General features: G+C 47.0%; 2 protein-coding genes and 9 long non-coding RNA genes across 25 annotated transcripts; 6 read left to right on the forward strand and 5 right to left on the reverse strand.

The window, feature by feature from the left end:
* The first annotated feature begins 13,903 nt into the window (after positions 1 to 13,903).
* On the forward strand, positions 13,904 to 32,252 carry LOC105488385 (uncharacterized). Of its 3 annotated transcripts, none has more exons than XR_011606673.1 (5): positions 13,904 to 14,360; positions 22,549 to 22,646; positions 24,762 to 25,196; positions 27,142 to 27,277; positions 27,373 to 32,252. It is a non-coding gene; the product is annotated as an uncharacterized lncRNA (long non-coding RNA). The 3 variants fall into 3 exon arrangements; XR_011606675.1 differs by having other exon boundaries at positions 25,118 to 25,196; XR_011606674.1 differs by lacking the exon at positions 13,904 to 14,360 and adding an exon at positions 22,207 to 22,232.
* A 12,288-nt stretch (positions 32,253 to 44,540) lies between these two features.
* On the forward strand, positions 44,541 to 768,891 carry LOC105488384 (trafficking protein particle complex subunit 9). Of its 5 annotated transcripts, XM_071067767.1 has the most exons (23): positions 44,542 to 44,693; positions 51,579 to 52,172; positions 66,478 to 66,623; positions 70,482 to 70,610; positions 86,702 to 86,728; positions 99,713 to 99,834; positions 108,825 to 108,950; positions 128,347 to 128,563; positions 139,391 to 139,534; positions 188,666 to 188,792; positions 199,169 to 199,314; positions 207,553 to 207,638; positions 210,789 to 210,915; positions 214,473 to 214,605; positions 222,627 to 222,790; positions 243,940 to 244,092; positions 274,015 to 274,139; positions 477,642 to 477,784; positions 516,724 to 516,834; positions 595,048 to 595,200; positions 619,011 to 619,102; positions 767,050 to 767,273; positions 768,005 to 768,891. In XM_071067767.1, exons 2-23 carry the CDS (start codon positions 51,589 to 51,591, stop codon positions 768,170 to 768,172), a joined length of 3,447 nt encoding a protein of 1,148 aa, XP_070923868.1. In that variant the 5' UTR covers positions 44,542 to 44,693; positions 51,579 to 51,588; the 3' UTR covers positions 768,173 to 768,891. The 5 variants fall into 5 exon arrangements, with proteins under 5 accessions (XP_070923869.1, XP_070923868.1, XP_070923870.1 ...); XM_071067768.1 differs by lacking the exon at positions 86,702 to 86,728 and having other exon boundaries at positions 44,541 to 44,693; XM_071067769.1 differs by lacking the exons at positions 767,050 to 767,273; positions 768,005 to 768,891 and adding an exon at positions 701,438 to 701,909.
* Positions 139,541 to 160,661, forward strand: LOC139355735 (uncharacterized). The gene is made up of 2 exons (XR_011606679.1): positions 139,541 to 151,357; positions 151,472 to 160,661. It is a non-coding gene; the product is annotated as an uncharacterized lncRNA (long non-coding RNA).
* Positions 146,493 to 147,562, reverse strand: LOC105488383 (uncharacterized). Its single transcript, XR_011606680.1, has 3 exons — positions 147,423 to 147,562; positions 147,232 to 147,324; positions 146,493 to 146,625 (listed from the first exon to the last, which is right to left on the reverse strand). It is a non-coding gene; the product is annotated as an uncharacterized lncRNA (long non-coding RNA).
* On the forward strand, positions 321,110 to 402,400 carry LOC112427828 (uncharacterized). Its single transcript, XR_011606677.1, has 3 exons — positions 321,110 to 324,464; positions 324,759 to 326,060; positions 393,840 to 402,400. It is a non-coding gene; the product is annotated as an uncharacterized lncRNA (long non-coding RNA).
* LOC139355736 (uncharacterized) lies at positions 491,642 to 493,285 on the reverse strand. The gene is made up of 3 exons (XR_011606681.1): positions 493,156 to 493,285; positions 492,806 to 492,993; positions 491,642 to 491,778 (listed from the first exon to the last, which is right to left on the reverse strand). It is a non-coding gene; the product is annotated as an uncharacterized lncRNA (long non-coding RNA).
* LOC139355734 (uncharacterized) lies at positions 588,847 to 591,193 on the reverse strand. Its single transcript, XR_011606678.1, has 3 exons — positions 591,065 to 591,193; positions 590,333 to 590,428; positions 588,847 to 588,981 (listed from the first exon to the last, which is right to left on the reverse strand). It is a non-coding gene; the product is annotated as an uncharacterized lncRNA (long non-coding RNA).
* On the reverse strand, positions 762,695 to 767,555 carry LOC105488381 (uncharacterized). Its single transcript, XR_011606676.1, has 5 exons — positions 767,474 to 767,555; positions 766,743 to 766,945; positions 765,093 to 765,295; positions 763,690 to 763,797; positions 762,695 to 763,066 (listed from the first exon to the last, which is right to left on the reverse strand). It is a non-coding gene; the product is annotated as an uncharacterized lncRNA (long non-coding RNA).
* A 23,552-nt stretch (positions 768,892 to 792,443) lies between the features above and the next one.
* Positions 792,444 to 796,722, reverse strand: LOC139355737 (uncharacterized). Its single transcript, XR_011606682.1, has 2 exons — positions 796,604 to 796,722; positions 792,444 to 793,380 (listed from the first exon to the last, which is right to left on the reverse strand). It is a non-coding gene; the product is annotated as an uncharacterized lncRNA (long non-coding RNA).
* Positions 796,422 to 905,375, forward strand: LOC105488380 (potassium two pore domain channel subfamily K member 9). Of its 4 annotated transcripts, XM_011752375.2 has the most exons (4): positions 796,422 to 796,832; positions 887,280 to 888,121; positions 893,684 to 895,019; positions 904,616 to 905,375. In XM_011752375.2, exons 1-2 carry the CDS (start codon positions 796,550 to 796,552, stop codon positions 888,119 to 888,121), a joined length of 1,125 nt encoding a protein of 374 aa, XP_011750677.1. In that variant the 5' UTR covers positions 796,422 to 796,549; the 3' UTR covers positions 893,684 to 895,019; positions 904,616 to 905,375. The 4 variants fall into 4 exon arrangements, with proteins under 4 accessions (XP_011750677.1, XP_011750678.1, XP_011750675.1 ...); XM_011752376.2 differs by lacking the exon at positions 904,616 to 905,375 and having other exon boundaries at positions 887,280 to 889,953; positions 893,684 to 893,819; XM_011752373.2 differs by lacking the exon at positions 904,616 to 905,375 and having other exon boundaries at positions 796,447 to 796,832; positions 887,280 to 887,850; positions 893,684 to 894,148.
* A 113,570-nt stretch (positions 905,376 to 1,018,945) lies between these two features.
* On the forward strand, positions 1,018,946 to 1,056,454 carry LOC105475015 (uncharacterized). 6 transcript variants are annotated; one of them, XR_011606429.1, is made up of 6 exons: positions 1,018,946 to 1,019,073; positions 1,042,775 to 1,042,975; positions 1,043,289 to 1,043,462; positions 1,048,340 to 1,048,439; positions 1,054,317 to 1,054,413; positions 1,056,026 to 1,056,454. It is a non-coding gene; the product is annotated as an uncharacterized lncRNA (long non-coding RNA). The 6 variants fall into 6 exon arrangements; XR_011606431.1 differs by having other exon boundaries at positions 1,043,323 to 1,043,462; XR_011606430.1 differs by lacking the exon at positions 1,018,946 to 1,019,073 and adding an exon at positions 1,019,495 to 1,019,814.
* Positions 1,056,455 to 1,129,923: the final 73,469 nt, after the last annotated feature.

A 1,129,923-nucleotide genomic window follows, 5' to 3' on the forward strand; every position in this document is an offset into this window, starting at 1 on the left:
AAACATTAAAATGTATTGAAGACTGAAGTGAAAGTTATAAAACTATAAATTTTTTAGAAAATACAGAGGAAAAGCTTCATGACACGGTTTGGCAGTTATTTCTTAGATAACCAAAGGTGCAGGCAGCAAAAGAAAAAATAGACAAATTGGATTTCATGAAAAATTTAACAATCTGTACATAAAAAGACACTATCAGCCAGGCACAGTGGCTCACGCCTGTAATTCTAGCACTTTGGGAGGCCAAGATGGGTGGATCACCAGAGGTCAAGAGTTCAAGACCAACCTGGGCAACATGGTCAAACCCCTTCTCTACTAAAAATACAAAAATTAGCCAGGCCCAATGTGGTGGCTCACGCCTGTAATCCCAACACTTTGAGAGGCCAAGGTGGGCGGATTACCTGAGGTCAGGAGTTGGAGACTAGCTTGGCCAACATGGGTAACATCCCATCTCTACTAAAAAGACAAAAATTAGCCAGGCATGGTGGCACACACCTGTGATCCCAGCTACTTGAGATTGAAGCAGGAGAATTGCTTGACCTCAGGAGACAGAGGTTGCAGTGAGATGAGATCGTGCCACTGCTCTCCAGCGTGACCGACAGAGTGAGACTCTGTCGCCAAAAAAAAAAAAAATGTCCGGGCACAGTGGCTCACGCCTGTAATCCCAGCACTTTGGGAGGCCAAGCCGGGCAGATTACCCGAGGTCAGGAGTTCGAGACCAGCCTGGCTAACATGGTGAAATCCCATCTCTACTAAAAGCACAAAAATTAGCCAGGCATGGTGGCACACACCTGTAATCCCAGCTACGCAGGAGAATTGCTTGAGCCCAGGAGACAGAGGTTACAGTGAGCCAAGATCATGCCACTGCACTCCAGCCTGGCTGACAGAGTGAGACTCTGTCGCAAAAACAAAAAAAAGTCCGGGCGCAGTGGCTCACGCCTGTAATCCTAGCACTTTGGGAGGCCGAGGCGGGTGGACCACCTGAGGTCAGGAGTTCAAGACCAGCCTGTCCTACATGGTGAAACCCTGTCTCTACTAAAAATACAAAAATTAGCCAGGTGTGATGGTGCATGCCTGTAATCTCAGCTCCTTGGGAGGCTGAGGCAGAATAATCACTTGAACCCAGAAGATGGAGGTTGCAGTGAGCCAAGATTGTGCCACTGAACTCCAGCCTGGGCAACAGAGCGAGACTCCCTCTCAAAAAAAAAAACAAAAAAAAAAAACTAGCCAGGTGTGATGGCGCACGTGCCTGTAGTCCCAGCTACTTGGGAGGCTGAGGCAGGAGAATTGTTTAAACCCCAGAGTCAGAGGTTGTAGTGAGCTGAGATTGCCCCACTGCGCTCCAGCCTGGGCAACAGAGCAAGACTCCATCTCAACAAAAACGACACTATCAACAGAGTAAAAGGGCAACCCACAGAAGAGGAGAAAATATTTGCAAATAATACCTCCAATAAGGGATGATTAATATCTAGAATATAGAGAGAACTTCGAAAACTCAACAACAAAAACAATCTGATTTTAAAATCGGCAAAGGACTTGAATAGGTATTTCTCTAAAGAAGATATACAAATGGCCAATAAGTACATGAAAAAATGTTCAATATCACTGTCATCAGGGAAATGAAAATCAAAACTACAGTGAAATACAACCTCATACCCATTGGGATGAGTACTATCGAAAAACCAGAAAAAGCCCAGCATGGAGCGTGGTGATGTGCCTCTGTAATCCCAGTCACTCCCTCCGCTTGATTTCCTGGAGGAAATTTGCATAATCCCTGTATCTAGTTGGCAGATAGCAGAGATGTAGCCTCAGTCTTTCCTTTAAAAATTTTGCTTTAGGCGGGGCACAGTGGCTCACACCTATAATCCCAGCACTTTGGGAGGCTGAGGTGGGCAGATCATGAGAGCAGGAATTTGAGATCAGCCTGGCCAATATGGTGAAACCCCGTCTCTACTAAAAATATAAGAATTAGCCGGGCGTGGTGGCACAAGCCTGTAATCCCAGCTATTTGGGAGGCTGAGGCAGGAGAATCGTTTGAACCCAGGAGGCAGAGGTTTGGAGGCTGAGGTGGGAGGATTGCTTGAGTCCAACATGTAGAGGCTGCAGTGAGCTGTGATTGTGCCAGTGCACCCCAGGGTGGGTGACAGAGCAAGACCCTATCTCAAAATAATAAAATAATAAAATTATAACAAAATAATAAAATTAATATTAACAATATAATAATAATATGTTAATATATAATAGTAATGTTAATATATATGTTATAAATATTTTACCATGATAAAAACATTTTAAAATCATATATCAACTCTTGCCATTCTCCTGTTGAAAACTCTCCAATGACTTCCTACTCCATCATCCCGTGGGATGGGTCCACCGTGCTGGACCACAAGGCTCTGGACAGTATGGCTCCCACCAGCCTCTCCCCTTGGCCCAGATTGCTTGCTCCTACCCCTTTCCCTAGTTTCCAGGCCCCACAATCCCTGCATGGAGCCCTTAGCAGCTCTGTGAGCTCCCTGCCTGTTGGCAGCCGTCACAGCAACGGGCTCTGGTGTGCCCCTTGTTATCCCTGTATTCAGGCCATTATCTGTAATGACAGCCTGGCATAATTTTATTTTCACAATTTGTATAATTATATTCTATTGAGCTAAATGATCATTATCATTAAATATTTATTAAGCACTTCTAGCTGTGCAAACATAATAAGATGTGGCCTCAGCTCTTAAAATCTTCCTTCCTAATTCCAACCCAAATTCATTTCAACTTAAGCTATTCTTCTTTCTTGGAGAAGGAGGGAACTTCCGTGTTTTGTCTGGGGTTTTGCACGCCCGAGCTTATCGGAGCTTCTTAGTAATGCTATGGAGCAGATGCTGTTGACTTCAGTTCACAGATAAGGAAACAATCAGGCTGAGGAAGCTAGTATTAATAAGTAGCAGAGGTAGGATTTGCGTGTGGGTCTTTTTTACACAAAGCCTCTCCCTCTCCTTTCATGCACTATGTTAGCCAAGTTTACTAGAATAGGCAACTTCCTTTTTAAAAAATCCTGTTTACACTTTAGGCGCCAAACACTGTGCTAACCCAGTGGGAGAAACATATGCTCAAAAAGATCACTCTCAGGCCAGGCGCGGTGGCTCAAGCCTGTAATCCCAGCACTTTGGGAGGCTGAGACGGGCAGATCACGAGGTCAGGAGATCGAGACCATCCTGGCTAACACGGTGAAACCCCCGTCTCTACTAAAAAAAAAAAATACAAAAAACTAGCCGGGCAAGGTGGCGGGTGCCTGTAGTCCCAGCTACTCGGGAGGCTGAGGCAGGAGAATGATGTAAACCCAGGAGGCGGAGCTTGTAGTGAGTTGAAATCTGGCCACTGCACTCCAGCCTGGGCGACAGAGCGAGACTCTGTCTCAAAAAAAAAAAAAAAAAAAAGATCACTCTCAGACCAGGCGTGGTGGCTCACGCCTGTAATCCCAAGCCTTTGGGAGGATGAGGTCTGAGGACTACTTGCAGCCAGGAGTTTGAGACGAGCCTGGGCAACATAGTGAGAAGCCTCCTCTACAAAAAACTTAAAAACTAGCCAGGCCTGGTGGCGTGTGACTATAGGCTGCAGTGAGCTATGATTGTGCCACTGCACTCCAGCCTGGGAGACAGAATGAGATCCTGTCTCTAAAAACAAAACAAAACTCTTAAGCAGTATCCTATGTCAGGGTCCAAGCAGTAATGGAAATGGGTGGAGCTGACAGGTGAGTGATAGAGAATGGAGGGGTCTGTAGCAAACCTGACGGCTCTGGCTCATCCAAGAGGGCAGCCCAATTTTGCCATGAGGCAATGTGGGATCAGTGAGTGCTGTTCCAGTCTTCAATTTGAATTTATAAATAAAATTTCCAACTTTATATGTTGGCAACTTTGGCATTCCTTGCCTTAAACCTCACTGCCCCCCGCACCCCAATTTATTTCAGTAGGGATTAGATATCCAACATCCTTATAAAATCAGAGGATACAGGCTGGGCGCGGTGGTTCATGCCTATAATCCCAGCACTTTGGGAGACTGAGGTGGGTGGATCACGAGGTCAGGAGATAGACACCATCCTGGCTAACACGGTGAAACCCCGTCTTTACTAAAAATACAAAAAAAAAAAAAGTAGCTGGGTGTGGTGGTGGGCACCTGTAGTCCCAGCTACTCAGGAGACTGAGGCAGGAGAATGGTGTGAACCCAGGAGGCGGAGCTTGCAGTGAGCCGAGATCGTGCCACTGCACTCCAGCCTGGGCGACAGAGAGAGACTCCGTCCCAAAAAAAAAAAGATCTTTTCTTCAGTAAAAAGACAAAGCTGTCTGGGTGCAGTGGCTACACCTGTAAGGAGAATTACTTGAACCCAGGAGGTAGAGGTTGCAGTGAGCTGAGATCATACCACTGCATTCCAGCCTGGGCAGCAGAGCAAGACACCGTCTCAAAAAAACAAACAAAAAAAAAAACACAAAGCTTTGAGGCCTGATGAAGAAATGTGGAAACTGCCCTTTCCCTTTGTTCTTGTCTAATGCAGTCACCAAGTCTGGAGCAGTAGCCGCCATTTTTGAACCGTGAGGCAATAAGCATGAAGCCTAAAACCAGCATGCCAAGAATGACAAAGCAGAAAGACTGAAATATCTAAGGCCCTTGCAGACGCCCTTACTGCATCAGTTCCAGACTTGGCTCCCACAGCTCCAGATGTGGCCATGGCCACATTATACGTAACCTTGATGGAATAAGCGCTAACACAGCACCTTAGAGCTGCTGGAAAAGAGACCGATGGACATGTGTGAACGGGAGGTCCTGCCACTTACTGATTACAGGTTTCCTGTGTAGAAGGTGTCCTTTGATGAGCATTCACATGGAATACAAATCTCCTCACATCTCTCCCCAGTTCGAGAGGTTCATCCACACCCGCCCCCAGACCTTCTTGTCTTTCTGTCTCCAAACATGTTCTTTCCAAGTTCCTGAACTTTCAAAGTGTTAGTGACTGTCCCTGACTGGAGTAGACCTAACCCTTCTGGCTTTCTTTCTTTCTTTCTTTCTTTCTTTTTTTTTTTTTTTTTGAGACGGAGTTTCGTTCTTGTTGCCCAGGCTGGAATGTGATGGTGTGATCTCGGCTCACCACAACCTCCGCCTCCCGAGTTCAAGTGATTCTCCTGCCTCAGCCTCCTGAATAGCTGGAATTACAGGCATGCGCTACCACAGCCGGCTAATTTTGTATTTTTAGTAGAGACGGGGTTTCTCCATGTTGGTCAGGCTAGTCTTGAACTCCTGACCTCAGGTCGTCCACCCGCCTCGGCCTCCCAAAGTGCTGGGATTACAGGCATGAGCCACTGCGCCCGGCCACGACCCTTCTGGCTTTCTCTCCATCCAGGCAAGTGGCCCACTGGGGGACTTTCCCTTCACCTCTGCCTTTCAGTCACATTCTAAAATGAAGCTGCTATGCTACAGTGTTCCACTGCTGGCTGGTGCCAGCGTATTTACAAAACAATATTTTAACTGGGTCTGTGTCTTTCTTCATTCTTCTGCCCACGGAGAATCCCCATGAAGCCATATCTGTGGGGAGTGGCTAAGGAGGTGATGGAGTGGAAGGGGTGCTGTGGGAGCACCCTGCTCCAGTGACTTACCTGTGTTCCTGGGAGCTGCTCAAGGCTGATCTTCCCTTTGACAATGCAGTGTGGTGTGTGGCTCAATGGGCCACATCCCACCTGATTCAGATCACAGCTGGCCCAGGTCACACCCTCATTTGGGGTCCCAGAGTCTGGCATTTGTTCTCTACCAGTACCTGGTAGCAAATCTGAAGCTGCGTAATGCTTAAATGGAGAATAGTCATTTGCAGAGGAGGGTATATCTTTGCTCCAAACCCCTTGGCGTCTGTGTTGTGACTTTTTTTTGAGACAGAGTCTTGCTCTTGTTGCCAGGCTGGAGTGCAATGGCGTGATCTCAGCTCACTGCAGCCTCCGCCTCTTGGGTTCAGCAATTCTCCTGCCTCAGCCTCCTGAGTAGCTGGGATTATAGGCGCCCGCCACCACACGCAGCTAATTTTTTGTATTTTTTTAGTAAAGACTTTAAATTTAAAGACATTTAAATTTCACCATGTTGGCCAGGCTGGTCTTGAACCCCTGACCTCAGGTGATCCACCCCACCTTGACTTCCCCAAAGTGCTGGGATTACAGGAGGGAGCCACCTCACCCAGCCTGTGCTGTGACTGTTATACTGGGTCCTACCAGAACTCACAGGAGCATGACCTGTCACAGACACCCTGAGCACCACTGGACCTGCAGGGTTATCTGTCAAATGGGCCGGAGCAGCATACTCCAATGTGGTCGCTATTATCTCTAAAACTCAAGGAAAGCCACCGGCGCAGGACACTCAAGTCCAGATGTCATTCCACTAGCTTAGCTAAGCAAACAGTTGGAGCCATCCCAGCTGTCGAAGCTAACACACTGGATTTAGACTCTCTTGCAAGTCAGCTATGTTGGTAACTAGAGGCTCTGGACTGACCCATTAGAATCCACTCCCATATATTCCCCAGCTTTCTGCTGGTAAAAACGGATTGATATCCGACAATTCCTTCAGCGTCTGAACTTCTCCCAAATCAGGTGTGTTTTTTTTTTTTTTTTTTTGGAGACAGTGAGTCTCACTCAGTAGCCCAGGCTGGAGTACAGTGACATGATCTCAACTCACTGCAACCTCCGCCTCCCAGGTTCAAGTGATTCTTGTGCCTCAGCCTCCCGAGTAGCTGGGACTACAGGCATGTGCCACCATGCCCAGCTAATTTTTATATTTTTAATAGAGATGGGTTTTTGCCATGTTGACCAGGCTGGTCTTGACATCCTGGCCTCAAAAGATCCACACACCTCGTGAGCCACCGTGCATGGTCTATAGTAAGTTTTGAAATCAGGAAGCGTGATTCCTCCAGCTTTGTTCTTTTTCAAGATAGTTTTGGTTGTTTGGGGTCCCTTGAATTATAGGATGGATGTTTCTATTTCTACAGAAAACACTGTTGGCTGATATATTATTTTAACTTAGGGTGTAGTAAGCATAGAAACAGGAGACCAGGTAGGAGGCAGTTCAGGGAGAAATTGATAATGCTTCTGAATGGAGAGGTGGCACTGGATGCAGAGAAGCCTGTACAATTTGGGAAGTGTTTGGATGGTGAAATCAATAGGATTTAGTGATGGATTGGATGGGTTAGGAGTGAAAAAAGGAATCAAGAATGACTCCTCATGCCAGGCGTGGTGGCTCACACCTGTAACCTCAGCACTGTGGGAGGCTGAGGCAGGCAGATCATCAGAGGCCAGGAGTTCGAGACCAGCCTGGCCAACATGGTGAAACCCTTTCTCTATTAAAATATATATATATATATATATATATATATACACACACACACACACACATATACACACACACACAAAAAATTAGCCAGGTGTGGTGGCATGCACCTGTAATCCCAGCTACTGGGGAGGCTGAGGCAGGAGAATCGCTTGAACCCAGGAGGCAGAGGTTACAGTGAGCTGAGATCACGCCATTGCACTTCAGCCTGGGTGGCAAGAGCAAAACTCCATCTCAAAAAAAGAATGACTCCTTAGTTTGAAGTTAGAGCAAATGGTGGTGCCTATTTCTGGAATGGGGAAGACGAGAAGGAATAGGTTTGGGGACAGAGGTATCCAGAGTTATATGAGGGCACAGAAGTCCAAGATGGCTATAAGACAGCCAGGTGGGAAGGTCAGTGGAGGCTCACGGGGGACATGCAGGCTGGGATAGAAATGTGAGCATCCCCAGATAGGTGGCCTGTAGGGTCATGAGACTGGTAGGGTGACTGAGTGAGGAGAGTAGCCGGAAAAGGGGAGGTCCAAGGACCCAGACCCACCTGGTTATTTCACATTTGGGGCCAGACTTTCTTTGTTTACCATTGATCTGAGCATGAAAATCAAGTGAAAATCAAAAGGAAGCCGGGAGCCGCGCCTCCTCCATGACTGCAGATCCTAGGTGGATGTTTTTCTGCTGCGGTGAGAGCCCTGACTTTGTGTGGGCAGTGGGACCCAATGGGCATGTGCAGTGATCAATTGCTAAATACTGGCACTCTCATTAGCCTTGGGGTCTGGAAACCCCCATCCACCAGACACAGCCCACTTCCAGCTCCTCTGCGCTCCACGCTAGGACTTTGAACACCCTTTCTTCATGCCTCTCCTCCTCCCGAAGAGTTTGCTAACTGCCCGCTCAGGCCACCTCTTCCTGTGCACCCCTCCTGCAGCCCACCCCATGCCTGCCCCTACGTGGGCCTTGTCTGTGCAGCTGGAGCCCCGGGAACCTGTAGAGCCCCTGGAGATGGGAATGTGGTTTTTTTGTGTTTTGGGGTGTTTTTGAGACAGAATCTTGTTTTGTTGCCCAGGCTGGAGTGCAGTGGTACGATCTCGGCTCACTGCAACCTCCGCCTCCTGGGTTCAAGCGATTCTCCTGTCTCAGCCTCCCGAGTAGCTGGGATTATAGGCACCCACCACTATACCCAGCTAAATTTTGTATTTTTAGTAGAGACAGGGTTTCACCATGTTGGCCAGGCTGGTCTCGAACTCCTGACCTCAAATGATCTGCCTGCCTTGGCCTCCCAAAGTGCTGGGATTACAGGCGTGAGCCACTGCACCCAGCCGGGAATGTGTTTTATTCATCTTTGTGTCCTGGTGCCCGGTATGGAGCCTGGAAAATGGGTTTCTAGACCGACAGATTAAGGGGTAATTAAAAATTTTTTCATTAATATTTGAATTTCTATACCCTGGCCATGTATTCTTTGAGTAATTTTTTTTTTTTTTTTTTTTTTTGAGACAGTATCTCGCCCTGTCGCCCAGGCTGGAGTGCAGTGGCACAATCTTGGCTTACTGCAGCCTTGACCTCCCAGGCTCAAGCAATCCTCTCACCTCAGCCTCTTGAGTGGCCACGACTACAGGAGTTCGCCATCACACCCAGCTAATTTTTGTAGTTTTTGTAGAGACGGTTTCATTATGTTGCCCAGACTGGTATGAGACTCCTCCTGAGCTTAAGCAATCTTGCCACCTCAGCCTCCCAAAGTGGTGGGATTACAGGTGTGCGCTACCATGCCCAGTGGTATATTTAAAATAAAAGCTGGCAGAACACGGTGGCACATACCTATAATCCCAACACTGTGGGAATCTGAGGCAGGAGGATCACTTAAGCCCAGAAGTGCAAGACCAGCCTGGGGAACATGGTGAGACCTCAACTCTAAAAAGTTTTTAAAATTAGCCAGATGTGGTGCTGGGCACCTATAGTCCCAGCTACTTAGGAGGATAAGATGGGATAATCACTTGAGCCAGGAGTTTGAGGCTGCAATGAGCTGTGATTGCACCCCTGAACTCTAGCCTGGGGGATAGAGCAAGACCCTATCTCTAAAAAAAAAAGCAAAAAAACAAACAAAAACAAAAGGTTGGGTGCGGTGGCTCACACCTGTAATCCCAGCACTTTGGGAGGCCGAGGCAGGTGGATCACCTGAGGTCAGGAGTTCGAGACCAGCCTGACCAACATGGTGAAACCCTGTCTCTATTAAAAATACAAAAATTAGCCAGACATGGTGGCATGTGCCTGTAGTCCCAGCCACTTGGGAGGCTGAGACAGGAGAATCACTTGAACCTGGGAGGTGGAGGTTGCAGTGAGCCAAGATGGCGCCATTGCACTCCAGCCTAGGCAACAAGAATGAGACTCCGTCTCAAAAAAAAAAAAAAATAATAGAGTGGGCACCCACAGTGGCCAGCACTGGGCCAGGAGCCAGGATGTGCGCTCTATAAGACTCATGATCCAGTGGTACCCCATGTTAGAGAGTGAGGTGTGGCAACTGCTGCCTTCACACACTGCTGGTGGCAATGTGATCTATTCCAGACACTTTGGAAAATAGGTTGCAGTTCTTAAAAAGCTAACCATCCTCTTACCATGGGAGCCAGCAATTTTACTTCTGTTATTTACCCAAAGAAACAAACAGGTACGTCCACACAGGATTGCCCCTGAATGTTCATGTCAGCTTTATTCATAATAACTGTGACTGGAAACAACTCAAACACCCGTGAGCAGAGAGACTGTTCACAAACCATGGCACATCCCTGCACGGAACACCAACAGCGGGAGAAGCAACTGGCACACACAGCTGCCTGGACGACTCAGAAGCACGGTGCCAAGGGAAGCCAGACACAGAGGAGCACTGCCTGCAGGACCACGTTACATGAAATTCTAGATCCGGCTGAGCACATTCACAGTGACGGGAAACAGATCCTTGGTTGCCTGCCAGGGTGGGGATGGGGGCTGACTGCCAAGGGGCATGGTGGAAATGTCTGTATTTTGATTGTGAAAGTGGTTATAAGGGTGTATACACTTGTCAAAACTAATTACATTGTACACTTAAAAGGGATGCCTTTTACTCTATGAAATTATGTCATAATGAAGTTGATTTAAAAGAAAAGACCCTGTTGGCTGGCGCGGTGGCTCATGCCTGTCATCCCAGCACTTTGGGAGGCCGAGGAGGGCGGATCACGAGGTCAGGAGATCAAGACCATCCTGGCTAACATGGTGAAACCCTATCTCTACTAAAAATACAAAAACTTAGCCAGGTGTGGTGGCAGGTGCCTATAGTCCCAGCTACTCAAGAGGCTGAGGTAGGAGAATTGCCTGAACCTGGGAGGCAGAAGTTGCAGTGAGACAAGGTTGCACCACTGCACCCAGCCTGGGTGACAGAGGGAGACTCCATCTCAAAAAAAAAAAAAAAAGAAAAAAGAAAAGGCCCTGTCCCTGCTCTTATGAAGCCAGGGGTGGAGGACAGGGGTGAGGGGTGTAATTCGAGTTATGATAGAAATGCACGTGGAGTCACAATCTGTGATGAAGCCGCAGGGACTCTGAAGACATCACAGTGTGAACTGGCAGTGTTTGGTTGGCAGTGGGGCAGGGGGCTGGGGCCGGAGGGAGAGCCCCAGGGTCGGAGAATGGCTTGTGCAGATGCTGTGCATAAAAGACAAGGACTTGTAAAACAGAAAATTTAGGCCGGGCGCGGTGGTTCACGCCCGTAATCCCAGTACTTTGGGAGGTCGAGGCGGCGGGATCACCTGAGGTTGGGAGTTTGAGACCAGCCTGACCAACATGGAGAAAACCCATCTCTACTAAAAATACAAAATCAGCTGGGTGTGGTGGTGCATGCCTGTAATCCCAGCTACTTGGGAGGCTGAGGGCAGGAGAATTGCTTGAACCAGGAGGCAGAGGTTGCAGTGAGCCGAGATCGCGCCATTGCACTCCAGCCTGGGCAACAAGGGCAAAACTCCGTGTCAAAGAATAAAAAAAGAAGAAAGAAGGAAAAATTAGCCGGGTGCAGTGGCATGTGTCTGCAGTTCCAGCTACTCGGGAGGCTGAGGCAGGAGGATTGCTTGAGCTCAGGAGTTCCAAGCTGCAGTGAGCTATGATTGCGTCACTGCACTCCAGCTTGGGCGACAAAGTGAAACCCCATCTCTAAAACAACAACAACATAACAAAAATAAGGACCCAATGCAGGAGCCCCAAGGAGCCAGCCTGCTGAGGGGAACGTTGGGAAAGGTGAGGAGGGGAGTTTCAAGACAACAGAGATGGGGTCCAACCTGGGACAGATCATTACCCTTGTCACTAGCATCATGATCATCACTACAGTCTTCCTCTTATCACCAAAGCAACACCTCTCCAGTATAGAAAAAAGCAGATAGGCAAAAAGAAGGAAAAGAGTCGGGCGCAGTGGCTTACACCTGTAATCCCAGCATTTTAGGGGGCCAAGGGAGGCAGATCACTTAAAGTCAGGAGTTTGAGACCAGCCTGGGCATGATGGCAAACCCCCTCTCTACCAAAATTACAAAAATTAGCTGGGCGTGGTGGCACGTGCCTGTAATGGAATCCCAGCTACTCAGGAGACTGAGGCAGGAGAATCGCTTGAACCTGGGAGGAGGATGTTGCAGTGAGCCGAGATCGCTCCGCTGCACTCCAGCCTGAGCAACAGAGCAAGACTCTGTCTCAAAAAAAAGAAAAAAGAAAAAGAAAAACCTCATGCTTCCATCCACGATCCTGCCTCACTCAGATTTCTGGTATGTTCCCCTCCAGACCTTTCCTATTGATTTAGGCCTTGAAGGACAAAGAGGAGCTCACCAAGGAGGGAAGGTGCTTGGGCCTGAGGAGCAGCCTGGATGATGGTGGGTGGTGGAGTGAGCTCCATGCAGAGGATCCTGCTAGGAGTCCTGCTCCTCCATGCCCTGTGAGTTCCCCAGGACCAGGGAGAGAAGGCCAGGCCACAATCCCAGCTGCAGTTAGAGGTGCAGAGTGACTGGAGGGAGTGAGAGGGGAGGGGTTCCGGGATTGGGGCTTTGATGTAGGAAGGCGCCACTGTCCGCCTGGATTCATGCCCTTGGGCTTACTCGCTCTTGACTTGCAAACCACAAAACAATTTTCTTTTTTTTTGAGACAGAGTCTCCCTCTGTTGCCCAGGCTGGAGTGCAGTGGTGCCATCTCGGCTCACTGCAACCTCCATCTCTTGGGTTCAAGCAATTGTCCTGCCTCAGCCTCCCAAGTAGCTGGCACTACTTGGCACATGCCACCATGCCCGGCTAGTTTTTTTATTTTTTAGTAGAGACGGGATTTCACCATATTGGCCAGGCTGGTCTGAAACTCCTGACCTCGTGATCCGCCCACCTCAGCCTCCAAAGTGCTGGGATTACAGGCGTGAGCCACTGCACCTGGCATCAAACCACAAAACTCTTAATTGCATCCAGCAGTGAGTAGGCTTAGGCATCTTTCGGGAATCAGCCCCCACCCTGGGCACTCATGTGTCTTCCACATGGCCAGATTCCTCTCCAGGCAGTGCCTGCTAAATGTCTCCTGGTGTCTCAGACACCCCTATTGTCCTTCCCTCTGCTGGTCGCCACCACAGTAAAAACCTTCTGTTTCTAATCAGTGTCTTGGCGCTTTCTTGGCCAGCTGGAAACCACAAGCTGCAGCAACCTGGGGGGCCTGGAGGCAAGGGCCTGGTTTGGGACCCACTCTGCTGCTGACCTGCCAAGAGACCTGGGGGCAGCTGCCTCTTGGCACCCCGGGTTCTCCTCCACTGTGGTACTGTCAAGGAGAATTAAAGACTGGCATGCTTTCACTTGGCAAAGACCCTTCCCGCACTGCTGCACCTCCCGCCCCAGCACTGGGGGACTGAACTCAGCCCAGCTGGGGGCACGTGCAAGGCCCTCCCCCTCAGACCCAGTAACCCACTCAGCTGTGGATACCTTTCAACACAGGACCCTCAGCGACGCCTCAGGGCCCTCGTCCAGCCCTGCCTTCCAGCAGGCCCCCCGCCTAACCCCCTCCCCCTGCCACCGAAGGCTTTTTGTCGCGGCTGCTGATTTGCTGCAGTTTCGTTCTTTCCATCTGGGGTTTGGAAGAGCAGGTTATCCAGTGCTGCTTGTTAGAGCACAGTAAGGCAGAGGTGTTCAGGCCCCTTATGATAGGTGCGGGGACCACTGCAACAGCGTCTTGCAGTCGGGGAGAGAGTGGGCTCAACTCCGAATACAGCACGGGCAAGTGAGGATTTACATACAGCCAAGGAGCAGGATGGGGAACAGCAGATGCAAAATTACTAAGAGAAAGCACTGGGAGTAAGGGATGCGGGCTAAACCAGCCTAGCAGGATGCTTGCTGAAGACAGGCCAGGATGCTCAGACACTACCTGGGGGGCAGAGGGAATGAGTAATCTAATTGGATATGAAGGGTGGGGTAAACTGACTTAGAAGAGTTCTTTGCTAAAACTCGGCCATGCGCAGTGGCTCATGCCTATAATTCCAACACTTCGGTAGGCTGAGGCAAGTTTATCACTTGCCTCAAGGATTGGTCAGGTGTTCGAGACCAGCCTGGCCAACATGATGAAATCTCATTGCTACTAAAAATACAAAAATACAAAAATGAGCCGGGCGTGGTAGCAGGCACCTATAATCCCAGCTACTTGGGGTGGCTGAGGCAGGAGAATCCCTTGAACCAGGGAGGCGGAGGTTGCAGTGAGCTGAGATCGTGCCAATGGGCAACAGAGTAAGACTGTCTCAAAAAAAGAGGAGTTCTTTGCTAAAACGAGATTTTACAAGGAAGTGCACAGATGGGCCTTGGAGAAGTTTCTAAAGTTGACTAAAGATTGGCCAAGCAAAGAATCTTTGTCCATTCTCCTGGTCTGGTGGCATCAGGCAGTTGCTTTAGCTCTCTCGGTTCCTCTTTCCCCAGCCGTAAAAGAAGAACAGAACTGACCTGCAGGGCAGAGTGAGAACAGAGCCAGCCAGTGGGAAGAGGGCTCTCCAGAGCTTGGCACGACGCTCACAGCAGGTGAGTATCTGTCCGTCCATCCATGCATTCATTTTTCCCATGTGTGAACAGCTGTGTGTCTAACGTTTGCCAGGAAAGTCACTTTAGACCAGCATAATTACTAACAAATTTCCCTTTCTCTCTCAGAAATGTTCTGGCTTGAATGACAAATGGTATTGTTACCCTATTGCCAATGAACCACCTCAGTCCTTTCTCAGTTTTTTTTTTTTCAGACAGGGTCTCGCTCTGTCACCCAGGCTGCAGTGGCTTGATCTCGGCTCACTGTAACCTCCACCTCCTGGGTTTAAGAAATTCTCATGCTTCAGCCTCTCAAGTAGCTGGGATTACAGGCGTACGTGACCACGCCCGGCTAATTTTTGTGTTTTTAGTAGATAATAGGGTTTCACCATGTTGGCCAGGCTGGTTTTGAACTCCTGACCTCAAGTGATCCACCCGCCTTGGCCTCCCAAAGTGCTGGGATTACAGGCATGAGCCACCATGCCCGGCCCCCTTTCTCACTTTGGAAAGAACTATTTATGTAAGTGCTTGTTTTATGTCACTTTACAGATTGGCAACCTGAAGGCGGGCATGAGTCAGCATCCTTCAGTAGCAGGGAGTGAGTGGGAGCGGGGAAGGAGCCATACAGATTCCAGACGCACCTCAGATCCTGGTCGGTGTGCTTAGAATTCATCCCAATTATGTTTACATGTCATTCATTCACTCACTCATTTTTATTTTTATTTTATTTTGATTTTTTTCTCTGTTTTCATACACCATTTCTGGCACCATATTTTTATTTGTAATTGAACAGCATCTTGCTCTGTTGCTCAGGCGGGAGGGCAGTGGTGCAGTCTCAACTCACTGCAGCCTTGACCTCCTGGGCTCAAGCAATCCTCTCAATCCTCTGGCCTCAGCCTTCTGAGTAGCCAGGACTACTGGTGCATGCCCCCATGCCCAACTAATTTTTTTTTTTTTTTTAAAGATAGGATCTCACGGCCGGGCGTGGTGGCTCACAGCTGTAATTCCAGCACTTTGGGAGGCCGAGGCGGGTGGATCACAAGGACAAGAGATTGAGATCATCCTGGCTAACATGGTGAAACCCAGTCTCTACTAAAAATACAAAAAAATTAGCCAGGCATGGTGGCGGGCGCCTGTAGTCCCAGCTACTCGGGAGGCTGAGGCAGGAGAATGACGTGAACCTGGAGGCAGAGCTTGCAGTGAGTCGACATTGCACCTGCCACCATGCCTGGCTAATATTTTGTGTTTTTAGTAGAGACAGGGTTTCACCACGTTGGCCAAACTGGTCTGGAACTCCTGACCTCAGGTGATCTGCCTGCTTCGGCCTCCCAAAGTGCTGGGATTACAGGCGTGAGCCACTGCACCCAGCCCATAAAGTCTGTGGTTTTTTTTTTTTTTTTGATACGGAGTCTCACTCTGTCGTCCAGGCTAGAGTGCAGTGGCATGATCTCGGCTCATTGCAAGCTCCACATCCCGGGTTCACAACATTCTCCTGCCTCAGCCTCCAGAGTAGCTGGGATTACAGGCACCTGCCACCAAGCCCTGCTATTTTTTTTTTTTTTTTTTTGCATTTTTAGCAGAGACGGGGTTTCACTGTGTTAGCCAGGATGGTATCGATCTCCTGACCTCGTGATCTGCCCACCTTGGCCTCCCAAAGTGCTGGGATTACAGGCGTGAGCCACCACGCCTGGCCCATAAAGGCTTTTAAAATGATGGTTATAGATAACTTTGAACAGCATGAAAAACACTTTAATTAAATGTAAAAGAACCTTCTTGGTTCTTAGGATCACAGAGGCGAAGTCCCACAATAAGCTGTCTGCAAGCTGGAGAGATTGAAAAGCTAGGAGCCTGGCATCCCGTCTTATGGGATGAAGTTATATACATACCATGATTATAACCATTTTAACTGGAAATGTGGACTAGAAAAAGTCTGAAAAGACTTTTGGGAGACAATTCTGCGTGGGTCTCAAGTTTCTTTTTTTTTTTTTTTTTTTTTTTAATTTTTTATTTCCATAGGTTTTTGGGGACTAGGTTACGTGAATTAGTTACATGAGTAAGTTCTTTAGTGGTGATTTGTGAGATTTGGTGCCCCCATCACCTGAGCAGTATACACTGAAGCCAATTGGTAGTCTTTTATCTCTTACCCCCTTTCCACCCCTTTCCCCCATGTCCCCAAAGTCCTTTGTATTCTTCTTGAACCTTTGCATCTTCATAGCTTAGCTTCCACTTCTGAGTGAGACCATATGATGTTTGATTTTCCATTCCTGAGTTACTTCACTTAGAATAATAGGCAACAGTTCCATCCAGCTTGTTGCGTATGCAGTATTCTGTCATATATATATATACCACAGTTTTTTTATCCACTCATTGACTGATGGGCATTTGCGCTGGTTCCACATTTTTCCAATTGTGAATTGTGCTGCTATAAACGTGTGTGCAAGTATCTTTTTTGAATAATGACTTCTTTTCCTCTGGGTAGATATCCAGTAGTGGGATTGCTGGATCAAATGATAATTCTGCTTTTAGTTCTTTAAGTTAGCTCCACACTGTTTTCCATAGTGGTTGTACTAGTTTACATTCCCACCAGCAGTGTAGAAGTGTTCCCTTTTCACCACGTCCATGCCAACATCTCTAATTTTTTTATTTTTTGATAATGGCCATTCTTGCAGGAATAAGGTGGTATTGCATTGTGTTTGTTTTGTTTTGTTTTGTTTGAGACAGAGTTTTGCTCTCATTGCCCAGGCTGGAGTGCAATGGTGTGTTCTCAGCTCACTGCAACCTCCACCTCCCAGGTTCAAGTGATTCTCCTCCCTCAGCCTCCCGAGTACCTGGGACTACAGGTGCTTGCCACCACGCCTAGCTAATTATTTGTATTTTTAGTAGAGACGGGGTTTCACCATGTTGGCCAGGCTGGTCTCAAACTCCTGACCTCAGTTGATCAGCCAGCCTCGGCCTCCCAAAGTGCTGGGATTACAGGCGTGAGCCACCGCACCTGACCTGGTTCCATATGAATTTTAGGATTGTTTTTTCTAGTTTTGTGAAGAACAATGGTGGTATTTTGATGGGAATTGCATTGAATTTGTAGATTGCTTTTGGCAGTCTGGTCATTTTCACAATATTGATTCTACCCATCCATAAGCATGGGATGTGTTTCTATTTGTTTGTGTTGTCTATGATTTCTTTCAGCAGGGCTTTGTAGTTTTCCTTGTAGAGGTCTTTCATGTCCTTTGTTAGGTATATTCCTAAGTTTTTTATTTTTATTTTTGAAGCTATTGTAAAAGGGGTTGAGTTCTTGATTTTCCATGGGGATGATGTGGAAGTGATCCAGGTGCATGCCACACACTCAGTAGGTTTGCGTCATAGCTGAGGAATCCTGAGCTTAGGAAGTCCTAACTTTTATAATAGGCTGCAAGCAAACCTGCTGTATGAGTCCATTCACACACTGCTATAAAGAACTACCTGAGGCCAGGCGCAGTGGCTCACACCTGTAATCCCAGCACTTTGGGAGGCCAAGGTGGGTGGATCATAAGGTCAGGAGTTCAAGATCAGCCTGGCCAAGATGGTGAAACTCCATCTCTACTGAAAATACAAAACAATTAGCCAGGCGTAGTGGCGGGTGCCTGTACTAGGGAGGCTGAGGCAGAGAATTGCTTGAACCTGGGAGGCAGAGGTTGCAGTGAGCCAAGATCACGCCACTGCACTCCAGCCTGAGTGACAGAGTGAAACTCCATCTCAAAAAAAAAAAAAGAAAGAAAAAAGAACTACCTGGGACTTGGTAATTTATAAAGAAAGGAGGCTTAATGGACTCACAGTTTCATAGGCTGTACAGGAAGCATGACTGGGGAGGCCTCAGGAAACTTACCACCATATGTTTCAGGTGGGACTGACCCCCTCCGACACCAGTAGCTGACCAGTCAGAACAGTCCAGCCTACAGCTTATAGCGATTTTTTGTATTTTTAGTAAAGACGGAGTTTCACCATGCTGGCCAGGCTGGTCTTGAACTCCTGACCTCAAGTGATCTGCCTGCCTTGGCCTCCCAAAGTGTTGAGATTATAGGTGTCAACCGCTGCATCCAGCCTCTCTTCCATTTTTAAGGATCTTTGTGATCACATTGGCTTCACCCAAATAATCTAGAACAATTGAACAATCTCCTATTTGAACATCAGTTGGGTAGCAACTCTAATTTAATCTGCAGCCTTAATTCTCTTTACCACATAACCTAATATGTTCACAGGTTCCTGAGGTTAGGGTGTGGGGAGGAACCCCAGTTCCAGGTATCTCAGCAATCACCTGCACTCCTGAAGCAGCAGGGGCTGCAGCCTCCCTGAGTCTGGGTCCAGGTGAATTTACACTCTTATTTTTTCACCCCTGAAATAAATCTGCTTTTGTCCATAACTTCAATATAGATTCAGGAGAGAACACTCAGAAAGGGATTAGACCCGTATCTTCAGGCTCCTTAAACAAAACAATTATCAGCCAGGAATTGTGTATCCAGCAAAACTAAGCTTCCTAAATGAAGGAAGGATCGTCTTTTTCAGACAACTTATAGGCAGAAGAATACCGGGCTCTGACTTAGTTATGCATTTTCCACGGAAATACAGTTGTCCTTCAGGACTGATTCCAGGATCCCCAGCGGAAACCAAAATCTACAATGCTCAAGTCCCTGATATAACATGATTATATTTGCATATAACCTCCTGTATATGTTAAATCATCTCTAGGTTACTCATAATGCTTAATACAATGTAAATGCTATGTAAATAGTTGTTCAACTATGGCTGGGCAAGGTGGCTCAAGCCTGTAATCCCAACACTTTGGGAGTCTAAAGCTAGTGGATTGCTTGAGCCCAAGAGTTCAAGACAGCCTGGGCAACAGGTCAAAACCCCATCTCTACAAAAAATACAAAAATTAACCAGGCATGGTGGCGCATGCCTGTAAGTCTCAGCTACTTGGGAGGCTGAGGTGGAGGATTGATTGAGCCCAGGGGTGGAGGCTGTAGCCTCCACAGTGAGCAGTGATCTTGTCAGTGCCCTCCAGCCTGAGCAACAGAAGGAGACCCTGCCTCAAAAGAAAAAAAAAAGTTGTTATACTGTATTGTTTAGGGAATAATAACAAGATTTAAAAGTCAGGACTGGGTGTGATGGCTCATGCTTGTAATCCCAGCACTTTGGGAGGCTGAGGCAGGTTTATCACCTGAGGTCAGGAGTTCAAGACCAGCCTGGCCAACATGGTGAAATCCTATCTCTACTAAAAATACGAAAAATTAGCCGGGTGTGGTAGCACACGACTGTGTGCCCAGCTCGGGAGGCTGAAGCAGGAGAATTGCTTGAATCTAAGAGGCGGAGATTGCAGTGAGCCGAGATGGTGCCATTGCACTCCAGCCTAGATGACAGAGTGAGACTTCATCTCAAAAAATAAAAAATAAAAAACAAAGTGAGTTACACGTTCAGTACTGATGCAATCATCCATTTTCACTCTGAGTATTTTCTTTTTTTTTTTTTTTTTTTTTTTTGAGACGGAGTCTCGCTCTGTCGCCCAGCCCAGGCTGGAGTGCAGTGGCGCAATCTCGGCTCACTGCAAGCTCCGCCTCCCGGGTTCCCGCCATTCTCCTGCCTCAGCCTCCCGAGTAGCTGGGACTACAGGCGCCCACAACCGCGCCCGGCTAATTTTTTGTATTTTTAGTAGAGACACACTTGGCTGAATCCATGAATAAGGAATCTACAGATATGGAGGGCTGACCGTACACTTTTTCAGTGTTCTCTGCCTTCTAGCTTGTGGGGTTTCTGATGAGAAATCTGCTGTGAATCTGATAGGTTTTCCTTTATAGGTTACCTGGTTTGTTTGTTTGTTTGTTTGTTTGTTTGTTTGTTTTTGAGACAGAGTCTCGCTGTGTCGCCCAGTCTGGAGTGCAGTGGCGCGATCTCAGCTCACTGCAAGCTCCGCCTCCTGGATTCACGCCATTCTGCCGCAGCCTCCTGAGTAGCTGGGACTACAGGCGCCTGCCACCGCGCCCGGCTAATTTTTTGTATTTTCAGTAGAGACGAGGTTTCACCATGTTAGCCAGGATGGTCTCGATCTCCTGACCTCGTGATTCGCCACCTCAGTCTCCCAAAGTGCTGGGATTACAGGCGTGAGCCTCCACGCCCAGCCAGGTTACCTGGTGCTTTTGCCTCACAGCTCTTAAGATTCTTCCCTTCATCTTGACTTCAGATAACCTGATGACAATGTGCCTAAGTGATGATCTTTTTCAATGAATCTTCCAGGTGTTCTTTGAGCATCTTGTATTTGTTTTTGCTGTTGTTGTTTGAGACGAAGTCTCGCTCTGTCGCCCAGGCTGGAGTACAGTGGCGCAGTCTCAGCTCACTGCAGCCTCCGCCTCCCAGGTTCAAGTGATGTCTCAGCCTCCTGAGTATCTGGGATTACAGGTGCGTGCCACCACACCTGGCTAATTTTTGTATTTTTAATGGAGACAGGGTTTCACCATGTTGACCAGGCTGGTCTCAAACTCCTGACTTCAGGTGATCCACCCACCTCAGCCTCTCAAAGTGTTGAGACTACAGGCGTGAGCCACCACACCTGGCCTGAAATCCACCTTGAGCACATTGCTTGCCATCCCGGAGCCCAAGACCCCTTAGGTGTCAGTGGAGTTTTGGGCCCACAGCAAGGCAGGGAGGTGCGGAGGAACTGCATACAGCCCAGGCCGGGCTCCCTAGACAATAGCCCCAGCTTGGCCACTGAGTCTGTTCCTCTCCCAGGCTGGGGTCAGCCCATCTGACTTGGACGAAGGTCTCCCTAACATCTCTGCTTCCTCGCTGTGATCTCCCAGATAACCGCCCGTGAAGAAGTCCCTGCCCTCAGCCCTAACCTGTGAACCTGCTGCCTTCCATGGCAAAAGGGACTGTGCAGGTGTGAGTCAGGTCATGACCTTGACTGGGAGGGTGATCCTGGGTTACTTAGGTGGCCCAGCGGAATGGCATGAACCCCAGAAGAGAAGGACGAAGGCAGAAGAGCCCGTCAGAGAGAAGCGACGGCAGAGGAGGAGGCAGGGAGGCGCCGTGTGCTCGTCAGCCATCGTCGGCTTTGCAAGCTGGTAGGGGGCGGCCCCTAGACACTCAGAACGGTCCCTGCTGACCCCGGCAAGGTGACAGCACCTCAGTCCCACACTACAAGGATCTGCATTCTGCAGACAATACAAATGAGCACAGAAAAGGGATTCTCCACCGGCCCCCACTACAGAACTGCAGGGTTATACATTGTGCCGTTTTCAGCCTCCAAATTTGTAGAAGTTTGTGATGGCTGCAAAGAAAACAAAGGCACTCTGTGAGCTCCCTTTCCCTTGGGAGGAGGGGCTGGTCCTCGTCTGGTCCTGGGGTGGCCCTGGGCCCCGCTCTCCTGAATGGATGTGCAAGGCCATTTCTCTGTGGTCTCTGTCTGGAACGTGGGTGCAGACGGGAGCTTGGGAAGTCCAAGCTTACTTGACTTTGTGCCCAAACCAAGTTCTGGATATGAGTGCACTTGTTTAAAAAAAAAAAAAAAAAAAAAAAAGGCGAGCACTGACCCACTTTTTCCTGACTGCTCTGGCTCAGACACGTCCCTCTGAAAGGACATTTATTTCAAGAACACGCTGTTCCCAGGGCTGACATCCCCCACCTCCACTGGAAGCAGAAGCACTAACAAGAGATTGCGAGGTCTGGCGTCCAGCGTCTGATAATGCAGCAAATGTTCCACCAAAAGCCTGATGACTGCGTCGGCCTGGCGCTGGAGGGGCTGGGAGTTTGGCCTGAGCAAACTCAGTTGCTTAAAACAACACAAATTTATTTTATTTTTTTAATTTTATTTTTTTAAGTCCCAGGCTACACGTGCAGGATGTGCAGGTTTGTTGCATAGGTAAATGTGTGTCATGGTGGTTTGCTGAGCCTATCAACCCATCACCTAGGTTTAAGCACAGCACGTCTTAGCTGTTTTTTCTAATGTTCTGCCCCCCACCCCCCACTAGGACCCCAATGTGTGTGGTTCTCCTCCCTGAGTTTACGTGTTCTCATTGTTCAGCTCCCACTTATAAGTGAGAACATGCAATGCTTGGTTTTCTGTTCCTGTGTTAGTTTGCTGAGGATAATGGCTTCTAGCTCCATCCATGTCCCTTCAAAAGACATGATCTTGTTTTTTTCTTTTCTTTTGTTTTTGAGACAGAGTTTTGCTGTTGTTGCCCAGGCTGGAGTGCACTGGTGCGATCTCAGCCTTTCACAAATCCTGCCATGATTCTGAGGCCTTCCCAGCCATGTGGAACTGTAAGTCCAATTAAACCACTTTTTCTTCCCAGTCTCGGGTACATCTTTATTAGCAGCGTGAAAACCAACAAGTACAGTAAATTGGTACCAGCAGAGTGGGGCGTTGCTGAAAAGATAGCCGAAAATGTGGAAGCAACTTTGGAACTGGGTAACAGGCAGAGGTTGGAACAGTTTGGAGGGCTCAGAACAAGACAGGAAAATGTGGGAAAAGTTTGGAACTTCCTAGAGACTTGTTGAATGGCTTTGCTCAAAATGCTGATAGCGACGTGGACAATAAGGTCCAGGCTGACGTGATCTCAGATGGAGATGAGGAACTTGGGAACTAGAGCAAAGGTGACTCTTTGTTATGTTTTAGCCAAGAGACTGGCAGCATTTTCTCCCTGCCCTGGAGATTTGTGGAACTTTGAACTTGAGAGAGATGATTTAGGGTATTTGGCGGAAGAAATTTCTTTCTTTTTTTTTTTTTTGAGACAGAGTCTTGCTCTGTCCCCCAGGCTGGAGTGCAGTGGCTGGATGTCAGCTCACTGCAAGCTCTGCCTCCTGGGTTTACGCCATTCTCCTGCCTCAGCCTCCCGAGTAGCTGGGACTACAGGCGCCCGCCACCTCGCCTGGCTAGTTTTTTGTATTTTTTAGTAGAGACGGGGTTTCACCATGTTAGCCAGGATGGTCTCCATCTCCTGACCTGGTGATCTGCCCGTCTCGGCCTCCCAAAGTGCTGGGATTACAGGCTTGAGCCACTGTGCGCAGCCTGGCGGAAGAAATTTCTAAGCAGCAAAGCATTCGAGAGGTGACTTGGGTGTTGTTAAAAGCATTCAGGTTTTTTTTTTCTTCAGTGGAGTCTTGCTCTGTCGCCCAGGCTGGAGTGCAGTGGTACGACCTTGGCTCACTGCAACCTCTACCTCCTGGGTTCAAGCAGTTCTCCTCCCTCAGCCTCCAGAGTAGCTGGGACTACAGACGTGCGACACCACACCCGGCTAATTTTTGTATTTTTAGTAGAGATGTGATTTCACCATGTTAGCCAGGCTGGTCTCAAACTCTTGACCTCAGGCAATCCACCCACCTCAGCCTCCCAAAGTGCTGGGATTATAGGTGTGGGCCACCATGCCCAGCCTAAAAGCATTCAGTTGTAAAAGGGAAACAGAGTACTAAAGTTTGAAAAATTTGCAGCCTGACAATGCGATAGAAAAGAAAATTCCATTTTCTGAGGAGAAATTCAAGCCAGCTGCAGTAATTTGCATAAGTAACAAGGAGCCAAATGCTAATCCCCAAGACAATGGGGAAAATGTCTCCAGGGCATGTCAGAGGTCTTCACAGCAGTCCCTCCCATCACAGGACCAGGGGCCTAGGAGGAAAAAGTGGTTTACTGGGCTGGGCCCAGGGTCCCTGAGCTGTGTGCAGCCTAGGGATTTGGTGCCCTTCATCCCAGCCACTCTGGCTGTGGCTGAAAGGGGCCAACGTAGAGCTTGGGCCATGGCTTCAGAGGGAGGAAGCTCCAAGCCTTTGCAGCCTCCATGTAGTGTTGAGCCTGTGGGTGCACAAAAGTCAAGAATTGAGGTTTGGGACCCTCCGCCTAGATTTCAGATTTATGGAAACGCCTGGAAGCCCGGAGAGAAGTTTGCTGCAGGGGCGGGACTCATGGAGAGCCTCTGCTAGGGCAGTGCAGAAGGGAAATGTGGAGTCAGAGCCCCCACACAGAGTTCCTACTGAGGCACTGCCTAGTGGAGCTGTGAGAAGAAGGCCACCATCCTCCAGACATCAGAATGGTAGATCCACTGACAGCTCACACAATGTGCCTGGAAAAGGCATAGACACTGAACACCAGCTGGTGAAAGCAGCCAGGAAGGAGGCTGTACCCTGTAAAGCCACAGGGGCAGAGCTGCCCAAGGCCATGGGAACCCACCTCTTGCATCAGCATGACCTGGATGTGAGACTTGGAGTCAAAAGAGATCATTTTGGAGTTTTAAGATTTGACTGCCCTGCTGGATTTCTGACTTCCATGGGCCCTGTAACCCCTTTGCTTTGACCAATTTCTCCCATTTGGAATGACTGTATTTTCCCAATAACCTGTACCCCCATTGTATCTAGGAAGTAACTAGCTTGCTTTTGATTTTACAGGCTCATAGGCGGAAGGGACTTGCCTTGTCTCAGATGAAACTTTGGACTGTGGACTTTTCCGTTAATGCTGAAATGAGTTAAGACTTTGGGGGACTGTTGGGAAGGCGTGATTGGTTTTGAAATGTGAGGACATCAGATTTTGAGGGGCCAGAGGTGGAATGATATGGTTTGACTCTGTCCCCACCCAAATCTCATCTTGAGTTGTACTCCCATAATTCCAACATGTTGTGGGAGGAAGCCGGTGGGAGAGAATTGAATCACGGGGGCAGTTCCCCCATACTGTTCTCATGGTAGTTAGTAAGTCTTATGAGATCTGATGGGTTTATCAGGAGCTTCCACTTTTGTATCTTCCTCAGTTTTCTCTTACCGCTGCCATGTAAGAAGTGCCTTTCACCTCCTGCCACGATTCTGAGGCCTCCCCAGCCATGTGGAACTGTAAGTTCAATTAAACCTCTTTTTCTTTCCAGTCTTGGGTATGTCTTTATCAGCAGCATGAAAATGGACTAATATAGTGTATATGGACCACATTTTCTTCATCCAGTCTATCACTGATGGGCATTTGGGTTGGTTCCACATCTTTGCTATTGTGAATAGTGCTGCAATGAACACACGTGTGCAAGTATCTTTATAATAGAATAATTTATATTCCTTTGGATATACACCCAGTAATGGGATTTTTTGATCAAATGGTATTTCCAGTTCTAAATCTTTGAGGAATTGCAACGCTGTCTTCCACAATTGTTGAACTAGTTTACATTCCCACAACAATGTAAAAGCGTTCCTATTTCTCCGCAACCTCACCAGCATCTGTTGTTCTTGACTTTTTAATAATCGCCATTCTGACTGGCGTGAGGTAGTATCTCATTGTGGTTTTTATTTGCATTTCTCTAATGATCAGTGATGTTGAGTTTTTTTTTTTCTTTTTGGAACAAAATAGAGAACTCAGAAATATAACCACACATCTACAACCATCTGATCTTTGACAAACCTGACAAAAACAAGCAATGGGGAATGGATTTCCTATTTAACAAATGGTGCTGGGAGAACTGACTAGCCATATGCAGAAAATTGAAACTGGACCCCTTCCTTACATCTTATACAAAAATAAACTCAAGATGGATTAAAGATTTAAATGTAAAACCCCAAACTATAAAAACCTTAGAAGAAAATCTAGGCAATACCATTCCAGACACAGGCATGGGCAGAGATTTTCTAATGAAATCACCAAAAGCAATTGCAAGAAAAGCAAAAATTGGGCCAGGTGTGGTGTTTCATGCCTGTAATCCGAGCACTTTAGGAGGCCGAGGTGAGTGGATCATGAGGTCAGGAGTTTGAGATCAGCCTGACCAACATGGTGAAACCCTATTCTGCTAAAATTACAAAAATTAGCCAGGCATGGTGGCACACACCTGTAATCCTAGCTACTCAGGAGGCTGAGGCAGGAAAATTGCTGGAACCTGGGAGGCGGAGGTTGCTTTGAGCTGAGATTGCGCCACTGCACTCCAGCCTGGGGCACAGAGCAAGACTCTGTCTCAGGGGAAAAAAAAAGCAAAAATTGACAAATGGGATCTAATTAAACTAAAGAGCTTCTGCATAGCAAAAGAAACTATCATCAGAGTGAACAGACAACCTACAGAATGGAAGAAAATTTTTGCAATCTATCTATCTGACAAAGGTCTAATATCCAGAATCTACAAGGAACTTAAGCAAATTTACAAGGAAAAAACCAAACCACCTCATTAAAAAGTGGGCAAAGGACATGAACAGACACTTAAAGACATACATGTGGCCAACACAAGTTTATTATCTTAACGTTCTGGAGGTCAAAATCCTGAAATCAGAGTGTCGCCAGGACTGCGATGGATGCTGATGGATGGATGCTGCAGGGGGAGATGCCAGCTTCCTGTTCTTTCCAGCTTCCAGAGGGGCCTGCCTTCATTGCCCCCAGCCCCCTCCTCCATCTTATTTTATTTTAATTTAATTTTTTTACATGTCTCACTTTGTCACCCAGGCTGGAGTGCAGTGGCACAATCCCAGGTCACTGCAACCTCTGCCTCCCAGGTCACTGCAATTCTTCTGCCTCAGCCTCCCGAGTAGCTGGGACTACAGGCATGCACCACCATACCCAGCTATTTTTTTGTTTTGTTTTGTATTTTTAGTAGAGACGCGTTTCACCATGTTCGCCAGGCTGGTCTTGAACTCCTGACCTCAAGTGATCGCCTGCCTTGGCCCCCTCACAGTGCTGGGATTTCAGGTGTGAGCCACTGCCTCCTCCATCTTAAAGCCAGCAGCATAGCATCCTCAGAGCTCCCTCTCTGGCCCCCACTTCTGTCATCTCATCTCCTTCTCTGACTCTTCCCTCCCGCCTCCCTTTTCAAAGGACCTTTGTGATTACACTGGGCCCATGAGGATCCTCCAGGGTCGTCTCTCTTCGCAGCATCCTGAACTGAATCTCATCTGGACGTCCATGATCAAGGCGTTGGCAAGGCTGGTTTCTCCTCAGGCCTCACTCCTTGGTGTGTAGACAGTCATCTTCTTCCTGTGTCTTCACATGGTCTTGGTCTTCCCCGTGTGTATGTCTGCATCCTAATCTCCTTTTTTTCTTTTTCAGAGACAGGACCTTTCTCTGTCACCCAGGCTGGAGTGCATTGGCACCATCATAGCTCAATGCAGCCCTAAGCAGCTCCTGGACTCAAGTGACCCTCCCGCCTCAACCTCCCACGTAGCTGGGACTACAAGCACGTGCCACCACACTTGGCTAATTATTTTTATTTTTAGAGACAGCGTCTCTGTATGTTGCCCAGGCTGGTCCCAAGCAATCCTTTCGCCTCTGCCTCCCAAAGGGCTGGGCTTACAGATGTGAGCCCTAGTCTGCTCCTCTCTTAATGACACCGGGCGCATTTGCCTAGGGCCCACCCCTAACAACCCCATCTTAATTAATCACCACTTTAAAGGCCGTATCTCCAAACACGGTAACATTCAGAGGGACTGAGGGTTAGGGCTTCAGCATATGAATTTAGGGAAGACAGAATTCAGTTTATAACACATGGATGAGTCCTGTGAACACCTTTTGTTTTGTTTGTTGCCCTGAAAAGGCTGCAGGGCTCCCTGCAGTGGGGACTGTGTCCAACTGACTCACTGTTGGGTACCCAGCTGGGACCCAGGACCTGACACAACTTTCCCAGGGACCGAGTGGACAAGCCAACCCCCGCACTCATCCTTTTTAAGAAATGGGAGCTCTCCTTATGAAATGGGCCTGCCCTGGCTGCGCTGGTCTCTGAGACGGATGCATTTCCAGGGGAACCAAGAAGGAGACCTGTGGGGTCAGGTATCTGATTTTTTGCACCTTGGATGAGTTTCGTCCGTTCTGGTACTTTGTGTAAACAGATCCACACAGCATGAACTCCATGGTTTGCAGCTTCCTTTGCTCAGTGTTCCCTTGGTGAAAGTCATCCATGTCATTGCACGTATCAGTGGTTTATGTTTATTGCTCAGTAGTATCGCTCTGAGGATAAATGCAATGTATATAGGAATATACAACAGTTTATTTATCAGTCTTCCCATTGACAGACAACTTGAGTTATGTCTAATTTTTGGCAGTTTTTAAAAATTATTTATTTATTTATTTTATTTATTTATTTTGAGAAGGAGTCTTGCTCTGTCACCCAGGCTGGAGTGCAAAGCGATCTTGGCTCACTGCAACCTCTGTTTCCTGGGTTCGAGCCATTCTCCTGCTTCAGCTTCCTAGGTAACTGGGACTACGGGCATGTGCCACCACACCCGGCTACTTTTTTTTTTTTTTTGAGAGGGAGTCTTGCTCTGTCACCCAGGCTGGGGTGCAGTGGCGCAATCTCGGCTCAGTGCAAGCTCCGCCTCCCGGGTTCACGCCATTCTCCTGCCTCAGCCTCCTGAGTAGCTGGGACTACAGCACTCCGGAGTAGCTGGGACTAAACAGCCACTACGCCTGGCTAATTTTCTGTATTTTTTAGTAGAGACGGGGTTTCACCTTGTTAGCCAGGATGATCTCCATCTCCTGACCTCGTGATCTGCCCGCCTCAGCCTCCCAAAGTGCTGGGATTACAGGCCTGAGCCACCATGCCTGGCAGCAACTTTAAATAAAGCTGCTGTCATCATTCTTGGACAAGTATTTTGGTGAACATATGTTTGTTTTGATTTATTTTGGATACATACCTAGACACTGAATGGCTGGGGCAAAGAGTAAGCATATGTTTAATTTTATAAAAAATCGCCAGACCTTCTTCCAAAGTACTTGTACATCTTACATTCTCACCAGCAATGCATGAGAATTCCAGTTCTCCCTAACACTCAGTGTCATAATTTCAGCTTTTTTTTGAAATAGGGTCTGACTCTGTTACCCAGGCTGGAGGAGTACAGTCACGCAATCATAGCTCACTTGCAGCCTCGACCTCCCAAACCAGAGAGTCTCCTACCTCAGCTTCCTGAGTAGATGGAACTATGGGCATGCACTACCACACCTGGCTAATTTGTTGATTTTTGTAGAGATGGGGTCTCACCACACTGCCCAGGCTGGTCCGGAACTCCTGGGCTCAATGATTCTCCTGTCTTGGCTTCCCTAAGTGCTGGGATTACAGGTGTAAGCCACCCTGCCCGGCCGAATTTCAGCCATTCTGATCCATGTGTGCACATCTCAGTGGTAAGCCCAGTGGCTCATACACAACTTTTTGGGTTACCTCTCCCGAGCTCCTTCCTGTCCATTCTCTGTCTCCTCAACTGGGTGACACTGGTGGCCTTTGTTTGAGTTCCCGCCCTCTGTACCATGGATCAGATATGGACTCCAGGCAGAAAGCCCAGTGAGCACAAAGCTCCACTTGTTTATTTCTCATTTGTTTGTTTCTCAGGGAACAGTCCTGAGCTGCCTGTTGTCCAGTCTGAAAACAGTTCCCTTTTCTGTCCCCTACCCCCGGTTTTCTATTTGTTTATGGTGAAAACACGTCTAGAAGCTGCAATCCCCTCTATATTTATTTTTCACTTTTTAAAAATTGGCTTTGGCCAGGTGTGGTGGCTCATGCCTGTAATCCCAGCACTTTGGGAGGCTGAGGCGGGCAGATCACCTGAGGTCCAGAGTCGGAGATCAGCGTGACCAACATGCGGAAACCCCGTCTCCAGTAAAAATACAAAAATATTAGCTAGGCATGTGCCTGCAATCCCAGCTACTCGGGAGGCTGAGGCAGAAGAGTCGCCTGAACCTGGGAGGCAGAGGCTGCAGTGAGCTGAGATTGTGCCATTGCACTCCAGCCTGGGCGACAGAGCAAGATTCTGTCTCAAAAAATAAAAAGAAAAGAAGGTTTAAGAGCAAGTAAAAATTTGTCAGATGAGCATGGTAGGGAAGAGAAAGAGATTTATTATTTGCAAGAGCTCAGCAGTGTAGAAAGATTGACATCCAGAAAACAAGTAGTTCAACAAGGCTGAACCATGGTGTGAGGTTGGGAACTGCAGTGGGTGAGGATGGATTGGTAGGCAGGAAGCACTTCGTTTTGAATAGGTTTATTGAGATAGAAGACATCTGCTAGAAAATTCACCCATTTAGAGTACCATTCATTGGCTTTCAGTATGTTCAGAGTGTTGCATCCCACCGTCAGGAAGCCTTATAAGGTCCTCTTGAGGTTCGCCTTCTTGGGGCCCCTGAACTGGCTTATGGGGATATGTGGGTACATAAAGACTGATGGCAGAGCTGGAGCAGGGTAGGTCCAGGCAGAAAAGAAGAAAGGCAGCACTCTCTGTACCCAGCTAGGCAGAGCTGGAGCAGGTTTCCTGTGGATTGTGAGGGAGGGGGAAGAGGTCCCCCCAAGTCCACTCCCCACCACAGGCCACAGCTCCTAGGTCTTTTTTTTTTTTTTTCGAGACAGAGTCTGGCTCTGTTGCTCAGGCTGGAGTGCAGTGGCACGATCTCAACTCACTGCAGCCTCTGCCTCCTGGGTTCAAGCAATTCCCCTGCCTCACCTCAGCCTCCTAGTAGATGGGGTTGCAGTTGCCCACCACCACACCTGGCTAATTTTTGTGTTTAGTAGAGACATGGCTTTGCCATGTTGACCAGGCTGGTCTTGAACTCCTGACCTCAGGTGATCCACCTGCCTCAGCCTCCCAAAGTGCTGGGATTACAGGCATGGGCCACCGCACTAGGTCAGGAATGTGTCTTAATAGTCAAAGTAAAGGGGAACATAAAGCACCAGGAATGTGGAGCTGGACCGACTGAGGCTCCCAGAAGCCTCTCATTTGCCAGGCACCCCAGAACTTCCTTGGGCAGTGCTCTGGGAGGAACACTTCCAAAGAGGATCTCAGCTTTCTTAGTTGAGAGTGGTTCTTTTTGAAGTGGGAGAGACAAGGCCTGCAGCTTAATGACAGGAATGGGAAACAAAACCTCAGCTGGGCGCGATGGCTAATGCCTGTAATCCCAGTACTTTGGGAGGCCGAGGATCGCCTGAGGTCAGGAGTTCGAGACCAGCCTGGCCAACATACTAAAGCCCTGTCTACTAAAAATACAAAAAATTAGCTGGGCGTGGTGGTGGGCGCCTGTAATCCCAGCTACTCGGGAGGTCAAGGCAGGAGAATCGCTTGAACCCGGGAGACGGAGGTTGCAGTGAGCCAAGATCACGCCATTGCACTCCAGCCTAGGCAACAAGAGCGAAACTCTGTCTCAAAAAAACAAAACAAAACAAAACAAAAAACCTCAGAGATCAGCGTAGGCAGAATTGAACCACGCAACTTGTGTGGAACGAATTCTCGTAGCAGCCGGGTGGTGATGTGGATAAAAGGAGGATGAGAGGAACCGATCCGTGTTCTCATAGCTGTTGGATGGTGATGTGGATGAAAGGAGGATGCGAGGAACTGGTCTGTGTGCACAGGCTGTGCTTCCCTCTCCCAGCCCGTGGGGAGTAGCTGCTTTCCAGACCTGGCTGTGCTTTGGAAAACACACATCTCAAGGCCACGCCTCCAGTGTTCTCATTCAGTATTTCTGAGTCAGGCCAGGAAAATCATGGGGTATTTTCAACTGCTTGGATTTTCTCTGGAATCCTCTTTTTAATAATTTCCGAAACGACTTCAAACTTAAGTCGCAAGTGCAGTACACAGAGCTCATTTGGTTGAATTGGTTTAGAGTGAGTAGCTGAGGGGTACCCCAGTACCCCTAGAGAGCTGAATGTGTCTTTTCCACAAACAAGGATGTTCTGCGTAACCACAACACAGCCCTCAAGGTCAGGACAGTAACATCCACACGTGGCTGCCAGAGCATCCTCAAGCTCTATTCAAATTTTGCCAATTATTCCAATTATATATAATATAAGCATATAAGGCAGCCACTTATGTTTGTCCCATTAGCATATATATGTTTTATATATCTATATTTCGAGACAGAGTCTCACTGACTCTGTTGCCCAGGCTGAAGTGCAGTGGCAAAATCTTGGCTCACTGCAACCTCTGCCTCCTGGGTTCAAGTGAGTCTCCTGCCTCAGTCTCCCAAGTAGCTGGGATTACAGGCACCTGCCACCGTGCCCGGCACATTTTTTTTTTTTTTGGTATTTTTAGTACAGACGGGGTTTTGCCATGTGGGCCAGGCTGGTCTTGAACTCCTGACCTCAGGTGATCCACCTGCCTCTGCCTCCCAAAGTTCTGGGATTACAGGCATGAACCACCACACCTGGCCACAATACCATATTTTTGCAGCAAAATGATCCAGTTCAGAATCACGCATGTTATTTAGTTGTCACGTCTCTTTAGTCTTCTTTAATCTGGAAAGGTTCCTCAGGCTTTCCTTGATTTTTATGACCTCAGTGCTTTTGAAGGTCACAGGCCAGTGGTTGTGCAGAATGTCCTCATTTTGGTTTGTCTGTGGTTTCACCATGATTAGATGCAGGGCATACATCACAGGCACGTTGCTAGGCTCTCCTAGTTCCGTCCTGTCAGGATATTTCCAGCCACTTACATTTGCCCCATTCCCACTGATGTTCAGTTTGATCTGAATCCTCTTTACCTGGTTCAGAAAAAGAAGGAAAGGGACTGGGCATGGTGACTCTTGTCTGTGATCCCAGCATTCTGGGAGGCTGAGGCCACAGGATTGCTTGAGCCCAGGAGTTTGAGACCAGCCTGGGCAACATGGCAAAACCCTGTCTCTACCAAACAAACTACTTGGGGTGATGAGGTTGGAGGATTGCCTGAACTTGGGAGTTGAGGCTGCAGTGAGCTGAGATGGCACCACTGCACTCCGGGTGACAGATCAAGATTCTACCTCAAAAAAAAAAAAAAAAAAAAAAAAAAAAAAAAATCGCAGAGATGTGGGTAATTGTAATTTTAAAAACTCCCAAATGCTCCACTTGATTTGTGTTATTTGAAAAAATTCACATAATCCCTGTAGCCTCAATCTTTCCTTTAAAACTTTTGCTTTAACTCTGTTATATTTAGGACATACAAAAGGTATAAAGAGGCCGGGCATACTGGCTCATGCCTGTAATCCCAGCACTTTGGGAAGCAGGGGCGGGTGGATCACCTGAGGTCAGGAGTTCGAGACCAGCCTGACCAACATGGTGAAAATCTGTCTCTACTAAAAAAGAAACAGAAAAAACAAAAATTAGCCGGGTGTGGTGGCAGGTGCCTGTAATCCCAGTTACTCGGGAGACTGAGGTAGGAGAATCCCTTGAACCCTGGGGGTAGAGGATGCAGTGAGCTGAGATCACACAAAAACCAAAAGGTATAAAACCACACACCAGGCCGGGCGCGGTGGCTCAAGCCTGTAATCCCAGCACTTTGGGAGGCCGAGATGGGCGGATCACGAGGTCAGGAGATCGAGACCATCCTGGCTAACACAGTGAAACCCCGTCTCTACTAAAAAATACAAAAAACTAGCCGGGCGAGGTGGCAGTCACCTGTAGTCCCAGCTACTCGGGAGGCTGAGGCAGGAGAATGGCGTAAACCCGGAAGGCGGGGCTTGCAGTGAGCTGAGATCTGGCCACTGCACTCCAGCCTGGGCGACACAGCGAGACTCCATCTCAACCAAAAAATAAAATAAAATAAAAAAATAAATAAAACCACACACCAAAACCAAAAGGTATAAAGAATAAGTTAACTTGAATTATAATACAATAACTTGATATGTAATACACAACATATATTTCCAGTTGGATTACTAGATATTGTCTGTAACATATAAAATATATAATACAATATGATGTAATATATAATAACCTGAATTTTTAAGTAACCCAGTCAAGAATAAGCCACTGCCAATTTAGTTAAATCTCGCTTATGAATGCCTCCTCAGCTTCAGCCTACTCCTGATTTGCCCAGAACTCACTGACCTAAGCTCCACTGACAAAGTGACAAAAAAATCCTGGGTTTTAGAAGCAATTTGAGGCAATTAGATGCAAATTCAGCCCAGATGAGGACGTTCGTTTTTCCTAGTGTGGCTACCTAGCTTGTTCCGGCACCTGGTGGTCACACATGGAATTGCAGCTTCTCATATGTAATCCTTGGCAGAATTTTTTTCCTTTTCGAATCCTTTCTTTTTTTAAACTTCATTTTGTAATATAAAATCTGATTTGCTTAAGTTGGATTTATCAGAATTTACTTTCAAAAGCTTTCTGGTTCTAACAGTGACTGCCCTGAATCGGTGAAAACACTTGGTTAAGCATTAACTGCTCAATTATCACAATTAATCTTTTGATATAATTTCTTGGTGTGTATGTGTGTGTGTGTACACAATTTTCCATTATTAATTCAAAAAGTGAATTGCTAATATATACCAGGTACTGAGGTAGATGCTGGTACAAAATTAGAATAATCAGGATGGCTGATTAAAGTAATGCTTCTAATTATACCCCGTGAAACAAGAAACTTCATTTATCTACAAAGGAAGGAAACCTATCAGTAAATACTATTTATTGATCACCGATTATGTATCAGGTAACATGTTCTTTCCCAGAATATGTCACAGAGCAAGTGCACTGTTTGAAATGTATTAAATGGTAAATGACAGTCATTACTAGGCTGCTTTTGATGATCATTCTTGAGGCGTCTTTGGATGTTAAATTCATTGATGAAAGTTTGATGAAGAACAGGCTACTTTGTTATCTCAAAGTATCATACAAATTACTTATTAATTACAGAGAAAAAAACAGGAACTTTGCAGTGGAGAAGCTTGGCACCCTTCACCTTAACCAAGCAACCAATGTTACCATTACAAACAATGGGACAAATCCGCATCATTTGCCTCCTGATATAACACACCAAGGATGCCATCACTTCTGAGGTATTTTTGCAAAACATACATAACCTGAATCTAATAATGACACAGCATCATACAAACTCAAATTGAGGAACATTCTACAAAGTAGCTGGCCTGTATTCTTCCAACGTATTAGAGTTGTTAACCTAAAAATGACATCAGAGAAAAATGTCCTCTAATATAATTAATTTATTCAGGAGCAGGCAAAAAGGATGGTGCACCTGGCTATATGGCTATGGCAAGCCACAGGTGCACCTGAAGAGGGCAGGAGTAAGTGGGAGCTTTTATTGGCCAAATGTAGAAGTTCACATAAGCTGTTTGGAAACACGTTTCTTTGGTTCTGGAGGCTCAAAGCTGGAGCGGCATCAATTCATTTTTGGAGATGCCGCTACTAGGCAAGTGTTCTTTGGAGAGCATCTTATTTGAATTGCTGTCGGCCTAAAGAATGCCTAGTGCTAAGCCTGGTCACAGAAATAACAGGGTGGCGCATGCCTGGAGTTCCAGCTAGTCTAGAGGCTGAGGCAGGAGGACTGATTGAGCCCAGGGATTTGAGTCCAGTCTGGGCAGCCCAGCAAGATCCCTGTCTCTAAATAAATAAATGTGTGTATATGTGCAAAATGTAGGTGGAGAAATGCATGGCACTTGTCACGTACATGAGGAATTTCTTGTGTGGTTATTTTAGAAAGTCCTTGAGACAGTTCTTATCTCAAACATAAGCCCTCCTTTGTGCATTCCTGGCTTGGTGTGCTTGGGTCTGAGCAGAATTGTCTCATCCTGGTAGCTGTAACTTTCATAAAGAAGAGGAAGAAAGACTGAGACCCTGTTCTAGATAAAAGGATACTAAAAAAAGATTTGACAACTAATTGCAACAGTATGATTCTGGACAGAGGGGAAATAGCTATAAAGGACATAATTGGGACACAGAGAAAGAGGAAGAATGCGAAAATGAGGCAAAAATGTAAAAATTGGTGATTATGGATAAAGGATATAATCACGATTCTTTTTACAATGCGTGTCAATTTTCTGTTAATTTAGAAGTACATATATAAAGTATATGTATACTAATATATATAAATGTTAACCCCAAAAAGTGTTCCCGAAAGTAAAAAGCTCTTTGAGAATAATTGATCTCTTTAAAAACGATTTATGTTTCATTATAAAACCAATGTATGTATGCTTAACGGAAAAAAATGAGGCACTATAGAAAAGTAAAAAGAAAACTCATCAGTCTCTGACACATATCACAGCCCACAGCTGCCTGGGAAGGCTGAAGAGTGCAATTTCAGCAGAATGTCAGGGGAGGAGCAGGATTGTGCTAGGTGGAGAATGTTCTAGACTGAAGGAACACCACAGAAAAGAAAAGAAAGCGTGGAAGGGCGTGGCTTGAGGAAAAAGAGAGGTCGGGAAACTGGGGGTTGAAGAATGAGCAGGTGAGATGGGTAAGGACTTCCAGGGAGGAATGACCACTGGGCTGGGGGATGACATCTGGGCCAGTCACAGTTCTCCCCACGTGTCGCCTTCCACAATGCCAGGCACGCGCCTGAGGTTGAATACATATTTCTGGGCTGACTAACCTAATGTACAAAAGGCAGGCCCTAAATTTCCTCTCCGCCCCGTAGCGTGCCCTGCAGCGACACCGTCACAAGCGCGCGGCTTTTGGTCCCCGCCCTGGGCCTCAGGGCCTCGGGGCCGCGCGCGGGGCGTAGTCAGCCGGAGCTGTGACGCACGCGGGACGCAAGCCGAGGGCTCGGTTTCCACGGCAACAGGCGCTGGGCCTCTGTTTTTCCGCTCGCGCTCGTGCGTCACTTCCGGTCTCTCCCCCCTTCTTTTCAGCCCTGTTTGGGATAGGTTCCGATTGGGACCAACGTCGGAGTGGGAGTGGTACTGGGGAAGGGCGGTCCAAAATAAACCTTCGGTTCTGCGAGAAGAGCCGGGCGTCAGGCAGGTGGAGCTTGGCTTCCGTCCCCTAAGCCAATCGCTTTCTAATCCGTCCCTTAGGCGCCGCGGGAAAATGATGCTTCAGCTACCGGCCCTGGAGCATGCGCACTGCTACCGGAGGAGCCTCTGGGAAATCCACTGCTCCGGGATTTCCACGCAACCGGAGGGAATCCAGAGGGGCGAGTTTTGGGCGCGGCATCAGGGGGCAGAGCATACGAGCCACGATGTTGATTGGCCGGTGAGAGGCCTGGGCGTGGAGCGGCAGCAGACCCCTGTGGCGGGCTCTGGCGTTTCATTCATTCGTTCATTCATTGAATGAACTGATTCACTCCATGTTTACTGAGTGTACGCTGTGTCAGAGCTTGTGTAGGCGCTGGGGATTCAGAGCCTAGTCGGACACAGCCCCTGTCCTTAAGGAGCCCACGCTGCGACTGACACTGCGGCGTCCCCGCCTTTCTTCCTTTGCACCTTATCTCCTCTCTTCTCTCAAGGCTGGTGTCCTCGCAGAAGGCGGCGACGCTCAGCCCATCTTACCCCAGGGACCCTCTCGGAGGCTTCCACACCTCTGAAAGCAGCTGATAAACATGGAAAGGCCTGGCGTGGAATCCTGGCTAGCCGCTCAATCACTGAGCCCCTTTTCCCACTTTACATTCACCTCTGAAAGCATGGTGCAGGCGTCCCCAGCTTAGGGTGCCTCGACTTACGATTTTTCAACTTTGCGATGGGTTCATCAGGAAGCAAGCCATCATAAATCGAGGAGCATTTGTATAGTTATCTTGCAGAGGGCAGTGAGGTTTAAAATGAGCTTTGATGCTTATCTTGATGTTGAATCCGAGTTTCCTCCTTATACGATTATTGTGAGGATATGAGATATTTATGCCAATCACATTGCACATTGCCTGCCAGATAAGAGTTTCATAAATGAGGCCGGGCATGGTGGCTCACGCCTGTAATCCCAGCACTTTGGGAGGCCGAGGCGGGCGGATCACTTGAGCTCAGGAGTTCCAGACCAGCCTGAGCAACGTAGGGAAACCCTGCCTCTACAAAAAAAATTACAAAAATTAGCCAGGCATGATGGGAGGCTGAGGTGGGAGGTCGGCTTGAGCCCAGGAGGAAGAGGTTACAGTGAGCCAAGATCGCACCACTGCGCTTTAGCCTGGGCCACAGAGCAAGACTCTGTCTCAAAAAAAAGAGAAAAAAAAGTTTCGTAAATGGTAGTTACCGTCACTGTGTTATTTTGAAGGATGAGTTGTGACGGTCTAACCAAGTAGCTGGTTCTTAGTTGTGCTAAATAAATACAGTTATTTCTTCCCTCCATGGCCTGTGAGCTAGAAAGCCCAGGTGAGACGTGACACTATGGAGTCATGTAACATGGGAAGGAGAAGAAACTCTTTATGGTACTGGTGGGGGATAAAACCCTTGAAAGGTGCTGGTTTTTGCCCAAAATGGAGTGATTGTATGACCCAACCGGCACATCGTTAGCCAGGACAGCAGTCATAAGCTGGAATTGTACCAGGAAAGTAAAGCTATATGGTCGGTCACCTTACCCTAAGGCTGTACAAGTAGCACGTGACAGAAATTGTCCATTCTGTCTCAAATTGCCTTCTCACACTTTCTTTAATCCTAATAATAGCCCTATGAAATGATTATCCTTATTTAATAACTGAAAATATGGGAGGCAAGTAATTAAGGAGTGATGGAGCAGGGACTCTGGCCTGCACTTTTTTTTTTTTTTTTTTGAGATAGGGTCTGACTCTGTTGCCCAGGCTGGAGTCTAGTCTGTACTTTTTTTTTTCTTTTGAGACGGAGTCTTGCTCTCGTTGCCCAGGCTGGAGTGCAGTGGCACCATCTCTGCCCACTGCAGCCTCTGTCTCCCAGGTTCAAATGATTCTCCTGTCTCAGCCTCCCGAGTAGCTGGGATTAAAGGCGTCTACCACCACAACCGGCTAATTTTTGTATTATTATTATTATTATTATTATTTTTAGTAGAGACAGCGTTTTGCCACGTTGGCCAGGGTGGTCTGAGACTGCTGACCTCATGATCCGCCCACCTCGCCCTCCCAAAGTGCTGGAATTACAGGTGTGAGCCACCGTGCCTGGCCCAGCCTGTACTTTTAACTCACAGCTGTGATAATTGTCAACCTCAGCAAGCCTCTTTGGGCATTAGTCCCATATATATATTATATATTAAATAATATATATAAATTATATCTAATAATATATATAGATCATATGTATTATTATATATAATATATAATTATATAATATATAAATTATATGTCAATATTGTATAATTATTAATATGTAATTTATATATTTATAATTATATGATATAATTATATATTTATATATTTATAATTATATTATATATAATTATATGTAAATATAAATATATATAATTATATATTTTATATATTATATAATATATATAACATATTTTATATATAATATATCCTATATAATATATATGGGACTAATAACATATAATATTTTGTGTGTGTGTGTGTGTGTGTGTGTGTGTGTATTTAGACAGTCTCTTTGCTCTGTCCCCCAGGCTGGAGTGCAGTGGCACGGTCAAGCTCACTACAGACTTGACTTCCTGAGCTCAAGCAATCCTCTCACCTCAGCATCCCAAGTAGCTGGGACTACAGGTGTGCACCATCATGCCGGCTGTTTTTTAAATTTTGTGTAGAGATGGGGTCTAGCTATGTTGCTTGGGCTCATCTCGAGCTCCTGGGATCAAATGATCCTCCCTCCTTGGTCTCTCAAAATGCTAGGATTACAGGCATGAGATACCGAGGGCAGCTTGGTCCTATTTTTTTTTTTTTTTTTTGAGACGGAGTCTTGCTCTGTCGCCCAGGCCCGGAGTGCAGTGGCCGGATCTCAGTTCACTGCAAGCTCTGCCTCCTGGGTTTACGCCATTCTCCTGCCTCAGCCTCCCGAGTAGCTGGGACTACAGGCGCCCGCCACCTCGCCCGGCTAGTTTTTTTTTGTATTTTTTTAGTAGAGACGGGGTTTCACTGTGTTAGCCAGGATGGTCTCGATCTTCTGACCTCGTGATCCGCCCGTCTCGGCCTCCCAAAGTGCTGGGATTACAGGCTTGAGCCACCGCGCCCGGCCTGCTTGGTCCTATTTTTTGAGACCCCTTGACTGGATGTTTCAAGGGAGCATATTCTGGCTGAGTTTACTGGAGAATTTTCTTGTAGAGCTTGTTATGAACTGAATGTTCATGTTCCTCCCAAATTCATATGTTTAAATTTATTCCCCAATATGATCATATATGGTGGGGCCTTTGGGAGGTAATTAGGTCACAGGGCAGAACCCCCATTTATGGGATTAGTGCCCTTCTAAGAAGAGACCAGGCTGGACACGATGGCTCATGCCTGTAATCCCAGCACTTTGGGAGGTTGAGGCAGGCGAATCACCTGAGGTTGGGAGTTTGAGACCAGCCTGACCAACATGGAGAAACCCTGTCTCTACTAAAGAATACAAAAAATTAGCTGGATGTGGTGGTGCATGCCTGTAATCCTAAGTACTCAGGAGACTGAGGCAGGAGAATCGCTTGAACCCAGGAGGCGGAGGTTGCGGTGAGCTGAGATCGTCCTATTGCACTCCATCCTGGGCAACAAGAGCTAGACGCCATCTAAACAAACAAACAAACAAACAAACAAACAAAAACCAGACAGCTAGCTCTCTGTCATGTGAAAATACAAGAAGCCAGTCATCTGCCACTCAGAAGACGACCTTCACCAGACCCTACCCATGCTGGCGCCCTGATCTCAGTGTTGTTCTAGTAATTTATTATATCTGCCCAAACCAACTAAGACAAATAGCCACATCTTCAAAGTGTTCTGCCTTTTAGGACTTTTGTAGAGGGGAGAGAGTGTGAGTATGAGGTTGGACCTGATTATTTTAGAAACTCCTTCCAACCTTAGGTGTCTGTAAATTCCTTAAGGGCAGATTTTGTATATTTGAATTGTCACCCTTCAGAGGAGATGCTTAGGAAATGTTAAAGATACTAAAGGAGCACAGCCCCAGGACCTAGACAGTACGGGGACTGCTTTGGATGTTCTCATTTGATCGTTGTGGGCTGGGCTGTGGCAGACTCTCACACTATCTGAGCCTCTGTTTTCTCATCGGTAAAAATGCAGAGTAATAATACTAGCCCTTTGGGAAGCCGAGGTGGGTGGATCACGAGGCCAGCAGTTCGAGACCAGCCTGACCAACATGGTGAAACCCCGTCTCTACTAAAAATACAAAAATTAGCCGGGCATAGTGGCACGCGCATGTAATCTCAGCTACTCAGGAGGCTGAGGCAGGAGAATCACTTGAACCGGGGAGGCAGAGGTTGCAGTGAGCCAAGATTGCACCACTACACTCCAGTCTGGGTGACAGAGTGAGACTCTGTCTCAAAAACAAAAAAGAAAAGAAAAAAAAAAATTGCAGAGGAAATAGTCCCTGCCCTCCCCCACAGATTTGCTGAGACAACAACATAAATTGATTGAAGTGTGTACATTGCAAATAAGCAATGTTTCCTTTTGCCAGCTTTAAATCTTGCTTTCCAAGTTGCTTGCCTTATCCACTTATAGACAGAATAAGAAAAGACCTATGGAAAGAGTACAGTCTGTGGGGTCTGACAGCCCTGGATTTGAATCCCTAAATAGCACCAGCCACTTGCGTGACCCCAGCCAAGTAGGGTATCCTTTCTGGACCTCAGCACTAAAAATAGCTGCCTTGCCTGGATCTTATGAGGTAAGCTTGGAGCCTAGTTTCTGCACTCAGACCTCTGTTAGTGGTGGCCTTTTAAATGTATCTTTTCTGTATTCTCTGTTAATCCCATACACTCTTTTGTTTATTTATTCATTAAAATTTTTTTTTTTAAACTTTTTTTTTGAGACAGGGTCTTGCTGTCTCTCCCAGGCTGGAGTGATCATAGCTTACTGCAGCCTCGACCTGGCAAGACTTAAGCGATCCTCTTGCCTCAGTCTCCTGAGTAGCTGTGACTACAGGTTTGTGCCATCCTGCCCAGCTAATTTAGGTATTTTTTCCAAGAGACAGAGTTTCCCTGTGTTGCCCAGGCTGGCCTTAAACTCCTGGGCTCAAGCGATCCATCTGCTTCGGCCTCCCAACGTACTGGGATTACAGCTGTGAGCCACTGCACGTCCTCCATGCAGTCGTAACACTATGGGCAGCCACGTTGGGCAGCTTTTGTGTTGTCAGGGAGACACTCTTCCTCAGCCCCTGGGCACTCCGCTGCAAACTTCCTGGCTCTCTGGCATGCTGGAAGTCAGCTCCATTTGTGTTACCCTGAAGATGTGTTTGATTTATAACTCATTCTGACTCTGTAGAAAATAATTCAATAAAAACTCAATTGGTTTTCCATTAGCCCTGAGCAGGGATGAGGGATAGTATCTTCTTTTATAAAACATGTGAATAATAAAACAGCCCTGGTCACACAGCCCAGAGTGAGTAAGTGCCTGCTGGCTGAAAGGAAAAGCGCTGGTTCAGACCATTTCTCCCTTGCTGCTGTATGTGCCGAGAGAACCACTCCTGTCCTCTTTACTTTTCCTTTTAAGATTTTTTTTTTTGAAACGGAGTCTCTCTGTCGCCCAGGCTGAAGTGCAGTGGCACGATCTCAGTTTACTGCAGCCCCCGCTTCCCAGGTTCAAGCGATTCTCCTGCCTCAGACTCCCCAGTAGCTGGGATTACAGGCACCTACCACCATGCCCAACTAATTTTGTATTTTTAATGGAGACGGGGTTTCACCATGTTGCCCGGACTGGTCTTGAACTCCTGACCTCAGGTGATCCAGCCGCCTTGGCCTCCCAAAGTGCTGAGATTACAGGCGTGAATCACCAATCCTGGCCCTTTTTAGTTTTTTTTTTTTTTTTTTTTTTTGGAGATAGAGTTTTGCTCTTATTGCCCAGGCTGGAGCAATGGCATGATCTCGGCTGACTGCAACCTCTGTTTCCCAGGTTCACGCGATTCTCCTGCCTCAGCCTGCCCAGTAGCTGGGATTACAGGCGCGCGCCACCATGTCTGGCTAATTTTGTATTTTTTTTTTTTTTTTTTTTTTGAGACGGAGTCTCGCTCTGTCGCCCAGGCTGGAGTGCAGTGGCCGGATCTCAGCTCACTGCAAGCTCCGCCTCCCGGGTTCACGCCATTCTCCTGCCTCAGCCTCCCGAGTAGCTGGGACTACAGGCGCCCGCCACCGCGCCCGGCTAATTTTTTGTATTTTTAGTAGAGACAGGGTTTCACTATGGTCTCGATACCCTGACCTCGTGATCCGCCCACCTCAGCCTCCCAAAGTGCTGGGATTACAGGCGTGAGCCACCGCGCCCGGCCTAATTTTGTATTTTTATTAGAGACGGGGTTTCACCATGTTGGCCAGGCTGGCCTCGAACTTTTAACCTCAAGTGATCCACCCGCCTCCGCCTCCCAAAGTGCTGGGATTACAGGCTTGAGCCACCGCGCCCGGCCTAGGATTTTTTAATTGAAAAAGAAATACATGTACATGTTAAAAGATTCAAACAGAACATTAAACATACAAAACGGAGAACGGCTCTGTTTTCCATCTTCCCTGAGGATGCCACTGTTAATTCATGTGCTGGGCATCTTAAGTCTGTAAGCCTCCCCCATCTCCAGCTTCATTTTATTGTTTTGGAACCCAGAGGGTTTTAAATCCTTAAATGGCTTCTGCCCGCACTTAGCAAGCTTGGCGCCTTGGCACTGAACTAACGACAGCTGTCCTAGCCCCTGTCGCCTCTTTGGAACCTTTTATGTGGATGGATTGTTGGGGCCCTCAAAGTCGGGAGTGCCATGGTGTCAGCTGGGGATCAAGACCGCGCGCCACACAGGGGGCAGCCGACCCAGGCTGGGGCTCGCACCTCACGCGCCTCCCGGACCCTGCGATTCTAGAGGCGCTCCCAGGCCGCTCGCGCCACGGTCACCCAACCTGAAAAGGGGGGTCACGACCGTGGGGGTCATGTGGGGTGCCAGGGGTATCCACAGTGGGCTTCCGCGGGGCCTCCACCCCGGAGCTTCACAGAGGAAGTGAAGTTTGAGCTGCGCGCCCTGAGGGACTGGTAAGCGGCGGAGACAGGACTAGGCCTCCTTCCAGCTGCGCCGCCCCAGGTGCAGAAACTTTCCTCCCAGTCTCCGCTCTCTTGCCCGTCCCTCTCTGCCTCCTCCCTCCATCTCCCTCCTTCCCTACTTCTCCTCCTCCCTCCTTCTTTCTCCCCTCCTTTTTCTCTCCCTCCTCCTCCCTCTCTCCTCCTCCTCCCTCTCCCTGTCCCCGATTCTCTCTCGCTGCCCCTCCCTCCTTCTTTCACCCCTCCTCCTCCTCCTCCCTCCCTCTGTCCCCTTCCTCCCTGTCCCTCCTTCTCTCCCTCGCTCCACCTCCCTTCTTCTTTCACCCCTTCTTTTTCTCTCCCTCCTCCTCCCGCTCCCCTCCTCTTCCTTCCCCGTGTTCCTTCCATCCCCCTGTCCCCTCTTCTCTCCCTAGCTCCTCCTCCCTCCTTTCTCCCTCGCTCCTGCCCCCGGCTTCCCTCGCATCTCTTGCAAAACCCGGGACGGATCGCGGGCCCGGGCCCGGCCTCCGCGCAGGCGCAGGAGCAGCGCCGGCTCGGCCGCTGGTCGGAAGCGCCAGCCCCGAGCCGGGGAAGTGGCCGCAGAGGCTGCTCGGTCCCGCTGCCCGCCAGGTCGTGGGCTCCCGCTCCGGGCCCGGGGCCACCGGCTGTGTAAGTGCAAAGCGGGGGGGCTCCCGGTCAGGCAATTCGGGCCGGCTGCGGGGAGGGCTGGCTGCGCGGCTGGCCGCGGAGTCGGCGCGTCCCGCGGAGGGGCTCGCCCGGTCCTCACCTGTCCGGGCCGAGCCTACCACACCTGTCCGGGTCCGCTGCCCGGCCGGGGTTCAGCTTGCACCTGCTCGAGGCGCCCTCGCTCCTGTTGGCGCTCTGCTTACACCTGTCCAAGGCCGTGTCCACACCCGCTGAAGACCCGGCGGACACCTGTCCGGGACCCGGCCCACACCTGCTGCCCGGGCCGGCTCTGCTGTCCCGAGCCCGCGGCGGGGTCCCCTTCCCCTCTGCGCCTCCGAGCTGTCTCCGCCTGACTTCCCTTCCCGGGCCGTCCGCGACGCTGGAGCCCCCCGCCTCTGGGCCTGGCTACGCCCCCTGGAGCCCGCGGGGTCTGGGACACGCGGCTGGGGCCTGGGGACCTGCGCAGCCCACGCCCCCGGCGCTTTCCCCGCCCTGCGATCCCGGGCTTCTCCTCTAGCTCTTTCCCTCCTGTCTCGTGGATTCAAAGTGCCTCCGATCTAGCTGGGCGGCATCAGGCGGTACTCTGTGGGATAAGCGCGCTGTCAACTCCAACTTATCCCAGGGAAGCGTGGGGAGAGGAAATCAGCCTGCTGACCTGTGGTCTTCTCCCTGTCAGCCCACCCCACGCCCCTCCACTCCTACGGACCTTCCCAACGTGAATGTCTGTTAACCGAAAGTTTTCCCGTGTTAGGATGCATTGTCTGTCTTCAAATGTTTTTATAGAGAGAGGAATTAAAACGTTGGAAGCAAGGCCCAGTTGGAAGGTGTGGGGGAGTGACATCCCTTCCATCCCCCACGGCCCTAGTTTAAACTGGTGACTGTCCAGTGTTTCTAAGGTAGTCATAGCTACCTATGACATCTTTATTTGTTAACATGAAACAGAGCATCGGATTAATGATATTGGAGGCCCAGGAACATTCCCGTCCTAAAGATCTGGCTAGGTTTTGTTGTGTGTGTTTGTTCGTTTTTTTAAAAAATTGTGTGGAAGACCAGAGGGAAAAATAGTTGTCTGGAAACATGTAAACAATGAATGTTTCAGAAATCTAGTGTGTCAAAAATAACAGCTTCATTGAGCCTCGATTACCTGCCATAAAATCCACTGCTTTGAAGTGTACAATTCAGTGCCTTTTTTTTTTTTTTTTTTTTTTTTTTTTGAGACGGAGTCTCGCACTGTCGTCCGGGCTGGAGTGCAATGGTGCGATCTCGGCTCACTGCAACCTCCGCTTCCCGGGTTCAAGCGATTCTCCTGCCTCAGCCTCCCAAGTAGCTGGGATTACAGGCTCATGCCACCATGCTCGGCTAATTTTTTTTTTTGTATTTTTAGTAGAGACGGGGTTTCACAACGTTGGCCAGGCTGATCGCGAACTCCTGACCTCGTGATCCACTCGCCTTGGCCTCCCAAAGTTTTGGGATTACAGGCGTGAGCCACCGAGCTCGGCCAATTCAGTGATTTTTAATATATTCACACTCGTGTAACCATTGTAATTCCAGAACATTTTCATCACCCCAGAAAGAAACTCCATACCCATTAGCAGTCACTCCTCATTTCCCCCTCCCACAGTCCCTGGCAGCCACCAATTTACTTTCGATATATATAGATTTGCATATTCAGGGCATTTAATATTAATGGAATCATACAACATGTGACCTTTTGTATTTGGCTTCTTTCACTCAGCACAATGCTTTCAGAAGTTTTTCACATTGTGGCTTACATCAGCACTTTGTTCCTTTTGTGGCTGAATAATATCCCATTGTATGGATTTAACATTTTGTGTATCAGGCAGTTGATGGACATTTGTGTTGTTTTCACTCCTTAGCTATGAAGAATAATGCGTGCCTGGCCGGGCGTGGTGGCTCACACCTGTAATGCCAGCACTTTGGGAGGCCAAGGCAGTGGATCACGAGGTCAAGAGATTGAGACCATCGGCCAACATGGTGAAACTCCCTCTCTACTAAAAATACAAAAATTAGCTGGGCGTGGTGGCGGGCGCCTGTAGTCTCAGCTACTGGGGAGGCTGAAGCAGTAGAATCCCTTGAACCTGGGAGGCGGAGTTTGCAGTGAGCCGAGATCGCGCCACTGTACTCCAGCCTGGCGACAGAGTGAGAAAACAAACAAACAAACAAACAAACAAGAATAATACTGTGCCTGTATTCCGAGCACTTTGGGAGGCTGAGGCAGGTGGATCACCTGAGGTCATGAGTTCGAGACCAGCCTGGACAACATGGCGAAACCCCATCTCCACTAAAAATATAAAAATTAGCCGAGCATGGTGGCTCACGCCTGTAGTCCCAGCTTCCCAGGAGGCTGAGGCATGAGAATGGCTTGAACCTGGGAGGTGGAGGTTGAGGTGAGCTGAAATCCTGCCACTGCACTCCAGCCTGGGTGACAGAGCAAAACTCCGTCTCAAGAAAAGAGGAATAATGCTGCCGTGTACATTCCTGTACAAGTTTTTGGTGTGGACACATGTTTTCAGATCTCTTGGATTGCTGGTTTTATGGTAGCTCTGTGGAGGAACTACCAAGTTGAAGATATATATTTTTGCTGTTTTAATACCTGTATTAGCTTAGTCTCAGATACCAGAACTGGCTCAGTGGCTGGGGCCTTTTTGTTTTTTTTTTTTTGTTAAGAGTCTTACTCTATCACTCAGGCTGGAAGTGCAGTAGTGTGATCTCAGTTCACTGTAACCTCCTCCTCCCCGGGTTCAAGCGATTCCTGTGCCTCAGCCTCCCAAGTAGCTGGAATTACAGGTGTATGTCACCATGCCTGGCTAATTTTTGTATTTTTAGTAGAGAAAGGGTTTTGCCATGTTGGCCAGGCTGGTCTCGAACTCCTGACGTCCTCAGGTAATCCACTCGACTTGGCCTCCCAAAGTGCTGAGATCACAGGTATGAGGTCAGGTTTTTTTTTTTTTTTTTTTTTTTTGAGATGGAGTCTCACTCTTATCGCCCAGGCTGGAGTGCAGTGGCACGATCTGAGCTCACTGCAACCCCCACCTCCTGGGTTCAAGTGATTCTGCTGCCTCAGCCTCCTGAGTAGCTGGGATTACAGGCATGCACCCCCACGCCTGGCTAATTTTTTTGTATTTTTATTAGAGACAGGGTTTCTCCATGTTGGTCAGGCTGGTCTCCAACTTCTGACCTCAAGTGATCTGCCTGCATCGGCCTCCCAAAGTGCTGGGATTACAGGTGTGAGCCACCGCACCTGGCTGATTATGCTGCTTTTTAGATGAGACGATACTTTTTATTTTTAAATTATTTTTATTTATTTATTTTTTTGAGATGGAGTCTCACTCTGTTGCCCAGGCTGGAGTGCAATGGTGTGATCTTGACTTACTGCCTCCTCCACTTCCTGAGTTCAAACAATTCTCCTGCCTCAGCCTCCGGAGTAGCTGGGACTACAGGTGTGTGCCACCACTCCTGGCTAATTTTTGTATTTTTAGTAGAGACCGGGTTTTGCCATGTTGACCAGGCTGGTCTCGAACTCCTGACCTCAAGTGATCCTCCCACCTTGGCCTCCCAAATTACAGGTGTGAGCCACCATGTCTGGCCGAGATGATACTTTTAAAATACGGCCCTTTCTTCATCTGCGGTGGGCCGCACTCTCCTTCTCTGTAGAATGACGGCTTCAGTGTTTCTCAACTTCTGTTAAACCCATGCCTGCTTTTGAGAAACATGCCCTCTCCAGTCTCCCCTGCTCAGTATTTTGATATGTCCTCCGAGGGGTGTTATGCCTCTTTGTTGGAAGATGATGTGATTTTGGTTCTTTCCAAGGTGGTTTTTGTGTGCAGAAAAGACTCTTGAGGGAATCGTTGTGGGGAAAGGGCAGGAGAGAGTGGGGCATCGTCCTTGAGAGTGTGAGCAGCGGAGTCGGGGACTTGGGCCGAGTCATACACATACAATATACTTGTGAACTGTTTAGATCCTGGGCAGAAACAAGACATGTTGGGAGGCTAGGGTTTCCTTTCCTTTAAATATAATTTTGTCCATACTCCCCTATCCATGTGCATTTTTGAAGTTTGCAGTGGTGGGGTTGCGGTGTATAGTCCATTGTGGGATCTGCATAGTCAGAATGGGATAGCCCCCAACACGCAGTCCTTCTCTCAGTGCAGGGTGAGAGGCTTGCCATTAGAATTTCACAGAGGTCTTGTGGCTATGTCATTTTAGTCTTAGTGTCTCACCTGGGAGAGTTACTGCCACAATCTCTGCAGTCAGGCTTTGGTGACCTGAAGGTCATGCAGTTTTGGGTTTCCTATTTAAGAAAAAGAAAACAAAATTAAAAATGCAGGCCGGGCACGGTGGCTCAAGCCTGTAATCCCAGCACTTTGGGAGGCCGAGACGGGCAGATCACGAGGTCAGGAGATCGAGACCGTCCTGGCTAACATGGTGAAACCCCGTCTCTACTAAAAAATACAAAAAACCTAGCCGGGCGCGGTGGTGGGCGCCTGTAGTCCCAGCTACTCGGGAGGCTGAGGCAGGAGAATGGCGGGAACCTGGGAGGCGGAGCTTGCAGTGAGCTGAGATCCGGCCACTGCACTCCAGCCTGGGCGACAGAGCGAGACTCCGTCTCAAAAAAAAAAAAAAAAAAAAAATGCAAAATTAGTCAGGTGCAGTGGCTCACGCCTGTAATCCCAGCACTTTGGGAGGCTGAGGTGGGTGGATCAGAAGGTCAAGAGATCGAGACCATCCTGGGTAACTCAGTGAAACGCTGTCTCTACTAAAAATACAAAAAATTAGCCGGGCGTGGTGGCGGGCACCTGTAGTCCCAGCTACTTGGGAGGCTGAGGCAGGAGAATGGCATGAACCCAGGAGGCGGAGCTTGCAGTGAGCCGAGATCACGCCACTGCACTCTAGCCTGGGCGACAGAGTGAGACTCCGTCTCAAAAAAAAAAGCAAAATTAGATAGAGGGCCATGGAAGGGGCCTGAAGCTGAACCCCATTAGCTCATGGTACAGCTGCCTCTGGCTATGGGGACCATGGCCAAATCCCCTGAGGAAGTGTGAGCCCGCTGATGGGGACAGTGGAGGTGTGTATTGAGACATCTTATTTGATACAGAGAGCTCATTTAATCTCCCTCACCTTTACAAAAATTAGACTTTTTATTTGAGACTATAGTAGTTGTAGCTCCATGTGCATTTGTCAGAAATAATACCGAGAGATCCTATATACCTTTTGCCCAATTTCCCCCCGTGGTGCCATCTTACAAAACCACAGTACGTTATCACAACCAGAATGTTGACTCGCTGACATCTTGAGGTATGTGTTACTATCCTCATTTTTATTCACGATGGAACTGGGGTTCAGGGAGGTGCACAGGCTTGCTCCAGGTCACCCAGGTCGTGCGTGTAGAGCTGGGAGTTGAATATCAGCCCTGACTTCCAGGCAGTGGGGTTTCCATCCTGACCGTCAGTGGGCTGGGGCCAGCATTCATTCGATTGTCCATTTGTTTGTTTGTTCACTCATTCCTTCAACAAACATGTATTGAGGATCTCCTATGAGCCAGATTCTTTCATGTGGGTCATCTAATTTAATTTTTCCCCAGCTCTGGGGAATCAGGTAATAACGTTTTCTTTTTATATCTGACAAAATTGGCTCAGAGAGGTTATGGCAACTCTCCCATTTATAAAGGAGTGGTGGTATATTTGTGTAATCTCTCCTTTTATGTTAGGCACAATGCTAGGCCCTTTACATTCGCAACCTCCTCAATCTAAATATAGTTTTATAAGGTAAGTTCTTTTTCTTTTAATTCTTTTTTTTTTTTTTTTTTAGATGGAGTCTGGCTCTGTTGCCCAGGCTGGAGCACAGTGGCGGGATCTCGGCTCACTGCAAGCTCTGCCTCCCGGGTTCATGTCATTCTCTTGCCTCAGCCTCCCAAGTAGCTGGGACTACAGGCACCCACCACCACATCCAGCTAATTTTTTTGTATTTTTAGTAGAGATGGGGTTTCACCATGTTAGCCAGGATGGTCTCGATCTCTCCTGACCTCGTGATCCGCCTGCTTCGGCCTCCCAGAGTGCTGGGATTACAGCCGTGAGTCACCGTGCCCCACCTCTTTTTTTTTTTTTTTTTTTTTGAGATGGAGTCTCACTCTGTCATCCGGGCTGGAGTGCAGTGGCGCGATCTCGGCCCACTGCAGCTTCCACCTCTCGGGTTCCAGCAATTTTCCTGCCTCAGCCTCCCGGGTAGCTGGGGTTACAGGCACGTGCCACCACGCCCAGCTAATTTTTGTATTTTTAATACAGGTGGGGTTTCACCATATTAGCCAGGCTGGTCTCGAATTCCTGACCTCAAGTGATCTGCCAGCCTCGGCCTCCCAAAGTATTAGGATTACAGGCGTGAGCCACCGTGCCTGGCCAAGACAAGTTCTATTATCACCACTATTTTGTAGTTGAGGAGTTCCAGGGAGCCCAGAATTCAAATCCAGATCTGACTGCATGGTGGATTTTTCTTAATATCCTATTGAGGAGATGGGGGAGCAATTACACACGTGTTTATTCATTCACTCAACAGATATTTTTGAGCACTGACTCTTACTACTCCTGGTTAGGTGGTGGGAATAGAAAGACAAGAAGCAGCCCCATTTCTGCAGAAGCTCCAGGCTGAGGCCGAGGGACTGAAGGTCAACAGTTACAGCATTATGATCAGAGCTGTGACAGCCACGTGTAGAGCCCTAAGACCTGTTGATGCTATGGCTTTCCTTGGGGCTTCCCCTGCCTCTGGCTAGTGAAGGTCAGAGTCACTGCCTCCCAGAGTGGGCTGTCAGCTCTCAGGACTCTGCGTCTCACAGCCTCATTTCTTCTCTCTGAACAGGGACTTCAAAATGAGCGTCCCTGACTACATGCAGTGTGCTGAGGACCACCAGACACTGCTCGTGGTGGTCCAGCCTGTGGGCATCGTCTCCGAGGAGAACTTCTTCAGGATCTATAAGAGGATTTGCTCTGTGAGTCAGATCAGCGTGCGGGACTCCCAGCGAGTCCTCTACATCCGCTACAGGCACCACTATCCACCCGAGAACAACGAGTGGGGAGACTTCCAGACCCACCGCAAAGTCGTGGGCCTCATCACCATCACCGACTGCTTCTCGGCCAAGGACTGGCCGCAGACCTTCGAGAAGTTCCACGTGCAGAAGGAGATCTACGGCTCCACGCTGTATGACTCCCGGCTCTTTGTCTTCGGGCTGCAGGGGGAGATCGTGGAGCAGCCGCGCACCGACGTGGCCTTCTACCCCAACTACGAGGACTGCCAGACAGTGGAGAAGAGAATCGAGGACTTCATCGAGTCACTGTTCATTGTGCTGGAGTCCAAGCGTCTGGACAGAGCCACAGACAAGTCCGGGGATAAGATCCCCCTTCTCTGTGTCCCGTTTGAGAAAAAGGATTTTGTAGGACTGGACACAGACAGCAGGTAAGTTTACCCAGAGACCCAGGCCCCTTGGCTTCCCTACATCAGAAAGGGAAAGCACATGGCAGAATTTTATTGCAGCAAGGAGTAGAAAGGTGTTGTCCTTTGGTTTTTAAAACTAATGACTTCCTGTCAGAATCTGTTTGAGTGCTGCTGAGAAACCAACCAACCAAAAACCAGTGACTTTTAAAGACAGAGACAGCCTTTGGTTTGGGGGAGTCTTTTAGAGTTGTCGTGTACACTCCCCTTTTTTTTAGTGGGGCTCCCCTTGTGGGACTCCTGGAGCTCCGTCCAATACAGCAGCCACAGCCAGTTGTGGCTTTTGAGCACTAGACACGAGGCTAGTTTGAGTTGAGATGGGCGGTGAAGAAAACCCATGCCGGATTTTGAGACTTACTTCTGCGAAAATAAACTTTCTTGCTATTTTTTTTTTTTTTTTTTTTTGAGACAGCCTGTCTCTCAGGCTGGAGAGCAGTGGCGCGATCTTGGCTCAGTGCAACCTCCACCTCCCGGGTTCAAGTGACTCTCATGCCTCAGCCTCCCAAGTAGCTGGGACTACGGGCATGTGCCACCATGCCTGGCTGAGTTTTGTATATTTAATAGGGATAGGATCTTGCCACATTGGCCAGGCTGGTCTTGAACTCCTGGCCGCAAGTGATCCGCCTGCCTTGGCCTCCCAAAGTGCTGGGATTACAGGTGTGAACCTCTGTGCCTGGCCAACTTTCTTGCTAATATGTTTTATATAGATTACATGTTGAAATGATAGTATTTTACCTATCTTAGGTTAAATAAACTATATTTTAAAAATCAGTATCAACTGTTTCATTTTTACTTTTAAAAATGTGGCAACTAGAAACTGAAATTTACTTATGTGGCTTGTGTTTTATTTCTGTTGGACAGCACTGTGCTAGAGCACAGTTTGAACACTTATTCAGTCTCATCCCTTTGGTTCACAGATGAGAGGTGAATCTGGAGAGGTAAGGGCTAGGTCCTAGCTGAGCTAGAAGTAGAGCCCATGTCTCCTGATTGCCAGGCTGTGCACCCTGCGTATGTGGCTACTTTTTCCCTCCTGATGGCCACAGTGTCGAATTCCTCATTTACAGAGCAGCCAAGCACAGGTATCGGATGCCAGAAATGCCACCTGGGAGCTCCTAAACAGCTACCTTATACAAATGGAAGTCTGTCTATTCTCTCTGTGTACGAGGAGTGTTGGATAGAGCAGGAAAAGGTCGGCTTCCCATCTTGCCTGTTATTAAGTCTAAAACTTTATTTCAAATCAGAATTTCAGATGAGCTCTTCCTTGCCACTTCCTTCCACTCTCTGTTCGCTGCTCTGTCTTGCCATGGTGGCTGTTCTGCAGAGCTGGATGAGATGCAAGCCTAGGCAGCAACTGTTTGCCAAGAGGGCGTCCCCATTTGCCAGGGAAAGTGATGTGTCCCTGTGTCAGTCACTGGCCTCCTGGCTTGGACAGGGCTCTCCCTCCTCCTGTGTAGGATTGGCTGATGAGCCACAGGTGAGGATTCAGTGATGTCATGTGCATGCCACCACAGTGCCTGCTGCAAAGTAGGTGCTCAGCATGTTTCTAAAATTTATCTAAGGTCAAACGGTGTCTTTCTGGTTGTTGGTAAGTATGAGGAGAAATGATCACAGAATTGAGACACAGTAGTCTAAGTCCAGCCCTCAGAGTTGGAAGCATAGAATAGCCTCAGTCATACCTGACTGTGGTGCTTTGCAGGGTCTGGAAGGAAGGAATTTTCATTTCTTCACCCAAATGTGCATATTTGGCTTCAGGAAAGGGAAAGGCATGCCGTAGACCTGCTCTGTATTTAATCCTCACGGCAGCCCTGTGATCTACGCCGGGTTGCTGTGCTGGCTGATGTGGGGCTGAGGCAGCAAGGTTTAGAGACCTGGGCAGCCACTGAGTAGCAGAGCTGATATAAGCACCAGGTCTGTCTCTAAGGCCCAGGACCTTTCTACCTCATCTCGTTGCCTTCTGCTGTGCCTCCTGTGCCTCTTGAAGAGCGCACACTGCTGTCCAGCCAGCAGGCATCTGTGGGAGTCATCCATGATAAGGTGTTGCTCTATGCTATGCACAGCTTGGCGGCCACCTGCGAGGTCGGCAGGGAGTGGCCTGCCCCTGCTTTACAGAGAAGGGGTGAAGGGTTGAAGCTCACAGGCAGCATGGGTCAGGAACCCCGCTCTGACCCCTTGACTCATGCCTGCCTCCTTTGCCACATGAGTACCAGTGACATTTTTCAGTCACCCACTTCTTGGCTGTGAGGTTGCAGATCCACCTTCGAATACCAGGTCTTTTTTGCCTTTTGAAATCTGTGCTCACGACCCCACAGGAGGAACGGGAGTGTGCTGCAACGCGGTGTGTCACACATAGTGGATAATGACTGACAAGTGTTCGTTCAGAGCCTTCATATGCCAGGCATGGCTCCAGGCACTGAAAATACAGCGGCAAATACAGCTGCTTGCTCACTGTAGTGGGACAACCGCAATTAGACGTCAGTTAGCATTTGAAGTTCGGTGAGATCATGACACCAGTGAACTGAAATAAAATACATCCTCCTCTCATAATGGGTAACCTGTTGTTGCTTTTGTTTCTCCATGGTTCTCCAATTGTTTTTTTTTTGGAGATGTCGTCTTGCTCTGTCACTCAGGCTGGAGTGCAGTGGCGCCGTCTCGGCTCACTGCAACCTCTCCCTCCTGGGCTCAAACGATTCTTCATGCCTCAGCCTCCTGAGTAGCTGGGATTACAGGTGTGTGCCACCACACTTGGCTAATCTTTGTATTTTTAGTAGAGACAGGGTTTCACCATGTTGGCCAGGCTGGTCTCGAACTCCTGACCTCAAGTGATCCGCCTGCCTCAGCCTCCCAAAGTGCTGGGATTACAGGCGTGAGCCACAGTGCGTGGCCGATTCTCTAATTTTTGAAGGAATGATTTGGTGCAGGAGTAGAGCCTTGCTCTCCCCTGCAACTCTTGGTAGGAGTGAGAAAGTGTCCAACCCGGAATGGGATAGTATTTGGTAGCTCAACAGGAAATGTCCGGATGTAAGTCCAGTTATGGTTTGACACACTGACCATGCTGATAGGCCCCCTGACAGATCATTCTCCCTTCAGGTCCTGGACTTCCTGGGACGTGAGGTGCAGGTGTAGTTTACTTACAAGCTCACATGTGCCCCTCACAAAAACCCATGGCCCGTTCTTGTCCGTGTAGTGTTGTAGCTATCAAAATTATTTCTGTTCTTATATGTTTCTAATTTTTGCTTGTTCCTCTTTCTTTTCTTTTTCTTTTTTTCTGTCATACTGCCCTGTGAGTGTGTTATTGGGTGTGAAAAGGTAGGCCGGGAACACGTTGCATTAAAAGTAGCTAGATTTCCCTCTGCGCTGCCTTCTCATAGCCTTCACTGCTTTAAAAACAAACACTGCTGCCTAAATCTTATGTTAACTGGAGAGTCTTTTCATTTTTTTAAAATATGTTTTTGAATTTTAGCTTTGTTTTTTTTAGCACGTAACCCATTGGCGTTTGGTGTTTGCTAAAATACTTGCTCTGGGGGATCTTGTTCAGTCTGTAGCATTTAGTGAGTGACACATGAGCCTTTATTCTTTTGTGTGTTTGTTTTGAGGACGTGAATTGCTCATTGATTTAGGCGGCTGTAGGGGTTTTTCCTGGGATAGCTTAACTGCTTGATCCTGGGCTTCTGAGCCAACGTTTTCTGGCATGTGATTCCCGGCTGTGGCTGTGGGCCGTGCATGAAGGCAAGGAGCGCTGGTGCTGGAGTGTGCTAGTGGCCAGGGGAGCTGCGGGAGGGCGCGGCTGCCCGTCTTTTCTTTTGCTTCTGCCTTGAGCATGCCATTTCCCGCTTCCTTCGCCTCAGCGACTTTCCACCATAAAGGAGACATAGGCCATTCTAAAACCCACCAGGCTGGGCGCGGTGGCTCATACCTGTAATCCCAGCACTTTGGAAGGCCGAGGCGGGTGGATCACCTGAGGTCAGGAGTTTGAGACCAGCCTGGCCAACATGGTGAAACCCTGTCTCTACCAAAAATAAAAAAATTAGCCGCGTGTGGTGGCATGTGTCTGTAGTCCCAGCTTACCTGAGAGGCTGAGGCAGGAGAATTACTTGAATCCGGGAGGCAGAAGTTGCAGTGAGCCAAGCTCATGCCATTGCACTGTAGCCTGGGCGACAAGAGCGAAACTCCATCTCAAAATAAAAAACAAAAAACCCACCCCCGTCTTTTGTGCCCCATATGAGGGCTCAAGGGCAATTTATTTAAGTATCAGGGAAATATGGCCTTCTAGTTCACTTGGATCTTGTAGACACAAGGCCCTGTATAAGTGACCACTGTTTCCTTTTTGCTTCTGCCAATGAGCATTCAGAACCAGAGAGGCAGTTCACCCGTAGCTATTGTACAGGCTCTTACCTGCCCAAGATTTTCCATTTAACCTTGTGTAGGTAAGACATAGCTGTGTCTGCCTTTTTTTTTTTTTTTGAGACAGAGTCTTACTCTCTTACCCAGGCTGGAGTGCAGTGGCACGATCTTGGCTCACTGCAAACTCTGCCTTCTGGGTTGAAGTGATTCTCCTGCTTCAACCTCTCAAGTAGCTGGGATTACAGGCATGTGCCACCACTCCAGGCTAATTTTTGTATTTTTAGTAGAGACAGGTTTCACCATGTTGGCCAGGGTGGTCTCGAACTCCTGACCTCAAGTGATCTGTCTGCCTTGGCCTCTCAGAGTGCCGGGATTACAGGCATGAGCCACAGCGCCAAGCCTGTGTCTGTATTTGTTGACGCTAATGTCCCTCACTGGTGGCACATCATTTGTGTGCATTACTGATCTAGAGCCTCCAACACCAAGGGCAGCACTGCGGGACACTCTTTGGCTGGCCTAGTCCCCTGTGGTTTCATCCCTCTCAGGGAAAGGTTCTCATTCTGTGACCTGCTGCCACCACCTCACTGCCCAGGGGCCTTGTTTCTTCCTTAGTGCTCTAGTCCAAGTACCAACACTTTCATTCTTCGTTTGCTTTGTCCCAGTTGAGACAGGCTGGGCTTTCTGAAAGATTTCATCACATTCTAGGGTGGCGGAACAGAAGAGACATGAATGTATTAAGTACAGGCAGTCGTAGCTGTCCAGCTTGGAAAATGCAGGGCAGGGATCCGGTGGTGGCTGGTTTATCCCGGGCTGTGGGCCTTTCCTGCTGCCACTGGCTCCCAGAATCGATGGGGACAGCCTGGCCTGGGCTCCCTCCTCCCCGCTCTCCTGGCAGCCGAGTCTCTGAGTTCACAACCCAGGCACTCTCCTGGACCGCAGGCCGTTCAGAGTTCAGACCACAGGAGAGTCCTGAGTCCTTGTTCTGGGCTGCTCTCTCCGCCTCCTGTGTGAGAGACAAGTGCCTTTCCTAAGCGACCTGTGCCGGGAGAGACCTCCCTGATTAGCAGGTGCCCTCCCGAGGTGACTCAGCACACATTTACGGGAAGCTTGCTGTGTGCTGTGCTAGGTGCTGGGGCACCAAGCTATGATATACTTGAGAGACAGAGTTGGGGAAAAGATGATGGACAGAAGGGAGAAATCTGTCTTGAAAGTGTGACTCAAACAGCACGGCACTGGTGGGCTGTTTCTTACCATGGGGAAAACTGGGAGGCCATGGGGGAAGTGTTTTTTGAGATGCCTGTTGGGCATTCAAGTGGAGACATTAAAGAGGCAATCGGATGTGAGTCTGGAGCTCAGGGGCAGGAGGTGGACTAGAGAGACACATGGTTGTTGGCCGTATGTAGCCTGTGTTGAAAATCCTGAATGTGGATGAGCTGAGTGAGAGCGAGGGAGAATGCAGATGGAGGCAGGAGGAAGGCCCCGGGCTGACCCCTGGGTGCTTGCCATGACCAGGAGACTGGAGGACAGCCCAGATTCTTTTTTTTTTTTTTTTTTCCGAGATCGGAGTTTCACTCTTGTTGCCCAGGCTGGAATGCAGTGGTACCATCTCAGCTCACTGCAACCTCCGCCTCCCTGGTTCCAGTGATTCTCCAGCCTTGCCTCCTGAGTAGCTAGGATTACAGGCATCTGCAACCACGCCCCACTAATTGTGTATTTTTAGTAGAGATGGGGGTCTCCCCATGTTGGCTAGGCTGGTCTTGAATGCCTGACCTCAGGTGATCCGCCTGCTTCAGCCTCCCAAAGTGTTGAGATTACAGGCGTGAGCCACCGCTCCTGGCTGGGGTTTTCGATGTTATTCCACCGAGTTTGGGGTTTTAGGTGCAGCTGCCACTTCTTCTAAAGGTGCTGGGAGTGGGGCTGCTACTAAAGAAATCCGAAGGGAATGATGTGGCCAGATTTGCCCTTCGCCTCCTCTGTCCTGGCAGCAGGATGAAGTCCCAGCTGAACAGACTGTCTTTCCCGTGGACCCAGAAGGGCAGATCAGGAAGGGCACCTTGAGGAGAGAGGCGCTGGGGAGTTGGGGGAGGACTGTTGGATAGTTCTGGAATAGCTCTTTTTAATAAAAGATAAAAAACAAAAAATAAAACCCTCTTATGAACATTGCTAGTTACTATTGAGGAAGCAGTTCTTTTTTTTTTTTTTTTTTTTTTTTTTTTTAGACAGAGTCTCACTCTGTTGCCCAGGCTGCAGGGCAGTGACACGTTCTCAGCTCACTGCAACCTCTGCCTCCCAGATTCAAGCAGTTCTCCTGCCTCCCTCCGGAGTAGCTGGGACTACAGGTGTGTGCCACCATGCCCGGCTAATTTTTACATTTTGTTTAGTAGAGACGGGGTTTCACCATGTTGCCCAGGCTGGTCTTGAACTTCTGAGCTCAGACAGTCCACCTGCCTTGGCCTCCCAAAGTGCTAGGATTGTAGGAGTGAGCCACTGTGCCCGGCTGGAGGCAGTTCTTTGACACTTCTAAATGTAAGGCACTATGCTGAGTGGATACAAGGACAAATAAGACAGCCTATCATCAGAGGCTTAAACCTGACTATGGGAGTAATACAAGTTTAAAAGGGGAGAAGAGGGGAAACAAATGTGACTACACGTCAGACACCAGTTAGCCACCCACCTACCTATTTCATTTATGTTGCACTGATGCCACCTGAAGCAGATGGTAACAGGCCCAATTTGCTGAGAGGAAGCATTCTCAGAGGGGTTAAATAATGAGTCCAGCATCACCCAGCTGGTAATGAAACAGCAGGATTCAAACTCAGGTCCTTCAGACTTTAAATAAATGCATGTTCTCTCTCCTAATTATGTTACCTTCCTCTTATACTTGGAAGACTAAAGTAAATCAGTTTCAGAGCCTTTCAGAAAAATTGTCAAAAGAACTTCTCTTGCTTAAGTGCTGCAGATTTATTTCACAGAGCTCTGACTTCCTTGATAGTTAGGTAGCATCAAAGTGTTTTACATCCCAGGGAGATAGGTTTTTCATTTTGCTTTTACATTGACATGGTTGCAAATAATGCACATATGCAAAATAAAACGTAGACACGTCTGAACTTTTAATGAGAACTTCTCAGTTCTCTCTCTTTTTTGTTTTTGAGATGGGGTCTGGCTTGTTGCCCAGGCTGGAGTGCAGTGGCATGATCTTGGCTCACTGCAACCTCTGCCTCCTGGGCTCAAGTGATCCTCCCACCTCAGCCTCCCGAGTAGCTGGGACTACAGGCAGGCACCACCACACCTGGTTAAATTTTTTGTATGTTTTTGTAAAGACAGGGTTTCTCCATGTTGCTCAGGCTGGTCTCGAATTCCTGAGCTCAAGCAATCTGCCTGGGATTACAGGCATGCTGTGTAATCCATGCAGGAATTACAGGTATGAACCACCATGGCTGGCTTCTTGCTCTTTCTTTATGGAGTGATGTTTTAATATTCAAACTTTAACATAAAAAAATTCAGATGGAAGAAATCAACACTAACAATTTGTTTTCAGTTTTTCATTAGGCAAGGTACAGTATCAGTTAATGATCCATAAAGCATCTGAAACTGAGTATAAAATGTTGCATTTCTTTTTTTTTCTTTTTTTCTTTTCTTTTCTTTTTTTTACTTTCTGTTTAGAGCTCTCTTGCATTTTTTATTTTTTTATTTTTTATTTTTTTGAGATGGAGTCTGTCTCTGTTGCCCAGGCTGGAGTGCAGTGGTGCGATCTTGGTTCACTGCAACCTCCGCCTTTGAGGCTGAAGCCATTCTTGTGCGTCCAGCTCTGAGTAGCTGGGATTACAGGTGTGTGCCACGGCACTCAGTTAATTTTTTTTTTTTTTTTTATACGGAGTCTCACTCTTGTTGCCCAGTCTGGAGTGCAGTGGCGCGATCTCGGCTCACTGCAACCTCCACCTCCCACATTCAAGCAATTCTCCTGCCTCAGCCTTCTGAGTAGCTGGGATTACAGGAGTGTGCCACCACGCCTGGCTCATTTTGTATTTTTAGTAGAGATGGGATTTCACCATGTTGGCCAGGTTGCTCTTGAACTCCTGACCTCAGGTGATCCGCCTGCCTCGGCCTCCCAAACTGATGAGATTTCAGACGTGAACCACTGCGCCCGGCTGCTCTTGCATCTTAAGGTTGTCTGCTTTGCCGCTTTAACTCTACCATGTGAGCACCTTTTAGTATTCATATTGTATTTACATCAGGCGTGTAGTAAAAAGGCTCCCCACCCGAAAATATTGCAGTGCAAAATTATGGGCTGTAACCATTATTTAAGTATACAAAGACTTTTTTTTTGAGACAGAATCTCGCTCTGTTGCCCAGGCTGGAGTGCAGTGATGTGCTCTTGGCTCACTGCAAGCTCCGCCTCCTGGGTTCACGCCATTCTCCTGCCTCAGCCTCCCGATTAGCTGGGACTACAGACGCTCGCCACTACGCCCAGCTAATTTTTTGTATTTTTTAGTAGAGACGTGGTTTCACCATGTTAGCCGGAATGGTCTCGATCTCCTGACTTCGTGATCAGCCCGCCTTGGCCTCCCAAAGTGCTGGGATTACAGGCATGAGTCACTGCTCCTGGCCCTTTTTTTTTTTTTTTTTGAGATGGAGTCTCTTTCCATTGCCAGGCCAGAGTGCAGTGGTGCCATCTCAGCTCACTACAAGCTCTGCCTCCCGGGTTCAAGTGATTCTTCTGCCTCAGCCTCCCGAGTAGCTGGAACTACAGGTGCACCCCACCATGCCCAGCTAATTCTTGTATTTTTAGTAGAGACAGGGTTTCACCATGTTGGCCACGATGGCCTCGATCTCTAGACTTTGTGATCCGCCTGCCTCGGCCTCCCATAGTGCTGGGATTACAGGCGTGAGCCGCCTCACCAGGCCCAAGGACTTCTTAAACTATGTAATACCATCCCCGACCTTGCAAAAGACATTCTCTTTATCCAGGTTCCCTTGGATTTTAATTGAAAACTGTTGTTGTTGAGCAGCTTTAGCTTTTCTTTGGATTTGAATATAGGAATTTCTTTGCAGATAAATTGTTTTTTGGACTAGAATACCAAGCTCTTGTTTTCCATAAGCCATATAAATAGTACCAAAATCACAAACATATTAAGCATTTTCTTCTTTTTTTTTTTGGAGACAGAGTCTCACTTTGTCGCCCAGGCTGGAGTGCAGTGGTGCAATCTCAGCTCACTACAAGCTCCACCTCCCGGGTTCACACCATTCTCCTGCCTCAGCCTCCCGAGTAGCTGGGACTACAGGTGCCCACCACCTCGCCCGGCTAATTTTTTGTATGTTTAGTAGAGACGGGGTTTCACCATGTTAGCCAGGATGGTCTTAGCCAGGATGGTCTTAGCCAGGATGGTTTCGATCTCCTGACCTCATGATCCGCCCGCCTCGGCCTCCCAAAGTGCTGGGATTACAGGCGTGAGCCACTGCGCCCGGCCCATTCTCTTCTTTAATCTGATTAAGAGTCATGAAAATAATACAGCCTATATCTCTGATTAAATTTAATTAGTGTTAAGTGCAGAGAGGAAGTGCAGCTTGGGTGCCTTCTGTTACAGTGTTTGAAGCTGTGTAATGGGCGTTTTTTGCAGCTTCCAGAAGGGATGCGTCTCCCTTTTTCAGCCGAGACTGTCAGGTTTTTGCCTATAATTTAATTATTGCTTTTTTTTAAATTTAAAAAAATTTTCTTTTACTTTTTTTTTTTTTTTTTTTTTTGAGACGGAGTCTCGCTCTGTCGCCCAGGCTGGAGTGCAGTGGCGCCATCTCGGCTCACTGCAAGCTCCGCCTCCCGGGTTCACGCCATTCTCCTGCCTCAGCCTCCCGAGTAGCTGGGACTACAGGCGCCCACAACCACGCCCGGCCAATTTTTTGTATTTTTAGTAGAGACGGGGTTTCACCGTGGTCTCGATCTCCTGACCTTGTGATCCGCCCGCCTCGGCCTCCCAAAGTGCTGGGATTACAGGCGTGAGCCACCGCGCCCGGCCTCTTTTACTTTTTAAAAAAATTATACTTTAAGTAAGTTCTGGGATACATGTGCAGAATGTGCAGGTTTGTTATATAGGTATACATAATTCTTGCTTTTAGAGCAGTATGGATTAGGGGATTATCCGATTCTTATTGATTTTTCTGTCAATTCTTAATTCCAATTTCTTTTTTTTTTTTTTGAGGTGGAGTTTCACTCTTGTTGCCCAGGCCGGAGTGCCATGGTGCGATCTTGGCTCACCACAACCTCTGCCTCCCGGGTTCAAGTGATTCTCCTGCCTCAGCCTCCTGAGTAGCTGGGATTACAGGCATGCTCCACCACGCCCAGCTAGTTTTGTATCTTTAGTAGAGGGGGGTTTCTCCCTGTTGGTCTCGAACTCCCGACCTCAGGTGATCCACACACCTCGGCCTCCCAAAGTGCTGGGATTACAGGCGTGAGCCATTGCTCCTGGCCTCTTTTTTTTTTTTTTTTGAAACAGAGTCTTGCTCTGTCACCCAGCTGGAGCACAGTGGCGCAGTCGTAGCTCACTGCAGCTCCAAACTCATGGGCTCAAGGGATCCTCCTGCCTCAGCCTCCTGAGTAGCTGGGACTGCAGGCCTGGCTAATTTTTAAAATTCTTATACAGACAGGGTCTTCCTGTGTTGCTTAGGCTGGTCTTTGACTCCTGACCTCCAGGGATCCTCCCATGGCAGTCTCTCGAGTCCCTGGGAATACAGGCATGAGCCACCACCTGGGATTACAGGCATGAGCCATACCTGGCTCATTTTGTTTTTATACAATTTAAAATATTTGTATGGTTTTATTGTATCATGACTTTCATATGAAAAACTATAAGAGTATTTGTATGACTTCTTTTTGTAGAAGTCCTGTCTTCGAAACAAATTGTTTATCATAATGTTTGCACTTTTAAAAACAAGTTATTTATTTAATTTAGAAGATGCTACTAGAAAAATATTTTTGAAATTTTGTGGGTTATATTCTGCTATAGCAGGTGTACACTTTTGTGAAGTTCATGTGAAGATGTAATAATGTACTCCTTTCTTATTCTTAAGAGACAGGATCTTGGTCTGTTGCCCAGATTAGAGAGCAGTGGCAAAATCATGGCTCACTGCAGTCTCGAATTCCAGGTCTCAAGTGATCTTCCTGCCTCTACCTCCTGAGTAGCTGGGACTACAGGTGGGAGCCACCATACCCAGCTAATTAAAAAAATTTTTTTGTAGGCTGGGCACAGTGGCTGACGCCTATAAATATAGCACTTTGGGAGCCAAGGCAGGTGGATTGCTTGGGCCCAGGAGTTCCAGACCAACCTGGGCAACATGGCGAGACCCCGTCTCTACGAAAAATATAAATATTAGCTGAGCAAGGGGTTGTGCGCCTGTAGTCCCAGTTACTGGGGAGGCTGAGGTGGGAGGATCACCTGAACCTTTGTAGAGACGTGGTCTTGCTCTGTTGCCCAGCTGTCTCGAAGTCCCAGCCTTAAGTGATCCTCCTGCCTTGGCCTCCCAAAGTGGTATTACAGGTGTGAGCCACCATGCCTGGCCTAATTTACTTCTTTAGGATGTTCTAAAGCAAAGCTTTTTCTGATTGGTTAAGAGTAAAGTTTTGTTGTTGCTTTTAAGTCTAATTTAAAATGTATTAAACTAATATGCAGTAGTATTTGTAAACTTTTTCATATATTAAGAGTTGACAGTTATGTTACCGGTGGAGGAAAATGTCCATTTGGATACTGAATTTTTTTCCCATTTGGAACAGGATAACCTACCAAGGAAGTGAGCAAAACACTGTCTACCTTTGAGAGTAAGAGCTGGCTGGGCACGGTGACTCATGCCTGTAATCCCAGCTCTTTGGGAGACTGAGGCAAGAGGATCACTTGAGCCCAGGAGTTCAAGACCAGCTTGAGCAACATAAGGAGACCCTATCTCTCCAAAAAAATAAAAACAGATTAGCCAGGTGTTGTGGTGCACACCTGTGGCCCCAGTTACTGGGGAGGCTGAGGTGGGGAGGATCTCTTGCGCCCAGGAGTTGGAGGTTGCAGTGAGCTGTGATTGTGCCACTGGGCTCCAGCCTGGGCAGCAGAACAAGACCTTGTCTCAAAACAACAACAACAACAACAACAACAACAACAAAAAAAACAGTAACAATGTTCTAGAAACACATTAAGGACACTTAACCCAAAGTGCAGAGGTTGGAGTCAGGGAAGGCTTCCTTGAGAAACTGGTCATTGAGATGAGCCTAAAAGAGAGTTGAAGTTGTGAGGCAGACGGAGCCTGAGGTCGGGGGCCTTCAGCATTGCAGCAAGGTTGCCTGTGGAGTGCAAGGGCACAGTGGTAGGAGGGGAGGTCAGAGCTGTGGGAGGGCCTGGCTGTGGACTGCATGCCTCTCCCTACGACTGAATTGAGCATCCTGTGAAAGGTTTGCAGTGCAGGAGGAACACAGACCAATTTGTGCTTTGGGAAGGACACTCTGGCTGTGTGTGTATAGCAGCAATGAAGGGAAGGGGGTGCAGAGTGGGGAGTCGAGACTAGGCGGAGGCTGCTGAGGTGACTGCTGTTGGGATGGGAGGAGCAGCTCAGATGCTTTCTTTTCTTTTTTTTTTTTTGTTTTTTTTTTGAGACGGGGTCTCACCCCGTCCCCCAGGCTGGAGTGCAGTGGCGTGATCTCGGCTCATTGCAACCTCTGCCTCCTGAGTTCAAGTGATTCTCCTGCCTCAGCCTCCTGAGTAGCTGGGATTACAGGCACCCGCCATCACGCCCAGCTAATTTTTTGTATTTTTAGTAGAGACAGGGTTTCACCATGTTAGCCAGGATGGTCTCCATCTCCTGACCTCGTGATCCGCCCGCCTTGGCCTCCCAAAGTGCTGGGATTTCAGATGTGAGCCACTGTGCCCTGCCAGATGCTGTATTTTCTTATGGTGAGGGTCTGTTAGCAGGGGCCATCCTGACACTGCCTTGTGGCCAGGAAGGAGACAAACGAAGGCTGGCATTTCTCCTTCTTTCTGCATCTGCCTTACATCATGATCTTTATTCCAAACATATATAGAATGGAAAAGCTAAATTCCAGAGTAACAAAGAGTTTGTAACTCGTTAGAGTTAGACATGATAGGATTTAACATTATATTGAGATGTGTCAGTAACATTCATTTACTTAAAAAACGTCACATCCTCTGGATTTCCAAAGGAGTTTCATTCTTGATAAGACTGCTTTCTCGATGAGGGAAAGTTTAATCCAGCTGCAGTTTTTCTTTTAAAAAAAAAATCATCTGTCTTAAGAAATATAACATTTAAAGATTAGAAGTATTTAAAAATGATAAAAGGAATATTTTGGTACAGTTGCTTTGGCTTCTGAGTTGATAGGGACTCAGAAGCCTTTGCATTATTTAATAGCATATCATTGCCAGTGTTTAAAGAGCTGTTAGTGGGCACCCCAGGCCCTGCCCTCTGAACGCTTTCCTAAAGCTTGCCCTGAAATAATGAGGATAAACGTCTTATTTGCTAAAGCCAAATGGTTGGCTAATAAGACGCAGCCTAGCTCTTTTTATAAAATAATAATAAGTTTGATGTTAAGAAGTGGAAGATAGTTGATTTTTTTTAAAAAGCTGAAACATAGAGTTCTTTATGCTAATGTCACAACTGAAAAATCTAAAAAGAAAAATCCAGCTCTAACATTGCCTACGTGAAATACATGGTAGAAGTCCTTATGTACCTATCACCTTTAAAAAAATTGCTTAGAGTACATTTTTGAAGTCAAGACCACTCCGGCTCACATAACTGGCAATGATTATTGCTGACTTAAAATTATAGAGCCTACAGTTGCCTTCTTAGCATTTTTAGTAGTGAGAGAACTGAATAGTGCTTAGTCAGAGTGCTTTCTGGGTGGGAGTTGTATAGTGATGAAGATACATTTTCATTTATTTTCTAGACATTACAAGAAGCGGTGCCAAGGCCGCATGCGGAAGCACGTGGGGGACCTGTGCCTGCAGGCGGGGATGCTGCAGGACTCCCTGGTACATTACCACATGTCAGTGGAGCTGCTGCGTTCTGTGAATGACTTTCTGTGGCTTGGAGGTAAGATGAGCTGATGAAGATGATCTGATATGTAATTGTTTCAACTGTTATTTAAAATGAGAGGCTGGGCTTGGTGGCTCACGCCTGTGATCCCCACACTTTGGGAGGCTGAGGCGGGTGGAACATGAGGTCAAGAGATTGAGACCATCCTGGCCAACATGGTGAAACTCCGTCTCTACTAAAAAATTAGCTGGGTGTGGTGGTGGCACCTATAATCCCAGCTACTCGGGCGGCTGAGGCAGCAGAATTGCTTGAACGAGGAGGCAGAGGTTGCAGTGAGCCGAGGTTGTACCATTGCACTCCAGCCTGGCAACAGAGCGAGACTCCGTCTCAAAATAAATAAATAAATAAAAAAAAGAAATGAGAGGAAATGGAAAAAGAAAGTCCCCAAAAAGGAGGGATGAGGGAGGAAAAGCAGCCAGCCTGTGGTGGTTGCCATGACCAGGCAACCTGGGGTGCTTCCCTGCCGTATCTGCTGCCCTCCTCCCGCCGTGCCATGTGTCCTCTGAAGGAGGCCCTGTCCACGCTTTCCCTTTTTCTCTGTTCTTAGTTTAACTTGCCCTCTGCTTTGGATGCCATTCCCCGTGATCTTCACCTCTTAGACTCATCCCTCAAAACTTCCTCCATGTGTCACATGATGAATGGATAAACGAAATGTGGTATGGGCATACTGCGGAATATTATTCTGCCATGAAAAGGAGTGAAATTGTGATACCACTGCAGCACGGATGAACCTTGACGACTTTGTGCTAAGTGAGAGAAGCCAGACATGAAAAAGGCCACAGATTTTATGGTTCTATTTATATGAAGTGGCTAGAACAGGCAAATCTATAGAAGCAGAAAGTAGACGACTATTTCTAGGGGCTGGGAAGAGGGGGAATGGGAAGTGACTGTTAACGGGCATAAGGTTTCTTTTTGGGGTGATGAAATGTTCCAGAGTCAGATAGTGGTGATGGTTGCACAGTTGTGAATGTACTAAAAACTGCTGACTTGTACACTTCAAGTGGGTGAATTATATGGTGTGTGAACTCTATGTCAATCTTAAAAATTAAAAGAAAGGCAAGAAGAAATCCTACTTCAAAGCACAGCCATCTCCGATCCCCCACAGCAGTCGGCAGAGCAGGTGCTCTACCTGAGATGTTGCCGACACTTTGTGCCGGAATTGGATGTCTGTGTGTGGTCTTCCCTTTGGGGACTGCGCCTCCTGGGGGTGGTCCTGGGAGGATGGACTGGCTGTGTCCATTGCCTGACATGTTGCAGATGCTCCCTAAATGCTTGTTAAAAGAACAATGTGTGAGTAAGGACTAAAGCAGGGTTCTTTCGTTGAAGTTGACAGTTTAACAAGGACGCCTGTCAACCACTTAATGATAATACAAGTCAGAATGAAGTAATGATGTGAGTTCTGTAACAGAAGTTTAATGAGGTGCTGTAGAACATATTAAATACAACAAATTCTTTCTTTCTTGGGGACAGAGTCTTGCTCTGTTGCCTAGGCTGGAGTGCAGTGGCATGATCTTGGCTCACTGCAATCTCCGTCTCCTGGGTTCAAGTGATTCTCCTGCGTCAACCTTCTGAGTAGCTGGGACTACAGGCATGCACTACCACACCTGGCTAATTTTTGTATTTTTAGTAGAGATGGGGTTTTGCTATGTTGGCCGGGCTGCTCTTGAACTCTTGACCTCAGGTGATCTGCCTGCCTTGGCCTCCCAAAGTGCTGGGATTACAGGCATGAACCACTGTGTCCAGCCAAATATAAGAAATACTTCAAATGGCCAGGCACAGTGGCTCATGCCTGTAATCCCAACACTTCTACAAAAAATAAAAAATAAAAAAACCTTACTTCACCTCACTTCTACAAAACAAAATTAAAAAACATTAGCTGGGTGGAGACCAGCCTGAGCAACATAGGGAGTCCTCACTTTTACAAAAATAAATAAATAAATAAACTAATTAAAAAACATTAGCTGGGCTTGGTGGTCGGTGCCTGTAATCCCAGCTACTTGTGAGGCTGAGGCAGGAGGATCGCTTGGGCTCAGGAGGTCAAGGCTGCAGTGAGCCATGATCGCACCACTGCACTCCATCCTGAGCAAGAGTGAGACTTTGTCTCTTAAGAAAAAACAAAAACAAAACTTAAAATGGACTTAAATTTAGTTTTTTAAATAGGCTAGAGAAATAAAAGTGGGGAAAGAAAGGGAGTGAGCATTAGGGATGGAAAAGAAAAGAGAAGCAGATAAAGGATTAAGCAGGCTGAGAAAGACATAGTTTTACTTGGTTTTCTTGAAAGAGCGCTGCCTCCCTAAGTACTCCTTATTATATCGATTGGAGAATCTATGCGTCTCCCAGTGGGCTCTGAGACTAGTGCTTCTCCAGAAAGACTGGTACCGCTCATATGCCTTCCCCATGCGGCACTGGACTGGATCAGGAGGACTCCTTAAGGGCACACGGAGAAGGACGGTGCTGTGTGCCATGGGTCTCTTCCATGCTCAGCCCCTCAGAAGTGGACAGGGGAGTTGTCCAGAAGCTACTTATGCCTGACATCACAGCAGACTGAATGTAGAAGCCGATAGAAGATCCAGCTAACTTGTATTAACTCTGACATTAAATAAATATATGAACATGTCAAACAATGCCATTCCTCCAGTATTTTATTTTTGTTTTGGAACACAATTATCTTTCATAAAAATGTTAACACATGACAAGCTTATTATTTTATTTTTTATTTTTATTTTTATTTTTTTGAGACAGAGTCTCACTCTGTTGCCCAGGCTGGAGTGTGATGGCGTGATCTCAGCTCACTGCAACTTCCATTTCCCAGGTTCAAGAGATTCTCTTGCCTCAGCCTCCCGAGTAGCTGGGGCTACAGGTGTGTGCTATCATGCCCAGCCAATTTTTGTATTTTTAGTAGAGTTGGGGTTTCACCATGTTGGCCAGGCTGGTCTTAAACTCCTGACCTCAAGTGATCCACCCACCTTGGCCTCCCAAAGTGCTGGGATTACTGGCATGAGCCACCATGCCTGGCCTATTTTAAAAGAAATTAATACATAAATACTTAAATCCTTTTCTCAGTTTTATTTTCCAACATGGTAAATATCTACAGGTGTAACCCATATCACAAAAAAAGCTCTTTGTGATCCTCATTTTTAAGAGCATCAAGGAGTTTTTAGAGCAAAAGTTTAAGGGCCACTGAATTAATGGATAAAGTTGATAGAGATGAATACTGCGGCACACCTTATAAGGCATGTGGCATAGCTGGAGATTGTTAGGTTGTCACGCCGTGAGAGAAGAACGGGCTGCGTAGGGAGTTGATATGGCTGTTTTTGAGGAAGAGGGAGGTCTATAGCCCCAAAAGGAGCAGATGCCTAGGGGGCGCGTGGTCTGGAAAGGCATTCTGGTCTTGCTTTGGTGCTATTACTGTGAAATATTTTCAGTCCAGAGCACTTTCCGTTATACATCTCTGTAGCTCCAGAACCTGGCGCAGTCTGCCGCACAGTCTGTGTAGGAATGCCGGCCATGCGAATGGATGAACACACCGCACAGTCTGTGTAGGAATGCCGGCCATGTGAATGGATTAACACAGAGGCTGGCCTGTTTCACGTGTGCTCTCAGCCCTGCAGGGAAGCCTCGAGTGTAGTGAGAGTGTTCTGTGTTGCCTGCCTGGACATGGGCACGGGAAAGACAGGTGGCAAGTTCCCATTTGCAAAAAACTGGTGATCTTTAGGTTTGAACTCTGTTTTGGGAGAAAAATTGGCTTTTCCAAATAATCCACCTGTTTAAATCATTCTTAGCCCCTGCAGTTTGAGCTAATGATGGGTCACTGACTTGCCTAATGATGCTGGTTTTTGTTTTCTTAATGCCCAGCTGCCCTGGAAGGATTGTGTTCGGCTTCTGTCATCTATCACTATCCTGGTGGAACCGGTGGGAAGAGTGGAGCTCGGAGGTTCCAGGGCAGCGCACTTCCTGCTGAAGCAGCCAACAGACACCGGCCAGGTGAGCTCTGCCCTTTTCCGGCCTCTGCTCACTTGCAGTCTTTAAATAAAGCAGACTCATTGGCTACTTTTTTCTTTGAGTTAGGACTAATATTTAAATAAACTGTAAAATCTGTTGAGTCAGAAATCTTTTTTTTATTTTATTTTATTTTCTATTTTTTTTTTGAGACGGAGTCTCGCACTGTCACTCGAGCTGGAGTGCAGTGGCGCGATCTCGGCTCACTGCAACCTCCGCCTCCTAGGTTCAAGTGATTCTCCTCCCTCAGTCTCCCGAGTAGCTGGGATTACAGGTGCCCACCACCATGCCCGGCTAATTTTTTGTATTTCTAGTAGAGACGGGGTTTCACTATGTTGGCCAAGCTGGTCTCGACTGCTTGACCTCATGATCCACCCGCCTCGGCCTCCCAAAGTGTTGGGATTACAGGCATGAGATACCGTGCCCTGCCCAGAAATCTTGTATGAGACATTTTGTTCTGATTTTATTGAATATTTTCAATCTTATTGAATACACTAATGGGTTAGAATGATTAATTTCTGGAATAATTGTGTAAAATTTCCTGGTATAACAGACTGGAGGTTCTGTGCCTAAGTCTTTTTATAATTTTATGTATTAGGAGAAGCTAGTCCCAGAGGTCAATTTTAACGCTGATTCAGGGCCTGGGAGCAGTTTCTTATTTATTTATTTTTTTTGAGAGGGAGTCTTGCTCTGTTGCCTAGGCTGGAGTGCAGTGGCGCAATCTCGGCTCACTGCAAGCTCCGCCTCCCGGGTTCACATCATTCTCCTGCCTCAGCCTCCCTAGTAGCTGGGACTACAGGTACCTGCCACCGGGCCCGGCTAATTTTTTGTATATTTAGTAGAGATGGGGTTTCACTGTGGTCTCGATCTCCTGACCTTGTGATCTGCCCACCTCGGCCTCCCAGAGTGCTGGGATTACAGGTGTGAGCCGCCGTGCCTGGCCGCAGTTTCTTATTTTATTGGCTGGTGACGTTCTCTCAATGAGTCGTTTGATTTGCTTATGCTTGGTAGAACCAATGAAGAGTGAAAAAACTTCTTGGGCAGAGCAGACCCATGAATGCTGAATGAACGTGAATGTTTTGGTCCTTGATGAATGAACCTGCCTTTAATAGCTCAGGATTAAGTCGTCATGTTGCATAGGTCACATAGATCATACCAAATAATGCAGAGCTCCAGGCCATACACAAAAATGCTAGGAATTTTTTTTTTTTTTTTTGTCCGTGAGATTTTTGTACATTTTTCCCTCCAGACAAAAAAAGGTAGTTAATGTGTATTGGATGGGGAATGTCTTGCATTTCTTTTTCCATGAATTGTATTATCCCGTATCAGCAGCAGAGAATGCAGAGGCTGACTTGATGAGCTACTGACTGTAGCGACACCGTCTGAAGCCACATGCCCTCTTTGTAGATTTGCTTAGATGAACTATAATGATTCTTGAAAACAATTTTATTATTCTGTCGTGGGACGTTCCTCTTGGTAGCATCTCAGTTATTGAAGAGGAAAGTGAGGCAGGCTGAGGGTGCTGTCGAAAGTCTGAAGGTTTAAACAGGCAGGTCCCTGCTGCTTGCGTCCTGTACTGTGACCTGACTTGGATGCACCCCATTAGTGTCCACCACCTGTGTTTACTCCTCATGGTTATAATTGCTGTCTCTGGTATGAGATGGCAGTGGTTTAAGTTTCACTGTTTTCTTTAGTCGGCAACCAAGTGCTAAAATCTCCAACACATCCAGAAAGGTGAAAGCAGGTTTAATTTTCTCTTTAAAAGAAAGTTTTCTGGGTTGGGTACGGGCTCACGCCTGTAATCCCAGCACTTTGGGAGGCTGAGAAGGGCAGATCGCTTGAGGTCAGGAGTTTAAGACAAGCCTGGCCAACATGGTAAAACCCCATGTCTACTAAAAATGCAAAAATTAGCTGGCCGTGGTGGAGCATGCCTGTAATCCCAGCTACTTGGGAGGCTGAGGCAAGAGAATTGCTTGAAACTGGGAGGGCGTCAGCTGGAATCATGCCATTGCACTCCAGCCTGGCCTAGGTGACAGAATGAAACTTTGTCTCAAAAAAAAAAAAAAGGCTGGGCGCGGTGGCTCAAGCCTGTAATCCCAGCACTTTGGGAGGCCGAGACGGGCGGATCACGAGGTCAGGATGATCATGAGACCATCCTGGCTAACACGGTGAAACCCCGTCTCTACTAAAAATACAAAAAAAAACCTAGCTGGGCGTAGTGGCGGGCGCCTGTAGTGCCAGCTACTCAGGAGGCTGAGGCAGGAGAATGGTGTAAACCTGTGAGGCGGAGCTTGTGAGCTGAGATCCGGCCACTGCACTCCAGCCTGGGCGACAGAGCAAGACTCCGTCTCAAAAAAAAAAAAAAAAAAAAAAAAAAAAAAGTCTCTGTTCTCTCTAGGAGCGCCTTTCTTTTTTTTTGAGATGGAGTTTTGCTCTGTTGCCCAGGCTGGGGTGCAATGGTGTGATCTTGGCTCACCGCAACCTCTGCCTCCTGGATTCAAGCAATTCTCCTGCCACCCGAGTAGCTGGGATTACAGGCGCCCGCTACCATGCCCAGCTAAGTTTTGTAGTTTTAGTAGAGATGGGGTTTCACCATGTTGGCCAGGCTGGTCTCAAACTCCTAAGCTCAGGTATCCACCTGTCTCAGCCTCCCAAAGTACTAGGATTTCAGGTGAGAGCCACCGCACCCGGCTTAGGAGTGCCTTTCACTGGAGGTGGTTAGGTGTTTTTTTTGGCTTTTTATTTTTTTAAACTGTGGTTTGAAGAGCTGTAAATGTGTTGAAACTGTTTCACCGATGTGATGAGTAAGACCAGAAACTTTTTAGGGCCACATTTTATTTCTTCCGTTTCCTAATTATGGGCAAATAAAATTTAAAGACATTGAAACACTGCTTTGTCTGTAGTAGAGAAATGTCTTCATTTAGATTTGCATAGAGTAAAAAACTTGGGAACTTTTTTCTGTTGAAGACATTCTGTGGGGAAGAATATCTGGTGACAATGACACTTAGATGACAGGAGAAAGGGCAATGGGGCTGTCATTTAGAAACTTGGTAGGTTGGGCATGGTGGCTTATGCCTGTAATCCCAGCACTATGGGAGGCAGTGTGGGGAGGATCACTTGAGGTCAGGAGTCTGAGACCAGTCCAGCCAACATGGTGAAACCCTGTCTGTACTAAAAATACAAAAATTAGCTAGGCGTGGTGGCTCATGCCTGCAATCCCAGCTATTTAGGAGGCTGAAGCAAGAGTTGCTTGAACCCATGAGGTGGAGGTTGCAGTGAGCTGAGGTCGCACCAGTGCACTCCAGCCTGGGCAATGAGTGAGATTCTGTCTTAAAAACAGAAACTTCGTAGGTTGGGCACCATGGCTCATGCCTATAATCCCACATTTTGGGAGGCCGAGCGGGGAGGATCACTTGAACCCCGGGCGTTCTACACCAGCCTGGGCAACATAGGGAGACCTTGTCTATATAAGAAATTTAAAAAAATTAGCTGGGAGTGGTGGCATGCACCTGTGGTCTCACTTAGGAGGCTGAGGTGGGAGGACTGCTTGAGCCCAGGAGGTTGAAATTGTAGTGCGCTGTGATTGCACCACTACATTCCAGCCTAGGTGACAAAGCGAGACCCTGTGTCAAAAAAAAAAAAAAAAAAATTATAAAGCTTGGCAATTATTTGACTACCTTCGAGGCAATACAGCATCCAGATCTGTTAATGGGCATGATCTCAGGAACAGATATGCCATCTCATCTTGGACATTAATCTCAAGATTAGTCAGTTTGTAGTGGCAGCCTCATCTCACATCAGGAATTAATGGCCTCTGTTGTTTGAGATGAAGACCAACCTGATGATTTAACATCCTCCCTTGTATTTCATGGAATGAATATCTTAGGTCCCAGTTTCAGCAGCAAAACAGCAAAAATACAGATGTCAGTCAATATCAGTGTAACCTGCAGCAAGTTGTTTAGTCTCTTTGTGCCTCAGTTTTCTTTCTTTCCTTCTTTTTTTTTTTTTTGAGATGAAGTTTCACTCTTGCTGCCCAGGCTGGAGTGCAACGGTGCAATCTTGGCTCACTACAACCTCCGCCTCGTGGGTTCAAGCGATTCTCCTCCCTCAGCCTCTGAGTAGCTGGGATTAAGGCGCCCGCTACCACGCTCAGCTAATTTTTTGTATTTTTAGTAGAGGTAGGGTTTCACCATGTTGTCCAGGCTGGTCTCGAACTCCTGACCTCAGTTGATCCATGCGTTGGCCTTCCAAAGTGCTGAGATTACAGGCGTGAGCCACCACGCCCAGCCTAGTTTTCTTTTTTTTCTTTTCTTTTTTGAGATGGGGCCTTGCTCTGTTGCTTAGCCTGGAGTGCAGTGGTGCGATCTTGGCTTACTGCAACCCCTGCCTCCCAAGTTCAAGCAATTCTCGTGTTTGAGCCTCCCGAGCAGCTGGGACAACAGGTGTGTACCACCGTGCCTGGCTAATTTTTTGTATTTTAGTAGAGACAGAGTTTCATCATGTTGCCCAGGCTGGTGTTGAACTCCTGAGCTCAGGCAACTGGTCTACCTCGACCTCCGAAAGTGCTAGGATTATAGGCATGAGCCACTGCGCCCAACGCTATGCCTCGGTTTTCTTGTCTGTAAAATGGGGAAGATGACAGTAGTCCCTACCTCATACGGTTGTTGTGAAGGTTGACTGAGTTACACATATGAAGGTCCTAGAACCCTCCTCACCAAGCACTTGGTAATGTTAGCAGCTATTGTTATTATTATTATTATTTCTTGAGACAGGGTCTGTGTTGCTCAGGCTGGAGGCAGTGGTGCACTCACTGTACTCACTTACTCACTGCAGCCTCCACCTCCTGGGCTCAAGGGATCCTCCCATCTCAGCCTTCTAAGCAGTTGGGACTACAGGTGCATGCCACCATGCCTGGCTAAATTTTTTTGTATTTTTTGTGGAGGTTTTGCCATGTTGCCTAGGCTGTCTCAAGCTCCTGGGCTCAAGTGCTCGGTCCACCTTGGTCTCTCAACGTGCTGGGATTACAGGTGTGAGCCACTGCACCTGTCTTTATTATTACCCATATTATTATTGCTGATTATCAAATAGTAACATGAATTCAGGAATACTATGAAAAGACTCTAGACAGCTCAGATCCAGGTTCCGTAGTTTCAAACAGTTTCCTATGAGAAAGGGAAGTTTTATTTCTTGTTAAAACTGAGTTATCTTAGTTTATTTTTTATTTTTTAATTTTTTTTTTTTTTTTTTGAGACGGAGTCTCACGCTGTTGCCCAGGCTGGAGTGCAGTGGCGCGATCTCGGCTCACTGCAAGCTCCGCCTCCTGGGTTCACGCCATTCTCCTGCCTCAGCCTCCTGAGTAGCTAGGACTACAGGCGCCCGCCACCGTGCCCGGCTAATTTTTTGTATTTTTAGTAGAGACGGGGTTTCACTGTGGTCTCGATCTCCTGACCTTGTGATCCGCCCGCCTCGGCCTCCCAAAGTGCTGGGATTACAGGCTTGAGCCACCGCGCCCGGCCATATTTTTTAATTTTTTTTGAGATGAGAGTCTCGCTCTGTTGCCCAGGCTGGAGTGCAGTGGTGTGTTCTTGGCTCACTGCAACCTCTGCCTCCTGGGTTCAAGTGATTCTCCTGCCTCAGTACCTGGGATTACAGGCGCTTGCCACTGTGCCCAGCTAATTTTTTGTATTTTTAGTAGAGATGGGGTTTCACCATATTGGCCAGGCTGGTCTTGAACTCTTGTCCTCGGGTGATCTGCCTGCCTTGGCCTCCCAAAGTGCTGATATTACAGGCGTGAGCCACCGCACCCGGCTGAGTTATCTTAGTTTAAACTACAATTCCTTAATTCCTGCCACTTTTTGCTTTAATTCTCCTTTTGTTTTGATTTTTTTTTAACTTTACTTTCATAGTATTCAAAGGTTGGGGCCACTAAATCTTAATCTGGAGACTTGTGTATGAACCTGTAAGCCTATAATTAATGGACAAAGCTTATTTTAAAAATTAATAGGACATTTTGTAGTTATTCCAAAAGAAAGTACTTATCATGGACTTGTAAGTATTTCTTCTTTCTGGTCATTTCTACCTTTTGGACTGTCATCATTATCAAAATAGCTGTACATTATTCAGCACCTGTTGTAGGCCAGTGGCTATGCTAAAAGCTTTACCTAAGTTTTACCTCACAGCAGGCATTTGAAGGTAGGGATTAGTACCTCCGTTTTGCAGGTGAGGGGACTGAGGCTGGGTGACTTGCCCCATATCCTTCAGTGGTGAGTGGCAGAGCTGGGATTTGAACCTGGGTTGATGTGATTACAGAGTGTGTATTCTTAATTGCTCCTCAAATCAGCCTCCCCTTGACTGGCTGCCTGAAACTCTGTGCGTTTATACATGATGAATTTTAGTGGTCTAAGCCTGACTAGGGCTTAAAAGAAGAAATACTGTAAGAATATGAGAGTTGGAATATATTAAAATTGTGCCTTGTCACAAATATTTTATTGTCGGCTAACAACCTAAAAAGATAATATTTTTATTTTCTTAACTTTGTAAGCATGGGAAGCAAGCACATTAAAAATAATTACATGTCAGGTGTGTTAAATGAGGGAAAAAGGAAAAAGAAATAAAAATTAAAGAAAAATAAATGATTGCAGTACAAAATAGAAGTGGTTTAAAAAATCCAACCATTGCTAATGACATACTGCTTGTTTTTATCTAGTGATACTTGCTAAGGGAAAAAGTTATATTGAATTGATTTTATGCAGTCTTTTTTTCTTTTTTTGAGACACATGTCTATGGTATGTTTTTTTTTTTTTTTTTTTTTTTTGTTGAGACGGAGTCTCACTCTGTCGCCCGGGCTGGAGTGCAGTGGCCGGATCTCAGCTCACTGCAAACTCCGCCTCCCGGGTTTACGCCATTCTCCTGCTTCAGCCTCCCGTGTAGCTGGGACTACAGGCGCCCGCCACCTCGCCCGGCTAATTTTTTGTATTTTTTTAGTAGAGACGGGGTTTCACCGTGTTAGCCAGGATGGTCTCGATCTCCTGACCTCGTGATCCGCCCGTCTCGGCCTCCCAAAGTGCTAGGATTACAGGCTTGAGCCACCGCGCCCGGCCTGGTATGTTGTTTAGGCTGGACTAGAACTTCTGGGCTCAAGCAGTCCCCTTGCCTCAGCCTCTCCAGTAGTAGTGGGACCACAGGCACGCACCACTGTGTCTGGCTTCAGTGTACTCTTTAGAATGGAAGAGGAGATTAAGTTAGTGAATTTTGACAGAAATTTAAAATCTGTACTCTTTGCTGATGATGAATATGTAAGTTTTGTGGGACTTTGGACTTGTCAGCCTTTTTTATGGTCTAAATTTATTTCCTCATATGTGAAATTAGTATGTTAGTATATAGTATATTAGTATATTAGTATATATACCATATACTTTGTATGGTTGTGAGAGTTGGATACCATGGGTACAAAGCACCTAAAAGGGGCTCGATGAAAATTAGCCGGTGGGTCAAAGCCAGGCTCAGTGGCTTGCACAACTAGCCACTTGGGAGGCCGAGACTGGAGGATACTTGAGCCCAGGGGTGCAAGGCTAGCCTGGGCAACATAGTGAGATCCTATCTTAAAAAAAAATTAGCTGTCCCAATGACATAAATTGGTTAGAAGCATCATCTTTGAATAATGAAGATGGTGGTTTATTTCTGATGCACATTCAATATATGTATGTTCATATATATGAATATGATTTAAAGTGACAAGGGTTCAGTTATGGTTTTTCAATGCAGTATGAAGTTTTGATGAAATCAGTGTCATTCTAGTAAGATAGGGAATACCTAAATTACCTTGCTGAAGAATATAAAATTTTTTAATACAGAATATATATTATATATCAAAATTCGTATTGCCCTGTAATAATCCACTAAAGCCTTTAAACTACTAGAAACTTGTCATTCAGAAGCTGACCATAGTGGCTGGATGCGGTGGCTCACACCTGTAATCCCAGTACTTTGGGAGGCCAAGGTGGGTGGATCAATTGAGGTCAGGAGTTCGTGACCAGACTGGCTGATATGGTGAAACCCCGTCCCTACTAAAAATTCAAAAATTAGCCGGGCGTGGTGGCCTGTGTCTGTAATTTCAGCTACTTAGCAGACTGAGGCTGGAGAATCACTTGAACCTGAGAGGCAGAGGTTGCAGTGAGCCGAGATCGTGCCACTGCACTTCAGCCTGGGTGACAGAGCAAGACTCCATCACACACACACACACACACACACACACACACACACACACACAGAGCTCACCATAGCAATTAAGTTCTGACAAATTGATACTGAGCCATTTTTATGGAATAAGCCTGTCCCCGGTAGAGGGTCGTGACTGCAGGTTGTCCAGGTTCTTAGTGTTTTGAACAAAGAATTGGACAAAATGCCCAACAAAGCAAAGAAAGAAGAAAGCAGCAAAATAATGAAAGCAGGGATTTATTGAAAACGAAAGTACACTCCACAGTGGTGAAGTGGGCCAAGCAGCGGCTCAAGGGCACCGTTACAGAATCTTCTTGGGTCTAAATACCTTCTAGAAGTTTCCCATTGGCCACTTCATGCTCACCTCTTGGTGATTGGTTTCAGAAAGCAGCCAATCAGAGGCTGAAGTTAACAAAGGTCACACTCCTGTGCAAACATCTGATTGGTTGCAAAAAGGAACCAGTCCGAGGCTAAGGTGAAGTTGCAAAGTTATGCTTCTATGCAGATGAAAAGCAGACATAGTTATACGTCTATGCAAACGAAGACTCCACCCGCAATCAGTCTGATTGGTTGCAGACAGCCAATTTCCCATCTGCTATGCAGAAAAGGTCAAAGGGAGCAGCCTCTGGTCCTTTTGTTACTTAGTCATGGAAAGTTAGGGTTTTCCTTTCAATTTAGTTGTAGGAAGTCAGTGTGAAACAATGCTAGGTTCCTTGCCTCTAGATCCTATTCTCCTGCCTCAGGCTTATCTTTTTTTGTGATTGAGAAAATTTTGATTTTTTTTTTCTGTATCTGTAATAGACGAAAAAAGTAGAAACGTGGATTTGACATCACTTTTCCTTTATAGATTGACTACAAGGGGACATTGTTGAATAGATCATGTTTTGTTTTTGTTGTTGTTGTTGTTTGAGACAGAGTCTCGCTCTGTCACCCAGGCTGGAGTGCAGTGGCTCAATCTTGGCTCACTGCAACTTCCATTTCCTGGGTTTCAGTGGTTCTCTTGCCTCAGCCTCCCGAGTAGCTGGGATTACAGGCACCCGCCACCACGCCTGGCTAACTTTTGTATTTTTAGTAGAGACACGGTTTCACCATGTTGGCCAAGCTGGTCTTGAACTCCAGACCTCAAGTGATCTGCCTGCCTCGGCCTCCCAAAGTGCTGGGATTACAGGCGTGAGCCACTGCGCCCGGCCTGTGTATGTGTTTTTTTTTTTTTTTTGAGACAAAGTCTTGCTCTGTTGCCAGACTGAAGTGCAGCAGCACGATCTTGGCTCACTGTAACCTCTGCCTCCCGGGCTCAAGTGATTCTTGTGTCTCAGCCTCCTGAGTAACAGGATTACAAGTGTGTGCTACCATGCCCAGCTAATTTTTGTAGAGACGAGGGTTCGCCATGTTGGCCAGGCTAGTCTCCAACTCCTGACTCAAGTGATCCACTCGCCTCGGCCTCCCGAAGTGCTGGGATTACAGGCGTGAGCCACTGTGCTTGACCCATTATGCTGTTTTAATATATAAATAAATGTGTTTGTATTTCAACAAAATTGTATGATCAATAGTTAGTTGCCAGTCCTTTGGGAAGTGTTTTTTTGTAAGACACTTAGGCTATTTACTGACTGAAATATACAGACGTGACTGGTTTTTTTTTTTTTTTTTTTTTTTTTTTTTGAGACAGAGTCTCGCTCTGCCCCCAGGCTGGAGGGCTCACTGCAAGCTCCGCCTCCGGGGTTCACGCCATTCTCCTGCCTCAGCCTCCTAAGTAGCTGGGACTACAGGCACCCGCCACCACGCCTAGCTAATTTTTTGTATTTTTAGTAGAGATGGGGTTTCACCGTATTAGCCAGGATAGTCTCGGTCTCCTGACCTCATGATCCGCCCGCCTTGGCCTCCCAAAGTGCTGGGATTACAGGCTGAGCCACTGCACCCATCCAGACGTGACTTTTATGATTATAGGGTTGGTATAGATTAAGGTGGCTTTTGGTATAGTGCAAAATCCAAGGACTAGGAAAAAGGTTTGCCACTGATTGCTAGAAGAACAAATTCTCTGGGTCTCAACCTCACTACCTGTAGAATGAAGAGAATGGGCCAGATGCTCGAGTTTTCTTCCTGTTCTAAGATTAGTTTCTATGAGTCTGTGTCTTCTGTTTATATTTAGGAGTGTTAAAGTTTTCGGATTAAATACTGAATACTGGTCCCTTCCTTGAAGTAGATTTCAATATGTGCTAGCTGCACTTTTAGTTATGGTCTCTGAGCATCGTGTTTTAAAAAGCCCTGTTGATCATTTCTTATTATGCCAACAATTAAATTTGTTCCTTTTTTTTTTTCAGCAACCTGGAAAGACCTTTCTGGCCATAGGTGGCGCTGTTGTACATATATATATATTTTAATATCCTAATTTTCCTGTTGGTGAAAGATTTAAACAAGGCTTCCTTCATCTGAATTTTGTTGTTGTTTAATGCTTCAGAATAGCATTATGCCCATTATATTTGGATACCTGGAAGAATATTCTAGTTATCTTATTTTTATTATGTCATTTCAGTGTGAAAATTTCAGATGTGCAAAGTAGACAGTGGTGAAACTGGACTTTTTCTCCAATGTTAGAAACCAGTCAGCCATGATCTATAAAAGAGATAGAAACCATCTGGAGCACCTTAAAGCTGAGAGGAACCTGGAACTCCCTGAGTATTGTACCCACTTTTGCCTGTTTGCTAGTGGGTGGTGTTGTGGTGTCATGGAACAGTCTAATTCAGCTGACTTGTGTTTGAACGCAGGTCCTACAGTTCTTTCCCAGGTGCCCCCCACCTCCTCGCTCTGCATCTGTAAGTAGGGGCTCCTAATTTCTGCTTTGTAGAATTGTGAGGATTAGAATGTGTACAAAATGTTTAGCATGGTGGTCATCTCATAAAATACCTCATGACCATTAGCTATTATTTTATATGAAGTCATCATTTTATAGTGTTTGGAAATTACTAAGGCATTGAAATAGGAAAAATGTTTTCGTGAAGAAAGACTCAGTTAGGAAATGAAGGAAATACTTGAGGAGGGTCAGTAGTTCTTATACCCATAATTTAGCTGCAGGTTTAGAGACATGGCTGTTATATAGGCATCTTGACCCTACCCAAGCCACAGAATTATTTGCGGATTAGTATATGTTGGGGCTTAAAGGGGCCCAATAATAACACTCTTGTTTTCTTCAACAAGCAATTGAGAGACGAGACAAGAGTAAGCAGGTAGAGAATAAAAATGCCACCCTTATTAGTGATGAAACCACATTCTCTGCCAGGCATGGTGGCTCACACCTGTAATCCTAGCACTTTGGGAGGCCACAGTGGGTGGATCGCTTGAGCCCAGGAATTTGAGACCAGCCTGGGTAACATGATGAAATCCTGTCTCTACAGAAAATACAAAAAATTAGCTGGGAATGTTGGCCTATAGTCCCAGCTACTCAAGAGGCTGAGGTGAGAGGATTGCTTGAGCCCAAGAGGCAGAGGTTGCAGTGACCTGAGATTCTGCTACTGCACTCCAGCCTGAGCGACAGGGCGAGACCTTGTCTTAACGAAAAACAACCCCCACATTTTCCATGAATTTGAGGGATGAAGAAAAATGGGCATCCTACTACTGTGTATCCAAGATCTAGTGGCTCTGGGCCACAGCGGGCCTTCCTATGAGGGGCCCTGTCCCTGTCAGACATAGGCATGGTGGAGCAGAGCATCCCCTGTGCTTCCTGAGTGTAGCACCCAAGGGCGAAAGAAGGGGTTCATGTGCCCAGCTTGTCTCACAAACTCATCTCACAACTCACTCCCCTTGGGTGGGGGAGAAGTGGGGGTGGGCGAGAGGTCAGCATTGCTTAGGATAAAGCCTTTATTGTGGAAACCAGAGGAGTGGGGAGCAAGTGCTGTCTTCCCCCTCAGTTTAAGTAGGTCATGGGGTGACAGTTCTTTCTTTGTAAACACAGAAAAAAGGATATCCTTTGCGATTTAGACTAGCAAGGAAATACAAAGGATGATTAGAGGGAGATTTGTAAAATCACTGTAACAGATAACTTTTTTTTTTTTTTTTTAGAGGGGGAATGGAGTCTCATTCTGTCATCCAGGCTGGAGTGCAATGGCGCGATCTCGGCTCACTGCAACCTCTGCCTCCCAGGTTCACATGATTCTCCTGCCTCAGCCTCCCAAGTAGCTGGGATTACAGGCGCCTGCCACCATGCCCAGCTAAATTTTGTATTTTTAGTAGAGATAGGGTTTTGCCATGTTGGCCAAGCTGGTCTCGAACTCCTGACCTCAGGTGATCTGCCCATCTTGGCCTCCCAAAGTGCTGGAATTACAGGTGTGAACCACCACACCTGACTGATAACATTTGTTGAACACTTAAAATGTGCTACACACATTTTATTTATTTTTATTTTTATTTTTTTGAGATGGAGTCTCACTGTGTTGCCCAGTCTGGAGTGCAATGGCACAGTCTTGGCTCACTGCAACTGCCACCTCCCGGGTTCAAGCAATTCTCATGCCTCAGCCTCCCAAGTAGCTGGGATTACAGGTGTGCACCGCCATGACCAGCTAAGTTTTGTATTTTTAGTAGAGATTTTACCGTGTTGGCCAGGCTGGTCTCAAACTCCTGACCTCAAGTGATCCACCCGCCTTGGCCTCTACACACATTTTACATAAACTAATTTAACCCTTTAATCTTCACAACAACCAGGTAAGGTAGGTTGGATTATCATCCCAGTTTTGCAGATGTGGAAGCTGAGGCATAGAGAGGTAGAGGAACTTGACCAAGGTTATGGAGCTAGTAAGTGGCAGAGCTGGGATTTAAACCCTGGCAGTTGGCTGGGTGCAGTGGCTCACACCTGTGATCCCAGCCCTGGGAGGCCAAGGTAGGCAGATCACAAGGTCAGGAGTTTGAAACCAGCCTGGCCAATATGGTGAAACCCTGTGTCTACTAAAAATAATAAAAAAAAAATTAGCTGGGAGTGGTCGCGCGCCTGTAGTCCCAGCCATTTGGGAGGCTGAGGCAGAAGAATCGCTTGAACCTGGGAGGCGGAGGTTGCAGTGAGCCAAGATCACACCACTGCACTCCAGCCTGGGCGACAGAGTGAGACTCCGTCTCAAAAAAACAAAACAGAAGAACAAAAAACAAAACAAAAAACCCCTGGCAGTCGGACTGAGCGTTGGTAGACAGGCTTCAGGCGCTTAGAGGTATCAGCATATCTATAGTTCGATGTGTACATCTATACATCAGTCAGCGGGCCGGCCTGTATGGAAAGGCTGGGACAGAGAGAGTTATGCAGCATTGGCATTTGTGTCTTGGCCACTGACACAGAGAGTGCACGGCGGTTTGCATTAATCATTTGTGTAGGCAGCAGGTTTCTCCTTGTAACAGAACTTTAGTCCATCAAATTCATCTGGAAAACTCCTGTTCAGAGAAAGTGGAGTTTTCTAGATGAACTTGATTTGTATTTCAACAAAATACAACTACTGAATTCTGTTTCCGGGAAGGGAGTGGTATTCAGTTCCCCATCTGAACACTTTAATGCCCCTAAATAAAAACGAAAGACAGGGGCTCACAGAGGCTCATCTTAGAACAGGAACAAACTGAAGCATCGGCCTCCTCCCTTCATCTTGTAGACAGGGGTGGTGGTGTTAGGCTTTGTTATTCAGGTGCCAGGATCCTGCTGTAGAGGTGACAACCACTAGGAAAGGGCCTAGAAACCAGCATTTGGTGTATGAGGGCATCCTCTGTAATGGTCCCAAATGAGACGTATGGACCTGACTTTTACTTACCTCCTGCCGGTGATTTGGCCTTTGAAGAGAAAATGTGCTGATCACTGAACCCTGATATTTGATTTGATTGATAATTTTGTGTCCCCTATTACATTAATGGTTAAACCTCCAGTTTTCCTATATCAGTCTCTTGCAAGTTTGGTTAATGTGAAATCAGTCCACTAGAGGCTGATGATACTAATAATCGAATGATTGATGACTGTGATAATAACTCTAAGGCATCAAAGGTTTAATTCATATCCCCTATCTAAAGGACATGGCACAGTATAGTATATTTGGCCAGGTTCTTCACAGAACAAAACGTTTGTAGGATTATCTGGAAATCCAGACGTCCTCAAGGTCTGTGCAGCTGAATGTCTGCTCAGTGCAGACCTGGGACCTGGTGTCGTGGCCTGTGCGATGGTGGGGCTTCCCTCGGCTCCTCTGGGCTTCCGTCTCCCCATAGACAGTGACGGCTAATACCTGTTTACTTTGTAGGGTTGCTCTGAAGGTCATACATAGTATTTGTTAAGCATCATGCTTGGCATAAAGGTGTTATTCAATGGAAAACACCTGTTTTTTATTTTAATGGTGGCTTCAAGATTGCAGTGATTTTTAGTCTACATTTACAAACAGAGATGACTGTACACAAAATAGCTCTTAAATAGCACCATAATCATGGGGCCTCTTCTCTATGTAGACAATTGAATAGATGTGCTATTTCCATAAGATTATTGGGACATACCTTTTTGAATCTTCTTAACATGTTTAAAAATGAGAATAGCTAATGATAAACATGACTCTTGGAACCAGTACCTCTTGAGGTGTGTTTTGCCGTGATGGGAAATTGCATTCTATAGAGAAGTCTAATTGGATCACACAGATATTTGGGTAGTTTAGCAGACCAGCAAGGCTTTCAAAAGTTTCTTCATAATAGTGAAGTTAATGGTTTTGTTTTGGTGTTTTTTTTTTTTTTTTTTTGAGACGGAGTCTCGCGCCGTCGCCCAGGCTGGGGTGCAATGGTGCGATCTCAGCTCACTGCAAGCTCCGCCTCCCGGGTTCACGCCATTCTCCTGCCTCAGCCTCCTGAGTAGCTGGGACTACAGGCGCCGCCACCGCGCCGGGCTAATTTTTTGTATTTTTTAGTAGAGACGGGGTTTCACCGTGGTCTCGATCTCCTGAGCTTGTGATCCGCCCGTCTCGGCCTCCCAAAGTGCTGGGATTACAGGCGTGAGCCACCGCGCCGGCGGTTTTGTATTTTAAACTAACTACAAAGCTAGCTTCTAAAAGTTGGAAATCTTTAACTTGATCAAGTATTCAGTTGTGTGTGTGCATGTGTGTGTGAGAGAGAGAGAGAGAGAAAGAGAGAGAGAGAGGTATTTTAGGGGGGTTGTGAAAAGTTCCATAGAGCCTCTGGCACCTTTTCTCCCCCATTCTAGGTTGCTGACATACATTTGCGCAAATAGTTATCCTTTGTCACTTTGCTTATTTGTGGAAATAAGGAATTCTCTTATTTGTTTAAGAAGAGCTGGGAGGTCGAGTACAGTGGCTCATGGCTGTAGTCCCAGCAGTTTGAGACCAGCCTGGCTAACATGGTGAAACCCTGTCTCTACTAAAAATACAACAACAACAACAACAACAACAACAACAACAACAAAGTAGCTGGGCGTGGTGGTGCACTCCTGTAATCCCAGCTACTCAGGAGGCTGAGGCAGGAGAATTGCTGGAACCCGGGAGGCAGAGGATGAAGTGAGCCGAGATCACGCCACTGCATTCCAGCCTGGGTGACAGAGCAAGACTGTGTCTCAGAAAAAAAAAAAAGAAGAGCTGGGAGCATGAACATAGAAAGTGGGAAGGCAGAGAGGTGAAGAGGCACTCAACAATTTGTTTAGGGTATGAGTAATAGTAGCTTTTCTTTTATCTTTTCCTGTCTGAAGCAAAAAGGCACCAAACTTGTAACATACGGTTCCTCAGAATTGCTTTTCTGATCGGATACAAGTGAGATTTTTCTCCAGGCTATGTGAATTATGAAATGTGTTTTAGTAGTTATTTTTAAAAGTAGTTTTGTTTTCCAAATAAAATACCATAATCTGTTCTTTCTTCCAGGGGCACAGGAAGTTCTCATTGATCCAGGTACATGATCTATGTGTTTAGTTTCTTTTGGTTATTTTTTTAAGTGCTTGTTTCATGGTGATGTGAATGAATGGTTAAAATTTCTGGATGGTGATCTTTGGAATATTCTGATTTAAGTAACTTTAAATCAGAACTGTTAAAACCTGATGATTGATGGGTCCTTGCTTGATGGGCACCCCGTTGCTTTATGTTATCTGTTGAAGAGGAGGCTTCAAGGAGGCTTCTTCCTCTAGCATGGCTAAGTGAATGATTGGAGAATTGTGCCTTTAATTCTTTGAATGCATTGAGCATGTTTGTCCTGTTAATTTTGAATTCATTTGTAATCATGACTTTGCTCTGATTTGTGGCTTGTGCTCCCTTCCACGTGAGTTCATTCTCTACTGCATTTCGTCTCTGTGTTCTTAACAAGAAAAAAAATCTTGTATTTTTTTACAGAGGCAGATTTTTCTTTCCCTTTGTAATATCTTCTGTAATTAATACAGCAAAAACCTCTTTTATTACACTGCTTAATTATTTCATGATGGGCTCTATTATTTTCTGACTTAATGAGAAACAATGACAGGGTAAATAGTACAAAATGAAAACAGCCTAGAATTGAAATCAGATGGCTGTGCTTAACGCAGGCTTTGTGACTAACACGTTTGCTTTCATCTCCTCGTGCATCTTGGCTCCGAAATGAAGTTGCCTCAGGTTTGCAGGCGTTGGTTTTAATATTTGCATTTACTCCTTTCTCTAGGCCAGTGGCTAAGTTTCCTGATGGGGTTTGTGGAATGTGTAGAGAAAGGACAATAAATGCTCAGTTTGGGTTTCAGGAGAACTGAGTTGCTGATGAGAAGACATCTGGGGGACAGTCAGGAGGGTAGACTTTATGCCACGGAGGTGCTGAAAGCCCCGCCAACACTGATGACAAATGAAATGGATGTTGAATGTACTGGTATTTGACCAGTACGAGTTGCTGAGCCCCAGTTTGGCTGGTTATGCCTGCTATAAAATACCGCACTGCAGTGTGTCAGTTGCATTAGTTGTAGGAGAATTAGATGTGTCCACCGTATAGAAGTAGCTCAGAGCTGTAAGGAAAATCAGGCGTTTGTTGAGATAAGGCATTTTAAAAACATTTCTGAAGCTTTTCAAGATAAGGTTGTGTAGAGGTGAAATTGAGTTTAGAGTGCTGGGAGGAAAAGTGAGGAGATTCTGTAGGGCTTTGTTATTCGAGGGTGCATCAGGGTCCTGCTGTAGAGGTGAAAACCGCCAGGAAGGACCCAGAAACCAGTGTTTGGTGTGTCAGGACATCCTCTGTCATGGTCCCAAATGAGAAACGTGTGGACCTGACTTCTCTTTACCAATGGGAGAGCGAGTAAAGAGAATGAAAGGCTGTCCTGGCCCCACGTTCTGATTCCTGCTTTCCAGGCCACCCCAGTTCCTGCTAATGCCTTCTGGCCTCTGCTTGCGGAGACCTTTGTATCAGGACTGACTCGCTACTGAAATCATATCTGTGTTTCAAGTGTTGGTCGTTTCTAAACCCTTGCAAATGTGTTAGCAGTGACAGTGCTGGTAGGGAATCTTCCCAGCTCCTAGGAGCAATGCAATTTGCTTCTCCACAGCCTCTCCATCTGAATAGCTAACACTCTCTCAGGGGTTGTAAAAGTGTTCAGCTCCTGGAAAACCCATTCACATGAAGCTATCACAAAATTACATCACTTTCATTTCATTTTTGAGTTTTAAATGGACATAATGTTTGAAGCAAGCTGTTTCCAAATTCTTTTCCTACCAGCTTTCCCCACCACCGTTTCCAAAACCAGAAGAGTTTCACGGTTTTCGGGGGGTCCTCCATCTCTTATCCTAAGAACTAAGCTTCCCCTCCCTGCATTTCTAGCAGCTAGGCCTTTGTGTTCTTTATCTGCATTTTTAAAGTGGCATGATTCTTAAAACTCTTTTTTCTTTGTTTTTTTTTTTTCCTTTCCTTTCATTTCTTTTTTTTTTTTTTTTTTGGGAGACAGGTTCTCACTCTGCCGCCGAGGCTGGAGTGCAGTGGTTATTCACAGCGCGAACCTAGCTCACTGTGCCCTCAAACTCCTGGACTCAGGCCAGTTCTCCCACCTCAGCCTCTGGAGTAGCTGGGACTACAGGTGTGCACCACCATGCCCAGCTAATGTTTTAATTTTTTCATAGAGATGGGGTCTCTCTGTGTTGACCAGGCTGGTCCTGGCCTCAAGCAATCCTCCTGCCTTTACCTCCCAAAGTGATTACAAACGTGAGCCACTGTGCCTGGCCTTTTTTTTTTTTTTTTTAAATTTAATTTCTAAACATTTCATGTACATTCAGCAGCCACTTTACATAAAATGATCTTTTGGATAATTTTAGTTAACTCATAGGTGCTTTTTCCATTTTCATGTTGAGGAGAGTTTCTTCTTCCTGTAATAAAAATTAGCAGTTTGCAGTTATTATGTGACAGACAATGTTCTAAGGTGCTTTTTTTTTTTTTTTTTAAAACAAACAAACTAGTTTCAATGCAGTTTACCTATTTAAAGGGTAAAATCCAGTCATTTTTAGTATATTTACAGAGTTGTGCAACCCTCACCACAATCAGTTTTAGGACATTCTCATAACCCCAACAGGAAGCCGTGTACCCGTTAGCAGTCACTCTCCTTTGCCTACGTCCTTCCCTTACCCCCAAGCAACTAGTAAGCTACTTTCTTTCTCTATTATTTGCCTGTTCTGGACTTCTCATATAAATGGCATCATACATATAATGGTATGTCGTTTTTGTGACTGGCCTCTTTCACTTACTGTATGTTTCAAGGTTCATCCGTACAGCATGTGTCGGTATGCATTGTGTCAGTATGCATTTATTTTTCTTCTTGCAGAATAATATTTCATTATGTGTATATGTGTGTGTGTGTGTGTGTGTGTGTGTGTGTGTATATATATGCCGCATTTTGTTTTTCCATTCCATCAGTTGATGGACATTTGTATCGTTTGTACCTTTTGGCTATTATGAATAATGATGTTATAAACATTTGTGTGGACATATGTTTGTTTGATTTATTGATTGGTTGATTGATTGATTGAGATGGAGTTTTGTTCTTGTTGCCCAGGCTGGAGTGCGGTGGTACAGTCTTGGCTCACTGCAACCTCCGCCTCCTGGGTTCAAGCAATTCTCCTGCCTCAGCCTCCCAAGTAGCTGGGATTACAAGCGCTTGCCACCAAGGCTGGCTAATTTTTTTTTGTATTTTTACTAGAGATGGCATTTCACCATGTTGGCCAGGCTGGTCTTGAACTCCTGACCTCAGATGATCCCACCTCAGCCTCCCAAAGTGCTGGGATTACAGGTGTGAGCCCCCGTGCCTGGCCCATATGTTTTAAATTCTATTATGTGTATGCCTTGGATGGGGAGTTGCTGGGTCATATGGCAACTCAACATTTAACTTTCTCAGAAACTGCCAGATTGTTTTCCAAAGTGGCTGTACCACTTTACATTCCTACTAGTAGTGACTGCAAGTTCTAATTTCTCTGCTTCCTTGTCAATACTTGTTACCTTTTTGATTGTGGCCATCCTGGTGGATGTGACCTGGTGTCTCATTGTAATTTGGGTTTGCGTGTCCCTTATAGCTAATGATGTGCATCTTTTCATGTGATTATTGTCATCTCTATATTTTCTTTGAAAAAATATGTATTTAGATAGTTACCCATTTTTAAATTGGGTTGTCTTTTTGTCTTTTTATTGTTGAGTTGTAACAGTTTCTTTGCTTTTTTTTTTTTTTTTGTGAGACGGAATCTTGCTTTGTCACCCAGGCTGGAGTGCAGGGGCGTGATCTCGGCTCACTGCAACCTCTACCACCTGGGTTCAAGCGATTCTCCTGCCTCAGCCTCCTGAGCATCTTGGATTACAGACACTTGCCACCATGCCTGGCTAATTTTTGTATTTTCAGTAGAGATGAGGTTTCGCCATTTTGACCAGGCTGGTCTCAAACTCCTAACCTCAGGTGATCCACCCACCTCGGCCTCCCAAAGTGTTGGGATTACAGGCGTGAGCCACTGCACCTGGCCAGTAACAGTTTTTTATATATTCTGTATATGAGTCCTTTATCTGATGTATGATTAGCAAGATTTTTCTTTCATTCTGTGTGTTATCTTTTCATTTTCTTGATATGGTGTCCTTTGAAGCATACAAGTGTTAAATTTGGATGAAATCCAGTTAATGTTGTCTTTGTTCCTGTGCTTTTGATGTCATATCTGTGACTTAAGATGCTATATATAAACTTTACACCTAAAGCAATTTAATCTTCACGATTCTAGGAGACAGGTACTGTTGTTATGCCTAGTCTACAGATGGGGAAACTGAGATGCAGGAAGGTTGTCTGACTCGCTGAGGGTCATAGTTAGTAAGTGGTGAAGTGGGTATTCAAACCCATGAGTTTGCACCCAGGATTTATCCTCTTAACCACCATGCTCTATTGCTTTTTATAGGGAATCATTTATTGAAAACTCTTTGCTTATTTGATTTCTTGCCTTTTTTTTTTTTTTTTTGTCATGAGGGACCTCATCTCTTCATTCACCTTGCAGAGTTCAGCGTAGGTTTATTTTGGTCTAACGCAGGCAGAATCATTACTATCAGTTAATTTCTGCATTACTTACTCTCCAGTGATGGTCGCTGCTAGTTGACCTAACAAAGCCATTTAAGGCTTTTCTGCTCATCACACTAATAAAAGTAGCGCCACGACCACGGAAAGTTCAAAAACAGTATTTGATTGATTCCATTTCAATGGAATCAAAGGAAGAAATCCCCAGTGTTGACGCAGATTGTAAGCCTTTCCAGAATAGGGTTGTTGTCTTCCTTTTTTTCCTGTTGTTCACTCATAGTGTCCAGCATAGTGCCTCATTGTCCAGCGGATTAGCTAGAGTATGGCGGTCTTCAGTCACTGTGTACAAGACAGAATATTGACAACAGTATCTGTTGTTTGTTTCACAAGGGAAAAAGTCATATAGAAGTATCTCTCGGAGGTATTGAAAAAGCCTGGAATTTTTAAAAGACTTCCAGAAAACAAAAATACACAAAGGCGTTTTCACTGCGTTTAGATGCCTTAGATGTATTATGGTTATACAACAGAGTAAATTCGTTAACTAGATTTGACAAGTCATGTAATATTGATTACCTGTCATAATTAAAATATTCTGCCTCCATTAAAGTAATTAGTGCCCATGAGTAAACAAAAATAAACTAGCATTTATATGCAGCATGGGGTAGACTTTATATATATGTGTGTTCATGCATGTGTTTCTGTCTTTCAGAGAATTTGGCAGCTTTTCAACAATATTCTAACTTTAGAATTCTATTTAAAAAATCATCACTGTGGCTAGTGCACTTTGGGCTGAGTTTATCCTGTCTTATGCACAGAATTCCACTGTCTCCTAGGGAAAGATTTCCTTCCATTATATTGAGTTAATATCTGAATTACAGGAGCTGTGGTACCTTGAATTGCTGGCCTTAAGCAAGCCTCTTGCTTCAGCCTCCCAAAGCACTAGGAATTTAGGCGTGAGCCACAGTACCTGGCTGGGGCTGTAATTTCTAGGCCTATTCTGCTCCATGTGTTTAAAGTTGACTATCAGATGTGATTTTCTCTTTGTTTGTTGGGTTTTCTTTTCTTTTCTTTTCTTTTTTTTTTTGAGACAGAGTCTCGCTCAGGCTGGAGTGCAGTGGCCCGATCTCGGCTCACTACAACCTCCACCTCCCAGGTTCAAGTGATTCTCCTGCCTCAGCCTCCCGAGTAGCTGGGACTACAGGCATCTGCCACCATGCCTGGCTAGTTTTTGTATTTTTAGTAGAGACAGGATTTCACCATATTGGCCAGGCTGGTCTTGAACTCCTGACCTTGTGATCCACCTGCCTCGGCCTCCCAAAGTGCTGAAATTACAGGCATGAGCCACCACGCCTGGCCGTTTGTTGGGTTTTCATTAGTCAATTAGAACTTTTGAAAATGAATTTGTTTTTATATGTTATACACATTTCCCTAGGAACTTGATGGGTTTTTGCTTTTAAGTTTTCAATTTATGAAAAACTTAAATATACTCTTATTTATAAGTTATTTTTCACTAGATATTTGTTTACCTCTTTTATTTTTATTTTATTTTTTTGAGACAGAGTCTCACTGTGTCGCCCAGGCTGGAGTACAGTGGCGCGATCTCGGCTCACTGCAAGCTCCACCTCCCAGGTTCACGCCATTCTCCTGCCTCAGCCTCCTGAGTAGCTGGGACTACAGGCGCCCGCCACCACGCCCGGCTACTTTTTTGTATTTTTAGTAGAGATGGGGTTTCACCGTGTTAGCCAGTATGGTCTCGATCTCCTGACCTCGTGATATGCCCGCCTTGGCCTCCCAAAGTGCTGGGATTACAGGTGTGAGCCACCACGCCCGGCCTGTTTACCTCTTTATACATTTTTTTTTTCCAAGGAGTATGTGTGCATGTTTAAAAAATAACTTATACATGTAACAAACCTGCACATGTACCCCTTGAACATAAAACAAAAGTTGGAAAGAAAAAAAAAAAGTAAAAACAAAACCATATTTTTTCCTTGTTGTAAAAGTCATCTTCATTATAAAGAATTTAGAAAATAAAGGTAAAGAAAATAAATAAATTAAAACATTACTCATACCTCCCCCACCCCGGGTAAGTTGTAGTAAATTTTGAAATTGGGAAGTATAGGTCTTCTAAATTTGTTACTTTCTTCTCAAGATAGTTTTGGTTATTCTGGATCCCCTGAATTTCAATATGAATTTTAGGATCAGATGATCATTTTCTACAAAGAATCCAGCTGGGATTTTGATAGAGATTTGATAGAGTCTCCATACTGTTGATCAGTTTGGAGAATATTGACATTTTAAGAAGATTAAATCTTCTAATCCATGGACATGGGATGTCTTTTCAACATTTACCTTCTTTAATTTTTTTAGCAATGTTTTGAGTTTTCAGAATATCATTTTATACTTTTTTTGGGTTAAATTTACTCCTAAGTATTTTCTTTTTCATGCTATTGTAAACGGAATTCTTTTCTTAATTTCATTTCCATGTGGTTCATTGCAAGTATATGGAAACACATTTTTTTGTGTGTATTGGTTTTATATCCTTCAAATTTGTGGAACTCGTTTCTTAGCTCTAAGTTTTTTGGTGGCTTTTTTAGGGTTTTCTAGAGGCAGGATCATGTCATCTGAAAAGAGAGAGAGTTTTTCTTTTTTTTTTTTTTTTTTTTTGAGGCGGAGTCTTGCTCTGTCGCCCAGGCTGGAGTGCAGTGGCGCGCAGTCTCGGCTCACTGCAAGCTCCGCCTCCCGGGTTCGGGTTCACGCCATTCTCCTGCCTCAGCCTCCCGAGTAGCTGGGACTACAGGCGCCCACCACCACGCCTGGCTAATTTATTGTATTTTTAGTAGAGACGGGGTTTCACCGTGTTAGCCAGGATGGTCCTGATCTCCTGACCTCGTGATCCGCACACCTCAGCCTCCCAAAGTGCTGGGATTACAGGCGTGAGCCACCGTGCCCGGCCAGCCTAGTTTGTTGAGTGTCATCACGAAAGGGTGTAGAATTTATCAAATGCTTTCTTTGTGTCTATTGAGATGATCATGTGGTTTTGTCCTTTATTCTACTCATTTTCAGACATTAAACTAACCTTAGATTTCTGAGCTGAATCCCACTGGATCTTGTTGTATAAGCTTTTTTATATCATGCTGGATTCAGTGTGCTAGTATTTTATTGAGGATATTTTCATCTATATTCTTTTTTTTTTTTTTTGAGATGGAGTCTCGCTCTGTCGCCCAGGCTGGAGTGCGGTGGCGCGATCTCGGCTCACTGCAAGCTCCGCCTCCCGGGTTTACGCCATTCTCCTGCCTCAGCCTACCGAGTAGCTGGGACCACAGGTGCCGCCACCTCGCCCGGCTAGTGTTTTGTATTTTTTAGTAGAGACGGGGTTTCACCGTGTTAGCCAGGATGGTCTCGATTTCCTGACCTCGTGATCCGCCCGTCTCGGCCTCCCAAAGTGCTGGGATTACAGGCTTGAGCCACTGCGCCCGGCCTTTTTTTTTTTTTTTTTTTTTTTTTTTGAGACGGAGTCTCACGCTGTTGCCCAGGCTGGAGTGCAGTGGCGCGATCTCGGCTCACTGCAAGCTCCGCCTCCCGGGTTCCCGCCATTCTCCTGCCTCAGCCTCCTGAGTAGCTGGGACTACAGGCGCCCGCCACCGCGCCCGGCTAATTTTTTGTATTTTTAGTAGAGACGGGGTTTCACTGTGGTCTCGATCTCCTGACCTTGTGATCCGCCCGCCTCGGCCTCCCAAAGTGCTGGGATTACAGGCTTGAGCCACCGCGCCCGGCCTTTTTTTTTTTTTTTGAGATGAAGCCTCGTTCTGTTGCCCAGGCTGGAGTGCAGTTGCCTGATCTCGGCTCACTGCGACCTCCGCCTCCCAGGTTCAAGTGATTCTACTGCCTCAGCCTCTCGAGTAGCTGGGACTACAGTTATGTGCCACCATGCCCAGCTAACTTTTGTATTTTTAGTAGAGACGGGGTTTTACTATGTTGGCTAGGCTGGTCTTGAACTCCTGACCTCAGTCAGTCCACCCTCCTTGGCCTCCCAAAGTGCTGGGATTACAGGTGTGAGCCACTGCACCTGACCTGGTGTCTATATTCATAAGAAATGTGGGTCTGTAGTTTTCTTTTGATGTCTTTTTCTGGTTTTGGTATTAGGGCAACATTAGCCTCATATAATGAATTGGTTAATGTTCCTTCCTCTTATGTTTTCTGGAAGAGTTTATGAAGAATTGGTATTAATTTGTCCTTAAATATTTGGTAGAATTCACCTTTGAAGACAGCTGTACCTGGCTTTATTTTATTTTATTTTTATTATACTTTAAGTTTTGGGATATATGTGCAGAATGTGCAGGTTTGTCATATAGGTATACACGTGCCATAGTGGTTTGCTGCATCCATCAATCTGTCATCTACCTTAAGTATTTCTCCTAAAGCTATCCCTCCCCTAGCCCCCCCATTCCCCAACAGGCCCCGGTGTGTGATGTTCCCCTCCCTGTCTTCATGTATTTTCATCGTTCAGCTCCCACTTATGAGTGAGAACATGTGGTGTTTGGTTTTCTGTTCCTGTGTTAGTTTGCTGAGAATGATGGTTTCCAGCTTCATCTATATCCCTGAAAAGGACATGAACTCATCCTTTTTTATGGCTGCATAGAATTCCATGGTGTTTATGTGCCCCATTTTCTTAATCCAGTCTATCATTGATGGGCATTTGGGTTGGTTCCAAGTCTTTGCTATTGTGAACAGTGCTGCAGTAAACATACGTGTGCATGTGTCTTTATAGTAGAATGATTTATAATCCTTTGGGTATATACCCAGTAATGGGATTGCTGGGTCAAATGATATTTCTGGTTGTAGATCCTTGAGCAATCACCACACTGTCTTCCACAATGGTTGAACTAATTTACACTCCCACCAATAGTGTAAAGGCGTTCCTATTTCTCCACATGCTCTCCAGCATCTGTTGTTTTTACTGATCGCCATTCTAACTGGCGTGAGATGGTATCTCATTGTGGTTTTGATTTGCATTTCTCTGATGACCAGTGATGATGAACTTTTTTCATATGTTCGTTGGCCACATAAGTGTCTTTTGTTGAGAAGTGTCTGTTCATATCCTTCGCCCACTTTTTGATGGGATTTTTTTTTTCTTGTAAATTTGTTTAAGTTCTTTGTAGATTCTGGATATTAGCCCTTTGTTAGATAGATAGATTGCAAAAATTTTCTCCCATTCTGTAGGTTGCCTGTTGACTCTGATGATAGTTTCTTTTCCTGTGTAGAAGCTCTCTAGTTTAATTAGATCCCATTTGTCAATTTTGACTTTTGTTGCCACTGCTTTTGGTGTTTTAGTCATGAAGTCTTTGCCCGTGCCTATGTCCTGAATGGTATTGTCTAGGTTTTCTTCTAGGATTTTTATGATTTTAAGTCCTACGTTTAAGTCTTTAATCTATCTTAAGTTAATTTTTGTATAAGGTGTAAGGAAGGGGTCCAGTTTCAGTTTTCTGCATATGGCTAGCCAGTTTTCCCAACATCATTTATTAAATAGGGAATCTTTTCCCCATTGCTTGTTTTTGTCAGGTTTGTCAAAAATCAGATGGTTATAGATGTGTGGCATTATTTCTGCAGGCTCTGTTCTGTTCCATTGGTCTATATGTCTGTTTTGGTACCAGTACCATGCTGTTTTGGTTACTACAGCCTTGTAGTATAGTTTGAATTCAGGTAGCGTGATGCCTCCAATTTTGTCCTTTTTGTTTAGGATTATGGGCTCTTTTTTGGTTCCATATGAAATTTAAAGTAGTTTTTTTTCTAATTTTGTGAAGAAAGTCAGTGGTAGCTTGATGGGGATAGCATCAAATCTATAAATTACTTTGGGCAGTGTGGCCATTTGCATGATATTGATTCTTCCTATCCATGAGCATGGGATGTTTTTCCATTTGTTTGTGTCCTCTCTTATTTCTTTTAACAGTGGTTTATAGTTCTTGAAGAGGTCCTTCACATCCCTTGTAAGTTGTATTCCTAGATATTTTATTCTCTTTGTAGCAATTGTGAATGGGAGTTCACTCATGATTTGGCTCTCTGTTTGTCTATTATTATGTACTTGGCTTTTTTTCTGGTAGATTTTTTTGATTATTGATTCGATCACTTTATTTGTTATGGGTCTATTTAGATTTTCTAGATCTTGAGTTGGGTTTAGTAGTTTGTGTCTTTCTGGGAATTTGCCTATCTCATCTAAATTGTATAATTCATTGGTGTATAATTGTTCATAATATTGTCTTACAGTTTATTTCTGTAAGGTTGGCAGTAATGTCTATTCTTTCAGCCCTGATTTTTAGTAACTTGATTCTCCTCTCTTCTTAGCTAGTTCATAATTTTGTGGTTGTTTTAAGAATGAGCTTTTGGTTTTGTTGACCTTTCTTTATTGGTTTTCAATTCTCCCATTAGTTTATTTCATGCCACTGCACTCCAGCGCCACTGCACTCCAGCTTGGGTGACAGAGAGAGACTCTGTCTCAAAAAAAAAAAAAGAAAAAAGAAATTAAGTTTATCAAATTAGCCCTCATGACTGGAGATTCCCTTTGTTTAAAAGATGGAGGGAACACTTGTTCCTTCTCCATGGGGGGATTTCCCTCTTATGCTTTGATCATTTACTTCTCAGAGAAGAGATGAGATACCATATGAAGAATGAAAAACCCACCTCATTCTTACACCACTACCACCATTTCTCCAAGGGAAAAAGAGAGTAAAACTCAACAATGTAAAAATAATTCATTACAGCTAATGAAATAAATCAAGACCCCTTGTCACTTATTAAATATTAACTTATGCTGGAAACAAATGTATTATAAGCATGAAAAGCACACAAAGCACCACACTTCTGTGGTTAAGAACATAGGCCCAAGATGGCCTCCTACTTGGGATTACCAGCTCTGTAATTGTGAGAACTAGTAAGGAGATTTAACCTCTCTAGAATCTTGTCTCCTCGCCTGCAGAGATGGGGTACACTAAGAATACTCTCATAGAGTTGCTGTAGGTGATGACACGTGTGGATGTTCCTTACGTAGGTGCTGCTTCCGCCGAGTGTGAAAAAATATCGCTTTTGCCCGGATGGCATTATAACAACCTGTGTGAATGCACTCTGCTCGAAGGGATGCCTGGTGCCTGGGGGATGGAGTTCGCAATTCTCTACCCACAGTTGATGTCACTGGGTCTTGCTGATTTGGAAAGTGCATGTTTGAGATATATTTTTCCAAGCATGCCCTTTTCTATTATTATTTATAGTCCTTCCCTGTTGTCTCTTGCTGTGATTTTCACAAAGTCAGCAGGAAACAAAGTCCTAAACCACCTGCCTCTTCACAGTTCTGTTACAGTCCTTTCTTCCCTTACCAGAAGAGGATTTTGCATATGAAATGTTTTGTTCCCCTTTTCTTAGAGTTCTCCGTCCATTTGTCCATCCATCTCTCCACTTACCTGTTCATTCTTCTGTCTTATTCCAAAAAACCTTTTGAGGGAGCTTACAGAATTAGAGAACAAACAATAAGCAGATGAAAAAACTGGACCAAGATTAGAAAACAAGGGTAAGAAGTGAGCTGCACGGGCGACGAGGCCAGTGTGAGATGCACGTCTTTGGCTGTGTGAGGTTATACAGATGGGTGGCAAGCTCATCCCTGAGCCTCTCAGCGGCGCAAGGGAAACAGGATTTGTGGGAGATGCTCACTCTCTGTAAGCTAAACAAGTGGTTTCACAGAAGCCCGGCTTTTCCTGCTATTGAGATTTAGGAGAATATTTTTTGAGTGTTCTGTTAAGTCAATGAATATTTTATCTGTATTTTTTTTCTGCCAGAGTTCTCTGTGTAGTTGGTTATATTCTTTAATTGGAAGTTTCTCCAAAATGCTTGCCCATGTGGGTTTGGTGGCTAGGGAATCAGATGCTTCTGCTTATTGATAGGAGTTGGTCAGAAATAGAAAATGACAGAAATAGAAAGCATACTATCATTTATAATTTTCTTTTTTTTAATATGCTGTATGGTTCAGAAAATGCTTTTGCGTAGTTGATCTCCTTTGAGGATGCGGGGTGGTGCCTTTCTAACATGAAGAGCTTCAAGCTGTGAGAGAATGCATGCTGACCTCACCGTTGCCTTCAAGACAATTGAGCTAGTTACTGTAAATATGTTACTTTTGTGTAATACATTTCATGTTCTTCAATAAAAAATTTCAAAAGGGAGGAAAACTTAGAGTTAACTAACGTTTAGTAGAATACTTTGATAGCAAGGCTATTATAGGAAGCATATAAGCTGTGAAGACTAAACACATTATTTAAATTTCATTAGGGCATATTTAAGTTTTATCTTATTCACGCTCCTCTTTAACAAAGAAATAATACTGAAAAAGCAAAAGATTATTTCATTTCTTCCTCTCGGTTTGCAGGTGCCCTCACCACCAATGGCATCAATCCTGACACCAGTACTGAGATCGGACGTGCTAAGAACTGCCTTAGCCCTGAAGACATAATTGACAAGTATAAAGAGGCGATTTCCTATTACAGCAAGGTGATTTTATGGCTTTGTGAATTTTTTACACAGTTGTGTTGTTTTAATCAGAAGTTCCCATTTTACATTGTGTAATGCTGCAATGTCTCTTAATTATTTATTTCTGTAAGTATTCATGTCTTATTCTCTAATGCATAATACTATATGCCTAAAATGTTTTCTTTTTCTGATTCAAAACTGTAGGTTTAGTATAATACATTTGGAAAAGGGAGAAAAAGGGCTACCATGGCCCCTGTACTCACAGATAATGATTGTTATTATTTTATATCTATTTTCGACGGGGTACAGTGGCTCACGCCTGTAATCCCAGCACTTTGGGAGGCCGAGGTGGGTGGATCACGAGGTCAGGAGATCGAGACTATCCTGGCTAACATGGTGAAACCTCGTCTCTACTAAAAATATGAAAAATTAGCCAGGCATGGTGGCGAGCGCCTGTAGTCCCAGCTACTCGGGAGGCTGAGGCAGGAGAACGGCTTGAACCCGGGAGGTGGAGCTTGCAGTGAGCTGAGATCACGCCACTGCACTCCAGCCTGGGTAACAGAGCAAGACTCCGTCTCAAAAAAAAAAAATTGTGTCTATTTTCTGGTTCTTTTATCAATGTATATTATTTATATTATAAGAAATGGAGCATACTTTACTTATGTACTGTGTGGTGACCCATTTTTTTTCATTTGGGATAGTCTGTGTTTTCTATGCTATTGAAATCTTCCATGGCATAATTTTCAGTGACCGGTAGAGCATTCTATCTTATGGAGGCACCCTTCTTTTTAGTTTGGATTGAAAACAATTTTGCATTCCAAATGTACTTACTAAAATACTGAAAAAGAAAAGTTGTGCTGAAGAGTGGCATCAAGTAAAAAATGAAAGTCCTTTACCTTCTCTACTCTTACTAACAACTTGGTTTATTGGTTATCAACAACTTGGTCCATAGCCCCCTTACCTTCATGCCTATGAGACACACACAGACACACGCACACGCACACATACATGCATGTACTCACGCATGCTCACACACGCACACACATACATGTACACACACATGCTCACACACACACACACATGCACGTACACACACATGCTCACACACACACACATATCCTATTTACAAAAATGGGATCATACTATGTTATCCTGCAGCTTGCTTTACCCACTCAGCAGTATATCGTAGACCATAGGTGTACTCTCGCCTCCAGACCTGCTTGCCTCTTTCAGAGCGTGTGGAAAAGTTTTCTAAAATCCTGCTTCCTTCTTTCAGAGAGTGTGGAAAGGTTTTCCAAAATGTGGATGTAGTCATGTATTCATCAAGACATTTTGTGAGACATGCTCATAAACAGCACCTACAAAGAGATGAAATGCCTGCTCTTACAGATTTCACAGCTTGCCTTAATTTGCTTAATTATTCTCTTGTGGATGGATACTTAGGGTTTCTCACTTTTTCACTGTGAATTAGAAAAAGTGCTTTGCCAAACATTTTTGCCCCTATATTCTTGTGTTCTTGTATCAGTATTCCTTTAGGTTCAATTTTTATAGAAATCTATCCTGGATATAATATTAACATTTATCATAGGTTATGTTCAAGTTATTCTCCAAATTCCTTTTCTAATAGAGAGTGAAAAGATGTAGAAGTATTTATTTTACCAATCCTGTTACTGATTGTTATTTATTTCTGTTTTTTCTTCCCCCTATTGTAAACAGTTCTCTGACAAATGCCTCTATACATACATCTTTTTGGACTGCCTTTTTTTTAAGGGAACAATTCCTAGAAGTTGACTTGGGTTAAAGAATATATATTTTTTTGGCCTGGCACAGTGGCTCACGCCACCAATAATTGCAGCACTTTGGGAGGCATTGATGTAGGCAGATTGCCTGAGCTCAGGAGTTCGAGACAACCCCGGGCAACATGGTGAAACCCTGTCTCTACTAAAATACAAAAAATTAGCCAGATGTCGTGGTGTGCACCTGTAGTCCCAGCTACTTGGGAGGCTGAGGCTCAAGAATCACTTGAGCCCTGGAGGCGGAAGTTGCAGTGAACTGAGGTTGTGCCACTGTACTCCAGCTTAGGCTACAGATTGAGATTCCGTCTCAAAAAAAAAAAAAAGTATACTTTTCTTAAAGAGTTACATATTCCTGTATTGTCCTACAAAAAGGTTTTAACAATTTACTCCTCCATAAACAAATACCAGCTATTATTTTTAATAAATATTTGCCAATACAGCTGAGTGCAGTGGCTCATGCCGTTAATTCCAGCACTTTGGGAGGCTGAGACAGGCGGCCTTGAGGCCAGGAGTTTGGTATTATGCTTAGAAATACCTTTTTTTTTTTTTTTTTTTTTTTTTGAGACAGTGTCTCGCTGTGTTGCCCAGGCTGGAGTGTAGTAGCATGATCTGGGCTCACTGCAACCTCCACCTCCTGGATTCAAGTGATTTCTCCTGCCTCAACCTCATGAGTAGCTGGGACTACAGGTGCGAGCCACGACGCCTGGCTAATTTTTTATATATTTAGTAGACATGGAGTTTCACCATGTGGACCAGGCTGGTCTTAAACTCCTGACCTCAAATGATCTGCTCGCCTTGGCCTCCCAAAGTGCTGGGATTACAGGTGTTGGCCACTGCACCTGGCTTGCTTAGAAACACTTTCTTAACGATAGATTAAAACTCTTTTCCTTGATTTCTTAATCTCTGAAATGAGGATGATAACAGTACCCGTCATCTCATAGAGCTGTGGTTCAGATAAGTTGAGATAATATATGCAAACGTGTATTTGTATTCACTGTTATTAGCATTTAAAATATTTCTATAATTATCTGATTATCTGTAATTTATTTTGTGTGTATTATGACATAAGAATACAATTTATTTTTTCCAGATCATTACCTCATTGTTGCACCATGATGTATTGAATTCATATTTGTTTCTTTTTGATTTGAATTCTCACCTGTACTAAATACTTTCACATACTTGTGTCTGTTTATTAACTTTTCATTCCTTTCTATAAATCTTTCTTTTCTTACTTCAGCACCATATTTTATCTTAATTTTAGTGGTTTACTTGATATCTAAGAGTGTTTCTTTCTTTCTTTGTTTTTTTTTTTTTTTTTTTTTTTGAGACCAGGTTTTGCTCTGTTGCCCAGGCTGGAGTGCAGTGGCATGATCACAGCTCATTGCAGCCTTGATCTCCCAGGTTCAGGTGATCCTCCCACCTCTGCCTCCCTGTGTGCTGGGACTACAGGTGTGCAACACCACGCCCAGCTATTTTTTTTTGTATTTTTTGTAGAGATGGGGTTTCACCATGTTGCCTGGGCTTGTCTTGAACTTCTGGCTCAAGCAGTCTGCCTGCTTCAGGTCTCCCAAAGTGCTGGGGTTACAGGCATGAGCCACTGCGCCCACTTATTTTATTTTATTTTTTTTGAGACAGGGTCTTGCTCTGTTGCCCATTCTGGAGTGCAGTAGTATGATCATAGCTCACTGTAACCTCAAACTCCTTCAGTCAACCAATCTTCCCACCCTCATCCTCTTACCTCACTCAGCCTCACTCAGATGACCAAGTAGCTGTGACTACAGGTGCATGCCACTGCGCCTGGCTAATTTTTTATTTTTTATTTGTAATGATGGGTTATCTCTGTGTTGCCTAGGCTGGTCTGGAACTCCTGGCCTCAAGCAGTCCTCCCACCATGGCCTCCTGAGACACGGGGATTACAGGCCTAAGCCACTACACATAACCTCCCAGAATAAAACATATCGAAAGCCCTATCAAAACTCTAATTTGTCTTTTTTTAACTTGAACAAATTATTTTAGAATTTTTGAGGAATAATAATCATACTGGCCATGAAAATTTGGATGGGAGGAAAGAATTAAAAAAAAAAGGGGTTGAGTGCAGTGGCTCACGCCTGGAATTCCAGCACTTTGGGAGGTTGAGGTGGGAGGATCACTTGAGCTCAGGAGTTCCAGACCAGCCTGGGCAACGTGGTAAAACCCCGCCTTTACAAAATATACAAAAAAATTAGCCGGGTGTGGTGGTACACACCTGTTGTCTCAGTTACCAGTAAGGCTGAGGTGGGAGGATCACCTGAGCCTGGGAGATTGAGGCTACAGTGAGCCGTGACCACACCACTCATTCCAGCCTGGGCAACAGAGCAAGACCCTGTCTAAAAATAATTTTTTTTTCATGATTTCATTTTAAATCTCTTTGTAATATACATTAAAATATGTAAAGTTGGCTGGGCATGGTGGCTCAAGCCTGTAATCCCAGCACTTTGGGAGGCCGAGACGGGCGGATCACGAGGTTGGGAGATCGAGACCATCCTGGCTAACATGGTGAAACCCCGTCTCTACTAAAAAATACAAAAAAAAACTAGCCAGGTGAGGTGGCGGGCGCCTGTAGTCCCAGCTACTCGGGAGGCTGAGGCAGGAGAATGGCGTAAACCCGGGAGGCGGAGCTTGCAGTGAGCTGAGATCCGGCCACTGCACTCCAGCCCGGGCGACAGAGCAAGACTCTGTCTCCAAAAAAAAAAAAAAAAGTAAATTCAACCAAAAATATGTGGGAAAAATTTGTGATGACTTTTATTCTCACGTCAATAGAAAATGTTTTAAGAGTTTTGAAGGAAAATTGGCATTTCCATAGAATCAAGCCCCTATGTTAGTTTTTTCTTGTGTCATGAAACAGTATATACAACTGATAGATTTCTGACTTCAGTGTTGGTATTTCAGTAAGTATAAATAGCTTCTTTTTCTGATCGTCTGTGATAACTCATATTTAATATAACACAGACTACATGTACGTTATGTGTGTGGAAAGGGGGAGGAATGAAGCCCTACCCTTTCTGGCATAGTAATTATAAAACTGCTCGTCCCACCTTCTACGTGATTTTAGTGAGAAAGATAACCAGTTGTGCCTTTGCTTCTTCATGGTTGGTAAATAGACTGCATGTTTATGAGCAGTGATGCCACACCAGGCCTCTAGTGGGTCTCAGCAAAGCTTGTCGATTACATGCATTGGTTTTCCCATGTCCTAATGCCTCAGCGAAAGAATATTAGTGTGTTATTCCTCCCAACCTCTGTCTGTCTTCAGGTACTAGTATACAGGGACAACCTCTATAAACCTTTCTTTAACGTTAAATTAAATTATGCAACATCAGTTGAAAATCACTCCAGCTGCTATAACTAGGAAAAAAAATAACAAAAATAAAGAAGGTTTGGAGTAGAAAAGAAAAAGCAGAACAGCTAACATGGAGGATTTTGCTGTGGAGGCTTGGGAGGGGAAGGGCATCGGAGGGAAGGAAGCAGATCCATCCATCTGAACTCTTCTTTTTTGGAAGAGTTCTGGAACCTGAATCCTTCCTCCTTTCCCTGCTCCTGGGTTTGGAGCCATATGGTGTGTAAGAGGGGCCGGGGGTGGCTCTCCTGGCTTGAAGCTAGGAGAATTGGGGATGAAGCTTAAGAGATACTCCCCAGTTTATTACGTAGTTGAATGAAATTCCACAAAGCCTTTTCTGTTCCAAACGCCCTCATTTGTTCTTCATCTCAGGAACCATAATAGGAACTGAGAAGTAGGAACAAGCAACTCTGAGACAAAATCAGAAAGCATTGAACACACAGGGAGCCAGATTTTTTGCAACTAAGTAAAATGAATTTACAACAACTGCATTAAAGCTGCAGGTGTGAGAGTTTCTAAAAATGTTTTAGAGTACTACAAGAGATGATAAGCAGAAATGAATAGCAAAGTATCCATTGATAATATTTTGAAATATTGCAAAATAGCAAGCTACTGTGGTCATATTATTTTAATGAATGCATACACATTTATGTGGCATTCATAGACTTGCTCAGCCCCACTAATCGCTTTTGCTTCCATAAAGGATAGATTTTCTCACAAACAAATTCTCTGGCCTTGGTGGGGAGGTGTATTAGTCCATTTTCATGCTGCTGATTAAGACATACTGGAGACTGGCAATTTACAAAAGAAAGAGGTTTAATTGGACTCACAGTTCCCTGTGTCTGGGCAGGCCTCACAATCATGGTGGAAGGCAAGGAGGAGTAAGTCCTGTCTTAGATGGATGGCAGCAGGCAAAGAGAAAATGAGGAGAGGACTCCAAAGCAGAAACTCCTGATAAAAACACAGATCTCATGAGACTTATCTGGTACCACAAGAACAGTATGGGGGAAATCACCTCCATGATTCAATTATCTCCCACTGGGTCCCTCCCACAACATGTGGGAATTGTGGGAGTACAATTTAAGATGAGATTTGGGTGGGGACACAGAGTCAGACCATATCATTCCACTCCTGGCCCCTCCAAATCTCATTTCAAAACCAATCATGCCTTCCAGGCGGTTCCCCAAAGTTTTGACTCATTTCAGCAGTGACTCAGAAGTCCACACTTCAAAGTCTCATCTGAGACAAGGCAAGTCCCCTCTGCCTATGAGCCTATAAAATCAAAAGCAGGCTGTTTATTTCCTAGATACAATGGGGGTACACACACTGGGTAAATACAACCATTCCAAATGGGAGAAATTGGCAAAACAAAGGGGTTACAGGGCCCATGCAAGTCTGAAACCCAGAGGGGCAGTCAAATCTTAAAGCTCAAAAATGATCTCCTTTGATTCCATGTCTTGCATCCAGGTCATCCTGATGCAAGAGGTGGGTTCCCGTAGTCTTGGGCAACCCTGCCCCTGTGGCTTTGCAGGGTACAGCCTCTGTCCCGGCTGCTTTCATGGGCTGGCATTGAGTGTCTGTGGCTGTTCCAAGCGCACGGTGCAAGCTGTGAGTGTCTCTGCCATTCTGGGGTCTGCAGGACAGTGACCCTCTTCTCACAGCTGCACTAGGCAGTGCCCCAGTAGGGACTCTGTGTGGGGCTCTGATCTCATATTTCCCTTCTGTACTGCCCTAGCAGAGGTTCTCTGTGAGAGCCCCACCCCTGAAGCAAACTTCTGCCTGGGCATCCAGTTGTTTCCATACGTCTCCTGAAATCTAGGCGGAAACTTCCCAAACCTCAGTTATTGACTTCTGTGCACCCATAGGCTCAACACCACATGGAAGCTGCCAAGGCTTGGGGCTTGCACCCTCTGAAGCCATGGCCCAAGCTGTACATTGGCTCCTTTCAGCCTTGGCTGGAGTGACTGGGACACAGGCACCAAGTCCCTAGGAGCACACAGCATGGTGATCCTGGGCCTGGCCCATGAAACCACTTTTTCCTCCTAGGCCTCCAGGCCTGTGATGGGAGGGACTGCTGTGAAGACCTCTGACATTTTCCCCATTGTCTTGGGGATTAACATTTGGCTGCTTGTTACTTATGCAAATTACTGCAGCTAGCTTGAATTTCTCCTGAAAAAAATGGGATTTTCTTTTCTATTGCATTGCCAGGCTGCAAATTTTTTAAACTTTTATTCTCTGTTTCCCTTTTAAAACTGAATGCTTTTGGCTAGGCATGGTGGCTCATGCCTGTAATCCCAGCACATTGGGAGGGCAAAGCAGGCAGATCATGAGGTCAGGAGATCAAGATCATCCTGGCTAACACATTGAAACCCTGTCTCTATCAAAAATACAAAAATTAGCCAGGTGTGGTGGTGGGTGCCTGTAGGCCCAGCTACTCCGGAGGCTGAGACAGGAGACTGGCGTGAACCTGGGAGGTGGAGCTTGCAGTGAACCAAGATCATGCCACTGCACTCCAGCCTGGGCGACAGAGCGAGACTCTGTCTCAAAAAACAAAACAAAACAAAACAAAAACAAAAAAAACCTTGAATGCTTTTAACAGCACCCAAGGTACCTCTTGAATGCTTTGCTGCTTAGAAATTTCTTCCGCTAGATACCCAAATCATCTCTTTCGTTTTTTTTTTTTTTTTTTTTTTTTTGAGACAGAGTCTCGCTCTGCCGCCCAGGCTGGAGTGCAGTGGCCGGATCTCAGCTCACTGCAAGCTCCGCCTCCCGGGTTCACGCCATTCTCCTGCCTCAGCCTCCCGAGTAGCTGGGACTACAGGCGCCCGCCACCTCGCCCGGCTAGTTTTTTGTATTTTTTAGTAGAGACGGGGTTTCACCGGGTTAGCCAGGATGGTCTCGATCTCCTGACCTTGTGATCCGCCCGTCTCGGCCTCCCAAAGTGCTGGGATTACAGGCTTGAGCCACCGTGCCCGGCCTCAAATCATCTCTTTCAAGTTCAAAATTCCACAAATCTCCAGGGCAGGGGCAAAATGCCACCAGTTTCTTTGCTAAAACGTAACAAGAGTCACCTTTGCTCCAGTTCCCAACAAGTTCCTCATCTCCATCTGAGACCACCTCAGTCCTCTTTCGTTGTCCATATCATTGTTCATTTCATTGTCCATATCATTATCAGCATTTTGGTCAAAGCCATTCAACAAGTCTCTAGGAAGATCCAAACTTTCCCACATCTTCCTGTCTTCTGAGCCCTCCAAACTGTTCCAACTTCTGTCTGTTACCCAGTTCCAAAGTCGCTTCCACATTTTCAGGTATTTTTTCAGCAATACTTCACTCTTGGTACCAGTTTACTCTATTAGTCTGTTTTCGTGCTGCTGATAAAGACATACCTGAGACTGGGCAATTTACAAAAGAAAGAAGTTTAACTGGACTTACAGTTCTGTGTGGCTGGGGAAGCCTCAAAATCATGGCAGAAGGCAAGGAGGAGCAAGTCAGGTCTTACATGGATGACGGCAGGCAAAGAGAGAATGAGGAAGATGCAAAAGCAGAAACCCCTGATAAAACCGTCAGATCTCATGAGACTTATTCACTACCACAAGAACAGTATGGGGGAAATCACCCCCATGATTCAGTTATCTCCCAGCAGCTCCTTCCTACAACATGTGGGAATTACGGGCGTACAATTCAAGATGAGCTGCCGCTACATATCAGGAGGGGTATCTGGAGCCCTGTGCTGGGGGAAGTGCTGTTGTAGTTATTGAGTTCCAGTAGCACATCCTTTAGAATGTGACAGAAACATCTGAACTCTTTTTTGACTGAGGCACTTTCTTTACACTCTGCAGTATAAGAATGCGGGAGTGATTGAGTTGGAAGCATGCATCAAGGCCGTACGTGTCCTTGCAATTCAGAAACGGAGCATGGAAGCGTCAGAATTTCTTCAGAATGCAGTCTACATTAACCTTCGACAGGTGAGTGTACGTCTACCTGTAAGTGGAAGAGTTAATCTAGTTCTTGTGGAATTAACTATGAATTCAGCTTCTTTTGTTTTGCCGAGGTTCAGCATGCCATGATAAAAAATGTTGAATCTTAACTTGATTTCTAATTAACGTGGTTATTTGTATATTTTACTTCTACTTCTTTCATTGTGGTATTTAACTTTCAAAATTTAGAACTTGCTGTTCTTTGCATTTTTTTGTTTGTTTGTTTGGAGAAATAACTGTTTTACCAGCTTGGCAACCTTCAACAAACTTCACGCCTCTTGTCTTGATATTGTCACTCATGAAGTACTTGCCATTTGTAACCCTATTTGGGGTGTTGGGTTTATAAAACAGGCAGTTGATGAAAGCACTTATATAGCTCCTTTGACACAGTGGTAACCTAGCAAATAATACTTAAATCTGAATCTGAATGGATTTTTAATAAAACAATCATCAAAACCTTTCGGTGTGGATTGATGATGCTAAATCCTAAAATTGATAGTCTTAGAAGGATTTTAGATATTTAGTTAGTTGAACTTGGATCTTTATAGATAGGGAAACTGAGACCAAGTTAAACAATTTGCTTAAGGATACAAGACGAGTATGAGAACATAGGTCACTGTAATTCAGCAGATACTTAGTGAAGAGGGTGTTGTGCTAAGGGTGGGGGAAAGAGGTGAGGCAGGCGGGTCCTGTCCTCATCCATCTGACAGTTTTGTGGGAAAGGCAGACATTGAACAGTGGGTAAGTGGAAAAAAATTGGAGGTACAGGTGCCAAGGGAGCAAGTGGCAAAAGAATTTAACTTAGTTTAATGGAGGTGGAGGGTGTGGGGGCCAGGGACTGTCTCTAAGTCAGTGACACTGGAACTGGGCCTTGAAGGATGAATAGGAGATAGCCAAGTAAAGAGGGGATGGGAGAAGGTCATTCAGGAAGAAAATGGCTCAGCGTGAGTGATGTCCTGAAACAGAACACATCACTGGGAGAGACCAAATAAAGTCAGAGATGGCGGTGGGGGTAGAAAGAGGGGGAGATAGAGAGGGAGGGGAAGAGGGAGGGAGGGAGAGGAAGAGAGAGGGGTAGGGAGGACAGAGTCTGAGCGGGAGGGCTTTCTCGGCCAGGTGAAGCATCTAGGGCTGCTTCTAAGAGTGGCAGGTTTTAAAAGCAAAGTCTTGACCGGGCGCGGCGGCTCATGCCTGTAATCCCAGCACTTGGGGAGGCGGAGGCGGATGGATCAGGAGGTCAGGAGATTGAGACCATCCTGGCTAACACGGTGAAGCCCTGTCTCTACTGAAAAGACAACAGATTAGCCAGGCGTGGTGGCGGGTGCCTGTAGTCCCCAGCTCCTTGGGAGGCTGAGGCAGGAGAATGGCGTGAACCCAGGAGGTGGAGCTTGCAGTGAGCCGAGATCACACCACTGCACTCCAGCCTGGGCGACAGAGCCAGACTCTGTCTCAAAAAAAAAAAAAAAAAAAAAAAAAGGAAAAAGAAAAAAAAAAGCAAGGTCCTAACATCAGGGACTGATGCAACCAGATTTGTATGGAGTGGAGGGAGAGAGAGGGAGGGGGCCCATTGCAGAGGCCCTTGGGGAGCCCAGGCGAGCAGTGCTGACAGCTTCCCCAAAGGACTGGGGCTGTTGGCGGGAAGGCCAGCCCACTGGAAACGTGCTTGGGGGTCTATGTGGAAAGGGTCAGTGGCCGGCTGTGGGTCGGCTGGAATGGAGTATTCCTCCATTAGGTGCCTGATGGTCAGGCTGGGCTCTGAGGAGGGCAAGCTGCCAGGCAGTGGTGGAGGGAAAGAGGAGAGGTTCAGCTGTGCACATAACGAGAGAGGTGTGGGTCTGGGGGCTCAGGCGAGAGGGCAGGGGGTGGAGGAGAGAGGAGAGAGACTTTCAAATCAGTTTCTCTTTTGGACACACAAAATGTGTGACTAATATATAAGACACTCATGCCTCTATCATCCAGATTTAATATGTTGAAATGTTGCCATACTGACTACAGAGATTCTTAATTTTTTTCAATGAAAAGCAAATAACCTAAGTAGAAACAAAATAACAGTTCACCACCATCTCAGAGTTGGTCCATATTTTGGTACTTTATAATGTTTATAGCCATAGTCTATAAAAAGAGAGGCGTTTAGCATGAGAGTTGAGCACACAGACTGGGTACAGACTGCTGGGGTCGTCATTCCAGCTTCACTTGCCTTGGCAAGATGTTTAACCTCTGTGTGCCTCAGTTCCCTCTCTGTAAGGTGTATTTACTGCCCCTCGGACCCCTCATCTTGGCTAATTTCCTAGATGAGACATTGGCAGGGAGGCCGATAAGCCAAAGTGGCAAGTGTCAGCATCACACCAAAGGGAGAGACCAGAACAGAGTAAAGCCCGTAAACCAAGTAAAAAACAAACGACAACACAGTCCCTCAAAGCTGTAGGCCACATTGTGTAAGGGAAACAGCGCCACTATTGGTGCAGTGTGTCATCAGGAGAGCATTAGGAAGAGGTCCATATCTTTCAGTTTATATTGAAGTTTCTGGTAAAGATGGGCAGAAGCGGGAACCTGACATTTCAAAGTGGAAGCTTCAGTTACCTGGGCGCCCAAGGGGAGGTATTCTCCCCGGTGATTCCGGGCAAATGAACCAACATCTGGATCATACCTCTCATTTGACACGCTTTTCAGGGGACCTCGGAGGGGTTCAGCACTGTGCCGGGCCACAGATTTGCAGGGCCAATGAGGATGTGGTCCCTGCTCCAGAGCTTGATGCTCTAAGTGCTGAGGGTGGAGGGCTTCCTGGAGGAGGTGCTCTCCGAGGAGACTGAAAAGTACCCAGCAGAGTGGGGCTGAGAAGCCTCTGAGCAGAGAGACTGGGTGTAAACATGTGGCTGGGTGTGAGCTCTGAGCACAGAAGTCACTTGGGGGTCAGAGCAGTTTTGTTTGTGAGGGACAATGTGGAGAAGAGAGGCCCCGACGCAGGCTGCGGTCAGTTCCTGTTGTAGGTCTTGCATAAAAGTTATCAGGTGGTCAAGAGAGAATCTCTGGAGGAATCCAAGCTGGGAGTTGCAGTGGAGTCGAGCTGTCAGATGGGCTCAGGTTCACACCCTTGCGTTACCACCTGTTAGCTGCGTAACCTTGAGGACAGTCACTCGGTGTCTCTGCCTCTTAATGTTATGGTCTGCAACATGACAGGATAACAAGCTCATGTGGTCACTGGAAGGACTGGCTTTGACACCTCCTGCCCAGTTATGTCTTGGTGCCTGCCCCATAAAGTGACTCTGCGATGGGCAAGTGTTATGATCAGATTGGAGGGTGTAAAGAGACATGTATTTGTGACAGTGGAGGGTGGACTGTGCTTTTAAAGGGACCCTCCGAAGGCCTGAAGCAGTGGAATTGCAGACAATTTGGTTGGCAGCCGGGGGCAGGGCTTTGAGACTGACTTGCCCTTAACAACTGGAGTTGCCTTTGCAAGTTAATGCTGCTAAATTGGGCTTGCTGGGAATCCGTTTTCACTGGTGGGTATAGAAACACACATTTCATAAAATAAAATGTTTTCACTTAAAATGTGAGGACATTTTGTTCTTTGGAGCAGCCTGTCCTTTTGCTGTTTGCTCTTTCTTCCTGTGGACCACTAGAGGTCAGCAAAGACACGCGGGAAGGGGAACAGCACTCTCCAGTGCTAGGCGGGTGGGGACAGTGCAGATGTGGTTCCCTGGCCCTGTGAGTTTTCCCCAGCACGAGGCTTGGCTTGAGTTGACTCATCTCCATGTTTGTTTGCCAGATGAGCAGGCAGCAAGATAATGAGTTCTGGTGGGATTTTATAAGAACAATAAAGAAGAAGGGTCTGTAGTTTTTCTGAAATAGAACAAGCTTTTGGTTCTTCATCAAGTATGTTCCATTGTAGAATTGATGAGTTGTATCTATTCCTGGAAATGACTTTGGCTAATGTGGAAATTTTGAAAGGAACCGAGATATAATTATTGCAGGTTCCTTCTGCTTTAAGAATCCCTGTGCAAATATAAAAACTGATAAATAATACATCTGGATTTAGTGGCATTGGAAAGGATTTTTTTCGTTTTACGGAATTCACTGCTGAGTTCCTTCTCTTTGTGTGCAGGGATATGGATTGACCTGTCTTTTCTTTAGTTGTTTAGGTGAGTGGCTTATGATAATTATCTCTCTAAGATAATTCACAAATGGCAGCAAACACCTCATTTAATAACTGTCTACCTATACATTTATGGGTTGGACATGTGGATTTTACAGGCAAATAGTGAGGTAGAGGTGAGGTGGAAGAAGCGTGGACTTTGGCCCCCCAGATTTAGGTTGAAGTTGCCATTTCCTCACTGTGCGACCTGGAATAGTTATGTAACCTCATTAGCCTGTTTCCAAGTCTATAAAATGGGAATGATAGCTGGGTGTGGTGTTGGACACCTGTAATCCCAGCTACTCGGGAGGCTGAAGCAGGCAAATCACTTAAACCCAGGAGGTGGAGGTTGCAGTGAGCTGAGATGGCACCACTGCACTCCAGCCTGAGTGACAAGAGCAAAACTACATCTAAAAAAAAAAAACAAAATAAAATGAAATAGGCATGATGATATGCCCTTCTTTCTAGAGTTGCTGTAAGTTGTAAATGATAGAATAATGCATATAAAGGGCTAAGCAGTGTGCTTGGCTTTTAGAAAGCATTCAGCAAACATGTCTGCCTCACGCCTCGCTGGTTGTATCAAAGGGATGCAGGCAGCTCCTGTTTGTTGAGGACCCATTAACAGACAGTTTACAGGCTTGTGAATTTGGGTATTTTCTTTAATCCTTATAATTCTGTGTTTCCAGTATAGTTATTCTTGGTTGTAGAGGAGAAATCTCAGGCTAAGGAAAGGTTGTACAGCTTGTCCAAAGCCAGCCCATAATTTCAGAGAGAAAGGGCCTCTGGGAGGCGTGCTGGTTCTCTCTTTCCTGGCCTCACTCACATGTTCCACACTAAAGGCCAGGCACTCGGCGCTATGTCAGTCATCTGCTAGCCTTGAGTGTTCAGTGGTGTCGCACTGACTGAGCTTCAGGTCTAGAGGGGGAAATGGGTACTGAGCAGATAAACATAAACATAGATAATTGTAAATTTGATCCAAGGAAAAGAACATGCTCTGCCTTGTAGACCTGGGGAATTTTCTAGTCAGGCCTGCTCTTGCAGTATTAATCCTGTAAAATAAGCTCTGTTGGCACACAGAAAGGATGAAAAAGCAGAGCCTCTCCATTATTGGATAAGCGGAAACTCATTGATAATACGAGTGATTAAGCAGCCAGCTTGTTGCATGCGTTTAGCTAGATTCTTTTCAGATATTGGCCATAATCATCACAACAACTTTGCAAAGTAGTTTATTACACTCCATTTTAAGGTTGAGAAATTGAGAAGAGGAATTTGCCGTGTATCCAGGATTGTCTTGTAGATACCACCATTGGTATTTAAACCATTTGGGTTCTAAAATCCAGGCTCTATGTACCACATCAGGTAGTTTCCCCCAAACTACCCAAATGGTTGAAATTCACTTTCTTAATTCTTAATTCTTAATTCTTTTCTTTTTTAAGACAGAGTTTCGCTCTTTTAGCCCAGGCTGGAGTGCAGTGGTGTGATCTTGGCTCACTGCAACCTCTGCCTCTTGGGTTCAGGCGATTCTCCTCCCTCAGCCTCCCAAGTAGCTGGGATTACAAGTGCCCTCATCACACCAGCTAATTTTTGTATTTTTGGTAGAGATGGAGTTTCACCATGTTGGCCAGGCTGGTCTCAAACTCCTGACCTAAATCCGCCCGCCTCAGCCTGTCAAAGTGCTGGGATTACAGGCGTGAGCCACCATGCCTGACTCACTTCCTTAATTCTTTTTTTTTTTTTTTGAGACGGAGTTTCGCTGTTGTTGCCCAGGCTGGAGTGCAATGGCAAAATCTCGGCTCACTGCAACCTCCGCCTCCTGGGTTCAAGTGATTCTCCTGCCTCAGCCTCCCGAGTAGCTGGGATTACAGGCATCCGCCACCACACCTGGCTAATTTTGTATTTTTAGTAGAGACGGGGTTTTTCCATGTTGGTCAGGCTGGTCTTGAACTCCCGACCTCAGGTGATCCACCTGCCTCAGCCTCCCAGAGCGCTGGGATTACAGGCGTGAGCCACCACGCCTGGGTCACTTTCTTAATTCTTAATTAGTCAAAAATGGCAAGTGACAGTAAGAGAAAGTGGTAGTAAGGAATTGTTTGAAAAACTAGAAAATAATCTGACTTTACCAGATTAGAGAACATACTCTAGGATTAATGCACACTGAATCTAACACCCTTTGCCTCCCACAAACCAAATATTCAGGAATGATTTTGAGCCATTTGAAAACATTTTGGCTTATGATACTGCTGACTAAGACCTGCCACCTCTTTGTTCCTGGTTAATTTTCTCTTCAAAGCCATTCAAATTTTATGCAGGCTACTCTGTTCAGATGTAAGAATAGCCTCTTTAAAATTTTTGATGCAGTTCCTTAATGAAGCTGTTGCTAAGGAAACCCAGGAAAAGCCCGCTAGCTATGCACATAATAATTGCAACCTCAGAACTTTATGTCAATTTAAGCTGAAAATCAGAGGCACGGGGAGATTTAGGAAAGGCTTTTTAAGCTAGAAGGGGGAAAGTAGTAGGAATGCAGCTTAGCTATGACTGAAACAGTTCAGTCTAGCCAGCAGGGTGCGTGGCTTTCAGAGATGGTTTGTGAGGAATTCATAGTTCTCACAAAGAAGCTGTTGGATGGGGAAGGAGGAAAGTCAAGTTCCTTATTAGAGATAGAAAAGGAGAGAGAGGGAACTGAGACATTTCTGAATGAACAAGAGTCTGGTGTATAGCACCTTGTCTTTAGAAGAGAGAAAGAGGCATGTAAGGAAATCTCTCTTGAGTGAGTAGTCAAAGCTGCAGAGATAGGAGCAAGCCAGGTGGGCCTCTGATGCCCTGCTGGGCTGTGGATGGCAGCTGCCTGCAAAGCCGTGGGAATCTTTGACCCAGTCCTTAGGTTGGAGTTTCAGATCTCCATTCGAAGCCCAGAAAGTGGTGAAAGAGGGAGAGGACTAAAATAAAGGAAAAGCCAGAGCCTGGAGAATGAGTCCCATATCTGTGCTGTGGGTTATTCTGTTTAACCCAGGAAGGCATTGAGAATGGTGCTCCAGGATGAGAATGGTGCTTCACAGCTTCCCGCATGGGGACATGCCTGCAGTTGGTGCAAATACTTATTTCATGGGCGTTGATATTTATCCCTTTTTATTTATTTATTTAGAGACAGGGTCTCACTTTCTTGCCCAGACTGGAGTGCAGTGGCCGGAACTCCTCTCACCGCAACTTCTGCCTCCCAGGCTCAAGCAATTCTCCTACCTCAGCCTCACAGGTAGCTGGGGTTACTGGCACCCACCACTACTGCCTGGATAATTTTTGTATTTTTAATACAAACGGGGTTTCATCATGTTGGCCATGATGAAGGCTGGTCTTGAACCCCCAACCTCAAATGATTCACTTGACTTGGCCTCCCAAAGTGCTGGCATTACAGGCATGAGCCACCACGCCCGGCCTTCATCTTTATTTTTTTGCTTTAGCTGTTAGGAGCCTTAGAGCTGAGTCTCTAGCTTACCCTTAATAATTACACCTACTTCATGGCAGACATTTTTGTGATTTAACCTTCCCCTGGTTTCCTTTAACTAGAATTCTCATTTTCTCTTTAGACTGATTTTTATCTTTTTTTTTTTTTTTTTGGTTATTGTTGTTAAATTGTATGTGTTTAAAAATTTGATTTTAGATCCTTTTTTAGAATGAGGCAGAATGTAAATAAATGCATAAACAGAGCGTATTACAGACACTCACTGCTTTTAGAAATTCTAAGCTCTTTACCTTAGGGGTTACCTTAGAGCTGAGCTGAATATTAAAGTGATACACTTTTAATAGGAAAGTTTGGTAATGCATGCAGATTCTAGAGTGGGGACTGTATCTTATTAATTTTTTTAGCCACTGTGCGAAGCAAAATACTTGTCATAGACCAGGCACTTATTAATGTTTGTCGGATGCATGAAGTGGAGTTAGCTATGACTCATGCTCCATCCTGTGGCACTCACCAGCGTCAGCACCACTTGCCTGAGCAGCCGTGACAGCAGTGACCTATTGGTGGGTGTGCACACCCGTGTCTGCATTTAATCCGTAAAACCTCCCCATAAGGGATTGCTTTTATTATTTTATATTTGTAATGTATAATATACTTTATTTTTACTTGGAAAGACTTCAAACCTTCAGAAAAGCTGCAGGAGTAGTCCAGTGAACACTTACATGCCCTTCACCTAAAAGGGCAGTGTTAGCCAGGTGCGGTGGCTCATGCCTGTAATACCAGCACTTTGGGAGGCCGAGGCGGACAGATCACCTGAGGTTAGGAGTTTGAGACCAGCCTGACCAACATGTAGAAACCCCGTCTCTACTAAAAATATAGAATTAACCGGGCATGGTAGCGCATGCCTGTAATCCCAGCTACTTGGGAGGCTGAGGCAGGATAATTGCTTGAACCTGGGAGGCCAGGTTGCAGTGAGCCAAGATCGTGCCATTGCACTCCAGTCTGGGCGACAAGAGCAATGTTTGTCCTTCTGTGTCTAGATTACTCACTTAGCGTCATGTTTTCATGGCTCATCCGTGTTGTAGCACGTATCAGTCCTTCATTCCTTCTATGGTCACGTAGTATCCGCTGTGTGGAGATAAATGTTTTATTTATCCATGCGTTGGTTGATGGACATTAGGTTGTTTCCACTCTTTGGCTATTAAGAATAATGCTGCAATGAACACTCATGTATTTTGTGGGAAAAAAGTTTTGTGGGAATGTACAAGTGTTTGTGGGAACACGTATTTTCAGTTCTCTTGGGTATATACTTCGGAGTGAAATTGCTGGGTTTAACTTTTTGAGGAAATGTCAAACTTTTCCAAAGCAGCTGTGCCATTTTACATTTCTACCAGCAATGACTGAAGGTTCTAGTTTCTCCATATCCTCATCAACACTTGTTATTGTCCATCTTTTGATGAGAGCCATTCTAGTGGGCATGAAGTGATGTCTCATTTTGGTTTTGATTCACATTTCCCTGGCCACATGTATATCCATTCAAACTTTGTCAAGTTGTTTTTTTTTTTTTTTTTTGAGACAGAGTCTTGCTCTGTTGCCCAGTCTGGAGTGCAGTGGCATAATCTTGGCTCACTGCAACCTCCGCCTCCCGGGTTCAAGCAATTCCCCTGCCTCAGCCTCCCAAGTAGCTGGGTTTACAGGCATACACCACCACACACAGCTCATTTTTGTATTTTTGGTAAGAGGGTTTTATCATGTTGGCCAGGCTGGTCTTGAACTCCTGGCCTCAAGTGATCCATCTGCCTCGGCCTCCCAGATTGCTAGGATTTCAGGCATGAATTACCATGCTCGCCCCATTTCACTTTCTTGATGGTGTCCTTGGCAGCACAAAAGTTTCTAATTTTGGTGAAGTCTAATTTATTTATTTTTTCATCATGTGTCTTTGGTGTTATATATTTAAAAAAATTGCTAACCCAAGATAATGAAGATTTATTGTTTTCTTTTAGGAACTTTATAGGGTTAGTTTTTACATTTAGGTCTGTGACCCATTTTGAGTTAATTTTTGTTCATCATGTGAGTTAGAGGGTCCAACTTTATTCTTTTCATTCTTTTTTTTTTTTTTTTTTTTTTTTGAGACGAAGTCTCTCTTTGTCACCCAGGCTGGAGTGCAGTGGTGCGATCTTGGCTCACTGCAGCCCCCACCTCCCGGGTTCAAGTGATTCTCCTGCCTCAGACTCCTGAGTAGCTGGGATTACAGGCGCCCGCCACCACACCCGGCTACTTTTTTTCTATGTTTAGTAGAGATGGGTTTCACTGGGTTGGCCGGGCTGATCTTGAACTCCCGACCTCAGACAATCCATCCACCCGGCCTCCCAAAGTGCTGGGATTACACGCGTGAACTCCTGGGCTAACTTTATTCATTTATATATGAATATCCAGTTGTCCCAGCAGCATTTGTTGTAAAGACAATTCTTTCCCCATTGGCACTCTTGTGGAAAATTAGTTGATTGTAATTCTTTTTTTTTTTTCTGGACTCTTAATTCTATTCCATTGATCTTATGTGGTACTTATGCCAGTACCACACTATCTTGGTTATTATAGCTTTGTAGTAAGTTTTGAAGTTGGGAAGTGTGTCTCCTCCAACTTCGTTCTTTTTGAAGATTGTTCTGGCTATTCTGGGTCCCTTGTACTTCTATGTGAATTTTGGTATAAGCTTGTCAATTTCTCCAAAGAAGCCAGCTGGGATTTTGATAGAGGTTGCATTGAGTCTGTGGATCAATTTGAGGTATTTTGCCATCTTAACAATATGGTCTTCCAATCCATGAACATGAGATACCTACAATAAAGAACCAGCAAATCTTCCTTTTTTCCAGGAAGGAGACAAATTTAGTTGGCAGGCAAAACTTAGAATTTAATTTTTTTGTTTTAATTGATTATTTTTTATCTTGGCCATTTCCTAATAAGAAAGGCATCTTATGTTACTGTCATGTTTAGATTAGGTGTTCTAGGAATCAGTAATTTCATCTGTAGGATATGGGTTTTATTAAGCTTATAGATTGTCTTCTCATTTTTTGGCTTCATCCCTTTCTTTTCTTTTCTTTTCTTTTTTTTTTTTTTTTTGAGACAGAGTCTCGCCCTGTCACCAGGCTGGAGTGCAGTGGCGTGATCTCGGCTCACTGCAAGCTCTGCCTCCTGGGTTCACGCTATTCTCCTGCCTCAGCCTCCCAAGTAGCTGGGACTACAGGCGCCCGCCACCACGCCCGGCTAATTTTTTGTGTTTTTAGTAGAGACGGGGTTTCACCGTGTTAACCAGGATGGTCTCAATCTCCTGACCTCGTGATCTGTCCGCCTTGGCCTCCCAAAGTGCTGGGATTACAGGCGTGAGCTACCGCGCCTGGCCCCCTTTCTTAATTTTGTATGTCCCTTCAAGGCTTCATTTTAGTTGGTGGCTTACTTTTTTCTTTTTATACCAATTTAATTACAATAAATACTTCTTTTATAAAGCAAACAATATATGGGGACAAGTGATTTATTCTAGTATTTCTTTCCTGTATGTGTTTCACCTTAAATGTGTCATGTATAATGTGAAGATTTGGGGCTGATATTAATTCTCTTAGGGGAGGTGTGATGTGAGCAGGATGGCAGAGTAGGACCTTTTGGCACTTGCCCACCTGAAGAAACAACCTGACAACCATCCACACACACACCTTCACAGGAGCCAGGAAGCCAGGCAGGAGACCACAGCCACACCCAGGAAACCAGGCAGGAGACCACAGCCACACCCAGGAAACCAGGCAGGAGACCACAGCCACACCCAGGAAACCAGACAGGAGACCACAGCTACACCCAGGGCTCGCACATAAATAAGAAAAGGTGCATGCAAGAGGATGGGAAGGACAGCCTTGCACCACCGAAGTCAGCCTCCTCCGGCCCCAGGCAGCACAGCATGGAGGGAGACGACCTCCACCAGGGAAAGGAGAGCAACGTGAGTGCCAGGCCTGCCTCGGACCTCAGCACCATGCCGCCCTGATAAAATCCAGCACTGGGCAGGCCCTGTGGCCCCGAACACCAGGCTGGGCCATGGACTGAGCAATGTTTTTTAATGGAAAAAAAAAAGAAGTATGTTAATAGTTAAAAAGAAAAGAAAAATTTCAAATAATATTTAAGTTTGGAAAATACCTAGTGATTTTTGTTTTGGCAATGTAGTGGTCCAAAAACTCTCAGCACAAGTTCCTTAAAATTCTGATGAAGAGATAAAAATCCCACCATTCCCATCCCTAGCATCTTTCAAAATGCATAGCTGATTGTTAAGAAGGAAAAGGAAATCCTTTTCCCAAAAGCAGGAATTCTGAAAGTCAGTGGGCCTTGGAAGGCAGAGAATGCCCTGCCTAGCTGTGGTAACAGCTTTCAGTGCTCACATAGGAGGATAGGAAATAAACCTTAGACCTGCCCAGACTTGGGAGCTGGATGGCAGACCCATGTGTAAAGCCAAGATCCCCCAAACGACACGCTTAGTAAAAGAATGAAATAGAAAGTATCTCAGTCCTTAAAGTAAGAAGATAAGGAAACTTGATCTTGTTGGAAGGTGTGTTAGGGTTCTCTAGAGGGACAGGACTGATAGGATATATATGTATATAAGGGGGAGCTTATTAAGTATTAACTCACGTGATTATAAGCTTCCACAATAGGCCGTCTGCAAGCTGAGGAGCGAGGAGAGCCAGTCCCAGTCCCAAAACTGAAGAACTGGGAGTCCGATGTTCTAGGGGGGAAAGCATCTAGCATGGGAGAAAGATGTAGGCTGGGAGGCTGGGCCAATCTCGTCTTTTCATATTTTTCTGTCTTCTTATATTCTTAAGTGCGCTGGCAGCAGATGAAGGGTGGGTCTGCCTTTCCTAGCCCACTGACTCAAATGTTAATCTCCATTGGCAGCACCCTCACAGACACACTCAGAATCAATACTTTGCATCCTTCAATTCCATCAAGTTGACGCTCAGTATTAAGCATTACGGAAGGAAATAAAACCAATCCAAAGAGGGTTTATTTTAAAGTTGTCCTGGCATAAGAGTGACCACAAACTCCTGGCAGAAAAACAGAAATCCTTCTGGAGTGAGAAGCTATGTTCTGAATGAATCAGTGAACAGAAAATATAAAAACGGTTCATGGAAGCTCTGGATAGAGATGTTAGACCCCAAACATACTACTTTTGTCTCTCTCCCAAGGTCTCATTTAAGTATCCCAAAGTATTTGTTTTTTTTTTTTTTTGAGATGGAGTCTTGCTCTGTCACTCATGCTCAAGTGCAGTGGCATGATCGTGGCTCACTGCAACCTCTGCCCCCTGGGTTCAAGTGATTCACCTGCCTCAACTTCCCAAGTAGCTGGGATTATAGGCACGCTCCACCGTGTCTGTCTAATTTTTGTATTTTTAGTAGAGACGGGGTTTCACCATGTTGGCCAGGCTGGCCCAAAGTGTTTTTATAGGAAAGAAACTATAATGACAATCATATCTGTTGCCACCACGATGTGCTGGGAATTCAGAGGGGAATACGAATGGTCTCCTTCTGCAGAGAGCTCTTTCTGTTTGAGGAGACAGATCTGCAGTGTTTTGTGAGTGTAGTGCTGAAGGCATTAGTCTATTTTGGACAGGCAGGAGAGGAGTTTAGGAAAGCAGTGATGGGGGTGGGTGACGTTTTAGCTGTGTATGGTCTTATTTAATTGGTTTTTAATTTCAGGCTCCATGAGTTGTCATTGGAGGGACTAGATTTTATGGAGAACAGACTTAGAGAAACTCAGAACTTGGCCGGATGTGGTGACTCACACCTGTAATCCCAGCACTTTGGGAGGCTAAGGCGGGCAGATCACCTGAGGTCAGGAGTTTGAGACCAGGTTAGCCAACATGCCAAAACCCCTCTTCTACTAAAAATACAAAAATTAGCCAGGTATGGTATCAGGCACCTGTAATCCCAGCTACTCAGGAGGCTGAGGCAGGAGAATTGCTTGAACCTGGGAGGCGGAGGTTGCAGTGAGCCGAGATCATGCCATTACACTCCAGCTTGGGCAAGAAGAGTGAAACTCTGTCTCAAAAAAAAAAAAAAAAAAAATCTGGCATGGAAAGATGAATGTGGAGAAAAGCTGTAGTCAGAGTTCAAATCATCTTTAAAGTACACATGAACACGCTCGCTCACTAAACCCAAAGATAGTAAAAGTAGGCAGTATTTCTTGAAGCCTTTCTTGAAGTATTTCTTGAAGGAGTGGGTTTTTCAGGTTATCCAAGAGTGAATCAAAGGCTGGAACTAGGGTGATCAGGGGTCAAGTGTGGCCTTTGCTTGGCCATCTCTTTTGGATGGTGCATTTACCAAGGGCACTGACTGTTTACAAAGTATCCTTCCTCTAGCACGTGGTGGGTACACCTGGTAGTCTAGGAACCTTCCAGGTACCTGTCCAAGGCATAGGGCACAGCATCCCTGTTTCAGCCATCTCTCTGTCCATCTTCTTCCCAACACTGTGATTCTTTTTTTTTTTGAGATGGAGCCTCGCTCTTGTGCTGGAGTGCAGTGGCGCGATCTTGGCTCACTGCAACTTCTACCTCCCGGGTTCAAGTGATTCTCCTGCCTCAGCCTCCCGAGTAGCTGGGACTGTAGGCACCCACCATCACTCCTGGCTAATTTTTGTATTTTTAGTTGAGATGGGGTTTCACTGTGTTGGCCAGGCTGGTCTTGAACTCCTGACCTCAGGTGATCCGCCTGCCTCAGCCTCCCAAAGTACTGAGATTACAGGCATGAGCCACATTGCCTGGCCCCAATACTGTGATTCTTTATGGGCCTATCTCCTCTACTACTTCATTAATTTTTGATGGATAGGGTCTTATTGAAGTTTTTGTTTTGTTTTCTTTCTTACCTTTGAATGATTAAAACTGAAAATGGATCCAATTACTTTAGGCAGATGCTTTTTAAAGGAAAATCCTTGGTACATGCCTCATATTCCTATTCCGGGATGTAAGAAAGTAAGTTAGGTTTTTTCCAAACTTTTTTGATAGAACTAAATGGAAAGTTTGTATAATTTTGAAGACGTCTTTTCTCTCCGGGTAATTATGGCTGGAAATAGCTGGTGAGAGAAGCAGAGTGTGTTTTCCAAACCTGGGACTGTGTGGGGCCCACTGTTTCCCATCCTGCATTCTTCCACGGTCATCACTTACTTGAGTGCTGCCACCAGGCTGCCCCTCCGCATCTGTCACGCCTTGTTCTTCTAGTCACTGCAAGTGCCCACGTTTGAGAAGGCTAATGAGGATTAAGGCATTTTCTGAGCATCTGTGGCTGGTTAACTTGGGGTTAGAACCTGTGGTTTCAAAGGCATTAACTAACAGTGATAGTTCTGTTTCTTGAACACTCACCGAGAGTTTTAGGCTTATGCTTAGTGTTCGCATTATTTTATTGAGTCTTTTCAACAACTGTAATTAGATTTGATGATCCCTATTTCTTAGGGATAATGCAGATGTGGCCCTGGAACTCAGGACTTTACAGCTCCAGGCTGTATTCCTCCCTCTCCATCCTGCCAGAGACAGTCCTGTGTCTGGAGTTTCCCTCTGATGTTATCACTTTATTTCTTGTTAACAGAATAAAGCAGGTCTAAACTTACTTTCTACTTGGAAATGGAGTAGTGAATTAATATTCGGATCCCCCAGAGTCTGCCTTGTGAGTAAACCTCCTTGTCTTGAGGAGTCTTGGAGCCACTTCCGTTGGAACCTCACATAAACATCTGGGCCCTGAACTCGGACTTCGTGACTGTGCAGCCTGTAGAAAGATTAGAACAAAGATGTGCTGATTAATATTCCCTAAAAGAGCAGCAGGTTGGAAATGAGTTTGGGGATTTCATCTCAAGATTTCTTGAGGATCTTGGCCTAGCTTTGCCTGGGACCGTTTTGTACTCCCTGGCTCCTTGTGCCATAGGTGCCTGTGTTGACCAAACATGGCTTTGTCCCAAGGCTCCCTGGGCTCACAGCTTCTTAGTCAAGTGTCTGCCTAGTGCCCAAAAGCAGTTGCACTTGAGCTTTTCCCATTAAGGAACCGTTTTAGGGCTTTGAAGTGATGTCAATTCCATTTGCAATATAGTGTTTATCATTTGATTTCTTATTACACTGAAATGATAAGAGGAATGAAATAATATATTACTGATCATAGTATCACAACCTTTCATCTTAGAGAGAATCAATGGGAGTTCTAACGCATTGGAGGTCAAGGCATGTGACCCTCCCAGCTGTCACCTTTGTTTTAGATGTTGGCCTCTTTAAGGGCACTGGCTAAGATAAGTATTTGTCTTCTCTTCCCCAACATCTTTTATCATGTTTGGCAAAAAGTGGTGCAGCTGAAGGTCTGGGCATTTCCAGATTTGTGATAAAGGCGTTAAGTACCCCCACCTCTTCTTCTTCTTCTTCTTCTTCTTCTTCTTCTTTTTGACACGGAGTTTCACTCTTGTTGCTCAGGCTGGAGTGTAGTGGCACGATCTCTGCTCACTGCAACCTCCGCCTCCCGGGTTCAAGCAATTCTCCTGCTTCAGCCTCCCAAGTAGCTGGGATTACAGGCATGCGCCACCACACCTGGTTAATTTTGTATTTTTTAGTAGAGACGGGGTTTCTCCATGTTGGTCAGGCTGGTCTGGAACTCCTAACGTCAGGTGATCTGCTTGCCTTGGTCTCCCAAAGTGCTGGGATTACAGGTGTGTGCCACTGTGCCCGGCCAACCTCTGCCTCCTTTTTACAGACCACCTCCACCTCCTCCCTGGATGCTGTCCTCCCGCGCTGGGGCCTCTGTTTGCTGCTGTACTGTGCACTCCTGGAAAGGGACAGGCCATGTCCTACTCAAATTTGAATATTCATGGACCATAGACCTAGACAACAACTTCTAGATGAAAACATAGGATATCCTTGTGACCTCGGGCAAAGGTTGTCTAAGAATAGGACATAGAAGGGCACTAACTATAGAAGAGAAAACTGATAAATTGAGCAACATCACAGTGAAATGCTTTCGCTTATTAAGACTCCCTTAGGAAAATAAATTGGCAACAGACTGGGAGGAAATATTTGCAAAACATGTATAACTAAGGACTTGCATTCAGAATATATACATTACTCCTACGACTCAGTAATAAAACAAACAGTCTAATTTTAAAACCTGTCAGAAGATTTGAACAAGCACTTCACAAAGGAAGATATACCAGTAGCCAGTAATCATATGAAAAAGGTTCAACATCATTAGTTTTCAGGGAAATGGAAGTTAAAGCCACCAGAACATCTAAAATAAAAAAGATTGATATCCTCATATGCTGGTGAGCAGGTGGAGCAACGGTGATTCTCACATGTCGTCGGCGTCGGCATGAGCTTTCACTCTAGGAAAAGTGGGGGTGGCAGAGATGTGACATGTACATAAATAGTACGGGAGACACAGAAAGGACATTATGGAGCCCAGCATGGTTAGGAGAATTTAGGGAAAGAAGTGGCAGCTTCCAGCTGAAGGGTGTGAGGACGAGCTTCTTGCAGAGGGTGGCCTTGGAACCGAGGCTCCAAAGGGAGAGTCAAACGTGGCTGTGGAGGGAGCGCAGGAGCAGAGAGCCTGTGCGCCCCGGCGGCGTCACCTGGTGCACTCCACCTCATACGCTTCCACCCATGATTCTGTGTCAAAGTGTATTTCACTGGACTTAGAGCAGCTATTTTGTTTCTTTGTTCATTGATTTATTGTCGTCCTCCCCACTGATTCTAAGCCAGGGGACTCGCCCGTCATTAGCATGGAGGCCCCCAGGGTAGGGGTTTTAGCCTGTTTTGTTCACCGCTGTATCCCCTACCACAGAGTGGCTGGCACAGAGTAGGGGTCCAGTAAATATGTGTTGACGGAATGAGCAGACAAATGAGTTAAAGTTGTTCAGTTTGGTGAGGTCATAGGTAGGCAGTGGGGCCTCGAATTCCCAGAGCAGATTGGGCCTGACTGAGGAGGGCCTGGCATGCCCGTGAAGGCATTTGGCTCCGTTTTACAGTCCTGGAGGGGTCTAGTGGTTTCAAGATGGGGATTGTCTTAGTCCGATGAGGCTGCTGTCACAAAATGCCACAGACTGGGTGGCTGATAAACAATAGAAATGTACTGTGCACAGTTCTGGAGGCTAGAAGTCCATGATCAGGTGCCAGCGGGTTTGGTGTCTGGGGAGGGCCCACTTGCTTGTTCGTAGACCGCCATCTTTTCTCTGTGTTCTCACATGGTGGAAGAGGTGAGCTAGCTCTTTAGGGTCTCTTCTTATAAGGGCACTAATTCCATTCGTGAGTGCTTCACCCCCCGACCCAATCACTTTGTAAAGTCCGCACCTCCTAATTCCATCACCTTGGGGGCTAGGCTTTCAACGTGTGAATTTTGGGGAGGCACAAACACTCAAACTGTGGCTGGGGTGATGGGCTCTGAGCCATGTCTCAGGAGCCTTAGTCTGGCAGGGGTGTATGGACAGGCGAAGGAAGGTGGAGAAGTGGTACGAAGACAATGCCAGTTCCTCTTCCAGATGAGGACTGACGAGGGCCCCAGCGAGGCCATGGCAGTGAATGCAGAGGAGAGGGGATGGAGGGAGGGTTTGGAGGCCCAAGTTGGAGGGGTGTTCAAGCTAAGGCTCTGTACTCACAGAAACATCAGGGAAACATTCATCATCCAGGGCAGAGGAGGGAGAGAAGTGCTTCCTTAAGCAATGCTCCTGGAGCAGCAGAGTGGGCTCTGCCTGCCTGCTTCTCTGAAGGCAGCTGTGTGGTGACCAGGGCCCAGGCCCAGAGTCAGGTCTTGTCCCTGATACTTCTTGGCTGTGTGATTTTGCACCAGTGATTAATGTGTCCCTGAGCTGTTAATGTCCTTATATGCCAGCTCACAGGATGGTTGTATTGAGTTAATCAGGTACCTTAAGTCTGCTGCCATACAGTAGGTGCTGAAGAAACAGAAGTTGTCGGCTGGGCACGGTGGCTCACACCTGTAATCCCAGCACTTTGGGAGGCTGAGGCCGGCAGATCACTTGAGGTCAGGAGTTTGAGACCAGCCTGGTTAACATGGTGAAATCCCGTCTCTACTGAAAGTACAAAAATTAGCCAGTCATGGGGGTGTGCGCCTGTAATCTCAGCTACACAGGAGGATGAGGCAGGAGAATCGCTTGAACCTGGGAGGCAGAGGTTGCAGTGAGCCTAGGTCGCACCACTGCACTCCAGCCTGAGCGACAGAGTGAAACTCTGTCTCAAAAAAAAAAAAAAAAAAAAAAAAGAAAGAAACAGAAGTTCTGATTGCTCCACTACAGGGTTGTTGGGAGGATTCAGTTGGGTCTTGGATGAAAGAAAACTTTTTGTAAACCCTGAAGTCTTAAGTCTAATTTCAATGGTATTATTAGCAATTCATTACCCAGTTACATGGTTCTGTGTCTTCTTGTGTTTTAAGAGTTTTTGTGTTTGATGAAAGACCTTGATAAAATCCGGTTGTGTAGATGAACTCTTGTTCCTTTTCTTTTCTTTTGTAAAGGAACTTAAAGTAGAGGTCTCAGATTTGTAGCAAGTACCTTTGTAGCAGAGAATCCGGGCTTTATCAGCAGGAGGACGGGCTGCACCTGCAGCCATGGCTGGGGAAGGTCTCAAGCCACCCGGCGCTGCCCTGGGGCCTGTGCCCTGCACTGCTCACCAGGCATTCCCTCTCCTTGATGTCACCTCAGGTCTTTGTTTTATGAAGAAACATTTTTAATGTGTGCTTCTTTTTTTCACTTATGCGTTTCTTTCAAAAGCTTTTTACTTTCTCTCTGTGCTTCAGCTTTCTGAGGAGGAGAAAATTCAGCGCTACAGCGTCCTCTCCGAGCTCTACGAGCTGATCGGCTTCCATCGCAAGTCTGCGTTCTTCAAGCGCGTGGCCGCTATGCAGTGCGTGGCCCCGAGCATCGCAGAGCCTGGGTGGAGAGCCTGCTACAAACTCCTCCTGGAAACGCTCCCCGGCTACAGTCTGTCGCTGGATCCCAAGGATTTCAGCAGAGGTACTGGAATCCCCTTGCTGGCGCTGAGGTGTTGCTTTCTGTCGGATGATCACATGCTGTTCAGCCCCTGCCCTGAGTGGCAGACATCGTGGTTGGTGCTGGTGGCTCCAGAATGAGTAGATCCCTGCCCTGGAGTTGGGTGCCTACTCTAATCAGATTATAGGAAAAAGTACTGGTGCTTTGCCTTGGGGCTCGGATTCTTGAATCTTTATCAGTGGGAGTCGTTTCTTGCCTTTGAGTTCATTGGCGTGGTGTGTCATCATCAATCAAACACTGGAAATACCTAATGAATTTTACTCATGAGATTTAGTTAGGTTAGCACAAATCAATGAACCCAGAATAAATATCCTTGGGTATATGTGTATACCAGAGCTATGCATTCAGCAGTAAATTCTTATTGTGAAATATTAATGCAGGGTAATATGTATTAAAAATAAAGCTATCAATCAATCTAATAACAAATATGTACAAGGATAATGCCCAGTATTAGACAAAGTCTGATTAGAAGGAGAAAAAACATTTTTTGGGGCCAGGTGTGGTGGCTCACTCCCGTAATCCCCAGCACTTTGGGAGACCAGGGCGGGCGGATCACTTGAGGTCAGGAGTTTGTGACCAGCCTGGCCAACACGGTGAAACGCTGTCTCTACCAAAAAATACAAAAATTAGCTGGGTATGGTGGCACGTGCTTGTAGTCTCAGCTACTCAGGAGGCGGAGGCAAGAGAATTGCTTGAACCTGGGAGGGAGAGGTTGCAATGAGCTGGGATCGTGCAACTGCACTCCAGCCTGGGCGACAGAGAAAGACCTTGTCTCAAAACAAAACAAAACAAAAAACAAATCAAAGAAACCATTTTTGAGGGGTTGCTTTTAGATAGGGAACATACAGCACTTTTTCTTCGGTTCAAGCCTAGAGCTAGTGAAGGTATAGGCTTCTAACAGGAAACAACTGAGATGTCATCTAGGTTCACTTCCCATCACGGCAAAAATGGGTTCTTCAGCATCCTTTTTTTTTTTTTCCTGAGACAGACTTTCACTCTCGTTGCCCAGGCTGGAGTGCAATGGCACAATCTTGGCTCACTGCAACCTCCGCCTCCCAGGTTCAAGTGATTCTCCTGCCTCAGTCTCCTGAGAAGCTGGGATTACAGGCGCCCGCCACCATGCCCAGCTAATTTTTGTATTTTTGGTAGAGATGGGGTTTTACCATGTTGGCCAGGATGGTCTCGAACTCCTGACCTCAGGTGATCTCCCTGCCTTGGCCTCCCAAAGTGCTGGGATTATAGGCATGAGCCACAGCGCCCGGCCTCTTCAGCATCTTTTTAATGTGGTCATGTGCATCCATTTCACTGGCCTCTGCTGACTGGAGGTGCTCATGGCTTCATGATGAATCCAGTTCTGCTTTTGGATAATTCTGATAGGGCTCTCCCCAACATTGAATTTCTCCTTACTTTCACCTGCTAGAATATCTGAAGATGTATCTATTGGACTTTTTTGTACTTTGATTCAACAGGTAATTCATTATACTCCGGTCCCCATGCCATGTGGTGTGTTGGGTGAGTGATGCAATGGCAAAGGAGACAGTTTCTGCCCTCTACAGTGGAAATAAACAGCTGCCTCTCACATGTGACAGCTTCCTGGTGTTTGCACAGAGCTCTCAGGTCCTTCCAGAGCCTGCTTCTAACTTACGTGTCTATGGTTGCTGTGACAGTCACCCCTAAGTCACACTCCCCAGACTTCTTACTGTTCAACCATCTTCCCAAGGCAACACTTATATTTGATAGAACCTCAAATCCGATTCTCAGGATGCATTCTGAGTAGCTTCGAGCAGGGGTCAGCGAACGTTCTCTGTAAAGGACCAGATAGTAAATATTTCAGGCTTTATGGGCCACACAGTGTCTGCGGAAATGACTCGACCCTGCTGTTGTGGTGTGAAAGCAGCCACGGACAGCACGTCAACCACGAAACTGTGTTTACATTAGTACATGGTGGCCAGATTTGGCATGGCAGCTGTACTTTGCGAAATCTGTGGCTGAGAACACTGTGGTATCGGAAATCATTTATTTATTTTTATTTTTTAGAGATGAGGTCTCGCTATGCTGCGCAGGCTGGCCTCAAACTCTTGGGCTGAAGTGATCCTCCTGCCTCATTTAAAAGGAGGGCACTGGGTTTGGAAGAGAAAACGCAGATTGAGTGAGTAATATAGCAGGAGGAGAGTCAGGCGGGCAGTGAAGGGGAGTGAAGGGAGGCTGGGGATGGAGTGTACGCAGCGCTTTAGCCTCTTATTTCTCTTCAGGGAAGAGAACTAGACCTGAGGAGAGCTTTTGCAGTCTGGGGAGGGCACTTCTGCTCTTGACTGCTGTGGTCTGGCCTGAAGCTATGCCAGGAGAAGCTGAGGCCCTGCATCCAAGCAGATGTGTTCATGGTTGAAAATCCCCCAAGTCCCATCCAGTTCTCCATATGAATCCCCAATTTTTGTGGGTTTTTGTCTCTAGAGCCGAAGAGATCCTGCCTCTCTGGAGCCACAGGGGCAGGCGGAGTGCTCATGGCCGCTCTGGGCAAGTGATAAAAGCCTGTGGCGCTGTGCGCTCGGGTGAAATGGCTGAGATCTGCCAGGGAGTTTGTGTGTTCACCCTCAACATGTCAATGGTGTCCAGCATAAAGCAAGAACCAAGACGTCCCTGCAGAAGAGAAGGCCTGCTGGAGAGGGTCCTGAACTCTGCTCTTGACCTCTTGCACTCAGGATCATCACCAATAGCTAAGACAAAAGCAAGGGATAAAATCCAAGTTCAAAATGAACTCCACTAACAGTATGAGTCCAATCATCAGCACATCCAGCACGGACAGATGTCAAGCCCCTTGGTTAAAGAAACCCTAAAAACCATGACGGGGTGCAGAATAGAGGAGACTTGGCGAGGTCATACACAAAGATGGATAAGGTGTACTCTGAGATGAGGTTTATAACAGTTTTTCTTTACCTGCCCTCCCTTTCTCTAATTTCCTTTTCCTCTGTGTTCCCTGGAGGGATGGGATGGAACCTGTCTCCCCAGCCCTTGTTTCATGATTGGCACCTTTAGATGGACCATGAGGATGTGTGAATTGAGGCTGATGACCCACTTACCTCCTGCCCCTGCAGACGCACAGACTTCCCCACTGTCAACACCCCATACCAGGGTGGTACATTTGTTGCAATTGATGAACCTATGTTGACACATCATCATCACCCAAAGTTCATAGTTTACATTAGGGTTCACTCTTGGTGGTGTACATTCTCTGGGTTTTGACAAATGTGTAGTGACGAGTACCCACCATTATGATATCATACAGAGAAGTTTCCCTGCCCTGAAAATCCTTCGTGCTCTGTCTTCTCATCCGTCCCTCCCTGTTACCTTCTGGCAACCACTGACCCTTTTACTGTCTCCATGGTTTTGCCTTTCCCAGAATGTCATATAGTTGGAATCATACAATATGCAGCCTTTTCAAATTGGCTTCTTTCTCTTAGTAATATACATTTAAGTTTCCTTCATGTCTTTTCTCAGCTTGATAGCTCATTTCTTTACAGTGCTGAATAATATTCTACTATCAGAATATGTCACAGTTATTTATACATTCATCTAATGAATCTTGGTTGACAGCTTGGTTGCTTGCAAGTTTTGGCAATTGTAAAGCAGCCATAAACATTCGTGTGCAAGTTTTTGTGTGGACATAACTTTTCAGCTCATTTGGGTAAATATCAAGGAGCATGGTTCCTGGATGATATGGTAAAAATATGTTTACTTTTGCAAGAACCCGCCAAACTGTCTTCCACAGTGGCTGAACCATTTTGCATCCCCTTCAGCAATGAATGAGAGTTCCTGTTGCTCCACATCCTTGCCAGCATTTGGGGTTGTCAGTGTTAGATTTTGGCCATTCTAATAGGTGTGTAGTGGTATCTCGTTGCTTTACTTTGCAATTTCCTGATGACATGTGATATTCAGCATTTTTCTTACACTTATTTGCCATCTGGATACCTTCTTTGGTGAGATGTCTGTTCAGATCTTTTGCCTCCTTTTTAATTGGGTTGTTTGTTTCCTTGCTGTTGACTTTAAGAGTTTTTTGTATGATTTGGATGACAGTCCTTTATCAGTTGTGTCTTTTGCAAATATTTTTTCCCAGTCTGTGTCTTATTTTCTCATTCTCTTGGTATGTCTTTTGCGGAGCAGAAGTTTTAAATTTTAATGCAGTCTGGCTTATCAATTCTTTCTTTGATGGGTTATACCTTGGGTGTTATATCCAAAGAGTCATTAGTATACCTAAGGTCACCAAGATTTTCTCTCGTGTTAACTTCTGGGAAGTTTGTATTTTCTCATTCTGCATTTGGGTTTATGATCCGCTTTGAGTTAATTTTTGTGAAGAGTGTAAGGTCTGTGTCTAGCGTTATTTTTTTTGCTTGTGGATGTCCAGTTATTTCAGCACCATTTATTGAAAAGACTATCTTTGCTCCATTGATTGTCTTTGCTGCTTTGGAAAAAGACCAGTTGACTATACATGAGGTTCTATTTCTGGGCTATCTCTTCTGCTCCATTGACCTATTTGTCTGTTCTTTCACCAGTACCACACTATCTTGAGTACTATGGCTTTATAGTAATTCAAAATTAGGGATATTTTTATTTATTAAAACAATTTTATAATAGAATGATTTATATTTCTTTAAATCATTCTATTATAAAGACACATGCATGCATACATTTATTGCAGGACTATTTACAATAGCAAAGACATGGTATTAACCTAAATGCCCATCAGTGATAGACTGGATAAAGAAAATGTGCTAATGTACACCATGGAATACTACACAGCCATAAAAAGAATGAGGTCATGTTCTTTGCAGGGACATGGATGGAACTGGAGGCCATTATTCATACCAAACTAATGTAGGAACAGAAAACCAAATACCACATGTTCTCACTTATAAGTGGGAGCTAAATGATGAGAACACATGGACACATAGAGGGCAATAACATACACTGGTGCCTTTTGGAGGGTGGAGGGTAGAAGGAGGGAAAGGATCAGGACAAACAACTAATGGATACTAGGCTTAATACCTGGGTCACAAACTAATCTGTACAATAAACCCCTAGGACACAAGTTTACCAGTGTAACAAACCTTCGCTTGTACCCCTGAACTTAAAAGTTGAAATAAACTGTCCTTATTAGATGTTACATAAAATTGATTGTTCGGAAAAGGTGATTGTTCACATTTTCTTCGCTGTTTCTCGGTATTTTAGGTGACATACCTGGAGCAGCTGCTGTGCTGGGCAGGGTCGCCGTGCAGTTGTGGCCTGTGTGGGCTGCTGGGCCGTGCTTGCCAGCCATCTGCGGCTCACAGCTGGGGGTGCACTCAGACGAAGGGGCGCTGTTGCCTCCCACAGGGACTTTCCGGGCATGCCTTGCTAAGCCTGGTGCCTGCAGGCTGCGTTTGCCTACGGGGCGTCTCTTTCTAATCCATGCCAAGGCTAGCTGTGGCCTCGTGGTAAATGGTTTCACATGCGTAACCTCGTTTCTTACAGCCTGGTGAGTGGAGACCGCACGTTCCACGTGCCATGTGAAGGCCCAGGGCAGGCAGGGTGCAGTGTTACTCCTGAGGTCGCACAGCTGGTGAGAGTGCAGGATGCCATTACTGACCAGCTGTGGGATGCTGGCCGTGTCCCTGAGTCCTGTGTGTCCACTTTCTCATCCGTAAGCGAGGCACTGGTTTACACTAGTTTACTGGTGGAGGTTGTAAGGATTGAATTGGTCAGTCCTTGGGAGGTGCTTCGGATGGTGCTCAGCAAATGTTACTGGCTATTAGTCGAATGAGATCTTTGGTCAGGTCTAGTGTGCTTCCCGTAGCATCCCCTGAGGCCAGCGTGAACGGGGTTTGCAAGGCCCGTCCCTCCCCGGCTCCCCCAGAAGAAGTGTGTGTTGCTAGGGCAGCCTTCCCTGGCCTTTGGTTGTGGATGAGGGCCAGGGAGGGGCCTGCCCTAGCAACACAGTTAATTTTGGACAAAATAACTGGACAAGCCCTAAAACTTGTAGGATTTACATTTTAAAAGGCTAAGAGTGGCCAGGTGTGGTGGCTCATGCCTCTAATCCCAGCACTTTGGGAGGTTGAGATGGGTGGATCACTTGAGGTCAGGAGTTCGAGACTAGCCTGGCCAACACAATGAAACCCTGTCTGTACTAAAAAAACACAAATTAGCCAGGTGTAGTGGCTCATGCCTGTAATCCTGGCTACTCAGGAGGCTGAGGCAGGAGAATCGCTTGAACCTGGGAGGTGGAGGGGTTGCAGTGAGCCGAGAATGTACCACTGCACTCGAGCCGGGGTGACAGAGCGAGACTCCATCTCAAAAAAAAAAAAAAAAAAAAGCTAAGAGTTACTGGTGGAGGAGGAGAGATTAGATCCCAGAGTCTCAGCAGGGGAGAGTTGGGTGTCTAAGCTCATTTAGGCTGGATTCTGGAGAAATTTGATTGGGAAGGAGTAGTGTTTAGGAAGAAGAAAGAGTTTTTAAAGCAATCACACTACTGCTTTGTAGAGTGATGAGAAAGTGTGTTTTAATAGATTTCGATGTGCACTTGTGAATGGAATCCCCATTTGCTGTGCTTTTGAGAGACTTCAGGCAAGATTTAAATTGCTTTTCGGTTCCTTTTTTTTTTTTTTGCATCCTTTGAATATAACTCCAGGCTGGCTTCAGGGTAAAAGCAAGCCTCCTGAGCTCTATGCAAGTTGTCTTAGGAGTCGCCTTCATTCTCCTTTTTTCTTGTCCTGGGGCCAGTTATCTATAACATTTAAGACTGCATCAGTCTGAGCTCTTCTGATGCCTCTTGCCTCCTTCGGGATGCTCTTCCCTATTCTTCCTGCCTCACTCCCAGTCATCCTCAGGTCACAGCTGGATGCCATTTCTTCAGAGAGGTCCTCAGTGGTCCTTTCAGTCTCAAGTGGAACTGTTTTATTTTTCTCTTTCATCGAACGCTGTTATTTTTCTCTTTTCATTGAATTCTCTTGTTCTTCCTTATAACACTTCTCATGATTTGTAAGTACATCTGAAAAACGTTTGGGGCTGGGAGCAGTGGCTGACGCCTGTAATCCCAGCATTTTGGGAGGCTGAGGCAGGCGGGTCACCTGAGGTCAGGAGTTCAAGACAAGTCTGGCTAATATGGTGAAACCCCGTCTCTACTAGCTGGGCATGGTGGTACACACCTATAATCCCAGCTACTCGGGAGGCTGAGGCAGGAGAATTACTTGAACACAGGAGGCAGAAGTTGTGGTGAACCGAGATCGTGGCATTGCACTCCAGCCTGGGCAACGAGAGTGAAGCTCTGTCTCAAAAAAAAAAAAACAAATATCTGTGTCAGGAGGAGACATTTGCCATTATTTTGTGAAAGAGGCTAGAGAAAGAAGGTGACTGGCTGAGATTAAATAATGTAAAAATGATAAATGTCAGCTGACTGTGTGTTTAACAAAACACAAAAGTCACTTTAAACCCCATCTCCAGTGTGGCTCTGGACTGCTTTAAATAGCTCCCAGAGAATTTAATGGAAATCTACTAACACCCTGTATCTGTGAATAAAAGGCAAATTGTCTGTATTCTCAGGTCCTAAAATGTATTCTGTCTTTTTCTTGAAATGAACATTTGCACTAACTGGTTATAGACAGTCGAGGTAGGAACACTGATGCGTGCTGTGTGTATTTGCTGGCTTAAGGGGCCGCTTAGTATCATTTAAATCTTATTTGTGCTGCTGTCTATGAAGATTTTTGATCATGCCTTTTGCTCAAGCCTTTTCCTGGACAAGGGATTAAATTTTGCCTAGGAACTCTTATGAAAGAAAGAGACTGCTAAGGCAGATGGATTTGCTAAAAGGCAATAGTTCATATATATAATAAACCTCCAAATTGGTGAACTTTTTGATTACAAGAGTATTGAAAATTTTATCACTGGGTCATATGCTACAAATCTGTTTTCAGAAAAATAATTCACATTTTATAGGGAGAGCACTTTGAGCCACGTAGAAATTATGGCTTGTACACTATTTACTGTTAAGAACATTTATACTCGGTCTTACTCATAATCGCCCGTGGTAGGAACTGGATCATTATCTATTTTTAAAAGAATCAGCAAAGTGATATTTGCCCAATTCCTATGTGAGAAAACCTTCTAGATATGGTAGTGTTGAGATTAGTTAAATTGGGTCTTTCTGAATTCATGGCTAGGTTAGTCATGACATTGATTTCAGCTTCATAATCTTTAAAAAAATCTCTTCTTCATTTTGGCATTTGGTCTTGGCTTCTTTTGACAATATGGAATATTGCAGGGACTCGTCTTTCTCTCCTTTCCTGCAGTTGTATGAGAAGTACTACCATTTTATATTCCAAAAGATGTCACGAAGATAAACTACAGAGATAAAAAGTAGTGGGTTTTTTTTTATTTTTATTTTTTTAAGTGTGTGTAGGGTCAGCTCCAAGGATTTCAATGAGAAGTTATGAAGAAATACTTTAAATATATACAAATTAGAGAGGATAGAATAGAATAATGAGTCCATTGCCCAGATTAAATCATTATCAAGATTTGACCACACTGGCTTTATTTTTACTTTATTTATTTTTTGTTGAAGTATTTTATAGCAGATCCCAGAAACCACATCACTGTTCTCCTTCATAGCTGTATGCATGTCCACAACATGGGAGGGTTTCCTTTCATCAGCTTTGCATCTTGATCTACATGCATGTTAAGTACCAACTGTGTTATCAGGCACCCTGCCAGGCATTAAGGACACTCGAATGGATAAGACCAAACCTGTCTCCCAAGGAAATTAAGGATCGATGAGAGAAACAAAAACATGAGATTACAGATGCCTTATGGTACCTGCCAGATAACTCCTATGAGCTGAACTTTGTGCAAAATACAGTGGAAATATAGAAGAGGGACTGGTCGGCTGTGCAGGGCAGGGTGCTGAGAGAAGAGGTCAGGAAGGGCTGTGAGTGGCGGAACTCTTGGGGCAGCGTCTTCAAATATCAGTGGGCAAACAGAGAAAGGTTAGGATAGAAGGAAGGGCCCCTGCTATTTGCATTAGGGAGGAAGCATCCCTTCTTATTCTGCTTGCTCACCAGTCAGCATCAGCCGAGCGCCCAATCTCATGCCAGGCCCTGTCCTGGGCATGCAATAGTAAGTAACACACAGTCTTCAGGTACAGGAAGTCATACCTGAATGGGGGGATTTTGACACACAAGCAGGTAATTTTAATACATAACCTCAACAGGGATCTGAGAAAATGGAGGACTCATTCTTAGTGAAACAGTGGAACAGGATGGATCATTAATCCTGTCACAGCTAGAGTCAAAGGTTGGCCTGTGTGTTAACCACATTATATTCATTGAATAATAATATTAGTAGCAACTAGCATTTATTGAGAACTTATGATAAATACACTGCTGAAGTGCTTTAAATGGGTTATTGCACTTAAACCTCACAACTTTGACTTGTACTATGACTACTGTCTCCGTTTTACAGTTTGGTGTGGCCCCCTTCTCATCGAGGGTTCACCCCAGAGGTCACCTCCTTGCCCACCTACCCTGGCTGACGCAGCACCACTCAGCCCCATCAGCCCTCACAATTACTGTTCGTGTTTGTCCCAGCATCCACCAGCACGCTGTTTCCCAGGGCTGAGGCCTAACTCTTCCCACAAGAGTGTCAATGCCATGAGAGCAGGCCCTTCATCTCCCTGCTCATTCTCCTGAACCTGCCCTGCACAGTATTGTGTTCTCAGTAAATACTTGTTAACCAACCGTCGTGAGCTATTATGGACTTTCAGTGCATGGCAGTTTTGTCGGAGTTTGAATGAGCCTTTATGTGTTTTCTCATGGTCTTAAGTTTTGGATCAGCTGGAGCAGTGATTAGCCAGTCTGTGTGATTGGTTATTAGAACTATTGGTAGGCTGTGTGTGTTAACACAGGTTGGCTGGGAGCAGTGGCTCATACCTGTAATCCCAGCACTTTGGGAGGCCAAGGTGGGAGGATCGCTCTAGGCCAGGAGTTCAAGACCAGCCTGGGCAACATGGGGAGACCCTGTCTCTACAGGAAAAAAACAAACAAACAAACAAAAACATAAAATAAAATTAGTTGGGCATTGTGGTGTATACCTGTAGTCCCAGCTCCTCAGGGGGCTGAAATGGGAGGATTGGATTGTTTGAACCCAGGAGGTCCAGACTGCAGTAAGCTATGATTGCACCACCACACTCCAGCCTGGATGACAGAGAAAGACCCCATCTCTTAAAAAAAGAGATACTTTTCGACTGTCTGTGCATCCAAATTTCTCCATCTTTAATTCAAAGATGCTAAACTATTTTGGAGTGAGCAGCTGTAGAATTTAACTTTTTTTCTAATTTAGCTATCTACTTTTCTTCATTTTTCTCATATTTTAGAGAAATATTTTTGATTTAATGTTCTTGGTTGTTGATAATGAAGGCCCTTGAAATATGAGTATTTTCTTGAAAAAAAAGTATGTCTCTAACTCAGATATATGAAAATCAACTTTTATTCTAAGTTTATTATTTCAAAACAGGTAATTTTTAAAATCAAATCCTGTCTTTGCAGAAGAGAGAAGCTATAATGTAATACCTGTTTTTGCTGTATGAAACCCATGCCAACTTTAAAGTCCTTTTCCAGGGTCATTAAAAACAGAGGAAATATTTTTTGTTGCTCTTTGAGTTTGATGGTTGAGGCATTTGTCTTCAAATTGCCAAGTTTTACAACTTAGATTAACTGTATTTCCTGCACCCTCTCCAAGCACTTTTGTGATGTTTTGTAACTTCCATCACAGGCACGCACAGAGGCTGGGCTGCTGTCCAGATGCGTTTGCTCCATGAACTGGTCTACGCCTCCCGAAGGATGGGGAACCCAGCCCTCTCCGTCAGACACCTGTCCTTCCTTCTACAGACCATGCTGGACTTCTTGTCGGATCAGGGTGAGTGAGCTCAAACCACAATTTTTTTTTTCAAGGGACTGTGAATGAGAGCACTTTAGATGCTGGTTCATGTAAACCCTGGGCTTGGGTTTCAGTGGGTGGAAAACACTGGGCAGCTCCTCGTCGGTGAGAAGGTCCCTGCCCCATGCCTTGGCTCCCTCCTTCCACACTCACTTCTCTGGGACCCCTGTGCCACCTCCTCCCACCTTGACGCCATCCCCTCCTGCTCCTTGGCCGGCCAGCACACTCCACGGCTTTTCCCTCCGCCTCTCGGGCTTCTTCTCAGCCTCCTGTGTTGCTTCCCATTTCCTTAGCCTGCCTTTTATAAAATATAAATGTCAAAGCATAACATTTACATAGAGGAGTACACGACTCGTAGGAATGTGTCTCAGTGATCTCAGTGAATTCTCACCAAGTGGCCACCACTGTAATCAACACCCGGATCAGAGACGGGCATGAGCAGAACCCAGGGGTCCCTTGTGCCCCTTCGAGTCACTGGGTGACTCCATCTTCCCTTCCAGAACCAAAGATGAGGTTTGCGTGTGTTTGCTCTCATGGGGCCATGCGGTGTCTCTGCCCCTGTTTCAAGGTTGCCTTTCTCCCAGGCTCCTTTCTTGGCCTTCATCTTCTCTTCTTATGCTGCTCCTGGGTGCTATCTGCTTTTTGATAGCAGGAAATGTGACCTGTTTCCCTACGCACTTGTGGCTCAGCCGCCCCACACCTGCCTTCCTGCCTGTACCCCTGACCCTGGCCCAGTGTGTGGTGCCGGCTGGGTTCTCAGGGAAGTGCTGTCTGCTGCGGAGACTGATGTGTGCAGAGCGTATTGGGAGGTACTCATGGGATCAGCCCCGTGGAAAGAAAGAGACGGAGGCGAGACTGGACAGTGGGAGAAGCTGGGCTTCAGTGCTTTGACACAGGCCTCAGCCGCATGGGGAGCTCTGCACTGCCGTGCCCTGCAGACGTGTCCCATGTTGTTCTGAGGGGCCGGGCCTTTCTCCTCTCTCACTGACCAGCAGTTGGATGCAGGCTACCCTGGGTGATGTGGTTCTCTTCAGCAAGGAGACAAGGCTTCTGCTGACCCAGCAGGGCCTGTGCAGCTGGGAAGCTGTTGGAGAGATCTCTGGCGATGGGAGGGCCGGGACTTCCTGTCCCCGTGCCAGGCCCTGGGTGCTCACCACTCCCAGGAAAGGGTAGGGTCTTGAAGGGCTCTCTCCTGTCGAGGACAGCTTCTGGGAAGGCAGCACTCTCCCCTGGGGAACCGGCTCTCCTCCCTGCAGGCTGTCTGGTTGGCTCATTACTGCCCCCTGCAGTGCTGCTCCATCACTGCTGCTGTCCAGGCAGGGACTCCACTCCCTCACTCTCATGTCCTGGCACCTCACAAATTTCGTACTTCTCTGTTTTTCACATTTCTGAAAGCAGGACATCTTTCTCTCCAGCCCTCCACCCACTGCTTTCCCCTGGCTATTCGCTGTCTGTCTTCGAGTAGGCTCTGGCTCCAGGGTAATGTGGGGTGTGCATCTCTGAAGGTAGTTGTGAGGTTTAAATGCACTAATTCTGGCCGGGCACGGTGGCTCACTCCTATAATCTGAGCACTTCGGGAGGCCCAGGTGGGCGGATCACCTGAGGTCAGGAGTTCGAGACCAGCCTGGCCAACATGGTGAAACCCCGTGTTTACTAAAAATACAAAAATTAGCCAGGGGTGGTGGCGGGCCCCTGTAATTCCAGCTACTCAGGAGGCTGATGCAGGAGAATCACTTGAACCCAGGAGGCGGAGCTTGCAGTGAGCCAATGTTATGCCATTGTACTCCAGCCTGGGCAACAAGAGTGAAACTCTGTCCCTTCCACCCCCGCCCAAGAAAAAAGAAACCCAGTATACACTAAGCAACCCTCATAGAGCCCCTCTTCTCGCTGCACCTGTTGAAATGCTAGCATTCTTTAAAGGAAACATTGATTTCTCTGTAGTGATTTCCACGGCCATCTCTATGAGAAAGGAATTCTCCTTTTGTGAACTCCCGTGGTTCTTTGTTGCCAAGGTTCTGAAGGCACACACTGCTTATTGTGGCCGTTTGCATCCTCGTGTGGAGTAGCTGTTGTTTGCTATTGAGGACTTCTGGTGACCCAGGTGAATCTCTGCTCTGACCGGGGCCCCTGTGACAGGCATGCAGCTTTTCTGCGTGTATTGGGTCGCTGTTGCTTTTGGGGCTGCATTTGAATTGCGCTTTTCTTGGTTGTACCTGCAGAGTGAGCAGGTGGCCAGCAGGGCCACCGTGGAAGCTGGCTGCATGGCCCATTTGCACTGTGGCGTTTCGGTGACGGGAGGGAGCAGCAGGCCAAGGCAGAGCTCCCAGTGCCACCTATGTCTCCTGCTGGGGAGGCTGTGGCACCGTGGTGGCTTGGGCAGTGGTCTGGTGTTACCTGCTGTAGTGAATTTTTGCTCTCCCCAGCCCCTGGGAGTGCTGCCCACCTCCCCCGCTCTGCTGGGATTTCTTGAGCCTCTCCGCGATCCAGCAACTCTAAGGAGGCAGAGCCTGGACTCTGTTTGTGCAGGGGCTTAGAATCTCGGGTGCCATTCCTGACCCATGGCACATCCATCTGCCCCTGTAGCCAGGACTTTGTTCTCTCCTGGTGGCAGTGTCCCCACACACCTCACCTCAGCAAGCACAGTTCCCACGGCTGGTGAGTTGTGACATGGCCCTGAGCCCTTCGCCTGAGCCGTCAGTGTCACTCCTTTGCCTGCTGTGTCTGCTGCATCTTGAACTTCTTCAGCACACACCTTCCTTCCCACAGTAGGGCCGGTGCACCTCCCCTGTCCCCACACCCTGTGCCTTCACCACGTGACTCCTCTTGGGCCTGGCCTCCTCTTGAAAGCCTTCACAAGTCTTTAGCTAGGCCAGGAGCTCTGGGCCTCTGCTGTCTTCCTTCCTGCACTTACCACAGTTACAATTCGGTCATCAGTTGCATGTTTAGTTGGTCCATGCTTGTCTCCCTCCGTGGGAGACGACCTCATTCTGCCTGCTCTCTACCTGGAGCTGGACCTGGCAAAGACTAGATGCCAAGCGCATGGCTGCCGAGGTGTGAGTGATGTTGTCACAACCCTTGCCTTCATCATGATTGCTTATGGGAAAGTTGATTCTGACTTGGGTCCTCAGGCATTTTTCAAAAGCACATTCTTGGCCAGACATGGTGGCTCACTCCTGTAATCCCAGCACTTTGGGAGGGTGAGATGCGCGGATCACCTGAGGTCAGGAGTTCGAGACCAACCTGGCCAACATGGTGAAATCCCATCTCTACTAAAAATACAAAAATTAGCCGGGCGAGGTGGCACATGCCTGTAATCCCAGCTACTTGGGAGGCTGAGGCAGGAGGATCACTTGAACCCGGGAGGTGGAGATTGCAGTGAGCTGAGATCACACCACTGCACCCCAGCCTGGGTGACAGAGTGAGACTCCATCTCAAAATTAAAAAGTAAAATAAAATAAAATGCACGTTCTTTTTACAATGAACACATATGTGTGTGTACACTGTATGTGTATGTATACGTATGCTGTATTGTGTTTTTCTGTTGGAGTTTGTATTTCTCAAGGGCATGGGCCATATCTTCCCCTTTGGGTGCCCTGTGGTTTCCATGGACATGGTGAGATGACTGAGCGTGTATGCAGGACCAATAATTGGAGTGACCCATTCCACACTTCTGTGTCAGGCCGATGAACCCGACTGTCTCCACTCCAGACATGTGAGGCCTTGTCTTGTTTTGATGACAGCACTGAGAAGTAGACTGTGTTTCCCAGCCCCACGTGCTCAGAGGTTGATGCTTGCACGCGTGTCCATGAGATGGCCGCCGGGAAGAGCAGAGTGGATGAGCACATAGGGCTCTCTTGTTAGTTGCTCTGTTGCCGTGTTTCTTTTTTGTTAGTAGCAGTCATGCATTGTTGATGAGCATCCTTGTGCCTGGGAGTGGTGGTGGGTGTGTGCCTGCCTGTCTCCCCTGCCCTTCCTGTCCAGAACGCAGAGTCCGCGTCTTTCTCCGGGTGGCAGAGAAAACCTCTACAGGAGAGTACAGCGCGGGTTCTCGGTGATGCTTTAACCTCTGCCTTCCCCTCCTTTCTTTCTTATCCTGTTTATATTATTAAGCTTTGTTCACTTCTAAGCCTATCATGTGATAGTTGTACCTTTTCCTCATGTGATCTTTCAAAAAGGGTGATCTGTATGCTATATTTTTGAGTAATTAGACATTTTGTAACGGGTCACGTTGGAGGCTCTTTTAATATATATGTGTAAAGTAAGTAAATGTGAATTCTTATCGAAACAGCATGTTTAACCGTGGCCTGTGGTCTTCACCAGCCCTAAGTGAGGACGGAGGCTTTGAGTTGGATGTGGCTCGTCCATTAGACTCCTTGTCTCCCTCACGTGGTCACGACTGGCCATTGCTTTTATGGCCAGAGCCCTTAGTTAATTCCCCCCCGTGCTGTGATCTCTCTTCGGTGTATCTTCTCCACACTCGTATCCTGAAGACAGTTTCTTTTTCTTTCTTTTTCTCTTTTTAAGATCTACCAGGAATACTGGAGGAGAATATATGTTGAAAATCTGAGTTTGAGTTAGTCACGGTAGGAAGTTTTCTCCATTGTATTTGTAGAGTGAGTGAGGAGAGATTTGTCATCTCAGTTTGGATGACTGACAAAGCTGCAACCAGACTCAGCTAGATTTCAAATCAGGCGGTTTATGGGAAAAGAGAGGAGGAGCTATGATCATGAGGTATTTCTAAGATCCGTTGTTTTTGGTGGATTGTTAATTCCCGGTGAGAAAACAGAGAATGAAATCAGTATGCTTCCATATGGGCTGTGTTTCCATTAGATGTAAATTGCGTTTGATTTTTGATGAAAAGTCAGCATAACCGTCTAGAGGTGTCAGGTGCCCCTTGTCCTGGAAAGAGGACGCACACTGTGATTGATGGGGTCCTGGCTGTATGTTTTTAGGTGACAGGGAAATTTGTTTACCCATGAAATGTGGATAGTGTCTTATGGTTATTTAAAGTCATATTAATTAGTGATTTAAAGACGCTTAGTTTGAAAGGACAAGAACTTAGGATGCTTGATACTGTTGAACAAATAACAGTCTCTTGAAAGGCCTTTATATAATGGTATTTGGCTAATTGGAGTCGTCTGAGAAAAGGACAAAAGTCAGGAGGTCTGAAAGGTTCTTTCCGCTCACCTCAGCCTCTAATTACTGTAACCGCCGATCAATAATGACATCCTCCCTAGCCTCCATTTTCTTGTTTGGACAGCTAGGCTGTGCAGCACTATGTGGCAGTTTGTTATTTTTAATGATAGATACTATAATTTATTGGATGGTCTTTTTTTTTCTGAAGAGCTCATGGTGCCATTCACAGATAACTAACATTTCTACGTTTTGCTGAGTTGAAATAAAGTATGGAATAGAAGAGCAGCCAGGCACGGAAAACACATGACCCCAGGGCTGAGGAGGGTCTTTCTAGCCTTCTTGTAATCTGTGAAACTAGACTGGTGACATGCATTGAAGACAGCATCATCTGGGGACTTCTGCTCCATGTGTACTCTCCAGTATGTGCTCAAGATTGAACCTACAAGATACATTATGAGGGCAAGTATTTACACAGAAAGGCTCTGAGTTCCCCAAGACTTTGGTCATTTTTTACAAGATGAAGTATTACCTTGATGATTTGTGGAATCTTCTTAGGAAGCGTGACTGTGTTGCTTTTCTGATCGTGGTACAGGGCATCTTTGTTGAGGCTTCCCATGTGTGTGGGCACAGAGCTTCCATGGCATTCCAGCAGTAGATTAATGGAGCTGTCATCCTCTGAAGCCTCATGGGTTGTGCATGCAAACCTGGTCCTGTGAACTGCACAGGAGTCTCTTAAAAGGGCAGAGGGATTCCTTCCTTTGTGAAAGGTTTAGAATGGCACATATTTGTAATTTCCAGCCTCATTTTTTGCCACTTTCACATTCACCCTGTATTTGGCCGTACTAAATTGCTGACAGTTCTCCAAATACAACAGCATTGCTATTCTGCTGCCTTTGTATATGCTGTTTCCATTACTGTTACATTGTCCAGGAATTCATCCCGGCCATGACTGCAGTGCCCCCTCTGGCAGCTTCCCATGCCCTGAACCTGCCTCTGTCAGAGCCTCCAGCATGCTGGGCTGTGGAGTTGCTGGTCTGTTTCCCCACCCAGCAAGCCTCTAAGCTCCTCAAAGACACGAACTGTCATGTGTATCTGCAGCAGCACCTGGTAGCTTACAGGTCCTTAAATGCCGGCTGAATGAATGATGTCTTCTGTCTCTTTCAACCCACCTTCTGCTATGCTACCAAATGGATATTTCTTCTAATTGGCGATTTTAAAGATCCTGCTGTGGCCTTTGATCAGGCTTTTGAGCGGTGTTTGGCAAACGGTGGCCTACGGACCACGTCTGGCCTGCTGCCTGATGTTCATCCTTGCATTGGCTGTTCCAGGATGAGTTTATAGTTACTGACACCAATTCCTGTGGAAAATAGAAAAGACTCGTGGCTTTCACATCAAATAGCTAAAAAAGGGAACAAGGGGAAAAATTAGCTAGGTAAACTGTTTCAGAGACTGAGATGAAAAGCCCCAGGTAAGTGAGTAAGGTTCAGCCATATGTTGGCTCTGCTACTGTGAGTGAAGTGTGGTTTAAAAATGCATACTATATCAATGCCTACGAAAAGAAGGGGAAAAAAAGAAAAAATGCATACTATAAATATGTCATATTAATGCTACTGTGAAAAGACTGAGGAGTGACAAAAGGGGGGTCCCATGAGATGGGAGGGGTCCAGTGAATGAACCTGTGTTAAGGATGTGCCTTATTTCACAGCATTTCTGCTGCTGGAATGACTTGACCAGGTTAGGATGGCAGGGAGTGTGATGTGCTCATGCTAGAGTACAGATGGTTTGCGTTGCACGTGCTTTCCTGGGCTTGGTCTTGTTGGGATCTGAAGGCATTTGGTTTGCCTGTTCTGCTGTCGTCCAGTGTCTTTCTGGAGGCCTCCGGGTAGATGGTGTTTCCTTGAAAACCCTCTCTGTATCTTGGTTTTGGCATCTACCTGCGGGATTGTTTTAAGGATTGGAGGTGACACACTTGAAGTACCTAACAATGTCTGCTGCCAAGAAGTGCTTAGTAAATATCATAAGATGGCACTGTTTTCTTTCTGGGGGACCTGGACACCAGCTCCTTGGTCAGACGTTAGTGGTTCTTTTGCTCAAGGTTACCTTAAGAAGACTTGGAGAGGGAAATAGGGAACAGCAGAATCACCCCAAAGGGCTGTCGTATGTGGATGTGATTCTTTTCCAAGATGTGCTGCTGTTATAATTTGTATTATAATAACATAATTACCCATAGCACTGCTCTGACTGGCCTGGGGAAGGGGTGAGTGGGAGGTGGAAACAGAGGAGGAGGAGCAAGGGGAAGGAAAGGATGGTGCTGCTGAGAGGTGTTCTTCCAGGCAGGGAACGGCGGCCCGTGTAACCGGGGCTTCAGTGCGTGCTCTTTCCACTGCGTTTAATGCTCAGCCCAGTCCTAAGGTGTTGGGAAGGTGGCCTTTCCACCTCGCCATTGAAAGCGTAGATCAAGATTAGGCTGCCAGTTCCTCGTTCAGCGGAAGCAGTATAGAATCCCAGGTCTCATAGTATCCAACACGAATCTGACTTACTGTTAGACCTTGAGGTTGTTTAAGCATCTTAAACTTCCGAAACAACTGTCGCTATAAAGTGCCTCTCTCCCCATAGCTGCTGTCATGCTTTGCCTACAAGAAACGAAAGCCTTACTAAAATAAACGCAGTTTTTGAGAGCTAACTCATATGCCATACAATTTATCCATCTAAGGTATGTGAGAATACTCACAGGGCTGTGCAGCCACACCACAAGTGAACTACTCATCCATGTTGTGGCATGGCTGATCCTTTAAAATGCGATGCCAAGTGAAGGAAGCCAGGCTCTGAATTCCACACACACGTTGTATGATCCCAATGATTTGAAATGACCAAAATAGACTATAGGGACAGAATGGATTAGTCTTTCTTAGGACTGGGGGAATGGGGGACTTGGTGGGGGCGATGGCTAAAGTGTATGGAGTTGAGGCGGTGAAGATATTCCAGTGGTACATTGTGGTGACTGTTGCACGACTGTGGTATATCCTCAAAACCATTGAATTGCACCCTTTAATGGGCCAACTGCTATGCAAATTATATTTCAATAAAGTTGTTACAAACGTTTTTAAGAGTCTCTAGAAGACCTCTCTGTCTCATTGGCTAGAACCGGATTGTGGGGTCATGCCAGCCCACTGTAAGTGTGATGGGAAGCACAGTCATCCCTGAGTATTGGCGGGGGGCATTGGCTCCAGGCTCTCTCTTGGATACTAAAACCTAGGGATACTCAAGTCCCTGATATAAAATGGCATAGTATTTGCGTATAACTTATACACATCCTCCCCCATAGTTTGTTTATTTATTTATTTTTATTTTTAGCAGAGATGAGGTCTCGCCATGTTGCTCAGGCTGGTCTCGTCCTCCTGGGCTGAAGCAATTCTCCTGCCTTGGGCTCCCGAAGTGTTGAGATTACAGCCGTGAGCCACCGCACCCAGCCTCCTGTATGGTCTAAGCCATCTCTAGATCACTTGTAGCACTTCATATGATGTAAACGCTACCTACATAAATCATTATTCTCCTGTATTGTTTAGGGAAAGGAAAAAAAAAACTATACACGTTCAGCACAGATGCAATTTTTTTCCCCAAATATTTTCAGTCCTAGGTTGGTTGAATCAATGGGCACAGTGCCACGGCTAGGAAGGGCCAAATGGATTTGGCTGTTTTTGTCTCTAAGGGCAGGCAGCGTGGGGAGCTGGAGGGGTATGGGGAGAATGGCAGCACCGTCAGCTACCAGCGTGGGCCTGTGTCTCTTGTCTATTGTCACCTCTCCTTCCTTGTCCTTTACCAGACTACCCATGCAGTTGTTCTGGCCCAGCCCTGGAATCACCTTTTCTGCCATCCTCTACTCAATGCACCTTGGATGCGTCGAGAGGCCCAGCCAGCCTGCTTCCACTTTCTCACCCTGACTGCCTTTGTTCTGTTTAATTTGCCATCATCTCCTCTCTGGAGCCTCCTGCCCCTCTCCCTGGCTCCACTCCGGCCTCCCGTTGCTTCATTCTCCGGACACCCGTTTAAACTGCAACTCAGATCGTATTTTGTTGCTCCTGTAATAAAACCCAGGACTCACGGTGGCCTGCAGATTCTGCCCCTGGCCCTGCCCTCTCTCCCACCTTGTCCCTTACTTTCTCATCCGCTCCCGGTTCCAGTTCCTTTGGCTTCCTTAATTAATGCCTACGTGCCAAGCCTTTTCCACCCCAGAGCCCCACATGCCTGTTCCTGGTGGTTTTGAATGGTGCACTTCTCCATGAGGTCTCACCTCCAGTACCGTCTTCCCCGGGAGACCGCCCTGACCCCCGGCTCTTCTGCATCATACCCTGTGCTTTGCGTTTCCCAGTCTTAACATGAGAGGCTAGCAGACCTCATCTGCCTTGTCCTGGGATGGCCTGGAACACAGTAGGTGTGAAGAAATACCGTTAAATGGATGGACAACCTCCCTTTGATATTTACCTGCACACTGCTTTGCCACTGTCCCTGTCACATTGCGATGGCCGTTTAGGAGAAGTCTAAATGTCACTTCCTCATCTGGTTTGCTAATGGGACTTGCCCGGGGTGGGCACTGATGATTGCACTTGCAGGTCGCTCATCTTGTCTTGGGCTGCTTGTCTCTATCAAAGTCACCTTGATGGAGGGTGGAAGTGGCAGCAGACGTCGCTGAATACAGGAGACCAAAATAATCGCTGCAATTATTTGGAAAGAAGGCAAAGTTTGTTCTTTCAGAAAACGTTGTTTTCAGAGCAGAATTCAGCATCTCTGCTTCTAAACCTCAGTGGGCGTGTTTGCTGGAAAGCGACGTCTTCCTAACCAAGGCTGCCGCAGATCCCACTGTTCCCTCAAAAGGTGCTCCTTGACTTTGTGGCAGAGGGAACCAGTTATGTTAGATGACTGTAAAGCCATTTTCCGAAAAGGAAGTGAAGGGAAGGATTACTGAGTCAGAGCGAGGCTTGGTTACTTAGAGGATGTAAATCATCTGCTGACCGCGTGGCTGAGTGAGAGTGAGGATCGCTGGGCAGAGGCGGCGGCTTCGGCAGCCTGACACTCTGTGCAGCCATTGCCAGGCTACCTGGACATGGTGGCAGCCCGTTACCCTCATCAGGTCTTCTTCACCTTCCCCAGTTCCCACCCCTATTCTTGGCGCGGTGCTATGCTTTAAGGGGCACTGCTGGAAGGGGGCAGATGTTGACTTCACCGGGCCTGGTGTCTCATTAGAATGTTGCGGAACGGCCGCAAAGCCCATGGCACAGGGGCTTGTGCCCTCCTGTCCTCTCCGTGTTCCCCACCCCCTCCTGCTGCCTCTTTTTCTCCCACCCCACTGGCTTCCCTGTGTGCAAATGTGCCGTAATTACCACAATGTGCAGCTCAGATCAGCCAAGCCAAGCAGCCTTCCGCTCTGAAGCAGAACCTCTGTCAGGGTCGTCTGCCTTCCCTCACGCACCTTCTTCAGCCCTGCTGTGTGCCCTTCCCTCGCGCGCCTCCTTCGGCCCACCTGTGTACCCTTCCCTTGCGCCCCCTTCGGCCCCCTTGTGTGCCCTTCCCTCGCGCGTCCCCTTTAGCCCCCCTGCTTGCCCGTCCCTCACGTGCCCTCTTCAGCCCCCCTGCTTGCCCTTCCCTCGTGCGCCCCCTTCGGCCCCCTCTGCCGGACGTCCCTCTCCTCTCCCTTGCCAAGGTCACCAGTTTCCAAAGCAGGAGTCATTTCCTGTCCTCTTTTTCTCTCTGTCGACAGTGTCCTCTCAGTCCAGCGCTTCCTCTACGTGGTGCTTTTTTCCTTTCCCCAGCTCCTCCTGGAGCTTCCCCACTTCTGATGCCCATGTGCTGGGCACTTGCGTCAGGGCTTGGTTCTGGGTCCGCTTGTCTCTTTGCTCCCGGTGTCTGGCGATTCCCCTCAGACCATGCCTTTAGATGCCATTTACAATGTACACTTTAGCTTTCTGGCATGTTCACAGATACGTGCACCTATCACCACAGTCAGTTTTAGAACATTTTTATCACCTCCAAAGGAAGCCCGCACCCTACCGCTAGCTAGAGGCACACGTTGGCAGTCACATATTGTTGAATGCATTAATAATACATGCTTTTCTTCTTTTCCCTTTCTTGCTCGCTTTCCAGGTTGTTTTTGGTACTGTTGATAACACTGTGGTGAACATCTTTAGGCCTTTGGCTTTTTTTAGCAGGAGAGAGTTTTCATCAGGAGGGGGCCTCCTGGGTCAGCCTTTTTGGGTGTTGTGATTGCTGCTGAGACACTGTGGATGCGGCCACAGCAGGGCTGCTAATTCAGTGTGTGCAGGACGCTGCCGTCCTTTTCTAATTTGCGTTTTCTTGGTGACTTGCAAGGTTGGATTTTTTTCTGCAGGTTTGTTTGTTGTATCTCTTTTATGTGAAGTTCTTTTCCAGTCTTCTGATTGCTTCCTCCCTCCTGCTCATTTGACTGTCACTGAAACTTAGTTGGGGTTTTGTGGGGCAGATGGTGTCCTGCCATTGTGCTTTGTGATGTGAATGAAGTGGTCTGCCCACAGTCACCCAGTTATCCAGTCAGCTGTGAGTGGCAGAGCAGCAGGACCCCTGGCCTCCCAGCGCCTCAGAAAGGGGGAAACACTTGCCATGACACCTTTGACTGACATTTTGTTTAGTTGTCATGTGAGTGAATACCCTTCTTAGAGCTGCTGGACTTGCTGATGGCAAATTCTTCTTCGCCCAGTGCTCCTGGCCCCTAGTGGTGGGGTGATGATATATGTTTATGTTTTTTTGAAGGAAAAGACACCCATTGAACACTGAACCTGGAACAATTTCAAAACAGCCTTTGACTAGAGGACTTAAGGAAAAGGAAGAAGTACCACCTTGAAAATTATGAGAAAGCTGTAAAAATCACTGTATTCGTCACAGTTCTAGAGATATACATGTACACCATTAAAGAGAAATTATTCTGACACTTGTTAAAATGGTGAGGAGGATTTTACTTAAGACTACTACAGTAGGAGTCAACTCTATTGCAACAGAGGAGAGATTGAACTCAGCTCTGAATACAGGGCCAAGTGGGGCTTTATAGCCAGTGGGCAGAGTGAGGGGTCAGTGGGTAGAGAATTACTAAGAGGAGAGACATTAAGTGTAGGGGATTCTTGCTAAACTTGCCTAACAGGGAGGCCCAGGGTGACTTCCCAGGATTCTTGCCGAAACTGGGCTAGGCAGGCTGAGGACAGGGCTGAAGGATGAGGCCTCGTTGGAAAGAGGACTCACAGGAGCTTATCTGAAGTTTGGTCAAGGAGAGAGTCTTTGTCAGTGCACACGTCTATACATATGCACACATAGATAGGATTTCTTGTGGGGGACTGGGCTATGCACTGTGGGAGCTGGCTACCCAGGCCTGTGAAGCATCGTTTTGGTGTCTGCTGCTGGATCCCAAAGGCCTCAGGCAGGCAGGTGGCTGGGAAGGGAAGGCAGATGTGAAGGGAGGGAAGCAAGGGTAAGCCAGGAACTGTGGGGCTGAGCTGGACCCCAGAGGGATGGCCTGGAGCCCATGTCAGCGTCTCCCCACCTCCCAGCCTGCTGCTCTGAGGGTGGGGGCTCCTGGAGGAGAGACCGGTGCCTGCCCTTTGCGGCCGTGCTAAACATGCACGCCTGGCCCAGAGCCGGAGGAGCAGAGGAGCTATGGGTGGGATGCTGCCCGGCCCACCAGTGTGGGCGTGTGTCCTGCCCCGGGCCCCGGGACCGACGCTGCCCCCTGCCTCTGCCTCAGATCTTACACCAGGTGCCAACTCAGCTCTGCGGCAAGGCGCTGGGAAGTGTCATTCCAACTCAGCCGAGTGGATTCAGTGGTGAAGATTTTAATTTCTGGTGTGAATCTCAAGTCCACTCTTAGGAAGCAGGAGATAAATGCCCATCAAGAAGAAGCGTTCATTTTCTTTGCATCTCTCTCTAGCATATTTGATATTTGGTTGAAATTTTAACACCTGAACCAACTTTTTGTTTTGTTTTCTCTTTGGCAAGTCCGTCCTTACATGTTTAGTTAGATGGGTTAGACAGGGATACTAACAATTCTCCTCCTCCCTCTTCCCATTTTGGATAGAAAAATACTGATCTGATATTATGTGAGGCTTTCTGAATGAGGTGAATTGGACAGTGAAAAGCATAAGAAAAAATAAAGTAACTAACTCCTTTAAAAATCTTGGTTTTTGCATGTAAAATTGCAGTGTTTAAGCTGAGCATTTCATTTTAGTAGACCCTCAGGACTCCAAAGGATGTCTTTTACGGGTTCTAGGAGTACTGTTTGGACAATAAGGGACAAGGAGGAGCTGGAAAATCTGCACAGGAGCAGCAGCTCTCTTTACTTCCTTTCTGCAGGTATTTGTGGATCATCTCGCTTAAGTTGGGTACTATGCGCAATCGCAGTGTGAGGGGTGCGCAGTTCCTTTGGGGATGGCCTGGAGAAACTGGCCGGGGAGATGGAGCAACTGGGAGAAGCCGAGGTTGGCTACTGCTTTCCATGCCCTCAACCTCCCCAGCCAATGCACTCCAGGCAGTTTCACGTGTTTCAGCTTCCTTAGGTAGAAGGCTCAGTTTCTATTTGGTGCCATCCTACCTTGGATGTCTGAGTATGGATTTGGAGGTGGCAGAGCTGGCTTTGAACGCTAGGATCTGTTTGTTTCCTTAACTCTTCCAGTCCTGTAAGCCCCTTTGGGTTGTCCCCTTGCATCTGCCCTACCCCCAGGGCTGTGTCCAGTCTTCCCTGCATCTTCAGCTGCTGCCCCTCGGTCTCCCGGGATGTCCACGGTGGCCACATCTCTGTGCGTCTCCATTCTGTCAATGGCCCAAGCCCCAGGTAGTCCATCTCCAGGAGTCTTCACCCCAGCCCCATTTCCCATCCCTCCCTACTCCCATGACCCCTTCCGTGGTGACTGCAGGAACTTGAGGTCTTTTGATAGCTGACTCCTGTATTTCCTCATCCTCTTCCTCCCCGAGTGTTCCCTTAACCTTCTTATATGGAGCGAGTGGCTCTTCAGCAGGGAGGTTTGGAAATGTGTGGGAGTGTTTCTGGCATAACTGTGACCAGGGCCTGTTGCCAGCATTTAGTCGGAAGGGACAGGGAAGTGAAATGCAAGTGTAGCCCAGTGCCAGGCAATAAATTATCGTCCCACTCACGATGCCATCCTAGCAATCCAGGGAGATGAAAACCAGCCCTTTCCTCGGCCTGCCTCCCCTGCTGTTCTCTCAAATGCATGCTGGTTTTTCTCCTCTGCCCCCAGGACCTCAGGGCCTAGAGATGGGGTGGGCATCATTTTCCGTTGCTACTTCCAAACAGTCTTCTTCAGAACACTCCAGCTCTTTAGGAGGGTGTGCCATTAGGATTGATGGCTCCTGCCTTTCCTTGTGTTGTGGTCATTGCCAGGTGAGCTGGCTACTTCTCACTCTCCGGGGGCTTCAGTCCCTGGCCTGTTGCAGGAAGTCAGAGACCCTGAGTGGAGGGACTGGCTGAAGCCGTGGCAGAAGAACATAAATTGTGAAGATTTCATAACATTTATTAGTTCCCAAAATTAATACTTTTATGATTTCTTACGCCTGTCTTTATTGCAGTCTCTGAACATAAATTGTGAAGATTTCATGGACATTTATTACTTCCCCAATTAATAATCTTAATAATTTCTTATGCCTGTCTTTAATCTCTTAATCCCATCATCTTTGTAAGCTGAGGATGTGTGTCACCTCAGGACCCTGTGATGATTGTGTTAACCATACAAATTGCTTGTAAAACGTGTGTTTGAATGATATGAAATCAGTGCACCCTGAAAAAGAACAGAATAACAGCGATTTTCAGGGAACAAGGAAAGGTAACCATAAGGTCTGACTGCCTGTGGGGTCGGGCAGAATAGAGCCATATTTTTCTTCTTTCAGAGAGCCTATAGATGACTGTGTGAGTAGGAGAAATATCGCTGAATTCTTTTCCCAGCAAGGAATATTAATAATGGATAACCCTGGGGAAGGAATGCATTCCTTGGGGTAGGTCTATAGACGGCTGCTCTGGGAGTGTCTGTCTTAAATGCGGTTGAGATAAGGACTGAAATACGCCCTAGTCTCCTGCAGTACCCTCAGGCTTACTAGGTTTGGGAAATTCCAGCCTGGTAAGTTCTAGTCAGACTGGTTCTCTGCTCTTGAACCCTGTTTCCTGTTAAGATGTTTACCAAGACAGTGTGTGCACAGCGGGACATGGACCTTCATCGGTAATTTTGCCTTGCCTTGTGATCTTTGTTGCCCTTTGAAACGTGTGATCCTTGCGACCTATTCCCTGTTTGTACACCTCCTCCCCTTCTAAAATCCCTAATAAAAACTTGCTGGTTTTGTGGCTCGGGGTCACCATCACAGTCCTACCAATATGTGATGACACCCCCAGAGGCCCAGCTGTAAAATTTCTTTGTACTCTTTCTCTTTATTTCTCAGACTGGCCAACACTTAGGGAAAATAGACAGAACCTACGTTGAAATTTTGGGGGCTGGTTACCCCGATACTGGCCTGCTCTGTCCTCAGCACCTCCACCCCTGTTCTTTTCCTGGCGACTTCAGCACCCACACAGAGGACCTACTCAACCCTGCCTGCTCTCCCACCTCTGCACGTCCTGCTGGGGGATCTCACCTGGCCCTAGGGCTTCAGGAATGGTCTTTGCATTCACGGTGCCTGTACTTCTTCCTTCTGCGGTGCTGTAGGCCTGACTGTCTACCTGCCCACCCTGCCCACCCTGCCACCCATCTCAGCACAGGGTGCCCCTGCCAGCCCGCTGCTTGGGCAGAAACCTTGACGCCATCATGGCTTCCCTGCTGTCAGGCCCCACGTCTAGTACATCAGGAAGTCCTGGAGGCTTCACTGCCCCAGCACATCCCAGATATGACCACGGCTTCGTAACATAGCACCTTTCTGCTTAAACCTCCCCAGTGGCTCCCAGGACACATATCAGGAAATGGAAGGAAAGCCAGGTTATTTTTGGAAGCTTCCCAGGTCCACCTGATGTTTCCTCCTCAGTTCTCCTTGCTCACCTCTCTCCAGTTTTCTGCACATTCACTCAGCACCCGCCAGGTTTGTCTGTTTCTGTGTCTTGGAGAAAACAAGCTTGATTTCTGGCTCTTGTCCGGGACCTTGCACTTGTGTTTTTCTGCATGAACAGCTTCCCCTGGGTCTCGGCATGGCTGCCATTTCTGCACACCTCAGTTCTGAGCCAAACACCCACCCCTCTCTGCCTGGTGCTACCATCAGTCTCCCTCCTTGCTAGATGGAGGCTCCTTGAGGGCAGGCATGCTGCCATCCTGCACGGTCTCTGTGGCCTGGAGCACTGTGTGGCAGGGGCTCAGCAAATGTCTGTTGACTCCCTGTGCAGCAAGGGAAAGTCATGTAACTTCTCTCCACCTCATTTTCCCCATTTGGAAAAGGGGCACAAGAAGGACCCACCTCCTGGGGTGCATCTTCATTGGTTGCTTTAACAAAATACTGCAGACTAGGTGGCTTATAAATAAGGCACATTTGCCTCTCATAGCTCTGGGGGCTGGAAGTTCAAGACCAGGGTGCCAGCAGATTCATGTCCTGTAGGGCCACTTCCTGGCTCAGAGACATGCCAGAAGGGGCGAGCGAGGGAGCTCTCTGGGGTCTCCTTTACAAGGGAACTCCTCCCATCACGAGAACCCTACTCACATGCCCTGATGACCCCTGCAAAGGCCTTGTCTCTTAATCCTATCACGTTGGGAGTTAGGGTATAACATGAATTTGGGGGACACAGACCATAGCAGGGTGTATGTGAGGATTAAAGCTGGTTCCATTTCCATCATTCCCTCTGCTCTGTCTCTGCTTGGGAAGCTCAGACAGCTGTTAGTTCCTCTCTCCCTCTGCCCTCCACACTCAGCTGGGTGTGGATTTGGTTGTTCTGTGCAAGTAAGACTTAGTTCTCAGGGACAATGCTTACATTTTTAAAGAAAATCTTCAGAATTTACAATGCCAGTTCCAGGGCCCCACTCCTGTCAAGTCAGAATCTCTGGCCCAGGAGTCTGTGCTTGGCAGGGACCCTGGGGAGGCCAGCACAGGAGGTGTGCGCCAGGTCTGAGACACAGGCTTTGACAAGTGGAAATTATTAGTGAAGTATTTTTCACCAAGGCCTTCTCTAGGTCTTTGTCTTTTCTGAAAACCAGCCTCCCTTCTTTCCCCTCCTCACTGATCATTTGACTGGTTAGGAAGTGAAATGTACAGAGTCACCTTTGCTGCTTGTTACCCCCAGAGGGACTCTGCGTCCTGTCCTTTCGTGGCCCTGCCTCTGTGGGTGGCAGTATTTCCCAAGTCAGATTCACGACGTGACCCAGTGAGATTTCTCACGGCTTGTAAACTTACATGTTTGAAAAGTAGTGCAAAACAATGTATCACCTTTGGTTAAAGATTTAATGAAACACTTTTATTGAAAAGAAAAATGCTGAGGCTGATGTGCACGCCATGGGCTTCAGCCCAGCAGTCATCCTTGGAGAGTGAGGGTCGAGGTCGCAGCCCAGCACTGCCGGGCTCAGGACCACACAGGGCCAGAGCCACCCCTCCATTTCCTACCCCAAGCTGGCTTTTCACTTATGGGGAGTTTTCAATTGTGATGTGCTTTTCTGGTCATCTTTTATCATCCTGGATATTTTAATATATGTTCTTTATATTTTTTGAATTTCAGTAAATTCTAAAATAGTATTAAAACAAGAATGTATTATTTTTGCTGGATTTTGGAATTTTGCTAGATTTTGGCCATAATGATTGCAAGCTTCCTGTTATATAGATTAACAGACTGAAATATATGGGGTTCAGGTTGAAGGCCCTATATGTTGTATGTTGATGTCATGTGTTATATTTTGTTCCCATTGTGAAGTATCTGCAGACTTCACATTTGAGTTTTTGTCCCTTAGCTTCATATAGCAGAGCATAAAGAGCTAAAATACGAACTCTGGCTGAAAATGAATGGTGTGATTTTGTATAGCTAAGGCCATATATGTGTATACACATATATATACACACACACATATATGGCCTTAGCAATATGTATATATAAACATATATAAAAAATATGTATTTCCTATTTTTCTTTCCTGACATGCATTTCCCCCCTTGCATTTTTTTCTCCAGATGGCTTATGTGGTTTCTTTGGGAACTTTGATTTGATATATTTCATGTTTCATCTGGGCTGGGGAGAAGGGAAGGTGTGCATATGCATTGTTGTGTTACAAGGAATCCCAGTGGGAGTTCGTCAGTTAAGGGGTATAATTTGTTTCCATTGCAATTTATGCAAATCCCTTTTGTTTGTTCAGAACTAGAGAGAAAGGATTGGATAAAACCCCAGCAGAAATGAAGGGAAGCTTTTCATGTACTTTTAGTTGTATGTTGAAGAGGTCATGGTATGTTCTACCATGTAGTAGAACATAATAAGTACCTGCTAATAAAATGCATGCTTGGTAGAGAAACCACACATGTAAAGTAGTGAAGTGAAGAAAAACGATCAGTAAGTCAAAATCCCAAATATATCAGTGGATTTACTAGTTATAGGAAAATGCTAATTTGCCAAGTTTTAGGTGAACCAAAATAGAACATCCCAGGGTGGTATCAAAAGGGACCTTCTGCAGCATCATGAAGGATCTTGTCTCTGGGACAACGTGGTTCCAAGTGGCATCGTCTCCCCAGCAGTGCAGTGCAATCCTGCTTTCCGTTTCCCTGTCCACCATCTACTGCACAGAGTGCCAAGACACCATTACTCAGGCTGGACTCTGCCACTTCTGGTCCGGAATATGGCAACTCATCCTGAGAGACCGCCCTGTCTTCCAGATCCGCCCTTTCTTTCCTGTCCTCCACCCACATGATAAAGCGATCTTTCTAAAGCTGGTGTTTATCTGCGGCAATCTTCTGCTGAAATAGTGTCAGAGGCCAAAGGCCCCACGTGGTGTGCAGTGCTCTTTCAGTCTGGCCCAGGCCGTCTCTTTAGCTTGGGAGGGAGACTTAGCTGCTATTCCCAGAGCAGAGGCTCTGCACGCACGTACTGTGAGTTTCTTCTGCCTTTTCACTACCCAGAATGGAGCACCAGCCCCCTGCCCGTGCTCCCTGCCTCCCCCCAGCCCCTTTCCTTGACACCTCTTGGTAGAAGAAAATTTCTTTCTTTCCAAAGTTTTTTTTCCCCATGTGTATATAACAATGCTTATCACATTTGTGAACATGAGTTCCCTGAAAAGGACTTCAGAGGAGAGACTTTATTCCAGGGAATAGTTTACAAACTGAGGAGAACACGTTTGATGCAGTGAAGCCACCCATTCCAGAGAACAAAAGAAAGGTTTGTCTGTTACAGAGAAAGTTCCTGCCCAGGTTCCCGCTCAGGTTCACTTCCGTACTTGAAGGTTTCAGACTTGCTGAGTTCTGATTGGTTGTTGCAGGTCACAGTCTGTTGATGGCATGAATGGGAACAGGCAGCTATGTAGACCCCTAAGTTAAGCAGACACGAGGGTTTTCCGGGAACTCAAGGTCTGTGTGTGACCTCTAGTCAGCAGATGACTGCTTGAGTCTAACTTGAATCTAGGTCCTGTTAGCCACTCAGGATGGATTCATCCTGTGGAGCTGGCTTTTTCAGGGTCTACACATTACTTTTTATATTTCATGTATATTAATTAGTTTTCATGTCTGTGGACTGAGGTGTGAGGCGGGACAGCTGGAATGTGGTCTTTTTGTTTTTTTAATCCCAGCCTAATCATAGAGGCTCAATGAATGCTTGATAAGCCCAATTGCCTTTTTTTCCTCTGCCATTGTTTCCTCCTCAGTAACATGAGGAGGAATACCTATCTTCCTGTGCTGTCAGAAGGATTAGAAATGATGTATATAAAGAACCTGTTCTCAACCTGTTCTCAACTGAGAACCTGTGCTCAATATATAGTAATTGTTGTTGCTTATGTGGATTTGTTCGTGACTTCCAAAGAGTGTTTCAACATATGCTGCTCTTAAAGAGTCTCACCGTTTTCTGTTTTGATGATGTATGCATATCATTCATGGGTATTTGAGATGCTGACTGTCCCTGAGCCTGGGCTACTGCGTGTGTAGGAAGGGGACGATGATGCTTTAATTCAGCAGAGGACAGCAGGGGCTGTGAACTTTGGGCTGAGGCAGAGCTGGGTTTGTATCCTGGCTCATGTACTTATCAAATGTGACCTTTAACAATTTACTGACTTTACCAAGCCTGTTTTCCAACTGCAGAATTAAGAAGGTTGTGCCTTGTTAGGTGGAGGATTTATCAGAAAGAGTGTGTCAGCTGCCTGGCATCATGCCTGCCACAGTGGGAGTCCAACAGTGCTGGTGTCTTTGCTTACTTCACCCACTAGGCAGGTGGGCAGTTTCCCCGATGAGGCTGTACAGTTCTTTCTAACTTACAGACCTACGTATTTTTACTTAGGTCTCTCAGTTAGAAAGAAAAGTTTCTATCTCTCTGGTGAAATGTTAGGCTTTCAGAGGGTATTATTGAAAGTTTTAGCAGCAGAGTAACCAACTAAAGTTACGAAAAGATTGTTTCTCTGCAGGATTTTCACAGCCAGGTGGGAACAGATGGGGGAACCTTTATTTTTGACTGTGTCTGACTCTGACTTTAATCTTTAACTGACCAATTTAGTTTAAAAAATGTTTATCTTGGCTGGGTACAGTGGTTTACGCCTGTAATCCCAGTACTTTGGGAGGCCAAGGCAGGCGGATCACCTGAGGTCAGGAGTTCGAGACCAGTCTGGCCAACATGGTGAAACCCCATCTCTATGAAATACAAAAAATTAGCCAGGTGTGGTGGTGCACGCCTATAATCCCAGCTGCTCGGGAGGCTACGGCAGGAGAATCACTTGAACCTGGGAGGTGGAGGTTGAGTTGTAGTGAGCCAAGACTACACCATTGCACTCCAGCCTGGGAAACAAGAGCAAAACTCCGTTTCTGGGGGAAAAAAAAAAAAAATATCTTAGTGGTATGTTCCAGGTACTTACTTAATGCTAAGTGTGACTTCAGTGATGAAAATGTAGGCATCTCTGTATCAGGACCACGTGAGAATAAGATAAGCAGAATTTCTGATGATTGAATTGAAGCCAAAGTGAAGTGGTAGGGTTTCACATGGAAGTACTGAATCTGAAAATTGGAACGAACTGGAAAAGGGCATGCAGGCTGGATGCACAAGGACTGTGGGTCTTCCTCAGGGTTCGGCCTGGTTTGTTTGGACAAAGGGCAGGATGAGGAGTTGGGAGGTGAGACTTTATCCTTAGCCTTTCCATGAGTGACCTTCTCTTCTCCCTGGCCCTCACTTTTCTCCTTTATAAAAAGTGTAGGAATTGGATTAAATGAGCACTCATATATGTTCATTCACTTGTTAAAGAGCTCTGTATTACATACTGAATCTCAGATTTGATTTGTAATTTCAAATCTATTAGTATTTCTGTCACTTCATGTTGAAGTGACAGAAAATAATTATTATATACTGTAAAATTTAATTTTGCCGTATGTTTGACATATTGCAAATTTGCAGTTCTGGCCCTGAAGGCCCGAGATCTGAAATGCAGGTGTTGGTGCTGGTTTGAGGCCTTTCTCTTTGGCCTGTAGGTGGCCGTAAGGCCGGAGATCTGAAATGCTGGTGTTGGCGGTGCTGGTTTTCTTTGAGCCCTGTCCCTTTGGCCTGTAGGTGGCTGTCTTGTTGACAGGTCTTCCCATTGTCTTTCCTCTGTGTGTGTGTCCTAATCCCCTCTTCTTATAAGGGCACCAGTCATATGAGATTAGGGTTCACCATAACAAAGCTCATTTTACCTCTATTATCTCTTTGAAGAACTGTCTCCACACAGGTCACATTCTGAGGTGCTGGGGGTTAGGACTTCAACAGATGCATTTTGCGGGGAGGAGAAACGATTCAACCTATACCATGCACCATGGTCTCGTCCGTCCTGTCCCATCCCAAGGGACGCTGGTCACTATCCAGTCAATTAATTTTTGTGACCCACGAAGGAGGTCACAGTGGCTGACAGTACGTTATATGCTTGTGTTGCTCTTTTGGAAGTGGTCGTGGAGTGGACACATTTGAAATGTCAGCTGAAGACCTGCCCTGTGCCTCCTGTGACCTCTGGTCCAAATTTGCAGACTTTGCTTATGTGTATGGCGTGGGGACAGAATACAGTTCTTTGGCCCATGCAGCCACCCAGTCGTGCTGGTGTCCACTTCGGTGATCTGGGAGAGAAAAATAAGACTTCTGGCTGTCATTTAAAAAAAGACACTGAGCTTAATTCAAAGTAATAATATTTATTTAGCAACTTCTAAGTGGCAGGGATCTGTTTTAGGGGAAGAAATGGCATATTCCTTGGTATAAAATAAAAATATAGAGGCCCTCTTCAGAACGTTCAGGTTTATCTCCTCCCCGACTGACTGTCAGACAACCCTGTATTGCAGGGGAGAAGACTCTCTACTCAGTCCACTGGGGTCCAGCCTGTGCTGGAAGGCCCCTCCGGAACACCTGCACAGGCAACAGGGTGCCCAGCCCATGGTGCTGGCTTGGCTGTTTGTGCACAGCCCTGAGGGCCTGAGGGTTAATCTCGCAGCCCTCTCAGTTATTATTAACTGCCCTCCTAAGCCTCGTCTCCACCTCCCTCTGTTCCCACAACCACTCTCACAGCCCCGCTCATCCCGTGCCCATCTGACACCTAGGCAGCCCATTTTGGTGGAGGAGGCAGCAGGTTCAGGGCAGGTGGATCCAGTGCCTGTACTCACGCGCTGCGTGGCAGAGCCGGAGGGAGGCACGTCTGGATGAGGCGCGGTCCGTTTGTTCTCTCTCTTGCCGATGGCCTTGTTCCCTGTGTCTGCTTTCTGGATTGACAAGACCTGATCCTCTCTGTCTGTGGCTCATATGTCATAGTCCTGGCCTGCTCAAACTTGATTAATTAATTTTCTCACTCACCCAGCCAGTATTTATCTTCTTAGAATGTTCTTCCTGCTTTATCTTCCCTCAAATGCAGCACCTTCTGGATGTAGAGGCCAAGTGACCAGCCTTTGCCTGAAGTCAGTTTCTGGGTCCTGGGAGAGTGTGTGGCGGGAGTCGTTATGCACCTCCTGTGTGCTGGGCCTGGTGTAACATGTGCCTTCGTGTGCGTGAACTCCTCTGATCATTGTGGTTAGAGGGCACATTGCAGCTTAGAGTACGAGCAGGAGGCAGTAGAGGCATGGTGGGCCTCCGCAGCTGCGTGTGGGAGCTGGGATTATAGCCCCCGGCGCCTAGCTCTGGAGCACATGCCTGACCCCGCATCCTGGGTCACCTGCAGCCGGCTAAGGACACTCACTCAGAGGACGTTGGATCTCAGTGTCTGACACTGACAAGGGGCTGCACCTTGTGAAGGCTGTACCAGCCAGCGTCAGACACCAGTCAAGGGTGTTGCTGTTTTCTAAGTTTTGGAAGCTTACAGCTGTTGGAGTCATCGTTAAATTGTCGTACTTACCCCATATCCTGTTAATCGCCTGGAATACTCATTCTAATGCTTGAGTTTATCCATGTGGAATTCCTCTTCTTCCTTCCATCATCACGGCCCTGGTTAGACTTTCAACACTGATGACTTGTGTTAGTTTGTTTCTGTACCAAGGAGGTTATCTATCAACTTTGATGCAGTTGTCATTTGTTTGGAAGACAAGGATTGGATGAGATAGAAAATGTCAGATGTAATTTATTCAGCTACCCCTTCGTTTTGTTGCTTGCTCATTATTTTGCTACTCAGCCCAAAGAAAACGTGTAAAAAGTTTGCCATCCATCAGTGTCAGAGTAGATAGGGACTTGGTCTGGGTGAGGGTGTGCATTACTGGGGCCTTGATCTTAGTGAGATGGACCTCGCCTCATTTTACCATGTTTCTTGGGGCTGGGGAAGGGCAGGAAATGAAAGAAGTGGTGCATTTTCTATGTATTTCCAATGGCCCTCAGTTTTGGTGTTGCCTTTCTTTGCCTCCCTGTTCACATCGACTGTCTCTCATTTTCCGCAGAGCAGAGCGTGGTGTAGACAGAGGCAAGCCAGGGTTGGGAATCTTGGCTGGCTTGCAGCCACAGCTATACACAGTTGAACAAAATCTGGAATTTTGTTCCAGGAATATCTGTTGAACAAAATCTTTTCTTGTTGTAACTGTGATCATTATGTCATAAATAAAAAGGGGCTTTTACTGTAATTGTTAAGTCCCGTGATGTCAGGGGCGTGACACAGAGGTATGCTTCATCACGGGGGAGAAAACTGAGCAGATGGAAAAGAAAGTTTGGTTTCAAAAATTATGAAATTAGTTATACATCAAAAGTAATAATTTGAGTTGTGGAAAAAAGTTCTTAAAAATAAGGAATTACACAGTGAGTCAATGAAATTATAAATTTAAAAAATATTGTTGGCCAGGTGCGGTGGCTTGCACCTGTAATCCCAGCACTTTGGGAGGCCAAGGCGGGCCTATCACTTGAGGTCAGGAGTTTGACACCAGCCTGGTCAACATGGCAAAATCCCCGGATCTACTGAAAATACAAAAACTAGCCAGACATGGTGGTGGGAGCCTGTCATCCCAGCTACTCGGGAGGCTAAAGCGGGAGAATAGCTTGAACCTGGGAGGTGGAGGTTGTAGTGAGCTGAGATCGCACCACTGCTCTCCAGCCTGGGCGACAGAGCGAGACCCTGTCTCAAAAAATAAATAAATAAATAAATAAAATAAAAATTGTGAAGACTTATGGTGGGATTCAAGAGCAAAGCTGTTGATATATTCAAAATATAACAAAAATTCATTTATGATTTCACATAGTTGTATTTCCACTCCTGACCTCTGAACTTCAGTTTCCAAATGTAGGCTGGGTTTGTCTCCTGAACGTCTCATAGGATCCTGCAGTTACCATATCCTCAGCTGAATTCATTCTCTTTTCCTTCCACGTTTCCCGTTTGAGTTAAGGGTGTCAGCATTTTCTTAGCCTTGGAAACTTAAAACTTTGGCAGTCATCCCGAAGTTGTCGTACTTATCCTATATCCTATTGATTGCCTGGAATGCCCATTCTAATGCTTGAGTTCCTCTCATGGGGATTTCCCCTCTCCCTGTCGTGGTCATGACTGTGGTTCAGACACTCAACACCTATACTTGGATTAGTGCGGTAAACTCTTGACATCATGTCCTGTTCCCTGGCTTTGCTCCTTCCGGCTTGTGTGTCGCATTGCAGCCGGAGTTATCTCCTTAGAATGCAAGCTAAATCACATTCTGTTCCTTAAGAATCTGCAGTGTCTACCCTTTGTCTATCTAGTAAAGTCTCAACTCTTTCTCAAGGACATTCACAATTTGATTCAAACCATCTTTCTAGCCTTGTTGCATACTTTTTCCATCCATGTAACCTACCCTTCAGATACACTGAACATTTTTTGCTTTTAAGTGTATCACATGGTTTTCATGCTGCTCTTATTGGAGCATGCTCTGTTTTTGTAGTTTCCCTGTTTCCTGTTATTAAGAAATTAATTTATTCCTTGGCACCTCCTTATTATCTTGCTTAGTTCTCAATTCAGCATCATTTTATTTTACCTTCAGAGTAATTTACCTATCCGATTCCCTCACTAGATTACAGACTCCTTGGGGACAGGGACCATGTCTAGTGACTTTTTATCTTTAATCATTTTGGGCAATGCTTTTACCTAGAAAGTAGTCAATACATGTGGAACTGATTTATTTATTTATTTATTTGGAGACAGAGTCTCTGTCTGTCGCCCAGGCTGTGGTACAATGGCACGATCTTGGCTCACTGCAACCTCTGCCTGCTGGGTTCAAGCGATTCTCCTGCCTCAGCCTCCCGAGTAGCTGGGATTACAGGCATGCGCCACCAGGCACGGCTAATTTTTGTATTTTTAGTAGAGACAGGATTTCACCATGTTGGCTAGGCTAAGTTTCCAACTCCTGACCTCAAGTGATCTGCCTGCCTCGGCCTCCCAAAGTACTGGGATTATAGGCGTGAGCCACCGTGTTGAGCTGTGGAACTGATTTAATTTCACATTGCCTTTCGCAAATTATTTCCTAAAATGTATCAATTGAGACTCCACCAGGCAGACAAAGGAATTACGAGATTTTGCTGTTGTGCTTGACGATGTGGGGCTCCAGTTGAGCGATTTAAGATAGGCCTCTTCCTTATAGAGGGTAGATATTCAATATTTGTTTGTCGAATGAATATGAAGTGAAATATGAAATAATTTTAGAATAAAGGGAGATGGCTGAGCATATTACACATGAGAGATTGTGGTGGAGAAGTAGAAGGCACACTGAACTGAATGGGGGTGAGATCTTTCTAAGCTTGAATTTCCCTCATCTGTAAACAATGGCACTGTTTTGGTAAGGTTTTGGGAATAATTTAATAAGTTATATGTAAAGTGCTTGGACTAGTGCTTGGCATGTAGTAAGACCTCATTAAATGTCAGTTGTCAGTGCAACTGTTATTTATAAAACATCTGTGTTACACTGGGAAGGGCTATAAATTCCCTTACTTTAAACTTCCACCTTTGTGAAAGTGAAGGAACTTCAAAGTTTTCTTACGCCATTAACATTTTATGATACTATGTTCTTCACTCATGGGGCATTTATAAACAAACCCTGATTTTTCTTTGTAAAACCTCTATGAAAATTCAATTTTGAGCATTAAAAATATTGGTTTTATGGCCGGGTGCGGTGGCTCACACCTATAATCCCAGCACTTTGGGAGGCTGAGGCAGGCGGATCACCTGAGGTCAGAAGTTCAAGACCAGCCTGGCCAACATTGCGAAATCCCGTCTTTTTTTTTTTATGTTTTTTTGAGACGGAGTCTCGCTGTGTCTCCCAGGCTGGAGTGCAGTGGCGTGATCTCGGCTCACTGCAAGCTCCGCCTCCCGGGTTCACGCCATTCTCCTGCCTCAGCCTCCCAAGTAGCTGAGACTACAGGCGCCCGCCACCACGCCCGGCTAGTTTTTTGTATTTTTAGTAGAGACGGGGTTTCACCATGTTAGCCAGGATAGTCTCGATCTCCTGACCTCGTGATCCACCCGCCTCGGCCTCCCAAAGTGCTGGGATTACAGGCTTGAGCCACCGCGCCCGGCCCCCGTCTTTATTAAAAGTACAAAAATTAGCTGGGTGTGGTGGCGGGTGCCTGTAATCCCAGCTAGTCAGGAGGTTGAGGCAGGAGAAGCTTGAACCCGGGATGCGGAGGTTGCAGTGAGCTGAGATCGCGCCATTGCACTCCAGTCTGGGCGACAAGAATGAGACTCCGTCTCAGCAACAACAACAACAACAACAACAACAACAACAACAACAAACCAAACAAAAACCAGAAACCTATATATCTATATCTGTCTGTCTACCTGCCTATCTATCTATCTATCTATCTATCTACCTACCTACCTACCTACCTATCTATCTATCTATCTATCTATCTATCTATCTACATATATATAGTTTTTATTATACAAGTAATGTATGCTTCTTTTAGAAATCTTGGAAAACATAAACAGGAAAAAAATATGCATAATCCTATATAGGCAAGCCCTGTTAACATTTTTAGTGTATTTCTTTTGTATTGTTTTCTGTTCTTTTAAAAATTGGGTTAATTGCTTTCTTTCCTTTTTTTTTTTTTGAGATGAAGTCTTGCTGTGTAGCCCAGGCTAGGGTGCAGTGGTATGATCTCGGCTCACTGCAACCTCTGCCTCCCGCGTTCAAGTGATTCTCTTGCCTCAGTCTCTGGAGTAGCTGGGACTACAGGCATGTGTCACCGTGTCCGGCTAATTTTCGTAGTTTTGGTAGAGATGGGGTTTCACTATGTTGGCCAGGATGGTCTTGAACTCCTGACCTTGTGATCCTCCCCCTTCAGCCTCCCAAAGTTCTGGGATTACAGACTTGAGCCACTGTGCTCGGGCAGGTTAATTCCTTAAATTGAATTTATTTTGTAAATATAATTCTGTATCCTGATTTTCCATGTGACATAACATTTTCCATATTGTTGCAGTCTTTATAAATGTCATTTTTAATGATTGCATAAATTTGCATTATGCTGCTATACCATAGTTTATCTAACTGTTACTTCATAGTTAGATGTGCAGATTCTAATGATTTATTATCTTTATTTTTTTTAAACTTAAAAGATTTTTTATTTTAGTATTTTTAATTGATGCAATAATTGTATATGTTTGTGTAGTACTTTGTGATGTTTTGATACACATAATGTATAATGTTCAACTCAGGATACTTTGCAAATCCGTCTTCAAACATTTGTCATTTCTCTGTGTTGGGAACATTCAGAATCCTCTCTTCTAGCCAATTGAAAATACAGAAAAAATTCTTGTTACTTTTAGTCACCCTACAGTGCTGTAGGACACTAGAATTTATTCTTCCTGTCTAGCTGTAAATTTTGTGTCTGTTGACCAACCTCTCCCTGTTCTTCCTTCCCCCAACCCTTCCCAGCCTCTACTCTCTCCTTATGAGATCAACTTTTTTAGCTTCCACATATGAGAGAGAACATGTAGTATTTGCTTTTCTGTGCCTGACTTATTTTACTTAACATAATATCCTTTAGGACATTAGGTTCAACCATGTTGTAGTGAATCACAGAATTTCATTCTTTTTTTATGGCTGAATCACATTCCACTGTGTGTATATACCACATTTTCCTTATCTAGTCCTCTATTGATGGACACTTGGATTAATTCCATATCTTCGCTATTGTGACTTAGTGCTGCAGTAGACATGGGAGTGCAGGTATCTCTTTGACACCCTGATTTCTTTTCCTTTGGAAATCCCAGCAATGGGATTGCTAGATCATATGATACTTCGATTTTTAGTTCTTTGAGGAACCTTCAAACTGTTTTCCATCATAACAGTACTAATTTACGTTCCTATCAACAACACAGAAGAGTTCCTCTTTCTGTGCACCCTCGCTGCATTTGTTATCCTTTGTCTTTTTGATCACAGCCATTCTTGCTGGGGTGAGATGATCTCTCATTGTGGTTTTGATTTACATTTCCCTGATGATTAGTGATGAGCATTGTTTCATGTACCTGTTGGCCATTTTGTATGTCTTCTTTTGAGAAATATCTATTCACGTCTTTTAATTTTTAATGAGATGATGATGATGATGATTTTTTGCTGTTGAGTTGAGTTCCTTTATATTCTGGACATTGGTCCCTTGTTGGATGAATAGTTTGCAAATATTTTCTCTCATTCTGCAGATTGTGTTCACTGTTGTTTCCTTTGCTGTACAGAGGTTTTTTAGTTTGATATAATCTCATTTATCTATTTCTGTTTTTGTTGGCCTGTGCTTTTGAGTCCTTATCCATAAAATCTTTGCCTAGACCGATGACCCGAAGTGTTTTCCCTATGTTTTTCTTCTGTTAGATTTGTAGTTTTAGTTTTTACACTTAAGTCTTCAATCCCTTTCTAGTCAATTTTTGTATATAGTGGACATAGAGGTCTAGTTTCATTCTTCTGCATACTTATATCCAGTTTTCCCAGCACCATTTATTTAAGAGATTGTCTTTTTCCCAATGAATGCTCTTGGCAACTTTGTTGAATATTATTTGGCTGTAAAAGCCTGGATTTATATCTGGGTTCTTTATTTATTTATTTTTAATTGGTCTACAAGTCTGTTTTTATGCCAGTACCATGCTGTTTTGGTTACTATAGCTTTGTAGTATATTTTGAAGTCAGGTAATGTGATGCCTCCTGCTTTGTTATTTTTTGCTTAGGATTGCCTTAGCTATTTGAGGATTTTTAAGGTTCTATATGAATTTTAGGATATGTTTTTCTATTTCTGTCAAAAACATCATTGGTATTTTAATAGGGAATATTTCTAGGATATCTGCGTTTTCTTTATACTTTTTCATTTTGGGGCAGTCTGGGTGGGCAGTGTGACAAAATGAAAAAAGCAGAAAGTTGGAACTTAAAGCTTTGAGTTTGAATATAATCTAGCAATTTATTATGTGACTAGCCCCAAGAAAGTAATTTGAATTTGTAGATTGCTCTGGGTAGTACAAGTCTTTCTTCTTAATATAATTTCTTCTTCTAGGCATTATATTAAGATCTCTAGAGATGTTGAAAATTTTTCTAGGCAGTGCTTGAAATAGACGTTTTTATAGTGAGCTGATGGTTTAACATAATTACCTTTCATTTTGGTAGAACACGTTTATAAACCTGAAAGGAACAAGGAAAAATATTCAGTCTTTTGGTGCACTTGAATGATTGTTCATCAGGACCTCCAACTGGTCACTCTGAAAATTAAGTGACTAGCAAATATAAAGAATTATTGATGGGAGGCAGTTAATGTGGCTCACTGCAAATTTATCTACGTTAATCCACACTCTGTTAAGGAAATGCCTTGTTTTCTTGTCACATGACATATCTTCTTCCGTATCTCCTGGTTTGCCATATCATTAATATTGATAGTGGTGGCACATGACTTTTTCAACCTTTCTAGGTAGACCAATACGCTACCTGGATATATATGCAGAGTGAAGAAAAGCTGAGTTGATTTCTCTTGCTCTGTAAGATGCTTAACTTCCCATGTTGGAGTGGCTGTTTCAGGGTATTAGTCACATTTTGGGGCAATCTGGGTGGGCAGAGTAACAAACTGAAGAAAGCAAAAAGCGTGAACGTATAGCATTGAGATTTTTTTTTTTGAGACCGAGTTTCACTCTTGTTGCCCAGGCTGGAGTGCAATGGTGCAATCTCAACTCCCTGCAACTTCTGCCTCCCAGGTTCAAGCGATTCTCCTGCCTCAGCCTCCCAAGTTAGCTGAGATGACAGGCGCCTACCACCATATCCGGGTAATTTTTGTATTTTTTAGTAGAGACGGGGTTTCACCATGTTGGCCAGGCTGGTCTCAAACTCCTGACCTCAGGTGATCTGCCCGCCTCGGCCTCCCAAAGTGCTGGGATTACTGGTGTGAGCCACTGCGCCTGGCCGGCATTGAGTTTGAATATAAGTTAGCTGCTTATTACCTTAATAACCCCAGGAAAGTAACATGACCTTTCTAAGCCTTAGATTCCCAAATGGGCACAAAAATGCCGAGGAAGCTGCTTAATATGGTAGAAAGAGCAATAGATTCAAGAAGCCTGGGGTTAAAATCTCAGCCTCACTCACTAGTAGTGTGGCCTTTGAAAAGATTTATAATATCTCTGATTCTCACTTTTCTCTTCCCTACATTGGGGCTAATGATAATATTTGACTGATTGGATAAATGTAAATATTAAGTAAGGCAATGCAGGTGAGCCTCTAATGCAGCACTTGACTTCCAGACCACTGCCTGAGTGCGCCTGAAACACCACGTGCTCCTTGGGCGATGAGCCATTGCTTCGTCTGCTCCTGTCCCATTTTGAATTTTTTGCTGCTGGATTCCTGCATGGATGAAAGCTTTTTCGAAGGTCACAATTGACCACTTAACTCCCACGTGTGGTGATCCCCAACGGACGTTTCTCTCATATCCACCCCCATTTCTTTTCTTTCCAGAAGATCTCACCTTTTGGCCTCTTGAGTCTCATCTCGAACCTCTAGCATTCTTTCCAGATGTGTTTCTCACTGCCCCTCACCTCTGTGTTCCCCAGGGTGTCGTCTTGGGCCCTCTGTTTTTCTTTGTCACCTTCACATTCTAGCTGGGAGTGTTATCTCTGCTGATGTTCATCGTGCTCAGGGGTCCGCTTGTGCCCGGTATACTTTCCTAGTTACCCTAGTTTGGGTCTCTCCTCCCTCTGGTGCTTTAGACTCATCCTGCCTGAGCTGCTGTCTTCTGACGAGCTCGCCCTCCCCTTCCTCTGACCTTGGGCTTCTGTCTTGGCCAGTGGCTCTCCTCCACCCGGTCCCCAAAGCTGTCACCCTCAGTGCCAGTCTTGTCTCTGTCTCCTTCAGTTTCTGTGTCCAATCGAGCATCAAATCCTTTTACCCTAATTCATAAATTATAACCATGCTAATTAGACTGTGGCCTCTTTGGTCATAACTAAGCATCTCTAAATCTCCAGGACCTTTTTTAAAAATTAAAAAAAAAAATTTATTTCCATAGGTTGTTGGGGAACAGGTGGTATTTGGTTACCTGAGTACGTTCTTTAGTGGTGATTTCTGAGACCTGAGCAGTGTACACTGAACCCAGTTTGTAGCCTTTTATCCTTCACCCGCTCCCACCTTTTCCCCCAAGTCCCCAAAGTCCATTGTCTCATTCTTGTGCCTTTGCATCCTCATAGCTTAGCTCCCACTGAGGAGTGAGAACATATGATGTTTGGTTTTACATTCCTGAGTTACCTCGCTTGGAACGTTGGTCTTGCGTCCCATCCAGGTTGCTGCAAATGCCATTAATTCATTCCTTTTTATGTAAAGCTCCACGTCCTTATACCACATCTGACACATACCATGCCTCAACAATTAATCATGTACGTATTTTGTTAGAGTTCTACATATTTTCCTTTTTTTTGAGCTTGTAAGTGATATTGTTTTATTTTAAATTATTGTTATTAATTAATTAATTTTTTTTTTTTTTGAGACGGACTTTTGCTCGTTCACCCAGGCTGGAGTGAAGTGGCATGATCTCAGCTCACTGCAACCTCCGCTCCCTGGCTTCAAGCGATTCTTCTGTCTCAGCCTCTTGAGTAGCTGGGATTATAGGCACCTGCCACCACGCCCAGCTAATTTTTTTATTTTTAGTAGAGATGGGGTTTCACCATGTTGGCCAGGCTGGTCTCAAACACCTGACCTCAGGTGATCCACCTGCCTTGGCCTCCCAAAGTGCTGGGGTTACAGGCGTGAGCTACCATGCCCGGCCGATTTTAAATTATTTTTACATTGATTTTGAAAACTGTGGTAAGATATACACATCACAAAATGTACCATTTTAACTGTTTTAAGCATACAATTCAGTGGTATTGAGTACATACATTCACAGTGTGGTGCAACCATCACCACCCTCCATTTCTAGAACTTTTTCGTCACTCCAAACAGAAGCTCTGTGCCCATTACACACAAATTCTCATTCTGTCTCCTCTCATCCTCCTGGCAACCATCATTCTACTTTTCGTCTCCAGGAATTTGCCTATTTTTGGTACCTCATATAAGTGGAGTCATACAATATTTGTTCTTTTGTGTCTGGCTTATTTCACTTAGCATGTTTTAAGGTTTATCTGTATTGTAGCATTTATCAAAATTTCATTCCTTTTTAGAGCTGAATAATATTCCATTGTACGGATAGACTACATTTTGTTTATCTGTTCATCAGTCGACGGACATTTGGGTTGTTTCTACCTTTTGGCCATTGTGAATGGTGCTGCTATGCACATTGGTCTACAAGTACCTGTTGAAGTCTCTATTTTCAATGCTTTTTTGGTATATGTGTAGTGGGAGTGGAATTGCTGGATCATATGGTAATTCTATGCTTAAGTTTTTGAGGAACTGCCAAACTGTTTGGCACAGCAGATGTACTATTTTATGTTCCTTCCAGCAGTGCATGAGGGTCAGATGATTCTTGTCTCGTCTTTTTTAGACGTCCTGTCACCCAGGCTGGAGTGCAGTGGCATGATCTCAGCTCACTGCAACCTCCGTCTCCCAGGTTCAAACAGTTCTTCTGTCTCAGCCTCCTGAGTAGCTGGGGCTACAGGCTTACACCACCACACCCTGCTAATTTTTGTATTTTTAGTAGAGACGGAGTTTCACCATATTGGTCAGGCTGGTCTCGAACACCTGACCTCAGGTGATCCGCCTGCCTTGGCCTCCCAGAGTGCTGGGATCAGGCATGAGCTACTGCGCCCAATCTGGATGATTGTTTTTTGTATCACTGTATCATGTTTCTTTTTTGTGACCAAAAGAGAAAATAAGCAATATACATTTTATTTTATTTTTTTGAGACAGGGTCTCGCTCTGTCACCAAGGCTGGAGTGCAGTAGCACCATCAGGACTCACTGCAGCCTTGACCTCCTGGGCTCAAGTGATCCTCCCATCTCAGCCCTCAGAGTAGCTTAGGACTCCAGGCATGTGCCATTACACCCAGCGAATTTAATTTTTTTGAATTTTATTGGAGACAAAGTCTCATTGTGTTGCCCAGACTGGTTTTGAACTCCTGAGCTCAAGTGATCCTTCTGCCTTGGCTTCCCAAAGTGCAGGGAGTACAGGTGTGAGCCATCACACCCGGCCATAATGCACATCTGAGAGTCATCATTGATGATGTTCGTCTTGTTGAGACATTAGTATGTCAGACATCACTGTCGTGGTTGTGGAGCATTGTGGGTGGTGGCAGGCAAAGCGGGCCCTTTGATCATGGTGGGGGGATGTAAAGCATTTCTAGATCACTGCTACCTATGAGGCACGTCGGCCACCTGTGCACTACATGGCCTGCCTCTGCATCACCAAATCCAAACATGACAGAGCGGAGCACAAGTCAGAGTCACCAGGCAAGGTTCCCCGAAAAGTAGTGACTGCACAGGTCTTTAGGTGCCTTCCCTGCAGTAACCCCCTACTTCTTAGAAACTACCCAGATTTTCATTTGTATATCAGATTTCCATTTGTGTATTTCCATTCGTATATCCATTTGTATATCAACTTCTTTAATAAAGACATATGAATTGCAGTTTTTAAAAGGCTTCAGTGTACTCTTATTGTATAGTGCTTTGGGGGTGCTAGCTGAGAACTCGTGGTATTTTTGGGGGTCTCTCTTCCTTGGTGGATCCTGAACGCTGCTGTTTCTCTCTTTAGTTCTGTGAGAACGCTGAAGACTCCACGCTGCTTTTACTGTCTAAGTTTATTCTTTTAATTATTTTAATCAGGTTTCGGTGTCAGGGTTGTGCTGACTTCATAACACAAGTTGGGAAGTATTCGCTCCTTTGTTTTCTGAAAGAGTTTGTATAAGACTGATGTTATTTCTTCTTTAGATGTTTGATAGAACTTATGAGTAAAGCCATCTGGGATGGAAGTTTTTGTGGGAGTTTGGATTACAGATTCAACTTCTTTAATAAATACAGGACTGTTAAGATTGTCAGTTTTTTCTTGTGTCATTTTACCCCCAAGGAGTTTGTCTGTTTCACCACAGTTGTCAAATGTATTGGCATATGGTTGTTTACACTATTCCCTTATTGTCCTCTTAATGAGTGTGCGATCTGCCTCCTTTTTATTCCTGACATAGATGATTTGTGTTTCTCTCCTAGGGGTTTTTCCTTTTTTCTCAAAGAACCGTTGACTTTGTTGATTTTCCTTATTGTTTCCTGTTTCCTGTTTCATTACTTATTTTCTTTCTACTATATATTTAATTTTATGTCTTTTTCTAGCTTCTACAGTGCAGATGTAGATATTGGTTTGGGATCTTTGTTTTTTTCTAATATGAACATTTAAAGCTATAAATTTCCCTCTAAGCACTTCTTTCCCTCTAAGCACATTTTTTTCTAATATGAACATTTAAAGCTATAAATTTCCCTCTAAGCACTATCTCACAAATTTTGACCAGTTGTATTTTTATTACCATTCAGTTAGAAATGTTTTTAACATTTCACTTTTGTTTTTATTTTTGACGTGTGTGTGTATTGCTTACTTTTCAGGTATTTGTAGCCGTTGTGGAAATGGTATTGTTATTGATTTCTGTTTTAATACTGTAATGGTCAGAGCATATTCTGTGTGATTTTGGTCTTTTAAAATGTATCGAGATGTGTTTTATGGTACGGCATTTGGTCTTTCTTGGTGGATTTTCCATGAGTACTTGAAAAGAACTTGTATTCTGCAGTTGAGGGGTATAGTGTTGTATAAATGTCAATTGAAGAAGTTATTTAATAGTTTGTTTAAATCTTCCATATCATTATTGTCTATTCTTTTACTTTAAAAGTTTTACAATTTCATTTATTTATTTTTGAGATAGGATCTCTCTCTGTTGCTCAGGCTGGAGTGCAGTGGCACGATCGTGGCTTACTGCAGTCTCTGCTTCCTGGGCTCAAGTAATTTTCCAGCCTTAGCCTCCTGAGTAGTTGGGCCTATGGGCATGTACTACCACGCCCACCTAATTTTCTTATTTTTTGTAGAAACAGGGCTCACCATGTTGCCCAGACTGGTCTCAAACTCCTGGGCTCAAGCAGTCCTTCTGCCTCGGTCTCCCAAAGTACTGGGATTACAGATGTCAGCCACCATGCTTGGCCTCATTTATTTATATTAACAAAGGGGTGTTAAAGCCTCCAACTTTAAAAAAATCATGGATCTTTCTGTTCTTTAGTTCTAGCAGGTTTTACTTCATGTATTGTAAAGCTCTGCTATTAAGTACATGCAAATTTAGTATTGTATCTCCTTGACGAATTGCCTCCTTTTTCATTATGAAATGTGTCCATTCATCCCTTTGCTTACACTGAAATCCCCTTTGCCTGATATTAATGTTGCCACACCCAATTTATTATGCTTATTACTTGTGTTCATGCAGTATATCTTTTCTCCCCATCCTTTTATTTTCAATCTGTGTCTTCATATTTAAAGGTTGTTTCCTGAAAACCAAACATCGTATGTTCTCCTTCAAAAGTGGGATCTAAGCTATAAGCATGCAAGGCATAAGAATGATGCAATGGACTTTGGGGACTCCGGGGAAAGCGTGGGAGGGGGGTGAGGGATAAAATACTATAAATTGGGTACAGTGTATATCGCTAGGGTAATGGGTGAACCAACATCTCAGAAATCACTAAAGAACTTATTTATGTAACCAGACACCACCTGTTCCCCAAAAACCTATGGAAATAAAATATATATATATATACACACACACACATATATATATATTTTTTAAAATACTTTGTTTCCTGAAAGTATAAAGTATATATAGTTGGATCTTGGGTTTTTTATCGAGTTTTGTGTGGATGGGTTCAAGTCTACCATCGTGGTATTTGTTTTCTGTTTGTCATATCTGTTTTTTGCTCTTCTTTTTTCTCCTTTTATGCCTTTATTTGGGAGAATAAAATATATTTTGTTCTGTGGAAAAACACACTCAGAGTGTTTTTTCTGTTCTCTCAGCGCAACAACCAACACAGAAAATTTCTGTGACCTCTGGTTACCAAAATGTGTGTGAGGATTTCTTCCCATTAATAACCAGTCAGTCAGTTTTCCAACAGATACTAGCTGATTGTCCTCTAATTCACTTCTGATACCACCTATCTGAAGATAGTGTGGGATCCCACAGATTGAGAGTCCAGTCCCATGAAACTGTTCCCTGCCACCCTTTCAGATACGCTTAGAGGCCCCAGGTGATGACCTCTGTTTCTGATTGACTGTCTGTGAATCAGAGATTCCACCACCTCCTCCTTGGGTTCGAATAATTTGCTAGAGCAACTCTCAAAACTCAAGGAAACACTTACTTACGTTTACTGGTTTATTATAAAGGAGAGTACAAAGAGCATAGATGAAGAGACGCCCAGGGCGAGGTGTGGGGGAAGGGGCGCAGAGCTGCCGCGCCTCTCCAGGTGCACCACGCTCCAGGAGCCCCCAGCTATTTGCAAGCTCTCCAAACCTTGTCTTTTTGGGTTTTTATGGAGGCTTCATGACATAGGCATGACTCATTAGACCACTGGCTGCTGATCAACTCAACCTTCAGTCTCTCTCCCATCCCCAGTGGTGGGGCTAAAAGTCCCAGGCCTCTAATCTTATGCCTTGGTCTTTCTGGTGACCAGCCTTATCCTGAAGTTGCTTGGGGACTGTCAGCCTTCGGTCAACTCAGTGCACAAAAAGACATCACTTCTAAGTGATGTCTTAGATTCTGTTGGCTTTTTAAGCCATATCTCTATTTAAAAAGTGCCTGCTCTGGAGATTATAAGGCATACAATACTAAATTTGTATGTATTTAATAGCAGAGCTTTATAATACATGAAGTAAAACCTTAGATGTCTTAAGATTCTAAGGATTTTAGGAGTTGTATGCCCAGCAATGTAGTCAAAGACCAAATAGATATTTTACGATAACACGCTTGTATTCTACTTTGTCTTTTCTGTTGGCTTTTTTGTTTTTTGAGACAGGATCTCACTCTGTTTCCCAGGCTAGAGTACAGTGGCCCATAATCATAGCTCACTGCAGCCTTGAACTACTGGGTTCAAGCAACCCTTCCACCTCAGCCTCCTGAATTGTTGGGAATACGGGTGCACACCACTGTGCCTGGTTACTTTTTACCTTTTTTTTTTTTTTTTTTTTGGTAGAGATGGGGGTCTTGCTATGTTGCCCAGATTGGCCTTGAACTCCTGGCCTGAAGCAGTTCTCCTGCCTCAGCCTCCAGAAGTCCTGGGAACACAGGTGTGAGCCGCTGCATCCAGCTTCTGTTGGCTTTTTAAGCCATGTCTCTATTTAAAAAGTGCCTGCTCTGGAGATTATAATATGCATTTTTAACATAACCCCCTTCAAATATTGTACTACTTCCTCTTTTGGAATTGTATTAAAAAGCGTAAAGTAAATATTTACCCTTATCAAAAGGCTTGCCACCAGGGGGGTGGGGCATTGCCGGTGTGTTCTGTAGCTGAGCTGAGTGTAGCCTTGGTCCTAGCTCTCCTGGGAGTCGTTTCATCTTTAGCTTCAGGTGTTTGAAGGTGTGGTCAGGATTTGACCTTCTCTTGGCTTGGGGTCTGAGCATAGAAAAGACTGGTGTTTGGTTTGCAGCCAGTCACCAGCTTTCCGTCTTTGTGCTTTGAGCCTGGATGCTGGATTTGTGAGTTTGGGGGAGTTTTCTTTGATCTCCAGCCCTATCTCTGGCTTTCTGCATTTTGGGAGTTCTCTCTTGGTCCTGCCCCCAGCCTTCCACAGGGTACTGCCTTGCACTCAATGAAGGGTCCTGATGCTTTGGAGGGATTTCTTCAAGCTTTGCTGCTTGGCCCTAACCTTTGGCAACCATGGTCTTGGAGGAGGAATCTCGGTTGTTCTCTTGTCTACCAAGGCTCAGCAAGCCTCTGCTTTGCACTTGGAGAAAGCACAGTGCCCCTCAGGGCATCTGCCAGCTCCCTGCCCTGCCTGGACTTCTATGGCAGCTGCCAGGCATCTAGGGGAGGTCCTGAGTGCCTGGGACTGTCTTCCTAGCTGTTCTGCCTGCCCTCAGCCTCAGTGTACCGCACCGTGCCGTCTGCAAAAGCCCGTGGGAGGCGTTGGTGAATGCGTGTAGATTTTCCCGTGGGATTCTGCTCTGTTGCACCCACCTACATGCAGGCAGTGAAAGTATCTTCCAAGTTCAGCCCTTTTCTCCTTTCCCGGTTCTCTGCCCAATTCCCCCTTCTCTTGCTGCTCTGCCAGGGACAAGCAGCTGTGGGGCCCTCTCTCCTAGAAAGAGCTTGCTACTTCCTGGATTTTAGTTCATGCCTATTCCTTTGCCTCCTCGGCTCTCTGATGGGTTTTTCAAGAAGCCCCTTTTACAGCTTATGCATCTCATTCTCATCGTTAGTGTGCAAAGGCCATCTGGTGCCACGTTTTAGAGTTGAGCAGCAACTCTGCTTTTGAGGCGGTGTTGGATGGACCTGGCAACCTCCTGTCCTACAGAACTGAATGGGAACAAATGAGGGGGGAGCTCATGCTGAGCTCCAGGTTCACTCTCACTACTCCTGGCTCCTCCTGGCACCTGGCTCCTCAGGGTCTGCCTCACTTGGTGGCTGCAGCTCCAGCTGTGGCTCTCTTGGCCCCATGAGACTGCCTGGAACTCTGCTGGCTTCTCTGCCCTGGGCATTGGTTCTCTCCCTGTTGAGAATCTGCACCACTCCCAGGGTGAAGTGGCGCACAGGCAGCTGGGCTCCTCTCAGCGAGCTTCCCTTCTCTCTGGAATCTTGCGAGTCCTCCATGCCTTGGCCACTCTCCAGCGCCCCTTCCTCTTTTTGACACTTTATCTGTCTCTTTAAGTTACCGGTGGGAGTGCTGTTCTGCTAGAAGCTGCTCTAGAAGTGGAAGTTGCCACAGGTGTACTCGTAATGGGCACTTAATGGGATAGTGCATGTGGTCAGGTTTAATATGTTGGAACAGGAAGACTCAGTCAATTCTGGATCTGAATCCTAACTCTATTCCTTTGTATGACCATGAGAAAATAATTTCAGTTCTCCAAGCCCATTAAACTTTATTGCTGTGTCCATCAACAGATGAGTACATAAAGAAATTGTGCTATGTATACACAATGGAATACTATACAGCTGTAAAAAGGGAAGAATTTCTGTTATTTGTGACAGCATGGATGGAACTGGAGAGCATTAGGCTAAGTGAAATGAGCCAAACACAGAAAGGCAAATACCACATGTTCTTACTTATATGTGGGATCCTAAACAACTGAACTCATACAAGCAGAGAGTAGAATGGTGGTTAGCAGAGGCTGGGAGATAGGTGGAATGGGGAGATGATGGTCAAAGGTAGAGAGCCTCAGTGAGACAAGAGGAGTAAGTTTGACTTTTTTGGGGGATCTATTGCACAGCCTGGTGAATATGGCTAAGAGTTGAGTGCTGTACATTTCAGCATTACTAAAAGAACAAATTTAAAATGCTCTTATCTCAAAAATGTTGAATATTTCAGGTGATGGATACGCTAATTAGCTTCATTTAATCATTTCGCATTGTATTAAAAATCCTAACACTTTGTACTCTATAAATACATGCAATGATAATTTGTCAAAATATAAAAAAAATTGGTTGCTATGAAACATTTCAAACATAAAGGTAAAAAAAATTGTAAAATGAATCCTCATATATCCATTACTTGGATTCAGTGGTTATCAAGACTTTTACACATTACTTCATCTCTTGCTTTTTAAATTTGCTGAACTATTTTAAAGAAAATCTCAGAGATATATCATTTCAGACCTTGAACTCTTCCCCATGCCAACACCTTGATAAGAGCTTCCGAAGGGGAAAAAGAATCCTGAGCTTGACCTTTTCCTTATGCCAACACCATGTTGAACCTCAAGGGCTTCCAAAGGAGAAAAGAATTCTGACCTTGAACTCTTCCCCAAGCCAACACCATGCTGAACCTCAAGGGCTTTCAAAGGGGGACACATTTTGACCTTGAACTCCTTTCTATGCCAACACCATGCTGAACCACAGGGGCTTCCAAAGAAGAAAAGAATTCTGACCTTGAACTCTTCCCCATGACACCACCGTGCTGAACCATAAGGACTTCCAAAGAGGCGAAGAATTGTGACTTTGAACTCTTCTGCATGCCAACACCATGCAGAACCATATAGACTTCCAAAGGGGGAAGAAATTCTGACCTTGAATTCTTTCCTATGCCAACACTATGCGGAACCTCAAGGGCTTCCAAAGGGGAAAAGAATCTGACCTTGAACTCTTTCTCATGCTAACACTGCTGAACCTCAAGAGCTTCCAAAGGGAAAAAGAATTAGGGCAGATGTACACCCCTGACCAGAGCCAACCAGAGAGGGGATTAGTATGAACATAATCTCAAGACCATCCCAACCATACCCCCTATTTACTCCCTCTCTGGGAGACTAATAGAGCCCATTAAAAAATATATATATATATTCTATGCCAATGTCTGGAGTTCTCTAAAAAAGAATAGGCCAGTTCTACAAAGACAAATGGGAAAATCCTGAGTATCCAGAGGCCTGTAAAATGGAGACAATTGTGCCTACTGCACAGACTCCTCTGAGGTCAGAAGAGATGAAAGCACAGCTATCTGTGAACTGGAGAACATATACTTTAGTATGCATTGCTAAAATATGAGCATTTTCTTATAAAACTGCAATATTATACTTAAAAACATTAATAATTATTTTTTGGTGACATTTGATACCAATCCATAATCAAACTTCCAGGGTTGTTCCTGGGTTCATCTTTATGAACTTTAACAGGGGAATCATAATGCCTTTCCCCCTCTTCTTTGGCAGGTATTTTGTAAGAGGGCATTATATGACTATTTTGGATAAAAGATATACAAGTTTGTTATTAATATATACCAGAATCCCTTGCCTTAAAGATTTTATAGTCTAAAGAACATAGTACAATATTTGGCACATAGTAAGTGCTCAGTAAATGTAATTGTGAGTAATGACACGACTTTCTTCCTTTTAAGGAGCTGATAGTCCAAATGTTTTATTTTTAGTTGTCAAACTTAAAAAAAAAATTAAAGCAGAAAGCACTTATAATCTTACCACTGTAAAAACTTTGTAAGTTGGCCTGTCCTTTGTAAAGCCCTTCAGAGACAATGAGAATCTAGGAGCAATGAGTACTTCTAGCCTCTGGGTTTTAGTCTTTAAACACTTCTTTCCACTAAAGGGAGTAAGAGCTCCTTGGAGAAATGATTTTATTCTAGGCCTGGGGCTGGATATGAACCAGAAAGAATGGGATCAAAGAATAATGGGAACCAACCAGAAGGGACTCCCACTGGCCAAAGATGGTGCCTACATCAAAAAAGAAGAAAGCTTTCAGATAAACAACCTAACACTGCATCTTAAGGAACTAGAAAAACAAGAACAGACTCAACCAAGGTTAGTAGAAGGAAGGAAATAATGAAGATCAGAGTAGAGATAAATGAAATAGAGATTAGAAAAACCATACAAAAGATTAATGAAATGAAGAGCTGGTGTTTTGAAAAGCTTAACAAACCTTTAGCTAGATTAAAAAAAAGAATAAATGTCAAATCAATAAAATCAGAGATTAAAAAGGAGAAATTTACAACTGATAACACAGAAACATAAAAGATCACAAGAGACTATTATGAACAATTATATGCTAACAAACTCAGTGACCTAGAAGACATGGATAACTGCGTGGACACATACAACCTGCCAAGATTGAATCATGAAGAAATAGAAAATCTGAACAGACCAAAAACGAGTGAGAAAATTGAATCAGTAATAAAAAGTCTCCCATCAAAGAAAACTCAGGACCTGAGGGCTTCACTGCTGAAACATTTAACAAAGAACTAGTACCAATTTTTCTCAAACTACTTCCAAACTCATTCATGAAGCCAGCATTACTTTGGTATACTAAAACTAGACAAAGACACACCATCAACAAAAGAAAACTAATCTCAAAAGACAGATATCCTTGATGAAGATTGGACGCAAAAATCTTCCACAAAATACTAGCAAACAAAATTCAATAACACATTTAAAAGATCTTCCACCATGATCAAGTGGAATTCATCCCAGGGATGCAAACATGGTTCAACATAGGTGTGATATATCCCATTAATGGAATGAAGAACCAAAAGCATATTTTCATTTCTATAGATGCAGAAAAAGCATTTGACAAAATTCAGCATCCCTTCATGATAAAAACTCTCAACAAATTAGGTATTAAGAATACTCACAAATAGTTTCCAAATTCTGGAGGAGTCAGGTAGAATGAAACAAATAGGTTCTAAATTTTGTTCATAATACACTCAATCATTAAAAGCTGTTAATAGCTCAAAAGAAAAGTTTCCTTGACTCTGAAAAAACAAAACAAAGGACCAGCAATGTTTTAAGCAAAAGTCAAAAAGATTACTTAAGTCTTGTATTAGTCCAGTCTGTAGTTAATTCCTATTCTGCTTGATATTCCTGAACATTTCAGATCTCCATGAGTCCTGAAAGTTTTTCTTTTGTTCTGATGTCACAATCTCCAAAGTTATCAGAAACTTGTATTCAAGAGCACTGGGTAGAGTTTTATAGCTGATTATAAAACCACCTTCTAAAGAGGACCAAAACAGACAACAGTTGTCTGTGGATGACAAAAGGTTTTAGGGCAGCCATAGTCAAAGATATAATCCATAAAGAAATTTGTTACCTCTGTAGCACACAATAATTTAACATAACAATTATAATTATTATTGATAATGTACACTATGTCATATCAGAATTATAGGAGTTTCCCTTGATTTTGGAACACATACCAATAACATATTTGTATAAATATAACCTAAAGAGAACTAAACACCATTTCATATTTGACAATGTTTCCTGTGTAATTTTTATACCAAATAAGACAAATTATATAACTTTTGGACTTTAGGGAACCTAATATCTTAAAGGATTAATTAGGTCAGAAAAAGACATAATTTATAATTTGATTTTGGAAAGGTCAGAAGTTTAAAACACTTGGTATCACAGATAATTATAAAATAAGTCATTCATTTGACCAAAGTAATAATTCAAGGATTTTTTTAAAAAAAGGTGAAAACCTTCATTCTTTGAGAAAGAAGACTGAATTTTCCAAACAATATGCCCTAATAAAATAGCATGAAGCCAATTAAATTTGTTTTTCAAAATTTTATGAACTATCTATAAAATTTTAATCTTGAACGTAAGATATAGCTTTCATAAGCCTTTTATAATCTTTATAACCTTTACTAAGGGGTTGGTTACTGCTTCAAGAAAACCTTGTTAATCTGGCACAGGGGCCCATATGCTGGTCTTGCATCTGTGTGCCTTTGACAATAATGATTAATATGTAGAGAAACTGAACGTATTTTATCTCTCAAAATCAGCCCTTATAATCTCACATGCCCTCCCCCCACCAAAAAAAAAAAAAAAACCCAGACATACAAATAGCCAAAGGTATGTGAAAAAATGTTCAACATCACTAATCATCAGGGAAATGCAAATCAAAACCACCATGAGAGGCCGGGCGCGGTGGCTCAAGCCTGTAATCCCAGCACTTTGGGAGGCCGAGACGGGCGGATCATGAGGTCAGGAGATCGAGACCATCCTGGCTAACACAATGAAACCCCGTCTCCACTAAAAATACAAAAAAAATTAGCCGGGCGTGGTGGCGGCGCCTGTAGTCCCAGCTACTCGGGAGGCTGAGGCAGGAGAATGGCGGGAACCCAGGAGGCGGAGCTTGCAGTGAGCCGAGATCGCGCCACTGCACTCCAGCCTGGGCGACAGAGCGAGACTCCGCCTCAAAAAAAAAAAAAAAAAAAAAAAAACCACCATGAGAAATCACCTTTCTCCAGTGGGAATGCCTATTATCAGAAAGTCAAAAGATGAAATGTTGGTGAGGAGGTGAAGAAAAGGGATCCTTTACACACTATTGGTGGGCATGTAAATTAGTACGGCCATTATGTTAAACAGTATGGGGGTTCCTCAGAAAACTTGAAAATAGAACCACTGTATGATCTTCCATTCCACTACTGAGCATATATCCAAAGGAAAAGAAGTCAGTGTTGAAGGGGTGACTGCATGCCTGTATTTAGTGCGGCACTGTTCAAATAGCCGAGATATGGAATCAACCTAAGTGCCATTCAGCAGATGAATGGATAAAGAAAATGTGATATAGATACACAGTGGAATACTATTCAGCCATAAAAAAGAATTAAATCCTGTCATTTGCAACAACACAGATGAACCTGGAGGGCATATGTTAAGTGAAAAAAGCCAGGCACAGAAAGACAAGTCCTCCTGCATGGTCTCCCTCAGGTGTGAAATTTTTTTTTTTTTTTTTGAGATGGAGTCTCGCTCTGTCGCCCAGGCTGGAATGCAGTGGCCGGATCTCAACTCACTGGAAGCTCTGCCTCCCGGGTTTACGCCATTCTCCTGCCTCAGCCTCCTGAGTAGCTGGGACTGCAGGTGCCCGCCACCTCTCCCGGCTAGTTGTTTTTTTGTATTTTTTAGTAGAGACAGGGTTTCACCGGATTAGCCAGGATGGTCTCGATCTCCTGACCTTGTGATCCACCTGTCTCGGCCTCCCAAAGTTCTGGGATTACAGGCTTGAGCCACTGCGCCCGGCCAGGTGTGAAATTTTTAAACATTTGTCTCATGGAATTAACAGAATAGAGGTTAGAAGAGGCTGGGGATGGTCGGGGGAAGGGAGATGGGGAGAGGATGCACAGTGGATACAATGCTCTGGTTAGATGGAAGAAGTAAGTTCTGGTATACTAATGCACGGTTAGGTGACTGTAGTTCACATAAAGGTATATTTCAAAAAAGCTAGAAGAGAGGAATTTGAATGCTCTTATCACAAAGAACCGATAAATGTTTGAGGCAGTGTGTATGCTGATTACCCTGATTTGATTGTTACACAATAAGTGCGTTGAAACATCATACTGTACCCCATAAATATGTACAATTATTATGTATCAATTAGAAATAAAAAAGGATGTGATGACAACAGAAACATCAGTTAGATAAAAATCCATCAATATGTAATGATACCAAACAATAAACAAAACAACGCATTGGTCATTACTGGAGTTTGATAGGGCAAGAGTTCTCCACTCAGTAAATAAAGGGAAAGACTCAACTATATATTAATGTCTGTGTTGTCTGTGTTCCAAGATAACCAAATGATTGATGAGGAAAAAAATCCTTCCTTATAGACAAGTTCTAGCTTATGAGTGCAGAGGAATTAGAGAATTAGAAAATCACCAGTTTGTAATTCCTGATGAAATAATAGATCTGGCAACAATTTATAGCCGACACTTGAATCCTTTAGGAGAAGGTGGATAGGGCCTTTGCACTGGATGGGCCATGCTGACAATTGGGCATAAGCGTTTGACTCTGGAAACCCCACTGAAGTGGCAATGGGGTCGTGTGGTAGTAGGGGAAAGCCAAGAAGCAACCCCCATTCCCCGTGCCTAGCAGGAGCACCACGCAACAGTAGGCACTGCTGAAAATCACTGATGATCGGTTACATATCCACAGATCACCTCTGCCCCTGCAGCAAGCGACGGTCTCTTTTCCGTCCCAGCAGAAGATGAGCATTTGACTCCCTTCAGGGAGTCACCAGGCACAGCCGGAGAGGTGTGCCCTGCAACGCTCAAGGGGAATAAGTGAATATTGAGGTACCCCCAACCTAGCCTTCCACAAAGCTCTGAGAGTGCTCATAGCCAGGCTGTACCCCTACATAGGAAATTCCTCCACAGGATAGTGACCAGACCTAAAGCACAAACACGGGGGTTCTCTAATGAAATGGCACAGCCAGACCACGCTGCAGTGAAGCAGCTTCCCTGTGCTACTCAGTGTGTACGTTATTTTCTGTCTAGAAATGCCGTTCAGAGCTTAGCCGAATGATACACTGTGGTGCCTTTCCTTTCTTGGATAACAGTGCAAGTGGCATGAGGCACTGCAAATAGATCCCTTTCCTTCTTCATTTCAGCAGGATTTACCGAGAGTGCGTATGGGGTGGTAGATTTCAACTGAATAGGATACCTCACCCATAAGTGCTCTGCCTAACATTAGGCAAATTAGATAATATACATGGTATCAGCTGGAGCCCTTTGGGAGATTTTTATAGATTGAGAATGGTTAAGTTATTTAAAGACTTTTTTCATGTTTCAGATTAACCTTGTTGTGTTGTATTCAAAAGTCATTTTGGTCACTTTTCTGCTCTGCTCTCTGGCTTCCTAAGAATGATGCAGGCTGGGTGTGATGGCTCATGCCTGTAATCCCCGCACTTTGGAAGGCCAAGGCGGGGGGATCACTTGAGCCCAGGAGTTCAAGACTAGCCTGGGCAATGTAGTGAGACCTCATCTCTACCAAAAATTAAAAAATCAGCCAAGCATGGTGACACATGCCTATAGTCTCAGCTACTTAGGAGGCTGAGGTGGGAGGATTGCTTGAACCTGGGAGGCGGAGGTTGCAGTGAGCTAAGATTGTACCTCTGCACTCCAGCCTGGGAGACTAGTGAGAACCCGTTTCAAAAAAAAAAAAAAAAAAAAAGAAGAATGCTTTGCTTAGGCACAGACAATTCCTATGGTAGCAGTTTACCAATTAATACATGTGCCTGAGCTCTATGAAGTCCTTGCCTTGATATTTATTATTTATGGTCACCAGCTTCAGTGGAGCACTTGGCTTCACTTTGCAGCTATTTACCTGCTCTTTGTCCATTCCAGTGCATCTATATGATAATGATGATAATGGTTATTATCATTTCCGTTTATTCAGTGCACCGTATCTGCCAGTCATTGTTTTTTTTTTAATGCATTATCTCATTTATCCTTAGTAATTCCTGATACAGGCACTCCTCTTACTGTAGGCAAACAAGATGCAGAACGGTTGAAAGACTTCCCCTAAGGTGGTAGCACACTAGACAGGGAAAGACCAAGGCGTCTCCTGGAGTGGGATCTAACTTCGCTGTTCTAGGTCTCATCCCTGGTGATCGTGTCCCTCTGCTGCTCTTCTCTCCAAGTCCTCTGTCTTCCTCATCAGCAGTGACTTCGGTATTTCACAGAGAAGGTAGATGCTGCAAGGAGAGACTCCCTTGTTCACACCTGTCCCGTAATCCCATCCTTTCCTTAATTCTTTAAAACACTCTAGTGAGAAAACCACAGGCCTAAGGCCAAGTACATGGTCTTTGACAAGCTGCTTAACTTCACTTGGTCTCAGGTTTTTCATTTGCAAAGTGGGGACCCGAGTGCCTGCCTTCCTGAGCCAGCCTGAGTCATAGAGCACAGCGGTGCTCCTGAGCTCTGTCGTGCTGTGGTGAGAAGGGGTCTGTGTCTGTGGCCTGTCTAGAGTGTGCCGTGGGCAGTAAGCGGACATGATTATCGCCTGTGTCCTCTTTTCCTCCCTCCTTGTGAAAGGGACGGGGGCGGGGTGGGGAACAACAGTCTTTTCTCACAAAGCGCTACATTTGCTTCAAAAATGTTGATTTGCACTTATTTGCCTAAGTATCTGTCATACAGATAAATTACAGACTCCTGAGGGACAGACAGGTCCTGGCGTTTTGCTTGGTAATTACCTAGTAATTGCCGAAAAAGTATTGTTAAGTTATAAAATGTACTGATTCTCTAGTCCTGCCTACAGACTTTCTTGAAATTTGATAAGGGTTTATTTTCTTGGAAAATGGAAGTCTCCTGGAGGATACTAACTTAATTTCCCTTTTATCCACAGGCCCTTACGAGGAGCAGTTGTTGGTGATTTTCAAATAAGTGGAATATAGCTTCTGTTTTGTTCTGGCCTCTTTTGCTCACTGCCCCTTAATTTCTGTCAGAAGATTGGACTCATTGGACTGTCATGAAATGCCCCAAGTAAAATGAAAGCCAGCCACTTTGACTTTTGCCTAATAAATCTTTATTTTGTTTTCATCTTCTCTTCAGAAAAGAAAGATGTGACCCAAAGCCTAGAGAACTATACGTCCAAGTGTCCTGGGACCATGGAACCCATCGCGCTCCCTGGCGGCCTCACCCTGCCGCCGGTACCCTTCACCAAGCTTCCCATCGTCAGGTGAGATGGGCCCTGCGGAGCGGGAAAGGCAGCTGCCCTCCGGGACACCGTCCGCTAGTCTGATTGTGAATAGAGGTCTTTAGAAGAGCTCCCATTTTTGGTTGGCTGTGTATCAGGTTCATTATCTCATTAAACTGGAAAGCGGCCCTATGACATGGAAGTAAGTATTTTAGAGATGAGAGAGTCAGGGCCAGCGACATTCCGTAACTGCTGCAGTTCCATGCCCATTGAATGGCAGAGTCCCGTCTGCACCCAGCCTTGCTTGGTTCCAAAGCCTGCCTTGCGACCACTACACCGCAGTGGAAACTGGCATGACCACATCATCTTCTCCTTGGAAGCTTTCAGTCGTTTCCCTTGCCGCAGGCCATGCACCCCAGCCACACGGGAACAGGGCAGCTCCTCGCCCACACGAGCGCTCGCCAGCTCCCGCCTTTGCTCTGCACGGCCTCTGCCTGGCAGGCTGTCTCCTCTCCCATCTTCATTCTGTCTGTGCTCCCTTGTTCCTCCACACTCATCCTCAGCCCCGTTTCCAGGACACCTTTTCTGAGAGGCGAGCTCCCTGACTTTCCAGGGCACCCATTGCTCACCACTCTCCCAGGATTTGCTGCCATGTGCCGTCCTTTCTGTGTAACTGTCACTCCTAAGAGTGTGCGACTTGAGAGCGGAGACCCTATGGCACGTGCGAAGTGGGTCCTTGCAGAGGGGTTTTGTTTTTTCTTAACCACTCCAGGCTTAGGACCTGCGAAAGCTTTATGAACTAGTCTTGTGAGGTGATTTCTGAATTTCTGAAAGATTTGTTTGAAGACTGGAAAGAAACAGTTGAATTTGACATTTTGCTGTTGGTTGGAAGTGCTGTAGCCTTAGGATTCGGTGTGATGAAGATGCTAAGTATCTTTAAAACGCTCTTGGCTTGGCTGTTGTTCCCCAGCTTCACTTGGTCTTGCCATGCCCTGGGCTTTGACTCACAGGCCTGCTGCATTCCATGAATGAGTCACTTAACCTCCTGGGTATCAGTTTGCTTATCTCCCCACTATGCTCCCACAATTAAGAATGAAAACCCATAGCATTAAGCTATTATGAGAATTCAATGAAGTAACATGTAAAAGCATGTGTATGGTGCTTAACAAATGTTAGTTTTCTTTCTCCCTGCATTTCTTTGAAGGCAAGTATAGTACTGCCAAATGAAATGGTTTCTTTTTGCCAAAGAGTTGTGTGCTCCCAAGAAGTGGGGGCAGAAAGGGTCGCTGTGCATTGCAGCCCCTGACAGGCCACACTGGAATTTTAAGGCGTTCTGAAGGACACTGCTGAGATTGTTCATCAGGCAGAGCTGCAAAGAGCAGCATCCAAACGGCGTGGCTGCGGCCTGAGAAGTTGCTCTGGCTGCTCCTCAGAATGTCCAGAGGGACTTGCCGCACCGCTGTACGGAGGGCCCAGGAATGGCGTGGCTGCCCTGCATGCCCAGTGCTTGCTCAGCACTGATGCAGGCTGTGGAGGGAAGGGCCTTTGAGGCTTTTCTATGACTAAGACTTAGAGCCGAACGTATTTGACTTGGGATTAAGGGCATGATTCATTTTTTAAAGATTAAGGCCTAGAAAAGCCTTTCTTAATAATTTTATATTTACATCATGACTTGAATCATTTTTAAATTTAGAAAACCTTGCCTAGTAGAATGTTATGAAGCTTACAGAACATTCTGGGTGTTTGGTGCCGTGTGTAGATATCCAGGAGCTCAGGCTTCTTGTCCCTGAAGCTGGGGATGATTGGTCTTTGCAGGTCATTGGAACCAAGGAAGGAGCATGCTTGTTCTCCTCACAGCCCGCCAGGCAGCCCTGGAGTGAAGCGAGAGGCGGTGGGTTCACTCTCACTTGTGCATGGCCTTGGTAAAGAAGCAGCCTCTTTACACTTCGTTTTCTTCATCTTTAAGCGAGGCTTAAAAATTGCCCCACACAGGGTGGTTTGGTTCTGTTTCAGCTGAGCAGAGGCACACGAAAGCACAGAGCACCATGCCTAGCGCCTGGGAAGCGCTCAGTACGTCTTAGTTTTCTTCTTGGAGACGTTTTTTCACCTGTGTTTTCAAACAGCACATTGGAAAGTACTGTGACATTCACATCTTGGTCCCTCGGCTATTAAAACATTAGAAAAGACAGATTGGATGAAAGTATAAAAGTCTACCATTTGGGCAGGCGCTGTTTTCCAAATCTTCTGTGAGCATCCCTTTCCTGGGCAGTGCGTCTCTTTCACTGTTAGGGTCCTGTGGCCCTTATGGCGGAGCTCCCTGCAAACAGCTGAGTCTTGCCTGGCATCCTGGTGCCATTGCTCTTGCCTGGTGTGGTCATGGACTGTGGTTTTTTTTTTTTGTAGGGGGATGTCGTTTTGCTCTGTTGCCCAGGCTGGAGTGCAGTGGCATAATCTTGGCTCACTGCAACCTCCGCCTCCCAGGTTCAAGTGATTCTTCTGCCTCAGCCTCCTGAGTAGCTGGGACTACAGGCGCGTGGCACCACAACCAGCTAATTTTTGTATTTTTAGTAGAGACGGGGTTTCACCATATTGACCAGGTTGGTCTTGAACTCCTGACCTTGTGATCTGCCCGCCTCGGCCTCCTCAAAGTGTTGGGATTACAGGCGTGAGCCACTACGCCCGGCCATGGGTTGTTTTCAAAAATCTGATTTTAGGTATGACCCACCATCTGTGTAAACATATTCGTGATGGTTTTCTGAAGACTTTAGCTAGAGAAGTAACCCCTAAGTGTCCTGGGACTCCTTCATCACGTGGATCGTACCTGGTCTCGTTGAAAACTGGGAAGAAGAACTGCCTGAGATTCAGTGTGGTAAACCCACGGGACGTCAGCACGACTGGTCAAATGAAAGGGAATGTCTTTGGAACATTTGGAGAGCCGGAATATCTCGTAGCCTGCTCTGCTCCCCACCGCTTAGAGAACAGACTCTAATGTACTTGCTTTGCATGGCTTGCAGGGCCTCTGTGGCCTGCCCTGTCTCCAGACTTGATTGTGAGCCCCCTATTTTCCTGGTCCTGCGCTCCTGCTTTTCCTTGTGGAAATACTTAAGAGTGGGCCAAATGTGTGCCCGGTTTTGTTCCTGCATTTAGGCTTTATCTCTGGCTTGGAATACCTGTGCTTCCCTGCGCTGCCTGACGATACTTAGTCATCTTTCATGATTTTAGTTCAAGGATTATGTCCTCTATAAAGCCTTTTCTGGAGTCACCCAGGTAGAAATGACTATATTGTCTTTGTAAGTTAGGAATTATTTCAACTGTAAAGGACAAAAGACCTAGTAGTAGATAGTCAATAGGAAGTTATTTTTCTAGTCTATTAAGAAGCTGAAAACAAGTGGCCTCTCTGTCATTCTGTCTTTACCTCATGATTACCAGATGGCTGCTGCAGCTCCAGACAACACATCTACATCCCAGGCAGAAAGAAAGGAGAAGGGGCAGGTCTAGGGATGTCTATCTTTTGCTTAATAGGGAAGCAAAAATGTTCTTGGCAGATTTGAGTAGGCTTCTGCCCCCATCTCATTAACAGGCAGTGTGTCTCATAGCCACCTCTAATTGCAAGACAGGCTGAGAAAATAAATATTTAGCTTTCCTAGAATCTGTGATATAGGTGGGGAATGAGAATGGGGTCAGAAATTGGTGCTTGGTCAGCCAGCCAACAGTATATGCCATGTCTTTCTTCCGTGGCGCTTATGGAACTTGACTGTGCATCTTTGTTGACATTTTGGGTCCTTCTCTCTTCTGTGTCTTTGTAGCCCCCAGGTGACCTTGTGTGTTGAATGAGTAAATAGTTGGATCCCTTAGAATATTTTGTAATAGCAGCTGATAGAAACCAGACTAACTTAGGCAAAAATAATTTATGGCACATGTACCTGGAAAGTTCAGGGAGAAATTCAGGTAGGGCTGGAGTCAGGGCTCAAACAACCTCATCAAAACTTGGTTTCTTTCCTTCTGAGCTCTGTCCTCTGCAGTACTGGCTTTAGTTGCAGGCCCCAGGTGCTATGAGAGTGGCTCGTCAGCTCCAGGCCTCACATCCTCCCACTACTGTGTCCAGGAAAAGAGAGCAGGTGCCTTTTAGTAACACCTGTAAAGGAACACTGCTTTCTTTCAGGGGGAGAATGTCCTTTTGCTTTTCACTGCCCCTCATGGAGTTATGTGCTCAGATCGAACTGAGTCCCTGCAAACCACATGGCTGCAAGGAGACCATATATAGTTCCCCTAAAGCAAAACCTAGGAATAGTTGGGCACAGGAGAAGCAGCAAGTGGATGTTAGGAGGCAACTGACAAGGACACAATAGCAAATGACACCTAAGACCCACTCATCCCACCACACTGCTCCAGATCAAAAGTCCTGGTTTCGGTTTGTGACCTGTAATGCTTATGAGTCAAGATAATGCGTTGATGAATAGCTGCCTTCCCAAGTCAGAAAGCATACCTTGGGAAAGCACAACCTTGAAGCGAGTGCACGCTTTATGAACTGCATGTTCTCTTCCTTGGAATTGTGACACTTTCTGACGCAGAAAGCTGGTTATATGCTTCCATTCTTACTAATAAACAGGCTCGTGTTTTATATGAGACGAATTTTCACCTGTAGATAAAAATGTGCACACCGTAATGTGCTGGCCAGATTAGCTTTTCATGCCCTTCTCCTAAGTTTTTGCCATTTGAAAGTAGGGAGAATTAGGACAGATGTGATGTCCTTGCTCCATAATTCTTTTTTTTTTTTGGAGACAAAGTCTTGCTCTGTTTCCCAGGCTGGAGTGCAGTGGCGCAGTCTAGGCTCACTGCAACCTCTGCCTCCCAGGTTCAAGCAATTCTCCTGCCTCAGCCTCCTGAGTAGCTGGGACTACATGTATGTGCCACCTTGCCCAGCTAATTTTTGTATTTTTAGTAGAGACAGGGTTTCACTATGTTGGCCAGGCGGGTCTCAAACCCCTGACCTCGTGATCTGCCCGCCTTGGCGTCCCAAAGTACTGGGATTGCAGGTGTGAGCCACTGTGCCTGGCCTTCGTAATTCTTTAGCCTCCTCCTTTTCTTTTTCTTGTCAAAGCAAGATCTTTTTTCTCCTAATATATGCTGTGAGCCATACTTCTAGAACAGACTATATGCCACTTCCTCCTCTAAGACTGTCATGATGATGTGTGAGGGATACTGATGTGTACGCATCTCTGTAGGTTTCAGAAAGGAAGGATAGTAACTAAAATGCATTGACATTATTTATGCCAAGTGCCAATAAACCCCCTTCATGTAAAATTGGAAAAGCCACTGGCTTTTGTTTAGTAGTCTTATATTCCCATCCCACATTCTGCAGTTAGTTGTGTGACTTTGAACGATTTAACTTCCTCTTCTTGGACTGAGGTTGATGAGACATACCTACCATGCATGGATCAAATGAAATGTTTGGGAAAGTGTTTTATAAGCAGAAAAACTCTTTGCAGACATGAGTTCTTACAGAAGTTTCAGGGAATTTTGCCTCTAATTAGATGTCACCTTACCATTCCCTGTCAGTTTTTACTTTTGTTTGTACATGTTAAATTAAATCAAATGAATTAGGTCCATCACTCCCTCAAGAAAAGCAGATATGTAGCTATTTAGTTATTTTTTTAAATTCCTGGGTCAGGCACAGTGGCTCACGCCTGTAATGCCAGCACTTTGGGAGGCTGAGGCAGGTGGATTGCCTGAGCTCAGGAGTTCGAGACCAGCCTGGCCAACATAGCAGAACCCCATCCTTCCAAAAATAGAAAAAATTAGTCGGATGGGGTAGTGCGTGCCTGGAGTCCCAGCTACTTGGGTGGCCGAGGGACCAGAATTGCTTGAACCCAGGAGGCGGAGGTTGCAGTGAGCAGAGATCGCACCACTGCACTCCAGCCTGGGTGACAGTGTGAGACTCTCTTTCTCTCTCTGTCTCTCAAAAAAGAACAAGTTCAGGTAACCAGAGTGAAGGGAAAATAACAGTGGGATAGAAAATTAAAGTGACAAGTTCTGTTAGTACCTGGAATTTATAATGTCCTACGTAATGGCTGGAGATGGGAGAGAGCACGATTCTGAGGTAACTGACGAGAAGGAAGCGTGATTGGCTACAAGAGCCCCTCTCTCTCAAGAATAAGCATGTATCAGTCACACTGGGGAAATGCATCTCTTCCCAGCAATGAGGTGGGAAACCCCTTTAGTGGATTATCTCAAAGAGAACATTCTGATGTTTCGAGTAACATGCTCAGCAACATCCCCATGAAGATCTGGGCAGGTATCTGACGTTGTTTTGCTGTTAGCCTTCAGTAATGCACACTGAGGGCATGGGGCCGGAGCACCAGCGGATGAAGGCAGCTCTCCCAGAGAACACAGCGGTGTGGCCTGCTGTGGCTGGCTTGAGTTAGCCCTCCTGTTGCCAGCATCTAGGATAACAGGCGGGCCGCTGTGCATCACACACTCCTTCATGAATGCCATTTCTCATAAGTGAGCTTTTGGCAGGAGTTGGGCAACAGATAATCCAGAGTTACGTACCAGGCATCAGGAAGAGCTGGTAGGTGTCTGCTGATGCCGAGCGAGGGGAGCAGGCCCGTGTTGTTGGTGCCCTCAGCACCTGGTCCGTGGCAGGCCTGCAGTGAATCTGTGTACAGTGGTTAAATGTCCACATCACATGTAGGGTTGTCCCCCTCTTCCTAAATCCTTGTTCCTCATCTCCACCTGAAGGGAAGCCTGGGCAGTAGCTATTGACTAGGCCAAGGTGCTTCCTTAGGAAAAAAGTCTGGGACTGTCTTCATATATCAGCCAAACACTTCAACATCCTATGCCTGGAAACCTGGATTTTACCAGTTTAATTAAAAAAAAATTGGGGCTGGGCGTGGTGGTTCATGCTTGTAATCCGGCACTTTGGGAGGCCGAGGTGGGCAGATCACTGGAGGTTAGGAGTTTGAGACCAGCCTGGCCAACATGGCGAAACCCCATCTCTACTAAAAATACAAAAATTAGCCAGGCGTGGTGGTGGGTGCCTGTAGTCCCAGCTACTTGGGAGGCTGAGGCAAGAGAATCGCTGGAACCCAGGAGGTGGAGGTTGCAGTGAGCCAAGATCATGCCATTGCACTCTAGCCTGGGCGACAAGAGCGAGACTCCAGCTAAAAAAAAAAAAAAAAAATTTAAGTCAGGCATTGCAGGTCAACCCCTATGATATAAGAAGAGCTCAGTAATATGTGCACCTGAAGACTAAAGCTCCTGTTAGTGTTACAGGATAAAGTTGAAAAATGTCAGCATTGGTGAGTAAATTATCAGACCTGCTATATAGAATTGTTAGACGTGAACGAATTTACTGCTGGGGATGGCTCATAATTGTGACTTTAGTTTTAGAATAGATGATCAGAGCCATTTTCTTTTCCCTTGAGGCCTTTCTTAGTATTTGACAATAAAACTATTTTAGCAATTTACAGGAAAATACTTACTTGTTCTCTGTAGCATGGGAGCCTGAACTAGGCTTACGCAAAGATGGTTTCAAGCAATTATGATGCAGGTAATGAAAAAGGAGCCAAAATACATCCCTATTTTAATTCTATTCCAAAATTCAATTGATCAAATATTTATTGAGTGTCTACGATGCGCTTTTGGCCCAAGGCTAATTGCGAGGAGACGGTAGTGGCCAAGCGTGATCTCATCTGCCAGGAGGTGGCCGAACCCACATCCTGTTACTGTTGCCCAGAGTTAAAGCAGAGGATGGTTCTGATAGAACTATACGCGATCTTTTTTCCTTACTTATGGAATTCTCCGCGAAAATGATAAAGTGTGTACACAGTAGCCAACAGTAGACTATCAGGCCCCTAGTAAGCATGTAGATGATGAACACACTGTTAAGTCCTGAATTATTATTAAGGAAGTGGAATAGAGTTTCAGTGCCATTTCCAGTTAACCAGTGAATCTTTAATTTGGGGGCAGTGATGGGCGAGTGGGATTCATTGAATATTTTCTTTTTTGAGAGCTAACGTTGAGCTCCCATACATGGTCTGGTGGCCAAGCCATAAACTTCCTTAAGAATTTCTTAAACCAGAGCTGTTTGGAGCTGATAAGAAATGTATAGCGGCATTCAGGAGGGGAGCGGCTGGCCCCACCTTGCTGCCACAGCTGGCGCGGTCGCCCCTTCCAGCTCGTCAGTTACTCCAGACTCGGAGCAAGCGGCCTCCACGCTGTCACACACACGAGGCACTAGAGGCCAGCTGTAGTCCCCACCCGTCTCTTCTTAGAGAATTTCCCTGTGAATAAGGTTGATGAATTAAAAACCAGGAAACAAAAGGTGAGTAGTTTTTGGCTGTCATTCCTCTTGACCAGTTTGTCTGGCGTCGCTTTCCTGATCAGCACTCTGCAATGCTTTGCACGGCCCGATGGCTGCTTCTCCTGAGGGAAGTCAGGTTTTTATGGTGTCAGCAGTTTCCAAATGGACTCTGTCAAAATCATCCTTGTCTTGGACACTTTATTCCTAGACTTCTGCTTTACTGTTGGCAGCTTCATAGGCCAAGTACGATTTTATTAGTTCTGCAGCTAGAGACAGACAAGGACCTGGTGCCCCTGTCCTCAGCAGGCTCACAGCTGAGTGGAAACAGATACAGAATGAAATGGTTCTGATCCTGTATGATAAAGGCGTAATGAAGGGCACACACAAAGTGAAGGGAGCTGGGGAGCATGTGCTGGGTGTGCCCTTGGTCTGGAGGGCACGGGGTTAGCACCATCTCCTGCCGTGAGTCACTGAGGGTGGCGGGAGAGAACCACGCACATGGCAGGCTCCCCAGGGCTGGGATGTGGGTCTCTGGTGGGGATTGTCTGCTGAGTACTGTAGGCGTGCTTTGCACAGGGCAGGATGGAACAAGGCACCTGAGGTCCCTCCTCACTGAGAGAGGTGGTGATTTTGTGGATTCGGTAAGGCAGTCGTTATTACACGGTATAGGTTAGGGTGCACTGTGGCAGAAAAATCAACCCTGAAGTCTTTGTGATTTACTGTAACAACAGTTTCTGCCTCACTCACACAAGTTTGATGCGGGTTGGGCGGCTCTCCAGGGCAGCTGAGCTCTGGGAGGTTGCTCTGTGCTCCAGGCTGCATCTGTCTGGTGCTCCACCTTCTCAATGTCCAGCCTCCAGGATCGCCATGGCTGTGCGGCCGAAGGAGAGAGCCGGGGGCTGGCCCATCGCTCTAGAGTGTGTCTCACAGAGGCCTCGGTGGCTCCCACTCACAACCTACTGGCCAGAGCTCCTCAGGGGGCCTCACCTTCCTGCAGAGGCCAGGAGGCGGGTGGTGGGGGCCCGTAGATTCATCACGATCAGTGTCACTATCCATCTTCCTGTTTTCCCACCTCCACCCCTCGTCCTTTCTGTCTGACGTCCAGGAGTGTTCCAGATCTTAACCACTGTCTTCCCAAACTGGTCACAAGGGCGACAGCACCTTCTAGTGCTGTGGTTTAAGAGCATAGTGTCACCTATTGTTATTGCTTTCAGCCATGGGGGAGTTGGGGGATTTGGGGCAATATACTTAGTCCCTCCTGTGTGAATTTCCTTATTGATGACATGGAGACAATAGTAGTAGTACCCAAACTAAGAAGGTGGTTGTGATGTTTCAGTGAGATAATACGTATGCAGTGGTTAGCACAGTGCCTGATCATGCTCAGGCTCCATGGATTGGTACATTTATCTTAATGCTAGCTGGATGAATTCGAGCATGAGTATAGATTGGCAGACATCCATGGCTGGGATGCTGTGGGAAGCAATGTCAGATGCAGATGCTGCTGCTGGAGAGGCAGTCATGCATGCGAGTAGAGCAGAGGGTGCCGTTGACCTTCTCATAGATGCCATCTCTTCCCATGGGTCAGGGTCTGGCTGCCACTTGCTGCGGGCAGGTCCCTTGGGAAAGGGAGAGGCAAAGAGAGAAGAGCCATTCTGGGCCGAGCAGTGGGCCCCGTGCTAGGAGTCTTTAGCTGGATCCTCCCCATGGGTCCACGGGGAAGGTGGTGGCCCCACCTGCACTTGATACACAAGGAACCTACATCTTAGAGATGTCAAGGCACGTGCCCAGAGGCACACAGCTGGTAAGTGTGCAGCGAGATTGCAAGCTGGCCTTTCTGACTCCAGACCACCCTTGGGCCCAGTTCAGGAGCTCCCAGTGGGAAGTGGCTGCTCCCCGAGTTCCAGGGAGCGATTTCCCCTCTCTGGGAGAGTCTTGAGTTACTGTTGCAATGCTTTCCTGGTCTGTCCTGCTGCCTTGGAGTGCTTTTCCTCCCTCCATTTATCTTCTTTCTGACCGATTTACTGTTTTTCTAACACATCATGTTTGGTTGTGTTTATTCTGAAACCAGGCTAACAAGACAGTTGAAGTATTTGTGTTCTGTTTGAAACAACAGGCATGTGAAACTGTTGAATCTCCCTGCCAGCCTCCGGCCACACAAAATGAAGAGCTTGCTGGGCCAGAACGTGTCGACCAAAAGTCCCTTCATCTATTCACCAATTATCGCACACAACCGTGGAGAAGAGCGGAACAAGAAAATAGGTAGGATGTTGATCCTGGCTTTCCCACCGTGCTATGCCACCTGATTTCCAATGGCTTTTCTAGATTTTTAGAACAGAATTTTGGGCCAGTTCATGCATGTGCGTGTGTGCGCGTGTGCGTGTATGTGTGGATGTGTGCACGCATACGTGTGTGTGCATGTGTGCATGCATGCGTGTGTGTGGATGTGTGCATGCGTGCATATGTGTGTATGTGTGCATGTGTGGATGTGTGCATGCATGCATATGTGTGTGTGTGTGCCTGTGTGCATGCATATGTGCATGCATGCATATGTGTGTTTATGTGTATTTGTGGATGTGCATGTGTGGATGTGTGCACACGTGTGTGTGTGTGTGTAGTCTGTCACGGAAGTTTATTTGATTTGCTGCTTTTGGCAGGCAATTGCCCATAGATCTAATTTTTAAAAATGTATTTCATATAAGGTAATTTTGTGAAAGTTCTAGAAACCAGAAAGACTTTTGTTAACTGAGACTTATGTGAACTACAGAAGAGTGACAATTGGAGATGTAGACTGATTTTCCAAGGGCTGAAGTGACTTTTGAATCATCAAAGATTCAGGGTTGGGTTGTGTTCAGGATTGAGTGGGGGATGAGGTAATTGTGTTCTGTTCTTTTGTGAACACAGGTGATCAGGATAGCCAGTCCTGGGGTTAAGCTGTGCTGTGGGAGAGACTGGGAGTGGACAGTTTCTCCTGAGCTTTCCTGTGTCTGAGCTCTCGTCCCTCCTGCACCAGGACTCAGCATGCACCGCCGGCCCTGTCCCTTGGTGGCCTTCCCAAAGCCCGGCTGTGGCAGCAAGCTCCCTGTCCCTTGCTGCCACAAAGACACGTCTTAGGCCTCTTGCAGGAGATTGTGATTTCTTGTCACTGGCGACCACTGCTGGTTGAGCCCACATGTCCTGTGACAGAGCCTTGAGGGCCTAGAGGCTGGCCGCTGCTTGGCGACAGCCGGGGCCTCCGAGGAGTATGAGCGGAAGGCCTGCACGACCGTGGTGCTCTGCGTTTGATATACAGTGCTTTCTTCTCCTTCTGTTTCTTTATTTCTACTCTTAATTCCTTTAACTCCGATTTAGGAAAAAGGCATTCCAACTCCTTTTTCCACCATGCTTTTCTTTCCAGGACAGAGGCTTCCTCTTGCACTCACAAGCTCACCCACACCCCGAGTTACGGACTGCAGGCGCTTCCCGACCCCGCCCTGCCCACACCCTTCCCTCTCTGTCGGGTTTCTCATGCCGCCCCCTGCCACCATCACTCTGGTTTAGCCACAGCCACTCCTTTCGGGTCTTGGAAAGAAACAGGCTTGTTCCAGGCCCAGGGCTTTGGGGCTCGCTCTTTCCTCTGCCAGGAACTCGTCCCCTGCCCCTCTGTCATTGTTGTCACATCCTTTTGGTCTCTGTTCACATGCCCCCTCCCTCAGAGGGGTGTTTTCTGATCCCAGCGCCTCGCAGGCCACTCCTCCCGCCATCTCTAGCGGCACTGTCTGCGGTTCTCTTCCCGGCCTTTCTCCAGCCCAGATCCACACTGGCCCGGGATTCTCTTCCCCGCCTTTCTCCATCCCAGATCCACACTGGCCCATTGATGCTTTGCCCCGCAGTATCACCTGAAGCCAGAATTCTGTCAGGCTGTGTGCGGCTGCTGTCTCCCCAGCCGCTGGAGCAGTGACAGAAGAATGAATGAATGGATGGGGTACCTATTATGAATCCCTTTTTATAGATTTTGTAGACAGGGAAACTGATTCAGGACGTTTAAGTGTCTTGTCCAAGAACTCACAGGGGAACCTAGATCTCGCTGTACGTTTCGTGTTGCTGGCAGGGCATGGCAGAATTCAAGGCAGAAGGGACAATAAGAGCATTACATGTAGCACATAATCTTTTTTTTTTTTTTTTTTTTCCTGAGACGGGGTCTAGCTCTGTCATCCAGGCTGGAGTGCAGTGGTGTAATTAGGGCTCACTGCCGCCTCAGCCTCCTGGGCTCAATTGATCCTCCTGCCTCAGCCTCCTGAGCTGGGACCACAGGTGCACACTACCATACCCACTCATTTTTGTATTTTTTGTAGAAACGGGGTTTCACCATGTTGCCCAGGCTGGTCTCGAACTCCTGGGGTCAAGTGAATCGCCTGCCTCGGCCTCCTAGAGAGCTGGGGTTATAGGTGGGGACCTCTGCGTCCAGCCAGCACATTGTCTTGATGAGCATTTCTCGTATATTACTAGCTCTGGGATTTCTTAGCTTCTGTAAGGGTCTCATGATAAACTCCATTAACTATTTGTAAATTATCTGAATGCCTTAAAAAATAAAGTGCTTCAGAAGAAATAAAGTTGTTTGCTAAGATAAAGGGCATAACTAGGGAAGGAGTACTCAAAGAACCTTGTGCTTTTAAAAATGGTCCTCATTTCTTTTATTCAAACGGTGCTATCATATGTTGAGGCTATCATATGTTGCCTTACGGAGTTTCCAGTAGTTTTGGAAGATTTCATTTTTATCTCCCTTTTACAGATGAGGAAACAAACTCAGAGAAATGACTTTTGGAAGTAACTAAAAATTACTCAGTTAGTGACAAGCTTGATTTCACATCATAGACCAAGCGTCCTGTTCCTGTGAGCACCCTCTGGTTTCCTCTCACGTGCATAGAGGGTGTGGGAGAGACCTGCTACCTGGACCCCACAGTCATGCAGTTCATGCAGGCAAGACACAAACATGAGAAGCTGACTATCGAGACTAAATGTGAACAAAAGGTCTCTAAAAATGTACACCTGTCAGCAGGGTACCTGGTTACTTACACATTGAACTTGAATGAACAATAAACACTGGGCTAACTGGGAGTGGGGTGTGGGGTGGGGCCCCGCACACCCTGGGGAAGCCCCCTGGAGGCTCAGACGCAGCCTCCCTCGGAGGAGCCGTGTGGGCTTTGCAAGGAGCGGCTCCAGCTGTTCTAGCTGTTCATTGTTAGAATGAGAAGAAAATAAAGAGACCTGGGGTCATGCCCTTGAAAAAGTGCAGCCAATTCTGAATTTTGGAAAATTTATGAAAACCTGAGTGCTAACTATATAGTCTACTGTAGAATTTGTGTGTATGCATGTGTGTGTGTGTGTGTGTATGTATGTGTATGCGTGTATGTGTGTATGCATGTATGTGTTTATGCATGTATGTGTGCGTGTGTGTGTGTATTGTGCATATGCGTGTGTGTATTGTGTGTATGCCTGTGTGTATGAGTGTGTGTATGCATGTGTGTGTGTGTATGCATTTTTAAAATGCCATTTTTAGTCTATTGATTCTGAAAGACACCCCAACCTTGTCTCTCCTGCCACTGCTTCTCTGCTCTGGAGAACACGAGGTGACAGGAAGCGTAGGCACTGGGTGATGTGGTGCATGAACGGGCAGGGCCTGATGGCGGCCCCATATGATATGCTCCAGCGTGTGTTGCAGTAAGCAGGAGAGAGCTGTACAAATCCCGTCCTCGCTGTGTTTTGGGGACGTTGTTTCCTGGCCTCTTGTGGGAACTCCACCTTTCCTCTCTGGAGGGCATCTTCTGAGCTCTGTGGGGATGGGCGGGCCACCCTCAGGGCTCCTCTGCCTCCCCTGGCCCAGGATTCACTGTCCTATGAGTGCTGAGGCTCTTCCCCCGGGATCTTCTAGAGTCTCTGGCTGCTCTTTTCTGTTCTCATCAGGGTTGGTGATGAGCTATCTCCCCTACAGAACTTTTGAGGAAAGCTTCAGTCCTTTTGTTGAGAAAAACTTCTAGAGGTGATTTAGGAGACTGGAAGTGTGAGACTCCCCTTCTCGGGATGGGCCATATGATTTGTAGGGCCCAGTGCAAAATGCAAACACAGGGCCTTTGTTCAAACATCGCTGAGAATTTGAAGACAATAACAGCAGAGTGTCAAACCAGATGCCAGAGCACAGGGCCCTGCGCCACTGATGGCATGGATTGCAAGCCCTGCCTCTCTGCTTTTCCTTTTCAATCTTAAGAAGTTGTTGGCCGAGTGTGGTGGCCCACGCCTGTAATCCCAGCACTTTGGGAGACTGAGGCAGGTGGATTGCTTGAGCCCAGGAGTTCGAGACTAGCCTGGTCAACATGGCAAAACCCCATCTCTACACAGAATACGAAAAATTAGCCAGGCCTGGTGGCGGGCACCTGTGGTCCCAGCTACTTGGGAGGCTGAGGTGGGAGAATCACCTGAGCCCAAGAGGTTGAGGCTATAGTGAGCCAAGACTGCACCACTGCACTCCAGCCTGGGTGACAGAGCAAGACCCTATCTCAAAAAACAAATAAAAAGACATTGTCGAGCATTCTTTTTATGAAAATTACAGTCTGTATTTGTTGAAGAGGGCTTAAGCAAACATCATCCAGTGATTCTCAAAACTTTTGATGCTGATGCTGCAGGTGTCATTATATTCCCTATTTGCAGATGAGAAAATTAAGACTGAATGAATGTAAGTACCTGCTCCAGGTCAGACAGTTTGTCAGTGACAGCCCCCAGGCGCCATGCCAGGTTGCAGGACTCGATGCCCAGGGCCTTTTCCCTTTATAATATGGCTTCTCACTGTAGTAAGAAGTACCTGCTCATCTGGGCTGAGGACGAATTCAGTGGATGATGTACGTTTTTTTCCTGAGCTATAACACTTGCGTGGTAGGAAAGTGTAATTGACATCCCATAGCTTCTAATATCTTTTTGGCAGTGTACTGATCAGTGAGTGCTTGCCCAGAGGCTTGACAGATCCCATAACTTTAACCTAAAGTTCCAGTGTCTCTCAATGAACGTTGGTGTATAATTGGGGGAGGTATCATCACAGCAGGTGGCATTGGGTCTTAGAGATGAGGAAACTCTTGAGGGCAGCGTTTGAGACCATTTTCCACTTTCACTCGGAATAATTCCCGAGTCTGTGTGTGTTGGCTGGTGTGGCCATCATCTGAGCTACATCCATGCGAAGATGGCTGCAACACCGGCCTCAGCTTGAATGTGTTGGCTTGAAGGCCTTCTGTCATTTGTGATAGGTCTTTGTGGTGCTGCCAGGCTTGGTGCCAAGGTCCACTGCTGACCCAGAGGCAGTGTGGTGGCCTGGAGAGGCTGTGGCTGTCAGGTGGACTTGGGCTGCAGCCTGGCCCTGCAGCTCCCCACTGTGTGGCTGTGGACAACTGATCACGCCTGTGTGGTCTGCAGTCATGCCCTCTATGGAATAGGGACATTAGAAGCTGACACGGAGGGTGGTTCTGAGGATCAAGAGAGATAATGTTTCTAAAGTCCCTGGCAGCGATTCAGTAACATTTTTGGTAGCAGTTACATGCCCTGTGCTATGTGCTGGGGATGCATTGATAAATCAGGAGTCTTTCCCGCCATGTGGGTCCATACAGTGTAGCAGAAAGAGACGAACTTGTCAATAAACGCCACCACCCGATGCTGTGTGTCCACAGATGACAGCAGGCACAGTGTGTCCCACAACAGGGAGGGCAGGGCCTGAGACAAGGGCGTTTCAGAGACGCTAATTCTTGTGCCTTCCCACTACTTCTGGGACAAAATAGTGAGGAAGGGCCACCACCGTGTGCTTTGACATGCTGAGGGTGGAAAGGGGTTATCTCCTCCTTTCAGCGAAAATCACTTTTTAGCCTGGGCGTGGTGGCTCATGCCTGTAATTCCAGTACTCTGGGAGGCCAAGGTAGGGGGATTAGTTGAGGTGAGGAGTTTGAGACCAGCCTGGTCAACATGGCGGAACCGTGTCTCTACTAAAAATACAAGAAAAATTAGCCAGGCATGGTGGTGCACACCTGTAGTCCCAGCTATTTTGGAGGCTGAGGCAGGAGACTTGCTTGAACCCGGGAGGTGGAAGTTGCAGTAAGCCGAGATCACACCACTGCACTCCAACCTGGGTACAGAGTGATACTCCGTCTCAAAAAAAAAAAAAAGAAAAAAAATAAATTTTTATGTAATCAACGATTTATCTTAGATTTACCCTTTAGTAGACATGGACCATCTAAGTATACATTATTTTTTCAGTACCCCAGAAAATGATTTTTTAAATGGCTTATCATCATCATCATCATCATCATCATCATGACCATGATAGGGCAAGCAATTTCTTAATTGCCAGGCATTAGCCACTTGTTTAAAGAGAGTGACCTTCTTCATTTGTGGTGAGGAGTGGGCCGGGATGCTGACCATCAGTGGCCCCGGGCAGGCTGGGTGAGGCCGGGGGCAGGTGGCGTGGGAGCATGTTGTGCTCTGGCCACTGACTTATATGAATGAGGAGGGCGGATGAGCCCCCCGCCACTGAAGGTCCTCAGAAGCTGGTGGGCCTAGAAAGTGGGGGGCATGGAAGCTGGGATGAGCTGGGATGACATGGAAGCTGCAAGGACAAGACCTGAGTTTCCGGAGTCCTGAGAGGTGAAACAGTAGGGTGAAAAGAGAGTAGGTTTTGGAGCCAGACAGACTGGAGTTCGATTCTCAGTTCTCTTGCTTCCCAGGACCATAGGACGGGCAGGCGGGTCAGCCTGTCAGGGGGATTCTCCTTTTTTGCAGAACGGGCATAACATTTGTGTTGCTGACATAGACTGTAGCCATTCACTGCATTGTCCAGAGGCTCAGATGAGTACATGGTGGTGCAAGCATTAGGGGAGCTGTTAGCTTACCAGGTGGACGCTGTATTAATTCATGCAATGTCAACATGCCAGCTCTGGGTCAGATGTCATAGGTGTGGTGGAGTCAGTCCTCATCTCTTTGCAGGGTGCTTGGTGCAGAGTGTGTGGAAGAAGCTGTGTCTTGAGAACATGCTTATGAAAGCTCTGTGAAAGTTGAATAATTCCGGTCAACAGACTTTCTTACTGCTAGAGAAAAAGCCCTCCACCGCCCTGTTAGCCACACATGTCTGCTTGGGATGCCTCTGAGTTCAGAGGCCTGAATCCAGCAGCTTCTCTCGCTTGCTGTGTGGTTCCTGGGCCAATTTATTACCCTGTTTGGACCTTGAGTGTTTGCCTTGCAGTGATAGGGGTTATGCCTGTCTCAGGAGGTCCTTATGCTGAGTAATGAGATAACTGGTGTGGAAGCGCCTCACACCTAACACATGCCTGCCACCTGTTGATTGATTCTGAAATTCCTTCGGGTTTGCCTAAGAGAGGATTGTAAAGGGAGGAGGGGTTGATGGAAATTGGGACAGATGCTGAATTAGCTTTCTGTTGCTTTGTAACAAATGACCACAGACTCAGTAGCTTAAAACAACACAAATCTACTTCCTCATGATTTGTGTGGGCTTCGGCTGGGTCCTTTGCTCAGGGATTCACAGGACTGAAATTCAAGTGTCATCTGGGACTGTGTCCTCATCTGGAGGCTCAACTAAGGGAAGGGCCTGCTTTCACGACTCCTCAGGTGGTTCTTCATTCATTTCCCGTGGTCCCCGTTCTCTCGCCGGCTGTCTGCTGGTGCTGCTCTCAGTTCCCCGCTGTCTGCTGGTGCTGCTCTCAGCTCCTAGAGACTGCTCTTAGGCCCTTGCCATGTGGTCCCCTCCACAGGCCCTCTAGGAAAGGCCGTGGTCTCCTGTGAGGTCTCACCTGATTAGAACAAATCTGTCCAGGACAACCTTCCTTTTGATTAACTCAGAGTCAACTGATTGGGGTCCCAATCACATCTGTAAAATCTTTCCACCTTTGTTTTACAATCCAGCCTAATCATCATATTCACACTGAAAGTGGGGTTACACCGTGCATGCACACCAGGTTGTGCACACCAAGGCTAGGGGTTTTGGAGGTCATCAGAATTCTGCCCCTGCACAGGTACTGAACTGCAGTTGACCTGGGAGTGGGTGGGGAGGAGAAGCCCCCCGCCCCCCCACAATCTTCGGGGAGTAGAGCAAATCACACTCCGTATTACTCACAAGTGACCCCAGTACCATCTTCCTGTGTTGCCAGCCTCTGGGCCCCGTGAAGCGCGGTGTGCCTTATGGCTCTGTACCAAGAACAGTGCCATCTGGACAGATGCTGGCATGAATGCAGCCTGCTGAAGGTGGTGACAAGCGCCATTCATGTGGCATCAAAGCGCCAGTGACGGCTGCCTTGCTTTGTTTCAGAGAAAGCCGGTGGAAAAAGCAGCTTTGACTCACCCATCTCAAGATGATCATAGAGGCTGCTGCCTCGTTGAGAATATAAATTGCCAGAGGAATAATTGGAAACCATGTGGAAAGTGAAAAAATGCCAACAAATACATGGATTTGTTGATGTGTGTGTGTGTATTTTCTAGATTTCCAGTGGGTTCAAGGAGATGTGTGTGAAGTTCAGCTGATGGTGTATAACCCAATGCCGTTTGAACTTCGGGTTGAAAACATGGTATGTATCACCCATCATTTGATCTTTTTGGGCTAACACACAAACTTCTCATTAAAGCAGATTTTTACTTAATGTCTGAGGCACACATCTTATGATATGTGTCTCTTTTTATGTTTGTTTTGCCAAAGCATATAAGCTTATTGTGAATGAAGACCATGTTTCATTATTCCTGTGTCTTTAGGCTTGATTCTCAATACATATTTGAACCTACAAAGAAACCTCTGATTTGAACACATACCGAGCTTAGTTGATTGGGTATAAGATGTGAAATAATCATTTTGAAGCTTACATGAGATGAGTTGAGGTTGCAAAGTCCACGTTATGCCTGCTACTCAATGATATCAGCATTATTTTATCGCTGCAAGATGATAAGATGATCAAGGCCCCGGGGAAGAACCAGCTGTGGAATGGGAGGATAAATGACCACACCACCATCATCAGCTTTCTCTTGTTTTGAAATCCTGATATCCCGTTTCTATGCTTTGTGTAGGGTGTGAAAGATTCACTTTGTAATCTCTTCTGTTGGAAATGCTTACCCAATTCTCTAGTCAGGGGGAAGGAGATTTGTACTGGCCCTCTAAGCTGATTCTATGTTTTCAGAACAGACCCTCCCCACGCCAATGTAGGTTCCATCCCTCGAGTCTTCTCTGCCTTGCTGTGTGGCGCTGCTGTGTAACTTTTCAGCAGCACGCAAAGGATGGTGCTGCGAGAGTGGACGTTGTCTTTTAGGGTTTTATGACTGGTGTTCAGGGTAAGAGGCAGACTCTTCGTGCAGGTATTTTGCTGAGTGCTCTTGCCATGCGTCAGGCCCCAGGCAAGGCCCTGAGGGGACAGAGATGGTCAGGCCCTGGTCCCTGCTGCGACTGTGATCAAGGTTCTGTTGGGGTGCACGAGGTGTTGCAGGCCTGATGTGGAGGGGAGTCTGCCTGGCCCTGGAGAGTCAGGGAAGGGTTCCTGGGACAGATGTGACAGCCTGGCCATGAGTACAGGCTGAGTTGCAGCTTGGAACTCCTGGAAGCTCCTGGAAGCTCAGCTGGATGTTCAGCTTGTAGTCTTGAGGTGCACTTGGGAGGAGTGCTTCTCCTTCCATTGGGTGAGGACTGACCCGCAGTACGATTTGGCTTAGGCCTTTCCCGTGGCTTTCTGTCTCAGCCTTAGTAGGGAGAAGCAGTTTAGAGAATTTTCCCCAAAGCGGTTAAAGTATCAAATGCCTGCTGCTCTTTCTTACACATTTTTTTTTTTGGTCTTAAAATGTAGCTTTCATTTTTATCTGGTTTAAAAACAATATGTGCTTATTATAACAAATGAGGAAAAGCAGGGAATAAAATAAAAAGCACCACATGGAGATAGCCCACAACTCATGGGCAAAGTTTTAAAAATTAATTTAGGAAGTATTTTAAACATACCAAATGTTACAGGGAATACTACACACGCGCATATCCAACATTCACATTTAAAAAATGTTCACAGTTGGCCATATTGCTTTAGCTATTTTCAAAGGAAATAAATGCCAATATATTTGCCTAGAGACAATTGGCTCCTCGGCTTCCACCCTTGCCTGCTACATCTGTTCCACACATAGATCATTTCACACCTTGGCTCCAAGTCCAGGCACTAAGTGTACTCACTGCCGAGAGAGTGGCTTTGCTTCTGGGTGCTTTCTGTAGACAGAGTTAGGAAAAGTCTGTATGCATATACACATACATGAGAACGCACATATCTATCTAAGCCCATATGCCTACATATATGTACACATGTGTATATCCCTGCGTCTGCACCACAGACATGCATGTAGCATCTGCCCTTGCTTTCCAGCGCTTCTCCAGAGGGTGCTTGCCTTCCTCCATCCACGTGTGTCATTTCTTCCCGAGTGAGACTCGGACTCCCAGCATCAGCACATCTACTCAGATGCTCAGTCCTGTCCTATCTGAGAGAGTTGACCATACCGCTGCAGAAAACCAACCCGCTAAGAAGAATCCAGGATTTCCTCCTTCGCCCAGGGCTTCTTTATCTCTGCGGTGTTCTGTAACTGTTGTGAGACCTTGCCCGTCATTTGTTAGGTTTTTTCTAATATAGTTGATGGTTTTGATCGCTTGTTAATGATATTTTCCCCAGTTGTTTATTGCTAAACTATAGAAATAACTCCTTTTTTTTTTTTTTTTCTGACTGTATCACTTTGCTAAATGTACTAGAAAGTTCAAGTTTCATTGTAGATTCCATAGCGTATTCTATGACCCTGGTTTTGTTTTCTGTGAGTAATTGCCTTTATGCCTTTTCTTCCTTTTTCTTGCTTTAGTGCCCTGAGTAGGACCTCTATTACAATGCTGAGAAGTCCTGAGGGCTCACATACCTGCATTGCTTCCAATCATGGGCCACCGTCTTGAGGCCAGGGAATCTGCCCGTCTTGTTCACTAGCAAGCTTAGTGCCTGTACTAGCAAGCTTAGTACATACTGAAATAAGTTGATAACTCATAGATGTATGGCAGGGATATTAACTCGTGGCATATTTCCACATTGTATTGATGGATTGATTGAGGTAGAATCTCACTCTGTCCCCCACGCTGGAGTGCAGTGGTGTGATCATTGCAACCTCAGCCTCCTGGGCTCGGGTGATCATCCCACCTCAGTCTCCCAAGTAGCTGGGGCCACAGGTGCGTGCCACCTTCCCCGGCTAATTTTAAAATTTTTTTGTAGAGATGGGGTCTCACTATGTTACCCAGGTTGGTCTTGAACTCCTGGACTCAAGTGTTCTTTCCACCTTGGCCTCCCAAGTGTTGGGATTACAGGTGTGCGCCACCATGCCCAGTCAAGTTTTTATTTATTTTTGTTTATAAATAAAATATTTTCTCTTTGTGTTCACATTCCCATTTGGTAAAATGATAAAACAAATATCAAACATACAGCAAACAGGGCTAAAACCAAGTGGCTCTGTGGTTTATCGCCTGAGCACCCGCCGTGCCTACTGCGTTTAGGTGGTTTTGCGTTACACTGCTCACTGTCTCTGAAGTTCTCTGTGGGTTTCTATAAAGACTGTTGGTCATTTTCTTCCAGCAGTTCCAGATGTGCCATAGCCAGTGTCTTAAGGCGCATTTGGAACTGAGCGCACAGTAGGTTTGGTCCGGGCTCATGATGCCGTGTGGCTCGTTTTAGGGGCTGCTCACCAGCGGAGTGGAGTTTGAGTCTCTCCCTGCGGCGCTTTCTCTTCCGGCTGAATCTGGTCTGTACCCAGTGACGCTCGTTGGGGTCCCGCAGACGACTGGAACGATCACTGTGAACGGTAAGGAGAGTCCCTTCGTGGTTCCCGCTCAGGAGGGTCTGCTGCACCCTTGCATGGCCTCCGTGAGGTCCAGAGCTGATCGCCCGTCCTGCCAGTCCTAACCAGTTAGAAGATAATGAAGACCGTGTTTCTTCAGGAAGCATGAAAAAAACCTGTTCGTGAGGTGCAGGATGTGTGGTGGTGGGAGGGGTCCTTCCTGTGCTCTGACCCTACTGCCCACGCCCTTCCTCCCTCTGCTCCTCTCCCTCCAGTGAGCCTTCCTTCTTCCTGCTCCTTCTTGCTGGAACTCCTCAGAGGGTGTCTACACACGCTGAATCTCCGCCTCTGCAGGGGGCTTCAACCCTCTGCATCCTGGACTCAGCCCTTTTCACTTCACCAAAACTCCTGTCACAAGCAGTATTTTTTTGGGCTAAATCCAGGGCCTACTTTTCAGTTTTTTTCCCTAAATTCGCTCCACAGTGCCCTTTGAGTCCCTGGCTGACCCTCCACTAGGCATGCCCTCTCCTCTGGCTGCTGTGAGCCCGCCCTCTGGATGCTTTACCGCCTCTCTGCTCTGGCTGCTGTGGCCCTGCCCCTCCGGATGTTTTACCGCCTCTCTGGCCTTTCTATTTGGGTCTCTCTTGTCTTCTGCAGCCCACCCCTCTCAGCCAGGCCTTCCTCACACCCCACTTCTTTCCTTCCCCACCCCTCATCCTGTGTTCCCTGGCCCTGTTAACTCTTTCTCTTCCACAGGCTACCTTAGGTGATCCCACCAATGCCCTTGACCTTCTTGTCTTCCAGTTCCTCCAATGTGCAGATGATTTCCAGGGCTGGGCTTTTTCCCAGCCTGCACCTCCAGGCCTTCCCAGCTGGCTCCTGGGCACCTCTCATACAATAGGTGTAAACCAGAACTCCCTACCTCGCCTCCCCAAAGCTGCCCCTGCCCCCGTCAAGCCTCCATCTCAGCGTAGGCATCCCCATCACCCATATGCGTCATCCTTGATCCTCGCTGTCTGTCACAGCCCCCCCACGTCCCCTCCCTCAGTGCTTCCTGAGAACTGCCACTTGTCTCCACCTCCACTGCCCCTTCCTGTCTTGCAGATCATAACTCTTCTAGGGTTTGTCAGAAAAGCATTGGGGCTGGTGTTTTTGCCCTGGTCTTGCTTGCTAATAGACCCACTTCCCATCTGTGGCCCAGCAATCTTCCTAGTGGGAATCTGCTCCTGACATCTCTCAGCTAGGAGCCTCGCAGCTGTCGCCAGGCCCGTGTTATCAAGGCCTGGTCTTTAAGTGTAGCTCTGGAGCCCATTGTGGTCCGGCGCCTGCTGGCCTCCGCAACCTCCTCTCTGCCCCTCTGCTCCTACTTCAGTCTCTGAAGACTCTTTAGTTCTGGCAGTTTTCCAGGCTTTCTGAGGCTTTACCTGTGCTGCATTGAGTGCTCATCACCCTGGCTGGCTCCTGGGCTTCCCTCAGTCCTCAGCACAGGCTTCCCTTCCTCTGGGAGCCTTCTTCGGTGTGTGCTCGCTGGTCTAGGCCCCTGGTCGGTGGTCTCCTTCCTGACTGTGCGATAGATTCCTTGCTGGCCCCGTGTGTCTGGCTCAGCTGCAGCTCCATGCCTAGTGTGGAGCCTGGCACACAGTAGGTCTTCAGTGTGTGTTTGTTGGCTGGAAGAGCAAACATTTGCTGGAAGGGTGCTCCCTACGGGTGGGTGAAGCAGGTGTCATTGTAGGTGAAGGTGTGCTGCCCCAAGTGGGAAGATGGAGTGGAGTGGCCGTGGGAGCAAATGACTCTGGGCATGGACCCAGTGGGGAGAGTGGGTTGGTCAGTGACCCTGAGGCTTGAAGGCGAACTAGGAACTATTCAAATGAATGGGGCTGGGCTGTGGGGGGAGTACACAGGGGGCAGAAAGAGAATTCCAGGCAGAAAGAACAACGTGGTGGTAAGAGAGAACATGGTGCATTTGGGGGACCGGGGGATGGTCAGAGTGGGTGGTCCAGGCCAGGGTGGCAGGGATGAGACAGGCTGGAAGGGAGGCAGAGTGCCGACCTGGGGTCTTACACCCTGTGCCAAAGGATGCCGGCTTTCTCCGGAGGGCAGTGGGGCTGCTGCGTTCTTTGAAGAGAGATGTGGTCGGGTGGGCCATTCAGAGCCATCCTCAGGATCCAGGACCCCTGTTGAGATGGGAAGGACTGGAGGCAGGGACACCAGTGATCAAGCTTCAGCGATGACCCAGGAAGAAAGGGACAGAGGCAGGACCATAGCCATGGCCTGGCAGTGGAGCATAGGAGATATGAATAGATGAGAGAGGAGTAATGAGGAGTGAAGGGCCTAAATCCGAATAACATGTAACCTGTAGCTAGTATGTTCACAGATGAGAAGTCAGAGCCTTAGTCACACAGTTCTTAGTTGTTTATCCTGGGTCCACACTAGGGAGTGTTCATTTTTGGCCCGCTTTGGGAACCAAGTTGAAAGGACTGACCTCGTATTATCAGACGTTGTAATGTACTATTTGTCATCAGACTTTTGGGTTTATATGGCAGTTATTTTAAGCAACGGGTAAGAAAAGGAAAATGGTTTAAATTAAGAATTGCAAAACAATGGCTGCTTAGCAGACAAAACCATGTCATACCAGGTATTATAGAAAGGACATTAGTGCCAGATGTGGTTCTGGAGAGGAGAATGTTTGCCAGTTAAAGATGTTTTTGAAGAGGTATACTTTAGAGGAAGTGTGGCTGCTCTGAATGGGAGTTACGCTGATAGGGCAGCTTCGGGCTGGCAGGAGGTGAGCGCAGGGCTGATTGAGGCTGTGTAAGGTCCCTGATTTGCCCTTGAGGGAGTGCCTGCCTCTCCTTTTAGTGTGGAATAGTTTCGTGTGAAGGCAAAAATGTTGTCACCCTAGGCATCTAGCCACGGGGTATTGTTTAATTTTGTTATAGAGTGAATGTTGTTTATAGTAATTATCTTGTGAAATTTCAAAAGCCATTTTAAAGCTTTGCTTAAACAATTTCAAGTGCTTATCTAACCAGTGAACTTTTTTTTTTTTTTAACATGGGAAATTTGCTAATCTTAAATTATGGTGCTTATACACATACAGCACATCTGCCGTTATCAGCAGCAGCTACAATAACATTTGGCTCGTGAACTTTCATCTTTCAACAGAAGGGTTTGAAACATTTTTCAAATACTCATTAAGTCACATTATGTCCTGGGAAATAATATTAATGTTCTCGTTTTAGAGATGGATAAATCTGAAAAGCAAATGAGTAAAGGGATGAGATACTGATTATTAAGGAGACATTTATGGTTTACAAGGACCTTCACTTATATAGTCTTTCATTTGGACCCAGGCCAGCCTTGTGAAACAGGAATGCAGATGCTGTTATCCTCCCCATCACCTACAAGGCCAGTGACGGTCGCGGGGTTGAGGGCCGGAGTGTGGGTGAGCGCCGGCGGGCCCTGGGCAACTGCGGAACTCAGGTCTTCTGAGGAGGAGCCTCGTGCTCTTCGCACTGCTTCGGCCGTGGGTGTGAGATCCAAAGCCTTGCCAGTGGAGTGAAGATGCTCATTTTCTGTTCCAGGTTACCATACCACGGTCTTCGGCGTGTTCAGTGACTGTTTGCTGGATAACCTGCCGGGAATAAAAACCAGTGGCTCCACAGTCGAAGTCATTCCCGCTTTGCCAAGACTACAGATCAGCACCTCTCTGCCCAGGTAGTGTGTACGAGGGTCACAGACCAGAGTGGCTCTGAGGCATCATTGGTTTTTTTTGGTCATATATATATATATTTATATATATATATATTTTTTAATGGCACAAAGAGCCTGTAATTCTTATGACTAGAATATAGGTGAAGGATTTATTTAAGATAAGCAACATCAATATGCTTTGCTTAAAACGAATTAGAACAAACTTAAAATCTTTCTTACCATGATCAGAACAGAATGTGAAATTAGCCTTGGAATCATAATTCTTTTGAAAAACGAAATGAGGGAATTTAGGAATTCCCTTAAAAATATAGGGAATTTTGGCCGGGCGTGGTGGCTCACGCCTGTAATCCCAGCACTTTGGGAGGCTGAGGCGGGTGGATCATGAGGTCAGGAGATCGAGACCATCCTGGCTAACACGGTGAAACCACATCTGTACTTAAAAAAAAAAAAAAAAAATTAGCTGGGTGTGGTGGCAGGCACCAGTAGTCCCAGCTACTCGGGAGGCTGAGGCAGAAGAATGGCGTGAACATGGGAGGCAGAGCTTGCAGTGAGCCGAGATCGTGCCACTGCACTCCAGCCTGGGTGACAGAGCGAGACTCCATCTCAAAAAAAAAAATAAGGGGGGGGGAATTTTAATTAAACTTTTATATTATATTATATTTTAATTAATTAATTTTTTGAGACAGAGTCCCACTCTGTTGCCCAGGCTGGAGTATAGTGTTGTGATCTCGGCTCACTGCAACCTCCACCTCCCAGGTTCAAGTGATCCTCTCACCTCAGCCTCCTGAGTAGCTGGGACTACAAGTTCCCACCACTATGTCTGGCTAATTTTTGTATTTTTTGTGGAGATGGGGTTTCACCATGTTGCCCAGGCTGGTCTCGAACTCCTGGGTTCAAACAATCCTCCCATCTTGGCCTCCTAAAGTGCTGGGATTATAGGTGTGAGCCACCGTGCTCAGCCAACTCTTATCTTCTAAGAAATAGTTTTGATCTTATTTGTTTTTTAGCATTATAGGAAAACATAAAGAAGAAAGAAAAAGAAATCTCATGAGTCCCAGAAGCAATTAGTATAAATGATTTGTTGTGATATTTCCTTCCAGTGTTTTATCCATCCTATTTAAAAATAAGTATTTGAATAGTTGAGATTACACGACATCATATATAGTATTATAGGTTGCTTTTTGCATAACCACATAATGTAAGCTTTTCTTCATGCTTTTACAAATTCTGGAGAAAATCCAATTTTAATTGCTTCAACAAAGTGTATCATAAAGATATCTCAAAATTGCATACCCATTAATTTCCTTGCTATTGGAATTTGGGATGTTCTCTGTTTTTTTTTTGACAGAGCCTTGCTCTGTTGCCCAGGCTGGAGTGCCGTGGCACAATCTTAGCTCATTGCAGCCTCCACCTCCTAGGTTCAAGCAATTCTCCTGCCTCAGCCTCCAGAGTAGCTGGGATTACAGGTACCCGCCACCATGCCCAGCTAATTTTTGTGTTTTTAGTAGAGACGGGGCTTTGCCACATTGGCCAGGCTGGTCTCAAACTCCTGATCTCAAGTGATCTGCCTGCCTCCGCCTTCCAAAGTGCTGGGATTACAGGCACGAGCTACCACGCCCAGCCTGTTCTTAATTTTTGCACTTACGAATAACACTTAACGGATACCCTTTTGGCCATTTTTATAAAACGTGTCTTGGGATTTTCTGAAATGTTTTTAAAGCCCATTCATGTGTTTAATAGGCACTTTCATTTGCCAGTTGCTGTGCTGGGTGCTAGGGCTGTAGCAGTGATCATGACAGTCCTGGTCTCTGTCCTCACGGGAAGTTCTGTCAAGCGGGGAAATTGACAAGTCGTGGAGTAATCACAGTGCACTGTCGTCAGGACTCTGATGGGGGAGGTCCCACGTGCTGGGGGAGGTCACGGACTCAGGGAAGAGTTCTTCCAGGAGGCAACACCAAGCTCAATGTGGGGGAGGGGACTGGCCAGGTACAGGGGCAGGCAGGGCGGTCTTCTGACAGAGGAAGGAGAGGTGGAGACACTGACGTATAATCGGGGAATAAAATGAAACACAGACAACGTTTACTGGAAAGGGATCATAGACCTGAGTGTAAAAGCTGAAAGTATATAACTTCTAGAAGAAAATAAAGGAAAATTATCATGACCTTGAATTGGGCAGAGTTCTTTGATGTAACACCAAAAGCAGGATCCCTGGAAGAAAACGTTGCAGATTGGACTTCGTCAAAATTAAAAGCTTTTACGCTTCCAAAGACACCATTAAGAGAATGAAAGTTACAGACTGGAAGAAAATATTTGCATATTAAATATCTGATAAAGAGTTTATATTCACATTAAGAACTCTTAAAACTTAATAAAAAGAAGATGTACAACCTAATTTTAAAGATGGACAAGAAATAGGAGTAGCTGTTTCACCACAAGGTATACAAATAGCTCATAAGCAACCTGGAAGGATGGTTGACATCTTTAGTCTCTGGACTGGCACCACGTGAGGCTCCAGTTCACACTGGAGGCTCAGGGGGCTCACGAGAGCAGGGCTGCAAGGTTTTGGAGACGCTGGACACCTCATGCGAGGCCGATAGGGATGCTGATGGACACCCCTTTTGAATACACATTGGCAGTTTCTTCAGAAGTTACACATAAGTTTACCATATGACCCAACAATTCCACTCCTAGGTACCTGCTCAAGACAATGGAACACACATGTTGACACAGAAACCTGTGCGCGAGTGTTCCTAGCAGCATCGTCCACACTCAGAAAACTGGAAAGGGCCCAGATGGCCGTCAGCTGGTGAATGGTCAGCAGAATGCGGTGCGTCCCTGCAGTGGAACACCACTCTGCAATGAAGGGACCAAGGAGCACGCGCCCCAGTGCAGACCAGCCTCAGAGGCGAGTTGCTGAGTGCAAGAAGCCAGATGCGAGAGGCGCAGAGCGTGAGTCCTGTGATGTGAAACATCCAGAAAGCAGGTCTCTAGTGGCGGGACACAGCTCACTGGCTGCCTGAGGCTGCCAGTGGTGTGGGGACTAAACTGATTGGAAGTACTCCTGTGGCATCTCTTTGGGGTGCTGCAAGTGTTTTAAAATTGGGTATCAGGCTGGGCCCTGTGGCTCACGCCTGTAATCCCAGCACTTTGGGAGGCCGAGGCCGGCGGATCACCTGAGGTCAGGAGTTCGAGAGCAGCCTGGCCAACATGGTGAAACCCCATCTCTACTAAAAAAATACAAAAATTAGCTGGGCGTGATTGCAGGCGCCCGTAATCCCACCTACTTGGGAGGCTGAGGCAGGAGAATCACTTGAACCTGGGAGGCAGAGGTTGCAGAAAGCCGAGATCCCACCACTGCACTCCAGCCTGGGGGATAAAGAGCGAGACTTCGTCTCAAAACAAAAACAAAACAAAATGAAACAAAAAAACACTGGGTATCAGTGATGTGTAAATTTACCAAAAATGATTGCATTGCATACTTAAGCTAGGTGGATTTTATACCTCCACACACTGTTTAGAAAGATGAATTTTGGCAAGACTTCAGTGTTGGATGGACACATGATTTCCGCTGAGCCTGCCACCAGGACTTCCCGGGCCTGGACACTTCTGAGCCCATTAGCTTGAACAGCTAGACGCGCAGACTCCCAGCTCTGGCTTTGGCTGCTGAATTCTGCCACTGCTGTCCGTAGAACTGTGGCAGCCGGTGGGCGCTAGGCTAGGAAGGACAGCAGCTTCAGCTACAGTTTCATGGCACGTGCGTACAGGCCTGTACAGAGCACCAGCCGCCCAACAAAAGCTGGAGGTGAGCCCCGAGAGCTCATAAAGGAGATCGCGGCTCTGGCTCCAGCTTAGTGAGCCCCAGCCAGCGCTCCAGCAAAAGGGCAGGGGGTGGCTTAAGGCGAAGAAATGCTAAGGGCAGCTATTACCAAAAGGGAAAAATAACTTGAGAAGAGGTACTTTAACTTTGTCATTTGTCCTGCTAATAAGGCCTCCCCGAAGGTCCCTGCCAGCTGTAAAAGGCAGTGAAGAAAGCAGGTCCTCTAGCTGCTTCTCTTTGCCCACCCCACATTTTTCTCCTGTGTTTAGAATCATTTCCAAAGATAATGCCTCTGACGCCCCATTTTTATTGTCCCGTGGATGCGCTGTGACGGGGTGCATGCATGCTCTGGTACCTGCTACCTCTCAACAAGAAGATGTGCCGCTGTGGGCGGCCACCACGGCACTGAGCCTGGGCCCTAGGGAGGAATGTGGATCCCAGCAGGTCCTGCTGAGGACCAGGGGCTGGAGGAGAGGGTCCAGTGGAACCGATTTGGAGTTAAAATGTTTGTTTTTTATTTCTTATTTTAAAAAATTGTATATAATGTATATATTTTTCTAAGGTGACTTCCTGAAATAAAATGTGATTATTCTTTGAGTTTTGCTTGTTATTAATCTAATATGAACATTCCAGTGACTTATTCATTAAATTTACTCACAAACATTTATCGACACCTACCATGTGCTTTAGGCCCTGTGCTATAGGACTAGCAATTAATAAAAAATGCAATGAATAAAAAATGCCCTCAACCTAGGCTGCTCCCCTTGTATGAGTTCACAGTCTGGAAGGAGGTACTCAGACTAACTAGAGTCGAATTTGCTGACTGGCCCTGTCATATAAAAACAAAGCAGAGGTTGACCCTGTCTTTGGGGTTCGGAAGGCTTCATAGAAGATGTGGTATTCTACTGAGCCTGACAAGACCCACAACACTTGGGCAGATAATCAAGCGTGGAAGAAAACGCAGAGGGAACAACGAGTCAACCAATCCAACAAATACAGACCGTGGTGCAGGAGAATTTGGTGCTGGGATGAAAACACAGCGGGTCAGATGAGATGAGATGTCCAGAAGAGGCAGGCCTTCAGAGACAGAAGGCAGGTCACTCTGCGAAGCAGCGTCAGATGGCGAGGCCTGCTTTGCAGGGAGCTTCTCAGGAAAGGCCTCTGCCGAAGAGACACGCAGAGGAGCAGAGCCGGTAAGCAGTGGGTGGGACGCGGCAGAGAGCATTCCAGGGTGGGAGTCAGAGGTGCCCAGATGGAGCCTGGCGGGAGTGGTGCCTTGAGCACTGACAGTGACGAGGGCCGAGGTCAGGAGCAGGTGGCCTGATGGTGTCTCCTGTGGAAATGCGTTGTCCCGCCTTCTCCATGGCCAGGCAGCCATGCAGAGACGCACTGCACAGGGTGAGGCTCACCGGGAGGCAGCCGTGAAGTGCGCAGCAGGCCACTCTGTCCCAGGCCCATTTTGATTACTGCTAGGGTGCTTTTCTGTGTTGCACAGTGGTTCAAGTTTGAGATGCTTATTTATTTGTTCAATACATACTTAGTGAGTACCTGCTGTGTGCCAGGTACCTGGCTAGGTAGGAGCTGATAATGCAGAGATAAAAATACTGTCATGGCCGGGCGCAGTGGCTCACGCCTGTAATCCTAGCACTTTGGGAGGCTGAGGCAGGCGGATCACCTGAGGTCAGGAGTTTGAGACCAGCCTGGCCAACATGGCCAAATTCCATCTCTACTAAAAATACAAAAAAATTAGCTGGGCCTGGTGGCATGAGCCTGTAATCCTAGCTACTCGGGAGGCTGAGGCAGGAGAATTGCTTGAACCTGGGAGGTGGAGGGTGCAATGAGTGGAGATTGCACCACTGCCCTCCAGCATGAGTGACAGAGCGAGACTATCTCAAAAAAAAAAAAAGAAAATTGTCCCTGTCTTGAAAAAACTTTTGGTCCAGTGCAGGAGTGGGGAGGGCTAGAGCTACAGGAAGGGCAGCTGAGCCCACAGAGTGCTCGGGGGACACAGGCGTGCCAAGCTTCAGACACTGGTGATTCTCCCTTGCAGTTTCCTCTGCTGCTCAGACCCAGGGGCTGACTCATCTAACACAGACCACATATTAGGGGCCATCTTAAACAAGAGAGTCTCGTTGGCATAGACCTTACTCCTACCTTCCACAGTTTGCCCATAGTCCCACATTGGAGTTTCTCTCTGCCAAGAAGCTCCTGGTCCCCATCTCCTCCTAGGAGACTGGACCTGACCTTTGCCCAACCTCTGCAGCCCCTCCCTGGGGGCCTGACCTTGGCTGGAGTGGGGTCCCTGCTGCCAACTCTTTAGTGCCATGGCCTGTTTAGGACTCACCTCCTTTTCAGTGCCAGCCTGAGTCCCACCCAAGCTCCACTGCTCGTGACAACTGGGACGCTGCAGCTGGGACCGTCAGGGCCTGTGTCAGGCCCAGGCCCTGTGACTTTCCGGTCAAGCATTGTTTTGTTTTGTCTCAAAATCCTGTTGTTTGAGACACAAAATCCTGAGTCTTGGCCATGTTTTATTTTTTTCCTGATACCTTCTCTGTAAATCCATATTGACTACAAACTTTTGCTTGAGAAAGGCTGCCTGCTAAAAGATGGGAAGAAGCCCTTTATGGCACGGACACAAATCCAATTTTCCTTCCTTGACAGAGGAAGTTTATTTCTTGACTCATGAGCATTAAAGATACTTAAATTCCAAGGAGCTCACCTTGATTTATGAGGCAATTATTTCACCAAGATTTGGTTTGGACGCAGAAGCTCCTCTGTCAGAGTCGACATCTGGAAGTCCCCAGGAAACACGTGCCCAGCGCTATGAGCTTGACTTGTGTTAAGCAGCATTTCTTCCCTTGGATGGCAGAGATGTGAGTCTGGAACATTCTTTTCTGTCCTTCGGACCAAGTAGTGTGTGACACCAAGTGCTCCCAAGGCATGGGAAGCAGATCCAACTCCGATCCTGTGCGCTGTGACCGGGAGCAGGGCCGGGAGGAGCTGGGCATGGGAAAGACTGCTGGAGAGTGTCTGGGGTGGGGTGGTCCGCAGTCCGCTTAGTTGACTTCATGAGCCATTTCTCGTTGCACTAAGCACACGATGTTGGCTCAAGTATGTTGGACTAATTGTGTGTCTCTGTGGAAATCCTTCAGGGACAGGAAGAAGGCAGTGGGGTACTCAGGAAACCTTCAGGCCCCAGGAGAACATGTCGGCCTCCCCGCTCTAGCCACCTCCTCTGGCTGCCCCTTTGTTTTGTGGCCAGACTTCTCCAGGGAGCCATGTGTGTGTTTAACCTCACCTGTCACGTGCCTCTATTTGTCGTCCACTGGTATTTGTCCCCATTGTGCTACCAGATATATTTTCTCTGTGATCACCAGTGACCTCCTTCCCAACCCACTGTTTGCAGCCTGTGGGGTGGGAAGGACACAACCAGGACAGTTAACGTTGTGGATTCAGCTAAAGTCAGTAGAAGTCAGGCGAGGGCTTACAGGCTGACAGCTTGAGTGCAGGAGCCTCAGGGAGGCCCTGGCCTCTGCGCTGCACGTTCGTCTGGCTTGGCTGCATTGGCCTGTCCTGTAGTCCAGGGCCTCACCTGACTGGTGTGAGGATGGAGCCCCACAGATACTGCCTGACCCTAGGGCCTGGCCCAGCTGCCCTCGTGTGACACCAGGTGTTGGTGGGCATTCCTCACAGTTTGTACCTGTAGGAAGGGGTCTGTGGGACAGCTTCTCGTTTCTCTTTGACCTCAGCTCTCATGTTATCAGCTGGAATGGTTGGTATACGTTTTCCTCTTAAATCTGGATTTTCCCAAGGCACTTCTAAGCATGACATTTTTTAGATTTTGAGAGAACAATGCCCTCATGGTTTATTTGAATCAATTCATTGTTTAATTTTTATCCTCCATAACTTAGTAATTAAGTATTTTTATGCTTCACATACGCATGAGAAATGAACGCTGAGTGAGGGTGTTCATGTTTATGACACACAAAGACCTGGACGTGTTTCATGAGGAAAGCATGAGGCATGTGGCGGCTCACTTTCCATTCCTGATAGCTGGGTAGTGAACTCCATGTGTGAAGCCAAGATTTCCTAGTCTCTGTTTTCTGAAATGCATGAGTATGGCGATTTTTCTGCCTGATGTGAGTAATTCTAAAATGGCCTTGGCTTCTTCCTTATTTCTTCTTTAACTTTCTTCTTCTTATTTTAGATCTGCACATTCATTGCAACCTTCTTCTGGTGATGAAATATCTACTAATGTATCTGTCCAGCTTTACAATGGAGAAAGTCAGCAACTAATCATTAAGTTGGAAAATATTGGAATGGAACCACTGGAGAAACTGGAGGTCACCTCGAAAGTTCTCACCACTAAAGGTAGGTAGTAAGCAGCTTTGACCCTGGGAATGTTTGTATTGTTTACTTGTAGACGAGATACTTTAAATACTTCGTTTCCAGAGATTCTAAAAGCTTCTTTGTGGATTCAGTGAAAGTCAGTAGAAGTCAGGCGAGGGCTTACAGGCTGAGAGCTTGAGTGCAGGAGCCTCGGGGAGGCTTGGTGCCGTCATGACAGTGGGAAACCGGTTCTTCATGAAAGACACTCAGCAGCGGACAGTGGGACCAAGTACACACCTCTGTATCCCCAGTGCCCTTTCGCAGGCCTCAACATCCATCAGCTACTCAGCAGAACTATTTCTTCAATGAATGGGAGAGAAGCATTAGCAGGCCCGGAAGGAGTCTGTTTGGGATCCCACCCGTAATGCATCCAGCTCACGTAGTTTGGGGTCAGGGGACCTGTGTTGAAATTAGGACTTCACCATTTACTAGCTTAGCTATTTGCCCTTGGGGAACTGTTACTACTGTGCCTCGATTTCCTCTGGGATAAATAGGGGAGGTAGTATTTAGCACATACATTACAAGACTGAACTAGGGAGGTTGTGGTTGGCAGGACACCTGGTGTGTCAGAGGCTAGTGAGTGCATTGATCAGGGGGAATGTATTGTATAGGAGGAGGGAAAGGTATCAAGGGTAATATGTGGAAATAAAACTGGGTAATGTAATACAGTGAGAGAAATTGTAGACTAGTGAGACCAGACAGAGGATGAAACAGGGAAAGCAAGTCAGCAGGCTTTTGGGGGTGTTTTACGTGCTTCTGACGTATGGGTGAGATGAACCAGGTGTACAATGGGAGTTTGACTGGTTCTGGTTAAGCTTCCAGTAGAGGATGTACTAATCGCACGTTACTTCCTGACAGAGGGCTCCCTCCACATGCTAATGACATTCTAATGTGAAAAACCAAGTTTATTAGGGGTAGAGCCACAGACCCTCTGGTTAGTTCTGTGGGAACTAACCAGAACTTGAGGGAAGGCCCAGGGCTGAGCTTGGGAGAATTTGCAGGCAAAGAATTATGTCATGAGAGGATGAGTTTGGAGTGTGTAAGAAAGGGTGAATTTGGGCTTGTACCACTCTGGAGAATTTCAGGGTGTCTTGTATTCCCGTATTTCTTCCACTGATTTTGATAGAAATCTGTGTCTGTAGGAAGTAAAGCATGAAGCTTTGCATCTGCATTGTCTAACCCATTCTCCTGGTGGGTCCGTGTCTGCCCTGGAAGGAGCCTTGCCCTGGGGAGTGACCCAGGCCTGTCCTTTAGTGATTTGTGTGCGTGGTCATGGGACTGGAGCCGTGGGGCAGCTCACCTTGTGTTCTTGCTCAGGAGGGCCAGGTGTGCCTAGAGCAGGGAGTGGGGGTGGAGCAGGAACCCTGTAGCTTCTCGGTGCACATTCATTTTATTTTTTCTTGTCTTGAATCCTTCCCTTTTTGGTGGGATTTTTTTTCCTCTTTCCTTTCAGTGCTAGTCACACAACATGGAATAACAAGTATATTTTTTATTGAGCGAGGCCATAAGTGGCAAATTGTTATATGCTAAATAGTTATTAAAAATGCAAGTCTGATGTGTTCATCTTACTACCTTGCCCCCGAGGAGTGGTTCTTGCACTCATCTAAGGCTTTGCTTCAGCCCTAAGGAGTTCACAGTGAGGTGGTCCCATCCCCTGGGAAGCCAGGGCCCGGTATAGAACCTGCTGGAAGTTGTTAACTTGGCATGGTTTCTGCACAAAGATGGCAGAAGAGTAGCATTTTTATTCTACTCTTTCTCTTGAAATCTCCCCCGAACAACAAAGTATGAAGAAACAGTGAAAATAAAACCATTCCCTGTGAAACAAGGAAATCATTTCAACCCCACGCAACAAAGCATTGGCTACAAGTGTCGTGGAAGCTGGGTTAGAGGGAGGGCGAGAGTGGAAGTGGGACTCCGGGAGGACTAAGGAAAAGCTGTTCCCCGAGAGTAGGCAACACAGCACCCAAAAGTACCCCAACAATGAAAACCAGACAGAGGGGCCTGGGCAGGCGCCTAGAGCAGTGGGAATGCAGAGGGGTTACCTTTTCTGTGCCAGGTCTTTGGCCAAGAGAGGGGAAGCCAGGGGTGGGAGGGGAAGGCGGCGGTGGATCTCACTGATCACAGAACCTGTGTGTGAAAGCCTTCACTGCAAGCCTCACCTGCATTTTCAACAATAAAAACACAGGCGGACTGCCTCTGGGATAAGGGAACTAGTGGCATAGCAGCCCAAGCCAAGCTGGATCACAGCTGTCGGGGCTGTGTCCCTCCTCATGTCATTCCAAGTCCAGGCAGGAGACAGGCCACACCGGAACAGAAAGAATCACTATGAACAATGGCCGACAAGTGCGAAGCGTTTGAGAGGCAAAGATAATTAAAGCAACAAGAGGTGTGAGGAGGGAGGCAGCTCCTGCCCTGGGCTGGGGCAGCCTGTGAAGAGGTTGGACTAGTGTGGCCTAGAAGTTGAGAAGAAGTACCCAGGAGCGGCAACTGAGACCTCAGAGGAGTGGCCTGGCTCCGGTGCTGGAGTCTCTGAGCTCGGGGCATCTGGACCTCTGGGGAGGGCACCGTCTGGCTCTGCTGTTCTGTAAAATGACGCTAAGAATGGTACCTACATCTCAGTGATTTAACTGAGAATTAAATGAGATATGTGTGAAGCGCTTGGGACAGTGCTTGGCGCATAAGCACTCGGATTTGTTCTCTACTACTTGCTGTGGTTTAGGTGTGTGTCCCCTCCACCTCTCATGTTGAAATATCATCCCCAGTGTTAGCGGGGGGCCTGGTGGGAGGTTTTGGGTCATGGGGATGGATCTCTCATGAATGGCTGGGTACTCGTCTCATGGGAATGAATGAAAGTTCTCACTCTGTTAGTTCTCATTAGTGCTGGTGCCTCCTCCCCTCTCCTCCCTCACTGTGTGACCTCCTGCTCCCGCTTTGCCCTCTGCCATGAATGGAAGCTTCCTCAAGCCCTCACCAGAAGCAGAGGCCAGTACCATGTTTGTATAGGATGTGGAATTGTGGGCCCAAATAAAACCTCTTCTCCCTGTAAATTAGCCAGCCTCAGGTATTCCTTTATAGCAGTGCAAAATGAACTAATGTACTGCTACTGTTGCCACTACTGCCACCACCACAACCACCAGTATCACCACTGCCACCACCACCATCACTACTACTATCCTCGCCACCACCACCATCATCATCATCACCATCACCATTATCACTACCATCACTGTCACAACCATTATCACCACCACCATCACCATCACCACCACCATCATCGTCACCACCACCATCACTACCATTGTCATTGTCACCACCACCACCACCACCACCACCACCATCACCATCACTACCACCATCACCACTACCATCACTATCACTACCATCACCATCACTACCATCACTGTCACTACCATTATCACCACCACCATCACCATCACTACCACTATCACCATCACCACCACCATCACCATCACCATCACTACCACTAGCACCATCACCATCACTACCACTACCACTTTCATTATCACCACCACCACTGCCATCACCACCACCACCATCACTACCACTGTCATTGTCACCACCACCATCACTATCATCACCACCATCACCACCACTGTCACCATCACCATCACTACCACTATCACCATCACCATCACCACTACCATCACTACCATCACTGTCACTACCATTATCACCACCACAGTCACCATCACTACCACTATCACCATCACCACCACCACCACCATCACCATCACTACCACTATCACCATCACCATCACTACCACTATCACCATCACCACTACCATCACTACCATCACTGTCACTACCATTACCACCACCGTCACCATGACTACCACTATCACCATCACTACCACTGTCACCATCACCACTACCATCACTGTCACTACCATTGTCACCATCACCATCACTACCACTCTCACCATCACCATCACTACCACTATCACCATCACCACTACCATCACTACCATCACTGTCACTACCATTATCACCATCACTACCACTATCTATCACCATCACCATCACCACCACCACCACCATCACCATCACCACCACCATCACCATCACTACCACTATCACCATCACCACCACCATCACTACAATCACTGTCACTACCTTTATCACCACCACTGTCACCATCACTACCACTTATCATCACCACCACCACCATCACCATCACTACCACTTATCACCATCATCATCATCACTACCCTCACTACCACTACACCACAACCACCAACTCTCTCCACTGTGACCACCAAAACCACCATCACCACTATAACCACCACAACCACCCCTGTCACCACTGCCACCACCACCACCACAAACACCACCCCAACCCCCACCACCACCACTACCACTATCAACACAACCACCACCCTCACCACTGCCACCATCACCACCATAACCACCACCACCACCACTACCATAACCACTGCCATCACTGCTACCACTACCACCATCACCATCACCATCACCATCATCATCGCCACCACCATAATCACTATCACCATTGCCACCACCACAATCACCTCATCATCAACACAACCACCGCCATCATCACCATCACTACTAGAACCACCACAACCACCACCATTACCACTGCCACCATCACCCCTGTCACCACCATCACTACCACCACCACCACCACCATCATTACTGCCATCCTCGGACAAGCACCATCACCATCACTGCTGCTACCACTACCACTATCACTACCACCACCACCATCACTATTGCTATTGCCACAGACACCACCATTTTGTAGAGTTGTCATGAGGATTGAAGTTGTTCATCAGATGTCTACCCACTTCTCTGCCTAAGGCTACCACCATTCAACTTCTAATGGCATAGATTCATTTCACCTGCCTTTACTTGGTATTTGCAGTCATGTTACTCATTCTGGTGGTGAGAGTGAGGTATATAACAGTGTAGCATTGGGGTTTCAATTTGTTTTTCCCTGATGATCGGTGAAGTTGAGCACTTTTCCAATGTTCTGGTCACTTGTATATCCTCTTTTGTATGAGGTCTTTGCCCTTTTTTCCCCCATTGGTTGTCTTCTCTCTCTCTCTGTCTGTCTCTATCTCTGTTTCTCCCTCCCCTTCCCCATCTCTCCTGACTTGGGGGACTTCTTTATATATACCCGGGATGTGAGCTCTTTGTTGGTCACATGGCACGACCATCCTCTCCCATACTATAATTTGTTTGCCTTTACCTCTTAGTGGTGGCTTTGGATGAAGAGAAGTTCTTAACTTTAATGTGGTTCATTTAATCATTTTTTATTTTAAAAATGTTGTTTATTTGTGTCTTATTTTAAAAACTTCATATACTCTTAGTCTTTGAGAAATTTAATGATACTACCTTAATTTCATGCTTTCCTACCCATCCTCCTTTTGGGACCAATTTAGGTAAGGTAGAAAGTGCTTCTCTGGCATAAAAGCCTCCATCTGGTACTCTGAACTTAATTAATTGGTTATAGAGTTTTGTTGATATTTGAACAAGCAAGTTAATATTGAATAACAGAAAATTACAGTCTACGTGGCAAACGTTTCTCACATCTGTAATTTACCTTGCCCTCCCAGCTTAGCAACTGGAAAACGTTTTTGCCTTCCCTCAAATAAACTCCATGGTAATTGTGTGCCCATTATTCATTACAAAATCGCCCATTCTTTCTGAAGCAAAAGTCTTCACCTGCTTCTCTTTTCAGAAATCCGTGAGTGGCTGCTGTCGCCCCTGGCCCCAGTGGCCCTGTGTGGCCCCTGCGGGCCTGTGTGGCGGAGCCTCTGCCCCATGCTCGGCTTCATCTGTGGCCGCTTCTCCTCCTCAGCTGGAGTCGCATTGCTGTCAGGAGCTAATTTTGGCTTCCTGGATGCTCCTGCCATCTGCCATAGATGTGAGGACACACCGTTTCCTCCCCGGGCACGCCGTGCTGACTTCTCCCACCCCTCCTGCCTCCTCAGCTCCGGAGCATTTATCCTCTGGGCTCTGGCTTGGCTGTCCCTTCTGGAAAGCCTGCCTAAGCTGGGGCTCCTGGGTCTCCTCTTTGCTGCCTCGGGCTGCTCTGACTTAGTGCCACAGGAGGTCTTGCCACTGTGTATGGTGATGGCTTGTTTATCGGTCTCTTTCTCTAATCAGGGTATGGTCTCTACAAGGCAGTGCCTGGGTTTTCTCTTTCATTTCCAGGGCCTGGCACATAGCAGGTTCTCAGTACCAAGTAGGTGGTGACGGAAAGACATTTTGTGGCATGGTCCTGTTAGCCGCATTTCCAGAATGAGGCTGATGGTAGCATGCCTGTCCCTCCTGTTGGCTGAGTGGAGGACGTAGACAAGCGTGTGGGTACCACTCTGCGATGTTGAATGTGGGGCATAGCTGTGCCTTAGGTGCTCCCCTCTCCACCCCTGCTCTGTGCGGGTCACTGCTTCCGCTGCTCTGCGTAGATGCCGCCCCTTCCTGGAGAGGCCTGCCTCTGCTTCTTGGTCATCTGAGGTCTCATCTCAAGATCCAGCTTCTGTCCCACCTTTCTAGGCTACCTTAGCCTTTGGTGTTTCCCTTTTTTTTTTTGAGATGGAGTCTCGCTCTGTCGCCAGGCGGGAATGCAGTGGCGCGGTCTTGGCTTGCTGCAACCTCTGCCTCCCGGGTTCAAGCGATTCTCCTGCCTCAGCCTCCCGAGTAGCTGGGATTACAGGTGCCCACCACCATGCCTGGCTAACTTTTTGTGTTTTTAGTAGAGATGTAGTTTCACCAAGTTGGCCAGGCTGGTCTTGAACTCCTGACCTCAAGTGATCCAACCACCTTGGCCTTCCAAAGTGCTGGGATTACAGACACGAGCAACTGTGCCCAACCATCCTTGGTGTTCCTTATGCCTCAGACTTCATCTGGAACTTATTCTGTATCAACCAGCATTTCCATCCTCAAACTTTTATTATAAAAATACTGAACCATGCAGAAGAGTTGAAAGAATTTTATAGCAAACACTTACATACCAACCATCTAGGTTCTGTGATGAACATTTTGTTATATTTGCTTTATTACATATCTATCCAGCCTCCTATCCATCCTTTAATCCATCTCGTTTATTTATTTATTTATTATTATTTTTTTGAGACGGATTCTCGCTCTGTCACCCAGGCTGGAGTGCAGTGGCAGGATCTCTGCTCACTGCAAGCTCCGCCTCCTGGGTTCACCGCATTCTCCTGCCTCAGCCTCCCGAGTAGCTGGGACTACAGGTGCCCACCATCATGCCTGGCTAATTTTTTATATTTTTAGTAGAGACGGGGTTTCACTGTGTTAACCAGGATGGTCTTGATCTCCTGACCTTGTGATCCGTCCACCTCGGCCTCCCAAAGTGCTGGGATTACAGGCATGAGCCATTGTGCCGGGCCCAATCCATCTTATTGTTTTAATGCAGTTTAAAGTAAGTTGCAGATTTCAGTATATTTTACCCCTAAATGCTGTAGCACATGTATCATTAACTAGAGTTCACTTTTTTTTTTTTGGTAAAATACATGTGCAGTGACATGTACAAATCTTGTGTACCATTTATTGAGGTTTAGAACTACATGGCTCTGTCTAACGCAAACCCTTATCAGGGCATAGTATAGAACATTTCCGCCATCCCAGAAAATTCCCACATGTTCCTTCCCAGCCAATCCCTGCCCCAGCCCTGGGGCAAACCACTCTTTCCATTTACCTGGTCGGCCTAGTGAGCACTTCCTAGTGATGATGTAGAAGGTGGGGAGCACTGTGGCAGCGGGACAGAATTCCAAGGGAGATGCTTTTGGCGGTGGTTCACGCCGCGACCATCAACATGGTCGTCTTCTCTCCCCAGCCCTCAAGCATAGGTGCCCGTCATGGCTTGCCCAAGCCTTGTCTGTCTTTGTTATTGTGTAGTTTTCTGTGGTTCTCTCCAGTCGGGGTCCCCAGTCAGTCAGAGGATGCACAGGGCACATAGGGCCACCCCGGCTTTATGCACAGGGAAAGCGAAAGCAGAAGAGGTGGGTGGCTGGCCTCGGGTCACAGGTCAGCTGCATGAGGAACCGGAACAAGAACGAAGGCCTCCTCCTTCCCAGCTCTTGTGACTTTACCTGTAATCATGACAAATGTAAATAGCATGGCAGAGCCATTTTCAAAACAACAGGGTTACACGTGAAAAATGAAAGCTATTCATTCTTTTTTAATTCTTGTTCCAAGCTGCAATACATTTACATGTGGAATTACATTTACGAAAACAAACCATCAGTTTCCAAAATACACAAAGGGAGTAATTCCTGTCACTTTAGTCCTATAGCACCGAACTGCCAGCATTAGTGAACAGAGGACCTGCTCTGAGGACATGGGAATATGAGCAGGAGCTACTGGTGGTAGGGAGGGTGAGGGAGGCAGAGCAGAGACAGTATAGGACTTGGTTGTGGATGTTAACTGTAGGAGATGGTATAGGATTTGGTTGTGGGTGTTAACTGTAGGAGACAGTATAGGATTTGGTTGTGGGCGCTAACTGTAGGAGACGGTGTAGGACTTGGTTGTGGGCGTTAACTGTAGGAGATGGTATAGGATTTGGTTGTGGGCGTTAACTGTAGGAGACAGTGTAGGACTTGGTTGTGGGCGTTAACTGTAGGAGACGGTATAGGACTTGGTTGTGGGTGTTAATTATAGGAGACAGTATAGGACTTGGTTGTGGGTGTTAACTGTAGGAGACGGTGTAGGATTTGGTTGTGGGCGTTAACTGTAGGAGACGGTATAGGATTTGGTTGTGGGTGTTAACTATAGGAGACGGTATAGGATTTGGTTGTGGATTGATTTTTATTTTAGCATTATCTTTATTCTAAGCCCATTGAGCTTAGCTTCTTTAACTGTCTCTAAAATGTCTGCTGTATAAAATTTTGCCACATGGGATGAAACACCCTCTTCTCTGGGTTCCCATATGATTCTCTTTGTACTACGATAGAGTTATTTTATATCTCAGTAGTAAGAACGGCTTTTACTCAGCTGGGCGTGGTGGCTCACGCCTGTAATTCCAGCACTTTGGGAGGCCGAGGTGGATCACAAGGTCAGGGGCTCAAGACCAGCCTGGCCAATATGGTGAAACCCCCTCTCTACTAAAAAATACAAAAATTAGCTGCGCGTGGTGGTGGGCGCCTGTAATCTCAGCTACTCGAGAGGCTGAGGCAGGAGAATTACTTGAACCCAGGAGGCGGAGGTTGCCGTGAGCCGAGACTGTGCCATTGCACTCCAGCCTGGGCGACACAGTGAGACTCCGTCTGAAAAACAACAGCAGCAACAACAAACTAAAAAGAATAGCTTTTACACTTAGTGCTCTCCACATACCAGGTCTGTGGTACTTCATGTAATTTTTTTCTGATGAAATAATCGCAACCAGTGTAAGAGGTCTTTTTGGGTGGGTGGTGGTGGTGGTCTGTTTATTTCACTGCTGCATCCTTAGCACCTAGGAACTGAGAGCAATGCTTGCCACATAGTAGGTGCTTACATAGTATTAACACTCTTACCAGTTGTATAGGGTTGTCGTAAGCGTGAAATGTTAACGGAGGATGGGGAAAGCTCTTGGGACAACGTTGAGCTTGTTTGCTTTATAGATAACAATTGTTATTGGTGTGTGCATCGTTTCTGCAGACCACGTTTGCGTGCCAATGCCTGATGCCTGCAAGAGCCTGCCTGTGAACCCTACATCTTGTCCTTACCCTTTTCCTTCCATCCCTGACACCTTCGAGGCACCAAGAGTCCCATCAGGGGCCCCCTCTAGTCTCTGCACACTTCTTCACTCCCTCAGAATAAACTGCTTTTTCTTCGGACATCAACCTTCAGATAAAGAAGTTTCTTGCTTTGTTTTCTCCTCTCATCTTCTTTGCTTTCTTGACTTATTTTAATTCTTACTATTACAGACTCCCTTTAAAATCCCCTGCATTTTAAGTTTATGGTAAGGATGCACGATATTAAGGGTCAGACAGACCTTTGTGGGCCTCTCAGGAGTCTAGACTGTCACTGGGGCTTTTATGGGGTGAGTGTGTCCCTGTGTTCACAAATCCCTAATACAACGATGAATAGGTTTTTTTTTTTTTTTTTTTTTTGAGACGGAGTCTCACTCTGTTGCCCAGGCTGGAGTGCAGTGGCAGGATCTCCGCTCACTGCAAGCTCCGCCTCCCGGGTTCACGCCATTCTCCTGCCTCAGCCTCCCGAGTAGCTGGGACTACAGGCACCTGCCACCACACCCGGCTAATTTTTTTTGTATTTTTTAGTAGAGATGGGGTTTCACCGTGTTAGCCAGGATGTTCTCAATCTCCTGACCTCATGATCTGCCCGCCTCGGCCTCCCAAAGTGCTGGGATTACAGGCGTGAGCCACGGCGCCCGGCCACAGAGATGAGTGTTTATAACCCACCCCATTTCTGGACAAGGAGGGTCTAGCGATGGCATGCGATTCTTCTAATTTGAATTTACGTGTAAGCAAGTGTTTTTTTTTTTTTTTCTTTTTAGACAGTCTCACTCTTTTACCCAGGCTGGAGTGCAGTGGTACAACCTCGACTCACCGCAACCTCCGCCTCCCAGGTTTAAGCGATTTTCCTGCCTTAGCCTTCTGAGTAGCTGGGACTCCGGGTATGAGCCACCACACCTGGCTAATTTTTTTTTTTTTTGTATTTTTAGTAGGGGCAGGGTTTCACCATGTTGGCCAGGCTGGTCTCGAACTCCTAAGCTCAAATGCTCTGTCTGCCTCAGCCTCCCAAAGTGTTGGATTACAGGCGTGACCCACCATGCCTGGCCACTTGTAAGCAAGTTTTTATGTGTAGATTGTGAAAGACATGAACTCTTGCTTTTGCTTAGTCATAGATTTCATTGTAATAAAGCTCAAATTAAGAAACATTTACTATATTAGCTTTTCCACAAATGTTCAAAGATATGTGTATGTGAGTGTGATACAAAAAGAAACATATACATACCTGTATACATAAATGTACATACTGCTTAATTTCTTCATTCTTCTGTTTAATATTTTAACAAAAAATGATGGCTTTGTATTGTTATAATTAAAAATTCATAAATGTTTTGAGGCGAGATTCTCTTTATTGCTTTTCTCATGAATGTTGTACCAGAGCATCCCTGGAGATAGAAGCTAATATTAATGGCTTCTTACATGTCTCAGGTTCACAGCAGCAGTAATTCCTCTGCTATTATCAACATAAAGTAACCAATTTCACTTGATAGCCCTTACCTAAATGCTAGCATTTAAATAATGACTGTTATTTCTGAAATGAAATTTCACAGGGGAAAAATTGGTGACAGATGCTCCACTGTCAATTGGTGGCTCTCTTGTTATTCCTGCAGCATAGTACCGTGTAGGATTCTGCAAAGCCCCTTCAGACACCCAGTTCTGTGCCACAGGAAGGAAGGGGGAAAACAGAAAGGCCCACTTTTAAGGTGCAAACACATATTAAATCGGATGACCAAGCTATTCAGCTTTCCACAGTGCTGTGGCTACAGAAAAATCATCTCTGCACTGTGAATTTCATCTCTTATTTCTTAGCTACAAATACCTTGGTTATTTGGCATCAGAGGGGAATAAGCTGTTCCCATGTGTGTGGATTTGCTTGTTATTTGAATATGTCACTCTTAAGCTACAGAACTTAATACACAAATAAGCAGTGTGGTTAGACATCTTCTGAGCATACCTTATACTTGGAAATAGTAGGATTCTGAAGGTGGGACTTTGAACGTTCTTCAGTTACTGGCCTGGGCGCGGCCTGGGGGTGCAGTGTGGAATCTCTTCTCGCACTCTGCTGCTTCTGCGTTGGTGGAACAGGCCGGCCTGTCGCCCTCTTGGTTTCTGTGTGCTTTTCCTCTCTCTCTCGTGGCTGTCGCTGTTGCTCGTTGCCTCTCGGCGCGGGTTGTCTGGCACAGCCTCTGTTCAGCTAGAATGATGACAAGAACGTGGGTTTGGGCATCTCATATTATTAGCTGTGTGACTTGTCTTGAGCCAGTTGACCGACTGCTGGAGGCTTGGTGTTCTCATCTGGATACTTACCAGGATCCAGTCCCTCTCATTCGGTCATCCCAGAACACGCGCTCCTGTCTCTGGAGGACCTAACACAGTGCTTAGCATAGGGTGGGTGGGGTGGGAGTAGCTGTTTAGTTGCAGTCCCAGGACTGATGGTTTGGCTTCCTTGGTCTGCCAGGGCCTGGAAAACCAGAACATCCAAATTGTTAAGGCTGACTCGAAATAAGCAAATGCGCGCCCCGCTTGAGGAGGACAGGTGCCTTTGTCTATGTTTCCTGGCTTCATCTCTCTCTCTCTCTGTCTCTCTCTTCCCTCCCCCTCCTTTATTTTTTCCTTAAGATGTTTCAGAAACTGTCTTAGCTTTCCCCTTGTTCTCAGACTTTCTGGGATGGTGAAATGTAACAATCCCCAGATGAATAAAGGTATACTTGCATTAAAACCACAGCAAATCCAAACTAGAAGCCACTTAGTAGAGTCAGCATAAGCCCTGCTCATTACACAGGGAAGGAAGCTGGGAAAGGCAAGAGGGTGAGAAGCACTTTGGGAGGCCACGGGCAGTGCCCAGGAAAGGCAAGAGCGCGAGAAGCACCTTGGGAGGCCGTGAACAGCACCGATGGGGAGGAGACGGTTGGCTCCTGCTGACAAAGGGAAACCTGTTACTCGTGCAATTCTCAGGACCCGAGGGGTTCGGTAATAAGCTGGCTGAAGTGCCATATGAGAGCTACCCACCCTACTGGGCTTTCTAACTTTCTGGTCTGGTCTGTTTCCGAGGTGCTTTTCTTAGGCTATTTTTATATAGTTGTTTTCTTAAAAAAAAAAAAAATTGCGGCAAGGCAGGGCGAAGTTTTAGAAATCAGTCTTGGAGAAAAGTGGCTCCTGCTTCTTGGTATTGTCAGAGCGGAGCGTCTTGGGGAGCAGGGGGAAGGATTCCGTTTCTGCCATCTCTGCTTCAGTTTTGACACCAAGTCCCACTTGCATATCTGGGCGTGGACAGAGGTAGAGATGGAGCTGAGGACAGCCGCGGCAGCCGGCTCCGGGTAGCCAGGCCAGCAGACTAGTCGGAAGCCCCTAGGTCAGGCCTCCCTCAATTTTCAAGTTACTTATGATGGTCAACATTATAATATTTAGGATCAGACGGACTTTTGTTAGAGTCCTGGCTTTGCCACTTACTGGCTGGGTGACCTGGACCAAGTTACTTGTGTCTGTGACCATTGTCCCTCCTAGTGGAGCTACCACTCCATAGCTCTTCTGGTTGTTATACTACATGTAAGGCACTTAATACAGTACCTGGCATGAGTTAGGGCTTGGTAAATGCTAGTTCCTCCTGTAAGGTGCTGTTATCTTTGATGCTGCTGCCATTGTCATCTTATAAAAATGTCAACTCATTTGTCACCTTTCTAAAACCTTTCTGAAATCATTTTCCTGTCCCTGGTTTCTTAGCCCAGCATTCAGTGAAATCCATCCTGTGGCTGGCTGCCCGCCTTTTCCCTTCCCTTTCTTTCTTGCACACTTCCCCAGTACCCACTGTGCTTCAGGTATTGTGGCTTAGGGAGCGGGACCACAGTCATCCCTGTCCTCCTGGAGCTCTGAGAGTCATGGGAGGCTCAGTGGTGAACAGGTGCAAGGTGTCCCGTGAAAGCAGTGGGCAGGGCGGGGGCAGCAGAGGGATCGTCCTCTCTGCTCTTTTTGGAGTGGTTGCTCCCTCTGGTGCTCCCCTGTCTGTCTTTATGGCTGCCAGCTGCTCTTGCCTTTGGTGGACTCCTCAGCAGCCCATACTGAGCACCTCCTACGTGGTGGCCATCGTGTCGGGCACTGGGGATACCCAGGTGAATGTGATCCAGGGCTCCACCCTGGGGAGTCAGAATGTACCGCCACAGCCCTTGTACTCCGGCTGTCTTTGAACAAACACACTTTTATGTATTCGGAACTTTGCTTACTCCTAGACGTCCTCTGTGCATCCCAGTCTATCCCTCATTTGCAGTTCCGTCCACTGCCGCCTCCTGAAAGCTTTCCCAAGCCCTTCAAGTAGAATTAATTATGCCACTTCTACTGTCCATTGCCTTGCTGATATTCTGTTACAATAACACTTACCTCACTTGGCTTTGTATTATTCAACAGTCAAACATTTACATCACATTGACATGCCAGTCAGCATGCAGGCACATGAATAATACATGAACCCTGTCCTGAGGAGCTCACGGCTCAGTGTAGGAGGCAGACGTGTGCACTGAATTGAACTGAATTCCAACTGCACATCCTGTATTATTTCTGCTGCATGTTGACTAACCACAGTGAATGGATTTACTGGTGTGTCTCCTAGAAAGACATTGAAATTCCTGAATGACTAAAAGTCATTCAACTTGCTGCCCCCTCGTATATACGATTGCAGCGGCTTTCTGGTACAGTTCAGCATTTTACACATTTCTAGGGTCACGCTGGAGAGGTTTACAAAACAAGCTGATCTTAAGACAAAGTGAAATGCCTTTTAATGAGTTCTGTGAGTCCTGACATGTTCAGCGCCTCAGGAGCATAGATGGGAAATAAATAACACAGGGAGGGCTGAGGGGATGAAGACGTCTGGCCTGCCACTTGGGAGCTCCTGAAAATCAAACTCCCAGTTAGTTGTTCGGGGTCTTTGGTATGTCATGTCTCTGTAAAAAAATGAGGAAAAAAGTACACTTCTTAAAATGGAACTACAGCACGATTTCACAGGCTTTTAGGATTAAGCCAGTGAACTTATTAAGGGGTGGGTTGTAGAGCAGAATATTGAGTCCTGGGTATACCCACTTCTGCATGGCCTGAGCAGCTTCCCTAAAATGGGTGTGATGGCAGGACCTATTCAGATAGTCGGTGTGTGGATTTAATGAGTCTGTAGATGTACAGGTCTTAGCACCTGTTTTACGGAAGTGCCCCGTAGAAGTTAGGTGGCTGGTGATGGTGGTTTAAGTAACAGTAGCCAGCATGCTAAATGTTTGTCTCCTCCCCCTGTCTTCCTTCTGGGTTGTGTTTGGTAGGTGGTATTTCTTTAGTTTCACGTCTCCCATTACAAGCTACTCCTGCTGGTCTGGGTGTCTGATGCATCCTGCAGCCATGACCATGGGGAAGCCTGGTGGGCATTCACGGTCCATTTTGACAAGGTTCATCTCTCAGTTGAAGCACGTTTAAGAAATGAAAAGCCATCCCGACGGGCAAGGATAGTGCTATAATTATAGTGTTTGAATTTAGTTGTACAGTCCTGATACGCTAGACTGATAGCTGAAAGAACAAGGTATTTTATAGAGGTCTGGGACCCTAGCAGGTTCACCTTTTACTTCGCAGCAAGTCCTCTTTCAGTTATATGCTGTCCTGGCTTGGGCAATTACTTCAGCAAGCAGTTGTTGAGCCTGTTCTTTGCGTAATGGTATTGTACATTTTACAGAAATTTTTAGATTGAGAGAAGCCTCATCTCTCATCTGGTCCCAGCTTTTGGGGGCTTCTCCTGTAGCCCCCATACCATTTCTTCCTACAGTCAGAGACAACCTCCCCAGAGGGCAGGGGCTGCATCTTCTTTATCTCTGTCCCCAGAACCTAGCATAGCGCCTGCCATGAGGATATTTTAAGGCTCCGCAGTAAGTGTCCATTGAATGAATGAAATGGGCAGTCATAGAATGTAAAAACCAAGGCTCATCACAGTGCTGCAGAGCAGACAGAGGACTGGGTTAGTGCTCCAAGAATAAAAGAAATTATCAGCAGACATCTAAAATCTTTATGTTCCATAGATTATTATAGAGGAAGAAGATAGCAAGAGCCCTGTGTGTGAGGCGTTTTGAGTGAAATGTCAAATCCATTGCGTGTGCCAGGGAGCGTGTGAACGCAGGGAACAAGTCCAGAGTTAGTCACACAGGGCCACTCTCCCTCTTTTGAACCTCCTTGAGCCCTCCTGTTCCCTCAGGTCGTGTCTGAATGGTGGTCTCTACGGGGAGTTTGTCTTGTGTCCAGTTTCCTGCCTGATTTCTGTCTCCTCCGTCAGACCATGAGCCCTGGGAGAGTGGTCACTGGCCTGTTTGCCCACTGATGTGTTTTTTTGTGCCCGCTACAGAGCTTGACACACAGGAGATACTCAATAAATATTTATCTGAAGAATGACTACTTACTTTGCCAAAGGACAGTGATGCAGTCCTCACACTCACATCACAGTGATAGCTACAAACAGAAAGATCAACTCACACAGTTGGGTGCAGAGTGCTGGAGTCTGTCCTGGAGGCATGTGCAGGTGTTTGCAGGCGCGGCAGGAGGGCCTCCAGCCTGAGAGCAAGGGGTGGGATGGTTGCACATCTGAGTAGATACCCTGGACCTGGGTATTAAATAGCCCTAGAAAATCCAGCCAGGCAGAGAAGGTAGGGGAAGACATTTCTGGAGTGGGCACATGAGGGAGCAGAGGTCTGGACTTGAGAAAGCATTCTGCATATTCAGGGACCCCATGCTAGGAGTCTGTTGGAGGCATCACCAGATGTCAACTTCTGAAAGGACGCGTGCTTCTTTCCTCCCTCCCTGTGCGCTCATACTGCATGGGGTCCTTTTTCCCACTCCTTGGCTCCTGTTTGGGGAGGCTTCTTTTCAAACCAAGGTGGGTCTAAAGTAGTGTCGTCAGGATGGCACCTCCGAGTGCCATTGGAGGAGAAGTAGAAGGAAGGTGGACAGGTTAGCTCAGCACAGAAGAGGCCCAGGTCGGTGCAAGTGCTGCCGCGTGGACAAGAGGCAGCAACTGCGTTCTGAGCTGCCAGAGGACAGAGGCATGGTGAATGGGTGTGAGGGCCGGGGTTCACCTCTTGACTCCGGGACATCGTAGCTTTGAGGGCTTAGGAAAGCTGCCTGATCTCTCTGAACTTGAGCTTGCTCATTCGAGTGATGTGGTGGGTAATGCTGGCGTATGGAGATTTTAGGGGGAGCCAAGGGTATGCTGTAAGCTAACTACTCTGCACTACGGCTGATGCTCATGCCTCCTCTGTCCTTAGTATAGGAACTTCAGACAGTGCCTGGCACAGAGGGAGAGCTCAAACACCTGAACGCTTATTGGGACTATCCCGTAATGGAACTAGCAGGAAGTAGCAGGCATGGAAGCCTACGAGCCCCAATCGTTGGTGGTGTTCTTGCCAAACCTGAATAATTATAAGAGCAAACACTTAACTGAGACTCAGTGGACCCTGTGACCTGTCCTAAGTACTCTGTATGTTTTAAACCCGCTAACCTTCACTGCAGCCCTAGAAGTAGGTACTGGTATTTCTACCCGCTTTACTTGTAAAAGAAGGGGAAGCTGAGACCCCAGGAAAGTAACACAGCCAAGGGCAAGCTAGGAAGGTGAGGATCTGGGGTTTGAACCCAGGCCTGTAGTTTCGGTTGTGTTTAGCCACAGCTTCTGCAGCTGCCCACAGATATGTCAGCACCTACAGAAGAGCACAGTGGAAAGGGACTCCAGTGTCTCGTGGGAGGGTAGATTCTCAGAATACACGTAGAGTGGCAACCGAGCAGAACCAGGTGGGCGTGCCCGGGAGCCCTGCATGGAGGAGGTCACATTGAGTAGGCAGAGAACTAGCATGGCCTGAGAGAGCAGGTGGGAAGGAAGGAAGTCAGTTACCTAGCCAAGATGTCGTCAGAGCCCTTCTAAAGGAGTGGGAAGAAAGCAGCAACCCAATTGATGATATGATGTCATGTCAGACTCTCCTTTTCCTTCTGCTTTCTCAGCTGTAAGATGGATTTGAAGTTTTTTTCCCATTTGGAGACAGATCTTTGTTCTTTCTCTGACTGAGTGACTTACCTTCTAAAGGATAAATCACATATGTGAGTATCCACACATTCCCCTGAGCAGCCGAGGGCCAAATGTTGTGTGTTGAAGCGGGTTTCCGAACAGAGAGTTCACTAACCTGTTATCATCATGAAATACCAAAGCGACCAGCATTTGGTACCCTTTGCCCCCAAAGCTTGACTGAAGTGTTTAGATTTTTATCCTGTAATTAGAGTGGCTATAATCGGATGTGATGCACTTTCTTCTACTTTCGGTGATTCTTGTTGACCCATTCCATCTCCCACTTGGAGTTTTGGATAATACTTCCCTCCAATTCTCCATTTCCCTTTCTGTCACTAAATTCCTGTAAGAATCTCATCCAATGGCCACAGCTGCTTCTGTTTTTGGGATGGAGTCTTGCTTTGTTGCCCAGGCTGGAGTGCAGTGGCATGACCTTGGCTCACTGTAACCGCCACCTTCCTGGTTCAAGTGACTCTCATGCCTTGGGCTCCCGAATAGCTGGGACTACAGGCGTGTGCCACCATGCCCAGCTAATTTTTGTATTTTTAGTAGAGACGGGGTTTCGCCATGTTGCCCAGGCTGGTCTCAAACTCCTGACCTTAGGTGATCTGCCCACCTTGGCCTCCCAAAGTGCTGGGATTACAGGCGTGAGTCACTGCGCCCGGCCCACAGCTTCTCGAAATCATATGAACATAGGGATTCATTCCTCAGGCTTTCATTAAAGTTGACTGCTCAACAATTCCATCATCCTTTTCCCAGCTGTCTGTCTTTTCCCAGATCATTCTAAAATACTGTGATAGTATCAGTTTACAAAGCATCTGAACACCATCTAAGGTGGTAGACTGGGTGATGCTGAAGGGCAGCTAATATTCATTGAACATCTATTATATGCCAAGTCTTCCACTGACAGCTGAATGACCTGTTACATATGCTAACCTCCTTCCATGATTTCACTGGTTGTTGGGAGGATTAAGTGAGGTAACACGTGGAGTGTCTGGCACATTTGAGGTGTTCTGTGAATGACTAAGTAAATAAATGAATGTGACGTGGTTTCTAAACACTTTTCAAGGACGCTGTCCCCTGGATCTGTCTCTCTGTGTTAGTATCCTTCTTTAAGGAAACATGGAGACATAAACGCCATCTGTCAGGTGTGCTCCAGAGGGAGCTTGGCCGGTTCTGCAGGACCGTGCCGTGGTCGAGCACACCTCCGGCCAGGAATATGTCTGCTTATTTTGCAGCTCAGTTTGTCCTCGTGTTCTGGAGGTAGCACACCACGTATCTGTTTTCTTTCATGGGGATTTTGGTCAAGCTCTCCGTCTGCCACTGAGCTCCTGGGAGGCTCATGTCTGGGTTCTCCGACCAGGTCTTCATATTTGAACGTCACCATGAAATATCTTCATGTGGGAGGTGAATGTGACTTTGGAATCATTTGGATCTCGGATTCTAGACTGATTCCGTCATTTGTGACCGTGGATAAGTGACTTCATCTCTTTAAAACTGTCTCCCTATTCAGACCGAAGACGCTCAGCGTAGAGAACTGGTTCCCAGAAAGGGATGGTGGGAAAGCAGCAAGTTGCTCCTGCCTCCTAGGCTAGAGGGGCACCAAGAGGAGGGCCTTTGCAGAGCCTGGAAGCTGGGCCCTTCCTGGTAGGAGGAGGGCCCCATACTCATGGCTTCCTGTCCCCTGTGATGGTCAGGAGGGTTTCTTGCCCTACCATGTGGGGACAGCCAGACACCTAGCACGTGACACAGGACATGTGCACCTGACAGCAGTTCATTGGTCACAGACACTCACAGCTGGGGAAGGAGGATTCCATGCCATGTAGGGCCACATGGGGCTGCACTCAGGAACAGAGAGAGCAGCTGCCCAGGGGCTGGGGGGAGGCGGGCTTTGGGGTATGGAGAGGGAGGGCTGCCCCTGGCTCCCTGGGGAGGATGTGACCAGCTTATTTCAGTCCCTCCCAGACTGGCAGGGAACTGACACCCACTGCTCAGGATACACAGGGCTGCACCTGCTTTCCACGCCTAGGAAGCCTGCCTGGCTGAGGGACCCTGTGTCTGCAGGAGCAGAGTCAGGAAGGACTTGTGGTGAGGCCATTTGGGGCCCTCCCAGTTTCGCTGGATGTCAAGGTAGCATGTCATACTGTGCCTGGATTTTAGGAACTGGAGCTGGGGAGAGACACAGCTACTTCAGAGGGCACCAGCAATGGCCTCCCTGTGTCTCCTTCCTGTCCTCCTTCCTCCCGTGTTGCCTGAGGTTCTTACAGTGCTGTGGTCTTCTTGGTGCTTTTAGATAGTACTTTGTTGAATCTGTAAAATGACTCTGTGGTGCATTAATTGTTATCCCCGTTTTACACACGAAGAAACCTTGACTCCAAGGGATCATTGGTCTCCATGGCACTTGAGTTAGTCAGTGTCAAAAAGGCACCAAAGTCAAGGCCATGTGACTCTAACATTGAAGAATTTTTAATTAAAGACCACGGCGTATGTGCAAGAAAGCAAGGGAAACACCTCTTCCTGGAGGCCTTTCCCAAGGTGCTGTCCTTAATTCTGTGATTTGATTTTTTTTTTTTTTTTTTTTGAAATGGAGTCTCACTCTGTTGCCCAGGCTGGAGTGCAGTGGCGCGATCCTGGCTCATTGCAACGTCTGCCTCCCAGGTTCAAGCGATTCTCCTGCCTCAGCCTCCTGAGTAGCTGGGATTACAGATATCCGCGGCCACACTGGCTAAATTTTATTATTTTTTGTAGAGATGGGGTTTCACTATGTTGTCCAGGCTGGTCTCGAACTCCTGACCTCAAGTGATTCACCCTGCCTCAGCCTCTCAAAGTGCTGGGATTATAGGTGTGAGCCAAAGCGTCCTGCTTGGGTTTTGATTTTGTATTCTCTTTTTCTGAAGAGGTGTCTCATATTGAATATATACTTTCCCTACTACACTTGGATCTGTTTCTCTTTAAGGTGATGTAATACAGCAAATATTCATTGTGGAGAAATTTAGTTTAACTCTGATTTAGTTTATAAGAGCCAAACAGCATTTTTTTGGTCAATGAGAAGAAGTTGCTCACTAAGGCGTCAAGATGGCTTGGCTTGAGCTGGGTGCCTCTAGAGATGAACTGTTCTTCCTCCTCCCTGTGCCTTGTTCATAAACAGGGGTGATTGCCTTGCAGCACTTCCTGGTTCTGGAATGTTCTTGTCACTTTGATCTTATACATTTTAAAAGCTCTTCGTTTTCCTTTGCTTTTGAGAATGCATCAGAATTTTCTAGGGGACTGGTAAGTCCCATACTGCCTCAGTTACAACATCCTTATCACTGTCATTGTTATTATTATAGAAAAATTGTATGGTGACTTCTTGAGCTGGAAGCTGGAAGAAACCCTTGCTCAGTTCCCTTTGCAGCCTGGGAAGGTGGCCACGTTCACAATCAACATCAAAGTGAAGCTGGATTTCTCCTGCCAGGAGAATCTCCTGCAGGATCTCAGTGATGGTAAGCACTTTCCTAATTTTAATTAGCACGTCAGGGTCCTAGATACAGTGTAGCAACCCCCGTCCCTTGATGCCTGCTGTTTGCTGTTTGTAAGTCACTTGTCATTCATTAACTCAAGCTGCCTGAGACATCTCCTGGGCACTTTGTTAACAGAGAGTTACTGTATGTGTCTGAAAGTAATAAAAGTACTTTTTATCTAGCTGATTTAATTCTCACTCTTTATTATTTTGTATTCATTTACCAGCAGGTCATTCTAAATTAGTGGAATGTAAGAATTACTGCATTTTTTCAAGTAAAAAATGCTGTGATTCTTTAGACATCTAATTAGCTGTGATGATAAAGTTTTCCTTCAAAGTCTGATGATATCTATAAGGAGGTGGAGTGTGGAAGACATGGAAGTTTACATTTGTTGTAACATTAGGACTGATTAGAGATAAGATTCCATAGATTGGCTGAGTGTGGTGGCTCACACCTATAATCTCAGCACTTTGGGAGGCCAGGGTGGGCGGATCACCTGAGGCCAGGAGTTTGAGACCAGCCTGGACAACATGGTGAAACCCTGTCTTTATTAAAAATACAAAAATTAGCTGGGCATGGTGGCGCACGCCTGTAATCCCAGCTACTCAGGAGGCTGAGGGTAGGAGGATCATTTGAACCTGGGAGGCGGAGGTTGCAGTGAGTCGAGATCACGCCACTGCATTCCGGCCTGGGTGACAGAGTGAGACTCCATCTCAAAAAAAAAAAAAAAAAAAAAAAAAAAGATTTCGTAGATTGATTATGCCAAATTATGAAGCATTCATTTGGAGGCAATATGGAGTCTATCCGCCAACTCAGGCTCCCCTAGCAAAATACCACAGACAGAACAGCTTAAACCATCAAGATTTATTTCCTCATAGCTCCGGAGACTGGGAGTGTGAGATCAGAGTGTCAGCCGTGGTGATTTTCTGGTGAGGCAGGGCCCTCTTCCCGGCTTGCAGATGGCCACCTTCGTGCCGCATCGCCACGTGGAGGAGAGAGGGAGCTCTGGTGTCCACCCCTTCTTACAAGGGCACTCATCTCATAGAGGGGGCTCCACCCCCATTGCTTCATCTAAACCTCATTACCTCCCAAAGGCCCCACCTCCTAAAGCTGCCCCATTGTGGGTTAGGCCTTCAGTAGATCCTGCTGGGGCAGGGGGAGCGCAGCTCAGTCCCTGGCAGACGCCCTCCGTAGAGTTTGCGCTCTGCACCCTCTGCAGTTCAAATAGTCAGCACGAGCTTCTTGTATAGCGCTGGTACTTGGTAACATATTCTTTTTATATTATTCACAAAAGTAGAAAAAGAGATTTAGGGTTGGACACATTAGAATATGAAAAAGTCAAGAGGATTTAAAATTATACCAAGACTTAAAAATGTCTGATGAAATGGATTTTGTTTGTTTGTAAACACCTTTATACCACTGAACTGCATTTTTTCTTTTTAATCAGTAGACAGAGGGTTACATAGGTTCTGACTTCTTTTGCCCAAGAAGGGGGTTTGGCAGAATAAATGGTGCCCAGCACCTGCCCCTGGAATACTTGGGACTGGGTATCACACGAGGGGTATGTCTCGGCATGTGGACTCCAGGTAGCGGTGAGGGAATGGTGACCGTGGTTTCTCGCATGGCCTGCTGGGGTCGTCTTATTCCTGAGGAACAGTGGGGAAGGCTTCTAAGGGGAAAGCTTGGCTTTTTGTGTTTTGGTTGTTTGAATTTACATGTTCAATGCAGACCTATTTTGCCCTGTTATTATTGTGCTTCTGCCTTTTTTTATAGGGCGGACGGGGGCATTCTCTCTGCCCTTCTGAGGTCAGAGAGAAAAACTGAGCAAAATTGCAATTTGGGACTTGTAGTCTGGGAATACCTTCTTCTATCTTTTAAAATAAAACCAAATCAGACCTCGAATTATGGTCACTGAGTGGTTTGTAAATGTGAGACTGGCCTGACCTCGAATTATGGTCATGAAGTGGTTTGTAAATGTGATTTGCCTGATTACTGGTCACGGCACATAGTGGTTACTCATGAGATGCCCCTTTATTAACAACAGTGAATAGGAGCTCTGGCTGGTTATTCACACAGCATGTGGCAGAAAGAGACAGCGAATCTCTAGGTAAGTCTTACAGAGGAAACCAGGTCAAGTTTTATGGAGGAAAAGGTAGGCACGAAGAACCTCCCAGAGCTTGGTCCATGGAGAATGCCTTGTTATGTGCAGTTCAGTCTGAGGAAGCACGAGACCATTGCTGCACCCTTAAGCGAAGCGGCTTTAAACTCAGTGACAGAGGCTTATTCGTGGCCTCTGGGAACTGGGAGACGACCCCCTGTAGCTCACAGTCTAACAGTCTCAGAGACATCTAACGGGGGACCACATGTGGACCCAATTTGATTCTCAGGCATGGACTCGCATTAATTATGGTTACTGAAGTTAAATGCCGCTTAAAAAATTCACAGCAACCTGGATAGCTGTTGCACAAGCTGGGATCCTGGATTCAGTGTGGGCCATAGACAGCTGGAAGATAATTAATGTTTATTGAGCATTGTCACATGTTGTGTATAAAGACTGGGCTAGCCACTTTTTTTCTGGCATTATTTCTATTTAATCTTTGTAAAAACTCTATAAAGTAAATGTTATAATTCCTATTTTATGAAAGCAGGTGGGAAGAATGTTCTAGCTTAAAGGAGATTGAAGAGATATAACAATCAAATGCTGTGCATGATCCTTAATTGTATCCTGGATTTAAAAAAGACTTTTTTTTGGGACAATTGAGGAAATTGAATACTATAAGATAATACTATTGTATCAATGACAAATATATTGAGTATGAGAATGAAATTGAAATTTTAGCAGAAAATTCTTGTTCTTAGGAAATTAATGCAGAAGCATTTAAGAGTGAAAGATCAGGCTGAGTGAAGTGGCTCACACCTGTAATCCCAGCACTTTGGGAGGCTGAGGCGGGTGGATCACGAGGTCAGGAGACCATCCTGGCTAGCATGGTGATACCCCATCTCTACTAAAAATGCAAAAACAAAAATTAGCTGGGTGTGGTGGTGGCTGCCTGTAGTCCCAGCTATTTGGGAGGCTGAGGCAGGAGAATGGCATGAACCTGGGAGGCGGAGCTTGCAGTGAGTCAATATCACACCACTGCACTCCAGTCTGGGCAACAGAGCGAGACTCTGTTTCAAAAAAGAGTGAAAAATAATTTGCCTGCACTTACTTTAATAGGGTGAAGGAAAAAAAAAATACAGTGTGAATGTGAATCTAGAGAGAAATAAAGTAAAAATGTCAAATTATTAAAAATTAGTGGCTTTAACTATTTACAATACCAAATATGTGGAATCGACCTAAGTGGCCATCAGTAGTGAATTGGATAAAGAAAATGTGGTGCATATACACCCTGGAATACTCTGCAGCTATAAAACAGAATGAAATCATGGCCTTTGCAGCAACATGGATGCATCTGGAAGCCATTATCCTAAACAAATGAATGCAGGAATAGAGAAGCAAATACGGCATGTTCTCACATATAAGTGGGAGGTATGCACTGAGTCCTCATAGACATAAAGGTGGCAACAACAGACATGGGGGACTACTCGAGAAGGCAGGGAGTGAGGGGGACAAGGGGTGAAAAACCAGTTCTTGGGTACCACACTCACTGTCCGGAGGACAGAATCATTCATTTCCCCAACCTCAGCATCACACAGTATACTCTTGTAACAAACACACACATGTACCCCCTAAATCTAAAATAAAAGTTGAAATTATATTAAAAAAGTGGCTTTAGATAAAGAGATACAGATCTTCATTTCTCTTCTTGTAACTTTTCTGTAGGCTCGATGTTTTTCAAAATAAAAAATAACAATAAAAAGATTTTGTGGCGCACCATTTTGATATATTATTTTGGTTTCTAAGTGAATTTTAGAAATTGTTTCTAAATGAAACATCAGAAAGCAAATTATTTCCCTTATCTTCAGATAACTTGGTAGATAGCTATCTTCTTCATATAACTAGCCTAGGGTAAGAGAAGTCAACTTTTCACCCACAAAATAGGATATTCTTTTCCTATGATCCTTATAATACTTGAAATCTCTGATTTCTTGGAATTTTATGTTTAAAATTAGAAGTCCTGGAAGATGGTGGCAAACTGTCATAGGTTTTGAATATATGAACTATTCAGTCACATAGACTGAACAACTAGAAGAGAAAAACCAGATACCCATAGGCAAAAATATACAGCAAAACCAGATACCAGAGTATCCACACAGACCCCCAAATATAAGTGGACAAACCACTAATAACGACACGGTTTCACCGTCTGCACAAGAGGAAGCTGGAAACACACACCCAGGGATCCCCAAACAGCCAGGAGATACTCATTGGACAGCTCAGTGGGCCAAGTTGAGAACAGCAGTTGATATGTGGAGGAGTTTTTATGTTCCAATAGCAGATGAGTGCAAGTAATTCCTCTAGAACAAAGCTGTGGAGAAGTGCAAGTAATTCCTCTAGAACAAAGCTTCTCCACAGCTCCTCACCTGTGGAGAAGCTGCTAGGAGCAGAGGTGAGATAGCAGAACCAAGGAAAGAGAAGGTCTGGCTGAAACTGGGGGAGGAGAACAGAGTTAAGTGGTCTAGAAAGTAATTTCTTATATTCTTGAGTACCAACTAAAAACACAGAAAACAGTGTGTAGATTTACTAGAATTAGAAGAGCTGTCCTGAATCTCCTAAACATTCATGAAAACTAATTTCATGTAAAGATGGTCAACAGAAAAGGATTATGGCCAAACTCTATGTAAAGTGATCCTAGTGAAAACATAAACAGTGAGATAACATACAAGAACATGCTCAAAAGCTGATAAAAATTACAAAAACCCATAAGGAGCTAAAAGACATGAAGAAAAAGTACAAAAGAATAACATAAACCTGAATGAGAAAAACTCAGAAATGAGATGGATATAACTCAGGAAAGAATTAGAAGAATTTTTTTTTTTTTCCAGCAGTGTAGTTTCTAGTGAGTTACATATACCTGCCAGATACATTAAGGGAAGCAGAAGATGAAAAGAGAGGAGAAAAAAACAATTGAAAGAAAGATGATTAAAGAGAAAGTGACACACTTAGAAGCTAGGCAAAGAAGATCTAACGTACGTGCATGCATGCATACATCCATCCATCCATATATCTGCTATGAGACACCAGAGAAGGAAACTGAAACAATGGAGCCACAACATGTTAAAAACCATAATTCACAGAAAACTTTCTGTAAAAAAAAAAAAAAAAAAAAAAAAAAAGAAACAGAAACAACCCTTGAAACTATTACATGAATGTGTACACTGTATACATGAAAATCTTGACCTAGAGTGACCGGGAAATATTCTAGTTCTATTACTGGACTTAAAGAAAGTCTTCTGGGCTTTCAGACGCAAATAGCAAGTGATTTATGAAATAAAGAAAATCAGATTATCATGGAGTTTTTGACAGCAGCAGTATTCCAGAAGTCAATAGAATAGCATGTATCTAGACTATGTCTAGATACTCATGTAATGAAAATTTGAGCCAGAGATTTGTAGGCACAGCCACACTAACTTTTAGGTATACAGGGCTTTGACAAATTGTTGTCAACATGCAAGACTGGAAGGATTAAATTCTCATGGTTTCTTGAGGATTCTACTAGGGAAGGACAGCCAACATAACTAGAGAGACATTGTTATAAGGACTTGCGGTGAGCATTAAACATACAGTTGCTTGTATAGCTAAGACCAAAAGAGCATTCAAAGGGAGAAGATAGTATGTCATGGTAATCTGCTCTTACAGTATCCATCACAATAATTTAAAAGATAGGGGGAGCACAGGAAATCATATGCAAAAGTATTTTTTTTTTTTTTTTTGAGACAAAGTCTGGCTTTATCGCCCAGGCTAGAGTATAGTGGCACGATCTCAGCTTACTGCGATCTCCTCCTCCTGGGTTCAAGTGATTCTCCTGCCTCAGCCTCCGGAGTAGCTGGGACTACATGCATACGCCACCACACCTGGGTAACTTTTGTATTTTTAGGAGAGACAGGGTTTCCCCATGTTCGCCAGGCTGGTCTCAAACTTCTGACCTCAGGTGATCTGCCCACCTTGGCCGCCCAAAGTGCTGGGATTACAGGCGTGAGCCACTATGACTGGCCCCAAAAGTAATTTTTAAACTGTTCTCCATAATTGTTTTGGTAGAAATAGTGTTGGTACTATTTTTCTTTATTTATTTATTTATTTATTTATTTATTTATTTATTTATTTATTTATTTTTTGAGACGGAGTCTCGCTGTGTCGCCCAGGCTGGAGTGCAGTGGCCGGATCTCAGCTCACTGCAAGCTCTGCCTCCCGGGTTTTTACGCCATTCTCCTGCCTCAGCCTCCCGAGTAGCCGGGACTACAGAGTACTATTTTTCTGAAACTATGTATCAGTGTGGAGTAAATGATTAATTCTGTGATAATCTCATTCTATCATCTGAATCTAGTTTTGAACTAGGATTCTCATATGGAAGACAGGAAGTAACTGATGTCAGATTATGAGGTTAAGTAAAAACCTTGTAGTCTAGAATTTGAATAAAAAATATCAGTAAGGAATCATGAACTGTTTGAAAATCTGTCGATCTCCCAGCCTCGTACACTGTCTGAGTCTAGAAACGGACCCGCCCAGCAGCAGTGAGTGTTCCTAATGCCCACCTCCTGGTCTTGAAACACACTTTCTCACTCAGAGAAACCAGCGCTTCTCGGAGAAATAGCCAGTTCTAGATGTGGAGCAGGAAACAGAGCAGGAAGGTGATCTCGGATCGTCTTGTCAAACTTGCAGCAAAGGGGCGATTAGAGAGCATTGAGGTTGTGCCGAAGGGCTCCGCCTGAGAGGTGACCCCTGGCAATTTGAGCATCAATAAGGATGCGAACTGTGTTCCAGTCCATGAGTTCTCAATGCTGCTTGAGAGAATTGTTCACCCTTGGAAAATGATGGGGAAGCGATTTGTCATTTTGAAAATGGTAAGCAATGAGTATTTATTCTGCCTTTTCATACAGACCGTGCGATTGGACGATCTAATAACAGTTGATGAAGGGAGTCTCTCTTTATAGAAGTATTTGAGCTAACAATTGAGAAAAGGATGATAGAATTCGAATATCATCATTTTGCCATCCCTAATAGATTAATGGGTCGAGACAGTAAGCATCCACATAACAAAAGAAGAGACAGCCACACATTATGTTCCTCCTGCTGCGAGAACACAGCACCGTCTGTGAATCAGCAGTGGTCCAGAATCACACCTGAGGCTGATCAGCGCTCTGGCTCTAACTACTAATTTACAGGACTTCAGAGGGCAGAAAAGCTTGTTAAACTACACTGTGGGGACACAGTTGGCCGTCCAGACTCCAGGAAACCCCGCAGTCCATGAATTGGTTCCCTCAACAAGTAAATTATCAGGGGGGAAAAGGGATGAAGTTCTGGAGATGGATGATGGTGGTGATTGTACAACAGTGTGAATGTGCTTAATGCTGCTGACCCCATATAATTTACAAATGGTTAAAATGGCAAACTTTAAATTATGTGAATTTTACAGACACACACCACAAAAAAGAGATGAAAAGGCTATCTGTAGTTAGAGAGTTAAATGACACATTTAAAAATAGGCACAGCTAAACTGTAGTTTCATTACGGTGTGCTTAGGTGGTAAAATGGCAAAGAGAAGCAAGGAAGTGACTAGCACAAAGTCTGGGTGGTGGGCCCTGTGGGTGAGTGAGGACATCAGCATTGGGATGGGCAAATCGAGGGCTTCTAGGGGGCTGGTAAAATTCTGCTTCTGGACCTGTGTGGTGGTTTCTAGGGTGTTTGCTTCATAATAATTCATTAAGCGATACCTTTATTTTTGGCAGTTTTGTCAATCAGTGTTATATTTCATAATAAAGTGTTTTTTAAAAGAATAAAGGAGGTTGGGCGCAGTGGCTCATGCCTGTAATCCCAGCACTTTGGGAGGCCGAGGTGGGTGGATCATGAGGTCAGGAGATCGAGACCATCCTGGCCAACATGGTGAAACCCTATCTCTACTAAAAATACAAAAATTAGCTTAGTGTGGTGGCGTGTACCTTAATCCCAGGTACTTGGACGGCTGAGGCAGGAGAATCACTTGAACCCGGAAAGCAGAGATTGCAGTGAGCTGAGATCGCGCCACAGCACTCCAGCCTGGTGACAGAGCAAAACTCTGTCTCAAAAAAAAAAAAAAAAAAAAGGAATTGGAAACCCCTTAGTAATAATACTTTTGCATAATAGCTTTCTCATCTGATGAGATTGAAAAATTATTTTATCCAAGAAGGTTTTCATGAAGGAATTATCTGGAAGATGGAGCCAGGCTGCTGCGTGTGCCCTCTTTGTCTGAGGGACGTGTTTGAGCACAGGGAGCTGTTGGAAAGATTGATAAATTAGTGTTTTGATGTTATTGGGATTGATGCCTCAGATGAAAACTGCCTTCGGGGTTGCTGTTTCTTGACAGTGGGATGAAAGCATCACCTGCTTTGGTTTCCTTTTCAATTAATTAATTATTTAATTTGGTTTTCTTTCTCTGTGTACTTTTTGGCTTTCGGTTTTGTAAGAGAAATGTCAGCTTTCCCTGCTGACAGTTTCTGTTTGACATGATAATTAAATGTGGCATTTCAGTTTCAGTATGGAAAATAGTGATCCCTAGTACCACAGAATGAGACGAGACGGTAGATGTCAGCTAATCAATCTGGTTTACAACAGGAACCTGAGTCCCAGGAAGGTGGAATGATTTGTCCAAGGCCTCACACAGCAGCACCAGGGGCCCTGCCTGCTGCAGAGCTTGTCCTGCTGTTATCCACTCCTTCCTTCCCTTTGGGCAGAGGTCCCCAACCTTTTTGGCACCAAGGACCAATTTTTCAGCAGACCAGGGTGGCGAGGGGATGGTTTTGGGATGAAACTCTTCCACCTCAGATCACCAGGCATTAGATTCTCTTAAGGAGCGTGCAACCTAGATCCTTGGTGCGCACAGTTCACAATAGAGTTTGCACTCCTGTGAGAGCCTGAGGCCGCTGCTGAGCAGACAGGAGGTGGAGCTCAGGCTGTAATGCTCGCTAGGCTGCCGCGCACCTCCTGCTGTGCGGCTCAGTTCCTAACAGGCCACAGACTGGTACTGGGGGTTGCGGGCCCCTGCCTTAGGGAACAAACAGAACAGTATTTCTAGGTCCATCTTTGTGGTACCTATAACTTCTGGTTTGCGGGGAAGTGAATGTCACAATTCTGTTGGACAAATGGAGACTTGATTTTTTAAAAAATGGGGATATGATAGCAGTTCATGTAAGGAATCTTTCAGTCCTTGTCAGAGAGGAGGGTAATAGAGAGTGGGCAGCAAACCTGGTCCTGTAAGTCATCTGCTGCTTTTGTGTCTTGAGAAGGGATAGGTTGACTTTGGTGAGTAGTGTTCATTTTATCTCATGATTTGAACACCATGGGGAAAATATGCATATCTGTATCACAGGGCTCTCCCACTAAACATTCATTCATCACAACACAGGGGCAAGTGTGCACCTAGTTTTGGCTGTTGTCAACGTGCCACTTTTTTAAGGCTTTCCCCCACTCTTGTGTCCCTTCCTCTCAGCAGATGGTCTCTTTTCAAAGATCCACTAGAGGCCATCAGGCAGAAACCTTCTCTGCTGCCTCCTTTTCCTCTGGGATACACTTGTTTTCCCATCTGTTTCGTTCTGGAGGAAGATGGGGTCCTCCTCTCATCAGAGGTGAATCGTCCGACTTGTGTTCCGGATCAGGTATCCTTTGTCTTTGGTCTTTTGAACTTTCCCTTGTTTTTCTAGGTCATGGTCCAAGGACCACCTGCATCAAAGTGTCTCTGCTAAAATGCAGATTCCTCGGCCCACCCAGCTCTTCGACATCCCTTTCTGTGGGCGCTGGGGTGCGACCTGTGTTTCTGACCCATTCTCTGGGGAATGCTGCGTACCAAACTTTGAGCAGTTTTGTACCAGGCCCTCAGCCGACATGCCCAAACCCTCTTTTCAACCGTGGCTTTCTCTCTGGCTCCTCCTTACTCTTTCCCCTTCACTTTTTCATCCTTCTTATACTTTTCTGCCTGTTGAAATCAGGCTTTTAACCTCCCTCCCCCTCTGCGGTTGCCACTTACTCATCCTCGTGAGACGCCAGTGACTGGCCAGTCCTCCGGTAGGTGGGGAGCTTCTCTCCCCTGGTCCTTGCCGTGCCACACTGACTGTTCCCGACTTTCCTTCACTGCTGCATCCCCAGCTATGGATGTTCCTAACAGTTTTGTCCTTGATACTTATCTTACGCCATATTTTTCCTAAATGATTTCACAGGCTCTAACACGATGGTAATGACTCTGAAACGTCTATTTCTGGTCCTGAATTCTATGTCAATGTTTTTAGCTGGCTTTCTGACTTTTTCACCTGGCAGCCCCGAAAGCACCTCCAGTTCAGCCTGTCCAGACTCGGATGGATTGTCACTCTCTCCAGACCGGCTCACCTTTCTGGGTTTCCTTTGGTGGCAAAAGCCATCATCATCTGCCGGGAAGTGCCGGCGAGAGGCCTGGGGCTGTTCCGGATGGTTCTCTCACGGTTAGAGTTCCATCCGTTCTTCCCCAAGGCTCATCTGTTCTTTCTCTTAAACATCCCTCCATCCTCTGTCCCTCTTTGCCTTGGTATGCACGCGAAGCACCTTTTATCTAAGCCATCACAGGAGCCTAGTAACTCTTCTCCCTGTCACTAGCCTGTCCCTCTTGAATCCATCTTCTGGTATGTCTTAGAGTTTTCTCAAAAACAAATGTGCTCCTCACTTTGGTGTCTATGTCTCTATGTAATCTGCTCCCAATCTCTCTCTCTCTCTCTGTCTCGCTGCCTCTTCGTGTTACTGGGCCCTTGCATGCCCCACCCTGGCTCTTCCCTTCATCTGTGCTCTTCCCTCCACCTGGAACGTCTGTCTCTCATTTTCTGCCAACCCACATCAGCCCCTCCCTCCTGCAAGCCCTTGAGTGTCCCCTCCCTCCATGTCCTGTGGCGGCAGAGCTCGGGCTCATTCTTCCCGGAGTCTCCCATGCAGCTGGCCTGTGCTCTCTTCTTTCCCAGGACGCAGCGGGGCCTGGTCAGAGCAGATTCTTGGCATACGTTTAGCAAGTGAGGGACGGAAGGCACGCTGCGAAGGCTGCCGAGTGTTCCTCACCCTGAGTTCAGAGACGGGAGAGCTGTCTGGCTGTGACGATCTGGTGTTGCTTTCTGAACTCTGAATGAAGGGTCTTTTAAAATCTTTTTAATTTTAATTCAATTTAATTTTATTTTTTTGAGATGGAGTCTCGCTCTCTTGCCAGGCTGGAATGCAGTAGCGCAATCTCAGCTCGCTGCAACCTCTGCCTCCCAGGTTTAAGCGATTCTCCTGCCTCAGCCTCCCGAGTAGCTGGGACTATAGGCGTGCACCACCACACCCAGCTAAGTTTTGTATTTTTAGTAGAGACAGGGGTTCACCATGTTGGCCAGGATGGTCTCAATCCCTTGACCTCATGATCCACCCGCCTTGGCCTCCCAAAGTGCTGGGATTACAGGCATGTGCCACCACACCCGGCCCAATTTTTGTTTTTGAGATGGAGTACAGTGGTATGATCTCTGCTCACTGCAACCTCCATCTCCCGGGTTCAAGCGATTCTCCTCCCGAGTAGCTGGGATGACAGGGACACACCACCACGCCTGGCTAATTTTTGTGTTTTTAGTAGAGACAGGGTTTCATCATGTTGGACAGGCTGGTCTCAAACTCCTGACCTCAGGTGCTCCACCTGCCTCGGCCTCCCAAAGTGCTGGAATTACAGATGTGAGCCACCACGCCTGACCTGAATGAAGGGTCTTTGAACAGATCCTGACTGAAGATGAGCTGGATACCACCAGCAGGGATGCAGGTGACAGGGTGGCCCTGAATAAAGGCTGGTCTGGACAGCTTAGAGGACCCAGGAGCAGGAGGGGATCCTCGTGGGAATGGCAGGCTCAGGTAGGCTGTGGAAGGCCTGAAGTTCCAGAAGTAATTTGGACTTCATTGAAAGATACTGGAGAGCTGCTGACAGCTTTTTAAAAGAAGGCTGGTATGATGGGAAACTCTGCTTTAAGAAGGCGAGTGGGGCTGGGTGCGGTGGCTCACACCTGTAATCCCAGTGATTTGGGAGTCAGAGGTGGGAGAATCACTTGAGCCCGGGAGTTTGAGACCAGTCAGCGCAGCAAGACCCCATCTCTACAAAAAATAAGCAAAATGAGCTGGGCTTGGAAGGCTGAGGCAGGAGGATTGTTTGAGCCCAGGAGTTCCAGGCTGTCGTGAGCTGTGTTGGTGCCATTGCACTCCAGCCTGGGCGACAGAGTGAGACACTGACTCAAAAAATAAAAGAAGGTAAGCGGGCTAGATTTGGGAGTGTCATCTGAGATTCACCTGGGTATGGCAGGCGGTAAGTGTAACCACCTGAAGTTGAGGCAGGACGGTCTTAACCAGGAGTGTGCCAGGTGTCCTGGAGAGCAAGAGGCGATGTGGACATGCAGTGGTAGGGGAGATCCCATAGCCTGGGGGATCAGAATTCTCCCCAGTCCTCCCCCCAGCGCCCCTGCGCACTGTCACCGTTGGACGCTGCTGGGTTTGCCGCACACAATTCAGTAGCAGGTCAAGTAGTTTCGTGAGCTCCCATTAGAATCTCTTCTGTCGGGCTAGAAAAATGCAGTTCTTTTTGCCTGAAATGCCTCATGCTTATCAGGCGAAAGACAAACTGCCTCTGGGAAGTTGGAATCAGTTCAGTTCTTTGTCCAGAATTGGGGACTAGGGGGAAAAAAACACGTCTATTTGGCATTTCATTATACTTTGCTTCTTCACAGTTTTATGATAATGGATGCTTCCCCTTATCATTGTGGTCAGGAATGAATGTTACTCGAGAGCCATCGCTCTTGAACGCATTGTATTCACTTCCATAACTTGCCCCTTCCCCCCTTATTGTACTCTGAAATTGGGACAGTTATTCAGTGTCTTTGTCCTCATCTGCTACTGCTCTTGAAAACAAATACTAATTTTTGGAATTCGTAGTCTTATTTTTTAAAGAACAGTGACTCATCCTGAATTGCCCAGAATTCAAAGACAAAGGTGACTGGAATCTTAATACCATAATATTTCTTTTTTTCTTTGCAATTTCTATTTGCCTGAGTTTTTCCCACAAACATGTGTTACTAAGAAGAAGGCCAGGGATTTCATGGAAACTTGGGTTCTTTCCTGAGACCAGAGAGCCCAGGGGCCGGCGAGAGCAGAGGACCTGGCGGCGTGCGCGTGCCTTGGTGTCGCTGTCCAGGCGCCTCCCACGCATCCCCTCCAGGGCGGTGAGGTGGATGCGGCCTCCATGCCAGTGAGTCCCGAGCAGCGGGAAGCACACCTGCACTTCGTGCTTCTCACTCCACCACCCTCATCTCGCGGGCAGGGCCGGAGTCTTGTTTTTTTGTTCCTAGCCCCTGGTGAGTGCATCTTCCTCCAATACTCTTGCTTTTCTTACTGCCTCAGGAGCAGCTCTCTGTCCCATTCAGTTGGAGATTCTTCCTTTTCCTCTTTACTGGGAAACACTGGAACTCCCGAAGGCCCCATCCGAGGCCCTCTTACACTTTGTTCCTGGGCTCCGTCTCTGGAGAGGGCCTCGTGTGCTCAGGCGGCTCAGCGGCCCTCCACCCCCAGCTGCCTGCCTGCCTGTGGGCTCCTGATTTGAGGGGGTTGAGGGAAGCGCGTCTGGGTGGAGGCTGGCGTGGGGCTTCCCTCTGTGCCCTCACACTGCTGCCGTCTTCATTGTTCTTCCCTCTGCTTTGACTCCGTGAAACAGAAAGGGAGAATGGCCTGGTGCCCCCAAGCCAGCTCCAAGGAGCGGCTTTCTCCGGGGCCTCCTCCCTCTTCCCGGTGAGCTCCTGGTGGGAAGCCCCTTGGTCTGCAGCTCCCGGGCCCCTCCACTCTTGCCAGCCCACCCTAGCCTTGGGCAGTTCCTGAAGGTTCTAGCTGAAGCTTTTTGTTGCCTTGCCTGGTGTTTGCTGGAGCCCTGGCAGCACAGGGGTCGCGCTTCCCCTGCGGGGGCCTCGCTCTGCATTCCAGGCTGGCTGTTTCCCGTCGCCCCAGCTCTCTGATCAGGCAGGGAAAGTTAATTTTCAGTTTATCCAACTCTTTTTCCTTGTCACAAGAGGGGAGCATTGTTGTTCCCAGCTCTCTACATCTTCGAGCTGAAATCAATTCACATCTTACGGTTTAATTCAGATCTGCAATTATTTTCGGATTACGTTGGCCATTTGTCATATTATGCGCTGCTTTTGTCTTGTGTTCGGTGGGTTATCCGCCTTTGTTCTGAAGGAAAAAGGTTAATGACGCTTTGGACAGCCTGCCCATCGTTATATTTAGCCTGTGCCATCTCCCTGCCGTCTGACTCACAGGCACTAATTTCACAGCGTGGCCGTGCAGCTTAGGGAAAGGTCAGCCTGCTCCTGCTTCCCTGGAGCTCTCAGGAGCACTTTTCTGGTGCTGGGGCTCCTCCGGACCCTGAAAGTTTTTCAGCACCCCTAAGCTGAATATGCTCCAGACATCTGTCTAATAACCTGTAAGTGCACTTCTCCCTAGCCACTGTTAGCCTGTAGGTGGGGAGGTTGACTCACTTCTTTGATTTAAATTTGGGTTGGAAAATAACTTCCTAAACCAGCAGGAGAGAATGAAAATCCAGGTGTTTGTCATTCGTCAGCAACAGGTGATCGCCATTGCAGGCAGCCGGAGCCGACGTCTCCCGGACCACTGAGCTGGCTGTTTTCATTAGTGCCCTTTACGCCCAGGCTGGCAGTGACTCACCGTGAGACAAGTCAGCTAGGTGTTCAGGACAGGGATTTCAGAGTATTTTCGTCCCAAGAGGAAAGGGAAGATTTCTACGGATCACTGCCAGTTGGTTTACTGTTAGCTCATCGTGTTGATCACACCAAGTCTTGCCAATTTGGTTTTCTAAGTATTTTCACGCCTTCTCCCTGTGTCCGCGTCACTGCTCTGATTCAGGCCCTTGTCATTTCTCATCTTTGCCATTTTAGTAGTCTTTGGATTGGGCTCCCGGCTGCTAATTTTGTCCCCTTTTCCACTATCTTCCACATTGTCACCGCAGTCATGTTTCTAAGGCAGAATCTGACTCTGCCCCTCTTCTGTGGGGTGACTTCTGGTGGTGTCCTGTCACCCTTGGGACGGTCTCTCCCGGGGCCTGCACGGTGTGCCCTTGCTGCTGCCTTGCCATCCCCCTCCTCCCTCCTGTGGTTTATATTCCAGGAACACTGAATTACTTGCATTTCTCTGATTTGCCATGCCCTCATATTTACTGCAAGAATAAACCAGTGGCTCTCCAGCTTTTCTGCACTCTGGAATCACCTGGGGATCTTAAAAAAACATGTCTGACTCCTAGTCCTAAATTTGGAGATTTAACTGGACTTATAGTTTTTCAGAGTACCCCAGATGATTCTAATGTGCAGCAAAGTTTGGGAACCATTGGTATAGACTGTCTTTCTTCTGCTCGTTTTCTTGAAAAACTCTTACTCATTCCCTGAATCTCAAGGCAGTTGTTCCAAATTCTGGGCTTCTCCAGGCAGACCTAGTTGCTGCTTATTATCTGTTCCCCGTGATGATGAGTTTTGAGGTCTGATGGGGCAAGTCTCCCGACTAGATGATTGTTCAGGAGCTTTTTGGATGCTCTGTGTCTGATGATCTTCCACATCAATTTTATTTCATTTATTTTGTATATTTTTTTGAGATGAAGTCTCACTGTGTTGCCCAGGCCAGAGTGCAGTGGCGTGATCTCAGCTCACTGCATCCTCCACCTCCCAGGCTCAAGTGATTCTCCCGCCTCAGCGTCCTGAGTAGCTGGGACTACAGGCATGTGCCACCACACCCAGCTAATTTTTTTTATTTTTAGTAGAGGCGGGGTTTCACCATGTTAGCCAGACTGGTCTCAAACTCCTGACCTTAGGTGATCTGCCTGCCCTGGCCTGCCAAAGTGCTGGAATTACGCGTGAGCCACCGCACCCAGCCCACATCAATTTTAGAATCAATTTGTCAAGTTCCTGAAAGCAGTATGTTAGAATATTGACTGGGACTGCATCAAATCTATAGATTAATTTGGAGGAGAATGACATGTTTATGGTGGTTAGTCTTCCTATCTATGAATATTGTATGTCTCTTCATTTATTTGTCTTTTTAAATGTCTTTCAAAAATATTGCCTCATATTCTCTATAAAGGTCCCACAGATTTTACTACATTTATTCCCTAATATTTTTTGTTAAGTGGTATTTGAAGTCTTTTTTTATGGAAGTATAACTTACATACAGTAATGAACACAAAGGTTAAGTTTATAGCTTGATGAATTTTTATTTTTATGTTCATATTAATCTGTGTAAACACCCAGATCATGATATAAATAATTTCCAGCACCCTCCAGTTCTCTTGAGTCCTCCAGTCGATAACTCCTCACAAAGATACTGTAAATTACGACTCCTATCATAGATTAGTTTTGTTTTTACTTAAGTTCCATGTAGAAGAAATAAGTGACCACTGTGGCTCATGCCTGCAATCCCAGCACTTTGGGAGGCTGAGGCGGGTGGGTCACTTGAACCCAGGAGTTCGAGACCAGCCTGGCCAACATGGTGAAACCCCATCCCTGCTAAAAATATAAAAATTAGCTGGGCATGGTGGCACATGCCTGTAATCCCAGCTACTTGGGTGGCTGAGGCAGAACTTCTTGAACCTGGGAGGCGGAGGTTGCAGTGAGTCATGATCACACCACAGCACTCCAACCTGGGTGACAAAGTGAGACTCTGTCTCAAAAAAAAAAAAAAAGTACATTCTTTTGTTTTCTTTTTTCCTTTGGCCTAAAGTTACACAATTGTATGCTCTTAATTTCTCCATGTTAGAAGTCTGTATCTTGTTTTTTTCCTTCTTCCTGCACTTGATATCTGAGATGCATGTATATTGTATTTTGCATTTGTTCTTTTCTATGGCTGGACGGTATTGCGTGAAAATGCCACAGTTTATTCATTATACTTGTGATGAACATGTGGGCGGTTTTTACTTTTGGGCTGTTATGAATGATGCTGCTATAGACATTCTTGTGCACGTATTTGGTGGACATAAGCTCATGTTTATGTTGGCTTTCATGGTTCCATAACCAAACAGATTTTCAAAATGTTCCTTGGGATTTCTGTACATCCCAGTGCTACGTATGAACTCTCTCTTGCTCCAGATCTTCACCACGCATTGGTGTTGTCAGTATTTTAAATTACAGCTGTTCTGGTTTACATGTGGTGTTGTCTCACTGTGGTATTAACTTGCTTTTCCCAAGTAGCCAATAATGTTGCACGTCTATCATATACTTATTTATTATTTGGATATATACTTTTGTGAAGTGTCTATTAAAATATTTTCTTCATTTTTTTATTGGGTTATTTACCTTCCAACTGATTTATAGGAGTACTCAACATATTTTGGATATTAGTCCATTGTCAGCTATGAGTATTGCACACATCTTAGAATCTGTGGCCAGGCTTTTTACTTTCCTGATGCTGACTTTTGATGAAGAGAATTTATCAATTTTCTTAATTAAATTTCTTAACTAAAAATTGTAAATTTTCAGCCGGGCACGGTGGCTCACGCCTGTAATCCCAGCACTTTGGGAGGCCGAGGCAGGTGGATCACCTGAGGTCAGGAGTTAGAGACCAGCCTGACCAACATGGCGAAACCCTGTCTACTAAAAATACAAAAAATTAACAGCACATGGTGGCAGGTGCTTGTAATCCCAGCCTACTTGGGAGGCTGAGGCAGAAGAATTGCTTGAACCAGGGAAGTAGAGGTTGCAGTGAGCCTAGATTGTGCCACTGCACTCCCTCCTGGGCAATAAGAGTGAAACTCCATCTCAAAAAAATATATATGTATTGTAATTTTTCTTAGGTTTCTTAATTTTATTATAATTATTTTCCTCTTGGTTAGTGCTAATTTTTGTTTAGGAAATCTTTACTTACATCAAGGTCATGGAAATATGTTTTCTTCTAGAAAATGTATTGTTTCAGTTTTTGCATTTAGGCCTATGAACCATCTTGAATTAACTTGTGTGTGTAGTATTGTGTGGCACATATAAAGTACTCACAAGTATTTGTTGAATAGGGAGCAGGAATTATAGAAGATTTTGAATTATGTCATACAGTTTTAAATTATGGAAGTAACTAGTTCTTAATGTTCTCTCTAATCAGGTAACAGGACTTAACACAATTTCCTTCTTTCTGGGTTTTTATACTTTAGCAAAGAAAGCAGTCATAGTTCTTTTTTTTTCTCCATCTTTGTCAGAAATATTTGTTGCATATCTGTTTTATTGCATGCACTCTGCTACTCTTGGGAGTGTCTGGAGTAAAATAAGACACAGTCTCTGCCCTCTAGGAGCTTAGCATCCAGGGCGGCACCATCCACAGGACTCTATGTACTGGCGGGAATGACCTGTGCAGTACTGTCCACCATCGCAGCCACCAGCCACATGTGGCCTTGGTCACTTGAGACATGGACGATGCATCTAAAGCAGAGGTCCCCAGCTTTTTTGGCACCAGGGATGGGTTTCATGGAAGACAGTGGTTTCTAGATAAAGTTGTTCCGCCTCAGATCATCAGGCGTTAGATTCTTGTAAAGAGCACGCAACCTAGATGCCTTGTGTGTGCATTTCACAGTAGGGTTTGTGATCATATGAGAATCTAATGCTTCCACTGATCTGGCAGGAGGCGGAGCTCAGGCGTGCTCACTTGCCCTCCACTCACCTCCTGCTGCGTGGCCCATTTCCTAACAGGCCATGGACCGGGGGTTGGGGACCCCTGATCTCAATGACTCATTATTAATTTTATTTAATTTTAATTACTTTAAATTTAAGTACCCACGTTTCTCTAGTGGCTACTGTATTAGCATAAGTCTAGTGAGAGGGATAAGCAATTTCACAAATAAATGAAAAATTGTAACTGCTAAATGCCAGCTACAGAATATATGATGCCGAGAGTATATAATCAGGGTTCGACTTAATTTAAAGGGCTGGGAAGGCTTTTCTTTGGGAATAATTACTGAGGTAAGATTTACAGAAGAGGCAGCACTTAAATAGGTGAAAAGGGTAGGGTGGGAAAATGTTGTTTTATGTGTGTGTAAAAACACTGTGGCAGAAAAGAGCAAAGTCAATTCCAGGGACTTAACGTGTGTGTGTGTGTGGTGGGGGAGAGACCATGTTTATGTGTGTGTGTGTGTGTGTGTGTGTGTATGTATGTGGTGGGGGAGAGAGTGTGTGTTTATCTGTGTGTGTGTGGTGGGGGAGAGACCGTGTTTTTGTGTGTGTGTGTGTGTGTGTATGTATGTGGTGGGGGAGAGAGAGGGGTCTCTACTAAAAATACAAAAAAAAATTAGCTGGGTGTGGTGGTGCCGCACAGGTAATCCCAGCTACTTGGGAGGCTGAGGCAGGAGAATTGCTTGAACCCAGGAGGCAGAGGTTGCAGTGAGCTGCAATCACACCACTGTAATCCACACTGGCCGAGAGAGCAAGACTCCATCTCAAGAAAAAAAAAAAAAAAAAAGCAGTGATTTACTAGCAGTTTTTAAAACTAATCTTTGGTTTTGAAAGCCCGGCAACAAACTGCTAACTGCTTTTCTCTCTTTTTGCTGGTCATTTACTTATTCATTCATGAAGTCATTAATTCACAAACTCATTCATTACTGTCATTATTAGGCGCTTTTCAGTGCAGGCATGCAGTTCTTGGCTGCCACATGACACAACTTCAGGGAGTGCCTGTGCATCTGTCCCTGGAAATGATGGCCTTGGAGGGGTGTCCTGGGCTTCCCATGTGCCGGGCAGCACCTGAGGCTGCGAGGCATTTCTCATCACACAGGAACTAGGAAATGACATTAGCTCATTCGTTCACCCAGCAAATATTTTTCTCCATTGCTACTATGTGCTAGGCATTGTGACAAACTATTTGGATACAGACTTTAAATGCAGGTTTCCTGCCCCCAACACTCTATGGTCTAGTAAAGATGTCAGTGCAGGTCACTGTTTTAAGTGCCCAGATCCAAGTCTGATTTCCTGTCTCAGTCAGAGGGGTCCTAAGACCCCCAGCCACAGTTTCCACTTCTCTTGACGATTTCCACGGAAGAGGGCACGTCCTCCAGGACCGATTGCCAGTGCTCACAAATGCCTTACTTACCTGTGGCTGAGTCCTCACCTGCTTCAGTTTCATCCACTTTCTTTTCTTTCTTTTTCTTTTCTTTCTTTTTTTTTTTTTTTGAGACAGAGTCTCGCTTTGTCACCCAGGCTGGAGTGCAGTGGCACGATCTCGGCTCACTGCAGGCTCCGCCTCTCGGGTTCATGCCATTCTCCTGCCTCAGCCTCCCGAGTAGCTGTGACTACAGGCACCCGCCACCTCGCCCAGCTAATTTTTTGTATTTTTGGTAGAGATGGGGTTTCACCGTGTTAGCCAGGATGGTCTCGATCTCCTGACCTTGTGATCCGCCCACCTTGGCCTCCCAAAATGCTGGGATTACAGGCATGAGCCACCGCGCCCGGCCTTTTTTCTTTTTTTTTGAGATGGAGATGTGCTCTTGTTGCCCAGGCTGGGGTGCAGTGGCATGACCTTGGCTCACTGCAACCTCCACCTCCCAGGTTCAAGCAATTCTTCTGCCTCAGCCTCCTGAGTAGCTGGGATTACAGGCGTGTGCCACCACGCCTGGCTAATTTTGTATTTTATTTTATTTTATTTTTTTGAGACGGAGTCTCACTGTGTTGCCCAGGCTGGAGTGCAGTGGCATGATCTCGGCTCACTGCAAGCTCCGCCTCCTGGGTTCACCCCATTCTTCTGCCTCAGCCTCCTGAGTAGCTGGGACTACATGCGCCCGCCACCACCCCCAGCTGAATTTTTTTTTGTATTTTAGGTGGAGATGGGATTTCACCATGTTGGTCAGGCTGGTCTTGAATTCCTGACCTCAGGTGATCCACCTACCTTGGCCTCCCAAAGTGCTGGGATTATAGGCATGAGACACCGCGCCTGGCCCTTCTTCTTTTTTTCTTAACCATCTTTAGAAGGAAAGAAAATGCAATAATATCCTTATGCTAACATGACTGTTCAGTGCTTTCAAAGTGCTTTGTAGTTGGTTTTCTGTGTGGCCAGTGTTTTTGTCCAGCAAAGGAGATCATTCTTACCAGTAGGTACCACATGCAGTCTTGGTTGGACATTAGCTCTTGGAGCACGTTTTATGCTTGTGCCTGTTGTGAGATGGCCTTGCTGCTGTATGAATGTTTACTTTTGCCCTGGCAGGTGACGGTCTGGACTCCCTGTGAAATGACTGGGAGGAAGTGTGCATCTGTGTACACTGCCATGTGGAGTTATCTGGGACCCTAGAAGGAAATCTCACTCTCAGATTTTAGGGCTGCAACTTTAAAGGACCCTTTTCTGCCTATATGATGTTGCTTTGTACATTTTAGAGGCCAAGGGAATATTTGGTACATTGAAAACATATAGAGGCCGGGTGTGGTGGCTCATGCCTGTAACCCCAGCACTTTGGGAGGCTGAGGCTGGTGGATCACTTGAGGCCAGGAATTTGAGACCAGCCTGGCCAACATGGCGAAACCCCATCTCTACTAAAAATACAAAAATTAGCTGGGTGCGGTGGCGTGCGCCTGTAATCTCAGCCACTTGGGAGGCTGAGGCATGAACCCGGGAAGCGGTGGTTGCAGTGAGCCGAGATTGCGCCACTACACACCAGCCTTGGCGATAGAGTAAGACTCTGTCTCAAAAAAGAAAAAAGAGGCCAGGTGCGGTGTCTCACACCTGTAATCCCAGCACTTTGGGAGGCTGAGGCAGGTGGATCACGAGGTCAGTCAGGAGTTCAAAACTAGCCTGGCCAAGATGGAGAAACCTGGTCTCTACTAAAAATACAAAAAAAAAAAAAAAATTAGCTGGGCATGGTGACAGGTGCTAGTAATCCCAGCTACTCGGGAGGCTGAGGCAGAGAATTGCTTGAACCCGGGAGGTGGAGGTTGCAATGAGCGGAGATCACACCACTGCACTCCAGCCTGGGCCACAGAGTGAGACTCTGTCTCAAAAAAAAAAAAAAAAAAAAAAAAAAAGGAAAAAGAAAACATATGGAGTTGACTAAAGCACAATGTTTTGATGTATCTACTTGCCTACTGCTTTCTGTGTTTCCCATTCTTTTCTGTATCTTTGACCTTCCTTCTGAAATGATTTTCTATGTACCTGAAGTGTAGTATTTAGAAGTTCCTAATGAGAACGTGTTGGTGGTAAGTTCTCTTAATTTTTAGCCAAAGAGTGTGTTTGTCACCATCATTCTTTAAAAAAGTTCTGCTGTATACATAGTCTAGTGTAGCAGATGAATTTTCTTTAATATTTTGAAGATGAATTCTTATGACTTCCCTTGCTGCTGGGAGGTTAGCTTCTGGTCTAATTGTTATTCCTTTGGATATAATCTCTCTTTTCTCTTTATCCTCCTCCCTACCCCCAAAGTGTGTTTGTACCCTAACACAGTTGTACTACTCTTTTAGTTTTTAAAAAATATTTGTTGAGATAGAATTCACGTGAGATACAATTCGGTCACTTAGTGTATTCACAGGGTTGTGCAATTGTCCCCACAGTCTAAGTTTAGAACAAGTTGGGAACCACCCAGAACATTTCACAGGAGGTAGTTACAGCCTCCTGTACCTGGAGGCTTCCGGTGTCGGTGAGGGCAGAGGGCTTTAAGTCTGGCCCCGCTGCAGGGAGCATCCGACAGAAGGAAGACCAGTCTCAAAGTGAGGCTGCCCGTGGGGAAGATGGACTGTTGCCATTTGAATAGTATGTGAAGGCCACTATTCCTGTATGATTATTTTTTCTTTCCTAAGCATATTCCAAAGTTTCTGAATGAATGAGCATGCTACTTTCTTTATGGAAATTTAGGATGAGTATTGGCTAATTTCTTAGCCAACTGCTTCTACTGCTTTGGTTTTCTTGAGGATATTTTATGATAACCAGATGGGCTTTTTTGGCACCTGTGGATTTTATGACTAAATGAGAAAGCATCTTTAAAATATATTCTACCTGGAACAGCATATCCCTGACAAACTCCCACTGAGCAATTGTTGCCTCCTGTTGCCTTTGTTAATGTATTTTATTCTAGTTTATTTTAGGTGCCTCTCACAAGAGAGGAAAATGTAGTCAGCCTTATGCATTAGTGTCTCTTTTAAAAGTGTACCAAAATGGACACATCCCTGCGTAGATCCCACCACTGGAGATAGATGCTAAAGCCCCTGCAAGGGTCCTTGGGATTAGTTTAGTGGAACGCATGGTACACAGTTTTGGCCCGGTGATGTGCTGCAGAACAACCTTGGCTGGTGAGCTTTTGTGGAAGCCCAGTTTGGGGACTGAAATATATTATTTGGGTCAGTTTTGCTGGGTAAAACTGACCAATCCAGTTGTCATGAGGTCTACTTCTGACTGTGCTTCTGATGAGCTGTGTGATATTGAGCAAGTTACTTACCTTCTCAGAGCCTCAGATTCCTCATCTATAGAATCGGTAAGAGAACGCCTGACTTTGCAGGGTGTAAAGAGTTGGATGGTGCATACTGAGCGCCTGGTGCCAAGCCATGGACGTGGCTCTCAGCCCTCACCCCTTCCTAGAAGAGCTGTTTTTATTGTGACTCTGCTTTTTCTTTCCCCTGCACAAATCCTGCTTTCAGCTGTCATTTCCCCCAATTGTCATCGTGGTTGGGATATGGCTGAATTCTAGAGAGAAGTATTATTTTAGCATACAAAATGGTCTTTCTGAATTTCCCACAGAGTTGCTCTTAATAGAAAAGTTGAGCACTATAAATGGTAAGTATGAAATTCTCTCTAAAAGCTCAGTTTTATTCATGATGATCTACCAGACTCATACCATTCTTAAATACCCTCTGTCCTGATAAATCCACTAAACTCTTTAGTCCTCCTACTAGGCCGCCTTCATCTGTTTGTAACTTTTTTTGTCCTGTCTTCCTATTAATTGTCATCCCAATCTGTTCTCTGTTCTATTTGTGATAGCCTGTGTTGGCAGAAAAATTGGCTAAATGATTGAACATAATTTTCTCCCCTCCACCCCACCCCAACTGGAGAGAGATCCTTCCCAGGCGTGCCCTGTGATTTGCTTCCCTGCTCACGACATCTTATTCCATCTCATCTCTCGCCATCCCTCTGCAGCTGCCCCTTCTCTCCAACTCTGTTCCTGTATGGGCGAAGGGCTCAGCTTCAGTTTTCTGAAGGCTGGCTTCTGCCTCCTACTTGAGCTGGTTACATTCTGTCCCCATTTATAATTTATATGCTTCTTGTGTTTTGTATCTTCAGCTGGATTTGAGAACAGGCTTCTATAGTCTATAAAGAATCCATAGGGTGGCTTTCTTAGTGTTTTTCTGAGCTTGAAGATGGCAGGTTTTTGAGGTTTCTTGGAGATTTTGAGGTCTGTGTCCAAAAAGGAGGCAAATTTCAGATGGAATTTTAAGACTTTTTTTTTTTTTGCCAAGTGCTCATATCCCAGAGCCTCCTAGTTCCAAAACATTGCTGATTTGTGTTTTTCCAAAGTACTTTTACATCAAATCTCATTGAGTTTTTTAGTTGGTTCCCATTTCAGAGCTAAGAAAACTAAGGTTCATAGAGTTGTGTGTTGCCCAGAGTATCTCAATGTGTTGGGGAAGGAGGGCTGCAGGCAGGCCCCATAGCTGGATCTTTTTCTTTTTCGAGACAGAGTCTCTCCCTGTCACCCAGGCTGGAGTACAGTGGTGTGATCTCAGCTCACTGCAACCTCTGCCTCCCAGGTTCACCCAATTCTCCTGTCTTAGCCTCCCCAGTACCTGGGACTGTAGGCGTGCACTACCACGCCCAGCTATTTTTTGTATTTTTAGTAGAGATGGGGTTTCACCATGTTGCCCAGGCTGGTCTTGAACCCCTGACCTGAAGTGATCCACCCACCTCGGCCTCCTAAAGTACTGAGATTACAGGCATGAGCCACCACGCCCGGCCCATAGCTGGATCTTTATAACGTGATTCAGAGGAAGACAAACCAGACTCTTTCCTTTCTAGAATTTGTAAATCAAATCTCATAGAAGGGCTTTTCTACGAGAAAAGCCTTCTGTTTGTAGGCTGTTTGTACCTTCTGTTTGTTCTCTGGATAAACACTGTTGATGGGGTGTTTTCGTCTCTGGCCATGGCAGGATCAAGGCCAACCTTGATCCAACCAGAACCACATGGGACGAAGAAGGAGCTGCTCCCCAAAGAAAAGAGAAATGCGGGGCAGACAAAAGCCAGATGTTCACTCTGCTTTCCTCTACAGGCCAAAACATCTGACCATTTCCAGAAATGAAGAATTTACCATTGTTATAAGTGTAAAAAAGGATTGGTATTTCCAAGGCAAAAAAAAAAAAAAAAAAAAAATAAAGAAGAATCAGGGTCCTTCGGGCGATGAAAATGTTTGTGTGCTTGCTAAGGATGGAGCCTCCCTTGGGAGGAGCTAGACAAGCTGTATTACAGGCCCTGTGTATATGTCAGAGAGAGGGATGGAGACCCAGGGAGACACAGACACAAACAGACATGAAATGGCAAAAATACCCTGTTGGGCACCTGGCCTTCACTCAACAGAGGACAACTTATTGGGCGAAGTCACATTGAGTGGTCTTTCATACCATGCTTGCTTAGAGGTCCACTTGACCTAGTTTCTGGGGTAAGATGCTAAACAAATGTGGAGTTTATGTTTTGCAAATGGTTCTGTTCGTAATATTAGTACCCTTCACAGCAGGCATCCGGGCATCGTGGTGTCATGGAGAAGTTTTATAAATTGTGTCCCTGGTGCTGAGAGAAATGAGGAAAAAAGAGAGAAAATTAACTCATTCAAACTTAACAGCTTTTGATTGAGTCTTTACAAATAAGTCTTTGCACATATCTACCTGATGAAATTTCAGTTAACCAGGAGTTGGTTGTTGAATGTGACTTTGGGATGATGGAATTTTTTATTGAGCGTGTGCGTGTAAACTGTGTGCATGTCAACTAAATACTGAATTTGACCCTGTGATTTATTCATTCATTTAGTTACTATTTACTGAGGGCTTCCAATTTGTTAGAGCCTGCGTCAGCTACTATGAGGGACACAATGGTGAATCTGACAAGAATTCAGTCTTCAAGGAGTTTATAGTCATCAAGGAATCTAAGAAGACGTGCATAATTTGCTGCGGTGGGAATAAGAACAGCTCTTTTTACTGAATGCTTGCCCCATGCCAGGCATTATGATGAATCCTTCCTGTGCAATAATTCATTTATTCTTCTATATAACCTCACAGCGTATGTGTTCTCACTGTTCCCATTTAGGGGATGATGGATTTAAAGCTCGTAGAAGGTTATTTGACTTGATGAAGGTCATTCAGCCAGGTAGGAGGGGAGCCATACCTGAGCCCCAACCCCTCTGACCTCCTACCAGGCTCTCTGCCTGTGTACAGGTCAGCAGGAGGTAGACACGAGTCTTAGGATAGAGAAGATGCTGGAACTCTGAGGAAGATGTACTTGCTTTCCATTAGGACAGCTGAGAGAGGCATTATGGAAGAGGTAGCATTTGAACTGCGACCAAAAATAGGGGCATATTAGGATATAAGGTTGTCAGAGGGAAGATAATTACCAATGCATAAAGGCAAACAGAAATGGAGGTAGAACAAGGAGTGACAAGAAATAAATTTTGGTAGAAAAATGGCCTACCAGTTGCAGGGACTGACATGGTACAAAGCTGGGCCTTAGGCCCAGTGAGGGCTGCTTTGTTTCCAGTCTGCCTTCACTTTGTGGCCCTACCTGAAGCTTCCTGGATTTACTATCCACTCTCCACGGGGAACACTGAACACCAGTGTTTTTCACATCAAGTCCTTTGAATATGTCAAAGGTTCTCCTCGGATTCCGCTCAGATTCTCTTGGTGAACTCTTCTGAAATCTGCAGGCACCTCTAGGGGATGTTCGTCAGGCTCATGTATCTGTATTTCCCCCTCTGCTAGACAGTAACCCTGTAGTTCTTGTTAGCGCTCTGATGCTTGCATGGATTTTAAGACTACTTTGTCCATGTTTTCTAGCTGTTCTCAGTGGCTGAGCTGGTCTGAGTTGTCTAGCCTGTTATGAGGAATATAATCTTCTGAAGTTCGTTTCGTGCCTATGCAGCCCGAGCTGCTTGTGGGACGCCAGGTGGATCTTTGCTGCCCACATGCAGTGCTTGAAGAGGGGCCGGTTGGGCACCTCCAGTTTCTTCCAAGTGCAGAGAGGACCCTACTCTTAAGTGCTTGATCACAGTCTTCATACGTGTCTTCCATAGGCACCACCAACAGAAACAGATCAGTTTGTCATTTTTCTTCTTATAGATGCACAATGTCTGGTTCCTTCATGTGCTATTTTGGGCATAAGGTGTCATGAACTTTTCAAGTAGACACTTTTTTAACTTAAGACAGTTTAACTTTTGAAGATTTGAAGCCTCTAAATAGAAAATTGCTTAATTCTTCTTTACCCAGTTGAATATTGTTTGTCATCCCTGAAAATTGAACTACTTAAGGGGATATACCTTAGCAAATGATGCTTAAGAGAAGTTATTTTTTTTAAATTATGAACTATTTCTATTATGCTTGGCTAATTGATATTTTTGCAAAGAGATATTAGGCATAGGGCCTTGGGTCTAAGTGATTGGGAATTTGGAAATATATGTTTTGTATCAATTAAAAGTAAATATTCTTCATCTTATCACAAGAAGCTTTAGCTTCTTAATAAGAAGTTACTTAGATGGGTTCGTTTGAGATATGCAGCTATTGAATTTTTCTTTCCCAACAACTGTGTTAAAGTGAAAAGGATCCTAGGCTTAGAATCAAAAACACCGAGTGTGAGTTTCAGACCTGCCACCCATCCACCCATCCATCCATCCAATCAAGTTTCCTAAATATCCATTCATGTGTGGTACGATGCCTACGATCAATTATCGCCAGTATGACTGTGAGCAGGTTGTTTATTGCTGTTCTATAAAATGGGGGCAAGTTTCATTATCCTCAGCAAACTAACGCAGGAGCAGAAAACCAAACACCGCATGTTCTCACTTACAAGTGGGAGCTGAACAATGAGAACACGTGGACACAGGGAGGGAAACAGCACATACTGGGGCCTGTCGGGGAGTGGAGTGAGGGGAGGGAAAGCATTAGGAAAAATAGTTAATGCATGCTGGGTTTAGTGCCTAGGTGATGGGTTGATAGGTGCAGCAAACCACCATGGCACGTTTACCTGTATGACAAACCTGCACATCCTGGACGTGTACTCTGGAACTTAAAAAAAAAAAAAAAAAAAAAAAAAAAAAGAAAATTAAAATGAGGGCAAGCTTAGAAACTATCAAGTGCTGTACTGATGTGAGTCCACATCTTACCAACCTCACTTTCTACCATTTGCTCTTTTGTGTCTGCTGTTCCATGTATCTTAAGCCAAAATCGGTATTAACGTGATTTCTTGCACAGGTTGCCTCTGGTGGTTTGTTCTCTTGGCCTGGTTTACGCTGGAAGTCTGTGATACTTGCCATACTTATAGGTAGGCTTCTCCTGCATGCCAGCTGGGTTCTGTCAGGGAGCTGCAGCTCCTTGAAAATAACTCCTTAGGCGGCAGTATCTTTACGTTCTTGAGAATATATAAAACTGCAGTCAAATAACTCATTCATTCCGCCAGGTCTTCTCTTCTGTTAAATGGGGTATCATGCAGAGGCCTTGGAGACCAGTGCAGACTTTGACATTTCCTCTTGAGTGCTAGGGGCAGGGGGTGAGCCCCCTTTCCTCAGGCGACTCTGCCTGCTGTGTGGGGAATTGACTTAGGGAAAGGAGTGAAGGCAAAGGGGGAGAAGAGCCAGGAGGGTAACAACAGTGACTCTGAGTGGGTGCTGGCCACGAAAGCCATCCCTGGGCACACTCTGAGAGCTAGCAGGATTTCCTTTTGGGTTGGACATGTGACATGAGGTGCAGAGAGGACTTAAAGATGATTCGTGGGTTAGACTGATCAATCGATAGATAACGAGTAAGAAAAAAACCCAGGTGGCAGCGTGTGGCTCCTCGGAGGTTTAAGTAGGGTCTTGTGGCAGAGAGTGGTGGCTGCTTGAAGCTGGGTGAGGAGGTAGCGCTTAGACTAAGGTCAAGTGGCAAGAGAGAGCTGGCCGCATGAAGGGTGGGGAACTCGTTCCAGCCTGAGGAGTGGCTCAGCAGAGGCTCATGGGAGAGATGGGCTCTGCATGGTCCAAATGCAGAGGGCAGGCCGGGCCTCGGCCATCACATCCAGGTGGTAAGGAGCTGTCCTTTTTAAGGAGTGATGCACTCTCAACTTTTACTCAGCGGATATGAGTATGTGCTGACGGAGGACGCATCAGGCGGTTGTAACTGATACGAGATAGAATAGTCAGGACAGAAACTGGCGTGCTCCTTACAGTCACAGTTTCTGAACAAAATCCCCTACATAAACAAAAACAAAAACTAAACCAGCCTGGGCGTATGGCGAAACCCCACCTCTACCAAAAATACAAAAATCAGCCAGGTGTGGTGGCGCGTGCCTGAAGTCCCAGGCACTAGGGAGGCTGAGGTGGGAGGATCACCAGAGCCCAGGAGGCAGAGGTTGCAGTGAGCAGAGATTGCACCACTGCACTCCAGCTTGTGCGACAGAGTGAGACCCGTCCCAAACAACAACAACAACAACAACAACAACAACAACAACAACAGCAGCAGCAGCAACAACACAAACAACAAACCCCAAAACCAAGCTGACATGTTACTTCTGATTTTTTTCTTATTTTGTAGATGGAATCAGTGTGAGTGGCTTTCCGCTGTCCAGCCCTTTTCGGCAGGTCGTTCGGCCCCGAGTGGAGGGCAAACCTGTGAACCCACCCGAGAGCAACAAAGCAGGTGACTACAGCCACGTGAAGGTGAGTGGGCTTGGCAGGTGGCATCTGCCACGTGCCGTTCGGGCCTCTGCAAAGCCTTTTCTGAAGCACAGCTTTGAGTCCTTTTCAGAAAGGAAAGGCTGTGTGTATTTGAAAGCTGGATTCTCGGTAGTTTTTGTTCTTGGACAATGTTTTGGAAAGCAGTCACAGTGAAGCTTGAGTGCATTGTTTGGTGTTGCAAACTCTTATGTCCTTGGAACACGGAGATTCCGTGGGCTGAATTCAGGCGTGCGGTGATTAAATCAGGATCTCTCCTGCTGTTTCCCTATTCATTTGAAAAGTTTATTGATTGCATACTTATCCTCGGTTCGGATGTTTACCCTGTACATTTTTCGTAATCTTTTGGCAACCCTTCCCAGTTGTTGGTTTGGAAGCCCCAAGGAAGCCAAGACAGATACGCCGGTAACAAGTGAATGTGAGTGCAAAGCTGCCTGCTGCGGGCTTGTGGGCCAGCGTGAGCAGAGGTAGCTGCTGGCTCTATGGCGAGGCCCACACGAGTGCTCGGGTTTTTGAGTCTTCAGCACATGGGAAGCTCTGGCTGTTTGAGCCGTCCCGGGGACAGTGTGTAGAGCAGGGCCTAAGAGCTGTGACTGGGCTGCAGGTGGCAACGTCACTTTCAGGCATGCATATGTTCAGGACCAGCCTTTGGGATGCTGTTTACAGTCCTCACGCCAAATTTAAGAGGGCAGGGACTGGTTAGGAACATCAGAATCGCTTGGCGAAGATGCCTGTGAGTCAGTGATGCAATGGATTTTGAGGCGTCGGGGCCGCTGTCACTCAACCAAGAGGAGGGGTGGAGGAGCATGGGTCTGATGAGGCCATGGCAAGAGGGCATAGGCCAGTTCTGGTGGATGGAGGTCATGTCAGTGGATCGAACTTTGAAGAAGCTAGTTTTGGTGGAAGAGTCCTCTCCCCTTTTGAGCTCTGCAGTGAAGAAAGGGGTTGTTGGTAGCAGGGGGTGCCCCGTTCCTGGAGAGCTTCTGTTTGCACAGCAGCTTGGTTACTGTGTTGTTGGGCTCTTGCATTAGCCAAGGGGACTGGTGTGGGAGAAGCTTCCCAGCAGACGCAGCAGAGGCCCCAGTGTGCAACTGCACAGCACATGCACGGAGCTACCAGGTACAGGAGGTGCTGTCGGGTGGGCTTGAGGCAGGGAGGACTGGGGAGGTGGCTTTCTCCGAGAGCCCCTCGGATTTCACATCGCCTCTGGCCTTCCTGCAGCCACATCCTCACCACCTTCTGACTGCGTGTTCAGGCCCTCCGGCATCATTATGTTTGTGCTGCAGCTCAGGCCCCCACTGTGTGGCTGCACTCTGTCTGCTGTGGAGAGCAGCACCGTTCTCTTTTCTCCATGTCTACACACATGCTCCCCTAGAGCTCTCAGAAGGGCTGCTGGAGACAGCGGTGACTTTGGAGTGGGGAGTGTTGGTGGGGGAAGGCTTATACCACACAGGGGCTCTCTGCTGCCTGCTGCTTTGCACTGAGCTGTTGTCTGATTGGGGTACAATGGATCGGTGATCAGTCGCTGGTTTGGGAGTGAGACAGTCTATGGTGGGCAAAGGCTAATCAGAGCAGCGGAGCACCTCCTGAAGCCGCCAACTTTACCTGTGCATGAGTCATGTGTTCCCCTTTCTTTGCATGTCCATAATTTTTTGTGGAAAGCTGGATCTTTTAGATAATGGATCGTAGCAAGTTCGAGGCTGAGCCCCCTGCCCTCCCCTGTCGCTGCGTGTTGCTGTTCTTCTTGTTTGTCCGTCAATTTGGAAACTTGCCTTGACTTATCTTCGTGGAGTCTGTTTTCCTCAGTGTGTGATGTCTCCGCTTTGTTGATGATTTTCTCCTTCCTATTTTTACTGCTTACCTGGATTCCCAGGGCATGCCCCAGGTGCCCCAGAGCTTTGTGGGCAGCCAGTATTTGACTAGAGGTTGTGCTGACACACTTCAGTTCAGCAGGCCTTCCACCATTCTCCGATGGATCTGCATGTGCCTTGGGGATTGCTTTCAAACTTCACGGCTGTTTCTTTGGTCTGAATTCACAAGGCCTCACATTGAGTGAGGACCAGTGGCTCCTGGGGGCCCTCTCTGGTTTGTCCTGAGCGTGTGGGGGCTTGTGCATGTGCACAGCTGCCCAGGTTTCCAGCGTCGTGGGACCAACAGGCTCATTTGCGTCCTGCATAGTAGCAGACCCATGACATGGGGACAGCAGGGTTTGCAGCGAAGAAAGTTTAATGACAGCAGGAAGCCACACGAGGAGGTGGGAGGAGACCCTTGAACCCATCTCCCTGAAGAATTTTGGGCTGCGGGTTATAAGGGGGTCATGGAGGGTGAGGACCTGAAAAGCTGGGGTCATTGGTTGTGGTGAGGGGGATGAAACATCAGGATGTGGAAACTGCATTCTTTGCTGAATTAAGTCTCCATGAGGTCCTCAGACACCTGGCAAAGTGGGGTCCTTCAGGCCAGCTGATGTCAGTAGTTACAGTGGTATGCAGGACCTGAAAGAATATCTCAAAGGGAAAACGTAACGTTTTGTAATGTTCAAGTGGCTGTCGATGGAGCTGTTAGGGGAACTAGGATCTTGGAGCAGGGTCTGTGTGATTCTGGGGCAATTTAGGCACCGGTTGCGCTGAGGAAGCAGGTCCGGCAGGCTGCCCTCATGATGAATGTGCTGCAGGCTTTTTTATTTTCTCTTCTCCCCTTCCTTTCTTCCCTGATTAATTTTGTAAAGTTTATGGAAACGGTGTCACTGGGGTAACTAGGGTCTTACCAAAGCCTTCTGTGCTCTTTCATGCTCTGGCTCTTCCTATTGAATTTCTGGCGGGTCTGCTGTTTTACCATCTCCCACGACTACTTTTGTGACTTTAGGCCAGCTGCAGTGTCACCTTCCCTGCCTGTTTCCTGCTAAAATCCACTGTTTTTTTTTTTTTTTTTTTCCTTTTAATTTGAGATGGGAGTCTCGCTCTGTCACCCAGGCTGGAGTGCGGTGGCGCAATCTCGGCTCACTGCAGCCTCTGCCTCCTGGGTTCACGCCATTATCCTGCCTCAGCCTCAAGAGTAGCTAGGATTACAGGCGTGTGCTACCACACCCGACTAATTTTTATATTTTTAGCAGAGATGGAGTTTCACCATGTTGACCAGGCTGGTCTCGAACTTTTGACCTCAAGTGATCCACCCGCCTCTGCCTCCCAAAGTGCTGGGATTGCAGATGTGAACCACCACGCCTGGCCTCCCACTGTTATTTTTGACAACAACCCTGGACCTCCGCCCTCTGATCCAAATAAAGTCAGCCTCTTCTAGCAGGTAGCAGAGCAGCAGCAGTCTTCTGCCTGTCTCTCTTGGCCAGGTAGAACTTGTGTGCCAAGGAGTTGGGGGTAGCAGGGGCAGTGGAATCAGCCCCTGGCTGAAATGCCACAGTCACCCTTCCTCTTCTCAAGATTAATGAGATTGCCATGAATAAATGCTTCGCAATTTGTTGCACGCCTTTGGTCAGTTTGAAAACCTTTAAATGCTTGTTCTTGACGACTTTGTCCGTTTGCATCTTTGCTTTTTGGGCAGAGGTTTAGCCAAGCTTCCCACTAAGCAATTCTGGAAATACCACCCCTCAGACCTATTTACCTTCTGGTTATTCTTTCAGAGTTGGGGATAGAATGAAAAGTGCTGGTTTGGAAAGATGTTCCTTTGGGCCTATTTGCATCTCAGGTGTTGATTCCTAAATGCTGGTGGAGTAGTGGAGAGGTTCGAGTGTCGTGGTGGCGTCCTGCAGCTCTGCTGGCTGTTTGCTGTGACAGCAGCTACGATTTTCTGTATAGATTATTGGCATGCTTTTGTCTGAGCGTTTGAACTCCTTCTAGTCTTTCGCCATGGCTTTTTTTTTGGAGACAGAGTCTCGCTCTGTTGCCCAGGCTGGAGTGCAGTGGCATGATCTCAGCTCACTGCAGCCTCTGTCTCCCGGGTTCAAGTGATTCTCGTGCCTCAGCCTCTGCAGTAGCTGGGATTACAGGTGCACCACCATGCCCGGCTAATTTTTGTATTTTTAGTAGAGATGCGGTTTCACCATTGTTGACCAGGCTGGTCTCAAACTGCCAACCTCAAGTGACCTGCCCGCCTTGGCCTCCCAAAGTGCTGGGATTACTGGCGTGAGCCAGTGCGCCTGACTCGCCATGGCATTGAATACACTAGCTTGCTCACGAGTGTGGGCCCTTTCGCCATCTGTGTTCCTTGTTGCGGTAGGGATTCACTGGCTCAGGCAGACCCAGGGAATTTTGGGGAGCAGGGGGATGTTTACACATGTCTGTGAAGCGCTTTGACACGGCTGCAGTGGTGTATTTATTTGTGTTATGCTGTAAGTCCACATGTGGGGTTATGGAAGCTTTTGTGGGAAAGGAGCCTCACTAGTGTCCCCTTCTGGTGCTGCTCCTCGTGCCTAGATCCTGCCAGAGGCTGTCCCCTGCCACCGGCGCCCTCTCATTGCGCAGCCCATTCTCATCCTCGGACTCCAGCCCCCCACAGAGTTTACTTTCAGCCCTGTGCTGCTTCGTGTCGTCCTTCCACCTTCCTTGTGCCATTCCAGACTTCCTCCCGAGTAGGACCTCCTCAAGGCCACAGAGGATGTCCTTGTTTTGCCTGGCCACCACTGTATCACTCCATCCGTTTTGCAGTGCACCAGATATGGCACTCTCCCTTAAGCCCCTGCGCCCCCACCCTCTGGCCTTGAGCAGAACTCCGGCATCTGGACAGCATCTGTATCCTGGCAGTGCTGACTGCAGAGCCCAGGTTCAGGCTTCCTTCTGACCCTCCCTCACTCTGCCTCTTTGCTCAGTTAAAGCACAATGTATATTGTGCTCCTGTTGTGGGTCAGTTACGGTACTCCAGGGGGAGGGGACGCAATGATGGATTTCAGGGGCCTCCTTTTTAGGAGCCCTCGAGTTGGGGCTGTCATACAAGCCAGTAACTCAGCCTTGTCCACTGAGGACAATGTTGAGAAGCGTGCCGTGTGACGGGGAAACAAGGGTGCATCATGGCGCTCTTGACTTCATGGAACTCCTGGGCTGGTGGGCAAGATACAAGTAAATAAAACAGACAAAGTGGTTAGAATACAGGTGGTCCTCATTGCTATGGCTGCACAGAGGAAGCTGAGGAAGGCCTGTGAGAGGAAGTTGCGCTCAAATGGAGTATTGAAGGAAGACGAAACTGGGGTGAGCTAGCAGGCCAGAGTGGAGAGGGCATTCCTGAACCTGGGGCTGGCAGGTGCAGAGGCCCCTGAGGTCTGCGTGCGTACGGCATGCTGCTGCAGGCCTGCTGTCCTGAGTACAGGAGCACGGAGAGGGCTGAGAGGAGACTGAGGCCAGGCTGCCAAGGGTTTCAGAGGCATGCGAAGTTCATTAATTCCTTCCTTCACTTTGTGATCCACTCATACTTCTTTTGTGGGCATCTCTCACATTTTAGGTACTCTGTTAGACAATAAGGGGATTTTTTCTTTTTCTCACAGGCTAGGCTCTTACAGTTTAGGGTACAATTTCAAAATCTAGGAGATACTCTTCACACTTGGTTGGGTCTTGGTGCCTGTGGCATGAATTTTGTTTTCTTCAATTGAGTGTTGCAAGGGTGAATGCACTGTTTTCCTTTGGAATCATTATAAATGTATATAGATATAGATGAATGTTTGTACATGTATTTAAACGTAATGATTAAAATATCATTACCATTTACCGAGGAACTCTTGTATATCAGGCACTTGCATCTAAATGGTCCTTTTGGATTCCCATGAGAGCTGTTTGAGTAGGTGCTATTATCTAAGGAGAAAACCAAGGCTCCTTGAGGTGATGTCGCACTGTCCAAGTTACCCACTTTGGTCTCTGTCAGTTACACTGTGACACCTTCTTCTGTCACTACACCTTTTCTGAATTTTACTTGTGGACAGAGTCCCAACGCCTCTGTATCCTGCCCCCAAGGCCTTTGATGCCTTCCCTGTGGACCATCAGTTCGTCAGTTCTCTGTCTCATTGCTCCCATGCGACCCCCATCTGCCCTTGGGGACCAGCCGCTTTTCTCGAGTGGCCTGGGCACCCTCCAGGGCTTTAATGTGGGAACTGAGAGTAAAAGAGCTAACATTTATGGATTGGCCTCTGTGGGGCAGGGACTGTTTGGGTGCTTGCCATTCCCGAGTTTCCTCAATCCCTGTAAATATCCCGTGAGGTGAGTGGGGAAACTGAAGTTTAGGGCAGACTTGCCCAAGTTCACCGAGTCTTTGGCTGGTGGAGTGAATCTGTGTCTTTTCCTGTTTTGTTTTTGTTTTTTGTTTTTTTTGGAGATGGAGTGTCGCTCTGTAGCCCAGGCTGGAGTGCAATGGCGTGATCTTAGCTCACTGCAACTTCCACCTCCCGGGTTCAACCAGTTCTCCTGCCTCAGCCTCCCAAGTAGCTGGGACTACAGGTGCCTGCCACCATGCCCAGCTACTTTTTTTTTTTTTGTATTTTGGTAGAGATGGGGTTTCACTGTGTTGCTTGGGCTGGTCCTGAGCTCCTTAGCTTAGGCAATCCACCTGCCTCAGCCTCCCAAAGTGCTGGGATTATAGGCGGAGCCACCGTGCCCGGCGCCCGCCCTCTGTGTCTCTTCTAATCTTCATTCTGTGGTCCAACCCTTAAGGTGGACAGGATCTAATGGGAAAGGTCTGTGAAGGGCATTCCAGGCAAAGGTGCTGTGCCACCCATGGGAGGAGTGTGGGTGCGTCCTCGGTAAGAGGGAGCAGTTGGGTTTGCCTGAGCTCTGTCAGTGGCTAATGTGGTGAATTTCAAACCTGTGCAATCATGCGGCATTTTCTGGTTGTCGAGGTTTGTCTTCTGCGGGACGGCTGAGCCTCTCTGGGGACTGGAGCGGGAGCTGTGCAAGTGAAGTGGCTGACACTGCTGTCTGTGGGGACGTCTATTGCTGTAGGGGCATCTGGCACCATGAGCTTGTTACAGAGCCCTTCTCCCTGAAGCAGGAATGATGTGATTTAATTGGAATCGTGCTAAACCTATAAAACTATCACCGAGGAATGGTGTAGTCATGGAAACAAGTAATTCAGTGAAAGCTGCTCCTAGGGAGCACCCTGAGAAGTGGGAAAGATAACGTGTGTTTCTCAGGTTTTCCAGAAAGATGCCTTCCTCCATTTAGCTAGAGTGACTGTGTCTGTCCATGTTCACGACTGTCTTTCCTGCATGCCTTGGGAGGAATCTTCTAGGGCTGAAAATAGGGACTTTGTGAATTGGATGCGCCTTAGAAACAATATTTATGCAAGCCAGAGGAGACAGTCCAGCTTTCCTGACTCTCAGCATCCCCCTCTGTAAGACCGAATGACAATGCTTCCTTCATAGGGTTGTTGCAAGGCTTAAATGATAAAAGAGCCTGGCAGGGGAAAGAAAGAAGGCTGGACCAAGTCAGGAAATAATTCACTGGGACTTCATTCTTGTATGTAAGGAGGAAAATGAGATTTGGTCAGTGAGTCCAGGTCAGTCACAGTCCTGCTGGTTGTTAACATCAAGAGCAGCTCTGGACTAGGCAGGGGTGTAAGGGCCTCTGGAACAGGTAGGTGTCAGGTCCCCTGAGTGGCTGGGGGTCTGGTCCTTGCCCAGATCAACTGTGGACCTTTGGCCAGGTACTTAGTGCTGCCTAGTCTGGCTTCCCCCAGCTGCAAAGCCAGGCTAGTGTCTGCCTTTTGAGTTGGATATGACGTGCATAAAATCATGTCATCGTGACCAGAACATGGCAGGGCCTCCATTGAGAGCCCTTCTGAGAAGGGCCCAAACTTGGTGCCCACATCACGGGCTGGGGCTGCAGAAATGCCGGCAACAGGAGGCTTTTCCCTGAGTTGGACTGTGTGCCGTGCGTCACAGCACACCCCAAGTAGTGCTGTGTGTCACTGGAGGTGCCCATGGCTTTGCCTGTTGAAGGCATCCAACTTACTCACAGCCTCCAGAGCTGCATAGAGCTGTGGGAGCCAGCTGAGACTTGGAGGATAAAGCATTCCAAGTGGCTGGAACGACGGTGAACCGTCAGGAAGTCGACACCAGTGTGGACGGCTGCAGCCATTGATCATGGTGCGCTCTCTGGCTCTGAATAGATTCCATTTCCTCCGTGTGCAGTACTGCTCTGTAAACACTCCACACCTGCTTGTAGCTTGCTGGAAAGCAGTTTTGAAATTCTAACAAAACCATTTTGCCAGGAGGTGGGGCCAGGCCTCCCTTAAGCTCTGTGCACAGTTGGCTTTGGCAAGCCTATTGGTTCATGCTCCCCCTTGTCAACATCTTGTCTCTGAAAATTTGAGCAGGTAGATGTAATAGCTGTAGCTTCATTCATGGGCAGCTCCCGTGGGAGCCAGGGGTTGTGCTTCAACTTTAAGAAATTAGAAAAAAAAACGTAGATTAAACCCAAAGTCAGTAGAAAAGGAAAGATCAGAGTGGAAAACAATGAAATAGGAAACAAAAACCCAACATAGACAAAGCAACCAAAAGCTTATTCTTGAAGAAAAATTAATGAAATTCATCAGCTTCCAGCCAGATTGATCAGAGAAGACACAAATTAACAGTATTAGAAATGAGAGAGCTGGCATTACCACAGATTTTATAGATATTAAAATGATAAGAATATATTATAAAAACTTTATGCTAATAAATGTGAAAACTGAGATGATGTGACAAATTCCTTAGAAGACACAAAATACCAATGCTTACACACAGAAATAGACAACCACAATAGACATATCCACTTAGGAAACAGAATGTTTTGTTAAAACCTTCCCATATAAGCTCATGAGGGCTCAGAAAGAAAATCAAAATGGAAAATATAATAAAATAAAAAAGTCAACAAAAAAAGAAGATCAGAAAGTAAAAAAAAAAAAAACACACAACCTTTTTTTTTTTTTTTTTTTTTTTTTTTCTCTGTCACCAGGCTAGAGTGGTGCAGTGGCATGATCCCAGCTCACTGCTACCTCTGCCTCCTGGGTTCAAGCGATTGTCCTGTCTCAGCCGCCCGAGTAGCTGGGATTACAGGTATGCACCACAACTCCCAGCTAATTTTTGTATTTTTAGTAGCAACGGGGTTTCACCATGTTGGCCAGGGTGGTCTTGATCTCTTGACCTCATGATCCACCTGCCTCAGTCTCCCAAAGTGCTGGGATTACAGGTGTGAGCCACCATGCCCGGCCAAAAAAAAACTTTTTAAAAAGACAAAAGAAAAAAAAAAACCTTTCCCATAGAGAAAATTTTGGGTCCAGATGGCTTTACTTATACATCTTACCAAACACTTTATGGAGAAATAATATGGAATCTATGTAAATTCTTCTTTCAGGAAACCTGAAAATGAAGGAATACTTCTTAAGTCATTCCGTGAGGGCAACATTTCTCTGATACCAAAACCAGGCAAAGAGATTATGGGGGAAAAAAATCCCCAAAGAACAAAACCCCAAGCACTACAGACCAGTATCCCTCCTGACGACAGATGCAAACATTTTAAGCAAAAATTGAGCATCTACTATCTAACCCTATTAGTAAAATATTGACTGATTGGGGTTTATCTGGGGAATGCAAGGTTGGCTTAACGAGAAAACCTGCAAATGTAATTCTCCATATTAGCAAACTAAAAATGGAAAACTATGTGTGCCATCTCAAGAGACAGAAAAAGCATGTGATAAAAACCCAGCATCTATTTAGAATGAAAACTCTCAGCAAACTAGAAACAGAAGGGAGCTTCCTCTGCCTGATGAAACACATCTATCAGCCCTGGGCAGCTACCCATGTCCTTCAAGGTGAGAGGTGGCCTGTGCTCGCCTGAGGCCAGCCATCCGCACCTGCTTACTCGGCTGGACAAGGTGTGCCTTCTTGCATTCCTGGCCCTGCGCTCAGGCTCTTTGCTTGGCTGGGCCTTCTCGCTCACTTCCTTTCATTCCTGGCGTGCTCCTCAGTCCTCCTGGGTGAGCTCTGAGGTCACCTGGTCTGCTGAGCCTTCCTCCGCAAGTGGTGTACCCAGAGTCAGGCCTCTGGGTCCTGTGTCCTCGCCTGCTGTCGGTTCCCTCCTAGATGGTAGCACCTCCCACACTGTTACTGTTGTCCTTTGCTTATACTGCTGAACTCCCTTCACTGTAAGTGCCTCATGGCCATGGGCTTGTGACGTGTGCCTTCTGTAAACATTTCTTGACCTGGATATTCCAGACAGTGAGGCCAGACAACCCCTCTCCACAGGGTTGCCTGGAGATTCTCTTCATTAGTGAGGCAAAGCAAGACAGTAAGGTATGTTTTATCTTATTCGATCAGAATAAAGCTTACCTTTGGGTTTTCTGGGATCTCAACAACATTCAGATACGTCGTGTAAAATATGTTACGTTAGCTTTTAAAATAAAGAATTGTGGGATGTTTATAAAGTTTCTATATACTTTTATATGTTTTTCTTAAGAGACAGAGTTGTACTCTGTTGCTCAGGCTAGAATGCAGTGGTGTGATCACAGCACACTGTAGCCTTGACCTCCTGGGCTCAAGTGATTCTCCTGCCTCAGCGGCTGAAGTAGCTGGGACTACAGGTGCGTACTACCACAACTGGCTAAGTTTTGTATTTTTTGCAGGGATGGGATTTCAACATGTTGCCTAGGCTGGTCTTGAACACCTGAGCTCAAGTGATTAGCCTGCCTCGGCCTCCTAAAGTGCTGGAATTATAGGCATGTGCCACCATGCCTGGCCTTCCAGCTAATTTTAAAAATATATATTTTAAAATTTTTAATTTGTTGTAGAGATGTGATCTGGCTTTGTTGACCAGGTTAGTCTTGAACTTCTGACCTCAAGTGAACCTCCTGCCTTGGTCTCCCAAAGCACTAGGACTGCAGGTGTGAGCCATCACACCCAGCTAGCTTTTATATTTTAATAATTACAGTTGCAAATTGACCAAAAGAATCTGTAAAGACAACGTAGAGCAAATATATTTAAGTTTAAAAAAAAAACCCTACGATATATAACAAATAGCATTGTTTCTTAATCAAGCTGTGTTACAAATTTAAAAATGGTTTCCACGAGCCCTTTGGGGCCTGGGGGCAGCACAATGGATGTTCCCATCAGCGGTGAGGAAAACATGTATTATGCCCGTTATTCCTGGAACACTTACAGCAGCCTGATGTGTGTGAGGCAGTGTGGCCACAGGCTTGCATAAGACATGCTTCTACCCTTGGAGATCTTGCAGTAGAGCCGGAGGAGAGAACATCCACAGAAGCAGTGGCGCCCAGCGCTGCTCTTGCCGCCGTAGAGGTGTGCAGTTGGGACTGTGGCCTTCCTTGGGGACAGGCAGTGTCTTCGTCATCTGTTTGTTCCCAAGACATCCATGTAATCATTGGTTTGCTGGGTGGGAAAGGGGGTGGGGGCAAAGGGAAGCCAGGAGAGAAAGGGCTTAGGCCAGGGAGGGAGATGCAGCTAGCGGGGGAGTGGGGTGACATGGAAGAGAGAAGGCTTCCCGGAGAACCGGACGAGATTATTCAGGCAGACGGGGGGATGGGGAAGTCAGGAGAGAGTGGAGGAACCCCCCACCTCCCTCCAACAGCAGCAGCAGCCACAGTGTCCTTCCAGCATTTTCCGATGCTCACTTGGTGCTGGGCCCTGCGCCTGGGGCTTCCCCTGCATTAACGGTGTGCCCTCACCACGGACCTGTGAGGCGGGGGTCACTCCCAGCATTCCTGTTTTCTAGATGAAGACAGCGTCATGGCCTGCTGGGTGCATCGCCCTGAATCACCTCAGTAATTCAGCGGCGGAGGCAGGCTTGGCACCGGGCCGGCCGATGGCAGAATTCACAGTTCCGGCCCCTCCACTAGGCTGGCACGCCCAGGCATGGCAGGCAGCCGAACAGGCCGAGGCCAGAAGAAGAGCGAGACAGAGGCTCGGGATGTGATGCCGGGGAGATTTAGCACGGTGACAGTGTTTACAGATTACTTCCCTCATGACTACAACTTCACATCATTCAAGTGGAAATGACTGAACAGCTTAGCAAGATGAAGTTAGCCCAAGGTCAAGCAGTTACTAAGTAGAAGTTAAAATTCACATCAGGATAGGTCTGAATCCAAAGTTCACGCCATTTCCATGATATCATGCTGCCCCTTTATGTATAATTTCTAAGTTTCCCAACTTATTATGGGATACAAAACATTCTCTCTCAATTCAAACCATATTTATAGAGCAGTCGAGTATAAACCCTTTAGCCTATCTGACCTTCAGTTTCCAATCTGTGAAATGCAGATAATAATACTTTCTCTCGGGCTATTGTGAGGAGTTAAGTGTCTGCTATTAGCCTTGGTAGATAAGAAAAGCTTACAAAATGGCAAATCCAATTCAGTTCCAAATTATTTCTAATCTGTCCCAGTAATAGTTACAGAGACAGGGAATTTCTTTCTACAAAGTTTAAGCATAAAAGCTTCAAAGGAATCCTTTAATCTGCTCAACAATTTCAAAACTTAATAAGAAATGTAGAAGTAAGAGATGTGGAGAGAGTCTGCTGCGCGTGGAATTCTAACACAGATGTTAAGGACAGAGAGAGGTGTATGGCCTGTTCCTTGAGTTCCTATGACACCTTAGAACCTTTGCCTTCCATGATGATCACTGGCTCCCAGAACTCCCGTGACATTTCATGTAATCCGTTCCTTCAGCAAACATCCAGTGAGCGCCCAGAGCACACCCAGTTCTCAATGCTGGGGGCATAACAGTGAACAAGGCGAAGGTGCCAAGCTGACATCCGGCAGAAGAGACAAGCAGCAAACAAATACCGTGTGGACAAACAAGGAAAGACGTGGGAGTGACTCCTGCTCGCCCACAAAGGCCTCACCACAGAGATGCCATGAAAAGGAGGAGTGCGTCCATGAGGCCCCTTCTCGGCCTCCGTCAGTGACAGTTTGCTGTGCTGAACAACAAACGCTATCTGAACAACATCAGCACCAACTGCCAGCGTTTTAAATGATGGTCTCCCCTTGGCATACATGGGGGATTGGTTCCAGGATCTCCCACACACCCAAATCCACACATCCTCTAGTCCTGCACTTGGCCCTGCAGAACCCCCGAATATGAAAAGTTGGCCTCGCAAATATGTGGGTTTCACATCCCACCAATACTGTGTTCACCTTTGGTTGAAAAAAAATCTGCTTCTAAGTAGACCTGCGCAGTTCAGACCCATGTTGTTCAAGGGCCGATGGCATGTATGTGCAGTTTCCCCAGTAGACTGTGTGTGCCTGAATCAGAGTGGGATACCACAGGAACCTATGCATTTCCAGTGCCTGCTATAGGGGCTGACATGGAGCAGGCTGTCATTAGATGTTGGGCGAGCGAACCAGAAAGCAAATGAAATGACTTCTAAAGAATTGCTCTGCTCTTCAGTGTGTCTTTCTGTTGATCACAGGCTGCTACATTTGATCATGCCAGCGCCTTAAGGCAGTGGCACCTACATTAGGCTGAATCAGCATCACCTGGAAGGTTGGTTACGCCGCAGCTTGCTGGACCCCATTTTCAGAGGGCTCGGGAGTTTGCATGTAGAATAAGCCCCCAGGTGCTGCCGCTGCTTCTGATGTGGAGACCATGCTTTGAGGATCGCCGCCTTAAGAGATGAAATATTTTTCAAGTTGTTTTGACATTTTTTGTTGTCTTTAGGACTAGACCACAAGCATCCTTATGAACACTTCTGGTGTGTCTCATGGAAATGGTACATGGTAAGTTCTCTCTAAGTAGCTTAGTTTGGGATGCCTCGGCGACTGATAATACCTGAATTCCTGAGAAGGAATTTTAATAAACATTTGAGATGAATCTTTTTTGTTTTTGAGACAGAGTTTCATTCTTGTCGCCCAGGCTGGAGTGCAATGGCGCGATCTCAGCACACTGCAACCTCTGCCTTCCGGGTTCAAGTGATTCTTCTGCCTCAGCCTCCCAAGTAGCTGGGACTATATGCATGTGCAACCATGCTCGGCTAATTTTGTATTTTTAGTAGAGACGGGGTTTCTCCATGTTGGCCAGGCTGGTCTCAAACTCTTGACCTCACGTGATTCTCCTGCTTCGGCCTCCCAAAGTGCTGGGATTAAAGCATGAGCCACTGCGCCCAGCCTGAGATTAAATTTTAATGTAAGCATCTAATTAATCTAGGCATTGACATGCTTATTTGGGGGAGGTCTAGAAACACTTGTCTGGCAAATGTATACAGCTGCCAGCCCTGCTTCAGCATTCTCCCAGGTTATGATTCATGGCAGCAAAACACCAGGATTCTCAAAAATCCTCAAATCTTTGCAGGATGCTGTCATTGAGAAGCACCAGGTAGTTCATCTGCAGCGTCCACAGGGACTCTGGGGAATCTTTGCAGTGCTAGGTGAGACTCATGAGCTATTCTCTTAAGACCAGCCACCACCAGTGTGTTCAGCATGATCCATGTAAAGACGGTAGGAAAAAACCAGACAGTGGAAGGAAATGTGTGCTTTTATTGCATTTCTTGCCAAACAGGAAAATTGAGTTAGATTTGCTGTTCAGAATGACTGACAGAAAGCAAATATGTTTGCTTTGGGTAAGGACATTAGGTGACATTATTAGTTTCTAAAAAATCCAAAGCAGTTGAAATAGAGACAATATCAAACAAAGAATTCTGTCCCTCACCCCTAGAAATATCTCCACTACTGAAACGGGCAGAATGAAGGAGGGAAAACCCCACATGTATTTGGCTTCAAACAGATCTGTAATGAACCTCAGCTTTTTCCCTGCTTTGTTAGAGTGGACGGGTTACTTCAGGCCATCTTTGAAATGGAGACCATCCTTAGTATGTCAACAGCAGTTCTTATGGTGAAGCATGTTGCACAGAACCCAACTGCAGGGAATGCTCTGCTTCCTGGGGGCTGAAGAGACACACGGCTCCTGCATGCCTTCTCCAGGTGCAGTCTCATCATCACTGGGCGGAGTCGTTGGCACTATCCTTGTCTGTCATCCCACTAGACTTCAAGCTCCATGAAGGCAGAAATGCTTTGCTTTCATCTTTCCCCATGCATGGCACATGATGGGTGCTCGACAGATGCTTGTTCCCACCGAAAGGGTCACAGATGGCTTGGGAAGGAGGCAGGCAAAAAGGCACAGGGAGTGGTGGAAAGGCATTCTAAGCCAAAGGAACAGCCTCAGCAAAAACAAGGAGAAATGGGCTTTTTAAATATATATATATATGTGTGTGTGTGTGTGTGTGTGTGTATGTATGTGTGTATATGTGTGTGTGTATATATATGTGTGTATATGTGTGTGTGTGTATATATATGTATGTATGTATATATGTATTTGGGGCAATATTGTTGAAGTAGGGCCATAAAAGATGAGGTTAGAACATATAAGGTGAGACCACAAATGAAGACTCCTGAATGCCACTTTAAAGATCCAGACTCCATGATGCAGACCATGGAGCCACCTTAAGACCGTAAGGAAATAGTAATACTGTGACTCACCCCTAGCCAGAATTTATTAGTTTGGTAAATCAAAACTTGAATATCCTAGTTTTTTTTCTTGTTCTGCCAAGGAAGACAGCATACAGAGAATTTTCTGACATTCATTTCAAGGCATAAGATATCCTATGATAAAGTAAATTATTGCTTTATAAATAATAGCCCCTAAGGAAAATTTTAAGATAAGAAAGAAAAGAAAGAAAGCAAATGTAAGACTACAAGCAGAAAAAGAATTAGATATTGTTTAGGCTTTGGCTGACTTTATAAAGCAGTTCTGTAACATAGAAGATAATTGTTTTGTCTTTCTGAACTTTATAGTCCTAGTTTACTGAAAATTTTTTTTAAAAATTAGGAAAGGACATCAAATTTTCCTGAATGCTTATTATGTATCTTTTGAGATGATCATGTTTTTCCTTTCTTTCTATGTTAATATGGTGACTTACATGGATTGGTTTTAGAATGTTAAACCAACCTTGCATTCTGGGGATAAACCTTATCTGGTCATGATGTAACATCCTTTTCAGCCTCAAAACAAATGACACACTTAGGAATAAATCTGACAAAATGTGTGAAGGATCTGTTCAGTGAGTCATAGGGAAGATGGTGAGGGTTGGAAATAAGACTGAGGACGAGGGGGTGGACCAGAGTGGCCACTTGTCAGAGACGTCTCCTAGGTAATGTCGGTAATGCTCTATGGGAATCAGCATCTGGAGAGTGAGGTGAAAGGACAAGAATGGTCGCATGGTTGGGCAGATGGTGACTCTGGTAGCTGAGATGGAGACTGTAGGAGGGGCGGTGAGCAGGAGCCCAGATTCAGATTAGGTTGCCCAGGCCTGCCTGAACCAGCTGTCTGGGTGGCAGCTGAGCTACATTTAACACGGCTTCTGGGTGGGGATTCCTCCTGCTCATCTGTATTCTCATTAATCCATTTGAGTTGTTCTCTTTGATTTTTAAAATAGTTCATGTAGTGCATTCATGATTTAAAATCTCTTATTTTCAAGTAGGCTGTGAAGTGGCAGTCTTCTGAGAATTCTGTTTATTTAAGTTAAATTTCTTAATCTTAACGATTTCCTCTGGATCAGAGCACTTGAACATTAATTCTGTGTTAATGAGATTTACATAACACTCTCTTTGTAAATGATGCTTTTAGTGATGAATGTTTCCAATCTTTCTACATATTGTAGTTTGGGTTCTTGTTCTTACAAAGCAAAAAATAAATGAACACATTTACTGTAGACTTCAGGAAATGGTTTCATGTATCATGCAGCATAAACTTTTGATAACTTTTGCTTTGTTGAATGACTTATCCATACTTTTGGTAATCTTTGTATCTTCTGAATACCAGTGATATCTTATTTAACTCCTGGTGACACTAAGAATTTTCTAGGCAGCATAAGTTTGACATTAGAATCATTGTAAAGGAGATGTCAATATTGCTACTTAATGTGATCATTCTGTATCTACTTTGAGTATTCCTACACATACTTTCTTCCTTCTTTTTCTTTCTGTTTGTCTGTTTTTAAACTGACATCTCCGTAGATGATTTTTAAATTTATTGAGCAAGCTCCCCCAGTGTAACCTTCTGGCATCTGGCCGACATCCTCAGCATTTTGATGAAATTCCGTTCACTGGAATTGTCTGTTAAGATTTCCTCTCAATAAAGTCCAGTGATCTTTTTCTCACTGCCCTTGTTCATCATCTCTATTAGTCTGTTTTCATTGCTATAAAGCAATACCTGAGACTGGGTAATTTATAAAGAAAAGAGGTTTAACTGGCTCATGGTTCTGCAGGCTGCAAGGAAGCATGGTGCCAGCATCTGCTTCTGGTGAGGACCTCAGGAGGCTTCCTATCATGTTGGAAGGCAAAGGGGGAGCTGCTGTGTCACAGGGCAAGAGCAGGAGCAAGTGAGTGATGGCAGGCTCTTTTATTTTTATTATTATTTTTTCATTATACTTTAAGTTCTAGGGTACATGTGTACAACGTGCAGGTTTGTTACATATGTATACATGTGCCATGTTGGTGTGCTGCACCTGTTAACTTGTCGTTTACATTAGGTATATCTCCTAATGCTATCCCTCCCCCTTGCCCCCACCCAACGACAGGCCCCGGTGTGTGATGTTTCCCTTCCTGTGTCCATGTGTTCTCGTTGTTCAATTCCCACCTATGAGTGAGAACATGCGGTGTTTGGTTTTCTGTCCTTGCGATAGTTTGTTCAGAATGATGGTTTCCAGCTATATCCATGTCCCTACAAAGGACATGAACTCATCCTTTTTTATGGCTGCATAGTATTCCATGGTATATATGTGCCACATTTTCTTAATCCAGTCTGTCATTGATGGACATTTGGGTTGGTTCCAAGTCTTTGCTATTGTGAATAGGATGGTAGGCTCTTTTAAACGACCAGCTCTTATGTGGACTCACAGAACGAGAACTCACTCATTACTGTGTGGAGGGCACCAAAACATAAGGGATCTATTCCCATGACCCAAACGCCTTCCACCAGACCCACCTCCAACACTGGAGGTCACGTCTCCACATGAGATTTGGAGGAGACCAAACATCCAAACCATGTCATTGTCCATCTTTCACCAAGTTTGACAGCACTGGCCACTGTAATCTCCTTTATGTGCCGTGTCCTCCTCCAGTTTGTGTGTGTGGAGGGCTTCCGGGTTTTCTTGATGTTCTTAATCTTTGCAGCTTAATACTTGGCCTCATATGTGATCCTTCCACCACTCCTGGTACCCAGCCGGTGGGGAAGTCCTGCACACTCTTCCTTATAAAGGACTCTTAGATGATTGTGATGTTCCATGGCCACATACAGCCACTGCCTTGGCTGAGTCCTTCTCACTTCCAGCAGAATTCCTTTGATCTTTTCCAGCCGGTCTCCTCTGTCTCTTCTGCGAAATTTACCTTGCGCTTGTCTATTAGCTCAGCCTTCCCACAAGCACCGATTTTCACTCCTTCCTTCCTGCTAGGAAACTTGCCGTTCATCAAGTGAAGCTCCGAAGTCCTCACTCGCATTTTGAATGACAAGCCCTCACACAGGTGGAAGCTTTCAGCACTGCCACTGTCCTGGCCTCACTGGGCAACACTGTGAGGCTGTTAGGACACTGGGACTTTTCAGACAAACAACACATGGTTGATAATTACAGAAGCACTATCAGCACAGACTAGCGCAGGAATACCGTTGAGACAAAAATGAAAGGAGAGAAATTTCATTTTCCTCCTGCCCAGAGATCACGACCATGAAGCCAGAGTGTGTATCACTCAGGATCATTTAATGAATTGCCTATATGAATACCTGTGGATGTGTTTTCCCTATAATTCAAAATTAGATCACTGTAAATACTATTTTGTATCTTGCTTTGTTCAATTAGTGCTATTCCATTTTCTATTTCAGTAATTTTTTATTGCTTCTACTCTGCAGATGATTTTAAATTTTTTCCCATTTGATCCCCAGATTTTATTATAACAAATTAGCCACACCAGTACACAATCCAGGACCACTCAATGCATCACATTTTGCTTTTAAGTTTGTTTTCAGCTAGCACCACTTTTTTCTTTTGGATGCTTGTTGAAGAGACCAGATCAGTTGTCCTGTAGAATGTCTTACCTTTTGGATTTATCTAGTTGTTTTATTGGATCTGTTTCTCCATCCCCTGATTTCCCTTAAACTAGAATTAGTATGCGAAAGCTCGACGATTCAGACGAAACCTCTTTGCCTAGAATACTTCATAGGTGAAGCTGGTACTTCAGGTTGCGTTACCTTCGACCACTAGTGAGGTTAGAATTGACCCCTGGATAGGGCAATGAGGGTCTGAGCCCATTGTGTCTTTCCCCTTGCAACCAGAGAATATTCTAGGCGTCAATACTTTGGCAGTAGTACAAATACGTCAGTCAGGCATCTAATGTTTAAAATCAATGGATAATCTTTGCCTGGTTTAATAATGTCATTCAAGTTCTGTGAAAGGATTTTCTCTGTTATTTTTTCTACTTTTATAAAGTGACCTTTTCTTGTAAATTTTAGAACTTTTAGCTCAACCACTGGGGCGATTTAATTACCCAGGAATAGAGTGCCTAGTAGAAAAACAGAAACAGGATGTTGCTTTTTTTTCCCTTTTACTGTCTAATTTGAAAGTAAGGGATTGTTTAAGAGCTTCTGCAGAAGTTGAGAAGTTGGGGTTTTATTTCCCTTTTCTGTTTTTGAGGATCATTGTGGACAATCTTTGAAAGACTTGTTGGCTTTTTTTTTTTTTTTAAATTACAAAAGATGAGCTTTTATCTCACCAAACGGCCGTAATGTGTTGATATCTCCATTTGGAATGGGGAAACTGAGGCTTAGAGCAGATACTTTATAAACTAATGTGGCTAATAAATGATATTGTTGTGGTGCAAACTCAGGTGTGCCTGACTCCAAAATCTTTCCCGCGGTACTGGAATCTTCCACATTCTTTCCTCAGAGCCCTCGCTGACCTGCCATAGCTCTGATGGTTTGTCACGGCCAGCTGAGCCTTCTTACTCCCTCCCGCCCAACATGGCACTGCTGCTGTGTGCTGTGCCAAGCTTGGCCATCATCCTGTCCCCCAGCCTCTCCCTGTCCCTGGCTGCTCCCCTTTTCCCATTCTTCCCTTCATAAGCTCTAGGATGAGAATATTGACTTAGTGTTTGAGTGGGAGTCAGATGTATTACATAAAAATGTCCCCAGCATCAAAATGACTCAGAGTATGACTGTATTTTTAAATTAAATATCAAGACCTATCATCCGACAAAACATATGAATGACAATGAGATATAATATTTGAAATTAGATTTGTTCAGGGGAATCAAAGATATTTTGTAACAGTATACACAGTAGGCATTGAGTAAGTAAATGAGAACTCTATGAGCTGTTTTCTGGAAAAGTTTAAAATAAAATTTGTCAAATATCAAATGATTGTTAAGAAAACTCAGTGGAGGCAGCATCCTTGGAAGAATCCAAGAACAGTTTTGTTTGTTTGTTTTTTGCATCAAGGCAGATCAGCAGGTGAACAGTGTTTGGGAAATACAGGGCAGGAGACCTTCTCTCAAGAAACCGCATAAACAGCTGTAATTAATTCCATTGTGGAAATTGCATTCTGGTTTCCAATCTATACTTCAGCTTAGAGGAAGCAAACTGGCTGGACGGGCTGGGAAATTCAGCCTGCAGGTTTCTGTTTTCTCTTTCAGAATATTTTGCTTTAGGATGTCTTAGACAGGCACGTGCTTCCCAACCGGTCACAGTCCTGCCTCTGCCTGGGTTGACCGCTTGCCTACTTCACATTCTTCTTGCCCCTGTGGACTCTGAAAGGCTTGGGTCTGTGAGCCCTGCATCTGGCATTAGAACAGCACAGTGGTGACATGCTATTGGAACACAGGAAGAATATTACATCTATTTTCATCTCATCCTTTTGAAAAGTACCTTTTGATTTCAGAATGGTTTTAGATTTACAGAAAATCTGCGAAGATGGAACAGAGAGTTCCCATATATCCTTCATATCAGTTTTCTCCATTGTCAGCGTTGTACATTACTAGGGTACATTTGCCACACAATAAGAAACCAGCATGGGTGCATCACTGTGCATTAAACTGTATCCTTGATTCAGATTTTACTCATGTATCTGCTCCTCTCCTTTTCTGTCCCAGGTCCCATTCAGGACACTTGATGACATTTATCCTCTGGGTCTTCTTAGTGTCTTCTGGTTTATGATGGCTCATCTGTCCTTGTTTTTCATGACCTTGAGAGTACTGAGGAGTGCTGGTCAGATATTTTGCAGATTGTGCCTCATTTTGGGTTTCTCTGATATTTTCCTTATAATGAGAAGGAGTTGACGTGCCCTTCTCATGACGCCACTGCAGGGGTGCCCATCTGAGTCATTGGTGATCAAGTTGTTGGCCTTGATCGCCTGGCCAGGGTCGTGTTTGCCAGGTTTCTCCATTGGAAAGTGACTCTTTTTGGTCTACTTTCTATATTCTCTTCCTGGGAAGTAAATCACTAAGTGGAGCCCACACTCTAGGGCTGGAGGCAGGGGCTGGGAGGATGGGAACTGAGCTCCCCCTTCTGGTGGGGGTGCATCTACAGACATTATTTGGAATTCTTTACGGAGGATTTGTCCTGGTTGGCCTTGCTTCTAGGCCCCTTCAGTGGATAGGGCTAGGAAACCCATGCAGCTACACATCTCTGTAATTATTTCTGTATTTATCCATCTGGTTAAACATGAGTGTAGCTAAGTCCAGTCCCACAGGGCTCATTCTAGCTTTCCTGTCTGGTTTATCTGTGCCTTCCCTCTCCGGCTGTGAGAAACTAGGTCCCACCAGCTACTCTTTGTTGACTTGACTCCAGTGTGCATGTAAAGCACTTTCAGGGTTGCTCCTCTGCACCCTGTGAGAAGCAACTTTACCAACTAGAGTACACGGTTTCCATGCCATTCCTTTTTTAAAAAACATTTTATTTAAAAATTATTTTTAATTTTTGTGGGTATGTAGTATGCAGTTCCTTTTATCTTTAGCCCTACGGTTTTCAGTCAAAACATTGTCTTCCAAAGTTACCGTCTCATCTGTTTTAATACTTATTTTTGCATTCATTTAAAAATGTACTAATGTATACTTTAAATAAATGTGCATATTGGGGATGTATTCTCAAAAGTGTTTTTTTTTAAGCTCATAGGAGTGTGCAATAAAGCAATTGAAGATCTGTGGATATAGATCGTGGTGCTGGTGATGCAAAGATATTTACCTTTGACTTTGGGATACTTAGTGATTTACTGAGTTGAGCAGATATTTATTGAGAAAGCAGCATGATGCAGTGGAAGGAAGAAAGGCTCTGGGGGCGTAGATGGCCCTAGGTTCACATTCCAGTTTGGTCACCTACTAACTGCGTGACATCAGGCAGGTTACTTAACCTGTCTGCGTAATTATTTCCTCCAGTGACGTTGGTTAATACGCATTTCACAGGATCCCTGTGTAGGTCAGAAGGTCTAGGCCTGGATCTGTGTCTTTACATGTATCGGGATACCTGGGATAGTCCACATTCTTGCTACTCACAGTGTGATTTACCAGCTAAGAACATCAGCATCCCCCTGGGAGACCTGTCAGAAATACAGACCCTCAGGCCCCTCCCAGACCTCCTGAGTTTGGAATCTACATTCCACAGACCCCCAGGTGACTCGAATGCATGTTCACGTGCGAGAAGCCCTGCTTTGTACTGTGCTTTGAGAAGCTGTGAGGCACACAGCTCCCCAGCTCCACTCGTTCTTCTCGCTCTCTGAAATCTCCTGGGGATCCAGACCTCAACTGCACTGCTGTCTTCCCCCAGGAGTCCCGCACTCGCCCCTTGCCCTGTGCTGGGTGTTGCCGCGTTCAGCCTGCTGTGCTGGCGTCATCTGTCTCCCTCTTTCCGTCTCACTGTGGTGTCCTTCGTTGCAAGCACAGTATCTGGCACGTTGAATGTGCTAATAAATATTTGCTGAATACAAGAACGTCCTTGGTGCTAGGCCAACTTCTGAGACTACCAGAGGAGAGACATGGTTCCTGCCATTCAGGAAATCTCAGCCCAGAGAGGAGGCGGACTTGGAGTGGACATTGATACCATAGGATTGTAAGCACCCAAGGAGTTCACCTTGCCTGCTGCCTAGACAGAGCCGATTCATCAAGACAGGGGAATTGCAATAGAGAAAGAGTAATTCATGCAGAGCCAACTGTGCGGGAGACCAGAGTTTTATTACTGCTCAAATCAGCCTCCCTGAGCATTCGGGGAGCAGAGTTTTTAAGGATAACTTGGTGGAAGCCAGTGAGCCAGGAGTGCTGATTGGTCAGGGCTGAAATCATAGGGAGTCAAAGCTGTCTTCTTGTGCTGAGTTGGTTCCTGGATGGGGCCACAAGATCAGACAAGCCAGTTTATCAATCCGGGTGGAGCCAGCTGATCCATCAAGTGCAGGGTCTGCAAAATATCTCAAGCGCTGATCTTAGGAGCAGTTCAGGGAGGGTCAGAATCTTGTAGCCTCCATCTGCATGACTCCTAAACCATAATTTTTAATCTTGTGGCTAATGTTAGTACTACAAAGGCAATCTAGTCCCCAGGCAAGGAGGAGGTCTGCTTTGGGAAAGGGCTGTTACCGTCTCTGTTTAAACTATGAAGTTTCTCCCAAAGTTAGTTCAGCCTATGCCCAGGAATGAACAAGGACAGCTTGGAGGTTAGAAGCAAGATGCAGTCAGTTAAGTTAGATCTCTTTCACTGTCTCAGTCATCATTTTGCAAAGGCGGTTTCAGGGCCACCCTGTGGATGCTGTGAATGCTCTGAGGGGGAAGCAGATGGTTTCCCTAGAATGGGTGTTGCTTAAGCTGAGCATTGGAGACTGGATGGCCAGTGCACCAAGCTTCCTTGTGTCAAGGAAAGGCTCTTCCTGAGCCCCCAAGACCACCTGCCCTGCCCTTGTCTTTAGCCCATATTGGCTCCCCCGTGACAAATCTCGATTTGTTTTCTTTTGTTCTGTTCTCTTTTGTTTTATATTCTGTGCTTTTGAAGAGATGTGGCTGTTTTAAAAAGCAACATGGAGCTCATTAAATGAAATATCCCTAAGGGTTGGATTGTGGCCCAAATGTCAGTACATATCTGGTAAGGAAAGAGGAAATTAAAACCCACATCACTGTATTTCATCTAGATAGTCCTTGATACCAAGGCAGACACATCTCAATAGCAGAGCTGCATACCATCCAAACAGCAAAACAAAACAAAACAAAACACAAACACAACCACCCCGGGGTTCGAATTCAGCCTTTGTTTCCTCAGCCCCTTTTCCGTGGGAAGTGCTGCCCTGGGCCTCACGGCTCTCATCTGCAAAGTGAGGAGGAGGTGCCTGCCCTGCCCTCTTTACAGGCTTTTTAAGAGGATGCAAGTGAAGAAAGGATATGTGTGTTTTAAGACTGCAGTGCTCTTATGTTAACATCGGCTCACATTAGGATTCGCAATTCCAAAGCTCATTCCCGGTTTATTTGCAAAATATTATCCTAAATTTGTCTCAAGGTCTTCTCTTTCTGCTCTCTCCTTTTCTTTATGTTCTCTTCCTCTTCCTCACTCTCTTTATTCTCCTCCTCTTTTCTTCCTAGTGTCCTGATCCAGTCCCCTCACTTGTTATCGATCCCACAGTTTTCTGTGGGGCAGTGATGTAACCTGCGTTCATCTATGATGCACTCACGTATGCATGTAGTTTATGTTTACTGAGTGTTACTCTATTCCTGGCAATTGCTATATGCTGTGGATATAAAAGATAAAATGATACTTTCTCAAAAGGAGTTCACACATGGATCATTGCATGTGTTTTCGTGTCACAGGTGCGATCTGTACAGTGGATCGTTGAGTGTGTTTTAGTATCACAGGTGTGGTCTGTACATGAATTGTTCATTGTGTTTTAGTGTCACAGGTGCGAGCTGTACAGTGGATTGTTGAGTGTTTTAGTGTCACAGGTGTGATCTGTACGGTGGATCGTTAAGTGTGTTTTAGTGTCAGAGGTGTGATCTGTACGGTGGATCGTTGAGTGTGTTTTAGTGTCACAGGTGTGATCTGTACGGTGAATCGTTCAGTGTGTTTTAGTGTCAGAGGTGGGATCTGTACGGTGGATTCAGTGTTTTGGTGTTACAGGTGCGAACTGTATGGTGGGTCAAGTGTGTTTTAGTGTCAGAGGTGTGATCTGTATGGTGAATAGAGTGTGTTTCAGTGTTACAGGTGCGAGCTGTATGGTGGGTCATTGAGTGTGTTTTAGTGTCACAGGTGTGAGCTATATAGTGGATCGTTGAGTGTGTTTTAGTGTCACAGGTATGAGCTGTATAGTGGATTGTTGTGTGTTTTAGTGTCACCGGTGTGACCAGTACAGTGGATCAGTGTGTTTTAATGTCACAGGTGTGATCTGTATGGTGGATCGTTGAGTGTGTTTTAGTGTCAGAGGTACCATCTGTACGATGGGTCATTGAGTGTTTTAGTGTCAGAGGTGCGATCTATATGGTGTGTTTGTTGAGTGTGTTTTAGTGTCACAGGTGTGAGTGGTATAGTGGATCATTGAGTATGTTTTAGTATCACAGGTGCGAGCTGTATGGTGGATTGTTGAGTGTTTTAACGTCACAGGTGTGATCTGTATGGTGGATTGTTGAGTGTGTTTTAGTGTCAGAGGTGTGATCTGTATGATATGTTTGTTTTAGTGTCAAAGATGCGAGCTGTATAGTGGATCGTTGAGTGTGTTTTAGGGTCAGAGGTGCGATCTGTACGGTGGATCGTTGAGTGTGTTTTAGTGTCACAGGTGCGATCTGTACGGTGGATCGTTGAGTGTGTTTTAGTATCAGAGGTGCGATCTATACGGTATGTTTGTTGAGTGTGTTTTAGTGTCAAAGGTGCCAGCTGTATGGTGGATTGTTGAGTGTGTTTTAGTGTCAGAGGTGTGAGCTGTATGGTGGGTTGTTGAGTGTGTTTTAGTGTCACAGGTGCGATCTGTACGGTGGATCATTGAGTGTGTTTTAGTGTCAGAGGTGCGATCTATACAGTATGTTTGTTGAGTGTGTTTTAGTGTCAAAGGTGCCAGCTGTATAGTGGATCGTTGAGTGTGTTTTAGTGTCAGAGGTGCGATCTGTACGGTGGGTTGTTGAGTGTGTTTTAGTGTCACAGGTGTGATCTCTACGGTGGATCGTTGAGTGTGTTTTAGTGTCAGCGATGTGATCTGTATGGTCGGTCATTGAGTGTGTTTTAGTGTCACAGGTGTGATCTCTACGGTGGGTTGTTGAGTGTGTTTTAGTGTCACAGGTGTGATCTGTGCAGAATGCACGGTCAGGGATGTGTAAGTGTAGTCATGCAAATGCTCACAGGAATTTTAAAGCTTCAAAGACAGTTGATACCAGAGCTGGGTATTGAAAGATGAGTCGGTATTGAGGTTCCTTTGAGACCTTCCAATCATCGAGTGCCCTAGGTACAGGCACAGAGTGTGACTTGTGTATCTCAGGAGCCTCAGTTACAGTTGGCCTCTGTGTCCACGGGTTCAGCAGCTGTGGATTCAGCCGACCTTGGATTGAAAGTATCCAGACAAAAAAACTGCATCTGTACTGAACATGTACAGACATTTTTCCTATCATTCGTTCCTAAATAATACAGTATAACTATTTATATAGCATTTACATTTTATTAGGTATAATAAATCTAGAGAGTAAGTTATACAGAATGATGTGCATGGGTTATATACAGATGTGCTATTTTAGATCAGGGACTTGAGCGATTTTGGTATCCAAGAGAGATCATGCTGTGGGAGGGGAATGACTGTATTTCATGTGGTTGGGGTGTGAAGGGGTGCGGGCTGGGGAGAGATTGGATAGGAGGAGGTAGGAAGGCAGAGAAAGGAGGACAGTGAATGTAGAGGCAGAAAAGATAGACAGGGGCCTTTGCCATACTAAGGAGTTTAGATTTTAAATGGGTGGTCATGGGGGTTTTAAGCAGCAGAGTGTATGGATGGAATTAATTTTCAGAGAGTTCAACCCTGGGAACCCCAGGGTTAGAATGGATTAAAACTGGGATTAGAATTTGTGGCTCCAAGGAAGTACTGGAACTGGGACTGGACCCTGTGTTTTCTGAATCTGTTTCTTGGACTTTTCCCAGAACATTGCCTTGTGCAAAATGACAAAATGTATTAGCTTCTACATACTGGGAGCCTTCTCGGCATTGGGCACTGTGCTGAGTGCTTTGCATGCATTACTAGCCATTTTCAGACCAGCCCTGAAAGACAGGTATTGCAGTCTTCATTTGCAGCGATAGTTTGTCCACAATCACACAGCTTGGAGGTGGCCTTGGCCGCCTGAACTCAAAGTGCACGCTCTTCCCATTAGAACAGTGGGCCTCCTGTGGACCGGCTGCAGTCTTTCCAGTGGACATTCTAGCTTTTTTTTTTTTTTTCCTGAAAGTACAAAGATCTCTTCTGCCCTTATGGAACTTTGTGGGAGAGCGTCATTTCTTCTGGCTCAGATATGAACTTCTTAAACTTGCCAGTGATATAAAAAATGGACAGTTTGTCTTAGTATATGTTTCCAGCTCAACTTTGAAGATTTATACCCAATACTTATATTCAGCTGACTCAGGTAAGAAGCTAGGCTTTGCAATGCTTACACCATGAAACTTCTCCCTATCTGAAGGTAGGTCACTCTGTTTGGGTTAAATTTGTGTTCATGATATTAAAGCTTAGATCTGCAGGAATCTCGGCCTTAGTCCTAAGTGTGTAATTTAAATTTGGGAAATAGCCAATATCTCCATTAGAAAATCACTTCGGAACACATTTTCACATTTTAGATTGATGAGCCAGGGATTTAATAGATTATTTAGAAAATTTCCTCCACGCAACTCTGGAATGAAGGTATATGTGGCAGAGGTGTTTGAAATCTGTCTTTCCCCAGTGAAATACTTGTTTTACTTCTGCAAGATTTAAACAGCCATTCAGCTGGGCATGGTGGCTCACGCCTGTAATCCCAGCACTTTAGGAGGCCGAGGCGGGTGGATCACCTTAGGTCAGGAGACCAGCCTGACCAATATGGTGAAACCCTATCTCCACTCAAAATACAAAAATTAGCCGAGTATGATGGTGGATGCCTGTAATCCCCACTACTCAGGAGGCTGAGGCAGGAGAATCATTTGAACCTGTGAGGTGGAGGTTGCAGTGAGCCAAGATTGTGCCGCTGCACTCTAGCCTAGGTGACAGAGTAAGACTCCATCTCAAAAAATAAATAAATAAATAGTCATTCCTTGAGTGTTTGGGGAAAATATCCGATAAATAATGGCTACTAGTTGTTATGTGATTAGTTGGAATAGTTAATAGTTACCCATGATGTGACAAGCAGTTAATTCAGTGCATTGCATATTATGTCTGGTTCTTAAACCTCGTTGGAGCAGGTTTTGCAGGTATTGAAGCCAGCCTCTGCATAGTGGGGCCGCCCTGACTGCACAGCTGATGCGAGGGCTGTGGGAGGGCAGCTTGCTCCTCCCCTGCACCATGCTGCCTGTTTTTACTGCTACAAAACACGCCGCGGGAACTGTGCCAGGAGGTTTCTACATATCACCTTGCTCTGTGGAGGACTGGGTCTGTTGACTGCAGAAGTTGGCCACATGTCACCTTGCTCTGTGGAGGACTGGGCCTGTTGACTGCAGAAGTTGGCCACATGTCACCTTGCTCTGTGGAGGACTGGGCCTTTTGGCTGTGGAAGTTGGCCACATGTCACCTTGCTCTGTGGAGGACTGGGCCTGTTGACTGCGGAAGTTGGCCACATGTCACCTTGCTCTGTGGAGCACTGGGCCTGTTGGCTGCGGAAGTTGGCCACATGTCACCTTGCTCTGTGGAGGACTGGGCCTGTTGACTGCGGAAGTTGGCCACATGTCACCTTGCTCTGTGGAGGACTGGGCCTGTTGGCTGCGGAAGTTGGCCAGTAACTTCTTCTAACAGAGTCCTTTTGCCTACGTTGAGGTGATCATGCCATGGAATATGGCACCCATCACTCTTGCATGGCTGTGGGGAAACCATTTTCAGTTAAATAAGTGAAATACACGTGTGCCACTCTTGTGACCTTGCTTTAACTTTCTGAAACCTTTCTTAGGCTTGACAATTTACTCAGCCTGCTCGGCCTTCATTATCTGGATCTGGATTTGCAAATTATAGATTGTTCAAGGAACCTGTGTTGAAGCTTGGGGTTGATTGGAAATGAACACAGCTGATTTAGAGTCTTTTGATTAACCAAAGCTTCAAGATGTTAACATTTTTAAAGAAGAGAAGGGATACCGTATTTTTTCAAATTTTTGCTACATACCAGGCACCATCCACGATCTTTTAAAATCCTCATTTTAGTCCTGAGTGATGCTTCTCACCCTTTGGTGGTGGCTAGGCCCAGAGAAGTGAGTGAATGAAGTGTTAGTGTAGGGGAGGAGATTTAAACTCAGGGTTACTGACTCTCAGACCTGTGCCCCTTCCGCTGTGCTGTGGGGTATTAGCCAGTGACATCTGCCTTTTTGTGGACAGCATAGTATTATTGGGGGAAATACGGGGCAGGGCAAGCATTTGGGTTTTCTGTTAGGTGGTTCTTGCATTGTGATAAAGAAATACCTGAGACTGGGTAGTTTAAAAAGAAAAGAGGTTTAATTGCCTCATGGCTCTGCACAGGCTGTCCAGGAAGCCTGGTGCCAGCGTCTGCTTGTCTTCTGGTGGGGCCTCAGGAAGTTTCCAGTCATGGCAAAAGGTGAAGCCAGAGCCGGCGTGTCACATGGCGAGAGCAGGAGCAAGAGAGAGATTGGGAGGTGCCACACACTTTTAAACAACTAGATCTCGCGTGAACTCACTCGTCACCAAAGGAATGACGCTGAGTCATTCGGGAGGGATTGGTCCCCCATGATCCAGACATCTCCCACCAGGCCCTACCTCCAACACTGGAGATTACATGTCAGCATGAGATGTGATTTGGTGGGCACATAAATCACCATATGAGGCTTTAAAGGCAGACCTGGCTTCACCACTATCAGTATCACCCACTGGCAAATTACTGAGTTTCTGTGAGCCTCAGTTTCTTTATTTCAAAAATAAGAATAATATGGGTCTCAAACAGCTCTTGTGAGCTTGGAGAAAATGCATATGAGAGCATCTGGCACCTTGTCGGCCCTCAATAAGAGTAAGCTTTGAGTTCGTTTCCTGTCTCTGTTAGTGATCAAAGCCTGAACGAATGCACCTGTGCCTTGGTGAGGGCAGATGCTGAGCACTGTAGAGGCTATTGCAACCCCACCCCTCCTCTAATCTGGCCACTCCTAGAGACTGCCCATTCTTCCCATTGAGAACAGGGATTAACAGCAGACGTGACTTTGATCCTGGACAGTGAACTTGAGAATCCCATTATTGGAGAATCCCTCAACTGTACAGCATCTGTTTGGCAGCAGCAAAAACACGCTTCAGTGCTCCAAAGGTTTGCTTTACCCTCGATTAGTCTCTGTTCTTATATATTTGACCTTCTTTCTTTGAAAGGCTGGGCAATGAAACTGGGCACGTTCTTGAAATTTGCTAAGGGTTTAAAAAAAGAAACCTACTTCTCAAATAGCCACTTTCTAGAGTGAGGAAGGAGGGAAAGCCATGGCGGAGAAGCAGCTAGCAGTTTGTTCTTCAGCACAGCTTTTTGCCTCTTTCTCTTTGCAGCCTCCTTTTGTGTAACACAATGACCACCTTTTCTCAAGTAAGATCTGGTTCCTCCAGGCTCTGCTTCTGTGTATACCTGGGCAGTTGGGCCCAGTCTCTCTGAACCAGTTAATTCCTGCTTGCAATTCCACTGCTCATCATCCCTTAGTAGGGATTAGTGGTTGTTTTGTTGTTGTTGTTGCTGCTTTTTTGAGATGAAGTCTGGCTCTGTCGCCCGAGCTGGAGTACAGTGGCACAATCTTGGCTCACTGCAACCTCTAGCTCCTGGGTTCAAGCACTTCTCCTGCCTCAGCCTCCCGAGTAGCTGGGATTACAGGCGCCTGCCACCACGCCTGGCTAATTTTTTTTGTATTTTTACTAGAGACAGGGTTTCACCATATTGGTCAGAATGGCCTTGAACTCCTGACCTCAAGTGATCCTCCAGTCTTGGCCTCCCAAAGTGCTAGGATTACAGACGTGAGCCACCGCACCTGGCTGGATTAGTGGTGGTTGTTATTATAGCTGTTTTCTATAGAATTTTAGTAACACGTTCACTTCTGGTTTCTGACCAGGGCTCCTGATATAGGACAGTTATCAACAGGCACTTGTTAGCTTTGGTTTCTCTGTCTTCTCAGTTCAATTGATCACATCTTTATGAGGATTTGTGCTTCAAAACTTACCAAGAATGTGGTGATGCCTCAGATAGACGAAAGAGCTATGGAGGCCGTGCGTCTGCCCTGCAGAACCTGGCTGTTATTCCAGGACTGGCATATGTGACTGCTGCTGAGGAGGAGGAGTTTAGTTTATGCGCATGAGGTGTGGAGAGGAGGGGAAGATAAGACCATAGAGAGAGCCGAAAACCAGATGGCTTGTGCTAAGAGCTGCACATGCGAAGCAAAAGATTTGGGAGATTGTTTTTATTTGTGCTTATTTTTTTCCTATCACAAAGTAATGAGTGGTCCTTGTAAAAAAAAAAAATCTAGAAACTTGAGGAAACTCTAAAGGAGAAGCGCAAAACATTCCCCAAAATCTCGCTACCCAGAAATGGGTGCTACTCTCATTTTGGCATATTTCCTTCCAGTTTTTCTCCATGCATCTCTGTATGTAGGTGAGATCAGACCTTATGAGCAGTCTAGTCCTCTATTTTACTAAAATTATGTTATAAGCATTTTCTTACCCCCTGCAAGCTTATATTTAAGTTACTGCTCAGTAGAACTCTAACATGATTTCTAAAATGCCTCCCCTTTTGTTTGAGGCTTCAGTCGCTAGTTTTTCCCAGTGATAACACTTTGGCAAGGGGAGCTGATCTTCTGAAATAGTGAGCTGGCAGAACTTTTAAGGCAAGGAGTTATGTATCTGATCTTACTTTCAGGGCAGTCACTTCTGTGGCCATGCGGAAACAAACCTGGCAGGAGGAAGTACTGGAGGAAGCAGGGAAACTGTTCCTTGGTTCCGGCATTCTTTCAGCAAATATATGCCAGGCATGTGTTAGGCCACTTAGGAAGCTGTTGAAAGAGCACAGGCAGAGAAATGATTCAAGTTTGCAGAAGGCAGTTTTAGTGAGGGTGGAGAGGAGGGAATCGATGTGAGAAGTATTTGGTTGAAAAACAGGATCTGTGTATGGTATGGGTTCCATACACAGAAGCATTTGTAGTGTTATTTGGGCCATGTAGCGGATGGCAAAGCCACGCCCTGGGTTAGAAACAATGGGAGGAGGGCTGGTTTCAGAGAGTATTTGGGAAGTTACTTACAGGGCTGCCTCTTGGCCATTCAGGTGAATGTGTACTACTAAAGAAGTCAATTTCAGCTGGAATTCTGGAGGGAGGTCCAGCTTGGTGGTATCAATTCAGGATAATCAGCCGTGGATGGTCAAATTGTGTGTGGTTCCTTGGAATGAATCAAGAGAGAAGAGGAGCAAAAGTAGATCCCTGGGGAACAGGGGGCAGTCGGGAAAGTGAAGGGAGACTTGAAGGAGGAAGAGGTCAAGGGCATTTCAGGCCTGGATGCCAGCAAGTGCGAGGCAGAGGCTGGTAAAGGGGAATGCCATGTTTAAAGGTAGGGATAGGCCAGCGTGGCTGGGAGAGCTGTGCCATTGAGGTCAGAGTTGTAGAGGTTTGGAGTTTTGCAGGGAGCAGGGATTCAGGAGGGATAAAGATAGAAGCTGGGCATAGAAACAAGCATGTAGCAGAATAGAGAGTCCCAGCTTCCCCAGAGCTGTGCTGAGAAGTAATGTGGTTTTGAGTTCAGAGGAGGGAGATGTTACTTAATCTGAGGGGTCGGAGGCAGCAGTCGGGATCAGGAGAGATGCATTTAGTCACGGGTTTTTCTTCATGCTGTCATATATTTTTTCAATTCGGTGTTTGTGCATTGATTTTATTATCTGTATGTTTTGTGTATCTACTTGTAGATACCAGGGATTGTATAAAATTTAAATCCCTGAAGGCACTGACACTGTCACTCATTCTTACTGGGGAAATCTCCCCCACCCTCAACCTGCTGAAGAATATTATATTTCTGTTCACACATTTAGCTTCTCCTTCTCCCATGATCTCTGGGAGGCCAGGATAGGGAGCACTATTTTCTTGGCTGCTCCTGGATATTTTGGGGGGAGTAAACTGGGATAATGAGAAGAGTCAAATGAGCCCAAAGGATGTACAGGTGTGGGAGGAGCCCAGTTCCTCTCCCGACCACACTGACCCATCACTGCTTTTAAGAACCTGTAGGATTTGGGAGGCCAAGGCAAGCAGATCACTTGAGCCCAGAAGTTGAGACCAGCCTGGGCAACATAGCGGAACCTCATCTCTACAAAAAATACAAAAATTAGCCACGCATGATGGTGCATGCCTGTGGTTCTAGCTCCTAGGGAGGCAGAGGTGGGAGGATCACTTGAGCCCAGAAGGTCGAAGCTGCAGTGAGCTGTGATTGAGCCACTGTACTCCAGCCTGGGTGACAGAGCAAGTCACTGTCTCAAAGAAAAAAAAAACACCAATAGGGAGAGGCCAGGACGATGAGGGGAAGTTGGTATCTTTTTGTTAGGTCCAGAGTTTGTGCTGGTGAAAGAAGGATGTAGAAAAGGGATTTAGAAATACAGTGGCTGCTCTTCAGTGCTCTTCAGGGGCCCAAGTGAAGAACTGGAATTTTTTCAATGACATGTGACAGTTGACCTGTGTTTCAGGAAGTACAGCCTTGAGCTGAGTCTGAGACATGTGGGACCCTCGGAACTACTGCAACTACAGCTTCTTAGTACAGATCGAGCATCCCAACTCCGAAAACCCCAAATCTGAAATTTTCGTAGAACCGACATGACACTCAAAGGAAATGGTGATTGGAGCATTTCAGATTTTCTGAGTTGGGATGCTCAGCCGGTATATATATTGCAAACACAGTTGTCCCTCGGTCTAGGTGGGGCATCGGCTCCAAGGCCCCCGTGTATGCTCAAGTACTCTAGTTGGCCTTGCAGAACTTGTGCATGTGAAAAGTCAGCCTCTGTTTACATGAGTTTCACATCCCACAAATACTGTATTTTCCACCCACGTCTGGCTGAAAAAACCCGCATATGAGTGGACCTGTACAGGTCAAACCTGTGTGCTTCGAGGGGTGACTGTATTCAGAAGTCTGAAGAAATCCCAAATTCTTTTAAAACACTTGTGGTCCCAAGTACTTGGGAAAAGGGATACGCAATCTGTAGAGTACCATGTAGAGATGAGTATCGAGTCGGTGTGGTTGATCCGATGCTCACTTCCACTGGAATCAGAATAACATAGCATTGCTCTCTGCTATGGTTTTTAACTGGCTTTCATCCATAGATTTATTGATTTGCTTGATTCAAAAAAAAAAAAAAGGAAAGATTTTGCAATATTGGGTTTAATTTTTACTGTTAAAAATAATGAAGAAGACCTGATGATTCTGCACCTTAGGGCAAGTGTTTCACCAGCCATACATTCCCACTCACACTGTCAAGATCCCAGCATTTTAGGATTCCTGTGTTTCTACTTGTTTTAATTAAGAGTAATGAAGAGCTGCAGAGACCTCATATTTGGTGAAGTATACAATCAAGAAGAAAAGGATAATTATAAACTGTATTGCTTATATTACAAACATAATATTAAATATAAGTAGCCATTTAATAACTTTTTCTTCTTTTTTTCTGAGACAGACTCTTGCTCTGTCGCCTAGGCTGGAGTGCAGTGTCAACCTCTGCTTCCTGGGTTCAAGCAGTTCTACTGCCTCAGCTACCCAAGTACCTGGGATTACAGGTGCCCGCCACCATGCCCAACTAATTTTTTTGTATTTTTAGTAGAGATGGGTTTTCACCATGTTGGCTAGGCTGGTCTCAAACTCCTGACTTCAGGTGATCCACCCGCCTTGGCCTCCCAAAGTGCTGGGATTACAGGCATAAGCCACTGCGCCCAGCCTAATAACTTTTAAAACAAGATAGAAGTAGTTCTATTGAGCAAGGAACAGTGATAAAAATGTATAGAAATTGTAAAGTGACTATTTTGTAGCTATAGAAATTCTTTAATAGGGTTGTTTAAATTTGCTTTGTAAATTGGTCAAATTAAGTTTGAGAAAATGTTTTACTTTGAAGTTTGTGTAGTAATTTATAATTTTCACAGGGCGTTATTATCTTTTGCATTATTCGCGCTTCACAACAGACGTATGACAATTGTTACCCAACAGACGTAGCTTTTGGGTAACAATACCCCAGCTTCACAGACAAGGAGCCTGAGGCGTGGAAGGGTCTTCCTTGGCAGCCACCTCTTCTCCTTGACTTTTTTGCTGGGTAATTCCTACCCTCAGTGTCTGGGTCAGGCTTCGAGGCCTCCCAGACTCCACAGCAGCATCCTGACTGCACCCTGAGCCTGTAGTTCCTCTCTGCTATAAAGTATCTGCTGGATACTTAAGCGCTTCCTAAAATATATATTTGTTTGTATCAGTTCTCACCTAAAACCCTTCCCCATCTTCCCATCAGCTGCAAAATAATACCGGGTTGCCGAGCATGACGCCTGTGGCCCTGCACCCCGCGGCCCTGCACCCCGCGGCCCTGCACCAGACAGCACTGCACCCTGCGACACTGTACCCCGCGGCCCTGCACCCCGCGGCCCTGCACCCCGCGGTCCCCGCCCCTCCCTGGTGGTGGCTTCCCCTGGCCCTGATGTGGGAATGCGGCTGAGCCCTGAGCAATGGCATCTGCAGGGTGGGCAGCATGCCTCGAACTCCGTCTTCGGCTGGTGGGACCTGGCAGGAGTTGTGGCCTACCTTGTGCTCGCAGGATCAGGCCACACCCTGGGGTAGGTAGAACAGCAAGGTGGACTCGGTCCTCAGCCTCCTAGAGCTGTCCTGTTAGGCCTGAATTGCCTGAGCATGGCTGTTAAGGGAGAGAGAAACCCAGTTCCACAGCCCTTAAGGCACCAGCATTTTGGTGGTGGTGTAGCACCTGGACCTATGTCCTGACCAGGCCACCTGTCCAGCCTTCTCTGTGCAGGTGGGCCTGTCCAGCATTCCCTGCTCTGCCGAGTTCTCTAACTCCACGTGCGTGTGTCCCGCTGGACTCAGAGCCCCGGGAGGGCAGGGGCGCATCCTGTCCCTGTGTGTGCTGTGTGAGGAGTGCCTGTCACCAGTGTGCCTGTTGGATGCTTCCCATGTCTTCCACCATACTCGGCGTACGTGGTGGTCTCTGGCTGTGAAAAACGGTCTGTTCTATAGGTGAATTGATGGCTGCATCTGAGAACATAGTGGGATCATAGGTAGTAGCCTGCTGTTATTGGCAAGCTGTCTCGTGGAAAGAGTGCTCTCCTGTCTAGAAATGCTATCATGAACTGAAGAATCAAAAATTCGTTTATTTTTATTTATTGCATCTTTGCACATCTAAAATGTTGTTAGCAGTCAGGAGAGAGGGTGCTCTGGGGAGGGATGGGCTTGGTGACAGAGCAGACAGGAGAGGGTGGTGGGTGCAGGCATGTTCTTTCTCCAGCTGGGTGCTGGATTTAGATGTATGCTTTGTAATAATTCATGGACCTTATTCATATTTTGTGTAATTTTCTGTATGTGTGTTTTAGTTCATTATAAAAACAGTATTTAGGATGCCTGTAATCCCGGCACTTTGGGAGGCCAAGGCAGCTGGATAACCGAGGTCAGGAGGTCAAGACCAGCCTGGCCAACATGGTGAAACCCTGTATCTACTAAAAACAAAACAAAAATTAGTCAGGCATGGTGGCTCACTCCTGTAATCCCAAGCTATTCGGGAGGCTGAGGCAGGAGAATTGCTTGAACCCGGGAGGTGCAGGTTGCAATGAGCTGAGATTGTGGCACTGCACTCCAGTCTGGGCAACAGAGTGAGACTCTGTCTTAAAAAAAAAGAAAAAAAGTAAAGGTATTTAAGAGATAGCTAATTTTAATGATTCTAAAATATAAAAATGTTTAAAAAATGAGCATTACTTCTACCAATTAGACAAGCAGTGTCACCTTTTGGTGAACTTTCTTCCAATTCTTTTTTTTTTGCCTTGTGTGTTGCTTTTCAAAGAACAGTATAACGCTTTTAAAATGGAAAAAGAGCCACCTGCCATATCTTGGGTAAATTAGACTAGTGTAGACTTAAAAAGAAGAATTCTCTGAGATGTCACTGGGCCTCATGGATATGTCTGCTCTGTTTCTGTGTGGGTTCTCTGCTGTCCTGCTTTCTTACCAGCTGTGGCCCTGCCCCCACTCTCAGCCCACGACTGCTGACATTGGCAGTCAGTTCTCCAGGCCTGATCACAGCGTAGAGAAGGCCAGTGCTCAGACCAGGATCTTCTCTTCTCTCCTCCCTCCTCCTCTCCTCTCCTCTCCTCTCCTCTCCTCTCCTCTCCTCTCCTCTCCTCTCCTCTCCTCTCCTCTCCTCTCCCTTTCCTCTCCTCTTCTCTCTTTTTTTTTTCTTTTTTTTTTTTTTGACAAAGTCTCGTTCTGTCACCCAGGCTGGTGTGCAGTGAGGTGATCTTGGCTCACTGCAAACTCCCCATCCTGGGTTCAAGCGATTCTCCTGCCTCAGCCTCCTGAGTAGCTGGAACTACAGGTGTGCACCACCATGCCCAGCTAAGTTTTGTATTTTTTAGTAGAGATGGGGTTTTACCATTTGGCCAGGCTGGTCTCGAACTCCTGGCTTCAGGTGATCCGCCCACCTTAGCCTCCCAAAGTGCTGGGATTACAGGCATGAGCCACCGCACCCAGCCGGGTCTCCATTTCTAATTGGCAGAAGCTCAGGAATGTTTACCAGCTAATGTGTTTTTTAGACCCTTTTAATTCCGATGTGAACACTCAGAGCTGCTGTGTGGAATGTGTAATCGAGGTGGAATTCTGCACTTGGTAGTTTTTAATAGCGTTCATCACTTTCCTAAGTGGATTCTTTTGGTTATATCATTGAACTTGATGGTGTCTCCTCTTTCCTCCCCCATGTATTCAGTAAGTTGTGTCAGGAGCTGGGGTTGTAGAGCTGGTTGTAGAGTTTGTTCCAGTTTCTCTGTACATAGGTCTTCCACCAACCATCCCCATCCTCAGCCACACTGGGAACACCTCCAAGCAGGGATTAACTTTTATTCTCTTCCAGTGCCCAACACAGTGCCTGGTACCTAGTGAACTCAGCAAATGTTTCTTGGATTAAAGAATGGGTGAAGACATAAGACATGATTCTGTCCCTGAAGGAGATTATGGCTTAGTGGTAGAGAAAGCTAGTACTGGAGGAAAAATATGACAAATTCAATCTCATCTTTTTTTTTTTTCCTCCGATAACACAGAGTTTTGTGTGAGAAACAAGGGAGGTGATGTATATGCAGACTTCTAGTTTATTTTGGAAGGTAATAGGAAGCTGATTATAGTAATACAGACAAACTGCTCTGGGAGGAGAGAGTGCTGGCTCCCATGCATTGGAAAGGCTGCACTGGGAAGCTGGTGGGTGTGCCACAGTTTGGGGGATGCGTAGACAGGCAGAGAAGGGGGAACAGTATGACGCAAGTTGTTGTGTGTGTGACGATGTGTTCAGCTGAGAGTAATAGGTCAAGTCCTGGTCAAGAGGGTCCTGATTGCCAAGAGGCTATATTTTTGGAATTTGAAATTTCTTAAAGTAAGCTCATAGGATTTAACAGTCAAATGGCACAAGGATTTGTTCTGCCAGTTCCTAATATTCTTTATTGGAGAATGAAATGGAAAGACTCTGAGCAAGAGGTTGAGAGGACACTTGGCAATATGACACTTTGCAGTAGATCAGTGTGCACTAAATCGCCTTAAAATAGTATGAAGGTAGAGCTGTACAGTTTCAGAATTAACAGACACTAGTGTATCAGTAGTGAAGCTGTTTTCTGTCTATCAAATAACAGCTTCGGGAAGCGGCCATTCTCCAACATATTTGTGAAATCGAATTTAGAGTAGTGGGCAGTTACTTTTGGAAGCCAACATTCCCAAGCTGTATTTTGTTGTTGTTGTTGTTACAATATGTAAACAGATGAATAGACCAAGTTCTTAGGGAAAGGCAGGCTTCTGAAACATTTGCCTGCTTCAACCCAGAGACCATAATGTAAAGAATTTTTGGATAAATGTATGTACTGGAAAGCAAGATTTCCAGGTACCTGAAGCAAAGAGGAAATTCAAAATCTGAGTGATTAGCAGAAACTAAAGCCAAAGTGCCTCTTTGTGATAAACTTTACCAACCAGCACTAGGCCTGTTATGCTGATGTGGAGAAGGGAGTTCAGGCTGCAGCTCCCTGGTGCTGAGTCATGCAGGGCTTCCCTCAGATTGGACCAGGAAAGTCTGTTCCCCAGACTGGGGAGAGGCAGGGAAGCCTGCCATGGCCTAGCGCCTGAGGATGCACAGAATTACCATAGGAGACCTGCAGGGGGCAGCCAAGCCAGGTGGAAAACTGCTCCATAGAGACACTTCCCTGGCCGCAGATACATGGACTTCCCATAGGAAGTAATTTCTGTGGATCATGAGTGTACAGCCACAGACAACAAACTACACAAGGAGGCAGACCACTATGAGGGAGAATCTACAGGGACAGCAGATGGGAGAATTTATACCTCAGGAAAGAGACTTTTAAAGAACCGTGTTTGAAATGGTCAGAATGGCATTAGAAGAAATAAAACCACAAGTATGAGACAAAAGCAAGCTAATTTGAAAAAGAACCTCATGGAGATTCTAAAATAAAAAATTTATAGCGATGGCTGAGTGCGGTGGTTCACACCTGTAATCCCAGCACTTTGGGAGGCTAAGGTGGGTGGATCACTTGAGGCCAGGAGTTTGAGACCAGCCTGGCCAACATGGTGAAACCCCATCTCTACTAAAAATACAAAAACAAAACAAAACGAAACAAAACAACAAAACTTAGCTGGACGTCTTGTCAGGTGTCTGTAATCCCAGCTACTTGGGAGGATCAGGCAGGGGAATCGTTTGAACCCTGGAGGTGGAGGTTGCAGTGAGCTGAGATGATACCACTGCAGTCCCTCCTGGGTGACAGAGCAAGATTCTGTCTCCCCACGCCCCCCACCCCCCAAAATAGATATATAGTGGTTGAAGTAAACAAGAACTTAAAACACAGAGTGGATGGTTAAAGAAGAGATTAGATGCAATTGAAGACAGAGTGAATGAGAAGATAAAGCTTAGGGAACTTCACAAAATGGGTTACAGTGAGACAGGTAGAAAATGTGAAAGAATAGTTGAGAGCGTAGAATAAGAGTCTAGTTAGAGGTCCAGGAATAGAAAGCAGAAAAAATCCTAGAGAGAAAAATATTCAAAGAGACGGCAACTGAAAATTAGCCTGAGAAATGCATGCATGAGGTCTTAAATTGAACAAGTACATCAAGTTTTGAGTTTTCAAGTTTAATGAGAATGATAAATCCTCAGATCCAAGAAGCTGAACAAACCCCAATCAGGATGGACAAACACACACGCAATCACATCAATTAATCAAATTACTGAAAACTGGTTATATTGAGAAAAATCGTTAAAGTAGCCAGAGGAAAAGCCACAAATTACCTGGGAACAAAACTGATGATAATTGTAGACCTCTTGTTTGAAAAAATGCCCCTGGAAGACAGTGGAATTTGATCTTTCACTTGGTTAAAAAAAAAAAAATAGCTGTTAATTTGGGATTCTGAATCTAGCAAAAATATCCTTTAAAAAAATACAAATAAAGACAAAAGCTGAGAGAATTCCTCTCCAGAAGACTTAGTCTGCTAGAGTGCTTAAAGGAGGTTCTAAGGCAGAGAAAACAATGCCTCAGATCTTGAAATGTATTGGAAATGGTAGAAATATAGGTAAATATAAGAATAAATAGAAATTTGTTTTCAATTTTTAAGTTTCTTTGAAGGAATATTGATCACATTTTAAGCCAAAACCTCCATATACTATTATGTCTTTAAAACATATATAAAGGAAAAAATACGACAAACATAGAATGGAAGGGAGAAATGGAAATATATGGTGGTAAATTCTATATATATATATAGATTATATATAAGATTATATGATATTATTTGAAAACAGATTGTGATAAGTTTAAGATACACATTATAATCACAGAAGAACCACAAAACAATACAAAGTGTTATAGCTGATAAATCTGTAATAAAATAGAATTCCAAAAATTTCAATCATAAAATAAGGCAGGAAAAGAAGGGGAAAGGAACAAAAAAGAGATGGGAGAAATAGCAAGGTGGTAGAAGTAAGCTCAACAACATCTATAACTACATTAAATGTAAATGGCCTAAGAACTTCAATATAGTGGTAGAGACTATCATACTAGCCAAAAAAAAAAAAAAAAAAAAGAAAAAAAAATTCAAGATATAACTATAAATTGTTTATAGGAAATTCATTGAAATATAAAAAATATAGATTAAGTATAAATGGATTGGAGAAGATATATTATGCAAACACTTGTCATAAGAAAGCAGGAACAAGTTTTTAAATATAAGACAAAGTCGACCAGTAGTATTATCAGGGATAAACAGGAATATTTTGCAATGATGAAAGGGTAAATTCTTGAAGAACATGTGACATTTCAAAATATGTACATATCCAATAACAGAGCTTCAACATACATGAAGCAAACAGCTGACAAAATTGAAATGAGAAATGGACAAATCTATAATTATAGTTGGAGATTTCACCACTCTTTTGTTGATAATTGATAGATCAAATAGAATTTCAGTGAAGATATAGAAGACTTTGACACTCACTACCAATTTGATCTAGTTCACATTTCTAGATTGCTTAACAACAACAAAAAACCACATTATTTTCAAATACATGTTGAACATTTGGTAAGTTAGACCATATTTGGGGTGATAAGTCAAGTCTCAGTAAATTTTTAAATGTTAAAATCACTTGCAGAGTATGCTATGTGACCACAACAGAATTAAATTAAAACTCAGTAGTATTAAGATTCATTGGTAAGCCCCAAATATTTGAAAATTAAGCAACACGTTTCTAAGTAACCCATGGGCTCCAAGAAGAAATCACTGGGCAATTTGAAAACACTGTGAATTGGCTAAAAATAAAAACACAGCATTTCATAATTTCTGGATGCAACTAAAGCATTGCCTCAATGGAAATTTGTAGCCATAGGTGCTTACACTGGGAAAGGAGACTTGTTTCAATTCATGAGCTATGTTGCCTCTCAAAAGAAGAAATTAAAGCCAAAGTAACTAGAAAGGAGTAGAAAATAAAGACCAGAAATTAATCAATTTTACAACAATGGAGAAAACCCGGTGAAACTGAGAGCTTATTCTTTGAAGAGATCAATACAATGCATGCACCTCTAGCCAGACTTTACCAAGATAAGAAGACATAAAATAACAATATCAGGAATGAAAAAGGAGACATCAGTCTTTCCTACAGACATTAGAAGGATAATAATTTTAATGGAAAACTTCATGAGTAAATTTGATAAGTTAGATGAAGTAGAAAAATATCTTGAAAGATGCACATCACCAATGTTTGTTTATTGAAGATGAAACAGAATGCCTAAATAGCCCTTTCTTTAATAAAATAAAGTCAATTATTTAAAAATATTTCCCCAAATAAAATATTGGTCACGGAATTTCACTGGTAAATTTTGTCACATTATTATAAAGAAGAAATACAACTATTATAAAAATTCTTTCAGAAAGCAGAGGAGAGAACATTCCCCAATTTGTATTATTAGGCTAGCTTTATCCTGACACCAACATCAGCGACACTATAAGAAGATTACAGAACGATGTCCATCATGAACATGTATGCAAAACCCTTGAAAAATTAACAAATAGAATCCAATAATTATTAAAAGAAAAAGAATGCAGCATTATATGAAATGGGTGGTTCATTGTGATCTAGTGAGATTTATTCTGATAATGCAAGGCTGGTTAAGTATTCAAATTTCAATCAGTATCATTGACTATATTAATAGAATGAAGGAGAATAAAAACCATGATCATAGCAATAGATGTATAATGAGCCTCTGATAAAATGCATCACACATTTGTGATACAAAACACTTAGGAGACTGGAAATAGAAGGCCGCTTGCTAACAGGCCTCTGTACAAAAATCTGTGCTCAACGTTATACTTAATGGTGAATGCTTTCCTCCTAAGGTCGGTAAGAAGGCAAGGATGTTCATATTCATTACTTCTATTTAACATTGTGCTGAATAGTCTAGATAGTGCCATAAGGAACAAAAAATGTGCCCAGATTGGGAAGGAAGAAATAAAACTCGTTATTCACAGAAAACATTGCCATGCATATAGAAAATACTTAGGAATTTACAAAAAGTAGAGTAGAGTAATTTAGCAAGGTAATAGGATACATGATCAATGTACAAAAGTCAAACCTATTTCTAAGTATTATCAATGGACATTTGCAAAATGAAGTTAAGAATACGATATCATTTATAAAAACAAAAATTATATACTTGGGGATAAATTTGAGAAAAGATGTGTAAGAATTGTACATTGAAAATTACAAGAAAATATACATTTTCTCAAGACAATTATGAACAATTGTCTATTCCCAAGACATTGTAAAAGATTGTCTTGAGAAAATGATCCAAATAAATAGAAAGACATTGAAAGATAATACATGGTGATGAGTAGTAATACCTTATATTAAGATGACAGTTCTTCCCAAATTGATCTTTAGATTCAATGCAGGTCTAATCGGAATTCCAGCAGGCTTGTTTTTTTTCTTAGAAATTGATTACTTTATTCTAAAGTTTGTATGACATACGTAGGAGCTAAAATATCCCAGAGAGCAAAGCTGCAGTAATTAACACAGTGTGGTATTGGCATAAGGATAAACATAGATAAATGGAAACAAAATAGAAGTCCTCATTAATAGTAATAGACCTATCCATAAATAGTCAATTGATTTTGGACTAATGTGCCAAGGTAATTCAAAGGGGGAAGGATTGGCTTTTTCAACAGGTGATGCTGGAACAACTAATTATCTATATGCCAAAAATTAACTCCGACCCTTAACCCCATACATACATAAAATTAGATCAAAATGAATCATAGACTTAAATATAAGAGATGTAAAGCTTTAAAGTTTCTAGAAGAAAACACTCAAGAAAGACTTCTCAGTCTTGAGGTGGGTAGAGATTTCTTGGGATAGAAATTATAAAACACAAAGGACAAAATGATAAATTAGACGTCATCAAAATTAAAAACTTCTCTTCAAAAGCCACTTTTAAAGCAATAAAAAAGCAAGCTCAGCTTTGGAGTAAGTATTTGCAAAACATGTATCTGTTAAAGGAACTTGTATCCAGAATAGACATAAAGCTCTTACAACCAATAGTAAGACAAATAACTAGATTTTAAAAATAGGCAAGTGATTTGAATAGCTAATTCACCAAAGAAGATACACGCATGGCAAATAACACATGAAGAGATGCTCAGCATCACTTGTCAGTAAGGAAATGCAAACTAAAACCATAAGGAGATTTCATTATGTGATCCATTTGAATGACTGAAAAGAGTGATTATTGCAAGCTTTGGTGAGGCTATAGAGTAACTGGAACTCTTGTATACTATGAATGAGAATGTAAAATAGTATAACTACTTTGAGGAAATGTTTAGCTATTTATTGTTAAACATATACTTACGTGATGAGCCAGCAGTTCCTCTTCTCCCCTGGGTACCGTAGGAAAATGAAAATGTGGGTTCACTCAAAGACATGACAGATGCCCATAGCAGCTTTATTCGTAATAGCCCCAAACTGGAAACAAAATGTCCAGGAACAGATGAATGGATAAATAAACTTTAATACACCTGTGCAGTGGAATACCACATAGCAGTGAAGAGAAACAAGCTACCGGTATGCCCAACGCACAGATGAATCTCAGAAACATTACCGTCTGTTGAAACAAGACACAAAAGAATGCACACTGTGTGATTCTGTTCATAAGGAATTCTGGAATGTGCAAAGTGAAACTGTCATAACAGCAGGCAGGTCCCTCGTTGCTGGGGGCTTTGGGCTGGGCCATTAGATGGCCAGGGAGGAGGCAGGAAGGCACTTTTAGGGGTGATGGGAATACTCTACATGTTGTGCAAGTGGATACACCAATACTTTATTAGGGGTGGTTCTGCATACACTTAGAATGGCAACATTTTGTTGCATATTATTTCTCAATAAAATGAATTAAAACAACTTTCATAGTTCAAGAGAGATCGTCTTTGACTGTCTTTCCTTACCTCTCAGCCTGTCGATGTGTTCAGTGACCCTGTGTTTTCCTTTGTCACATCACTGAGCACACACTAAGTTGCGATTGCTTCCTTCCCTGTCTCTTCCATCAGACTCTCAGTCTCTTAAGAACAAGGAATGTCTTTTACGTGTCTGTCCTCAGGGCACAGCCCGATGTCTGGCATGCACATTCCTTGCCAAGTAAGTGTGTGTTCAATAGGATGACTTCAATTTATTGATTGCCCATTATGCGCCAAAGATAGTAGTAGATGTTTTGCATTTATTATTTCTGATCCTTAGTAAATGTTTGCTACACAGATAAAGAATCCTCACTGCGTTCCAGAAGTCATGGTACACGGTGGCACACTGTCACGGAGTGTATAGCATGGAGCACAGCACACAGGGAGGCCGGATGGTTTAAATATTCTGTTCAATGGCAGTGTCAGGATTAAACCCGTGGATGTCGTCAGATTTTGTTGTTTTACATCTAAATCTTCAGCTATTGTCTGCACATACTTAAGACTCAGTTACTTTTCTGTTTTTAGAATTGGTCTTGTCAGCAAGTAGAGTTTACTCTGGAGATGTGAGCCTTACATTTTCTAATCTCTTTGGTGTTCATTTCTTTTGTTTGAGGCAATGATTTAAAGTAGGAAACATGCTCGAACCAACGCATTTTCAGAACCTGGCCGGCATTTCAGGTGAGCAGCATTGCTGCTTGCTTAATTGCATAATAAAGGAACTCTGTGGTAGAAGCCTCAAAACTGCTGTGGCGTCTCTGATGCCAATGTCTGCTTGTTCCTTTTCCCTCAAAGAAATAATACATCTCTTACTGACACTCAGTGTAATGGAGGTTCATAATTCAAAAACCAATTATTTGGGGCAACTATTGGATGAAATTTCTTTGGCATCCTTTTGTTGGCTGATTTTCCTGTTAGCTGTGTGTACTGTTTTCTAAAACATGGTAAGTGGTTGTCTGTAGGAAATTGGATTGTAATTGAATGGATTCTGAGATTTGATGACTGAAACCAGGCAACACCATGTACTCCCCATTTTTCTTGTCTGTTAAATTCTAAAGAGATTTTTAAATATCTTTGACTTTTGGTTACAGTAAAAAAAATATCCCTAGGTGCATTGAAAGACAGTTTGGTAGTTCCACAAAAAACATAGTTCTCATATGAACCCACATTTCCACTGTGGGTCTATACTCAAGAGAACTGAAAACATGTTTGCAAAAACTTGAACACAGTGTTCATAGCAATATTATTTATGATAGTCAAACAGTGGAAACAACCCAAATGCTCATCAGTTGGTGAATGGACAAGCTGTTGTAGATTAATGCAACAGAATTATTAGCCCTGAAAAGGAGTGAAGTACTGATCCATGCTACAACATGATGCACCTTGAAAACATCGTTACGCAGAAGAAGCCAGACACAAAAGACCACACATCGTATGACACCATTTATAGGAAGTGTCCAGAACAGGCAATTCCATGGAGATAGAAAGCAGATTGATGGTTGCCAGGGGCTTGGGGGAAAGGAGGAGGGAGAATCGAGAGTGACTGCTAATGGGTACATGACTTCTTTTTGGGATGATGGAAATACTCCAAAATTAGATAGTGATGATGATTGCACAATTCTGTGAATATACTAAAAGCCACTGACTTGTATACCATTTTCAAGGGGTGAGGTGAATTTTATGGTATATGAATTATACCTCAATTTGTTTAATTTTTTTAACTTTTAAGTTTAGGGGTACATGTGCAGGATGTGCAGGTGTGTTGCGTAGCTAAACATGTGTCATGGGGGATGGTTGTGCAGGTCATTTCATCAGCCAGGTATTAAGCCCAGTGCCTGTTAGTCATATTTCCTGCTTCTCTCCCTCCTCCCACCCTCCATCCTCCGAGAGGCCTCAGTGTGTTCTGTTCCCCTCTATGTGTCCATGTGTTCTCATTATTTAGCTCCCACTTTTAAGTGGGAATATGTGTATACCTCAATTTAAAAAAATCCTTAAAGCTAAACATTTTTCCTCCTTCTCCACTTTTCTTCTTGCCCTTTACCCCCCAAACTCATGTCCTCTGAATAATGATGATAATGGCTACCATGGATCCTTCTCCACTTTTCTTCTTGCCCTTTACCCCCACAAGCTTATGTCCTCTGAATAATAATTATAGTGGCTGCCACGGATCCTTCTCCACTTTTCTTCTTGCCCTTTACTCCACAAACTCATGTCTTCTGAAAATGATTATAATGGCTACCGTGGCTCAGGCTCCCACCATATGTCATCTGCTATGCTAGACACTTGGTATTTGCCATTTTATTAATTATTACAATAACCCCACTTTACAGATGCTGATGTCATCAGAGGCTCAGGGAAGCTGAGCCACTTACCCAGTTTCACGTACTAGTGAGCAGGTGGAGCCAGGACTGAAGCACATTCTAGTCTGACTGCTGGGCACATTTTACTGTCTCTGATATTTTTGTACCACATTCATGAAATCTTCCTGGTAAATATTTCCAATGCATGGAAAGCTAAGTTTATGCCCTGGTCTATAGACATATCTTAGAGTAGGGTGAGCAAATGCTTGCATGGGACAAGCAAGTCCCCTGCTGGAGGTATGCGGGGACCAGAAGATCTATACCCTGACTGAAGGCAATTCAATCACCAAGTTTCATATGACACTGAGTGGGCTAAAGAGAAGAGTTTTTTTTTTTTTTTTTTTTTTTTTTTCCCTTTTCTTTTTTTTTTTGAGACGGAGTCTGGCTCTGTCGCCCAGGCTGAAGTGCAGTGGCGAGATCTCGGCTCACTGCAAGCTCCGCCTCCTGGGTTCATGCCATTCTCCTGCCTCAGCCTCCCGAGTAGCTGGGACTACAGGTGTCTGCCACCACGCCTGGCTAATTTTTTGTATTTTTAGTGGAGATGGAGTTTCACCGTGTTAGCCAGGATGATCTCGATCTCCTGACCTCATGATCCGCCTGCCTCGGCCTCCCAAAGTGTTGGGATTACAGGCGTGAGCCACCGTGCCGGCGCCACAGAAGATGTCTTTAATCCAAGGGTTCTAGTTTGTGATTTCACTACTGCATCTGTTCTGTCTTGGTTCTCTCCTTCCTTGTAATTCTTGTAGTAGTCTTGTAGATTATTAATTGAAAGCTGTTGTCAGTTAATAGGTTGTGCATATATCAGTATAAAACCTAGTAAAAATGTAGACCATATAGAACAGTAGCATTATCTCTGCTTATCTTCTCAGTGTCTGTCTCCATAGCTACTGTCTCATGCTTAGGGCCCCATGATCTCAGGCTTTGACCACAGTTTTTGTGCAGCTTTTTAACCGGCCACCGGCTTCAGTGTCTTCCCTCCAGTTCATTCTACACTGGACAGCCAAAAAGTATAGTGGCTCAGAGACAGTGTCAGCAGTCACATAATTGGACCTGAGCACTTGGTAGCTGTTGACCATGGTCAAAGGAATCTCACCGAATCTCAGTTTTCTCGCCTATAAATTTGGGAATGATAGTACTTTTCTTGTAGGTTGGTTAGGAGAATTATTTTTGATAATAGTAATAGGTAATGTTATTGCTGCTTCCTGTGTGCTAGAAACTTTCTAAACTCACATAAAGCATTTAGCACAGTGTGAGACATTTCTGAGTGCCAGGAAGTGTCAGCTGCTGCTGCGATTGTAGCTCTTATAAAACTCAGGTTGGCTATTCCTTTCTTAAGTCTCCTCCATTGTCCAGAGGTAGTTTAACCTCCCTCCATTGTCCAGAGGTAGTTTAACTAAACCCCCTTCATTGTCCTAGAGGTAGTTTAACGCCCCTCTACTGTCCAGAGGTAATTTAATCCCCCTCCACTGTCCATAGGTAGTTTAACCCCCCTTCATTGTCCAGAGGTAATTTAACCCCCCTCCACTGTCCAGAGGTAGTTTAATCCCCCTCCACTGTCCAGAGGTAATTTAACCCCCCTCCACTGTCCATAGGTAGTTTAACCCCCCTTCATTGTCCAGAGGTAATTTAACCCCCCTCCACTGTCCATAGGTAGTTTAATCCCCCTTCATTGTCCAGAGGTAATTTAACCCCCCTCCACTGTCCATAGGTAGTTTAATCCCCCTTCATTGGCCAGTGGTAATTTAACCCCCCTCCACTGTCCATAGGTAGTTTAACCCCCCTTCATTGTCCAGAGGTAGTTTAACCCCCCTCCACTGTCCATAGGTAGTTTAACCCCCCTTCATTGTCCAGAGGTAGTTTAACCCCCCTCCACTGTCCATAGGTAGTTTAACCCCCCTTCATTGTCCAGAAGTAGTTTAACTCCCCCTCCACTGTCCAGAGGTGGTTTAACCCCTTGTCCACTGTCAGAGGTAGTTTAACCCCCTGTCCACTGTCAGAGGTAGTTTAATTCCCCTTCATTGTCCAGAAGTAGTTTAACCCCCCCTCCCCCACTGTCCAGAGGTAGTTTAACACCCCCATCCACTATCCAGAGGTAGTTTAACCCCCTGTCCACTGTCAGAGGTAGTTTAACCCCCCTCCACTGTCCAGAGGTAGTTTAACCCCCCTTCATTGTCCAGAGGTAGTTTAACCCCCCTCCACTGTCCAGAGGTAGTTTAACTCCCCCATCCACTATCCAGAGGTAGTTTAACCCCCTGTCCATTGTCAGAGGTAGTTTAATTCCCCTTCATTGTCCAGAGGTAGTTTAACCCCCTGTCCACTGTCAGAGGTAGTTTAACCCCCCTCCACTGTCTGGAAGTAGTTTAACCCCCCTCCACTGTCCAGAGGTAGTTTAACTCCCTGTCCACTGTCAGAGGTAGTTTAACTCCCCTCCACTGTCTGGAAGTAGTTTAACCCCCCTCCACTGTCCAGAGGTAGTTTAACCCCCCTCCACTGTCCAGAGGTAGTTTAACCCCCCTCCACTGTCCAGAGGTAGTTTAACTCCCCCATCCACTATCCAGAGGTGGTTTAACCCCTTGTCCACTGTCAGAGGTAGTTTAACCCCCTGTCCACTGTCAGAGGTAGTTTAATTCCCCTTCATTGTCCAGAAGTAGTTTAACCCCCTTCCACTGTCCAGAGGTAGTTTAACACCCCCATCCACTATCCAGAGGTAGTTTAACCCCCTGTCCACTGTCAGAGGTAGTTTAACCCCCCTCCACTGTCCAGAGGTAGTTTAACCCCCCTTCATTGTCCAGAGGTAGTTTAACCCCCCTCCACTGTCTGGAGGTAGTTTAACCCCCCTCCACTGTCCAGAGGTAGTTTAACTCCCCCATCCACTATCCAGAGGTGGTTTAACCCCTTGTCCACTGTCAGAGGTAGTTTAACCCCCCTCTATCCAGAGGTAGTTGAACACCCCCATCCACTATCCAGAGGTAGTTTAACCCCCTGTCCACTGTCAGAGGTAGTTTAACTCCCTGTCCACTGTCTGGAGGTAGTTTAACCCCCCTCCACTGTCCAGAGGTAGTTTAACCCCCCCTCCACTGTCCAGAGGTAGTTTAACCCCCTGTCCACTGTCAGAGGTAGTTTAACCCCCCTCCACTGTCCAGAGGTAGTTTAACCCCCCTCCACTGTCCAGAGGTAGTTTAACCCCCCTCCACTGTCAGAGGTAGTTTAACCCCCTTCCACTGTCCAGAGGTAGTTTAACCCCCCTCCACTGTCAGAGGTAGTTTAACCCCCCTCCACTATTCAGAGGTAGTTTAACCCCCTGTCCACTGTCAGAGGTAGTTTAATCCCCCTCCACTGTCCAGAGGTAGTTTAACCGCCTGTCCACTGTCCAAAAGTAGTTTAACCCCCCTCCACTGTCCAGAGGTAGTTTAATCCCCCCTCCATTGTCCAGAGATAGTTTAACTCCCCATCCATTGTCCAGAGGTAGTTTAAACCCCCTCTGTTGTCCAGAACTAGTTGAAACTGACACATGGTCCTTTTTCAATCCGATACCATCCTGGCTTTTAATTGTATCTCTTCCTATCTCTGTGGAGTCCTCCCTGTGTGCTTAGAGTGCTCTGTTTCACGTTGCTGTGCTCCACAGGTGCTCATGCTTTTTGGTCCAGTGCAATGCCACAGCCTCTGTCTGCCCTTCCTCCTGAATAAAGAGACAGTTCTTCCTTTGTGTGGCCACAGCAGTTGGCACATACTTCACTGGGAGCAATTACTGCACTGAATTTCTATTATGTGTTTGCTTAGCCTTCAGATACGAACTCAGCCTTTCTCTGAGCCTGGCTCCGAGTACGTGCAGCACCCATAGCAGTTGTCATTTTCTGTTACTTTTCTGCCCTCCTTACGCCACCAGATACTCCTGAAGACAGAGCCCTTATGTTCTGAACGGTTGACCCCTAGCACCCCAGGTGATTCCTGCACAGTGCTTTGGTTGGTGCGGCCATATTCCTACCCCAAAGTCCTGCTTTAATGCACTAAAAAGTATAAATATTAGCATGGCACTGGAGTAGAGCATGGGGGCATCTCAGGAATGTGGACTTTGAGTTCTCTCAATTTTTTCCTCCTACGGGTCCACAGGGTCCCTTTGTCCCCCTCAGATGCAGTGCAGATGCTGGGGGCTCGAGAGTGGGAGAACCTCCATGGCAGAGGGCCTTGGCTCTTGGTGTGCTTTGACTCGACAGGTACTTTTATACTTGCTGTTTGTGATTCTTGCTATGAATAAGTCTTGTAAGATTTAACAGGACATAGCTGTAAGCATAGAGAATCACAAAGACCCTCAATGACTTGGAGGGTAAGTTTTACAGGTATGTTCTTCCTGAGAACTTAGTCTTCAGCAGTGGCCTAGATGATGTTCCATTTTATACGTATAGTAAAATTTTAATCTTTTCAATGGATGGGTGAATAAATAAAGTTGCAGCATTTATTTAGTAATTGTTTCTTCTTCTAAAAGAGTATTTTTCTTTACCTATGTATCCTGTCACCAATCTATTTCTGTCTATAGTGAGATAGGTATTTTTTTGGTCTCTGTAATGTTTATGCATAAGAATATTAAGATTGAAGAGGATATTTTGATTGTCTAGTCAGAGACCCAGAAATGCCCAACCCCAGCTCTAAGTGGTATATTCAAAGAGGTCATTTATCAGCTCATTTAGTGGGAAAGTGCAGATGGAGGTTTGTTTTCAGTTTCAGACATCATCTCTCAACTCTCTAACCTGTTTCTCGCAACTTGACATCATTCTTAGGCTCCAGGTGGCAGGAATGTGACTGGCCAGGTGTCAGGCTGGTGTTTTCCGTGTGGGATGATGAGAAAGTAGTGTGCACTTCTCTGTCTTGATTGAAAAACCTCTGACCCACGTCTTCACGACCCAGTCACCTGCCCGAGGTTCTTGGAGGCTGGGGCTGGCTAGGCCTGAGTCTGAGATCCGCGGTGAGAATGGCCATTCTCACCCCAGCACAGGAGTAGCGCTGGAGCTAGCTGGTTCTCCAGAGGGAAATGGGGGCGTCGTGACCAGAAGAGGAATGAGCTCATGTTGGGCTATAAAACAACCACGTCGTCCATGCTTTCCTTCAAAGAGTGCTCCCGAGCCTGCTTTTCTAAGGCTCTTTCTGATCCTCGTCCGTTTCCCAGTGAGCCTTCTTCGTGTCTCCTTGAGTCTCTGTAGCTCATTCTGTTACAGACCAGAGTGGGATGTCTACAGGTTTCCCTAATTGGGTTTTGAGTTCCTGAGAAGTAAAGACTGTTTTTCTACCTTTCTCCCACAACCCTTGATGTGTGTCAGATTCTCAACAAACGCTTCAGAGAGGCCACAGGCAAAGAGGAGGTGGAATTTGGAATCAGACACACCTGGCTTCCTGTTGCGGCTGTTTTGCTTATTGGCCGAGCAGCCTTTGGAAGATTATTTTCCTTCTGTGAACTTAGTTTCTTCATCTAGAGAACAGACATGATACTGTCTCATTTGGTGGAGTGATTTGAGGATTATGGAGGGTGCCTAGCATAGCATCCGACAGAAATTAAACATCATGGCTCTCACATGTGTGACATAGAGGACACGGTCACACAGCAACTCCCGCTGTCCCTACCCCACTGCCACTTCCAGAAATTCCAAATAATGATCATCCTGATAAGGCTTCTATTTGTTAAAACAGCAATAAAAGAAAATTTATATAATAATTGTATTGCTTCCAATAAAGTGCTTTTAAAAGTCATGTAAAAGACTCATGTATGGCAGGGCACTGTGGCTCACGCCTGTAGTCCCAGCACTTTTGGAGGCCAAGATGGGTGGAATTCTTGAGTCCAGGAGTTTGAGGTCACCCTAGGCAACATGATGAAACCCCGTCTCTACAGAAAATGCAGAAACTAGCTGAGCGTGGCGGTGCACACCTGTAGTCCCAGCTATTCAGGAGACTGAGCCGGGGAGGTTGAGGGTACAGCTTCAACTGAAAAGGAAACCCTATACCCATTTAGCAGCTGATCCCCCTTCTCCCCACCCAGGCTCTGAAAACCTCCAGCCTGCATTCTGTCTCTCTGGATTTTCCTGTTCTGAATGTTTCCTATAAACGGAATCATAGACCCTTTCACTTCCCTTCTCTCAGCCTGTTCTCAAAGCTCATGGATGCCGTGCTGAGTGTCAGTGCTTCCTTCCTTCTCGCGGCTGGACAATATGTCATTGTATGGTGCTTCCGCGTTCTCTCTGTCTAATCATCTGTCGATGGCCATCTGGGCTGTTTCCATCTTCATGCTACTGTGAACATGTGTGTGCATGTATTTGCTTGGATGCCTGTTTTCCTGCCCCTTGGGTCTGTACCTCTCTGTGGAATTGCTGGATCCTAGGCTGACTCTCTGTTGAACTATTTGAGGAGCTGTATTCCACAGTAGCTGAAGCATTTTCCATTCCCGCCAGTCATGCGCGAGGGTTCCAAATTCTCCACACCCTCATCAACACTTGTTATCCGCTGGCTGTGTTATTGTAGCCATCCTAGTGGATGTGAAGTGGTGCTTCACTGTGGTTTTGATTTGCACTCAGTAACTATTTTTTATTTCAAATATTATCGATGTTCACTGTAAAAAGCTAATAGGAATTTTATTTTCATTTACTTAAAAATAAATGAATTTTTCCCAGTTTCCTCAGAGATGTACAGACTCCACTGTGCTCATATTTCCCCCATGCTTACCTCATGCATGTTGGCTCATCTGCCTGTCCTTCCAGGGGACTGCCAGCCCCTCGAAAATGATTTGTGTCAGAATCTCCAGTATCCAGTCACTCATTTAACAGGCATTTATTAAAAGCCTGCTATGTTCAAAACTCTAGGAGCAGAGAGCAGTAAACAAAACCTGGTGCATCTCCCCATAGAACTTACACTTTAGTGAAGGGGACACAATAACTATTAAATGCATAAAAGATCTGTGGGCTGTGGAGAAAAATCATCTTGGGGAGGGAAAGCATGAAGCTGGCGAGAGTGAAATGCACCCCAGATCCAGATGGCCTGGCCCCAGGCCTGTTCCCCTGGACACTGGCCTCTCAGGCAGCGCCACCTCTCCTGGCCCTCAATCTGTCCGTCCCTGCCTTCAAGGGAGCACCAGACATGAGAGCAAGAAATTCCAAAGGAAAACAGACTTCACTCCGAGGACAGTGAGGAATCATCAAAGAGCCCTCCTGACTTGTGCTAGCAGCAACTGCTCAGCGTCCACGAGCCTTGAGAACAGGCTGAGAGAAGGGAAGTGAAAGGGTCTATGATTCCGTTTATAGGAAACATTCAGAACAGGAAAATCCAGAGAGACAGAATGCACGTTGGAGGTTTTCAGAGCCTGGGTGGGGAGAAGGGGGATCAGGTGCTGAATGGGTATAGGGTTTCCTTTTGGGTTGAAAAAAATGTTTTAGAACTGGATAGAGGTAGTTGCATAACATTGTGAATGCACTCAATGCTGCCAAATCCTTCACTTGAAAATGGTTGATTTTACATTATGCCCATGTCATCTTCGATATGTTATTGACGAATTTTAAAAATCATCCTAATCACTTTGAAATGATCAAAGTGTATGATGACAAAATGATAAAGTTGCCACGCAAATAAGACACCTAGATACCTTTAACTACCTCATTGTCAGTGCATTTCATTATTGAGCAAGTGACCTGATAGAGGAGAAAGCTGGCGTTTGGGGAGTGGGAGATGATGGCTTGGCGTCTTTTTTAGTCTCGTCCATGTATCTCACAACCGTAAGCCACATTTCATACAGTTGCTGCATAGATTTCTGCAAAACATTAACTTCTCCTTTTCTCCATAATGCCTATTTTCTGGGCGCCAGAGTTACCGTTGCTCTTTGAGTAGGTTCATTCAGAGCAGAGCCCTCCTGTGAGAGGGATGCTTTTCCCTGCAGTTAATCATCGAGAAAATGGAGATGTTCCCATTTAATTACTGTCATTTCTTTGTAGAAGTACTGGGTCAGCTTTCGTGTGGCCTTTTGCTTTAGAAATGAAAGAAAGAGAAATACACATTCATGCCTGTGAAGTAGCAGGAGCTTAAAGCTCATCATCAGCCCCATCTTCCTACTTGAGCTTTCCTCTTAAATTTCCAATTTTCTTTGAGCTATTCCCATTCACATGCCTTCATGTTCCTATAAATTCCACATGTCTAAAGGTGAAGCTGTCTTTTTACCAGTCAGACAGAGACTTGAGAGCCATTCCAGCTGCTGCCAGCTGTATGGTCTCAGTCAGTTCTCAGAACCTTCGTTTCCACCCTTGTCCGGTGGAGGTGGTGACGGCTTTCTGAGGACGGTTGTGAGAATTCGGAGGGATGCTGTGGTGTACAAAGCGCCTCACATGCTTTTGGCGTGTGGTGTGTGCGCAGAGGCGTTTTCTCCCCTCCTATCCCAGTCCTTAAACCACTTCACCCTTATTTTTGAAATCCTCTTATAAAAATCTATGGCACAACCATTAATCCTTTACCTAATTGTCAGTGTCCCGCTTATGTCCCAAGAGCCTTAGCTCTTTGCTTATTCCTGTGCTCTGTGTCACATGGATATTGACATTAATCCTGCATACTCTGATCTCAAACTGATTGTTACGAGTTTTTTTCTTTTTTTTTTTAAGCTGTGAACTATCACTTAGATTCCTTTGTGTCCTGTGTAACCTGGTACCATTGTGAAAATACAGGCAGCTGCCAGTGAGTACTCATGTCTGATTCAGCTACCTTTTTTGGTCTTCAGTACTGTAATGGTGAAATCGTGTGTTTTACATTCAAACAAGCTAAGTAGCAGTGATGCTCACTGGGAGGTGGAGGACAAGTGGCTTTCCCTCCCCAGCTGTGGAGTGGAGGCAGTACCAGTTCTTGGCTCAGCTGGGAGGGAGTGGGGCAACATGGCAGGCCTAGGCCCAGCCCAGGGCTTCAGATGTGGGAACTGCCGTTCTTTCATTGGAAGAGGCTGTATACACATTTGGAAGAGAAAGACGGATAGGCGAGTTGGCTAAGCTCTAGGTGCAGGTGTCTAGAAACCAGCACTCCCATTCCACAGGGCTGCCTGCTTGCTTTCTTGCTGCATGTGGCCTTCCAGACCCCAGCCTGGTACCTGAAATTCCTCATGCTGGAGGAGTGGAGGATCTTGTCACACATGTTGCCAGACCCTGGGATGTCTGGGGAAAATATTTCCCTAGAAACACTACTCATGATACTCATGCATTCCCTCCCTTCTTTAACCGTATTCCGTCGGACGGCTTGCAAACGTTCCTGTGTGTGTTCACAATCCCGACTCCCCGTGGGAACTTGAGCTCCCTGGAGGTGAGGACCATGTGTCTACTCTGTTCTCTACCCTGGGCGTGACTGAGAGCATGGCTGTCCAGGAGGAATGACTTTTCAATCAGTGTTGCAGTTGGTACCCTAGAAGGTTAGGGCTGGAGGGAGATCGCATTTCTGGCTTTTCTTCTTTCCAGTTGAAAGTTGTGTTGGTCTAACCTCACATCTGGATACTGGTGTGACGGCACTCATTGCTGATGCCCAGCAAGGCTGCTGGGAAGGGAACCATGGGACCCGATGGCATGCCTTATTGCACAGGGGTTGATTTTGGGGAGCTTTCTGTCATGCCTTTTGGGCATCATGATGAGTGTTACCCCACTGAGGCTGCTATTCCAGCTGGACTCCACGCCACCTCGTCCTAGGTGCACGTATACAGGGCGTGCTGTGGCGCATGCAGGCGGGGCTTCTGGAGGAGTTACGGCCACCATGGACAGTCCAGGCGCCCTGGCTGCTCCAGGCATCGAAGGAGGCAGGATCATGGCACTTAAGCAGAGGCAGCAGCATGAGCAGAGAAAAGTGCAGACGTAGGAAGCAGTTGGGTCTCACTGGGTCACATGTTTTCAGGGGGTAGGGTACAGTGAGGGGTGAAGGATGATTCTGGAGAGGTAGGCAGAGTCACCAGGATAGAGTGGCTAATAGCCTGGGCTCTGGGCAGGTTGCTTTGGTTTGAACTGTGGCTCTGCTCCTGCCTGCAGATAATCTCAGGTAAGATAATTGAGCTCCATGGACTTCAGCTTCCTCATTGTCAAATGAGGATAATGGTCCCTTTCTTCCTTCCTCCCTCCCTCCCTCCCTCCCTCCCTCCCTCCCTCCCTCCCTCCCTCCCTCCGTCACTCCTTCCCTCCTTCCCTCCCTCTCGTTTCTTTTTCTTTTTCAGCAAAGACTCATTCTGTTGCGCTGGCTGGCGTGCAGTGGCGTGATCTCAGCTCACTGCAACCTCTGTCTCTCAGGTTCAAGTGATTCTGCTGGCTCAACCTCCCGAGTAGCTGGGACTACAGGCATGCACCACTGTACCTGGCTAATTTTTTTGTATTTTTATTATTTTATGGTTTTTATTTTTTTTTTTTTTGAGACAGAATCTCACTCTGTCACCCAGGCTGGAGTACAGTGGTGCGATCTCAGCTCACTGCAACCTGTGCCTCCCGGGTTCAAGTGATTCTCTTGCCTCAGCCTCCCTAGTAGCGGGGATTACAGACATGGCACCACGCCTGGCTAATTTTTATATTTTTAGTAGAGATGGGGTTTCACTCAGGTGAACTGTCCGCCTCGGCCTCCCAGAGTGCTGGGATTACAGGTGCAAGCCAGTGCGCCCAGCCTAGTACTCATTTTATAAAGGGAGTGTTGGCATTGAATCTGTTTATCCATGAAAACATTTGGCACATTTCCTAGTACATAGTAAGTACTTACACATATGGCATTACCTTATTATGAGCAAGGCCAGGTGTTGTGGCCCCATCATCGCAGCGGCCTGCTCATGCTAGACTAGAGAGAGGCAGGGGCCGCTGCTGGTGGGGGCTGAGAGATGATGTGGGCTTGAGCCAGGAGTTCGGTTTGGGCAGGAGAAGCTGTATACAGGGGACATTCAGGTGATCAAACAGACACACATGAGGGATTGGCAGGACGTGGCAGCGTGGATTTTGGTTCCTGACTTGTGTGGCTGTGGATGGAGCGGGGAAGTGACAGGCCCATGCGGAGTTCCACCTGTACTCGCTGAGGCTGTGGGCCTGTGCTTCACGGAGGCCCAGGAGACCATGCCTAGCTGTCCAACCGAGTGTGAGCTAGAGACAGAGACATGGCTGTTAGTATCAGGCAGGGGAGAGGACAGCCGCAGAATTGCACCGGTCACTCAAGGCATGATCCTGTGGGAGAGGAAATTGGGCCATTGCTGAATTCTGCATCCCAGTGTCTGAGGGGTGGGAAAATGCAGAGCTGTTCACAGAAGAGCCTGAAGAGGACGAAGGAAGAAGGTGGGTGGCAGAAACCAAGGCATTGTCCAGGAAAGATATACACGATTAATAGCAGGGAGGCCCAGCAGGAGAAGTGTGAAAGATAGCCACTGAATTTGGCAATGTGGATTTGTTGACGACTTAGGAAGCTTTTAGGCGAGGTTTCTATAGAGTTTATAGGCAGAAGCCAAATTATGTGCTGAGGAGCCACTGGGGTAAAGTGAGTAGCAAACGCAGTCTCTCTGTTGTGAGGTTTGGTTGTAGGCATTGTGAGAGACTGTGTCGGAAGATGAGGTGTGGCTCTCCTGCATCTCCGTGTCCCCACTGCCTGGAGCTGCCCTGGTTTGTGGGGGTGGTGGCTGTGTTTGCTGAGTACATGTGGGTGCTGGGTGATTTCCCCCCATTTGTCTGCCAAATACTTTAATAAAAGATACACAGCATAGAGATTTTTACTCCTTCTAAATGTTTTGTATCTTGTCTTCATGAACGATTTAAATTAGCAATTCTTTTATTAGGCGAGATATTTTTAGTTTCTCTAAAAATTTCTCCTCCTTTCCATTTGTTAATTAATGCTAAACCTTCTTTTTAAAATATCGTTTGTAAGTCAGTTGTCTTTTTGCAACTCTCTTCTTGCTCCTGGAGTTAATAGGCTTTTGCATTGACCTTATCCATGTTTGGAGACCTGAATGAATAATTATATTCGGAGTCGTCTCCCCTCCCCCTTCTCTCCCTTAGAAGGCAATTTATTGAAACAAAGGCTACAGTAACTCTTGGGAAATCTGGATGTGTTCTGTAGGTATAGTCAGGCTGATCTGATTTCCGGACTGAGACGTTTCCCTAGATGCCGGCCGCCATGTGAGACGCACCGCACGGCGTTGTCCTGTGTGGTCCCGCTGCCCGCCACCCTCTCCGTTTCCCACCAAAGTTCATTCATTCAGCGCTTCATTCAGTTATTTGTTATTTCATTTGGCACTGAGATAGCAGCAGACTTGGAACTGATTCTCTTTGGGGGAAAATGGCAGTACCATCCAGAAAATTCGACACGTAATCTCTGCTCCACATCTGGGAGCTACTGTCGTTTTCTACTGAATGCTGCCTAGGCCCGGGACTCTGGGCCAGGTTCTGGGCAGTGAGAGAGGCTAGTCCCTCACTTTAAGGCACTCACAGCCCAAGTTAGAAACTCGAGGAATTTGGTTTTGAAAGTCACCGTGAGGTGGACCAAGCTACTGTGCTTCTGGGGCTCAGGGTTGATGACCCCGGCGTGGGGCTGTGGAGTGGGTAGCAGCTCTGCACAGGGCTGGCGGGACTGGCGGTTGGCAAGCCTCTGCGTGTATAGCTGCCACCTTGCTGCAGGAACTGGGCAGTTCTCCACACCTGAAAGAGTGTGGACTATTTTTTAAAAAATTTTTAAAGAAATTTTGGTAGAATACAAATAATGTAAAATTTGCCATCGTAATAATTTTTTTTTTTTTTTTTTTGAGACAGAGTCTTGCTTTGTTGCCCAGACTAGAGTGTGGTGGTGCAATTATAGCTAACTACAGTCTTGAACTCCTGGGCTCAAGCAATCCTCCCACCTCAGTCTCCCAAGTAGCTAGGACTACAAGTGTGTGCCACCACGCCTGGCTAATTAAAAAAATATTTTTTTGTAGCGATGAGGTTTTAACCTATTGCCCAGGCTGGTTTCAAACTCCTGGCCTGAAGCAATTCTTGTGCCTCAGCCTCCCAAAGTGCTGGGAACACAGCATGAGCCATTGTGCTGGCCCCTGTAACCATTTTTAAATGAAGAGTTCAGCAGCAATAAGTTCATTCACATTGCTGTGCAACCACCACCACCATCCATCCCACAGAGCTTCATGCTTTTGAGTCTGCCCTCTTCCCCTCAACTGAATTATTTTGCAGTGTGGACAGGTGATATAGTTTGTTGATCATTCATTCATTTATTTAATATTTACTGAGCACCTACTATAATCACTGTACTTAGTTTTGGAAATACAGATCAAATAAGATAGGTACTGTCCTTAAGGCACTCAGTGTAATATGCTGATCAATAAAGGAAGCAGTACTGGCCTAGGTTAGAGTCCACAGAAAAGCCTTCCACGCAAGCACCATGTGGAGAAGCAGGGGGCTGACACCGCATGCTGTTTTGGGGGAAACACGAGCAGTTCAGTAGGCCCGGAGCCTAGGCATGAGGCTGAGTATGAGTTCAGGGAGTGGCAGGAGGGGAGGGAAGGAGCAGGGTGGCAGGCTGTGGCTGTCCCCTGTATCACTCGTTCTTGAAAGAGAAACCTCGGTATTTCACTCATTCTCAGTTTCACCTGGATTCTCTTGGTACAGCTCAGTATAATTTGCAGAAGTGGAGTGGTAAGCCAGAAACTCAAGGCAGACAGATAGAGTCACTCCACAGGACTAGCGTCCTAAGTGGTCCACTAGGGGCTGGTGCAGGCAGCTCTGTCCACAGAGGCACCTTCAGGGAAAGCCAGCTCAGGGCTCCTCGCTGCCGGACACTCGGGCTTGGCTGTGGGGGGCTGCCCATCCGCCTGCAGCCAGGCCTCTTTGTGTGTGTCTCTGCACCATGCCGCTGCTCCTGGCATCCTGGGGGCCTGCTCTGCATCTGTAGCGCCCTGCCCCTCGCCCTTTCCCCTATCTCTCCTTCCCTCCCTTTGTCCCCTTCTGAGGCCTCTCATTGCCCGAATCTAGATGCTGAGCCATTGCTGTGCCTCTCTTGTGGCCCTGTGATACGCTGGAAAGAACAGTTGTGCAGATCAGGCATCCCTAACTTGAAATCCAAAATGCTCCCAAATCCAAAACTTTCTGAGCGCTTGCATGAAGCCACAAGTGGAAAATTCCACACCTGACTTCACGTGATGGGTCACAGTCAAAATGCAGTCGAGACTTTGTTTCAGGCGCCAAATTATCAAAAGTGTCATGCACAGTTACCTTCGGGCTATGTGGATAAGGTATATATGAAACACAAATGAATTTCATGTTTAGACTTGGGTCCCATCCCACAGATAGCTCATTATGCATATGCAGATTAAAAAAAAAATGGAGATATTTCTGGTCGTAAGCATTTCAGTTAGGGGTTACTTGACCTGTATCTGAAGTCGAAAGACCAGGGAATGAATCTTGACTCTGCTGCGTGCTAGCTGAGTCACCCGGGGCCAGCCACTTCATCTCTTTGAGCTGCAGCTTCTATATCTGTAAAATTGGGGTGAGAGTAACCTCGAGTGTTGTGTGTGTGCAAAGTACCTGGAACATGGTAAGCGCCCAGCAAATGCCTGCAGGTGATGTGCTCTCCTCCCCTGCTGAAGAGGGGGTAGGGGGACATGGGCGTTCTTGCTTTAGATGGAAACACTGAGTCCCAGCAGACTCTAGGGTCAGTGAGTTCTTAGCCATGAGACATTTTAGCAGTCATTGACTCCTCTAAGCCTCAACTTCCTCATCTGTAAAACAGATAAAAATAGCCACTTCTGATGAAGTCAGGCAATTAATTTAAGCCCCGGAAACATTCTACGGCACATAGCGAGTGCTTAGGAATCTCGTTCTTGTTTCAGAACTCATGATAATCTGGTTCATTGGTATCTGCTCCCTTTCACTGACTATTAAATCGGGCAGGAACTTCTTTTTTTTTTTTCAAGAATCTTCAAGCTTCCTTTTTATTTGTTTTTTATTTTTTATTATACTTTAAGTTCTAGGGTACATGTGCACAACGTGCAGGTTTGTTACATATGTATACATGTGCCGTGTTGGTGTGTTGCACCCATCAACTTGTCATTTACATTAGGTGTATCTCCTAATGCTATCCCTCCCCCACCCCCGCACCCCCCCACCCCCCGACAGGCCCCAGTGTGTGATGTTCCCCTTCCTGTGTCCGTGTGTTCTCGTTGTTCAATTCCCACCTATGAGTGAGAGCATGTGGTGTTTGGTTTTCTGTCCATGTGACAGTTTGCTGAGAATGATGGCTTCCGGCTTCATCCATGTCCCTGCAAAGGACATGAACTCATCCTTTTTTATGGCTGCATAGTATTCCATGGTGTATATGTGCCACATTTTCTTAATCCAGTTTATCATTGATGGACATCTGGGTTGGTTCCAAGTCTTTGCTATTGTGAACAGTGCTGCAATAAACATACATGTGCATGTGTCTTTATAGAATGATTTATAGTCCTTTGGGTATATACCCAGTAATGGGGTCACTGGGTCAAATGGTACTTTTAGTTCTAGATCCTGAGGAATCGCCACACTGTCTTCCACAATGGTTGGACTAGTTTACAGTCCCACCAACAGTGTAAAAGTGTTCCTATTTCTTCACATCCTCTCCAGCATCTGTTGTTTCCTGACTTTTTAATGATCACCATTCTAACTGGTGTGAGATATATCTCATTGTGGTTTTGATTTGCATTTCTCTAATGAGCAGTGAGGATGAGCATTTTTTCATGTGTCTGTTGGCTGCATAAATGTCTTCTTGAGAAATATTTGTTTATATCCTTTGGCCACTTTTTGATGGGGTTGTTTGTTTTTTTCTTGTAAATTTGTTTAAGTTCTTTGTAGATTCTGGATATTAGCCTAAATAGGGCAGTAACTTCTAAAACAGGGGCCGCAGACTCTTTTCCCTGGTGGTGTGAGGAAGAGGAACGCGGTTGATGCAGTGGCAGGCGATGTGGAACATTGCAGTTCATCTGTTTGGCCACACAGGGCTGCCCTTTCTCATGAAACAGTGCTTTGCACCACCGTGGGCACCTTACACAAGGCTTGTTTCCGAAATAGGATTGAGAATTTGATTTGGGGTTTTTTTGCTCCTCTTGTACATGTAATGCTCGGTTTTCTTTGGATTTGCGGAGAGACTCGACTTCCTTCCTTACTTTAGCTAAATGATTTGGATGAGATTCAGAAGACATTCTGGCATTATCTATGAAATATTGCTTTATTTAAAATGCAGTACTCTCTTTCTTCCTTGCCTAATGTGCTGTATTTATGGACATGATTTGGAGGTAGGTAGGAGGCAGACCTTTGCAGAGGAGACATCGGCAGATGTCTAGGGAGTTGGAGAACAGTGGGATACTGGGGAAATTGCATGAGCTGTGGTCAGCAATTCAACAATTATCTCCTGAGGGCCTGCTATGTGCAAGGCACTATTCCCGGTGTGTGGGATAAATCCATGACTGGAAGAAAGATTCCTGCTCCCGTAGAGCCTGCGTTCTGGTAGGGGTGATAGTAAATGTGATAATAGATTTAGGCATTTAAAATCTAAATTTCCCGAAGTGGAATTTTAGGTACTAGGTATTAAGAACAAAAGAAAAAGGCAGAGGAAGAGACTTGCAGGCTTGGCAGCGGTGGGCAGAGGAGTTGCTGTGTTGTGGGCAGGTGGGACTTAGGCACCCAGCCTGGCTCTCCGCTTCCCGGGTCTGTCCCTGGCAGGGAAGTTCCACCAAGGGCAGAGACTCAGCCTCACACACGCTCCAGCTTCAGTGCGTAAACTTCAGCATCTGGATGTTCGTAGGTGTTCTTCCCGTAGCTGATGGATGATGGATGAATACAGACATGCATCCAGGGGAAGTCACTTGACATTCTTGAGCTCTCGTTTGTTTTGTTAAGTTGTAAAATCGTGTCAAATAAGTTCTTGTTTCCAAGTTGAGGGGAAGAGATGAGATGAATCCAGAGTAGAGCTTGGCACATAGTAGATGCTCAAGACAATGTTACTTCCATTCTGGGGACAGTCTGCCCACCATCCACAGCAGGGGAATCTGCATGGCTCTGGAGCACAGAAGCTGCTCAGCTTGCAGGACTAGAATGGGAAGGTTGTAGTGATTTATCAAATATCGCTTACTTTAGAAGTAACGTACTTTTAAAATAAACATTTAAATTTGTTAAACATAAATAGGGTTCTTATTGCTGCTATAAGAGACGCTATAAACTCAGTGGCTTAAAACAACACAAATTTGTTACCTTGCAGTTCTGGAGACCAGAGGTCTTAGTGGGTGAAACGCCTTCACTCCCAGGGCTCTTGGGGAGAGTCTGTCTCCCTGCCCTCCTGGCTTCTGCAGGCTGCCTGCATCTCTTGGCTTGTGGCCCCTTCCTCTGTCTCCAGAGCTTGCAGTGTTACACATTCAGTTTCCTCTGACATTCCTGCTTCCTTCTTTCCCTAATAAGGACCCTTGTGATTACACTGAGAGCCTACTAGGATAAGCCAGGATAATCCCCTCATCTCAGAATCTTCATCTTAACCACATCTGCAGTCTCTTTTGTATGTAAGGTCACGTTTTCACAGGTTCTTGGGATTGGGATGTATTTGAGGGGGGGCTGTTACTTGGTCTACTGTCATATACAAATCTTTTGACTAACAATTCCATGTTGAAGAAAAAAATGGACGAGTGCACCAAGATGTGTATATTAGATTATCTGTTATAGCATTATTTATAATGCCAGGATTATCAGAAGCATCATAAATGTCCAACAACAGGGAATGAAATTATGACATATGACCATTAAAAATAAAGGGCTAGAAAGACTATTAACACAGAAAACTATCTATGGCTTAAGAAATAAAAGGCAAGTTATAAAACAGTGTGAATGATATGATCCTGTTCTTATAAAAATGCATTTATATATATGCATAGAAAAATGTCTAGGGGAATATACACCAAGATGTTAACAAGGGTTATTTCTGTGTTTTGGGATTATAGGCAATTTTTCTTCTTTTTGCTTTTCACTGTTTCCTAATGTTTTGACAGTGAAAATGTGTTAGTCTTAGAAAAAGAACCCCCTCCTTTTTTTTTTTTTAAAGAAAGATTATTGAATTTAGTGAAAAAGAAAATGTATGATCGAATACAGAATTGACATCTGAGAGTTTCGCTTGTTGAAAATGAGTTGGGTTTTTATTTTAATTGTCTTCTTAGCCCCAGATTGAACGAGAGTCCCCTTGCTTTAGCATCTCACAGTGTTACATGGAATCTCATTGTTCTGCTCCGGAATCTTCCCAGACCCCTGTACTCCTTTCGTCATTCATTGATGGTGGATTGGTTCCTCCCTCCCTTTTCCTCCCTCCCCTCCACTTTGTCACAGAAGGAAGAAAAGGAAGGCTTTTGAATGGAAAAGGAATATGCTTTTCCAATTTTTGCTGCAGCACAATGGCTTTATGCTCATTTTATTTGGGCCTGCTTTTTTGAAGCTCTCCCCTTCTTGCATTAAAATTGTTGTCGTTCTGTCTGTTTTCACACCTTTTTATTTTAGCATCTTCGCTGCAATGTCTCCATTCTACAGCTCCTCTGACAGCCCTCATATTGTATCAGTGGTGGTACTCTTTTCTTCATGGCTGTAACTTAAAAACGGATGATTTTTCTTCATCTCTCTGAGCCTGAGGCTGCATCTTCTGTTTCTGGAGAGGTCACGGAGGAAGCAGGGCTGGAGCTCTGTTGCTTCAGCAGTTCCGTTCTAATATTACAAAACTCCGAGACTCCCGCTGCAGAGACAGCCTATTGACAGATTTCTTTCAGGAATCATGTAGTCTTTTTCTTGTACGATAGAAGCAGGAAAATAAATGTGTAATTACAAAATAATTTGTTAGTATTTCTACTTGCAGTGATAATAACCCAAGTTTCACAGAGTACTTTTGTATCCATTTTTCATTTGAGCCTCGCAGGATCCCTGTGTGGGAGGCATTACCATTATTTTCACTTTTCAGGGCAGAAACTGAGGCTTTAAGATGTTAAGTGATTGCACTGAAGTTACATAACTAGTGAATGTCCAAGTTGCATTGAATGCCCTGGTCGCCTCGCTTCCAGGTTTGTGCTGCCAGATGTCTGTGTGTTTATCATTTTCGTCAGGGTACACAGGCTACATGAAGCAGGTGGTGGCGGGAGGTGTTGAGTATGCGAATGGGACCCTGGCGTTGTGGTGGTTCTCTTCTGATTCACCCAGCAAGCCTGTCTGCATTGCATGGTACCCTTTCATGTAGCTGCGGCTCAGAGAGTCAAGAAGACTGTCCTCAGTCACACAGCTAACGTGACTGGCGGGAGCTCGGGCCCCCTGATTCCAAACCCCTCCACTCCCTCCCCTCCATGTTTTCCTTGGGGGCCATAAGCAAGTGTATTGACTGTTATGGCTACCCAAGCAAGGTATGCCCTTGAATGTCAGTAGTGGCTCTCAGATAAGTTATTTTAAAGGTTTGCAAGTGTCTTTGGAAAAAGAGAGATGATATCTTTGTTGTTGTTAGAACATAGCCCCTTTCCTGGCCGGGCGCGGTGGCTCACGCCTGTAATCCCAGCACTTTGGGAGGCCGAGGTGGGCGGATCACAAGGTCAGGAGATCGAGACCACGGTGAAACCCCGTCTCTACTAAAAATACAAAAAATTAGCCGGGCGCGGTGGCGGGCGCCTGTAGTCCCAGCTACTCAGGAGGCTGAGGCAGGAGAATGGCGTAAACCCAGGAGGCGGAGCTTGCAGTGAGCCGAGATCGTGCCACTGCACTCCAGCCTGGGCGACAGAGTGAGACTCCGTCTCAAAAAACAAAACAAAACAAAACAAACAAACAAACAAAAAAAAGAACATAGCCCCTTTCCTATGAGGCATTGCCAATCCATTTGGCAACTGTTGGAAAAATCAAATGATACGTTCAATTGGTTTAGCTATCTTGCTTTTTTGGACATTGATTGACAGCCAGGGGGTCCCTATCAATAGACCCAAAGAAATTTATCTTTTTGGCTGAAGGGTTACGTGTTAAAACAAACGAGATTGTCCTTTTAATTTATTAAAGTGATTTCTTAGAGCCCGAGGGTTGGAAGCAGCCTGCGTGATCATCTGCGAGCTGCCCTCTGTTGCAACATGGGTCTTCTCTGTATCTCTTTCTCTGGTTCCCGGCTTTCATGTCACAGGTGTTCAGCAAACGCTCTTGAACATCAGGAATCTAGTTGAAACTGTAGCAAAGGCAGGGCTGTGGGGTGGCGGTGGCCGCCTGCTTGGTAACAGGTGCCAGTGGTGGGAGCACAGGCTCTTTCCCGTAGCTGCCACCTGCAGCTTCCACTTATGGGTCCTGGTCCCTGCCTCTGGAGCCTCACCAAGTTGGCATTAGCAGCTCCTAATCCTGAGGGGAGGGAGTCTGGAGTCCGTCTCTCCTAAGCCTCTCTGTCTTTGAGCCAAATGGCCCCGGTGGAGAAACCCGTCGTGATCTCCTCACCCCTTTTGTGGTATTTACCAATGAAACCTTTAGTCGTTTTCACTTGTAGCCCCCAGAATCCACCCAGCCCTTGAATATACCTTCCAGTCATGAGATATTTATTGAGCCTTGGCTGAGTGCCAGGGATTGCCATGAAGAAGCCTGTCCAGGTGAAACTCACAGTCTAGTAGGAGAAGATACATCAACAGAGGATTCTAACAGGATGCCCTGCATGCTATGCTAGGATACTGACAAGGCACAGTGGAGCCTGCAGAGGGGAACTGGCCATTCCTACTCGAGAGTTACAATGATAAAGATTTTGCTTCACAAATACTTTACTGAGTGCCTTCTCTGTGCCAGCCATGTGCTGGACAATAGGGACATGATGACATGGTGCCTTCTTCCATGGGTTTATAGTCTGTAGACATAGTAATTTAATTCAAATGAGGATATTACTTCTAACTGAGATAAAAGCTGTGAAGAAAAGGGATGTGATTTCATAGGCAGGCCTAGACAAGGGTGTAAGACCAGGTTTTTCTGGGGAGATGAAGTGCAAGCTGAGATCAGAAGGATGAGTAATCGTTAGTGAGTTGAAGGGAGGAGAGGGGAAATGCTCAAAGCAGAGGTGGCAGAGGGCTAGGAGGTGGGAGCAGTGGTGGGGGAAGAATTGAACACACAGTTTGAGAGGCCACAGTGGCGTTGGATATTGATCATCAGAGCAACACCACAGTGGGGTTGGGCATTATTGATCATCAGAGCAACGGGAGCCTTTTCAGGACTGTGCTTGGGGAGGAGCAAGATGATGAGATTTGCACCCCAGCTGCTGGATGGGGAGGCCAGTGTGGAGGCGGAGAGGGTCAGTGAAGAAGCTGTTGTACAAGATGTGGGAAAACACGGTGATAGCTTGGAACAAGGTGGATGTGGAGCCAGAGAGAAATGGGTGGATTTCAGAGACACTTGGGAACAAAAAAAGGACATGGAGAGAGGTGATGAAATCAGTAATGGCTCACAGATTTCTGGCCTGGGTGTTGGATGGGGAGTGGAGTCACGGTTGAGCTAGGGCACATGGGAAAGGAAAGATGTTCTCTTTTTATGGGCAGAGGTAGGGTAGAGGCGATCATGAGTTTAGTCCTAGATCTGGCGAGTTTAGGGTGCATTTAAAACATCCAAGCAAAATCGACAGCTGTATAAACAAATCTAGAGCTCAAAGGTGATGTTTGAGCTGACTCTTGAGAAAATGATTGGGTGGTTCCAGGTAAATAGTAGGGAAGGTTGTTCAAGGCACTCTGAGGCAGAGGGTGTGACGTAAGCAAACGTAGGAGGCTTGAATGAGCTCTGGGTGCCAGTTAGAGCATGGGGTGTGTTAGAAAAGATGCGAATGGAGAGCGGTGCGGTCAGGGCAGATCCTGGAGAATCTTTGATACCCTGTGAAGAAATTTGGACTTGATCCTGAAATGTATCTGCGGCTATTGAAGGATTTTTAGCAATTGAATGTTACAACCAAATTTGCACTTTAGAAAAATCACTATGCCGGTTAAGTGAAAGATTGATTTGATGAGTCATTCATTCATTCATTCATTCAACAATGTCATATGTTACATACTGTATGCAAGGCACTGTGTTAAATGCTGTAAAACAAAGGTCAATAAGGCAGAGAATGCCTTTAACGAATTGATTGTCTATGGGGAAAGACAGAGCCATAAACATAACATTAGAATACAGTATGATAATTGTAATGATACACATGTACACAGAGTGTTGATAGCATAGGAGAAAGGAAGCTTACCTACATTACATTTAGGGAAGTTTTCTAAGATGAAATCATGCAATTTAAAAAGAATTATAGGAGCAAATGAATGGTCATAGCAATTGCATTCCAAACAGAAGAGACAGAAAGAACAAATCATGGAGGGAAGAAGTAGCAGTGTATGTTAGGAAATCTTAATCAATTTGTTGCCAGAAGTCAAGGGGCAAAGCAAAACTGGTGAGGAATGAGGAGGGGCCTGTGTTTGGTCAGCGTCCTGTAGTCTGAAGAAAAAGCTGTGACATCATGAGCTTCGCATTTTAGGAAGATCACATTAGGAGCTGTGGGGAGAATGGATTTGCAGGCAAGAGACTGAGGATATCCTTTCATGATACAAATGAGCAGGAAACAGAACCAAAGCCTCATTAGAAATAAAGGTGAAATTCCTTAAATGGATAACGGATAACTTTGAAAAACCCTCAGCTAACATCACACTTAATGGTAAAGAAAAATAGGGTTCCTTCTAAGATTAGGAATAAGACAGGGATGTCCACTCCTGCCACTTAGATTCAACATTGTGCAAAAAGGTCATAATTGTGTTAGAAACTGAAATAAACAGCATCCAGGTTGGAAAGGAGGAAGTCAAATGACCTTAAAAATAGCAAAATAATTAGGAATAAACCTAACAAAAAGAATTGCAAGACTTGTAAACTGACCACCATAAAAACATCACTGAAAGAAGTTAAACAAGACCTATTTATGTAAAGACATACCATGCTCATGGATCAGAAGACAATATTATTAAGATGGCAACATTACCCAAACTGATGTACAGGTTCAATGCATTCCTTATCAAAATCTCGTTTTTTTGGTAGAAATTGACAAGCTAATCCTAAGAGTCACTGTTTTTTTTTTTGTTTTTTTTTGTTTTTTTTTTGTTTTTTTTTTTAAAGCTTAAGTTCCTGGGAGAATGCCTTCATGCACATAGTTAACTTAATGAATAATCAATATGTATTAGAACTATACTGTCTGAGGTTTTTTTCTAATCCTTTTATATGGGTTAACTACTGTTTTTTCTTTTTTTCTTTTTTTTTTTTTTGGAGATGGAGTCTGGCTCTGTCGCCCAGGCTGGAGTGCAGTGGTGCGATCTTGGCTTACTGCAAGTTCCACCTCCTGGGTTCACGCCATTCTCCTGCCTCAGCCTCCTGAGTAGCTGGGACTACAGGTACCCACCATCACGCCTGGCTAATTTTTCTATTTTTAGTAGAGACGGGGTTTCACCATGTTAGCCAGGATGGTCTCGATCTCCTGGCCTTGTGATCTGCCCGCCTTGGCTTCCCAAAGTGCTGGATTACAAGCATGAGCCACCGCGCCCGGCCGCGTTAACTACTCTTTGTAAAAGGGACCCTATCAAGCCACATTAACTAGGCGAGGAAATGGGAAATAACCAGCCCAAGGTCATAGAGCTGGGAAGCAAGGAGAGCAGAATTCCAGCCATTCCGGCTCCCCAGTGCATGGTCTTAGCCTCCATGGAATATGGCTCTTTTCCCAGGGCAAAAGTGAATGCCAGAGCAGTGTGGGGCGTATCGAGGCTGAGGTGTTGAGCAGGCAGTTGGCATCACATCTGGAAGTAGGAGAGAGAACTAGGCTTGTGGTAAAGATTTGAGTGTCACTGGTGTGAAGACAGATGTTGCCGTCATTGTGGGGTGGAGATCACTGGACTGTCCGGTGAGGAGAGCCGCTAGCTGATGACAGGCCTTCTGGGTCACAGGAGCTGAAAGAGTATTACGGGTTAAATGACATTCCCACCACATTCCTGTGTTGAACTCTTAACCCTCAACACCTCAGAATGTGATCTTATATGGAGAGTCTTTACAGAAGTCATCCAGGTAAAATGAGGTTACCAGGGTGGGCCTTAGTCCAATATGCCTGGTGTCCTCATGAAAAGGGGACATTTGGAGGCAGGCATACTTACAGGGAGGGCACGTGGGAGCATGAAGATGCCGTTGGCAAGCCAAGGAGAGAGGCCTCCAAGGAGCTGATCCTGCCGATGTCTTGATCTCAGCCTTCTGGCGCCCAAAGTTACAAGGCGAGGAATCTGTGTGGCTTCTGCTGCTGGGTTTGCAGCCTTTATCACAGCAGCCCTCCCAGTCTAATACAGAGCGGGAGGAAGGACGTCCCATAGGGAAGCTCAGCAGGGTCAGAGTCACCAGGGGACAGAACCCCAGGCCTGCTGTGAGTCTGAGCCCAGAGGCCTGAGATTACAGCCGCTGCATGGGAGTAGCTTTGATGTGGATGCCACCTGAGGCTGTGCCCCCCACCAGCGCTGAGTGGTGCTTCTGGCCCTCCTTGAAGAGAAGTGGGGGTGTCAGATACCTTCCCTCGTTCTTTATCCCCTCCCCTGCTGTCAATCTCCACTTCCCCATTTCTGTTCCGGTGCAGCTGATTTTTTTGAACCTAAATGTGGGAGCTAGACGCGTCTCTGTTAGCTAAATGTCATCGTGCTGGTTTTGGTTCTGTGTATCAGCCAGTAGAAGTCACTTATAATTTCAGCTCTGCTGTCTTTCAGGATAGTGTTCCCTACAGACCTGTGGTGTCCACAGCATTGAAACAAACATACTTCTTTTGTCCTTATTTGAAGTCGCTGATGAAAAACAAACAAAAACAAGCTGCAAGACACGGTGACAGAAGGGTGGCCGAGCCTGGAGGTGGCGTTGAAGGTCTTCTTCCTCTTGCCTCTGGGTCCCAGGACCCTTGAAGTTGTGCTCATCTGATTCCTTCCTAGGTTCCTCTTCTCCCCGGGCCCCTGGAATGTGGGTGCTGCCCAGGGTCTGGTTGTCACCCACGTGATCTTTACACCTTCCTTTCCCTGCGTGGATGATTTCATCTCTCTGGTTCCAGCTGCTGCCTGCTACTATCCATGCCCCTTTGGATGAATCCTTTAGTCTATTTAATATCCATCCCAACCAACTCTTGGGCTTCAGTTTCCTCATCTACAAAATGAGGATAATACGTACACATGAGGTTGAATGATTAAATGAGATAAATTTTTTTTTTTTTTTTTTGTGACAGTGTTTTGCTCTTGTTGCTCAGGCTGGAGGGCGGTGGCATGATCTCGGCTCACTGCAGCCTCCACCTCCCGGGTTCAGGCAGTTCTTCTGCCTCAGCCTCCCGGATAGCTGGGATTACAGGTGCCTGCCATCACACCCGGCTAATTTTTTTGGTATTTTTAGTAGAGACAGGGTTTCGCCATGTTGTCCTGGCTGGTCTCAAGCTCCTGGCCTCAGGTAATTTGCCTGTCTCGGCCTCCCAAAGTGGTGGGATTACAAGCATGAGCCACCACACCTGGCCTAAATAAGATAATAGAGAACTTGGCCACAGTGCCTGGTACATGCTAAGCCCTTAAGACCTGGTCACCATCATTATAACCACTGCCACTGTCATCATGTGACACACATCTCTCATCGGAGATGGCCTGCCTCTGTGTCCTTGCTATTGGATGGAGGCTACAAATGTTTGAGCTCTGTTCTGGCTGAGAAGGTCTCCTGGTTCCTTCTTCCTCTTACCAAGTCTGGAATCCTATGGGATTTAAATAGTGTTTTATATAACACATACACATACATACATGCATGCATATATGCATGATATATAGAGAGCCACCTCACGTAGGCTCCACTGGGCTTGCACTTGTACTTCATGTGCTGCGTCAAGGCAAGCAGACATTTCGAGGAGATGAGAAGGGGATTAGTAAATATTTGCTGGGCATCATGGAAGATGACTGATGTACATTCGAGTCAGACAGCATCCCCACGTGGTAGAGATTTTATTCCCATTTCACAAATGAGGAATTGAAGCCTAGTCACTAATCGCTGGAGTGCAATGGCGTGATCTCAGCTCACTACAACCTCCACCTCCTGGGCTCAAGTGATTCTCCTGCCTCAGCCTCCTGAGTAGCTGAGACTACAGGCAGGCGCCACCATACCCAGCTAATTTCTGTATTTTTATTAGAGACGGGGTTTCACCGTGTTGGCCCAGCTGGTCTCGAACTCCTGAGCTCAAGTGATCCACCCACCTTGGCCTCCCAAAGTGCTGGGATTACAGGTGTGAGCCACTATACCTGGCCCTAGGGAATAATATTCTCATTCCTTTTTGAGAGCTCAAGGATCCTGCATTTGTTTTTGAACTTCCTGGTCCATTGGGAGTGGCTCTTCTTCTAGGCCCATGCTGGCCATGCTGCTGATGGGACCCATTGGTCCTTATCTGCAAGAGCAGAGGGTGACATCTTAGATGCATGGAACAAGAGCAGAGGGTGATGGAACAAGAGCAGAGGGTGACATCTTAGATGCATGCAGGGGCACTCGGACGCTCGTCCTGCCACCTGGAAAGCGTTTTCATATGTATTAGTGCCACAGGACAAACTGGTTTAGCCCAGCAAAGCACACATTGAAATATAAAACCCTTGTGCTCTTTTTTGTTTTAGATACGGTGAACATAAGAAGAAAACCACTCCCAAATGCATTAGCTTCTTCAGGAAGCATGATCGATAGAACACAGCTATAAATAATGGCTGTAAATTAACAATTTGCAATCCCAATAAAGTATGAACCGATTGCAACAACAAACAGAAAAACTGAATACAAGAATGAGAATAACTCTATCCAAGTTGTTCATTCTATCATTCTTCTTGTGCTGAAAACTATGAGCTCACCAGTCCCCAAAGTGTTTTTTATGCCTTCTGTTTTAAGGTGGGATGTGAGTCTCTAAATGAATTGCTTGGCATTTTCTCTCATCTGGAGCAAGGTAGCTGGAAGGCATACTGGAAAGGAAAGCTTTTTGGGGGGAACCTCATAGGGTCAGGGTGAGTGGGGACATGAAGCTTTCACTGAGATGTGTCGGGACCGTGGGATGTTGGCATGTGGCCAGAGGGGTTCTTGGTGCCCTGAGCTTCAGTGTGGACTATTTATGGCCTTGCAGCACATTAAAATGACTCTGGACAGTGAGGATGAGGTGATAAATGGACAGCTCTGAAGTTTCTTTGCAGATAGTGAGTCCATGAAGGACACCGGGAATTTTCTTTTCTCTGACAATGGAAAACTTGGCATGAAAAAGAGTTCAGTGTAACCAAGCTGAGTCTAGAATGTGGGTGTGAAAGTCAAGTGAAATGTGGTTTACTCCCGTGAATGAATGATGAATGGAAATTAGCTCTGAAAATGTGGAATAATGACCAAGAGCATCATTTTTTATTAAAATGATCTGGGTTTTTACATACAAAATGTTCAGGATATATCTGACTCCCTCCGGCTGTCTGAGGGCTGTCCCTCCTCCCTGCGCACTCCCCTAGCCCTGGACCTCACATCCTGCTTGGTGGGGGCTGCCTGTGTGCGTGACAAGGGAGCGCGGAGCACAGGCTCCAGGAGGCTGAATGTGTCTGCTTCATTGCTGTGTCCCCGGGGCTGGCCGGAGCCAGCACCTGGCACACAGTGGGATCTCAGGAAGTGTTTCTTGAGCAGGAGAGTAAGTGCATGGCTGCCTTCCCTGACCACTGAGTTCCAGTGAGAAGCCGGGCACTTCCGTGTGCCTGGCAGGAGGAGGCAACGCCTTAGACCCGCCGGGTCTGGGCGCAGGCTCCATGTGCTTGTCCTGAGCCGATGCTGTGTCGCTTTGCTGAGGTCTCTACTTCGGCTTCGGTGTCATCTGTAAATTAACTCTCTGCGGCTTATTTTGAGAATCAAGTAAAATAATCCATATGAAAATGCTTTTAAAACCACGAAGTGTTATTAATCAAACACTCATTAAGCTGTGTCTGTCTGTCTACCACTGTCTATCACTGTAATTATACTCCTTTAAGCCGGAGTGATGTTCACTTAAACATAACTCTAATCATGTTGCTAAGTTCTTTTTCAGGCTTTGATTTCTTATCTTCTTGCCCTGAAGTTATCCATGTATAATAAATATTATGACCACTTATGAGAAAGGCATTGAAATAGGACTTCCTGTCTGACCAGCCCACCTTTCCAGGGCCGGCCACCGCACCTCAGTCTTCAGGCCGGGAGCAAGCCTCACCTGCAGAATTGAGACGTTTGTGAATTGCGAAGTTGTGCCTGTGTGCTAGGAGCATTTGTGCTGCCCTCACTAAACAAAGGAATTCATTTAAATCTATTTTAGAGATTCGTGGCATTAGGATTGACCCGGAGGAGAGATCCAGACATCAAAAGAGGTTCTTACCGGGGGCAGCACTTACGCCTTCCTGGGTTTTCTGCGTTGGTTCACACTAAAGTGTGCGTTCTAAGAAGGCAGAAATAGTCTAAGAAAACCAGGAAAAGGCAGGAACAACAAAACCAGGAAAAGGCAGGAACAACAAAGTGGGTATTTAGCTGTTTAATATTGTAGGGTAGAGTAAAATATGGAACTGGAAAATGAGAGGAGGCAATAATGTAGAAAGAAAACAAGATACTGCTACTTTCAGTGGCAAAAACTGCGATTACTTTTGCACTAAGCCAACAGTTTGAATAGAAATGTTGATAGAAGGAAATAAGTCTTTATTGAGCGTCTGTGTAACGGGTACTTTCACATACTTTTTCACATTTAGTTATTAAAATCATATTGGAAAATAAGTGCTCTTTTCCTCGCCTTTTTTTTTTTTAGTTAGAAAACTGAGGCTCATAGATATTAAGTAACTTGCTCAAGGTTATAGAGTTTATAAAATGACAGAGCAAGTGGTTTCAGAGCCTGGCCCGTGGGATGCTGTAAGAAGCTTATGAGTTACATTCATTATGAAATATTAGAGGCATAGGAAGATGAGAGAGGCAGGCAAAAGCCATCTCGTTAAGGTGGAGGTCACATTTTTAAAGGAAATTTTAAAATTTAAATTAATTACAAAATGTCATACTTAAGAAAAGTCTTTTAAAGTAGATGTAGTTTCCAAGGTCATGCTTTTTTTTTTTTTTTTTTTTTTAAATGGAGATACATAAACTGGCTGAAATAGAAGTCGAATTAGAAACAATGTGTATATGCACACAGTCACATTCTTATACCGCCTTTCCCACACCCAGCACACACGGTTCCCACTGACAAATACTCCCCAAGGTTGAGTGTAGGATTCAGTTCCTGGCCACATGTGACTTGGAACCTATTCTGAGTGGGCAGATAGGTGTCTGCTGTAGGCACTGGCATCCATGCTGGGGTGGCCCCCACAGCTGCCTCCTGCATGTACAGTAGCACGTAATGCATTTCTGAACCGGGCAGAGAAGATATTTAGAAAGTCCAGAAGATAGAAGAATTGAGTAGCTGGTCAAGAATTTATTAGATATATAACATTTCCAAACTCTTTGTCCTTGAAAAAAGTTGGTTTTGAAAATTTGACTAGTTTGTTGAACATATATCAGTTAATTGGATTGACTCACTATGATATTCCAGGTATTTTACTAGGACCTTTAATATCCACTGTCCCATGTGAGGTGATAAGTACTGAGTTTAGGTGAAAGTCTTGAAACAGGAGAGATGATGAGGATGGAATGATTGAAAGGGAATTGGCCCGGAATTCTAACCAAGATAGCTCAGTAAGGTCAGGCTTTGATTTGTCCTTGCCAGCAAAAAGACTTAGGCAATAACAGAAAACATGTAAAGGGAGAAAATCAAAAATATCTCTAGTTAAAAAGTAAGATAAACGTTTCATGAAATGGAAATAAAATCTAATATGAAGCAGTTAGCTGGGTTCTTGGTCCAAAAAGTTCACCAGTGGCTAGGATTTTAGCATATTAAAAAAAAAAAAACCCAACTAAGTGAAATATTAGCAAATCCAAATCTGCCAGGTATAAAATAAATACCATGTCAGAAACAAGTAGAGTTTATCTCAGAGATGCAAAGATGGTTCTACAGCAGAACATTTCCCGATGTTACGTATATACTAGCAGATTAATTGAGGAAAAAATAATTTAAATAGTAATTCAGTAAAGTTCACCATTTGTTTATAATAATAGCTCTTTTTAAATAGACTGCAAGAGAGCATTATTGGCTTAATAAAGCATGTCTGTCAGAAATCTCTAGGAAACATACTTAATGTTGAAACTCTAGGCATATTACCTTTAAAGTCATGAACAAGACAAGGACGTCTGCCGTCACTGCTCCTGCTTGGAATTTCTCCGTTCTAGCTACTGCAATAGGGAAAAAAAGGTATATGAATTAGAATGGAAGAAACAAAACTGTCCTTATTTGTAGAAGAGAAGATTGTCTGTATGGAAAATTCAAGACAATCTGTGGATAAACTGTTAGAATTAGAGAAACAGGCTGGGCACGGTGGCTCACGCCTGTAATCCCAGCACTTTGGGAGGCTGAGGCGGGTGGATCACCTGAGGTCAGGAGTTTGAGACCAGCCTGGCCAACATGGTGAAACCCTGTCTCTACTAAAATACAAAAATTAGCTGGGTGTGGCAGCACGTGCCTGTGATCCCAGCTACTTGGGAGGCCTCTGAGACAGGAGAATCGCATGAACCCGAGAGGCGGAGGTTGCAGTGAGCAGAGATCACTCCACTGTATTCCTGCCCGGGAGACAAAGTGAGACTCCATCTCAGGGAAAAGAAACAAACAAACAAAAACAGAGAGAGAAAAAGTTCAACAGGTTTCCTCTATTCAACATAAAAAATTAATAACATTCATCTGGATCCATAAAAACCAGGTAGAAAATACAGTTAAAGCTGGGCACGGTGGCTCACGCCTGTAATCCCAGCACTTTGGGAGGCCTAGGTGGGCGGATCACCTGAGGTCAGGAGTTTGAGACCAGCCTGACCAACATGGTGAAACCCCATCTCTACTAAAAATACAAGTTAGCCAGGCGTGGTGGTGCCTGCCTGTAATCCCAGCTACTCAGGAGGCTGAGGCAGGAGAATCGCTTGAACCTGGGAGGCAGAGGTTGCAGTAAGCTGAGATTGTACTGCTGCACTCCAGCCTGGGCAAAAGAGTGAGACTCCATCTTAAAAACTAACTAACGAAATAAATAAATAAAAGAAAAATAGTCTCATTCATTAACCAACAGTACCCTGAGGTACCTTGAAAAGAACCTCATGATATGTACAAGACTTTATGAGGAGTATTACAAAACAATAAACATGCAAAATGTAAATGTAGACCTGATAAAATAGCAAAATATACCATATTCATGGATTGGAAGACCGTATTTTGAAGGTGTCAACTTACTCTCTATTTATGAATTACACATAACTCCTGGCAAAATTCCAATAGGAATTTTAAAATCAACTTAAGAAGTAAATGTTAGAATTCATATACTAGAAGAAGGAGCCAAGAATAGCCAAGGTAGACTGAAGGATGTGACCAAGTTAAGGGGTCTTGGCCTATTAGATATTAAGGCTTATAAAGCAACAGTAATTAAAATAGTCTTATATGGATTATTTATTTGACAAATAGACAAATGAATGAGAATAGAAAGCCCCAAATCAGATTTATAGGTATAGAGAAGTTTGATATGCACTATGTCAGTAATTCCAAGAAGCATCTTTGTTTTATCTTGAAATACAAATTCATCTTACAATCTCTGGAGTTTTATAATTGTTGTCAGCCAGATGGCAGACCATACATAGTTTTATGAAAACCTTCTGATAAGAATTTTAGAGTTGATGGAATATGGAATGGCATGGAGGCATTATAAATCAGTGGGAGAAAGTCAGAACTTTTCATAAATGATGCTGGGACATTTGGTTACACATACGAAAAAATTGAAATGCCACTAACAAAGTCAGCACCCGCTAGGATAAATACACAGGTATGAATGAGAAACATGTTTAACATTTTAGAAGATAATGTAGGAGCCTGTCTTAAAGACCATGAGATAGAGAAGAGTTTCTTAAGCTTGGCAGATAAAGCACAAACCAAGAAGGAAAAGATTGATCCGTTTGATTCTATTAAATGTTTACAAACTTTTAAGAAGGACATGATGATCAAAATTTACATGCAGGTTACATGTGTTATGCATTTTTCTGTATATATGAAATATCCCAAATGAAGAAAAGTTAGAGAATTTCCAAAAGGGGAGGAGATGTGACTGACACATATAGCCATCAAAGGACTGGTATGTAGACTATAAGAGTGAGTCCCACTGATAGATCAGTGAGGAGGAGTCAGGGAAGTGGGCGGTGGAGCTGAAGCCTGAATGAGTGGGGCACAGATTATGCTGCCAGGGTCCCTAGCATGACCATGCCCAAGCTTCTGCCCAGCCTTGCTTTGATTGATGGATGCCTGTACACCACCTGGAGATGAAATATTTTTGATAATGCTTTTTTTTTTTTTTTGAGACAGAGTCTCACTCTGTTGCCCAGGCTGGAGTGCAGTGGCACGATCTCGGCTCGCTCCCAGCTCTGCCTCCCAAGTAGCTGGGACTACAGGCACCCGCCACCACGCCCGGCTAATTTTTTTGCATTTTTAGTAGAGACAGGGTTTCACTGTGTTAGCCAGGATGGTCTCGATCTCCTGACCTCGTGATCCGCCCACCTTGGCCTCCCAAAGTGCTGGGATTACAGGCATGAGCCATCGCTTCTGGCCCATAATGCATTTACAAATACTAATCAGGGAAACGCATGCTAGCTAGCACACTGTCTCAGCTCCCTTTATTCTCTGCCCTGTTCCTTTCTATATATGTGTCCCAGAGCTCAGTATGGAGCTGCAGCCACTCATTCACTCGCTCATCTAACAGCTGCTTTTATCCTGGTTGCTGTGCTACTTGGATGTGTACTTTGGGTGATGTGGTCCCCGCTTTTCAGAGGGTTTTAATGTACCTGAGTAGAAGAGAAAGTGAGAAGAGGAAGAAAACTCACAAGTTGGGCACTACCAGATGTGAGGCATTTTTCTTTTACTCTCTGATTTATTCCTTACAGCAGCCCTCTACATCTGGCATTTCATTATACTTCTGTACAAATGAAGAAATGAAGGTTCGGAGAGGCTAACTTATTTAGGCCAGTAAACTAATAATGCAGCTAAGCTGAAATTCAAGACTGCAACTGTCTAACTTCAAGCACCCTGCTCGTATGTGGAAAATAACCCGTCTTTTATGAGAAATGTGGATAAGATGTCCCTGGAGTGTAAAAGTGGGGGAAATAGGAGAAGACTGCATGGAAGAAGTGGGCTGTCCACCTGGCAGGGCTGTGAGGGCGGGAATCAGCCACCCCCTTGCTGGGAGCAGCTGTTCAGTCCAGCCTGTCGTCTCCACGTGGGTCCGTTGCAGGAGCAGCCTTCCCAGTGAGCAGGGCACATGGAGCCTGCCAGGGCCACACTGCCATGTGGGCAGTGGGGCTGCTGCGGTGCCGGCCCACACCAGCCTACTGTTGAATCTGGACCAGCATATGGCTGCCCTTTCTCTTTTGGGGGTGCTTTTTGGAATCTGGCAGTGAAAGAGGAAGGTCATCAGATGTCACATTGTCTGTTGTGTGCCTCAAATGTTCAATTCTTGGCACTTGGAGAAAAATGAAGATGAGAACTCTCTCTGTGCGTGTGCGAATGTGTGCACGAGATGCCGTGTTTCTGAGGACATGGCTTCAAATGCAAGCGTGGGGAGCTATTTTTAGGCACCTTTCCTCCCAACAGTGCTGTTTAAAGATTCAGCTCAGGCTGCTAATAGGTATATTTATAACCATTCTGTCGACTGCCCCAGCATGAATGCTGCTGCAGATGATGCTATTCTTGGAGGCAGTTGCCATGGTTACCATTAACCCTTTTGCCTTGGAAGAGTCTATCAGCCCTGTGCTTTGTTCCCCCAGGGTGCTCAGCAGCATTTGAATGCATAAATGTACTCTGAAACGGAAACCAAGATGGAGTGCCTTTTATGTTTCACCAGTGAATAAACTGGACAAATGAGTGGGCAGCACCACTAATTAATATTAGTCAAGGTTCCCCCTGTCCTTAACATATAACAGTAAAGGTAGCTAGGTAGCCACGGCCACCCACCGGGGTGCTGAAGTCATCTGTTGATTTTGAATATGGACTAACCAGTCCCTTAAGATCTGTTGTTCCTGCTTCACTGCATATGATTTCTCTCATTTAGCAACTTATTGATTTAAAAAATCAAAGTATCTCTTTATGAATATTAATTTGTTAGCTAGAGCACCACTACAACAAGCTGTGAACCTGACATCCCTTAGGACATGGTGCAGTCCTGATTTATCTAGAAGGACTCATGGGTCAGTGGGTTCAAAACAAACAGAACAGAGACATATAGTCATCCCCTCTTATCCTTGGGGGTGTGTATTCCAAGACCCCAGCAGATGCCTGAAACTGTGGACAGTATGGAACCCTATGTGTACTGGGTTTTAAGAAAATCTGATAACCGAGGCAGCTCCTAAGTGACTGATGGGTTGAGAGTGTCTACAGTGTGGATGCGCCAGATAAGGGAGGATGCTGGTCCCAGCAGGGAGAGAGCAGGGCGGTGAGAGATTGATCATGCTACTCAGAAGGCACTCAATTCAAAACTTACAAATTGTTTATTTCTGCTGTTCTCCACTTAATATTTTTGAACCATGGTTGACCATGGGCAGCTGAAACCATGGGAAGTGAACAGGGGAAAAGGGGAGAATATAGTCTAATAAGTAGACTTATGAATTCCCCATGCTTTTAATGAACTCTCCCATGAGGCACGCCATGTTAGAAATGTGGTTGGTTCTCCTACCCACAAGTTGCTTATAGTTAAACAAGTATGTTAGCAGGAGGAACAAAATAATTATTATACAAAGATAGCAGAAGTGCTCTGTAGAAGTGTCGAAAAGCTGCCATTTGGATAACTCCTCGGGATTAACTATGATTAGCATAGCGAGGGAAAGTAGTAGAGAAATGACTGGCTGAGGGGAAAACTGACCATGCAGCCCATTGGGGTGGTGATTGTAGCAGAAATAAATCTCTGGAGGGATCTAGTGGAAGCTGAGGCTGGAAAGATAACACGATGCTGGACCACTGAAGGCCAAGAGCACCTCACTGAGGAATGACTACTTACTGAGGAGTCACTGCAGGTTTCCGAGGGAAGAGCTGACTTGATCTGACTTCTGCTTTATGAAGATAGCTCTGTGGGTGATGTGGCAAAATCTGGGAGGCAGAAAGGCAGTGGGACATGAGGGATTATGGGTGGAATTCTGAAGTGCATACAAGTTTTCTCTCTAAATCACTATATGGGAGGATACCTTGTTGAATTATGTTTCATTCCCTGATTGATATGTAGAAGAGACACTTTGATGCTCTTGTTCAATGCCAGATACACCCAGCATACTGGGGAAAGCAAGGTATTAAATATACAGGCCAAAAAAAAAAAAAAAAAAAAAAAAAAAAACCCACAAAACAAAACAACCCACCAAAAAACCCACCACCACACAACACCAGTAGGAAAACAGAAGTTTCTTGCTCTTTAGAACGTCTCACTTAATCGGAGGACTTGCATCTCTGGAATGAATAGCCTATCTGAACAAGTTAAGTGTAATTTATAAACATGCGAAGGAGTGGTTTGAGGAAGACAAAGGGCTGCCACAGGGAGCTGGGATGTCTGAATTCTAAGGGAAAGGAGAGAGCAGTTCCTGATTCAGTGAGTGGTTCATAGAAGAGTATGGGACTACTTCCAAGAAGCCCTTTTCTGGTTCCCTGCCTCTGCCGGTGCTCACCCCCTCACCTGCCCCCTGCCTCTGCGCGTGCTCACCCCCTCACCTGCCCCCTGCCTCTGCGCGTGCTCACCCCCTCACCTGCCCCCTGCCTCTGCGCGTGCTCACCCCCTCACCTGCCCCCTGCCTCTGCACGTGCTCACCCCCTCACCTGCCCCCTGCCTCTGCGCGTGCTCACCCCCTCACCTGCCCCCTGCCTCTGCGCGTGCTCACCCCCTCACCTGCCCCCTGCCTCTGCGCGTGCTCACCCCCTCACCTGCCCCCTGCCTCTGCGCGTGCTCACCCCTTCACCTGCCCTCGCGGGGCACACAGCTGTTCACGACTGCCTGCGCACAAGCGCCCCCTTGTGGTCGTGCCTTCACGGGGTGTGGTCATTATTATTCACAATGAACATAGTATACCATTCCCTCAGTAAATGGTAGCTGTTTGTATAAAAATGAACTTGTTGTTGAATTAAAGCACAAAGTCAGAAAAACGCACAAATCATCAGGTGGCATACAGCATAATGAAATACTGCCTACCTTGGCAAAACTGCGAACTTTTGAATGCTGTTAGATAACCACTTCTCAGAATGAGAAATGCAACGTAAGCAGCTCTCGGAGGGCCTCCCACGGTGCCCCTGCGCATTCACTGTCCGTTCCTCCCCAGGGTAGCAACTGTCCCAAACCTAATACCACAGGTTATTTTGCCTGTTTTGAACTTCACATAAATGGCTTTGTATGATGAGTACTTTTTTTTGTATCTGGCTTTTCTGCAGTGTTATGTTTTTGTATGTGGCAGTAGTTTACACATTTTTCGCTGGACTACCGTATTCCACTGTATAATACACCACAGTGGATTCTTTCTGCTGTTGATGGGCCTTTGGATTATTTCCCATTTGGCGCTGTTATATAAGGATGCTGGATGAATGTTTTTGTCTGGGTCTTTTTGGGGCACGTATTCACATAGTTATGTTGGGTATAACCCTCATGTGAAATGCTGGATCAGAAGTTCTGTGTCTTTATTTATGAGAACATTCCTATGAGCACCGTGTAGTCAAGGTGAAAGGGATACAAAGTGGGAGGAGGACCTAACTCTCCCAGGGAGGGTTTTGAGGAGGGTTTCACCGAATCTGAGCAGGCCGTAAAGTATGGATAGGAATGTGCCAGGCCAGGGGTGGGACAGGCTCCCGGCAGCAAGAACAGGAGTGACAGGCACCCACCATTCCCTGACTTGCTGTCCTCCTCAGCCCTCTGCCCATTGGACTCTTGACTTCAAGGATTCCTTACCTGTGCCATCCTTTGCTTCTGAATCCTTTAGTTGGCTGCTCTTTCTAGAATGGGCGTGATGTGGACTTCTGTGCCTAAACCTTAAAGCTTCCAAGTATTGTGCGTGGCCTACTCCCAGTTCTCTGAGCATTAGGATGCCATTGAGTCTCTGACTCTGACCAAGTACAGACAGTTTTCTGTGATGGTTCAGCCCTCTGCACCCTCAGACTGCACACCTGGGTCACTGCCCCAGGCTACAGACATTGGCCACTCCCTAGATCAGGGTTGAGCATGCTGCCGTGTATCTGACACTGATCCCCCCCCATTTAATTTATCTTTTTAGGAGAAAAAATCCTGACACCAACCTGTTTGTTTGCTTACCACTTGTTTCTGTCTCCTGAAGGCTGAGCATGGCAGATGCATTCCTGCCATTGTGTGTCTCTGCTGGTTTAGACTCCGAGTGGACCAGGCAGAATATGCTTACTGTTCTGAACTATACAGGGAAGCATCAACCCAGAGACAGAAGCTGGTCTCACCTTCTGGGATCAGTCAGGCCAGAACTGAAAATTACCATAAATTCCAGCAAGCACGTGGAGGGACCGGGGGATGCAGTGAGAGCACATCACACTGAGAGAACTGGCAAAGACGCTGCTTTAGAAAGGGCCTTTAGGACGTGGGGCATCCTTTTTACCCCTCCCAAGCCCCTTCTTAACAGACCCAGAGCCCAGAGAGAGATTGTGTGTTAAACACACACACAGTGCCTAACGCGTAGTTTAGTGCACTCCAGGATTAGCTGCTATTTTATTTTTATATTTATTGATTTATTTTTGAGATTGGGGTCTCACTCTGTTGCCCAGGCTGGAGTGCAGTGATGCGATCTCGGCTCACTGCAACCTCCGCCTCCCAGATTCAGGTGATTCTCCTGCCTCAACCTCCTGAGTAGCTGAGATTACAGGTGTTTGCCCACCGTGCCTGGCTAGTTTTTGTATTTTTGGCAGAGATGGGGTTTCACCATGTTGGTCAGGCTGGTCTTAAACTCCTGACCTTAAGTGATTCGCCCATCTCCGCCTCCCCGAGTGCTGGGATTACAGGTGTGAGCCACTGTACCTGGCCAGCTGCTATTTAAATTATTGCTTTAATAAGATGACAGTAATATTGGCATGTATTATGCCAATATCTCATGGAGCTTTGCTAATAACACATGATATGCCTATGTGCACACATTTCAGAATCAAACATACCTGGATTTGTTTTACTTATTGAAAAATTATATATGTTTATGGTTTACAAAGTAAACATACATGGATTTAAATGCTAACCTCATTACTTGGACAAAATTAATGATATCCCCAAACCCCAGTGTTTCATATATAAGATAGAGCTGCGAATATCTACTGCGTAGTATTGTAAACGAAATACCGAAGCGTGAATCAGATGCATCTCAAATTTTAAAGACAATGTAAACCGTTGGAGAGTCTTGTTAAAATGTAGGATCTGATTCAGCAGGTGTGGGGTGGGGCTGGTGTGGGAGATCCTGCTGCAGTGGCTTAATCCTGGCCATCACAGTGGGTGGGCGGTGTGGGGTGAGGCCGCCCAGTGCCGGTCTGCGGTAGGCACCCAGGACATGCTCGCCACTGTATTATCCGCCGTGGAGAGCTCACTGCCTGCTCCAGAGTGATCTGGAGCAACGCATTTTGGACACTCATCTCTATGATGAGACCCAGCACTTATTAATTACACAGACCTCCTTGAGTGCCAAGTGTGGGGCCAAGGTGGTCACTGGAGCGTGTGGTCTCTGCTTTGGAGTTGCTGACAGCTCAGTGAGGAGCATTGACTCCCAGGATGACTCAAGTAAGGGGATGCGGTGAGCCCTCTTGGCGTACTGTATGGCTTTGTCCATTTGCTGATTGTGGCCCTGTTTATTTCAAGTTAAAATGGTCAGGCCGCGGTGGGTGTGCATTGCCGGAGCCCTGTGGGTGCTGGCCCTTCCCTTCCCCTCTCCCTGCTTTTTCCTGAGAGGTTTTTGCCTTCTCTTGCTCCGTCGTGCTTTGGGTATCTTGTCATTTCTGTCCTGCCCAGTTTTACAGTTTAGTTGGGCAGTTTTATCCCTCCCCCTTCAACCTTGGGTTTAAATTCTCTTAATTAGGTGGGAAGTCTGCAAAGCACATGCTTCCTGGTTTGGAATCAGGCACTTCCTCGGCACCGTTGGTCAGCTCATGTCTCTGGTCCTGTCCCTCTGACATGGGCACCTTGTCCACTCGGGCTGTACCCAGGATGTGGCACAGCCTGGACCTCCCACTGTCCCATCAGCCTGGGGACCTGAGTCTAGACCCTGTGCCCTGCCACCTCCTGGGGTGGGTGAGCCTCTTGCTGCTACAATGCTCCTGCCCGTCTCTACCTGTCTGGGTCCTCCCTGTCCTTCAAGACCCAACTGAAGCGGTACGTCCTCCCCAAAGCCTTGGCTGCTCCTCTCACCCCTCCCCTGGTGTTCCTTTCCGCATTCGAGGCCGCTCCCATTGTAGGCCCTGCCCTAGTTGTTGTTTTTTTTTTTTTTTTGAGACTGAGTTTTGCTCTTGTCACCCTGGCTGGAGTGTAGTGGCATGATCTCGGCTCACTGCAACTTCTGCCTCCCGGGTTCAAGTGATTCTCCTGCCTCAGCCTCCCCTGTTGCTGGGGTTACAGGTGCCCATGATCATGCCCAGCTAATTTTTGTATTTTTAGTAGAGATGGGGTTTCACCATGTTGGCTAGACTGGTCTCGAACTCCTGACCTCAGGTGATCCATCCGCCTCGGCCTCCCAAAGTGCTGGGATTACAGGTGTGAGCCACTGTGCCCAGCCAAACTGCCCTAGGTTTTAAGTTCCTGGAGGACAGGATTAGAGTTTGAGACTCATTTCTGTGCTTCCCAGTGTCACACTGTTCCTTGCCCATGGGTAGGTACCGAGCAGTAAATGCATGAATGTGCTCAGTAAGGCCCCATGAAGATGGCACTTCAGACAACAGGCTCTGAGTGGGGAGTTTGTCCTGCTCGTGCCTGCCAGGCAGCTGGGCCTTGTGTCCCTGTCCTCCTGCGTGGACTCCTGCTGCTTCAGAGAGGTCACGTCCAGATTTGATGGTCACCTGGTTTTGTGTGGCTTTGCTTTTTCCGGTGGAACCTGAAATATCCAGACCAGGTCCTTCCGACAGCCCTCTCCCCTGCCTACTGGTCCCTAAGCCACTACTGCCCTTGTCTTTTTTTTTTTAAGCCTTCGTAGGGCATGGGAATGTACCTATCTTCCTCTCCAAATTACTGGAAACACAACAGATACGAAAATGGAGAGAGAAATCCATTTCCTTTTTTTTCTCCCCATGCCCCACTGTGGTGTGGTAATTTGTAATTTCATCTTTTCCTGATTAGAGTTTAGTAATTTATCACTTTTGTTTTATCATCATGATGCATCTTTCTAGAACACAGAGCTGACTCCATTACGCTTTTCTTTATAGAAGGAAAGCCAGGCTCCCACTACCTTACCAGCAACCCCGAACCAACCACTGCTTCTTAACTCAGAGCACAGCAACTACTTCGTGTTTTTGTTGTCTCTTTTAAAAAGTTGTATTGTGACATTTGTATGTCATTTCAACCATCTTCACATGTGCAAGTCAGTGGCATTAATTACATTCACCATGTTATGCAACTCTCGCCACCATTTCCAAAAGTTTTCCATCACCCCAAATAGAAGTTCTGTATCCATGAAGCAATAATTCCTCGTTCTTCCATACTCCTAGCACCCGGTAACCTCTCATCTACTTTCTGTCTGTATGGATTTGCCTATTCTAGATGATTCAGTATGTGGAATTATACAGTATTTGTCCTTTTGTGCCTGGCTTATTTCACCTGGCATAGTGTTGTTAAAGTTCATCCATGTTGTGGCATGTGTCAAAATTTCCTTCCCTTTATGGCTGAATAATATTCCATTATGTATATATAGCGCATTTTGTTTATCCATTTATGTTTGGTTTGCTTTTGCCTTTTGGCTATTGTGACTAATGTTGCTATGAGTATTGGGATAAATTATATGTTTGAATCCCTGAGGTATACATCTGGGAGTGGAATTGCTGTGACATACGAGGATTCTATGGTTAGCTTTTTGAGGAACCACCAAAAGTTTCCACATTGGTTGTACCATTTTTCACTCCCACTAGCAATGCACAAGGGTTTCAATTTCTCGACATCCCCCAGCACTTGTTATTTTCTGTTTCTCTCATTACTGCCATCCTACTAGGTGGGAAGTGTTAGCTCATTGTGCTTTTGATTTGCATTTCCCTGATGACTAGTAATGTTCAGTGTTTTTTTCATATGCTTATTGGCCATTTTTATATCTTCTTTGAAGAAAAATCTCTCTAAGGCCTTTGCCCATTTTTAATTTGGGTTTTTTTTTTGTGGTTGAGTTGTGGGAGTTTTTTAGATATTCTGAATTTTAAACCCTTATCAGATACATGATTTGCAAATATGTTCTCCCGTTCTGTAGACTATCTTTTCATTTTCTTGATAATATCCTTTGATTCACCAAAGTTTGAAATTTTGATCAAGTCCAATATATCTGTTTTATTTCTTTTGCTTGTGTTATTGACAAGTCTAGGTCATGAAGATTTATCTGTTTTTCTTCTAAGAGTTTTATGGTTTTACCCATTACATTTAGGACACTGATACTATTTGAGTTAATTTATGTATATGGGGTGAGGTAGGGGTCAACTTCATTCCTTTGCATGTGGAACTCCAGTTGTACCAGTAATATTTGGTGACGAGACTATTATTTCCCCATTGCATGAACTTGACACCTTTGTTGAAAATCAATTGGCTGGCCAAGTGTGGTGGCTCACACCTGTAATCCCAGCACTTTGGAGGCTGAGGTGGGTGGATCACAAGGTCAGGAGTTTGAGACCAGCCTGGCTGACATGGTAAAATCCTGTCTCCACTAAAAACACAAAAATTAGCTGGGTATGGTGGCAAGCACCTGTAATCCCAGCTACTCGGGAGGCTGAGGCAGGAGAATAGCTTGAACTCAGGAGGCGGAGGTTGCAGTGAATCAAGATCGCACCACAACTTTCCAGCCTGGGTAACAGAGCAAGACTCTGCCTCGGAAAAACAAAACAACAACAACAACAACGACGAAAGACCATCAATTGGCTATGGAAGTATGAGTTTATTTCTTGACTCTCAATCTTATTCTCTTGGTCTGTGTGTCTATTATTATGTCAGAACCACAATTTTTGGATTATCATGGCTTTGTAGATACTTTTGAAATTAGGAAATGTGAGTCCTCTAACTTTGTTCCTTTTTTTCAATATTGTTTTTGCTATTTGGGGCCCCTTGCAATTCTGTGAGAAATTGAGGGTCATTTTTTCCATTTCTGAAAAAAAATGCTGTTGGAATTTTGAAAGGGATTGAGTTGAATCTTTGTTTTGGGTAGTATTGGCATCTTAATAATAAGTCTAATATCCGTGAATGTGGGATGTCTGCCATTTATTTAGGTCATCTTTTTTTTTTTTTTTTTTTTTTTTAGAGGTTTAACCTTTAATAAATGACATTAAATGGCACTTAACATTAGTGATTTTAGCTATTTATGAAAAATTTTGAAGGTCTAAGACACAGAATATCACAAAAGCATAATTAGAATTCAGCATTGAGAAGCAGCTGTTTAAGAGTGAGGTATTTAACCATGTTGATGTTTCTAGCTATATTCATCCATGCTGTGTATTAGTTGATGCTATAAATATTATTAATTTTAGGTCTATTCTCTCATTGAACATTTTCAGTGTCTGGTTTCCATTTTTTGTGGGGGAATCACTGTTTTGGATATAATTACAGATAATGCTGCTATGAACACTTTTTTTTTTTTTTTTTGAGACAGGATTTTACTGTGACCTAGCCTGGAGTGCAGTGGCACAGTGGCATGATCACGGCTCTAATCCTCATACCTCAGCCTCCTGAGTAGCTGTGACTACAGGCACCCACCACCATACCCTGCTAATTTTTGTATTTTTCTGTAGAGACAGGGTTTTGCCATGTTGCCCAGGCTGGTCTCAAAATCCTGGACTCAAGGGATTCGTCCATCTCGGCCTCTCAAAGTGCCTAGATTACAAGCTATATTATCCGGGCTGCTATCGAACTCCTGGCTTCAAGCAATCCTGCCTCAGGCTCCTAAAGCCCTGGGATTATAGGTGTGGGCTACCATGCTTGCCTTTAACCATTTTTTTTTTTTTAATTGTTTATCTTTAAAAATTTTTTTTTTAAATTTATTTAATCTGACAAAGGGCTAATATCCAGAACCTACAAAGAACTCAAACAAATTTACAAGAAAAAAACAAACAACCCCATCAAAAAGTGGGCAAAGGATATGAGCAGACATTTCTCAAAAGAAGACATTCATACAGCCAACAGACACATGAAAAAATGCTCATCATCACTGGCCATCAGAGGAATGCAAATCAAAACCACAATGAGATACCATCTCACACCAGTTAGAATGGCGATCATTAAAAAGTCAGGAAACAACAGATGCTGGAGAGGATGTGGAGAAATAGGAACACTTTTACACTGTTGGTGGGATTGTAAACTAGTTCAACCATTATGGAAAACAGTATGGCGATTCCTCAAAGATCTAGAACTAGATGTACCATATGACCCAGCCATCCCATTACTGGGTATATACCCAAAGGATTATAAATTATGCTGCTATAAAGACACATGCACACGTATGTTTATTGCAGCACTATTCACAATAGCAAAGACTTGGAATCAACCCAAATGTCCATCAGTGACAGATTGGATTAAGAAAATGTGGCACATATACACCATGGAATACTATGCAGCCATCAAAAAGGATGAGTTTGTGTCCTTTGTAGGGACATGGATGCAGCTGGAAACCATCATTCTTAGCAAACTATCACAAGAACAGAAAACCAAACACCACATGTTCTCACTCATAGGTGGGAACTGAACAATGAGATCACTTGGACTCAGGAAGGGGAACATCACACACTGGGGCCTATCATGGGGAGGGGGGAGGGATTGCATTGGGAGTTATACCTGATGTAAATGACGAGTTGATGGGTGCAGCACACCAACATGGCACAAGTATACATATGTAACAAACCTGCACGTTATGCACATGTACCCTACAACTTAAAGTATAATAATAATAAATAAATTTTTTTTTTTTTAAGCAATGTTTTGTAATTTGTACTGTACAAGTCTTTTACCTCTTTGGTTAAATTTGTTCCTAGGTATTATTCCATATACTATTTTAAATGGAATTGCTTTCTAAATTTTCTTTTCAGATTACTCTTTGCTGGTGTGTAGAAATACAACTGATTTTTGTGTGCTGAATTTGTATCTTGCAACTTACCTGAATTTGTTAGCTCTAGTAGCCTTCTTGTGTGTTCTTTGAGATTTTCTAATGTAGGCTTATGTCACCTGTGAATACAGAGAGTTTTACTTTTTCCTTTCTAATTTGGATGCCTTTTATTTCTTTTTGTTGTTTAATTGCTCTGAGGATGACTCTGGTTCAGGATTGAATAGCAGTGGGGGAAGCAGGCATGCTGTCCTGTTCCTGATCTTAGGGGAAGCTTTCAGTCTTTCTCTTTTGAGTATGATGTTAGCTGTGGGTTTTTCATAGATACCCTTTATCGTGCTGAGGAATTTCCCTTCTGTTTCTGTTTTGCTGGCTGGATTTTTATGTTTTATCATGAAAGGATGTTGAATTTTGTCAATATTTTTCCTGCATCAATTGAGATGATCATGTGGATCTTTTCTGTTATATCAGTATGGTACATCACATTGATTTTTAAAAAAATGTTGAACTCTCCTTATGTTCTAGAATAAATCCCCCTTGGTCATGGTACATAATCCTTTTAGTTTACTGTTCAATTTGGCTTCCTAGTATTTTGTTGAGGGTTTTGCATTGATATTCATCAGGAATATTGGTAGCTTTCCTCTTTTCTTGCGATGTCTTTGTCTTGATCTGGTTTCAGGGTGATGCTGCTGGCCTTATAGAGTGAGTTTAGAAGCATTCCTTCCTCTTATATTTTTTGACAGTTTAACAAGGTTTGGTTTTAATTCTCCTTTAAATGTTGGGTCAGATTTTCTAGTGAAGCCGTCTGGTCCTCGACTTCCTGGTAGGGAGGTTTCTGATGACCCATCCCACTTGTAGTTCCTTGGGTGCACATGCCCTCCCTTGCCTTAGCACTTGCTGCTGTGTCCACCATCAAGGATTTCTCCCCTTTCCTGTTTCCTCCTCCTCCTCAGAATTGGCCTCCTGTTGGAAGGTTATTCTGAGCCTCCCACCTGCACCTTTCCCGGGCATTCTGCATGACCCTGTCCTCATCAGCGTCCTGTCATTGTCTTGTGTCCTATCTGTCTTGCCCACTAGACCTAGGTCTCCAGGGCTAAAGTCTTTTCATTTCACTTGGTGAGTGCTTGTTGGAGGGATTAGGAGGCCCCACCGTGTGCGTGGGGACTGCTGTTTGTTCTGTGTTTGTGTCAAGCTCTGTGATGGTGGGCTTGATGGAGTGAAGCTGCAGTGGTGAAAGTAAAGCCCTATTCTCATTTTTCAGTGACTCACAGTGGAAACAGGGAAGATGATGGCAATCTACTGAGGTTGGGGTTTGGGTGATAATAAAATAATATGAGAGAAAATGATGCTGTTTTACAAACGCCTCTGGCAAATACAAAGACCCGTGGGTGTCAAGATTAGAAATGAAGTCTTATGTGGTTTCGGCCCCTTTTTAATGGCCTTTTCCTCTTCTGAGTATAAACACTTCCTATAAAGGGAAAGTCCAAGGAGCACGTTGTTTTGGAGGCACCAACTTCTGCAGCCTTTGGACGGAGGACCGTGCTGTGCTGGACCCTGGATGCAGAGATGAGAAAGTCCCCGTCAGTCACCTCCCCTATTTAGTTTCCAGGGAACAGGGACTGGATTGGAGACGGCTCTCCTGTCATAGCATGGAAGGTGATAGCAGAGGTGTGACCGGGGGATCTGGAGAGCGGGGACTACGTGACCTTCAGGGCACGCGGGAATTCTGTGGCTGGAGGGCTGAGAGATGTCCTCATGGGGGGCCGAATGTGAAAGTTCACGCTGCATCCAGTAAGGTGCAGGGACAGCGGTCCCCTTGGTCCCCTGGGAAAAGGGCTGACTCCGAACCCTTGTAGGATGTGAGGCTGGAGCCAAATGTAAGCTTTGGGCCAGATTAAGGAGAGCTTTGGTGGACTTTATGCTAAACCTTGAAGTTGTTGAGATGTTACTGAATGTGTGTGAGTGAGGAGTTGTCTGGGAGCCCTGGATTGTCTGGCTGGCGAGGACCACCAGGCGACTCCCCCTCAAGCCTTTGCTCCCTCAAGGTTCTTTGTGAAAGAACAGGTCTTGGGTTTGAACCCAGAGGGGAAAAGAAGTCAGTCCTTCATTTTTTGGTGGCAGGGTTGTCTAGGACAGGGTCATCTAGGAGAAGGGGTGTGCAGTTTCCACCCCAGAGCCGCACTTCTTGGCAGCCAGGAGGCCTGGCTCATGACTGAGCCTCTGAGCCTGGCTTTCTCAGGATGTAGTTAGAGGTTCATGCTACTCTTTTCTTCTTCAGGGGGTGTTGCAGAGGCCAGATGAACCATGTCTATGAAAAAGCCTTATAAGCAGCTAACACTGGACAGATGGTGATTGTGTTAAAATTCAAAGCACTTTTTAGCAGATACTCTGAATACAGTTGTGTAGTATAGTTTAGTGTAATGTTTCTGCAGGGAAATTTGGCAGTCCTTTATGTATCAAGAACCTTTAAGAAGTCTGTACCCTATTACCCAATGATTCCACTTTTACTAATATACCCTAAGGAACAAAACCTGACAGGCATAACGATGTGTGTTGCAGTGTTATTTATCACAAAGGAAAAATTGGAAACAATCTAAATTTGAAATAATAGAGGATTGGTTAATTGAATTATTGAACACCTTTACAATGGAATAAAATGTAGCCACTGAGAAAGTTTTAAAAGTGCCCTTATAAAATATCTTTACAGTATAATTTCAGCTTATTAAAAATCTAGTCATAGCAAAAGCATTGGAAGGCTGCATATGGAATTAATGACAGTTACCTCAGTGATGAGAATAATAGATTATTTTAATATTCTGTCCTGTTTCCTAAATTTTTTACAATGAACATTTATTGTGCTTGGCAATTTTTTTGTGTGATTTTTAAAACTTTTGACGCAATCACATACTTACAGAAGATTCGAGCATAGTACAAAGAACTCCCTCAATCCGCTGAGCTGTCAACCTGATGCCCCGTCACCCCAAACACTTTCCTGTGTGTTTCCAAACAACACAAAGCATTCTCTGTACCCCACAGCATAACCATCAAAATAAGGAAATGGTCATCTGGTCCACACACCCTGTTCACATTTGCCAGCTGTCCCAGGAGTGGCCTTTAGATGAAAGGGTTCCATTTCGAATCATCTGATTCTTTTAGCCTCAGTCTGTGATCTGGAGCATTCCTCAGGCTTTCTTCAATGTTCAAGATTATAATTCAGTGATTTTGGAGGATGCAGATAGCATCCTCCTTTAGATGAAAGGGTTCCATTTTGAATCATCTGATTCTTTTAGCCTCAGTCTGTGATCTGGAGCATTCCTCAGGCTTTCTTCAATGTTCAAGATTATAATTCAGTGATTTTGGAGGATGCCCCTCAAGTTGGCTTTGAGGCTACCTCATGACAAGAGTCAGGTTCTGTAATTTGGACGGGAATACTACGGAATGATGCCATGTTCCCATCGTACGTGTCAGGTGGTTCATCGCAGTTCTGACAGTGTCACCATGATCACTTGAGTAAAGTGGTGTGTGCCTGGCCTCTCCACTGTGAAGTTACTCTGAAATTTGGAAGCATTTCTACGAAGGTGCTGTAAAGTGATGTAAAGATCCTGTTCTTATCAGACTTCTGGTGTGTGCACGCCTGTCTTCACGGCACTATGAATTCACGGTCTCATTCTGTTTAATGGTGATGATCCACCCCAGTTCTTTATTTTGATACCCAGGTTGTCTCAGACCTGACCAGTGGGCACCCCTCAAGCTGCTTGTGTCCTTCTGACACATGGGCATCACTCTTTGAGGTCTTCCTTGCTTCCTGGCGTGAGATGCTCCAGGCTAACGTTGTCCTTTCCCTGCTCCAGCCCTGTAATCAGTCATCTCTCCAGGGGCCCTGATTGCTCCGGAGCCACAGTTGGGGCTTGAAGTGTGCATGTAGCTGATTGGGATGCCACTGCTTTCAGGCCCTCTCAGTGAATGGGTCATATATGTATGTACATGTGCATGCATACACATGCATTTACATTTCTATCTATCTGTCCATCTCTGTGCATCGAAAAACATGAATTCTCAGAGACCCCTCCAATTCCGATCCGGTATCACTGGCTTTCTTCTAATTTTCTCTCTCTGTGTTTGTAACTCCCTTTTCTCTCAGGGAGAAAGCTGGCTCTCACCATCCTTCCACGTTGACTTAGGTGTTCAGTCCTCCTGTGTGTACCCAGTCTCCCATCGCCTCTACTGCCCCCTGCCCTCCGTGTGGACATCCTGCCCACCCAGCTCAGGCTGCATCCCCCGTGCTGGCTAACTCCATGTGCAGACACCCTTCAGACCCCTCCTTGGCTCCAATGCCCTGGGCCAGCTTGCCCCTCCCTGGGATCGCTTCCTCTCCCTAGTTGGGCTCTTCACACGGCCTGTTTGGGCTCCACCTCCAGGCCCCCGCACCCTGCTCAGGCCCTGAGATCTCACACACAGATGTCCACTTCATCCTCTTGGGGCACTGACTCTCCCCTGGGCGTCCCCCTCAGTGGATGCCACCTCACCTTGCAAGGTCAGACACCTGCCCCCGCAAGCCAGCCTCCCCTCCTCATGGATACCTGCCTGCCCTGCCTCACCCAGGAACCTCAGGCTTGCCTTGTTCAGAAAGGAAATGTACACCAATCTGTTGTTAAAGAAACAGATTTAAGTAGGGAATTAGCATATGCTTTAGAGGTGACTGGAGACTTAGAAAGAAGGACTTTGCTTCTGCTAACTGAAAATCCCCATGAAAATCAACCTTGTTGGCAGAGCAGCGAATCTGTAGGAGAGGAGTCTTCTTAACGGGCAGCTTAAATGACTGGGAAGTTGTCTGCTTTCAAAAGGAAGCAGCTTTGGGATCTCCCGTGTGCAGGCCTGTTCCTAGGACCGACTCATCGCCAGGAGGGCGTAACCGAGGCAGAATGGCTAGGTGGAAAGAGCAGTGGCTTTGCAGCTGGACAGAGCTGGCTCCACATCTAAGCTCCGCCATTGACTGGCTAAATCATGCCTACCCCTTGGGAGCCTCAGTTTTCTCTTGAAAAGTGTAGCATTGATAATCCCTGCCTCACGGGATGATTTTGAGGATCTGCCATACAGGGAGCACAGTGGGTATTCAATAGTGCCAGTTTCCTGCCTTCACTTCTCTCAAAGAGAATGAATTTGCCTCACCCAGATTTTTTTGGAAAAATTGGACACAGTTTATACCCTAGCATTTGTCCCCACCCTTGGCCTTTAGCCTGCTCATCAACCTCAGACCATTAGTCACTGCTTGTTGCATGCAGTCTCCGTTCTGGCTGGGCACAGGGTGACCCACTGCGGTCTCTCTGTGAGCACCAGCCGTCTCCCGTGGACAGGTTGCTTACGCCGGAGCTGGAGTTGGTTTCCGTGAAAACTTGTGTGTGTGTGTCTGTGTGTGTGTGTGTGTTTGTGTGTATTTTTTTTTTCTTTGCTCTAAAGTAAATGAAACCACACTTAGGCTGTCTCAGCACCGAGCATAATTGTGATTGAACTGTACTATGGTGATCTGAATTAGGCTGCCACTAAAGGAGCCACAGGAAAGTAAGATAAACATTTGTTGCCTTTGGTATTGATAAAAACAAATTAACACAATTGTAAATTCTAACTTTTGTATATGCCATTGTCTGTGCTGTCTTTGTTTTTGGCTGAAAAGCCCATTTAGCTCTTCACCATGAATCATTTTAGTAAGGCAAGTAGACGCTATCTCTGTTGGTTTATAACTCACCCTGCAAAAGCCACCACACTGCTTATACTTTCTTAATGCAGGTGAATTGATGCTTTAGAATTTATGACTTCAGGTTAATTCAGTAAAATCACCTCAGCTCTTATATTCTTGGGGACTCATTTTTGGCAAGAACCTGGTGGAGCCACACAGATTTGTAAACTCAGATTTTCTTTAGTGTCATGGTTTTAGGCTCGTGCTAGTTTCTATATAGGAGCAATGTTTTTGGATATGGTAGCTATTTCCTGTGATGGGAATGCCTTTGCAATCAAGAACGTATCTCCTTTAATGTTTGTTGATAAAATGAAATGATTTCTGGAATATGCACTTTTATTATCAATGAAATCTGTGGTTTAAAAAAACCCTGAGTCCTTAACGTGATTATAAATCAAGGAGGCCAAGAGATACTTGTTTCTTTAGGTCCTTGGATATTTCTTGAGGGCCTGCTCCATGCCAGGTGCCAACCTTGCTGCTGGGATAGGGTCATGGATGAAGCATGGCCACTGTCCTCAAGAGGCTTAGCATCTGATTGAAGAGAGCTTTGTGATAATGCGTTTTATAGGGTATGATGTATGATTTAAATCACTGAAAATAAATTTAATTCTGTTTCTGAATACTCTGACATAGTTGGTCATGTATGTTCATGATTCTCTTCATTCATCCATTCATTTGTTCAGTCAATGGATAAATATGTCCTGAGCCCCTGTCCATCACACAGGTAGGCTTGGAGCATGCCTCACAGAGCTTCTGTCCAGATCCTTGTTTGTTGCAAACCTGCATGTTTGAGAGACAACGATCAGACATTGCCTTTGAGCCAACTGCCATGCTAAATGCCTTTTTGCACTTGACCATCTTTAATTTCCAGAGCCCATTGAGAGGAGGGTTTCTCTCTCTTGGTTTGCAAGTGAAGAAGCGGTGTCTCCAGATACATATGTTAGAGATGCCCAGACATGGCTGCTGGAGAAAGGTAGACTCCAGTTCCAGATCCAGCTCTCCTCTGCCTCGTCTAGCACCCAGCCCCATCCGGGAAAGGATTGGGTGAGGATGAGAGCTCATGGCTGTCAGTGGTGTGCCATGAAGCTGGGACGCACAATTAGTGATGTGTTCAGTGTCATCCAAATAGTGAGGGTCACAGCGCCCGTGAATCCACTCTTTGCCCCCAACCCCTGCCACGCCAGGCCCACCCTGCAGGATTTCAAGGCTTCCCTTCCACATCTCTGCCTTTGTGGGGCCTGGAGATGAGATTTGGTAAAGTTAGCCAGACTGAGCTACTTCTCGCTACTTATGCTCTGGCTAAATACACTGTCCTAATTAAATGTTTCTTTTTCATTTAACATTCCACAGTGCTGTAATTCAAATTAGAAAGCTGCTGTTTTGACAGATGATGTCATTTAATTTCAGGATCATTGTGCTTCTTGTATTCAACTGCAGACTAAATTGGACCCTATCTCAGAGCTTTTATCACTGTAAAATATTATGTTCTTACAAGTGTCTGATTAACTTCTCACGATGGGGTGTTTGAATTCCCTTCCGCCGATGTTCCTTGAGAGAACTCCTTGACATGGGACTGGGGGGCTGATTTGTTAACGTCTTTGTTTGGAACCTGGTGCCTGAGAGTCCGGTTCTGAAATGGACCTGTCAGTTTTCCTGTGTCTGGTGTCTCACACTTAAGATGCTCCAGATGGGGCCTACCGCGTCCCCTCTTCCAGCCTGGTCGTCTCCCTCCCTGGTCGTCTCAGTGGACACCCCGCACTGGGGAGCCAGGAGAAGAGCTGAGAGCAGCTTTGCCCCTCATCTGCTTTCCTCCGAGTCTGCTTGACAATCTCTTTCAAATCGACTTTACTAAGGAAGAAGTTACATACCACAAAATGCCCCCATTTGAATTGTGTAAAGAATGAGATTTGACAGGCCTGGCACGGTGGCTCACGCCTGTAATCCTAGCACTTTGGGAGGCCGAGGCTGGCGGATGACAAGGTCAGGAGATCGAGACCATCCTGGCCAACACAGTGAAATCCATCTCTACTAAAAATACAAAAAAAAATTAGCCGGGCGTGGTGGCACACACTTGTAATCCCAGCTACTCGGGAGGCTGAGTCAGGAGAATGGCTTGAACCTGGGAGGCGGAGCTTGCAGTGAGCCAAGATAGCGCCACTGCACTCCAGCCTGGGCGAGAGAGGGAGGCTCCATCTCAAAAAGAAAAAAAAAAAAAAAAGAATGAGATTTGACAAATGAACATGCCCAAGACCTAGAATGTTCCCGTCACCCACAGGTCCCCTGCACACCTTCCCTTCACCCCCATTCCCAGACAGACACTGCCATGCTTTCTGAAATGACAGATGACACCCTTTCCAGAGTTCCATGCCAATGATCTGTGACCTCGTAAACCTGAGTTGACCCCGTGGTCTGCGTGCCCCTGCTCCGTGCTGGTGACTAGGCTCCCATCGATTCTCCCTGGGTTGCTGCAGCCATCTGCTGAGCAGCACTCCTTTCGGTGCCTCCTCTGTCTCCAGAGTGATCTTTCCTAGAAACAACCCAGCTTGGTGGTTCCCTCTGAGTGCCCCTGGGCCAGTTACCTTTGAGGCCCTTAGGGAGGCCATGTCCTGCCCCCGAGCTCTAGGTGGGCCTCTGCCTGCTGACCTCGGCTGCCGCATCACCATCAGCCCAGCTCCTGCCACTGTCCCTTGCCTCACTTCCCCTCGCAGCCCCTTGAGGAGGTGGGCAGGGGATGCTGCCGTCTCTCTTTGAAGAATGTGAAGAGCAGTGTCCGGGTTTTTTCTGAGGCCACCTGGTTGGGGGACAGTGATACCCTACAGTTTTTATCAAGAACTTGCCTTCGGGGTATGGGGCTTTCTTTCTAAAAATGGCAACATTTGGACCCAAATGTCTTCTTTTTAAGCTCTACAAAATATGAAACTACTTATTAATATTTCCTAGAGCCAAATAATGAAGACTCTTTTCTCTCAGTGACCACCCCTACTATGGCAGATCCTGTGATTACTACCAGGTATGTGCTGCCCTCCCTGTGGGAGGTTATACCCCCACCTCACTGCCTTCAGACTTCTAGAGTGATTGTGGTCCTCCTTTCAGATGGTCCTCCCGTGTGAGAGTCCTCCCCTGTGAGGGTCCTCCCCTGTGAGAGTCCTCCCCTGTGAGGATCCTCTCCTGTGAGGGTCCTCCCGTGTGAGGGTCCTCCTCTTTAAGGGTCCTCCCCTGTGAGAGTCCTCCCCTGTGAGAGTCCTCCCCTGTGAGGGTCCTCCTCTTTGAGAGTCCTCCTCTTTGAGAGTCCTCCCCTATGAGAGTCCTCCCCTGTGAGAGTCCTCCCCTGTGAGGGTCCTCCTCTTTGAGGGTCCTCCTCTTTGAGAGTCCTACCCTGTGAGGGCCTCCCCTGTGAGAGTCCTCCCCTCTGAGGGCCTTCCCGTGAGGGGCTGTGCTTCCCTGCCTGGGCGGTGTCAGGCTTGGGTTTGTGGTTTGCTTTGGCCCCTGTGAATGGTCAGGGCACACGGTAGATGTAGTAATGCCCCTGCCCAAAGATGTCCACGTCCCGATGCTCAGACCTTGTGTATCAGACCTTGTGTACATGTGACCTGACGTAGCCAAAGGGACTTTGCTGATGTGATGAAGTTAAGGACCTTGAGAAGGGAGGCCATCATCCTGGATCATCCAGGTGGGCCCAATGTCATCAGCAGGGTCCTTCTAAGAGGGAGGCAGGGCGGGGCAGAGAAAGGAGTAGGGGCTGTGACTATGGAAGCCAGAGGTTGGGGCAATGCAGGAAGGGGTCACAGCCAGGAAGAGCGGGCAGCCTCCAGAAGCTGGAAGGGGCTCAGGCAGAGTCCCCCCTGCACCCCACCCCAAGAACGCAGCCCTGGAGCCACGCCGGTGTGCAGGCTTCTGACCTCTACAACTGGGAGATTATCAGTTTGTGTTGTTTTAAGCCACTAAATTTATGATCATTTGTCATAACAGCAATAGGAACCTAATACAGGGGCACATGTAAACTGCTGAGCAGAAGTTTAAAGAGCCGATGGGGGGCTGTGGCCATCTTTCTTTTGCTTCCAGCATGAGGTGAGCAAAGTCCTGGTGGGGACATGTGCTGCTTCAGCCGGGGTCCAGAGTGAGACAGACATGGACCAGAGCCTGTCCAGTGAAGAAATGAACCTTGGTTGTAAGCCACTGAGATTTGGAGGTTCTTGTTACCACAGCATAACCTTGCCTCTCCTGATGGTCCCACTTCACCTGCACTCCTCACAAAGAACTCAAGACTTCCATTCATTCAGTAAATACTTTGCAGTGTTCTTTGATGGCCAGGCACTGTTTGGCCCCAGTATACAATCAGTAACAAACAGACACCAATTGTTCTTACTCTCGTGGAGCTTATAGTTTTCCTGGGAAGACAGAAAATAAATAAGCAACAGATGACTATGTAACTATAATTTTTGATGAGTGATGTGCAAGAAATACACGGGGCATGATGGAATAAATAAGGTGTGGTGGAGTAAGAAGAACCCAGCTGTGCAGTTGGGGTGGGGATCGTGGCTGGAGAGGAAGCAGCATGTCGGCACCCTGGATGCCCACGGCGGAGTGGGTGTGACTGGGCTGTGAGGGCAGGGCAGGGAGAGCAGATGTGACCAGTCCAGAGCTGGCAAGGCTGGGTTCTGCAAGGCCGTGGAGGTGGTCGGGGGTCTGCATTTGATCAAGAGGCAGTAGGTGCCAGGGAAGGGTTTTTCAGCAGGAAAGTGAAATGTGCAGTTTCACTTAAAAACAGATCCACTTGGGAGAATGTGAGCAAGAGGCAAGTGTGGCAGTGGGAGGTCCGGCTGGAGCACTTGTGAGCTTGGGTGAGAGTGGGGTGTCATGGCGGACGTGACCGTGGAAAGGGCTCTGAAGCGCTTTGTGAGGAAGAATGAGGGGTCGAGGACAGTGACCAGCAACAAGGTGGATGGTGCGGCCAGTTACTGAGATGGGAAGCCTGGAAGAGGATCAGGTTTAAAGGGAAAATTAAGAAATGTGGTTGAAGAGGCAGTAATTTGAGGTATCTGTGTGACATCCAAATAGAGATGTCAGATTGGCAGTCGTGTGGGTGCATCTTTCTCAACACATTAAATAAAAATAAAAATGTATAGGACCAAGTAACACTTTTCGATGTGCACATGCAGCAAACATTAAATCTATGCAAACTGTGAATGACCTCGTTCTCAGGATGGCTGTGGATCCCATGTTTCTGGCCCCAGCCTCACAAAATCATTTGGGACCTTCAAGATGGGCTCAGGTGCCCCTTCTTGAGAGAGGCTTCCTGAGCCTCACGGCTGAGTCACCTGCCTCCCGTCTGTGCTGCACACTTGCCTTGCAGCATGGAACCCCTCCTCAGACACTTGAGGCAGCTTGGTTCCTGTCTGCCGCTCCCTGCTCATTACCCGGTCTTTGAGGTGCAGAAGAGGCACTGCGTTCTTCTTTGTGTTGAATCTAGTCATACACTTAAACAAATTTAATTCTCACAGAAACATCAGGATGTAGGCATTATTTCTCTTAGAAAGGGAAAACTAAGGCTCGGAAAGCTTTTATCTCTTAACCCAAGTCACAGAGGTAATAAATAGCAGATATGGGCACTGAATTAGATCTGAGACTTTTGTTCATTTCGACTATATGCAATAGTTATCTATTGCCTTCTAACAACTTGCCACAAATGTAGTGGCCTAGAACAACGTGTATTAATTAGCACACAGTTTCTATGGGTCAGGAGTCCAGGCATGGCTTAGCTGGGTCCTCTGCTTAGAGTCTGACAAGGCTGAAGTCAAGGTGTTGGCCAGAGCTGCAGTCTCATTTGAAGCACAACTGGGGATGGATCTGTTTCTGAGCTCCCTTTGATTGTTGGTGGAATTCAGTTATTTGTAGTCACAGGAGTGAGAGCTTTGGTTTCTAGCTGGTTATTGGCTGGAGAATGCACCTCAGCATCTAGAGGCCACCTGCAGATCCTTGACCCATTGAAGTTTCCCAGCATGACTGTTTGCATCCTCAAAGATAGTGTGGGAGGAGCACTTTGGGAGGCTGAGACCGGCGGATCACGAGGTCAGGAGATCGAGACCATTCTGGCTAACACGGTGAAACCCCGTCTCTACTAAAAAAAAAATACAAAAAACTAGCCGGGCAAGGTGGCGGGCGCCTGTAGTCCCAGCTACTCGGGAGGCTGAGGCAGGAGAATGGTGTGAACCTGGGAGGCGGAGCTTGCAGTGAGCTGAGATCCGGCCACTGCACTCCAGCCTGGGCGACAGAGCGAGACTCCGTCTCAAAAAAAAAAAAAAAAAAAAAGATAGTGTGGGAGGGAGAAAGGGAGGTGGGGGGGGGGAGAGAGAGAGAGAGAGAGAGAGAGAGAGAGAGAGAGAGAGAGACTGAGAGAGAGACGGACTCCAGCAACATGAGCCTACAGTCTCTTGTAATGTAATCATATATGGGTAATCACATAGGTCCTACCACCTCTGCTTTAAGCAAGTCACAGGACCCATCCACATCCTCAAGGGAAGAGGATCACATAGTAGTATGAACACCAGAGGGTAGGGATCATGGGACCCCTTTAAGAGCCTGCCCTGCAGACACATGACTCTGCCCTATTTATCACTTTCACCCCTACTGGAAGGAGCACAGAGCTCTCCAGAGGATATCTTCAATAAGTGATGGTGAAGTGGAAGCCAGTGATTCTTCATCAAAGGGCCTATAGTTGAGTTTACAATAGGATAGGCACACAAGTTTGCCTTTGGTAATGACTTCACAGTGTGCCTATAATTATAACATTGGCAGGAAAATCTAGGTCATCTCTCTGAATCCACTCTGTCCTCTCTGGGGCTTCTGTTGCTGCTGCTGCCTGGGCCCTGCCCCAGGCCTGCACCACTTCTCCCCTGGGTCACTGCAGCACTTTGTGCCCTGGTCTTCCTGCCTCTTCCTTACTGCCAGAGTATCTTAAGTGACAGTCTGACTGTGACTTCCCCATGGCTCTGAGATAAAACTCAAACTTCTTAGATAAACCAAGTTCTCCATGGTCTTTTCCTTTCTTGCTTCTCCAACCCTGACCCTTGGCACTGTCCCTCTTGCATCTCAAGGTCCAACAACACCCAGGCCCGTGGATGTTCTGATCACTCTGTTCTGTCTCAGGCCTTTGCACCCTTTGTGTTCTCTCCCTAAAAATCTCCTTTCATCCCCTTCCTCACTTAAATTTCCCACACAAATATGTGACTTAGTTAATTCCTACTTTTCTTTCAGGGTTACTCCTCAGTGGAGGCATCCCTGACATCCTGAGGGAAAGTTCATAGAGAACTCTTAGAGAACCCAACATCTTGCCTAGTGATTTGGTTTTATTCCTTGATCCTTAAAAAATATTTACCTCTGTATTCTCAGAAACTTCCACAGTATTTGTTGACGGCATGTGCCCCTCACATCTTGATTGAATGGGTGGATGGATGGTTGAGTGGATGATGTTGGATGAATGGATGTTGGATGGATGGATGTTGGATGAATGGATGGATGGATATTGGATGGATGGATGTTGGAAGAATGGATGGATGACGGATAGATGGATGGATGGATGTTGGATGGATAGATGGATGTTGGATGGATGGATGTTGGATGGATGGATGGATGTTGGATGGAAGAATGGATGTTGGATGGATGTTGGATGGATGGATGGATGGATGGATGTTGGATGGATGGATGATGGATGTTGGATGAATGGATGGATGTTGGATGGATGGCTGGATGTTGGATGGATGGATGTTGGATGGATGCATGTTGGATGGATGGATGGATGTTGGATGGATAGATGGATGGGTGTTTGATGGAGGGATGGATGTTGGATGGATGAATGGATGTTGAATGGATAGATGGATGGATGTTGGATGGATGGATGATGGATGGATGTTGGGTGGATGTTGGATGGATGGATGGATGTTGGATGAATGGATGGATGTTGGATGGATGGCTGGATTTTGGATGGATGTTGGATGGATGGATGGATGTTGGATGGATGTTGGATGGATGGATGGATGGATGTTGGATGGATGTTGCATGATGGATGGTTGTTGGATGGATAGATAGATGGAGGCTGGATGGATAAGAGTATTGCAGAAAAGCTGTGTGGAAGTGAAAATCTTAAAAACAAAATCTATTTAAAATTCCTTCTTGGGAGAAGCGCTCTATATTGTATTAATTAACTCAGCTTGCTAATCAGGGAAATGCTAACGATCTCTCCTTCCAGTTGCTGAGGAGAGGTGCTGGAAGAGTACCCGCCTCATTCATCATTTCAGCTCAGGGCTGGTTGTGTTTATTTTTCTGGTAAATAAGGAAAAGAAATTACACTATACTTTGAGCTGAAGGTATTTTCTATTGGAGTTCAAGGCTGCCTTAATTTCCATCTTGTGGTATAAGTTATCTAACTCAAGGCTGGGGCTGTGTCGCCTCTCATCTGCCACAGTGCCTAGACCAGTGCTGAACACATACATGCCAAAAACCCAGGGGTTACCTTAAAAAATAAATCCTAAAGGATGTGCTATGTCAGTTTATCTTCATTCGCTTTCTAAACATCTACTGACCACCCATTATGTGAAACTGTGGCGTCCTGGAATCTGAATGGGACTTGGAAGGAATTCAGTCTTGCCAAGGGTACTGAGATGTGTATAGAAGGAAGTAGGTTAGAGGGAGATGGAGGGAAATACTGTGAGAAACCCACAAACAGTTCTACAGGAGCCCAGGTGAGAGGAAGAGGGGTTCCTTTCTGGTTTGGATGAACTTGGAAGGTTTTAATAGAGAAGGTGACATTTGAGAGACCCCATGGTATGAGGTAGAAGAATTTGGAGTAAAAGACCTGGTTAAATTCCCTGGTTTATTTCTCAGCATGAGCCACTCTGAAGATGTTACGCGACCTCTTGTTACCTCAGTTTTTAACCCCAAAGATGGGAATGTTACTATGTACCCAAGTGTGTATATATGTGATGGTCTAATGACTTAATAGGCTATGGAAATGCCTTGAGGGATTACGTTCATCTTCATTAGGTTGTGGGAGCTGGCCCTTAGAGGGTGGCTGGGAGTTGCACATGAAGAAGAAAGCACTTTATAGCCAGAGGGGCTGATAGGAGGCTGGGGTGGGGCGAGCCGTGGAGTGAGGATGCCTCTGGTGAGCGGTGCTGGTGGCATGGTGGGGACTTGCGGGAAAGGGGGTTGGGAGGAACCACTTGAGGGGCCATCCTGAAAGGACTTCTGTTTTGCCCTATCATGCATTACGTTTTTGCTCAGCCAATTCATCCTGATCACAGTTTTCTTAGGCTATGGCTAAAATTAGCCTGAGTTTCCTGAACTCATTCCAGATGACAGCCCTGTGTGCTTGCTGGCTGCAGGACGCCACGCCTGGCATGGTTCGGCTGGCCTTCTTTTTGTCCTCGCCTCCTGCTGTGCACTCCGGCTTTCCACTTCTCTTTTCCCCTGCCTTGTCTTGCTGTGACACAGTTGTGCCTACCTGGGTCTCCTGGAGATGCTTACACTTCAGATGGCCTTGGCCTGACGTTAGACTGCATTTGGAAGGGGCCCATTTAAATGAAGACCCTTGACTGTAGTTAACAAAATCACCTTCACGCTGTCGTAAGCCAAAGAGGGACTGTCCCAGTGTCTCACAGGAAGCCAGGACACACTGCAGGGCCAGGCTGCAGGTGGAACCTGGGCTGGAGAGTCCTCAGAACCAGCCTGCCGGACTCTCCACACCACTGTGGACTGTCACTCAAGTGCTGTCACTTGCTCTGTGGCTTCTCATCCTTCCTTTGTCTTTTTCTATGCAGTGGCTCCTCTGCTGCTTCAAATCCATGCCCCTCACCCATAGCTGTCTCAGCCCCCAGTTCACATCATGACAGATGAGACCAACAGCCTGATAGGATTCTCTCAGCACCAACTCCAGACCGGCAGGTGGAGGCATCTTCTTGGCCCAGCTTCTATTATGTGTCCTTCTCTGGTCCTGCCACCTGGGGCCAGTGGGACCTGAGCCCCTTAGTGACAGACATGGCTACCAAAGGCCTTTCCTGTGCACAGACGACGGTTCACAAAGAAGGAGACCATTGTGGGCTAGGAAGAGACTTCACAGGGTATCCACTAAGGTACTCAGATGTTGCTGAATCCTTTGACTACTAACCTGGAATCTCTGGAGCCTCTTGAAGGCCCTAACAGTTGAAATGATGGATGTTCATTCATTAAACATGTGCTAATCACCTGTAATGGCAGGCGCTACCTACATTCCGGGGGTGAAGCGTGTGTTGCAGTAGTTGCTTTGTTCTAGCTGGACTCAGGTGAACTTCCTGTCCGGTTCCCTTTCCAGGCAGCTGGGCTGTTGTGTGGGTGCTGTAGCCACTGGGGTCTCCCTCCTCGGTATCAAAGCACCACCCACATGCATCTCATGGAGCTTTGCCTGGAGCAAATCTTGGTTTCTGATTTAAATGGGATTAATAGTGACCATTTCATAGAGTTTATGAGGTAAAAATGAGAAAATATATTTGTATGGACTTTGTAAGCTCTAAATTAGTTACACAGTTATTATTTCAAATTCCTAGTGGTTACAGGTAAACGGTATAGTTCAGTTCTGAGAGGTAAATTACAAATGCATTGTTGGTCTTTGAAGCTCTTTAGCGTGAGAGAAATCTATTTTTTGTTTTCTAGACAATGTACATTTGATGTTGTATCTTGTAACTGTAGTGATGAATCAGAATTTATTTTCCAAATTCTCTTTGAGAGAAAAAAACATCAAGCTTACTTTTGCTGCTCAATGAGTTCTGTTATGTAGCATGTTAGAGGCTCACTCACTTCCTATGTTTGTTTTTTCACTGCTCAGCACTAAATAAAAGCTGCCACCATATGCCTTGCTATGGTTTGAATGTTTGTCCCCTCCAAAACTCATGTTGAGATTTAATTGCCAGTATAATAATGTTAAGAGGTGGGGCCTTTAAGAGGTGATTAGGGCATGAGGGCCCCACTCTAATGAGTGGGCATAATGATTTCATAAAAGAGCTTTGGGGAGTGAGCTCTCTTGGCCCTTCTGTCTTCCTGTCATGTGAGGAAGCAGCGTGTCCTCCTCCAGAGGATGTAGCACGCAAGGTACCATCTCGCAAGCAGAGAAACCAGGCTCTCACTTGCTAGAGCCTTGATCTTGGACTTCCCAGCCTCCAGAACTGTGAGCTAGTTGCTCCTTATAAAGTACCCAGTCTCAGGCATTCTATTACAGCAGTACAAAATAGACTAAGATATGCCTACTGTGTGGTGAGCACTTTGCATGTATCATCTCATTTTTATCCTTACACCAGTCTACAAAGAACATATTATCTCCACTTTACAGATGGAGAAACTGAGTCTTAGTGTGTCAAAATGATGTGCACAGTTAAGTCAGTAAGACTCTCAGACTCCAAAGACTCTTCTCTTCCCTTAGTACCCTGCTAGCTCAAGGGTCAGAATAGGGCGGTGTTAGAACTTCAGGTGAGAGGACATCTCCTCCTATTTGTGTCGATCCAGCCTGTGACCGGTTGCTCTGGCTGCATCTGGGTGGTTGGTGTGGGAGAGCCTGAACTCCGCCCTCTCAGCCCCACCATTGCTGCTCCCCCCACTGTAGGAAACCTCTAGGGTACCTTTGGACTGAGAAACCGTAGATCACTTCTCTAGCTTGTCAGCTGCTGCCAGAAGGGTGTACCTCAGACCTGAGCAGCGCCTGGGGTAACTTCTACTCAGAACCACAGCAAGCATTTGTTGTCTTTAAAACACAATAGCATCATGAATCAATTTTAGTACTGGAGAGATATATGTGACTCTTTAAAATGGTCCCCTAAAATATGTAAATTACAGGCATCAGCATCAGTAAAATAACGGCAATGCCAAACAAATGACTCATCACCTTCCCTCAGGTTCTGTACAATTCTTACCTTCTCTCAAAGGAAAAAAACTGAGTGCTTAGTTGGCTGCTTAACTGGATTCCTTTGAAATTTCACAAGAAGAGAACACATCACATGCAGAATTGGTGCCTCTAGGGGAGTGATAATCGTTACTTTTAGGTATGAATTTTCTGCCTCCGAATGGTGGTCGTGGATTCTTTTAACAGGTGCAAAATAAACCCTGTCCAGCTTCCATATAGCTGCCAGCATGGCCTTTCTATAATGCTGGTACGATCACATCTCACCCTACTTTAAACCTTTTCATTACTGCTAATTGCCTTAAGAATAAAAAATTTACCCCCTTAGCCCATCAGACAGACACACACCCTGCCCCTGCCTCTCCCTGTCCCCTCATATCCTGCGTGCAGTTCCTGGGCTCACTGTTCTTTGTCACACCTCTTTGCCTGCTGCCCCCTCTGCTGGGAACAGCCTTCCTCACCTTTTATGCTCGTGAGCTCCTTCCAGTCTGTGCTCAGGCACTGCCTTCTATGCAGTCTTTCCTTCCTCCAGTAATAATCATAATCCACACCTGCTGTGTACCAGGTGTTCTTGTAGGTGTTCACGAGCACTGTCACATTCACTCGTCACACCGTCCCTTGGAGGGTGACTATTACCGGCCCTTGGAAGGAGAACAAGGGCCCTGGGCACAGCATCCTCAGTGTCCCATAGCCCAAAAGTGTGGAACAAACCTTTAGGCCCAAATCTGGTTCCAAAGGCTGTATGCTCTTCCCTTCACCAGGCCGCTTCTCCCAGGTGATTATCCAGCCCCTGCTCTGTGCATTCACTCTACAGCTAGGCCTTACTGCATCCACCGGTTCCACATCCTTAGATTCAAGCAACCATAGATTGAAAATATTTGGAGGAAAAAAAATAATACAACCGAAAAAATACAGTATAACAGCCAGGTGCAGTGGCTCACACCTGTAATCCCAGCACTTTGGGAAGCCGAGGCGGGTGGATTATGAGGTCAGGAGTTCAAGACCAACCTGGTCAAGGTGGTGAAACCCCGTCTCTACTAAAAATACAAAAAAATTCCCTGGGTGTGGTGGTGGGTGCCTGTAATCCCAGCTACTCGGGAGACTGAGGCAGAGAATTGCTTGAACCCGGGAGGTGGAGGTTGCAGTGAATTGAGATCATGCCACTGCACTCCAGCCTGGGCGACAGAGGGAGACTCCATCTCAAAAAAAAAAACAACAAAAAAACCAAAAACAACTGTTTACAAAGCACTTACATTGTATTAGGTTGTAAGTAAGTAACCTAGAGATGATTTAAGGTACACAGGAGAATGTGGGTGACATGCAAATACTGTGCCATTTTATACCGGAACTCAAGAATCAAGGACTTCGGTGTTTGTGGGGTTCCTGGAGCCAGTTCCCCATGGCTACACTTTTTATTGCTACAATTAGCAAACTCTATTGTCATTTATTACCTGCCGTTGTACTTTGCTTCCATTGTGGGCTTCCTTCAGTCAGGAAGTATCCTGCTTTATTCTTCTCTTTCCTTCCATGGTCTAGCACAGATCCAGCTCTCAGGAGGTGGTCAGACTCTTGATTGAACTTAATTGAATGTATTATTCCGTGGATATTGCATCTTTTTCATTGAGTCCTATGTTATTACTCACATATTCCGGATCATCGACAATTCCCTCCCTCCTCTTGTCTCTTGGCTCCTTTTACTTCCTTCCTCTTGCAGAAACTTTCTGTGTTTCCGAGGAGGCTTTGCAGTTCTCCCTCCCGCTCCCATATGCTTCCTCCTCACGTGCCACGTATTTGCTCTCCTAATCGCAGGCACTTCACCTCTTCCCTCCTTCTTTGTCTTTAAGTCTTGGATGTAATGACCCAGGGCCTAAAAGCAATTATAAAATGATTGCATCAGTGACGGATGGTCCTATTATGATTCCATCCTGTGCTGGGATTAAAGATTTTACCACAAAGTGCCAAGGATGGCTACATTAATGTCATCTTTCTGATCAAGCTTAATTCAAATTTTTGTCGATGAGAACACTCAAATTAATGACATTATGATATCAGATTTCTACGTTGGACTACATGGCCCTCAAGTGTCATGTGTCTTTTGCAGCGTCAGCAGTTGCTGTTAGGAATATTTTCTTTTGAGAGGGTTTTTTTTTTTTTCCTTCAGTTCTTTTCGTCCTTACGAGAACCCATCGCTAGGCACATAGAGGCATTCATTGTTGACTGGTTCGCTGGAAAATGGCCTGGGGATGGTGTTGCATTGACTCCTCAAATGTAAGGAGTGCCTTCTGACCTGGAGGTGTTAGTCTAGGTGATGGGATTGGAAACAGGAGTAAGAGTCCCCGCTCGGAAGCAGAGTGAGTTTTGTGAGGAACTCAGACCCGCCACCAGCCATGCGACCAGAGGCGCTGCTGGGTGCTGCTGAAGTGTGCGAGAGGCAGCTCACTCAAAGGAAGGGCTTAGGGAGGGTTCTGGAAACAATCAGTTCTGATCAGAGACTTTGAGGCAGCTCTTATGTAAATGAGCCGGAAGTTCCGCGGATGAGCGGGCTGCACAGGCTCTGACTGTGTCCGGGACTCTAATGTGGACATGTAGAGGGCCTTTGGAGTTGAGGGCCAATTAAAGGTTGGGAGGTGAAAACTCCACGTGCACCACTCATCAAGTTGGCAGCGGAGAATTCAGTTTATCAGTTCTACTCATGTGGGCTTCCCTCCCTGGAGTTGAACTTATCCCCCAAAACTTGAGGAACCTGCCTCTGTGACTTGGGGTGTAGGAAATGGAAGTTGTTGCTTCCTAGGGACAGGCAGAGCCCAGGTTCACAGTGGAAGCTCCCTGCTGAGCCTGCCTGGCATCTCCTCCCTTACTTCCCCACACCCAGGACTCCCTCTGAGCGGTGAGTGGCCAGGCAGGTGCCTGTTCCTGCAACCCTAAAGCCGGGAAGGGGTGGTCTCTGTCCCCATCCTTAACATAGAAATCACCACCCGACATTTTTGCTGTATGAAAACAGTTCATCCTGCCATGGTAAGTGATGGCAAACATCTGTGTCATTTCATTCTCAAAGGCCCACCTTCTGTGCTGCCTACTTCTGGACACTTTCCTGATGGTCCTGCTGGAAATACCGTCCCAGCCGCCATGAGTTTGAGAGCAGGCTTCAGCCTCCCCATGACACAGCACATGCTGCCTGGGATGGCACTGCTTGTGTCATTCTCCCTGAAATGAAGCACCTGTGTCCAGTGGACTATGTTATATTTGTCGAAACTTCACAGGACATCGGTCACCGCTGGGCCTGTGCTCTTTCCTTTCTTCACCCATCTCTCTGTTCCCCACATAATATTAGACATATTTCCAACCCCTGAAATTCCCAACTGCTCTCTCATATATAAGTAAGCAAAGGAAACATTATGTGGAAGAATTTTTTTTTTAGTCAAGAAAAGAGGAATTTAGGCTGGGTGCAGCGGCTCATGCCTGTAGTCCCAACTACTCGGGAGGCTAAGGCAGGAGAATCACTTGAACCCAGGAGGTGGAGGTTGCAGTGAGCCGAGATTGTGCCACTGCATTCCAGACTGGGTGACAGAGCGGGACTCAGTCTCAAAAATAAAAAATAAAAAAAAGGAATTTAAAAAATAGCGATATGTCTGGGATATAGCATGATGCAAGCCCCCAAATCAGACAGACCTGGGTTTGAATTGCAGCTCATGATCTGCAAGGCCACCTATTAAAAGTGGGGCCTCTAAGTAGAATATCTTCACCTGTGAATGTGGCCATTCTATCTGACAGGCTGTTATGAGACTAGGAGATGATGATGAATCCGCTGTGACCTGTAGTTTCTTCTGGAAAGATGGGGACAGCTCACAGATCTGTTGAGAGGGTGAAAAAATCATGCATCTCCAGTGTCCAGCCCAGTGCCTGACATGAAATGGAGGCTTACTGGAGGGGAGCTCCGACCATTATCTGGAATTCTCCATTACTCTCCTCGCACCTGTCCTACCAACATCTGGAATTCTCCGTTATCTCCTCGCGCCCAAGGCAAGGCGAGCCAAAGCTTCCCATTGACGTGTCAGTTTTATTATTCCTCCTCTGTTTATGAACATGGCCAAATTGATGAAGGAGAAGGGCTACCCAAAGAGGTTCTTTTCTGGAGAAAGCTGTGAATATTTTATGAAACATACCACCAGGTCCTGCCATGGCGCCTGTGCCTGAGCCTCCTGCAGGAGTCACCTTATTAAGATGTCCCCGTTGATGGAGTGTGCTGGCACATACAGGGAGAGCTTGCTTCTTTTCAGAATCACTCGAAAGTCATAAATATTTTAAGGAGTTTTATCGGCCCACTGTTTTCTGTATATTAATCTGTCACACTGATCACTTTTCCAGGACAAAGTATCTTGCGTTGTTCTTACCAGTGAGTTGCAAATCCTGCTGTCAGTGTCTTTCCTTTCTGTTTTACCTCTGTTTTGAAGGAAAGTTCTATGTTGTCCTCATCCATACATTGGGACTCTTTTAATGAATAAATGACTCTCATGCCTGAGAAACGTGAGCGTGTGCACCCGGGTTTGTATCTTAGGGAGACCTGCTCTGGGCGTCTCGCTCTGCTCACGGGCATCAGTGCAGCTGTCACTGAGTGCCCACCTTGTTCCAGGTGCTGTTAGGTAGGGGGCTGTGTGGGGAATGTACATTGTTCTCTGTGCTCCTGCTTCCCCCCACCACGTTCCAGGGGCAGCAACAGCAAAGTGACCAAGGAGCACAGCATGGGGTTAGGGTGCTCATGGAGCTGGCAGCCAAGGTGCTGAGGCCAGCCTGGGCAGAGGCAGGTGGAGAAGAGTCTGGATGGGTGTGTTGAAGGCAGTGACCTCTGAGCTTGCCTGGTAGGAGGAGCTGACCTCACTGAGCCTCAGGGAATCTGGTCAGCCTGTGCCAGGTTTAAGGCCCAAACTGAGGAGTAACTGAAAAAGGAAGGGACTTTTAATGGATGTATCAGTCAGGGCCCCACAGGAAATAGGCACCATACTCAGAGGGGTGACTGGGGACAGTTTAATAAAGGGGACTTTCCAAGGGCCTGCGTGGTGAAGGGAAACCCAGGAGGCATGGGAAGCAGCCTGGGGCTAGCAGCAGCTGGGGGCTTTAGACCCTCCAGGTAGAAGGACAAGAGGAAGCAGTTACCCAAACCGGTGGGGAGCTGCTGCAGGGGGATCTGCTGCAGGGGGTGCAGAGGGGAGCTGCTACAGTGGGAGCATGGGGGGAGCTGCTACAGGGGGTGCAGGGGGATCTGCTGCAGGGGGAGCTGCTGCAGGGGAAGCATAGGGGGAGCTGCTACAGGGGGTGCAGAGTGCAGAGGGGACCTGCTATGGGGGGAGCGTAGTGGCAGCTGCTACAGGGGGTACAGAGGAGAGCTGCTGCAGGGTGTTCAGGGGAGAGCTGCTGCAGGGTGTGCAGGGGGAGCTGCTGCAGGGTGTGCAGGGGGAGCTGCTGCAGGGTGTGCAGGGGGAGCTGCTGCAGGGGGTGCAGGGGGATCTGCTGCAGGGAGAGCTGCTGCAGGGGGAGCATGAGGGGAGCTGCTACAGTAGGAGGATGGAGGGAGCTGCTACAGGGGGTGCAGGGGGGACCTGCTGCAGGGGGAGCTGCTGCAGGGGGAACATGGGGGGAGCTGCTACAGGGGGAGCTGCTGCAGGGGGAGCATGGGGGAGCTGCTGCAGGGGGTGCAGAGGGGAGCTGCTACAGGGGGAGCTGCTATAGGGGGAGCTGCTGCCGGAGGGCAGCTGGGCTCTTTGGGAAGAGCAGAGCAGAGCAGAGCCTGGCAGTCCGGGGTCAAGGGAGCAACGGCTGCAGCCCTACTCTCTGCTGTCTCCTCTGTTGCCTCCCATGGGCTGAGCCTGGCCAGAAGCTCAGGGGCATGCGGAGCCTGTTGATACTGTCACCTGAGTCTGCCTCTTGGAACACAGCACAGGGTGGAAGCAGATCAGGAGGAGCATACAGAGCATGTTCAGCATGAAGGGTTTAAGTGTAATTAATTTTTACAAGGATTCAAAGCCCAGTCCCCCCAGCTTCTGTTGACTTTCCTCAGCGTTCATCAGATCAGGAAAGTGACCTGGGCGGCCGGGGTGGTCCAGGGTAAAACACGGGGCTGTGTCTGTCATCTGTTTTGATGTTGTCAGGTGGGAGAGATTATTGGTTGGCAAATGAGGAAAGGAATTTTTTGGGAGGTTCAATAACTTGCCCCATATCCCTCAGTTTTTGACAGGGTGGAATGGGAAGGCACCATTGACCCTTAGCTGCTTCTCACTATACCCACAACCCTCTGAACACAGTAGGGTGCAGTAGATTACACTCATATTTTTTTTTCTTATTTAATCCTTAACCCTGAGGGATATATCGTATAGTATTTTTTTCAAGGTGATGCACCTAGTAAATGGCAGGCCTGGAATTTAGACCCAGATATGTTTGTATCACTGTGCCACGTGGTCTGTTTTGTCTTCATATTTTTGAGTGGCAATCATATTTTGCTAGGACTTGACCCTCCCAGATGATCATCATCCATTTTGACCAATGGTGACCTTGCATTTAATGACCTGCTGCTGGTTATTACCAGACTGACCTGTGTCCCGGTTTGTCTGAGACAGGCCCTGTTCATACTGCCCAGGAGTGATTAATAGTGCCCCCTCCCCATCTCAGAATGTCCTGGAGTCACTCAGGTTGTCCTCCTGGTGCTCAGCAGGTGGGGGGGGGGCCTCTGTTTGTCTCTGTGCTCTGCCCACAGATGGCGAGAGGCTTGTGTCGACCTTACCTTCCCTTTGCTTGTGAGGCATCACTTTCATTATGTAATTTTTATAAAATCTGAACATGTACCTAGAGGCATTTTGGAATCACATTTGTTTCAGAATTGGAAAGGAAAAGTAAAGTATTTTGGGTAGTTATAAATTACCTCTGTTTTGGTTTTTGGAAACTCCATTTATATTGCACTGTTTTTCAGTAAGTAAAAAGGCTTCTCGAAATAAGGAAAAGAAAAAAATATCTCCCCTCTGGATAGTGGTTTTCAATCTATTCTTAGTCATAGGATGTTGCTGCTTCAAGTGAAACCTTCACAGATCCCCCAAATACATAACAGATAAATGTCACACTGCTCTTGCTGAAGCCAAATAGTAGCTGCATGGGTCATGGGGAACATCCGGCCAGTGAATTCCCTGCATACTTGCTGAGGGCCTTCTGCACACCGCGCGTGCTTCTAGGCACTGGGACACAACAGAGAACAAACCAAACCAAAAACACCATCAGGAAGATGCTCTTCTAAGGTGGGGGAGTCTGACAACCACCCTTCAAAAAGGCTTCATCCTTTCAACTTAGCTTCCTGGTCATACACACCTGGGAGGCCTGAGGGTAGGAGTAGCTGTGGGGGCTGGGAAGGCCCTGGGCAAGGGGGCGAATCAAGATTTGTACTACCAAAATGCAGTGAAGTCACATTGACACTTCACTTTCAGCGCCTTCTCTGGGTCAGGCACCGGGCTGGGTATGGTGCAGAGCTTCTATGTGACTGGGTTGGGGATGAAAGACCAAACGAGCTCATCAGAATTGAGCAAGTGCTGCCCATCCACTCTGAGAGGCTGCCAGGGATCTAAGATGTGTGATGACGGGCTGTGGGCTGTGCCCCTAGAGCCTGTGGGCGCAGGGCTGGGCATCTGCAGTTTGGCTTCTGATTCTGGTTTTCCAAATAACTAAGAGACTTATTTGATAATTATATACTTCGCTATTTACCTTCTCTAGGACTCAGTTTCCTTATTTGGAAACAGAGGACTGTACTGGGAAATTCTCAACCCCCCACCCACCCCCTTCTCTATTCATCCTCCACAGATTTATGAATCAGTGAATTTTGAGTTCAGATATCACCCAGAGGATAGCCTGTCTATATATAAACACATGTATCCTCATATCTACATGCATATATATGTGCATGTCTGTCTCGTCTCCCTACACCCCACCCCCACCACACACATTTTGAAAACCAAGAGCCCCTTACTTGCTCTTCCTGGCCTAAATTGTGGGCAAGATGGAAACTGCCAGACTTTAAATGTTTCACTCCTCTCTGCCCTGTACAGATTGAGTCTCCGTGCTGCCTCTGTGACCCCCAATCAGAGTGCACCATGCATGCCTTCCCACCTCCCTTAGAATAAAGCCCACACCCTTGGCCAGTCTTGCCTCAGCTCTTCCCATGGCTGTCTTGTGGCCTGGCCACAAGGAAATGATGCCCATGCTCTCGCCTGTAAGCCTTGGCCATACTTACCTACTGCCTGCGGCACCATTCCTCTTCGCCCTTGCACTTGGCTGCCTCCTCCTCCATTCTCCGGTGTCACTTCTGAGAGGCATTGCTGGAACTGAGGGCTGCTCCCACAGTAACATGTGCCTCCAATTCTGGACGGCTCGGCTTCATGCCCCTTTCATAGCATCCTTTGGTTCTCTTACAATGACAGTTATTCAGTTACTTAGTTTTATCTTTGTTGCAGTTGTCTGGAGGGCGGGGACTGTTCCATTTTACTTGATGTTCTGGTCTTAGCATAGAGCGCCATGCCTGGTGCATTGGAGGAGCTGAACTGAATACTTAGCGAATAAACAAAGGAATGACTGTAAAAAGCCTTCCGTTTCTACCTTCCTGTGGATCTGAGATTTCATAATTACTAAGGCCTTGTACAGACAGTAAGTGCTCTGAGACTTCAGAGGAGGGGATTTGAATTGAACCGGGACTTGAAAGCAGAGTAGAGAGGAGGAGAAGAAGGCTATGCTCCCAGTGGTGGTTTCAATGCCTGTAGTACGGTGGTCCTTGCTGTATTTTTGGCCAAGGACTCCTTTGAATCTCTAATTTAAAGCCATGGATCATTCCCTCAAAAGAAAGGACACATGCACAAAATCTCCTCTCTATGCCCGGAGATTCTTAGACTGCCGGCACTCGTGGAGCTCAGGATCCGAACTCCTGTTTTGAACAGAGGCGCCACTGAAATGTGAAAGTTTGCACATGTTTATTAAGACTGTATTATGTGCCAGACACTTTGCTAATTGCCAGGGATGTAAAGATCAGTACTATTCAAGGAGAAACACAGGAAAGGGGTCTGTGTTTCTGTGTATCTCTGTGGAGCTTGGCACTGTTCAAGCCCTTTATATAGGCTACCTTACTTCGTTCTCATAACAATACATTTGAGGTCGGCGTTATCCTGCTTTTTCACGGGAAGAGTTTGAGCCTCAGAGGTGAAGTGGCCGTTTCGAGGTCACACAGCCGGTCAGTAAGAGACCTCAGTCCGTTTCTCTCGCTCCAAAGCTTGGGTTTCCCTGTCCCACCTCACTTCCGCCCCCCGCAGCCCCCGACCAAGAACACGGCTGGTGTCTGCCCCTCCGTGTATGGTTGCTTTGAACGGCCATCCCAGCAGCCCCATAGGCCATGGCATCTACTCACCCTGCAGGCATCTTGGTGAGGCCTGGCTTGACCTGCATTCCTCAGGGACCGATGTTGTGTGAACTTGCCTAGGAACCGGCAGTCCCCTCTCAGGCATCTTGTCTAGTTTTGGGATAACTGATAGTTAGGAAATTCTTTTTGATCTTCAGTCAAAATCAGTTTCCTAGGCACCTGTCAGCAACTCTTGTGGCTTTTCTGTGAACGGCTGTCTGACCCAAAAATGCAAACCTGGTGCTGAGTTTTGGGACCCAGGGCCTCCGCTCTGATGGCCGTCGTTCAGGAGCTGAATGAGGAAGCAGGCAGAGAGGCTCTCGCCCCGGCAGCACTGACCTTGCCTTTGTTCTGAATGTTGAGCTGAGCCCTGTGTGATTCATCACCCAGCACTTTGTCATTGGTGTTGCTTTTTGATCTGAGCACCAGACTTTTTTTTTTTTTTTAATTCATCATTACAAAATCCACATTTGACTTGGTGATTTAGCTCTTTGGATAGGCTTGGACCTTTCATCACTCGTTCTTGTCCTTTCTGCTTTTAAGGAAAAATGAGAGACCTTCTGCCACATGAGGTCTCCTGTGATGGAGTGGCCAGCCTGGAAACGCTGCCCGCTGGCCCTCTGAGTATAGACCCTCGGGTGGTCTGCAATTCAGACCGCATGCAGTCTGTCTCCTTCCTGGAGCCTCCCCGCCACAGGGTAAGTTAGGTAATGAAGACGTGATTAAAGACAAGAAGAAAGTGTCCCAGAGGAGACATAAGGAGGGCAGGGAGGAGGAGCTGAGGAAAGGCTTCACAGAGGAGGTACCCCTTGGTCTTGGAGGAGATGAGGTGTTTACCAGGTGGGCAAGAGAAGGGTAGATGGAGCGTCCACAGGGTGCTCAAAGGGAGGGAAGTGTGAAAAGATAAGGCACATCAGGAGGTTTATACACATGGCGCTCTGTTTTGTCTCCTAAGCAGGTGTCTGTGAAGTATAGTTGTTTCTTTCTCTCTTGACAATGAGGAGGCCCAGTGGTTCCGGGAAGAAGGACCCTGTACTGTGGCCAGGAAGGAGCCATCTGACCAGCCCAGGGAGTCAAACTGGATAACCAGGAGGAGACAGATTCAACAGTGTGAGCCAAAGTCTCAAGAGAAGCGCTGAGTGTTCAGAATAAATTACCAATTCATCCATCAGTTTGCCATATATTTATAGAGCATTTATGATGTGTCAAGCACTATTTCCCTTGAGATGAGGCCTCTGGGTGAGGCCACTAATGATAATGATATGCTGCTAATCACAGTAAGAAACAGGAACCTAGGACTTTATGACCTGGGATTGGAAAGGGGAGACCTGGCGGAGGATGGACTAGGTCTATGTATCTGTATAACCTTCAGTCCTCGGGGTGGGTGGCGGGAGCTGGCCACGTGGTGCCTAAGTACATTTGGGCTGTCCCAGGAGCCATGCAGTCAGGGCTGCTGCTGAGCGGGACCCTGCCACGATGCAGCGTGGATGACAGGCCCAGGGGGCAAGCAGAGGCAGAGTCAACTCAGGGAGCTCCATGTCGTTAAATGTCGCCATTAACACTGTTTCTAAAAGGGTTAGAAAGAGGAAGTGAGGCTTCAGTTCGCGGCAACTCTGGGAAATGTCCTAATCACAAGAAGGATGTTTAAGAAGTACGCTTGTTGGTGTGAATCATTCTTCTGTTAGCTGGGTAACTACAGCTGGTCCAAGCCTGGTGCCTGGGCTGGGGAATGGCACCCCCAGGAGGGTGTGTGTCATAGCTTTTCGTAGCACCTGTGTGTGACGCAGCATTCCTGCTGCCTGTGTTGTCATCTCCCTGCCTCAGAGCTGCTGCATTTCAGACCGCGACTGAAAACCTGGGGGGAAACTTGGCCTCTTTCATCTGTTTCCCTAGCTAGTTCACATCTGCCCCCATCCTGCCATCATACTACTTGCATATTATTTGTCTAAGATCGTGAGTGCCCACGTAGATATCCAACTATTGCAGGGGCCTGTGAGTGTCTCACAGACCTCAGGGGCTCAGTCATCTTTATTCCTGATGATATGCCATGTTGCTTCATAGTTCTCCCTTCCAAGAACATCTTCACTGATCTTCCTAGAAAACGCCTCATTCTTCAAGACCCATCGCAGAGCGGGGAGCCCTTCTGGTTCCATTCAAGCTGTTGCAGAGGTCTTTCCTCTGGCTCCATAGCTCTGTGCTTATAGCTGACAGCCCTGGCATGCAGTGTAGCACATGTATTCTACTGTCATTCTTTGTTTACAGATCTGCCCTCCCAGGAGACAGTTTCATCCCTGCGTCTCCAGCCTGGCATATGGTACAATGCTTGGTACCCAGGATAAGTGCTAAGTAACTGCTGAGTGAATGAATAAACATAGGAAGCAAAGGGATGGTCCAGCGTCTGGATTTAGAGATGCATGCCAATAAATTATTTCTTCAGATATCTTCATTGATATGCTCAAAAGCACGTATTTCTGTTGCTCAGGAATCAGCTGTTGGTATACACTGCCTCTCTCTCCCAGGTGGGAGGGTGGAGTGGTAGAAAGAACACAGGAGTTGGGCTGCCCCTGTTCAAGACTGATCCTGTTTCTTCTTAGCTGGGCAACTCTTGGCAAGTCACATTTTGTCTTAGAACCTCTCAGTACCTTCATCTGTAAAAAGAATAGTAGTGTGCATCTCCGAGGGTCATTATGAAGACCAGCTGAGATAGCATCATGGCTAAGGAGAGTGCTTTGTAGTCATGACGGTATCATTAGTAATGTGGTATCAACTATTCTTTATTGCTACTTATTAGATTCTAGGCACTATTCTAAGATTTCACATCAGGACTTTTCAACAGCAACACTATGACATTTTTTCTAGATAATTCTTTGTCATTGGGGGTGGGTACAGGATATAGGATGTTTAGCAGCATCCCTGACTTCAACCCACTGGAGGCCAGTAGGGTCCCTTCCTGCCCCAATCACTTGTACCAACCAGAATGTCAACCAGATATTGCCAAAGCTCCCCTGCAGGTGGGGTTGGGGACAGAATTGCCCCTGGTGAGAGGCGCTGCCTCACTTGAGTTCTGTCATTAAATCTTCACAATTCTCCAAGGTGGTTCCTATTGCTAGTCCTGGTTTACAGATGAGGAAACTGAGGCACAGGCAGGTAAATATTTGCCCCAATAATGCTACATTCAAAATGCTCCTGAAAAAGGGAAGCTCCTAAACAATTATCATCGAGGGTCTGGAAGAGAGCGCTGATGTAAGTAAGGAGGGTGTCTCAGGCTGAGTATGAGGAAACCCTACTGCTAACCCTCTGTTGTTACCTTGTCCCTCGGTCCTCTCGTCTGTGCTGTGGGAGTGGGGAGTGGCAGGTCTTTCATGCCTCCTTCTGCTAGTGGAATTCCTGCTTTCTGGCATCCCTTCATTTCATCATTGGGTGCTTGTTTGGTGAGGATTGTGCATCATCTTGTTAAGTCAGACATGACCCTGGCTCTTCAGACACTCAGCGTTGCAACTCCCTCAAAATGGGAGCTGCAGGCCTGTGGGGGGTTGAGCTTTACCCTGCCCAGCCCCTCGCTCTGCAGGTGGACAGAGTGAGAGGCAGAACTTGAAAGTATTTGCCCAGAATCATGCAGCAAGATAGCATCAAGTGCAAAAGGCAGCCATGTGTCCTCTGAGTCCACACTGCCATTCTTGTTGGCCTTTACAGGGCAGCCTCCTGAAAAACTTGTCTCTGCCTACTTCTCCAGTCTCTCTCCTTCTGTCCTCCCTTCAACCTACTCTAATCAGAAGATGGAGACAGAAGTAAGCAGTGAACTAGGCAGGTCCATACCAAACCAAACCAAGAGTTGTGTGTGGACCAGCCAAAGAGGAAGTTGTGTGTGGGAGAGAACATGGTAAACTATGTCTTCTCCTCCCTCATGTCTCTCTCTGTGTGTGTGTGTGGTAGGGGGAGGCTGGTATTTGATTTATTGGACAAATATTTATTGTCTAGCAGTATGTGCCAAACACCTACTTAAGACATTTATAAGAATTTCAATTTCTCTGAGACCCAGGCTAAGATTTTCCATTAAATTCACATGAGTCTATTACATCTCTTTCTTTCATTTCCACCTGGGTAGTCAGGAAAACACATTAGTCACATTTTTTCAAATTAAAGTTAACACAGAGTATTATAAACTTTGAGAGAAGCAATAATTTTGAGTTGCACTAGTAATCACAGCAACAACCCCAAATACCACATTTATTGTCTCTTACAGAGCATCATAAGTTACATCAATCACTGGTTTTAACTACATTCTGTTACAGTTTGGACTCTGGTAACTAGGCAGATACAAACCAACAAAACAGCATATAAAACCACAAGGAACAAAAAGCAAACTACTCTCCAATATGCATTTTCTGGAGCCAATCTGATATTTAACTGGGATAAGACACTCCAAATAGCAATTTAAATATTGGTATACCAGAATATCATGAAATAAATATTTTTCCCAACTCTGAAGACATTCCTTTCCTCATGCAAAATTTACCAAAAAGAAAAAAAAGAAAGGAAACAACAACAACAACAACAACAAAAAACCAGGCTGGGCGCGGTGGCTCACACCTGTAATCCCAGCACTTTGGGAGACTGAGGTGGGTGGATCACCTGAGGTCACAAGTTCGAGACCAGCCTGGCCAACATGGCGAAACCCTATCTCTACTAAAAATACAAAAATTTGTTGGATGTGGTGGTTCATGCCTGTAATCCCAGCTACTTGGGTGACTGAGGCAGGAGAATTGCTTGAACCCAGAAGGTGGAGGTTGCAGTGAGCCGAGATTGCACTATTGCACTCCAGCCTGGGTGACAAGAGGAAAACTATGTCTCAAAAAAAAAAAAAAAAAAAAAAAAAGAAGAAGAAGAAGAAGACCCTACAAAACCAACCCAAATTCATAGTAACCAGAATTTTCAAATATTTCTCTGTGATCAGCACCTAAAAATGTATGTTAAAATGCTTATTTTAATGGCCAGACACAGTGGCTCAGGTGTGTAATCCCAGCACTTTGGGAGGCAGAGGCGGGTGGATCACCTAAGCTCAGGAGTTCAAGACCATCCTGGCCAACATAGTGAAATTCCATTTCTAGTAAAAATACAAAAATTAGGCATGGTAGTGTGCACCTGTAATTTCAGCTACTTGGGAGGGTGAGGCAGGAGAATCGCTTGAATCTGGGAGGCAGAGGTTGGAGTGAGCCAAGATGGCACCATTGCACTCCAGCCTGGGTGGCAGAGCAAGACTTCCTCTCAAAGAAAAAAATATGCTCATTTTGATTTGGACTAAAGCTTCCTGGCCAAAAGATGGCCTGTGGCTAGAAGAGGAAGGACAAATAAGAAAACATAAATGGTTCAAATAGCACTCCATGTACAAAAGCATAAAAAGGTGGAAATTTCTTAATTTCAACTTTTTGTTAGAAATTAGTAAGTCACAAATGGTCCTCCAGGGAGCGCTCTGAGGCTGTTACTAGTCCTTTAGTTAATATAGCAAGAAGGCCCTGGAACTTAGCCTATAGGATTTTAGCGCTGTCGCCCCCAAACCCACCCAGGTTTTCGCTTCGGAAAGGCACGGAAGAGGCCCCGTGTAAATACCCGCAGTCTAGGACACAGAGTCATCCTCAGGGCCTGTCTCCGGTGAGCGAGATTACAGTTGCAAACAGCCTTCACAGCTCGCAGACGCACAGCCGCCCTCATCTCCAGCACCCTCCCCTTCCAGAGCACGTGAGCCTGGATGCAGAGTCTGCTTCGGATCCGGTGCGAGCACAGCCCTGCTTCTGGGCCCCAATGGTGTCCAGGAAGGGAGTGGCTGAGGGCGGGGCCGGACGTACGACCAGGGGTGTTTCCACTGCAGTCTGCGCCAGAGCCGCAGTGGTACATGGAGGACCTGGGCTGGCGGGCGTCCTTACTGCGCGGATCATGTTGCGGCTGAAGTCACGAACCAAGACCTAACTGAGTGTCCCGACCCTGCATACTGCAGTAGAAGACCTGGGTGACCATCAATACCCTGTGAATCGCGGCACTCCTGAAACCATGCACGGAGACCTGGCTGGGTGTCACTACCCTGCTTATTTTAATGCCCTGCTGACAGCTGCGGAGGACCTTGGTGGGCATCAGTACCCCGCGGATCATGGGGATGCTGAAGCTGCGCACTGAGACCTAGCTGTGTATCTCCCCTGCGGAAGGCTGCGGAGGACTTGGGTGGGCGTCGATACCCTGAGGATTGTGGCACTCCTTCCGCAGTCCGCTGCTCTAGGCTGTGGAGGACCCGGGTGGACGTCAATACCCTGAAGACTGCGGTACTCCTTCCGCAGTCCCCTGCTCTAGGCTGCGGAGGACCTGGGTGGGCGCCAATACCCTGCAGATCGCGGGGATGCTGAAGCCGCGCGCTGAGACCTAGCTGGGTATCTTCCCTGCGGAACGCTGCGGAAGACCTGGGTGAGCGTCAATACCCTGAGGATTGTGGCACTTCTGCAGCAGCGCAGAGACCTAGCTGGATGTCCTCCCCTGCAGAAGACTGCGGAGGACCAGGGTGGGCGTCAGTACCCTGCGCGTCACGGGGATGCTGAAGCCGGGCACTGAGACCTAGCTGGGTGTTCCTACCCTGTGGAAGCCTGCGGAGACCCGGGCGGGCGTCAGTACCCTGTGGATTGCGGCAGTCCTGCAGCTGTGCAGGGACCTAACTGGGTGTCTCCCTTGCAGAAGGCTGTGGGGGACCCGGGCGGTGGTCAGTACCCTGCAGACTGCGGCACTTCTGCACTTGCGCACTGAGACCTAGCTGTGTCTTCCCTCGGGACGACTGCGGGGGATCTGGGCGAACGTTGTTACTTTGTGGATCCCGGGATACTGAAGCAGCTCACTGAGACCTGACTATGCGTCCTCCCCTGTGGAAGGCTGCGGAGAAGCCGGGTGGGCGTCAGTAGCTTGTGCATTGCGGCACTCCTGCAGCTGCCCGCTGAGACCTGAGTGTCTCCCCTGCGGAAGGCTGCGGAGAACTCTGGAGGGCGTCAGTAGCCTGCAGATTGCGGCACTACTGCAGCTGCGCAGACACCTCGCTGGGTGTCTCCGCTGCGCCATGCTGCGGTATGCTGCGGCAGATTCCGGAGAGCGTCAGTACCCTGCGGATTGCGGCACTCCTGCAGCTGCGCAGAGCTCTAGCTGGGTGTCTCCCCTGCCCAAGGCTGTGGAGGATCACGGAGGGCGTCAGTACCTTGCGGATTGCGGATTGCGGCACTCCTGCAGCTGCACACTGAGACCTAGCTGAGTGTCTTACCCTGCGATGGCGATGGAGAACCCTGGTGGGCGTCTTTACCCTGTGAATGGCCTAGCGCTGCTGAAGCTCCGCACTGAGACCTAGCTAGGTGTCCTTCCCTGTGCACAGCTGCGGAGGATCTGGGCCGGCGTCGTTACTTTGTTGATCGCGGGAATGCTGCTGCTGCGCACTGAGACCTAGCTGGGTGTTCTCCTCTATGAGCGGCTGCAGAGGATATGGGTGGGCGTCAGCACTTTGTGGATCGCGGGATTGCTGCAGCTGCGCACTTAGACCTAGCTGGCGTCTTCCCCTGCGGAGGGCTGCGGAGGACCAGGGTGGGCGCCATTACTTTGTGCATCGCAGGAATGCTGCTGCTACGCACTGAGACCTAGCTGGGTGTTCTCCTCTATGAGCGGCTGCAGAGGATATGGGCGGGCGTCAGCACTTTGTGGATCGCGGGATTGCTGCAGCTGCGCACTTAGACCTAGCTGGCGTCTTCCCCTGCGGAGGGCTGCGGAGGACCAGGGTGGGCGCCATTACTTTGTGCATCGCAGGAATGCTGCAGCTGCGCACTGAGACCTAGCTGGTGTCTTCCTCTGCGGACGGCTGTAGGGGATGAGGAGGGAGGAGGCATCGTTACTTTGTGCATAGCGGGGATGCTGAAGCCATGCACTGAGACCTAACTGGGTGTCCCCACCCAGTGGACGGCTGCGGAGAACCCGGGCGGGCGTTATTATATTGCGGATGCTGGTGCTGTGGACGCTGTGCACTGAGACCTAGCTGGGTGTCCCTGCCCTGCGGATGGCAGCGAAGAACCCTGGGGGGCGTTTTTAGCCTACGGATCGCCTGGTGCTGTTGAAGCCGCGCTCAAAGACCTAGCTGAGTGTCCTCCCCTGCGGAAGCCTGCGGAGGACCTGGGCGGACTCTTTACACTGTGGATTGCGACGTTGCTGAAGCCGCGCACGGATACCTAGCTGGGTGTGTTCCCCTGTGGTAGACTACGGAGGATCTGGGTGGCTCTGGAGGTCGCAGGAATGCTGAAGCCTCGCGCTGAGATCTAGCTGAGTGTCCTTCTCTGTGGATGGCTGTGGAGGACCTGGGCGGGCTTTTTACCCCACTGATCTCAGCGCTGCTAAGCCCTGCACTGAGACCTAGCTGAGCGTTCCCTACCCTGCAGATAGCTGCCGAGGAGCCCGGCAGGCACCCTTACCCTGCGGATTGCCTGGTGCTGCTGGAGCCGGCGCTGAGAGCTACCTGAGTGACACTACCCTGCAGTTGGCTGCGGAGGACCTGGTGAGCGTCTTTACCCTGCGGACTGCGACAAGGGTGCGACTGCATATGTTGGTGGGCATCTTTATCCTTCATACGGCGGCCATTCTGCAGCTGCTTATTGAGGACATGAGCTGGCATCATTCCCCGTAGGACTGTGGCACGTCTGTAGCCACGCACCAAGGACCTGGGTAGGCGTCATGACCCTGGGAGCAGCGGCACAGCTGCGACTGCGTATAGAGGACCCAGGCAGGCTCCTTACTCTGTGGACTGCAGCGCGGCTGTGGTTGTGCACCAAGGACCCACCTAGATAGGCATTCTTATGAGGACAGCAGTTCAGCGGCGACTGGGTACCAAGGACCGGCGCGATGTTCTTACCCTGTGGACTGAGGCACACCTGGGGCTGTGCACCCCAAGATCCAGCTGGGCATTCTTATCCTGTCACCTGTGGCACATCTGTGGCCAGGAGTTTTTATCCTGTGGACAGCAGCACAGCTGTGGCTGCACACTAGGGACCCAGTCGGGCGTTCTTACTTCGTAGACTGTGGCAGGGCGGTGGCGGGGCACCCACGATGCAGGCGAGTGTATTACCCTGCGAATGGCAACACAGGCTGCGCAGCCAGGACTCAGGCGGGAGTCCTTACTCTGGGGGAGTGCTTACCCCACGGACTGGGGCCCAGCTATGGCTGGCACAAGAATCCAGGTGGGTGTTCTTACCCTGCAGACAGTGGCAGGGCTTCTCATGGAGGACTCGGGTGAGCGGTCCCCTCCTGTGGGCCGTGTTACTGTTGCGTCTGTGCACTCAGGACCTGGTGGTTGGGGGTGTTCCTCTCCTGCTGATGGTGACACAGTGCCAGCTGCACGGAGGACCAGGGCGGATGTCTTTACTTTGTCAACTACAGCACTGCTGCAGCAGTGCACGAGAGCCAGACCTGGAGCCGGAGAGAGGAGGTCCCTTCCCTTCTGACTGCAACACAGCTCCACCTGCACCTTGAAGACCTGGGTGAGCATCTTTGCCCTGCCCTGTGCCATTGTTCTGGCCATACACCAACGACCTGGACAGGTTTTCACACCTCTATGCTGGATGGGCCGGCTCAGCTGATTGTGCACTGTGCGGTGCTGCAGGAAGGGCTTCGAGCACACATTCTTCTTGACTTCTCAGCATAGGAGTGTCTCACATCCAGTCCACGTCCCTGTCCTAGTCCTCCTCTCTGCTCCTTCCACACTTCCTCACGGTGGTCTCCTGCACGCTCGTGGCTGTCAGTACCAGATGAGGGCAACTTCTGCACTTTCTCAGTTTCAAGCACTCCTCTCCGCTTACCTACCTAGTATCTCTACTGGGTGTCTTCCAGTCATCCTGCACCCAGCGTGACTGATGGTTTACTCCCAACCTGCTCTGCAGTCTCCCTGACTTTGATGATGGCAACTTCATCCTTCCAGTTGCTTAAGCCAGATACCGTGGAGTCATTCTTTACCATTCTGTTCAACTTCATACCTATTCCTCAAGAATTCTGTTTTCTCTATCTCTAAAATGTGTTTCGAAGCAGCTACTTCTTACCTTCTTTCACGGATTCGGGTCACCATTCACACTCACTTGGATTATTGCAGTAATTTCCTCACTGGGTTCCATGTTTCCAGCTTTTCTGTCTGCAGTCTGTTCTGTTTTCAACATGTGGCCGGAGGGATCCCGTGAACATCTAAGTGAAATGTATCATTTCTCTGCAGTGGCTCCCTAGCTGCTCAGAGTAAAATCTAAAGTTTTTACAATGGCTTGAAAGGCTCTCCGTAACCTTGTCCCCTCCCACTTACCTCCCTGTCTCCTCTCCTCCCTCGGACGCTCAGCCCCTGTGTATTTTAGCTATTGAAGGAATATGTGGACACACTGCTAATTTATTGTCTTTGCAGAGGCTTGGGTTGTGCATTCATTATTTCAAACATTTACGGGTGGACTCTGGTAATCACCCGTCGTATTTGTGAGTCCCCCTCCAAGTGAGTAAATGTACTAGGTGGAGTATATGTCCTCCCTCACGTGGTATGCTCTTGATACAGAGCCAACCAGGTAGTACCGTTGGTCCTGCTTTGTCGGTGAGGGAATGTAGACCCAAAAATGAAGAAAGTTGTCCAGAGTTACATGCTGGGAAGTGGTGGAGCTAGAATTCAAACCCAGAGTGCAGGCTTTGTCTGCACCTCAGAGAGACACCCCTCTTCCTGAAGTGCTCCTGGCTGGTTATCTATGAGGCTGAAGTCCTCACCTCTTTCAGGTCTTTGCTGAATTAGAACCTTCTCAGTAAGGCCAGGCTGATGCCGAGTACCCCATTTAACATTTTCCACTCTCCCAAGACCCTCTTCTCAGTCACTCATTTCAGGTGTCTAGCACATCATGCCCTGTAATAAATTTTTGTAGTATTTCTCAATGACCATGAGAAAGTGTTTTTTTTTTGGTGGGGGTTGATTTTTCATGGCACATAAAGGGCAGCCAGGTTTCTTTGGGTCCCGTCTGGAGGCCCGAAGATCACGCTGGGCTTCTGGGGAGTGGGTCCCCTTCCTGCAGCCTCCCTTCCCACTTTTGTGTTTCTCACTCCTCTCTCTCCCTGGGAAATGTTGCTTCATAAAGATGCACCTTTTAATTAATGTAATTGTTCAAGATTACAGCCGGCCATCAGCTTTCTAAGCAGTGCCTCACAGCTCTGCTGGAAGAGCCTTGCTCCAGTGATGGTTGATTTGCCATTCTCTGTCCCAGCCCAGAGAAGGTCCCCTCACTGTCAACGTGCCATCTGTCAGGTGCATGTTATAAAGCTGCCGTCATGATCAGCTCACTCACACACCAGCTTTAGCTTTTAGAAACTGCCAGCCATGGTGTTGAAGACCTGCTGAGGCCTCCAGCCAGACATCTGATGTTCAGGTCTCAGGGGGCCCTTGCTGCTTGTGTAGCCTGACAGGTGTGACCGTGGCAGGCACACCATCGTTTGGAGTTTGGAAAGAAGAGACCCTGTGTTATTGTAGAGTGACCACTGGATTTGGCTTCTGGAAATCCAATTCTAATCAGACTTGGGTTATGAATTTACTATTTCAATAAAACATTTATGGATGGACTCTGGTAATCAACAGTCATATTTTCGAGTACCTACTGCAGGTGAGGAAATAAATGTACTAGGTGCGATATACATCCTCATGTGCTATGCTCTTGATACAGAGCCAGTTGGGTAGTACTGTTGGTCCTGTTTTGTAGGTGAGGGAACTTGGACCCAGAAAATGAAGGAAGCTGCCCAGAGTTACGTGCTGGCAAGTGGGGAGCTGGGATTCAGACCCGGAGTGCAGGCTCTGCCTCTGTTGCAGCATAGATGTCTTGCTTGCCAGGGCACGTGCCCAGTGCTAGGTCGGATATGATTGCTTACAGGACGCGGTCCTCTTCTTGACGACTTCGCTTTCCTTCCCTCCCCTTCCTCCCCGTGGAGCTGTCGGGTCACTGGTAGGTACCAGTCGTGTTGGGTTACATGGTGGATACACTGTGGAGTGCTGTGGCTAACAGGGTGGCCAAAGGCAAGACATTTCCCCTTTCTGACCTTTCCTTTGGCAGCATCTGGATGGTGTTGGGCAGGAGGTGTGAGGGGGACGTGGAGTTTGAGGTATGGAGTGACTGTGCGTGGTTCTCGGAGCCAGCCCGACCTGCTCCTGTCTACGCTGCCACACCCACAGGCTGTCTACCTGTTGCTGGAAACCCAAGCATGAGTTTCTTCTGCAAAATGGAAGTCGACCACCCTTTTATGCTCCTGGGATGAGGTGTGCTGTGGGTGCACCTCCCTGCAGGCAGCTGCTCCTCAGTGAGTGGTGCCCATTGCTATTCAGAAGTGACCCCCATGTCTCCTCCAGCCAAAGAATTTGGCAACTGTAAGTTCAGAGTGGTGAGTGTTGCTGAGAGAGTCAATCCGCGGGGTGAAGCTGGTCCAGAGTGATGAGTGGGCAGAATGGGCCAGGTAGTCAGAGTGGAGATGGTCTAGGTGTGCTCTCATGACCTCCTCAGCTCTTCAAGGGAAGGGAAGCCACCTGGGGAGAGGGTCAGTATGGAACCCTCCTGGACTGGCTGGTGTGTCCTGGAGGGAGCTTCCTCAGACTTCATAATCGATGCGGTATGGACTCCAGGGGGAATTTTGGAAAGAAAGCAACAGTAATGAGGATGACTAAGGGTGAAAGAAATTAGGTGTATGGCCATGGTTGAGATTCTAAGTCTAGCCCTGCCAGTCATTGCCAGGTGACCTCAGGCAGGCACCTTTGTCTCTGGAGGACTCAGCTTCCATCTCTGCCCAATGAGGGGTCAGGTTTGGCCTCTAAATTCTATCCAGCTTTAAACACTTTAGTTTTACTGTCTGAAGCCTTTTTCTTTTTTCTTTTTTTTCTTTCTTTCTTTTTTCTTTTTTTTTTTTTTTAAGATGAAGTCTTGCTGTCTCGCCCAGGCTGGAGTGCAGTGGCACAATCTCAGCTCACTGCAACCTCCGCCTCTTGAGTTCAAGCAATTCTACTGCCTTGGCCTCCTGAGTAACTGGGATTACAGGCATATGCCACCATGCCTGGCTAATTTTTTATATTTTTGGTAGAGATGCAGTTTCACCATGTTGGCCAGGCTGATCTTGAGAACTCCTGACCTCAAGTAATCTGCCTGCCTTGGCCTCCCAGAATGCTGGGATTACAGGTGTGAGCCACTGCACCTGGCCTGAAGCCTTGTTTTTAATAGTTGTTGGACTTTAAGAGCTTGTTCTTCAGGTCACCAACTGCTGGGAATCATCCACTATTCCCAAGACTAGGCAAGGAACACCAGTAGAACTCCAGCCTCACAGGGACCCTATAGCAACTTCCTGCACAGGATGCACCTCCAGGGAATGCAGAGAACATGAATCTCTGTCAAGAAGTGTTGGTAGCTACTAGAACAAAAGCCACAGGGAAAGGTCCTTATCTTAGATTTTGGAGGTCCTCTGATGGCAAAGAGTTTTGAGTGTTTGGGGATGGTTTTTGTGTAGGCTGATAAGAGGAAGATGAGCAGGGGGACATTCTGGAAAGCTTTTTTTTTTTTCTTCTGATTTTTTTTTTTTTTTTTGCATTAGGCCATGTGCTAAGTACTTTATATATGCTGCCTAACTTGATTCATAATAATCTTGAAGTGAATGGATTATCTCCCTTTAACAGATTAGGAAAATAAAGCCTGGAGGGTGTAAGCTCTCATAATTCCTACGTGACTGAGCCTGGAATCAAGGTCTTTCTGAATCTGAGTTCCATTCTCTTAACCCTTCTGCTGTATGTTTAAAACAAATACAAAAATATGAAAAATACAGGAATGTCTTGAAAAGTCACCATCATTTCTGGAACCCAGAGATGATCACATTGTGAGATGTTTTCTCTTCATCATCCCTTTGTCACCAGAGGTAGGCAGTCGTCACTTTTGGTCTTATTGGGGTGGGATATGGGGAAAGAGAAGTGCTTGGGGGGACAGTCAGTCTGTGGTTTGATTCCTGGACTCATTAGCTGTGTGCTCTTGGATAAGTTACTCAGTCTCTCTGATTCCTTTTCTCACTTGGAAAATAAAATGATATATATTTTAGATGCTCTATGCACTGTGGCTGGGCGTGGTGGCTCATGCCTGTAATCCCAGCACTTTGGGAGGCCTAGGCAGGCGAATCACCTGAGGTCAGGAGTTCGAGACCAGCCTGGCCAACATGGTGAAACCCCGTCTCTACTAAAACTACAAAAATTAGCCTCGTGTGGCATCGGGGGCCGTAATCCCAGCTATTTGGGAGGCTGAGGCAGGAGAATTGCTTGAACCCAGGAGGTGGAGGTTGCAGTGAGCCAAGATCGCACCATTGTAGTCTAGCCTGGGTGACAGCAAAACTCCGTCTCAAAAAAAAAAAAAGTGAAAAAAAAAATGTTGAGGAATAGATTAATGTCTTTTATTAGTAGAGTACATGACTAATGGTGGCTTCCATCAATATTTTGGTACAAAAAGTTTTTTTTTTTTTTTTTTTTTTGGAATGCTTGGAAAGTGGCTAAGTGGAGCTGGCCGGCAGGAGGAGGGAGGAGATTCTAGACTGAGGAGACAGCAGAGGTCTGGGCTAGGGGTGGTCAGGGTTCTGCGGCTGAATCGAAGGGTCGCTGTGGGGCTGGCGGGAGATGGGTCTGCAGAGGTGGGATGGGCGCAACTGTGGAAGGTCTTGAAAGCCACTCTGGGGTTGGCCTCTGTCCCCAGGCAGTAGGGAGTCACTGACAGTTGAGAGGAGACTGCTGGGTAGAGCAGTCCTGGGTTGAGGACAGTTTTTAATTCTCTGTTATTTTTGTAACTTCATCGCAGCAGGCGGGACAGCAGATCAGAACCCTTTGAAGCCAACTTCAGAGGCCCCTCTTGCCCCTGCCGCAGCTGACTTCCTGCTGTCTTTCATCTCTGCTGTTATCTAGATCACTGCAGTTAATTATTTCTCCAAATATTAGCTCCATCCTCGACGTTATAATGAGGTTTTCCATCATCTTCCAAAGAGAACCTCCTGGTTTCTACAGGAAATACCCGTGGTAGTAGCATTGTGGTACCTAAGAAGTAGAGGCATTTTCAAAGGGTGCTTCCTTTAAGCAAGCTCAGCTGGAAATTTGGGAGGAGTTCTTGGGACTCTGAAAGCCCTGGCTGCCCTTTCCCAGAGCATGAAACGGAGACCCCTCCAGTTAACTCAGCCTCACCCATCCATCCTCCTGCCAGTCTTTCTTGCACGACATGTATTCAGCGTTTAGTGTGAGCCAGGTCTAGTATTACGCCCTAGCGTTATGAAGCCAGCTGAGGCCATTATGGTACGATGGACCCTTGACAGGAAGGCAGATATTCCAGGGGATTCAGGGTGAGGGGGCAGGAGAGGGAGAGCCTGCAGCGGCGTGCATGGGGCCTGACTGCCACCTCCAAGTAGTGGGGCCTCAGGTGAGCTATTGCGTCTCACTGTGCCTCTGCTTTCATTAAGAAGGGATGTGATCCCTTACCCAGTGTTTTGCTTTTTATCGCTTGTTCTTATATAATTATGGTTTGTTGTCTTTCTCTCTGCAGTCTTCTGTCAGTCCTTGAGGCTAGTCCTCAGCCTTTTGGACTTTTAATTTTTGTAGCACTGGGAGCACTCGAGTCTCTGGGAGCAGGGCCACACCAGTCTGGCTCCTGGAGCTAAGACTTATCACCCAGAAGCGAGCCCATTCATATGGCCTAGAAATGGGGTTTCATGTATATCCCACTGTGTGTCACATCAGCCTGTTGGCCTCCGCTGTCCATGAGCAGCTGCGTGGGAAGCCAGGCTGCAAGGCAAGGCTGCTCCGTGAGCTCAAGATGGAGCCGGGCATTAATGAGATGCCCGGCTCTCTACCCTCCTTATCCTGGGATGGACTCATGTACTTTGTTCTGAAAGCAGGGATGGGTACACTTGGTGAGGGATGATGATTTTCAGGGTTAGCCATGAAGTGTGGTAAGGGCCTGGCCTGGACCTCTGCACAGCTGGAATGGCCAGGAAATCTGGAATTATTGGATTAGCTCCAACCCCCTGGTCTCCCAGGTGACCTGGAAATGAGTCACCTGGTGCCTGATAATCCGCCGGTGGAGATAAGATAATAGGTTACTTTTTTAAAGTATAAGCTGTTTAATGTCAGGTGACGAAATGAAACTTGCCCTCCACTTAGGGTTCACTGTGAACCTGGGGCATCCTGAGAGCTGAGTTCTCTCAGCCCTGGGTCTGAGAGGTGCGGGGCACCGTCGGAGGGCTTCTGTAGGAGCTGCTCACGGGATGGGAGGCAGTGTCTGGTGCCAGGTGAACAATGTGTTTCCACGTGTATATATTGGTGTGAGTATTTCCGTATTATGGGCAGAAACTGAATTCATACAGACACATTCAACTGATTTCAAAACCGGTCAACCTACATGTTATAATAGCCAGTGGAGACCAACATAGTCACAGTTGTATTTGAATTTGCATAAACGTTGCCTGCCCTTATGTTTTCTTTCTTTCTTTCTTTTTTTTTTTTGAGACAGAGCCTTGCTCTGTTGCCAGACTGGAGTACAGTGGCGTGACCTTGGCTCACTGCAACCTCCACCTCCCAGGTTCAAGCTATTTTCCTGCCTCAGCTTCCTGAGTAGCTTGGTCTACAGACGTGTGCCACCATACCCAGCTAATTTTTTTGTATTTTTAGTAGAGATGGGATTTTACCATGTTGGCCAGGATGGTCTCAATCTCCTGATCTCATGATCTGCCCACCTCGGCCTCCCTAAGTGTTGGGATTACAGGCGTGAGCCACCATGCCTGGCCGCCTGCCCTTATGTTTTAAGCAAACACTCAGAAGGTCTACCAGCCTACTCATCTATCAAGTGCGGGACTTCTCCTGTGTGCCAGACCCTCTGCTTGGCTCTGGGGATCTGTGATAAAGAAGGCGAGGTTCTCATCTTTATGGAGCTCAGTGTCTCTCAGGGAGACAGGCAGGAAGGCAGCTTAGGCAGCTCCGTGGCCCTCCACCTGCTATTGCAAAATCCAAAAAGCTCCCCAAAGAAAGGCTTTCCTTTTCACGAAGATGGTGTCCAAGCCCATTAGTGGTGAAACCTGGCATGAATTTGTATGGGACCACTTAAAGTCTTCCCTTATTTTACGCAGTAGGACTATTTATTGATTTGACTGCAGACTTAATTCATCTGATTACAGGGTATGCCTGGTCCATGGTGTATGTACCCTATGGTCTTTCTAAAACCCGAGCAAGTCTCAGTTCTGAAAAACACCTGGCCTCAAGGGCTTTAGATGAGTGTATCTCTGACTTCTGGAAGATAGAGAAATTCATGCAGATAGAAGAGGATGAGGTGCTGACTCTGGGGAACACATGGCGGGGAAGAGGCTTTTGAAGTGGGCTGCCCAGTGGGAGAGAAGAGAAAAGGCCCCATCAGTGCATTGAGGGGCTTCGAGGAGAAACTTGTACAACCCACAGTGGGAGCTTGGTTTGCTAAATTATGAGGTGGAGCTGCTATTTTTATTTCTGTGTTTGTTGTTTAAGTGCAGTTTGCTTAAATATGATTTTCAGTTTTACCAATGCAAGCACAACAGAAGGGTCTACAGAAGAAGGCTTCCCAAACCTTACCACCCAGAAATCGATGTTATTAACATTAGAGAAACCTTCAAACAGACCCGTCCTCTGTATTTATGTCTGCTGAGAAGGACTGGTAGTAAGGAGAAGTTATTTCCCCTAAAAGTGGATCACACTCTACTTGCTCTTTTAAATAAAGCTATTAATTTAATTTTACTTGAGCGTATCAGAGAAAAACATAAATGGAAGTGAAATTTATGGAATTGCTGAACTTCTGATATGTTTATTCATGATGAGAGATACGATTTCCTACAAGGTCTCTTTAAGATGAAGAAAAAAGATTGGGGAAAACCTGAGGAAGTAGCATAGTTACATTGGTAAACGGTGTATGTCACATTTTCAAATTAGTGATGAATTTCTTGTTAGGAAAAATACCCTTATTTATGCACTTAGACTTTCTACCATTTCCCACCCCACCTTCAAGTACTGGCCATTTCTTCTTTGTTAAGGGTTATAGCGCTTATATTCTGCTCTCAAGTCATAATTTCAAAAGGCCCCAGTCCTCGTTGTGTGTTTAAGTGGAGATGAGGCTTGCCGCTTCTATGCTACAACTTTTCCATTCCCAAGTTTGTTCTTATTTATCTCTAGGTTGGTGGGATCTTATCACTGAGGTGGTTTCGAGGATGGCTACCTCTTAGGCGATAGATTTTCACCTTTCTTGCATAACTATCAGTTAACAAATACTGAGCACCTACTATGTGTCAAATGGGTTACAGGACACTGAAAATACAATTGTGAACAAGACAATTAAGAGTCCTGCCGTCACGGAGCTTGTATTCTAATGGGGAGAGGGTAAAGTGTGAGTGTGAACAAATAAATAAAATAGCTTCTGAAAGGGACAGCTCCAGGAAGAAATATGAGTATGTGGTCCAGCAGGACTAGGGAGGCTGGTATAGCCAAAGTGACCAAGGAGCATCTCTTGAGGAGGTAGCATTTATCCTGAGGTCTGAACCATGAGAAAGAGATCGCCGTCTAAAGAGCGAGGGGCTCTGGTAAGCCGTATCTTCCAAGCTGAAATCACAGCTGCTGCAGAGGTCCAGAGATGGTACCACATGGTGGTGGAGGAGCTGGGAGCTGAAGCCTGCTCTTCAGGCCCTTGTCAGTGATGGTGGGTTTTTCTGGGGCTGGCGGCGACAACCCACGGGAGAGAGCCAGGGAATAGTGCGGTTGCTCGTCATGTGTGAGGATGGTCACTGTGGCTGCTGGTTGGAATGGATTGCAGGGTGGAGAGGGAAACGTGGACACGTACAGGCAGGGGAGACGAGGTGGGGAGCCGGTGGCATTGTCCAGACAAGCGATGACAGTGACTTGGATTAGGGCGGCAGCAGAGGAGGTTGGCGACAGTGCTCAGACCTGAGATGCACTTAAGAATAAGCAAGGGTGCCTTGTAAGGTTTTGGCCTGAGCAACTGGATGGTGGTTGTTTTATTTACTGAGATGGAGGCAGCTCAGTGGGGATTTGAGCGTGGGGAAAGCGCAACCATATTCTTCAGGCGAGTCATGTGTGAGCACCGTTCAGCACTCCAGCGGGGCTGCGCGGGAGCCTGTTGGCGCTCCATCTGTGCTCCCGGGAGAGGTCTGGGCTAGAGGGAGAAGTGTGAGAGTCAGCAGCTTGGAGGCAGCGTTTAAAATCCTGGGCCTGGATGACATTCCTGAGGGGGTTGTAGAGATAGAGTGCTGTGCTTTCGAGGCACCCCGACATCTGCAGGGTGATGGGGCCGGCGGGGAGGGCACGGGAGACACAGGAGGAAGAGCCAGGGAGTGGGGAGTAAAGCAGGCAGCTCAAAAGCCGGAAACATGGGGCGTGGCTTAGGAGCAAATGACAGCTGCTGAGAACATCAGGAACACAAGGCCAGGACGTTGACCACTGGCTTTGAGATTGGAAAGAGTCATTTCAGAGGAGTAGGAGGATGGCAGGCTGATGGTGGTGAGAAGAGGAGCCAGCCCGAGCAGGCAGTGCTTGCAGGAGCTCTGCTGTAGAGAATGGGGAAACAGGATGGTGGTTGGAGGGAAGTGTGGGATGAAGAGAGGGATTTTTTTTTTCTTTTTGTGAGACAGAGTCTCACTCTGTTGCCCAGGCTGGAGTACAGTGGCGTGATCTCGGCTCACTGCAACCTCTGCCACCTGGTTTCAAGCAATTCTTCTTCCTCAGCCTCCCGAGTGGTTGGGATTACTGGCGCTTGCTACCGTGCCTGGCTAATTTTTGTATTTTTAGAAAAGTAGAGATGGGGTTTCACCATCTTGGTCAGGCTGGTCTTGAACTCCTGACCTTGCGATCCACCCAGGATCCCGAGCCTCGGCCTCCCAAAGTGCTGGGATTACAGGCATGAACCACCGCACCCGGCCGAGAGGGGGATGTTTTGAAGGTGGTGTTGGCAGTGTGTGATTGTGTGCACTGACAAGGATCGAACAGTGGAAGAGACGGGTGGAGCAGGTCAGGATGGGGTGCCCAAGACCAGTCCCCCAGAGGCAGCAGGAACTGGGCACCAGGGCATAGGTGGAGCTGTGGCCCCTGAGAGCCGTGGGGGGAGGCTGCTGCCCTCGTCCCGGAGGAAAGGGGCTGTGTGGGGCTGCAGTGTGAAATGGTTGCTGGAGAGACGTGTCGTTTCAGCTGACTGCCTCGCCTGCTCCCCTTCCATTTCTACCCCCCTTCTTCTGTCTCTTCTTGCCTCTCCCTGCTCTTCTCAGCGTCTTCCCCTGTCCTCCTTTCTCTCCCACCATCTCCTCTCTCCCCTCCTTCTTCATCCTCCATACTCTGGGATCCTCTTGTACTTTCTTTGTGATAGCACATTTCAAAACCTGTGTCTTTCACCCATACCATACCCGCTCTCAAGCACACGATCCAAGCCCTGGTTAGGCTGTGTTTCTGGTTTAGTCTCCAGGAGGATGGGAAGGATCTGGCAACCTGCTAGGTTGCCTTCTGCTTCAGGTGGGGAAAGTCATAGTTAGAAAATGGAGAAGTCTTCTTAGAGTTGTGTGTGCAAGTCTGAACGGCTTCATTTTTCCTTCCTTCTGCCAGCCTACCCTTAGAAAAAACTGCAGCGATTCCTAAGGGGTTGTGGGGTGGGTGGGGGAAGCAATAGGCTTAGGGGAGAGTTCTGCCAGCACTTTGAAGAAGAAATGTTTATTTTTAACAATGAATCAGAGAAATGAGAGGGGATGCGTTGACAGGGATAGGCTGTAGCTCCCCATGTGGAAGGCGCCAGATCGGGACACGATTCCCCACAGCAGAGGCTGTCATCTGCTTTTGTAGGGGCAGGGTGGCGTGGACCTCAGCAGGCTCCTGCAGTCCACGACTTGCCCCTTTCTTCTCTGAGTGAGTAGGCAGGGCAGAAGAGGGATGCTCACTCTGGAACAGCAGAATCGGTCACCTGGTGGGATCGAAAGTCCTGGGCTCCCTCCAGCACGTCAGCTTCAGCGAACCCAGTCCCCAGAGCTTAGGCCAGGCTGCCTGACGGGGCTTCCCTGGCGTTTCCATTCGGGAGAGTTTTTGGTGGTTCTCATTTGACAACAGAAAGAGCTTCTGCATGGAAAAGAAAGGATGGTTTATATTTAAAGAGAGAGATTTTATCAGGATGGTAAAGATACAAGAGGTTGAAATTTCTGTTTTTCAGTCTAGACCAGTGGTTTCCAAGCCTTTTTTTTTTTTTAAAGACAGTAAGATTCTTTCTGCAAACATACTTAAGCAGAGGGAACCCAAAGTGTAAAATAAGCACCAGTGGTGTAGTCCTGCTGGAAGTGGGCGTGTGGGCTCGTGGAGCCTTCATCACATAGTCCCCATCATGCGTGTAACTGCATCAGCAGAGACTGTGGAGCGTTGGGGAGCTCTCTTTTTCAAAGAGTCATGGGGCATAAGGTTTGCAAAAGGTGTTTGCAGAGAAACATGGAGCTCTGCAGAGTGTGCTCTCCCCGCACCCCCATCTCCACTATCCATGAATCTGTACCTGGTTTGGCTATAGATCACACAGATAGAAAGCTTTCAGAGTCAAGCGTTGCGAGCACAGGCCTCAGAGTCCAGCCTAACTCTCATCCCAGGCCTATCCTCTTGGGCAAGTTACCATACCTCACTAGATACCAGTTTCCTGTCTGTAACATGAGCCTATTGATACACTTTCTCCAAGGATAGAAGATACCAGACAAGAGCTTAGCCCTGTGGCTGGCAGTTACTCATGCTTAGTAAACATCTCCAAGGGAGGAAAAACCTTATCTTACCCTTTGAAGTTTCAGGCCCCAGAGCCAGGGCTTTCTGACAGATGCATCACCTGGCTGAGAGGCCGAGGACCACGCCAGATCTTTCAGGATGCTGCTTATCACAGGGAGCCTTGGACAGTCCTGGGCCTGCGTGTCAGTCAGAGGGCAGCCCTGTCCGTGGTGGCTCTGGGGCAGAACTCAGAAGGCAACATTAGCACTGGGGAAGTGATACATTCTGATTTCCATGCTTGCCTTTTAGAAAGGTAGGCTGGGGTCAGATCATGAAGACCCTAGAGTGTCATGCGATGAGCCTGGATATCATCCTGTAGGCTATAGGCTACTATTGAAGGCTTTTAACCAGAAAAGGGACACACTCAGCCTGTTTGCCACGGATTGGCCGTTATATATGGATTAAAACAGCTGGGTTCCCATCTGAGGCAGAAAGGAAGTGAAAGTGAGGAGACTAATAATATTTTTATTACCCTATCTATTTAGGATTTTTAAGTGGACAGTTTTAGATTTATAGAGATTGATTTTCATTATAGCAGTATAACATGTTTACTATAGAAGATGCTAAAATTGTAAGAATGTTGGAGGAAAAAAATTAACTATGGTTCTACTGCCCAGCCTCAATCATGGTATGTTTTTATTCCTTTTTCTATGTACAATTATAATAATAATAGCTACCATTTTCTGAGTGCCTACTCCATGATGCATACTATTCTAAGCTTTTTATTAAAACGGTCACTTGGATGATGGTGCCTGTGAACAGCCACCGCACTCTAATCTGAGCAACACAGCAAGACCCTGACTCTTAAACAAACAAACAACCCAAGCCCGGGCCAGGTGTGGTGCTCACGCCTGTAATCCCAGCACTTTGGGAGACTGAGACGGGCAGATCACGAGGTCAGGAGTTCAAAAGCAGCCTGCTCAACGTGGTGAAACCCCATCTCTACTAAAAATACAAAAATTAGCTGGACATGGTGGCACGCGCCTGTAATCCCAGCTACTTGGGAGGCTGAGGGAGGAGAATCACTTGAACCCAGGAAGCAGAGGTTGCAGTGAGCCAAGATCGCACCACTGCTCTCCAGCCTGGATGACAGAGCAAGACTCCATCTCAAAAAAAAAAAAAAAAAAAAGAAAGAAAGAAAGAAAGAAAAAAACCACCAAACCGTTGTGTGGATATTCTTTTCTCCAGTTTACACAAACAGAAATGGAAGGGCAGCAAGATTAGGTGGTTTGGCCAAGACCTCGCAGCTTGTGAACGGTGGAGCTGAGATTTCTGTCCTCTCTTTTCTCTCTGTGGTTCTCACTCTTCCCTGGGTGCCGAGTTGCGTGTGTGTTTCTGTGCTTTGCCTTCTCCACTCAGCACTAATACAGAAGCATTTTCCCATTCCAATCAATGTTTGTCAGTGTAATTTTAAAGACTGTCTATGATGTTATCAGAATATTCTAAATATTTTTCCAAATGTTAGACATTGAGATACTGCCCCATTTATTGGTAATTTTATTAAACACTGCTGTGATTAACACTGTTTATCTCTGTGGAAAGATTTTCCTGGTCGTATTATTAGGATAGATTCCCTGAAGTAGAATTACTTTGAGTCCAAAGATGTGAACACTTTTTTTTTTTTTTTGAGATGGAGTCTCACTCTGTTGCCAGGCTGGAGTGCAGTGGCGTGATCTCAGCTCACTGCAACCTCTGCCTTCTGGGTTCAAGCAATCCTCCTGCCTCAGCCTCTTGAGTAGCTGGGACTACAGGCACATGCCACCATGCCTAGCTAATTTTTTTTATTTTTAGTGGAGATGGGGTTTTACCATGTTGGCCAGGATGGTTTCCATCTCTTGACCTTGTGATCCGCCCACCTCGGCCACCCAAAGTGCTGGGATTACAGGCGTGAGTCACTGTGCCTGGCCGATGAGAACGTTTTTAAGTCCTTTGTTACCTGCTGTTAAATTGCTTCCCAGAAAAGCAGTCCCAAATCAGTGTGACCAGCTGAGTTTGAGGATGCTCCTTGTCTGAAATTCATAGAATTGTGACCTCCAACCACACAATCTTGAACTAAATCAGACCATTTCGATGTATTTTGTTTAACAAAAGGAGAAAAGAATGTGTTTAACAATGTTTTGCAAAAGCTGTATTTCTAGCAGAAAAAATGTGAACGTCAGGCTGGAAAAATATGAAGTTAATAACAGTTTGTCAAAGGCTAGGCTATTCAAAGCAGTATTTTCAAGTTCAGTCATTTATATTCCTTTATTCCTTTACTCCTTAACCCTTTTGCTTTTGTGTATCTGTCACCACCTAATGTTAATTAGGTTGTTAAAATGCATTAACATATCAAGACATGGTGGCACTTTCGCCTCTCACCTGCCTTTATTATTCGGGAAATGCAGATGCCCTTTCTGCTAATGCTTCTGGGCATTACTTCTCACTGGGGCAAGCTGGGATGGAGTTATATTTGTGTCAAGGAAAAAAAATGATTCCCCACTTTATTCAGCACATTTTTCATCCTTAGAAAACACATTGCTGTCTAATGTTGTGTTTCAGGTTCTTCCTTCCCTTAAATTCTTAGGAAAAAAAAAATCACTGCTGGGCCCAGGTCAGAAAAACATGTGGCTTTTATGTGGCTGTTGGGTCTGATAACAGAAACATGTGGCTGTTGGGTCTGATAACAGAAACATGTGGCTTTCGTATGGGCTGGAGAGAAACTCACATTTCAGATAAGGAAGAAATGGGTCAAAACATTTTAAAGCTGCTGCTTTCACTGACAATATCCTTTCCTTGTTAAGCACGTTTCAATTTGATTTGGTTCCCAGGCTTGCTTTGAAGACAAGCCGTGTGCTAGAGAAGGCTGGGCCTGAGGAGTTGGAGGTGAGCACGGGTGTGCGTGGTCCCCTGGGAGAGGCAGAGATGGTACTGATATCTGCAAACTGCAGTGCGTGCTAGTTAAGTCATTTTCACTGAGTTCCTCCCGTAGGCTGGGCCTTGGACGCAATGCTGAGGACAGAGATACGGACTGAGAGGCACGTGGACTGGTGGGGGGAAGGCAGCCTTGTCTTGAGAGAATAGCGGATTGAAACACTTGAGTGACTATCTTTTTCCAGTCCCCGCCCCAAAAGAACATGTGACTTGACATAGTTTCCCCTCATTTGTAAGTGTTTTTATGCAAAATGTCTTACAGAGGAATCAAATGTGCATTTCTAAATGCACTGATTGGCTGGGTGCAGTGGCTCACGCCTGTAATCCCAGCACTTCGGGAGGCCAAGGAGGACAGATCCCCTGAGGTCTGGAGTTCGAGACCACCCTGGTCAACATGGTGAAACCCCGTTTCTACTAAAAATACAAAAATTAGCCAGGTGTGGTGGCGGGTACCTGTAATTCCAGCTACTTGGGAAGTACGAGAATTGCTTGAACCTGGGAGGCAGAGGTTGTAGTGAGCTAAGACTGTGCCACTGCACTCCAGCCTGGGCAACAGAGTGAGACTCTGTCTCAAAAAAAAAAAAAATTGCGTTGATTTTATTCTTCACCTTGACTGTATGGAGCAAAATGCTGAGAATAAAGAGAAGACATTGGAGCCATCTTCTGTGGAGAGGCGCCAGCGCTGGAATTCCAGGCTGATGGGTGCTGAGCAGCCTGAGATGTGGGAGTGGACTGTGAGGAGCAGAGGCCCAGGTGGAGTGTGCTGCTGAAGAAGGAGGGTTCTCAGCTGCAGAGACACTGGGGATAGATGGCATAGGATGGTTAATCTTGGCCTTGCCTCTCTGATAAAACTTTGGTTACACCTCCAGAGCCAGGGTGGGTTCCTCCCTGGAGGAAGGGGCTTTCCTGGCTGGTGGCACAGGAGAAGTCTAGGCTTTGTACCGTGGACACCATGGGCTATAGCAACGCCTTCCCCACAGTCCTTCCGTGAGGACCTAGGGAGAGAGTGGACGTGAAGCACTCTGTACTCTGAAGCATTCAACAGAAGCTTTCTGGTTCTGTACCTATTTCTTTGGCACTTGAGTTCATTTGCAGGGTCATTACACGCATGATCAAGGCTCTGGCCATAGCACTAGAACTCATGTTTTTAGGGTATGTGAGTGTGACAGGTGCTATGGTTTGGATGTGGTTTATTTCCACCAAAACTCTTACTTGAAGTTTAATTGCCAGCATGGCAGTGTTGGGAGGTGGGGCCTAGTGGGAGGTGATTGGGTCATGGGGGCTGAACCCTCCGGAATAGATTGGTGCTGTCTCCTGAGAGAGTTCTCGCCGTCATGGGGCTGGATCAGTCACCATGAGAGCGGGTTGTTATAAAGCAAGACCACTCCTAATGCCCATCTCTTTACACGTGCCCTCGGGCATTTCTTCTTGTCTGCTACATCTTGATGCAGCCCAAGGCCCTCACCAGAAGCTGAACAGATGCCAGTGCCATGCTTGTGGACTTTCCACCTGCCGGAATCACAGCAAAACAAACCTCTTTCGTTTCTTTTTTTTTAAGATGGAGTCTCACTTAGTCGCCCAGGCTGGAGTGCAGTGGCACGATCTCGGCTCACTGCAAGCTCCGCCCCCTGCATTCACACCATTCTCCTGCCTCAGCCTCCTGAGTAGCTGGGACTACAGGCACCCGCCATCATGTCCGGCTAATTTTTTTTCGTATTTTTAGTAGAGATGGTGTTTCACTGTGTTAGCCAGGATGGTCTTGATCTCCTGACCTCGTGATCCACCCACCTCAGCCTCCCATAGCGCTGGGATTACAGGTGTGAGTCACCGCGCCCGGCCAATAAACCTCTTTTCTTTACACATTACCCACCCTCGGGTATTCTGTTACAGCAACACCAAATGGACTAAGACAAGAATGAGTGTGGTATGGTGTTTTGTACTGTTAGCTGTTGTGCATTGCAAGCGGAAGGAAAGTTCACTCGTGTGGTTCTCAATTTCCACAGTGCTGAGCATTAAGTTCCAGGTAGAACTATTAAGGACCCATGCATGGTACGGAATGTTCATCATTGACTATATATGTGCCTTCTCTGACCTTGTATGTACTTGATTCCCCTGGATCATTCATTATCTCTTCTTGGGAATCTTGGCCTTTTGATGAAACAGCGTTAATTCCAAAGTGTCATTTCTTAAAGCAAACTTTGAGCTGAAATAACATCTGACTGAGGAAAGTGATGCCTTCACCTTCTTCTCTTCTGTCTTCTCCTCCTCCTCCTCCTTCTCCCTCTTTCTCTTTTCTCCTCCCTCCTCCTCCTCCTCCTCCTCCTCTTCCTCCTCCTTCTCCTCTTCCTTCTCCTTCTTTATTATTATTATTATTACTGTTATTATTATTATTATTATTAGTTTGAGACAGAATCTTGCGCTCTCGCCCAGGCTGGAGTGCAGTCTTGTCTCACTGCAACCTCCACCTCCCAGGTTCAAGCAATTCTCCTGCCTCAGCCTCCCGAGTGGCTGGGATTACAGGCACCCACCACCATGCTTGGCCAATTTTTGTATTTTTAGTAGAGATGGAGTTTCACCATGTTGGGCAGGCTGGTCTCAAACTCCTGACCTCAAGCAATCCACCTGCCTTGGCCTCCCAAAGTGCTGGGATTGCAGGCATGAGTCACCGTGCCTGGCTTGCCTTTTTATTATTATGCACAATTAGATGTTTCTGTTGCCAGTGTGCCACTGTTGTTATAAAGTGGGGAGAACAACAGTCCAGGTCCTTGAGTGTAGGCAGAGCACTTGTAATAAATATCAACAAACTTCACTGCCCTGCCACTGCCTCTTTTCTGCTGGAGTCTCTGCTTGTGACCTCTCTGGTCCTGGGGGCACTTTGCAGGGGGTGTTATCTTACTTCTCTGGGGCCTCATCAAGTTAAGAAACTTGCCAAATTCAGACACCTGGTAAAGGAGCAGAAACAAGAATGAACTAAGTGTGACCCACTCAAGGTCTGAACTCGTCTCAGATTCTTTGTTGCTTCTGGCCATCTTTATCAGTCTGTTCTCACTTTGTGAGTGAAGGCATCCCTGAGACTGGGTAATTTATAACGGAAAGAGGTTTAATGGACTCGCAGTTCCACATTGCTGGGGAGACTTCATTATCATGGCGGAAGGTGAATGAAATGAGGAGCAAAGTCACATCTTACATGGCAGCAGGCAAGAGAATGTGTGCAGGGGAACAGTTCTTTATAAAACCATCAGATCTCATGAGACTTATTCACCATCATGAAAACAGCATGGGAAATACCCGCCCCCGTGATTCAGTTACCTCCCGCTGGGTCCCTCCTATGGCATCATTCCCATGGGAATTATGGGAGCCGCAATTCAAGATGAGATTTGGGTGGGGACACAGCCAAACCATATCACCATCCAAGGCTGGAAAGCTGTACAGTTGCTGGAGAGATGATAGGATCCATCCTGCTTTAGGAAGGTCAGAGCTGAAAAGCCTTGAGCCATTGCTGGGCAGGCCCCCTGCTGACTGGTGGTGACTAGGAGCAGGGAGGGGAGGTGGCTGACCCAGTGTTAGAGCACAGACCTCTGAGTTTGGGGCTGTGGCTCCTGTATACCTGCATGTGACATCCTCTCAGTTCCTGCATGGGCTCCTCAGAAGATGACACATTCTCAACCCTGAGCTGCTGCCTCTTAAAGTGGGTGCAGTTCCTCCACCAGACCATTCTTTGTCCTTGCAATTCAGGTTTTTGCCCGTACTGCCTTCAGTTCCTGGAATAATTTCCTTTCCCCACCTAGGAAGCTCTTTTCCATGCATTTATCCCTGGCCATCCAACCTTTGGCCTTCTGTCCCATTTCTGGAAGCCCTCCCCTGTGTTCAACCCTGTACCTCACTAAGCCTCCATCCAGTGCAGTTGCCACTCCACCATCCCTGCCTGAGGCCAAGATTTTGGTGGGGTCAAAGAGTGCTGAAAAGCCTGGGCTTGAACTCGAGTCCAGCCACTCCGGCGTACCTGTCCTTCTCTGAGCATGATGGCAGTGTCTCCCCATGGCACTGCTATAAAACCACTAGCACATTCGCAGTTTTCTTCTTGCTTTTTGTTAAAATGAAATGTTCTCTAAAAAGTTCTTCCAAAATTCTATACAAGTTTGTATTCTTGCAAGTGACAGTGTGGGGACATTTGAACGCAGAGAAAAGCACAAAGAGATGGTTTGGAACAGGTTCTTTCTTGTCTGGAAGCTGATTCCGGGACAGTTTTTCTTTCTTTCAGAGTAATTTCCAGTTAAATAGAGATGAACCGCATGCTTTGAAGACAGTTTGCCTTGCAGTGTTTCTACTAGTGTTACTGGTTTTTCACACTTTGTATCTTAATTATTTTATCTCCATGACAAATGCAGGGTGAAGTTCTTGATTTTCTGAGGAAAGTCATGTTTTTTCCATAAGAAACACCACGATTGTCCATGCTAGACTTTTCTATCTGGGGCCACCACAGCCTTTTCCGTCTCCTCTCCCAGGTTTCTCTTGTTCCGGCCCTTTGGTTCTTCAGCTTTCCTGCCTCTCTGTTTTCTAGGCGATCATTCTTCTGCTTGCATTGCCTTCTCCCCATCTCAGCATTTCCGGTCCCATCCCTGGGGCCTGGCCCAGCTGCTGCCATGTTCAGGAAGCATCTCCTTATGTCCGCAGTGGGAAGGGTCCTCTCCCTGTTCTGTGTCCTTGCCTTGTCTGTCACGTCACATCGACCTGCCTCTTGGCCATGGAGTCCCCCTGACCAGCACCTGCCTTGCTCAAATGCGTGCAAGCAAAAGATATTAGAAGGCACCTTCTCTGGGCTGCCTTGGCCCTGGGGCTCAGGCTGGGATCTCTGGGGTCAGCTCTTTGAGAGTAGGCATCTGGTCACACCTGCCTTGGTACCTAACTCTGTGAGATGCCAGAAAAGAAAGGTGGAAAGTCATTAGATTATCTGTTTATTTTTTATTCTTTTCCACTAAGCTGCATGTTCCCTAAGAGCAACGATTATGTTCATTCACCAATTTATTCATTTACTCAACCATTATTTATTGAGTATCTTGTGTGGAACAAGTGAGCCTTGATTCCTGTCCTCATGAAGCTTTTAGTCTAATGGGAAGATATTTGTTCAATATACAAAGAAGTATGTATCATATAACATTTATATTTTGTGGTTACATTTTCTTCCTTTTTTTTTTTTTTCTTTTGAGATAGGATCTGGCTCTGTCACTCAGGCTAGAGTGCAGTGGCACAATCGAGGCTCACTGTAGCCTTTACCTCCTGAGTTCAAGCGATCCTCCTGCCTCAGCCTCCCGAGTGGCTGGGACTACAGGCGTGTGCTACCATGCCCAGCTAATGTTTAAATTTTTTGCAGAGACAGAGTCATGCTATGTTGCCCAGGCTGGTCTTAAACTCCTGTGCTTAAGCCATCCTCCTGCCTCAGCTTCCCAAAATGCTGGGATTACAGATGTGAACTATTGTACCCTGCTGATTTTGTGGTTATATTTTCTATATATTATATAAATGTTATTTACATTTTATGTTTATGTCAGATATAATTACATCTATGGCAACTACAAATTTTAACTAACGCATGATAGTTGTTTTCATGGATGAACTCATAGCAGCTTGGATGTGGTCTTGGTGGGGCTGTGTGACACTAGGCACTGATGCCAAGGCCAGCCTTGGGGTGCCATGGCTGATCTTCGTGATCATATTCAGACCACACAATGAGTGGCCTAGGAACTGGGTGTTGTCATCTCTGAGTTTCAGATGGGCACCCAGAGGCGATGGTCCCCACGGCCCGAGGGACACAGCGTGGAATGCAGATGGATGCACACCTTGGCCCAGGAGGCCTGGAGCTCTCCTCTGCACTCTTTCTTTGACCTCACTTTCTTTGATGTTTGATCCTGGCTAGATCCTGGCTTTTTCAGAAAGAACAGCGTCTGTGGACTTTTTACTTTGTAAAGCAAGGATGCGGCTCGTACAGTGGTCACTGGAGAGTGTCACCGAAGGCCCGCTGATGAGCAAGGGCCACACGCACAGCAGCCGGGGGAGGGCAGCTCTTCTCGAGGCTCTCCGGGGTGCCATTTTGGCAGTGATGTCATCAAGTGGGCATTTATAGGCCATGCTGTGTTCCACATGTGCAAATCAGAAACTGTCTTCCTTATGTAGACTCATCACAGTGATGCTATGTATGTATACAGTGCTTAAAAGTGGTTGGACAGCTTGCGCCTCTCCATCTCCTCATCTGTAAAATGGGGGTCATGATAGCACCTCCTCTCAGGACTGGCCTGAGGCTTACAAGAATCATGTGCAAAGCCTGCAGGAAAGCAAGAGCTTCCTGTTAGCTGTTATTAAGAGCATTGCTCTTCTCATTATTGTTGCATTAGAAGTGGGCTATCATAAGAGATTTCACTCCAATGTTTAGTTGCTTCAAATCAGTAACAGCAAAAGGCAGCTAAGCAGAAGTGAGTCAGAATGCTCCGTGTCCCGCTTCAGAAGGACGTTTTCCTTGTGGCTGTTGCAGCTCAAGGTGAACATGTGTGCAGCCCTAGAAATATCACAGACATTGGCTCTACAGCAGAGAGGGGCGTCCGAACACTTGGCAGCCTCTTCTTTTCTCCTAAGGGAAAATGGTTGTAGGAAAGAAGGGGGATGATGCTGTGCCGTGCTCACTTCACTGATGTGCATATAATGGACATGCTTAACAAATGTTGGAGCTGATAATGGTGGTGGCAGTGATGACACTGGCTAACTACTTATATGGCAGCAGCGAAGGCAGTTCAATGGGGCTGCAACCCTCCTAATGGAGGAGGAATAAGTGCCTTTGCATCCAACATGGTGGCAGTAAGCAGGCTGGAGGAGGAGAGGGATGTGGGGACTTTGTCCATATTGACAGAGTTGAGATCTGACCATTCGCGCTGACTGCTGCCTGTGGGCTGATCTTCTCTGTCTTTACTCCGTGATGACCACACAGAGCTGCTGCTAAGTTGGCCCCAACCAGTCAAGAGTTATTAAAATAATATTTATAATTAGAGTAACAATAAAAACATAGTTTCTCTGTGAATAATTTTATGTACATTATAGTATTTAACCTCCAAAACAGTCCAGTGTGGTAGGTGTCGGTAACTCCATTTTATAAGACACGGGGCCTAGGAGGCAAAGAAGGGAGGTGATTTTCTGGAGTCACCTGCTCTGGGGCCGAGCCCTGTCTGCAGGGCTCTGATGGTCACCTTCTTGATGGGCACACACTGCCTCCTTTTATTACAGGGGAGAGTGGGTCAGAGGCAGGAGGTCTAGGCTTCAGATCTCTTCTAACATGAAGGCTGACCTTGGGCAAGTGATGTCTCTCTTCTGGGCTCCAGTCCCCTCATCTAAAAAATCGGGTAGCAATTTTCCTGAGATGCTTACAGGGATCAGCATCTGAATTCAGGTCATAGCACTGGCAAGCAACACACCAGAAGCCCAGCTACTTGCTGTGGTCCCGTAGTCCCTGCCCTCTGACCCCTTCCTGTCCCTGCCCGACGTTCTCTCTTCCTGAAGGACCTCCAGAGCTCTCCACCCAGCAGCGCTTCTTTTAAGAGGCCTGCATTGCCCACAACTAGATTGGGACTCCACTGAGCTGAGGTCTTTCACATCTTGATCTTGCTTGTCTTCTCCTAAGGAATTGGCTCCCTCAGGGCGGGGACTGCCTTCCTCTGAGTTTTTCAAGTGCCCAGAACAAAGTCCAGCTGACAGTGAGAGCCCAGTAAGTGTTTGTTAAGTGCAGTGACTTCAGCCAAGAACCCCATGTATCCTTCCCACCCTGCCATCTTCTGTGCCTCTCCTTCCTCCCCTACGGAGGTACCGTGGTGGACGGGAGGCAGATGTTGATGAAGTGGCCTCCCTTTTGGAGATGAGGAAGAGGGACGGGGAAAAGCTGGAAGGGGATACACTTGCCCTGAAGCCCAAAGTAGTGGCTTTTCTGAGCATTTCTTCCTTAGGGGACAGTGAAGCGTGGCTGTGACCACTGGAGTTCTGATTGCTGGGTAGTTTGGGGGATGCTGTGTCCTGAGAGGTGAAGAGTAGGGCCTGCCCACTCCGGTGTCCCTGGGCTGGAGGGATGGAGGAGGAGGAGGAGTCTTGTCAGGAAAGCAGCCCTGCGTGCCTCCTGCCCTCTGGACCTCAGTGAGGTCTGCTTACCTGCCCTGCACTACTCACTCCGTTGCTGTCTGCCCGGCAATGCCTTTGGGACTTTGTCCATGATCGGGAGCACTTCCTGTCTGTGACGGTAAAGACCTGTATTGGTCAGTAGTGGGAGGGTTGACAGGCAACATGGGGGTCCTTGGCTGGCTCTCCATATCTCATTTTCTTCTCCTGGACAATGGACTTGCCTCACAGGATTGTTGGGAGGACTTAATGAGGTCACAGGTGTGAATGTGCAAGGCAGATTGTATCAGGGATGCAATAGGTGATTAAATTTAACTCATTTACTATGGAAAACTTTTAACATATAGAAAGTAAACAGAAGAATGTGAGGAACCACCCACACATCCATTTAACAGCTTCAGTAATCATCAGCGTTGAGCCATTCCCATCTTTATCATCTCTGCCCAGGTCATCATCCTGTACTGAGTGACGGTGTGGAGAATCATGATGATAATGAGCTTCAGTTACTTTATTTCAAGGTAAAGCTACACACATTTAAACGCACACATCTTAACTCTACAGTTTGGATGGATGGAGACATTCTATTAAACCTTCTCCCTCTTAGAACATTTCTATCTCCCCAGAAAGTTCTCTTGTATCCCATCAAGGTTAATCCTCATACCCTAACTAGAGGTGTCCTCGGTTCTGATGTTTTCGCCTTTGCCTAGTTTAGAGTGTCACATAATAGGCATCTCAGCTGCTCTTCTGTCCTGCTTCTTTGCTCAGTGTAATGTTCGTGAGATCAACCCAGTTGTTGTATCAGTAGTTCATTTCTTTTTATTGCTCAGTTAGAATCCGTTGCATGGACATACTGTAATTTGTTTATTCTTCTATTGATAGACATTTAAGTTGTTTTCAGTTTTTGGCTATTATGAATAAAGCTGTTATGAACATTTTTCAAGTAATTTTGTTGACATGATTTTTCTTTCCTGGAAATATTGGTAGATTGGAAATACTAGTAGTTATTAAGGAGTAGAATTGTTAGGTCATATACACTAAGTGTGGGTTTAACTATAAGAAACTATCAAAACAGTTTGATAAAATCGTTGCTCAGTTTTACATTCCCCTGGCAGGTAAGAGCTCCGGTGCTCTGTATCTTCACTGTAGCACAGTGGGATCACATTCTAAATTGTAGTCATTCTGATGATTATCTTTTCGTTGATTATAATTTATGGTTCCCTCATTCTAAGGACATTGAACACTTCTTCATGTGATTATTGGCCATTCATATATTTTCCTTTCTGAAGTGTCTGTTCAAGCCTTTTGTGCATTTTATGGGTTGTTTGTATTTTTATAGACTCGTAGGAGTTCTTGAATATTCTGGATCTAAATAATTTGTCAGATATACAGTGAAGATGTATCTAGTGAAGATATGTATACATATGCATATATATTTATATACATATAGTGACACTATGTTATGTATACACACATATAGTGAAGATATGTATATATATGCATTGAATAGAGAGATTGAAGACATATGACACGTTCTCCTAGTGTATATTTGTGGATTGCCTCTCCTCCTCCTCCTCCTCTTCTTCTTCTCCTCCTTCTCCTCCTCCTTCTCCTTCCTCCTCCTCCTCCTCTTCCTCCTTTTTTTTTTTGGACCAAGTCTCACTGTGTCGCCCAGGCTGGAGTGCAGTGGTGCGATCTCGGCTCATTGCAACCTCTGCCTCCCACGTTCAGGTGCTTCTCCTGCCTCAGCCTCCTACAGGCGCGTGCTACCACACCTGGCTAATTTTTTGTATTTTTAGTAGAGACGGGGTTTCACCGTGTTAGCCAGGATGGTCTTGAACTCCTCACCTTGTGATCTGCCCGCCTCGGCCTCCCAAAGTGCTAGGATTACAGGCGTGAGCCACTGTGCCCGGCTGCCTCTTTGTTTGTTAAAAATTCAGATCTATAGAAATATAGTTTACATGTGCTGAAGTTCACTCTTCTTGGTGTACAGTTCTGTGAGTTTTGAGTGGAATCACACCAACAAAATAAAGATGCAGAACAATTTCTTCACCTTAAAAAAATGTCCCCTCATACTCCCTTATAGGCGACCCTGGCCTCTACTCCAGACTCTTGACAGCTGCTGCTCTATTTTATGTCTTATAGTTTCGTTAGAGGCTTTTTCTGCATCAGTTGAGATGATCGTGTGATTTTAATCATTGATCTTGTGAATGTGGCATAGCGCACTGATGGATTCCAGGGCTAACTGGTCCTTGTTTCCCCGGGATCAACCCCACTGGGCTATGGTGTTTTTTGTCTTTTCCCTACTGCTCGTCATGACGCAATGCATGTGTTTCAAAATCTCTTAGCTGCTTTTGTCTTAACCATTTGCTCAGAGCTTTTGTGTGTGTTACCTCATTTTATCCTCAGAATTGTTCCCCGAGCCAGAGTGTGGTATCTGCTTGTCCAGAGAGGCCCAATGAGAGAAAGGAGCCACTGCTTATAGAACCCCTGGGTGTATTGCATGTATCATCAGCTTAACCCCCAGAGACCCTGTGGGGCAGGCGTTACCATCCCGTCTACATGGGCAGACTGAGGGTTCCAGAGGCAGGCACTGGGCCTCTGGCAGGACTGCGCAACTCCAGGGAAGGCCCCGTTATCCAGCACATCGGGGCCTCCCAAGACACCATGGCTTCGTCCAGTATCACAGGGCTGCTCTCTAAGAGGGAGGCGACACACTCGAGCCCATGTTTCCTCACTCTTCAGGGACAGTGCTTGTTCTTTATGCCAGTCTGCTTGCCCACGGAGGAAACCTGGTTGTGGCTTAAAGGACAAAGCAGATCTGGTGTCTTTTAGGGCCAGGGACTGAGCAGCATGATCGCTGGAGTGACAGCAAGACTGAGTGTCGAGGGCTGGCCAACAGAGGTTCCTGGACTCCGGCAGTCCCTTCTTGCAGTTCAGTCCATCAGGCACAACCACAGGCTGTAGGTAAGGCCGTGGGTTTCAAGATAAGCCAGACATGAGTTTGAACTGGCTGTATCACTTAGCCTCGACTTCAGCTCAGGCAGGTGTCATGATCTGAGCCTCAATTTCTTCATCTAGAAATTGGAGAAAAAAATAATATTTACCTGTGAGGATTAGGTGAGATAATATGGGGCACCAAAGCTCGACATGCTGGAACGATCACATGTGGCAACCCTGCTTCCATTGCTCCTGGTCATGTGCTGCCAAGGTCTGTGCCCCCCGTCCCTCTGCGTCACAACAGTGCCTGAGCTGCAGCTAAGAGACGTGGAGGGGCTGGCACCCAGGGCTGCCTGGCAATGCTTGTTTGCCTGTCTCCAGCCCTCTTGGAAGTGTTTCCTGGGCCTGCTGATGGCTTTGACCATGTGTGGCTCTATGGAGAGTCTGTGTGTGTGGCTTTAGGGGACAGCCCTGCTGGTGAGCAGCCTGATCTTTCTGAGCCAGTTTTTGGCGTGTTTTGAGAACCTGCCACACTCCTCTGTCACTATGGTCAATTTTGAAACGAGACCTTACTATTCCTCCCCTCAAGGAGCTCCTTGTCTAATTATGGAGCAAGAAACAGTCTGGTTTTTCTTTTTTTTTTTTTTTTTTGAGACGGAGTCTCGCTCTGTCGCCCAGCCCAGGCTGGAGTGCAGTGGCGCGATCTCGGCTCACTGCAAGCTCCGCCTCCCGGGTTCACGCCATTCTCCTGCCTCAGCCTCCCGAGTAGCTGGGACTACAGGCACCCACAACCGCGCCCGGCTAATTTTTTGTATTTTTAGTAGAGACGGGGTTTCACCGTGGTCTCGATCTCCTGACCTTGTGATCCGCCCGCCTTGGCCTCCCAAAGTGCTGGGATTACAGGCGTGAGCCACCGCGCCCGGCCACAGTCTGGTTTTTCTAATCCTTTTTCCTCGTGGAATTACTAATTAAGTGTTGATTATTGAAAGAAAAATCACATAGCTTTGAGCCATCATTATGTAGGTATGTATGTATATATTATATATATGTATATGTATTATGGATATATGCATGGATTTTTTTACATTAATTCCAGTGCTGACAGAAGTTTATGGAGACTGACATATTAATATGTTTTTGTTGCCAATGTAAGTTGGTACAATGTCTTAAGAAGGCTGCATGTCAACACATATCATCTGTGCTGTGACATTTCTATATGTTGCCTCTACCTTAAAATAATTCAAAACTAGAAAAAAAAGGTATGCATGAAGATGCCCTTCCAAGTGTATTTGTATTAGCAGATAAGTTCCTCTCATGCTGCTGAATTTCAGTTGTCACCTTGACTGGATTGAGGAGTACCTGGAGAACTGGTAATGCGTTGCCTCTGGGTGTGTCCATGAGAGGGCTGGCGTGTGAGTTGGGGGACTGTGTGGGGACGATCCCCCGTCAGTGTGGGTGGCACCGTCCATTAGCTGGGGTCCTAAGTGGAACAGAAAGGCAGAGGAGGGGAGAATTGCCTCTCCCTCCTGGAGCTGGAACACTTTTCTCTTCCTGCCCTCGGACATCAGAACTTTGGGCTCCCTGGTCTTTGGACTCTAGGACTGACAGCAGCAGCCCCGAGGGTTTTCCCCAAGGGTTCTCCCTGAAGGTTCTCGGCCTGGGGCTTTAGACCAAGGGTTACAGCACTGGCCTTGCTGGCTTTGAGTCTTTCGGACCTGCAGCTCCTCTGGTTCTCCAGCTTGCAGGTGGCTTGGTGTGGGACTTCTCGGCCTCTGTGATCTGGGGATTCAGTTCTCCTAATACATCCCCTCCTCATGTCTCATGTCACACACTATGTCTGATGGGTCCTCTAGAGAACCCTGCCTGATACACCCATCAGCAGAAAACATTTTTGGTGGCTTACGGTTTATTTAAGTGATGCTCTATTATGGGGTCATATGGGGTATATTAATGTGATTTGCAGGCCACAATCAAAGTTACCTAAGTTTATGCAGATTATACTCATTTATAGGTTGTGTGTGAGTAAACAGGGCCCAGAGAGACTGCCCTCGGTGAAGCAACACTGAGGCCTTTTCAGACCTCTGTGCCGAGCACTTAATTCTTGGTACCTTCCCCTGCCCGCCAAATTCCACCCCTGCCGTTTAAGGTGGATAACATTCTTACTGTTTAGAGGAATGGACTGAAGCCTTAAGTTGCTGATTTGCCCAGGTGGGGTGGGCAGTGAAGGTTGACAGTGGACTTTGAGCCAGCCTTCCGATTGTGGGCCCTGAGGTGTCTGCGCCACTGCTACACTCAGTGGTGAGAGAACAGCAACATGCGACTGAACATGTTTCTTCTTCAGCAGATACTGAATTCTGCTGTTACGCTTGCATTCTTTAACGGTTCCTTGAGCACAGTGGCTTCAGGAGGGGATCAGGACAGCTCTCTTTGACAGGCGTAACTGTGCTCTGAGCCCTGGGCGTGGCCTGCTCGTTCTGCTTGTGCTGGGAACTGGACTCAGGCACAGCCAGTTGGCTTGTGCATTTCAGAAAGTGAGTTTGTCGGCATCATTTAAAAATCTTCTTTTCCTTCTTGTATTTTTTATCCCCTGTATATTGTGCATGCAAGGGAAATTCAAAGGTGAATTACTCAATATAGTTACACAAATTAAATAATCAAACTTGCATTGACACAGAAAGGTTCATGCATAATTCAGGTAGTTAATACTCACCGATTTAATTTATTAGGCAAAGCTATATTGTTGTGCCAAATGAAGAGTTGTTCTGAATGCAGATTGAACAAGCGTCCAGAGTAGTGCTGTTTGTGGTAAACTAATTAGACTGTGATTGTGGCCTGCAAAATACAAATGGATGAATTAAGCTATTTCAATTTAAGAATTTCATAAGGCAGGTGATCATCCACTCTTGTTTAACCAGTGGCCTGATTTCATGACAAGCGTGGCTGGGTTTGAATCATTCATTTGGAAGAGCAATATTAATGATAGGAATGTTTTTGAAAGTGAAACTTATTTAATTCATAATAGTATAAAATTCCCCAGTGAAGGTTCCCTCCAAATGTAAAAGTTCCTGTCACTTGTGCAGCCTGCCCAAGCGTCTTCGCCCTGATGCGAGGTGACTGTGGCTTCTCTCAGTTCCCTGCAAGTCTAATTGGTCTTCTGGTAGCATTTGGCATCTATGTCTTCAAGGCTCCTCATGGCCAGCAGAAAACAGAGCTGCTTCCCTTGCCTGGAAAGCCGTCTGTGTTCTCTTCATCCTTTCTGAAGCCACCGTTTCTTTCTTAAATGCCCCAATGTCACATCTCCACGAAGCCTTCCACTTCCCCAGGCAGCTCTGCTCTATTACTGGGTGCCACGCATAGCACTGGGGCTGTGAGGGTGAATCCATCATAATCCTTGCTTGTAAGGTGCTGAGACAGGAGACTGACAGTTCCTACACGAGGTCTCCACCCATCCACATGTACACGCTATAGGTAAGTTAGATTCAGAAGCTATACAGGCAACCAAAAAACGATATATAAATCAACTTGTTTTACTTGCCTAATGAGAAAACATGGCTCCAGTGGGCCAGGTGCTCCCACTGGAGACATGGTGTGTGCCTCAGTTCCTCTTTCTGCGGTCCTGTAGAGCTCTGAAGTTGGCAGCCAAGCTTCTCTTGACTTCTTTCCTTCCGTTTCAGCATCTTTTTCTCACAAGTCTTGCCTTTTCTCTGCATCAGCTCTGATTGGTCTAGGTTAATAACACATATAGAGAAAGAAAATAAGACTCTTGTATTTGATACTCACCTCCTTTCATGTGCTTATATTGTCCCTTTACTTGCCCTGTGACCTTGATCAAGTCACTCTCTTCTCTGGATTTTCATCTGCAAAATGAAGAAATTGAGAAGGATGCCCCCAACTTCCCTTTCAGTTCTTTTCTTTGCTTAGATGCAACCAGGGACCAAGCTCTGTCCTCACATTAGTGGACGTGGACAGTAGTTCTCATGGGATTGAAGGAAATCAGAACAGGTGGTCTATTGCCAAGAGCCCAATTTGATCATTTAAAAACTTAGGGCCGGGCGCGGTGGCTCAAGCCTGTAATCCCAGCACTTTGGGAGGCCGAGACGGGCGGATCACGAGGTCAGGAGATCAAGACCATCCTGGCTAACGCGGTGAAACCCCGTCTCTACTAAAAAAAAAAAAAAAAAACTAGCTGGGCGAGGTGGCGGGTGCCTGTAGTCCCAGCTACTGGGGAGGCTGAGGCAGGAGAATGGCATAAACCCAGGAGGCGGAGCTTGCAGTGAGCTGAGATCCGGCCACTGCACTCCAGCCTGGGTGACAGAGCGAGACTCTGTCTCACAACAACAACAACAACAACAACAACAACAAAACTTAGAAGGTTGGTGGGGCGCGGTGGCTCACGCCTGTAATCCCAGCACTTTGGGAGGCCGAAGTGGACAGATCACGAGGTCAAGAGATCGAGACCATCCTGGCTAACACAGTGAAACCCCGTCTCTACTAAAAATACAAAAAATTAGCCAGGCGTGGTGGCGGCACCTGTAGTCCCAGCTACTCGGGAGGCTGAGGCAGGAGAATTGCTTGAACCAGGGAGGCGCAGGTTTCAGTGAGCCGAGATCGCACCATTGCACTCCAGCCTGGGAGACAGAGCAAGAATCTGTCTCAAAACAAAACAAAACAAACCTTAAAAGATTGAATTAGAAAGAAATGAGTCTTTCATCAGCCACTGCTTCTTCTCTGAATGACTCCTTACATTCTGTTAAACGGATATGCGACAAAAATATGTCAAGCAGAGGAAATACTTTTACCCTATTCAGGACTCCTGTCACTTGTCCTTACAGATGTTTTCCCTAAGCTTACAGCTGGAACCTGGAGAGGGTGCCTGTCAGTAGATGGCTTGGCTTCACATGCAGGAGCCTTTCTTCCTCTGACAGCTCCCCTGCAAGTGTGCAGGCAAAGACTGCAGCTTCCCCTCAACAGGCTTGCTTTGTGCCCCTTGGCACTGCTCCCTGAGATGACGGGTTCCCATCCATTGGTGCGAGGTATCTTTGATCTCTGTCTCCTTTTCAGATTTCTTTTTAAACACAATACTTGTCCATTATATATTGAATTTATATATAGGCTCTGCACAGAGTAGGTGTTAAGCACATCCCTGCTAGTTGAGAATTGCATGCTGCATGTAATTACTCACTGATTAATGTCTTTACATTGGCGTATTTACAAATTGTAGTCTAGAGTAAACCTAATAAAAACTTCTGGTAGTCATTTTCTCAGAGAGACATTTCATTTTGTCTGTATTCTGCATCTCATGGGTCTTGCCCCAGCTCATATCAACTTAGTTCAGTTCAATTCACTGCACTTCAAGAGATATTCATTGTGTGGACCGTGGGGGAGCGACCTTAAACACAGCACAATTGCCGTTCTTAAGGAGCTCACAGCCATCTGATGACCACTGGCATCTTCAGTGTCTCCCTTCACATAGGCTCAGGTCTCCCCGGAGCTTACAAAGTGCTTCTGTGAACTCTCCACCCCACTTACTGCTCCCATTGTTTCCCTCCTGTTCGTGGTGGATTTCATTAACAACAGTCACATGTCTGTCGGTTGTCACATCTTCAGACTCCACTTCTAATTCTAATTCTCCTGCTATTTCTACCATATCTGCAGTTACTTCCTCCACCAAAGTCTTGAGCCCCCTGAAAGTCATCCATGAGGGCTGGATTCAGCTTCTTCCACACTCCTGTTCATGCTGCTATTTTGACCTCCTTTCAGGAATCATGAATGTTCTTACTGGCATCTAGCATGGTGAATCTTTTACAGAAGGTTTTCAATGTACTTTGCCCAGATCCATCGGAGGAATCACTATCTATGGCAGCTCTAGCCTTATGGAATGCATTTTTTAAAGAATACATGTACATGTAAAGATACATTGGCCACTTTCAATGTTTGCAAAATTCCCAGGACTGTTTGATCCATGGGCTGCAGAATGGATGCTGTGTTAGCAGGCTTGAAAACAACATTCACCTTCTCGTACGTCTCCATCAGCTGTCTTACGTGATGTGGTGCATTGTCAATAAGCATTAATATTTGAAAGGAATCTTTTTTTCTAAGCAGTAGGTTTCAACAGATGGCTTAAAATATTCAGGAAACCATGCTATAAACAGATGCGCTGTGATCCAGGCTTTGTTATTCCACTTAAAAGCACAGCCTGAGTAGATTTAGCATCATTCTTAGGGGTCCTCGAATTTTCAGAATGGGAAATGAGTGTTGGCTTTAACTTCAAGTCACCAGCTGCATTAGCCCCTAACAAGACAATCAACCTGTTCTTTCAAGCTTTGAAGCCAGGCATTGACTTCTACCCTCCAGCTATGAAAGTCCTAGATGGCATCTTCTTCCAGTAGAAGGCTGTTTCATCTACGCTGAAAATCTGTTGTTTAGTGTAGCCGTCTTCCTCAGTGATCTTAGCTAGGTCTAATGGATGTCTTGCTCTAGCCTCTTCATCAGCACTTGCCACTTCACCTCACACTTTTATGTTGTGGAGATGGCTTCTTTCCTTCAACCGCATGAACCAACCTCTGCTGGCTGCAGACTTTTCTTTTGCAGCTTCTTCATCTCTCTCATGTTTCATAGAATTAAAGAGAGTTAGGGCATTGCTCTGGATTAGATTTTGGCTGAAGGGATTATTGTGGCAAGGTAAATAACAGTGGTAAGGAACATCAATACAAGTTGTATTAAGCATATGGATATAATGTCTTCCTTGGTATACAGGGGATGATATCTTACTGCCAAGATCACCACCCTTTTCCTTTGGGCGAAGTCTGTGCTCATGAGGAAGGGGAGATGACAGTTGTGTGAATATAACAGGATCATTTCTTCTCACTGTAGAAGTGAAGAGGTACTACACTTGTAGTTCCCATGGACAAACATTGTTTCAGAAGTCTTGGATGGGTAGAGGCCTTTACAGTCCTGCAGTGAATGGGGGAAGTCTTTTGTGTACTAGCAGCACATCCAGGCCATAATATTGTATCCTTTTTCTTTAATCTGGTGTCCAAACCAGTCATACAGAAATACCTCCTAGAGATCCTATTGCCAGGAATTAATAATGTTGCTGAGATAACATTGGCTAATGTTTGTGCAATTCCCAGGACAAGAATCTAAAGTTTTCTTTTCTTCACAGCTTCCTGCCCCTGCACTTAGCCCTCCAGCATTTAAACCTCTAGAATATACATGTCGATTTCTCTTTGCTTTGTTACCTCTCTAATTCTGTGAGGACCCTGTGCACCTGCAGGGGAAATTGACAAGTAAAACCTCCTTCCTGCGTTCCAGGAGTTCCGGTTCTGGCATGCAACCTGTGCTGTCAGGTAGAGATAAAGACTATCATCCCAGCTTTTGGTTTCCTAAGAGCCTTTATATTTCATCAGATTTAAAATGCCTCCTTGTCGCTCCTGTGCTTTTCTGTTTCTGCTCCTTTTTACCCTTAGAATTGCAATCTCCAACTCATGTTACACAGGACTCTAGGTATAGATCAATGAATGTCACTTTGTAAAACCAGAAGAGGTAAAAGAAAGCTGACCATTTCACATAACCCATTATTGTATGAACACAATGCTATTCTTCATATTTTCCAGGAAAGGGTCCTGTAGGGTAGTGTATAATTGGCATAGAAATTTGTTATTCCTGCCAAATGTAACAGTCGAGTTGGGAAAATTAATTATGTGACTATGTCATTGTCGACAGGTATGCTGTTTTGATGCATTGAGTCACAAAAACCACACTAGATAAATGGCTAACTGAAATGTAATGGCTACGCAGAGAAAAAGGAATTCATCTTTCCTAGGAAGGGCTTCATGAAAGAACTGCCATTCTAGGAGGGCCTGCAGCCTGCAGCAGGGAATTGGATTTTCACTGGCAGGAAAGAGGAGACACAGTGTCAACAGAGAGGCAGAGCAGGGGCCAGCGTGTTTTGGGAGGCAGAGCCACCCGTGTACCTTGCATTTAGGGGTGTGCTAGGGAGCAGGCAAATCATGAACCTGAAAGGGCGACAGAGAGTAGGCAACATGGGCCACTGAGGAGACACTAGGAGAAATTTGATGCGTACCCCTCCTGCAAGTCCCACCTTTAAGGAAATACAGAGCAATTCCTCAAAAGCAGAAATATTTTTAGTTATGATTAGTTCAGCATCCTGCTGAAACAATTCTTTTATGGAGAAAAGTATGCACTAAATTTTGCATGTGACCAGTACTCAGGCACTATTTTTACTGGTTATCAAAATCTAAATTTTCTTTATTGCCTTTCACTGTTCTGTTCAACAAACATTTTCTCCTGGGCCTTTTATGGTATAGACTTGGATAAGGCACAGTGTGATGTGTTTAGAGCTCTGTTTGGAATGCCACATGCTAACAGGGACATACACTAAATCAACTAGGAGCTCTAAGAATGAGATGGCCGTAGGATTATTTCCCAAAGTGAGTACCATGTTACCTGGCTTGTGAAAGATACGTGAGAATTGACTGCGTGGTGACGCGAGGTGAAAGCACAGGACGCGGAAGGCCATGGGCACCAAAGAGGAGTAACTGAAAACCAAAACGTGTTGGTGATGTGCTTAGGCTTTGTGCCTCCGCCCAAATCTCACTGAAATTGTAATCTCCATAAGCCCCATGTGTCTTATGGAGATCATTGAATCATGGTGGCCGTTTCCCCCACGCTGTTCTCATGATAGTGGGTGGGTTCTCATGGGATATGATGGGCTTGTAAGTGTTCAGGTGTTCAGTAGTTCCTCCTACACTCACTTCTCCTTTCTGTCGCCTTCTGAAGAAGGTCCCTTGCTTCCCCTTCACCTTCTGCCACGATTGTAAGTTTCCTGAGGCTTCCCCAGCCATGCTGAACTGTGAGTCAATTAAACCTCTTTCCTTTATAAATTACCCAGTCTCGGAAAGTTCTTTGTAGCAGTATGAGAACAGACTCATACAGTTGGCTACTGAGAAGTCGTGTGTTACAGTCTGGGTGCTGGGTGGCTGTGGGGCCAAATTAGGGGGGTGGAATGAAGACCCTCCATTGCTTCCTCAAGCTTTCTGAGCGCCACCATGTGCCAGGTGCCATTGTGCATGCTGTTAATGACACAGTGAATAAGGTCAGGTTTGTGCTCCCCAAGGAACTCATCTTCTAGCAGGAGAGCAGACAAGCAAGTGGACAGGAATGTGGCTGGTGACAGGTGCTGTGAAGGCTGGAAACAGGAACGGGATAGTGCTGAACAGGGCTTACGGGAAGTGAGGAGGGTCTCTGAGGGTGCTGTCAAAGGTGAGCCTTGAGGAATAAGAGGGACCCAGACGCCAGTGGAAGAGGCAGGGAGAAGCAGCAGCTGGAGTAAAGACGCTGGGGCTGGGGAGGACACGGCCAGGACACAAGGCAGGTGCAAGAGAAATAGAAGGTGAAGTTGGAAAAGCAGGTTACACACATCCTGCCGAAATGTCACGCTCAGTAGCGTGGGTTTATTCCGTGTCTGAGATTATGCTAAGGTCTGATCATGCCCAGTAGGATGGAATACCAAGCATCAGAGATCTCGGAGGAGGGGAATGACAGGCACAGCCCCTTGCAGAGAGCCCACTGTGTACAGGGAAGGTGGAGGCCCATCCTGGTTTTAGGCAGGTGCATCCCAGGCCCCATCCTGTCCTGCCCTGCAGATCTGTGCACACTCAGGCTCCCAGGTGGTCAGGCTAGTCCTGGAAGGTGTTGCCTTTATCCTCAGGTCAGATGGGTGAACTGCAGGGAGGCCCCTGACTGTGCGTGTTTGTGTTTGAGTGTGCGCACACCTTCGAGGGAATGGGGCGGGACTGGGCTGTGAGCTTTGATTGATTTGCAGTTGTAAATGTGGAGATGCGTGGGAGGTGGCCCCTTTTGTATTCTCACCCTGTTCCCTGTAATGTTGAAGTGGGCCTGGTCTCCAAGCCTGTGGCGGGAGGACTGGCCTGGAGAAAGTGTTCCGCCAGGACATACTGATTTCAGTGCTCTGTTAATGACAGGATTAGAGGTCTCCAAAGCCCCTCCCAATGTGGGCCCTGATTGCTGCTCTGTTCTCAGCCTCTCCTCCTTCCGTCCAGGCTTCTGGTCTGTTCAGTTTTATACTTTCGTTGCTTTGTGATTAGAGCGCGTGCCCAGTGCTTCCACGTCATTCCCCTGTGTACACCTCCTTTTCCTTCAGAGCCCAGCTCAGACAGCCTGTCTTTTGGGGTAGCCTCCCAGACTGCTGGGGCTGGACAGGGCACCTCACCTTTGTCCAAGGCTCTGTGGCGTGCTGCCAAGCCTGTCAGAGCAGCCATGGCTCTGTACTCACTGTGCCACTGCCTGTGCTTGCTTCTCTGCTTCCTGCTTGACTGTGGGCTCCTTGAGGGCAGAGAACCAGACTTGTGTATCCATGCCCAGCTCTGAGACAGCGTCTGGCACATATTAGGTATTCACAAAATGCTTCTTGATTAGAAGAATCAAAATTAAAATTGGGACCTCAAGAGCTACAGTAGAGGACACAACAGGCTGCCAGGCAGCCTTGGGAATGGCATTCTTCCCGTGAACACCTCGCCCCTTTCACATTGCTAAGAGAGTATTTGTAAATTAAGGGCTTATACCAACTTCAGTCTGAAACCAAATATTGGCCTTAACTGTTTCCAAAATCTTCCAGTGACTCCCCAGTGCCTACAGATCTGTTTCTCAATTCTGGCTTCTCATTAGATTTGAATGATCTGAGGATATTAAAAAAAAATGCCCAGTCCCCATGCCAGACTGCCTGAATCATCACTGGAGCTGAGGATGGTGTACAGCCTCCCCAGACTGTGACAGTGTGACTGGGAAATGCTGGCCTGTAAAGTTAGATCCCTCACACTTAATGCCTCGTTTTTGCAAATTGGCTGAATTTTGGAATCATTTGGAGAGCCTAAGAATTCAGCCCATCTGGACATGGCCTTTGCCCTAAGATCTCTAAGAGCACACTGGGTCCGCCATGATGGGGCAACTGGTGCCAGGCCTGCCCTCCTGCTGCAAACCACTAAAAATTATGGGGGTGATGAATTAAATAAGGATTGTCAGATAATAGACAAAACCCTTTCTCCCTAATCTTCCCTCTCCCAAAAAACAAACCAAAACCCACCCAGGACAGCACTGTGGTCTCTGAGGGCAGAGAAGCCAATTTGGTAGTGCCCATGGGTAGGGACGGGTAGGAACAGGTAGGGACAGATAGGGTTGGGTAGGAATGGGTAGGAATGGATAAGGGTGGGTAGGGATGGGGAATGGTGAAGAATGGCAGCTTTGCTCAGTGGCGGGGGTGGAGGTCAGAGTGCAGGAAGCCAAGGGGCTGAAATATGGGGCAGAACACTAGAGAAAAAGGAACTCAGCAAAGAGAGAGCTCCAGAGTCTGCTGGGGGTCACCTTGAGGCCATTGCTGAGTCCTCAGCTGAACACATGGAGAGTGAAACCGCTGCAGGTAGGCAGAGAACTCCAGGCAGGTGTACACTGAAGAGTCCCAGAGCCTTGCAGGCAGGGGAGTGACCTGGCGGGACACCTAAGGCCTTCTGGATGAGAGACCGCAGAAGAACCCCCTACTTAGCAGGAGGGCCAGCCTGGCCCCAGAGTGAAGGCTACTTTAAGATATGCCTTAAAAGGACTAGAAAACAGGTATCAGGCAGAATGAGCTGGTCCACAGGTAACTTAACTGCCAATCAAAAGGAGACCCGACACTCTTTAAAGGATGACAGCAACATTCAGACATTCATCAACTGGAAACTCACAGTGCCCTATAAAAGTAGCAGGAAGATAGGAACTGTAACTGGGAGGAAAGCCTGTCAATGGAAGCAGACTCAGAAATGATAAGGATGATGGTGTTAGCATACACAGACTTTGAGATGATTGTTAGAGTTATGCTTAAGAATTTAAAGGAAATCATAAATATAATGAGGAAAGGACTGTAAGGAAAAGGACAAAATCGAACATTTAGCGCTGAAAATGTAGCTCTCGTGTCAAGAATACATGAAGAAATGTTGTTACTCAGCAACAAGAAGACAACACAATTAGAAGTGTGCAAAAATGTGAACAAACGTTTCACAAAGGAAAGTAAATAGATGGCCAATGAGCATGGGAAAAGATGCTCAATATCACAGATTTTCAGGGAAATTCAAGTCAAAACCACAATTAGACACTCCTACACACACATTGCACCCAGAAGACCAGTGGCGTGTGATAGCTGATACGCACCTGTACTGATGGTGACAGTGTACAATGGTGTGGCTTCTTTGTTGAACTGTTCAGTTTCTTTTAAAATTAAACACGTAGCTCCTGTACAGTGAAGCAAACTCACTTCTAGGTACTTACCCAAGGAAAATGCAAATGCATGCCTGCACAAGACTTGTACTTTGATGTTCATTGCAACTTTATTCAGAATAGCTCCAAACTGGAAATAACCCCTGTAGCCAACTATATATAAATCAATAGTTGTAGTATTGTGGAATGCTACTGACAACAAGGAACAAGCTGCTGCTCCACTTAAGAATGTGGATGAATTTCAACAAAGCATGCTGGGCGAAAGATGCCAGACACAGAAAGTACACACTGTTAGATTCCATTTATATGAATTCTAGTTAGATAGATCTAGATAGAAAGCAGATCTCTGCCGTCCTGAGGGGGTGAGAGGGCTTTGGATTGGTTGTAAAGGGGCAGGAGGAAGGTTTAGGGGGTGATGGAGTGGCTTTTTCTTTTCTCTGTATGGATTATACAAGTATACATTTGTCAAAATACATTGAACTTGACAGTTAAATATGTATGTTTTATTATATGAAAATCATACTTCATTATGATAGATTTAAAAACAACAGCAGCAGCAACAACGCAGAACCAGCCTCCCAGGGGTTTGTAGTACGCAGCGGAGTCTGAGAACCATTGCCGCAAAGGCCCTCCCGACTCAGCTCCTGCCTCTTTCTCCATCGTGGCTGTTTACGCTCTGGCCAGAGCCCATGTGGAGTTGCATGCAGCTTCCTGCACAAGGCATCCTGTGTTCATTTTCTTTTCCAGATCTGTCAGTTTGCCTGAATGTCTGTCTTCCACATTCTCTTTCATCCCCACAGGCCTTCTTGGCAACCCTGGTTCTCCTGGCTGTTCTTAGTTCCTCCTTCCACTGTCTTTCTTGCGGGTTTCGTCAGGACACTCCCTGTCCAGGCTTGTCTTTGTCTATGAGGTTCCTTCTCCTCCTGTATTGTAAGAACCTTGTAGGCTCAGGCCCTGCATTTCCACCTCTGTGTTCCTGGTACACAGCTAGCCCAGGCCCAGAGGTCTCTAGTGAGCAAAAGAGGCTGAAGGGATGAATAAAGAATGAATGAATCAATAGTTGAGGATAGTTCATAGAGTCATGGGACTGGAAGAGGTGAGGGCTGGGTTCTCATGCAGAGAAAGACAAATCAGTGGAGAATATTTCATCAGTGGATTTAAATTATCACTGAACCCCGTGGACATTTACAGGGAGGGCATTTTGGGACTAGTTGACAAAGTGACACCGCAGTGTCTATAACGTCCTCCCCCACCCACTCCCAAGCACATCATATATTAAAGATTCTGAGAAGTGACTGGAGAAAAGGAAATTAATGTTCCACTGTTGCTGACTGATTTCAATCTCAGCTCATTTTAAGGGCTGACCTGGGAAGTTTCTAAAACCAAACAGGACGGTGTCCCAGAAGTCCGGAGTAGACGTGCCCCATGAACTGTCACATTTGCCAGTGCTTCTGTATGCAGCGCGCTTAGAAAAAACAAAAGCTCACCTGGAATGCCAGCCATTGCCGGGTGGATGCTGCCCCTGGTGTGGCGCAGGTGGCCGGAGACTCTGGCAGGACCACCTTCACTAGAGCTCTGATGTGCTGAGCTCATCCCGGATCAGACGCTGGGCCACCTACTGCATGTATGCATTTACTCTCATTTTTTTTCCATTGTAGGAAGAACGTTTCCCTTGAGATCGCTTTTAACAAAATTTTTTTGAGTGCAATACAATATTGCTAACCACAGGCACAATGTCGTATGGCAGATCTCTAAACTTACTCACCTTGTGTAACTGAAAACTTGATAGCTATGAGACACAACTGTCCATTTCCCCTCCCCCAGTCCCCAGAAACCACCACGTGGCTTCCTGCATCTATGAGTTTGACTACATCCCTTAACTAAGCAGAATCGTGCAGTGTTTGTCCTTCTGTGACTGCTTTATTCCCTTTAGCATAGTGTCCTCAAGGCTCTTCCATGTTGTAGCATATGGCAGGGTTTCTTTTTTGAAAGACTGAACAACATTTCATTATATTTATCGACCACAGTTTGCTTATCCATTCATCTGTCCATGGACACCAAGGTTGTTGTGAATAATACTGCAGTGAACGTGGAAGGGTAGGTATCTCTTTGAGATCCTGATTTCAATTCTTTTGGATAAATACCCGTAAACAGAATTGCTGGATCATTTAGTAGTTCTATTTCTGATTTTTTGAGGAAACTTCATGCTGTTTTCCATAGCAGCTGTACCTTTTTCCATTCCCACCAACAGTGTCCAAGGACTCCAGTTTCTCCACATCCTCACTAATACTTGTCATTTTGATTTTGATAATAGTCATCCTAACAGGTACGAGGTAATGTATCATTGTGTTTTTGATTTGCATTTCCCTAATTACTCGTGAGGTTGATCATCTTTTCATATATTTGTTGGCATTTCTGTGTCTCCTTTGGAGAAATGTTTCTATTTAAATCTTTTGCCCATTTTTAATTGGGTTATTTATTAGTCATTTATTATTTATGTTTTAGTTAACTACAGTAGTTAGTTGTATGAGTTCTTTATATGTTTTGGATATTAATTCCTTATCAGATAAATGGTTTGCAAATATTTTCTCCCATTTTGTAGGTTGCCTTTTCACTCTGTTGGTTGTTTCATTTTCTGTATAGAAGCGTTTTAGTTTGATATAGTTCATTTTGTCTGGTTTTTCTTTTGTTGCCTGTGTTTTTGGTGTCATATCCAAGAAATTATTGCAGAGACCAAGTCATGAAGCATTTCCCTTATGTTTTCTTCTTGGAGTTTTAACATTTTAGATATTAAATTTAAATCTTTAATTCATTTTGAGTTTCTTTTTGTGTATGGTATAAGATAAAGATTCAATTTTATTCTTTTGCTTGTGGGTGTTCAGCTTTCCCTGAACCATTTGTTAAAGTGATTATCTGTCCCCCATTGTGTATTCTTGGCACCTTTATTGAAGATCAGTTGACTTTATATGCATAAGTTTATTTCTGAGCCCTTTATTTTATTCCATTGATCTCATATGTCTGTCAGTCAGTACCATGCTAGGTTTTTGTTGTTACTTGTTTTTTATTTTTTTAGAGACAGGATCTTACTCTGTTGCCTAGGCTAGACTGCAGTGGTGGGATCATAGCTCACTGCACCCTCCAACTCCTGAACTTAAGCCATCCTCCCTCCTCAGCCTCCTGAGTAGCTAGGACTACAGGTGCACACCACTACAACTGGCAATTTTTTTTTTTCTTTCTGTAAAGATGGGGCCTCTCTATGTTGCCCATGCTGGTCTCAAACTCCTGGGCTCAAGTGATCCTTCTGCCTCAGCCTCCCAAAGTGCTGGGATTCCAGGCATGAGTAACTGTGCCTGGCTACCATGCTGTTTTAATTACTGTAGCTTTGCAGTACATTTTGTAATCAGGAAGTGGATACCTCCAGCTTTATTTTTGTTTTTCAAGATTGTTTTGGCTATTCTGAGTTCATAATGGTTCCATATGAATTTTAAGGTTTTTCTGTAATTTTGTTTTTAAAAAGCCATTGTTTAGATGGAGATTACATCTGTGGATTGCTTTGAGTAGTATAGCTATTTTAACAATATTAATTTTTTCAATCTGTGAATATGAGATGTCCTTGTATTCATTTGTATCTTTAATTTTGTTCATCGATATTTTGTAGTTTTCAGTGTACAAGTCTTTCACCTCCTTGGTTAAGTTTATTCCTCAGTATTTTTGATGTTGTTATGTTATTATAAGTGAAATTGTTTCCTTAATTTCTTTTTCTGATAGTTCATTGTTAGTGTTTAGAAGTGTAACGAATTTTTGTGTGTTGTATCCTGTAACTTTGCTGATGTTTGTTTAGCAGTTCTAATAGCTTATGGAGTCTTTAATGTTTTCTGGATATAAGATCATGTCATCTGCAGTAATAATTTTACATCTCTTCTGATTTGGATGCCTTTTATTTGTTTGCTTTTCCCCCTAATTGTTATGGTTGGGACTTCCACTGCTGTGTTGACTGGAAGTGGCAAGGGTGGTCATCCTTGCTTCATTCCTGATATTAGAGGAAAAGCCTTCAGTTTTTTTATTTTTTTATTTTTTACCATGGAGTGTGATATTAGCTGTGGGCTTTTCAGATATGGTTTTTATTTTATCAAGGTAATTTCTTCCCATTCCTGGCTTGTTGAGAGTTTTTATTATGAAAGGGTGTTGAATTTTGTCATAGGCTTTTGCTGCATCAGTGCAGGTGGTCCTGTGATTTTGCCCTTTATTTTGTTAATGTGGTATAGCCACATTGATTGATTTCCTGTGTTGACCCTTCCTTCCATCCGGTGATAAATCTCACTTGGTTAATGTGTTGTTGAATTTGATTTTGTTGTTGAATTTTCTAAATTTTGTTGGTGATTTTTGCATCTATGTTAATCAGGGTTATTAGCCTGTAGTTTTTTATAAGGTTCTTGTCTAGCTTTGGGATTAGGATAATGCTGGCCTCCTAAAATTTGTTTGGAAGTGTTCATTCCTCTTCAGTTTTTGGAAGAGTTGAGAAGGATTGGAATTAATCCTTTAAATGTTTGACAGAATTCACCAGTGAAGCCATCTGGTCCTGGAATTTCCTTTGCTGGGAAATTTTTGATTACTAATCCAATCATCTTACTAGTTGTGGTTCTGTTCAGGTTTTCTATTTCTTTGTGATTCAGTCTTGGTAGGTTTTGTGTTTTTTTAGGACGTATCCATTTCTCGTAGGTTATTCAATTTGTTGGTGTATAATGGTTCATAGTCATCTTCTAATGATTTTTCAAATTTCTTTGGCATTGATTGTAATGTCTCCTCTTTCATTGCTGATTTTATTTATTTGAGTCATCTTTCCTTCTTCCTTTTTTAGTCCCACTAAAGGCTTGTCAATTTTAGCTTTTCCAAAAATTTAGTTGTTTTTAAAATTGTTTTTCTATTCTCTATTTCATGTATTTTTTCTCTAATCTATTATTTTCTTCCTTGTGCTAATGTTGGGCATAGTTTGTTTTTTTCTCATTCCTCAAGGTGTAGAGATAGGTTGTTGATTTGAGGTTTTCTTTTTTATTACAGGTGTTTATTGCCAGAGACTTCTCTCTTAGTACTGCTTTCCTGCATCCCATAGGTTTTCGTATGTTTTTTTTTTTTGTTTTTGTCTGAAAATATTTTTGAAATTTCCTTTTTGATTTCTTTTTGAGACAAAATTTTGGATTCAGGAGATACATGTGCAGGTCTGTCACATGGATATATTGCATGATGCTGGGGTTTGGGCTTCGGGCTTCTGTGGAACCCATAACCCAAATAGTGAACATAGTACCCAACAGGTAGAGTTTCAGACCTTCCCTTGACCTCCTCCCCTCTTTTGGAGTCCTCAGTGTCTCTCGTTTCCATCTTTATGTCTGTGTGTAGCCATTATTTAGCTTTCACTTTTAAGTGAAAACATGAAGTATTTGATTTTCTGTTTCTGTGCTAATTCACTTAGCATAGTCACCTCAAGCTGCATCCATGTTGCAGCAAAGGACATGATTTCATTCTTTGCTATGGCTGCTTAGTATTCCATCATATATATGGACCACATTTTCTTTATGCAGTCCACTGTTGATGGGCATCTAGGTGGATTTCATAACTTTGCTATTGTGAATAGTGCTGCCGTAAGCATATGAGTACAAGTGTCTTTGATAGACAAAATAAACCTGAAGGCAAACACTGCCATAAGACAAAGAAGGCCATTGTATAATGATAAAATGGTTATTCAACAGGAAGATGTAACAGTTACCAGTATATATGCACCGAACATCACAGCACCTAAATATAAAGCAAACACTGACTAAAGGGAGAAAAAGACAGCAATACAGTAACAGGAGAAGACTTCAATACCCCACTTTCAAGAATGGATAACATCCAGACAGAAAATGAGGAAGGAAATCAGTGGACTTGAACAACACTATAGACCAAATGTTCCTAACAGATCTACACAGAACATCCCACCCAACAGTGGCAGATTATACATTTTTCTCAAGTGCAGACAGAACATTTTCCAGGGGAGATCACACATTGGGTCACAAAGCAAGTCTTACAAAATATAAAAAGACTGAAATTGTACCAAGTATCTTCTCCAACCCAGTGGAATAAAACTAAAAATCAGTTGTACAAGGAAAACTGGAAAATTCACAAATGTGTGCCAGTTGAGCAGCACACTCCTGGACAACCACCGGGTCAGCCTTGTCCTGGTGGTGGTAGCTTTGGTCACCGTGGTCAGGGGGTGTCTGCCAGGCTGCTCCACTAAAAAGTTTTCCTCTGTGTTTAATGAATAACTGTGGGAGGAGCTTTGAGACTAAATAAATGTTCTGTCTCATCATCCTTTCTCTCACGAATCCTGCGATGATTCTTACCTTCAATGATTATGTGTTTGCCAAATGGTGATTTTTCTATTTTTATAATTCCTCCTACAATCATTTGTGGGAATTCTGTAGGAAAGAGATGTCTGTTTTTCCCCCACTTTACTTAGTAGTGTCAGTAGGGGGTCGTGGGTATTTGTTTTATTCAATGGATTTGAATCCACTACTATCATTATTTTTTATTTATTTTGAGACAGGGTCTCGCTTTGTCACTCAGGCTGGAGTGCAGTGGTTCAACCATGGCTCACTGCAGTCTGGACCTCCAGAGCTCAAGAGATGCTCCTACCCCAGCCTCTCCAGTAGCTCGGACCACAGGTGTATGCCACCATGCCTGACTACATTTTTTTTTTTTTTTTTTGAGTTGGAGTCTTGCTCTCACCCAGGCTGGAGTGCAGTGATGTGATCTCGGCTCACTGCAACCTCTGCTTCGCGGATTCAAGCAATTCTCCTGCCTCAGCTTCCTGAGTAGCTGGGATTACAGATGCACGCCACCACACTCGGCTGCTTTTTGTATTTTTGGTAGAGACAGGGTTCCATCATGTTGGCCAGGCTGGTCTCAAACTCCTGACCTCAAGTGATCCGCTCGCCTTGGCTTCCCAAAGTGCTGGGATTACAGGCATGAGCCACCATACCCGGCCCTGACTTAAGTTTTTAAATAATTTTTTATAGAGATGGGTTCTTGCCATATTGCCCAGGCTAGTCTCTAATTCTTGGACTCATGCAATCCTCCCACCTCAGCCTCTCAAAGTGCTGGGATTATAGGCATGAGCTCTCATGCCCGGCCATTACTATCATTCTTTATGGCTGAAATTATTCCAGACTTATTAAAGAGAAGGTTTCCTTGCATTTACATCCAATTAAGAGAAAGGACTGCAGTTGCTGGCTGTTTGTTTGTTTGTGTTTTGGAAGAATACTGTGTGATGAGGTACCTTTGGATGTTCTTTATTTGCTGTGGTAATTTTGAATTAGCATTATAAGCCCTCGAGCTGGAACGCAGAAGGCCGCACCCTCTTTGCCGCTCCTCGTGCTTTGCCTGCTCTGCCTTCCTCCTCTGGTGGTCACTTGGCCGGCCCCTGGCGTCCACCTTTCTTAATCACTGGAGAGAAGCTGCAAGAAGGGGAGACCGTTTTCTTCTCCACACTCTTCCTCTTCCCTTTCCTGGGTCTGCATACAATGGAAAGAAATACGGTGGATGCATTTGAATTGGAAACACATTTAAACTCCTGCTGTGATCTTACAGGAGAGTGAAAAGTACTGAATCACTACTAATGAGTCTAGTGTCTGCTCTTCTCATTAGTCCTCTCTGCATATTCTTACCCACAAGGATCCAGGACTACAAATACTCTCTCTGTCCTACGTGGGGGGGCAGCCGTCCTTACCATGCATCCTTAAATAATTATCAATGTCCTTGATAGACCATTTACTATAAATCTCTGGAGAACAAATTTTTCTGTTTCCTAAGAATTTGCTTTATATTTGCTATTTGCTTTATGTTCTCAAAGGCAAAAAAAGAAGAATGAACAGTGTTTTCGTGTGTGGGTGCCATGGGGCGGGAGGAGGAAGCCTGTTTCTTGCAGGTGTATGCAGCGCCCTTGGCTCCTCATCGTCTGTGTCAGGAAAGGGAGAAGGGCCCCTCAGATGCTTGCTGCAAGCAGTTGAGAAACCTGGAGCCATTAAGGCTCCTGAATCCAGGGTTGAGGGTTCAGATACACCCATGTGAAAAATGACCGAGCAATGGTGCAGGGCTTACAGGAACTCCCAGCATTCAGATCCCAGTGTGGAGCTGCTGTGTCCATCCTGGTGGGTCCCATGGTGCTCACTGAGGTCACGGTACTCATGGAGGAGGTCTCATTGGCCCTGTGCCCTGACTTTAAAGGCTCCACCACCCCTTCAGGCCTTCTAATGGGCATGAGGGAGGGAGGAGTGTGCAGGAATGAAGCCACTTCTCTCTTGCTAACGTCTGGTGGTCTCTGATGACTCATTCAGTTAAGGATGCTATCTGTAGTGGGAGCTCATCCTTCTTGTTAATTCCTTGTACAGAGTGGCCACAGACCCCCTCTGTACAAGATTGTGTCTTAATGGCAGTTGAAGGTCTAAAAATAGCCACCAGGGACTGTTTTGGTGACTTCCGTTCCTTCAGCATGGAAGACAATGTCCGGAAGAACCTGAGAGCGCGGAGATGCTCAGCTGAGAAAAGCCACATGCAGGTGCCCTTCCCCCTGTGCAGGGCAGTGTGGCCACCCAGTGTGTGTGCCCTGGAAGCTGGATGGCATTGTTTCCCTCCTGGGCTTGGTGGTGAGTTGTTCCCGTCTGGTGTTTCCAGGTGGGACCCCAGGCTGGTGACTCATTACTTCCCCGCTTCTTCCCTCCCCAGCTCTCATCTCTCCATCTCCCGTCTCTCTTCCTCCATAGACATTTCATGAGTATTTCCTGTGCCCCAGGTGGAGGTGCTGGGGATCAGGAAGGGTGTCCTGAGTCCTGTGTGCCCCCATCAGGGGACCGTGAGACCCAGAGTCACGGAGGCCGGTGCACGCAGTATCAGAGGGAATTCTGTTTAAGGGGTGGGGGCACTGAGGGAGGACCTGGGGTGGGAGTTGGGGTTGGGCATCTCTCCTGGTAGAGGCTGGAGATGAGGGCGCAGCATGATACTTCTCTGAGCCTCAGTCCCCTGATTTGCAAAGTAGGAAATTGTTGTGAGAACTGCATGAGACCGTGTGCGCACATCGCTCAGCACATCGGTTTTCCACAAACGTTAATTCTGCGTTCTCCGGTTGGAGAGCAGCTAATGTGCGTATTTCATGCCAGACTCCCCACAGCTGAAGTGTTAAAGGGAAGTTCAAATGAATCCTCTGCCAAGGACTTCTTCATTGGCTTTGATGACTCATGAAGCACTGGAGGCTTTACGCCTGGGCTGCCCCGGCACATGACTGCCCGGTGTGAAAACCAAAGGCCCCCATTGCCGAATCCTCTCTCTAGCTCATGGCAGACCTCAGATCGGGTGGCCTCACTGTCAACATGGGTCCCCAGGTGGCCCTTGTACACTCAGTGGCTTAGCCCTGTTGCCCCCATGCTGTACTCACGCCCCTGGTGTTACACACCCCAGTGGCCTGCCTGACAGTCGCTGCTCACACCTGCATGTGTCACTTGGCATGTAGGCAGCGGTTACACACCGTCTGCTCAGTGACGATCCGATTTGGGGACTGAGTTGTGGTGGAATTGAAGGAGCCTTTCCCACTTGATCTTGGACACGTTTTCTGATCCCTACAATGAAGAATAAAGCTTGCCCCTCACAGAATGATCTTGAGGACTCAGCGGGAGACCCTCCGCAAGACCTCGCACAGTGCCTGCCCTGTGGGACACAGGTGCTCAGGAAGGCTGCTCAGAGATCTGCTTTCGTTTCCAGCCTCAAGGAAACCCCAGGGTTTGGTGTTTGGACAAGGGGGCCCCTGTGACCTTCCCCTTTCAGCTGTATGTGAGTTTCAAAGACCGACGAGCAAATGAGAGGGATACATAACCTTCTGTCCACTTCCTTGGTTGACAGGGAAATAATTTGGTGGTCTCGGAGGGAGGCCCTGTGGGATTTACCTTCATGCTTGATGAGAGGTGGGCAGAACACATCACTGAGGGCTGGCTTTTCCCACAGTGTCCACGGGGTGCCTTCCGCAGGCCCCTAGTGAAAGAACAGGAGCCCAGGTGCAGTGGCAGGAACCTTGGAACGCTCCCCTTCCTCCAGCAAAGCGTAAGGCTGGGCTGCAGCTCGTTGATTTTTCACTTCGGCCAGGAAGGGAGCATTTATTTTTTTAAGTCAGTTGATATGACTCTCCTTGTCAAAAGTTTTAGGGGCCTCATGCCGTAGGACCAAACTCTGGACCTGCAGGCCCCAGCCGTGGGCTTTCGTTCTGTCCCTGCCCTCAGTTGGGCCTGTGAACGTGGGGCTTTACTTTACCTGTATGGGTTTCTGTTTCCATATCTATACAGCAAGAGAGTCCCCTTGCTGTGAGATGAAAGGGATGGGGCCGGTTCTGTCATCGCGGGGAATCAGATGTGGCTATGGGCCTCTGGTATGATGTGGGCCTTGGGTTAGATCGGTGACCACCCCTGGAGGCCTGCCTTCCTTCTGCCTCAACTTCTCATGTTTTTTCTTTTGGTAAACATTTCTGGAATTTCTGCTGTGTTCAGGGCACCGAGGTTATAAAGATTAATGACAACTGATTCCTGCCCTCAACAAGAGGGGTGGTAGTGATGTACTGGTTGGAGCTGGGAGTAGGGGAGCAGGTGATGGGTGACAGGAAGCAAGTAAGAACGGCCCTGGGCCTGCTGTTCATGCGGGAGAGGGCGTCCTGGGCTCATGGGCACCCTCCCTTCACGCTGGACCCCGCACCTCCACTAGCTTTGTGACTTTGGGTGAGTCACTTCAGCTCCCTAAGCCTCAGTCTCCCCCTCTGGGAAGAGCATTGAGACTTGAGAGTTAGAATCTGCGTTTGGGTCTTCAGATAGATAAAAAGCCTGTCCCTCTGCACCCAAGCTACAGCTCCTGGCCTTTCTGATCCTTGCTGTGCTCATGTGTTCCATGGAGCTCTTGGTCTCCACTTCATGGATGGCTGCAAGCAACCATCTTGCCCACACCTGCTCTAATGTTCCTGGCCTGGCACCTGGCATAGGGCTATTGTCCAGAAATGTTGCCCTCACCCCCTGACTTTCCTACTCTTCCTCCCAAGAGGCAGGCCCTTAAAGAGTTACTCTTTGTTTCTTCCAGAGCTTCCAGTAAGATTGTCTTTATCCCACATGAGTGTTACCCTGTAGAAGATGGAGTCACTGTCATCATTGTCATTATCTTCTTTATGACAATTGATTGGACACATTGCGTATGCCAGGCACTGTCCTCACAGCAGCTTTGTGAAGCCACAGTGGTTGGCTGCCTCATCTAGACAAGGAGATAGGTGTACCCAGGGACCCGCAGCTGTTGGTGCAGAGCTGGTATGGACAAGCCCATTATGTCCATCTCCAAAGATGGCATTTCCAGGAGGGGACTTCAGAGAGTCTGCCTATCAGAGGGGCTTCAGGCCAGCCCAGCTTATGCTGGGCCATTCATGAAGATGCAGCTGGCCCGACCAGTGCGGCATATGCGTCCTTGTTTGAGCTCTGGCTGGGGCCTGTGGTTATGGCTGGACCCTGCCTTACTGGCAGCATGTGACCTGGGCCCTGGTGGCCCTTTGTCTCCTGACCTCGCCATCCACTTCTGCCCCAACCTCCACTAGGTCATGGAAACTGGTGTGTGCCTGGAGTCTGGTTGGAGTCTGATCTGGCTTTCTGCTAAGGGTGGTGGTAGAGCCAGCTGGCCTGGGCTCACGTCCCACGTCTGCTGTAAAGAAAGATCCAGCACACCGGAACTCGGGGCTGGCACCCAGCCCCTCAGCACCAACTGGGCGTTGTTGTTCCTGTTGTTCTCCATGTTGTCCTTCAGCAGAGGCTGTGGCTGTGTCTGCTCTCACACAGCCTGCGGAGAAGTGGGTGGAGCTGAGCAGCGGCCGCCAGGCCCAGCCAGCCCACTCTTGTCCCCTTCTTCATGCGTGATGTGTTTTCTTCCCTGTATCCCAAGGCAGTCACTCATTTTCTTCTCCATTCTCTCAGCCTCTCCTCTGGCCCCCGGACCCGCCTTTCACCCCGCGGGCTGCCATGCCTGGCTCTCTGGTGCCAGCAGGGCCTCCGCAGAGAATGACTTCCATGCCCTTCGCATTTGGGCTCTTATTGCAACCCGGGCTATTCTTAGCACACTGAAATGTGAGCTGTCCCCTGTGTACTGGAGGTGGATTGATTGAGCTTCTGTGTGTATGTTTCCGAAAGGGGCCTCCGCCGAGGAGCATGTGTGTGCGTGTGCGTGCGTGATATGGAAGGAGGCACAGACCGGGCGGGTGACCATCCGCCCTGGAGTCTGAGGAGCTATATTTAGCTCCTCCAACATGCCTGCTGTGAGGCTGTGCCAGGAGAGGCTGGCGGGGCCCAGGCACGGTTGGGCTAGAATCTCTGGGGGAGCTGCAGGCCTCCCTTCCAGGACACCGCACAGACAGACGGTCACAGAAGAGCTTCCACAGAAAGGAACAAGAGCAGTTTATTGTGGGTTTCACAGGAACCTTTCTAGACTTTTTCTGTACACATTGCTAGTTCTCAGAACAAGCCTACAGAGTAAGTAATATTTGTCCCATTTTATAGGTGAAGAAAAGTTGAGTTCCAGAGCGTGAAATAATGTGCCCAGGTTGGTTGCTTGTGGAGCTAAGATATGAACCCAGATCTCAGTTTACATCTTAGGATGAAGGGCCAATTACTAACACTTATAATTTAGAGCAATTATAAAATATGGGACAATTCTAATTTAGAAAAGGGGTATGAGGCATTGAAGAATAAATTCTGGGTCCTTTTCTTCATGCTAGATTATTTAGAAAGTGCGAGATGACTGCACTTTCTTGAACGCAGCAGGGCCCAGGTCCACCAAAGCACAAAGGAAGACGGGCATCCAAGAATGGTCTGGGAACCATTTTCTGGAGGAGAAACATCACAGAAGTCTTCCCAGGCTGCGGATAGCAGGGGCTCCTTTTGGAACCTCCTGCCTTCTAAGCCAGAGTGACAGAAGCTGCTGGAGACAGGGAGGAAGAGGCAAGGAAAGGGAGGGAGTCGGCGGCTGTGGGGAGTCTGGGGCGAAGGCCCCTTGGCCTGCCCGCCCTCCCCATCCAGCTCTCTTTCTTGCTATAAAGCCTGAGCTGTAGCCACACTGGGCTCCTTGCCTGTCCTTGCCAAGAAGGCATTGTTGCCCTGTCTCACAGAGGAGAAAACAGGTTTCATGGCCGTCGGCGAAGACCTGGGATAACACACAGAGCATCCATGCACCGTGGACCGTGCCAGGCACCACTGGAGAGCGCAGTGCTAGTGCGAGGCAGGGGGTGCCAGTCTCCTCGGGCAAGACCACTCAGCTCTTATCCAGGTGTTCCTCAGGGAGAAGGGTGGCTTACTGTGTCACAGGAGTCCCATCACCCCCTCCAGATCCAGCCCCACATGAAAAAAGAGTCTCCAGATGCCTTTTTCTTCTGGTTAGAATCCCACCATTCTTTTGAGAAGTACAGCTGATTTATGGAAAGCCAGTGCTGCTAGAATATTAACTAACTTCAAACTGTAGTCTTGGTGATAACTGCTTTTCGTTTTTCTTAGTTACATAGAATGGTATTGACTCAGAACCACCATTTGGTGAAAGGATGAATAAGGGAATGTAACTGATCTGGAACTGTGCTGCCTTGAGGCTGAGCTGGGCATGTCCTCCTTGGACGCTGTGGGTTTCATCTTCCCGGAAGACCTGAGCACCCACCATCATCTTCCTTAGGATGTGTAATGTTCTCCAAGCAGAAGCAAAGAAACTTGACTTGGGTTTTTTTTGTTTGTTTGTTTGTTTGTTTTTCTCCTGCTGAGGTGGAGTCTTGCTCTGTCTCCCAGGATGGAGTGCAGTGGCAAGATCTCAGGTCACTACAACCTCCGCCTCCCGGGTTCAAGTGATTCTCCTGCCTCAGCTTCCCAAGTAGCTGAGACTACAGGTGTGCACCACCACAGCCAGCTAATTTTTGTATATTTAGTAGAGACAGGGATTTCACCACGTTGGCCAGGATGGTCTCTAACTCCTGACCTCAGGTGATCGACCCGCCTCAGCCTCCCAAAGTGCTGGGATTACAGGCGTGAGCCACTGCACCCGCTGGACTTGGGTTTGTTAAACCCAAGGTCCTTGTGCTCATTTAATGCTCACAGCCCCCAGCAGGCAGGTGTGCCACCATCCTCGCTTCGTGTACGCAAGGAAGCTGAAGCGCAGAGGGTCAGGTTGTTTGCCCAGGTCTCAGAGCCCGTGGAACAGCAACACTGGACTGGTGTCTGGCCTGGGGCCTTCAGACTCCTCACCACCTTCTCCTTTTCCTCTCCATCTCTGCTGGAGATGGGGTAACCAGAAGCAAGGACTCACATGAAAGAGGAAGTCAAATGCCTTGGTGGTGACTTGGCTCTGGTTTTGGAGGTAAAGTTCTATGCCTTCATTCTGCATCTCATTTTGTTTTCAATCTTAGCGATTCCTTGTAATAACTTACTGACTCTTCACCAATCCTAGTTTACCTTTGGCTTAATTTTTCCAGCTGACGTAGAATATATTACTCCTTTGTAAATTATATCAGTTAGCTATTCTTAGTCTTTAGTGAATGCGTCTTAGGTGAGAGTAATTAGAAATGCGTATTTAGCACACAAGGGATAATTTTCTCTTTTGCAGCTGTGCATTAGGAAAAATAAAGAGCATCTGCGGGACTATAAGGTTTCCATTTATAATAGGGACTTATTCTCCCTGAGGCGAGAAGCTGTAATCTTCTGAGAGCCCTGCATATCAGTGCCGAAGGTGTTGCTTTCGTCATGTATGTATTCCGTCCGCAGCATTTACCCACCACCTCCGTTGGGCAGCTTGCCAGGCTCTGTGCTGCGCCCTGGGGGCACCGTTGTGCCCTGGAGAAACGCTCATGGGTGGGGCTCGAGAGTTAAACAGGTTATAATGCCAATTTTTACAGTGGTGTCATGGCTGTCTGTTAGCACGGTCTTCAAAGTTGGGCAGGTTTGGAACCAAATTCTGCCACTGAAGTTGTGGGATTCGTTGGGCAAGTTGCACATCCAAGCCACGGTTTCTTTACTGGACCATGAGAGGCTGTGGGGGAACAGTGGCCGAGGGTGATTGATGTCTTGGGATTGACTGCCTAAGTAGGATGTCATATCCTAGCCCATTGTGATTTTTTTTCTGTTTCTGATCGTCATTGTTCAGTTGCTTCTGGACCAGCACAGTGTCTGGCACAGGGGGGGCACCCAGCAAATGTTTGTCCAGTAGTCGAGGGGTGTGGCTTTTCCTTGGCCTGCTATGAAGCAGAGGAAAGAGGGGATGGCACTGGGGTCATCCTTGGCTTGACCGTCTACCTTGGCACGTCTTCAGGGCGAGTACCAAGGTTTGAGGGCGCCTAGCTGACACCCTGCTGGCACAATGATCTGAGTTTAGAACAACTGCCAGGTATGGGCAGGAATGGGGGGTCTGCTTACCACAGGGTGTGGCTGGAGTCTGACCTGGCTATAGGCAGACCTCATGGTAGAATTCCTTGTACCCAGGCAGTCATGGACAGGCCACACATGGGGCAGGCTCTAGGACTCGGGGCAGGCTGGCAGGGCCACTGGAGGAGAGAGGCAAGGGCTAGGGCCCATGTGACCATGCTTTCCCCATTCACTAATTAGGGAACTTGCCTATATTGCCCATTTCCATTGCAGTGGTTCTGAAAGTGTGGTCCCTGGACCAGCAGCTTCAGGAACCTGGACTCTTCTTAGAAATGCACATTCTCAGGCCCCTCACTGACCTGTACATCAGAAACACTGGCGTTGGCCCAGCGATCTGGATGTCCAAACAAGCTCCCCTGGTGACCCTACTGCAGGCTGGAGGGCAGAGCCGCTCCTTCGAGAGATGTGCTGTGAATGAATCTCAAGGGTTATGCCACTGCCCCATCTGGCCTCAGGGTGGTCGGCTGGGGTTTGGGGTAGCCGGGGCGAAGGGACTGTGCCGGGAAGGTCCTTCCCATGGAAGCAGGAAGAATGGAGAACAAGGTTTATCCCTGAAGGTGAGAGGTCTGGGACGTGTTCCTTCTTGCTCTTTAAGCCTCATCTTCCTCACCTGGAAAATGGGAATAATGGGCTCTTTTCTATAGGATGACTTTGAGGCTTAAACCACAAGATGATTAAAGAAAACTGAATTTAGTGTACAAGAGATGTTTGTTGAGAGGTAGCTTCCTTTCTTTACCCTCTTTTCCAATTGGCCTATGTAGGATATTCTGGAAACTATAAAAAGTGGAAGAGCTTATAGACTAGAAGGAGAAATTCTAGATGCTGGATTCAGCCTTTCTTACTGCACATAGAAGCCAACAGAGGGTTTAGAACAGCGTTTCTCACCAAGTCCTAGCACCTTAATCTTCATCAGGGAGGCAGAGTGGGACAGCTGATGTCCATGGAGGAGACGGGACAATCAGGGAGGCAGAGTGGGGACAGCTGATGTCCATGGAGGAGACGGGACAATCAGGGAGGCAGAGTGGGGACAGCTGATGTCCATGGAGGAGACGGGACAATCAGGGAGGCACAGTCGGGGACGGCTGATGTCCATAGAGGAGACGGGGACAATCAGGGAGGCAGAGTGGGGGACAGCTGATGTCCATGGAGGAGACGGGACAGGCGGGCCCTGGCTCTTGTTCTGCTAGTCGAGCTGAAAAACAGTTCAGTAGGGAAGTTATTACATTGGTTCCCATGTGAAGACAAAGGGACTGAGTCCCTGAGATGGGAGCCGTTCATCTAAGGCTGCCCAGTGAGAAGGAGCCCGGAGGCACAACTGCTGGCTCAGCAGACAGAAAGTTTCTGTTTTCTGTGTAAATGAGGAGGTTTGCTGGCATGAGAAAGAAGCAAAGACCACAGACTAGAAGAGTCAGTGAATAACTGAGAAGATCAGCAGGAGGAAATTCAGTCAGGAGCAGCCCCGTGCTGGGAAGGCAAGCGCAGCTGAGGGAGGTCAGCTAGGCTCCCTAAAGACTGGGTGTCCTGGGGTAAACTCTGGGACCTTGGCCGAGTCCCAGTTATCTCAGCTGAAAAAGTAGGGAACTAATGTCCATGCCTTGGTCTTTCTCAGGAAGATCAGGAATCTTCTTTTTTTTTTATTAATTAATTTATTATTATTATTATTATTATTATACTTTAAGTTCTAGGGTACATGTGCATAACGTGCAGGTTTGTTACATATGTATACTTGTGCCATGTTGGTGTGCTGCACCCATCAACTCATCAGCACCCCTCAACTCATCATTTACATCAGGTATAACTCCCAATGCAATCCCTCCCCCCTCCCCCCTCCCCTTGATAGGCCCCGGTGTGTGATGTTCCCCTTCCCGAGTCCAAGTGATCTCATTGTTCAGTTCCCACCTATGAGTGAGAACATGCGGTGTTTGGTTTTCTGTTCTTGTGATAGGAATCTTCTATAAAAAGCAGCACTTTGGGAGGCCGAGACGGGCGGATCACGAGGTCAGGAGATCGAGACCATCCTGGCTAACATGGTGAAACCCCGTCTCTACTAAAAATACAAAAAATTAGTTGGGTGTGATGGCACGTGCCTGTAGTCCCAGCTACTCAGGAGGCCGAGGCAGGAGAATGGCGTGAACCTGGGAGGCGGAGCTTGCAGTGAGCCGAGATCCGGCCATTGCACTCCAGCCTGGGCGACAGAGCAAGACTCCGTCTCAAAAAAAAAAAAAAAAAAAAAAAAAAAAAAAGCCGGAACCATCCTTGGAGCATGCCTGTGCTCAGCAAGGTGGCTGCGTCCTTTACACATTTTCAGTGATTGTTTTAAAGTCAAAGACTCTAGAAGACTTGATTTGTTAGTATTTCCCCCAACATTTTATTTTGAAATATCTCTGCTATGAAGTTGAAAAAATTGTATACTGATCATCTATATCCATTTTTAGTTTTTCTCTACTTTTTCTCTCCGTGTATGTTTGTACACACACATGCGTGCGTGCGTGTGCGTGCACACACACACTCACACTCTTGGGCCGCCAATTGAAAGTAAGTTGCAGACTTTATATTATTTCTCTCCTTAAATAATTTTTACATGCCTCCTAAGAACGATACTTTCCTAAATAACCATTGTCACACCCATGAACTTTGACATTAGTACAATAGTGTTATGTCATCAACGTTCCATATTCAAACTGCCCCAGTTGTCCTATTGATTTGTTATGCTTCTTTCATTGATAAGAAGCTATAATAGATTTTTGTTTTTGTTTTTTTGAGACAATCTTGCTCTGTCGCCCAGGCTAGAGTACAGTGGTGCAATCTTGGCTTACTGCAACCTCCACCCCTGGGTTCAAGTGATTCTCCTGCCTCAGCCTCCCGAATAGCTGGGATTACAGATACGTGCCACCACGCCCAGCTAATTTTTGTATTTTTAGTAGAGATGAGATTTCGCCATGTTGGTCAGGCTGGTCTTGAACTCCTGACCTCAAGTGATCTGCCCGCCTTGGCCTCCCAAAATGCTGGGATTATAGGCATGAACCACTGCGTTTGTCCCAGAAGCTGGAATTAGATTAGATTTAGATGCCATGTTGAGGCCCAGGATGGTGTGATTGCCGTGAGGGCGAGCAAGGCACAAGCATTCTCCCCATCCCCTGCAGAAGGGGTTGGGTGATGGGCAGGGCTAGGGTGGAACACAGGCCTTGGCCTTGAATTCAGGGGTTTGGTCTGTTGACTGTTGGATCTTGGGCTTCCCAGTTGAAAAACAAAGTTACTGACTTGATTCTTAGCCTCTGTTTAATTCTCACTTTCTGTGGAAAAAATCATTTAATCTTTAATGTTGGGAGGGAGTACTTGCAAAGTCGCTCAGTTTACCTTGCTGTGCAGGTGTACACTGTTTGAACACCTGTACTGATAGCTCATTGTTTCACAGGCCTCTAGTCATTTGGACACTTCACTATATATGTGTATATTTTTTCCCTGCCAGGTACAGTATGTTGATGTTATTGATTATACATGATTCTCCTAATCTCCCTTCTTCATGGGTTCAGGGATAGAAACTCTCAGAGAGAGGAGATTCAGAGTGTCTTGTGGGTAGGGCTGGGTCAGGGAGCTCCAGTGGCTGAGGGCTTGTTTTCCTCCTGCTATTGCAAGAGATGTTGGGCCTGGTCATTCTTGGAGGTCACCGGGACCATGAGGTCCACCATTTATACTTGGATATTACCTCGACTAAGTAGTTGTCAAAGGTAAATGCCAGCCCCAGCATCAAATGTTTCCGTCTTTCCATGGACAGCTCTATTGAATGTTTCCACCTTTCCGTGGACATCTCTATTGAATGGTTCCACCTTTCCATGGACATCTCTTGACTGTTTCCCCCTTTTCATGGACATCTCTATTGCACTTTACTCGCGCCTCCCCATGGCTCAGGACACCTTCCAAGGAGTCCTTTAGTGATTGCATCACCACCTTCTTGAGGTCATCATAATTGGCTTCCTCTCGACAGTAGGTCATATCCCTGAATGATGTGTGTTGGGATGGCGACATAGAAAGCTTGCCAGTGTGCTCCTGTGAAGCTCAGAGATGACCTTGCCACTTGATCACTGACCTTGGCAGTGTCTGTGGATGTCGGATTATGTTGTGAGCAAGGCCATCACGTTTGCCTTTGTTAGAGGGGCAGTCTCCTGGGAAGTAGTGTTGGTGTGCACTGTGGTCGTGAGTACCTCCACTAGGCCATGATTGTCGTGGATAGTCTTGGCTGGGGGGCTTGGGTGGTGAGTAGTTGGTGGTGGGCTGGGCAGTGCTGACAGTCTCGAGGGAGTTTCCATGTTTCTCATTACATACATGTGTCTATCAGCAGTGGACGAAGGAAGAGATAGTGACTCCTTTGGTTCCCTTCAGGTGAGTCTCAAATTTCTTAAGGCAGCTATAGACTCCTCCACATAGTCAGTATTAGAATTGCTCCATTTGATCTTGGTGGGGTCTCGCCCCTGGGAGATGGATATGGGTTTTCCCTGATCACAAGCCTCCCGTATGCAGCCCTGGCCGTCCCTTTAGAGTTGTGGAGTCATACTAGAACACGCACACCGTGTAATTGTTCAGCAAAGAGATCGATGAAAAGGGCAATGGAAAGATCATGGCTGGCCACTGACAAGTTGTCCAGGGTTGAAAGTTGCCCTGGTGATCAGGTGCCTCACACAGCCCAACCCACATGCTCTGACCGTCACCATCAGTTCTTAGGGATATCGCTAGCACCGTAGCAGGAAGGCAGCTACCTAGTGAAGAGAGTGGGCTGGAGAGCGTCCAGCTGCGCCTTCCACAGACGCTCATACATCAAGTTTTTTATCAAAACATTGAAGTGAAAATCGAAGAAGAAGTAGTCAAGTGTACTCCATGGCTTAATGACTAGAACACAGGCTTTGAATTTAAATACAGCTGGCATTTAAACTATTTGTTGTGCACATTAAATCATTCAGTGTTTAAGTTTTCTTACCTATAAAAAGTGGGTAATAATTATATATTATGTTTTTTAAAATCACACAATCCAGGGAAGCACTGAGTATACTGGAAAATCCTCCCACTGTTTATCTGATATATTTACAGCTCCCAAACGTAAACCTGGCTCCTTACTCCAACCTCATTAATAAGAAAGTGTCCTCTGTGAATCAAGCCTTTCTTATTCTTGTAGCTCTCTTGGGTGAGGCCATAATTGCATCTCTACCATTTGAGTAAATGAACTTCATGTTTATAGTCCTGGTTAATAGGGCACGTGGCCCCATGCCTATCAGAGAGGCTGTGGACAGTAAAAGTGGATTTGATGGTGCTTCCAGACTCTGAGGCTAGAATGTTATTGGCACCTTAATGAAGGTACGGAAGCGTAGGGCTAATGACATCAAAGACGGACTGGCTACCACAGATTTAACACCGGATGGGATCTTATAGATCATTCCACATTGACCTGAGGATTTGACAATGCAGGATGGGCCCCTTCTCACTCCGTTCCTTCTCCGGCTCTGTACTGAGCTCCCCGTGAGTTACAGGTACCAGGGTGTGAGGATGAAATGCTGGGTGCTGTGTCTCGGGGACACACAGTCTAGCAGGGACACAGAGCCATCTGAAGCTGTGACTTGCGTCCTGTGGAGGCTCCGAGGAGGGCCTCTCATCAAGCCCTGCTAATGGGAACCATCTAAGCACGTGGATTAGACAGACTCAGCAGATACTGGCACATCTGGCTTCCTACCAAGGCCTCTGTGCTCAGCTGCCTCTCTCCCTTTGTGGTGTTTTTGCTTTGACCTTACCCTGGCCGCCGTCATGCCTGACACTGGGTGTTGTTGCATCAGGAGAGGCCGCCTCCCTCTGGATCAGTTGCTGTGTGCTCTGCTTCTGTCTCACCACTTGATTGCCATCTAGACAGCGGTGTGGGTGGAGCCAGGGCCACCTGTCCATCCACACACACCTTGTGTCAACGCATTGTTTGCTGAAGGTGTTTTCCAGATGTGCTGTTGCTGACCTGTGATGCACAGGACATAGCTTATTTGTTCCCCACAATACTGTCATCTCCACTCTCTAGAGTGAGGGGCCTGGTCCTACTCATCGTCCTGACTTGAAGGCCAGCTTGGGATGCAGCCTCAGGGGTGTCAGGCCACGTTCCAGGTGCTGGAGGCCCGTGTGGCCCTGCCCATGGAGCATGAGTGAGCAGAGGAGAACAAGAGAATGCCGGAACCAACACCTGTGGAATCCTTGCCCTTGGCCAGGCACTGTGGCGAATCTCCTTCTCATTCAATTCTCACAGCAGTCCTGTGCTGTCCTTTTTATTCTCCACTTCTCACATGATGAAAATACACTTTGGTGGGATGGAGACATGGAGGAGATGTCTGGTGACACAGAGGCCAGAGAGATTGTGTCTAAGCTGAGGGCAGGGAAGGGAGTCCCAGAGGGAGTGTCTTAGTCTTCTGGAATAAGGACTAGGAATTTCCTAGTTGGAGAGAGTGGGTAAGGACATTCATTTCAGGCACACAGGTGTGAAACAATATAGCTTTCAGCAACTTTTCCACCATGCAGCACGAGGGAAGTTCTGGGGGGGGTGCATGTGTGTGTATGTGTTGGAGGTGTGTGTTGGGTGTGTGTGTGTGTTGAGTGTGTGTGGGATGTGTGTGTTGGGTGTGTGGTGTGTGTGTACATGTGTGGGGTGTGTCTGTGTGTGTATTGCGTGTGTGTGGTATGTGTGTCTGTATATGTGTGTGGCGTGCGTTTGTGTGTGTGTGTGCATGTCTGTGTGTGTGTGTATTGGGTGTGTGTGTGTGTTGAGTGTGGGATGTGTGTGTTGGATGTGTGTGTCTGTGTGTGTGTGTATAGCGTGTGTGTGGTATGTGTGTCTGTATATGTGTGTGGTGTGCGTTTGTGTGTGTGTGTGTGGTATGTGTGTCTGTACATGTGTGTGGCGTGCGTGTGTGTGGCGTGCATGTGTGTGTGTGTAGGGGGGAGGGGATATGTGTTTGACCTGAGACAGGAGGAGGAGTAGAGGTCTGATGTGGAAGGACTGCGAGCGGCTGTGCTGAGGTCTGAACTATAGCTGGGTGATTGGGGCCAGTGATGGTTATCTGTAGGGACAGATGTGGAAATTTGTTCCTTTATTCTTGGCTCTACTGATGAATTCATTTGTTCCAAGTATCTTATCTTCCTTTCTCACTGTTGAATACTGATTGAGTAATAATAATATTAGCTGGTACTTACAGCACTCTTTCCAAACGCCAGGCACTGTTCTCGGTGTTTTTAAAACTAACTGGTTTTGTCTTCCTGATAACCCACACGCAAAAGCTGCTGCCTGAAGAGATCAGATCGCTCCCTCAGGGGCCTGGGCAGGAAAGACGATGGCGTATGAGTGCGGGCAGCCTGCTTTCAGAGCGGGCGCTGCTGTTTTATTCTTTGCTGCTTAATGTAAAATGCATTTTGTAAAAATTTGAAATACGTCACATGACAAGTGTTTATCAGCAAGAGGGCTGAAAGACTGTATGATAAAATAATGTGATGGTCACACACTGGGGCCTGTCGGGGGCTGGGGCGCATTAGGAGAAATACCTAATGTAGGTGACAGGATGGGTGCAGCAAACTACCATGGCATGTGTATACCTATGTAACAAAACTGCATGTTCTGCACATGTGCCCCAGAAATTAAACTATAATTAAAATATAAACAACGTGATAGTGATGATTTGTTTCCGTAAACACACACGCAGCAGCCTATCTTCCGAGGCACCCCAGGCATCAGGCGAGGGTCGCTCTGCTAGCTCCTGCGCGCTCTCTGGACAGATGGGCTCCCTGCTCTGAGCTCTGCAGCGTCTCCCTGTGAGCCACATCTCTTCAGCCTGACTTCTCCCCACTCAGGATTCGTGTGTCACGCTGTCATCACTTGGATGTCCTTGGGAATCTCACACTTACTGTGTCCTAAATCAAAGTCGTGGATCTTCGCACCACACCCTGTCCTCTTGCTCCTCTCCCACTCTCCCCGACTTCAGTAACTGGTAGTGCCTTCTTCTCGTTTCTTTGGTCGAGAATCTAATCTTGAAGAGAACCGTGGCTCCCCTTTTCCCTTCCCACTCAGCGTACAGTTGGTCAGCTCTGACGTCTTTATTGGCAGCACACGTGCAGAGGCTGAGCATCAGTGTTCACTCCGTGCAGAGGCCGAGCATCAGTGTTCACTCCGTGCAGAGGCTGACCATCAGTGTTCACTCCGTGCAGAGGCTGACCATCAGTGTTCACTCCGTGCAGGGGCCGAGCATCAGTGTTCACTCCGTGCCACCTCCTGAACGCGCCCCCGTCAGTCTTCACCTGGCAGTGACTTATCTGCTAGCTTGGCACCTCCTCTGTAGCCTTGTCCCCTGTCTGTCTGCCACATTACAGCCAGAGTGTTCTTTTTTTTTTTTTAAAAGAAGTCGTTGAGGTCATGCCTTTAGCTAAAAAGTCTTTGAAGGCTTCCCAGCTCCTTCGGAGCACAGGCGTGGGTCCTTTCTGAGCCTGGTGTGCCTGTGTGGTCTGGCTCCGGCTGCCTCTGCTCTCTCCGCAGCCCCACCACGTGGCCCCTCGTAGCCAGTGTTTGTCCAGTGATGGGTGCGCTGGGCATTCAGTTCTGCTGTATAGCCCAGTCATGTGGAAAGGGCCACTGGAGATTAATTGGTCCAAGTCCATATTTCACAGACGGGAAAGTTGATGCCAAGAAAGGAAAAGTGACTTTCTCGAGTCTACACCTAGGCTTGAAGGGGAGCCGTGACCAGACTCCAGGATTCTCCTGCAGGGGTTCTCAGTTTACTGCCTTGCCTGGTGTTGGCGGTGGGCTCACGTGGAGCAAGGCATTGAAAGACACTTCTTCAGGCCAATTCCTGGTGAAGTCACAATGCCCCTTCCTGTATCAGTGGCCTTCAATGTGGTTAGCGCCTGGCAATTGTGGCTTTTGGGCTCAGACGCACCTGAGCTCTGTGGTTTACTAGCTACGGGAGCTGGAGCAGTGTACCTTACCTTGCCGAGCGACAGTTGCTCTTCAAGGCCTTCCTGTCGGATAGGATGGGGAAGTCCCGAGAGAGACCCAATGTGTGCAGCTCCCAGCATTCTGTCTGGCAGGAGCCGGCCATCCAACACACACTGGTTGTTAGGGTTGCTTCTTGCTGACCTGCTAGCAGTTTCTAGCCCTCTGCAGTTACTTAGTTTGGCATCCTTGCTGTGGGTCCCCATCAACTTCCCCATGCGTAACACCTTAGTGTCTCCTCTCGAGTTGATTTCAGTCATACAGCTTTGGAAGGATATAGCATTCCTTTCTCTAAGCCAGAAGTCTGTTGAAGTGCCTGGCTCTCAAGTACATTTCTAGAATATTGAAGATCAGCAGTATTTAAAAGTCCACATCTTATGGCCAGAGAGTGTTTCTCATAACTAAATGAGTACAAATGGAAAATGTCCTAATTGCTTATGGCTTGTAACAGTGAATTAATATAAGGACAATTCTGCTGATTCCTAACAAATCTCTGCTGTCTACTTTTATGCTGATTGTATTTCAGTTTTACTAAATTTATTAAAATCATCCCTTCCACAGTTTACCCTCCTCCAGCTGTGTATACAGGAGGAGAAAAACTGTAAGCATCTTGAATGCACCATTTAGCACCAAGTCCAGGGCAGCCTCATGGTGTGGCATCTGTGAAACTGGTCTTCCTTTGGGAAGCCAGGCCTACTTCTTCAGGGCAGTGCCAGCTTTCTGCTCACAGTCTCATTCTTTGTCTCCTTAGCTTTTCTCTGAAAGACAGCATAGGGCTGCTGGAAGAGCAGGACCTTCGGACTCAGGCCTGGCTTTGAGCTTTGTGGCTAAGGCTATTTCTTGCCCTAAGCTTTCAATAGTAGTGAGCTTTTTAGGTAGTAACACCTGTGTAGCATTGTGGTAGGACTTAAAGTTCCTGAAGTGCTGCTCACAGTGCCTGGAGCACAGTATGAGCCTACTGAGTGTCAGCTTTCTCCTTTCTCTGAGATTCGTTGTGAAGATGCTGTCGTTCGGTTAAACGGAATGCATGTGGGGCACCTGCTCTTCCAGACACCTAGGTGTGGAACATGGTCGCTGCCCACAGGGAGCTTTTATTCTGTTGAAGGATCCAAGCACTTGTGCTGCAGTGTGGTAAAGTCAGAGGCAGGCAAAGTGCTCTCTGCTGTTTATTGAGGAGGTGCAGCCAGCCTGGGCTTTGCAGGATCACAGAGACTCCCTAGGTGATGTGAGTTGTCCACAGAAACCTAATAACCAAGGAAGAATTTGTCAGTGGGAAGAGGGTAGGGTGGAGAGGTGGGGGAAATCTTTGTAAAGCCAGGTTATGGAGTCTGGAAAAAACATGTTTATTAATAAGACTATCCATCCATCCATTTAATGGACATTGATACATAGTTAATACATAAATCATCTTCAAATGTAATTCTACTTAGCAAGCATTTATTAAATAGTTGCTTTGTGGCAAGTCCTGTGTTGGGTACAAACACACACTTGAGAAAATTAACAAAGCCAAAAATTAATTATTTCAAAATATTAATAAAGTTGATAATTCCCTAGCAGGTGTGTCAACAAAAGAGAGAAACACTATTAACATCTGGAATGAAAGAGGGACATACTATGGATCTTACAGACATGAAAAGGTTAATAAGAGAACATAATGGGCCAGGCGCAGTGGCTCGGGCCTGTAATCCCAGCACTTTGGGAGGCCAAAGCAGGTGGATCACGTGAGGTCAGGAGTTCAAGACCAGCCTGACCAAAGTGGTGAAACCACGTCTCTACTAAAAATGCAAAAATTAACAGGATATGGTGGCACACCCCTGTAATCCCAGCTACTCAGGAGGCTGAGGCAGGAGAATCGGTTGAACCAAGGAGGTGGAGGTTGCAGTAAGCTCAGATCGCGTCCCTGCACTCCAGTCTGGGTGACAGAGCGAGACTCTGTCTCAAAAGAAAAAGAACATTATGAAGAGTTGTGTTTCAGTATGTTTGACAGCTTGGATGGAATGGACAAATTTTGTATTCTAACTTTTTTGAGATTTCCCTGGATGAAAATTTATCTTAAATGAAAATTTTTTCCTTTGCTGTTTAGTGCTTTTTGTGTCTTCTGTGAGATCTCTTTTCCTATCCCAAGACTGCAAAGATATTCCATGTCTTCTTCTAGACATTCTAGGTGTTATATGTTTAGATGTATGACCCACCTCAAAATAATGTGTGGTCAATGCCGAGATTTATTTGTTTCTACACATTTGTCCAGTTGCTCCACCATTGTTTGTAGAAAAGGTAAATTTTATCATTGAATTGCCTTAGCTTTTGGTAAAAAATAAATTACCTGTGTCAGTGTGGGTTTATTTTTGGAATCTTTATTCTCATCTATTGATTTACTAGTCCTGGCCAGTGCAATAGTCCAAGAAAGAAAATTTAAAAGGCATAGATTTTGGAAATGAAGAAGCAAAACTGTCTTTATCTGCCGACATGATTTTGTACAAGGGGTAATCTCCTTAGTGTAGAAAACCTCCCAGGAATCTGGACGAAAAAGACAGGTCAACTAAAAAAACAGGGAAATGATATGAATGTGTAATTCATGAAAAAGGCATGAAAATGCACCAAGTTTATGGAAAGGTGTTCAACTTTTCTAATAATGAGAGAAATGTAAAATGAAACTACATTGAGATTCTTCATCTGTCAGACTGTCAGAAAGCCAAAAGTTGAACAATAGACCTTATTTTCAAGGCTTTGAGAAAAGAAGTGCTCTCTCAAGCAGAGCTGTTAACATGTGAAATGGGTAGTATCCATTAAAATGACAAGATTTGCTTTTTGACCCAGATATCTCCCTTGAAAAATATATCTTTCAGAAATATCTTCATATATAGAAAGTGACTTATGTTTATGGTTATTTATTATAACATTATTCATAACAAAATATTGAAAACAACCAAAAATCCAATATATAGGGGACTGTTTAAATAGGCTATAGCATATCTGTTCCATGGAATGGCACACATGTCTACAAATAACCTGCAAAGAATATTCTATAAAGGATGCTCTGTCTGTACTAAGTAAAAATTTTCAGGATCTATTAAGTGAAAGTTAACAAACCATAAGGCATACAAAGGTGGACAGCATGTGTAATTTATTTATTGCAAGGTGATGCTAGGTGGAGGAGGATGGTGGGGAGGAAAAAGGTTTTACATTTGTATTTTCTTGTATCTGTATAAATAAATCTATGTAAATACATGTGGACACATTAAAGAAAACTAATAAAAGTGGTTGTAGGGGATGGGAGAGGACAGTGGTATGGACATGGTGACAGAGGTGGGAGCAAACCATCTCAGCACCGACCATTTTATATCACTTACATTTTAAACGATCGACTACACTTCTTATTGACAAAGTATGTAACTCCAGGTGTGATGGGTGCTCTAGCAGTGTAGAAGCAGAGTGTCCATGTGGTATATGTTAGAGAGTGGCAGAGTTTCTTTGGAGATGCCGGAAAGGCTTCTCAGAGAAGGTGAAATTTGGCTGGAGTGTAAGTGCAGGTAGGATGTAGCAGCCCTCTGCGCTGCTGTGGTCTATGGCGTTGGGCTCATCACCCGGGCAGTTAGGTTGGGGGTCCCAGGTTCTGTCTGGCCTCGACTCTCTGACTCAGTGCTCTCCTTAGTACCCTAAACCAGACTTTCAACTTGGTCTTCTAGCAGTCCCTAGACATACCCCCTCCTCTGGACCTTGTGTCCTAACTCTTCTCAGTCACCATGGGACTCCTGGGCCTCTTGGCTGGAAACTGTTTTGATGGCTGCTGTTGTTCAAACCCACGCCTGCACTGCTGTGGATGGATCACTTAATTTGTAGTTACTTGGCATCTTTAAGGCATCATTAACACTGAAGAAAGACTTTGGCTGAAAGTGCTAATTAACTGGAAAGTAATGGTATGGCTTTCATTTGTGAGTTTCATTGACCTTAAGTAAACCGTTGTGCTGGCCTCTTGAGGAATGAGCCCCAGCCTTTGGTCTTCAATGTTTGACTTATTAAGTGGATCACATCACAGCTATTAATTTTATGTCATATTATAGAAACAGAGCAGAAGGAAATCTGTGGTGATAGGTTCAACTGAGGTCTTTAAATCTTAGAGATCTACTTCATATACATTTAAATTGGCTGACATACATATGAGGGTGATTGTTTTTCTCTGACAATAGTCTTAGTTATATTGGAAGTTGTGGAACATTAGGAAAATAAGAATAACTGTTCATATAAGAGCTGGTCAAAACCTCAGGCAACATCTGGCATGACCCTCGGGTTTTAAGGGGAAACTGAGTACTAGAAAAGTGATGTGACTTCTCCCAGGTCATGTGAAGCTTTAATTATAGTGAATAATAACCTCACTGCTGTTTCTTCTGATGCAGAACCCGGGACTCTTAAGTCTCCATCTGAAGCCTCTTCGAGGGCCTCACATTTGCCCTTAGACATGGCCAGTCCCACATCAACGTGGCCCACACTGTGACTTGGAGTCTTTAATAATGTTTACAAGTGATTGTATGCCTATTAATGGTCAGGATCAATTTCAAAAATCAACTTTACTGAGTGTAATTTGCATTCTATAAAATGCAGCCTCATTAACCATACAGTTTGATGAATTGTGACAAATATATACCGCATGTAACCACCACCACCACCGCCACCATCACCACCACCACCACCATCAAGATATAGAATATTTTTATTGCCCTCCATGGTTTCTCTGACCCCTTTGCAGCTAACCATCTCCTGCCCCTAACTCCAGGCAACTACTGATCTCCTTCTTGCTACCAAAGGCTGAGCTTTTCTAGTATCTCATATACATACAAGCAGTGGTATGCACTCTTGTGCGTCTGGCTTCTTTCTTTCAGAATAAGGTGTTTTGGGTTCTTCCATGTTGTGTATGTGTGAGTAATATGCTCCATTCTTTTGCAGAGTAGTATTTCATTTTATGAATTTACTACAATTTGTTCGGTCACCTACCTCATGTTGGACATGGAGGTTATTTCCAGTTTGGTATTATTATGAATAAAGCCTCCGTGGACATTTACATACATGTTTTGTGTAGATACGTGTTTTTATTTTTCTTGGTAGGAGTTGCTTTGCTGAGTAATATGTTAATTATAGGTTTAAGCTTAGGAGGATTTACCTAGCTATTTTTTCAAGAGGATTTTACTATTTTATAGTACCACCAGCAATTTCTGAGAGTTCCAGTAGATTTCTTGGTATGTTTTTGGCACATGATTATGTTGTCTGCAAACAAAGACAGTTTTACCTCTTCCTTTCCAACATGTATGCCCTTCGTTTCTTGACTTATTGAACTTGCTAGGATCTCAAATACAATGCTTATAAAAATTATTACAGCTACATCTTTGCCTTAATCTGGATTTTAGGTGCAAAACATTCCATTGCTTATCATTAAGTAGATTTTGACTGTAGGTTTTTCTTTTTTTTTTCTTTTTTTTTTTTTTTTTTTTTTTTTAAGATGGAGCCTCGCTCTGTCGCCCAGCCCAGGCTGGAGTGCAGTGGCGCGATCTCGGCTCACTGCAAGCTCCGCCTCCCGGGTTCACGCCATTCTCCTGCCTCAGCCTCCCGAGTAGCTGGGACTACAGGCGCCCACAACCGCGCCCGGCTAATTTTTTGTATTTTTAGTAGAGACGGGGTTTCACCGTGGTCTCGATCTCCTGACCTTGTGATCCGCCCGCCTCGGCCTCCCAAAGTGCTGGGATTACAGGCGTGAGCCACCGCGCCCGGCCGACTGTAGGTTTTTCATGGGTGTATTTCATAGAATGAGGATGTTCCTTTCTGTGCCTAGTTTGCTGAGAACTTTTAAAAAACTATAAATGGGTTTTGAATTTTGTCAACTATTGTTTCTGAAGCTGTTGATCATTCGGCTTTTCTTTTTGTTGCCTGCCAATAGCCTATTAGTATGGTAAATGACATTGATTTTTGAAGATTAAACCAACCTTGCGCTATTGATGGCCATGATGTATTACCCATTTTACATTTTACTGAACTTGATTCATTAGTACTCTAAAAATAATTTTTACATTTAAATTCATGAGGGATATAGGCCTCATGAATAGTTTTCTTGGAAGTTTTCTATCTGATTTTGATATTTGAGTAATATTGGTCTCATAAAAAGATTGGGAAAGTTTTCTCCTTTTTTCTAACGGCTAAAAATGTTTATTATATAAAATTGATATTCTTTCTAATTTAAATGTTTGTTTGAATTCAGCTGAGAGACCATCTGAGCTTGGAGTTTCTTTTGGGAGTATATTCCTGTTTGCTCGTTTGTTTGTTTTTGGAAACAGAGTCTTGCTGACACCCAGGCTGGAGTAAAGTGGTGTGATCTTGGCTCACTGCAACCTCCGCTTCCCGGGTTCAAATGATTCTCATTCCTTAGCCTCCTGAGTAGCTGTGATTACAGGCCTGCTCCACTAAGCCCAGCTGATTTGTGTACTTTTAGTAGAGTTGGGCTTTCGCCACATTGGCCAGGCTATCTCAGTCTCTTGGGCTGAAGTGATCTGCCTCCGCTCAGACTCCCAAACTGCTGGGATTTCAGGCATGAGCCACAATGCCTGGCCATCTTTTGGAAGTATATTCTTGATTATGAATCCAATGTCTTCAATTGGCATGAGGCTCTTCAGATTTTCTGTTTCTCCTTGATTCCTTTTGGTAATGTGTGACCATTTTATGTAAGTTGTTGCATCTATTGGCACAAAATTGTTGACACTCTTCCCTGATTGTCTTTTTAATGTCTGTAGGATTTGTACCGATAATCATTTTCATTCCTGATGTTGGTGATTTGTTTTTCTCTTCTCTTTTTCCTTGATCAACTCAACTTAGAGGATTGTCACATTTATTGATACTTTCAAGAAGTAGGTTTAAGGATAGTTGGTTTTTTTTCTGTTATTTATCCATTTCCAATTTGATAATTGTCCAATCCTGTCTTTCTTACTGGTTTGTTGTTCCTTCCTCTACAACTCCTACCCACCTGGCACATGTAGTCCTTTTTCCTCCTGTATTCTCATATATCGTAATACACTTATCCATGACACAGCATGTCACAGTTTACTCAGAGGCCTCAAGGCTTGTTTCTTTTACTAGAGTCAGGTGCGCCAAGGGTGGCACTGTGCCTTCTTCCTCTCAGGTGCCATAGTCCCTGCGACATAGTAGACAGGGTTAGTGAGCGAATTATTACATGGGTGAATGAATGCTATTCTAAACAGTTTGCCTGAATGGCAAGAGAGTGGGCTGTGCAGGTACATTGCTCTGCATTCAGTTCCTGCCTGTGCTGCTTCCTGGGTGCTCTGAGCCTCATTGATGAAAACAGCGCTTCCCTTCTGGGGCTCTCATGACCGTTGCAGTTGGGGGCGTAGATCACTCAGTGCCGCACTTGGCGTGGAGTAGGTGCCTTTAATACAAGGTACCCACTGACTGGCCTTTCATGTTAGCTGGAATACTAAGTTATGTGCCTAGAAAATAAACATTTTGGTTGTAGTCCCTTGTTTATGAATGATTTCTGTAATAGTCTTCTGTCAAAGCAAGGATTGAAAAATACTCTCAGACAGGAACGTCTTACGAAGTCTCTTGGATTGAGGAAAAGGGCTTGGACATCCTGTGTCTTTCCACTTCCCAGCTCCCCTTATGCTCTGATTATTCTGATTATTAATAAGACCCCCCCCCCACACGACCTTATATATAATATTCTAATTTTAAAAGACTGAGGAGGCTTTTTTTAAAATTTCTGGTTTTTGTTTTTATCTCAAAGAAGTAAGGCAGTGACACTGAACTTCAGAAAACCTTTTGATGTGGTTAGGCTCTGTGTCCCCACCCAAATCTTATCTTGAATTGTAATCCCCATAATCCCCACATGTCGAGGGAGGGACTGGTGGGAGGTGATTGGATTATGGGGGCGGTATCCCCCGTGCTATTCTCATGATAGTGAGTTCTCATGAGATCTGATGGTTTTATAAGTGTTTGACTGTTCCTCCTTCACACACTCGCTCACTTTCTCCTGCTGCCATGTAAGACATGCTTCTTCCCCTTCTGCCATGGCTCTACGTTTCCTGAGGCCTCCCCCGCTGTGCGGAACTGTGAGTCAGTTAAACATCTTTTCTTTATAAATTACCCAGTCTCGGGCAGTTCTTTACAGCAGTGTGAGAATGGACTAATACACCTTTTCTGTGCTTGATTTTGTTAAATTAGATACTGCTCCTCATAATTCTATCTTTTTTGTGGTTTTCTACAGAGTAAAGAAACAGTGAATTCCCAGAAAGTAGAAACACAGACTATTTCTTCTTGGTGATGTGCTACTTTGACAGTTGTCTATGTGTACTTTTTGTTCATTCCCCAGGTGATTTCTTTTACATCACTCTCTGTAGGTGACTTTTAAGTTTACCTTAAAAAAAAAAACCAAAAAGCCAGTGTGACATTTGTTGTTACTTCACAGATTTTGGCTTTTCACAGCCATTACTGGGAGTTTGTTGATTTCCATGACCACTGTGCCTGCAGTTTGAGGAAGATGCTGCATACATGTTAGGCAGTTGGTTAGTTGGTTGGCTTCATTTATTTATTTTTTAATTTATTCATACATTGACTCACTCAGCATTTACTGAGCTTTCTGAGATCAGGGACTACATCTTCTTCATCTTGTACTGAGCACAGAGCCCTGTACTTAGAAGATACCCAGGAAGTGTTAGAAAAGATGAATGAAAAAATAGATCAAACAGGTGAAAGTCAGTTGAACTCTGAAAGTTTTGACAGAAAGACTTATTGAGTATGTGTGTGTGTCGAGACTCACCTTCTGCTGATGACAAGGGCAATTTAAGAGGTCTAAGACACGTTCACAAGAAATCAGCAACGCTTTGGAGATGACAGGGTGGTGCTTGGGAGTAAGGGGAATGAAAAAAGGATTTGGGATTTTGGTGAGGCCAAAATATGATACTTGAATATTTTTAAAAATCTGTATTTTACTGAGCCATTTGTAAGTAAGGGGAAGGGGTGGCTTTATTTGGGCTGTCGAGGAGGAATATTTACATAGGTGGGGAGAATCAGTGAAGGTATTTCTCTGGCAGTACAGATATTGAAGGGAACCTGTCAATATGTAGTCATGAAAGACACCTTGAGGAGTGGTGAGAGGGGATTTGGAATAGTGAGCTTTTAAAATGAGACTTGAAGGACTCAAATAGAAATTTCTCCAAAGAAGATACATAAATGGACCATGAGCACGTAAAAAGATGTTCAACATTACTAGTCACCAGAGAAATGCAAATCAAAACCACAGTGAGATATCCCTTCATGCCCCTTAGGATGGCCGTTATCACAAAAACAGAAAATAGCAAATGTGTGGTAAGGATGTGGGAAAATAGGAGCCCTGTGCACTACTGGCGGGAATGTAAAATGGTGCAGCCACTGTGCAAAACAATATGGTGGCTCCTCAAAAAGGTACATACAGAATACCCACACGATTCAGAAATTCCACTTCTGGGCATATACCCCAAAGAACTGAAAGCAGGGTCACGGCATTGTCCAACCAGAGCAGCTCTGTTCACAAGAGCCAAGGGGTAGGGGCAACCCAGGTGCCCACTGACAGATGAATGGATGAGTAAGATGCAGTGCATACATGTAACGGAATATTACTCAGTCTTTAAAAAGAGGAAATTCTGACCCATGATTCAACACGGATGAATCTCAAGGATATGATGCTGAGTGAAATCCGCCACTCACAAACGGACAAGTACTGTAGGATTCCACTCATGCAAGGTGCCTAGAGTGTCAAATTCAAGAAGACAAAAAGTAGCATGGTGGGTGCCAGGGCCTAGGGGAAGGGAGACCATATTTAATGGGTTCAGAGGGTCAGTTTGGGAAGATTCAAAAGTTCTGGGGATGGAAATGGATGATGGAGATGGTTGATAAACAGAATGAATGTGTTTAACACCACTGAACTGTGTACTTAGAATTGTTAAAATGGTAACTTTCATGTTATGCATTCTTTGCCACTTTACAAGAATATAAAACAAAACCTAGAAGAAGCGGGACTGAAACTAGTTTCTCCGATTCTAAGCCATGTTGCCTCAGGGTGTCAGATGGGTACGTTGCGGGGGAGAAAGGAATTTATTTAATGAGCGACTTCTTGTTCTGTCACTGTGTTTCCTCATCACATCTGCACTCTAGTGAGATACGTATTAATGATTGTCCCTATTTAACAGTTGAGAAGCTTTGATTTTTTTTGGGGGGGGGGTTTTGCTTATGCTTTTGGTGTCATATCTGTGAAACCTTTGCCTAATCCAAGGTCATGAAGATTTGTTCCTATGTTTTCCTCTGGGTTTTATCTGCAAATCTTTGATGTAAAGGTCCACATAGTAAGTATTTTAAGCTTTGCCAGTCGCATATGGTCGCTGTTGCATATTCTTCTCTGGTTTTGTTTTGTTTTGTTTTACAAGCTTTAAAAAAATGTAAAAACTGTTCTTAGCTCTCAGGCCACACAAAAACAGGCGGTGGCCAGATGTGGCCCATGGGCCGGATCTGCTGTGTCTGCTGCTTCAGGACGGTCCTGGGGAAGGCGGGGTCCTTCAGTCCAGAGGCAAACCTGGTTGAACTTCTTGTTTCTATGGTTACTTTGGGTGCCCCCCAGGCTCCACAGTCCCCTGATGTTACCCTGTACTCGGGGATGCAGAGAAGCTGTAATGTTCCCCTTCCATCCCCAGCCATCCTGTGTGCAGCACCACCCCCACTGGGGGGGGTCTCCGCATACCTCTGTTCCTTGCCTCTCACTGGGTGCCACTGGGCCCCAGCAGGAGCACATGGGCAGTCCCCGCTGTGCAGCACCCTGCCCCTCCTGGAATGCCTCAGTTGCCCTGAGAAGTCATCTCTTGGATGGATTCCAGGAAGCATCCTGAATGTGGAGTTTGTCAGCTTTTACTCACTGTCAGCCCAAGTGACCCTACCTTCTGGATAGAAGCACCCCCACCCCGCCTGTCACCTCATTTTATGTTGAAATGATGCTCACACAACATTTTATGTTGAAATGATGCTGTCTCCAAAATGCCGTGTTAGGCCAGGCGTGGTGGCTCACGCCTGTAATCCGAGCACTTTGGGAGGCTGAGGCGGGTGGATCACCTGAGGTCAGGAGTTTGAGACCAGCCTGGCAAACATGGTGAAACCCCATCTCTACTAAAATACAAAAATTAGCCGGGCGTTGTGGCATGCGTCTGTAATCCCTCGGAGGCTGAGGCAGGAGAACTGCTTGAACCTGGGAGGCGGAGGTTACAGTAAGCCAATTTCATGCCACTGCCTCCTGCCTGGGCGACAGAGTGAGACTCCATCTCCAAAAAAATAAAATAAAATAAAATAAAGCTGTATTTAACCACAGAGTAAGTTTTGGAAGCCCTTTCCGTTTGCATGTACAGGCTGAGAATTGTGTACACTCTGGGGCATTACAGGAAAGACAGTGCCCGCCAGGGGTGTAAGATGGTGCCCGCCGGGGGTGTGAGTCGGTGCCCGCTGGGGGTGTGAGTCGGTGCCCGCCAGGGATGTAAGACAGTGCCCGCGGGGGATGTGAGTCGGCCAATGCTGATGACTTGACTAGTTGGGATTATCTTCAGACTCTTCCTAAGCAAAGCCGCTTGCCTCCTGGTGGATCAAACTAGAGAGTTACTAACATGTGTATGTGTTTTTTTTTTTTTTTTCCCAACATCTTGTAGACCCTGGAAGCTATCCTGAATTTCAAATACTCTGGAGGCCCGGGCCACACTGAAGGATATTACAGGAACCTCTCGCTGGGGCTGCATATAGAAGTCGAGCCGTCTGTATTTTTCACCCGAGTCAGTACTCTCCCAGCAACCAGGTAAATGTCTTACTGCCACACAGCAGTCTTGTTCTAGAGTCTCAGCAGCACTGCGTTTAGAATCCTGACCTCAGTGTGTTTTTGTCCTGCCGCCCATTAGATCTGTGCCATTGCCAAGTTGCTTAGCCTCTCTGGGATGTAGGCTTTTCATTAGGAAACCAGGTGTTACATGAGAACTGCCTCTCAGGTGGTCGTAAGTGAGTGGGCTTTACATATCATGCCATGCCGTAATAATAATGCTGATGATTGCAGCATTCCTGTGTGTGGTTCTCACTGTGCACACACACTGCCCGCTCAGCCTGGCATGGCTCCATTCTGGCTTGCTTCTCCTGTGAGTGGGGGCTCAGTGGATAGCACATGTCTTAGGAGCTCCTGGACAAGTCCAGCATCTCTTCTGCATCACTCCCGGCATCCCCGTAGGATGGGCACTTTGTGGAGCTCCCAGCCATCTGGGCCTCAGGTCATTTCTGACTAGGAGGCCCTTCTCATACAAAGGCTTTCTCTCCTGCCTACTTTCCAGACCTAGTCTTCCTTCAGGGAGAAAGAAATTGGACAGTTTGTACACTTGAAACCCAGAGGTGGCAAGAGATACTCAGGGTATTCTTTTCTGCGTTAGGAGAATGACAGTTTCTCACCAAAACTTTTCCTTCTGGCAAAGTTGGAGTAGCGGAATCTGGAAGCTGGAGGTGGAACTGAGTCTCCCATTCCTGCCACAGTGCCAGCATCCTTTGGGAAGCAGGTGCTCTTCACCTCTGAGCTCGTCCCGGTGTTCCTGTCCAGCTAGGTCTTGCTTGTCTGAGTAGCGTGGGCTGGATGGGTATTATTTTAATGCTTACCTGTCTGTCCTCGAATGGGGAGGCAGAGGGATCCCATGCAGCCCCTCCTCCTCCAGGGCCCTGTGTGCCGCAGCGTAAGATAGCATGTTGTTGTCCATGTTAATGTTGGCATAAAATCCCTTGAAAATGATACAGCTCTAAATAATAAGTGTGATTTTAGTTTATAGGAAAGACTGTTTTTCTTCCCAACCATTGGAGAATGCCTTCAGCAAGAATTAATGGTTTAGCTGGGCCTTTTAGCGTCTTATTTCACCATCTGTCACTTTTTCAGTCCTCAGAGTAAGAGCCTTCCCTGCCAAGACTCACCTCTGTTTTGAATTTGTATAAAGCATTAAAGCTCTTGCCCCTGGGGAAGGCTTGGCCAGGACGGCTGTGGATGTTAGAGTATTTCAGGCCCTTTCTGAGCATTCCGTTTGCTCCATCATGAACCTGGTGTGTGTTTCTTTCTCATCCCCTCATCTCCTGCTGCCGTTACCCATATAAATAATTCTTGGAAGTGGCACAGGTTGTCACCGAGTTCGTCTTTTCTTTTCCCCCTATTGATATCTGGCTTTCACGTCATGACCCCTGCAGTTGTAAATGCCAGTTGAAGATGAGAAAAATGCTGCCGTGTGGTTTGCTGCACACACAGGTTTGGAAGCGTGGGCGGACAGATGAAACGCTGTGTGGATCCTGCCCCCCAGCCTGTGGCCCTTGCTCCCTTTTCTTTTGGTCTCTGTGGTTCTTTTCCCTGCTTTTGGGATTGAGATTCGATGTCTTCTAATTCTCCTTTTCCGTTATTCCCAAGTCTAAGTGGTCCCTACGCCCTGTGGATTGGACTTCTGTGATGTCTCCCAATGACTCTGCAGTCCACTGCACGCCTTTGTCACTGTAGAGAGAGTTGCCCCGTCGGTCTCTCTGCTGACAGCCTTGTTTCCCGTTGTCATCCTTTCGGTACACACGTGCCCGTGCCACTGTCCTGGTACATACTTTCCCAGTGCTGATGAGATAAAGTCCAGAGTCCCTCCTATGACATCCATGGTACTTAAGGATCTGGCCCAGATCTTCCCCTTCAGTCCCTTTGCCCCAATCCCATACTTCACGTAAAGGGCACTTGCTCCTCGCCATTGCTGGTATATGTGCAGGTGGTTTACACCAACGAGCTGCTGCACACACCTTTTTCTAACACTGTTCTCTCTCTTAAATGAAGATACTGTATTCAACCTTTTGGAAAATATCTGTTTGACCTTGGCCCATGTTACCATTTTGGTAAAATTGTTCTGAGTGTGACTAGGCAGAGTGGATTGGCCCTTCTGTGGGTCCCTTAACATTACACGTACTTCTGCTCATGCACTTTCCTGAGTGTATTGGAAATAGTTTCATGTGTTCCTTAAGCCAACACTTCCAAAGTTTCAGGTACTATATAAAGAGATCACGGTTTAAGAGACAAAGGGAGCACAAGTCCTGTTTTTTATTTGCCTGATATAAGCTCGTCAGTCAGAAATCAAATGGAAACCAGAAACTATATAAAGCAGTGATGAACCTAATAAATAGTAAATAAGTGAATAAATAGAAAAGATGTGTTTCCTTCACTTTTAAAATGTCTTTGAAAGATTAACTGACTACTTAAAGAAGAAATAAGAACACTGGATTCTGTAGTGTATAGCGCGTATACAAATAAAATATGTAACAAAGCGGCACAAAGAATGGGTGGGAAAATAGAAGTTCTTGTGTTATATGCAAATTGTTATAATATTTTTTGAAGTTAAGATGTGATCAGCTAAAGATACATGTAAACTCTGGAGCAATCCACTTAGGGAATGGATGATAAGCCAGAAGAGATAAAATGGAATATTTAAAAATACTTAATCTAAAAAAAGGGGAAGAGGTATCAAGAAAGGAGGAGAAAAGAACAAGGAACATACAGCCAAATAGGAAACAGATGGCAATGTGGAGGACTCAAATCTACTGTATCCAGAGTTACACTAAATGTAAATAGATTTAATACTACCTTTAAAAATGGAGATTGTCAAACTATATAAGAAAGTAAGATACCAACTACCTTTTTATAAGAAATTGACATTAACTATGCATAATGTAAAACGAAAAGATGAAGGAAAAGACGTATGTAAACCCAAATAATTAGTTGGTTTGGGTGTCTTAATATCAAATGGTTAGGCTTTCAAGAGAAAAAGAGGACAATTTTTAATGACAGCAGAATCAAGTCATCAAAAGTACATAATGATCAAATGAAACTGTTCACAAATATAACTTCAAAATAAAACTGAAGGGAGAAATTGATAACCCCACCATTATAGTTGAAAATTTCAACATTTTTCTGTTAGTATTTGGTAAAATAAGTAGACAAAAAAATTAGTAAAAATATAGAAAACTTGGACAATTCTTTTAATCAGCTCCACCTACTTTTGTGTGTGTATAAGTGTGTGTGTGTGTGTGTGTGTGTGTGTGTATATATATATATATATATATATTTTTTTTTTTTTTTGGAGATAGAATCTCACTCCATAGTCCAGGCAGGAGTGCACTGGCACCATCATAGCTCACTGTAACCTCAAACTCCTGGGCTCAAGTGATCCTCCTGCCATGCCTCCCAAGTAGCTAAAACTACAGGTGCACAGGACCACAAATGGCTTATTTTTAAAACTTTTGGTAGAGATAGGGTCTCACTATCTTGCCCAGCTAGTCTCAAATCCCTGGCCTCAAGCTATCCTGCTTCAGCCTCCCAAAATGTCTAGTTGTTATTTATAATACAGTAAATGTTTGTATTAGAAAAGGTGAATGGTTTAAAATCAGTGATATTTCTTGTTTATTAGATAAAGAAGAGCAAAATGTACGTAGAGTAAGCAGAAGAAATATAAAGAGTGGATATCAGTGCTATAGAGTATGAACAAATAAACTCATAAAGTCGGTGAAACCAACAGTTGGTTCTCTGAAACAATTAATAATAAAATTAATAAATTGTAACCAGGGTGGTCAGAAAAAAATGTGGAAACACAAATAACCAATAATGAGAATGAAAGAGGTGGCCTTACTACTACTAATTCCACAGACATTAAAAGGATAATAACATAATTTATGAAAAATCATAAAACATACAAAACATTTTAAAAAATTAGCTGGGTGTGATGGGACATCCCTGTAGTCCTAGCTTTCAGGAGGCTGAGGCAGGAGGGTCCCTGGAGTGAGCTATGATTGTGCCATTGCACTCCAGCCTGGGTGGCAGAGAAGGAACCTGTCTCTTAAAAAAAAGAAAAATGACGGCCAGGCATGGTGGCTCACACCTGTAATCCTAGCCCTCTGGGAGGCCGAGGTTGGCGGATCACCTGAGGTTAGGAGTTTGAAACCAGCTTGACCAACATAGTGAAACCTCGTCTCTACTAAACGCACAAAAATTAACTGGGCATGTGGTGCATGCCTGTAATTCCAGCCACTCGGAAGGCTGAGGCATGAGAATCGCTTGAACCCAGGAGGCAGAGATTGTAGTGAGCCAAGATTGTACCACTGCACTCCAGCCTAAGCGACACAGTGAGATTCTGTGTAAAAAAAAAAAAAAAAAAAAAAAAAAAAAAAAAAAAAGACACAAATTACTGAAATTGACACAGGAAGAAGAAACAGAAAAAATAAATAGTCACACATCAGTTAAAGATTTTGAATTCTTAATTAAAAACTTCCCACAAAGCAAACTTTAGGCCCAGAGGGCTCGACTCTGAAATACATGCAGTTTTTTAAAGAAATAATATCACCTTTACAAAAACTTTTTCAGAAAATAAGGAGGAAATACTTCCCAACTTCCATTTCATGATACCAACATCACCTTGAAGCCAAACCCAGACAGAGACATTATGAGAAAAGAAAACTGTAGACCAATAACCTCATGTAAATACATGTGAAATATGAAAACAAAAAATCAAATCAACTTCTGTGATATATGAAAGGGACAAAACAGCATGAACAATTCAGGTTTTACTCAGAAATATGAGGTTGTTTTACCCTTGAGAAACCAGTCATTAGAATTTAACACGTTAGCAGAATAAAGGAGAAAAATAATGATTATATCAGTTGATGAAGAAACATTATTTGACAAAAGTCAACAATTATTCCAGAAACACTCAGTACACTAGGATTAGAAGAGAACTTCCTCAATCTGACAAAGGCCATCTACAAAAAACCCCATAGTTAATGTTACACTTAGAGGTGAAAGTCTGATAACTTTTTCTCTAAGAATAAGAACAAGGCACATTTCCACTGTACTCATTATTTTTCTGGCAGTCCTAATCAGAGCAATAAGGGAAGAAAATAAATAAGGGTATTAAAATAGGAAATGAAGAAGTAAAATGATTATTCACATGTCTGTCTTTGTATGGTACATATGATTATGTACACAAATAAGAAATCTGCCACACCGAAGAAATTATTAGAAATAATAAGTCAATTTAGCAAGATTGCAGGATGCCACTCAACATTTAAAAATCACTTATGTTTATATACCAGCAACTAACAATTTGAAAATTAAATTTAAAAAATAACGTATGCAGTAGAATCAAAATCATAAAACACTTCGGAAAACATTTCTACAAATATTATCCCTACGTAGAGAATGATCAAGCATGATAAAGAGAAATGAAAGAAGACTTAAATAGAGAGGTGTCCGGGCATGGTGGTTCGTGCCTATAATCCCAGCACTTTGAGGGGCTGAGGCAGGTAGATCCCAAGGTCAGGAGTTCAAGACCAGCCTGGCCAATATGGTGAAACTTCCTCTCTACTAAAAATACAAGAATTAGCCAGGCATGGGGGTGGGCACCTGTAGTCCCAGCTACTCGGGAGGCTGAGGCAGGAGAATCACCTGAACCCAGGAGGCGGAGGTTGCAGTGAGCCGAGATTGCGCCATTGCACTTCAGACTGAGCAACAGAGCGAGACTCTCTGTCTCAAAAAAAAAAAAAAAAAAAAAAAAAAAAAGGTATACCTTGCTTAGTGATTGGAAGAATTTGTTTTTCTTAAGATAGTGGTTTTCCCCAAACTGATTATAAGTTTAATGCAATTCAATCAAAATCCTAGCAGAATTTTTGTTTAATGACATTATAAAATTATTTTGAAATTGAACAGACCTAGAATAGACAAATAACTTGAGAAAAAAGAACAAAGTTGAAGGACTTACACTGTATGATTTTAAGACAATGTAAAGCTATGGTAATCAAGAGAGTATGTTATTGGCGTAAACACAAAGAGATCAATGGACCATAATAGATAGTCCAGAAATAGTTCCAATTGTATCTCATCAGTTGATTTTTAACAAGATGCAAAACTAATTTCATGGGGGAAGAAAAGTCTTTTTAATAAAAGATGCTGGAACAACTGGACATCTATGTGGGGGAATAAAATTAACCCTTCACCCATACATCACATCATGCCCAAGAATTCACTGGAGATGAATTTTAGGCCTAAAAGTAAAAACTTTAACTGCAAGCCTTCTCAAAGAAAATGTAGCAGAGTATCTTCTTGATTTGGGGCAAATATTTTCTTAGATGGGGCCAGAAACTGCTAACCATAAAACTAAGAGTTGATAGGATGAATTTCATCAAAATTAAAAACTTCAGCTCATTAAAAGGCAAATTACATTCTAAGATAAAAAAATTGTAACATATTTATGTAACATTCGTTTGTAGCTTATTGATGAAGTTGTATAATTCTAAAAAGGTGATAAATAGGCAGAAGATTTGAACAGATATTTCTCAAATGACCTGTAATCTCCAAAAAGTGTTCAACATTATTAATCATTAGAGAAATGCAAATTAAAACCCCAATTAGATACTACTATATACCCACTAGAATGGCTAGAATTAAAGAACAGAACACCAAATGTTAGGGAGAATGTGAAACAACCAGAATTCACATAAACTGCTTCTGGGAGTGTAATGTGGTATAGCCACTTTAGAAATCAGTCAGGCAGTTCCTCATGAATTAAAACATATTCCTCCCCAGTAATCCAGCAATTTCATTCCTAGATATTTTCTCAAGAGAAATGTAAGTCCATATCCACAAAAAGACTCCTACAAGTATTTTCATAACAGCTTCATTCCTAATAACTCCAAACTGGAAAGAATTCCAAATGCCCCTCAACAGGTAGATGAATAAACAGTGTGGGGTGCTCCCACACAATGGAATACTCCTCAGAAATAAAAACTGCTGGGACAGGCGACAAAATGGGGTCAGCACAAAGTTACGATGCTGGTCAAAGGAATCGAGTCATAAGAGAAACATCCTGTGTGACTCCATGCGTACACCTTTCTAGAACAGGAGAACCTGTTTTATGATAAAAGAAATCTAACCAGTGGTTGACTCTGGGTTAAGGTGGGATGGGGCAGGAATCGACTGGAAAGGGATTAGGGTTAGCAACTGTCTGGTTTGCCTGGGATTTTTTAGATCAGCTCTGAAATTCCCTCACCCTGGGAAAGTCCTCAGTACAAACCGGGACAGTTGGTCATCTTAAAGGGAAGAGAAAAGATCTTTCTGACTTGATGAAATGTTGCATATATTGATAGGGGTGTGGGTTATAGGGTTGTACGCAAATAGTTAGACTAGTAGACGCTTCAGATTTGTGTATTTCATTGTATGTAAATTATAACCTTGATTTAACATTTCATGTACGAAAATATATATACATTGGAGAGAGCACCTAATTTTTACTGGAGAGATCTGGAAAGGCATCATAAAAAATGAAACATTGTACTAATTCTTGAAGAAAGAAGGATTTCACCACCCACAGTGGGAGGAACAGGAGAAGTGTTAACACTGGGTTTCTGGTTCTTCTACTAGATTTTGAGCTCTGTGGAACAGGGAGCCAGGTGTTTAACCTCTGCCTCCCAGGACCCAGCACCTTGCCCCACGGTGGGCAGCCGGTGAAGACTTAGGAATGACAGGATGTAAAATACCAAGACTGTATTCATTCAGGTGTTTTTTTGTATAAAAGGGATGACCTCGTTTATATATATATTTAAGTTCTATTTTTCTTTTCTTTTGCCCGGGCTTGAGTGCAGTGGCATAACCTCAGCTCACTGGATCCTCTGCCTCCCAGGTTCAAGTGATTCTCCTGCCTCAGCCTCCTGAGTAGCTGGGACTACAGGCATGAGCCACCACGCCTGGCTAATGTTGCCCAGGCTGGACTCTTAACTCCTGACCTCAAGTGATCCACCCACCTCGGCCTCCCAAAGTGCTAAATTCTATTTTTCTTAATAGGGACCTGTGTAAATTGCAAGGCCCGGAATACAACAGAATTAGTATGCATTTTCGGCTCTTGGCCTTTGCAGTTTGTTGAAGTTCCGTGATGCATGGTGTCTTGTGAATTCATTACTTTTCATTTTGCTCACGGGTGAAGATGTTTGCTCTGGCATCATGCCGTGTTAGAGTTCTCTGCATCCCCAGAGATGGCCCATCTCAAACATGTGCATCACAAACGAGGCCCAGAGAGTTTTCCGATTTGCTTAGGTTCACACAGCTTGCAGGTGACAGGGCTGGCATCTAGATGTCCTGGCTTCCAGGCCACTGCAGCATGGACAATGAAGCTGGCCATATACGTGTCAGTGCAAGCCTGCACAGAGATTCAGACTAACTTTAATGCAAATAGAAGCCAAATATATGTTGAAAGACTACTGCTGGCATGACATGAATCATATATTCTATTGTGAAACCAAAATACAAATGGATGTGAGTTATTTACTCCTGAGATAGTCTGTGCGTCTGCTCCTCTCACTAATATTGATAATTTCTGTAGTTTTTCTTATTGGTATTTTTTAAAAAGATGGTTTTCTATATGAGAATGTGGGAAGGAAGAGCAGTCCTATTTATTCACAGCCTGCTACACTCCAGGGCATGCCCTGGGTGTTGCCTTCGGCATCCCATGCACACTCCCAAGAACCTTCTGACATTGGCTGGAGGTGTTAAATTCCTCACCTTGTCCTGCTCGTTCGTGAGTGGAAGGGAGGCAGTCTGAACTGTGGCCTTGGGGACACCCAGACCAAAGCTTGCCACCACACTCGCTCTGACCTGGGAGCCTGGAGTCCCGGGCTCTGGTGTCTGTTCTGCCACTGACATCCTTCGTAGGAGCCGTATCTTTGGAGGAGTGTGTTTCTCTGCCCCAGTTTTGCCCCTGCCCTCCCTAGGGGAGAGTGAGCCTCTTAGCTCTGCCCACCTCACCAGGGCGATAAGAGAATCCATTTAAATAGCAGAGGGGGCGGTTTTTTTCTAAATGCCAAAGCGCAATATAGAGGTTAGGTAGAATTCTCATTATTCTCATTATTATTTTCTTTTTACTGTTCTCCCTCCAGGGAGTACACAGGTCTCAGTTGACTTTTATTTAGAAGATCAATTACCTTTGAGATTTGCTTTTTACACAGAGCTGCCTGGTAACGTTGTTAGGGACGAGATGGAAATGGATTAGGCTGGGCCGTCCCTGTCTGAGTGCTGAGCCTCCCTCTCTCCTGAGGAGCAATTTCTTTCTAGCCTGTTACAATAAACGATCCAATCTTAGACATTTCTACTCTGATCTATGTGGAAAATGCACTCCTCTGAGCAGGGCGTGGGGTGTAATCGTTACGACGTTATTGATAGACACCCTGCCACGGAGACCTTAGACACTTCCCCGTGTGGTGGGGACAGCTAACCCCTGGAAGGGGCACTATGGAGTTTTATCATGGTAGATCTTTTTCCAGTTGCTATGTTTATTTATTAGATTGGTTTTAAATCTAACAAGAATTTAGAATTGTAGTGCGCACCAGGAGTGAGAGCCAAAGGCGCCTGTATCTGATTTCCAGCGTTGATTCTCCTGCTCATTTGCACTGTGGTTTTGAGCAAGCCATTCACATTTCTCTAAGCCTCATTTTTCCTTCATCTTGAAAAGGAGATAACATTGATTGTGCAGGGTCATAAAACTGTGTGTTTAAATACCGTGTATAGAGTGTCTGAAAAATTATAAACAGTGCCTGACACAAGGCAGATAATTGAAAATTAGTGGTTGTCATTTTCCTTGTGTGTGTGCACTTCTGTCGTGTGTCAGGTTCCAGGGACAAAGGGATGAGCCAGGCTTGTAAACACAGGCGGCTTTGCAGCAGCTGGCCCCAGCACTTGCGAAGGACATCACTGACCTCAGCAGATCCTGAAGCCTTTGTTGGCCTTCCTTTTCACCCATGGTCAGCTCTCTGAAGGCAGCCACTCTGTGACTCGCTGTTTGAGCAGCACTAGCTGAAATGAGCAGTCAGTGGTCCATCGAATTGTTGAAGAAACGCTGCAGTGGGACATCTGGGGTATGAACGACACGTGGCAGGAGCTTTGAAGAAAGAACAACCAGATTTGTGTTGAGCAGCCGGAGGACCTACAGTGGGAATTGAGTTGCTTGTTTAGATCACTGGGGAGTACGGCTTCCTTCCCTTAGGGTCAGGAGTGGCTTGACAGGAAGTGCAGTGCTGGGGAAGGGAGAAGTTTGGAGCCCAAGTACAGACAGGTTCCTGGAGGAGTGGAACACAGCTGCCGTGGCTGTGATGGGCTTGATGGGCTTGAACTCCATCTGGCCCTTACCTGCCGAGCAGGTACCCAAGAGCAAGGTCGTCTTTTCACAAAAGCATTAATTATCCATTACACTTGGGGTCCCATTGACCAGGCTGTTAGCACTCTTCCTTCCTCTGTGTGGCCCGGTCAGCCCTGTGCATGTAGGTGTTGAGGCGCTGTCGTCTCCGTGTGTGTGGAGGAACTGGCTGATTCTTGAGCACACGCTAAGTGCCAGGTGCCTTGCTAGATACGCTGCTCTCCCTGTAGCCCCTTTGTCCCCTTCGGAAGCATTTTCCAGGTGTTGCCACTTTTCAGAACTTACGGTGACCCTCTGCAAAGTGAGGTAGTCCCTGAATCCCCCTCAGAGGCTCACGGGAGACTTCCGCGCCTGTCCTTTTACATTTGACATGCTAGGGAGTGTGGGCTGGAGAACGTGTTGCCCTGTTTTGCAGGTGAGGGACTCGGGCAGAGTGAGGAGAAGGAACGAGCTCGGTGTTGTTCCTGGCTGCATCAGGCCCTAGTCACTGGGGGGCCTCGGTCTGACCGGCAGGATGCAGCAGGGCCGAGAGGTGGAGGATCTGGGTTTCCGAGGCTAAGTGCCTCGTGTTGGAATCCCAGTTCTGCTGTGTTGGGCGAGTTACAGAATCTTTATAAAGCGGGCCTCCTTATCAGGCTATAGGGAGGATTCCAGTAAGAAACTGTGTGCCTGATGCGTGGCAAGCCTGCAGCGCACGGGGTCCACGCCCTTCTTCCCTCTCGTTCTCAGTCTTTACAGGTGTGTTACAGGCAGCGTCTTTTCTGTGTCTCCCCTTTTAAGTAAGTCTCTCAGATGACTGGCACATGGTAGAGACATAGCAAATAACTATGGCGGGGTACCTTGTTTTTGTGGAGGGAAGAAAGAATTTGAAATTAGAGGGAATGGCTCTCTACTTCCTGCCTTCAACAGGTCTCTCAGATGCTCTGAGCCCTGCATTACCTTATCTATAAATAGTAGGACAATTATATGAAAGAATACGTTTTTTCTCCCCACTACTTTCTTTGAAAGCTACTCATTCAAACTTGTTATACAAAATGTATGCCTGGCCGGGAGCGGTGGCTCACGACTGCAGTCCCAGCACTTTGGGAGGCTGAGGCGGGCGGATCACGAGGTTAAGAGATCGAGATCATCCTGGCCAACATGGTGAAACCCCATCTCTACTAAAAACACAAAATTAGGTAGCACAGTAGCTCATGCCTGTAATCCCAGCACTTTGGGAGACCAAGGCAGGAGGATCACCTGAGGTCAGGAGTTTGAGACCAGCCTGGCCAACATGGTGAAACCCCGTCTCTACAAAAAATACAAAAAGTAGCCAGGTGAGGTGGCGGGCGCCTGTAATCCCAGCTACTCGGGAGGCTGAGGCAGGAGAATTACTAACTGAGGAGGCAGAGGTTGCAGTGAGCCCAGATCGTGCCATTGCACTCCAGCTTGGGCTACGGAGCAAGACTCCGTCTAAAAAAAAAAAAATTAGCTGAGTGTGGTGGCATGCACCTGTAGTCCCAGCTACTCGGGAGGCTGAGGCAGGAGAATTGCTTGAACCCGGGAGGCGGAGATTGCAGTGAGCTGAGATTGTACCACTGCACTCTAGCCTGGAGACAGAGTGAGACTCCATCTCAAAAAAAAAAAAAAATTATGCCTTGTGGAAGCATGTTAAGTATAGATGAGTATCTGTTGCAATATCATCTCACATAGATACCCATTATTAAAAGTTTGACACAAATTTTTCCAAATTTTTTAATTCATTTAAATATATATAATAGTTACTATTATTTTTATTTTTAATTTTTTTGAGACTGACCCTCGCTCTGTTGCCCAGGCTGGAGTGCAGTGGCACAATCTTGGCTCACTGCAACCTCTGCCTCCTGGGTTCAAGTGATTCTCCTGCCTCAGCCTCCCATGTAGCTGGGATTACAGGTGCCTACCACCACACCCAGCTAATTTTTGTATTTTTAGTAGAGACGGGGTTTCACCTTGTTGGCCAGGCTGGTCTTGAACTCCTGACCTTAGGGGACCCTCCCTCCTCAGCTTCCCAAAGTGCAGAGATTACAGGCTTGAGCCACCATGCCCTGCCTGTTACTATTATTTTAAAAATAGAAATAAAATTTTAATCTTTTGCAAATTAAAAAAATATGATACATGTTGATCATCTTTCCATATCAGTACATCTAGGTCTCCTCATTTGTTTACAGATCGCATGCCCTTCTGTCCATTAACACGACACCCCGTAACGTGTTAAATGCTTCTCTGTTGAGTGAGGTTTGTTTTCTGTGTTCTACTGTGTCAAGCAGTTTTGCATTGGACATTCTTGTATATAAACTTTGTGCGTGTTTGGGTGGTTTTTGTAACATAAATTCTAAAAATTTAGCTTTAATATGGAATCTTCCTCCGTAGTTTACCCTCCCGAGTATGTGAGAGTGTTCGTTTCTCCCTATCATAGACATCATTGAATAGCTCACTCTTTTCACGGTTTGCAGTTGGATGGATGTGAAATATCTCACTGTGTATAATTTTAATTTCCTTAGTTTTGAGTAAGATAAACCATCTTTATGTTTACTGAACATTTGCATTTCTGTGTATTCTCTTATGTGTAATCTTGGCCTCTTCAAAAATTTGTATTAATCTTTTTCTATTGATCTTCAGGAAGTTTTGTGTGCTGTATATTTTAACCTTATCCGAATTTGCTATTTGTATTTTACTACAAATTATTTTGGTCACCTTTTGCCAAAATTTTTAGTAAAATTATTTTGTTCTTATTGGTTTCATTCGGGCTTCATTTAAAAAAAAAACTTACCCTACTTAAGATTATATATATGTTCTCCTTGATTTTCTGCTAATATATTTATAATTTTACATTGCGCTTATTCATCCATCTTTCATATGTTTTTTGTAGATGGTGTGATATTGGGAACTAATTTTTTAAATTGCAAAAATCTAAGGTTTTACAAAATCTAAAGTATAAAGTGTTTCACAAATTTAGTTGTTATAACTGTTAAAAATTAAATTTTGATTTGTTATTCATGGTGTAAATAAATAATGAAATAAGACTTACAAAAAGTCATAAGTAATTTCTAGATTTTGGTCTATTGTTTTAAATTGTTCATCAGAAATTCTTGGTATAGAGTACAGTGAAGTTTCCATCAATGGACCTGGTTCCCTGCAGCCTGACCAGCGTTCATCTTCCCTCCCTTTCTCCTTCCTTGGAACAAATACTTCTTGCGTCCTATTTTCTGCGAAGCACTGTCCTAGGCACTGAAGACAGCAATGAGTAAAGCTGAGTTCATGCTCTCAAAGAGCTTATATTTGAGTGGAGAGAGATAGGCGAGAAGCATAAATATAGTAGGTTGTGTAGACAGCAAACATCAGCGTAGCAGGTGGGAAGTGCTCTGAAATGCCTAAGAGCTGCTATGGGAGAGCGCCACAGGTGGGAGTGGGTGTCAGTCCTGCCGCAGTAACTCTGGGATGGGAGCAGGTCGAGGTGGAAAGAATGGTCAGGCTCTGGATATCCTTGGAAGAAACATTAAGTAGGCTAAGCCTTGCTATTTCACAGGAGGTGTGGTGACTCCAAGGCCTTTTTCCTGAGAATCTGGGAAAATGGAGATGTCGTGTATGAGAAGGGGAAGATGGTAGGGGAAACAGTTTGTGCAAATCTGTTGCTAAATTAATAAGTACAAAGTATAAATAAATGTAAAACACTTCTCACTATTTTTTATTTAGATCATGTAAGTCATATACATGATTGGTTGTCCTGGTCCTTGCTGACTGTACTTTTTTAAATGAGCGTAATAAACTGGGCCAGTGCTCATTTGTCTTGTGATGTCTTGACAATATCAGTCTGCTGTTATAACAAGAGCACCATATTTGAACCACAGAAGTGATACTAAGCGTTGGTTGACCTACTGTAGAAATGGGGGAGTCTACGGATGCTCTTCTGAAGTATCAAGGGCTAAGACTTTCCTTTTTTTCACGATAAGTACATTTCTGCAGGGGAAAAACGGTCCACCTCCATTACGCTTCTAAGCCCTGGAAGGAGCTACAGGAATGTAGACCTTTTTCCCTCTTCCCCTCCTTAGATGATTAAAAATCGAAACAGTTTTTAGATTCTCTTGGTTTGATTCAGACCCATGTCGTATTTTTTTCGGCTTATTTTGAAACAATTACAGATTCACAAGTAATTGCAAAAGAAACAGATGTATGGGGAAATTCTATGCACCCTATACCCAACCTTTCCTACTGGGATATAAACTCTCAGGTCTGTGGCTGGGATATTTAGAAAATAAATATTGAAAGGAATTATCTTAAGTGCCACGTTAAGACTCCTTTGTGATATTTTAAAAGTCTGATCAACTTTGCAAGTTTTTTAAAAAAATCATTCTGTGTCTATAATGAGACATCGGATGTAGACAAGGTTTAGGAGGCCAGGAGGTGACAGGTGGTCACAACAGGCGCAGGTGAGGGCGGAGTTTACTCTCGACCCTTGTGCCCTGTGCCTGCTGTTTGTCCCGTGCACGCGCAGCATCAAGCCAGGCTGGGTCTGCCAAGCAAGCCGTGGCCCTGCTTCCTCTTTGACAGTGATTTAATCCTCCGGATGCTGCCGTCAGCGGCTGCTTTACCTCTCAGAAATCCTCCGAAAGAATATTCCAGGCAAGGTAAGGGGCTCATCCTCTTCGTTGTGGAAGTTGCAGAGAAACAGCGCAGTCAGCAAATCCCTCGTGGTGGTTGATGAGAGGGACAGGGCTGTGCTTTAAGAAGCATCCCAAGGAAGACTGAAGAAGAGATGCTGCGAGATCTGCACTGAGACCTGCTTTTGTGAGAAAAGGAGGCTGGAGAACAAGTTGGAACCCGTGTCACAGGCTCCACACAGCACCCCCTGCCCTGAAATTGCCATCGTGGTCAATTCATAGGCCCTCTTGTTGGAAAGGAACTTAACAATTCAATGTATCTGCTTCATCCCATCCCTCACCTGTTGGCTTGTGTGCCCTGAGATGATGAACACACATTTTGTTGCCATTCCTATTATTACTATATTGTAGCTCTGTGCAGGGCAGGAACTGGGACCCAGCCTCCACAAGACAGGAGCAGGTTGATATTCCGTCTGGACTGACACTGACTCCATAACTAGTGCTCCCAGGTTCCATGTGTCACCCACTTGTTATCCAAGCAGCTGCACCCTCTCCTAGTGAATGACCTCACAGTATTCTGTGTGTGCTCACAGGTCTGTCTTGAGAGGACCTATTTTATGTTTTACTGATGCATATTACTATTAAAAGCAAGAATTTTATGTGATCTATATTTTATTTTAGATTGGTATATGACTAAATATTAAAGTTCGTTTTAAAATAGTAATAATATTAAGAACAGATTTAAAGAATTTGTATTAATAAGCACTGTATACTTTTTAATATATTTCAAAGCCTGATTTATAAACATCAATTAAAAACAAGCATACCATACTTGGTTTGGGGATTGAATGTATGTTGAAAGGTAGATTGTTCAACATCATCAATTAGTCAGTTTCTTTTCAAACTTATGTTTGGAATTCTTGCATTTTACATTTTTAAAGTTCTCTTCGTTTCTTTGTTTAATCACTGTAGAGTTTAATTTCCAAATGGTGATGCATGAAACATGATTTCAGGTTGTTATTTGCAAGTACTTTTCTACAAATAATTTCTTGTGAATTTGGATTTTCTTAATTCCCAGAAAACAAAAAGCAAAATTGGACATAATCATCATTATACGTTGTGTTTTAAACGTTGTATTTTGAGGCCTTACAAATGTCTTGATGTGCTGCAAATGGATTTTGATTAGATGAATGCAACTCAAGAGACCTGGTAACTGTCACCCGGAGGCACAATTGCGGAGTTATTGTTATGTCCCTCATTAACGTGCGTTCGTCATGGCTCTCCTCTTTAACCAGTGATCCCTCGGGGGCACAAATTAGACAGTGTAACACAGCTTCAACTGTTTGTTCAACTGTGGCACTACGTGTGGGTCGGTTGAGAAATGAAGCATTGCTGTGTGCGCCATGACTGTGTTTGGTGGATCTCTTCCCCCGGTTCCTGGGCGACCCTGCTTCCTGTACACTCAGGATCTCAAATGGTCTTCTTTTTAAATAGCTTTATTGAAATATAATTTACATGCCACATAATTGACCCACTTAAACTGTATAATTCAACATTTTAGTATATTCAGAGTTGTTCAGCCATCACAACAATCTGATTTTAAAACTTTTCATCCTCCCGTTTCATCCTCCCAGAAGAAACCCTGTTCCTGTTGCTGTCATTCTCTTTTTCCCTACTTCCCTCCCTCACCCTAGGCAACCACTAATCTACCGCTAATCTACTTTCTGTCTCTCTAGATTTACTTACTCTAGGTATTTCATATACATGGAAACAACATGTGACTAACCTCTTTCACTTGGCGTGTTGTTTTCATGATTCGACCACAATTACATATAAGTATGTTATTTCTTTTTCCTGAATACTTTTCTGTTGAATGGATATAATATATTTTGTTCATTAGTTGACAGACGTTTGGGTTGATTGCACTTTTCTGCTATTGTGAATAATGCTATTATGAACATTCGTGTGTAAGTTTCTGTGTGGATGCATGTTTTCATTTCTCTTGGGTATAAACCTAGGAGCAGAATTGCAGGATCATATTATAACTCTATGTTTTAATAGTTTAAGGAGCTGCCCGATTGTTTTCCAAAGCGGTTGCACCATTTTGCATTCCCATAGTGTACGAGTATCTGATTTCTGCACATTCTTGCCAGTATTTGTTATTATATTTATCTTTTTGATTCCAGCCATTCCAAATTGTTTCTCTTAAGGGAAGATTTAAAAATGATATTTAAAGTTTACCAACTAAAAAGTTAGAAACAGTTATCCTTCCTGTCTTCAGTAACGTAAAGCTTCAGCGACACTTCACAAAGACTGGGTTGCTTGTCAGTCATTGATGGGGAAATGCCCCCACATTCCCATCTGCCACCAAACCTGTTATTTGTACTTGAATAGCCATGTGTTGACTCAGGCTTGTCACCTTTGTCCCCCAGGACAAACCTCCTAATTTCTTTCTTGAATAGTTGTGACAACTTTTCAAAGCCACTTTACCTTCAATTTCTTCCTTTTCAATTATTTCTCTCAGTAGATGCCAAAGTATTCTAAAACACATACATGACATTTTCCTTCCTCTTCCTCCTGTTCCTCCTCCTCCTCCTCCTCCTCCTTTTTCTTCTTTTTTTTTTTTTTTTTTAGACAGGGTCTCACTGTCACCCAGACTAGAGTACAATAGTGTGATCATGGTTCACTGCAATCTCAACCTCCTGGGCTGAAGAGATCCTTCTATTTCAGCGTCCCATGTAGCTGGAACAACAGGTGTGTACCACCATCCTTGGCTAAGACCTTTTCCTCTATTTTCTTAATGTCTTTTAGTGATTCCCATCATCTGTAGGTCAAGTTCCAGTTCTAGAGCTTGGTACCCAAAACTTCCTATAATTCGACCCAGCCCTTCTCCCTTGTCTTCCCAAAACCCACGTTTCCTCACTCCTGTGAGGAAGGTCCTGGAAGTTCCCTCCCAATAAGCAGTGCTGATTTAGCTTGAGACCTTTGCACACACTGTTCACAGTGTCTAGAGAGCCCTCTCCCTAGTAGACCTGCTTGTTTACCCCCAAAACTTCAGCAGGCTGCTGCTTAGAATCATACTCAGTGCCTTTGTGAGTACAGGGGCCACTTCCTTTTGGAACCTTCCCTGACTGGTGTCCACGCTGCTGTGTTTCATGTGCTGGTGCTGTGTGCTGGTGTTCCTTCCCCATTGAGATTTCAGTGTCTTCCTACTCTGCAGGTTCAGCTTGCACAGTGAAGCCCAAACTCAGAGAAGGTCAGAGTCCCTGGGTGTCACTGCTAGAGGTTTTGACTCATTGAGTCTTGTCTAGAGCCGAGGATTTGGTTTTCGGTGGTTGGTGTGCTATGTTTCAGAAACCCTGATCTGGTAGATGGGCAGTCATTCATAGTCCTCTGTGAGATCAGGAAGCTCCATAGCAGTGTGGCAGAGGTAAGCGTGAGGTTACATCAGCAGAAAACCCTATGATTCTTTGTTCTGTGTTTTCTCAGGACTTCAGAGTGAATTAGGCTCCCTGACTTTCTTAAAATGTGAAAAAGCTCTCCAGTCTCATATTGACTACCTATTCTGGAAAGAAGACCGATTAAGAAGATTGGCAGGCTTATAGAATTTTAAAAGATCACGTGAATTTGAACACAGGTGTGGATGGCCATCCCTACCTGTTTTAGTTTTGCGTTAATTCCCTTTAGTACACTCCTGGGAGTGGGCAAACATTGGTGTCTGGACCCTGGCAGGCCTTGGAGATACCTATCAGACTTGGGGAAAAGAGAGTCCCACTTGATTTCTAGTCATGGCACTATGGTTTTTAGACATGCTGGACCTTGGCGGGTACTCATTTTTAGCTGAGTCAATATTGAGTTGTTGGCTGGCAGGTTTTGCAGCTCCGCTGACAGCAACCAAGCTAATAATAATCACCCCCCCCCCCCATATTTATGGTGGTATTCTTCTTGTGATTTTACAAAGCACTTTCACTTACTTTTTTTCACTGGAGCCTCCTAATAATTCCATAACATAGGCATTGTTATCCCCATTGGAGGACTGGGGAAACTGACACTCAGAGAAATTAAATGACTTGCTGATGATGTTATAGCCATTAAGTAACAAGTCCAGTATTGGAGTAAACTTAACGTACTGTGGTCCTTCAAGCTCATCATGATGTTTGTTTTTTTAATTGCATTGATTTAAATATTTTTAAAATTAACATAGAGTAAAATGAACTTTTTTCGTGCACAATTTTTTGAGTTCTAACTTTTATGAGCAACACAAATAGCTTGGTGTATCCATCACAGTCAGGACAAAGAACAGTTCCAGTACCCCCAACACTTCACCACACTGCCACTTAGAATCATGCTCTGCATCCACCCCTCACTTGTGGCGATGCTGATCTATTTTCCATCTCTATAGTTTGGCTTTTCCAGAATGTCTTATAGATGGAATAATACTGTATGTTCCTTTCTTGGAGTGACTTCTTTCATTCTGCATTCTGAGATCTGTCTGTGTTACTGAGTCTATCAACAGTTTAATCCTTTTTATTTTTGAGTTGCTTTCTGTTGTGCAGGTACATCACGGCCTGTGGATCCAGTCACTGTTTAAAGGACATTTGGGCTGTTCCCAGCTTTTTGTGATTATGAATCGAGCTGCTGTAAATACTCATGTAGAGTGATTCTTGTGAATTTAAGTTTTTCATTTCTCTAGGTTAAATACCTAGGACTGGGATTGCTGGATTATATGATGTATTTTTCACTATTCAACTTTGTAAGAAACTGCCAAGGTGTTTTCCAGAGTGGTAGTACCATTTTCCATCTCTACTAGCAGTGGAGAAGTGCTCTGTTTCCTCATCAGCGTGTGGTATTGTCAGTTTTCAAAAACTTTTCTACCCATTTTAATAGGCATGTATTGATATCATCCTGTGGTTTTAATTTGCACTTTTTTGTGTGTGTGTGACAGGGTCTCACTCTTTCACCCAGGCTGGAGTACAGTGGTGCGATCTCATCTTACTGCAACCTGTGCCTCCCAGGTTCAAGCGATTCTCCTGCCTTAGCCTCCTGAGTAGCTGGGACTATAGGCGCACAGCACCGCACGCAGTTATTTTTTTGTATTTTTAGCAGAGATAGGGTTTCACCGTGTTGGCCAGGCTGGTCTCAAACTCCTGACCTCAGGTGATCCACCTGCCTCAGCCTCCCAAAGTGCTGGGATTACAGGCATGAGTCACGGCACCCGGCCTAATTTGTGCTTTCTTAGTGAGAAAGACATTGATCCTTTCTTCATGTGCTTATTTGTTGTCTTTCTGGCTTTTTGGTAAAGTACCTTTTTAAGTCTTTTTGCCCAATTAGGTTATTTGTTTTCTTTTTTTTTTTTTTTTTAGGATTTAGGGAGTATTTTAATATTCATTTACATGTTCAAAACATCTTAATGAGCAAGTATTATTTCATAGAGAAAAAAACTTTTAATAACATTTTTCAAAGAATGAGTTTGACAGACTTTTTATGCACAAGTCAGATTTTCACCTAAAACCAATGAACATAACCTCAAAATAGTCATATGTCTTCTAAAATAATAGATTCAATATGAAACAGAATGTTCTCTCTTCTCTTACCATGCCCTTCCCTGGTATCCTAACACTATTTGGAAGATGCAAGCCTAGAAAACGGGAGGCAATGTGCTTGTAGGGTACTATGCTGCTCACCACCTCAAATCATGTCACAACGGTAGAAGATTAAGAGGAAGGCCTGCATCTTTGTGTAGCCCATGGAAGGAGAAAGGGAGAAGTCATCTGCCTGGTTCCTTCCTGCTTGATCCAGTTCCACTGATCAAGCTTCACTCCACAAGGAATTCCCTCCGTCCCCTACACTTCAGCAGCCAGAATGGACGGCCATAGCCCAGTGCGGATGGACCTCTGATCAGGAAACAGAGAGCAAGCACCTGGCACGGAAATCTGAGGTTTCTTTTATTGTATGAACGTGCGATGTTTATCCATTATCAGATGATATACATTGGGTGATTTTCACTTTTTGGCTATTGTGAATACTGCTGCTGTTAACATTCACATACATGTTTGTGTGTGGACATATGCATTCTGTTTTTCTTGGGTATATATGCAGGAGTGGAACTGCCGGGTCTTGTGGTCTTATGTTTTACTTTTGGAGGAACTGCCAATTTTCCACTGAAAGCTGCACCATTTTACATTCTCATCAGCAGTGTATGTGTTCCAATTTCCCCACATTCTCACTGACACTTTCCTTTCTTTTTTAAAAAAATTATAGCCATCCTAGTTGCTGTGAAGTCTATCTCACGCTGGTTTTGACCTGTATTTTCCAAGCAACCAGTGATGCTGAACATCTTTTCACGTGCTTATTGGCCATTTGTATATCTTCTCTGGAGTGACGTCTATTCACATCCTTTGACCAATATTTTGCTCGAATATTGACTAATTATTTTTGAGTTGTAAGGGTTCTATATTCTGGATTCTAGATCCTTTTCAGATAAATGACTTGCAAATATCTGCTCCCATTCTGTGTTGTCTTTTACTTTCTTTTTTTTTTAAAATTTATTTATTATTATACTTTAAGTTGTAGGGTACATGTGCATAACGTGCAGGTTTGTTACATATGTATACTTGTGCCATGTTGGTGTGCTGCACCCATCAACTCGTCATTTACATCAGGTATAACTCCCAATGCAATCCCTCCCCCCTTCCCCCTCCCCCCTCCCCATGATAGGCCCCAGTGTGTGATGTTCCCCTTCCTGAGTCCAAGTGATCTCATTGTTCAATTCCCACCTATGAGTGAGAACATGCGGTGTTTGGTTTTCTGTTCTTGTGATAGTTTGCTAAGAATGATGGTTTCCAGCTGCATCCATGTCCCTACAAAGGACACAAACTCATCCTTTTTGATGGCTGCATAGTATTCCATGGTGTATATGTGCCACATTTTCTTAATCCAATCTGTCACTGATGGACATTTGGGTTGATTCCAAGTCTTTGCTATTGTGAATAGTGCTGCAATAAACATACGTGTGCATGTGTCTTTATAGCAGCATAATTTATAATCCTTTGGGTATATACCCAGTAATGGGATGGCTGGGTCATATGGTACATCTGGTTCTAGATCCTTGAGGAATCGCCATACTGTTTTCCATAATGGTTGAACTAGTTTACAATCCCACCAACAGTGTAAAAGTGTTCCTATTTCTCCACATCCTCTCCAGCACCTGTTGTTTCCTGACTTTTTAATGATCGCCATTCTAACTGGTGTGAGATGGTGTCTCATTGTGGTTTTGATTTGCATTTCTCTGATGGCCAGTGATGATGAGCATTTTTTCATGTGTCTGTTGGCTGTATGAATGTCTTCTTTTGAGAAATGTCTGTTCATATCCTTTGCCCACTTTTTGATGGGGTTGTTTGTTTTTTTCTTGTAAATTTGTTTGAGTTCTTTGTAGGTTCTGGATATTAGCCCTTTGTCAGATGAGTAGATTGCAAAAATTTTCTCCCATTCTGTAGGTTGCCTGTTCACTCTGATGGTAGTTTCTTTTGCTGTGCAGAAGCTCTTTAGTTTAATGAGATCCCATTTGTCAATTTTGGCTTTTGCTGCCGTTGCTTTTGGTGTTTTAGACATGAAGTCTTTGCCCATGCCTATGTCCTGAATGGTACTACCTAGGTTTTCCTCTAGGATTTTTATGGTATTAGGTCTGACATTTAAGTCTCTAATCCATCTTGAATTAATTTTCGTATAAGGAGTAAGGAAAGGATCCAGTTTCAGCTTTCTACTTATGGCTAGCCAATTTTCCCAGCACCATTTATTAAATAGGGAATCCTTTCCCCATTTCTTGTTTCTCTCAGGTTTGTCAAAGGTCAGATGGCTGTAGGTGTGTGGTATTATTTCTGAGGACTCTGTTCTGTTCCATTGGTCTATATCTCTGTTTTGGTACCAGTACCATGCTGTTTTGGTTACTGTAGCCTTGTAGTATAGTTTGAAGTCAGGTAGCGTGATGCCTCCAGCTTTGTTCTTTTGACTTAGGATTGTCTTGGAGATGCGGGCTCTTTTTTGGTTCCATATGAACTTTAAAGCAGTTTTTTCCAATTCTGTGAAGAAACTCATTGGTAGCTTGATGGGGATGGCATTGAATCTATAAATTACCTTGGGCAGTATGGCCATTTTCACGATATTGATTCTTCCTATCCATGAGCATGGTATGTTCTTCCATTTGTTTGTGTCCTCTTTGATTTCACTGAGCAGTGGTTTGTAGTTCTCCTTGAAGAGGTCCTTTACATCCCTTGTAAGTTGGATTCCTAGATATTTTATTCTCTTTGAAGCGATTGTGAATGGAAGTTCATTCCTGATTTGGCTCTCTGTTTGTCTGTTACTGGTGTATAAGAATGCTTGTGATTTTTGCACATTAATTTTGTATCCTGAGGCTTTGCTGAAGTTGCTTATCAGCTTAAGGAGATTTTGGGCTGAGACAATGGGGTTTTCTAAATATACAATCATGTCATCTGCAATTGAGTTTCGAAAGTTTTTTAAATATATTATAGATATAAGTCCTTTATCTGATATGTAATTTCTACATGTTTTCTTGAATTCCATAACTTTTTCATTCATTTAACAGTGTCTTTCACAGAGAGATATTTTTAATTTTAATGAATCTAATTCTCCTTCTATGGATCCTACTTTTGGTTATGCTTTTTTTCTTTTATGTTTTCTTGTAAAATCATATAGTTTTGTATTGCATTTACCTGTGTGTTCTGAGTAACTTTTGTATAAATTGTGAAGTTTAAATTTCTTTCACTATTTTTTTTTTTTTTTTGACAAGTGGAATCCAGTTGTCTCAATACTGTTTGTTGAATGGATTATCTCTTCTCCACTGAATTCTCTTCTTAGTCAAAAATAAAATGACCGTATCTGTGTAATTCTATTTCTGGACACTTTACTCTGCTCCAGAGAACTACGTGGATATTCTTTCACCAATACAAACGCTGTCCTGATTAGTGTACCTTGTAGTAAGTCCTTACTACTATATTAGTGTACCCTAGAATAAGTCTTTACTACTATGTTAGTCTACCTTATAGTAAGTCTTTTACTATGAAAATTGGGTAAAATCCTCTAAAACTTTGAGTCCTCAGTGTTTTTTTCTTTCATTTTTAATGGTTTTGTCTATTGTTTCTTTGTATTTCCATATTAATCTTCAGATAAGATTGTCTACGTCTACAGTGTCATTCTAGGATTTTGATTGGAATTTTGTTAAATCTATGGATTAACTTGGGAAAAATTGGTACATATGTTGCACCTTCCGGTCTGAGAGCACTGCATACACTTCCGTTTGTGTGGGTCTTTGGTTTTATTCATCTGAATTCTGTACTTTTTAGCATTCATATTTTTGAAGATTAAGAGTTTTTTTTCTATTAATGGTTGAGTGTTTTTTTTTTTTTTTTTAATCATGAATGAAATTTGAGTTTTGTCAGATGCTTTTTCGGTATCAAAACTTTGTTGAGGATCATTGGTATGAAGGGTATTTGTGGTCGTTTTTTCTTCTGTCTTTGTCTAGTTTTGGTGTTAGATAATGCTGGCCTCATAAAATGTTTCGAGAAGTGTTTCTTCTACTGTTTTCTGGGAGAGATTGTATAGAATTGTTTCTTTTTGAAATGCCTGGTAGAATGCATAAGCAAACAATCTGGGCATAGAGATTTCTTTTTCAGAATGATTTGCAAAACAATACATTTAATTTATTTAATACATATAGGACTTTTCAGGCTACCAATTTAACTTTTCATGTCTCTAGGGTAAATACCTAGGACTGGGATTACTGGAATATGATGGGTTTTTCACTTTGTAAGAAACTGCTAGCTGTTTTCCAGAATGGTAGTACCATTTTCCATCACTACTAGCAGTGGATACGTGCTTTCTTGGATGGATTTCTGTAGTTTGTGACTTCCAAGAAACTCGTCCATTTCATCTGAGTTGTCACATTTATGTGAGTAGAGCCGTTTGTAGTTTTTCCTTATTGTCCTTCTAATGTCTGCGGCTGAAGTGGTATTCCCTCGTTTATTTATGATACTGGTCATTTGTGTTCTCTCTCCTTTTTCCTTTGTAATTGTGGCTAGAGGTTTATCAATTATATTGATCTTTTTAAAGAATTGGTTTTTAAGTTTATTGATATTTTTCTATTTGCTTTCATTTTAATTCATTTCTGCCCTTTATTATCTCCTTCTTATGCTTCCTTTAAGCATTTGTTCTTTTTCTGCTTTCTTTTTATTATTATTATACTTTAAGTTCTAGAGTACATGTGCACAGTGTGCAGGTTTGTTACATATGTATACATGTGCCATGTTGGTTTGTTGCACCCGTCAACTGGTCATTTATGTTAGGTATTTCTCCTAATGCTATACCTCTCCCAGCCCCCCACCCCCCGACAGGCCCTGGTGTGTGATGTTCTCCTCCCTGTGTCCATGTGTTCTCATTGTTCAACTCCCATCTGTGAGTGAGAACATGTGATATTTGGTTTTCTGTCCTTGCAATAATTTGCTTAGAATGATGGTTTCCAGCTTCATCCATATCCCTGCAAAGGACATAAACTCATCCTTTTTTATGGCTGCATAGTATTCCATGATGTATATGTGCCCCATTTTCTTTCTTTCTTTTTTTTTTTTTTTTTTTTTTGAGATGGAGACTTGCTCTGTCGCCCAGGCTGGAGTGCAGTGGCGCAATCTCAGCTCACTGCAAGCTCTGTCTCCCGGGTTCATGCCATTCTCCTGCCTCAGCCTCCAGAGTTGCTGGGACTACAGGCGCCCGCTACCACGCCTGGCTAATTTTTTTGTATTTTTAGTAGAGATGGGGTTTCACCATGTTAGCCAGGATGGTCTCGATCTCCTGACCTCGTGATCCGCCCGCCTTGGCCTCCCAAAGTGCTGGGATTACAGGCGTGAGCCACCACGCCCAGCCATGTGCCCCATTTTCTTAATCCAGTCTATCATTGATGGACATTTGGGTTGGTTCCAAGTCTTTGCTATTGTGAGTAGTGCCACAATAAACATATGTGTGCATGTGTCTTTTTAGTAGCATGATTTATAATCCTTTGGGTATATACCCTGTAATGGAATCGCTGGGTCAAGTGGTATTTCTAGTTCTAGATCCTTGAGGAATTGCCACACTGTCTTCCACAATGGTTGAATGAATTTACATTCCCACCAACAGTCTAAAAGCATTTCTATTTCTCCACATCCTCTCCAGCATCTGTTGTTTCCTGACTTTTTAATGATCGCCAGTCTAACTGGCGTGAGATGGTATCTCATTGTGGTTTTGATTTGCATTTCTCTGATGGCCAGTGATGATGAGCATTTTTCATATGTCTGTTGGCTGCATAAATGTCTTCTTTTGAGAAGTATCTGTTCATGTCCTTTGCCCACTTTTCGAAGTGATTGTTTGTTTTTTTCTTGTAAATTAGTTTAAGTTCTTTGTAGGTTCTAGATATTAGCCCTTTGTCAGATAGGTAGATTGCAAAAATTTTCTCCCATTCTGTAGGTTGCCTGTTCACTCTGATGGTAGTTTCTTTTGCTGTGCAGAAGCTCTTTAGTTTAACTAGACCCCATTTGTCTATTTTGGCTTTTGTTGCCATTGCTTTTGGTGTTTTAGTCATGAAGTCTTTGCCCATGCCTATGTCCCTAATGGTATTGCCTAGTTTTCTTCTAGAGTTTTTATGGTTTTACGTCTTACATTTAAGTCTTTAATCCATCTTGAGTTAATTTTTTTATACCATGTAAGGAAGGATCCAGTTTCAGCTTTCTACATACGGCTAACCAGTTTTCCCAGCACCATTTATTAAATAGGAAATCCTTTTCCTGTTGCTTGTTTTTGTCAGGTTTGTCAAAGATCAGATGGTTGTAGATGTGTGGTGTTATTTCCGAGGCCTCTGTTCTGTTCCATTGGCCTGTATCTCTGTGTTGGTACCAGTACCATGTTTTTCCGGTTTCTTAAGATAGAAGATAGGCTTACTGATTTGAAGCCATTCTTTCTTCTTATATAATCACTTAATGATATAGATTTTTCTCTAAGTACTACTTTAGCTCCAGTCACAGAATTTTGATATATCATATTTTATTTTTGTTCACTCCAAAGTATTTTATTTCTATTGGGGCTTCCTCTTTGAACAGTGGGTTATTTTGAAGTGCGTTGATTAAATTTCTAGATAGTTGGAGATATTCTAGCTTTCCTTCTGCCATTGAATTCTAGGTTAATTCTGTTTTGGTCAGAGACCATACTTTGTATGCTTTATATTTTAAATGAGTTTAAGATTTTTTCTGTGGCCTAGAATATGGTCTACGTTGTTGAGTGTTGCTGTGCGCTTGAGAAGTGTGTTTATTCTGCTCTTGGTGAGTGGAGTGTTCACTAAGTATCAATCAGTATGAAGTGGTTGGTGGTGGTTATTACTTTTATGTCTTTATTGATTTCATGTCTATGTTCTGTCAATTACTGAGAGAAGAGTGTTGAAGTCTCTTAATTGTGATTTTGTCCATTTATCCTTTCAGTTTTCTTTTTTATTTCATGTATTTTGAAACTCTGTAGTTAGGTTCATACACATTAATAATTATTGTGTATTCTTGGTGAATTAATGCTTTTATCATTATGTAATGCTCCTCTTTAAGTGTCTGATGTTAATATAACAGTCCAGTATTCTTTTGATTAGTGTTTTCTTGGTATAATTCTTTTACTTTTAACGTATCTATACCATTATATTTAGAGTGGATTTATTATAGATAGCATATAGCTGAGTGCTTTTTTGTTTAAATGCATTCTGGCAATCTCTGTCTATTAATGAGACTAGGTCATTTGTATGTAATGTAATTCTTGGTGTGTTTGAATTGAGGTCTATCATTTTATTTTTGGTTTGTCTTTTGTTTATTCCTCTGTTGTTTATTGTTCTATTTCTCCTTTTCTATGTTCTTTTAAATTATTTGATTTTTTTAAGCATTGTGCTTTTAACTTTATCTCTTTGCAGAGCTGTTTTAGTGTTTTATCTAGGGAGTATAATAAGTGCTCTTAGATTTTCACAGTTGACTTAGAAATAGTGTTTTATCACTTGGTGGAATCTCAGATATAGGCTCTTTTATCTCTCCCTTCCCCATGTCTTAGTTGTATAATGTATTACATCTGTATACACTGTAAACCCAATGTTATAATTTTTGTTTGTAATCATCATATATCTTTTTTTTTTTTTTTTTTTGAGACAGAGTCTTGCTCTGTCGCCCAGACTGGAATGCAGTGGTGCAATCTAGGCTCACTGCAAGCTCTGCCTCCCGGGTTCATGCCATTGTCTCAGCCTCCCGAGTAGCTGGGACTATAGGCACCTACCACCATGCCCGGCTGCTTTTGTTTTTGTATTTTTAGTAAAGACGGAGTTTCACTGTGTTAGCCAGGATGGTCTCAATCTCCTGACCTCGTGATCCACCCACCTTGGCCTCCCAAAGTGCTGGGATTACAGGCGTGAGCCACCGTGCCCAGCTCATCATATATCTTTTAAGTAACTTAATAGGAAATTACATTTTAGCCAGATATTTACCATTTTTGTTGCTCTTTTTTCTTCGTGTTCAAGTTTCCCTGTATTATTATTCACCTTTTGTTTAAAGGACTTTCTTTACCAGTTCTTTTAGAAAAGTTATACTGATGACTGACATTCTTAATTTTCCTTTATCTGTGAATGTCTTTACTCTTACTTTTATTCCTGAAAGATACATTCATGGATATGGACTTATGAGTTGGCATTCTGTTCTTTCAGCATTTTAAAAATGATTCACTTTCTCTGCCCTCCAGGTTTTTTTTTTTTTTTTTTTTCCCGAGATGGAGTCTCGCTGTGTTGCCCAGGCTGGAGTGCAGTGGCGCAATCTTGGCTCACTGCAAGCTCCGCCTCCCAGGTTCACGCCATTCTCCTGCCTCAGCCTCCCAAGTAGCTGGGACTACAGGCACCCGCCACCACGCCCGGCTAATTTTGATTTGGTATTTTTAGTAGAGACGGGGTTTTACCGTGTTAGCCAGGATGGTCTCGATCTCCTGACCTTGTGGTGCACCTGCCTCTGCCTCCCAAAGTGCTGAGATTACAGGCCTCCATGGTTGTTTATGAGGATCCTTCGGACTTTAGAAAAATTTGTTGTTTCATTTCCCCTGTGTAAGATGCACTGTCTCCTGTGTGTAGGATGCACTGTCTCCTGTGTGTAGGATGCATTGTCTCCTCTGTGTAGGGTGCATTGTCTCCCCTGTGTAGGATGCATTGTCTCCTCTGTGTAGGGTGCATTGTCTCCCCTGTGTAGGGTGCATTGTCTCCTCTGTATAGGATGCATTGTCTCCCGTGTGTAGGATGCATTGTCTCCGCTGTGTAGGATGCATTGTCTCCCGTGTGTAGGATGCATTGTCTCCCGTGTGTAGGATGCATTGTCTCCCGTGTGTAGGATGCATTGTCTCCTCTGTGTAGGATGCATTGTCTCCTCTGTGTAGGATGCATTGTCTCCTGTGTGTAGGGTGCATTGTCTCCTCTGTGTAGGATGCATTGTCTCCTCTGTGTAGGATGCATTGTCTCCTGTGTGTAGGGTGCATTGTCTCCTCTGTGTAGGATGCATTGTCTCCTCTGTGTAGGATGCATTGTCTCCTCTGTGCAGGATGCATTGTCTCCCGTGTGTAGGATGCATTGTCTCCCCTGTGTAGGATGCACTGTCTCCTGTGTGTAGGATGCACTGTCTCCTCTGTGTAGGATGCACTGTCTCCTGTGTGTAGGGTGCACTGTCTCCTCTGTGTAGGATGCACTGTCTCCTCTGTGTAGGATGCATTGTCTCCTCTGTGTAGGATGCATTGTCTCCTCTGTGTAGGATGCATTGTCTCCTGTGTGTAGGATGCATTGTCTCCTCTGTGTAGGATGCATTGTCTCCTCTGTGTAGGATGCATTGTCTCCTCTGTGTAGGATGCATTGTCTCCTCTGTGCAGGATGCATTGTCTCCTCTGTGCAGGATGCATTGTCTCCTCTGTGCAGGATGCATTGTCTCCTGTGTGTAGGATGCATTGTCTCCTCTGTGCAGGATGCATTGTCTCCTCTGTGCAGGATGCATTGTCTTCTGTGTGCAGGATGCATTGTCTCCTCTGCGTAGGATGCATTGCCTCCTCTGTGTAGGATGCACTGTCTCCTCTGTGTAGGATGCATTGTCTCCTGTGTGTAGGATGCATTGTCTCCTGTGTGTAGGATGCACTGTCTCCTCTGTGCAGGATGCACTGTCTCCTCTGTGCAGGATGCACTGTCTCCTCTGTGTAGGATGCATTGTCTCCTCTGTGTAGGATGCACTGTCTCCTCTGTGCAGGATGCATTGTCTCCTCTGTGTAGGATGCATTGTCTCCTCTGTGTAGGATGCATTGTCTCCTGTGTGCAGGATGCATTGTCTCCTCTGTGTAGGATGCATTGTCTCCTCTGTGTAGGATGCATTGTCTTCTGTGTGTAGGATGCATTGTCCTCTGTGTGTAGGATGCACTGTCTCCCCTGGGTAGACTGCATTGTCTCATTTGTGTAGGATGCATTGTCTCTTCTGTGTAGGATGCATTGTTCCCCTGTGCAGGATGCATTATTTGCTCTGGCAGCTTTCCAGGTGGCTTCTGTTCTTTAGCTTTCTACAGTTTGATTATGTTTCCAGGCAAGGATTAAAAAAAAAAATAGGTTTTGGGCCCGGCATGGTGGCTCACACCCGTAATCCCAGCACTTTGGGAGGCAGAGGCAGTTGGATCACCTGCGGTCAGCCATTGGAGAGCAGCCTGGCCAACGTGGCAAAAACCCATCTCTACTAAAAATACCATAAAAAGCATTTAGCTGGGTGTAGTGACGTGTGTCTGTAGTCCCAGCTACTCAGGAGGCTGAGGCAGGAGAATTGCTTGAAACCAGAGGCAGAGGTTGCAGTGAGCCGAGATCGCGCCGTTGCACTCCAACCTGGGTGACAGAGCGAGACTCTGTCTCAAAAGCAAACAAACAAAATAACAACGGCAACAAAAGCAAAAACCTTTCTGGGTTCTGAGTCTGTTTATGTCGTTTGCCAAATTTTTTTGGGGGGGTGCGGCCATTATTTATGTAAAAATGGCGTGTTATTTTCTTCTTTGCTTCTTAGTCTCCTGTGACGTGATTTTTAGACGTTTTGTTGTCCCGTAAGAGTGTTTCTTTTTTTCTGTCTTTTTTTTTCCCTGTTGTTTCCATTGGATGATTTGTTAATCTGTCTTCATATTGACTTGTTTAATTCCTTAGTGGTCCCAAAAACACATTGTGTGATTTTCATTTTACAGTTGTTAGAGTCCCCCTCCCTGACCCGTGGTCTTGGAATGTGATTGTTGGTAATATTGCATGTACACTTGGGTAGTGAGTATCCTGCTGCTTTTGGGTGGAATGTTCTCTCAGTATTAGTGAGGTCTGGGTGGTCAATGGTAATTTTGTTTATCTTATATTCTTTCTGATTTTATGTGTACTTGTCCTATCAGTTACTAAGATAATTCACCATCTGGTGAATTTTTCTTTTTTTCTTTTTTTTTTTTTTTTGCTTAAGTTTTTCTGGTTCTTTTTTATATCTTCTTCCTTTTTTTTTTTGCTGAGATTTTCCATCTTTTCACTTATTTCAAGTATGGTCACTTCTTGGAATGCATTTAAAGTCTCTTTCTAATAAGACAGTCATCTTCAAGTTATTGTCTGTTATTTGCTTTTTCCTCGTGACTTGATATTTTTCCTTATTCTTTCTGTGTTGAGTTATTTTAGATCGTATTCTGGACATCTTGACTGTAATATCGGGAACCATTGGGGTCTTGTTTGAATACTGAGGAAAGTGTTGGTACTTTTTTTTTTTTTTTAAGCAGAGTACCTTTTGCAGGCTGTGCTGCAGTTCCAGTTTCAAAGCATTTGTGGTGCTCCTTGGATCAGCCTCATGTGAGTTCCCGTCAGCATTCTTGCCTGGGGAACAGTTATCAAAGCCCATGGTTTGCTCTTGAGGGTCTGATTCTCTCAAGCTCAGCTCCCTGGTGAGCTTAGGAGGTCATGCATGACTTTATTTGCTCTCTGAATCAATCTCCTTTCTGAAATATTCCCAAGGTACTGGGGACTCCTATCCCTATGTGCCTGCTACAAAGCCAGGATGAGAGCTTCCCCCTCTGTGTGTCTACATGGAGGACGGACTGCCCAGAGGCGCAGAGAAGGAAATCAGAGTGATGCAAACTGGCCCCATGGTTTTGGGACCTCAGCTCTCTGAGTCAGTGAGGTGGTTTGTATCAGGGAGGTGTGTGACCTGTCCCGCCAAGACTGCTCTGGTGTCATTATCTCCTGTGGTTTGCTTTGAGGCTGGGCTGGGAGAAAAGGGAAGAAAAAAAGGAAAAGACTCAAGGGTTCTCCTACTTTCTGTGGCCCTTCATAGTGCCTTTTCCCACTTGTTGGACCAGGAAGAGAGGCTGCCCTTGGAGCTCTGTCTGGCTATACCCAGGGCATGCCTCTGGACTCCATGCTGCCTTTCAGTTGAGGCCTGGTGGTACTGGAGAGAGATGCAGCTCACTGCCAGTTCAGAATAACTTCAGTTTCTGGCTCCTACTGTGATCCACCTTCTAACATTTATTTTTTGAGTCTTCATCTTCAGCTCAGTGCATTCTATGATTTATAGTTGCATTCAGTGGGAGAGACAGGGTAGATTGTGCTTACTCCATCTTTTCCAGAATTGGAACTCACCATTTTTTTTTTTTTTAACACAAACCAATTCATGTCACTCATCTGCTTAAAACTCTCAAAATAGCTTCCCATTATGCTTGGAATGAAATATGAATATTTCCCCATGACCTTTCCTCTGTTTTTACTCCTACACCACTCTCTGCTTGTTCTGTTCCTTGATCACACTGTGCCTTACGATTTTTGCATTAACTGCTCATTCTCTCTGGAAAGCTATCCTCCAGGACCATCACATGATTGCTTTCTTGTCGTTGGATTCCTAACTGAAACATCATTTCTTCAGAGAGGCTCTTGTTTGCCATCAAATCTGAAGTCATTTTAAAACATCTTTGTTAATGTTGTCAAGAGATTCACTTAATTTTTAAAAATATTTGTGTCATACATGTCTTCTGCCCTGCCTCATATAGTAGCCCACTTTTAGACTAGCTATTGTCGTGGCAACCAAATTTATTCAGGTGTCACCTGACAGCACCTTACCTTAGCGGTGCTGAGCATCTCTTGCTTTCTGGAATATTGTAACTGCCTTCTCTGAGGCTGTAGGTTTGGGTGGCCATGGGTAGTCTCTCTGCACAATTCATGGATGAAGTGTGAGAGAATTGACCCCTCTGGGGGAAAGCTTGACTAGTGAGGGAAAGAGTTGGGAGAGCAATTATTTCCTCTTCTGTGCCTCAGGCACACAGTGTGAAGCACAGTCCTCTCAGCTCCACAGAAGGACGATGATTGAGCCCCAGCTGCCCACAGGGCCGCCAGCTCAGTGAAGCATAGCAACGTGCCCTCTGTCATCGCCTTTTCCTCTGCTGCCCCACTCTGCCCACTCTACCTGCTTCCTGGCATCCCTTCCCTAAGCACTAGCTCTGTGCAAACCCTTTTTCTCAGGCTCTGCTTTCTGGGGGGATCCCAGGCTAACAGTATTCTAAGTGACTTTAAAAGTAACTTTTTATAAGACATTTCAAGTAAAAGAAACATAAATAAAGGTCTAGGAGGTATCAATTCATCTACCATACAGACTCATCCATTTTTAATATTTCACTATATTTGCTTTTATGTTTTTAATTTAAAGAAATAAAAATATGCTGTTAAAGCTCTGTATATTCTTCCACACTGTGTCTCTCACTCTCTTAGCATGAATGACCACTCTTAAATGTGATGTTTATAGACAATATCGAGTATTTTAAAACATATTTTAAAAATTTGATGTACATATATTGTATGATATCTTCTGCAACTTATTTACCCAGGAGTTTTAACTTGAACTTTGTGGTGGGGCATATAGTTCTTTTAAATTCATTGTCACCTCTGCATAGGTTTCCATCATATAACTCGACCATTGCATGTCTGCATCTACTCCCCAGTTGATGTGCACTTAGTTAAAAGCAGTTCTTTACTTTTATAAACAATGTTGCATTGAACACTTTCGAATGTGCCCTTTTGCCAAACTGTGTTGATCCAAGACAGGCAGCTACAAATGGAATTGTTAGGTCCAACTTTTTCTCTCTGAAGGAGTTGTACCAATTTGTATCCCTACCAGCAGTGACAAGAATTCCCATATTTCCTATTGATCTATAGCTTGACCAACACTTGGTACTGGGACACTTTAAAAATATTTCCAATAGGTTGGGTGAGAAAGAATACTTTTAGGTTTATTTCCATTTCTCTAACTACTAGTTGGATTGAGCTTCTGTTCTTGTTTATTGGTCATTGGGTTTCCCCTACTTTGAATTGTTGGTTCTTGTCCTTTGCTTGATTTTCTATTGGGTCATTTCTTTCTTATTGATTTATAGGAGTTCTCTATAAATTGAGAATTCTAATCCTTAGTCAATTTAATGTGTTGCAAATGCCTGTGAAAATATATTTGCAACACATTAAAAATGAAGCTTGTCTTTGCTTTGATTTTTGATGTTTTTCGTTGTACCAAAATTCTTAATTTTAATGCAGCCAAACATTTTATTCTTTTCCCTTATATTTTATATGTATTGTAACTCATTTGAGAAATCTTTCTTTTTTCCAAGGTCATGAACTGTTCATCTATATTTTTTCTAAAGATTTTTAAATATTGTTTTTGTATATTTAGCTATTCATTCTGTTTGGAATTTATTTTTATATATGATGTGAGGTAGGGATCTAATTTTCTGTCTTCCTTCTTAATCATTTTTCCCAGCACTATTTGATGAATCTTGTCCTAATTAATCAACACCACCAATACAATCATCTCTCCAGTTTCCTTATATTCATGGGTCTCCTTTGTGGCTATCTTTTCTTTCACTAACGCATTTCTCTGTCACTGCCCCAAGTGCGACTGTCTTCATGATTACAGCTTTATAACAATTCCTGACATCTAGTAGGCCAGATTCCTTCCAGAAACCGCCCACATCATTGTTTTAACAAAACCCTGCTGGGATTTTTCTTATTGAGTTGCACTGAGTTTATAGAAATTTGGAAAGAGATAACTTCTTTAAAAATATTAAGTCTTTCCATCTTTGAACATAACGTGGGTTGAGCATCCCAAAACTTGAAATGCTCCAAAATTCAAAACTTTTTGAGCACTGACATGATGCTCGAAGGAAATGTTCATTGGAGTGTTTTGCATCTCAGATTTTTGGATTTGGGATGCTCACTTCATGAGTATAATTCAAGTATTCAAAAATCTTAAAAAACCCAAAATTTGAAACACATCTGATCCACACATTTCAGATAAGGGATACTCAGCCTGTACATCTCTACACTTATTTTTCTTCGTTAATATTGTTCCATGAATTTATAATTTTTTTACATAAATATCATGCGTATATTTTGTTAGATTTATTTCTACTTGCGTTGTGGACTGTGTTGCTATTATAAATGTATTTTCTCAAAAAGTTTGTATTGTAATTGTTTTTAGTTGATGTGTACGACTGGTATTGATTGTGTGCCTTAATCTTTTATTCAACAATCTTTCTCAACTTTTTTTTTAAATTTTATAAAAAATGACAGCAAATTTTATTTTTTAAAACAACCCCGTCAGTCCCGTCCTTTTCCCTCACAAGAGTATAATAGCCACGAATGTAGGGATCTTGTCTTTCTCATTCAGTTCCTCAGGAGGTATTTGTTGGATGAAATAATTAATAAAATATCCAATTTGGGATATAGTGTCCACTCACTGTTATCAAAGTGGTTTTATTAATACATAACTGCTCTCTCTGCTGAAAAAGGACTTCTTTTTTTCACCTGGCAGCCTGGTCTCCCACACTCAACCTGACTCCAGATTCCCAAAATAACTGGGCCCCTCCATGCTGCCGGGGCTTTGTTCCCTTGTCTCTTCTAAGCCAGGCAAACATGTCTGTCCCCTTCAGAGACTCGCCCTGGTCTTAGCTCTTCTGGGAAGCTTTCTTGGATTTTCCCATACTTCAGATAGATGTGTCCAGAAAGTAAACAAGCAAACCCAAAAAGCAAACAAGAATTAAGGTAAACCATATGCTCAGAGCATCAGCCTTAAAACCAAGCATCCAGAGCCATATGGAAAGGTACATAGAATAAATGACATTATGATGGCACAAACCGGTGCTGCAGTCTGGGAAAGGAAACTTATGAATAACAGATAGGAAGCCAAGCTCCACCAATACATCATCATGTCAACAATTAGAAGGAATAGAAACACTAGATCCAGACGCCCCCACACTCAGACAGTGAGTCAGAAAAAAGAAGAGCAAGAGGACAGAAACGCATTGTGTATCGATGCTGCTCATTCCTGTGCCGTTTCCTAAGCACTCTATTCTGTGAGTGAAAACAAAATATATTTGAACCTTTTATTCCAGGCTTTTAAAAAATCACTTCAATTTTCCTCCTCTGATAAATGTTTTACGAGTTCCCTTTTCTGATGAAAGATTTTGCTGTGATTAAAGATTTCATGAAGTTGTGACAACAGAGGAATAGATCTTCATTCTCGGAAGCTCATTTTTCTGTGAGCTGAGCGAAGAGGCCTCTTGTAGGCAGCTGTCAGAGCTAATGAATGTTTTCCAAGCGCCAAACCTCTGGGGAAGACAGCCCCACCCAGAAAACCCAGACTCAACTGACGGGAGCTGTCATCTCAAGGTGTGCGGCACCCTGTTGACGGTGTGCTACATGATATAAATGGTGACATACGGCCGGGCGCCGTGGCTTACACCTGTAATCCCAACACTTTGGGAGGCCAAGGCGGGCAGATCACCTGAGGTTAGGAGTTTGAGACCAGCCTGGCCATCATGGCGAAACCCCGTCTCTACTAAAAATACAAAAATTACCTGGGCATGGTGGCGGGCACCTATAATCCCAGTTACTCAGGAGGCTGAAGCAGGATAATTGCTTGAGCCCAGGAGGTGAAGGTTGCAGTGAGCCAAGATCGTGCCACTGCACTGCAGCCTGGGTGACAAGAGTGAGACTCTGTCAAAAAAAAAAAAAGAGAAAAAGAAATGGTGACATGCTGCCGCTTTCCCCCTGAGAGCAGGTCACATGCCCATGTTCTGAGAAATTGATATTTCACAGATGCCCTGTGTCCTTTTGACAAAGTCATACTTGTGTGTGCGTGCGTGCACGTGTGTGAGAGTGTATATGTGTGTGCGTGAACTTCTGGGCCTGTCACTGCACCCCCTGTGCCTCACTTCCCCTCTCTGGGAATTGCCGAGGACATGTGTGGCTTTGGAATGAATAGAGGTCCACATCTATCGGGAAAAGCCAGGGGTTTCGAGCTCTGCACCCAGGGCCTGAGGCATCACAGCAGCATGCCTGTCCTCTCCTGAGCCTCCGTCTCAGCGCAGCTGGGGCTCCACGGACTACCCCCAAGGCTGTTGTGATGAAGTCACAGGCGATTGTCCCTTTCCTTTGACCGGACTTTCCTTTAACAGCCAGCGAAGCCTTGCCTCCTACTTGGAGAAATACATTTGAGAATTCAAATGCCCTTTGGAAGGCCATGTTTTGAAGTCACACTAGGCTAATAATGACCCAGAGCACAGATCTTTTTCTCTTAGTTTTCTCCCCCCATGAAAACTGTTTACCCTGCTCTTCCAAGAAGAATGGCCTCTGTTCAGTTACTGTCATCTCTGTCTGTCCTGTCGTGGGTGCAGCCATCCACTGAGCTCAGCAGACATTTATTGATGACCTGTTATGTGCTGACTGTGATACTTGGTGTCTGAGATACCGTATGAGTTTTCGGCAAGTATTCAACTGTAACGTTAACCTATCAGATGATGACGGACACAGACGGCGCGTGTGGGGCTGGATTTTTCCACTTTGCATGGAGTTCACACGGCTAGAGGGAGGCTGGCAGTGCAGGGCTGCCACGACCACTCAAGGATGTGGCTCTCAAGCACCCCCGACCCTGCTTTGCCAGCCACAGCCTGTGGTTTTTGTCCTCAGTGTCCCTGATGGTTACTGAGCTTCTGGGCATCCTGCTTGCTTCCAGGGAGGAAGGAAGGGGAATGAGGAAGGCGGAAGGGTAAAAGCCTTCTCCCAGGACATGGTGTTTGTATTTGGGAAGGAAAGTCTCTAGGGGCCTGTGCCTTACTGGCTAGAACTTCACCACGTGGACCAGTCCCTGCAAGGAACAATGGGAACTTGAGCATTTTACTTGTCACCTCCAGAAGAGAGGAAACAAAGGAGTAGAGGCTTCAGAGGGTGGTGAATAACCCCCCAGTGTCTGCCCCAGTTCTAGAGGTGCCCGCATGGGAGAAGCTCACACTGGGTGTGCACACACACACAAGCAGGACACGCGTCGCCACACTTCGGGGCCCAGCGTGGAACCTGGTAACTGAGGATGCTGACTTGGACACAGCACCCTTGAATGGCACTGTATGCCTGCGTTTCTCCGCAGGCATATGACGCAGATGACCAGACTTTAGAGTCAGGGATGACCAGACTTTAGAGTCAGGTGTTCCAGTCGTCAGTGTATGTCGAGGTGTGGAGAATTCAGGTTACCTTCCCAAGGCCACTTGGTTGGTAAAAAGCATGGCTGGGCTGTGAGCACATGTCCCCAGGACCCCGGGCCCAAGGAGAACCTGATGCCGACACCCACTCCTTAGAGTTCACACTCATGTTCAGAACCAGTCTCCGTAATCCTCTGAGCCCAGGAGCACTTGGCATTTTGATATACTTTGCCCCTCTTAAGTTGCGGGAAATCTTTAGAGAGGAGAAACAGGAAAAGTTATTCCTCTTTGGCTGTCAGAAGATTCTGAACTTCCTTTTGTCTTGATCGCAGTACCCGGCAGTGTCACCTGCTCCTGGATGTCTTCAACTCCACCGAGCATGAGCTGACCATCAGCACCAGGAGTAGCGAGGCGCTCATCCTGCATGCCGGCGAGTGCCAGCGGTAAGTGCTTCATGGCCCCTTGCGCCGCCGCAGGCCGCCCTCTGCCTTCACCACCCTGCTTGGGAGGGTGTGGAGCTAATCCACTCCAGGTCCTGAGAGGACGGGCAGTTTGTCTCCCTTTCAGAGATATCGTAGTGGTTATTCAAGTTTGGTGGGAGAATCTGGAGTGGTTTTAAATTAGAGCTAAGTGCAAAGTAGGTAAAGCCGGGTGGCGTCTGAGGAAGTAACACATGTGCTTTCGGAGCCCGCATTTGAGGACCCGGCAGCATCTCGGCATCTTCGCTGTTAAATTCTTAAGAAAGTGGTATCTGGGTGGGGCGTGGTGGCTCACGCCTGTAATCCTAGCACTCTGGGAGGCCGAGGCAGGTAGACCACCTGAGATCAGGAGTTTGAGACCAGCCTGGCCAACATGGTGAAACCCCATCTCTCCTAAAACTACAAAAACTATCCAGGTGTGGTGGCACATGCCTGTAATCTCAGCTACTTGGGAGGCTGAGGCGGGAGAATCACTTGAACCTGGGAGGCGGAGGTTGCAGTGAGCCGAGATTGATCATACCACTGCACTCCAGCCTGGGCAACAGAGCGAGACTCTGTCTCAAAAAAAAAAATAATAAAAGGTAGTATCTGGAAATATTTGGCATCAGTTTGGGAACTGCATGTCAGCATCAATAGGAATTCCTTTGAGGAATTAATGCTACAGAAAGACAGGCCAGGCTTAGACCTTCAGGAGGGGAGCACAGTCACTTAAACCCAGTCTCTGGAGGGCAAAGAGAGGTGGCACTACCAAACGCTGGCCAGGGTCAGCCTCAGGAGACCCCTGGCCCAGCAGAGGTGAGTGAAGGCTGATGCAGAAGTGAGAGCTGGTCAGGAGCGAAGCCAGGGCCGCCAGGGCATGTCTGGAGGCTGGTGGAGCTCAGTGACTCCGGGGTGATGCGGTCCTTCCATGGTGGAGCCCCTCCATGGGCCCCTGACCTGCTCCCCACTCAGCCTGCCTCCATACTAAGAAGCTGTGCCTCCGAGCCCAGCCTGGGTTCTAGGGACATCCGCTTACAGATGGAATTGCAGATGGAATAATATTTTTATTTTTAATTGCTAAAGACTTCAAACATACAGAAAATAACTTTGAACTTGGCATACCCACATCCTAGATTTTGCTTTTTTTTGTTTTTTTGCCCCAGATCATTCTCTCTCCCTCTCTCTGCCTCTTTCATTTGTTTTAAGGAAATAAAATGTTTTTTAAAATGGCAACGTTAACATTATCAATCAGTGGTGGAATATAAGTCCAAACCACGATGAGACAGCATGACACACTCATCAGGATGGTTAAAGACAGCACCAAATGTTGGTGAGGGTGTGAAGCAACTGGAACTCTCATGCCTTGTGGGTGGGGATATAAAATAGTGCAGCTCCTTTGGAAAAAGGTCTGGGGCTATCCTATAAACTTAAACGTACACTTACCCTTTGCCCAGCTATTTCAACCCTAGTTATTTATTTAAGGATAATATAAAACATGTGGTCACAAGAAGACCTATACAACAGTGTTCCTAGCCAGAAAACAGAGGCCAGGTGTCCGTTACAGGAGAACGGACAAACAAATGGTGGTGTTTTCTTACAAACGGAATGGTACTCTGCAACAAAAACGAATGAATTACTCATACACAGAACAGCACAGGCAACTCTCAGGAACAGGATGCTGGGTGAAAGGAGCCTTACCCAAAGTGCATATGCCATGTGATCCCATTGATATGAAATACTGGAGGTTGCTGCAAAAGTAATTGCGGCGTTTGCCATTATTTTTAATGGTGAAAACAGCCATTACTTTTACACCAACCTGTAGAACAAGCAGAACCAGTTTATGATGGAAAAAGTCAGAACATTGGTTCCCTCTGGAGAGACTGGAACGGGGTTTGATCGGGAAAGGGCATAAGGGTAGTTTTCTGGTGACGGTCATGTTGTATATATCAGTCGGGTTTTGGGTCACACACATGTATTTATTTGTTAAAACTCAGCAAATAATCACTTGAGATTTGTACATTTCCTGATGTATCAGCTTTGTATCAGAAGGAAAAACTAAACCAGTGTGGAGCTCTGTTAATGATATGCACGCTGGAGGGTTTGAGGTCTGGGCATGATGTCTACAGTAGTCTTTGAGTTGTATAAAATATCTGACAGATTAATAGATGGGCAGATGAATACATTAGGTGCTAACACAAATATAGTATAATGTTAACAGTAGCGTCTCTTAATGGGCATATGGGGTATTCAGTGTAAATTTTTTTCACCTTATATTTGAAATTTTTTAGAAGAAAGTATTGGGAAAAATAAAAGTAAAAATAGCTAAAGTCTTCTCTTCTGCCCACCTCATCCTATCTTCTTTTCTCTTTCCTTCCTCTTCAGGGTAATTTCTTTCTTAGAGGTGATGGTATCATTGCACATCCATGTTTTACTACTTTATTGTACATACATATATCTCCAACCAAACATTATTTTGAGAGTTTTTTTGTTTTGTTTTGTTTTTGATATGGAATCTTGCTCTGTCACCCAGGTGGGAGTGCAGTGGCACAATCTCGGCTCATTGCAACCTCCACTTCCTGGGTTCAATTGATTCTCCTGCCTCAGCCTCCTGAGTAGCTGGGATTACAGGCGCCTGCCACCACACCCAGCTAATTTTTGTATTTTTAGTACAGATGGGGTTTCACCATGTTGATCAGGCTGGTCTTGAACTCCTGACCTTGTGATCTGCCTGCCTCAGCCTCCCAAAGTGCTGGAATTATAGGCAAGAGCCACTGGGCCTGGCCGAGAGTTTTTTTTTTTTTAATGACATAAGTGGTTCCATATCATATATGTCCTTTTAAAACTTTAAAAATCAGCATTATTCTTTGGAGCTAAATATAAATCTGGTTCTTTCATTTGAACTGCTATTAATATTTCATTGTGTAAATATGCCACTTTATTCATTTCCATGCTAATGCACTCACTGTGAGGTGGCTTCCAGGGTATTCATATTTAATGTGATTATTGTTAATGACATGCATGAATGTCAAGCCAGGCCCTGCAACCTTGTAGCAGGTCCTGCTTGGGCTGCTGGAAGCTAGAGATTCCATGGCTTGGGGGGCATTTATGGCCTGCCTTTGAGAGGTGCCATAGAACCCTCCTTCCCAAGATCCCTTGGACAGGACTTGTCACTTGGGTGTGGGAACACGTGTGTATGAGCTGTGAGGGCTGTGGCTGGATGCTGCGGCACCTCAGGTTCCTAAGGATGAGGACAGGTGCCTTCAGGGAGCACCGATGCATCCCCTGGGGTCTACGCCTTTGGCAGTGCTGGGTCCAGTGCTGCTGCATAGAGAACTGTCGGCCCTCGGACTACTCTTTCTTGTCTAAATGCCTTGATGTAGTCCAAGATCCCAGAGAACATAAATCTGGTCTTCTGATGACACTAGTATAAAACACTTTAAAGAAATTATAAATTGCTAAGCTTGTCCTGTATAGTAAGCTTGACTCATTCTTGGCAATGCGAGGCTGATGACATTAACAGTCCCAGCTGCAAATAATCACAATTTAGTCTTGTGCTTCAGGCTTTTTTGTTATTAAGTTTTTGCTTAAATTCTCATTTCTGAATGCTTCTAACTCGCTTATTCTTTTATTTATTCATAAAATATTCATTCAACAAATATTGATACTTCAGGAATTTGCTGTGTGGTAAGCCCCGCATCAGGCTTTAGGCGTGCCAAGGAGAATAAATAAGGGCCCCTTCTCGCTGGGGAGTGGCAACACACTGGGACAAGTGTCTAACCCAGCCAGAGCAGCTGCCTTTTGCTGCCTGACAAGGGCATCTTGCTGTCCCGGGCCGGGTGGGAGCGGCGGGTGAACTAGAGGCCGTGAGGTTACATTTGTCTAGGGAGTCATCTTAGGTGCTCCCCCCCCCCGCTGTGCCCACTGCTGTAGACACCCATGAATCCATGTGACAATGCCCTGAGTGCCTGTTTGGAAGGCTTGAGCCCTGAGCCCTAGAATGCATGATTCCCTTCCCCTCCCTTTCCCAAACCTCTCTCAGTGCCTCACCAGCCTCCTGGGGGTCAGATGCACACTCAGCCTCCGTGGAGGGGTTGTGCAGAGCAGTGCAGGTGGAGGAAGGGAAATGGTTGTACCTTACTTCACAACGCCGGGCAGCACCTTACAGACCTCAGACCTGGTCCCTGTCCATCCAGGCTTTGTCTCTTGAGTACCCAGTTCCTTCCCAGAGTCCTGAGCTAAACCCCTCTCCTGGCTCTTCCCTTCCCCTACGAGGAGGCACCCCTGCCACCCCCCAGGCTGTGCTAAACCTAAAGAAGCTTCCTCTGCCTGTGTTTTGCCCTCTGGAGTGGGGAGGGCGTGGACTCTGCCTGGAGGTGCGGGCAGTAGTGGGGCTGAGACTCCAGGTTAATCTCTGTCAGCGGGAGCGGCAAGCAGTGCTCTTACTGCTACCTGAGGGAGGCAGGTGCACAGCACTTTCCTCTGCAGATAGCACAGCCTCCTCTTAAAGGAAGAGCCAGATTCCTGGAATTAACATGGCTTTGATGCTGCCGTTTGCAGAACTGGCATTCAAAGGTGGCCTGCAATCTAAGAGAGAGACCAACCCCAGTTAGATAATTGTGGTGCCGCTGCCTCTCCTCCCTCCTAGTAGGAAGGGGTGATCTCATCTCACCCAGTGCAAGAGCTATGGATAGAAATGTGTCCCCAACAGCACGAGGAGGAGCAACATGCTTCCTGGGGGAAGAGAGGATGGAAATAGTATTTACCGAGCACTTCCCATATGAAGTCACATTCAGTCCTCATAATATTCTCATGTGGGAACAGTGTCCTCATTTTATAGATAAGCAGACTGAGTGGCTGATCAAAGCCACTTTGTGGAAGCCCGTCTGTCTGACATCCAGCTCTGCCCTGTTGCTTCACACACCAAGGGGGGATGATGCTGGAGCCAAGCTTGGGATGGTGTGAGAGAGGCCGGGGCAGGGACAAAATTCTGTTTATTTCCCACATTCTGCTCTGTGTAGCCTTTGTTAAGTTGGGTTCAGGATTGTAAAGTCCAGCTTCACCCAGCTGAAGAAAGGGTGAGGTGGAGATGCAAACTGGGCCTTTGATGTCCAGGGTGTTCATTTGTTAATTCACCAAGTATTTCCTATGTATCTCCCAGGTGCCAGGCCCTCTGGGAGTGAAGCTGCTGAGTACATGTGGTGCTGCTTGTGTTTTCACTACACTTATATTTAGGTGTGGAAGAAAAGCACACAAACAGGCAATTGTTACACAGTGTGAGGAGAGTGCAAAGCACGTAGGAAGGCACCCAACCCAGACTGGGGGTCCAAGGAAGGTGGCTAGGTGGGCTTCCTGGAGGAGGTGATGAGAATATGGAAATGCCAAGCTGCTGTAACAAAATACCATAGACTGGGTGGCTTATAAACAACCGAAAATTATTTCTCATGGTTCTGGAGACTGCAGGTTCAAGATCAAGATGCTGGGCAGATTCTGTGGGCGGTGAGGGCCCATTTCCTGCTTCATAGACGGAGACTTCTCACTGTGTCCTCACATGGTGGGAGGGGCAAAGGGGTTTTCTCAAACTTCCTTTAGAAGAACACTGATCCTAATCACGTGGACTCCATCTTCATGAGCTATCACCTCCCAGAAGCCCTGCCCTTTAATGTAATCACCGTGGGGGGTAGGAGTTCAGCATGTAGATTTTGTGGGGCATAAACATTCATTTACAGCACGACGTGACGAGTGAGCAGGAGGTGGCCAGGGCCAGTGTGCCAGGGAGAGCGGTGCAGGCAGGGGGAGCAGCATGGTGGAGGTGGATGTGGTGGGGTGGTAAGCAAGAAAGAGGTGTTCATAGACTGTGAATATTAGAGCTTTTAGAAATTAGCAGTGCCACTCTTATCATATTTCATAGCGAGATCTTGTTAATCTCATACTTTACAATGGAATATTGAAGTGATTGGATATAGAAAGTACTTTTCCACCTTCCTAATCTCTCCTTTAAAAGGTCCTTTGGAAATTAGTGACTCATCCCTGAGCTTGTGCGTTTCTGTGTCATGTGCGATGTATCAGTTCTGTAATTAAGGACCATTAGTTAACCTTGCGTTTGCCAGATGTGATTTGTGATGCTTGGTGCCTGGTGATTATGTTTCCTGGGCCCCTGCCGTTAGTCATGACATTCAGAGCCCTGTTCCCAGTCGAGCAGCTGATCTGTATTGACTTACATTTCTACCCCGGGGCAGTGTTGGAAAAGATGCCGCTTTCATAGGCAGTTCTACAGGGAGTGGGCTTTGCACTCATTTTTCCCTATGAGTAAAAGAGGTCGAGACCCACCAGGGGCATGCAGTCAGCTGGAGCTGGAACTGGGCTGCTGCACACCAGCCACCTGTTCTCCACTGCCCGCCTTTCTGCAGGAGTTGCCCACGGTTCCTTGGGCTGCGTCCCCAGAATCGGCTTTCCCTCCTCGTCCAGTTTTCATGCACAACTGGAAACAGTGGATGTCTGACCTTAGTGAAACCACATGAGCTGTCCTAGGAAAATACAGTGTTGGCAGCTCAGCACATTTACTGGAAATTAAGATATGATAATTATTGTGGGTTTTTTTGCTTAATTATCAAACCGTTGAAATTAAATTTCATGACAACCCTCATGTATGCATAAACCTCTTTATAATGTATGGTAATAGATGTTATCTTATTACATGCTTTGAGATGCCCGGCTCTGCTCCCCGTCCCTTGCTGCAGGGACACTGCATTTAGAGGGTGCCGCGGACCTGACACCGAAGCACCCACACGCCGTGGCTGCTGGGGAGATTGACCGCCGGGAGGATCTGAGCGGCCAGCTCTGGCTGTGTCTTGCTAGAGCACCCATGTGGATCGTGGCATGGCTTTGCTGCGAGAGGGGCAGGGAAGAGCTCCACAGGCAATGGCCAACCTGGGGGCTCCAGAACTTCTCTTCGAGGATGCTTTGAGGAGGTGGTTTCTGAACAACCCCATCTCCTGGGGGTTACGTGGGGGCTGCACATTCCTGTTTATCCCAGCCCAGAGCAGCCCCCAACTCAAGTATCTGGCTCCTCCTCTCGCCTGTCTCTAACTTTTTGTTTCTTGTTTAATTCCTTCAAACATTCCAGAGAACCTTGTGAATCATCAAAGTGATGGTTAATCGTGTGGAGCCCAGTCTTCTTGCAGGTTGTTATTGAAGCTTATTTATACGGTGTTGGCATTGCTCGTCCCTCTGTGTTCCTTCTGCAGTCTGAGTTACAGATGAGTTTTTGTGTGGATTTTCTTTGTACTTTGTTTTTCAGACTGAAAGGAAATGAGGAGAGTCCCTCAGAAACGTAATTTCTAGAAACAAGGAGAAAGCATCCTGATGTGCCCTCATCCCTTCAGCTGATGTGAGGAGATGGAGGCCCGAGGTCCGTTAGGGAGCCCGTGGCAGACGCCTGCTGGAGCGCGGGCTGTGGAGCCCCTGGCCAGAGCCGTCTCTGCAACCCCCACTGGCTCCACTAATGAGCAGTTTTTACAGTTTTCCCGATACAAACCCAGATGGCTCTGGGATCAATAGGGACCTCCCAGTGATTAATAGGCAGAGGGAAGGAACGTTCGCATTCAGCCTGGAGAAGCAATTTGATTCGAGAAATTCAATACTGGGGAAGATGCAGTGGTTTGCTGACTCAGATGACAAGAGAAATTCTTCTCTTTTTGTGAGAAAAGAAAAATAAGATGACTTGATTGGCTTTCCACACACCACGCGCCTCTTTGTTCCTCAGAAACCTTCGACAGGAGGTTTTCCTTCTGGGTCTTTGTCTCTTTTGTCTGTGGGTGGCTTCTGTGGTGGGGACATGTCTGGAGCCTTTCCTAGTGCGTGGGAGATCGGGGGCGTGTGGCTCCTCCCACGCCCGTCCTGTCTGCAGACCTGTTCCCAGCTGTCCACTTGCTGGGCAGAGATGAACATGCATGGGCTGGAGCCACGCGGAGCCCTCCGCAGCCTCAACTCTGTCCCGAGCTGGCTTCGCTGGCCTGGGCAGGGCCTTACTGTGCACCAAGTGCTCTTCGTAAAGTAGGAATCGAATCCATGCCCAGCAGGTTGATCTAAAGAGCAGTGTTAGAGGCCATGCCTGATGCATGACTGGTGCCCAGCCGTTGGTGATGGTGCTGTTACCTCCTGGTACCCCTTTGTTACAGGGGTAATTTCAAAGCCGTCCCCCTCCAGATTGCATGGCCGGAGCACGTCATGGCTCGTGTGCAGGGCAGGCATTCGGGGGCTTGTGTTTCCTTCTTGTGGAGGTAACTGGACCCAATTTCTGCTCAAGTAGTTGGTTGTTATTTGGGGCCCCATTTGCCTGGATTCTCACTGGCACTGAGAGTGGGGGCAGAGAAAGTGCTCCTGGCATTGGTCAGGAGTGAGGAGCCACCCGGTCACTGAACAGAGAAGATTTGCTATGGAGAACTGTGTCCGAGGTGTGATGTTGGTAGCTGGGCCCCGGGCAGGCAGGGGACGACACTGAGGTGTGCCAGTTATGGGGCAGCTGCAGGGAGGAGTGTGGTCCCTCGGGGTTGGCATCTCGTTAGAGAAGTTTCAGGGGGCATGGAGCTGCCACAGCCCTTTGAGAAGGGGGCACCTGGGGTCTTGGAAGTGAGGTGCGATGTCACTGGGGGGCATCTGCAGGAATTGTAGACAGAAAGCACTCGAGGGGCAAGGGGAGGCCCGGGGAGAGAGCAGATTGCTTCTTCCCTCTGTGGTCCTGAGGCTTCCTGCCAGCACCCACGAGCACAGCGGGAATGTGGTCTGCGGAGTCTCATCCCCATACCCCAGGCTGGCAGAGAGGAGTCAGCGTGCGCCACTTGCACATCGGCCACAGCTCTTCTTTCCCTCAAGCCCCACTTCAGGTCAGCTCTGTCCTGGGTCCCCCTGGCCGAGCTATGAGGGGCGCTGTCCTGCCCTCTGGATGCCATCGGTCTCTCGGTCCCCTGGCCTTGCTGTGAGGGGCGCTGTCCTGCCCTCCCCGACTCTGGGTCTCCGGTCCCCTGGCCTTGCTGTGAGGGGCACTGTCCTGCCCTCCCCGAAGCTGTGGGTCTCTCAGTTCCCCAGCTTTGCTGTGAGGGGTGCTGTCCTGCCCTCCCCGACGCTGTGGGTCTCTCGGTCCCCTGGCCTTGCTGTGAGGGGTGCCGTCCTGCCCTCCACAACGCCGTGGGTCTCTCAGTCCCCCGGCCTTGCTGTGAGGGGCGCCGTCCTGCCCTCCCCGACGCTGTGGGTCTCTCAGTCCCCCGGCCTTGCTGTGAGGGGCGCTGTCCTGCCCTCCCCGACGCTGTGGGTCTCTTGGATGGGTTTTGTTGTTTTCCACGTCAGATTCTCCCTCTTGCTGGACTAGAGGTTCGTAGACTTTGCTGTGTATTGTCTTCACCAGGGGGTCTTTACTAAAGAGGGGTGCCTGCCCCTCCCCTCACCCGCCAGCATCCCAACTGGACTGGCTGGGGGCAGCCTGGGCATTGGGATATTTAATCTGCTCTGGTGCCGACTGTGCACCCGAGCGCAGGAGCCGTGACACCAGGGTGGAGCTGTCTGAGATCAGCACCCGTGTCCGTTCATGTCCAACCTTCCCACCACCTTGGTCCTCCATCCGGCATGTGCTGGGCTATAGACTTTTGGCTGGTGAGTGCAGATTGACTGTTCACCTCTTTTACTCTTGGACATTTTGCATTTTATTAACAAGGCACCACAGTGGGGGGTTCTGCCAGTTGCGTGCCTGTGATCATTTTAAACTTGTTCTTCAGCCAGGTGCCGTGGCTCACACCTGTCATCCCAGCACTTTGGGAGGCCAAGGTGGGAGGATCCCTTGAAGCCAGGAGTTCAAGACCAGCCTGGCCAACAAGGTGAAACCCCATCTCTACTAAAAATACAAAACAAAACAAATCTTGTTTTTGGTCTTCTTTCTCTTTTTTTATTCCTCATTAAATTAGGAGTAGGAGGCCGGGTGCGGTGACTCACGCCCATAATCCCAGCACTTTGGGAGGCCAAGGCAGGTGGATCACCTAAGGTCAGGAGTTCGAGACCAGCCTAGCCAACATGGTGAAACCCCGTTTCTACTAAAGATACAAAATTAGCCAGGCGTGGTGGCGCACACCTGTAATCTCAGCTATTTGGGAGGCTGAGGCAGGGGAATTGCTTGAACCCGGGAGGCAGAGGCTACAGTGAGCAGAGATCGCGCCACTGCACTCCAGCCTGGGCAACAGAGTAAGACTCTATCCAAAAATGAATGAATGAATGAATGAATGAATGAATGAGGAGGAGCGAGGCTTGATCGTATTCAGCATTGTTTTTTGAAAGTACTTCATGGATACTGTTGTGAATCTCCATCGGCAGGTACAGAGTGTTTATGAGTTCTGTGATGGAGCCGTTTCATTTGATGGTGTTCTCTTACCCAGCCCTGTCTGGCACGGACCGTTACACCTGTTCCTGGCACATTCAAGCCCTCTCATCCCCAGGAAAGCCTTCACTCTTCTCCTTCATGGCTCAAAACGAAATACGGAAGAGCTTTACTGCCTGAGGTTTGGAAGTGATCAGGTGAAGATGTGAAGACATTTCCTGTATGTTTTCAGGCCAGAATTGTCTTACTCATCAGATAATCCAGACCCAGTAGCTGCCTAGGGAGAGAAAATGGGGCAGCATTGGCCCTGGTCCCGGGGCCCAGAAGGATTGGAAACTTCCAGAGACTTCTGACAGCTCACCAGTTTGTCTTGGGGACCCTGTATCTCCCCCCCACAGCTCCCTCACACTGCTCCTCTCAGAGAAGCAGAAGTGAACGGGCATCATCCTGCCTTCCAGGGGCCTGTGAATGAGTGACTCTGGTGCCAGTATCCCCGCAGAGGATGAAGGGCACTGGGAATGCAGCTGAGTCCTCCCTGCAGGCCTCTGCAAGGCTGCTTCCTGTACGCCTTGGCCTGTGGCTTCTCCCCGTGGTTTTCATTTACCTCCCTGAGGGCTGATGGGAACATTTTCTTAGCTGCTTACAAGCTGTGCGCAGATCCCATGTGGTGAGGCGCCTGAGCCTTTAGCACCCTTTTTAAAACCAGGTTCGTAGCCGCCTTATGATTGAGTCAGAGTTCCCTGTGCATTGTGGTTGCAAGCCCTTTGTCAAATGCCTGGTTTGGAGATACTTTTCCCAGTCTGTGATTTGTCTTTTTCTTAGTGGTGAGAGAAGTTGTAAGTGCTGATAAAGTACAATTTATCAATTTTTAAAAATAGGATGTACCTTTGATGTCATCAACCTCTGCATAATCCGTGGTCACAGATAGTTGCTCCTATGTTGTTTTTAGAAGTTGTATAGTTTTAAATCTTACATTTATGTCCATAATCCTTTTGAGCTAATTATTTTTTGTGTCGGGTGTGAGGTAAAAGCTTTTTTTGTGTTGCACATGGATATCCAGTTGTTCCAGCATGGGGTGTTAAAAAAGACTGTCCTTTCTCCATTGGATGGCTTTAGTACCTTTGTCTAAAATCAGTTGACCATAAACGTGAGGGTTATTTTCTGAAGGCACTTATTAGAAGAGAGAGCAGCTGATGGGGATGCCAGTGGATGGGTGACAGGTGACATGAGGAGAGGAGGGGCGTTGGCAGAGCCTGAGCAGCTTGAGTGGGGTGAAGATGGGAGGGAGATGGTGACCCATGGCCTGGGCTCTGATGCTTGGTACTGATGTAGGAGTGTGGGGGTGGTGAGGGGCCAACTTGGCTGGGCCAAATCCTAGAGGACCTTGGCTACCAGGTTGAGGGAAATGGATCTTTGTATTTTTTAATGAGGGATTTGTAGGTTTTTGAAGAGGATGCCTTTGCCTTGATCTTTGTCTTTTGGGGTTTCTCTGTTTTCACCTGTAGCGTAAATGACCACTGCTGGCTTCAAAGCCTCCTGTCAGAGCCGTGTTCTCAAAGTGTGGACCCAGGCCAGCAGCAGCACCATCACCTGGGAACTTGCTAGAAATGCAAATTCTCAGACCCACGCCAGACTTACTGTGGGGCAGGGCCCAGCGATCTGTAGTTTAAGAGGCCCTCCAGGTGCTCTGCCGTTCAGGGAAGTCACAGAACCTGTGTGCTAGAGAAATGCGGAGGCCAGCGATCCCGGCGGACCACGCAGTCGCCACTGTCTCAGGTGCTGCCCAGAGGCCGTGCTTGTGTCTGCAGCACCGGACTGCACAGTGGCCATGGTCTCAGGTGCTGCCCAGAGGCCGTGCTTGTGTCTGGAGCACCGGACCACGCGGTGGCCACGGTCTCAGGTGCTGCCCAGAGGCCGTGCTTGTGTCTGCAGCACCGGACCACGCGGTGGCCATGGTCTCAGGTGCTGCCCAGAAGCCGTGCTTGTGTCTGGAACCTCATTCACGTGCAGTTTGGTGGGAAGTCTCGTCTAGGGCAGTCCTTGTTTTCATTGACCTCTAGTGAAAGTTGCCAGACCTTGGTCCTAGGTCCACTTGGAATCACCGCTCTCCCTTCTTGGTGGTGCTTTGCGGCGTGGAGAGTGAGCTGGAGACGCAGTCTGGAGACAAGGATGGGCTCTGATTCTGACAGGGGATGCAGTGATGGGGGAGCCCTTTGAATCGGGTACGACTGATCTAGGTCTGCTGATGGGAAGGAGAGCAGGCAGCCTGTGGGAGGTGCCCTCAGCAGAGCTACAGCCCTTGGGAAACTGGGCAGAGAGGGAGAGGCAGCTGGAGGCTGGCTGGCAGAGTGGAAGACCGTGGAAACCTGGGCCCAGCCTCCACATGAGCTGGCCTTCTATGAGCCTCATGTCCACGTCTGTAACATGGAGCATTGTAGGAGCTGAGAAAGGAGCATGAACAGCGCAAACGCAGCAGGGCCAGCATAGTGGGCAGCCTGGGATGTGCCTCACCTCCCTTTTCTACGGTGATGCTTTAGTGGGCCCAGGGCCCTGGCCCCAGCTGGCTGAATGTCATGGAAAAAACCTTGACCTCAAGCCAACCTGGGTTGAGTAACTTCATTTTCTTAACCTCTGTGAGTTTTAGTTTCCATATCTGCACAATCAGGACTGTCGTAACTACCCCTCCAGGTTGCCAGGGGGTTGTAATGAGGTCATGTGGATGTTTTCGTGGTGGGCACTTAACAGAATCAGGGGTGGGGTATTCTCTGCCCTGCCGAAGCTGCAGCTGCTGGAACGGGGAGATGTTGGGTTATCTCAGGAAGAACCCGTCACGTGGCGGAGGCTCATCCCCGGAATTCCTGCCCTTCCTGGGAGACTTGACATCCACGCTCTGAGATTCTACTAGCTTTCCATTTTCTGTTGTGTTGCCTGTAACTTGTTCTCGTAGAAGCGCACAGTTTTCTCCTGAGTACCGATACATGAGCCTGCTGGGTGAGCTGTGAATTCAGCCTCTTATTATCTCCGATTCCCCATCCATCTTTCAACCATGGCAGGCCCAGGAGAGAAGCCTGAGTCTGAGTAATCTCAAACTCCCTTTCTCACCGCCTCTCCCCGACCAGTACCCAGTGTGGCCTGGAGGCCTGGGCGGCGGGGATGGGGGGACCATGGAGCCATCAGGCCACACTCTAAGCTCCTACTGCTTTCTTTGACACTCTGCCCTTGGTCACCTGCCATTTGTCCTTATAGATCATTTCGTCCTCCCAGGTGGCCCACAGGGTGTGTGGGGAGGTTTGCAGGGACTCGAGAGGGATGGCAGTGGCTTGAAGGGTCTGGTGCGTGTCTCTACATCCGGGGGTGGGTCTGTGGAGAAGTTCCCTGGGGTGGTTTTGGGGCCTGGCACTCACCTCGGCCTCCTCCACAGCCTCCCAGAGGGTCCTGGAGACTAGCAAATTCCTGGACAAGGAGCATGTGGGGAAGGAAAGCCTTTCTCGGTACCGCCTTTGACTCCGCCCTGGTGACGCTCACTCAGCGTGGTTTCACCCGTGCCTTCCAGGGTCAGCGCCAGTGACTCCAGGCCAGAAACTACTTTTGTTCATTCGTCATTTTCCAATTTCACAGAAATTTCTCAGTGAGTTTTCTTCCCTTTTCTATTCCCTCTTCTCTTAGCAGTGTAACATTTCAACCTTTTCAGACATCATCAGTTTGCCCCCCGTCCAGGTCAGGTCTTGGTAGGAAGGTGGACTTGGTAAGCCCTGCCTTGTGTGACCCTCACAGTCACTGTGAGAACACGCTGAGGCGGGTGGACGCCACAGCCCTGTGATTTTCCTCCAGGACTGTAGATTTTTGAGAATGAAGGGCAGACAGTGATCACAGATCTTGCAGGGACGGCAGGCCTAAACCTGGACTGTCCAGGAGCTCTGGCACATGGCCACCCTGCCGCTGGGGTGACACAGTGCGGGACCTGACCCCTCCGAGGCTCCCCCATCCTAGACCTTTCCTGTTGGACAATGCCTCAAAGGCCAGTCTGCACTGGGTCCATCTCTGTTCACATGACAAGGACTTGCTAAATGTTTGTCTATGCAGGGCCACAATAACTGGCACGTACTTTTTCTTATGGTAGAAACATTTGCCATAAAAAAAGGGTGGCTTTTAAATTCCACCTGCACTCTAGTTGTTGAAGCCATTTCTTCCTCCTCCCCCTAGTCCCTGGGGTAGCTGGGGACAGGAACGAGAACGCGGTTGTCCCTTCTGAGTCAGCGGCGGGAGGAGAGGAGCTGCTGGGCTTCAGCCGAGCCCCTGGACAAGGGGAGCCTGAGGCCGGGTCTGGGGTGGAGTATCAGCTGTGGGGAACCGGAACCCTGACCTTCTTCTTCCCCATCTGCCTCATCTATAAGCATTTTGGCAATGGGAAAAAAAATGTATTTATTTTGCATCCTCCATGTTTTAGGGAAGTTCTTTGGGGTCTAAGTTGTCATTCTCTCTGTGACCCCAGGGCTCCAGCCTCAGATGCTGAGGCTTCGTTGAGGTACAGATAAAACACACTTTGGCCACAGCATCTGTGATTTGTGTTGCTCTGGGCTGAGTCATGGCCAGGGCTGTGGTGTCTGGGGCCCAGATTGTGTCTTGTGTGAGTTGTACGTGGTCTGGGGAGTCCAAAACTTTGGGCTTTTGCGGCCCTGTGCCCTTTTTCCAAGTAGCCTGTCAGAGGGAATGGGGTTCTGTGGCGTAGCCTCCCCGGAGAGGCACATTTGCAAGGATACAGAGGTGTTTTGTGTTTTCCTGCACTCCTGGGTAGAGCCTCCTAAAATGCAGTTATTTTCATCATCTTAATTTCAGTCTACTCCTGCGAGAAAACTCTGGTAAAAACAAGTATCAATGGTAAAAACAAGTATCACATATTGTTGTTCTGTACAGAAGCACCTCCCGGGTAAGTTTGGGACTCACCCCTCCTCAGAGTTGGGCCACGGGCATTTTATAAGCTGAGAGAGTCAAAGGTATTTGTTTCCTTAAATGCATTTTGCTCAATTCTCCCTGAAGCTTTGGTGGTGGCATGAGGGCATGGGTATGGCGTGGTATTAGGGTGTGTTCTTTATACTGAAAATTTAAAATATATAACTAGGGCCGGGCATGGTGGCTCACACCTGTAATCCCAGCACTTCAGGAAGCCAAGACAGGCGGATGACTTGAGGTCAGGAATTCGAGACCAGCCTGGCCAACATGGTGAAACCCCCATCTCTACTAAAAATACAAAAAAATTAGGTGGGCGTGATGGCGCACGCCTGTAGTCCCAGCAACCTTGAGAGGCTGAAGCAGGAGAATCGCTTGAACCCAGGAGGTGGACATTGCAGTGAGCCCTCACTGCACTCCAGCCTGGGTGACAGAGTGGGACTCCGTCTCAACAACAACAACAAAAAAATTGTGTGTGTGTGTGTGTGTGTGTGTGTGTGTGTGTGTGTGTGTGTGTGTGTGTATCTGGACTTTAGCATTCATTCTTGCCATTGATTCCTCATATTAAATGCATGTCATCTTGCCAGGGGTGCTGGTGAAACAGCTGAGAACAAGGCATGGCTCTTTGTGCAGAGAGCACTGGGCTCACGGGGATAGAGCCAGAGTGTGAAGGCAGGGGCAGCCCCAGAGACTGCAGAGGAGGGGCTCATCCTCCAGCCAGCCTGGGTGCAGGTGTTGGGGACAGCTTTTTGGTGGAAGAGGCCTTCAGGGGAGATTTACGGGCCGGGAGGAGCTGGGCAGGCAGAGGGCAGTTGGGTGGGGGTTGCTTACCAGTGAGGACTGCCTGTGCCAGACCAGGAGGTTGGGGGCAGGGAAGCACACTGGGTTCCCGAGGCTGAGGCTGTTCAGGGTGGGAGTGAGGGCAAAGAGGAGAGTCCAGGGTGAGGCTGGAGGGGCAGCAGGGCCCATGAGCCAAGGTCGAAGTCAGGTCTCTTGTGAAGTCAAGGAATGGTCATGAGAAGGCAGGAGAGTATGCCATCAGATTGGCCTTTTGGGAAGTGCCTGGAAGGGGTGAGTGACAACTGGTGGGAGCCTGGGTGCTGAGATAAGGGTGGGTTGCAGTGGCTGGGCCTGGGGGTGCCATTTGGTGTGGAGAGAGGAGGTGGATTCCGGGATGTGTGGGTAGGAAGAGAATTTGGCAGGGTTTAGGGTTGTGGGGTATGGAGAAGGATGGGTGTGGGGCATGGAGAAGGAGGGGAAGGGTTTGGGCCACAGGGTAGGTGGGGTTGCCGTTCACTCACTCGGGGAGGGCAGGAGTCAGAGGTGGGGTGGAGTGGGTTCAGCAGGGGGCAGCGATTGTCCAGCCATGTGGCCCCCATTCTTTCAGGTTCAGTTGGCTTCTGGCCACACCAGAAAGGCTGTACTGTGATCTTGGACAAAGGGCACTGGACTGGGCATTGCAGGCCTGGCACCTGACTCCACCCCTGCCACAGCCCTACTCCCTGAATTTGGCCCTTGACATTTAGGTCCAGTCCAACAAGCTGGGCCTCTGCTGGGTCCCATGAGGAGGCAGAAGTAGAGCTGATTGTAACCCTGCAAGGTACCTGGAAAACCTGACCCTTTTTCTATTCTTCCCTCTCATGAGTGAGACCCTGGGAAAGGCGGAGGGAAGCCGCGCTTCTCCCGTGTGTCTGGGGTCTGGTACAGGATGTATGAAGTGGCCTCTCTCTGGGGTGCCAGAAGGATCTCAGGCTACTGGCATCTGCTTCTCCCAGCCCAGATCTGGCTTCCTGCCTTCCCTCGTGCTTTCCCTCCCCTTGATCCTCTCCTTCCTGCCCATTCTTGGGTCCTCAAATGCCTCCTATGTCCTGGGTTCCCTTATGTCCAAGACTTTCACATCTTCTCTCATGTGACATGCCAGTGAGGCTGTGAACAGCACTGGGGACCGAGTTCCACAGTTCCCAGCAGAAGGCCGTGATGCCCAGAGATGCTGCGGGCACCAGCATCAGGCGGCAGAGCTGGGACCTGGACTCCTGATGCCCAGCTCCTGTTTGGGCGTTGCTGGCACCTGTTTCCGAGGTGCTTCCCTTCAGCCTTACATGATGCGTTTCTGCCTAGGAAGGGGACTCTAATCCCACTGTGGGCTGCAGAAGGAGCAAGAGTAGGAGGTCTCGTAGGAAACAGGCTGTGGTTTATGACCAGGCTGTTTATGGCCAAGAAAAATTGCTGTCTTTCCTTAGACTGTGGCTAACACAACATTTTTTGCATAATGAAAGAAATACTTCGATGTGGAAAACTGGCTGGGAACTTGGATAACAAGACAGTGTCATAGAGCAAAGTACTTGCCTCTTAGAACTGTTGGCGGCAAAACCAAAGTGAAATGAGGCTGACATAATGGAGTCATTTAATTTGTGTTAGTTCCGAAAGTCTTTGTGAAGTTACATTAACTCAAGATCTATTAGCCACTGGAAACTGCCCCAGATAGACACAATCAGAGCATCCATGGCAGGGGAGAGCATTTTGGGCTTCCTGCACTTGAACCTTAATGCCTGGTGGTGTTGGGGGACGAGGAGCCCTCCACGGCTTCCCGCTGACATTTGCTGACACCTTTGTGCTCTACAGGTTCACTTTTTCCAGCCCTTCAGTGTTAGCTGCAGGTTTGCAGATCTGCCTTGTCACCTCTGTGACCCTTGTCATATTCCTGCGAGCCCATTGAGGAGACCCAGGCTTGGTGAGGTGAAGCCCCTTGCCCCAGGTGGCACTGCTAGGATGTGTCCCAGCCAGGATCCGAACCTAGGCCATGAGACCCTCCTGCAGTGACTTCTGTCACACCCTGCTTGCTTGTCCATTGCAACTCTGAATCACGTTTTCTCCAGGAGCCAAGCCACGTACCAGGCGCTGCAGATGCAGATATTAAAAGGACAGTGGCTTTGAGGCCCCAGTCTAGCGGGAGGCAAGGGCTGCAGTACAAATGAGCACAGGAGGCGGGGGCATCCAAGGGGGGGCACAGAAGCCGCCTTGGGGTGGGAGGTGTGTGACACGATGCCCCCTGTCTTGTGCCCAAAGCAGCAACACTGGATCTTGAAGCATAAGAACAGGCATTTGCCCATCAGGGGCCACCTTCTCAATTCCCTTCACTCATCTTTCCACTTGGAATGACTGCGTTAGACATGTACGATCCATGTGCAGTGTGCACACGTGTGTTCAGAGAATGTGGCTGTGTTCACACATCTTGCACACACACAAAACCATGTCTGCTGTTCCTGCCATCTCTGGACTCCTGCTGTTCTAGCATGGAGTTTGTCTGAAGTGCAGTTGGAGCTGATGGTCTTTCCATGTGAGAAATTGTGGCTAGTCCATAAGCTTCTGGGCTGCAGAGATGGGGGTTAGAGTCCTTCCTTCACCACATTGGCACATGGTGTAATCTCAGACCAGTTCCTTAACCTCTCTGAGCCTCAGTGTTGGCATCTGTGAAATGGGGACGATGTCAGTACCTTCCTCGCTAGGCCGGGATGAGGACAAGTTGGGTGACTTGCTCTTGTGCATCTGGTGTAGTGCCTGTCTCATATTTAACAACTCATCCATAAAGCGTAGTTGCTCCATTTTCCTTGGAGAGCTTGGAGTACTCTTCTGTGGAAGTCTCCTGTCATTGTGAAGAGAAGAACGGGAAGAGGCCTCTGCACATGAGCCTTGTCCGGAGTAGACAACGTCTCCCTTAAGGAATGGGTGACTTTGTGAGCACACATATCCCTGCCCACCAGTGACATGATTCTGGAGCCCAGGCTGCCGAGTCCCATTGTCCCTGCTGGCTTTGTTCCCACCATATTTCAGGGTCATCTTGGAGCTCCCTGAGATCCAGGGAAGACAGGAGTCAGACTGGGTATCCCCTCCTGGGAAAGAACATAAGGCTCTCCATAGTGGGGGCCCGTTTCCAGGACTTGCTAGGGACGTGGGGACACACAGATAATAGGCACCTAAACACGGGGGAGATGATCAGGCTGTGAGCCAGGGGTGCGGGTTTCTCAGCTTTACATAATGAAAGAGCACACAGAAGCACCATTGTGCTTTTTTTTTTTTGAGACGGAGTCTAGCTCTGTCGTCCAGGCTGGAGTGCAGTGCCACGATCTCAGCTCACTGCAACCTCCCAACCTCCACCTCCCTGGTTCAAGCAATTCCCCAATTCCCCTGCCTCAGCCTCCTGAGTAGCTGGGATTACAGGTGCATGCCACCACGCCCGGCTAACTTTTTTGTATTTTTAGTAGCAACAGGGTTTCACCATGTTGGCCAGACTGGTCTGGAACTCCTGACCTCAGGCAATCTGCCCGCTTCGGCCTCCCAAAGTGCTGGGATTACAGGTGTGAGCCACCTTGCCCAGCCACCGTTGTTTTTTTTTTTAAAAAAAAAAAAAAACAAAAACCATGCATGCTTTTTAAAATCTGTTTTATTATACAGTTTGCAGTTATTATTCCATAGCAGAAGGAGAAGACAAAGGGAAAATATTGGGGTAATACAACATACAGTGCTGTGGGTGCGAGGCCATGAACAGCCAGTTGTGCTCTTTCTTCCTGGAGGGCCCAGTCATTTCCTCACCATGTCACATGCCTTTAGCTTCCCCAGCCACTGTGATCAGGGCTCCTGGAGCACTCTGTCCACATGTCACGCACAGGACATGCCTAGTGTCATTGTGTAGACATCAGTCTCTCCACTGGGAGCCCCCTTTGGCAGGAATCCTGTCTTCATCATCTCTCTTTACCAGTGCCTAGCTGAGTGGCCAATACAGTAGGAACTGGATTGAGTGATTCGAACCCTAATCTGTATCATTCTGTGCAGAACAATTTATTCTCCAGTAACAAATGGCCCAGAATCTTAGTGACTTAGTGCAGCGGCACAAATACTTGCTTCTCATTTAAGTTCTGTGTCCATCGCGGCCTAGTTGTGGCTCTGCTGCGATCTGCTTCCATTCCGTGACCCAAGTCCTCTCTGAGACATACCGGGGAGTATGGCAGAGGGAAAAGCGAAGGGGAAGGACCCCAGGATTGCTCATGAGCATTCTGCTGGCCAGTGGCCCGTGTGACTTCCATTATGCTCTCAGTCAAACAAGTCATGAAGCGGCTAGAAACCAACAAGGCGAGGCTGGATGATCCTGTAGGAAGGGGCCCTGAGTGTTTCGGACGGTAATGCAATCTACCACACTGCCATTGCATTTAAAGAGAAACTACCATGCTTATTAAAACTTTGTCTTTACATTGACTGTTTGCTCTCTCTAAAGGGTGCCTGCTTTTTTCTTACCCTATGTTAATATGTCATGTTACAGTTGACTCTGTATTCTCTTATTCTTTTGTATTTTCATTCCAAAGACTTTAATGGAGCACCATTTTGTGCTAAACCGTATGTTGGGAATGGTGCTGAGGTCACACAGAAATGACCATCTGAAACCTGCCATGATGTATGTTGATGCATGTGTGTACGCAGCATGTAAATGAGGCCCTTGTTCTTTTAATTGGGATTCACTGAGCACTTATTAGACTCACCCCCCTATGGCCAGTACAGAAAAACAGCACTGTCCCTGCTCTCGAGAAGGTTTTGTTATAACGGGATTGGAAAGGAGCTGGCATTTATTGACACCCAGCGTGTGCCAAGCATCGTGCCACCTGTGGCCCTAAGGAACGGGTAGATTTATACCCATTTGACACATGAAGAAACAGACTGAGACAAACACAGAAGCAGTGTGTGCGCAGTAGGCTCTTCTGGAAGCGGGACCAAGCTTGGCCCTGTGTACCTCCCTGCAGGAGCCCCACTGCTACAGGAGCTAGGGCCGAGGAAGGGTGTAGCGTGTGTCCTGTGGGAGCAGAGAACAGGGTTTGATGGGTGCGAAGTCTCAGCCCTGGGGGAGAGCACCCCACTCTGACAGAGAGAGGAGCTGGCAGGCCCGGGGTGATCCTGTGTTCCCCAACACTCCGTGTGCCGAGAACCCAGCAAAGCAGGGCGTGGATGCAGGTTGTCTGGCGTCTGGTCTCCTTCTCTGGGGTGGAATGGGATGACTGTGCCCTGTGTCCACCTCCCTTCTAGGATGAGAGGTGGTCAAGCCAGAGGCCTTGTCTGTTCTGCCCCCACCTCTCACACTGTGACTGGCTCAGAGGAGGGGCCCAGAGACACTGGCTGAGCAGAACTCTTCACGACTTCATAGAAACGTCCTATGTAAAAGCAGTAGTGGTAGTTTTTGTTTTTCAAAATGAATAGGTACCAAGGACATTTTCCCCTTGCAAAGCCTCCCGCAGACAGGCCTGGTGCTGTGCCGGAAGTCCTTGCGGCACAGGCTGTGGGAGATGTCAGCCCGAGATGTCAGTCTGCTGTGCTTCCGTCACTGCTGTTTATTGGTGATTAGGTTAAAGGAAATGCTTTTATTTCCAATTAGTCCTCCCCAGTGAACCTGTTCCACATTCAGCACGTAGCCAACTCTGCTGAACATGGAGCCTTCTCTCCCCGGTGTGATGCGTCTCTGCTTTTTAAAAGTAATTGCATTGTTTATGTTTCCCCTTGCACTGGGGGACGTCTCTGGAATAGGGAAGCAGAGGTTAGGTTGGTGAATGTGAATGGACACGGGATGGAAAATCTTAGCCAGTGTCACCTGAGGGCTCCTGGAGACCAGCAAGCAAAGCTTCTTTGCCTTGGAAACCTTTGTTCTTTGTTCTTGATACATTTTCTGACTATTAAAAATTCATGAATGCATCATTTTCAGCTCAATGAGATCCTAGGACCTACCTTGTGAGCCCCAGTTCCGCAGCTCCGACGGACTCCCCTGAGGAGGACGTGTGCAGACCTCATTCTATTCAGAGGAAGCTAATGAGGTGGCTGGGAGCCTTGGGAGCTGCTGCAGCACCCCAGGGTGTCAGCCTGGGGAAAAGGTGGCTTTTCAAGGATTGTCATGTGGAGAGAATCTCCCAGTATTACAAGTTACAGAGGGCACATTTCAGAAAACACAGGACTATCCTAAATGGTCATTTTCCACTGGACAATCATTTCTCGATTCCTGAACATGCAAAGCACTGTGCTAGGGGCTGAGGGTCTGCAGATGAATGGGCTATCATTCCTTGCATTGTGGTTAGAAGTGTGTGGAAGGCAGCTGGGCCCTGTCTCCCCCACAGAACCCCCACTGAGGGACGAAGACAGGCAAGTCCACAGAGAGTTACTGCCAGCCTGGGCTGACTTGGAATAGATGCAGTCCTAGAGCTGAGGACAGTTCAGCACCTTCACCTGGCCCCGAGTCCAGTGGATCAGTAGGAGAGCAACAGTCGCAGTTACGCTCGGTGCGATAGATCAGTTGCATTTGGGCAGTGTTATGGACAGCATTCCTCTCCTGCTGTCATGTAAGCTTCTCAAGTGCATGTATGAGCAGCACTGGGGTCTAAGGTCCTTGGTGGGAATCGTACTTTAGAGAAATTAAAAATCTGATCTCCAGCAAATATTGTTTTTCCCCAAATTTGTTGAGGACTCAAAGGTATACAATGTTGCCATGCTTCCTACCATTTCATCTCTTTATGTTTTCTTAAGTAACTGTGCTTTATCGTCTTGGAGATGCTGTTCTGCATCGTCTTGGAGATGCTGTTCTGCATATTTGTAATGATTTTTCTGTGTAGAAATACCTCCGAAGTCCCTTTAGCTTTGGATTGATAAACTTGGAAGGGATCTTTGAGAAACCGAAAGCCCTGGCCCCTGCCTCCCAGATGAGGATCCTGAGGCTCAGAGTGGCCTTCTCAGGGCCTGGTAGAAGAGCCCTGAGTAGAACGTGGCTTTTGGCTTCTTAGATCATAGCCGCTGAATCTTCCCCAAGGCAGAGGATTCTTAGGGAGTGTTGAGTTAGTGTTCTGTGAGGGAGTGCATTCCCAGAGTCAGCGATGAACTGGTTCTCCACACACCCTGTGGAGACACTGCCGTCCATCTGTCAGTCTGGAGAATCCCGCCTCATTCTCCCAGACCCACCCTAGACATCCTCTCTGCTCAGAGGCATTCCCTGGCCTCCTGAGGTGCTCCTCTTCTTTTTTTTTCTTTTTGAGACGGAGTCTCATTCTATTGCCCAGGCTGGAGTGCAGTGATGCAATCTCGGCTCACTGCAAGCTCCACCTCCCGGGCTCACACCATTCTCCTGCCTCAGCCTCCCGAGTAGCTGGGACTACAGGTGCCCGCCTCCACACCCGGCTAATTTTTTTGTATTTTTAGTAGAGATGCGGTTTCACTGTGTTAGCCAGGATAGTCTCGATCTCCTGACCTCGTGACCTGCCTGCCTTGGCCTCCAAAAGTGCTAGGATTATAGGTGTGAGCCACCACACTTGGCCAAAAACAAACACAATTTCTTTATAGCTGCATAAGTCAATTCTACATACGTATCATAATTTACTAATCATGCGCTATCATCGGTCATTTTAATTGATTCCATTGTTTCTATATTTTAAATAACATAGAAATAAGCATCCTTGTGTTTGAGACTTGCTCTGTAGGGTTTTTTTGTTGTTTTCTTTTTGTTTGTTTATTTTTGGTAGAATTGGTTCTCGGAAGGAATCCCTCACTGGTTCTGATGCCCTTTAGGTCTTGTGTTATGTATATCAGATGGCTTTGCAGGTGTGCTGTAGCATGCAGGTGTGCTTAATTTTCACGAAAACCTGAACATTTCATGGCAGATCATCTAAAAGTGGAAGGGAAAGGGGCCCACGTGACCTGAGGCCCTGAAAGGAGAATGAGTTGTGTTGCCTTCAACTGAAAGGACGAGTCTCCCATCCCTCCAAAAGCTCCTGCGTGGTCACAGGGAGCCACACTTACCCTGGGAACAAGGATGAAATGGAATGAGTGAGCAAAACAGTAAATCAGTGAAAATGGGCAAATTCCTTAACTCCTCTCCACCTCAGCCATCCTTGGGAAGCCTGGAGTGAAATCTAACCTTCCTAGAAGGATCTGCTACACTGTTTCCATAGCATGGGCTTAGAAGGAGGAGATGCAGCATTGTCAGCCACGATTTAGTGCAAGGCTGCAAGGGACACCATGAGAGCCACTGGGGTAGAAAAAATACCAGTATGATCACCGATTTCTATGTATTGTATCCAAAGGCTTATGAAAAATTAAACCTTGCTACATGATATTTAATGTGCAGGCCAAGACGCCTCTGACTCTCGTTGGTGGCATTAGTTCTCGGTTGCTGTTCTAACAAATTACCACGAGCTTATTGGCTTAAAACAACACACATTTAATATTTTCCGCTCCTGAGGGTCAGAGGTCAGAACATGGAGGAACAGGCTGTGTACCTGCTGGAGGCCTGTGGGGAATCTGTTCCCTTGCTCCTCCTACTTCCTGAGGCCCCTGCACTCCTTGGCTCATGGCCCAGCCTCCCTCCAGCCTCTGCATGAGTTTGCCTCCTTCTGTGGCTCTGACTGACTGCCTACCTCTCTCCATTATAAGGACCCTTGTGGTGCTCAAGGCTGTGAGACCAGGCCTTCCTGAGCTGACCAGGAAGGGAGCTCTGGTGGGCTCTCGTAGAAGCTCTTTGGGTTCTGCTGTGAAAGTCCATGTGTCCTCCTGGTCACTGTGCCCACATGCTTCTGGTGGGGCTGGGAGAATGGCAGTGGGTTCCCCAGGATTGGGACTGATGTCTGGCACCATGTCAAGGCCCAGCTTCAGGCTCACCCCAAGTTTATTTTGGCAACATGGATAAATGTTCCAAAGAATAGATGGAAGAGGCAGGATATGATGGTGTTTAGATGATAGACACTACTGAAAAACCACAAATACTATGTGCTTGTTGGATGAATGGATGAATGAAAAAAAGAGAACATACAACTTGTGTTCTTACACCTTGGTGCCTTTGCTCAGGCTTCATGGCTTATGGATGGCTATCAAGTTTATTCTGATGTGTTGTAATAGCTATTTAGCATGTGATATATTACAGACACTGAATCTTACTGTTCTGGGATCTTTGGACTGTCAACTTTCTTCCTGGAAATCTCTGTGGCTGGTGGTGCCTTTGCCCGAGTTCTTGTCCTGTATCCAGGAAGACTGAGGTACACAGACATATGAAGGGTGAACAAGATGAAGTGAGTGTCATTGAGTGTTACAACAGCTAGAGGAGACCACAGTGGAAAGCTCCTCTTTGTAGGCAGGTCATCCTTTGAGTGTTCAGTTCTCAGCAGGGAGGAGGCCCTGGAGAGGGTAGCTCCTCTGAAACTGGTTGTCCTGATGTCTGCAGCTCCCAGCAGAGAGAGTAGCTCCTCTCTGCAGCTGGTTGTCCCATCATCTCCAGCTATCAGCAAAGGGGTTGTCTCTGTAGCTGGTCATCCCATCATCTCTCTGCCCTGTTTGTCCTCTGGCTATCCTCTGTCATCCTCTCTGCTGCTCTGGCTGAGTCTGGGGCCTTTATAAACCTCAGAGGGGAGGAAGTACCTGCTGACTGGTCCATAGGCAGCCATGGGTGGGCCCAGAAGAGGCACCACAAGTACCCCGCTCTGAGATCAGAGCAGGCACTAGGAGCTGAGAGAGGTCAGGCAGTGGGAGCAGACACCCCTGAGCCTGCAGGGATTAGGGGAGGATCCTTTCTGGGGCCCCCAAGGGTGCAGGCTGCAGAAACGGCCAGGTCCTGCCACTGGGAGGGTGGCTGCAGCCACACCTGGGAAGGCAGTTCCTGCCTGTTCCCAGCTCCCGCAAGAGCACAGGGAGGCTTGGCTCCATAGCTGCAGTTTCGGTGGCTGTAGCCCTGCCCAGTAGGGTGGGGCTCCTGCCTGCTCCATAGAGCAGGAGGCCTGGGTCTGTAGCTACGGTTTGGATGGTGGTTTGGGCAGCTGTGGCACCTCAGGTGCTTCCAATCCAATTCAGAAGGTGTGGAGTTCTCACCGGCTCCGTGAAGTGTGCAGCCCCAGCCATGCCTCCCTGCCATGCCTCCCTGCCACAGCCGGCATGATGGCAGCAGCTACTGCCATCATATAGAAATAAGGCCCTTGAACCCGAACCTGTGCACCCACAGCTATCCCCGCTCTGTGTAGTGGGCAGACAGTAGAAATGTGCAGGCACAGCTGAGTACACACATGGGTTTGTCTGCGTACACACATGGGTTTGTTTGAGTACACATGGGTTTGAGTACACACATGGGTTTGAGTACACACGTGGGTTTGAGTACACACATGGGTTTGTCTGAGTACACACATGGGTTTGAGTACACACATGGGTTTGTCTGAGTACACACATGGGTTTGAGTACACACATGGGTTTGTATGAGTACACACATGGGTTTGAGTACACACATGGGTTTGAGTACACACATGGGTTTGTCTGAGTACACACATGGGTTTGAGTACACACATGGGTTTGAGTACACACATGGGTTTGTCTGAGTACACACATGGGTTTGAGTACACACATGGGTTTGAGTACACACATGGGTTTGTCTGAGTACACACATGGGTTTGAGTACACACATGGGTTTGTCTGAGTACACACATGGGTTTGAGTACACACATGGGTTTGAGTACACACATGGGTTTGAGTACACACATGGGTTTGTCTGAGTACACACATGGGTTTGAGTACACACATGGGTTTGTCTGAGTACACACATGAGTTTGAGTACACACATGGGTTTGTCTGAGTACACACATGGGTTTGAGTACACACATGGGTTTGAGTACACACATGGGTTTGTCTGAGTACACACATGGGTTTGAGTACACACATGAGTTTGTCTGAGTACACACATGGGTTTGAGTACACACATGGGTTTGAGTACACACATGGGTTTGTCTGAGTACACACATGGGTTTTGAGTACACACATGGTTTGCCTGATTGGGGTTTCCTGCTGTTCTCCTCTTCAGCATATACCAGGAGAAGGACATTCCGTGTTGGGATCTCATGTCCTGTAATTGGCTTGTTCGTTTTTTTCTTCCTGTCTCTAGCTCTGAAGGGGTTACAAAAGGAGATGTTCTGTTATTTGTTTGCTTGTTTTATGGAACTTGGTATTGGTGACAATTGGACCCTGAGGGGAAATCCTAACAAGTTAGGGGTTAAGCCACCCAACGACCGTTCTTTATCCCCCTACTGGCTCCTCGCAGGCACCACTGGGAACAGATTGTGACTTGCTGTGGAGCCCCCATGCAAGCTGAGCCCCACCAGCTGCAGTGGGAGGAGTGTAGAAGGGACAGCAGCTCTGTCACTTGGGCTCTTCCTGAGGGCCAGGTGGGGTGCTTGGGTGTCCCCTACATGGTCACTGTCCTCTCCACAACTCTGGCTAACAGGCAGGATTCTGGCTTCCCTGTTGAGGATGGAGAGATTGGTGAGTCCTGGCCTACAGCTGGCGAGAGGCAGAGTCCGGATTCAACAGCTGGGTCCCCTATCGCAGTGGTTGGTAGCCGTGGGGCGGTGTGGCCTGTGGAAGGCACAGACACAGGTGGTAGTGGAGCTGGCCTGACAGAGGGTCAGCCTGAAAAAAAGGATGAATGACATTGAAAGGCAGGAGAACCCAAGGAGGGGTGGCCAGTTCAGACCAGGTACAGAGGGAGAGGGCTCTGGAACACGGGGTGTCGGGGCTCCGGGCCAGGCTGAATCTTTCGGAGGGCTACGCTGGGCAGATTCACCCCGACAGGAGTCTTACTGGGCCTTTATTCTTTTGTAAAGGCTTCTGCCACTTGGGTGTCCCAGCTCTGGGAGGTTCAGTGGTGGTTAGAGGAGTCTCATCAAGGGATGGGGCTCAGACCATCGTCTGTTGACAGCAGCTTCACACACTGTAGGGTCCAAAGTATGCCGACCACAGGTGATGAGGCCAGATGGGGTTATATTCAAATTCCAATCTGGCATTTATTTGCCATCCATCTTGGGCAAGATACGTAACCCCTGACACTTTGATTTCCACATCTGAGAAATGATTCCTCGTGACTAATACATGAGCTGTTCTCTATAAAGTGTCTCCTCAGGCATCTGACACATGTGCTCAGTCTGTGAGAGCCTCTTACCACCGCCTCCTTCCTCCATCGCTCACAGCCCTCGCTCTCTGTGTCTTGGGTTGTGACCTAACTTAAGGCTTTGCTGAGACTCCTGGGTCTTGTGTGGTCTGACCCAGTGGCCAGGGTGGCCTCATGGGGCCCTTTGAAGTTCTCCACCTACCTGGAGTGAATTCGACAGGGGTCTTGAGTTAGCGTCTTTACTGTGTCCCTGCTAGGATGACATCACAGGGCCACGTCCTGGGTGGCTCCCTTCGCCCTTCTCTTCTGGTGTAGTGGCCGAGTGGCTGTCCTGGCTAAAGCAGTGCCTTTAGTTGTGGCTTGCTCCACTGATGAGACCCCCTTTATGGTCCTGGTCACTGGGTTCTCTGTCTTTTGTTCTCCTTCCATTTGTTCCCTAAAACAAAGCTGTTAGTGCCCAGGGAGCCCGTGGGGAGGGGTGCTGGTGGTGGGAAAGTGGACCCTGGCAGTGCTGTTCTCTAGAGAGCTTGCCAGCATTGGTGCCCAACAGCTCAAGGTCCACGGCTCAGCTTCACCTCTCACCAGCGGTGGGGCGAGAAGCAACTCATTCCCTCTCTGAGCCTCCATTTTATTGGCCATAAAATGGGGATAATGACCTATTTTACAAGCTTTCCTTGGAGGCTATTGATTTATGGATGTTGTGGCTCCCAAAAGAGTCCCTGGCACAAAGGAAGCCCTCAGCAAGTGCTCGGTGAAGTTGGCGTTTAAAGCCCTCCGTTGGTGTTGGCGTCTTAGACCAGGCGCTTCACCTAAATACTTCATCAGACTCTCCTGACAGCTTTTGGGGCTTGACAACTGTCTATAACCTTATTTTACACACAGGTAACTGTGGTTAAATGATCTGCTCCCGGTCACTTATCCAGAAAGTGGCCAAGCAGGGAGCCAGCCTGCTGTGTGGCTCAGAATGCAGTGCTCTGCTGTGTGGCTCGGAATGCAGTGCTCCGCTGTGTGGCTCGGAATGCAGTGCTCTGTGTGACTCGGAATGCAGTGCTCTGTGTGGCTCGGAATGCAGTGCTCTGCGTGGCTCGGAAAGCAGTGCTCCCGTGTGGCTCGGAATGCAGTGCTCTGTGTGACTCGGAATGCAGTGCTCTGTGTGGCTCGGAAAGCAGTGCTCTGTGTGACTCGGAATGCAGTGCTCCCCTGTATGACTCGGAATGCAGTGCTCTGTGTGGCTCGGAATGCAGTGCTCTGTGTGGCTCGGAATGCAGTGCTCCCCTGTGTGACTCAGAATGCAGTGCTCTGTGTGGCTTGGAATGCAGTGCTCCCCTGTGTGGCTCGGAATGCAGTGTTCCCCTGTGTGGCTCAGAGTGCAGTGCTCCCCTCTGTGACTCAGAGTGCAGTGCTCTGTGTGGCTCGGAATGCAGTGCTCCCCTGTGTGACTCAGAATGCAGTGCTCTGTGTGGCTTGGAATGCAGTGCTCCCCTGTGTGGCTCGGAATGCAGTGTTCCCCTGTGTGGCTCAGAGTGCAGTGCTCCCCTCTGTGACTCAGAGTGCAGTGCTCTGTGTGGCTCGGAATGCAGTGCTCCCCTGTGTGACTCAGAATGCAGTGCTCTGTGTGGCTCGGAATGCAGTGCTCCCCTGTGTGATTCGGAATGTAGTGCTCCCCTGTGTGGCTCAGAGTGCAGTGCTCCCCTCTGTGACTCGGAGTGCAGTGCTCCCCTGTGTGGCTCGGAATGCAGTGCTCCCCCATGTGACTCGGAATGCAGTGCTCTGTGTGAGGCTGTCATCTCTGGCGTGTGTTCCCTCGGGCAGTGGTCACATCTCATAGTGTCTACACAACTCCCCTTGTCCTTGTGGAAAGGAAAAGGCACTTCTTACGTGTCTAAGGAAGTCAACTGCACACCCTGTCCAGCCTGGGGGTGTGTGTCTGTAAATAAGTGTGGTGCCTCCACCATCCCAGGCACCGTGTTCCTGGGGCTACATAGCGGTCAGCCTCCCTTCAGGAACCTGGAGTCCCTTTCTTGGTGGAAGCAGCGCTTTTGAGTATGGGTCTCTTTTATCCAATTAGACACATTTTACTGAGTGATGGCTCTGTGCTGAGTGCAGTGGGCATAACAGAAAGTGTTGAGAAGTCAGCCTTCCTGTAAGCCTGCAGAGCAGGCACAGACGCAAACGCTGTCATGCAGAGCCGGGGGTGGGGGCAGCCACCTGGAAAATGGGGTCGGCAAAGACTGTGCTTCTCATGGAGACACCTGAGCTCAGAGCTGTGGGAACGGTGTGGTTCCAGCATGCTGAGATAATGGGGAAAGGAAAGAAAAGGCATTGGGGTTTAAAAAACCAGAGCATTTAGTGGCAGGAACAAAGATACACATCTGCTAGCGTAAGAGGTGTGAGTGTGTTGTCAGGGGAAGGGAGCTGTGGGGACTGGCCTTGGGACCTGGAAGCTCAGGGGCAAGGCGGCCACTTTCCTTCCCTCCTTCTGGGACGCCTATCTCGGCTGCTGTCCTCATGCCTGCAGTTGCAGTGAGTCCTTTCAGCCCAAGTGCCTGTCACCAACGGACTCGCGCGTGATTGTGATTGGCATCTGGCCCGCAAGGGGTCTGGCTGGTTTGCATCAAGTGTCTTTCTGTGGGCCAGTCAGCCACCATGTCACACTCAGGGTCTTTTTGTTCAGGGAGCCTCTCCTCAGGGGCTGTGGGTGGAGCTGGAAGGTTGGCAGAAACCTCTGATACATTTGGGAACAGAAACGATGTCAGTTTGATTAGACACGGGACCTTTGGAGGGGACTAAGAGGAGGCTCGGATGGTTGGCAAGCCCTGTGTGATGGGCTCCCCTTATGCTGCTGATGGCTCGGCCTGAGGGGGACAGTGCGACCTGCATGGCACAGGGGGGTCCTCCGTCTGCTGAGCAAGCGAGTGAGCCAGACCCACGGCTATGGCTGAGGGTTTCCCCCATGACATGTGCCTGGTGCCGGGCCTTCTGGGCCGGAGAAGGCGACACTTGTTCCTTTCTCCCTCTCCCTCTCCAAGCTTGGACAGCTGGAGGTGGAGGGAGTGCAGCCCTGTGCACTGAGGACACGTGCCAGGCACCAGAAGGCACAGCACATCGCCCCACAGCCCCTGCGGTGCGGTGTTGCCGTCCCCATTTTATTCCCGAGGACACCCAGACACAGCGTGCCCTACCTAGGTCCCCAGAGTCAGCTTGTGACAGGTCCCCTGCTGTCCCTGCCTCTCTCAGACTCCAGAGTCCTTGCTGTCTGCCAAACATCCCTTCGTTTATTTCAAAAGGAAAAGGCTACATGACACACTAGAGCGTTACAGGTTGCCTGCTGTTCCCCTCAGACAGGTGCCACCTACCCTGGCATGCCCCGTCCGGGACAGCCACCTCGGTCGCCCGAGTCCCCTGAGGCTGTGGGGCAGGTGCGCAGCCCTCCCTGTTCATGGCATCCTCCCAGGCCTGCTGTTTCCATGGCAACCCTCTTGGCCTGGGCTGGCCCAAGCTTCCGGACTAGGGTGGCTGTTGCTGTTGGACTCATTGGAACTGTGTTAGCTATTTTTAGCTCCTGTGAGGAAAATCTGGTGGCTTATAAATGTCACAGGATCAAATATGTTTTCAGAGCGTGGGGCCCGCTCTGTGTGGAATGCGATCTTGCCGTCTCTGAGGAAGTGGCCTCTGAAGCCGTGTCCCTCCCGCTCGAAGGCAGCCCCTCAGGGCCTCATCGGGTGTCCCCGCTGATGTTCTATCCCCCCTTCAGCTCCTGAAATCTCATCAGATTTGTGGGTTAACTAAGAGAGAGGCTGGTTCTTTTACCTCAGAACTCACCCCTCAGCACGGCCTGAAGGAGGTGCTTGTCCTCCAGGGTGTGGGAGGCCACTCTGTAGGGGGAGGGGAGCAGGAGGCACAGGACCTGCTGGGGGTCGCACGGGGAGTCTGTGCGGAGCCAGGACAGAAGCAGCCTGGCCAGTGCACGAAGTGGCTCACTGTCCTCTGCATCCACAGGCGCCAGGCTCTGCTGAGCTGAGCAGTGCTCTTCCAGGCACGCAGGTCTTTGTTTCTTGTCAGTCAGAAGGGCCTGTCCTGATGGGAAACAATTCCTAGGAGGCATTTGCCACGTACGAGGCACCATGGTGGAGGATGGAGAAATAGGTCAGGCGTAGGCCCAACATCAAGGAGACGCTATGCTGGCAGCTGATGGAGACACACACCTGAGAAACAACATCCCATGGGCTGGGCGCCGTGGCTCACGCCTGTAATCCCAGCACTTTGGGAGGACAAGATGGGCGAATCACGAGGTCAAGAGTTTGAGACCAGCCTGGTGAACATAGTGAAACCCCGTCTCTACTAAAAATACAAAAAATTAGCTGGGCGTGGTGGTAGGCGCCTGTAATCCCAGCTACTTGGGAGGCTGAGGCAGGAGAATCGCTTGAATCTGGGGGGCAGAGGTTGCAGTGAGCTGAGATCACGCTACTGCACTCCAGCCCAGGCGACAGTGTGAGACTCTGTCTCAAAAAAAAAAAAAAAAAAAAAAGGTAACAACATCCCATGTAGGGTGAAATGCATGAAAGAATGAGGTGCTGTGCACACAGGGGTGGGTGTGTCGAACAGGGAGCGTCAGAGCTGGTTCTAGGCACAGCCGCACTCTCATCAGGTCTCTGCGTGCTAAGCAGCTGCCTCCACTCCAGACACATGGTGGGAGAAACGAGGACCGAGACAGAGTCTTGAGAGCCAAGATGCATCCATAACTGAGCGTGAGGGAGGGCGAGGCGCTGGGGCAGTGGTGCTGGACAGCAGCAAGGCAGACCACACCAGGCATCACAGGAGCACTAGAGAGCTTTCAGTTTCTCAAAGAAGCCCCTGGGGCCTATTTGAGGATTCCTTGATGTTGGTGGACACTGAATGTTAGCACTGCCCTCACAAACAGGAAACTCAGACTGGAGGTGAGTCTGGTTGATAGCCGGCTGAAAAAGGTGGATTTCCTATTTCCAGAAGGCCTGTCCCACATTCCCACTTTTGCTGCTGTTGTTGTTTTCCAATTAGATACTTTTCATCTCCTTCCAATTGTGCAGTTCTCCAGGAATCCTGCATTGCCTGTTTCTGGACTGGCTGCCTGGGAGGGAGCCTAAATCCCTTCCTGTCTTAGAGCATTTGCAACAGTGGGGTTGGAGCCTTTCCCCTTTTTGATAAGTAGGAGCTGTTTAATGTTTGTATTTGCTTCACGTGTTGATGCTGAACGTAGGCGCTTGAAACCAAGTTTGCTCTTGGATCCATCTCGGAGGAGCCCCTGGGGCCATCCAGGGTTTTTTCCCAGCCTGTGCGGCTGGTGCTGTGTGTCACAGCATGCCAAGACCCCACACGGAGATGATCAGGCTCCTGAATTGAACCTCAAGAACCCAATGAACAAGGCCTACACGAGGCTCCTGCAGGATCCCTTCTGGCCCTGATCGTTCCTTCATCGCTGTTACCAGAAACGGGGAGGCGAGGGTAGGAGCTGTCAGATGGTGCCGTTGGCTAGTGCCTCTGGTGGCAGAGGCTTTGAAATCCGACCCCTTTCACAAGAAAAAATGTGCTCGATCCCTACCATTTCTGTCACCAGTACTATAATAAAAACATTAAATATGCATCAACATAAAATTAAATACAGAATCCTTATGCTTATAATACTTATATTTGTGAAACCGCTTTTCCAAATTATATACATGCCAAATTGTAAGACCAATACAAATAAAATTACCAGATTAACTTGATGAGATATTTTGGTACAACTAAATTGCCAGTAGAATTGTGAACGTATATGGACAGCTGCAGAGCTGGCTCCTTTTATTTTGACACGCCTGTGTATACAATGGAGTGGATCTGTATTCTCAACATTGGCCTTTATTCAAACCAGGGCAAACCTTCTCTGCCACGCTGTGATGTCACTTGAGTGTCAAGTGGCGGGAGCACCTCTACCTTTGTTCCTTATTGTTAGCTGGTGGCAGTGAAGGTAATAATACTTGCAGCCAAAGACACAAACGCAAACACAGGTCCTGAGATTACATGGCAGTTTCTTCTTACAAATGGCCATTTAGATGCTTTAGAATATGCTCATATTGATTTTTAAAAGCTTAGTCTGCTGGGGCTGCCGTAACAAAGTACCACAGACTGGGTGGGTGGCTTAAACTGCATACATTTATTTCTCTCTGGTCTAGAGGCAAGCTGTCTGGTATCTCTTCTTATAAGGACACTAATCCAATCGTGACCGCCCACGCTTATGATCGCATGTAACCATGGTTCTCTCCTAAAGGCTTTACCTCCTCATACCATCACACTGAGGGGTTGTGAGGGGTAGGGTACCACATATGAATTATTGGGGGGCACAGTCAGTCCATCACAACTGCTTTTTTTGAGGTATAATTGACATACAAAAAACTACACATATGCAGGTGTACAATGTGATAATTTGGGGCATATGTTTACACCCAAGAAACCATTGCTTCAATCTGGACAGTGAGCGTATTCGTCATCCCCAGAAGTTTCCCTGTGCCCTCATCATCACTCCCTACCCCTGGCCCAGTCCCCAGGTAACCACCCATCCAATCTGCTCTCTGTCACTGTAGGTAAGTTTGCACTTTCTAGAGTTCTATTAATATGGGGATGGATCATGTAGTACTATTCCTCTTTGGTCTGGCTTCTTTCATTCAGGATAATTATTTTGAGATCTGTCCACACTCTTCAGTGTATCAGTGGTTCTCCACATTGTCTCCAGCATTGGATGTGGTCAGTCCTTTTCATGTTAGCCATTCTAACAGATGTGTAGTGGCATATCATTATGGCTTTAATTTGAATTTCCCTGATGATCAATAGATATCATTGTATATAGTGATATATTTTTATCAAATGAAGCATTTTTATATGCCTCCTTGCCATCTGTAGATTTTGTTGGTGAAGAATGTGTTCAAGCCCTTTATTTAAATAAAATTGGGTTGTTTGTTTTGTCACTCTTGCATTTTGAGATCTTCACATGTTCTAGATGCAGGCTGTTAATCAGATATATGATTTGCAAGTATTTAATTTCAATCTAGTTTATTTTTTCAAGTGTCACTCAGAGCAGAAGTTTTTAACTTTGATGAAGTCCAGTTATCAGTTTGGAGTCATGCTTTCTATGTCTTTTTTAGGAATTTTTTCCCTTTAATGTTTACTTCTACAAGTTTTTTTTGAGACAGTCTTGCTCTGTCACCCAGGCTGGAGTGTAGTGGTGCGATCTCAGCTCACTGCAACCTCTGCCTCCCATGTTCAAGCAATTATCTTGTCTTTGCCGCCTGAGTAGCTGAGATTATAGGTGTGCGCCGCCATGCCTGGCCGATTTTTGTATTTTTAGTAGAGACAGGGTGTCACCATGTTGACCAGGCTGGTCTCAAACTCCTGACCTCAAGTGATCCACCTGCCTCGGCCTCCCAAAGTGCTAGGATTACAGGCATGAGCCACCACTCCTGGCCTACTTTTACATGTTTTATAGTTGTAGGTTTTACGTATCTTAAAACGATCCATTTTGTTAATTGTTGTGGATAGTGCAAGGTGGATCGAAGTGGGTGTTTTTGCATGTAGATAATCGATTGTTCCATCATGTCCTCTGCCTCCGAATCCAGGGCACTTGAAACTGCCATCCTGTTACTTCTTCTGGCAGGCAGTTTGGCCTGCATCTCAGGCTTGGTGTCTAGAGTCAGATGACTCAGATTCAAGTCCAGCTCTGCTCCTGACAAGCTGTGGGGTCTTGGAAAGTTAGCTGACCTCTTTACCTTCACTTTCCACATCTGTAAAGTGTGTTAATAATAGAATGTGCTGCTTTGGGTTGTTATAGAATCTGATTAGAGAATGGATGTGATGTGCTTAGCACAGTGCCTGGTGCAGAGGAAGTGCTCAGTAGAGAACAGCATCAACGCTGTCACTGCCACCACCACCCTGGCAGTGCGAGGCGACTGCCATAGCTGCTTTCCAGGTGCCCCACCGGCACCCCTCGGCACCATCCTCTGGTGACGTGCCTAGTCTTGCAGTATCTTGTTTTCAAACATAGGCATCCTAGGATCTTCGCCTCTGAGTCTTTTTTCTATCCTCTTGTTCCCTTTTCTTGGTACCCTCTTTGCCCAGGCCTTTGTTCACTGCCCCTGGGGACAGCCCTCTGGTGACCCGAGCTGCCGGGCTCCAGTGCACTGTTGCCGTTTCAGGTCCTGTTTGGTGCATTCTACTTTAGTCTTCCTCAAAAGTTCTGTGAAATAGAAAGCACTGTGCCTGGAGTCACACAGACCCACGTTCACACCACGCTTTTGTCACTTGTTTAACCATTTGATTCAGGCAAGTCACCTGAACTCAGTGAGCCTGACCCTTCTTCTGTCATAATAATAATTACAAATGATTTCCTCTTTCATTATTGTGATTATGGTGAAGATTAAATGAGATTCTGGATACAAAAGCCCCTTATGCAGTCTCTGGCATGCAATTTGCTATTAATCTAATTCTGAAAGTAATGTGGATCAGGGCTTTAGCCACAAAAATGCAAAAGGAAGAAAAACAGCCATTTTGGACTGAAGTTAGAAACAGCTTAAGTCGTGGGTAAGAAAGTAAAGTATTTCTTCAGCTTTTAAACTTGAAGAGATGATTATTGCCTTCACCTTACTCCTTAGAAAGAAGGAAATTAGAAGAGAAAATGTGTCCTTGATGAAAACACGTGTTTGTGTGAGCCTGATGAGTAAATGATTGGAATGTGGCAATTTAGGAGACCAGAACACCTTCCTCCCAGATAACGCTTAATCGCCGTGGTGATGAGAAGGTATATTCACCTGCTGCTTGGCCCGAAGCGTTGCAAGAGCGTGTTTTTCTTCGCTTGCATTACATTGGAAAGAGCTAATCACTATTCACTCTCTGGCCTGTAGATAATCTCTGTGAACCCCTTTTCTGTCCTGTCAGTGCCCTTTGGTGCAGACTCAGAGGTGGCTGGAGTGAGCTTGGAGTCTGTAATCACATAGTGAGAAGAACAAAGGCCTGCCTCTGCCTCCCAGCCTCTAACTCTGCAGCGTGGGGTACAACTTCTCCTAAGTTTCAGTGCCCTGTGTGGAAAATGGGCATTTATTCCTTAAATGAGCAACAGACATGTAGTGCCTCTGGCCCTCTGGACTTGACATTCTAATGGTATGAACAGAAGAGGAGGTGCTGGAGGTCCAAGGACTTTGTCTGCAAGCAAGAGCACTCTGCCGGGGAAAGTGGCAAAGGCCGGGATGGTGGCAGTGAGGACACCTGCTCCCCGGGCAGCAGAACGTGACTGTCACCTTTCTTCTCATCTTGAACCCTCATGGCATGGTTTTTTGTTCAGTTCTTTGAATAGGAAGGTGACAGAAAAAAAATGGGTAGCTCCAACTGGCCTGACTTGTGTGCTAACCACTGGGACACCCAGCTGTGACCACTTCTAAGAGAACGTGGGGCCTGCAGGCATCAAGCACCTGTAGGAGCCGGGCTTTGTGTGAGGAGTGTTGGCAGAGGCCTTGTTTCTTTCCCATACCGATTCTGTGAGGCGTTAGGGTGATTCTCCGACTCCTTAGGAGGAAGAAGTGGAACTCAGAGAGGTGACATAACCAGGCCTGTGTCACAGGTTGGGAGGTGGCGGTGGGGACATGCCTGCCTGGGTCTGGCTGACTCCAAACCGTGAGCACATAAGGCACTCTGTTTGGCAGGGCGTTGTCCTCGGTTGACCCACCTCACCCTTTTATAGTTCATTTGTGTGGCTGTAAGGGGGGCGCGGCTCCCTCCCCACACCGCGCCTCGCCGCCTCTTGCTGTGTGCCAGTGGGTTTTGGTGCGTACCAAAGAGCCCTTCGGAGCCTGGTGCTCACGTACTGGTTGGTGTGCAACCACTGCATCAGTCCGTTTTCTCTGTTCTTGTACCCTGATTGAATTGTCAGTTGCCAAATGTTTTCACCAGTGCTTAAGTTGTTGATTTCTAGGACTATATCAAGAAACCCACAGTGATTTGGGAAAGGTCTGATTCATACCTGTAGCATTCTAAGGTTTGGGGGGTTGGTTTGTTGCTTTTATCACCAGTACTTGGAAGGCCCTTGGCTGGTGCAGCCTTGTCAACAAGATGTCTGGTATGCCTCACAGCGGCAACTTAAGCATTCATCCTGTGGAAAGTCACGCCTCGGCCAACTGGCTCTCTTGCTTAATGCCGCCTGTTCAGCAGCAGATTTGACTTGAGCCCTGGTTTACTCATTGTGAAATCAGCAATGCCACTCTGGACATGTTCCCCAACCGCTCTGAACTTCAATTCCCTCAGCCTTGAATTTGCGAGAACCATTGTTAATCAACAGCCATCATCTGCTGACAGGTTCAGCTTCCGTTTCGTAGGCGAGTGATAAAAAGCCTGAGCTCTGCGGTTTGCCAAGTAAAAAGTATTCCTGCGTATTGTTACTTTGAATCCTCATGAGAACTCGTTGAGGATGAAAGTTGCCTTCATTCCATAGGAAAGGACTATGCAGAGCCTGGACTGTGGACCCACAATCTGTCCTGGGCTCCTGTGGCCACACACCCCACTTCCCCTACAGTCACCTGAAGCTGGACTTGCCACTTGCCCCGCCATCATGGAACAAAAACTTTCTAGGGGGTGCTGTGCTACCTTGAATGATTTTATAGACGTTTGTTCTGTAGGATGTGGTGTATAGGCTGAGATGTCTGTGTTGAAGGTGGGGCAGAGTTATTTATGTCAGACATGTATAATCAATAACAGTTTCTTTTCTTTTTGAATGGCAGTTTTATTGAGATGTAATTAACATATCCTATGATGCACCTATTTACAGCGCGTAACTCAGTGGTGTTGAGGATGCTCACAGAGTTTTGCAGCTGTTAACCATGATTGATTTTAGAACATTATCACCTATGCTGCTACAAAAACTCCTACCCATTATAGCCACTACTCCCCGTTTCCACTCCCCCCACCCCTAAACCTAGGCAACCATTGATCTACTTTTGGTATCTATGGATTTACCTATTCTGGACATTTCATATAAATGGAATTCCGTGTGTGGTCTTTTGTGACTGGCTCCTTTACTCAGCATATAATGTATTCAGGTTCTATTCATGTTAAAGTATGTATCAATACTTCTTCCTTTTTACTGGTAAATGATATTCCATCACATGGATATTGCATATTTTATTTAGCAGTTTATTGATTGATGGCACTTACGTTGCTGCCCCTTTTGTCTGTCGTGAATGACGCTGCTGTGCGCGCTCTTGTGGGCGCTTTTATGTGGAAATGTTCTCATTGCCCACGGATGTATCCTAGAAATGAAATTGTCGGGTCATACGGTAATGCCATGTTTAATGTTTTCTACTTTTTCTTCAGTCAAGTTTGGTGAGTTACATGTTTTCTCCTTTAGAATTATTTCTCAATTGTATTATGTCTAAGGCTTTAAAGTTTATTGGCAAAAAATTATTCATAATTTTCTTTTACCCTTTACAGTCTTAGTACCTGTATTGAAATCAGGTTTTCACTAATTCACTAGTATTATTATTTGTGTCTTCTGTTTTTTTTTCTCCTGTGATCATTCTCACAGAGATTTCTGTTTTAATTAGTTTGTTATTGTCTTTTTTATTTTTATTTTTTTGAGATGGAGTCTTCCTTTGTCTCCCAGGCTGGAGTGCAGTGGTGCAATCTCGGCTCACGGCAACCTCTGCCTCCAGGGTTCCAGATATTCTCCCGCTGCAGCCGCCCAAGTAGCTGGGATTACAGGCGCCTGCCACCACGCCCGGCTAGTTTTTGTATTTTTAGTAGAGACGGGGTTTCACCTCGTTGGCCAGGCTGGTCTCAAACTCCTAACCTCAAGTGATCCGCTACCTCGTCCTCTTAAAAGTGCTGGGGTTACAGGTGTGAGCCACTGCGCTCAGCCTGTTACTGTCTTTTTAATATCTCAGTGAGCAGGCTTGGTTGACAGGCTCACCCTGATAATGGGAAAGGCTGCAAAGGGGGCACCTGTGTGTGAGGCCTGGCTCCTAGCCCTAACCCTGTTGCCGTAATTGGAAACCTTGATAAGAATTTTATATTTGAAAGTGAAGATGGAGGTGGGGTGGGGCGGCTCCTCCTAAAGGAAGGGGCTGCCGTAATGAACAAAACTTGGGGAGAAGGGCATAGGGCCAGCCTGGTAATTTGTGTTCTCTCCTGCCTGCCTCTCTGTCTTAGCCACATTGGCTTCCTTGATGTCTTCTGACCTTCCCAGATGTCCTCTCGCCTTAGAGCATTGGCATTTGCTGTCACCACTCCCTGGGATGCTCTTTTCCCTGCTCAAGGGGAAGCCATCACATTGAGAAAAGCAAAAGGGAGGATGTGAACACCAGGGCAGGGGTCATGGGGACCACGCTAGGGTCTGTACATCACTCTGTGTGTGTGTGTGTGTGTGTTTTATGAAGCATCTTCCCCCACTCAGTGTAAGGAGGGCTCTTTATTTTGTTCTCTTCTGTTTCCCTAGCATCTAAAACAGTGCCTGGCACAAGGTAGTTCCTGGATGAAAGAGTGAACTTAATACTCAAAGACCCTGTGATACAAGGTTCATGATTCGCACTCCACAGATAAGGAAACTGAGGCTCGGGGTGGGTCAGTAACGTCCCCATGGCCATGCAGGTGCCAGTGGAAAGAACGTGGACAAGAATCCAGGTCTGTTGGACTCAAAATCCCATGCTGTTAATACTCCTGGCTCCTTTAATGTGCTGGTTTTTTTTTTTTTTTTTTTTTGAGACAGAGTTTCGCTGTTATTGCCCAGACTGGACTGCAGTGGTGTGATCTCAGCTCATTGGAACCTCCGCCTCCCAAGTTCAGGCGATTCTCCTGCCTCAGCCTCCCAAGTAGCTGGGATTACAGGTGCCCGCCACCATGTCCAGCTATTTTTTTTTATTTTTTTTTATTTTTAGTAGAGACAGGGTTTCCCCATGTTGGCCAGGCTGATTATAAACTCCTGACCTCAGGAGATCCATCCACGTAGGCCTCCCAAGGTGCTGGGATTACAGGCGTGAGCCACCGTGCCTGGCCCCATGCTGTATTTTAATTATACAAGATTTCAAGGGGAATAAGAACTTAATTCTACTTTTCAACAAGGACAAAACAAAGCTTTATTTCAATTAAAGCAACGGAGATGTTGGCATATACAACAAAGGTCCGTTTTTCTTCCTACTTTGTCCTGGTTAATTTGTCATTCCTCTGTCCTTCACTGCCGGCACATGAATAACACACCATTGCTTTTCCTGCAGCCTGCCCCGGCTACAGAACCACATGATCTCTTCGTGAATGCTATTGGGTGGTATTGATGGAGGTTAATACATGGTGGTTTATGAAAATGGTGAGAACCCATCACTCGCATCTGAAGTGTGAGAATATTTATAGCGGAAGAAGCAGCGCGCGTGTAGTTCATTTCCTTTGTTCCCCATCATGCTAATATTTCTTGAATGATACCACCCTGTTTTGCTACAGCATGCTACTTATTTGACTTGCCAGGTGAGTTGCACGGAAACCCTGCAATTTAATTACCAACTCATTTCTCTCTCCATTTCCTCATACGGGGTGTGAAAATCCTTCTTTTCCCAGCCAAGGCCCTTTTTGGTTTTTTGTTTTGTTTTGTTTTTTGAGACGGAGTCTTACTCTGTTGCCCAGGCTGGAGTACAGTGGCGTGATCTCAGCTCACTGCAACCTCCACCTCCTGGGTTCAAGCAATTCTCCTGCCTCAGTCTTCCAAGTAGCTGGGATTACAGGCGCCCGCCACCACACCTGGCTAATTTTTTTTTTTTTTTTTTTTTTTGGTATTTTTTAGCAGAGACAGGGTTTCACTGTGTGAGCCAGGATGGTCTCAATCTCCTGACCTTGTGATCTGCCAGCCTCGGCCTCCCAAAGTGCTGGGATTACAGGCGTGAGCCACTGCTCCTGGCCAGGGCCTTTTTTTTTTTTTTTTTTTAGAAGAAAATCCTGCTGATTCTCTCATATCTCTTCACTTGCCCTTGTGCTGCCACCCAACATCTTTATTATCTGGCCTTTGAGACACTGGCGTAACCCTGCTAAATGCTTGCTTTTCCTGCTTCTTTTCCTCTATAAGCATTCATGGTAAATAGCACTGCTAGAGAAAGAGCAAAGAAGCAAAGCTCCAAGCATGTCACTCCCGACTCCAGAGGACGAAGGAGAGAGGGTCACTATAAATTCTCACGCGCCTGCTATATACTAGCCGTTGACGTGGGCTTCTAACACACCTGGCCATGTTTCATTCTTACAGAATCCATTGAGTGCATGCAATTTTTAGCCCCATTTAACAGATGATGAAAGTGAGACTCAGAAGGATGAAGTAATTCCACAGTGAGGAACCAGTGAAATTAGAATAAAGATCAGGTCTGCCTGGCACAAAGCCTGCTAGGGCCTATTCGACCACACCAGGAGGGTCTTTGAGCCTCGATTTCTTTGAGATCTTCCTTAAAAGGGGTGGGGTTGGTTCTTGAGACAGATCAGTTGGAAAATTCCTCATATCCACCTACCCCTCTTGGGGATTTCCACACACATTTGTATCTTAAGGATTTTGAGAAGTCTTGCATTTCAGAAAATGAGTTGATTTTTAGATATGTTTTTAATTGTAAAGATTTTTAAACATGCAGCAAAGTTAAATCTAGGTGGTGCGTACACCAGTGATTGTACCACTACTGTTTTGCTATATTTCCTTTATTGAGTATCTATTACTATATCCACCTTTTTATCCATGTCTTAGTCCATCATATTTTGTGCATGCATTTGAAAATAAATTGCAAACCTCAGTATATTTCCCCTAACAACCAAGGGAGATATATCCTTCACTAGAGTCGAATGTGTACTCTGTATCTCTTCAGTCATTTTAAATCTATTCAGACTTGTCTTGTGACCCACATCAGCTTCATCCTGGTGAGCGTACCTTATGTGCTGGAAGAGGACGTGGATCTGAAGTTGTTTGCTCCAGTGCTCTCTGCACATCAGCTCTAGAATTGCAAGTGTTGCTCAGTTCATAGTTCATTTACGTCTTTACCGACGGTTTTTTTTTTTTTTTTTTTTTCCCCTAATTGTGCTGTCAATTGCGGAGAGCAGGATCTCAAAATCTCCAACTATGATTGTGGAATTGTCTGACTCCCTGTAATTATGTCAGCTTTTGCTTCATGTATTTTGAAGTTCTTTGATTGTATCCTCATATGTTGATGAGTGTTATGTCCTGTTAATGGATTCACTTCACTTCGTTATGGACAATGATGAGTCTTTGGTAATACTCTTTGTCTTGAAGTCTGTTTCATAGGATGTTAATATAACCACTCCAGTATGGTAATGAAAGCATACTACTTGCAAAGGATGCCTTTTTCAATCCGCTCACTCCAAACCTGCCTAAGTTTTCATATTTGAAGTACTTTACTTATAGACAACATATGGTTGAATTTTGCCTTTTTTTTTTTTGTTTTACTATTTGTTTATTTATTTATTTATTTTTTGAGACGGAGTCTCACTCTGTCGCATAGGCTGGAGTGCAGTGGCATGATCTTGGCTCACTGAAACCTCCATTTCCTGAGTTCAAGTGATTCTCCTGTCTCAGCCTCCTGTGTAGCTGGGATTACAGGCACCCGCCACCACACCCGGCTAATTTTTTGTATTTTTAGTAGAGACAGGGTTTCACCATGTTGGCCAGGCTGGTCTCCCACTCCTAACCTCAGGTGACCTGCCCACCTTGGCCTCCCAAAGTGCTGGGATTACAGGCATGAGCCACCACGCCCGGTTTGCTTTTTTAATCTATTGTAACAATCTCTGTCTTTTAGAGTATTGAATTTATTAATATTTAAGGTATTTATTGGTATTTGCTTTAAGTCTGCCATTTTCATACTTGTTTCCTGAATGATCCCACTGCTTTTTATTCATGTGTTTCCCTTTTCCTGCCGTCTTTTGTATTATTTAATTATATATAATATATCATATATGTATGTATTTATATATGAATTATATATTCACATATGAATTTATCTGTCAGCTTTTTACCTATACCTCTTTATGTTTTTAGTGGTTGCTCTTGGGATTGCAATACACAACCTTAATTTTCATGGTCTATTTAAAGTTATTATTGTGTCATTTCACATAAAATATAGAATATTTGCAACCACATCGGTTCCTGTGCCTCGGCCCTGTCCTTTAAGCTATAGTTATCAAATTTGTTAAATCTATGTACGTTATAAATCACACAAGGATAATGATATGTTTTGTTTTAAGAAGTCCTATGTATTTAAAATAAAAAAACAATATTTTATATTTTCCCAAGTATTTACTATTTCTGATGGTCTTCACTGTTACCTAAATAGCCAAGTTTCATTTCCATCTGGTACTCATTTCCTGTAGCTCAAAGAACTTTATTCTAGCATTTCTTGTAAAGGAGGACTTCTGTTGATAATTTCTCTTCGTTTTCTTTCATCTAAAATGTTTTTATTTTGCTTTCATTTCTGAGGGATGTTTTAATTGGATATAGAATTCTAGTTGAAAGTTCCCTTCCCTTATTCTGCTTGGGTTTTGCCAAAGTTCTTGAGATTATATATTTATGTTTTTCACCAAGTTAGGGGAAATACTGGCTATGACTTCTTTGAACACATGTGTTTTTCGGCCTCATTCTTGTGACTCCAGGGACAGGTATGTTAGAATATTTGATATTGTTCCACAGGTCCCTGAAACTTTTTTTTTTTTTCCTAGCTGTTCATGTTTCATTTATCTGTCTTCTTAAGATTGGATGACTTACTTTGACCTGACTTCCATCTACTGATTCTTTCCTCCATCACTTTCTTCTGTGAAGCCTATCCAATGCATTGTTTATTGAAGATACTCTTATTTCTCAGTTTTAGCTTTTCCACTTTTTAAAGTGATTTTTATCTGTCTGCTGAGTTTTCCTATTCTTTCCTGAATTGCCAAAGTATTTTCAATAATGTTCTGGAGTATAGTTTTAATAATTTAAAAAATATTTGTCTGCTCATTGCAACATCTGTATTCCCTCAAATTGATATCAATTTATTGAGTGTCTTTTCTCTTAAGGATGGGTCATATTTCTTGGTTCTTCTTAGGTCAATTAACTTTCAATTATATCCTGAGCATTGTCATCTTATGTGTGGAGTCTCTGGATTCTGTTATGGTCCTTTGGAGAAAGTTCATTTAAAAAATTATTATTTAGCAGGTGTTTATCTTTGTTGGACTGCAATTGAAAACTCTACTTCGGCTGGGCACAGTGGCTCACGCCTGCAATCCCAGCACTCTGGGAGGCCAAGGCGGGCGAATCACCTGAGGTCAGGAGTTCCAGACCAGCCTGGCCAACATGGTGAAACCCCGTCTCTACTAAAAACACAAAAATTAGCTGGGCGTGTTTGTATGAACCTGTAATCCCAGCTACTCGGGAGGCTGAGGCAGGAGAATTGCTTGAATCCATGTGGCAGAGGTTGTAGTGAGCTGACATTGTACCACTGCACTCCAACCTGGGTGTCCGAGTGAGACTCTGTTTCAATTAAAAAACAAAAAAAGAACTCTACCTCTTGAACATCTCGAATCTCAGTTTTGTTCTTTTCTCCTTAGCTGGACTTCACTGACTCTGCTCCATGCACACCAGGTTCAGGAGTAAGCCAGAGCTCTGGGCAGATCATGTGCACAACATTCTGGACTCCTGCTCTCGGCCCTCTCCTTTCCTGACCTCTCCCTCCCTTTCCCTTGCTGTGGTTGGCCCAAACTCTGTTTTCAGACTGTTTGGCCAAGAAAGATGGCAGCGTCTCTCCCCAAACTTTCATTTCCAAGTGGTGCTGACTCGGCCTGTCCTCAGACCAGAAGTCATAAAGGAAGGGTACCTGGCACCGTGGTTTTCCTTCTTCCTGGTGTCTGTTCTCTGTTCTCTCGACTATGTCTGTTTTTCTTTTCCTGCCAGTGCCTTCAGATTGCTTATTAAAAAAAAATGTGCCCAGAATTTATAGTAATTATTTGCAGGAGGCTTTGGAGCTTGCTCAGATATACTAGAACTTTGCTACTCTTCCAAGTTTCATGCTTCCCCAGTTTATCTGACTGTGGACCTCTTGTTACACCTATTAAGCACCAATAAGAAGTTCTGGGAACGATGGTTTTTCTCAGGTATGTTGAGAATGGTTTTTCTCAAGTTCTGTCTCTAGCATCTTGCCCCCATTAGAAGCTCTTAAGATTCTCATGATTTTTTAAAAATAAAATGACCAGGCTGGGCGCGGTGGCTCACACCTGTAATCCCAGCACTTTGGGAGGCCGAGGCGGGCGGATCACAAGGTCAGGAGATCGAGACCATCCTGGCTAACACAGTGAAACCCTGTCTCTACTAAAAATACAAAAAAATTAGCCGGGCGCGGTGGCAGGCGCCTGTAGTCCCAGCTACTCAGGAGGCTGAGGCAGGAGAATGGCGTGATCCCGGGAGGCGGAGCTTGCAGTGAGCCGAGATCGCGCCATTGCACTCCAGCCAGGGGGACAGAGCGAGACTCCATCTCAAAAAGAAATAATAAAAAAATAAAATAAAATAAAATGACCAATGACCAAATTTCTGATCCAAATAAGAACACTTTTCGGGTCAGTACCCAGGGATTCAATAAATAACTGTTGGGTGTCTGTTCCTTAACTGACCCTAGGAAGGTAAAATGCCAGAATGAGGGAGAACCTCCGTGCTTGGCAGACAGAGCTGTCATCACCCTCGCTGAGAACTAGAGAAAGGTTGCTCTGTGGCCGCCCCCTGTTACTACCATCCCGAGTCACCGTCCACAAAGTGCTGTCACATCTGTCAGCCCAGTTTAGTGTTCACAAATCAGTAAGGCGACTCTTCTAATCTGTAAAGCACACAAAAGGACACTGAGGCTTGAGAAGGTAAGTGACTTAGTGGAGGAGCGGGTTCTGTCCCAGATGGGTTTGATTCTGGAGCCGTGTTCTTCATACATCCTCATGTGTCTCTGTTCTTCCTGCACACTGGTCTGCAGGACCCTCTCCATGGGGTCCTTCAGATGTGCTCTGGCACTGTCTCCCATTTGCCTTAGGAAGAAGTTTGCAGAACAGTGTGGCAAACCCATGCCCGGAGCACATGTGGGCCAGAGACTGAGCCCAGGGGTGCGGAGTGGCATTTGCCCTCTGCCCAGCCTGCCTCCTGCTCGGCCGGTCTGCCCCGAGACCTTCACTGAAATGCTTGCATTTGGTCATGTTTGGGAGCACTGGCTTGCCGCAGTTACAGTCATACTGTCTGGGCAAACCAGTGTGTTGTAGATAGCTGTGACTAGCCTTGGAAAATTCCTTTCCTTGTGCTGTTGAATTGGATGGTGATGTTACCACCTGGCACAGTCTCTCTCTGCCTTTGTTAAGGCTAAATAGGATGAGGGCACTGACTGCCCTCCTGCCCAGCCTCTGGCCTGCCCTCCTGCCATACTGGGCCCTCTGTGTCCCTTTTTCAGTCCTACTCTTCTAGCCTTGCAGCTCAGAGCACAGCCTCTTCCTAGAGTAAGAGGCTCCACCCCGAATCCTCACTTCTGGGCACTGGGGCAGCATCTCGGCCCCACTTCCTGGCTAGGGGCTGCTGGCCCTCTGGGGAAGTGGACAAACCACTTTTGCTCTGACGGCCTCTGTTGTCCCCCTGTGAGGCTTCCCCAGCCCCAGGGTCCTGGTCATAGTGCATGTGGACTGTACCCTTCTCACCTGGCAGCCTCCTGTGAAGGCTGAGGGCCGGGGAGGACGCCCACCCGCTCTGAAGACAAGCTGACCATGCCTCCCCCAGGCCCTGCTGCCCTGTTCTGCAGTGTCTGTGCTGAGGCCCGACAGGCATTGCCATTCGCCCATGCCAAGGGGTTCTGGGCCTGCCAGAGAACCAATCATGTAGGTCTTCCCCAGGTACGTCCCAGTGAGGACAGTGATGGGAGGTGCTACCCCAGCCCCCCTTCATAGGCTGCTGTGGGTGCCCGGCTTATGCACTTCACTATCGTGGGTGCTAGGGGACACCCACAGCCTTGTCCGCTTCCCCAGCTCCCCTTCACCCTGGCCCAGCGCCCTGCTGGAACTCAGCCTCCCTCTGCGTGGGAGAGTAAGTTTGTCCCTCCCTAGGGTTCCAGCCACCTTTGCTGTGGTGGGCTTCTGATTTCCAAAGCTCTGTATGGCCGGCCATGAGGTGGGGAAGGAGGAAGAGGGACATTGGCCTAAGGTGCCTGTGGCTCTCCTCTGGCTGGTTTGGTCATAGCTTCTTGGAGGAAGTTCTGTGGGTGACAGTGGAGCTGCCCTTGGCCTAGCTGGAGCGTGGCCCCTGCCCTGTGTCCCTGCCAGCCCCTCTGCACCTTTGAGCCCAGGCTTGTGACTCTGCTGAGTCTGGCGCTGCCGCTTTCCACGTCCTGCCTCTGGAAGGAGGGAGCAGATACACTCTAGCTGTATGTCGGATTCATGTACTTTTCAATTTTTCAAAATCCCACCTCCCCATTTCATTATGATGTTTCATTTCATTCCTTCTGGCACTATGAGGTTTCCACAGTCTGAAACTGAAAATGAAGATGATGAAGATGATAATATTTGTTGGAAATAGAGCGTAGCAAAAACTCCCCAATTAACACAAACTTCAGCATCGGATGTTTCTCTGTCTAGTAATTCGTGTCAGTGTCTAGAGAGATGGTGGAGAAGATGTAGTAAGAAAAACTTGACCGCCAGGGCAGTTCGGAGGTGAGAGCGACTTGCGGGCAGTCACACACCTGTGCTCCTTGTGTGTAAGGTGGAGGCCGTGGCAGCTCCTCTGAGGCGGGGGTGAGGGGACCTGCTGATGGTGTGTTCCGACCAAACGACGAGAGTCCCAGACATGCGGCCAGCAGGCCCAGTCTAGCTCGCAGATATATTTGGGTTGCCTAGGGTGAAAAAAAAAAAAATTGAGCTGTCATTGTAAGAATATAGGAATTTCGGATTCAATCTCCTTTCCGGTTCTCTTGAAAGATCAGGAGCTGGAGCTGGGCAGAGCCACATGCTGCGGCCTGGCTGCCCGCGGGGTAGGCCTTTCCCGCAGACCAGACCTGCGCCTGCCTCTCCACCAGCTCCCTCTCTTCCTGGGCCCTGGAGGCATTTTTGTTGCCATCCTGAACTGAGAGATTTCTTTCCAATTCTAGGACTTAGGAACTGAAACTGTTTTGGGCAATACTGAATAAGCCATGATCAGATGTGACCAGGCTGTTCTGGAGCCACAGAAGGTGGGAGTGGTTGCTCAAAAGGACCAGGGGGAGGTACGCAGCCGCCAGCGATGGGGTGGCCTGGGACACGGGGCTGCCAGAATGCACACTGGTCCCCGCAACAGGGGTGCTTTCCACACCTGCAGCCCTGCAGCTTCAAACAGGAGCCTTTGTGGACCTGGATGGGCTGGGAGCAGATTCTGCCCTGGGAATGGGGCCTGGGGGGGCGGGGTGGGCTGAGGGTCTTGGCTGGGGAGGCTCTGTCCTTTGAGCCCCATGCAGTGTGCCGGACCACCTCCTTCTGGAGTTTCCTCACTCACAGGGAGCTGCCCTCTCTGGCTCGCCCCAGTCCCTGGCCTCCTCTCAGGTGCTGGCACCTGCCCTCCATACCTCTTGCTGTGCGTTGCCCACTTATTGCAGGGCCCTGGCTCCTATGCTCCTCGACCTCTCCAGACCGCCGTGTCCAGCAGAGGTGTTACCTCTTCCAGGACCTTCCTTGGACTCTGGGCTTTCACCCATTCTCTGGCTCCCATGGCAAATGTCCCAAATATAGCCCTTAGCGAAGTATGGTGGAGTCGCCTGCTTATTGTCTGGCCAGTTCTTTGAGGACAAAGTCATGTTTGAGTGGCCCTTGTGTCCTGGTACCTGGCATCTGGAGAACAGTGGGCATTCCCTCCTGTCTGTCCAGAGGCAGGGAGGAAGGGAGGAGCTGAAGCTGAGGATGTGGCACTTTATTCACTTGTCTCATTTCTCTCCTTTGGCCTTTTAAAATTAATCGGGTATATCTCTGTGTGTCTCAAGGAATTGCACATTTAAGATAGACTGTTTCTGGTCGCGCGCGGTGGCTCACGCCTGTAATCCTAGCCCTTTGGGGGGCCGAGGCAGGCAGATCACGAGGTCAGGAGATGGAGACCATCCTGGCTAACACGGTGAAACCCCATCTCTCCTAAAAAATACAGAAAATTAGCTGAGCTTGGTGGTGGGCGCCTGTAATCCCAGCTACTCTGGAGACTGAGGCAGGAGAATGGCATAAACCTCGGAGGTGGAGCTTGCAGTGAGCTGAGATCTCGCCACTGCACTCTAGCCTGGGTGACACAGCGAGACTCTGTCTCGAAAAAAAAAAAGACTGTTTCAAAGGACCCACTGGCTGTGTGGTTTTCTCATCTGATTTCAGCATAGGGACGGCTGAGTTGACACACAGGTGGGGCAGCTTTGTCAGTTTCCCAGACAAAGACCTGCCAGGCACCGGTGGGTGGAGAGAGGCTGCTGCTTTATTGTTTCAATTCAGGAATGTATTTCTTATCCCTAATTGTCAATTTCATATCGTTACAGACATTGTCCTATTTCTATTTCAGTGGTTGTGGCATTTTCAATATTAAGCCGGACTCCCAAACGATTTTTCTGGCTGAGTTGATCTCCCACAAGGGGAACTCTGTTTTCAAATGCCCAAAGATGCAGGGCCGCTGAGGAGGTGTCTCTGTGCATCTGGCAACATGTTTCACCTGTCAGCGTCCTGCGCCACAGCAGGCAGTGGCGTACATGTGGGGTCCTGGTGGCAGCTGCTCACTGATGGCTTTGTCAGGCGCTGGCCAGAGAAGGCTTCATTACCCATGCTTAACGCGATTAGAAACCATGGTGGCAGCGGTAATAATACGTGACATTTGCATCCGCGTTTCCGCTTCACACTGTGCCTTCCAAGTGTTTTCATTCACCGCCCTGCCGTCTGCCAGGAGCACTTCCAGAACTGCCTCATTCTAGTTCTCTTCCCCTCCTCTCCTTGCTGCCTCCAGTGTGGACAACAGGGGTCTCTCTGTTGGCTTACATGGATCCTCCCTCTTGCCTGGCCTCACTGGCTCCAGCACTGGCCCCGCCACCTCGGCCCTCCAGCCTCCGCCTGCTCCTGAAGCCGCTGCCCCCAGCGCTATCCCCGCAGCTGCCCTGGGCTCCCAGGAAGGGGATTTCTTTTCTTCTTTGAGACGTCAGTCCAACCCACAAAAATAACATGTGTTCATTTTAGAAAAGAAGGAAAAGTATGGAGAAAATAATGTTTGGATGACACGGAATCCCAGCACCCAGAGAGAATGCCTCCCTCTGGGCCCATACCCATATTGCTGTCTGTGTCTACTTTACCTCATTCACACCAAATTGGGATCGTTTTGTGTCCACTCTTCTGAACCTCTTCCCCATAATATAAAAAAAGAGTTTTTACTGTTACTCTCCAAGAACACGATGTTTCATGGTTTCACAATATCCTGTAGACACAGGGGACTAAAGCAGCCCCCTCCTGGGATGCAGCAAGGCATGGTCTGACCTTGCCCCCCCTTCCAGCCTGAAGTCCAGCCCCACCTTCTCCGTGCTTTATACCACACTGCAGCACCCACTCCCCCACTCTCTCTGTGCTTTATACCACACTGCAGCGCCCACTCCCCCACTCTCTCCGTGCTTTATACCACACTGCAGTGTCCACTCACCCTGTGCATGCCACACGCTTACCTTTCAGCTCTCAGCCCTGGTCCTGAGGTGTCCTGCCCTTGCTCAGGGGCCTAGTGGCTCTGCTCTACCTTTAGAAGGCACTAAGCCCAGTGACTTCCCCACGCTCCCACCGGATGGGCTCCCAGCTCTGGTACAGCGTCTGTCACAGCGTCTGTCACAGCTCCGCAGATAGGCGTCGACCTCCCCACTCATCATTCACACCTGATTGCAGGGGCTGCGTTTTCTTCATCTTTGTGTTCCTAGCATGTGGCCTCGTGCTCCTTGCAGAGCTGGCACTTAGCATGCATGTTATGAATGAAGAAGCTCACTGCCTCCCTCGGAAATCACTTTAGGAGGTGTTTGGGATTTCCTATCTCTAAAGCCTCCCTCAGCAGGACTAAGAGCTGTGATGGTACGTGCTAGACGGTTTGTTGGCCTGTGGCGTTCCTGGGCTCTGGTAGGCCCTATCTCAGCAGGACTGGAGTCAGAGATGCCAGGAATCCTCAGGTGAGGAGTCTGAGAGTCTTCAGAGACCAACAGGTGTGGAGCAGATGAGGTGGAGGTCAGCGTAAGCATGTGATGCCACTCCAGGCCTGTGCTCGTACCAGGTTCCCCGAGCCCTGGGCAGGAGTGGCTCTCCCCACATGGTGCAGGCTTCCCCATTGTGGGACTGGAGCAGGAAAGGTCACGTGCCATCCTGACACTGCATTTCCGGCTCCATCCCTTTGGGTGACTAGTGTGGCATCTGTGTGCCTCAGTTTCCCCATCGGTGAATGAGGAAGAGTTCTTGTATGGATGAAATGAGGTGATTGTTCTGAAGGTGTGTTAAATTATAACACACTAAATAATGGTAGGCTATAATAGCAAATAATTATTTTGTTACTGTCATCAAGCGGCTTGCCAGCGTTCATACGGCAAATAAGTTGAACTTGGAACAAATGTAAAAAAAAGAAAGTGAAGACTGGAGAAGCATATTTTAACTAAGAGATGCTTTGCACAAAAATGCCATATCCTATCCCTGTTTCCCAACTTGGAGCTCTGGGAAGGAAGCTAGATACCATCCTCTTTGCTCTGTTTTGTAGGCAAGCAGCTAGGAAGGGAGGGGAGGACTCCAACACGCTGGCCATGGACTTGCCCAGCGCTGTCTGCACACGCAGTCTGTTCTCTCTCATTGAATTCCTGTAAGAATGCCATGGGATACGCATTTTTTTTTCTTATTTTATGGATGAGGAAATTGAGACCCAGAGAGTCAAGGAAATAGTCAAAGGTCTCAGAACTGTGGCAGGTCACCCTGTAACCCTGAGAAGCAGACAGGATAAGCGAGATCTCCCAAACACAAAAGCATGTGTAATTTTAAAGAAATCTTTCCCCTCTCCTTCCGTGGCAGCCACTACATTGAAGAAGTCCTGAGTCCGCCGTTTTGGGGTTCTAGGACAGAAGGTCCTGCATGCAGACACCAGTAGGCTTTCATTCACCTCGCACCTTCTCTTGCACGGTGCTATCTTGTCTGGTATTTCAGGGCTCCCATGAGATAATGTACAGGGAGGGGCTGAAATCCTAAGCAGTGAAGTGACAGGTCTCCTATGGAATACCTGTGGTCCTCTGTCTTCTCCATGTGTTGTACTGAAGACTCCGTGAACATCGTCTTGCCTAATTCTCACAAGAAACCTAGGAAGCAGGTGTCCTGGCAAAGCCTCAGAATGCTAACCTGGTTTGACCCAGCCCACAAGTAGGACTTGGCAATGCTGGGGCTCCTATCTCAAGTGTGAGTGGCTACAGGTCAGGTCCTCTTTGTCCTCTGGCCAGCACACAGCCCTGTCCAGAGCCGTGTCACCTGTCTGAGTGAACACTGACCAAGGAACCTTTGGGGTTGGGCCCCATGTGTCTACTTGCAAGAGCAGAGGGGCACGCCTTCCCCAGTCTAGAGCAGAGGGGCGCACCTTCCCCGGTCTAGAGCAGAGGGGCGCGCCTTCCCCAGTCTAGAGCAGAGGGGCGCGCCTTCCCTGGTCTGCAGGGATGGGGCCTCCTGTGGCCACATGTGCAGCCTAGAGATTCCTCAGTGGATGGAAGGCAGTTTCCTGAAGGTGGAAGAGGATTGAAAGAGAATTGCTGAGCAGTTTAGAAATGATGACTCAGACAGGGGCTGATCATTAAGTAAAAAGCGCTGTCTACACTGTGAGTACCACTGAAATAGCACCAGGAAAGCCAGTCAGCAGTGCACGGCCTACAAGAGATTGGAAGAATGAAGTTTCAAGAGCCCAGATTTTCCATTGTCTCTGCAAATTGTCATTGATGGTGGTAGAATATTTGTCATTATTATCACTGCTAACTATAATGACAGGAGACACCCCTGCCAGGCAGCCTGTGCATGCTCCTGCTGTACGTACAGCTACTCTCATCTTCTCTCTCTGTCTGTCTGTCTGACTGGACTCGAAGTCAGGGATTCAGCCGCATTTGCCTAAAACAGTGGCTGTTAGTGTTGGCACACAAAGCATTTTGTTGAATGAATAAAGGCAATCACGTAGCTTAACCTGTTTTACAAAAAGTTTGTTTTCAAAAATGAATTCTGCTGAGTATAACTTCTCACAGAGATTTCTATAATGTATCAGCTAAGGATGGAGAAATATAGACAGGATAGTGTTACAATCAGGTAGGTTTATAAATAATAGATGGCACCTACTAGCAACCACATAGCATAGTAGATGCTTTTGCTATACTATTTCTCATCTTTACCTTAATTCTTCATAACATTATTGTTGCTGCTTTATAAAGAAACTCAATGGGTTATGTAATTTACCAGAGCTCACATGGCTACATGAGGTGGATCTGGAGTCCATAGCAGTCCAGAACTGATCATGAACTTTGATTAATCTCAAATATGTATGAACTGATTCCCAAAACTTTGTGTGGGAAGAGCAGAAACCAAGACAGGGACTGGCCAAGAGCAAGGATGACAAAAATGCTGAGCAAGTATAAGTAGAAGAGTCAGGTTTGGCTTGCAGACAGTGTGGTCCTCAGGGAGGCAAGACCCGGCCATGGGGTGCAGAGAGCTGGGCAAAAACGTGGAGAAGGGTCCGCTGCAGCCGCGGTGTGTCAGAGGCGTACCGTCAAGGGCTCAAGACGCTGGCCCTGTGGTTTCCATGGCCTGTGTCAGCCCAAATGGGTCCTATTCTGCCCCCACATCTGAGGGTTATAACTCGTGTTCTGTTTTTTTCAAGGCTGTGCGCTGAGTGAGTCAGTGGGAGGCAGGACTTCCTTCCTGCAGGAGAGATGGTATCTCCCTTGGCAACTTGGTTCTCTAAGCACTGCGTCTAACGTAGTTTCCATACTCATTGATTCATTCACAATTCAACACATATTCATGTGCTAATTAGGCCCTGTTCCTTAAATGTTAGAAGAGATCTTAGCTGTGGAGTTTTCTGCTTTAGATGGAGCAAGTAGGCACAGAATGCAGGTAAGATTCAGAGCGCCATTCCCTGGGCATGTCCTCAAGGCAGCTGGAGAGACACAGCTTGGTCACAAAGAATCATGCAAAAAACAAACACGGAGGAAGTTCTTGGGTAGACAGCTGAGGGGTTGGGGTCTGGAGAAGAGAAACGTTGCTCCCGGCTGGGAATGAGGAGATGCTTCTGGAAGTACTGGTTTTTGCACCATGCCTTGAAGAGAAAGCATTTGTGTACCAGAGCAGAGGTGCAGGGGCATTCTGGGAAGAAGAGCTGTATGATTTTTTTTTTTTTTTTAAACCAGCTTATGCTGTGGTAACAGACTATTCCTAAATGTCAGTGGCTATAAGCATGAGTTGACATCTACATTACATATCAACGAGAGGTTGGCTGGGGCCTGGGACCTTGCCCTGCATGATATTGCTTTATTTTATTTATTTATTTATTTCTGAAGACACAGTCTCATTCTGTTGCCCAGGCTGCAGTGCAGAGGTACTATCTCAGCTCACTGCAACCTTCACCTCTGGGGTTCAGGCAATTCTCGTGCCTCAGCCTCCCAAGTAGCTGGGACTACAGGCATGTGCCAACACACCTGGCTAATTTTTTTGTAAATTAGTAGAGACGGGTTTTACCATGTTGTCCAGGCTGGTCTCAAACTACTGAGCTCAGGCAATCTGCCTGCCTCGGCCTCCCAAAGTGCTGGGATTACAGGCGTGAGCCACCGCGCCTGGTCTCTACATGATGTTTCTACCCCAGGAGTCAGGTCAGCCAACGTTATCTTGTACTTATGATGGGAGAAAGAAAGGAGGCCATACCACGTGGTGGTCCATCCAGCGTGCTTCTGATCCTGTGTGGCATATGTCACTCTACTCAGATCCCGTGGCCAAGGACCTGTGGCCAAGCCTGACATCCGTGAGGTGGGGACATTCTCCCACGGTGGCTGCCCTGAGTGAGGCCCCGTGGTGCGGGACTCCCTCGGCTGCACGGCGAAGCGGCTCTGGGGGCTGCCTGCGGGGCCTGCCCGGCTGGTTTCTCCTTGTTCCTCCCTGTAAGGTTAATGTTTCTGAGCACCCAAGCCCTGCCTTTGGGCCAGCACGCAGCCCTCAGCCGCACGTCAACACCTCCGTGGCCTTCTGTCTCCTTTTGAATTGTATTATTGCTCTTAGGTGCTCTTGTAATGCTTGACAAATTCTCTGTGAATAAGGGAAAAAAATAGAAGCATAAATCATCTGGAGAGTAGCATTTTCTAATTTGGATGTGTGGCAAAACAACTCTGGGTGATTTTTATTCTTTATTTTCAACACAGAATTTCTCTGACAGGCCATCGTCAGCTGCTATAGAGCAATAAATCAGAGTCATCTTTTCCGGGTGAAATGGGCTTAATTTCTCATCACTTTGTTCGTGTTTCCCTTCCTCTTCTACCGCGTGGCACTTGTAATCCTAATGACGCTGTGATGAGATATGATGGTCGGAGCCTCAGACTTATCAGGATGGGCTGACAAATTGTGGAGACCTGCACTGGTCCCACCCCCGCCTCTGCAGGCAGGCAGGATGTAGACCTGCAGACTGGACCAGCCAAGTTGATAGCCCCATAGGATGCAGAGAAAGGAGCACTTTCCAGACTGCGGGGCCCGGAGGCTCAGCTCCAAAGCTTTGTGTGACCTCGGGACTTGGCTTTTTGTACAATGAGAGCTTTGGACTAGGTGGTCTTCAAGGTCAACCGTAAAATTCTTGACACCACAGACAGGGTCCCAGTGGGCACCTGCCTTAAGGTGCGTGCCAGGCCCTGTGGAAGAGTGTTCATCCTTCTTTCGAGGGCTGTGGTTGCAGGTGGTTCCACTAGAAAAGCCTTGCGGAAACTGTCGTTGTGGATATTTGCCACGTTGTTAACCTCAGTCTCCTGCTCTGAGACGGGGATGTCAGGATCTAGCTCCTGTGGTTGCGGTGAGGATTACATGTGTGCTCGGCTCTACTGCAGCTGGTGTTCAGTGAGTGGCAGTTATCTATGGTTAATATTCTCGTTTTCAGATTAGAAAACTGAGCCTCATGAGGTTGAAGTGTTTTCCAAGGATCTCACAGCTTGTGGTTATAGAGGTGGGGTTAGAATCATCTAGAAGCTATTTTCCTCACCCCTTTGGGGCAGTTTTGGAGGTGGGAGGACAAGAGCCAGGGCCTCGACCTGAGGGCTGATTCCAGCAGGGCGGGCACCCTGTGTGTGCCTGTTTCCACACCTGTGAAAGGGGGCACCGCCGGGCGCAGTCAGTGAGCTAATGCAGGTGTCCGGCATACACTGAGCACTCTACAGTGTTGCTGTCATCGTGATTTCATCCTCATGATAACCTAGGGGTGGCCCCATTTTTGCCTCCTTCCCCGTCTGAGCCTCCCCTCAGAGGGTCTCATCTGTAAGATAGTGGTGGAATTAGGTTGGGTTTCTAAGGGAGCTCCAGCTCTGGAAGGCAAATCACTAGGGCTGGTTGAAAATGAAGTCTCATTGCAAAGTAAGTTCCCTCCTCCATGGGTCTAAACAGGGGGATGCTCCTTACTGGATTTGATGGGTCTAGAAGGATCAAGATGGCCTTTGAATGTTAATCTGTCACTGCTACCATTCTGTCTGTTCGATGTCTAGGGTTGAAAACAGAGGGTGTGACTATCTCCTATCTGTTCGATGCCTGCCTAGCATTGCTGCTTGGAAAGCAGAACAGAAGTCCATTTCCAAGGCTTGGCTCTAGTCATTAACCCCCTTGTCTTCCCTGTGATCCTGAGCCACCCACCTGCCCTACCGACACCACGGCAGAAGATGACCGGCGAGAACCGTGATGTGTGAGTGCGCTGGCCTTGCCACTGCTCACCTTGGCCGTGTCTTGTTTACGTTACACGTCAACTCCCGGCTGGCGCAGCCCCACTGCCCCACACTATAAGCCTTCCCATCCCAGGAGTTGGGATGGAGGGTAAACATGCGTTAAGATAGAGTGTAGGAGGCTTAAGGGGCTCAGCTCTTCCTGGGTGTCACCCCCTTGGCTGCCACCTCTTAGGCATCCAGGAGGTCCCAGAAATAAGGGAAGTGAAGTTATGCTTGTCCAGCCCCTAGCATATGCCATTCATGATGCTAAATGTTTAAATTACCTGTGCATAACAGAGAAGTGTAGAGAAGCGGCGGAATCCACGCACAGTGCCAAACATGTATACCGATGGCTTTCTGTGTGTCAGGTGCTGCTCCTGAGCACTGCAACTACAAGGTGGTGCTTACTCCATTTTACAGGACATCGAAGGGTCTGAGGCAGAGAGGGCTGGGCTGGAGATGAGGATGGAAAGGTGGGGAGGGCAGACCCCAGAGGCCCATCCCAGCTCAGCCTGCTCTGCTGGGCCTTCCTTGAACACCTGGCCAGCGCTGCCCAGGCTTGCTGGGTGACCAGCCAAGGGACCTGAGTCCACTCCCCACACACCTACGCGTCGGGTGCACAGCGCCATGGTTCCTGAAGCAGCCGGGTATGTGCAGAAACATGGTTTCAGAAGAGGACAGTATTGTTCTTCTGGAAGACCATGGAAGCCTGTAGCTCAGGAAGAAGAAGCAGGCGCATGGTGACTCTGTGCGGAGAGAAAAACCAAAGCCAAGAACTGCCTGAAGCACAGGAAAGCTCAGTTTTTTGTTTTTTTTTTTCCTCACATGATCCACCCACCTCGGCCTCCCAAAGTGCTGGGATTACAGGCGTGAGCCACCACGCCTGGCCCGCCCCCCAGCTTTTTTTTTTTGGTAAGCCTGGGACCACTGCTGTGTTTGAGAAAGGCATTGCGCTAAAGTTATTTCAAGGCACCTTGTCTTAACTCAAATGTATCAGACTTTATCTGTTATCCTGGTGGCCCCAAGCTTTCAGTAGATTCATGTATTGATCCTCCACTCTGTGCTGTGGTTTGTAAGAATTTAGGGATGTGTTTGTTTAAAATGTGACGGGCATGGTTCCTACCTCTGTGACTTTGTCAGGGAAAGTGACAGAAAAGTATATAAAACCTAAAATGTAGAAGCGTGTTCATTAATTAGTACATTTTTAAGAGAATGGCTTCTTTATTTTAAACAAATAGAACTAAAGATAATTCCTGATTTTGTGAAGTATTTGCTAGTCATAGATTTTCCACAAGATGGGATTGCCATTGGCATGCACAGCACCAGCTCGGGCACCCTCCCGCACCCACGCATGGGTCTCCCGTAAGCAGCATGGAGGGGCTTGCTGCTTGCAAGGTGTTTTCTTAGGGACCGTGGAGAATCAACGGACTGTGATGCAAGGGACTGTGGAGAATCAACAGACTGTGATGCATTCTTCCTCTGCAGCGCCTGTGGTTTCCTAGAGATAAAAATGCACCCACAAAAGGGTGAGACAAGACCCTGTGAGCGCCATACACAGACTGTACAGTGCCCTGGGATTCCCAGGAAGGAACTCACAGGAGTGGAGAGAGGGCAGGACACTGTGGCCGGCGCACAAGCATGGAGATGGCGTGGAGAATGCGTCACCTCCAGGGCCGGGACAGACCTCCCAGCCACGCGCTCACTCAGTACCTACAGCAGCCCCGAGGTCGGTGGATGCTGTGGGGTTTTTCATTGTACTCACAAAGACCTTGAGGTCAAGGAACTTCAGTCTCTTGCCAGGCCTAAGATTCAAATCCAGGTGTTCCTTTTTTTCTTTTTTTTTTTTTTTGAGATGGAGTCTCGCTTTGTCACCCAGGCTGGAGTGCAGTGGCGCGATCTCAGCTCACTGCAACCTCTGCCTCCCGGGTTCAAGCAATTCTCCTGCCTCAGCCTCCTGAATAGCTGGGATTACAGGCACCCGCCACCATGCCCGGCTAATTTTTGTCTTTTTAGTAGAGACGGGGTTTCTCCATGTTGGCTGGGCTAGTCTCAAACTCCTGACCTCAGGTGATTCACCTGCCTCAGCTTCCCAAAGTGCTGGGATTATAGGTATGAGCCACTGCACCCAGCCCAAACCCAGGTGTTTCTGACTTTAGACAACACACTTCTCAAGTGGTTTTGGTGGGGAGACATTTACACAGGGCTTGTGTTTTGGTACAACTTTATAGAAGGATTGTTGTGGAAGAGTAAACTGTACATATTTAAAGTGAATAATTTGGTCAGCTTTGATACATGTCTACACCCAGAGAATTTTCAGCACATTCAGTATAACAAATGTTTGTGTCACCCCAAGAAGTTCTTTGTGCTCTTTTTGCAGTCTGTCCCACAGCAGCCCCTGGCCTGCTTCTGCCGTAGATTAGCTCGTGTGTTCCCGGATTTTATATAAATGGAATCACATAGCGAGGACTTGCATTTGTCTGACATCACTCACTCAGCATGATGGTTTGGAGATTCATCCACGGGGTTGGCCTGCAACAATAGTTTGTTCCTTTTTATAGTTGAATATTTCATTCTAAAAATATTCCATTATTTATGTATCCATTTGCCTGTTGATGGGCATTTGGATTGTTTCTACTTTTTTAGCTATTGCTATTAAATCTGCCATAACCATTCCTCAACAGACCTCTGCACAGACGTATTTTCATTGCTCTCGGTGAATATCTGGGAGTAGGATTTTGGCCCATGTGATAGGTCTGTGGATAACTAAGAAACTACCAGACCAGACCAGGTGCAATGGCTCACACCTGTAATCCCAGAGCTTTGGGAGGCTAAGGCAGGCGGGTCGCTTGAGCCCAGGAGTTCCAGACCAGCCTGGACAACATAATGAGACTTCATCTCTACTAAAAATAAAAACGTTAGCTGGGTGTCGTGGTGCACACTTGTAGTCCCAGCTACTCGGGAGGTTAAAGTGGAAGGATTGCTTGAGCCTGGGAGGTCTAGGCTGCCGTGAGCTATGACTGTGCCACCACATTCCAGCTTGAGTAACAGTAAGAGACTGTCTAAAAAAAAAAAAAAACCAGCAGACTCCTTTGCGCGCTCCCATCAGCAGTGTGTGAGAGTTCTCGCTCCTCCACGCCAGTCATTGCCAGTACTTGGTGTGGTCAGTCTGTTTCACTGTAGCTGTTGTGGGTGTTTCCCATTGTGATAATTTAACATTTCCATTTCCCCCATGACTGTGGATGCTGAGCATCTTCCCAAGTATTTATGGATTATTTGAAACTGTCTTTGGTGAAATGTCTATTTAACTATTTTACGTATTTTTCATTAGGTTGTTTGAGTTCTTATTATTGGGTTTTGAGATTTCTTTATATAGTCTTGGATACAAATCTTTTGTTTAATCAGTGTGTTGTGATTTTTTTTCCCCCAGTCGTGATTTGCTTTTGAATATCAAAAGTTTTACATTTGATGCAGTTCAGTTTTTCAATGTTTTCTTTTATGACTTGTCTGTCTTCAAGTTAACTTACCCTCTCCCCCGTTACCTCCATTCTACTGTTCTCCATTCAGGAGGTGTTTTTGTTGGTTTTTCTCTGAGACAGAGTCTCACTCTCTCACCCAGGCTGGAGTGCAGTGGTGCGATCTCAGCTTACTGCAACCTCTGCCTCCCAAGTTCAAGCTATCCAGGAGGTGTTTTTTTTGTTTGTTTTTTTAATTATTTGTATTTTTAAGTTGTAAACTTTCCACTTGCCTCTCTTTTGTATTTTCTATTTCTTTGTTGTAAATTCCTATTTTTAAAACTTCATTTTGAATGTGTTTTCTTTTACCACAGGAGTCTGGTATAGTCTTGGCAGGTCCTCAGTCCAGTTAGGTTCAGACCTTAAGTTCTGCCTGGTCCTATTGGGTGGAAGTTCACATCTCAGCTCCTCAAGCTCAACTCCCTAGGCCTCTGCTGCATTGGTCTGGGTCTCTCCAGTGTGACTGTTAATTTTTAACAACCAGCCCTGGATTATAGCAGTTGCTGATTTTTGTAGTGCAAATACTTGCCTTCTGGCCAATTTCAAGCTATCCATATAACGTCACTGAATGTAGAGTGGAGAAGAGACGCTAACAGTTGGCTCTTGGGAGTGGGAACCAGCTAGCTGCAGCACACTATTGGGTCTGTACCACCTGTGTGCCTCTTGGGGAGTCAGGCTGAGACGTGTGTGGTTCAAATCTCATTTCACGGCTTTCCCATGCTGCTGAGGTCTATCCTGTGCATAACTCAGAGGTAAATCTGAAACGTGTGTGTGTGTGTGTGTGTGTGTGTGTGTGTGTGTGTGTGTGTGTTGGGTAGTCAAACCCCAGTTCTGTTTTCTAAGGCTTTCTTTTTTTTTTTTTTTTTTTTTTTTAAGACAGAGTCTCATTCTGTCGCCCAGGCTGGAGTGCAGTGATGCGATCTCAGCTCACTGCAACCTCTGCCTCCCAGGTTCAAGCAATGCTCCCACCTCCGCCTCCCAAGTAGCTGGGATTACAGGTGTGCACTACCACACCCAGCTAATTTTTATATTGTTAGTACAAATGGGGTTTCACCGTGATACCCAAGCTGGTCTCGATCTCCTGGCCTCAAGCAATCTGCCCGCCTCAGCCTCCGAAAGTGGTGGGATTACAGGCGTGAGCCACCGCGCCCGACCTGTTCAGCTCTGTACTGTTGGGCTGGGTCTGTTTTGCTCAGGGATCAATCCGAGATTTCTGCAGATTTCTGAGCCACCACGCCTGGCCTGTACGGCTTTGTACTGTTGGGCTGGGTCTGTTTTGCTCAGGGATCAATCCGAGATTTCTGCAGGTTTCTGAGCCACCACGCCTGGCCTGTATGGCTCTGTACTGTTGGGCTGGGTCTGTTTTGCTCAGGGATCAATCCAAGATTTCTGCAGGTTTCTATGCAGAATTAAAGGGTCTGCTTCTCTAGCTCTCTCCCCTCTAAGATTCCCCCACCTCCATATGCAACTCTGCAGCCTACAAAGACTCCACCCCTTTTCCTGGGCAGAAAGGCAGTATTTCTGTTAGAGTTTCAGCCTCCAGTGCTGCTGCCTGATGCTCTGTAACGGGGCATTTTTTCCACCCTGTGGAGAAAAGGTGGAGGGAAAAGTGGGAGACGCCCCCACCCCGTGGGCGAGCTCATTGTATGTGTTGACTCCTCCACATTCTCCTGCTTTTGTTTCACTCCTGGATTCCTTGGGGAGCTATTTCTGTGTGTCTTGGGGAGCTCTCTCTTGTAGGCAGTGGGAGGCGGGAGTTGCAGTGAGGTGGCCTCTCGTGCTGGAGAACAGAAAGCTGGTGGCCACTGCAGCCCATCTGTTCTGGCCACATCCTCTGGGGCCACACTGAACACCGCTGACCCCCCTGCTCGTGAAAGTCATTCAGGTGATCTAAGGCAGCTTCCAGTAACTCATTCAGCTAACATGTAATGAGCCCTTGAGTTCTAGGCCTGTGAAAGATGAGTAAGACGTCATTCCCTCCCTCTGTAGAATTCATGGTCCAGTAGCGAAGGAGGCAGACAAAACAGGCCTCCAGAGAAACCAGTGTCAAGTGTGGCTGATGATGGATTAAAATGTGAGCACAGAGTGATGGGTATATAGCTAGCGAGGGCTTGGTTCTCGGGGGTGGGGTTGGGGGTGGGGTTGGGGGTGGGGAGGAGTCGAGGTGGCTTACAAAGCAGAATGTATTAGAGCTTATCCCTGAAGAACCAGTCGATTCCTAGGCCAAGAGTTGAAGGCAGGGCCTCCTGGCGGCTGGAATAGGATTGTGCCAGGGCCCAACAGCATGATGGTGCGTTGATGGTTCCCAGGCAGGATACAGTCCCATGGTACGGGTGTGCAGGCAAGAACCAAAGGTGCATGGGCCCAGGGAATTGGGGGATTTTGAATGCCTTCCTAAGGAGGTTCTGGCATTTTCTGTGACCTCTGCTTTCCCTTCAGCTCCATGTGGCCGGGTCAGGTGCAGGGCTCCTATTGTCCATGGGAAGCAGTGATGCCAGGTACCACCGCTGGCCCTCAGGTGCATGCTCTGTGCCCAGCGCTTGGCCTGCGGCTTTTTAAACCTCACTGTTACACTCTCAGGTTAGCATTATTGTCCTTTACCTTCACAGTCAGAAAACACTTCAAGAGGCTGACTGATTTATCCAGATGACACTGATACTGAGGCAGAGCTTGGATGAAAGTCCGGGTTTCTGTGACTCCACACCCTGGAGTTCTGCTCCGTCACCCTGCACTAAGCTCTGGGGCCTGAGACAAGACGGCCTGTGGGGCCCTGGCCACGCCCCCTCCCCCGTGCTCGGCATGGACCTTGTCGATTGTTTGCAAGGCACATTTGAATATTTCCTTTTCCTGTTTGCTTCCCCCCTTTAATCTAGGGAAAATGAGATTGCACTTAGAATTGATGGAGTATGTAATTAGATATAATATCATTTTTAAACTAATAGCTACTGATTCAGTATGATTGAGACATTTTGTTAACGAAATGGGGGCATTTCACTGCCTTAAAACCAATCAGCTCTCTACTGAGTAGTTCTCTCCAGGAGGCTTTTGGGTGCCTCTTAGTTCCACCAGCCTCTTCTTCAACCATCTGCTATGTCTGAGGCATTGGGTCAGGTGCTAGAAAGGTGAACACACAGACCTTCTGTCTCCGCTCTTCTGAGGACTCTCTGCACACGTGCAATGCTGGCCCCCTCAGACGTGCTTCGTCAGGGAAGCCACTAGAAGCACGGGGAGAGAAGGAGGCCGGCAGATGGGGAATTTCAGCAAGTGAAGGTGGGGCTGAGACGAGGTTAGCCAGGTGAAGATGGGCCTGAGGCGAGTTTAGCCAGGTGAGGGTAGGGCTGAGGTGAGTTTAGCCAGGTGGAGGTGTGGCTGAAACTTGGGAGTGACAGGAGCAGAGTGTTTCGTGAAACGTGAGTGGGGGTGGGGACAACAGTGCGAGCAGTGCCAGCCACAGAGGCCCATGCAGCTCCCATGTGTTCAGATGGGGCGCCAGAAGAAGCCCACGGCGTGGTGTTTTACATGTCTCCTGAGCCCTCGTGGGGTGTTGTCACAGGGTCACACTGAGGCAGGCATCGTGTGGAAGGAAGAGAGATTTGCATCCTAACATGGAAAGATTTTTGTCGAAAAAGACTGATGCAATGTGGTCATCTTGTATAGGTTCAGCTCCACTCAAAGGGGAGATGATTATACAGGGATGTTTACTTCCGTGGAGGCCGATGACCCAGGCACGGTGTCCCTCCGTAGATTTTCATTCACCTCCGGAATGGCTGGCATCCCAGGACCCTAATACTGTGTTTTAGCTGGCTTACCGGTGTGGCCCATCTGCAGCTATTCTACAAAAGCTGTTGCAGGGCTTGACTCTGCTGGTTCTGTGGTTTCTGATGAGCCTGATGAGGGAGGCTGCCACGGTGTTCCTGAAATCCGGGTGCCAAAAACACTCTTGCCAATTTCTCTTGCTTGCTTGCTTTAGTGACATACCAGGGAAAAAAAAGTGGCCAGAGAGGTTCCATATTCTTTTCCTGTCTATCTTCGGCTCTCTGGGCCTGAGCTTCATGTCCCAGCTCTGTCTGGTGTCCACAGGATGGATTTGGACCCATCCTTTACCTCTCTCCTGCCTCCGTGTGAGGAAGGCAGGAAGATGCACTTTTCTTTGGGAACCTCAGATCTGGTCCTGGGCTCAGAGGTGGCCTCTGGGCCACTTCTCACTTGGAACAGGGGGAGGAAGCCATGCCTCACCTGTTGTCCTATGGAGGCTGCCCCAACTCTTGCGGCCAGCCATGCCTGTCTGGCCCAGGGAATGACATGTCGTGTGTCCACATGGACTTGACTCCTGGCAGTCACTTCATTGCCTGAGCTTCAGTTTCCTCATCTGCTTTATGAAGACAAAATCCATTTCAGGCCAGGAGTGGTGGCTCATGCCTGTAATCCCAGCACTTTGGAAGGCTGAGGCAGGCGGATCATGAGGTCAGGAGTTCGAGACCAGCCTGGCCAATATGGTGAAACCCTCTCTCTACTAAAAACACAAAAATTAGCCGGGTGTGGTGGCACGTGCCTGTAGTCCCAGCTACTCAGGAGGTTGAGACAAGAGAATCACTTGAACCTGGGAGGCAGGGGTTGCAGTGAGCCAAGAGTGTGCAACTACACTCTATCCTGGTCAACAGAGCAAGACTCCACCAAAAAAAAAAAAAAGAAAACCAAACCATTTCAAGGATTAACCTTGGAAGGAAATGAAAATAAATGAGTTAACATATGTGATTGTTGCAAACTAAATATTCTCACTCTCTGTAGTTTATGTCCTTTACTTTCTTCTGTTGTTTCTTTTCTGGGCTACCTTGCTTGATTTCCTGTCTTCTGAACATTAGCCTTTGACATTTATTTCCATGTGGGCTTCTCTGTCCATCTGTTTGACCATCCATGACAGCAGGGAGGGGCAGGTGTGCACACCCCTGGATGAGGCTGCTGTGGGGGGTGGCGGATGAGCTGTGTATGCTCCCAGATGCAGCAGTGGGGGGCAGGTGTGCGCTCCTGGATGCGGTAGTGGGGGGCAGGTGTGCACCTGAATGCAGCCCATAGCCACTTCTTATATGGCCCCTGCTTACCTCTCAGCTGCGTCCCTCCCCAGTCCCCTCTGTCCACTCCGATGATCATCCAGGGTCCCTGGCTGGCCTGCATGCACTAGTCCACCCGGCTCTTTGCAAGTAATGCTGCGTGTATCTGGGATGGTCCTTTTCCACCCGCAGCCCTCTACCTGCCAGCTCCCCTTACTGCATGTCTTAACTTGGTCAACACTTCTCTCCAGCTCTTCCTGAAGCTTCTCAGGCAGGATCAGTGCCTGATACTGCATATTCCTCTAACATGCTACAGGTTCTGTATCACAGCGCTTACCACAGCTTACACAAACAAAGCCTGGCTCTCTGTTGTCCATCTCTCTCATGGGCTTCTGAAGCTCCTGGAAAGATGAGGGCTTGTTTCTGGTTCATTTTATGTCCCCATGCACTGAGCTTAGGGCCTGCAAGATGACAGCTGTTCTCTGAATACTGCTGAGCCACCCCCAGTATGGTTTGTCCCAAGCTTCTGCCCTCAGATCTGGCCCTGGGCAGCATCCCTGTTTCTGCCGTGATGTTATAACTGCCTGCCCTCGCACATTAGCTGGAGAAGTCGCGTGGTATGGTAAGACTGCAGAGCCTCGGGAGACTACAGCCGAGTGGTTCCATCAGCCTGTGTTTCACAGGAGCGCCAGTGTCCTCTAGCTGTCCGGCAAGATCCAAATTACACAAATGTGATGGGGGCTGCCAGGGTCCCACCTGCTTGGCAGGGTGGCCTCCCCGTTGTGGCACCCACACCTTCAGAGACCTGTTACAGCAGGTGTGGAACGTAGCCACGTCTGCGGCAGAGGTGATGGAGGCAGAAGCAGGCTCTGTGACCACCACACTGCCGTTCTTGGCCTCTCTCCTCGAGTTCAGACAGGCACTCCAGAAGAACCTAACAGGAACTGAGAGAAGCTGAGATTTAGTCGGTGCACCAGCTTTTCATTTAAGGAAGTGTGGACCATAACTTAGCTGCCTCAGCAGATGCTGCTGGTCCTGAACCTAGCTCCTTCACCTAGGCAGTTGCTGTGGTAGCAGATTTTTCCAGCCTACTGTGAGCTGAATATGACCCTTTGGAAAAGCAAGGAAACACTCTGGTTCTCTGTCATCTAAGGCAGAGAAACTTCAAAATAGTTTATTTTCTATTACAATTCAGAAAGCAGGAGGGAGTGAGCCCTGTTCGGGCCCCAGCTGGGTGCCCTGCCCTGGGCCCACTTAGGTCGCTCACTGGCTCCTGGCTGCCACTGTGTAGGCAGTGGCTCCTTTCTTTACAGACCAGGAGGGAGGCTCAGGGACAGGGTGACTTGCCCAAGGGCACAGCAGATTAGAAGTAGACCCAGGCGGAAACCAGGTCTTTCAGACTTTAAACGAATAGCAGAAAAGTGGTAAAGAATCTTTGTTTGTTTGTTTGTTTTGTTTTGTTTGAGACAGACTTTCACTCTATCACTCAGGCTGGAGTACAGTGGCACGATCTCGGCTCACTGCAACCTCTGCCTCCTGGGTTCAGGTTATTCTCCTGCCTCAGCCTCCAGAGTAGCTGGGATTACAGGTTTGCACCACCATGCCCGGCTAATTTTTGTATTTTTAGTAGAGATGGGGTTTTACCATGTTGGCCAGGCTGGTCTCAAACTCCTGACCTTAAGTGATCTGCCTGGTTTAGCCTCCCAAAGTGCTGGGATTACAGACATGAGCCACCGTGCCCCAGTGGTAAAGAATCTGATAGGTATTTTACTCTTTTTTTTTTTTTTTTTTTTTTTTTTTTTTTTTTTTTTTTTGAGACGGAGTCTCGCTCTGTCGCCCAGGCTGGAGTGCAGTGGCCAGATCTCAGCTCACTGCAAGCTCCGCCTCCCGGGTTCCCGCCATTCTCCTGCCTCAGCCTCCCGAGTAGCTGGGACCACAGGTGCCGCCACCTCGCCCGGCTAATTTTTTGTGTTTTTAGTAGAGACGGGGTTTCGCCATGTTAGCCAGGATGGTCTCGATCTCCTGACCTTGTGATCCGCCCGTCTTGGCCTCCCAAAGTGCTGGGATTACAGGCTTGAGCCACCGCGCCCGGCCAGTATTTTACTCTTAATACAAACATCTTCAGAATTTTCAGTGAGGAGCATTGGAGAAAAACCAAAAACCCACCTTTAGAGACAGAGTAAATCTGGAAGAGTGTTGGAACGATTCCCAGCACTAGGCGGAAGTGTCCGGGCAATGCCATGCTGCGCCTGGGGTCTGAGCGGGTCACGAAGGGTAAAACCAGGGAGCATGCAGACCGTGCTGCCTTGGGCCCTTGAGCCACTGCTTTCCTGCACATGGGGTCTTCCGCACCTGCTCTGGGCCACACGCTAGTAGCATGGGGGCAGCAAGTTGAAGAAAACAGCTCTGACACAACCAAGGTGAGGATGGAGTGGAGACGCAGACACCCTGATATTAGCTTGAGTGAAGTGTTACCTATGTACACGGTCAGTGGGTGAAAATAATGCCCAGAACATCTCATATTTATTTTGCATTTTATACCTTCACAAAATGTCTTCATAAAAGCTACCTAGTTTGATCTTTATCACGATAACTTCCTTTAATAGCCATATTTTTTAATAACAGCTTTATTGAGATTTGATTTGCACACAAGGCAGTTTACCCATTTAAAGCGTATGGCTCAGTGATTTTTGTTTATTCACAGAGTCGTGCCACCATCGCCATCGTCCACTTCAAAACTTTTGAATTGCTCCCAAAAGTATTAGAATAGCTATAATTGTTTTGAGCACCAATTATGTGCCAAGTGGTTCAAATCAATTCTCCCAAATCCTGACTAGCCCTGCAATATAGGAGATCCACGTTGTGGATCAAAAACCAAGGCCTGGGGACACTCAAGTGACTTGCCTTTGGTCACAAAGCAAATAGGTGAGAAGAGGGTTGCGCTCCAGTCTATGTTGCTGCAAGCCCATGCCCGTTCCTCCGCGCAGCGCCCCATCCCAAACGCAGCCCTGCAGCCGGGACACTCACCCCAGTGCCAGACCCTCAGGGAGTGGAGAGCAGTGGTGGGCGCCTGAGCTCTGCCTGCTGACTCCAAGGCCTGGCCCTGCATGCTGTGCCTCAGAGGCCATGGGGAATGAGGCCCTGGGCACCGGCTCCTCCCTGCTTTTGCTTTTGCTGGACCTGTGGCCGTTTGGACCCAGCAGGCCAAGCAGTCCTCAGGAGGCCTCTGCAGAAGGAAATCAATTAAACACAACCCGTGGTGCAGGAGCCCAGGTCTTGCGCTGCCTTCTGCCGTTTGAAGAGGGAGGGCAGCCAGCAGCCAGTGGCATTAGGTGAATTCCATTTTCTTAAGCACTATTTTCTGCGCTGAAGAAAACAGTACTTAAAGGTCCTAAAGTAAACATTGATCCGGAGAAGTGCAAGCAGAGGGGCTGTGCTTCCCACAGCAGTGCTGGCTGGGATGGAGGGAGAAGCTCCCAACGTCGGGCACTTCCGAGCTGAGAACAGGCACTGCTCAGGGAAGGCGGTGTCTGGCTGAGTCCTAAAGCACAAGGGGAGCTGGCTCCATGGTGGGAGGGCTGGGGAGGGCCCCTCGCTCTGGCTGTCTTGCTCACGCTCTGGTGACTGGCTGGTGATTTCTACTCGTATGAACTCAGTACACCTCTCTGTGACGTGAGGGTGGTGATATAGGATCTCTGTAAGCATAAAATGAGATGCTGTGTATTTGGGGCTTTCCCAGTGCAGAGTAGGGGACTCTTCGCAAGTTCCCTCCGTGGGAGACCAGCCAGGCCGATTGATCGAGGAAGCAGAGTGCTCAGAGCACACCATCTCTCTTCGGAGAAGCCACCTCTGCAGCAAGAGGCCACCGTTCCCTGATGCTCACTCTACTCCCAACCCTTGGCCTTCTCTGAACTCCCAGAATCCAAACTGAAGAAACAATGGGCCCCACTCAACCTCCAATTTGCAGTGAGGAGCTCAAGATTCAGAAAAACGAGATGCCTCCGAATCATAGACTGACATGATTGAAGGAGTGCCAGGCTCTGCCTCACGCTTGCACCTCCTCAAGTTTCTCCCATTGAGTGTTTTTCTAGCCCTACGTGGAGCAAAGAACAGGACGGCAGACTGCCTGGCCCCAGGCCACAGCTTGTTTATTTGCAGCAGGGACCTCTGGCAGAGCTCTCAGTCCCCTAACTGCATGGGCCACAGCTGGCTGTGGGGGTGCTGGGCTGCTTGTTAACAATGAGCGGTATTATCTCCAAGCACCTGTCAGCGTGTGTGCCCGAGTTCAGGCGATAGGGACGGCTCTCTGGACCCTTATAGTCGATACTTACCACAGGTTCCTGGCTCCTGCCAGCCTGGCTTTGAATTCTCCGTCTCCCATTTGCCATCTCTGAGACCCTGGGCAAGCGACCTTATTTTCTGCAACAGGCGGATCTGCTCCCTCCCAGGGCTGCTGCGGGGATGGAGGTGGTGGCGACAGAGACTGTTGCTTGGCAGCGGGGCGGGCCCACGGCAGGCCCAGGGGACAGGGGCACCATTGCTTTGGTGTTGGTGCAGTCCCTGATGGTGCTGTGATTGGATCACCTAGAGCTTTGACTTTCAGAATACAGCTTATCTTTCCCCTTCAATTGAAAACAATAATGAGGAAGAATTTCTCTTTTTTACCATAATTGATCTAGGAGGCTGAAGGAGAAAATGATCCTCTCTTGGGATGTGATCCATATGTCCGTGTTCACGCCATTTCCTTGTCTGCTCAAAGTCCCTTCTCATTCGGGATGGACGAGTCAGGAAGCTGATGCTTCCCTCTCACGTGGCGTTGTACTTCCGTACAACACAGAGCATAGGCTGGTGTTCCGCACAGGCAATAGATTCCCATATGATGTACCACATACATTTGCAAAAGTAGTCCTATAACTAACAACTATCTCTCAATGAAAGTTCAGTTGAATTACATGCGGCCAGTCCCCTGAGATCCGACTCCTTGATTTGTACTTAAATGTCATTGTGACTTCCCTGGTGAGGCTATCAGCTGTTCAAAGACTGAATTGTATGATCTGGTATTTTAAAAACCACCATTTTTTTATAGACTCTTCAAAAATCACAGCACCTTTTTTTAGTGCCAACTCTTGACTATTATTGTCACATTTGGCCATAAAATTAAACATGAGAATTGGCATTCAATAATCGTATTAATTTTATTTAACTCTGCCTTCAGAGATGAACAGAATCAAGTAGCAGTGGAGTGTCACGTTCCGAGGAGCGGATGGAGGGCCGGCCCTGCGTCTGGTGTTTGAAAAGAGGCCCCTCCTTGGCCTTGCTTTTTCACTTTGCAACCTTAGGTCATCTTAGCACCTCCGCTCCTTAGTCTCTTCATCTGTAACGCGGGATTCAGAATCATGACAGCAGCCACTATTTATAGAGTGCTATTTATGTACCAGATACTTTGCTGACCATTTGTATCCACCATCTATCTTATTTAATCTACACGAAATCTTACAAAATGGGGTTTATCAGCCTCAATCAGATTTTAAAAACTAAACCACATTGTTTTGCACCTTGTGAAGTAGTTTAAAATTGTGAGCGAATGTGACTATTCCAGGAGGACAGTGTCCTGAGGGGGTTTATGTAGTTGGACAAGCCTCCTAGAAGAGCCATAGTTTGATTGTGTGTTTTCTAGGCCTGTACGAAAGTAATTGCACTGACCTAAATATAAGCTCCCCTGAAGTCCTGCCTTGGAAGGTTTGTGTGGGCCTGGTCCTTTCCTCCATCTGGGATTTAAATCTATTCCTTTTAGCGAATCTCTAGAGAGCATTTCAAAGTGCCAAGTGCATTTACACGCACAAGCCTCTGCCTCACAGAGTGACCAGTGACCCAGCTAGTATGAATCTTATTTTCCAAAAGGAAGTTTGGGTGCAGAGAAGCTATGGCTTGTGTGGAAGAGACGCAGGTGACTCAGACAGCCCTTCCCTCACAGAGCTCCCAGCCCAGGACCAAAGATTGCTCTCTGGTTCAGCAGACGGCAGTGCAAGGACTGGCCTGTTGTCCCCTCTGCCCATTCAGCGAAGATGTCTTTGCCCTGATGTTCCCTGCAAAAGCCCCTCCTGTTCTGCAGAGGATCCTGGACTGGGAGCCAGACTCAGATTCTTGTCTTGGTCAGACATGAACAGCGGGTAATATGCCTTGTCCTCAGCATGAAGTCCTTACTTTATTAAAAATTGAAACAAGGCTGAGCATGGTGGCTCATGCCTATCATCCCAGTATTTTGGGAGGCTGAGGTGGGAAGATCAGTTGAAGTCAGGAGTTCGAGACCAGCCTGGGCAACATGGTGAAACCCCATCTCTACTAAAAATACAGAAATTAGCCAGGTGTGGTAGTATGCGCCTGTAATCCCAGCTACTCGGGAGGCTGAGGCACGAGAATCGATTGAACCCGGGAGGCGGAGGTTGCAGTGAGCGGAGATTGCACCACTGCACTCCAGCCTGGCCAACAAAGCAAGACTCTGTCTCAAAAAAAAAAAAAAAAAAAAAAAAATCAAAATAATAACATTAGAACCCACTCTAGCGAAAAGGCATCACTCAAAGGCTGTTACCATACTGGGCAGACCCCTGGGCCAGGCCTGGCACCGCCACCCTCTGGGAGCCGCCCAAAAGGCCATTCCTGCCAACACCCGCTGCAGACGAGGCAGGTGACCTCACCGTTAGTTCTGCGCAGGTTTCCTCACTCACCTTTTCCACGCAGTTTCCAAAGATAATGATTTCCCACCACTTTGCTGAGACTTGTCAGAGCATCAGCCATGGTTCCGGATCCTTTTTGGATACGTTCTGATGGGAAATTGAATATTCCATCAGAAAATGAATATTCTCTGATGTGTCACTCACCCCAGCATAAGACCTCACCTGTGTGTTTAAGCTTAAACCCAGGGCGAGGAGGGATGTGCCGCCGCATGCAAACCACACCTGCAGGTGGGCAGGCTTCTGAGGCTGCGGGGGCCAAGTGGTGAGGACCGTGGCATGAATGTGGCATCACGGTGTCCTTGCTTTGTTGTTGTTATGAAAAGCAACTTGCTCATTGAGAAAGTCGTTACGGAGCCATCAAGGCACTCAGCTGGTCATGGAGTGTGGGCTGGTGATGGTAGACCCTGCTGCTGGTGCTAAGAACTTGCAAACCCTCCCAGCTGTTAGGTGCAGGTAGCGCTGACTGCATTCCGCAGAGATGCTCAGGGAAGTGCCAGGCCTCGCCCCAAAGTCACCTCCAAGCCGAGCTGGGCATCCAGCCCAGGTGGTGGGCTCCGAAGCCTGCCGCCATCTCCCGCTGTGCTGCCACCCGGTACCCACCATAATGGACAGGCCACTGCCAGCCACACCTCAGCACCTTCCACCCTTCCCCTCTGGAAGACAACGACTGCAGTAGGTGGTCTCAACTTCGGGCCCCTTGGTGGCCCTGGGTTTCTTCCTTACCTTCCAACACCCAGGTGTCCCTGCCTGCAGGTCATCTCCCTGTGAGCCTCTCAGCCAAGTGCCACCACCCCACATGCCCTCTGGCACTCCCTGTGGGGCAGACACCCTGTCTACCTCTCTCCAGCCACCCACCATCATCGGGAGCTCTACTCTCCACACGAGTGACAAGCCTCAAACCTAATGGCCTTGGCTCTCATTTAAAGTTCTGGCAGTGCTGCCACTGAATATAGAGCAAGGTCACCCAGCCAGGGGCTCTCACCTTCTATGATGCAGGCCTTGCAGCTGCTGCACACAACACAATGGTGCCTTCCGGCAGAGGTGACCTCAGGTGTGAGGACTGCTCCATGGGAAAACCTCTTGCAGTTTGCCAGGTTAACAGTCACAGGGCTGCCGTCACTTCCTGGTGGGGAGGAACCAGGAGAAGGGGGCTCGGGTTTAGGGGCTGTGCCTGGGACCACGTGGATAGAAGTATTAGAGGTGGATAGAGGTATTAGGTAGAGCTCCTCTGTGGTTTGGGGAATTCATCCTTGGCTCTCGGAATTCTGGCAATAGGACTTGAAGCTGGTTGACCTTAGGTGAGTCACTCAATTTCTTGGTAGGCCAGTTTTGTCACTGCAGGAAAAGGAATGCTGCCTTTGTCGCCCATCCCAGGGCTGCAGAGGAGAGGGTGATTATAAATGTGGGAAGCGGTTGGCCGTTAACACAAGCAGCAGAGGCCTGTTGGGGGCAGGGTCTGCAGTTCCAGGGTCTCTGTCCCATGCTGCTCTGCAAACAGCATAAGCAAGAAATGATCTCTCATTAGGTGTCCTGCCCAAGCAAAGCAGAGCCGAGTAAAACTCAAGACAAAACACAGAGGACGGAGTCTGTGACCCAGGCTCTGAGCGAGGCCTGCTAGCTCCGTGGTGTCGGGCCAGATGGCTTGGACACTGAGAGCTGCAGCCTGTCATCTGTAACATGAAGCAGAGCACGGCCTTCCCTGGGCTGGCTGTCAGTTAAAAAAGATGAGCATGCACACAGAACACCCAGGGCTGGGCTTGGCACACAGCACGTGCTCCTTACATTTTGTTTTCTTCCCTTTTCTGTTTTATGGGCAGAGTTGGCTACAGTTTTGTTAAGGTTGGAGGTGGGTAATAGAGTATGATGATTACTCAACCAGAAATTGTTTGAAAGATACCCCCAGATAATTACACAAATGTAGTTCCAGTGGCCGCAGCATCCGGTGTGTGCTCTGACCCAGGGAGCTGCCTGCTGGCTGCTTCTCCCTTCTGTGTTCAACAGGAAGAGAACTTGCTACAGGGGACTATTGTCAAACTCAACTGAGAGGTGAAAGTTATTAGTTCCTTTTGGATTACCAAGCAGTGAACTTAAGCTGGCCTTTTTAGCAAAACTTAGGAAATATTCTGACCTTTTGTTTGAAGAGAGCACTAGTTTGCTTCAATCTGCCTCTGAGGTGGGGAAGTAAGAGGAGCTTTTTGCTGGGTGGAAAATTAGAAGCTCTCGCTGCACGGGTAGGTTACTCACAAGCGAAGAAAGAGACATGGTTAGTAAGCTTCTGAAAAAACGTTCAACCTGAGGGGGAATTCAGACCTGCACATTAAAACATCAGTGAGGTGGCATTTTGCCTATTACTGCAGAGATTAAAAACTGATCATCGCCAGTATTGGCCGTGGTGCAGAGAGGGAGACAGGCCTGTCCGTGCTGCTCAGGGATGAGCTTCTGGAAGATTCCTCTGAGCCTGAAGCACCTCACACCCTCCAATCAGTGGCGCCACTTCTGGAAACAGATCCTGAGAGTCAGTCATAAGTGCAGGCAGAAACACTCAGCACAAAGGTGTTTGTCAGGCCTTTTTCTACAGCAGTCTTTTTTTTTAAAACATGAAAAAGAGCAGGGAGTCCAAAAGTAGGAGAACCGTTCTGTAGGCTACAATACACCCTAAGATAGAATATTTCGCAGACTAATTTTTAATGATGGGAAAATGTTCATGGCATATTAAAGGAATAAAACAAGACTTCAGACTATGTGTGTGGGTGTATTTCTTTGTGTATATGATACATCATGATTTATAAAGATATATGTAGTGATTTTAAACTATGTTAAATACAAATACTTAGGGAAAAGACTGTAAAGATATTAACATTAGAGTATAATATTTGAATGCTTTTATTTTCTTTTTTATGCTTTTTCTGTCTTCCAGCTATTTAAGCTATCTACTTAGATAACCAGAAAATAATAGTAAAAGTGATTTTTTAAAAGACCATGTTTTGCAACAAAAGCACCGTTCTCTGCTTACAGGGAGCATCTCTAGCTCTTCTGAGGCTCAGCCCCACACATGATGCCTCAGGCCGAATGCTAGAGATTTATTGACACTGCCTTAGTTCTTTCCCAAGCTGTCCTGGAGACCGAGACTTCTTCTTTGGGTTTAATCTTGTCTTTATATCCCCTTAACAGCAGGTCCTCTTATTTCTTGCTTGTTCAAGGGACTAGCCACAGAGGCCAATTAGAGCATGGTTTTGCTGAATATTTTGGCCGTAGCACAGTCTGTGCAATAATAAAAAAGGCCTACTTTTTTTTTTTTGATGGGGTCTCGCTCTGCCATTTAGACTGGAGTGCAGTGGCACAATCTCGGCTCACTGCAACTTCCGCCTCCTTGGTTCAGGTGATTCTCCTGACTCAGCCTCCTGAGTAGCTGGGACTACAGGTGTGCGTCACCACGCCTGGCTTATTTTTGTATTTTTAATAGAGATAGGGTTTCAGCATGTTGGCCAGGCTGGTCTCAAACTCCTGACCTCAAGTGATTCTGCCTGCCTCAGCCTCCCAAAGTTCTGGGATTACAGGCATGAGCCACTGTGCCTGGGCCAAAACGCCTACTCTTATCCATTGAGTGATGAACCCTTAGTCATTGTATTAGTTTGTTTTCACACTGCTGATGAAGACGTACCCGAGACTGGGCAATTTAGAAAAGAAAGAGGTTTAATTGGATTTACAGTTCCACATTGCTGGGGAAGCCTCACAATCATGGTGGAAGGCAAGGAGGAGCAAGTCACATTGTACATGGATGGCAGCGGGAAACTCCCCCTTATAAAACCATCAGATCTTGTGAGATTTATTCACTACCATGAGAACAGTATGGGGGAAACTGGCCCCATCGTTCAATTATCTCCCACCAGGTCCCTCCCACAACACGTGGGAATTATGGGAGTACAATTCAAGATGAGATTTGGGTGGGGACACAGCCAAGCTATATCATTCTGCCCCTGGCCCTCCCAAATCTCATATCTTCACATTTCAAAACCAATCATGCCTTCCCAACAGTCCCCCAAAGTCTTAACTAATTTCAGCATTAACTCAAAAGTCCACAGTCTAAAGTCTCATCTGAGACAAGGCAAGTCCCTTCCGCTTGTGAACCTGTAAAATCAAAAGCAAGCTAATTATTTCCTAGATACAATGAGGGTACAGACATTGGGTAAATACAGCCATTCCAAATGAGAGCTGAGGGGGGCTGTGGGAGGGGCACGCCCACCTGCCTGAGAAGGAAAGGGTGGGGGGAGGAGGCAGGCAGCACTCAGAGGATAAACAGGAAGTTCCCAGGGGCCCGATGGGTCCCCAGGGTTAAATAATTGTCAGCGTTCTCCATGACTGTCTGCACAGGACTGTAAGTCGCCATCCAGCTCACTGTCTATGGCACATTGGTTCTTCCCTGCCTTGCTGTGTTATGGAACTGAAATTTTTGTCTGGGGTAACACAGGTCTTCCCAGAGGTTTGAAGCAATGACTGTGTCTTCAGCTCCAAATTGTGTGTTGAACCAGCTCTGAAGTCAGGGCCACCTTGGGAGTCTATTTTTCATTTTCTTGGAATGAATCCATTATGAATTACTAACGATAATGATTCATTATAGTGTCTCACGCTGGCATGTGCTGATTCTCCAACAACCGACAGAAATTGCCCTGCTGATGAATTCTCTGCTGTTTTCCGCTTTCTCGTAGAATGGCTATTCAAGTGGACAAGTTCAACTTTGAGAGTTTCCCGGAGTCCCCTGGGGAGAAGGGGCAATTTGCAAACCCCAAGCAGCTGGAGGAAGAGCGGCGGGAAGCCCGAGGCCTGGAGATCCACACTAAGCTGGGCATCTGCTGGAGAATCATATCCTTTTCCGGGGGCCACCTGGGCCTGGGGGCACCTTTGCTCAGGGTTCTGACCTCTAAGAAAGACCCGTGAGGGTCTTAGCTATTGAATTTTCACCACAGATAGCTCAGAAATGCTGTGGCAAGGAGATGTGGACCAAAGGCTTGGCATTTCCTTAACCTCTTAACGCTTCAAAGGCCGACTCAGAGCAGTATTGATTGGGGACGAGGAAAGGTCTTCTCGGAGCCGGTGGTGCTCTAGTCTTTGGATCACATGCTTCTTGCTAGTGTTGATATTCATGTTAGTGACAGGTTCTAATGGCCACCTATCAGTGCCGGGCTCGGGGGGTTCACAGACTGACAGCTGAAAACACGAGCTCAATTGTCTGAGAAACTGAAATCGGATTGTACAGCTTACCGAGGCATGAAGATGCCATTTTGAAAAGGCGAAGAGAGTTTTCAGAAGGATTTTGTGCTATAAACACAGTGTTTCACAAAGTCACGGAGCCTGGTCTGGACTTCAGATCAATGCCTGACTCCTCGCAGACACTCCGCTGACTGACCCAGCGCTCTGGAGAAGCCCAGGTTCCCTCATGTGTTTGTTCAGCCATCTTTGGAGAGCACCTGCTTTGGAGTCAGGCGTTCTGCAAGGCATTTAAAAGGCTGAGACGCAAAGACAAGGTCTCCCTGCAGTTGTTTGTCTAGTAGGAAGTGGCTGTGTCCTCTGGGAATTAAACACTGCTGGGGAGCAAGGACAGAGCCCCCCGCCGAGTGCTGTAGGTTCAGAAGCCACTGGGTGGGGGCATTCAAGGAAGGCTTCAGAGAGGGGGCGAAGCTGTTGAGTGGCTGCTGGAAGTGGATAGAAGTTTGTTACAGGGACAAAGGTAGGAAATAGCCCCAAAATACTGAGGCGTGAGAGCCCATCTCCAGGGAGGGGGCAGCTCTGATGGGAATGTCTGTTCATGACCTCAGTCACGCACACATTCTGCAGACATGGGGATACACGCATTGCTCCATCGTGTGGTCTGGGATCCTTCCGGATGGCCTCCTGGATTCCGAAAGGGTCCTCACTCTACACAGCATAGGTTCCAGAACCTGAGGTCAATTCCTTTGTTCAAGCTAAAGGGATTTTGGGCGTGGCAGACCCACTGTCTCCAAAGAGTTTGTGAGAAAATAAGGACTCTACATGGAGATGGAAGGTTTTGTGAACCAGACACGAAAAATAGAGTGCTTGGGGACTCATGGAGTGAACAGGAGCAGTCTGTTGTGGAGTTACAGGCGTTTGTCTCTGGTACAGAGAGAAGTAAAAAGGTGGGGATAATGGGAGTTGTCTTTCCCTTGCATTCCCCTCAGAGCTCAGCACAAAGTCAGGGTTCAGCCAGTTCTTAATAAGCAAAATGCCATAGCAAGGAAGCAAGTCAGACTAGTTCCCACCCATCACCCCATTTATCTCCTGCACATCTCCCTGACCAGCACTGTGGCTCCCACAGAGGAAATTGAGTCTCAGCCATGAGGGGTAGGGCCAGGGACCAACCCAGGTAAGTTTGCCAGCAAAGCGCTCACCCCTCAAGTCTCAGACTTCAAACGAGAAGGCTCCGCAGACAACTGCCACACTGTCAGGCTGGGGAAAGGAGGGACCCCTGGCGCTTACCTCCTGGCGTCTATGCTGGGTCTTGGGTCTTTCTGATGGGCCCATGTTTCTGGTCATCTTTCTGTCTTTCTGTTGGGTCTTTCTGATAGGCTGAGGGTTGGAGGGGCTCTATGTGAGGCAGGAGGCATCTCTCACTCGGGGTCTGAGATTCAGCTTCGGCCGGGAGCCCCGTGCAGGGCAAAGCGGTCCTGGATGGGTCTGATGCAGCCCCAGCTCAGCGCCAGCAGCACCAGTGGAGGAAGGGGCAGGTGCATCGTGTGCCTGGCAGGAGATTATTCATTCTCCTGAATGATCTCTCTCTGCGCTCAGATAAAAGCCAGAGCCCTAGGATGGTTGGGATTTTGACCTCTGTGTCCCCACACTTCACAGAGTTTGAGCCCTCCCCTCCCCTCCCAGGGTCTCATTGTGCTGGGCACATAGGGGCATCCTGCTAGTGTCAGAGCTGCTGCCTCCCAGACACCACCCTGGGCTGGTGCTGCCCTGGGCCGTGTCGCCGTTGTCAGCAATCTGACTCCTGGGGTGGTTTCATCATCCCGTCCTCCTGTCTTGCAGATGAAAACTGCGACTCCACTTTACAAAGAGAAAGTGGCGTGGCCAGCTCCTGCACCCCGTAGCTTGTCCGCAGCCTGCAGTCCCCGCCCAGCACATGCTGCCTTCAAATGGGATGATAGTGGCCCACAGAACTCTTGTGTTCTTTGAAAACCAGTATCAAAAAAGTACAAAATGTCTTTGCGTTTGACTTCTCTATTTTCTGTATATTTGCTTAGTAATTCATGTGACACATACTTATTGATTGCCTACCATGTGCTGGGCACACCTGCCCCATGCATTTTCTGATGGGAAGTTTCTGAGAGCTTGATTGTCCCTGTAGGCACATTTAATGAAAGAGAGTTGACATTGAGGACATTCTCTCTCTCTCTCTCCCTCTTCCTCCCTCCCTCCCTCCCTCTCTTTCTCTCCCTCTCCTCTCCCTCCCCCCCCCACTCTCATCTGTTAATGACATCTGGCATCAGAGGAATAGCAGAATTTTGCTATTGTAAACCTGAATTCAAGCAGATGGAAAGACCAAAGATTGAATTGGCTAATAATTTCATTATACATTTTAATAATATTTTCTAAACATTTCGACTTTGTGCGAACATCGAGGCTTAATTTGACACCCATCCATAGTTGTAGCAATTGCCCACCTGTAGCGCATGGGTCTGAGTAGATGCGTTTTAAAGGAAATTGGGGATCTTGCACTAGGTAGATGCACACCTGTCTACGCAGCATCTACAATGACACGATGGGCAGCCCGGGGCTGCCGGGAGCGCTCGCCCCACTCTTCACCTGTTAATGACAGATATGATACAGATTTGCTTGTTCGTAGGAGGTGAGCCCTGGAGATGCCCCCATCGAAGGGGAGGGGAAGAAACAGAGGTAGGTACTTGCAGTGCAGTGTTATGGAGCTGATGGGAGCTTCCCTCAGGTCTCAGGTCGCGGCCGGCAGGAGTGGGTGGAGATCTCAGCCCATTCCCGGAGAGGGCCCAGGCCCAGGGCGCAGCATGTGGCATGCTGTCCTCGGCATGGGACCCAGAAGGCAGACTATGAGCGTGGCCAGATTGATGTCTTAGAAAGCCACGCTGGCCACAGTGTGACAAGTGGGTTGCAAAGACACAAGCGCCCCTGGGGACGCGGGTGGGTTGAGGAACCACTGCATGAGCAGCTCTAAGTCAGGAACCAGGAGGGCCTGAGCGAATGGAGCACCCGGGAAAAAAGTGTTGAGGGACCACGAGGGCTTGAACAAAGGGAGCGGCATGGGAAGAAAGTGCAAAGGTGACCACTCATCACCGAGAATCTGCAGGGTTCAGACAGGGGTGGCCTCTGAGCGCCTGTCCCTTCCCCTCTCCTTCCCAATCCTCTCTTCTCCATCCTCTCTTCCCCCATCTCTCCCTCCTGCCCCTCCCCCATGTCCTTCCCTACTTAATTTCTTCGAAACAGAGGGTTAAACTTAGTAGTCTCCTTGTTCTTGTCCCTCCCTTCAGCCCCTGTGTGTGAGTGGGCACCCCCAGGCACTCCTCCTAGAGTGCTGGAGGGCTGTGGGTGGCCTCTGAGTAGCCCCCAGCCCTGCTGACCAGCTCCTTCTCCCACTCTGAGACCGGGCAGGTTTATCATAAGGAGCCCAGGGCCAGAGAAATTACCATGAAGACACCTAGGATTGTGTCCCAAGGCACTGGCCGGGCACGAGGTCCTGTCCCTGCTATGGACAGGGCAACCTGTTATGGGGGAGGTGGCCCAGGGTGGTCAGCCGTCCTGCTTCCGGGGGGGGTTCACATTCTGGTGCTGGGCCAGACTGGATGAGCTAATGGGTTAGGTACCCTTTTTTCTTTTCTTCTGTTTCCTTTTTTCTTTTTCTTTTTTTTTTTTTTTTGAGGCAGAGTCTCACTTTGTCACCAGGCTGGAATACAGTGGCACAATCTCGGCTCACTGTGATCTCTGCCTCCTGGGTTCAGGAGTTCCCCCTGCCTCAACCTCCCGAGTAGCTGGGACTACAGGTCCGCACCAACACGCCTGACTAATTTTTTTGTATTTTAGTAGAGACGGGGTTTCACCATGTTGGCCAGAATGGTCTCAATCTCCTGACCTCGTGATCCGCCCGCCTCGGCCTCCCAAAGTGCTGGGATTACAGGCGTGAGCCACTGCGCCCGGCCCGATACCCTTTTTTTCTTTAGGAAATCTCTTTTCTTAAACCCTATTTATCATTCTTCTTGTTGTTATGACTATGCAAACCACTTCTTGTGTGGCTGCTCTGTGTTAGCTACTGTATAGCAAGCTGTCCTCACTACCTGCCACCAAGCCTGGGGCTGCGTATCCCGTGAGAGGCCGGGAAACCTGATCAGACACAGGCAGGTCCCCGCCTTTCTCCCACCAGTCCCTGCCCCGGGTGACCTTGGTCATGGCCACCTTCTCTCTCTGCTTCTCTGTTCTCATCACAAAGTGGGGACTGCGAGGGCTTCTGCTTCCCCAGAGCTGCACAGGGCGAGTCCCTGCTCCTGCAGTGCACTCAGGGGAAGCGCTCTCCCTGTGTCCCTCCCTGCCATGCATACGCCAAGTTGGAGGGCCTCTGCTGTCTTCGTGCATTTATCCTTATTCTATCCCAGGATCAAAGTTTCCACAAAGAACTCCTCCTGCTCACATATCTCTTAAGCCCTTTCTTCCACATTTCCTAGACTTTCTTGCCCACATTGGCCTGCTGGTTTTAAAGAGACTCCTTCCCCCCAGCCCCTCAACCCAGACCTCTCCTGCTTGATAAGAGCATGCTTGTTTGTAATGTCTGTGTGGTTTCCCTGGAGGACGGGGACATCTCTTCCTGGTACAGGCAGCATCTGGCCCAGAGAGCCGGACTTATTTGCTATACAGCAGTGCTTTTTTGGATGAAACCTACCCTTCCTTTCAGCTCCTTGGAACCCTCTTCTTTTAATCTTCTTCTTACCCTCCAGCTACCAGTACTGGACTGTTTTACGGAACTTGGGGAACCTTAGCATAGCCAACTCTCTGTGAACTCTGTTAATAGCAGATCATAGCCTTTACCACATGATCTAGAAATCTTCTATATTTGACTCTGGGGTAGGACTAATGATGTCACATTGTTGAGGACTGGAGCCTAGGGTCAGAGGCTGGCCCTGCCCCTTCCAGCATCCAGAAGGGGAGGCCATGTGACCTGAGGGCCACGTCCTCAACTGTGCAGCTGGTGTGACAAAACCTGCTGCCGACCGTTGCTGTCAGGATGAGTTCTAAGAATCATCAGCCTTTCTGATCACCTATGGGTGAGCAGAAGCATTTTCCTTACCCCAAATCTGCAAAGCAGGTAGTATCTACCCCTTTCAAAAAAATAAATAAATTTTAGAAGTTCAGTAACTCACCAGAGATTGTGCAACTAGAAGGATAGTCGGGATCCCAAAACTTGTTATTTTCCCGTTGACTGCTTCAACTGAGGTCACACCTGCAAGGTGCAGACATAGCTCCTGGCCCTGGAAGGCATCAGCAAATGTGAATCCCCCTTGCCCGTTTCCTGCTGGGAGACCTCATGCCACACTGCGACCTGACCTCAGGTGAGGTCCTCCTCACTCATCCTTCAGAATGGACCTCACTGTCTGCTCCTCAGAGCCTTCTCTGCCATCAGCCACCCTCCCATCTCGCCCTGGCTGCAACAGCCCCTTCCCTTGGGCTCCTGTGACACCCACTGCTTTATTATCGTTAGTTACAGTCTTTAAGTAGTACGGAAAATGAGTTTTTTCTGCAGGTTTTCTCCCTTGCCAGATTGTGCCGTCTTGAGGTCCGTTCATCCAACAGCTGTTACTGAGGAGCTACCATGTGCCAGAGGTTGGACTGAACACCAGGGCACACCAGATGCTCAAAATCAGATGTGGACCCTGCTCTGATAGTGTGTATTCTCTTTTGCTTGCCCAGGTACCTATAGCTAGCACATAGGTATGAAAACTGTTTGTTTTTTGTTTTGTTTTATTTTTTGAGATAGAGTTTCACTCTTGTCACCCAGGCTGGAGTGCAATGGTGTGATCTTGGTTCACTGCAACCTCTGCCTCCTGGGTAGCTGGGACTACAGGCACCTGCCACCATGCCTGGCTCACTTTTGTATTTTTAGTAGAGATGGGGTTTCACTATTTTGGCCAGCCTGGTCTCAAACTCCTGACCTTGGGTAATCTGCCCACTTCGGCCTCCCAAAGTGCTGGGATTATAGGTATGAGCCACCGTGCCCAGCCTAAAATGATTTGTTGAATGAATAGTTTCCATTTCAATGACACAGCAAACAGAATGGCTACCAGCTCAGTTGCGCTATGCCTAGTGCCGTGATGAATGTGTGAAAGGAGCTGCAACTCACGAGATGAGTCTGCAGCACAGCTTGGCTCCTTTTCCAGAGGCAGCCCTGCACAGACCGTCTGTGGTGGAAGCAGGGGAGGGGCACGCCTTGGGCAAGCCTAGGGTCAACTCACCCTTTCATTATCCTTGTTTTTGTTGCAAATCACCCTTTGGAGAGCATTTCAGGGATTGGTGCAAGGCTTGCTGAGGTATCAGAATCCAGCTGTGTGAGTTGGAGTAGGAAGAATTGGGTGCAACAGTTTGATCCCCATGAAGGCGAATGACCTGGGTTGTCTGGGCAATCTCTTCCCACCAGGCTGATAAGCATCCGCCTCCTCCATTCTGTCTGGTGGAGCATTTTTAACCAATTTGGCTGCTTTGAGAGTGAGGCACAGGCCAGAGAAGCCCAAGGCAAACGGCTTTAGATACCCAGTGTAGGGGATGGGAGTGGAATATCTGTGAAATGCAGAGGCCAAATGAACAGATATGACTTGGAGAACGGAGGGATGTGGACAGTGTAACCATGACCTCGGTACAGGGGGCCTCGTGTCCTCGAACAGCTGCCTTCCCAGGCACAGGGAGCCCAAGCACAGCTTGGGTCTCAGGCTGTGCATTGCCAAGGGGTGTTGAGTCTTGCAGAGAACTGTCACCCTCTGCAAAGTGAAGAGGCTCCACAGTAGCGTCAGTATTTGTCAGTTTTATTTGGGCTTCACAAGCAGGACAGCGTAAGGATTTTAGGCACAGTGGCCCTGTTTGGGTGATCCCACCTAGAATACAGTCCCACTGGGCTTTGTTCTCCATTTTCAAGACTGCCTTCTTTCCAGTAAGGAGGAGTTGCCTTCAGCTGACCTGTCCTCCCTTTCAGGACAGAGGCGGGACTCAAGCACTTGACCTGGGCTGTGTGGGCCCACCCTTCGGCCTCTCACAGTGGCTTCTGGCCTATTCTCAGGCGTGCTTCCTAATGGAGCTCCGTCATATCTCCTGAAAAAAATTAAATGTCTTTAAACAAGATTCTTTAAAAACATAGCACACTGTGTTTTTCTAATCGTTATGTTTGGAAAAATAGTTTTCTCTAAATGAATTTTACTATAAATGGCTCTTGCCATCAGTACAGCTGATTCCTTGATCATTTTAAGTAAAATGCAGGGTTGCATTTTGTATCTGCCTTGAGGGAATTTGGCTTTTATAGCTGTTTGTAATAACGTGGTTCTGAGGCCTTTAATCTCCCGTAGCAGGGAAGCCCTGCCAGCCACAGAGAGACGTCCTGCCTTGCCAGCCAACAAGGCCGTCACATCGCCCTGGCTGTTTGGCCTTCGATGGGCTGGGGGGTAAGGTGGGAAAGGCACAGATTTGATTGCTGCCTCCCCCAAATCCAAATCTGGTGGCCTTGCACACCTTGGAATGACTTCGAAAGTAGTCGGGGTTTGACACATAGGCAACACAGACTTCAGATCTGGATCACGAGAGTGGGGAAGGGCCTTTCCCAGCATTCACGGCACCGTTTCCATCTTCGTGTGTGTGCATGCATATGTGTGTGAACATGCACATGGATCGACGTGCGTTGTGTTTGTGTGATCAGGTACATGTTGGACATATACACACTGTATTTTTATCGTGATGATTATTGTGCGCATGCGTAGCTTATGTAATCGAATCATAAAATTACAGAGCTTAAGTAACAGCTAAAACCCATATGGCACTTACTAGATGCCAGGTACCGTTCTGGGCAATTTATATAGATTTATTCCCTTGACTTTCACAACAACTCTCTGAAGTAGTTTTATCCACGTTGCACAGATGAGAAAACAGGGAGGCCTAGCGAGGTCACCTCGCTTGTTGTAGGTCACCCAGCTGGTCCGTGGCAGAGCGGGAGGCACGAGCAACTGCTGCCGTCAGTGCTGTGTGCTCAGCTCCATCTAGGAAGAGCACAAGAGCCTCTGGCTTCTGCCATGGCCTCACATTATCCCCACTTACCAGAGGAAGCCTATGGAGATGGCAGCATTCCTGGGTCTCACCTCTGATTGGTACCCATCGCCCCATGCAGAACTCTGTCCATTTCACCCGCTCTCCATTGTGGGACTCTGGAATAGTCTCACCCAAGCAAGATTTGCAGCAGTGAGCCAATTGCAGACCTCTCCTCTTGGCAGCACACCCCACTGCGTGACGTCTTCTGTCCAGTTGGGTCTCTGACACCAGGGAACTCAGCCGAGATGCTGGGGGCACTTACTGAAATGAGAGCAGCAAGAGCATCAGCATTCTGAAAGTTCATGATGCAAATTAGAAAACAAAGTCATGGCAAAGAGGCTCATTAATCATTTAAAGCAGTCTTTCCATTAGTGTAATTTCTATTTATGACAATTCACTAATTTATTTGATCTGCAGTGGGGCTGGGCTGAGCCCCTGCACCTGTAGTCATTCACTCCCAAGCTTGTGCATGGGATGCAAACAGCCTATTTTCGAGCAGGGAGAGATGACCCGTCTGAAGGTACCCCCTCCCCAGAGCACCCACTTCATGATGCTCAACCCAAATCGAGTGTGAAAACCTTCACACCAAATTCTCCATGACAGAGCTCAAGCTTTTGCTCTGTAGACTTTGGATACTCACCAAATGTTCTGAGTATAGCACTTACTTTTTTTTTTTTGAGAGATCAGGCTCACACACCTCAGGTCTACAGGTTCCGAAGAGAACCTCACAGATTCCCATCTGGCTTCACGTTCCCCAGGAGCAGAGTGAACCGAGCAATCATTTTTTCCTAAAATGCCAAACCAGGTCATGGCAGACTTCAGTCACATAAATATAGACAGGATCTCAAAGCTGCCCCATGGTTTCAAATGGTCTTTGACTGCGGTACATTACCAAATATTTTACTGCTAATGGCCTCGCAGAAAATGACAGGGAAGGTGTTTTATTAACCTTGTGCATTTGCTTTGCATCTGGCTGGGTTTTTCAAAGATTTGGAAGTGAACACTCATAGTTCCCAAGACATGGAGATTAACTGAGATGGCATGCGTGAAAACGTTTGTAAACCAAAAGGCTCTGTACAAATATTGATTAAATAATGTGATAAATAGGGAAGACTGACTACTGATAATAAGTAGGATATAATACTTGCCCAGGAGGCTGGGCTTCGTAAACATAGGGAGGCCCCCGCCTTGGTCTCTGAATCCCCAGCACCTAACACAGCAAGGACAGGACAGGTGCTCTGCAGGGTGCAGCGGCAGCAGCCAGGGAGGACAGAAGGGTTGGTTTCCAGGGTAGGGACATCCCAGGTAAGGCAATGTTTGAGCTCTAGAAGATGGGGGTGTTCACCAGAACGACAAGGCTAAGGGTGCTCCAGGTAGAGGGGAAGCCGAGCAAAGACAGCAAATAGCCCCATCTCTGGAAGCGAAGACCCAGGCGCACACGGGCTCAGGGTCTAAAAGGGGAAAGGGCAACAGGAAAAGCAAGCTGTACGGGAGCTTGTGGATTGTGCTAGGGTGTTGGGACTTTGTCCTGAAAGCAGTGGGTCGCCCTGAAGGGTTTTGACCCAGCGAGCGACGGGATCACCTTCACCGTGAGGAGGACGGATGGCTCTGATCAAATGGTGGAATGAAGTCTTCCTTTCCACCTGCTCCTGGCCTGGCCTTGTATGTCTAGAACACGTTTGGTTCTGTGGGGTTGTGCTCCCTGCCTTTGGAAATTAGGCACAAGAGTCTCCAAATGTACATATAGGGCAGTACAGGTCTGTTTCTGCTTTCTCTCCTGGCCTCCTGCCCTCAGCCCTTGGTGAGGCCTTTAAAGGGTGTCGAGTTGGAATGAAGGAAGCCAGCAAGGGACAGGATTCTTGCTGGTGTATAGGTTACCTGACTTGTGAAACTCATTTCTGCTCTAAAGGGTTACAGTGGAAAACCAGAGCAGTGACCCTTCTCTGAACCCTGCAGTTTGCAGAGAAGGAAGATAGGATGGGGCCTCTCTCTTGTGGGTAATTATGGAAGTATCCAGTATAGCTCAGGGCACAGTTGACCATTGAACAACACAGGTGTGAACTACGTGGGTCCACTTAAGTATAGATTTTCTTCCACCTCTGCCACCCCAGAGATAGCAAGACCAGTGCCTCCTCGTCCTCCCCTTCCACCTACGCAACATGAAGATAAGGATGAAGGCCTTTATGATGGTCCACTTTCACTTCATGAATAGGAAATGTGTCCTCTCTTCCTCATGATTTTCTTAATGTTTTCTTTTCTCTAGCTTACTTTATTGTAAGAATATAGTATGTAATACATACAACATGCAAAATATGTGTTAATGGACTGTTTATGTTATCTGTAAGACTTGGGGTCAGTAGTAGGCTATTAGTAGTTAAGTTTTGATACAGTCAGAAATTACATGTGGATTTTCGACTGTGTAGGCGGTAGGCACCCCTGACCCCATGCTGTTCAAGGGTCAACTAAATATCCTTTTTTGTTTGTTTCTATTTTTTTAATTTTTTTTTTTTTTTTGAGACGGAATTTTGTTCTTGTTGCCCAGGCTGGAGTGTAATGGCGCGATCTTGGCTCACTGCAGTCTCTGCCTCCTGGGTTCAAGCAATTCTTTTCCTTCAGCCTCCCAAGTAGCTGAGATGACAGACGCTCACCACCATGCCTGGCTAATTTTTGTATTTTTAGTGGAGACAGGGTTTCACCATGTTGGCCAGGCTGATCTTGAACTCCTGACCTCGGGTGATCCACCCACCTCGGCCTCCCAAAGTGCTGGGATTACAGGCGTGAGCCATTGCACCTGGTCTGTTTCTGTTTTTTCAATGTGTGTTTTTTTCTCTTCAAGCCAGATTTTTTAACTTACGGAAGGGATTGAGTTCTCATACTGTTGGAGAGAGCGGGGTATGACATATGCAACTTTTGTAAACCTCAGTTTCCCCTTTGCAGAAGAGCCACATCCTCTGCATCTTGCATGTGGTGGGCATAAGGCTCGAATGTGGCTCTGAGTTGAGCATGCTGTGTAATCTTTGTGGGCTGAACACACACATAAGACCACTACTCCGAGGAAGCATGGCTTCCTCCAGTGCCAGCTACAGAGTAGGTGCTCAGTAAATGTTCCCGGACACAAGCTTGTGTGGGTGGACATTCGTTGATAAACTGGCCTTGCATAGGTGGTAGCTGAAAGCTACCATCAGGTTCCTTCTGCATCATCCCTGGAAAAAAAATTCATTCATTAAGTTGACTTGTACTTCCTGCCAACTCTGTGGAAATGAATTAGAGACTCGGAGACAGTAAACTTCCCTCTTATCCTCAGGATGCTCACCGGTTTCTAGTTTGGGAAATCAGCCATGGCCACAAGTATCTGGAGCCCAGGGTGGCTGGCGCTACAGTGGGAGTGAGGCATAGGGCCCAGGGCCAAGGGGCAGCCTACCAAGTGCTGTGCTGGGGCTCCCTGCCTGCCAGATTTGGGGCTCCTCTTCCTGGGCAAGTCACCACCCCTTGCCCCTCTTCTAGGAGGAGCCCCACTTGCACAGGCCACTTACTCCTAGAGTTACGCATCACCATCTCACTGGCAGGGGATGAGCTGACACCGTTATTGGCCTAAGCCAATAATGCAGAGCACATCTGTGTTCCCACTGCCTTATGTCCTCCCCCAGAAAACTTTATGTGTGACCCCACAGGAGAAAAAGGCTTTCCGAGTCCAAGGGGCTCTTGACCTCTTCAAGGGGCCAACACAAGTGCCTCTAAGGTTCCACAGCACCCAAAAGTCTCTGTGCCTTTAGTGCTACTTTGAAGGTGAGCTCCTGACCCTGTCACTCTGGCACGCCATGGACTTCAGACTGGTTGCGCTGGAAACATGGATTCGTGAGAGGAGTCTGGACAGGGAAGGGGGCACTACTCTTGGAGCAGCAGACCCCAAATTTGAATCCCCACTGGGGTGAGTTTGAATCTACCCGCTTCTGGCTGTGTGGCTTTGGGAGCATTACCTAATATCCCCAAGGAGGCTTCCTAAACCTGAAGTTGTTGTGAGGACTAAGTGGGATGATCTGTAGGTAACTGACACACCACAGGTGCTCAGTGAAAAGCAGCAGGCATTTATGGAGCCTGTATCGTGTGGCAGTGACCGGGGCACTGTCCCTTCCTCTCCCAGGGCTTGGAACCACAAGCAGTCCTCTGAATTCTTTCTTTAGTGGATTGGATTGCATGTTTTCTGTTCTTCGAAGTAATATTTTCCCATGGGAAGGCCCAGAAGCTAAGCAGTTGGGAAGGTGGGGCTGCCTCCTCATTGACCTTGCTGGTTTGAGCAGGGATGGCAGAGGAAGGTTAAACTGAGCAGAGATAGCCCCAGCCCCTGGACCTCATGGCTCACTGCCTCCACAGGTGTTTGACCAGCAGGGCATGTGGGCAAACTGTAATGGACTCCAAGTAACTCAGCCACATCTCTGAGGCAGAAAGTGGCAAGCTTGGAGGACACTGTGAGAGGAATTTGTATTTCCTTGCAAGGGCGTTAGAAACTGCCTGTGGGCAGCTCCAGCTATGAGAACATGAGCTGGGCTGGGACGTGCGTTTTCTTAGCGCTCAGGCACACAGGGATGTCAGTCATTAAACAGTAGGCATGGGTTAGGGGACTTCTGTGAAGCCTGGGTTGGCCCCAGCAGTGATTTCACAGTCCTGCTGCCAGTGTCTTCATCTCTGTCTCCTGAGAGGCAGGGACAGAATGGTGGGGGTAAAAACCTGTTGACGGTTTGGAAACTTCATCCCCAAGTGACTAGGAAGAGCCTTGATGGGAGGCAGCTGTTTCAGCACCATGGAGAGCTCTCTGCTGGGCACCCCTTGGGCTGGAAAAACACTGGCCAGGCTGGGTGTGGACACTAACCCAACCGCTAGCCAACTGCGGGGCCCTGGTACAACCTGGCCCTGTGGATGGCAGGATCTTTGTCCAGTGGGACTCATGGCTCCTAGTTTCTAGGTTTACTGTGAGGAATCAATACAATATATCGAATAATCCCTGAAAGCCGGAGAGCAGAGTGTGGGCTCAGGGGTCAGCCTGCCTGGGTTCAAGCCTAGTCCCTGTCACTTGCTAGCGGCATTGGCTTTCTTTTTCTTTCCATGAGCCTCAGTTTTCTAGAAAAATCTTTGAAATGAAAATAACAGTACCTATCTCATACACACCATATTCTGAAGTCTTAGCTTGAAAGTAGTGAGTATTGCAGTGAGAAGATGCGGGTTGAACACTTACCCAGGGCGTCCCTCCAAGCAAGCACCTTGGAAATGTTCTCTATGGTGGCAATAATGATAGGAACTACTATTGTCATCATCATTATGGATTGACCTCTTGCTCCAAATGCCAGGGTCCATGTATTTAAGAGACAGTAGCCACCCCCATCACTGCCACCATCGCCACTGTATGTTGTAGTATTACAACTGTGGCTGTAGTCGCTGCTGACCCTTCAGCCAGCCTTGCCATTCTTGTGCACAGGCTGAGATGCAAGACTGTTTGGGTGGCTTACAGGGCTGAAAGGAAGTCGGATATGCATGCAGGTAATTAGCTTTATTAGCTCAGCTGTATAATTTTATGGCTTACGTCCGAAAGCAAATTAATATAGAAATATGCTATTGGAATGGCTTCCAAAGCTCCAGCACCATTTGGCAACTTGGTAATTACTCACAGGCGGACTTGCTCCCCGGACTAATCACTGCAGAGCTTCTCAGCCTGACCGGGCCTGTTAGGCATGGTCTCTGCTCTGCAGGCACGGGGCTGCTGCCTGCCTCCAAAGCCTGGTGTGAGACTTTTTAATGAGAGTAATATGCCATAGTCTAGGTCTTAATTTCATGAAAGTGAAAATAAACTCCAAAGAGAATCAGGAGGGAAAACAGAAAGAAAGAAAAACAAGTATGTGTGTTTTGAGCCCAAATGTGTCAGTGACTTGCCTCCGTCCCTAGAGCCTCTCAGTGCTGACCGGGGTGAGGCTACACTCGAGTGCGGCTGTGTCCCAGCGTCCCAGGCCTGTAGCGAACTGTCAGCATTTAGTTTTGTTCATGGTGTTACCAAAGGCACATTATTGTTTACTTTTGTTATACTAATTTTTGTATTACTTTAAGTAAGTGCACATGGTTCAAAATTGTTTTAAAAAATAGACATTCCCATCTGCCCTGTTTCCTCCCCGCCTCCCAGAGTGCCCACTTTTGTTTGCTTCTTATAGAAACTTACAAAATTTATTTCTGAAATAATAAGTACATGCAAACACACCCTTTTTACCCCAATTTTTTTTTACACAAAAGGTATACATTTTACATCTTGCTTTTTTCACTTACTGCATATCTTGAGAAACTTTTCGTATTATTTCATAGACAATGTTCTCTCTCCTCTTTCCTGCTGCAGAATATTACCGCAGAGCGGGAGCATGCCTGTGTGCCCCCGCCTTGTCAATAGGGATGCTTTTCCACTTCCATATTGTCGCCAGTCTGGCAGACGGGCTCTTGAGGAGGTCCTTTTCCTCTGGAGATGTCGTTTTGCAGCAAAGAGCCTGGCCTCTGGAGTTAAAGCGGCTCCGGTGGGGGGCCGTTCTGTCCCTGAGTAGCCCGGGACACATTGTTGAGCCCTCTGCTTTCTGGTTCTTTCCCTGAGTGAGAGTGGCAGCTGTCCTGGCCCCACCTGGTTGAAGGGAACGTGCCCAGCACTTGCTGTAGTGCTCACTACACTACAGGCATGTCCCGACATGTCTTCCCTTTCCCCTTCCACTCTGGGACCCGGTTGGACCACTCTGAGATTGAGAATGGGCCAGTGGGAACGTTTTCTTCACTGAGAATTGGTCACTGCTCTGAGCATGACTTCGTGTGCCTGTAAGCCATGTGGGCCATGAGATGACAGCTGAACACCAAAACCAGAAACAGTGAAACTGAGCTCATCTTGCCAGCACGGCACACACGTTTCCACTCTCCCCTGCCTTTGATTGGAGTGAGTCACAGCATGGCTCGCAGGGGTCTGGTCAGGAGCAGAGGAAGGGAGATCTGATGTCTTTTTTACTGAAGAGGAAGTTGCTCTGTTCTGTGGTGGCTGCAAGGGAAAGAGAAGCGGCAGCCCCACTTGCTTCCGCTGCAGGCACTCTAGTTCCCGGGGTCCAGTCCCCTCACACTCTGCAGGGGATGGCGTTTCCTAGGAGGGGTGGCATGCTCGGGGCCCCACAGCAGTGGGGCTGAGCCCAGGCCGATGGTGGGGCGGGGGCTTGGGGCAAACTGACTCAGCAGAGCTGACCCCTCCTGGAAAGGACAGCATCCCCCAGGATCACCCAGTCGTGTGCACAGTGACCAGTGGTCTCATCGGGGGTTGGCATTGGTCCACTTCTGGGCTTCCGCCCTCGGGAGGGAAACAGCTTTGCACACTGCTTGGTGAGGGTCTTGTTGGTGCAGGGACTTGACTGGTAGAAAGTGCAGGGCACTGCCCTGAGTCAGCCTGAGACCTTCTAGAAGCTTACCCTAAATCAAAATTAATTGCTCGAAACCTCTAAGAATTCTCATAAAGGGCACTGGCTGTGTTTTCCCGCTGGCAGTGTCACAGCACGCAGGGCTGGTGTGGCCGATGGAGTAACAGGGATTGAGGAGGCAGCCGCAGGGTGGCTCTGGGCAGGGATGCGGGTACCAAGCAGTTGCCACAGAAGAATCCACAGGGCTGGTCGGAGTTATCTGGGAGCAGGCTTGCATCTGCCCGGTGCCCCTGTGGGCAGGGAGGAGTTCCACTCTGTGAGCATCACGTGGTGCTAAGCGACATCCCAGGCCGGGGCTAGCGTCCTGCCTGTCACTCAAAGCCAGTGAGTTGTTTGACCTTCCTGAGGCTCGGTCCCCTCACATGTTAGACGGTACTGGCTGTGTGTGCCAGCTGTGTGCTGAGGGACAGCATCAGTTACCTCCTGGTGTGCCAGGGTGGATCGTCAGGGAGCCACTCTCTTCCTCATGCTGAAGACAAGTTGTGGGTGCACTGCCGGTGAAGGGCGGCTTTTGATGAAAACCATCCTTTTCTTTATGGCTACATTCATGTGGACTTGCCATGCGTGCTTTCATTACATTGTTTAGTCCATGTTTATGGAGCTACTTTTGGTCCCAGGAGTTGCATGAGACATGAGAGCTTCACAGAAAGGTGCTCACAGTGCCTCAAGGGAAAGAGACATGCAAGTGTCAACTGCAGCGTTTTTGGATCAGGCTTGAAAGAGCATTGTGCAGACCGCAAGGGCAGGGCGGCCATGTGGCTGTGCTTAGTTGGCTCCCCTGAGGGGTACGGTTGTGCTGGGTCTGAAAGAGAGGAGTTGACCAGGCAGAAGAAGGGAAGGGACATTCCAGGAAGAGCTGGGCACAGAGCCTGGAAAGGAGAGAGCAGGGTGCGTCCAGGTCTGCAGCACGCGGTGAGGATATGGAGAGTCCACTATGAAAACAGACGTGGAAATGGACAGTTAGCATGGAGTCCCTGAAGCTCCACAGGAGAGGCATCTCGCAAGGCTGTGGGGCACAGAGGAAGGAGCCCCTCGCCGGGGCTACGAGAAACGTGGCACATCTCCGGTTTGTAAACCCTTGGAGGGCAGAGTGAGTTACTCTTTAACTCCCACAGGGCCTGTAGAATTAGTAAGGTTGAAAGCCTTCCCCTCTATCTTTTCATCCTCCTGATCACCTGCAGAATGGGCACTGGGGACTCCCTCTGTCCAGAGGAGGTGCCATTGTGGACTGAGGCTGTGAACACTGCACCCAGGGCCCCTTCCCCGGCTGGTAGACGACTGGGTGCCAGTGATGGTGCAGCTTCTACAGCAGAGGGGTGCCTGTGGTTTGACACACTTCCACAGTGGAGGGATGCCCGCGCCGTGGTGCGGCTTCCACAGTGGAGGGACGCCCGCGCCGTGGTGTGGCTTCCACAGTGGAGGGACGCCCGCGCCGTGGTGTGGCTTCCACAGTGGAGGGATGCCTGCGCCTTGATGCGCTCCTATAGTGGAGGAGTGCCCAAGCTGCTATGTGCTTCTGCAGTGGAGGAAAGCCAGAGTGGTTTCAGAGCAGGTGTGGGTCAGGCTGGGACAACCTTAGGAGCCCTGGAATTGAGCATTTTGGAATACACTGTACCGTTTCCAAGAAAATAAACTGTGGGTGTCTGTCCCAAACCTGTGGTGCATGTTACCCGTGACTGGGAGATGTCATCATCGTAATGCATGCAGGGCCAGGGCCAGCCCTCTGGCCTGTTCTTCGTCTTCCTCTGTCTCCACATTTTCTCCTGCATCTCTTCTCTCCTAGTAGGGCCCTAGGGCCTCTGCCTTGAGATTCTTGAGGACAGACAGTCCTGAGAGCTAGACCATCATCAGTTCATCTGCAGCAGGTTCTCCTTCACCTCCTCTCCAGAGAGAGGCAGCTGGAGTCTCAGGGCCGCCTTGGGGCTTCCCTCCCTGTGCCCTGACCTTCTCCTGGGAGGGTCCTGGTGTGAGCCATTGTGATGTCCCTTGGGTACTACATGGGGAGGGAGGGCCCCACGCTGGGGTGGGGGCCAGAGCAGCACAGCAGTGCAGGAGACTTCCCCGGCCGGGAAGAAGCAGGGCCCCGCAGCTTCTTAGCAGCCTTGCCTTTGTGCGGGGCTCAGGGGGCTGCGCCGCATGTGCTTGTGGCGGCCTGTATATGGATATGTGGCCATTCACACTGGCGTGCACGCACATATTCACACAGAAACATGACATTGGGGCCTGGTATTGTTGCCCAGTTTCTGTAACTTGGAGGCCGTTGGCAGTGGCTGAGAATGCAGCCTCTGGGGTCAGAGTGGGCTGCTGTGTGGCATGTGGCCTTGGCCAGGTTCTTGACCTTTTTGTGCCTCTCTTTCCTTCTCTGCAAATTAGATAATGCCTACCTTGTAATGCCATGATGAACGTTATATCACTGAGCACGTGTAAGCTGCTAGAGCGGTCCCTGCCTGCAGCACGCACCCTGGAGATGGGAGCTCTAGGCTGTTGGTCTACCCACCCCCACAAGTATGCAGATCCATGGGGTTATGGTGGGCTCTGCAGTTTTTGCCTGCCCTCTAAAAAGCCCTTGAACCCCGAGTTTGATGATGCCTCATGCATTCAGGGAGCCCCAGGAGGGAGCAGGGCGCAGCCAGTCCCACCTGGCCTGTGGCCACCAGACTAGGAGCTCCAGGAGGGTGCAGCATGTGCCGCTGAGCTGGGTTCAGGGCCCTGCATCCAGCACAAGGCCCAGCCTGAGTGTATGAGCACGTGCATGGGGAAGCATAGGCATGGGAACCACACAGCCCTGGGATCACATCCTAGCTCCAGCCCTCACCCAGTAAGACTGCAGGGAGGGTGAAGTACAGGCCCCTGAACTGAGCACCTGCCCCCTCACCACTGGCCAGGTGTCCCTGGGCCTCTCCGATGTGCCAGGCACATGCTGTGCTTCCTCCTCTTCCTTCAGAAAAGTTCTTTAATCTTGGCTGATGCGATTCCCTTACTTTCACATTCCTCACCTTGACGAGTAATTTAATATGGTGCCTTGAGCATTAAAATGGGGATATTCAAATCTGTGGGTTCAAAGGAAGAAAAACAATTCACTCATTATCCATGAAAATAAAACCCTGCAATGCCCTGCTCAAAAAGACACAGACCTTCCCAGCCAATTAGCTCTTAATACTAAGCAACTCCTCTTAAGAAAATAAAATTTCTGGGAAACTGAGCGTGGGTTGCCATTTACTCAGGAACTTGGCTGTGGGCGGGGTAGGGGAATGGAGACCCCTTCGCCTCAGCCGTAGTGAAAGCAGGTGGCCTAACCACTGAGCTGAATAGTGGCCCCTTCTCGAGAGCCAGCACTCAGGCACAGACAGCCAGATATTTTCTAACCTCACTTGGGGCCTGAATCGCCTGAACTAGGTGCTGGGTTACGAGAACAAATGTTTCCAGGAGTGCTCAGTCCCTCAGGGAGACAAGCCTTCACCTTCCCTTATTTGAAAACTGAGAAAACAGACCCGGAAGGGGCCCCTCACAATGGCCTTTGACCCCTCGTCGCCCAGCCAGGCCAGCCCTCGCTCCACCTGTGAGCCTGCCACATATCTGGATCCTAAGGCCCTCCCAGGAGACGTCTGGGAACCTGGTTTCACCACGAGTCTGGGAGTGGACTGCCCTGGGCAGGCGGACATGGTGTCCTTGGGCCCGGCTGTTTCTCCTGAGAAGGGTGCAGTGGAAGGGAGCAAGCTCAACCTCTACAGACGTCCCTGGGCCTGGAACAGGGCACCTCCTTAGCCCTGATGGGGTGCTCTGAATGGACAGCCCTAATGCCCAGATGCCCATAGGGCCTGACCTCCCTGTTTTGACTTAGGGCTTGGAAAGGGACCACGCAGCTCATGCCTAAGGTCCCAAACACCCTGGACATCCAAAGCACCCACTGGGTTCCACCTATGCTGTCTTCTTGAGGGAGAGACGGATTTGCTTTTGCAAAAAGATAAGGGAGCTGCAGGGCACTGCCTCCTTGAGGGGTGCCTCGCTGCTGCTGGCGCTCAAAATAGGCCTGGGGCTGCGGCCTCCATCCTCATCGTGGGAGATGCAAGAAGGCAGGACCCCAATCCCCAGTTGTTGCTTCCTGTGCCTACTGCCCGAGAAGGGGCACCCCTCGCAGAGATGCAGCCTGACTGCCGAGGGAGAAAATGGCCATTGATGCAACATGAATGAACACACGGGGCGGCTGCATGCTTGACTGGGGGAAGCTGCCTGCAAAGTTGCTTAGGAAGGATGAGGGGGCCGCAGGGGGGCCGTCCTTGTCAAGAGCTTCCCGAGCTCCCGCCATGGCCGTCTTCTCAAATGCCCCTACCCTGTGAGATTTCTCAGTTCTCTGTCCCTGATTATGGCTTCCTCCGGGCTTCCTTAGCGTCGCTCCGCTTCCTAATTATAGCCTCCCTCCTAGGTCGGCATTTTAAGAAAATTTGCTGTCTTAACTATGCTTCAGTGTACAGCTCAGGAGTGTTAAATATTTTCAAATTATCATGCAGCTGTTACCACCATCTGCTTCCAGAACTTTCTCACCTTCCCAAACTAAAACTGGGCACCCATGAAATGCTCCCTGCCATTCCTTGCCTCCCTGCCCCCGGTGCCCACCATCCATTCTGTCTCTGGATCTGACCACTGTGGGTGCCTCAGGTCGGTGGAATCGTAAGTGTTCGTCCTGTTGTACCTGGCTTGTTCCCTTTGGCATCATGTCCTCAAGGTTCATCCATGTTGTAGCACGTTTTCAAAATTTCCTTTTCTTTAAAGGCTGAATAACATTCCGTTCTGCAGATAGATCACATTTTGTTGATTGGTTCCTCTATTGGCGGACTTTCAGCTGCTTCCACCCTTTGGCTATTGTGAATATCACTGCAGCGAACATGGGTTTGCAAACATCTGCCTGAGTCCCTGCTTTCAGTTCTTTGGGTATAAACCCAGAAGTGTGATTGCTGGAGGTCACCGTGTTCTGAAGGGCCGTCTGTTGGGTCACAGTCAGCTCCATAACCCCAAACCCTAGCTCAGGTAGCTACCTGTTAACTATTGAATGAATGAGGATTGTCACAGGTCAAAAGAAGATAATTAAAAGTTCATTGCAGAGTATTTATCAGTAGCCATATCAATTCAACAGACATGGGCCGTGTGTGTAATGAGATGGAGAAAATTTCGTTTGGAGAATTCTTCTAAGGAGGGAATTATCTGTGCAGGAAACACTTTGATAAATTGCTTGCGAGAGTGAGATCCCCAAGGGAGTTGGAGGCAGCAGAAATGATGGCTGAATTCCTGGGGCAAGGAGAGAAGTTTCTGCATCTCCTCTGAGATGGAGGAGGAACAGGAGAGAGGAGAAGAACGGGGATGAGGCTGATGCTAACGGTAGGCGACACTTACTTAATGCTACCCACAGGCCAGGAGTATGATTCTGGGCACTCCTCGTGGCGGCCCTGTGAAGTTAGCACTGCTAGCATGCTCGTCTTACAGATGAAGAAAGTGAGGCCAGGGACTTTAAGTAAATTAACCAAAGCTCATCAGTGGCAGTGCCAGGATTCAAAGTTGGGCTGAGTCTCCAGAACCTGCCCTTTTGGGCACCAAGCTCCACGAAGAGAAAAGAGGGAGCAGAGCCAGTGAGAGCAGGAGCTGTTTACTCAGGGCCGGGGCAGCTCTGCCGGCCTCAGAGCTTCAGCCACAGCTCCCAAGCCCTCAGATTCTCTACTGAGGGAAGACGGGATGAGTTAGACATTTGGGTTGCTGTGGAAGGAAGCAAGCAGCATGTGTGGACTGGGGCCAGGAGCAAGAAGACCCTGAGCAGTGAAGCCTGAGAATGTGCAGAAGCCGTCAGCAGGCCCCGGGCGTCAGGTGCAGGAAGGTTTGCTGAGTGTCACAGCCACTGTGCTGTGCTGTGTGTGGAGGGGCTGCAGGCTGTGCTGCTGAATGAGGCGTGGCACCTGCACTTCCACCTGGTGGGATGTTTGCTCATTTGGTGTTCATTTATTCATCAGGCAATATACTTTGAGCAACTGCAGTGAACCAAACACTGTTCTAGGCCCTAAGACCAGGTCTCTGCCTTCATGGAGCTCACAGGCTAGGGCTGAAGCCAAGAAACAGGAAGATGACCACGTCTAGCGCAGGTTGTCAGGGGATGCATGCACGCCTTCTGGAGGGTTCCTGTAGAAGCAAGGTCAGGTTGAGACATAACGTCAGGAAGGAGAAGAGGGCAGGGAAAGACATCCCAGGCAGAATGCACAGAGTGTGGGAGGGGAGGCTTGGAATTCAGAGAGAGCACACAGTATTTGGGGAGAATTGAAAGAAGTCCACAATAGCTAAAATAGGGCCGGGCGCTGTGGCTCATGCTTGTAATCCCAACACTTTGGGAAATGGGCAGATCACTTGAGGTCAGGAGTCTGAGACCAGCCTGGGTGAACATGGTAAAACCCCATCTCTACTAAAAATATACAAAAATTAGCTGGGCGTGGTGGCGGGTGCCTGTAATCCCAGCTACTTGAGAGGCTGAGGCAGGAGAATCACTTGAGCCCGGGAGGCGGAGGTTGTAGTGAGCCAAGATCGTGCCACAGCACTCAAGCCTGGGTGACGGAGTGAGATTCTATCTGCAAAAATAAATAAATAAATAAATAAAATAAAATAGGACACAGGAGTGGGCAGGGGTTCCTGAGCCCCCAGGCCAGCATGTTGCTGACCTTAGCCTGTACTGCTGCTGGTGGCTGTGGTGCTGTGGCCAGCTGGCTCTCTTGGGCAGCCTTCTTGTCTGGACAGCCCTCTCTGGCTAGTGCATTGGACCATTGATGAGGGGGATGTGCCCGCTCTGCTCAGCACCTCTGAGCCCGACTCCCCCACCAGGCAGCAGGAGAGACCCAGGGGCCTCCGTTTCGTCCTGCTGTCTCTCGCTTGCAATGCTTAGCCTCTGCTCCATTCTACCTCAAACTGCAGGAGCTTTGTTCTCACAGGACTGTCCCCAGGGTTGGCCATTGCAAGTCTTAGGTTTCATGTTGCTGCCTTCACCAGAATGTGAACCTCTCAACTTCAGGGTGCGTGGCCCGCCCTTCTTTCATCCTCAAGGCCATGCCACCCACTGTGCATGGCGTGCTTCAGATGAACTGGATGTGTTTGTTGAATGGAATTAACATGAAAGGAAGAAGGAAGGTGGGGTGTTTTTTCCACTTTTGCAATCACTAGAGAATGTCAGAAACTAAAAATTTACCCTTTTATTGCAACTTAAATATGGTGGCTTTAACTTATGTAGGAAAAGGGAAACAGGTTTACAGATCTGTTTTGCGAATCACATTGGCTGTTTAATACTAGCGCAAGGGAGGTTTCTGTTTTCTACATTTTTAGACCTAATTACTTCATCCACTGAAACTTGCTGAGAGACTTTATGGCTTCCTCGATTATGAGCTCTCTTAAGTGAGCTCGTTCTTAATAATATGTGTAGTTACATCAAGACGGATAACAGGACCGACGTGAAACCAGCATGAAACTGACGTGCATCAAGGAACTCACGAGTTGTATTGAACAGTGAACCAGTTTGCATGTTTTATTAAGGAAAAATAACCTTCCATTTCTCTTTATTTTCCCCAGCAAGAATAGTTATTGGATTAAAATTATCCCAGTGGATTTCCCTTTCTTACATAATAGTAGTTTAGTTTACTAGATTTGAGGGGTAGAAGGAGAAGCACTTGCTGTTGTATATGCCCCTAATATCCACATACCCAGGGTGATGCCATAGTGGTTGGTTAGACAGTCCCTTCAGAAGAGGGGAGACATCTGCTCTAGGAGGTTTCCCATCTGAGGGTCTCTGTCTAGAGACTTCTAGATATTCTCCTGTCTCTGGGCTCAGCAGGAGCTGCGTTTTCCTTGACCAAGACCCACCCGTCCCTGAAGCGCAGTGGCGAGGCGAGTGTGGAAGGACTCCTGACCCAGCTTGTCCTGGAGCACCTGCAGCTGGCGCCTCTGCAGTGGGGTGAGTACCCGCCAGCCGCCCATTGATTCTGGGTGGATGTGTTCCTTTTCTCCAAATGCACAAACAAGGTCTTGGGGGGTGTGGCCGGGCACCCCAGATGTGGGTGGGTGCTGAAGGTCATCACGGGAAACCTTGGGGGAAAAAGACGGACTCCCCATGCTGCGCCGGCACCTCTGCGTGGGGGCATCTTTGTTCACCTGGGCGGGCAGCTCGGCACTCAGGTGACAGTGCAGACATGAGAAGGGCTCAGTGCCCGTCAAAACAGGTGCAGCAGGCGGATCTCAGCCTCCGTCTTGACTTGCACTTGCTGTAGAGTGGGCTGCCTTCTGAAATGGCAGTTGACTGTGTCTGGCTGAGCGTGTGCTCTGCAACTGTTTCCAGAACTGAGAGTGGCTTGGGATGGCAGAAGAGAACAGGGTGTGGTGAACCCCTTGTTTTCACCCCACTCACCACGACGATGTGTGGACAGCTTTTCATGCTGTTTGTGCAGAAAAGTGTTTGTTTTGTAAATGCCTCAACTCAATGTTGTGTTCAACCCCAAGAACTCCATTACTGGACACTTAGCACAGTTTATTTGATGGCTTCTTCTTGTTGCACCTGGGAACTTCCACCCTACACTGTGCCTTTCTAAATTGAACTCAAAAATATTTTGCTGAGAAACGAGCTTAGTATTTCTATTGAAGTGAGAATCTTTATTCTCTGGAAATTATTTAATCAGCTCATCTATTTTGGATCTGCTGCAGACAGTCAGTTGTAAGCATATATATCCCCTTTCTTCCTCTTCTTTACCCAAGAGGTCATTGTGAATGAGTAACTCCTCTTTGATCCAGGATCCAGTTCATTAATAAGCTTGTTCTGCCCCTTTCATGGGCTAGAGACACATGGAAATGATTCCAGTGGCATGAGGAGAAAGCAAGCCTTTCTCCTTGCACTCCACCAGCCCCCTTCAGCCTGGAGACCCCCTCGTCCCGCCCGCAGACCCCCTGGTCCTGCAGAGGCTGCCTCCTGGCCCCTCATAGGTGAACGCTGTTGGGACCAGGTGGGCACCGTCGTGGCGGCTGTGGGTTTGCATTTTACACTCGGGCTCCTTCTGTGGACTCTTCCTCCTCTCTGAGCCCGCCTGAGTGGCAGGAAGGAAAGGCCTGGTGTTCCTGCAGAGGGTTTCACTGTTTGGTTCTCTGGAGGCTTCCCTGTAGCCCAGCCACTTTTCTAGGTGGAAATGTCCTATCTGTCTCCTGATGACCTGGGCACAGTCAGCTGTGTCGCTGGACTCAGACAGCTGAGCCAGGGAAGACACCTGGGTCCCCCTGGCTGTGGGGTGGGGTCAGGCCCAGGGGGACTAGCTGTATTTTATCTATTACCGAAGGAGATTCCACCAGGCAGCTATGCAGGACTTTCATGGGGCAAGTGAGCGAAGGGAGGGCCACAGGCAGAACAGGGTGCCAAGAGCAGAGAGCAGAGTGACCTGGGGTGGGGAGGTAGACAGCAGGTGGGCTCCTCCCTTCTGTCTTAGGGTCGGCAGCCCTAACCCCAGGTAAGGGTTTTTGAGATGGCTTGGGGGCCTTTGTTTGGTTGGATGACCAGCGGGGCACCTAGGAGCAGAGCCCTGGGGGAGAAGTTCTGATGGTACAAGGCTGAACGGGGAGAAGTCCCTGCAGTCTGGAAACGATGCCCTTCCCAGGGCACGGACTGCCCTTGGCACTGTTCTAGGTAGGCCCTAAGGGTAAGGAGGGTTCTAGAATTGGAGCGGCACAGGACAGAGAAAAGGGAAGGACCTCAGACTGCTGAGCATCTCCTGTCCCGGGCATTTTGCATAAGAGCTGCCATGCACTACTTGCCACAGTCCTATGAGTGAGGTTTTCTCCATCATTTACAAACAGGGAGACTGAGGCTCAGAGACTGGCACTTGCCCCAGGGGCTCCAGAGTGAACAGAGCTGGGAGCACTGCGTTACGGGCCACTAGGTCTCCACCAACCAGGGATGAACCGGTCCTGCCTGAATACTGGTGGGGCGGCTGGAAGAAGCCCGGGCAATTTGGGAATTTCAGTTGAAGAAAAGCTTTAGTCCTTAATGATCATGAAGGTCCTTTCTCTTCATTTTGGCCTCTCCCCTGGGTGTACTAAGAACACCCTTTAAAAATTGACAATAGTGGGGAAATTAGAGAGAACAGTGGACAATTAGAGCCAAGACTAGGAAGTTGGTTTGGCCCCGGGATGCCTCTCAGCACAGAACAGCCTGGAAGCTGCACATGCCTGTGTGGGCAGAGGTGCCTGCCGGGAGGCGTGAAGGCTCTGGGTCGGGCTCAGCCCCCTGCTGCGTTACATGCTGCTTCCATTTCTTGCCCTAATTTTCTTCCCCTTTTTGTACTAGTTCGTTTTCTGTTCCTTATAGCAGAATACCTGAAACTGGGTAATTTATAAAGAAATGTATTTCTTATAGAGGCTGCAAAGTCCCAGGTCAAGGAGCTATGTCTGATGAGGGCCTTCTTGCTGCCAGGGACTCTGCAGAATGCGCAGGTGGTGCTGGGCATCACATGGCAAGGGAGCTGAGCGTGCTCATGTGCTAGCTCGGATCCCTCTTCCTCTTCTTATAAAGTTACCATTTTCATGCCCATGAGAACCCAGTCATCCATCAGCACATTAATCCTTGAAAGGATCAATCCATTCATGAGGGCAGAGCCCTCATGACCCAGTCACCAATTAAAGGCTCCAGCTCCCAACACTGCCACACTGGGGATTAAGTTTCGACATGAGTTTTGGAGGAGACATTCAATCTGTAGCACCCTTTTTTCATAGGGAGGCTCAGGGAGTTCTTTTGGAAATGTAGTTCGGTTCCATGGCCTCTCAGAATCAGGCAGCCCTGGACTCAGGTCCCAGCTCTATCATGCGTTAGCTATGTGACCTTCGACGCATCACTTTACCTCTTGGAGCCTGAGTTTCTTCTTTATGGAACGGGGTGGTGTCTGCTGCACAAGTTGCTCCAGGGATTACATGAGATGGTGTCTATCACGTGCTCAGTGCAGCCCCTGCCTCCATGCACTATTGTTTCCAGACCCGCATCTGTCTCCTCGTCACCCTCCTACCACCTGTGCTGACTCCCTTTCCCCATAGGTATCGTGGGCCAGCGGTGGGACCAGGCCTGCGCAGATGCCTACTGGGCCCCCACAGCCGGGCTCAGTGCAGGGTGAGAGGTGACATTTCATTGACGTTGTTGACCTTGTTTCACTGCAGCCTCTGGGGAAACAGGTCGGGGGACGGGGTGAGAGAGAAGAGCTGTGGTTTTCACTGCACTCTTGTCTGAAAGCAAAGACCTTTCATGGTGCTTCAGTCCCCTCTGTGGTGTAGTAGAGGCTTTTGGTGGAGCCAGGGGACCTGGATGTACGTTTCGGTCCTGCTACGTGCTGCATCAGGGATGCCCCCTGAGCCTCCGTTTCCCCATCTCAGGGCGGCATGGACCTCTCCCATGGCGACCTCACATATTGCTCTGAGGCTCAGAATCAAAGTGAAATGACATTTGTAAATGTGTCTGGCACACCATAAATCCCTACCGCCTGCAAAGCAAAGATTTATTATAATCACTTCTGTTTTAAAAGCTACAGTCTTTTATGCGATATTTCTGTTATTCCTGGAAGATCAGCCCAGTTCCAGGAGCCATATACCCGAGCCCTGGTGTGAAAACTCACAAGGGGCTCTCCGTGAATCTGTGGCATTCATCCTCAACACCCCCTTGCCCACCCCAGGGACTGGGCAGCACGTGGACCCCCTTCCTGGCATCCATGCATGGTGGGGCCGCCTCCAGACAGAGGCCCAGGCAGGCGCTCTTCAGTCTGGGGGACAGCAAGGAGAGGGGTGAGGCCCTGCGGTGTGGAGTGTGGCCCATGGCATTAAGAGGTGGTTACATGTTTTTCTTGCTTTCAGTAAATCGGAATTGGCCCAGGAGCTGCCGTCCTTTACTGTCTCTTCTTGGAGAATTTGAGAAGGTGGTTTTGAGGTCTCGTTTGCATGGCATAGAAAGATGGTTAGCAGTTGGGAGGCCACCTCTTTGTCTCATAACTAAAGAAGGGTGGGCTTGCCTTTGTTAGGGTAGTGGTTTGAGACGCAGCACTTCGGACATCTGAGGACAGTCGCCAGATGTGGCTGAGTGACTTCATCATGAGGCCAGAGCAGGTCTATTTGCTAGTTTGGAGGACATAATAATTCCCGCTTCACCAGGTGGTTAGGCAGCTCAGGTGGTATAGAGGGTGGATGGGAGGTGGGGGTGCTTACCACATGTGATGCTCTGTACATGAGTGTTGAGTGAACCAATTGGCAGTCAGATCTATTTTTGTTAAATTATTAAGGTTCGAACAGAAAACACACCTGGATCTAAAGGAATTTTGGTTCCCTAAAAAGGCTAATAAAAATGAAGTTCAACTTGTCTTAATATATTCTATCAGGCGAAAGAAACAAATTCCCCAGGGAGGGATAGTCAGCTGCTGCCACACCTGGAGTGAGCCTGTGGACAATCTGTCCTGCCAGAGGCCACCAGGAGGAACCTCGGGAGGGAAGGAGGCTGCTTCTGCAGCACCAGGTCGTTTCTTCCCCAGGCTTGCTTTTTCTGTTTGGTAATTGGTAGTGTTTGGGTTGTCGTGGGCACAGAGGCATGTTGGCAAATAATGTGAATATTAATCCCTTCATCCTGGAGGAAATGCATGGCTTTTAAAAAACAGTGCTAAGATCTGCAAGGCATTTCTGCCTTCAGGAGGTGAGCCTGTCCCTGTGGGAGCCCTGACAGCGAGCAGCCCAGCCGTGCGCTTTCAGTTGCCGGCGGCACCTGCCAAGGCCAGGGCCTAGCACGACAGTGTGGAACCATTTCCAGAAATGGGGCATGATACTTTCCTGTTTGCAGTGTCACAGTTTATCTCACTATTATCATATCTGGCTGTTTCCAGTGAACATGTTAATACATGTAAATTTCGGTTCGATTTTCTGACTAGACAAGTTTTCTAGTTAGGCGTTACTCCTAGGTCAAAGGCTATGAACCTTTTGAGGGATCTTGAGATGTTTATTCATCACGTGGGCATGTGACTCTGAATCGTGATGTGGACGTTGTTGGAACTTGGATTTCCAAGGTGATCTTCCGAGGGGACACAGGACACTCAGGCTTCCCGTGTGAGGAGGGTGGGGAATGCAGGGATGGTCTGGGTTGGGTCAAGTCCTTAAACCTTAAACGGGACCCCAGCACATTCTTGAGACTTTGCAAGTCACAGGGCATAGGAGCTGAACTGGGCAGCAGGGGTCATGGTGACTCCAGCCCCCTCCCCAATGCTACAGCTGGATCTGTGAGCCCCAGTGAGGCAAGGGTCTTGCCATGGCCACCAGGGCATCCATTTCCACTCCTACTGCATTCCACCACTTAAGAGGCCCTTGGCATCTTTGCTTTGCTTGGGAGCCATGGCTATGCCGGCCGCCTGCACACCTGGGTTGGTCTCTGACTGCAGCAAGATCACGGTGGAAGCCTGCGGGGACCTTGTCAGCTGAGTTGAATGGCATCTCTTCCCAGAGCAGCCGTGTGGGGGTTTCCATTTCTGAGCAGAGTCTCCTCTTTGAGCATTGTTTGGGATCACACATTTATATGTCTGTGTATATACAAAGAGAGGGAGAACAGGCACCTCGCCCTGTGACTCATAGTTCAGGCCCTTGGGATGTGGAGGAACAAGCAGACGCAGACCCCATGGAATGATCTTGGCTTCGAATCCCACAGACCTGCTTCTGGTCTCAAGTTTGCTGTGTTTTGCCAAGTTGGCCGAGTGCCCTGAGCAGTCACTTATGCTCTAAGCTCTGGTTCTCTGTGAAGCACTGTGACTCAGCCACCATGCAGGGATGCTGGCAGAGTGAAACAAGCTAATACAAATAATTCCTTGCCATATAACCAGTGCTCACAAATCGAGCATTGAAAATCTCCCTGGTTTCTTTCTCTGGCTTTCTCTCTCCTCATTCCCTTGAGGAACTCCAGGCTAGGAGAGGAGGTGCCTGGTGTAGGACAGCAGCGCCAACACAGGGGCCTGGGGAGAGCCTGCAGGGGCCAGAGCAGCCTGATCCTGCAGACAGAGGGCATTTGGGAGGAGGGGAGATGGCTCTGAAGGGAAGGGGCTGGGATGGTGTTGTGGAGGAGGGAGCTCTCAGTTGGGTTGGAGGGATGGGTGATTGGGTTGAGTTTACCAGTGTTTACCATCTGGACAGGGACAGTTGGAGAGTTCAGACCTTGGCTAGCCAGCCACAGCGTGGCAGTGCATGAGAAAAGGGTGAGGTTTGTCTGCCCCTCACTCTGACTGCATCCTGCGCCCGTCTTCAGGCCCACTGGGGGCAGGTGTGGTGCGGGATCCGCATCCCAGGACACAGCCCAGGCAGCTCCCCTCCAGTCCTGCACAGTGGAATCCAGGTCTCAGACTCACCCACTCCTCACCCCCAGCCAGGGCTTTGGGGCTGCCACGTTCCCTGCATCCCACCCCCCATGACCTGGGCTCCCCTCACCATTCTTCCAGAGTCCCCTCCAACGACAAACTGAGGCTGCAGCTCCCTAGAAGCCCCCATGGCCTGAGGGAGTTTCTATCACACCCGTAGGCCGCCATGCCAGGCCGGGCCCTCGTTCCCTGGCAGACCCAGTATCCCCCGCTTTGGCCTGGCCTGACTGATTCTTTCTCTGACTTAGAGCAGGCTCACTCATTCAATTCAAAAAGGAAAAAGGTTCTTCTTTAGTTTTTGACTTTTTGAATTTGTTTATAGTTTTGAGACAGGCTCCTGCTTATTGCCCAGGCTGGAATGCAGTGGTGCAGTCATAGCTCACCGCATCCTTGACCTCCTGGGCTCAGCGATCCTCCCGCTTCGACCACACCCAACTAATTTTTGTATTTGTTATTCGTATTTGTTAATTTTTGTAGAGATGGAGTCTCCCTATGTTGCCCAGGCTGGTCTTGAACTCCTGGCCTCAAGCGATCCTTCTGCTTTGGCCTCTCAAAGTGCTGGGAGTTCAGGTGCGAGCTAACAGGCCCAGCCTCTAATTTCAAAGCAACTGTTTCACAGTACAGGTCACCTGCTGGGCCAGGCATGAGGTCTTTATGTTGTTATTTCCGAGCTCTCCACAGCCCTGAAGGCTGAGGTTCTCCCGTATAGAGGAGGAACTTGAACTCAGCGCAGCTGGTCTCCTCCAGCACTGCACAGGTGGGAGGGAACATCCCCAGGTTCAAATATGAGTTCCTGCCCCCAGAATCTGAACCTCCCACCAGAATCTGAACCTCCCACCAGAATCTGAACCTCCCACCAGAATCTGAACCTCCCGCCAGAATCTGAACCTCCCACTGGATCACTTCATGAAAGGAATATATCCTCATGGTAGAAGATGAGAGAAAATCAGAAAACATAGATAAAAAATAGCCTTTCTCTATCCCCAAAACAACCTCTAATTCATTTTTGTGCATTCCCAAGTCTTTTTGCTACTTTCCAATTCTAATTTTGTCCATAGGGATGATCATACTGTATTTATACTTCTGTGTCCCTTTTTATGCTTGACAAAAGTATAAGCATTTCCCATGTTATAAACATGTCTCGCACATATTGTTAAGGGCTGAACTATATTTTATCAAATGAATACAAGATAATTTAATACTTGTTCTATTGTTGAACATTTAGATTGCTTCAAAACATTTGCTATTATAAAAGTTATATGTAGTGGTTTTTACGTAGAGCCTTTTCTGTGTTTTGGGGCGATTCCCTCAGCGTGGATTCTCAGAAGTTATTAATATTTTATGGGATCTTGGCAGAGAGCAAAGCCGTCAACTTTCTTGTGTGATGATGACAGCGGTTGCATGGCTCAGACTGGCATGGAGTCAGCGCTGAGCCGACTGGGGTCTCGGCGCAGCCTCCGCCACATCCTTGTGCTGAGTCTTGACTTCAGCTGGTGGTCAAGTCCTGTGAACTTGGGTTTCCCTCTTTGTAAAGTGGAGATGCTCAGTGGAGGTTTGAGGAAACCCCCGGGAGCCCAGCACAGAGCCTGTTCCTCAGGCTCATAGAGGCGGGCGTGCTCTTTAGGGAGCTGTGCTGTGGGTGCTGATGCCAGACTTCGGGCAGTGGGGGACCACTGGAATCTCCCTGCTTCTGGGGCCTGAATCCTGGAGTGAGTGTGTTCCTGCTGCAGAGGGTCTGATGGCAAGGCAGGAGGCAGAGGGCAGGGCTGGGCCAGGAGCAGAGCCATGCTCACAACTGGACCCCGAGTCTGCACATCGGGCTGGAGCTCCCGAGACCCCTCCGTCTCAGTCCATGAACAGTCCTGGAAAGGGTGTGCTGCTCCCATCCTCCAGGTAGGAAGAGCAGGAGGCAGGGCTGGGCCTTTCTGTGCCTGCTGCAGAAACCCAGCGTGCTCCCTGACTGTCTATTTTGAGGACCATCTTCCAGGCGTTTCCATAGAGACCCGGTCATGGTGACTAATGGGGCTAAGCGTTTGCCATGCGGATTTGAGTGTCCCACGACTGTGCCACCCTCCGCCTGCCTCTTCCACTGCTAGCACTTTCCTCTTTATAGCTCTTTGTATTTTCTCAGATGCATCAATGATTGGTCTGTGCTGTCTTTCATAGCCATCCAGTGAATACAGATTAGGTTTTAGCCACATTAAGGAGTGGATATTTTCAGTACACATTCTCCAAATAATCACCAAGCAAATCCCATCATGAGCTCCAGTTCTGGAGCTGTGATGTGAAGGCTGCACATGTGGGAATGAGGGGAACACCAGCCTGGGAGGCAGAGCAGCCACCTGAAGGCTTGTGTGCGGGACAGTCCTCTGCCTTATCTCAGGGAGATGTGGTGCTCTCATATTTGGGGAGCATGGCTGAAGGTCCAAACTCTTCATGACTAGGAGAGTACAGCGGACAGCAGATACAAAGGCCTGGAAGAGTGAGGTGGGGATGGACATGGTTTGTGGGGACAAATGACTGCCGTTGATGGAGCCTGGAACCACAGACAAGATGGGTGGGCTGGTAAGGAGAGGGAGGTGAGGCTGGGGGCCTAAGGTTGCATGGAGGATGTTGATTGATTGATTGATCCATCCATTCATTCAATAAACATCTGTTGATCACTACTCTGCACCAGGCACTGTCCTCAGTGCTGGGCACCCAAAAATAAACTCAGTCCTTGCCTTAGAGCCTCTCTCAGTCTAATGAGGGCTGGGGTTCCAGATCAGTCAGCAGGTTGTTTACACAGATCCTGGTATTTGCCGGCCTCAGAGCTTGTGCAGACGTCCTAGAAGCGGAGGCAAGAGACAGACTAGAGCCTGATCCCCAGCTGCCGCCTTCCCAGGAAGAAGTCCTGGGATTCATGGGGATGTGGCTCAGAACCCGTGGGCCTCCCTGGGGACAGACCACCTGGAGCAGGCTGTGGATCCCCTGGTGTCTGGGTATTGCTGCTTCCATCTGAACAGCACCTTCTGCCCTGAACCAGCTCCATTCAGGAGTCTGGAGCCCATGGTGCCAGCAGCCAGAGCTCTGCCTGGTGCCTCTGAGACTGAGCTGCACCCTGGTGCTTTCTGGGGCTTTGCAGAGGGACGTGTCCCTACACTGAGAACGTGCCCTTTCATCAAATTGTGTGACATGGACATTACGTGAGGAGCTTTGTTTATTTCTAATATGAAATGCATGTAGAATGGCTGCTGAGAGTCACTGAATACATTCAGAGCTCAGACTGCCTGGAAAAGGGAGTGAGAAAGCCAGCTCCTACCAGCCAGACAGTAGGATGGCCATACCGATGGTGGCAGTGAGTGCCCCAGGCCACCCTGGCAGCTGGGCTTGCCCGCCAGCCCTCTGCCTCCTTCCCAGGTAGCTTAGCAACAGCACCGGCAGTGGATTTTCCCAGCACAGCCCACATCTCCAAACATCTGCTCCAGACCAGTGTTAGTCAGTACTTCTGAGGCCTGTGGAGGAGTCCCCGTCCACTGGGGCAGGTGAATTGGGTGGTTTTGGTGACTCTGAGGGCCTGGTCTGCCTGAGTTGAGAGCCACTTCCTGGGGACCATGACGGCTTGTGGCAACTGGCCTGAGGCCCAGTTTGCCCGGCAGTGGGTGTGGGGGACGAAAGCATGCCCCAGTTGGCTTCTCTGGGCATGGGTTGACAAAGAGGATTGTTTGTTTTTCTTTACAAAAGTAGTTACCTTCTTTTTGAAGGGGGAAAAAGGTAAAAGCAATCTATATTCAGAGGAAAAGCCCCAGCTCCTAATCCCCTATTTGGAGAGGCCCCTGCTCACAGGCCCCTGCTGTTCCATCTGTGGACGTGGCTGCTGCGTTTCAGGCGCGGTCTCCATGATGCTTTCTGCATCCTCGCGGCAACCCTGGAGGAGGTTGCTGTGACATCCCTCATGTGGATGGGAAATGCGGCAGCCCCAGGGTGGCCTCGTCCCATCTGAACCCGGGCAGTCTGGATGCAGGGCCTGTCCCCACCCCACCTGCTACCTCGTCTCTCTCCTCTTCCTCCTGTCTCTTCTTTCCCCATCGTGTCTACCTTCACTGCTGAGTCTTCTATTTAGCTGCAAACATCTCTGTTTGAGATACCATTTGGGAGCCTGCTTAATGGCGATCTTGTTCTGCAAAAGAAAAACCGTTTGTGGAGCATGTACCGTGCCTGTCAGGAAGGTGTAACTTCCGGCGTCCCCTCCTCTGTTTCTCCCGATTCCCCAGTGGGGTAGGCACTGACTGCTTTTGGAAGAAACCGGTGGGTGGAGAGGCTTTGCAACTGGTCCCACAGCTGCTGTCCCTGCCCCCGATTATGCTCGTGTGGGACTCGCGGTCTCCACAGTGCTCAGGGTGACCTTCCACCTGTGGCCATGCTTGTTGTTCTCCTACCTGGAGCATTCTCGCGGCTACAGAGCCCTGAGGATGCACTTCCAAGCCTGGCCTTTGGCTCAGAAGGCCCCCCACCACCCGCAGCACCTTCCTCAGCCTTGCCTCCCTCCCCTGGGCCTGTCTGTCTTCCCTGTGACTCAGGCTCCAGGCTCCCTCAGCTGCAGTTGCTTGTCCCCATGAGCCATGCTCCCCACAGGCCTTCATACCTGCTGCTTCCCATAGTCTTATCCAGCCCTTTCCTTCCAACTCAGGTTCTTGTAGGCAGCCTGCCTTGGCCTCCCTGGCCCCATACATTTGTGCCCTGCCTGGGCCCAGCTGCATTTCCGCCTGCGCATTTCCCCACCCCCAGCATGGTGCCTTTCTCCTTAAGGTTGTACTGTCTGCGGGCTGTGTCTTCCACTGCTGGTGGGTGCCTGAGAATGCAGAGATCCTCAGCACCTGTGGGTGCTCAGTAAGGGTTTGCTGACTCCATCAAAGAGTGAATGAGGCCGTCCTCCTCCTATCGGTCCAAGGCCAGATTTGAGCGTAGGCATAGATGTCATTCTTCCACGTTATTTAAATAGTTCCATGTTGATGTGCCCAGATGCACTGAGACAGTCCCTTCTTATTGCTTATTAATTGTTTAATTTTTCCGTTTGTAACTCTGAGGCGGGTATTCCTGGCATCTGCCTTGCGACAGCACTGGTCAGTTCCTGAGGATCCATTCCCAGAACAGCCTTACTGGTGCAGCGTGCATGCCTGTGGCCAGCCTGGCCTTCAGGGTGGTTGACTGACCCATGCTCCTGCCGATAAGAACGGCCTGACTGTGGGTCACTCTGGATCCTCTGCAAGGCAGCAGCCAGTTCGAGAGGATGTGCGCTCCAGGCTCAGGAGAGGGAGGTGCTCACCCAGAGCCAGCACAGAATGCGGTGCCATGGTGGCTGGGCTGGTGTGTGTTTGTTTCCCGGGGCCAGAGGTAGACTAGGGGTTCTGATCCTAGAGCTGGGGCTACATCTTTCTGAGCCAGGTCCCTGGAGAAAACTCTACTACAAAGGACAGGAATATGGCCTAGAACAGAAGCCAAGTGGAACAAAATGTCCCCCCAGCCCCTGGCTGCTTCCACCTGAAGTAAATCTCCCTGCAAGAGGCCTTCATCACCCTTGTCTGCTCCTGCGCGGCACCCTCTCCCATTTACCTAGCCATTTGTCTGTCTTCTTCCCAAGACTGTGAGCTCCTTGGAAACAGTGACTGTGTCCAGGCGGGTGAGAGGAGGTGCTCTGCACGGCTTCCTGGATCCTCCTGAGCAGGGCCTGGCACTGAGGGAGAGCAAGTGCAGGGAGCAACTGGCCTACCCCTGACACTCACACACAGCCTGATGGAGGGGTGGGGGAGGGTGCCGGGGAGAAGGGGACAGTTCTGCTCAACCCAGTATGCTGGGAAGGGTCCAGCTGATGCAGTTGTGAGTGTTCACTTATTACTGTTATCCTTTTTGATGAATAATATGATCACCTATCAGTGATCAATGTATTGGCATCCTCTTTCTATCCATGAGGAAAATGAGGCTGGGAGATGCTGATGGACTGACCCAGCATTCCCAGACAAATCAGCAGTAATGTCAAGACTAGTCTTGAAGCACTATTCTCGACTTTCACTCACTTACTTTTATCCTCCAAGCATCCATTTCCCATCCCTGCCACCTACCCACCCACCTATCCAACCATCTACCCACCAACCCACTCATCCATCCATTTACCTACCACCCCATCTACCAGCCCACCCATCCTTCCATCCATCCATCCACTTATCCAACCATCTACCCACCAACCCATCTACCAGCCCACCCATCCATCCATCCACTCATCCAACTGTCTACCCACCAGCCTATCCACCAGCCCACTCATCCATCCAACCATTTACTCACCAACCATCTACCAGCCCACACATATGTCCATCCAGTCATCCAACCATTTACCACCAACCCATCTAACAGCCCACCCATCCATCCATCCACTCATCTAACCATTTACCCACCAACTCATCCACCAGCCACCTATCCATCCATCCACTTATCTAACCATTTACCCACCAACCCATCCACCAGCCCGCCTATCCATCCGTCCTCTCATCTAACCATTTACCCACCAACTCATCCACCATCCCACCCACCATCCCACCATTCATCCATCTGTCCATCCATCCATCCACCCACTCATCCAACCATTACCCACCAGCCCGTCTATCAGCCCACTCATTTATCCACAAGCCCATCCACCAGCTTATCCACCAGCCTATCCACCCACTTATCCACCAGCCTATCCACCCATCCATCAACTCATTCATCTGACCACCATCTGTCTGCTCCCACTCACCCATCCATTCATCCAGTCACCCACCAACTCATTCATCTACCTACCCATTGATCCATTCACCCACCTGTCCACTCATCAATCCAGCCACCCACCTACCCACCCACATATTTGTCCTTTCACCCAGTTGTTCACCCATCCAGCAAATTGCTATTGAACACCTTTGGTGCCGGTCTGTGCTAGACTCAGGGGGGCTGCCTCTGGGGTACCTCAGCTCGTACTCCTCCTCCTCTAGCTGCCTGCTGCTTTCTTTAAGAGACATCTCCTTTTTGTGGAAGGGTAATTTCTGCAGTCATGGGACATGGGGCCATGCCTTTCATCATTTGATTCAGACTCCAGGAAATGTAAGGTTCTAATAGTCCTCCTCGGTGTGGCATTTGGCCAACTCGTGTGCTCCTAGTGCCTTCTGGCTCACCGGGCTGGGGCATCCAGCAGGAAATGAGAGACGCAGTATAAATGCCTGCAGGTGCTGAGGAAAGGGTGCTGTGAGTGCAGTTTTCAGGTTCTGAAAACAAGCTAAGGAAAGAAGTCTGAAATCTCCATAGAGTGGCAAGTAGCAAGTTATTAATCCTGATAAGCCAAGAGCTAATAAAAACGGACTCAACGTAGCATGCCCTATGCTTACCCAAGGTGGGCCCAGGTGTCCGGGTTATAACAAAACTGAGCCACAGAACACAGGCACATCTCAGCTGGCAGACTCTCACTTGTAATCAGCATAACTACCTTTACTGAGAAGTCTCTACTGCAGGGACTCTGCTGGCATTTAAATTCACTCATGTCACACAGCCCTCACCAACCTCATCAGATACATAAAACCACCCTTGTTTTACCGAGAGGGAACTTGAAAATCAGAAAGCTCATTTCATGACCACCAGCGAGTAAGTGTGGGAGTGAAGAGAGACTGCCCCACTCCCAGCACTGCCCCACTCCTCACCTCCGTCCCACTCCTCACCTCCGTCCCACTCCTCACCTCCAACATCAGTGGAAAGCCTTTCTTCTGTTGCGTGGTAGCCCCTGCAAGCCAATGCACTAAGTGTTTATTTGTTTTATTTGTTTTGCAAAGAAAAAATATGCACAAACATACTTCAGAATTTAGGAGGTACAAAAGGATATGCAATGAAAAGCAAGTCTCCTTCTCCTTAACCCCAATCGTCTCCCTGTGGGCTGCTGTTGTCCCGTTTCTGGTTGTGTCTGCAGACATAGTCTGTAAATTTCTTTTCCTTAATGGTATCCTGTGACAGCTGTTCTACCATATTTATTTATTATTATTATTTTTTCACTTAATGGTTGATCCCGGGTATAGTTCCATCGCAATCCTGTGGAACTGGCGCATTCTTTTGAACCTCTGCATCAGATGCGTCCTCATTCATTTGCTCTGTACCTTTTGATGGGCGTAGGTTGTTTCTAATGTTTTGCTGTTATAAACATGATGGCAACAAATATCCTCGTAAATACGTCATTCCTCACTGGAGTGAGTCACACTGTATGATATTTATTTCAAACTGAGCAGTCTCTTAAAAAATATCTTCTATGTTGGAACCATGCTTTAAAAGACCTTCTTCATTTGGATTACGTTTTCAAAACATTCTCCCATGTTGTCTCCTGGTACGTTCATGGTCTCATTTGGCTTACTGTTCAAATCTTTTATCTGGAATATACTAAGGTGTGAATGAGGCATGGGTCCTCCCTTTCTTTTTCTAAAAAGCCACCTCATTGTCCCCAAGTCATTTAATCCATAATCTATCTTTTCCCAATCACTTTTCTCGTATGTTTAGGGAGATTTTTGGACCCTCTTCTGTCCGTGTACCCATGAGTGAGCACTACCCTTGTAATCATTCTAGCCTTACAGTACAGTATATTTTAATATCTGCTGTAGATAGTCCTCCCTCAGTGCCTTTTTGCCTTTCTAAATTTCTACCTGTGGGTTGCATTTAATTCATTTAAAATGTCCTATTATAAATGCAGTTCTTTAAGGCTATGAATTTTCCAGTAGTCCCTGTTTCTACTCTGTTCCATGTTCTAGAATTTAATGTTTTCTTGCTTGATATTTTTTAGGCATTCTGCAGTTAATTTATGTTTCACTTCTGTCCCAAGAGTTGTTTAAAAGATAGTTTTTTAAAAAAACTTCCTATGGTAATGACTTCGTTTTGTTTTCTTCTTTTGTTACTGCTTTCTAATGTAATGGCATTATCAGTTGAGTACTATTTTTACCACTTACAGTTTACCAAGTTTTGTTTGTGCTAAGATTTTTGTAACTATGACATGGGAATTTTTAAGCAAGTTATGTTCCATGTTTTAAGTGTATTGAGTTGAAAATGTATCAATTAGCGCTACCTTATTAATGATATGGGGTAGTTCATGAAGATCCTTTCTTATTTGATCTACTATGGGGTTTGAGAGGTGAATCACAACTAATGCTGATGTGGGTCCATTCCACCATGAGAGATCTTCTGTCCACTGATGTGACATGTCCGTGTCCCATGATATCTGCAGTGTGAATGCTGATGGCCTGTGGCGCACAGGTGCTCGTAATTGGTGTCCTTTGGTTGTCCCCTTTATCATTTAAGATGCCCTTCTGTGTCCCCTTTCATGTTTTTTGCCCTTGTTTCATCCCTGTTTGATATTATAACTACCACCCCAGCTTTCTTTTTGTTTGACTGGTATACTTTTGCCTATCATTTGAATTTAAACCTTTGAGAATCATGTTTGTTTGTGGTTCTCTTGGATGAAGCATTGAGTTTTGCTTTCTGATCCAACTTCAAAGTCTTTTTCATTCATAAGTGAGTTTAGGCCATTTATACGCATTGCTATGGTATAAATGTTTGCTCTTGGTTATGTCATACATTCTGTTTTGCTTTTTGTTTTTATAATTTTTTTATATACTTTTGTGATCTGCATTTTCTTGGTTTTATTCTGTATGGTGATTTTCTTCCTCTTTCTTTTTAGACTTTCCTTCTACATCTTCTGTCTGACCTACCACCCCTTCTTTCCAAGGTCTGAGTTGCTTTATTTTTCTGCACAATCATTACAATAATCCTCTGATATTTAGTCATATCACAGATTTGTTTCTAGTTTCTCTCTCTACCCTCATTAGAATATAAGCTCCATGCAGGACAGATTTGTTGTCAGTGTATTCTCAGAGCTTAGAACTGTCCCTGGAGCATCTATTACATGCACAATAAATATTTGATGAAGAAGTGAATAATACAGCCTTTACAACACATCTCCAAAGTACGTAGTGTTATTACTATGCTTTAGGGGAAAGAACAAAGAGTATGTGAGATTCAGCCTGCAAAGCAAGGACCAGAACACAGTTACTGTGGTTTCAAAATTCACATTTTTCCCAATATATTTATATTTCCCATAATCATAATGATGAGCTACTGGCCTCCATCTGGATTTCAAGCCTTGGTCTGCTGACTTCCAACCACATATTCCACTGCAACACGCTCCTTTAAGAGGAAAGAAAGGAAATAATATCATGCACAAACTCGCAGAAAAGCTGCAAGTGTGGTAGTAAAATTTTTCTGAACATTTTATTTATTTATTTATTTTTGAGACGGAGTCTCGCTCTGTTGCCCAGGCTGGAGTGCGGTGGTGCAATCTTGGCTCACTGCAAGCTCTGCCTCCTGGGTTCAAGCAATTCTGCCTCAGCCTTCCAAGTAGCTGGGATTACAGGTGTCCACCACCACACCCGGCTAATTTTTGTGACTTTAGTAGAAACAGGGTTTCACCATGTAGGCCCGGCTGGTCTTGAACTCCTGACCACAGGTGATCCACCTCCCTCGGCCTCCCAAAGTGCTGGGATTACAGGCATGAGCCACTGCGCCCAGCCTGAACCATTTTAGAACATGAGGTTGATCTGATGCCCCAGACACCTCCAAATTATTCATGTGTATTGCGAGCAAGGACATTCTCTTGTGTAACCACAACACTGTCATAAAAATCAGCAGATGAATATTGATACATAATGATCTCATACCGAGATCCCATTGCAGTTTTTCCAGCTATCCCAATAGTGTCCTTTATATTTAAGATTTAGGTCTCATGCAGAATCATTTGCTGTGTTGAGCTGTTATACACCTTTAGTCTCCTTCGGCCTGGAACAGTTCCTCCATCTTTCTTTGACTTCCATCACCTTGACACTTTAAGATATTACCAATCAGCAGTTCTGGAGAAGGCTCTCACTTTTGGTGTGTGTGATGTGTCCGCATGATTAGATTCAGTTTTGAACCTTTTTGGCAGGAATATCACAAACGTGAAGCTGAGTCCTTCTCTTTGTGTCTGTCAGGTGGCCCACAATCTCCAGTGGTCCCATTGCTGGTGACAGTTATTTGACCATTTGATTAAGATGGTGTTTGCTTCTCTTTCTCTTTCTCTCCTTGTTGTTACTAAGCATTTTGCGGGAAGGTGCTTTGAAACTGTGTGAATATCCGAGTCCTCATCAGACCTTTAAATTTGCTTATTTATATTTGTATGGATTCATCATTTTCAATTTTATTCATTGGGTTGAAATTCATTGCTATTGTTAGTTATTTTTGATACCCAGATTATCCTGATTTGACCTCTGGGTGCTCATTCAGGCTGACTTCTGTGTCTCTTGACCTGTCTCCATCATTATTCTTTGAGCACACACTTATTTTCTGGCCCAAGATATTCCAGGTTCATCTCAAACATAAGCCCTGATGTCACTTATTTCTCACAGGAGTCTTGGTTCCCTCTAATGAATATTGATCTTTAGGGGCCGGGTGCAGTGGCTCACGCCTGTAATCCCAGCACTTTGGGAGGCCAAGGCAGGTGGACCACTTGAGGTTAGAGTTCGAGACCAGCCTGGCCAACCTGGTGAAACCCCACCTCTACTAAAAATACAAAAACTAGCCAGCTGTGGTGGTGGGTGCTTGTAATCCCAGCTACTCAGGAGGTAGAGGCAAGAGAATCATTTGACCCCGAGAGGTGGAAATTGCAGCGATCCCACACCAACCAAGATCCATACTTTAGGGGGTGGTCATTCATATTGGGATGTTGCTGTTCCCAAGTGTTCTCAGAGGATGGAGCTGGGAAAGACATATACATATGAATAGAAATACACACACACACACACACAAACACACATAGCCTCAACATCTCTCTGTCTATCCACCTTAACAGCCACAGGCCCACACTGACACCACTAATTCCAATCCACCACTGCAGAGTTCCTTATGGTTTGTCCGTTTTCCTTTCTGGTACCTCATTTCCTCAGCATGGAAAGCTTGACTTTCATTATCTTTACTGTAATCTGTAACTTATCAGTCTTCCTGTATGTAACCAATCTCCCATCTCCATCCCAGCCCTTCCTACACTCTCCAGCTCTCAACCACTCACCAAGGGGACCCATCCCAGAGATCCCACAGGTTCCTGCCTTCCCCTGTCACTCCTGCTCTGGCACCCAGGCCAGGCCTCCCCACCGTGTGGATGCCCTCCTCCCCTGAATGGGCTCTGGTACCCCACACAGGATGCATAAACCAAAAATAAAGTTCTAAGGCCCCCGACCATCTGAATGGACTTCCTCTTCCACCAGGGCTCTTAAAATTGAACCTGACAGATGGGTTCAGGCCATGATGGGAAGTGGGGCTGGAATATTCCTCATTATCCCTCCCCAGCGTTAACATCAACACAACACAGACTTTAAGTCTGATAAGAAACATTTTGCAACCTGTTGTCTCTGAAGCCCGCTAGCTAAAAGCTTCATCAGCATGATAAAACTTTGGTCTCCACAACCTCTTATGCTAACCCGACATTCCTTTGATCCCAGGTCTTTTAGACAAACTCAACCAATTGTCAACCAGAAAATGTTGACATTTACCTATAGCCTGGAAGCCTGCAAGCCCCCGCCCCCCACATCCCCACCCCTTTGGAATTGTCATACCTTTTTGGACAGAACCAATGGATTTCTTAAATGTATTTGATTGATGTCTCAGACTTCCCTAAAATGTATAAAACCAAGTTGTGTCCTGACCACATTGGGCACATGTTCTCAGGACCTCCTGAGGGCTGTGTCACAAGCCATGGTTACTCATATTTGGCTCAGACTAAATCTCTTCAAAGATTTTGCAGTTTGACTCTTTGGGTCAACAGGTGGCTCACACATGGGGCAGCTCTACTGTGCGGATACCCTCCTGCCCCTGCCCTGGGTCCACATCCCTCCCTGGACCAACTCGGTTCTCTTGGGACTCCATGGCTTTGGGCTGAGTTGTCTGGGGAGGGAAGGGGCAGCCTCTGACCTTAGGCCCCTGCCTTTTCCTGTGACATTCCCTTCCCTGCTGTGTCTCCATAGCTTTCCTTGCCATTCACTCTTACTCATTCTTCCAGGCCTAGGTCAGTGGCGGCCTGGTCTCAAACATACCTTTTGCTTTCTCCTCTCTCCACTCCCATCCCAGGGGTGGCTCTTTCTCACTCCCCTCTGATGATCTGTGTCTGTTTCACCCCCTCTATGAACTAACAACACAAAGTGGGTACAAAGTAAATGCTTGTTGGATGAGTGGTCTGTAGTAAGCCTTCAGCAAATACTTGTTTTGTGAATGAATGAATCAGAGAGAAACAGTCCCTCTCCTCCAGGAGTCCTCAGGTGTGTAGAGGAAAAAGTCTGTCTTCTGCCAGACCAGAACGCGTGGACGTGGGACCCGATTCCTTCTGCTGGGGGAGAGCCTCCTCTGTCTGTAGAGATGCCTGTGGCCCTCGCCCTGAGAGCAGCCTTCTGAAACGCTTCCTTCAGACTCCATGGGGACAGCCTTAGTTGTGATGATGGCTGCTTTTGCTGGGCCTCCTTGAGTTTTTCCTCTGCCGCCACCTAATCACAGCAAAATCAAGATAATTTAGACTGCTGGCTTGAACCGGTGCTAATTAGTGCAGATATGAATCAAGCCCAGGTCTCTGTGGGATTCTTAGTTCCAGAGTTTCACGTGAGCTTCCAGACAGCGTTGAGACATGGTTCCTACGGAGCTCATGCTGTCCCCCTTGGACCTGGTGATATTTATTCCCCTCATCTCAGGGTGCTTTCGACTGGGGTGTGTCCACATCGGTGCAGGTGAATAACTGCTGGCGTGAAACACCTTTGTTCCCAGCAGATGAGCCAGTCCGGGTCCAAGCCCTTTTCTTTTGCTGAGGCTTCACCTCCAGGATCAGGAAAATGGCCCTGGGAAGGGTGGTAGTGCCCACAGCCCTGCAGGGCTTGCTGGCAGTCAGCACGCTGCTGTCTGCTCTACAGATGCTGTCCCTTGCTCCCGACAGGCCTGTGGAGCAGGTGTGCCACTCTCATTTACAGAGATGGAAACTGGGGCTCTGCATTCCCCTAGCCAGGAAGTCACAGAGTGGGCATTTGAATCAGCATCTGTCTGGTGCCATCCACAGGATGTGGCTTATGTCACAGTGTCCCAGGTGTATTCCATCCCTTAAATGAGAAAACGAATTTCAAAAGATAGGATGTGCTAAAAATAAGTGATGGAGATTTCAGTCTTTCTCCAGTTTTCCATTGTTTCTTTATAAGATTAAAAACAAAATTAACCCCTGGCGCCTTCATCTTGCAGGAATTTTTATATCCCTGAATTTTGCAGCCTTTCCAAACCCTCATATTGAAGGACGGACGTGGAGGGAGAAAACATATGTTGTTGGTGGAGATAAGAGTAATTGAATGGGCTATTTGGATGTGGATCAGCTGGGACTTACTGTACCAGTGAATGGACTCTCTTGTTTTTCTTGGATGCCTCATCCAAGGACAGCACAGGAAAGAGTCCTGGACGCCAGCTGAATAAATGGCTCCTTGAACTGGCCTCGGGCTGCAGGAGAGGGAGGGGGCTTTGTGGTGGCCTGATGGAGCTGGGCCAGAATGTTGGGTGCTTAGCAGGGCGGGGAGGCATTGGTCCCGCTGGTGGGCAGTGCTGTCCCCAGCACCTTGATGCTCTGGTCCCAGTCCTGGCTGGGAACTGTCGGGCTTTCTGGCCATCCTGGGTGATGTCAGCTAGAGCCTCAAACCTTCACTGTTTTCCAGCCTGCCCGGCATGAATGTGGCTCCTTGCCCACTCCACATCCCCTCCCCATGCCCCTCAGTGGCAGATCTATTTTTAGCTGCAGCTTCAAGCCAGGGCTGCAGACAGAGCCAGTGGGGTGAGTGCGGTGGTGTTTGGGGTTGTCCCTGCCTTCCCCACGTTGACATGTTGACCATCTCAGCCTTTCTCAGAGGTGGAAACAGCGATTCTGAATGGGAAGTGGAGGCCCCTTCAGGGAATGCCTGCTGAGCCGTGCCTGGCGAGGGGGAGCAGCACTCCTGCTGGGTAGTATTGCGCCTCACACCATCTGCGGGTAGAAGGGGCCTCACCCCCCAGGTACCAGGTCCCAAGCCTGACCTGTTACAGTGCTCGAGGTTCCACATTCTGGATTTCACCACAGGCCTGGTGAAGCATCCCCAGCCGAGGAAGCAGCGCCATGGGAAAGAGGTACTCCCAGGCAGCCTGGAGAGTATGTAGGGGCCAGGCACACCCCTTCTTTGGGCCCTCCATGCCTCCTCCCTGTGCTGCAGCTGGGCAGCGGGCAGGTCCCTGTCCTTTGACCCTTTCCATCTCTGCATGTCCCGGGCTTCCTGGGGGCTCAGGGCCTGCTCACTGAGTCCTGGGGAGACAGGGACCACACCTGTGGGGTTAGTGTGTTAGTGCTAGGCCCCGCCTGGGTGAGAGCTGAGAGGGGCTGCAAAGTCCATCTCCTTCCTGGGTTCTGCCACTTTGCATAAAATGCAGCCAATTCCTGTGGTGTTTTCTCCTAGAGAAGACACACCAAATGAGCTTTTGTCAGTAGTCTGGGAACTGTCTCCTGAGATGGGAGCAGGGCCTGGCCTCAGAGCCCTCCCCTCTGTGCAGGTGCTGGAGCTTCCTAGCAGAGGAGGGGTTGTGCGTTCCTGTGCCACTGCCATGTGCCAGGAGATGGAGAGAGGCTACCAAGGGCCACCCACCCCATTGAGAGGTGGTGCCACACGGAGCACACGTGTCTGTACAATGACCTGGGTTGTGGGAGGGACACGGCGCCCTGGGGGAATGCAGCGCCCTGGTGCACATGGGGCCGGATCACGCGCTGTGACCCTGGGGAGCCCCTGGCCTCACTGTGCTTCCCTTCCCTTTCTGTGGCTTACTTAGGACTTGCCCAGGACTTGCTGAGTATGCACAGAGCAAGTGCTTCATGGAGAGTGAGATTTAAGATATTGAATGTCCTAGGAAGAAGAGAGGTCTGGAAGCACACGTAGGTCAGCTTAGGCCTTGGTACTAAGAGGTTTGGGGGAAATCACTCCTTCCCCTTGCAGAATTGACAGAGGAAGTGATCCTTACAGGCGCCCCCGCCTCTGGGCCCCTTTGAAGCTGACCTTGAGCCTGATGAGGCAACTTCAAAGACAGCCCCTGACCTTTCCCAGGCAGCTCTTGCCGACATCCTCTCCCCAAGGCCCAAGGCTGGTGCTCCGTCACTGGATGGCTGGGCCAGCCTAAGAACTGGAATAACACGGCTGAGTAACCTTTGCCCTCTGAGACATCAGTGTTCCCAGAGGACAAGCCCCTTCTCTAGAAACAAGCTCACAAGTCCCCATTTATGGTGGAAAAGGCAGAGACTTGGTGGGGCAGGGCACACACAGGCAGCAGCCCTTTTGTGAAGCAACACAGTCCAGGAAGAGCCGAGGTGCTGAGGCCAAGTGCCCTAGCTGCTTCTCCCAGCAGAGCCATTTTTGCTCAGTGACCATGACCTTGCAGAACTTGTTTCTGAATCTGTAAAATGGACCAGAGTTCCAATGTGTATGTCTTCAGAGAGATGAAATCAGGTAATGTACGCATTGTATCTGCCTAGCAAAGGCGCCTGATGGTCTCGCATTCAGACAGACAAGTAGTGCTTCGCCGATCTGTGTCCAAGGCTCATTGGGGAGTGGAATGATGAAAACATATGGACACAAAGTTTCATCTTTCCTCTTTCCCAGAGAGGTGACCATTTCACCCTTGGTCTACCTGGGAGCCCCCAGGCTCTTGGTGAAGAGCCCTGCCTTTGTAGGGAATGGGGCGCTGCAGCACCAAAGCATGACAGGCAGGGGAGACAGTGCGTCTCCACGTTTTCCCATAAGGAGACCAAGGCTCAGAGACTCAGAGGGTCTGTTCAAAACTACTCGATTTATGGATTCTGTAGCACGCCAAAGCACATCCCCTCTCCTGCGGCCTAGAATGGGCAGAAGGAAAAGTGCAGAGCATGTTAAATATAGTGAACCCCAAGTTTCTTTTCAAAGAATCAGTACGTCATTATGTTCAGCTCTCTTATTCTTTGATTCTCCTTTTTTTTTTTTTTTTTGAGACGGAGTCTTGCTCTGTCGCCCAGGCTGGAGTGCAGTGGCCGGATCTCAGCTCACTGCAAGCTCCGCCTCCCGAGTTCACGCCATTCTCCTGCCTCAGCCTCCCGAGTAGCTGGGACTACAGGCGCCGCCACCATGCCCGGCTAGTTTTTTGTATTTTTTTAGTAGAGACGGGGTTTCACCATGTTAGCCAGGATGGTCTCGATCTCCTGACCTCATGATCCACCCGTCTCGGCCTCCCAAAGTGCTGGGATTACAGGCTTGAGCCACCGTGCCCAGCCGATTCTCCATTTTAAAGTTTAACTTCCTGGTTCTCTTCACCCCCTTGCTTCTAGTTTCAGTAAACAACTTTCCCACCAGTCCTAATCAGTAATTCACATCTGTTCCCCTGGTCACCCGATCCATCCTGACTCATCCTGGTCACCTGCTCTGACCTAAGTCACCTTTAGTTACCTGTTCCTAATTGTCCTTCCCACCAGACTACTCACCCCACCACTCTGGCTCATACCCCTGCTCTCTTTAAAATAGCCAGTCGAAATTAGCTTAGACTGTGTGGTCTAACCCTAGCCAACAGGGGAATGACACAGCAGTAGGGTCTACCTGCATCAGGAAGAAGAACTCCTTCCCCTCCCCGTCCAGGTGTGCTCTCGCCATTGTTCCATCTGCGAGGAGCACCCTTTCTGCAGAAAGTAAAAATTGCCTTGCTGAGAAAATTAAATGTATGTTCGAGTGCTATTTCTTTGCAGCACCAGAGAACAAGCATTTCTAACAAGCACAAATGGAACCCAGTTCTTCCCGCCAGCATCTGCCACCTGACAGAAAGTATAGAAAGGCTGCCATGGGAAAGTGCCAGAAAGCCAGCAGACACCAGCCTATGAGATGCCTGCTCCACTGGCAGCCACAGCTCCCAGGCTCTCCAGGCTGTAGTGTTTGTTGATTGTAGCCTGGTAAGGAGCAGTTATTTCCAGGTGGTAAAGGTGAGGGTGCAGAGCTCACAGCCTGGAGGTGTGCAGGGCTGGGAGGCCCCTCAGCGGGAACCTGCCACTGGGCCCGAGGAACCCAGGAGAGAGGCTGCCCCCCACATGAGGGCCCATGGATGGCAACAGGCATTGGTCTATGCTTAGTGAGGGATTCACTCGGTTAGAACTTGTTTGCTGACCATAGACCATGGACCCAGCTCTCGGCCAGGAACTGGAGTGCAGGAGGGATGAGCTGGGGGGAAGTGCTGAAGGAAGTCTGGAAAGAGCCAGGTTTGGGCTTCAGACAGCCCTGAGCTCCAGGCCTGGTTTGTTGGATGACCTGAGCATGCGGTGAGGACTGTTAGAGCCTCTTTGAGCTGGGGGCTGGAGATCCTGTGACACACAGGGGAGGCCCAGATCCTGGCATTGGGGGTGACTGTCTTGGAAACAGCCATTCATTCACCAAATGATCATGCACGTAGCACAGAATTACGATAGCAGCAAATGCTGTGTGGGGTCAGCACGTGTGCAGTGGGAGGGAGTGACAGGGAGATGGGATTAACTCTGGGTGGTTTGGACAGGGTTTGCAGAGGAGTGACCTTTGAACAGAGACTAAGCAGAGTAGGTGTTGGCTGGGCTCAGAGGGCAGTGGAGAGCAAGTGTGGGGGTCCTGTGTTCTAGGAGACAGAGACCAGGGCCAGGCCAGGGGTGCTGTGGTGGTCTGGTCCTCATGCTGCTCCAATCTGCCATGGTTGAGGTGGGATGGAGGCTAGCCTGGCCTGGGCGTGGTTTGACCTTTGTGGTAGGAAAATGCAGAGTGCCCAACTGATGGGCTACATTTCTTTGTGAGTAGGAATTGAGGTCATCTCATGGGATTGGGGAGGTGGCACCAGTGGATGCTAGAAGTTTGAGGATTGTGGGAGAGCTTATGTACAGTGCAGGGCACTGAGAGAACTTGGCCTGCAGTCAGGATTCATTCAGTATTCACTGAATTAAGGGGAGGGACACAGGAAGGGAGGCATATGACCAAGGAAAGGTGGACTCTGTTTTAAGAAGGATTTGGTAGGAAAAGAGGCGGGAAGAGGTGCCAGCGTGAGCAGAGCCTATTGTTGAGTGCCATGCCTGACAGACTGAAGGTTCTTGATCAGCACATCCTCAGAGAATTGCTCAGGACTACAGCATGGGCAGGCGCCAGGCAGACGTGGCAGGTGCCCGTAGCAGGAGAAAGCCTCACTGTCTAGTGGTCAGCAAATTTCCATGTGGGTGTGTCCCATCCTTGCCTCCTTTCCCAACTTCACTTCTCCCCCAAACCTAAACTGATTGTGGGGATACTGGTGGGACTGTCCGAGTCTGGTCCTGGAGGAGCCCATGGCCCGCTGAGCTGGTTGACCTGGACACAGCTGGGGACGTCGAGTGGGCTGTCCGCAGGCAGGTAGACTTATGGTTCCACAATGTAGACAGAGGTCACATAGAAACTGAGGGGTTTTGGGTGGTCCCACGGCCAGAGGAGCAAGCAGAGTCACCCACAGAGAGGGTATGAGGAGTATGGGGGTCCCCGGGGAGTCCCCGTGTGGGTATGCACAGGGCAGGGAGAGAGTCGTGGGAGGGAAGAGGCCTGGGAAAGGGGGAAGTAGATCACTGGACAGGGAGGGCTCTGGGGAGAGGGACCTGAGTTACCACTTGCCACAGAGGTCAAACAGTGAGTCCCTGAGTCCGCGGTGACCCCTGCTGGCTTCTGCTCCCTGCCCCTCTCAGCAAGCAGGGCTGAGCACCTAGCACTCCACCGTGGCTTCTGCAGTGACCGCCTCCACTCTGGCCCTGCCTTTCTCCACTGCTGCTGCTTTTTCCAATGGAGGACGGTCACTTGCGTGGCTGCTTTCTTATCCTGGCTATAATTGTCTTGAGGTCAGAACCCGCTCGTTGCTGGTGTTCCCAGCCCCTCACAGCACGTCTCGTGGGGTCTTGGAAACAGACTGGCATAGCCCATCATTTCTGAAGCAGAAACCAAGGCTCAGCATCTGACCCAGGGTCTTGGTGCTTCAGAGCTTACCAGGTGGCCTGAGCATGCTGAGGCCATCCCTGAAGATGTGGACATGTGGCCTCCGGACCATCACAGCGGCTGGAATAGGGCAGTTGGAGGAAATGGGAGCTCAGAGGTCACCATAAACATTGAGAAATGGAAGACTGGCAGGCGGTGGGGAAGGAAGAGTTACCCCGAATTGGAATTCTCTTCCATTCTGAGATTTTGGCATGGAGTAGATTGGCTCAAATGTCTGTGGTAGTTTTGATTTGGAGAAGCCTCTGTGTTTCGCCCCGGACTTGTTTCTCCAGAGTCCACGCCGGTCTTTAGTGTGGCTGCGCCTCAGGACAGCCGATCTCATGAAGCAGTGAGGCCTATGGGGAGCACACAGAGCCAGCAGAAGGTCTTGCACAGGAGTGGCAGGTAGCTCCCTGGGGTTGTTCCCCACCTCTGCCCCTTGGAACCCTGTGACAACCCCTTTTGAACCAGGTTCTGAGAGCCTCAGCATGTGTGGGGTCATACCCGGCTGGTCTTCAGTGGGCTTGCTCTACTTTTTGAAGATGATGTGGACTTTTCTCTAGAGGTTGTGTACTTGGTTAAGGCTCACTCATAGCCATGGGTGGTTTGGAAGGATCATTTATTCAATTGTTTATTCACTCCACAAGCATCTGTCCAACTACTGGATGTACCTGACACTGTGCTGATACTGGAGCTGCAGAGATAAAAGATGACTTGTCCTCAGAAAGCTCACCTTGCAGTGAGCAATTGGTTGAACCAAGAGTTGAGGTAGGGGTCATCCCCAAAGCGTATACAATTGTACTCATTTTATGAGTGTGAGTTCATTTTTCTGGGAATAGGGTCCATAGTTTTCATCATATTCCCAAGGGGTCTGTGGCCCCAGAGGGGCTGGACTTGCTTTGTTTAAAGAATTAGCAAAGTAGTTTCTTTCCCTCTCCCCTCGTGGTTCCTTCAAGAGACTGCCTGCTGTCCCCCAACCCGGGTTGCTGGCCACAGAGCTCCCTTGACGGTGACCAGAGCACACTGTAGCTCTTCCCACAGACATACCTCTCTTCTTGGCACCCCACGTCCTCTGGGCGCCAGGGCCTGGCTGAACTGTTATATGTCCCCAGCTTCTCTGGCCATCTGGTCACATGGGGCAGATCTGACATCAGGACCCACTCTGTGTGTGCAGGCTGAGTGTCTCCAGTCGGAGCAGAGCAGGCATTGGTCATTCTCTTTTTTGGAATGGAGAAAGTGTCATGATGTCATCAGGGAGAAGTGTTAATTTTCATTCTTTCTGAAGCTGTGACATGTTACCATCCAGATGCCTTTTCTATTTCTGGAAGCATGAACTTTATTATGCAGAAATTCAGCTTTGCTTAGTAAGCAGTAGAAGCCCTGCTTTGACTAAATGTCTCTGTGGGTCATTAGGACAGTGAGCAGTAGCGATGGTTGCATCCAGAAATGGAAGCGCAGGCTGGGCTTGGTGATTGGAAAGGAGCTGGCCTAAAAGCTCCTGGGTGCTGCTAGCCAGGAGTCCAGGAACAGAGAGACCCCTCAGGTCACACGGCCACACCGGGGCACGTGGGCATCCGACGCAGGCGGCTCAGTGCACGTCAGTGACTCCTCCTGGACTCTGACTCGGGCCGGAAACTGGAGGGCTGGAGGAGTAACCCTGGAGAAACAAAATCCCTCAGCTTGGCCTGCACGCCACTCCTACAGCATAGAGGACAGGGAGTGCTGAAAGGGCAGTGTCTGCTGTGGGAAAGAAGGGAGAATCCAGGAAGATGTGACATCTCAGAGATGCCTGAAACTCAGGGCCCAATTTCACCGTGCAGAAGCAGAGGAGACGGCTTCTAGATGGAGACAGTAGGAGGAGGCAAGGCTGAGAGATGGCAGTTACGCGAGGCGTGTTTAAAGGGACAGGTTTAGAGCGGGTGGGGAGGGTGTGCAGACTGTGCTCCCCTGGATTCACAGTCCTGATCGCAGTGGCTGCTTGCCGGCTCTGGCCTCGGCAAAACCATTGGTGCTGCTTGAAGGCACAGAGCATTACCATTGAGCAGTTAAGTTCCTGCAGGTGCCGGCTGTGTCGTGGGTGTAGACACTCATGAACGAGCGGTCTCTTGTGGAGGGAGCCCCTCGCCTGTGTCCTGTCCCCTCTAGCACTGATCTCCCACCCACCCAGTCCCCAGATCTACCAGGGCCTTCCCAGCTGTCCATTGTGTATATGCACCTGACAGTGGAGTGCAGAGAAGATGTGAGTCAGTTGCAAAGTCAACTAAAAATCTTGGGAAAGATGCAGTGTTTCTCAAGATTGATAAAAATGGCATGGAAGAGCTGCCGCTGGAGTCCCACCCTGAGCAATGGAGCAGTCCGGCAGAGGGCTGCGAGGAGCCGGCCTGGGTCTCAGCAGCTGGGTGGAGGTCTCAGGGAGGCACGGCAAGCATCATGCAAAGATGCACAACCCTCTTTATGATTGCAGAAGTCAGGCACACGTTTGTCAGAAAAGTACAGGAAAAAGCAGCCAAAACTTGACTGTTTCTTTGTTTTTTTCTTTTTATTTCTTTTTTTTTTTTAAAGAGTTAGTACTTATGGCAAAGGGAACCTCAATTTTATTAAGTACGACCTCTAATAAACTTGTTTTCATAATGTTTTTAGATTTCATTTTTCAAGGCAAAGCCCCAGTCACATCTTCTTTGCCATGATACTTTGGTCCCACTTCTGAGCAGGTTCCTTCGAGTAGCCGTTTTGGAAGCAGTTCTCCCAGATGGTGAAACCTCCTTTCCCTTCCTTTCTACTTCCGGCTGTTTATCCACAGCGGACAACTGGGAAGGCCCTGATGTTGAGCTGATGGCTCAATGGGTGGGAGACGAGTGCTAGAGATGGGGACAGCTGCCTCTTCAGTGACCTGTCAATAACAGCTGAAGGCAGCAGGGTCCCTGGCCAGGCCACCTGGGTCCATTGCACCTTTTTTGGGGCTAGTTGCTCTTTCCACCTGCTGCTGGCTGTGTGCGGCTGTTGGCAGCCAGCCCAGGGCACCCAGCCTCGTGCTTCCTGGTGAGGAAGTTGCTTTACAAGCAGCGGGCCGCCCAAACAGGGAGGAGGCAGAAGGTGGTCAGATGGACCCATGCTCAGCTCCTGACTCTCAGAGGGCACCACACAGAGCTCCTGTGGCTGCTGTGACTGTTGTGAGGCAGCTCTGCGGCCACCATGCCTTCCTCGGCCAGTGGCGGCTGTGAGAGTAAACAGGCCTTGGACTTAGTGTGAGCAGGCCTGGACTGGGTCCACCGTGAGAGTAAACGGGCCTTGGACTTGGTGTCAGCAGGCCTGGACTGGGGTCCACATTTTGCCTCTTGTGTTTATTGTGTGACTCTCAGTTTCCCCAGCTGTTAAGTAGAGATAAAATGGGGACGATCGCCTTGGGTTGCTGTTGGGATGTAGGGAGAATGGCACGCAGTTTCTTGGTGAGCACACTGGAGATAGTGCTATGCCTAACCTTGCCTCCGTGGGACAGGCCTTCTGCTGCAAATGCTCATTGGTACTCTTTCTCCTCAAGATAGAAACCAGGCTGCTGTGTGTGGCCTGCGATACCAGGCCCATGAGCCGCCGCCAGCCTCTGGCCTCACCTCCTGACACTCCACCGCTCCCTCCTCTGCCATGCTGATCCCTGTGTACTTGCAGGAAACCGTGGACTCTCACCCTCCGCCGCCTTCGCACATGCTTTCCTTCTGCCTGGAGTGCCCTGGGCACCTTTCTGATCTTTCGAAACGCAGGGTAGGCACCCTCTTCTGTCTGAACCAGCTCCCCCAGCCCAGATTCCCAGGGTGTCAAGATTGTCCTGTTGCTCCTTATCACCGTGCCTCCTCTCTCAGACCTCAGTGCTCCCGGGAGCAGAGGTGCGTGCCCGAGTCATCTCTGTGTCCCTGTACTGAGCAGCATCAGGTTCACGGCAGCAGCTTAGAGAATACTTGAATGAAACATGACAGACAACATTAGAATGAATGGGTGGGTAGATGAATGTTTGAATGAATGAGCACATTCTCCTTCTACCTCACTGGTTTTGCCTGTACCTTTCCTCCATTCCCTCCCCTCCCTTCAATCACTTGCTGTTTTTTGCAGGTGCTGGGTTTTGACATGGGAGGAAATTAGCACCGAAAGCAAGCCTGTCCTATTTACAAAGGGAATTAGTGCTCACAGCGCAACTAATGCCATCGCTCTTGAGAAAATTCACAAATCCATTTTGCACACCACCCCCCGCTGCTGTCCAACTGCTTTGCTCTTGACCTGTGTTACCCATGAGTTCAGGGGAGGCTGGGAGGAGACTGTCCCACACCTCTCTCCTGCCAGACTCAGGCCGCTATGGGGAGATGGTGGGTTCGCTTCCCAAGGCCAAGTCTCCCGGCCTCCTGGCCCCAGAGGGGGAAGGCAGTAGAGGAAGGACAGCAACGGCAGGGCTGTCTGAGGTCTTGCTTTCTGGGGAGCATAGATGGCTTCAGGAAAAAAAGCCCTGGAGAGTGTTGGCCTTGACCCTGAGCTGGTTGCAGGGAGAGGTGGCCAAAGGCTGGAAGAGGTGCCCTGAAATTCAGTCCCCGACCTGCAGCCCCTGTGGTGCCTGTGTGCCCCTCCCCCACAGGTCTCTCCTCCAGATCCCCACACCTGAGGGGCCCTGGCTGCGAGCGTGGCACAGAGGGAAAGAAGCTCGGTGCCCTGGCTCAGTCTGTGCTCAGTGTCCCTGGCTGTGTGCGTTGCCTCGGTCACCCTGCCACAGAGCCTGTGAAGCTGGAGAGCGTCATTTTTATTTTGCTGATGAAGGCCCTGGGACTCCGAGTGGGGGAACTTGCTCAAGGTCAGACCAGATAGAGAAGATAAGAATTTGAACCCAATTCTGTCTGTCTCAACATGCAAATGCTTTTTACCAGGCCTCACTGCCTCCTAGTTCTGTGGGGAACCCAGGCTTCCTGTTACTGATGAAATAAGAGGCATATGGCTTGGCCTGTGCCTCAAGCAGTTGCCAGCCGTATGAGCTTTATAAACCATGCACCAAGTGGCCCCTTCACAAGGGCAACCCTGAGGGGCTGGGGTCGAGCGGGCCTGCGGCAGAAGACAGCACATGCCCCACATGTAGCTCCTGGACGCCCTCCCACCTTGGTGGGGCTTTACATTAGAGGTTCCCAGAGGGAGGCGCCAGGGCCTGGGCTGGCCGCATAAGACTCCCCCGAAGAGCTTAAACAGGCGACTTCCCACTCCCTCACCTTCCAGGGAATCTTATCTAGAAGGTCAGGAGCAGAGCCGGGATCACGCATCGCGTAAGCACTTGCACAGCTCTGGTGAGCTGCCAGGGAATTACTTTTTATCCTCTCAGGTCTCCACGTGGACCTGCCATGTTGGTGATGCTGTTGTCATTTGAAGGTGTTGAATCTGAAGTTCAGAGAAGGAAGTGACATGGCAAGGTACCCCTGCCTGCCGGGGCTGAGTGCCAAGCACTGCACTGCCCCTAGGGCCGCGTGGGAGCAGCGTGGGACTCTAAACAGGAGATCTGGACAGCCCAGGCCTGCTCACCTGATTATCGAGGAAAACAAATATTTAGCTGCTGCCTCTTCACTTCCCATAGCGATTTTGGCTTGATAATCTCAGATGCAGAATCATTGGGCCTATTGTATTTATTTGTCTTTTGATCTGCAGCCTAGCTCTGGGTTACAAGGAGACCAGGTGGGCCCTATTGGCTTCCAGGGATGTTTGTGGAGGAGGCAGCATCTCCTGCCTCTCAGAGACATGAACAAATAATGGTTTAATAATTCATGCGTCTGCTTCAGGAGACCGTGCCAGCTTTGAATGAAGACGATTGATAGGAAGGGAAGGAGCCAGCCCATGTCAAGGCTCAGGACTCCATCGGCCCTCACTCCAAGCCAGGAAGGGGTTAGCCAGGCTGGGTGATTTTGCGGGGCATGAGCAGGCCAGTGTGCTTCCCAGGCAGGTCATAGGGAGACCAGCGCTGGCCTCAGTGCCCGTTTGGCACGCTCTTTGCTGAGCTTATTTGAGAACCTGCCACTGCCAAGTCCTCACATGCTGCTGAGGGTAGCTGTGAGCAAGGTTCTGTGAGATTTGACCACGAAAGAGAAAGCAGAGAGGAGAGGATGCGAGCAGCACTTACTAGGATTTTACACGTGCAGGCATGATGCCAAGCATAGCTACCGCCCCTGCTACTCTTACCATCTCACCGAGGCTCAGAGAGGTTAAGCTCCTTCCCTGGAGCCACACAGCTGGAAGTTGAGGAACCAGGGTTTGAATCTGGGTGGTTGATGGGCTGCCCTTACTGAAGGCATCCTGTGTGCTAGGTCCTGTGCTGGGTGCCGCAGGTGTCACTTCCCGACCCCAGGGCACAGACACAGACACCAAGGGCCTGGCCAGTGCCCAGCTTCCATGGCTGGCAGGTGGCAGAGTGAGGCCTGCCCCAGCATGGGCTCTTGCCTCTTTCCTGTACTAAAAAGCGTCACTCACGGCAGCGTCTGTGAGCTGAGGCTCCAGGGAACCAGCCACCCCTGTCGATTCTGACTCAAAGAACATGAGATGACTTCAGTTCTGGTGTTCCAGAGGCATGTAGGGGGTGGAAAACATTCCAGAATGTGGAAGAATTCAACCTGCAGAGGTTTCTGAACCCAGAAAGCCTCGCACACCCTTCCAGGGTCTGATAATCAGATAGAGAATGGTGAGTTTTCTCCTGTAGGATGCTGAACACAAAACATCGTCAGATGTGTTAATTTTCCTGGTTTTACTGTTTTGTTTGGATGACCCTTTCAGTGAGACCATTTGCCCTGAGGATTAAAACAAAATTAAACAATAAAATTAAATAATATTTTTGTATAATATAGTATTATATACACATGGTATACACATGTATGTGATAACTACACATATGTTGGTAGTATAAAATATTAAATATTTACATATTTATTTGCAAATAATTAGAAAACCCCAAAACTAAACTAAGAGCCCTTTGCTTCCTTTGTAAAGATACCCCTACCTTGGCCCTCAGGCCCTTGTCCATCGAGGGGCCCCTGCCCCGGAGCTACCCTGGGTACGCAGAGTGAGCACAGGATGCTCTCAGCAGTCCACTGCCCCCAGCCTACCCCTTGCCCTGCTCCTTCCCGGGTCCTGCCATCACTGGCCTAGGAGGAACTGATGCAAAGGCCTCCTGTTTTTTTGGAGCTTAGGCCTGAATCCCACCCTGCAGGAGGCAGTGGCTGAAGCCCTGTGTGTTCGTTCATTAGTCCTTGCATTTATTATTTCCTTTCTTTGTTCATTCCTTCAGCAAGCATTTCTTGAACACACCTGCCTTGTGCTAGGTAGAGGTGATTCAGGATGAACAGAGTTCTGTCCCTTTCTTCCCAGTCCCTTCCGCCTGTGGGGTGGATTCTCTTTGGTGAATAAGATGCGGGAGTCATAGGTACCATGGGCACAGGGATACAGTTTCTGGCTCTTTTAAAAAGGAGAAGAGATTTGGAAATGCCTCTGATCGCTTGGCCTCCCCTCCTCCTTTTCTCATGAGGACCCAGACTGCAAATGGGAAACTGGTTGTTGTGTCTCCAGAAGGGCGGGCATCCTGCACATTGCTCCTGCCACCACCATGTGCTACAGGAGTCGAGCTTGGGAAGGCTGGCCAGAACCTTCTGGAACAGGGAAGGCCAGGGGGCCAGCGGCCTTTCCAGAATTCAGCATGGAGCTTCCCTGTGCTGACAAGAAAGGAGTGGTTTAATGCTAGGTGTTGGCGTCACCACAGAACACTTCATGGGAAGCCTAGACTCACTGTTAGGGGAAAGAAGATACAAAGAACCTTTGTGAATGATGAACAGTAGCGTATGGCTTGGTCAGCGGCTGACCCAGATGCTCAGATGGGGAGCAAGCGAGAGCTCAAGATGCCAGTTTGCTCTGCCTACCTCCAAGAGACTCTGTTTGCGGTGTCCTCTCCCCAGGGGCTGCCCGTATTTTGAGAGATGCTATCCCATCCCGTTGAGTAAAGGATGATGAACTTACCTTTTCATGTTATCAATCAGAAACACATATCTGCCAACCAGAGCTCCCAGCCAGCCCCAGGTAACTGGTGTAACCTCATGGAACAGAGATCATGCCAGCCCAGAGGGAGAAAATGGAATGTGTTCTTTGGTTTGCGCTGACTGATGGAAGATAAACATATGATTTCCAACGGATTGTCTGAAATATTGAGAATCATTACCATTAATACCATTAGTGCCTTTGGGAGCCCAGGTAGAAATCATCAGTCTGACTATTCTCTGTCATTTGACACATTTGTAAACTGCCCACAAGAAGGAGGTTCATCAGTGGCAGAACCAGGACCAGGGAGGAGAACAGATATTGTCAGAGCACCCACTGTGTATCTGGCACTCTGTGAGGAGCCTCCCGTCCGGGGGGAAGGTGGGCGTCAACCCGTGAATTCATGATCCAGTACCAGAAATAAGATGGGTATACACCAGTGCTCTGGAGTGTGAAGGAGGGAGAGGTTAAATCTCAGAGACTGTATTAGTCCATTTTCGTGCTGCTGATAAAGGCATACCTGAGACTGGGCATGTCTTTACAAAAGAAAGAGGTTTCATTGGACTTACAGTTCCACATGGATGGGGAGGCCTCACAATCGTGGTGGAAAGCACAGAGGAGCAAGTCCCGTCTTATGTGGAAGACAGCAGGCAAAGAAAGAGCTTGTGTAGGAAAGCTCCTCCTTATCGTCGTCATCAGATCTCATGAGACGTACTCACTGTCACGAGAACGGCACATGAAAGACCTGCCCCCATGATTCAGTTACCTCCCACAGGGACTCTCCCACAACACGTGGGAATTCAAGGTGAGATCTGGGTGGGGACACAGCCAAACCATATCAGAGATGTCCTTCATTCCCCTGGCAGACCCTCCAGGAGCGCCTGCGGGATGCACAGCCAGTCCGTTCACCAAATCCAGCGTCCTTCTCCACCCGCCCCTCACAGAGCCCACCCAGATCCCTCAGAGAGACTGTGCGAGACTGAATGGCTTTGGAGATCTCCTGCTGGTGCCAGCTCAGGTTCCTCTATAACGTTAACAACAAGTACCGTATGCAGCCATACATAATGCTCCAAAGATCGTCAAATGTAAACACTTGCTGTGAGTCCGCGGGACACCCTCTCCCCTTCCCAGCTCGTTTCCCTTTTGAACGTTGGGTGTGGTTTTCTGACACTCTCCAGGGTTCCCAGGCTGTGTTCTTGTGTCAGTGGTACCCCACTTGCTCCGCTTCCTCTGGAGACCAGAGCTCAGGGACCTGCTCTGATGGATGATTTGACCGTTCATCCCCGTTTGAAATAGGTACTAGGTGGAAAGCAGGCCCGGTCCCGTGCCTTCCGGGACACACCACCGTGCAACCACCATCCTGTTGTCACTCATACAGCTCCTGGAGTCAAGATGGAGGAGCAGGTGGTGGCATCTGCGGTCAGTATCTATCTTTTGAGTTGCTCTGGGCCTGAGCTCCTGAATTCCAGTTGAAAGTAGCATGGTGACAAGAAAGAGTGTGTGTTCTGGAATGACACTGACTTAGGTTTGAATTCGGTCAAGTTCAAGAAAGTGTGCTGTTCCCTGACCCTGATACACTGTTCTGCTTGGCTCCTGTCGTCCTTTGTTCATACCTCTCTGCAGAGGTTCATACCACTGTCTGATCACATTGTTATACAGAAGTTCCTCTGTTCACTGACAGGTTAGGCTCTGACAGTAACAGTGTGTAAGGAACCCATGGCATCATCTGCTGCTTGGGAGCCAAGCTGATGTGCATTGTCTCCATTATTGATTCTTGTGAAAGTTCCTGAGGTGAAAAATCTGTGGATGGAGAGCTTCTTTTTACGTGATGGTCTCTTTTAGACAGAGTTCTTTTGAGCATGGAGAATATCTTACTCTTCTTGATCCTGCCGTATCGGGAGTGCTTCTTGGTGTGTGGTAGGACTTCATTAAGTGATTTTTGGGAAGGTGGATGGGGACTGAGTAGACGGGAAGATGAGTTGATAGCTAGATGGGTCAATGGTCAGATGGGTTGGTGCATAATTGGGTGGAGGGATGAAGACTGAATTAGTAGACAATTGGTGGTGAAAGGATAAAGGGTTGGACCGCTGATGAGTGGGTAGATGGCCATATGCATTTGTAGATGGATGGATGGATGACTTGATTGTTCAACTCATTGACACAGAAAAAAGTTTTTCTTCTGTGACTTACATCCCTACAAATGGCTAATTATACGGCCCAGTGGTTTTCAGATGCATTGGCATGGATGTTAACATTTCACTCTTCCTTTAACAGTTATGATGACTTCTGATTACAGGGTTGTCACAGGTAGCTCAGTTTCTCCCCAGGACAAGGCAATTCGGGCATTGCAATGGCAAGAGAGCCACCGAGAGCTCCTGCCCCCTGAGGGGCACGGGTGCTTTGGGCTATCTGGAAAGAACGCTGAACTCTGTGAGTCAGGAGCACTGGGTTCTAGTGTTGGCTCTGCCCCTGCTTGTCATGAGAACCAGCCATCTGCAGGATTGAGCATTTATTGGTGTCATGCACATAAAATAATTACCACTGTGATCAGCCCATGGTAGACATTCACAAATTCTAGTTTCTACTTGATTCTTCTGAGCCTCTTCTCAGTCCGTCATACCCATTTGTCATATGTATGAGGTGAGAAAAGAGATGTCAGAGTAATTTCATGACGGTCTAGTCCCCAGGGAGCACTGAGAAGGGGCTCAGGGCTCCAAGCAACTGGGCAGAGATGCAGAGTTGGGGTCAAGTGTTCCTGGGAGCTGATGCGGGAACCGAGAAGCAGAGCAGAGAGCCCCTGGGAGGTCTGGTCACTGGTGGGCAAGGAGGATAAGAGTTTTCAGGCCCTCAGACCATTCCAGGCCCTCTCCTGGACAGGACCAACCTCAGGGCCTCCTCCAGGTGGGAAGCTGCTGGTGCTGAGCCAGGGCGAAGTGAGGTATGCTGGCAGAGCTGGCTCTCTGGGCAGGCAGACTCCACTGTAAGGAAGTAGCTTTACCTCCTGACCATCTCATCCTCTGTAAAATGAGGACGTTAATATCTAGAACTCAAGAATTCAGTGAGGCAGAGGGCAGAGAGCACTGAGCACACTTCCTAGTGTGGACACGCTCAGAAATGTTCACACTTACGGTGTTACCACAACAGTGTTCACACACCATATGGTGTCTAGAGTATTATGAAATACTCTAATATGTAACCTGGAACATGTGATCTGTTTCATATTGTAATGTAATACATTTACATTATAAAACTATAATTACTCCATAGTTTCCTTAAGACATTCTTGTGGCTAGAATAAGGTACATAATGAAAACGAAGAAGGAGAGGAGAGGGAGCAACTACCGTGTTCCGGTTTCTGTTGCGGTATCTGGCACACAGTGGTCTTTCCCAGAGGCGTGGCCTTGGCTCCTGCTGACCCCTGAGCAGAACACAGGGACAGCCCCAGTGGCAAACGATTGCAGATGCTTGGTGTCAACAGGGAATCTCTCCTGGTGTCAAGAGAGCAGTGTCTTAATGGCCCAGCCCACATCATCCACTTCCCATTTGCTCTGTTTCTGGCTGTGGCCCTCTAAGTGAACATTTGGAGGTCTCGGGAGATCTTTTCTCCAGGTGTCCTAGACAAAGGCTTGAACAATGCGATTTGAGAATGGCTTTGCCTGATAAATGGCTGGTGGTTTGTCATCCAGAGTTCAAGGGGACACTGAGCACTCTCGTTTGACTCAGGGGCCAGTGGGTACCTTGAGTGACTCAGGCAGAATCAGGGGGCCGGGAAGTCACCCACATTGAATGTTGTGAATTGACCAGGCAAATGCTTTTCAAGATGATTCTGTTCAACTTTGGATGTCTGCAGAACACTGCATTCTGAACAAATCTGTCTCTAGCCTCATATGCACGGTCAGGCTAGACAGCACACCTGCTGAGGGGCTTCAGTATGTGAAGCAGCAGCATCTAGAGATGGAAAAGCAAACGCTGAGCCGAGGGAAGGCTGCCTACGGGGAAGAGAAAGACAGCAAGGGCTCGCTGGGAACACAGGCACACACCACCCCTGCGTCTTTCTTTTTAAACACTGTAATTCATCTAAGTATATAGGCTTCTATTTTGGGAGCTGGGAGATATATATACACACACATGCATATTTATATGAAGAGAGCTGTATCTATACATTTGTGTGTCTATATATAGAAGGTGATCCAACTTGAGCTATATGCACACAGATTTTGGAGATATATATATGTGTGTGTGTATATATATATATCACATATATGTTTATTCTATATATCATGTCCTCGTTTCCTAATAAACACTGGGAGTTTTCCTCTCTGGGTTGTGGATTGCAGGCAATCTATCACTGTGTGACATGCCACTCTAGAATGTGTATCTGTGTGCGTGTGTGCATGCCTCTCAGGCATGTGTGTATTTTGTCTATTCTCTGTCATCTTTAGAGGCAACATGGGCTTCAGTTGATAGTATTTTATCTGCAGTGTTTGCAGGGAAGCTAGCAGAGGAGTGAGCAAAGTGCCCCTCATGTGTGATGCACACTCAGTGCTCAGGAGCCGGTGGCTGGCTGGACAGTGGACATTTGTCTTCAGTCTTGCAGGACTGTCTAGACCCAGGCTGTCATCTGCCTGTCCCTCCATCCCTGCGTCCCTTCTCCCTCCAATGCTTACGGGAAAAGCCCTTAAGATGGTGTGATTTGTCCAAGGAAAGAGGCTATGGAGCTTCTGGGACAGGCCCTGTGTGAGGGGCTGGGGGCCTTGTTCCAGTTCCAGCAGACCAAGTCCAGGCCCCACATGCCCCAGGGCTGCTGCTGACATGGGGCACAGGTGGCAGCAGCAAGGAGTGGAGGCTTTGGTGGTGGTGAGCTTTTTAAGCCTTGGAGGGTCTTTAAGCTTTTGTTGCCTCCACCCACTGTCAGGGAGGCTGGTGCTCATGCCCATCCCCAGGCCGGGCCGTTGGAGAGGCAGGTGCTCATGTCCATCGCAGGCCGGCTGAGGCGGGACTGTTGCAGGGTTTCCTCATTGGTCCGCAAGTGTGGCGTGCATTTGGGTAAGGAGTGGGATGAGCTGGCTCCAGAACCCCCTGTGTTTGCACGTGTCTTTCCTTCTGACTGAATTAATTGCATTGACTCCATCCCTTAGCCAGGATGGAAATTGGTTCCATTTGTTTTTCACCTCACACTTCTGGGGGTGTGTGGATGGAAGAGCGTTTTCCCTGCTCAGAAACCCTCTATTGGTTTTGCTGTCTTCCATCAGCCAGCATTCAGCTTTGTTGGCAAAAGCCCTTGGTTTTAGAAGGCTGGTGCATTTGCCCCCCAGGAACCCTCTGATCTGCTTCTTATGGTCTTGCGCCTCCTTCCCTCCCTGTTGTCACAGCTTTGTCCTGCCTGCGTGCCCACAGTTGCTGGCATCTGGGGACCCTGCAGGGCAGGGATGGTTGCAAGCCCAGGTCTCAGCACAGTGATCTCTTAATAAGTCATCGCTGAATACATGATTGAAAGAGTGAATATTGTGATTGACTGGACCAGACAGCTTCAATAGCTTGTTAATGGATTTAGATAATCAGTTGGCATGATCAAAACAATGGATTGATTTGCTGTGGTCTCGAATGCACGGCCTGCCTGTATGGTCAGTCGCCTACCTGCTGCCTAGGCCTCTCCACAGGCAGCGTGGTGGGTGGCCCACTGGGCACAGCCCCAGTGCAGCAGGGACCAAATGAGGGGGGGGTGGGAACAGGCCCCCTCCACGCGCAGCTCCGGGATGGCCTTGCGTCTGAGTTTTGAATGCATCAGTCAGCTTCCAATGCGGCTCGCATCGTGTTTGCTGACACAGATTAACTAGAGCTCAGCAAAATAGTTGCCTTTTCTTTCAGAGACCATTAAAATTATATGTGTGTGTGGGTGAATTTCTTTAAAAGTTGTTTGTAAATATCCATCTTCATTTTTCATCTTATTCCTGAGGTAATGTATTCACTACCTCCACTTGATTTAGGATATAATTCACCTCGTCCTGCCAGAGGCAGTCGCTTTGGAGAGATAAGTCCGCATTTCACAGGCTGGTGCCAACTGGTGGGGCCTGGTCCCGGGCCATGGGTAGGAAAACAGCAGCCAAGCGAGGCGAGTGTTATCCTGGTCCCCACCCTACCGCGGTGCTGGCTGCTGCAGGGAGAGGTGGAACTAAGAGCTCAGTTCAATCTGGGATTGATTGTTGATCATCAGCTTCAGTGGGGAGCCGTGAGTGCAGGCCGGCCTCACTTCTTGCTGGGACTGTTCACACAGTCCCTACTGCTTCCGGCACCAAGCCGAGCTGTCTGACATGGCTCCCCTTCCTGCAGCCTGTAGCGGTGTTTCTTCACATAATGAAGGTCAAGGCCCATCATGGCCAGGCCGGCCCCCTAGGCCTTGGTCTCAGCTTGTGGCACCCACCCCTTCCTCCAAAGGGAAACCTCCAAAATTTCCCTTTGGAGCTTCCCAGTCCCCACGTCCTTCCCTGGTGCTCTGGTCCTTCCTGCTCCCTTTTCAGAGTGTGTCCTCTACTTCTCTGACCCCCGGGCTTGCTTCCTGGTCTCATCCGCAAGCCTGGGAACCCTTTGACAACAAGGATCCTGCCTGGCAGCAAAGGTCACAGCTTGTCTGTTGGGGTCTGCTTGGCTGCAGGTAGCAGACACCCCCAAATAATAGAGGCTTCAGTAAAGCTCTCAGGTCTCCATCACATTAAAATCTGGTGGCAGACAGGCCAAAGCCGATGCGACCTGCCAGTGCCAGGCACCTGCACTGTACCTCTGCCGTTGCCCTGGGGCACGGACAGCTGCTCCCACACCTCAGGGAGCATGGAGGAAAGGAGGAAGGCGCTTGCTCCCTGGTGTAAGGAGACCTCCTGGAATTTGCACAAACCTCCTCCCTTAGTCCCTTGGCCAGACTTAGTGACGGTGCCATACCCAATTGCAAGGGAAGCCCAGTACAGGCTCCATTAATATGCCCAGCTAAATATTGGGGTTCCATTCTTTTGGAGGGGGAAAGTGGATATTAGGAAGCTATTAGCCATCTGGCACTCCAGTGAGTTTTAATGTTGTATGCTTTGATGGAACCCATGTGTGTTTATAAAGGCCTGGGCCAGGAATGCAGCGGAGCAAAGGCGAGAGTTTGCGCCTCTGTTGACTACCAGCCTGGGCCAGCACTGTACCCCATGCAGCTCCTTTCCCCCTTCCCAAACCCTACAATGCTTGGTGGCATTAGCCTCATTCCTGAGACCCAGAAAAAGTAATTTGTCCAAGTCATACAACCATACAACCATTAGATGGTAAACCAGGGGTCAAACCTAGTGTCTCCTTAAAGGCGACATCATCCTTAGCTACCTCGAATTGGAGAAACTCAGCTCCATGTTGACTGAGTGCTGGGACACACAAGAAACCACGACAAATCTGGGCAAGGCCAGAGAGAGGGCGGGTGGGAAGGAGTGGAGGACATGGTGCTGGTAGCCCAGTGGGGTGCCAGGCCTGGGGACAGGGTGACGAGCTGGGAGCATGGGGGTGGCTGAGGCCTTCAGGCCAAGCCTGGCCAGCAGGTTGCCGCAGCCAGCTGGGGACCCCGGGCAAGGGCGTCGCATTTATAAGCAACCTGGACCTTCTGAAAAAGCAGGAGAAAGGCCTTGCTTAGCTGGTGAATGAGGCGGCCCTTCCTTCCACAAAATGAAAAACAGTTCTCTTTTCCCCAGACTGTCCCGAAGCTTATTCCAGTCCCCACTCCCACCAGCAGTCCATGCCAGTGGAGCTCCTCCCGACGCTCCTGTTCTTCCCTGCCTCTCCCCCACCTTTTCCCTTCCTTAATTTAAGGTGTAAAATTTGGAGTCTGTGGTTTGTGTCCAGACAGGCCCAGTCCAGCCACAGAGCAGTCCTCTCCCACTGCCCGCCCTGCACAGGGCTCTGCATACTCTCCTTGCTGGAAAATTAATGGCCCCTCCGTTGTTCACAGAAAGAGCGGGTAAGGAACGTCTTGACGAAATAGAAAAGCCTCATCCTTCTTTCTCATCCTGTGACATGTTTAGAGCCCAGTTATTTCATGTGGGGAGGGCAAAGCAGGGGGCCACCCTGGTTCCACCCCCTTCTCCTGCCAGGCACTCTGCTGAGAGATGGACATGACATTCACGACAGCCAGGTGTGGTCTCAGGTGCGCTGTTTCACATCAGGAAGGTGAAGCTGGGAAGGCGCTGTACCAGCAGGGCAGGGACAGAGTTAGGAGTCCACAGCTGTCCTTGAATTTGTCCTCCTAGCGACGAGGAGGTTTCCTTGATGAAAGCCACTCTATGACTCCGATGGGTGAGCATAGTCACCTGCCCGCCTGCGGATGGGTCTCTGCGAAGCTGCTGTGCCTGGAGAAGTCCATAGCCCATGCCTTCTGGAGACCCAGAGCCGGCCTGAGTTGGGAGGACAGGACGAGATATGCCACACTCAGATTGCCAAGGAACAGCTAGAGAGCACCGTATAGGGAGTAAGGGCCCAGCGCTGGAGGCCGCAGCTCATCGGCTGCAGCAGTGGCTGGAGGCTCCTCTGGTGAATCAGCACACATGGTGGCTTAAAGCAACACAGATTTATTCTCATGTGGTTCCAGACGGCAGAGTCAGAAGTGGGGCTCCTGGGCTAAAATTGAGGTGTCACAGGGCTGATTCCTTCTGGAGGCCCTCGAGGATGTTCCATTCCTTGCTTTTTCTGGTTCCCAGAGGCCACCTGCTCTCCTTGGCTCCCAGCCCCTTCCACCAAAGCCAGCAGTGGCTGGTCCAGCCTTTCTCTTGATGCCCCCTCGCTGGTTCTGACGTTCCTACCTCTCTTTCACTTTTAAGGACCCTAGTGATTACATGGGGCTCACCTGGATAATTCAGGATGAGCTTCCTGTCTCCAAGTGAGCTGATAAGCAACCTCCATTCCCCTTTGGCCATGGAAGAACACCAGTCTACAGGTTCCATGGGTCAGGATCTTTGGGAGCAATTGTTCTGCCTATCACATCTGCTGTGAATGACAGAAATTCAGAGGAGTCCAAGTTCACTCGATGCACAAGTGGACATTTCAGGGCTTCTCCCATCTGGTTCTGAGGCATCTGGAAGTCCCAGAGAACAATGAGCCGGAGACCAGCCTTGGGGCTGAGTCTCAGCCCTGCCACCCTCCTGCTGACTCTGGGAATTCACTTTTCTGAGCCTCAGTTTATCTGTGTATAAAATGAGGCCAGCGGTCTCTGCCTTGTTTACTTCACACGACTGTTTATTCAGCAGATGCCCAAATGCCTATAGCGCGCCACGTATTCTTCCACTTATCCGTATCTGTCGAGTGCCCACCATGTGCCAGTCATGGTATTGCACATGAGGTATAAACCAGCAAACAAGACAAGCCAGTCCCTGCGCTCCAGCTGCCTCTACCTGGACTGCCAGGCCTGGGGCTGGGCAGTGGCTGGGCAGGCCAGGCTGGCTGGAAGCATCTGGCAAGGTAGGCCCAGCCTGCCACATACCGTTCCTTCACCTGCCCGGGCCTGTGCAATGAAAATCCTCATCTGTGCAATGAAAATCCTCGTAAGATTAGAGGGGTGACATGAAATGAGACCTGGTTGTAGGACCTGGCAGCCCTGCTGCTACGTTAGTGACTGTAGGTGCAGAACTGGGAGGACCCACCTGACCAGGATGCCCTCCCAGAAGCACCCGGCCAGCACCCTGAACATGTCTATGGGCAGGACAGCAAACAGCAGGACAGGGCGGTGGGGAGACAGCTCTCTGTGCCGCAGGCCCGCCCCTCCCCACCCCCTGCCAGCCCCTCCCCACCCCCTGCCAGCCCCTCCTCCACGGGAGACCGGCCTTCTCAGGCAGGGGCCATGCTGTGACCATGGCCGCGGGCACGAAGGCGAGAGCCGATGTTGATTCAATTCACAAATGTGATGAATCGCCTGCCGACTGTGTTTATTTGTCAGGGCTGCTGTGAAGCTGGTGTCAGTGGGGGATGTCTGTGCAATCGAAGCCAGTATCCGCTTTGACAAGAGTTAGAAGTGGGGTTTATTTTTTTCCATTAGAAACTCTTGCTGTTCATTTTGAACGTGGAGTGTGGAGGCCTGGCTGGAAGGCTGCTCCTCAGGACAAAGAGCTGGACAGCAGTGGAAATTCTAGAGCAAGTTTCCACAGGTGGGAAGCTCTGGGCCTAGACTGTTCTTTAAAAAGAAGGCGGAGGAGGAGAAAAATCCCCAAGGCCAGCAGCAGCCATATTTCAAGAGGCAATGAAATGAACTCTCCCTGCAGCTGTCAAAAGAGAGGCCGCGAATTGGCCAGGTTGATGCCAGGACAGTGTTTTAAAAGCACAGCTCTGACCAGTGGCCAAAAGTCCAGTGAAGACTTCCTACTTTCTAATGCAAGGGCCTCATGGACCGGCTTCTGCTGAGTTCTGTTTCCTCATTTCGAAGCCCCTGCCTTTCAGCTGGACTCATGCTGCTGTTTTCCAAAACGGTCTGGGCTCTCCTGTGTCCCAGGTCTTCACTTGCTCAGTCCTCTCCACCCCAGGTTCCCCGCTTCCCTCCTGCACTGTCTAGTAAACTTGGACATGGTCCTGTGGCGTGTCATTCAGAGGTTCCCTGTGCTGTGCCACCAGCCGAGGCTGCTCCCCAGTGGGTGGTGGCTTTGTGCTGGGCCTCTGTCACATGGCCTTGGGGTGCTGTAGGGGGCTGGGTCCCCCACCGGCCAGTGAGCTCCATGTGAGTGGGCAGGGCCCAACATGGGGGTGCCTCCCTTCAGCTCCCCACTATGGGCACTGTGGGTTCTGGAGATTCTGCCTGTGCCAGGAGCTCCTGCATCCATGAGGTGCCCATGAGCACACCAGGGACAGAGGAGGCTGTCAGCGGCACCACCCTCCCTACCCAGCCAGCCTTGCCCTGGGACGGGTTAGCCAGAGCCTGCACTTGGCAGGTGTGTTGACCATGAGCACAGTCATTTCCGTGCTGGCTGACTTCAGGGGTCAGCTGCTCCTGCCAGGCAAGCAGGCATCCTGGGGGAGACGGGGAAGAAACAGCACAGCAGTGAGGCCTGCCAGCCCCCACCAGCAGGCTTCTGTGCCCCCCATGTGCTAGGCAGAGCAACACCCCCTAAGATGTCCACAACCCAACCCCAGAACCTGCAGATATGGTGCCTTACATGGCAAAGGGCGATTCGGGTTGCAGGCGCAGGTAGTTACTAAGCAGCTGCCTTCAAGCCTGGTTATCTGGGTAGCCCCGGGGTAATCACAAAGGCCCTTTCAGAGAAGAGGGAGGCAGAAGAGGCCGGTGGAGTGATGCTATGTGAGAAGGGCCACAAGAAGGAGCCGGGACGAGGGGATGTGGTAAATCCCTCAGCAGGAAAAGGCAAGCGAGGGGTGCATGTCTCCCTGGAGCCTCCAGGAGGAATGCGGCCCCACCAGCATCCTGATTTTAACCAGGCGAGGCCCCTTTCAGACTTCTAGCTCTAGAATTTCAAGACAGTCAATTTGTCTTGCTTTAAGCCACAGCAATAGGAAACTAACATATCCCCTTTGTACCTCCCAGACCCCAGGCATCAGATCCTACCCTTCCAAGCGCCCTAGAAGGGCTGGCTGCAGGAATGTCAGTCAGGCAGCCATAGAAAGTAGCAGAAAACTCTGGCCATGGGCACAAGGGAGGGACAAGCCTAGGAGAGGCAGCCAGGCCTCCGTGAGCGACCCTGGGCAGTGGGCGGGACAGGCTGGATGTGCCTGTTGATTGACACATCTGAGTAGGGGCGAGACCAGTAAAGAGAGTGAGAGTGTGGACTGTGCCACTGCCTTGCTGAGGAACCTCCCACGCGTGGACACCGCCGCCCTCCTGGCCCGAGTGTCTGGTGCAGAATCCCCATTGACGTGTTGAAGGCCCGCTAAGGTTTAGGGTCAGGCTGTGTTTCTGGTCTGTTCTCCAGGAACACGCTACCCTTGCCGACCTCCAATTTGAGTCATGCAGCTTCCTCATCAACATCCACCGCTGCTAAGTTAGTTCCTTTGCCTCCTTTCAGGCCCTGTTCACATGGTGCCTTTGCCGTGAAGACTTAAGCATTTGAGTCTCAAGGGAATCAACTCACATTCCCAGAATCCAGGATCGCTCCTGATCCGTAGGAGATGTAGAATCAATTCTGTTGGAACCAATGAAAAATGAATGAAGTTTTCCCGCTCCTCAGCTTTTCCTCAGCATCTGAGAGGAGCGGCCATTGCAGGCCACCTCCCTGCAGGGGAGGCCAGGGCCCCCGCAGCCAGTGTCACAGTGGAGCCCTCTCTGAGGAGAGACATGACAGTAATAAGGTCTGCTTGTGTGTGGTTCACATCTCCTGGGCCTGCTCTGCCAGGCCATGGGATGGACTGCACCGTCTGGAGGAATTTAGTACAGACCCTCTGGTGGTGCCCAGACCAGCCGAACGTTTCATTTACTGTGCTTTCGGTGGGAAATAACCACGCTCTGTGACTCTCACTACGGAAATAAAGTCATTGTTAATAGCCAGGGTTTCTTTGGAACGCAGTCTCAGAAAGTGAAGTCCATTGGCTACAACATAGAGAACTGCCAGGAACGCAGGCATCCAGCAGGGAGAGGCCATTTGTTTGCATCGCTGTCCCAGGGCCTGGCACCGGCTGGCACTTTCTGTCTCTGGAATGGTCCATGCCCACTCTCCCTTTGGATGGTCCGTTTGCTCACCCTGGAACATTCTTTGAACTTGGAGGCAGTGCCCAGCAGAGCTGGAGGCAGCAGCTTTTCAGCTGTGACCTGAAGGATGGGTGGGCGCCCCTCGGAAACAAACAGTGGGAAGAAGGAATGCGCCATGAGCATCTCCGTTTGGGGAGCAGCTGCTGTAGGTTCTGAGCCTAACTAACAAGGAGGGATCAGTCTCCCCTCTGCTGAATCCCTTCACAGAGGCCCAAACCATTGACCCCACCGTCTACTCCCCTGAGAACCTTTCTTGAGCCCGCCACTTCTTCCCCACTGTTCCCTTTCCTGCAGTGACAGCCTGTCAGCCCCTCACTGCCTGGTGACCTATCTGTCCCCTCCTACAGCATGGACTTGGCTTGTCGAAAGCCGTCCCTGCCCTGGGGCTGCATGGGCCCCTCCACCTGGATCCTGTTCTGCTGCATTCACTGCCCAGCCCGGAGTCTCATTCCAGAGTGATCTCCATGATGGCGTGTCCACGATGCTCACACCCCCTGAGGATGTCCCTGGTGCTGGGCACAGTGTCTGGCATGGCAGGTGCTCAGCATTTGCTGAATGTGTGAGGGAGCCAGTGCCTGGGCCCAGGCCTGTGCCACATCCCAGACAAGCACCGTGCTAGGCCCAGCAGTCAGACCCGGGAGGGCATCTGGCCAAAGACACACCCTGAGCAAGAGGCCGGGGCTGAGCCATCCTAGGATACCATCTTTCATTATTCAGGAGATGCGTCTTCTAAATAGGGCCTTCCCTTGTGGAAAGGGAGAATCCCCCCCACCCCAACATGGCCGTGTGGATTTGCCCCTTGGTGTGTCCCCCTCGCTGCGTATCAGCTGACCTGGACCCTCAGCTACGCTGCTGGTACCATCCAGATGAGGCCCTGGACCTCTCCACAGCAGGGCTAGACAGGAGAGCAGCAGGAGGAAGAAAATCAATGTCTAAGGTCCTAGGCAAGCCCTGGACATCAGGCCTCATTTAGAGAGCCTGTCTGTCAGGGGCAGCCAGGAAAATACTTTGATGAGGTCAAGAGTTCCTGAGGCTGTAACTCCTTCTCCCAGAGGCTGGCAGGCCTCCTCGATAACCTTGCCACCCCCCATCATCACGGCATCAGTCTCTTCCTGGAGAGGCCTGGTCCTGAAAGAAAGTGGACTAACTCTGTGGCCAAGGAACCCTGCCAGGGTGGTTGGGAGGCTCCCATGTTCTCTTCCTTGAGTGACTCCGAGCAGCTCATGAAAGTGGCACACACCAGAAAGGGCCCTTCTGTGGCCCAGGCTTGCTCCCCGCTCGGTCCTGGTGCCGCCCCAGGAATAAACAAGTTTATTCATGTTTGCTTGTTTGTGTTTTGGGTTATGACCATAAGCATGACAGATGTGACCCCTGGGCCCCCAGAGCTTGCAGTCTAGCAGGGAAGAAAAGCCATAAGGATGTCACACTTCAGCGACGTGTGCCAAGTGTAAAGGCAGGTAAAGGCAGGTGCGTGTGCCCAGCACAGTGGGCAGGGGAAGCTTCCTGGCAGAGGAGATGTTTCAGCTGAGACCTGCAGGATGAGGAAGAGCTATCTAGTCACAAGGAGAGGCAAGTCATGGATGGGGAGCAGTGCATCCAGGGGCTTGGGGCTGTGGCTGTGGGGAACTGGGAGAATTCCACAAGGAGAGAGACGGGTCCTGGTGCAGAGGCCTGTGGGTGCGGCGAGCCTTTAAACTCTGTCTTGGAAGCAGGGGCGTCAAATGCTTTGGGTGATATGATCAGATGTGCAGTGTGGAAGGAGCCTGCAGCCTGGGCTGGAAGAGGGGACAGCATGGTTAGAGATGGATAAGCTATGAGAAGACAGTGTAGCCACCAGGCCAGAAGCTCCTGCTGGCCTGAACTGCCATGCCAGCCCTGTGGACAGACAGACATGGGCTGACTGGGTGGACACTGGAAGGAGAATCTTGGTGGCAAGTGAGAAGCAGAGAGCACAAAGGACGGCTGAGGGGCTCCTGGCATCTGGGTTGGGTGCCTGGAAGGACGAGAGACCAGGGGTGTGGAGAAATGGCAGGGGACAGCCACATGGGTGTGCAGATATGCCTGGACAGAGCTAGGACTCTGCAGCTCAGGAACGCCTTGGGCTGGAGACAGGCCTGCCTTCAGGGGGCCAGGCCCACTCCATGGGTCTCTGCAAGGTCACTCAGTGAGAGCAGACAGAAGCAGTGCAGGCAAGGCCCTCCCTGGGCACATGAGCCTTCAGGCGGTTGGTGGGGGAGCATATTGTTAAGTTCCTGCCATGGCAAGAAGTACCCCTCAGAGTTCCTCTTTGGTCCCACCCAGTTGCTAGCTTTGCCTTGGACAAATGGCTATGGGAGGACAGGGGCCTTTTGGAAGCGCTGTTGGGGGCTGTGGTGGGCTGTCAGTTGGGAGCTGGAAGGCCTTGCTCCGTGGCTGCTATGCAGCGGGGGTGGTGCCTCTGGTTAGTGTGCTGCCTCGACAGGGTGTCACAGAGTGAAGCATGTCCCCCGGCTGGTGTGAACACCGACAGCAGGAGGGCCCTTGCATGTATGTCACGGTGATGGTAAGAACTGTAGTCCAGCCTTTCTGTGCTTTGCAGATGTATTATCTTGAGCTTTAAAGTTTACCAGGGGTTTCTCTGTTCACTTCCTGGTTTGTTCCCTGAACTAACACCACCAGTGCATAGACTATTAAAACCTTAGTGTCAACTGTACAGGTCCTGTTCCTTGCTCTGGGTCTCACAGGCAAGTAGGACTTGAACCCAGATCGCTAGGTCCCAAGTCCTCATTATCATTTCTTTTTTTAACAACAGCCAAAAAACAACGAAACCCACAGAGACAGAAGCAGCAGTTCACATGAAGTCTTTCTGACCTCCTTGGAGGCAGTGGGGTACAATCGTATCTCATTGTTTCTGGCAATGATGGCACATATCAAGGGTTTGTAAAGATCATATTTTTTAGTTTACAAAATGAGGCGTCTCCAGTTAGAAGCATCCTCCTGAAAGAGCATCGTTTCTCCCCATAACTAATTGCGTGCATGCCAAGATTTTGTGGAACCTCGGTGTCTGCTCCTGGGAATTCACAGAATGTCCCACATGACTCTCGGGAAGCCACGCCCATCTCTCTTCAGCTCTCTCTGGAATTGGGATGAATCGTGTGAGTTTTCAGTCTCCCTCAGCTGCCCTGTGTGGCTGTAGCATCTGCATTGCTGCAGGGGAGCAGTTGGGCTTCATGTAGGCCTGGACTGGACCCTACCTGCCTCACTCAACCTTGGGCTTGCTCATGGAAGCTCTTTCTCCTCCGGGTCCCCCCAGCAGCTTCCCATGCACTTGCCCTTGTAGAGGATTGCAGGAAACACACGCATCGAGTGCCTGGCGCAGGGTCAGGACCAGGATGGGTCCCGCTCCAGGGTCTGAGATGGAGAGCTGGTTCTTCTTTCAGACATGCTTCCCTTTGGTGGGGTGTGGTGGCTCACGCCTATAATCCCAGCACTTTGGGAGGCCAAGGTGGGGGGATCACCTGAGGTCAGGAGCTCGAGACCAGCCTGGCCAACATGATGAAACCCCATCTCTACTAAAAATGTAAAAATTAGCCAAGTGTGGTTGTGGGTGTCTGTAATCCCAGCTACTCAGGAGGCTGAGGAGGGAGAATCGCTTGAACCTGGGAAGTGGAGGCTGCAACTGAGGTGAAATGGTACCACTGCACTCCAGCCTAGGTGACAGAGTGAGACTCTGTCTCAAAAAAAAAAAAAAGAAAGAAAGAAATGCTTCCTTTTGTCCCTTTGTGCTACACCCAGCTTTCCTTGGTGGAAAATAGCATTTATGAGAGATAGATGGGTAGGTAGATATAGATATATACAACCTGTCCAAACAGCTGGCAGGCTCACGCTGCATCCTCCACTGGTGACTGGGGTTACGATTCTTGCACTCTCTGCTGTCCTCAGATTTTTTGTAACGGATTCTGTGGGCTTTCTAGGGAAACTTTTTTTTTTTTTTTTTTTTTTTAATCTTCAGCTTTCCCTCTCATGTCTTGGCAAACCAGTGAGGCTTGGAGTCTCTTCATTTCACTCTGACAGCTCTTATCAATCTCCGCCTTAATTAAAGAAAGCAGATTTGGCAGCGGTGTCTCTTATCTGCTATCCTTTGGGACTCGATCGCTTTACAGCGGCAGCACTGATTGGCCTTTCTTGCTGCTTTCCCCGCTGTCCCCAGGGTTATTAGTGAGGATGTCTCGTGGATACAAAAACAGATACCTAGATGAATAGATATTAGACATCCAGCCGTGCATCCACGCACAGCGCGGGCAAACGTGCGCACTGTCATAGTGACACAGTGGGGCACAGGAGGGAAGGCTGGACGGCAGCGAGGACGCTTGCTGCAGAGTCACGGAGCAGCGGAGCCCCGAAGGACCTGCTGGGTTCCTTGGCTCAGTGACTTCAGAAATTTATTAATCAAAGGCAATGTGTGTACAACACAGTATGTAAAACACATAGAAGGCAGCTCTGCTCTGCTCGAAGTGGGTGAGGAGGCCAGAGGAGCTGGTCAGATGGGTAAAGATTTGGGGGTGCTTTCACCCCTATCCCCTCCAGCTACCCTATTTAAAAACCAGTGCTCTAGTCCAAGGCTCCAAGAGGAGAGGTAATTCACCCAAGGTCACATTCGTTAACAGCAAAAAACCAGTCAACAGAAACACCTCCTAAGGAGTCTGATGCCCACTCTGTGGGGGGAGCTTTCACCTTTGAAATCTTCACCTTTGGCATCTGGGCTTCCCTGTCCAGGCGAGTCAGCACCGGAATAAAATAAATCCTCAACAAGTGGAATAGAAAGCGCCTATTTAATGACTGCCGCGGGGTAGTGGGGAAAACATCGGACTCGGAACCTGGGAGAGCTGGCTCCCAGCAACAGCCCCGCTACTTGGGCAAATGACTTGTTGTCTGAGCTGCAGTTTACATCCTGAAATGGTCCTGATGATGACAGTGCCTGTATCTCTCAGGTGTGAGATCCCTCTCTGGAACTTGGACATAGCAAGGAGAGATGGAAATACCAAGAACTTTGCAGCCTGCCAGACAGGACTCCAAGTTCAGGCTACTCTGCCCACACTCCTGGTAGACCAAGGATAAGCCATCCTCTCTGGCTTCAACTCCCTCAGCTGTGAGATGGGGCAACAACGTCCCCACTAGTGTGCTGGTCCTGAGGGCTCAGCATCATGGAGAGCGGCTTCCCTGTCATTCACCAGACACCATGTTCCCCCTGCCTGCTGGTGGTGGGGGGGTCTTCCGTGCCTTGCAGCTGTGCCCGCCTCCCTTCCTCAGGAAGCCAGCTCTGTCTCTCAGTTGTGCATGTCACGTAGTGAACACACACATCATTGTCTTAGGTCCTTAGGAATGTCAGACTAACTGCTCCCGACACAGCCCTCTGTGGTCTGTGGAGCGTTCCCTGGATCTCCATTTGCAGCCATGGAGTTGCATCAGGTTTCTGCTGCCAGCTGGTATAGGCACCATCATTGCAAGAATCCCTAACCTTGACTGAAGTTCTTGCCTGGCCGAGTCTAGCAGGTGGCACTAACCACACCACCAGCAAGCAAGCAGAGTCCCTTGCGACTCAGCTCCCACTGTGACAGGCTCTGGCGGGTGCTGGGTACGCAGAACCTCACCTCGGTCTTACAACAACTCTGTGCACTGGAGAGTCTCCCCCTACTTCGTTCCAGAGGCCCACACAGGGCTCCATGACTTGCCCAGTGCCACGTGGTTGCCAAGGCCACTTGGTTGGTATGAGTTGGGTAGCGATTTGCACACAGGTCATGCCACAGGAAAGCCTGTGTTTCCTCCACCACCAAGGCACCTCCTCACCAGTGGCTCTCATGTTTCTGATCCCTCCTGACTTGCAGTAGCTCTGGAAGTGGCCCCAGCCACTTGCCAGGCCCAGGAATAACACCAGGGTGGCCCTGCCTCCCCTCCCCCACACTCAAGTTCATTCCCGGCCCCTCCTGCTCCTGAAGCAGAAGGAAGCTGAAATCAATCCGTCCAATGACGGGCACACCTCCTAGCTCTTCTTATGCGAAAGTCAACACTGCACGTTAGCAGCGGCCCCTCTTTGGTGGCCCCGGCTGCTTCTGGAAATGCCTCTTTCCTGCCTATTCTGCTGGGACGGCCACGCCCAGGGAGGGGCAGTGCAGTACCCTGTCTGCGAACCACCAGTCAAGGCCTGTGTTTAGGGCAAGCCTCTGCTTTGAGTAAGGAAATGACTTCTTTAGTCTGCGGGCCATATGGCCTGCCAACTTCTGAAGTCAGCCAGGTGCCATGGCCAGGTTCTTCATGACCAGCAACTTCCATTGCCAGAGCAGAGGAAGCTGGGCCATCGGCCAGAGAGGGTGGGCCTATGCGGGAAAGGCAGGACACAGGCAGCAGCCTGCCTGGAAACACTGCTGTCCTGGCAGGTAGCAGGGACGTTCTCTGGAGAAACTGAGGCAGAATTGCTGCCCCACTGTTAGCAGAATCTTAAAGCTAAGGAAGAGGAAGTCGGCTGGCGGAAGGGGCCTACGGGCTTTATGAAGGCTCTCTGCTCCAGGATCGCAAGGCTAAAATCAGGGTGTTTTGTCAGACCGAGTTCTCACCAGGGAATGGAGAAAAATCTACTTCCAAGCTTGTTCTTATCGTTGGCAGAATTCAGGTCCTTGTGACTGTAGGACGAGGCCCCAGCTTCCTGCTGACATCAGCTGGAGGCTGCTGTCAGCTCCTAGAGGCCACCCCCATTCCTTGACACGTGGCCCCTCCATCTCAGACCCGCAATGGGGTATTGAATCCTTCTCATGCTTCTCATCTCTGACTTCCCCTTCTGAGATCCGCTGGAAGAACTTCTCTGCCTTTAAAGAGCTCACTCTGTTAGGTTAGGCCCACTCAAGGAGTCTCCCTTTTAGCAGAGAATGCCATAATCATGGAAGCCCTAACATTCCCAAGTTCCCACACTCACAGGGAGGACACTGTCCAAGGGCGAGGGTCTCCGGGGGCCATCTTGGCGCTCCCCGCAGGGAGGGACACCTCATCCACCTGGGGGGTCAAGGCTGCTTCCTGCAGGAGGCTCTTCTGGGCAGGGTCATGAGGCAGAAGAGAAGTCAGCCAGGCTTAGAGCCCCCCAAGCAGAGGGAAGCCCTCTGTGCTCACTCTGGAGGACCTTTATTTACCTTTCCTCAGAATATGACACCTGCCCTTGGCAAAGAGCTCACTGAGTTCAAGGTGGCAAAGCTGAGTCCTGGGGAGGCTGGGGAAATGGCATCGTGCTCCTGCTGGACCCTCTCCCAACTCCGTGCCCACTGGTCTCTCACCCCCCACCAGCCTCCCCTGCTTCGGGCCATACCCGCTCGTCCCAGACCAACCAGTGGCTGGGCTTCTGGGAGGAGCGGCAGGTCTCACTGGCGGCTCCACGCGAACACCCTGCGCGTTCTGTCCGCGTGGTGTACGTGCCTTGTCAGATTTCGAGTATTAAAAGCAGTCTCTGAGCTGGGTGGTCGTCAGATGTTATCATGCAAATGTAGCTATTTTTACTGGAAGGCCAAGGAAGAAAGAGGCCGTTTTGCTCATTGATTAGAAAATGCACTCACAGGGTATCAGACTCGATCTGATGCGTCTCGCAGGGCCGGGAGAGCCTTTCCAAGAGAAGCTTGTGAGCTCGAACGAGGCCGTCAGAGGTGGCCCCTGCCCTCACCCTCTCAGAGCTGGTTACTGGCAGGGGATGCCCGTGACAGCATGAAAGGTGGGCACTCACTGTGGGCACCTTGGGAGGGGAAGCGGGAACCTGGAGACACAAGGTTAATGGACACTTCACGGAGAGGAGAAGGGATAATTGAGTAATAGGCGCTCCGAAATGTAGCCAGGACAATAGGGCTACTCAAGGCAATGTGATGGAGTGGGCGGAAGCACTGTGGAAAGAGCATGGAGGCAGAGGCCTGGGCAGCCTTCCGCTCTCCCCACCGCAGGCCGAGACACTCCGAGCATGTCCATCCCCCAGGCCTGCACTCCCCTCTCTAAATTGAGGAGAGTAATGCTTTCACTGCCACAAGTTGCTTTGCATAGCAAACGAGCCTCCTGTTATGTGATGCCTGACCCCCCCATCCAGTGGGGCTTAGCGAGGGGTGGGTGGGGCGGATGACTGAATGGAGAGGCTGTGCACAGGGTATGGCGGTGGGGGTGTTCCCACAGGCTGTGGGGCGCCCAGCGGGGTGGGGAACTTGGGTAGTGATCCAGGTCTATGCCAGTTCCTTATAGGGAGCAAATGGTGTAATTAATTTCTCAGTTAAATTGAGGTGATTCGTGTGTGTTTCTGCATGCCTGTGTGTGACTGAGTGAGCGTGTGTGTTAGTGTGCCTGCACACATGCATGTGTGTGGGAAGTGTGTATAAGTTGTGGGTCTCTTCCCGTAGCCCCTGTTAGGATCAAATATCAAGAAACCTGGTTGATGGCTGGGGAGTCTCTTGCCCACCTCCTCCACCCCAGAAACCCAGGTCCTGGCACAAGCAGGTCCTCCTCAGAGTCTGTCAGACACACACGACACAGCAGACCACAGAAGTCCAACTGACGTGTGGGCAGCTGTCTTCTGCCCCAGATGTGTCCTTGGAGCCTACAACAAGAAGCTTAGAGTGTGAACTTGAGCCTGCAAGCCCTGGGTTCAATTCCCAGCCCTCTCTCCTGTTTGCCCACTGAGTGCCCGCAGGGAGCTCCTTCCTGTCTCTTTGCAGATGGCTCATTTCTGAAATGGGGCAAGTGCTCCCACTTCCCAAGATCACTGTGAGTGCCCAGTGCATGTGGGCTTTCGGCACAGGCTGTGTGCGGGATAAACGTCAGTCAGCCGGCCAGTGATGGAGCTTGCTGCCGTGCACATCATCACTGTTCAATAACCCTGATGGCTCAGCCTCCCTGGAGAGCAGGTGTCCTGGGCGGGACCCTCTGTTCATGGTCACCAGCAGCCTTGCTCTTCACAGTGTGGGCCTGGGATCCAGAGAGGCTTCCAGGGTCCCTGGTGCAGTAGCCCAGGCTGGTGTTTGGCATTGCCTAACACGGCCCCTTCCAGGGGTGTGTGTCTGTGTGTGTGTGTATTCGCACGTGTGCATGTGTGTATGCATGTGTATGTGTATTTGCATGTGTATGTGTGTATCCTTATTTGTATCTGTGTATGCATGTGTGTGTATACATGTGGTGTATGTGCATGTGTATTTGCATGTGCATGCTCATTTGTGCATGTGTGTGTTCGTGTGTATATGTGTGCATCCTTATTTATATTTGTGTATGCATTTGTTTATGTGCATGTGTGTAGTGTTTGTGTGCATGTGGATGTGTGTGCATGTGTATTTGCGTATATATGCTCGTGCGTGCATATGCATGTGTATGTGTGTAGTGTTTGTGTGCATGTGGATGTGTGTGCATGTGTATTTGTGTATGTATGCTCGTGTGTGCGTATGCATGTGTAAGTGTGTAGTGTTTGTGTGCATGTGTATTTGCATGTGTATGTTCATTTGTGTGTGGATGCTCATTTGCGTGTGTATGCGTGTGTATGTTTGTGTTTCTATAGATGTGTGTGCACGTGCACATCAGGTTCCTTCCCTTCCTTGCACGCCGGCAGGCCACAGATCATCATCCTGTTTCTAGATAGCTCTATAGGTGCATTTCTGTTTCCAGCTAACTTCAGCTTATCCTAATGGAGTATCTGTGTTCACAGTTGTTCATCTTATCTCTTTCCTTCCATGTCACTCTTCTCCTTGCCACCCCTACCCATGCATGTAGAGAGGAGAGTTCTATGGTACAAGGGCCTGGGAAGTGCATGGTCTGTGGACACAGATGAGGCTGGATTCCAGCCCCAGCTCTGTCACTCACTAGGCATGTGACCTTGGCTAGCCATTGACCTCCGTGAGCTGCAGTCTCCTGGTCTAGAAAGTGAGAAAGCCTAGCTCATGTGTGTAGCATCACTAGAGACAGTAAGGAGCAGATGTCCATTCTTTCTGCATTTTTCCTCCCTCGTCTGTCTCTCAGGACCCATTCTTTTCTCTCTTGTGTTATAATATTTGGGATCATAGCCCCGCAAAGTGTGTGAGCTGGAAGGACCCTCCCTCCTGGAGTGCAAGAGTTCCTATTGATTCTCTCCCACAGCGCCCATCCCAAGGCTGTTGGTGAGAACCAGGGTTGTGAGCATCTCCAGATTGGGGCATCCAGACGTCACTCCTCCTGGGACTGTGTGTTAGTAGATTGCACTCGTGTTTGCGTGCGGATGGGCATTGAGGCAGAGCTCTCCCAGTACAGCACATGTGGGAGACCCATGTCAGGTGGTGGGACGGGAACAGGTCACAGGGCCGCAGCTGAGACAGAGACCCCTGCTTCGGGAGCTGTGAGCCTGGGCAAATATTTGACATCCCTATCGTCTGCTTCCTCCTCTTTGTCTGCACAGTGGTTGTGAGAGTAAAGGAGACGATGGCTTTAAAAAGTGGTGCATGCGCCAAAGCAGTGATGGGATTGGTACGTAGAGCAAAGAGAGAGAAAAGACTTTGTACCCTCCGGAAGGGCGTCTCCGTACATTTACACATTCTCACACATTAGTCTAGTACACATATGTATGTTACAGTCAGAAAAGAAACTCTCTCTAAATATAGACAAAGATTTGTACAGGAACAAGGAAAGAGAAGCTTGCCATGTTGATCTGTGGGCATTTTTTTTCTTCCTCCATTCTGCCTCTCCAAATGTAGGAATTTTTAAGCAGAGAACATATATGGAAGGAAAGAAGAATTTCTTTTCTAAGTTTTGATCTTACAAATATAGAATAGTTGGGTATCTTTAGCTGATTTTATTCCAATGAATCTGTCATTTCATTGGGTGAGCGCTCCCTCGGATTGCATGTATTTGTATAAATATTGCTCATCTCTTATTCATTGGTTTCATGCTGAGACTCAGACGTTGGGCTCTGGGGGACAGAGTGCCTGCTGGCCTAGTCCTAGGGTTCCGTCTCTGGAGCCAGACAGACCTGGGCAGTGTTCCTTCAAGTTGCTCACTGGTGATCAGCTTCAGGGAAACAAAATGATGTGTCGATTGACCTTGTAGGCCTGGCCCTTAATGAATGTTACAGCCCAGTGTCAGACACCCTGGTGAACTCAAGCAACAAATATTAATTGCATCGCCCAGCCCCATGCCGGGAAATCTCAGGATGTTCCTTCAAAGAAGCGTTTCCCGACTTAGTAATCACTTTTCTCAATGGAGCTTGGTCTTTGAACCACTTGGTAGAAAATGTGAACGGTTATCTTCAATTGACAACCTTTGGTGTGCCTTTGGCCGCATTGTCTGGCTTATTTCGAGGACAACATGTAGTGTGGTTTCCTAGATTAGCTCCTGGGGACCAGAGATGCCAAACAGATCATAAAAGAGAATGCTAGGAGGAGAGAGTAGAGGGTATTCTGTCCTCACACCAGTTCAGGACAAGCCAATACAAACTGAGGACCTCCGTGTACCAGCTCCAGCATGACCCCCAGCAGACAGGCGTCAGGTGGGCACACTGGGCAACATGCTGGGGAGAGGTATGGAGCGAGGGGAACACAGCCCTGCAGCCAGACCCACCGGGGGAGCTTGCTGTAGATGGGATGTGTGTGTGTGTGTGTCCCCTCCAAGTCTCATGCTAAAATGGAATCCCCGCTGTTGGTGATGGGGCCTCGTGGGAGGTGTTTGGATCATGGGGGCAGATGCTTCATGAGTGGCTTGGCACCTTTCCCTCAGTGATGGGTGAGTTCATGTAAGATTTGGTTGTTGGAAAGTGCATGGCACCTCCCCCTGCCTTGTTCCCACTCTTGCTCTCACTGTGACACACCTGCTCCCACTTTGCCTTCTGCCATGAGTAAAAGCTCCTTGCTGTCTCCCAGAAGCTGAGCAGATGCCAGTACCATGCTCCCTGTGCAGCCTGCAGCACTGTGAGCCGATGAAGCCCCTTTTGTAAACCACCCAGCCCTAGGTGTTCCTTGATAGCAGTGCAAGAACAGCCTGGCACCGAACTCCTCCCTCTTACTGCTGTCCTGGCTGGCTTTGCCAGGACACCTGGCTTCTCAGAGCCTCCATTCACTCATCAATCACGTGCAGGCACGCAGTCCTCATTGGCAGCACCCCAGCACATGGCCGGCCTGGGTTAAAAGGTGGGGCTGCCTGACCTCCTCTTCTTGCTTGTATCCCAGCTCCTGGGAAAGCAAACGTGGTCTGTGGCCGTTTCCTTTGGCCCCGTCTGAATGCTGCTCCCCTGCTCCCAGAGTCCCCATCAGGGGGATCCCAGCTTGCCATGGTGTCTTCAGAAGCTGCAAGAAGCTTCAGAAGCCCTTCTAAAGGGATTACAGGGATCAGCCATGGTTCAGCCTTCCTCCGTGCCAGACACATGCCTGGGCCCTGCAGATACTGCGATGGTGAAGAAACCAAGGTGCCTGTCCTCCTCAGGCACAGGGAGCCACTACCCCGAGCCGCGAGACCCTGCTCCAGGCCGAGACCTGCTCTAGGCGCTTCCTGAGCTCTAGCTCACCATCCTGCAACAGCTGTAGGGCAAGTGTCATCCCTTCCCTATTTTAGAAATGGGCAAACAGGTGTGAGAGGCGTCCCGCGAGGGTTTCCATGTGATGGCTATGTTCCGTGTTAGCTCCTGCATTGGGAGCTACTGCAGTGACTCCAGGTTCCAGAAGATGGACCTGCAAGCAGTCTGTCCCTTCTTTGATCACGCGTATATTCCCTAAAGACATGTGTGTTCCATTCTCTTGGGGCTTCTAACTGGTTCTCCTTCCCCATGGTGTGTCTCCAGCTTCTGTGCCTTGCTCTCTGTACTGATGACTTCCACAGGGACCTGCACTGACCTCTCTCCAGAATCCTAGGCCTTCCTCCTGTACCTTTCTGTCCACAGTTCAGTGTATCTCCAGAATGGAGTTCTTTTCCTTCCCTTCCAACCTTGCTTTTCCCCCGGCATCTCCAGTCCACAGGAGCGGCATCAACTCCAGCCTTGCACACCAGCCAGAGCCCCGGGCCAGCCTGACGCTCCTCTGCCCTTTCCTGTCCATCCCCAAGCCCTGCCCATATGGCCTGGCAAGGTCTCTGCTGTCCCCTCGTGTGGCCCCTTTCCACTGCCTCTGCCGTGGTTCCCACCCTCTTCATTCAGTTGTGCCTTTATTCAGTGCCACTCACAGGGGCACTCTGTTCTCCCCAGACACCGACCCTGCCGGGAGAGGAGGCCACAGCCCCAGCTGGCCAGGGCCGAAGCTGGCTGGCCCAGGCTCACGCAGCTGGCTCCTGCAGCCCCCATCTGCTGAGAAGCCCTGCCTTGTCTTGTCTGGCCCACGCTGTCTCTCACTCCCCTGTTCCGTCCCTCCTCTTTGCACCTGCAGAGTAGTCCTCTGGAAGTGCCCCTCCGATTGGTCACACCTCTCCTAGGACCACAACCCAGTGGACTCCCTGTTTATTGATTCTAGGCCACCAGAGTCTGGCTTTAAAAGCCTCTCCCTCCACTCCCCTCTCACAGCCTGCCCCTCTGGGCCTAGTAAGACTGGGAGAACCAAGGAGGCTCCAGGTTGCGTCACCCTGGGCTCTCTGTGCCCTCCCCTACTTCAGACCTGGCCAGGAAGACCTCTCCACGCTTCTCTTCCTTGACCTCCAGGCAGAATGGGCTCTCACCCCCACCTGGGAAAGGACAGGGGCCCTGGAGCTCCCCTGCCGTCACATGTCATTGTCATGGGCTGGTCCACGGGTGGGTGATATCCGAAGCTCACCTCTCCCCACCGGAGCCTGGCACGACAGTTTGCACAGGAAATACTCAGATCCAGGAACCTGTGAGTGAGGAAGCCCCGGAAATGCTTGGGCATTGACACTCAGCTCTGGCCATCATCTCACAGCTGTTGTCTCGGAGGCTCGGCTGCGCTTCGGAATCGCCTCCCTTTTGCCTTCTGGGCGAGCCAGCTGCGTGGCGGTATCCTCCACAGGGCGTCTGGTCACTGGCTCTGTCCTGCAGAAGCCCTGGCCCAAAGCAAATAAACCCGGGCCATGAAATTTCCCGCAGGTGGAAGTGACCTTTTTCTCAGAACTTATTATGGAGAATAAATTTCCATTTTTCTTGGGAACATTAATTGATCCCAAAGGGATTGAGGGCAGAGATTCTCTGAGTAGCGTTTCAGATCCTGAGGTCTGAGGCTATGTATGCGACCCACGCAGCCCCCACCTGGCCCTGGTGCCCGTCCATCCAGCACTCAGGAATCACTTCCTGGACCCACAGCCCGTCATTCCTCATCCGGCACAGCCATGGGAAGCACAGGCCATTATCCTCACAGGATGCCAGTGCCGCCTGCACCAGGCCCTGCGCTTCTCCTCTCCTCCACTCAGCGGGAAAGAACGGGACCCAGTGTGGCCGCAGATCCCAGACGAGTGGCTAGTTCCAGGAAAGACAGGAGCCGTTTCTCTGCCCACCCTGCATGGGCTGCCCTGTTGGGCTCCAGCTCTGCCCTGAGGCCACCCCACCCCTCAGTAAGACCTTCTCAGACCCCTCTGTAGTCCTGTAGTCCCACTGTCCCACGTCCAGGGCCCAGGTCATCTGGGCCCCCCACTCCAGCAACCCCACCCCTGAGTGTTCTCTGTGGAATGAGAGGTCCTTTTGGCGCTCTGTGAAGAGGAAGGACTTCCCTGGTCATGTCCACCACCCCTCAGGGCACTCACGAGAGCACACAGAAAACCCTGGAGGTCTGGGGTAAAGAAATCTGTGAATCCCATCACACCCAGCTGGGCCCCGCCTCCTTATAGCATGGAACCCTCTACAAAGGTAAAGTCAGCCGGGCACAGTGGCGCATGCCTGTAACCTAGCACTTTGGGAGGCTGAGGCGGGTGAATTGCCTGAGCTCAGGAGTTTGAGACCAGCCTTGCCAACATGGAAAAACCCCGTCTCTATTAAAAAATACAAAAATTAGCTGGGTGTAGTGGTACATGCCTATAGTCCCAACTACTCCAGAGGCCGAGGCACCAGAATTGCTTGAACCTGGGAGGTGGAGGTTGCAGTGAGCTGAGATCGCACCACTGCACTCCAGCCTGGGTGACAGAGTGAGAATCTGTCTCTAAAAGATAAAATAAAATAAACATAAAGGTAAAGTCCATTAAATCCCTTGAAACGGGTGTTCCCATGGAGCATCCTTTGGAAAGTCGCCCTGCTCAGCTGTGGGTTTCCTCTACAGCCTGACGTGCTCCACTGCCTCTCCGGTGGTCCTGGCAGCCCCAAGGCCTTGGCCACAGGGTGACAGATGTTAATGACAGCACTGTGGTGCTAGATGTCCCTGCAGGCCCCTGAAGCTCCGCACAGGAAACAAGCTTGGCGTCTTCAGTGACCTGGCGACTTCCTCACCTTGTCCGTTTTGCAGGGGAGGAAACTGAGCTCCCGGAATTCCGTGATCTGTACACACACTGCTCAGGGCTAGTTCCAAAATCCAGAAAACCTTGTGGCCAAGGCCTGACCACTTTCTTTAACAGTCAAATTCTTTGAGTCTGTTTTCTCCTCTATAAAATGGGGAAGACATCACCTCCCTCCCATAAGCTTTTGGCTCTGAGTGAAAATGGGGTGAAATGATACACATGAGAGCCCCATGTAAACTGCCTGCTTCTGTCATAGAAGGCCTGGGTATTTTTATCCCGATCCTCATGGGCGTGTCTCACAAATTATCAGCAGTCAGTCCAGTGCCTTTCAACTCTCTCCAAGACCTTCTGTGCCAAGGGTGGGTGAAGGGAGGGAGCAGGTGTGGGCTTGAACACTGTCACGTGGCCGTGAGACCCCAGCCGTTCACATTTTGTTATCCCGAGGATGCCCATCAGGCCTCTCTTTGTGTCAGCGCCGTTGCCTCTGCAGGCCCCAGGGATGTTCAGAGCTCAGCCTCAGCCCCATACATGGCACCTCTGCTGCAGGGCTCCCCAGGAGCACTGTCCGTCGGCCGGCAAGTCTTTCTGTAGGTCTCTGTTTCCACCTGGGAGAGACCCCCGTGCACCCCTCTTCCTGGGCACAGCAGCTCCTGAAGCACAGGCCCAAGGCTGGGGATAAACGGGGGCATCTGCTGGTCTGGGTGGGTCACTCTGAGTCTCTGACGGTTGCAGGGTTGCAGGGGGCTGCAGGGGACCTCTGAAGTCCTTGGCGTGGCGTTTCAAGCTCTTGGTGGCATCTTTTCAGGCTGTTCAACCACCCACACCCTGGGCACCTTGATCTCTTCTCTTTTCTGTGAACCCACTCTGCATTCGGGCACCAAGCCTCTGCTTGCCTGAGCCCCTTAGCCTGGATGCCAACTCTCAGTCCCCACCTGCTTCCCCCACTTACATACACACACTTTCTCCACGTCAGACTTCTGGGCACCTGGTCCAGCTCGAGCGCTGCCTTCCTATGACAATCAAAGCTCCTCCCCCCTCGTGCCTCTGGGGTGACTGGGCACTGGGAAGGGTACTGATACGGACTGAATGTGTCCCCCTAAAATTGCATGTTGCAGCCCTGACCCCCAGTGTGATTTGCATATGGAGATGAGACCTTTGAGAAGGCAACTAAGCTGAAATGGGGGATGAGGATGGGACTTTGAGTCAATCGAATTACTGTCCCCATAGGAAGAGGCGCCAGAGAGCTGCACACACCTGAGGAAAGGCCATGTTGAGCTCACAGCAGTAGGTTAGCAGACTGCCAGCCAGGGGAGGGCCCTCACCAGACACCCACCCTCCTGGCACCTTGGTCTTGGACTTGCAGCCTCCAGAACTGTGAGAAATCAGTGTCCGTTGTTTAAGCCACAGTCGTGACACGTGACGGTTGCCTGAACTGACTGGCAGGCAGGAATAAGGCTTTGCTCATGTTTGCACTACTGCCACCCTAGCCAGCCATGGTCCTGGTGTCTGAGGACTCCATGTGCCAGCAGCAGGCAGCGTGGCTGAGAGGGCTCGTGCACTCAGCAGGCCTCTGGCAGGTGGCAGCCCCTCCGTTGTCCTTCGCATGGAGGCAAGGCAGGCCCCACCCTCCTGCAGCTCTCGGGTCAGAGTCCTCTCCTTGAGGGAGGCCGTCTCTAGCACCTCCTTGAGGTCTGACCCCTGGGTGCGCTCTTTTCAACCACACAATGGGGTGTGAATACACAGGCCCGGGTTGCCAGTGTTGGTGCCCTCACCTGAGCTCCCCAGGAGCCTGGGGCAGGGTCTCCTTGCCCTATGTAGCTGGTACCTGGCATTGTTCTCTCGGAGCACAGGAGCACCTGGGCAACCCTTTCGTTTGACAATGGGAGACTGTGCCTTAGAAGGCTGTGGAGATCATCGCCTCATGTGTCACTGACCCCAGTAACCTGGGAGCCACTTCGGAGTGGGTCGTGCAGTCTTCCAGGTCTGCTTCCTCGGTGCTGGCGTGTGGCCTGGAGTAGATGCTAATACAGAATTGAGGAAGGGACTGAGGAAGTCCCCTGTCCTCCCCCACGGCCTGGCCCAGGGCTGGCCCAGCTCAGCAGCAGGTGATGGGTTTTTAATTGAGCTGGATGAACTGGTCTGCCCACAGCCTCAAGGCTCTTTGCAGCACCCCACGGTCCCTAATAAAGCCATCATGACTGAAAGGGTAGGGGTCAAAGCCATTGTGCCGAGAAAGAACTCTCAAATCTCTCTTCTTTATTGCTCAGCCACTTAACGAATTCTCAGAGTGAGGAACAATTTAGGCCCAGCCAATAGCTGAGCATGGCACCACGATTCATTTTCTCTCCATCGAGCTCCGTGGGGAGAACTCCAGCTGCTACCTTTTTGATTCCTATTTACCGGGCTATGATGGCACACGAATCTGCTGATCTCTACTCAGAAGCCTTAACAAGCTCATGGGTCCCGTGCGCCATGGTGGCTGAACCGTCATGGAGCCCCAGCATGGGTGCTGGTTCATAGTCAAGAAAGCACTTTAAAAACATTGATTATGTTTTTTAAGTTGTAAGAGTAATCTCCGCTTATTTGAACTAGTGAAATAATGCAAAGCAGTATGAAAAGTGTTAATCTTCTCTGCCGTCTCCATTCCCATCCTTCAGAGAAGCCCAGTCTAGACCCTGGGGTAGGACGTTTTCCACATTTCTACAGGCTCACATCGATGCATACAGAGATATATTAACATATAGGAAATGGATTTGTTTTACAGAAGCTAGGTCCTGCTACTCTTAGATTCCTCTGAGACCCGCATGCTGACATTTTGACCTTTGCCCCAACGTACTCTCCAAGTACCGGGCTGCAGCATCTGCGTGGCCCCAGCCTGGGAGAGCAGCCCCTCAGCCTCACCCTTCTCAGCACTGTGCACATGCAGGGGCTTCATGTTTTGCCATTTGCCATCCACTGGGTGAAACACATTGTTGCTGCTTTAACTTGCTTTTCGCTGGCTGCTGGTGAGGCTGGGCTTTGCTCATGTGTTTCTTTGATCATGTGGATTTCTCTCCTTAGATGCCCTGTTCACATTTTCTGCCCCTTCTATAGAATTGTGTGGCTTTTTCTTGTCCATTTTTAGGAGATTGTGACCTGGAGTAGGAAAAGACTGCTGTGTGTGCTGCAGATACATTTCCTGGTCTGTTATATTTCTTTTGACTTTGTTTTCATGGCTTTTGCCATATAAAATTTGCTCGTTTTTCTGCAATCCAGTATATCTTCTTAGGAATGTCTCCCCATTGCCAGATTTTATATGTATAAAACATACACACACACATACTCTCTTATTATTTTTAATATTTAAAACATCTGGAATTCATTTATGCATATACAGTAAGATAGATCCTTGTTTTGTTTTACTTGGTGTTTAGTTGGTTATGCCAAGACCAGAGTTGATTTTAAAAACCATCAATTTTTCCTTGAATTAATATGCCACCTTTGTAATATCTTTAGTTCTTTTGTAAACGTGGATCTATTTCTGAATTATCTGTTCTACTGACTGCTGTGCTAATGCCATGCCCTTTTGTCGTAAGGGCTTTAAGATATGTTTTAATACCCGATAAAGCAAGTTCTTTCTCACGTTTCTTTACAGCTTTCGTAGTTATTTGTCCATTTGAACTTTAAAAGCATATTATACAGTTTAAAGTTAGCATTCTATTTGGAAATACATAAAAATGTGTATATGTGGAATATTTGCTTTTTAATGAAATAGTTCTTATAAATTTGGCCAGGTGTGGTGGCTCATGCCTATAATCCCAGCACTTTGGAAGGCCAAGGCAGGTGGATCACTTGAGGTCAGGAGTTCTAGACCAGTCCGGCCAACATGGTGGAACCCCATCTCTACTAAAAATCCAAAAAAATAGCCAGGTGTAGTGATGCATGCCTGTAGCCCCAGCTACTCTGGAGGCTGAGGCAGGAGAATTGCTTGAACCCGGGAGGCAGAGGCTTCAGTGAGCCGAGGTGGTGCCACTGCACTCCAGCCTGGGTGGCAGAGTAAGACTCTGTCTCACAAAAGTAATAAATAAATAAATAAATAAATAAATAAGATAATTCTCTCCCCATTTTAAGAGTTTTTTTTTCTGAAATCTGAAATTTAAAAAAAAAAAATCAAATGTCTTTTGGCATTTATCAGCATACTTGTAACTTTTTTTCCCTTTTCAATGTTGTAATGATTTTGAATGGCCACGTGGGGCGATTCTCCTGCCTCAACCTCCGGAGTAGCTGGGACTACAGGTGCATGCCACCACACCCAGCTAAATTTTTTTGTATTTTTAGTAGAGATGGGGTTTCACCATGTTAGCCAGGATAGTCTTGATCTCCTGACCTCATGATCTGCCCGCCTCAGCCTCCCAAAGTGCTGAGATTATAGGTGTGAGCTACCACGCCCAGCCTGGATGGTAGATTTCTTGATGTGAGCTGTCCTTGAACTAATCATACTTGGTGCTGGTGGATGATTCTTTCGGTGCACTGCTGGGTTTGATTTGCCAGTGCTTCATTTAGAATTTTTGCCCCTGTGCTCATCAGTGGAATTTATCTTTTTTTTTTTTTTTTTGAGACGGAGTCTCGCTCTGTCGCCCAGGCTGGAGTGCAGTGGCGCGATCTCGGCTCACTGCAAGCTCCGCCTCCCGGGTTCACGCCATTCTCCTGCCTCAGCCTCCCGAGTAGCTGGGACTACAGGCGCCCACAACCGCGCCCGGCTAATTTTTTGTATTTTTAGTAGAGACGGGGTTTCACCGTGGTCTCGATCTCCAGACCTTGTGATCCGCCCGCCTCGGCCTCCCAAAGTGCTGGGATTACAGGCGTGAGCCACCGCGCCCGGCAGTGGAATTTATCTATAGTTGTCTCTGAAATATTGTCTTCCATATGCCACCTCTGTGCACCGATGAGATCGTCCCTGTCCCAGGGGCCTCCAAGGAGTGATGATAAATGCTAGAGCAGTGGTCCCCAACCTTTTTGGCAGCAGGGACTGGTTTCTTGGAAGGCCATTTTTCCATAGTCAGTGGCGGGGGATGGTTTCAGGATGATTCAAGCCCGTTACCTTTATCGTGCACTTTATTTCTACTATTATTACGTTGTAACATGTCATGAAATAATTCTATAACTCACCATAATGTAGTATCAGTGGGAGCCCTGAGCCTGTTTTCCTGCAGCTAGACTAGATGGTCCCATCTGGGGATGGTGGGAGACAGTGACAGATCATAAGGCATTAGATTCTCATAAGGAGCACACAACCTAGATCCATCACATGTGCAGTTCACAATAGGGTTTGCGCTTCTATGAGAATTTAATGCCGCTGCTGATCTGACAGGAGGTGGAGCTCAGGCAGGAATATAAACGATGGGGGATGACTGCAAATACAGATGAAGCTTCACCCGCCGCTCACCTCCTGCTGTCCAGCCTGGTTCCTGACGGGCCGTGGACCGGTACTGGTCTGTGGCCAGGGGGTTGGGGACCTCTGTACTGGAGAATAAGTCTTGTGATTAAGATGTGTACAAGGGACTAAGGGGTCACAGAAAATTGCGTCTGAAGAGGACAAGGACAGCTTTCCTTAGGCATTGCCGTTTGATCTGGTTCTCATAGATTAGGGAAAGCTTTGCCAGGTGACGGAGGAGCAAGACTCTTCGCTCCGCTTGGACAGCTCACATTGTCAGGAATTACATGAGCCAGTTAACATCACATTGGTAACTAGAAATCAGCCAGGCAGGAAGTATTTACACCCTAGAAATTGGAAAATAATAAAAGTCAGGTTACCTGCACAACAGCCAGTTGTTAAGCATATACCAGCACACCACTGACTGTGTTACTATTTTTTTTTTTTTTTGAGACGGAGTTTCGCTCTGTTGCCCAGGCTGGAGTGCAGTAGCGCAATCTCGGCTCACTGCAAGCTCCGCCTCCCAGGTTCACGCCATTCTCCTGCCTCAGTCTCCCGAGTAGCTGGGACTACAGGCGCCTGCCACCACGCCCGGCTAATTTTTTTTTTGTATTTTTAGTAGAGGCGGGGTTTCACCGTGTTAGCCAAGATGGTTTTTTTTTTTTCTTTTCAGACGGAGCCTTGCTGTGTTGCGCAGACTAGAGTGCAATAGCATGATTTCAGCTCACTGCAACCTCCGCCTCCCGGGTTCAAGCAATTCTCCTGCCTCAGCCTCCTGAGTAGCTGCGATTATAGGCACACACCACCACACCTGGCTAATTTTTGTGTTTTTAGTAGAGACGGAGTTTCGCCATGTTGGCCAGGCTGGTCTCAAACTCCTGACCTCAACTGATCCACACGCTTCAGCCTCCCAAAGCGCTGGGATTACAGGCATGAGCCACCGTGCCAGGCCTGTCTTTTTCTCTTATCCTCACAGCTCCTAATCGGACTCTCCACCCCTGAGGGAAGGATCACATCATTTCGTCACTGCACAGGGCCCAGCACCTAGAGACAGGGCATGCATGCAGGAAGCTGTTAAGAATACTCTTTGGAGTCAGAAAGCCCTGGGGTCAGTCACTAACTAGCCAAGGGCAAATGACCTAAAGTCTTTGAGCCTTTCTTTTCTCATCCATGAAATGAGGATAGTAAACCCTACACTCATGTGTAAACAAAGTATGCCGATTACTTAGCATATACTGGTACACGCAGTAGCTTAAGAATAAATGACAGAACTAAAATGGATTAATTCAGCACATCTTTTTGTGATCCTCCTGTTTCTCTTTGGGGATCTCAGTATGACTTTGTAAGACATGAGTAAGCAAGTCTTACTCTCTGATCCAAGGGTGCAGGTCATGTTGTATGTGGCTCTGTCTGTTCCCATAGCCTGGAGGTATTCCCGAAAGTCTTATACCTAAGTCGCGTCTATTTCACCATCTATACCATAGAGGAGTGAGCAGCTCACGGCTGAGTGGCCCCCAGCAGTGGAGGAAGCGGAAATCACTAGGACCCCTGCAAAGGAAAAAAATTCTAAAGAGAAGGCTATGCGGTGAGCTGCAGCCGTGAGCCCAAGCCTCACCCTGCTCACCAGCCACGTGGCGCCCGCTGCCAGGACACATCCACAGGTAAGGGGTTAATGAACAAGAAGCCCGGCCTGTGGAATGGGAGACCAGGAGGGCACGCCGCAGCTGCTCGATTGAGGGCCGTGAAGACGATCCATGGGTCTGACTGCCTGGAGGAGCCCTGAATCGCAGATCCATCCTGCTCCTTTCCCACTAGTTCATCCTCTCGGTAGTCTATCAACTTCTCAGTTTTCAAGGAAAAAGGAACTCCTGAGATGTAACTGCCATAAGTAGCATTCTAACATTCTGTCCTCAAAGAGAGACAGAACTGTCACTGCCACTGCTGCATGGCATGCGGAAATACATGAGATTTTCAGCCTGAACCTGCTATCCCTAGCCATGTCCATTGAACAGGTGTCTCGGCCTCTCTAACCTCATTGACTTCACTCCAAATAGGACGCTGCGAACCTGCTCCAGCAGCCCCTGCAAGGCATGGGACTGACCTGCACAGAGCACTAGGCCCAGCCTGCAGCACCCTGGGGGTGCTCAGAAAGCAGTGGCTGGTGTGTGTGTGTGTGTGTGTGTGTGTGTGTGTGTGTGTGTGTGTGTGTATGTTTATGTCCTTCGTTACTGAAGATAGGACTTAAATGGCTCACAAGGATTCATCAAAAATGCAAGATAATATACACTTAAATGTATATCATCTGGAGCAAAAGGAGAAAAAGAAAAAGAGTGGTTATTAAATGGAGACAGAAATGCAGCTGAGACTGCCTGCGCGTGCAGTGAGGGCGGGCTGTGAGTTTGGTTCCAAGCAGCTGATGGAAGGAGGTGAGAAGTCACCGTTCCTGGCAGGGGTTGGCGGACCCAAGACAGTGTCCTTATCCACGAAGCACAGGAAGGGTGGCTTGGCATTGCAGAGGTCATGACAGTGCTCTTCCATTTTAAGATGTGAATATTATGTACAAATGAAATGCCCCTCTGTGGGAGGCTCCTCACCCGTGTTTGCCCACTCAGCCTCCCTGCCCTCTGTGTGTTCCCCTGCTGGTGACCCCTGGAGCCACCGCTCACCCCGCCTTCCCACCACAAGTCCCCAGGTAGCATAGTCCCTCCTGTCAGAAATATCTGTGGATTGACTGTTGAATGTTAGTGAGTGCTTGCCGGGCACTGTGGCTCACGCCTGTAATCCCAGCACTTTGGGAGGCTAAGCCAGGCGGATCATTTGAGGTCAGGAGTTCGAGACCAACCTGGCCTACATGGTAAAATCCCGTCTCTACTGAAAATACAAAAATTAATCAGCCAGGTATGGTGACGCAAGTCTGTAATCCCATCGACTTGGGAAGCTGAGGCAGGAGAATCGCTTGAATCCAGGAGGCAGAAGTTGCAGTGAGCTGAGATCGCACCACTGCACTCCAACCTGGGCGACACAGCGAGACTGTCTCCAAAAAAAAAAAAAAAAAAGTTATGAATGCTGAGTAGTTGTGGTGATTTAGAAATGGAAGGAATGTGAATTTCAGATCAGCTTTGTGACCTTGAGCAAGTTATTTGCTACCCCTGCCCCCATTCTCATCTCCAATGAGAGAGGATGACATGCACCTTCTGCCACAGGGAAGATGGGCAGGGAGTTGGGAGTGATGGGAGCTTATCCGGACTGAAGGCTCTCTTGCATTTCTTCTCCTCGTTTTGCAGTCCCTTCCCCTCAATTGACTGATGCAGATGTTCTAAAGCAGACTGTCCACTGCAAGACTTTACAGGTGACCCTGGGATTGCAGCTGACCCATAGCAGGACCTGGGGGAAGCTGCTGAGAGCCAGGCCCAAGTGCTGGCTGCTTTGCTGTACACATACTGGTGGCAGTAAGGAGCATGTGAGTTTCCTACAACATCAGTGGCCCTGCTGGCATCAACTCGGTGTCCGGCCATGTCTGTCCTCAAGGAGCTAGCAGCGTCGTTTTCCAGACCCTGCTCTGCAAGCATGTTGGGTGATTTACAGGAACTCCTTGGGTGCAGGATTCTGAAACCACACCTTCTGTCTGTCTTTGGCGCCTTCTGGGAGTATTTTAGGATAGCAACCCTTGGAGCTCACAGCTACTGTTTTTCTTCCTTTGCTTTCCTTTTTCCTTTCTTTTCCTTTCTTTTTTGAGGCTAACTAGCAGAGTTTAGGAGGGAAAGCTTTGAAAACAGACCTGGATTCAGGTTCTAGCCCTGCTACTTATTGGCTGTACAACTGGAAAAGTTAGTATTTCAGAGTCTCAGCTTCCTGTCTACCTGGAAGGAGAGCTGTGAGATCTGAATTTAGGGAAGTAAAGCCGGTCCCAGAGGAGCCTCTGAACTCTGGATTCCCTGTCCTGTCCTTTAATATCCTCTTCAGGGCCCCGGGTCCTTCCTCTGGGCCTAATGTCCTTCTCGGGGACCCTGGGTCCTTCCCCTGGACCTAATGTCCTCCTCAGGGCCCCCAGGGTCCTTTTCCTGGGCCTGCTCTTGCCTGAGGGACTTCGAACCCTCCCTCCTGCTAGACAGTCTGCTCCTCCAAGCTGAGCAATTTCTCCCCTCTTCCCTGAGAGCTTGAGGGGCTCTGAGCAGTGACAGTGACTGTTCTTGGCTTCTCATCGCCCTGTCTCCACTGGGAAGGCCATTGGCATGGAAACAGGCCCAGCTCGAGGCTTCGTCTCTGTCCCGCTGCCTCTCCCAGCAGACATAATTCTCCCTGTTTGACATCACAGCCTGCCCCTGGCCGCCCACCGCCTGCTTCACGGAGCACAGGGATGCTGGGCGGACTGAACAGCTGCGGCGGCTGCCGAAGGAACGTGATTCTTCTTCTTGCCGGGCTTCGAGCTCAGAGGCAGTGAGGGAAGATGGAGGGAGAGAAAAGGGGACTTTTGAGTCAGTTAGACTGGGCTGAATTCTGGGGTCACCTTTTCCAGGAACTTTCTGGGGCGCCCTCACCGAGCCCCGGGCTGGGCTGAGCAGTCCGCCCTCTGTGAACCACATTCCTGCCCGCAGCCCTCTGCCCTGACGCTGTCACCTCTGCCCGGTGCTGTCACTTCTGCCCCGGCACCATCACCTTTCCCCCGGCACCGTCACCTCTGCCCTGGTGCCGTCACCACGTGGTTTTTGTCTGCTACCTGCCTGTCTTTCCCGTGATTCTGTGGGCTCCTTAGGGCCTGTGACGTCTGATTCATTCTGTGTCCCCAGGCAGCCCATTCTGCGGCCTGGCACACATTAGAACCCAGGAAGCCTGCCTTGCTGACCTGAGCACCAGCTTTCTGAGGACCCCCAACTAGTGCTGAGCAGAGCTGGGCCCAGAGTCAGCTCTTCAGGCCTCATGGTGAGCTGTTTGCCTCTCCCCACCCAGTGCTGCTGCCAAGGTGCTAGAAACGGTGCTCAGGGAGGCCTGGTGGCTCCCTCCTCACTAGGCCTGGCCCTTCCCACCTCATAGACCAGCACTAAGTCTCATTCCTGCAGCATCTGCCATCCTTCTAGAGAATGGTTCTGGAAGGTGCCTTCTCTCTGGAGCATGATGCGAGAAGGGGGCTGGCCGTGGACCTGGGAGGCACTGCAGCGTGTTGCTTGTGGGACAGGAGGGGTCTGAGCTGGTGCTCCCCCTCCCTTCTTGCACTGTCCCCACACCAGCCCCACAGCAGCTGCCTTGTCATGACATTTTAAGAGGAGGAAACTGAGGTGCAAGAAGGGACGTGACTTACTCTAGGTCTCGCAGATGTGAGACCTCATCAGAGTGGGCCTAGTTCGCCTCCTCTTTATGTTCTGCCTGCCGGGGCATGCCCTGCTTGTGGGGACACAGGGAGACCGGCAGCACAGTCCTCAAGCAGCTGGCACCCGGCCTCTGCATCCTCAGCCCCCTTCCCTGGTAGAGCTCAGGAGAGCTGAGAAGACAGCCTGAGGGAGGGCGGAGAAGTAGGCCAGTCACTCCCATTCGGAGGAGGCTGTCAGGGCCAGGCATGGAGCTTGCAGCTCCAGACCCTTCTAGCAGCTGTCTGCAAAGCGCCGTTCCAGCCCAGCCTCACACATACGGGGTCTTTAACCTTCCCCAAACCCATGTAAAGTAGCTTATGTTTTCCCCCATTCCGTAGTTGAGGAAACTGAGGTTCACCTTAGCTATAGCCCATACCCCTGGAAGGCAAAGCTCTTCCACGGATTCAAATTCTAGGCCCTGATTCCAACACCTTTACTCTTGGTTTGTGTGTTTTGGGGGTGCAGAAAATACACTAATTTATATAGGAGTCTCTAGTTAAAAATATCTGTTATTTAACTCATTAACATTTTCCTTTGATGATGAGTTTTCTATAAAGGTTTTTTATTTTTAAGTGATATATACATGTGACTTAAAAAGCCATTTCATTCCACAAGGCACATAACGAAGACCAACAGTCCTCACTCCTACCCTCCCCATCACCCAGCGCCAGTCCTCAGAGGCGCTTCTGCAAATGCTAAGCTGTTTCCTTAGGCATTTACCTTGAAAATATGACTGAATTAATGCCAAATAGAGTACACTGGTGTAGCGTGATCTTTCGGTGTTAGACATCATCTGTGGGCTGCTCACCTCTACCTGTCTACTACAGTTCTATCACAGTTCTTGGTTAAATCCCCACAGAGTTCTTCTGTTCATTTTTACTGTGACGATGCGATTGTTTTTCACAGCTAAGCCAAGCATGTATTATGATTATACTTCCCTTCCTTCAACAGGTTTTTTTTTTTTTTTGCTTTTTCTAGAATTATATTTTCTTACTGTTTATTTTTCTATGATGCTAACTTTTCTTGGACTTTCCATCAGAACCACAAAATTCCTCTCAATACCACCAAACCCATTAGCTACATCACGTGTGCATGTGTGATTCTGGGAGATGGCTCTCCAGCATTCTCCTGTCTTGCTTCCGTCTGGCCTGCCGTCCTCCAGGCCTGCTGCTGGGCTGTGGTCCTGGCACATTCCACCATCCCTAGCAAGCCCCTGGGCTCTCGTCTGTGCCAGATCCTGCTTCTGCTTCCCCTGCCCTTCTCTTTAGAGGTTTACTTCTTCAGTTTGCTGGAGCGCATCTTCTAGTGCTTTTCCAGGAAAAAGTGCATAGGAAAAAAAATGTTTTTGAAATATTGCATGTCCAAAAAAATATATCTTAAACCTCCCTCAAATTTAATTGATCACTCAGCAGAATTTAGGATTTAGATTCTTTTCCCCTGGGAATTGTGAAGGTGTTGCCCTCATCTTTTAGCTTCCAAAAATACATAGCTTTAAAAAATGAGCTCCCTCCATCCTATTGAGAATTCCCCTGCCATCCAGATTCCGAGCTCCTTATCCTTTGCAGGTGACCTGCTTGCTTCTCTTGGGAAGCCTTTAGTATCTTCTCTTCAGTCTCCAATGTTCTGTAATTTCACATAATGTCTCCTGATGTTCTTCGAAACTCATTTGTTCTAGGCCCTCAGTGGGCCATTTCAGTGAAAACAAACACAGGCACCAAAACAAGGACTTTGAAAAATGGCTTTTACACTAATTCTACCTCCCTGTTCCTGGGTTTTCTCTTCCAGAATGCCTGTTTATTGGTTCTTGGGCCTCCTTGGCTACTCCTTTAATTTTCTTTTCTGTGCTGTTTCCTATCTCTTAGAATGCTTATACTGCTTCCTGGAAAATGTCCACAATTTCATGTCCAATCTGCGTATTAAATTTTTTTATTTAATTTTTAATTTCCAAGAGCTCTTCCTTGTCCTCAGTTCCTTTTTTATAGAACCTTGTTCTTTTGTAATGGTTGGACTGCCTTTTCTTATCTCTGTGAGAATATTAATTGCTGCTTTCTTTGAAGATTTGTTTTGGTCTCTGCATTATTTCTGCCTTTCTCTTTGTCTTCCCCTTTATTTCTCTTTGTCTCTTTTACTTTAAAGGTTGTCCTCAAATGGCTGTGCCCTTTGGTGTGTGTTCCTATGAGGCCCTAAAGCAGATGGGAAGTGCTGGGCTCTGTGCTTGGGCAGGATGGCTGACTGGTTGGCTTCATGGACAGGAAGTGTGGTGGGCCCCACCCAGAGTTCATTAGGGACTCCCTCAGCTATCCCAAGTCTGTCCTCTGGCCTGGTCTGTCCTCTGGCCTGGCCAGAGGAGATCCTGGAGTATGCCATGGACCTCACTGCCAACGTTCAGGGAGCCACATCCAAGAAGGGGGCCGTCCCACTCTGTAATTCAGGGAGCCACATCCAAGGAGGGGGCTGCCCCTCTCCATAATTTGTGTCAGGACTTTGCCTTCATCCCTCCTTCATGGAATCTTGAGTCCAGAGGCTTCCTGGCCCGAGTCCTGCCAAGAATAGAACTTCTGCACCGTCTGACCGAGGTCCAGTTCATCCGTGGCCATTTGGAGGAGGAGAGTTTTACACAGTGGTGTGCTGGTAGAGGTTTAACAGCCAGCTCTCAGGGGATGGGGAGCCCTGGTCTGTAGCATTTGCTGGTGTCTGAGATGTAAACACTCCTGTAGTGTCCAGTTTCAGGCTCCCTACACGACGTCAGCCAACTCGTGTAATCCCTGAAACTTTGTCAGCTCTGGCTGGACCCTGGCTCGCAGGATCCGTCATGGTCATTCAGCTGCCACTCTGCACTCATTGCTTGTCCCTGCCCATGCCCTGCGGCTGCTCCTGCTTTGTGGACCCCCACCTCTCCGCCTCCAGCAGCAGTCATGTCTCCTTGGCGTTGCCTCCCAGGGTTTAGTTTCTGTTGCTCTGTTAGGTCAGTTACCCCTCACCCATCCTCTTTGCTTCTTACAAAAATTAGTTGCCCTCTTTCCACAGCTGTCATTGCCTCCTCTTCCTAGTGGCTTCATATCTTATTTATTCTGGCACTGTCTGTCTCTCTGTCGGTTTCAGGAGGGAACAGGGTGAATGTGTGTGCCAGGTCTGCCCGTCTGAGCAGAATCTCCCCCCACCTGTATGTTTCCAGTTACCCAGTGATTTAGTATCAGGCAGATGTGCAGAGATGCCAGATGTGCCTCTAGCAACCTCTGCTCTCAGCACACACAGGAGTCAAGGAAGAGGGTCCGGGGTGGCGGGAGGAAGGGGGTCACTCAGTATCCTGCCGCTCGGGAGCATGCCTCGCCAACCTCAGGGGCTGGCACGTGGAGTGTCTGGTGGCTCAGCGGGGTGGTGGCCACCGTTTATATGGCAGGCACAGTCACAGCTACCGGGGTTGAGGTGGGGGTTGGCTGTTGTGGCTGGGAGAGGATGGTGCCTGCAGGGCTGTGCTGGCTGTCATCTGGGGACTCCTTAAGAGAGAATGGGGGCTTCTGCAGGAACAGCAGGAAGATCAGGGCTGGGCTGTCAGGAGGCCAGGCTCCGGAGGACCCCAGATGCCAGCAGGCAAAATGAGATTTGTATCCCGGGGCCACGGAAAGGCCCTGCTGTGGGACAGAGACTGAAGTCGGAGGCGATTGCCCAGGTCCCCTGCTTCAGTAAGATTTACACCCGGCTGTCGCATCCACAATCAGTGATTTCATAGCCTGCCTCCTGTCTGGTGCAGGAAATTGCCTGGTAGCTCTTGGGAACTTTCCTGCTATTCCTCAGTTTGCGATCTCCTCCCTCTCCAGCATTGTCAGTCTCTAGGCATGCCTAGAAGAGGATGCTTCACTCCCATTCCCCGTGCCCACTTAGTCAGTGTTGCTGATGCACTCAGGGCGAACTGCTGCATCTACCTTTGGACAAGACTGTACTGTGAAGTCAGTTTCAGAAATGGCTTCTGTATAATTCAAGGTGACTTTTTCTCTGTTTTTTGGACAAATGCTAAGTGGGACAAGTTAAGTGGATTATCTGGATTTGGCATTTGTTTCCTAGTCCTTAGAAGGGTTATCAAATCAGATGTTTTTGATAATGAAATATTACAATCAGTAGACTCTGGTGTTTATCCATGTTGGAACCTTTGTCAGATGCAAGTCAGAAATCACAAAGGGGTTTGGAGTCAGGCACATCCACTCCTAGGCAAAGAGCGTTGAAAACATACATCCACACAAAACTTGTACATGCCTGTTTGTGGCAGCATTTGTCATAATAGCAAAACGTGGAAACAGCCAGCTTAAGTGTTTTTGTTTACATATCCATCAGCTGATGGATAAAATGTGGTATATCTATACAATGGAATACTACTCAGCCAGAAAAAGGAACAAAGTACTAATATACATGAAAACATAGGGGAATATTTTAAAATTATGCTAAGTGAAAGAAGCCAGACACAAAAGCCCACATATTATGCAAATCTGTTTATATGATACATCCAGAATTGGTAAATCTGTAGAGATGGAAAGTAGATTGGTGGTTGTCAGAGGGGGTGGGGAGGGGAAGGAATGACTGCCAGTGGGTATGGCATTGCTTTTTAGGGGGACATGGGAATATTCTGACATTAAATAGTGCTGAGGAGAGATAGAAATATTCTGAAATGTAATAATGCTGATGGTTGTGATATATTTTAAAAACTCTGAATTGTATACTTTATTTTTTTTAAATGGAGTCTTGCTCTGTTGCTCAGGCTTGAGTGCAGTGGCACTATCTCGGCTCACTGCAACCTCCACCTCCTGGATTCAAGTGATTCTTCTGCCTCAGCCCCTTGAGTAGCTGGGATCACAGGTGTGTGCTACCATGCCCGGCTAATTTTTTTGCACTTTTTAGTAGGGACGTGGTTTCTCCATGTTGGTCAGGCTGGTCTCAAACTCCTGACCTCGAGCAATCTGCCTGCCTCGGCCTCCCAAAGTGCTGGGATTATAGGCGTGAGCCACTGCACCCAGCCTGAATTGTATACTTTAAATGGGTAAATTGTATGCTATGTGAAGTATGTCTCAATAAAGATGTTAAAAAAATAATAGTTCATAAAAGGTGAGGCCGCACCCAGTTGCACGCCTCTGTGATCCTCGGGCTTGGTGACTTTAGCGAGGATTTTCCCGCCTCTTGCCCTCCTCTTGGGCCATCAAGATACCCACCTGCAGGGATGCATGTTCCATTTGTGCCTGCCCCCACATCTGAATGCCCTTCCTGTCTGTGGAGAAATTCCCGTGTTATGAGTCCAGCCCATCCAAGGCACAGCCAGAGCTCATCCCTGCCTCCAGGACCCACCCATCTGATGCCCGTGCTTTGTTCATTTAGTAGAGCTTCATTTTTCATATTATTTTATTTATCTTATTTGTGTTGAGCTCCTCCTGTGGGCTCTACACTGTGGCTTTCCTTTGAGGCTCTTCACCTCTGTGCTCACAGTCAAAGAAAGCATTTCTCGGGCATTAAACAGAGAGGAGCTGTAACACAGAACCCCTACTTGGTGCCATTCGCCCAACTTTTGTGAGCACCCGCTTCAATCTCTGCACACTTTCGTCTGCAGTGCTTCCGCCGATGGTCGTGTTGGGACATCCGTCAGCTCCTGTGCTGTTCATCGTGTTTTCCTTGCGGATTTTTGTTGGTGGTTAAGCAAGGACACAGTTATGAAGCGCCCAGTGTGGGGCCCTCTGTTTTATTAATGGAAGGGAATCGGTAAAGCAAGTTTACATTCCTCCCCACTTTAGCTTTACCAAAGCTGCCACCTGTGCTGGCCAGGGGAAGGGCTGCCAGCTGTCCACTTTGCCCCTCGGAGTTTAGAGGCTCTTCTGAATGCATGGGTCGTGAAGAATGTGATTCTGGGGATGGGTCTCTGATCCCTGTAACTGGCTGGTGTGAACTGCACTGCTATGGCCTTGGCAATAATGGTTCTCTTCAAAGGACTCCTGACCTGCTGGCTATGCTTTCCAGTCTCTCCTCATCCCACAGACAGCCCCAGCTCTCTGCACTGGAAATCCTTGGCTTCCCAAGTTTTCTGTCCCTTCCCTGGTAAGCCACAGTCCTTCTGAGTGGGTGGGGGCTGTGCAGGGCATTTTTTGGTGACAGCCTTCCTCCTGCCTCTGAGGCCCTTGGTCGGCTGAAAGTGTCTCGAGGGCATCGGCACGCAGCTCTCCGGAGGCTGCTAAGTGCTTGGGCCTTCCTGGCCTGCGGCCCATCAAAGCACTGGCTCTTTCCTCAACACTCCCGCACCTTCTACAAGCTTCTCCCCCGTGCGTGTGCACACCGGAGGAGTGAGCGAGCCTCTCTCCCCATCACGAGAAGCGGGATCCTAAGGGAAACGGCTCAGCTTTGATGGGAAGGGCCTCGTGTGAATCGGGCAGCTGCTGCTTAAGAATCAGGGTTCTTAGCTGCTAGCAACAGAAACGGACTCTGGCCAACTTCAGCAGAACAGCAGGTGCCTGGGAAGGCTATCAGGGAGTTCACGGAGCCACTCAGAGTCAGAATGGGGGTTCAGGAGGCTCGGCTACTGCCAGACCCCAGCTAAGGTCACACCCCGACGCTGTCTGGTTCAGGTACACCCTTGGGGAGCTGCTCTGGGACCTGAGGCTACTTCTGTTCCACTCTTAATCCTGTTGCTGCAGCTGCTACATACTGTTTTCACGAGTCCTTGGTGTCATTCCCGCTGAGCCCCAAGTGGAAACATCCAGGTGGCCAAGATCATGTGCCTGCGTTTTAGCCCACCAGGGACAATGAGAGAGGGGACAGGGAAGCTCTCCCCGCAGCCAGTAAACCAGCCAGGACCTGCATCCCACCACTGCTGCACGCAGGAGGGAAATGTACCCCTCCCGCCGGGACCCACCCATGGGAAGGGGTGGAGACTGTACGACCACACAAAGAAAATGCAGATCCACTGCTCCCTCTGATTGTAGGTGATCATTTAATCTCTGGGAGCCTTGGCTTCCTCACTGGGAACAGGAGCCATAGCTGCCATGTGGGATGATGGTAAGAGTTAAGCCCTTGGAGTTTATGTTTAGTGCCTGGCACGGTACTTGGCAGGTAGGAAGCTCTCAATTAACGCCCTGTTCTCCTCGAGCTACACTTTGCAGCCCTTGACTGTTACACTGAGAGCTTAGGTCTTCCTTCTCCAGCATGCTCCGCACACACCCCTGCCTCTGAAGGCATCATTATGTGATTATATGGATACGTTGTGATTACAGCTTAGCCTTAACCAGGCTTTTATACATTGAGACACTTATAGGCTTGCATTTTAGTCTAATCTGGAGTGGGCTTTCTGGTACTTTAAAGTGTGTTATGAGCCCTCCTTCTTGGTTCTGTGTATTTTCGTCTATACTTAATAACTGTTCTCTGAGGCCGTGTTCTCTGGGTCTGTGGTTGATGTTTTTAATACATGTCAGGAATTACCAGCCCTCCCACTCATGCTACGGGCTCCTTTTATAACTCCTCTTGTGGACTCTGCATTTTGAAAGGTTTTATATGTGTGGACTCTGCACTTTGAAAGGTTTTATATGTCGAAATATATACTACTCAGAAATCATTAATTCACCACCCCTGGACAGTAGGGGAGCCTGGCCAGCCCCGACTCCCAGAGGAACGCACCAAGCACAGTGCCAAGCCCACACTGGATGCTCAATAAATATTTTCTTGGCAAATGAGAGAACAAAGATCCTGGGGCCCCGGAATGTTCAGCGTCTTACCCCAAGTGCACAGCTGACGAACGGCAGGGCTGCCAGGTCTGCGGGCCCCCACCTGCGGACCATGGGGTTCTCCCACTTCCTACCCTGGTGGGGGCCCTGCACTGGGAGGAGGTTGGATTGGGTAGGCTCTGGATGCCTGTGCATGGCCTGGAGTTTTCAGACTTCCAGGCGGGAGCCAGCCCAGGCACACCCCACGCCACGCCTGATTCCACAAAGCCACTGAAACTACCGAAAGGACACGCGGGGGGAACGCCTACTCTGCATCCAGGGGGTCTCCGCAGGGTTTGGTGTGGATCTGACAGTGGAAGGAGGCCGGCAGAGAGCTGTAGTCTGACCTTCACTGCAACCCCAATGGGATGCATGATGAAGAGACACCTCCCTCGGGTTCTATCATGCCCCTGGACCCCAACATGAGGACCCCTCGACCCCAACATGAGGACCCCTCTCCAGGGGAGGGGGCTTAGTGAGTTCGTGCGTGAAACATGCTGTGAATGTGGCTGGGATTTTCATTTCAGTCACTTTGGCAGCAGTTGAGGACCTGGCCCTGAACTCCAGCTTGCTGCTCCCACCATGATGGCTGGTGGGGACCTTTGCTTGGTTGAATTTTATACTCCTTCCCATGCAGGGGACCTCATGAGGATTCGGTAACATGTCTGAAGCACTGCATGGAAGAGGCTGTGGGGAGAGAGCTGCCTCAGTGGTGGATGGTGGCTGCCTCGGTGGTGGGTCGCGGCGGTGGTGCTTGGTGGTGGTGGTGGGTGGTGGCAGTAGTGCTTGGTGGTGCTTGGTGGTGCTTGGTGGTGGTGGCGGTGGTGCTTGGTGGTGGTGGTGGTGGTGGTTGGCGGCAGTGGTGCTTGGTGGCGGTGGTGTGTGGTGGTGGCGATGGATGGCAGCGGTGGTGGTGGTGGTGGTTGGCGGCAGTGGTGCTTGGTGGCAGTGGTGCATGATGGTGGCGATGGATGGCAGCGGTGGTGGTGGGTGGTGGTGGTGGGTGGTGGCGATGGATGGCGGCGGTAGTGGTGGGTGGTGGTGGTGGGTGGTGACGGCGATGGGTAGTGGTGGTGGTGCTGGTGAGAGCAGTTGTTGTTGTGTTGTTTGCAGACTCGAGGGATTCATTGGAGAAAGGTGATTGGGGAGCACCTTTCTTCATCTATGGTAAACTCCATTGAAAGTTCAAATGACACATTTGGACATCATTTATTGCAGACTGCTGCCAAAGTGACTGAAATAAAAATCCCAGCCACAGCCCGGTCCTCCTGGGGAAGTGGTAAAGTGGAGCAGCAGATTCTGAGAAAAGAAACTAGACAGCGTGATGCATCCATCTCAAGAAATAGCCCTGCCTTCCAGTGACTCTGGGGAACAGCCACACATCGCCTTTGAGAAAAATGGGTTTGAAGTTCTCTGGAAAACCTTCTGCCAGTAAACTGGGAAGGAAATGAACATTTGTTGATGGGCTGATATGTACTAGTGATAGGCAGAACATGAGACATGAGGTGTCGGCATCCAGCTGTGTTTGGGGTCTGTGTGTGCACACCCTCCAACTGTGGGCTTATGGTCTGACTGCCTGCACGGAGAGCAGTGCTGGGCCTGAGGATTCCCGGCAGTTGCACTGTCCAGAGGGTGGGCTCCCACGTGAGGTGGCTGTGTCCCCTGGCACTGTGTGTGGTGCAGCAGAGGCACGAGCACCTGTATCCCTTCTCTTAGGCAGTGGCAGAGTCAGTTTCTGCCCACGGGACCGGAGGGCAGGGCAGGCTGCAGGACTCGCCGCTCTAGAGTTTCCTCCGGACATTGCCTTCCTGAGAGGCTGTGAGCCTGATGAGAGCCTATGACACACACGTGCTCAACAGCACACAGACACACACCTTCACATACACGGTCACACATGGATGCACACACACATACACAACACGCACACAGCACACTCATGACGGCACACAGACACCTTCATATACACCCACATTCACACAGGGATGCACACACAACACACACTGACATACGCAACAGGCACACAGTGCACTCACACGACAGCACACAGACACACACCTTCACATACGGATGCACACACTTCACATTCCACACCCTGGTGATGCCTACACTGCGAAGCTTCAATTCTCAAACCAGAGCCTAGAGGCACTGACGGTCTTTTTTTCCAAACAGAATGTTCCACGTCGAAAGCATTCCCATCGTCGTCAGCAATGAATACTAGTTGATCTCTTGCCCGTTAAAGAGAGTATTACTCAACTTTGCACTCCTGGACTAACGTAAGCACCTTGCAGGATTTGAAAGCTTGCGATCACTATGATATTTCATCCTCACAGCGATCCTGTGAATTGTTTAGTAGCAACTTCATTTCGAAGTTGAAGGAACTGAGTCAGAGGGCCACGGGATGCCTGAGTCCTCACTGGGTGGTGCTGGGAGCCAGGGTGGGAAGCCCACTCCTCTCACTGCGCTTCTCCTCCACTGCCCCAGGGACCCCTCCTGTAGCCAGGATCTCAGATCACTGAGGGACCCCTTTCTCCCAAATGCAGCTCCTCTCCTTGTCCTCTCCACCCCTTGTGAAAAGCCAGTCCCTGTGAGGCCAGCAAAGCGGAGGTGTGAGCAGGAACCCGTGCCCTCATCTTCTCGCTGGTCTCTCCTGCCCCATGGTCAGGTGGGCAGTCTTCACTCCAAGTGCATTTGTGCAGGGCCAGATTCTCCACCCTGCTGGTTCCCCGCCTGGCACAGAGGGTGTGCTCAGCTGACTGTGCCGTTCTGTACTGGGCTGTATGGGACAACGGAGTGGAGAGGAGGGAAGAGGAGTGGGCTAAAGGAAGAAGCCCAGAACTAGACAATCAAGCTCCAGCTGATTCCTGGGGGACACAGCACCTTGAGTGGGCTCTGCTAAGAGCACCTGGGTGGGGAATATCCTCTGGAGCCCCAGGAGAGGTCCAGGAACCATGTCCACAGGCCTCAGGGACTCCCTGGCAGATTCTGCAGGCCCAATCCTGGATTAGGAGGTTACCGAGAGGCGCTGATTGTTGACGGGTAGACCACTGCTTCAGGCTTTGCATGCTCAGCAAATCCCATTTTTTAGCTAATTGGCACTTAAGAGGTTTCAGGATAAAGAACAGATTTGAAGAAAGGAGGTAACACAGCATAACTGACACAGAAGTTCGTGCGGATTCCTGGCAGGTCCTGTCTACGACTGTGCAGTTCAAACCCAGAACTCGAAAAGTCACAGTGCCTCCTGACTGGAACAGGAATCCTGGTTGATAACTGTACCCCACCCCCCACTTTCCCATCCCCTTGTTACAGGTTACAGCTCCTGGCATTTTCACTGCCTCTGCTTCACTCACATAACAGTGGACGCACCAAGGGAAGGGGGGCAGGGCAGGAGCTCCAGCCACTGTGCCTCCTTGGGGGCCACGTGCCCCCCTCCATAGGCATGGGCTCCCCCGGCCCCAGATTCCTGCCACAACCACTCACCACTCACCACTCACTTGTAAGCCCTGATGCCTGTGGCTTTGCTCCTGGCTCAGGAGGTGTCCAGGCTGGGATGCTGGGGTATGTGGCCCAACGTGAGCAGGAGGCATGGACTGTCACCTTCAGGAGGATGCATCTAAGCAGGGAGGCCACCAGCCGAGTCTCCCCAGGAAGCTCCAGGAAGAGGAAGGCATTATGTGGTCTGTCCCCACCCTCATTCCTCTGGCACCTCACACTTGGCCCTGTGCAAACACCCATCCCATCAATGGACAGCTGCTGGAGGGAGGGAAGAGACCGGAGGGAGGGAAGATACCGGAGGGTGGGAAGATACTGGAGAGCAGGAAGATACTGGAGGGAGGGAAGAGTGTGGTTTCAGACGGCTCTCCTGGGCTCCAGTCCCTGCCTTGCCATGGACCAGCTCTGGGACCTCGAGCCAGTGACGAATGTCTTAGAGTACCGTTTGCCACACAGATGAAAAACCTGCCTTCTGGGGCAGTGGTAGTGGCCGCCTCAGGAACAGCTGTCGGTTCCTTCCTGGGAGGGGCATCTGCTCTTTCTGGGAGCTGCACATTGCGCTGCCCCTCAGCTTTGGAACAGGGGACCCAGAAAGCAACTGGTCTTTCCGAATTGCCTTCCTACCTCTGCACGGACCCACCAGAAACCCTGCTCTTGGCCCCTTTGTGTGGACACGCGTGTCCTCTTCCAACAGCTCAGTCTCACTCAGTCTCTGGGGCACATGCTCCCAGGACAGCAGCTCTGGTCACCCACATCCCTGGCCCTGTTGGCTGAGTTCTTGGGCCTGACTGCTTCTTAGGCCTTGGCCAGCCACAGAGTGCTGCCCTGGCATAGGTGGCTACCACTTGTGTAGTCAGCATGGCACAGGTGACAGGTCTCACTGCACCACACAGTGCAGCGGGCTGGGGACCTCAGCCAAAGGCGCCCCGGCGGCAGGAGTGCACTCTGGCCCATCCAGCACAACGCCTGCTCCATCTTTTGGCACATGGCCAGGTGCTAGCACATGTGGGTGTCTTGTGGCATCTGTTTGCTGTGCCTTCCACGTGTCTATGGAATCTAACTGCCTCTGGAGCGAGTCCTGCCCTTTGTCCATCTCCGCGTCTGTCTCAGCTGCTGCCCTCTGGGCCCCGCATGTCTTCCCTCTCTGGAGGACAGTGGTCTGTTTCGCTTCCCTCTCTGGAGGTAGTGATCAGTTTCCTTGCCTGTCTTTCCCCATCGGCCTGAGAAGCCCTTGAGGACAGCAGTTCTGTTGTATTTGTCTCAGTGGCCCCATGCACGGCACAGTGTGGGGCTTTGAAAAGGGGAACGAGCCCCCAGCCCATGGGACTGCAGGGCCTTTCCCAGGGCTTCCCGGCCCTGCTCCTTCCCCTGCCAGGCCGGGGTAGGACATTCTTCCTGCTACTGCTCTAAGAGCTCATGGGAACTCTTCCGTGCTCCTTGCCCACGGACTGAGTGTGGACAGTTGTAGATGGCAGGGAGTTTTTATGGGGGTAATACAGAATTGGGGATCCAGGGTCTGACCGAACACCGTGAGACTGGATAGCAAATGCAGTCTGAGGAAACAGACCCTCGTGGGAGCCAGCGGTGGACTGACGGCTTCAGTAGGTGATTCAGGAAGGGTAAGGGCCAGCCCCTCCATGGATGTGGTTTTGGGGATGCCGTGTGTCTACAGTTATCCTCATCTGCACAAGGAGCAGTGTGGTCAGTGGAAAAATGGCCCTCCAAAAGAGATGCATGTCCTCATCTCTGGATGGTGTGAATGTTACCTTATAGTGCATAAAAGGTTGGGGTGGATCTTTGCAGATGCGATCAAGGAATTTGAGATGGGTAGATTATCCTGGATTATGTGGGTGGGCTATGTATTAGTCCATTCTCACACTGCTATAGAAAAAAAAAAAAGATAGGTCTTCTTGCTATTATGAGAACGGTACCAAAAGGGAAGATCCACCCCCAGGATCCTATTACCTCCCACCAGGCCCCAACTCCAGCATTAGGGATTACAACTCAACACGAGATTTGAGCAGGGACACATCCAAACCATCCCAGGCTCTAAACACCATCATCACATGCATTTTTCTAAGAGGGAGATGGGAGATTTTACCCACGGCAGAGGAGGAGGCCGCGATTGGAATGATGTGGTTACAAACCAAGGAATTCCAGGGGCCCCCAAAAGCTGGAGAAAACAGGGAACAGGATCTCCACCAGAAAAAGTACAGCCCCGCCGACACCTTGACTCGGCCCAGTGGTCCTGTTTCAGACTTCTGGCCTCCAGAACTGTAAGGGAATACATTTCTGTTGCTTTAAGCCCCTAAGTTTGTGGTAATTTGTTATAGCAGGAACTGATGCAAGAGTATTTCTCAGATCTGGTTATGTGTTCCCAGATAAATTCAGGGAAGTGTTGGTCAGGACCCTGAGCTTCAGAAGAGAACCAATGGCATACCATCTCTTCCCCAGGGAAGCATATTTAATTACGCCCTTGACAGGACTGACCTCTTTCAAAGCACAGCTCCTGAGAAAGCCACACCTTGGGCCACACCCTGTCCAGACCTCCCCACCGCTCCTGTCTTTGAAAAAAACCAAACAAGCAAGCAGTCTCTGGAGCAATCCCAGCCATTGCTCAGGTCCCTGTCTTCTCATCCTGGGTTACACATCAACCCCCTTCTGATTTCAGTGTCTCCAGTGTCTCCAGAATCTTCTCTTTAGAGTGCTAAAGTAGTATTTCTGAATCACAGCTCTGTTTAAAAGTCTCTATTGCCATGCAGGATTGGTATACAAAAATCAATTGTGTTTATATACACCAGCAGTGAACAATCCAAACATGATATTGAGAAACTTCCATCTATAATAGCAACAGAAAAGAATAAAATACTTAAGAGTACATTTAACACAAAAAGAGCATAGCATGTACACTGAAAATTACAAAACATTGTTAACAGAAATTAAAGACATTTTTAAAAACCCAAATAAATAGACACCCTGTGTTCATGGATTGGAAGACTTAATTTTGTTAAGATGGCAACACTCCTCAAATTGATCCACAGATTCAACACAATCTCTGTCAAAATCCCAGCTGGCTTCTTGGTAGAAAGTGACAAGCTGCTGATCCTAAAATTCATATGGAAATTCAAGGAACTCAGAATAGCAAAAATAATCTTGAAAAAGAAGAACGAAGTTGGACAACTCACAGTTCCCAATTTCAAAAGTTACTACAAAGCTGCAGTAATCAAGACAGCGTGGTGCTGGCATAAGGATGGACGTACAGATCAACAGACTGAAATTGAGTGTCCGGAAACCAACCCTTACATTTACGGCCAAGCAATTTTCAACAAGGCTGCCAAACAGTTCAATAGAGAAAGAATTGGATTTTCAACAAATGGTGCTTGAACAACTAGAGATCCTTATGCAAAAAAATGAAGTTGATCAAATATCTAACTATGACAGCTAAAACTATAAAACTCTTAGGAGAAAACACAGAATTCTTCCATGGCCTTGGATTTTGTGGTGGTTTCCTAGGTAGGGCACAAGAAGTACAAGCGGAAAAAAAAAAATAAATAAATATGGCCAGGTGCTGTGGCTCATGGCAGTAATCCCAGCACTTTGGGAGGCTTAGGTAGGCCAATCACCTGAGGTCAGGAGTTCGAGACTAGCCTGGCCAACATGGCGAAACCTCATCTCTACTAAAAATACAAAAATTTGCCGGACATGGTGGCGGGCGCCTGTAATCCCAGCTACTCGGGAGACTGAGGCAGCAGAATTGCTTGAACTCGGGAGGCGGAAGTTGCAGTGGGCTGAGTTCACACCACTGCACTCCAGTCTGGGCGACAGACCAAGACTCCATCTCAAGAAATAATAATAAATAAATTGGACTTCATCAAAATTAAAAACATGTGTGTTTCTAAGAATACCACCAAGAGAGTGAAAAGACAACACATTGGATGGAAGAAAATATTTGCCAACTATATATCTGATAAGGGACTGGTATCCAGAATATGTGAAGACCTCTTTCAACTCAACAGTAAAAAAGACAAATAACCCAACTTAAAAATGGGTAAGTACTTGAATAGACATTTTTTCAAAGAGAAATATAATGGCCAAGCAGCCACAAAAAGATGCCAAGCATCATTCATTAGTCATTTGGGAAATGCAAATCAAAACCACAATGAGATGCTGCTTCTCACCAGCCAGGATGGCTAGAATAAAAAAGACAGATAGTAACAAGTGTTGATGAGGATGTGGAGACACTGGAACCCTCCCACTACTGGTGGAAATGTAATAGTGCAGCCACTTTGGAAGACAGTCTAGCAGTTCCTCACAAAGTTAAAGTTACCATATGACCCAGAACTTCTACTTCTGGATGTATACCCAGGAGAATATATGTTCACACAAAAACTTGTACACAAATCTTCATAGCACCACTGTTCATAATAACCAACAAGTGAAAATAACACAAATGCTCATCAGCTGCTGAATGGATAAACAAAATGTGGCATAGCCATAACATGGAATATTATTCAGCTCTGAAAAGGAATGAAATGCTGACACATGCTATAACATGGATGAACCTTGAAAACATGATGCTAAGTGAAAAATTCCAGGCACAGCAGGCCCCTTACTGTATGATTCCATTTATTTGAAATGTCCTGAATTGACAAATCCATAGACACATGCATTCAAGGAGTGGTTGCTGGCTGCTGGGGATGGGGAGGTGTCTGATGCATCATTGGATCAGGGTCTCTGGGCGGGAACCAACCACCTACCAGGTAAAGTGAGGTCAGCTCCTCCCCCTTTGCTGGTGAGCCCAGTATCACCAAGTGACCTGCCCAGGCCCTCAGATAGGGCGGAGCAGGGCTCTGCTTAAATGCACTGAGTTTTGTGAATAGCACCAAAGGGAAGCCTCTTGAGCAAAAGCATCTCCTCCTCCTCCCCCTCCCCCATTTCATGCTCTTACCAACGGTGCGAGATTCTTAAAGACAGCAATTTGAGTCTGGCCGCCTTCTCCCGTGTTGTGTTTGTTCAGTGAGCATTTGCCATGGGCTGATGACCCTGTGCATTCACACACTGGCATCCAGTTCCCTCCCTGTGCCATTATGAGGATCCATGTCAGGGTGGTAATTGGCTTGTGCGCAGCTGATTTTCTGTCCCAGAGGTCCGCCTCCCACCCTCACGCTCACTGGCCCAGGAGAGCATCATGACATCTGATTGTTTCCCAACACTTTAATTGTGTACTCTGGGTTTCAGGTTAGTTTGTGGATTATCTTTCAGATAATTGAAAAGGATGCTTTCAGATGCCAAATGATGACTGTAAGTACTCATCAAAGTGTCCACTTACTGATGACTTCACTTCTCCCCGCCGCCCCCACCCCCTCCCTGCCCAGCTTTGATTACAGATCCTATCAGCTGCATTGCCTAGCAATTAAGCCATGTGTGGCTCGAGGGAAAAGCTGTGTTTGAATCACGCAAACAGGCTGCTAGTGGTGGAAGGGTCCCTGGGGATCATCTGGCCCGACTCCTCATCTCATAGGCAGTGTTTTGAGATCTCTGCGTCCAGGAGAAGTGTGACATCTTCCTGAAGGGCCCATGGGGAATTAACTGCAAACACAGGATGGCTGCCTGGCTCTCCAGACTTCTCGGCAATGCCCTTCCTCTCACCATAATTGTCAGATAAATGGGGCCGTGGGCACGATGCAAACCTTGCAGAGAAGAACAGGCTCTGTGCTGGAGCCAGGGCACCTGGGCCCCAGGCCTTCCCAGCAGGGCCCATGGGGGACCTGGGCTGGCGGTGAAATCAATTTTTGTGCCTGCCCATTGTCTTTGGTCTCCCTTCAAGACCCTGATAAGTTATTTTTTCCTGGGGAGTTGAGAGGTCTAAGCAAGCTAAGGGATGACAAATACCTGGCACATAGTAAGTGCTTAATAAATGCTGGTTCTTATCTTTATATTCCCTGTGTTCTCCTCACCCCAGGTTTAGGAAAGGAGCTGGATCTGTGTTGGGCTATGGACCTGATGTCAGGTGACTCAGATTGGCACAGCCTCTGCCATGTGAATGGCCTTAAAAGTCCAATGACTTCTGGGCCATCCACTGCTGCTTATGCAGAATGGCAGGCGACTCCCACAGGCTGGGTTGTATGGCTGGATTGCTGTCTTTACTGAGCACTTGTCCTCGCCAGCCCCTCTGAGGATGGCAGGGACTAGTACAGCCTCAGGCACCAAGAACCCCCAGGCAGAATCACGGGGTGCCCGCCAGTGCTTCTGCCAGGAACAGGAGCCAAGAGGACGGCCAGGTCATGGCCCTGCCCTGGGGGAGCACACAGTTGCTGGGCAGGGTTCACACCTGGGTTTCCTTAAGTGTGTCCCTGAAGTGGGCCCAGCATCTGTCGTGGAAATGCCAGCACCTCAGCTCCACTGAGGCTCCCAGGAGTCCCTGCCTAACAAAACCGGTTCCCTTTGGTAAGCGAGAATGCCTCCATTTGGCCTTGGACTCCCCTTTTTCTGGCATACCTGTCTATGGACAGCAACCTCTGGAAACGGCCTGAGATGGGGTGATAGTTTGAGATGTCTGCAGGCGAGTGCCCGAGGTTCAGCTAGAGGACAAGTGCGGGCAGCTTGTGAGGAGGAGAGGAGGCCCTGTTTGACCCCATGGCACATCGTTAGGGGACCACCAAGGTCACAGAGCCAGGCAGGATTCCTGGTGCTGGGACCACAGTGGGAGCCAGGCCTCTGCTCTTGGGAGCTCCTGGGGCAGGTGGCACAGGGCAGGCATGAGCCACATGGGTGGGGTCTGCCCAGCGGCGCTCAGAGCCATGAAGAGCAGCAGAGCAGGGTGGGGGACAGGAGTAGTGGGGCAGGGAGGGGGTCAGCAGGGGAGGCCTCTCCCAAGAGACCTGCAGGGGCAACGGGGAGGGGCCTGTGTCTGAAGTCCCGAGTGTGCAGAGGCCGAATCGGGAGGTGCCGTAGCCAGTGGGGTGGAGCTGGGAGCTTGAGGGTATAGGGATGACAGTAGAGGAGGGCACGTGGCCTTGCAGTCCTGGGAGAGACTTTCTATTTTATTCCAAATATCACTCCCTCCTTCATTCCGACTCAGGTTAGCGAGTGAACTGCTCTTTTTCCACTGTCTGGAGCTGCTCAAGCCGGATGTTGATCTGGGACTCTGTGGGCTGACTTGTGTACCACCCACGGTGTACCGTACCACCTCTCTAAACAGGCACAGCCTCTGACCCCGGGCCACCCCCAGCGACTTCAGCCCTCAGGGAAGCTGTGTCTCCTTCAGCTGAGGCTCCTGCACTCTGCACTGGGGTGCAGACATGACTAAGTCTCTATCCAGTCTTCGGCACTCTTGGGCCATGATGGCACAAACAGGTGACTGTCAGTAACAGTCCAGGCCCCAGGTCAGCACAAGGCACAGTGGTCTCCCAGGGGCCAGGCGGCAGGCGGCGGGCAGGAGCCTGTGAAGGTTGGAGAAGGTTTCCTTGAAGAAATGCTGCTGGAGTGGAGCCCTGTGGGCTGAACAGGAGTCTCCGGATGGGTGACAGACCTGCAGTCTCCTGCAAAGACTGGCACCAAGTAGTGCAGGGCACACCCATGAGCTGGAGCGGGCACAGTCAGGGCAGGTGCTGGGCATGGGTGGAACACACAGGGAAAGGAGTCTGGTTGGTACAGGGGGTTCCTAGAAGAGAAGGCTGCAGAGGAGGGGGCAGCCGTGTCCCCTGGTTCAGTCCTGGTGGTGACTCCAAGAAGAAATGCAGGCTCCGAGAGAGGGAGCATCTTGCCCAGTGCACGTAGCTTAGTCAGTGGCAGAGGCTGGATGTGAGCACAGCATTCCTCCCTGGCAGCTGGGCCACCTTGGACTGTTTGCTGGGTGTGCATCTCAGGGCAACGCCAGACCCAGCAGATCACTCTGTCCAGGCAGCAAGCTAGTCCTGTGGGCCCCAAGATGCCAGGAGCTGCTCTGTGGAGCTGTCCCTGCCACCTGCCAGCTCCGTCCCTTGACAGAGGATGGCCCATGGAGACCCTGTGTTCCTCTTGCTTCCCTGTGGATGTTTTTTCCAACTGCTGTTGGTTCTCGTCCCTGCAGGAATAGGATGTAAAGTCTGACTAGAAAGCAGCACTATTGCCCTAGGTGGGGTGCAGGCTGAGCCCATCCCTCACTGGCCGGGGGTCCAACTCTGCGATGCACTGTAGGGGTCCCAGGCCTGCAGCTCCGGAGCTCCTGCTTCCTTCTTTGTGCAGCGCAGACACCCAGGACTAGTCTTCAGGTGTTGGGTTGGAGTTTTCAGACACGGGGAAGCAGGGCTCCTAGACTGGTGGCCTTGACTCCCCAGCCTGGCCCCGGCCCCCCCATCAGCCCCACATCCAGGCGTCTGCCCCCAGGTTGCTGCTCCATTCAGTGGGAACAGTGGGGTATTTGTCTCCCAAGTGCATCTGTGTTCATAAGCGCACCACAACATACCATGCCAGGCCCACGTGCACACGCGTGCGGCACACACAAACTGTGCTCTGTGGCCTCTGCTCACACTGTTCTCTCTGCCTCTAGGCCTTTCCTGCCTGCTGCCATCTGGGTAATTCTTTCCACCCTCAGCATGCCACTCAGGCATATCCTCCAGAAGCTCTCCTGAGACGGGGAGGTTCCCCTGCTCCCCTGGCCACCCCCCATCTCAGGACCTCAAGTGAGACTAAACCTGCTGTCTGAGTGTCTGTCTCCCCAGCAGACAGGAATGGGGGACTGTGCTGTCTATCCCTGGAGCCTCCGTACCAGCACAAGCCTGGAGTCTAGCATAGGGCGAATTTTGACGGAGACAAAAAAAGATAGGTGCCAGGCCCCTGTTTTATTTGGAGGAAATCAGGGAGGGCTCCCTGTGGGAGGTGACATGTGTGCTGAAAGCTGGGGTATGGACAAGTAGCTCCTGGGAGCCTGGCCACGCAGTGATGGTGGAATCCTTGTCGAGGGGCTCCTTCCACACCCCCACCCCACCCGTGCTGCAGAGGAGTGACGGCAGTGCTGAGTCCTGGGTTGCAGAGCCACATCCCATGCAGAGTTGCCTGTGCACTGTCCCTGTCCTGTTGTGTTAGGCAACTGGGGTTCTAGTGTGCCAGCAACCACCCAGCTAGGTGAGGGCAGAGCCAGGGCTGCCCCTGAGCTGGGCTTGAGACCACCATGCTCCCCTGCCAATCCATACAACATCCGGGCTGGAAGGGGCGCCAGAGCCCAGCGCCTTGCCCTAGTGCAGGGGAGACGGGCGCCTGTGTGTGTGTGTGAGTCTGTGCAGGTGAAACGGGCACCTGTGTGAGTGTGTGTGAGTCTGTGCAGGGGAGACAGACATCTGTGTGAGTGTGTGTGAGTGTGCAGGGGAGACGGGCAACTGTGTGAGTGTGTGTGAGTCTGTGCAGGGGAGGCAGACATCTGTGTGAGTGTGTGTGAGTGTGCAGGGGAGACGGGCAACTGTGTGAGTGTGTGTGAGTCTGTACAGGGGAGACAGACATCTGTGTGAGTGTGTGAGTGTGCAGGGGAGACAGACACCTGTGTGAGTGTGTGTGAGTCTGTGCAGGGGAGACGGGTGCCTGTGTGTGTGAGTCTGCGTGTGAGAGTGAGAGTGCGAGTGTGAGTGGACTGCTGCAGTTGCCTAAAGCTGGCCAGCTGGCAGCATGACAGGGACCGTCCCTGAGGATCTGCAACCCTGTTCTCACCAGCGTGGCTTGTGCACTCCCCTGGGAGCCCCATGCCTTCCTTCATTGCTGTCGAGGAATACTTGAGGCTGTGTGGTTTATAGAGAAAGGAGGGTGAATTGGTTTGTGGTTCTGCAAGCTGTCCAGGAAGCATGGCAGTATCTGCTTGGCTTCTGGGGAGGCCTCAGGGAGCTTTGACTCATGGCAGAAGGCAGAGCAGGAGCAATGGAGAGGGAGGAGGCAGTGCCACACTCTCCTAAACCATCAGACCTCGAGAGAAGTCCCTCACTGTCACAAGGACAGCACCAAGGCGCTGGTGCTAACCGTTTATGAGAAATCCACCCCGACATCGAGTCACCTTCCACCAGGCCCCACCTCCAGTGCTGGACTGGAGATTGGGGATTGGATTTCAACATGAGATTTGGTGGAGACAAACATCCAACCATATCCCACTCTCCACCTGGACAGATGGACATTTGGGGCCCATCGTCCTGTGCCGTGGGGCTGTCCTGTGCATTGTCAGACGTGCAGCAGCGTCCGTGCTCTCTACCCACTGGATGCCGGTAGCACCCACTCCCCGAGATGTGATAACCAGCAATGTCTCCAGGCTTCGCCAAGTGTCTCCCCGGGGGCAGGAGCACCCCGGTGAGAACCCCCACCGCTCGGATTGTGGCAGTGCCCGGAGCCTGCCTCTCAGGGCAGAGATGGCGGCCTGCCTTCCCCTGTGAGCACCAGCTCTGGTCTCTGAACCCCACACCCCACGCTTGTCCGCGCCCCCACCGTGGCACCTCTTGCTGAAGAATGAAGCGCCCCCCGGTCTCTTTCATTCTCAGCGCGGTTTCTGAAACTCTAGGTGGTGGGCTCGGAACTTCTGAATGTGATTAGTGGAGCTGGGCTCTCTGCGTCAGAGGCAGCAGAGCACTTGAGTTCCTGTTCAAACAGGGCTAAACTTATCTTTCAGAAAATAGGCTGTTTTTGAGGCCTAATCATAGGCATTAAAGCCATTAATTAGTAATAAGATTCAATTTCCCAGTGTCCTTGCCCGTGTGTGTGTCCTGATGTAGAGATTGTGCTGTGAGCATTTTCCGCAGATGCATCGACAGACACCTGCTGTTCCCGCTCAGCAGCGACGCGGCGTCATGTTCCCCAGCCCGGCCAGGCCCCGAATAACCCCATTACCGAGAAGGATGATCCACACCAAATGTCCTTCCCCTGGGTCGGGAGGGACGCACAGGGATGGGAGCCCGAGAAGGCTGTTGGCAGGGCCCGCCTTCATCAGAGCCCCACCTTCAAACGCTCCACTGAGGCTGGCCTACAGAAGGGATGTACGGGTCCCGGAGTCGAGGTCTCTGCTCAGTCCGGCCGCCATTTGGTCCTCCCTCGATCACATGATTCTCTCGGTTTTCTTAACCACCGCCCTCCCAGCTTGCCTTCCCCTGGGACCCACACAGGCTTCGGGGTCACAGGTGTATTTACCCTTCATCCCAGCACAGGGCACTCGGGAGCAAAGAGCCAGGAGCACATGGAGGGTCGGAAGAGGGAGGTCTGGGTGTCCCCCCAGCACTGTTGACCACACAGGTAGGGTGCCAGTTTACACGAACAGATGGCCCCAAAATGCTGGGCCTATAGGAAGTTCTCAAAGAGGCACTCGCCACTTCCTGTTTAAGTATGGTTCAGTAGGTCTGAAATGTAAATATCCTGGGGGTGATGAGGCCACATCTAAATAGGCATGTGAAGATGGGTCAGGAGAGGCTGCTGTGATAACCAAACACAGCCACGCACCAAGGGGCAGCGTGCACACCCTTGGGCCACGTCCCTGTGGCTCCCAGAAGGCCTGGGGAGTGGGCAGGGAAGACCATGGGATCCTCAGTTTCCATCTCACAACCCAACCATGCAGCTCCCCTCAAGGCAGCACCAGAGCTTGGTGCAGGCCCGGGACCCTGGACACCTGGCTGTGTGCTTCCGAGGCAGGCGTGGGTCTCCCGCCCTCTGGGCAGGCTGTGCTTCCGAGGCAGGCAGTGGGCTGCAGCAGATGAGTGTGAGCAAGTGCCAAAGTGAATGGAGCACTTTCCCACACAAGAGTTCCAGACTGACATTTCTGGTGCATTTTGGATAATTTCTGATGTTTAGATGAGCATGCATGCTGATTTTAGCTGTACTGTGTTCTTAGCCTCCCATAATTTGTTTGCATCTTCATGGATAGAGTGTTTCTCAGAAAGAATTCAGTGTTTTGTTTTTGGTTTTTTCAAAACAAAATGCTCCTCATGTGGGCTTTTATTTTAAAACGGTTGGGTCTGACCTGCAGAACGTTGGCAACAGGGCCCCTGTGCCGGCCCCTAATATCTTGCTTTGTTTTTGAAAGCCCCCCACCTCTTGTGAAGGCAGGTGGCCCAGGGTGTTGTGTGATTTGTGGCTCACAGTGAGTTGACTTTGTGTCGAGGGAGGGCTGGGGACCTTGTGCTCAGCCTGTGCCCACGAAGGCAGGCGTGATGGTAAGTCAACTCTGCGTGGCCATCAGGAAGGAGATGGGAGAACAAAGCATGTGCCCAGGGCCAGCGTCTCACATGGGGATGGGGGGTGGGTACCATTCTTCACAGGCTGTTGTGGAGTGGCCACGGACCTCCGTGCCAGGGTCTGCTGGCACTGCCTAAGCAGCTGCCATGCCCCAGGACCATGGGCTGCCTGCTGGCTGGCTGTGCCTGGGTGGTGCCAGCACCAGGAAGGGCCAGGCTGGGATCCTCCGCAGCTCCCGCTCTCCCTCCCCAGCAGCCGCCATCCTTGCCCTGCCTGATAGTTAACAGTTTTGACAGGCCAGGCTATTTTTAGAAACCTGTTCCCACTCCTTTTCCCTGTGGCAAAAAGGGAAGCAAGTTAAATTTTAAAATTAATCCACCACCCTTCCCCTCCTCCAACACACACTGACACGCGCATTACCCACCCGCGACCTGAAGCTTGGCAGAGTCCTGGGCCACAGGAGGGGCTGCCCTGCCAGGCACCGAGAGAGGCATGTGGGTCTTTGATCTGGGAGGCGGTCCTGTGGGACTCAGCGTGTTGTCATCATCGTCCCCAGCAGAAACCAGTGCAGAGGGGAAGCAGCTTGCTGGGCTGAAGCCTGGTTGGAATTCGGGTTCCTAGTTCTGAGTCTGTGCCCTTTGTAGTACTGTGGTTGGCAGTGGTGGAGGACGCCACCGGGTCAGATACCCGCGGTGGGGTTCCTAGTCTCACTTCCCATAACCCCACGCCTTGCAAAGCTCTCCCATGCCCCCACTCGATTTGGTCCTGACAGTAGCCCTAGAAGAGAGGCCCAATGAAGATTTTTACCCCCATGTTACTCAGGACACACCTGGAGGCCTGGCGATGAAATCAAAATTACTCAAAGCTGCGCCCCGGGAGCCGTCTTCCTGTGGGGTCTGGTGAGCACCCAGTGGTCTCTAGACAGAAACACACCCAGGTGCTCATTGGCAGGTAGCACCAACCCCAGACAGGGATGTTGAAAAACAATGGTGTTAGCTTGAACAATAAACTTCAAGTGAAAGTTAAATAGTCACCAGTTTTTAACTATTAACCTAATAACAATGTAGAAAGAAATTCTGTGTATATCAGTGTCCTTTGCTTGGTTCATTTACATTTAAGCTTTCGGTGAGGCCCTTTTCTGTATTAGACTTTGAAAGCATCTGCAGGGTCGGGCAAAAGGGAGGACAGAGTCAGGCAGGCCCAGTTCCCACTTTCCCGTGGCTCTGCCCCTGCCTGGCAGGGAGATTTTTACAGAAGGTGTCACCTCGCTGAACCCCAGGTCCTCATCCTTAAAGGGTGGCAACCGCAACCCCTGCTCCCAAGGCTGCAGTAAGGATGAAAGAGTCGTGACTGTACAGCGGGTCCAGCCACATCTGCTCCCCACCTTTCCCCCCTCCCCGCTCCCTGCTCAGGCTGCAAGAGACATAAACCAGCTCAGTTGCCTCTGAACAAGATTTTTCCTCCTCAAATTCAAATCAGGCAGTGACTGGCCATTCCCCCAGGCTGTGACTGTGCTGGGTGGCCATACTCACTCATGCCTGTCAGCTCGCTGCGTTTTCATATAAAAGGCAAGGCCTTATTGGGTGCTGCTAGTAATAAAAGTGATTGTTGGTATGCCGTGACCGACTCAGTCTCTGAATTTTTTTAACAGCTTTGTTGTAGTCTTATTGACACATAATAAATGAAACACATTTAACGTGTATCATTTGACGTGTTCTGTAGTGTACACACCCATGAAACCATCACCACCACCACCAAGATCGGATGGGGCGCATTCATCTCTCCCAAGCTCCCTCCTGCTCCCTTCTGCCCCTCCCCAATGCCTTCCCCTTCGATCGCTGACCTGCTTTCTGTCACCGTAGATGAGGTTGCACTTTCTAGAGTTTTAAATAAATGGATACCTACGCTGTTTTTTTAACTGGCTTCGTTCATGCATCGTGATTCATGTATGTTTTCGCGTGTCCCAGTAGCTCTTTTTTTCAGCCGGGAGTAGTATTCCACTGTATGCATACACCATAATAGTTCTGATCCACTCACTTGATAGATACTTGGCTTGCTTCCAGTTTATGGCTTGTTACAAATGTAAAGCAGCCAAGACCATTTGTGTAAAAGGCTTTGTGTAGACCTGTGCTTTCATTTATTTGGAGTAACTGCCTAGGAGTAGAATTGCTAGGTCAGGTGGTCGTTGTGTTTTTTATTTTTTTATTTTTAAGAAACTTCCAAACTGTTCTACAAAGTGGTTGTGCCATTTTACACGCCCACTGGCAGTGCATGAGAGTTCCAGTTCCTCCACCTCCCCACCGCACTTGATGTGGTCGGTGATTTTCACCCTAGGCCCTCTAACAGATGAGTGAATTCGCGTCTCGCTGGAGTTTTGATTCGCATCTCCCTACTGACTCACAGTGTTAAGTACCTTATATGTTTACCTGCCATCTATATTATCTTCCTTAGGAAAGCGTCTGTCAAATCTTTTGCCTATTATTTTACTGGGTTTGTTTGTTTGTTTGTTTGTTTGAGACAAAGTCTCCCTCTGTTACCCAGGCTGGAGTGCAGTGGTGCGATCTCAGCTCACTGCAACCTCCGCCTCCCGGGTTCAAGCAATTCATGTGTCTCAGCCTCCCGAGTAGCTGGGACTGCAGGCGCCCACAACCACACCCGGCTAATTTTTTGTTTGTTTCTTTTTTTCAGTAGAGACGGGATTTCGCCATGTTGGCCAGGCTAGTCTCCAGCTCCCCACACGATCCACTCACTTCGGCCTCCCAAAGTGCTGGGATTACAGGTGTGAGTCACCCTGCCAGACCAAGTATTTCTTTTATAAAAGGCATGTGCTTTTGGTGTCATATCTAAGAAATCTTGGCCTAACTCAAAGTCACAAAGAGTTTTCTCCCACGTGTTCTTTCAGGAGTTTTGTAGTATTAGGTTCTACATTGGGGTCTGTGTTTCATTTTGAGTTAATTTTTTACAGAATACAGAGTGGGGACTGAAGTTCCTTTTAGTGAGTGTGTATTCAGTTGCTCCAGCCTCATCTGTTGAAAAGACAATCTTTTCTTGACTGAATTGCCTTTGCATATTTGTCAGACATCATTTGTCCGTATATGACGGATCTACTTCTGGACCATTTATTCTGTTTTATGGATCTGCTTGTCTGTCTTGAAACTAATACCACGCAGTCTTCATTATGGCTGTTGTGCGAAAACTCCTGAAGTCAGGTAATATTTTGGCCATTCTAGGTCTTTTGTATTTCCATATGAATCTTCTCATCAGTGTGCCACTTTCTATTTTTTTTTAAAAAGCCTGCTGGAATTTTTATTGGCATGATGTTGAATATGTAGATCAGTCTGGGGAGAACTGACATCTTTGTGTTGAGTTTTCCTAACCAGGATCAAGGTATATCTCTTCATTTTTTTGAGCCGTCTATAATTTCTCTAAGTATTTTGTGGATTTCCACATACCAGTCTCACTCGCCTTCTGTCAGATTCAGCCCTAAGTATTTTGTATTCTTTATGCTATTGTAAATAGTATTTTTTAAGTTTAAATTTCCAATTGCTTATGCTACTATATAGAAATGCAGTTGATTTATATATATATATGTCAATCTTTTATTTATTTTTTATTTTTTTGAGATGGAGTCTCACTCCATCTCAAAATGGAGTGCAGAGGCGTGATCTCTGCTCACTGCAACCTCCACCTCCCGGGTTGAGGTGATTCTCCTGCCTCAGCCTCCCTAGTAGCCGGGATTACAGGCACCCACCACCACACCCGGCTAATTTTTGTATTTTTAGTAGAGACGGGGTTTCACCATGTTGGCCAGGCTGGTCTCGAACTCCTGACCTCAGGTGATCCACCTGCCTCAGCCTCCCAAAATTCTGGGATTATAGGCATGAGCCACCACGCCTGGCCTATATGTTGATCTTATAGCCTAAAACCTTACTAAACCTACTTATTAGTTCTAGTGGCTGTTTTTAAAGATTCCACTGGATTTCCTACAAAGTCAGTCATGTCATCTGAGGATAAAGACACTTTTAATTCTTTTCCAAACTAATGCATTTTATTTTTTATTTGCCTAGTTCTTCCAGTGCAGTGTTGAATAGAAGTGCTGAGAATAAGACATTTTCTGGTCTGAAGGGGAAAGACATCATTTACCCTTAAGTATGATGTCTGTGGATTTTCAGAGATGGTCTTGATCAAGTGGAGGCACCTCTCTCCTGTCCTGGTTTGTTGAGAGTTTTTACATTTTTAATCAGGAATGAATGTTGTGTTGTGTCACACACTTTTTCTGCAGCCATTAAGATTATCATATGGTTTCTTTTTTTTTAATTTGTTAATATGGTGAATTACATTGATTCATTTTCAAATGCTAAACCAACCTTGCATTCCTAAGATAATCTTTAGTTGGTAATATTATTTTTTCATGTAAGTTAGATTCAATATCCTGAAAACCCTTGTAAGAATTTTTAAATCTATGTTTATAAGGAATATTTGTAGTTTTCTTGTAACATTCCTGTCTTGGTTTGGCATCAGGATAATGCTGGACCCAGAGGATGAGTTGGAAAATATTCCCTCTGATTTTCTGGAAGAGTTTGTGTCTTTCTTCAATGTTTGGTAGAATCTGCTAGTAAAATAATCGTGATCTGGAGTTTCTTTGTGGATATTGACTATGAATTCAATTTCTTTTATAGGTATATTAAAGAATCTTCTGGTTGGCTGTTTCTTCTTTAGTGAACTTTGGTAGTGTGTGTCTTTCAATGAAATTATCCATTTTATCTATGTTGTCATATGTAATGAAATATTTTCAGAATATTTATTTTCTTTTCAATATTTAGAGAACCTACAGTGATATCATCTCTTTTATCCTGATATTGATAATTTATATCTTCCTTCCTCTCCTGATCAGTTTGGCTAGAGATTTATAGATTCTATTGAGCTTCTCAGAGAACCAGCTTTTGGTTTCATTGATTTTTTTCTATTGATTTTCTGTTTGCTATTTCATTGATTTCCATTTTGCTGTTCATCCTTTTCTTTTCTTTCTTTGGATTTAGTTTGTTCTTCTATTCCTGATTTATAAAGTGGAAGATGAAATCATAAATTTGAGAGTTTTTTTCTAATAGGTGGTTTGTGCTATGAATTTCCTTGTAAGGATTGCTTTAGTGATGGCTCACAAATTTTGATATGTTATACTTTCATTTTTATTCAGTTCAAAATAATTCCTAATTTATCACTTAATTTCTTCTTTGACCTGAGGGTTATTTGGAAGTGTGTTGTTCAGTTTCTAAATGTTTGGGAATTTTACATGTATTTTTCCATTATTGATTGCTAATTTAATTTCATTGTTGTCAGGGAACATACATTGTATGACTTGAATCCTTTTAAACTTAAATTCTAGTCAAGAATATGGTATATATTGATAAATACTCAATGTTCACTGGAAATAATTTATATTTTACTATTTTCAAGCAGGATGTTCTGTAAATATTGATTAGAACAAGTTGTTTGACAATATCATTTCTGTCTTTTATGCCCTGGCTGATTTTCTGTTTGCTGGTATCGATCATTGAAACAGGATATTGAATTGCCCACCTACCACAGTAGATTTGTCTGTTTCCAATCAGCTCCATTAGATTTTACTTAACGAATTTTGGAGCTCTGTTATTAGGTACGTAATTTAGGATTCTTATGTATTTTTTGAGGAATTGAGCCCTTTATACTTATGAAATGGCATTTGTAACTTTATAATATCAATTGCTATGATGTTAATATAGCCAATGTAACCTTCTTTACATTTGTATTAACATGATATACTTTTTTCCACACTTTTTTTTTTTTCGTGGGAGGGGGCCCTGTGGCCAGGCTGGAGTGCAGTGGCGTGATCTCAGCTCACTGCAACCTCCACTTCCTGGGTTCAAGTGATTCTCCTACCTTAACCTCCTGAGTAGCTGGGACTACAGGTGCACGCCACCATGCCTGGCTAATTTTTATATTTTTAGTAGAGGCAGGGTTTCACTATGTTGGCCAGGCTGGTCTCAAACTCCTGACCTTAAGTGATCTGCCTGTCTTGGCTTCCCAAAGTGCTGGAATTACAGGTGTGAGCCACCATACCTGGACCCTTTTTCCATACTTTAAATTTTAACCAATTTTTTTTATACTTAAAGTACATTTTTTGTAAGTGCTTGCTTTTTTTTTTATCCTGAAAATCTCTGCCTTTTATTGGGTGCACCTACATTTAGTTCATTTACATTTAATGTGATTATTAATACACTTAGATTTAAGTATATCATCTTCTGTTTGTTTTCTACCTTCCCCAACTGTTCTTTGTTCTATGTTTCTCTTTTCCTGACTTCTTTTGGATTCACTGAGTACTTTCATGATTCCATTATTTTTATAGACTATTTCTAGAGCAATTTTAGGTTCACAGCAAAACCGAGTAGAAGTACAGAGTTCCCATATACCCCTCCCTCCCACCACAGACGCAGACCTTTCAAACTCTCAACATCCCACACTAGAGTGGTACATTTGTTATGATCAATGAACCTACATTAACACATCAATATCAACCAAAGTTCATAGTTTTCACTAGGGTTCACTCTTGGTATTGTACATTCTATGCATTTGAATAAATGTCTAATGATGTGTATCCACTATTAGAGTATCATACAGAATAGGTTTATTGCCCTAAATATCCTCTATGCTCTGCCTATTTATCCTTCTTTGTTCCCTAACCTCTATTGTTTTGCGTTTTCTAGAATGTCATATCGTTGGAATTATACAGCATGTAGCTTTTTCTTTTTTTTTTTTTTTAATTTATTTATTATTATTATACTTTAAGTTGTAGAGTACATGTGCATAACGTGCAGGTTTGTTACATATGTATACTTGTGCCATGTTGCTGTGCTGCACCCATCAACTCGTCATTTACATCAGGTATAACTCCCAGTGCAATCCCTCCCCCCTCCCCCCTCCCCATGATAGGCCCCGGTGTGTGATGTTCCCCTTCCTGAGTCCGAGTGATCTCATTGTTCAGTTCCCACCTATGAGTGAGAACATGCGGTGTTTGGTTTTCTGTTCTTGTGATAGTTTGCTAAGAATGATGGATTCCAGCTGCATCCAAGTCCCTACAAAGGACTCAAACTCATCCTTTTTGATGGCTGCATAGTATTCCATGGTGTATATGTGCCACATTTTCTTAATCCAATCTGTCACTGATGGACATTTGGGTTGATTCCAAGTCTTTGCTATTGTGAATAGTGCCACAATAAACATACGTGTGCATGTGTCTTTATAGCAGCATAATTTATAATCCTTTGGGTATATACCCAGTAATGGGATGGCTGGGTCATATGGTACATCTAGTTCTAGATCCTTGAGGAATCGCCATACTGTTTTCCATAATGGTTGAACTAGTTTACAATCCCACCAACAGTGTAAAAGTGTTCCTATTTCTCCACATCCTCTCCAGCACCTGTTGTTTCCTGACTTTTTAATGATCGCCATTCTAACTGGTGTGAGATGGTATCTCATTGTGGTTTTGATTTGCATTTCTTTGATGGCCAGTGATGATGAGCATTTTTTCATGTGTCTGTTGGCTGTATGAATGTCTTCTTTTGAGAAATGTCTGTTCATATCCTTTGCCCACTTTTTGATGGGGTTGTTTGTTTTTTTCTTGTAAATTTGTTTGAGTTCTTTGTAGGTTCTGGATATTAGCCCTTTGTCAGATGAGTAGATTGCAAAAATTTTCTCCCATTCTGTAGGTTGCCTGTTCACTCTGATGGTAGTTTCTTTTGCTGTGCAGAAGCTCTTTAGTTTAATGAGATCCCATTTGTCAATTTGGGCTTTTGCTGCCGTTGCTTTTGGTGTTTTAGACATGAAGTCTTTGCCCATGCCTATGTCCTGAATGGTACTACCTAGGTTTTCCTCTAGGATTTTTATGGTATTAGGTCTAACATTTAAGTGTCTAATCCATCTTGAATTAATTTTCGTATAAGGAGTAAGGAAAGGATCCAGTTTCAGCTTTCTACTTATGGCTAGCCAATTTTCCCAGCACCATTTATTAAATAGGGAATCCTTTCCCCATTTCTTGTTTCTCTCAGGTTTGTCAAAGATCAGATGGCTGTAGACGTGTGGTATTATTTCTGAGGACTCTGTTCTGTTCCATTGGTCTATATCTCTGTTTTGGTACCAGTACCATGCTGTTTTGGTTACTGTAGCCTTGTAGTATAGTTTGAAGTCAGGTAGCGTGATGCCTCCAGCTTTGTTCTTTTGACTTAGGATTGTCTTGGAGATGCGGGCTCTTTTTTGGTTCCATATGAACTTTAAAGCAGTTTTTTCCAATTCTGTGAAGAAACTCATTGGTAGCTTGATGGGGATGGCATTGAATCTATAAATTACCTTGGGCAGTATGGCCATTTTCACGATATTGATTCTTCCTATCCATGAGCATGGTATGTTCTTCCATTTGTTTGTGTCCTCTTTTATTTCACTGAGCAGTGGTTTGTAGTTCTCCTTGAAGAGGTCCTTTACATCCCTTGTAAGTTGGATTCCTAGGTATTTTATTCTCTTTGAAGCAATTGTGAATGGAAGTTCATTCATGATTTGGCTCTCTGTTTGTCTGTTACTGGTGTATAAGAATGCTTGTGATTTTTGCACATTAATTTTGTATCCTGAGACTTTGCTGAAGTTGCTTATCAGCTTAAGGAGATTTTGGGCTGAGATGATGGGGTTTTCTAAATATACAATCATGTCATCTGCAAACAGGGACAATTTGACTTCTTCTTTTCCTAACTGAATACCCTTGATTTCTTTCTCTTGCCTGATTGCCCTAGCCAGAACTTCCAACACTATGTTGAATAAGAGTGGTGAGAGAGGGCATCCCTGTCTTGTGCCAGTTTTCAAAGGGAATTTTTCCAGTTTTTGCCCATTCAGTATGATATTGCCTGTGGGTTTGTCATAAATAGCTCTTATTATTTTGAGGTACGTTCCATCAATACCGAATTTATTGAGCGTTTTTAGCAAGAAGGGCTGTTGAATTTTGTCAAAAGCCTTTTCTGCATCAATTGAGATAATCATGTGGTTCTTGTCTTTGGTTCTGTTTATATGCTGGATTATGTTTATTGATTTGCGAATGTTGAACCAGCCTTGCATCCCAGCTTTTTCATATTGGCTTAATTTACTTGTTAATACACATTTATGTTGCCTTCATATTTTTTCATGGCTTGGTATCTCATTTCTTTTTAGTGCTACTATTTCATTGTCGATATGTACAGTTTATCCATTCACCTACTGAAGGTTGCTTGGTTGTTTCCAAGTTTTGGCAATTATGAATAAAATTTCTATAAACATCCACATGTAGGTTTTTGTGTAGACATAAATTTTCAACTCATTTGGATAAATACCGAGAAGTGTAATTGCTAGATTATACTAGTAAGAGTATTTCAGTTTTGTCATAAATCAACAAACTCTCTTCCAAAGTGGCTGTACCATTTTGCTTTCTCATCAGCAATGACAGAGTTCCTGTTGCTGCACAGCCTTGCCAGCATTTGGGATTGTCAGTGTTTTAGGTTTTGGCCATTCTAATAAGCATGTAGTGGTATCTCATTGTTACTTTAATTTATAATTTCCTAATGACATATGATGTTTAGCATCTTTTTATATGTTTATTTGCTTTTTTTCCTCTTATTTGTTGAGATATCTGTTCAGCTCTTTGGTCCATTTTTAAATCATGTTGTTTGTTTTCTTATCATTGGGATTTTGGAGTTCTTTGCATATTTTGGATAACAGTCTTTTGCCAAATAAATCTTTGAAAATATGTGCGATGGCTTGTCTTCTCATTCTCTTGGCGGTGTCTTTAACAGAGCAGTAGCTTCAAATTGTAATGAAGTCCAGGTTACCAGTTATTTCTTTCATGGATTCTACCTTTGGTGTTGTATGTAAAATGGCATTGCCATACCCAAGGTTGTCTAGATTTCCTCCTGTGTTATCTTCTAGGAGCTTTACAGTTTTGCATTTTGCATTTAGGTCTGCAATCCATTTTGAGCTAATTTTTTGTGAAGGGCATAAAGTCTATGTCTAGATTAATTTCTTTGTATGTGGATGTCCAGTTGGTCCAGCACCATTTGTTTAAAAGGCTATATTTTCTCTATTTTAGTGCCTTTCTTCGTTTGTCAGAGTTTATGATATAGACATGAGTGTATTTCTGAACTCTCTGTTCTGTTCCCATGATCTGTTTGTTTCTGTTCTGGTACATTGATCTATTTCTTTCACCAATACCACATTGTCTTCATTACTGTAGCTTTATAGCAAGTCTTAAAGTAGGATAGTGTCAGTACTATGACTTTGTTCTTCTCCTTCAATGTTAGTGTTAGTTGTTCTGGGTCTTTTACCTCTCCATATAAACTTTAGAATCAGTTTGTCAATGTCCACGGTTGGATTGTGGTTGGTATTGCATTAAATCTGTAGATCAACTTAAGAAGAACTGACATCTTCACAATATTGAGTCTTTCTACCCATGAACATAGACTATTTCTTCATTTGTTTAGTTCTTCTTTGATTTCTGTCATCAGAGTTTTGTAGTATTCCTTGTGTAGATCTTGTACATGTTTTGTTAGATTTATATCACAGTATTTCATTTTGGGGATGCTAGTGATACTATGTTTTTAATTTCAAATTTCCCTTGTTCATTGTGGTATATAGGAAAGTGATTGACTTTTGTATATGAACGTTGTATCCTGCATCCTTCTAATTATTGCTCTTCATTCCAGGAGGTTTTTTGTTTTGTTTTGTTTTGTTTTTTTGTCAATTCTTTTAGATTTTCTAATAGACAACCATGTCATCTATGAACAAAGATAGTTGATCTCCTTTGTTGGCTTATTAGCTATAACTCTTTTATTATTTTAGTGGTCGCATTTGGAGTTTAGAGTATACATCTTTGACTTATAGTCTGTCATGAAGTGACATTATACATCTCCATGTGTACAATGAGAACCTTATTCTAATATAGTCGCAATCCTCCCTATGGGCTTTAAGACTATTGTTGTCATACGTTTTATTTATACCTATGTTATAAGCCCCACAGGACATTGTTATTACTGTAAAAAGATTTCAAGAAGAAAATCTTACGTATTTAGTCATGTAGTTACCATTTCCTGTACCTTCATTTCTTTTTATTAATCTGTGTTTCCATATGGTGCTATTTTCTTTATGCTTTAAAGACTTTAACAGTTCTGATAATGCAAGTCTACTGCTGCTGAATGCTTTCTGATTTTGTATTGCTGAAAAATTCTTTGTTTCACCTTAGTTTTTGAAAGAGTTGATTTTTTGCTGGGTTCAGAATTCTAGGTTAACAGTTCTCTGCCCTACTCAGCCCGCACTTAAAGATGTTGTCCCGTCGCTTCTCTTATATTGTTTAAGATATGAAATTGGCTGTCATTCTTATCTTCGTTCCTCTGCATACAACATGTCTTTCTTTTCTGTCTAATTTTAATATTCTTGTCACTGGTGTTGAGCAGTATTTATTAGATTGGTGCAAAAGTAGTTGCAGTTTTTGCCATTACTTTTAATTTGCCATTAAAAGTAATGGCAAAAACATTTTACAATATAGTGTGCCTTGGTGTAGTTTACATTATGTGTCTTATGCTTTGGATTTGTGTAGCTTCTTGGATCTTTAAGTTTATAGTTTTTATGGATTTTGGGAAAATTTTGGCCATTATTTTAAAAATGATTTTCGTGTCTCCCTCCACTCTCTGCTCCTTCAGAGGTCTCCAATTACAGCTGTGTTCAGCAACTTGAAATTGTCTCAGAGCTTACCAGTGTTTTCTTTTAATAAAATTTTTGTGTCTGTGTGTTTCATTTTGGATAGTTTGTATAGCTGTGTCTTCAAATCCACTATTTTTAATTCTGCAAGGTCTAATCTGTTAACTCCATCCTTTTTGTTTTTATCTGAGATGTTATATATTTCATCGACATAAGTTCAGTCTGGATCATTTTTGTATCTTCTATGTCATTAAATTTTTGAACAAATAGAATACAATTATAACTGTTTTAATGTCCTCATTGCTAATTCTAACATTCATGTCAGTTCTGGGCCTGTTTTGATTGGTTGTTTTTACTCCTCGTTGTGAGTCATATTTTTCTGTTTCTTTGCATGCCTGGTAATCTTTCATTGGGTGCCAGACATTATAAATTTTGTCTTGTTGGGTGCTGGCTATAAATATCTTTGAGATGCTAAGATACAGTTAAATTACTCAGAAACAGTTATATCCTTTTGGGTTTTGCTTTTAAGATTTTTTTAGGCAGAAACAGAGCAGTGTTTAGTCTAGGACTAATTATTCCCCACTACTAATGCAAGAGCTAAATGTGCTACCTAATGCCTTATGAATTCTGATGTGTGCGTGTGTGTGTGTGTGTGTATGTGTGTGTTTGTCTGATGGAAACAGGCACTATTCCTCGCTCTGTGTGAGCATCAGGCACATTTTCCTATAACTTCTCAAGTGTTTCTTGCCCTTAGTCTTGGGTACTTTCAGTGTCTTGCTGAATCCATAAGGGAACTCTCCACCAATCTCTATAGTTGGTTTTGGTTTTTCTTTTTCTCTCTCTCTCCCTTCCTTCCATCACTCCTTCCCCCTCAACTGCAGCCCTCTTGTCTCCTCCCCAGTATTCTGTCCTGTCAACTCTAGCTGCATTCACCTTCCTAGACTCTCAGTTCTAGTTTCTCAACTCACAGTCTTTAGAGGTGCCCCAGAGGTCTCTACTCCCTGTGCTGTCGCAATGAGCTGGGATGATTCTAGGGTTCACTTCATTTGTGTCTTTTCTCTCTCTGTTCTTTGTTCCCTAATGACCAGTGTCTTGGAAACCATTGTTTCATGTATTTTGTCTGTTTTATTGTTTTATGTTGTTTGTTCCAGGAGGAGGATTAATCTGTCCTTGTTACTCCATCTTGACTGGAAGCAGAAGCCTCTTTCATTCTGAATGTTCTGATAAGATTTTGTTTCACCAACATACACATTATGTAAGAAGTCTCATGGCCAGGATAAATACATGAATCCTTTATTGTCAAGGAGGAAATCATTCCTTCATTCATTTGCTCATTCAGGAAATGTTGGCCTCACCTCTACAAGGCCTCTCCTCTACAATGCCCTACAAGGCATTAGGTAGTACATTTAGCTCTTGCATTAGGGGATAACACAGTGAATAAACAGGCATGTGTGTTCCCTCTGGGGCTTATTTGGAGCCAGACCTAAGGAGTTTTAACAACTCTCATGGGTAAACTTTAGAAAAATGAAGCTCTCTATCCTTCATTCAGCAAACATTTTCTAAGCACCCAGCCTCTGTCAGACCCTGCCTAGCCCTGTCCCTGAGGAGCACATGGTCTAACCAAGGTAGACGGTGCAGAAGTACTTTCTGCTAACTGCTGAAATGGAAATCCATAGAAAAGAGGACTGTGTTTAATTTTGATGATGCAGTAGAGAAGACGCTTCCTAGAGAAGGTGGCAGCTGAACTGAGTCTTGAAAGATGATCAGAGCAGGAGGCCATGGAAGGTGAAGGACCTTGGTGGTGTGTTCCAAGAGTGGAAGGGCCTGGTGTGGCTGGAACCTCAGTGTTTGGGGCTAGTTCAAGAATGACTCCGCAGGGGTTACAGGCAAGCTGGGAACTGGCACACAGGAACTACAGAGGGTGTAAGACACAGCCCCCACATCATGAATTGGTGGTTTAGGCGAAAGCGATCATGTTGTCATTTTATAGTAATTCACAGGCACAATGGACTTTGGCTTTTATTGCCTCAGAATCATTTTTGTTTTCCCTGAGGAACTTTTTATGCAGTCGTTTCCCAGGTAAGATTTATCATTCCTTTTTTAGCTGGGGAGCCTGTCCTATACCAAACTCTTGAAGCCAGCACACATGTACCTTTCTGTGCATGCATGCACACACACACGTGCACACAGGCAGATGATGGGACCAAAGCTCCAGAGGCTCCGAGCCATGTGGCAGAGTCCAGGTTCAGAACACAGCTGCGAACGAGGCCTGGGTGGTCAGCTGTGCCTTCCTAATTAGGCAATCGATTTTATAACGAAGCTCCCGTTTGCCGAATGAGTTGAGATGCATCACCTGTGTAAACAAGCGATGCTAACCACTGGGTGACAAGCATGTGTCTTCACCCTGGTGCCACCCCGTCCTTCCCAATTCGTTGTGCCCTCTCTTTGGGTCACGGAGGACAGACCGATCAATACTGTGTTGTGACGAATGGGATGACATCACATAGCAGCTGACGTCCCCTATTTGGGCCTGTTGGCTTTGTCTGGTGTGGCTGAATTCATCTGTGCACTGAGTCATCTGACTGGGAGGCTGCAGCCTGGCATCTCTGTGCAGGAGGCCTGCAGGGTGGAAGGAATCCTGTTGGGGACCCCAGAGACTGAGGCTGGGTCCCAGGCCCCCATGACTAGCACGTGGTCCTGGCAGATACCAGCCTTGTCCTCTTGTCCTCAAGAAGGATGTTGGTCAGGGCTGGTGGCTGTTGCTCAAGGCCTCTGAAAATGCCTGGTGAGAGGAGGAAGACAACTCAGAGCCAGAAGCAACAGAAGCTGGGAGGCTGGTCCAGGGGCAGCCTCGCTTGTCAGATGCATGGCCCAGAGACACTGTCTGGAGTGGACCTGCCTTGGGTGTGTCCCAAAGGCAGAGTTGACCCTCATCTGTGGAAATGGACGAGGGCATTTCCAGGCACAGGGCACTTTGAGGCCCAGGTACTGGGCAGGAAGGACAGATGGCCACAGAGAGCCAAGCACTTCGTCTTGACCATAGTCAGGCAGGTCTCTGAAGGCTCCAGAATTTGGGCTTCACCTTGTGGGGCAACAGGAGACAAGAGGGAAGTGGCCAGCTAGGGGGATGCCAGGGTGGCCCCAGCCTGCCAGACTCACAGCCTGGGCTCTGGGCTTAACACCTGGTGAGGCCAGGCCATATCTGTGGGGGAAACCAGGTTGGCCTCAGATCCCCTTGGGACTCAGCCCTGGGCTGCCGCCATGCCCCGAGTCAGCCCACACCCCTCCCCTGACGATGTGGCCTCGGCCCCTCAACTCCCCAGCGCCCCTCGACTTCCCAGTGCCCCAGAAAAGCGGTCGGTGATTTCTAGCTGAGAACGACATGCTCTGGGCCCAGCCCAGGCCAGAGGCCTTTTCTTAAGCATTTCTGGGAAAAGCAAATGTATCAGCCTGTGCAAAGGGGAAATGTTTACAGGAATGGAAGACACAAAGGGAATGAATAATCAGGGCTCAGCTCGGTCTCCGGAGACCAATATTCTCATCTAGTTTGCTTTTATTAGAGAAGCGAGCGAAGAGAGCTCACCCTGTGACTGGGAGTCAGCCCCTCAGAGCCTCCGGACTGGCAGGTGGGAAGGGGCTGAGGTCCTCCCATCTGGTGCAGAGGTGGCCCTGTGAGCCCCTGGGTGGGTGTGGGTCTGTGTAGAGGCCCAGGGTTCCCCAGAGTCCCGCCCAGGTCAGTGCTAGGTGCCCCACAGCCCGGGACAGCCCCAAAGATGCCTCCTGGGCCCACTCTGGTCCTTAGACAATCTTGGGGACCAGAGCCCCTTTGGACCCCTTAGTGGCAGCCTGTGCCCCACTCTCTGGTTAAGCATTGCATGAGGCAGCATGATACCATCCGAGTGTTCCCCTCAGGTTCTTGTTCCTGGGACTTGCAGACTTTGCTGTTGATGTTGTGTGTTCTGTGTCCCCCCGGGCACTCCCAAAAGTGTGTGACATCCACAGGGATTAAGGCTGGGCCAGAAAAGCAAAGTTCGTTCCTAGCTCTGCCCCTCACCTGTCCACTGGCGAGATTCTGCTCCCTTGCCAAGTCTTCCTGTCCTCATCAGGAAATGACAATTTCAATAATTGATGATAATAAGACAGGTCAGCCTTGCCAGGAGATGCCCTCGTTCCTTCGGAAAACGTTATCGAGCACCTGCTCCCAGCCATGTGCTGCTTCCGGTCCTGGGGAGGCCAAGGAAACACTGCACTGTGCTAAGGCAGGTGAGCCAGGGAGGGAGGACGCGGCACAGCTGCTGTCCCTGGTGGTCAGTGGGAAGGGGGCCTCTCCAGGCAGTGACGCTTTTTAGTGGACGGTGAAGGTCACGGGGATGAGGTTGTGTTGGGGGAGGAGATAAAGCTGCCCCAGGGTGTGCGCACATGCACACGCACAGACACACACTCGCACGCATCCGTGCAGACACACGCCCACACAGCCCTACCTGAGGCTGGCCAGCCCACTGCGCCCCCAGTCCCGGCCTCCATCCTCCGGTTTCTCCTGAGCCCCTTCCAGAGCCTTCCACATGTCCCCACTCAGTGTCACCACCCACAGTCTCTTCTCACAGGGAAGCCCCAGTGGCCTGTGATCCATAAATCCGTCTGTGACCCTCTGCTCAGCCCTTGCCGACTTCTGTCTCACTCAGGGCAGGCGTGGGAGCTTCTCGTGGCCTCTTTCTTGCCTCCCCAGTGGCCTTCGCCTGCATCCACGTGGCCTGGGGAGCTCGTCTCCCTCCCGCTGCACTCACAGCAGCCTGCAGCTCCGGCCTTCCCCGCGCTCCTGGTCCAGCTCAGCACCGTGCCCCTCTCCCCTGAAGCCGGCCTGGTTTTCCTTCGTAGGGTCGACCGCTGCCACACGTGGGAGATGATGTTCGATGTCTTCTGACTTCTCCACTAAACATGCGCTCCCTGAAAACAGGCCCTTTGTCTTCCTATGTTATTTATTTTTAGACATTTTAATTTTCTTTCTAGAAGGGTGCCTGGCACATCGGAAGAGCTGAGTTGAGAGTCACTGGATGAATGAATGCACGGTTGATTGGTTGGTCAGTTTCAGGCAAAGGTTCCACATGCACAGAGCACTACAGAGGTAGCTGGTGGGTGGCTTTGCTGCCGGCTGGAGTGAACGGGTGGTGAGGGACTTTGAGGCAGGTGGCAGATGCCTGGAAGGCAGGGTGGGGGCTGCAGGGAGGGCGCAGGCTGGCAAGGAGCGTGGGAGCGATGGTGTGGTGAGCAGGAAGTAGCTGTCACCGTCCAGCTCAGCCTAGCGACCCAGCTGTCCGAACGACCTCTGAGGTCCATCCACCGGGGAGGACTCGCGCCATCACCTCCTCCATTTCCCTTCGGGGCAGTCGCCGGTTCAGGCTGCTGATTCCCACCCAGTGCTGTCTGCTGCACTGCCTGCTCCCAGGGAGGCATTCAGGACGAGCTCCAGGAATGTAGCCGGGGCCTCTGGCAGCCATGGGGAACTTTGGCTTCATTTGAACAAAGCATTCACTTTGGATTTTCGTTGAAACCTGTTAGAGACAGAGGCAGAGACCTGCGCGCGCCAGGCGTCGTGCTGGGTGATTAACCCCACACAGCCCTGCCTGCCGGGTAGGTGCAGCCCACGTGACTCCCGAGGCAGCCAGTGCTCCCTCAGAGGCATGGTCCTGCCATGGGACCCACAGCCGCTGCGACGTGGCCCGGGGCACGAGCTGTGGGCCTCCTGGAGAAGTGCCTTATTGGGACTTTAGGCTGGAAAGGAACACAGTGACCTCAGCCTCCAGCCTCACCTGCTTCACGAAGCTGCTCTGCAGTGATGCACCTGGGCTTAGCTGTGGCCCTGGGAATTTTATGCGTAGCCGACTCCAGGCGAGGCAGTAGGGGTGGCTGTGTGTACCCCAAAGACAGATGCCTTGGGGAACTAACGGGCAGAGTGTGGGACTTCTCAGGATCCCAGGAGCGTGGGTGGGATGGTGGCCATGGCGATGGCTAGAGTGAAGGGGTTTGGGGACTGTCAGATGAATCCCTGACGAGGCCCCAGCCCCCATCTCCTCATCTGTAAAATGGGATGATACTCTCCCCTCGCTGGGTTCCCATGAGGTGATGTGAAATGACCTCTGTGTAGCACTAGGCACTGGTAGGGTACTCAGTCTGGGCCTCTCCCTCCGCCTTGCATGGGCCTGTAGGGCCACAGGCACAGACCTGCACGTCAGTGGGTTCATCTGGAGCCTTCCCTGCTCTGCAAAGGAGCAAAACATGGAAAGAAACATGAATCTCAAAATGCAGGGAGCCACAGTAAGGACCGGCTTCCGGGAGCCAGGCCTTCTTCAGGTAGAGGTCCCAGCCCAGCACACAAGATCGGGAGGTGGCAGCAGAGCCTCTGTCCAGGGTGTCTGGACTCCATTGTCGCCGCTGCCCTCTGAGCCAGGCTGCCAGGAGTAAAGGGCTGGCAGTGCTGTGGGTACCTTAGGAAATGAAGGGTCCTACAGTGCCGATGGGAGACCAGCACTCAGGATAGGCTGCCCAGGGTGGCTAGAGTCTTCCAGGCCAGCGCAGTCAGAGTGGCCCGCAGGGCCTGGCCCACCACTGGCGGGTGGCAAAACCTGCCTGCCCTGTGCCCCCAGTTCCCTGCCTGCCCAGGGAGCTGCAGGAGCTGGGGTCACAACCGTCATATTCACTGCTGTGGCTCCAGGGTCCAGCACCAGATCCTAGATGTTGAGTAAATGACTGCTTCCTTTATGTATTTCTTCTTTTTTAAAAGCATGTTGTAAACAATTTGTACAAATCAATGTAAAAGTAATTCATGTCGTACCTAAAATTTAGTGAATATTAGTTCTTCCACTCATTTTCTCTGACCTGTAAAATCTATGTTACTGTTTATTTTAAGCCTTTGGATCGTTATTATTTAATCTTATTTTTATTCTTTTATTTTTGTTTGTATTCTATGTTTTCATTTGCTTCTTTCTAAAAGTATCTGGAAGTGCAGCAATTCTCCGTTATCCTCAGTTTTGCTTTCCTTGGTTTCAGTTACCCTTGTTCAACCACAGATTGAAAATGTTAAATGGAAAATTCCAGAAATAAACAATTCATAGGTTTTAAATTGTGCAGCGCTTAGAGTACCACGGTGACATCTCGCCCGTCGTGCCCTGCGTCTCCCTTTGTCCGGCGAATCCACACTGTACACGCTCCCCACCCTGAGCCACCTAGGAGGTGTCTGCCATCAGATCAGCTGCTGTGTTGTGGTGCTGGCATTCGGTCACTTTCATTTTACTTCATTGTTCTTTTGTGTTACTAGTTAATATTGTAAGTCTCTCACTATGCCTAATGTATAAGTTAAACTTTATCATAGGTATGTATGTCGAGGAAAAAACATAGTGTATGTAGGATCAGTACTATCTGAGGTTTCCGCCGTTCACTAGGGGTCTTGGAACATACGCTCGAGGATAACAGGGCTACTGTATTAGTTTTCTGACAAAGCACTACAGACTGGGTGGACAAGAAAAAGTTATTTCTGACGGTTGTGGAGTCTCGAAATTCATAGAAATTCAAGGTTAAGATGTCAGCAGCGTTGGTTTCTTCTGAGGCCGCGCTCCTTGCCTGTAGGCGGCCACCTTCTTCCTGTGTCTTCGCTCTGTGTGTGTCTGTCTTAATCTCCTCTTATAATGACACCAGTCAGAGAGAACTGGGCCCATCTTGGGCCTCATTTTACTTTGTACGTCTTTGAAGACCCTGTCTCTAAATACAGTCCCACCCTGAAGTATTGTACTGGGCTTTAGGGCTTCAACATGGGAATTTTTGGAGTCACGATTCAGCCCCTCACGCTGCGTGTCACATGTTAGTAGACATTTAATATAGCTGTACAAAGATTAGAATAAAAGTGAGCTATGAGCTCTGTGTCTAGATAACCCCTGTTGATGAATTAAAATGAAAATGGAAGTCATGCTTGTTGTAGAAAACTAACAATTAGAGGTGAACACAAAGAAGAAATGGACTATTACCAGAAATCCCACCATCCAGAGATGGTGACCATTAACAGATAGGCGTACAGCTATCCAGATGATTTTCCATGTACATATTTTATTCAAAATTAGACATCACTGAAAATATGGCTAGAGTCTTCCAGGCCAGCGCAGTCAGTGTGGCCTGCAGGGCCCGGCCCACCACTGGCGGGTGGCAAAACCTGCCTGCCCTGTGCCCCCAGTTCCCTGCCTGCCCAGAGAACTGCAAGAGCTGGGGTCACAGCGGTCATATTCACTGCTGTGGCTCCAGGGTCCAGCACCCGGGAGGCACCAGATCCTCGATGCCGAGTAAATGACTGCATCCTTTATGTATTGCTTCTATGCTTTTACTTCATATGTAAAACTATGCTTTTACTTGGTATGTATAACCACTGTCTTTCCATACCAAATCTACGTGTAAATTATGATTTTTAATGGCTGCATAGTATTCCTTTATGCAAGTGTTCCCAAAAGTATTTAGCCCATCCCCCTATATTTTTGGACTATAGGAAGTGTTTAGTTTCTCAGTGTTACAATACTAACTATATTATAAATCTGGCCATATTATTAATGTTATATTATAAATCTGCCCATATTAACAATGTGAATAGGCCCTGAGTCAAAGGGTCTGTGTATATTTTCAAGGCTGTTTGCTACTTATGAGGTTGCCCTCCATAAATGTTACAGCTTTTAGACTCTAATCAGCCATGTATGAAAATATCCATTTCCCTTGACTCTTGCCAGCAATAGCTTTTATTTTCCTTAAAAATCTATGCCAGTCTACTAGGTCAAAAAGAATGGTGCTGCAGTCTGTCAGCCTGCATTCTTTGATTACTGGAGAGGACTGGCGCCTTGCCGCGTGCTCATCGGTGGCTCATGTTTCTTCTTTGATGAAGTGCCTGTCCTGCTTGTTATTTCCACATCTCTGTGCAGAATCTGGGCCTGGCCAGAGAGGCCACTTGGTGCAGCTTAAGCCCAAGCCTCTACCTCTGCACCTTGGTTCATCTGTTCCCTCCATCTGGAATCTTCTCTCCCTCCCCCTTCCACCCCCACATGCACCTGCCAGCGTGTTCCTCCTGGATCTATCTCACCCGGCATTGGAGGCCTTTCATTCCCTCCCACTCTGTCTGGGACGGAGCCCTCGTGAGGATGGGATGCTCTGTGGGACAGCCATCCTGTTGGTGTCAGAAGAAATGGATCCTCCTTTTCTGGTAGCAGTTCGCATTTTCTACCTGTGTTGATGAACTTAGCTCACCTCAGAAAGCACAGGCAGAGTGGGAAGAGCAGGGCTTTGGAGGCGTGCAGACTTGGCTCACTTCTGTGCTGTACCCTGTCTAGCTGTGTGATGTGGGCAAGTCCCTACGCCTCTCAGTGGCTGCCTTATTTGTTACATAAGAAGTAGTAATTCCTGCCTAGCCAGGTCTCCACTAAATCAGATGATGTGTAAAGCACCTGGAGCCACATGGTAGCTGACCTGTGGCCTTGTCATCGTCAGGGTCCTCGTTGGCATCCTCAGCAGGCATAGCGGGGGGCACGGTCCAGGGGACATGGTCCCGCAACTGCCAGCCGGGCCCTGTGCCAGGGCTGCACTCCAGGGGCTCACAGTCATGTCGTGGGCACAGACATGCAGGTGAGGACTCAAGAGAACATATGATAAGTGCTGTAGCCACAGGTCTGCGGGACGCACAAGACAGCGATTCCCCCAGGGAACAGGGATGCTTCCCAAAGGATGTGACATTCCGTTAGCTTTGGCCTTGAAGGTGTTCTTAGGAGGAGCCAGGCGGGAGGCTCTTGTGGGCAGTGGGCTGAGCCTGAGGCCGAACTGTCGTCTCCCTCCAGTGACCGACCTCGGGAGCAGGGACCTTAATGGTAGAAACTGTGTGTTGAGCATCTCGTATGGAAGGGCTGCTGAGTCCCCGTGTGATGCTGGTTAGGTCGTTACCAATAAGGAGGTGCACCTGGGGCCACATGTGCCCTCCCAGGTCCTGATCTGAACACAGGTCTGATTCCAGAGCCCCTGGTGCAGAAGTCAGTACATATGTATTGAAGGACTTAGATGGAGCCACAACTTGCATTTGGAGAATCAATTGTGACACTAGAGGCAACCTGGGGAGAGAGGCTCCCAGAGCACAGCCACTGTGCCATCTGTTGGGGTAGGAGGATCGTGATGGGCACAGGGAGGCCAGGCGAGGCCCAGCTTGAGGGTATTATTGCAGCATGAGGAGCCACAGGGGTGTAGAGCCAACTGTGGGTGGCCAGACCCCAGTACGGGAGCAGGGGCACTCCTCGGCCTTCCCCCTCCTTTTACTGATGGGCTGAGCCTGAGCAGGTGGCAGACACGCCCAAGGACACACGTCCCGTCAGGGCTGGCAGAGCTGGTGAGGGAGCCTGAGGCTGTCAGAACTCCTCTTTCTTTCCATCTCTGCTCGCTGGTGTTTGGGGCCAAGGAGATTTGACAGGTTCCCTGAGGCCTTGGAATAAAGAAAAGCAAAACATTTCACTGTTGGATTACTTTGTACTTTAGCTGTTACGTCTATGGAAATTATACGGTGATGATGTTTGTGCTGGTAGCACTTTGAGGGATACAGCTTCAGGGCCATACCTGCACCCTTCAAGGCAGCCCCAGCAGGGTGAGGTCAGATGCGGGAGAAGCCTACCTGCGTGTGCCGCCAGCTCCCCGCCCTGGCACAGACCCCGGCTGGGGATGAAGTGTGCTCTGTGCCAGACTGGGTGATCCAAATTCAGTTGTGGGAAAGAGCTCTCCTGGGTTATACCTCAGAGCCAGACTGGCACAGGATTGGCATTTCAAGAGCACACATCTGTGTGCCCGCTCCTACGGTTCCTGCTTCTGCCCCCAGACCCTCACCTCTCTACCCCACACAGGGTCCTCTGGCAGCCTCCCAGGAATCCCAGCTCCTGTCCATCATCACGGGCTTCCAGAACCTGCCACCGTTTCACCTGCCCAGCCCCTTGATGGGGGTTCTGACCTGAAACCAAGAAAAGCCCTCCCTTCCTTGCCTTTTTCTAAACTGTTCTTCCCTTAAGTCTAATCCTCTTGCCCTCACCTCTCCTCCCACCCAAGGCCACCCTGTCCTTTTTCCTTTTTTTTTTTTTTTTTTTTTTTCCTTTTTGAGACAGAGTCTCTCTCTGTTGCCCAGGCTGGAGTGCAGTGGCGCGATCTCGGCTCACTGCAAGCTCCGCCTCCCGGGTTCATGCCATTCTCCTGCCTCAGCCTCCCGAGTAGCTGGGACTACAGGTGCCCAACACCACGCCCGGCTAATTTTTTGTATTTTTAGTAGAGACAGGGTTTCACCATGGTCTCGATCTTCTGACCTCGTGATCCGCCCGCCTCAGCCTCCCAAAGTGCTGGGATTACAGGTGTGAGCCACCGCGCCCAGCCGCACCCTGTCCTTTAAGATATTGGCTACTAACCTTTTGGAGCCTCAGAGCATTTTGATGATTGGATGAAAGCTGTGGGCTATTTGTCTAGGAAAACGAAAACCCACACACGTCTACCCAATAGCGCTACCCCTTGAGGGCATCCGTGACCCTGTAGCTGGGGGAGCTTTAGGAATCCCATTCAGTGGGTCTTCTTGACCTCAGCCTGGCTTTTCCTCCCTTCTCCTACCAGAACTTGGGCACTTACCCAGGTCCTGTGGTGAGGTCCCCCTCTGAGCGATGGGATGGAGAACAAACCAACTGGAGAGAGTGTGTCGGAGGGGATCAGGCGGCAGCCCCACCCTTGAGTGCATCCTTTTCCAGCCTGAGCAGGTGTTCAGTGAATCCTCATGCAGGAACCAAAGCACTGGCTCAGAGAGACTGGCAGGAAGGTCACGGAGTATGTCCTTTAGAACAAATTGTCTTACATGGCCTGAAGACCTACTGTGCACTGGGGTGATGGCGACAATGAGGGGAGAGAAGAGAAGGCAGAGTGTATAGGTCAGTCTTGCGGGGAGACAGGAATGTGGTTCTGGGACGAGAACTGAGTACTTGCTGCCACGTTTCAGCGTCTTCCTCACTCCATGCATGCTGCTGCTTTCCCCAACACATTTGCAGACTCAATGCACCGGACCGTGGTGGGGAATGGGCTGCTCAGGGGTAGGGATCACCTCCTCTAACCGGTTGCCTGGCTGATCCAGATCCAGCTGTCTTCCTGCACATGCCCTACGTACACACCAGGACAGGGATGCCTCCAACTTGGGGTCCACGGTCATTAAGTGTGGAGCGTGGTGTGTCCTTATGGACATAAGCATGCTCTGGAAAGTGAACTAAGGCCATAGTAGGACAGACCACAGGGGGCAGAGCAACCTCAGCTGAACCTGGGTCTCATTCAGTGCTGGGAAAGCCGTTCTGCCAGCACTAGAGGGGAATGAAATGTTGTGCCTGCATTTTAAGCATGTCCTGGACGATGGATGATGGCCTATCCATGGCTTCATGGGTGACCCATGTTGTCCCTCTGGGACACAGTTTTGCAGCCCTGCCCTGCTCCCTGGTCTGTCTTTCTGGACTGTTTCAGGTTCTTCAGCAAAGATGTTGCAGCATCTCCTATCATAAAATGCCACCGTCTCCTGTGACCCACGTCCTCCTCCAACAACCGCATTTCACTGCCCCTGCCACAGCCACATAGACTCCAAGGTGCCGCCTCTTCTCATTCCTCCTCTCCTTCCCTCCAGCTCTCTCGAGCACACCCACACCAGGCTGCAGCTCCCACCAATCCATCCAGACAGTGGATGTGTCACTGTGGCCTCCGCCAACACAGTCCCCACACCTGTGCCCTCACCGCACTTGCCATCACTGATAGCTCCCTCCTCCCAAGGCCCTTCTTCACTTGGCTTCTGGGACACTGTTCTCCCTGGGGTTACGACCCCCCATCAGCAGACCAACCATGTATCTAATGGGTACTTCCACCTTCACAAGGCCAAGATCAAATGCTCGATACTGCTAATCTCTCAAGTCCTAGTCCTCCTCATTGTCCCCAGCTGTCAACAGGCAGCTCTTCTGGCTGCTCAGGCCCAACACCACACCTGACCCCTTCCACACTATGCCTGCTCCATCACTGGCCTGCTGGAACATGGCCTGACCTGACCACTTTTTAGCTTGTACAGCTTCCTCTTGGTCTGAGCCACTGCTCGACCCACGTGGCAGCCTCCAACCGCCTTTATCCTGTCCCCACTTACCAGCACCTGAATGATTGACGTGTGTGTGCACGTGTGTGCATGTGTGTGCATGTGCCTTTGTGCACGTGTATGTGTGTGCATGTGCCTGTGCGCTTGTTTGTTTGCTGCTTTCTTCTCCTACCAGAAGGAAGGGACTGGAAGCCATGGGTGTTGTTTTGTTTCTAGAGCCTGGCACATGGTGACTGCTCAGTGAATATTTGCTCTGAGTGAAGGAGGGAGGGAGGGAGGGGCTTAACGTGTCCCCACGGGAGAGATGCTGTAGCTTCTGTCAGATTTTCAGAGTTCTCCATGACTCAGTAAGGAATTAGTTTTCTAGATAAATCCATGGGTCTTTTTCATTCATGGCAAAGGCGAGGCCTTCCTGTAGTCATAGTGAAAGATTGCGAGCTTCATATTCAGCCAGAGCCACGTTTTATCCCCCACGCTCCTCTGTGGTTTTAACCAAATGGCTTACCCTCTCAGAGCCTTGCTCTTTTTCCTCTATAAAGCCTGGCTTCCGGGGTTATTAGGAAGACAAAAATGAGTTGCTTGGAAAATGTCTATTGCTGTATCTAGCACCTGGTTAGTGCTAAATTAAGGCCCTCCGGAGGAATTATTCGTGTTCAATCGCAGAATGAAGAAAGCTTCAGCTGGTCCGTAGCAGAGACTCATACCCCACTTCCAGGAAGCCAGGGTGAGCACTGGCCCTGCCCTGGCTTCAGCTGCAGCCTCATGCTCACACCCGGCACGGGGCGTGTGCAGGGGCTGCCCTGGACTGCGCTGCTCCACCTCCCATCACCAGGCAGCTGAGACTGGGAACTTGGTCCTGATGTTCCTTCTGGATGAACAGTGGGCAACTCAGAGGTGGAATGAGAGGCTGAAGGTCCTGCAGCTGAGACCTGAGACAGCTGCCTGGGGCTCTCCCTTCCCAGGTGCCCTCCGCACCTTGGCCATCTGTTTCCTGGGCACATGCAGGAAGAAGAGGGGAGAAGAGGGGAGTGGAGAGCATTAAATTACAGTCATGTGCCACATGCCATTTCAGTCAATGGTGGACCGCATGTATGACAGTGGTCCCATGAGATTATAATTCCTTATTTTTACTCTATCTTTTCTGTGTCTAGATGTTTGGGTAACACACAAATACTTACCATTGTGTTGCCATTGTCTACAGCTTTCAGTACAGTCACACGCTGTACAGGTTTACAGTCTAGAAGCAGTGGGCTCCACCACACGGCCTCAGTGTGTAGAGGCTTGACCTCTGGGCTCGTGTGAGTGCCCTCTGTGATGTTCACACTAGGACAAGTCGCCTAATGACGCATTTCTCAGAGCCTATCCGCAGTGTTAAGCCATGTGTGTGAGTGTATTTAAGAGAAAAAAACTGTTTTAAAACACTGTGATTTGCATACTAGTTCTTAATATGCTAATTACACATCATTCTTTGGGTTCTCAGAAGCAACACTTCAGGGCACGTCTGCAGCGGGCTGCTCTGCTTGCGTTAGAGGTACTCCAGGGGTCTTCCTCTGCCCAAATGCAGGCTGCTGAAAGCTGGCCTTCTCCCACTTCTCCAATGAGCATGTGGCATCACATGCAACCTCACTCGGGCTGCAGGGCTGGGTGGCTCAGAGGGTGGGCCTGGGACCCAGAAAGGAGCAGAGCATCCCTGGGCCTGGGAACCTGACAGGGCCGGGTTATAGAGGGACACCTATAGATCCAGGCATGGCCTTACCTGTGCAAGTGCAAAAGAAACAATCTGTTTCTCTCTGTCAAGAATCTTTCTCTGAACTTAGCACCAGAGCATAAACAAGGGGGAGTCAGGGGAGATAAGCAGAAGCAGATGCACAATGCAGGCAACCAGGCGTGGTGCAGGAGGCCTTGGGGTTGAGAAATACTCAGGGTGTGGTGTCAGACCTGGGAGAGTGGCCCTGTCCCGTGAGAGGACAGCAGAATGGGGCGGGCCTGGGTTCAGGGCTTGGGCTGCTGTCCAGTGGGCTGTCCCTGATAGGGGTGACCCAGCACCTAGAGCCAGGAAGTGAAGGATGGGGTAAGGTCATCGAGGTTGCTGTGTTGACAGCAAGCCATGAGCATGACGCCTGACAGAGCTGTGCTGAGGGGTTGGGTCCCAGGCCTGTGGTCAGAGTGTGGGGTCATAGTATTGGGCAGGGTGTGGAGTTGGGAGGAGGAGGTGGGCAAGCCAATACCAGGGCTGGAAGCAGGGAACTGGTGCCCGCCGCATCATCACTTTCCAGCCCAGAACTCTGAGGGGCCCGGGAATTCTACATTTTCACTTGGCCTTCTTGGTCACTACAAAGGTAAATTTGCCAGGAGGATTAAACAAGTGTCATATCCAGCTGTGAGCTTGATTGGTAACTTCTGAAGATTCAGACGTTGATCTAATGTGGCAGGTGGGTCCACAGCTGTGCTCTTGCCCTGCACCCCATGAATGGTGTATCTGGGCCCAGTTGGTCTCTGTTTCTCCCCCAACCTTTACTAACAGGTCCCCCAGCACAGGCATCTCATCCCCTGCCCAGTACATGATTCAGGGACCTGACATTGCCTTCCTGTTAAGTAAGTAGACAACAGGGAGGCATTCATTTCCAAGTTGTCTTCAAAAACCCTGTTTTTCCCCTGGCAGCAGTGCTGTTGGCCCAGAGAGGCCTGTACTGCTCCTTGGTGGATTGTAAGAGGTTAAGCAACCAAGCCAGGGAGTGCAGAGACTCTAGGAGATTCATAAGGCAGAAAGACCCCAGCTACCCACCCCATCTGACATGGTTTGGCTCTGTGTCCCCACCCAAATCTCATTTTGTAGCTCTGATAATTCCCATGTGTTGTGGGAGGGGCCTGGTGGGAGATGGTTGACTCATGGGGTAAGGTCTTTCCCATGCTGTTCTCATCACAGCAAGTGCGTCTCACAAGATCTAATGGTTTCAAAACTGGGAGTTTCTCTGCACAAGTGCTCCCTTTTTGCCTGTTGCCATCCATGTAAGATGTGACTTGCTCCTCCTTGCCTTCCACTTCTGAGACAGGCTGGGGTGATCAGATGTCATCTGAGGGCTGGTGGAAGGCGAGGAACTCCATCAGATACGGAAGGTGATCAGATGTGGAGGCTGGATAAACTGACTTTGCAGGATTCTCGCAAAAGGACAGTGCAGAAATTAACGAGGAAATGTACAAGTCGAGGCCTCATTGAGAAAGAGCTCAGGGAGTCTGAGAGTTTGGCCAAGGGGAGAATCTTCACTACTTTGCCAAGTTGCTGGATGCCCTTTGGATGATTTTCTGAGCATGTGGTCACTTTTTGTTTGCCTGAGACAGGCCACCCTGGGAGGGAGGGGCCAAGCAGAGCACATCTCGGCCCCACTGCCCACTCCCCAGGGTTGGCCTTCTCCGAGCTGTCTGTCTCCTGCCCCCATTGCTTTCCTTCCCTGCTCTTTGCTGTCTGAATCTGGTATTCCAAGGATGGAGAGCGAAGGGTCCCGTCCACCCTCCTTCCCCTACTCACACAGCCACACAGACCTGGCCTTGCTGCAGCCTCCAAGCTATGGGAGTATGTCATATGCACTACACTCCACACCCACATACACTCACACACAACACACAGCACACTGCGCACAAACGCACACACGCATGTGCATGCTTCATGCTGAGATGAGCATGGGGGATCAGACATGACAGGCGTGTGCTGGTGCAGGGGCCTGGGCTTGGAGAGGCAGGGCTGGGAGTTGTGTCCATCCAGCCCCCAGGGACGGCTTCACAGACAGCTGGGTGGGTGCTGGTCTGGGAGTCTATCTTGGAGACAGTGATGGTGCTGGCTGCCGGCAGGCTGCGCTGCCCTGGGCCCTCCGCACATCTGGCCTTCAGGGCCACCTTGCCTCCACACCTGGCAGGACTGACTGGGGGAGTGCAGGAGCGGGTGCCAGCCCTCCTGGGAGCATTGGGTGGCAGCTGGATCCAGAATTTGTGTCCCCCTGGGGAGCCCAGCCCCCGCGTCTGCGGTTGGTGTTTCCCAGAGGAGGCTGCCTTTCAGAAAGCTCCTTGGCTTTGTTTAGAACAGCGCTCATCTGTCTCAGATGATTTTTCCTCGTCTGAAAAATCGCCAGGCTCGCTCCTCTGCAGAGGAAACCGCTGTAGCCCTACATCAGGAAGCAGAGTCCGTCCTCTCCGTATCCTTTCACGCCTTTGAATTCCCAGCAGTCCTGGCATTTCAGCACTGCCCGCGTGGCATGGCCCAGGACACCAGCGTTGGCCTTTCAGCCTGGCCAAGGCACCTCCTCCTCTGCCTCTCACCTTCCTCATGGCAATAGTACTCATCTCAGAGGGCGGAGGCAAGGATTCCAGGGGACCATGTATGTTAAGAGCCCAGTGCAATGCCAGGAAGATAATAAATACTCAGTGAGCAGCAGGCACTCCTCCCCACCCCCTCTGGCTTTGCCTTCCCTTTCCGAGGGGACTGAGCTTGGAAGTGTCCCCGCTAGGTTCAGACTCCAGCTTTGCCACTCCCTATGCAGCCTGGGCAAGTTGCTGACTTCTCTGACCCTCAGTTTCCTCATCTGTGAAATGGGGACAGTCATAGCTTCTAATTCAGAGGGCTGTGGGTGGAGCTGGAGCAGCACCCGGCCCACTCACCAGTTGCCATCAGCACCTCTACCACTGCTCATGCTGAGGTGGACCAGAAAGAGAATAGAGGCACCTCTCACCCATGCAGTGTCTTGGGTTCAATGCCAGGGAGGCCAGGGCTGCCCCTGCCCTTCCACAGTCTCCATCTGGCTCCACAGATGCTTGGCTAGGGTCCGCTGGAGGATGGGGAGGCAGCACAGGCTTTGGCGTCAGAAACCCGACTCATTCTCACCACCTGGGACTGGGAGCAATTCCCATAACTCACTTGGCTGATTTGTGGCATAACCCGGTTTCGCTACCTCTCTGGCCTTTTCCCTGCCCCTGCCTCCCCACACTGAAGCTAGGAAAGCTTCCTCAGCCCGCCCCGACCATCTTCGCCTTCCGACACAAGGTTTTCTTGCCCCTGCCTTCCCAGCACAGGTCCTCCTGCCGTGGGACTGCCCCTCCTTCAGGGAGCCTGGCTCCGTAAACATTTTGTTGGCCGAACACACGAGGCGCTTCCTTTGTACCCCGTTTGCCTCCCTGTGTCTGCATCCCCATCCCCGCGCCCCCGGCCTCCCTACAGCAGGAAGAAGGGCACCGGGCCTCATTTCTGCATCGGCCTCACCTTCTAGCCTGGGGTATTCCTGGTCTAACTAGTATGAGAGCTAGAACGTTGACAGAGTCAATATGTGAGCCAAGCTCAGCTTTCGTTTCTTTCCTTTGCAAGATGGACAGGGTGAAGCCTCCACCACCAAGTAAGAAATGTAAAGCACACGACATGGGCAAGCTCAGTGTGAGTCCCATTCCACGCAGGGCGGTCTCCTCCACAGGCATACCTGTCCCCACCCCACATAAGCCTGGCATTTGCTCCAGCCCCAGCCAGCAAGTCCAGCTATGGACACCTCCAGTCATGCCAGCCCTGAGGGGTGACACTGGCTTCCCAGGCCTGAGCGCTTGGCCTCCTCGCTGTCACGGGATTCCCTTCCAAGTGGAAGAAGACAAAGATTAATTTGTTTTTAATTCATCTTCTAATTGCTTTCTTCTCTAAAGAAGGCCTCCACAAGGCCCAGGCCCAATCCCTGGGGCCATGGTTGTTTAAAATAAAAAATGAGGCTGCTCGGCAGGGCCACATTTTTAATCATTGGAAAAATCCTCCTGGCATCAGGGCATGCAGCCTCCTGGCACATGACTCCCTCTAGGAAGCCCAGCAGAAAGCATCCTTGCCGCGAGTTCAGGGATTCCCCCCCAGATAGGGAGGCAAGCCCGCCAGCAGTGCTGACTGCTGGCCTACTAAGTGTGAGAACTGTGGGCAGTGCAGGTGCTGTAGAAGGTCCTCTCTGCACTCAGCCCACCGGGCCCCGAGAGACCAGGCCTCAAGAACGAGACAGGCCTGGCCGGTGGCGTCAAAAGTTGGATGATGCCTGGGCTGGGGCGACTCCCTCTAGATGGTACTGACAGGCACTGCCAGAGCGGCCACTGGGCCCAATGCACACCCCACTTCCAGGGCCCTTGCGACAGGCCATCCTAATACCCATGCGCCCTGGCTCCTCCTGCGACATGCTGTCCTCATCCCCAAACCCTGGCTCCTCCTGCGACATACTGCCCTCATCCCCAAACCCTGGCTGGCTCCTCCTGCGACATGCTGCCCTCGTCCCCAAACCCTGGCTGGCTCCTCCTGTGACATGCTGTCCTCGTCCCCAAACCCTGGCTGGCTCCTCCTGCGACATGCTGTCCTCATCCCCAAACCCTGGCTGGCTCCTCCTGCGACATGCTGTCCTCATCCCCAAACCTTGGCTGGCTCCTCCTGCGACATGCTGTCCTCGTCCCCAAACCCTGGCTGGCTCCTCCTGCGACATGCTGCCCTCATCCCCAAACCCTGGCTGGCTCCTTCTGCGACATGCTGTCCTCGTCCCCAAACCCTGGCTGGCTCCTCCTGCGACATGCTGTCCTCGTCCCCAAACCCTGGCTGGCTCCTCCACAGGTCTGTCCTGCATGCTCCTAGGTTCACTGATTGACCCAGCACAAGTTACCTGAGGACTTGGAGGGCTCCAGGTGCCACACCAACACTGAGTCAGCAGTGGGAGCTGGGGCAGATGCAGGCTCAGAGCTCATGGCTCCCCCAATTACAATAACCTCTCAGATGACCTCAAGGCTGGCCGAGGGCCATCTCATCACCCCTGTCCTGTTGACCCCAGGCAGCCAAGACCAATGGCCTTGGCTGGTCCTTCACAGGAGCCCTGGCAGTGACAGCTGTATATGCTGCACAGCTCCAGGGGTTCCCCTGGTAGCCACCCACTGAGTTCTTAGTACGTTTTGCCCATTTGACAGATGAGGAAGTGGAAGCTCAGAAAGTCAGTAAGCGGTCAGGCCAAGGCTAAATCTCTGACAGGAAATCAAATGTGGTTTTGCACCAGCAGGAAGCCTGTCTTCAGCCAGGGGAGGAAGATGTGCTGTTCAGCTTGTGTCACAGGGCAGGGTCTCTGGAAAACAGAGGCTGGCACACAGCACCCTCAGGTCAGCATGGTGGAAGGAGAGGAGGAAGCAGATGGACAGAGAAAGAAGCCAGGCAGGCCCAGTGAGGAGTTCAGCTGACCTACGGGAGTTGGGATGGCTCCTTGGTGTGACTGGTGAGGTGAGGGGCCCGGCCTTGATACCCTGTGTGGATCAGTCACCACATGTGGGTCACCCCAGGAAGGGGCTGTGATCTCAGTCGAGGCAGCACTGCCAATTCGAGGCATCTTGGAAGGGACTGTCTGCAGGCAGCACGCAGGGTGCCTATGGACTGTGGCTGCGGCTTTGATTCCTGAGGAGCACCTCCTCAGACCATCTGCACTCCTGGGAGCAGATGTGGGAGCCCCAGGTGATACAGACTGACCAGTTCTTGGTGACGTCTGCTGTTAGTTGTGCAGCTGAGACCAGGCAGTCGAAGGGGAAAGGGCTGTGGGGGTCACTCATTAGATGGCCTCGTTTCCCAGGGAAGGAAAGCGGGGTCTGGAGAGGGCCAGGCTCCTCTGGAGGTCAGGAGCAAGGCATGGAGTAGCAGCAGGCTGGGGGGGCCTTGGCTGTTTCAAGTTCATGCCACATGGCTCCAACTTTCCCCGCAGAGCCAGCCTGAGCTAAGAACACACTGGATGGTCTCTCTTTTTGCACTTCTCCGTTCAGGGTTGAGACGTGCCGAGATGAAGTCAGTTTGATTCAGCAAATATTTATGGAATACCTGCTGTGTGCCAAGAAGCAGGGTTGGGATGCACAAACAACCGTAATGGGGGTGCTCCAGCTGAGGAGACAGACACGCAGACACCTCGCTGTCCCATGGCCGTGACACAGGCGAGGAGAGGGGGTGGCATTGCCGAGCAGCGTCATGTGTTGAGGTGGCAGCGCTACTCATACAAGTCCTTTCATCCTCGCAATCACCCTTAGTCCATGTTCCAAATGAGGATTCCAGGACTTGTAGAATGGGTGGCTGGCCAGAGGGCCACAGCTAATAATGGCAGACATAACGCTTAATGGGACTCATCTGACTCAGGCAAACAAGGAGAGTATGACCAAGGCCTCAGGGGAGCATAGAGAAATCTAGAAGAAGTACAGAAGGCTTGCAGCAATGACTTACTGCATCCAGACCTCAAAGGATAGATGAGCATTCAGCAGGCACTGGGAGTATTTCCCCTGAGGGAAGAATAGAACAAATCAGTAAAACAGTAAAACGCATGAACGGCTATTGGGAAAGCTGATGAAAAGTGAATAAAGGGAGGGAGGGAGGAAAAGAGGGATAGATGGATAGGTGAAGGATGGATGGATGGATGGTAGATGGGTAGATGGATGGGTAGATGTTGGTTGGATGGATGGTAGATGGGTGGATGGATGCATGGGTAGACATTGGATGGATGGTGGATGGGTGGATGGTAGATGGGTAGATGGATGGGTAGATATTGGGTGGATGGATTGGTAGATGGGTGGATGGTGGATGATGGATGGATGGTAAATGGGTGGGTGGATGGATGGATGGATGGATGGATGGATGGATGGGTGGGTAGATGTTGGATGGATGGATGGACGGCAGATGGGTAGATGGTAGATGGATGGTGGATAGATGGCAGTGGATGGATCGTATATAGATGGATGGATGGATATATAGATGGATGGATGGTAGATGAGCAGGTGGTAGTGGATGGATGTATGAATGGATGAATGGTAGATGAATGGATGGGTGGTAGAGAGATGGATGGGTGAATGGATGAATGCTGGATTTTGGATGGATGGACGGGTGGTAGATAGACAGCAGATGGATGTGTGAATGGTGGATGGGTGGATGTTGGATGGATGGTGGGTAGATGGTGGATTGATGGATGGTGGATGGATGGTGGATGGATGGATGGATGGATGGGTAAAGGGTGAGTGGATAGATGAATAGTGGATAGATGGGTGGATGATAAATGGATAGTGGATGGGAGACCCAGCCAAAAATACAAAGGAGCAGCAACCTGAGGGCGCCTCTTATCTGCTGGAGGATGGATGGATGAATGGATGGATGGATGGATGGATGCATGCTGGATGGATGGATGGTGGATGCTGGATGCTGGGTGGATAGGTGGATGACATGTAGTCTAGTGTCGATTGAGTTTGTGGAGGCAGAATAGGTTGTGTCCAGGTCATTGTTCTAGGGTTGGGGCATAGGAGCCCAGATACCTAGGCAGATAGAGCAGAGAACCTCACAAAGTTGAGGTCAGTGACTTTAGAAGTGAAACAGGGGAGCCCCACCCTGTTGCTAGTGGCCACAAGCTGGTATTGGAAGCAAGTGGGAAGTGGGAAGAATCAGAAATGAGCAAGTCCAGGGCATGGCCTGGAGGGATATGCAGGGGCGATCTGGTGTCTGCAAGGGCCAGGCTTACCTAAGTGCCATGGCAGGGGTCAATCCCAAGTGCTGTGGGCCTGGCCTCTGGGCATCCCCAGCCTCTGGACCCTGCAAAGATGCATTCTGTCTAGTTCTGGCTGCTGATCATTGCACAGCCGAGAAATCCACTGTGATTTACAGACTAACACCTGACAGAGTTGGGCCGGAGGTTTCAGATGTGTGGCTGGGTGGGCTGGCTGTGTTGACTTCCCATAACCTTTCTCCCAGGCAGGGCTGTGCTCATTTTAAATGGCGTATTGATTGGCCAGCCAGCCATTCTCTAGGATGACCCCATAGCCCTGCTGGCCTGCCCTGGTGCAGCCCACCGAAAAGTCTCCTCCCCTTGTGCTTGGCTGTCTGCAGCCTTTGGGGTGGGTCAGAGATTCCACTGCACTGCCTGGCAGAGGGTGGGGGCTCTGGGCTCTAGTGCTGGAGTCACACTTGGTTTCCCTGTGTTCAGTGGAGTGAAGACCCACCTGCAGATGTCACCTGCTGCTGCTCCAGGGAACAAATGGATTCCTGGAGATGGAAGCAGTTGAGCGTGTTAGTGAGCTCTGCAGGTAGAATCCCGGCTTAGGCGGGGACCTGGTGGACAGGTGCAGTTTGAATGGTCCCACGGGACTCATCCCAGGCAGGCCCAGGGCGTGCCTGCCCCCTCAGTGCTGGAAGGCTCATTTAGAGAAGCCGTACAGTCTTTGGAGAGAGGCCAGAGGTCTATCCCCAGGAGCAGGGGCCACAAGTCAGCTTTGGGGGTCCCAGCAAGTCCTCTCTTCCCTGGTTCAGGCTGCCTGGAGAGCCCCTCAGCCTATGCTCAGCACAGCTCCATGGGCCTTTTCATGCGGGGGTGCAATGCAGGGGTGCTGCCTGGCCCTGAGGTCCTCCTCTGCACACTGAGGAGGCCCAGCAATAAATACAGGGGCGGCAGCCTGAGGGCGCCTCTTGTCTGCTGGAGGTGGCTCGAGTGGAAGAGGACAAAGAGGCATGGTAGACCTGAGCCCGCTGAGGCCTGGGGAGGCGTGGTTTGCCTCCAGGGTCTGGCACATCAGCATTCATTCTCAGGGTGGCTGCCATAACGGAGAGCAGGAATCCTGTGCACATCTGAGACCCTGGATTGAATTAATACTTGCAGCCCCATCAGAGAAGCCTGGGGAGCGGGGGAGGTCGGGCAACCCATGGTGGGTACCTCAGGAGTGAGGCAAGGTCTGTGCCACACTGGGACAGCCAGGGCTCCTATGGACCCTCCTGTATCTAGCCCCCGCCACTCCCAGCTGAGATGGGATGGGGTGGGGGACACTCCTCACCTGGTCTTGGAGTGTGTGGCCTCAGTCTCCCCTGCAGGCTGTGAGCCCCTGGTCGTCTCTGTGTTGCCAGCCCAAGCCTAGGGCAGAGGGAGCGTCCGGGCCCATCCCACTTAACCGGGTCCTCAGGAACCTCCAGGCTGCCTGTGGCCCTGCTTCTAAAAGCCCCTTGCCCAGAGTCTCAGCAGAGAGGCACTCTCTGCTGGGCAGCCCTGCCCCTCCAGTCCAGCACAGCGGCAGCAGCTCACCGCCGCCCGCTCATCCAGCTGCCCGGCTCTGGCGGTTCAAGCAGATGGGCCACTGAAGGTCCTTTTGCACCTCGTATCCTTCCCATTTGTGCTCTAGGACTTTGTAGTTCTATGTGAAGCTTTGGCTGTCACCATGTCGAGTCTGTTTAACTTCGTAAGCGTTGACCCAGCACTAGGCAGGGGTCAGCCCTGGGCTAAGTGAGGACAGTCTGGGGGTGTGGGGTGTGAGGGGCTCCTGGCATGCTTCATGACAAGCATGGCACCTTTTCATGGTAGGAGGAAATTCTGGACATGGCGCCCAGAGATGAGAACACGAAATAGTGACCCTGTTTGAAACCATTCAGCCCATTCCTCTCATGTGACAATGGGGAAGCTGAGGCTTAGAGAGGTTAAATGATTTACCTCAGGTCAGACAGTAAGCCATTGAAGGGCCAAGGTCGTCTATCATCTGTCCATTAGTATAGCAGAGGTCTCCCAGGAGCTCAGGAGAGACGGCCCCTCAGCAGCAGGTTCCCATGTGGACCATGCAGGCCATGGCAGGGTGCTGAGGGCTCGATATGCTTCAAGAAGTCTTCCTAGAGCAGGTGCTGCGGGAGCCGAGCTTTGGAAAGGCCACCAGGAGTCGGCAGGAAGGAGGGACAGATGGAGCAGGGGAAGTCGCAGGGCACTGGGGTGAGAGACCGCAGGGGAGGTGACCAGACAGCCTTGAACTTGGCCTTGAATACTTTGGAGGAGCAATTGGAGTCGTCTTTTCTACATCCATGATCACTTTATGTCTTCTCTCTGGAAACTCTTTCTTCCTGCTGTCTCCCTGCTGCACACACCAGGAGTCCAGAAACCTGGTTTCCAAGCCTGGCCTTACTGCCAGAGTTCAAGGTCTAGAAATCCTGGTGGAGGCCCCATACAGGCCCCATACACACAGGCCCTGCTGGGCACTAGGGCATGGGGGGAGGAAGTGCCAGCCTGTTAGTGGAGGCAGACCCCTGCCCCCAAGGTAAATGCCCTTCTAGGTGGCACACATGGGCACACGGGTGCAGAATGCTGAGGGTAGCAACTGAGGCCCCTGGGAAGGAAGGCTTCCAGGGAAGAGAGGCTGCGTTGGACAGGCCAACGGCAGATGCCCAGGCAGAGCCAACAAGCAGCCTATGCAAGGCCTGGCACAGAAAGCCAGCTGCAGCCCCTCAGTACTCCTGCATGCCCCCCATGCCAGCTCTGACACCTGCAAATCTCCACACACCTGCTCTGACCCCTGCACACCCCCACACCCACTCTGACCCCTGTACGCCCCCCACACCTGCTCTGACCCCTGCACAGCCCCCCACACCTGCTCTGACCCCTGCACAGCCCCGATGTCAGCTCTGATCCCTGCACACCCCCTCACACCTGCTCTGACCCCTGTACGCCCCCCATACCTGCTCTGACTCCTGCTCTGTATACCCCCTGCATCTTCTCTGACCCCTGCACACCCACCCTCCCCCATGACCTGCTCTGGCCCCTGCACAGCCCCCGACGTCAGCTCTGATCCCTGCACACACACCCACACCTGCTGTGACCCCTGCACACCACCACACTTGCTCTGATCCCTGGACACCCCCACACCCACTCTGACCCCTGCACACCCCTCACATCTGCTCTGACCCTCCCAAGCTCCTTCGCTTCCAGGCCTCAGCTTCCTCCTCTAGGAAAGGGTCTCATGATTCCTCCAAATCCCCTGGGTGCCGACAGTGCCCGCGCGTACGATCTGATTGGCAGATGAGAAAGTCTGAGGCTGGGTTGGCATTGTGTGATGAGGACAAGGGCTCAACACGGAGCCACACAGAGCGGTGGGGGTGGGGGGCCTGCCTGGGCGGCGAGAGTCTTTGCTTTATTTAGACAGGCTTGAGAGAAGATGAAAAATGAGAGATTGAAAAGGTAGAGACATTGCTTGGGGACAGAGGAGTCATTTTAAATTCTCTGCTGTTCTCAGAAAGCTGTCTTTGCATAATGCTACCAGCCAGCAGGCATATTTTCCATTTTTTCCCCCTTTCTTTTTCTTCTGGTTTATCTTCAGTTGTCTGAAGTGCTTGTCCAAAAAGAGAAGGTTGAAGGGGAAGGACTTAATATAGTCATTGTCTCCGTGAGCCAAGGCGTTCCTGGTGCAAAACACAGCTTGCGTCTGTTGGGAGAGAAGGGACTGGAGGCCCAGTGCCTGCCTGCCATGGATGCCCAGTGTGGCCGTAGGCACAGCAGCACACGGGGGCCCTGGTGCTTCCCCCTGAAAGGGAGGGCTTGGTTAATTGAGCTCTGGTGGCCTGTAAATGTCACAGCTAAATGCTGTAACAAACAGCCCCAAATTTCAGGGACCTAATGCACCAACCCCGTTTTGTTTATATCTCATGGTGTTCTTGTTGCAGGCAGCTTTCTGGTGCTCACCTGGGGACCCAGGCTCCACAATGTTCTGGCTCTGACCACCTCGTGTCTTCATCCCCTGTATGTCCCTGCCTACCCTGAGGCTCTGCCCACCCGGGGCCCCACCCCTAGAGGCTCCCTGACCCTGTGGACCTCCCGGTCCCATAGCCCACCTCTCTTGCAGCTCCTCCCTCCTCAGCCCTGTTTCTTAAGTTCTCCTCTCAGCCTGGAGATGGGGGACTGTAGGACGGATGTGTTTATGGTCAGGTTTGTCATTTCCCTCTAAGTCCCTTTGGTCTGAACTTGATCTTGTGTTTCCAACTCACTCCCCAGGGAGAGGGGCGGCAGTCTGTGCCCAGGAGGAAAGGTGATGGCTTCCCAGACAGCCTCTGCAGCCAGAACCTTCTCGAGATTGAGTGTTCCTTGAGAGATCAGGGAACCGCCTCACGGAGGGGGCACGTAGGCAAGGCCTTGAGACACGGAGCTGGGGTGCTGCCTGCGGTGACTGCAGGAGCCTAGCATAGAGGGCAAGGGGCACAGATGGCAGCAGATGCCACCCTGAGCACAGAGCCTTGGTGCCAGGGAGACCTGGATTCAAGTGCTGGCTCTGTCTCTTCAAACCAAAATAGCCTTGTCCATCGAGGAAGCAGGGCAATGCCTCTCAGAACATCACCGAGAATATTCAGTGAAGCAGTGCCAGTGTGCTCGCCATGGGCACGTGGAGGTGGGCTGCTGCCCACTGACTCAGTTTACCCCGTGCTCTAGATTTGTACATTTGAGCTCAGAGAGGTGAAGTCTTGGCCAAAAGGCACATAGCAGCAAGGCAGCGAGCCCAGCCCCTGGTCCCCCAACTGCCCGCTCCATCCAGATGCCCTGGCTTCCCCTTTGCCCCCGTCCTGCTCTCTGTTTGTCCCCAAGGGAGGCTCCAGCCAGGGCAGCAAATCCCAGAGCCTCCTGGGCCTGAAGGAGTACTAGTTTCTTCAGCAGCCCGTGTCCTGCCCCTGCCAGGACCACTTGGCCTGTGTTCAGGCTCAGCTCTCTGTGCACAGCCCGCCCCAACTCACCCGCTGTCCTACCAATTGCTTGGAGCGTGCTGAAGGCGGAGCTGAGCCGGAGCCGCTGCAAGTGCGTGGCCTGGATTAACCCGCAACTCCTTCCTCAGCTCTCCTGGGTGTGGGAGCCGGGCTCCAGCGATTCACACCCCTCTGTTCATTGGGCATTTCTCTCCGGCCAGGCCCGGAGCTCAGCCCTCTCCTAACACATCTCCTTCACCCCACGCACCACCTTTCCCTTTTTTAGACAAGGAAGGAGAAACTCTGTCTTCTGAAGGGGTTCACGCAGGCCCCTGAGTCAGCACCTAAGCTCCAACCGTCATCTAACATCCAAGCCATAAAGCCAGTCCGAGGATCCTGGCCTGGTATCCGTGGCGGTGTCTGTGGGCTGGGAGACCCTGGCCTCAGTGTGTTGTGTTGGTGACGGTGTTTCACCCCATCCTCAAGGCAGCCACGGCCACCATCCCCAGGAGGTCCTGGCCATGCAGGGTGTAATCAGGAGGCCTTCCTGGAAGGGCAGTCCTTCTCCTCCCCAGAGCTCACCTCCTGCGCATCCCCCAGGCCTCCCGTCCACAGGGGCCCTGGCATCCCTGGATGGAGGGTGGGTGAGCTCAGGAAGCGGAGAGCCTCCGATGAGAGAACTTCAAGCTGCACAGGTCTCCTCTCCAACTTCATTTTGCCCTAATTTTAATTTAATTCCCTTTAATCTTTAATGAAAAGTTGTAAAAGTAAATTATTTACCCAAGAGAGCCCAACAGCTCCTCAGGAGCTGTTCTCGACTTGAGGGTAATTACACATGCGGGGCTGGCACCACCGCCCTCCCAGGATGCCGGGGAAGAGGCGTCCTGGTTTATGAACTAATTAGCTCCCTCAGTAACTGTTAAAAATGCATGCCATTTGGTGGAGTGAGAGCAAAGCTCCAGCTTCACGAAGTGCGCGCCCTGACAGTCGCTGATCGGGGGAAAGAGCCTGTGTTCTGTGTTCATGGGGTCAGCGGGAGTGTAGCTGGCTGGAGCGTGCGGAGCTGGGCCTGCCTCGGCTCCTGGGGGAGCAGTGCTCTGGGACGCAGAGATGGAGCCAGCCCTTCTTCCGTCGCTCTCACCCGGCCTCTGTCTCCCTGTCTGAGCCTTCCTTAGACTCCAGCACCCTGACAGAAGGCCCATTCCCAGCAATCAGGGAGGGTCCGGAGGTGGGGAAGGGGTGGTGGAAAGGAGCAGGGGTGGGGAGGGGTGGGGACTGTGTGATTCGACACATACATCCCAGGCTGTGGACTGCCTCGTTGACTAGACACTGTCACAGCACTGTCACCCCCATTTCCTGGCCATTATCCACGCTTCTCACTTCTTTTCCAAACTCTCTCTCGATACACAAAAAAGAGGCGAAATAAAATGCAGAAAGTCGGGACCAAGGGAAACCATATTGGCATAGTTGATCAAGACGTGGAAGAGCAGTTGTGCAGGAGAGGCTGTGAGCGCACGTTCGTGTGGACCTGTGCGTGAGCACACGTGGCAGTGGCTGTGAGCACGCGTTCGTGCATACCTGTGCATGAACGTGCGTGGCGGTGGCTGTGAGAGTACAGTCACTGAAGGCCAACATGGTGCTTTAGGTGGATTCATGTTTAGTTCTGAGCTTCCTAACAGCCAAAGTGAAAAGGTCAGTTACTTGGCTGTCATCAATAAAGAGGGAAAATGTGCCGGGCTGGGGGATTGAGTAGCGAGCAACCAGCTACATTAGCAGTAGAGAAAGTTCGCCGGTTATATTAGATAATTGGAAATTAGAGGGTTTTATATGGGACGTGCCTGCCTGCCCCCCACCCCCACAGGACAGCTGGCCTAGTGTTGGTGAAGGGCAGAAAGCCTTGACTTCGCAGTCCTCTCTCATCTCGGGTCTTGGCTATTTTATTTCTCCATAGAACTTCTTTTACTTCATCTGAAGAGGGAGAAAACTCCTTGCTTAATTCTGAAGCCAAACCTTGCCTGAATCAAATTTGGCTCTGAAATTTAGGACCACCCAAGATTTATGCCAACTAGAAAAATGCGTGTCTTCTGAAATTTGAAAGTTAAATATATTACAGCTGAGGCAGGCTTGATAGAGCCTTAAAAACCTGACTCACTTTGTTCCTAGGTCTTCAAGTCGTATATTTCCACTGCATTGTTCTTGTCTTTACATTTTTAAATCCCAAATTAGATATTTGTGCCTGAAGTCTACTTAGTCCCCTGTTTCTCGCCAGCACAAAAGGTGGGAGAGTAGGGTGGTGAGGCCAGTTCGGGGAGGCCACGTCGCTGGGAGTTTGAGCTCTGGAGGAAAAATAAACCTTCAGCAGCCAGCCTTGGAGGGGCGTGCCCTGAAGGACAAGTGAACAGATTGTTGGACGAGCCAGTTGGACAAGAAATCCACAGATCATTCCTCTGTCACTGTAAAGTAATTTGCACACGACCCTGTGCCCTGTGGACATTTTAGCTGTTTCCTTCAACCACCTAAGAAGCCCACGGTAGCCCCACCCCACCACCTTCCACATTTTCTCCTGCCCTGGCTCCTCTGAGCCCACCCTGAGTGAGACGGACATGACTTGTGCATTGGGCCTGCAACCCTGGACACATGCACGTCAGGAACTTGTGCTCAGCACCACCCTAGACAGAGGAAACCCAGCTCTCTGGGGTGCAGTCAGGAAGGTCCCTTGAGGAGTCCACTGTGGTGTGAAATCTCTGCTGTAGACTGAACCCGAGTCCATAGGTGGGGGCTGTTCTTCTTCCACAGATGCAGCACTTCAGTGAACATCTCGTGGGTGCCAGGAGTGTCTGCCAGCTCCCCACCCCCACCCACCCTGCAGATCAGAGTTGAAAGCAACCATGCATGCTGGGCCCATCTGACCTGCTGGTCCTCATGTCCTCAAGGTCTGGTCTCCATCTGGCCCCATCTCTTGGCTCCCTAACCCCTGAGTCCATCGTGCCTCTGCCCGTGGCCATGTTCTGGGTCCATAGTTTGCTCAAAGTTTGGGTCCTGACCCTCTCTGGTGTCCCCTGACTTGTCTGGCGCCTGATCGCACGCTGTGTTCTGCTGTGCTTCAGGGAGGAGACTTCCAGCTTCAGCCCTGGCCTGCTGTCTGGCCCCAGGCTCCAAAACGTGAGAAACTCCCAAAATATAGAGGTCAAGGGCTTGGAGTTCTAGAGGGTTCTCATGGCTTATGGACGTAGCAAGCAAAGAGGACTGCACAGAAGGGCCATTCCAAACAGCTGTCCCAGGCTGGTGGGGCACAGCGGGACTGTCTGCGCAGGGAGCAGTGAGCGCCAGCAGCATGGACGGGTGGGGGTAGATCAGGGGAATGCACATGAGAACCACTGCAAGATGTTACTTCACCTCCACCAGGATGGGTGAACCAGAGCCAGGCAACCACAGTGCCATAGAAGGCGTGGAGCACTCAGGCCTCTCCTGCGCTGCTGCTGGGAATGGGGGTGCCGCCACCTTGGAAAACAGTCTCGTGCTTTCTCAAATAGTTAGACAGAGTTGCCGTTTGTCCCAGCAAGTCTGCTCTCAGGTGTACACCCAAGAGAAATGATAACCCGTGTCCACGCAAAATCTTCTCCATAAATGTTCACAGCAGCAACACTCATAACAGCCAAAGGTGGACACAGCCCACGTGTCCCTTGGTGGATGCATGATGAACAAAAGGTGCCCCATCCAGACATGGAGTATTGTTCTGTCATGAGAAAGAACGCAGCACTGACCCATGCTGCAACACGGGTGAGCCTTGGAGACGTCGTGCTCTGTGAAGGAAGCCAGGCACCGCAGCTCACTGCCCTCCACTTCTATTTATATGTGATTCAGAGTAGGGAAATGTATGGCGCTGGAAAGGAGATTACTGGGTTGCCCAGGGCTGGGGGTGGAGCAGGCCTGGGGGGCGGGGCAGTGATGGCTAAAAGGGTACAGAGTTTCTTTTGAAGGTGATGGAGATGTTTGAAAACTGGCTATGGTCGCACATATCTGAATATACTACGAACCACTGAATTGTACACTTTAAATGGGTGAATTGTGTGGTATGTGACTTTTATCTCGATAAAGCTTTTGGAAAACAACAACAACAAAAACAACAAACCAGACCAAGTCTGGAGCCCAGGAATCCAGCGGGGGCTCAGCACCTGCTGCTGTTCACCTGGGACCAGCTCCTGAGCCACTCACCGCCTCAAGGACTTCATCTGTAAAATGGAACAGGGCCAGCCCTCCTACTAGCCGGCTCTAAGGACTGAATTAGGGGATACCTACAGAGCCCTGAGCCCCAGGCCTGGAAGACAACGAGTGCTCAAGAAGTTGACAACCAGAGGAGCACCAAGGAGGAGCGCCACGCCCTGCTGGGGGCATCACGCCCAGGGGGAGCGTCAGGCCCAAGGGGGAGTACCCTGCTGGGACAGGCTGGAGGGAGGGGAGGCCCCTTCCTCCACGTCCTCCACCCTCCTCCTGGGGCTCATTCGGGTCACAGAAACCTCTGGCTGGAGTCCCAAGCTGTGGAATGAAATGGGGATGGCAGCTGTCCAGGGCTGGGCCTCTGCATCTCCCTGGATTCACCTCTCCTGGCGCTGCTCCTGACACAGCCAGAGCACAGTGGAAGCAGTGCTTGGCAGAGCCCAGGCTGGAAGGCCTGCAGCAGCCCCACATCTGCCCTCCAGGAGCCTGAGTCCTGAGCGGGTCACGACAGCCGGAGGTGGAGAGGCCGAAGGATGTGCCTGCCCCAGGATGGCTCCAGTTGGGGCCCCTGTCCCCATGGAGCACCTGAGCTCACCGCCTGTGCTGGCCTTGTCCTGTTGAACATCCCCGCTGGCACTGCTTCCCCTGCCTACCACTCTCCAGGACAGGGCTCCCAGGCCTGCTTCCACAGGGCCTGTGCAGGGCCCAGGCAGCTCCTGTCACCTCTCTACACCTCAGTGTGCTTCTGCAAATGCAGTGAAGCTGCACCTGCTCTCTGCCCTCCTAGAAGGATGTGGGCACCGAGTGAGATATACTTTACTGCCTGTGAGCCTCGGCCAGCCTACCTACCACTGCCCAGCGTGCGCGCGTTGCCTCGTTCTCATCCCCACAGTGGCCCCCAGGCCCATGCACAGGCTAGCCAATGGCTTCCTTTCTCTGTGCCCTGCCAAGCCCCTCCCAGGCGAGCACAGCCTTTATTTATAGTCCATGTTTCTACCAGAGCCTGGACGTGCTATAGCATGAATGTGGCAGGGACTTCAGGACGAATTCTGGGCCAGACACAATTATGTCCGTAACTCTACCTGGTATTAAATGTGAAGCAGAAGCAGGGCCAGGGGTAGGAGGGAAGAGGGGGCCAGTGCCGATGTGATGCCTTGAGGAAGGAGGCTGATCGGCTCCCAGGAGATTCCTTACAACATGAGGTTCTCCTGCGTACGTCATCTCTGGAAGCGCACCATGGAGTATGGGCCTAGAGGGGAGCATGGTAGCTGGTCCTAGAGTCCTCATTCGAGACACACTTCTGGGACGTGGCCCCGGTCCCTCATGTGCCAAATGATGCACTAGGGGCTTGAATGGGGCAGGGCACAGCCAGTTGGCGGCGGTAGAGCCAGTGTTCAAACCTGGGCACCTAGCCCCAAAGCCCAGTTATTCACTCACTCATTCATCCATCTATGTGTCCAGCATGTATGAAATGGAATTTGTGTCTGCCATTTGCCTGCCTGTGCTGGGTATTGGGGACACAACGGTGAGTGAGACGGCCAAGTGCCAGTCAGTGTTCCTGGAGCTTCCTGACAAGGAAGAACACGGGTAGTTAATAATGAAACCAATGGATAAACAAGGTCGCTTCAGATCAGATGCTAGGGCCATGAGAAAATTCACGAATGTGGCCGAGTGGCTGGTGGGGCAGGAAACCGTCTACTGTATAGTCAGGGACAGTCTTTCTGGCAGGGCCAAGACCTGACCATCAGGATGGAGCTGGTGGGGAGGCGAGGATGGCAGGTGCAGAGTCTCGGGGACAGGAAGGATGTGCTGGAGGGACAGGATGGCCAGGGACCAGTGGCAGGGAGGACACAGCCTGGGAGATGGGCTCTGGGAGGAAACTCATAGGGCCAAGGAGACCAGAGTTGGGGTGAGAATTTCATCAAGACTTTCTTTTATTCTGAGCATAAACAGAAGCCATGGGCCAGGCAGGGGAGGATCGTGGAAGTGACACTATCTACCAGGATCTCACACCAGTGCTGTGGCCGTGCAGAAAGAAGAGGGAGCAGCCAGCCATGGCAGGGCGGGGGAGGCTGAGCAGAGGCCCAACTGCACAGGCACCAGACATGTCCCAGACTGCAGCCAGGTGTCCGGGAGGAGAGGACCCAGCTTGAGCTGCTGCCGGTGGTGGAGCCACTCCACTGGGGAAGGCATGGGGAAGAAGGGCTGGAGGAGAAAGTGGACGGTGAGACCCCGTCAGATGCCCGGGTGAAATGTCAGGGTTGCCCAGAGGAGCACGTGCCTGAGGCTCAGGGCCTCTCGGTGCTTGTTAAATAAATGAATCTTAGCCTGGGGTGCGCTGGGTTTCAGAAGCTGGGGGCGGGCAGAAGCCGACATTCCTGGAGCACCTTGTTCTGTCTGGCACTTCTCATAGAGGATCTGACACTCGCACCACATCCTTGAGAAGACGACGCGACCATTCCAAATGAGGGAACCGAGGCTCAGAGAGCTGTGCACCCTGCCTAGCGCCGTCTGCCCCAGGCCCAGCTCTGCACCCAGGCTGGGTCTCCCCCAGCGGCCTGGGAAGTGTGGCCCCGAGGCTGACTGGGGCCCCTTGGGGGCTCTTTATGTGTCCTTAGACCCCTATCTGTGTTGGGCTTACCAGCTGCTCTCACAAGCCACCACAAGGTTCATCGCTTAAACAGCGCATATCCCCGCCGTGCGGTTCTGGGGTCCAGAGTCTGATCGGTGTTGCGGGCTACCTTCCTCCCTGGGCTGGCGTTCTCCAGCTCCTGGGGTGCCTGCACTCCATGCACCTTCCCCCGTCTTCATAACCAGCAGCGAAGTGTGCCCCTCTCCTGCCTCCCTTCTTGCCTTGTAAGGACTCCCGTGACACCATTGGGCCCACTCCAGTGACCCAGGGGCCTCTCCCCATCTCCAGGACCTCCATTTCATCACATTGGCTAAGCCCTTTCTGCCACAGGAGAGGACATACAGGCTCCCAGGACTGGGACATGGGCAAGTGGTGGGGGGGGCGCATTATTTTTTCAACCACATCACCCCCTCTGTTGCGAAGGAAGACCTGGGGATTCAGGAGGCTTTGCTAGGCAAGTTTCGACCTTCAGTCATTCTGTCTCTCAGCTCATGACCCCCCTACCACTGGCTGCCGTGGGCACAGGAGCCCCTTCCCTCCCTACCACTGGCTGCCGTGGGCACAGGAGCCCCTTCTCCTCCCTACCACTGGCTGCCGTGGACACAGGAGCCCCTTCTCCTCCCTAGGCCACTGCTTCCCTCGGCTAGGACATTCCAGGTCCAGGCAAAAAGGCCTACAGGGACCCAGCATCCCCAGAGGTCCCGGGTCTGCCTCCCTCGTGGTCAGATGGCTGAAACTGCCTGCCTGGCGCCTGGCTCGGGAGAGGCCGGAAGGGTCTGCCCCGCCGCGTCTGTCCTCTCAGTTGCATCCCGCACGGAGGGAGAGGCCCGAAGGGTCTGCCCCGCCGCGTCTGTCTTCTCAGTTGCATCCCGCACGGAGGGAGAGGCCGGAAGGGTCTGCCCCGCCGCGTCTGTCCTCTCAGTTGCATCCCGCATGGAGCTTCGTCAGTGTTCACAGCCAGCCCACGGGCGAGGAAGAACCCTGGAGAAGCTGTCGAAATGCAAAGCATCCCCATCCTGGTTCCCCTCCGCTGCTCCTGCAGATCCTCCCCTCCTCAGGGAAGGCTGGGGAGCCATGGTGGTTAGGATCAAGCGGCCCCTAACAAAACCCCACTTGATGTGGTCTCTTTCTACCTAGACTGGGGCTCAGAGGGGTGGAGATTCACAGAGAAGTAACTCAAACCCAAGATCCGTTCTCCAGCCAATCAGGAGCCTGGGGCTTGTGCTGCTAACAGCTCCTCAACAAACAGCTGTGCAAATCCCGCCCCATCCCGCCTGGGAGAGGGAAGGAGGAACCAGTCCTGCCAAGAGGCGGCTCATTTGGTGGACCAGGAAATGGAGAGTGGCAGGAAGCCTGGCAGAGGCCAGCCCCAGAGAACAGTGGGAGAAAACTGGACCCCACACACCCAGATGCCATACTCGGGGCTTCCCCGGGGGAGGGCGGATGACCCCCACCTGAAGGCTTTGGGAAGGTGCTCTCGGGGGTGGTGAGGAGCACTCGAGGGAGGGGACACATGCACTGGCGTCCCTGCCCACCTCCTGGGGGCCAGCCAGCTGGGCTGCTGTGGTCACAGAACTGTCCACCCCTCGCAGGGTCCCGGTTCTAGGGCTTACCTTGTGATTGAGCAGCGGGCCCCCCAGGAAGCACCCACTCTTCCCAGCTGAAGCTGACAGGCAGGCTGCGTGGCCCCTGGGCTGCCCGCTCTGTCCCTCATGGCCTGCCTGGGGAACGTGGATGGAAGCTGGGTGCTGGGGGAGCCAGGAGTAGAGCCAGCCCCCGCGGTGGCCACAGGCCGGGCTGAGCTCCCAGCAGCACCCACGGTTTCACATGTGGTTCCTTCCCGTCCCTCAGCGGCAGTTTAGAAACTGCTTCAAAACAGCTTGTCTGTGAGAAATTTTTCCCATTATTTATCCCAGCTCCTTCCTGGTTGGAGTCGGGGAAGCCATTTTGTGATGGACGATGACCCCGGCTTCTCTTCCCTCGTCCTAGCTGCTCCGTGCAGCCCTGCTCAGCAGGGTGTCTGTGGAGAGCAGGGCCCTGCAGAAATGAGCCCACTTCCTCTGATGCCCCAGGACGGGACACAGCTTGTTCGGGCCCGGAGTCAGAGAAGTGAATTGGCAACAATGGACGTGGTGGGGCGTTGCCGCTACCCAGGCACAGCCCTGCCATGCGGTCACACGTTCTCATTGCAAGGCAGCTGCGAGAGTCGCCACCATCATGATCACGGTCATTAGACCCGTTTCCACCACATTCCCTAAGCTGTACCCTGTGGGTCCCAGGAGAGACCAGGGCATCCTTTTGAATTCGGGAAGTTTAATGCTCTCAGACAAAAACAGACCTCTGCTCTGCCCCGTTGTAGGAAGGTTTGCTTTTCCTCTGGGTCATGGGAAGGAGTCAGCGTCAGGGATTTGGGGCCTGTGTGCCTGGTTCTGAGCTGCTGGAGTTGTAGGGGCTGCCCCAGCTGTGGTGCAAGGAAGGAAACGGCTGCTCGCTGAGCACAAAAATGCATTAACTTGGTCAGCAGTCATTGTGGATGCCAGACCTCGGGGTAACGTGACCCACCGTCCCAGTTTGCCTGGCACTGAGGGTTTCCTGCAATTCAGGCTAAAGCCAAACTAGCCCTGGGCAAACTGGGATAGTTGGTCACCCTGGGAGCGGGGACAGAGCAGAGAGCAAGACAGGTGCTGCCTGCCATTCCAGAGCACTGCCCTTCTTCTGCAATGATGGCCACACAGGAGAGCCTGTGGCAGGAGCGCCCGCTCCGGCTGTGTCCTCTCTGCTCTTCACCCCTGCCCCCAGCCTGGGAGGTCAAGATCATTATCCCAGTTTCACAGGTGAGATGGAGGGGGCACCAGTTGGCAAACGGTCTTTCCCAGTGTAAAGGGCAGTCAGAGGCAAAGTTGGGACTGTAGCCTGGCCGCCTGCTCTGAAAGGTGTTGCTCTGCCCACAACCCCTGCCAACCCCTACCAACCCCTACCGCCCTGACCTCACACCTAAGTGCCACACATTCCTTACCCTCTTCCTAGAGAGAAAGTAGCAAAGAAAGGTTCCCTCAGCAGCATTCACAGGGAGAGCTGGCTCTAACCCTTCATCAGCTTTCTCTTCCCCAGGGGTTGTACAGAGCTGGGGCTAGGAAGGGTTAAACAAGCAGGTCAGGGTGGCTCTGCCCAGGAGCCCACAGACCAGTCCTTTCCTGCCCCAGCAGCCCACACAGTTCTCTGCAAAAAGAAAAAAAAAAAAAAGAGCAGGACGATAATGAGCCAGCCACCCTTCACTGATTTGCACATAATCGTATCTTTCCCTTGGTGGAACCAGCAACCGGGCTGCCCCGACATCTATTCTCTCTATCTCCCCCACTTTTATTCAAGCGGCTCAGACTGCGCTTGGTTCGGTTCACTGTTCAAGAAACATTTACTGAGGCCTGGCTTGGGTGGCACAGAGGTAGAGGAGGGAGAAGGGCTGGGGATTGATGGGAGCCTCCCTGTGCTGGGCTGCATGGCACAGACAGGTAACCAAGGCTCGAGATGAAAGCCACTGCCCCAACGGCACTTCCCAAGACAGAGTCCCTCAAAATGCTCATGGGTACTGGGGCGTGCTGTGAGTGAGCTCCTCACGGCAAGGATATGAGCTTATCACAACTGTTAGCATTAGCGTCGGCTCCATGTTACAGAAGAGGAAACTGAGGCCCAGGAGGTGTAGTGACATACCCTGGGCCCCATAGATAGAAGCGATCAAGCTCAGGTCCCTCTGGTCCTACCTCCTGGTCTCAGCAGAACAGACCAGCTGGGAGAACAAAGAGCCCATCTTCATGCTGTCTGCTGCATGTCAGGCACTGTCGGAAGTACTCAGGGAAACTATACATAGCCCAGTGGGCAGGGCCTCAGGACCCCTGGGCTCATCCCGGTCTGGTCAGACTCAGTGCAGGTGACCCTGCACATCCAAAAGCATAGGATGCAGCCAAAGCCGGGATTTGAGGGCAAATCCACCCTCAAATCTTCTGCCCCGTATAAGGACATTGTCACTAACTGCAGGGCTCGCTCCAATCCAGAATGAGCTCCTATAGGGCCTTTCACTCGGTGACATCTTCAAAGCCCCTTCTCTTCCCTTCCCCAATGCGGCTACATTCTCACATGCCTTTCGGGGCTCGCCATCAAACCCGCCACCCTGACCATCAGCTCGCTTCCCTGAGAGGGGGCACCCCCACTACCCCCCGCCCCACCCTGGCTTCGGGCTGCTTCCTTGCTGCTGCCCAGTTGGCAGGCGTCCTCCTTGTCTGCAAGCTCCTGGAGCATGTGGGCAAGGAAGGGAAAAGGGGTTGAATCCATACTCCTTCTCTCAGGCCCTACCTGGCAGGGTCCACAGCTCCCAGAACTGTGCTGCTCCCCTGAGCACCTGTTCTGTGCTGGGCTGTGTGTCTGGCACCCTGGACAGGCCGACAGGATGAGGAGAACACGGTGCAGCCACTTTGCAGGGAGTGCCGGAGCCCATTGTGCATTCTTCCTGGGGAATGAGATCAAGACACCACCTCCTGGGGTGTGTGGTCTTGCAGCCCCCGGAGGAGAGGGACCCCCGGGCCTGCCTGTGCTCCAAAGCTCACCTGACCCCTGACCTGGGGCACTTTAGGGTCCCTTCCACGCCCTCACTTCTATGGTGTCAGACGCTCACCCAGACAGGAGCCCCTGACTCACGAGAGAGCTCCTCCCCTTCCAGGTGGGCTGTGGTAGGAGGCCCCTCCAGTGGAGTGCAGACCCCTTGAGTTATAGCTGTAGCCACCACACTTGTCTTTGCCAGGTTCCTCTTCTGGAGACCAGGAACTGGTCACGCATCTGTGTCCCCAGTGCCCAGCCTGGCAGGGAGTGGGTGGCAGCCTTGAAGGGTGAAGGAGGAAAGGAATGAATCAGCGAGTGGGTGGGGTAGGCCGGCTGGGCCATGCAGGCCAGCCCAGCCCCTGACAGTCTCGTGTCCCTTGCAGATGTGCTGGTGGACGGACAGCCGTGTGACTGTGAGTCTGCGGCGGCCTGCCAGGTAGGCGACCCCGTGCGCCTGGAAGTGCGGCTGACCAACCGGAGCCCGCGCAGTGTAGGGCCCTTCGCCCTCACCGTGGTCCCCTTCCAGGACCACCAGAATGGCGTGCACAACTACGACCTGCACGACACCATCTCCTTCGTGGGCTCCAGCACCTTCTACCTCGACGCGGTGCGTGGTGGTGTGCAGGGTGGTCTGGGAGCCTCTGGTCATGTGGCCCAGGCCCTCATGGTCATCGTCCCCCTTCCCTGGGTGGTGGGCTTTGGGGTCAGCATACGTCCAGCAGACGACAGTAGCAGGGGTTCTGTGGTCACGTGTGCACACTGAGTCTGAGCCTGCCCCACCCACTGCAGGAACTTAGACAAGCTCACCTCGTTCTCTGTCCTGGGCAGTGAGGCCCTGAGCGTTGGTGAAGCAGGAAAATGTGCAGGGAATGGGAGCTATGCCCAGGACAGGGTGCCACTCCATGATTGGACCCTGCTGTGGCATCACTGTGATGTCACTGTCACCCATCCCATGCCTGCCGCTCCTCCCATGGAGAGGCTCCAGCCCACACCCTTGGCCCCCACCTCCCAAGCTGCCTCTCAGCCCCTCACTGTCAGGCCCCAGCACAGGCTGTCATTCCGTTCCCCTTTGCCCCAACCTCTCCCTCACTCCCTCCCACACTCCTGACCCCCTGTGCCCCCAAACAATTCAGGAATGGGAATGTTGGCAGCTCCTTTCAAAGACAAATCTGGCTTGGAGAGGCACAGTGACCTGCTGGAGGGGGCATTGGAGCCAGGCCTGGGCCGCCCTCACTTCCCCCATAGCACCTATGTCCAGGCAGGTTCCTGAGATTCCTGGCGGCTTTGGGTGGCCCATGCTGCTGACCAGACTGACGCGTCTTTCTCCTCCCTGCTCAGGTACAGCCATCTGGCCAGTCAGCCTGCCTCGGGGCCCTCCTCTTCCTCTACACTGGCGACTTCTTCCTCCACATCCGCTTCCACGAGGACAGCACCAGCAAGGAGCTGCCACCCTCTTGGTTCTGTCTGCCCAGCGTGCACGTGCGCGCCCTGGAGGCGCAGGCCTGAGCCCGCCCACTTCCGTCCCTGTTTCTGCAGGGCCAGAGGTGACCCAGCCTGGCCTCCCACACCCCCTGCAATGAGCAAGGCCTTCACTGCAGCCCTGTCTCTCCCTCCTTCCCCAACCCCCACCCAACCCTCTCCTCCCATTCCTCCTGTAGCATCTTTGCTGGGCTACGCAGAAGCCCCCAGACATGGCAGCCCCACCCCGTGCCACACCCCTTCCCACACTGTTCCCTGGACTATACACAGGCCGGAGCAGAGGAAACCCCAGAGTGGGTGCCCATTCAGCCCAGGTCCCAGGATCCCTGCATCCGTTTATGTGACCTGGGGCCCCAGCCTTGCTGTGCTGCTCACCCCAGCAGAGGGACCTCCCTCATCCAGCCACTTCCCTTTGGCCATAGAAAGAAACGGTGAGCATGAGGCTAGGCACAGCCTGAGGGCGTGGGCAGCTTCCCTCCCTCCCTGGGCCTTGGAATCCCCCAAGGCTGGTTTTCTTCCTGGAGACCCCCATGGGCAACTTGGCAGGAGAGATGGTGCCGTAGGTGGTCATGGATGGTTGACACCAAGAGAGGCCTTCCACCCATGGTGGGCAAATGTCCAGGCCTGGGCTGCCAGCCCAGGGCTGTTTCTGGGTGCTCCCTGGCCCCAGGGTGGTATCTGGGTACCGTGGCTATGTGGGTCCATGTCTGTGAGCAGTTCTTCAATAAATGGCCTGCCTCCTCCTCCTCCCTGCCTCCCTGCATCTGCTGGCCCAGTGCAGTCCAGGGCCCCCACCCAGCCCGTCAGCCCCCACCTCAGGTGGCTGGCTTCCCAGCAGAAGCCGGACCCAGGAAGGGACGGGTTCTGAGTTCGAGATCCTGCATAAGCAAACCCTGAGACAGGAATCTGGGCACCAGCAGCTTGTCTGGGAGGTGGAGGGGAGCCTCTCAGGGGAGGGAGATCACCCGTGAAGGAGTGTGACTGGGCCCGAGCTGCCGCCACAGTGGGCAGCTGGCCCTGCGTTCCTCAGGGAGAACAGGAGAGAGAAAGCACACGGCTCACATCTCCCTTGAGGGCCAGAGCTGGGGGGTGTCTACACCACCCACAAGAGTCCTGGCCTGGGGGCAGGCTCCTGGCTGTGTTGACCCTTGGCTCTCCAGTTCCCGGGAAGGATAAACAGCCCTTGGTCCCCAGCACATGTCAGGCTTGTCAGGCATCCACTGGGCACTGAAAGTCCCATGGAGTGTTGGGGACAGAGAGCAAGGCTTCCTCAAGGCCACTTGGCCAAACAGGCAGAGCCAGGAAGTGGCTGCTCTGGCCCCCTATGCGGCAGAGTCGTGTTGGCATCAGGAGGCCTGCAGGGCTGAGGGAGCTTCCGGAGGACCTGAAGCCCCAGGCCCAAACCTCCCTCGCTGGGAGCAGGGTCACCCTGTGGCCTCCGTCCTGAGGAGCAGGTTTTTCTTCCACCTATGTCCTCCTGTTGTTGCCCAGTGAATGATGGGAGCACTCTGTGAATGGTGGGAGCACTCTGTGAATGATGGGAGCACTCTGTGAATGGTGGGAGCACTCTGTGATGTGGTGTGGGCTGGGGGCATGTGGGGGCAGCTCAGTCCCTGGAGCTCATTCAGCATCTGCTCGAGGCTCCCCAGGGAAGGCAGCCCCAGAAGGTCTGGCTGCAGTAGTGGGTGGGGACCCCAGGGCAGTCTCTTCAGCCCTTCCCTTCAGGACGCATCAGTGTAGTTGAGGGCCTGGACACTTGGGCTGTTTCTGAATGGAGCAAACAGCATCCACGTGTGTCAACCTCAACAGAGCCCAAAACTATGCCATTGAATGAAACAACACTTTGCAGGATGATGGGCGCAGCGCAACCCCACTTGTGTAGACAGTGTGCCCCCCAAATTATAAATTTTATATGCCTCCGAACGTGTCTATAACAACATGTTTAAAGGTAGAAAGGATACACATCCCCTGTAGAAGAGTGACCTCAACTGGGGTTGCAATTGACATCTCATCTGATGTCACAGTGAGGGTGCTGGTCACCGGGGACTTGAGTAACGTACTTTCCCTTCAAAAGCACAAGAGATGAAGATATAGGTACACACATGCTACAGACATAGATCCAGCCATAGATCCAGATTAGATATAGATGCATATAGAAGCCTAGAAAAGCCAATATGGAAAACTCTGCTAGGTCTGATTCTGAGTGGCAAGCATATTGGTGACTGTAATTCTTTTTTGCAGTTTTCTATATTTTTTAGTTTCCCCAAATACAAAAAATACCCACAACAGTTACCAGAGAAAATGCTGGATGCCACAAGAAGAAAGAATGTCAAGGGGCAGGAGGCAAAGTTGTCTTCTTGGAGGAGAGAGTGTTAGAAATAACCCAGACCTCCTGGAAAATGACCCAAATACAGCCTGACTGTGCCAGCCCCAGGCCCTTCCCCAGCCCCAGGGCACCCTTTCTGTCCCAGTAGAGAAGGTGACCTGGAGTCAGGTCTTGTGTGTGCTCCAAGCATTTGGAGCTTTACCATGGGATGTGGGGAGCCAGGGTGTTTTTTGCTGGCATTTCTGTGGCTGGGTCATTCTGGCTGTGGAGCTGTGTTCGTGGGCAATGGCTGAGATGGAGGACCTGAGGCAGGTGTCTCAGTGACAGCACAGTATCCTCCAGCCTCTTCCAGGGCCCCATGCTGCTGGCTACCTGGCAATACAGTCCAGCGGTTGCTGCTTCTCTAGGACCCTGGTGCATTCAGAAACCTCCTGAAGGCCAGCGGAGGGTAAACCAGGAATAGACCATGTCCATTTCCCTTCACTAGCTGAGCGGGTTGGTTTTGCCCTTCTGATCCTTGGTCCCTCAGGGCAGGACAGGCCTGCAGTGACCCCATAATCATGCAACCGTCGTGCTTGTCATCTGAAATTCACAAGGAAGGCAAGGATTCAAAGGAAGATGTCTGAGATGCTGAATTCCAGCTCAGCCACTTGCCAATTCCTTGACCTTGGACAAGTTACTTAAATTAAGCCTTGATTTTTTTCATCTGAATAAATAGATATACAAATACTTATTTCATGGGCACTTTCATACCAGTTTGTTTGATTTAATCTCCTAGATTTTTTAGCACATGATAGCAACTTCTCAATAAATACTGGGCCCCTTCTCTTAGCCTTCCCATTGCTGTTCTTTTTAATTCCATCCACATGTCCTGTGCCTGAAATATCCTGTGCCATGTGCCTGAAATTCCATTCTTCTCCTAGGACCCTTAACAGGCCACATTGCTATGCTCCATTACTCCCCTGCATGGCTTACTGTATTAGGTAACATGAAGCATCTAAGGAAGAACTTTCTAACACAAATGCTAAAATGGGACAGGGAATGCTGATGGAGTGAGCTCTTTGTCAATAGAGCAAAGTCCGGACCTGTAGATGGTTTCAAAACATGTAAGCATCATTTGGGGATTCTGAGCCTGCCAGCCAAGAAATTGTCAATGATGACTTGTGAAGAGGTATTTCTGATCCCAGTAAGCAGGGGAGAGAGAGTGAGATGTATGTGACCATATGGCTCTTGGGACCTCAAGCAATGTCTTAAGACACAATAAATTTTGATCAAAAAATGGTTTCAACATGAAGGACTAGAGATCTAGACTAGGAATCTAGGCTAAGCCTCTCACTGAAAACACATTTGTAAGTGCATCCATGACCTGGCAGGAGAGTCAGAAATACTCAGCTCAGTACCTGTGTCCTGAGAGGTAAGCTGTGCACTGATGCCAACTTCCACTTTGAGGGATTTTGCCAAAGCCAGAGTATCAATTTCTTCAGCCTTCCAAAACTGGAGGAAAGATGACAAAGCCCAGGGCCCACTGGCTGGGGAATCGAACAGGTGACTGCTTCCCATCAATTCAAGACCCCAAAGATTACACCTTTAGTAAAGGATGAACTAAAAATAATCCTCTTCCCACCCTACTAGGAGAGTAGATGTAACACTTCCCTGTCTTAACCGTTTGATTCCAAATTGACCCTCCCATGAATTTGCAGTCCCAGATTACACTCCCTAACTGCCTCTTCCAAACCTTAAGTGTTAATTAATTTCAAAGACAGACTGCACTCCATCATACAGGTACCAGACAAAGAAAGAAACACATCATTTTTGGAGGAATTCATTTTTATCCAAAAACCTGCAAGAGTTTCTGTAAGGAAAATGATTATTTCAGAGTTTAAAAACAAAGAAAGTCATGAAATACACAAGGAAGCAATGCATCATGAGTGAGAGCTAGGAGAGACAAAATGAGCAAATGCAGGGTTGAAAAAGAATCAGATACTGGACTTATCAGACATAGACTATAAAATGACTATGCTTAACGTGTTACAAGAAATGAAAAAGAAGACTAAAATGGGTAAAGAGCTAGAATATAAGAGAATCAAGCAGAACTTCTGCAACTGAAAAATAGAATTGAAGTGAAATATTTAATGAATAACTTGAAGAGCAGATTAAACTCAGTTCAAGACAGAACTAATGAATGAAAGGTAGAATTGAAGATGTTATTAAAAACAGAAACCAGAAAATATGAAAGAAACTTAAGGAAACACGGAGGACAAAGTGAGAAACTCTCAAATATATCTACTTGGAGTTTCTGGAGGAAAAGATAAAATGGAGAAAATGCAGTATTGAAGAAATAATGACTGAGAACTCCTCAAAACTCATAAGGATAAAAATCCACAGATTCACGAAGTCCAAGAAATTCCTAGTAGGATAACAGTTAAAATACACAGTTGACATATCATAATACAATTTCAGGAGACCAGATGCAAAGGGATGATTTTTAAAAGAGAAAGACAAGACAAATTACTTTCCAAAGAGTGGCAATTGATTAACAGCTGACTTCTCACCAACAACAATGGGGTCCAGGAGTTAGTGAAATAATACCCAGACGTGCTGAGCAACAAAAATACTTCCCAATGAGTAAAAATAATGACATTGTATTATAAACAAAAGCAGAGTTTTCCACCACCAAAACCTTATTAAAGGGAATTTGAAATACAAGTAGAAGGAAATTGATACCAGATGGAATGTCAGAGATGCAAGAAGGAAGGAAGAACAAATTCAGTGATACATATGTCAGTAAATCTAAACAAACGTTTACGGTACGTGTAATAATGTGAACTGTTGAGTTACAGCATAATAGAATTAACGTATATAGCAAAATAGCACATAAATGTTGGTGAGGGGATTATTGGAATTAAAGTGTGATGAGGTCCTTTAATTTCAATTTCAAAGATTTAGGAGGGTAAAGATATTGATTCACTTAGACTTGGACTTTGGTGCTTTATTTATGAAAGTTTCAGCCAGGCATGATGTTTCATGCCTGCAATTCCAGGACTTTGGGAGGCTGAGGTGGGAAGATCACTTGAGCCCAGGAGTTCAAGACCAGCTTGGGCAACATAGCAAGACCCCATCTCTACAAAAAATTTAAAAATTAGAAGTGGTGGCTCATGCCTGTAGTTCCAGTTACTCAGAGGGCTAAGATTGGAGGGTCACTTGAACCTGGAAGTTTGAGGCTACAGTGAGCCATGATTGTACCACTATACTCCAGCCTGGGGGACAGAACGATAACCTCTCAAAAAAAAGGTTTCCAAGTTTCCATTTCTGGGGTAACTATCAAGAAGATGAAAAATAGCATGAATAACTTCTAAATTTGTGAACCCCAAAACTGGAATAAGGAAAACTAATCAGTCTGAAAGAAGTCAAGAAAGAAGAAAAACTACAGAAAGAAATACAAATGGTAGAGCAAATAAAACCACAACCCTAATGGTATCAGTAATACCAATAGTGATGCTTACACTTAATATAGCCATATGTATTGGGCATTCTTCTAAGATTATATATATATAACCTTTATGTATATGCTATAAAATATAAACTAAAGTATGCTTATAAGGAAGTCTCTATTCCTTTCTTAGGAGATACATATAGATAAGCTTACTTACAAAGTCTTTTTTTTTTTTTTTTTTTGAGATGGAATCTCACTCTGTTGCCCAGACTGGAGTGCAGTGGCACAATCTCAGGTCACTGCAACCTCTGTCTCCCAGGTCCAAGCGATTCTCCTGCCTCATCCTCCTAAGTAGCTGGGATTACAGGTGCCCGCCACCATGCGCAGCTAATTTTTTTTTATTTTTTAAAATAGAGACGGGGTTTCACCATGTTGTCCAGACTGGTCTTGAACTCCTGACCTCAGGTGAACCATCTGCCTTGGCCTCCCAAAGTGCTGGGATTATAGGTGTGAGCCATGACTCCCAGCCAAAAATCTTTAAAGTAGATATTGTTGTTATCCCTGTATTACAGTGGAGAAAAATGAGGCACAGAGAAGTTACGTAACAGCTAAAAAGTGATTATAAGTTATGGAAATAAGTACCTACAATAAACGAAAATATACTAAATCTGTTAGATGAAAGATGACAAAACCCACAAGATCAGGTTTATGATGTTTACAATATACATTAAAACATAAGGATACAGAAGGTTGAAATAAAATGGCAAGAAAATATGTACCAGAAAAGTCCTAATGAAAAGAAATTCTAAGGCACAAAAAACAAAATTACTTCTAGAAATAAAGACAATAATATCATGATGATAAGAGTAGTAATTCACCAGTAAGCTATAATAACTCCAAATTTGTATGCAAGTAATAATACAGTGTCAAATACATAAAGCAAAACCTGACAGAACTATAAGGAGAAATAGACAAACCAATAATTACAGTGGAAGATTTTAACACAGCTCTCTCAGAAAATGAAAGATTAAGAAGACAAAAATTATTAAGGGTATAGAAGATTTGAAAAGTCTAATACATTTGACTTAATGGACATATATAGAGTATTTCACTCAACAGCTGTACAGAGACATTTTCATCAAGCAAATAAGTTATTATTTGTTTTATGGCCCAATATGTAGTGGAAGGACTGTTATGTAGATCACATTATCTGAACCCAATATGATTCGGTTAGAAATTGATCACCTTTTTGTTGTTTATCACTTTAATTTTTTATAATTATAAAAGTCTCATGTATTTGGAAATTAGGTAACACTTCTAGGTAACTCATAGTTGAAATAAGAAACCACCATGGAAAGTAGGAAATATTGAAAATGGACAATAATAAAAGTATATGTCAAAACGAGTGCTTCAGATAAGTCAGTATTTAGAGGGAGAATTTATAAACTCAAATGCTTGTAATCAAAAGAGGAAAGTGTGAAAGTTAATGAGCTAAGCACCATCCCCAGGAACTGAAAATGATGGCAGTAGAGATCAAAGAAAAGAGAAGGATATAATAAAGATAAGATCATAAATTAATAAAATAGAAAAGACACACACAATAGAAAAAAGCCAAAGTTTGTTTATTGAAAAAGCTGATAAAATGGAGAAAACTCTGACTAGATTAATAAGGACAAAAGAAAAGGCACAAATAACCGCATTACAAATAAAAGGGACATCAGATATTGCAGACAATGATACAAGGATATTATAAACATAAGAGGAAATGATGAAGAACTTTATATCAATAAACTTGAAAACAAATATAAATTTTCTAGAAAAATGTAATAAAATTTATGATAATAGACTGCATAATCCTAAAGCCAGTAAAGAAATCAAATCAAGGTAAAAGTCTTTCCAAGAAGAAAACTGTAGGCCCAGATGGTTTTTAATCTAATAAACATTTAAGGAACAAAAAATTGTCATGATATACAAAATATTTCTAAATGTGCTAAATGTGGAAAAAGTAAACACTCAAATGTTGTTATAAGGTTAGTATAATCTTAATACCAAAATCTGACAAATGAACATGAGAAAGGAAATTTCAGGCTAAATCAGGCATCATTTAAAATGCAAAACTTCTAAATGTTAACAGATTCAATGATGTGTGAAAAAGTTAGTGTGTCATGATCAAGGTGTCTTCATTCAGAGAATGCAAGGTTGGTTTCACATTAAAAAAGCATTAGTGAATTCACCCCACTAACAAATTAGAAAAATCATATGATCATCCTTTAATGATCATATCAAAAGCTTTTGATAAAAATCAACATTATTTCAGTGTTAAAAACTCCCCAAGCCCAAAAAGAACTCTTAGCAAGCTAGGTCTAGAAGATAATTCCCTTAACCTGATAAAAGACTACCTATAAAAACTACATACAGCAAGCCTTATTCTCATTATTGAAGCAGGAATAAGACAAGGATGCTCATTATCTTCACTTTAGTCAACATTGTATAAGGGGTCCATACTAGCATAGAAAAGCAAAGAGAATCACACATAAAGGCATAAAATCTAAAAAGCAAGAAACAAAACTCGTGTACATTATATCATCAATAACAAAAACTAAAGAATCTTTAGATTTACTAGAATTGTAGTCAGCAAGGTTGTTGTATACAAAATCGATATACAAAAATCTACAACATTACTGCACCATAGCAAGAAACATCTAGAAAATACAATTATAAACGTTATTCTTAGAACTACAAAAAATATAAAGAACCCATGGTAGGAAGAATAACAGCATCTGAAAGATGTCTACATCCTAATTCCCAAAACTTATGATATACTGAGTTACATGGCAAAGAAGAATAATTAGTACAGATAAAATTAAGCTTGCTAATCATCTGGTCTTAAGATAGCGAGATTATGAAGGTAGATGTAATGTAATCATGAGAATTCTTAAAAGGGAAAGAAGGAGGCAAAGGAGAGCCAGAGGGATGGCAGCAAGAGAACTTAGCTCAATGTTGTTGGCTTTAAGGATGGAGGAAGGGGTCAAGAGCTAAGGAATGCCTCAAACTTCAGAAGCTGGAAAAGGCAAGGAAATATGTTCTCTAGAAACTCCATAAGGAATGCAGACCTACTGACACCTTTATTTCTGCCCGGTGAGACTCATTTCAGACTTCATCCTTCCAGGACTGTAATATAACGAATTTGTGTTGTTTTAAGCCACTAAGTTTGTGGTAATTTGTTACAACCTCAATAGGAAACTAATACAGAAACCAAGAATAAATCTTTCTTTAATATCCAAGACCTTTATGGAGAAAGTTATAAAAATTTATTGTAGGACATTAAAGAAGATCTAAATAAATGAGTTGGAAGACTCCTCATAAAGATATAAATTCTTGCTACATTGATCTACAGATTCAATGCAACACCAATAAAAATCTTGACTTTTTTTGGTGGAATTTGGCAAGCTGATTCTAAAATTTATATAGAAATGCAAAGGTCCAACAATAGCCAACCTACTCCTGAAGAATAAATCAAAATGTATTTTTATGCTAAAGCAATTAGACAGTGTGGAATAGACAAATGGACCAGTGGAGAGCCCAGAAATGGACCCATGCATATGTGAAGACTCAATGCATGACATATCACTATCACATACCAGTGGAGAAATGAGGGGCAGTTCCTTACACAGTGCTGGGAAAATGAGTAACCATAGGGAAAAAGAGATGTTGGACCCTACTACACACCATATAAAAAATGCTTTCTAGGTAAATATGTAAATATGAAAGGCAAAGTTATCAAGCATATAGAAGACATTATAGATATCTTTATTATCTTGGCATAGTGAATGGATGTTCTAAATAAGACACAAAAAGTGCAAGCCATACAAATGATAAATACAACTATATGAAAGTTAAGAACTTTTGTTCATCAAAATTTACCACAAACAATGGAAACACAAATCACAAGCGGAGTAATATGAGGAGGATCTGACACTGTACTAAGAATATTCAACCTGGCAAGGATATGTGACTTATCTTCAGAATCCATGGGGCAGAGCAAGTTTCATGACTCCAACTGACTGCAAATGGGTCCTATCTCCCATAGGAGTAGGAGATAATGGGATATAGTGAACACCTTAAGTCCCTACCACTTCTAGTAAAGTTGAGCTAGTCACAGGCTAGAACCCAACAATTCCACTACCAGGTACATACCTTAATGAAACCCAAAGTCTTGTTCAACATAATATATGTTCCAGAATGTTTATAGCATAATTACTAATAATAGGAAAAAATGACAAAATTCATATGTCATATTAAGAATAGAATGGATACACTATGGCATATTCTATAGAATAATACTACAGTGGTCAAAATGCAACAACGTGAATGCGTCTCAAACACATAATGTGGAAGGAACAAAGCAGGGGATAGAAGAATACATGCAGTGTGAGTCCAATAAAGTGCAGTTTTAAAAGTAAATCAATGTATTTATGAAGGATATATACACAAGTTGAAACACACACAAGCAAATGATAAAGACCAAAAAGTAATTAACATGAAATTTAGCACACTGATTCCCTCTGGGGGAAAGAATAATGGGATTTTTGAGGAGCAAACAAAGGGCTTTAGAAATTAGGAAATGTTCCATTTCTTCACCTGCACAGTGGAAACTTAATTCTAGGTCTCTGTCCAAAAAGTGAGATATTCAATTCAGGTGATGAGAATTGTCAAAGACATGGCTTTTGGTTAAGAAAAAAGAGAAAGAATTTTAAGATCCGTTGGCACTGACCCAGCAAACCAATAAAGAATTCTTCCTTCCTTCCACCTTTAGAATTTAGTTTGCCATTTCAAACCTGCTGATTAAGCACCGTGTGCTCCTGGCAGCCGCCCAAGCCTGCTCCTTTGTAAGTGAGTGAAGCTGGAGCCCTCAGGCAGGAACGCCTGTAGCACCACGGACAGCGACCTGCAGCTAGCACTTGGGAGACAAGCCTTATAAGGAACTCAGTTGCAGAAGGGCAGAAGTCTTAAAAGTCTTGGCCCAGGCCCCCAAAAAGGTGGTGGCAGAGCATGAAATAGAATCCAGGTCTCCTGATGCTTAATTCAGTGTCTGTTGTATTCCGCCTGGCCTTGAATAAATGGACTGGAACTCTTCGATGAACCAGGAAGTCACCAGAGGACGTGTAGGGCTTCCATGTCTGTCATTGAAAGCTTGGACGTCACATCCAGTCTCATCTGGGTTTAGATCTGGACTATGCCCTTTAGATCTGGACTCTGCCCTTGCCATTTGAATGTCCTGGGAAGTCACTGCACCTCTCCAAGCCTCAGTGTTCATAGTATCGCCTCCCTACAGAGTTTCTCCCTACAGAGAATTCAGTGATAGTAGGTATATCTCATGCTCAGGATAGCAGTGTGCACAGTGCTGCTCACTTCAAACACAGGAAAATTCCCTTAGCCTTTCCCACAGTGTATTTCAAATCATAAGGGAAAGGAATTGGTTTTATAGAATGTATAAAAGATGCTGAAACAATATCATTGTTTAGAGCCTGCTTTGGAAATAAACCCAGTAAAATTTCCGTATAAAATCTTGGTATTTCCTAAAAGATATTAAGGCTCCATTGGATGTCTTGGATCTCTCTAGTCTTGTTAATTTGAGCTCGTCAATGCACTAGTAACCATTGCCTAACATCTACTTGCCTCTGTCATGCCAAAAGATGCTGGGAGAAGAGGGGTGACAATATCCTACAGTGTCCCCAGGGCCAAGGGTCCCCAACCACACAGTGCATTCCCAGAATAAACCTCATAGGGTAGTGTATTATCTTTTTGAGATGTTACTGGATTCTATTAATGTTTGGTAGTATTTTATTTAGAAACTTTTAACTTATAAGTGCCATTCATGTGTGGTTTCCATTATCGCATATTACCCGTACTAAAGTTATTCTAGATGCATGGAATGAATAAGGGAGTTTTGCTTCTTTTTTTATGGCTCAAAATAGTTTAAACAACATTGAAATGATTAGTTCTTTAGACAGCTGTAAGCCTGTCTGATTCTGCTGCCTTTCACTGACAGATCTCCCATCACCTTCTCCAAATGATAATTGGTCTATTAGAATTTTCCATTTTTTTCTTGAATTGATTTTGGTAATTCTACTAGAAAATCATCCATTTCCTTGAGGTTTCAATTTGTTATCACAGAGTTACATATAATATTCTGTCATAATTATTTTTTATCTCCCCTGTATCTGTAGTTATATTGGTTATCTCTGCATTCTTATTCCTAATCTTGTCTAATTTCGGTCTCTTTCTTCATTCTCTGTAACTGGACTCATGAGAGTTTTTTTCTATTTTATCGGCCATTTCAAAGAACCAGCTTTTGCATTTACTTATTCTTTAGACTATTTTTTAATTTTCTGTTTCATCAATTTCAGTTCTTATCTTTGTGAATTCCCTCTTTCTTGTTTCTTTTATTGTTTCTTTTCCTTTCTTGAGACAGGTAGTAAAATAATGTTATGTTTAGTCTTTTTCCCCTTCTAATAAAGACATTTAAGGCTGGATGTTTCTAAACAGTCTTAACTTCACTCCCTATCTTTTTTTTTTTTTTTTTTTCCCCCTTTGAGATGGAGTCTCGTTCTGTCGCCCAGGCTGGAGTGCAGTGGCCGGATCTCGGCTCACTGCAAGTTCCGCCCCCCGGGTTTACGCCATTCTCCTGCCTCAGCCTCCCAAGTAGCTGGGACTACAGGCGCCTGCCACCTCGCCCGGCTAGTTTTTTTTGTATTTTTTTAGTAGAGACGGGGTTTCACTGTGTTAGCCAGGGTGGTCTCGATCTCCTGACCTCGTGATCTGCCTGTCTCAGCCTTCCAAAGTGCTGGGATTACAGGCTTGAGCCACCGCCCCTGGCCCATTCCCTATCTTTTAATAGGAAAGCTTCTCTTTTTCTTTGTTTTCCAAATAGTATTTAATTTTTTCTTTGATTTTCTCTCTAATCCAAGGATTATATAGGGATATTTTAAATTTTTAAGTAAAGCATTTTTCTTGTTTTGCTCCCTTTTAATTATTTATTTCTACTTATATGGGATATGGCCAGAAGCACATGGCCTGTGCAAAACTTTGTTCTTGTGTCCTTGAATTTGGTAAAATGTTCTTTAGTTTCTATCATATACTGATTTTTAGCCAGGTATAGTGTGTGGCATGCACCGATAGTCCCAGCTATACAGGAGGCCGAGATGGGAGAATCGCTGGAGCTGTTCGAGGAGTTTGAGACCAGCCCACACACCATAGTGAGACCCCATCTCTAAACAAACAAATAAAAGTATTCTGTCCATTGTATATCATATGGATGGTCACATCTGTTTGTTGCATTTTTCAATTCTGATGTCATTCTTTGAAGCTGGTTGTTCTCAAAAAATTTTAAATGTACAGAAAAGCAGAGAAACAAGTATCATGAACACCATATACATTGCAAAGATCCAATAACTGTGCGTATATTGCTATATTGTTTTTCACTGGGGTATTAAAAGTAAATGATAGTCTTCATGGACTTTCACTCCTAAATGCTTACATATCCACCTTTAATAACAAAGGGTGCTTCCCCCCATAACCATGATACCATTATTGCACATGAGAAAAGAACAATAATGTCCTATGGCATTCTAAAACTCCACTTACGTTCACATTCCCCTAATTGTTCCTCAAATGGCCTCTTTAAATCTGATTTGTTCAAACTATGATTCAATCAGTAGGCATACAATACATCACACTGCTGCTTCCCTGTCTAGTATTTCTGTGTCCATGTCTGATAGAAGTATGCAGTTATCTCTCATTATAATTTTATTTTTATCAAATTCTCTTTTCTTTCCTAGTATTTTTTGCTTTATATATTTGTTCCTCTTTTTTTCCCCATACAGGCTTATGGCTATATATTGCTTCATTTTATACACACACACACACACACACACACACACATACATATATAAATTATATATATACTTTATATATATATATATATATATATATTTTTTTTTTTTTTTTTTTGGGAGACAGAGTCTCGCTGTGTTGCCCCAGGCTGGAGTGCAGTGGTCTGATCTCAGCTCACTGCAACCTCCACCTCCCTGGTTCAAGCAATTCCCCTGCCTCAGTGTCTGGAGTAGCTGGGATTACAGGCGCACACCACCACACCCAGCTACTAATTTTTTTGTATTTTTAGTAGAGACGGGGTTTCACCATGTTGGCCAGACTGGTCTCAAACTCTTGACCTCAGGCAATCCGCCCCCTCAGCCTCCCAAAGGGCTGGGATTACAGGCATGAGCCACCACACCTAGCCGTTTTCTGTGTATTTCTAATACATGGCTTATTATTATCTTTTTTTTGTTCATTTTGCTTGTTGAACCCGATATGACAGTGTTTGTATTCTAATGGGAGAATTCACTTCTTTTCATTTAGAGTATTAACTTTAATTAATTAATGTAATTCCTACAATATTCTTTTGTTGATTTTTGCCATTTTTTTGTCCTTTCCCTTTCTCTCATTTTTGATGGTCTGATTAAGTTGTTCTTCCTTCCATTTCTTCCCCTTTGTTAATTAGGAAGTCCCTACCATATCCTCCCATTGCTTTCAAAGCCACCTCCTTTTCCATCTTATGTAACCAGGCACAGATTTCTCTACTATTAGCTGAAAACAACATGCCAACTATTTCACACAACAAGATGTTCTATTTCTTCCATAATTATTATTCTTTGGTCTAAAAACGTGACACTTCTAGAGTTCTTTTATTTTCTTCCTCTCCCCTCCCCTTCAAGGATGAGACTCTGGAAAACGTCTAACTTCCCCTCCCCTCAGCTCCTAGAGGCTGCTGAGCTGTGACTTTTATGAAGAGCCTATCATCAGAATTTTCCCTTCCAGTCTGGACCTCCTATTTCAGGAGCCCTTACTCAGCACTTCTGCTGTGCAGTCTGAGACAGGTCTATCCTTATTCATTGTGATTTAATTTATCCACATATCAAGGTCTGCTGCTCACCACTGTGTCTTTCTCTTTTCATCTCTCTTCATTTCATAGCCTCTATTCTGTCTCATTTGTTCTTGGATTTGAGTCTTCTTCCAAGTCTTTTCCTCAGCTGGGAGATGTGGGTGATTCAGGCAGCACACTCTCAAACTTCTCTCATTTGCCTTCCCAGGTGAGGGGAAGCTTGCCTGGGGACAGGATTCTTGGGTCAAGGTCTTTGCTTGGTGGGAAGCCAAACTGCACTCCCCAGGCATGACCCTGTGACATGCTGCAGCCAGGAAACGAGATTGGAAGTGATGTAGGACTTCTGGGCAGAAGTTTTCAAACCCATTGCAGCATTTGTCACATTCCCTTTCCCTGCCAGGGATCATGAGGCTCTTATCAGAAGAGCCTGGCCTGTCTGGGAGGGACCCCAGGAAACAGAGCTACCTGCAAAGCCACCCATTGACTCACATGAGCAGGAAATAAGCCTTTGCTGTTTTAAGCCATCGATTTTTAACTTTTTGAAATCTTTTGTTACTGTTGCATAACCTATCCCATCCTGATTGATTCAGAAACCTATAGGATATGGGCGCCCTTTCTCTAGGTGTAACTGTTCTCCTCTCTGACTGGCGGCCCCTTACATGTTATAATTTTTCTTTATCAGCTCTTGAGGGCTCAGGTCTGATTGCCAAATGCCCCTGGGTAAAGATGCTGAGATGCAGTTGAACCCAGTAGAGAGAAATTGATTAGGGAGGAGGCCTTCAGAGAAAATGGGAGGGTCTGGGAGAGGCTGGAGAACTATCACACCAGCATGTAGGCCTGGCCCCGGGTGAAGACAGAGGGAAAGATGAAGGAAGCTGTGGTCCCCAGGGCCTGGCCTTGAATCTTTTTCCTGCATACTTTCCATGATGCCAGAAGAGATGGCAAAGCCATAGTAGAGATGAGTGCTGGGTTGGCTGAAAGTCAGATTGGCCAAGGATACAAGGAGTGGGGGAAGGGGATGTGTTTGAAGCTGACCTGGGGGCCTTGTTGCTGATGATGAACCATGGCCATGGTGATGGCAACATGAACATGTGTTGTCAGCAATATGAGCTCCCAGGGGGCAGGGATGGTGCCCACCTCACCTTTGTATCATCAGTACCGGGACCGGGAATTGGCCAAATAGATGCTTAACAGATGTTTGTGTCAAGAAAGAATGAACATGTGTTTTTCTCCTCTGGTCCTGAGGCTGTTGAACTCTAAGGTCTAGTCTGGGAGAGGGAGGACTCTGGAGTGGAAGCACCAAGGAGGTGTCCACCTGGACCAGAATCACAGAACCTCACTCTGGGTTAAGCCTTCTCTGCCATTTCTTCTGTCTGTCTGACCACCTGCTCACTTTCCCTTCTATTGGGGGAGTTCCCCTGCTTCTCCCCACATTCCCCTCTTCCCCCCTGATGCCCAGATCCTCCTGCTACCACCTTTATCTGGCTGGATTTGGAGTCCCCAGGACTGCTGGCGTGTAGGCGTCACTGGTGCCCCTGTGGCAGGAGAAGCAAGAGTAGCTTGCTACAGAGTGAGGTTCGAGGCTAAGGACAGAGGCAGACACCACCAGCTCACATCCAATCAGTGCTTCCCTGTGCCAGGGACTCTGTCAAGAGGAAAACATGCACCCATCCCTACTTCAAGACAGGAAAACCAACACTCAGTCTGGCGAAGTGACCAGCCCACAGCCAAACAGCAGGTACACAGTGGAGTCAGGATTCCAAACCAGGACCATCTGACTCAAGGCCCACTCTTTTGTGCTCTCCTGAGTTAAGGTCAGAGACTGAACTAGTGCAGTACATGGCCCACATTATAGATTTTCATCCACCCTCGCCCTGCCTGATTAGCAAGGAGGCTTCATTACATCCATTCTGCAAGGGAAAAGCCTGAAGCTCTTGAGTCCAGGGCCCTCACCCCAGGACATGTTGGTGCTCAGGCCAAGATCTGAACCAGGTCTGCCCAAGGGCACAGCCTGAGTTCTTGACCAATATTGCCTCCCTCCTTGCAAAAGGTGTTCTTTCCAGCCACATCCTCCCTCAAGCATGGCGGTCCTGAAGTGCCCATGCTCAAGTTGGCTTTGATTTGGGGAATATTCATCAGTGCTCCAGACTGCAGAGTTGTCACTACCCAGGGGAGACCAGTCTGATGCCTCCTGACGTCCCAGGAGGTGGCACCGTCTCTGACCTTATGCTCAGGAAGTTCTCCTAACCCCCTCTGGGTACCTCCGGAGTCGTGTCAGAGTCAGCCAGGATCAGATAGAATGTGGCTTGCCCAGGGAGGCTGACCATGTTGGGGACAGATGGGGCCTAGACTGGTTGCATGGACTTCTGCTCTTGACACATCCCAGACCAGCTCTCTGGCCTCGGGCTGAGCCCTGTGTTCAATGGAGACAGGAATCTATGCCTGGTCCCATCCTGGGCTGTACTGTGGGAACGTAGGAAGTGCCCCCAAAACAGGAGCACCACTCAAGATGTGCTTGCTGGAGAGGATGGTGGTTCTGGGCCCAGACACAACCTCTCAGCTGGGCTGGTGGGGGCATCAGTGTTTCTTGTTCCTCTCTGGGGCCTCCTCTGACCTCCTCCCCTGAATGCTCCATTGTCTTTGCATTGCCATGGCTCCCTTGAACTCAGCTTTTGACTTGGGGCTGTGAAGTCTATGTTTCCTGAAGTTGGCCCCCACAACCGCTAAAATGGTACTGCCAGACTTCCCCAGAGGCAAAATCCTTAGGATTTGGAGTCGTTTTTAAATGTATACTTTATTTTTCAAATTTTTGTGTTAAAAGGTATTAATTTTGTGATCAAAAATAGAAAGGGTAGGGCCGGGTGTGGTGGCTCACACCTGTAATCCCAGCACTTTGGGTGGCCTGGGTGGGTGGATCACCTGAAGTCAGGAGTTTGAGACCAGCCTCGCCAACATGGTGAAACCCTGTCTCTACTAAAAATACAAAAATTAGCTGGGTGTGGTGGCGTGTGCCTGTAATCCCAGCTACTCGGGAGGCTGAGGCAGGAGAATCGCTTGAACCAGGGAGGCAGAGGTTGCAGTGAGCTGAGATTGTGCCACTGCACTCCAGCCTGGGCGACAAGAGTGAAACTCCATCTGAAAAAGAAGAAAAGGAACATGATATTTTTTAAAAAGGGTCCATGACTCAACCTGCCACCATTAAAGAGACTTCAGGCATTGGAGTGGTGATGGGAGAGATCTGGAGAAATAGGGACACTTCTCCATTTCTGTTCCAAGGTACTGGGGGCCAGCTGGTGGCAGTTGGTATCAGAAGCAGCTGTGGGAACTTCACCAAACTCACCCCAGCAGCCCCTGGTCCCTGTGAGTGGACCCTGAAACTGTGAAGGTGGTCAGCGTGGCAAAGGAGGCTCAGCTGTGGCTCAGCTGTTGCCCAGCTGAACCTGAGCCATGCACACCATAACCTGCACATATTTATAGTCATCAGTGATGCCGTCATGATGGCTTGAACTGGCCACCCATTTCTTGGGGGTCTTTTTCCCTCCAGAATCAGAAATACTATCAGAGAGCTCCCTAGGTCCCAGGTCCCTGTGCCCCAGAGGCCAGCAGGGATGTGGGTGCTGAGATCCCATACCCATCCAACAAGGTGTTCCATACCTCAGCACCCTCCTCTACACAAAGCACAGAGCGCATTTCTGCGAATGCACAAGGGAAGTCCAGTCCTGCCTATGCCTTCAGGAACCATTGCAATCTAGCCCTGCCTCCTGTCTTCCTTGGGGCCAAGGAAAGCTGACCTCTGATCTTGTCTTGTGACACTTCTCCTGGCTGCCCTCACCCTAGCCACATCAGCCACCTTGCTCTTCCATGAACATGCCAAGCTCTTCCGCCCTCAGGGCCTTTGCATCCGCTGTTCCCTCTGTCATTCAGGCCTCAGCTCAAATCCCATCTCCTTGGGGACTCTTCCCTGACAGGTGCATCCCAAAGGTCTCCCCCTACACCACACACTGCCTCCTAATAATTGCCTTCTGTTTGATCATCTCCCTGCAATCATCCTCTCAGCTTATCCTGCCGGTTAACTGACTCGTTGCACATCTGTGCATGAGCATGTCTGCTCCGTGCGAGAAGGGACCTTGCAGGTTCTGCTGCCTGGTCCCCAGTACCCCTTGTAGATACCAGTGGGAAGAACTGGGTTTCTGAGCTGCATCAGACACCCTGGGGAACTCAGGACGGCCTGGACCTGGGTTCTGGGGACCCGGAAGGTGTATGGTGTCCCCTTTTACAGACAGTTAGCTCCGTGACCTGGGGCAAGTCCCTAGAGTTCTCTGTGCCAGAGTCTCATTTGTCAAATGAGGAAGATACCTAATTGGCAACCTGCCTTCTTGCGCTATGGGAAGGGACTTAAACTTGGATGAGCCCCTGCTGTGAGCCAGGCACATCCTAGAGGCATCGCCTGTGTTGGCTCAATGCTCACAGCAACTGTGTGAGCCGGGAATTCGCCCATCTCCCTGCCTGGGGACCAATACCAGACCCTCTACCGGGAAGCCTGCTGGGACCCCCCAGCCTGAGCTGACCAGGGCTCCTTCAGCCCCTACATGATCCCATGGGCCTCTGTTTCCCACACCTGCCATCTCCCATCAACCTCATGTTGCCAGCAAGTGAAGGGAGCAGAGAGCAGCTCAGGAGCAGAGAAGGCTCTCTGAAGCCCGTGTACTTCCAGAGGCCACCAGGAGGTAATTCAGTTTGGTAAATGTTATCCGGCCCTGTGCTGGGTGCTGTGCTGGATGCCAGGGGACACAGATGGATCGGATACAGGCCCTGCCCTTAGGAAGCTCCAGGTGACAGTGACGAGTGCTGAGGGCAGATGCTGTTGCAGTGGAGAGCTCTTAAGGCCATGGCTCAGAACAGCCTGGGGTCCAGGAAGGCATCCTGGGACAGCGCCAGTGCTTGGGGGGGCCTTTGGGGGCCTCTGAACGCACCCAGTCCTCTCTTCTCTTTCTCTGGGAGTTGACAGCGCCTGTAATGATACAAATGATACACCTGTGCGTCCCCGAAATAGCAACGGCGTGTGCAGGGATGCCGCATCACGCTGCGAAGTTGCTGCCACCTCGGCTGCGTTTGCAGAAATACCTTCTGCCACACAAAGGTGAAAATGGCAGAGGCGACAACCAGGCTTCTGAAAAGGGAAAATATTTAAACACCTTCCACAGGGATCTGTAAACTCTCGGCATAGGCACAACGAATGCTCCACGTGACTGGGCTAAAGTTAGCTCCCGCGGGGAGGGAGCCGGCTGTGTAGTAGCGTCTCCACCGTCAGCGTGTGGCGGCTGGCACCGCTCCCTGGCTGGCGGGCAGTTAGGTGGAGAGAGGAGGGCAGCATGCCCTCTACACTCGGAAGAGAATCAACATTGGCTGAGTGCACACTGGGCACCCGGGCCTCTGCCAGAGCTGTGCGGCCTCGTATCATGACTTCACCTGGCAGGGGACCGGCTCTTTCTTCTTGTTTCACCAACAACGAAAGAGGCACAGAAAGGGTCCCTCACTTGCCCAAGGTCACACAGGGCACAAGTGACCACATCGAGTTTGGGACTGGGCCTCACTGGGAAGCCATGCTCATCCCACAGCCCAAGGGGGCTCCAGAGATCATCTGGGGAAAGCCAAGGATTCTGGTGATAGAGAAGCTGGGGATGCCAGGCGTGTGCTTCAGGGACAGGCTCGTGCTGTGGAGGGAGAGTCCTCAGACCCAGGGTCCAGGCCTTGCTTTGGCTCTTCACCTGTGCTGACACTTTACAGGTGTTCCAGCTCCATAACCTCAGCAGCCCTGCAGGCGAATCCCATCTCATCTCCAAGTGCAAGACAAGGAGACCTGACTGGGTGGCTTTCCTGGCCTCACAGCTAGTGAGGTCTCAACACGCTGTGATCTTTGTTTTTAAGAGCACATTTTTATTTTTATCTTTATTTTAAGAAGACAGGAGAGCTGGGTCCAACAAACATCCCCTTACTACGAATATCCTGTTATTCTGGGCACTGGGTGGGGGTAGGTGACTGAGGGAAAGGGGACCAATGCCATTTCCTGGCCACCAGTCACTATGCTGTCTCCACATCTATTTTATTAATCAGAGCAACAAATGCCTGGCAGCCTCTGATTTGTGCCCAGGGCACCCAGAGTGAGAGCTGGGGACAGAGACGTGTTCCCTGCTGCCCAAGAGGCCCAGCTTCTTATCCCAGCCCTGGATCGCAGTGAGAGCCTGTGGGCAGAGACACACACTGTCCTTCCACGCCCCCCCACCCCCTTGCTTTGGAACAGCAGGGTATCCCCGGAGTATCAACCCTGCCTCACCTCAGTTAATGAGACCTTCATGGCGACGTAGGTTTCATACCCACTGCAGCCCCTCTTGGGATGTGTTGGCCAGAAGAGCCTCTGCAGATTGTCCGACTGATCCTGGCAGCCGCTTGTGCTCCGTGGGGAATGCAATGCAGCTATTTATGGATCAGGCGTGGAGATGGGCAGTGGTTCAGGCTGCATTAAGAAGCCTGATATCCGCTAATCAGATTTCCTCTAATAAAGCAAGGGCAAGTGCATGTGTGCAGCTTGGTGGGGGGGCGTCCTTGGCTTAAGCGGAGAGGGCCTTGAAGGAGGGGGGCTTGGCCTGGCTTTTCCTTCCTTTGCTATGTGATCTTGAGTCTGGGACTGATCTGCTCATCATCTATTCAAATGAAATCCCTGCTCTTAAAAGTCCTCTAGCTCTGGGGCAGATCCACCCCACTCTGGGCCCGATTCCGCCTCCCATCCTCTTCCTGTGCAGTGTGGGCGTCAGCCATGCCAGCACCTTTGCCCATGTGGCCACAAGGACACCCCCTGGCACACCAAGAAGCTTTGAGCTTGAAAATGCCCAGGAAGACCACCAGGGCTTGGCATCTAAGGGAGAGACCCCATCCAGTTTGGGCTCATGTCCGCAGGTCACCCACTCACTTCCTGGGCAGCTGGAGGTCTAATAACTCAAAGGTCGCCTGAGCTCAGTCAGGCCTGGCCTCGGTTCCCCTCTTCCACTGCTGGCTCTGCCCCTTGTCTCTCAGAAGTTCTGAGCCAGATTCCTGCCTCCCTTCCTCCTGGCGCTCACCTCATCACTAACTGAGTCCTGGGGACTCCTCTTGTCATTTTTGGATTTATCAGGGAGCCAATGAAACAAGTTCTGAGCACCTACTGTGTACCAGGGCCTGGGTCGCCCCTCCGTCTTCCATCTCAGTTTTCTGGTTGCCACACTGGCCCAAACCCTTGTGGCCTGTGCCTGGTGAAGAAGGACACTCCTTTCCTCAACTCCTGGTCCTACAGAGGCAGTGCCTTTCAAAGGACTCCTCCCACAGCAACTGTTGTACGCTCAGAGACCCTTGGCTTTGTCACTGGCCAGTGGGAATGATAGTGACAGTCTCACAGTCTTATCCTGAAGTCTTATCCTGAGTCTTATCCTGAAGACTCAAGTTAGAGCAGGGAATGCGCCAGCTCTGGCTCCACATCCAGCAGGTGATTGAGACGTATGCAGTCACCTGGATCAGCACACAGGGGCCTCCTTTCTCCATGCCGCATACACCATCACTGCCACTCCCTCCTGGCTCCTCTCTTCTCTCACACTGGGTTTAAAATCTTCTTTGCCTTCTCAGCTGGGGCCTTGAAAGGAATCAAGTCAGTGCTGAGTCCAGGAATGGCCTTATGTGTACCCCTGTTCAAGATTCTCAGGCCGTAATAGACCCCAGCCGGAGACAGTGGTGGGATTGATTAGCAATGTCTACTCTGGGCAGAGGTGGAGGGAAGGGCAGGTTGTATGCCAGGATCAGTGAGCCCACCTGTAGCCCCACTCCCCTCTCTTTTCACCATTTGAGCCTCTTTCTCTTTGCTTTATTATTTCTCTTCCACCTCTGTCTGTCTTGCTCCTTTTCCTCCCTCCTCATTATATTGGACACCCACAGACATTAGAGCCAAGGCCTAAACCTTGGGGACTCTCTCAGTCATGGCCTGGGCCATCTCTGCCATATGCACAGCCTTGTGTTCCCTGGCTCTCCTGCATCTACTTCTTCTGCCTTCCTGTGAGAGCTCTCACAAGGAGCGATGACTGATGATTGAACCAAACCCTGTTCTTTCATTCTCATCAAATATTCATTGTGCACCTACTGTGTGGCAGGCCCTTTGTGGCCAGGTTGGGTCAGATGTGGCCCCTGCCCTCAAGGAGCTGACAGTCTGTTGGGGGAGAGTGGCAGTCCCCAAATGAGTCATTGTGATAGAAGTATTCTGCCAGGAGTATATGCAGGGACACAGGGGTCTAGTCCAGCCTGTAGGGGCAGGGAAACTTCTGGAGGAGAGACCGCCAGAGCTGAATCCTAAGAGATGGGGAAGAGGGGCTGGGTGAGAGAGGTCATGGAGGCCAGATATCGGGATGGGAATGCCAGGCTGAGCTTAGACTTGACCCACAGGCTCCTGGACAGTTTTCACCAAGAGTCAGCCTGTTTAAGAAGGTGGCCCTGGTGGCAGGCGGAGAAGACAGTAGGAGGTTCAGCTGCAGGCAGCAGGGCCAGTGAGGTGGCTGAAGGACCAGAACTGGTGCAGGGCTTGTCTATGCAGAGCCAGAAGCGGAACTAAGACCTCCTGCCTCCCAGTAAAGGTATCTGGGCTGGGCCAGCAATTCCCCAACGCACAGTCCTCAGGACCTGATGCTGCAGCTGAATGAGTTTGGGAAACGCTGCTCACAGCGTCTAGGGGTCACCATGCCTGTTAGCAGAACAAAGGCTCTGAGAAGTCCTGCACCTGCCCCTATTTAACCCAGTGTTTCTCAAACTGTATAACCACAGAACACACTTGTTCACATTCTGAAGAGGAGGCTGGGAACCCCTGGATGAGCATGGCTGCCTGCCTTGGGAGTGCTTTTCTCTGGAATCTGACACTGGAAGTCTAAAGTTATCAACTGTACCATCAACTGTGCAAATGTCACTGGCCTTGAGAAATCAGCTAGGAGCAGTGAGGAATCTCTACATCTGGCAGGGAGGCCACTGAGGAAGGGGAGACTCATCACAGCCTCTCTCTGTGATTTGAGGCCACTGGACTCCTTGGTGCCTCACCTTCCTTGAAAGCAAACAGGTCAGTGTTAAATCCAGGAACGGCCTTATGTGTACCCCTGTGTGCAAGATTCTCCAGCTGTTACAGACCCCAGCCAAAGACAGTGCTGGGATCAATGAGCAATGTCTGCCCCAGGCAAAGGTGGAGGGAAGGGCAGGCTGTACACCAGGATCAGTGAACCCACCTATGGCCCCACTCGCCTCTCTAGCCTTCCCCATCTGTAAAATGGGCACCCCTACCTTTTTCAAAGATGTGGGCATTAATGTGACAAAGCGTTAAATATACCCAAGGAATCAGGATGTTGTGGAGAAGCAGACAGCCCGCCTTGGCCCAGACGCACTGCGGTGATGTGGAAGAAACACTGACCTGGGAGTTGGGTCCTCCATTAGTGTGGGACCAGGATAAACTGGTGGGCCTCTCTGGGTAAGAACAGGGGCTGCAGGCACACCCACTGTGTGTAAAGAACAAAGCAAACAAGTAGGCAGCAAGCAGATAGAGTTATAAAACCATGATGTTCTTTATTAGCTAATAAGGTACATCTGTTTTCACAGAAACTGAGGTCCAAGGGAGGCCCATGTTGGGGCTGCTGGAGGGCACAGACAGGCTGTGAACACAGCACAAGGGCACCAGCAGCACCGGGCAGGCTTGGGACCAACTGACGGTGGCTTAAGCCCACAAGAGAATGCACCTGCTCACCCCAGTTGGGTGGCTCTCATGTGTGCCACGTGCCTGCATTGGGGTTCTCAAAGAGTCAGGAAGGACCCGCCTCCCTCCTCAGGTCACATATCTGCTGACAGCTTTATAACCAACCAGAGGAGGACTCTGATTGGTGGAGGTGCACCTTCACACGCCCAAGTCCAGCCAATCATCGTGGCCCTGGGGAATTCTGGACTCTGGCCACACCTCAGTTCCACATCCTTCTCCAGGGGGAGCTAGAGTTGGGACACCCAGACCCACAGGGGCTGCGAGGGAGGCAGGCATCCAGAGGCACTGCCCCCAGCCAGACTCTCTGGGCTGCCGTGTGGCACACACCATCCGGGATGAATGCCGGGGATGTAGGGAAGATACTTGATTGAGCCCCAGGCTTTGCTCCAAGGAGCTCCCATTCCACCCGCAGGTCCAGAGCCTTGGAAGGTGGCACATGTGGGGTGTGGATGGGCGGACCAGGAACCCTCTGCTTTCAAGGCTCAGACACTGCCTGGGAGGACCTGAGTCCACGGGTCTATTCCCACAGGTGGAAGAGAGGAAGAACCAGCGTCTGGGGGCTGGTGGGTGGCCACTCAAGGCACTCTAAGCTTGGGGCCATAAAGCAGTGGGGGTCCTCGAAGGAGCGCTAGACAGAAGCCAGGGAGAAGCTTCCAGGACTGGCTCCACATCGGAATCACTGTGGGATCCTGGGCACGTGATCCTGTCTTGCTGGAAGTTTTCCCATCTGTAAAACAAGGGGTTTGGAGTAATTCATCTCAGAGGTCCTTCCAGTACGCACACAGCGGTTGCGCTTTCCTGAAAGGCTGTATGCAAATGGAGTTCCGTAAACCAAATCTAAGTGGCTCTGCAGAGCGCGGCGTCTGCCGGTGCGCCCCTCCCCCGCCCGCGCTGCCGCGGGGACAGCCTGGACTTCCCCGCAGCGAGGCCGGCTGCGCGGCCGCCCCGTGGGTCGGAGTCCAGTGCCCCCTGGCGGCGCCGAGGCGGGCAGGCGGCTTCCGGACCGCGCGGAGGCCCGACGGCTGTGACTCAGGGGTGGCGCCGCTGCCAGGGCGGCGGGAGGCCTGACTGGGGTTCCGTCGTGGGCTGAGCCACGGCGCAATTAATTACCAGCTGCTGGGAATCCTTGTCGCCCGCTCGCGGTGACTCACCCGGCAGCCAGGCTCACTTGCCGAGCGCGGGGGCTTTGGTTTCCAAAATGAATCTGGGGAGAGTGCCTGCTCGGGGTGGGGCTCCCCGCTCCCTCGCCCCGCGCCCCGCGCCCGCAGACCCAGCGGGGACCTGACGGCTCAGACGTAGCCCACAGCGCGGGCTCCCCTTCCCTGGTGGGCACCCGTGAGCCCTGGAAGTGGGGTGCAGAGAGTCCCAGCTGGGGGGCCTCGGTGAAGCACTGGGGTCCCAGACCCGCTGGGCCCGGGGTCCCTGAGGCCGGGGAGCCGGAGCACCGCTCCAGAGGGCGACCCACAGAGGGGCTGGTCTCCTGGAGCCCGCGAGGTGCGCGAGGGTTAGGTCTGATTCCCCAGCCACCCCCTGGCCAGCTGCTAACCCGCCGCCAGGCGACCCTTTCCCACTCCATCCCTTCCTTGGCTGGGGTCAGGAGAGGAAGGGGAGCCCCGGGGTCTCTGAGGCTTGGGTCTGTCCGTTTGGAGCTCCACTGCTCCAGGCGGGATTCAGGAAGCCGGTGGTCAAGGGAAAGCCCCTCGATAGCCTAAACGGAGAGGGTGGGGAGGGGGAGGAGGCAAAGGAGGCTGAAATGGGAAGGAGATAAAGCCTGGAGAGGGCTCATCTGGAAGCAGGGAATAGGTGCGCCCCGGCCCGAGCCTCGTGTTCCTACCCCAGGTGGTCCTGAGGGGGCTTCTGCGTGGCTCAGGGCTGCATCCAGGACGCACCTTGCGCCCAGCTGTGGGGAACCAAAGAGTGATTTTATATATATATATATATAATATATATGTGTGTGTGTGTGTGTATTGTTTTTTGGTTTTTTTTTTTTCTTCAGTAAAGCAACAGAGAGGGTACTGGGTCGGGGGATTGCGATGTCTTTCCCCGCTGTCCTGACTCCAAAACTGGCCGCCCATGCTGTCCTTAGCTCTCTCCAGGGAAACGACTCAGGTCTGCAGGTGCTGGCCCAAGCGGGCTGTGCCGCTGGGAGGCCAGGGGTCCGAGGCAGCCCTCGGGACCCTACCACTCCACGAGGCCATGTCCCTGGCCAATGACACGCTCCCGCGCCGGGTGGCTAGGTGGGGTGTGGGGGGTGCGGGAGACCTCGTGCACCGCTGCCGCCGCGCTCCTGTGTGCCCATGGCCCCCTCCCCTTCTGCTCCCCACTCTCCGCCCGATTTGCCTGAAGCTGCCAGCTTGCCATCTCGGGCTGAATCCCATTTTCCTCCCCCAACCCCGAGTCCCTCAAACTCTCCACCCTCCAGGGCTGCTCGCGCTCTTGAGGAGCGGGGCTAGAAGGACCCAAGCAGCCTCGTTTATCCTCCCATCCCCCGCCAAAACCTGCCGGCGGCTCCGCCCCCGCCCCCTCCCTGGCGGCTCAGGCCGCCCCTCCCGGGCTCCCTCCGCGTGCGCCCTGCGCCGCGCTGGGTCTGCAGCGGGAGCTGCCACAGCAGCCTCGCCAACTGGCTGGGGACCAGGCGGGAGGTGGCGCGCCCTGGAGGCTGCGGGAGGGAGGGAGGGAGGCCCGGCCTCGGCGTAGCCCGGCCCCCGCTCCCCGAGGCCCTCCCGCCGGAGCGGGGCTGCCAAGCGCACACACACACACACACGCACATACACACACGCGCACACACACATTCGGGCTCCCAACGGCGCGCACGCACGTAGCGCCCGGGGCAGACCAGCGCCGCGGCCGCCTCCCGGGACGCCCGGACGCCGGAGGGCCCGGACTCGCGCGCGGCTCATGCGCCCGCGCCCGCCCAGCTGCTCCGCGAGGCCCGCGGGACCCCTCCCGCCGCCGCCGCCGCGCCCGCCGCCCCCGGAGGAGCGGGCTGGCTGACCGCCACCGCGCTGTCCCCCGGCAGCCCCCGAAGCCGCTCCATCGCTGTCCCTGCTGTCCTGGGGCCGCGCCCCGCTCCCGTGCTTTGGGGGTTGAGCCGAGCAAACTTCGCGCACCGGCCGACGCCCGGCGGGGACCCCGCTGCGCACCCGCGCGCCCGGGTGGGCGCTAGGCGCGCGGACCTTTGGGGAGCCGGCTGCCTCGCCCGCTGCACCTGCTCGGCCCCCTCCCCTCTTGCAGGGGACTCCAGAGACACCGCCACTTCGCAAACTTTTCCTCCCCACCACCGAGAGGGGGCAAGGAGGGGTAAAAGGGGAAGCAGGTCCCGCGGGGCGCGCGGACCTGCAGGCTCCTTGCTGGGCGCCGCCACCCGCGAGCTGGACCCACAGGGGTACCGGGCCCCGCGGCCGCCCTCCGGCCGCTTTCTGGCTCCGGTTCCCGTCCCTGCTTTTCCCGCGGGAGCGGGGGGCGGGGTGCGGAGGGCAGCGAGGCCCGCGCGGTACCCAGCGGGGCCGCCCTGCATGGCCCTGCGCAGTGGGGCGGGCTGCTTCGGCCGGGTCTGGCGCAGGGTGTCCGGGTTCCCGGACGCCTGGCCCCGGCGCTCGAGCAGCCTCCTGTGCCTGTCCGCCTTCTCGGCTGAGCCCGGGCCCGCGCCGCCCCTGCCCCGCCAGCCGCCTCGCGGTGGCGGTGGCTGTGGCGGCCCCAGCGGAGGGGGCCCCCCCCAGCCTCCCCGCCCCCCGCCTCCCCGCTGCTGCTGCTGCTGCTGCCGCCGCCGCTTACAACTTGGAGGCGGCGGCGGCGGCGGAGGAGGAGGCGGCGGCGGCCGCCGGGCGCTGCAGTGGGACGCGCGCGGCTGTGAGCCTGCGGGACATGCCCCCCGCGCCGGCTCCTTGCTGGCGGCCATGAAGAGGCAGAACGTGCGGACTCTGTCCCTCATCGTCTGCACCTTCACCTACCTGCTGGTGGGCGCCGCCGTGTTCGACGCCCTCGAGTCGGACCACGAGATGCGCGAGGAGGAGAAACTCAAAGCCGAGGAGATCCGGATCAAGGGGAAGTACAACATCAGCAGCGAGGACTACCGGCAGCTGGAGCTGGTGATCCTGCAGTCGGAGCCGCACCGCGCCGGCGTCCAGTGGAAATTCGCCGGCTCCTTCTACTTTGCCATCACGGTCATCACCACCATAGGTAAGGGCTGGGCGCGCCGCCGGGCTCCCGCGCCCCGGGAGGAGTCCGGGGAGGCGGCTGAGCGCGCGGCGCAGGGCTGGGTGCAGGGCGTCGAGGGTTAAACGCAGCCTCCCTTGGGGGCCTTCCCGCAGCGCCCCCTCCTCTCTAGGGAGCCCCCACCTCTGCGGCGCCTCCGAGCCTCACCCTTCGGGGACCCCACCCGGTGCTCTCCACCGCGCTGGTGTCTGGGCCGGGCGTGCGAGCCCCGAGCGAGTGTGCCTGAGCCGGGAGGGCGGAGGCGCCACTTTTGCGAAGAGAGTGGAGCGCTAAGAATAATCCCATAGCAGACACCCACCCACCCACCGCCCCGGCGCGGGCTGGGCTGCGCGGGGCTCTAGAGCCTTACACTTACTACCTCTCTGGGAGTTGGAGAGGGCTGGCCTGGCACCCATGGCTCCCAGAGGGACTCAGGTGGCAGGGGAGTGCGCCTGAGGCATGGGAGGCACTGACCCTCCGTAACCCCTGGACCCCCCTGCAGGCTTCGCTGAGCTCAGATTTCATCTTTCTTCCCCGGGTCCTTTTTCTCCCTGAGTTCCAGTTCTGGAGCTTGGACTTCCCAGGCCCCTGGGAGGAGAGAGTTTGCTCTCTGGTGCTTGCGGTGGGGGTGGCAGCCCCTCAGTTGCTCTCAGTAGAGGTGGAGAGTGGGGGCAGGGCAGAACCTGCCCACTCCCTAGGCTGTGACAATGGGAAAGGCCAGTCTAGATATTGCCCACAAACCAGGGAACTTGAGCCTCAGTCACGAGAGGGGGTCCAGCTGGTAAACTGCAGGGATGCCTGCCAGCCCCACTGCCAAGGGCGCTATTCACAGAGTAGGGTCTCTGGTGGGTCCCGAGGGCAGTGTCCCCTCTAGGGCTGGGGGCTGGGAGGACTCCCAGACGTTATACTTGGAGACCTGTGGGAGCTGGGGCAGGTCCCTTCACCCGGGTGGACGCTGTGGATACCCTGCATGGCAGGAGGCAGGGTGGTTTCTCTGTGGTTCACTTGCCCCAGTGAGGCAGGCTGCCTCTCTAGGGCCATCTCCTTGGACCTGCCAAGGCCAGTGTGTTAGTGGGGGTGGTCTGTTTCCTGCACCCCTCAGGGCTTGACACTCCTGTGCCCTGGGCAGGGACCTCTTCCTTCCCCCCTCCCTCCTTCCCAGCTCCTCCTGTGTCCCTTCTCTGGACCTCCTCTTCTAATTTCCCTCTTGATATTTTTCTTTGTCTGGAAATCTCTGCATACTGAAAAAACAGGATTTCTCAGTGCCATATGCAACAGGAAGCGCCAGCACAGGACGGCTTGTCTTTCCTTCTTGGTTGAAAATACTTTTTAGAGAGTCATCTTGTTTTAAATGTTTAATTCATTGGTGCAGGTTTTTCTGTTTGTGAAGGAAATTGTCCTTCTGTTATCTACATAATCAGCTTGGCTCTTGCTTGCCCCACGCCCTTTGCCTAGCACCCCAAATACAGATGACTCCTTCCCTTCCCACACTGTGTTTCCAGCATCTGAGAGGGCCAGTCATTCCCATCATCTCTGGCTTTAAACTGTGGCAGTGGCACGCAGATGCACAGGGCAGTGATTCTGGAGGACAGGGGCCTGTGTGCTGGAGAGCTGGAGAGTAAGAAATACGCCTCTGAAACTGGCCACCCCTGGGGAGAGGAGAAAGCCCCAAGCCCCTTAAACATGCCTTTCGGGTTGAAGATGGAAGACAGGTGAAATTGGCTAGCACACTGGCTTCCAGTAGTAAAACAGGCACATAAAATGCTTGGCTGATCCCGAGAGTTGAGCTGCAACATTGAGGAGAGGATTGGTGTTAAAAGCAAACCCTGAAATGTGCCAGTTTTCCTTAAGAAATACATTGTTGAGACTGATGAAGTTTTTATTGAGGTCTGTTTCTGTGATTGATTCTGATTGGTAGCTTTGGGTGTATGCCTGTCACGGTTAAAACTCCAAAGAGAAGCTGTCAAGGGAAGTGTAGCTTAATGGAGGCTGTCGGCTTCGCTCAGGGCTGTGGGACTTGTACGAACAAGGGACCAGAGGCCATCTGAGGAATTCGCTGATTTTCCTTGCTTCCTTCTTTGGGCTTTCCACTGATTTTCTGGAAAGAAAGGTTGGGAAAAAATTGTGTGTGTGTGTGTGTGTGTGTGTGTGTGAGAATAAAACACAGCTCTAACACTAACATAGCTATCCTGTTGTGGAAAGACATTCAACTTGGAACCCACAGACCTGACTTGGAATCTGAATTCTGCTGTAGTGTAAAGACCATAGGGAGGGCATTCCCCAACTCCTGACCTCAGTTTCCCCACCTGTAGAAGGGATGTCTCACAATAACTACCTGACAGGCTGACTTTTAAGGTCCAGGTGAGATTCCGTGGGCTGCAGCTGCCAGGCACAGTGTGGCTGGCGCTTAGTAGGAATGGAATCTGCGCTCTTGGACGAAGCCTGATTGAGCCTCCGCTCTCTGCCGTACGAAGCTGTTTAGCAGAAGAGCTCAAATTTACAGGAAACAAAACACCTTTCCAGTTAATTCTGTTATTTTCTTTTTTTAATATAAACGCAAATTAAGGTGCTCCTAGGCCTAGAACAAAACCCGGTCCCAAGCCTTGCCCTCTAAGGATTTGTCTGCTATTGGGCAGTGATATTAATGAGTCAGGTTAATCTTCATGGGCGTTCTGATTTTTAATCTAACCTTGAGCTATTTCTTGAGCGTGCTTTAACTTTTTGTCCAAGTCTCCAAGGCTGGGACGGGAGCCGCTAGTGCTGGGCAGCCACGAATGAAGGCTTCTTCTCAGATGCAGCTATTAGCTTGCTCTGTGAGATGGATTTTTAAAACGTATGTAATTACCACTTCGCGTTGAATCTGTGGCCGCGCCTTCCTAAAAGGCTTTGGAGGGATATTACCCTGAGTCCCGCCCCAGCTCTCTGGGGATCCCAGGACATGGTGACCACTGTCATAACCAGGGAAGAACGGGAGTCCAGCTGGGCCCCGCAAAGGATAAACTCAGTTACATCATTTATCAGGCTCTGTTTCCATTCCTCCCCATTTGCTTCCTTTGATGTCTGTGCCACTTGTAGCTATTTCCGCAGAGATTATGTTTAGTTCTAAACTTGTGAAGTGCTAGACCTTTGCATGGGAGACCCTCGTATGTACCCTGTAGTTTCCTTTTGATTAGGGGTTCAGTCTGATCTGCCCCCCAACCCCCAACCCACCACCTGTTGGTGGAAGTGATGAAAGTCAGGAGTGCTGGGCCAGGGTCTGGACAGGGGTGGAGGAGTTTTATTTGGATTTGGCCTGCTTGGGGCTAAAGCTCAGTTGTGTAAGGGACCCCGGGAACATACGTGTGAACTTCCTACAGTAGGCGCTTTAGCGTCTCCCCACAATCTAACAGAGTTGCAGTCTCCATGACACTTCTTTTTCCAATCTAACATCTGTGACCTGAGCTGTTATCACCTTCAGGATCATTAAAAAAGAAGAAACCATGCTTAGAAATCAGGTCTCATCTGCAGAGTGTGGAGGACAATTTAAAATCGGGTTTGGGCAGGGAAGGAGAGGTGGGTTTTTCCTTTTCCTGCTACAGTTTGCAGGAAGGGGAGCCGTACATCAGGGGCAGTATTTCCCCAGAACCTCAGGCCCAGCTGAAGCTAGGAGTGGTTGCTGTGGGAGTTGAGCTGACTGGCTGGGGGCAGAGTACATTCTGAGAAACAGCTTTGGGGCTCCTGGAGGTGCCTTGCCCCCAGGCCTGTACCTGCTGGAAACAGAGTGCCTTGGGATAGCTTCCTTTTCTCATTCATAAACGGCACCTTCAACAGACTTTTTGTGAAACAGACAGCATTTTCCATTTTTTTCCTGGCACTCTTGGTGTGGTTTTTGGTACACAGTTCACACTCTGTGCGAGCACCTGGCCCTGCCTGGCCTGTGCTGCTCCAAGGCTCTGAGGCTCTGGGGACAGTCTAGATGACAAGATAAGGTCTGGCCTTGAGCAAGGAGGAGGGAGCTGGAAACCCAAACAGTTGGTTGCAGTCCAGGGGCAGCTAACCCCAGTGGCTGCTTGAACCCGTTCCCTGCCATCCTGCTTAACACATGCAGGGGTGTGCTCCTTGGTTGGCTCTTTGAACCCATCTTACAGGTGCTTGCCCTCCAAGAAGTCTTCCCAGCCTTTGCTCTCACTGCCTCCCTCAGTCCCAGCCTTTTTCTTTAATAAGCACTATGTTTTCTGCTCCAGGCCCTAACTGTGTGTGTTTTCCCTGCAGGGCCAGGACAATGCCTGGGCCAGAGTGGGCTTCTTGGAAGGGCTGCAGAATACAAGCAGCCCCAAGCAGACCCCACAGGCTGGTGCCAGAGGAGCACGGAGCCTCCACACGCATGCACTCACCTCCCTCACTTTATAGATCAGGAAACTGAGGCAGATAAGGCCACGCACACTAAGGCAGAAGGTCTTGAACTCTGTGATGCAGCTGGGATCTCCTTACTGAAGGCTCCAACCGTGGTGTTTTCCCTGGGGCCAGGGCTGGGCTCGCAGAGTAGTCCATCATGTTTTTCCTTCTCCCTTTTTAGCTCTACCCTTCGGTAAAACTGCCCAGCAGACCCAGATGAGGGGCTGCCAGTGCTCCATGGGGTGGACCCAGAAGAGTAGGGCCTCCTGGGTAATGTTCAGCAGAGTAGCTGGCCACGCTGGTGAGCCAGGAGATGCCTGTGGGCAGCTCCTCTCCCCCAGACCCTTCTCAGACCTGGGCTCACTTAGCCCTGGGCCCTGTAGGAAGCACTGCCTCTTTATAGATGTCATGGATGGGGCAAAGAAATGGGGCAGAAGTGGGGTTTCTTCTGATTCTGGGGTACATCAAAGAGACATCTCGGTATGCAGAGACACCCAGCATGGTGCTCTGAGGAGGGGTGGGAATCAGGTGAGACCCAGGAGTTGGAGATACCCATTGCCTTCACCTACTCTTTCCTGGGTCACTTTCATCAGTGGAGTCTAAGGAGGTCAGAGCAGTAGGTGAAACAGGCCTCAGTATACGCCTCTTCCTCCATGCAGCGGTTATTCACACCTCCATCTCTCCATTTACAGTGTACTCACTTAGTCCTCCATGCACCTGCTTATTCACATATCCATCCACCCACCTACCCAGCTATCTACCATACATCTGCCACCCATCAATCCACCCATCTACACATCCATCCATCTATCCCCATCCATCCTCCCATCCACCCACTTATCCATCCATCCATCCATCCATCCATCCATCCATCCATCCATCCATCCATTCACCCGTCCACTCACCCATCCACCATTCATCTACCCACCATCCATCTATCCATCCACCATTCATCTACCCATCCATCCATCTACCATTCACCCATCTACCCACCTACCCACTCACCCATCCATACACCCATCTACCCACTCATCCAACCATCCACCATCCATCTGTCCACCCACCCATCTATCCATCCATTCATTTACCATTCATCCACTATTTATCCATCCACCTACCCATCTATCCACCATCCATCTGTTCCCCTACCCATCCACACATCCATCAATCCATTCATTCACCATGCATCCCTCCACCCATCTATCTATCCACCATCCATCCATCCACCCATTCATCCTCCTACCCACCTACCCATCCATCCATCTATTCATCCAACCACCCACTCCTTCATCCATCCACCCATTCACCTACTTATCCATCCATCCATCCATCCATCCATCCATTCATCCACCCACCCACTCCTTCATCCATCTACCCATTCACCTACTCATCCATCCATCCATTCATCCACCCACCAACCCACTTACCCATTTATATCCATTTACCCACTCATCCATCCATCCATCCATCCATCCATCCACCCACCCACCCACCCACTCATCTATTCACCCACCCATCCACCCACTCACTCACCCATCCATCCATCTGTCTATTTATCCACCCATTCATCCTTCTGTGTATTCCCTCTCTTCTTCCCTCCCTCCTTCCCTCTCTCCTTTGTGTGCTCAGTGGGTCCTCAACTCACTTGCTTATTGGATGGATTTCTGCCCCTGTCTTTCCATGTGCTGGGTAGGAGCCCTGTGCTGGTGGGAGGCACACAGTGGTGAGCAGGCACAGTACCCTGACTAGAGCCTCAGTGTTAATGCCTCAGTGGCCTCCATGAAGGATCTCCAAGATGTTCTAGCCCCATCTCCTTCCTGTAAATGGTGAGCCAATCCCAATTACTCGTGATTTTTAAGCATTTTTATTTAAGTATAACGTTCTTATAGAAAAGTGCACATTTCACAAATGTATTGCTCAGTGAATTCTCATAAGGAAATCTTGTCCATGTAACCAGCACTCTGAACAAGAGACAAAACATTACTAGCACCCCAGAACCCCCCACACTAGTCATCTCGAATGCCTCCAGTGGTAAAGAGCTCATTATGTAACACATAATGAAGTGGTGGTGGATGTGTTTAGATGAATGTTGAGATGGTCTCTTGTGGGGTTCTGATCTGGTGAGGAGAGGTGTGTGCATGTGGGTTGGGGTGGCTTCTCTTCAAGGGGCTGCTTGTCTCTATAGTGGTCACCCGAGGAGGAACCAGCAGATGTACATTTAGAAACTGGAACATGGGGGGCTTAAACCTGGAAAATGAGAGGGATTTTAGCCCACAGATGCGAAGCTGAGCCTGGAGTGGGAACGGCATGCTACAGTGGCCCAGGGAGCTGGTCCCAGAGGGTTGGCCCCTCTGACTCAGACTGCGGCAAGCAGCTCCGGGCTGTGTGTACACCAGCCACCCAGAGGATGAGGGAAACATGGAGAAAGAGATACAATGCTGGTTCTCAGCAGAGCCCCAGGAACTAGGAGGCAACCAGCCCAGGTAGGCTGGGCTGATAAAAGAAAGGCAGTCAGCATTCTTGAGAGAGCCCCACAGGCAGAGGAATTCTGGGACCCAAGAATTGGAGGAGGGTCCTTCCCACCTCCAGATGGAGCACCCTGCCATGGCCAGCCTGAAGGAGCCTGGAGTCTGGGGTCCCTTTCCTCAAGGGATTTTGTCGTGAGGGTCTCTTTTTCTTCCCATCCCCACCTGGGGCTCCACCTGTAGAAAGCTCTCCCTTTTTAGGTCAGGGCACTCACTGTGTAGCTTATGATCCTCCGAAGGGAGGGCTGAGTGGAGCTTGGCCTCCCTCCTGTTCTGTAACAGCCTGTAGGGATTTGGGGATAGCCTTGGGCTCCTGAGTTTCTTCCAATAATGCCATTTGTAGCCAGTTCCTCTCCTCTGAGCAATTTTAGCCTGTGTGTGCTTTCCCAGTCCAGTCTGAGCATTCAGGGAGAGCTGACCATCATCTCCTCTTGTCTACACAATATACTTCTGTTAATGTCCTCAGTTGGTATACTAGCTTTTCTGGGTAGCCCCTTCCTGCATTAACTTGTTTTGAGCACATGTACTTCCATTTTGTGCTACTAAGCAAAAGTGTCCCTGTCTTGCATTGGTATGGTCCCGAATACAAACCCTGCCATTGACACTTCAGCACAAAGCAGAATTATGTGCTAGGGACCAAGAAAGGAAGAGATGGTTGATGGAAAAATTCATGGCAGGGAAGATGAGAAAATTCAGGCGCATCTGTGAGTGTGTTGGCCTGGCTTGTCAGGACACCGTGGGCGGATGTCAACCTCGGGGCCTGAAAGTCCCTCCAGCTCACAGTTTGCTGGCCTCAGCCCAACCATGCCCTTGCATGGGGTCTTGGAGTCAACCAGCCCTGAGTGATGGAAGACCCTGGCCGAGGAGTGGCTGCTCGAAGGTGGTACTAGGTGAGTGGGGTGGACCTGCCCTGAGTCGTCCTCATCCTTATCACAACTTGAGCCCTGGGAGGGACCAGTAGGTGGCAATGGGGTGGAGGGAGAGGGCCGGAGTAGAGGAGGGTGGGCTGGAGCTTGGGGTGGCGGGTGGTGGGTGGAATGTTGGTGTCAGGGATGCTGGGCCAGGCATCTGGAGACTGGGTGGCAGGTCCCTACCCTACCCCTGGTCAGCCATCCAGTGAATGGGCCATGATGCCATCTGTTGCCTGGGCAGGATTTCAGGGGCTCCTCTGTGGCCTCTCTTGTGAAGGCACACAGCTGGGAAGCAGGCAGGCCCGGGGTGCCAGTGCCTTGCAGGGTGGCTCACATCTGGCTTGTGCCCCATCCCAGAAGCCCAATCCCAGGCACACTCCTTAAGCCTGGGCTCCCTCATCTATGAAATGGGGACGGAGAGCTCAGAATTTGTGTCCTTGTAAGGATGGGAGGAAATGTATCTGAAAGGTTTCCTCGCCTCCTCCACCCAGGAGCTGACGAGTGGCAGCTTTGTTGTGACGGTGGTCATTTGGGCACTCTCATTAGGGGACAGTCACCTGGGTCTGGTTGTGCTCTGTCCACTCTCGGCAAATTCACTTTCAACTTCCCCTCACCACTTCCTCACCACCCCCCTTTCTGCTGCCGCCCAACCCCTGATCCTAATCTCATGGCCCCAGTCCTAGCAAGGGGCCACCTGAGGCCCCCTCTGACTGAGAAATGCTCCTCAGAAATGGAAATGCTGCTACCATCCAGTGGACAGGGGCTGGGATGGTGTCAAGCCGGGGGCTTTGGGGGCCCCAGGCTGCATTCAAGGTATCTCTGTGTTGGATTGGTATGGACTCAAATACAAGCCCTGGCTCGTTCAAGGAGTAAGATTTCCCCAACTCAGTTCTGTTGGGATACTATGGCTTCCTGGGACATCACCTTCTACTCCACCACTGCAATGACCTTTAAAAGCCCATGGCTGCCATCTTCCCCCTGCCCCAGACCCCAGCAGCTCCCCATCCCCTGCAGAGTCAGACCCAGGTCTTTAGCTCGCAGCCCTTTTCATCCTCCAGCCCTGCCCAGGCCCTGTGACCACAACTTCTGCCCTGTGTCCGGCTCTGCCTTCCTCTTTTCCCCAATTGTCCTTTATCCTCTTGAGCAAAGGACTTGTTTCTTTGCTCCCCAGCCCACTGTGCCTCAGTCTCCTGAGTAGACATCCGGATTCCCCAGGGGCTGCTGGTCTCAGGCTCCCCTGCACCTGGCCAGGCCCACAGCAGGTGCTCAGGGAAGGCTGGCTGGATGCTGGCTTGTACTCCTGGCTCCCCGAGAGCAGAAGCGGCTGAGAGCTGAGCAGTTTAGGGTGACATCTTTCTGCTTGGTTGTGCCTCAGGACCACTGGGCAGGTGCAGGACAGGCTGCAGCCTTTTGAACTAAAGCTGTTGCTTTTAATGGAAGACGACAGGTTAGGGATCCATCCTGCTGAGTGGGGAGCTTCTCACTCAGGCTTAGATGTGTGATCTTGGTCCCCAAGGCCACCTGCTGGTGCCAGGCCTCTGTGAGTCTGCAGGGCATCTGGCAGGAAGAGATGCCTACTTGTGAAATAGACATTGGCTATCACTGGCCCTGTCAGACATGTGAGGTGCAGCCCACTCAGGAAGGTGAGAGGCCTTTACCTGCGGCTGATGGGCACACAGTGCACCTGTGGTGTTTGTCAGCGGTGTGGAAGACAGGCATACATCTGGGATGAGCTTGTCAGGTGGGGCTGGGGTGAAAACTCAGGTGAAGTTGAGGTAAATCTCTCAGGTGGGCCTGGGGTGAGCCTCTCAGGTGAGCAGGGTGAGCTGCTCAGGTGGGGCTGGGCTGGTCTGCTCAGGTGAGCAGGGTGAGCTGTGTGATATAGAGAACTGTGGGGTGGACACTTGGTTTCTACATTTGAAGCAGAAGCTCTAGGCAGCATTTTGTGTCAGGGCAGCATGGGTGCATTGCCCCGTGTAGTCTGGAAACAGGCAGTGCCAGGCCACTCATGGGTGCCAGGGTGTGGGCATTCAGTCGGGCGTGGGTGGGAGCTGCTGATACTGGGTGGCCCTAGGCTGAGCTTACTTGGGCCGCAGGGAAGGGCCCAGCACAGGGATGCCGTGGGGCCTGGGAGAAGATTCCCCAGTGAGTCTGGCCTTGATGAGAGGCTCTCCCTGTGCAGTTTCCTGGAGATAACTTCTTTGACAGCACCCAAGTGCTGAGGAGCTCTTGCAGTTGGGGAAATTGGTCTGGTGTCTGTTTGGGACAGTGTTCAGGCCATAGGTATCCAAACACTAGGGAGGGGGAAGCCAGTGTGTGTTGGTTCCCCAAATAACTTTTATACTATGGGAAAGGGAAGGTTGGCAAGCCACGGCAGAGTGTTTCATGAAAGGGAGGAAATTCCCCATGACTCTCCTGCGACCCCCATGATCACGTCCAAGAATGGCTTCAGCATACCATGTTCACCTTCTTGTCATTTCCCAAAGGTGCTTGCTGACTTTATCATTTCATTAGAGTGGATCATGTAGAGATCGTGTTCAGGTTCCTCTAGCAGAAAACCCAGGTAACAAGGACTTGAGCAAACAGCTGTTTTCTCTTTCTTGGTTGCAAAGTGTGGGGCAAGCAGACGGGCTGACAGGTGGCTCCACAATGCCTTGAGAGCACAGGTTCTTTCCAGCTTTCTGCTCAGTCATCTTAGCTTGGCTTTTGTCCTCTGGTTGGTGTCTCATGGTTCCATGGTGGCTGCTCCACCTCCAGCATCCTCTCCAGCATCCCTCCTGGCAGGAAGAAGAGGAAGAATACAAGTCAAAGGCATGCACCAGCTGAGCCTGCTTCTTTCTAAAGAACCTTCCTGGACGACCCACCCAACGGCTTCTACTTATATCTCATCAGCCAGGACTATGTCTTATGACCAACTCTAGCTGCAAGAGAACCTGGAAAATGGGGCTTTCTGCTTCTCAAAGCAAGGTGGGGTGCGGCTGGTGAGGAGGGGGTGGAGTCAGGTGTTGGGAGGTACCCACGGGGTCTGTGGTGATAATGCACAGCATTCAGAGCCCCTTTTCTCTTTAAGTTTACATCACACATTACCTTGAGTTTCCACAGAGTGAAGGGGAATGATTTTAATGGCTATATATCCACTGAATGAATGGACACTTAACTATTGAACCATGCCTCTATTTGTAATGATTTAATGTATTTTTTCTTTTTTTAGGCTAACTATTGATAATACTTTGTTGGACATCTCTGTGTGTGTGGATTCCGTGAGGTCCTCCTTTAAGGGTTTGCTGGCTGTAGTGGGATCAGCACATCAGAGGGCACAGCACTCAGTTGTGTTACTATGTTGTTTCCATCAACAGCTGTACAAGCAGGGGTGGGTCTTCTAGCTTCACTGCAACTTCAGCAGCCCTCGGCAATGTCGAAAAAGTTTCTGATGTTCTTACTATTTCAGAATGTTTTCCTAGCGGTCTTCAGGTGGCCTTGGAAAGGCAGCTGGGACAAGCTCATGTGGAGCTGGAAAGCTGGTGTCCACAGTGAAATCCTTGCTCACCCCAGACACAGCCAGTCCAGGGGGATCTGCAGTGTACTTGTGGACACATGAAATGAGGAGGGGGAAGAGAAGGGAGCCTGCAGACCCAGTTCAGCTCCAGGGATGGAAACAGTTTGCCTTGGCAGTCTGGCCCAGCTGACTGGCTCTGGTCACTGGAACATTGTACCAAGAAGCAGTCTCAGTGGGGAGGGGTGCCATCTGTGATTGATTAGTCATGTCTGACATGGGTATGGGTCAGGCAGTGGTAGCGTGTTTGCCACATATGCCCACCCTGGGCTGGTGGAAGAATTTCAGAGGTGGATACCTTTTCATCACTATGCCAGGAATGATATCACTATGGATAATTGCTTGACCTGGGTGTGATCTAGTTTACAAGACAGGTTCCCATCCACAACTATCTTTCATCCATTAACAAGACTATGAAATAGGGTCAGTGGTTACCTGGTTACGCTGATGAGACTCTGAGAGATCTGGTGACTTGCCCAAGGTCATGAAGTGGAGCTTAGGACTTGAACCCAAATCTGTCCTCAAGCTTGATGTGGTCTCCATTACACCCACAGACTGTCCAGGGTGTGGTCCCAGACACTGTCCCTCTGCCTGGGGGGGTACAGGAAGAATTAAGAGCTGGGATACAGGAAGGATCAGCCTCAGTGATTATCACCTGACAGTCAAGATAACTCAGAAGTCATCTGGTCCCACCCTCTCAGGATGGCAGCATCACTGAACCTTCCAGTGATAAGGAGTTCACTGCCTCACTCATAGGGAAAGGCAGATGTGGCAACAGTTTTAAAATAAAAGGTCAAAATAACTCTCATTGGTTTGTCTTAGTTCTCCTGACCAGAGCTCCCCAGGATAAGTGTGACCTCAATTCTCTTACCACAACCAAAGAGTTATTGTTTATGGCACGCCCGTGGGATTCTGTTTTTTTTATAGCCACTAGCTCAACTAATTCCATCCTCTCAACAACCCTATAAGATAGATATTTTCATGTATCCCCATTTTACAGATGAGGACCTAGAAAATCAGAAAGAGTAAGCAACTTGCCTAGGGTCGTGTAGCTAATAAGTGGCAGAAAGGAGTTATGCCTAGGAAGTCTGACTTCAGAGTCTGTGCTATGTTGTTACATAGCAGTGTCTTTTCACCTGCATCAGTTAGCTAGTGACGTGTAACAAATCATCCACAAACACAGAGGCTGAAAACAACCACTGTCTATTACTGTTCACAGTCTGAGGCTCAGCTAGGCAACTTTTACCCACTACTGGTCTGCAGGCTGATGGGGAAAGCTCTGCTTCAAGTCATTGCATGTTTTTCACTCAATGATGGCAAAGGCACAGGAGAGCAGCAAAAGCAAGTGACGACTTTTATGCCAAGACACTGCTGTGATGATGTCACTTCTCCCACATACCATTGGCCAGAGCAAGTCATGTGATGAAGGCCAAAGTCAAAAGGTGGGAAATACATCCTGCCCACAATGAGCCCAAAGTAATGGTACAGTGTCTCAGCCTGCCGTCTGACCATGCCTCTTGCCAAGTCCCTCCTGCCATCCGCTCGTCACCATGATTTCCTTCCTGGTGTAGTGGAGGGCATAGCTTTGGTTTCCAAGTGGGTTCAAATCCTGCCCATTGCATAACTCTCAGTTGATGTGCTGTTTTCTCATCTGTAAAATAGACAGTCCACAGTCTACCTTTGGATTAGTTTCAGTTTGCTGGGGCTGCCATTACAAAGTAAGACAGGTTGACTTAAGCAGCAGCAAATATTTTTTCTCACAGTTCTTCAGGCCTGAAGTCCCAGATCAAGGTGTCGGCAGGTTGATTTCTTCTGATACCTTTCTTTTTGGCTTGTGGATGATCATCTCCCTGTGTCTTCATACAGCCATCCCTCTGTGCATGTCTGTGGTCCTAATCTCCTCTCCTTATAAGGACACCAGTCAGATTGGATTAGGGCTCACACGAAGGGCCTCATTTTACCTTAGTTTTTCCAAAAACAGTTACATCCAGAGGTCCTCGGGGTTAGGATTTCAACATATGAATTTGGGGTGAGGCAACATGATTCAGCCCACAGTAACCTCCTAGGACTGCTGTGAGGATTAAGCGAGATCAGGGGGATGAAAGCACCTAGTTCAGGGCCCATCACATAGAAGTCACTCAGCACATGTTGCTTTTCTGCCAAATCCCATGTATGAATCTGAGTTTATCTTACTATGGTCAAGAAGACTTTGTTGTCCAAACATGTTAATTAATCTATTGTTACTTATCAAAATCTGACCATCTGCTAGGCTGAAAGCCTACCATGGTGGAGTGGACCCAACCCAGGATCAGTCATTGATATGGTTTGGCTCTGTGTCCCCACCCAAATTTCATCTCAAATTGTAATCCCCATGTGTCAAGGGAGGGAAGTGATCGTATTATGGAGCAGTCCCAGGCTGTTCTCATAATAGTGAATGAGTTCTCACTAGAGCCGATGGTTTTAAAGTGTGGTACTTCCTCGTTCTTGCACTCAGTCTTTTCTGCCGCCTTGTGAAGAAGGTGTCTGCTTCCCTTTCCACCACGACTGTGAGTTTTCTGAGGCCTCTCCAGCCATGTGGAACTGTGAGTAAATTAAACCTGTTTTCTTTAAATTATCCAGTCTCAGGTATTTCTTTATAGCAGTGTGAGAACAGATTAAGGCAGTCATGGAGGGACCTGAGTTCAAATCCCTCATCTACCTTTTATTAGCTGGGGTACAGCAAGTAAACCATTTTTTTGCTCTCATCCTCAGCATCCTTATTTGTAGGGTATGGGTGATCCTATCTCCTTTAGCATGTTTTGAGTTCTATGAAGTCTACTGTGCTTTTAAACTTTTTCTTAACTGGATTTAAAAACTGGTAACATATAATACCTCTGTAATTTAAACATACAAACACATTAATGTTAGGTTTTTGGTGTGATTATTATTATGACTGTATATAATAAATGAGTACTTATATTTAAGAGATAATGATGCATGTATAAATGAAATGTCTGGGATTTGCTTTAAAATAACCTGAATCACACGGGGAAGTGGATGGGGGTTTAGATAAAACAAGATTGGCCTTGAGTTGTTGATTGCTGAAGCTTAAGTATTCATATCTGGGAGTTATATTTTTCTCTACCTTGATATATGTGTGTGTGTGTGTGTTTGTGTGTGTGTGTGTGTGTATATATATATACATAGCATGTATATATATATACATAGCATATATATATATATATATATATGCTATGTATGAAAATCTACATAGTGAAAACTTGAGAAAAACCAAACAAACATAGCATAGAAGTAGAAGCCTCCTGTCATGGTCCAGCCCCTTAGCCCCACATCTAAGAGGTGACAACTAGCAGCAGGTTGCTGCATAGAAGAGGATGAAATACTTGGCTCTGTTGCAGGCTCTGGCATGCACATGTGTTTTCTTTGGCTCTTACATTCTTTGAAAATATTTGGAATTAGTTGTCAACATTTATTAATCTTTTAAAAGAACCAGCTCTTGGTTTTATTATAGGAGGTTATCTATTTTATTGATTTTTTGCTTTTATTGTTATTATACACTTAATTTGCATTCTTTAGGTTTATTTATTTTTTTCCTCCCTTTGTGCACTGATAGTTACTAGGCTTTCTCGTATTACAAATAAATTCACTAAAGGCTATATGTTTTCCTCTGTGTGCGCCTTTGGCTGCATCCCATAGGTCTCTCATTATCATTTGTTTGTAAATAATTTGCAAGTGAGTTTTTTTTTTCTTTAATCCAAGGGTTATTTGAAGTGTGTGTTTTAAAGTTATACACAAAACACACATGCATACACACACACTTTTGTTAGCAAAATGATTAGGTAGGAGAATGAGTTTTGGAGCCAGACTGCTTGTGTATTATTCTGTCTTGGTCATTTACTAATTGTAATGTAATTATGTGGACGTGCATTTCAGCCCCTCTGTGCCTTGGCTTTTGCAATCTATGAAATGAGGATGATAACAACAACAATAATAGACCTCAAGGTTGTTGAGAAAATTAAGTTAGTTCTTGTATTTTGCACATTTAAAATAGCTAATGTGCATTTTTTCATATGTCTGTTGGCTGCATAAATGTCTTCTTTTGAGAAATGTCTGTTCATATCCTTTGCCCACTTTTTGATGGGGTTGCTTTTTCTTGTAAATTTGTTTAAGTTATTTGTAGATTCTGGATACTAGCCCTTTCTCAGATGGATAGATTGCAAAAATTTTCTCCCATTCTATAGGTTGCCTGTTCGATCTGATGATAGCTTCTTTTGCTGTGCAGAAACTCTTTAGTTTAGTTAGATCCCATTTGTCTATTTTGGCTTGTGTTGCCATTGCTTTTGGTGTTTTAGTCATGAAGCCTTTGCCCATGCCTATGTCCTGAATGGTATTGCCTAGGTTTTCTTCTAGGGTTTTTATGGTGTTCGGTCTTACATTTAAGTCTTTAATCCATCTTGAGTTAATTTTTGTATACAGTGTAAGGAAGGGATCCAGTTTCAGCTTTCTACACATGGCTAGCCAGTTTTCTCATCAACACTGGTCATCAGAGAAATGCAAATCAAAACCACAATGAGATACCATCTCACACCAGTTAGAATGGCGATCATTAAAAAGTCAGGAAACAACAGATGCTGGAGGGGATGTGGAGAAACAGGAACGCTTTTACACTGTTGGTGGGAGTATAAATTAGTTCAACCATTGTAGAAGACAGTGTGGTGATTCCTCAAGGATCTAGAACTAGAAATACCATTTGACCCAGCAATCCCATTACTGGGTATATACCCAAAGGATTATGAATCATGCTACTATAAAGACACATGCACATGTATGTTTATTGCGGCACTATTCACAATGGCAAAGACTTGGAACCAACCCAAATGTCCATCAATGACAGATGAGATAAAGAAAATGTGGCACATATACACCATGGAATACTATGCAGCCATAAAAAAGGATGAGTTTATGCCCTTTGCAGGGACCTGGATGAAGCTGGAAACCATAATTCTCAGCAAACTATCACAAGGACAGTAAACCAAAAACCTCATGTTCTCACTCATAAGTGGGAGTTGAACAATGAGAACATGTGGACACAGGGAGGGGAACATTATACACTGGGGCCTGTTGAGGGGTTGGGGGCTGGTGGAGGCATAGCGTTAGGAGAAATACCTAATGTAAATGACAAGTTGATGGGTGCAGCAAACTAACATAACACATGTATACCTATAGCACATGTAACAAAACTGCACATTGTGCACATGTACCCTAGAATTTAAAGTATGATAATAAAAAATAAATAAATAAAAATAAAATAGCTAATGTCTTTCAAGTGTTCACTATCTGTAAGGCATATTTATAATGCATAATTTCTATATTTTAAAATTTACAGGACTTTTTCTTTGTAGTGCAATGATTAATTTTTGTTGAGTTCTGTGAACATTTGAAAAGAACATTTATTTCTTTTTTGTGTATAAAGTTCTACACAAACCTATTAAATCAAACATATTTGTTACGTTAATCAAATCCTTTTCAAAGTCTGATTCAAAGGTGATTCCTGGCTAAATCAGCTTGCACACATGTTGGGTTTAACACATATAGTGTTTAAATTATCATTATTTTATTAACTTTTATGCCTTAAATGGAGCATGTGCTCTGTCTAGTTCACCATAGTCCCTAGCATCATTATATCAGGTCATCTCACTCATTTGCTTTAGGTGCCTCACTCTATAGGCATTTTGATATGTATCTCTTGCTTTATAACCTGATTATAATTATTTGGTCTACTTAATTTCTGAGGGAGATCCCTTAGTATCTCTACCAGTGCTTGGTCACTGTAGCTTGTCTGTTTCTCCTTGTATTTCTGACAATTTTAGTTTTATGTTTTTTGAAGCTATGTGGTTGGATGCATAAAGGTTTATGTTTGTTGTTATTTCTTCTTGGCAGAGATAAGCTTGCCTATGTAAAACAAGCTTTTCTATTATATTTGATCCTTTTGCCTTTTTTTTCTCCTTGATCTTATTGCTGTGCCTGCTTTTTTTAAAATTAGCATTTGTTATATACATGTTCATATTTTTAGCTTATTTTTACCGTTTTTCTTCTAGAAAAGTTTTTGACATGGCTTATAACAAAAGACATAAAAATAAGGTATAAAGTTAGTCCCAAAATATGAGTTGTGTGTGTGATTCGTGTATACTAACCTTCATATTGGCTGTGATACAGGTTCACATTTACTTGTGGCTTACAAGGAGAGAAGACAGAAAGAAAATATGTCAAAAATTATAACTGCTATCAGAAATGTGTGGTGCTAAATTGCACAAAAGAATGTGCTCTCATGCCTTCACTGAATGTTCACCAAGTAATGTTGTATTAGTGTGAGGAACATCAAAGAGGACTACACTGAAATGTGGCTGACTTGGAAACATCCAGGGCCATGGAGTTCTCAGGGCATGTCTGGGTGGGATGTCCGGTGAGTGATGGTGTGGTCTCTGGGGTACACTGTCCAGGGCCACCTGGGACCTGGGCTTCTTTGATTTTTTGGCTTTGTCTCCCTTAGTGTGCTGGCATTTGTACTTGGGTTTATCACATCTCTGTTCCAGGCAGGAATAAGGAGGGGGCAAAGGTTGGAAGGGTTACGCCAGTTGAGATTGTCCTTTTAACAAACTTTCCGGGAAGCCCCACTCAGCAATTTGCTCCTCTACCCCATCGGCCAAGGGTGGGCCTCATGGCCACACTTAGACCCATCATTGGCAGATGACTGGGAGAAGGAGGTGTGGCGGCATTTCCCATCTCATGCCTGCCTTAATACATAGGGGACATCCAATCTGGGCTCCTGGAAAGAAATGGACCTTCTGGTGGCCTGTTCAGCAGCCCTTCACACTCCGCCCACACACCTCCTGTGACAGGGACAGCCCTCTGAGCCCTCAGCTGTGGTCAGCTACCACGTATCCTGGATGGGACCTGGTAACATGTGGTCAACTGCAACCCCTTGGGCAGACCTGGCTTCCCGGTCTGGGCTTTAGTCTCCCCATGTGTAAGTGAGCCCATGGACAAGGTTGGCTTTGAAGTCTACTGGCTGGTGATGGAAACCCTCAGACCGCTACTGAAGGAAGAGGCCACTAGCTGCTTCATTTGGCATCTGGGGATGTCCCAAGAGTCCCCTATAAAAGAATCAGAAGAGGAGATGGAGCTGAAATGGGGAATGCTTTTGGCAGGAGAGCACCTGAGAGTGAGAACAGCAGAGGGGAGGAGGGAGGGAGCAGGAGGAAGCTGCCGGCAGGGGCGGGGCGGGTGCTCTTCTTTCTGGCTGCTTCCTTCTCTGCCTGGCTTCCAGGGCACCTGCTCTTCACCCTCATCTGGCAGGGGAGATATCTGGAGCTGGTGGGTCACTGCTCTTATCTCCTTGAGCCTTTTGTTCTGGGACCAGAATCTTCCCGTACAGGCAGAGTGTCAGTGCTTTGACCCTTTACTTCTTCCTATCAGGTGGACATTTGCTGTAAGCTGGGATCTTGCTTCTTAGATTTAGAAGGGAATTGTAGATGCCCTCTTCCCTGGCCCCTACTGCCTCTGGTTGAAGTCCCTCCCCACCCCAGGAGGCCTGGACATTGGAAATGCTCTGGTTTTTTTCCTTTGGGTTTTGTTTTCCAGCTCAGTCTAGATCCATTCTGGGCACACAGAGGAGCCCTCTCTAATTTTTGGCTTCCTCTGGGGATGACCTAAGCATTTGTTTTTAAAGGGCGGGTGTGGGGGGGTCACCAGGCATTATGCAACACTGCACTACAGCAACATCACCCACTCGGCCTTCTCCAAGCTGCATGCATTTCTGAGATGGCCCAGGGCCTGTGCTGATGTGCATCAAGCTAGCCACAGGAGATCGAGTCACTGCCCTGCTCACAAGCCATCCGTGGCTCCCTGTGGTCCACAACCTGCAATGCATTGCTTACCATGGCCTTTGAAGTCTAAGCTCTTGCTTGCCTCTCAGCCCTGTCCCTCTCTCCACCCCTGTCCCATGCAGACCGAGTCACAGGCTAGAGTGGGGCATCCCTAGCCACTGAAGATGCCTCCCCTGTGCAGCCTTCCCAGGCAGGTGAGACGTCTCTCCTGTGTGTCCCTGAAGTTCCAGGGCTCCTGCCAGTTCAGCACCTGCCACCCTGTGTCATGCTCAGCTCTTTCCAAGCCAGTCTTCATCCCTTGCCCCCAGCACCTCTCAGCAGGGACCCTCTTCTTCATCTCCCAGGGGCTTAGGCCCCCACCTGCCCGTGTCTGGCACTAAGCAGGCCCTCCAAGAATGTTTGTTGAATGAACATAGGCATGGAAATGGGACAGCTTTCACGAGAGCTATATTTAACTGTTCTAGAATATTCTCTAGATCTTTCAGAAAAGCAAATCCTTGAAAAACAGCAGCCCACGAATCTGAATGGCAGGTGTTTGTGAGAAGAGGTGGGTGGTCCCACTGGGAGAGCTTCCCATGGAGCCGGGCTTCTCCCTGCACCCCTCATGCTCCCACTCAGTCCGAGGTGCCTGCTGACCTTGCTGTTCTTCCTCCAAATCCCAGGGTACTTGCAGGTCCTGGCCTGGTTCCCATGGTACCACCGGAAGCTTCCATGGAGTGGGCCACAGGAAGGGAGCCCTTCTGCCCCACCTGGGGCTGGGCCATCTTTCCTGGTGTCTCCCTGAGCTCCAGGTATGGCTGTGACTGTCCAGGCCACATAAGATGCCAGCTGGTTAAATAGCAGTGTCTGTGCACTGACATCTTCTTTCCAAGTAGAGTGCCGAGGCCAGGTGTCCACTACAGGTTGCCTGGAGCCCCACACCATGATGTGAGATTGGCCACTGCCAGCCTCCCCAGGGAGCTGGCCCCAGCGGCCTCGGAGACTCTTGTTCCTTGTGGCAGAGGGAGCAGCCAGCTTGCAGCCTGCTGTGCTGCTGTGCCGCCTGCAGCCCCTCAGCATGGGGTGACCTCCTAAAGCCAGCGACCCTTGTTCCAGCTCCCAAGCACTCGGGGGCACCAGGAAGTCTGCCCGGTCAAGTTCAAAGTAAGGAGATGTGTGGACCTCACCCATCTGACTCCGCCCTGCTCTCCCAGCTTCTTGCTCCTTCCCCTGGGGCTCTGGGCATGGGGCTCTGGGCACTGGCTGCTGGTGCCTTCAACACGGTCCCTGCCTCCTGCCTCACACCTTGGCCCAGGTTACTCCATCTGCTGGCGTCTTTCAAGGCCACTCTGCTGTTCTTCATTTGGTGAACTTCAGTGGGCGGTGTGCTGGGGAGAGAAGCACAGCCCGATGGTTCCTTCCCTGCCTCTTTCTTGTTGTGTGACTTTCAGTGGACATAGCTTGGAGCCTAATATTTCCATATGTGAAATGGGTAGAATGATGACTGCCTTCTGGAGATTTTGTGAGGCTTAAATGAGATCACATGGGGAAGGCGCTGGGCCACATGGCACAGGATGAATGCACAGAGGGCACTATGATTAGTGTTCTCATCTGCCTGTTCGATGCCATGCTAGATGCTGTGCTAGAGGCTGTTGGCTCCAAGGCAAAGAGAGCAGACACGAAATCCACATGTGTGCTTGAGGAGACAGTTACAAAGCTGGAGCTCTAAGTTGTGGGAGGAGAGGGGCTGACAGGAGGCTGGGGTGAGGCTGGAGAGAGCCCCAGGCTGCTGGGCAGGACCGTGGAGGCTGTGAGGAGTTTAGATTTTGCACCCTAGACCTTGGGATCAGAGAGAGGTGGCATGGCTCTGCAGTTTGAGAATGAGACCGGCTGGGTTCCATCCTAGTGTGGCCTTTAATAGTAGGTGGCCCCAGAGAAGCTAAGCACCCTCTCTGGGCTGTGTTTCCTCTCCTGCCAAGTGGGGATCCTGAGAGTATCAGCCTCAGGGGGCTGAGTGTGGCTCAGGGATGAGGAGCATGCAGGGGAAGTGCCTGACACCGTGAACACTCACTCAGCCGTGTAGGTGGAGGGTTTGCATGGGGCAGGGGTAGATCTGAGATACTGAAGCCACAGAAGCTTAGGGCAGCCTCCTCCTCTGATCTCCTCCATGGGTAAGGATCTGTCTTCCTGTCCCTCCTCCAGCCCGGGACTGTCCCTGAGGTGGCCCTCCTGCTGTCCAGCATCACTGCCCCTCCAGAGGTGTGTAGGACCCAGCTAGCCCCCAAGCTGCTACTTGTAGGCCTGGGATAATGGCTGTGGTTCCTGGGGAAGGTGAAGGGCAGATCCGGGCGGGGAGGTGGAAAGTGAGCCTCCGTAGCCCTGGGGAAGTTTCCTTCCTGAAGCTGGGCCCCGCCTGCCCCCTCTGCCACCCCCAGAAGACCCAGACATTGGAACTGGTGGTCCCTGTGCCTGCCGCTGCTGGCCAAGGCTGAGCCTGGAGCCTGCACTTGGCTGGCTCTGGGCAGAGGCGCTGCCAGCCGGAAGGGATGCTGCCAGCCCTCGCTGGCCTTGGGCACCACTCCTGAGTCCCCGTAGGCATGAGGTGGGAGCAGGTGGTTCAGGGGAAGAGACCTGGTGGGGGTGGGAGCCATGGTCCCCAGACCATGCACCCAGGAAGGCCTATGCCTAGCACACAGAGTGTGCTCACCTCACCCAGGATGCCCTATCTTTCCTGAGCGACACAGCTGTGACATACTACAAGGTGCATGTGAGAAAGGCACCCAGGCTGAGGGAAGCACAGGCTGCCGGGCAGAGTGGAGGTGGGGGTTGGGGACACCACAGCCTTGGATCACAGGAAGGGCTGGTGACGTAAACACTTGCTTGTTGCTGAGTGAATTGGCTTGGACCCCTGTGTTTCCCAGGTTTCCCTCTCTAGCTTCTCTTTCCGTGAAGGCAGAACCTGGGCTTCTTTGAAAAGACCTGGGTTTGAATCCTGACCCTCTCACACAGGCTGTGTAACCTTGGGCAAGCTCTGTAGCCTCTCTGAGCAGTCTTCCCATCCGTCCAGCAAACAAGTTGAGGAGATGCTGGCACGTGCTAAGCTCTCAGTGACTTCGACAGATTCCTGCTAAGCTCCCGTCAGCTTTATCCAAGGACGTGCACACCCAGAGGCCCTGGGCTGAATGATCGCTAGACTGTGTTGACTTCAGAAAAATCTGACCACTTCGGGTTTCCCTTGTGACAAGAAGTGGGTGTCAGCAGGCCCGGCTGGTAGGGCCCCTTGGGGAAGTCATCACAGACCTGGCCCGTGCAGCTCCCGCACCCCTGTGCTCAGGGAGTGCCTTTCACCTGCCGTTCCGCATCCTGCCTTCTCTGCGAGAGGAGGGGAGAGCAGAGGCAGGTGGCAGCTGGGCCTGCACCTGTGCGTCAGGGACACAGGCGCTCTCCGGGAACCCACCTGGCATCACTCCCGCTGGCTGTCATTGGCTGGAACTGGGTCACATGGCCACTCCTGGTATTTTTAGCTGGGCCCGTTGTTGTTTTAAATAAAACTGGGGTTCTCTTAGTGAGGAAGAAGGGAAGAGCCCACCCTGCCTCTGATGCTTAGGACTATGAAGTGGGCTTTTAAAAAAACAGAGCAAACCCTAACACCCCAAAACCAGACCTGCAAATGCATCTTTTCAGCCAGTGTTCTTTCAGCCAGGGCAGACCCAAGCCTCTGCAGGGCTGCCTGGTCTTGCCACTGTGTAGATGTAAAAGCTGGATTTATCTGTGCCCTGTGGATGAAGGTTGTATTTTTCTTACCCGTTTAAAACCTGGGGAGAGAGGCCATTTACTGCTGTGTTGTCTGTAGACCTAGGACCTTGGTCGGAGAATGGGAGCCCACGTGGCATCAGGGGCCCAGTGATGGTCTTCAACCCTGGCCAGGTGAGGTCTGGGGGCCAGAACAGCACACCCAAGCCCACAGGCCTTGACCCCCAAAGAGGAAGGTACCTGTGAACCTTGCAACTGGCTGTGAAGTTTCTATCAGCGCTGTGAGGCTGCATCCAGGACTTTCTCCAGGGACGGGCCAAGGCCCTCGGGGGTGTTGAGAGAACATTCCAGCTGCATGAAGACCTGGCTTCCTGAGCCTCCTCCTGGAAAAGCAGAAGGGCCTGTGAAGGCCCCGGAGCTCAGAGAATGAGTGGAGAGGGGCCGAGCTGGCTGCCGATCAAAAGCCAGATGCACCTCGCCCTGAGCAGGAGTGGGACTTCTTAAGAGACCAGGATGGACACAGGGCTGTGGTCCTAGAGGGACAGTGACCTCAGGGCTCTCAGCCAGACGGGAGGGGGTTCCTGCCTCAGACTGGAGAAGGGAGCTGCCTGCAAGGCGAATATATCTGGAAAGACACTTCCACGGCACCCTGGAATCCCTTCACCTCTGAGAGAAAGCAGCCTGCACCTTGGGCAGAATCTTGATTCCAGTGGCTTCCAAGGAGTTCTTATGGCCCTGAGAAACCTGAGGGATTGTGTGGAACACAAGTCCAGTCAGCTCCAGGGCCAAGCAGGGGGCAGCCTTTGGTGCCAGTGGGTGCAGAAGTCTGCCAGCTGCAGTTGAGTGGGCCTGGATGGGTTGGAACAGACTGTGGGGCTGAGCCCGTGGGGCTGGGATGTGAGGTATTACTCTGCAGCTCTAGGGACCCATTGGACTGGGACTCGAGGTATTACTCTGCAGCTGTAGAGACCCGTTGGGCTGGGATGTGAGGTATTACTCTGTGGCTGTGGGGACCCGTTGGGCTGGGATGTGAGGTATTACTCTGTGGTTGTGGGGACCTGTTGGGCTGGGATGCGAAGTATTACTCTGCAGCTATATGGACCCGTTGGGCTGGGACTCGAGGTATTACTCTGCAGCCCTGGGGACTCATCGGGCTAGGATGCAAGGTGTTACTCTGCAGCTGCGGGGACCCATCGGGTTGGAATGCGAGGTATTACTCTGTAGTCCTGGGGACTCGCCAGGCTAGGATGCGAGGTGTTACTCTGCAGCCTTGGGGTCTTGTTGGGCTGGGATGCATGATATTACTCTGCAGCTGTGGGGAGTCAGGGAACACCTCCTTTGTTTTTCTTCCTCCTTGTAAGAGTGTCCAGTCCACTTTTTCACCCTCAGTCAAATGCTCGGCATTTAGAGTATTCTCTCTTGGCCCTGAGCTGCTTCTTGGTGTTTAAACAAACCAGCAACCCAGGAGAACTGGGTGATGAATACTTCTTGGCATTTGGGGTCAGACTAGCCCCTGGGACAAGTGTTGTGGAAAGAGTCCCCAGGGTTGGATGAGCCCAAATAAGTCCAGCATTGTCCATTTCTCCTGGTGTGACTCAGTGCCTCTGCCTCAGTTTCCTCATCTGTGACCCAGGGGTGCACACACCCACAGGTGATAGGAGAAGCATCTAACACCCAGCACAGGCACAGGTGCAGCCGCTGCACCACCTGCTGTGCCCAGCATCAACCTTTAGTTGGTGGCTGGAGGAGGTAGGGTCCCCTGCGGCCACCAACTAAAGGCAGGTCCAGAAACATGCCTTTGGGGGAGGTGCATACATTCTGCAGCCTGCTGGCCAGGCCAGGTTTTCATCCCGTCTTTGCAACCTACCAGCTCTGAGACTGTGGACAAGTGATTCACCACCTTTGTTTGTTTTGTTTGTTTGTTTGAGACAGAGTCTCACTCTGTCACCCAGGCTGGAGTGTAGTGGCACAATCTTAGCCCACTGCAACCTCCACTTCCTGGGTTCAAATGATTCTCGTGCCTCAGCCTCCTAAATAGCTGGGATTACAGGCATGCACCATCACACTCAGCTAATTTTTTTTTTTGTATTTTTTAATAGAGATGGGTTTCACTGTGTTGGCCAGGCTGGTCTTGGGCTCCTGGCCTCATGTGATCCACCTGCCTTGACCTCCCAAAGTGCTGGGATTACAGGTGTGAGCCACCATGCTTAGCCATGATTCACCTATTTTGTGCCTCCATGTCGTGAAGGTCAAAGTGAGAAAATATTTGAGAAGAGCTTAGGATGGTTCCTGGCATATGGCTTACACACATGGAGTGCCTCTTCTCAGAATCAGGGGCAGGCTGGGTCTAGAAGGCCTTTTGAGGACAAACTTCTCATTTTCCAGGTAGCCCTATTCTGAGACATCCTGGTGTGTTCATCAGATAACATTTATGAGTGCCTGCACTGTACCAGCCCCAGCTGGGAAACAGAAATAAGTAACTCACAAGTTGTAGTTCTGTCTTCAGAGAGCCCACAGACCAGAGCAGGAGATGACAAGTACCTAGCTGATGATAGCTCAGAAAACCAAGGGCTAGAAGTGGCTTGGGGGAATCCACCACTGGACACTTCGTTGTTGGAAGAAGAGGGAAGGATGTATAGATGTGTAGTAGTAGTCAGCACAGGCTAACTGCTGTAACAAACTGCCCTCACTTCTCACTGGCTTAACACAATACAAATTTATTTGGCTTTCACATTAATGCAGGTCAGAGTTGAGGCTCTGCTCCAGTTGGTCATTCAGGGCCCCTTCCATCTTGTGGCCCTGCCCTCCTCTAGGGCTTTGGCATTCTTTCATTCAACTAGCCAATAGAAAAGGAGAGGCCCATGGGAAGATGTGGGACATTTGTCATGCCTCAGACTTGGAAAAGCAGTGTATTATTTCTGCCCACATTCCATTGGCCAGCACTTGGTCACATGACCCTACCTAAGTGCAAAGGATTCTGGGAAATGTAGTTTATCTGCGTGCCCAGGAGGAAATTGCACTAGGTTTATGACATTTGGTGAACACGAACAGGTTTTGTCACAGGAGGCTTCTAGGAGACCTTAAGGTTGACTTGGGTTGTGAATGAATGGGAAGTGAGAGTGGGGGACACATAAGCTCTCCAGGCAGGGGGTCAGCTTGGGCAAAGCAAGGACTGAGAGTGTCTTGTTTCTGACTGCTATAACAAGACTTCACAGGCTGGGAAGCTCAGAAACAACAGCATTTGATTTCTTATGGTTCTGGAGGCTGGAAATCTGAGATCAGGGTGGCAGCTTGGCTGGGTTCTGGTGGGGGCCCTCTTTCGGTTGCAGATGGGCAGATGTCTGACTTCTCCTGTGTCCTCATGTGGTGGACAGAGAGTGAGTTGGCTCTCTGGGGCCTGTCCTTATAAGGGCACTAATCCCATTCATGAGGGCTCCACCCCCAGGACCTAATTGCCTCCCACTGGCCCCACCTAATGCTGTCATATTGGGGTTAAGATTTCAACATATGGATTTTAGGGGACACACTGAGTCCATTGCAGAGCGTGGAATACATTTTGGGAAGGACAAGATGCCTAGGCAGTGGGGCAGGTGGAAGGGTGAGCAAAGAGGTGCTGGGACGTCTCCCCTCCATCTCTCCCACCCTCTTCATGCGGCCCCATGTCCCGAATGTTGCCAGGTCAGCCACTGCCTGGAGTAGGGCCTGCCATGGACCTTATTACCTCATTCGCTCCTCCCCCGCTGCTCCTTTTGGGGTTGGTGGATAACCGAGGCTTGGGAAGAGAAAGTAATTTTCCTGTAGCTCACTCAGCCAAAAAGTAGAGAGCCAGGATTGAATCCATTGTGGCTGACTCTAAGGCCAGTGTTATTTCTGGGGGTGACAGCAGACACTCGGAACTGTGTCTCTTGTCAGTAAGGCTAAGAGGGGTAGGGAGAGGGGATCCAGAGTGGGGAAGGCTTCGTGGGGAGGAAGAGCCAGAGCCATGTCCCTGGGGTGCCAGGCCAGGGGAACATGGCCTGTAGGTGTGGCTTTCAGGGAAGTGCTTGCTGGGTGTGGGCCTCACAGGCCCCACCCCGGGCTGAGTCGCTGTCTTGCTGCTAGGTCTCAGGGTCACTGGAGTGCTTGGCTTTAGTGACTGACAGCCTGGGCCCTGTCACAGCACCAGTGGCTCTCACACATGTGTAGGCAGCACGGAAGAGGGAGAGGCCGTCTGGCCCCGTGAGGCACTGTAAAGGCATGAGGGCAGAACTGGGGGCTGGGGCCTGGGGTCCTGGGTTGGAGTCCCGGCTCCTCCCTTAAGCTGTGTGACCTGGGCATGAAGGAGCCCCAGGCTCCTGAGCTGTGAAATTGGAGAGCTGGGTCCCTGCCCCTCAGAGAGGACTGCGGGAGACACTGGTGCCCGCCCACCTGGCCCTGGCCCCCTATACTCATCAGCTCGGGCTGCCCTCGGGGCGGCCTGGAGAGCAGACATGGACTTCTCACAGGATAGAGGCTGGAAGCCTGAGAGCAGAGTGCTGGCAGGGCCTGGTTCTAGGGAGCCTGCTTCCTGGCTGTACCTGCAACCCTCCTGCTGTGTCCTCTCATGGCAGGCAGTGGAAAGAGAAGAGGTCATCCCCTTCCTCTTCTATGAGGGCCCTCAGCCCATCACAGGGCCCCACTCTCACGACCTCATCTAAGCCTGATCACCCCCAAAGGTCCCAACTCCAAGTACCATCCTATTAGGGGTTAGGGCTTCAACATGTGAACTTTGGGGGAATGCAAACCTTCATTCCACAACACACCCCACATGGGTTGGCTGTTAGAAACAAGCTTGGGGTTCTTGTTGCCCTGGCACACCGCAGGGGGTTAGAGCCAGAAGGAAGGGCCTAAGGAAGGGAAGGGCTCAGGCAGATGGGAACAACACAAGGCCAGGGCAGTGAGGCAGGGGTGGGGCTGCTGTGGCTGGAGTCATCAGCTCTGGCTCCAGGAGGAGGAGGGATCCCCAAATCTGGCCTTGGAGGAGCCAGGGAGCAGGTGGGATGCTGGCTCGGCGTGATCCTGGGATGAAAACTTTCCTCTCTGCAGGGGTGGGGAGGGGCTGGTATCCAAGAGCACCCCGAGAGGCCCCACCCCGCTCCTGACTGCAGCAGAAGAGGGCCCATCATCTCTTTGGTGGCATTTTTACAAACTGCAAAGGGGCTTAACTCACTATCCCAAATGTGTAGAGCTGATATTTTGCTCACATTTTCTTTCTCTTTGCAGTCTGTTTGCCAGCTATGCGGCCCTGGCAAGCCCTTGAAGCTCTCCTAACCCTGCCGTCCCTATCTGTAAAATGGGCCAGTGGTGTTTTACCAGCCACACTGTCAGGGATGCTAAGTGAGGTGACACCTGTCAAGGGGATGGGTGGGCTGCATGCGTCCCCACTGCTCACCTGCTCCCATCCGGTGCTGCTAAGCTGCCCCTCACAATTCCTGGCATAGGTCTGGCAAGGCTTTTGATTTTTTCATTTTTGTAGCAGCTTTATTGAGATTTCGTTCACATAGCATACAATCCCCTAATTTAAACTCTGCAACTCAGTGGTATTGAGCATTTTCACAGATAGGCACAGCCATCTACACAGTCGATTTTAGAACCTTTCCTTCACCTGAGAAAGAAACCCTGTGCCCTGTAGCCATCACCCCCAGCCCTCCAGCCCCCAGGCCTGTGCCACCACTAACCTACTTTCTGTCTCTATCACATAAGGTTTTGAGCCCAGTTCTGCTGGACACTCATTTGTCAACTAAGGGGGCAATTAGCTCGCCAGATCCAAGGATTGAGGACTTTCTTGCCTCTCGTTCTCCTTGCCCGAATCCCATTCTGCACGTGGTAGGTGGGTTGAGCCTCTGGTTGTTTATTTAGTTGTTCCTCCCGCCTTCTAGTCCTTCCCCAACACTGGCTGCTCCCAGCATGCTCCCACCCTCTCCCGCCTGGCGCAGCGCCTTCTGCACTGTGATGCCAGTGAAGGTCTGGGCAGGGAGGAACCCACACAGGTGCCCCAGGGCTTGGGACCCCTTCTGCCTGTGGCCTTTCCCAGCCTGCACGCCCTAGGATGTGGGTGACCCCCAAACACTCCACTCCTCAAGCTCCTTCCCATGCGGCTCCTGTCTCTGGAGAGGAAACAGGACTGGAGACCCAGCTCTTGGCCCTAAGCCTGCTGTGGACAGAGAGGCTCCCCCATGGGGGCTGTGTCTGGATAGGCTGGGCCGACCCTGCCCCACAGCCATGCCCCTCTGCTCCAGGCTCCCTTGGGGACAGCCTGAGGTGAGGGACCATTGCCATGGGAATTGTGTATTGGAGTCTATTTTGAGACCATCTTGTAGTGTGATTTTTAATACAGCCTGGTGTTGGCTATTGGTTTTTCTACATTTGCCCAAGTGAATGGATTTTGACTGACCAAAAGCGTTGAGCTGATTTTGTCTTCAGATGTGGTGTTACCCAGAACATTGTCTGAACAATTAATTGCAGGTGACAGGGGCCCCAGAGCACCCTCTTAAAGACTGGGCTTAGCCTGCTACCACGAAGTGTGGCCGGCAGGTGACTAGATACAGTCCCAGGAAGGAATTGTACCAGCCCCGAGGACCTTCCCTGGTCCCGATCCTTCCTCTGGGCAGCTGGGTGCAGTCAGGTGGGTGGTGTGTGTCCTCTCCTAGAGAGGAGGAACCCAGAAAGCCACCTCCAAGCTGCAGGGAGTTAAGCGAGGGACTGGAGTGAGGAACCTGGCCTTGAGCCTTGGCGAGCACCTGCTGAGTGGCTGCTAGGGTCAGCCCCACCTGCCCGGCCTGAGGAAGGATCTAACCGCTGCCCTTGTTCTCCTAGTCTCAAGCCACTACTGCATCACATTCATCACAGCAGGAACTGCGAGTGCGTTAATATTTTAACATTTACCTCTCCCACTGGACTGCAGACCCCATGAGGACAGGTGAGGGCCAGTGGTGCTCCTGCCATGCTCAAGGGAGCCTCGAATAAATACTTATGAATAGAAGAATTGGCTGAGTGCGGCAGTGGCTCATACCTGTAATCCCAGCACTTTGGGAGGCTGAGGCAGGTGGATCACTTGAGGTCAGGAGTTCAAGACCAGCCTGGCCAACATGCTGAAACTGAAAACACAAAAAAAATTCTATTGAAAATAGAAAAAAAATTACAGTCTACTGAAAATACAAAAAAAAAAAAATTAGCCAGGTGTGGTGACACGTGCCTATAACCCCAGTTACTTGGGAGGCTGAGACAGGATAATCGCTCATTGCTTGAACCCTGAAGGCAGAGGTTGCAGTGAGCCAAAATTGTGCTACTGTACTCTAGCCTGGGCAACAGAGCAAGACTCCATCTAAAAAAAAAAAAAAAAAAGAAAGAAAAATAAAAACTAAAAAAAGAAGAATGAATGTCAGCAAGTGGCCTTGGGCACGGGCTCAATGCCGGCCACGCAGGGACTCATCCTCCCGCCTCTTGCTGGTGGGAGCTCATGGCTTAGGTGTCTCTCACCTCCTCTGGGCTGGCTTTTGGTTCCTTCCACTGTGAGCACAGCACAAAGAGGTGAGGATGTTGGCCCAAGGGTTCCAAAAGGGCGTCCCCTAGGAGGGCGCATCAGTGAGTGATGGGGGCTGAGCCAGGCAAGAGACGGGGATGTGCCCTGCCGCCACAGAAGCCCTGCCCTTCAGGCTGGGCAGCCGGAAGCCCCGGCCTCCTCTGCACATGAGCTTCTAGGAGCAGAAGGGCCAGTGACACCCGATAGGCCTGTGGTTGCTATTGTGGTTATGCTTCCTTCTGGTTACTGATAATTGCTATTAGAATAGAGGTTCCAGGAAGGAGCGAGGGAAGGAAGACCATAGGAGGAGTAGGATTTAGAACAGAGTGGGGCTGTCCGCATGGCTCGGGGGTGGCAGCGGTGGAGGGGATGCAGCTGCAGGTGTGTGTCACAGGCCAGCTTGGGGCCCTGTCCTGCCCTGTGATGAGAGTGTCTCTGGGTGGTCATCAAATTCTAGAGCTGCAGAAGAGGCTGGTGGGTAGGCAGGCCACCCACGTTTGACCTGCTGCATTGTTTTTAATGTTAAAAAACAAAAACATTTTAATCACACCAATAATATATAATTATTGTAAGAAATATAAGAAAATACAGATGAGTTAAGAAAGATCTGATCTCCTGCCCTCCAAAATCAATGGCTCTGAGACTCAGGATGTTGTTGGCCCATATTCTTCCTTTTCAGATATATTTGTCTTTTGGTATCTGGGGGAGAATGGATCCTCTCTGAACCCCAAATTGATGGGTGCTCAAGTCCCTGATATAAAATGGTGCGGTCTTTGCACATAACCTACGTACATCCTCCCATATACTTTAAGTCATCTCCAGATTACTTCTAATACCTAACACAATGCACAGGCAGGTCTTGTTTTATTGCTTCTCACTCTATTGTACTTTATAGATATTATAGATACTGCTTTTTTTTTTTTTTTTTAAACAAATTGAAGGTTCGTGGCACCCCATGTCATCAAGCCTACCAGCATCATTTGTTCCCAAGAGCATGTGCTCACTTGGGGTCTCTGCGTCTCATTTTGGTAATGCTCACAATATTTCAAACTTTTTCATTATTTATTAAATCTGTTATGGTGATCAATGATCTTTGACGTTACTATTGTAATTGTTTGGAGACACCATAAACCACATCTATATAAGAGGGCACACTTAATTGATAAATGTTGTGTGTTCTGACTGCTCCACCCACCAGCCATTCCCCCTAATTCTTCTCTGCCTGTGCTCTACAAACGGTACAACAAAGCCTGGATGGCAGCCTATCTGTTTACATCGTGGCTTACTGAATATTTTAAGGCCAATGTTGAGACCTACTGCTCAGAAAAAGATTCCTTCCAAAATATGACTGCTCATTGACAATGCATCTGTCACCCAAGAGCTCTGATGGAGATGTACAAGGAGATTAATGAGGTTTTCATGCCTGCTAACACAACATCCTTTCTGCAGCCCATGGATTAAGGAGTCATTCAGACTTTCAAGTCTTATTATTTCAGAAATACATTTTGTAATGCCGTAGTTGCCATAGATAGATTTCTTTGATGGATCTCAGCAAAGCAAATAGAAAACCTTTTAGAAAGAATATACCATTCTATATGACATTAAAAACATTTGTGATTCGTGGAAGGAGGTCAAAATATCAACATGAACAGAAGTTTGAAAGAAGCTGATTCCAACCCTTTGAGGAGTTCAAGACTTCAGTTGAGGGAGTAACCGCAGATGTGGTAGAAATAGCAAGAGAACTAGATTTAGAAGTGGAGCCTGCAGATGTGACTGAACTGCTGCAATCTCATGATCAAACTAATGTATGAGGAGTTCCTTCTCATGAATGAGTGAAGACAGTGGTTTCTTGAGATGGAATCTACTCCTGGTGAAGATGCTGTGCACATTATTGAAATGACAACAAGGGATTTAGAATATTCCATACACTTAATCGATAAAGCAGGAGCGGGGTTTGAGAGGATTGACTCCAGTTTCGAAAGTCCTAGTCTGTGTAAATTGCTATCAAGCAGCAATCGCATACTCCAGAGAAATCTTTGGTGGAAGGAAGAGTCACTCTATGCAGCCAACTTCATTGGTGTCTCATTTTAAGGACCTGCAACAGCCACCCCAGCCTTTAGCAACCACCACCCTAATCCGTCAGCAGCCATTCATGAAGACAAGACTTTTCACCAGCAAAAGAATTATAACTTGCTCAAGGCTCAGATGATCATTAACTCTTTTTTTTTTTTCAGCAATAGAGTACTTTTAATTGAGGTATGTATATTGTTTCATTTTAGACGCAATGCAATTGCATACTTAATAGACAACAGTATAGTGTAAACAGAACTTTTATATGCACTGAGAAACCCAAAAATGTGTGTGGCTTGCTTTATTGCTGTAGCTTTGTTGTGGTGTCTTAGACTGAACCTGCGTTATCTCCGAGGTATGGAGAATAGATATGAGCTAGAAAAGAAAGCAGCTGAATATGACAAGGTTGAGCCTCAGATTAAACAGAAATGACATGTGCAGCCCTTCCTCAGAGATACTCAGGCTCAGTTCAAGATCACTGCGAGAAAGTGAAGATTGCAATAAAGGGAGTCACACAAATGTGTTGGTTTCCCAGTGCATATAAGAGTTCCATTTACATGACAGGCACGGTGGCTCACGCCTGTAATCCCAGCACTTTGGGAGGCCAAGGTGGGCAGATCACCTGAGGTCAGGAGTTCGAGACCAGCCTGGCCAATCTGGTGAAACCCTGTCTTTATTAAAGATACAAAGATTAGCTGGATGTGGTGGCACACACCTGTAATCCCAGCTACTCGGGAGGCTGAGGCAGGAGAATCGCTTGAACCTGGGAGGCGGAGGTTGCAGTGACCCAAGATCGTGCCATTGCACTCTAGCCTGGGCAACAAGAGCAAAATTCCATCTCAAAAAAAAAAAAGAGAGTATTGTTTACATTATACTATAGTCTGTTAAGTGTGCAGTACCATTGTGTCTAAAAATACAGTGTACATACCTTTTTTTTTAATTTTTATTTTAAGTTCAAGGGTACATGTCCAGATTTGTTATGTAGGTAAATCCATGTCATGGGGGTTTGTTGTACAGATTACTTCATCATCCAGGTATTAAGCCGTGAGTTAATTGTTCTGCTCCTCTCCCTCCTCTCTCACCCTGCACCCTCCAAAACATTCCTCAGCAAATGCAAAATCACTGAATTCATAACCATATACCTTTTTTTTAAAATTTATTTATTATTATTATACTTTAAGTTGTAGGGTACATGTGCATAACGTGCAGGTTTGTTACATATGTATACTTGTGCCATGTTGGTGTGCTGCACCCATCAACTCGTCATTTACATCAGGTATAACTCCCAATGCAATCCCTCCCCCCTCCTCCCTCCCCATGATAGGCCCCGGTGTGTGATGTTCCCCTTCCTGAGTCCAAGTGATCTCATTGTTCAGTTCCCACCTATGAGTGAGAACATGCGGTGTTTGGTTTTCTGTTCTTGTGATAGTTTGCTAAGAATGATGGTTTCCAGCTGCATCCATGTCCCTACAAAGGACACAAACTCATCCTTTTTGATGGCTGCATAGTATTCCATGGTGTATATGTGCCACATTTTCTTAATCCAATCTGTCACTGATGGACATTTGGGTTGATTCCAAGTCTTTGCTATTGTGAATAGTGCTGCAATAAACATATGTGTGCATGTGTCTTTATAGCAGCATAATTTATAATCCTTTGGGTATATACCCAGTAATGGGATGGCTGGGTCATATGGTACATCTAGTTCTAGATCTTTGAGGAATCGCCATACTGTTTTCCATAATGGTTGAACTAGTTTACAATCCCACCAACAGTGTAAAAGTGTTCCTATTTCTCCACATCCTCTCCAGCACCTGTTGTTTCCTGACTTTTTAATGATCGCCATTCTAACTGGTGTGAGATGGTATCTCATTGTGGTTTTGATTTGCATTTCTCTGATGGCCAGTGATGATGAGCATTTTTTCATGTGTCTGTTGGCTGTATGAATGTCTTCTTTTGAGAAATGTCTGTTCATATCCTTTGCCCACTTTTTGATGGGGTTGTTTGTTTTTTTCTTGTAAATTTGTTTGAGTTCTTTGTAGGTTCTGGATATTAGCCCTTTGTCAGATGAGTAGATTGCAAAAATTTTCTCCCATTCTGTAGGTTGCCTGTTCACTCTGATGGTAGTTTCTTTTGCTGTGCAGAAGCTCTTTCGTTTAATGAGATCCCATTTGTCAATTTTGGCTTTTGCTGCCGTTGCTTTTGGTGTTTTAGACATGAAGTCTTTGCCCATGCCTATGTCCTGAATGGCACTACCTAGGTTTTCCTCTAGGATTTTTATGGTATTAGGTCTAACATTTAAGTGTCTAATCCATCTTGAATTAATTTTCGTATAAGGAGTAAGGAAAGGATCCAGTTTCAGCTTTCTACTTATGGCTAGCCAATTTTCCCAGCACCATTTATTAAATAGGGAATCCTTTCCCCATTTCTTGTTTCTCTCAGGTTTGTCAAAGATCAGATGGCTGTAGATGTGTGGTATTATTTCTGAGGACTCTGTTCTGTTCCATTGGTCTATATCTCTGTTTTGGTACCAGTACCATGCTGTTTTGGTTACTGTAGCCTTGTAGTATAGTTTGAAGTCAGGTAGCGTGATGCCTCCAGCTTTGTTCTTTTGACTTAGGATTGTCTTGGAGATGCGGGCTCTTTTTTGGTTCCATATGAACTTTAAAGCAGTTTTTTCCAATTCTGTGAAGAAACTCATTGGTAGCTTGATGGGGATGGCATTGAATCTATAAATTACCTTGGGCAGTATGGCCATTTTCACGATATTGATTCTTCCTATCCATGAGCATGGTATGTTCTTCCATTTGTTTGTGTCCTCTTTTATTTCACTGAGCAGTGGTTTGTAGTTCTCCTTGAAGAGGTCCTTTACATCCCTTGTAAGTTGGATTCCTAGGTATTTTATTCTCTTTGAAGCAATTGTGAATGGAAGTCCATTCATGATTTGGCTCTCTGTTTGTCTGTTACTGGTGTATAAGAATGCTTGTGATTTTTGCACATTAATTTTGTATCCTGAGGCTTTGCTGAAGTTGCTTATCAGCTTAAGGAGATTTTGGGCTGAGACAATGGGGTTTTCTAAATATACAATCATGTCATCTGCAAAGAGGGACAATTTGACTTCTTCTTTTCCTAACTGAATACCCTTGATTTCTTTCTCTTGCCTAATTGCCCTAGCCAGAACTTCCAACACTATGTTGAATAGGAGTGGTGAGAGAGGGCATCCCTGTCTTGTGCCAGTTTTCAAAGGGAATTTTTCCAGTTTTTGCCCATTCAGTATGATATTGCCTGTGGGTTTGTCATAAATAGCTCTTATTATTTTGAGGTACGTTCCATCAATACCGAATTTATTGAGCGTTTTTAGCAAGAAGGGCTGTTGAATTTTGTCAAAAGCCTTTTCTGCATCTATTGAGATAATCATGTGGTTCTTGTCTTTGGTTCTGTTTATATGCTGGATTATGTTTATTGATTTGCGAATGTTGAACCAGCCTTGCATCCCAGGGATGAAGCCCACTTGATCATGGTGGATAAGCTTTTTGATGTGTTGCTGAATCCGGTTTGCCAGTATTTTATTGAGGATTTTTGCATCGATGTTCATGAGGGATATTGGTCTAAAATTCTCTTTTTTTGTTGTGTCTCTGCCAGGCTTTGGTATCAGGATGATGTTGGCCTCATAAAATGAGTTAGGGAGGATTCCCTCTTTTTCTATTGATTGGAATAGTTTCAGAAGGAATGGTACCAACTCCTCCTTGTACCTCTGGTAGAATTCAGCTGTGAATCCATCTGGTCCTGGACTTTTTTTGGTTGGTAGGCTATTAATTATTGCCTCAATTTCAGAGCCTGCTATTGGTCTATTCAGGGATTCAACTTCTTCCTGGTTTAGTCTTGGAAGAGTGTAAGTGTCCAGGAAATTATCCATTTCTTCTAGATTTTCCAGTTTATTTGCGTAGAGGTGTTTATAGTATTCTCTGATGGTAGTTTGTATTTCTGTGGGGTTGGTGGTGATATCCCCTTTATCATTTTTAATTGCGTCGATTTGATTCTTCTCTCTTTTCTTCTTTATTAGTCTTGCTAGCGGTCTGTCAATTTTGTTGATCTTTTCAAAAAGCCAACTCCTGGATTCATTGATTTTTTGGAGGGTTTTTTGTGTCTCTATCTCCTTCAGTTCTGCTCTGATCTTAGTTATTTCTTGCCTTCTGCTAGCTTTCGAATGTGTTTGCTCTTGCTTCTCTAGTTCTTTTAATTGCGATGTTAGAGTGTCAATTTTAGATCTTTCCTGCTTTCTCTTGTGGGCATTTAGTGCTATAAATTTCCCTCTACACACTGCTTTAAATGTGTCCCAGAGATTCTGGTATGTTGTATCTTTGTTCTCATTGGTTTCAAAGAACATCTTTATTTCTGCCTTCATTTCGTTATGTGCCCAGTAGTCATTCAGGAGCAGGTTGTTCAGTTTCCATGTAGTTGAGTGGTTTTGATTGAGTTTCTTAGTCCTGAGTTCTAGTTTGATTGCACTGTGGTCTGAGAGACAGTTTGTTATAATTTCTGTTCTTGTACATTTGCTGAGGAGTGCTTTACTTCCAATTACGTGGTCGATTTTGGAGTAAGTACGATGTGGTGCAGAGAAGAATGTGTATTCTGTTGATTTGGGGTGGAGAGTTCTATAGATGTCTATTAGGTCTGCTTGCTGCAGAGATGAGTTCAATTCCTGGATATCCTTGTTAACTTTCTGTCTCATTGATCTGTCTAATGTTGACAGTGGAGTGTTGAAGTCTCCCCTTATTAATGTTTGGGAGTCTAAGTCTCTTTGTAAGTCTCTAAGGACTTGCCTGATGAATCTGGGTGCTCCTGTATTGGGTGCATATATATTTAGGATAGTTATCTCTTCCTGTTGAATTGATCCCTTTACCATTATGTAATGGCCTTCTTTGTCTCTTTTGATCTTTGATGGTTTAAAGTCTGTTTTATCAGAGACTAGTATTGCAACCCCCGCTTTTTTTTGTTCTCCATTTGCTTGGTAAATCTTCCTCCATCCCTTTATTTTGAGCCTATGTATGTCTCTGCGTGTGAGATGGGTCTCCTGAATACAGCAGACTGATGGGTCTTGACTCTTTATCCAGTTTGCCAGTCTGTGTCTTTTAATTGGAGCATTTAGTCCATTTACATTTAAGGTTAATATTGTTATGTGTGAACTTGATCCTGCCATCATGATATTACCTGGTTATTTTCCTCGTTAGTTGATGCAGTTTCTTCCTAGCCTCGATGGTCTTTACATTTTGGCATGTTTTTGCAATGGCTGGTACCGGTTGTTCCTTTCTATGTTTAGTGCTTCCTTCAGGGTCTCTTGTAAGGCAGGCCTAGTGGTGACAAAATCTCTAAGCATTTGCTTGTCTGTAAAGGATTTTATTTCTCCTTCACTTATGAAACTTAGTTTGGCTGGATATGAAATTCTGGGTTTAAAATTCTTTTCTTTAAGAATGTTGAATATTGGCCCCCACTCTCTTCTGGCTTGGAGAGTTTCTGCCGAGAGATCTGTTGTTAGTCTGATGGGCTTCCCTTTGTGGGTAACCCGACCTTTCTCTCTGGCTGCCCTTAAGATTTTTTCCTTCATTTCAACTTTGGTGAATCTGGCAATTATGTGTCTTGGAGTTGCTCTTCTCGAGGAGTATCTTTGTGGCGTTCTCTGTATTTCCTGGATTTGAATGTTGGCCTGCCCTACTAGGTTGGGGAAGTTCTCCTGGATGATATCCTGAAGAGTGTTTTCCAGCTTGGTTCCATTTTCCCCCTCACTTTCAGGCACCCCAATCAGACGTAGATTTGGTCTTTTTACATAATCCCATACTTCTTGCAGGCTTTGTTCATTTCTTTTTCTTCTTTTTTCTTTTGGTTTCTCTTCTCGCTTCATTTCATTCATTTGATCCTCAATCGCAGATACTCTTTCTTCCAGTTGATCGAGTCGGTTACTGAAGCTTGTGCATTTGTCACGTATTTCTCGTGTCATGGTTTTCATCTCTTTCATTTCGTTTATGACCTTCTCTGCATTAATTACTCTAGCCATCAATTCTTCCACTTTTTTTTCAAGATTTTTAGTTTCTTTGCGCTGGGTACGTAATTCCTCCTTTAGCTCTGAGAAATTTGATGGACTGAAGCCTTCTTCTCTCATCTCGTTAAAGTCATTCTCCATCCAGCTTTGATCCGTTGCTGGCGATGAGCTGCGCTCTTTTGCCGGGGGAGATGCGCTCTTATTTTTTGAATTTCCAGCTTTTCTGCCCTGCTTTTTCCCCATCTTTGTGGTTTTATCTGCCTCTGGTCTTTGATGATGGTGATGTACTGATGGGGTTTTGGTGTAGGTGTCCTTCCTGTTTGATAGTTTTCCTTCTAACAGTCAGGACCCTCAGCTGTAGGTCTGTTGGAGATTGCTTGAGGTCCACTCCAGACCCTGTTTGCCTGGGTATCAGCAGCAGAGGCTGCAGAAGATAGAATATTTCTGAACAGCGAGTGTACCTGTCTGATTCTTGCTTTGGAAGCTTCCTCTCAGGGGTGTACTCCACCCTGTGAGGTGTGGGGTGTCAGACTGCCCCTAGTGGGGCATGTCTCCCAGTTAGGCTACTCAGGGGTCAGGGACCCACTTGAGCAGGGAGTCTGTCCCTTCTCAGATCTCAACCTCCGTGTTGGGAGATCCACTGCTCTCTTCAAAGCTGTCAGACAGAGTCGTTTGCGTCTGCAGAGATTTGGGCTGTGTTTGTTATTGTTTACTGTGCCCTGTCCCCAGAGGTGGAGTCTACAGAGACAGGCAGGTTTCCTTGAGCTGCTGTGAGCTCCACCCAGTTCGAGCTTCCCAGCAGCTTTGTTTACCTACTTAAGCCTCAGCAATGGCGGGCGCCCCTCCCCCAGCCTCGCTGCTGCCTTGCGGGTAGATCACAGACTGCTGTGCTAGCAATGAGGGAGGCTCCGTGGGTGTGGGACCCTCCCGGCCAGGTGTGGGATATGATCTCCTGGTGTGCCTGTTTGCTTAAAGCGCAGTATTGGGGTGGGAGTTACCCGATTTTCCAGGTGTTGTGTGTCTCAGTTCCCCTGGCTAGGAAAAGGGATTCCCTTCCCCCTTGCGCTTCCCAGGTGAGGCAATGCCTCGCCCTGCTTCAGCTCTCGCTGGTCGGGCTGCAGCAGCTGACCAGCACGGATCGTCCGGCACTCCCCAGTGAGATGAACCCAGTACCTCAGTTGAAAATGCAGAAATCACCGGTCTTCTGTGTCGCTCGCGCTGGGAGTTGGAGACTGGAGCTGTTCCTATTCGGCCATCTTGCTCCGCCCCTCCATAACCATATACCTTAATTGAAAAATACTTTATTGCTAAAAAATGCTGACACAGAGACACGAAGTGAGAACATCATGTTGGAAAAATGGTGCCAATAGACTTGCTTGCTGCAGGGTTGCCACAAACTCGATTGATAAGAAACACAGTATCTGCAAAGTATAGTAAAGCAAGGAACGGTAAAAGGCGGTGTGGCTGTGGAGTGAAGCGGATATGCAGCACTGTGCATGGCCCACCTGTGCAATGGTATCTTAATCAGCCATCAGGAATTGTTCTCCTGTGTTGGAGGTGTAGGTTATTTCATTTTTTACCGTTACAAGGAAAGTTGTGAGGACCATTTTTTTTTTTTTTTTTTCTGAGATGGAGTATCACTCTGTTGCCCAGGTTGGAGTGCAGTGGCATGATGTTGGCTCACTGCAACCACCGCCTCCCAGGATCAGGTGATTGTCCTGCCTCAGTCCCCTGAGTAGCTGAGATTACAAGCACGCACCACCACGCCCAGCTAATTTTTGTATTTTTAGTAGAGATGGGGTTTCACCATGTTGGCCAGGCTGGTCTTGAACTTCTGACCTCGTGATCTGCCCACCTCGGCCTCCCAAAGTGCTAGAATTGCAGGTATGAGCCACTGCACCTGGCCGTGAGGACCGATTTTATGCACATTCCTTTCCACACTTGTCCAATTTTCTCCTTAGGATAAATCCCTAGAAGTGCAATGGGAGGGTCACAAACACCTTTTACAAGCCCATTCAGTTCCATCTTGATGGAAGAGGGCTTTAGGGACAGAGCTGCCTGGGCGGCAAGGATGGAGCTAAGCCCAGCAGGCGGCTGGGAGTGCATCCCCTGTGGGAACTGGTCTGATTGATTGGGGGATCAGGGCCAGAATCCCAGCCCACTTGGGTGCTTCTGAGATGGTGTGGCCTTGGGCCACTTTGCGTCCTGGGCATGCAGGTCTGCATCATAGCAATGTTCCCCTTGGGTTGTCTGGTCTGCACCAAGCCTTGTGGGAGCCCTGTGAGAAATGGGCAGGATGGAGGGGCAGGCCTCACCTGGGCAGGGCCTCAGATGCAGCCGTGACAATGCTGCTGTAGGGGACAGGCACTGGAGGAACGATGGCACCATTGCTGAAGGGTGAAACTCAGCCCTCTGGGCCAGGGCAAGGCCAAGGGCATCAGTGTCCAGCTTGGGTCTTATCTTGAGGGGGGCAGGTGCCTTAAGGTTGAAAAATGGATGAGGAAAATGTTAAGCAGAAAGAAATGACAAAAATCAAACCAGATGTTGGTAAAGAGCTGGTGATGTGCCAACTAGTGGATACTGCTAGACATGGATCTAGAGCTTTCCATGCAGCCAAGCACCTTCTCCGTTCAGTCAGCAGGGATTTGAGTACCTGCTGTATGCACAATGCTGGGCTCTGCAGCCTGGGCTCAGCAGCCTGGCCTCAGTAATGGCGTGGTGGCTGCGAGTGCAGAGCCGGGCCTAGGTTCAAGTCCTGACCATGCTGCTCAGTGGCCTGTGAGCTTTTAGTGACTGATGGAGCCTCTTTGTCTCAGTTTCCTTATCTGTAAAAATGGGGATGACCATAGTGTCCTGAGCACTTTTGGAGAGTGCCACCGGACGGCTGACTCATTTAAACCCAACGGGCTCCTGCTAGATATTTGTATTAGCACTTACTAGACAGAAAGCACCTCACACAGCACTGACATAGTGCCGTGCTTAGTACATGGTAATGGGATTACATATTGTGTTCCCCACCCTACACAACAGAATGACTTCCACTCTACAGATGGGGAAACCAAGGCTCAGGGATATTAGGAACTTGCCTCTTGTCACCTGGCCAGTGCACTGGAAAGCCAGGCTTTGCAGCTGTCTCCCTAGTAGGTATTTACTGTGACTCCCCTCTCAGTTCTCTCCTGCTTAGAACAGGGACCTAATTGCCACAGGGCCCATGGCTGGTGACCGGGTAGCTGGGATCAAATCCCAGATGGGACCCACGTTCTTCCCTTACAAGACACAGCTCCGGGGGTGCTTGGCTTGCTTTAGGAGCACTCACTACTTCCCAGGTGCTGTGTGGTGTGCGTTGAGGCATTTAACTCTCTCGAGGTGGTTTTTCGGGCTGAGCTTCTCCGGCTCAGCCACACTGATGACGTTTGTAGGCCAGCAGTGCCAGCTTCACCTGGCAGCAGGGTGGATGGTGCAGGCTCAGCCCTGCCAGACCTACCATGTCGGAAGCTGCATTCTGACAAGACCCCAGGGCACTGTGTACACATTCAAGTATGAGAAGGGCTGGTCTGGACAGCAGGCTGTGGGGTGATCTGACACCAGCCCTTTGTGCATGACCACCTCATTTTACAGAGTTAGCTGTCAGGAGTAGGGTGGTTGGTGAAGAAGCTAAGGTCCACAGAACACCTGTGAAGCTCTTTGGGCAGGTGGGCACAGAGCCAGGGCAAGGTAGACACCTAACAGTTGGCAGAATAATGTCTTCTCCTTCACCCCCACAAAGATGTTCTCAAATCTGTGGCTGTTACCTTCCACAACAAGGGGGAATTAAGGTTGCAGATGGAGCTCAGGTTGCTGATCACCTGAGCTTAAGAAAGGGCGAGGCTCCTGGATCAATCCAGGTGGACCCAATGTGGTATCAGGGTCTTTATAAGAGGGAGGCAGGAGGGTAGAGTCAGGAGAGTGCTGATGATTGAAGCAGAGGTTGGCGGGGTGTGCTGTGAGAAGGACGACAGCCCTGCTTTGAAGACAGAGGAAGGGGTCATCCATGAGCCACGCAGTGCAGAAGCATCTAGAACCCAGAAAAAGCAGGGAGTGACCTCTCCCGGACAGCCCCCGGAAGGTAGGCAGCCCTGCAACCCCTTGATTTTAGCTTAGTGGGGCCCATTGCAACTTCTAACCTCTTGAACTGCAAGAGAAAATGTGTTGTTTTAAGCCACCGAGTTCGTGGCAATTTGTGACGGCAGCTTCAGAAAACTCAAACATGCAGTAGCAACGGCTGTGTGGCTTCCTGGCCCGTTACCTTGTGGAGAATTATACTGGTGCTGGGCCTGCTGTGCTTGTTGTAGAAAGGAGACATCCCCTCCAGACCCCTCAGGTTTGATTTTTTTTTTAATTGCTGGAGGAGGGTCATCTTTCCCTCCCTTCTGCAAAAGCCACGCCGTGGCCCCACCCAGCCCGAGCTCCAGAAATGAAGCCAGAGGGAGCCTCTGCAATGGCTGGAGGAGCTAGCTCTCGGGAACCAGAAGTTCCCAGTGACTGGGGACTCGGGCCAAGGAGAACTGGGCAAGACCCTGGAGGGCCATGACAGCAGTCTGGGATGTGGTCACACGCCTTACGGCTCCCAGCCTGACCAGGCTGGACTTGCTGGTGGTCAGGATATGCCTGTAGAGTGGAGGGGCGGGGTCTGTGCCCTGTCTGTGGTTGGCACCTGACAAATCAAAGGTGATGGCAGTTCCTGGCTGCCAGCTCCTGGTGGCTAAGCCTCTTCTGGACTCTCAATTTGGTGAAACTAGGTTTGTTGGGGGGCTTGAATTTGGGGGAGCATATTTAGGTAATAAAGGAAGCTGGACCTAGCTTGAAATGCAGGCAGCTTGCAGTGATATGTGAAGGCCTGGAGGCTGCGGAGGGGAGAGGAGGCGGGCTCTGGAGGGCTTTGCCCGGCTGGGAAGGCTGGGTGGGCTAGGGCGGGAGACAGAGCAGCTCCCTGGAGCAACAGGACTCATGCTGAAGAGTGGAACCAGCAGGGTTTGCTCTCAAGGAGATTCAGGGCGGGGAAAGGACTGCAGAGAAATCTTTAAACACAGCATACCCATCTTGCAGGTGAGGAGACGAAGGCCCTGAAAGAGGACAGACTTGACCAAGGTCACCCAATGTCAGACATCAGAGCCCTGGTTCCTGCCCCTCCCGGTCAGTCCTGTCTGGGTTCAAATCTTAGCGTATGGCCTTGGACAGGCGGCTTGATCTCTCCCTGCTTCTGTTTCCTCCCCTGTAGGAAAACCGCAAGCCCTCGCAGGGCTCTCCGGAGCGTTAAGGGACTTGGCACAGGGTGTCAGGCCCCGATGTGTTATTTCTCAATTTCTTCTCGTTTCCTTGACTGACTTCACGCTTCCTGTGTAAGAGCTTGTTCCACTTATCTGTGGCTACGTAACAAACATCTCCACCTCCGTGGTGTAAAGCGACAGCAATCGTTTGCTAATGTTCTCTTTCATTTCTGGAGGCTGGCTGGGCTCAGGCAGGCAGTGCTTCCTCGAGGTCTCTCAGGCGGTTGCAGTGACACTGAGTTAAGGCTGGAATTGGCATGAAAGCACCTTCACACACACACACACACACACACACACACACACACACGTGTCTGTTCCTAGGGGGAAAATGTGAATGCCTGGGGATCCCTCTGTCTCTGGTCTCTCTGCAGAGTGTCTTCAGAGTAGCTGGACTCCTGCACAGGTGCGTCCTCAGGGTGAACGAGCGGGCGGGAAGCAATGCTGTCATCACCAAACATCACTGTGGCCTCACTGTCTTTTGCTACAGGGATTGAGGCTAAGGTGGTGGTGTGTGAGGGTCTAGATGGGGTCCAGAGGAGGTGCTCTGTGTTGATGGCGGGGGCCGAGAGCGTGTGACCACCTGTGGTCCCCCCAAAAGGGATGGGAGGAACACGTTTGCTGTGTTGCCCTTGCGCTGACCTGTCTTCCTTTTGTCTCCAGACCTGGACTCTCCCAGGCTTTGATGCTGGGTGGCCTGGGAGGATTCCCCGGGACACTGTGTGCACATGTATGTCGGGCATGTGCACATGTGTGCATGAGGAAGCTTCAGTCCATTTCAGCAGAGGCTTTGGGTGGGTCTCTTCCTCTTCAGACCTACACAGTCTCTCCTTTCCTCCCAGGGAGCATGTTGTGTCTGGGAGATGCCATGGATTACTGACGGGCTCAGAACAGCACCGGGGCACTTTGTGGGGCTGGAGGTTTGCTGCCCTGCTTTGAGAAGCTGGGGGTGAAGGCAGGGGTGCTCCCTTTTACTAAGCCCCTGCACACTAAGGGGCATCTACCGACTGCAGGGTCAGGAAGCTCCTAGCCTGAGATCTGTCCTCCAGCACCCCCGCCGCCCCGCTCCCCTCCTCCCCTCCTCTGCCCCTACCCCACTCCTCCCTTTCCCCTGCACCCCTCTGTCCCCTGCACCCCACTCTGTCCCCTGCACCTCACTAGGAGGGCCAGACTGTGTCTCTTTGATTCCCTGCTAAATCCTCCTGGCCGGCACAGTGTCTGCTCAGGGTGGGCGCTCATGAAATACAGAGTTGGGTTGAAAATGGCTGTGGCTGCCCACCCTGGCTAGACCCTCCCTCAAGGCCAGGAGCAGCTGGAAGAGCAGGGGTTGGGGTATGGCTGACTGAGGCCTTAACCCAGCAGCCTAGGCCTGTCCAGTCTAGACCAGCAGAAGGGTCCAAGCCTGGACCTGGTAGGACCTGGTGCTTGGGGTTAGGCCAGTGGCTGGTGGTGGCACAGAACTTGAGCCTCCTTTTTTTACATGTTCCTGTCTTATGAATACAGTGGCCACTAGGGAGCAGGGTCGATGCCATGTATAGCTCAGCATAAAGAACTCATCCCAGTCCCCTTCTCACACTGCCCTGGCCACCTGTGTGTCCCGTCATCCCCCACCCTGGCCACACCCCACCCCTAGCATGCCAGGCCTTCGGCACATCTGAGTCCCTGCTGTGGCTTTACTTGTAGAGCCCTGGGCAGGAAGGACCCCAGCCTCCCAGCTCACCCCATAGCCCGCTCCTGCCGTCTGCCTGCAGTAGAGTGGGATGTGGGGCCTCAGGAGGAGGGGGAGGCCCAGAGACCCACAGGGAGTGGGACAGCTACAGGATCCTCCTCAAGCAGTGTGGAGAGGCGGGCCCCCGACTGCAGTCAGGCTAGGCAGGCACTGGGGAAGTTCAGTGAAGATCAGCCTAGCCTTGAGGCTGCCTCTGTCCCATCAGCACCACCCTGACCTGAGCCCCTCTCGACACACCTTGGTCCCCAAGCCACTGCTTGAGGACCCACTGTGGACTGTGGACCAGCAGCCAGCAGTCCCTCCCCACAGGAACAGGAGGCTGGCCCTCACAGAGAAAGGGGAGTGAGCCTCTATTCACTTCCTGGGGCTAGGCCTCACCACATCCCACCCAGGTGGGTCAAATGGTCCCCTTTGCAGCCCAGAAATGGACATCCTCAGAGGTCTGGGAGCTTGGTCCCAAAGTGACACAGCCTGCACTTCCTGTGTGTCAGGCTCCAAAGCCAGGCCTCGGCCCTGGAATTGTAGACTCCAGTCTCTGTTGGCCTCTCCTGGGACCTCCCTTGAAACTCCAAGTTCCCTGGAGCTGGGTCATCAGCCTGGGCTGGTGCTGGGGGCTGGATGATGGGGCACTTAGGACACCTTGTTCCAGGCGATTCTTATCACTGGGAAGCTGAGGCCCCAGAGGGGAGGGCATGCCCTTCCTGTGGACCCTGCCTGCTTCCCAGGGCTGTGGTGAGGGCAAGCCTGGGAGGGGACACCCACGACCCTACTTTGGGTACTTTGGGCCATTTCTAAACAGCTGGGATGGGAAGAGCCCTGAGCCATGGCCAGCGTTGACCACCTGAAAGTGCTGGGGGTCTGAGCCTGCAGCCCCTGACTGACCACCTGGAAAATGGAAATGGCCCAAAGCGCTGAGTTGGGGTGGGGGGGATCCCCACACTGGGATGTAAGCTCTGTGTGGGTGGAGACTGGGATGTGGGGCATATGGTGTGTCACACAGCAAGAGGCACATGGCCCAATTCAGCGTCTTCAGTGTCTAAGACTGGGTCAGCACGGAGTAGAAGCTCTCTACCTTGTCTGCATGATCGGACCCCACTGCAGCGACTTTGGCCTGGGAGTGGCTGGAGAGCTGGTGCCCTGATATCCAGCCCCACTGGGTTTGAGGCCTGGCTTTGCCACTTTCTCAAGCGAGCCTCAGGAAAGTTATTTTGAGTTGGGCATTTTCACTGCTTTTCTGTCAATGATGTACAGCGGTGCTGGTGCCTGTCACAAGCTGGGGGTTGAGGATGCTCCCCTGGCCAGAGGACAGGGGAAATAAGGGCTTTCAAAGTGGAAGAAACTGGGCTCCTCTACCAGCTAGCTCTCAGGCCTCCTTAGGCAGATGACGTGACCTCTCTGAGCTTTAATTTTCCCATCTGGAAAATGGGAATGGTTGCAAGACACATCTTCTCATAACAACCTGTCCAGGAGGGGCTGTCTCCTGGGCTAAGTCCTTTAATGACAGCCAGTATGCATTATTGTTAATCAATAAATGCTTGTTGACTCAATGAAAAGCACATCTATGTCAGTTTTATCCAGACTTTTTTTTTTAAAGACAGGGTCTCCCTCTGTTGCCCAGGCTGGATTGCAGTGGTACAATCTTGGCTCACTGCAACCTCTGCCTCCTGGATTCAAGTGATTCTCCTGCCTCAGCCTCTTGGGTAGCTGGGATTATAGGTCTGTACCACCACTGCCTGGCTCATTTTTGTATTTTATTTATTTATTTATTTATTTTTAGCGGAGACAGGGTTTCACCACGTTGGTCAGGCTGGTCTCGAACTCCCAACCTCAGGTGATCCGCCCACCTCGGCCTCCCAAAGTACTGGGACTACAGGTGTGAGCCACCATGCCGGGCCTATCCTATTTTTAATGCATTGTGTGGAGGAATGGGGCGGGGGGCCCATCATCAGTCTTCATTGTGGGCTGTTATTACAGGGGGCTTCTGCTGCCTGTGAAGGGGTGCTCTAAGTGCTTTTTAGAGGCTCTTTCACTTAATCAATATAATATTCCAGAGAGGTTGAGGCTCAACATGTACCTTCTGAAATGTGCCCGGGGTCACAGAAAAATAAGCAAACAAATACAATAGTTCTGACCAGCTATTTTACTGAATAGGCAACGCATTTACATAGTTCTTCTGTGGAGACAGAATCTGAAGGTGCTCCTTAAGACTCCCACCCTACTCTGTTCTTTCCATCCCATCTCCATCCCTCCCACTTTTTCCTGTTATCACAAATAGGAGATTGTTTTAAAAATCAATATATTGTTTCTGGTATACACACAAATATATATAATCCTATCCCCCCTTTCTTGCACGAAAGGCAGTATTCTTGATCATTGTTCTGTCTCTTGCTTTTTCTTATAAAAATAGGCTGGGTGTGGTAGCTCACACCTGTAATCCCAGCACTTTGGGAGGCCGAGGCAGGCGGATCATGAGATCAGGAGATTGAGACCATCCTGCCTAACACAGTGAAACCCTGTCTCTACTAAAAATACGAAAAAAGAAAATTAGCCGGGCGTGGTGGCGGGCACCTGTAGTCCCAGCTACTCGGGCAGCTGAGGCAGGAGAATGGCATGAACCCGGGAGGTAGAGCTTGCAGTGAGCTGAGATTGCACCACTGCACTCCAGCCTGGGCGACAGAGCGAGACTCCGTCTCAATGATAACAACAATAATAAAAATAAAATAAAATCCCAGAGATCTTTCCATACCAATACAGGGAGTAGGGTCCAAGCCAGAGAGAGGTCAGGGGTCTAAAACCTGCTGCTAGAGGGTGGGGGAGGGGAGTATTCTCTATTTTTAATCAATATGTCTGAGGCAAAGGACAAAGAGAAGAGGGAAAGTCAGCCTGAACCCTCAGTCCTAGGCATGAGCTTTGTTTCAAATATTTGAAGGCGGCTCTTGTAGTGGGTAGGGAAAGCCTTGGGTCAGGTCTCAGGGGGTCAGGACTCCAGCCTGGAGCCACCCCTAGCAAGCAGGGGACCTTTACCAAGTCCCTGACAGCGGCCAAGAGTCAGGGTCACATCCACGCAGGTGTTTAGGTCCCAGAGCGGTTTCTTGCCTATGAATTCATTTGATACTCACAAGGCCCTGAAGACTTAGTGGCTTGACACAGGCTGTTTCTTCCTCCTAGAATGCCTTTCTGGCTAACTTGTCTTTCCCCCCAACTTGAATTTTTGTATTCACACTTACCTCTGATCGCAGACCCTCTGGGAGCTTTCCTGGGGTGCCCCTTCCACAACTGCCTCAGCAAACCTTAGTCCTCCCCGTGTACCCTGAGCCACAGCAGTGGTCAGCACCTCGGACAGCGCCCGCGGGCAGGTGGACTCTAGAGGCCAGGTCCCAGGGCAGTGACAGACTCAGGACGTGGGCACGGAACAGCCCAGAAGGAGAGCCACTTCGTTTCCTGGACAGTGGCCCTGCACTTGGGGGCAGTGTGACTGTGGGGAAGTCCAGGCCTGACAGCTGCAAAGCTGGGGCTCTGGAGTCCGCCGGTTTCACAGAGCTGGTCCCTGGACACATCTGGTTTGTGAGAATAGCATCCAGAACCCAGATCTTGCTTCTTGGTGGGCGTGACTGAACCCCGGAAGGCAGGGGCTGGACTGGGCTCTCCCCTCCCTGGTATCTCTTGCACAGTGGAGGTAGTGAGGCTTGGATTGAGGGGGAGCTGCAGAAAAGGAAAGGGGTACCAGTAGCCAGGGACTTGCTGGGCAGCAGGGAAGTCAGGTGTGGCCTGTGTAGCCTGAGGCTGCCATCCGGCTTCCTTGTGTTCAGCAACGTTGTGGGGCATTCTGGAGGAAAGAGCTGGGGGCGGGCCTCCAGGTGGGTCCAGCCATGGGGCTTTGGGATGGGTGCACCTTCCCTGCTCAGCTTTTCCAACAGAGGTGGTTCCCCCATGACTTATAGCATCCACTAGGTGGTCTCTGCCCCTGGTTGCAGTGCTCACGGGGCTCCCCTCTGCCCTTAGGGCCTGTGGGTGGTAATAGCTGCCCCCTGCTAGCCCCTTGTGTCTCACTGCCCTACTTGGTGCCCTCAACCTCTCCTTGCCTCTGCAAACTCTCTCTTCATTGAAGACAAGAGTTTTTGCCCTGATTTGATCCATCTGAGTGGATGCCATGACCTGTTTCATGCCATGACCCTGACCTGAGACAGCCAAGGACTTGAGATTTTATTCTAAACCCAACAGGAAACCACAGCCCATGTGTCTGCGTCTCCACCAACCCCACTATGGCATCTCCTCTGCCTGTCCTGTGGGGGAGACCTGCCATGAGACAGGGAGAATCCTGGGAGCAGGGGCCAGCCACGTTCTCTGCCTTGATGGGGGTGGGGACCACTGGGATAGAGGTGAGTCCCGGAGAGACCTCCCTACCCACCAGGGTGATAATGTCCCTCCTCTGTGAGGAAACAGGAAGTTAGTTCATGCAAAGCTTTTATGAATAAAATGGCCTCTTTAGTAGTAACCATGTGGTGCAGCTTAGCAATGATCTCCCTTCTGTATGTGGGGAAAGGGAGTGTCCCAGTCAACGTCCTATGCTCAGATCCATCCATCCCCTACTTCTCCTGCAATGTATGGTGGGAAACTGTTTCTTAGGCTCTATCGCTCTCTGGCTCTGGGGGTTTTAGCTCAGGGAACCAGTGCTGGAAGCTCACAGGACAGGATGATAAGATCCACAGGCAGACAGGGTGCACTGTGATGCCCCTGGCAGCTGCCACAGGTCCTCCATGGCTGCTGTTGTGGCCAGGTGACCTGATCCTGACTTGCCTTCTCCCACTGCCTAAGGGTGAAGGCAGCTTCCTATGCTGTCCTCATCACCTCCGTGACTAATGTTCTGAATTGAGTTCCCTCTGTTCTAAATTGTCTCAAGTGGTGGTGGTTTTCTGGCCAGACCCCGTGAGAAGTTAAGCTCGGAGAGGTTCAGCAACCCACCCAAGGTCACACAGCTAGTTAGGGGCACCAGGATGCTTGATTCCAATCCTGGCTCAAGCTAGCACCTGCCTTCCCACCACTCTCACTTCCCCAAGAGAGACAAGTGGAGGCTTCCTGAGGCCAGCAAAGCTGGAGCTGAGCCTCAAAGGAAGAGCTGGATTCAACCAGGTAGACCAGGCAGGAGAATGGGTGGTTCCTGTTGGAGGACATAGTACCTGCAAAGGTGTGGAGGGGGCAAGTGGTGGGTTTGGAATGGATACTGAGGCCAAGGGGCTGCAGGGTCGGTGAAGCTGCACTGGGGAGGGCTGAGCCTGCAAGGGAGAGCCCTATCTTGGGAGGGTGAGCAGGGCCAGGGCAGGATCTGATTTGTGTTGGAGAAGATGATTCTTGTTGTGGATGGTATGGCCTGTGGGGCCAAGAGTGACCCCAGGGAGGCCCTGAGAGGCTGTGGTCTCTGTCCAGGTGAGAGATCACGGTGGCCTGGGCCAGGCTTCTGCATGGAAACTAGGAGAAACTGCAGGCCTAGGAGACAACCATGGTCACTGAAGAAGCATTTGTGGCATAGATGGGGCACTGCGTGGGGTTGAGCTCCTCCGAAATTTGGTGTAAAGAAGAAAATCATCAGTCATTTCCAGGGAAGCAGTTAGGGAAGGTTGGGGCAAATGGATGGCTTCCCGGGGCCAGTGTCATCTGACAAGCTTCAGCATTCCAAGCTGCTCACTCCTCTGTCTGCACCTGGCCGGTCCTGTCTACAGATTTTGAGGGAGAGGCAAAGCGTGCCCAGGACAGTGGGGAAGGGCACTCCGGGCTGAGGGAGCGGTGTGGGGAAGACCCAGAAGTGGTAAGAGCTTGCTGCATCTGGACAGCAGGGGTGTCCGAGAGCACAGGACCTCAGGAGCATGTGGGCTGGAGGGGCCAAAGAGTTAGTGGCCCAGGCTGAGCCCCAGCTGGATGGGCTCTCTGCTCAGGCTGCTCTTGGCTTTTTATACTTTTTTTCTTCCTGGTACTCCTGAGGACCAAGCTGCTTGCAGGGAGGGCCTGACAGCTGCCACTCAGGTCTGGGCACTAGGTGGGGTGTATTTACCTGCACCTGGGGGCATCAGCCTGTACCCCAACCTGGCTCATACATACCTCCTTTGCTGCTCCCATGAGGAGGGGTGACAGAGGGAGTACAGAATTGTTTGAATGTCCCGGAGCTTCATGGCTGAGTGTACATTAGAGGGCCACCCTGCTTGTCCCAGCCTCTGTCTGACTTGAACTTCACCTGACCCCTGCAGGGGCAGAGCTCTTCTTCCCATTGTACAGAGGAGGAAGCTGAGGCTTGGGGGGCTCCAGGGATGTTCCCAAGGCTGCACGGCATTGCTCTGTCTCCCCCTTGCTGTAGGCAGAAATCCTCTCTTAAATCCTGTCTTCTCTCCCAGGAAGCCTTCCCTGATGATCTAGGGGTCCACGTCCACTTTCTTCCTCTGGCTCTGATTGGCAGAGCCCCTGAGTGGGGAGAGCCCAGGGGTGTGGGAGGAGCCCAGTTTGGAGTTGGCCACATCTGCTTGGAGTCAGACATGTGAGACCTTAAGGAGTCACTGCCCCTCTCTGAACCTCAGTTTACTCAGCTAAGAAATGGGGATTTCTCACAAGGTGGCTGTGGGACTCGTCCCCCATCCAGAGCTGGGTACCACTCAGCTTCCTGCCTCCCTCCTGGGGCGGCACTGCCCTTGGTGTTCTTTCACCTGGACCTGATGGGGGTCACAGCCTCCCATGCCCCTTCCTCCCCCAGCCCCAGCTCAGAGCTCCAGAAAATCTGCCTAGTCAGGTTTGAATGGGAGAGAGCCAGCCAGCCAGCATGTCTGGGTGGCGAGAAAGGCTATTTTGGGAACAAGCCGGGGAAGGAGTGTTTTGTTTTGTTTGCTCCTCGTGATTACAAGAGGTGGCAGAGTCCTGCTCCTGCTCTTGGGCACTGAGTGAGGTCTGGGTGAGGGATGGGGAGGGAAGGAGGGATGCACTTCTCTGAGATGGACTGTCAGGCTTCTTGACAACCCGAGGCCACATGGGTCTGCAGCCTGACCCCATTCCCTCGTCACTGTCAGCTTGGTCCCAAGCAGTATCTGAGGGAGGGGAGTGGGGGCGAGGAGCCTGGAGAAACCAGGCCATTTGGATCTCGACACCAGACTTTTATCTCCAGCTCTGCCACCTAAACCAGCGCCCACCCCCTGCCATCCATCTCTGTGCACTGGAACTGTGTCTTTAGCTGACCACCTATCCATCGTGCATTTGTCCATCCATCACCCATCTTTCCATTCACTGCCCCCTGCAGCCGTTCTCTCGCCCATTTATCTGCCCACTCTAGCCGCCCTCCTCTGCACCCACCCAGCCATCCTCTAGCCCCAGCAGCCCACTGCAGCTGATGCCACAAGGTGTCTGCACATCTCGAGCTAGGCCCCGGGGTAGCATGGTGATCAAGCCGCTGATGTGCCTTCCCCCGCCCAGAGGCTATGAGTAAGCAACCAGTGTGGCATGTAATGCGTGTCTTCGTGGATCTTACAGTATCCTCAGGTGCCTGGAAGGATTAGCACAGGGAACTGCGTAGGGACCCACATGAAAGGCTCCTGGAGAAGGTGACAGTTCAACTGTGGCCTGGGGGCTACCGCAGAATCTGCCTGTCATCTACCTGAGGGAAGAGCCTCACGGGGGCTTTGAGGTGGGGAGGGGTCTGTTGTCTGGTTGTGGGGATCAGCCAGAAAGCCAGAGGGTCTGGAGCTCAGGAACGGGGTGGGGACGGGTCAGACAATACCAGGGCCTGAGCGGTCAGGGCATCTGCTCCTTGGCTGTGGTCCTTGGAAGGCCTGGCAGGGTCTGGCCGCGCTCCGAGGCCAGTGTCCTGTTCAGCATCTCTGCTCTTTGACCAGGCAGAGCCATCTCCAGACAAAAGGGGCCGAACGCTGCAGGTCACCAGGGCACCCAGCGATCTGGCAGCTTGCGTTTTCCATGTTAATATTAAAAACTCTCCCCAGAGCCTTCGCTGGATATACAGGCAGAAAATTCAGACAAACCTCAGCTATTCCTCGGTGATTCTCAGTCTTATTTACAGTTTTCTTTTTCCTTAAATAACAGCATCGTTCTTTTCCTAACTGGAAAGCTCTGTTCCTGAGGCAATTGACTTAACAAGGTCCTAGGCAGGTGATGGGGTCAGAGTCCAGGCTGAGCACCCACTTGTGTGGCCCCTGAGCCACGGACTTGCCCCCCCGGGCCTCTACTTCCCCTGGGTGGAAGAAAGGAACATGGGCCTTAGCTCCAGCCCCTTCTGCTCTGAGGCTCTGGGGTTTAGGGACTTGGAATTGGTGAGGTCCCTGGCTGCCCCAAGCAAAATTCCTGGGAGGGTGTTGCCCGAGAGCTAAGCTGGCTGGTGGGAGGAGTGAGCTCCGCGTGGGCCTCTGGACAGTGTGGAAGATGGATTTTTCTTGAGCTGATAATGCCGCCTCCTGTTTGTAGAGCGATTTATGGGTTTTGAAAGCACTTTCCCTTGTGTTGTCTGATTTGCGTTTGAATATCTATTAAACAAGTGTTTGCATATAGCAGGCAGTGGGAGCCTGGTCCAGGCCCTTGGGGTGAGGGAGGGGGTGGGGCTGGACCCGTTCCCCTCCAGGGCTCAAATTCCCATGAAGCATCTCAGCCACACCCCGGAGCTGTTGGAGAGAATAAGAGGAAAGGGGGTTCTCTGTTGGGGGAGTCCTGAGTGCAGACACTGGAACGATGGACCTAGAAATTGGGCGGAGGCTCTCTTGCAGGGGCTTGGGGAGGGACTAGATCAGGCAGGCACTCCAGGTAGGGGACCTCAGTTTTGCTTAGGCTTAAGCAAATACGTCACAAAGAAATTTTAGGTACTGTTTTGATTATGTTATGATAAAGCCAAGTGTGTGTAAATATATTCATAACATTTTCTATTCCTGGCCATATATCTGTGGCATCTTATCATAAAATTCATTTAAAAAGAGGGCTCTCGGCCATTTGGAATTTCAGTCTGGAACCAGAGGCTGACAGGGCTGGTGGCATCCGTGATGCTTCTTCAGCCTCACAGTAAACCCCTGAGCAGCTGGACTGGGCCTGGCTCTGACCCTGTCAAATTCACAGCCTGGTAGCATTTGGGGAGTGCTGGGGTGCTGGCATGGGGCGGAAGGGGGGCCTCTACGCGGTGCATCATTAGGGACAGCAGCAAATTGTCAGCACTGCACACAATGCTTGTGCATGCACCAGCCCCCGACCCCAAGATGGTGAATTCTGACTTCAGGACAGGGGAGGATGGAGCTCTTGTAGGAAGCTGGGACCATGATCCTGCCCCTGTCTGGCCCCTGCAGCTTCAGCGGCTGAGGGCCCCCAGAATTTAGGCCCTAGGAGCGTGCCACCTGCCAAGGGGTGCTCCCGCAGGTGGTAGCTGACAGCGTTTGGCTGCATGGTGCTCTGTGTATTTGTGGACCCATAAAATATTAAAAAATCATCACGCAGCACTTTTTCTCCTGAAAGGCCTTTAAGGTCCGTATTTCCCCCATTTGGAAGGCAGAGCAAATAACCATTGAATCAGCCTTCAGCTCCCAGCAGGAAAATCCAGCCCTTGGAGGAGTGCCAGGGCAGGCTGGCTGCCCCCATCCCCAGAGCATGGGCGGAAGGCCCCTCTGCTTACAGGGAGGGGGTGCAGGTACGAGGCAGAGAGGGAAGGACCCCACATGCATGCCCACAGCCCCCCATATGTGCCTTAGGATGCCCAGGTGTTGCTCCTTCAACACCTTAGCAGAGAACAAGGACACAGAATCCCAGAGCCATGATGGGCTCAGGCGTGAGCACTGCACTTGGAGTCAGCAGACCTGGAAGAGAATCTTCTTGGAGCACGGTCTTGGGGAAACCAGTTCCTAGTCGACGCTTGTGTGGGATTCAGGGTTGTCGGGACCACCTGTCTGCTGGGAGGGAGGGCTCGGCGTCTTGTGGAAGCACTGGGATGAGTGTTTTCTGTTGTCTCTGCTGTGCTATCTCTATAATCTCTGCCAGCTGGGGATCCTGTGCCCCAGCTCTTCGGAGTGTTGAAAGGAGGACATTTGAGACTCAGGCTTGTAACACAAGGCATTCACAAGATGGGGAAGTTCAGGAGGAGATCACATTTCAGGTCCTTATGGCTCCAGGTGCATAAAGAATGTCAGCCAGCCAAGGGTGGGAGGTCAGGTGCTTCTCATTGCAGCAGGGAGGACTGGGTGAGTCTCCCTAGGACTCAGACCACAGCATTTGGTACCCACTCCAGATCTGGAGATAATGACTCCAGATCAAAGAGTCCCTTAGAGCAATAGCAGGGAAGGACTTGGGTCAGGGGGAATATAGCAATCCTGTATAATTGTGTCGGCAATATTGGCTTTATTTTAGCAATAGCATGATTCCTCCTATTCTCCAACACATGAGAATTTCAACAAATATTTATTTTAAACCCCAACCCCAGTACTCTTCCTCTAATTAGTCTTCTTCTGGCAGCAGCTGGGAAGTCAGCCCAATTCGGCCTCCATCCTTGACTCCCGTCCATCCGCTACAGAAGGTCCAACACCAGTCTCACCCTACTCCATTCTAGCACAATAGTTATTGCAGGGGTTTTTCTACTTATCAGGTTCCACCCTTCAATAGAAAACAATGCTCCAAACCCTCACATTATGTCGAGGAGCTATCACCACTCTACTCACAGCAATCTGCACCCTAGGTGTGATTGATGACTTTGTCCCCTCCTGTGACTACAGGGGGAGGAGCCACAGGTGGCCAGGTGTGGTTGCTGTGCCCATCTGTGGTCAGGGGGTGGGACTGTGATCAGCAGCCTCCACCAGGACCAAGAATAGGAGGATATGTGGGGGTAGGGGGACTCCCACAGGTGGAGGAGCAGTGCTGCGTGGGACACATGCTCATGTTTCTGACCGTGCAGGTTGAATGCATCTTCAAGGTGCCTTTGCTCCAGCCCCACCAGGCATGTGAACTGCTAGAGGGAAGTTTCTAGGTCTTAGGCTTACAGCCGGGAAGAAGCAGAAGGGGATGGAAAATGCACTCCATGACCTGCAGCCTAGTACTCTTCTGCATCCGCCCCGATGTTCTGGGACTTTCAGCATTCATAGGAGCAAATATTCTCAGGGTTGGGAGGGGCTCTGAGGGCCTCCCAGGCTCATTCTGAACCATGGCAACATCACTTCCGAGGGTGTCTAGGGGCTGGGGGCCTCTGCTCCAGAATCCCCGAATGAGGATGGCCAGGCTCAGCTCCCTGAAGGCCATGGGGCTGCCGCTTCTCTCCCACGTGCTGCCTTCCCCGCCAGGCGGAGCACCTGCAGCCACATCTTGAGAACACTTCTCATTTCTCAGGGGTGTGTGGCTGTCGGAATTTCCTCTGGTGCAGATGTAAACTTCCGTCTCTATCCGATTCAGTGCCAGCCATTGCCTGCACAGGAGTCAGATGCTCTGGGACCCTGGCGTGGAGAGGGGAGAGGGTCCCTGTGTGCACCTTCCTTCCCCCTCCTTGGGGTCTACTTCCTCAGGTAGCGGGGGACACGGGGAGGAGGGAGGAGGGAGAGGAGCAGCAGCCAGACACCCAGGTGCACACAGGGGACCCAGTTCTGCTCAGCTCCTGTCCCCATCCTGAGTCGGTGCCCACCCTCAGGTTCTTTGTTGCTCTGTTCGTCATCATAGTAGGTGCTTAATAAACCCCTGTGTGTGCCAGGTCGATGCGTGTTCAGGGTGAGATGTGACGGAGGCTCGCAGGGATGGGAATGTTGCCAGTAACTCCGAGCTGTGCAGTAACGTGAGTGAGCTAAGGCTCTGCCGGGTTAGCAGAAGGCGCTCCCACCTCACCCCTACAGTCTGTTCTTCAAACAGCAGCCAGCGTGATCCCTTGAAAATCCACCCCAGATGCTCTGCTTTGGATCTTACTCTGGGGGAGATGAGAAGCCCCAGGAGAGTTTTGAGCCAAGTTCTTCCCACAGCCACAGGCCCCACATGATCTTAACTTGGCTGGCATTCCTGGGAGGCTCTCTTGCCACAGGGCCTTTGCACCTGCCACTTCTTTTCCCCCAGGTAGCTGCCTGGCTTGCTCCCCCACTGCCTTCAGGGAGATGACACAGAAGGGTCTTCCCTAGGTGTCCCTCCCACACCTACCTCTTTCCTTGGGGAGTGCAGAATTCCTGCTCCTCCTTGTCCAAGGAGCCTCTGCTCCAGCATTAATTGCCTTTCGGGCAGTACCACTTTGTTCTTTGCCGTATCCCCAGACCTAAGAACATGTTAGGTGCTCAGTAAATACTCTTCAAATGAATGATTAAGGCAGAGAGGTTAAGCAATTTTTCCCCCAGGGTTACACAGCTGAGAAGTGGTAGGGCTGGGATTGGAAGCCAGGCATTGCTGCCCTGGAGCCACACCCTGTTGTCTTGCAGGTACTGGGGAGCCATTGAAGGCTTTTGAGCAGGGGAGTGCATCTGTTGCACAGTGCAGGAGGAAGGACTCAGGAGTGGGAGTAGACCGGGCATGGAAAGACCATATCCAGGCATGTGGCTATCCCAGGGGAGGGTGGTAAGGTCCACAGTAGGCAAGGCAGAGGCAGGGACCCAGTGAGGGACAGCATGTGTGCAAGGCACATCTCGGGGTGACTTTAACCCAACCCGATGATTCTGATTTTGCTAAATCCTTCCTCGTTCTACACCCCCAGTGTCCACTTGCAGCCAGCCCCCAAATCAACAGGTCCACGCTCACCTCTGGAGCCTCCCGGTGCCCCAGGCTTCAGGGCTTACATAATTAAACACACACTTTTGATGCGCCACTCAGGCCAATTTTCCAGATCTCATCTACTTGAAAATCCTGTCATTTTTCCACCAGCTGAGTTACTGTGAAAAAGGATAATTTAACCGGAGTCCATCCATCTTCAGTGAAAGTGAGCAATTCTGGCCCGTCTGTAGTTGAAGGTCCTGAAATATGGAGCAAATGGTGTGGGAGGGGAGGCCACAGCATCGGGGATGGAGAGAAGGCTCCTGGGAGGATAAATATTAGCTCTGCATTCTTGGGCTGGGTTGGGTTTGGTTTTGAAAGAGTGCTCATAGAAGTGAATTATGAAAATCAACAGAAGTAATTTATTAGGTGTCCAGTCGCTTTCTTCCCCTTCGTGTGCTAAGATGATTACCTGTCACAGGGAAGATGTAAGCTGCAGGTTAAAATCCAGGAAAGGCAGTGGGGGGATGGGAGCGACACCCCATCCAGCCCTGAGGCTGCACTCCAGCCCTCATCTGCCCACGGCACGTATCATTGGCGGCTGGTACTACCCAGTGCCAGCCGACTCTGCCCATAAGAGTCCAGGGGCCTGGTGGTGGGCTCTTTGAGGGCAGGGGCCACGTCCTTACCCATCTGTCAGCTGGGGAAGCATTTGCTACTAGTTAATCTCACTTGCACCAGGCTCTAGGCTGAGACACAGCTGCTCAGTGACGGGGCTGGGTTTTATGATCAATAGTCAGGGACTGGCGAGTTCCTGAATGTGTGTGCTGGGCTAGTGGCCCATTCTCAGTCCAGAGGGACAGGAGGCAGGCTGGAGGGCCACATCAGGGTGACGTGGCAGCCATCACCATCTTGCATGGGTTGTTGCAATAGCCTCCCCTCATTTTAATTGAGGTAGAATACGCTTTACAAAATTAACGATTTTAAAGTGTACAATTCGGTGGCATTTAGGATATTCAGTGTCTTGCAACCATCACCTCTGTGTAGTTCCAAAACAGCATTTTTTTTTTACTCCAAAATGATACCCCATTCCCAGTAGCAGTCACTCCCATTCCCTCCTCCCCAGCCCCTGGTGACCAGTGATCCACTATCTGTCTCTGTGGATTTGCCTAGTGTGGACATTTCCTATCAGTGGAATCCTGTGCTAGGCGACCTTTTGTGTGTGGCTTTCTTCACTGAGCATTAGGTTTTCAAGGCTCATCCATGTTGCAGTGTGTCCGTACCTCCTTCCTTTTTATGATTACATGATATTCCATTGTAGGGATAAACTTCCATGTCTTATTTGAAGGAGATGGGTTTTTTCCACCTTTCGGCTAGTGTGCTGCTATGCACGTTGGTGGACAAGTGTGTGTTTGACTCCTGTTTCCCATTCCTTTGGGCATATTCCTAGGAATGGGATTGCTGGGTCACGTGGCAATTCTAGGTTTAACCTTTTGGGAAACCACCACAGTACCTCCCACAGCAGCTGCGCCATTTTCAGTCCTGGGGTGGCCACCTGAGAGGGGGTAAGGGTGGAACGGGGAGAACTGAGATCTTCTTTAAGGTGGAACTTAAGTACCTTAGGGGCTCAGAACCCTGGAAACTCTTTGTCTCTCTGAGTGAAAGCCAAGGCCCTTATGATGGCCCCAAGACCCTGTGACCAGGTCCCTGTGACCTCCCTGCCATCATCACTGCCACCTCCTCTCCAGCTGCACCTGACTGTCCTGGCCTCTATGCCCTCCTCCATCTGGCCAGCATGCAGGTGTCTCAGGGCCTTTGCACAGCTGTCCCTTAGCCACAGGGGTCACTGCAGAGGAACGTGCACGTGCACATTCAGCCATCTGTCCTTCCATATCATTTATTGTTCATCATGCTGGGTGTGCACTGTCTCCTGCCCTGCCCCTTCCCACACAAGAATCTGAGCTGCACAAAGGCAAAGACCTAGTTTTACCCACTAAGAATCCCACATGTCTACAGCTGTGCCTGGCAAGCAGCAGATGCTCATGGGCTGTTTGTTGAATGGCTGAATGAAGGTATGGCTGGGGTAGCTCCCGTCGTAGACCTCCAACCAACCGCCCCAGGCTCCTGGTGATGGGGAGCCTGAGACCTTCAGAGCTGCTCCACCCCGGCTCCCCCATGTCTTCTTCCCAGTCGCCATCCTGGGCCCGCTCCACCCTGTGGGTGCTCCCCTAAAAGCCCATGCTCACAGAGCCCAGCCTGAGCCTCTCTGCTCCTGTCTTCCAGCCTCAGACCTGCAGAGCCTCCTGCCACCAACAGAGGGAGGGAGAGGTCCCTTGTGTAGGGTCTGGGAGCCCAGTGCCCAGATGGACCCAGCCCACCTTTGTGTGCACTGCACACCCCGCCTTGTGCACGTGTTTGGGCTGGCGGCCAGTGTTAGGACAGAGAGCCAGGGGGCCTCGTTAGAGATGATAGAGCTGCACATGGCCATTCCTTTTAGGGAGCCACAGCTGGCTGCTTATTGTGTTAAACTGAGAGGTACTGGTTGGTGCTCTCTCTGTTTCTGCTATGGGTATTTTGAGTCCATTTGTAGGAATTCATGTTTGTCATGACTTATTTCATCTTGCTAGATTCAAGATTTTAAAAGATTTCAAAAGCCTGGAAAGATGGCCAGCACTTTCATCTAAGATAGGATGCATTCATTAATTCATTCAGTCAGTCAGCAAATAGTCCCTGGAATCCCTGTTTTTCCCAGCCATAAAAACATGGCACAGTCCTTTAGGAGCCCTGGGGCTTGCCCCTGGATGCCTCCTTCTATGCTGACCTGGCCACTAGAATCTCTGTCCTGCTTATTTATCAATGTTCAGAAGCCACAGAGCTGACTGTCGTCTGCCCGTGATCACATGTCTTCTCTACGGGATACTGGAAGAGACTCGGAAATGGAGGAATTTGGCAATGTGTCCGTTGTTGGCCTTGGGCTTTGCAAAATGGAACCAGCACATGGCTGGTTGGAGAGAAAGGTGGTTCCATGAGCTCCGAAGTTAAGAAGGGTGGTGCCCACAGTGTTTCCTGAGGGCTGTGACCCTGTGGCTTCTGCTCACAGGCAGGGCTTCCTGGGCAGGTGACATCTGGCTCAGTCTCTGAACACTGGATCCAGTTCCAACTTGACAATTAGAGGAGCAGGAAGCCTTCTGGGAAAGCAAGCCACTGGGCATGGGGTGAGGGAGCCAGAGAGCATGGGCCCTGGGGAAGCTGTGGTCATCCCCAGGGAGTGTCTGAGCTTGCTGGGAACGGGGAAGAACAGGATGGATGTGGGGCACTGGGCTAAGGAGGTGGGGTAGCATCTCATTAGCGTTGGGGAGTCTTCGGGGTTGGGCTTCTGGCACCTGCAGGGCAGTGTCTGGTCTGGGGCTTGGAAAGCTCCCTCTTGCTGGGTGGAGGCAGAGAGCAGGCAGGAGGAGGGGCCAGGCGATGGCGGATTCCTCCTGTGCACCGCTCAGGGCCTTGCACGGGGCAGGTGCTCAGGATGGATGGCTAATTGGTTCCAGGTGCCTTGAGAGCCTTCTGGCTGAAGCTGTCTGCAAAACAAGCTGTGCCAGGCTGCTGGGGCACGTCCAGGGCTCTAGAGTGTGGGGGATGGGCAGGAGGGAAGGGACTGTCACCCAGCACCTGCTCTGGGCCCTGTGTCAGGCTCAGGGTTTTCAAGAATGCCTTGTCTTGTAGACCTTTCTGCAGCCCTGTGGGGAGGTGGCACCGGCCTCAGTGTACAGACAGGGAAGCCGTGGGCTGGAGAAGGTCCCAGTTCTTCCACTGCCCAACTATGCCAACTTCCCCTCCTCCCTACCTGGAGCCTGAAGGCCCCTCCCTGGACCATGCTGAGGGCAGGTGGGCATGGGCAGGCATGGGTGGGCAGCCTCTGCCCTCTAGAACTGAATCCTTGAGTCTGGGGGGCCTTGGGCTCCCCGGGCCGGTCTGAGCCTTCAGAAGGTGAAGGGATCCTGACCCCTTCTTGAAGGTGGGGCTGCTGGGGCCCTGAGATGATGAGGTGCCCCGGGTCTTCCTCGGGCCCACAGCACCTGGAGAATGCCTCCCTGTGCCCCACTCTGGACTCTGAAGCACTTGGTGGGAGCCCCTGCTAGAAGGGACTGTGGTCTGTGGCTTGTACTCTCTTTGTTAATTCTGGGACAACAAAAGCCTCCACGGTGTGGGAGGGAAGCCACCCCATGCGTGGGTCTGACACCAGCCTAGGGCTTCTGCAGCCGCCTCGCGCCTGGCGCTAACCTCCTGGGGGCTTGGTTGGCCAGCCTGTGTCTGTCTGTACCGTGGGCGGGGATGTGGGGGGAGGCACAAGTGGATCAGAGATGGCAGCAGCCTCTGGAACAGGGGGTGGACAGCTCTGCGGGGGAGGCAGGGCTCTTGGCAGAGGTGCACTGGCAGTGCCAGGGCCCAGCGGAGGTGACCCTGAAGCCTGGTCAGTGCCTGAGTGGGCACTGCTGCAAGGCATGCTGGGATTGCAGCAGCCAGAGGGCAGTGGGAGGCTCTGGGGGAGGACAGGGCAGGAACACCCCAGGGAGCAGGCTGACTGGTCTGATGCCATGCGCCTGAATGGCCCTGGTTGCGAAACCACCTGTGCTACCCAGGTTCACCGAGTGGACTCCTAGAACCTCAGTTTCCTCATCTCTGAATTGGAGGAAGTGACACCCACCTTAGGGTGTGGATCTGAGCCTCAGAACCCACTCAGTATGTTAAGCCCGTGCATGCGGGAGCCCCACCCCGAACTGCCTCTGGCTGAAAAACCCTACCCTGGAATATGGTTTCAGCAGTGGGCTATGATCCATTAATGGGTCATGAAATCAAGTTAGTGGGTCACAGCTAGAATATTAAAAAACGAAACAGAACAGAATGGAATCAGATAATAGAAGAGGAAAAATGGGAGCCCGCTGGAAGGAGAAATGTTCTGAGGATGTCGGTTGAATATCCATGGCTGCCGAGACAGGATGCTAAGGACATTTCTTGCTCTGGGTCAGGTTCAGCCTGTCTGCGTTTGGATGTCCACTCTGCCTCCTACAAGCTGTGGATACTGGTTCTTTCCACATCGGTTGGACAGGGATGATAGGGACAATAATGGCACCTATATTCCATAGTGCCTGGAAAGCCCTTACTGCAATGGGCTTGGGTCTGACCCTTCCTAAGCACGGTAATCAAACCAGAGTTACAGTTATTTCAGCAACAGCTACCAGTTCCTGACCATGGGTCAGTTATTTCAGCAACAGCTACCAGTTCCTGACCATCGTGGCAGAGGTGGGGACCACAGTCACTGCCCTTATGGGGCCTGGATCTAGGCAGACACCACCCCAGGTCCAGAGAGCTGGAGTCCAGGGCAGGTGTGGGAAGAGCCCCCCTTGACCCCCTTCCATGGTACAGAGGAAGGGGGCTGTGGCTCAGCTGAACCTGGGGGCCTACGTGAAGGTGGCAGCAGTTGAACCAGGGCTTGTAGACTGGGGAGAGGCTTTGGCCAGGGGTCCTGGGGAGGAATTTCAGGCACAGACTAGAGGGAGCAGAGGCTCCTGAGACCCCCATGCATCTCAGCAGTGGGGTGGGGGCTGCCAGCAGCCTGGTTAGACTTGAGCCAAAGAACAGAAAGCCGTGGACTCATCCAGGCAGCAACTGCCAGGGGACACCTGTGCCCTGCTGAGGGCCGGCATCATGGCTGGCATCAGGCATCAAGCCCTGGGCCCGCCCCTTTTTTCCATGCATGGTGACCTTGGCCCAGGAGGGAAATCTTCAGGATCCAGAACGCTCCTGTTTCCCTCAGTCCCTACAGCCCCCTTCCCCAGTGAGTCCTGGGATCCCTGGGGTTGGTCTTGCTGCAGTTGAGTCCTGAAGGGGGAGGGAGGTTTCATGTCATTTCCTCCAGAGAGCCACCTGGAACACCCCAGTCTGGGTGAAGGATGTTGGGGCATAGAAATGGCTTGGAGATCCAGACAGAGGTGGGGGTAGCGGCCAGCAGAGGGTGGAGACCAATGGTGGGGGACGTTCAGAGGGGACCCGGCTCACTGGCCTTTTGGATTTTAGGCTGTGACTGAGCCTGGTGCTGGTGTGTAGCCCCTGCTTTGTGGAGCAGTGATGGGAATGGAACAGGGGAGTGACAATCCCACTTGGCTCGTGAGGAAGCCCATGTCCTTTGCAGGCTGGTTTACTTCTTGCCTGGCCAAGGAGGTCAGGCAGGGGGTCCACATGGGCTCATGGGTCTTGGAGTACTGGCTTATCAGATGCAGAGGCTGGGCCTCGGTGGAGAGAGGGGTCCTGAGCGTGGGAGGGGACAGGAGCTATCTGACCATAGGAGACGAGTTCTTTTCCTTGGCCACCTACCCCCATCTTGTTCTGCCAACAGCGATACTTTCTGGGGTTTCCTGAGCAGATACAACAAAAACACCCCCCACTGCTCAGGCTCCCCGTGGGGGCTGCCACTCTCCTGGCATCCCCTCTTCCAGAATTTGCTTTAGATGAAGCCATACAAACAGTACTGTCCCCTCCTGCCCTGGCCTGAGCAGGCCCTGTGGGGGCTGGAGGGCCCATCCACGGCTCCTTCCCCAGGACTGGGTGCAGGTCTCAGGAGAAGCAGCGGTGGAAGTGGTTGCTCCCCACTGAATCCCTGCATCTGTGCTCCTTGCCCGGGTGTGCCTGGTCAGGTGTGCGGGGAGGAGCCTTCCAGGGCAGTGCGTCCTCCTATTTTGACTCAGGGGTTTCAGGATGACTTCCTGTGGGCAGCCTCCAGGGACTGTCCCCTTGCCAGGCAGAAGCAGGATGTGTGGGAAGGCTTGACATTTTTTGTAAAGCATGCATTTATTGCTTTTGAGCTCACTAAAATTGTGTATTGTTTTTGATTGCAACAAATGAGTGAATATAAGTTTTTAATTTTATTGCTTTGGTGCCATTTCCAAGTTTTTCTGTGGGGGTAGAATTGTCTTCATGCAATGACCTCTGGTCCCAGCCATGTTCTTCGCCTCTCCCAAGTCTCAGCAGTTCTCTTTGAAGGAGCCACTACATTCGCACAGGCTGCTCTTGGTGGGGAATGAAATTTAGTTGCTTTATAATTTTAGGTGGGGGAAGGGTTGCCCCTGTGTCACACATGTAACTTGGGATTATAGGAGTGGCTGAAGTGGCTAACAGGAGGACACTTCAAATTCCCTTCTCTGATGCAGGAATCTGTTCTGGACTATCTTGGATGAGTACGTATCTGTCCCTAGCTTGCATGCTCCCAGTCATGGGGAGCTCCCTACCTCACCAGGCTATGGCTGGCTGGCCCCCATTCCTGAGCTGAGGTGGACATCTATATGGCAGAGCCCGAGAGGAGGCCTGTGCGTCACAGAAGCTGAGCTCTGCCAGCCAGGCAGCCCTTCCGGTGACTACTACCTGAGTGTTCACTCCATCTCCTGCTGGACACCAGTGTGGCCCGGTCCTCAGCCACACTGCAGCAGTGTCAGGGCAGCTGCACTGGACTCACCAGAAAAGTTGGCTGGTCCTCCCCCAGGAGGGCAGCCATGTAATGGGCACGGCAGGGACAAGGGCTCCTAGGGAGAGAAGGCTCAGAGCAGTCAGTGAAGAGGTGGCAGCGAGGTATCCTGGAAATTGGGTGTGTAGCAGAGAACATGAGGGGCAGCCCGGAGCGCTGGGGCAGAGCCGGAGGCCACCAGCTTCTGGAGAGGCCCGCCGTGTGCCCCACCTTTGCTGGGCACATGTCAGCAGGCTCTGGTCATCGACGCTGTCCACCCTGCTCCACCTCCAAAACAGCAAAGGTCATGATGCCCATTTCAGGGGGCTAAGGAGTGCCAGGATCCAGGGCCCCAGGTCTCTCCAGTCATCTGCTGGCTTGACTGTCTGGGCTGAGCCCTGTGTCCTGCCAGGGTGGGCTCTTGACTGCAGGCGGGAAAGTGCTGGGATGACTTTTAGGAGGGCAGGATGGGAGCCCCACAGACAGCAGCCCCGTGCTGTGAGGGCACCCCGAGAGTGGGTGCTGGGTGCAGCTGAATGAACTGTTCCTGCAGGGTCTGGGCCCAGGGTTCTCACCACAGCACCCACTGCTACCCCCAAAAGTACAGGTCCCTGGGCCCCTTGACCCACAGGAAGGCACCCTGGTCAGGGCCTCAGGGATGGAGAGGATAGTGAACCTGCCTCACCTCCTCGTGCTAGACCCCTTCTTGATGCCAGGCCCTGGGCAGGGCAATTCCCTGGTGATCTCATTTGGTCCTAAGACACCAATGAAACAAACACAGGTATGAAAATAATTCTTAAAAACCTGTGATTCAGCGATAAATATGCTTCCTGACTGATGCATTCAATAATGAGAGCTACTGGTGGGCCTGGCACCTCCAGTGAGCTCCGAGTGATGGTGCACGTCTGCAACGCTCAAGACGTCTGCAACCGCAGAACGTGGCATGAAAATACAGCTTGTTTCTGTGGATGACGCAGCAACAAGAAATGCTAAGTTTCAGCCAGAGGGCGGTGGAAATGAAAATGGTGGGTTTTTCCCCATCCAGGTTCTTGGACCCTCCTGAATTTTACTCAGAGCTGCCAAGGGTTCAGGAGCCCTGTCCAGGCTCGTCCTTGGCCAGCCCCACAGGGCAAGGGGGGTTGTGGTTATAGGATGCACAGGCCCCAGTGGCTTGGGGCACAGGTATGTGACTGGGACACAGCAAAGAAAGTACAGTGCTCCATGCTAAGGGCTCTGATGCTGATGAGCAAGGGGGCTGTGGAGCCCAGCGAGGACCCCAACCCAATCTAGGGTGGCTAGGGAGAGGACCCCTGGACTGTTCTCTTGGAGAAAGGGGTGTGGGGTGTCACAGGCTGTGGAACGAGCACATTCACATCCCAGCAGTCTTACTCAATTTGGCTCATTCTTAGATATACAGTATGTCAGGGGCTCAGGAGGTGTTTTGGGGTAGGATGAGAAGCAGGTAAGTCTGGTGGCAGACCAGGATTCTAGTCACAAGCCCTGCTGCTGATGTGCCTGAGCTGGGATGCTTTACAGATGGGAAGGTCGCATGCATCACGTCCTCGGAACCTCACAGAGCTTAGCATGGTGTCTGGGGGACAGACAGGGCGTTTTGGCTGGGGCTGGAGAGGGCCCTGAGCCCAGGGGGCCCGAAATCCATCCGAGCGTGGCCTGGGAGGCCGGGGATGAGCCAGGACTGGGTGTGGTGTGAGGCAGGTATTGGCTCACTGGGGCTGCCTGGCAGGAAGTGGGTGGCGGCTGGTATGGGAACCAGACAGGCCCCCACTGTTGCTGGGTCCTGGCCTTCACAGTCATGCACTCGTCTGATGACGTCTCCTTGACGGGGCAGAGCTAGGGTCTTTAGCACATCTTGCAGAGGCAGACACTGAGCCCAGAAAGGTTAAGGGCCAGCTGTGTAGCGGGGCTGGTCTTCCTAGGGCTGGCTCATGCCCCTGCAGTTAGCAGGTGGGTAGGCTAGGGAGGTTGTTCTGGGGTCCTCAGCCTGGTCCCTGCCATGAAGTCTGACACCTTAGGGAAGCTGGGGTCTTGTCACCCAGAGAGTGGGCTTCAGAAGTAGCAGGAGGCTTCAAGTCCTGACACGAATGTGCTTTTTGAGCCTTTTCTTGTGTCACATGCTGGGCCCAGACTCCAGACCCCCAGTGCTGGGCTGGGGAGCCGTGGCTACTGTACGGCAAACAGCTTTGAGCCCCAGTCCTTGTCCTTCATCAGTTCCTTGGCACAGGGGACTTTCTCTGGCTGTGGTCCTGGGGCTCCATGGGTGCTTTGGGACAGAGAAGGGAAACAACTAGCCTGTGTTGGTCACTACTCCCCACCAGACAGCGTGCCAGACACACTTGCAAAATGAGCAGATGCAGGCAGAGCACCCAGGGCCACATCTTGGCATCACTACTTGCTAGCGGTCTCCACCTTCCATGCCTCCATTTCCACTTCTGCAAAATGGGGACGATGCTTGAACCATCCCAGGGGATTCTGGTGAGAGTCAATGGGCTGTTTCATGGAGCGAGTGCTCAGTGAGTGGTAAAAGCTGATGCTTTATGGATGAGGAAGGTGGCACAGCTGGCTCCTGGGCTCCAAAGCTCAGGTTTTGTCCAGAACCTGTCAGTGGCAGAGACTGCAGGAAGGGGTGGGGCAGGAGTGACTGTGGCAGGTAGCAGCGAGGGGCACAGGGGTGGGCTGCAGTGTGGGCCTGGGGGAGGGTGGGATGAGGGACATGGGTAGGAAAAAGGCACGAGAGTGGGGATCAGTTGGAGGCTGATGCTGGAGGCCCAGCAGGAGTTGGACTGGTGAATGGGAGAAGGGGCAACTCACCAGAGAGAGCTGGTGGACTCGCTCCAGGCCTCCTGCGTTCTCAGCTAATTAAACAGGCAGAGCGGATGATGCCTCTGTGTGCCATGTGTTCAGGCTGGGGAACCTGGGGACTCCCAGGGAAGCCACCTCCCCAGCGGGTGCTGAGCCAGCTGATTCGTAAGGAAAACTGCACTCCCAGCTGGGACTTTGCCTGACCCCAGAGCCTGGGGTGGGTGCAGGTGTCCTAGATTAGAGGCATCCAGGGAGGCTGGTAGGGACTATCCCCAGGCAAAGCAGCTGGCACTTGGCTCAGGGAAAGTCAAAGGGACCACCGAAGCTTCCTGCTCCTGGTCCTGCAGTAGCCCGTGTGCCCCTCTCCTCACCAGCCCTGTGTCCTGCTCTGGTTTGAGTTAAATGCCACCATGGAAGGTGTTGAACAGTGAAGGCATGGCCTAATCATGGCCAAATATTCTAGAAGAATGGCTCTCCCACCAAGTCTTCCATAGCTCCTGTTCGTTCATAGAGTCACCTGTATTTGGCACCTGCTGGGTGCCAGATCCTTTGCTGGGCATTGGGAATTCTGATTATGTTAGGCTTGGTAATTCATGACCTGTGTGGTCTCATCATCTGCAGCTGTTTGTTTTCATGTTTGTAAGTGTGAAATAAACAGGATGTACAGGTGAGGAGCAACTTATCCATGTCATGTCTTCCCAGGTTCCTGGAGATGGGGACATTTGGGTTGAGTTTTGAAGGATGAATAGGAGCTTAATGTCTTCCTTCTTTCTTCCTTGTCTGCTTGTTAGAGAGATTCCAGCTAAAGGTATGGGGATGTGGTCTGACATACTTCCTGTTCTCTTATTCCACAGACGAGGACACATCCCTGTGGAGGTCACAGCAGTGAGTGCTCAGTGAGGTCAGGAAATGTGTTTGACCTGCACATGTGTTGGTACTAGCACAGCTTCCTCACATTCTCCCTCTGTCTGGCCAAGGCTGGGAAGAGGGGTGTGGAGGAGGCATCAGTGGCCCAGTGAAGTGTGGGGAATACCGGGGGATGAGGTCTGCTGCTGAGTTCAGGCCTTAGACATATTCATCACCTCCCAAAGTTTCCTCCCACCTCCCTTACTATTATCGTGTGTGTGTGTGTGTAGAGTAGGAATACTTAAGATCTATCCTCTTAGCAAATTTTAAGTATTCAATACAGTATTGCTAGCTGTAAGCACTGTGCTATATAACAGATCTCCAGAAGGTTTTTTTGCATAACAAACTTTGTATGTTTTGACTGTGACCTCCCTGTTTCCCTGCCCCTTATTAACCACTATTCTCTGCTTCCATGAGTTTGACTGTTTTAGATGACATCTTTTAGTATTTGTCTCTGGCTGATTGCACTTAGCATAATTTCTTCCTGGTTTATCTATTTAGTCACAAAGAGCAAGATTTTCTTCCTCTTTTTTAAAAAATTTCTGTTTACAGATACTCTTTGGTGAGCCATTGGTCTCATACTTTCCTTTAATTCTTCAGACATGGTTCTTTTAGTGCTTTGAACATCCTTATGGCACTTGGTCAGCTTAGTGGTTGGCTGATGACTGGACAGATGTCCTTAAATGTCTTGTGGTCTCTGCCAAGGAAGCCTATGTGTGTTGGGGTATGCAGTCAGCACTCTGACATGCAGTTCATGATTCCGTCTTCACCTTCCCTTCCTGCCTGGGCACAGCCTCAAGGTCAGTTGGAGGTGAGATACTGGGGCCATGTCAATTGCACTGCCATGTACATGCACATGGCCTTGTAGGCTCCCAGGAGTATGTCATAGCTTTCCAAAGCCTCCTTTGAATCTCCTATTCCCATTTTTCCTTTTTGTCTTTTGGTTAGCCTCTTGTTAGACCTACATGGTCATGGTACTTTGGACAGCTGCTGTGTTAAAACATTGCCTCTGATTGTTTTCAACAAATGCTGCCCTCTCACTGAGTGAGCTCTGGGGACAGAGCTTCCAGACAGGAGTGGCCCTTCCATGGCCACCAGGATGCTATTTTCACAGCTATTATGATTGCTGAGCTATGGGTGTTCCGGGTCACCTTGGAGCTGAGGCAGGGAGACAGGACCAGGGCAGATTCAAATGCCATAAAACTTTCTTTTCTTCCTGAAATTTAGTCATTTTTCTTATGTAAACATTTTTCCAGTTGTTACAAGACTTCAGCTAACTTCCAGAATTCAAAAAAGTTGATTTGATGGTTTTGCCAGTGTTCTCATTGCTTTTCTGGAAGAGTTGAGTTCCTGGAGGTCCTTGCTCTGGCCTTCTGGAAGTTGGATGAAGTTTTGTGACCTCAGAAAGCACTTTTAGCATTAGGTCAGGAGCTGGGTCTACCTCTGCTGAAAGGAAAGGGACAGAGGGAAGGGAAAAGAGGTTCTGCATCTGGCCAGGTGAATGGCTTAAGAAGTGGTTCTACCTTTGGCAGGGGAACTGGCAGGGCCCATTCATCCCAACCTGGCCATGACCATCAGCACACCAGCATGAGAACAGCTGAGGTACTGGGGGTCAGAGAAGAGGGTGGGCATCTCAGTGTCACCACATGAGAACTGTGTGAACTGTGACAGGGTAATTAGCCTCTCTGAGCCAGTTCCTTCATCCAGGACAATGAGAGCCATCATCTCTAGCAGTTGGGCATGCCATGAGAAGAATATCATTGGTGCTGGGCCAATAAAGGGTGGAACTCTTGCAATGCCCAGCTCAAATCCCGGCCACCATATTGGTTTCTGGTCTGTGTATGTGGAATGAACATAATTCCAGGGGCCAGAAACAATATGCTTTTGGCTAAAACGTAAATAGGGGTCCAACAGATTCCCTATTTAGCCCGTTAAGGTGAAGACATGCCACATCTACTTGAAGCTTATGAGGAATTAAAATGTTTATGAAGAATTTTTATCGGAAATATGATAGCATACACATTTTCTGATAAGTAGGAAAAAAACAGGTTCCATAATTGCTTCTACATAGCCTCCTCTCAGCCATAGAGGAGAGGTATTCAGGAAAAGGACTAGCAGGGACTATTAAGATTCTCCCAGACTGCCTCCTGAGTGGTGGGGTTGTGGGTGATTTTTTTTTCCTGCTGCTTTAGATTTCTTTCAACTTTGTGATTCTCTTCAGTGAGCAAGTATTATTCCTGTGATCTGCAAAATACAAAATAGAAAAATCTAAAAAGTAGAAAATAAAGAGAGGTGGCTGGGAGTCCAGGAGATAAATTAATCAGGATTTGCAGCAGCAGGCTTTTTCCATTTCTTTTTTGGTTTTGTGTTTAGGTCTCTGACTCTCTGCAAGGTTAGGTGACTTGCCCAAGGTCAAACAGTTGAGACAGGAGGTGGGCTCAGCAGGACCCGGGTCTTCCCTGTTATTACAGAGTAATTATGACCATAAAGTGTCCCTCCCAGAGGTGCCAGCCTGCCTCCCACACTGGTGCTGCCCGGCATTGGCCTTGATGGGAATCAGCAGCGACAGCTGCAGAAGAGTGTCCACCCAGCAGCTGTCACCCTTGGCTTTTTTGGGAAGGGTATCAAGGGCGATGTGCTGACAGGGCATGGTTTTCTCCCAGCAGAGAGAGGGCCAAGAAGCTCGAATCTGTGGGGACTGGTCCTTGGGGACCTCATGGGCTACCTTTTGACTGCAGGACCCCTGGCACTCCCACTTTCCCTCTCACAGGCCCAGAAATGTGTACCAAACCCCAGTGCATGATACAGCTGCTGCTCTCACAAGCCAGCTTGTTGTGTGATGTGGTGTCATCATCCTGCTCTCACGGGGCTGATTCAGTGGGTTAGGGTTAGGGCCAGGGCCTGGACTCTTCATTTTGACCAGTACCTGACAGATTCCCGTGAAGGGTCTATAGCCATGCTTTGAGAAACCCTGGCCTGGGACAGAGGGAGAGTGGTTGGGGGGCATCAAAAGTAAAGGGACTTGGGATTTTGCAGAAAGACACATAGGGCCACCTGGGGCTGGCTTGGGAGAGAAGACAGTCACCACTGAGGCTGGCAGGGACCGAGCTGTGTGTGCTACCACTCGCTGTGGGAAAGATGCAGGGACACCCTTCCCTTTGACAGATGAGAAAACAGGCTCGGAGAGGCTGAGAGAGCTGCTCTCAGGTGGGCCAGAGTTCCCCGAGTGTCCCCTTCATCCCGTTTGAATAAAGGTTGGAGGGACCTTCATGCTATGCTGCCACCCCAGCTTTGCGCATAGATCCTCCTAGGAGGAGTGGTGGTCTGGGGGACAGGTTTTGATCGGAAGAGCCATGGGGTCAAGGGAAGGGACTCGGCTTCTACTAACATCTATGGACAGTTTCCTACGGCTTGCTATTGTGATTTCATTTAATATCCACCACGGTGCTCTCAGGAAGATGGTCACCAGTGAGGGCTCTGAGTGTAAAGGCAGTGATGCCTCTATGCCTGGCACAGCTCATCAGAGTTCAGTGCTTTGCCAGCTGGCCCAGTGTGGCACCCTCATAGCTATATCACATGGCAGGACAATCTGTGACAGGGGAAACTGAGTCCCCAGTGGAGACAGTGACCCTGCTGTTACCTGACCTTAGGGTTGGACTCTGAGTCCAGTGCTCCTCCCAGGTGGTCCGTCGAAGGCCAACTTCCCTGGGCCGGGCTCCTCGGGCCAGCATCAGGTGGCCACAGACAAGCACTATGCGGCTAGGCAGGGACTGCCCCTGTAGCGCCCATGCAGCTGAGCCGCTCTGCGCTTTCTTCCTGGGGCAGAGGCCTCGGGCAGGGGTAGAGCCGAGTGTGTGGTCCTGAGAGCAGCCACCTGCTCAGCTCTGGGATGGGGTAGCCCTCTCCCTCCAGCTCCCTGGGCCCAGGCTGTCTCCCAGCCCTGCACAAGCAGCTCCTGGACACCCAGCCACTAACAAGACAGATGCAGGGCTGCTCTCACGCCCTGAGGTCCATTCCTCATCCTCAGACAGCCAGGCAGCCACTTTAATTAAAAGGGCTCCATGGCTCTGGAGAGATGAATCGGGGCCAGCTCCTGTTTGTAAACGCATCCTCCCGCAGGGCTGGAGGTGCCTGGGCCGGTTCTCCACTTCCTCAGAGCCGGGTGGGTGGGCCCCCCTCCCCTTCTCTCTGGGTGCTGAGCCCGGGGCCAGGTTTCCCATTTACAGCCTGATGCTGGTCAGGGGGCTCAGCCTGTGAGCCCCAGGTGAGTGGCTGCCTCCCTGTGCTTGTTTCTCCTCTGCCGACTGAGGATACCAAAGGCCTTCCCCAGAGCTGTTCTCCCCAAGCCCCGCTACACCCTCATGATCGCTGTGCCCTCTGCTGACGAGGCAGGTGATTTAAAGCTGTCTTGGGCTCCACTGAGCTGACGGTGATGCCTGAAATGTTAGCATCAAGTTGTCACTGTTATCATTTTTATCGTGGTCCTGACTCTCCAGCACCCACCACAGTGCCTGGCCCATGGTAGGTGCTCAGTCATGATCTGTTGAGTGAAGGACTGAGATAAGGTGCCTGTATGTGCCAGGCAATGCCAGACACCACTTCACCCACCCAGACATGAGGGGAGGAGCTGCCCCCGCCACCCAGGACTGTCACCCTTGTTCCTGTGGAGGCAGGTGTACACCCTGGGAGAGTCTCAAGCCACAGGACCCTGGTGTCAGAGCCCTCAGCTGTGTTGTCTACTTTGACATTCCCACTTTCCTCTTTGAAGGCTGCTGTCCTCCTTCCGGCCCTAGTCCCCTCCGCTGGCCCTTTGGGGCAGGGCTAGGCTCCCCTCAGGGGACAGTGAGCAGTGCTGCTGTGTCATTTGTAGAAAATCTGACTCTGCCCTAGCAACAAGGTGGCCTGGGTGACGGGTTTGGGATGGAGTTCTGGGTTTGCATCCACCTTTTGCCAAGTCACCAGGTGGCGGACGCCCTGGCCTCCGTTTTCTTGTTTATGATACGGGATAGTACCTGTTACTCTGTTTAGAACAGTGCCTGGCACCCTAACATTTGTTGTACACTTCTGTTTGTTCATTTATCTATATAACAATTTTTGATGAGGAGCTACTATGTACCAGGCAACGGAGCTGTGCATGGCAGTAAAACAGGCTCTAGAATGTTCAGACAGGACTGCCTGCTCACCTTACCCTTCAGGGGTCCTCATGCAGCAGGGGAACAACCCAGACAGTGATCCATGAGAATCCACTGACACTGGCCCTAGACACCTCACACCACACCTGTGGAGGTGGCTGTCCCTGCCCGCTGATAACTCAGGCAACACCCTTTAGATGATGCCCCAGAAGCTCTTTGTAAAACACCCAAGGAGGGGCCTTGTCCCCTCACAGAGGCTCTCAGTGCAGGCCTCAGCTGATGGCTGTTGTCTTCCTCCTGCTCCCCTTCACCCAATGATTCCCCTTCCCCCCACTTTCAATCAAGGGCGAATGATCTCGGGAGGAGGCACTGGTGCGAGCCTCCCGTGTCCAGCTGTTTGGGGGATGGTTACTTACTAAGTGCCAGGCCTGGCCCTGGGGACCTGGAGACAAACTGGGGTCCGAGCCATCCTCAATGCTCTGGGCAGGACAGTCCATCCCAGCAGGGCAGAGCTGGCCCTGCCCTCATGGAGAATCCAGGCAGCTTCCGTAAAAGGGCTCCTGAAGAGGTGAGCGGCTGGGGGCATCTCGGGATGTGCCGTCCTGCAGGGCCAGCACTGGCGGACTGGTGGATTGAAGGCAGTGGGGGCTTCAGGAAAGGTGGATCTGGAGGGCAGACAAGAGGCTAGGGAGGCCATGGGGCACCACGGCCCATCCACAGGTGCATCTGTATGCCTGCCTTTCCCAGGAGGGTTAGGTCAGGCCTCCCTGAGCCGTATTCCCTCAAGCCAGTAACTGGAGCTGCTTGTCAGCTGCCCCCTTAGGTGGGCACATGATCTCTTCATCAGGGAATCACCTTCCCCATGACTGGCACTTACCTGGTCCCTGAAGCCATTTAAACTTGAGACCCAACAGCCTAAGGAAACCAAGTAGTAGGGGCTCCTTGACTCAGCCCCATGAGTCCACTGTGCTAAGCTCTCCCAGCCCTGGGTTGAGGGACATGGGAGTGAACCAGCAGGCAAGATGTGGCGTGTCAGGAGGACTGCTGGTATATATAAGGCCTGTGTGTGGCAGGCACAAATGCCCTGGGGCAGAGAGCAGAAGAAACAAGAAGCGGATGCCTGTGACAAGCTCGATGCCAATAGTTAGAGGGCTTCTAGGGAACCAAAGGGCAGATTCAAAGGCTGCAGGCTCCAGGGGAGAGGCCCCTGCCTTTAGGGAGGCCATGCCCCTTGCTTTGTGTGTGTCGTCGTCTTCACACTCACTGCAGGCCTTGGGGTGGTGGTGGTTGTCTGGGATGGGAGACCAGGACACAAGGTACTGAGGCTGCACAGACCGAGAGCAGCTGGGCTGAGCTGGTGAGCCTCGCAGCCTGGGTTTTTCCACTCTGCTCTGCAGACTTGGAGACACCTCAGGTTGCTGTTATGTAAGGGAGGGCCTGGGAGAGCCGGGGCTCTGGGCTGCGTATGTATGTGTCACTGAGTGTGCCTGTTGAGTGTATACGTGTATCGCATGTGTGTGTGCCTGCAGCATTTTTGGAAGGAGGTCAGCACAGTAGTTGTGCAGCAATCCAAGATTGCCACCTATTAGTCGTGTGTCCTCGGGCAAGGGACTTGGCTGAAATCATTTAATCCTTACAGCTCCAGGAGGTCCTGATTGTCATTGTTTGGCCAACTAGGAGACTGAGTGACTATGTGCCAGGCAGCTTTCTAGGCCTTTTACAAGTGTTCGCATTTATTGCATGTTTACTATAATTAGGTAAGGAGTGAGGAAGGCTTTCAAGTCCTCAGGTTAATATTACTTCTATTCCACCCCAGCCAAATGCCTCAGGCCAGATGTGTGTGTGAGCGTGTCATATGTATTTATATTCGTGTATGTGAGCATGTCTGTCTCTGTATACATGTGTGTCTGTTTATATGAGTGCCTGTGTGTACCTGTCTGCATATCTGTGTCTCTGCATGTGTCCACATGTGCACATGGCCAGTCAGTGTCACATGGCAGGCTGCACCCTGCCAGATCGCCCCCCTGCTACTTGTGTCCCTGAGCCCTAGTTTTCTCACCTGTTCCATGGACATGACTGCACCAAACAGAGGTTCTTCTCACATTTCGTTGAACAATAAGCGGGGTGGGCCCATCTGTACGTCTTTGCTCTCCAAGTTCAACTTCTGTGCTGGTACAGAATCATCTTAAGTACATGTTATGAGCTAGGTGCATAGCAGATGTACCCCCAAATGCCATTGGCTTCATGCATCACGGGTCACTACTTCTCTTGCATCACAGCCACTGTTTCTCAGCAGGGGCTCTGCTCTAGGTCACTCAGAACCCAGGCTCCTAACAGCTGGAGGCATCATCCCACCTTAGGTTCTGAGGCTTCTATGTTTAGGGAGGGAGCAGGGGGAATGGGGAGCAGGGGGAATGGGGAGCAGGGAGAGAGAAGCAGAGGCAGAGACAGGGAGGGTCAGAGAGAAAATCATATGGCAGGTTTTAGTGGGCCAGGCCTGGAACCCTGCTGGCCAGCACTGAGTCACACAGCCATGTCTACTTGCAAGGGACTCTGGCCCAGCTGTGTGCCCAGGAGCAGGAAGAGGTCACATATGTGGGTAGACACTGACGGTCTCTGCTAGAACCCACCTGCTTCTGTTGCTTCCTGACAAAATGAGCATCCTTCCACGCGGGAGGCCCTGGTGGAAGCCAGTTTGCTGCCATCAGACTCTAGCGTGGGTTGACTCTGTTGTCAGCGTGCACTGAGTTCAGTGTTAACAGTGAAAACATGCTAGGAACAAGGCCTGGGGCACCCCACAGATCTTACCTGCTCCTTTTTTGAGGCCTTTTTTTTTGCATGATGTGGGGTCTGTGGTGACTCGTGTCAATGAGACACTTGCTAGAAATGCAGAGGCCCCACCCCCCACCTCCCATGCAGAATGGGCATTGCAGCAAATCCCAGGCGATCCCATTATTAGGAAGCAATGCTTTAGACATCACACATGCAACACGTCTTACCTTCATTTCCACTGTCAGACCTCCCAGGAGGCATCGGGTTTTGTGGTTCTCACCTGGTCTGATTTGACCGGAACTTACAGCTCCCAGTAACTCGGCATTCAAAGCTCTTGTTCTTTTGACCTGTAGATCCTTCCAGGGTGAACTCTGCCTGTTCCCTCTCAGACCCTGCAATAAGGTGAATTAGCCCTAAATGAGAATCCAGCAGAAACAAAGCAGGAATTAAAGTTTGATTTGATTTCACTTTTTTAAAACAAAATGTATCAATTATTACTTACAGATAGTATTAGGGCCTAGGCTTGATTTTCAGTTCTTCTATCACAGACTTTTCAAAAGTCAGCCACATTTTATATATTTTTTTTCCCTCTGTACTTTGTTTTTTTAAATTTGGGCTTGTTTCCCCACATTTTCTTGTAGTATTTCTAAAAATTTTTTTGGAGTGGGAGAGGAATTATTTAGTGGTGGGAAGAAAGAGTAGAACGGAAGGGAGTGAGGAGAATTTTGCTGGATAGGGATGGAGGCGGCCAGCAGGAAAATGCAGGTTTCTCGCGAGTGCCTGACCAGGTGTGGGCACCCGGCCTGCAGCCAGGGCCGGGCTCTGAGTGCAGAGGCGGAAGATCACATCAGGCTGGCTTGGGGGCTTACAAAGGCAACATGCTTTGCGCAGGGCTAGGGGGAGTTTTCTTACCCATGCCACAGAAAGAATACCACTGACCCTGCAAAGGGTATCCCCTTCCCCAGAACCAGTGGGTTGAGGAAGGGGAGAAATATTTTAGCGCAGTCCCTGGCTCAGCACCAGCCTGCAATATCTGGTGGTCGTTATTGTTACCATTATTTATCTTTTGTCAATGCTAAAAGGCCATTGATGGATGCCAGCTTCTAAGATTCATCACATGACATCTCATCTATGAGAAAGAAAGATTAGCGACTTCTCCCAGATGATTTCTGGATTCTGGACACAGTCACCGGAAATCGTGGGCGGCCGACCCGCACCCACGGCCGTGTCCCTGCAGTCACCCAAGCGACCGCCAGAGGGCGCCCTTGCCTCTCCGGTGGCCGGCGCTGCGCAGGGCGCCTCTTGCAGGGAGCGGAGCCCCTGAGGCAGAGGCTCTCTGTCCTTGTGGCCCGTTCGGCTCTTTCCTGGCAACACTTTCTAGGAGCCGCTTTCAAAAGCTGACTTGCTTGGGGGATGGATGACCTCCAGCCTCTTGCAAGAGTGTGATTGCAGGCTTCTGTGTTTCCCAGCCTTCGATATTTTGGGGGACTGAGAAGGGGTGTGCCTGGACCCCAGCCTTCTCCATCCACCCTGCTGTCGGCCTCCTGCTCAGGACACACGATGTGCAGTGCGCTTGTGTGGCTCTTTCATAGGGGAAGGCCTTCTAGGCACCTGTCTTCCCCTCTGTGTCCCTGGGCAGGCCCAAGGCCCCAGACCCGAGAAGTTCACCTACACCCTCTCGGAGCTGCCACCCCAAAGCCACTCCATAGGCCTTCCATTGGCAGATATGGTGCAGGCTTGGGCCCATGTCTGCAGCCTGTGCCTGGAGGCTGGAGTGGGTAGAAGGGTAGGTGGCTAAGTGGGACGAGGGAGCCTGGAGCCTTGGGTGGTGCTGCTGTTTGGTTCTAGGATTGGGGGCTGGCCCAAGCCTGCATCCTCCGAGAGAGAGAGGCCCCCCGGGGAGGGGCGGCGGCGGCAGTTTCCAGGCCCGTAGCAAGCCCCTGCGAGCAGACCCTTTCTTTCCAGCACCCACAAAGCCTCGCCGCCACCACTTCCTTATCCTCTGAGGCTCAGCTTAAGAGTTTTAGAGCTTAGAAGCATTAAAAATAATGCTTTTTCAAAATTGAGGTAAAATTCACGTAGCAAAATTCCCCCTTTCAAAGAGTATAGTTCAGTGTACAATTCAGTGCAATGCTGTACGACCACTGGAACTGAGTTCCAAGCCATTTTCATTACCCCCCAAAGAAACCCCTTACCCTTTCGCGGCCCCTCCCTACCACACCACCTCCCCCTGCAACCCCTAGGCAACCACTAACCTGCTTTCTGTCCCCATAGGCGTCCCTGTTCTGGTGTTTGTGGACTCCTACAATACTTGTTATTTCATGACTGGCTTCCGTCACTCAAGGTTATGGACTGAACTGTGTCCCCCCGAAATTCACACATTGAAGCCCTAACTTCCAACGTGACTGTATTTGGAGATGGGGCCTTTAGGAGAGGTAATTGAGGTTAAATGGGGTCATATGAGTGAAGCCCTAATCCAGCAGGTTTAGGATTCCTAAGAGGAGGAAGGGATATGGGGACACTGTCTCTCTGTGTACCATCTGGGGACAGCCTGGGAGAGCCCCCACCAGAAACCTCATCTGCCCCCCTTTCATTGTGGAGTTCTAGCCTCCAGAACTGTGGAGAAATCAGTGTCCCTTGCTGAAGCTGCCCGGTGCTGTGGTATAACATTTTCTTATGGCAGCCCAGCCCGAGCTGACTAAGGTTCATCTGCACTGTAACGCCCATCAGGACTGCATCTCTAAGGCTGAACACGTTCTGTCATACACGTGGACCACATTTGTTTAGGTGTCCATCCACCGACGCACGTTTGGACTATTGTGAAGCTAGGCTGTGAACACGTGGGTACAAGTCTTTGTTTAGGTTTTAGTGACACACCTAGGTGTGAAGTTGCTAAAAATGCTTTAAGAACGGATTTCTTTGGTGTTTGGGTATGAGCCAGGAATGGAGAACATCTCAGGGTGCACCGTGTAGGCCTTCCTGCCCTCCCCAGGGGTGCCCCCGCCATGCATCTAGGCCCCGGCCAGCAGAAGGTGTTTCCTGATGCCACCTGGTGAGAAGCACATGTAACTATGATACCTGATGTGTACCGAGGCTCAGCCTCCCAATCCATAGAATGGGGACGAAGACTCTTCATTTAATCTCGGCTGTGTCCTCATAATGAGAAGGGACAGGGGCCCATGGGAGGTGAAGCCGCAGAGCTGGAAAGTGGCCGACTACAGTTGGAGCCAGGCTGGCCGAGGCCACTGCGGGAGGTGCTGGGTCAGTGATAACCATGGGTCAACCAGGGACGAGATGTCCATCCAGTGCAACCCTGGGCCAGGCGCCGGGGCTCCCTCAGGCTGGCCTTCCTCAGGAAGGGGCCCTAGGGCTCTCCCAAGGGGGCCTCACCCAAGGCCCTACATGGAGCAGAGGAGGAGAAAGGCCTTCATGAATGTTGTTGGAAATTTGTGCTTTGCAAGCTCATGTTTTAGAAATATATTTTATATCTTTAGTCCATTTCCCCCCTTAAGGCATCAAATGAAGGGAAACCAAAAGGGAACTGAAGTTCTTTTTGAGAATTAATAATAAATCATATGAGGAAATTGCTTTCATTAAATAAAACACCAAATCTGCCAGATTTTCCTTCAGGGAACACAGGGTGCCAAGCCTGAGAATAAGCCAGTTGCCAGGGCTCTGAGGGCAGCTCAGGGCTGGGGCCTTGGAATCCTGGGGCATGGGTGGATGTGGAAGACAAGGGGGCCATGCCCTGCCTGAACAGCATGAGGGGCCGGGGCCTGGGGCTCAAGTTCTCCATGGTGATTGTGGGAAGAGGCCTTAGATTACCCAGAATGACCATGTTTGCCAGGGTGGGGGCTCCTCGGCTCTCTGTGCAGGGCAGGGCTGACCTCAGCCCAGTGTGGGAGGTGCTTCTATGTCACCTTTATTTGTGCATCTGTGAAATGGAGCCAACTGATGGTTCTTGTCCCAGGCAGCCTCACCACGAGGGAGGGAAGGCAAAGAAAATGGGGAGCCGTGCGTTCTGTGGGTCTTACCCCAACTCGCCTCACTCTCCTGCTGCCCTCCTCCCCCACAACCCCAGGTCTCTTCCGTTCTCGCTCTTCCTTATTCACCATTTCTGGAGCATGTGTGGCCTCCATTTGAGACAGATGGTCTGTTTCATCTTATTTTGTTTGGCCTGTGCCGTGTTTTCAAATGTTTAATTGGACACTAATTAGATACCACATTTAAAAAATCCATATTTTCAGCTTCTCTTTAAAACTCAGAATTGAGTCACCCTGGCCCAGCATCCTGGGGCTGGGACGGGAGCGGCTGTTCTTTGAGAGGCCCTGGCCTGCCAGCTAGCCATTGCCTGCTCAGCCCTGTCACCTTCCAGCCCCTCTCCCCAGGACATATATATCAGCGGTAGCCTCCAAGAGAAAGTTGGAAGCAAGAGACACAGGAGAGTGTGAATTGCAAAGTGCTTTGTTGAAAAACCTGTTGTGGGTTATTTGTAGTCTTGCTAGGGTATTAGGATGTGTACTCTGGGTTGGGTGTTAATCACCTCCAGTGAAACCCTGGCTAAAGCCAACACATTTACAGGGGGGACAGAATGAACTGCCTGTGAGATGGGCTGACTCCAGGTAGGACAGGTTTAGATGCAGCGTGAAACATCCCTGTACAGCCTCCCGTCTCTGAGATCGGGGACGGGATGTTATCTTCTGCGGCTGAGTTCATCCTCCTGATAGTGAAACGACTGCAGGAGCTCCGGACCTCACCCTCCCGTCTGGCAGGAAAAAGCAGATGCCTTTGAGTCACCCATCAAGCCCCAAACCCTGAGGCTTTTGCTGAAACCATCAGAGTGCCTGCAAACTACCCATTCCCTTCTTGGGCCGAACAGGAGACCAAGCCTGCGTGTAGTGCCCAGTAGAGATTGGGGTTGTGTTATGTTGCAAGAGCCCTTGACACACCAGCACTGATATCCCTTATCCATGAAAGAACAAGTTGGGAAAAGCATTGTCGAGTGGATGTAAAGTGCCGTGCCACTGGAGGAGGCTGCTTCATTCCATATTGCCTTTGCCAGAAGGGAAGGTTAAGGCTTAGAGCATCTAAGGTGTCTTGCCCAAGGTCATGGTTAGCAGGTAGGAGATGGAGCCAGACCCAGACTTTGGGACCCATTGATTCCTGCCTACCCTACATGTGACCCATGCATCACTTTGCTTTTGGTGTTTGCAGATGCCTGGGTTTAAATCATGCCGAGCTCATTCGGGGGCCTGAGTGGGGCCGATGCTTGCCGCAGACTTCTGTGGGAGCCAGCCGGGAAGCCCAAGGGCAGCTCACCTCTCCAGCCTGCTCCTCCTCCAACCCACCCTGAGTCATTCTTTAATGGAATTTGTGGCTGTTTTAATTCCTACCAGCACAAACCTTTGCATATCCTTTATATTTTCTCTTTCAGCGGGAAGTTTCTCAGTGCCTAAATACTTGTATGGCCATCTCCTTCCAGTGCTGGGCAGTCTGTCCCGGGGAGCTATGGGCTAGGGGAGACAGCCATGCTCACCCCTCACCCGCAGGACAGCCGCTCCAGCTCCTGGAACAGCCAGGCTCCCTGGGAGACTGGGGTTGCAGTGACAGAAGAGAAAGAGGCCCAGGGAGGGATGTGACCATCCACAGTCCCTACAAGGGCACGGTCAGGGCTCAAACCTGGGCTGGCCTGACACCAGGAGCTAAGCTCCTGCACTCCACCCCACTGTGGTGGGAATTCAAAGCTCAGCTTGATGGGTTCTGGTGAAGGGATCAGGTAAGTGGGGTAATGGCCTGGGCATTCCCAAGTGGAAAGAATAGGGGTAGTGATGCTGCAGAGGCAGGAGGGTAAAGGCCCTGCTCTCCCTACCTCTCTCCTGAATAAGCTCCACAGTGGAGGGCAGGGGTTTTACCCTTTAAGTCTGTGAAAGTCACTCATGGTCAGGTGTGGATGTACCTAGATTGCCCGGGGGGGGGGGGGACATGGGGAGCCACAGACAGCTCTTGAGCGCTGGAGTGCAGGAGCGAGGCTGGTCTGCAGTCCACTTGGCCCAGGCTGCCCTATTTGCCTTTCTCCAGTGGAGACAGCCCACTGGATACTTTGAGTATCTAATTAAAATATGGAGCTCAGAGTAGGTGCCTCTTATGGTCTACTCTACATGCATATAGTATGCATCTTGCGCTACTATGTCCCATGTGCTTAGAGTGTCTTTAAGTGAAATATGCTGTTCAGAACAGGAGAAGCTGGGAAGCTTCTGGTACCTGGTAGCCGCCACGGCTTCTGGGAAATCTCGCAGAGCCAGTGGGAAATGAATGCTGCCTTCCAGCCACAGCTGGTGGTTTGGGGAGCTCCAGACCCAGTAGAAATGATTAGTTTTATTATCCTTCTCCTCTGCCTGTCTCCTCTGTGTGAAGATGGAGCCTCTTCATTTTTTTCTTTTTTCTGTGTTGTTAGCCAGCTGTAGCAGAGAGATGAAGGCTGCTTCTCTGCAAAGCCTCTCCCAGGACAGATCAAAGAGACCCACTAAGTATATTAAAGAGGCCATGAAAATCAGGCTGGGCGATGCCGTGTCTTGGGCAAAGCTGCCCCCAGCCACCTTGGGCCCTGGGCTTAGGGATTGGCTGGGACTTCCAGGCAGGCCTGGGAAGATGGAAGTCGATTGCACAGCGAGGTGTCTGGGGACACCATGTGCTGCCTTCTCCTCCATGCTGGGCCCTGGGATCTGCACAGCTGAGTCAGTGGGCTCTGCTCTCCTCGGGAGCTCATGGTCTGGCCTAAGGTGGCCCAGGCTGTGACTCCCCAGCAGAGCCAGTCAGTGTCTGGATAGGTGAGGAGTACAGCCTGTGGGTGCTGTCCTGGGAGCCCCCAGCCTTCCACCAGGGTCTGGGGCTGGAAGAGGCACCTAGTAACCAGCTGAGAAGGCCCTGTGGAAGCAGGCAGGCTGTCAGTCCCCTTGGGCCCAGACATCGTTGGCTGCGGATCCATCTGGGCACTTGGGGGCTGGAAGACCTGACCCCCAGGGCTGCGTACCAGCCTGAGGTGAGGCTCAGTTCAGAGGCTGCAGGGCCCAGCTCTCGGTGAGGGACCCATGAATTTGGTCAATTCTGGGTGGGGCCCGGTGAGGGGGCCGATTCTCATTCCTCTCTGATGCACGTCCTATGCCCCGTTTCACAGAAGAGGAAGCAGAGGGGTCCTTCCAGAGTGCTCAGGAGTCATAGTGCACAGTGCAGAGCCAGCTTTTCTAAGTGGGCGTTGTCATTTTTACAATGACTGTCCCCTTTCCAGATCTATCGGGCAGGAACCCCATCACCAGCCGGCCCTGTGGAGGTGGGCGTCACCGGCCCCCGGGTGTCGGTTGCCTCTGACTGTGGAGGTGGGTAGGGTGAACTGGAGGTTCTCTTTCAGTACTGGCTTCACTTAGCAGGTGACCTAGGATGCTCCAGACCCCTGGTGGGGCACCACTTGAGGAGTTGGTTCCGTGTGCTGGGACATGGGGCTGGGCTGAGCTGGGGGTCTTCCTGAATCTCCTTCACTACTCACATCTACCCACCCTGCCTGGTCCTGGGCACTGCCACCTGTCGGCAAAGCTGAGCAGGCCATGGAAGGGCAGGTGGGTGGGCAGACCAGGACCCTGGAGCCTGAAGCACTGAGTGATGTGGGGGCCAGCCGGGCCGAGGAAGCTGGGACAGGCACTCGACTGGAACTAACTGTAAGCTCCTCCAGGGTCCCTGAACTATGCCGGCATCCTGGAATCTTGGGAAGGATGGTGTCAAGGAGCCGCTGCTGCGTGAGCAATGCTGGAGGCCAGATTTCAGGCTGTCAGTGCTGTCTCTGTCAGCAGTGCCACTGTGGTTAACCTCACACCCAGAGGCCTGACTCCTGGCCATCCAGGTCCCAAAGGCAGGCATGTCTCTAACTCCGCATCCCCTTAGACATCAGCAAAACAGGCGGTGAAGCTCTGGAGATGAGCAGTGTGGGCTGGCTGTGTCCCTTGTGTGCAGGGGCTTTGTACCCTGTGTGTGGCCTTTGCATTCCTCAGTTGGTGGGACTCTGGCTTGGGGCTCTGGCTTAGGGCTCCTGCTGTTGGCTGGGTGCCTGTAGGGGGTGCCAGGCATTGGGTTGGGTAAGGATGATGTGGCCTCTTGCAGGGCAGCTGTGAGTTGATCCAATCTCCCTCCTGCAGCCTCATCTTCCACATCTGTAAAGTGGTTCGAGTGACTGAGGCTGCTTGGCTGGACCTCGCCCGCAGGCTGCGGCGCCCCTCTGGGAGTCCTGGTTTCGTTATCTCTACCTTCGGTGCTGTATGTGTGCCTCCTGAATTTTGTGCACATCCATTTCAGAAGTCTCATTGCCAAAGGGACGAGTGATCCCTTTATGACGAGGGATAGGGTGGCCAGCGGTAGGTGGGACTTCTGAGGTTCTGTCACCTCTGTGGTCCTCAGATGGAGACGGTCACCCCTTGTAGTGCCTGGTGGGTGTGGGGTATTATAGGAGCCTGGAGTCCTAGAGGGAAAATCCACATGGGCGTGTGTGGTTCCTGAACTCACAGGTGGGGTGGGAGGTGACCAGGAACATAGCCCAGGGGTCACTTGTGGCCTTTCCACATCCATGCCCCAGCCTCTATCTGTACCTGCTCGTGTTGGGTACAGGCTGGCTGGAGCCCCTTGGGAGATTTGCAGGAATCCCCTGTGCCAAGAGCAGGTCCCGGGCACAGTCAAGTCTCTGGAGTTGTCTGAATGGGTAACATATGAGTTGATGAATGAATACGTCTTCTGAGCCCCGGGCGGCGGGTATTGGGATATGTTCATTTGCAGATGGGAAAAAATAGTCTTTTAAGACTTGAGTTGTCACACAGGTGCTGGGGGAATGTATTAGATTTGTACCTCATTCTCCCCTTAGGAAGAGCTTAGAGGCCATCTTCTGTGTCATGTATCCAGCATACAGGCATTTTCTATGTTCTTTATTGTATCTTCTACATATAACCTGTAGACATGGTGTGTGCTACTAAAACATACATGTGTGCAGTCTGCAGCATATACATAGGTATGGCACATGCACAGCCTGTGTCATGTGTGTTCTATAGGCATACACACTGCATAGACAATATTTTGCTAGTGAATATGGGTATGCTGTAGTTATGAGCCTCTTGGTCTAATCTATCTGTATATACTGTCACATGTGCTGTTATTCTACACATTAGGTTCCAAGTATATACTGTGTGTATTCTGTATGAAGTCTTCATGGATGCCATGATACAGGTATTTGGGAACATCTGACATGTGGACTTAATATTTGCAGACCTGTTTGTACACAGTACCTGCAGTGTTCTATCATAAACAGATGTGTGAAACAGACCCAGGGGAGAACAGAGGGAGAACAGAGGGAGAACAGGGTCTCTGCAGGAAATACAGCTCTCACACTGAATGATTAATAAATGGGCTATTGATAAATTCTTCTTGAACACATAGGCAGGGTTGGGGGGCAGCAATGAGGGGTATGTGGAACACCAGTGGAGAGCTATTAACACACCAACGGTGCAGTTCTTGGAACTTGTGGAGAGTAGCTGCTGTGAGCCTGCTGGCAGATGCAGCTTAATTGCCGAAGTCCTCTTCCCTTCCTCTGATCTACTGGGGCTGTCCATTGGATGGACCCAACTGGAAACCAGAGGGCAAAGGGACACTTGCTGTAGCTCCCACGGTTGAGAGCAGGCTGTGGCTGGGAACACCTGAACAGGACCAGGGAGGATACCCTGCACCGCCTTTTTCCTCGAAGGCCTGGGGAGTTCTGAAACTTGTCTCTCGCTTTAGAGGGAATGGTCCTGTTCCCCAGACCACTGGGCCCCCAGGAAATGTGTTAATGTGGAAGACCCCCGAACCTCAGTGCTGTTCATCTCCCATACTCTCTCATGCATGTATCTTACCAAGGGATATCATCGATGCAGTGGACCAGTGAGAAACACGGTGTCAATGATCAAGTGTTTTCATGCTCTAGTAAGACAGCAGAATTGACATAAGCCTGAGACAGGACATACCAGTGTACTGCTGTCCAAGCCCTGCCAAGGCAAACTGCTTCTTATTTTTACTAGCAGGAACAGAAGTCAGGGTGGGGGACTGTGGCACCTGGTATGCAGTTTTTGACCCAGAAAATGCTGTGTTGACTTCTTCTAGTAAATATATCACATACGGAACATTACCACTTATTAAGTTTCCAACAACCTTCTGTTATTCTCCAGCATTCCAGCTGGCTTTTTTTGTATCAGCTCTATGGGTGAGCTATATGGAGATAGAGTAGGATTCCCACCCCTGCAATCTTTTATATTTACCCTACTTGTTTGCCAAGATGTGCCTTCTTTCCTGAAGACCTAAGTTTCCATCTGGTGTCCTTCTCCCCAGACAGAGCAGCCTTCAGTAATCTTGTTGTACAGATATGCTGGTACTGAACTCTGTTGGTTTTGCTTAATTTGAAAATGTCTTTGTTCTGCCTTTCTTGAAGGATAATTTCTCTGGATGTGGAATTCCCAGTGAGCAGTCTTAGTTCTTTACAGCCGTGCTTCCACTGCTTCCTGGCCTCTGTTGCTTATGTTTAGAAGTAAGCAATATTATGTTGCTGTTTCCCTGTATGTGGTATAATTGTTTTTCTCTGGCTGCTTTCATTATTTTCTGACTTTAAGCAGCTCGACTCTGGCGTGTGGTTTTCTTTGTATTTGTCCTGCTTGGGGTTCACTGAGCTTCTTGAATCTATAAGTTTGTGTCTTTCATCAAATTTAGCTTTTTTTGAGATGAAGTCTTGCTCTGTCACCCAGGTTGGAGTGCAGTAGCGCAATCATGGCTCATTGCAACCTCCGTCTCCTGGGTTCAAGTGATTCTCCTTCCTCAGCCTCCTGTGTAGCTGGGACTACAGGTACATGCCACCACACCTGGCTAATTTTTGTATTTTTAGTAGAGATGGGGTTTCACCATGTTGGCCAGGCTGGTCTCAAACTCCTGGCCTCAAGTGATCCCCCTGCCTTGGCCTCCCAAAGTGCTGGGATTACAGGTGTAAAGCACTGCGCCCGGCCTAAATTTGGCTACTTTTGGCCAATATTTCTTCTTTTTCTTGTCTCATTCTCTTTCCTTCTGGGACACCTTTTGATATTGCCCCACAGCTCCCCCAAGGCTTTATTTTCCATTTTTATTCCTCTCTGCTTTTCACATTGGATAATTTCAATTGATATATATATACTTTTTTTTTCAGCTTTTCTCTTTCCCTACCCTGTCCTTTCTGGCCTAACTTTGTCACATCATCTCTTCTTTCGTAAGGACTAAGGGGTGTCAGAGCTCAGTGCTAGCTGGGATTGAGGGCCAGAGAGGATGGGGAGAAGGGCTTCTGGAGGCAAATATGTGATGTTATTTCTCAAGTGACAGTTTGGCCCATGGGGGTAGGTAGGTCATGGCACATATTTGCACCACCAGAGACAGGCAGACTGAGCCACAGGCAATGAAGCCCTGATGGAGAAACGTGAGGTAGAGCAGTCAGGGGCAGCTTCCTGCAAGAGGCAGTGGTAGAGGATCCTGGGGTCTGGTAGATCCCTACTGTGTATCAGACTCTGGGCTAGGAGCTGTCTGATCTCGGCAGATCCATACAATGCCACCTATCCCATGTAACAGATAAAGACACATGGGTTTGGAAAAGCTTATGGAACCCAAGGTAAAGAAGCAAGCTAAGTGACCATGAACATGTGACAGGGTTACGTCCAGGAACTCTGTCTCGATGGGCAGGATTTTAGATGTTGGAAGACCAGGTACATCCCTCAAAAATTTCAGTCCAAATATTGTCCATGATCCAGGTTTTTATTCTGGGTAGTGTTAGTGCCACAGTTTGAACCTACTGAGTCCCTTGTTCCTTCTGCTGTATTGGGAAGAGCCCATCCTGGTTCTGACGTTGTCACTGACCAGCTGGGTGACCCTGCAGCTGACTTCACCTATTCAACATCATTGCCTTCATTTTGAATGTGAGGAAATAAAGGCTTCACTTGGATTCCCTGCAGCAACCACGCAATGAAGTTGCATCAAGAATTTCAAAAGTACTTACACACATAAGGTCTTTAAGGGTTGTTTCCTGATTTCTATCCAGGCTCCATTCATAGAGTGGTGCAAATGTATTCATTCCTTTATTAAATAGTTTACTTTCTAGGTATGGGGGAATACAGCAGCGAACAAAACATTTTAAAAATATGCCTTTGTGGCATTTATGTCTCACTCCGCAATCGCCTCTCTTGATTCAAAGTCTCTGCTTTTGAGCCTCATTCTTGGCAGTTGAAAACTCTGGGCTGAAATCCCAACTCTGAAGAAATCAAGCTACCCTGCTATTAAGTAACTCACTCAGTTTTCTTGTCAGTGAGGTTGGAATCATTATGGTTGTTTAGAGGCTAGAATGAGGTGATGTGTGTAAGAGGATTTAGCACTGTGCCTGGTCCATGGCGGGTATCATCCTTTGAAAATCTACTCTTCATGCCAATCCATAGTGGACATAGAGAGGTTTCTCCTTTGGGCTTGGTACTTTGAGTTCTCTTAGTAGTGAATCTGCTTTTATCTTTTTAAAGCCTTTGTGTTGCTCCAAGGTGGCACTGGAATGCCCCTCCATCCCCTCTCAGTGGCATATCACAAGTGACCTTGATTCTTCCTTGTTTTTCTCTCCCCTTCCATCCCAGGTTGTAACATCCCCAATCCCCTCCCTACTGAAATGTTCCTACCTCCAGTGCCATCCCCCAACCTCATGTGACTTCTAAGAAACTGGCTCTCCTTTGTTCTCCTCCCTCCAAGATATGGCCATGCCCTTCTACACTGCAGAGGAAATTCCCCCAGTTCCAGCCCAACTGAAGCATACCAGGTCCCCCTGCACTGCACTGCACCAAGTCGACCTCTAGACCCCTCCTCACCTCTAGACCCCTCCCCAACCTCTAGACCCCCTCCTCACTTGTTCTCCCTGTTCTTCTCGTCCCCTCCCTACAGGTTATGGGCACGCTGCACCTGGCACCGATGCGGGCAAGGCCTTCTGCATGTTCTACGCTGTGCTGGGCATTCCGCTGACGCTGGTCATGTTCCAGAGCCTGGGCGAGCGCATGAACACCTTCGTGCGCTACCTGCTGAAGCGCATCAAGAAGTGCTGTGGCATGCGCAACACTGACGTGTCCATGGAGAACATGGTGACTGTGGGCTTCTTCTCCTGCATGGGGACGCTGTGCATCGGGGCGGCTGCCTTCTCCCAGTGTGAGGAGTGGAGCTTCTTCCACGCCTACTACTACTGCTTCATCACCTTGACTACCATTGGGTTCGGGGACTACGTGGCCCTGCAGACCAAGGGTGCCCTGCAGAAGAAGCCACTCTATGTGGCCTTTAGCTTTATGTATATCCTGGTGGGGCTGACAGTCATCGGGGCCTTCCTCAACCTGGTCGTCCTCAGGTTCTTGACCATGAACAGTGAGGATGAGCGGCGGGATGCCGAAGAGAGGGCATCCCTCGCTGGAAACCGTAACAGCATGGTCATTCACATCCCTGAGGAGCCACGCCCCAGCCGGCCCAGGTACAAGGCGGACGTCGCGGACCTGCAGTCTGTGTGCTCCTGCACCTGCTACCGCTCGCAGGACTATGGCGGCCGCTCAGCGGCTCCTCAGAACTCCTTCAGCGCCAAGCTTGCCCCCCACTACTTCCACTCCATCTCTTACAAGATCGAGGAGATCTCACCAAGCACATTAAAAAACAGCCTCTTCCCATCTCCTATTAGCTCCATCTCTCCTGGGTTACACAGCTTTACCGACCACCAGAGGCTGATGAAACGCCGGAAGTCCGTTTAGGTGTGGGGAGGGAAATGGGACAGAAAAGTCATTTGTCATAGTTGGTGTTAATTTCCATTGGTCCAACTCGTCTTTTCTTATTTATTTATTATTATTGTCATCATTATTACTTTCTCTCTTTCCTCTTTTCTTGGTCTCTTGGTCTCATTTTCCCCCACCTTTCCAGCCAGACAGAGCAGGCCAAAGGGAAATACAGGCCCATTCTCCTCTGAAACTCACATCTGAGCATGAAGCATGGATCTCCTCCTTCCTTCCCAGCAGACTATGCCTTACATTTCTCACCCCACCCGCCCCATCTCTGCAGTGGTTTTCCCGGGACAGATGTGAGACCAAGACCACGGAGACAGAGCTGAGAGGATACCCACCCCAAAGCTGCACACCACGCTCAGAGCCTTCAATCGCCCACCCTTAGTGGTGTCTCTGACCTAACTCCTTTCTCTTTTCCTCCCTAAGGACTGAGTGGCTGTGTGCGTGTGTTGTGTGTGCTTCTGTGTGCACATGTGTCGTGACAAAACGGGAAGTATTAGGTATTCCTTTTTCTTTCCCATCATATATCATAGCCTGCTTTTGGCTGCTTCCAAACAAAAACAAAGACAAAACCCACAAGGTTTGAGATTTATCGTCTTTTGCCAAATCAAGCATGTTTCATGAGCAGTCCTTATCCCTGATGTGTCATGGCCATGTTTTCTAAATGCTAGGTTCTAAATTATATTAAGGTTTTTTTTCGGGGGCGGGTGGGCAAGAAAACCCAGATCATTTTAGCTTGCCAGTTCAAACATTTTTTAAAAAGCATGCACTTTGTTAAACTGGTATACACTATCAACAAGAAAACTAGAAATGGAATAATCCAAAGCCAGTAACATTAATTTGTAAAAGACATTTTTAATTTTGTCACCTCCAGTTCCAACAATTTACCATGCAACTGGACTCGTCAGGGGAAATGGGAAAATTGTTGGAACCCTAGAGTATGTTTTATTTTCCTCTTATTGATGATTTTGTGCAGCACCTACCTGCATAAATAATTATTGTGTTGGAATGCTTGGGTGAGAATGGGTATTAGTATGTGGCTGTGTTTCCTTTTCCTAATGAAAAGTGACAGGGCATTCCTCATTAAAAATACATATCTATTTCAAGAAATATCGTCTCTAATTGCATTTGATTTGTAAATAGGGGAAAGTTCACATTGGTCTCAGGAAGAGTTTAGAGGCAAGGAGCTTTGTCTTGGCCTACTGGGAACTTGCCAATCTCAGGGGACAATTTTGTCTGAGTAGTGTAGAAATTCCTCCCTGCTCTCAATAGGGGATGACCCCAAAGTCATCAGGCTGTAGAATATGGCACATTGGAGGCTCTTATAGTAACAGGATTTAAGGACAGTTTGACCTCCAGATTCACTGAGGGGACTTTAATTTCCCTCATTACCATCCCTGCCATTTTCTAAAAATCACCCATTCATCCATCCTCCCATTCCTCTTTTGTAAACGAAGTTCATGGCTCTTGCATGGAAATGGACCTTGGCTGTGCTCAGAAGGAACACGTTTACTGGCCTGTCTCAAGGCCCCAACGAGATCTCCCAGAAAGGAGGCTTTGCTCCCTAGAAAGAGTAGACCTACAGGATTTCTTAAAGGAGACAACATCTGAATGCCACCAGTCCCAAGCATTTGGGCCAATGGGCTGAAACACTGGAGCATTCAAGACTCCTGAAAAGGCTGTGCATGTACTTTAATGCTACATCCCATGTTGAAATTTCCCCTTCGTCCAGGACACAGGGCCTTCGAAGGAGTCTGCGAACCTCAGATTCTCTAGGCCAAAGTTGACAGTTCTCAACCTTCAAGGTCTTTATTGATTTACTTGTTTTAAGATTTTGTTTTATGGGAGGCCCTGCTTGGGGCTCTAAAATCTGTCCAGAGAATAGCAGCAGTTCTTTTCACTTTTTTTTTCTCTTGGATGAGTTTGTTGACTCTAGGGGGTCAGAGGTATAAAAGCCCTAATGCATTTGCAGAAGGCTTTGCTTCGGAAGAGTGTGCCTGGAATAAATGTGGGATTCTCATGAAAACCTTTGTAAGAGGTGCCTTCAAATGGTTGGGGCGGGGGGTGTGATCTGATCTATGATGACACCAAGGCACTGAGAGGGTGATTTGCTCAGTGTCACAGGCTGGCTGTTGACAGAACTGAGACAGGTGTCTCAGTCTGGAGCCCAGGATAGTCCAAGGAGCTGACTTCACACCACCATGTCCTAACTCAGCCCTTGGAGGAGGGCGCCTGCCTGTTTCCCCACTGGGGGCATGCAGCAGGCCCTTGGAGCCAATTAAAGGGACACCGAGTCCACCCCGCATACAGAGCTGGTTTCCACACTACACTATCTGTGTCAAGTTGGTCATATAGGAGCCCTACTTCTGCTTGAATGCCTCAAGTAACAAGGAGCTTCTCTATTCCCAAGAACTGTAGAAAAACATTCTCTATTCTATAGGATTAAGGATTATAGGATGAAGTCTCTTCTCCTCACATGACCACTGACATAAGTATCTGAGGCAACTTGTAATTTATCTTGGCTCTATTTCCCTCTTATGTCTTCTCTTTGCTACTGGTTTAGCCCTTTGAAGGATGGTCACTGAGTCTTCTCTTTCAAAGTTAAACATCCTTGTTTATGGTCAGTGTTTAGGGGATGGAGGCAAACCTTGGTTTGCTTGGTGATGTTCATCTTTTGCTCAGATGGTCCATCTCTTCCCTACTGTGGTCTGGCCAAGGAGTTATCTAGGTATATCATGAAATGATCTCAGAGTAGGGAGGGCAGGGGCCAAGTTAAAGGTTCAGGGTTCTTTCTTCTCTTAATAAAACAGCGCTAAACAGATGCCCAACTTCTACCACTCAATCAGCATTAGAATCAGATCCTCAAAGCCAGGAGGAAGCTTGGTCCAAAGTCATCTCACTGAACAGCCTTTATTTTCAGAGGAGGACACTGAGGTCCAGAGAAGGTAAACACTTACCTAAAGGTCACAGAGGTAGAATCTAGGTCTTCCCACTGATTTCTCTACCATTTTGCTGGCTAATTCTGTTGCTGTTTACAGCCTTCTGAAGATCTTTTGTTGCTGGGTGATTTTAGTTTCTTAGCCCCAGGTCTTCCTCCCTCTTGCACCTAGTAATTTCTTTCATTCATCCAAGTGATTCTCATACCCTTCTCCCAGTTAACCATACCCATTCAGTAAGGGGGTCAAAGTCACAGCAGGCTGTTTGGATGTAGGGTTCAACTTCTGTTAGAATGAGCTCAGGAAGAGCCACGTGCTACCAGAATCACCCACCATCAGCCCACCATCTAGTACCTAGAAATCAGCATACTTTGTAGGTACTTAGGGATCATCAGTACCACTGCCCACCTTCCTCTTATTTGGAGTGGACAGAAGGTAGAGAGCTCTTAGTTGAAAAGAAGTCAAGTGAGAGTAATATCTCTCAGACCCCTGGGGGCAACACTTGCTAGAGACCATCCTGCTATAATCCTCATTGTACCCATCCTGGGTGGAAAGTGCTGTGTTGGCCTTCCGCCTGTTAGACTCTTATGTAGGACTGAACCCCTCTGGGTTTTGAGATACTTGGTTATCCCTACAGCTAGTATCAGATCTGCTCTTTCCACCTGCACTGCTTCGTCTTGAAACCCTGGCAACAGCCCCTTAAGTACAGGGGGCTGCCTGGCTCTAAATGTGAACCCTCTTGGAAGCATCTGCACGCTCCCACTGTGCATGGCTGATTGGGAGGGGAATGCCTGCATTCAGGCATGGTCACAGCAGCTCATTTGCAGCCCAGGATTCCCCCTGGGTCCATCATCCTTTCAGGAGAGGTGGCAAATAGACTTAGACCACTGCCCACAAAAGCCTCCTTGGGAGGTGCTCATTAAAACCCCACCCATCAAAGAGAGGGAGATTGATGAATCTCAGCTCACCTGTTCCTTATCTGTGCACAGGGCCTTAAGAGAACATCGGGACAGTATGAGAAACTCACAGATAAGCCTAGGCAGGTCGTTTTTCTCTGCCGCATCCGTATCTGGAAGCCAATGGGTCCTGTTTCTCATTGACAATCACTTACAGCTGGAAGCTGGAGGGAAGAACAGGGTTTCTCAGAGGCCTCCCTTGTCTGTGCACATTGGCCGGGAGAGGGAGGTGAGCAAGGAGAAAATGACCAAAAAACCACCATCACTGAGGCTTATGGCTCCATTTCTTTTTGTAATGTTTTTTCAAATGACAGGCCCCAAGATACCCTTTGAAGCCCTCTGCAGAGGCACGTGCCCCCGTCCTATCAGTGCACTGGCCCTGTCATCAGTGAGGCACTCTGGCAAACTGTGACTTTGTTCTGAAAGTGGTATGATTTGGGGTCTGTCCCATGCGGGCCAGCTGCCTGGGGGTCTAAAGTGGGTTTCCTCCAGAGTTGTGGCCAGCACAGGACCCTGGAAACACCCTAGATGAGGACAGGGTGGCAGGCAGGGGACCTGTCATTGTGCTGTGCTCCATTGAGCTCCTGGAAGTCATTTCACTCCCGGGGCCTCTGGGGCTTCCCCATCAACATAAGACAGCTTGGGCAAGATTTATGGGCACTTAGCACAAAACCAATTTGACCCACAAAAGCATTTGGCCGGGATGTTCTGATCCCTGGGCACACTTGAAGCTTGAGCCACCCAGAAGAAAGCCAAAAATCACTTTGTTTGGCAGGGGATGGGGAGCTGGGAAGATGCAGAGGGACCGGCAATAGCAGAGAGCACCATGGTTATCACAAACCAAGGCCACGTGCATTCCGGGCTCCCCAAAGCGCTGAGCATAAATCCATTTTATGTGGTTTTCTCGACCACACCCGATAGAGGCTGCTGATTCAGGAAAACAGGAAGTCTATGACCACTGTCCCCGCCCCACTGACCTATGTTGAAGATCCCAGAATTACAAAGAATGGTCCAATGAGCTTCCCTAGACTTCTCGCCCAGACCCCCCAGCCTCAATACTTTGCCACCCTGCTCCCCAGCTCTCACTCAGATGTTTGGACGACGTGTTGTCACGTCTGCAACTTTTCAGTGGTTCAGCCAGAGAAGAAATTGTCTGCCATGAACAAGTGCACTTTCCTAATGGTGCCATTGTCACACCTAAGAAACATAGCATTCATACAATATTATTGTCTGGAACAATCTGTATGTAAATCCCCAATTGTCCCAAAAATGTCAAGAGCTTGAGTCTAAAATACAACCCAAGACCGCCTCTCACAATTGCTTGTCTTGTTCCAGACTTCCCCTGAATAGGACGTCCCCGTCACCATTTCTGTCTTCACGATGTTGGCATTTTTGAGGAGTCCCGGCCAGGGTCTTGTAGAATAATGCCCCGTGATCTCCTCTGCTTGTTTCCTCAGATTAAGACACTTTTGGCCAAAAAAAACAAAAACAAAAACAAAACAAAACAAAACAAAACAAAAAAAACAGTTGATGTCAAGCAGCCGTGATTTATGCATTTGGTGTTTGGCTCTCTGGGGACCTCTGTGGTAACTGCTTTCAATGTGGATAAATAAGTCATATTAAATGTTGTTTTCCTCTGTCAGGGGAACTAACTGCACATCCAAGAGAGGCGTCCGTGGATGCTGGGTCTCACTGCCAAAGCCGAACACGGCTTCGGGATTTCTGCCTTCTCACGTGGACCTCTGCTGTGCTGGGCGAATGCCACTACTCATTCCCCTAAACACCTGTGGGGATGGTCCAGCTACACATAGATGGGAAGCCCAGAGAAATGCTCGATGTGAGGGTCCCCGCAAGCCAGTTGGGCTGTTTCGGCACCCGCCCCCAAAGCTCCTCAACGAGGAGCAGAGACTGCCAAGCCCTTCCACTCATTCGTCATCATAAAAATGTAACTTGCTATGGCAGCCTCTTGGCCATTAAGGGCTATCCTTTGTGACCTCTGTCCTTGAGATCTTTGCTCTGGCAAGTTCTATAGCCTTCTCAGTGCTGCTATCGTGATGCAGTCTGCCTGCTGTGGCTAAGTAACCTTTCGTTTTGATCAAGATTTGTCCATGCAGACTCCTACCTCTGCGCCTTTCCCCGTGCTGTTCCCACTACCTGGAAGGTCTCCCTGTTGCTCTCCAGCTTTGAGGTGGAGACAGAGCATCTCACACCTCCTTTTGGTGTCTCCTGACCCTTTTGCTCCCTGTTGGACCTGGCAATGTCCTCTTCTGGGCTCCCCTAGTCCTTGTTTTGGTCGTGAGCGACCGCACCGGGGAGCAAACCTTCTGTGGCCCCAGCCACAGGAGCAGCAAGCACTGGGCAGTGCCCCAGAGGCAAGGACCATCGCGAGAATAAAGGCACTGAGATGTCTGGCATCTTGCCCAAATGGCCACTCATCACCGTGATTGAGGCATGTCTTAACTTGCTGAAGTAGAAACAGGGTAACTCAATGCACACCTCTGCACCATCCCTGGAAACCAATCCAGATTTATGAGAAGAAAACTGGTCATCATAGCGTTGGTGATTCAACAGCACCTGCCCGGCAGGGTGGAGCGTGCCCCATACAACAGGGCCGGAAGCTGCCACGCCAGGCGTTTCTCATAAGGCGGCTGACAGGGATGGCACCAGACTACAGGAGCATACTTGCGATGTCACTCTGAAGAAGTTGGGCCCCGTGATGGGAATGTCATCAGGAAACTGGGTCTGCACTGTTTTCTTGTGGCAACACTTCTGGTGGAGGCTGCGAGGGGATGGGGACATGCACCATGAGTGACTCAGGATCCCCAGCCTCTGTGGCCTGGCTCCTGCCCACCCCTAGCTCTGGGGCCTTGAGAGAGGCAAGCACACGCTCTTCTCGCCTCCAGAGAGCAGCGTAGGGGTGTGGATACTGCTCAGGCCCTGGCATCTCGCACGCCTGGGACCAGCCTCTGCCATTCACAGGTGGGTGGTGGTTTTGCCTCTCTGAGCTTCAGTTTCCTCACCTTTAAATTGGAGATTATACATAACCCCTACTGCAAAGGGTGCCTGTGAAGACTAGATGTGATGTGATGACATTTAATGGCACCTGCTGTGTGCCAAGCACCCCGCCAGTGTTCTTATACATGTTTGCATTTCTCATAAAAGCAAGGCCCATGTCTCCCAGAGGAAGTTACTCTGGGGGCATTGGACTTGAAATCAAACTGGCCGGGTGGGGGGGGGAGGGAAGTGATCAAGTCTGGTTGAGGAACTCAGGCAGGGCTTCACTGGGGAAATGGGATTCGGAAATCATTGAGGTGAGCCTTAGAGGAGCAAATGGGTGCTATTTTAGGCAGAGACACAGCACAGGCAAAGGCATGGGCCAAGGCCCGGGAGTGCGACAGTACAGGGGGCACAGATTCCATCCCACCATCAGTGGAATCCTGCCACTCTTGGGAGAGATCAGACAGCATAAATCTCAAGGCCCTCCACAAGCTGGCCACATCCTAAGTCATTCAAGCCATTCTTCTGCTCAAGAACCTTCCCTGGCTCTCTAGTGCCCACAAAGTTAGTTTATGTTAAGGTCCTGCACTCTAACCACCATAGCCTGAGTCTCAGGCTTTCCAGGAGGCACTGTCCATCTAGATGTCCCTCCTGGGTCCTCCCCCCATAATTCATAAAATAGATCCTGGAGTCTCAAACTTGAATTCTGTGGTAGCCTCTTGGTTGGGTGGGGTTGTTTTTCTTTGACAGGTGGTGGACATTAGCTCAAATTTGCATATGGGGAACTTTCTGGAGAAGATCTTGGTCTTTCACTTAAGCATCCTGGGGTCTTATCCTGACAAAGTCTTCTGCCGGTTTTACCAAAGACTAGCATGAAACTAACAAAAGGAAAATGTGGTATAAAATAAGTTCTTACGCTTACTTGGCATGAGGAACTTGTTTCCTGATTGATTTCATGAACAACAGTGATCATGACCCCCTACATCTGTGCCCTCTGGGACTGAAGCCGGCTAAGACCTTGTAGGCACTTGCTCCCCCGACCCCCAGGAGATGAGACCTCTCTGTGGGTCTGTTACCCAGCACAGGGTCCTCTGAGGGTGTCAGATGATCCAGGAGTGCCTACTGTCATGGTGAGTGCTGGTGACCCAGAGGTAGCAGCTCCTGGTAAGAAGCTCTGGGTACAAAGCTGTCCCCATCAGGACTTAGAAATATGAGCTTGATTTTGAAATGAGGCCTCTGGGTGGCGGAAGCTGAGGGAGGGCAGAGGCTGGGGTAAGGGTGGGATGATATACAGGAAAGAAGTCAAGTCTAGGGAACGTGGGTGGAATCAAAACTCAGACTTTCTCTTTGTGATTTGCTGTGTGACCTAGGGCAAGGCACCCCACTCCTCTGGGCCTGAGTTTTCTAACTTCTAAAGGGTCTGGCCAAGCTCCCAAGGCCCACTTCACCCCGCCCCAGTGTCTACTGTGGACAGAACGCCGGTCTGGGGAGGACAGACTGGGAGGACTAGCTGGGCTGACTTCAGCTGCGTTGGAAAATCTGTCCCCCGACACTTTCTGTTGCAAGTGAATCTCAGAGGCTTTATTTTTAATGACATATGGATCCTTAATTAACCAACAGCCCTTTGCAATCTTTGCTTAATTTCTTGGTAGGCTCTCCTCCCGTCCTCACCACATGAGGTACCCTGCTCTAAAGGAAGAGAGCCTTAGCCAGTTGAGCTGTGAGTCATCAGTATTTGCAGAGCAGCCCACAGGCCTGGCCCCTAGAGCTCACCCCTTCCTGGTGAGAGAGAGGCCTGCTCCTGCCCAGCATTTACCTTTGGGCTTGGCCCGAAGCAGCTGTTCCACCCTGCTGTGTCTTCCTCTGGGTTGTCCTCATTCCAGGGTTCTCTTTGCTTCATGGGAGAATATGTCCCCCCACCGCCTTTTGAGGGCCACTTGGCCCAGCAAAGGGCCTTGCCTCCGGTCAGCTCAGCTCGGCTGGGGCCCAGACCTCTTAGACTTGCCTATGGTGTAGCACTGTGCAAGTGAAGATGTTTCTTCCCATTGGCACACTCACTCTTCATGCTTAGTGGTAGGGGAGTGGTGGGAGTGGTGGGAGAGTGGTGGGGGAGTGGTGGGGGAGTGGTAGGGGAGTGGTAGGGGAGTGGTAGGGGAGTGGTAGGGGAGTGGTAGGGGAGTGGTGTGGGGGCACAGAGCACTCCCATTTGGCATATGGGGTAACAGGGCTCAGAAAAGTGGCAAAGCTGGAACTCCAAGTCAGGTGTCCTGACTGTACATTTCCAGGTACCTCTCCTGAAGCTCGAAGGGCGGGACGGGGCGGGACGGGGCGGGACGGGGCGGGTCCCTCAGATTGCCATAAGGAAGGGACATAGATTGGGGCATGTCTCAGGAGAAAGAGGGAGGGGGTGTCATCTCCAGGTCAATCAAATACATGGGCGGGGGCGGGGGGAGTGAGCATCTCACATGGGCAGCAGGCATCAGAGAGGAAGGAGCACCAGGTCAGCCAGAGAAAGATGTGCTGAGTCTGCCAGTTCCTTCACCAGGTTCAAAAGCCCAGCTCTGGGCTCAGCACCGCAGACAAAACCGTAAGCCAAGAGCCATGTTCAGATGAAGCCTTTGTTAGTTATTAATCACACAGAGCTTTGTCCGTCTTTTCTCTATAACAGTGGCCCCCAGAGGGCAGATCTGAGACCAGCAATAGTGGGGTCTCTGGCCTGAAGGGTGGGCTGGTGGACCTGAGCTGGGTACGGCATGCAGTACGTTGTGTAGTAGAATGTGGCTGGAGGGCACAGGCATCCCCCCACCCCGCCCCACAAAGCCTGCAGCAGCCCCTGCACAGGACAGGGCTCTGCGACGGGGGTGGAAGAGCCTCTGTTGAACCCTCCCACACTGCGGTGTGACCCAGGCTGTGGCCGCCTGTCCCAGGAGGTAGATCTGACCGGGAGCTGGAGAAGCACAGCGGTGCTCAAACACATCTGGCAAACATGCCCCCCCGAGCCTTCATTTCCCCGTCTGTGAAAGAAGGATCTGGAAGACAGGACTGTTCTGGAAGGACTGGGGGTGGAAACCCCTGTTCTGCAGATGCTGCTGTGATAAAACATCCAAAACACTGGGTGGGAATCTGCCCCCAGGGTGTGCCTGTGTTTTGTCTGAAGCTTTGCGTGGGACTCACAGGGTGGCAGGGAATCTGGAGTTGGTGGGGAGGCAGGGCTTGTCCTTCTTGTCACCAGCACCTCCCTCAATGTGGTGATGGTTGGTCCTGGCACCTGAAGGGTCCAGCTGGGAAACAGAAGGGGGAGTCAGTTCCTTGGAGACCTCTATGCATCCAGAGAGCAGTGCTTGATTTTGAGGAGGGAGGTCTTGTAAGCCTCAGCCATGAGTCTTTGCCTCTTAAAGTCTGAGCTCTCAGCCTTGCCTCTTCTAGCCACCAGGCACTGGGTGGTGTAGACATCAGGGGCCTTCGTAAGCACCCAACCCTGGTTCCTTGCCCTCCTCATTTGTAGTAGGACCACTTGGCCTTGGCAAGTCATTTTTCCCCTCCTACAAAAGATGAAATGGCCAGGTGAGATAAGAGGCAGGTGTCTTCCAGGCAGATACTGGTGAGGATGAAGTGAGAGTGTAGTCACATACTGGACTGACATTTCAGTGGGGGAATTTGGAGAGACAGGGCCCAGTCTTTCTAGCACTGGGTTGGGTTCCTACACAGGGGCCAGATCCTCTCTCCCAAGGACATCACCTGTTTCAGGTAGACTGGTTCTGTAGACTCCCTCTCCTCTCACTGGAGACTGTCCCCACAGAGCACTTTTGATCTTTCTGATGGATTTTCCCATCAGATGGGGTCTCCTTGATGACTTTCCCATCAGATGGGGTGTCCTTGATGACCCCAGCACTCAGTCCCCTGTGAAACAGATGCCTGGACAGTGGTGTGGGTGAAAGCATGCTCCAGGAAACCAAAGTCCGCTTCTCCCAGATGACACATCTACGAGGCATGAGCTGCTGCAACAGTGGGCCCGGCAGCTCCCGGGGGCCCCTTTGTGCAACTCCGGCTGCTGATTCAGCCGTTTCTCCAGCCACTATTGACTGAGCACGTTGAGCATGTGCTGCCTGTCAGCCTCAGAGGGGACCAGGATGGTGAGCTAGACAATCAAGTCCTTACCTTCACAGGACTAAGATGCCAACGGACCACAGCCTCCCTAGTGCACGGAGTCTAGAAGCAAGGCCAAGGAGCAGGGAGCAGGGAGCAGGGAGCAGGGAGCAGGAATGGGAACCAGAACAAGTCTCAGCAACTGTTTTACTTTCTCACTTGGAATTTTAGAAGTTGGGTGGAAAAATATGATGAAAGGAAAAACACGATTAGTGGGAACCCAGTGAAGCAGAACCCACAATTAACACGATTTCTCTATAATTTGATAGCTCCTCAGAGGAACACACTCCTGAAAAAGGCTAATTATATATTTGTTTGTTCAGCCCACAAATAGCATTTTGACAGCCGTTTTGTGTGTGTGTGGTGGGGGGTGGGGGGGAAGGACCTTGTGAGATCATCTCAGTCCACCTTCTGCTTTATCAGAAATGTCCACTAAATAGACATTGCACTGGGTTAGGCAAAACTGTTGGTTTCATTGATTAAATTTAAATAAGAAAACAGATTAGCCCCACTTGGGAGATTTGAAGATATCAGGTATATCCAAAAACATTGCTGAGGCAACTTGCAGTTAAACAGACACAGGACAGAGATATCAAAGATGAGTAGAATTTAAACCACTGAATTAAGGAGAAAAAACTTCTAGTCCATTCCCAGCAGGCCAAGAAATTGCTGATAATCCCTCTTAGATGTACAGTAATTTTGACTTCAGCCAACTGTGTATCCTTGTACCTGAAAACATCAAAAAGAAAGAAAACTTGTCATGACTCCAGGCATGGAAGAAATTAAGCTTGAATTAGTTTCGAACTCACACCCATCAAAATGATTGGCATATACTCACGGGGTGCCTCCTGGGGAGGGTGGGGTATGGGGATATGGACCCTCGTGCATCCATTTGTGGTATATCCATTTGTGGTATGTGTGCGCATGTGCATTGACTGGATATCTGTGGGTCTTTGGATTTGTGTTCCTCCTCTCCAGCCCCCAGCATTGCTGGGCATTTTTGTGACTGTGCAGTAACGGGACCTGGATTTGGTTCTTGTGAAGATGCTACCAGAGGCCTGCCAGAGCACTCCCTGTGGGAGGGTGATGGAAATCAGGAAAGTTCTAGCAGAAATGGGCTTAATCACCTTGGGACTGTGTGTTCACATTCCAGGAGGATGAAATGGTTGGTCCCGGACACTTAGCAGGGACCCACCTTCCTACCTTGGTGAGTGGGATTTGAACAGGCCCTACTGTGGTCAAGGTGTCAGGCCTTTGGTGGGAAGCTGTATCAGATTTGGCAAAAATCAGCGGTTCAAACTTATCCACAGAGAACCGAATTCAAAAGGAGCCTACTGCTTCTGTTTGTTGTCTTTTGTTCATCTTCTCTGGCCTTCTCTGTCTGCGGAGACGGCACACCTTCACAAATGGCCTTAGAATGCCATTCTGAAGTTCAACAGAATGAGACAACCATCAAGTATCAGATGTATTTATTATTGTCACAGCTTACCTAATATTTAAAAAACCTAGTCACCAATGTTTACAAGTCCTAGTAGACATCCAGCCCATGTAGAGTATGTAACTTACACAAGAGTTTGCATCTTTCTTTTGTAACGAGTGCGGTACGCAGCCCTGTATATATTTTACAATGTCTTTACAGAAAAATCATTTAATGTGGTGTTGTACAATGCACTTTTCTAATTTTTTTCCATTAAAATCTCTATGGCACGTTTACAAATGTATCTTGGTCTTTCTTCACTGAGAAAGGTTGGGCAAGACCTGCTTTGATGCCTTGTCTTCCTGCCTGTAAACCACATTCTGAAAGCAGAGAGCAAGGTCGACAGTCCTGGCCGTATACCCTGTTTGCTCTTGGTCTTCCTCGTTGTGGACAGGCCTGCTTGGAGGCCGTTCCCCTAACAACCTTGGTCAAGTAAGGAATTTGCCTTAAAATACGAGACTATCCTTCTTGGATTTTATGTGCTGACTCAGTTATATTGTGCAGCTTGAACTGGATCCAGGAACCAGAAAGTAGATGAACACCATTTCCAGAAGGCAATGAAACCAAACCAAGAGTTTGACCTCAACTGAACCGAGACCAGATTTGCTGATTTTTGTTTTTCTTTCGTGGCCAAGGAATCTGAGTTAAAAATGAGAAACCATGCTGCCCTTTTTCACCGGTGTGTGTATGGACACAAGAAGGGAAAACGAGGCAGTTAGCAGGTGCTCAGTGTTCTTTATATCGAAGGCAAATCTGCTCCCTCCAGCTCCATAGGAGCTGCCCAAGTACTGGGGCTCCCGAGCTCCACCTGGAAGGCTCATGAAGACAGGTTTAGTCTGGATCTAGGATGGGGCCGAGAAGGTGCATTTCTAAAGAGCACTCAGGTGATGCTGCAGCAGCTGTCCCAGAGATTAATGGGAGATGCTGGTCAAAAGCAGACCATGGCCACAGGTCATGTTCCTGAACCTGGCCACACAAAGCCAGGTTGCTTTTTGCCTGTCTTGGAGGCCATGCCTCCTCTTTCCCTGCTTACCTGCTCAGCTCTGTTTGGCTTCCCCCAGGGCGCCTACCCAGGGCTCATCCAGGAAACAGATGGGCCAGAGCCCTGGTAAGAATTTTAATTCTTAGTGATTGAGGCTTAATTTACATACGGAAAAACTTACTCCTGGGTGTTCCGTTCTCTGCATTGTGACTTGGGGTCTTAAATCCTCTTAAAATGTAAATAAGGACAGATTGCTTTCTCTCCTCAACCCTTCTGTGGATGCCTGGGCTAGAAGCCAGGTCCTTCCTACCGGTCAGCTTTGCTCCTATGTGCGTGCCCGGCTTGTGCTCTCCATGGCGTGCAGATGTGCCCACGTGGCACCCCCACCTGCTGTTCCTTCTACCAGCAGCTCTTTTCACCCCACCTTCTCCCGTCCCAGTGTCTCTGCTCAGATGTGACCTTCTTGGAGGGCGCCTCTCCAGCCTGCTTTCTCCTCTAGCACTGATCACCATCTGCCAACTACTAAACATTTGACATGTCTATTGTGTCTCCTGCAGGGGAGCATGAGCCCCACGGGGCAGAGGGCAGGGACTTTCACTTGCTTTATTCATTCATGGCTCTACCCTAGAGCCACATCTGCAGACAATAGTCCTTCAGCATTCCCCGAAAACCTAAATGATGGGATGAAGTCAGAGTCTGCGCCCTGGAGAGCCAGTGAGGCTCTTGCATCCTTCTCTTCCTCTGCTCCTCCAACCCCAAACATTAGTCTTGTGACCTGCACTGGCCCTGAAGGAGAACTTCCTGGCTCAGAGATGGATCTGAGATCCCCAGCACCCTGACACGAGCTCAGAGAGGCTGTGGGACCATCCAACTCAGGCAGGTCCTGTTGCTAAAATGCATCCTGGTGTCCAGTGGCTCCAAGAATGTGAACTGGGGGATCCACAGCAGGGCTGGCTCTTGGTTTATGACTTAAGGCAATTTCTATTTCTCTTCTCTTTGGAAGAGTTTCTATCCTCAGTGAACCAGGTTAGTGCTTCCTAAGAACTCTGCTTTCCAGAATCTTCAAGGGATAATATGGCTGAATTCCTTTCTTGTCTTTTCTGTTATTTTAGCCAAGGCCCACTCAGCTCAGAGGGACACCCAGGGCAGTCGTGGATGAGGCATTTTCGAGTCCCTGGCTAATCAGTGCAGGATCCACTGATTTTTTTGCTCCCTAATGAGAACTCTGATCAGGACACCTGAGATTCTAACCCCACATCAGCGCCTTCGCCTCTCCCCACCATCCCCCTACTGCTGGTCATTCAATCCTAACACACAGGGGCTTGTGCTGCTACCCAAATGAGGAATGGGGGGCAGTGGGCAGGCAGGAGACTTTGGAGCATATTCCAGGGAATCTTCATCACTGTCATCATTGTTATCACCATGCACCTGTTAAGGGAAATAACGGCCACTTAAAATACTTTTCTGCATATCTTGATTTGTTCCTCCATCATGTGGTTAGATATTTACTATGTTCTGTGCAGGCTACATTTGGGATGGTCTGATGAGAGCTGTAGGAGCACACCACAGCAGGAATACACAGCATACTTGTTGTGAGGTCCCTGAACAGGACACTTGAGGAAAAAGCAGTTATGCTCTAGGGCAACTGAAACCACGGCGACAGAGAGGTCGTGATTGGCAGCCATATGCCACCATGTAAAGAATGTGAGGTTTCAAAGGTTTTACTCTCCCTTTCTGCAAGTGGAAAATCCTATCAATTAAGAGCCACAACAGTAGATGTTCCAGTTTGCAGGTGCCAATTTTCAAAGGAGCTCCTTCGCATGTGAGCACCTCTGTGTTACGCTCTAGAATGAGCAGTATCAGAACTTCTTTGTTTTATGATTCTCACAAGCAACCCAGAGGCGTGAACCCTACTATTTAGTATCCCTGTGTCCTTGGTCACTTGGCTCATCTGCAAATGGTCAAGTAGACGTTATCAAATAAGACATAGGAGATCACCTGTGCTAAGTAGTTCCTATCATCGTGTGGTAGGCATTGTGTGCTAAGTTCTTTTCTGGTAATCCTCAGAGCATCTCCTAAAATGCTTTCCATAGCATCCTGGTCCTACAGGGTCCTCCATCACCCTCCAAAAAAATGTAACAGGCATTGCTGTGTTCTAAGTCCCTTTTGTGCAGATTTACAACCCACACCACAAGATATCTCACAGCATTTACTGTCTTAAAGAAAAATTTGAACTTTGCCAACCTAGGGGGTTCCTGAGCAAATCTGATGAATCCGTTTTCCCCGGAGCACTGGTGGCATTCATCACCAACCCATCCTGTATGCCTGTGGTCAGCAAGGCTGTGCAGCAGCCCCTCCCACCTCTGCACTCTCCAGGTGTGTCAAGGTTGCACTTCCTGGTCCCCTGGGTAGGTGCGGTGATGTAGTTAGTTCTGGCCAATGAATCGCAGGTGAAGCGGCACAGATCACTTCCCGGCTGCAACCTGAACTGTGAGAGCGTCTCCAGGACTTTCTTTTTTCTGTTGCACTGACAGGCAAGTTTCAAGATAGTGGCTGCTAAGCCCAGGTCCTGAAGAGAGGAGGTAAGGTGGGGACTCCCCAGCCGGCCTACGCTGGACTCACACGGTGAGAAAAAACCTTCAAGCCGCTATGTTGTAATGGTTGTCAGCCTATCCTGATTGCTCCACGTTTGTTCCTGGGGACACCGTTCCTCAGGCGGTCAGTGCCTGGCACATGCAGGTTCATGATAAATATGAGTTAATGACTGGCTGACATCATCTTCCCAAACAATTAGAGGGGTCTCTATAGAGGCTCCAACATGCAATAAAATCTTACATCAGGAGCAGGGGGTCTTAATTATTATTGCCCACTCCAGTTTCACCCTCATCCAGGGTGAAATATTTAATCCATAGAGCCTTTTCCATTTAAATGTGATTTTCACTTTCAATTCTTTGTGTTTCCTCCTTAAAACAGGACTGTGTGGGCGGCCCCATCAGAGGACGGCGACAGCTCTCTCCTTCTGTAAGTGAGGCAGTCTCATCCTTCCCTGGATCCTCAGCATCTCTTAACCAGCAGTGGCAAAGGTTGAATTAGAATGGCACCAGCTTCGGATAAAAATCCGGATCTCGTTTTTCAAAACGTGTCTAGAGCTGGTGGCTGTAAGGAACCAATCAAGCCTCAGCTGTGATTCTAATCCTGCCAAGTCTGCCTGAGAGCCGACTCATTCATCCAAAGAGAGAACTGTTTGGATAGAGCTCAAGGTGCATGGCTCGCTGGCATAGCCCAGACAACCTCTTAAAGGCTGGGCCGCAGAGCTAGAAGGTCTGTCACTCAGTTGGGGAAATCGCCTGAGAAGTTCAAGTCCACTGCCTGGCAGCTCAAATGAGTCAGCCTCACCAACCAAGAATCGTGTTGATAAACAGACTCAGAGAGCCCGTGCCCCGTGGGGTTCCCCCATCTGCAACTGTCTCACCTGGTCCCCCTGCAGGGCCCGGCGGGGACTGGGGAAGGTCAGTGCTCCCTGGGGCGGGGACTGGGTCTGTTTCCGGGCTCAGTGCCTCCGAGTCATACAGATGCCAGGTAGTCCTGCTGCTTACCCTTGCTGAACCTCAGGCTTCTCGTGTAAACAGGGCGCTTTTGAGGAATTATTAACATCTCCCTGTGAGTCAAAGCACCTACTGAGATAATGTATGTAATGCTTGTAATAAATGCAGCTATGTGCCAGGCACTCTGAGACACTGCCTTTGTGGTTATTTTTAGTTCAGCTGTATGCGTGCCGGAACGTGTTCCTGTTGGCTGTGCGTCTACCATGGAAAGTGGCTTCTAGCGTGTTTATTTGCCTGGCACCTGCCCCCTTGTGCTGCTCCTTGCAATAGCCCAGACTTGAGCCAGAGTACAGACCCAGAACCCCTTGAATGAAAGGGAGACCTGGTGTCCCTGAGGAAGGGCCCTGGTACACTGCCACACATTTATCCTGTGAATTTTTCTCATGGCCATAGCTGCCTTCAAGAAAGGCTCTTTACCAGGGACACAGTGCACTGGGAGTAGGAGAAAGATCAGACTTTTTGGGGATTGCCAGACCCTGGCTCTGAACTGACACTGATTCCAGGAGACCTGGAATCTAGCAATCAGAGGAGGTGATTATGGAGTGAGGTGATCCACAGAGTTGTAGCTCAGGTCCATCTCAAAGTGGGTATCATGGGTCTCCCCAACTCATCCTGTGGCTGCTGACCAAGTCATGGAATGCATCCTTGGAATAGACACTCAGCAATGGGCAGAACCTGTACACTGGTAATAGACCTCACCCCCAGCCAGGACTGAGGGTGGACCTTCACGCAGGCTGAGCTAATTATGGCAGTGTGTCCTCTGGGCCAGGGCTGGCTCTGGGGACAGACTCCAGTCACAAATTGACCACTTGGAGCTCTCCCTATTCTTTCCTAACAGGAACTGGATGGAAGAGCTTTCTGTCCCCGAGGCAGGCTGGCTGGAGGGGATGAAGCCAGCATTCAAGCATCTTGTAAGGTCTAAGAGTCCTTAAGTCCTGGGTGAAATCACCCCCATGGCCAGATCCACCCCTGTCCCCTCTACTGGCTAATACAAGCTCATCAGTTTTTAATAAACCAGGTGAGCTTGGATGCAATGACAGACTCTAGCACCCTGACTCATTGTAGGGGGAATCTTCTATTCTCCCCTCCAAATCCCTCTCCGCCTTTATCCACTCTGCCCTGTGTCCATGGAAACAAACCTGTGTGGCTTCCATGTAGGCTTGGTCAATGCGGAGCTCTGGCAGGAAGTCAGGAGGTTGGAGGAAAGAGGGAGGGAGGATTTATTCCCTTTCCCCTGTGGCAACTCTGTGGTCTGGATGTTTTCTAAAGCAAGGGCCTCAGCCTCTGCCAGGAGGCCCTCTCCACACTGTCTCTGGTTTCCAGGTTCTGAACTGCCCTTTCTTCCTGGCCTAAGGAAGTGAGTATTGGGTACGGAACTATCCTTTACTATTTCCTTATACTCTGCTGAGCTTTGGAAAATAGTCCCTTCATTAAAGCATCCACAAATTACCCAGCCAGACTCTGCCATCTGTGTCCTGGTGGACCCTGCCTGCTGGACACACTGCACCCAGACAGCCTGGACTAAGTGGACAAAATGTCATTATGATCATCACTAGAGCATCTCATCAGGAGAACGAGGTACAAGTCTTGGCCCAGGCAGAGATCTTGGGAAAGATAATGTAACCGATCTAGGAAAGGAAAGTATTTTCTTAACTTAGGAGTGAGCATTGCTCTATCACCGTACAATGTGCGCTGGGCACCCTCTGATGCCAGGTTTCCTACTGGGACAATCCCCCCACCCCAAGGAACGGGCCTCCCCAGCAAGTGAGGATGGCCCTACTATGAGGGAAGAAATCTACAGGTCACCCCATATCTCATTTTTTTATGGTCCATTCAACATCAACTCATCCCTTTCCTGGAAGCAGTTCTAAGATCCAAGTTTCCCGCCCACCGCCCCCCAATCAAAACTTAATTTTTATTGAAGCATGACATACACTCTGGAAACATGCACCTCTATTGAGATTTGTCCAGTGGGCACAGGGTCCGGGGAGCAGTGGCACCTTCGTGGAAGACAAAGGCATTCGTTCACGCACTGGCACAGCTTCAGGTCACAGAAGCACAGGTTAGGGAGGGTTGGCCCTATTTCTACCTCTTTGTGTCACCTTAGTTGAGCTCACCTGTGCACTGTACAACCGGTACAACAATGTATGGCAGCCTTTGTTTTGAACACCAGATACATTAAAAGTTATTATGCCAAAGGCCATGCAGAAGAGGCCAAATCAGAGACCTTGGTACTAACCAAAAGTTGTACCCCAAATAGGCTGGAGTATTACCTTGATGGAAGGCAGATGAGCCCTATGGGTATGGTTAGTACATGCCTAGTCCCTTTTACACAAAACCATATTTATCTAAGGTGGGCTCAATTTTGAGACTTCTTAAAGATCCATCTCATTTAGGAAAGTTATTGAGAGCTTATTATAAGCCAGATACTTTAACTCTAGGGACTCAGGATGTGAATATTAGATACACAAGTGCGTTTGAGGAACTTATAGTCCATCATGGGGTGAGAAAAAACCGTAACAGATAATTATACCATGTGTTTGAAGCAGTGTCATAGAACACAGAAAAACAGTAAGGGATTTGGAGCCCAGCAGGAAACAGGTGGCTGTACACAGTTGGCAGTCAGGACCGTTCTCCACTGGAAAAGTGAGCTTGAGCAGACGGGGGCAGGAAGAACATTCCAGCTGCTGATGGGTGAGAGCTGAGGCTTCAGGCAGAAATATATCTGAGCTCGCGGCCCAGGAGGCCCCTGTGACTGAATCCCTGCTATGTTCTTCGGATGTGAAGATGGCCTCTACTCCCTAGGCCTCCCAACACCCAGCAACAGACCCTGTGATGCTCTCACCCCTCTGGGCTGTCCTTATCCTCCTGGACTTTGCCTTAGGTCAGCTGAGCCTGGCTCAGTCAGAGGTCGCCGGCAGAATCAGGAGGCAGGTTGGACATCTGTAGAATGGCACATGGAGGTGGGGGGCACGAAGAGGGAACAAACTCCTGCCTGCTGGTCCTCCCCACTTTTTCAGGACCCCAGCGTCTGTGAGGCCAGGAGTTAGAACACATGCCCCATGCAGTGATCTCTTTCGATTTCTCTCTTGCAGGGTTATGGCTAACAATGGTGAGACAATAAGGTCTGGGGCTTTGGCGCAGACTTGACATGCCTGCTCTGTGGGGTCAATAAAGCATGGCAAGGATGCAATGTGCAGTCCATGTGTCCCCTCTGCTCCTCTTAGCCACTCTCACATCCACTGCAGACTCACCTGACCTGCCATCACATGCTGTAGTACCTAGTGCAGATGCCAACTTACACTGACAAATAGGGATGAGTTGGAGAAGGGCCGGACCCTAGGTTGGTGATTGCTGTTGATACGTGCAACCTTGGAGTGCAATGAGAGTCCCCACCCCTAGCTGTCCCGTGATCTAACTTCCTAGCATTACAGGATGGCTGGCTCGAATGTGGTTTGCTGATGTGACCAGACACAGCAGCTCTTAGCTCTTACCATTCCCCTTGGAAGAATCACCCACCTTTACCTTCAAGGAGTTAACAGCTCTGGATTATTTCTTGGGGAACCTCACTATCCTGACTCTTGGCCCAAACTGCAAAGGGGGTGCTGAATCCACTCTTGGCTTTGACCCTACAATCAGAACTTGGGATTCTCTGCAATTCTTCTCTGGCTCCTCCAGCTAGAATCCTCAGCCCCCAGGGTCTGGGTCTGGGGTAAAGAGAAAAGGAAGAGAGTGTCTTTGTTCATTGGTGCTCAGAGAAGATGAAGCTGGCTTGCATAGCCTTTGAGAGCAGTGAAGTCCCCAAAGAACCATCAAGAAAAGTAGCCCTGTTTGCTGGGCCTCCGGCTTTTACTGTTGCCATGGCAACGCCCCAGTGGGACACCAGGAATAGATGGTTTTTGAAGGGGGGGTGGGGGCACGTGGCATCTTGTTTTAAAGAAAAGTTAGCATGTTGGGGGTAAGGAGTTTTCCTGAAGGCGTCCTCTGAGCAGGCAGGTGCAGGGGCCTGGGCTACCGTCTGGGGCTTTGGTGCCCTTGAGGGCTGCTCCCTTCCCCCTGTCCTGCCAGCCAATGGCTCTGCCTTTTATTCTGGAATGCAGCTCACAGTGCTGGCCATGGAAAGGGAATGAGGTATGAAGTTCAGGAGCATTTGGGGTAATGGCAGGGAAGTAATTAATATTTGCTCACCTGTGAGCCCTGGATATCAGGCCACCCCCTGGCCACACAGCCAGTCTTCTACAGTTAATGGGAGAGAGCAGGGCTTGGGGTCAGGAGGCCTGAATCCTAATTCTAGCTCTCCACCTCTTGCAGAACAAGTCCTAGGCAAGTTTCTTACACCCTCTCAAGGGCTCAGAGGTTATATCAGCTAGATATCCCACCAGAGAAGCAGAGCCATTAGGAAACATATTAAGAGATTTATTGGAAGGAGTTGACTTACATGATTGTGAGTTCTAGGCAAGTATGAAATCTTCAGGGCTGGCCTCCAGGATGAGCAGGCTGGGACTCTCAGGCATGGGCCAAAAGTGGTATCCCTAGGAGGAATGTCTTTTCCATCCAGGAAGCCTCAGCTCTGCTCTTATGGCCTTTCAACTGACTGAACCAGGCACACCTAGGTTACTTAGGACAATCTTCCTTACTTAAAGTCAGCTGATTATGACCTTTAATCACACCTATGAAGTACCTTCCCAGAAACATCTAGATTAGCATTTAATTGAATAACTGGGACTGTAGTCTAAGTTTAACACATAAAAGAGCTATGCAAGTGCCTCCTCTGTAAAATGGAGCTAGTCGTTTTTTGGGAGGCTACTAAGTGACCTACATGAGGTATTTCATTTAAACCTAATACTAGCAGTAACAACAAAAGTGATAGCCACAGCTGGCCTTTATGTGGTGCTTGATAGGTTCCAGGCATGTTCTAAATATCTCTTTAATCCTCACAATGAACCTATCTGGCAGGTGTCATTTTGATCCTTGTCTTAGTCTGTTTTCTGTTGCTATAACAGAATACTACCAACTGGGTAATTTATACAGGATTGAAGTTTATTTAGCTCATGGTTCTGGAGGCTGGGAAGTCCAAGAGCATGGTGTTGCCTGGTAAGGGTCATCCTATGGCTAAAGGGTGGAAAGAGGAAGCAAGAGTGTGTGAGATGGCACCAGGGGCCAAACTTGGTTTTAAAACTCACTCTCAAGACTCACTTTTGAGTTAATCCATTCCTAGGGTCTCCACCTTCATGGCTCATTCTCTTATTAGGCCCCACCTTCCAATACCATTGTGTTGGGGATTAAGTTTAACACATGAATTTTGGGGGGCAGATTTAAATAACAGTCCTTATTTACCAAAGGGGAGGTTGAGTCAAATTACTTAAGTCTAAAATCCACAAGCAGCAGCAGGGTCCAGAAACCAAAAGAGATATTTCATATTAGGTGCTATGCCAGGTAATTTACATGTGTTGTGAGAGGATCAAATTCAATCTGATAAGGGTAGAAAAAAAATCCTACTCTCATTCTCCAAACAGGTGACAGACCACTCTCCCCAACACACACACCAGTATGTTCTACTCTTTTATTCCTCAATGCCCCCATACAGGAGGTGACATTATCCTTGTGTGATAGCTTAGGACACAGAGGAGACTTGCCTATAGGTCAGGAAAGGAGTCAAGCCAAGATCGGAGGATCCCAGGCCCCTGCATTCTTGGATACTTTGCATCTTTGGAGAAAGTAACTGGTTGGCCCTGGCACTCGAACTCAGGCTCCAAGGCTCAGCTCTGGGGTTACCTTACTGGTGTATGTACTGGCTTTTCTCTAGATCTGTTCTCTGCCCACCTTTTCCTGCTCTATGCCTGGGAAGCTGATTCTAGGGTGGCATCTTCCAGGCCACTTTGGCTTCCCTTTGGAGTTGGTCAGTGGGAGACACTGATACAAGATGGGAGGGTGAAGAGAAAGATACCAAGATACCTATGAACTCTCAAATCCCTTGCTGCCTTGTCAAGGAGTGGTCCGTCACTTTCTGGGGTCTAGCAAGACCCCCATCCTAAGAACCCACAGCTGCCAAAGTGGAAAGAGGCTTCCCAAGGTTCCCAGACCCCAGGTGCCCCACTCTCCATTCCTGGTTCCCTTAACTCTGACTTTACGTCTATTAATAGTATCTTCAGGAACTCTCTTGAAGGAAACACTTGGACGTCCATCTGCTTCCTGTTAGAACCCTCATCAACTGCAAGGCCTGGAGGAATGTCAGTTGGGGGTCTGCCTAGAGTGATGGGGGGTAGCTTGCAGGAATTGAGGCCATTGTGAGCAGGGCCCCTCCAGCTGTTGAGGAACAAAACAAAACAAAAAACAAACCCGTAAAAACCCACCATGCCTCATAAGCCTTTGAAAGTCTCAGCCAGTACTGGCACCATTGAAAGTGTATGGGAGAAAGGCTGATGAAGTCAAAAGTGCTAGGGGTTGTCCTGGTGTGAACATTGAAGATCCCACACTCTCCATCCCCTAAGTCCCAGGAAGACCAGGACAGCTGGCCACCCTAGCACACAGTCACTGGGCTATTGCCATGGAGGATGCTCCATCCTTGTGAGATGCCCACAGTTCTCCCAGGAGCTCTGGTCTAGGCCTCACAAAGGAGGCAGGCGGGACTGATCCTGCAGAGACCAAAGCCCAGAGGGAAAGGGACACCAGGCAGTCCTCTTCTCTATTCCCACCTTACCTGGAGGGTGGTCTAGAAATACTATTCCCACCCACCTGCAACAGCTTATCTGGGAAGGCCTGGCTGGGTGTAATTGCTTGGCAGATTGTATCCCCAGGCCCCAGCACAATTAGTGTTTAATCATCATTCAAATACAATGAGATAAGTGCTCCTCCTCCCTGCCTCTCACTGCACAGTCTGCAATCCCCTCAGCATGCTTATTTGCTGTAATGACAAGGTGAACTAACCGGCCACCTCACCTTGAAGTCCCGATAGGGAAGAATGAGCAACAGTTTGTGTTTAATCAGTTATGTCAGGCAGGGAATGCAGGTTACAGGAAACTGCCTTTGCATATGTTGTTCCCTCTGCCTTTTCACCTCACTGGTGACAACCTCTGTGCCTCCCCTCACTGGCTCAACAGCCCATTTCCATGCATGCTCACTCAGCACCAGGCATCCTCCAGTAGTTGGGCAGAGGACACTGGACAAGACCAGCAATGCAGAGCGGTAGCTCCCATCTGTCACCTGCCTTCCCCATTTCACCTAGGTGAACCAGACCCATTGTAACAATATCCTATGGATAAACCCTTACCCCAACCCCCTTTTGGGGCCCACACCCTGGGGCTTCACAGGGGGATTGGAGGCACCAGTCAAACTCTGGGAGTTAGGACTCAAATCTCTGCTGTGAATCCAATCTGGATCCTCTCTGCTTGGGTGATGACAACACCAGCTTCCACGTTCTCTGATCCACGATAGCTCCCACCACGACCAGGATACTGGTATCCTCAGCCAACAAGAAGCCAGGAATGGGCAGAGGAAGCCTATTGTCTGAATCCTTTGCCACGGACTACAAGGTGTTGTCAGGCCTGGCCCAGCCACCCCTCAACACCTTCCAACACACTCTTCCATGGCTCTCTGCACCTTGGCCACAATCATCTCTTGGCCTCTTCAGGGTACCAAGTGTCCTCCTTACTCAGGGTCTGGCCCTTGTTCCTTGGTCGGCTTGGAATGCCCTCTCCTGGGGCTTGATCAACACTTTCTCATCCTTTGGACTCAGAGGGGGATTTCTTGACCATCCCCCACACCCCCAGACCCTGCCACGTATATCCTATGTTCCTCTAGTTTCTCACAATGCCTTCAAAGCCTTTCCTTCAGAGAGCCCAAAAGCTCAGTGGGAGTTGGTCAGGTGGAGGGAAGGGGTTTTATGAGGAGAAAGATGTTCCTGGCTGAAGATAGATGAGCAGAAGCAATACATGTCACTTCTGGGGGAACCCATGGTGTGGTGTATGAAATGCCCTGTCTTAGCATTGTCCACGTGAACACCAGGACAATCCCTAGCAACTTTGACGTCATCATTCTACTGTCTCCAAGTTTGTCAACATTTGTAAGACGTTAAGAATCAATCGACTACATATGCCTATCTCCCCACTCGGAGCAGAATGAGCCTTTGTCATTGGTACACCTTCAGTGCCCAGCACCAGGGTACCTACCACACAGCAGGCAACAAGTATGACCAAGTTTTGGAGGAGAAAAATGGACAGTTGGGGAGTTATCCTCTGTGGAAACAAACAAGGCCTTATGTGACATTTGCTTCTGAACTTCTTATCTAGCAAGTGTCTGCAGCACTTCTTGTGTGCCAGGCATGGTTCAAGTGCTTTGTATACATACTCTCATAGAAACTATGAGAGTGCTGTGGATAATAATCAACCCTAAGGAGGAAACTGGGACACAAGCTTCAGTAATCCTAGATCACCAAGAAGGCTCTGGAGATAGCCCAAGTGGGAGAAGACAGTAGGGAGTTTCAGCAGATCTTCAATCCTGTGACCATCAAAGGGTTAAAGAGGGGTAGAAAAGTCGCTCTGTCTCACTCTAGGCAGTATAAAACATCCAAACCTCGTGCATCTGACTTCAGGAGTTCAGATGTCGTCGCAGACCCCAATGTATTAGCGTTCTCTTGCAATTACTCATAGCTAATCTCATGTTCTTGCTTTTCGTAGAAATATCAGCCTTAAATTTCTTTGATTTCACCTGAGTCAAAATTTGATAGAAACCATAGACTCCCAGACTTCTAAGAATTAATGAGAATACTTCCTTAAAATAACTCTCACCCAGAATCTCTTTCTAAGTGCTTTGAGAGTAGGCAGCACTGGATTAGCCAGGCATGCCCTTTAGTTTGGCAAGAAAGTCAGAAAATATTTGCATGACCAGTGGTCATAACATTTTCAGTTAAAGCTACACTTGCCCTGCACACTGCGCCCTGTGTTTTATCGTATTTTTTGAGACAGGGTGTCACTCCCATTGCCCAGGCTGAAGTGTGGTGGTATGACCTTAGCTCACTGCAGCCTCAACTTTCCGAGCTCACATCATCCTCCTACCTCGCCTTCCTGAGTAGCCGGGACTACTGGTACGTGCTACCACGCCTGGCTAATTTTGTGTGTTTTTAATAGAGCTGGGTTTTTGCCGTGTTGCCCAGGCTGGTCTCCAACTTGGCTCCAGTGATCTACCCACCTCGGCTTATCAGAACATTTAAAAAAAGTAATTCACAACTTAGTCTTCTATACCCAGCAAAATGGTCCCTGTGTGATGTCTGAATGAAAACACAGACAAAAATCAGTCCTGGATCTTACTAACAGCAGCAGTATGTCTCTTGGTAACAGTAGTTTTTAAAATGTTTGTTCCCAATTCACTCTTCTCTAATTCAGACTAATTGCTTGGTGCACTGCAGGCATCTTGGATCTTGCCTTAATTTCTCTGTGTTTCACTCATCCCATCTTCCACATTCACTATGTACTCCCCCTTTGCTCTGCCGCAGCATGTCCTCCAGCAGCTGTATGGAATATGGTTGCACAGGAGATTGTTACGCAGAAAAATCTCTAAAACCTAAAATATTTTACTAATCATATATGACTAGCAGTTTGAATAGGAATAGAATTCCAAGTTAGATACTAGTTTTCCTCCCATTCATGAAGGAAGATTGCTCTCGAATCTAGCACAGCTATCGGGAAATCTAAAAGGCATTCCGATGGTGCTCCTGTGTGTGGGAGTTCATTTACCCTGTGGAAGTAACTCAATCTCTTTACTCCTATTGTTCTGTAATTGAAAGATGATGTGCATTGATATGCAGGTACTTGGTTATGCCCTTTCAGTCTAACAAGTCATGTCTTTCGCTTCTGGAAACATTTGAAAGTGTATTCACGACGTCTTCTTCTGATTTCCCTTTCTGGAACTCCTAGGATCCAGAACCGATTTCTCCCGAGAGTCTTTTCTTATTCTTATATTTTCTTATTATTTTTTTCTTCTTGGGGATATCTTCCAGCAGCTTTTTGTTTTTGATTTTATAAATAACACATAGTATTTGTAGTGTTTATCATCAAATGACTTTTTACAAATTCCTAATGTCTCCTCAACCTGTTCTACCAGTAACGGACCTTCCAAGTTTACTTGGTAAAGATGCCAGGCATTTAAAAAGTCAAAATGGCCAAGATTCTTAAGAAAAAAATAGCAGAGAAGGTTGCTATTTACATATTATTAAATCTTAATAAAACCACTTCAGCTTGTCTGAAAAACAAAAAATGATACTAAAGAGTGAATGCTTGTAGAATCATATAAATGGTACCCAACAAAATCTAAAATTTAAGAAATAATAACATCAGATTAAATCCATATTAGTTTTTCAAAAAAACTCCACTGAGATTCTGTTACAGGAACAGGATCAATACTATTCTACATTTTCTAAAATTTGTTTTTGAATCTTCACTTGATGAGTTAAAATTTTAAGGGCAAAAATAATGACAAACAAAAAGCCATACTTAAGATTCCTAATACAGAACATTTGTTTTGTTTTGTTTAATGACTGCAAATCCTTATTTCTTCAAAGAACAGCAAATGTTTTTTGTAACACATCACCCATCTAATAATTTATTAAATAACCATTCAAGATGTATTAGGTAAGCACTAAAATTACTTTTATATAATAAAAGTAAATGGGAATTTTGCATGTTTTCTATGTTTCATTTTACAAATTATTTTTTTAGTCCTCTATAGGGTATAAAACTTTAAGAAAACATTCTCAACTAACATTCTCATTAGATGTAAATGACTCATTTTACAAATACTAACCTAAGCATTGTCATTACTTTTAAAATCCAAGTTTCTGAAAGTTTACTTTTTTACTCAATACAAAAATGACCTAGTTCACACTATTAGTTGCCCAACAAACTGTTTAAAAAACTAAGTATTCTTTGTTAAAGAGCAGATTACAAGAAATGTTTTCCATGCTCTTATTTTAATAAACAAGATTCTGATATACATAATGAATCTAAATCAAAATTCACGAATGGTGGCTGAAATCCTGCCAACTTTCAGCCCAATACAATATAAATCCACAGTTATAATGCATAAACAATTCAAAATTAAAGTTTATAATGGAAATGTCAACAAGTCATAACTACTACACATTACTACCGATGGGTTCTCCACTATACTTCAACCAGGCACAGCAGATGTGCACATCCGATAGAATGCTTAGAAAATTAACGCCATCAGAACTATAAATAAGGAATATATAAATATGAACATAGCAATGCCAAAGTATCAAGCAGCTGTTTTTAAAGCTCCTTTTGACTTTACTTGTATTGAGGTTTTCACATCTGTATTCGTTTTCAAATCCTAAGAGCTAATTTTTTATTCTGTACCTAACCTTTTTCTCTTAAAAAATAGCATCCCGTTTAATCTCATGGATGCAGTGTCTGAGATATCAGTGACTGACATTTCTTCCTTTGACATGAGATGAACTCACGTCACAGAGGTATGTTGTACCGGTTATTTCATCACCCAGGTATTAAAGCCAGTACCCAACAGTTATATTTTCGGCTCCTCTCACCCCTGCACCCTCAAGTACAACCCCATGTCTGTCATTCCCTTCTTTCTGTCCACAAGTTCTCATCATTCATCTCTCATTTATAAGTGAGAACATGTACAATTTGGATTTCCATTCCTGCATTAATTTGCTAAGGATAATACCTGTTGATTGAACTTCAAGGTAGGGTGCTCTAGCAGAGCCTTCGTTGGAAGACTCCTTGGTGGTGGTCCGAGTCTCAAGAGACTACCCTTCTCCACTCCTGTCTGAAGGACCAAGGCTGGACTGCGCAGGTTGGAGCTAGGAAAGGGAAAGAACTGGATGTCTCAGCAGTCAGTGTGTATATTAGACCGCCAGAGCTTATTCACACTGCATAACTGGAATATTGTCCCTTTGGCTAACAGCTCCCTGTTTTCCCTATGCTCCCTACCCGCCACGACTCCTGACAACTGCCATTCTAACTCTGTGACTTTGGCTTTTTTTATTTTTTATTTTTTTCTTTCAGATGGAGTCTCGCTCTGTCACCCAGTCTGGTGTGCAGTGGCGCCATCTCGGCTCACTGCAAGCTCTGCCTCCTGGGTTCACAGCATTCTCCTGCCTCAGCCTCCTGGGGTAGCTGGGACTAGAGGCACCCACCACCATGCCTGGCTAATTTTCTTTGTAGTTTTAGTAGAGACGGGGTTTCACCGTGTTAACCAGGATGGTTTCCATCTTCTGACCTCGTGATCCACCCGCCTCAGCCTCCCAAAGTGCTGGGATTACACACGTGTGAGCCACAGCGCGTGGCCAATTTTGCATTTTCATTGTATATATTGAAGTGTACAACTTGTTTTGATATACATTTACATATACAGTGAAAGATTTCTACTATCAAGTAAATTAATGTCTTTTTAAAACATAGTAGCCTTTTTATCAAAATGGTAGGAGTACCTAAAAATCTACAATTAGCAAATGTCTAGTATGTACTACAGTATTAACCGAAGGCACCATGCTATACATCAGGATCTTAGACTTATTCATCCAACGTTACCGCAACTTTGTACCTTTATGCTGAATTTGAATGCTGTAACTTTACTGAATTCATTCATTAATTCTACCAGCTTTTTTGGTGCAGTCTTTAGGATTTTCTCTATCAAATTGTGTCATTTGCAGAGAGACAATTTTCTTCTTCCTTGCTGCTTTGCAGAGCTTTCTTTTTCTTGCCCAATTACTCTGGCTAGGACTTCCAGTACTGAAGGCTTTTCCTTGACGGTCACAAACAAATAAGGATGCCCAATCTTCCCATCACTTCTATTTCAACTTTTTATCTAATTATTGAGGAAACGGATGAAGTGTTAAAACCAGTTCAAAGGAGAATCCAAAGAACAGACATATTTAGAGATCAGGAATGTTAAAATCAATGTGTACGTGAAAACAACCTCCCCAAGATGTTTGCATTGCTATCAGTTATCTATAACACAGACTCAGATAAAATGTGTGCCATAGACAGTGCATCCCTGTCCCTGTAAATCCCACCATCCCTCATGAGCCTTTGAAAGGCTTAGCCAGGCCTGGCACCATTGAATGTGCACAGGACAAAGGCTGATGAAGCTAAAATTGCTAGGGGTTATCCTGGTGGTAACATTGAAGATCCCACATTCTCCGTCCCTTAAGTCACAGGAAGACCAGGACAGCTGGCCACCCTAGGGTCAATCACTGTGCTGTTGCCATGGAGGATGCTCCTTGCTTGGGAGATACCCACAGTCTTCCCAGGAGCTCTGGTCTAGGCCTCACAAAGGAGGCAGGTGGGACTGAACCTGCAGAGACCAAAGCCCAGAGGGAAAGGGACACCAGGCAGTCCTCCTGTCTGTTCCCGCCTCACCTGGAGGGTGGTCTAGAAATGCTATTCCCACCCACCTCCAACAGCTTATCTGGGAAGGCCTGGCTGGGTGTAATTGCTTGGCAGATTGTATCCCCAGGCCCCAGCACAATTAGTGAGTGTTTCATCATCATTCAAATACAATGAGATAAGTGCTCCTCCTCCCTGCCTCTCACTGTACAGTCTGCAATCCCCTCAGCATGCTTATTTGCTGTAATGACAAGGTCAACTCACTGGCCACCTCCCCTTGAAGTCCCAATAGGGAAGAACGAGCAACAGTTTGTGTTTAATCAGTTATGTCAGGCAGGGAACGCAGGTTACAGGAAACTGCCTTTACATCTGTTATTCCCTCTGCCTGGGCATCCCTCCCCTCACTGGCTGAACAGCCCATTTCCATGCATGCTCACTCAGCACCAAGCATCTTCCAGTAGCTGGGCAGAGGACACTGGACAAGACCAGCAATGCAGAGTGGTAGTTCCACGGTGCGCTGCCGCCCACCCACGCCCAGCTGTCACCTGCCCTCCCCATTGCAGCTAGATGAACCAGACCGGTTGTAACAATCCTACAGATAAGCCCTTACCCCAAATCCCCTTCTAGGCCCACACCCTGGAGCTTCACAGGGGGATTGGAGGTGCCAGTCAAACTCTGGGAGTTAGGGCTCAAACCTCTGCTGTGATTCCAATCTGGACCCTCTCTGCTTGGGTGATGGCACCACCAGCTTCCACGTTCTCTGATCCACGATAGCTCCCCACCACGACCAGGATATACTGGTATCCTCAGCCAACAAGAAGCCAGGAGTGGGCAGAGGAAGCCTATTGTCTGAATCTTTTGCCACGGACTACAAGATGCTGTGAGGCCTGGCCCAGCCACCCCACCTCACCTTCCAACATGCTCCTCCATGGCTCTCTGCCCCTCGGCCACAATCATCTCTTGGCCTCTTCAGGGCACCAAGTGTCCTCCTTACTCAGGGTCTGGCCCTTGATCCTTGGTCTGCTTGGAATGCCCTGTCCTGGGGCCTGGTCAACACTTTCTCATCCTTTGGACTCAGAGGGGGATTCCTCGACCATCCCCCACCCAGCCCCTGCCACGTATATCCTATGTTCCTCTAGTTTCTCACAATGCCTTCAAAGCCTTTCTTTCAGAGAGCCCAAAAGCTCAGTGGGAGTTGGTCAGGTGGAGGGAAGGGGTTTTATGAGGAGGAGAAAGATGTTCCTGGCTGAAGATAGATGAGCAGAAGCAATACATGTCACTTCTGGGGGAACCCATGGTGTGGTGTATGAAATGCCCTGTCTTAGCATTGTCCATGTGAACACCAGGACAATCCCTAGCAACTTTGACTTCATCATCCTACTGTCTCCAAATTTGTCAACATTTGTAAGACATTAAGAATCGATCGACTACATATGCCTATCTCCCCACTCGGAGCAGAATGAGCCTTTGTCATTGGTACACCTTCAGTGCCCAGCACCAGGGTACCTACCACACAGCAGGCAACAAGTATCTCCCTTTTGGAAGAGAAAAATGGACAGTTGGGGAGTCAGCCTCTGTGGAAACAAGCGAGGCATTATTGGATATCTGCTTCCGAACTTCTTATCTAGCAAGTGTCTCAGCACTTCCTGTGTGCCAGGCATGTTCAGGTGCTTTGCATACATAATCTCATAGAAACTAAGAGTGCTGTGGGTGATAATCAACCCTAAGGAGGAAACTGGGACACAAGCTTCAATAATCCTAGATCACCAAGAAGGCTCTGGAGATAGCCCAAGTGGGAGAAGACAGTAGGGAGTTTCCGCAGATCTTCAATCCTGTGACCGTCAAAGGGCTAAAGAGGGGTAGAAAAGTCGCTCTGTCTCACTCTAGGCAGTATAAAACATTCCAAACCTCGTTCATCTGACTTCAGGAGTTCAGATGTCATCTCAGACCCCAATATATTAGCGTTCTCTTGCAATTACTCATAGCTAATCTCATGTTCTTGCTTTTGGTAGAAATATCAGCCTTAAATTTCTTTGATTTCACTTTAGTCAAAATTTGATAGAAACCATTAGATTTCCAGACTTCTCTAAGAATTAATGAGAATACCTCCTTAAAATAACTCTCACCAGGAATCTCTTTCTAAGTGCTTTGACAGTATGCAGCACTGGATTAGCCAGGCATGCCCTTTAGTTTGGAAAGAAAATCAGAAAATATTTGCATGACCAGTGGTCGTAACATTTTCAATTAAAGCTACACTCGCCCAGCGCCCTGTACCCTGTGTTTTATCATGTTTTTTGAGACAGGGTCTCACTCCCGTTGCCCAGGCTGGAGTGCGGTGGTATGACCTTAGCTCACAGCAGCCTCAACTTTCCGAGCTCACGTCATCCTCCTATGTCACCTTCCTGAGTAGCCGGGACTACTGGTACATGCCACCATGCCTGGCTAATTTTGTTTTTTTAATAGAGCTGGGTTTTTGCCGTGTTGCCTGGGCTGGTCTCGAACTTGGCTCCAGTGATCTACCCACCTCGGCTTATCAGAACATTTAAAAAAAGTAATTCACAACTTAGTCTTCTATACCCAGCAAAATGGTCCTGTGTGATGTCTGAATAAAAACACGGACAAAAATCAGTCCTGGATCTTAATAATAGCAGCATTAGGTCTCTTGGTAACAGCAGTCTTTAAAATGTTTGTTCCCAATTCACTCTTCTCTAATTCAGACTAATTGCTTGGTGCACTGCAGGCATCTTGGATCTTGCCTTAATTTCTCTGTGTTTCACTCATCCCATCTTCCACATTCACTGTGTAGTCCCCCCCTTTGCTCTGTCGCAGCATGTCCTCCAGCAGCTATATGGAATATGGTTGCACAGGAGATTGTTACACAGAAAAATCTCTAAAACCCAAAATATTTTACTAATCATATATGACTAGCAGTTTGAATAGGAATAGAATTCCAAGTTAGATACTAGTTTTCCTCCCATTCATGAAGGAAAATTGCTCTCGAATCTAGCACAGCTATCAGGAAATCTAAAAGGCATCCGATTGGTGCTCCTGTGTGTGGGAGTTCGTTTTTCCTGTGGAAGGAATGCAATCCCTTCGCTTTTATTGTTCTGTAATTGGAAGATGATGTGCATTGATATGCAGGTACTTGGTTATGCCCTTTCAGTCTAACGAGTCATGTCCTTTGCCTCTGGAAACACATTTGAAAATGTATTCAATGTCATCTTCTGATATCCCTTTCTGGAACTCCTAGGATCCAGAACTGATTTCTCCTGAGATCATCTTCCTATTCTTAGGTTTCTTATTTTTCCTCTTGGGGATGTCTTCAGGAAGCTGTTTTTAAAGCTTCTATTGACTTTGCTTCTATTGAGGTTTTCACATCTGTATGTTTTCAAATCCTAAAAGTTAATTTTTTATTCTGTACCTAACGTTTTTCTCTTAAAGAATAGCATCCTGTTTAATCTCAGGGATGCAGCATCTGAGATATCAGTGACTGACATTTCTTCCTTCTTTGACATTAGGTGAACTCACGTCAGAGTTTTGTTGTACTGGTTATTTCATCACCCAGGTAGGTATTAAAGCCAGTACCCAATAGTTACCTTTGCGGCTCCTCTCACCCCTCCACCCTCAAGTAGAACCCCGTGTCTGTCATTCCTTTCTTTCTGTCCACAAGCTCTCATCATGTAGCTCTCATTTATAGGTGAGAACATGTAGAATTTGGATTTCTATTCCTGCATTAATTTGCTAAGGATAATACTTGTTGATTGTATTTCAATTCAATGTAGGGTGCTCTAAGCAGAGCTTTCGCTGGAAGACTCCTTGGTGGTGGTCCGAGTCTCAAGAGGCTACCCTTCTCCACTCCTGTCTGAAGGACCAAGGCTGGACTGCCCAGGTTGGCATTAGGAAAGGAAAAGAGCTGGATGTCTAGGCAGTCAGTGTGTACATTAGACCGCCAGAGCTTATTCACACTGCATAACTGGAATATTGTCCCTTTGGCTAACAGCTCCCTGTTTCCCTATGCTCCCTACCCGCTACAACTCCTGACAACTGCCTTTCTAACTCTGATTATGACTTTGGCCTTTTTTACTTTTTTTTTTTGAGATGGAGTCTCGCTCTGTCACCCAGGCTGGTGTGCAGTGGCGCCATCTCGGCTCACTGCAAGCTCTGCCTCCTGGGTTCACAGCATTCTCCTGCCTCAGCCTCCTGGGGTAGCTGGGACGAGAGGCACCCACCACCACGCCTGGCTAATTTTCTTTGTAGTTTTAGTAGAGACGGGGTTTTGCCGTGTTACCCAGGATGGTTTCAATCTTCTGACCTCGTTATCCACCTGCCTCGGCCTCCCAAAGTGCTGGGATTACAGGTGTGAGCCACAGCGCCTGGCCAATTTTGCATTTTTAATGTATATATTGAAGCATACAATGTGTTTGATATATATTTACATATACAGTGAAAGGATTTCTACTATCAAGTAAATTAGTATATCCTTTTTAAAATATAGTAGCCTTTTTATCAAAATGGTAGGATTAAGAATCTACACTTAGCAAATGTCTAGTATGTACTTCAGTATTAACCGAAGTCACCATGCTATACGTCAGGAACTTAGACTTATTCATCCAACGTTACTGCAACTTTGTACCTTTATGTTGAATTTGAATCCTGTAACTTTACTGAATTCATTCATTAATTCTACCGGCTTTTTTGGTGGAGTCTTTAGGATTTTCTCTATCAAATTGTGTCATTTGCAGAGAGACAATTTTCTTCTTCCTTGCTGCTTTGCAGAGCTTTCTTTTTCTTGCCCAATTACTCTGGCTAGGACCTCCAGTACTGAAAGCTTTTCCTTGACGGTCACAAACAAATAAGGATGCCCAAACTTACCATCACTTCTATTTCAACTTTTTATCTAATTATCGAGGAAACCGATGAAGGGTTAAAACCAGTTCAAAGGAGAATCCAAAGAACAGACATATTTATAGATCAGGAATGTTAAAATCAGTGTGTACGTGAAAACAACCTTCCCCAAGATGTTTGCATTGCTATCAGTTATCTATAACACAGACTCAGATAAAATGTGTGCCATAGACAGTGCATCCCTGTCCCTGCAAAAACCCACTATCCCTCATGAGCCTTTGAAAGGCTCAGCCAGGCCTGGCACCATTGAATGTGCACAGGACAAAGGCTGATGAAGTCAAAATTGCTAGGGGTTATCCTGGTGGTAACATTGAAGATCCCACATTCTCCGTCCCTTAAGTCGCAGGAAGACCAGCACAGCTGGCCACCTTAGAGTCAATCACTATGCTGTTGCCATGGAGGATGCTCCATGCTTGGGAGATGCCCACAGTCCTCCCAGGAGCTCTGGTCTAGGCCTCACAAAGGAGACAGGTGGGACTGAACCTGCAGAGACCAAAGCCCAGAGGGAAAGGGACACGAGGCAGTCCTCCTGTCTGTTCCCGCCTCACCTGGAGGGTGGTCTAGAAATGCTATTCCCACCCACCTCCAACAGCTTATCTGGGAAGGCCTGGCTGGGTGTAATTGCTTGGCAGATTGTATCCGGAGGCCCCAGCACAATTAGTGAGTGTTTCATCATCATTCAAATACAGTGAGATAAGTGCTCCTCCTCCCTGGCTCTCACTGCACAGTGTGCAATCCCCTCAGCATGCTTATTTGCTGTAATGACAAGGTCAACTCACAGGCCACCTCCCCTTGAAGTCCCAATAGGGAAGAACGAGCAACAGTTTGTGTTTAATCAGTTATGTCAGGCAGGGAATGCAGGTTACAGGAAACTGCCTTTACATCTGTTATTCCCTCTGCCTGGGCATCCCTCCCCTCACTGGCTGAACAGCCCATTTCCATGCATGCTCACTCAGCACCAGGCATCCTCCAGTAGTTGGGCAGAGGACACTGGACAAGACCAGCAATGCAGAGTGGTAGTTCCATGGTGCGCTGCCGCCCACCCACGCCCATCTGTCACCTGCCCTCCCCATTGCACCTAGGTGAACCAGACCCATTGTAACAATATCCTACAGATAAGCCCTTTCCCCAAACCCTCTTTGGGGCCTACACCCTGGGGCTTCACAGGGGGATTGGAGGTGCCAGTCAAACTCTGGGAGTAAGGACTGAAATCTCTGCTGTGATTCCAATCTGGACCCTCTCTGCTTGGGTGATGACAACACCAGCTTCCACGTTCTCTGATCCATGACAGCTCCCACCACGACCAGGATACTGGTATCCTCAGACAACAAGAAGCCAGGAGTGGGCAGAGGAAGCCTATTGTCTGAATCCTTTCACAGAGACTACAAGACGCTGTGAGGCCTGGCCCAGCCACCCCACCTCACCTTCCAACATGCTCCTCCATGGCTCTCTGCCCCTCGGCCACAATCATCTCTTGGCCTCTTCAGGGCACCAAGTGTCCTCCTTACTCAGGGTCTGGCCCTTGATCCTTGGTCTGCTTGGAATGCCCTGTCCTGGGGCCTGGTCAACACTTTCTCATCCTTTGGACTCAGAGGGGGATTCCTCGACCATCCCCCACCCAGCCCCTGCCATGTATATCCTATGTTCCTCTAGTTTCTCACAATGCCTTCAAAGCCTTTCCTTCAGAGAGCCCAAAAGCTCAGTAGGAGTTGGTCAGGTGGAGGGAAGGGGTTTTATGAGGAGGAGAAAGATGTTCCTGGATGAAGATAGATGAGCAGAAGCAATACATGTCACTTCTGGGGGAACCCATGGTGTGGTGTATGAAATGCCCTGTCTTAGCATTGTCCATGTGAACACCAGGACAATCCCTAGCAACTTTGACGTCATCATTCTACTGTCTCCAAATTTGTCAACATTTGTAAGACGTTAAGAATCGATCGACTACATATGCCTATCTCCCCACTTGGAGCAGAATGAGCCTTTGTCATTGGTACACCTTCAGTGCCCAGCACCAGGGTACCTACCACACAGCAGGCAACAAGTATCTCCCCCTTTTGGAAGAGAAAAATAGACAGTTGGGGAATCATCCTCTGTGGAAACAAGCGAGGCATTATTGGATACCTGCTTCCGAACTTCTTATCTAGCAAGTATCTGCAGCACTTCCTGTGTGCCAGGCATGGTTCAGGTGCTTTGCATACATAATCTCATAGAAACCATGAGAGTGCTGTGGGTGATAATCAACCCTAAGGAGGAAACTGGGACACAAGCTTCAATGATCTTAGATCACCAAGAAGGCTCTGGAGATAGCCCAAGTGGGAGAAGACAGGGAGTTTCTGCAGATCTTCAATCCTGTGACCGTCAAAGGGTTAAAGAGGGGTAGAAAAGTCGTTCTGTCCCACTCTAGGCAGTATAAAACATCCAAACCTGGTGCATCTGACTTCAGGAGTTCAGATGTCATCACAGACCCCAATGTATTAGCGTTCTCTTGCAATTACTCATAGCTAATCTCATGTTCTTGCTTTTAGTAGAAATATGAGCCTTAAATTTCTTTGATTTCACTTTAGTCAAAATTTGATAGAAACCATTAGATTTCCAGACTTCTAAGAATTAATGAGAATACCTCCTTAAAATAACTCTCACCCAGAATCTCTTTCTAAGTGCTTTGAGAGTAGGCAGCACTGGATTAGCCAGGCATGCCCTTTAGTTTGGAAAGAAAATCAGAAAATATTTGCATGAACAGTGGTTGTAACATTTTCAGTTAAAGCTACACTTGCCCTGCGCACTGCGCCCTGCGTTTTATCATATTTTTTGAGACAGGGTCTCACTCCCATTGCCCACGCTGGAGTGTGGTGGTATGACCTTAGCTCACTGCAGCCTCAACTTTCCGAGCTCACGTCATCCTCCTACCTCGCCTTCCTGAGTAGCCGGGACTACTGATGCATGCTACCACGCCTGGCTAATTTTGTGTGTTTTTAATAGAGCTGGGTGGTAGCCATGTTGCCCAGGCTGGTCTCCAACTTGGCTCCAGTGATCTACCCACCTCGGTTTATCAGAACATTTAAAAAAGCAATTCACAACTTAGTCTTCTATACCCAGCAAAATGATCCAGTGTGATGTCTGAATCAAAACACAGACAAATATCAGTCTTAGATCTCACTAACAGCGGCAGAAGGTCTCTTGGTAACAATAGTCTTTAAAATGTTTGCTCCTGATTCACTCTTATCTAATTCAGACTGATTTCTTGGTGCACAGGAGGCATCTTCGATCTTGCCTTAAGTTTCTTAGCGTTTCACCCATCCCATCTTCCACATTCACTGTGTACTCGCACTTTACTCTGCCGCAGTGTATCCTCCAGCAGCTGTATGGAAAATGATTGCACGGGAGATTGTTACACAGAAACATCTCCAAAACCTGAAGTATTTTACTAATCATATTTGACTAGCACTTTGAATAGGAATAGAATTCCAAGTTTGATACTAGTTTTCCTCCCGTTCATGAAGGAAGATTGCTCTCGAATCTAGCACAGCTATTGAGAAATCTAAAAGGCATCCGATTGGTGCTCCTGTGTATGGGAGTTCGTTTTTCCTGTGGAAGGAATGCAATCCCTTCGCTTCTATTGTTCTGTAATTGGAAGATGATGTGCATTGATATGCAGGTACTTGGTTATGCCCTTTCAGTCTAACAAGTCATGTCCTTCGCTTCTGGGAACATATTTGAAAATGTATTCACAATGTCTTCTGATTTCCCTTTCTGGAACTCCTAGGATCCAGAACTGACTTCTCCTGAGATCATCTTTTCCTATTCTTAGGTTTCTTATTTTTCATCTTGGGGATGTCTTCAGGAAGCTGTTTTTAAAGCTTCTATTGACTTTACTTCTATTGAGGTTTTCACATCTGTATTTGTTTTCAATTCCTAAAAACTAATTTTTTTATTCTGTGCCTAACATTTTCCTCTTAAAAAATAGCATCCCGTTTAATCTCATGGATGCAGTGTCTGAGATATCAGAGAGTGACATTTTTTCCCTCTTTCACGTGAGGTGAACTCACGTCACAGAGGTTTGTTGTACAGGTTATTTCATCCCCCAGGTATTAAAGCCAGTACCCAATAGTTATATTTGCAGCTCCTCTCCCTCCTTTCACCTCTCCACCCTCAGGTAGAACCCCGTGTCTGTCGTTCCCTTCTTTCTGTCCACAAGTTCTCATCATGAAGCTCTCATTTATAAGTGAGAACATGTACAATTTGGATTTCTATTCCTGCATTAATTTGCTAAGGATAATACTTGTTGATTGAATTTCAATGTAGGGTGCTCTAGCAGAGCCTTCGTTGGAAGACTCCCTGGTGGTAGTCAGAGTCTCAAGAGACTACCCTTTCTTCACCCCTGTCTGAAGGACCAAGGCTGGACTGCGCAGGTTGGAGCTAGGAAAGGAAAAGAACTGGATGTCTCAGCAGTTAGTGTGTACATTACACCGCCAGAGCTTATTCACGTTGCATAACTGGAGTATTGTCCCTTTGGCTAACAGTTCCTTGTTTTCCCTATGCTCCCTACCCGCCACGACTCCTGACAATTACCATTCTAACTCTGATTATGACTTTCGTTTTTACTTTTTTTTTTTGAGATGGGAGTCTCGCTCTGTCACCCAGGCTGGTGTGCAGTGGCGCCATCTCGGCTCACTGCAAGCTCTGCCTCCTGGGTTCACAGCATTCTCCTGCCTCAGCCTCCTGGGGTAGCTGGGACTAGAGGCACCCACCACCATGCCTTGCTAATTTTCTTTGTAGTTTTAGTAGAGACGGGGTTTCGCTGTGTTACCCAGGATGGTTTCTATGTCTTGACTTCATGATTCACCCACCTCGGCCTCCCAAAGTGCTGGGATTACAGGTGTGAGCCACAGCGCCTGGCCAATTTTGCATTTTTATTGTATATACTGAAGTGCACAACATGTTTTGATATACATTGACATATACACTGAAAGGATTTCTACTATCAAGAAAATAAGTATGTTTTTTAAGACATAGTATACTTTTTATCAAAATGGTAGGAGTACCTAAAAATCTACACTTAGCAAATGTCTAGTATGTACTAGAGTATTAACTGAAGACACCATGCTGCACATTAGGATCTCTGACTTATTCATCCAACATTACTGCAACTTTGTACCTTTATGTTGAATTTGAATCCTGTAACTTTACTGAATTCATTCATTAATTCTACCAGCTTTTTTGGTGCAGTCTTTAGGATTTTCTCTATCAAATTGTGTCATTTGCAGAGAGACAATTTTCTTCTTCCTTGCTGCTTTGCAGAGCTTTCTTTTTCTTGCCCAATTACTCTGGCTAGGACCTCCAGTACTGAAAGCTTTTCCTTGACGGTCACAAACAAATAAGGATGCCCAATCTTCCCATCACTTCTATTTCAACTTTTTATCTAATTAACGAGGAAACGGATGAAGTGTTAAAACCAGTTCAAAGGAACATCCAGCGAACAGATGTATTTATAGACCAGGAATGTTAAAATCAGTGTGTACGTGAAAACAACTTTCCCCAAGTTTTGTTTGCATTGCTATCAGTTATCTATAACACAGACTCAGATAAAATGTGTGCCATTGACAGTGCATCCCTGTCCCTGTAAATCCCACCATCCCTCGTGAGACTTTGAAAGGCTCAGCCAGGCCTGGCACCATTGAATGTGTACGGGAGAAAGGCTGATGAAGTCAAAATTGCTAGGGGTTGTCCTGGTGTGAACATCGAAGATCCCAGATTCTCCGTCCCCTAAGTCCCAGGAAGACCAGGACAGCTGGCCACCCTAGAGTCAATCACTGTGCTGTTGCCATGGTGGATGCTCCATCCTTGGAAGATGCCTACAGTCCTTCCGGGAGCTCTGGTCCAGGCCTCACAAAGGAGGCAGGTGGGACTGACCCTGCAGAGACCAAAGCCCAGAGGGAAACGGACACTAGGCAGTCCTCCTCTGTTCCCGCCTCACCTGGAGGGTGGTCTAGAAATGCTATTCCCACCTGCCTCCAACAGCTTATCTGAAAGGCCTGGTTGAGTGTAATTGCTTGGCAGATTATATCCGGAGGCCCCAGCACGATTAGTGAGTGTTTCATCATCTTTCAAATACAACGAGATAAGTGCTCCTCCTCCCTGCCTCTCACTGTACAGTCTGCAATCCCCTCAGCATGCTTATTTGCTGTAATGACAAGGTCAACTCACAGGCCATCTCCCCTTGAAGTTCCAATAGGGAAGAATGAGCAACAGTTTGTGTTTAATCAGTTATGTCAGGCAGGGAATGCAGGTTACAGGAAACTGCCTTTGCATCTGGTCCCTCTGCCTGGGCATCCCTCACCTCACTGGTGACAACCTCTGTGCCTCCCCTCACTGGCTCAACAGCCCATTTCCATGCAGGCTCACTCAGCACCAAGCATCTTCCAGTAGCTGGGCAGAGGACACTGGACAAGACCAGCAATGCAGAACGGTAGCTCCAAGGCGCAGCGCCACCGCCCACCCCTGCCCATCTGTGACCTGCCTTCCCCATTTCACCTCGGTGAACTAGACCCATTGTAACAATATCCTACGGATAAACCTTTACCCTCCCCATCCCCAGCTCCTTCAGGGCCCACACCCTCGGGATTCACACGGGGATTGGAGGTGCCACTCAGACTCTGGGAGTTAGGGCTCAAATCTCTGCTGTGAATCCAGTCTGGACCCTCTCTGCTTGGGTGATGACAATACCAGCTTCCATGTTCTCTGATCCACGATAGCTCACACCACGACCAGGATATTGGTATCCTCAGACAACAAGAAGCCAGGAGTGGGCAGAGGAAGCCTATTGTCGGAATCCTTTGCCACGGACTACAAGATGCTGTGAGGCCTGGCCCAGCCACCCCACCTCACCTTCCAACATGCTCCTCCATGGCTCTCTGCCCCTCGGCCACAATCATCTCTTGGCCTCTTCAGGGCACCAAGTGTCCTCCTTACTCAGGGTCTGGCCTTTGTTCCTTGGTCGGCTTGGAATGTCCTCTGCTGGGGCTTGATCAACACTTTCTCATCCTTTGGACTCGGAGGGGGATTTCTTGACCAACCCCTACCTGGCCCCTGCCACGTATATCCTATGTTCCTCTAGTTTCTCACAATGCCTTCAAAGCCTTTCCTTCAGAGAGCCCAAAAGCTCAGTGGGAGTTGGTCAGGTGGAGGGAGGAGGAGGAGATTTTATGAGGAGGAGAAAGATGTTCCTGGCTGAAGATAGATGAGCAGAAGCAATACATGTCACTTCTGGGGGAACCCATGGTTTGGTGTATGAAATGCCCTGTCTTAGCATTGTCCACGTGAACACCAGGACAATCCCTAGCAACTTTGACTTCATCCTACTGTCTCCAAGTTTGTCAACATTTGTAAGACGTTAAGAATCAATCGACTACATATGCCTATCTCCCCACTCGGAGCAGAATGAGCCTTTGTCATTGGTACACCCTTCAGTGCCCAGCACCAGGGTACCTACCACACAGCAGGCAACAAGTATCGCCCCCTTTTGGAAGAGAAAAATAGACAGTTGGGGAATCATCCTCTGTGGAATCAAGCGAGGTCTTATGGGACATCTGCTTCTGTACTTCTTATCTAGCAAGTGTCTGCGGCACTTCTGTGTGCCAGGCATGGTTCAGGTGCTTTGCATACATAATCTCAGAAACCATGAGAGTGCTGTGGGTGATAATCAACCCTAAGGAGGAACCTGGGACACAAACTTCAATAATCTTAGATCACTGAGGCGGCTATGGAGATAGCCCAAGTGGGAGAAGACAGTAGGGAGTTTCCACAGATCTTCAATCCTGTGACCGTCAAAGGGCTAAAGAGGGGTAGAAAGGTCGCTCTGTCCTCACTCTAGGCAGTATAAAACATCCAAACTTCGTGCATCTGACTTCAGGACTTCAGATGTCATCACAGACACCAATATATTAGCGTTCTCTTGCAATTACTCATAGCTAATCTCATGTTCTTGCTTTTGGTAGAAATAGCCTTAAATTTCTTTGATTTCACCTCAGTCAAAATTTGATAGAAACCATAGACTCCCAGACTTCTCTAAGAATTAATGAGAATACCTCCTTAAAATAACTCTCACCAAGAATCTCTAAGTGCTTTGAGCGTATGCAGCACTGGATTAGCCGCCAGGCATGTACTTTAGTTTGGAAAGAAATCAGAAAATATTTGCATGACCAGTGGTCGTAACATTTTCAGTTAAAGCTACACTTGCCCTGCGCACTGCACCCTGCATTTTATCATATTTTTTAAGACAGGGTCTCACTCCCATTGCCCAGGCTGGAGTGTGGTGGTATGACTTTAGCTCACTGCAGCCTCAACTTTCTGAGCTCACGTCATCCTACCTCGCCTTCCTGAGTAGCCGGGACTACCGGTGCATGCCAACACGCCTGGCTAATTTTGTGTGTTTTTAATAGAGCAGGGTTGTTGCCATGTTGTCCGGGCTGGTCTCCAACTTGGCTCAAGTGATCTACCCACCTCGGCTTATCGGAAGATTGGACAGAAAAATTCACAACTTTGTCTTCTGTACCCAGCAAAATGATCCTATGTGATGTCTGAATAAAAACACAGACAAAAATCAGTCCTGGATCTTACTAACAGCGGCAGTGGGTCTCGGTAACAGCAGCCTTTAAAATGTCTGTTCCCAATTCACTCTTCTCTAATTCAGACTAATTGCTTGGTGCACAGCAGGCATCTTAGATATTGCCTGAAGTTTCTCATGTGTTTCATGCATTCCATCTTTCACTTTCACTGTACTCCCCCTTTCCTCTGTCGCAGCATATCCTGCAGCAGCTTTATGTTAAATCGTTGCACAGGAGTTTATTAAATGGAAAAGTCTGTAAAACCTGAAGTATTTTACTAATCATATTTAAGTTGACTTGGTCATTGTCTGGTGATGTTGCAGGTTGGGTTCCATGGAAGCATTATATGGAAATTTATGAGCAGCACAACCCTGGGGCAATGGGAGAGGCAGGGTGAAACGATGGCGTAATTGAACTCCTAATCCCCCAGGGAACTCTGGAACTGGATGGCTCAGAGTTGCCTTGGACTGGGGCACAGTGGCTGGGTCTTTGTACCTCTGCATCTGCAAGGAAGGGGGTTTACCCTTGGACTGTGGGTAAAGTGGCTCTCATCAGCCAAGATCAATGACCAGAGAGGAAGTCAGCTAACAGCTATCAGTCACCAGTACTCCCATCATCTAGTAGTCACTTAGTCAATAATAAAAGGAGTGGGGAGAGACCTTGTGGGACACTAAAATGTGTACAATTTTTTTTTTTTTTTTTGAGACAAAGTCCTGCTCTGTCGCCCGGGCTAGAGTACAGCGGTGTGATCTTGGCTCACTGTAACCTCCATCTCCCAGGTTCAAGTGATTCTCTTGCCTCAGTCTCCCGAGTATCTGGGATTACAGGCACACATCACTATGCCCAGCTAATTTTTTTGTATTTTTAACAGAAACAGTTTCGCCATGTTGGCCAGGTTGGTTTTAAACACCTGACCTCTGGTGATCTGCCCACCTTGGCTTCCCAAAGTGCTGGGATTACAGGCGTGAGCCATCATGACCAGCCTACAATTGGTATTTTGATACGTTAGTGTGCTCCATGTTTTGCATTTATATTCATAAATATAACCATTATATTTTGATATGAAAGTTACACTAGATATAGAAAATTAAGTGAGGAGTTTTCAATCTGTTTCTGGTATTTAAGGCTCTCAATAAGCTCACTTAGGAAGGTGAGGGAAATGGAGAATAGGACCAAGGAGTGAACCCCGAGGGACTTTCCAGGACAGGTTGAGTGAGGGAAAAGGACATGGTGAAGGAGGCAAAGAGGAAGGTGAGGCCCGAGAACCCCAGGCGAGTTTGCATGTCAGAGGCTCCACTGCAGCTGTCATTTGATTTCCCTATGAAAGGTGAGCATGAGCGTGATGGTGCTCCTCCACTTGCACCATTTCCTCCTAGGTGGAAAAATCTGTTAATGTTAACTCCTGGCTTTGACCAAGCTTGTCCTTTTGCATCAAGGGAGAATGACCTGACTGGTGAATTTTGGAACAATGAACTGGACACGCTCAGCTCAGACTCTTCCCTTCCTCCCTGGGAGTCCCAGTCTGCCAAAGGGGAACAGCTTTCTTCCTCTGCTCCTTTAGGGCCAGCCCCCGTCCCACACGTCCATGGAGTGTTCGCTTAATTTTGTGGCTTAATTTTTGACTCTGACACGAAGTCACATCCTCCCGCTCTGCCTTTGTCAGCAGTGGGGCTGACACATTAGAATTCTATGTGTTTTATAAACTCTCCAAACGTGTTCCCAAACCAGTGGGGAATGGAAGGGTGGGACGTATTAGGTTGCTTGGTTCCTTCAAAGTCCGTCTTTAATGGATTAAATGTTTGTGTCCCCCTAAAACTCACATGTTGAGACCTAATCCCAGGGGTGATGGTGTTAGGAGGTGAGACCTTTTGGTGGTAAAGCCCTCCTAAATGGGATTTGTCCCCTTAGCAAAGGGGAAGCCAGAGGGTTCTCCAGCCCTCTTTCTTCTATGTGACGTTACAAGAAAAAGTTGGCTATCTCCAACTTGTAACAGGGCCCTCGCCAGAGCTCTAATATGCTGGCACCCTGGAGCTTCGACTTCCAGCCTCCAGAAGTGTAAGAAATGTTTCTGCTGATTATAAGCCACCCAGGTCTTTGGTCTTGTTGTAGCAGCCTGCATAGACTAAGGCACTCAAATAACTTAGTTTGCTTTTGCACACTTCAAGTTTTGCAATAGTTTGATCTAGATGATTTCTTAGATTCCAGATTAAGTATCTAACAAATTCCCTGTACAAGCATATAGTTAAGAGTGGAATTCCAGTATTGAAACTATCTAGATTTAACTCATAATATGTGGAGTCACAGGTTATATACACACATTATCTAATGCTTGCAAAAATTCTATGACTTAGATGCTATAATTAATCCAATTATAGCGTTGCTTACCGGGCTTACACACTGTCCTTGTTTTGAAAAAAGCTTTCTGAAATAGCTTTGAAGGCTACCCGTAACTAAACTTATCTTGCTTTTTCATATGTGAACCACCAGAATTGAAAGCACTACACAATGTTGTAAAATAACTATCCTAGTAGAAAAGAATGTAAACAATTTAAACTCATTAAACAAAACACCTCAGTTTTAAATTCATCTATATATTACTTACAAGAGATTCACAAACTTGTTTATCCTTTTATCTTTAACGTCCTTTTTATTCCAGGGCAATGCAAATGAACAAAACTGGGAGGGACATACTGATTTCAAGCACAGTATGAAATAAAATGAAAGGCTAGTTTGTGTTTATAAGTGATCCAACTCACAGTGAAGGCACAATAGTTGATATGAATATGCTTAGTAGAGATTCACAATACAAATATGTTTTAAGCCCTAAGGATGACCAGTTATGCTTATGTGACCATCCCCAAGTCCTGCTAAAATGACCAATCGAATGGTGACATGTTTTCAGTGCTAGTGTATTCTTGTGAAAAGTCCTGTTTTGAACTTCTAATGGTTACATCAGGAATCATTGCAGAATCAGGGTTGAAAGGAAATTTCCTGTCTTTTCATCCTGATTGATTAAGATCCTCTACAGATATTTAGAGTACTTAGAAGGTCAAAAGAGAAAATTAGTCTGGGAAAAACAAAGCAAGTATTCTCCAATGAAGTAGAATTCCAAGAGGAAACTGGAGAGAACAAAATAAGCCTCAACTTTCAAGACCTCACAGGAAAAGTAAGTTAAGAGGGTGGACAATGTATTCCGAAGATGCTTTCAGTTATGAGCAAGAAAACCCACTTTATCTGAGTCTTCCCATGATCTCTTATTGTATAACAAGCCCCACCAGTTCCTAATTTTTTTTTTTTTTTTTTTTTTGAGACGAAGTTTCACCCTTCTTGCCCAGGCTGGAGTGCAGCAGCACAATCTCGGTTCACTGCAACCTGCTTCCCAGGTTCAAGTGATTCTCCTGCCTTAGCCTCCCAAGTAGCTGGAACTACAGGTGTCTGCAACCACACCCAGCTAATTTTTTGTATTTTTAGTAGAGATGGAGTGTCACCATGTTGGCCAGGCTGTTCTCGAACTCCTGACCTCAGGTGATTCACCCACCTCAGACTTCCAAAGTGCTGGGATTACAGGCATGAGCCACCGTGCCTGGACCCTAATAATTTAGAGCCACCATTCATAACTTCCTCATGGTTCTGAGGAAATCGGGCTCAGCTGGGTGGTCCTTACTTGTGCGATTGTGGTTTTATTTTTGTGTCTGCATTTGTAGTTGTGATTAATGCGGGTGTATGTATTGGACAGAGTTCTCTGCAAAAACAACCAACATGGTGTATATGTGTGTGCATGTATGTATATATACACATAGATTGTGTATATATTTATACGATGTAAATGCTAATCACATAATACAAAAGCCTTTATAGCAACATCTATACTGGTGTTTGACCAAACAAATTGAGCCCCATAGCCCAATTGAGCTGACCCGTAAGATTAACTGTCTCACAGTCTGGAGTCACCTGGAGGCTCCACTGGGCAGGGACACGATCCCGCCTCACCCACATGATTAGCAGTTGATGCTGGGTGCTCAGCTGTCAGCTGGGGTAAACACTAGCTGAGTTCACAAGACCTCTTCCTGGAGCTTGGACTTCTCACAGCCTGGTTTCTGGGTTCTCAGTGTCTCAGCGATGAGCCATCCAAGAGACCCATCTCTTTAACCAGAGGACAGAATCCCCCAGGTCAGCGTGGCCCACCTTTTTCAGTATTTGGTTTGTTAAGCTCTTGAAGTTTTTGCTCTCCCCTCAGGTCTGGATGCTGGAATCCCTGGAGGATACTCAGGTCAAAACAGAAGAGTTCTGTTCAGAAACATTTCTCAGAACTGGAGGGAGGCAAGGGAAAGCTTAGAAGCTGAAAATACAGAGCAGCCTCTTCCTTCTTGCAATCAGCTAAATGCAACTTTGGCATTTCCTTCTTTCCCAGAACTCACTCAGCTTGTCCACTCTGTACCAAACTGATCCTTGTAAGCAGAAGGTCATGCTGGCCTTGGACCCAGGAGTCCATTTGGTTTATCTTCTCACAGGACTCTTTGTCTAACAGAGGTACCAGTACCTTTTCCTTATCTAGGCTTGTGCTTGTTCTTCATTTAAAAAGCTATACTGTATGTTTTGTTATCCCTATTGAGGATTTACATTTATTACAGAAATAAGCCACAATCAGTGTGCTAACATTTGTGTTTATTTCTTGGGTGCTGGAAGGAAAAGAAGATTTCATAAGGGAGGCACATAGAAAGCTTTCAAGACACTAGCAAACAGCTTATAGTTTACCCTGGACAGTAAATGTATATTTAAAGAAAAAGCACTCATGTTATAAACCCTTCTATGTGGATGACACATTTTCACTATAAAAAAAAGACCATATTGAAGCTAATTTATGAAACAAAATCTACCTCTAGGGTATTTCGAGAGAAGTTCATAACTTAGTGACTCAAAGGTTTTCTAGGTTGTGGGGTTGGTCAAATCACCTTCTTGGCAAGTCATTCTTTTAAAAACATTTCATAAGGAAAGCATCTGTTTCCGCTAGAATTTCAAATCTCTTGCAGTTTCATGTATAAATTTTATCTAGATTTTCAAATTAACCATCAGAGTTGCAAGTAATTTAATAAGCTTTTTTAGAGTTGCAAATATAACCAGATACAGAAATACAAGAATATTTTCAAAAAATCCATTTTTTAATGCACATATTTATATGTACTTTTACGTAAGTGCCTCTGTAGGATGACATACATCATATTGAGTGTTTCCAGCAGAGGAACTGTGTGAATGAGGGCCCCCAGAAGGGAAGAGGTCCTGGAAGGTAGACCATGTAGCTGAGGCATAGTTGGTAATGAGGAGGAACGGCATGAGGTGAGGTTGGTCAGCCAAGCAGGGGCCAGAGATACCTACTGCAGGTAAGGATTTTGGATTTTGAGGGCAAAAGACATAGAAGTAAATAGAATATTTTGTCAAATACGAACACACCTTACATGTATGGCTGCATGCTTTTGACATACAACTAATCAAAATCCTAGTTAAGTTGTATCAGGTTTGCATCTTAATGTGAGGAATATCTGTGTATATAGTTTTGCAGATTTGTGTCAACATTATGCTAAGAAATTCCTTGAGTTGGGTTGGTCAATTGATATGCAGATTTTCAGTGATCACGTCTTATCTTAGTGGAAATCCTGCCAGTAAGAGGATGAGTTTGCGCTGCCTTTCTAGAGGGAACTAGTCTCATTGACTGACAGCCCTCAGCGTCTTGTAAGTGAGCTGTGATTGGCATTGTGTCGTTGTTTTAAGGTGCAACCTTATCTGTTGCATTCAGCAACTTTCCTTCCCTCCCACCCCGACCCGCCTCTATTCTATTTCACAGGGACTGCTACCTGGAAGCTACATTTTCTGGAATCCCTTTCCAGCACTGTGCTGGTTTAAGACCCCATCACAAGAGCCTTCAGGCAAGATTCAGAAGCAGCCCGGGAAGCGACAGCCATCTTCTGGCAGTAGACAGAGGCAGGGCTCTGAAGGGCCCTTGATCTGGTATCTTCCCTGAAGCATCTGTCTACTTGCTGCTGGTTGTAAATACCACCATTGACAGGGACTTCCTGCTCCCCCTGGCCTGGGTGGCAGTAGCAACTTTGAGCAACATCTGAGAGCTAGCAGTGGACCACCTTCTTCCAGCTTTCCCAGATGTTTTGTAAACACCTAGTTTTCCACCCCACCCCCCGTTTATTTTATATTTACTTTTATTTTTTGAGACAGTCTCACTGTCACCCAGGCTTGAGTACAGTGGTGTGTTCTTGGCTCACTGCAACCTCTGCCTCCTGGGTTCAAACAATTCTCATACTTCAGCCTCCAGAGTAGCTGCGATTACAGGTGCCACCATGCCAGGTACCCTGTTTTAGGTCTCTGCCTACTGGAAACATCGAGTAGTTTGTTTACCTAACTGAATCCTGATACATTTACACTTCGTTGGTTATTAATGAGGATCTTTTCTCGCATGTTTGTTGGCCATGGTCGTTTAGAGATCTGCACGTGTCATTTTGCTTTCTATTTGGGGATTTTAATGTGTGAATCTCTTACTGATTTACGAACACTTAAAAAGTTAGGTATTTTGTTTGATTAGTATATAGTCTTATTAGATTCATTTGCATTTTAAATAAAATTAAATGTTTTAATGTAAAGAGGAAGTGTAAAGCTTGGAGACTAGCATAAAAGACTAGACAGGTACCTGGGGTTCTGATCCACTGGGCGATATTGGGCCTAATTGTTCCTGTTGTGGGGGACTGTCCTGTACATCATGGTATGTCTAGCGGCATCCCTTGCCTCTATCCACTAGATACCAGAAGACCCTCTGCCCATTTGTGACAACCAACTGTCTCAGACATTGCCAGATGTTCCCTGTGCTAAAGTTACTATACAGGACAGCCCACCCTGTTCTGTTCTGATGTCCATCCCAGTTAACTGCAGGAAGGGCCTTGGTAACATGGTCTCCAGCATGCCAATGGTTGTCACTATGTACTTACTATCGGTAATGGGGTCCTAGTTGCAGTCTGGCCAGCAAGGGACCTGAGTCTAGATCTCCCTTATCATCCACTTCCTAAAGCTGCTTCCAGTAACAGCCGTCTTAAAGTTTTCCTAGGAGCAGGTCTCAATTCAAGTGCTAACTTTCTGCCTTTCCCTTTTCCTTATTTCCCTATTCCTTTACTAGCATTTCCTAGTATCCTCTTCTGAATGAAGGGCACATTGTCAAGCAAGTTAACCCTGTGGGAGGACTCAACCTGAGTGGCAATTGGGCTGGAGTATTTATATAAGACTTTCCATCAGTCCCTAGGATTGGGTGACTTCTAGGGGTGCAGAGTTCTGGGTGCCTGAGGTCTGAGGTACGTGCAAGGACAGAAGGCTGCAGTGGCTGGAAACAGTGCTCAATGAGGACAAGAGGGTGGTGGTCACCATGTGCACTACAGGAAAAGGCAGAAAGGGGCTCTGATATTCACTGCAGCAGAGGTTATGTTCTCATCACCACTGAAAACTGGGGCTAACTCAGCTTTTCTGGAACCTTCTGAGCAACCACGGAGAATGTGCTGCACAAGTCATGGGAAGAATAATCAGAGTTCTCATCACTACTGAAAACTGGGGCTAACTAAGCTTTTCTGGAGCCTTCTCAGTACATAGAACATGCTGCACAAGGCATGGGATAGGAATCTAGTTCTGTATTTCATTATCCTTTGGCCAGATGGTAGTAGCTACCTTGCAATTTCAGGTTTGTGCCCGAGCCAAAAGTGGAGAAGAGGGCTCCCCTACAGGCGTTCACGGGACAGCAAGAGAGAAGTCCTGGGCAGAAAACAAGGCAGATATGGTACAATTAAGATGGGGCATTGTTCGACTACCCTTATCTAATTGCTGCAGCAACTCTAGAAGGTGGTCGGCCAAGGCATGAGGGATGAGGCATGAAAGATTAAGCCCATGCTCTGATATCTACAACTAAGACTTTGGGTTACTTCTATATTTTACTAAAGCAGTTCTAGCATCTTAAGTTCACTTAATGCAGGCCAACACTGAACTCATGTTTAAACCAAACAACTGATGCTAGCTGCTTAACACATTAAGTCTAGACTTTTATAGTAAGTGCTCTATTGATAATTTGAAACCAGTACAATGTTATGTTTCTTCTTCCCTGGACTAATACCTTTCTAATCTATTTCTAGACACACCTCTAGGTTTCTGCTGATATAACAACCAAAGTTTGCAATTCTGACAGCGTGTAAGCTATTGCTTTCTATGTGCAACTCTGTCCCCTGGGTGTGTCTAACTATTTAGTTACTGGTCTAAAAGAAATGAGAGGTGGTGGAGGTGTGCTTTGTAGAGATTCAGAGTCCCCTTGGCAAGGTACTTTTCCTTGGGTGAAGTCAGTAGAGGATCTTCAAGCCAAGGGAAGTTTGAAACCTCAGACAGGTAAGGCTTGGATGCTTCTGCAGCAGTGGAGCTCAGTAGGATTTGGGAGTTGGTGATTGATTTGAGAGTGATAGTATCCTGAGAATGGGGATGGTGAGAATGAATTAGAGTTTCATATAGATCCCTGATGTAGATATTAAGCTAACTTTTGTGATTATTTTGTAATATGCAGGATTAAAATCTGGGTTTGGCTTGATGATACACCGACCCCATAGCTGTGAGATGAGAAATTAGGGAAGTCTCAGAAGTTCTGATTCTGACAATGCCTCGCAGTGGCAATGAAGGCTGAGGAGGAGACGCTTCACTCTGTAAATGCTTCAGGAGCTTCAGAAGTTGCCAGGCTGCCCTGTTTGGGGGCATCAAATACCATAAAATCCAGGTTACAGGAAAACAGAAAGTCTCTGTATTTCAAGCAGAAATAGTTTGACTTAGGGAATCACATTTATCAACTGCCAGCAGTACTAGGGGAGTGAAAGTTAGAAGGACCAAACAACTTCCAGGTTCACTGCTACAGTGAGGCAGGCTGCAGCTGCTACACAGGGTTTAGGTCCTTAAGGAACTCACTGCAGGTTTTACAGCTCTTCTACAGGCCGGAGGCAGGATTACAAAGGAAATTGGAGGCTGCTAAAGCTCCCATTTGACAGGCACACATGCTGGAGAGGAAGAAACGGGAGCGGTTTCAATTCCACTTTCCAGGCTTTTTGTGTTACTTGCTAGCAAAATGCAGATTGTATTTAGGACCTTAGGAGGTAAGGGACTCTGCAGATACAGTTGTTAGACTTCTAGCCCCATGGTACAGGGGAGAGCAAAATAGTGGTTTCTTCTTCGCACAAACAAACTTGAATAGCCAGTGCACATACAAAAATACGTTCCAGTTTTTTGGCTTTGAAATGTGCAGGTTCTGAAATAGAGAAAAAAAGAATTCCCAGTTTTGGCAAGAGCCTTTGATAGAAAAAATTTACTAGAGAACTCTGGATCTTGGGCTTTGATTTGTTCAAATGTATAGAGATAACTGGGTTAAAATTAGTGTTCAGTATTTGCAAAGTTGAGAATAATTGTTTGGAAAGATGCCTTCAAGAATCAATTATGATACTTAATTGGATACATGAAATTTCTACTGCTAAATTTGTCAGATGCTTATTTTAGAATCTCCTATTTATAATATGTTTGCATCTTTGCCAAGCTGAGTGTTTGATAAATCTGAGTTTCTTAATTGCTCAGAAAAAAATTAATGATTTATGGCTTCCAAGTATTCTACAGCAAAATACACTGAATAGTTGAACACATTAAAGTATGATTTAACTTTTATTTCTAATTTAATTTCCCATTTGAGAAAGAATTCTTTTATGGAACAATCAGTCTTGAATGATTCCATGAACTTAGAAAACAAGACATTAAAAGCTTTTAGGCTCAGTATAAAAGGAGAAAAACGAGAACATTTGTCTTAAAACTCAGTTGAGGCTATTGCCTTAGTGGAAAGTAGGAGTTGGCTAGTCTGGTTCTCCTTACTTTTTAAGTCCTGTAATAAAGTGACTATGAAAATATCAAATGTCACAAATTTAAACAAGTTAGAAAGTGATATTATATAGTATCATGTAAGTGGGAAATTTAAGGTTTCACTTGGGTAACTTCCTTATCAGTTTGCTAACTGGGTTAGGGTAAACATTTATTTTTGTAGTAAAGTGCTAGTGGACTTCAAAAATTTAACCATTATTACATGTTTCACCTCTATGATTGACACTAAAAAGCTTTTTTCTTTCTTCTGAAGTTTCTCTTCTCATGGTATTTGCTATTTTAACAGTTAAGCAAATAAAAGTTACAAAATTAAGAATTTCAGGCATATTCTATTATAAACTATGCAAAATTTTAAATGCACATACTAAAGGTGAGATAACTTCCTCTGGTTGCATATTTAAAAATGTATGTGAATTTCTTTTCAATAGAAGCTCAAGTTTATAGGCATCAATTACTTGGCTTGTTATTAGTGTTAAATATAACATGGCTTTTCCATGATATTTTGTTTGTTGTTAGTACTACAAGTGCTGTTGTATTATAACATTTGACTTTTGGGGATCATTAGGATAGAGTAAATAGTAAATGGACATATTCCACATGAAGTTTGAATAATTCTTTAAATGGCAAGATGTGCTTTTTTTTCCCTGAAAACTTCATATTAAACATTTGATAGTTTTATCTCCCCAACCTCCCTTTTCCAGAGAACATTGAGAAGTTGTGGTTTAATACCAGAATTTTCTGTGGAAAAGAAATCATATTGGAAATAAAAAGTTCTGGATTTTGTTCATAATGGGGGATAATCTGTAATGGACCCAGACACTTGAGAAGATATGGATATCATTTTGAGAACAATGGAAACATTTGATATCAAGAGACAAAAAAGAAGCACTTTTCCAAAGGCTGAACAACCACCTATGAAAACCTACTCTATAAAAAACAGTGGTGATTCAGGCACGATTTGTCAAAAAGACTTTCAAAACCCTGGAAATCAGTCTAAAGGCTTACAACAACAATTTGAGGAGTGTATGTTCAAGGAAAATGGATGGATTTCAAGTAATATCAGTGAACTTTGGGGCATTTTAATTTGCCCTATTCCAATCCTCCTCCTCCTCAGCTTCATGGTAACCCTGAAAACTCCAACAGCTTTGCAACTACAGTAGCTCTAAAAATTAGCAGCCTGGTAAGCCACTGGAAAAGGCAGAACAATTCAGAGCTCCCTAGTCGCCCCACTTCCAGAATTTTCCACTATTTAATCTGAAAACCTCCATGACAAGATCCAGCCTCAGGGATATTATTTTGCCTGTGTAACCACCCCTATGTCAAGGTGTTTGCTGATAATCAGACAATTATTTAACATCACAGATGTCTAAGGCAGCATTACCAGTTGGGGCTAACAAGAGGCCAGCCCTACAGTTTAAAAGGAAAAGTGGAGATGTCTATATGGTGATAAGTTCCAACATATTCCTGTCAATCTAGATGGCCACATACAAGTGCTAAGATGTTGCATGCCCAGGAAAGACTTAAAGTCCTATATCTCTCACTTCTGATTTTTAAGTTCTTTGAAAACGGGAGGTAAAGACTGAGGAAGAATGGTAAACTATCTGCCAACATGCACAGATTCCCTTGGCAAAGGCTAGAAGGGTTATTGGATTAAGGCATTTAAGGAACTCTAATTATGAAGGGATCACTACACTCAGCAGAGACTTCAGTAGCTGTACGTGACCACTAAGAAGTAAAAATCTTACACAATTTAGGAAAGTTACAAAAACAGCAGCAGCAGCAAAAACAGTAAAAACCTGGCAGAGGGTAGTGGAAGGGAGATCCAATTTTTAAATTGTCCAATCTTCAACAAAAATTACAAGACCCACAAGAAATAGGGAAGTATGCCCATATAGGTAGAAATAAAGGACAGCTGATAGAAACTGTCTCAGAGCAAACATGTTGGGTATCCTAATACTTTAGATAATGTCTCACCAAATGGAGAACATTGATAAAGACACACAAATAATGAAAAACCAAATAAAACTGGAATTTAGGAGAAAATAACTGAAATGTGAAATTTACTGAATGAGCACAACAGAAGATTTGCACTGGCAGAAGACAAGAGTCAGCAAACTTGAAGACAGATCACTTGAGATTATCCAGTTAAAGAAAAGGAGCTAAGGAGACCTGTGGGACACTATCAATACTATCATATGAATAATGAGAGCAGCAGAATAGGAGAGAGAAGGACAGAAACAATCATTTGAAAACTTCTAAAATTTGATAAACATTCATCTGCACATGTAAATTAGCTTAATGAACTCCACATTGAATAAACTCAAAGACATTCATACCTAGATACATTACAATGAAATTGTCAAAAGCCAAAGAGAAAGTACAAGTCTCAAAAGCAGTAAGAGAAACAATAAGATTAACAGCTGACTTCATCAGAAAGCATAGAGACCAGAAGGCAATTGAACGGCACATTCAAATGCTGAAAGAAAGGTTGATCAGCCAAAAATTCATATTTTTCTCGATAGAAAAATATTCCAAACACAAAAGGAGAGGCTAAGACTTTCCAGGTAAACAAAACCTGTAAGAGCTGCCAGCATACCTGTCCCACAGGAAATACCAAGGTAGTCCTCCAGGCTGATATCAAAGATACTAGGCAGTAATTTGGATCCACATGAAGCAATAAAGAACACTGATAAAGATAACTACATAGGTGAATATAAAGACAGTAGGAATGTATGGTTTGGTTTTCTTTTCTACCCGATTTAAAATATCACTTCATGTACTTCCAACCAGAATTCTAGTAAGGCGTTTTATAGATATTGGCAAAGTGATTTTAAAATTTATGTGAAAAAGAACAGAATAGCCTACACAATGAAGAAAATTGTTGGAGGTCTGACATTACCCACTTTCAAGACTTACTATAAAAGCTACTGTGATCAAGACAGTGATATTTGTGAAAGAATACACATAGATTAATGGAACAATAGAAAGCCTGGAAATAGAGTCACACAAATATGTACTCATCTCTCACAAAGGAAAAAATGTCTTCAACAAGTGGTGCTATAACACTTTGACGTCCATATGCAAAAAAAATGGATCTAGACAGATTTTATGCCTTTCACAAAATTTAAAATAGATCATAGCTCTAAAAGCAAGATGCAAAACTAAAGCTTCTAGTAAGGGTAGAGACCACCCCTCATATCTTATGCCCAATTTCTGCCTCCAAAGAAAGAACTAAAAGGCAGAAATGAAATCCACAGGCAGACAGCCTGGCACCACACCCTGGGCCTGGTAAAGATCGACCCCTGACCTAGTTGGTTATGTTATCTACAGATTAGAGACATTGTTTAGAAATGCACTGTGAAAATCCCTATCCTGTTTTGTTCAGATCTAATTACTGGTGCATGCATTCATATTACCGGTCTCATACCCCCTTTTCCTTGCTCAATCAATCACAGCCCTCTCACACGTACCCCCTTAGACTTGTGAGCCCTTAAAAGGGACAGGAATTGCTCACTCGGGGAGCTCGGCTCTTGAGACGGGAGTCTTGCCGACGCCCCCAGCCGGAAAAAAAACCCTTCCTTAACTCGGTGTCTGAGGAGTTTTGTCTGCAGCTCGTCCTGCTACATTTCTTGGTTCCCTGACTGGGAAGTGAGGTTATTGGCAGATGGTCGAGGCAGCTCCTTAGGTGGCTTAAGCCTGCCCTGTGGAACATCCCTGTGGGGGACTCTGACCAGTCCAAGCGACGCGGATCCTGAGAGCCTCCTGGGTAGGCATTTGCCCCAGTGGGACACCTCACCAGAGCAGTGTGTGGCAGGCCCCTGTGGAGGATCAATGCAGTGGCTGAACACCGAGAAGGAACTGGCACTTGGAGTCTGGACATCTGAAACTTGGTAAGACTAGTCTTGAGAACTTGCCCACTCTATTTGAGTGGAAGCGTGGCCTGATCACGCACAGCGTGCCTTTATCAGCACTTTGGTTTGGTTTTGGTTTTGACTTGGTTTGAATTGCTTGACAGGACCAGTCTTCGGGACTTGCCCACTCCACTTGGGTGGAAGCGTGACCTGATCACCCAGTGTGTCTGTACTGGCACTTTGGTTTTTGTTTTTGACTTGACTTGGATTACTTGATGCTTTGGTTTTGACCTGGCTTACATTTATTGATACTCTGATTTTGGTTTTGATTCTGGTTTGGCATAAACTATGAAAGTGTATATATGCCCTTTTTACCCGTTCTTTGTTTTGTGGTGTGCGTGTGGTGTGAGTGTGTTGTTTTGTCTTGAGGAAACATGGGTCAGGCATAAAGTGAGCCCACTCCACTAGGAAGTATGTTGAAAAATTTCAAAAAGGGATTTAAGGGAGACTATGGAGTCACCATGACACCAGGAAAACTTAGAACTTTGTGTGAGATAGACTGGCCAGCATTAGAGATGGGTTGGCCATCAGAAGGAATCCTGGACAGGTCCCTTGTCTTGAAGGTATGGCACAGGGTAACCTGTAAGCCAGGGAACCCAGACCAGTTCCCATATATAGATTCTTGGTTACAGTTAGTTTTTGACCCTCCACAGTGGTTAAGAGGACAGGCAGCAGCAGTACTAGTAGCAAAGCGACAGTTAAGGAAGGTCCTCGCTCCACCCACTGAGGTAAGTTGGCACCAAAGTCCTATCTGATCCAACACCAGAAGAATCATGGCAGAAACTGGTACCACCAGCAATACCCCTTCCTTATCGGGAGGAAGGGCTCCCCACCCCTGAGCCCACGGCACCTACAGCTCCACCAGATAACCACGCCCCTAGACCACCCAGAGTAGACAAGAGAGGAAGTGAAGCCGTGGGAGAAACTCCTCCCTTGGCAGCTCACTTACGGCCCAAGACTGGAATCCAAATGCCCCTGAGAGAGCAGTGATGTACTAGGGTAGATGAGGATGGACACATGGTGGAAAGGCATGCCTTTGTATGTCAACCTTTCACTTCTACTGACCTTCTCAATTGGAAAAATAATACTCCATCTTACACTGAAAAGCCTCAAGCTTTAATTGACTTGCTCCAAACTATTATACAGACTCATAACCCTACTTGGGCTGATTGCCACCAGCTACTCATGTACCTCTTTAATACAGATGAAAGGCAAAGGGTGCTCCAGGCAGCAACTAAGTGGTTAGAGGAGCATGTCCTAGTCGATTACCAAAACCCCCAAGAATATATAAGAATTCAACTGCCAGGAATAGACCCCCAATGAGAACCAAACAAGGGACCAGTCATGGGGAGGCTAAGATGGTACCGTGAGACATTAATAGAAGGTCTAAATAAAGGGGCTCAAAAGGCTACAAATGTAAATAAGGTCTCTGAGGTCATCCAAGGAAAAGAGTCCAGCGCAACTCTATTAAAGACTGTGTGAGGCTTACTGTATGTATAACTCCTTTAGATCCAGATATCCCTGAAAAATCAGCATGTGATTAACATGGCTGTAGTAAAAGCACAGAAGATATCAGGAGAAAATTGCAGAAACAGGCTGGGTTTGTGGGTATGAATACCTCAGTTACTGGAAACAGCCAATCCAGTGTTTGTGAATAGAGATGTAACAAGGTGCAGAGAAACCCGTAAGGAAGGTGAACGCCAGGCTAGGCCAAATGCCGACTTACTGGCCACGGCCATTAAGGGAATTCCACTGAAAGGAGAGGGAAAGGGGGCTTCAGGAAAGAATACCCAGTCTAATTGCCCATGCTTGCAACGTAACCAATGCACCTATTGTAAGGAAATAGGACATTGGAAAGACAAGTGTCCCCAACTGTAGGAAAAGCAAGGTGATTTGGAACAAAAGAGCTCAGATAAAGACAAGGGAGCTTTGTTTGATTTGGCTGAAGGGCTACTGGACTAAAGGGGACTGGGCCCAAGTGCCCCCAAGGAGCCCACGGTCAGGATTACAATTGGGGGCAAGGACATTAAGTTTTTGGTTGATACTGGTGCTGAACATTCAGTAGTGACCACCCCCAGGCACCCCCTTATCCAAGAAAACCAATGATAATCGGAGCAACAGGAGTTTCCGCTAAGTAGGCTTTCTCTCTACCACGGACCTGCTCGGTGGGGGGTACATGACACAGTTCACCACTTCTTGTACATGCCTGGCTGTCCCTTGCCCTTGCTGGGAAGAGACTTGCTTAGCAAGCCGAGAGCCACCATCTCCTTTACAAAGCAGGGCTCTTTACAGCTGAAGTTACTGGAAACAGGAGTTATCATGGCCCTTACGGTCCCCCTGGGAAGAAAGGAGACTTTTTCTACCTGAGCCAGGCCAAGAGATAAAACCAGCTCTAGCTAAGAGACGTCCCCGAGTATGGGTAGAGGATAATCCTCCGGGACTGGCGGTCAACCAAGCCCCCATACTCATATAGAAGTTAAGCCTGGGGTCCAACCAATTAGACGAAAGCAGTATCCGGTTTACAGAGAAGCTCTCGAAGGAATCCAGGTTCATCTCACGTGCTTGAAAGCCTATGGAATTGTAGTTCCTTGCCAGTCTCCATGGAACACCCCACTCCTGCCTGTCCCTAAGCCAGGGACCAAGGACTACCGACCAGTACAGGACTTGCGCTTGGTCAACCAAGCTACAGTGACTCTGCACCCAACAGTTCCTAACCCTTACACATTGTTAGGGCTGCTGCCAGCTGAGGACAGCTGGTTTACCTGTCTGGACTTAAAAGGTGCCTTCTTTAGCAACAGAATAGCTCCTGAGAGCCAGAAGCTATTTGCCTTTCAGTGGGAAGATTCAGAGTCAGGTGTCATTAGTCAGTACACTTGGACCTGGCTTCCTCAAGGGTTCAAGAGCTCCCCTACTATCTTCGGGGAGGCCCTGGCTCGAGACCCGCAAAAGTTTCCTGCTAAAGACCTAGGCTGCGTCTTGCTCCATGTATGTGGACAACCTTCTGCTGGGACACTCTATGGCAGTCGGGTGCGCAAAAGGAACTGATGCCCTGCTTTGGCACCTGGAGGACTGTGGGTATAAGGTGTCCAAGAAGAAAGCTCAGATATGCAGACAGCAGGTACGCTACCTGGGGTTCACTATTCGGAAAGGGGAGGGCAGCCTGGGATCAGAAAGAAAGCAGGTTATCCGCAGCCTACCGGAACCTAAAACCAGAAGGCAAGTAAGGGAATTCCTAGGAGCTGTGGGTTTTGCAGATTATGGATTCCAAACTTTGCAGTACTAGGCAAACCTTTGTACAGGGTTACAAAGTGGGGTGACCGGGAGGCTTTTGAATGGGGACCTCTAAAACAGCAACCCTTTTGTAAGTTAAAGGAAAAACTTATGTTGGCCCCAGCCCTAGGACTACCAGATTTGACAAAGCCCTTTACACTCCATCAGAAAGAGAAAAAATGGCAGTTGGAGTTTTAACCCAGACTGTGGCGCCCTGGCCAAGGCCAGTGGCCTATCTCAAAACAACTAGATGGGGTTTCCAAAGGCTGGCCACCATGTCTAAGGGCCCTGGCAGCAACATCCCTGTTAGCACAAGAAGCAGATAAACTAACCCTTGGGCAAAACCTGAATATAAAGGCCCCCCATGCTGTGGTCACTTTGATGAATACCAAAGGACATCATTGGCTAACAAATGCTAGATTAACCAAGTACCAAAGCTTGCTATATGAAAATCCCCACGTAACTATTGAAGTCTGTAACACCCTGAATCCCGTCACCCTGCTCCCAGTATCAGAGAGCCCAGTCGAGCATAACTGTGTAGAGGTGTTGGACTCAGTCTATTCTAGCAGATCTGACCTTCAGGACCAGCCATGGACATCAGTAGACTGAGAGTTACACGTGGATGGGAGCAGCTTCATTAACCCACAAGGAGAAAGATGGGCAGGATATGCGGTGGTGACTTTGGATGTTGTCATTGAAGCCAAACCATTGCCACAGGGCACTTCAGCCCAGAAGGCTGAGCTCATTGCTTTGACTCGGGCTCTAGAACTCAGTGAAAGTAAGACTGTAAACATCTACACTGACTCTCGATACACCTTTCCAACCTTCCAAGTGCATGGAACATTATATAAGGAAAGGGGTCTTTTAAACTCTGGGGGAAAAGGACATAAAATATCAACAAGAAATTCTACAATTATCAGAGGCAGTGTGGAAACCTCACAGGGTGGCTGTCATGCACTGCAGGGGACACCAGGAAGCCTCCACCTCAGTGGCCTTAGGAATCTCTTGAGCTGATTCAGAAGCTCAAAAAGCAGCGTCTACCCCTTATTGGGCATCAGTAGTAGCCCCCTTAGTCCCTCAAACACCTGACCTGGTACCTACCTATTCTAAGGAAAAAGACTTCTTCCACACAGGAGGGCGGCAATTAATAAAAGGAGGATGGATCAGACTGCCAGATGTGAGGGTAGCTGTGCCGCAGTTGCTGGTAGCCACAATCATATTGGCCATGCATGAAACCACTCACCTAGGTCAAAAACTTTTAAGGCTGGTACTTCTACGTCTCACACTTGCCAGCTCTTGCCAAAGCAGTAGCAGAACAACGGTGCATTACTTGCCAACAGTACAATGTGAGGCAAGGCCCCACTGTTCCACCCGGCATACAAGCTTATGGAGCGGCTCCTTTTGAGGATCTTCAGGTGGATTTCACAGAAATGCCGAAATGTGGAGGTAACAAGTATTTGCTGTTTCTTGTGGATACTTACTCTGGGTAGGTGGAGGCTTATCCAACAAGAACTAAAAAGGCCTACGAGGTAACCCATATGCTTCTCTGAGATCTTATTCCTGGGTTTGGACTGCCCTTACAAATGTGCTCAGATAACGGGCCGGCGTTTGTGGCTGACTTGGTACAGAAGACAACAAAGGCATTAGGAATCACTTGGAAGCTACATACCACCTACAGACGTCAAAGTTCTGGAAAGGTGTAATGAATGAATCAGACTGTCAAATAGTTTAGGGGAAGTATATCAGGAAACAGGATTAAAGTGGATACAGGCCCTTCCTATGGTATTGTTTATAATTAGTTGTACTCCTAAGAAAACAGGATACTCCCCTTATGGAAATACTGTATCATAGGCCTCCTCCTATACTATGGGAGCTTCCAGACACCCCAAGAGTTAAGTGACATTGAATCACAGCAACAGCTACAGGCTTTAGGAAAAATTACACAAACAATCTCAACTTGGGTAAATGAGCGGTGTCCCATCAGCTTATTCTCACCAGTTCACCCTTTCTCTCCAGGTGATCGTGTGTGGATCAAGGACTGGAACGTAGCCCCTTTGCGGCCACGGTGGAAAGGACCCCAGACTGTCATCCTGACCACCCCCACGGCTGTAAAGGTAGAAGGAATCCCAGCCTGGATCCACCAGAGCCATGTGAAACCTGCAGCCACTGAAACCTAGGAGGTAAAACCGAGCCCAAACAACCCCTGCAAAGTGACTGAGGATGACAAGCCCTGCTCCAGTCACACCTGGAAGCTAACTGGTCTCTGCATGGCTGAAACACAAGGAGAATCATGGTGGGACTCATTTTCCTTATAATTTGTACTTGTATAGTAAAAACTTCCACTGATTTTCCCTGCATGGAAATCTGCTCTCCGTGTATACATCAGGTTACTGAGGTAGGGCAACAAGTTAAAACAATCTTTCTGTTCTGTAGTTATTACGAGTGCGTAGGAACTTTAAAAGGAACCTGTTTATATAATGACACTCAGGACGAGGTATGTAGCCCAGGAAACGACCAACCAGATGTGTGTTATGACCCCTGAGTCTCCCATGTCCAGTTTTTGGAATAAGATTAAAGACTGAAGATTGGTGGGGACTCAAATGATACAAATATTAGCCAGAAGAAAAAGGGGTGCCCAAAAGCATAATCTTGAAATTTGATGCCTGTGCCGTCATTAATAGCAATAAGTTAGGAAGGGGATGTGACTTTTAGTTGGGAAAAAGGCTACATGACCGAAAATGAGTACATTTGTCATGAATTAGGACTGTGTGGAAATGAATGTGGATACTGGTCTTGTGTCATTTGGGCCACTTGAATAAAAAATGAAAAGGATCCAGTCTACCTTCAGAAAGGAAAAAATGGCCCTTCCTGCACTAAGGGACAATGTAACCCCTTAGAGCTTAGATCAATCCCCTTGATCCTCGCTGGAAAAAGGGAGTGTGTGACCTTAGGAATCGATGGGGCTGGACTCGATCCTCGGGTAAATATCTTGGTTCGAGGAGAAGTTTACAAACACTCTCCTGAGCCAGTGTTTCAAACTTTCTATGATGAACTAAATGTACCAGTACCAGAAATTCCAGGAAAAACAAGAAATTTGTTTTTGCAATTAGCCGAGCATGTAGCCCAGTCTCTCAATATCACTTCACATTATGTATGTGGAGGAACTGTAATAGGAGATCAATGGCCATGGGAAGTCAGATAATTAGTACCTACAGACCCAGTTACTGATGAATTCCCAGCTCAAAAGAATCACCCTGATAATTTCTGGGTCCTAAAAGCCTCAATTATTGGACAATATTGCGTAGCTAGAGAAGGAAAAGAATTCACCCTGTAGGATGAGTTAGTTGTCTGGAACAGAAACTGTATAATGGTACCACAAAAACAGTCACTTGGTGGAGTTCAAATCAAACAGAGGAATCCATTTAGTAAATTCCCAAAGTTGCAAACTGTGTGGACCCACCTGGAGTCCCACCAGGACTGGACAGCCCCCACTGGATTATACTGGGTATGTGGGCATAGAGCTTACACCAAATTACCTGACCAGTGGGTAGTTGTGTTATTGGCACTATTAAACCATCTTTCTTCCTGCCCATAAAAACAGGCAAACTTCTGGGTTTCCCTGTCTATGTTTCCCACAAAAAAAGAGAAGCATAGCTATAGGGAATTGGAAAGATGATGACTGACCCCCTTAGAGAATCATACACTATTATGGGCCTGCTACTTGGGCACAACATGGCTTGTGGGGATACCAGGACCCCCATTTACATGATCAACTGAATTATATGGTTACAAGCTGTCTTAGAAATCATCACTAATAAAACCGGCAGAACCTTGACTATTCTGGCCCAACAAGAAACTCAGATGAGAAATGCTATCTATCAAAATAAATTGACTCTTGACTACTTGCTAGCAGCTGAAGAAGGGGTCTATGGGAAATTTAACCTTACTAATTGCTGTCTACAGATAGATGATCAAGGGCAAGTAGTTGAAGACAGATATGACAAAACTAGCACATGTGCCTGTGCAAATGTGGCATAGATTTGATCCTACGGCCATGTTTAGAAAATGGTTCCCAGTGCTAGGATGATCTAAAACACGTATAAAAGAGTTATAATAGTAATAGGAACCTACTTACTGCTCCCTTGTTTGCTCCCTGTACTTCAAGTGATAAGCTTCATTGCTACCTTAGTTCACCAAAATGCTTCAGCACAAGTGTACTGTATGAATCACTATTGATCTGTGTTGCAAAAAGACATGGGTAGTGAAAATGAAAGTGAGAACTCCCACTAATAAAATGAGTGAGTCTCAAAAGGGGGGAATAAGGGAGGAGACCACCCCTCATATTGTCTTATGCCCAATTTCTGCCTCGAAAGAAATAAATAAAAACTAAAAGGCAGAAAAAATCCAGTCAGACAGCCCAGCACCACACCCTGGGCCTGGTAAAGATCAACCCCTGACCTAATCGGTTATGTTATCTATAGATTACAGACATTGTATAGAAATGCACTGAAAATTCCTGTCTTGTTTTGTTCTGATCTAATTACCGGTGCATGCAGCCCCCAGTCACATACCTCCTTGCTTGCTCAATCATGACCCTCTCTCACATGCACCCAAGCCATTAAAAGGGACAGGAATTGCTCACCTGGGGGAGCTCAGCTCTTGAAACAGGAGTCTTGCCAATGCCTCCGGCCAAATAAACCCCTTCCTTCTTTAACTTGGTGTCTGAGTTTTGTCTGTGGCTCATCCTGCTACACTAGAAGATAATATTGGGGAAAATCTAGGTGATCTTTGGCTTGGCAGTGAGTTTTTAATAAGATAACACCAAAAGCACCATCCATGACAAAAACTGGTAACTTAGACTTTATTAAGATTAAAAACTAATTCTGTGTGAAAGAAGCTATTAAGGTAACAAAAAGATGCAGACTGAAGATACTTGCAAAGCACATATCTGATAAAAGAGCTATATTCAAAATACAAGAGGCTAGATGTGGTGGCTTCTGCCTGTAATCCCAGCACTTTGGGAGACTGAGGCAGGTGGATCACTTGAGGTCACGAGTTTGAGACCAGCCTGGCCAACATGGCAAAACCCCACTTCTACTAAAAATGCAAAAATTAGCTGGGTGTCATGGTGCACACCTGTAATCCCAGCTACTTGGGAGGCTGTGGTATAAGAATCACTTGAACCCAGGAGGCAGAGGTTGCAGTGAGTGGAGATTGTGCCATTGTACTCTACCCTCCATCCTGGGTAACAGAGAAAGACCTTGTCTCAAAAAAACAAAAACACATACACAAAATACAAGAACTTTTACACACCCAATAGGAAAAAAAAATCCAATTCAAAAATAGGTAAAGTCTCAAAAGATACTTCAGGGAGATAAATGAAAAACAAGGATATGAAAAGATGCAACACATTTCGGGAAATGCAAATTTAAAGAACAATGAGATACTACTATATGCTCATTAGAATGATTGAAATTTTAAAAAGTGACAACATCAAATGCTAGCAAGGATACAGAGCAGCAGGACCTCTTGTCCCTCTTCTTGCAAAAGGTACAGCCACTTTGGCAGATGGTTTGGTAGTTTCTCACCAAGCATTGGGTAAAAATGCTTATGATTGAATGCTAAGCATCACCTTGGCGTGCAATCCAGAAGTTGTACTCAATCATTTTTACCCAATCGATTTGAAAACTTACATCCATTCGAAGACCAGAATGTGAATGTTTATATTACAACTTTATTCATAATCGCCAAAACTGGAAGCAACTATGGTACTGTCAATGACAAGAATAAACTGTGGTACATCTATACAATAGATGTTTCAGGAACAAATAAATGAGTCGTCAAGCCACAAAAAGACACGAGGCGACCTCAAACACACTTCTAAGGTCAAGAAGCTATATACTATGATTCCAATTGTATCACATTCATTCAAGGACAACACTATAGAGATAGTAAAAAGATCAGTGTTTTCCAGGGAGTTCGGGGAAGCAGGAAGGGATGAATAGGTGGAGCACAGGGGAATTTAAGGCTGCTAAAATTATTCTGTATGATATTGCAATGATGGATATATGTTAGTTCATTTGTCAAAGCCCATAGAACTTTTATGCACAAGGAGTAAATCCTAATGCATGCAAGTAAAAATCATCTAGATCAGGGAATCCCATGAAAGAATGCAGACTGACAAAAGATTCTAACTGTAGTAAACATGTATGAAACCAACTCTAGAGAGGGAGAGGGAAAATATGACCCAAATACAATTGGAAATGGAGTTTGTAAGAATAAATGTGAAAGAAAAGGTACACAAGCATGTTCTTGTCGATAATGTAGTTTCCCTTGGCGGTGTTGATTCTAATACTTCTATGTGTATACATAGTAGTATTGGAAGTTGAATAATTAAATGGACGGGTGGTAGCACCTAGAAGTCTTACTGTAGGAATGGAAATTTACAGCTCAAGGAAAGGAGCTAGAATGATCTATGTGATAATGTACTAGAGGTTTTTTTTTTTTTTTTTTTTTTTGAGACAGCAGTCTTGCTTTGTCACCCAGGCTGGAGTGCAGTGGTGCAATCTCGGCTCAACTGCAAGCTCCGCCTCCCAGGTTCACGCCATTCTCCTGCCTCAGCCTCCCGAGTAGCTGGGACTACGGTGCCTGCCACCATGCCTGCCTACTTTTTTTATGTATTTTTAGTAGAGATGGGGTTTCACCGTGTTAGCCAGGATAGTCTCGATCTCCTGACCTTGTGATCCGCCCACCTCGGCCTCCCAAAAAGCTGGGATTACAGGTGTGAGTCACCGCACCCGGCCTGGATTAGAATTTTAGACATTAATGTGAACTCATTTTTAGCTTAACATACAGAAACTTATGGATATGTATATATACAAAGGTTAGTGTCCACACATACATGCACTTCTTTGCTTTGTTGGCTGAGAGGGCTGTATTCATCTGTTTTCACACTGCTGATAAAGACATACCCAATACTAGTAATTTATAAAGAACAAGAGGCTTAATGAACTCAGTTCCACGTGGCTGGGGAGGCCTCCCAATCATGGCTGCAGGCAAGGAACTTGTGTAGGGGAACTTGCCCTTTATAAAATCCATCATATCTCAGACTTATTCACTATCGTGAGAACAGCACAGGAAAGACCTGCCCCCATGAGTCAATTACCTCCAACTAGGTCTCTTCCATGACATGTGTGAATTGTGGGAGTTACAATTCAAGATGAGATTTGGGTGGGGATACAGCCAAACCATGTCAAGGGCCTAAAAAGAAATGACACCTCAATAGCAACAAGTGTACCTAGGACAGGGATCTTGGTTTCTAAGACCATTCCGATAAAAGGAGCTCCTTAGAGAAATGAATGATTCAGAGACAGGGGCAGGAAATCTGCAAGGTGAGTCTGTAGCATCTTGTAATGCCAGGAAGTAAAGATGTGCTCAAACTAAACAAGACACATTGATGGGGAGTAAATCAGAAAGGCATAGGAACAAATTTCCTGGCCAATTTGAGCAAAAAGTAGGTAGTATCAGATTGTAACCAAAGTATAAAATAAGTATCCATGAGTCCCTACAAATATGAATACATTCATGAACAGTGGAGGAGACACATCTTTCATGCAGAAAAATTTTAATTGAGATGCTTCATGAAAGATGGAGTATAACCTCCCACTCCTTACATGTGGGCTGTGTATTGCGACTTCCTTCCAAAGAGGACAGTTTAGAAAGGGAGCAAATGAAAGGAACGTTATGATGGAGAAACCTGAGAAACACTTGGTTAGCCAGGTAAAAAGGTCAATATTAAAGTCATTATTCCCCCTGGTGGGGGCCTCCTGAAGGTTTGCTCAGGAATGTTTAATCCATGATGCAGTGTGCCTTTGAGGGGATACTGCTTTATCCTGGAGGATGGCCTAATCCTCAAACGTCTGACCTATGATCAGGTGGTACCTCTCACAGGAAACTTGTCTATACTGGCAGATGCCTTTGCAACTCTTGTTTGACCTGTGTCCAGTTTATTTCTACCACTATGGCCACTCACAGAAGGAAAGCCCCAACTTGGGAAGAAGTTAGATGTGGATGTGTCCATCAGGTGAGGCAAAGAGGTGGCAACTTAACGAAACTTGAGATCACAGAGGTAACTTATTTACAGATCCAGGAAGAGAGCAGCATGCCTCACAGGGCCAATGGGAGTAGCAGGGAAGCCATCCAGGACATGCATGCTCAGCTCGCTCTGGAGAAGGAAAGTGAGGCTGGGGGTAACTTGAGGGCCAAAGCCTTTTTTGGGGTCCAGGAGGTACCCAGTTAGGTTTCCAGTGGGAAGCACTGACTGGTGGGTTTATAGCAAGCAGGTGTGAGTTTTATGGGATCATGCAGTGACCAAGAGGTAGTCACTCCTGCAGCATACCTGCAGTTCACCTGGATCAGTGGGGTGAACCAGGTAGGTTGTATCTGGCCATCCCATAGGGAGGTGCCATCACCAGGAGGCAGCTGTATAAGACATGTCTGGATTGACCACCCTGAGGAACTGGAAGGAGGCACAGAACTAGAACCTGCATCAGAGGTGACTAAGCCCTGTTTCTGGGCAGAGAAAGTCCCAACTTACATTCAAAATGGACACACAAGCAACATAAAGTTACAGGAATTCACCCTCTCCTATATTGCTGGTAGGACTGTAACAGTGACATTCACTCAAGTTGTTAAACATTGTGTTAACATATGATCCAGAAACTCCATTCCTAGGTATAAACCTAGGATTTTTATTGAAAAAATAAATCCCAGTCAATCCCAGTGCGATATGGTGAGTACATTTTTTAAGTGCCCCATGGTCTCAAAATAGGTAATAGATATATTTAAAAGTGACAGCACCATGCAAGAATCAGGGCATGATTCTGTGGCCCACTGGATGTTGAGCTTGGAAATAGCCAGAGGTGACCAAAAGCTTAAAACCTGTGAAGTAACAGGGTCCTAAATTACACCTGAGTAGAATCACATAAGCCAGGCTCCCTGAATGAGGACAGGGCTTAGGAGCTTCAGGCCTCTAATCACCACCACGGGGCCCTTTTAACCTTTACATTGTGCCTTAATGTATTTGGTTGGTGCAAAGGTAGTCATGGTTTTTGCTATTACTTTCAATGGCAAAAACCACAATTACCTTTATATCAACTTAATAGGTGGCTGACCCAGTCACACTCAAGGGATTCCAGCCCTTATTAGGTACCATTTCCTTCTTTCTCTCACATGCTAGAGATACTGCTCAAGACAGTGCATGCCTTTTTATCAGACAGACTCCCCAGGGGCAAAGCCTCTGCCTTTAGCATGTACTTCTGGGCCCCACCAGAGGTTGATTCAGTAGGTTTGGGGTGGGGCCAGTGAATTTTCATTTTTAACAAGTTCCTAAGAGATGCTGCTGCTGGCCTGGGGACCACACATTGAGAACCACTCCCCTACCTCTACCATTATTAGCAATAGCCCACCTTTTGGCAGCAATGGGGTCCTTGTCATCTGGCCAGTGAATAATCTGCCTCCAAAAATCCCATTCTATAACTCTGCTTCCTAGGACCACTCTTGGTAGCATAGTGCTTAAACTGATTTTTCCCAGGAGCATTGTAGGAGGATGTAGGCCAGTGATTTATTAGGGGGTGGGGATTAGGGGGACAAGGAAGGGGGTGAAGAGAAGCAAGGCCATTTCAGGCACAACCCATGCAGTGGGTGTGGCTGCTGCTCCTGCCCCGGCAAGACACCCTACACAGGCCCAGTGTTGGCTGCTAACGGCTGCTGTACTCTTTGGGGAATTTCCCTGTGCCAAAGTACCTCAACTTGGGAGGTCTTGTCCCACCCTTCCTTGAGAAAGTCAATGACAAGTGACGGACCGATCAGGTAGAAAAACCTGCGTCTTTATTCATGATGGGATCAACTCTAGGGTACTCTGTTCAGGGGGCCCGAAATCCACCCTCAGGGTTAATGATTCCCTTGAAAGACTCAAAACAGCTGTTACAGTTATTATAGCAAACAGTTGTAGATAAGAACAGCAATGAAAAAAGCCATATTGGCGTAGAGTTCAGGAAAGACTAGGCACAAGCTTCCTGTTGTCCTCTCCCAGCAGAGCTGGCAGACAGCACTTAGATCTTCCAGCAAGAAGACATATGACAACACAGAGCATATTGCCTGCCCGGGAAGCTCAGCTGAGCCTTGCTGTCCAGGGTTTTCATTGGGGGCCAACCTTAGTCTCCAGCCCCTATAGAGGTTAGGCTATATGTGGCCCAAGACCCCCTCCAGTATAAGCCACATTATTAGTATAAACTATCCGGTATAGCCAAAGGCCCCCAGGTAAATGGAGACACTCTTATCTGGCAGGATATTCCAAGGTTTTAGAGGATACCTCCTAGCAGCCAGGCAGGGGCCAAACTTTTCTTGGAACATAGGATCTAGACCACTCGGAGGTGCCGAGTTATTTCCCCTACTACACAATCCTTCCTTGGGAGCTGAAGCACCTGTTTGGGGGAAATACTTTTGGGTGACAGTCTCCCGATGCACAACACTTCAAGTCAGAGATCTTTCTCTAGAGCCAAGTCATTAACACGAAGTGAATTTAAGTATGCAAGATGTGGGTTGTGGTTGACATTGCCATGGGTCTGAGAACCAAGGGCTGAGAGGAGACATGGATTCGACTTGTCCTCTCAGTGACCCATGTTTTGTTTCAATTCCTGTTCTTGATCCTACAACTTGGGGCTTTTCAGACAGAGGTACTGGTTCCCAAGAGAGGCAAGGGCAAGAGACCTATTTAACCATAAGCCCTGGTTGCTCCCTAAGCACTGTAGACTCCTTGAGTTAAGGAACCAGCAGAGAAGAAGGGACACCATCCTGGAAGGGGTAATTGACTCCGGCCATCGGGAGGAGGTAGGGTTGCTTTCACCCTGGCAATAGGAATGAGTATGTTTTGGTACCCAGATGATCTACTTGAGTGCTTCTTGGCAGTCTCTCACTCTGTTTTGATTAGAGATGGGCAAGCAAACAGCATTCACAGCCTCAGAAAAATGTGATGTCCAGGAGATCAGGCCCATGAGAGATGAGAGGCTGGGTCATGCTATCAGGGAAGCCACCAAGGCCAGCAGAGGGGCTACACGAGGGCGAGGGAAGTTTGCTTGTAGAGGGTGATGCTGTCCATCAGGTGGCAGCCCCAACACCAGCTGCTTCGTGCGGCATAGCTTCTTTAACCTCCCTCTTCCATATTTCCTTCAGAAAGCAAGCTCCACTAAAATCCTAGGGTAACTTTTAGAACTTATACGAAGAGGTGGATCTTGGTGGTATAAGGATGGACTGGACTGGGATAGACACCTTCATGTACTGGTCAAATCCCCTTTGAAACAGTCTTCTCCCCCTCAACTGCCTAGGAAAGTGCTACCTGAAGGAAGTCCTAAACTTTCACTGCTCTATGGGATTGTCTCAGACAAAAAGAGCTTCTCTGCCTAAGGTCAGTCACCATGCCTATGGTGTTGACAGGCAGGGATATAAAAGCCTGGCCTTCTCCCAATTTTGGGATAGCTAAGAATCATCCCAGCTTCAAGATTTTCTACAGGGTAAACTGGCCTCCACTGGACTGTGTCATAGCTCAATTTCCCCTCTATCCAACCTGGCTTCCTTTCTTTCCACAGGTATTGATCCCCAAATCACTCTACAATAAATACCTTGTGCATTAGTCTCTCTCAGTCTGCTTCCCAATCTGCAGCCCTGTCGGTGCTTAAGAACTAGGGCCAGACTCATTTGACTTCCTGAGCTCATTCTGTTAGTTTCAGACTGAGAATCTGTACAATTCCATATTCTGCGTTAAATGATCGATTTTTTTTCCAGAAATAATCTGTGATAAGCAGCTAGCAATGGCCATGGAGGCTTCATCCTGGAAGACCTAGCATAAGAGGACAAAAGGGAACTCCACTGCAGAGATTCAAGTGTGGCATATCATGAGACCATTATTGCTAGGGAATAGATCATCTTGGTAGAGGGCTGGTCTTGCTTTGATAGGAAGATCCAACATAGCTCAAAGAGGAAGTAATTGATATACCTTCATTCCTAAGTCCTAAAATTAATTAGATCTGAGAGATGGTAGACAGAACATTGAACACATGGCTTTCAATGCCCAGGGATTTTCAGTGGTAGTCTCAGCCTGGGTCACGATGACATTCATTTAATGGGATGATTCTTGAACTAAAGCTTTACTATTAGCTCCTCAAGGTTGAGGGTTGAGATCAATTCTATCAAGATAATCCGTTCTGTGTATCTGTTTTGCCAGTCACGTTTTCCAATATTTTTGGCTGTTCCAAAGATGGTACAGCTCCAACAAATATGCCTTGGATATGCTGACATGAGATCCTTTAAAGAGGATAATAGTTCCATCATGAGTCTTAAGTAGTTCCTCAGTTTGCTGTATGTATCCCAGAAGACACTAGTTGATGGGAAATTTATATAACAAAGTCGTTTTAACCATTTTAAAGTATACAAGTGATGGTATTTAGTGTATTCACAATGTTATGCAGCCATCACTCTTATCTAGTTCCAGAAAGTTATCATCACCCCAAAAGGAAACACCATGATTTCTTCACATGGACTTAATATGGCCTCATATGGCCTTCATATAGCTCTCCCTCCTTGTACAGAGCCTGAAGGTCAGCCAGAGGTGAAAACCAAGAGCCTTTTCAGGACTTTTGAGTAGGAGTCTAGTCCCAGACAGGTGTGCATATATATGGCATTCTAGATTTCTATTATACATGGGAATTGCTTTCAAAGCCATTATTCCTCCAAATATCTCCTTCCCCAGTCTCTTCCCCACAGGCGTTTGTATCGATTGTTCACCTGACCATTGTTCCTTTCCTCAGGCAGCTGTGGCAACACATTTGCCTTTAAATACTTTTAACAATTGCCACCCACTTAATCTCTGGGGAAACAGACAGTTGAAACCAGAACAAGCCATTGAGCTGAAGCTACCACCAAGTAGGTCAAAACACACAACCACAGTTCCGAGAATAAGTCCGCATTGCTTCCTGTGGTGCCAGCAACCTCTCCCAGGAATGTGGGCTCTGTTTTTCGTAGCAATCTCCCAGCTGGTAAGTAGGAAGATAGTGAGCAGGGGTAGTAAAAATGCAACATGTATTTTCTTACCAAAATTCAGCGATTTCTTCATTAAGCATTCCCTTGCTAAATGTTTAATCAGATTCTGGTGTTCTTAAGTTGCCTCTGACAGTTTTTGCCAGCTTATTAGTTGCTTTTGTGAAGGGATGAAGTTTTGGAGTTCCCCATTCTATCATTTTTGGTAATTCCCAAGGAGATTAATTGTTAATCAGACTCTAGTGAATAAAACCAGTTTTAAATATGTGTATATAAGTTTATGAATTAGAGCGATTATTGGTTGTTTCAGGGTCATATGCATCAAGTGTATGAAGCAAAAAATGTAACAAAAGGATCCATTTCTTTCCTCATGTAGAAGAGGCTCATCTTGAACCTTGATTACTTTCTCAAGTCCTCATTCAGGTTATCACAGGGGTCCTAATAACCCTGTAACCCTTGAGATAACTTATATCCTACCAGGACTAAGTCCCCATTGAATACTTGAAGGTATTCCAGAAAATCTTACAACTGAAGAATGTCTGAGATAACAGCCTGCTGGAAATTGGACAAATGAGTGTTCAGCAACTACACGGTTAATAAGTTAAAAACCACCAGCTCCGGAAGCCCTCCTGCAGGACTGCAAAGGGCCTTGGGTGTCATTTTAACCCACTGCCACCAAGTCCCTGGCCAGTTGGCCACATTCATGTCCCCCAGGCCCAGCTTTACCTTATTCACCTTCCTAACAAAGCTGGAGAATCCTAAGCAGTACTGAGGAAGAGAGGGGTGTGGTACGGTCTTCTGGTCAGATAGGATCATCTCCTTGGCTTAGCCATTTTGAGCAGACACTGCCAGTGACCTGGCTTGAGTACTCTATCTGGATGTTTCCCATGGTTTCCACAGATCCAAGACTAAATTTAGGATATTAAGAGATTTCAATGAAGGGCTGACTTCATCCAAGATAGAATAAGGCCAATACTCTACCATCAGAAAACAAGTTCTCCCTTGATGGTTTTGAGTTTAAGACACAGGATGAGAATATGAACTTATAATAGAGAAAAGTACTTATATACTATTCGTTTTTAAAAATATCATTTTAATGCAAATAAGATGGAAACTCTGCCTTTATCTTTACCATTTACTGTTTTTGGAGACAGTCTCACTCTGTCGCCCAGGCTGGAGTGCAGTGGTGCGATCTGAACTCACTGCAACCTCCACCTCCCAGGTTCAAGTGATTCTCCTGCCTCAGCCTTCTGAATAGCTGGGATTACAGCCATGCACCACCACACCGGGCTCACTTTTGTATTTTCAGTAAAAACAGGGCTTTACCATGTTGGCCAGGCTGGTCTCGAACTCCTGACCTCAGGTGATCTGCCAGCCTCAGCCTCCCAAAGTGCTGGCATTACAGGTGTGAGCCACTGTACCAGCCTCATTTACTGTTATTAGTGCCTAGTCTGTATTATAGACCACGCTTAAAGGAAAACATCAGTCTTCATCTTAGCACCTGATACTCCAACCCTAGTTAAACCCATTGTCAACCCTCCACCCATCTCCTTGGGTACCAACACCATTTCTGTGCATACCAGACTGACTTCCCAGAGCAAACAGCTGCATCTTCTTGGAGGGCTGCCTGCAGGCTACAGAACCACTTGGTACACACAATGGGCTGGAAGTGCCTTGGAATTAACATCCCCAAGAAGTACCCTTTCTTTAAGTTAATGGCATTATTTGTTTGGGGTATACAATAACCTAGCTGTCAGTCCAGGACCACTCTGAAGTCTGTTTTATATGTGAATTCCTAGAGCTTTCCTGAAGGGCTCATCAGTTCTTCCCTGTGTGAGCTGGCTTCAGACATTTCTTCCTGGCCACCTTCACTCTATCACCTCTGCACTCCTGGCTGGTCCTTGTGTGCTCAAGGTAAACCCTTGTTTCAGGATCTGCTTCTCAGGGTCTACTTTGCTTCTCTCAGGGTCTGCTTTGGGGGGAATCCAGTGAAGACAATGGGACAAACTTGGTTTTATTAAAACATAGCTGAAGATTTGGTCCTGGCCACCAGTGTAATTTGCTCTAATAAAGATTGGACACTACTTCCCTCCACCCACCACATGAAATGCCACATGTGGTGGACTAGACAACTAGGTAGAAGGAACCACAGGGAATTTGCTTTTACTAAGGAGTTACCAAAGTTCAGATTGCAAGTGAATTGGAATGGTGTTGGTTACATCAAGGAAGTCAACTCAGAGGAAGAAGGAATAAGGAAGAGGCCTGCCTCAGCCAAGATTGAGTATCCAATTTACCAAATTCGTATGTGTAGGGGAGACAAAAGGGACCAGACATTTGAGGGGGAAGGAAGGTGTTACAGCTGAATGAAGGCCACCCCTTGTCCATACATCCTTTTCCCCCTGATTCCAACCCCCTCCCCGCCCCCCCCAGAGCAGTCATTAGTATCTTCCACTAGAAGCTCCATGACAGCACGGATCTCATCTTGTTCACAGACATGTCCCTGTATACAGAACAGTGCCTGATGCATAGCAGACACCCACATTTGGTTAATGAATAGAAGACTCTAGAGGTTAATAGTTGAGAAAAACTGGTCAATGAAAATGGAACCGCTCAGCTGGAAAAGAATGCTAGAATCAGCATGGAGGTCAAGAGGGAGAGAGAGAGAATGTTATACCTCGTAGAAAAATGGAATTAACTGATTTTGGCCAAGGAAGAATTTGTGCATAAGCAGAAAACTCTCCACTCACTTCAGCCAGTGGTATCTTACCCAGGGGAGACAGTACTTTCAGAGACTCATCCTATGTCCTGGAAGGGGAAGAACACAGTGTAAAATAAGCAAGTCATCAATATGGCTTATGGTAACAGCCACATGGCTCATCAACGATGAGGGCAGTTAATGCTGAACCCTGTAGCTGAAGGCATCAGAGTGGGGGTGAGGGGGTGGGGATGGGACACAGGAGCCTCCAGCATCATGCTCATCTTTGAGTCATGCACATTTCAGATTCCACTCATCTCTAGACATTGAACAAATGATCAACTGTGCTTAGTGTATCAGATCATTTCTTGCATTGTTATAAATACCCTGAGACTGCATGATTTACATAAAGAAAGGAGACTTAATTGTTTCATGATTCTGCAAACCATTCAGGAAGCATGGAGCAGGCATCTGCTCAGCCCTTGGGGAGGACTGAGGAAGTTTTTACTCATGGCAGAAGGCAAGGCAAAAGCAGGCATCTTGCATGACAGAGCAGGACCAAGTAAGAGGTGGGGAGGTATCACATGCTTTGAAACAACCAGATCTCATGAGAACTCACTCTTGTGAGGACAGCACCAACACATGAGAGGCCCACCCCCATAACCCAATTGCCTCCCATCATATGGGGGATCACATTTCAATGTGAGATTGTAAAACCAACATCCAAACCATGTAACTTAGTTATTAGTAGGGAGATGAAATATCTACTTGACTAGCCAACTCATTCCACCTCTTAACAGCTGGTAAGAAAATCCTTATTCTGAGCCATGCCTGTCTTGCTGTTAACATACACAGACCCTAGTCCTGACATGGTGACTAACACCAACCCTTCTTATACTAGGACGGTGTTCTTTCAATATATTAAGTCTCATAGCCGCTAAGCCTTCAGGACTAACTGGTCCTGGTGTGTGAGCTGTTCCTCCCAGAAAATACATTCTAGAAAACTGAAACATGTCCATATGTGTGGAGCCAAATTGCTCATTCTTGATTAGATGCTTAAGTGACCAGTTGTCACTTGTCTGACATGTGCCTTGTACATGATTCTCAACCTGGTGGCCGCATGCACTTAAGAGTGAGCACAATCCCAGCAAATACTATCTTCCAACCCTGAGTATCCCTTGTGTGAATCTTAGTATCACATCTTCACTCATTCTTCATGGCCTCATTCCATAAGTGAACATACTCAGTGCTACCTATCATGGTGGCAGGATCCAGCTGTAGGGGCCACCAAGCTTCTCTCCCTGGGATGACATTGGTTCTGTCTTCATCCATTCCAGAGGTAAGTTACGTCAACCTCAGGGGTCACAGGGGGCTCCCTCAACCTGCAGCACAGCATCATAACGACCAGACTCAGACCTCATGGGAAAACGTGGATGTTATCAGCAAATTTTAATCTCCAGAAACAAGCCCTGTTAATAAGCGGTCCCAGACTTCGATTTCAAAGCAAAAGTGTGGTATGACTGAGTTACAGGCTTTACATTGGTGAGTAAGACACCATCTACTCAGCATTTCAGAAGTAAGAATATCAGAAACAATAAGTGTTGCTGTGTTAGTCACAACATTAGTCCTATTTTGTGGAATGTGAGTGAAATCATTTTATGCTGGCAAGGGGTCATATACTGCTGTTTGAGAACCATTTGTTTGCCTGGCAAATAGATATCTTACAACATTGCCCTCGTACACACTGACAATCTGAACGTGCTAGGGGCAGAGATTGAAGGCAGAACAGGAGTACAGCTGTGGGCATCATAGGATGGGTTTCAGAAAGGTTCCCGATTAAATCCTAAGAAGGAGGTCAAACTGTAGTGTGTTACGCACCATAAGAGGTCTTTAGTATCATTCGTTATACAAGAACAAAACTAAGAAACACCACATTAACTCACCTAAGATTTAGATTTGAGACATTTTCTAGTACTTCTATATTTCTTTACTTACATTTTCAACAAAGAACACTGAATCTCACCTATACTTTTTAAAGACAGTTGGCATGTGTGAAGTTTTATGTATCTACTTGACTGGGCCATGGGTGCCCAGATATTTGCTCAAGCACTACTCTAAGTGTTTTTGTGAGGGTACTTTTGGATGAGATTCAGTTTCAATCTGTAGGATGAATAAAGCAGAGTGTCCTCTGTAATGTGGGTAGGCTTCTTTCAATCACAGTTGAAGACCTGAGTAGGAAAAAAAAACGTCAATCCTTTGTGAAGTAAGATTCTTCATGCCTGCCTTCAGACAGAGATATTGCCTTCTTTCCCTGCCATTGAACAATTAGAACACTGGTTCTCTACAGTCTCTAACCTACTGGCCTTTAGACCAGAACCATAGCATCAGCTCTCCTGGGTCTCCAGGTTTTAATCTCACCCTGCAGATCCTGAAACTTGGCCTCTGTAGTCACGTGAGCCAATTTCTTATAAGTCTACACACACATACACACACACAGATTCCATTTCTCTGGAGAGTCCTAATGCAGCATGTTTGCTGATGAGTGGCATTTTCACAGCCAGTGTCAAATAAACCCACTTCTAACAAAGCCCGGGACATGGCCAACTCTCAGCTCCTGTGTTCAACCTTGACTACATCACTCATAGAGGCAATATCTTATAAAACCTTTGGAATATATCCTCATTTGCAGATGTGAAAAACTCAGTACCACATCACTTAGGAGACCAGCACAAGGTTACAAGGTTCATGAAGTCTGGGGCTATAGCTCCATGCCACTTATTCCCATCACCCATGTGATGAAGGTCTTTCAACCTAATTGGAAGACCTGGGAGTCAGTTCCTTCTCCATTGGCAACTGGCTATGTTGCTTTGAGCAAGTTAAATAGCAAACTTGTTTCTTCTTCCAACGTAGGGGCAATGGCTTATGGTGCACCTCAGTAGAGAGATCATGATAGTGCCAAATACAGTAAGTTCCTCTTCAAAGGTTTAATTTCTGACTTCCTTTGTTCTTTGTTCTCAAGATCAACTTCCTTGTCTCTTTCTCCTAGGCTACCTGGTCTGTAAACAACTTCTCCCACCAGTCCCAATCTAACTCACATCTCTTCCTTATTTGGAAAGAGTCCTCTTACTCCTGTAAACTGCCCCTCTGCTGAAACAGCTCTTCCTGGCTTTGCCGCACCCTGACATACCCAAACATGCCTTATACCATAATGGACAGCCTTTCCCTTCCTGCCTAATAAGCCACATTCAATTTTAAACAGTAGCCAGTTGGGTCAGTTTAGATTGTGTGGTATGACTCCAGCAAATGGGGACAGGACACAGAAGCAGGGACTAACTGTTTTAGGGATAAAAACCCCTTCCCCCCTCCTTTATTCAGTGTTCTCTCACAGCAGTCAGAAGTGTGAGCAGCACGCTTCTGCAGAAGTAAATTTGCCTTGCTGAGAAAACCTTTGAGTGCTTGTTTTCCTTGTGACCCTGAGGCCCTTGTTTCTAATAGGCTTCCACCTTCCCAACCATGGAACCTCCCATGGTTGTCTGGGACCATAGTCCTCATATCCCCACAGGTATAGTGACAAAACATGGAAACACTAGGAATTAGAGACAGACATTCTGTCTAAGAGATTAACTAGAACTTAAATTCCATGAACAAGTCCTCAAATTCTGTAGTTACTGTTTAATTTTACAGCAGTACTGTAATGCTGGTGCCCAGTCAGTACTTTGAACTGAAGTTGAGTTGCAGGTTTCCTGGGGACAGCGAAGGTTCCTAATGGCCTCCTGTGTTCCTGCTGAGGCCCCATCATCAACTCTCATCCCAGGAATAGCTGACCTGGTTTTGTTACTAAAGGGGATACCTAGAGGCAACAGCGTCACATTTACTTTTCAGATTAAAAACCAGCATTAGAGAATTTCAGGCCAGGTTTTATGGCAAGAATTCTGCTCATCAGTCCCATAGGACACCTGCTATAATGTGGGGTTTTTTTTTTTGGTTGAGAAAGTTACATGCTGAGGCTTTACAAAGATATCTACTGATAGATGAGTGACTACACCCATCACCATTTAATCCTCAGAAACCAAAAGAGCAACTGAATTTAATAACACCAAGAGGACAGGGCCCGACTCAGTGGGCAATGCCGTGGTAGCTATTTTCTTCATTATGCAGACAAAATGGAACGTCCACTAAAGAGTATTGTGTACCTTCCAGTGTAGAAGTTGACATGACAGCTTTCAGTAGAGAACCACACAAGACTTGGCTGTCTCTAACAGAATTACCAGGTTAGAAATAGAAATTAATGGGGAGGAATTCAGTCAAGGGCTCCAGGAAAGGCTTCACTGCCTGGCTTTCCCACTTGGGCTCCAGACTCTGCCTCTAGGACTTAGCTACTCTCCCTATTGCACCTGCATGAAGCCCCTTGCCTGTCACTGATTTCTGTGATGGGGACCTCCCTAGGTTATGAGGGCAGTCCAGGGTGCAGTCATCTCTGCCCCCAACATATGTTTTTGAATAAATAACCCAAGCTTCAACCATGGCTTCCAGAGCTGGGAATATTCAGTTCAAGATTCTTAGAGGACAGCCAAAGACTTCACAGGAGAGAAGAGCTTTTATGTCTGAAGGGACCTCTGGCAGGACCATCCTGAGGCCTTTTTCTGGATCTCACTGGTCAAAGGCTGACATGCTTGCCAACCCCTTATGGTGAAGGAGGCCAAGGACATGAGATCTAGTTAGGGATGGAGGGAGGGAGCCAGGTTTTCCGAGCAAAAGCAGAGTCTAGCAGCCCTGATCAACAGTCTAGTGGCATTTCTAGAAGCCCTGAGAACCTGTGCTCCCGGGCTCATGGACCGGTACTCTCATTTTCTGAGGAAGAGGTAAGTGTCTGTTTATATTAGCTTTTGATGTCAGTGTTATAGAAATCCCTAGCATAACTACAAGATTTGACATTAGAGTTTGGAGGGGAAATAAAGTAAAAGTTAACCTAAAGAAAATCAGAAAGGAGGATGACTGTAACTTAGAGTATGTAAGATAACTAGAAAGCACATAATATGATGTTAGAGTTAATTAGTAATTGTGAATACAATTAGTGTCCAGTTGAAAGCAAGTTGTTGTCTGAGGTTGTTTTTTTGAGACAGGCTCTCGCTCTTGCCCAGGCTGGAGTGCAGTGGCACAATTTTGGCTCACTGCAGACTCAACCTCCTGGGTTCAAGGAATTCTCCCACCTCTGCCTCCTGAATAGCTGGGACTAGAGGTGTGCACTGGCACACCTGGCTAATTTTTGTGTGTGTGTGTGTTTTTAGTAGAGACAGGGTTTTACCATGTTGGCCAGGCTGGTCTCAAACTCCTGACCTCAAGTGATCCAACCTGCCTTGGCCTCCCAAAGTTCTGGGATTACAGGTCTAAGCCACTGAGTCTTGCCTGAGTTTTTTGTTTGTTTGTTTGTTTGTTTAAAGGGACCACAGAAGGCACCTTCCGTTGGCTCTTCTTGCTCAGTCTCCCTGTGTCCCCTCCCTGCTGTCTTCTCAGGGGCTGACCTCCCTGGTACCTGTCAACAGGCTCCAGTGCCCTCTGGTGTCTAGCTAAGGGGAGTCCCAGCAGGATATCAGAGAAAGGAACAGGAAAGAGGTCTCGGCATTTAAAACCTGGTTTCCTCTCATGATGTTGCCTTGGGCTGGCCAAATTTTTACAAAAATAGATTTGGATAAAAGCACTTGGATGTTAGTATATCTCAGATTAAAGAAAAAAAAAGTAAAAATAAAATTAAGACGGAGTCTTGCCCTGTCACCCAGGCTGTAGTGCAATGGCACGATCTTAGCTCACTGCAACCTCCGCCTCCCAGGTTCAAATTATTCCCCTGCCTCAGCCTCCCAAGTAGCTGGGATTACAGGCATCCACCACCACGCCCAGCTAATTTTTGTGTTTTTAGTAGAGATGGGGTTTCACCATGTTGACCTGGCTTGGTCTCCATCTCTCCTGACCTTGTGACCCGCCCGCCTCGGCCTCCCAAAGTGTTGGGATTACAGGCGTAAGCCACTGCACCCAGCTCTATCTCAGATAATTCTAGGGAAGCAGTGGTGAGGAGAAAGGGAAGTAGGAAGAGTCACAGTAAGGTAGCATCGCAGCTATCACCACTGCCATCAGCAGAACCTCAGGTCCTTCAGATGCCGCCTGGGATCAGAAGCCAAATTCAGAAGTCAGGAGCCTACTGGTTCATTTCTATCTGAGTGCTGCCCCAAGAGCATTAATGCCCCCACTTTTCTAGCCTAGAAAGCCCAGTGGTTTCTGGGCACTGGAGAAAGCCTTGAGGCAAAGCTGAAAGCTGCAAGCCTGCTGAAGGTGGAAGGCTCACGGGGGCAGGCAGTGGGCGGGCCGGGGGGAGACTGTCCAGCGCAGCTGTGGCTGAAGTCAAGAGTTGTGGTGGGGGTTTGACTGGAGGTTCAAGTGTGCTTGCCACAGTGAGGGCACTGGGTAGCCAAAACAAACTGCTTGTTTCCATGGTTTCTTCAGCCTTGTGACCTGGCCTAATGGGAGTGGGAGACTGGGAGTGGATAATTGAGCATGTCATGAGTGGAGGGAGAGGAAGTTGAAAGGACTCGATGGAGAAAACAGATCCCGAAGGAGGGCTTGACTGAGGATCAGGAGGACTCTTCTACACCTTTAATGCAGAAGAAACATGCCTGCTCAGTAAAGAGTGGAACAAATGCGGCCAAAGAGTCATACTGGGGGGAAAAAGTACAGGCAGAATTTTACTTTTAAAAACATCTTAAAAATTATAAGTTGACATGTTGTATTTATAGGGTACTAAGTGATGTCATTATTTACAAATACAATCAATTAAATCAAGTTTAACATTATCACCTCAAATACTTTGAGAACATTTGAAATTTACTTAGCAGTTTTGAAATGTACTCTATTCAAATTGTACAATATATCCCAAAGAAAAGCTTATTTCTCTTGCTAATAGAGGCTTATGTACCCTTTGACCACCATCTTCCCATTTCCACTCCTGACCCCAAGATTTTAGATGACTCCAATCCACTTTCTGTCCCTACATGATTCTTCAACTGGCAGGAGTAACACATGAAAAGATAATTATTTTACCTCTCCACCCACAGCAGTGTATGAGTGATTAAGTTCCTCTACATCGTTACCAGCATTGTCTGTGGTCACTATTTTTCATTTTAGCCACTCATTAGGTATACAGTGAAATCATTGTGGTTTCAGTTTCCATTATCCTGAGGACTAATGGTCTTGAAAATTGTGTACTTACTTGCCATCTGTCTGTCTTGTCTACCTTTTTTGTTCCAGCTTTGAAATATAATTGCCAAATTAAAATTGCGTATATTTAAAGGTGTATACCTGTGATGTTTTGATATGCATATACATTGTGAGATGATTAACTTAAGCTAGCACACCCATCACTTTACATTGTTACTTTTCCTGCATTAATATATAAGATATACTCTCAGCAAATACAACAACTTGATATATCCCCAGAGGTTTATGCTGACTGAAAAAAGCCAATCCCAAAATGTTACATAAGTGGAATCATAAGATGTGTAACATTTTTGCAATTAAAGTTACAGAAATGTAGAACAGATGAGTGGTTGTCAGGGGTTGAGGGAGGCGTAGGGTAGAAGTAGGTGTGGCAGTGAAGGGATAAGTGTGGGGTCTTGTGATGAGTTGTTTTATATCTCAACTGAATCAATGTCTATATTTGGGTTGTGGTATTGCACTATAGTTTCACACGATACTACCATTGGGGGAAACTAGGTAAAGGGTATATGTGATCTCTTCATATTTCTTATACCTGCATATGAGTCTGCAGTTACCTCAATAGAGGTGGTAATTTTTTAGAAAAGAGAAAAGTTCTGGTTATCAGAAAGGAACCAAAAAGGGACCTTTCCTTGAAAACTGGCAGGGGAGGGGGGCAGGAGAAATATCAAGTCATCTGTCAAATGCTCAGAAAGCTAAGCTTAGGGAATTTCTGTCTACTTTCATGGAAGCAAGTTTTTTCAAGATCTAGTCATATTTTGAATATTTCCAAAGCAGCAGCATAGGAAGCTAAGAGTTACATGTAAATGAATTGACTTCCTAGGGTTTTTATTGTGAGGGTTATCAGTTTTAAGATAATGAAGCAGATACAGAAGCACTAACTACATGTCCAAGGTCTTATTTAGTAAGGCAGAGGGGTAAGATTTGAACTCAGGCAATTAAAAATTCTACATTCTTCCTTGTACTTTGACAGGATCAGAAACAGGGCAGGCACGTACAAGGTGAACTGAAATGGAACATAGCTATGACCAGAACTCATACAGGGAGAATCAAGTGTTAGAAGGAGGTAAGCCTAGAAGGTGGGAATTAAGTTAGGGCACTGCTGTAGTGAACAGGGAGAATGGGTGAAGTTGGTTTGAACCTGGATTTAAGCAGTAGAGCTGAATGAATATAGTTAAATTCAAGAGGTTTATAATTAGAATAATCCAGATTTGGTGATGGGTTAGATTTTTTTTTTTTGAATGGTGGGGTGAGGAGTCAAGTAGAGGATTTCCAGCTTGATCATCTGGGTGCAGGGCACCACTGGAGAGAGGGTGGGGGGGAGAGAGAGAGAGAGAGAGAGAGAAGGATAAGGGAGAAAGAACATGCAATTCATTTAGGGCAAATTGGGTTGGAAGGAACTGGAAACACTCAAATATGCAGATGCATACATGCGTCTGGAACTCAGTACACAGTTGGGCTGGGGGTGTACAACAAATTGGAAAAGGGTGGGATAGATATTATAACCCAGGCAGATCATGCATCGTGGGAAGAAAATCTAGAATCCCATGGAACATGACCCCATTTAAAGGAGCATGGTGGAAAGAAAGTCAGCAAAGGAGATAAAGCAGCAGCACCCACCAGAAGAAATCCAGGAAAAAGAGTAGAAAATGCCTGGAGAGGAGGAATGAGAAGCACCAGGGTTAGACTCCAGCTGGAGAAGTCACAGGAAAACATGCAGAAGTAGCATCTGGGGTTGAAGACATCACAGCCCTTGGTGGAAAAGCCCACTGTGATGTGGTATGAATTTGGACACTAAGCAACCCTTCAAAGGTACTCTTTGAAGCCCTTGGGTGCTGTCTGGCCTCATGGTTTTGGAGAAAATAAAGCAGGAGAAGAACCATGTAGAGTCAAGGAGAACTGAAGAGTTCCAAGCCAGGATTTGTCAATAAAACAAAAGGGTTAAAAAAAAAAAAAAAAAAAAGCAATAAGAGACCAAGAAACTATCCTCCAAAAACATCCAGGAGATATCAGCAAGATAAGAACAGCTTCTTGGAAGAGTTTTCTAGGATGCCTCAGTATTTATAAGAATCAATTTTGATGTGAACAAAACTCACCTGGGCTCTATTTTCTCATAGAAGACAACTTTCAAGAGATCTGCTGTACGCTGCACTCACCCCATGATAGTTCCACTTATGCAAGTTGATCTAGGATCCATCCTCTTTCACGTCCAGATACCAGCCAAGGAATTCCACTTGGGCTTTGTCTGCAGTATCCAGCTTGGAACCAAGACATAGGGATTTACATTCATTTCCTAGCCACAGCCTAAGAACCTTCCCCTGATCTTAAACTAGATTCCTCAGCAAGTAATCAAGATACCAATTGTTTCCTTCAACACTCACTAGCAGAGCACTGAGAGAACAGGTCTGCAAGCCCTTCTATCTAGGTTCTCCAGGTTTCTGGAGCACCATGAAGCCTGGACCCCAACCAGATGAGCAGCATAGCAAGACTGAATGGTCAACTGGGCCACCACCCCCAGGTCAGCTCCACTGCTGCAATGCTAGGAGTCAGACTTCCACTGCACCCTACCCTCCATTGCCCTACTGCCCTCTCGAGTTCAGTGCCTTAAGGGCTGGGAAAGAATCAGTGGCACTCCAGATAGAAGATGCCTCTAACTTCCTACAGAGGAAGTCAGTGTTCTGTCTCCCTAGCATCTAATGAAGGCTAAGAGATACTCTTCCCATGCCCCAAACAGCATCCTCATGAGGATCTGGCGCCTTTTCCCTAGGAGGGGAGTGACTGGGACTGAGATGGGTATGCAGTGGGCAAGCCCTGCCCCCTAACCCTCAAGTGTCACTGGAGGCTAGAGACATGAGGGGGTGAAGGACACAGAAGTAGAAGCAGGACATGTCCTGCTGTAACCAGGAGCTAGTGCTTCCAGCATCTTCCAAATCATGGCTTCTATTCCACTGGGGACTGAAGGAAAGGTCAGAATACTGGGGACATTGTAATAGCTTTACATTATGTTTCTATTGATAGAGTAATTATGTATAGGAAATAAGTGATACTTATTCCTGATACAATAGTTATAGGCTATAACTTCAGAGACACTTAAAGGAAACACTAATTTCAAGTAAATGGTATATCATTTCATCTTTTACATTAAAAAGGATACATTTTCTCCCTACACCCACATCTGTACAAAGGAACCCATCAGAAACTGAAAGCAAGTGGGATGGGATTGAAGAAAAATTGCCAGTTTGTTTTTGTGACTTTCTCTTAAACGTCTATCATGGATGATTTCACCAAATTGAAGGCCGTACAGGAAAACACAATCAGGCTAAAAGAGATCAGACCACCAGACCAGATGCCCTCCCTATCTTTTGAGTACCTACAGCACATGTGAGGCAGGCAAAGAGAAGGTAACAACGCAGAGGGTCAAGTCTATGAACTCGAGGGATCTTAACCTCTTAAAGTCCAAAATTCTAAGGGAGAACCTTCCCTCCAGACCAGGCTGCCCCACTGACTTCACCTTCAGTCAGCGGTCAGATCTGGATTATTTCAGCAGCAGTCACAGAGCTCTGCTCTTGGGTGGAGGGCGTTCGGTGGGAGGATCACTTAAGGACTTTGCCCCTTGAGAGGGGCCAGCTCTCAGATGAGCCATGATACATTTCATTGACAGCAGTGCCTTCTCTCAGGGAGCATGGTTGCCCTTCAGAGTCATGGCACCAGCAGGTGACCGGCCTTCTTCGGAGACAGGACCACTTATACCATTTGACTTGGGTGAGAAATGTGGTCCAGAAGCAGGCTAAAGGCTGTGGATTCTCCATTGGTAGAGAATCCATCTGTTTTGGAAGCCAGCAGAGCCATCCCCTTGATTCTTACCTGGGGAAGTGGCACCCCTGACTTTTATGCTTAGCACAGTAGATCTGCTACACACTGCTGCAGCTGCAGTCAGCTGACTCACCTGGCAGCCTTTACCTCATGGCCTTTTTGTTACCAACATCCAGGGCAACGATTGCTTCTTAAATGGAACCTCTGGCCCAGACTTGGTTGGGATCAGAGGAGCTGCTTCTAGCCTCACAAAACCATCCATTGTTGATTGCAAGACAAACAGTTGTCACAGCTGGGGACACCACTGGACCTCTTACCTACCCCTGCCTGAATCAGATGCCCAACAGCACAAGCGACTGGGCAGAGTACACAGAACCTGAACTGCAAGTCAGTGTCCACTGAGGACACTGCATAGATCATCTGGACCTTCCTGGGCATGCATAGTGCTGTTTAGGACCTAAAACGGATTTCTTTGGCCTGTGCTACAAAAAGACCGTTAGTTACGAGTTCCAAAAGCCTGTGGCTTTTCCATCTCCGGACATCAGTGGGCAATGGAAGAATAATTGCCACTTTTTGCCTTTGAGTAACAAATCAAGGTTCTGCCATGGTGACACCTTGTCATTGGAGGATGCCTGAAGTCTGCTGAGGTCACAGACTCACTTTGATTTATTTTGGGAGAGGCTTCCAACTGAGAAGGAAGCCAGCTCGGCAGGTCTTTTGTGATTCTGCCGAGACATGGAAAAAAAGTACTTCTTGTTCAAAAGCCACCATCAAATCCAAACAGACTATGTGGTGGGATACAGCTGGGGTGGTCACCTTGGTCACCTTCATGCTTACCGACAACACGGAGGCCACGGGAAGCGAGTGCTATAGCATGGGTGAACCTTGATACATGCTGAGCAAAAGAACCAAGACAAAGGCCACATGTGGTAAGATTCCATTTACATAGACTATCCAGAATTGGTAGCTCCACAGGCACTGAAGTAGAGCAGTGCCCACCTAGAGCTGGGGCAGCGGAGTAAAGGATGCCAGTGGGTACAGGGTTCTAAAGTCAGGTAGTGGTGATGGTTTAACCGCCTCGCGAATATATTAAATACCCGAGTTATATATTTTAATTGGGCGAATTTTATGTTCACCCATTTAACATAAATGGTTATGTTCTGTTAACCTGTTAGATATTTTAGTTGGCCTTTACCAGTCACCCGAGGACTGGCACAGTAGACACAGAGAGGCAGTGGTATCCATGACAGAGGCTGCACGCAGGCCCAAAAGCATGGTTCACTCAACTCCTACAGCCTCTGTGGCCGGCAGGGTGGACCTAGTCTTGAGTCCCTGCCATTGCACCATGCCTCAAGGAGATGAGCTGGCTCCCTCGCATCACATATACTCAGTTGGATTCTTTTGAGGGGACAGCAATTTGTTCTTATGTTAATGGACACACATTCTGGGCATAGATGTGCCTTTCCTATCATCAGAACATCCAACCAAGAACTGCTTTTGTGGAGGGAGTTACTGAATGGCCTGACCCATAGCATGGGCTAATGTCGTATTAGCAGAGTCACTTTGTAGTGAGGGATGTGCAGGAGACTCTGGGACCGGCAGGTGGCATCACATGCTGCACCATCTGGACACTGTTGGCCTCAGAGCATAACAGCCTCCTGGAGGTGCAGCTAAGGCACCAGCTCAGATCAATCCTTAGGCATAGATCGTGCCATCCTCCTGGATGCAGAATAGGAACTGAAACAGCTGGCTTTGGGGGGCTGCATCCCCCCAAGAGAGGGCTAATGGATCTGGGGGTCAACAGGTAAAAACAGAGGCCCTGCTTGCTGTAACTTCCAATGACCCCCATAGGGACCACATGCTTCCTATTCTTGCAGCTCTTGGCTCTGCAGGGTTAGAGTACCTCAAAAGCAGCACATGCTTGCCAGGGAACCTGGCAAGGGTCCCATGGGACCTCAAGCCATGGCTGCTGCTTGGATACTTTGCGGCTCAGTGTCTAGGACCGCCAGGCAAGAAAAAGGGGTCACCAGCTTGGTAGTGGCATTGGACCTGTCAAAGTTTTTGCTGTGACACAAGTTGGAAGAGTGGAGATCCTGTGAACTCAGGTGGCCCTCTGGGACACATCTTTGTTCTTCCTTGTTTGGTTGTGAATGAATGGAGTACAGCAACACCAGCCTGAGAGAGGAAGGCAGCGGGGGCTCAGGCCCCTCAAGAATGAGGGTCTAGGTAAGCCATGGAGAGCAATACAGGTGTCAGAAAAGTGAGTTTGGAGGAATTAACTATAGCCTGGTTGCAGAAGTTGATCTTGGGCCACAAGAGGTGATCACCTTCCTCCTCCTCCATTGTCCTTCCTAAATGCTGAGGTTCCACCACCCTCACCACCCCCAGCACCCTCAAGAAAGGCCAACCAGTGGCTGCAAAAAATGATGCTCTGCACATGTGGAGAGATGGACCCATGTGGCACAAAGTGATTGGCTGTGGCAGCCACAGAAGTGTACACCTTGGATCACTCTTTAAGGTATGTGTTCACCCTCTAGGTGAACAGTTGTCTGACAGCCTCTGGCTCTCAGCATCTTCAGAGTTCTTCTCAGCCTCTGAGTTGGGGATCTATTCCTCCTGGGCAGGCCCTGCTGACGACTGAGTGTGGTGGGTACTAGGGCCTGGCCTTCTCTGCCCAGTGCAGGGCTCTCATAGGGCAACTTGTGCTCTGGAGTTCCTGTCATCTGCCTTGTGTTCTGGGCCCAACTAGGAGGGTGAAGTTGGTGAGGATAAGGAAGCAAGTGATGTAAAGAAAGGGGAAAAGCAATGTGATGCAGTTCCACTCTGGCTACCCTGTCTTGAGGAGGTGTAAATTGACATCCACATTGCTCAACGGGTGCATTCACTGGGCCTAGAAGGGTCACAATGAGTAATTGCACTTTTGAGTTATCCATGGAAGAGAAACAAGAGTGCATCAGCCTGGACTCTCAGCTTCCTCTCTTCACAGGTCAAGGCTTATCCTGTGAAGAGTTGCACCCTGCACTCTAGCCCCTTCACCATTTTCCTGGAAACCCAGATCTCATTTCGTGGTATGATGTTTCAAACCAGGTCTGAACACAGAAGGGCAACAAGCAACAGGCCAGTTTGTCACCCAAGACAGATGGTCAAAAGATCCTAGGTGTTCAAATTGTGACCAACATGCTATGCCACCATAAATAAGCCATCCTGTGAAGTCTCATAAGTGGAACAAGACCATGTCAGAAGCAAGCAACTGCTCACGAAGCCTTCCCTTCAAAAGGGATGTCTTAGCCTTGCTTCCTACAGTGACCAGTTGATGTGCCCCATACCTGCAGCCATCGGTTTAGCACCAAAACAGGCAACACTCCCTGGTGTGGATGCTGGAGAGCTCATGGTGTGGTCATTAGGTGCCATATCGAGACTAGCTTCAGGAGAGATGTCTCAGCCAGAGATAGGAGAACATAGAATAGCAAGACGTGGGGTAGAGTCTCATTACCTACTTGGAATAGGGGAGTATTCAGGCCAAGGTTCCAGCTTCCTTTCTTCTGAGCACTATCATGCCAGCATCTCAGTGTGAACTTCTATGGACCCCTTCTCTGCCTGAAGGCTTATGACTGAGAATCCTCCTTTATTTTTGGTGCCTTCTGGAGTCCCCTCTGGTCTGTGTCCAGTGAAGCTGGGTATGTGGGACCATCCCAGGACAGAGATCTGGTGGTGCAAAAGTATCAGGAAGAAGCCCTCACCCTGCACTGGCATCAGTGGAGTCAGTGAAGACCTGCTCCCACAAGTCTTTCCAAGAATCAGTGAGGACTTTCTCTCCATTGTAAGAGCTGCATGTATGTTCTGAGGCACTTGTCCTTCTCTATGGGCTCTGCTACTGTGAGTAGTGCTAGTGAAATACAGAAAAATGAAGTTAACCTAGAAGAATCCTGACTTCATTGGATAAGGTAATCGTGGGAACACATTCCTCTAATCACAATAGCTTTCACGTTTGACTCCTCTCAAAGATCTGCCCATGAAAAGATGCATACATGCCATAAAAAAGCATCTCATTTCCAAATTCCAAATTCCAGCATGCCTAGGGAAAGCAACTCAGTCTGGAAAAGGGTTCTGTTTGGTTTTTGCTCTAAGTACTTAAACCTTCAATGACATCCATCCATTTACAGAGCCATGAGTTACCCAGCTTTTGGAAGGATATATGTTCTTGGTGAGGGTCAGAAAAGGTACATTCATGGAAAGGTAAGACTCATTTTATGGGACAGTGATATGGTTTGGCTGTGTCCCCACCCAAAATCTCACCCTGAATTGTAATCCCCATAATCCCCATGTGTCTAGGGAGAGACCAGGTAAAGGTAATTCAATCATGAAGGTGGTTTTCCCCCATGCTGTTCTTGTGATAGCAAGTTCAAGACATCTGATGGTTTTATAAGGGGCTCTTCCCCCCTTCACTGGGCATTGCTCCTTCATGCTGCCTTGTGAAGAAGGTGCCTCACTTCCCCTTCACCTTCTGCATGATTGTAAGTTTCCTGAGGCTTCCCCCTAGCCATGCTGAACTATGAGTCAATTAAACCTCTTTCCTTAGTAAGTTACCTAGTCTCAGGCAATTCTTTATAGTGGTGTGAAAAACTAATAGATAGCATTCTTTCTGCAGAGTGGGTAGGATAGACATTTGCCTACTGAAGAGGAGCCAGGGACCTTTAGACCTCTAAGTATACAGATATTCTTCCAAGGAAGATGGAGAAACATTCCCCGAGTTCTTATGTACCATCAGTAGAAGTTCTTCCAGGAAATCTGAATCAGGTTGGCCACAGTGTGATGCAAGTCAAATCAAAGGCAGAGTGGCACCTCCACAGTCTCAGCTATGGGGTAATCAGCTTTTCATGGGCTCTAGCGGGCCATGCTACAGCCCATGTCACAGCAATTGGTCTCAAAACCACACTGGTACTCACAGTATCCCTCCTCCACTTTCTCTGAGTTTCCCCTGACCCTCAGCCACAGCTTCTACTGGACTTACTGGCTTAGGTGGTATGAGCTCACTTTGACCTTTGAGAGGTGTGAGCCTCTGGTAGTCATACCTTTCTCAGGCTGGGTTATTGCATTTGTCCACTCACCAGCATAAGTGGGATGGGTGATACAAAAGTCTCCAGGTAGATCCCCTGAGAAACACATGCTTCCCTCCCTTTCCTCTTTATAATGGCAGCTCTACCTACCTGTACCTGATCATCAGAGCAGTCACCTCCCATCATCCTGGTGATACCTATTCTTGCCTGATGGTCCCTGGATACAGAAGTCCCAAGTACCTGAGCTGTTGTCATTGCTTATACTTCAATGGGACTCTTGCTTTATCCCTTTGTCAAGAATATACCCTTCCCATTGGGACTGGGATCTCCAATCCTGCAGATCAGAGTTAGAGAAGGTAAGCACAAAGTTTCCCATGAGTCACAGGGAATGACGATAAGTGGGGCTACACCTATTACTACCTGTTGGTTTCCAGACCCATGTGTGCTTTCTACTGGGGTAGAAGGCCATAAAGAGTTCTTAAAGCTGAGCATGCATTCTACATCCTGGCTGACAGCACCCACCCAGAGCATCACCTCTAAGCTAGTAGTTCAGTTCTATGTCCTTCACCTTCCGCCATGATTGCAAGTTTCTTAAACCTCTTTCCTAAGTTACCCAGTCTCAGTTCTGAGTATGGGAGGCCATTACTTTGCTTTGTTAGGACAGCTCTGTGTGGTGCTGGAAACAGATATGTCTTAGTTTAGAACCCTGTGGATCTGTAGTGTGATTTTTCCCATGGGGATTTGCCACAAACTTTACAAATGTACCCTTTTCCCACCATTGACATCTCTACCAACTTAGAGTCTACTTTATTGTATGGTCTGAATGTCAGGGCCAGCCTGGACTGCTGCAGAGCTGTTTCCTGCTTGCAGCCTCACACACAAAGCCAGCAGACTTGTTTGTCACCCAGGATCTGGGCTGGAACAGTACATCTAGCTTTGGAGTAATGCCTCTTGGAAATCTAGAGGCTAATCTGGCATTGCAATTCTTTGTGGTAATAGATGTAAAATGCCACAATTCCTCTTCCCCTTTCAGTGTACCTAAGACTTGGTGATTGCTTGTTCCAACAATTAGCAACCTCTGATCAATAAAGAGGCCAAGGGCAACAACATGTTCTTAGAATTCTTATAGAGTTTCTCCCCCACCCTCTGAGGTCTGTTTTTTATGCCAAGGCCTCCCCCATGCTGACCCCCTCTTGTTCATCTTTCACAATCAGCATGATGTTGTTAAAGTAATGGACTAGTGTGACATTCTATAGGATTCTCAGTCTTCTTGAACTATGATAGAGCAGGGGTGCTTATATAGTCTTGGAACAAAACAATGCATACTGTTGAATGTTCTATGTGAATGCAAGCAATTCTGTTTACCCCCACACTGAGATTTCAAGTAGCGCATTTGCCGAGTCAGCATGTGCATAGCATGTACCCAATACTGCACAGCACCAATCTGTTAGCAACAATGCTATGTCTGGCACAGCAGCTAGGATCATTTCTACTTTCTTGAGCTCATGGTGGCCCACAGTCCCTTTGCAGGCTCTTTCCAGTTTCTGTAGAGGAAAGACAGGTAGCAAAAATGGAGACGTGGGAAGGATAGCCACACCCACACATCCTTTATCACCCTCAAGAGTGGCATGAATCTTTGCTGTCGCCCCAGCATGCAATCTAGTTTTTGATTTGTTATCCTGTTGAAAAAGGGAGTAGTTTAAGCAGCTTCTACTTGACCTTGACTGCAATGACAGCTCTTACTCTACAGGCCAAGGACCCAATGTGAAGGTCTGACTCAAGGATGTCATCCTCAGTCATATTTTACAGGGACTGGGGAAGGAATCACCAGTTGTGTCTAAAGATGCAATAGACCCAGTGGAAGCTGGACCTTATCCAAGTGAACACTTGGGAACTTGTTGCCAAATGCTTCCATCTAACCAAGTGTCATGATCATGGTAGCAATTTTGGGTATCTCCACATCTCTCATGTTTAAATAATGTTTGAAATGGCTGAGTTTTCCCTTTCTTTGGGATACAGACCCATAAATGGTCATGTTTCTTTGGAAAAGAACCAGTAAAAGTCAGAATATTATTCTGGTGTTGATTCTTTCTTTGGAAGTCTGTTACATCTTCAATGGGTTCTGGGTCTTAATTGGGTAAGAAATCAGGACTATTTTATTTTACTTCTCTCGACTTCCTAATTCTTCCTTTTTGCTTTCTTTTGATTACATCCTTGGGGCAAAACAGGTCAGCCAAGTACTACTTCTTAGTATGACATTTTCTAATAGTTATCTTTGTTCTTCCTACTTCATGGCCCCTTGGCTACAGCAGTCACCTTGCTAACCATGAGATGTCAGGCAGCAACAGCTAGACCTCTGTTGCTTAGATGGGAATAGCATATGGAACAGTCCCCATTGCTAACAGCAGGACAAATTCCATGGACTCTTCTACCAGCCTTGGTCTACGCAGGAGCTGCCATTGCACTTCTCAGTGATGCTGTGCCCCTCACCGGTGCATTGCTGGTGGTCTTCGTGAAGCACATGTCCTCCAGGCCATTGTGTAATCTCCTACTTGTCTTCTGAATTCACACTATACACCCAACCCTGGCATGCCCACTGTCCTGAGCACCATTTTTTTCTCTGCTGTCTGCCACAGGGACTCTGGCACTTCAACTTTGCTCAGAATGGGCTTCCCCAGGCTTCTAGGTGACACCTGGCAGTGAGTTCACACCATCCTATGGTGTCCTTGCCAGAGTGTTAGATTCTGTATCTCAAAGTGTCAAGTCGACAAGCTTATCTAATTCCAGCCCCACTGATAAAGCATCTTTGTGCACTGCCCTGGCACCCGTGGGCATACACTGGCCAATTTTTGCCGAGACCAACTCTGGTTCCCTTGTCTCACCTGCTTCTGGCCCACAGGGTGTGAACTTGACCACTGCATCAGCAGTGCAGGCTGTGTGAATGAAAGCTCCCTGGCTTCTGTTGTGAAGTCAGAGGAGACTTCTGTCCTGATTCACAGCTGAGGCAGGTAAGAGTGTTGTGTTCCAGGAAGGCCCACAGCAAATCTTCCAGGAGACCCGAGCCTCTGAGCCCAGTTGCGTATTAAGGCCATATGATTCCCAGAGTGAGAACTAAAGACCCATGGGTCTGCTCTACCAGAGAAGAGGCCATCTCTTTGGGAGGAGCACTAGATGTAGCCAGTGGGGAGCTTCAGGGTTCTTCTGGCCTGAGGAGGGACTTGGCCTTTGTAGCCACAGGGAGAGTTGGTCAGCTGACATGGAGTGTGGGCATAGGGGAGGGTCTAGGAACCTCAGGCCTTGGAACCCCTGAGCCAGGCTGGCCCTTCCCATTGTTCCTCCTTCCCACCTGGCCCAGGAGCTGATACAGGTTCATCTCTTCTTCCTGCAGCTGAGCTTTGGGCTCAGTCTAATCTTGGTGTGGGTGGTGTGGGTGGTGTGGGTGGTGTGGGTGGGCCCTGGTTCTGCCTAGAAGCCCGTTTCCTGTTCTTGGGTTAACATCCAACTACTCAATCCCAGTACATGCTACAGAACCAGAGACCCTTCATCTTGTGTTTCCCAGCCCCAGCCCTTACCAGGAATATGGAATTATGCAGTAGGCATTTCAGAAGCCCCAATGGTACCATTTAATTAGGACTGAACATGAACTTGGAGATGAGCTGTCTTGGACCTGCCTCCTCCTCCTCCACTTGCTCTGTGGCTCTCAGGCCCCTCTGGAGGCCCCACGGACATTGCTCCCTGCCAGCGGTTGGGGGACAGGTCCCCAGACCCTGGGGGATGGGAATGGGGAGGGTTGGGGTGGGTTGGGGTGGGTTGGGGTGGGTTGGGGTGGAAGATGTTAAGAGGAACAAAGTTTCCATTAGGTGGGAGGGACAACTCTTATTAGTCTACTGCACTACATGAATGACCAGTTAACATACTGTATATTTCAAGATTATTCATAAATTTAACATTTGTTGCAAAAATGAGGTGATATTAGTTAGCTTGAATCTTTCTGCAATGTATATGTAGATCAAAACATCACATCGTTCCCCATAAACATACGATGAAAAACGTATAGACTAGCTTTACATGTTGTAGAACTTTCATGTTATATAATAAATTCACTTTGTATAAAAAGCTTCTTTCTACAACTTTTGCTTTGTGGGTTTATAAATCTAGACATTTCATGTAAAAACCAGCAGGTCCCCAGAGGTTCAACTGCCCCTCTCACACAACTCACTTTTGCAGGTGGACTAGTTTCTAACACTATCAAGAAGAGGGGAAAAGCCCACAGGCAGAGGCCCTGTTAAGATCTAGAAGCTTGGGTAGAAGTGTCTGATAGCAGCCACAGCAGCAGAGAGAGGCCCTCAGGGAAGCCGAGCCCCTGGCCTGGGTCTGGTCCCACTGCCCTGGCTTGGTGCAGTCCCGGCCACACCTGCTGGCCCCTGGCTTCCACCTCCAGGTCACTGTGCTGCTCCGCTTTCTTGGCAACTTAGAATTTCGTTTGTGATGGTATGTACCGATTTCCACGGGAATGTATGTAGCTCTATTTGCTTTGTGCCAAGGTTTTCCTGTCACTACAAGTTAGCATGGTTATATTTGCTAAATTTACAGAAAAGTGATGTTACATTAATGTAAAGCTACAGGAATTTCCCATATTCCAGCTATAAAGGTACCTATAGATTAACACTTCTATTTTATGATAGCCCACCACAATAGTTTGAAACTGAGTTCACAGAATATTGTGATAAGTTACAAAGAGTTTTCTGAACAAAAAAAAAAAATCACTTGATAAACTTAATCTCATACCAAGGCAAGATTACACCTGGCCCCAGACTTCCCCAGTAAATGAATCCTACAGACTGATTTTTAGCTTGATTCATGTTTCTTGATTTACTTAAGACTTAAATTACTTAAGCTTAAGTTTCCACATGAGTAAAGTGGAGTTTGAGAGTAGCCACCTAGGAGGTCTGTTGTGAGAATTAAAAGACAATGTTTGGTAGAGTACTTACTAATTAACTGGCTTCTATTTTCATTTTACTGTTACCTATAATGTCTATGATGATTGATTATAATCTCTCTCTACACAAACTGCAACTCCTTATTTCAGCAGTGCAGTAGTGATTTATGGATTGATACAATCAAGTTCGAAGAGAGGAACTAAGAAATTCCTTGCATCATGCTTTTCTCTACAAGTGAATAAATGCTACAGTGATAAGCTATTAGGCTTTGACTTCCAAGCACTTTCTTTGGTTGCTATTTGTTTCCACCTTTAACATTAAAGGGAAATCATAGAAAAGCTGAAATAACTTTATAGTCATCTACCATTTAATTGCCACAGTTTACATATTTTAAACATTTGCTTTGCTGTGTACATATGCAAAAATTTTATTTGATAAATTTCTAAATGAATTATTGGCATCAGCTCTTGCCCCTAAATACTTGTTATTCAATATTTAAGCTCAAGTTCAATATTTGTTACTTTTAAGAAGTCACATGAAGTGCACAGATCTGCAGTGTGCCATTCAACGGGTTTTGGTAAATGCATATACCAGTAACCCAATCCCCACCACAAGATTACCTCTATTCCAGAAGCTTCCCTGAAGACCTTTTCTAATCACACCCCACCTTTTCATCTCAAAGGGAACCACTAGTTTGGACTTCGCACCTTCCTACCCTGTTCCCTACTGTAGATTAGCTTTACATGTTGTAGAACTTCATGTTAGTTATATAATATATTCACTTTGTATAAAAAGCTTTCTACAGCTTTTGCTTTGTGGGTTTGTAAACCTAGACATTTCATATAAAAATCTAGATTTTTAAGGGAATGATGCAACACTGGGCCTGAATTCACATACAGCAAAAGTAACTGAACTGAGAAGTAATTTTTTTCACTAGGTCCTGACCTGCTCAGTTCACCACAGGCTGCCCAGGTGCTTTGCCCTGATCTAAACCCCGTGCCTGGCTTCAGAGGCATTCAAGTTTATAACCTCTGCATTGAGGAAAGGAAGATAGACACCCCAGGATATACACTTCCTGCTGTTTCTCAGGTCATAGGTCTGTACAAGCCAATTCAAAAAGGTGTGCACCGAGATGAAGGTGGCAGGATGGGGGTCTTGGTAGGGTACCTACATCTATTGCTCAGCACAGCATAGGATGCAATTCTCAGTGTCTACCTCAAAATTTTTAGAACCCAAAAGAGTTGACCAGACTCTCAAGATTAAAGACTGGCTAAGCTACTTACATGGAAATAAACTTATCACTTGGATTGACAATTTGTAAACTTTGAACAGGACATATATGTTTTCAGAAAAAAAAAACAAAAACAATACAAAACACCCATCTATTCTTTTCACTCCAGCGAGGACAGCCTTTTTTCAATATACCAAGATACTAGGCAGATGCCTTTACCCCTTGTTTAGTACCTTCTTGATGTGAACTGTGTGGTCACCAGTTCCTTCATTATACCAAAGATGATATTGGCTGAGACTCCTAAGCAGATAGAGGAGAGAATCAGCTGTGACCAACATAGGGGTTGTTAGAAGAGGGGGTAAGGATGATCCATTCTGCTCATTGTTCAACGGTGCCTCAGCCTTCTCGAGGGCACCGAGGATACGACCAGATTCCACAATGTATTCTATGCTAGCTTCACCCCAGTTGATGCAAATGGAACCTCATTGTTGAGGGAATTGAGCTTCCAAATACCAAATTTCCTTTTCCCAGCCTCAGTGGTACTATTGAGCTATGATTGGAATCATCCTGAAACACACTGATCTCAGATACATGGCCACTGTGAGTCATTGATTAGAAAAGGTCCCTTTTTCCACTAAGGAAGGTGATCAGCACCCTATTTAGCCAAACCCGTTTAGACATTTGTCATGTGTCCAAGGCATGTGGCTGGCATAAGGCAAGAATTACAGTTAATGAGAGTCTTGTGGCAGTTGTCGCACTGGGCAGGCAATGGATGTACCAGCGGATACTGATACCTGGGAGTTTCACCATCTCAATGGGAGAAACACTTGGGAAACACTGGGAAAAGGAGACAAGAGTTCAAGAAAAGGCTCTCTTCTTGGTTAAATTCTTAAATTTAACTCTCAGCCTCTTGCAATGGCCTCCATGTATACCTTCTTGTATCTCTAGACATTTTTTCTCCCGGTTCTAGTATTTTAAAAAACTTGCTTAACAGGGAGAAGGAAAGAAGAATAGGTTATTTAATGCCTCCATATTCCTACTATTATGGGCAACAAAGAACTGCTTTTAAGAACCAAACTTCTCAAAACTCAATGTATTTCTTTGTTAAAGCCCATATTTTCCTTGCAGAAAATGCAGATTGTACAGATTGTAAGTTTCATATTCTTGCTAGTTACTAATAAGCACTACTGCAATTTAGCACATAATTTCATTTAAAAGCCTTTTGATTTTTTCAAGCCTTGATAGTTTTTGCCTTGCCCTAGACAATCCCCTCATGTTAGTTATGGCAATGTAGGGGGCTCTATGTATAAAGAACTAGGCAGCAGAGTTAGGAAGAACCTTCTATACCATCAACAAGCCTACATGTGAGTAATTTACAATTCTTTAGTAGAGAATTTCCAAAGTAACGATTTAAAAGAAAAGCTTGTTAATGGATATCCAGGTAGCTCATCGAGACTTTTGCTTTTTCACCAAAAAAAGTCCTTTCATCTAGCTCTCCAGGTTACAGTAGAGGCAGCATACATCCTTAGGACAGTCAACTGTTATGAAGAGAATAGGGAGCTGCACCTGAGCATGTAACCTGCGAGTTTTGTTAGTCATGAACTACAACAAGGTCAAAACTTTCAGGGACCAGAACATCTCCGCGAGGCCAATAGACCTGGCAGAGCTAGTCATGCACCTCAAGCCATGGCTTCTAATGGCACTTTAATAAGACCCCATGTGTCAGAACCTGTACAGGTGGACATGATATTCAAAGAGACTAAAATGTGGACACCTTGTTGGCTGGGAGCATGGCACTCGGGATGGGAGAAATATAGGCCTAGGTGCTTCATGTTACTTTGGACATTACCCTTAGCTTAATCCTCTAGCAGGAGTGGAGGGACATTCCTAGTTTTATCACCTTACTAGGGTTGTTCTTATTCTCAGATAAAAACTGATTTTGTTGGCTATAAGTTATTTAAGTCTTCTATAAGTGGGCTTAGCCACTAGCCACTTTATTTAGCTGGAATGTTAGTGGGATTATAGAGTTTTTTTTTTTTTTTTTTTTTTTTTTTTTTTTTTTTTTTTGAGGCGGAGTCTTCACTCTGTCGCCCAGGCTGGAGTGCAGTGGCACCATCTCGGCTCACTGCAAGCTCCGCCTCCCGGGTTCGCGCCATTCTCCTGCCTCAGCCTCCGGAGTAGCTGGGACTACAGGCGCCCGCCACCGCGCCCGGCTAATTTTTTGTATTTTAGTAGAGACGGGGTTTCACCGTGTTAGCCAGGATGGTCTCGATCTACTGACCTCGTGATCCGCCCACCTCGGCCTCCCAAAGTGCAGGGATTACAGGCGTGAGCCACCGCGCCCGGCCGGGATTATAGAGTTTTACAAACCTTTGTAACTTACTGCTGCTCCAAAGAAAACAAAACCCATCCCGCTCCTGTGTAATACCATGTGGCCTTCTCATCTTGGATAACAAATACCCACATTCTCATGTGCTTTAAGTCCCAATACAAGTCTGAGGAGTGAATTAGTGACTAATAACCTAAGGTTCTAGAGGTCTTCCTAAAGACTGGTTTTGTCCTCAGCAATTGGCTCCCCTAAATATAGGTTTGGGATCACCCTGTCTGAACTTTTCCATGTCATTACCAAGAGCCAGAAACATTTCAGCTTGAATAAGACAAAATCCTGGCCCACAGAAAGTGAGATAAATGTGTTATTTTAAGCCAAAACAGACAAGAGACAATCAGATATGAACACTAAAAAGTCAGAATTAGAAAAACGTTTAAAGAGACTCCAATGAGCAGTTCACTCCTGAAACAAGTGAAATAGAAAGTCTCAGAGAAAACAAGTGAAAGTTTTAGAACTGAAACATAAACATAAAACAAAGGTAAAAACTCACTTTTATTCTGCTACCGAGTCCATCCAGTAACAAGTGTCACAAACTTGAAGATGGGGCAATAGAAATGATAAAGCCTGAACAGAGAGGGAGTTTAAACAATTAAGTGGGTCTGTGGAACCAAAGCCCACCTTGAAATGATCAATGTGCTACTTCACTAAGAGGTCGGAGGTTGGGTCAGCCTCGAATGTCTAGATTCTGGTCTTATTAACAAACTCAGGTCTTCTAAAATATTTATGAAGCAGGTAAGCTAGAGAACTTCCTTCAGTACACTGAGACCATCTCAAGTAAAGTCTGGTCAGGATCAGGGAGAAAGATCTTATTGGGTATAACATCTGCACAGAGCTCTGGCATCCCATGTCAGTTTTGACCAAAGCCCCAAGTAGGACCCAATAGTCCCTTCTACTCTCAGGGGACCATGGAGCAGTGCCAGGAATAACGGCCACCTCCTCAGGTGCTCTGAGGTGGCCATAAGGCAACCTGATCACACACCTCCAGGCATACACTTGTTCCAAGTGGCTCCTGCTCATGGGACCGATTTCCCTGGGTAGTGAGAACAGCTCTGTCAACCCACAGCTGAGCAGGCTAGAAAAACACTATTGCTGGGCACGGGTTCCCTTCTTTGGTCAGAGCTCTCTTTGTCCATGTTGAGAAGCCAGGGAAACATCCTGATTCTACAGGTCAGAAAGCCCAAGAAGCTGGCAATGTTTCAAACACATGCAATGATTTTCCAGGGAGACACATGCCCCTGAATCACTGCTATAGTAACTTGGGACTCATCAGGATAGCCCTCAAAAGAGGTACAAGTTGCTTCATCTGCAGTAACTAACTTTAGAGACAATGCTTGATAGGCCTTCTTGAAACTTGGAGGGCCTGTAGCACATTTGGGGCTGGTGCTGAGATGCACCAACCAGGTCATTCTTAAGGCTGCTGTTGAGTTGGTCACAGCAAGAGAAGGCATTGCTTCATGTCCAGACTAAAACAAGCTGCCATGCCCTATGGCCTTTGTCTCAATAGATATGAGTTCCTATGGCAGAGTTGCTACCTGACACCACTGGAAAGCCCAAATTGAATGTCAGATTCTAGGAAAAGAGCTATGCCTACTTCTGCTAGCAATTATTCTATATTTGAAAACCAACTCCAGCTTGTTCCTGGGTCCTGGACACCTGAAAATTCCTAGTGGCTGAACTTTGTACCATGAGCTGGGTGCAATGTACTGGATCAAAGTTGTACTGCACAGAATGCCAGTACAATGTAGAAATATTTATAAGACTGCTGGCTCAGATCTGGAAGGCTCAAGGAGACTTACACTAGCAGGAAGTTTATATGTCCATGGTGCCTGCTTCCAACACTGAGCTTATCCGCCTCAACTCATGGCTCTATGGTGGGAGGTGTAGCCTGAAGGAGTTTGAAGTTTTAAGTTTAGCTTAAAAAAAAAAAAAAATTCTAGAAAACCAGTAACTCTGACACCACACGTTTAGGGAATGACCAAGCCAAACTTCTTGCATTTTCTGACGCAAAGTCACTTTTAGTGTTTTTCCCTTCTCACCAACTTGAGGCCAAGGTAACCAAGATGGGTGGGTTTACAGCTTCAACCTTGAGGCCAAAGGTAACTTTTGTAACTGCAATAATGTACCAATAGAAGGTGTGAAATGTCACAGGCTCTCAAGTATTTATATGCAGTGAGACTTGGCCTTAAGTATCCAGATTGAAATTTTACTGGGAATTCCAAAGTTGGGATCTCATAGGCTCCTTCATTCTAAGTGATCTCAAAGTAATAGAGCTGGAAGTCAGATATGGCTTTCCTCTCTAGATCACAGTTTGGAATTTGGGGATGGCAACTTTACAGTACAAAGCTACCCAGCCCTAAAGACAACAGAAGATCCCGATTCCATAATTGTGACTAGGGCTTTGTCAGTGAGGCTGTCTTCTGACCCCATTTATCTCCTAATACTGTAACTTGGGCTAAACTGCCTAAACTGCTGTGTGGGGCATGCAGGAATAAGATACCACCCCCTTCTGGAAATACTACCTTCAAAAATTATCTCCAAAGCTTAAAGTGTTTGTCCTTCCCTGCCACCCACAGCATGAAAAAAAATGATCAATAGCCACAATAGAACTCAATATAACTAAAGCTTCATGGCATTCCTGAGGCAGAGGGGATCAGACAGGAAACTGATGGCACCCTGAACTCAATGATTTGAGGGAATATGTAGAGTGAAGGAAGAATATTAGAACAAGGGAATGGAGCCTTGGGGCTTTGTTGCCCAGAGCAGGAGCGATCTACACTTTAATGGCATGGGGACCTCCTATAGCACTTGCTAAGACACTGTTTGCTGGATCCACCCTTGGGGCTTCTGCTCTGGTGGGTTGGGCTCCATATGTGAAAATTCACATTTCTAGTAAGTTCCCAGATAAGTTGTTATCTAGGAATTGCTTGAGAACAAATAAGTATTGGGCCAGAGAATTAAGGAACATGAGCTGTTATTGAAACTGGAGCATTAGAGGACAAAGTAACACAACCACCTAGGCACAGCAGCCACCTTCAGTCAAGGGACACAGGCCACTCAAGATGACCTTTGAGGGATGCGGCAAACTCACTACTGATGTCTGTCCTTCCTTGTCTGTCTCAAGTGGAACTTCTCATTGGGAAAAACCAAGAGGCCAGAGACTATGGGAAGGTTTTGAGGTCAGGCTCCAGGAACTACAGATATCTGTATGGAAGTATGATGGAGAGATCCAGGAGACAGAAGGAAGATATCTGCCCCCAAGGAGATTGGTCTTAGCAGGACTTTCCAGCTGCCAGTTTTTTAAGTCTTACTGATCTTCAGTTGGTGAAAAATTTGGTTTCAAAACAGCTCCATCAACCCAAGAATGTTTAGGAAAGAGTTCATGCTGCTTTCTAATACATTAGAAGTGGCCATATTTTAACAGTCTTGCATCTTCACAATTGAGCTCTCATAGGAGTAGATATTAAACTATCAGATAAAGATATCATGGTTCTCAATCTAGAAAGCCTAGCAAGAGTTGAGCAATCTCTGGTTTCCCGTCATTTAAGCTACTGAAGTGGCACAAACCTGGAGACACCAGGTGAAGTCAGTTTGAGCGAGACAGACAGGGTTGAAACCTAAGTCCCTCCCTTCCTCCTTCCCCATTGGTCTGTGTGGCTCTTAGTTGTAGAAGTGGCTCAGGAAATAGAGCTAGAGCTGTGTCTGGGCTTTGGGTACTCATCGACAAGGTCTCATCCAATGGGTGCCCTTCTTAAAAGGGAGGATTAAGTAGGAGAGTCCTCATACCTGATGTATCCCATGGCAGGCCTCAGTGACTCTAGTGTTTCTCCCCTACTTTAGGGCTTCTAGCAAGCTGAGACCCTCCAGCTACTATAGGGCCCACAGCCCAGTCTGCTCTTATGTAGAACAGGGATACCTCTGTGGTATGGAACCACCGCTGAAATGTCTGCACTCCCAGAAACCTGGCTCCATTGCTTAGCCACCAGAAGCATGGGCACTGCTGTGGAAACTTGGAATACTCCACCATCAGCTCCACCATGGACAATTTTATGGTGGAACCTTGGAAGTCCTTAAGGCCATGCTGTGTACTTTATACTCTCACATTTGATAGCAAGACAGGAGTCTCCCACCCATCCCCCAAGCAGGTCTTAGGAAGTCATGTTGGCCAGACAGGCCCCACTCCTCATCTAGGAGGCCTAAGAGCCCAGCTCCACCTTCTGCTCACATTATGAGTACCTGGCTTATGCCAGGCTGTTAAGGCTGGGTTACTGCAGAGCTATGATGGCTTTGCTTAGACCTGTACCTGGCTCAGGTAACAATTGACAGGGGGCAAGAAGAGGCATCTCTTACTCCTAGGAGTGTCTTAATTGCTAAACTGAAATTCAAGATATACCAACCTTTGATCCGACACCCTAGCCCCCACAAAACTCAGTATCTCCAAGTGAGCCTCGATATATGACCACATTAACTTCCTAACACTTGAGACCTTTGCAATATTTGCTCAGGTTCATCCAAGTAGTTTCAGATCTAAGTAGATTGATAGTATAGTATTAAGCTACAAGAAACTGCAAGGTAACCCCTGTAAACTGCCTCTAGTTATGCTATTTTCTTGAGTCTGAGGATCTGAATTCAGTTTCCTGGTTTTGAACTTCTCCTGCCTATTCAACAATCTAGTCCGATTTGAACCCTCATCATGGGTAACAAAATCTCTGGTGTATCTGTGCACAGGCATCAGGACTAAGCCAGCAAGAACCTGGCAGGAAAGAAACGAGTTACTGCTAGGCTTGTAGTTCTTTGAGCATATTGTGCTGGGAAAAGCTGGCTAGAGAGGCTCCACCGCTGTCTCCCAACCTGAAGTGAGGGGTTTTCTCAAGCAAAGATGCTTTCCTGTAAATCAGACATACATTTGTCCTTGTGATGGTTTGAGTATAGGTAGCTTTAGAATCCATCTCAGGGCACAGCTGGAGTCCTGCTTCACTCTAAACCAGGATTAGTTTTAAATTCACCTGAAATGCTAAGTGTTCTCCGGTTTGAGGTCAGACTGCCCAGTGTTGGTGCTCTAGGCCCCTGTTCTGAGGTCAGCCTGGCCATAACCCTGGAGGGTGTGATCTGTCCTTGGTTAAAGGGCACTCCACTCCACTCTTCAAACTCAACTTACTTCTGGCCCTGAGCTTTTCTGCCTCCATATTTCTAGGTTTCTCCGATATGGCAAATCCCACCTGTCTCCCAGGCAGCCTGCTTCGCTTCCCCTTCCCTCCTGCCAGGGGTACAGGAGCAGTCTGATAGTGAGACAGCAGGGCCACTGTTATTAACTTCACCAGCTCAGCCTCCGACTCCTTCCCAACACCACCTCTCACCAGGAAACCCCAGTTCCTGCATCACTTTCCCTTAGTTCCCTGAAAGAACACATCAGTGATTGTTATGCGATACTTATTCAGAGTTCCCTTACTTCCAAAACTCAGATTAAACCATCTAAGCTCCAAGGCCTTTGTCATGCTGTTAGCCCCTTAAAGAGAAGCTTAGAGGCACAATCCCTTTGTCCTTGTGCCAAGGATACCAGGGCTTTCTACAGGAAGATAGGACCTTCCCAAGTAGGAAGCTAGAATTGAGTGGACAAAGTTCATAGAAGAGTCCCCTTGGCATTGGCAGAGAGGGTGGCACAAGGGCCGGGTAGACATCAAAGGCCCAGAGGGGGATTTTCCTGATCAGACTTGTGAACAGGGATAGCCCTAAGCTCAGCTCCCTGTGTTTGAGTCTTGTTATACTTGCTTCTGGCATGAAAACCAGATCAATTTGGGTCCAGATTTTGTTCCCAACTGGAAATTAGATCAATATGAGGCTATCATGAATATAAATTTCTCTGCTTTTTGGACTAAAGTGTTGATACTTAAACCCTGACTAAGAATAAAAAGGAAAAAGGAGAAACCCTGTCTTCATGGCATCAATTCAGGTTAGGGGTTCTGGTGCAAAAGTCATCTTTTCTGGGAGGAGATAGATTCCTAGGATTCACATTCCCAGTGGCTACTATGCACCCATAAGTTGGGAGATCAAAATATTCAAGTCAAGATAATTAAAGCATCAGGTAAGCAGAGTCAGAAGGCCATGAGGCGGCAAGCTGTGAACATCAGAAAACTATTTTCAAATGTGGTCAAGAAAATAGAGAATCAAAAGGGAAAAGGCTAAGATGTCAGATCTTGATTACTTATTATCTGAACTGTCATTCCATAGTAAGACACGCCTTTGAGATGTTTTGGAACATTTCACTGAATTCTTTGAGGATATTGGCAACTCTGCCAAAGACCAGAGTCCCAAACTTTTGGCGGCTCCTTATTGGTGTGGTGAAATAGTAATTCGGCTGCTCCTTGAGGGCACTGCATCTGCTCATGAGGGTTACAGAAAACAACTTATTCCCATGTCTCCAACATTACAGGGAGTAGAGCAGGAGAATGTCTTCCTAACTTCTACAGAACATTCCTCACTCCAACTCCATAGCACTTTCCAACTTCAAGCAGTGGAGTTCTCTCTCTTTACCAACTTGTTATAAGCATGTCCTGTCCACCTGGCGGCTCCCTCTCATCCCTTGGCTGTGTTAGCACCTTGCTCTCCCTACTCAGCATCACCACCTGTCAGGCCTCATGTCATCTTCATGCATGCTGAAGGAACCAATGAGTGAACCTCGTTCTGACCTCACTTCCACAGACTTTCTCCATCAAGAAAGTCGATTCCTGTGGTTACTTGTAGATGCCATCTTGATCTTCAGAGGAACTCTTTCATATTGTGAGTCATCCTACTCTGAGAATTTTGTCATTCTATAGCACTTATTCTTTTGCCCTTACGAGGACTGTTGTAGTGGAGGCCGATTCAACTATGGATCCTGCTTTTTTTCCAGTTAGTAATCACTCAACCGGCTTCCCTCCCTTCCCAGTTTAGCATTGATGATCCATCCCCATAACCATTTCATCGCAGACTCATCCTTTTCTCCCTCTCTACCTTAGTTTAACTGACATGAAAACATCCATTTGTTGCTGCTGTCAGGATAGAATATGGACAGAGTTTGAAGTGACAGAAAAATTAGTGGTGGTTTGCTTTTATGTATACAAAACTTACACTCCAAGTTTTGCCTTCCCTGCAAAACTTTCTCCATGCAGCCTTCTTACCTCAAGTATCCAGAAGTTGTCAATTCTTCCTGCATGGGTTCGTATCTGACCGATTCATGCCTCCACACCCATGCACCTAGACTAAGCTGCCCTGGTACATCTGGACTTCTACATGCTTCTAACTAGTCTCCTTTTTCCCCTACAACCTATGGTCTGTAGAGCCAACGAGGTCCTTAAAACATAAGGCTGGGCATTCAAAACTCATGAACCCATTCCCATTTCACCCAAAGCAAAAGGCAAACCCTTTATAAAGGCCTACAAGGTCTTGCTTTACATCTCTTAGGCTATATACATATGGACATGGTCATATACCACGATGACATTTCAGTCAACCATGGACTGCTTATACCACAGTAGTCAGGACAATAGGCTATTCCATATAGCCTAGGTGTACAGTGGGTTATACCATCTAGGTCTAAGTACACTATGATGTTCATACGGTGACAAAATCACCTAACATTTCTCAGAGTCTCCCCATCGTTAAGCAATTTGTAACTGTAGACGTGTTCTGTCCTAGTCACTAGGGTATAACTTGCCAACTGGCAGGGGCACGCTTATTCCTTAGCAGTGCTACATGTTGTAGGTATTCAATATTTTAGTATCCATTTGCTATAGGTCACATTGTCACTTAGAGGTATGTAGTGTAAAATGTATTAATTTCTATGAATAACCTCTGTTGGGATGAGGGGAAAATACAAGGAGGAAAGTTGGCACATTGAAGACACTGGCGGCTTTCACTTGCTAGTTTACTGGACAGCATGCTTTCATAGCTTGACATCAGATCTGGAGAGTAACCCACCCCAGTGTGACTACGGGGACAGCAAGCTGGTTGAGAAACTGGCTTTGTGTGGGCAAGCGGAGCCATACACTCCTATTGGTATCAGGAGCCCAAGGCCTTGCTACCCAGTGACAAGCCTGGGGAAGATTCAACCTCCTTGTCAGGATTCCTAGAGTTCCAGTGCTGTCACCAAGAATAGGAGTTATTACTTGGCTCAGGGGCTGGCTGCCCAGCTTAGAAAGTCTTCCACAGTGTGTGGTAGCTTCTGTGAGTTACCCACTATCCACGCTTGGGTGGGTGCGAATGGGCTTGGAGCCAGAGTTTTTTCCTGCCTTCTTCACCAGGTTGAGCTCCTGGGAGATGTGTTGGTTGTACCTATCTCTGGCACTTCCAGCCCATTTCCCAGGGACATCTACTGCTACCCAAGTTGCCATCAGCTCTAGGAGGCGGAAATTAGCTAAGGCAGAGCACTGCAGAAGTTCTCCTGAAACTTTATGCAGCTCCAAATATACCCAGAGAGTCAATGCTGCGTTTTCCTCGCTAATGTGGTACATGAAGGTAGCAGAGTCCTGCTCAGGAGACAGGGAAGATAAGCTGGAGTTTCTTGAACAGGAAGAGGGTCACACTGCAACCATGTTCTCCACTGTCTATTAGGACGTCACCAGTGAGCTTTTCAGTCTCAACACATTGTACCTGTCCCACCAAGGCGAAAAGAACTTGCCCTGGTCTTGTTCTATGTAGCACAAGTATTGTTCTAACCCTGTCACTGTAGTGAATGACTGCCAACCCCCTCAACGATTCCTCAACATTCATCCTGTCCTTAGAGGATTTGAAGACACACTGGGCTGGGAAGGAAGGCTGGTTTCATCTCTAAGCATCCTGGGATGCCCCTTTCCCTGCCATTTCTTAGTGTGAAGTTTCCATAAAAGTGTTCACCTCACCAACTTCAGTTACATAGCTTATGTGTCAGTTTTTGTATCTTGCAAGGGACAGAAGCTCCCCTGTCCCCACTAGTTTGTCTGCTATGGCTGATTTAGTCAGATGTCAAGATGCCCCAAGGATTCAACTAGCTCATGGAAGTCTATGGCCCTTGGTTTGTCACCTGAGTTTGAGAATAGAAACCGACATGTAAGCAAAGGACTGATATACCAGAAGTTCTTCCCAACTTCACGGGGTCAAGGACTGAGCAGATCACTTTTTGGCTTCACACAGAATGAGACCCTAGAGGATTCAGGCTCTTCCTCTAACCTCAAAGGAGTTTTTTCAAGTGACCTGTTAGTTTCTAACTCCTAACTCAAAATAGAAAGCAGGCAGCAAGTCAAGCGATCTCTCCTCTCTCACTTCTGGGCTTGAGTTGTTTCTTGCAAGGCAGAGTGACTGGACTCCAGCATCTTAGTGGAGAATTTCCAAGAAAAAGCCAAAGGAGACAAATACTATGGAATGTGCTACCAATTCTATTTCACATTTTAGTTTTAGGCAAGATATTGATAGGTAAGGTAGCAGGTTCACCAGGCACCAAGTTCAGAGTAAATCTTTTAAGAAAAAAAGTCAGAAAAAGAGTAGCCAGCTGATTAGCTAGATCAGCACTGCCTCCTTTCTCAGTCAGGTCCATGCAGGGGGACCACCATGCCCTGCCAGCCCTCCCCCGCCCCCCGCCAGCAGCAGTGATGCTGGAAACAGGGGACATATCCAGGACCAGCAGTGGCCCTGTCAAGGAGATCGGTAGGACCCACACGATTCCTGCTGATGCTCTGCAAGCATCGCCTTATGACATGGAACTAGGATTCTCTTAGGAATTTTCCTTCTATCATTTAAAAATAACTTGGAGCCCACTTAGGAAGCCCAGGTGACTGAATTCTCCAGATGGAGAAGCCCTTCAACCCCAGGTATGGGGCCAACCTCAGGCTGCTCAAGGCCATCAAGACCACACTAAGCACCTGAAACCAGACAGAGGCTGGAGAGGAGAGGCACTCAATGACCAGACAACCAGTAATGACTTCTTGGGACAGGCAGAAGAGTTCTATATCTGAGCAGAAAATACTTTTTGACCCAAACTTGTTTACAGGACTGTGGCCCACAGAAAGGGGAGGAGCAAGACCGTAGAATTCTTTGAGTTGGTGATAAAGGTTCTCCTTTCATCTTGTAGGAAGACTATGAAATACTCAGGACCTGTTTACCCATCCACGTTCTAGAATAAAGTTACAGAACAGGTTTCAGATGATCTGATGTGCCACCACTTCCCACTCACCCTCTCCCTGATAGACATATATAAATTGTTATTACAGTGACCACTCTTCAGTCTATTCTGGCAAACAAAGTAGCAACACATGAATCTGATCGTGAAGTCAACATGTGTATTGTGTTGACAAGAATACCTCATACCAATAGGAGATGTAATTACATCTGGATGAGATTAAGAATTCAAAAGCTACCATAAGATGCAGCCACCAGAAGTGCTGAAATTAAACATCCCTGGCACTGGCAAGTATGTACAGCAACTGCAACTCACACACTGACAATGTTAAAAGGCACATCGGATTTGGAAGACTGGGGTGTCCTCAGAGTCAACCATATGAAGCCTAGAACCCACAGATTTCAAACAGGGTACACCACCAAAAGGCATACACATACTTAGGGTTTTCACATCCAAACTTGTGAAAATGCTAGGTGCGATACTTCCCAAGCCACCACTGGAATGGTAGGATGGATGAGCTGCAGTACACTCAAATACTAGACATCAACAGAAGCGAGAAAACGTCTGTATGCAATGTATGTAAATTTCAGAGGAGGTCATAGAGAAATGGAATCAGGTACAGCTCAAAATGCAACTGTTTTGCCATGTCTATCACCGTGGACTAGTTTATCATCTCCAGTGATAATGACTAGCAGAGGTGAGGAAAAGGCATCTAGTTGGTGGGACGTTTCCATACCTTCTTGGAATGTAGTTTGTGTGTGTTCACATTAATATTTCCCCCAGTCTAACTTCACTCCTAGTGAAATACACAGCAAGAAGGACAGACAGGTTCATAGGCTGTTCAGCTCTCAAGCAGTCCGAAGTTGGCAAGTCTGTCTCATCTCCAGTAAACCAAGATCTTTCAGGCTGGGTCCCGTAGAGCACGGCTGGAACCCAGATTGCCCCAAGGAATTTCTTGGTCACTGAGGACATGACCTGGGCTTGCCTGACCTGGAGAAAGTGAGATAGACTTCCTAAGTCTTCCAGATTAGACTAAGTGTTTCCCAGACTAACACTCAGGGGTTTTTTTGTTTGTTTGTTTTGTTTGGTGGCTTAAAGTAACTCTAGGATCTCAGTCTTCTGGGAACTAGTCTTGTCCACTGGCTATTTTTGCTCCAAACCTAATGCAGGTTTTTGGACCTTTTGTGAGCTCATGTTGTTGCCTGTTGAAATAAGCAGACACTTCTTATATGACCACCCACATAGCCAGTCACCTCTAGTCAATAGAACAGTGTGTTCTCTTGGGCTCAGTCTGCCTTGGGCATCCGAACTATACACAGGAGTGGGAACAAATGAAGACCTGGGATCCGTGGGTCTGATCAGCCCTTAAGGAGATACTCAGCATATGGTTTGGTGTTATTAGGCATGCTTGCAAGCTGTAGCTCAGGAAGAGCTAAGTCGTCCTACCTTCAAATTCTTGGAGTCCAATTAGTGCTGCATAGCCTGACTTTATTTCCTGTCTCCTAGCAGCAGCTGTGATCCTGCAATGGCTTAAATACCCTTCAGGGTCACCTCCCTGCTTTTCCTTTTGTGGTGAGCCTGCTGTAGCTGCCCTTGCTCCCAGACCATGCAGACCCAGCCCCTGCCAACCATATAAAATATCTAATGCCATGCAGGAACAGCCGCTGCACCTAAGAGGGACCCACGGCAGTGGCAGCATTAGCCAGATTAAAACCTACCTTGAAGGGATCACCATCTCTCCCTAATCATCCCCGCTTCCTATCTGCCTTGCATATCTGCTTAAGTTCCTGAGACCACCACCACAAGTCAATGGAATTGGAAACTAAGAAAAAATATTCTGTATTTACAAATGGCAGTGAGATGGGGAATTGCAGAGATGCAGCTGGTGCAGTCGAGTTGATGAACTCCACTTAGAACCACCTGCCTTTGAAGAACCTACAAGTGACTCCAATGGGGACAGGTAGGTACTGGAGGATGTTGAAGTTAAGAGCTCCATAAGAGGTATAGATGGCAAGAGGGGAACCTGAACACATATTGGGTGAAGCCCCATGGAACAAGTACCACCAAAACATAGCCCCAGCTGGGATAATGAGGTCCAACCAAAGAACATCTCACAAAGGAGATAAGTTACCAGACATGTGTGGACCATTGGACCAATCAGCATTGAGTTAAATCTTCTCAGACCAAATTCACATGGCTGGGCTGGGGGAGAGAGATTTGAGATTCACTTATTCAGGAGGACATGCAGACTGACTACATGAGTTTAGCCCCATATGTCTGGTGCAATTCTCCGTACAAGACATGTCACCCCTACTATTAGGGCAATAATTGAGGTTGAGACCCCAGTCTTGAAAGATCAGAACCTGTTAGGAGGTAAAATATTCCGAAGAAAAAAGGCAGAGGATCCTGTAGAACATATAGGATATTTATCTAGGGCAGAAAACACCCCAAGTGAGTGATGTGGACCTCAAACTGACTTCTAAAATAGAGAATGAACCATTGAGAGACATACCAGAACAGATGCTGGCAAAAATAGAGATGGTGTGGCCTGGTAGGATTCCTGGAACTCCTAGGTACGGAGCCAGTGGGTTATGTGTTCATCCAACCTAGAGAGCACCCTTAAGGGTCCCACTATGGGAAGATTTTCAAGCACCCCATGACCCCAAAAAGACCAGAAGTTCCATGCACACAAGGAGGTTGCAAAGCATAAAGGCCCACTGAAGCCAGCATCTCCCTAGACTGATGAAGGAGAATCCAGGCAAATACTAGAAAGAGGCAGAAAATCCTGGAATAGAATGAAGACTTAAGTGGGTCCCTGGGACTTGAGGCTACACTATTCCTTTCTCCTCATCTCTGAGTGTTGGGGAGTAGGAGAAGGGGAGAAACCATGGCTCCTTTGAGAGCCATCCAGGACCACAGTGCATAGCAACCTCAGGGTCTTGGAATCCTCATTGCATTTAGCAGAGACTCATCCAAGTTTCATCTCTGGAGAGATGAAACTTGCCCATGCAGGGTGGGTTCCCCTTTTGGGTAAGGGAAATGGAATCTAGGACTAGAGCCTTGAGAACAAGGTGACAGTCCTGTTCTGCCCGTTTTACCCAAACCCCCACTATAGGCAGATTATATTATATTCCTGGTCTTGATTATTTTAAGTCAAGATATAAAAAGCCCTCCATTTCAAGAGAGAAAAGAGATACATTCAACATGTATACAAGGGCCCATGCTCCTTGGGAAAGACAAAACCACACGGTTAGGACAGGGATATTTGAGACCTCCTTCCCCTTCATACAAAGCTATAGAATTTTAAAGCTGTCATGTGACTAATAGACACAGCATTGCCCATGGCTTCTTTAGGTTGTCTAACATTTGACATCAACATTAATTCCCTTTACCCCTAGAAAAGCAAAACTAAAGTCTATTACTAACATCTCTAAGGCAGATGCTTTTTCTAATGCAGCTCCTGCTTGTGGAGCTGCTGCTTCCAGGTACTGAGAACAACTCTGGTCTCAGGTAAGACCATGGCTGAGCAGGCCAGAACACCCCATTTGGGGAACAGGTTGTCTTTCCTGGTCAGAGGTCTGTTCTGGCTTCTCAATATGGACAATGTACCCCACTTCTAGGGGTCAAAAAGTGAAAGTGGCTATGTGTCAAACACAGTGATGAGTATTCTCTCTAGGACGAGGTGAGCCCCAGAGTCACTGCTGCATACTGCGATCTGGAACTTGACAGGATGCTCTTGTAAAGATGAGGGGCAAGTTGCTGCATTTCTGCTAACATCAAGACACTGCCGCTTGGTAGACCTCTCAAGTATTGGAGGGATTATAACATTTAGGATACCTCTCAGATCCACTAAACAGATCATTCTTATAGTTGCAATTATTGAATTAGTTGCAGAGAGAGGTGGTTTTGTTTCATGTCCAGACCAAGATAAGCTGCCATGCCACATGGTCTTTGTCTCTGAGTAGTGGAAGTGCCTATGGCAGAGAGAATTACTACATAGAGCCCCTAGAGAGCCCAGTTGGATAATTTACAACATTCAGGAAGAGAAGAGCTGTGCCTATTTCTACCAGCAAGTACTCCACACATTTGAAAACCAACTCCTGGCCCATTCCTGGGTCCTGGTAGCAATACATTCCTAAAGACATGTTACACCAAAGGCCTGAAAATTTCTAGTGGCTGAACTTTGACCCACAAACTGGGTGTCATCTGATATACTGGATGATAAAGTTGTACTTGCACAGCAGAATGCCAATACAATGGAAATATTTAAAATGTGGATCTAGAAGGCTGAAGGAAACGTCAACAGTAGGAAGTCCAGGCATTCATGGTACTTGCTCGCAGCATTGTGTTTCATTGCCCTCAACTCATACCCATGGCGTCATGATGGGGGGTGGTATCCTGAAAGATGGCTTTCCCCTAAGTTTTTATCTTGCTTATTTCAAAAACTCATGAACTCTGGGGTAGCTCTAACTATGACCCCACAATTCTGTGGAATGATCAAATCTAATGTCTTCCCATTTTCTAACGAGATTTCACTGTTAAATATTGTCCCTTTTCATGTACTTGGTTTGAAAACCAGTTATGCCCTAAGATGGGTTATGAATTCTGAAATAAGGGGCCAAGAAAGGTAGCTTTTATAACCCCAATGTTATCTTACCAACTGAATGTGCCAATGTCTGAGGAAGCTCAAGGAATTCCAAGTTATTCAAACTAAATAGGTCTGAATTAGATTTAAGTTGTCAAAAGTGAAAATTCTAGAAGCTGCAAGAGAAAAGCATCAAGTCACATTTAATGGAATCCCTATTAGGCTGCAAGCAGATTTTTCAGCAGAAGCTTTCCAGGTCAGGGGAAAAACAATGGAATATGTTGAAAGTGCGGAAAGAATAAAACTGTCAACCAAGATTATACCCAGAAATGCTGTTCAGAAATGGAGAAATATTTCACTGAGAGGCAAAGAGTAAGGGAATTCATTACCACTAGAGTAGCCTTACATAAGAATGCGTGAGAGTATCTAGAAGTGAAAATACAGTAATAACCATCATGAAAATATGTGAAACTATAATTCACTGGTAGAGCCAAAACACAAAAGAGAAAGGAGTCAAGCCTTATTACTATAGAAAGGCATTTAACCACAAAAACAAAGAAGGATACATAAAACTACCAGGAAACATTATGGCATAAGTCCTTATCCATCTTAAAGACCCAATTATATGCTGCCTAAGCGAAACTCACCTTATCAGAAAAGGCCCATGAAGACTGAAAGTGAGAAGATCTCATGCAAATGGAAACCAAAAAGGTAGACAATAGTAACTATACTTGTCAAACTAAACACTTTAAAAGCTGTAAAGAGACAAGATTATATAATAAACATCAATTCATCAATATAACAATTGTAAATCCATATGCACCTCCACAGGAGCATCCAGATATATAAAACTAATATTAGATGTGAAAGGAGTGCTAGACCCCAATAATAGTTGGAGACTTCAGCATCCCTACTCAGCATTGGGCACATCTAGGCACGAAAATAACTGTACCACAGACCAAATGGACGTAACAGACATTTACAGAACATTTTACTCAACAGCTGCAGGGTATATTTATCAGCATATAAAACATCCCCCAGGAGTGACATATTGGGACTCAAATCGTGATTTTTTTAAAAAGAATATTTTATTGATGTTTAGTTTTATTCCATTGAGGCCATAACAAGAACATTTAAAACTATACAGATACATTGAAGTTAGATAACATGCTCCTGACTGACCCATGGGTGAAGGCAAGAATTAAAAAGTTAAATTCCTTGGAACTAGTGAAAATAGAAACCCAACATACCAACATGTGTCACAGCCAAAGCAGTATTGAGAGGCAAGTTTATAGCAATAGATGCCTACAGTCAAAAAGAAAAAGACTTCAAATAATTAACTTACTGATGTACCTCTAGGAACTACAGGAGCAAGAACCCACCCACCGAAAATTAGAAGGAAAGTAGATCAGAGCAGAAATAAATGAAATTGAGACTAAAGATGAAACCAAAAAATTTTTGAGGAGAGTTAAAAGTTGACAAACCATTAGCTAGATTAAGACCCAAATGAATAAGATCAAAGAGGGAGCTGTCAATAGATATTAGACATACAAAATGATCATTAGAGACTACGAACTATGTCCCAATAAATTCAAAAGTGTAAAGGAAGTGGATTCCTAGACATGTACAACTTACCAAAATTCAACAGACTAGAAAGAATCTGAACAAGTAACAAGTTTTAATCACCAATAAAGTCTTCAACAATGAAGGGTCCAGGACTGGAAGCCTTTACTGCTGAATTGTATTGAACATTTAAAGAATATTAGCACTAGAGTGCCTCAAACTATTCCAAAAAAAATCAAATCAGAATTCTTCCCAACTCATTCTAGAAGGCCAGCATAACCCCGACACCAAAAATCAGACAAAGACATGAAAAAAAAACTCAACCCAATACCTATAATCAATATAGACACAAGACACTTCAAAAGTATCAAACCAAATCTGAAACATATCAAAAAGAATACACCATGATCAAGTGGGATTTATCCCAGGGATGCAAAGTTTGTTCAACATACACAAGTCAAACATGATCAACAGAAAAAGAAAACCATGATCTGAATAGATGCAGAAAAAGCTTGATAAAAATTCAGTGCCCCTTCATAAAACACTTAAGAAATTAGGTATAGAAAAAAGTACACTTCAATAAGGGCAATGTTTTTGCAAAGGCAGTTTCAATATAACAGTGAGAAAGTTATAAAAATGAAGGATCTGATCTAACCAACTGCTATCTTGTCTTTACCCTCCACAGCTGCTCTTAACCCATTCCTGGGCCTTGGCCAAGCTCACTTTGGAAGACATTTAGTTTACAGTCTAAATGAAAATAGACCTTCCCCAAACTCAGCCACCTTTGTAAAGCTAGTGAGACCCCACCAGTTTAGAAGGATAAGAGGAGCCTAAATTCTGCTAAAGTATAGACAATTATCAGCCATTATTCCAGAGGTCACAAGATTTGCAACTTCCAGTTACTCCTGCACATAATATCACTACTAAAGAAGCCAAGATTGGCCAAGAGGGTTCCCTTTACATTTCTGACAAAGTATGGTTCCACCCAGAAGCAACTCGGCACACACAAGGACCATTTCCCACACCCCTATGATTGCACTCCCAATCAATCAGCAGCATCCATTGCTTAGCTGCCCCTATTCCCCCCAAACTATCTGAAAAATTCTAGCCTCAATTCTTGGGGAGGCTGATTAGAGTGATAATAAAATTCTAGTCTCCTTTACCTGACTGTGTGTGTAAAACCCCACTGCAATTCCCCTGTCTTATTAAATTGGCTCTACCTGGGCAGTAGGAAAGCCTGTTGCACATGTGATAACCCTATAGTTAACATCCTACTGAATGGGCAAAAGCTAAGCTTTTCTACTAAGAGCTTTTTCTTTAAGAATGCCTATTGTCATTCTTATTCAGAGTACTGGAAGTCCTAGCCAGAGCAATTATGCAAAAAAAAAAAAAAAAAAAAAAAAAAATACAGGGCATCCAACTTGAAAAGGAGGAAGTCAAATTGTCAGCATTTGCAGGTGGTGTCTTATATAGAAAAACCTAAAGATGCTACCAAAAAACTCTTCACTGATAAACAGATTAAGTTACAATATACAAAGCATACAAAAGTCAGTAGCATTTCTACATATCAACAATGAACTAGCCAAAAGAGAAAGAATCTCAAGAAGCTACCAAAAAATACCTAGAAATAAATTTCAGCAAGAAGGTATAAAACCTCTAACAAGGAAAACTACAAACTGAGAAAATAGAGTACAGACGGAAAGGCATCCCACACTTAGATTGTGAGATCTACAGTGTCCTTACTACCCAAAGCAATCTAGAGAGTCAATGCAATCCCTATCAAAGTACTAATGGCATTCTTCACAATAGAAAACAAATTTCCTGAAGTTTTTAATGGAACCAAAGACCCCAGAGAGCCAGAACAATTCTGAGCAAAAGGAACATTGAAGGTATAGTACCAGACATCAAGATGTACTACAAAGCTGTAGTGGCCAGAATAGCATGGTAATAGCATAAAAGCCACATATGTAGACCAATAAAACAAATTCACGTCTATAGCCAAGTCACTTTTGACAAAGGTGCCAAGAACACTCATTGGGGAAAGTCTAGTCTCTTCAATAAATGGTGCTGGGAGAATTAGATATCCGAATGCGAAGAATAGAACTAGACACCAACCCCTTTCTCTCACCCTATATAAAGATTAACTCAAAAAGTGAATCAGAGACCTAAATCGAAAAATGAATCAGATCTAAATGTTAGATCCAAAACAGAACTACTAGAAGACATAGGGGAAACACTTCAGGACTATGAGTCTGGGAAAAGGTTATGAGTTAGACCTCAAAGAGCACAGGAAGCAAAAGGAAAAAAAAAAAAGGGATTATACCAAACTAAAGCTTCTGGCACATAGCATAGGAAACACTGAAGAGACAGCTTACAGAATGGGAGAAATATCTGCAAATTACTTGTCTGTTAGGGGATCTATATCCAGAATATACAAGGAACTCAAATAGCAAGAGAAAAATCCAGTTTTTAAAAAGGCCAAATGATCTGAGTGGACATTTCTTAAAAGGAAGACACAAATGGTCAAGTATGAAAAAATATTTAACGTTACTATTCATTAGGAAATGCGAATCAAAGCTACAATGAGGTATCATCTCACCTCAGTGAGGATGGCTATTATCAAAAGAAAAAATAAGCACTGGCAAGGTTGCAGAAAAAAGGACTTATACACTGTTGGTGGGAATATAAACTAGCACAGACACTGGGGAACGGTATGGAGGTCCCTTCCAAAAACTGCAAGTAGAACTACCATGTGATCCAGCAATCCTGCTACCAGAAACTTATCCCAAGGAAAGGAAGTTAACATATTAAAGAAACATCTGCACCCCCATGTTCATTGCAGAACTATTCACAATAGCCAAGATATGGAATCAATCTAAGTGTCCAACAGATAAATGGGTCAAGTGTGGTATATATTGCTCTTCAGCCATAAGAATGAAATCCTGTCATTCACAGCAACATGGAACTGGAGGACATTATGTGAAATAAGTCGGGAACAAAGTTAACACCGCATGTTCTCACTTGTATGTGAAAGCTAAAAAAGTTGATCTGAGAAAAAAGTAGGACAATGCTAGAGGCTGGAAAGGGTAGCGGGGGCGGGGCAGGGAGAGACTTGTTAAAGGATACAGAATTACAGCTAGATAGGAATGAGGTTCTCATGCTCTATAGAGCACTGTAGGATGACTATCGTTAGTTATCTGGTTTCGAATAGCTAGGAGGCTACTGAATAATCCCAACACAGAAGAAGCGTTTGAGATGGCTATGCTAATTACCCTAATATGATTATAATTATGTATCAAAAGATGGCTATGCATCCCTTGGATATGCAGTTGTTTACTTCTTAAATCTTATTAATTGGCAAAGCAAGTTTGAAAGAAATTAGCAGTTTTTATGCCTATCAAACTTATGCTGAACTTGCGGACTTTCTCAGAGTTTTCCATATAGTATTCCCACCTCAAGTATCCAGAAGTTGTCGGTTTTCCTGACACATAGGCTCGTATCTGACCAGTTCTCACCTCCATGCCCATGCACACCTGGACTGTTTCTTTGAAAAAAGAAAATAGCCTCATTCTGTCACCCAGGCTGGAGTACAATGGCATAATCTTGGCTCACCACAACCTCCACCTTCCAGATTCAGGCCATTCTCCTGCCTCAGCCTCCCAAGTGGCTGAGATTACAGGCACCCGCCACTAACATCCGGCTAATTTTTTGTAATTTAATTTAATTTTTATTTTTTTTTTAGTAGAGAAGGGGTTTCACCATGTTGGCCAGGCTAATCTCGAATTCCTGACCCTCAGGTGATCCACCTGCCTCGGCCTCCTAAAGTGCTGGGATTACAGGCGTGAGCCACCGCACCCGGCCCACACCTGGACTTCTACATAGTGCTTCTAATGGGTCTCTCTTCCCTACAACCTGTTTTCCACACAGAGCCAGTGAGATTCTTAAAATATAAGGCCTACCATTCAAAGTTCACCAATCCACTCCTATTTCAGTCAAAGCAAAAGCTAAGAAGTCCTTACAAAGGTTTGCAAAGCCTTGCTTTATTCTCTACTGTCATGACTTTATCCTATGCCTACTTCTACTTTTGAGGACTGGCTGCTTCATCCCCCAAGATTGAGGATCCTTAGTGTCATGGCCACATGGTCTCCACATGCTCATGACCTATTCATGGTGGCCAAGGTCTTAACCTTGAGTTTTGGATTTCCATGGACAGTCTTGTGCTCATTGTACTATACAGGAGCCCACATTTGAAGAGACTTCCTGTCATAGCCATGTTAGACGATTGGACAATGCCCTCCCTTAGTAAAGAACTTTATGGAATGATAGTTGATTGCACCTCAGTAAAAGGCAAGTTGGTCTTCACAAACCCCAAGCCATACCTGTGATCCTTTTCCAGAAACCTGATTGCAAAGATCATGTTTTACCTTCATTTTGACAATTTGTCTTTCATCCACTTCAGGATGTCTTAAACTATCTTGTGCTCTACTAGGAAATATATTGATAGGTAAGGTAGAAGATCCCTCAGGCACCAACTTCAAAACAAATCCTTGAATTTCATTTAGAAAGTAGTGAGAATAGACCAGGTGACTAGCATCCGCCTTCCTCAGGGTCAGTTCTCAGGTTAGGGTGCTACCACCCCCCTCAGCAGCACAGTTACTCTGGAAACAGAACACAGCTAAGACCAGCAGTGGCCGTGTAGGGGAGATGGGGAGGACTCAAAACTGCTGATGACCCCCAAAATTGCCACCTTATGATGTGGAACGGGCATTTTCTTATGTTTTGAATGCAAGGAAAATTCGTAAGTCAGAGCCCACTTAGGAGAGAAGCTTCATTGGCTGAAAGCTCCAGTGTTTGAAGACCAGATGCAGGAAGCCTTCACCGTAGGTATGTGGTCAGCCTCAAGCTGCCCAAAGCCACACCAAGTACGCGAACCCAGGCAGAGGCTGGAAAGGGAGAGGAACTCAGTGACCTGATAAATCAATGATTTCTGGGGTGAGGACAGAAGTCAGCTCTAGATCCGAGTGGAAAACACTTTCTGATCTAAATCTACAGTTATAGGACTGAGGCCCCCAGGAAGGCTGAGGAAAAAGGTAGTTTTATCTTGCAGCCAGAACTTTGTAATTGGGACCTGTTTAGTCACTGGATTCCAGGTTACAGAATGAAGTTGCAGAAGTTGTTTCAGATGTTTAGATGGCATAGCATCCCCCACCCCTATCCCCACTCACCCCATCCCCCCCATAGAAATACCCAGATCAGTGCCATGACCACTCCTTGTGCTGTCCCAGCAAATATGTAAGAAGTCTGGTCATTTTGACAGGTATCATGTTGACAAGAACACCTCATATATTTTATAATCAGACAGCAGGTGTAACTGAAGAAATAAAACTTCAGGAATTCAAACTACCACTTCAAGATTCTGCTACCAAGCCATCAGCAGGGCTGAATTTAAAGACTGACATTCCCAAGTGCTGGCAGGTAGGTAGACCAATGACTCATACACTGAGCAAAGAAAGCATTTGAGACAGTCTTGCTGTCACCCATACTGGAGTGGTGTGATCTTGGCTCACTGCCACCTCCACCTCCTGGGTTCAAGTGATTCTCCTGCCTCAGCCTCCTTAGTAGCTGGGATTACAGAGGTGCACCACCATGCCTGGCTAATTTTTGTATTTTTAGTAGAGAGTTTCACCATGTTGGCCAGGCTGGTCTCAAACTCCCAACCTCAGGTGATCCATCCACCTCAGCCTCCCAAAGCGCTGGGATTACAGATGTGAGCCACCATACCCGGCCACATGTTCTTTTGAAAGGATGTTTGAAGTGGTCCTGAAACCAATCATATGAAGCCTGTAACTCAGGGCTTTCACAGCAAGGTGTACACACAACAGAAGAGGAAAGGTGTAATTACCAGTTTCCACATCCAGTATTATGTGAGCGTTAACCATGACAGTCTGATACCACATGTGTGTTCTCAGAGCAGAGTAGCTCGGTGTATATTCATAGATTAGACAGCAACAGAAACAAGCAGGCAGCTGTATACAGTCTCAGAAGATACAAATATCTAAATGGAATCAAAAAATATGGCCATGTTTGTCACACCTGTCACTGTTGATTTGTTTTACCTTTAGCACTAGTGACTGGCAAAGGCATGGAAAGGTGTCTAGTTTGCTAGTAAAATTCCATCTTTCTGGGTTTGTGAGTGTTCACTTTAACATTCCATCTTACGGCATTCAGTTAGTGAAATATCCAGAAGGACCAAGTTCACAGGTTGCTCAACTTTCACAATAGTCCAAATCATCAGGTCTGCCGCCCCATGCCCAGCACCTGGGGTCCTGCAGCCTGGGCTCTGGAGAAGACTGCAGACCTGGATCTCCCGCAAGGACTGTCACAATGAACTTGACATAAGTGCACCTGCTTTTTAGGAAGTGAGGTAGAATTCCTAAGACTCCCAGATCTGCCCAAGTGTTTCCAAGCAGACTTAGCACCACATTTTTGTTTGTTGGCTTAAGGTAACTCCGGCATCTCAGTCTTCTGGAAACTAGAGACTTGTCCACTGGGTTATTTTTGCCAGAAACTGAGTGCGGATCTTTGGCAGTTTCACCATCTCAAGAAGCCATTTGCCCATTGAAAGGCAAGAGTAAACATCTCTTGCGTCATCCCCCACATAGCCAGCCAGTCACCTCTGATTGACAGTGTTGCTTGGGCTCAGTTCTCTTTGGGCACCCTGACTAACCAGAGGCAGAAACAAATGAGACCCCGGGCTCTATGGATCCAATTAGGTCTCAAACAGATGTTTTCAGTGTGTGGTTCAGTTTCATCAGATGTCCCTCCAAGCTGTAGCTCAGGAAGAGAATGTCTAGTCTTCAGATTCTCAAAGCCCTATTAAGTGCTGTGAGAACAGAAAACGCTATGCATGGCCTGACTTCTTCCTGCCTTCTCCTAACAATGGCTGTGATCCTGCTGACATAGGGGAAGTCGAGTTCAGCCAGAACCAACCGTTTTTGTGGACCCTGTGAGATCCCTGAATAGGGATGGGTAGGTGTTGGAGGATGTCGGATGGAGCTTAGAGCTGTACTATAGGTGCAGATGTAGAGAGGGGACCAGTGAAGTCATAGGGGTAGAGGTGCCGCCACCAACAACCCAAGCTGGGACAATGAGGACAAGCCAAGAAATAGCTGGCAAATGATATAAAATTAAGCTAAGCATGTGTGTGAACTACCAGACCAGACAATATTCATGCCAAACCCCTCCCTCAGACCCCATCCTCACAGCATGTCTAGGAGACTGGAATCCACTTGTTCAGGGGGGATTCAGACTACATGAGTTTAGTCCCATACATCAGTGTCTAATGAACAAACCATGTCAACTACTAGCAAGAGAAGAGCAATCTGGATTGAGACCCTGGTTTTGGGAGAAGGTCAGGGCCTGTTAGGAGGTAAGATATTTTCCAAGAAGGTAGCAGGGGATCCTGCAGAACAGATAGTAGACGATCTTCTCCAGGGCAGAGATCACCCCAGGGAGCAGTGTGGACCCTAACATGCTTTCTACCACAGAGAATCCACCCTTGACGGACATGAGGGAAGTGCAACAGATGCTGGCAAGAATAAAGATGGTGTGGTCTGGCAGGATTCCTGGAGGTCCCAAGTATTCTGGGGTCGTGTTCATCCAACCCAGAGAGCCAGCCCTTCAGGGCCCAGCTACATCATGATCTGATAGGCAGAAATCCCACATATGCAAGGAGGATGTAAATCTGAAAGGAATACAGAGGCCAGGCTGAGGGTGGAGAATCCAAGCCAGTACCAGGAAGGAGGGAGGCAGAAAAGCCTGGTATTGAGTGGAGACCTGTGTGGGCCCCTGGGATTTCAGGCTGCATGTGACTTTCTCAGCTCATCAGGGGCTGGAAATTGGGGAGCGGAAGAAACCACGGCCCCTCTGGAAGTCACAGAGCCCCACAGCCTCATGACTTCAAAGCCTGGAGGATCTTGCGACTGTATGTAGTAGCAGGACTCACTTGAGTGTTGTCAGAGAGGATCATGAGAGCCCGTGCAGACAGAAATGGTCACCTTTTGTGTAAAGGAAAGGGAACCTATGACTTGAGGCATGAGTACAAGGCAACCACCTTGTTCTACCAGTTTTACCCCAAACCCTCAGCTACATAGAGGTCACTGGTGGGAGACTCATTTCTCTATTCTCCTGGTGTTTCTGACCACTTCAGATCAGGACAGAGTCCTCCAGGGCAAAAAGGCATTCCATCTGTGTGGAGTGAGATGGGGTCAGCCCTCTTTGGAAGACCCGAATCCCAGGGTATTGTCACAGGGACATTGGTGACCTTGTGTCCCCCTTTCACTGCCACAAGGCTTTAAGATTTGAGTATCTATATACACCTCTTTTGGCTTGTGTTGTCCATAATTTCACATTATCAATCCCCTGTCTCTATCAAAAAGACCCCTGAAAGCCAGCAACGAGCCACAAAAAGATTAGCATCTGTGCTGTTACCAAAGCAAGCAGGCATGAATTGAGAGTGGCACGATGCAGCAGAGCTCCCGGGAAGAACCTTCTCTCTCACCCCCTGCAGTAATGAGGGGCTGCCCACTTCTCGCTCAAGCCTGCGAGAAGGGCGCCGATTTCCACACTTCCCTCCTGTGCTAACGAGGCACCCAGCAGCCCCCATACACTCTGGTGCTGAGCAGACCCTGGGTGGCGTCTCTATCTGGGTGAGGAGGGAGATTGGTCAGAGCCGTACCATGGGGAGTTTATGTTCAGATGCACAGCACTTTCACAGGCCGCTGGTCAAGGGTCAATTAGGTTAACAGGTGGACTGCATGCAAAGACAGAAGCTATTAGTAAAACTCAGTTTTATAATATTCATCCTAGGTTTACCCATGGTACCAAGATCCAGAAAACATTTCAATTTAAATAAGAGGCAACCAGATGTGAGCACTGAGAAGACACTAATATCAGGATTAAAGGATTTAGAAAATAATCCAACAAGCAATTGTGAACACTTCAAACAAGTGGATTATTAAAAAAATAAACAAAATGGAAATTTCAGGATTGAGTTATACATGTAAGGTTTAAAACTCCCTGGATGCGCAAGGTAGCAGGAAGGGGATGATAGGAGAAAAATCAAGGAATTTGAAGGTATGTTACTGAAAGTGACAAGATCTGGAGAGAAAACAGACTAGCAGAACTGTGGGACCAGGACCCATTCCCGAATGATCGGTGTGCTCCCAACTCCAGAAACAGGAAATTGGGCCAGCCTTAGGGATTCTAGGTTGTCAGTATTATTTCCACAATAAATTCAGGCCTCCCAGAGATATATGGGGAGCAGGCCACCTGGAAGACTTCCTTCAGGACACTCCATGAGACTGGTCAAGGTCAGGGAGAAAAATCTCAGGGGATACAGTGTCTGCAAGGAGCTCTGGCATCCTATAGAAGCTTTGTAATGCCAAAGCTTTGAAGTAGATGGACCCAAATGGACCTCCTAGCCATGGTCCTGCCTCTACTCTGAGGGAGATTGGAGAAGTGCCAGGCAGAATAGCCACCTCCTTGGAAGCTGAGGGAGTCAGGGGAGACCTCCAGAGGTCGACCTGATCACTAACATCTCCAGGCTGCTTGTTCCAAGCAGCTCTTGCTCATGCAGCCAATTCCCCTGGGCAATGAGAACAGTTTTATCGCCCCAGGCCAGAACACACCATTGCTGGGGACATGTCATTCTTTCTGGTCAGAACTCTGTCCTGCTGGCTTCTTAACATAGACAAAGCATTCTGCCTTTGGTATCAGGCATGTGCTTCAGACATCTGGACCTTGTTCGGGACAGCCTATTAAGAATGAGGGGTGAACTGCTGCTTTTGCACTAGATGTTGAGACGTTTCTTGGTAGGCTCCGAGAATTGGAGGGCATCTAACACTTGGGGAGTCCACTCAGATCCACTAACCAGGTTATTCTTATAACTGCCATTGTGGGTTTAACACAGCAAGAGAAAAGTTTTGCTATGTCCAGACTGAGATGTGGAGCTGCCATGCCTCAAGTCCTGTGTCTCAGCAGGTATGCTAGTGGGAGCCTGCGGCAGAGGCTACGTGCAGTTACTGGAAAGCCCAGATTGAATGACAACATGGGTTCCAGGAGATGGCTGAGCTGTGCTTATTTCTGCCAGTAAGTGCTCTACATTTAAAAATTAACTCCTGTTTTCTTTCAGGGTCTTGGTAGCAATAAACACCTAAAAGACTATCAGATGCTGAAGAGTCCCAGTGGCTGAACTTTGACCAACGAGCTGGATGCCACCTGATATACCAGGCAGGCCAAAAAGCATTGTATTGCACAGTAAAATGCCAATACAGTAAGAGCCATCTCAGGTCTGGAAGGCTCCAGACTTCAGCAGGAAAGTTCAGGCATCCACGGTGCCTGCTCCCAACACTGAGCTTCACCCCCACCCTCAACTCATGCCACACACAGCTCTGATGTGAAAGGGGGTATATATCCTGCAAGACAATATTGCTTTAGGTTTATTCATTTCATATGCAGACTGTTTGTGCCTAGGGGTAGCTATAACTCAGATCTGTTTTGGGGAATGACAGAGCATCATCCGTTTTCTAAAGATGAGTCACTGTTAGGCATCTTTCCTTCCATGTACCCTGGTTTGCTTGTGAACCACTACTTAAGGCCCAAGATGATAGGTTTATAGCATCAAAACAAGAGGCCAGGAAAGGTAATTTTGTATCCTCAGTGATATCCTACCAACAGGATGTTGCCCAATGGCACAGGCACCTGGGTCTTGTTCCCAACCAAATATCAGGTCTTGAGCCCAAGTATCCAGACTGGGATCCTACGGGGAATTCCCAGTTGGGATGTCAACCTCTGCAGTGACAGAATTGGCAGTCAGCCATGGCTTCCCTATCTATAGTTTTGTATTAGGGGATGGCGACTTTGTAGGCATCAGTGATAAGCTACACAGTTTGAGACAGAGTCTGCCTTCATTATTCCCAACAGGGCCTCCATGACAATGAGGCTGTTTGATGCCATCATCTCCCCTGTATAGTAACTTGGGCTGAGCTACCTAAGGCTCTTTAGTATGGGAGGAAAAGACACTCATCCTGGAAACACTACCTTAAGTATTATCCAGAAACCTAAGGCATCTGTCCTTCATTGCAGCCACATCGCTGCAGTGATCAATAGCCACAACATAGGTGTAGCTCCACAGCATTGAGGCATCAGAGGAGATCTGACAGGAAACACGTGGCCCCTTGAACTCAGCGATTCAAGGAGGGACCATGCAGAATGGGACCCTCCTTTGGCAACACCCTCGAAGATACACCCAGAAACAATACCTTGCATCCTTCAATCCAAGTTGACAGGATGTGAGCCTGTCAGGCCCACAAGGAAATCTTTGTGATCCTGAGCAGGAGAGCTCAGACTTTAGTGGGCATCAGAATCTTCTGGAGGAGCTTGTTAAGGCACCAGTTGCTAGGTTACCCCCAGGAATTTCTGCTCTCATAGTTGGGGGTGGGTAGGAGAAAACAAGAACTCATATTTCCAGTAAGTTTCCAGGCAATTGATGGTCCAAGGAAACACACTGAGGACCGCTGGCATACAGGTTAGCAATCCCAAAGAACAGGAGCTTTTCCCAGACTTGGGGTGTTACAGATGCCCAGAAGAACAGGAGCTATTCCCAGACTTGGTGTGTTACAGATGCTTGGAGATGGATTTTGGGACACAGACAACCACCTTGGCACTGCAGCCACCTTCAGTTGAACAGGCAGCTCAAGATGACCTTTGATGGAGGCAGAGTCATGCACACTCTGCTCTTTGTCCCTCCGTCTCATGTGGAGCTTCTCATTGTCCAAACACAATGAGAGGCTGTGATGGTTAATACTGTCAACTTGACTGAAGGATGCAAAGTATTGTTTCTGGGTGTGTCTGAGGGTGTTGCCAAAGGAGATTAAACGTTTCAGTCAGTAGGCTGGGAGAGGCAGACCCACCCTCAACCTGGGTGGGCACCATCTAATCAGCTACCAGCATGGCTAGAATGAAAGCAGGCAGAGGAACGTGGAAGGACTAGACAGGCTGAGTCCTCCAGCCTTCTCCTGTGCTGGATGCCGCCTGCCCTCGAACATCTGACTCCAAGTTCTTCAGTTTTGGACTCTTGGATTATACACCAGTGGCTTGCCAGGGGCTCTGAAGCCTTGGGCTACAGACTGAAGGCTGCGTTGTTGTATAGCTTCCCCAGTTTTGAGGTTTTGGGACTCAGACTGACATCCTTGGCTCCTCAGCTTGCAGCAGATGGCTTATCGTGGGACTTTACCTTGTGATAAGAGTCAGTTCTAATCAATTTCCCATTATATATACACATTTATCCTATTAATCCTGTCCCTCTACAGAACCCTAATACAGAGGTCAAAGAACATGGAAGAGTGAGGAAGTCAGTCTTTAGGGACTGCAAGTGTCTGTGGTGGGGGGCATGGAGACAGGAGGCAAAGGAAAGCTACCTGCCCGAGGAGATTGATCTCAGGGGTGGTTTCCAGCTACCAGTTTTAGATGAGCTGCTGCCCTCTGTGTTCGAGTTCCCACACTTGTTCTCCATGTCCAAGCCCATCTCATAGAAAGCCTCATCTATTCCTGGTGCAAGATCTCTGTACCAGGAGGGTTGGTCCCCAAGGGAGGTCTCCATCCCTCACAGTAGCTTCAGGAAGTAGGAGCGAGTGGTTCTAGGGCATTTTCCCCTGGCTCACTTTAGGGGCTCTCACACAGCTTAGGCCTTGTAGCTACTATAGTCCCCAGAGTCTAGTCTGCTGGACTGGACTCCAGCTGGTGTTGACCATAAGACAAACCCCACCTGCTACCCCTTGTCAAGGGCTCTTGAACTGGAAGGCCTTCACTCACATGATGTATGTTGACGTTTGTCAGGCTGCTAAGGCAGGGTTACTGTGTCATCACAAAGGCTGTGCTTGAACCCATACCTACACCCTGGTGACAATCCAGAGGGTAAGAAATACTGTTTGCTTCCCGGAAGGGTCTATGGACTTGCCCAGGCTGAAGTTCAAGAACCTCATCTTTTGATCTGACCACCCTATTCCTTTCTGTGTCCTCAAAAAGGTGGGCCTCGATATATTACTAGTTTATTTCTGCCTTAAGGCCTCTGGAGCTTCCCTTAGTGTCCCAAGTTCACTCACACAGGCTTTTAAAAAGTAGATTCACCATATGAGCTATAAGCAGCAGCATGGTAACGTATGTGGCTTTTATTTCCTTGTGGCTGTGGATTTAAATCCAGTTCTGTGGTTAACTTTTGCATGTTCAACAATCTCTGGTCTGATTTGAACTGAGATCTACGAAAGCTGGTAAAGACTGGACTAAACCCATGGGCTTGCACACCAGGACTCTGGAAGATGTGTCCAGATTGCTCTGTGCTGCAGCACAGAGCACTTTTCCTGAGAGACAACAGCAGCACCATCACCAGCAGGGTGGGGGGCTAGAGAAGGTGTGGGAGCAGCTCCAGGATGAGGGCCCCCAGGTCAGTGGTCAGCTGCTGTAGGAGCAGAGGCAGCACGAGACGCAGGAGGGGCTGGTCCTGAGACTCTAGAGAAGAATCCTGCTGCTGCGGACCTAAGTCCCATTTCATGATTTCAGACTTCTGCCTGTTCAACAGTGTCTGGCTAGATTTGAATCCTAACCATGTGGGCGACAGATCTGTTGAATCTGTGCACAGGCACTAGGACTCAATCAACCAGCTTGAACCTGAAAGGAGTTCAAGGAGCTTCTCAAGGAGCTTCCTGCCAGACTTGTGTGCATGCTGTGTGGGGATACATCATCCGAGGAGGCCCCCTCGATGTCCCTCAGGTGAGGTGGGGGCTGGTAGGGGGCTTCTCTTTAGATTTCAGCCTTTGACTTAGGTTCAGATTATCATTCGATTGAAAGACGAATTTGACCCTCTCATGTCAACTTGGAACATAGGCAGCTTTAGACTCCCACCCCGGGGCACACCCAGAGCCTGGCTTCACCCTAAACAGGAGTTGGATCTTGAGGTGAACTGAAAGGCCACATGCCATTTAGTTTGATGTTGACTGCCCGATGTTGCTGCTCTGAAGCCCCAGGAACAGAGACTAGCCCAGCTGCAACACCGGAGTGGATGGGCCTTTGTCCTTGGTCAAGGACATTTTTCACTAAGTGTGGTTACTAACACCGAGTTTCCCCTTCAATTTCCCGAGTTTTCTTTGGGATCAGAGGATATGGCAAGTTCTACAACGCCATCTCCCAGGCAGTCTGCTACCTCTCTCCCAAGGATATACAATCTCCCCCAGGACAAAGACCCTTCAGAGTCCCTCTAGTTCTCTCAGCTCAGCCTTCCTGGAGTCCTTCTTGCCAGTGCCACCTGTCACCATGAAGCCACACTCCATAGGTACATTTCTGTAGTCTCTGGAGAACCGTGTCAATTTCTGGGTCTGTATGCACCAAGTCTTGTTTCTGAAACTCAAGATCTAACCATCTCGGAAATTCTAAGGCCTTCACCATGCTATTAGCTCTGAATTGTCATTAAGGAGCTAAGAGGCACAATCCCCGAGAGCTTGCCAAAGATACCAATGGTTCTTTCAAAATAGGACCTTCCCAAGTAAGATGCTAGAATGTAGAAGACACAGTAATACCATAACCCTCTCAGAGCAAACACACAGGGTGGGGTCAAAGGCCAAGTATGACACAATAAGGCTCACAGGAGGCTTTCCCAGATTAGACCCATGACTGGGAGGGGTTCTAAGCTCAGGATCCCGATTTGAGTCTTATGATTGATTCTAGCATAACAACAACTCTGGTTATCTTTTGGGTTCAGTATTCTGTTCAACTGAAAGTTAGCCTCATAGCAACTTTGTCTCCAGTATTGTTTTCCTTCATTTGGAGTTAGGGAGGACAGTGTTGGTATTTAACAGGACTTGAATACCTAAGCCCTGTTAGAAGTGAGGAAAGGAGAAACCCTAAATGCATGTTGTGGACCAGCTCAAATGAGGAATTCTGGCTTAAGAACCATCCTTTCTAGATAAGTTGCCCATTTCTAGATTCTTATCTTCAGCACCTATTGTACTTTAACAGGGCAAATCAGAGTTCAAGTCAGCTGGCTTTAAAAACGGTCAGATAAGCAGAAAAGTCACATTTTTATGGATGACTAAGAACAAATTTGTGTGAATAAAATGGGTCTAGAGCTCCAGGGTCTACTCTAACCACAGAAGTCAGACAAGAAAGGTGGAAAACAATTCTATGAAGTGTTGTACCCAAGAGTAGGAATCAGACAACCGTTAAGACGCCTGGACCCTTATCGCCTAGGACACACATCTGGTTTTGAGAATTTGACAACTCTGCCAAAAGGAAGCCCAGAGTCCCAAACTCCTGGGAGCTCCCAGGATTCAGGAAAAGAAACTTGGCTGCTCCTCAAGGGCATGGCATCTGCTCATGGCCAGCCTTTTCTATAGTATTTCTTCCCACGTTCCCAGTGTCACAGGAATGAGAGAACTTTCTCCATCTTCTTAACCACTTTTGCATGTATGCTCCAACTGCTGGGTCATCCATCCCTCATTCCTGGACTCCCCGTTTGCACCTCTTCTCCCTCTCCTCAGCACTGCCACAATTAGGTCAACACATATGTTGATGTGGCCAGAGGAGTCTGCCTCATTATCCCGACTTTACTCCCAAAACCTTTCCTTCCATTCCACACAAGAGCCCAAGTCAATTCCCATAGTTACCGGTAGGTCCCCATCTTGACCTTTTAGATGAACTACCCTTCAAGTTTCGACTTCACTCAGCCAGTGAGTGTCGTTCCACACCACACTTAACCCTTGGGTCACAGTGAGGACCCTCATTAGGGGTGAAGGCTAATTTTCACTATTATAGCCAATTACCACTCCCCAACCCACCTCTCCCTCAACTCAGGAAGGATGGCCCTAACTATTGCTATTTGCTTGAAGACTCAACCATTTCCTTCTCTCCATTACTTTTAGTTGGCATAAGAAATTCATTCTTTACTGCTGTCTGGAGTGGAATTTGTATACAGTTTGAAATAGAATTTTAAGAGCCAGCAAACAGCAGTTTGACTATTTCCTTTTATGCATGTCAAACTTATACCTATACTTTCTCCCAAAACTTCTCCCATACAAGTTTCCTTCTTCACAAGTATACAGAAGTTTCCACCCTTCGACATGGGCTCAGATCTGACCAGTTGTCACCTCCACATCCACACACACCTGAACTAAGCTGTCACTTTATACCTTGACTTTGTGCATGATGCTCCCAAGTGGTTTGTCTTCCCCTGCAAGCTGTTTTCCATGCAGAGCCAATGAGATCCTTAAAATAAGGTCTACCATTCAAAGTTCACCAATACATTTCCATTTCATTCAAAGTAGAAGACAAAGTCCTTACGAAGGTTTATGAGGCCTTGCCATCCCCCCATTCTTTGGCCTCAACACGACACCTACTTTGGTATCTATGCAGTCTTATCTCTGTTCTCTAGGATATAACCTGCTGGCTGGCAGGGTCATGCTTGTTCTGCTAGCCACACTACAGCTGCAGATATTTCAATATTTAGACTAGCATCCATATGCTGTAGGTCAACATCACCTCATTCAGTTATATGTTCAGCAGAATTCTATTACACATAGAATTCAATTCAATGAATAACTTACTGTCCAGATAAAGAAAAAAGTAGGTCAAAGGGAGACACTGGTAGCTTTAATTTGCTCATTTACTGAGCAGCATGTTTCTGTGGTACAGCATCACATCTAGGTAGTAACCCATCCCAGTGTGACTATAGGAGCATTGAGCCGAGACCCACAAACCACACCAGAACCAGCTTGGGGAGGTAGGCAGAGACACATACTCCCAGTGTTATCAGGAGTCCCTGGTTCCTGGCTCCCCAGAGACAAGCCTGTGGGAGGTTCTAGCTCCTCATCAGGCTTCCTGGAGCTCCAGTCCTAGCACCTAGAACAGGAGTCATTTCTTGGCACAGGGGTTGGCCACTAGGCTTAGGAGGCGGCTTTGAGTGTGGTATCTTCTGTGCGGTGCCCACTCTCCAGGACCGAGATGGCACCAACAGGCTTGGAGCCAGGGTCTTGTCCCATTTCGCTGGGGCTCCTTTACCAGGCCAAGTTCCCATGAGATGCACTGGTGCACCCATCTCTGCACTTCCAGCCCATTTTCCTGGGTTCAGACTGTGGCCCAAGTGATTTGCAGCTTTATGAGACTGTTATTGTTCATTTCTGCAGCTCTCTGCCCTGGCTTTCTTAAAGAGCACACAGCTTCAGGTAACCAGAGAGCCACAAATGCAGTTTCCTTGCCTGTGTAGAACACGAGGGATCCGAGTTCTGCTCAGGAGATAGGGGCAAGATTAGAAGTCATTTTGGTGTTCTTCCCTAGTAACAAAGTTACACTGCAACCCAATATGTTAGGGCATCAACCAAGGAGTCCCTTGCTTTCCATCTCAACATGCTTTGCATCCTTGTCCTACCAGGTTGGGAAGGACATGAGAACAGGGCTTGCCATTACCTTGTTCTTCGGGGAGCAATCCTTGTTCTATCTCTGGTGTTCTTAGTGAGCGACTGTCATCCCCTGATGCCTTCACACTCACTTTTTATCCTTAGAGGGCCTGGGGAGATGCTCAGGCAGGGGTGCTGCCACCACCCTTGGCAAGTTACCCTGGAAGCAGGTGACATGGCCAACACCAGCAGCAGCTGTGTAGAGGAGCCTGGGGGGACCCCTGAAATTCCTGCTGATGCTCTGCAAGTGTTACCTTATGGGGAATGAGGATTTTCTTAGGGATTGTCTTAAAAAGTCAGAGCCCACCTTAAGGAAGGGAGCCTTGTCTGCCAGTTGCTTCCACTCTAGAAGAATGGATGGTGGAAGACTTCCAACCTAGCTGTGTGGTCAGCCTCAAGGTGCCCAAGGCCACACCAAGCATGTGAAACCACACAGAGTGGGAAGAGGGCCAACTCAGTGACCCAGCAAACAAATATGGCTTCCTGGGAAAGGACAAAAATTTGCTCTAGATCCAAGTGAGTGAAGGACCCCCATTGTAACTCAGGTCTACAGTTATAGGACTGAGACCTACAGGAATAGGGAAGAACCAACTCACAGCATTTTTGGAGCTGGGGGAAGATGTTCTTCCATCTTGCAACCAGAACAGAAGTCTTTGTTTACCCATTTACCCACTGGGTCCCAGGTTCTAGAAGGGAGAGGGCCACCATTCCCTATGTGCCCCATCCCTCATAAGTGATTGTTGCCATAGTGACCACTCCTTGTACTGTCCTAGCAAACAAAGTGGCAGAATGTATTGGTCAGTGCAAAAGTAGTTGGTTTTTCGCATTAAGAGTAATGTCAAAACCTGTGATTACTTTTGCAGCAATTTAATAAGTCTGATCATATTTGTCTCATGTTGACAATACTGTGTGTATTTGTTATGCAGCAGGATAATTATAACTTAATACATTTAGTAATTCAGAAGGCTACTATGAGAAACTGCTCCGAGCCACCAGCAGGGCTGATGTTAGTGACTGAATTATGAAGCACTGAATAGGAACAGCAATTGCAACTCTCATACCAGGAACATAGTATGACATTCTGGACAACTGCTTCGTGTGTGCCCCGAAGCCAACTGTGGTCCATGACCCAGAGATTTCACTGCAAAGCATATACACAGCAGGACAGCATATGTGTATGTACTAGTTCACATCCAGTGTTTTGACAGCACCAGTTGTAATAGTCAAAGCTACCACCCGAGTATAGTTCAACAGTAGGATGGATAAGCTGGAGTACATGCAGATAAAATACTAAATAGGGAGAAACTGCTACATACAACATAAGTCATGAGTTAATAGAAATATACACAGAATGAGGTAGATGAGAGTCACTTGTCATTGTCATGTTTGGCGATAGCAACTTGAGAAAGCATGTAGTTTGCCGGTAGAACTCATTTTCCTGGGTCATGGTTTCGTGGATATGTTCATTTTCACATTCCTTCAATCTACCTTCTCTTAGTGAAATAACAAAAGGATAGACAGGCTGGTGAATTTTCCAGACAGTCCAAGTTGGCAAGTCTGCCCCATTCTCGGCAGTTGGAGTTGTTAAGGCTAGGTCCTAGAGACCGGCTGCAGATTCCCCTGAAACCCCCTTGATCACCAGAGCGCATGACTCTTGACTTGGCCTGCTTCCAGGAAGTGTGGTAGAATTCCTGAATCTCCCAGAGTGACTGTATTGAGGACTCATTACAGAATGAGGGTGCCACCTGAGAGGAGGCAGAGCCATTAGCTGTCTTGGGGTTTAGGGCTTCATAGCTATCAGAGGATGCCAAGATAATTGTTTTCCAACACAAGATTCTGGATTCTACTCCAGTCTGACCCCTCACTGGTTTCTGCAAGGCTTCCTTTGAGTGCCCCCCAGCTTTTCATTAAAGTACACATACTATTAAAAAGCTGGTAGATCTAACTTTTGCCATCCCAATCAATCACATATACCAGTGTAACTTGCCAAGCTTGCACAGGCTAAGTTCCTACACTGGGCCTTGCTCCCCCCCCAGTCCCCGTGGTTTGGGGAGAGGCTTAGGGCAGGCTGATGTGCTGTGGATCCTGCTCTTCTCAGTGGCTCATTCACTGTGTTGAGAGCCATATAAGGCTTGGTCTGACCCCTTGGAACATGGATGATCCCTTACTCAGGGCCGCCTCAGTCATCAGGCAGATTTCAGATCTGATGAAAAGGGTGGTGGGGTTGGGGCCTGAAGGGGATAATGCCCTGGAGTGGCCACTGCACCCAAGAGGGACTCACAGCAGTGCAGCATTGCTGATTAAAGCCCAACAGGAAGGGGTCACCATCTTGCCCCTCAGCCCCTCCTTGCCATTAGGCTCTGCATAGTTGCTCAAGTCCAGGCATCAATAAGTCAATGGAACAAAGGGAAACTAAAAAGTAATGTCTTACTCTCATTCTAAAACAGCAGAGTGAGATGGGGGAATCGCAGAGATGCAGATGGTGTAGGGGAGTTGAACTCCATTTAGAATCACCTGCATTTGAAACACCTATGAGACTCCCAATAGGGGCAGGCAGCAGGTATTGGAGAATGCCTGTGGAAGGTCAGCAGCTCTACTAGAGGTGCAGACAGGAAGAGGGAACAGGAGCACAGGTATCAGGTGAAGCCATGGGGTACAGAGGTGTCCCCAAAGCACAGCCTCAGCTGGGGCTATGAGGACCAGCCAAGAACAGCTTGCAAAGGAGACAAGATAACCAGGAGCATGTGGACCACCAGACCCTCGAATGTTCAGACCCGAGTCTCCTCAGACCACATCCTCACGGCAGAGAGACTTAGAATCTACTTTCCTCAGGAGGCATTCAGAGGAACTACGAGTTTTCAGATCCCAGCAGGGCAGAGATCCGATGAGCACTCCATGTCACCACTAATAGTACCGAAAACGACCCCTTGCTGAGGTCCTGGGCCCTGGAAGATCAGGGCCTGTGAAGAGGTAGAGTTCCCAGAGAGAGGCAAGGGATGTGCAGAACACAGAGAAGATGCCTTTCTCCAGGACGGAGAGTGCCCCGAGAGCAATGTGGACCCCAACATACCTTCCACGGAGACGCCCTGGAGGGTCCATGAGGGAAGAGCAAATGATGCCGGCCAAAGGAGAGGCGGTGTGGCCTGGCAGGGTTTCAGACGCTCCCAGGTGTGGGGACAGGTGCTGATGTGTTCACCTGCTTGAGCGGCCCAGACATGGGAAAACTTCCCTGAATACCGTGACATGTGTAACATGGAACCTCATTGACAACATCAGGCCATTTCCCCTAGGCCGATGGGGAGCCTCCAGGCAAGAGGCAGGAAGGAGCCGAGTCTTCAAGCACTAACATCTCTCTGGGTCTTTTGGGTCTCAAGCTGAGGGTCTTGTGTCCTCATCCCCTGATGCCCTGGGGGCTAGAAACTGCAGCTCCTGCTAGAGCCACTCTCAGGACCTTTGTGGGCTGAGACCAAGCCTTGTGGATCCTGACAGCATTTGTCAGACTCATCCAAGTTCCACCTCTGGAGGTGTTGAGGATCATGCAAGGCAGGGGTACCCTCCTTTTGTGTGAGGGGATGATCTAGGACTCAAGGCTTGGGCACGAGGCTGCAGGCCTGTATCTGCCACGGGTTTTACTCCCAAGTCATCAGGACAGGTCACTCCTGGAAGTGATATCTTCAATACCCCTGGGTCTGATGTTTTAGATCAGGACCCAGGCCTGTCCTGGAAGGGGGAAAGCATTGTATTAAGTGACATGGGGTCAGCATCATTTGCAAAGACAGACAAAGCTACTGGATCATAGTAGGAATGAGACCTTCTCCTCCTCCACTCACAACCATGGGATTTAAGACTTGAGATGAATAGATGCAAAGACCAATTTTGCCTTCAAGTGGTCTAATAATTTAAGTCAATATTGGCCACCCCTTTTCCCCCCAAAAAATCTATGATTCCTGATGGAAACCCCAAGCTATACTTTTGTTATGCTGGGGAGAGGAGTCAGAACTGGCAGATCCACTTTTTCTTTTAAAGTTCTCAGTCTTACTCCAAACCACCTGGGTTTTTAAGAGATTACTGTTAATACAAAGCTCTGGAGACAGTAAATTTGACCACGTTAGCCTGGTCACTTTCCTGGGAGTTCTCTTCCGTTGGTATCCACTCTGACTCAGAATTCGCTGGAATAAGAATAAGTTTGATGAACTTGTTTATACTCCAACCATTTGGCCCATAAGCAGTTTGGTTTTGCTACGGTCTTAAGAACTGAGTGCTTTAATCTCAATTTGCCGCTCTCAGGGGGGCTCCAGAAGTCAGGAATCTGAGGGGGTGGACTGAACAAAGACGGTTTCCAGTGTTCTTATTCACTGCCCATCCCAAAGGTGTACCCCAATACTACATAGGAAGATGCACCCATGAGAGCCCTAGTTTTCAAAGCTGTCCTGTGAGCACACCAGAGATCTACTGAGGAGATCACTCTTGATCCCTTGAAAGTGATGCTTCCAGGGAGGGCACCATCATGTTATTGCCAATGTCAGTAATCTTGTCACTAGAGAAGACAAGCTGAGGTACCACCTTCCGGTTCAGGTGACACAAGTGTGCTTCCTGGTTGGAGGAAAGAATCAGGAGATACTAGTCTATGATTTAGGTCAAGAGCTGATAGCTCTTTTGGCAGCCCACCTTACAAGTAGGAGACAGACCACCTACCTGGCATGTTTACAGTAGATAGCCACACCAGGCGCCTGCAGCTTGTTTCCATAGAAGCTACAAGCAGAGAAATGTTTCAGTGACCCCCTACCTTCAGGCACAACCAGAACCGATGAGGCCATCAGACCTGTTCCCTAACTCCACTAGGAACTTCCTAGTCATGGTTTTGAAGCTTATGCAACTGCGATTCTGTGGTTCTTGTTCCATGCACAGTAATCTCACATTAACTTCAAGTTTACTGGAGTAAAGCAAGTAAGGAGGAGCACTGGAGACGAGGATCTCTAGGGCCCCACCCGTGCCCCGGGTCTCCCACATTTTGCAGTTTTATACCAGCCATAACATTTGCACACAAAGGGTGCGTGACATTTGGGCAGCACCTGGATATGCCACTTCACTACAAGGAAGAAGTGAGATGCTGATCCAGCCACAGGAATGCTCAGCTGGATGCCATGTCATCCAAGACCCAGGTTAAATGCCCATGAGGATCCTGTCATCCTAACCCCTCTGTCACTTTGAGATTCACAGCTGGTATACGCGTTTCACATGGCCTGGTTTCCGGACTTATCAGGATTTTGTGCCACAGAAAGACAGGCCATTGGTCCAGGCCCAGATATCCTAGCATTCCGTCTCTAGCTCAGCAAGGCAACACTCTGGATTGAGCTGCTTGTTTACTTCAAGGCAGTTACCTTCCTGGGCTAGGTGCCAAGCATCAAAGTGCTATTAACCTGAAGTTCAGTTTCCTTAGTCAACTTCTATGATTTTATACCAGTGTTATGTTTAGCTGTGAGCACTATAGGAATACTTGTTCTTGGATCAAAAATATGGGAAAGATCCCACCCACCCAAGGACAGCGAGTGTAGAAGGTGAAGGCCAGCTATCACCTTGCATGTGTTATGAACCCCAGTCAGCTTCATTGGGCAGGGAACGAGGCAGCAAGAATATGGCTGCCTGTCACAGCCACCCAGGTTCCATGGCTCTCCAAAGTGGAGTTTAGGACCAGCAAGCAGAAACTTGGAAGCTCCAGGTTCGGTGGTCTCCTTTAGACTTCAGTTAGCTTCCAATCCTCTGACTACACACAGATGGGGCAAGGATACCCATATTTGGAAGCTTCAGCACAAACCCTTGCTGCCTTCTGATGGGCCCCCTTCTTACGGGGCTAACTCCCTACAACCAGCAGCTGGCAACCTCTTTGCAGACCAGTGACTCACACTTCTCTCATGCATCTTACTCCCAAAGCCCATGGCTAATGTTTGGTAGGTAGTCCAATTTTCGGTAGTTCTTGTGAGCTTAATACAACTTTTACAAGTGAAATCCATACTAGCTGCTGGGCTAGGCTCAGGGTCATAAAGGCACGAAGCAGCAACTCTGAAGGGTTGGAGAATGTCTTAGAATAGCCTCCCAAAGCCTTTAAGTCAACACCAAAACCAGATGTGGGGCATGGGTCAGGAGAAAGTAAAGCAGTTCGGCCTGAACTCTAGGTAAACCCAAACCCACGGTGATCCAAGCCAATTCTAAGGGGGCCTACTTGAAGTGCAAGGATTGCTCAGTGTAGTCCATTTAGCTCCTGCCTGGACCTTAATTTTGGAGAATAAGATCCTCCCAAACAGCATGGTTTAGGCATGTTTTGTTCTCCTAATGTCCAACATCAAAGTGATTCCCAACTCGGGAGCAACAGCTGCCCCTAAAAGAGTGGATTCTAGTTAAGGGCAGAGACTGCTGTTATGTTGCCCTTAAAGCTGTGTACCTCCCAGCTCTGATCCTTGTCACTCAAGACTCTTGAAAGCCCTTAGTCAAGATACTCTAAATATTCTTGTAAGTCTGACAAGACCCACTGTTTAGATGACCGAGGTGTTTAAGAACAATTCTTACATCCTCAAGAGTCCCTCACTCAGGGAGGGGGCACAGAAGGCTCATGGAGATGGTAGCCTCAGGAGTTTCTCCCCACCTGAACCCACAGGTGCAGGCTTTTAAACCAGGAGTTACAAGCTTTGTCTCCCAGGAACTGCAATGAGTGTCCTCAGAACCCAGCACCTCCAAATTCAAACACAGGAACATCCAGAGCTACCAGGATGGCATCCTGGTGTTATGAGCCCCAGATGTTATGAGGACCTGGTGTTATCAGGACACCAGAACTAGAGCCCTGGCAGGATGACATCCACGTGGCCCAAGCACAGATGTCACAAGGTTATGAACAGCTCACAAGCGAGGCTGGCCTCCTGGCTACACACTCAGTTTACTGATATTTACACATTTGATGGTGGCAAGATTTGGGGCACAAGATGGCCAAGATCATAAGGCTATGGACTTCGATATACGAAGGTTAACCCAAACACTTTCTACGCAACATCTCAAAAGGACTATAGATGCACCAAATTAAAAGACAGCTACAAACCTGCATTTTACATGTATCCCAAAACTTAAAAAGAGGCAAGCTTAGAGTGTTGTAGTCTTCATGTACATTGCTTCACTGGAGGAATTGTCAACCCACTGACATAAGGCCTCATACTCTATTTTGCCCAGAAAAAAATCCCTAAAGGAGATTCTTTCCAGCATAGAGAGGTTGGCAGACTGCAGAAGGCAGACCAGAAGGGCAGGCTTGTGACTAGTACAGGGATGATTTTTAGTGGCTTCCTGTCATTAAGCACATACACTTTGAATTGCAGCATTTTCTGCCCCTTAAGGCGATTTCAGAATGTATTGATGTTTATGGCAAATTGCAAAGGCTAGGCAACAGCCCACACTGTTAATCTACGCTCTAGGATGAATGCTTAGAGGCCATTTTCTGGTCTTTTGCATTTCAAAGTTCTCCAGAAGGAGCACTGGCTCCATCTGCATTCAGAGTGGGCTGCATCTGTTGGCTGTTCGCAGCAGCATTTGGGAGCTGCCCCAAGCAGTCCAGTTAACACCTCACTTCCAGGTTCAGGGTCCGTTCCTCTGTCTGCAGAAGTCATTCAGCTGGTATTCCCCAACATCAGGCATGCTTCAGTGGAGCTGGGAAAGCCTCAGAAATGATTCTCAGATGAGGGCAGCTTAACATCAGTGTAGTTAAGCCCAGGTCTGCGGTTAGAAGTCAAGCTACAGCTGAAGTCACTTAGCTCCCATCAGGGAATAAAAGTCAGTGGACTTAAAACCAGCCCAAATCGCTTACCTACCCCTTAGTTTTGTTTTGAGAAAGTCAACAGATAAGATACTTCCCTCCCTTTTAAGGTTGGGGTAGCATGTACTCTCAACCTCATTTGTATGAAAATAAGTATGGAAACATGTCACCGTGAAATGGTGAAACATCAGCGTTACTTTATCCTCAAGTGTTGGCCACAGACGCATCACAATTGTTGGAGCACATTGAACCCCTGCTGGGCCGGGGGAAGGGGAAGTCCTAGTATTCTAAGATAGTCTTCATGGAAGATTGATTTCTACCAAGCCTACAAGTTCTGTGGCTCATTTTGTAAGGTCTCATACCCAGACAGCACCCCAGGCGACAGAAGGAAGCATGGCCACATTTTGCAATTTAGGGTTAGTGGCCAGGTGTGGCCCCTCCGTCCTGACTCTTCATTCCAGGAGTATGTGGTCTGATCTCATTGTCAGAGGCTTAAGGAGAGGAACCTGTTTTAGTTACTGCTGGAGAGGCAGCCAGTATCCCGAACCCCAAGCACAGCTTGGAAAGATTTCTTTGCACATCTCAGTGCTGCTGGGCGCTATCTTGCTCTAAGGTCTTATGGGCCAAGTGACTAAGCTGCTGGCTTGGAGGATGATGTTGGCTGTTCTTGACTGGACAGTTCAGGTCTACATGAGGCTTCTATCTAGGAAGCCATGTGAACTACCCCCAAAAGAGGTGTTAGATGAAGTAGCACCTAGCAGACGGCACCTGGTTCTCAGGGGCCCTGGAACGGCAGCTGCTACCCTTATTGTTCAGGAGAGGCGAGAGCAGTCTCATGGTTTCGGATCTCCAGCTAGCCTCTTTAATACCCTCATTACTCTCCCTCTGAAGTGTTAGCAGGGTCAGGCTGACCCCGATTCTCATGGGAGGCAGGCAATGACTATCAACTTTACTGCAGGGCCGGCCTGTCTTCCGCCCGAGCCTCAGTTCCCCTGCATCTCCCAGCCTCTGGTTCACATGCTTTGCACAGCCCTGCCCATGGCTCTCCCACAGCATACGTTGTCCTGGGGACAAGGCCTGCTGGCATATTCATCTTGTTTTGCCCTAAGGGTAGGTCATTGGGGCCTAGCACTCCTTCCCATCTTGTTCTCTTAGAGTAACTAAGGCTGCTTTTCTCCAGTCTCTGAGCTAAAGGACTTGCTGTTCCCCGATTAACTTTTTCTGAGGAAAGAAAGGCCATAGAGCAGAGAGCAAGAGAGAGAGAAAGAAAGACGATCATCTTCAGAAAGGACCCTGAGCGAGAGACCCAATCTTGCCAACTTAAAAACAAGCGAATCCCAATAGCATGACGACCGCACTGCCCCACCCTGCCCAGCAGTCAGTGAGGAGAGTGAGGCTGTAGTTGCCCTCTTTATACTCTTTTCTTCGCTCCACCCTCCCAGTTAGCTGGAACTACAACCACCTGGGCCCGCAGCCCATTACCTGCCCTTCCCCCTTTAGCATTCTGTTGGTTTTCCAGGCTGAGGGGGGCAGTGGCTGTGCACATTGCTGAGCAGGATAGAGGGGAGAGGCTTGCAAGGAGCTCTGAGGCTCAGCAGCCTATTGGAACAAGAAAACATGGAAGGTGCTTGCTGACCATTAGGGAAAGCCTAAGGGAAGGGTCATCCTTGGAGAGGCTGCTGATTCAGGTAGGGTGACCAACTTGTCCCCATTGGTCTTGGACTTCTCTGGGGCAGGGGACTCAGCACAGGCCTCACACAATCATTCGGGCTGGGACTGGCAGCTGTCAGGTATTCTGCAGCCATGAAGCATTCTGGAGTTTTCCTAAATTAGTGTTATGAGCTACCTTACATATATCCCAACTTTGCCTATTTAAAGATAGTAAGCATTTTCTATTACTGTCAATTCAAATTATTTCAATTTTTGGTAAAAAGACTAAGAGTTTTATGAGATTTGTTAAATGTGTACCTCTGAGCAATTGTTATGAATAAACCCATCAATTGTGTTCACGGAGTTTTTTTTTTTTTGAAGATTATCCCCTTTTTGAAGATAAATGTCAGATTTTCAGTGTTAAGGTTCTGTCTGCATAAAAGAAAGATGATTCTACAAACAGTGTAAATGGCTAGAGTTAAGAATTTGGAATTTTAACTGTAATATTTGTGGGCTTCTTTATTTAATTTTATTTGTTCTCAGGACTGGGAAATCCAACAAGTTCAGTAAATTAAAAGTTTTTGTTTCAGTTGCCAACTTGGATGTTAAAGCATCTTGAAATATCTTCCATTTGCAAAGAAAGTTTCACTTTGATATACGTGATTTTAACTAACAAACTTCAAACTTAATATGTAAGGACATTTGTTACCTTTCTTTGTATCATAAATAAAAATGTTTCAGTATAAACACACCTTCGTACCCTAGGCGCCTTTTGTTATCATTGGCAGTAGCTTAATGAAATTCTCAAGAGGAGAGTGCTGAGCACTTTAAATACATTCATCTGTTTCTAAGGGACAATGGAAGTAATTTAATGTCTCTTTGGCACAATGAGCAGGGGCCAAGCCTGGCGGCTGGCTTGAGAGACTGTCTGATGCCACTACCCTTGAGTGAACAAGGTCTAAGAACTGAGCCACCTGGCAGCCCCCAACTTCCTGGGTGCACACTGTCTCCCGTGCAATCAGCCCTGCGTTCTCCCTTCCCAGCCCCCAGGACTTCATGTAGAACTCAGATCCCCGGAGGAGATGAAGGTTTGGCCAGTTCTGCCCAGAGGACATCTTTCCAATTGTCTCAGTGAAATGTTCACCCTGTTTTTGGAGTGCCTGAGACCAGAGTGTAGGGGCTTCTCTGATTTATAAAAATAACATATAGGACTGTTTGGCACTTGATTACTCATGAATTTTTTTTTTTTTTTGAGACAGAGTCCTGCTCTGTTGCCCAGGCTGGAGTGCAGTGGGTGCGATCTCAGCTCACTGCAATCTCTGCCTCCCAGGCTCATGCCATTCTCCTGCCTCAGCCTCCCAAGTAGCTGGGACTGCAGGCACTAGCTACCAGGCTCAGCTTTTTTTTTTTTTTTTTTTTGTATTTTTAGTAGAGGCAGGGTTTCACCATGTTAGCCAGGATGGTCTCGATCTCCTGACCTCGTGATCCATCCACCTTGGCCTCCCAAAGTGCTGGGATTACAGGCGTGAGCCACTGTGCCCAACCTACTCATGAATTCTTGTACATTTCTCAGAATGGGCTCTAATAGTTTGTGGCAATCATTTCACAATGTATGCATATATCAAAATTCACATTGTATGAGGTAAATATATCCAGTTTTTATTTTTCAATTATACCCCAATAAAACTGGGAGAAAAATGGGCTGTAAATCTTAGTTGAAATATACTGTCTGCTAATAGGGGTATAGCACAGGGGGCAGTCCTTCCTGACCATTGCTTGACCACTGATTTTTAAAAACAAAAATATTCACAACACACACACACACACACACACACTGCAATTGCTGAATGGTCCAAATCGCCTTAAGTCATTTTGTAATAGCATTTTTTAAAGCCCTAATATTTCCCCCCTGCCCTTGGATAACTTCAGTTGATCCATTTACAAAGGAGATCTTTTTTGCAAATGGTTCTTTATGCCTTGTATGCAGGGTGGCTTGATGCAAGGCTTCACAGTATGAATGAATGGCAGGCCCTGCAGTCTCAGATAAGGGCATCTCCTTGTCTTTAAATATTTATTCCACACATTTTCGAGCACCTCTCATGTATGGAGAACGATATCACCACTGTGAATAGCAGTGAATATAATAAACACAAATCTTTGTGTTCATAGAACTTAAATTTTAGTGGAGAGAAGTAGACAATAAGCAAATGATATGTTTTCTCGCTTGACAGATGGAGACAGAGCTGCAGGGAGACAGTAGAACGATGAGTGTGGGACTGTGCGTGGGGTGCCATTTAAAACAGGGCAAAAGAGCGGGGCTGAAAAGCAAAGGTTGATGGGGGGAAAGGACCACCCCCTATATCTGTTTAGGGGAGAATCGTGTAATCACGGGGACCAATCTGTACAAAGGCCCTCGGGCTGGATTGTGCCTGGTTTGTACCAGAAAACAGCTATGTAGCCAGCATTTTTCGACAGTGGTGAAAGAATAGGGGCGTTTAGGGAAGAGGCAAGAGAGGTGGCTCCAAAGCCAGGTCATGTGAACCTTGAACACTATTGTCAGGACTTTGGGTTTTCTTTTAAGGGGTTTGGAAAACCTTAGAAAATTTTGAGCAACACAGTCTGGTCTAATTTTCCAGGATATACTACAACAGTGGTTTTCAATGTGTGCGTTCCCCGGTAATGCAGCTAAACACGGAAACTTGTTAAGAGGGCAGGGCACATTCACAGACCCCATCCAGGCCTAATGAATCAGAAACAACAGCAATCTGTTTCAACAAAGCCTGCAGGGAAAAGATAAGTTACAGGACACTCTGTTATATTTGAATTTCAGATAAACCATGAATAATTTTTTAGAGTGAGTATGTCCCATGCAATAGCGAATGCTTAGACTAAAAACAATTGTTTATCTGAAATCCAAATGTATCTGGCATCCTGAGTTTTTATTTACTAACCCTGGCAGCCCCACCTCCAGGTGATTCTGATGCATGGTGAAGTTTGAGAACAGCTGTTCTAGGAGTTGTTGTGGTCTAACATTAGATGCCCTTCACATGGCCAGGGTCACCACTGCTGGCCTTTTGTGAGCACTGAGTGCTGATGGCTCCCAGCTGCCTCCTTCTCTGGACAATCACTCGTGGTTGACCAGAACCACCAGTGGCCCCAGCCAATGACTGATGGGGATTACAAATGCCTGGACCTCTTGCTTCAAGGGGTCACAACTGCCATATGGTTCATGCTTCAGAGTCCTCCCCCGGGATCAAGCCAAAGCCAGACTTTACTTGAGTCTTCATCCTTGCTCTGCTCTTTCTCCTTTTTGTTTTTCTTTTTTTTGAGAGATGGAGTCTCACTTTGTCACCCAGGCTGGAGTGCAGTGGCACTATCTCAGCTCACTGCAACCTCCACCTCCCCGGTTCAAGTGATTCTCCTGCCTCAGCCTCCCAAGTTGCTGGGATTGCAGGCATCCGCCACCACGTCTGGCTAATTTTTGTATTTTTAGTAGAGATGGGGTTTCACCATGTTGGCCAGGCTGGTCTCGAACTCCTGACCTCAGGTGATCCACCTACCTCAGCCTCCCAAAGTGCTGGGATTATAGGCGTGAGCCACCACACCTGACCTCCTTCTCCTTTTCTATCCTGCTTCTTCTCTGAATCTCTTACAGATTATTCTCTCCCAAGAGCTCCCTCAAATATCACACGCACCCAGAATCTCCATCTTGGGCCCCACTTGTAGGGAACCAGACTGAAGGCAAGGGGTTACTTGGTGTTTTCAGGATAGATTCTTGCAGTCAGGATAGATTCTTGCAGCCAGCATAGAAGCAGGGAAATAAGTTTTTGTTTTATTTCGTTTTGTTTATTTTCATAAACCTGGTGGTTTGGACAGGGTGGGCCAACAGTGGAGACACTGGATTTTGGATGAGTTTGATGGTACAGAAGAGCTGTGTGCGAAGGGAGTTGGGGATAACTCCATGGTTGCTTCATTTACTGAGATGGATAAGACTAGGAAAGGAGACGATTCCATGGGGAAGGATCCAGACTTTGGCTTTGGACATGGTAAGTCTCAAATGCCTTTCACCATCCAAGCAAAGGAGTTAGGTGGATGCAGCTTGCTGAAGCTCTGGATAAATTTGAGAGAGCTGTCAATGTGCAGATGGTGGCTAAGGCCATGTTAGGGGCCAAGGTCACCCATGCACAAAGTTGTTGGGGATTGCAGAGAGGAAGTGCTCCCCAGGTGTGCTCATGAGGATCAAGGAGCTAAGGAGACGCTGAAGGAAGCAGAGGGGGAGCTAAGAGGGAGCAGGAGGAAACCAGGAAAGCGTGTGAGTGTGCTGGAGTGCAGGTGAAGGAACCTCGGCCGTGATGAGAGGAAAATATCTTCATATGGAGACAGCACCTGTTGAAGTCTGAAAACTCATTTTACAACCAAGATGCTGCATCCATGAACACATACATATGCACTCACATGCATAAACATACACATAAAACATACATGAACTCATCCACACATCAACTCTCATATAGACTCACACAAACCCACACAAATATAAACTCACGTGCACACACTCACATACACAGAAACACACATGTAAACTCATACACAGAAACAAGCCCACACACATAAACTCACATATACACACAGATAAACTCATCCACAAACACATACTCACACATAAATGCAAACAAACTCACACCCACAAACACCACATGCACACACATAAACACATATTTACTCACATACACTCAAACACACATAAACATACAAACACACATCACACACATAAACGCACACATACATAAACTCATATATAGACTCACAATCCCCCCACATAAACCCACATACATAAACCCACACATATACAAACTCACACACACAATAAACTCACACATACAAATAAAACACAGAGACATGTACATTCACATACACATGTAAATTCAGACATAAACCCACACACATTCACACATACACACTCGTATGTGTACATATAACACACAGATGTCCACACATTGACCAGCACACCCACAACCATCTCCTTGGGTGGCACTGGGAGAACAGAATGAGTGGGGGAAGAAGGATGAAAGGAGAGGAGAAAGGGAAGATTTCTCATAGGAAACCCTCAGATTGGATGTGCTATGCAGCTGCAAGAGCATAAACTTGTATGTTTTTAAGCAACTAAATTTGGAGCAATTTGCTATAGTGGCAATAGGTAGCCAATAGAGGGGTAATAAGACCTCACAGAGTGTAAGTCCATCTGAGGGCACAGCTTCCAAGACAGGGATACTAGCTCGGCCTCCTGGCTTGTTCCCCAGGGGCTTTGTCAGGGGGAGGGTTCTGTGCATCCTCTTTTAATCTCAGAGGCTGCTTCTCCCAGGTCTGAGGATGGTGAGCCGTCCTTGCCTGGCCCAGGAGCCATCCTGGATTCCCCAGTTTCATGGGGTCCTGTTTCCTTCTGCAGGGGCTGGGATTGCTGCTTTGCCCTGTTGCCTTAATGGGCTGATCTAAATCTCTAAGTGGATACCCTTTGGTGGTGCTTGGCTATTCCCTGTGCTCATGACGAGTTATATCTGTTTCGGGCACTGCAGAGGTGAACTGTTTCACCTTAGACGGACTCTTCCTTAGAAAAACAGCCAGAATACTAATTATCTCCAATATCTGAGAAGTGTAGTCTGCAAAATAACCCAGGAGGACGTTGCCTTCATTAACACATCATTTCCTCACGTTTCCTGTATTTCCACAACACAAAGAGGAATGTTGTCAAGGGCAGACCTGATTTCTCACGATTATGTGACAATGTGATAAGCCTTGATTTGGAGTCTGGCATAATAGAAAGGAAACAAAGGGAAAGAAGATTTGGGAACCAAGAGGATCTAGGTTAGAATTGTGCATCCTCAAGACTTTCTAGTTTGGGGCTGAGTGTATTGAATGTGTCCAAGCCACTTTTCTCATCCATAAACTAGGAGTAATACTAAATCCCAAATGCTCTTTCCCCATCCCACCATGGCAATGATGGGGAGTGAGGCTCTCAGCTCTCCTTTCAAGGGAGAACCTACCACAAGGGGTCTATTAGCAGCCAGCCCTAGCCTCTGCACCTCTGGGATCAGCCGAGATTTTCATGGCAATGCCTTGTTGCTTGCAGCTGCTCCCAGCTGATGACTGAGCCCAATGGGAACATGATAGTCAGAACAGTTTTGCCCAATGTAGATACCTCTATGGAGTGTCTTTACTCTGAGCCACCCCACTGCCCTGAGTGAGACTTTCCCAGAGTGGCACTGTGGTCTCTTTCCCTCTGATCTCTTTTCCTTCCCCATCTCCTTTCATGGTTGTCAGATCTGAAAGCCCTCCATACCTACTGACAGACATTTCTACCAATAAATCTCTTGCATGCTTAATTCCTTGTAGTGTCTGCTTCTGACAAGACCTCAACAGTCACACTTACATGTGGAAAAGTGCAAATTTCCTTGGTGTGCAAACCAATAAAGTTTCACAATGTTAAAAGAATGTTATTTATATTTTATTGATACATATTAGGTGTACATATTTTTGGGGCACATGTGATAATTTGATACATTCATATAATCAAAGGTGGTTGGGATATTCATCACCTTAGATATTTATCTTTATGCTAGGAACACTCTAATTATCCTCTAGCTATTTTGAAATGTACAATGGGTTAGTGTTAACTATTGTCATCCTACTGATCTATCGAACACCAGGTCTTATTTTTTCTACCTAAGTGTATATTCATACTCATTAATTTAAGCTGTCTTCATTACCTTCTCCTTCCTACCCTCCTGACCTCTGGAACCACCAATCTACTCTCTGTCTTCATGAGGTCCATTTTTTTTAAGCTCCCATTTGAATGTACCCACGTTGGCATCTCACAGATCAAGAGAAAACATCACTAGTGTCAGAAAAGTCCCTTTGGTTTACCTTCCAGTATATGCCCTCACCCAAGGCTCACTTCATCCTGACTTTCATTATAACAGCATATTTTTGATATTGAAATCTGAGAAAAAGTGTAATAAAAGAGAACTAGAGATAAGTGTATCTCATGAAAATAGATGCAAAGATCCTTAACAGTTAGCAAACTGGATCCAGCAAGATAGCCACATATGTCCAAAGATGCAACTGGAACTTTAGTGTCTCTTGAAACAGCTCTTCCATTGTAAATAAAACTTGAAAACCTTATCATGAACTTCACCAGTAATTATTTCTTTCCATGTCCAACTTTCCACTCATCTGGAAATTTGGCCAATAGATATCCATGATTGTTGCAATAGTTTCTTGATATATAAACTTGGTTAGGCTGAACAATAGTCACTGGTTGCCCAATAATACACTAGTCTAGACGCTGCTGTGAATAAATTTGGCAGATGTAGTTAAAGTTCATAATCAGTTGACTTTAAATTAGGTTATCCTGAGTGAGCCTGACTTAATCAGTTGAGGGGCCTTAAAAGAGGGCTTACACTTTTCCTGGGGAGGGAGACCTCTGCCAGTGGACAACCATGCTTGCTGGGCTCCAACTGCTTGTGAGCTACCCTTCTTGATGGCCTCCCCTGCCCAGCAGACTTCAGACTTGATTGGTCAGTCCTCACTCCTAGCTGTGTAATCCAATTCCTTATAATAAATCCATTGCAGTCTCTTTCTTTTTTTTTTTTTTTTTTTTTTTTTTGAGACGGAGTCTCACTCTGTCCCCCTTGCTGGAGTGCAGTGGCCGGATCTCAGCTCACTGCAAGCTCCGCCTCCCAGGTTCAGGCCATTCTCCTGCCTCAGCCTCCCGAGTAGCTGGGACTACAGGCACCCGCCACCTCGCCCAGCTAGTTTTTTTGTATTTTTTAGTAGAGACGGGGTTTCACTGTGTTAGCCAGGATGGTCTCGATCTCCTGACCTTGTGATCCACCCGTCTCGGCCTCCCAAAGTGCTGGGATTACAGGCTTGAGCCACCGCGCCCGGCCTGCAGTCTCTTTCTATCCACACACACATAGCCTGCTGGTTCTATTTCTCTGATTGAACCTTGATTGATACAATTACTCTCTTGCCAAGGCAATTATTCTACCTGCAATCTTCCAAAAGTCTTTAGATACTTTCATTTTAGACAATGTTAAATCTTGAGTTGCTAGTTTAACAATGTGGGGTTGTGGAGTGGCCAGCAATTCTGCATGTCCTGTGTTCCCAGCTCACCAAATTTGCCAACTGAGTGTACGATCATGGGAAAGTCACTTAAATTCTCTAGGTCTGTCTTCCCTCATGGGCAGACATTCCCTTGGGCTCCACTGAGTCTGGCTGGAGCCTGCAAGTGGACAGAGGCACAAAGAGAGATGCAGTTTTCCAATTTTGCTTGCTTAGTTCAAGGTTGCTCTTTTATTCAATGGCCTCTTTCATTTATCATGTCATTTTAGATGTTTGGCTTTCAGCCCAAGTGAAGAAAAAAATGTATTCTTAAAAAGGTGAGTATTATAGGGACTGGTATGAGGGTGGTGACTGCATGTCAATGGATGGTGATGAATGGTACATTTAATACAATCGATTACAAAGTTATGGATCTTATTATTTCATACCTTGCATTCACTTTACTTTCTCAGAGTCTCCAGAACATTAATAATGACCCTTTTATGGGTTGAAGGGTCTAACCTTTACTTGGCAAATGAGATTGCATACAGAATATTAGGGATAATTTAAGAGATAAAATAGAGACATTTTTGACTAGAGTTGGTGACCCAGGAAGGTGACTAGCTTGTCACCTTTATCAACCATTCCACATTCTCAGACCAGCTTGACTACATAGGTTTCCAGCAACTTTTTCCACCCGGGATTTGACTCAAACTGTTTCTTCAGGCAGTGCATCCTTTTCTTCCAACCCACTGACTGTGACTTTGGGTAAGCAACTTAAAATCTCCCAGCCTCAGATTCCTTCTCTGTAAGAGACAGGGCTAGGATAGATGATTCCTATGATCCTTCATTCCAATTGGGGAATTCTATGAGCATGAAATTTGAGTATGAAATTTCAGTATTACCTTTCTTTGAAAAACAGAAAACAGAGTAATGAGAAAATGGCTTTGGCTCATTATTTGAAAAATGAGGGAGAGGAAAGATTGATGTGTTTGTTCAGAAGAAAAATAAGCTTAGATGTAGGGTCTATAAAGTACACCCTTTGTGAAACTGTAAATTTTTCAAGAGTAAGAAGTTACATACTTTCAAGGTTGCTGCTTGACCCGATGCTTCTAAGTTATTTTCAGCCCACTCTAGAATAATAAAAGCAATGAGACAGAGTGGCCAGCAATTCTGCATGTCCTGTGTTTTTGCTTATGTTCTATTCTCCCCTCCTCCAAGCTCTTGCTGTGATGGTCATCTTGTTCTTTCTCTCTGCCATCTGGGTCAACCTGCTCTTCCCCGCATAGGACTCTACATCCCCACAGTTATACCCTTTGTCCTGTTGGCTCACATTCTTTTTGTTCAGGCCAAGAGAATGCTGTCTTTTTCCAGAATCCCCAGAAGGAATGGCATAGGGAGTGAGTAAAGTGCCAGCTGAGGCTGCAAAGACATATAAATAAATTTAGCTTCAACCAATATTTACCATGTGCCTACTGGTGCCAGTCCTTTGCTGGAGTTTTAAATACACTGTCTTATGACATCTCTGTGGTACAGTGGAGTGAATGGTCGAATGGTCACTCACCCTCTGCCAAAACAAACACACAAACAAACAAAAAAAACCCAAAAAAACTGTCCATGCTCTAATCCCTACAACTTGTGAATGTTATCTTGTTTGGAAAAGGGTATTTGCAGATATAGTTAAGAATCTTAGGATGAGATCATCCTGGATTATCTTAGTGGGCCCTAAATCCAATCTCATTAGAGCGAGGCCAAGGGAGATTTGATAGAAGAGGAAGAGGCAATGTCACCAACATGGTAGAGATGGAAGTGATGCAGCCAAAAGCCCAGGAATGCCTGGAGCTGCCAGAAACTGGAATAGACGAGGAACAGATTCTCCCTTCGAGCTGCCATAACATAGTGCTACCAACACCTTGGTTTCTGACTCTGGCTCTAGAACTGTAAGGTAAGCGTTTATACAGGTATCAGAAAGGGGAGAACCCAGAAGTACCTTTGATGTCCTTGGGGTCAGTGTTCTCTTAATATTTATTTGAAACGGGATCTCTTTTTGTCAAGTCCCACTTCTTCCTTGCTAACGGAAACCTGTTTCTGAGGATCTCTGTCTTCCGTGCAGCAATATGCCTCAGGGAAAGTTGACCCCCATCCAGCATCAGGGCACGCATTCACTTCTCATGAATAAACACACGGTCTCACCCTGGTTGTGCGTTATCAGTTAAAGTCTGAAGAACCTTTTCGAATACATTCCTTAATCCTAACAGAGAAGCAGGAGGTGATACTCTTTTCTTCCACAAGATATCAGTGGATCATCTGTGAAGCTTGTAAGGTTGCAAGCAATCTTCCACCGGCCGGACAGTGAAATAAGCACTTAGGATGGCAAAATGGAAAAAGAAAAGAACAACAACAAACAAACCAAAACCCCAACCTTGGACCTTGTGAGTATCCTTAAGAAACTGAAACCTATGTTACCTCTGTACTTACCATTATGTGAGTTGATTAAGTTTCTTTTTTTTTCTAATGCCATCTTGACCAGCAGCCAGAATCTTTCTGGGGGTTGAAGGTTCCTCATTGGTCTCTTGTCTCCTGTTCTGTTGCTGCTGGCCTTCATGTCAGCCCCTGGAGGACTTCATGACCATTGTGGCTGCAATGAAAACCATGCAACTGAAACCATGGATTGAATACAACTCTTCTTTCAGAGATGCAACAAGATGGGAAATAACTTATTCTCTAGATTCAGAGAACTGTGTAAAAGTCATCTAACTATATTTTTGAAGAAATTTTAAAGAAAGTGTATTGCATTTCACTTTGAGGAAGGACCAGTCTCTGTATCTAATGATAGGAAATTTTAATTTGAGGCTGTTTATATACCAGATACAGAAACCATTTAATCTTCACAAAAGTCCAGCTAGGCATTAGCCATTTTATATATGAGAAAATTTAGGTTCAGAAAGTATCTTTTATAAGTTCACATGGCTAACAACTTGTGAGGTGTCAGATGCAAACCCAGGTTTTTCAGATTCCAAAGACTGTTCATTAGCTGAGTTAAATAAGGCCTGTGTTCTTTTACATCAAATATTTTCAATTTATCAAATGTTTATATTGTCTTGAGCAGCACTTTAAGGAAAAACATTTCAAAAGAATGGAAAGATTTTGATCATATTCAATATTCTGCTGAAATAAATCCATGAAGACTAATGTAATATCTGGTTCAAGTTGTTCTCTTAAAATAGTGGCCAAGAAATTTCGGAAAAAGGATATCTAACAAGGAGCAGGGTGACATCTGGGACACGGCAGATCTGGCTCTGGCTCAGCCACTTATTAGAGGGTTACTTTGAGAAATTCAGGCTTTGTGAATCTGTTTTCTCATCTGTATAATGGGGAACTACCATAGGACTTCTCAGCATTATTCTTAGCATTACATGTGACAATACATGAAAAACTCCCTTGTGAATGATACTAGGAGCTACCATGTTAGGAACTGTGAGTCCTTTATCAGTCTGGGGCCAGAGAGAGAACCCACAACAGTAATGTGAACAGAAAGAATTTAATATAAAGAATTGTGAACTAGGTAAAAGTCGACAAGGTAACCAAAAGGACAGAAAGGCCACTGAAGAACATCACAGAGGTAGGAACTGCAGGGCTAAGGGACAAAAGCGAAATGGCTAGAGGAACAGATGTTGGAATTTAGACATTAAAAGTGGGGTCAGGGAGCCATCTGAGGTCGGGGGCTGCCCAGTTGATGCTGGTGTGTCTGATGGGCCCTGAAAAAGCTGGTTCTGTGAGTGCTGGGGAAAATGCAAACTGGATTCAGTGGCTCTTACAGGAAGAAAAGAGCTACTGCCATCATGGAGAAGACTTGCAGGTTATGCTGAGGAAAACAGGAACTAGACAGGAAGTGCATGGAGAGGGAACAGGAGGGAGCAAGTCCCTTCTTCCTCCTTCTCTCAGCCCTGCTCTAGTGCCCCCTACTGGCCGAGTTTAACATAGAGCTGACAAAGATTATTTGCTTCCCAAACTTTGCTCCGGCTTCTGAATATTCAGTTGGGCCCATCTGTGCCCTTCCTTATAAAATCCCATTTTAGCAAAGAACCTTGCTTAGTTTAGCAAGAACACCCATCCTTCATGTCTGCTCTTCCTTAATATCTGATCAGTTTCCTCATTCTCCACCATCCCTCAAGGGTGGTCTAATCACTTTGTCCTGTCTTCAGCAGGAATCCTATTACGTTAGTTTAGGTTTAGCCAGAATCCTTATCTCTGATGTTTCCTCTCAGTAACTTTTTATCTGCTACCCCCCACCTCGCTCCTTGGCTATACATTCTTACGTGCTCGTGCTGTATTCATAGTTGAGCCTAATCTCCCTTCCACATTGCCAGACTTCTTTGCAGCGGTCTTAGGATGGGCTTGAATTGTCTTCCTTACCGTGCTTTAGTCATTGAATAATTTTTCTTTAACAGAACCAGCTGCTTTGTGGTCCTAGCCTCAGTATCACAGAACAGAGTATAGAAGGGTGGGTGCAGAACAAAGACACAGTAATTTAATAGTTGATAGATGGTTATCTTTCTAAGTCCTGTAAGATCCTTGAAAAGTAGCTTCTGTCATTTTCATTTTGTGTCATAGAAAACTGTAGCTGAGAGGCATTAAACCTTCCCAAATTTCAGCCATAGTGCTCCAGAACCAGGATCATAATCCAGTTCTGTTTTACTCTGAAAAATTTTCTGAGGGTTAACTTCTGACTTATTTGACTTCATACATGCAACTACAATATTCAATAAATTTTTATCACTCTCCTAGATGCCAGGCACTATTATATGGAATGAGGATGTGGTAGTGAATAAATCATAATTTATCTCCTCCTGGAATGTGTAGCCTCAATTAAGCATTACAAACACATGCACATAGGCACACTGTTTAGTTATTAGTCTCACAATTTTAATGAATTTAAGATAATTTTGAATGTATATGTAACAAGCAAATGTTGCAATATTTTACAGTTGAGAGGAACTAGGAGGAGAATCTTAGAAGTAAATATTATATTAGTGGACTGTGAATTTTCAATAAACTTCTATTATTTACTCCATTCCTTTACTGTATGTTTTCTCTAATTTGCAAACACTGAACTCATTTATATTTACTCTTTCTTGTTGAGTTTTTTCTCTGTGATTTTGAAGTGCACATTCTTTTACTGTTCTGTTTTACTTCTTTTTTACATTGGTTTCTAATTTAATTACTATATGGCAAAATATTGGGAAAAATCTTCCAATCATTGAAACATTTCTGTGAGACTTGCAAGACGAAGAATATGTGTGTGTGTGTGTGTGTTGCTTTGTTCAGTTGTATTACTTCTGTTCTAATCTTTTACATTAAAATAAACATAATTGTAGATTTGTCAACTTTTTATTTAATTTGTATCAGCTGCCTATAATTTGAGGCCATGTTTTGTGCATGTAGGTGTAAACAAGGTCCTGAGCATGATAATTTAATTTATTCTTTTGTTGGTTGATACTTCTATTCTTTTAGTATTTTCTCCTTTGGTTCTTTTTTAAATTTTCAATCTGATACTAAATATTACTAAAATAACTTTCTTGGTTACAAGACTGGAAGGTTTTTTTTGTATTAAGTGTCAAACTAGATTTCTTGAATTTGTAACCCTTAAATAGTGCCACCATGTGCTGAGCACTGTTCTGAGTGTGATTACATATACACATTCATTTAATTTTCACAACCCCTTAATAAGGTGGCTATCTTTATGTTACAGGTCAGAAAATGGAGGCAAACTCCACACAAGACCACATAAATCATAAGTAACAGAGCTTAAGTTTCCATGTGGTCTGGCTTCAGAGTTAGGCATTCAACCACTGATTTTCATTGCACATAAATTATAGCTTGGTTATGATTAGAATTTTGGGTTGACAGTTATTTCCCTTTGGCACTTAGAAGATATTATTCCATTTCCATCTGCAACTGTTTTCTTGCTGTTGAGAAATCTGCTCTTAAACAGATTTCTTTGTAGGTAATCTATTCTCTCTGGAAGGCTTCTAGGATTTTCTCATTTTTCTTTACATTTTAAAGCTTTTAGACATCCATGCCTATTGCCTAGAACTCAGAATATCCTCTTCTAATGTGAAAGCCCATATCTTTTTTAAAGTTCTTCACTTCTGGAACATTCTTGGTTATTATCTCCCTCATCAACATCCATTTATTTTCTTCTGGGATTTTTATTACATGGATGTTGGAGGTTCCCAATCTAGCCTCTGTATGTCTTCCAGGTTATTTCATTTCATTTTTTGTTTATGTATCACTCTATATTACATTCTAGGCAGTTTCATCAGTGCTATCTTCCTATGCACCATCTCTTCTGCAGGATCCAGTAAAGGTTTTAATGTGATTTAAAATTTTTTTATTAAGATATAATTCATATACTATAAACTTTATTCACATAAAGTATACATTTCCATATCTTTGAGTATATTCATAGAATTGCATAACTGTATTAGTTGGTTCTCACATTGCTAATACAGGTGTACCTGACACTGGGTAATTTATAAGGGAAAGAGGTTTAATTGACTCACAGTTCAGCATGCCTGAGGAGGCCTCAGGAAACTTACAATCATGGTGGTTGGGGAAGCAGGCATGCCTTACATGGCAGCAGGGAGATAAATGCAAAGGAGGAACTTCCAAATACTTACAAAACCATCAGATCTCATGAGAACTCACTAGCATGAGAACAGCATGAGGACAACTGCCCCCATGATTAAATTACCTCCCACTGGGTCCCTCCTATGACATGTGGCAATTATGAGAATTTTAATTTCAAATGAGATTTGGGTAGGGGCACAGCCAACCCATATCAATAACTATCACTACAACTTAATTTTCGCACATTTTCATCACCCTCAAAAAACCCAAAAATCCCCATACCCGTTAGCAGTTACTCCCTGCTCCTCCCATCTCCTCAGCCCTGGACAACCACTCATCTACCTTCTATCTATGTAGCTTGCCTGTTCTGGGCATTTCACATAAATGGACTCAGAAAATATGTGGATTTTTGTTTCCGGCTTCTTTTGCTTAGCATAATGTTTCAAGATGCATTTCTATCATAGCATGAATTAGTATTTTATTCTTTTAATGGTAGAATAATATTCTATTGTACAGATATATATTGTTGATTCATTCATCAGTTCATAGACATTTGGGTTGCTTTCAGTTTTTGGTTATTATGCATAATGCTGCATTATGAACATTCTGTGAACATTCACGTGTAATGAATGTTTGCATGGATATATGTTTTCATTTATCATGGGTATATACCTAGGAGTGGAATTGCTGGATCATATGGAAATGCTATGTTTAACTTTCTGAGGAACTGCCAAACTGTTCTCCAAAGTGGCTGCACAATTTTACATTCCCCCCAGGTATGTATAAAGGTTCCAATTTCTCCACATCTTTTCCAACACTTATTATTATCTATCTTTTTTATTATAGCTGTCTTAGTAGATGTGATGTGGTATCTCATAGTTTTCATCACTAGTTTTCATCACATCATACTTTTCATCACATCACCACAGATGTGATGTGGTATCTCATAGTTTTCCTCACTTTGTAGATGTGATGTGGTATCTCATAGTTTTCATTTGCATTTATGCAATATCTAATTATATTGAGCATCATTTCACATGGTTATTGGCCATTTGTATATATTCTTTGGAGAAATGTCTATTCAAATCCTTTGTTCATTTAAAATACTTTTTTCTCCTTATATAGTTGTAAAAGTTATTTTTATATATTCTAGATAAAAGTCTGTCATCTGATAAATGACTTGCAAATGTTATCTCCCATTTTGTGAGTTGTCTTTTTACTTTCTTGATGGTATTATTTCAGCACAAAAGTTTTTAATTTTTTAAAAGTCCAGTTTGTTTATTTTTTTCTTTTGATTCTTTTCTTTTGTGTTGTACCTAAGAAACCATTGTCTAATCCAAGGTCATGAAGATTTATGTCAAGTTTTTCTTCTAAGAGTTCTATAGTTTGATTTTCTATTTAGATCTCTGATAAACTTTGAATTAGTTTTTGGAGCATGTGTGCACTACAAGGGAGGGATCCACCTTCATTATTTTGTATTCGAATATCAGTTGTCCTATTTGTTAAAAACACTATTTTTTTCTCATTGTATTGTTCTGCCACCCTAGTTGAAAATCAATTGCTACAAATGTAAGAGTTTATTTCTTTACTATCAATTTTATTTCATTAATCTATACCACACTACCTTGATTACTCTTCCTTTGAGGTAGTTTTAAAACTGAGAAGTGTGAACCCTCCGACTTTGTTAGATTTCAACATTGTTTTGGCTATTCTGGGCCTTGTCAATGTTAACAGATTTTAGAGTCATCTTGCCAATTTATGGAAAAAAAGCCAGTTGAATTTTAAAAAGGATTAGATAGAATCTGTGGATCAAGTTGGGGATTATTGTCATTTAACAATACTAAGTCTGCTGATCCATGAACATGGGTTTCTTTACATTTATTTAGATCTTCTTTAATTTTTATCTTTAATTTTATTTTTAATTATTATTCTTTAATAGTTTATGCTTTTCAGTGTATAAGCATTGTACTCCTTTTACTAAATTTGTTGCTTTATTCTTTTTGATGCTCTTGTAAATGGAGTCATGTTCTAATTTCATTTTTGGTTTGTTCATCGCTACTGTATAGAATTGTAACTGATTTTGTATGTTTATCTTGTATCTATACCATTGCTGAACCTGTTTATTAACTCAAGTAGTTTTTTAGATTTCTTTATATTTCCTATATACGAGATCATGTCATCTGCAAATAGAAATAGTTTCTCTTTCTTTCTATGACTTTTATTTCTTTTTCCTGCCTAACAATGCCAGCTAGAACTTCCACCAAAACGTTGCATAGAATGCTGTATTCAGGAGATCCATCTCATGTGCAGAGACACACATAGGCTCAAAATAAAGGGATGGAGGAAGATCTACCAAGCAAATGGAAAACAAAAAAAAGGCAGGGGTTGCAATCCTAGTCTCTGATAAAACAGACTTTAAACCAACAAAGATCAAAAGAGACAAAGAAGGCCATTACATAATAGTAAAGGGATCAATTCAACAAGAAGAGCTAACTATCCTAAATATATATGCACCCAATACAGGAGCACCCAGATGCATAAAGCAAGTCCTCAGAGACTTACAAAGAGACTTAGACTCCCATACAATAATAATGGGAGACTTTAACACCCCACTGTCAACATTAGACAGATCAACGAGACAGAAAGTCAACAAGGATATCCAGGAATTGAACTCAGCTCTGCACCAAGCGGACCTAATAGACATCTACAGAACTCTCCACCCCAAATCAACAGAATACACATTCTTCTCAGCACCACATCACACTTATTCCAAAATTGACCACATAGTTGGAAGTAAAGCACTCCTTAGCAAATATAAAAGAACAGGCCGGGCGCGGTGGCTCAAGCCTGTAATCCCAGCACTTTGGGAGGCCAAGACGGGTGGAACACGAGGTCAGGAGATTGAGACCATCCTGGCTAACACGGTGCAACCCCGTCTTTACTAAAAAATACAAAATACTAGCCAGGCGAGGTGGCGGGCGCCTGTAGTCCCAGCTACTTGGGAGGCTGAGGCAGAAGAATGGCGTAAACCTAGGAGGCAGAGCTTGCAGTAAGCTGAGATCCAGCCACTGCACCCCAGCCTGGGGGACAGAGCAAGACTCCGTCTCAAAAAAAAAAAAAAAAAGAACAGAAATGATAACAAACTGTCTCTCAGACCACAGTGCAATCAAACTAGAACTCAGGATTAAGAAACTCTTTCAAAACCGCTCAACTACATGGCAACTGAACAACCTGTTTCTGAATGACTACTGGGTACATAATGAAATGAAGGCAGAAATAAAGATATTCTTTGAAACCAATGAGAACAAAGATACAACATACCAGAATCTCTGGGACACATTTAAAGCAGTGTGTAGAGGGAAATTTATAGCACTAAATGCCCACAAAGAAAGCAGGAAAGATCTAAAATTGACACACCAACATCACAATGAAAAGAACTAGAGAAGCAAGAGTAAACACATTCAAAAGCTAGCGGAAGGCAAGAAATAACTAAGATCAGAGCAGAACTGAAGGAGATAGAGACACAAAAAACTCTTCAAAAAATCAATGAATCTAGGAGCTGGTTTTTTAAAAAGATCAACAAAATTGATAGACTGCTAGCAAGACTAATAAAGAAGAAAAGAGAGAAGAATCAAATAGACACAATAAAAAATGAATAAAGGGGATATCACCACTGACTCCAAAGAAATACAAACTACCATCAGAGAATACTATAAACACTCTACGCAAATAAACTAGAAAACCTAGAAGAAATGGATAAATTCCTGGACACATACACTTTCCCAAGACTAAACCAGGAAGAAGTTGAATCCCTGAATAGACCAATCGCAGGCTCTGAAATTGAGGCAATAATTAATAGCCTACCAACCAAAAAAAGTCCAGGACCAGACGGATTCACAGCCGAATTCTAGCAGAGGCACAAGGAGGAGCTGGTACCATTCCTTCTGAATCTATTCCAATCGATAGAAAAAGAGGGAATCCTCCCTAACTCATTTTATGAGGCCAATATCATCCTGATACCAAAGCCTGGCAGAGACACAACAAAAAAAGAGAATTTTAGACCAATATCACTGATGAACATCGATGCACAAATCCTCAATAAAATACTGGCAAACCGAATCCAGCAGCACATCAAAAAGTTTATCCACCATGATCAAGTAGGCTTCATCCCTGGGATGCGAGGCTGGTTCAACATATGCAAATCAATAAGCGTAATCTAGCATATAAACAGAACCAAAGACAAAAACCACATGATTATCTCAATAGATGCAGAAAAGGCATTTGACAAAATTCAACAGCCCTTCATGCTAAAAACTCTCAATAAATTTGGTATTGATGGAATGTATCTCAAAATAATAAGAGCTATTTATGACAAACCCACAGCCAATATCATACTGAATGGGCAAAAACTGGAAGCATTCCCCTTGAAAACTGGCACAAGACAGGGATGCCCTCTCTTACCACTCTTATTCAACATAGTGTTGGAAGTTCTGGACAGGGCAATCAGGCAAGAGAAAGAAACAAGGGGTATTCGATTAGGAAAAGAGGAAGTCAAATTGTCCCTGTTTGCAGATGACATGATTGTATATTTAGAAAACTCCATCATCTCAGCCCAAAATCTCCTTAAGCTGACAAGCAACTTCAGCAAAGTCTCAGGATACAAAATCAATGTGTAAAAATCACAAGCATTCTTATACACCAATAACACGCAAACAGAGAGCCAAATCATGAATGAACTCCCATTCACAATTGCTTCAAAGAGAATAAAATACCTAGGAATCCAACTTACAAGGGATGTGAAGAACCTCTTCAAGGAGAACTACAAACCACTGCTCAATGAAATAAAAGAGGACACAAACAAATGGAAGAACATTCCATGCTCATGGATAGGAAGAATCAATGTTCTGAAAATGGCCATACTGCCCGAGATAATTTATAAATTCAATGACATCCCCATTAAGCTACCAATGACTTTCTTCACAGAATTGGAAAAAACTTTAAAGTTCATATGGAACCAAAAAAGAGCCCACATTGCCAAGATAATCCTAAGCCAAAAGAACAAAGCTGGAGGCATCATGCTACCTGACTTCAAACTATACTACAAGGCTACCGTAACCAAAACAGCATGGTACTGGTACCAAAACAGAGATATAGACCAATGGAACAGAAGTCCTCAGAAATAATACCACACATCTACAACCATCTGATCTTTGACAAACCTGTCAAAAACAAGACATGGGGAAAGGATTCCCTATTTAATAAATGATGCTGGGGAAACTGGCTAGCCACAAGTAGAAAGCTGAAACTAGATCCCTTCCTTACACCTTATACAAAAATTAATTCAAGATGGATTAGAGATGTAAATGTTAGACGTAAAACCATAAAAACCCTAGAAGAAAACGTAGGTAATACCATTCAGGACATAGGCATGGGCAAGGACTTCATGTCTAAAACACCAAAAGCACCGGCAACAAAAGCCAAAATTGACAAATGGGATCTAATTAAACTAAAGAGCTTCTCCACAGCAAAGCTTCTGTTCACCATCAGAGTGAACAGGCAACCTACAGAATGGGAGGAAATTTTTGCAATCTACTCATCTGACAAAGGGCTAATATCCAGAACCTACAAAGAATTCATACAAATTTACAAGAAAAAAACAACCCCATCAAAAAGTGGGCAAAGGATATGAACAGACACTTCTCAAAAGAAGACATTTATGCAGCCAACAGACACATGAAAAAATGCTCATCATCACTAGCCATCAGAGAAATGCAAATCAAAACCACAATGAGATACCATCTCACACCAGTTAGAATGGCGATCATTAAAAAGTCAGGAAACAACAGGTGCTGGAGAGGATGTGGAGAAATAGGAACACTTTTACACTGTTGGTGGGACTGTAAACTAGTTCAACCCTTGTGGAAGACAGTATGGCGATTCCTCAAAGATCTAGAACTAGAAATACCATTTGACCTAGCCATCCCATTACTGGGCATATACCTGAAGGATTATAAATCATGCTGCTATAAAGACACATGCATACACATGTTTATTGTGGCACTATTCACAATAGCAAAGACTTGGAACCAACCCAAATGTCCATCAATGACAGACTGGATTATGAAAATATATACACCATGGAATACTATGCAGCCATAAAAAAGGACAAGTTCATGTCCTTTGTAGGGACACAGATGCAGCTGGAAACCATCATTCTCAGCAAACTATCGCAATATCAGAAAACTAAACACCGCGTGTTCTCACTCATAGGTAGGAATTGAACAATGAGAACACTTGGACACAGGAAGGGGAACATCACACACTTGGGCCTGTCGTGGGGTAGGGGTAGGGGGAGGGATAGTATTGGGAGATATACCTAATGTAAATGATGAGTTAATGGGTGCAGCATACCAACATGGCACATGTATACATATGTAACAAACCTGCATGTTGTGCACATGTACCCTAGAACATGAAGTATAATAAAAAATAAAAAATTTTAAAAAATTACCACAGATGCTAAGTACAATTAAAAAAAAAAAAAAGAAGTGGCAAGGGCAGACACCAAAAGCTGCTCCAGGCAGGGAATGTGCTTCCTGCCTTCCTAGAGAACTTGGGGAACTCAACTTTTTTTTCTTCTTTGTGTTTCTTAGGAACAGAGTGCATCTGTCACAATACTTAATCCAAGAGAGCAAGATATTTGTCCATTTGTTCAAAGATGTATTCTAATTGCACAGAATGGACAGAATGGTAAGTGAATGGTCAAACAAATAAATGAAACATTGAAATTGGGAAATATTCTTTAACAAAGGCCAGTAACCCCTGCCTCTGGTCACTCAGCCTCTCTTACTCTCAGGGTTTGGCTTTCTCTGAGTAGAGGAACATCCTTATGCGTGTGCTGGCTCCATCTGTGTGAGTGGTGTTTCTCTGATCCATAGTGGATCTTTTGTTTCTCTACCTTGGGGTCACGTGGGCTAAAGGCTACAAAAAGCTGGGTGTCTGTACACCTTAGACAGTGAGGAGCCATGGAGAGTTTATATATGCAGAGGAGAAGCGACCGTCTTGGCAGTCTTAATGAAGGACAGAGATTCTCAGACTCACAGGTACAGCCTCCACAGGGAACTTGCTAAAGATGCATATTCCCAGGTCCCACCCCAGCCTACTGAATCAGAACCTCTGGGGTGAGGGCCAGAGATCTGTGTCTTAAAGAGACCTCTAGGTACCTCTCATGCATGCGTAAGTTTGAGTACCACTGGAAACATGAAGAGAGTACTGGGTAAGGCCAGTGAACTATTAGAGGTTGGGCTTTATTTAAGTCAGGGGAGATGAAAACAAAGGAAAGAAATGTAGGAAATACAGAAGACAGGTTTAGGGGACTATGGTTGTCGGTGGGAAAGAGGGAGAGAGGAAGGGAGGATGGTTCTGGTTTTGGCAACGCCATGCACAATGGGGAATAAAGAAAGGAGGAGGAACAGGCTCAGAACAGGAAGAGGATGGGCTCTGTACCTGACTCACCTCCATAATTTGGAGTGAGAAGTCCTTGTTGTAAATCCCTGACAAGCCGCTTACAAGCCGTATGACTTTGAAGAGAGTCACTTTAAGCTCTCTGAGCCTCAGTTACTTTGGCTCCAAGAAGAGACTATTAATAGAAACATCTTTGTGTTATCTTGAAAAAAAAAAAAAGAAAAAAAAGCCACAAACAACAAATTGCTGCTTGTGACAGTGGTTTGTCAGGTCTGAGACACTACACACTCTCAACATCTTCAGAGTCAGAAGGAACTGATATCCATTCCCTGTCTTGCTTCTTGTTATTTGGGAGGCTCCGGGTAAACTGGCCAACCACTTCTCATCTTTGTTTTCTTGTATGTTAAATGAGGATCCTGGAATTTACCTCAGTAATTGTTGTAATAATTAAATAAGGTAGCATGTGTGAATCATGAAGCACAGAGCCTGGTACTAGTAAAGGATTAGATACTAATCCTTTATTTTATTTAGATATCAGCAAATACCAACCACTGTTCTTATTACTGAAAACAATATTGAAGACAATTAGCTTCATTTCACATTTACCATGTAAATTTCTAAAGCCTAAGTTCTCACCGAAGACCCAAGCTTAAGCAACAGTTGGCTGGCACATGGCTGGCACAACATTGGTGGATTTCTTTTGAGTGTCACAGACTGGCACACGTGGCAAGGGCCTTTAGAACCCCAACTGGAGCCTTTGCTAATTATCTAAGTCTTCCCTTTTGAGATGAGTGTGTTTTGGATCCTACGAAATGGGAATTGCAGTGCAAATACACAGGTTCTATTTTGAAGGGATCCAAAAGATGACCCTAAAATTAATTATAATTATTTTTGCCAGAAACAGGTGCAAGACGAATGTTGAATCTAGTGAAATCTTCAGATCTGTGCTGTTGCGGTGGAGTGTGCTTTTCTCCAGATCTCTGCCCTCTAGGACTCCTCCAGAAATCATGCCACACCAGTGACATCCATCATTGAAAGACTCCATGTCTCTCCCCTTCACCAACACTGGTTATGTCACTAAAAACCTCCCAGAGAACCAAGCTGGAGCCTCTTGTGCGGAGCTTTTAATGATACTCACTCCTAATGGAGCCTCCAGCCCTGAAATTTTCATTTAAGCACATTGTGAAAATGTTCATTCTAATTGACATCATCAACATAGCACTTCATCTATTATTCACAGGCTTCAGCCTGTCTCCTGATTCAGAAGGGGCAGATGACAAGGGCTTTGCGTTGCCCAGTTGGTGAACATGGAGTTCTGTTGATTTTCTCTGCCATGTCTCTTCTCTTGTCTGTTTCCCTCCTGCTGTGGCCCTGATACAGGCTTTTCTTATCTGGACCCTCTCAGCAGCTTCCTCACTTGTTCGCTGCCTCCAGTTCCTATTCTCCTAATGAAAAGCACAAAGAGCTGCAGGCATTTGCTTCAAATCGAGCTCTAATTGGGCCACTTCTGTACTGCAGTCCCCTGCAGGGATCTATATTCCCTTGGGAGTGAAATTTAAACTTCCTTGAGAGCATTCTGGGCCCCAGCAAACTACTTTTCCATCCCACCTCCCTCTCTGTTCATCAGTCCTCTGCTTCCCTCATCACAGGCTCGTCACCCCAACAACAGCCACCGCCATGGTCAACTCCCTGTCCCTCCCCAAGCTCTTCCCACCACCCAGATTCCCCCTTCTCTTTCCTCCGAGGGAGATTACAATCCTACCAGCCTTTAAGACCTGCCTTAAATGTAAACTCATTCATTAGGACCCTTTCTATCCCCCTCTGCATCGTGGGATTTAAGTGCTATTCTCTTTGTTACATTGTCCTTTAGGATGCAAGAAAGCAGCAGACATGCCATAAAATAGTTATTTATATTCACAGAGTTTTGGCCACTTGCTGAAGTGTCATATTTGTTTCAACTTGATATTACTCATAGCTTTGGTGACGTCGAAACTGTTTGTCCTGCACAGATGGATTTATATGGATAATATCAGCTTTTTGTTCATTATAACATTTGTCCCCATTTAGCCTTTTTAAGGAAGTAGCATTAATATTAGAAGTAGCAATAAAACAGGCCTGGAAATCTTTATTCTATGCAGTTTATGAACCACCATCTCAGCTGTTCTTATGTTGAGGGGCTGACGTAGTACAAGGCTCTGGCAGCAAAGTCTGCCATTGCCTGGTAGACCTGGCCCAGAGTTTGCTCTGAGAACATAGACTGAATTTGCGAATATGAACTAATTGGCTCAGAGGTGCAGGGCCAGGGTCCAGGCTAGCATCAGAGAAGCTGAGGCCATTGTTTTTAGATGAACCACCCACGCCTGTGCTGCTGGATCAGAACAGTGAGGGCATCAAGGAAGCAGTGCAAACAGAAGAGGACTTGGCACTGGCTGGGGTCAGTCACCCCTTAACACCATGTTCAGGAACAGAAGCAGCATAACTAAAAAGGAGGTTCGGGCATGAAGTGGGTGTGTCTCTCCATTTTCTTCCTGCCTTGTATTTAGAAGCAGGACTGACTCCATTGGATCAAGGAAACCTCTGGATAAGAAGCAGCTCTGTGGCTCTCTGGAGGTCGGCCTTATCATCCCCTGGTTCCCTGAGCTGTTGAAGTGGTTGCTCCACTCACCCGCTTCACTTGATTTAACACGTGACATAATAATGCCATAAAGCAAGGACTGCTGGACTCCAATTCCTTTCTAAATCCAGCCCTAGACTCTTCCCGAATTCTAACTCCATCTTCAGGCGATGATGAGGGGTTAAAGGCTGAAAACTCAGGTATAAATTAAACAATAGGCAGTTTTCTTGTCTTAACTAATATAAAATATTCCGAGAGGAGTAGGCCTGACTCTGCTTGAAATGCAAGTGACTAAGTAAAGGCCTGAAAATCTGCGATTTGATCAGTGTGGTCAGGGCTGGGGAGGGCTCTTCCTGCTCTTCGGAAGCCGACTCCAGCGTGGCACTTGTCAGGCGAGTCAGCCAACTGCAGACGCACCAGAAGGGCTGCAATCTGTCTGGGTGCTGGGGAGAAAACTTTGGCACTTAAGTCTGATGTTTGCCACTAGCAATGAGGTCTGTATTTGCATGAAAGGGATCCCTTTGCCAACCACCCAATACTTTTCAAAGTCATTTCTCCATTAGTCATCTGAGTGTTACGGCCACTCTCATCGGTGGCTTGGAGTTTCATATGTGCCTTGCACAACCCTCATGGCCCTCTGGAAGCTGACTTTCTGGGTTGGGATCCATGCTTTACCAATCCTAGATAGGAGGCCTTGAACAGGTGACTTTAATCTCTCATTGCCACAGCTTCCTCATCTGTAAAATGGAGTTGTTTTGAGGATGAAATTAGAAATGCAGGTCAAGTGTTTACTCTTATGCCTAGTCCATTGTATGTTTTCAGTAACTATCAGTTTTTATCAATAATGCCAGATTGGTTTAAGGTTCAACTGGGATCAGATTGGTTTAAGGTTCAACTGGGATGATGTATTTGAAAATATTTTGCAAACAGCTGCATATAATGGACGAGTTATGACTCTAAAGGTCTGGCATAGACATGACAGGTAATGTCCCCATATTATAGATTAAGAACCTATGCACACAGAGGTGAATGAACCTGCCTCATGCCACCTGGTGTCTGAGGAAAGGGTGATCCTTACACTGTTGCAGATTCTCTTAGCACGACTTGGCGTCTGAGGAAAGGGTGATTCCTATGTTGCAGATTCTCTTTGCATGCAATGATGGGGCCTGATGTGACGTGGGGCCTGCCCAAAGGCCTGAATCTCCCATATCAGAGCTTAGGTTTGGTACACCCTCCCCACATCTGTCAGGTCTTACTATTACTTTCTGGTGGTCTTCTCTGTGCATACCTATAAATGTCTGTGTCTACTTAGTTACTGTGAGTTGGTATAGACTCTAGCCTTTCACCATTCTTATCAATAAATTAAATTTCACTCAAGAGTCGTGTTGTTGAAAACTCTTCTGTGGGCTGAAGAGTTATTGTGAATGATCTTCTGAAGCATCCCATAGGCTTTTTCATCTCTCTGGCTCCCCACCCCTTCACCGAGCTGCCTTTGAGATGGTTCTCACTCCATATGCATGACATTCCTGCTTCATGCAGACCCTTGACCTACATTTACAGCCTCCCACCCCACCTGGGTAGAGGTGGGAGGCAGGGTCATGGCTACTGACCTGAGCTCTCACTGCAGACACCTTGGGTTCAAATGCAGTGTCTGCAACTTACTTGCTTTATCTTAGGCAAGATACTGATGTTCTCTGTAAACTTGTTTCCTATCTGAAGAAAATTATATAATAATGGAACCCAAACCATAGGTTTATTTGGAATGTTTATAAAGGTAGAGCTATGTTTTCTGGTTTCTTCTGACTAATATTCCACCTCTGCTTCTTACTGGAAAACACCTGAAATCTTTTCATAATTTGTAGTGATCTTATAATAGGTGAAATTCCATTTCATCTGTAGGACCAATTATGAAAGCAGATATTATTTCCTATTTATAGATAAATGGAAGTGAAATCAGAGGGTGTGTAACTTGTTCTCAATCACATAAATTCTACTGTTACAACCATAACTAGACACAAAATCCATAATGAAACCATAACTAGACTCCTAACTCCATGTCTAGTGCTCTTTCCACTAGAGGTGTAGAACCAGTTAAGCCAGAAAAAACCCAGTGGGCATATTTCTATAGCTGATATTGGCCAATTATGAAGACATACACACACAGACACACACACACATTGTCACCATTAGTTTCCATAGGGCATAAGAGAATCCAGTTTTGAGACTCTTAGTTTACCCAGGGTAATGTCTCTTATCTCCTGAGCTAATTTAAAAGATACGTGTTTTGTTGTTGGAGTCATGCACAAACTAGGTGCTCAAAAACTTTTATTTTCCATTCTCTTTTCTGTTGGAATGTTATCAACTGACTTTTTTAAAAAAGCAATAATCTCATGAAAATGGCCCATATATGTTGGTTCTATTTATAGGTAGGACTATTCCAAGCACTTTCCATGAATGCAAGGAATACTTACACCAACCCTCTGGGTAGGTATGATTGTTATCCTGATTCTGTAGATTTATCTGTTTTCCTGGTTTCTACAGAAAATGAGGCACGGAACTTTTAAATAGTCTGTTCAAGGAGGCCACATGTCTAGTAAGTGATAGAACCATATTTCCATGCAGTCTGGTCTTTACTACTTACTAAGCAATGTATCCAGAAAATTACCATTTATTGAGTGTTGACTTGGTGCCTGGAATTGTGCTAGGTACATTCGTATATTAATTTATAACTTTACAACAACCCAGAAGGATAGTCTATCAGTTAGGATAAAACCAGGACACCATTCTGAGTATTTGAAAGAGTGAATTTAAAGCAGGAAATCGGTTACAGAGGTAATTAGAAAAGCCAATAAATCAACAGGGGATGGTGAGCCATACAGATTTAATAGCACCAGAAATCCTCTACCTTCATGGCTCTGGGGAGAAAATGAGGAGGCACTGTTTCTGGATCCCTGGGGCTAGCATTCCTTGACAAGAGAGGAAACCACCATGGACCCATCTGGTAGAAGACGAAGCCATGGAAGATATGAAGTTGCTATGGAAACGCTGCCTGAGCTACGTAGAGAGAAAAGGAATATGCTGGATTCTCCCTTTCTTCAATCCTTTAGCCTCTCCCCAGTGCTTCTCTTTGGGTGAATACAATGGAAAAATCAGCCTGCTCAGGTCAGCTCCTTTGATACAGGCAGGACAGGGGAGAGGGAGGAACGGATTTAAGAGAAAACAGATCCAAAGGGGCACAGACCATCTGTTTTTGACATTCTATTACTTCTGCCATGTATAACTCTCCTACGCACCTGCACGTGCTGTCTAACATGAGGCAAGATTACATCGTATAAATGAAGATACTCCTGCCAGCTGGCCAGTGAGGGGAATCACCAAGGATCATTGATTAATGATATCGAGCTCGATTTCAAGGTCTCTAGGTAATAAGTGGTCCATTCCTTAGAGGCTTTTCTTGGTCTGTGAACTAAATCATGAGGTAAAGCATCAATGAAATACTTCATTCTAATAGTAGAGGAGAACAGAAGAAAAAAAGAAAAAAGAACTCATTTGTTGATATTGAAAATACACATAGCTCTACAGTTCCCATGTATGGGATGGTCATGAGGCCATAGCTGATATTTGTTCCTCCCCTTTTCTTCCACTCCATGTCACTTTTGCCCTCAACTGGCCTCTCATTCAGTTGACATTTTTTAACCTGATGTGGTTAAATCTTTATTCTTGAAGTTCCCGGATCCTTAGTGGTCCTGATTTGTGGCAGGTTGCTGTAATCTGTTATTGATGTTACTGTTGGACACAGATATATTAAGAAGCGCCCTAATGAATCCCTTACATTCCACTCATCATTCTCCCTGCCCTACTCTGTAGCAGCCAGCAATTTCCTCTTGAAATTTGAATTAATCATTCAAGCCATAATGGAAACCCTGTCTCTGCCTGTTGTTTCTTGATATGTAGAGCTAAAAATAGCCAGGTGGTTGTTTCAACTTCAGTTTAATTAGACCATTTCTGTGTCCCTATTGGAAGAACTTTTCTCTTGGGAACTAAAACTGCTAACTCAGCAACACCCATGGTTTCAAGATAGGAGGCAAACATGTTACCAGTGGATCATCAGGTGACATAGCGATGGGGACACTCCTACTCACATCGCTTATTTTCTGGACCTGTGTATTTGGCTTTGGAAGAAAGGATGTCATATTTTCGTCACTAGTTCAAAAATGTATTACATAGTGTAGTACAGGGTCCCAACTTGGAAAAGTTTTCTGCTAGTTGATGCCATCTCTCAGGCCTCAGTAGGACATCCCATCAGTAGTCACAGCTAGCAGGCTACTACTTCTACATGTGGCTGGTGTAGGAGGCAGAGCAGTAAATACAATGAATTCATTACCATATGTACCTTAAATCATGAGCCCATTTTTGTACTCCTGTGATAAAGTGAGCTCTTAGTCAAAGCATGTTTTACCAAGGGAATGAACAAGTAATTCTGTAAGTCCACAGACAGGAGTACCAGCAGATGCGTGATGTGCAGGAACGGCAAATCCTTAGCCAGAATATACGCATTCTCCAGTGACTGTTAATCACCACATTCTCCATCATGAACTGGATCCAGTGTCACCAACCTGCTTCTAGGAGAGCAGCCACACTGGCCAGTTGGCTGTAGCTTGTGTTGTTGGCACATAGGACTCATAATAGTGCAGTGCCCAGAGCAGCCTTGCTGAGCCCGTGTCTCTTGTTCTGAAAGGGTGCATGACCTCTGTCTCTGCCACCACGGCCACTCTGAGCAAGTACCAGGGTAGGGAAAGATGCTGATTGGCATCCCAGGATGGTCGTCTTGTCTACACGATTGACTGTGTCCTCTGTGTGGGATACTTCTTGGTAAACAATCAAATAAATGTGGAGCAAAGGTACTACATTTGGAAAACAGCAACAGAGAAGAGAGGGACGAAGAATGCTTCTGGGGACAGACCCCAGATTGGCAGATGTGGGTTGCTGTTATCTACATTTCCCAGATGCGAAAACTGAAGTTCAAAAAGGTGAAGTGACTGCTCAAGGCTGTAAAGCAAGAATGTGAAAAATCTGGACTTGAACACAATTTATCTGACTGCAAGGCCTTACTCTCAGACCACAAGCATTTCTAATGAGTTACTTTGTGAAATAATTCATTGCTACTTAACAAATGCACTTGTAGTGGATATGGGTGCTTTAAAATCATGATGATGATGACATTCATTCATTTCTGTTTGGAACTGCACCCCACCCCAACCTTCTGGACTGGAGAAGGATCTGAGGTTTAGGTCTGAGAGGCTAATGTAGATGTAGAGTTCAGGTAGATCTTCTCAGGTGATTTCATCACGAGCATTGCTGTGACTGCTTAAAACTGAACATGAGAAGAGTTTTAGCATTGCAGGTGGATGGGTAGGTCTAGAGGGTTCTACTTAGTGGTTTATACAGGGAGAAGAAGGAGATTGATATACTTGTGGACATAGTTGTTATATGAAGGTTGCAACAGGTAATGTTTTCCAAGATCCTGAGACATGGTGCATCCGTAGAGAGACAGAGCAGACCCTAGTTGTCTAATGAATAAACCTTCCAGTGGCTGATAAAGCAGCTTAAATTATGAAGCCAATTTAATAGCATGCATGTAGATTCTGCTGTAGAATTTCAGAGGGGGGAAAAGATCAGCATAAACTGGTTGTTTCTAAGTTTGTGGGTGGACATGGGAAGGAAGTGGGCCTTGATGGGTAGGGGCCATTATAAGAGAGTGTTCCCTTCATTAGTCATTTCCCATTTCTCCATGATTCATGGAATTTTTTCACAAAGAAGCATTTTCTTTATTTTCCAAGTAGCCCAGGAATCTAAGTGATAAATATCCCCAGAGTTTTAGTCTCCTCTCCTTTAATCATGCCAAATATGTTGCTGGAAGAGCAGGTTTCAGGAACCCTGTGTGCTGATGTCAAACTGTGCCTGCTGGTCTGCCTCACTCATCGGAGAGCGTGGCAGTGCTCCTGCCCTCTGTCCTCCCATGCTGGCCATCTTGTCAGAATCCATGCCACAAATGTCCCCACTCGGTGACATTCTTGACAGTTCTTTGAAAACATGGGCTACTGCTGTGCATTAAAAAAAAGCTCTTCAGACTGATGAATGAAGTAAAACACTTTAGTGCTATAACCCACTGTTGGTCACTAAAAATAAGAACGATGGGATCAGTTTACTGTTTTACAAATGAAACAGATTTTTGACTGCAGATCCAAGATTACAGAGCTGCAGCTGGCTCCATCTTGTGGAATAAAACCAGGAATGTACTTTCCTTCTGCTTAGAGACTTTTGGACATCCCAGAGTTTGTACTTTATTTTTATACAAATAAGTCTTCAGGCAACATTATCAAGAAATGTAACCCTTTAAAAAGAATAGCCCAAACCTAAAACACCAGAATTCTTACTTAAGACTTACATTGGTTACCATATATACCTTAGATTGTGTCACCATTCTAAAGTTAATAAAATCTATGAAACTATTTTTACTTCACCGGTAGAGATTAGTGACGGTTGTTTTCATCTTGGACTGGCTACAATGTATCCAGTGTCCTAGGGAACAGTGGTATAGACTGCGGAGGCTCTCAGCTGAGTTAGGACTTAATATCTGGGGGCATTTCTTAGCACGCATCTATTGATATTTAGTCCCACACCACTTTTGGGGCAGGGGGAAGAAAATAAGAGACATATTTTATATTTTGGCAGGTTATAAAGTGCTCCTCTTACAATTCCATCTACCACCTTCTTGGAGAAGGAACTCTTCACTAAAATTTGTAGTAAATTTTATTAATTTCAAATTTGATTGTATAGTTAATGTAAGTTGAAACATTTGATGTTCATAGAAAGCATTTATTTATTTCTAAAGGCTTTTACAAATTGCAGAGGGTACAAAAGTTAGGGGTTCAAGCAAAATTAACTCGATATTTTCACCAATTTCTTTTTTTGGCAAAATCAGTCAACTGATGCTCAGAAATCTCCGAGTGTGCTGCAACCCATTGAGCCAGTCGGCTCCTAGATTCTCCCATGAATAAATGAATCAGGCAAAGGTCTCATGATATCATAATCCTTGCAATTTTAATCCCATGTACATCCATTAACAACCATTCACTGAAAAACAGATTTTCTCATGAAAAACTCAACAACTGGCTGTGTGTTAGCAGAAAGATATAAGGGTAGTGTCCGATTCTCCTTCTAAATAGAAAGTAGGATCCTAACGGGTAATGAGCTCGGAGTAGCTGAGGAAGAGAAAGAGGGCCAGTGCGGTTGGAAGAAGCTGAATAAACGGAAAAGTGCTGGGAAGAGAGGACATTCTGGGAGGTGGGAACCAGCTCCTGTGGGATCATTAGGTCATGGTGACTTGTCTAATTTCTATGAACATCAGTTTCTCTGTTTATAAAATGGAGGAACTGAATAAGTAGTATTTCCGAAACTTGGAGACTTCAGCAAGAATTGAAAAAATAGGTGTGGAGGGCAAAAAATCACCTTATAGCTGGGCACCAACTTACCATTCTGTCAAATAAGAATATGAAAACCAAATCAACAAAAGGACATGTAATTCACTAAACCAAGCATTTCATGAGCGATTAAAAACACCAGAAATGGGCCGGGTGCAGTGGCTCACGCCTGTAATCCCAGCACTTTGGGAGGCCGAGGCGGGCAGATCACGAGGTCAGGAGATTGAGACCATCCTGGCTAACACAGTGAAACCCCATATCCACTAAAAATACAAAAAATTAGCCAGGCTTGCTGGTGGGTGCTTGTAGTCCCAGCTACTCGGGAGGCTGAGGCAGGAGAATGGCATGAACCCAGGAGGCAGAGCTTGCAGTGAGCCAAGATCACGCCACTGCACTCCAGCCTAAGGGACAATGCCAGACTCTATCTCAAAACAAAACGAAACACCAGATATACGGTTGTAACATCATCTAAGATTAAATGAAATTTTATTTGTTTAACCAACATTTATGTAGCACTTACGATATGCCAGGCGCTGTTGTAAGTGCTTTGCGAATAATACTTTATTTAGTCCTCAAAACAAAACTATGTGGTAATATCACTAGTATAATCTGCATTTTACAGATGAGCAAACTGAGTCTGAGAGGAGTTGTGCAACTTCACCAAGGTCATGTGGCTAAGAAGTGGTAGAGCTGAGATTTGTACCCAGGTTGTCTGGCTCCAGAGTCCACTGTATTCTTGACCTCTATGATATGTGGTCTTTCAATCCCCTCAGTTGAATAAAATTAGACTTTTTCCATTTAGTCTTCTTTTAAAATGTTTTGGATCACTTTATGATGAACCAGGAGCACCTCCCTTACGGACTATGCTGGGTCAGGGATGAAAATTTAGGAATCGGTGTAGTGACCCCTGATAGTCTTTAACTGTGAAAGAATAGAGTCAGGCTGGATGGTAATGGGATAAGGCATACAAGTGGCAGAAGATGTGCCTTTGCATGTGTTTGAGGGCTGAGCTTTTGTGGAAATGTGTGTGTAACTGCATCGCAAAGCCGTAAGAAAGCAAATCTGCTTTTAAGCACATTTACTTAGCGTCTGTTTATACCTTTGATAAATCACAGATTTGTTCTGTTTGTATATTTTCTTTTTTACCTTGAACATTTACCAGCACTTATTAAGGACATGTCTTAGAGTTAGCAAATATCCTTTACTGAACCATCAAAGCTACCAACATCTTCTTATCAGGTAAGAGGGTCTAGCAGTTCTTCCTCCATCCTTACTGTTTAATAACACCACCACTAGTCTGTAGGCATTGGGTTTACTTGTAAATTTTTGAGTGATTACTGGAGGTTGATAAGTATGCATAGTCCACCTAGCAACTGGGGTCTCCCTGTCCCTATGACCCATAAAATGTCTGCATAATCTGAAAGCTCAGTACATAAAATTCTGTACATTTCTAATGATGAGGTGTGTGAGGAGACCCATATTTTTATTATCCTTGACTCTAGGCTCTTGTTTCTGCTTAGTTTGGTTTGTGCCACTGCCTGCCCTATTTTGTCTTGTGCTGGTCCATATGTGGAACTCAGCCTCTTCTCTCAGTTGCCACGTGCACGCCCATCATGTACAATTGCACAGTATTGATGCGCGTAGTCAACTATCCTGAGAGTTTGAGAAGAAGGAGTGAGGTTGTTTACATGGACACAATTGTAATCATATTGAAATTTGATCTTAGATCCCTGACCTTAAAAGGTCCACCTACTAGTCAGTCATACTTCTCAGCAACCCTTCCTCCTCTCCTTTCTTCTTGACACAGCATAAGCTCCATATGCTCTGTTCTTTTCTAGGACTAAGCATTTTAGCTTTCTGTTTCTTCAACTCCTGCGCACTCAGGACTTTAGTGTTTCAGTGTTTACTCCAAGCAGCTTATCAAGAAATGGTTTCTTTCTGAACGAATATCCTTTATTTCGGGGTGCTTGCTCTTATCTTAAAATATGCTCACACACATACACCCTCAATCTTGGTAAGTCCCTCCTTCACAGATGCTTGTAATCAAGTTGGGACGGGAGCTATGGGGGGATGGAGGTGGGACAGGAATATCCACTAACATTATAGAAACATGTTTCTCATTGGTGGGAGGGGAGACTCAGAAAACCAGAAGAGATACAGCCTGTGATGGTGGCACGTGCAGAATTGTGGCCAAAGTTTTGGGCAAAGGGTCAGGAGAGACAATCACTCAAGTTTGAGATTGGTTCTAAATAAATGGAAACACATCAGAGTGGAATAATCTTTCTGAACACAATGCCTTTGGTTGGGGGCTGACTCTGTAGCTATGCCATTTATTTGAAGATGCTTAATTCTAGTGTAGGAGTAGAAGGAATTAAAGGCAAATATGGAATATCATACAGGTTCTTACGTACATTCTGAGAAAGTTCACATGCTCCCAGCTCACAGATTAAAACATTTATCTGTGAGGGTGATTTTGGTCAAGATGGTGAGAAGTGAAGTGCCAAATTTGGGGATTAATTTTGAAAATAGAGCTGGCAAGATGTGCTGACAGATTGTGCATGGGGCATGAAGGGTGGCACGAAGGTTTGACTGAAGCAGATTGATGTTGCTAATGACTGAGTTGGTAAACCTTTGCAGAGGACAGGCAAGGGATGAAAGGATAAGGAGCTGTACTTTGGACCTGTGAAGTTATCTTGACTACCAGGCATCTAAATAGAGGTTAAGTAGATGGTAGCATAGAGAAGCTGGAGCTCGCAAGTTAGCAATGCATGTAGTTACATATATGGAAGTTGATAGCAGGGCAATGGTATATAAAGCCATAGCACTGGCTAATACCATATAGCAAGTGTATAGATAGAGAAGAGGTCTCTAGCATGAACCTGGGGCACCAGCACTTAAATGAGAAAGAGAATAAGCAACCAGAAGGGTGGAGGAAGTACCCAAAGAGTATGGTATCCTAGAAGCAACATGTAGAAAAGAAATTCAAGAAGTATGAAATGGCCAGCCATGGTGGCTCATGTCTGTAATCCCAGCACTTTGGGAGGCTGAGGCAGGAGGACTGCTTGAGCCTAGGAGTTCAAGACCAGCCTGGGCAACAAAGTGAGAGTCTCTCCAAAAAAAATTAAAAAAATTAGTTGGCTATGGTGGTGTAGATCCACAATCCCAGCTACACAGAAGGCTAAGCTGAGAGAATCACTTGAGTCCAAGAGGTTGAGGCTACAGTGAGCTGTGTTCGTGCCACTGGACTCCAGCCTGGGTGATAAAGCAAAACTCTGTCTTAAAAAAAAAGAAAAAGAGAGAAAGAAATTTTTTTAAAAGAAGGATGAAATGTTAATATTCATCTATGTTAATACTGATGAGAAATTGAGTCTGTCTACTGAAAGTTGACCCCTCACTTTTGTATGGTGGAGGACAGGTTTCATTGAGGTACTGAGGGTAAGAAGTTTTGCAGTGGAGGACAGGTTTCATTGAGGTACTGAGGGTAAGAAGTTTTGCACAGCGGAGGACAGGTTTCATTGAGGTACTGAGGGTAAGAAGTTTTGCATAGTGGAGGACAGGTTTCATTGAGGTACTGAGGGTAAGAAGTTTTGCACAGTGGAGGACAGGTTCCATTGAGGTACTGAGGGTAAGAAGTTTTGCACAGTGGAGGACAGGTTTCATTGAGGTACTGAGGGTAAGAAGTTTTGCACAGTGGAGGACAGGTTTCATTGAGGTACTGAGGGTAAGAAGTTTTGCACGGTGGAGGACAGGTTTCATTGAGGTACTGAGGGCAAGAATCTGATGGAGTTAGTTGAGGCAGAATTAAAGTTGAGGAAATGAGGACGGGTATAATAGACCGTAAGCTGAATTTTACTGTAAAGAGGACACAGAGATATTAAGGGCAGGCAGTCTGTATCTCTTCAATGCATGATAGACATATTAATGTTTTCCAACTAAGAATCCATCCTTTCATTCTGAAATAATACTTTATTATTTTAATTTACTATTGGATTTTATTTGCCTGTAATATGGATTTTATAGCAATATTTCAGAGTGAGATTTGAGTATGAAATTTCTTTATTCTATCTTCATCAGGATTTAGACACAGATTACATACTGGGTTTGTAAAACTGAGAACATTTCTATGTTCTAGCATAGTTTACAAAGAATAAGGATTTTTAAAACTTCACTTATAAATGGTCTTGGCTGAGCACGTTTTCAGAAGCAATTATGTAACTATTTTCATTCCAGTTTCTTTACAGTTACTGTCTTATTCAGGTTATCTGTGTTTTCTAGTATTACTTTAGTAATTTTTTATTATACAAATATTTAAATCCAGATTTTCTAATTAGGATGTTTTTATATTTTTAATTTCCTTGAAGTCTATCATTACAGCTTTAAGATACTAATTTGGATATTGGTGTTTTCGTCTCTCTACTTTTTTCTCTGTATCGTGGGGTGGTTTTGCAAATCTGTTATCCATGTTATTTATTTGACTCTATCCATTTTTACATTCACTTTTAAAATATTTGTTTTAGATTCTAGTACAATTTTTTAATATGCGTGTTCTGGTTTTCTGACTTTATCTCATTCATTTTTCCCCCATCTTGCCTAGCTGACTCAAGTCATATTCTCCTTAGGGTTTTCTGGTCGTCTTGGCAGGGGCATATATCTCCTTGCACCTTTTGACAATTTGAAATAGTATCCAAGGATTTTTTTTATGGATACTGCAATAGATTATCTTCACTGATATACTCTGTGGATGAACTTGACCTTTTCTGCTTATGCCATACTTCATAGGACCAATGTATTTTTCTATTTTTGTCTATATTCAGTATGGAATGAGGTTGATTTTTTTCAGATTACAGTTTTGCCAATAGAGAGGGTGTTTACACAGTGCCTCTTTCGGCACACTGAGGTGATGGTCAGGGACATCTCAGATCTGCAGCTGAGAAGATTCTTTCTCCAGGAAGAGTGATCTCTTTCTCAAAGCAGGCTTTCCAGGCACTGTTCAGGGTATTAACTGCCTCTTTTTGATTCTTTGTTTCCCTTGGCCAGCATCCTGAGTCTCCATCTGATATGGTTTGGCTGTGTCCCCATCCAAATCTCACCTTGAATTATAGCTTTTGGAATCCCCATGTCTCGTGGGAGGCACCTGCTGGGAGGTAATTGAACCATGGGGGCAGGTTTTTCCCTTGCTGTTCTCGTGTTAGTGAATAAGTCTCATGGAGATCTGATGGTTTTATAAAAGGGGAGTTCCCCTGTGTAAGCTCTCTTGCCTGCAGCCATGTAAGACATGCCTTTGCTCCTCCTTTGCCTTCCACCATGATTGTGAGGCCTCCCCCACCATGTGGAACTGAGTCCATTAAATCTCTTTTTTTCTTTATGAATTACTCAATATTAGGCATGTCTTTATTAGACGCGTGAGAACAGACTAATACACTGTCCTTGAGTCAACTACGTCTTCCTGTTTGTAGCCACCCTAATTACCCCTAACTCCCTTGAACCCAACATCATCTAGCAGCATGATCTTGAAAATGCAGAGTTTCAGCTGCTTGTCTAGACGCACTTGCTGTTGATTTTGGCCAACCCTTGCACTAGAAACTGATCCTGAATGAGCTGTGTCCCCATCAACTTCCTGGATAAAAGAATTTCTATTTCAGTAAAGCTGACTGTATTAGCAAATTAAACCCATGTTTAATGATAGCATCCTGATGTAGAAATCCAGCACATTGATTATATCCCTAGTGGGGTTGCGTTAGATGTGTTAGTACCTTCTACTCTATCACAGAGTCTTGAATTGTGGTTTTTATAGCTAGTGATTCAAAAGTCACATAAATAGTACCTATTCATATCCTACCTTCTACGGGAAGCCTCCTGAGATTATTTTAGTTTCCCATTCCTTGTACCTCTAAATAGCTACAATTTTATCCCTTTAAAGATGATATAAATTGGAGATATTAACTTTTATTTAGCATTCTATGATTTACAGAGAAGATATTTGCATGCATTATTTTGTTACCTTATAACTTAGGCATTATTTACTTCTGTGAAGTAAAGAGTATAAATTTTCCATATTTTACAGAGAAGATATTTGCATACATTATTTTGTTACCTTATGACTTAGGCATTATTTACTTCTGTGAAGTAAAGAGTATAAATTTTCCATATTTTGCATTTGAAGAAATTAATGATGAAGAAATTGTCCAAGTTTACACAGTTAGTCAATGGCTAAGGGGCTGCAAGAAAATAACTTTTTAAAATGTTGTTTCATTAACATTTTTGTTTTATAAATGAGGACACTGAGACTTACAGAATAAGTTATTCAAATAAACACAGATAATTAGTTCAAGAGCCTGCATTTGAATCTTAGACTATGTGAGTCTAAAACCTATGCTTTTTCCTCTATATTAGCAAGAACTAGATCACATTTAAACAGTGTTGTCTTGTGTTTCCCTCAAGAATTTAAGACTCTTCTCTATATTCTTAAAATACACATATCATGATTATTATCATCATCACCCTTCAAGGCTTAACTTAAATGTTCCCCACTCTATGGATTTTGTGCTACTCTTTCCGTCAAAGTTAAAACATTTTCTCCTATGTCTCCATGGCACATAGCATATAAAGAGCTTCATTGATCAAGGTCAGAGTTTTGTGTGATTGTGTATGTGTCTCCTCCTGTAGACTTCTGGAGATCAGGTTCTGTGAATCTTGCCTTAATACAATACATCGAACATCTTAAGTGCTCACTAAATGTATATCGAAGGGATTTTTGTTTGTAACTTGAAGGAAGGACTTGCATGCTCATTCGGTGTCTTACACTCTAGATTTAACATTTTGATTGGTACTGTTATATCACACATTGGATTTCTGATGGTCAATAATATTTTACATATATAAGAATATTTTAATTTTTTCTACTTAGATCTTCATTAACAATTACGGAATTGGTTAAATTGCTACAAAAAAATAGATTCAAAAATTGGCCAAATAAATGTATTCCATAATTTGGCATCAGAACATCTCAGACCATTTTTCTTTGGTTTAATCTTAAAATAGCCTCTTTGTTTGACCCAGGCTATTAACCTCAGTGACTAAAGAATTCATCCTGTTCCACAGCTATAATATTTTTATATACAATCTATGAATTGTTGAAAAATCGATCCCTGTCTTCTGAGGCTGGGCCTACCATGGAACAAATATTTTTTCTTGTAAAGTATGAAACCCTCTGCTGAGTTTTCAAGGCCCTTCCTCACCTACGCTCATTATGCTGCTCCAAGAAAGTTCCCTGCTTATTTTTCCATATATGACTGGTAATTTTTTTAATTCTGTGCTGGGTTATGTGCCTCCTGTATACTCCTACCACACCCACGGACAATCTTGATCAAAGCTCTTAACACACACAGGCATACTTATCAACTGAAATGGTTTTTTAAAAAATTCCCTTTGCTTAATACAGTGCATGACAAATAACAGATTAATATGTATTTGTTCAGTTAATACATGCATGGGTGGATGACTGTGTGTTGGCCTGAAAAATGCTCTCCCCACCAAGATGTCCATGTTCTAATCTCCAAAACATGAATGTTACCTTACTGGCAAAAGGTATTTTGCAGTTGTGAGTAAGTCAAGGAGCTCAAGATGGGGAAATTATCCTGGATCATGTGGGTGGTACTAATGTCATCACAAGGGTCCTCAGGAGAGGGAGGTAAGAGCAGCAGTAGATGTGATGATATGGAAGCAAGAGGTTGTAGTGATGAGGAAGGAGTCATCCTCCTCCTTGATCCCAGGAATGGGGGTAGCCAACAGAAACTGAAGAAGGCAAGAAGACGGATTCTCCCCTCAGTGGCTACAGAAGTAACCAGCCTCACTGACACCTCAGTTTTGAGTCTGTAAGACTCATTTCAGATTTCTGACTTCCAGAACTGTAAGGGAATAAGCCTGTGTTACTTTAAGCTACTAACATTTGTGATAATTTGTTAACAGCAGTAATAGGAAGTGAATGCAGGCTGGATGAACACATGAATGAATGGACCTATTCTAATCAGTCATCCTGTGTATTCTCTGAACTGCTCATGTCCCCATGCTGTTTATTCCATCTCTAGAGGTGGCCTTCCTATCTATCTTCTTCATCCCTCAAGACCCAGGTCAGGGAAGGCCATCCAGCTCAACACTGCTCATGGGTTTCTCTCATATTGTCTCGGCCACGTTCCTCCATAACCCAGTAATAAATACTGATTGCATTGTCCTAATCTAGAAATACTTTCTTTTTTTTTCTGTATTTCTTTTTTCTTTTTCTTTTTGAGACAGAGTCTCACTCTGTCACCCAGGCTGGAGTGCAGTGGTGCAATCTTGGCTCTCTGCAAACTCCGCCTCCCAGGTTCACACCATTCTCCTGCCTCAGCCAACTGAGTAGCTAGGACTACAGGCACCCACCACCATGTCAGGCTAATTTCTTTTTTTTTATTATTTCTTTATTTTTAGTGGAGATGGGGTTTCACCGTGTTAGCCAGGATGGTCTTGATTTCCTGACCTCGTGATCCGCCTGCCTCAGTCTCCCAAAGTGCTAGGATTACAGGTGTGAGCCACCGCGCCCAGTGTTTTTTCTGTATTTCTATTCAGATTATGTTGCACTCTCCAGTATAATTTTCTGATTCTTCTTTGGATGATAATTGTTTGAGTACTTTCTCATGTGAAGAGGAGATTTTGCATAGCAGGCCTGAGACTGCTATCCTAAAAACAACCTTCCTGGAGGGAAGATGGAAAACCTGGGTTTCAGGGAGGGTTCTCACCATTCCCAGAACTGATGAGAGTGGCTCACTGTGTGTAAACTGTTTGTACAAACTGTGTGGTCTATGCTGAGCCCCTGCTTTCCTTCTGGGAATCTGGAGTTTGGTGCGTGCCAAGAAAACTGCCTGCAAGACCAGCCCCCTAATAAAAACCTTGGGCATTGAGTCCTTAGTGAGCTGCCCTGGAAGACACACTTCACACGTGTTTCACAACTCATTGCTGAGGGAATTAGGTGCATCCTATGAGACTCCACTGGGAAAAGGCTCTTGGAAGCTTGCACCTGGTTTCTTCTGGACATTACCCCCTCTGACTTTTCCTTTGCTGATTTTTCTTTGTGTTCTTTCACCATAACCAAGCTTAGCCATGAGTACTAGTAAATTCTGAGTCCTACGGATCCACCTAGTGAATTACCTTGGGGATCCCAGTTCCATCTCCATTAAGTTGCAACCACTACACAAATGTGGAACATATTTTGGGGCACTGCACTCAATAGTTACCCAGCACAGCTTACATATAAGTCATATAGGTTTCTTTCTTATTTTGTTCAAAGACCATAGTGTTACTTACTGTTAAGTAGACAGACTCAGGCAACTGGGAGGATTGTAACAGAGGAAGGAGTACATTGAGTAATTCTAGGTGTTTAACTTCCTATTTTGTGTACCTATGAAAAGAATCAGTATAAGAAGAGAATAATCCCAGTCCAGTCATTATATTCTAAACAAATCAAGCATATTCATGCTTCCATACTTTTGCTTATACAACTCTTCTGCCTGAAAAGCTTGTCTCTTTGGCTTCCATTCTCAGGATTACCACCAGAACAGAGTTTAGGAGTGCCTTACCCTTTTTTTTTTCTGTATTTGGAACGAATTACCAACCAACCATTTACAAAAAATCTTGAGGCTTCTGATCAGGTTGCATGTAGAGCATTTGTTGGTTACATACCACTAATGGATCGAGTTCTCTTGTGGGGCTTAAATGTCTTAGGATGTGAGGTCACTGGAGAGTCTGGCCAAGTAAGGGGAACTGGGATGACTGTAAAGTTTTCACGAAGGTGAGTCAGTGTGCCTGCAATGAGTGATCATCTCCTCAGCAAAAAAACAAAACAATTTAAAAAATTTAAAAATTGAAATAGTATTGAAGACATTAGAGATACTAAAAGCTTATGAGACTGAGCAGAGAAATGAAATGTTGGGCTCATTTTAGATGAAAGGAGACATATTTTTGCATCTGTTCCTTCCAACTCATTATGCTGTCTCCCGCAAGTTCAACAAATTAAAACCTGGCTTGTTTCCATCTCATTAGGGATCAATTTGCATGAATTATAGGTTTGCATTATTCAAGATTTGTGTTTAATTACAAGAGTTGCATAAAAAAAGAAAAAGAAACAGAAGAAGTATCCCTCACCTTTACATTCTTCATGTTGGTTTCAAATTTGGCTTTATTACCAAAGTATGAAAACTATTTAAGAGTTAAAAACTGCTGGAAAATGAATAAAGCTTTTCCTGAGTTTACAGCCTTCTCTGACTAAAACACCTTCGATCTTCCCTCTGCATTTTAAGGCCTACTTGTCCCTGGAGGTCTGAGTCAACTGCCTCATCCTCAGTGGGAAGCAGAATGTAGGTGGGAAAGAAGAGCTCTGAAATTACCTGGACCCTGACCCCTGGCTGCACGCCTACTCTATGCCTGAGATGGTTCTATTTCCTTTTATCCTCTCAACAAGCCTGCAGAGAATGGACTCTTATTCCCACTTTACACATGTGGAACTTGGGGCTCAGAAAATGAAATGACTTGTCCAAGGTTCCAGAGTTGGGAAGCAGAGATTCCCTAACCCTATCTCTGTCTGCCTTGAAACCAAGTTTGCAGGTCTTAGTTGTTGAAGACAAATTGATGTACCTCACTTTTTGCAATTAAGACCCCTTGTATCTTTTTAAATTCATGCCCTGAGTTAACTTTGACTCTTCCCTGTTCCTCACCTGCCATATCTGTCCTCTCTAGTCCACAGTTACCTTCTTCCCTTTATCCCTCCAGACTTGGCCTTATAAATAGGAGTAGTGAAATAAGAGCTTTCATCTTCCTATTGATTAAGAGCCAGATAGAGGTAGCATCACATGCTGATTACGTAGCTTACTTGCTTGCTGTTCAACCTCGGGCAAGTAAATTATTTCAATTCTCTGAAGACTTGGATTTTTGTATCTATACTTTGGGTAATGAAACTTACCTCACAGGGTTTTCATAAGCATTGACTGAAATAATATATGCAAAGTACTTAGCACAGGAACCAGTCAATCAATTATAGTCAGAACTGTTAAGCCCCAGGATTTGAGCTTATTCCCCAAACATTACCAGTCAATGGCATTGTTATCCCCATTTTAAAGATAAAATTAAACATTTTAATTTTAAACATTTTAAAGATAAAGAAAATAAAAAAAGAAAAAGGTTAAGGTTAAGGAGGTTAAGCAACATATCCAAGAGTAAGTAGGGGATGGGGCAGAGATACAAAGCCAGGCCGAAGGGGCTGCACAGTGTCTGTTTTTCCCATTATAAGTCTCTTTGCTGGACTTCTGAAGTGGTATTCCAAAAGACCCAGCTCCTGTCCCTACTTTGCAAGAGCATCTTGCTACAGTGTAAACCTAACCTTATAATTCCCTTGCTCTATGGTCACCACTTGGCCTAAGGACTAAGTTTGAGTTACTAGGTTGAGCTAATGCCAACTCAAATCTAAATGTGGAACAATGATAATGTGTTGCATGTTTGTGTGGGGGGAGTGGGAGTGTATATGTATGGATGCTGACAACAGCATTTATACAAAAATACAATCCTCCCAGTTGCCTGAGTCTGTCTACTTAACAGTAAATAATACTATGGTCTTTGAACAAAATAAGAAAGAAACCTATATGACTTATATGTAAACTGTGCTGGATAACTAATGAGTGCAGTGCCCCAACCTAGTAACTCAAACTTAGTCCTTAGGCCAAGGGGTGCCCACAGAGCAAGGGAATTATAAGGTTAGGTTTACACTGTGGCAAGATACTCTGGCAAAGTAGGGACAGGAGCTGGGTCTCTTGGAATACCACTTCAGAAGTCCAGCAAAGAGACTTATAATGGGAAAAGCAGAGGCTGCACAGCCCCTTGGGCCTGGCTTTGTATCTCTGCTCCATCAGCTACTTACTCTTGAATATGTTGCTTAACATATTCACACTGAAAATAAAAATAAATATTTGCAAAGATCAGAAATCAAGTAAAAACACACCGCTTGCTACGCAAACCTACTGGACACCGGGCCAGGAGCATATCTGTGCAGCTAAGTGTTCAAACCCTGCAGGGGCCAAGGATAAGAGGGACTCAAGCTCTGAGCATGATAATAGGTGATCCCAGATCACTTTAGGGAGTGAACTTGTCCTCTAAAAGGAGGCAGATAAACATCGTGTTGAGGTTCAAGGCTGTGGCTGCAGTGTTCTGCTTTTCCAAAGGAACCGAAATAAGCAGAAGCAGCCCAAGTCAAGAACTGGGAAGAATACATCTTGACTCAAGGATTAGATCAGGAGCATCTTTGTGAGATGAGAATCCCGAGCTGACAATGTTGAACATAGTTTTAAACTGGGGACTTAGAAGACTCCACAGAAAGAATGATACTAAGAAAAAAACTGCTAGAGATGTAATTGCAACCAAAAATTTTAACATTATAAAAGAAAACAAAAATGAATGAATACTTGTTTGGGAGTGAGATAAGAGGAAACCACAAAGGAAAAATTCAACTAAAATTCTGGAACATTATATAATTAAAAAAAAAACAGAGAAAAAATTAGGAACAGGTGGATAAGAATAAAAGCCTCTACAAATTCTGGGGCGAAATTAAACATTGATAAAATTAAATACCAATAGGCAGGACAACTCTAAACTGGACACGGTCAGAGAGGGAGAGAGAGAGAGCGAGAGAGCTCAGAATTGGGAGATAATTGTGACAAACTCACTCAGAATATGGTACAGAAGGGGACAATTGTGACAGATATGAAAGAGATTTTATGAGACATTGAGGACAGATTGTGGTGTTCTAACATGCATCTCATATTTTTCCCCAGAACTAGAAAATAGGTGGAGTGTCAAATGTTGCAATATTCTAGGAGAACTTTTCCATTATTTAAGACAGACATGCTAAGTGAAATAAATTCACACCTAGTAACATTGTGGTAAAACTTTAGGACACCAAGGATAAAGGAGTGCTCTTAAAAGTTTCCAGACTAAGAAACAAGTGTTATGTACAAAGAAACAATTCTACTGATAGGAAATTTTCAATATAGGACAATAGATGCTAGATTACCATTTTCAGAATGTGGAGAGGAAATAAACATCAACCTGGAATTTTAAACCTAACCTGCATTATTATTTGAAAGTGAGATGAAACAAAGATGTTTTCATTCATACAGAGAGAGAGTTAACCTTGCCTGACTCTCACTGAAAGACCTAGCTCCTTAAGAAGGCTTTTCAGCAAGAAGAAAGTTGAACCCAGAAACTTGGGTTAGGATACAAGTAAAAGAAAAATATATGCAGAGAGAAACTAGTAAACTATAATGGCAAATCTACTTAAATCTTACCTTTATAAAAACATAACAGCAAGTAATATCTGCTTATTTGTTTTTATCTAATATGGAAAAATACTAGATAGAAATAATAATATGCACAGTAATAAAGAGGGGTCTGAAGGATAATTAAAGTGTTCTAGGGTTCTATCATTTTGGGGGAGAAAGATGGTGAAAAATAATGGACCCTGATAACATCATAGGTGGTTAGAAAAGTAGGTATACTTTGAGAATTTAATAGTAACCTCTAATGAAAAAGAAGTAGAATCGATAATCTGTAATGGCAAAGGATAAACCTTTATCAATTCAAGAAAAAGCAAGGAAAGAGAAGTATACTGATGAAAATCATAAAATGTATCAATAATTATAATAAAAGTAAATAGATTATGCTTGTGTGCTTACATAAAATGCAGTTGGGTGCGGTGGCTCTCGCTTGTAATCCCAGCACTTTGGGAGGCCGAGGTGGGAGGACTGCTTGAGTCAGGAGTTTGAGATCAGCCTGGGTAACAGAGCAAGATCCTGCTTCTATTTTTAAAAATAAATAAATAAATATTATTAGATTTGATAAAACAAAACAAAAAATGTATCTAAGCTGCTTACAAAAGTCCCATTTAAAACAAAAGCAGCAAATAAAAATAAACCAAAATAGCTGAAATGAAAATGATGGGATATAAAATTAAAAATGAATGTACCAACGTTAATGTCAAGTAATGTTAAAAAGGGATACTAAATCATGAAAAAAGATAATTTACCAAGATAATACAAGGAATCGGTATGTGCATAATAACTTAGCTTCCTAATATAGACAGCACAGTAAAAGTCAAGCCCTTTAATAGGGCAACCGTTGTGGGAAGTCGGGAACCCCAAACGGAGGGACTGGCTGAAGCCATGGCAGAAGAACATAAATTGTGAAGATTTCATGGACATTTATTAGTTCTCCTAATTAATACTTTTATAATTTCTTACACCTGTCTTTACTGTAATCTCTGAACATAAATTGTGAAGATTTCATGGACACTTATCACTTCCCCAATCAATACCCTTGTGATTTCCTATGCCTGTCTTTACTTTAATCTCTTAATCCCGTCATCTTCTTCGTAAGCTGAGAAGGATGAATGTCGCCTCAGGACCCTGTGAGGATTGTGTCAACTGCACAAATTGTAGAGCATGTGTGTTTGAACAATATGAAATCTGGACATCTTGAAAAAAGAACAGGATAACAGCAATGTTCAGGGAACACCAGAGATAAGACTTCTGGCCACCGGTGAGCCGGACAGAACAGAGCCATATTTCTCCTCTTTGAAAAGCAAATAGGAGAAATATCGCTGAATTCTTTTTCTCAGCAAGGAACATCCCTGAGAAAGAGAATGCGCCCTGAGGGTAGGCCTATAAATGGCCCCCTTAGAAGCGTGCTGTCTTTTATGGTCGAAGCCGAAGGGATGAAATAAGCCCCAGTCTCCTATAGCTGAAGGGATGAAACAAGCCCCAGTCTCCAGGCTTATTAGGACGAGGAAAATTCCCGCCTAATACATTTTGGTCAGGCAGGTTATTTGCTCTCAAACCCTGTTTCCTGGTAAGATGTTATCAATGACAATGCATGCCCGAAACTTCATTAGCAATTTTAATTTCTCCCCATCCTGTGGTCCTGTGATCTCGCCCTGCCTGCATTTGCTTTGTGATATTTTATTACCTTGTGAAGTGTGTGATCTCTGTGACCCACACCCTATTCGTGCACTCCCTCTCCTTTTGAAAATTGCTAATAAAAACTTGCTGGTTTTACAGCTCGGGGAACATCACGGATCCTGCCAACATGTGATGTCTGCCCCGGACACCCAGCTTTAAATTTCTCTTGTGCTCTTTCCCTTTATTTCTCAAACCAGCCGAGACACTTAGGAAATAGAAAAGAACCCACGTTAACCATCGGGAGCGGGTTCTCCCGATAGGCAACCAGTACCCTCTGTATCTGGCCAGAAATAACCTACCCAGTTTTCTATCCTTGTGCATGCTCCATGCTCCAGGATATGTATAAATGCTTGAATGCACCCAATGTTTTGCCTTCTCCTCAATATCCCAAGCTTCTGTAAACTTCCAGGCAGCCTACAAAACTTTTATCCTTTTCTCTGTGAGAAGCTTCCTGTAGCATTTGAACTCTTTCCTCTTTCTAAGTAGAAACTTCTTCTGAAGTTCATTCTTTTATCGATGGATACAAAGTTGTCCACTGTGGTAGGAGAGAAAGAGGTCCCTATCTACTGCGCTTTAAGCCACCTGTGAAGCTTCTCTTGGTTAAGGTGCTTCAGAGTCAAGGGTAGAGCCATCGATCCAATTCCAGCTGCTTGTTCTGCTCACGGTGAAACCGTGACCCAGAAAGGAAAAGTGAATTTCCCAAATTCACACAGTGACATAGGTGTTGGCATGAGGATTGCAACTCCCATCTCTGGCTACTCAGTGGTCTTTCCTGACCATTGTTTCTCACTCTAATCTACGTAAACTATGGACTGTGGGCTTTGAGAAACGAAAAGGCCTTGCACATAGTCTTGGCCAGATATTTCATGCCACAGATGAAAGCACTGGAGCCCAGAGAAGGAAGCTTAAGACACTCACAGAGGCATTAAGTTCCCATGAGAGTGCTGTAATACCCACCTGGGCCATCTGGTTTTGGTATTAAACCGGACAAGCTTGGAGTCTACAGAATATAGCTTTACTTACATAATGAAGTGCAAGCGGCCCTTGTTCTATACTTCTTCTACTGTTTTAAGAATGTTTTATTCTTGTCAATACAAATTAACCTATTTTCATTCTATAAAATCAAGAATGAAGGCCTGTATAGAAACAAAGGCAAAAGTTCCCTTTTACAGCTTATTCTCCAAAATCAATGTCTCAACCCAAAGGCAAGTGTTCTTTATTATACTGCGAACATTCCCCAATGCTACCTTGTGTATTTACAAACACACATGTTTTACAAACACAAATGCTCCCACACATGGACACTCCATACATGTGATGTTGATATCTGCATGGGCTGAATTGTAACCCCTGCAATTCGTATGTTGAAGTCCCCATCTCCATTATCTCAAAATGTGACTATTTGGAGATAGCTCTTTAAAGAGGCAATTAAGTTAAAGTGAATTTATTAGGGTGGGTCCTAACTCAATCTAACTGATGTCCTTATAAGACATCTTACAAGAAGAGGAAATTTAGATATTGGTATACACAGAAGGACAACCAAGTGAGGGCACAGGGAGAAGAGGGCCTCCTGCCATCCAAGGACAGAGACCTCAAAAGGAACCTGCCCTGCTGACCCTTTGATCTCAGACTTCCAGCTTTCACGAATATGAGAAAATAAATTTCTGTTGATTAAGCTACCACATCTGTGGCACTTTGCTATGAAAATCCTAGCAAACTAATACGTTTTTTGGGGAAAAAAATGCTATCGTACCGTACTTATGTTCTGAGGCTTGTGTTTAACAACTTTATTGACCAGAAAAGCTGTACATGTTTAATGCATACAATTTGATGAGTCTGGACATACACAAACATCCATGATATCATTGCCATAGTCAAAGTGAGAAACATATTCACCATGTGCAAGAGTTTCCTTTTGTCCCTTCCTGGGGATTTTTTGTTTGTTTTGCTGTAAGAACACTTAACATAAGATCTACCCTCTTAACACATCCCTTTTTTTTCTTTTTTTTTTTTTTTTTGAGACAGGGTCTCACTCTGTCACCCAGACTGGAGTGGTGCAATCACAGCTCATGGCAACCTCTGCCTCCCAGGTTCAAGGGATCCTCCTACTTCAGCCTCCCAAGTAGCTGGGACCACAGGCATGCACCACCATACCTGGCTAATTTTTTGTATTTTTGGTAGAGACAGGGTTTTGTCCGGGCTGGTCCCCAACTCCTGACCTCAAGTGATCTGCCCACCTCAGCCTCCCAAAGTGCTGGGATTACAGATGTGATCTTAACACATTTTTAAGTGCACACTACAGTATTAATAACTGCAGGGACTATGTTGTACAGCAGATCTCTGAATTTATTCATTTTGCTTAACTGTAATTTTATGCCTATTGAACAGAAACTCCCCATTTCCCCTCCTCTTGGCCCCTATTCTATTCTCAGCTTCTATGAGTTTGACTATCTGAAGCTTGCTTTTTTCACTTACTGTATCAGGGGTATCTATGGTAGAATTTATAAAACCATGTTACATCCTTCTTTTATTTATTTATTTATTTATTTTTTTGAGGAGTCTTGCCCTGTTGTCCAGACTGGAGTGCAATGGTGCAATCTCGGCTCACTGCAATCTCCGCATCCCAGGTTCAGGCGATTCTCCTGCCTCAGCCTTCTAGTAACTGGGATTACAGGCACATACCACCACGCCCAGCTATTTTTTATATTTTTAGTAGAGACAGGGTTTCACCATGTTGGCCAGGATGGTCTCAAACTCCTGACCTCAGGTGATTCGCCTGCCTTGGCCTTCCAAAGTGCTGGGATTACAGGTGTGAGCCACCACTCCCAGCCCTACATCCTTCTTTTTAAAGCTTGAGAATGAATGTAGTATATTACCACCTCTATTTTATAAAGGAACCACTTCAGGGGCTTTGAGGTCAACCTGAAAGAACTTGCCAATTGATTTTGTTTGTTATTTTATCTAGAAATGTTCTCTGCATTTGTCTATCATAGACCAAATGGCAAGAACAAGGTGTTTTGCAATCAGAAAATCTTGGTGCCTTCACTGAAATGTGTCCTCCCAAAATTCATATGTTGAATCCTTAAACCCCAATGTAACTTTCTGGAGACAGGATTTTTAGAAGGTAATTAAAGTTAAATGAGGTCATAAAGGTAGGGTCCTAATCTAGTAGGATTAGTGTGCTTATAAGAATGGGAAGAGACAGCGCGAGAGTGAGAGGGCGTGAGAGCATTGTCTGCATCTCTGCCATGTGAGGACACAGTGAGAAGGCAGCCATTTACAATCTAGGAAGAGAGTTCTCACAGGGAACCAAATTGTCCAGCACCTTAAGCTTCGATATCCCAGTCTCCAAAACTGTGAGAAACGCAATTTCTGTGGTCAAAGCCACCCAGTCTATGGTATTTGGTTATGGCAGCTGGAGCTGACAAAAAACATTTGGTTTGAATTCTCCCAGCTCCTACAACATGAGACAAATTACTAAGCTTGAAGTTCCTCATCTATAGAAAGGAACAATGGTACCACCTAACTGTGCTTCTGCAAAGGGTCTTAAATCAGAAATTGTAGGCAAAGTTCCTTGGATTTAGCAAGAATGCAAAGAAAGCTAGTAAACTCTTCCACCTGCCCCCTTCACCAATCAGATTGTAAGCCTATCAAGAGCAAGGGATGTGTATAAAAATCCTTGTGTATCCTTCAGTGTGCATTGGATGGTGGTTGATATATTTAATATACTGCCTATATTCCAGATCATTCCTTCTACTGCCTTTCTTCACGCCTTTGTACTGTTGTCCACATTCCTCTTAATATGGGCAACCATAGACATTCTCTCTTCACTCTCAGCTCTCTTACCCTTTCTTGCTTTGTAATACTCTCTTAGCAAAACTTCAAACCTGCACGCACACAAAAATCTTCTCTATGTTGTGTCTGCACCCAGGTAACTAAACATGGCAGAAGAAACACAGAAACATCATGGCCTTACTTTAGATGCATGACTCTGACTCTCTAATGACTCTCAGTGTAGTGCCGCAATCATGATGGCTTTCCCTGGTCCATTGACTCTCCCACTTATAACAGTGGCACACCATTCCTCTCTCTTCAAACCTCTAACACTGTCTCCCTCATCCTCACACTCAGGTGATGCCATTGCTTCTAGTTCAAAAAATAGAAATGATAAGAAAAGGATTTCCACATATTTCTACTCCCACACCTGCCCACCTAAAGGCATCTGTACCTATACCTTCTGCCTCCTTTCCTGGCACTGTTCATAAATTCTCTACACGACATTTTTTAGGGCTGGCCCTTCTCTCATGCATGAGGTAGCATCTATCTCACCTACTCAAGGACATGGCTACAGTAATTTTCCATTCTCTCCCTGCATCATTTCCCCTCTACACTAGATCATTCTGGTAAGCATGAAAACATGCTAATATTTCTCCCATCTTAAAAGCCCGGAGTTGATCTCATTTTCCTTTCCCTGCACTGCTCCATTTTCTGCTCCTGTTTACTGCAAAACTCCTTAAAATAGTTGCCTACTCTTGCTTTTTCAAATACTTTTCTTCCTTTTCTCTCTTAAACACATCCTGAGCATCCGTTCACCACCACTCTCTAAGGAAATTGCTTTTGATAATATCACCATTTTTCCATGCTGTGAAACTCTGGCCATTTTTCAGTCCACTTCTTAGTTAAACTTCAAGTAGTTTTTGACAGTTGATTTTGCCCTCCTCCTCCAAACTTTTTCATTTTACTTTTCTTCCAGGACCACACATACATTAGTCAGAGTCTTGGCAGATACAGATGAAATATTGGGCAGGGATTTTTAAAGAGACATTGTTATGAGTAAACTATTTAGAGAAGGGTGACAGGGTAAAGGGAGGTTGATGTATCCAGAGAATAACAATCCCAGGAAGTCACTAGCACTCCGAGACCTGTAGGGGTAAATTGTGGACACGTTGTTGCCAGAATCTAGTTGAGATTTGGAGTCAAAGGAGGAGAAACTAGCCAAAAGGTATGGTCATAGAGTGAGACAGTGCCTGCCAGAACAGCTTTGAAGAAAAATGGCAGGAGAGGGATAAATGTCCCCATATCTCTCTCCCTGCCCCATCTGGTTTCCTGAAAGCACCTCCCACTGGCTAAATGCAAAGGGAAGCCAGAGGGCATGGAAGCCCAGGAGGTGGCTAAAGGAGAGATAGACAGCCTTCCAGGATACATCACAATGAGAAAGGACGAAGAATAAATCCAGGGTGGTAGTGAAACACAGAGAATAGAGGACACACAAATTTTCTGCTTCTCCTCCTGTTACTGACTGTTCTATGCTGGGTCTCTCTCTCCTCTAAAAGTTGCGATTCCAGGACTCAATCTTCAGACCTCCTCTTCTCTTCCCTGTCTACATTTCCTTGATGACCTTTTTCAGTCTCCGGCTTTAAATATCTATACGCGAAAGACCCCCTACATGGTCCCAGCTGGATTTTTCCTCTGAAACCTGCCCTTACGTACTCAACTACTCACTTCTACCTGTGGATGTCTGCAGGCACCTCATCTACAGCATGTCTAAAGTGAAACGCCTGAGCCCAGCCCCAAACCTTTCCCTGCCACAGTCTTCTGCACCTCAGCTCAAGGTGGCTTGATCTTTCTAGTAGCCAGGCCAACAATCTTGGAATCATTCTAGTTTAAACCTTTTCTTTCACATCAAATATCTAATTCCTGAGCAAATAATTTTTGATTCACCTTCAAAATAGCTCAAAGATTCAACACTTCTGGGTGACTCGACTGCTAATACCCTTGGGCAAGCCACCATCAGCAATTGCATAGATTATCGTGGAAGTCTCTGTAGTGGATACTGTGGTGTGCTACCCTGACTCCCTGGGAAGGGTTAGGGTTAGGGTTAGTTCTGGTCCTTCAGAAGTGAAGCATACATTTTTTCAGTTGCTGGTGGGGCTGGTGGATGAAGGCTGTCAGTGAGTCCCTCTCCGGAAATTGTCCTCTATTGAAGAGAGCTACCTAGTCAAAGTCACACCTGAACTCTGGAGTGAGTATGCATCCAGCAACCAATCAATGTGTGGTTAGAAAGGTGTTGTGTCAAGGTGGGAATAACTTTAAAGAATCTTTGCAGCTTCAGAGTCCTTTGGGATCAGATGAATCTTTTTTGCAACCACATCTCTGTTCAAACCATCTCTCTGCTCTGCCATATCCTACTTCTCTCTTCACATGCATCCCTCCCTTCCCATGAAATCTCCAGTAAAGTTCCTGCAGGCAAATTTTCATCTTGGAGTCTGGCATGGAAACAGATCTAAGGCAGCCTCCTCAGTGACCTCCCTGTTCTCATTCTTATCTGCTTGTAGTCTATCCCTAAACACTGTAGCAAGAAAACAGTACGGCAGTTCTTCAAAAAGTTGAAAATAGAATTACCATATGTCCCAGCATTGCACATATAGCTATATACTCAATAGATATAATTGAAAGGAGGGTCTTGAAGAGGTATTTGCACACTCACATTCACTGCTGCAGCCAAAAGGGAACCAGCCCAAGTGTCCATTAACAGATGAATAATAAACAAAATGTTGAACATCCATGCAACGAAATATAATTCAGCCTTAAAAATAAGGCAAATTCCGATGCATGCTATGATAGGGATGAACCTTGAGGACTTTATGCTAAGTGAAATAAGGCAGTCACAGAAGGACACATATGGTATGATTCCACTTAGATGAGGTCCCTGGAGTGGTTAAATTCGTGGAGAGAGAAAGTAGACTGGTGGGTGCCAGGGCTAGGGGAAGAGAGAATGAAGAGTGATTGTTTAACAGGTACAGAGTTTTCATTTTGCAAGATGAAGAGTTTGGAAGATGGATGGTGATGATGGATGTACAACCATGTGAATGTATTTAACCTGGCTGCATTGTACACTTAAGCAGGGTTAAGATGGTAAATTTCATGTTGTGTGTATTTAATCAACATTTTTAAATAAAACTAAAACTTATGTCACCCCTTCTGAAACCTTCTCAGTAATCTCCTTTCAGCCAGAATGAGGCCATATTTATTCCATTCAAGGTTCTTGGTGATCCGGTCCCACTAACTCTGACTTCACTCTCTCTCTCAGCCACAGGGGTCCTTTGAAGACCCTGGAACGCTGCAGGCATGCGGCCGCTCTGAGCACTGGCCTTTGCTGGTTCCTCTGCCAAGAATCCTCTTTCCTGCAATATTTGCAGGGCTTCCTTCCTCACCTACTTCAAACAGCTGCTCAAATCCATCTTCCCCTTGGGCTTATCTTGTCTCCTGATTTAGTTGTAACTCTTCCTCCTAGCACTCCCCTTCCCCATTCCCTAGGTCACAGTCCTTCCCAAAATGCAGTATTTTCTTCAGACTTTCACAGTGACTTATGTTAATTATTACATGTCTCCTCTGACCCCACTAGACTGTCCTCCAGAAAGACAAGCATTTTGTCTCCTTTCTTCACTGCTGTCATCAGCAGTGCTGTCAAAACACATAGTAGGTGATCAATAAATATGTGTCAGAGGAGGATGTTAGGAGCTCAATGTGTTTTTTGTGAATGAAATGTAATTTGTCCCTTCTCCATATGTAGGAGAGCTAAGATTTTTTTTTAAAGACACAATACAGTTTGAAACATGTTTTTCTTTTACTGGCTTAGTTTCATGCAGGGAGGGTTTAGCGAAGAAATACTTTCTGCTAAAGAGGGAACCCGACAAGAGGATGAATGCTTCTGTGACTAGTATGATGTTCTTTGATTTTGCTTCATGGGACCGAAGGAACACAGCCAGCTTGGGATGTTTTTGTCCCACTTTTGGATGTGTTTGGGCTGAATTCCTGGAGTGGGAGACAGAAGGTAGAATGGTAGTTTCCAAGGTGGTGGGGGAGGGAACGTCATGAATGATGCATCTGCAACATGGCAAGGTTTCCAGAATGAGTGATCCGAGTGGTTCCCCATGAAGGAGAGAGAAGGGAAGAGAAGGAACGCTGAATCAGCAGGGTGGACAACAACATCCATGGCCACCTCCAGGTCCCTGCTGAGCTGTGAATCTGTGTCTATCCATGCATGGAGCACACAGGGTTCAGGGGACCGCTGCTCATTAGGAACCGTCCCAGTTGTGTCTTTAAGATGGAAATTCAGTAAAAGAATCTGCTGAAGACCGCACCATGATTTCAGCTTACGATATATCTTCTGAGTTGGAGGGCTGAGAGGGAGAGGAGGATGAATTATTTATTTTCACTTCAAATTATTGGACCATTTACTAAAATAAATTTGAAGCCATGATCCATTATGCATTCCAGTTTATCCCATGCAAGGGTGTTAATGGGTTTTCCTGGATTCAGAGTTTCAGCTCTGTGGACCGTAGTGTTCAGCCCTTGTTTCTGAACTGATGTGGGCACATTCAGGATTCAGCCTGCGGACTCTCACAGACGGGACCCTGCCATTTGTTAAAGTGGTTTGCTTTTAAAGTTTTTCAAATATATTGAGAGATAAAATCTTATATTTTACCCCAAACTTGTCCATATATATATATTTTTTTCAAATTCAGAGAGAGAAGAAATTCATCTTCTTCTATTTTTATTTTTTTGTTTGTTTTGTTTTTATAACTAATGAGAGCATCCAACCTAATTTATGCGTGTTCCAGACCCTCCTGTTCTAGTCAATAAGGAGAAGTGTAGGAAATGAAGGTAGTGAGCAAATCCATCGTGTTCCAAAGCTTCTTCTTGTCCCTTGGTCTCTCCCAGCTTCCCAGGCAATGCTCATCAGCTTTCTGTTGTTCTAAGCAGTATGTTTTTAAAATGGAATCAAGCAGGATGTATTTCTTTAGTTTGGTTTCTTTCACTCTATATAATGATTTTGAGATTTGTCTGAAGAGTGGAACTCCAGGCTTCCCCCACGACTGTTGCTGACGTGGGTGGGCTGCGGCCACAGTTTTTTTCTGTGGTGTTTGGCTGAGTAAAGGGGTTATTGCCTGAAAGTTTTCTGTCTTACTAGCCTGCCTCTTTCCTGGGCCTTTGGATAGAGAAAACAAGCTTTTTTGTTGGGACTTTTTTGGGACTTGCTGGAGTGTCTGTGTTGCCATTTTCATCTGCCCCAAGTCTGGGATAGATGAAGCCCACACACACATATAAAACTATAGTCAATAATAATCAAATCTTTTTAAATAACTTGAAGAATGTAATTGGATTGTTTTTAAGTCAAAGGATAAATGCTTGAGGGTATGAATACCTCATTCTCTCCATGATGTGCTTATTCACATTGCATGCCTGTATAAAACATCTCATGTATCCCATAAAGATATACACCTATTACGTACCTCCCACTACATACCCACAACAGGGAACTCACATCCTTGTCAGTCTTCAGGTCCTGAGGTTCCTGGTAGGTCTGTCTTCTGCTTCCTACCTTTCAGAGTCTTCCCACATTTGTTTTATGTATAATGCCTAGGGTTTCCCATTGTCATTAGCAGAAGGATAGGGAAAGGCACGTGCTCATCTTCCTGGAAGTAGAAGACTCAATAGTATTGTCTTCAAATCACATTTAAAAAATCTTAATGACAAATAAAATAATCATATATATTTATAGGGTATGATGTGATGTTTTGATCCATGTATACATTGTAGAAAGATTAAATCAAACTAATTAACATATCCATCACTTCACCTGCTGTTTTTGTATGATGAGAACTTTTTTATACTTTTAAGTTCAGCAGTGCACGTGCAGGTTTGTTACATAGGTACAGGTGTGTCATGGGGGTTTGTTCTACACATTATTTCATCACCCAGGTATTAAGCCCAGTACCCATTAATTATTTTTTCTAATCCTCTCCTTCTTACCACCCTCCATCCTCCGAGAGGCCCCACTGTGTTTTTCACCCTATGTGGTCATACGTTCTGATGAGAATATTTAAAATTTTTCTTTTAGCAATTTTGAAATATACATTATTCTTTTGTTTTGTTTTGAGATAGAGTCTCACTCTGTCACCCAGACTGGAGTTCCATGATACAATCTCAGCTCACTGCAACCTCCATCTCCTAGTTCAAGCAATTCTCCTGCCTCAGCCTCCCGAGTAGCTGGGATTACAGGCGTGTGCCACCACATCCCGCTATTTTTTTTTTTTTTTTTTTTTTTTTTTGTATTTTTAGTAGAGACGGGGTTTTGCCATGTTGACCAGACTGGTCTCGAACTCCTGACCTCAGGTGATCTGCCCACCTCGGCCTCCCAAAGTGTTGGGATTACAGGTGTGAGCTTATGGTCACCACGCTGTGTTCAATATAATTTTTTATTGTTCATTGCTAGTATATAGAAACAATTGATTTTTATATTGATTATGTATCCTGTTGCCTGCTAACCATACCTTCATTCTCAGAACTTTTTTTTAGATGTAGTAGAATTTTTCATGTAAATGGCTCTGTTATCTGTGAATAAAAACAGGGTGGTTTTTTTTGTTGTTCCTTTTCTATCTACAGGGCTTTAATTTATTTTTCTTTTTTTCTCTTTCTGCGTTTGCTGAAACATCCAACACAATGTGGGATAGTGGCGGTGACAGCAGACATCCTTGCCTTGTTTCCAAATTAGGGAGAAAACATTCTGTTTTTCACGTTAAGTATGACATTAACTGCAGGTTTTTGTAGATGTCATTTATCATGTTGCAAAGATTCCTTCTATTCCCAGATTGCTGAGAATTTTTATCAGAAATGCACAGTGGATTTTGTCAAATAATTTTTCTGCATCTATTGAGATAATTTTTCTCTTTTGATTGGTTTATATGGTGAATTATGATTGATTTTTGAATGTTCAACCAGTCTCGTGTCCCAGGATAAACCCCAATGGGTCGTGATGCATTATCCTTTTATATACTGTTGGATGTAACATGCTACATTATGTTGAGTATTTTTCCATTTATATCCTGAAGGGTACAGACTCCGAGACTTGAGCTGGGATACCTATCTGTATGTACTTTAGAATCTTGTACCCTCGGCTTCCACAAAACCACATGAGCCTGCAAAAGTGGCTTCATTGCATATTTCAGTTCCTTTCCTTTAAAACTGATAAAACACATTGAATAACAATGAATAAGAATGTAAAAGAAAACAAGAAGATGCAAATTGAAAATATTAGGAGTGAGAAATATGGCGTCACTACAGATTCACTTTTCCTGCTCAGTTGGCCTCTAGGATCATCAGTTTATTGATTTCTCAAAGACTCAGACTTGGATTTTAATCAAATCTTCTATTGTGTTTCTCCTTTTTCAGTTTCACTAATTGTTGGCTCTGTCCTTTATCCCTTTCTCCCATTTACTTTGGGTTTGATTTGCTCTTCCCTTTCTATTTTCTTTAGTTGGAAATCAAGGCAATTGATTTGAGACACTTGTGTAATACAGGCAGCTAGTGTTACAATCTCTCCCTAAGGACTGCTTTAGTAACGTCCCAAAGTATTAAAATTTTGTGTTTTCCTTTTCATTCAGTGCAAATACTAATTTCCCTTTTGATTTCTTCTTTAATGCATGATAATTTAGAATTGTTATTTATTTTCCAGCTCTGTGGGCATTTCCCAGCTATATTTGTATTATTGATTTCTAATTTAATTCCATGGTCATCGGAGATCACGCTTTGTATGATCTGAATCCTTTTAAATTTATTCAGACTTGCTTCTGGATCAGAACATGGTCTAGCTTGGTGAGTACTATTTGCACTTAATGTGTATTCTGCTGTTTGGGGGTAGAATGTTCTACAAATGTCAATCAGTTCAATTTGGTTGATAATGTGGCTCAGATCTTCTGTGTCTTCTCTAATTTTCATTCAATTTGTTCTATCAGTTATTGAAGGGGGTTGTTGAAATGTCTTAAGGTAATTATGGATTTGTCAGTTTCTCTTTTTAGGTCTTCAGTTTTTGCTTCACGGCCTTTGAAGCACTCTTTTTAGGCACATACACGTTTAAGATTTTTATGTCCTCTTTATAAATGGGCTCATTTGTCACTATAAATATTTTAGCCTTGTTAACAGTTCATATGTATGCTATATATCATCATATATGTACAAGTTTTACTCTTATTTTATTAACTTTGTTTCTGAATAATTTATTCTTTTGATGCTTTTATACAAGAAATTATTTTCTTAATTTCATTTTTGGATTGTTCATTGAAAGTGTATAGGAATGCAACAGATTGTTTTGTATATTGATCCTGTATTCTGCCACCTTGTTGAATTTGTTTATTAGCTCTACTATTCTTTTTATGGATTCCTTCAGATTCTATATACCAGGTTATGTCATCTGCAGTTTGAGATATTTTACTTCTTGCTTTCCAGTCTGGTTGCTTTATACTTTTTTCTTGTCTAATCTCCCTAGCTAGAACCTCCAGAACAATGTTGAATAGCAGTGGTGAGAGTGGACATGCTTGTCTTATTCCTGATCGTAGCATGAAAGTTTTCTTTCAACATTAATTCTCCTGTTAGCTGTGGGTTTTCCATAGATGCTCTGTATCAGGTGGAGAAAGTTCCCTTTTATATCTGGTTTATTGGATGATTTTTTTCATAAGAGTGTTGGATTTTGTCAAATGCTTTCTCTGCATATGCTGAGGTGATCACGTGGTTTTTGTTGTTTCTTCTGCTAATATGGTGTATTGCATTGACAGTTTTTGTGTGATGAACCAATTTGTATGCCTTGGATAAATCCCATTTGGTCATCCTATATAATTCTCTTCACATGTTGCTGGATTCAGTTTGCTAATAGTTGTTGAGGATTTTGCATCTATAATCAGGAAATATATTAGTCTACAGTTTTTGTGTGATATTATTGCTGAATTTTCATGTCAGACTAACATTACTTTCATAGAATGAATTGGGAAGTGTTCACTCTTTTTTCTTTTGCAAGAATTTGAGAATAATTAGGTGTTAATTCTTCTTTAGATGACTGGTAGAATTAATGAAGAAAGCCATCTTGTCCTGGACTTCTCTGTGTTGGAACTTTTTGGATTACTGATTCAATATCTTTACGTCTTATTGGTCTCTTCATGTTTCTATATTTTTGAATCAGTTTTGTTAATTCTGTCTTCTTAGGAGTTTTTCCATTTCATCTGGGATGTCTAATTTGTTAGTATAAACATTTTCATAGTATTTCTTTATAGTCCTTTTTTATTTCTATAAAGTCCATAGTGACATTCCATTTCTTTCATTTATGATTTTAGTTATGTGAGCCTTCTCTCTTTTTTCTTGGTCAGTCTACCCAAGAGTTTACTTTCCCATGCTTGCTTTGGGTTTACTTTGCTCTTTTCTCTAGTTTCTTAAGGTGGAAAGTTAGGTTAATGACTTGAGATATTTCTTTAATATAGTTGTGAGTGTTATAAATTTCCCTCTAAGCACTGCTTTAGCTGAACCCCATAGGCTTTGATATTCTACATTTGTGTTTTCATTCATCTCAAAAGTTAATTTCCCTTGTGATTTTTTTTCTTTGACGTATTGGTTATTCAGGGATGCATTATTCAATGTGCATGTACTTGTGAATTTCCCAGATTTCTTTCTGGTACTGATTTCTAATTTTATTCCACTATAGTTAGAGAACATACTTTGTATGATTTAACTTTTTAAAAATTTGTATTCAGATTTGTTTTATGGCCAAATATATGGTCTATCCTGGAGAATGTGTACTCAAGAATATATGTATTCTTCTTTGGTTGGATGGAGTGTTCCATAGATATCTGTTAGGTTCAGTTGGTCTAGCAGGTCTAGTTGTTTTTTATTTCCTTATTGATTATTTGTCTAGTTGCTTTGTACATTATTGAAAGTATAATATTAAAGTATTCAACTGCTTTTGTTGGATTGTCTATTTCTACTTTAAATTCTGCCAGTTTTTGCTTCATGTTTGTTTGTTTGCTTTTGCTTTTGTGTTACCCTCTGTTACTCAATGAGATTTTCTGGAGATGAAGCTCAGAGCCATGCATTTTTAACATGTGCACTGAAGTTTGAGAGCCACAGTTTAAGTAAAAATGCTTTATTCTAGATAATGACTGAAGTCCAGATCAGGAAAGAGATTTCCCCTGTCTCTTGACATCTAATCCAGGTTTATCCTAATGAATTGTATTAAAAGTGGGGTTGACAGAGTTAAAGACTCTCTTCTTGCCTTGAGAGAATAACCAAACTCTCTAACACAACAACAGAAGCAAAGAAACATTTTAAGAGAAATATAAACACACATATACCAACAATAAAATTCAACATGACAACACTCAAATGATGGATGAAGTTATCTTCTGCATTGCTATGGCTAATTGCAGTATAGACAATCTTGGTTGCTGCAGAACAAACTGTTGATTTTCTCATGCCTTTACTCTTGTCGTCATATGAAGACTTAATTTCCTCCCACATGTCTCATTCCAAACTATTGAAAAGCTTACAATCATATATATAGCTCACTATAATATCATTTTACTTTACTTGCCCAGACACAAACCCATTATTTTACATGCTAATCTGCTGTGTTCTTCTCTCATTAGTGTGAGACAAATAATGCAATTGCTACTTACTTGGTACCAATATGATCATAAACAAAAATGCACATAAGGCCTTCATATTGAATAATGGTTTTGAACAGACATCAGCAACTTTTCCCAAAGGGCCGGACGATAAATATTTAGACTTTGTGGGCCGTTCAGTCTTGGGTGCAGGTATTCAACTCTGCTATTTTATGGTGAAAGCAGCTTTAGGCAATATAAAATGAATGTCTGTGCTCCACTAAAACTACTTAAAAAGCTGGCAGCAGGCTGGATTTGATCAAGTGGTGGTAGTTTTCCAACCCCTGGTCCTTAATGTAAGGTGTTTGTCTACAGCCTAGATTTCAAAACATATATGTACAAATTGTCATGAAACTCAGAACTTTTTTGGACTTCTTAGGTAGACTTCCATGGTAGATTGAAAAAAAAAAAAAAGCCACAATCTTTACAATGTTTCTTGAACAACAGCAATAGTACAGTCTATTTTCCTACCCTCTGACTGATAGAAAGCTGTGATAGGATGTCATTTTAAGCCTGGGTCCCCAGTGGAGTTGCAAGCTCCACTTTCACTGCTGGAGTCCAGCTTCCACAGCAACAGGTCTAGTTTGGTTTGCTGGGTTGAGAGTCTCTGTGAAGCAGAACGCTGGTGGGTGCCTGCTGGCTCAGCCATCCTGGAAGCTGGCCACACTTATCACTAAGCTCCACACTTAGCACTAAGATCAGCTAAGCCTGGGTAGATAAGCAGAACTGTTGAGCCCGACCTAAGTTACCAACCCACAGACCTGGAAAGTCAGTACAGGGTGTTACATTAAGCCACTACATTTTGGTGTGGTTTGTATGTAGCAAAAACTGATTGAAACCATTCTGCCTTTTGAACATGTAAAACAAACTTATTTTACAAAGTAGACTTTCCAGAGGGAAGAATTATTAGAAAGTCAACTGTGCTTTTGTTTATACATGTGTTCTCAAAGCTGATTACTTCTTTGCTACATCATTTTGCTTTGGTATATGAGTTGATTGTATGAATATATTTAAGACTGGACTCTTGGTACTAAATTCTATGGGGATACGGATATATTTTAGAAACACCTAGTCTACTAGAGCCTATTATCAAAGTATAAAGACATCAGCTAATATCGTGCTAATAACAGAGTAAATAAAGGTATGATTTCAGTCCACAGATTTTTCCAACTTTTATGCTTTCAGTGAATATTTATTGGTATTTATAGGTTTTATTCCCATGTCACATGGGAAGCACCAATATTACTGTGGTTTTCCTTTATCTGTTAATTTTATTTTGTTGACTTACAGAAAGTTAAAGCTTTAATTAGTAAAATTTACTTTCCTTTGTAATATTTTAACCATTCTTTTTTTACTTTATAAAGTCCACTGCTATGAGCTTTTCTTTAAAACTATGAACTTATATATTCTTCTGGTACTTACGTGACTACATTTAAAAATATATTGAATGTTTTAATCTATCTGCAATTAGCTTTCTATAGTATTAGATGAGAATCTCAGTTGGCTTTACTCTAAAACGTATTGTTTCAAATAACTCTTTAATTACTATTCTTCTAATTACCTGTTAATTTAAAATACTACTCCTTAATAGTCTGAAACTTTATGTAATTTAGTCTTTTTGTGGATTATCTATTATATTTCAGTTTTCTGTCTATTTTTATAACCGTACGACACTGCTTAAATTATCTGAGGCTTAATACATTTGCTACCTGGAAAGGCAAACTACCCTTGTTCTCTTTTTTGAAAACATCCTGGCTAGTTCCTGTGTCTATTTTTTTCCAGATAAACTTCAGAAATCCTTTGTGAAGTTTCACCGTATCACACTAAGATTTAGGATGGAGTTGTGGAAACTTAATTTAAAAAGAACTGACAATACTGCAATGTTGGGGATGCCTATCCGGGAACAATTACAGTTCTCTATTTAAATCTGCTTCATGCCCATCAATAAACTTTTGTCAGATGTAAATGCGTGGTGGGGCGGTATTTTTGGTGTTCATTATTTTGTTTGTTTTCATAAAAGTTGTGTTAATTCATTTTAAGGTTGTCAAATATTTCATCCTTTTTGTTGCTCTTAGGAGAGAAAAATGTGTTAATGTACTTAATAGTAAATGTTCGGGCACATTAGAAGTCATTAAAAAACGCTTAACCGGGTAACTTAATTAAAGCTGGTTCTCTGAGACTCTTCACTTCGCATCCCTTTATTATCTTTATTTGCATATTTGCATGTATTTGAAAGTAGAATATGATATACTTAAAAGTATTTTAAAACATATTTTCCACTGGTGTTCTCATCAAATAGCCACAGCTATATTATGCCCCTTAGACGCCTGCACGTTTATCACCCAAACTCGTCTTTTCCGCTTGGCACTGGTGACCACTGTCAATATGTCCTGTGGTGTCTGTTGTACCTTCTGGTCCTTTTGCTGAAACCATTTCAAAATTTCAGTGACTTTTCCATAACCCCTGCAGTTGCTGGTCTCTCTTTGGGCTACAACATGGCTCACGGCACACCACCTTTCCTTCCTCTCCTTGGCAGGGACCTTGAAGTGGCCTGACAATGATTTGGAATGACTTGAACCCTGGGGTAAGGGGATGACAGCCAGGGAAAGAGAAAGACGCAGAGGGAGGCACCTGTCCCTGCCGTGTTCCAACTCACCAGCCAGAGCCAGCTTCCCCGGGAATCCAAGTGCTGCGTTGCACGCTTCCCTGTCTGCACCATGTGCTGGAGGGTGGGGCGGCCACAGGGGCTTTGATTAGACTCTTCTTCCCATCGATTTTGTGACCACCCGACTCGTTATTCTGCTTTGAGACAAGATGCTTTCTCCAGGTACCTCTCAGGAGCTCTCATTTCCATGTGACAGATGGTGGTTTTCACTTCATCGCTTTATACACTGGCAGCCCAAGCCCATGCTCCCGGTCACTCCCAATATGCCTTTGGCTCAGGGAGAAGGCAAACTGTTGGTGAATAATTTCCTGTGCCTATGAATTGGTACAGATGCCAAGTTATACTCATTTCAAATCCTGCTTTTGCATTTTTTAAGGATGGTTTTACTAATTAGACGAGGCAACTCTTGGTTAACCTAATTTGAGTATAACAAGGAGGAAATTTGGAATTATTGTCATATAAGGATGCTTTTGTAATAGTGTGGTTGCTTTGTCTGAGAAGAAAAGGCAGAATGTAGACAAGATTGCCCTCTAAGAGAACTTGAAGGATGTTCTGAGGATAGAAAGAAATACTTCTCCCATGCTGCTCCAAAGAGACAGCCATAAAGAACTGGGTGAATCTTCTAAAATTCACATTTGTTTTCCATATAAAGAAGATTTATTTTTATACACTCAGATGTTCAAAAATAGAGATGGCTTGAGCAATGGTGAGCTCTCTAGCAATGGAGGTATTTAAGCCGGGATGGGATGCTTTCTGGGTAAATAATTTACTTGGGATTCACCTATTCTTATTTCATATAGTGTTGAGCATGATATCCTACATCAAGAAGTAGTGCAGGAGAGCAGAAATAACACAGGCATTGTATTATTGGAGTCAGACACACCTGGCTTAAAATCCTCTTTTTTCATTTACCTTGGGGCAAATCACTTAATCTCACCAAACCTTACACTCCCTGTCTATAAAATAGAGGCGGCCTTCTCTGCGTTAGTTTGCTAGGGTTTTCATAACAAAATACAACAGAGTGGCTGGTTTAAACAATAGAAACTATTAAATATTTTATTTACATTTAACTTTAATTTTTAATAGCCTCACAGTATTGCAGGCTGGAAGTCCAAGATTAAGGTGTCAGCAGGTCTGGTTTCTTCTGAGGCCTCTCTCCTTTGCTTGCTGTGTAAGTGCATCCCAGATGTCTCTCTCTCTAGCCTAATATCTTCTTTTTGTAAAGACCCCTGTCAGGTTAGACTAGAGCCATCCTAAAGGTCTTATTTTAACTTAACTACCTCTTTAAAGGCCCTAAATCCAAATAAAATCACATTCTGAGTTACTGAAGTTTAGGCTTTCCACATATGAACTTTGGGGTGACACAATCCAGTCTATAGTATCCTTCTACCCTCAGATTTTTTTTTTTTTTTGTCTACATGAACTGTTCTGGTGTTTATCCCATCACTAACTGGGACACAGAGCTAGGTGCATCCTCATGCTGGGCTAAAATAATCTGCCTGTGGAAAAGCCTGGCTTGAAGATTTCACACAATTTACACACACAATTGTGTACACACAATGTACACACAATTATAACCACAAGTCAACTTTTCTCTTTTCCAAATAGGTGAATCAGAAGCAAATTATTTACTCAGAGAGCATCCTATTCCTGCTTAAATGACCCCCTTGCTGGAGAGCTCACCACCTCTCAAAGAAGCCGTTTTCGCTTTTGAACACTTGAGTGCATAAGCCAAGATCACGCCACTGCACTCCACCCTGGGCGACAGAGTGAGATTCCGTCTCAAAATAAATAAGTAAATAAATAAATAAATAAATAAATAAATCTTCCTTATATGGAAAACAAATGGCATCTTGAAAGAGTCACCCAGTTCCTTGGAGCCCACCCTTTGAAGAAGCATGGAGGGTGTGTCTTCTTCTGACCCCTGCCTTTGTGTTGGGATGGTTGAGTTATGTGTTTTCCCTTTGCCCCTTCTACCTGTTCCCTCATAAACATCCAGCTTGCACACTCCTCTCTCTTTGTAGACTCCATCCTCAATTCCACGATCAAAGTCTCCCCCTCCATTATGCAGGGATGAGCTCTGCTTGAGCACTTTTCCCTGCACATACCTGTATGAACCCATCTGGTTCTCTGCAAACAAAGGGTTCACATCTGCACACAAAGGGTTCACATCTGCATAAGGCATCCCTTTCTTAGGAGGCCATTTTTACTAAGAGCCTTTGGAGAGTCATCCCTGCCCCGGGAGGCTCCCGTGGGGTTTCTCCTGACACAGTGCTGCATCACTCTTTCATTAGAGGAACTCTGGTGAATCACATTTCCTCCATCTTGATTCATCAGGCTAATAATTGTATGTGTCTCAGGTGGGAGAAGGGGAGGGACAAGAGTGTTCTCCACACTCAGTAACATGTTTTTTTCTGAATGAATGCATGAGTGGATGAATGCAAGTATTCAAAAGACTATTATACTAGGGGAGTTGGCCTTGAGATTACTTTGTTTGTTTCCCAAAAGGTGTTGTATAACCCAGAATGTTTTGCTAATTCAGACTTGCTTTCTTCCCATTTCCTCATAGTTCGGTTTAAAATAGTGCATGTTTATTGAATGCTTACTCTGGGTCAGACGCCCATCAATGTGCTTCAGTTATGTTGCTCATGTAATCCTTACACACCCCCTATGAGAATAGACTTGCTATGGCCCCTTTTATCCAGGGGAAACTGAGGCAAAGAGAGGCTATCAACCTACCGAAGGTCATTTAGCTAGGTAGAGGCAGAGCTGGTTCAAGTTCAGCCATTCTGGGTCCAGAGCTCACAAGTTAAACCCACAGCACTCTTTATCCAGTAATGGAGTGTACTGAATTCACCATAAGTGTCAGGGTCAGGGGTGTCTGGAGTGCAGAGTTGGGGGTGTGCTGTTTAAATAGCCACCAAGAGGACACGGCTGCACTGGAGGAATAGACTGGCAGCTGGTTGACTTCAAAGGCTGCAGAATCCTAGAGTTCAACAGTATTTTTAACTTAGGCCAACTCTTCCACCAGCTCCCTGGCTCATTTGCTCAGTGTGTTCAAATCCCAGACTTCACCTTCTGCAGCTGATCTCTAGATACTAGTCATACTGCTGAGCTTCAGTTTCACCTTTTCATTATTAAAATCAGTATGTTAATACCTACTTAATAGTCATAGCAGGGTTTAATTAATTAACATCATAAAACCATTAGCACAATGTCTGAAATACAGTAGGTGCTTAATAATTGTTAGTTGCTATGAGCATCATCATCATCATCGTGTGGTCAGACTTCATAGTTTACATAGAACATTCATATATTCCCGTCTTGTTGGAAGTTAAATAAATATATAAATACATACAACTATATTGTGCATTAATATTTTTCCCATTGCAAGTGGTGCTACTGAATCTCAGAAAATGAATACTTTTCCCCAAGGAAAGTAAGATGATCTGTGGTCAAGCTTGTATTCAATCTTAGGTCATGCAACGGACTGCATGTTTGTGCCCCCTTTAAAGTCATATGTTGAAGCCCGATCCCCAATGTGATAGCATTAAGAGGTGAGCCTTTAGGAGGTAATTAGGGCCTGAGGACAGAGCCTTTACGAATGGGATTAGTGTCCTTATGAAAAGGAGCCCAGAGAGCTCACTCAACCTCCCTTTCTGTCATGTGGGGATGCAAAGAGAAGTCGTCAGTTTGCAACCGGACAGTTTGCAACCGAGAGGGTCCTCACCGGAACCTAACTGCTGGCACCTTGATCTTGGATTTACAGTCTCTGGGACTGTGAGAAATAAACTTCTGTTTCTAAGCCACCCAGTTTATGGCATTCTCTTTAGCTTCCCGAACTAAGTAAGATAGGTCATCTGTTTCAAAGTCTAAGCCCTTTGCTTTATATTAATTCCTTCATTTGTTACTTTGCTGGCTCATTCATTTGACAGGTACTTACTGACTTCATGCCATGTGCCAGTCATGTCCTGGATGCTGGAGACACAGCTGGGAACAAGATGTGCAAACTACCTGCTCTCCTGGAGCTCACCTTCTGAAACAGTGCAAACAGTGAGATTAGTAAACATAGAATGTCATCTGGATCATGACCTGGGATACTGCCCATGAGAATCACAGCAAGCTACCTTTGGTGTTAGGGAAGGCTTTTCTGTGGAGGTGATCTGTGAACTCTTCATTCGAAGAACAAGAAGATACGGGCAAAGACAATTTCAAGCAAAACGGTGGTACCTGCAGAAGTCCTTGTGCACATCATGAGAAACAGAAAAAAGGCTGATTCTGGATTTAGGTGAGCAAGCTGAGTTCAGAGAAGTGGAAATGCCAGTGAACTCAGAGCCTTTTCGTATGAAGGACCGGGCTAGCTGCTAAACTGTTTATATATTTGTCACCACAGTTATTTTCAAGGGGTGGTGGAAACCCAGGTCAAAACGAGTTAAATTGGAAAAAAAAAAAGGATTTTACTGTCCCCCGCTGGTGGAAAGCAGTCGGGAGCTGCTTGGAGGATGAGAGTGAGCTTCGGCAGCCTTGCCTCCAGACTTGGTTTGAGGATAGAACATCATGTGGCCCTTTCTCTCTGTCCCTCTCTGAAGCTTGGCTTTTTTTCTTTTTGGCATGGTGGCCTCATATCTCCCAGCCTCTCTACCTCACTACCAGGCCAGTCCCAGCTTGGCATCTCTGGTGGAAAGAACTTCTTTCTTCTAGAGCCCATGATAGCAGCTCCAGGGATGAATGCTGATTGGCCTTATCTGATCATGTGACCTTCCCTTGGCCAAACCACAGCTTCCGGGTGTCGGGGAGGAAGCCTTGCTAGGGCATCTGAGCCAGGGCTGATGGGGGAGGGAGGTCAGGTGTGTCCTCTGAAAAGGAGGACGGCCAAGCTTGCTGGAAAAATAGAAACGAATCACCACTACAGTCCAGGACGCTACAGATCGGAGAAAATCCATGACACAGGATGGCCACTGTGCAGCTGCAAGACCTGGTTCGAATACTTTGAACAGTGGCCTCTCCACCTGAGGGTCCCCTAAAGGGAGCCAGATCTACTTTGTCCCCTCTTCTGTCCCTGGAGCTGGCACAGAGGGAGGCAACTGAAAAATCCTGCGAAAGAAGAACGGCTGAATGAAGAAATAGATGACTATGTGAATGGAAGTTAAATCTGTGCCTGGCCTGCAGTTCCTCTCTAAGCCTTTAATATGTAAATGTGTCTGGTGGCTCTCCTGGAGGGAGTCTGAGCCTGCAGGAAGGGGAGAAGAGAGCGCGAGGGAGCGTTCCAGGCAGGAACTAGCAGGAGCAAAGGCACAGCCTGCTCAGGAAATCATAAATAACCCAGGGAGGGCTTGCAGGTGGAAGGATGGGTGGCGGAGCTTGAAATGGTGTTAGGGCCAGATGGTGGTAGCCTTAATCAGGCCATGCTAAGGACTGTGCATCTATCTGCCAGGCAATGGGGGTCTAGGGCAGGTCTGTTTGTTAGAACGTGATTTGACCTGTATGTAGTAGTGTTTTAAAATATTGTTTTCTCTTCCCTGAAGCCATTTCTGATCAATAGTGTTTATGATAATTTCTGAATTCTCTGTATCCTAGTGATGCGTTACTTGCCTTAAAGGGGAGGGAACAATTTAAACGTACATCAATGGTTAAGGAAAATCCATATCATGCAGTTGGTACAGTATTAACAGTAACACAGAACTGTTACTGACATGGGAAGATGGCCAGGATGTACCCTTAAGTGAAAAGAGGACTCACAAAGAACGACGGGCATAGTAAGGTCTCGCTATTTTAGAAAGAAAAGAAAATTCAGTATCAAGGTCTGGAAGGGAGCTCAGAAGGTATACACAGTGAGTAACAGGCCTGGCCTGGGTCATGTTAACAGAAAGTACAGACTCTGTAAAACATTTTAAAGAAGTTTATTCTGAGTCAATACGAGTGACTGCGGCCAGGGGAACAGTCTCAAGAGGTCCTGAGAAAGTGCACCTGTGGCAGCCAGATTACAGTTTGTTTTCATACATTTTAGGGAGACAGGAGTGACAGGCAAAGACATAAATCACTACATGGAGGTAGACATTGGCTTGGCCCAAAAAGATGGGATATCTTAAGGCAGAAGCTTATAGGTTATAGGTGATTCAGAGGTGCTTTAATTTGCAATTGGTTAAGAAAGCAAAGCTTTGTCCAAAAATTGGGAGTCTGCAGAAAGGAAGGTTTGAAGAGAAGACAAGGAAGTCCGTTAACCAATACACTGGGTCAGAGAGACCTGCAGGAGTGTGTGATTTAACCCTTGTCTGGCATGACCTTAGGTCCTGTTAATAATTTGATATCTTACTGTCACAAAGGGCCCATTTCGTTAGTCTTATATTCTCTTGTTGAACATTAGTGCTGGTCAGTTGTGCTTAAACTCCTAAAGGGAAGGGGTATAACGAGGCATGCCTGACCTCCCTTTTAATCATGGCTAGGAGTTCAGTTTTTGAGTTTTTTCTGAGGTCCCCTTGGCCAAGAGAAGGGTTCATTCAGTTGACCAGGGGCTTAGGATTTTAGTTTTAGTTTACAGTCATGTCAGCTGTCGAGGAGACATGGTAGGCCAGGGGTCCAAGGATGGTCTCCAAGGAGCCATGGACTCTGGAATTTGGATAGAAATCAATGCACACATGCACATTTTACTGGGAAAGACATCTCTTCATCTATCCCATTTTCAAAGGTATGGAGAGAGGTACAGACTCACAAAAGTGTTGAGAAGTGCGACTGTCAGAGGAAGATGGCATCCTCTTCCAGTAGGCTGACCCCTTAGGATGCTAAGAGGCTTGGCTTTCTCGTCTCTGTGGACAAGGATTTGATTGTGCCAGATCATGGCTGCTATTCAGTGCTCCATAATTGGATTATTTTCTCGGAAGGATACTTCACTGCTAATTGACACAGGGAGGAGAGCGTCAGGAGCCAAGGTGTCTGGCTGAAGGAGGGAGGGGAGAATTACAGAAGACCCAAATAGTGAGAGGTGCCTTTGGAGATGTTTAAATGGCTTTGAGAGGGAGACTGTCACATCTGGTTGTTGTGATAATTAGATTAGGAAGCGGAGAGATGGAGACAGAGCAGCAGCCAATGCAGTCTGCAGGCTCTGCCAGAGGCCGGAGAGGTGGATCTGAAAATAGACTGTGTGCAGGGGTGACCTCCAGGGAGGGTCACACTTGACACAGCCCAGAGCCGGAGGCCCTGTGGGCTCCAGGACCCCAGAGAGCATCTCGTGCAGCAGTTTCCAAGCCTGGTCCATGGAGCCATCTGAGGATTAGAATCCCCTGATGCGAGCCTACTTGAAAATACAGTTTCCCAGTTCCTGCCCCGGCATATCCCAGGCCAGCAGACCGGGGTTTGGCCCCAGAGCAGAAGGATACTTCCCTCTTTATTTTAACCAGGTTCCTGGATGTTTCTGATGCCTGTTCAGCTAAGGAGTCAGGGACCTAGTCTGACATCAGCCTTTGTGAGACCTAGAGACCAGGCAAGGAGACTCGCCCAGGACATCACACCACAGCAGCACCCACACTGTGCCAAGTGCCTCGCATGTGTTATGTCTCCCATTTAATCCTCCTAGGCAGCTCTGCAATAGTGACTTTAGTTATGTTATTTGACAGACAAGGATACTGAGGTTCTGAGAGGACCAGGAACTTGCCAAGATCACTCACAACTACTGAGTGATGAGCAAGCGACAGCTTCACTACCTTCCCAGTGCTCAGAGGTCCTGCTGTTGGGGGCTGCCTACCATGGTCCACAGACCTCAGCTCTTGACTGCAACTTCAGCTCCTTCCTGCACCCTCACCTCAATTGTGTTTGTTGAGAGAATAAATGGAAACCCTAAGCTCCTCATTCCTAGTTCATGATTCTCTTCATTAAATTCTGAAAAGTCCCATCCATAGTGTTTTGACCAAACTCTTGTGCTCTTGTAATAGTGTTTTGCCATCTAGAAGCCCAGTTTTGCCGACTGAACCAAGATGGGGGCAGTATTGACAGTGCTAAGGTTCTTCCTAAAGCTGACGTTCTGTGGTTTGGTTGTGGCTGGGTGGTATTATTAAAAGTCATTGTTATTTCTGAAGTGCCTCATAGGGCATGGTTGAGAATTTAGACTTTTACCTGTGAGACAACATTTTTTTCTTTCATGACATTCATGATGTATGATGTTGGGTTCAGGACTGACCAATGTGGGTGAAACCAGATTTTAAAATAAAATAGGCTGGAACACATATTATTTCAACCTTTGTCAGTCAGGGTCCTAGCAGGAAGCAGATAGAATGCTTAATTTTTCAAATAACAGGCTTATTGAAATGTAATTTACATTCCATAAAATTTAACCTTCCAGAGCGTATAATTTAGTGGGTTTTAGTATGTTCAGAGTTGTGCAACCATCACCATTATTTAATGTTAGAAGATTTTCATCACCCCCAAAAGCTATCCTATAACCATTAGCCATCATTTTTCATTTTCCCCTGCCTCTAGCCCCTGGCAACCACTCAACGTATTGACCGATTCTGGTCATTTATATAAATGAAGGCATATAATATGTGGTCTTTTATAACTGGATTCTTTCACTTAGCATAATTTTTCAAGGTGTATCTGTGTTGTTGCATGGATCAGTACTTCACTCTGCTTTTTTTTTTTTTTTTTTTTTGAGACTGAGTCTTGCTTTGCAGCGCAGTGGCTAGAGTGCAGTGGCACGATCTCAGCTTACTGCAACCTCTGCCTCCCAGGTTTAAGTGATTCTCCTGCCTCAACCTCCCAAGTAGCTGGAATTACAGGTGCCCCCCACCACACCCAGCTAATTTTTGTATTTTTAGCAGAGACAGGCTTTTGCCATGTTGGCCAGGCTGGTCTCAAACTCCTGAGCTCAGTTGATCCACCTGCCTCAGCCTCCCAAAGTGCTGGGATTACAGGTGTGAGCCGCTGCGCCCAGCCCTTCACTCCTTTTCATTGCCAGTATTTCATTGTAAGAATGTAGCACCTTTGCTCACCTATTCATCAGGCGATGGACATTTGCATTATTCCTACTTTTTGGCTTATGGATAATGCTGCTATAGACAACCATGCACAAGTTTCTGTATTGGTATATCTTTTCTTTTCTTTCTTTTTTATTTTCTTTTTTGAGACAAGGGTCTCATTCTGACTCCCAGGCTGGAGGGCAGTGGTGCCATCACAGTTCACTGCAGCCTTGAACTCCTGGGCTCATGCTAACCTCCTGTCTTAGCCTCCCAAGTCACTGGCCCAGGTGTGAACAACTGTGCCTGGTTTGTTGGTGTATGTTTTCACTTATTTTGGATATATACCTAGGAGTAGAAAATGTTGAAGCCCAACGTATCAGTTTTTTTCCTTTGTCACCTGTGCTTTTATCATATCTAAGAAGCCGTTGCCTAAGGTCATGAAGAGTCACTCCTGCGTTTTCTTCTAAGTGTTTTATCATTTTAGCCCTTACATTTAGGTCTATGAGGCACACTTAAGCTTAAAGAGTGTTTACTGAAGTGAATATCGACGAAGTGTGGGCAGGATGAAGGGAAACAGAAGGGATAGTGCAATTCCCTCGGGCTAGTGATAGGATGAAGCTTTGCGGATTTCAGGACCTGAAGGTATGAGGAGAAGAAACAATGACAGGCAACTGGACATAGAATGAGTTCTGTGGGCAAGCCTGACTGTCTCAGGAGCTGTGGTCTTCGGTTGATGAACTCAGCCTAGCCAGACAGAGTCAGCAGCACATGGGGAGAACCAGGGGAATTAATTCCTTGGCCAATCTCTCCTTCCTCCAGCCTTGTCAGCTAATCACCATCAGCTGAACACACTTAGAAGCCAGGATGTGACAATGACAACGACAACAACAAAACTGTATCAATCAGGATTTATTCAGGGAGCTGAGTCATTGTGAGATTAGGGAATATAGAATTCATTGTTAGAATTAGACCTTACCCATTTGTTGAAGGAGGCAGGGAATGAAAGTTCGAAAGAAAGAATAAGAGGGTCAGAAAAGGAGGTACTAACCAGTCAACCTGATAAGGTGTCCAGCTTTCAAAGTGGTGCTGGAAGGGTTCACGGAGTGACCTCCTCTGTGAGTCCACAGCCAAGCTCCTGGAGGTGGATCTGGGATACCCGTGGGTCAACAGAACAAGCAGCCTGGAAGAAGAGCTGGATGCGGCTTGGAGTGAGCGTGACAATGTGGAACAGGTGGGCACTCCTGCATCTCTCTGTTACTGCATCTGACCTCAAGAACCTTTGGAGTGTAATGGTGACGGATTTACTTCTGCCTTCCAAATTTGGAATATTTTCCTGTTTTGGATGACTATAATCTGGAATCATTCAGGGAAGAAAATTCTAGGAAAATTCTACCCCCACCTCAGCCAAGTCAGCACAGCACAATTCGACAGTGTCCATTCCTCATCTATTTGACCCCTACATGTGCCTTTTAAACCACATTTACCTTCCAAACAAAGCACAAGCAAAATCGTGCTTCTGCCTAACATGAGGCAACAATTCCTTACGAAAGTGCAAGTACATGAACTGTTCCCCGGAAGGAGAATATGAAGTCCCCCATGTTCACTTCATCCATCTGATGGTGTTTGTTTCCCTTTTAGCTGAATCACATTTCCCCCGATAGCCTGTAACTCGATTCCTGAGAGATAAAGTTAACCACTAATAATATATCTTATGCTAGACAGTTTGAAATGGTAGAGTTTGAAAACAGGAGAAACACAAAAATACTTGTTTAATGTTATACAAATATATTCATACACAAGCAATAAATAAATGCTCAGAACTCCTATTACCTTTATGTCTGCAACTGGTCACATGGTTGTTGCAGGCACTTACACATTTTCATCATCCACAGCCCGCTACATGTTTCCTTTGCCCTCAGCAAGCACCTCAGGTGGTTGTAGGTCTCCTGGATTGGTGGGGTGATTCTCTTTACCTAAGGCTGCTCCTTAGTGAATGTTCACACATGACACAAACTCTAAATTCTTGAAGTGTATGTTCCATTTTCAGTCTGTCTGTGTTGTGCTGCTGTAATTTTTCATTGGCTTTTATTACAGAATGTAGGAGTACTGACAGGTACAGAGAAAGTCTCTTGCATTCTGGACATATTCCTCCTTGACCCTATTTTTTAGTAGCAACCCTCAATCCCCTTGATAGTCAGAATCAACTATACCAGCCAGTACGATTATACTAGATTTGCCTGTTGGTCAGAGACTGAGGAGCTCAACGTGTCCAGATGGCAATCCAATTTCCAGTGTAATGGAATGACTGCTGTGTCCCTTGGTGGAGACATTTCTCCCTTAGGAACAAAACTGTCTAAGGCAGAAAAGTATAAAGTTGCAGGAATTGATTATAAAAATGTTGCTAGTGGAACAAGAAGGGAAAATATGAAGAACTGCTACTATTCCATCATGATACTTGGCCCTGGGAACCCTGGCAAGAAAGAAGCTCCTATGTATCAATTGCTTATTTGGCACATACAACTTGTTCTCTCAAAGGGTTGCCACCCCACTGGTACCAAAACTGAGGCTTCAAAAAGCCATTCCACCACTTCATAAAGCCAGCTAATTCATGGAACCATAGTAACCCCAGCAAATCACACGAGCACGAACCTGCCGTTATACTTCATTTGCTATAAAATCTTCTTTCTCGGATGAAGTAATGAAGTGTGGATTACCATGATGGTGAATAAGACGACTAAGAAGCCCAGAGATGCTGGTTTTGACAGAAGCATTGTGGACAGAAAAAAGCAGTCCACATCCAGGGAAGTTTCTCTTCCTGAGAACCAAGGACTGCTTCTTTCATAATGGAAGTGGTTCTTAGTACAGGTGCACCTCATTTATTGCACTTCACTTCATTGTGCTTTACAGATATTGCATTTTCTACAAACTGAAGGTTTCATGGCAACCGTGTGTCTAGCAAATCTACCATTGCCATTTTTGCAACAGCATCTTCTCACTTTGTGTCTCTGTGTCACATTTTAGTAATTCTCACGTCCAACTGTTTCATTATTGTTATGTCTGTTATGGGGATCTGTGGTCAGTGATTATGTTACTACTATAACTTTTTGGGGTACCATGAACCACAGCCATGTAAGACGATGAAATTAATCAATACATATTGTGCACGTTCATTGTTGGTCCCTGCTGTTGGCAGGCTGTGTGTTCAGTGGTAGCTGTAGCCAAAATGGCTTTGATGTTGCTGAGCCCGTGCATAATTCCCATCCCTGCCACCATGCTCTCTGTTCATGAGTCCATTGGTTAAAGACAGGGTTGACCAGGAAATGAGATTAACTGACATCCACAGAATTTGTCATTGTATCCACTTGACTATCAAGATTCTCCTTAATTAAGTAGTATTTCATTGTATGTATGTGTGTGTGTGTGTGTGTGTGTGTGTGTGTGTGTGTGTGTGTGTGTGTGTGTATATATATATATATATATATATATATATATATATCTCACAGTTTCTCTATCCATTCATTGATTGATGGGCATTTGGGTTGGTTCCACGATTTTGCAGTTGTGAATTGTGCTGCTATAAACATGGCGTGTGCGAGTATCTTTTTCGAATAATGACTTCTTTTTATCTGGGTAGATACCCAGTAGTGGGATTGCTGGATCAAATGGTAGTCCTAGTTTTAGTATTTTAAGGAATCTCCACACCGTTTGGGTGATGGATGTGCCAAAATCTCACAAATCACCAATAAAGGACTTATTCATGTAACCAAATACCACCTGTACCCAAATAACTTATGGAAAAATAAAATAAAATTAAATTTAAATTTAAAAAAAGATTCTCCTTAACCAAGGCTGCTCTTCAGTGAACGTTCACACATGATACAAATAATTTTCACAGTTGTGCCCATTAAGAGAGGTCTATCCACACAGCTTTTCCCCAGACCACCCTGACGCCAAATTTCCTATCATCTTACTTTCAAGTCTCTATCCTTCCAACCAAACTTTTATTCAATGTTCATGAATCAGTATACAGACAAACATCTAATCATCTAATCATCTTTTTTTAAAGACACATTTAATAGCCAGAGGTGCATTGCTTGAAGTTCTGCAAAGATTTCACTTTATTGACATTATTTTCCTTTGGGTTTACTCCTGAATGTGGCTGACGTGTTGCTGCTGTCTGTTTTTGGATACTCTCAGAATCTTCTGCAGAACCATCTGTAAACCAAGCTTGTAGTTTTTCTTCCTCAGTTGACTGGTCATAGAGAATTCTCCATGAAGCAATATGTGCTAAATAGAGAGGTTGAAGGCAAAGTAGCAAGAGTAGGAGCATGGGAATCAGGACTACTTGATCACACAACTTACTTGAGCCTCCAGGTCCTGTTAGCCAAATCTTATAACCACTGTTTCCACTCAACAATGGAGTACTGCGGTGCATGACCAGCTCTGTAACTTGCAGGATCAGACAACATCCAGTTCATGAGAGGGGAGCTCAGGTTGCCTAGTAAGTTGATATATTATGGTAAAGCATTTGCTGTCTACTAGGGCCTATAGCAAGCTAAAAACTTTCAAAAGAATAGTATCTGAAGAGGGTGGCACAGCTTCATTCTAAATTCTTCATGGATTTTGCTGTGATTCTTCTCTAGGGGCTTGCCAAGGGCTCCACAAATCATTTCTATCTGTCACAGACACATCAAACATGATCAGATCTTCTGGGTTTTACCACCTAAGTGCCAGAGCAGTTTGAATGACAGCTTTGACCTGATCCATGCATTTTTTCCCCCTCTGGTTCTTCCAAATGGGCAGTCTTTATGCTGCTTGGAAAATGGGTCAGAGTAGCCTGACCAAGTGAGATATACATTGTTTCTAAAACCCAAAGAGACCCATTAGGCATTGAAGGAACACAGGGAACTTCACTCCAAAATATGACTCCCTGATATAATGAGTATTTTGAATTAAAGACCCTTTGAGATGAACAGGTGCTGGAAGAGACTTCCCCTCTCTACGTAAAGACCAGATAAACCCATCGAGGAGACCAATTGTTTTTCCTTCCATCCCCACTCCTGTCTTTGAATCCTCTACCCCTCTCAAAGCACAGGATGAAGTTGTTCTCTAAAGTTCCCTTATCTGCCTGAAGTTTGGGATTATCAAAGAAAAAAATCACCCTCGGTCCCTTCCCTGAGTATTCATTAACTGAACCCATTTCATAGGAAGGGAGACTGAGGTTTTTCAACAAACCAGGACAGACTTTTGTCACAAACCAGTGTTTGCTCTGTGGGCCCAACACACTTTGTTGCAGGATACTGTATATGCTTCAAGCCCATTGAATTCCCCTAAAAATCATTTACTATCCTCCCAAATCATCCACATTTCCCCATCTTCCTTTCCCCTAAGAAGTAGGGTATATTCTGTACTTACTGAGATATTGGGCACTAACTCTGCAATTCTCTCCTGTGCACACTAATAAATTGGTATGCCTCTTCCCTTATTAACCTGCCTTTTGTGAGCTGATTTTTCAGCGAATTTTCTGAGGGTGAAGGGGGAAGTTTTTCCTTTGCCTCCTACAGCATTAAGGCTTTTAACGTAGTAATAGGAGCCACCAGATATAGCAACCTGTACTTCATCTTGGAAAGGATATATTAACATGCCCCAGGCCACTGGACTCATTAGCAATGTCACTGAATTTTCTTTGAATTTAAGATTCTGTGGGTCAGCAGTTTGGAATGGGCTCATATGCTATTTTTCCTGAGTCCACTTATGCAGTTACACTTGTCTGGATGTCACCTAGGATGGGAGGGTCTACAATGGCCTCAATCACGTGTCTGGCAGTTGATGTCGGCTCTCAGCTTGGCCTCTCCCTATATATGGTTTCTCATCCTCCAGGAGGGTAACCCAGGCTGTCTCATATGGTGGTCTCAGGTTCCAAGAGAGGGCGGAAGCTGTGGGGCCTCTTCAGGGTCAGGCTCAGAAATCCCACCACTTGTTTTGCTATATTCTCTAGGTCAAAGTAAGTCATAAGCTGGCTCAGATTCTGCAGCCTGAAGGAGAAGGGGGAAATGCATAAATAGACTCTGCCTCTTTGTGGAAAGAACAGCAAAGCCACATTTGCAAAAGGGCATGGATGTAGGGAAGGGAGGAATCTGTGGCTATCACTTGCAATCTCCCATAGATTTCATTGATGTAGTCAATTCAGATCAGTGCCTGGGGCACAGAGCAAGGTCTAGGAAAGGGGTGACATCTGGCATAACACTTTAGGAAAACATCAGAGTGCAAGCAAGAGGGATGCTTTCATAGAGGTAACCTTGAATTTTCTCAAAGTTATTTATAAAGCACATCATTTGAAGTACATCAGTTCTTTAATGGTTATTAGCCTCAGATTACTTGTGACACATCTTTTTGCTCACTGAGATACATCAGAGAGTAGACACCATATTTGGGAACTGTTCTTTTAGATAATAAGGAATATCTGAGAAGATGCATTCGAAGATAATTTTCCCGGAATTCCTGTCGCCTGCTCTGTTCTGGGCAAATAATATTTCTGGAGGTTAGACCAATCAATTCAAAAAAGGGTTTAATTATCTAAAAATTAGATGATTTAATCCAGTCCCACATCATCTGAATTTTTTTTCTACAACGGAAATTTTAAAATGGGATATATATACACACACACATATATATGCAGTATATATATATATACACATATGCATTACAAGTTAACACCTACTGAAACATATAAATGATTTGAACAGTCACAACTCTTATGGAATATTCAAGAGTAGTCAGTGCCATTGCATTGGTTTTCTGTGCTCTGACCCATGCAGTCTGCCTTGCAAGGATGCAACATTGTTAACCAATCACTCACAGCTTTCCTGACACATCCTGGGCGTGTGCCATGGACCACAGACAATGGATTTTGCATCAGTAAATCAGGGTTGTGTTTATTTGTTTTTAAAATGATCATTCTAAAGACATTTTGGAGCAATTCTGCTGTTGGAATGCTTGTAATGTTTAGACTCCTAGTAAAATGAGTTTGTTTTGTTTTGCTTTTCTTTTTACTGTAATTTATTCAATAAATATTTATTTTATACCTGCTATGCCACTGAGCTCTTTTAAGCAATGAAGAGACAGCAGTAAACAAAACCAACAAAAATTTCTGCCCCCAAGGAGCTTAGATTTAATTGCAATGCAAAAGATTTTGTTAATGGAAAGAGTGTTCTTAGGATAATTTCAACAGTAAGTAAAATTCAGACTAATAGCAGCTTAAGATCGAGACTCTTCTGAGTTACTTAAGAAGCCCAGAAGCGAGCAGTGCCAGTTTTGATGATAATGTTTGAAGGATGTCATTAAACTCTGAGGCTTCTTCAGGCGCTGCGCTCTGCCATTGCTGCGTGGTGATGCTGGAAGACATCATGGTTTCAAGATGGCTGCTGGAAGTCTAAGCTGTGCATTCTCAAGTCACACCTACCAAGGCGGGAATCAAAGGCGCAGCATAAAATAACTTTTCTCTATCCAGTCATTTGGGGAAAAGTTTTATTGGAATCCCAATCAGACTTCTCAGTTTTCAGTAGCCAGAAGTGGGCCCATTCTCACAACTACATCAGCCATGTACGTTGTGATGCCTGCCTTATACAAACGGTGATTCGTATCCTGGATGGATGTACACCCTGGTGCCACAAAAAGACATCTGAAGTCTGTTACCAGGAATAAGAGGGGTGTCTGTCAGTTGGGCCACCTTAGGTTTAATTTAGTCATATTCTTGGCTTAAATTTTTCATTGTGGAATTTTGTAGACATTACTGTTTTCTGATATTTAATATTGATTTGGAGATGTATGTATCCTGTCTCATGTTTTGCCTTCTTTAGAATGTGATTTGCTTTTGCTGCCTGAAAAGCATTTTTACTGTTGAATTCAATACATCAGTGAGGATGTGTCATGGAGTTGAGGGATTTGAAACTATTTTTTCCTGGGTTATTATTTCAGTCTTTATCATTTCTATATTTTAGAAATTTTTCTTGTATTTTACCTTAAATGTACCATCTGCATCCTTTGTGGATTTTTTTTTACTTGAGCCATTGATTATGCTTAGTTTGGCTTCTTTTTGCCCTACATATCTATTAATTTATCCTTCATCATTTCACTATTTCTCTTTTTCATCAGAAATCACTATTTTAAATCCCAGCATGTTGGGAGGCTGAGGTGGGCAGATCACCTGAGGTCAGGAGTTCGAGACCAGCTTGGCCAATATGGCAAAACCCTGGCTTTACTAAGAATACAAAAATTAGCCAGGTGTGGTGGTGCATGCCAGTAATCCCAGCTACTCAGGAGGCTAAGGCATGAGAATCGCTTGAACCCAGGAGACAGAGGTTGCAGTGAGCTGAGAACACACCACTGCACTCCAGCCTGGGTGACAGAGTGAGACTCTGTCTAAAAAATTAAAAAAAAAAATCACTATTTTAAAACTATCTTCTGCAGCAATCGTCACCCATGTTTATTCTGCTTAATCCAGAGCTTATTAGTTCTACAATGTCAACTTAAATAAATCTTCCACATGCATTGTTTAAGATAAGAAACCAAATGGATTCAGATCCTTAAAAGCTCTGTAGACCAAGAGGGGAGATACAGATAATTCTAAGATTCTACTTCAAAAGAGGTATGGCTGTTAACATACATTCACATATTACAGAAATTAGGTTGCGTGTGGTTTCCAGGCCAGCTCAGTTGCAGTATCTGCACCGTCTCTCCAGGCCCGATTTCCACACGTCCCTGCTCCGTCTTGTGCTCCAGTAGGCTGGGCTCTGAGGACCTTATCAAAAAGGCTCTGTTTGCTTTGTTTCTCCTTCTAGTTGCATTTAGCCAAGAGTGGCCTTGGTAGAAGAAGAGGAACAAGAAGCAGAAGTTGATCAGGGCATTTGTTACCAAAGTTCCTTCCTTTCTGCTGTAAGGTTTCACGGTGGCTTTCTTCTACCTATGCCCATCTCCTTTCAGGCAGCCCTTCCTGTAGCTTCAGTCTTTCCTTGTTGGCTTCCAGCATTAGCTTCTTCCTGGTCCCCTCAGGCCCAGGGTCTTCATTCTTCTCTTGTTTGCACCCTTGTGCTTCACCTTCTCATGTTGATTTCCCTCAATGCTCCCCTCACCTTGGTTAATAGGCAATTTGCTCCATAATTTTCAATCATCCCTATTGAGTATGGTGTCTGTGTTCTGCTTAACCTTAATGGATACAGTGATCTAGAAGCATCAAAAGCCCTTAATGATTACAGTTTATATTCCTCAGGAAACACATTCAAGCTTTGAAATCTAGATGTTTGGGTGGGGAGCAGGAAGCTAGTTTTACTTGCTTGTTTTGTGTGTGTGTGTGTGTGTGTGTGTGTGTGTGTGTGTGTGTTTGCGTGTAGTGTGCACATTTCTGCTGGCTTCCCTTTTCTGTGGTGTGGTTAGGCAGCTTACACACCATTACTTTTCCTTTTGATCATCTTTAGAAGGCTCAATCCTTTCTATTTTCTCTGCGGTAGTGAGTATGACTTCTTCACTCACTGCTCATCATTGTGAGGCAACACTTTTTCTCTAATAGCTACAGTTTAAGAACATATTCTATCTACTCTTCTGACTTAGGAAATTGCTAGAGTTTAGCTAAGAGGGTGTTATGTCAGCTGGGATGGATTTAGGGTCAATGCTAGAAAAAAAATGAGTTTAGCAGTTTCCTTTGGGATTTCATTAAATGTCTGATGCCAGGTGTCACTGTGCGTTGTTGGAGATAGTAACTAATTCCATGGGGGATATCTTTAGACTTCATATTTTCCTCTCACTGTAGCGTTTCTATCCTCAGTCCCATCAGAGAGAGACAACAATGGGTCACCTCTGTGGCTGATTAAAGATGGTCACAAAGTATTTGATATTCTTTCCATGGAAAACAGAGTCTACTCCCCCATCCTTGAATCTGGGCTGGCCTGGGACTGTTTTGACCAATAGAGCATGTGAGAAGTAATCTTATGCTTTCTCTGGGGCTACACTTTAGGCAGATTGGCGGCTTCTGGCTCATTCTGCTGGAAGATAGCTGTCATATAAAAAGGACATGCATCCTGAGATCATCATGCTGTGAAAAGCCCAAGTCATGCAGAGAGGCCCTGGCAGATGACATGCCACAAGGAGAGAGGGAGACCAAAGAACACAGGATGCTAAACATTTGAGTGGAGAAGCCATCTTGGAAGTGGGTGCCCCAACCCTGGCACCCCCTCCTGAGACCACATGGATGAGTGTCAAACTGCTCAGCCAAGCAGTTTCCTGAATCTTGACCCACATGATTGTGGACAAATAAAATGGTTCTTTTAAGTCACCACATATTGGGTAGTTTGTGATGCAGCAACAGATAACAGAAGCAAACCACTTTCAACAATTTTTTCCAGTAACTTTTTCCAGCACTGTCCAGTCAGATGGGAAGAAAGACAAGAATTCCTATTTTGTTTGGTTTCTTCTGGATGAGTGAATATTCTCTGGATTTGGGGTTGATTGACCAGTTCTGCTTTGTGACTGAGGACAGAATTAAAAGTTGCACCATGCTATAGTTCTCCTTATGAGCATGAAGGAAACGTGAGTACTTTAAAAAGCAGCAAGATATATATATATATCTATATATATATATAGATATATATAGATATATATGTGTGTGTGTGTGTGTGTGTGTGTGTGTGTGTGTATTTTTTGTTTTGTTTTGTTTTGTTTTGTTTTTCTGAGTCTCACCCGGTCACCCAGGCTGGAATGCAATGGCGTGGTCTTGGCTCACTGCAACCTCCACTTCCTGGGTTCAAATGATTATCCTGCCTCAGCCTCCCAAGTAGCTGGGATTACAGGTGCCCAACACCACACCCAGCTAACTTTTGTATTTTTAGTAGAGACAGGGTTTCACCATGTTGGTCAGGCTGATCTCGAACTCCTGACCTCGTGATCCGCCTGCCTCAGCCTCCCAAAGTGCTGGGATTACAGGTGTGAGCTACTGTGCCTGGCTGAAAGTGGAAAGATATATTTTTTATTCCTTTCTTATTTGGCCAACATTTACGTACCACCTGTCATGTTCCAGACAGCATGTTAACTATGGGGCAACAAATAGATGAAGAATAGGAGTGCGTGCCTTTATGGAGTTTGCATATTAAGGACTATACAGAACCAGAAACCAATGACTGAGCTATTGTAGGATAAGTGCTTGTTGTAGAAATGCAGGACAAAGGGATCTTGTAGGTGCTGCTGTAGGGGATGAACATTGAACTGGGTTCAGGCAAGGGAGCATATGGGATGGAGAAAGGAAGTGAATTACAACCAGAAGTGAGATAGTACAAAATCTAGGAAATAGAAAACTCTGGAAACTGTAAGTTGGCTAGGACACAAAGTAGAAACTTGTTTATGGGCTATGTCCTTCATCTCATGAATAAATGGTGAGCTAGAAAACTGCCTCTTAAAAAAAAAAAAAAAAAAAAAAAAGAAATCACTGATTTGTAGAATTTGCTATTTTTTTCCCTAAATTGTCTCACCACAGTCAATTTCAGGCTAACATTAATTTAACAACTGGCTTGCAAAATTCCTGAATATTAACAGTTGACTCTCTGAAGCCAGTATGAGCAAATGTCAGCACACAGTCAATTGAAGGATTTCAAAAACGTGAGTGACATAAACCAATTTGTGCTTTACAACATCACTCTGGGTAATCATTTAGAAGCCCATCAAAACAATCTGGATTAGAGATCCTTGAGGCTAAACTAAACAACTGATTGTAGACTTAGAGGAGGACACATACACGTACACACACACACACAAATATATATTGAAATTATATATTATAAGGGAAAGGTAACAGGCTTTGGTGACAGCTTAGATGCAATGAGCAAAGAAAAGGAGCCAGAGATAAGCAGAAAATTCAGCGATAAAATGTGGGGATCAAGTCATGAAGAACCTTGCATGTACAGGAAATAATGTTTTCTATTGTAACAACAGAGAGCCAATGAAAGATTTTAAATCACGGAAGGAGATGATTAGATATGCAGTTTTATCCTGAAGACAAATGATACTTCTTAGAAAACACTTATATAGAAAGGCTATTGACATAACCCTATATATTAATAGATTAAGATAATTGGCTGTAATTATTTTAAATAAATCTTAAGTGGCAACATCTTATTCCAGAAATACAAAAATGGTTTAACACTGGAACTAGAACATTCATTAAAGTAATTCTACACATTAATATATCTAAACCCAGAAAAGATTTGGTTATATCATTTGGCATTAAAAAAGTGCTGAATTTTATTCAACATTAATTTATGATAATAACTCTTTGAAAAAGCTAGTAACAAAAGGAAGCCTCTGTTGGCTAAAAAGTACTAACTGGTTAGGTGTGGTGGCTCACACTTATAATCACAGCACTTTGGGAGGTCAAGGCAGGATCATCACTTGAGGCAAGGAGTTCAAGATCAGCCCAAGCAACATCGTGAGACCCCATCTGTACAAAATAATTTGGCTCACGCCTGTAATCCCAGCACTTTGGGAGCCCAAGACAGCCTGGCCAAGATGCTGAAACCCCAACTCTACTAAAAATCCAAAAAAAAAAAAAAATTAGCCGGATGTGGTGGCACATACCTGTAATCCCAACTACTCAGGAGGCTGAGGCAGGAGAATCACTTGAACCCAGGTGGCAGAGGTTGCAGTGAGCCGAGATTGCACCACTGCACTCCAGCCTGTGTGACAGAGCAAGACTCCATCTCAAAAAAAAAATTTTTTTTAAACTATCCAGTCATGGTGCCATCCACCTGTAGTTCCAGCTACTCAAGTGACTGAGGTGGCAGGATTGCTTGATCCTGGGAGAAGGGTGACGCTGCAGTGAGCCATGATTGTACCACTGTACTTCAACCTGGGTGATAGAGTGAGACCCTGAAAAAAAAAAAAAAAAAAAAGAAAAAAAGAAGGAAGAAGAAAGAAAGAAAGAAAGAAAGAAGAAAGAAAAAATTATTATAGTAAGGATTGTACTTGTGGTGAGCCATTAGAAGCATTTTAATTATATTTAAAAACAGAACTAAATACTTCCTATGAACATATCTAATTTACATTTTACTAGAGGTCCTAATTAGCACAGTAAAACAAGCAGAATAAAAACTGGGATACATAAGAATTACAAAGGAAGAGAGAAAATTGTCCATATTTACAAATATTAACAAGGTTATCTACATAGAGAATCTAAGAGAATATGAATACGTAGAAAAATAGAAAAATCAAAGAGGTGCTGGATACAGGTGTACTGGATCACAGTAGCTGGATTCAATATAAACTCTCATAAATCAATGGCATAACTATAATAATAACTATTTAGAAGCTGTAATGGCAAAAAAAAAAACCTACCCATTTGATTAGACAATATGAAAAATCTAACAAAATATGCAAGGCTTCATGTAGAAAATTCTGACACATTATTAAAGGATATAGGAGAAGACGGAATAAATGGTGATATATACTATGTTTATGGAAGAGTAGATTGACTATAGTAAAGATTCCTGTCATCACTAAATCTAAAATTTTAACAAAATTTTAATAACTACAAATAACTAAACTTTTTCCCCTTCTAACTTAAGCTGCATCTAAAACATATAGATGAAAGAGAAAGCCCAAAGTGTCAGATATCAAATCTTATTACGAAGATGGGCAATTAGGAAGATGTGCTATTAGCATAGAGATAGGAAAATAGGCAAAGGATCAGAATAGAGATATATTTGATATATCAGAGAGCTATCGTTAAAAATGTGTTAAGAAAAGATGGTGCTAAAATTATTACTTCTATACATGCAAAAGACAGATTCTTTATTTGCGCATGTCCAGAAATTAATTACAAGTATATGAAAGACCCAAATAAAAAGTCAAAAATACTTCTGGAATAACACTTAGGAAAATATATTTGTAACTCTAGAGATAAGAAAAAAAGTCTTAAGACAATAAACAAATACAGATTATGAAGGAAAAGATCAATAAACCTTAGCAAATTAAACTTAAAAGATTTTTTTGTGTCATATGAAACCATAAAGAAAATTAAAAAAATAAAGGCAAGTTACCAACTGGGAGAAGATATATGTGGTAAAAGTATTAGTATCTAGGATGAATAAATACCTCCTTCAAATCAATGTGAAATAGACAAAGACTGAACAGAGAAAAAAGACAAAAGATATAAGCAAGCAATATCACTAGATGGCAATTCACTAGCAGTTCATTAGATGACAAGAAGCTTATGAAACAAGGTACACAACTTTACTGGTAATCAGAGAAAAGTGAATAAAAGCCACACTTTTGGACGGCAGGGTGGGTGAATCGCTTGAGCTCAGGAGTTCGAGACCACCCTTGGCAACATGGTGAAACCCCGTATCTACTAAAATACAAAAAAAGTAGCCAGGCATGGTAGCACACACCTGTAATCACAGCTACTCAGGAGGCTGAAGTGGGAGAATCGCTTGAACCCAAGAGGCAGAGGTTGCAGTGAGCCAAGATCATGTCACTGCACTCCAGCTGGGTGACAGAGAGAGACGCCATCTAAAAAAAAAAAAAAAAAAAAGCCCCATTGAGATATGATTTCACAGCAATCAGGTTGGCAAAAACTAATAAAGCTGGAAAGACATAACAGTGTGTTGCTAGGATCTGTAGCAAAGTCCACTCTCATCATAGTTGATGGGAGAAAAACTGGAGCTATATAGTAATGTTGAAGATGCCCACAATTTCACATCACCAATTTCTGTAACTGTATAAATCCTAGGGACACATGTGCGTATGGAGACATACAGAAGAGTATACATGATTTTTATTTTTGAAAAATGACAACCTAAAAGCCAAAACCAAGAAATGTATAATTATATAATTGTATAATATACTCATAAAATAGAATATCATACAGCCATGAAAAGTGAATTAGATCTACATGTATCCACTTGGATATATCGCAAACACTTTTTGAATGAAAATAGCAAGCTACAAAATGACGGGATCTATAGGATACTGTTTTATAAAGTTCTAAACCATATTGATATATAGATATACATATATAGTCATAGCTATAATATAGAAAGACTTAGTATGAAAAATACATGGGTATGAAAAGTATCAAATATAGGATAGTGACTTACTGATAGACAGGGAGGGTATAAAATCAGGATATGGAGAAGATACAAAGGAAGGTTCTGTTCTGTTTCATTTTTTAACGTGTGAAACAATGTATATGCCCACAAATACAGATGTTTGGTAAAGCTGGCTGATGGACACATGAGTTTATATCTAAATTTTCTATAAAATTTCTATTTAAATTTTTATAAGTTAAAATATTGATATATACTCTTCTTTTTTTTTCTTTTTTTTGAGACAGGGTCTCGCTCTATTGCCAGGCTGGAGTGCAGTGGCGTGATCTCAGCTCACTGCAACCTCCAACTCCCTGATTCAAGCGATTCTCCTGCCTCAGCCTCCCGAGTAGCTGGGATTACAGGCATGTGCCACAACGCTCAGCTACGTTTTGTATTTTTAGTAAAGATGGGATTTCATCATGTTGGCCAGGCTGGTCTTGATCTCCTGACTTTGTGGTCTACCCATCTTGGCCTACCAAAGTGCTGGGATTACAGGCGTTAGCCACTGCACACTGCCTATATTCATGATTCTAAAATATCAAAAACATAAGAGTTGATGTAGTACAAAGTGAGATTTCCTCCTTCTGATTCCTAATCCCAGTTCCTCTCTTCAGTTCCTTGTATCTTTTCTTTTTTATCTTTTTTGAGATAGAGTTTTGCTCTTGTAGCCCAGGCTGAAGTGCAATGGTATGATCTTGGCTCACTACAACCTCCACCTCCCGCGTTCAAGGGATTTTCCTGCCTCAGCCTCCTGAGTAGCTGGGTCTACAGGCACACGCCATCATGCCTGGCTAATTTTTGTGTTTTTAGTTGAGACAGTGTTTCTCCGTGTTGGCCAGGCTGGTCTTGAATTCCTGACCTCAGGTGATTCACCCACCTTGGTCTCCCAAAGTGCTGGGATTACAGGTGTGAGCCACCACACCTAGCCAGTTCTTGTATCTTTTCAGGAGTATTCTCTCTATATAAGTAACTATGTGGTTGCATATTTATATATGCTCAGCTTTACTTACAAAATAAATCATGCTATATGGATTTTTTCTCACCTTGATGCTTTTCTAAATATTTTATTTATTCCACTACAATTTTTTAACAACACTTAGTGAGGCCGAATAAACACTCAAACACCCCAGGCTGCCTGTTCTTGAGTATACTTTGCTCTTGTGACCACTTCAAATTCTGGCCTTTACCTCTTTCTTCAGTCCCTTCACTCCCTCTCATCTCCCCATCTCTAGGTTACTCACTACCAGTCCACCCTAGATGCCATCACTAAATAATTCTTCCTAAGATAAAGCCTTCAGATGTCTGCCTGGATTCGATGCCTGGGTCTACCACTTCCTAGTGGGCAATCTTGGGCAACTTCTATAATTTTTCTGGGCCCAGATTCTCCTTGTTTTTAAAACAGGGATAACAATACACATCTCAAATGATTAAATGAGATAATACAGGTAAGTGCTCAGAAGAGAGAATTGACAAGTGGAACTTAAGCTGTAGTCTGATTATCGATCTATCTATCATCTATCTATCTATCTATCTATCTATCTATCTATCTATCTATCTATCTATCATCTGTCTATCAATCATATCTTGATTTATCCATGTTTGTCCTTCTACACTGCCTACTTAATAAAACCTGTAGGCTGCCCACCTTACCACCCACATATGACTGTCTGCTGCCTCTCCCCGCTTGATCTCCTGGGCTCACTGTAGTTGGCTCTCTGCCCTCACTAGGGTTGTTCTGGAAAAGCCATCCATTCTTTCCCCTCCCCAGACCCATATTGCCTGACATCTGTGCTGCACTGGACTCTTTGCCAGCTACTTTCTCCTTGAAAACCCAGCTCTCCTGGCACCTGGGCTGTTGCCCTCTCCTGTTGTTCTTATACCCGCCTGGCCGCCTTTATATTCTCCACCAGGGGCTGCTCCTCTCGTACCTTAACATCCTTAAAATGTCAGCATCCCCTGCAATTTCTTCTTCAGTCGTTTTCCATTCTGAAGCTGTTTGGAGTGCATGCTTACTGTTTTGTCTGGTTATTTCCTGGGGGGACTGCATGCATCCCTCTTGGTATAGTTTCTTCCACTACACTGTTGACTCTCAGATCCCAATATCTCCATCCTCACTCAGGCAGGAGGCCCCAGACTTGTCTGTCTCCTGAGGTTCCTCCTCTCCCTGCAGACCTCCACTTTCATGTCTGGTGTCCGTGAACGGCCTCGCCATCCTCCTCTCCTTACATCCAATCTGTAACCATAGCCGCTTGATTAAATCACAAATGCCGCTTTAAATATAATGAAAATCATAACTCTAATAAGGTTTAGTGAGTAGGCATTATTTATCAAGAATTGTGCTAAGCATTTTATATAGTTTATTCTCTTAACTGGCATGGGAACTCTGTAATGTGGACACTGTTACCTCCTCGCAATTTTTCAGGCCTGGACAATGAGGTTAAGTAATTTGTTGCATGGCTGCAAAGAAGTGGCACCCCCTAATAAGGCACCTCCTGCATTCCCATTGCCTGCATCCTCCCTGAAGACAGAACAAGCTTCCTAAAACACATCAAATGCATCACTTCCCAGGCTAAAAACCACTCAGGGGCTTCCCATCAGCTGTAGAGTAACACCCAGCTTCTTTGCATGACATACGTTCCTTGTGATCTGGGTCCCACCTACCTATTTACTGTCAGATTTGGCTAATGACGGTGGAGTCTTGGGCTCGCTTGCATTTCTGGCACCCAGCAATTCCTTCCCGGGTGATGCTTGCACCAGGCTCCTGCTTCGGCAACTCAGTACCGTAGGGTAACAGCACCCGAGAAGCTCTTTGCTGCCCCCTACTGGCGCTCATAAACCACCGGTGAGAACCATGAAGGTGGATCCGCGAATGGTTTTTAGGCGAGACTCTCGTGACTTCAGACATGGTTTCTGTGGATTTTATACAGGGCTCCTGTTGTGAACCTGTGTATCCACAGCATTAATGGCTCTTCATCATTAAAGGGTCAGCATGAAAGGGTGTATTTCACCAGCTGCTGGGAGGCGGGTGGCTAACAGTTCTCCACCTTTAGCCACTTTTGGGACTGCCTCCGCTGAAGAGAGCTACCTGGCTGTGCATCTTATCTCCCACCTTCCAGGGCGACTCAACCCAGTGGTTGCTCAAGCAGCTGTATAGAGCCCTGATTCCCTCCTTTCAACTTAGGCCAATTCTGAAGGGCGGCCTCAGCTTCAGTGCTTCCAATCATTACCACTGAGGCCTTGCCCTGACTTAGGACAGCCTGACCTGCATCCTATCCTCGCCCTAGGTGATGGCCCTGAGAACTCTCGCAGGTAAGTCTCCTCACCTGTTTCCACCTCAGAGCCCGCTTCTGCTTCCAGGAGCTGGACCGAAGCAGCCGCCTGGAGGCAGCTGGCTGGTACTCCTCCCTCCCAGACTGGAATCAGAGCCCCGAGGGTGGAACCTCCAGAACTTGCATTTCTGGTCTCCATCTCTGAGTTCAGGAAGGTTAGCAGCAAGCTTAGAAAGGAGAAAGCGTGGGCGCCCTGGAGGCCAGACCTGGGGCCCAATTCCAGTTCCGCTATAGCCCGGGGACTCCAGGAAAGTCACTTATCCACCCATGCTTGCTTCCCATCTGAATAACAGGATTCCTTAATATCTACCTCAGAAGACTGTTGTAAAATTTGAATAAGATAAATCTTGCTAATCATATATGTTTAAAAGCTTAGCACCGTGCCACCCACAGAGCAAGTAGTCGGTAAGGCCGGCCTCCTGCCCGCTTGACGGGTAGAGCTGTTGGTGAATAATCAATGTGATCTGAGTATTGTAAAGTGCTGCATAACAAAACCATCTCATCCCATAAGATCTGGACTCAGACTGCTTAAAATTCTTTTATTTGGCTCAAGGCATTGTCTTCCACCCTTGTTAACATGTGCATGCCTTCTGGGCAAGTTCAATTGTCACTCAAGAAATTCCTGAAGCTACTGAGTCTTGGCACTATAGCCACAGCCTGTTCATCAGTCTCTCTCCAGGGAGTTGAGATAAAAGGCCCGAATGATTGGGGTGGAGGGGGGCTGTGAACTCTCCAGGGGTGTGGGCCTGGGGAAAGCTAAGGGATAGGAGGTGACAAAAACACGTGCCTGCAACCAGGATTCTGCTCCTGCCCTGTTGCTCCTAGGTCCTGTTCCTGCAAGCACCTAGCTGCTGCTTTTTAAGCATCTTCCCATTCCATTTCTCCCCGACTCCCTGGACACTGACCAAGTCACTTTCTGGAGACTGTGGTCCAGATTAAATTCTGAGAAAATGACTTCAGTATCTAGAGTATCATCATCCCCTTGGAAAAAGGAGTTGACAAAGGAATGCCGGGCAGCCTCCCACTGCTCAGTCATCTGTGCCTGGTCTCATTTTCCGTCCTGAGATGATGTCTCCACCCCTCCCCGAGGTCCCAGCTGGCCAGCCCTGCCCCCACCCGATGGTGTAGCTGCTCCTCCTGTGCGGGATGCCCAGCCTGGAGGTGCTGATTCTCCTGTGCGGGATGCCCAGCCTGGAGGTGCTGCTCTCTCTTCTGCCCACACCACTCTGCTTCTGCACAGGGATTAAGATGCAGAACACGGTGGGCTTTCTTCACAGTGCTGGCCCAGGTCATTAGTCCTCCCTGACCGCAGTAGAAGAAATTTTATTTTATTTTATTTTATTTTTTTTGAGACAGAGTCTTGCTCTGACTCCCAGGCTGGAGTTGCAGTGGTGCTATCTTGGCTCACTGCACTGCAACCTCCGCCTTCCAGGTTCAAGTGATTCTCATGCCTCAGCCTCCCAAGTAGCCGGGACCACAGGCACATGCCACTATGCTTGGCTAATAGTTTTTTGGATTTTTAGTAGAGACGGGGTTTCACTATGTTGGCCAGGCTGGTTTGAACTTCTGACCTCAAGTGATCCACCTGCCTCAGCCTCCCAAGGTGCTGTGCTGGGATTATAGGCGTGAGCCACTGCACCTGGCCTTGAAGGAATATTCTTAAGCTTGTTTCCTGACACTCTGAAATTCCGGGCCAGACAAAGGGGGAAGGACACCTTGCACCTTCTCTTTAAGTCTTAAACTTCCCTCCTGAGGTTGTCCCTCAGCAGTGGTCCCAGCCTTCCTTAATCTGGATCCTGGAGCCTCTTCACTCTCTAGAAGCAAAGACTTCTCCAGCATGCATGGTCTCTGCACTGCAGGCCAAAGGGATACCCTTGGAACAGCAGCACTGCAGAAACACGTGAAGACCACACAGAGGAGAGCAAGCAGAGGCCGTATATCCAAAGCCTGCGAGAGTGAGAGAGGCGGTCACCATCACTTGCATTTGGCAGGCAGGGGAGTGGGAACCCTTGGTCGTGGGAAAAGGAGAAGGCTGCAGGTGGGTTCCTGCTGGAGGCTGTGGGTGTGAGGGAGAGGGAGGTTGCTGAGCAGGAGTGGGGCATCCTGTGTGATTGGTTTGGTGAGCATATTTGGCTTTCTCTGGTCAGTCCTGAGTTGGAAATGGGGGCAAAAATGAGGGGATCTGGTGGTCCTGACAGTTTAGGTATGGTTGCTTCAGAGGCTATGGCTTGGCTTCCCCGGGAGGTTGCTGCAGAGGCTGCCAGTCAGAGTTCTATTGTGCGGGGACTGGCCACTGTCCATTCATATATTCAGTTTCCCAGTTCTCACACTTGACTGCATGCTGTATTAACCTGAGATCTCAAACATGCTGTGTCTGGGGTTGATGCCTGGGTCCCAGCTACCAAGATTCTGATTTAATTGCCTGGGGTCCATTCTAGTCATGGGAAGCTTAAATATTTCCCCTAGGTGAAGGTGATTCTATTGCCCAGGTTGAAAACTACTGCCTTAGAGCAGAGGTCAGCAAACATTTTATCCAAAAGCCAAATAGGAAATATTGTAGGCTTTGTGGCCATACGGTCTCCACCGCAATTCCTCAACTCTGCCATTATGGCACGACAGCAGTCATGGCCAACCCATCAATGAATGGGTGTCGCTGTGTTTCAAACTTGGTTTACACAGACAGGCAGAGGGCCAGATTGGCCACAGACAGCAGTTACCTACCTCCTCTTACAAACTATTTTCCAAATTGCCTATTTATAACAATTCCTTAGGGAATGTGTTTACGACATAAATTCCTAGGTTCACTCCAGAGCTGGTAAATCTATGTCTGCAGAGGAAAGGCCTTTGGGGTTTATATGGACACACGTGTCTTATCTACCCTGAGAGAAGACGAGATCCTTTAGGAGAGGGGCTGCATTTTCTTGCATGCCCCACACCTGTGTTGGGCACCAGAGTTTATGTGCAATAAAAGGAGAAGGAAGCAAAAAAAGGTAGGGAAGGAAAATGGGTGAGGTCAGTAAGCAGAGACTGAGATGGAGTTAGTGGTCAGAAAACCCAAGAAACAAAGAAAATTTTCAGCTGCACTCCAGTGCAGATCTGGCACCTCTGAGAGGACATCAAGGAAGAAGCTGACTTGAGAACACCTCCATCTTCAAGGCAGATCTAACAGTATCTCAATCAATTCCAAGAGAAGTCTGAAGCAAAGATTATCTGGAAGAGGAGCCCCACATTGGGTGCAAATGGCTAGACCGCTGGCCCTGCTGGCTCAGCCACTGGGTTGGGCTGTCAGCTCAGATGTACAGAGGAGCCCAGAGGATGGATACTGTCAGCCAACCACACCCCTCCAGGCTGACGGGCAAGGTCCTTCTCCAAGGGAGACCTGAGCTGTGCACCTCCACGCTGCCAAGAGAAGAAGGATAAGGGGGATGGAGACAAAAGAATAAAAGAGAAAGAAATAAAAAGAAAAGGGAGAAAAAGATAAGGGGGGTGAGCAGGGTTAGGTATAATCTAGAAACATGGTTATCCTGGAAGTCTCTCGCTGTTGGATCTCAAAGGTTGTAGGGTCCTTGAATCAACTTTCATTCTTTTCTTCAAGAGTCCAAACTCTCATTGCCCACCCAGTGCCATTGTGTCCCTGGGAAAGGGAAGCCAATCATTTGAGAGTAATAATAATCACAAGATAGAATATATGTACAAAATCGTATGCTTTCTCAAGAACATGTCACCCTCCTTCTCATATTTAATAATGATGATACCATTGCCTTTAGTTAGTTCTCCATTTTATTTTTAAATTTAATTTAATTTAATTTTCTGAGATGGAGTCTCATTCTATTGCCCAGGCTGGAGTGGAGTGGCATAATCTTGGCCCACTGCAAACTCTGCCTCCCAGGTTCAAGCAATTCTCCTGCCTCAGCCTCCTAGGTAGCTGTGACTACAGGGGCGTGCCACCACGCCCAGCTAATTTTTGTATTTTTAGTAGAGATGGGGTTTCGCCATGTTGGCCAGGCTGGTCTCAAACTCCTAACCTCAGGTGATCCAGCTGCCTCGGCCTCCCAAAGTGCTGGGATTACGGGCATGAGCCATCATGCCCAGTCTTAAGTTATTTTCATATACCAGGTTATTCAAAGTCTATCAGAACTCTGAGATGCAAACAGGGCCATCTTGTTTCTCCACTTCAGGTGAGCAAACTTTTATCAAAGAGCTGAAGGGATTTGCCAAAGGCCTCATGCATGTTAAGTGGCAGAGCTGGGACGTGGACACAGGTTCTGGTATTATAAATCCTGAGTATTGGCTTGTGGAGCCACTTCACCATTTTCTGCCACCTCCAGGTCAGCCTGCCCGAGTCACATGTGGTCTCAGCTCCTCTCCAGGGCACGCTTCCCTGTCTCCAATAGGGTCTCTGAAAAGCATCAGCAGAGATTTACTGTAAAGTGGGGAGGGCAAAGATCCCCAAAACATCTTGTGCCTGAGTATCATAAAAACCAGATTTTTGGAGAAAGTGGCAAATGTGTTTCTAGTTCCACATGAGAGGAAAAGTAACAAAACCATGATGAAAAAGATGCCCAATATATCAGATCAATAAAAAATAACAACAACAACAACAAAAACCCTCAAAATAATAACAGCTCCTTAGTGAGGCATTTAAAAAGAAATCTCCTGGCCGGACACAGTGGCTCACTCCTATAATCCCAGCACTTTGGGAGGCCGAGATGGGCAGATCACAAGGTCAGGAGATTGAGACCATCCTGGCTAACATGGTGAAACCCCATCTCTACTAAAAATACAAAAAATTAGCCAGGCATGGTGGCAGGCACCTGTAGTCCCAACTACTTGGGAGGCTGAGGCAGGAGAATGGCGTGACCCGAGAGGCGGAGCTTGCAGTGAACCGAGATCATGCCACTGCACTCCAGCCTGGGTGACAGCGCAAGACTCCGTCTTAAAAAAAACCTCCTGTCTTCACTGCACGTCTCTCTTTTCAAAAAAGAAATAGAACAACATCTTATTTTCTTAGAATAAATTTGAGAAAAAACATGTTTTCTTTTTTTTTTTTTTTTCCTTCCAGAATGTAAGTTCTATGAGGGCTGGGCCTTTTGTCTATTTAGTTTGC

Source organism: Macaca nemestrina, chromosome 8 (assembly GCF_043159975.1).
Source record: "Macaca nemestrina isolate mMacNem1 chromosome 8, mMacNem.hap1, whole genome shotgun sequence".
Lineage (NCBI taxonomy): Eukaryota > Metazoa > Chordata > Mammalia > Primates > Cercopithecidae > Macaca > Macaca nemestrina.

Coding starts and splice junctions, on each gene's coding strand:
- LOC105488384 (XM_071067767.1), top strand. CDS start 51,589: ATGAGCGTCCCTGACTACATGCAGTGTGCTGAGGACCACCAGACACTG. Junction 52,173..66,477: donor GGACTGGACACAGACAGCAG/GTAAGTTTACCC, acceptor TTTATTTTCTAG/ACATTACAAGAAGCGGTGCC. Junction 767,274..768,004: donor GCACCTTCTACCTCGACGCG/GTGCGTGGTGGT, acceptor CTCCCTGCTCAG/GTACAGCCATCTGGCCAGTC.
- LOC105488380 (XM_011752373.2), top strand. CDS start 796,550: ATGAAGAGGCAGAACGTGCGGACTCTGTCCCTCATCGTCTGCACCTTC. Junction 796,833..887,279: donor CACGGTCATCACCACCATAG/GTAAGGGCTGGG, acceptor CCCTCCCTACAG/GTTATGGGCACGCTGCACCT. Junction 887,851..893,683: donor CCACGCCCCAGCCGGCCCAG/GTACAAGGCGGA, acceptor TTCCTCTGTCAG/GGGAACTAACTGCACATCCA.